The sequence below is a fragment of the Bemisia tabaci genome, chromosome 6 (genome assembly GCF_918797505.1).
Source record: "Bemisia tabaci chromosome 6, PGI_BMITA_v3".
NCBI lineage: Eukaryota > Metazoa > Arthropoda > Insecta > Hemiptera > Aleyrodidae > Bemisia > Bemisia tabaci.
The window spans coordinates 23,041,070-24,121,932 of record NC_092798.1 but is presented as its reverse complement, the minus strand read 5'-3'; the positions used below and the strand labels follow the sequence as shown (position 1 = coordinate 24,121,932).

General features: G+C 38.3%; 29 protein-coding genes, 1 long non-coding RNA gene and 3 other non-coding genes across 45 annotated transcripts; 19 read left to right on the top strand and 14 right to left on the bottom strand.

Annotated features, from left to right (window-relative positions):
• The first annotated feature begins 5,355 nt into the window (after window positions 1-5,355).
• Cngl (Cyclic nucleotide-gated ion channel-like) lies at window positions 5,356-333,075 on the top strand. Its single transcript, XM_072301180.1, has 22 exons — window positions 5,356-5,633; window positions 8,354-8,618; window positions 109,232-109,288; window positions 119,173-119,324; window positions 251,241-251,419; window positions 272,860-272,913; window positions 284,463-284,607; window positions 292,083-292,553; window positions 298,142-298,425; window positions 313,743-313,801; window positions 314,576-314,726; window positions 315,793-315,898; window positions 318,540-318,694; window positions 319,354-319,437; window positions 319,905-320,074; window positions 324,163-324,304; window positions 325,977-327,260; window positions 327,293-328,106; window positions 328,958-329,065; window positions 329,837-329,917; window positions 331,142-331,542; window positions 332,538-333,075. The coding sequence occupies exons 4-22, from the start codon at window positions 119,184-119,186 to the stop codon at window positions 332,956-332,958; spliced, it is 5,250 nt and encodes a 1,749-aa protein (XP_072157281.1). The 5' UTR covers window positions 5,356-5,633; window positions 8,354-8,618; window positions 109,232-109,288; window positions 119,173-119,183; the 3' UTR covers window positions 332,959-333,075.
• Window positions 333,076-361,542: 28,467 nt separating this feature from the next.
• On the top strand, window positions 361,543-450,516 carry Sdb (SAXO downstream of blistered). Of its 2 annotated transcripts, none has more exons than XM_019059570.2 (6): window positions 361,543-361,859; window positions 385,280-389,937; window positions 434,983-435,219; window positions 435,970-436,982; window positions 437,679-437,881; window positions 439,228-450,516. In XM_019059570.2, the coding sequence occupies exons 2-6, from the start codon at window positions 385,328-385,330 to the stop codon at window positions 448,126-448,128; spliced, it is 14,964 nt and encodes a 4,987-aa protein (XP_018915115.2). In that variant the 5' UTR covers window positions 361,543-361,859; window positions 385,280-385,327; the 3' UTR covers window positions 448,129-450,516. The 2 variants fall into 2 exon arrangements, with proteins under 2 accessions (XP_018915115.2, XP_018915114.2); XM_019059569.2 differs by lacking the exon at window positions 361,543-361,859 and adding an exon at window positions 367,230-367,543.
• A 1,738-nt stretch (window positions 450,517-452,254) lies between these two features.
• On the top strand, window positions 452,255-461,793 carry LOC109042686 (leucine carboxyl methyltransferase 1). The gene is made up of 5 exons (XM_019059571.2): window positions 452,255-452,718; window positions 453,472-453,655; window positions 454,309-454,550; window positions 455,012-455,121; window positions 455,928-461,793. Exons 1-5 carry the CDS (start codon window positions 452,515-452,517, stop codon window positions 456,124-456,126), a joined length of 939 nt encoding a protein of 312 aa, XP_018915116.1. The 5' UTR covers window positions 452,255-452,514; the 3' UTR covers window positions 456,127-461,793.
• A 1,697-nt stretch (window positions 461,794-463,490) lies between these two features.
• On the bottom strand, window positions 463,491-470,996 carry LOC109042689 (uncharacterized). The gene is made up of 6 exons (XM_019059573.2): window positions 470,854-470,996; window positions 470,237-470,333; window positions 468,259-468,508; window positions 467,550-467,819; window positions 466,161-466,349; window positions 463,491-463,766 (listed from the first exon to the last, which is right to left on the bottom strand). The coding sequence occupies exons 2-6, from the start codon at window positions 470,320-470,322 to the stop codon at window positions 463,764-463,766; spliced, it is 798 nt and encodes a 265-aa protein (XP_018915118.1). The 5' UTR covers window positions 470,323-470,333; window positions 470,854-470,996; the 3' UTR covers window positions 463,491-463,763.
• A 165-nt stretch (window positions 470,997-471,161) lies between these two features.
• Window positions 471,162-480,259, top strand: LOC109042687 (BRISC and BRCA1-A complex member 2). The gene is made up of 5 exons (XM_019059572.2): window positions 471,162-471,477; window positions 472,619-472,941; window positions 473,873-474,020; window positions 476,672-476,806; window positions 478,452-480,259. The coding sequence occupies exons 1-5, from the start codon at window positions 471,402-471,404 to the stop codon at window positions 478,895-478,897; spliced, it is 1,128 nt and encodes a 375-aa protein (XP_018915117.2). The 5' UTR covers window positions 471,162-471,401; the 3' UTR covers window positions 478,898-480,259.
• Window positions 480,260-480,840: 581 nt separating this feature from the next.
• LKRSDH (lysine ketoglutarate reductase/saccharopine dehydrogenase) lies at window positions 480,841-498,178 on the top strand. The gene is made up of 18 exons (XM_019059574.2): window positions 480,841-481,164; window positions 481,814-481,960; window positions 482,743-482,919; window positions 483,601-483,753; window positions 484,479-484,606; window positions 485,064-485,161; window positions 486,219-486,346; window positions 487,337-487,611; window positions 487,973-488,144; window positions 489,428-489,498; window positions 490,426-490,553; window positions 491,342-491,582; window positions 492,691-492,940; window positions 493,520-493,691; window positions 494,260-494,354; window positions 495,225-495,426; window positions 495,770-495,946; window positions 496,981-498,178. The coding sequence occupies exons 1-18, from the start codon at window positions 481,093-481,095 to the stop codon at window positions 497,094-497,096; spliced, it is 2,802 nt and encodes a 933-aa protein (XP_018915119.2). The 5' UTR covers window positions 480,841-481,092; the 3' UTR covers window positions 497,097-498,178.
• Window positions 498,179-500,001: 1,823 nt separating this feature from the next.
• Window positions 500,002-539,016, top strand: Asph (Aspartyl beta-hydroxylase). Of its 4 annotated transcripts, none has more exons than XM_072301844.1 (18): window positions 500,002-500,390; window positions 514,189-514,383; window positions 515,832-515,930; window positions 520,009-520,178; window positions 520,634-520,691; window positions 521,879-521,956; window positions 523,533-523,667; window positions 524,228-524,307; window positions 524,808-524,907; window positions 525,335-525,525; window positions 526,766-526,855; window positions 531,386-531,620; window positions 531,925-532,030; window positions 533,228-533,459; window positions 533,719-533,846; window positions 534,299-534,432; window positions 535,506-535,728; window positions 536,283-539,016. In XM_072301844.1, exons 1-18 carry the CDS (start codon window positions 500,336-500,338, stop codon window positions 536,431-536,433), a joined length of 2,460 nt encoding a protein of 819 aa, XP_072157945.1. In that variant the 5' UTR covers window positions 500,002-500,335; the 3' UTR covers window positions 536,434-539,016. The 4 variants fall into 4 exon arrangements, with proteins under 4 accessions (XP_072157945.1, XP_072157947.1, XP_072157946.1 ...); XM_072301845.1 differs by lacking the exon at window positions 500,002-500,390 and adding an exon at window positions 510,245-510,401; XM_072301846.1 differs by lacking the exon at window positions 521,879-521,956.
• A 1,270-nt stretch (window positions 539,017-540,286) lies between these two features.
• Scox (Synthesis of cytochrome c oxidase) lies at window positions 540,287-546,348 on the bottom strand. Its single transcript, XM_019057914.2, has 5 exons — window positions 546,134-546,348; window positions 545,130-545,307; window positions 544,187-544,384; window positions 543,456-543,664; window positions 540,287-542,908 (listed from the first exon to the last, which is right to left on the bottom strand). Exons 1-5 carry the CDS (start codon window positions 546,185-546,187, stop codon window positions 542,717-542,719), a joined length of 831 nt encoding a protein of 276 aa, XP_018913459.2. The 5' UTR covers window positions 546,188-546,348; the 3' UTR covers window positions 540,287-542,716.
• Window positions 546,349-547,416: 1,068 nt separating this feature from the next.
• On the bottom strand, window positions 547,417-558,630 carry NELF-B (negative elongation factor B). Its single transcript, XM_019057929.2, has 9 exons — window positions 558,312-558,630; window positions 557,027-557,156; window positions 556,534-556,632; window positions 555,398-555,586; window positions 553,827-554,504; window positions 552,920-553,070; window positions 551,652-551,833; window positions 550,298-550,495; window positions 547,417-549,415 (listed from the first exon to the last, which is right to left on the bottom strand). Exons 2-9 carry the CDS (start codon window positions 557,144-557,146, stop codon window positions 549,269-549,271), a joined length of 1,764 nt encoding a protein of 587 aa, XP_018913474.1. The 5' UTR covers window positions 557,147-557,156; window positions 558,312-558,630; the 3' UTR covers window positions 547,417-549,268.
• A 213-nt stretch (window positions 558,631-558,843) lies between these two features.
• Window positions 558,844-573,144, top strand: LOC109041104 (prostatic acid phosphatase). Its single transcript, XM_019057282.2, has 8 exons — window positions 558,844-559,268; window positions 560,244-560,342; window positions 561,414-561,653; window positions 563,134-563,319; window positions 563,618-563,741; window positions 564,760-564,971; window positions 566,181-566,367; window positions 567,942-573,144. The coding sequence occupies exons 1-8, from the start codon at window positions 559,155-559,157 to the stop codon at window positions 568,046-568,048; spliced, it is 1,269 nt and encodes a 422-aa protein (XP_018912827.2). The 5' UTR covers window positions 558,844-559,154; the 3' UTR covers window positions 568,049-573,144.
• A 381-nt stretch (window positions 573,145-573,525) lies between these two features.
• Window positions 573,526-576,072, bottom strand: LOC109041112 (uncharacterized). Its single transcript, XM_019057294.2, has 3 exons — window positions 575,876-576,072; window positions 574,630-574,833; window positions 573,526-573,775 (listed from the first exon to the last, which is right to left on the bottom strand). Exons 1-3 carry the CDS (start codon window positions 575,918-575,920, stop codon window positions 573,758-573,760), a joined length of 267 nt encoding a protein of 88 aa, XP_018912839.1. The 5' UTR covers window positions 575,921-576,072; the 3' UTR covers window positions 573,526-573,757.
• Window positions 576,073-576,100: 28 nt separating this feature from the next.
• Window positions 576,101-599,644, top strand: Nup205 (nuclear pore complex protein Nup205). The gene is given in 27 exon segments (XM_019057346.2): window positions 576,101-576,254; window positions 576,988-577,133; window positions 578,205-578,373; window positions 578,908-579,126; window positions 579,370-579,550; window positions 580,417-580,553; window positions 581,347-581,523; window positions 582,421-582,524; window positions 582,972-583,094; window positions 583,982-584,158; window positions 584,600-584,781; window positions 586,378-586,753; window positions 586,945-587,154; window positions 587,731-587,913; window positions 588,382-588,629; window positions 589,253-589,436; window positions 590,247-590,409; window positions 591,156-591,401; window positions 591,959-592,278; window positions 592,947-593,279; window positions 593,933-594,134; window positions 594,601-594,881; window positions 595,530-595,683; window positions 595,686-596,560; window positions 597,428-597,653; window positions 597,900-598,030; window positions 598,516-599,644. Coding segments are annotated over 27 exon segments (5,886 nt in total). The 5' UTR covers window positions 576,101-576,247; the 3' UTR covers window positions 598,648-599,644.
• A 548-nt stretch (window positions 599,645-600,192) lies between these two features.
• Window positions 600,193-630,371, bottom strand: Rme-8 (receptor mediated endocytosis 8). 4 transcript variants are annotated; one of them, XM_072301842.1, is made up of 30 exons: window positions 630,189-630,371; window positions 629,735-629,893; window positions 628,235-628,328; window positions 627,090-627,351; window positions 626,613-626,810; window positions 625,482-625,624; window positions 624,536-624,790; window positions 623,886-624,012; window positions 621,936-623,419; window positions 621,088-621,247; window positions 620,637-620,782; window positions 619,361-619,484; window positions 618,584-618,786; window positions 617,519-617,807; window positions 617,064-617,218; window positions 616,138-616,339; window positions 615,184-615,375; window positions 614,623-614,758; window positions 613,401-613,585; window positions 612,650-612,841; window positions 611,835-612,014; window positions 611,195-611,362; window positions 607,929-608,289; window positions 607,376-607,642; window positions 606,559-606,841; window positions 605,872-606,091; window positions 605,381-605,563; window positions 604,582-604,722; window positions 603,675-603,918; window positions 600,193-603,096 (listed from the first exon to the last, which is right to left on the bottom strand). In XM_072301842.1, the coding sequence occupies exons 2-30, from the start codon at window positions 629,736-629,738 to the stop codon at window positions 603,008-603,010; spliced, it is 6,687 nt and encodes a 2,228-aa protein (XP_072157943.1). In that variant the 5' UTR covers window positions 629,739-629,893; window positions 630,189-630,371; the 3' UTR covers window positions 600,193-603,007. The 4 variants fall into 4 exon arrangements, with proteins under 4 accessions (XP_072157943.1, XP_072157944.1, XP_018912878.2 ...); XM_072301843.1 differs by having other exon boundaries at window positions 628,235-628,313; XM_019057333.2 differs by lacking the exon at window positions 629,735-629,893.
• A 1,199-nt stretch (window positions 630,372-631,570) lies between these two features.
• Window positions 631,571-638,648, bottom strand: LOC109043130 (glutathione S-transferase C-terminal domain-containing protein homolog). The gene is made up of 6 exons (XM_019060226.2): window positions 638,509-638,648; window positions 637,045-637,387; window positions 635,346-636,119; window positions 633,908-634,120; window positions 633,579-633,689; window positions 631,571-633,090 (listed from the first exon to the last, which is right to left on the bottom strand). The coding sequence occupies exons 2-6, from the start codon at window positions 637,351-637,353 to the stop codon at window positions 632,815-632,817; spliced, it is 1,683 nt and encodes a 560-aa protein (XP_018915771.2). The 5' UTR covers window positions 637,354-637,387; window positions 638,509-638,648; the 3' UTR covers window positions 631,571-632,814.
• On the bottom strand, window positions 638,509-648,026 carry LOC109043136 (protein JTB-like). Its single transcript, XM_072301537.1, has 4 exons — window positions 647,950-648,026; window positions 640,502-640,656; window positions 639,027-639,123; window positions 638,509-638,671 (listed from the first exon to the last, which is right to left on the bottom strand). The coding sequence occupies exons 1-4, from the start codon at window positions 648,024-648,026 to the stop codon at window positions 638,509-638,511; spliced, it is 492 nt and encodes a 163-aa protein (XP_072157638.1).
• Window positions 648,027-672,747: 24,721 nt separating this feature from the next.
• Window positions 672,748-769,800, top strand: Wnt2 (Wnt oncogene analog 2). The gene is made up of 6 exons (XM_019058231.2): window positions 672,748-673,036; window positions 675,275-676,188; window positions 712,419-712,645; window positions 754,035-754,324; window positions 764,555-764,918; window positions 767,617-769,800. The coding sequence occupies exons 2-6, from the start codon at window positions 676,103-676,105 to the stop codon at window positions 767,766-767,768; spliced, it is 1,119 nt and encodes a 372-aa protein (XP_018913776.2). The 5' UTR covers window positions 672,748-673,036; window positions 675,275-676,102; the 3' UTR covers window positions 767,769-769,800.
• A 2,748-nt stretch (window positions 769,801-772,548) lies between these two features.
• Window positions 772,549-785,235, top strand: LOC109041808 (protein odr-4 homolog). Its single transcript, XM_019058243.2, has 9 exons — window positions 772,549-773,007; window positions 774,000-774,146; window positions 774,874-775,079; window positions 776,265-776,445; window positions 777,009-777,212; window positions 778,196-778,321; window positions 779,779-779,875; window positions 780,620-780,799; window positions 781,412-785,235. Exons 1-9 carry the CDS (start codon window positions 772,909-772,911, stop codon window positions 781,570-781,572), a joined length of 1,401 nt encoding a protein of 466 aa, XP_018913788.2. The 5' UTR covers window positions 772,549-772,908; the 3' UTR covers window positions 781,573-785,235.
• Window positions 785,236-785,897: 662 nt separating this feature from the next.
• On the bottom strand, window positions 785,898-796,562 carry LOC109041817 (uncharacterized). Of its 2 annotated transcripts, XR_011900073.1 has the most exons (6): window positions 795,873-796,562; window positions 794,975-795,136; window positions 794,348-794,555; window positions 792,766-792,961; window positions 791,720-791,998; window positions 785,898-789,432 (listed from the first exon to the last, which is right to left on the bottom strand). XR_011900073.1 is itself a non-coding variant. In XM_019058252.2 (5 exons), exons 1-5 carry the CDS (start codon window positions 796,044-796,046, stop codon window positions 791,821-791,823), a joined length of 918 nt encoding a protein of 305 aa, XP_018913797.2. In that variant the 5' UTR covers window positions 796,047-796,561; the 3' UTR covers window positions 785,898-791,820. The 2 variants fall into 2 exon arrangements, 1 of the variants encoding a protein (XP_018913797.2); XM_019058252.2 differs by having other exon boundaries at window positions 785,898-791,998; window positions 795,873-796,561.
• A 2,146-nt stretch (window positions 796,563-798,708) lies between these two features.
• Window positions 798,709-943,846, bottom strand: Gdap2 (ganglioside induced differentiation associated protein 2). The gene is made up of 12 exons (XM_072301709.1): window positions 943,624-943,846; window positions 942,836-942,998; window positions 941,873-942,009; window positions 941,508-941,640; window positions 940,178-940,287; window positions 938,870-939,121; window positions 899,844-899,991; window positions 804,629-804,782; window positions 803,864-804,003; window positions 802,578-802,632; window positions 801,544-801,687; window positions 798,709-800,810 (listed from the first exon to the last, which is right to left on the bottom strand). The coding sequence occupies exons 2-12, from the start codon at window positions 942,982-942,984 to the stop codon at window positions 800,781-800,783; spliced, it is 1,452 nt and encodes a 483-aa protein (XP_072157810.1). The 5' UTR covers window positions 942,985-942,998; window positions 943,624-943,846; the 3' UTR covers window positions 798,709-800,780.
• LOC109041421 (constitutive coactivator of peroxisome proliferator-activated receptor gamma) lies at window positions 836,612-851,165 on the top strand. Of its 2 annotated transcripts, none has more exons than XM_072301707.1 (10): window positions 836,612-836,830; window positions 837,696-837,803; window positions 840,257-840,629; window positions 841,476-841,751; window positions 842,675-842,939; window positions 845,947-846,267; window positions 846,950-847,119; window positions 847,513-847,728; window positions 849,016-849,111; window positions 850,893-851,165. In XM_072301707.1, the coding sequence occupies exons 2-10, from the start codon at window positions 837,709-837,711 to the stop codon at window positions 850,947-850,949; spliced, it is 1,869 nt and encodes a 622-aa protein (XP_072157808.1). In that variant the 5' UTR covers window positions 836,612-836,830; window positions 837,696-837,708; the 3' UTR covers window positions 850,950-851,165. The 2 variants fall into 2 exon arrangements, with proteins under 2 accessions (XP_072157808.1, XP_018913328.2); XM_019057783.2 differs by having other exon boundaries at window positions 836,613-836,830; window positions 840,254-840,629.
• Window positions 851,606-862,788, top strand: LOC109041438 (constitutive coactivator of peroxisome proliferator-activated receptor gamma). 2 transcript variants are annotated; one of them, XM_019057800.2, is made up of 10 exons: window positions 851,606-851,918; window positions 853,486-853,651; window positions 854,074-854,440; window positions 855,802-856,074; window positions 857,124-857,340; window positions 858,626-858,946; window positions 859,390-859,559; window positions 861,054-861,260; window positions 861,772-861,867; window positions 862,501-862,788. In XM_019057800.2, the coding sequence occupies exons 2-10, from the start codon at window positions 853,557-853,559 to the stop codon at window positions 862,588-862,590; spliced, it is 1,836 nt and encodes a 611-aa protein (XP_018913345.2). In that variant the 5' UTR covers window positions 851,606-851,918; window positions 853,486-853,556; the 3' UTR covers window positions 862,591-862,788. The 2 variants fall into 2 exon arrangements, with proteins under 2 accessions (XP_018913345.2, XP_018913352.2); XM_019057807.2 differs by lacking the exon at window positions 851,606-851,918 and adding an exon at window positions 851,938-852,237.
• On the top strand, window positions 867,561-881,296 carry LOC109041461 (constitutive coactivator of peroxisome proliferator-activated receptor gamma). 2 transcript variants are annotated; one of them, XM_072301708.1, is made up of 11 exons: window positions 867,681-867,747; window positions 867,885-867,942; window positions 871,223-871,372; window positions 872,664-873,030; window positions 873,812-874,066; window positions 874,466-874,673; window positions 875,619-875,942; window positions 876,407-876,576; window positions 877,336-877,542; window positions 878,052-878,147; window positions 879,802-881,296. In XM_072301708.1, exons 3-11 carry the CDS (start codon window positions 871,278-871,280, stop codon window positions 879,856-879,858), a joined length of 1,779 nt encoding a protein of 592 aa, XP_072157809.1. In that variant the 5' UTR covers window positions 867,681-867,747; window positions 867,885-867,942; window positions 871,223-871,277; the 3' UTR covers window positions 879,859-881,296. The 2 variants fall into 2 exon arrangements, with proteins under 2 accessions (XP_018913372.2, XP_072157809.1); XM_019057827.2 differs by having other exon boundaries at window positions 867,561-867,942.
• Window positions 883,487-893,528, top strand: LOC109041452 (constitutive coactivator of peroxisome proliferator-activated receptor gamma). The gene is made up of 10 exons (XM_019057816.2): window positions 883,487-883,775; window positions 885,437-885,562; window positions 886,221-886,593; window positions 887,337-887,603; window positions 888,561-888,777; window positions 889,485-889,817; window positions 890,364-890,533; window positions 891,836-892,043; window positions 892,856-892,951; window positions 893,259-893,528. Exons 2-9 carry the CDS (start codon window positions 885,468-885,470, stop codon window positions 892,876-892,878), a joined length of 1,686 nt encoding a protein of 561 aa, XP_018913361.2. The 5' UTR covers window positions 883,487-883,775; window positions 885,437-885,467; the 3' UTR covers window positions 892,879-892,951; window positions 893,259-893,528.
• Window positions 943,847-945,266: 1,420 nt separating the features above from the next.
• NKAIN (Sodium/potassium-transporting ATPase subunit beta-1-interacting protein) lies at window positions 945,267-969,620 on the bottom strand. The gene is made up of 9 exons (XM_019058125.2): window positions 969,432-969,620; window positions 969,019-969,344; window positions 967,290-967,427; window positions 965,717-965,797; window positions 963,800-964,000; window positions 960,330-960,390; window positions 952,037-952,147; window positions 951,393-951,626; window positions 945,267-950,306 (listed from the first exon to the last, which is right to left on the bottom strand). Exons 2-9 carry the CDS (start codon window positions 969,070-969,072, stop codon window positions 949,960-949,962), a joined length of 1,227 nt encoding a protein of 408 aa, XP_018913670.1. The 5' UTR covers window positions 969,073-969,344; window positions 969,432-969,620; the 3' UTR covers window positions 945,267-949,959.
• Window positions 969,621-969,794: 174 nt separating this feature from the next.
• On the top strand, window positions 969,795-985,339 carry ND-75 (NADH dehydrogenase (ubiquinone) 75 kDa subunit). Its single transcript, XM_019058108.2, has 14 exons — window positions 969,795-969,951; window positions 970,925-971,094; window positions 971,706-971,813; window positions 972,123-972,346; window positions 972,787-972,928; window positions 974,075-974,296; window positions 975,010-975,183; window positions 975,971-976,136; window positions 976,683-976,834; window positions 978,006-978,188; window positions 981,279-981,468; window positions 982,027-982,202; window positions 983,120-983,254; window positions 984,201-985,339. The coding sequence occupies exons 2-14, from the start codon at window positions 970,939-970,941 to the stop codon at window positions 984,363-984,365; spliced, it is 2,193 nt and encodes a 730-aa protein (XP_018913653.2). The 5' UTR covers window positions 969,795-969,951; window positions 970,925-970,938; the 3' UTR covers window positions 984,366-985,339.
• A 3,311-nt stretch (window positions 985,340-988,650) lies between these two features.
• On the top strand, window positions 988,651-991,447 carry LOC140224857 (uncharacterized). Its single transcript, XM_072301710.1, has 2 exons — window positions 988,651-989,571; window positions 991,322-991,447. Exons 1-2 carry the CDS (start codon window positions 988,884-988,886, stop codon window positions 991,333-991,335), a joined length of 702 nt encoding a protein of 233 aa, XP_072157811.1. The 5' UTR covers window positions 988,651-988,883; the 3' UTR covers window positions 991,336-991,447.
• Window positions 991,448-991,497: 50 nt separating this feature from the next.
• LOC109043483 (protein lethal(2)essential for life) lies at window positions 991,498-1,000,820 on the top strand. Its single transcript, XM_019060691.2, has 4 exons — window positions 991,498-991,650; window positions 995,368-995,614; window positions 996,910-997,131; window positions 1,000,424-1,000,820. The coding sequence occupies exons 2-4, from the start codon at window positions 995,384-995,386 to the stop codon at window positions 1,000,559-1,000,561; spliced, it is 591 nt and encodes a 196-aa protein (XP_018916236.1). The 5' UTR covers window positions 991,498-991,650; window positions 995,368-995,383; the 3' UTR covers window positions 1,000,562-1,000,820.
• Window positions 999,509-999,581, bottom strand: TRNAV-UAC (transfer RNA valine (anticodon UAC)). Its single transcript has one exon. It is a non-coding gene; the product is annotated as a tRNA-Val (tRNA).
• Window positions 1,000,821-1,006,683: 5,863 nt separating the features above from the next.
• On the top strand, window positions 1,006,684-1,006,877 carry LOC140224940 (U2 spliceosomal RNA). The gene has a single exon (XR_011900161.1). It is a non-coding gene; the product is annotated as a U2 spliceosomal RNA (small nuclear RNA).
• A 3,161-nt stretch (window positions 1,006,878-1,010,038) lies between these two features.
• LOC140224939 (U2 spliceosomal RNA) lies at window positions 1,010,039-1,010,232 on the bottom strand. Its single transcript, XR_011900160.1, has one exon. It is a non-coding gene; the product is annotated as a U2 spliceosomal RNA (small nuclear RNA).
• Window positions 1,010,233-1,021,833: 11,601 nt separating this feature from the next.
• Window positions 1,021,834-1,040,683, top strand: LOC109041020 (uncharacterized). Of its 2 annotated transcripts, none has more exons than XM_072301668.1 (5): window positions 1,021,834-1,022,038; window positions 1,027,466-1,027,629; window positions 1,034,987-1,035,207; window positions 1,036,036-1,036,216; window positions 1,037,233-1,040,683. In XM_072301668.1, exons 2-5 carry the CDS (start codon window positions 1,027,617-1,027,619, stop codon window positions 1,037,691-1,037,693), a joined length of 876 nt encoding a protein of 291 aa, XP_072157769.1. In that variant the 5' UTR covers window positions 1,021,834-1,022,038; window positions 1,027,466-1,027,616; the 3' UTR covers window positions 1,037,694-1,040,683. The 2 variants fall into 2 exon arrangements, with proteins under 2 accessions (XP_072157769.1, XP_072157768.1); XM_072301667.1 differs by having other exon boundaries at window positions 1,021,843-1,022,038; window positions 1,036,033-1,036,216.
• A 10,799-nt stretch (window positions 1,040,684-1,051,482) lies between these two features.
• On the bottom strand, window positions 1,051,483-1,054,132 carry Prp38 (pre-mRNA processing factor 38). The gene has a single exon (XM_072301716.1). The coding sequence runs from the start codon at window positions 1,053,927-1,053,929 to the stop codon at window positions 1,052,928-1,052,930; it is 1,002 nt and encodes a 333-aa protein (XP_072157817.1). The 5' UTR covers window positions 1,053,930-1,054,132; the 3' UTR covers window positions 1,051,483-1,052,927.
• Window positions 1,054,133-1,057,289: 3,157 nt separating this feature from the next.
• On the bottom strand, window positions 1,057,290-1,067,889 carry LOC140224862 (uncharacterized). The gene is made up of 2 exons (XR_011900077.1): window positions 1,067,559-1,067,889; window positions 1,057,290-1,057,489 (listed from the first exon to the last, which is right to left on the bottom strand). It is a non-coding gene; the product is annotated as an uncharacterized lncRNA (long non-coding RNA).
• Between the last annotated feature and the right edge of the window lie 12,974 nt (window positions 1,067,890-1,080,863).

Here is a 1,080,863-nt window from a genome sequence, read left to right as displayed (position 1 = left end):
GTCCAACGGAGAATAATATATAGTTGAGAGTTTTGGTAAAAATGGGGGAGCGTCAATTCCATGAGACAAAATTCACTAAAACTCTCTACACCTCTTTGATGTAACAGGACTTAATTATCTTTCAAGAAATTCCCACCTTGTTATACCTGAACCGGATAAACCTCTATATTTGCCTCAGCTAAAGGCTCTTAGATTTTTCTTGTGTACGATAAGTACCTTGATTTATTTTGCAAGGAAAGATCTGTACTTTTAAAGGATGCCTGTCATTCTTAATACGTTCAATTTTGTATAATACTGTGCAACATCGCTGTTGTGAAATAGTTGCTTCAGGCGCCGCCGCACGGCGGGCGGGCGGTCAGCGCAAAACGCGCATTGGCGCCTACAAACCTAAGTGGATACTTCAAGCATTGTGCAATGCGTGAAGTATCCACTTAGGTTTGTAGGCGCCAGTGAGCCTCTTGCGCTGGCAGTACGCCGCTCCGCTCTTTTAGGCTTTAATACCTACTTATACTCGCATCGTCAGCGTTTTTTAACTCATGATTTTGAAATGTTTGCACACTCTGCATTGATTATTCTCATATAAATTGATGGGCAAGAATTATGTATCAATTTATCAAAGGATAATAATATTATAATGTGTGTTTTTTAAATATTGGTGGCTCCATTTCAAATTTAATGTTATCCAAAGCACTTTAATTTTTTCTTTAACATTTTGTGCTTTTATTGCGCTGCAGCGAGGTGTACGCGCAACCAAACGCTCAAAATTTGACGTATTTGACTCAAAAAGATCGATGTACAAACAGGTTAAAAGTTAAAACTAAAGATTACGTGCTTCTTGGTTTTTTCCCTTATTTTATTCATTTTTGCAGTTTCTGTTGGCACAACTGCGGCTCGTTGAGATTAATGTCGCTTGAAAAGAGATTTGGAGAGTACATAATCTACTGAACGAGTGCAAACTGAATCAATTTTCAGATTAAGGAAGTTGTGTCTGACCAAGAGTGTCTACCACTTTTTTATCGAGTCTATAGTAGGACGGCATTTTCCTCGACCGGGGGTGGCTACCGCGCTACTGCCACTCTTGATTATATGTACATTACAGTAATTGGACACTCTGGATGCTACTTTCATTTACGTTCTCCTAGGAAATCCATTGTATCTATACATTTTCACCGGAAACCTGCACTTCTTTCCTGTTCCATACCAAATTCAGAAAATCCGCACTGAGGGAGAAAAATCATGCTATGTCAACCGCAGCACAAATTCAAATGCATCGGTCTAGCCGTTCGGCTCATGTAATCACTAATGGTGCATTCTCCGTGCTGTACACGGAGAAAAATACTTCGTGAATGGGACCCGAAATTGGGGTCATATGGATTTGAAGTTTTCGGCCCAGGCATCCGAAAACTTGAAATCCAGTTGCCGAAGTTCGGGCCAGACATCTGAAGCACTTCGGTATGTACCAGGACCTGAACCCTTTGGCATATACCGAAGTACCTCAGGCGTCTAACCCGAACTTCGGCAGGTAGATCTTAAGTTTTCGGATGCTTGATCCGAAAACTTCATAGATCCATATGACTTCAACTTCGGGTCCCACGCACGAAGTTTTTTTCTCCGTATAAGAGCCGCATGCTGCTCGGTTCTTACAACTATGCTTGGTTCATGTAACCGAACTTTTAAACCATAATGAACCGTAAAAAGAATTTGAATACATGAGTTGAAGAGTTGAAAGAGCCCAGTCACACAAACCGATGATAGGGTTACGCGATCCGAATAGTGCGGCTAATGTAGAACACTACACCTGGCATCAGAGACAATATATTTTAGATACCATGTGCTGCTATATTCCTCATAGTTGAAATGTCAATTTTGAAAATCAATACTCAAATCGTCGTTCCTCGGACGTAAGAGCGTACCCCAGAGGCGAATCCAGCAATTTGGCAACAACGGATTCCCTCCATTCAAACCTATGCTAAATAATCGATTCTCTTCGGAGAACCTGGCCCCTCCAAGAATCGATACTTTTCCATAGGTTTAAATTGAGGAAATCCGGTGTTGCCAAATTGCTGGATCCGCCAACGATCCCTATTCCCATATGAGCTCCGGAATGCATGGACTTATACGGAAGATCGGGCTCACGTGAAAATCGAGCTACGCCCTTACGTCAGAGAAGCGACGAGATTAGCCGAATAATGAATAATGACCAAAGAGGAGCAGTCCTAATCTAATTTCCCAAAACTCACCTGAAAAGTGCTAACGTGCTTCGTTAATATTTATAACAAGCAACACCCGCATCGATACCCCCAGGCGGACGTTCCAGCTTAAGCGATTGGAAGGGACTATTCGTCGTTTCCTCAGCGGAGGAACGGAACTACATTTCAATGTTGCCAAATTCCCCTCCAAAAAGTGCTTTTTTGCAAGAAAATCTTGGGAGAATCTTGTTTTAACTGAAATTTCCCTCGATATTTCTTTTGATCTCATGTCAAAATTAGCCAAATTTTGAAAAAATATTGTACAAGGTACAAGTTTTTGAAGCATCTAATCGTTTGATTCAATCTTGCAACCTCGAGTGTGACCTTCGTTCGTTTCTAAAATGATTGCCTCCAGGAACACTGTACCGAGTGTGTATGAGGGACTTGAAGAAAAAGGTTTAGGTGCAGGAAAGGTGAAAGGTTAGGAAAGGTGCAGTTTTTGTAAAAATTAAGCTATTAATGATTTCAAGTAAAACTACTTAGTCTTAATGCATATTTCTGTGAACATAATTTGCTCCCAAATTCCAATGTTTAAGCATCAAAAAGCCAGTTCGAAATTTCTTTCCTCCTCAACGATCCATGTAATTTCGAAACTTCAAACTCGTATTTCTCGAAGGAGCAAAAACTGCACTTATGCGCCTTGTCCTCCAAGCCCTTCATATGACCGATATTTTTTCCCCTCAGTGCGAGTTCTTTCAGTGCACCTGTACTTATCTTTGATGGCAGTAGACGCAGCGGGCCTACCTGTCCTAACGAGGGGTTTACCAGGGCTCCCAAATTTGCAGAGTTGATCCCTGTGAACAAATGGGGACGGAGTCCTCTGCCTCGCCACGATACGAAAATTGAGAAAATATTGTACAGATACGGTTCGAAAATAATTCAATTGTTTGGGTTGCTTATATTTTTAGTGCGAGACTTCTAAAATTATTGTCTCCGGAAACACTACGTACCATGCATATGATTACCGATATTTTTCTCCCCTCTGTGCGAGTTATTTCAGTGCGTCTTTACTTCTTTGATCGCAGTAAACGCAGCGGACATACCTGTCCTAACGGGGGGGGGGGGGGGGTCCAGAGATCCTAAATTTGCAGAATTGATCCCTGTTAATAAATGGGGACAGAGCCCCCCGCCACACCACGACAGGAAACTGCGTGAGACTCAATTGGTGGAAAAACCACCCCGCGGCTCAAAACCTGTTCTAATACGCCTTACCCTCCGAGCCCCTCATATTTTATGACCGATATTTTTCCCCCTCTGTGCGAGTCTTTCAGTGCATCTGTACTTCTAGACGCATTGGCCCTACCTGTCCTGACGAGGGGTTTTCCAGGGATCCCAAATTCGCAGCGTTGATCCCTGTGAATAAATGTGCACGGAGCCTCCCGCCACAGGACGACAGGAAAACGCAGGAGTCTCAGTTTGCAGAAAAACCACCCCGCGTCACAAAACCTGCTCTTATGCTGCCGTGCTAAGGAAGAACGCCGTATGAACATTCATGAGTTGCCAAATTTCCTTCGATAAAATGTTTATTTTTGAGGAAAGTTATGAATATTTGTCCTTGAAATTTTCAGAAACTTTAGGTAAAATTGCGAACAGCATTATCTGAAAAATTGGAAGAAAAATATTCGAAAATTTACGAGGAAATTCGCGTTTTATCAAAGGAAATTTGGCAACACCTAAAGGTTCATACGGCGTTTTTCCTTTAGCACAGCTGTATGCGCCTTGTCCTCCGAGCCTCTCATTTTACAACCGATATTTTTGCCTCCTCTGTGCGAGTTCTTTTAGTGCATATCGACGGTGAAACTACCAAACCACGTATATCGGTTTGCGACGTCGCAGACTTCCTGTCATACTTTATTTTTTAAATGAAAAACTTCTTAACATCCAGTCTTGAAAATTTCTGTGATTTTTCCTCTTTGTGCGGAGAAAATTCCGTGAAAATTTCAAGGAATGATATTGATTTGGTCTACTTCAAAAAAATAAAATGTGAGCGTAGATTTTTAAACACCGCAAACGAGATACGTGGTTTGGTAGTTTCACCGTCGATATACACGTACTCCTTTGATGGCAGTAGACGCTGTGGCCCTACCTGTCCTAACGAGGGGTTTTCCAGGGATCCCGAATTCGCAGCGTTGATCCCTGTGAATAAATGTGCACGGAGCCCCCCGCCAGAGGACGACAGGAAAACGTTAGAGTCTCAGTTGGCGGAAAAACCACTCCGCGTCACAAAACCTGCTCTTATGAGCCTTGTCCTCTGAGCCCCTCATATTTTATGACCGATATTTGGACCGCGTTTAACAGAAAGGAACCAAGCCACATCAGCTTTTGCCAAATTTAAGTGGGCACTTTAATTTTTTACGAGGAAACGTTTGTGCGGATTTTTTTTGAAAATTTTACGGAATTTGCTTCGCACTGTGGAGAAAATCCCCCGACATTTGCATGAAAATCTGCACAACCGTTTTCATGTAAAAAATTAAATTGCCCAGTTAAATTTGGCAATAGCTGATGTGGCTTGGTTCCCTTCTGTTTAACGCGGTCCATTTTTTCCCCCTCTGTGCGAGTTCTTTTAGTGCATCTGTACTCTTTTGATGGCGGTAGACGCAGTGGCCCTACCTGTTCTAACGAGGGGTTTTCCAAGGATCCCAAATTCGTGGAGTTGATCCCTGTGAATAAATGTGCACGGAGCCCCCCGTCACATCAGGACGACAGGAAAATGAGGGAGTCTCAGTTGGCGGAAAACCACCCCGCGTCATAAAAGTAAAACCTGCAGCTTTTATGCTAGGATTCGAACACACTACACATCCATGCTCCAGACTTTCAAATTTTCAGCGCCTCATATTTTATGACCGATATTTTTTACCCCTCTGTGCGAGTCTTTCAGTGCATCTGTAATTCTAGACGCAGTGGCCCTACCTGTCCTAACGAGGGGTTTTCCAAGGATCCCAAATTCGCGGAGTTGATCCCTGTGAATAAATGTGCACGGAGCCCCCCGCCAGAGGACGACAGGAAAACGCGGGAGTCTCAGTTGGCGGAAAAAGCACCCCGCGTCGCGTCGAGTCGCGTTGTCGGCGGGGGAGGGGGTGGCGGATCTTGCCCCCTCGGCGTGTGTCGGGCGTCGCTGCGCTCAGTGTTGCTTGGCGCTAACTGGTCGCGGTGGCTCGCCGATGCCGATCGGTGGCGTTTCCACGCGGCGCACGTGGTGTTCACCGTTCTTCCTTTCTTCTTCGCGGCCGACCGATCCAGGTTCCCCGGGGATTAATTTCGCGCCGAGCTGAGCCGCGTCTCGCCTCGCCGTTCGCGCGCTCATTGACGCGTCGACCCGACAACCCCATATCTGCATGCCGTTCGCTTTTCTCACCACTTGTTTGTCTTCCTTTCATCGCCCCGGTGAGCCGGTCTTCTGTCACCTCATATCGGAGCCTCTGATTTTAAAACCTGCCGAATCCGCCGACTGGACCGCGTTAAGCAGAGGGGAACCAAGCCACACTACTGCCGTGCAACGCAAAAACGTCGTAAACGCCATTTTACATTTTTTTGGAAACATTGTATGAAAGCAGACAAACCTGTGTTCCTTGCAACAATGTTTTTACAGAATTCTTTCGCAAATACTTTCAAAAACTTAACCTGAAAATTTGAGGTCCATATGTGAAACAGTTTTTATTTTATAAAGTGTAGTTCCAGAAAACGCGGGAAAATCTTGATGGATTTACGGCGTTCTTGTTTAGCACGGCAGGAGGGAACTGAGGCACATTCTGCCGTGCAACACAAACGCCGTAAACGTCATTTTACATTTTTTGGAAACAATGTACCATAGCAGAAAAACTTGTGTGCCTAGGGAAAATGTTTTTCCAGAATTCTTTCTCAAATACTTTCAAGAACTTAACCTGAAAATTTGAGGTGCATGTGTAAAACAGTTTTTATTTTATAAAGTGTAGTTCCAAAAAACGAGGGAAAATCTTGATTGATTCACGGCGTCCTTGCTTAGCACGGCAGATTAGCTGTAGCCAAATCTAATTGGGCAGTTTAGTTTTCTACATGAAAACGATTGTGCGGATTTTTGTGCGAATTTCAGTGAAATTTCTGCATAGTACGATGCAAATTCAAAGGACATTTTCAAAGGAATCCACACAAACGTTCTCTTGTTAAAAATTGAATTGCCCAGTTAAATTTGGCGATAGCTAATGGGGCTTGGTTCCTTTCTGCTTAACACGGTCCAATTAAAAAAATATATAGGGGTAAAAACTAGGTTAAATAGTTTATAAATTAAACAAAGATTTTCAAACGGTAAAAAAAGAAAAAAAAAACCCTTTTCTAGTGTATTTCTGTATTTGAGTAGAAGAACTGTAAAGTTACATAATCCAAGTAACAACAGATGGATTCAGTCCCTTCTTCCGAATGGCCCCTCACGTAAGCTTGATGTACTTCCAGTTAAAATCACCATCGATTTTCTCCCTTAGTTCAGTATTTGAATAGCTGCCAGGCTGCCTTAGAGCCAAACTGATCAAAAGTATGGCAATTGCACTTGAAGCCACTGACTGTTTGACCTCATGTTAATTGACCTTTTTTGCCGTGAGATTTTTCGATCGATTTCAAGACGTCAACAATTGACCTGCGGGGTGTAGCTAAAATGAAAGCCTGGGAGGTAAGTGACATTGTTTAGGAAAAATTGCGGGATCGGTGATTCTGAGCAAAATCTATTTTAAAAATACACTCAGCAACAAGATTGACCAGAAAAAATTGAAAGTTCAGCTTTAAAATTTTGATATAAACTTTTCATGAGTCTCTTAAGACTCTAACTCTGAACTCGATTTCTTTCAATCTCAATAAAGTGCTGTTCGCCTTTTTCATCCACCGGAGAAATTCTTGTTTTCTTTCTTTTAATTCTTTTCAGATCATCCTGATAATACTTTTTACTTATCCAAATGATAGGTTTTAAACATATAGGTTTGATAGGTTCTGAATGCAATCGCAAGTTTAAATTTCTTCTTCAACATATAATAAGACACCAAACTCATCAAGACTTTTGTGAATTGACTGGTAAGGGAATCATGCGTTTTACATTGAATCGACATTGTTGAAGGAAATGCATTATGTAGATTTATGTGTGCGATGTCCTGCTCGGCTAAGAATGGATGTTGTTATAGTACATATTCTACAGAATCTCTCGGAGATCATTAATTCAGATTCTAAGTTTCATTCGACTATCTTGTGCTTGAGGCTTGTAAAATTTCTACAGTGAGTTCGAACAAAAAAATACATAACAAATTTCACCAAAATTCTACCCCCAACTTAATTTTCTGAAAACGTAGACTGTGCATCTTTTACAATCAGAGGCTCCGTTATCTACAATACAAGTACTAAAGACATCATGTTTTTGGTCCTCATTTTATCAAAATGGTCAATTAAAGGTTTTGTCCTGCGTCCTGGTAGTAGAATCGATTGAAGTCTTCTTCAGAGAGTAAAAGTATGAAAACGTCAAGCAGGCCTCTGAAATTTACTTCTTTCATCAGCACTTAGACGATGGAACGAAAGAGCTCGTCATAGACATCTTGAAGCTAGAATAGCAAGTATCTCTCTCTGCAACGCAGCTACTGCCATAATTTGAGGGGTGGTATTGCATGGTATTTCTACGAATTATTATGAAGAATGTGACTTTTATCCTCTCATTTTAATGATATTCATTGAAAATTTTATGGCAAGATGTCAAGTGATATGTTCTTGAAAAATTCATATGAGTATAAATGTGCAGAAATTTAGGAATTTCGCAATCTAAATCAGGAGTTTACGGTCAATATGTAAAATATTTTTACCGGGAAGAAAAAGGTAGTTCCTTTCAAAGATTTTCCCTCAGGCCTTTTTAATTATGTTCTTGGATATTCATCTTGCAATTTTTGCAATGGTTTTTGAAAGTTCTAATTTTCCCTCCTCTTTTTCAGACCTTTTAATGAGCACTTCCACATGATATTTTACAGCCTTCCTCATCTTTTCTTGTTTCTTTTTCTGCCCTATTTCACATTTAATTTTTACTCTCATGTCAATAACTCAACACACATCAATGATCACTTTTAATTATTTTTCCATTCATCTTATTTGATTTTTTCCAAAAGCGCGCATTGCATACATTTTGCGAACAATTTGTAAACAAAGATATGTAGTGGATACTACACTGATTGTAAACCAAGGGCAATAAGGGGGAGACAAGTTTCATGACTCAAATTTTTTCCTGAATTTCGAACTTTCAATCAGTGGTTTCCCCCAAACAGTTTTAAGTGTTTCTCTTCTTCTCGTGGCTCGTGTGTTTAATTCTTCATCCTGGATACTGCTAGAATGGTCCCGCCGTAAAACTTACCTATTCGACTGCCATCGACACAGGTAATTTAAGAACCATTTATAAATATGATTAAAATTAAGTATTATAGTGTTAATCATCTGTAAAGCTTCATTCGGTGTTGGATATAGTTTTTAAAAAGCCCGAGAGTAATTTTATTGAATCTTAATTAAATAATTTAAAAGTATAAAACGAAATACCATCGAGAATAAGACACTTGAAATTTTGTTTGAATGAAATTTTGAATGTGTGTCCTCGAGCTCAAAAATAAGCACAACAGAAATGTATCATTAACGTTCCGCTTACAGTTCGTCGTGCATGACTTGAAATCCACGTGTATCGGGTCAATAAAAAATCTCCCTCATTTTCTGAGGGAGATCAGGAAACTTTCAGGACAGAGACTTGCGGGTTTAAACACGCGGGTTTGAACCCTTCGTATGTATCACGTTCGTTCAATAGAGAAACCTGGAGTCAACTCAAATCACAGCACTTCTTGCGTGCGACAAACCTATTGACTTTGCGTGGGAAAAGCTACTCATTCTCTAATGTCTAGTTTTGTTGGTAAATTTATTCTTACCATTAAAAGTGAAACTATTTGTAAAAAAAGTACGAAAAATGCCATGAAATTGAAGTATACCCAATATCGTTAAATGAAACGGGGGTTATCTAAGGTTACATCGCCTCGCCGGTCGGCGCAAAATTTACATGAGCGCCTACATGACTGCAGGAAGACTTCACGCATTACGCCAAACACAGTGCGGTCGCCGGTCGGCGCGGAAAGCATATTAGCGCCTACAAGAGTGCAGGAATACTTCACGCATTGCGCCTTACTCAGTGCGGTCGCTGGTTGTCGCAAAACCCATATTAGCGCCTACAAGAGTGCAGGAATACTTCACGCATTGCGCTGAACACAGTGCGGTTGCCGCGCCAAGTTGCAGGAGCGCGATATAGAGGGGTCAAAATAAGACTCTTCATTAGTTTCAAATAAATTGATTTACTAAAATGTTCGTCTCCATTTCTACAAGAACATCAATCGTCTCCTCTTCCATGCTTGACGTATGAGAAATCAGGTTTTACCCAACCAGATTATTGCTAAACAATTTTCCATGTTTCTACGTTCGCATGCATCGTACAAACTAAAAGGCCTCGGTAATTGAGTTTCGGCATAATATAATTTCAACAGAATGGCAAAACGACAGGATAGTTCCGGGTAAATGGGAAAATTTCGGGAATTTTGACGCATGCATGATTTTGAGCGTTAATTTTCGAAAAAAGATGATGGATACATAATGTAGTCAAAGCCGGCTTAAGGCATCATTAAACGAAAGTGTATATGCAAGCACATGTACCTAAACAAAGAGTGCAATTAATCATTTTTGGGATATCACGGGTGGCTAGCTGTGTTGCCAAGTTCTCGTAATTTAATCAATTGAAATTTATTGGCATACCGCGCCGAGTGACGCGTGGAGCTCTTTCGAGATTGGAACTTTAAGGAAAATTTAATCTTAAAAGTAAAGTTTATGAGGTTGGTGGGGGAGGGCCATGCTTTTGAGAATGAGGAGTCCTAAAGTGAGATATCATTCCCATCTGTCAGATATTCGTCAAAATCGAGTTTTTCACGATTTCATGACTCGACTTGGAAAATTTTTAATGCATTCATTGTACTTTAAGGAAAATTTTCTTTTAAGGAAGATTCTCAAACCCCCGGTAAAAATTGGCAGTAGAATGTGTGTTCCAAAATACTATAGACCTAAAGCCGGCTGTAAGATTTCCAATAGCTTCTGTAGCCGGCTGTACAATTTCTTATAGCCTTTTATAGCCGATGGCGATTTAGCAACAGCCAGACGATGAAGTTTATGCTAAACGTTACTAAATACGGATACTAGGACTTAGTTAGTTTTTGGACTACCGCTCTCTTTTTGTGCCGTAGTATCTTGATTTATTTTGCGAGGAAAGCTCCGTACTTTTTAAACGTACTTTACTTGGCGCCTACAAACCTAGCAGGGATACTTTACGCATTGCGCAATGCGTGAAGTATCCCTGTTAGGTTTGTAGGCGCCAGTGCGTCGCCGCTCCGCTTTATATTAGGCTCTAATATTTAATCTCGCGGAGTCAGCGTTTTTCAACTTATGATTTTGAAATGTTTGCACACTCTGTATGACCATCTCATTTTAATTGATGAAAAAACAATATGTTTTAAAGGAAAATATAATGTGTGTTTTGTAAATATTAAGGTAGTTCCGCATCAAACTTAATGATTTCCAAAGCACACGAATTTCTACACAATTTCTTACAGCCCTTTATAGCCAATGGCGATAAAGTGTAAAGCCCGGCGATAGGAACTATAGCCCGACTGTATACTTTTTTATAGCTTCGCATGGCCCGGCTATATGATTTGCTTCGCTTTCTACAGCCAGCTATATGATTTTCAATAGCCTTCTTTAGTCGGCCATAAGAACTCCTATGGTATTTTGAAACGCAGATCGTATCGCCAATTTTTACCAGGGTCACTCAGAATCAACCATCACACACTGTAAGATTCCTCACATGTCACATGTTTTTTCCATGGAATGAAAGATACAGAAGGCAAGGCAAGTGAATTAAGAGAAAAAACTTTCGAACCCTTTTAATTAATTAACAGAAATGTGGTAGGTAGAAGTATGTGATTCATTTCAAACTTTAGATTGGTACGATTATTCGTAATGACCCTTTCACGACCATAATTGCTTTGCGCATCGTTTTGCAATCTACTTGGCAACAGAGATCTTATACACTCGCCAGAAGACCTCAGCATTTAATTTTGCCCAGTCAGACATCCATTTGTTGATGAATGGGACGCCATAGGATTAGCAAAAGATTATGGGCTTCTCTATCAATTCGAGAGAGCTAAATTAGCTGTGGTGATTTTACCCGTGCGAGCGTTGCTCCAAAATCGATAAGAAATTATTTGAAATTCTCTCTGTTGCTTCCGTCAGTTAGAAGAGAGTTTAGGTATTTCAGCTTTTTTTATTGTTTTTTTATCACAAATATTCTTGCAATTCATGCTAAATTTTACCTATAGAATACATTTTAACTAATTAAATTTATGACCTTCCTCTTTTTATATATTTGAATTTTCTGCACAAACGTGTGCAAAAATTGTTTGAATAAATGATGATGTAAGTAATCTTCAATCTATTTTTAGACATTTCTTTTTTCATTCTTCTGTCCGAACTCGAATTCTATGTGTTGCTTTATAACGTCTCTCCTATATATCAAATTAGGTACTTCAGAATTAAACGGTATACAAAGCCATTTTATTCTACATAAAGGAATCTTATTGAAAGTTTACCTAAACATTATCCCTCTTAAGAACATTGTTGACTTTTATCAAAATTTCTCGTTATACCATAAATTTACGAATCAAAATTAAAGAAATTAATTCAGGATTTCTTATACCACACGTGTGCCTGATGGAAAATTTTTCTACAACTGGATGACTGATTTTAATCATTCTTGCGGTCAAACTACGTCACATTGATTAATTTTCGCTTAGTTTATTTTTTCGAGAGAAAAATAATACAAACTCTAGCTTGAAATGGCTTAAGGATATTTTCGTTTAATCCTAGGTATTACAGAGCGTGTTAATACGGCATTATGTAGCCTACTCTTCGCGATTAAAAAATGAACCATGCAAAGGAACTAGGCAACATGCAATGTACTCAGGCTAACTCTCGTCCAATCCGTCCAGTTCAGTGTCATCAAACTTTACAACCACCTGATTAATATACGTACCACTTGATTTTGCCCTGAACTTTTATTTTCAGCTTTTTCAAACCTATTCGACCAATTATGTTCAACCACTAAATGTCTATTGAACACTTAATTCGGTGAAAGGCACAGGATACCAGCGATTCCGATGCAACCGCACTGGGAAAGCGTGAAAGGGACAGATTAAGGAACTTAAATAAGAATCATGCGAAGGAGTTAGACAACATGCAATGCACTCAGGCTAACTCTGGTCCAATCCGCCCAGTTCAGTGTCATCAAACTTTACAACCACCTGATTAATATACGCACCACTTGATTTTGCCCTGAACTTTTATTTTCAGCTTTTTTAAACCTATTCGACCAATTATGTTCAACCACTAAATGTCTATTGAACACTTAATTCGGTGAAAGGCACAGGATAACAGCGATTCAGATGCAACCGCACTGGGAAAGCGTGAAAGGGACAGATTAAGGAACTTAAATAAGAATCATGCAAAGGAGTTAGGCAACATGCAATGCACTCAGGCTAACTCTGGTCCAATCCGTCCAGTTCAGTGTCATCAAACTTTACAACCAATTGATTAATATACGTACCACTTGATTTTGCCCTGAACTTTTATTTTCAGCTTTTTTAAACCTATCCGACCAATTATGTTCAACCACTAAATGGCTATTGAACACTTCGAATTCGGTGAAAGGCACAGGATAACAGCGATGCGGATGCAACCGCACTGGAAGAGAGTGAAAGGAACAGATTAAGGAACTTAAGCTGCAAAACAAATCGAGAGTTTGTCTGCGGTAGTTTTCACCGAAAAGACGCTGCCGGTGGCGACGCACAGTGGTACGAGTTCATTAGAGAAGTCGGACATGAAAGTTTTGACTAAAACTGCAAATTTAGGTGTTCATATCGTCACATTTTAGGTTTCAAGGGGTGGTCCTGGAAGAAAATTTCACGAGGAAACCAATGGAACCATTTTTAGAACCTCAAAGTTTTGTATGAACGGAGTTATAAGCGTTTAAAGTTTTCAAATTTTGTCCGACCTCTCCTATTGACTCGAACCACTGTGCGACGTCTCAAATTTGGAGTGCGCCCGGCTGAGAAATATTAGCTCAACTTGCGCCAAGGGTTGCCTGCCGATCGCGGGTCTCCTTTTTTAATCACATGGAAACAAATCGGAATTAATTAAACGCTTCTCTCCGGACTCTTTCGGCGGAAACCGAGGTTCCAAATTGGTTCCCACCCCCTCCTCCAAACCCACCCCTACCTCATCTCCCGCCCCCACCCCTCCGCCTTTTCCTTCAACTTCCCAGAGATGTTCTTACCGTTTCGCCGCTAGGGATTAACCCAGGGCTGCCGTGATATCCCTGATACCACCGTCTGGATCCCTCCAACGAGAAACATGCAAATTTGGTGTGAGATTTGACAACCGTGGATCACCTGCTATACGTTGCTTCGTCTGTCCTTCGCTTTTACTGTTTCTCTGACTTAGACACTCCACAGTTGCCGTCGCTCTTTACTTAGTTAAATTTGCGATTTCCACGAAATCCGGGTTTGCCGGAACTTTAAAATCGTCTCTAGTCGTCTGGTAGAAAACGTGACACTTGGCTTAAATGGTTTTGTTCACAACCCGATTGAATCGTAATATTGCAATATTGCAATATTATATCGAATTGCAAGAAAATTTGAAATCAAATTGATGAATGACACATTATTGCATTATCTATATCTATAAATATGTTTAGTTTGCCGTGCTAAAGGAGAGTGCCGTATGAGGCTTCAAATGTTGCCAAATCTCCTTTGATAACTTACGACTTTTTAGATAAAATTTGTATTTTTCCTCCAATGTTTCAAGAATTCAATTCGCGTTCGGATCTATTTCATCTGAAAAATTCGAGGAAAAGTAGTAAAAACTCTCCTGAAAAATAAATATTTTACAGGCGGAAATTTTGCAACCCTCGAGTGTTGACTCTGCATTTTTCATCGGAGCAACAGTAGCAGTGGTCTGCAAAAAAGATCGTAATCCATGTTGGGTGATTTTGAGTCACTGTATTGTATTATCACCTTGCCCATTTAAATATTTCTTTAATGTATTGGGCGAAAATCAGGCTGTAAGTTCTGATGCGTTGAAGTCAGTAAGCTTATGGCCTTTATGTGTATAGAAGGTTTTTATGGTTGTAGTGGCATTATTGACTTAAATTCACGATCATCCTTGCAGACCGTCATTGCTTGTGGCATACTTATGGACAGGTCAATACTTCAAAAACGTACCCTATTATTTTCACCGATTTTCCAACAACTTCACGGTATTTTTAATTCAGCGCAGACATCGTGAATCTAAATTCAGGCCGTGCACAAACACACTAAAATGATTATGATAACACTAAAAAAAAGTAAAAATTAAAAGAGTATTGCATCAATCTTCAAACTCCCACCTTGTGGAGAAACCGCAAAAAATGCAATGGAACAACAATATAATTTCACAGATAGTAATCCATGATAACTGTCAAAAACCAAAAGCAAAAACATCTAGGGGTTTTTTTAACGACTCAAATGTCTGAAATTATTTCTCACAATTGAATCAAACCTAGTGTTGAGTATACGAAAGAAGTAAGTAATGTTCTCCGGACCAGTGATGTGGCGTGAATGATCGATTATCGATATTTTTCCATTTGAGGCTATGGTAAAGAATCGATTATTAAGGTGTTCGTTGCGAACACCCTGTTCATCGATCCTTTTACATAAGGTTAAATGACAGATCATTCGATATATCGCAAAGCGCGCCACGCCACTGCCGGACTTTATTGATCATTCACATGCGCAAACTTTCGGATGCACCTTCATAAAAAAATTGAAATGGCTTTCCAATAGTTTGTGCCTCCGGTTGGTGACAATAAGCATTATGACTCCGCAGGGATTCTACCCCGTAAAAAAACGGGATAGATATTCCTCTTCGTGGAACCGAAGTTATTTTATAGGTACCATAATTTTATAGCCCATTTGTCAGTAAACTAGCAGTGTATGCGATTATGATTTACCTCGTTTTTGCTATCTCTGGGAAGCAAGGGTGTTTGTTTTCACGCCTGTGAATGTGAAGTGCACATTTTTCAATTACTCAAAGAATTCCTTTGAATCAAAGACAAAAGAATTTAAATGAAAAATGCTTCATCCATAAAAATAAATTGCAATCTGCGAGGCTTTTGAAGCAGCGAGGAGAGATTCCATAAAATTTACTCGTTAATCTTGTTCTCATGAGTGCTTGGAGAGTGGAAAGTAACTGCTCTCAATTGGACTACATTTTGCAGTAAGGAACTACTACTTCTATCTGTAAAAGCATCTATCTGCATAGATTACTAACTGGCATTTATGTTGTTCCTAAAATGAGCTAGAAATAGTAGTTCCTAGTTGCAAAATTTTGTCCTACTGGAACGATTCGACCATTAGAGGTCCCCTGTCGTGAGAGGTGGAGTCTCAGGATAGCGTGGGATATTCCCTTCATCACAGCCTCAACCTTGAGAGGTTTTTTTGAGCTTTGGAGTTCATTTAAGAAAACGCCAGTGGCACTATCGTGTTTCTTGTAAAATTTTACGCAAGAAAAATTACTTTATTTGCAAATTACTCACATATCCATGAGCTCCATTTAAGTTGATCAAAAAGTAAGGGCGCCTCTTAATTCCGATAGGCAGCACTCGACAATGGGATCGATGTCCCGTTTTGATCGGCTCATATTGATTACTTGATGGTGGAAATATTCTACAGGGTGATCCAGGGTTAAACGGCCAGACTGCAGGAGCACGTTCTATGGGTCAAAATAAGACTTTTTTGTCGTAAGTTTTTCCAAAAGTGCCCCCAGTCGGAGCTACGCCCATCCCCCCCCCCCCAGAAAAAAAAAAAAATTCGGAAAGTAAATCGTGTTTTCTGAATTTTGACGACTTTTTTTTAAACAAACCGTCTTTTTCCTGTATTTTTATGTTCTGAATTCATACATGATCTAAACAAATCGAAATCCCAATTGTAGGAGGGGGTTTGGGGGTGTTTCGACTCCTACAGTCTGGCCGTTTAACCCTGGATCGCCCTGTATAGCTTGGAAGTTCCGCAGAGTAGAGAGTATGAGAAACTAAGCGACGACGCAGGAGACCACACTTGGCATGCAAATCGGGGGTAATACGGCTAATTGTGGCCTTGGTGTCAGGTGAGCGAGAGACCTTCCGGGTCACCGGATACCCGATTAATAATTGGCCGAAATTGGCGAGTGCAAGTTTACGGACGCGCGACTTCCAACCAGCGGCGTGGCGTGCTTTGCGATGTATCGATTTAACTGCCATCAAACTTTCGGAAAAGGATCGATAAACAAGGTGTTTGCAAGGAACACCTTGATAATCGATTCTTTATCATGGCCTCAAAGTGGGAAAATATCGATAATCGATCACTTAAGCATCGCCACTGGTTTCAACCCCTCCTTTCCGGTATACATCACTCCGTTCCCGGGGGTGAATTGCAGTTTGCAGTCCTCGCGAATCGCCCTGCAACTCTGTTACTCCGCCAAGGCGCTGATTTGAATTATCGGTGCCCGGCAGTGCGCATAGATTTTCCTCCTTCGATGGACCAATGGACCTCGTCATCGTCATCTTCCGGCCAAAGTATGACAAGCGCCGTGCGACGTTTCAAAATTTCCGCCGCCATTTTATTTTTACGGAGAAATTTCTAGTTGAGCCTATTTGAGAATTTCACGGAATTTTATCGGCAGCACAAAGAAAATTCAGTGAAATTTTTGGACAGCTCCGTTGCACAATTTCTCTGTAAAGAATAAAATGGCGGCGGAATTTTTTTCAACATCACATGGTGCTTGTGATACTTTGGCCGGAAGATGACGAATATTACCCCGCTAAACCAACGTGCTCACCAGATCTCCTTCTCTAAGGAATAATTCCGTATGAATATTTGAAGACGCTAAATTTTTGCCGTTTAAATAACTATTTTTGAGAAAGGTTATACAATTGATTTCGTTTAATTTTGGACTCTTGTTTATCGAGACAGCCGCCTCATTGTGACGAATTCGCCCGAGGCTAAATATTTTGCACAGTAGCAATTAAAAAAAAAATAGAGCGGAGCCTTGAGAGCTCACGCCTCGCACCGATAGCGCCTTCAAATTTGGAGACGCAACACGGACATCCATCGAGTACGAATAGTTGTATCTCTGCGCCGTCATCAATGCGCGTTGTAGTGCCTCTATTTTTTTTAAATTGGAGAAAAGTTAAGGTAAAGTTTGCGCTGAATATGGGATGGTGTGTTCGAATAATGGTAAAAAAAAAAAAAAAAAAAAAAAAAAAAAAAAAAAAAAAAAAAAAAAAAAAAAAAAATCAAACCGAATTATGGGTATCTTTACTCAGAATATTTCTTTTATCATATTCGAACGATTGAGAAGTAAACATACTCTTGATCGACGAAAAGCCGAGTTCTTAGTCAAAGAAGCCAAAGTCGTCGTCTCACTAGTCATACATGATAAATTTCTGATGCCTTAAAATCGTCTTTTCAAACGCTGCAGAAGCAAAAAACTAATCCACGAGAAAAAACCTAAGATTTATGCTGCCGTACTAAGGAGAAACGCCGTATGAGCCATCAGACGTTGCCAAATTCTCTTCGACAAATCACAAATTGTCCTAAAAATTTGAGAATATTTCTATTCCCGTTTTCAGAGAATTTTGCTCGTAATTATCTAAAACATCTGAAAATTTCAAGGAAAAACATGCATAATTTTCTTATAAACAAATATTTTCTGAAAGGAAATGTAGCAAAATTTGAATGCTCTTAGCGGGTTTTCTTAGCACGGCAGTATAAAAAGGCGACTGCACTGGGAAAAAAACACACCTTGGATCTAAAGTCCAGACTCTTGAAAACATCGACAAGAAAAAATAGTCTTGATTCAATCGGATTTTTGCTTAAATCAAGAACCAAGCCTCTTAATTTGAGCGGATTTCCTTTCGATTTAAGCTTAAATCTGATTGAATCAAGAGTCCTTTTTCTTGTCAATGTTCCCAAGAGTCTGGACTCTAGATCCAATGTGTTTTTTTTTCCAGTTTAGTGATCTCATAAACCAATAACGTAAAAGTGACAACATCCATCGGCACTCTTGACACGAAATCCAGTCGCCCGACGGATAGGTTCCGTTGAATCCGATCCACTTCACAGTGAAAACATTTTCCCGGAGCGTTTCGGTGGAAACGCGCGCCAGGCCAACGGCGCGACGCCGATGACGTCAAGGATGCTGATGATCCAACGCGGTTTCTGACAGATCCAACCCGTCCGTTCGTCCCCCTGCCGACAGCACTTCGGAAATGCATGACGCGCATAAAAATTACCGTTCCCGAAGTAATATCCCCCGTCCGCGGGTGCGGGGCGCGGGGGTGGGGCGGGGTCGGAAAAAGTTAGATAATAGCGAGGACAATCAATCGAACTTTTCAGGAGCAGAGTCGTTAGGAGCGACCGAGTCGTCACGAGAGCCCGCCCTCTCCGGCTCGAAAACTCGAGCGGCGCGGCGCCGCGGCGCTCGTAAAAGAATACGGCCGAGCGAGTGAAGTGCTTCGGATCGCTAGGATTCGGGGATGAGCTTCGGATTCAGCCCCCCGCTAATTGTTACCGATCGTCCTCCGCGTTTCTGTTGTTAACCTTTCGGCAAACATCGGAATCCTCGCGTTAACAGATCCGACTTATTTGCATTTACACGCCCTAAAATCAACGACCGCTGCTTATCCACTTGATGCGCAACTTTTTGTCGACTATAGCCATTCCTATTTTTAATCTGTTTCTTTCCTTTAGTTCTAGTTGATTCGGACAATTTTGTTCTAGCTAATTCACTTGTTACTCTAGTGCATATTCAACCTGAATGGTACACTGGAAAAAAAAAACTCCGACCGTGGAAGCCGCAATCACGGGCTTTATAGACATACCGTCCGTTCCGGGCTCAAAGGCCAAAAATTCCGGCTGCTGGAGGCGTAGCTTCGATTGCTCCTTGTTCAGAGGCCGAAGAAAAAAAAAGTCGTACAAAAAATATGTTCTAAAAGAAGATCTATCCAAACGGAATTTTGGGCTTTCATGCCCAAAATATTGAAACATTTGACACCACTGTTTTGTCACGTTTGGAGTATGATTTCATTGATATGGTTAAACATATAGGAGAGGTTGAGAGTAAACTGAGTTGGCTTGCTTGCGATGCGACGGTGAAACTTCCAAACCACATCCGAGATCACAGTTCAGATCTCGTATCTTCAGTTGGTGACGTCGCAAACTTCTTGTGCTAGGTACTCTCTTCTTCAATGGAGAACTTATCAACGTCAATTCTTAAAAATTGCCGTGAATTTTCTCCTCTATGTGAAGGGAATTCTGAAAAAACTTCAAGAAATGATATCAATTTGTTCATCTTCAAACATTAAAGTATAAGTGGACACCACAAACGATATAGTTGATTTGGTAGCTCCATTGTCAATGTTTACTCACCAAAAGTTCACGCAGAATACTTTCCAATTCTTGAGAAACTTCAGAATTAATAACTGATCAGGGGCCGTTCATAAAATACGTGACGCTCTGAAAAAGTTGCGTTACAAAGGGATTGCAACGTAACGATGCAAGTAAGCCCTCCAACTTATGAATCTTTCAATTTGCCATACCTTTAATTCTAAGTTAAACTGTTATATTAGTGGCTACTCAGGAATTTGTGTTAACAGTAATACTGTCGTTGGATTTTAGATTTATAAAATAAACTTTAGCATAAATGGTTGATTCGCCGACAGGGTCACTTCATTTACGACGATTTACAGAATCGGACTGTCATTTATATATAGACTCAAGAGCGGATCCAGCAATTTGGCAACAACGGATTCTCTCCATTGAAACTTATGTGAAATAATCGATTCTGGTCGGGGCACCCGGCCCCTCTAAGAATCGATACATTTCCATAGGTTTAAATAGAGAAAAACAGAGTTGCCAATTTGCTGGATCCGCCAATGTATAGACTTGATCCGATTCTGAGCCAGCTGTTGCTTCAACGCTAACGAGAGGTGAGTAGACTAATTCCAAAGGCTTTTTGTTGTTCTTTTTTTGGCTCTTTTTCTTGTGTGTGTCGCACAAGGTGGTTTTAAAAATTCCAAGGAAACACCCAGATCCGTAGAGAAATTTTGCCTAACAATAAAACTGCACAAGAAAAATTTGGAAGAAATGAAAGAGCTGAGTGAAACTAGAAAAATCATTGAATAACGTCCAAGTTTTTTTTCAGAGGATGTTCAATCCTTGAAAGTGAAGAAACTCTTTCCTTTTTCAAAATATATAGATCCATGTTGTTGATAATGCAAAATAAGTACGATGGAAAAAACACAAGTATTTTTACAGGGTGGAAAGGAAGTGCCTCTTCTTTTGAGAAATTCATAATCGAATAAATTGTTTCCTTTTTTTCTTGTTTAATCATGTTAAGAGAAATTATGTACCCACTTCGATAGGACAACTGATTAAGTATTGATATCTTCAGGACCTTAATTCAAAGTTCGACGTATTTCTCTGAGGACGAGCGCTGCGCTCTGTCACGCAACAGTCTTCTTCAGACTTAGATTCGCCGAGGAAAAGTAGCATCGCGTTTCAATTTGTGAGTTCATTCCTTAGAAAAGATATGTTGCTACAGTGAAGCTGTTTTTGGGCATACTTTGCTGAAGAGGAGACAATTTAGACTTTGCCTCACTCGTTACTACCCAAGATTCTTTTTCTATTATACTCCAGCTCTCTGTTGAGTTTTGTCAGGAAGCACGATCCAAAAGATCAAAACTCTTTAAAAGGTCCCTCAAAGCCCTTGAAATAAGAGCCAGAGCAGATGAACTCAAATGTAATGTATAAACACCACTGACACGCACCAAAAAAAAAAAAAAAAAAAAAAAAATCTTCTGGTCTGATATGATGATAAAAAGTATTTGCACGCCCGTGTCTCACCAAAAATAGCGAGATCGCTAAAGTTCGCAAAAGTTTGTCAATTCTTCGTACCTAAAATGTCAAAATCTGAGGAAAATTAAGCAGTCCTTGTATTGAGAAAAATTTTTTGTTCCTTCTAGAAATATCTTAAAATACGGCCTTGAATGACATGACTTTGACCACAAGTACGACGTTAAGATATGAGGCGGGTATCAATAAGCAGCTCACTGCTTAGCTACCCTAAAGTTCCTATCCCCCCCTCCCTTCGCATATTTTGCGCTCCACACAAGAACTGATGAGAAAATCGCCTAAATAAACCCAAACGATTCCTCTCTGACTTCCTTATTTATTTTAACACGAACGCTCAAGTCTATAGTGTACTCAAGAGACCTCGATGAAAATGTAAATAAGAGGATAGAAATCAAGTGATCGCACCAAAGAGAGATCCACTGTTCTTAGTGACGCTATCGTCAATAAGCGCTATTTCCAACAATCAACGACCACAAACGATAGGAAATGAGAGAATAGAGAATGTTCACATCAAAGACAACCGCACCTTTGATTTTTATAATTGTTTGCTCACGGAAATGCATTGCCATTCAGACTGCGAATTCTCTCTCTAGCTATAAACTCCAGCTCTTTTTATTCCAGTTCCTTTTTTAGAGGTGCCTTTTCTCCAAAGTGTTGAACGTATAAAAAGTATGTAAGCAAGGGACTCTGAACACATGCTAATCGTATTCATATTTCTAGTGTAAAATAGTTGGAGACAATTATTGAAAATCAATTAGTTAGTTTGGAACATGTAATTTCTTCTTCAACGCCATTGCTAAACAGTTCTAGCCTCATTACAGACCAAGCCCTCTCCCTCCCATCTATAAGGAAATTTTATAAAATTGTTGAGTTCAATGAGATTACTCCTCTCTCCTTGCGAAATTTTGATCTTGTGTAGGACTGAGAGTGATGGATACAAACAAGTTTGAATCTCATTAATGAAAACTTTAAAATCGATAGTTCGATTAATATTGAAGTCTGTGGTTCGATTTAGGAAAAAATGTTCTTCTTTCTATTATATTCAGGCTTATTAGCCTGCATGGGCTCGCATGAGCAGCACAGATATTCAGACTGTGATGAAGCCTCCCAGTGCTCCCGGCCAATCATGAAGAAGAACCTAAGTAGTTCTGATGATTTTGAAGGACAAAATATAGTGGCAGTCGCTTTGAACTGTTAACTAACAAAGCATTATCATAAAAATTTCTTTCGTTTTGGATCATAGGATGGCTCTTGTAGAAACAGAAATTTACTACAGTAAACTACATATATAATTGTGGACACACGCAAACTCTTCCAGAAAAGTAAAATTTACCAGAAAAACTATTTTTGCGTGAGTCTTTTAATGATATGACAAACTTTGCCTTCATAATATGGTCCTGTACACGTGACATTTCTTAGGTAAGATTCATGTTCTTCAACGGTTAATGGCCCTGATGAAATCGTGTGTTGACATTTTCTCGTCCCTGAGATGCAGGTTGTTGCAAGCTCTAACAATGGATATAAATGCATTGGAGGAAATTTCGATCAGTATTTGTGATGGAACGTTGGACAGGCGAGGTAGGTACAGCGCGGTATAACCTTTGTACATATTTTACATTTCAATTATAAGCACTATAAACACGACCACAACTGTAATATCAATCATGTATTTCAATTATTATTATTTCCAGCGTATTTTACATGAATATATCAATCTTTTATTTAACCGCATTAATAACGGAGATATTAATGATTCATTGTATCAATGTTTCAAATTGTAGAAAAATATAGACTTCCAATGATAATGATTTTATTGCATCGACGTATTTGAATTAAATGTGTCTCTTTAATACGTTTAATTTAAGATTTATGTCATGTTTCTTCACTGGGCAGAAATATTGATATTTTAAATGAATGGTATCACCGCTAAATCAACGAATTCTTTCTTAAAATAATTTTAAGGCTAATTGTAAGTTTAATCTAAATTAATCGAATTGTCGATAAATTGAGTAGTTAGCACTATCATCTTGAAAATTATGCTTTACAGATATGTTTCGAAGAGAAAGAATGTACACTGCTGTCATTTCTTTGTCATATGACTTATCCTTCCAAATTGTTCTTGTGCAGTTTTATTGTTAGGCAAAATGTCTCTACGGATATGGGTGTTTCCTTGGAAATTTTAAAACCACCTAGTGCGACAGACACATACACACATAAAAAGAAGAAGAAGAAGAGGAAAATGACTTATCCTTGTGAATGAAAAGCGTTGTCCACCAAGACTTGAAGTTGAATTCAGAAGTATTTTTTACAAAGCCAAAGGCATTTTAACTCAAGGACAAGTTCCGTAACACCCTAAGTGAATATTTGCTCCTTAAATTTAGACAGTCACCACAATGGGACTCTGAAGACGCGGTGTTCAAATAAAAATTTTTACACGGGCCAAGACGGGAAATCCGAGCTCGGAACTCGGCGGAAAGAGGGAGGTGCCGAAAGAGAAAGCTCACTCGACGAACTTCAAAGAAGTTTCGCTCATTTGATTGCGGTTTCTAAGGTTCAAAGGGCCACGCACGCAAAATTGCGCCTCACTGGGGAGGATTATGCCACCCGAACTACACACACGAGCAGACAAACGGGGTCTCGCTCGATTTCAGCAGAGCCCAGTGTTGCAACACTGTGCATTATATGGTCCTCGTGGGGAGGGAATGAAATATATCCCTTAAAAAGGAAAGCTCGGTAGGAATTAGGCCAAGGCTGGTTAAAAATGACTCAGAAAATCGATAGTAGAGATATATTTTCGAGGCAAAATTTTACCGGTTATCGCCATCCATCTGTCAAAATTAAAAGGCCTTGGATGAAAATAAAGGAGCAATATGAAAGCTGTGTCCTCCGATCTAGGTTCTTCCCTTCGGATTTAAATGTGCACATATGTTATTGATGCGGAGATTCAGCCAGAGTGCGCAGGAGGGGTGGAAGCTTTATCCTTTCCAGCTTTATAATTTATAATTATATTAATATAATTTCCTTTAAATTTAGTTCATTCTGAGAATTTTATTATAGCTTATTTACATTTAACCCTAGCTCATATTCAACACGGTAATTTTTATTCCCACACACGATTTTACGCTTAGTTCCAAATATGTCAGAGGGAGTGGTGGCTTTATTTTTGTCAATTTGAATATTGTCAATAATACTATTTTGTGAGAGAAAAACAAACTACATTATTATCCTTAGATTTTCGTTATTTTATCTTGGTATTTTCCATGAATTCGCTTACGTAAATCGGAGCAATTATATGAATCGGGCGGTGGCGTTGCGTCGTCAAGAGGGCCCTAATCGAATTGGAGAACGTTAACAATCACGGATGTATGATGTATTAACGTCAAAAGGGTGAAATAGGGCAGCACTTGCCTCTTACATTCTCTTCGAAAGCACAAGCTAAGATTTGTTCATTCATTATCCTTACTCTACGGTAGAGTTCCCACGCTGTTTCACTGCAGTTACCGGAGTTAGTTTAAACACTGCCGTAATCAGCTGTTTCCATCGTCCTTTTCGTATTCATTACTCTACGTCACTTAATTTCCTGCCTACTTACGACTTGTCTGAGCCTCAAGTCAGTCAATTTACATGCTAAGTTCTTACGGTTTTATGAAATGTCAGAAGTTTAAGTTCATCAATTTGCAGGCTCATTTCTGATTTTTCTCTTAGGATGCATGAACATTAAGGCGGCAATCTACACAATTACCCGCGTTTTGGATATTATATTCGCGTTTACCAAACCAGAAATGATTCACCATCTCAATATGTACGTATAATTCCTCAAATCGAGTGCGGTGCATTCGAAACAACTAAGATGTTCGGATATTTCTCATTCAATTTACCATGCGTTTAGGCATTCTACATGCACCGAAAAACTTCCTGATAAAATTAGACTGGTTGGTAACTAATTAAGGCTATTCACATGCTGATACTATAATGCCACGGTATATGTTAAAACCTGCTACATCTATTTACAATGATCCATAGGAATGATAATTGGACGTATTTCTATCAAACGGAATTACATATGTGCATTAAGCCATGAGCCCTGAGACCCATAAGAATACATGCATAACAGGGCTCACGTCATAATGCACATAGTTCCGTTTGACAGAATTACGTCCAATTATGGACCTTTTTCAGCATTTTTGTTGCAATTTCATTTTCTGAAGAAAGTCGCCTTTTATTTTCCGCAAACTGCACTCAACATTTTATACAGATGTATGGAATAACCTAAGGGAAATTCAACATTAAACCGTCTGAACTGGCATCAATGGAAGGGAAATGTATGCAGCAGCTGAGTCAGAGGGTGTAATATTTTTCTCAGTCAAATTATGTTGAGCTTCTAATCTTTCTTCATTAAAAGCGTCGAGAATGTTTACATGCGTTTGTTCAAGACAGATCTTTAGTCCGAGATGCCGAATACGGGTTGAAAGGAAGAACCTCGTGTCTTTTCAGCTCGTATTTAATTATTTCTTCGGGTGACTTCTGCAATTTAATGAGGACGTACATAGGTCGGCGAATGCTGATTTCCGGTTTGATGTAACAATGAGAAGCTTGAAAGGATTATCTTGACTTCCGGTCTTTTCCACGGTCCTTTTGACTTTATAAAAAGATAAATAAAAAATAAAAAAAAAAAATGTTTCTACTCTGACCTGTCGTTATAGTCGTTGGAATTTATTTTGACAATCGCATCAGATGTTTTCTATCTTTCAAAGTCGCTTGTCGATATTTTGTTTCAAAGGAGCTGAGTAGCATATGAAAGGAAATCTTTTAGAATAATGAAAACATTATTCGTTGAGATTAAGCAAAAAAGCATGGGTGAAGTTATATACAATGGAAAATAGTTTCTTGGATTTTGAGTCCAGACTCTTAACAAAGACCAGGAAAAATACTCTTGATTCGATCGGATATTTGCTTGATTTGAGAGCAAAGCCTCTCAATTCAACCGGATTTCTTGTTGATTCAAGCAAAAATCTGATTAAATTAAGAGTATTATTTCTCGTCAAATTTTCTACGGGTCTAGACTCTAGATCTAAGAGACTTTCTCCAAATAGAGTGTAAAACTGACGTGTTGATCGCAAAAATTATCCGGCTCAACGGCTCATTTATGAAGAAATATAAGTGAGGCACATCCTTGAAACCGTCGGCTTCATCATGCGACATGCGTTTACAGTTCAATTTTGTGCCAAGCTTGCCGTGTTCCTAAGGGCGGGGCAGAGGGAGATAAATTAAAGTATGAGCTCTCATCTCAAGTATCATTTCCGAAGTTTAGACTGCCTCAGGGACTTCCTCTGCGCACCATTCAGTCCCCCGAACATTACGCTTAGAAAGCGGTTTTAAGGGGTGTTGCTCAATCTTCTCGTAGAAAATCAACATTCGCACTTACTGAAGGGAAAGAGGTGGTGCTAACTACTGAAAAACACAAAGTGTGCTCCTGAGGGTAATAAGTTTACTCTTCTCTTTATCGAGACCGATTAAGTTTCCGTCAAAACAATTCAGCGTGTTTTTTTTCATTGTTTCTTTAGTTTTCTTCTCTTTCATAAGTGTGGCTTTTTCATCGAGTAAAGATGATTTTTTTACTCTATCCCTAACCTTTAGATGCCAAAACCGGGTCACATTGACCCGAGGTTCGCTTGAAACACGTGCTCCGCGAGTTTTATGAGGCCGACACATACAAAATTAAGATAAAGGTCTATAAATACATCCTAAGATAAGTATTACCCGTGAAATTAAAAAAAAAAATTAAGTGTCAACACAACCGAAGAGAGAATAGATGTTTTCGATTCTCGTTTTTCTTTTCTCCCGAATTGAATAAGTATTTCGATATCCAAATAAGATTACAATATTGTAATACAACAAATTATTGTATAATATTGTAATTCAATTAATGATTTGTATAATATTGTAATACAATAAATGATTTGAATCCAAGCGACACACCATCATCAGCATATCACGAAGCATTGCGAGTTCACGCCTCTTGCCAAAGCGCCTTCAATTTTGCAGACGCAACATGGACGTTCCTCAAGTACGAATAGTTGTATCTTTGCGCCGTCGTCGTAAGCACGCGTTCTTTTCCTTGCTCTATTTCTATACATTCTGTATTGTGTTTGTTTCTGTTCGCCTTATTGATAGTGATGCTACAGGGGCCAACATAGGAGGAGATACGAAGGTGTGTCTCTTTTTCAACTTTCGTGTGGACTTTTAAGTTTTTAATTTTTCTGCAAAGAATTTTAATTCTGAATGTTTTGGTCTTACGGTTTTCAAGTTTGAAGTTTTGGAAATCCTGAATTCTGAAGGCTCGATAAGTTAGGAGACCGCACTTTGGACAATATTTTTCTAAGCAATATGGCGTAGTTCTCAATGGGCGTCTTTAAACGTCTTATGTGTGAAAGTTCATGTGAAAAACACCTCGTTTTCTTACCAAGTATTGTCCATTTTAACTTTTACTCTCTGAAAAATTTTACATAATTTCTTAAACTCATTATTTCAAGACAAGCGCTGTGCACGGCCATAAAAAAACCCAGCACGATCCTTAAGGGAACCCCCCCCCCCCCCACCGTCAAATCTGATGAAACGGCGTGTATCTCAAGAAGCGTACATGGAACCCTTTCGGCCCACGAGAGCTTTTGATCAGAGTGATTAGCTGAGCAAAAAATCAAAATTTCATCAGATTCGACCGCGGGGAATTCCCCATGAGAATCGTTCAGGGTTCTTAATATACACTCACGAACACATTTATCGGAAATCTCTACAAAACAAATAATTCTTTTCCGCCAAAAACAGAGTTGGGTGCTTTTTTGCTCGTGGACACTGACATTTCGATCATTAACCAGTAATTCCTATATTTATGTGTGATTTCACTTTCTTGCAAAAATAAGTCTCAAAAAATGTACGTAAATAATAACAACGCTTACTTTTCATTTAATGAAAGCACGTTTGAGGCAAAAATATCGGAACAGTAAATTCAAAAAGTGTTGAACAACACTGAATACCATCCAATAGATGACCTATGAATTCACCAAGTCAGTTCCTCACATGTCATGGATCAAAATAGAGAGATGAGGTATTTAGGAAAAAATGAAGGGACGCAAAGGTATGACTTTTGATCTGCATCTCAATACCTGGAACCCTCAAATACCTTTTATTTCAGTTCATCCTGAACAGGTCATAAACTATAAATTGATGTAAGGGTTGTCCCGGACGTGCAGCGAATCGTTTCAGCTCACGGCTGTCCTCCGCGAGGATTACCAGACCATCGATTTCATCGACTGCGAAGGAATGTTGACGATTTACAATATTTTGACCCATCTCTCAGGCAAAAATCTATTATTTGACGGGCTTCGGCGTATCCACGTTAGGAATATTTATAGGCGCTTTTGGTTTACTTGCATCCGTTTGATATAGCTTTTTCGACTTGGTAGATTTTGAGCAGAAAAATAATCTAATCCATATATACCTACAAGAGGAATATACTGAATTTCATAAATTTTTTAAAATTTCATTATATTTATATAAAACCACGTCTTTCAGTGCTGTCACTTTCGATAAAGTATTTATCATTGTCTAATCAAAGAGTTGAAAATTATTTCACTTGAATAACCCAATCGACCTTATTCCATCCAAATGAACGTTGACTTACAGTTATGAAGTGTTACAAATTACATATGTAGTGTTACAAATCACATATGACGGCCAAAATAATGGTTACCGATGTAAAAAAAGTGTCCATACCTCATCATGCGTATGTATAACCTATAAAATGAATGGCGTAAATGAAAATTAATAAACGGAAATGAATTAACGGGAAAAACTCAATTCACGAACTTAAAAGTTGGGATTAGTTCTGATTTTAGTTTTCGGAGTTTTGATTGATAACTCTGTAAAAAAGGTCCTAATTTTTACCACAAAAAAGAAGAAGAAAAACCTTTAACTCATCAATGTGAGTTATTTTTATGCTGATTTGTTCTAAAATTAATCAGACTAAAATGTATTAATGTTTCTGAAATTGAAAGGTATACGACTTCTCCATCTATATCAATTATTCTGGATATTTGGTTACCTAAAATTACAGATGGTGTAAACAAAAACATTTTTCTGAATGTTTGGTCTTTATTTTCTTTTTTTATCTTAATAATTAAAAATAATTTATTTACATTAATAATTGTTATCATTTTTAAGGAGTAAGGTATAAAACATCACAAATGTGGATCTTTGACACATACACGGTTTGAGACTAGAAAACATGCATCAGCCCCCAAAATGGAGGTGCCTCGATCTGTCAACCACGCCCCTTGACATCTCCGTCGTTTATTTGTCATCCATTTCGCTATGAATGTAACTTACTTCATTTCACCATACTGCGGCATGGAAAGAGGGACGGAGGACGGAGTGCTTTAGATATTCAAACTATTGTCCTCCGCACTCGCCAGTAAATATTGTAAACTGCGGGCGAAGCGGACTATTCTGGGTTACCGCGCGGGTCGAAATGTCGCCCCAGTGCTAAGAGCTCTGCTGAGATTTAGCATCCTTTCAAAAGAAAATCAGCGGATGGTAGAAAAACCTTGCCTCTGAGCTCTTTCAAACTTTAACCGTCGGCTTGGTCCACACTTGTAGACTCTTAAGTGGAATCTTGAACCTCTTCATTCCCTCTTCTCCTTTCTTCTCTTCCACCCCCAATAATTCGCATGAAAAGGAAGGCCTCGATCGAATCGGAGAGACTGCAGAAAATACGGAAGTGAGCAAGTTTGTATTCAGTGTCAAAATCTGGGAGATTCTTCTCCTTGCCCCAGAATTTTTGAACGCTCCATTTGAGTTGAGATTTTGGACATAACTCCTTTTATTGCACACATGCAACACATTTTCTTCTTCTATTGGCTTCCTGATCAAAGACTAAAACAACAAAAGTATTTAACTTGTGTATTATGTTCATTGATGAGGTTAGCAGCAATTTTATTCACAGGTTAACGATGAAAATGACGTTCTTGTCCCTTTTATAAACGGTGGCTTTATAATAATCGTTGCGCAACTTTAATTATTAATCTTTTACAAATTCTCAGTTTAAACCTATAAAATATCACTTTTACTAACTTAAATAGCGCATTTAAGGAGCTTGGAGGACAAGGTGCATAAGTGCAGTTTTCGAAAAAAATTGCGATTTCAATGCTTTCAAATAAAACTAGTATGCATATTTAGTGAAAAATTCGCTCCCAAAATCTATTTTTTTAACCATCATACAGTCAGTTTGAACCTCTTTTCTCCCATAAAGATCCATGTAATTTCGATACTTCAAACACGTTTTTCTCGAAATAGCAAAAACTGCACTATAGTGTACCTTTCCCTCCAAGCCCCTACTTTAACGAATACAAATATTGACTTTGAAGTGTAAGTTAAGAAATTCCTTCCGCCGCGAATTCACACTCAATAAAATCTTCTTCAAAAGAACATTTCAAAAGTAGGAACATTTCAGTCGGTTTTTGGAAGTATGAGAATCCCTTGATTGATGAAGTACAAGCTTGCAAAAGAGTAAAGCAAGTTTAATATTTTGAGGTAAAAGAGCTTGAGTTCCAAAATTTTTTAAGGAATATTTTAAAAATGTTTACAGGCAATATTTTTGAATTATTTTAAAAATATTTTTTTGTGAGCATTTTCAAAATATTCCCTAAAAATGTTTAAAAACATTTTAAAAATATTTTGTACTATCTGGGATTATCAGTGATCCACCACAGACAGCGTAAGAAACAAAAGCGTGGCAGGAGTCTTAATGACAGTCCATTCTTTGTTTCGTCTCTGCGTTCTGCACACTTTGGCAAAAAGCAGTGGCGCGGCGTGAATGATCGATAAGGATATTTTCCCATTTGAAGCTATGGCATAGAATCGATTATTAAGGTGTTCATTGCGAACACCCTGTTTATCGATCTTTTTCTATAGGTACGTTTAAATAACAGATCAATCGATATATTGAAAACACGCCACGCCACTGGCAAAAGGAACTTTAAAAAAAAGAGAAAGTGGAATTTCTGATAACACGAGTTCCCTTTCACGGATCGAAAGAATACTCATCACGAACATATTCCAGACAACGGAGCAAAAAATTAGCTTTTCATGGTTGAGAAGGCATCTTCCATTTGCTTTGCACGCTATTGTTTTCACTTGGGCTCGCCAATTGTGACTTCTGTCGAGAGTGAGTTCGTGTTAAACAAAAACAGGTTTTATATAAAGCATATCATGCGTGGAAAATTGAAGAAAAGGACAGAAATATAACGCCATATTTCTCGCTCTCTGCATATAAATTTTAGGATCACGCCAAAACGGAATGTGTTATCAGCCTGTATGTTTTTCTCTACTTGTTTCATCCAGTTCCGAGCCGTTGTTTATGAACCACTAATAGAGAGAACTGGGAATTTTTGAAAAGGTTGCAAGTGTCTGCTAAGCGATTGATTTGTTCCGAGTTTAAGTGTGTTACAAAAACGTTTTACTTTTGTTGAATTTTTTAGAGTTTAAGTGTGGCGTAATCCCTTTTTATAAATGCAGAATTATTTCGTACTCATCATATAATACGAACTGATGTATTTCTCTAATTTATTAATCAAGTTCGTCATTTCTTAGTAAAAAAGAAAAGAAAAAAAAGAGAAAAATTAAATATGCAAAAAACACGACGACTGTAAAAAATGATGACAAATGAGCTTTACGCTGCTGGAGAAATGATCTCAAATCACGGATACGGCTTGAAGGAATTTGAATTCTGAAGTTTAAATGGTTTGTAATGAGTGGAAGACGAAAGAGATGGTACTTTCATCCCGAAGTTTGAAAACTTTCGCAATCCATCCTAGAATCTAGCACCTTGAAGTGCTCACCGGCAGAAATTAACGGTGGATGTACGTACCATTGATTTTTCCTTGGCTTCCTTCATTACTTATTTGTTCCTCTCCACCCAATTCTCAATGCTAATTCCTTATTCCTGTTCTAAGTTACTTGTAAAATGTACATTCGCTCATTTCCTAACTGTGATTTCACTACCATGTGATGTTATTATCCCCTCATGTATCCTGTCAAAAAAAGGGAGAAAAAATATTAGTATTAAAACAAATTATAAAATTCTATGCATTAAGTATTTGACGAAATTTTGTAGAAGATTTGTTTCAAGAATACGTCAGCATAGACAGGTTTTACAACGAATGTACGATGTATAAACTCCATCATAAAATGATGAGAAAACTGGAAATGCTGGTGCGAAGCTGTAATCATCTTATAAGATATGAACTAGCGTATCGCCTAAAATTAATTATTTTTAAGTCCCTAGAGGAGTCGGAAAAATCTTTGCCCTGATTCAAGAACACATTCCGCTCAATGCATTTTTCAGCGAATGATTTTTTCCAATTCTTATTTCTTGCTATTACACCAACTTGTTTTACTGATTTGTCAAGACCAAGGAAAAATTTAAATAGAATTTTTGTTCAAGGGCACAAAAACATCTGAACGTTTTAAGTTTGCCTCGAACTCCCTCTTCTTGAACGAACGAACCACTAAGAAAATCACCTAAAAAACGCTCCGTAGCAAAAAGGGGAACTCCTCATTTTTTTCTGAAAGGTTCACAAAATTTTTCCTGTTCATAAAGCAGTATATTTTTTTTACAATTTTTGGAACGTCACCACAGACTTAGATTCTAACGACGGAATTCTATTAATTTATCCATAGGTGGCAGCATATACACTGAAATAAAGTTCGGTTGTATGTACCAAAGTTCGGTGCTGCTCCATATCATCCCAACTAATTCGGTTCGTCAAACTGAATTTATAGTTTGTCAAACTGAACCTTTGGTTAAGGTAACCGAACCTGTGCGGTAAAGTGAACTGCCAAACCAAGTTTGGTCAGATATGCCGAACGTTTGGTTATACGTACCGAAAGTTCAAATTGTCGAACCGAATATTTGGCATGATATGGGACACCGAACTTTCGGTTCACTTGACCAAATTTTTTTCTCAGTGATGACTAAATTATTCAGTTGGATCCATTTCAATGGACGCCTCAATTTATCTATACAATATGACAAATTTCTCGGGAGATAAGTCCATTAGTGAGCCGAAATTTCAGTTTGTCAAACCGAGTATTTGGGATGATATGGAACACCGAATGCTCGGTTCATTCGACCGAATTTTTTTCTCAGTGATAACTAAATTATTCAGTTGGATCCATTTCAATGGACGCCTCAATTTATCTATACAAAATGAAAAATTTCCCGGGGGATAGGTCCATTAGTGGGCCCATCCCATGGATCCTTAGTGTCCGAAATCTCAGCCCCGGAGGCTGGGCCGCGGTGAAAGCCTAGCACTCACAATTCAGCGAGGCTTTTGTTGCGGCCGCACAAACAAATAGAGATCTTAAGTAACATTCGAGGTTAACAATAACAAACCCGGGCGGGAATAAAAGGGGAGCCGGACTACAAGGGTGGGTTCTGTGCCCGGGGGGGGGGGGGGGGCGTGAGACCTAATTAAATGCAAAAGAGCGGGGAAATCCGATTCATTCAGACGTCACCGGTTCACGAAGAGAGATGAGGCTCATAAACGGGCCACGAGGGAAGTTGCCGCATTGATGGAAATATTAAAGCCAGTTTTTCGAATCTACGACCCGCGAAATTCAGCTAAAATGCCACTGAAAAAAAAATTATGGGAACATCTATCATGAGTCTACTTGATTTTTCACACAGCAATGCTATTTGGTGAAAATAACTAGAATTATGGTAGTATTCACTAGGACTCTGTTGATACTACAGGGTGGCCCAGACTTACCGTACCAGGCCTTTTTTCCGGTTAATACTAACTAATAGTACTTAATACTACCATGGAGTCTGGTGTTTATTACCATACTCGTATCACTGTGTTAGAGTATTCGAACATTTTTGACATTCAAAACATCAAAACATTCGTTCATCTGTTTGACACCAAAATGTAGTTTTATTTTTTTTATTACATCTGTTCTATATTGCTCTGGATATGGCCCCGAGGCCAAAAAGGCCTTCAGCATGTAAGCATGTTACCATTCTAAGCATGTAAATAACTCACAATAAACGCATAGTACTATGATTCTTTGCCCTGTTATAGTCGTTTCAGAGTATGGTAAAATTTGCCGTATTTTTTTATGGACTTAGGCACCTTGTCGTACAAAAAAACCGGTTTCTATCTGTGCAAGTCGATCCAATTTAGGCCCTAAAAGTAAGAGCAAACGCCGCCAAAAAACTCAGAAAACTTTTCGAGGCCTCGGGTCGTACTCACTGTGGCGCAACACCGCGGGGGAGATAAATGATACGGCATGAAAAGAGGCTCGAGAGTCCGCATTGTCCCTGGGAGTCGCGACGGAAATTGCGAAACGTGCACACGCTGTATCAAATCCCGGAGACAGCGGCGCCATTTGACAACGAAGCCCCGCGCGGGAACAATGTGGCGTGAAAGTTAGAGCTTTTGACGCGAGAAAAAGACGTCTGGGTGAAGGTGAGATGAATCATTAGTCGGGCGTTGGATTCTCGTCGATTGGTGAAACGTGGAGTGGTATTATTCGAACCCCAGTAGTATGCAACGTTGACGGACTTTTCCGCTCAAATTCACCTCACTGAAAACAAATTCTCGGCGTTTTTACCAAGGTCCGTTAGTACCTTTACCATCTTACTGTTTTACCAATTATTGGTAATTTGGTAATCAATTCCCGGTAACTTTGCCATTTTATCTCGGTAATTCTACGACAGTCGATAAAAAATATTGGCGTTTTTACCAAGGTCCAGTTAAATTACCGAGAAAGTTGAAAAATTTTACCGAGATTTCTCGGAAAAATTACCAAGTCCATAAATGATACTTTTACCAAGAAAAAACTGGGATCAAATAGAACCCTGAATCCTTGGGTAATATTACCCTTTTCTTAGTAAATACACCGAGATCTTTTTTTCAGTGCTCTTGAGCTTGACTTGAAACAAAAAACTACTAAAGGAACTAAAAGAAATCCGATATCCCCCATTACTGATTGTTGAATACATTATTTACATTTATTAACTTAATATATTTAAGTGCTGTTTATAAGTGCAGCACTTAAATATTATTAACTATTTTCTTTTCTGATTATTTGTAATGTATATATTATTCTACCTCTTCTTCTCTATTGCTAATGATTGTTAAATATCCTCTAAGGAAAAAACAGTTCATCTTCTTGACATGGTGACACTCCCAAACCATACATCTCGTTTTCGGTGTACAAATATTCGAACCAGTTTTATTTTTTTAGAAGAGCAGAACAAATGGACCGCATGTAGCAGAAAAGAACCAAGCCACATCAGCCATTGCCAAATTTAACTTGGCAATTTAATTTTTCACAAGAGAACGCTCGTGCGTATTCCTTTGAACATTTTGAGGAATTTGCTTCAAACTATGCAGAAAATTCACTGAAATTTGCACACAAATTCACACGACTGTTTTCATGTAAAAAATTAGATTTCCTAATTAAATTTGGCAATAGTTAATGTAGTTTGGTTCATTTCTGCTTACCGCGGTCCAAATCAGCATCATTCTCATGAAGTATTCTCAGAATTTGCTTCGCACAGAGAAGAAAAATCACAAAAGGTTAAGAATGGATGTTGAGCAGTTCTCTATTAAAAAAGAAAGTATGACAGGAAGTCTGCAACGTCACAAACCGAAATGCGTGATTCGGGAGTATCACCATCGACAATGTCGGCTTCGGGACATATGGCTTCCACGCTATGGAAATCACCTATAAAGCCCTCCAATAATCTCTTTTTGCCGGGTATAAAGTTTTATTCGATCAAGGATCCAAAATGTCCTATTGAGAATTATATGGCAGCAACATGCATCACCCTTGTTTTGAACATTTTCAGTTTGATTTTCTTACATGAAGCTCATACCCGTTGATGCGAAATAGAATAATCTTGCATTGCATTATTGGACAACGCTGCTCTAGAAGCTCATCATTCAACAATCATCGTCTTCTCTGCAAACTGAGTGACATCCCGGATTTTTTCTACTTCTTTTTCCGATAACATGTTGTCAATCGAAGCATTGCGCCCTCGGATGATAGTAATTGTAATTGATGATTCTTGATTTATTATTATTAAATTTATGGATATTTTGTCATTTTCCTGTCGAAAGAGTGTAATTTTACTCCAAAATTTTAATATTGACTCAGACATTTTCATGTTTTACTAGAATATGGCTGTGGATAGACTTTCAGTTTATTAGATATGGCTGTAGGATTTCTGCTCAAAAAGCTAACTTTGTGGGTAATCAGAGAAAAAAATCAGTGAATTTCTCACTTACAAATTTCCGACGGTCTCTTTGTAAATACCTCGTTTATGAGCGGACATTTTGCAACGTTGAAAAACAGTCACTTTCTCTTGTTTGAAAAATGACAATTTACATGCTTGACATAAATCTTGTAGCAAGCAATGGATTTTCTATTAAAACTTCAATTTCCTTCAGTCTCAGCAAAAGTTACTCGAGCGAGTGGTGTCCTCTCTACAGAAACTTTTTTCCGCTGTTAAAACTGCAAAAATGCGTATATTTCGGTTGCGGTGTTCCGTAATAACCCTTGTAACATTTGCTTCTTGGGTAATTTACCGTGACGAGCCGGCTTCTTGGGCCAAGAATCCGGAATATTACTTGAACCATTCTTCAGGGTTTCTTCAAGCAGAGCTTCTTCATGCCTTCTTGAGGCGTACTGGAAGCATTCTAGGGTCAACAATAGATTTCAACAATTGAGCGAGGCGGGTACCTGCTCAGAATCAGGTAGAAAATGCTCGTGCCCCTTAAATTGCATCGGGTGAGATTGAAGGAAATTCAACCCTCCTGATTTTAGTCTGTCACGTTTACGTGCAGTCGCTTCCATTATCCTAAAAGAAATGGTGCCCCAACAAAGTATGGTATAGGCTTATTGCGACATGAAGTGACGTTGGGATGGTCTACATGCGCTCTCGTATCCGAAGCAAGACACGCTGAACGAGACTACTGCAAATTAATTGCAACAGCTGAAAGGATGTGAATTGCATGCACTATGATTCAAAAATCATAGTGAGCGCATTGGCAATTTCTGTAAGTTCTTCCCTTGCAATGGAGGGTATTGGTGTTGCAATGCCTGGTTTGAACCACGCATGCCTGGTTTGAATGCAGACGAACCACCCTAAGATCCTAATGTGTACCAATCCGCCCATTATCATTATAACGAGAGGATAATCCTCTCTTTGAACCTCAAATGAAACTAAACCAACACGAAACATCGTACTATGGCAAGGATTCACGCTTTTCCACATTTTAGATGACGTTTCGTAAATTGTGATTTTTTTCCATGTATCAATTACATTTGATGAGTTATGTCAACCGTTATTATTCTATTTTTTAAGAGGAGACCAAACCAATATCATAGTCACAGCATTTTCTTCAAACAGAGAAGAAAAATCACTAAAATTGGATGTATATAATAAAGTATGACAGGAAGTCTGCAATGCTGCAAACCGAGATACGTATTTTTGCAGTTTCACCATCGTTTTATCGTAATAAAATTGAATTTCAATATAGATTTGATTACATCGTTTCAGTCTCTCAGGTTGATACAGCTTTTATTAGAGTTTACCATTCGTTGATAAATATTGATCGATGAGTTGTAATAGCCTGGAGTGCAAATTCAGACTGAGGAAACGGGAATATTATCCGAACGTAACTTAATTATTTGCAGATTAAATGGGTGTAATGACTATTTAGTCGGCGCATTCTTAGTTAAAATCGCCGGAGGGTAGACCGTTTCCAACCGTTGAGGATATTCTCGTCGAAAGGGCGCTTTTGAAGGAGCTTTTGAGGAAAGGAAGAAAATGGGCGATACAGAGGAGTAATCAATTTGACGGAGAGCCACGTTATCTCGGTCAGTTATCGAAGACGGTATTTCATTCGTATACGCGGTGTATTGCCCAAATTTTATCATCCCCCGAAATGAGGCTCCAGCGTTGCAAGGTGAACTTGAGTGATAAAATCCTTGATGGTCATAACCAAACGTGTCTGGGTCGAGAGAAGGGGTGAGACACAGCATTATTGCGAGCACGGACTTGAACCTAACAGTAGTTAAGTTTATCACTTTATTTTCCAAATGACCCTGTGAGTGTATATTTTATGGGGAATCGATAAACCTAGGAGGAGTGTCCCTCGTATCAGACGCTCGGAAGTAGGGAACACAATGTACTCGGATATACAAGGGGACAAAGCTCCCCCTAATAAAGAAGACCATTGTGTGATGCACGCTTCGGATTTAGTGCGTTTTCAAATCAAAGGGAGAATTTCCTCGGTATCTTGTGATGCGTTGGTTTTTGAAGATTGATCTGACTTCATTACTCACCATGTCTACTTCGTACTCTTTTTCCACATCTGAGACTTATATCTGTTTCCAAATTCCTTCCATAAAAAGACTTCAAAAAAGAAATTGACTGGTTCTAAATTTATTCAAAAATAAGAAAATCTGCATTTATTCTTTGGAAAATTCTATGTTGCGAGAAAAAAAGGTTGCGGAAAGTCATAAATTGCAATTAAAAATATCCATCTATCTTTCATTTTTATACAAGCTCAGTTCGGTCATTTTATTGCATTGCTTTTCTTGAAAATTTTGAAGATTGGTCATTTTATACGCGAGAATACAGTTGACAAAACTTCATGATGTGTGAAAAATTCTCATAGAAAAAATGAGATGCTTTTGAAAAAAATTAAATTCAGTCAATGCTGCATTGTGTGGGAGACACTATTTCATGCAAAATGATGAAGGCACTTGTTCTGTGGGAGTAAGTTTGTTCACACTTCTCGGTTGCGGATAAATTATGAAGTCATCCGCATAGTTAAGTTTCTTAATCCATAGTCTCTAATAAAAAACAAGCAGTGAACTCCAACACAATGTGTTGATAAGGCGCGTCATTAACTCGCACATATGTAGTACTGCTGTTATTCGACCGTTGTCTTCAGGTCAAAATTCTTACAAAGAAGCCCCTTGCAAGAGGCAAATTTTTTGTAATTTCTCCCAGTTTTTTCAGCGTTAGGTATATAAATGAATTGTTTGTCAAATTTTGAGGTCAATTATATTTAATTGTAATTTATACTTTCTTTTTTTCCCCTTCATTTTATTTTTCGTATCGAGGAGTCGAGGTTTTGTTGATTTCTTCGGATTTCGATTACTGTAACTTCTCTTCTATTCGGCCGATTTTTATGAATGAGGTCTCTTTTTATTTGTGTTTTAACGGAGAGTAAGGAAAAAATTGCTAAATACATGCGAAACAATTTTTTTTGAAAATTGGATGAATCCTAGCGTGACGGTGAAATGGTTAATGAAGCGTGAGTAATTGGGGTACGGGTATCGGCCGCGTTGGGACCCAAGGCCCATTGTTCTTCGTGACGCCGACGCAGTGATCAGGAGCGTGGGGACGAGAGGGCTTAGTGGACTCCTGTATGAGCCACGTTTAGCAAATGGTCTAATGAGTCTCGAGGCTCATCACAGATTGCACTTACCACTATCCTGGTGGCCCCGGCTATCAGAGCAAGGAGTACCAACTTTTGAAAAGGATAACAGTGTTGTGGAGATATGTCAAAGCAACGTTGTGAACAAAACGGAGTGAGTGAAATTCTCATTCAAGGAGTGCCGAACTGGTCAGCCATCCTCGAATCAGTTCGCTTGCTTCCGCTTATATATGCATATTTTAAATCAGCGCGCCCCATTCTAAGGTTTTTTTAAAAAAAACCAAGAAACGTAGACTCTTGGTATTCATTACACATAAACTAGCGAGCCCCAGAATGAGAAACAAATTTTAATCATTATTATTGACGGATTAGTAAACTTTTTACACGCTTTGGAAAATCTCAGAAGTTCGCGGTAGTCACTTTTCGGTAAGGAACTAGGGGACTCGGTTATTGTATCGAGGGGGGGGGGGGGGGGGGGGGGTCGAAACGATCGCAAAGGCGGTATACTACGTATACGCGCCAAAAGACGAATAATTTCCTATCATTTTGCAATCGACGTATGTAGCGCAAGAAACACCGAACATCAAGACTCAATTCACTGTAGAAGGTCGCGGTCGGACCGATATAAAACGCCTTCAATTGCGTGTGATACGTGCAACACACCAAAGTTGAAATATTTGTATTCTTGGGTTGGAACCTAAATCAAGTAAATTATTCTACCAAATAAGACGTGTTGACCTTATAGCTGCTGCAAATCAAGTTATCTCGCATATTTTATGCCCATTATTGCCCATGACAAAAATTTAAACCTGAATTGATTTAAAAAGAAAGAGGTATCATTAATGTGGCCAACGGAAGAGGCACGACACGCGAAAAACTGTTCCTAGAACTTCCACACTATTTGAACGCGACCTGTTTGAACTCGAATTTTCAGTCCAATGTTCAAAATTCAAAAAATACAAAATGGCGGAAATGGTCCAATATGCTGTCTCAGCTGTTCCATCGGTTTTTGTGAAACATGGTTTCGAGTAGAATTTTTTGACGGGACTCTCGAATTTTTAGTCAAATTTTCAAAATTGAAAATTTCAGATGGCGGACGTGCAACAAAATCAACAAGAATTTATGGAAATACCTTTCATTTCTTTTCAATGATCTATTAATAACACGAAAAATGCTGTACTCTACGTAATTTCTAACTCCCATATTTTACTGTCTTTTATATGAAATCATGAAAAGTAACGCCTGAGGCACTTATGAAAATAGTGCGTGATGAAATTACGTTGCTGGTTACCAGCCGCTCTGAGTAAAACTATCGTTGCGCTAAGAAAGCTATGAATTACATCGAGTCTTACTATCTATATTATACAGCTACAAGCAAAATCTTGGAAGCACTATTTCTGACGAACTGCCGGACCGATAAGGATGATCTTCATATGTATGTCATCTGTAGTAGATATAGATGCGCAAAAAATTATAAAACCCCGAACTTTTTATGTTGTAGAGCTTTTAAAGCTCGTGTCACACAAGTCCAATGTTAATAGCGTGAGAGATATGTCGTTTCCGCTAGAAACGTCCAGGTGTGGGATTCTACCTGAGTGACTCGAATGAACATTAAAACAATGGAAAATCTCGTGAAGGGCTCCTCATTCGAAGAGTTGAGGAACTGTGCATCGCTCAGGGTTCAAGGTTCAAGGTCCAAGGTATAAGGTTTAACTCAATTTTTCCTGCATTCTTCCGGCTTCGATTTGTAGCATTGGTCAATTTACTTGATTGCTGGATTTCTATTAATATTTACGGCAAATAAACAGCAGATACAAAGTGAGAAGGCAGGCACTGCGTCGCGTCGGGACGGACCAAATATTATTAACTCTTAACGGTCGAAATCCGATTTTCTTTTTTTTTAAATTAAGTATTTAAAAATAACATAATAAATGGAAATTTCTCCAGTAAGTGGACTGTAAAAGTATGTACATCCAGCTATTCCTCATCATTTACAAATCTGAGTGTTACGTCAAAAATTTTGAAATCGATGCAGCTCGAACACAAAATGGACTGCATTTTGCAATTTGGAACTATGAATTCTGACCCGGTTTAAAAACAACGTACGTGCCATTAGTTTCCCTATGCACATAAGTGTTTCCTCAGATGAGCCAGAATTTATAGTTCCAAATTGCAAAATGCGGTCCAAATGGTGTATTAAAATGGAAGAACATTTTTGCCTATACATATGCGTATGGCCATGGGGCCCGCGAAGCGGGCCTGAGGGCGCAAGGCGCCCTCCCGGGGGTTGAGCCGCGTAGCGGTCAGGGGGCACGGCCCCCTAGTATGTATTTTAATGTTTTTACTGATCGTCGCGACAAAAAAGTCTCCTGATGGCGTGACAAGGCATCTTCTGGATGCAACGAGTTTTTTCTCCGCTCGACTGGAAACAGCACGGGAAATGCCCGTTTCTCCTATAGTATATCTGATTTTGTTCAGCGTGGAATATATTCAATATGCGTTTTTGCAACGTCTCCTCGCCTTCCACTTTTTGTCGGTATCAATAAAGCAAATAGGTATTCAAAAAACTTCGCACTATAGAGAACAATGCATATTATATCGTTATTGACTCATAGATCAAAGCTTTAAGGAAGTTTATTCCGAAGAAGGGACGACAAATTCCCTCGTATTCCGAATGGGCTATTAGCACTTAAAACTTACCAAAGAGGATTTGAAACTCGAATGAAAACTTAGGGCTTATGAAACTTTCCCAATAAAAGAGAAGAATTACTGATCAATGCAGGGGACGATAGTTTAGAAATGTTCAGAAAAGCTTAACCGTGCCTTTTTATCTTTTCATTCGTTGTAAACACGAGATGAATCTTATCCACCAGGAGGTTGCATAGAATAATGCAGGCCTTAAACTTCCTTGTTTACTTAATCGAGAGACAAAGGCTTCTTCAAGGTAAATTTCAAATCTATACTGGTTTTTTTTCATGTTGAACCCAAAACTGTCTTTCTTTCACCACGCTTATTTTAAGTATAAAGTGTAGGACTTTCCCTACTTATCGAATCCACTTCTGCACGCAGAATTCAAGAATTCTACAATTTTTCAGAATCTTCCGTAGAATATATAATTATATTTCCTTGATACAAACAAGTTGTACGAATATTCATGAAAATAAAAGTCACTTATTTAAGTGCCTAAACGTGATGTAGCATGTCAATATGTGCCTTGAGGTGATATGAGGGTGTGAAATAACTACCATTCAGCTTAGCGGGTAATTCTACTGTTGTTGTCAGTTTTAAGTAATTATTTACGTTAAATGCACAGATCATCACTAATAACACGAATCATGACTTTAAAATTTGACCGAATGCTCTTAAAAATATCAGACAGTGCTTAGAATCGGAAAATGAAAATCGATATTTTTTATATCAAACCGGGTTTCTTCCTGTTCTGAACAACAAGTACATTCAAGTATCCATCTCAAGGCACATTTTGATTCGCTGCGTCGCAAATCGACGGTGAATCTACTAGACCACGTATCGCGTTGGCGATGTTTAGAAATCTCCGCTCCCATTTATTATTTCTAAGGAGAACAAATTAACATCATTCCTTAAGGTCAACACAGAGTTTCCTTCGCTTGGAAAAGAAAAATCACGAAAGTTTAGAGGACTTGATGTTGAGCAGTTTTTCATTTAAAAAATAAAGTATACACTGAAAAAAAATTCTCGGCATTTTACCAAGGTCCATTAGTACTTTACAATCTCACTTTTTGTTTACCAATTATGGTAATTTACCAAGACAGACTGTAAGCTTAATCTTAAGAACGCGGATTTCTATTTGATTTAAGCTTAAATCTGATTGAATCAAGAGTATTTTTTCGTTGTCAATGTTTTACAAGAGTCTCGGACTATTAGAATCCAATGTGTTTTTTTCCAGTGTTTAGAGGACTTGATGTTGAGCAGTTTTTCATTCAAAAAATAAAGTATAACAAAAGTCTGACACGTCATAAATTGATGTAACCGATTTTGGTAGTTTCGGCGTCGAAATACGAAATATTTCAAACGTTATTAATATCATAAAGCACCCTCAAACAATGTAGTCAATTTGATTTCGCACAGCAGACCTTGAATCAAATAATTATTCGGCTGATGAACTGTCCACGTCACGTTTGCTACCCGAGATTCCGGATTATTAGGGGTTATATCGAGTCGACGAGAACAAGAGAGAGCGGAGACTCAATTACACTTGTTGTCCAAGTCTAAATGTTTAGACCAAAACTTTCCGGCTAGTGATTCGCCGACTACCCCATCACCAGGATAATACTACCGTGCTAAGGAAAAACGCCGTTTAACATTCAAGTGTTGCCAAATTTTCTCTTAGAAAATACCTGTTTTAGAGGATAGTAATGAATATTTTTCATTGAAATTTTCAGACTGGTTGGATAAAATTTTGAAAGAAATCCTCCAAAAAATCAGAGGAGAAATATTCACAAATTTTTCTGGAAATTGTCGATTCTCGGAGGAAAGTAGGCAACGCCTGAAGGCTCATACGGCGTTCTTCCATAGCATGGTAGAATATCGCCTCCCCCGTCTTTCTTCCCCCGCTTCTATTTCTCCCTCTCTCTTTCTCTCTCTCCCTCCCTCTCTCGGCGAGGCGCGACGTCCTTCTCCTCTGGATGGACGCCCTCCGAGTGCGGGAACAACTCAATTTTGCAACGGAAAGTTTTCTCTGAATTTGACTCTATGGTCGTTCCCCTCCGGTTTCGCCTTGGGTCGAGACGTCACCCGTCGCCCTCTTGTAACTTATTTAAGTTGTAAAGTGACACCACGCGGGACATCCGAGTCATTACAGTGACACGAGTCTAGGCTTCCGAACTTGGACTTACACGCTTCTTGCCTCTTGGATACGTCAATAAACTGATACTTCAATTTTTCAGTCAATTTATCACGAGTCGAGGAGGGAAGCCGAGGAGATGTGGTGACCTTTGCTCTCATACCAAAGTTGCTCTCTCGGTGCGAAAGAATCAGTGCGAAAATCTCGGTTATTGCGAGGGATGAATGAGGGCGTTTCATTTTTGAAGGATGCTTGTTTTTTTTAAAATCCTTTTCTATTTAAGATTATAAAATTACATATGACACCAATAAAGGCAATAAAGGGACGGTTGAAGGATACGAATAAGTTAAGTATAAAATCAAGGACGATACAAAAATACACAAAAATAGCCCAAATAATTCACCAAACACAAAAACACCTTGTGTTCAAAAACACAAGAAAGTGCGTAACCAAGGCTAAAAACAAGAAAATGATTTTTCTCATCACGATATAGGGATTTTGATGTTTAAAATGTTTTATATATTTTTGTTTCGTCGTCGAAGAGGGGGTTGAAACCACCTTAGAACGTCTCAGACTCTGTGTTTCTCGTTTTTCAGCCTCAGCTAAGAATAAGTTAAGTATAAAATCAAGGACGATACAAAAATACACAAAAATAGCCCAAATAATTCACCAAACACAAAAACACCTTGTGTTCAAAAACACAAGAAAGTGCGTAACCAAGGCTAAAAAACAAGAAAATGATTTTTCTCATCACGATATAGGGATTTTGATGTTTAAAATGTTTTATATATTTTTGTTTCGTCGTCGAAGAGGGGGTTGAAACCACCTTAGAACGTCTCAGACTCTGTGTTTCTCGTTTTTCAGCCTCAGCTACCCGTTTTCTTGTGTGTTTTTTTTTAAAGATTAATACGAACAAATAGGATTATCTAACACAACTGTTTTATACCCCTAAGTGGTATACAAACACAGAAACAGAAACGTAGGTCATTGAAAGAAGGGGGGGATGGGGAAGGAGGAACCACTGGAATTACCAAAAAGTGAACCACTGGTTTAGACTATGTGTCAGGACCATGAGACAAACACTTTTTGCGCACATTCCACCCTCTATCCAAAAAAGTGTTACAGATAATTGCATAGACAGTCTGGCCGGCCACAATGACCCAACTTCTTTCTTGCACCGTGCAATAAAGCAATCATACATATCCAAAATATTTCCCGCAAAGAAATCACAAAAACAACAACATTTACAAACCCAAAAGTGCGCTGCAATTGCAACCATTACAATTAGTAAAGAATAACTGAAGCAGAACGGTAGACGAGGAAATACCGAGAAGAGAGCACTCAGAAAAACGAGCGGCGAACTCATTAGAGTCTTTCCTCATGTGATCTGGGCACCAGCCCGTAAATTGTGAAGTTTTAATGAAGTTACAACTTCACGATTCTAAAACTGCAGTGAGTTTCAGTTATGAGCGTTCCGTCTCTCGGTCGCGAGGCTCCTGTAAACGGAAGCTGACCTTGCAATGGAATCTGGGGAAAAAATGAGCATCGATTGCAGTGGAGTGGCGTGCTTTACGATATATCGATTGATCCGTCATTTAAACCTACGATAAAAAGGGTGTTCGCAACGAACACCTTGATAATCGATTCTTTACCATGTATCCTCAAACGGAAAAATATCGATAATCGATATTTTACATCTCGCCACTGATCGATTGAAATTACCTGGAACTTTCCTCGTTAACTCTAGCTTGGTGAGGTGGGTTTCCGTCAAGAGAGTATACTACAAAGTAAAGCACATTTCAATGTCATTTGCGCGCTCTGTGACAACCTTTTTTTTCAATTTAGGATTTACTGATCGTCTGTACATAGAAATCACAATAACCAACCTATGTGCTGGCTCAAGCATAGACATGTTGTATCGATTGAAATTACCTGGAACTTTCCTCGTTAACTCTAGCTTGGTGAGGTGGGTTTCCGTCAAGAGAGTATACTACAAAGTAAAGCACATTTCAATGTCATTTGCGCGCTCTGTGACAACCTTTTTTTTCAATTTAGGATTTACTGATCGTCTGTACATAGAAATCACAATAACCAACCTATGTGCCGGCTCAAGCATAGACATGTTGTATCGATTGAAATTACCTGGAACTTTCCTCGTTAACTCTAGCTTGGTGAGGTGGGTTTCCGTCAAGAGAGTATACTACAAAGTAAAGCACATTTCAATGCCATTTGCGCGCTCTAAGACAACCTTTTTTTTTTCAACTTAGGATTTACTGATCTTCTGTAAATAGAAATTACAATAACCAACGTATGTGCCGGCTCAAGCATAGACATGTTGTAAGGTAAACCACGATTATGAAATACAAGTTAATAAAAAATGCTCTGAAAAAGACGACGACTGCCTGAAAAAATAAGGCAAGTTTACTGTCGTTCTACGGAAGAACGCCACAAGAAAGAGCCGTCAGGTGTTGTTAAATTTTCCTTGAGAAATGCGAATTTTAAGGAAAATTTGTGAATGTTGTTTCTTCAAAAATAAATATTCTATAACGATTTAGTTGGCAACCTTCGAACGCTTATACGGCGTTTTTCCTTAGCAGCAGCCGGATTGTTGAAACTTTAACTGGCTATGTCGGCACGATAAGACAAGACATAGCCCTATCTGCGCCGTGTAATACATCGATTTTCGATTCTTGTCGTGCCGACATAAATTTCAACAATCAGGCTGCAGGACAGTGTACATTCTATCCTTGTCATTCCAATTTGTCAGTACGATTACGTGGTTTCACCTCTCTGTTCTGATGAAATCTTGCAACGTCGATATGCATAGAAATGCAGTCTAGACGGACATTGATTTTACATAAGACCAAGAAACCAGCGTTGCCCTCATGGAAGACTGAGACTTATGAAAGATACAGATTATTAAAAAAACATTATGACTGGGTACTAAGGGTGTGAGAGACCCAAAGATCTCATACATTCTATTGTAATTGATCGATATTTATATTGGCTAAATCTGGTCTCATCGTTGGCAAACTTTTAACGAGACAGATTTACAGGCGGGAAATACATGTAGAGACACGCGCGCGCTTAAACCCTCAGTCTTACGAGGTTATAATATGAGGAGTAACAGCACCTTCAAAATGTGTAGTATGCAAAAGAGGTGGTACTGAGCACCCCGACATAATATGGAGGCACTAAGTTCGGCTGCTGTGAATATGTGGGGTTTTGCACGTACGATTTACGTTTTTATTATGTGTTCAACGGGTGCATCGAGAGAGAAAACGAATCCAGAATGATAAAAAAATATGCAACAACTTTCAATGCTGCTTTACCACTTCTTACACTCATGCCAAAGATTGTAAAATTTACGTCCTCGGGCAAGTTGACAGGACTGACAGAAAGAAGATTTGAAGCAGCATCGCGAGAGTTGTGACTTATAATGTTACTTATGGGTTGCCACTACTTTTTTTCTGTGGTGGGTTGAGGTTTTTCAAAATAATCTTTTAAAAAAAATTCCACATCAATCTAGAACTGACGTCTTACGTCGACGTTTGCCTTTTTTGGCGTTGACACTATTCTTAACTGAGGAAATTTTGGAGTAGACCAAAACGTGTCGATGAATATCCATTATTCAATTCTTGAAAGTCTGAAGCCCTTCCTGCATCGACAAAAAATATGACCGATTTTTGTTTGAATTGATTACATTTTAACTGTGCGAGAGAGGAAAATAGTGTGTCAGGAAGTAAAAAAAACTTGGCTTAAACAGCAAAATATTGCACCTAGCTGCTTTTCGAATTGCAGCCTAAATTAAAAGTAGATTTGACGCGTTATTTGTTTCTTCGTGTTTTGAAAGTTAATTATAAGTCGGGCAATAATTATAAGGGCAAAGGTACTAGACCTCACATATCATACCTCTCTAATTCATATGCCTGCATACTTGCCATTTTGATGGTAAAACTCCAAAAATACGTATCTCAGTCGTGACGTTTCGAACTCTCCGCTCTCATTCCATTTTATCGAAGAGGAAAACCAACAATATTTATTGAAATTTTTACAGGATTCCCTCACACAAAGACGAAAAATCAGGGATGCTTTCAAAAAATTACATAGACGTTGTTTCATTTCAAAAATTAATGAAGACAGGATCGTAAGCAGTGCAAGTCGAGATCCATTTTTTTGCAATTCCACCATCAATGTTTCAAAACATACACCACACCTTTGAAGTGAAAACACTTCAACTTTAAGTTTCTCTTTAGGTTTAACTATAGGTTTAACTCCAACACTTTAAGTTTTTGAAATTCCACCATCAATGTTTCAAAACATACACCACACCTCAATGTGAAAACACTTCAACTTTAAGTTTCTCTTTAGGTTTAACTTCAACACTTTAAGTTTTTGAATTTTTTGAAAGTCTGTCAATTTTTCAAAACACACACCACACCTTTAAGTGTTTTCACTTTAAGGCACTTTAAGGTGTGGGGTTGGATAGGTTGATTTAAATGGTTGTTGATTTGACAAACCAAAGGTTTGTTGATCTGCAGATTTTTAGACATCAGACGGTGATGAGGGTCGCTTCTCACCTAACACCATGATAGATTATCCAACACCAAGATATTGCTATAGCTTACTAACGACTATCAGAAAGATTTGATATTATCGTCCTCCGTTCTTCTCCACCCTCTCTTTTTCTCCTTTGGGGGGCAGTTCAAATCAAAGAAACGCCATATTTCTCAGAAATTCACTGATTTCAAGGATGTCTCCAAGAATCAGAAACATGTAACAAAACCTGGTTTAATGGCTTGCGTAATAATTCAATTTTTTTATGTTTTACTATTTTTCACAAGCTATGCTAAATCTCGAAAAGCAAGTAAGATAGCTCGTCCCCCGGAAACTTGAAATACTATGGTCAATAAAGGTGCGATACCCAAGATTAACGAAAAAATACCGCACATACATACGTAAAACATGTTATGAGAACAAATTCAAGGATGTATTTGGTTCTAATGATAACATTTTATCTGATACTTGACTAAAATAGTTGAACTATCATTCGTCAATCATTGAACAAAAACCATTTAATGTCAACTCGAATTTTTTAAGTCAAAAAATACGCAAAATTTTATTTCTTGTGGAAAATTATTGCATAATTTATGAATTGCATGTCTTTCCGTAAGATCACAAATTTAGAAACTACTCGAATCTCAAGATTCGTTTGGAGACCCGCACAAGATAATTGATCAAATGAAATTGTTAAACTCAGTTGCACGTAAAAAAACAAAAAAAAAATTATGTTTTTTAAGTGCAAGTGAGTTTTACAATTTCATTTGATACTTGAATCTCATTCAATTCGAGCGTTTTCACACACATTTTTTTACAGATATAAACAAATCAAAGAAAATAAATATTTACAAGATAGGTAATAATCTGTGTATTAAATGTCACTTTTTTCACAAAAGATAGCATGAGTTTCGGACGATTTAATTCCTTGATGATCTGAATGTTCAAGGATTATAATGCGGCTACCACTTTCCTTTGCATTCGCGTCTCTCCGGGAGCCACAAGGCCAGCGCATGTCTCCGGGTATCTTGTGCCTGTCCGATCTATTATGCAGGTCCCAGTGTGATAATTTGGCAACGTGGACCAGGAGACGTCAAATCTGGACTGAATGATGCGATCTTGCACGTACATTAATCAAAACTCTCGTGAACGAATGTCCTGGCTTGCCTCTCCCTTGGCGTCGCGTCATGGCCTAAAGTAGATTAAAAAGGTCACTGCAAAGGCCAGTTTTGTCCTGCTTTGTTGGTGGTTCATCCCTCCCGGTCTCGCAGACAAAGGGTCGATAGGTCAGTTCCCGGTTTTTTGACACTCCTATGATGCCATAAGCTTGCAGCGTTACCGCGTCATAATTATGTGGGAGGAGGGAGGCGTTTGCCCTCATACATTTTTCAAAGGCCGCAGGACCGCATCTCATTCAGACCCGGCGTTCTCTAAGCATGACATCCAGCGCTCCATCTCCGGCCTTACTCGGTCCATGACTAATCTAATATTTTCCGTGAACATTCGTGAAGAAGTATTTGGATTGGTATCATCAAAAACTGGAAAAAAGGCCAACCTATAGATATCTATCAAGTGTGTGAAGAAAGAGAGAAGATTAGTCGGATTTTACATACATAATGTTTTATCCAGTGGCGTGGCGTGAATTTCGACGTATCGATTTTTATGCCATTTAAACCTATGGTAAAGAATCGATTATTAAGGTGTTCGCTGCGAACACACTGTTTATCGATCCTTTTCCATGGGTTTAAATGGCATAACGATCGATGTATCGCAATTCATGCCACGCCGCTGGTTTTATCTTTTTAAACGCTAATAATCCACACAGAATGCACAGACATTTCAAAATCATGAGTTCGAGAAACGATGACTTCGCGAGTTTGAAAATTAGATTTATTAGAGGCGAACACATCAGTGCTGCCAGCACGAAAAGCGCACTAGCGCCTACAAGACTGCATGGATACTTCACGCATTGCGAGTACGCACCGTGATGTACGCGCAATGCGTGAAGTATCCTTCGAGCTGTACGCGCAATGCATGAAGTATCCATGCAGTCTTGTAGGCGTTAGTACGCTTTCCGTGCTGGCAGCACTGTGCTGGAGTCGGCTTTTTCAACTCATGATTTTGAAATTTTCTGTACGCTCCCCATGGATTATTTTTGTTTCAAAAGTTAAAAAAAAGTATGTACTAAAGAAAAACATACTACATGTTTTGAAAATATTAAGGTGGTTTTGTGCCAAATTTAATAAATGTCAAAACACGGAGTATTTTCTTTTATATTTCGTGATTTGTACTGTAAAAAGCCATTTAAAGCACTCGTAAGGATTCATATATAAAGATATTTGTACTGCTAGATTGTACTCGTGGTGAAATCTGTTACATTCCAAATATCTTTTCATAGCTTAAGTAGAGGATGCTTATTTTTAGGCTTCTTGATTCCCACTAAATATTGTAGAAGAAACTGCTGTATAATTTTAGCAACACCTGACGGCTTGGTGGTCAATATATTTTGTATTTTGAGTCTTCGCATAGTTTGAATCATACGGTAGCCTTTTATGACACCACTATTTAAACGCAACTACTGCAAGTATGCATCGAATAAGGCGCCTTCAAGTTTTGAAGGGCTGGATGGTTTTAGGCGAGTAGACTGAACCAATTGCCGCAGTTGACAGAATTGAACTTCACTTGGGTTTTAGAGCAGAAGGTTTAGCTGTATGGTCGAAATTAGTTGTCTAAATACTTCGTCACATACAAAATGTCAGATGGTGCCATTTAACAAACGCCTTAGTTTTCAATTTATTAACCGTAGTATTTTAATTTTATTTTTTAAAGTGCTATCTGTAAATAAAAAAGATAGAGACGATGAGAAAATAATGACGTGTAATAGGTTGATAATTTTCTTTCTTGCGATAAAAGATACCCCAACAATTTAGTAGGGGTATATACAGAAACAAAAGAACAAAACAAAAATAAGATCGATAGAAATCTTTCTAGGTGAAAAGTCAAAACATGCTTTATTTATATTCACTGATCCAAATTTTGGCGATTCCCCTGAGGTATTGATCAGTTTTACTTATCTCAGTAGAGCAGTCACGGAGTTTTTAATAAATATTGTTTAGTGCCCGAATCGTGCGTCCGTAAAGATTCACATTTTACTCTGAAACTCGAAATACGGACACGAATATCTTAGCAGATTAGTATCCGTGCGTCGTGTCATCATGGCAGGGCCTAGTCTTCGTGAGCGTCAGGAAAAAAAATGAAGGCGCGTTGCATACAACTATTCGTGCTCAAGGGATGTCCGTGTTGCGTGCACATAATTGAAGGCGCTTTGGTTTTCTCACTCGCGACGCTTGACTGCAACGATTTGTGCTCAAGGGATTTCTGCGCTGAAAATGTAATTGCGTTGACCATCGAACTCAGAATTCGCTTGGGCCGTGTAGTGTCAGAACACTATATCCAAATAGTTTAACTTGCAAGTGTCATCGCCACAACGTTGAAGGAAGTGAGATTTGCGAATCTGTTATTGATAATGATTTTCAAAATTGATACGTGCAATAATCTTGTGGAATTGTTTTCGGTATGAAATTCTGCGAAAATTGTACACGCAGTCAGATTTGTTAGATTGATACTAAAAAGGTGTAATACTCGATATATTTTAGGATACGCCGCACACTGGACCGAGTCAATGGGAGAAATCGGACAAAATCTGGAAACTTCGAAAATTTAAATTTTTGAAACATAAAACAAATATGTCTAAGAGTTGTTTCATTGGTTTTTTTCAAGATATTTCTCCTCAGAAGTACCCCTTGAGATTGAATTTGTGTTATAATAAACATCAAAATTTGAAATTTTAGTCAAACATTTTATGTCCGACCTCTTCCATTAGCTCGTACCATTGCACGCCAGTCCAATGTCTCAGAGCGACTTCGTTGTGTAGGCTGTCCGTGGGTCCTCTGACCTACTCGTTCTTTAATTTGCTAAAGCGTCTAAGTTAAATAGAAGTGTTTAAAAAAAAAAAGTTGTGAAAATTTCTTAAGTAGATTCTTTTACCTTTTGTTAGAAAGGTATTCTAGAGTTTTTATAAGAATTCCGTGCTTTCATACTTAATTAGGACTGTAGATGAGGAGGGAATTAATGCATGGGTGAATAAAGCTAAAACATTAAAAATACTAAGAGACAGGACGTTTTGAGCTGTTACCAGCTCATTTTCAGCTGCAAAAAACAAAAGCGAAATAAAATAATTATATATATTATAGAATAAATAATTGAGTGGCGACCTGACCCCAGCCGTTATTACGTTACCACTGGCATAATGTTTTTTATGTTTTAGCCTTATTTACCCATGTTTTAGTTCCCTTCTTATTTATTCGTATATTCGAGCTGTGCTTTTGTGCTTTATCGTTGTGACCATATTTCTTGTTTATCAATTAAACCTCTAGTGCATTAGTAAGCCACCAACACCGCGCTTCTCGTCGTCGCTTTTATATTGACAGGGAACGGTGAGAAGGAGTGAGAAAGAGTCGGCGATAATGTAAATACAATATTGACACGATATCTCATGGACCGCGCGGCGTGATCCAATGCAGCGCAGCGGCGGAAATTGTGTCACGAGTTTTATCATCTGGAAACCGCACAACATGACGACGCTCCCGCGATTTCCACTTCAACCTCCGCTGGATAAACATGCGACGTCACGCCGGAAAAGAGGTCTTATCTTCCGGAGCAAAGGTTACGTCACTACGTGTCTGAGTCCGAGTCAATATGATCAAAACGTATTTTTCTTACGTGTGCTGCTTACATTATAATCATCGAGCCGGGACTTGTCCCTTCTCTCAGGCGACCATCAGGGTTCATCAGAAAGTCAATGTTCATAATTTTCTTTTAACTTTTCACCGCGATACCTCACTAAAAATTGGCACTTTTAAATTTCTCAAAGTATACTAAAAGTGAAAAAGGTGAAAAAGTATACCGAAACACGCATATTGTTGAATAAGTTTATTGGCTTGGATGCATTTCGGGCTTAGCCCAACTTCAGAAAGCAGTTGAAACAAAACACAGAAACAAGTTAATTACAGTAATGAATTGTCACAATGCATGATGGAGAGGAATAGCGAGAGGCAAAGCGAACTAAAACACTTGAGAACTGGTCAAAAATGAAAAAATGTTTAAAAACCCAGTGGGAATAGCTGATAGAGTTAGCTGAAAAAATAGTAAACAAAATGAAGTACAGAGTGAGAGGCGCTAATTTGACGTGACAGCACGCGAGAAGCGTTTTTCCAGTTATACTAAAAGTGTATATTAAAGGTATGTATTGTTAAAGGTATATCAAAGTATATCACATTGTTCTAATCGACAGGCATGGAACCCGACCCCCTCCAATTTGGCTAAAAATTGGTTTACGGGGTCCTTACATGTACTTACATGTTTTTAACATGTACTTACGTGTACTTTACATGTCTTCACAACGTCCCGTTGTATGAAACATAATTTATGAAAATTTTAAGCCATAATGTTAGATTGGTCTCCTACTAAAAAATAAAATAGGAGCGAATATTTTGAAACACAAATACCGAGATATACATTTTTACAATTTCACCATTGATTTTCGGTGATGTATCTACAGTAGAAAGTTTAGTGTTGTTGTAGACATTGATGATGGGCATAACGCCTGCAGAGCCTCGTGCGAAATAATATTCGTAAAAGTATAACACCATGGCTATTGCAATTAGAACCTACCTCTCCCAAATATGGCAAAACGGCAATAAATCCGACTCCTGACATGCGTTCATAGTTCTCTTGAGCGTAGTATACAATTAATTGCTCGAAGTTCGGTCACTCCGGCCCCCTGGCGTATGCTTTATTTCTGTTTCAACGATTGAATTTAACTCCAAGCAAACCGCCTATTTCTAACAGTAACACTAGATTTTTTATGCCTTACAATGTATCATTGATTCATTGATGTATGCTCCTGCGGCTTTCAATAAATCGGCATGTTGTTCAAATCTGGATTGTTACGAGGCCACGAGTCTTTTTAACAAATCGGCTGCCAAACCCAGATCCGTTGCTGCAAATAGAGCCTTCACAGAGAACACAACTTATCATTCGTTCAATGCAAAATTCACTTACCCACGCATACGTAACCACATCGACTGAAAGCCCATTGCTGCCAAATTGTGTAAAAAATTATTTAATTTTGTACCCATGAGAATTGCAAGTTTTTTCCCATTCGACAACTCTGTTCCAATGGGCACGGTGAAATGCAAAACTTCCTCTCTACTTCCCTATGTTTTTTTTCTCCATCGACCCTGTGAAACCCTTTGTTTTCGACTATGTGTGTTGTATGCTTACACAAATGCGGCAGCGCGTGAAGCAAAAGCTCCTTATACGGTGCAATTTGAAATCCCGGCTATCTGGCGCGCTCAACCCGGCAGAAATGGGATATTGAACGGTCCACAGGCCCCGACTGTTTTTGTAATTTTGTTCCGATTGTAGATTCAATTTCCGTGAGCGACCCTCCTCCTCCCTCTCCGCATCCTGGTTAAAACCATCACTTTATTTTTCTAAACGAATCACGGAGAGCCGGAAAATTTTTCATGCAATTTGACAAACCGGTCTAATTTGTTGGAGGGAAAGCGAGGGTTCATGGTAATGTGTTCATACGCGCCGTGCCGTTCGTTAAAAACAGAAATGGGAAAACTGACTGCGCAGAGTGTCAAGGAACGATGAAAGATTTACGCCAAAGAATATTCAGTCATTGGCGCTATTTACTCAGATCAAGATATCCATCAGTCTTATTTTTGTTTTGTTTTTTTGTTTCTGTATACTCATACTAAATTTTTTGGGTATTTTTATTGCAAGAAAGAAAATCTGTCTCATTGATTACATCTTGTAAATAAATCATCCAAATTTTATTGAGCCAAAGATATAGTTAGGGCTACTTGCTTTTTGGGATTGTAAAAAAGACTCTCGTTGCTTATTTCATCATTCATTAAAACTCTTTCTGCATAACTGTTTACATGCAGTAGTTTTGGCCTCAAAACTATTATTCTACATACTTATCGGATATTTTAATTATTTCTGTATCATTTTTTTTATTTTACGTTTATTTAGTGAGTTGTCATTGCGAAAAAAACTAAATTATTATTCATGACAACATTCTCTTCTTACTATCGGTGAGTGTCTAAAACTTTTCTCTAGTCTTTTAGAATGAGTTTCAACTATAGGTCTCACAGTTAATAATTGAGTTGATTCTTTTCTCGCGCTTGTTTGTGGCAAACTCACTAACTCAATGCTGCCAAAGTTGGCTGGGTTTCGTATTCTCCCTGAAATAAATCCATTAAAATAATATCTTAGTTAACAGGCGCCCGGTCAAGATATGGTGCCAGTTAGCAGAGAACCATGTTGAATTTCATGAACCGGTACTTTTTTCGCATCACATAATACCCACAATCGTTTTCTGCATTTTCGTGTTAAGGTATGGTCTAGAAGTAACAGTTCCGATGTCCAAATCGGGTACTTTTATTCACTAACCTGTAAAGTGATTATTGAGATTATAGACAAAGTAATAGACTAAGAAGACAAAGGGGATATGGAGCGATCCTATTGGTTGAAACGGGAGGAGAGGGTGTTATAGACAAAGGGGGAATATGATGGACCACTAGCTAAAAGGTCTCACGTAACTTACCATTAGTTAGTGCATTACTTGCCTCCTTTGTCCATTGCAACCATCCGCTTCCATCGATCGCTTCATTTTATTTTCATCTTGTTTGTCTATCGCTTAGTCTGTCAATCAGGCCGCTGGAAAGCTGTACGAAAGCAGCTATGAAATTAAATCTTAGAAGAGATCACGCTAAATAGCATGGGAACTATGTTTAGTCTTTCTCCAGAAAAATAAAACACAATTTAAGAACTTTTCCTTTCCAATTTATTTTTTTATTCCAAGCTATGTATTCATTTTGGGACTCTACGTGTATACAACCCTCAACTGGTAAACCACAAGAAATTGGAAATAAAACGTTACACAGTAAGTAAGAATAAAATTCGGTAACCAAACCCTCTTCACAAGTGAAGATTTGTAAACGTTGCAATTAAGATGCGCATTAGCATTCAGCCATTGGTATTTCGACTGCATTAAGAAAAAAGGAACCAAGTCACATCAGCTGTTGCCAAATTTAATCGGGCAATTTAATTTTTTACACGAACACGGGTGTGCGGATTTTCGGACAAACTTCTGTGAAGTTTCTGCATTGTATGAAGCAAATTCCTTAAAATTTTCAAAGGAGTCCGCATAAACGTTCTCTCGTAACAAATCGAATTGCCCGGTTAAATTTGGCAACAGCTGGTGCGGCTTGGTTCCTTTCTGCTAAAGGGGGTCCATTTTTTCGTCATCAGAATTTGTTGTGCCAACTCAAAGCATGCCTGGTGAGTTGCAAGCTGGAAAAAAGGGCTTGATTTTTAACTGACGTAACCATGGCGTCTCTCCTCTCTCGACGCGATAAGTTGCATATTGAGCTCGCCCACTCGGGAGAGCTCTTTGCGATCGATTTCTTTTAGCATTGGTAGTGTCCGTGGCGACAAATGGATGGTTCTTGTTGCCGTCGGAGGAACGGCCAAAATCCCATTGATTTCAAGGTCTAAAAGTTGAATTTTCGCGGGTTACAGTTTTCCTCCGTCGAACATTTCCGTTCCCTCATTCAACTGAGGATTAATTGTTCCTCGTTTGCTACACTAGAGAGCAGCACTTTCCAGTGGCCGAGCATATCATAGCATGTTTCTATGGTTTTATAGCAAATAACCTAATTGTATGTTATCATCCTCTTGGCCGTCAGTTATGACTTACCGCTAGCGTACTCTGCTGGAGATCTCAGAATGCTGAGTTTCTCCCCACTCGTTCTTTTTAGCCAATGATCGTTCCCGTGAGGCTTTTTATCCAACTTCAACCAAATACTGTGTCTGCAGACTGTTGTTATTTCACTCAATAAAAAAAAAAAAAAAATCTTTTCAATGCAGTTTTTGTGTGCAGTTGTACTTGCAATTGTTATTATTTCTTAAAATAAAAAACATGGTGACCTCGACGTGATTTAATAATTTGTTCAATTAATTTTAAGGTACTAAGACTAAGATTGAGATTTGCGCATAATTAATGGATAATCCTTATTGGTACCATAGAAGGTTTGCTTGAGAGCTCGGTTGAGACTCGCATTGGGATCCTTTCAGAGTTTGTTTAAACCTCATATTAAGAATGCTTTAGGATTCGTTTGAGCCCCTCGCATTAAGAATGCTTGGGAGTTCGTTTGAGCCTCGCATTAAGAATGCTTAAGAGTTCGTTTGAGCCTCGCATTGAGTTTCTTTAGAGTTCGTTTTAACCTTAAAATACAGATGCATGAAGTGCTCTTTTGAGCTCCGTGCTATTTATAGTGCGCGAGGTGCTCCATTGAGCCACCGCATACCTACAAAGGCGAGATGTGCTCCATTGAGCCACTCGCATACAAAGGCTTGAAGTGGTCTTTCGAGCTCCACGCTAAAATTCAAGTGAATTCCTTTTCAACTCTTAGTGTATACCATAAGTATTGTGTAAGAATTATGGTAGAAACGTTCCTCCGAACCGTGCTCAATTATAGTTTCTTTGAACTCTGTGCCGATAAAAATTGAGAATTTCAGACTGCCAGCTTAACAAAGTATAACCTTTATTCAAGTTGGCGACTTGATTTAAAAAAAAAATTAAAATTAAATCATATGGTTTCATTGTAATGTGAAAAATTTGTCATATGAAATTACGTCATAACATTTTGCATCGGCATGTAACCTCTGATAATTGGGTAAAGATTCATTTAATACACATACAATTTCAGAAAAAATCATTAATAGTTGTTAATAGTTTCCCAAAGGCGAGCTCTCCAACACAGTAGTGTTGGAACCAGCAGCTTGTCTTGCAATTACAACTCCTCCGTTTAGAGACAGAGCTCCACTTCTGCCGAGCTAAAAAAAACCGCCGTATGAGCATTCGAGAGTTGCCAAACTTCCTTCTCTAAAATGTCTATTTTTGCGGGAAGTTATTCATATTTTTCCTTCAAATTTCCCTATGTTTTAGATTGAATTGGACGTATTTCTACCAAACAGACCTATGTGGAGGTGAGAAATATGGGGTGTGCTCTTTAGTTCTCTGGCCGTAAGAGTGAATGAGAAAATGAAGCGCCAGTGACGTCAACGGAGATGGAACCGCCGTCGTCCCGCTTCGGCCGCTTCCGCTTCGTCTTTAACTCATGAACCCTGTCCACAACGCTCTCTTGCCATGCCCGCGGTTCGTGAATCCCGCATTCAGTATGGCACATAGGTCTGTTCGATAGAATGTAAAATCCTGCTTTTCCAATTCTTCAAATTGAATCACGCCCACTTTTACATTGCTTCTTATGCAGCTTTCTAGAGCACACCCCATATTTCTCACCTGCACAATGCACATAGGTGTGTTTGGTAGGAATACGTCCAATCGGACGTATTTCTATCAACTATGTTCATCAAGACATGGTCCCTGAGACCCATGAGAATACATGCATAACAGGGCTCACGTCATAATGCACATAGTTCTGTTTGACAGAAATACGTCCAATTGTGAACACAATTGCCTGAAAAATGAAGAATAATATTCAAAAATTTTCCCCTAAATTATTTTTTTTTGAAGGCAATATGACAACGCCTGGAGGCTCATGCGGTGTTCTTCGTTAGGACGGCAGACTTGGCGACCTTGGACTAGAGTCAGTCCACAGGACCGGGAAGCATTTTTAATTAACAAGCGGAAGGGACGGAAGGAGAAAAATTGAGGCCCGGGGACAGCGAGTCCTTGGGGGTTTAAACGGGGTTAAAATATAATTTAATTAGTTGTAAATTGGAGTACTTCAAGAGTTTCTCCTTTCCTCGTTGTCGGGGAATCTCAGGCGTTTCGCTAATGATGAGTCCCAACGGGGATCAAAAAGGTTACGTAACGGTTCCGGTTCCCGTCGGATAAGTATTTTTCAGAGCCACTTTTAAGTGCCGCCGTGTTCTTGAAGCTAGGATCGAAGAATCCTTACAGTAGATTGAATTAAAGAATAGGGATACTCAAAGCATTTTTCTACAGGTATAGGGATCCACTCTGCCGTCTGCCGTGCTAAGGGAAAACGCCGTATGAACCCTCAGGCGTTGCCAAATTTCCTTTGATAAAACACGAGTTTCCTGGCTAACTTGTGAATATTTGGATTGCATTTTGCAAAAAGGAACCACTAGCATTGCAATGCTGCTAAGATTGTGCAACTTCTTTTGTCTTGGAAGAAAACCCCGATTATCCATTAATAGTTACTATTTTACTCGCTAAAAACTGTAAATTTAAGACAAAAATTACCATCTTTTCATAGTTTTTCACGATTTCCGCAATTGCAAAGGATGAAGTTGCACAATCTTAGCATCATTGCAATGCTAGTGGTTCCTTTTTGCAAAACGCAATCCATTTTTCTTTCAATTTTTCGGATAATTTCGTTCCCAATCTCACCTGAAGTTTCTAAAAAGTCCAAGGAAATATCTTCACACGGAGAAAAAAAGTTCGGGGATTTGCGCCGACCGGTTCGGTAGGCCCGACTTCGGCGTGAGGAGCTGAATATTCGGGGGCGTATGCGGGCGTGTTCGGCATAACACACCGTGGTCCCAAATTGGCCTTCGTCTGCTGATCTGAGCATTTTTCGTTCTCCGTCCCGAAGTTTTTCGTTTTGCCGACTGGGTATTCGTATCAAGCTACCGAAGATTTTAGCAGACAGGGAACGACGCTAGCGCTCTCTGTCTCTGAACGCAGGAATTTGATGACTCCGCAAACCAGTGCGCGAAGCGCGACGTGCATCGTTCCGTTCGGAACAAAACTACGTAGTGCGTACGATCCGAAGATTGCGAGATGTGAGTTTACGAATTCCTCTTATCGTACACTTTAAACACACACGAAAGCATATTCTTATCCATTTCTAAATTTTGCAAGTAAAAGCCGTCCGCTTGAACGCCTTGATCCAGCTCGGCTGGACTTCAGAAAGTGCGTATCATTTGTTGTTTTCTCTCAATTGTAGAATTCAAAGTGACAATTGTTTCTCAAGTGACTCATTAATCATACAGTTTACTTCGAATATCGACTTAGAAATCAGCTCATAGCTTCTCTCAGTGCCGGAACTCAATTGTTTTTTCTCTTATCGACCTAACCTACAAAATCGTTTCGCTTATCCGCTTATAATCTAGGAAAGGAACTAAACCATCCAGATCAAATTGTAGAAGACAGGTTTGAAGTTTAATTACTTTACGAGACTTAGGTATGCCAGAGGGAAAGTTCATTGCCCATTTGCACATTTCAAAATGTTTATACTCAACTTTAAATTTCTGACCAGAGACGGTCATCTCTACTCTCATCTCATGTAGGTACCTTACTTTTGTCCAAAAATGACTCGGTTTTCTCTGTATAGCTTAGTCCTAGTCACTCTCAAGTATGTGGAAAAGTTCACAAAGTTGAATTTGTGTTTCCAATTTGCTGAAAGGTTATCATTGACCTTGATTTATTTTATTTTAACTTATTCTTTCGTCTCCTACGAAACATCAAAGCCTGCATCGTTCATTATTATAGTTTCCAGCTCTTTACTGTAATTAAATTGCGAAACTATAATTTGATCATTAGCAGAATATCCTTCGATGTACACTTTCAACCCATAGAACTCGTAGCGCAGACTACGGAGCTACAGTGATTGGCACGGATGAGAAGTCTGTAAGTAAATTTATGCACTAACTTAACATGGCCCCATTATCAGTTACAGTGTTAATATTATGTCTAGATTTCATGGAAATGGTTACAGCTTCATGTTTGTCTCCCTGCATGCTTTGTTTTGGTTTGGCTATTGTTAAGGAGTCAAGAGTAGAGAATTGGAAGTCTGCGGGAGAATTGATCCATTTATTTCCAACATTATCAGTATCTATAGCCAAGTTTTACATTTGTAGAGAATGATGCGGTGTAGGAAAGCTTGAGTCCTCCTTTCCTCTGATTTCTTTCAATTGTAGATATGATTTTAAATTTATTATGTTTGTGTAAGGGAGTGTACATATTTTATTTATTGGTGATAACAAATGGTTCCTTATGCTGGGCACTTTCAATTTAATTATATACTTAGTAGACCTTTCGTACCTAATATTATCTATTTGCTATCTACCTAACTTATGTTCTTGTTTGTACCTTGCTAAGTGCAGTGATTGTTATCATTTAAAAAAATGCCTTGAAATTGAGCAAAAGATATTATCTGGTGTGAACTTTGGGAACTGATAACGGTATAATGTGCGTTTATAATTTGAGTATGTACTCTATCCTCGTTTCTTTCCTTGGTATCTGATCTGAGGTTTTTTTTTTTTAATTTTCATCATTTTTTCATGTTCCATAGAGAGAGTAAAATGAAGTAAAATAATAGAATAAAATAAAATAACGAACAAATCCGTGTAAATTAGATATATCCTGGTTGTCCACAGTTCAATTCGAACATTAATGCAAGTTTTTCGCTGATTCTCCCAAGCGTCCGGCGTAGCTCAGTAGGTAGGGTCTTCGATTAGTGTTAGGTAGGTTCTAGGTTCAATCCCCGATGTAGGCAAAAATTTCTATCCATCAAATCATTGTTCAGGCGATATAATACCCTTCTATTTTTTTTTTTTTTTTTTTTTAAATTTATTTGTGGGGGGTTGGGTAAAAGGCCCCCTCCCCTGGCTAAGAGCAATAAGAGCCCCCCTGAATTTAATCCAACCTTGATAAGATCCACTAGATTTCGATTCGTGCATCCAAGAATTTCGGTTAGGTGTACAGAAGCCTTCGGCACGATGAGCCGAAGTTCGGTTCCCCGGACCGAGAACTTCGTGCTGACAACCGAGAAACTTCGGCTCGTTCTACCGAAGAACTGGAGTTCAGTGAACTGCTATAATTGGTGTTCCATATGGACCAATCATAGCGGCACAGGCAACCGAAGTTCGGTTACTGACGCCGAACTTTTTTTCTCCGTGCATAACGTTCCTCATAAATAAACATTTTATCGGAGGAAATTTGGCAACTCTCGATTGTTCATACGGCGTTCTTCCTTAGCACGGTAGCACTGGCGCGGCGTGAATGATCGATTTTCGATTTTTCCCATTTGAAGGCATGGTACAGAATCTATCATCAAGGTGTTCGTTGCAAACACACGGTTTATCGATCTTTTTCCATAGATTTAAATGGCAGATCAATCGATATATCGCAAAGCACGCCACACCACTGGTGGGGTCAGTCGGGATGCATTTAGTGAAAGGAGTTAAGTTTGCGATGGGAAACTTGAACTTACCTCATTAGTGCTTGGCAGGATTCTCAATAAGAAAAAATGTCAATAAATGTGAACTTATCTCCCATCTCGAATTAAATTCCACCCTTGAGGTATTTGAATCGCTGATCAAACAAACCATTTGATCCTTCCCTATTTTCTTATTTCACCTGCTCATTTGCCCTTGAGCAAACAGGATTTGTCATAATGATTACAAAGCGAGTGTTGATTGCCTGACCAAATTTATTTTAATCGATTAACAACAAAACCATACATTTTAAAATTCTCTGCATCAAAATATTTTCATACAATACAAATCTTATGACTAAAAAATACAGCAACATATCGCATGAAATGCATAACCGGTCGGCCGAATTTGCAGGCCCAGGAATCTTATATATCACGGGAAATACTATGTTCTAGCCTGGAGTTGTTTTACAAGTCACCAATCATATCGTGTGAAACCCATGACCGCAAGTCCGGTTTTGCGGCCCAAGAAATCTCTGAGGTCTCGTAAAATACACCTTTGTACCACGGAGCCATTTTACAGTCACAAATCATGTCGCATGAAGCGCACGACCTGATGGGCAATTTTGCACCCCTGGAAATATAAGTCGCGTAAAATACATCGTTGTAACAAGGAGTTGTTTGAAAGTCACAAATCATGTTGCGATGAAACGCTCGACTGGACGATCGTTTTTGCACCCCTAGGAATCTCTACATTCAGGTGAAACGCAATGTTCTTGCATATAGCCAATTAAAGGTCACGAATCATATTGCGTTAAACGCACAACCGGACGGCCGTTTTTCAAAATCAGGAGACATACAGTGTTCTAAGCATGGAGTCGTTTAAAAGTCACAAATCTATCACGGGAAACGCACGACTGAATGGCCGTTTTTGCATCCCTAAAAATCTGAAAAATTGTGTGAAATACATATCGTTGTAGCATAAAGGCGTTTGACGAATCGTATCGCATGGATCGCACGACAGGATGACCGTATATGCACCTCTAAGAATCTCCGAAATCAGCTGAGGTACATTGATCTAGCATGGAGTCGTTTAAAAGCCACAAATCTATCGCGTGAAACGTACGACCCGATGGCAAAATTTGCACCCTCAGGAATCTCCAAAGTTACGTTGAATACATCGTTGTAGCATGGAGTCGATTAAAAGTCACGAATCATATTACGTGAAACGCACGACTAGACGGCCGTTTTTGCACAAGGAAACACGCTGTCCACATCCAGGCATGGAGTCGTTTAAAGGTCACCAATCAATCCATCGAAATCAACTGTCAGCTGACCCTTATGGTATTGTGAATCAGCACATACGCGGTTTCAAAACAAAGTTATATTATCACTTATACTGCACTGCGCCACGGTATAAGACGCCACGTGCACTAGCAGATTGTGTCCGGTAATTGATTTACTAGGAGTTAGAGGTTTTAGCCGATGTGTGGAGGCACGATTCGTGGCACATCGCCAAGAATCTTGCGAAGACCTGAAACTGGAGTGTGTTATCATTATTTGTGACACATTGCATTGGGGCACGATGGATAGAGATATTGATGCGTCTCATCATGCCTAGTGGTAAAACACAGGGTGCTTCCGTCATATTACCACTCCCACTCTTATCATAACAATTTGTCACATTGGTAAAAAATTAACGGTCTTAAATTGAAAAATAATTTTCAATTTTTTCTTTTATAAAGAATACAGTGTCTCCACGTTGTGTCGGTCTCCGAGGGTCCTGCAGTAGTTGAAGTGCTAGAGGCTCCGGGTTCGATTCCTGGCAGGCAGCTCGAATTTGATTACCTTAAACAACGGTTGCCTGAGGCTGTTTACCGGTGAGGGACTGACCTCCATACTTGTAGAAAATGAATTAGAGTAAACAACTGCCTCCAACCGAGACAGACACAGAGAAATGGACCGCGGTTGGCAGAAAGGAACCAAGCCATCAGCCAAATTTGACTCGAAAATTCAATTTTTGTAAAAGAGAACGTTTGTGCAGATTCCTTCGAAAATTGTAAGAACTTTACCTCGTACTATGCAGACAACTCATTGAAATTTGCGCAAAAATCCGCATAATTATTTTCATGTAGAAAATTAAATTGCCCAATCTTTTAGCTATAACTGATGTGGCCTGGTTCCTTCCTGCATACCGCGGTTCAGATGTAATTATGTCATCGACGAAAACATTTTTTTCTCATATTACGAATCATATTACCCATACGAATTAATTGAGAATAAAGTCTTCCATTCAAAACAAATTTTCTTTCAGTAAAATTATTTTCCTCAAAATAAAAGAGAATTTGTCGATTTTTAATTTAAAATTATGTTTTCCGCCATTTTTCCAGTAGTCACCGAGCTCATATTGGCCCCAATCCGCCTCCATGAACTTCCTCTCCGGGAGTCGGGAGCGCGATGTGTGTGATTTTCAGCTTTGTGAATGGGGGTTCGGCGGAGCAAGAGCCTAGGGAGTGATGAAACGGGTGGAGGGGGGGGGGGGTTTACAAGGTGGAGGCCGAGGTGGTCGAATTTAATATGCACGACCAGTCAATGAGGGCAAGTAGGGGTGCGTCGCGGAGGGGTGAAGGGGTTGGCGCGGAGGCGGGAGACGGGAGACGTAGACGCATCTCCGGCGAGGCACCGTCTAAACTGTCCAAATGAAGTAAACAAGCTATCGATTCGCTTTTATTCCGAGTCTTCCACCCTCCAACTTCCCGAATCACCCGCCCGCTTCATCTCCGAGACATTTTGCACAAACAAAGAAGCTCCCACTATAAAAACGGCCCGTGTACTGCCGTGATAAGGAATAACGCCGTATGAATATTCAAACTTTGCTAAATTTTCTTTGACAAAATATTCATTTTTAAGGGAAGGTACGATTACTTTGTCTTGAAATTTTTAAATGTTTTAGTTTAATTTAGGTTATTTTAGTTTTAATTTTTAAATATTTTCCCAGCGCGATAAAGTAGGCCCGCCGTATTCGTCAAGGCTTTCAATTTTTTCAAAACTTTCACATTAGATTGCGTTCAGTAGATTAAACTTAATTACATTGGATATTGCTTGATTTTCTGCCACGGAGAAAAAAACTTCGCGCGTGCGACCCAAAGTTGAGGTCATATGGATCTCTGAAGTTTTCGGATCACGTATCTAAAAACTTGAGGTCCAGCTGCCGAAGTTCGGGTCAGACATCTGAAGTACTTTGATATATACCGAAGGGTTCGGGTCACACACCTGAAGTACTCCGGTACACACCGAAGTGCCTCGATGTCTGATCCGAACTTCGGCAGCTGGACCTCAAGTTTTTAGATACGTTATCCGAAACCTTCAGAGATCCATATGACCTCAACTTCGGGTCCCATGCACGAAGTTTTTTTCTCCGTGTATTAGTTTATACTTTTTGAATAAAAAATCTATCTCATATTAATTAAACTATAGAGCCACAGGATTCTTGAAAGGAGGTATAATTTCCTCTGAAAAATTTTAGTGCAAATGAACTCAGAGATTTTGAAATTTACGAATAAGAGTCATATATTCAATCCAACAAAACGAAAATAAGATGTAACCCTTTTTCTCTCTCCCCATCATATTTCAACACAAGCAAGAGCCAATATCGATGAAAAAGTTATGGGGCAGTCTCTCTTTAGACGCGGAAGTCTGGTTGGCAAATAATAAAAAATCGCAAGGCTAAAGATCTGAGGGATGTAAAATGCCATCAAAGTTGGTTTAAGTAAATTACCTAAATAGTTGTTCATAATAAATAATGCGCTTATTTTTCTCTATTTGCTTAATAATTACACTACTCAAATGCACCAATGATTTCACATGGAATACGACATGATTGCTTGCAAAGGAAACTTGTTCAAATGCAAAACTCATCATGACTTCAGAAACTCCACGGGGAGCTGAAAGTGCATCCGAACAAAAACGAGCTCTGCTCTCTAATATTGATAAAGCTATGGCCGGTCGTGGTCGATTCATCTTAATCTCCAAACTTTCTCACTTTTAAAGTGATCACTTGGGGTAGCAGTTCCATCACCCCAGAGAAATCGAGTTCAATTGGAATGGATTAATTCCGGATTTGAACGTTTCGCTCAAAACTTTCATAGTAACGGAGAACTCCAATAACCCAGAACAACCTTAATTCTTTAATTCGAGAAAGAAAGCAGTTTATAGGTGCAACGGAAGCAACATTGTTTAAAAAAACACTAATTGGAATGAAAAACTTTTACACGGATACTTAGGAGGTCAACTAAAGGATAAGTCGGGTTGGGGTGCATTTTAAACTCAACAACACTCGTAGTCAACAACGAAAGGTGAATGATCAATTATCGATTTTTCTCCATTTGAAGCTATCATAAAGAGTCGATGATTAAGGTGTTCGTTGGGAACACCCTGTTTATTATTGATCCTTTCCCGTAGATTTAATAGGTAGATCAATCGATGTACCACCACACTGTAACAGAGATGGAAAGTGAAATTTCACAAGGCTCGAATAAATTTCACAAAAGTTGAAATTTATTAATTTTTTTTTTAGAATTATTGATTAAACCTTTGGAGGGCTGAAAGCGTTTCAGATGGTCTTTCTGTTGATGCTGCGGTATTATGCTACTCTACTGAAGGTGCCAGACACAAAGAGGGGGGCAAAAAGGGGAGTTTAGAGAGAAGAACCCCAACCTAACCTCTAAACTAAACGAAAACATTTGCAACGCGCGTATGTTTTAGGCTTGGGGTAAAATCTAGAATCACTGTTTCCAGGCGTTTCTTATCCTCCTGAATGTATCCCCAAAAGTTTCAATAAATTTCATAAAATTTCGTGAAATTTCACACGAATAAATTTTATGAAATTTTCCATCTGTCAAGGAGTCAATGGGAGAGGTCGGACAAAATTTGGAAACTTATAACGCTTGTAACTCAGTTTATACAAGATTGTAAAGTTTTAAAAGTGGTTTCATTGGTTTTCTCGTGAAATTGTTATCAAGAAGCACCCCTTAAAATTGAAAATTTGACGAATTATTATCCAAATCAAAATTCCGCAGTTTTAGTTAAACATTTCATGTTCAACGGCCAACCTCTCTGATTGACTCGATCACTGTGCGCCGCTGCTCGCAGTCAAGTTGCCACTGATCAAGATTTTCAAAAACATTTGATCAATTTCCTGTTCAATACCTCTTATTATAGATTCCCTCAAAGCAGTTCGACGAGAGAATATTCAAATTGCACTTGCACCGCTACGACATGAAACCGGAGAAACCTCATGCATGAATGAAAATCGGCGAAAATTATCCACCCACATATCCAATTACGATGCATGTTTTAATCAAACTTTGCAGGATTCTATCATGCGAAGCCTTGCCCTGGTCTACCTAAACTCAAGTTCAACCCAACACCAGTTCCTTTCCCCCCCTCCTTGGCACGACCCCCGAATTGAACCTACACAGCTATCTTTCATCCATGCAACACGCTATGACGTCAACAGTGATGTAAGATTCTATCATGAATCACCTTCCTTGCAGGAATTTTTTGGGGGGAGGATTGAAATAACTGTGCAATCTGGTAACTTTAAACGTCTAACTCGTTTTGAACCTCGTTCCCATCACGAACTGTCGGCCTCAGACCTGTCGAAAAGGACATCACATGCCCTATCCGTGCTCACATTTACTAGCTATAAACACAAAAGCCGTCGATCATGGTTACATCCGAAGGCCGCCTCTATTGACTGCTTTTTTTAAAGGAATAGACGGCGGAGAAAACGGAGAGAAACTAAAAAAAAAGAAAAAAAAGAGAGGAAAATAAAATGCTCCATTCGAATCAAGTTGGGTTTCGATAAGGCCCGTTTTGGGACCCACCCTGAATTTCTCCAACCCCACGAGTTTTTACTAATGGAAGATCTATATTTTACGGAATTCATCGTTATTAAACTTGGTCATTTTCGGTCACTTTTTGGGTCTGATACTGGCATAACATGGGTTTGAAGGCCGATTTTGCCACTAAATGCAAGCTTTACGGTTGAATACCGAAAAATCCGTATTTATCAGAAAAGCGACCTTCAGACGCATTTTTATTGAGTTAGAATTATAGATTTGTAAAAAGGCAATCATAAAGGCCTTAGAATGCCATTATATATACATCCAGTTAAAGGGTAACCTAAGTTTTTAATCGAAACGCAGATTTTAAAATTGTTCAAAATTGGGTAAAGTTCCGCAACGGTTTCACGACATTCCGTTAACGATTTTTTGTCCGGGCACCTGTTTAGTCCAGTAATTTACGTCCACACGTAAAATAAGAAACAGTGCCTTGGTCCAAAGATTAAATTTCAGTCCGTATGTAAAATTATATTGACAATATCGAATTAGCAAATTGAGAAAAAAAAGGTGTTGTTATGGTAACTCATTTTTTAAATGAAATGTTACTTTCTTTTTTTGGTTGATCTTTCAAATTTTCATTGGTGAATAGTTGGTTTTATTTCTATCTATAAAATTGTCGATTTAAAATATACCGTACATATATATATATGTAAAAAATGACAAAAAAAAAAAAAAAATGACTTTTTTTAAAATGATAATAGTGCTTCATTTTAAAAACATTATATTTTTAAAACGTGGCAAATATTTGTAAAACATCAATCAAGCGATGACATCGATATTAATTTCAATGAGCCGCATTTGTGTTGAAAGGAACTGTACAAAAACGAAAAAGAGAGAGATAAAACCAAGGAGGCCGCAATCTATGGTTTTAACCCACTTTTACATCGATCTTTTACAGTCGAAAACGTCCAATTTTGAGCGTTTGGTCGCGAATACTCCACACTGCAGCACAGTAAAAGCACAAAATATAAAAGAAACATTAAAAAGCTTTGGAAATCATTAAATTAGACACGGAACCACCTTAATATTTTCAAAACACACGTCATGTTTTCCTTTAATACCTTTTTTTTCTTTTTTTCTTTTCATCAATTTAAATGAGACTAATCCGTGCATAGCGTGCAAATATTTCAAAATCATGAGTTGAAAAACGTTGACACCGCGAGTTTAAATATTTGAGCTAACACAGAGCGATATGTGCACTGGCGCCTACAAACCTAACTGGATACCTCACGCGTTGCGCAATGCGTGAAGTATTCCTGTTAGGTTTGTAAGCCCTTACGCGCGTGTCACGTTGGTCGCCCGCCGCGTCGCGAAGTGCTACGGCGTTTCAAGCAACTATTTCGCGACATAGTTGTTGCACAGTATCATAAGTGCTCCAACGTATCAAGAATGACAAGCTTCCTTTAAGGGTATTAGAGGTTTAGGTTTCCCTGCAAAATAAATTAAGATACTACGTTACAAAAAGAGAGTGGTAATTTAAAAAACTCACTTAGTCCTAGCATCCGTTTTTAACAACGTTTAGCTACCATAATTTTTGAACTTCATTAGAGAACAATGTGACTCGATTTAGGTAGAAACATTATTGAGAATGCCGTCAAGAAGATTTTATTTTGAATCAAGAATAAAATAGCTGAATGAAAGCGGGTGTCTGCTTGGTCTAAGTGACTTTTCGTTTTATTTAAGCATCCTTTTTTCTCTAAACAGGCATTATTTTCTTTATTGATTTATAAGGAAATCTTCTCGGCGGTAAATTTGAGCATATTTCTGCTTGAATCAAGTCACTTCTTCCTTTAATTAAGTTCAAAAATCATGCTAAACGTTACTGGATCAGATACTTGGACTTAGCAAGTCTTTCGACTACAGCTCCCTTTTTTTCGCCGTCACTCGATTTATAGTCCAGACGCCTGGTAAGTCTACCTGGAATTTTGGGTACACAGCGATTTTTTTGTCTAACATTATGTTTCTTGGGTCGCTGAATCCGAATCTGAAGTTTCCTACCGCGTATCTGGTGAGCATTTTCCGCCATTTTGAAAAAATGGCCTAAAAAGGCCTTTTTTTTTGCGTTTTTTTTTTAACTATCGGCTACGCATGAGAAAAAATCCCAGATTTAGCTAATGTTTTGAATAGCTGACGAAATTTGGAAGAAAATGGTCTATGAATATGCTAGGTTTGCTCAAAAATTGAGGAACCCCGGATCTCGGAACTTAGCTAACCGCGGCGAGCCGGATCACGCGTTAACGGGTGCGCCGCGAAAACGTGAATGGGCGCGATGTTCACGATGCTGTATCGTCCTCAATTTTTAAGCAAACCTAGCATACGTATACACCATTTTCTTCCAAATTTTGTCAGCTATTCAAAACATTAGCTAAATCCGGGATTTTTTCTCATGCGTAGCCGCTACATAAAAAAAACCGCAAAAAAAGGCCTTTTTAGGCCATTTTTTCAAAATGGTGGAAAATGCTCACGAGATACGCGGTAGGAAACTTCAGATTCAGATTCAGCGACCCAAAAAACATAAAATAAGCCAAAAAAATCGCTGTGTACCCAAAATTCCAGGTAGCCTCATTTTTAGCTACCAGGCGCCTGGACTATTAATTTGCGAGGGAACTTCGTGCTTTTGAAAGATGCCATCAATCATGATACGTTGGAGTACCTTCAATCTTGTATGATACTGTGCAACACCTTCATGGCGAAATAGTAGTTTGAAGCGCCGCGGTACGCCGGCGCCGTCGCGAAGTTATCGTACACAGGAGAAATCTAAGAGCCTTCAGCTGAGGAAAATCAAAAGGTTCATCCGATTCAGGTGTAAGAAGATGGGATTTTCTTGAAAGATAATTAAGTCCTGTTGCACCAAAGAGGTGTAAAGAGTTTTAGTGAATTTTACCTTATGGAATTGACGCTAAAACTCTCAATTATATATTATTGTTTCCGTTTGGTCAACCAAACAACCAAAAAACGAGCAAACCCTCATTCTTCCAAGACATTATACATTTCATCCGAAAACGTCGTGAGCAAATGTTGTTTGTATTTACATGTTAACCAATTAACTTTGGGTCTCAATAATTGGTAAGTGGACCAAAACTCCCCTGCCGAAAAAACGCGTGGACTTAAACTACTGGAAAAAACAAGTGTTCGGACAAAAAATCGTTGACGAAATGTCCTATAACCTCCGCATCAGCGAGGACTCTTCAGACGACACGTTGAGCCTCATAAGACCAATGCAATTCGCGGTAGTCGCTGCGAAAATTTTGGGAAACAATTACATGTTTGGAATCCTCCCCATCGATCCGTCAGAACGCCCCTTAAAGTCCCATTCAAAACCGTGGAAACCGACTATCTTCTGCCTACCCTTGTTCATGGTGACTGGTAGCGTAAAAAACTCACCGTTAGCAGAGCACCTTCACTACACGTACAGCCGAGAAGATTTTTTTTTGTTGTTGTTGTTAAGTTATTTCAGGTCTTTAATCCATTTAAGGATTCTGCAACCTTGAATGAGCATCGGGATAGCATTAGTGCACATCTATGCTCCAGGATTTCAAATGCTCAGAGATTAAGGCCGAGTGGAATCTGTTTCTGCAGATCCACTCGTCAGTTTCATGAAAATTTGTCGCCACCACCGGAATTTGAACTCGGGACCTATTGACCTAGAGTCAAACGTGCTGACCAGTAGGCCGACTTGGCCGTCTAGAGAAGGAAATTTTCAAACAACTATTTGTTCTGATCAACTTTATAATCACATCAAAAGTACAGAACTTTAAATGGACATGGAAAAGTATGATACCTTATACGCGGATTCAGAAGGGAGCGTAGGGGACGTAGCCCCCCCCCCCCCCATTCGTCCGCAAAAAGAATAGGGAGAGAGAAGGAAAAAACAGATGAAAGAAGAAGTAAGGAATCTAATAATGGACCACTAGACAAGGTACGAATTTTAGCATACTGATACATGTGTCTTTACCAAAATTTCGCGTACAACACGATGCGTACAACAAAAATTACCGCAATCAACCCCTTACGAAGATATTTAAAGGTTCTTGATGCGTGAATTCAAACCACCCGCTCATAAAAACTCAATGTTCTACGTGATTTACATCGCGCGCTACACGTTATCATGACAGTCTCTGCGATACATAAATCTGGCAACCTCAATCTTGACGCTTTGGCTCAGCTGTAGCAAATTGCTTATAGTTTGAACAGCACATGGTAAGAAATGAACATTGCTCGACTGAGAGGCTTGCTGAAATCGTTGTAGTGCGAGATTTGACTCACGTAGAGCTTTGAGTTTCTTGTGAGCGGGCAGTTCAAATTCCTCGTAACCAATGTAAAATAAAAACGTTAATATCCTCGTCAGAAGTTGGTTAAAGTAATTTTCGTTGTACGAATCGTGCTCTTCGTGAAATTCTGACTAGGAAACGTGTATCAGAATGCTTAAATTCGTACCTTGTCTAGTGGTCCATTAGCAACTATTCATGATAAAATTGACTGAGCTGTCTATTAGACGCTTTAAAATTTCAAAAAATATTTGGGGGGAAGCTCCCTAGACCCTCCCCCCTCTTCCGAAGTATCAGAATCCGCCAATGACATGCTGTGATAACGCTCACCTCGAAACACGGCGTGCCTAACTATCGCGAAAATATGCAGAATCCCCGTCTTGCTGCGGAGGCAACGAGAGGCAAGAAAGCTGCATTTCAGCGGGAACAGCCGGGGCGAAACGACACGGTACACGGCGAGGATGGATTCGCGAAGGCAGGTGCGGGGGCGGACGAAAGGGCCGCGTGGCGGCGGGGGGGGGGGGGGGGGGACGAACATGTACAATAAGGTGCACCTGCAAAAGCCGCTGCCGCCGCCCTCGGAATCGTCCCGATGCTCCCAACTATTTTTCCTCCTTCGCCTCCCTTTTTCATCCCCGATCTCGGCTTTTTTTTTTATTCTCTATTTTTTCTTTTTTTCTCCCTCTCCCGGCGACAATGACCCGCGACCACGTCACGTCAATCGGAGGCTGAACTTGCCCGAACATTGAACAACCTTTGATCGATGGGCGTCACGTGACCGCCACCGACCGACTCTCCACCGCCTATCACCCCCCCCCCCCCCCCCCGGTCACCGTTCCGTCATCCCCCGGTGCGGTTCATTAGATAACGATGAGATGCCTCCCTATTGTCGCCTCGCGCCTTTGTTGCCGCAATCACTTATTTTTCAGTCCTCTTTTTATTACTTTGAATTTCGGCTTATCTATTAATATTGGGGCTTAAAATGGTTAATATTGATGCTTAAAATGATTAATTTTTTAAAATGGTTAATATTGATGATTAAAATGACCAAGTACAAAATATAATAATTATTTTGACAGAGACATTACATTAGCAACAAATGGACGTACTTCTGCCAAACGGAACGATATGCATTAAGACATGAGCCCTGGGACCCATAAGAATATATGCATAACAGGACTCACGTCATGTCATGATGCACACAGTTCCGTCTGGCAGAAATAAGTCCAAATGGTCACAATTTATAGTTTTACGGGACAAAAAAGCAAATATCCCCCTCCCTGGCTGACAGCAAAGTAGTGAAAATGGACTGATGAGAAGGTAGGGGGAGGGAGGTGAAAAGATCGGATAACGACATTTTTCGGGTCAAATGTCTAGATTTGCCCCTTCTATTCAATTTCACTCAATTTCGTTGATGATGATGGTGATTGCGTGAGAAAATGTTGACAGTGATGATCATAGTGATCCTAAAATTGATAATAATGCCAATGTTATAAAGGAAAGCAAAATAAGCAAAAGTAATGAAAATCGTGTGTTAATATAGGAAGTAGAGCACGAAGTAGCACACATTGTTGGTTAATTTTGTTTGTGTTATATTTTACTGTGTCAAATTGACCAAATCTATGGGTTGAAGTGACTAAATCTTCGTGTTGAAAATCATGGGCGGTTCTAGACCCTCATGTTTGGGGGTGCCCAGAGGTGAAAAATGTCGGAGACCGGTCCCGAAGGGGGAAGGTCGCTCAGGGGAGGCCTAAGTTTCGGCCCTCAAGTTTTATCCCTTTCCTAAAGTCCTTTCTCTTTTTCTCTCCTTTCTTTCTACTTAAATACCTATAAATTCAATGTAGAAAATTTTTAGCAAAATTTCCCATCAAAACTATAATCTTACCATAAAAAACAGTAGAATCTTTGTAAAACACGGCTATCAATATTAATTCTGTTTAAAACATTTTCAATTAATTGCTGGGATTTTTACTCAGTGTGAGCGAATGCAGAATCTTTAAAAGCAGTATAATTTGGTCCTTTTTATATTAAATTCTATACTGGTTAAAAAAGCAATAAATAGAGGTGAAGGAAGAAGAAGGCCTCTTTCACGGTTCACGTCACAGTTAATTTGGTCCTTTTATATTAAATTCTATACTGGTTAAAAAAGCAATAAATAGAGTGAAGGAAGAAGAAGGCCTCTTTCACGGTTCCGGTAACCGCACTTAATTTTTGCTTGGGGTGCCCGGCAACCCTTGGCACCCCGTAGAACGCCTATGATTGAAAATCTGCAATGCCCTGGATCGCATCGGTGAACAACCAATACGACACTCTCTTCATGATCCAATGTCTCAGAGTAGCCTAGGGGTTGGGTTGATTCAACGCAAAATTGTGTTGAGCAACCGAGCCCTTCAAGTTGACCTGACACTATGAAGAGTAACAAAAAGTAACAGAGTGACACCAAACAGGAAAATGTTAATCTGTGAGAATACATGACCCACGCAAGCAGAGAAGATGAAGTATCCTTGATGTAAAGGATGTCTACCACAGCCAAGTCTGTAGCCTCCGAAGTTTCCTTCTCAGTAGAAACGATAGCTTTCTCCACAATCCACAATCCACTATACGTCCGTGCTGCAGGAGAACGCGGTATGAATCTTCAGAAATTGCCAAATTTCGTCTGTTAAATTCCACATTTTCAGAAATACTTGTGAACAGTTTTCTTTTAATTTTTTTAAGAGAATGTATTCTCAGTTTAATCTTAACTGTTCAGAAATATGAAGAAAAAATACTCAAAACTAGTTCGAATATCAAGTTTTTATTGCAGATAAGTTGACGACGCTCATTTGCATACGACATTTTACCATAGCACGGCCGCATAATGGCAATGGAGAATTTGCAAGGGTCTGAAATTTGATGAATTTCCTGTTTAAGTGGAATCCTCTGAGTGAACTGAACACGAAGATACCCTTGATTCATAAATTGAGCAATTATTAGAGGAGATATGACAAAATAACCGATTCTGCTAAAATACATGTGTTTAAATGGGAAATGCCGCCAGATGACGTCACAAGGCGGCACATTTTCTCACTTTTAAATCAATTTTTCTCCAATTTCCCATGTCAGAAAAAAATTATGAAAAATGTTGCGAACTCAGCTCATTAGGCACTTTCAGATGAAGCAATAAAAAAATTGCGTGCAAATTCTCCATTGCAGGGATGGTTGAAGAAGGTCTGATAAAACATTTTGAGGAGCTTACAGATAGAGATACAAATTTATTCGGTCAATAGACCACTAAACAAGGTCTGAAGTAGAAGGAAACGTCCAGTGCCCCCATTTCTCGGAGCTAGTACCGAATTTCGGTAATTTTGAGATTTTCCTGAATTCTTCACGGAACTTTTGAAATTCCTGAAATGTTCTGGATTTTTTGTATTTTTGGGAACTTTCTTGGACCTTTTAAGAATTTTTAAAAATAATCCCGGAACTTTTGACGGTCATGGAATGGGAGGAATCGGAACAAAAAAGTTCCCAATCCTGGAACTTTTGATGGTCGGATGGGGAATCGGAACAAGAAGTCCCAGTCCGGAACTTTTGACGGTCATGGAATGGGAGCACTGGAAAAGTCACATGTTTTCTCTTCAAAATCTTTCATAGAAAACGATTCCCACATCGGGGAGTTTCGAAATCGACTCCTGAGTGATACTTTACCAAGTCTTTTCGACATAGATCAAGTGGAAAATCGATTATACAATGAATGACGTCACTCGTATTTTTGCCATTTAACCAGTGTTAACCGTAACACGTCTATCTCATTCAGGAGTTGATTTTCAGACTTACTGTTGTGTGATTCGTTTTCCCCGTGAAATTTTCAAGAGAAAGCACGAGCGTTTTGCTTTAATTTCTACCTTGGATAGAGACCCATTGCTCGACACGATGCAAACATCCGTGGGTTTAAGTACGCCAGGCATTGTAAGGTTGTTTATTAATATCTATTAATTTCTTTTCCAAGCTATTTTGAGTTTTTCGTTGATTTTTTTTCATTGATTTTAGGAAAGGGATCAATGATACTTTATTCTCGCAAAGTTCCGAAAGCATTAAAAAAACGCTACAGAAGTATGTTACATTTATTAAGTATTAGAATCTACATAAAAAGTTGGTCCAGAAACACTCTTTATGAGTATTATGGATTGATGCAGAGTCTCGCTAAGGAGAGTCAAAGAGAGGGAAGTCGAGAAAATGAGAATAGCTAAAATGGGCTTTTTTGAAAATCGCTAAAATTCTCCCCATCTTTGGGGGTCGACATTTCGCGAACGGGGCGTCGGATGGGAAAACCCTTCAAATTAGTCTCTTAGAATGATGTAAAGACCCCGTATTAGACCCCGTAAAATTAGTATTTTCAGCTAAATCGAAGGGGGTCGGGTACCGCGCCTGGTGGAGTTGACGTGGAATGACCCACATACATCCAAAAATACACCTTGCGGTCAAGCAACTCTAAAGGCAACCCAAACACGCAATTTGGGACCGCTTTCATACTGCTTTCACTGCGTGTTCCAAAATACGAAATTGCCGCATATTCCGCCGCTTTCAGTTTTAAAGATTCAAGCGAAGATAGGATGGAAGCCAAGGGTCTCCCTCGGAATGAAAATGTCATGAAAGCGACGTTAAGAGATGTTTGAAAACTCTTGTGACGTGTGTAGCAATTTCCAGGGAGCGGATAATGACAGATAGTTCTTAGGAGTCACACGTTTCCTCGTGAATAGCACCATGCTAAGACCGCCGCAGTAACATTTCTAGCGGTGTTTCGGAATCGTGCAAAAAACTTCAGGACTTCGCAGCGTTTTTTTGTAGCTGCGTGTCGTTACATTGAACAGTGATTAATGTTAGGACGAAGAGCCAAATCATTTTGAGAGAGGTATTGAGTGTCAGAACATCTCCAATTAAATCGAGATCTTCTTTTTTGAAGTCAGAGGAATCAAATTTACCTGAAACCAAACTTTTGAAAAGTAATGAGACGTTTTGTATCTTCTGACACCTTTCTAAATGTATATGGTTCATAGGGATGAAATGGCTGTAAATCTAAATGTGTGTACAAACTTTCAAATCAAACCATGGCTCTGTTCCTCCTTAAAAAAAGGGAAATAAGAAGGACTGCGGTAACATCAATAATAGTTCAGGGGATTCCAGATATGTATCTGTATATATGATCTGGTTAGATTGACACACGAAATGTCACAATGTGGCAGATACCGAATAGTTTAAAGAATATATTTTTTAGTACCTGCCGTCAACGGTGATGGCACCGTTACTCATTTCAAAATTTAGCATTTTTTTAGCAGACAGTGCGATCCATCTATAAAAGCAGAAAGACGTTTAGGATTTGTTCTAAAACATCTTTAAATACAATGAAATGTTTCAAAGTTGTTTCTTTAAAACGGAGAAAATATTACAATATTTCAAAACGACTTTGAAAAATGTACGAATAAGATGATTTATGTCTGCGTACATGCATATATAAAGTGTTTTGAAGTCATTTCTCCATCATTTTAAAAGTATCAAGAAGTTCTTAAAAAGCAGTACAACTTTAAAGTTCTTTTTGCAAAATTATAAAAGAAATTCTGTAAAGCTTTATGACAATATGTTTGGTACGTATGCAAAATAATCATGAAAAACTTGTCTCAACATTTTCAAATTGTTTTGTTTTTTTCACTGAGAAAATTGATTTTCAAATTATTTACAGATTTTTTTATCTTTAAAACCGAGCATAATAGGTGACATTACTTGCACATTTAAGAAAGGTCCACCGAAACAAAGAGCCAAGATTACCCGAGTTTTTTGTTTCTGAAATCGCTCCAGAAAAATGTTTTAAATTATGTCTTAAATACGAAAATTTAGATTTTGAAAACAAAATTTATTTTTTTGGGATCACAAACAATCCTGATCTTCATCATGCTTCATTTTGTCGCCCTGACCTCACAGTAGTATTTCATAGCTATTTCAAAAAATATGAGGAGTGGAATTGAAAAAAATCTAGGACCAAATTCCTGTGGTTTCGCTTTGGACGGTAGAGTTAATATTCAGGCTATTTATTTGATGGTGATGGATTAAACATTTCTGTGCGATGTGGCATCAAAATCGCAGTTTCAATTGGACGACGATACGGAGGTTAGGCTCAGGGCTCGAGATCCGTCGCCCGTTCGAAATTGAAACCAACCCTTGGAGGAGCGGGCGGGGAAAAAGGTGGTCGGCGCGGGGTGGAGGGGTTGTCAACGCACGACGAATTAAATCAAATCAAAAGCACATGCAGAACAGCTGAGCTCACCGATGTATGCATGGTCTCGTCCCTGGAGCCAGCGATGAGTAACGCGGTCGAGGAAATATGCGCAAAATCATTCGGATTTCGCCCTGGATTCCCGTTTCAAGTGAACCGGTATTGACACGAAAGTTGGCACTCCTGGAGCAGAGATATAACTCACTGTGGTTGCATTGCGACTTGCCCATCGCTGTTGCCGTAAGTTGCGCTGACAAAATATTAGTGCGAATATCAGCGTTTATTCAATTCACGAGTAGAGGAACGGATCGTAGGGCATAGACAAGGTCTGATCGAGAGAAAAACGTCGCATAGTTCCTCCTCAAAGTCTTCGGAAATACAAATTGGATCGCATTTAGCAAGAGGAACCAGCGCGATTATACAATGCTTTCAAAATCGTAAAACTTTTGAAAAATAAGATATTTATGAACAATGTTAAAATTCCCACCATTCACTGGAAAAAAAAAAAAAAAAAAAAAAAAAAAAAAAAACACATTGGATCGATAGTCCAGACTCTTAAAAACATCGACAAGAAAAAAAACTCTTGATTTAATCAGATTTAAGCTTAAATCAAGAACCAAGCCTCTTAATTTGAGCGGATTTCCTTTTGATTTAAGCTTAAATCTGATTGAATCAAGAGTCCTTTTTTTCAATGTTTTCAAGAGTCTGAGCTCTAGATCCAATGTGTTTTTTTTTTTTTCAGTGTTATTTTCCTTTGAAATTAACGATTGTTCGGAGGGAGGCACAAACTTTTTGCCACTCTGGGAGGTTTTTTTTGATAATTTCATGAAGAGGCAACATTTTTACAACTCTGTAATTACGCTGGTTCCTTTTTGCTAAATGCGATCTAATTTATAATATGAAGCTCAGTGTTAGAATTCGAGTTCAAAAATATGATCGTCATATATTAATTTAAAAAGGTTTCAAAGAGGTGAGGAACAAGGAAGCGAGTTGTTGATAATCAATCTTTGACGAACAGCGCACACACACATATTTACATGCGAGAAGCTGATGAGAGCGATTCAAAAGCGCCTTCAAATAGGCGGATAGGCAACACAGGACGATTAAGCACGAATAGTTGCCTATCTTGCGCCTTGGTAGACTGTGCAGCTGTTTTCGTGTGATCGGTGGTATCAATGCCTACGTTTTCATTCTCGACAACACTAGCCCTCTGTTCCAATTCCGTAGTTCAAGAAATTTAAAAAAAGTATTCAAAAAATCTCCGTTCGCGGGAGACAGGCATTTTTTCGTTCTCTTTCCGCACAATAAATTCATTTTGATTCAAGTTGATGCAAATACAGATAATTGCCATACATTCAAATGACATGAAATTCGCGTCGCTTTGTGCTTTAAAGAAAATAAAAATACATTAAAGGGTAATTTTAATGAACCAAACTTTCCGAATCCGGACACTGTTTCCAAATTAAGCTCATCTAAAGAGCAGTGATACACACTGAGAAAGTAAAATTCGGCCATAGGAACTATTAACTTTGATTTCTATTAACCTCCCTGCAAGGATCTCACCTAATGCAAGGGGTGACGAATTCCTTCTCGAATATTTAAAACTTTAAAGATACTCAACTCATCTCTGTGCACTAAGAATGGTGCCTCTATCACTCTCATCATTTAAATGCTTTAGTGAAACAATTATTGAAACAGAGTTGTACGAAGTTCCATTATTTTTTCTGCTTCGGCTCTGAGCTGAGAGTTGTAACTTTCTACCTTGACCGCAAAGGTTGAAATGCAAATGAAACTCTCATCAATGAAGGAAAACTTTTATTCTCTTCTTCGCGAATGATTAATTTCTTCCTCTGTAAAAAAAAAGTTTGGAAGTGGAAAATAAACTCAGCAAATATTAGTGAAGTATTCTCAAACTTTTAAAATCTAAAAGGTCATTATGGTCGAAGATAGTCGTCATAAAGCCCATATCACAAAGCTACCCGATATTTGATTTCATGAAACAAATTGTAGAGTTTTGTAAAGAGGAAAAACTAAGGTTTATAATGGTAAATAGAATTCATGATTAATAAGGTGGAGAAATGGTGCTGGGTCCACACCATTTCGTGGTTTCATGGTTATTTACAATTCATGGCGAATTCATGGTTATTTACAAACCTTTATTTGAACGTATTGCTTAAATAATACTTTGTGTCTGGAGAAAAGCAGCTACTTCAATACAAGAGATGCAGGGTTGGTCCCAAAATTCTGCATTTGATATGCATATTTAGCAGTTATTCTCTTATTGAAGATACAAACCGAGTCTTTGAACAAAAATGATCAAATCACGGCTCCGTCCTGAAAATCTCTTCGTAGAGAAATGCTAAACTACAGATTTAAATAATAAGGCATCAAGGATGGAAGTGGCCACACCGCAACGCTCACCGATTTCACGTTTCCACCTGTATGTGATACTTCTCGTACCTATGTTTTCGAGTGGAAGCGACTCATTTCTAAGAAGTATTCAAGATCACTCCTCGGTCGAGTGATTTCGATCCCTGGAATTTCGATCAAACATAGACAACTCATATTCAAACACATCAGGCAAACGCAGCCGAACATAATAGATACGTCAGCCACTCAGTAGATAAATCATATAAATAAGTCAGTTGCGCTTGGACAAAATAAAAGTTCGGTGATCTTATCTATACATGACGTGCATGTAATGTTGCTTTGTATCTTAATACCTTTGTGAATTTAATTCATGTGGATGGATACCGGGAACAAATTTCATAGCAGTTACAATTCTTTCAAATGTTTGTTTCAAAAAGAGAGAAAAAAGATTTGGTTGTTCAAAACACGATTTTCGTATTTTTTAATAACAGAGCCACATCGTATCAACGTTCCTTCTAGATTTTTTTAAATTTTTTTCCAACAGTGTAAAATTATTTATAAACCGTTCGAAAATATCAACTTGGTTCATTCGCATTTTCTCAGCATAACTGCGGGCTGATTGTTGAAATTGATAGACAAAGTTATAGACAAAAAACACGAAAGGGCATGAAGGGATCCTATCGGTGGAAGCGGGTGGGTACCACGGACAAAGAGGGGAGGTAATAGACCAACTAACAGCATCCCACGAGAGACCCTTAAATTAGTCCCTCGCCTACCCCCTTAGTCTATAAGAACCAACTGTTTCAACCGATAGGATCGCTCCATATTACCTATGACTTCCATGTCTATTCTATGTCTGTCAATTTCAACAATCAGTCCGCAGAGGTACGAAAAACGCGACGACAAAAAGTGCGGCACGCACAAGGCGCGCATAACGACGTAAGAAGCGTTAAAGAAAATTACCGGAGCCGCCAGAGGGGCGCGAAGAAAGGGGAAGGGGGCGACTAGACTGCACGGCCTCGAGGAGTCGCGCCGTGGAAAGGTCGGACGCATCCCGCGAAGCGAGCAGGTACAGGATTAATTAAACGTTATCTGAGCGCGCAGTTCTTTTGACAGAATTATGGAATTTTTCCGCTCCAATGCCAGACTTTAAGACTGCGGCAGAGAGCTTAGCGATTTATCATCTGTTCAGCGTGCGCGAAGGGGGGTGGAGGGAGGGGTCCGGGGGGCGGATGGAGGGGGAGGGGTGGAGTGGTATCTCTTTGTCGCTTGATAATTTTGCGGAACCGCCGCGACAAGACGCGGTTAATCGGGGATCGAGTCGCGAAGTTGGTCAAATGAAAATACTATCACGCAAGGGATTTGTACGCAGTCGTCTAATTTGCTTGTTCCAAATGCGGTGTAATTCAGGAGCTCATTAGAATAGACTAATTGGACTGCATTTTGCAATTTGGAGCTATAAATTCCGTCTCATCTGAAAAAACCGTACGTGCATAGGGAAACTAATGGCACATACGTTGTTTTTAAACCGAGCCGGAATTTATAGTTCCTAATTGCAAAATTTAGTCCAATTAAGTGACTTACTACTTCATTCGATACAATATCGAAGCTGATGGCTCAAACCGAAACAAATGCATAATCTCTTGTACAAACTCCGTGAAAGTTAATTGTGTTAATTCACTACAATTTCATTATTGACAAATCATAAACTGATTAGTGACTCACTAACTGATTGCCATAGACGCACGAGTCGTGTGGCCAGTAAGTTGGATTTTTTTTAGCCAACGTGAGTTATAAATCAGCATTAAGCTAAAGATCTCAATACGGAGATGAAAAAGTTCGTGTGGGCACAATTTTCCCTCAAAGAGATTAACTAGTATTGCACCAGACAGCGTATCTCTTATTGTGCTCATATGAGCTTTTTCCCTCTGCATTGAGATTATCAGCTTTATGCTGATTTATAATGCTCGTTGGCTAAAAAAATTCCAAATAATGGACTCACTAAAAACGAGAAATTTCAATATTGCAAGAAACGTTTGGACACGTTTTCTGATTGCAAGAAACACTTTGACGCATTTACCGATTGCAGGAAATATTTAGACACGCTTTTTACCACCATGCGCGAAAGCGCGAATCAAAGGCATGGTTAAGTGTGTTTGTTCACATTTGGACCATGGCGTAGCCATTAAATCAGTCTATATCGACGAGCAGAACATTCGGTATGCTGCGGTTGTAGAATTGACGTGTTGCTAGGGGGTGGGGGGTGGGAGAGAGAAATTGTAATTAAAAACTGATTTATGCTGAAGGTGGAGAATCCTTTATCGCATTTCCAGACACTGGAAACTTTGCGTAACATTGTCATATTTAATGGATAAGAATATTTTAATGAGAAAAATCTGATCGGTTTCAATACTTCAGCTGCTCATGATTTTTTTGCGCCTTTTTCTAGGATTGCATGCAAGAGTATTAAACACATGTATTTTGAAAAAAATTGCAGTAATTGGACAAATTGAAAAGCAAATAGTTATAAATTAAAAGTGAATATTTTGAAACATTTTCAGTTTTCCGAAGTTTCTCCTTTCATTTGTGAGTTTTTTTATTTAGAAAATACCTGAAACTACGTATACTACACTACATATGACTTAGAAAAATTTAAACCTACTTAAAAAGTTTTACGATGTTTACAACGTTTACTACGATGATATGGGACCCATAACTATACAAATCTACACGTCCTCCTACAAGTTAACACATGTCTAAGTTCCGTCACAGTGCTTCATTATTATAATCACCAGCCACGCTGACTAAAGATAAATCTTCTTCATAAATAATATGATATACTTCTATGCTAGCAAAGGAAAATAAAATGAAGCAAAGTAAATTTTAAAAAACTAAGCTTCAGCCATAACAAAAGGTCTCGCGGTCTCCTGAGGCAAACGAATTCACAATAGCTGCACATGAGGAATTATAACTACCTTTTTATCCTACTAGCAATGAGAATAGAGGAGTTTACTGTAATCTTTAAAACGGGTGGGAATCCGGATGAATCTGCGGTCATTCATAGGAAAAAATATGTCCATTGATGTTACAGAATGTCAGCATGGAGGATTAATGTATTCTGTTATAACCATCCAGCTTCGGGTCAAATCCCAGGAAAAAAAGCTGGGGAGAGAATACACAGTAACAAAGAGACTAAGTTGCAAAACGGAAAACATTTGAATAAATACCCTCCGCACAGTATAGAAGCTCTACGTCCACATATTTGCGTTCTCAATAAAAGTAATATGATTCTGGAAGAAGATTTCTTCAAATATCGATTTTCACACGCCATCAATAGCCTCCATAAAATTTTCGAACGCCACTCTTGAGCAGTATTTTTCTGCCTTGGCGCACTTAAAACGCTCCCTTTTTGAGTGCTAGACGGACCATTTATCATGAGTCTTAAAAGTATAATTATAAATTCAATTAAAACTTCGCGCAGACACAAGCTAATGATCTTTTTTCTGCTTCTACCTACCTACCCAGCTAGGATCTCTATCTTCCTTTTCTTTGCTCTTTCTGTTTTCCCTTGCCTTGCGGCTTTAATTCAACGTTATCAGTCATAAATTATGTTGTGTATTCTCTTACGAGCTGAACCTTCCTTATTTAGAAAGGACACTTTTAGTGGATGTACTTGAAAGTACGCACAAACCGTGCCGTTGCATTCTTTAAGGCAATTTTTACGAGCTGGATAAAAAAGAAAGAAAGAAACAAATCATGAAGTAGTTTATAGTAGCGGCAGTCAAATACATTAGGTATATAACCAAATAAATGAGTAAAAATGTATTATCCTTTTTATGAAAATAATAATTTGTTTCTGTTTGATGACGAGCATATGCCCCCTCCAAAAAAAACAAGCTGGAAAGCTTTAACTCGTTTGTATTAGAGAGGCGCTTCGCCATTTTCTATGTAGGTGCGTTTTTAAGTTCCCCGCAGAAACTGAGCACTGTTGAGATGAAAGAGCTCGCTCAACAAAATATAAGTTATCTATTTCGGAAAAACCACAATACCGCGAAGAAAATAAATTATAGAAAAACGATTATCGTCCTCTGTGCTTGGACATCAGAAGCATTAGATAAATTTATTACGGATTAGTTTGTTCTAAAAATGTTAAGCCCCTCTCCGCTATCTTGTATTTGTTGAGCCGGTGAGACATTTGAACGCATTGCCACTGGTATACTATAAATTTAGGTTAAAATGAGAAAGCACTCCCAATAGACTAAAAGCTTAAAACCCGGGAAATCTGCAGGAATGAAGCATTCAAGACAACTCGTCTTGTTCAACTTTTTCAAAACAAAAAAAAAATTCGGGTAATTAGATTTTATCTTAACAGTGACAAAGTGCCCTGACTGTCACTGAATTTTCAGACAGTTAAGTTACTTTATAAACAGTTACTTTATTGTGACTGCAGCGTTTCATAACTGTGTGTCAGTCGCTTGACAAAAGCTAGGATATCGAGAAATAATTGTTTCACATCAGCTCGTGTCGGAAACTTGAATATGGTTCGAGTCTCATTAACATAGTGTCTAACAAGTCACGCCACATGCTTCGCTCTTGCACATGTTGTCATGAAAATTCAATCCTCGTTGTTGCGTTCTTCTCAGCGTAATTTTTTAATCCCAGATTGTAGAATTTCAGATTAAGATCAATTTCTCCATATATCGGTGGCCAAAGTGTGAAACAACGTATCTCCCTTTGTGGGACTTTAAAATTTCCGCATTTATTTTATTTTCCCGGAGGAAAACAAGTTTTCATAGTTAGATTTTATGCAGAATATTATTCTGCCAGAGGAGAAAAATCAAGGAAGTTTTCGAGGAATTACGTCCTCTATCTTTCAAAAGAAAAAATTAAATATGGGATGAAAGTCTACAATGTCGCAAGCGGAGATACATGGTTTCACACTTTGGACATCGATACATCGCGGCAATGAAATATTTGAAATATGTGAACAAAATAAAAAATAATCTGATCAAAGAGTGCTACTATTTATTGGCGAGTACATTCCGGTTATAACTTGTAATTCATCTCGTGAAACGGTTTGTGAATTTTCAACGTTTGAATTCAGCTCAATAGTTATCGATCGAATTAAAACTAACTTTCTCGTAATTGAATTCCTGCTACATCGATTTTCTGTAATTTTACTGATTGAGAGTTACTTGTCTTAACTAATTTAAAATCTAGGGACGATTTGTACGTAATCTTATCTTGAAGCGATTCTTACAAGTCATTTTATTACGATAAAACCCCAAATCATCAATATGCAGACAAGTTATTCGATTTAGCATTTCAACGTATAAAATGCAACTTCTGTATATAGGAAAGTAGAATTCACTAAAGTTCGGTCCAAGTTCTGCAAAATCCCATTGCATTCAAAATCGTGCAAATCGACACGCTAAAGATTCCGCTCGATAAATCTTGAAATATATAAAGCCCTAATTAGCATCAGAGAGTGGATTTTTTAAACCGTGTAAACGCCGATCTGGAAGATGAAAATCTTGTTAGGCTCGCATCAGATGATAAATTGTATAATCCGGGTGAGAACAATTAAGCACAAAAGCGGGGTGATACGCCGCGGTGGGAAGGGAGGGAAGGGGGAGGAGGAATAGACACGGAGCTAAAGAAGAATGAAAGGGTGTTTAGGTTGAGCAAGAGGGATAAGGTGAAATAATCCAGGCGGGAGATTTAATGGATTAAAGAAAGTTCCGCGACGCTCGGAGATCCCGGCGCGAACGACGATGTCAAGAGTGGGAACGCGATGAAAAAAGAGTGAAAGCTCCAAGTTGGATTTCACACTTTTTTATCGGGATGTAAATGAAGTTTGGCTGAAAAAGAGTTCTGACGGAGCCGAGGCCGCGCGGGGGAGCGGCGAGACCTGGTGATTAGGTTACCGGCGGCGGCGTTGCATTGTTTTTTTTTTTTTTTTTAGCTCGGTTACGTTAAAAATCACTAGTTGACATCCTCTTCACCGTATGGCTATCGTCCATGTCCTCTCGAAATGTCTTTGGCAAAGTTAAATTATTAGAGCATATGACTTTTGACGAAAAAATCTGGCATGATGAATTCCTATCAACTAGTCAAGTATAGATACAATTTTCACGAAGCAGCTCGAGACAATGGTAACATGAAGAATATAAAGGAGAAAACAGGAAACAAGGCTAAAAATACAACACCAAGAACCCGAGACGTTTTCACTCAAGACTGAGTCATTTTTAGTCGGATAATAAATTAAAAATTACAAAATATCGAAGAAAAAAATCTGAGACCTAAATGTTAGTTGCCTGATCTTGGCCACTTACATATAAGTTTCAGGTTTTTTCTTCCATATTTTTAAACTTTTAATCTCCCCGAGTATAATGGCTCCTCGATCAATTTTGAGACAGCATTCCCGTGAAAAGCATTTTTCTTTTGCATTTCCAATGGTGAAAGTATGCTCTTTTCACGGATAATGAAAAATCAACCGTTGTTTTTAATGTCTTTTCGTGTACGACTTTGAACGCAAGAGACACAGAAAATATTTTTGCGTTGATGGAAAATGCCCGAAGAGCCAAATCGCCCTATTTGCTTTTACAAGTTATGGAAGGATTATGTTTTCTTTTTGGACATTTTCAAGTACATCAAATTTAAATTAAAATGAGTCAAATTACAATATTCACAATTTATCTGCGAAAATTGTGTTTTATCAGAGAAAATTTGGCAACGCCTGGATATATTTATAAGGCGTTCTCCTCACCATGGCAAAAACGAGATTAATTGAAATAATTAATTGCGGCTCATGGTTGAAAGTAATACTCACAAATCGAATCATGAGCAAGGAAAATGATTCTAATTGGCGATTGTTTTTTTTAATTTTTTTGGGCTTGTCCTATACTATCTCTTTTTTTTCATTTATAAAAGAATCCTAAGTCATCCATAGATATGAGCCTCCTGCATATAATCGTGTCCCGGTTATTATGATGAGAAAATTCTTCTGAATAATACAAATAAGTCGACAGTCAGCTATCAGGTGGAGGGGCTGCGCAATGATTTATGAGAATACCCGGATGCAACTGCATTAGCTCCATAGATATCCGTATATCCTTATTGCATAAGGCAAAAAATAATGGCGGTTGATCTTCCCTTCCTCTCAAAGCAGTAACGCTCTCCTGCCGTGCAGATCTAATTAGATTCCTATTTACTTTCTAATCTGCGGTCTTTTCTTACTAGAAAAGGGCCTTCGGTCATCACTTTCATTATGAACTGCAGTCCTTTAAAACTGCTAAATCTTATCTCCATGTATATGAAAGTAACTGCATATCGACGGTGAAACTACCAAACCACGTATCTCGTTTGCGGTGTTTAAAAATCTACGCTCACATTTTATTTTTTTGAAGTAGACCAAATCAATATCATTCCTTGAAATTTTCACGGAATTTTCTCCGCACAAAGAGGAAAAATCACAGAAATTTTCAAGACTGGATGTTAAGTAGTTTTTCATTTAAAAAATAAAGTATGACAGGAAGTCTGCGACGTCGCAAACCGAGATACGTGGTTTGGTAGTTTCACCGTCGATATACTTGATTGTGGAGTGATGGGGCAAAACATGCTCGAAGCTAAATCATGGACGCAGTCATGCTATTATCCTCAGGCCCTTGAATTATACAAGTCAATCCTCTCCCTTTGCTGCATATTCACACCTCTAACTACACAATTTTGAGGCAATGATGGTTACAGAAAGTCGGCCTAAAGTTCTTTGCATATAAACCCGGGTAAGTTTTAACAAAAAGCATACATGTGTTTCTTTCTAAGTTTACTTATCAGGAATTTGCCCTTTTGGAGCAGGTTCCGACTCTTTCCCTATGCACTTTTCAACGATGCATTTCTCTTTTTTAGGGTTTGCGCTTTTGGACATGTGTGCTTTCAGGAATAGTCCATTACGAAAGTAATCCAAATTCGTGTTGTGCTATTGTTGTGCACCAACTTATTAGTACTGCACATGCAGCCAATTTGTCGGAGTTTTACTCTTACTTACTGGTGCAGGACCGATTAGTTAGAGCAAAAACCTAATTAGTTGGAGTGTAACACCGAAAAGTTGGTGTGCAAAACCATTTTGGATTAGCCGTATCAAAATTACCCAACCTTTTTTTTAAAATTTACATTAACTTCGCTTTTGGCATGCAGTTGACATGAATATGCGTTATTACGGCATTATTTCATACATTCTTAAAAAAACTGTCAAATAATAATCATTATGGTTTCAGGACATTCCGTCAACGATTTTTTATCCGCACACCTGTTTTGTTCAGTAGTTTACGTCCACGCGTAAAATAAGAGTTGTGTTGAAAGAAACTATACAAAAATGAATGGAAAGGGGAAAAAACCAAAAAGCATGCAATCATTGGTTTTAACTCATATGTACATCGAACTTTTCGAGTCAAACACGTCCAATTTTAAGCATTTCGTTGCGCGTACACACGCTGCAGCACAGTAAAAGCACAAAATATAAAAGAAATAATTAAAGTGCTTTGGGGATCATTAAATTTGACACGGAACCACCTTAATATTCACAAAACACATTTTATATTTTCCATATATAAGTATTTTTTTCCATCAATTTAAATGAGGAAAATCCATGCAGAGTGTGCACAAACAAAATCATGAGCGGAAAAAAGCCGAATCCGCGATTTTAAATATTAGAGCCTAACAGAGCGAAGCGGTGTGCTAGTGCTGCCGCGGCGGCGCGGCGCGGAACGCGCACTAACGCCTACAAACCTAAGTGGATACTTCACGCATTGTGCAATGCTTGGAGTATCCCCTTAGGTTTGTAGGCGCCAATGCGCGTGGGGAGTTGGCCAGCCGCCGCGCCGCAGCGTGCCACGGCGCCTCAAGCAACTATTTCACAACAGAGGTGTTGCACAGTATTAAACGAAATTGAAGGCGCTCCAAAATTTTAAGAATGACAGGCATTTTTTAAGAGTACGGATCTTTCCTCGAAAAATAAATTAAGGTACTACGGCACGAACTCTCTTGCCGAAAAAACGTGTGGACATAAAACACTAGAAGAACCAGGTGTAAGGACAAAAAATCGTTGTCGAAATGTCCTTCAACCATCATTACATTAAGCAAACTCTTCTGTAGACGGCTCGTTAAAATTGATTTTTTTCAATTTAGAGGCCGACGCTTTGGTGCAGAAAGTCGACTAGATAAATATTGCTGCAGCGCATGAACCATTTTGACACGCTGCCTCTAAAACGTTAACAGCCACTCATAAAATAGTCACACGGACGGTATATCCCAATTCAATCGTTCAACTGGAGATATATTGAGATGCACGGAGGCACCCGCCCAAGTCATTTTTACTAGTCTTATGCACTGAAGACTATCGCACGAGATCTTCAGGCTCCTCAAACACTCTTCTTGGATAATGGCTCGATAATGCATTTACTCCATAATGGATCGAGATAATTTGAATTTTGACGATTCCGATCTAATCGATATGGATCTTAATGTTACACGGAGACGATAAAATTATAATTTAGTGGTGTAGAATTCATCAATATGAAATAATTACGATTCTGTTTTACAACGCTGAAATGTGCTCCCGCACTTTCGTCTCGGAAACGAAAAATTGTGGGATTAAAATGAAACTTTGTTCCCTTCATTGGAATAAAATGAGCTGAACTACCATGGCAATTCATTAATGGAGATAAGTACTACATAAATTGTTGATCAGAATCAATTTTTATAGATGCAATACCACTTTATGGAATGTCCTTGATTAATATAGTCCTATCTTTGCAATGCTAATTATCGATCGGTAGGCGCAGAGAGCAACATTCTTTGAATACCTGCCTTGGTTGCTAGTTTTCAATCAACGAACCAGAAATTGGACTTCATTGTGCAATAAAGAACTATTGTTTTCGGCTCATCCATGAAAGATTCTATTTGCATGGGAAAACTAATGGCACAAATCGACGGTGAAACTACCAAACCACGTATCTCGGTTTGCGACGTCGCAGACTTCCTGTCATACTTTATTTTTTAAATGAAAAACTACTCAACGTCCAGTCTTGAAAATTTCTGTGATTTTTCCTCTTCTTGCGGAGAAAATTCTGTGAAAATTTCAAGGAATGATATTGATTTGGTCTACTTCAAAAAAATAAAATGCGAGCGTAGATTTTTAAACACCGCAAACGAGATACGTGGTTTGGTAGTTTCACCGTCGAAATACGTTTTCTTCTAAAAGGAAAGATCCATGGAAAACTAATGGCACAAATACGTTTTCTTCTAAAAGGAGTCATACAATTGCAGTTCCTCTTTTACCAAATGTAGTTCAATTATATTTTTTTTTAAATTTGCCCCCAATTGCTACACCGGGAAAAAAGTGAAGTTGATTTAACATTCTGCACGTAAAAAAAAGTGTGCGGGAACTTATGAAATGCTGAATTACCCGCTAGAGCAGTTACCTCAGCAACGTCAACATGTGAAACTAATTGCTGAGGCGGGTAATTCGACACTTTTTAAGTTCTCGCACGCTTAGTTTAAATTAACTTCACTTTTTTTTCGGTTTAAGGTCCGTTTACTCGTAGCCGGTCGCAAAATTATCTTATCAATACTATACTGCAGCGTTAAGGGAAAACGCCGTATGAACATTCGAGAGTTGCCAAATTTCCTGTCAGAAAACAGCCATTTTTGAAGAAAGTTATGAATATTTTTCCTTGAAATTTTTAGTAACTCTAGGTGAAATTGAGAACATAATTATCGGGAAAATTGGAGGAAAAATCTTTACAAATTTTCCCGAAAATTGGCGGTTTACGGAAGGAAATTTAGCAATGTCTGATGGCTCATACGGCGTTTTTCCTTAGCACGGCAGTATAGGAATCTTATATCTATCTTCAGCAATACCTTCTTCTCGTCATCACAATGTGGAATTCAAAAATAAGCTGCTGAAGTTGGCATCGAAGCAAGTGCAAAAGTAGACCAGGCAGACGCTATCCAAAATTGGGGCATAGAAGCGACGGTTCCGGGATGAATGTCAGATTCACTGCTGACAAATGAGCGCTGCCGTGCAGGTAGCTGTGAGATAGGTCAGTGAAGGTGTTCATCACTTAATCGGCTACCCCGAATAGGGTTGGAGATTAACTGAACCAGGAGCAAGAGCTATGTGGACGCGATAGAAAAAACAGCGGGTCCGAGGATAGATTCGACAAAGTGTCTATTTGAGCTGCGAAATCCCAACGATGCTGCATTGCTGCAGAGCACAATTTCAATATTTCCATGCAACTTTGTTTTTTCCAAGAGAAATTATTTATTCGATAGATAACAAGAGATTTTACAAAGATGAATGATAAGCTAAAGTACTCAGTGTTAATATGTAAAAGTATAGTAAGTAATATATGAAAGTAAAGTCTAGTACTTAGTGTAGTATAATAAATGATTATACATACATAGTTATTCATAAGTACAAATAGTTAATCTCCGATATCTCCAATCACAGATCTACTCCCCTACAATTAACAGAAATACAAACCCTCTTACATGCGATGAACCTAATATTGCCTCCAAAATTCTGAAACTCTTCACCTCTCTTAATTTAAAAATCTAAATTTTCGTTTATACTCCTATTTTCAAAATTACCTGTAAAGACGTTAATAGCCTGAGTCGCTGAATGTCTCAAAATTATAACAAGTTGGTTTTTGCAATCGCTAGCGATAGCAATATTCGTCATGGGAACTTTTGCTTCTGGGATATGAAAATTTTAAGGTACAGTTCGTTTGTAGTATCTTCAGAATTGAAGGGGCTATGTAATTTTGTGTCGACATCTCTTTTTTAACATTTTTAATTTTTTTTCTTTGCATACAAGAAAGCTGTTATTTACCAATTATTTATTTTCGTTGGATTATGTATGGTTTTTGGAAGTTAACGCATTTAACTTTCAGTTTCGTTTTTTCGGCGTAAAGTATGATATTTTTACTCTACGCATATGCCCGAATACGCATCATAACGACGGTGAAACTACCAAACCACGTATCTCGTTTGCGGTGTTTAAAAATCTCCGCTCACATTTTATTTTTTTGAAGTAGACCAAATCAATATCATTCCTTGAAATTTTCACAGAATTTTCTCCGCACGAAGAGGAAAAATCACGGAAATTTTCAAGACTGGACGTTAAGTAGCTTTTCATTTAAAAAATAAAGTATGACAGGAGAGTCTGCGACGTCGCAAACCGAGATACGTGGTTTGGTAGTTTCACCGTCGATAAGTGACCTATGTGCTTCCTAAGTTGCCATTTTTTTCATTCAAATAGATGTAACCGAAATGTTAGATGTGTACTACCTATACTACTTTCATGTCATTGCTTTATTTATTTATTTACTTTTTGCGTAGGTATAAATTGTTATTTTTTGCTGAATTTTGGAGAAAATATTGCTTTAAGAACGTGGAATGTAAATTAATTTTATTGAAAAAAGAAAATACCATCATTAATTTGGGCGAACAGAGAAAATATACATCAATATTTGGGTCAACATCTCCCTGATTATATAAAGGATGAATATATTAGTATTTCTGTATCAAAAAACTTAGCTTTTGTCTTCAGAGATACGATGATTCTAGTCCCAGTCAATTTGTTTTATTGAAAAAACAAAAAAAACAAAAAATAAATAAAAAAAAAAAACAACTGAAATGTTAGACATACTATTTTCATGTCTTTCTATTTGTATCAATAGGTACTTTTTGCTTAACTTACGAACGTTGAATGCAAATTAACTTTATTGAAAAAAGAAAATAACGTCATTAATTTGGGGGAACATGTGGCTGATTATATGAAGAAGGTATATTCCAGTATTTTTGTTTAACATATTAACTCACGAGAAAATGTTCGTACATTTATCATCTACTATTAATTATTTTTTGATGATTAGTCTAAAACATTCAATACAACCATTAAAAAGTAGTTTCCATCGTCGGGTATCGAACTCCCGATCGCCGGGTGCCCGCACCGAATCAAAAATACGAGGCGGTTTAGTCAACTAGGCTATGACGGATCCACGTGAGCGAGAGTAAAAATAGCATACAAAAGACTCAAGCAATGGGCGGGACTTATCACAAGAGACTGCTTTTGGGATGATATGAAGCGCATTGCTGTATTGCTGTAGGAGCCATGGTTCGCACTGTTTTAATGCGTCTCGAGGTCCATCCCAGCACGCATTCCGATCGCGGCAGTTGAGCTAAGGCAATATTTGCGTATCCATGAATTAAATCAATCAATCGAGCTCTGATTTTGACTTCTTTATCCGTAACGAGTCCTCCAGAACAATTTTCCACCTTGTACGATGGTTATTATTTCTTTACTTCTATTTTTCAAATTTGAGGTGGGATAATGGCGGCTTCTCAAGAACACCGAGGTAGGCGATCTTTTGCACCAACGAACAGAAAACTGATGGCGAAAAATAACCAATCAGAACCTCCCAAAAAAAAGAATTTGCCTAAAAACGGAACTTCGTGGTTCTGCGCAGATTTACCAGTCAGACACGACATCTCGAGGTGGAAAAAAACTCGCTGAAAGCGAATTTTAGCAATCAACACAACTTGACGTAGAGACATGATTGGCTAAAAAATACAACGGTTTTTGATACATCGGAAAATCAACCAAAAATCGGAGACTGGGCGAAACGCTCAAGGTCGCAGAGGTATAGGGAATCCCATAGCGAAAGCAACGGAACGATTCTAATATCATGGGGAACTCCGTTCCCATGACAATAACTAACTAACTAATTAAACGAGTATAAGAGCAAAGTGAAGAATTAATGTTTCAAAGCTATTGAGAAGGCACCATTTCTCAATCGAGCAGCATAGTGGGAGATAATGTCTCAACTGCTTTTTAAAAATGTAAAGCTCTTTTCATACCCCCTTTTCCTAGAGATAACTACGTAAAATCACGATTTGACTTTTTCCCCCAAAACTTCAAGTACGCCCTCGTGGGAGGTTAATAACACAACATATTTATCAATAGTAATTTTATAATTTCTCGTCTCAAAGCTGTCATTTGACAGACAGCTCTGAAAGGCTCTAATATTATTAAAATATTTTTTTTATATAGCTTTCATTAAATTCCTGCATTTTTTTATTCATATTTTTAGTTTTGTTTTCGTAATTATAAATCATGGCGGTGATTCGGGGGGGGGGGGGGGGATATACCGAGCTCTGAAGAAAGAGGAGTATTGCGTGAGTTCAGAATAAAAGGGCAAAACTAGATTTTCAATATGAATTTGGATTAAATATATGATCGACTATACACTCGTTTTTGAACAAAAATCCTAAATGTAATGTGAGCATCAATAATATTAGCTTAGTTATTCATTAATTTATTTCTCAATCAAGGAGATCTTCGCACCAAAACGCACTTTTAATCACAGAAAGGGCATCCTTTGTGAGGTTATCCCTAATTTTGCGCGACGGCCGTAAGTCAACCTGAGGTTAAATTGAAGTTTTCTACTTAAATATGTAGATTTGGCATCTTCCTGCTCGGACTGTAGTTTGAAAATGCTCGAATTTTGCTCGTTTAAATTTCACCAGTGGCTGTGTCTCATCTCAGGTCTCTATCCGTCCCGAGAGAAAACCTTTCGGTCAGGAAGTTTACACATCCCTTTTACTTCAGCAACCTCCGACTCCCCCATCCGGCTAGAAATAAATTCATGTGAACGCGGGGTATTCACTAATGACATAAACAAAAATGGAATGAGACTTGTAAAGAGAGGACATCATGCTGCGGTGTTGTACGTTTCACAACATATCTCTCCCTTGCGTAATAGGGCTTGGCACAGCGGTAAGTTAAAGAAGTCATTTTTCTTCGTGAACTCAGGACAATTATTTGACATATAATCGAAAATTCTTATCAACATGTGTAAAAATTGTACAAAAAAACGAAGACTACTTTGAGTGGGGACACAGACGGGCTCACGAGACGGTCTTACCGCTTCATACATTTATGATTCTTATGAACATATGTATCAGTAATTGATCGGAAGAGGACTCTTGAATTTTGAAAAATTTGTCAGCTTTTTATGTGTCTCAACTGAGTTTTTTCCTTCTTTTTTAATATTTTTTGCAGACTACAATGATTACAAAAAATACAAGCTTTAAGTTAAATTTGTCTAAACTTTAGCCTCATCAACACCTCTTACTTCTTCGTAGTCTGCTTCTTTAAAAAAAATATCTAAGTATATCAAAAAAAGAACAAGAAACAGTTGTTTGGGAGGAGGGGGCTGCAGCAAATAATTGTCAAGATTTATAAGTCACCGTTTGGCTAGGATATACTGCTCCCTTAAAATAAGGTATAAAAGTATATACGAATGCCGGGAAGTAATTTTCCAAGTATGTGCGCCTCAGTCGCTGCAGAAGCTCCTTCCGTCTTTATAAAGGGTTGTTTTCAACAAGTTTTTAGGATCAGAGCCTTGAGGGAACGGCATGTCGTAGTTTTTTTCTCGACACAAGTGCTTTGCATCTTTATTGAGCTGCTCTTAACGATGAAAGTCTCAAAAAAACCAGGTCAATGCCGCAAGAGATGTGATGGAACGTTAGAAAATTGTTCGATTCTGTATATACATACAAGCTTAAAAGAACTTAAAAATTCTTGGTCTCCAACTTAAATGATTCGCTGAGTTGCTGCTCGTCGTAATAAATTTACTAACTAGCTAGCTTTTGCGGTGTGAAGATACACACAATTTCGATGTGAACAATACTTTCCTGGCTGTTAGACTGTTTTTTGTAGCCATGGTAACGCGTAACAAGGATTATTTCTTTAATTCCACATCGTCTCCTCTGCATAACGATGCAAGTGTAGGTGTTGGTCATTCTAAACTTAACATGTTTCGGATTGAAATGGAGAGGATACTTTTTTCCTCTTGAATCATATGACCTAAGCGTTTAGTCTTATCCCAGTCTGATGAAAATTGCTTTACACAAAAGTAACCAACGTCAGTTCATTAAGTTTGTAGCAAAAATGTTCAAATTCTTACTGAAGAATATTTTAGACTTTTGTTTCTATAAAATAGCTGATTTTCTCGCGGTAAAATACAAATTTCAATTTGGTATTAAATATGCGACCGTACCGAGTAGTATGTTGGTTACTTTTTCATACTATGCACTATGAAGGACGTAGAAATTGAATCGTTCCACTGATCGAACTGTGAATCATCTGTGAGAATCGAACTGTGAATCACCTGCGTGAATCGAACTATGAATTGGATTGCATTAAGCAAAAAGGAACCAGCACGATCACAGTGTTTTCAAAATCGTACAACCTCTTCTTTACTTTTAAAAATATCTAATATATGTACAGTATTAAAATGCACTCAATTACTTTCCCTTAAAATTAACAATTTTTTTAGTAAGCGAAAACTGTTCGATATTCTGGGAGATTTTTCAGATAATCATGAAGAAGCAACATTTTAACAACACTGCAGTCGCGCTGGTTCCTTTTTGCTAAATGCGATCCAATTATATCCTTGTGAATCGAACTGTGAATCATCTGTGTGAATCAAACTGTGGAATTTCACACAAAATGCATTATAAAAATCTAAAATTCGTGCATATTTTCGGAAGCACAAGCAACGGCAACACTGATGAGCTTCGGAGTTCCACCGCGAGTGGCGAAGTTCACACCTGGGGATTGACACAATTTAGAAAGCTACCAGGACGGAGGACGGCAAACGAAACGGCGCTCGAGAATCAAGTCTTCAAATCTGAGTCTTAATCCACGAGCCGAGAGTGCGGTTAACGAGGGATTGAACATCCTCTCTTCAGTCGTCATTTCCTCTCCCTCGATGTATCATTTCATGACCGCACTTATCCTCAGGATTGGATCCGTGTGTACGTAAAAATCATTGGCGTGGTGTGCTTTGCGATATATCGATTTATCTGTCTTTTAAACCAATGGAAAAGGATTGATAAACAGGGTGTTCGCAACGAACATCTCACTAATCGATTTTTCTAAACATTTTTTAAATACTTTTTTTTATTTTATTTTATTTTATTCTTCAAGTCAGAGAAAAAATGACAACATTTTACAAAATTGCATCCTGACTCCCCCCCCCCCCCCGGTAAGGTCCGTTGGACATTAATCGGTGCGATTCTTTAACAAAGCTTTAAATGAAGAAATATCAAAGGTCGATCATTCACGCCTCGCCACTGGTAAAAATCAGGGATTATTCCATCGGCTCATCATGGATATTGGTCGCCAGAAACTGTTACAACTCCCGAGAATATCGGAGGTGAAACTGCATAAATGCGTCTTTCGGTCGCGGTATTTCGAAATCTCCGCGCCTACTTTATTTTTTAAAAAGAGACCGAGCCAAAAACATGGCTTGAAGTTTTCATAGAATATTGTATTTATAAAAATAAGTAAACTCATTGAAATTTTCAAACAATGACGCTCGAAGTATGATAGGAAGTCTTCAGCGCCGCAATTGAGGTATGCATCTCTGCATCGATTTTGAGAGTTTTTGAAGGTCAGGACTAATCTTTTCGACTTTTTCAACTATTGCAAACACTATGCAAAAACTAATGCAAAAACTAATGCTAATGTAATCATTGAAACACCACTGCAAATAAGGCAAATGAAAGCAACCCAATTCATAAATATTAGAGCATGGGAATGGATGCGCGTTGATGACGGCGCAAAGATACAACTATTCGTGCTTGATGGATGTCCGTGTGGCATCTGTGAAATGGAAGGCGCGATGGCGAGCGGTAAGAACTCGCAATGCTCCTCTTTACGCTCCTAATGAGGTGTCGTTCAGATTCGGGAGAGATGTGCATATACAATGAGGCCCGGATACGTCTCTCCTTTCTTCGGCTGTGTTAACAGTCGGTTTTTTATTTACTTTTTCAATTTGATGTCTAATTCTTTTTTAACGATGTATTTGTTTGAAGAATGAATTTGTTAGGGGATGCTAAGAGCAACGGAAATAGATTTCTGGAGGAGGTCTGCAGGAATTTCTAGGAGAGATCGAGTCCGCAATGAAAAAGTGCGTCAGATCACGGGAGTCGAAAATGACATCATATTCGACGTCATGACCAGACAACTTGTCTGGTATGGTCATGTCAATAGAATGACGGACGAAAGGCTGCCAATGAAGGTGCTTGATTGGGTTCCTCCTGGGAGGAGACAAAGGGGACGCTCAGTGAAAGGGTGGCAACAGGGGGTTTCAGAAGAAATGAGGGTTTGCCAACTCTCTAAAGGGCTTTGGGAGGATAGGGGACTTTGGCGGCTAGGGGTCGCAGAGCGCCAAAGAGCGCTATAAAAGCGGCTTTATACATACATTCATATGTTTGAAGACCAATATCTAAATCTCGTGTATGCGCTGTTCCCATACAAATAGCGATGCATGTGTTTTTAACAAGCGATGGCTCAGTTTGAACCTTGTTGAGCACTTAAGGAGTTAACACTACATAACACGTTTTCCTCTCAGTTTTAAGAGAAAAATAAATAAAAAAGAAAAAGAAAAATAAATTTAAATTTGTAAACCAGATATTCTTGTGCACAATCTACGTTGGTTAAATGGACCAAATTTTGCAATAAGGAACCACACTTTCTGGAAAAACAACATATGCCGTTGGTTTCTCTAGGCAGAAAAAAACTTTTAAGGAAGAGCCAGCGGGAATGTTTCCTTATTGCAAACTGCAATCCAAATTGCAGCCATAAAAATGGTGTTCTTTTTTATATCTAAGTTCGATGTTATCTGTGTTAAAAATACGTGGTAGTAACTTGCTCAGGAGTTAATTTTTGAACTTTTTGTAGTATGGTTCGTTTTCTACGTACGATTAAGAAGAGAAAACGTGTGAATGTGTTTCTATCGCAGACCTGCTTATATCCGGTCGCACATTAAAGTGTTTGGCTGTGCAATGGTTCACAGGGCAGCAAGGGCTAAACCCAAAGAAAATATCTTGATTGATAAATAACAGGAGCTTATCTTTCTACTTTGGAAAAGTCCACAGCGAGGTTGTGGACTTGTGTAGTCTCCGTCTTCGCCAGGGAAGTCGGCATCGTTCACCAAAACTTTCGTAAGATAAGCACCGGCGGCGGACTGATGTATTTGCTTTGGCGGAAGATGTGGGCTCGCAGAGGACAGAGCACAACTTCGTGTGGAAGTTGGGAAGTTTTAATCGGTTCTATTTAAATGGAGAAACATGTTCCGCTTTTTGATGAGTTTTTAATGCGTAGCCGTGTCCCGCCAAAAGCTCACACACTCGAGGGTGTTGAATACCGTCGTGCTGAAGAAAAACGCCGTATGAACATTCGAGAGTCGCCAAATTTCCTCCGATAAAATTTTTACTTTTGAGGAAAGTTACGAATATTTTTCCTTGAAATTTTCTGACCTCTTTAGATCAAATTACTAACAAAATTATCTGAGAAATTAGAGGAAAAATATTCAAGAGTTTTCTTGAAAATTAGTGATTTGCCTAAGAAAATTTGGCAAGTCCTGGAGGCTCTAAACGGCGTTTTTCCTTAGCACGGCAGAATAGCACGGCAGTTCTGGGAATCTTGCATCGCATTAGTATTCTATTCAGCAGGATACGTTGAATTGTTGCGCACCCAGTGGTGATTCTTGAAAGTTGGCAACAACACTTTTCCTCCACTTAAATATATGTAAAACAATCGATTCTTTGTGAGAAAGCTTGCCTCACCTAGGATCGATATTTTTAATGGATTTAAATGAAGGGAAAACATTGTCCCCCGACTTTCGAGAATCGCCACTTTGCGGACCGTTGTACGCGCGAGCGTACGATGTAGCTTTGAGAATTGGGGTTGAATAAATAGTGATCATTTAATAATTTAATTTCTTACGCTTTGCATGAGAGGATTAGAAAGTGTTTGTACCGCCTTGCTACTACGAGAGGAAAATGAATAGCTAGTGACCGGTTTAGTGCGGCTGTGCGTTTTGCCTTTCGGACCTTTGTTAAGGATTTCGCAAATCATTCTTTCTTGAAAGTTTAAAATACCACATTTACGACTAAGTGCAATGGGTGCCTTTAGGTGGACTCAACGTCCTTTTTTCTGTGGATGGTCAAATTTTGCTCAAGATTTTTTATTATATAATGATACAATCTAAAATATCAAATTCCGAAATTTTCCGTTGATTGAGCATTAGGCTATGCTTATTGAACAGTATATCTATTCATATGAAAAACAAGAGCGATTTAAAAAAAATGTATGTTGAAAGAACAAAGAAAACATCCAAATTGCTCAGGTGCCGTAAAATGATGAGATAAAAAAGAATCACAATGAAACATGGCGTGCACTACAGATTCTCGTGCGAGATGCAATTTCGACCGAGCTTTTAATAAATAGATGATTTCCGCCTGGAAAAAATGGAGTACATGCCCAGGAAACGCATTGGGAGAGTTAAGTGACGTAGAGAATATAATTCAGTCCCCCCTCCCCCCCCCCCCCCGTATCGCACGAAGCACGATGAGGAGAGCCGATAAATTATTTTTTTCCGACTCACCGAAAAGATGTGAGTCGAAAAGTTTTACTTGTAAACAAAAAAGTTCAGCCAAAGTTCCGTGACGACTACGGTAACCAGTATAACAAGCAAACTCAGCCAATGAAATCGATTCGATGTTTCAAGATTTCTCGACAGTGTTGCCTAGTTTTCAATATTAGAATTAAAACGAGTAGTGGGATGTGAATGGAGATGTTGCATGTGTGAGGAATTTGCGATTTGACTGTTGATTCTCATATAAAAGTTCGTGAGAAACACGATGATGCCACTGAATTTCTCTGAAATCAACTCCCAAGCTCAAAAAAAAGCTCTCAAGTTGAGGCTAAAATGGAAGAGATATCCCACGCTATCCTGAGAGTCCACTTCTACATCAAGACAAACTCTCCATGCAAAGATAGGGAGTAAATACATTGACAGGGCTGCCACCTTATTTAGGGACTCTTAAACTGAAATCACGGTAACCCTGTCAATGTATTTGCTCCCTATCTTTGCATGGAGAGTTTGTCTTGATGTAGAGGTGGACTCTCAGGATAGCGTGGGATATCCTCTCCTATTTGGCCTCAATTTGAGAGCTTTTTTGAGCTTGGGAGTTGATTTCAGAGAAAACCAGTGACACCATCGTGTTTCTCACGAACTTTAACATAAGATACAATTGTCAAATCACAAATACCTCACACATGCAACATCTCCATTCTCTAACCTATCAATGTGGAGCTAATATACACTGATAAAAATATTTGTGTTCTTGTGTTACTTTTGGTAAATATAAGAAGTGAAACACAAACCATCCTAAATTTTGTGTTGATTTAAGTACAAATTACGGTGAATTCAGCTCAGGAAACAATGGGAAGACTTGAAAACCCCAGGGTCAATCGAAGGATTGGGCTATTTTGTGTTTATTTGTACCTCCCGTATCAACCAAACTTCTGTGTTGAGTTTTCTCTCTGTGTAGAAGTGGTAACATTCAGACTCATTTGAATGGAATAAGCTAAAATTAGCCTCACTTTACTTCATGACGCCTTTTCTCTCATCATTTTTTCAATGGTGGAAATCTTACTAGTATAAGTTGAGTGACCCATTAAATACCAATAGATTTTGGTTTCCTTGGCGAATGGGAACTGCACTCAGACTCGGCTACGCGGATATTTCCCATTTGGGGATTTGCTATTTTGCCAGGGTTATCGATGGCCAAAGTCCGAAATCTCGTATCTCCATTTGCGACGTTGCAGACCTCCTGTCATGCTTTATTTTTTCTTTAGAAAACTATTGGTGGAGTTAATTTCTTGAAAACTTCTTTAATTTTTCTTCTCTATTTGCTGAATGATCTGTATGAATTGCAAGCTATATAGTTGGCTTGCCTATCTTCGAAAAAATAAAATAGGAAGAGAGATTTTAAAACTTTGCAATGGAGATATGTGGTTCCGCACTTTCGTCATCCATATGCTTGGAGCAGCCAGTGCAAAAGTGCACATCATTGATTAATATCCTAAGTGTTAAATGGAGCAGTGGCGTGGCGTGCTTTGCGATATATTGATTGATTTGCCTCTTAAACCTATGGGAAAGGATCGATAGACAGGATGCTCGCAGCGAACAACTTAATAATCGAATCTTTACCATAGCTTCAAATGAGAAATTATCGATTGTCGATTATGCACGGCACGCCACTGAAATGGAGAGGAAGAGTGCTCTTTATGACCATGTCAGCCGTCACAGGCAATTTATTGTGAGATACGTTGACATTGATTCGTTTTTTCGATTAACCGTTTTTCACCCATTTAAGTCCACTACAAATAATCGATTCTGGATGACCCACCCTGCTAAAAATTTTTCATGGAATTCCATGGTATTCCGTGCTGTTTCTCATGGAATCCCATGGTGAAGACACGGAACTCCATGGAGACTCCATGAAGACTCCATGGAGGAGGCACGGAACTCCATGGTGACTCTTTGGGTTTCCGTGGAGACTGCATGGGATTCCATGGTGGCAGCAGGAGATTCCGTGGTGGCTACATGGAATTTCAAGGGAGCGTAACGGAATAGCAGAGAACATGCATTGGAACACCGCGAAACACTAGAGACCACCACAAGAATAAACATGGTAATCTGTAAGCCTTTGATCATTGACAATCAGCAACTATTTGCTGTTTCGTTATGGATCATAGAATTAAGTTGAATTACTCACCGAAGTTCACAAGTGAGGGCCACTAAAATGTTTCATGTCATCAGTTATCACAGAATAAGTCTTCATTAGTGCACTGAAATTTCTACAACCATGGCATTCCCAAGACAATGCCCACTATTTAACGATAATTTAATAATTGTACCAGTAGGTAGCAACTACTTTCTGTACGGAGAATGTTTTCATTTAAAATATGATGAACTCAGAGATTTGCTATGGTTGACAGAGATGTAATAATAATTTGCTGCTTATACTCTGTTTAAGACAACTGAAATAACCGCAATAGTTTGTCAAAAAACAGAAAACACGCAGCTTCTTCGAACCTGTAGGTACAGCTTTAAAGTCTGTCAATTAGAGACCAAACGTCTGTGTTTTGAAAGATTAGTTTAGACACTAACTATTCAATAGGATCGCCTTTACTGAGGCTCAACCGTCATACTTCCAAATCTCCTGTGTGAAACCAACATTGAATTGTAGAAAGAACCGAATAGCGGTAATAGCAAAACCAATGAGAATTGAGTTGTATCTATCAGAATTTTTTCATTCTATTTCTACGCATGGTCAAAATAAAAATTTGAAGATCGATTACCAAGAGTCCATCGCGATACACTGCTGGCTTACTTTCAGGTTAATCAAAATTCACCAACTTCGAGGTAACATTACTTTCGTAACGAAGAAGACTCGAATTCGAGCTGATACTAATTAAATCACATAAAAAAATTAAAATTTGCATTACTGGCAGTGATAACCAACAACTCATCTTGTGTTTACAAAGTGATTAGTTCCGACTCCAAAACAAAACCTGCGTTGCAATCCTGCCGGCCTGCCCTGTTTCATGAGTTTCATGTTGAAATTGTATAAAAATAAAAATAAAAGCAAGAATAGAACGCAAATGTTAAAGCGTGTGAAGTATGAAACATTATCGGCGTTACGCATTTCAGTAATAAATGAGCGAATGAGTTTTTCTAGATCATGCAGATTTAAATAAAAAATCCTCAATTCAATTCGGCAAGTCAGGAGATGTGCCGCCCCGCCCTGCCCTGTCGGTATTTTGAGGTTAGGTTATCAACGAGGCGTGAATCGTCAGGCTCAATGAAGCTCTCGCAAACCATACAGTAATTCTCAGAAATTTATATATTTCTTGACTTCCTGCTTTCGCTACATCACGCCAAATCCGAGTTGAATGCAAGGGCCTTGAACTGAATCTAGGTAAGTCATGAATAACAATGATTAGCAATTCCTATTACTGAATGTAGGGATAGGCACCAATAGTGAACTATCAGCCACTGATCTGTAACCTCTCCATAGAATCATAGCATTACAGTTATTTCTGTATTTTGATAAACTATTCTAACATTCTTTGTTGAATAGTAGATTCGTATGTGCTCATCATTTTCTCTATCTTCTCCTTGGTCACTCCTCCGAGTCTGCACCCCAAACATGAACCGTGATCGATTATTGGTTACAGTCTCCCTTATCGTGTTTTCAGCACACGGTCAACATTCTAACTGCATTCCATTCCTAGCTGCTCATCAGCTCATGTCATTGTCCTCCTCAGGGATAATATCAGATATCTGTCAGATCATATGAGATCGCCATTTCCTATCGTTTGCCGAAACCCATATAGACTGTGAATAAAATTCACAGGTGAGAACTACTTAGGACTGAAAAAGAAACCTTAAATACAGGCCCTTCTAGATTTTTTTGCTGTGTGATGGAAACTAAAGCCCACCTCAGACAGTCTAGCTTTCCTCCACTTATACCGAGTGAAAAGTTGGATCGTTTGATACAGACATGAGAACATAGAGCTCGCTCATCGCATGTTGAAACAAATGTTTCTCTCCGATTAGCTCTGAATTCGCACCACTCAACAGGTAAATTCATGTAGTCAGGTGGCACCACTGGTGAATGGTGACTTAAACAATACTTTTGACGATTGTCTCAACGTATGATGCGTGAGCTCTGACATTTGTTTGAGAAGTTGAACGGAAACCTTGGTGTGACCTGACTTTCAAATTTTTGTTCAACCTCTCAAATGATCGTTGTGTTCTCGTGTTGTATTACACGATCCAACTTTTCATTTGACATGAGTGAAGGAAAAGTGACGTCTGAATTGAGCCTTAGCTATTACTTGGTATTTTTATTCAGAAATGTAAGTAGTGTGAGAGATATATCTGAAGTTACAGATGAGGCCTTAAACTTTTAACTCTAGAGGGCTAAAACATCACATCCTTATCAACGATGTTTCAGTGAATTATCAGATGTCCAATAATTTACTTCCTATTTTTATGGCTACCAATGCAATAATTGCTTTTACACACAATTTTACCAATGCTTTTTCACAAGTATTTTGTCCTATTACTAAAAATTATTTGGCTATCCTCAGAACTTATTTTAACTTCTCAAGAAATGTTGGTTGGCTTCACCTTGAGATTGTTTTAATTTAGTGCTGATCATTGGTTGTACTCATGGTTTTGATGCGCTGTACATTATTCATTTTTCAGAGCTTTCATAAAAACACACCGAGACATTTACCTGCCTTGTTCAGCTGCAGCAATCGCCATTTGTTTCCTATCATCTGGCAGTTCCTTTGATCTTATCGAACAGCCATTCGCAGGGAATTAGTGGCAACCTTTAAACCATCAAGATGCAATTAAGCTTCCCAGACAGAAACCAAAATCTACAGTTCATATTTCACTCTCTTGGCCTCTAATTTGGATAGTGTTGTGATAATTTTTGGTGCTGTTTTCCGTGCTTATTGTGAAATAATTTGAATATGTTTTCACATTGTCAACTGAATGAAATCTTATTTGAAACGTTGAGCGTGCAGTATGTGACGCGAAGGTACAGTGCGGTAGTTTCTCAATTGTTAAAAGAATTATTACATCTCTGTCAAGTATAGTTGGTACTATGTGTCTTCAAGTTGGTGAGTGTATCATTTTCATTTATTTTGATTACAAGGAAAACTTGTAAATCATCTAATTAAATACTAAAAAAACCAGCAACATTGAGTAGAACAGTTCTATGATGACTTAAAGAAACAACACCATGGTAACTTGATGGTGGAAACCTGCATGAGACACAGTGAGTGCTGTGGCAGGTTTCCACGGTGAGAATTTGCCGTGGAGAAATTTTCCATGGAGAAATTTTCCATGGTGACATTTTCCGTGGTGCTTTCCGTGGAGAAATTTTCCATGGAAAAATTTTCCGTGCCCAATTTTACGTGGAGAAATTTTCCATGGAAAACCAGCATGGAATTCCATGAAAAATTTTTAGCAGGGCAGTCCACCGCGATAAATATCGACTGTTTCACATGCGTTTACATAGACGGGTATCGGCACTCTTTCACAATCCGCATTGTCCGCTGACCATTAGACGAGTCGTATCGAGTTAAATGAACGAACTTGTTGGAAGAAGACGGAATGTTTCCAACATTCTCCGACGGAATTTTTTAGATTGAGAGGACCTTTTTTTAAGTTCGTCACCGCGTAATCACTTCCTCTCCTCTTCGAAAAAGCTCTCGAATCAGCAAACACTCAACAGCCCTGTCCGCGCATAAGTGGAACGCGTACAGAGCTATGAAAAGTTACGTCCTGCGAGTTTCGAAGCCTTCCTCGGTCTGTGTTTGATTTCGACTCTTCAAATTATGCGTGCTGTTAACGCCGTTTCAAGTAAATGTAAACTTACATTCAGAAGCCAGCAAAGCGTTCCACGCTTTTAGATAGCGAAATTGCCTTCAACTTTTCATTCCAACTTACGGAAAGTTATCTGCTAACTTTGCAGCATCATTGAATGATCGATTCATTATCTAATGTTTGATATTATCATAGATTTATCATTAATTTTGGATATTTCTCACACGAGGGAAGGGACCTACAAAAACCTTGCGCAATATTTTGAAAATGCACTTGCGTCATGATTGCAGTCATACAGAGTAACTGTTGTTTGTATTTTTTCATTTCTTCATTTTTAAAAAAGATTAAAAATTATATATGTTATGATTATGATGATATAGGATTATATTATAAACCATTGATTTTTATAGCATATAAAACTTTTATGGCGCCGGTCATTTTTAAGAAAAACCCAATTAATTTTAAGAAAAGTTTCATTTAAACGCAGTATTGGTCCGTAAGTAATCAGGCGCATTGTATAAAACCAACATTGTCGTTATACATTTATTTTGTCTCTTAATAGGACATGCTATGATCATCCATGCTTTGACTGATTTTATCAGATGTAACTTTCTGTTTCAGATAAAACAACAAATGAAAAATTTGTGTGCAAGAAATAAACTTCCCTGGGTGTAAAAGGTATGCTACAGTTTCATTGAGTTATTATATCATATCTCCTAATGCACCAAAGAAGTTATATTTCGGCGCGTATACGTAGTATACCGCCTTTGCGATCGTTTCGACCCCCCCCCCCTCGATACAATAACCGAGTCCCCTAGTTCCTTACCGAAAAGTGACTACCGCGAACTTCTGAGATTTTCCAAAGCGTGTAAAAAGTTTACTAATCCGTCAATAATAATGATTAAAATTTGTTTCTCATTCTGGGGCTCGCTAGTTTATGTGTAATGAATACCAAGAGTCTACGTTTCTTGGTTTTTTTTAAAAAAACCTTAGAATGGGGCGCGCTGATTTAAAATATGCATATATAAGCGGAAGCAAGCGAACTGATTCGAGGATGGCTGACCAGTTCGGCACTCCTTGAATGAGAATTTCACTCACTCCGTTTTGTTCACAACGTTGCTTTGACATATCTCCACAACACTGTTATCCTTTTCAAAAGTTGGTACTCCTTGCTCTGATAGCCGGGGCCACCAGGATAGTGGTAAGTGCAATCTGTGATGAGCCTCGAGACTCATTAGACCATTTGCTAAACGTGGCTCATACAGGAGTCCACTAAGCCCTCTCGTCCCCACGCTCCTGATCACTGCGTCGGCGTCACGAAGAACAATGGGCCTTGGGTCCCAACGCGGCCGATACCCGTACCCCAATTACTCACGCTTCATTAACCATTTCACCGTCACGCTAGGATTCATCCAATTTTCAAAAAAAATTGTTTCGCATGTATTTAGCAATTTTTTCCTTACTCTCCGTTAAAACACAAATAAAAAGAGACCTCATTCATAAAAATCGGCCGAATAGAAGAGAAGTTACAGTAATCGAAATCCGAAGAAATCAACAAAACCTCGACTCCTCGATACGAAAAATAAAATGAAGGGGAAAAAAAGAAAGTATAAATTACAATTAAATATAATTGACCTCAAAATTTGACAAACAATTCATTTATATACCTAACGCTGAAAAAACTGGGAGAAATTACAAAAAATTTGCCTCTTGCAAGGGGCTTCTTTGTAAGAATTTTGACCTGAAGACAACGGTCGAATAACAGCAGTACTCCATACAATACACGGTGTGCCTGAACGAGTTAAACATTTTTCATACGTCCAAATCGAAAAATCTTTATATTTTTAACTACAATGTTTCTTGAATCGTTTAAGCAAAAAAAAAAAAAAAAAAAAAATTCCGTCGAGATTCTGGAACGCAAAGGCGCTTTAAAAGTATTCTGGGGCTATAATAGCTAAATCACCGGTAGTAAATTCGTTATATTATTAAAAAGAAATTGACTCCATAGTTTAATTCCTTAGTTTCTTGAATACGATTATTTTAAGCACTTAAACATTTATACCACCAATTTTAGCCATGGGGTGATTTCCTGAGAGCCGATAATATCACGAATTTCTCATAGAACCCCTCAACAGTGGCTTGCTTTTTTGGCAGCCGATTCGGCCATCGAACCGGAGTTTAAATGGAAGCTGATAATAACCCAAAGCTCTGAGAAAAATTTTGAGATGAGTATAAGAACGGTTTGGTGTAAGTAGCGAGGAGAGGCGGGCAAAGCGGCTAAAATCCTATCTAATTTTTACAGTTTTTCTGTTGAATTAATGTTGCCGCGGGCTTCTGACTGTCCACACATAGTTCTGTTCAGCATATCGATACATAAGTATTTACATTTTACATACGTAGAATCTAATTTTCACGTCGGGGAGTTGACATATTTTGATTTTTTCGATTTTATACGGAAAATTGATGGTTTTTCGGGATTGAAATTATTATTGTTTCATGAAAAATAAATGCACCCAAAATGACTATAGCATATTGATTCTTACACATTTGCACTCACAAAATTGGTTGGTAAATTCAACGAGTGGGTGCATCGACCTGGTATATCAAGTTTCTGCAATTTTTTACGGCAAATCAGTAGATTTTCGGGATGTAGATTGCTTACTTTCAATTCATGAATGAATAAAGCAACGACATGGTTGAACTTCTTTGCATGGAAAGACGTTTAAAATAACAAAATCAAGACGTATTTAATGCAATTGCATTTATATCGAGTCAATTTCTTTTCAATAATATAACGGGATTTTTACTACCGGTGATTTGGGTATTTTAGCCCCAAAATACCTTTAAATCGACTTTATCTTCTAGGAGTTCGACAGAATTTTTCCTTTCTTCGCTTAAATTATTCCGTAGCACTTTTCTTCAAGAATCTGATAAGATTTTGCTTGAGGCAGATCAAAAAACTTAAATTCGATCGAATAGCTTTCTACTTTCACAATACACGGTCTCGTCAAGGTGCGTCTTTGACCTCGCAGTGTTGGATCGTGAATTCTCTTTTTATGCTGTTTGCCTATTTTGAAATCTCTGTAAATGAAAACTAAAGGGGTTGATATGTGCGAGTTAATGACGCGCCTTATCAACACATTGTGTTGGAGTTCACTGCTTGTTTTTTTTTGCAAAAACAGAGGTAACACATTCTTTGGCCAAGCAGTAACTTTACGATTTTTCTTTATTGAAGCAGCAATGATTTTTTTATTTCATATTCTGCCGATTTACTTACTTGCCAAATTTTAAGATTTTTTCCCTTCTCTTCTTCTTTTAACTCGAACTTTTAACCTACTCTCTCTTCTTTTTATCTCAATACTTTCCTTAGGATGACTTTTAATATATAATACAATAAAACATGAATTTATTAAGCTCCTTTACCATGATTACCGCTACAAACTGCATGAAATTATACTTCTAAAGCACGGATTTTTTTTTCATCTCCCTTGTGCAGTTCATTACATTTTTATATTTGTAACCTCGATGCTTTATTAAAAGCATTCCGCGCTGTGTACTTAGTTTCAGTGGTGACCAGAAAAACGCTCCAAATGAAAACCGAAAACTCAATCATCCTCCCTTTTGTGGAGTGCAATCTCAATTATCATGTTTCAGAAGTCAGAGATCAAAGCAGCACTTCCGTCGAATGATGATTTTAAGTGCTTTGTTCCTCGTTGTTTCCTGCTCCACTGAATACGCGAGCGGCTCCATTTTTATTATCACGGTTTTCCTCTGCATATTTTAAATCATGATTAATAAGTGCGGGAACGATTTTCCTCTCATATTTCCCGGAGATCTCCCCTCTTGTGGCCATCGATAGGCCCAACCACCTCCTGGGAATATTAGATAGACGTTATAATGCGAAAATATGAAAACAGCGGGCATATCTGGAAATTATTATACGGAAACAGCCGAATCCTCATAGAAAATGATCCGATCCTGCAGTAATGAGAAGGTTATATTAGGGCTTTTATCAAAGAAACATGATTGGACGAATTTCGGTCAAACAGAACTATGTGCATTATGACATGAGCCCTGTCATGCATGTATTCTTATGGGTCTCAGGGCTTAGTCTTGATGCACATAGCTCCGTTCAACAGAAATACGTTCACTTATGATGATAACCTGACCATACGTAAGCGCATTTGTCTGCGATGAATTGATCACTGATGTCTAGGATGGAACACAGTTTAACCTAACTCTGTTCAGAACATAACACCTTTGCCACATCAAACTGGATCGAAAGGAATGACAAATTTGACTAAGTTCCTTACGAAATAAGGTGGCGTAGATTATCAGTAAACATTTTTAAGGGTAGGTCTTAATTTGACTGCGTCAAACAAAAAGGGACCAAACTATATTAGCTACTGTTTTTAATTGGAAATACTACAATGTTTTACTTGAAAACAGCTGTGCGTAATTTTGTGAAAATTCCCGCGCATTTTCTGAATATTACGAAGCAAGTTCCTTAAAATTTAAAAGGTATCCGCACAAACTTTCTCTAGTAAAAATTGAATTGCCCAGTTAAACTTGGCAAAAGCTGTTGTGACTTGGTTCCTTTCTGCTAGACGCAGTCCAATTATTGATCTCACAGAATATATTCCGGGTCTGAGAGTCCAGATTCAAGAACTGTAATACCGGTTACTGGACTTGGAACAAAAGTGACATGCCTTTGCAAGTCTAGAAGTGCGGGTCACTTCGGTATGATCTTAAAGGAAAGCATTGTTGGAAACTGAAATTAATAACTAGTAATTTCTGACATCTATGCAGATCCACATTAACTGCATGGCTTGCATTTCTCGCTTGCACATCCTCTACGCTTCTTTATTGCGTCTGATTTTTTCTCTTTCTACATGCATTTCCTTTCTCTTAATGTAGGATAGTCTGTTGTGAGATCTCAGTCCAGCGTGTCGATGTTTAATGAATAAAATCTGTTTCTCTTTCCTCCAAATTCCGAATGTTTTGTTTTTACAAACAACAATGAAGCATAGTATTGCGATGAATTTTCCCCAGAATTTTAAAGATGACGGAGGCCGGGTCTTTTCAGACTCAGTTCACGGCGAATCTGAAAGCTTGCTACAGTGTAATATTTAATACGGGCAATCTTCGGCGTAACACCTCGACGAGAGCCGTGGCGGTGAAATATGGCAGGATAAGCGCTCGCATCCTCATTTTGCGTGCCGGAGCTCCATCGGTGGCAAGTTTGAAGCTCCGAGGCGTCCGAAAATCCACGCCGAACATCAAGAAACTGCACATCGGATGGGAGAGAACAGCGCCGTCCATTGTCGTCGCAATTCATTACCCGTCTCAAGCTGCAGGGCACGTAGACCCATTAAGATTGATTGCAAAGTTATGATTTTCAGCTATCGATTTACATCGCAATTTTGCCAAACTTCGCGTTACCATCCAGGGTGCGCTGGCGAGATAATCGCGTCAAGTTTGAGAGAGACGTGAAATTTATCGGAGTCCCGGGATCGACGGGAAATAGTCTTTGAATTATTTCTTAATTGGATTAAGGTGATTCGATGGACGCCATATTTTGTCTCAGAACGGCATGCGATATATCGCATCAATTGGTTCCATTTTCTCAGCTTCCCGTCATTTTCCTCCAATTTTGAGATCGAAATACTGTTGTCAGGAGACTAAAGCACTCACTTACCAATTTTAACAAAGAAATTCAACGTAAATAAAGGCGTCGTTTTTTTTAGAGAGAAAATATCTCATTCGATACTGATATCGAAACTGCACTCAAATGCGATATTTTCTCTCTCAAAAAAAAACACTCCTTTATTACGTTGAATTTCTTTGTTAAAATTAGTAAGTGAGTGCTTTAGTCTCCTGACAACAGAATTGCAATCTCAAAATTGGAGAAAAATGACGAGTAGCTGAAGAAAAGGAACCAATTGATCGCATGGCGTTCTGACACAAAATATGGCGTCCATCGAATCACCTCAATCTACCCATAAGAAGTGCTTCGGACTTCAAATGTTTCCTTCAATAGGCATTTGTGAACTATAAGCCTTGAAAAGAGATGAAAGATAAAATTGTTTGCTGTAGACTGTGAATGGACCTCTTGCAAACTTCAGCTGGAGCAATAAGATCTATTTCTTATAGAATATGACTAAAAAATGACAATTAGTGCATCGGAAAAGACTTAAATACACTCCTTGATACTTCAACGCAATTTGAAGCAAGTTTGGATTTCCTCTCTCCTGTTTCACCATATCGAACGAGTGAGAGTGATAGAAGTTTCATGATGTACCAATCGGACGTATTTCTGCCAAACGGAACTATGTGCATTATGACGTGAGCCCTGTTATGCATATACTCTTATGGGTCCCAGAACTCATGTCTTAATACATATGGTTTGGTAGAAATACGTCCAATTGAATCCAGGAAAATTCTCAAAGGCATGATACCAAAATTTGGTGAGTGCAAAGTTCGGATATTATAAGATTTAGAGCGTACGGCCAACTTGGCTTAAGCTTTAGTGTGACGCGAGATGATGGCGACGGAAAAGCCCGCGGTCACTGGCTAGAAAACATTTTTCATGCTCCGGTATAATGCCGGAGTAGTCGAGGGGCATAAATGAAATTCGAGGGGGCATAAATTAAATGAAGAAAAAAGGGAGTGATGTTAGCGCGGAGATGAAACGGAGGATTTCAGGGATGAATCGGATTGTGCTGAATAAATGGGTCAAAGTTAAAGTTGAAACTTGTCGTGTTTTGAGATCAAAGTCATTGAATCAAGAGAAGACGAGGTCACGTGTGGTTGAGGATTAACGACGGGGGAGGCGCGGGAAGAGCGCGCGGGGTTGTCAAATCGAACGAGATTATCTCGTTTTTCTCAGTGTGAGGGATGGATTTTTTTGCACTGCTAGACAGCGGTGGAGATGAACCGTGCATAAGTGCCCTGAAATACGGACGGAGCCTGAATGAGCCGAAGACACAAAAGCTCACCCTGCCGCGAAATATTAGCGCACGGCAAAACGGAGACACTCGGCGCAGTGGATTAATTTGTTCCCTCTTAATTATCACTGTTTATTTTGGACGTGAGGAATAAAACTACATTTCTTCACTTATTATGTTTCTCACGAACTATTTTTTCTTCTTTTTTTTTCCTGTTGATTTATGGCTTCGTGTCTAGCACCCGCAGCCAACTTTAGACAATCCATCCGTAGACATCGTGGGATCTCCATGCTCCAGGCTTTTCCAATTTTCAGGGATTAGGGCCGAGAAGATTCTGTTTCAGCAGATCAACTCGTCAATTCCCTGAAAATTAGACGCCGCCACCGGGATTCGAACCCGGGAACTATTGACCTAAAGTCAGACGCGCTGACCACTAGGCCAACCTGGCCGGCAACTAAATTTCATGGGGCCTAGAAAGGTTTACGTGTGGATCCCTTTAGTTAGACGTCGGAGAGAGCGTACAGCTATTAGGTGGATAAATTGGACCGCGTTAAGCAGAAAGGAACCAAGCCACATCAGCTATTGCCAAATTTAATTGAGCAATTTAATTTTTCACATGAAAACGGTTGCGTAAGTTTTTTTTGCAAATAGTGGATTTTATGCATAGTACAGGGCATGTTCCTTAAAATTTTCAAAAAACAATCTGCACGAAGGTTCTCGTGTAAAAAATTAAAAATACTCAGTTAAATTTGGCAATAGCTGATGTGGCTTGGTTCCTTTCTACTTAATGCGGTCTAATATTGTCGTTTTCCCACATGCACCTACACTATCAAACAAAGAATGCGTTCGTTTAGTCATGCTCGCATTTACCCCATCATCGATTTCCGCCAAGCTCCGCGATACTTCAATAAAACGAAATACTGCCTCCATTTAGGAAAAAATACATTCAAAATGACGTAAAATATTTGTTTTTCACTCATTGATGCGCTTCAAGTTTGCAACTTCCTTTCAGTTGGTCGAGAGAAATCATGACTACCACTCCCTAACTTTAAACTTGGTTATTTGCGATTTCCGCCGGTCTCTATTGTTTCCTCCTCCATCCCATTCAGCAAGGTTGTCAAATCATCGCGATAATGTCTATTTTTCGCACGGAATCGGCCGAAACATACACAAAACTGCAAACGAAAGCAAAATGGGAAATCGATAATAATATCAGATCTTAATTGAATAAGAGTCCCCTTATACTGAGAGTCAAGACAACACCCCCTCATGGAGTCACAAACGAGAATAAAGATTACACAAATTGAACAGTTTTCGTAATCTTTCATCGGCCCATTCTCAAATCCCTTTCTCCGTTTCTTCTCTCATTCCGTTAGTTCCTTGCCGAACCCGTAATTCCCTGGTCCATTCCAGATTATAATCTTTGCAATCGGTGAAAATGTAATCTTTATTCCCGTTTGTGACGTTGTGAAGGCCTAAAATACGGGAACCAATCAGAAATGGATTCACATTGTCTTGACTCTCAGTTAAAGGGACTCTAGATTGAATCAGAAGGATGTAAGATTTTGCACATACATGCACCTTACTCAGGAAGTCCCAGGTAATTTTTCTATCTGACTATCTTTGGCTTGAGATTGGTTCGAAAGGCAAAGAAGAAATTATGCTTGGCCAGTCGAAAAACTGACGGCCGGCGCACAGAGGATAGAATCAATCAAAGAGGTCGGACATTTAAAGTAAAACTGCAAACTTTAATGTTTAACTCGTCGAATGTTAAATTTTAAGGGATGCTCCTAGAAGCAAATTTCACGAAAAAACCTATGGAACCACTTATAAAACATCAAAGTTATGTATGAGCAGAGTAATGAGCTTTTAAAGTTTTCAAATTTTGTCCACGTCCCCCGTTGATTCGATCCATTTTACGGCGTCTCTCGAATTCGATGGATATTGTCACAAATATATGAAGCAAAAAGTGCCAGAGTCTGCTTATCGGCAAAGTCTTAATGCAATTATTCGCGCTTAAGGGATGTCCGTGTTACAGACACACAAAATCGAAGGCGCTTTACCTGTTTCCATCGCAATGTCGGTGGCACAACGGGCTGCAACTACATGTACCCAAGAAATATTCATTTTGTATGATGCAGTAGTGTTGAACATGCAAAACGCATAACCCAGGATTCAGATGCGTTTTACTAATTGCAGCAGAGTTGCCAAATGGTGCGATATACAAAAACCTTACCGACTGAAAATGATCTCCGGATTTTATGTTCGCCTAAACTACGCGGAACGCATTAATCTACTGGTCTGCATTCTACGCCAAGAGAGGAAAATACTATCTAGACGAGCCCATTGACTTCGAATTTTTAAATTATGGCCAAAGATTTTATTTCTATCGAAGGAAACCACTTAGTGGTTGAAAGAGTTCTTTGATGGTATATACGTTTACTCCAACCTCGAACAAAAATATATTTACGGAATTATTTTGACATAAACTTTACATGATCTTATATTTCTATGATATTTTAAAACCTTACGAGAAAATTCTTTCAAAATTATTACGCACTATTATGATTCTCATTTTCAAATTCTAAGATAACTACGTTTATGTTCATTGTGATTAAGATAGAAGGTGAACCAATCAGTTATGTGCTTTTTCTTGGGGGTTTTTTTCGTAGCTCTTGGCACCGCTGTACCGTAGCTTAAGTTATTCAAGCCTCATAAATAACAGACGTGAGAGATTTGTAGGAAATGTGTTGAAACCTTGTAATTTAAGCAATAAACGATGATGTAGAAATATCGTCAAAAGGAAAATCGTTTAATATATGCATCGGACCCTGAGGAAAATTGATCAGACCACAATCATAGGCCGCTCTCAGCATAATTCCTTAGCTTCAATTTCAAAACTTTAGTTTTACAACTTTTACTTTAAGCATGTAGTAAATACTCTAAATCTGAACCGATCACGAAAGTCATTTTAACTACTAGTCAGGTTCCCTAATTGTCTCTCATTTCTTCATTATTTACGAAAAAACGAGGCAACATTCCCTATGACATTTTGTAAATGTATTCTTTATCGTCTAGTGAACATTCACAAACATTTTAGAAGCTCAGAAAAAAAAAAAAAATTAAAAAAAAAAGAAAAAACGGAAATTAGGGTCACGTAAACTTTGGTTCAGGTTGATATTGGTCAAATCCATTCAGTTCACCATACCTTTTACACATATATGGACCGAGTTAAACAGAAAGGAACCAAGCTGCATCGGGATTGGACCGAGAAAAAGAGGTTTAAAGTTTTGCTCCTGCATAAGACTCAATGTAAAAGATGAACTTCAAGTTCAATTTCTGCAAAACTTGTCCTAACAAAAACTTTAAATTTTTGGCGATAGATAGTAGAGAAGTGGCCGAGTTCAAAACCACTAATAACTCAATTTTTTCCAGAATGTGGGTTGGTTCCTTTCTGCTTAACTCAGTCCATATATTCCTTGTTGAGGTTATACGCTTGTTTAAACTTAAACAAGCCAAACGAACGTACTCTGACATTTTGCGAAACCAATGTGCTTCATTAATATTACAAGAGCCGAGCTGAATTTTCATTTTCCTCCCACTGTATGCCCCCAGGTGTGCCAGTCATGAAGCTGAGTGTGTCGGCGTTCCGGGCGCATACAAATGCGACCAAGAAAATTTTAAGCTCGTATCAAACGACTTTGAACTATGGCGCAACCGGAAGTGCTCACTCTGCCACCAAATCACGACCTAGGTCTCCACTTCCGGTAAGTAGATATGATATGGATAAAAAAATGTACGTCAACAATGCTGCCGTGATAGCGAAGAGAGCAGTAAGTGTCATTTTTTCGAAATCAAGTCTCCTTCAAAATTCGTCTAATCCCTTTTAGATGAAATCACTGAAATAGCTAAAACGGCAAAATTCATCTTAATTGTATAAGAACGAGACATACGAGAAAGCCGTAAGTCCGCAAACAATGACGTACTTTCAGGCAAGACAGCAGTAAGTGGTATTATTCCTCCGGAGAGCCAATGAAAACAGAGCTGTCAAGTAAAAGGTCGCCATTCTTTAACCTGAAAATGTTTTTGTTGTGTGTCCAAAACGCAACCAAGAATGCGTGCAGAAGATAGTACCTACGGCTGGCTTGCCTAACAATAGCCCAGTATAAAAATGATAAATACGCTCTTTATGTACCTGAAATAAAATCAGTCGATTTTTAATCGTCCAAACGATTGCTAGGAGTATTTCAGACGATTAGTGACAATTTGACAAAGAACGGAGGTTTCTTTCAATACAATTTTCCGGTCAGAAGCTTCTGAGCCCGTTTTCTCAAAGGTTCATTTTTGCTCTTACCGCTCTTTTCACTATATCACGGCAGAGTATAAGTGAGCATGTATTTATGTAGATGAGTTTTGATCGTCGTGCTAAAACGAACATAAGAGAAGAAACCATGGCATGCACTGACGTCACAGGCCGCATATTTTGAAGGTCCATATTTCCGTTAATATTGGATGTGAAAGCTTGGTGCTTGGACGAATTATATTATTTTTTTTCTGATTCATTAGTTGAAACCAGCAAAATACGATTCTGTGGCCAGTGCAATTAATCCATTGACAATTCCTGGATTTCATGTCATGCTTTGAAATATTTCTGAGCGTCACATCTCATGGGAGTATAAACGCCAGATATTCTTCCACAATATTTGATCGAGAAACATTTTGATTCCACTCCAAAATTACATCCTGAATGAATATGTCAAGTCAAAAAATATGATTATTTGAGTCATGTTTATTTGATCAATAGATTATCACATTATTTCTTTATTTGCTGAAGATCCACTCTAAACGGATCGTATTTCATGAAAGGGAACCAGCTTGATTAAAATATTGTAAAAATTGTGCATCATCTGTGTCCATACAAATTCTTAGAAGAGCAAATAGTTTTATTTTCTACCACAAGGTCATACATTTTGAAGCAAAACGACTGTGTAAATTTCAATACTGCTTATATATTTAATAGTTATCGAAGCAAGAAGAATTCGCACGATATTGAAAACACTTTGATCGAGCTGGTTCCTTTCTGCAACAAAATCAGATCCGATATCTTTATTTTTTCAGCCACCTTGAAAATCTCAGTTCTGATCACGAGAAACTACCGACTGAGGTGATTGGAGGTCTTTATCCGTGTAACCAAGATCGCACCCACGTGGCGACCGAGGGGAACTATAGTGGGAAAATAGGTCAGGAAGCTGACGCTGGCACTCGCAACAGCTAGCGCCATCTCTCGTCAAAATGCGGAAGTCCTGAGAAAAAGATTTCTGCCTGTATTTTCCCATTCTATTTCCGATCAAATGCTCGTTTGGAAAGGATTCTCGTGTATGTTTTCATATCCTGCGATGCCGGTACCAATTTGATTGCTCTTCAAATGCATTTTCCTCATGAGTGTTTACGTGAAAAAAATAGGAAATTTTTCGGTTTTGGCTATCAAATTCATTCAGTCTTATAATATTTTACTGGAAGTGATAAACTGTTTTGACCGAGGCATACACATACCTATTCTAAACATACTTTCATAAAATTTTTCGATAAATAAATGGATGCATTCATCCTACGACATTTTGGCCGCGTCAAAATTACAAATGTTGGAACGGGAAGCTTTCATGAAAAATAAGCAATAGTACTTCATAATTCGTTTTCGTTTGCGTGAGGAAGGAACCTTTGTACCAAAAACCTGAGCATTTAAGTGATCTTTCATATTCGTCTTGACATGGAATAAATGTCAAATCAAACGTGACGTCATGACCATTTGGACCGCGTTTAGCAGAAAAGAATCAGGCCACATCAGCTATTGTCAACTTCAAGCGGGCAATTCAGTTTTTAAAAGAGAAGGTTTGTGCAGATTCCTGTGAAAATTATGAGAAATTCGCTTCGCTTTATGCAGAAAATTCCCTAAAATTTACACAGAAATCCGCACAAGCGTTGTTATGCAAATAAGTATAAATTGCCCAATTAAATTTGGCAATAGCTGATGTGGCATGTGGCATGGTTCCTTCTGCTTAACACGGCCCATTTATTTTAGCAATTAATGAACTGTAATTGGATTGCATTTTGCAATAAGGAACCACTATCTCTGGCTCTTTCATAAAAGCACATATCTGCATAGGGAAACCAATGGCATGTATGTTGTTTCTAAAATGGGTCAAAAATAGTGGTTCCTTATTGCAAAATGTAATCCAATTATGAAAGGCATGAACGTAGTCAACGTGTAAGTTTGACAACTTAAAGGAAACAAATTGTTCTATTACTTAAATGTAACATCTCTGTATTTATTGACAAACAAATAAACTTAAATCAAAATGCTCTCAACGGAACTCCTGCATCAAATCAGTGCTCACATCACTATATTTTTAGCATCGAATCCTAAAATGGCCATACGGTTAGTCCTGGTTAGTTTGGTTTTATCTAAATATAACTGTCTCAAAAAATCGGGATTTTCTGGAAAATTGGTGCATATCGGCAAAAAAAAGATATAGCCGAATTTAGCAGCCAAAAATACAACCGGCTTCATTTACGACATGCCTAGGATTTTCTCCTGCTGTTCCGGCCAACACTTTTGGGCCAAAAACTGTTGAAATACTGTCGCTTTACTCCCCTAAAAAGGAATATTAATATTCCTTTTCCGTCGAAGCAGATGGAGACGGAGAGTCAAAATTAAAAATAAAGACCGATTTCCATCTGAAAAAGTAAACCTAAGGAAGTCATTTTAAGATTTAAAGTTAAGCAGGGTCATGACCAGAGAGCTCTCGTATGCCGTGCAGACCCTAATTAAAGGAACATATGATAAATTCTGTGCTTCAGCCGTTAAAACTCAAGCAATTACACTATTTGAAAATATCTTTAGTTGTACTCGTACGTAGTACGTTATTCACTGCACCAGAGCCGGATTAAGGGGGTGGCCACATGGGCCGCGGCCCATGGCGGCAAAATTAGGGGGCGTCAAATTTTGCAATTTTTTTAAATTAAAAAATCGGATTCAGAAAAAAATTACAATCAAGAAAAGGTGACAAAATATCTCATTTCCTGAGAGTACATTAATTTCTAATTTTGTCGTATTTCGGCGACACAAAAGACTGCGCACCTTTAATTAGTTGGGTTAAGAGAGAAACCAAACACGTAATTTGGCCTGGCGCAGAGAGAAATGATGACGAGGACTTGAGATGAAAAAGAGAAGCCCTCGGCGTAGCGCGGCGGTCGGCACGTAACACATATTAGCGCCTACAAGACTACATGAATACTTCACGCATTGCGCCAAACACAGTGTGGTCAGCGCGGCACGGCGGCGGAAGTTAAAATTCTGAAACCACATTTATGTTTGTTCTTTCTTAATTTTTAGTTCATTTCTTACAAATGAAAGGCCTTGTCCACACAGAGATAGGTTTACGGAACTGAACTTTCGTGCGAAGTTCCGTGAACTTTTGCTAGTAGTGTTGTCAGGGCTCACGCAAAAAATGTGTCCAACACGAGTGAACGCGTCGTATGCACCCTTCTCCCTCCGGCACGTTAATTTGATGGTTTTCATTGATGTTTCAAAATGAATGATAAGCGGGCTGCAAAATACAGGCAGCCCATGGGCGGCAAGTAGGTAAATCCGGCCATGCACTGTATTTATTTAAAATGTATGCTATTTTACCAGAGGGCTCCTGATTACTCCAAGGTTCAACCTGTCCAAGGGCCTCGCATCTCAGATGCAGTAGCGTGGCGTGAATTACGATGTATCGATTATTATGTCATTTAAACCTATAGTAAAAAATCGATTATTAAGGTGTTTGCTGCGAACACCCTGTCTACCGATCCTTTTCCATAGGTTTAAATGGCATAAAAATCAACACATCGCAATTCATGCCACGCCACCGCTCAGGTGTTATACGTTACGCGTCATGTTATTCTTATGATTTTATATTATAGAGTATGATTCTGCCAACCTTCAATGGAAAAAAGAGGAGGAGAAGATCTACAACGAATATGAAAATCACTAACCGCCCGGCCTCGTAATTACCTTAAGTCTAAAAGTAAACATCATTCTATTCAGTGATAGACTATTCATTACCCTCCAACTTAGAATTAAGTTATGATCCACAGAATTCTGCCGCACCAGGGAAAAACCCCCTGTGAGCCTTCCGACGTTGCCATATTCTCTTTGATAATCAACAAGATCACTGGGCAAATTCTTAATATTATTCTTTCGGGTTTTCAGACAATTTTGCTCACAATTTAATCTAAAATATCTGAAAATGTCACGGAAAACGTACATTAATTAACACAAAAATGCGTTTTTTATCCAAGGAAATTTGGCAACTCTCAAATGTTCATACGATGTTTCTCCTTAGACGGCAGAAATATACCATCGCAGCGCGGTGTCATCGTTTCCCAGACGAGCGAGTAATTATAACCCAAAGTTGCAAAATTGACTCAAACAATTCAGTCATTTAACAAAATTATTTTAGTGAAAATTATGAAATTTTTTTCTGAAGGGTTCGTGATAATATCGTGTAATCAGAAGATAAATTGTTGAAAAATCTCAAAAATTTCTTGGTAAATATGAACTTTGTTAGTACACATTTCATAATGTTGAAATGTACATAGGATCTTTCGTCTGAAACACGATCGTATCTGTGATAAGCTTGAACATGAGTACACGGCATCCCTGGTTTGACACGGGTAGGGGGGTTCGTATTCATTTGTCAGATGTCAGTGAGACTTTGCGGCGCGGTGTGGGGCTGTGCGGTCACGTATGAGGTATGACAAATGGTCAGCAGACGGCCCGGAATCTTAGTTGTCAGATTGTGCAAGAAAATATGGACACTTCACATAGGTTTGAATAGGGAAAGTGCCGATTGTTCAGTACCATCTGGCAACTATGACCGGGATCAGGCTCGAGGAAAATGAAGCCGTGTTTGGTCAATTCCGACGTGTAAAGGAAAAAGGTCGTATGAGCATTCGCATGTTACCATATTTTCTCTTGATGAAGTATCTATTTTTAAAAAAGTTTTGAATATTTTACTTAAAATTTCCTGAGATTTTAGATTAAATTTTGAACAAAATCGTATAAAAAATGAGGAAGAAAATTGTCACAAACTTTCTCATAAATTTGTGAATTACCAAAGAAAATGTGGCTACATCTAAAGGATCATACGGCGTTTCTCCTTAGCACGACAGAGTTTAATTGCCACCACACGACGACGCGCGATTTTCGGGATAGGAATTAAGTATGCCTCGATCCGCTAGAAAAGGGGGTCGAAATTGTAATTTCGGCAAAACCGTGAAAAAGCGGTCTAGGTAATTGATAGATGAATAATAATCTGTAAAATTATTTTTCCGGTGACTGGTTTCTATACATTTGTAACTTGGACTTTTCCTTGTAATTTCTGAGCCGTACAGTTTGAAGGTAGACTTCTGCGCATGCAAACGTTTCGCATGACTATGCAGATGTATTAAAAAATATCAGAGCTGTGGCGTTCATGAAATACGCAACGACGACGGTGCTCGGATTTATGACGACCCCTCCCCTCAAAACGCATCACACAGATATGAGCCCCCTTGAAAAATTGCGAACGCTCAGTTTGACTCCAACCCCTCAAATTAAGGTTCTGTGATGACTTTTGGATGAGTTTCAAATGTAGGTCTACAAATACATCGTAAAAAAATGAATCAGGCATAAAATTGAGGAAAATTCGTGTGTCCAGGAATTTTTTTTGACAGCTGGACGTATTTATGCTAAAAGGAACTATGTGCATAGGGTTTGCGTGTAAGATAGTTCCTTTTAGCATAAATACTCCAACCATCCCTAGAACTCCCAAGCCGGATCAATTGATCGACTATCTTTTCTGTATGGGGGAGTTATGATACCGGTACATAAGGGCTTCAGATACAAGTCTACAAATACATCCTGAAAAAAAGAATCATACGTCAAACTGAAAAAAAGTGTCAACACAACCGAAAATATAAGAGACTTAGTTAGACCTGGTTTTTTAACTTTTCTGCCTAATTTGAGCGACTCCTGGCACGGGACACCTCATAGGCATCATAGAGCGGAGCATTGAGAGCTCACGCTTCGCGCCGATAGCGCCTTCAAATTTGGAGACGCAACACGAACATCCATCAAGTACGAATAGTTGTATCTCTGCGCCGTCATCAACTCGCGTTTTCCTGCCTCTTATTTTTGAAATTGGAGAACAGTTAAGGTAAAGTTTCTTTAAAATATGTAATAATATGTCCAATTCAATAACCATTAATGAAAAAGAAGGAAAAAAGTGTATACATATGGATCCTGTAAGCGCCATGAAGTAGGCACGTTGAAGCACTCACCGGAAAAAAGTAGTTAATTTAACATTCTGGATGAAAAAAAAGTGTGTGAGAACTTACAAAATGCTGAATTACCCACCACAGCAGTTAATTTCATATCTTGGCATTGCTCAGGTAACCACTGTAGTGGGTAATTCAGCATTTCATAAGTTGTTGCACTTTCATTAACATCCATAATATTAAATTAACTTCACTCTTCGATGTTGGTATTTTGGTGAGAGTGGAAATGTTTTACTTTTTTATTTTTTCTTGATTACCTGATCCCAAACCGGGTCAAATTGACATTCATTCACCTCTGGAAGAGATATATGGTAGATAAAGATGGGAGAGGGGGGTAAGAAAGAGCCAATGTTATCCAAAAGGTAATAAAAATTTCACAAAAATTATTCTTCGCTTTCAAAAAGGTAGAAATAACATTGATAATACTTTGAAAACGATCTAAATCAATGAGTTTAAGGACGGGTCAATTTGACATTCCTATCACCTCTGGAAGAGATATATGGTAGATAAAGATGGGAGAGGGGGGTAAGAAAGAGCCAATGTTATCCAAAAGGTGAAAATTTCACAAAAATTATTCTTCGCTTTCAAAAAGATAGAAATAACATCGATAATGCTTTGAAAACGATCGAAGTCAATGAATTTTGGGACGGGTCAATTTGGTCCGACTTGGGACGTATAAAAACAATCTGATCTACACAGACTGTGACTATCATCTATCCTATCCGAGAGAAATTTTGTTTTAATGTTATCCGGAGGGGAATATGCGCCCAAAAAAGCTTTGGCGAGCCTTCAGAATCTTTCAGAAGAACTAGCGACAAAAAAATGAGATAGCGAGAGAAGAGAACAGCACCAGGAGGCGGAGTGGAAGACGAAGGAATGATTGATGTGGGTGGAATCGAGATTAAGTCGCGTTATAGATTATGTGGAATTAAATGCCGCATGACACATATCAGCTTACTTTCGTCACTTTGGAGATAAAAGGAACATGGTTGCCAACGAGTTATGCATGAACCGTTCGGGAAGGAAGCAGTAATTATTTGCGTGAGAAAAAGTAGAAAAAGAATTGTTGAAATAGGTAGATAAAAATCAAATTTTGTGAGGATATCATAAGAATAACTAATCTACTAATCTAATCTACTATCTAATAATCTACTTGCTATATTTTCTTTCTAAGAAAACTGTAGCAAAAAAAAAAAAAAAAAAAAAAAAAAAAAAATCCGCAGGGTTTAAATGTGCAAGATCAAAGAAATTACACTGAAAAAAACGTTTCCTAAATTCAAGGCGACGCCGTGTTGACCTAAGAAAATTGTATACTTGAAGAAAGTGGACAAGAAACGAAGTCTTGAATGAAGAAAACGGTATTGCCTTGGTCGAAGAAAACGCGATTTCTTGAACCAAAACTCCTGTTACATTGAAGCACGAAAACGTTTCCTTCAAATTAGGAAACACCGCCGCGCGAAGAGTTTCCTAAAAGTAAGTACGTGTTGTGTTGTTTTCAGGAAACGCTTCCTCGAAAAAAAGGAAACAGTACCAGCAAGCGTTTCCTTAAAATTAGGAAACGGCCGTTCCCGCCGCGTCGCTGCCTTGAAGAATCGGCTCCCCCCCGCCTAGTGTCCATATCCGTCGAAGCGCATACCCCTATTGTTGGTACTGCCGGGGATGAATTCCTTTACGTAGTTGACGCGCTTCGCGCTCCCTCTGGTATCCTGATGAAGAACTCCGTTTCGCCCTGGCTGAGATTTGATCCTGTAACCTTCGACATTGTCCCGGAAAGAGAGAAATTCCGACACCGTAGTCCACTCGGCCATCCTACCCTCGCGAGCGGTGAGGAGTTATTTTGCTATGTTAAACCCATTCGCATCTATCTCTTTGGCTAAACAGATGCCCACCTGCTACCGTTCAATAGAACTTGGGTTTGTCTAGCAAATACTACCTCAATTATCATTTAAATATATTAAATATCCACATATTTCCCTTTTCTCTCTGTTTATCAGCCGGTTCTCAGATATTATTTAAAGACCGTGGGCCATCGCCGCCATGACTTAACCAACGTATTCCTCTTTCTTCTTCATTCGGAGATAGTATGATCATGGAGTAAATTATTTTTTTATTTAAGTCTGGTTAAAGGACAGATTTTCATACGTGCCTCTCAAAGGTAAATTATCACTCATTCGATTATCCAATCTGACACCCATATCATTAAGGTTGATGCGTAATCAAGGAGGCTCATGTGAGAACAGCTTCTCATACTGAAAGTAAATATGATTTAAAATTCTAATAAAGTATAGACAAAATAATCTAAGATTATTTAATGTTGGCTATAAAATTGGCACATAAAAGATAAATGATCTTTATGGAGTTTTCAAAATGTACTCGGAATAGCGGTAAAGATGTGGTGATGATAAAGGCATGTATAGGTAATACTTTAATGAGTACATATCGGGCCGAGTCAAGCTTTCTGGGATTTGAAGACACTTAAAAATGTTCGAAGCTACGACCAGATTCAAAGAGTGTACTTGCAGTAAAATGTTGAAAAGCTTCACATTATTTATTTATACCTACATTAACGGACGCACGCTTTTCTATAGAAAATTTAAAGAAATTTTGGTCGAATTAGAAAATTCACCGAAAAATATTAAAGGAACTTTGGCTCTGATCCGTGCGTTTCTAAAAAGCATTCTGACATTTTGGACTGAAAACAATATTTTTGATAAGGCACAAAAATTGCGTTTTATCAAAACCTCCACCTTTCCGACGCGTAAATCCTTTACGAACAAGAGATTAATTGATTAAATTTAAACATACTGAATTTGTTTGGAGTGGAGTGGATCTTACGAATAACGCCATCCAAGCGGTTCGGTCGGATTTCTGTAAAGGACCGTTCAAATAATATGTAACGCTCTAAGGGAGAGAAAGGGTCAAGGAGAGAGTTACGCCGTTTTGTTTTTACGTGTGAAAGAATAGGGACCTACGTCGCAAAAGTGTGACGAGGGAAGAAGTCAGTAGTGGTCCAAAAATTGGAAATTTAGCGTTACGTTTTTTATGAGCGTGATGTCACTCATGGGCGTAAGGGTGCATCGAAATTTTCACGTAGGTAAGCCGTAGAGAGCATGGTGGTATACGGACGGAAGGGCTCATCATCTCAAAGTGTAGATGCGCCCTTCCGCCAAAGGAGCGACGGTATATTTGGAAGGCCCCTCTTGAGCAACTCGCCGAATACATGGTGGTGTACGGCACGTTGCATCCACCTCCTCAGTAGGCGTTTGGTCATTTTTTTGTTTCCTAATTTTAAGGAAATGGGTTTCTTCGATCAACATCACATATATCCTTAAATTGAGGAAACAGAAAATGCTATGCCCGTTTCCTAATTTTAAGGAAACTGATCTCTTCAAACGACACTCCATGGATTCTTCAATTCAGGAAACGGCTTTGCTTCTCTCCGTTTCCTAATTCTAAGGAAACAGGGTTCTTCGATCAACACCACACGGATCCTTAAATTTAGGAAACAGAAGCGATTCCTTCGTTTCCTAATTTTAAGGAAACAGTTTTCCCGTTTCAAGTATCCGTTAGTCTGTTTCAAGAAAACGTATACGTGGTTCAAGAAAGCATGGTTTTCTTAACTCAACACAATTTTGTTACCTTGGATCGAGATAACTGTTGGCTTGTTCCAAGCTAACACCGTGTTGGAATTAGGAAACTTTTTAAGGATACATGTTTCCTTAAATTTAGGACAAGTTTTTTTTCAGTGTTACGAACAAGAGATAAATTGATTAAATTTAAACGTACTGAATTTGTTTGGAGTAGAGTGGATCTTACGAATAACGCCATCCAAGCGCTTCGGTCGGATTTCTGTAAAGGACCGTTCAAATAATATGCAACGCTCTAACGGAGAGAAATGGTCAAGGAGAGAGTTACGCCGTTTTGTTTTTACGTGTGAAAGAATAGGGACCTACGTTGCAAAAGTGTTACGAGGGAAGAAGTGAGTGGGGTTCCAAAAATTGGAAATTTAGCGTTACGTTTTTTTATGAGCGTGATGTCTCTCATGGGCGTAAGGGTGGGCGTAAGGGTGCATGGTGGTATACGGCCGGAAGGGCTCATCATCTCAAAGTGTAGATGCGCCCTTCCGCCAAAGGAGCGACGGTATATTTGGAAGGCCCCTCTTGAGCAACTCGCCGAATACATGGTGGTGTACGGCACGTTGCATCCACCTCCTCAGTAGGCGTTTGGTAATTTTTTTGTTTCCTAATTTTAAGGAAATGGGTTTCTTCGATCAACATCACATGGATCCTTAAATTGAGGAAACAGGAAATGCTATGCCCGTTTCCTAATTTTAAGGAAACTGATCTCTTCAAACGACACTCCATGGATTCTTCAATTCAGGAAACGGCTTTGCTTCTCTCCGTTTCCTAATTCTAAGGAAACAGGGTTCTTCGATCAACACCACATGGATCCTTAAATTTAGGACACAGAAGCGATTCCCTCGTTTCCTAATTTTAAGGAAACAGTTTTCCCGTTTCAAGTATCCGTTAGTCTGTTTCAAGAAAACGTATACGTGGTTCAAGAAAGCATGGTTTTCTTAACTCAACACAATTTTGTTACCTTGGATCGAGATAACTGTTGGCTTGTTCCAAGCTAACACCGTGTTGAAATTAGGAAACTTTTTAAGGATACATGTTTCCTTAAATTTAGGACAAGATTTTTTTCAGTGTAGTGATCATCTGAAAAAAAGTGCAGATATATTAAGAAGCACATCTAGGATGAAACACTACTCAGTTTCGCACTGATTATGGGGGACATGAATATTAATGTTTTTCTGTCGCAACGTTTTAGATTTTTGATTTTTTTCTCTTAAAATGGAAAATAAAATCACACTGTTTATTACGGGCTGGTTTAGACTGAAGAAGAAGAAAAGGAAGGAAAAGTATGGTTTAAGGCACAGTGATATGAGTATGATAATCACCAACAGACTCCATGTTAGTGAACGCTGTACCTCTAATCTCACTCATCAAAAGTATGTAAATGCTACCAGAACCAGATATGGTTATCTTCATCCTACAGAATCACTGTGTCTAAAATCAATTAGATTCATGATAGTATTATCCGTACGCCTGGTAATATTTACAGTCCGTGCCAACCATGCCGAAAGGCGATAACTGATTCCGAGAAGATTTTAGCGCTGATTTTGAAAATGACCCCTGTTTTCTGTACCAATATGGGTTTTCGCGAAATAATCTGAATTTTCCCTAAAAATTAGGAATGTATTTTCAGAGAATATTTAAATTCCTAAAAATACGTGCCTAATAGAGGAAATCTAAAAAAAATCTAAATCTTTCGGGAATTAGCAACCAAAAATACATATTCATGTAATGCATACCGACTAAAGTGCTTCGTTTGCTCTGAATATTGGCGCTTTTCCGAGAAAATGCCCTCTCTGTCCAGATACAATATGCACCTTACGAAGCTATTGTATCATGTTAGTGTGCTGTATTGAATTCAAAGATAAAAATAGATTGAATTAATGTCGTCTTATATGACATCATATGACAACAAGCAACTTTTTATCATAACTTCAACTATGAGCCTCTCATTACTGTCAAAAAATCTATTTAGAGTGCTTTGAGGCTCTTAAACGTTTTTCTCGCTTATTTCAGAAACACCTACTTTGCCGTGCCCAGGAAGAACGCCGTATGAGCCGTCAGACGTTGCCAAGTTTCCTCCGATAAAACCCGAATTTACTGGGAAAATTGTGATTATTATTTTCCGTTATTTTCAGGCATTTTATTACACACTTTAATCTAAAATATCTGAAAATTTCATGGAAAAATATGCATGAATGTTGTCAAAAATACATGTTTTATCAAGGGAAATTTAGCAAGTCTAGAATGTTCATACACCGTTCTTCCTCAGTGCGGCAGTATTTTCAATGCAATTCTTGGATCTCGCAACAGCTCTATTGAGTGTCCCTTGTATTCCAAAACACAAAACACTTTATGTATGCACGGAGAGTAGAGAAAATAAAAGCAATGGGTGCAAACACACTCATAACGTGAACACACATGATAAAAACGTGCAGATGGATGTGCATAGCTCAATGCGGGAGCCGAGAAGCGCAAGCGGTCCGTGTTAAGTGTTCATATATTGCACGTGCATTCTTGTTGGGCAAGACTCAAAGAGACTCATCGCCTCGCTGCTAAATTTAGCAAAAACTACAAGAAACCGGGTTCTATCACAGAATTTTTTTGTCTTGAAATTTCGCAATACAGATTTGCATTTTTTTTTTAATAAACTATGGAAATTTTTCTGCGAAAAAGACCCTACATTCGTAAAATTATTTTATGCCGAAGTTTGCACACTTATATATTTAAAATGTCACCTTATTTCTTCTGACATTTTATTTTTTAAACAGAAAACTAGGCAACACTTTTTTTGTTGCACGCAAATATTTCGTTAATGTTTTATTCACAATCGGGGTAATCTCACAAAAAGTTTAGAGGCGTCAAGTAGTCATGTTCTCTGTTGAAAAATGAGAAAAGTGCAGTCGCTAACTCCACTTACATCCGTCTAATTTTGTCAAAAAATAAAAACATGTTTGATTTTAATGAAGAGATACTGTTAAAATATACAGGTGCTTTCCGGCAAAATAAAATAAGTTGGATTGTGCTTGCAGCATTACAATGCTGTGTAAGTTCATGTCGGCAAAATACAGCCCACATCAAAAATGGCTTCATTCAGAGACCTCAAAAATATTACAGGCCGGCGCGCGACAGTGCACGCGGCACGATCACTTTAACTCTTGGATGCAACTATTCGTGTTCGACGGATCTCCTGGTTGCATACAGAAAAATTGAAGGCGCCCTGATTCTCTTTCTCCGCGCTCAGCAGCGCGTCTCGCGTTCGGCCACGCGGCGCTGCACTGTACACAGACGTCGTGTCGCAAGTTCTTGGCGAAAAGCTGTTTGGTTGAAACGTTGTTGCCTAATTTTCTTTGATGTTTTATTTTTTGAACAATCAATCAACTCTGAAACTTGAAATTTGATAAGTATACTCTGCATAATGCAGGGTAATTCCACAAAAAGTTTAGAGGCGTCAATTAGTTTCGTTATTTGTTGAAAACGAGACATTAGGGAAAATTAGGTAACATGAAATACAGTCACTGCATTCGATTAAGTCCGTCCAAATGATGTAAGGTTTTAATAAGAGGAAGCACGCACGACCCGTCAAGTCGGGTCGAATATTCAAAATGAAAATTATTATCTGCAAACGCTCTACGTAGTATGACCAGCGAGAAATTTCTTTAATTTTTGAACTCATCCGGGACCTGACATCGCTTTACATATCCCACTATCTTAAGCCACAAACATGGTCGAGTTATAAGCTTTCGATACATTTTCTTCACAGAGTTTTCTTCGGACAGGGAAGAAAAACCACACAATTTTTCAAGAATTGAAGTTGAGTAATTTTCTATTTAGAGAGTAAAGTATGGTAGGAAGTCTGCAGCCTTGCAAACCGAGAAACGTGGTCCGGTAGCTTCACCGTCGACATGTCACTTTCCATTTATGTCTTTTATTATTTTCTCCCTTTTTTTTGCCAGAAAGTAAGTATAGCACTATGCAATGAAACTTCCCGTGAATTTTCTTAAGATGCTGAAGAATATCTTCTCAGAACTTCAAATAAAAATGTTGCTTCGTCCTCTGTCAAAAATTAAAAATGAAAGAAATGAAATTCACATAAAATCTAATGTGTAGCCACGCTGATTCTGGTGGAATACATTTACCAAAATCAACCTGTCTGCATTACTTTACATTGCTAGTATCCTTGTGTGTTTTATTCCTTACAGTAAAAACTGAACAACATAACTCCCTGAAACTTTCTGTAAATTTCCTCGAACTCGGGAAATACTTGCCCGCTCCAAATTCTTCTTCTCTCCTTCCTCTACAAACGACTAGGACATAGCCGTGTTTGTCAGGCCAACCAGTACCGAGCACAATAATTTATATGAATATTAAAAATCTAAAAATCACTAAAAGTAAAGGATTCACACCGTTTCAACCACAAAAAATAAAGAACACGCACCAAATTCAAGGTAGAATAATCTCTTAGGTTGTTTATTTATATCAAGGTTCATGTTTGTATCTTTTATTAAAAAAGTTACCTATTTTCCCTTGATGTCCTGGTTGTGATGTTTTGTTAGCTGTTTGTTTTGTTCAAGTTAGAATGTTTCTGAAGGTTTTTTTTGGTGGTTCTACCGGGAGAAAAAGTGGCTAATCTTATCGAGGATATGACAATTTAAGCGCCTTATTCTTCTGGCTGTGGTAAACCAAAGTCGGGGATTTCGATTTCCATCCGTTTCGCACTACCACCCCAACATGGGGAGGGTTTCGGCCAGATGGTCATCTAGACGGAATGTTTCTGAAGTGTTTGGTCAGAAACAAAAAAGGGTAAATTGGGCAACAATGAATGTAGTTAAGCTGATTCTGGTCAATATGGCATCCACGCGATGTAATTTGATTTGCTCAGCGCGGCGCAGTGCGGCACGCACTCCGCTAGAGCGAGCCACCGCCTCGAAGGCTCGACGCCGCAATCACCCCTCAGTTCGCATCGGGATACCCCTGTATCCACGTTTCGCACCACGCCGCTCCCTCCTGAATCAGCTTCGCGCGCCAAGTTCAAAGGCTAGTGCTCCGAGCTAGTTCCGCTTCACCGAACTCTACCGGAATCTAATTTTTGTGCGAATTTCACTCGGATTTTGTCGCTCGTCCTCATTGGCAAGTACCATCAGGGCCAATCTTGGTTTCGTTCTATTAGGCCATGCATTTCTCCTTCTTTTTGATCATCTTCGTTGCTGATTTTGAGGGTTGACTCATCGAGGTTAGGTCTGGGACTCGATTCCTTTTAGTAGGATTTATATACAGGTAAAATTATAAAAAATTATTCACTCTCACACAGACTTTTTTGACACTTGACTTAGACCATGAAAAAAGTTAAGACACTCGGTTTCCTGGGCAATGCTATGCATTTAACAAACTGATTGACTTCTACTACGATTTTGCCTCTTTTTTTTTAAAAAAAAAACATCAAGCCAGAAAAAGCTTTCGTTTTTACCGTCACCGTTTGTAAAGAATCTTAAATTAAGTTCATTTCATTTTTTTCCCCCTAAAAATTATCTTTTGGGTACCTTCAAAAAAATAGATAGGTAATACACACATCACACTTTCAACGGTTCCTAAAAAATAAAAAAAAATGTAAGATAATATACGGAATGAAAGGTTTTTGTTTAAACATATTTATGAGGATCATCTTCCTGCTGCAAAATAGTGAATGTTTTCAGAAGGCTTAATTTTTTTTAGGTTTTAATCTTTTGGTGAAAATGTTACTTTCTTCCACATAATTCTTAAACTAAAGTTATGGTAAGGATATAGACATAATATGCTTTTGTAATTTCTTTTTTCTCGGTTTGATCGCGTTTTATTTTAATGGATGTTTCTGTCTTGATTCGAGACATAAAGAAAGCAAGAAGATCCAACTTTCATTATATTCTATGATTCATTGAAGTTGCTCAAATTCGGCATGTGGGTAATCTCATAACCATCACTGAATTTTTCGTATTTTAGGAATCTTTACTCCGTTTTCTACATAGTTTGAACATGATTTTTTCCCTGACAAGCCACAGCATCGCCCAATTAAACTCACAAAAGTTATGATAATTAATTTTCCCCCGTTGAAGACATTGTCTTCACCATTTATTTCTTAGTCGACTTTACCAACTAATTTTCATATTATTTTACAAAAATAACATGATAAATGGACTGATTTAGGACCGAGTTAAACTTCAGAATAAAGGCACTCGAAGTCCTGGTAGCCTTTGCCATACTTTTGTACAGTATCTAAAACGGTATAGTAATTCTACCGCTGGTCTCCGATTGCTTTCATCGAAAAGTCTTGGGTCGAAAATATTTACCATACTTTTTCACCGTAAAATCCTTTTTCAACAATGGCATTCTCATCGCCATTTACATGAGCCTCTCCCCATATCTGTTCTTAAAACATTACTTCTCTGGCATAAGGTCGTATCTCTTTCCCCGCAAGCCTCGAAAAGCATAGAACCATACGGGAAACAGGGCTCACGGCGACTGCTTGTAAGGGCAACGATAAGTTGAATAATGAGTGGACACATTTTTAACGAGAAACAGCTTGACCACATCAGACGCTGTCTAATATTTTCTCATGTTTTATTTTAAACAGCAAATTAAGCAATATTATGACTTTAAATTTTGAATTATTTTTTTTGTGTTCACAAAAAGAAAAAGAAATAATGAATATACTACGAGAGAAAATTAAGCAAAGTGACAAGTAGTGAGGCTATGTATGAGTTAAAGCAGTTAAAGTAAGGGCATGAGTACAAACAGGCCGGTTAAATAATAAATTCAAAAAGCTCTTTACCTTCTTTTAAAAAACCGAGGCGTTAAAAGAGCAATCCTTTGGGTCAATTTTTGTTTTAACATTGGTTAGCTCTTTTCACGGATGGAATATCAAAGTGCTGAAAGAGAGACAAAAATAGGCGTGGTATTGGAGACCGAGGGCAAGGCAAACCTTTGGAGCGTAATCAAGTTATCCCCATCTCACTGTAACTAAGAGGTAACACCCTCCTACACCTCTCGCTATTTCATTTGTAGTTCTTGGGGAAAAGTACCAAACTTGCCCCAGATTTTAGTGATGACTTTTTCCTTTCAACGGAGCTTTCATACAAATCTTAGGTCTAGAAAGTCATTATTTAGTCATGTTGGATGTTCTGAGCTCCAGTTAACGACTGAGAAATGTTCAATTCATCATGATGATTGAAAATCTAGTCTTTTTCGTTATACTTTATTCGCGAAGGTTGGTCCAAAGTTTTACGCAACGATTTACAAGTTTTGCAGTGTTTGTTTTTCAGCTAAAGCATACTCTTTTAGTTCTATAACTTTTAATACTTTGTATCATCATCGTTAACAAATAGACGTGCTCCACTTGCGCAACCTATATCCGTTTATTCAAAAACTTGACGACTCACCATGACTTTAGTCCAGATATATTTTAGTATTCGTGCAAGATTTTTTTATTTTTATTTTTTTCGCACTAAAATTTGAAGGCATATTATGATGAGTTGTAGTGTAATCATTCTCATATAAAATAAATGTCAATTTTTGCCTTGATGAATCGTGTAGGTACTTCTCTTTCCATGCTGAGCGTGTCCCTTGTCTTCGTTGCTTCTTTGTTTTTCTTAAAGTCACACGATATACGTTACAAAGCAACGATACGAGCAATATTTAATCTTAACTCGATGATTCTTTAAAAAAAAAGATACGTGGGTGAAAAAATTGTCTTGGATTTATTATTAAACCATCCAGTTTGATCTTCCGGCCCTACTTGGACATATCTAACCAAACTTAGCCTGACAACGGTTCACTGTGATTAGATTCCTCTCGTCATTAATTCATTTGTTTAATCATTTACTTTCATGAAAAATAGCAATTATTCAAAACTGACCATAAGAACATAAAGTAAGCAAAATTCTGACCGATTTGATACCTTCGTAGATCACTGACCTAATTTACTTAATAACAAATCTCCGCTATCGAAGAAAACAAGCCTTTCATGTTTACGTGAGCTTTCTTTCATGGTGTACACACTCATATTTTACGAGGAGAAACTTTTTTTTTTCAGTCACGCAGTAAAAAAAATTGTACCCTCAAAATTAACGGACCGCACATCTGCTCCTTAGAAGCTGAGGCCCGGTGTTGCCAGCTCGAAGCGCAAAGCGCGACAATTTCCCCGAGAAAATAAATCAGAGCGGGGAACTTTGGCATCCGCGCTCAACTCCAACTCGGGTCTTTTCGACGCGAGAGCTCCTCAAACTTTAACACTCAAATCAGCAACTTAGATGATGGGCGAAATTACGCAGATTAATAAAATGATCCCTCCTCTCGGCCGCTTATTAGCTAAGTAGGATCTTTGCGCGCCGCAGCGGTTTCGCGTAATGATGCCGTGGAAAAACTTGCGGCAGATGTCCCTAAAGTTGGTTCCGTTAAATGTGAAGTGAGACGCTAGCCGCTCGTTATGCGGAGTGCATACAGTTGTTTGATGTTCTTTGGTTTCTGGTGCAGACCGCCCGCTACTCTCTTATAACTGAACCGCCGACGCTTTCAAGGTAAGATTTCCTTGCTACTCTACCGCGCCAAGGAAAAACGCCGTATGAACGTTCGTCAGTTGCCAAATTCCCTTCAATTAAAAACGAATTTCCAGAAAAACTTAAGAATAATTTCCGTTCAATTTTTCGGAGAATTTATTCATGATTAGATCCAAAGTATCTGAAAATTTCAAGAGGAAACATTCATAACTCTGCTCACAAATAAACATTTCATTGGAAGAAATTTGGCAACTCTTAAATGTGCATACGGCGTGCTTCCTCAGCATGGCAGTAATGTCCTTCAATCTCTTCGCGGATCCATGAAGAAAAAAGGTCATCGGACTCGATCTTATGTCTTTGCCACTTTTCTCGATAATTTTTAAAATAAAAGTAACGAAATGTAAAGTAGGCCCGAGGTCCTCGGGCTCGAGGTGGCTCATGAAATACGTAACTCTCCATGAAGCAGTGGCGAGACGTGAATGATCGATTATCGATTTGCCCCCATTTGAAGCTATGGTGAAGAATCGATTATTAAGGTGTTCGTCCGTTCGTTGCGAACACCCTGTTTATCGATCCTTTTCCATAGGTTTAAATGACAGATTAATCGATTTATCGCTTAGCACGCCACGCCTCTGCTAGAAAGGGAGTAGTCTGAGCTTGCAATAAGGGTGCATTTGAGAGAAAATTTTAATAAAACCTGTTTAAGTGAAACAGGTTTTATTGGCATTTCACTAATTTAACATTTAAACTAAATTAAATGTAAATTTACATTTTTTACTCAATTAATGTTTAATCAAACTTGTTCGAGAGAAACAGGTCTTGTTAACTTTTTACGAGTCGCGAACTGGGAGGATAGTGCCTAGTGAAGAAGGTCAGCTCAGAATAACTGAAATTAGGGGGAAAAAATGATAAAATCAACTGCATTTTGGAGATGGAAAATAACCACCCGATGAAAGTACGTAAATTTTAAAATAGGAAGAGTGGAACCGTATCCATGTCTTTTCGCCCCTGCAATGCCCCTCATCTCTTAAAACCATTTTTCCTGCAGATTCATCGTCCTTTCAAGATCACGCCGTAAAGTAACTAGCTTTTCTCTGTTCTGAAACAGACTTCAATAAGGTTCCTGCCTGGGTAGTATCAACTAGCTTGAAGTCTTTTGCAGGACATTCTACTTTTACCTTACAGCAATAAAAAGGGCGTGCTTCGCGTCATCGGTAACTCATTTCTTCCCTGAACCAAAGGAGTCGTGGCCGGTGAGCACTTCTATCATGTGATAATTCACTTGTCAAACCCTCTTCACCGTCCATTTGGGCGAGTTGGAAAACAGCTTTCTTACGTCCAATCTACTTTTTTGCTCTGTGCCAACCATCGGTTTTGCTCCTCCATTAATGACCTCTGATTTTCCTCGGTGACGGAACTCCTGCAAAGTTGTCTCACCTCATTTTCCCCTTTCAATTCATGGTTTTTAGTTCAGCATCAACACCTTATCATGGTGGTTTAGTATATCATTCCTTTGATATATCGCCGTTTCCCTCACGAAAGAATGTAACTGCATTTCATGTTGCCAAATTTTTCTTGCAGATTGCAATTTTGAATGTAGAATCTTGGGCATTTCTAAATGAAAGTTTCATCGACAGTTTTTTGACGTGCACTTTTGACCTATTTTAACTTTTAATGCCAAATTTAGGGGATAATTTTTAAATTTATTCTTTTTCCTCGATTTTTCCATTTATTTCTAGGAGAAAGTGGATGAGACTATCGCAGAGTGCTTTAATCCATATCCGTAGAGCAACACTGCCTACCTGCAAACTGATAATTATGTAGAACGAAGAGAAAACGTCGCCATTTTTGTAATTTCAAGGTTAAATTTGCAATGTTTTCATACATTACAGAGCCATAATAGAGTTCCCCTAAAAAATTAAAAAAAAACCAAAATCATCATCATCAGCAGCTTGCTCTGAAAAAAAGTTACGGGCTATAATAGACATACTTTCCGTTCCGGGTTCAGAGGCCGAAAGTGCCGAGTGCTGGAGCCGTATAGCTTCGACTGCTCTGGGTGCTACGCCCGGAACTTTCGGCTTCTGAGCCCGAAACGGGGACGGTCCTGTAAGCACGCTTTCTATGGCCGGAGTTTTTCTTTCTGTGTGTGAATTTTATACCGTAAAATACGGCTAAGTCGCAAACTCATTTTTGCCAAAATCGCACTGAAAAAAAATTATCGGCGTTTTTACCAAGGTCCGTTGGCACCTTTACCATCTCACTTTTTTTTTACCAATTATTGGTAATTTTACCAAGACAGACTGGTAAGCTTACCTAAAAACCGGTATGTTTTCTGTTTTTTTCAGGTAAGAATACCTTTTTTACTGGTAATCAATTCCCGGTAACTTTGCCATTTTATCTCGGTAATTTTACCACAGTCGATAAAAAATATTGGCGTTTTTACCGGGGTCCAGTAAAATTACCGAGAAAGTCAATGATTTTACCGAGATTTCTCGGTAATTACCGATTCCATAAATGGTAATTTTACCAAGAAAAAACTGGGATCAAATAGAACCCTGAATTCTTGGTAATTTTACCTTTTTCTTTGTAAATACACCGAGATTTTATTTTCAGTGCGAGACTTAAGCGGTTTTGTTCCTCAGCCCTCGATATCCTGTCCCTCCGTTGATAGGCTCAACACCGTGATTTTCGAAAGCCGTAAAAAATTCTTGGAAATTTTGAGGGAGACGCCTGGGTTCCGGCGAGGATCTTCCTTATATCCTCCTAAGATTGCTGGAGTCTGTCTTGCCGGAAAGTCGGGAGCGGAGTCGAGGCAATAAATGTTTCCGGGTGCGAAACGCAGCCGAGCGCTTAACTCGGCAAACGTTGCTGGCGACAGTTAAGTGCGCCGTGAATGACGGAACATACACTGCGCGCCGACGGAGAAGCTGTTAAAACGCCAAGTTTCGCCTTTTTAACGCTCTAATCTCGTTTCCTCTCTTTTGAGGTCGCAATGACTCCGAAATCATATTCGCCTCGATAAATCAAAGCCCCTCGTCCTGCTGGCGTCTTTTTACACCGAAACTTTCGGCTTCGGAGTTTTTATTTGTTTACATTCATGTGCTCGGGTGCCAGATCGTGCGTCCAGAGATAATATATTCTGGAGACCTCGCGTTCCCGATCGAAGAAATTTAATTGACTGAGGCAAAAGTTAAGCTCGCAGCGGGCCGATTACTGAAATTTATAGACAAAGCTATAGACAAAGAAGAAAATAAGGAGTACAGACTGATCCTATTGGTTGAAATGGGTGGCTCTTATAGGCTAAGGGGGTAAATGATGGCTAACTATCGGGACTCTCGTGGGTTTGCCGTTAGTTAGTCTATTATCTACATCCTTTGTCCATTGCAACCATCCGCTTCCACCAATAGGATCCCTCCATATCCTTTTTGTCTATTGCTCTGTCTATCAATTTCAATAATCGGCACGCAGGTCAAATCTATTTTTTGCGTACTGATCATTGGATGCAATTTTGCCAAACGGAAATACGTGCATTAGGACGTGAGCCCTGTTATGCATATATTCTTATGAGTCTCAGGGCTCATGTCTTAATACACATACTTCCGTTTGGTAGAAATACGTCTTATTGATGATCAACTTTTTGAATATCAAAGGTTAAGGAACAACAGCACCTGACTGACAATTTTGGCAAAAATGAAGCGACTGCTGTGCCGCATTCTACACTATAAACAACGTAAGCTAATGTGTTTAGTTTTTTTTCCAATTCTGCATGCAGGGAGCGCTGTAACGACGCTGTGATGCATGAAAAAGTTGCAGATCCAACCTCAAAATTCTAAAAATGGCAAAGTTTTCTCTCCGTCCTGCAAAATTGTCGGTTTGCAGATAGTCGGTACTGTGCCTTAACCATCGATGTATAATTTCCCTGTTGACGACGGGTGAATATCGAAGTAATCGATTTTGATAGGTGAGTTTTCGCAAACTAGATAAGGTTATAGGTAGGATTAGCAAATTTCCCTTTTGACGCCTTTAAAACCGTTGTAATACACGTCTAGCTTGATAGATATGACATCCATTCAGGCGTAATTACATTGCTTGTCATCACGACACATGTATCATTGATGAAACCCTCGTAGAGAGAACAAAGTTTGATGACATTTGCTACTAATAGTCGTGGAAATTATCTTCTTCCTGAAGAGATATCTCTCAGGATTGGACGTACAGATTTGCCAAGAAGTTAATTGGTCAACCTGTAAGTCGTCGTCAATTAATTAGATGCAAGTTTCAAAACACTCTAGTCCAAGCGCCAGACAATATTTAGTTACAAACTCGTGACACAAGTTTTGACCACTTGAATCGATAGTTTCACACAAGCACTGACTCGGAAAATTGCGGTCTGCCTTATTGTAACGTGTGCCAACACGTGGCAGACAATAAATTTCCGTGTAAGTGCAACTTTAAGAGGTCAAAACTTGTGTCCTGATTTTGTCACTAAATATCGTCTGTCTCTCGGACTACTATTTATGGCATGCAAGATTGCACAATCAATTCAAGTATTTACTTAAGACTCATTGATGTAGAAACCACAAGAGTTCTCATTTGGCAAAATTAGGTATGTATCCTCTTAAGAATAAAATCGATCAGCCGGGGTGCATTTTTGAGCGAAGCAATACGTGCCAGCCTCGATTGTATTTTTCCCCTCATAGAGAATTACGACGAGCTCAAAAGCCCATCAAAACATTCCTCTCGGTGTTTTATCCTCGAAAAATAATGTAAAATGCCGGAATAATCCCTCGAATCCATCAGTGCACATTATGATTGCCATCTCAGAATTATAATCGAAAAACGAAGGGCTATGCCTAAGTCACCCTAAATCTGGCAGCGGGTGCAAACCGCCAGCGGGTATGAATGAAGAAAATGTTTAACACATCTCCAAATTGTAACGTGGCCCGGCGTAGAACCACACTCCCGCCTTTCCTCATAATAACTCAGCGAAATACCCAGAGTAATTTACATTTGAAATAAACGAGATGGAAAGTTTTGTTTTTGTACCCCATCCCCTTCCCCCGAACCACTCCTTAAACCTAATTTTTTCCGACCAGCGTTTCTGCGTCACCGCTCGAGGAAATTACGCTTTAATTTACTTGCACGAAATTGAGTTCCTTAGGCTGAGGATTCTTCTTTATCTCTGGGCTGAAATTAGCCTTAGTTTCACTGATATTAAAGTGTTGACATTATGAAAGGTATAATTTAATGGAACGGTGCTCAAGTCCTAAAGGCACCCTTTTAATTATTAAAATAACGAAATTAATTCAAAATTTCTACTAAAATAATATTTTGGCTTTCGCGAGAATAGACATGAGACATTTGAAGAACATTGATAAACGGAATTTGAGTCGTGGAAGTGGTTCTACGAGGCTCTTTTGTGATAGCAGAGTCAGCGAACTATAGTTGGAGTGCGATAAGCCATTTATTCAAAAATTGTTTTGTTTTGTTAAGGCCTGAAAATTTACTATGATCAAACCCCATTATAAGACCCAATTGCATTGCAATGAGGAACAAGGGATATTTTGATTACCATCGGAACATAACTTTTCCTCATTTCGATACAGTTTCGTTTTGTTTCTCCAAAAAATTAGGTCGATGAGTATGTGGATTTTTTTTTCATTTCTCGCCCATGTACTGTCATTTTTATTCTAGGCTACAAAAAATCAGAAGCTCTTTTTTCCCTATTTTCAGGTACTCAAATTTAACTTCCAACGTATAATGCATTACGTGTACATCAAATGACTAAAAACCTTACCCCATAGCATTTCCGTCTTCAGGAGATTGCTACATTTGAACTATCTGGCACACCTGTATTTAAACTCCTTGAAAACCTGCCAATACTTGAATCATTGATATAATATTATGAGTAATTGTGATTATTCTCGTTTAAAGTGGCACACCAAAAAGAACTAAAATCTTATACTAAATATGAACCTATATTTTCACCGAGGGGATAAGCCAATTTTCTGATGAGCTATAAACTCCATGAGAATACATAAGAAAATGGACGTGCTCCCGTCATAAAAATAAAGGGGTCATATTATGTGTTCCACAGAGAACCATATGGAACAGGAGTGTGTTATAGAGCGAGGTCAGGCTTTAACAAATAATTACCCCGTGATGGGTATGCGGGATGTGGCCAAGCCGCAAGGACATCAATCATTCGTCCCTCCACCTTTCGACTCAAAAAGTTGACACCGGCCTGCTCGTCAGACCTTTTCCAGTTCAAGCGTGGGTTTTGGCAGTGACAGAGAGGTCAATCTTTATTCATAATTTTTCAATTTAAAAATCTCGAAAATACCAATTCCGAATAGCATCAACGGGCTCCGATTATACTGTTTCTTTGGTGGCAATCTCAAAATATCAAAATACTTAAGGTCCTATCATAGTATAAACACTTTAAATTTGTAAGTTCCTCTTACTTCTCATTTGAAAGCAATTTTAAGGGATTAGACAATTTAGGAATGGTTTCCCCCCGAGACTCATGAGTAAATCGTGAGAATCGGTCTGCCCTTGATTTTGAGTAATAACATGGACTATAAAGAGGAATGAATATTTGAGGAGTCAATAAAATTTTGGCTATAACAAAAGCCGTACACTGCAAATTTTAGGAGTAAAAGTAAAACATACTACGATCCTCTTAATTATAGGTATAAACGATGGTTGCTAAACTCGACGTATAATTCTTCTCCATTTCACTGTTTAGAAACATGATTTGCTAGAACTTGAGTTGTTTTCTTTATATTAGATGGTTTCCATTGTTTTTCTGCGATCTGAAAAGAAGGGTCCAGACTCTTGAAGAATTGACAAAAAAAATGACTCTCGATTCAATCGGATGTTTGCTGGAGTTGAGAGCCAAGCCTCTTAATTTAAGTAGATTTCCATTTGATTCAAGAAAAATTCCGACTAAATCAAGAGTATTTTTTTCAAGTCAAATGTTTTACGGGTCCGGAATCCGCATCCGAGAGACTTTTCTTTCCAGTGTAATACCGACCTCTCTCAGCACGCCTGGTATGGTCATTTGCAAAGGATGCCAGATGATAGGTTTTTTTATTATTATAATAAAGCTGAATTATATATTAATAACATAAATAATTAAATTAGGTGTATTAATTTAATATTTGTTATGTCTAATAAGGTTTTGGATTGGATTCCCCCTGACAGACAACGTAGAGGACGCCTTGCCAAATCGTGGATTGATGGAATAAGGCAGGAATTGAGGGGATGCGATTTGCCGGGGGAGGTCTGGCAGGATCGTTATCAGTGACGGTTGGGGGCCGCAGAGCGCAAAAAGTGATTTAAGAGCGATATTTTAGTTAGATAATTTAATTTCGACCTCGATATTAAATCCTAAAAACATTTTAAAAACTAAATGAACCCCGCACTGAAAAAAAAATCTCGGTGTGTTTACTAAGAAAAGGGTAAAATTACCAAGAATTCAGGGTTCTATTTGATCCCAGTTTTTTCTTGGTAAAATTAACATTTATGGAATTGGTAATTTTACCGAGAAATCTCGGTAAAATTATCGACTTTCTCGATAATTTTACTGGACCCCAGTAAAAACGCTAATATTTTTTATCGGCTGTGGTAGAATTACCGAGATAAAATGGCAAAGTTACCGGGAATTGATTACCAATAAAAGTGGTATTCTTATCTGAAAAAATACCGGTTTTTAGGTAAGCTTACCCGTCTGTCTTGGTAAAATTACCAATAATTGGTAAAAAAAGTGAGATGGCAAAGGTACCGACGGACCTTGGTAAAAACGCCGAGAATTTTTTTTCAGTGGTATTTCAGCTCAAGTCTCCCTCTATCCAATGTTCATCCCGGTCTTATAACCAAGTTAAAGGACCCGAGCTCCACGTGAAGGAAATTAGAGCGCTAGACCACCGTGTGACGGGACTCCTAGCGAGCCCCTCATATCATCGCCTGTCTCATTTCACATTTTTCCGAGGCAGGCTCCCTCTCGGCCCCTTCGTTTCCAATCGATACTTCAAGCTAATCTTCGAACATGGCTAGACCCATCTCAAGTAGTTAATTTCCTACCGCGCCCCTCCGATCTCCGCCTCGCGCGACTCCGTCATTATAGGCTTCGCTTCGGAGCCGGGGCCACGCAGAGGCAGAGGACGACTCGGCTAACATGTTCCGCGGCGCGGCCTTCGTGATATCACGGAATTCGCCGCCGATATCATCCCTTCTTCTCCCCGATAAATAGGCTTTGCCAGATATTAAGAGCCTGATCCTTACCTCTTAGCCACGAGCACTTGGACGGGATGAGTTTCTTAACTTTCCACGCGAGATATCTCGATATAGAAATTGAAGCGCTTGTTGTGGAAAGGGCATTTCAGGGGCTTGGAGGACAAGGCGCATAAGTGCAGTTTTTGCACTTCGCGGAACACGTGTTTAAAGTTCCGAAATTACATGGATCCTTATGCCGGAGAGGAAGTTTGAACTTACTTTTTGATGCTTGATAATTGGAAATTGTGAACGATTTTTTCATAGCATATGAATTGGACCGCGTTAAACAGAAAGGAACCAAGCCACATCAGCTATTGCCAAATTCAACCGAGAAATTTCATTTTTTACACGAAAACGGTCATGCGGAGTTTTGTTCAAATTTCAGTGAATTTTCTGCATAGTATGAGGCGAATTCCTTAAAATTTTCAAAAGAATCCGCAGATGCGTTCTCTCGTTAAAAACTAAATTGCCCAGTCAAATTTGGCAACATCTGATGTGACTTGGTTCCTTTCTGTTAAACGTTGTCAAATTAAGACTAGTTTTACTTGAAATCATTAATAACTCAATTTTGTCAAAAACTCCACTTATGCACCTTGTCCTCCAAGTCCCTCATTCCTAGGTGGGAGTGTCTCAGAATTTCCGCTAATCGTCATTACCTTAACGGAAGAGCGTGTCTATATTTCAATGTTGCCAACTTTCACAAATTCCATTTTCACATGGAGGATCTTGGGCATTTTTGATTGAAAATTTCATTAATTTCTCCTGCATAACCCCAAGTTAGACAAAAATTCCACGAGTACATCCTCATAGAATATTAAATTCTTTGAGTCAATTTTGCGACCTATGGAATGAGTTACGTTCCTTCGTTCAGGAGACAACGTCATTTTGCATCCATCATGATCAAAGTAGTATGATTTTTAGCGGCTCTGGTGCTTGCACTAGAGCTGCTATTCCGGACGGTCCCAGCTGGGGAGTATCAATGCAGCATGTTACATTGTAGAGACCGCGCGTTGGTTGATGGGAATCGGCGCCATTTTCGGCTATGTTCCTTGTCGTGACTTTATTTTATTGCATACTGTTTTATTGTTAGTCAATGCTATGTTGTGTATTGTATTTTTGGAATCATGGTGATACAGTCAACAATTCAAAACTTGTTTGTGCTTTTATCTCGTGATGGAAAAAATGTACTTTACGTTCAAAATTTGAAAATTTGAATTTTAAAGTTTTCGCGGTTAAGGAAGCTTTAACCACTGGGTTGGAGCTTCCTAGTCATATTACTTGATATCAGCTGATAGCAAACAAAGGTTACCAGGGAAACCGTAAACGTCTAACAACTATCGTGGCCATTGGGGCGATTATTGAAATGATATCGACTGTATGTCGCCGCTTACGACAGGACATAGCCCTATCTTAACTGTGTAATATATCGCAATTCGATATTGTTTTGATTTTTAAAAGGAGCAATTCATTCATACAGTTCCGATTAGTTTTTGCGAACGGGCCCTTAACCTACGGCACTCGGCTACAAAAGTTACAAAACATGAATCGACAGTTGTCGGATTGTACATCAATGACAAAATGTGTCTAGGCCCTCATTCTTGACTACAACTACTGCCCCCAGAGCCGCTCTCCGACGCCAATGCGTTGGAGCTTCCTGCTTGTTTGAAACTTCGGCTGAGTATCTTCACAACTTAAGATTACTTTAAACGAAACATTTCAAAAAAATGTATATATAGTTTTAAAATTCTCAAATTTTGCAACTTTTACCTTAAAAATAATACTTTAGACTTATGCTCATGGAATTTGCCGTTTTTCCAGCCAAAAAATCAAAATTTTCTACGAGTTTTGACTTAAGTAGTGTGATATATCGAACACCTCTGTTTGACCGCGCTTAGAGCCTGACAAAAATCACCCTCAAACTTGGAGTACCTCTATAACACCCTTATTAAATATATATTTGCCTTTGTTTCGTTTATTTTAATTATAATATTTAAATTCATCTTTATTCCTAGTAATGGAATTTTATTTTTGCTATGCCTTTAAAAACATCGCGGAGCGTGATTTATTCTCGAATTTAAAAAACGAGATAAGGAAATAAATAATAATTCAATAATTAACACCCCCAGGTTGTTTGTCCGAGGGAAGCGCTAAAATAGCTGTTGCGAACCACCTCCGGGGAGAAATTACATGACAAAATGTGATTAAGCGCTGACTGCAGGGAGGGCCGGAGGCGAAGAGGGTGCGTCGTGAGGAAGAAAACAACCCGTAGCGTTTCTGCGTTGTGTAAGGAACTTTTAAGCCGCGGAAGCGATTTAAAATTCAGTGACGAGTATCATTGCGTGTGCTTAACTGAGTGGGACACTTGAATGTAAACAAGATTTGCATAATTCAGACGCGTGAGACACTCGGAATTATGCAAGATTCGCATAATCATACGCCCGCCCTCGAAACCCTCGAAACCTTCGAGCCCCCGGGATCCTGTCTGATTTGCATAATACGCACGGCAACCCTGCGAATTCCTGCTAATCAAATGTGGAGCGCGGGAGTGAAAGCTACCGGGAGGCCTTCGAATTTGCCGTTTAGGCAGTGCTCCTATTTTATGTCGGTCAAAAGGTCCGGGATTTCGAACTTTTTTGTTTCCATTTCGCCCATTTGGCGGTTAAAAGTTCCGCGATTCATTTAAGATTGTTTCAAAAGTTTCTGAAAATGCGAGAAATACGGAACATTTCGGAAATTTCGAAAGTTCCGGGAAAAATCCAGGAAAACCTCTAAACGGTCCGGAATCCGGAACTAGTTCCGGGAAATAGGAGCCTTGCCTTGGTAGGCGCTGTCTATCACGTCCTCATATTAAATGAGAGCTAGCTTCTCAAGGATAACAGTACGCGTGTCGCAGAAAAATAATCCAATTTCTGTGGCCTGAGTGTTAATGTTTTGTGTTTTTCGACCGAATAAGCAGGAATGGAGTTATGTGATTGGTCAGCTTTATAAGTGGTCCTCTTTATCGAGCATATGTTGGGTGGGTCAAGAGACAAACTATCGGCAACTCAAGAGGTCACTTTGCGGTCCAATAAATTGTGAGATACGAAAAATCAAACAATCGGGATCAAAATCAAAAATCTGAAATTGTTTACCTTTTGTAAATTGCTTTGTAATGTAATGGGAGATAAATGAACCAAAGCAATTTCAGAAACTTGCCACGGAGGCCACCGAAATAAATAGCTGATTTCATTGTAAGACCTCGGATTTTAAACTCTTCAGGGCATTCAAAATTCGTCTAGTTTTAGATTACGAGCAATTTTTCGAGAATAAACAGAGGAATCCACTCTCAGAACCACTATCGTATTTGGCAAATTATAAGATTGTCCAATGATATGTGATAATGATTGAAAACACTACTGAAAAGATTGAGCTGAATCATTAAACTGTGTGTCAAAGTTTTGATGATATCAATTTTTGACTTGGTGAAAAAAATGCAAATGCATCACCAAAATCAACAATAAAGTCGTTTTCTCGTAAGCCTGTTAGCTCAAGGAGGTTATACATATTTTTGTTAAGAAAAAAAAAGGAATGAAATTCTTAGAAATAATGGCACAAAATCGTTCTCTAACGTCTCCCGAACATTCCTAATTCCTTCTTTTGCCGCGCGCCGCTAACGCACAAACCAAAGACCTCTTTTCACGGAGGGTAGCAAAATTAAAAGTTAGATTTACATTAAACATTTTCTGTATTCTTTCTTGCTTTTACTTTTCAAAATTCTTCATGATTTTACCAGTTCTTTTTTTAGTATGAGGCGTGTGAATACAGAGGGCATGAAATACTGAGAACGACGGACTGGTATATGCTTTCTTTCCGTTCGCGGAAACTACGAGCTATCTGCCGCACTTTTCTGGAGGATCAGAGTTTCTACAAGTGTAACCCGAGGGCACAACTGATCACAATAAATTCCAGAGAGTTTCCATGTTTTGAGCTTTGTCCTCAGCCTCTCTCAGGGCAAAGAAAAACTACGAGTACAGCCCTCAGTCAGTTTGTAATGTGACCTCATGACAGTAACAGCAAAATCTACTTGTTGCAACAGGAGCAAAATTAAACTGGCAAGAAAGTAATCTTTCGAGTCCTGTTACTCTCTAGTATTCTTAAAAGCTCGTCTAAATCTGTTTGAACACCAACCCGTACTTTTACAAACAAATCCAAATCCAATAGAATAAAAGAGCACTTTTCCCCTGCTCAGAAGAGTTACACCCCACCAACAATCGTCACAGCACACCACGCTGCTACTACTGCTGGGTCTACAGCGAGGGGCACCAGAACGCCTTCAATCTTTCCGTATGCAACCAGGATATCCGTTGAACACGAATAGTTGCATCAAGGCGCTAACATCAATTTCACAAGACTAGCTTCAATCAACGAATACTCTGCCGTGCTAAGGGAAAACGCCGTATGAGCCTTTAGACGTTGCCAAGTTTCTTCCAATAAAAACCGAATTTACTGAGAAAATTGTAAATATTATTTGCCGAAATTTTCAGACAATTTTTTACGCAAATTAATTTAAAATTCCTGAAAATTTCAAGGTAAAATGTACATGAATGTTGTCAAAAATACATGTTTTATCAAGGGAAATTTGGCAACTCTCGAATGTCCATACGACATTCTTCCTTAGCACGGTAGTATTACGCACGTTGTTCCATTAGGAAGACACCTCCCTCCAATCTTTGAACCTTCCCATTGATCAATAACTGTTGGCAGGCACGTCATACATCATATTAAAATAATTAATGAACATCAAAATAGTAAATATGTTCAACTTCATGCGAATATTAGGTCAAAGTAATACACGGACGATTGCGCAGAGTTCTAATGCTTGGTTTCAGTTGCTGAAAAAGAGGCAACACCTCCTAAATTATCGTCTTAAACTGCGATGTTCGCAACAATATTTCTTCAAGAACAAAGAGCGGAGCACATATTAAAGGCCTCAAGAATGACGTCAAAACCCTTGAAAGGTTTACGGTCACCCGGTGGCGTCATCGTTTTTGTCACCATAAACCAAAAACAGCGGTTCTTTCACCCCTTTAACTCGGCACCCTATCTTTATCTAATTTATGGTGGTGGGTCGGGGGGGGTGGGGCAGGGCAGGGCAGGAAGACGTATCTTTCACGCGTGAGCAATTTTCTTTTGTCCCTGCGTCGGGGCTCGTCGGGGGTGCTGGAGCCGGGGTGGGCACCGGGGGAGGGGGGCGGCGCCCCCCCCCCCTCGTCTCGTTACAAATGTAAACACAGCGCGTGAGATGTTTGAATAGCAGGCGCGAGTGAGCAATAATTACTTTCGCCTCCGCCGCGTTGCCATATCGTGCAAGACTGTAATATGCCGTTTATATAAAAAGGCGGATTGCGAAGGGAAATTTGGCATCCTATGCTGACGGGTACTAAATTGTTTTTAAAGTTGTTAACGTCCCGCTACCGGTTCGAATCACGCATCGCGGACCGATTCCTCGAAATGGCCTGAAACCCTGCTCCATTTGGCGGGGAGGTCTTCTGGGTAATTTCCCGCGAAATAAGGGCATTGATTATGCGGTATTGTTCCGAATTTGGGAAGTTTCCGATTTCCTGTGATCTGAACACAAGTGAGTATGAAGCATGGCCCACCGGTTTATTACTTTGATGGAGTTCATTTATTTTTCACCACACGAAGTGATTGATGGTTGTAGAAGGTAGAATCTGTAGCATGGATGGTGTGGTTTCGTTATGATTGTATTTCCGAATTCGAAATAAATCGATGGGAAAATATTGAGAATAATGAAACGCATTACAAACATTAACCGTGGAGGATAATTATTCGTTGATGCACTTGAATTTAAAGGGATGATTTGTTTTAAATACTGGAGGGTCAGAGATACATGAAAAGCGAGCTAAAAGCCAAATAATTCCTTGTATTTGACTACATGATGTGTAATTGTGTGTTGTTGCGTATTGACATCATGTAGTTGAATACACTAAACTATTTGTCCTTTAGCTAGATTTTTATATCATTCACCATGTTTCTAAGATCTTAACCAGCCAAATTTTGCATTGAAATGTATTTATATTTTAGTTAGAAAGTTATTCATTTGTATTATTAACAGTATTTTACACATATTTTACTATTCATATTTATATTTTTGGATCTTCATCATTCAAATTTCCTAAATCTGTCTTTGAGCCAACTGAGGTTCTTAAGTTCTGATAGAAAAAATCCAACGGAACAAGTGAAGCTACAATCGACGGTCCACTATACATACACAAAGATAGGAGTGAATCGAGTTCTTGCGCCCGACCGAGAAGGAGGTTTCTCACCTCTACCATTCATAAAATGTTCCGGCGCGGAATTTTAACTAGATCTGGGGGCCGGTCTGAATTGGGAAGGAGGCACCATGAAGCGATCGCAATTAGACCCTTCTGCCCGTGAACACAGGAGCCCGAGACATTAGCTTGCATCCGACGTCTCCAGCCAGGAAATACCTTCGCTCGAAACTTTGCACTCCGAAACTGCACTTTCCCGTGGTGCTTCTCTCCTATCCTCCACCGTCTCGCCTCACTCCTACGCTACCGTGCCAAGGATAAATAGCGAATGAACTTTCAGAGGTTGCCAAATTTTTTTTGATAAAACATTGATTTCCTGGTAAACTTATGAATATTTTTCTACCAATTTTTTAGAGAATTTTGTTCGCAATTTGATCTAAGGTTCCTAAAAATTCCAAGGAAAAATATTCATAATTTTCCTCAAAAATACAAATTTCATCGAAGAAAATTTGGCAACTCTCGAATGTTCGTGCAGCCTTCTTCCTTAGCATGGGAGCATGTACGTTGCCCACTTTCGTTTTCTACGAAATCGTTAGACGCGAACGGGATTTTTCCAAGCTTGGCCTCGAGTGAAAAGGCGATTACCCTTATTTTCAATCGAGACCCTCTCTCAAGTAAGATTTGCCTCCGGAAGACGATCCTATTTCAATATCATATCTCATACGAAGTGAAGAATACGTGGAAGCACCGTCACCGCATTTGAGAGGCTTGGAGGACAAGGCGCATGAGTGCAGTTTTTGTATTTCCAGAAATGCGTGTTTGGTTACGAACTTACATTTATCCTCATGGCGCACAGTAGAATGAGTCTTTGGAAAATGTTGAACATTAAATTTTTCATAAAAAGTGTAAAAATTTACGTTTATCTCGTGACAATTTTAATTTTTAGAGGTGATTTTTAGGGACAATTTTACGAGGGATTCACTTAAGCTACTTTTAAAACATCGACTTTTCATATTAATGAAGATATAAGCTTTTTTAAATCACGTCCAACCTCTCCCATTGACTCGATTTCAAGCAGCTTACAATGCCTACAGGTCGGGAGAAAAGCTTAGGGGGGAAAAAGGAAGGGGAGGGGCGAAAAGAAACAAAATATTGCAGTATTTTATGATGCTCCAAACAAAGTATCTTTTCCTTGAAAAAAAAAAAAAAAAAAAAAAAAACCAGTTGCCATTTGATTTGATTTTTTTTGCATGGTGTAAGTCTCTGATACCAGTCTCAATGGGACAAGAAATTTCAACTCAATCATGTACTGATTAAAGAACCTCATTTTTGAAAAAAAATGATAAAAACGGTGTAAAAATCATAAATCTGACAATCGTTAATATCGGCATTCTGAGTGAAGAATACCAATCGAATAAAAATTATTGAGACATCGTCATCTTCCAGGCAAAGTATGACAAGCGCCATGCGACGTTTAAAAATTTCCGCTGCCATTTTATTTCTTTACTGAGAAATTGCTGGTTGAATCTGTTTGGTAATTTCACTAAATTTTATCGGCAGCACAAAGAAAATTCAGTGAAATTTTCGGACAGCTTCGTTGAACAATTTCTCTGTAAAAAAATAAAATGGCGGCGGAAATTTTTAAACGTCGCATGGCGCTTGTGATACTTTGCCTGGAAGGTGACGACATATGTCACATTCATACGGCATAAAGCGCCTTAAGTATTCACCTGTCCAATCAGCAAGACCTTTACTTTGTTCGTTTAATATTGAAAGCTAATTAATTTCCCGGGCAGACTCGGGTTTGCCTGTGACCGCGAGTGGTAAGTAAGCGTTACTCCAATGTAAAATCAACGCGATTGAAATCACTCGCCTATGATTTCCCGGTCAGCATTCATGAATTTTGATGCAACTTTCATAATTAAACGGTCGCCTTTGTCCTCAGGGTGGGCCGCGGTCGAGCCTAATCCTGAAGATGACCGAATTGCATAAAGGAACGTGCCGAATTGTCAACATCACTTCGTGTGAATGCAGTTGTTCTGTAGAGGGTTACTGAGCACAACCGCAAGGGAGGTCGCTGGACTGCGGCTTGTCACATTTCACACATAAAGAGCGATGTGTTACCATGCCATAAACGGTTTGTCTGCGTGAAGAGTTTTGAAAAAGTGCGCATAAAGAGAACCGTTCGATGTAGATAAGTTAGTTCTACTTTGTGAGTTCCAATCATTTATAAAATGACGATAACATCGGGCAAATTATCCTGCATTGGCGTGGCAACCGTGTTAGCCACAATTGTTGGGTCGTGGACTCTATTTGAGTACTTTTCAGGTTGTTTCACAGACTGCTTCGTCGGTCATTAACGGCTGCAGACAATTCGACTGGAAGAGTATACATGGACCACAATTCCAAATCGAATTCCAAAGCAAGTCATAGATTCTGACACGGCTGTATTACAGTGCTCGCAATTAAGAAAAAAAACTTTGTAACAAATGCTGTATACTGAAGGTTTAAAGTTACTTCTCTATAACTTTAATATAACAAAACAATGAGCGAATAAATAATTATTATGAGAGAAGAGGAATTGAACAATTTCAAAAGTCATGCTTTGCTGCAGTCGGCCTTTATTTATTTGCAGAAAATAATTTCGTCACATTTATGAAACCCTTTACGGGAAAAAGAACTTTAGTCCACGGAAGCAATATTATTACAGGATCGATTTTTGTCGAGTTGAATCGAAAAATTTGGTCTTGAGCTTTTGACTGAATACTTTCTTTATTGTTCTAAAGAATATGTTACCAGAGGTTTAGCTCATTTTTCAGCCAATAAAGAGCGTAAATTATCATGAGTACAATTTTGAATCTTAAACATGGCATACCGGATTTTTTAATAATATTTCTCTGGAAACTCGATCTCTAAACTGCAACCCTCAATCTGTCAAAATTCGTACTCATATTGACATTTTAGGTAATTTTTCGTTTGAAATGTTCGTAACATACTCATCTAAGCTATAACAGTAAAACTATAAACACATTTTTACAAAATGGAAGTAATGATATTACGATATTCCTATAGTTGTGCAACTTCTCACATCACAATAATTAATTGAACCCAGGCCAATGAATACATCTTAAATTTACTGGATATAGTTTTGTTAATGGAACAAATGATTGATTATATTTGATATAAACTGTCAAGTTTTTCCGGCAAAATATATCGAGCTACACTATGTTTGCAGAATTGCAATGCTATGCCAGTTCTTTTCTACAAAATACATGAGAATTGACTTACTTCCGAGACTTCGAAAATATTACAAGCCGACGGTGAATGTAGCACGCCTTTAATGTTAATGCATAAAATTAGATGCAACTATTCGTGTCCAAAGGATATCCTGGTTGCATACAGAAAAATTGAAGGCGCCCTGGTTTCTCTCATTGCATGCTCAGCAACGCGTCCAACCTCAAACGTCTGGCCTTGGCTACGCGCGCAGCAAGGCAAGCTGTCGCAAGTTCTTGGTGAGACTTTACATGGCTGAGCGACATGAAAGTTAATTTGATAGAACCCCTAGCTTACTCTACTCAATTCACAAACCAATCTAAAGATAAAAACTAAACTCATAATGAAATAAGGGAAATGGAGAGACCCTTTTTATACTAAGAGTGAAGACAATGCGAATCCAATTCTAATTGGTTTCCGTATTTTAGGCCTTAATTCACACTGTCACAAACGGGAATAAAGATAAAATTTTCACCAATTGAAAATATCATAAACTGGAATGAACCGGGGAATAGGGGGTACGACAAGGAGCAAATGGAATGAGGGAGTGACCGGAAACAGGAATTTGGGATTGAGTTGATCAAAGATTACAAAAAACGTCCGATTTGTGTAATCTTTATTCCCGTTTGTGACATCCGTAAGCCGCGTTGTCTCAACTCTCTCTATAGAGGGGCTCTACGGAAGTGCAGTAGAGTTTTAAAAATATGAATAAGAAACATGACTCAGATCGCTATTCAATGTTGGCAACCACGTCAGGAGGAATTAAGAATCAACAATTCATTGAATTTAAAAATATGATAGGAACTGGAAATGAAATTCCTCTAAATACGTTATGGAGACTCCCAAGAAAAACCGGAATTGGGTGAAATCATTTTAAAGAGGAAAATCTAGTAATAACAGGCTAAGTGGTAAGTCGCCTCGAGTCTGGCTGTATTGCATACAAGAGACGAAGAAACCGTAGAAATGCCGTGCGAGCGTGGTCAATGATTTGCTGGCTTGCAAAAATGCTCAAATCTCTGCGAAAGTTACGAAGCTATGGACTTCCACCGAAGTTAATGTAAAAGCAACATCTAACGACTCACATTCATCACACATAAAGAAAAGATATATCCGTCTTACTTTTTTCTTAGAAACACTTTTCATACTTTTAATTCTTTTTTCGAAGACCCCTACGGCCGATGTTAACACCATCCTTTCTCCTGAGTATCTCAAAGAGGGTGGTAACTAAAATCAAAATCCTTATGGAATACCAAATTAAGTAGTATAATTTCAAAAAGAAATACACCTAGTTTTGGATTTATTATCCTGATTTTTTCCTAGAGCCAGTCACCAAAGGAAAGATGTTCTTATTCTTTTTTAATCCTCCCTTAGGTTCATAACTTTTAAGACAAAAAAAGGAGAGAAAATTGAGGACTTTGTATTTACAATACTGAGCCCAATATGAATTCAAACTAAATAAATGTGTAAAATATTCAATTAGGCTAAAAATTGTGTAAGCTCAATTACGCTAATACCGAAAAAAAGGACCGTGATTCAACATTCTGGATGTACAAAAGTGAGCGACACCTCAAAAAACGCTGCATTAACCGGTGGAGCAGTTACTATAGCAATGCCAAGATGTAAAACTAATTTCTGTGGCGGTTAATTCAGCGTTTTGTGGGTTCTCGCACACTTTTTTACATCCAGAATGTTAAATCAGCAACTTTTTTGTTTCGGTGTATTTTACAGGGAACTTTTCCCGTTATTCTTCTGGTTGATTTTAATCTACATCATAAGACAAATGTCAAGCAACCTGGCATTTCTGTTGATGCGGAAGTCATAGCTTGAATCCCTTGAAATGCAGGAGTCGGCGGTCAGTGGGGTCCGTCGCGGGGGTGAAACCAGATGTCTAAACGATCCAAGCAGTGCATTGCACAGTTGGAACCTCTCCTTCTAAACATGCCACGCCGACGCAGTGTTGCCAATTTGAAAATAAATATCAGACGATTCCAATTCTGAATTCTGTCGTGGATAAGGTGAAAATTTCGGATTTGGAATATGAAGTCCAGGTACGTTGATATACGAAAAGATAGGATTTAAACACTCTCAAATGTACAACAAACAAGGGGGTGGGGGGCATAAACCTACAGTAAGTGAGAGTGAAAGGAAGTGTATATTCAGGGGTCTCAAAATGAGAGTGTTCAGATGCAGTTTTGGCTTTGATAGAACCTAAATGTGATAGTTTTACTTCAATCATTTTTCCAGTTTGACGATAGGTCACTGATGCACACTTATCCTTCAGTCTCGCACTGATACTCGTAATAGTTCTATTTTTTAAAGAAAAAATTTGGAATTTTTTGGCATTGTTTTCCTAGCTAGTGTGAACCCAGCACTATTCTACCTCCTTGATATTTACAGCAGTGTCGGTCTGGCTCGAAAATTCTGGGGGCACTGCTACATTTTTGGGGCCCCTTCTCTAAGACGGGGATCCCCCTAACCATAACCTCAATTGTTTCTTTATAAATGTGGGATGTTTAAGCTTTGGGGTCTCCTGGCCCTATATTTTGTCAAATTTCTGGTGTGTTGGAACACCCTAACACTCCTGGCTAAACCGCTCCTAGTTTACAGCTTGGGCCACAATTTCAGCGTTTCTTCCTTATTTGACGATAGAGTAAGGTAGAGGTGTCGTCAGCTAAGTTGACAGTTGTTTACTTTCGGTTTGCAAGCGCAAACGACGAATTTGGGCCTGTGAACAAAGCAGCGTTCGCTACTATCCACATTGAAAACATCAGTCTCATGATCGTATCGTAAAAAAACTACTTATCAGTTATGATTTGCGACTTTTTTGTGGTTGTGATTTCTGTGTGGCCTAAAATTAAAGTGTTACAAGGTTTGAAAATATTAAAAAACTTATCTAAGCTTGTGTTCTTGCTTCTGAGAGGGCCAGATGTTTTCACGTGGATAGTAGTGACGCGAAAACGCCTGCAAACCGAAAGTAAACAACCGTCAACTTAGCTGACGACACCTCTGGTAGAGTATGAAAGTCCGGTAAGTCAAGCTAGATTAAGTTAGGATTTTAAAGCTCTCAAATGTGATGTGGGGGCGGGCCAAGAAAAAGAGTAAAGAAAAGAAAAGCGTGTAGAGGAAGCAAGAGTGCGAGTCAGTCCATCGAGGGGTCCCAAAGCGAGGGTTAAAAGGGTTGAGAAAGTTTCGATAAGTGTCTGAACTTTGGTCCCGGTCGGCGCCAGACCGCGCTACTGATCGTCGTCGGGAGAGCCAAGTTGCGGCGGGAGATAAGGCGGCTCGTATGTCGAGTCCCGTGTACAGTGTCGCGGGCTGGGGGCGGCTCAAATCCGTGCGCGTGGAAAAATTGTGTCACTAACGACGAAACGGCGAGGCGATCAGACGTCATGCTCAAGCCATTATCAGTTATTGCACGTACCGCGTCGTCGTTTCGTCCCTCGCCTCCGTCGTGGCACCCCCGCACAGTGGATCGAGTCGTTTAGAGAGGTCGCACTGAAGAAAGATTCTCGGCGTTTTTACCAAGGTCCGTTAGTACCTTTACCATCTCACTTTTTTTTTACCAATTATTGGTAATTTTACCAAGACAGACTGGTAAGTTTACCTAAAAACCGGTATTTTTACTGTTTTTCTCAGGTAAGAATACCACTTTTATTGGTAATCAATTCCCGGTAACTTTGCCATTTTATCTCGGTAATTCTACCACAGTCGATAACAAATATTGGCGTTTTTACCGGGGTCCAGTAAAATTACCGAGTAAGTCAATAATTTTACCGAGATTTCTCGGTAAAATTACCAATTCCATGAATGGTAATTTTACCAAGAAAAAACTGGGATCAAATAGAACCCTGAATTCTTGGTAATTTTACCCTTTTCCTAGTAAATAGACCGAGATTTTTTTTTCAGTGCGGACATGAAATTTTTGACTTAAACTGCAAGTTAAAATGTTAATGTCACATTTTAAATTTCAAGGGGTGCCTTTAGAAGAAAATTTGACGAGGAAACCAATAGAACCAATTTTAAAACCTTAAAATTTTGTAAAAACGGAGTTATAAGCTTCTAAAGTTTCCACATTTTCTGCCATGATAGCGAAGAGAGCAGTAAGTGTCAAATTTTCGAAATCAAGTTTCCTTCAAAATTCGTCTAAACTCTTTTAGATAGAATCACTAAAATAGCCAAAACAGCGAAATTAATTTTAATTGCATCAAAACGAGACATGCGAAAAAGCCCTAAGTGCGCAAAAAATGACGCAGGTTTCGGCAAGACAGCAGTAAGTGACAAGATTCATCTAGAGAGCCAATGAAAACGGTGCTTTCGAGCAAAGTGCCGCCCTCCTCTGCGAATTCCTTACCTGTAAATGTGTTAGTTGTGTCCAAAACGCAACCACGAAAGCATGCAGAAGATAGCACTTACGGCTGTCTTGACTAACAATAACCTAGCATGAAAATGAAAAATACCCTGTTTATGTAATAGAAATAAAATCAGTCGATTTACCATCAACCAAACGATTTCTAGGAGTTTTTCGGACGAATAGTGACAATTTGACAAAGAACGGAGGCTTCTTTCAATACACTGGAAAAAAAACCACATTGGATCCAGAGTCCAGACTCTTGAAAACATTGACAAGAAAAAATACTCTTGATTCAATCGGATTTTTGCTTGAATCAAAACGAAATCCGCTGAAATTAAAAGGCTTGGTTCTTGAATGAAGTTAGATTCTGATTGGATCAAGAGTACTTTTTCTTGTCGATGTTTTCAAGAGTCTGGACTCTAGATCCAATGTGTTTTTTTTCCAGTGTACACTTTTACGGTCAGACGTTTCTGAGCCCGTTTTCTCAAAACTTCATTTTTGTACTTACCGCTCTCTTCGCTATCACAGCAGTTGTGTCCGACCTCTCCTATTGGCTCGATCCACTGTGCCCCCTCCACCCTCTATCGTGCGGTGGGGTTCGTCTCTCATCATGAGCTTGGGGCTGGAGAGTTTTTAATCCCTCGTATGCTCGGCCGATAAGTAGCCGAGTAATCTCTAAATGGACGTATTTATGCTAAAAGGAACTATGTGCATAGGGATTGCGCGCGACATAGTTCCTTTTAGCAGAGTAATCTCTAAATCCCTTGTCCCTCGTGCCCACCTCCTCCTCCGGACGAGGGATGTGTACTTTCGCGAAGGTTTAGTTGCACATGTCATCGTGATTACGGGATTTCCTGGTGCGTTCGAAAATAAAAGTCCGAAAGAAAATTACTGGTCACTTAGCGAAGCTTATGTATCGAGTTAATGGAGAATTTGCACGAACGAATTGTATTGATTCATCTGAAAGTGCTGAGTTCGCAGTATTTTTCATTAATTTTGTGGGAAATAGTACGAAAGTAGATTTGAAAGGGAGACATCTGAAAATGCATGTATGACCGGGATAGAGAACAAACGCGTTTTCTTGTGAAAAAATGATTTGCACGAAGAAAAACTGTCATTAGCACGTAACTATATAGATATTAGATAATAAATACAGATATTACGTTTCTGTACGAAAAAAACCCACAATAAACGCATACATTTCTCTCATCTACGGATGTATAGTAAAAATGAGCCTCTTATAAATGAATCACAGATTGCAGAAAGGGCACTATTGCAGAAATGTTAACTGTTCAGAAAATGCAAAAAACTGATTTGAGTAAACTATAAGCTTTTGGAAAAATAATTTTCGAGGTTTTCTTTTGTCCCCCAAGTAGACTGCCAATTTCCATAGAAAAATTTTACATGATACTCTTTCTGGGTTGTAAATAATGACACTTGAAGGAAGAGCATTAGTGCCCTTTCTGTAATACATGGGGGAAGGAGCCATAAAGAGTGATAGAATGAAGCCAGAAAATTATTTTAGCCCTTGTTTTTCATCTTAAATGTATGGTAATGATGCATGTCTATAGCGAAAGTTGGAAATTGTATATCTCCATTGCAATGTTTAAAAATTTCTGCTCTCTTTTTATACTACTTTTTTAAAGTGAACTAATAGAGATTTCCCCATGAAATTTTCAGAAAACAATCTTGATGGTGTGAAGAAAATTTACACAAAATTTCAATAGAGAATACTTAAGAACAAAAAAAAAGAAGACGAAATAAAATTGGTAATGTCGCAATTGATGGTATGCGATTTCGAACTTTCACCACGTGGTTTGCTCACAGCTCTGTAAATTCTAAAAATATTTCTGGCTTATTTCAAGTCAAGAAATTTAAAAAAAAAAAAAAAATGCATCCTTTGAAGTTCATTAGCGTAGTAATCTTATACCTACTTCCTCATCCAACCTGTTAAGGGCTCCTCTCACTTCCTACACTCAAGGTTCAATTCTCACTCCTTTCATTTTCAGCGTGAGTGAGGCGTGTAGCGTGATCACTGTCATTTCGAAACGCAAAACTAACCTCTCAATCGTATCAAAACAAAACAAACGACGAGTTGCCGCTGCCGATGCGCGCGCACCCAGTGGGCATGTACTGCAGAAACGGCACTATATTGCTGCAACAGTGCCCTTTCTGCTCTACGTGAGGAACTTAACCCCTGTCAAAAACACATAAAAAATGCGAATATAGTGCCCTGTCTGCACTACAGGATGTGTCTACATACACTAATGCGAAAACCGCAAAGAACTCAATTTCGAAAAAAATGTCGATTGTGCCCTTTATGTAATAGCTGATTCAAATTTGTATCTCTTTAAAAGAATGTATTTTGGTCATAATAGATACAGATGGTCAGGGCCTGATTTACCTACTTGCCGCCCATGGGCCGCCTGTATTTTGCCGCCCCCTACTCATTCGTATTGAAACATCAATAAAAACCATCAAGTGAATGTGCCGGAGGAGGAGGGGTGCATAAGACGCGTTTACCTACTCGTTTTGAATACATTTTTTGCGAAAGCCCTGTCAACACTACTAGCAAAATTTCATGGAACTTGACGCGAAAGTTAAGTTCCATAAACCTATCTCTGTGTGGACAAGGTCCTCCATTTATAAGAAATGAACCAAAAAATTATAAAAGAACAAACATAAATGTGGTTTAATAATTTTAACTTCCGCCGCTGATCGCACTGTGTTTGGCGCAATGCGTGAAGTTTTTCTGGAGTCTTGTAGGCGCTATGCGTTTCACGCCAACCGCTCTTGACCGCACTGTGTTTGGCGTAATGGGTGAAGTATTCATGCAGCCTCGTAGGCGCTAATATGTGTTACATGCCGACCGCTGCGCCGAGGGCTTGTCCTTTTCATCTCAAGTCCTCGTCATCATTCCTCTCTGTGCTGAGCTCCAGGCCAAATTGCGTGTTTAGTTCCTCTCTTAACTCGACTAATTAAAGATGCTGTCTCTTGTATCACCGAAAAACGTCAAAATTAGAAATTACTATACTCTCAGGAAAGAGAGATTTTATTCCCTTTTCTCATTGAAAATTTTTTTTCTGAATCCGATTTTTTTTGTACCCACATTTAAAGAAAATGCAAAATTTGCCGCCCCTTAAATTTGCCGCCATGGGCCGCGGCCCATGTGGCCACCCTCTTAATCCGGCCCTGCAGATGGTACATATCTCCACGAAGGAAAACCACAATGAAATCATACGTATAGCTCGTCTCTGAGTGTGTCATATAGAAGCCTCCTATTCATTTTTATAGAACTGAATGTGGTCATAATTTGCCGATTCAAGATGTGAAAAAATAGGCTCGTTACTTTTTTACTTCGTAACCTGGCTCCTGCCTTTCGGCTAGCAATTCATTTTTTGAGCGTTCGTCAAAAATCTACACATCATTTTTTCAACTGGAAAAACGCATCTCGCGTGCTGTTATGCTAAAGATGAAAAAGATGAAAAAGTATACCGAAATTCTATTCCCAGCTATTCCGAGCTATTCCCAACTGGTTTTTTAAACATGTTTTTAAACATTTTTTCATTTTTTGACCAGTTTCCAAGTGTTTTAGTTCGCTCTGCCTCCCGCTATTCTTCTCCATCATGCATTGTGACAATTCTTTACTGTAATTAACTTGTTTCTGTGTTTTGTTTTAAGTGCTTGCTGAAGATGGGCTAAGCCCGGAATGCATCCAAACCAGTAAACCTTATTCAACAATATGCGTGTTTTGGTATACTTTTTCATCTTTTCCATCTTTATCATTTTTTTCCAAAAAAAAGTAAAAAAAAAAGGAAAAAAGGTCAAAGCTCCAGCAGCGCCGATAAGTGATCTAGTGCTACGGTGTCATTTTTTTCGAGTGTAAAGGTCACGGCTGCTCTCAGAGTCTCTTTCATCCTGAGATTCCTCCGTTTTTTCTCAGGCGTGAGCTTCGGTCTTATTTCCCGGCGTCTCCACTCCGAGGCCGCCTTCCTTGAGCCATTAATGCCGCACCAAATATAATAAAGCGTCCATCAGACAAAGCCCGTTCCGAAGCTCATCGCCTTCCCGCAGGAATACCGACATTACCCCGGCACTCTTAGCGACCTACAAAAATTATACGAGCCTTTCGCTTATCCTACGCGAAATTCCCTCTCCTCCCCTCCCGATATTTATGGGTCTCCCTTTGATGAAAACTACTCTTTTTTATGAAAGGGACTCGGTCCCCCACGATCGAAACCTATGCATTAATACTAGCGGCTCGATAATTCCCTTCCTGTGGCTTTTTGCCTCCTCCCACTCCTCACCCCCCACCCCTCCTCGCTCGCCCCTTAGTCTCACTGATCGAGAGCTCCGGTTTTTTTACGGTCGGTTTTTATCTTGCGGCTTGCGCGCTAACAACTTCGACTCCCCTCCCTGGGGGGCTCCCAGGCCTTACGCTCTCTTTCTCTCTCTTTTGCCCCCCTCTCCGCTCTTTTACATCTCGATAACAATGAAATATCAAGGACTTAATTGCGCCGAAGTGTATTTTTTATTGGCGCCAATAAAATTGCCATAAATGATTTGTACGGGCCGGGAATTTTTGATGAGCCCTTTTTCTGTATCGCGAGCGTTTTAAATTGCGGGCTACGACGCTGTCACGTTGTAGGCTGATGTGACATTCTCGTAAATGAGCGGATTCTAAGGGTGGTTGAATCGTCAACATCGGTTGGGGGGCTCGGTTGATCCCCCGGCCGTGGTTCTCACCACTTCGCAAAGTGAGCCCTTTATTGCTTCGCCCATTTGCCCGTTTGCCCGTTTCAAACGCCGCGGCCAGATTTTCTTGAGTGACTCAAATAACACTCTTTATCTTTCTTTTATCATGCCTTTCTTTATGGGGAATTTCAACCCTATGTTTGATATGGCCCTTGATCTTGCAATGGTTTACTCTTAACATTTTCAGCTAAATCTTTTCGTCTACGTCTAATTTGTCGCACGAGGAAAAGATTTGGAGCATCGGTCACTATATCCTTGGATACGACCCCCAATTCTCGTAATTTGTAAGGGATGCATAAATGACACCTTTTAAATATTGAAGCAAACCAAAACCAAGTGATAAGGTCAATCACTTCATTTCTACGGTCAACACTTTATACCGGACGAAACCATTTAATTGAACAAAAAATTGAAGTTCAACTTTGGTCGGGATTTGCGGAGCTGAGTGGCTGAAATATTTTTAAATACTGATCACTGAGTTTCCCCATTCACCGTACCTCAACACTAAAAATATGGTATGTTCTTTGTGCACCTGAAGAATTGTCGGACACTCAGTCCCTCTTGAAGATGGAAAGATAAACTTTTCTCTCTTGATACGATAGAAACGAGTAATTAAGAAATGACGACACTGTGATTGTTTCTTCTTCCCAGAGATTACATTAAAATAGTTAAATATATTCAATATTAAGGAATACAGATGACACTAAAGAGATTTAAGTAGTGGAACTAGGAAAAATATTCCTCGGCTTACGACGTTGCCAACTTCCTGCCATATCTTTTTCCCTTTTCTTTAAAAAAAAGAGCAGATACTTTGAAACTTACCAATTTTGAGATGCACTAGTCTCTATTCTCAACGAAGATGATGAGTATTTCAACTGCATTGATCAAACCCCGCGCGGAATTGTGTTTGTAATGCACTGAAAAAAAAAATCTCGGTGTATTTATTAAGAAAATGGTAATAATTACCAAGAATTCAGGGTTCTATTTGATCCCAGTTTTTTCTTGGTAAAATTACCATTTATAGAATTGGTGATTTCACTGAGAAATCCCGGTAAAATTATTGAACTTTCTCGGTAATTTTACTGGACCTTGGTAAAAACGCCAATATTTTTTATCAACTGTGGTAGAATTACCGAGATAAAATGGCAAAGTTACCGGGAATTGATTACCAATAAAAGTGGTATTCTTACCTGAAAAAAACAGTAAAAATACCGGTTTTTAGGTAGGATTACCAGTCTGTCTTGGTAAAGTTACCAATAATTGGTAAAAAAGTGAGATGGTAAAGGTACCAATGGGCCTTGGTAAAAACGCCGAGAATTTTTTTTCAGTGCACTCCCGATCATGGAAGAATAATACCAATAATGATCACATTGTTTAAATAATAATTTAAATTTCAGGAATGCATTGTAACCTTTAGAAGCATCTTTTCATTCTTAGCTTGAAAGGAAACTCGTCGGCTGAAGATGCCACCAAACGAAGGCCGCCAGATAGTTTCGGAGGTGCTTCCGCAAACACGCTTTATAATTCAGTTTTAATTATTTCACCACTTTTACATGTCTCCGAAACACCATGTTTTTCCAGACACCTCGAAAAGGCGCCCGAGAAACACAATTTAGTAAACGTATCTAAAGCGATGAATGGAGACAACGTTTCCATTATGAGCTTGGAGCGGTGCTCTGGCTGCCATATTTCATGGAATCCTCACTCTTCTCAACTCGGAATAAGTCCTGGGGGCGGGAGGCTTGGCAAGAGTCGTGCACTCGTGAACACGAAGTTTATTAAATTGAATCCGAGCTGCACTACGACTTGTTCATTGTTTAGGTGTGGTCGATGTTGTCGCGGTTCTCTATAAAAAAGCCCGTTTTTTATTTGATGCATTTTGATGAATAAAAAATCCTAGAAAAGGTGAAATTCAAGAGTTGCAGTGCATGCCTCGCAGAAACGTGTTCTGATTCCTTGGATTGCATTTTGCAAAAAGGAACCAGGAGCATTGCAGTGTTGCTAAAATTGTGCATCTTTTTTTGTCTTGGAAGAAAAACCTGATTATCCATAAACAGGTTCTATTTTACTCGCTGAAAACTGTAAAATTAAGACAAAAAGTATCATGTAAATTTCTTATTTTTTCATGGTTTCAGTACTTTTATTGCAAAGGATAAAGTTGCACAATCTTAGCACCATTGCAATGCTTCTGGTTCCTTTTTGCAAAATGCAATCCACTTGTGAAGATCAGCGAAAATTATACGATGTATACTCCTCAATCAAGTTTCTCGATGGAATTCTAATCGAATTATGCAGAAACGCTGGTTCCCTAGAGATACTTGGGATAAAATGAATATTTTTTATACCTTTTATTTACTATCGATCCTATAGGGACTTGAATGGAAGAGCCTTCATGAGAATAAATTAGAAAAATGTCGGGACCAAATTTGCACACAACACAAGGCAGGAATCCTCGAATAGGTAACAATTGCTGCACAGAGGTTGATTCCTGGCCTAACTCGGAATCGAAGGCGTGGCAGTAATGCACACAATCTTATTTCCCCATTCCTAGGGATGATTCTGCCTCCCGTGTATTGGATCGGAGAACACGACTAGTTTATACGTTTGGTATAGGCAGGTGCTCCTTTAAAATCTACACCTTTTGAAATCCTCGCTGAATCTTATACCGTTGTAACATTATGTTGAGCGTATCGATGGTTAAAGTAAAAACAATGTTTATCTCCGATTCCGACATTGCAAATCGCTACTCGTGCTTCATTTTCTTAAACGAAAATGGATCAACATTTCTTAATATTACCCGTGAATTTTTTCACAAATTTCAAAATATCCGTACAGAAAATTTAAAAGAGGTATTCTGGTTAGTTTGATCATTAAAACAGCTACTTGTTGAGCAAAACATCAAATAGAATTCGCCTAGTCGTAACTGATAAATGTCAGGGTAAGTACTTGGCTGTAGGCAAGTTTTTGCAAATTTTACTGCAAGCTTGATGAGTAAAAGAAAAATTAATTTCACCTGAGAATGTATTTTCAGCGGCGAACAAGTACCCGGTACCCCGAACATGGGTCATGTTAGGTAAGGTTAGGTTAGGTTGGGTTTGGTTAGGTTAGGTCATGTTAGGTAACGTTAGGTTATGTTAGGTTAGGTAACGTTAGGTTAGGTTAGGTAAAATCATCATTTTATACTTGTCGCACATTTTTTAACGGTATAAATACTATATCAAAATTCAATTTTTTTCCGTGTAATGTCCCTGGATTTAGCCACAAAAACACGATGTTTATAGCCATTGACAGCAAAGGTCTCGTTTATTTTCGCAACGTATCAACGAGTTAGTCTGAAACCTGGACGGAGTGTGGCAACGTCTAGAGGGGTGAGCGTTCGCGATGTGTGTCGCTTGTCGCGCCTGGGATGCCAGCAACCCGCGTTTGTTTATCGCCCGCCAAAAGGAACTCGACTCACGGTGCATCAGCCCCATTGAACAGCTGTCTCTTGGGCGTAGATAATAAACGCAAACTCCAATGACTCTTGTCATTTTCTATGACGCGCCGGAGCTTTCAAAGTCGCTTTCCGTGAATTTTCAATTAATCAAAGCCTACGTGTATTGCTCATTCGTATTCTTCTCTTGTCTCTACTCTTACTCTTTCACTTTTCTGTCTAAACCGAGATGTGTTGAGCGCAACGCCACACAGTGGGTCTAGTCAATAGAAGAGGTCGGAGAAAATTTGGAAACTTTAAACGTTTTTAACTCCGTGTAACCAAAATTTGGGTTCTAAAAGTGGTTCCATTGGTTTTCTTGTGAAATTTACTTCTACAAACAATCATAAAAAATTAAAATATGACGAAATAAACATAGAAATTTGCAGTTTTAGTCAAATTAAAGTTTCATGTCCGACCTCTTTGATTCACTCGATCCACTGTGCGCCAAGGTTAGAAGAACTTTCATCTTCTTTTTTTCATTTTCCCCCATTTTTTAGTGATTTGTTCAAATTTACTGAATGAGTTAATTTTTACGAAATCAACTCTTAACGGAGATATTCAATGCTTCTTGATGCATGAATTCAAACCTCCCGCTCATCAAAACTCAATGCTCTACGTGATTCACATCGCGCGCTAAACGTTATCATGACACTCTCTGCGATATAAAAATCAAGCAACCTCAATATTGACACTTTGGCTGAGCTATAGCTCAGCCAAAGCATTTGCTATAGCAAATGCTTATAGTTTGAACAACACATGGAAGGAAATGAACACTGCTTGATTGAGAAGATAGCTGAAACCGTTGTAGTGCGCGATTTGACTCACGAAGAGCTTTGAATTTCTTGTGAGCTGGTAGTTCAAATTCCTCATAACCAATGTGAAATAAAAATGTTAATGTCTTCGATAGGAGTTGGTTTCAGTAATTTTCGTTGTGTGAATCGTGTTTTACGTGAAATTCTGGTTCAGAAATAAGTATCAGATTGCTTAAATTCGTACCTTGTCTACTGGTCCATTATTTTGTAAAGCACAACAGTTTTTTTTAATATCGTACGATGTAGGAGTCGTCATTTTTGCCGTGTTTTTACGTAATTACGTTCCTTCGTCCGAAAAACACCATTTTTATTTTTTTTTCCAAAAATATAGTCAAGTAATGCATGCACTCAATTCTTTGAGTATCAACTACCAGCAAAACGTCAATTTGTTTTCATGGAGGGAGTTTCATCATTTACGATCAATGTCAGCACAAAGGTATGAGTCTCGGAGATGAAACTCGGACGACCTGAATTTCTTATGAGCAGGAAATTCGGCGAAAGCGGCAACGTGTCAAGGCCACGGCGAAGCGAGTCATCCCCAAATCGAGTTTACGTTAATCAGTTCAATCGGTAAACCTCGCTACCAATTTCCAGCAAGTTTCCGATACACGGAATCTAATCTTGCGAGTGACTTGAGACAGGCATCAAGCGACTGGTGCTTGTCGGGGGAGGAGTCAGGTAGGGCATCCCGATTCCCGGCCTCGGGAGAAGAGGTAAATAATTTAATCGAATCTCACAACTGGCGCGACCGTCCCTATAACCTCGTCCCTTTATTCCCGGCCTTTTTCACTCTTCGGCTGTTTGATTTTTTCCAAAGAGTAATTCTCATTTTCCACTCTGCGCCGTGCTTGGAAGTGAGGTAAGGGTTCTGCAGTTGCTGTAATGCTGTATATGAGGAGAGTAGAGGGAGAAGAGAGGGAGAAGGGAAAAGCTAGTTACTGTAGAGTGCTACTCCAACATGGAGTGCGCTGAAATAATTGTTTTCTTGCAGGGCTTACAATTCGCAGTCTTCACGTTGCACTATGTGTTTGCAATTGACGTTAATTCCATTTTGTAAAATGAACAGACATTTTTTCATACAATTTGATAGATATACATTTGAAATTTGTAAAAAGGCAGAGGTTTTATGAAATAGATCAATGTAGAGGAAGCAGCGTAAAATTTTTCGAAGTAAATCATCCCCGGTTTATGTTCAAAATTTTGGATTAATTACATTGGTTTGGAGATAATGCTTTTATTTTACTGAAGAGAATGGCAAGGTTCACTCACATCAACTATTTTATAACTCAATTCCCCTAAAAATTGTGTGGGTTCTCTTTTGCTGGCTGTGATTCAATTAGCTGATTACTGATTCTTAGTTTAACATAAGTTAGTGCACTGTACGTCTGATAATTTGTCCTCTCCGTATACGACAGGGCGAAGTTCAGCCGTAACCACATCTATACATCGGCTAAAAGTTGATTCTATCCATAAATGAGGTAATGTAGCATCGCGTCCATAATATTGGACTCCATGATCACTTATATACTGTTCGATTGCTCATCACGTCCAAGATCTTGGACTCCGTGCTCACTTTCATGAGAGATAATTTTTTAGAGAAATCGAAGTGAGCATAGCGTCCAAAATTGTGGGATGCAGGTATTCTCTGACAATACACGAGCAAAAGGTCCAAAAATTTGGTAAGACAATTTGATTGAAATGAAGACGAAAAAATGTGTTCTCGAAAAAAATTGTGCATTGCTTAGGTTAGGTTAGGTTAGGTTAGGTTTAGATTAGATCGTCACCTTCCAGGCAAAGTATCACAAGCGCCATGCGACGTTTAAACATTTCCGCCGCCATTTTATTTTTTTACTGAGAAATTGTTGGTTGAATCTGTTCGAAAATTTCACTAAATTTTATCGGCAGCACAAAGAAAATTTGGTGTAATTTTCGGACAGCTTCGTTGAACAATTTCTCTGTAAAAAAATATAATGGCGGCGGAAATTTTTAAACGTCGCATGGCGCTTGTGATACTTTGCCTGGAAGGTGACGAGATAAGCGAAGTATATGATTTTCTATCATGATGAACTTTAAAACTAAGGGAGGTCTTCTTGCTTTTGGACTTTATGCTCAAGTAAAGAAGTGAGAAGTTTAGCGATGAGCATGGAGCCCAAGATCTTGGAAGAGATGAGCAGGCAATTATATCAAGGGTTAACATGGAGTCCAATATCTTGGACGCGATGCTACATAATCTCAAAGTCTTAGGAAATACGAATTTATAGTATAAAGCTTAGTGTTAGAATTCGAGTACAAAAATATGATCGTCACATATTAATTTAAGAAGGTTTCAAAGAGGTGAGGAACAAGGAGGCGAGTTGTTGATTATCAATCTTTGACAAACAGCGCACACACATCTTTGCATGCGAGAAGCTGATGAGAGCGATTCAAAATCGCCTTCAAATAGGCGGATAGGCAAAAATGGACGATTAAGCACGAATAGTTGCTTATACTGCGCCTTGGCAGACGTTGCAGCTGTTTTCGTGTAATCGGTGTTAGCAATGCCTATGGCTTCATTCTTGCCAATACTGGCCCTCTGTTCCAATTCCGTAGTTCTTCCGTAGTATCTTGGGATCCATGCTCACTTTAAGTAGGGATAATTTTTTCGAAAAATCGAAGTGAGCGTAGCGTCCAAAATTGTGGGATGCAGGTATTCTCTGACAACACATGAGCATATGGTCCAAAAATTAATTAAGACAATTTTTGTAAAATAAATACGAAAAAACGTATTTTCGTGAAATATTGTGCATTGGCTAGGTTAGGTTAGGTTAGGTTAGTTCAAGTTAGATTAGATAAGAGAAGTATACGATTTTATATCATGATGAACTTTAAAATTAAGAAAGGTCTACTTGCTATTGGACTCCTTGCTCAAGCAGAGAAGTGAGAGGTTTAGCGATGAGCATGGAGTGCAAGATCTTGGACGAGATGAGCAGGCAAGTATATCAAGGGTGAGCATGGATTCCATGGACGCGATGCTACATAGTCATCAATGAACACGCATATCTTGGATTAGGGATTTGGTGAGAGATAATGTAGGAAAATTGATACATATGGGTGATTTCACGGTAATAGGAATAGTCGTGTCGCCATGGGTTATGAACGACATAGGGCAAAACGATTGAAAACCAAATTAATTAATCAATAGGAATGATGTCCCTGAACCTATCCATGCTAAAAAATATGATGAATTATTATTATATTTAATAATATGAGACTTTAAAGGCCGAAAATGTCCGGTCGGTTACGCGTCGCCAACCCCGATTTTGAAGCAAAAGAGCAATTTGCGGTAACATATCAGTACTGATCATGAACTCTTTGGCAATATTTGCTGAAAAGAAACTCTAGTGTTCAAGAAAATTGCCAGTTTGAACTGAAATGTTTATTATTGAGCGAGAAAAGTCATAAGAAAGAGATGTCGCCACAGTTGGCAACAAATTTTTGCAGTTGTATTAAGTGCAGTGTTTATCTCGCCAGATGGAGTCAGGAGTTTCAAAACTGCCATCAAATTGTTCGCTGAAGTCTTCTTGACAAAACCATTACTGATAAGTCAGTTTTTTTTACAATGAAAACTTAAATTATTATGAAAACCAGTGATTTTTACGTGTGTAGCACTAATTCCTCACTACGCAAAAACCTCAATTTAAGAGTATTAAACTAAAACGAAGTCTCCAAAGTTTAGAAAACTTTTAAGGCAGCATTAATCTCACCTCATAACTCAAGAATTGCCAAGTTTCATCTTTTGTATCATCTTTAAGCTCACATTTTTGAGTGTCGGTTACGCTGTGTCTGTTACGTAACCGACACAATTTGGCAGGGCCGCCATGTTTGCGTGGACCTCCAGCAGTCCCGCGGGAAGCGCTGATACCTGATTCAATGGCTTGTTTATCAATCACTTTAACTTTGCACTGAATCAAAATAGAGCGTGCCAAAGCTGGAAAAAGGAAGTTTAATACCTTTAGAATGAGGTAATGAAATCCTGTTAAAATTGGTGCACTTTTATTTCTCAGGTATTTCACATTTTAACTATTCCTGTTATCGTGAAATCACCCATATATGCACTCCGAGAGATTTACGCAAGGGTTTGCAACACGGCAGACAATTCTCTCCACGGAAAACTTAGACCGGGTCGAAGGGACGAACGAACCGTTACGTAAGATTCCATTTCTAGATGACTTGTTATCCAATGTTGATCAGTGTTGCAGAATTGTTTAGAATTTTCTTGTGTCCGAAATCTATGTTGATGTTTTAGACTTAAAACTAAATCGCCATCTCACTGTAAAGAGGACCTTTTCAGAGTGATCTAGAAGAGGGTTTGCGAAGAGAGGATGCTGGATTTTAAGAAATGTTAAATTCAATCCTCCAGTTTTCTTAAGGGCCAATAAACACCCAAAAGTCGAAAATAACACTAAAAATTGAATAGTCCAATATACTGCCGTGCTTAGGAAGAACGCCGTACGAGCATTCGAGAGTTGCTGATTTTCCTTTGATAAAACATGGTGTTTATCGAAGAAAATTTGGAAATGTCTGATGGTCTAATACAGCGTTCTTCCTTTGCACGGCTGGATTTGGCCCAATAATAGTGGTCCGCTAGGAGAGAGAAGAAACGGAAAAGATTCATGACTCAATGATATCGATTTAATGACAGAGCCATTCTTTCAATGCCACACTTTTTACACATAACTGTCCATTTATTTCGGTGTAACATTCCGGTACATTTAAAATATGAGAAGTGCATACAACTATGACTGGAGTGTTAGGACTTTAAGTGAGTGTGAAATACATTACTTTTGGGAGTTCAATGGACACGTGAGAGGAGTGGAAGTAGCAAGTACAGTAGCATACTTTCATCGAGTTCCAAGTGATTTGAGTTAAACGTTATTTCAACTCACACTGAATAGGACGTATGTAAAATGGTGGAGGTATAGAAATTGAGCCTCCGGATTTTTAACTTTTGCACTTGTGAGAGTACTTTTCATGCCCATTTTCTTGGTTGCTGAGACAGTGGTAGTTGGTTGTTCTCTTTCGTTTTTAACTGTTCGTGAGTTAATTTAAATTGGAGTTGTTGCAAATTATCGGAAAAGCTGGCTGAAAAATTGTCTCTTGTGTTCAAAAAACTTAACCGGTCAATTTTTAAAGGTCTAAAAAATTTGGTAATTGATTTCAAATTTATCCATCTAGAACGATACCTAACTTTTTTTATTGGAAAAGGCCCCGAGTTGACTAATATTACTTAAAAATGTTGATGATTGCATGGATGACATTCCAAATTTAATCTTAATGCAAAACTTTAATGGTTGTTTTTCCAGGTATGTTTGAATTGAACTTCCAGTTTATAACAACAAATATATACTTGATCATATGATCAGACCTGACACAAATAACTTTTCCGGTGTTTAATAATACCGCATTGGATCGCGATATATCAGCTTTTATACGTTAGTTCCCCCATGAGCATCTATTCACTTGGCTGTATCTTCCCCGTTCATAAGACCTATTGTGAGTTGAAAGTTAATTTTAAATTTAACACGCGCTTATGGTAATTTTTAGGAATTGCACTGAGAAAAAATAATGCTATCATTTGTTGATCAAAAAACGTTTATAGAGTCTCTGTGTGCATTTTGTCGAAAGATTTTTTTTAATCAGGTTTATTTTATCAACATGCCTAGGCCGGTGGTCTAATTTAACTCGTACGACATTTTTGTATATTTTTGGCAAGGAGTTCACGGTGTTGTTCAATATTGTTGGGGAGAATAACTCTTCAAAACCGCGTTCGAACTTTCCTTTGTTCCTTCCTTTTCAACTGTCCCTTCAGTACATTTAAATGGTTTAAACATTATAAAATATAGTCTCAGCGTTATATGACGAGCTGCAAATATGCAATGTAGAAATGTGCATTCAGGGAATCTTAAAATCGTTTTTAAAGTACTATGGTGTGCTGCATATTTTTGAGTAGAGATTCTTGCTTACAGGAGTGCAACGTAATAATTCTGGTCCTAGGAACTTAGGGGTAAGGGAAAATCAAACATTTCTCAATCTGAAGAAAGGATGTTTGGCTATTTGCCTAGGCATTCTATAAAATGCCTGGTGATTTGGAATATTTGCCCCTTCGCGCCTTACATTTGTGCCGTGTCACTGCAGTTCGACTGCATGACAACCGTCACTTGCATTTTTAATTGTTTTAGTAAAATATTGCAACGGTTGGGTATCATTCCTTTTTTCCGTTGACATTGTTTTGCAATAATCCAGAGTATGCATATGAGGAAATCGGATTTGCTGGTATGTTGCGATGCTCTGTCGCTCTTCAGGGGCGTGCGTGAAATGTTCGATCATCGATATTTCTCCATTTGAAGGTTTGGGTGATGATATGAATCATTGAGGTGTTTCGTCTACGCAATACTCCCTGCATATCGTTCTTTTTCATAGGTTTTTAAACGGCTGATCATATACGATATATCGCCTAAGCACGCCACGGCACACGCACGCCTTGTCCTCAAGACATAATATCAGGATGTAAATCAATTCGCGAATCACGGAGCCTTATAATGCGAAGGGAAGTTTTGTATGCGCGAACAATGGCAAGCAAACGCAAATTTTATATTTGTTGGAAAGTTTCTAGATACCTGATGGCCTGTCTTCGTTGTACGAAAACTTGTCTTATAACGGTAGTCTTACCAGTTTGAAACTGAAGCAGAGAGTGCTTATTTTACCGCACTAACGCAGTCTGTTTATGGATCTTGCCATGAGAAAAATCCCCCCATTTGAACAAAATTTAGCCTCCATTGTAAATTTCTCATGAGCGATTTCTTCCTTCTGTTCTCTTTTTTACCGTTCTTTCTCTACTTAATCTCGTTTTTCCTGTTCATACGGAGCGTTACTACATTTTAACGTTGCCATAATTCTTTTTTTTTGATTTGTATTTTTATAAATTTTTATATTTATTGAAAGAAAAAATTGCACGCATCTTCCATGTCTTTTTCATCAAAAACTATGCGGAATATTAGACGGAACTTGCGCTTTTTTCTCTCGATTGATAAGTCGTATAGACGTCGTGTAATTAGATTTTAACAATTTCCTAGAATGGTAGTTACGAGCCTCTTTAATGGGATTCTACGAACTAAGTCATCGGCCCCTGGTTTTGTACAAATCTCCCGATATATAAATAATAATTAAAATATTCTTAGAATAGTACTGTGTGTATCATCAATAAAAATATATCAAAAGTGTGTAGCTAACTAATAAAAAACAAGACAGAAAAAATCCTACTGAATTTGTTGGAAAAAGGTTGGCCGAATAACTAAATTGTTGGACACATACCTACTATTTTCATGTATTTGATATTTGCTCAATTGGTTACTTTTTGCTAAATTTGGGGTGTAAAATATTGATTCTTGAACGTTGAATGTAAATTGTTTTTAAATGAATTTCACGTCCTATATTATCTTGATTTTAAGCTGAATATGCGGCAATTCGCACCGCACCGTGTGATGTGGGCGAACTGCCAGTGATTCGATTATCGCGTTGAGTTTATACCTCTTTGGATTTCGAACTGTAACTTCTCTTCCTATTTCGGCCAGTATTTTACAAAATGAGTCTCCTTTTTATTTGTTTCTTTACGGAATGTAAGGAAAACTCGCTAAAATAGACGGAAAACTATTTTTGTGAAAATTTGGTGGATCCTGGCGTTCACGGTGAATGGTTAATCGGGCGTGCGAAGATTATAATTGGTTCGACGAGGCGACACTCTCCTCGCCGTCTTTTATTGCTTTGCTCGAATACCTGATCACCCAATAGCTATATCGGGAGCATAACTGCAGTCGTTTGAGTGGATTTCTGCAGGGGCCCACGGTTAGTACTTGGTATAAGAGTCACGAGGCTCATCACAGATTGCACTTGCAGTGCAACACAAGACGCCTCATTTGGCTAAAAGTTTTGGCGGGAAAGAGGTTTCTAGAGTTGAGTTCCTCCCGAGCGTAAAGAAAGCTTCTATGAGGTTTTTGTCTAAATGAAATAATACGGTTTCTGACAGGTAAGGAAAATGTTCTCAAGGGTTTCCAATTAGCAGTTCATTCGGTTTTTTGGTAAGAGACCATCATGGGCTTGACTGTATAATGGTTCAAAGACAAGGAAAAAAACGGGTCCAGAGGAAAATATTATTTGGACCGGGCCCGTTGAATAGGCATTGGTTGTTTTGGTTGTAGCTGTAATATGTTCATCCGATGTGATTTCAAAAAAAGCGTGCCCTATGGCTAGCAGTTAATAAAAAACAAAAAAAATAAAAATTTGCCGTTAAAATCTAATCAATATCTTCAGATGAAGAAAGCCTAACAGAATCTGATAGTATGGTATAAATACAGTTTTAATTGACTGAACTGTCTTCGTATTTATTAATAAATATGACTGAGTAGGAAAATTTTATTCTCATTCTCACACGCAAAAAGATCGACGATCGTTTAAGGCTGTAAATTTCAGAATAGTGAGGATTTCTAAATTACCTCCCGAGGGTGACCAGCTCATCTGATGAATTGGTTTCGTCAATAGCGCACTTTACGAAGAGCTTTCCATATTTTTACGTTTTATACAAGGATGAGACGTCGTTTTAATGGCTTTATAAAATCACTTTGTACAGCGTTGGTACGTGTGTCACGGGCAGAATTCCTAAAAAAAGGGAAAAAAATGCGTGGTTGACATTTCATCATTGAGGTCTTATACCTCGTTTTATTCTGCGTAATGGTGTAACTTGTTTTTCATTTGAGCCTCAGAGCATGGAATATTGAGGACATTATTGGCTTCTTCTCAAAATTTTTAGTTCTCCCAATAATGTGAGAGGAGCTATGATACAAGGAGGGCCTGGCCATCAGAGAGGGCTTAAAAATCACGCTGCTTAAGCCACTTGTTGGTGTGAAGCGTGTTGTATCACGGCGTTGTAATATTTGTCTGGGGTATAGGCCGACATGCTTTTTAGAATTAAATGTATTGAACATTTTTTACGCATGTCTCTCTGGATGACAGGGGAATATTTATACCTTACTCACACAAGCCTATCATGCTCATGAATGAAAGAAAGCTATCGCTTGTCGTTGGTATCCTCATGTATCTATTAATTTATCTTCTGAGAATGAATTGATCTTAATTACTTATTTCTCATCAATAATTATTATTAATTCAAATAATTTATTTCTGTGGAGCTCCTCTTTTCTAAGGTGATTAATGGAATTTCGTATTTCTTGGAGCACCTTCTAAATATAGGTATCGACCAAAAACCACCGCTCAAATGTATGAGAGATCAAATTATGATGTGTAGCATACGTCATCGCTGTAATTTACTCATTTAAAATACCGATCGATCTACTAATACTTCCTGTACTTTCTACAGGTTTTATTTTTTTAAAATATTTGTGTTGTGGTTTTTGATTTTTATTTGTTGACACGTATGTTCTTGTACGCTTTTTTCATTTACGGAAAAAAAATGTATTCACAATCCCAATTACATTCCGGCTGATTTTTGTCGTTCAGATATAGCAGTAGGTTGCACAACCTGTATGGTGATACAATCCACTCATCTGGTAGACTTAAACCAATAACCTTGGGACTTCGTTAAGCAGAAATGAACCTATAGACACATCTGCTGTTGCCAAATTTTTAATGGGAAATTTATTTTTTTACGTGGTAAATGGTTGTGCGGCATGTTGTGTGCAATAATTTAGTGAATTTTCTGGCGTACCACGAAGCTAATGTCTTAAAATTTTCAAAGGAATCCCGCACAAAACGTTCTCTTGGGTATCTTTAAATTGCTTTAGTCTTTGGCATAAAGCTGAGGTGGCTGGTTCCTTTCTTCTAAAACTCGATTTAGCTCTAATGGTGCAATAATTCTTACATCTGGCGGCCATAACCATGGACAGGAGTGTAGTTGGGACTGTCTTTACTTTTTCTTCACAGTGTTACTATCTGTGCTTTTATGGATCTTCTCTTTTACCGTATATTTATAAACAATGATTTATATCTTTTTTCGATGCCTCCAATTATGATTTATTCTATATGTTTTGGTTTTTGTTGATTAGTAAAATAGCTACCTATAAGTGTGAACTGGGGCAACATAAACAACGTCCTTGATTCTTCGGGGATGTGTTGAGCTATGTTTGAAGCCCGCACCTGCTTGAGGCTCGACCAGTTCAACGTCCCATCGCGATTTACCCCCCCTTCCTATCACCTCCCCACTTTCCAATCACCCCCCTCTCCGATTATTTCGTTGACGATTCAGCAGGTATCCCACCATTCTATAAAATTATACAAATCTCTACTGAGCCCATGCGTGTGAAAGAGGCGGTGGGATGAGAGGGATGGGGTTGGGTTCTCCATTTTCTCTGCACGAAGACTTCGATGCATGCCAGAGTATACTTATTGCTCGTGTAGCCTATTCGGACGTGTTTCTCCAAAACGGTACTGAGTGCATTATGTCATGAGCACTGTTATGCATATTTTTTCTTAGGGTCTCAGGGCTCAAGTCTTAATGCATATTTAGTTCTGTTTGGCAGGAATACAGTCCATTTATCAAGTGGGAGGGATCGGCGATGGCCATTTATTTTCCGATGCGTTTTTCTGTTGCGTCGTTTGAAACAATCGGTACCTCCCATTGTTCTGACCGTGCTAAGATTTAAAGCAGTTTGAGCCTTCAGGCGCTGCCAAAATTTCCTTTAGTATTCACTAATTTTCGGGATATGCCTGACATTATTTTTTCCTCCGATTCTCGAGATAATTTGTTCACATTTCACCTTAAAGTTCCTGATAAATTTCAAGGGAAAAAAACATTTTTTAGCTTCACCGTTAATTTAAACATTTTATCCGACGGAAATTAGGCAACTCTCGAATGCCTTTTCGGGTTTTTCCTGCGGCACGGCAGCATGTCACGTGTGGTATTTTTTTAATGGTTGGTGGTCGTTGCTATGGATTCGAGTTGAATTCACGCGTTTTTTTTTTTTGTTTTCTTTTTGCTTAAGTCTTTTTATGCATGGATAAGTAATCTGATATGCAGTTTTAGAGGGTCTCTGTAACCGGTGTTACCTGACCATGAATACGCTTATATCGCCGTTAACGCCATTTGAAGGTTTTTGGAAAATTGGTATCATTGCTGATATAACTTGGGTGCCTTATTGAGGTCAATTGTTGTACAGAATTATTTTGCAAATACTGTCAAGTAATTATACCTGTATATTTGAGGTGCGTGGTAGGTTAAAAATGGTTTTCTTTTGCTTTTATTAGTGTGTGAAGTTCCAAAAAAACGCGGAAAAATTTTAATGGAATTTACGAAGTTTGTTGTCTTAGCGCGGTGCGGGGTTTATACACACACATTTTGCCGTAGTGAACAAAGGTGATTGTTACTTGAATTTGATTATTATAAATTTTTCTCTACAAACATATATTACCTTTTATATACAATGAATATGAACTAGGAGGTACAGTAGTTTTAACTATCTCGTTTTAAATGTTTTTTCACGTTTAAGTAACTTATCTTTCCAGACGTTTTGAACAGTATTTTTAGTTGTCTTCATTACCGAAATGACACATTAGATGAGATGTTTATCATAAACACGAACAATTTGGTAAGATCGGTATATAGCGGAAACGTAAGTTAAAATGGCTGAGGAGGCTGCACGCCTCCGACTGCTTACGCATCCAACCCTTAGAGTCGCAGCACCCTATATGGCCCGCTTTGCGGGTCCAGTGAGTTATTTTTCATTAAAAATCACCACGCCATCCTTAAAAACAGAGTCAGAAATCAAATTGAAATAAAAAAGAGAAAAGAAAAACAAGTTGAATGTCCGCTCAGCCGAACCGAAGTTACAATAGGACGTTTTAGGCCTCGTTTTATAACTTTTCGGCCGAATTCTGAGCGGTCAGTGACAGCAAAATGCGGAAAATTGTGCGTTCACGCCTCGAGTACTTCAGTGCCTTCTATTTTAACTGTATGCAAACTCGGACAGATTTCCACTTCCAAGGACGAATAGTTGCATCTTTACGCTATCTATGTCAATGACACAATATCATAATGTTTGCTTGTATCACTCTGAACCCTTAATCCAATCACTAAAAGTATGCGTATCTTACTTAGTTTTGAAACCCAAGTTGTGGGATACATTCGAAAAAATCGCCTTTAATCTTGAGACGTCTGCACTTGTGCAATGGTTGGCGTACAAATTAGGTGGTGATAGCTGTAACCTGTATCTGTTTTTACTGGTTGGCGACATGATACATATTTTTAGCCTCTATGGGTCTTCATGGGACCTAATTCACATACTCTGTGCTATAGTATACTCAATCGTAACCTTGTAATCATCAACAAAATTGACGGATTAAGAAAACCTCCAGATTTCCCCCCCGTTCGCTGCAATACACCAACTTTGAAGACTTTCTGGCTAATTTTTGACAAACTCAAAGGATCATGAAGTAAACTCTCAAGGACCTAGAGAATCTCTGGTACGCAAAAGTTATTTACATTCACTCGCCTTTCCTTGTGATTTTACGCGAGGCGAGATGTTTTCTTACAACGAAGTAATTTGGTTATTCTCGCTATCTCCACGACATTGGCTCCACAAGACGTTCAAAATCCACAATAATGAGCACTGATAGGCACGCTGAATTACGTTTACAACTCTGCTTATATTTGCCTGTCTGTAACAGATACGTCTTTTATCACCGTTTTTATGCTCACATCAAATTCCAGGGAATGTGCATGGGATTGTGAGATTTAAGTACGTATTGCAGTTTTGTGATATTTTCTAGGATCAGTACGTGTTGGTTGTTGCATTTTTTGAAAATTTGCAAATGGTTGAAGGTCAAAGTTTTTATCGAGCTTAATTTTTGTTTGTGATTCGACAAGATACCAAATAACTTTTCAACAATATCAGTTTTAAGGCGTGCTTCTTTTGGGCTCCTGAGAGACCTCTGAAAATGTTTACATAGGCTGTCCAAAAAGTACGAGATGGTTCCATAACTCATAATACCATGTTAAGCTAGAGGATTGATCTTGGTCTCATTTGAAAGATTCATAATTTCAATAGCTATCGATTAGTCCAAGATCATAACTTTTTGGGAATAAATTTTTCAAATAGTTTACAAGGTCTGTTTGTAAAAATAAATATATGGACCCCTACACGTTTTTTTTGACTTTTTTATCTTGCCGCGACCTACTCGCTAAATTATTAATGCTCAGTGCACGGTTCTGTTTGCAAAACTTAATCATGGCAATATCCTTAATCACGATTTGGAAACAACTGTCAAGCCGTCGTCGTCCGACATACGGGCATTCAGGGTTCAATAATCTAGGGGGAAAGGAATGATCCGTCGGTAGGCCACCCTCAACAAACCGGGAAATTTTCGGCTGTTGTGGACAAGGTATCAGTGCGTGACGTGGTCACGCTGACAGATTGTGTGTGAATTTGTTTCTGTGTTCGATATTTTTGATTACCCAACTGCTTTATCTCCCCCTTTACTTGATGGTATCATAATCATTTTTTTCGATCACTGAAACTATTATTCATCTAACTTTCTGCTGCGTAGTAACATATCGCAACGCACTGTGAATGTCATACAATCTGCGAAAATTTCCCGGGTTTGTTGTGGGTGGCCTTCCGCGGTTTTCCATTCTTTCCCCGTGGATTTTGAACCCGTATGCCCCGTTAGTAGGACGACGTAGGCTAGGTCTAGTGTTTCCAAATCGATACTTGGTTTTTGCCAGAGTAGTTGCAATAAGTACTCCGTGCAAGGTTTCATTTAATAATTTAGAGAGTGTTCCCGGCAAGATAAATTAGTCATATAAATTAACGGATAGGGGGTCCAGATTTTGTTTTTTCTAACGTGTATTGTTACTTTTGAAATATTTGACCAAAAGTTTTGAATCTTGGTCTTAATCGATATGATTTTGTTGTGTATCTTTCAAATGGAGACCAAGAATCTAGCCTTAGTATCATGGTTTTTGGAGTGTGATGGTACATGTAATCTCGGTACTTTTTGGACAGCCTAGTATTTTACTCTTTTTCAAAATTATTTTAATTTCGTATACATCATAGCCTTATGTTTTGTCTTTACTTTATTTTTTCTTTCCGTAGTTATGTTACAAATGGACGTTATTGCTATTCAACGGTACTTTTATGCATTAAGACATGTGCCCTGATACAATAATATACTTGCTTATGAGAGGCTAACGTCATAATGCACATGTTCCGTTTGACAGAAAGGAGTTCCGCAAATAGAGTTGTACATCCCTCATCGGGTGTTGTTGACGGCGCTAGAGATACAAATATTTTGGGGAGCCGCGATATCGTGAGGTGTGAACTCGCAATGCTCCGCCCTATGTAAAGTCAATACAGGTTTTGTTCTCAACCTTGTGCTTTTATTGTTTAAGATGTATGCATCAATCATCTATTTACGTAATATTTTATTCTTTTAGGGAACTGAATCAAACTGATTTGAGGGGAAAACAAATATAAGTCTGTATTTTGCAGAAAATGATACACTATAGAGATTAATTTTTTATTGACTGCTATTTTTATGTGAAAGGGTTCGCACTAGAAAATATATTAAATCCATATTTAAAATTGCCTTACTTAGATTATATAATTAGTGTTATAAAAAAAAATTTTTCATGAACAACATAGAGTGACTAATAATTTTGATGGATAAATTTAAAGGGATCTGAAGTTATTTTTCATCCTGTGTTTTTTATGTAAATTTCTTCTTTTATTTTTATATTTGTTGTGGTGAAATATTTTCAAATTTTGGTTCGTTTCTTACTATATTATAATGTACAGTTTCTTCGAAAATGTTACGATGACTTAAAACAAAATCGTTGAGAAGTCGTAAGTGTAAAATTCAAATGCCATAACTTGTTGCAATGAATGGTGCTGAGAGTAAAAAGTGAAGACCATTGCAATCATCACACTTGGCAGAAAGGCAGGGTTTCAGGACATTCCGTCCACGATTTTTTGTCCGCGCATCTGTTTTGTCCAGTATACGTCCACGCGGAAAATAATTACCAGTCACTTGGTCCATATTGACAATATAGAAATGAGAAAATTTAGAGAGTTTGAGGTGTTGTTATGGTGACTCACATTTTTTTAGATGAAGTGTCACTTTACTTCTTTTGATTCATTTTTTCTCAAAGTGATATTAGTGAATATTCGTTTTCTTATTTTCTTACATTTCTCGATCTAAAATATACGTTCTTACTTATTCCTTTATATCTTCTTTTTTTAATGAAAATAATACTTCAATTTTAAAATCATTAACATTTTTGAATTGGCCTATAATTTGTAAATCCTGTTCCAAGCAGATTGGCATCGATATTAACTCAATATGCGTAGTTGTGGTGAAAGAAATCATCACATAAAATGAATAAATAGAGGAGATATCATGATGTACAGCATATACTTTAAATTTTAACACAATTTGTACGTTGCATCTTTTTGCGTCAATATACGTCCAATTTGAGCATTTAGTTGCGCCGTACACTACGATGCAGAAAGTTAAAAGCACTAAAATATAAAATAAAAAATTAAAATGCTTTTAATTCATTAAATTTTACACAAGGAACCACCTTAATATTTACATACACTCAATATATTTTCTTTTAATACATATTTTTTCCCACCTATTTATAATAAGAATAAATCCATGCAGAGTGGTCTAACATTTCAAAATCATTTGAGTTGATAAACGATGGGACTCCGCGGTTTAAATGCTGAGCCAAACACAGAGCGGGCAGGCGCTGCGGGGCGTGCTGCCAGCGTGACTGCGCACTGGCGCCTACAAACCTACTCCCCACCCCCCCCCCCCCCCCCCCCCCCCCCCCCCCCCCCCCCCCCCCCCCCCCCCCCACCCCCCCCCCCCCCCCCCCCCCACCCCCCCCCCCCCACCTGGGATTACTTCACGCATTGCGCAATGCAGTGATGAAGTATCCCTGCGTTTGGTTTGTAGGCGCCAGATGAGCGTGTCGCGTGATCGCCTCGTCCCTACGCGCGACGCGGGGGACACGACGCTTCGCTAGCCAATTATGTCGCTACAAAGATGTTGCACAGTTAATACAAATCTGATGGCTCTCACATCGTTCAAGAATGAAAGGTTTCCTTCCAATTGTACGGAGCTTTCATTTGCATAATTATTTCAGATACTTCTGCACAAAATGAGAGCGGTATGTCAAAATCATCACTAGCATACACTAGTCCTAGACATCAGTTTCTGACAAAAACCATAGACCCAGTCTTTGGTCTCGCGTAATGTGTGATGCATACATATTCGTTATTTAAGAATTCATTCTTTGAGTGCCTTCGTAGCTACTCTCTGTTGCTCTGCTGACGCTATAACGCCTACATAATCTGTCCTTTCACAAATTCCGTCAGGGAGTTGGCACTTCCCTCAATCCATTTATAAAAACCCTTTGTACGCGACCATTGCACTACGCAGTCCCTTCCTGCTCCCGCCAGGAGGAATCTCCAATCACAGCATCTGTTTTTGGCAGGCCTCTCTTCCGTCATTACCTCTTATCTACTTCTTAACATCTCTTAGTACGGAGAGTGAAAACTATTAATAATACTCATAGGACTGATTTTGCCAACTCGTCGGGATGTAGGCACGACATAACTTCATTTTGAAGAGGAAACATCAATTGTATAGCTTTTATATATGTAACTATAGAAGTTTCTTTCGCGTGTTTTCCGCCTCACGGAGAACAGCTCCTCTAGGGTTACGCGATTCGGTCGCATGGAGAGCATCGGCAAGACTGTGAAATTTACTTCCCAAATAAGTGCACCCTTTTCAAATTCGGGAAGCTCAGAATCCTCTTTCTGCACGATGCTCGAGTCAAGTGGTTGCCTATCTCCACTCGTAGACAATTCATAAGATTCGCTCGACGCAGCAGACTGGAGCTTCTTCTTTTCCGGATGCGAGATGAAAGCGGACACTGGTAATTTTGCACCAAATAATAATGCATCTTGTCGTTTGATAGACTTGGATTTATAGTTCCTAGGCACAGTAACCTCTCACGTAGCAACATGCGTCGTTGCAATGGTAAATGTTTCACCTGAACTAAACTGCACCGTGCTAGGGTGTGAAACGTTCGATGAACATTCGTGAGTCGCACAAATTTCCTCTCGGAGATATTTATTTTTTATAAAAGTTATGAATACATTTGAAACACACACCTTGAAATTTTCGGACGTTTCAGATCAAATTAAGACCGAATCATTCGTAAAATCGGAGAAGAAACATTCACAGATTTTCCTGGAAATTTGTGATTTGTTGGGGGAAATATGGCAACGTCTGATGGATCATACGGCGTTTTTCCTCAGCACGGCAGTAAAGGAATCAAATTATGGAGTTCTGACATGTCTGGTAGATCGGAGCATGCTGGAGGGTGTTGTGGGTGTAGATGCACCTTATTTGAGGGGTGGAATTAAGTTACGAGGAGGCTCGAAAAACTCTGAAGCTCCCGCGCCCAAAAACTAAATGAAAAATCCGAGGCTCAAGAGTTATCGACGCTCGAAGCGTTATTCAAGCGGAGCCTTCATTTAATCAACCTCAGCGCTCGGAGAACCTCATCAAACAATTATACCGCATCCTTTGCCGCTGATTTCCTCGCCTCAAACGATTCGGCTTCTCTGATGTGTCGCGTTCGGGCGGAGGCGTAGAAAATCGCTATCGGTCGTTCGCCGCTAATGCGCACGTCGATGGTTTTTGCTGAAATGCGTCCTATTAGATGGTTTTCCGATTCTATTCACTTTAATCACGATGGGAATGAGCAAATCGGTTATTGCAGGCGTGGGCGGGGTAAATCTGATCCTGTGTCACGGGTCGCCCTCGGGTTCAATTGTTTGAGAGGAATGCACGAAATGTGCTCAGCTACAGAGGTGATCGATAAACGAGTTGAATTATTTCGGATCATCGGCCCCGTTTTGCGGGAAGATCTTGAAATCTGACGCGTTATAACTCATTAGAAAGTTGGTAAATTGCACTGCAGTCTGCAAGTATGCTGATTTAGTGCTTGCTGGCTAAACAGGGCTCATGCCTTGTCCAAGGAAGAGAAAAAAGACCAAAATACACACTGGAAAAAAAAACAAAAAAAACTCATTGGATCTAGAGTCCAGACTCTTGAAAACATTGACAAGAAAAAGGACTCTTGATTCAATCAGATTGTAAGCTTAAATCAAAGAAAATCCGCTCAAATTTAAAGGCTGGGTTCTCAATTAAAGCTTAATCCGATTGAAATCAAGAGTATTTTTTATTTATTTTTTTTTATTTAGAGTTTTTAAGAGTCTGGACCTCTAGATCCAATGAGTTTTTTTTTTCCGTGTATATTTTGGTCTTTTTTATCTTCCTTGGATATAGGCATGATGAGTACGGTGGGTACGTATCAAAATCGACGATTTTTAGATTGGAAAATGACACTTCGGGAGGTCATACTAGGATGAAAAATTAAAAGTTTTTGCTCCGTAGGAAACCACTTTCAAATCCGTGCAGGATCCAAGATGGCGGACGTTTTAAAGATGGCGGCCATGCGCTTTTTTGATTCGTGCTATATATCACGGTTGATAATTGTCCGATTTTGATTTTCTTTTTTTTAAGTTGAGAGCTTATAAAGGGGCACCTGAAATTCGTAATAAATTTTAACCGTTTCAACTCGTGCCAACAATTTGTCCACAATTTTTGACAATAAATTTCTTTCCTTGATATAAATTCCTAAAATTTCAAAGCAAAATATAACTTTTATCCTTGAGCAGGAAAAATTGATATTTTCTTTCAGTAAAAGAGATGGGTCTTATCATCGCGCTTTATTTGATCCAATACAATTTTGTGACTAGTGTGGTTTTCCAGCGAGAGCACATATCATTGGGTCGCGCGATCGGCCGAGAGAGCGCGATTTCACCCCGCGTTCATGGCCTATGGGACGCGCTTCACACGTGCAATACGTGCTGCCATCTCTTCCAACCATTCGTTCGATTTCAAACCTTTGTCTGTTTTGAAAGCTACTATAAGACCTTTTCTAAATAATGTGCATTTTACATTTTCCATTTAAATAATTTGCATTCTTTATGCAAAATTTACGTGATTTTTTCAATTTAGTTCATCCTTATCAGCCGTTTGATTTTTTGTTTAGGGCGCGCTCAATTAGAGCCCTTTATTTTCTTTTGGTGGATCGGAGGTATTTCCTGGACCTTCAAACGATACCATATTCTTTTTTTTGTGACGAATAGAAAATCGCCGTTGAGGACGATTTTGGTCGCGCGCTCGGGTAAGAGGTTCGGACACTCAGGAGCCGTGACTGCTACCTACACGCGTCCGGCCCGCGTTCATTGCCGCTACCACAACTGGAATTTTCGCTGTTGTTTTTTCGATCATTCTTCGCACAATTTCATGAAATTGTTTATTTTTGGAAATTCTTTCATACCCTATTGAGACGAAATGAATTCATTTAATATATAAAAAATAAAATTCTATGGTTAACACGATAAATATGAAAAAATGTATAACGAATAATTACTTTTCCTTAGTTTTTATGAGATGGAGATCGATGCAAACCGAACTAAACTGATTCATTAAATTTGATTCAAATTACAACTTTAGACGTTATATTTGACCGATATATCTGCATTCTCATGGATCATTTTATGGATTCACGATTTCTATACACTTTTCTCGCTCTAGAGGTGAACTAATACTTATTTATTTTAAATTGTTAGCAAAAAAGAATCTGCCGGGCTTAGAACTCCTTCCCTGCACAACAAGGTGCATGAGTGACGTGGAAAAATCTTTTCCGATGCAACAGCCGCGGCGTTCTCCCCTCTTTTGTCCGAAGCGCTTCCAGATGCCTGTTTTCAAAACCCTGGAAAAATATTGCAATGAATGTCGCACTCTATTTTTGGCCGGTAAATAGAGGTTTCCTTAGCAGTCGCAGTGGGAGGATTTGTGTTGCTGTCTTGTAGTAGAGACGGCGAGGAAAATTTTTCTAGAGTTTAGTAATTGAACACTAAATTGAATAGTATATACATATGAGGCATACCTTGTGGATGCATACATCGTCATTGCATTTTTAAAATGTTTTAGTAAAATCTTGCAACGGCTGGGTCTCATCCTTTTTTCCGTGACATTGTTATGCAAAATCCTGAGTAAGCACGAGGAAATCGGATTTGCTGGTATGATGCGCTGCTCATTCGTCTCCAGTGGCGTGGCGTGAATGATCGATTATCGATATTTCTCCATTTTTAGGTTAGGTGAAGAATCGATTATTAAGGTGTTCGTTGCAAACTTCCTGTGCATCGATCTTTTTCCATAGGTTTAAACGGTAGATCAATCGATACATCGCAAAACACGCCACTCCAGTGTTCGTCCCCTTGTCGCAAGCCATATATCAGGAAGTAAACTCAATTCTCGAAACCGGAGCCTCATAATACGAGGGCAGATTTTTTATGCGCGAAACAATGGCAGGCAACGCAAATAATTGTGGAAAGTTTCTAGAAACCGTGCGCCTGTCTTCGATGACGAAAACTTGACATAAACGGATTTTCCGTTGAACTGAAGCAGAGAGTGCTTATTTTAGCCGCAACCAGTCTGATAAGGATCATGCCCTGAGAAAAATCCCCACTTGAACCAAAATAAGCCTCCATTGAAAATTTCTCATGACAGAATTCTTCTTCTCTTTTCTCTTTTTTAACCTTTCTCTCTCTACTTAAATCTCGTTTTTCCTGGTCGTAGGAGCGTTACTACATTTTAACGTTGCCAAAATTCATTTTATGATTTGTATTTTTTTTAAATTTGAATTATTGAAAGGAAAATTTCACGGATCTTCCATGATTTATCATCAAAATCAGCGAAAACTTAGACGGATATTTCGCTATTTTCCTCGATTGAAAGTAAGAGTCTAGTAAATAGATTTTACAATCCTAGAATGGAGATTGTGCCTTTTACTGGGAATCTACGAACTAAGTCACGGCCTGGTTTGTACAAATCTAAAAAAAAAAATAAAGTAAAAAATAAAAAAAATAAAAATAACAAATCTTGGAAAGTACTGAGTACATCAATAGAAATAAAAAAGTGTGAAGCTAACAAAAACAAAAACAATAGCAATAAACATTCAATTATCTTCAGGTGAAGAAAACCTAACAGAATCTGGTAGTATGGTATGAATACAGTTAAAAATGACAAAAGCCATCGTATAAATTAATAAATGACAGATTAGGGAATTTTAATCTCATTCTTACACGCGAAAAGATCGCACGTTAAGGCTGTAAATTTCAGAATTCTTGAGAAATTCAAATACCTCCCGAGGTGACACTCATCCGATGAATTGGTTTCGTCAATAGACCATCCGAAGGCTTTCCATATTTTTACGTTTTAAACCAGGATGAAGCGTCGTTTATTAATGCATTAAATCACTTTGACAGCGTGGCTACGTGTGTCACGGGCAGAATCCTAAAAAAGGAGAAAAAATGCGTGGTTGACATTCATCATTGAGCGTCATATCCTCGTTATTCTGCGTAAAGGTGTAGCTTGATTTTCATTTGAGCCCTCAGAGCATGGAATAATGCGGACATCAAGGCTCATCTCAAAATTTAGTTCACCCCCCATGTCAGAGGAGCTATGATACAAGAGGCTGCCATCAGAGAGGGCTTAAAATCACGCTGCATACGCCCTTGTTGGTGTGAAGCGTGTTGTATCGGTGTGTAACTTTGTCAGGGAATAGGCCGACATGCTTTTTAGAATTAAATGAATTGAAACATTTTTTTACGCAATGTCTCTCTGGATGACCGGGGAATATTTAACCTTACTCACACAAGCATATCAGCTCATGAATGAAGAAAGCTTGTGTTGGTTTCCTCATGTATCAGTTCATTTGTCTTGGCGAATGAATTGATCTTAATTTACCTACTTTCTCACAAATATTAATTTTTGTTGAGCTCTTTTTTTCTAAGGAATTAAGGACTTCGTATTTTTAGGAGCACCTTTAAATAAATAATGTATCGACCAACCCACCACAAATGTAAGAGGGGTCAAAATATGAAGAGAGCCTACGTCATCGCTTTAAAATTACTCATTTGAAAACCTATAGATCCGCTAATAATACCAGTACTTTCAACAGGTTTAAATTTTTTAAAAGATCAGTACTGTTGATTCCATTTGTTGATAAATATGTACATGTACTTTTTTCATTTACTGAAAAAAAGTATCACGATCCCAACTTTGCTCCCGGCTGATTTTGGCGTCAGATAAAGGAGTAGTTGCAACAACCAGCATGGTTGATACAACCACCTATTTGGTAGACTTAACCATACTTGGACTACGTTAAGCAGAAAAGAACCAAGCTACATCAGATATTGCGAAATTTAACCGGGAAATTTAATTTTTTACGTGAAAATGGTTGTGCGGATTTTTGTGTAAATTTCAGTGAATTTTCTACATAGCACGAAGCAAATGTCTTAAAACTTTCAAAGGAATCCGCACAAACGTTCTCTTGTAAAACAATAATTTGCTTGGTCTTTGGCAATAGCTGATGTGGCCTGGTTCCTTTCTACTAAGCGCGATTTACTTCAAACTAGTGCAAATACTCTCATATCTGGCGCCAAAACCAGACAGGAGTGTAGTTGGGACTGTCTTACTTTTTCTTTCGTGATTACTATCCGTGCATGTACGACTTCTCTATTACCGAAAAGAACGATGATTGTAACTTTTCTCGATGCTACCAATATGAATAATTCGATATGTATTGTTTTTTGGTGATTAGCAACAAAAGCACCTAAACGTGTAAAGCCGGCAACATAAACAACGCCTTGAATCTCGGGGTGTTGAGCTATGAATTGAAGCCGCACCAGCTAGCAGCTCTCCAGTTCCACGTCCCATCGCGCGCACCTCCCCCCCCCCCTTCCAATCACCCTCCCCCCTTCCAATCACCCCCCTCTCCGAATAATACGTTGACGATTCCAGCCGGTATCCCACATACTATAAATTAATCAATCTCACCTGAGCCCCTGCGTGTGAATGAGGGGTGGAGGAGAGGGATGGGGTGGGGTTCTCCCTCTTATCTCTGCACGGAGCTTCGATGCATGCCAGCTAAACTTAATGCTCGAGTAGCCTATTTGGACGCGTTTCTGCCAAACGGAACTGAGTAAATTATGACATGAGCCCTGTTATGCAAGTACTCTTATGGGTCTCAGGGCTCATGGCTTAATGCACATAGTTCTAATTGACAGAAATACGTCCATTTATCAGTGGGAGGGATCGGGATGGCCCATTAATTTCCGATGCGTTTTTCAGTTGCGTCGTTGAAACAATCGAGAACCTCCAATGTCTGCCGTGCTAAGGAATAACGCCGTATGGACCTTCAGGCGCTGCCAAATTTCCTTTGGTAAATCACAAATTTTCGGGAAAGCCTGTAAATATTTTTCCTCCGATTTCTCAGATAATTTTGTTCAAAATCTAACCTAAATTTCCTGAAAATTTCAAGGGAAAACATTTCTAGCTTCCCTAATTATTAAACGTTTTATCGAAGGAAATTTGGCAACTCTCAAATGCTCATTCGGTGTTTTTCCTTGGCACGGCAGATGTCACGTGTGGTCTGTTTTTAAAGGTCGGTGACGTCGCGATGGATTCGCTTTGAATCCCCCGGGTTTTTTTGTTTTTCTTTTTGCATACGACTATTTATATACTGGAAAAGTAACTGATGCAGTTTTAGAGGGTCATTGAACCGGAGTGTACTGCCATGCATCGCAAAAACGCCGTAAACGCCATTTTAGGGTTTTTGGAAACAATGTATCATAGCAGAAAAACTTGTGTGCCTTATTGAGACAATTTTTTTACAGAATTATTTTGCAAATACTGTCAAGAACTTAACCTGAAAATTTGCGGTGCGAGGGTAAAATGGTTTTGATTTTATTAAGCGTGGAGTTCCAAAAAACGTCGAAAAATCTTGATGGATTTACGGCGTTATTGCTTAGCACGGCAGTGTAATACACACACATTTCGCCGTAGTGAACAAAACGGAAGTGATACTTGGATTTATTATTAAATTTTCTCTACAAACATATATTACCTTTTTATACACTGATTATGAAACTACAGGAACAGTGTTTTAAACTCGCTTTTACATTTTTTTTTTTCAAAAGTACCTTACCTAACTTTCCGACGTTTTTGAAGGAATTTTTAGTTGTCTTTATTACTGAAGTTGCACATTTATGAGATTATATCATAAACCACGACAATTTGGAAAGAACGGTATAAGGAAACCGATGTTAAATGGCGAGGAGGCTACACGCCCCAGTGGCGTGGTGTGCTTTGCAATACATCGATTGTTATGCCATTTAAACCTATGGAAAAGGATCGATAAACAGGGTGTTCGCAGCGAACACCTCAATAATCGATTCTTTACCATAGGTTTAAAGGCAGAACTAGAGTCCCTTTATACCCAGAGTTAAGACAACTCGATTATCAGCTAACTGGCAGCCGGCCTTGGCTGGTCATGGAGGCCGAAATGAGTGCACCCAAACGAACGATATTGAGGGATAAGGATCAGGAATCCTGCGATGCCTGTCACACAAAAACAACAACATCAACAAATTGATCAATTAAAAAGAAAATGAGATTGGTTTGTGAATAATTTCTTAATCTATTTTCATTTTGGACCGATGGCAATAACAATTTACTCTTGATAAACCACAATTAGGTAATATTTTCATTATTCTTGTACACATTCAAGGTACCGCCATCTTGGTGCACTCGTTTCGGCCTCCATGAGCGAGAACCAATCAGAATTGGATTTTTTTTGGCCACTTTCAGCCCAACTCTGGCCCAACCAAAAGTGAGTTGTCTTAACTCTGGGTATAAAGGGACTCTAGGCAGAACAATCGATACATCGCAATTCACGCCATGCCCTCTGACCGCTACGCAATCCAACCCTCAGAGGACGCAAGCACCTTATAAGGCCCGCTTTGCGGGTCCCCGTGAGTTAATCTCATTAGATACACTACACACGCATCCTGAAAAAACAGAGTCAGACATCAAATTGAAAAAAAAAAGAAAAACAATTGAATGTCCACTCAGCCGAAGTTACAAAAGGCGTATTTAGGCCTCGTTTTCTAACTTTTCTGCCGAATCTGAGCGATCAGTGACACCAAAAAGCTGAACATTGCGAGTTCACGCCTCGCGTCATCGTGCCTTCAATTTTACAGATGCAACACGGACATCCATCAAGGACGAATAGTTGCATCTTCACGCCCATGTCAAAGACATATCAAATTTGCTTGTATCACTGTGAACTTACCTAAATCCGTAAGTATGCGTACTTACTCAGTTTTGATTCCAAGTTTGTGGAATACATTCGAAAAAATCGCCTTAATCTTGTGGACGTCAGTACTAATGTAATGTTGGCGACAAATTCAGGTGGTGATAGCTGTAGCCTGTTATCTGTTATACAGGTTGGCGACATGTCACCATATTTTTAGCTTCTATGGGTCCTCATGGGACCTAATACACATACTCTGTTCTAAAGTTATACTCAATCGAAACTTGTAATCATCAAAATTGATGGGATTTAAGAAAACCTCCAGATTTTCTCCCGTACGTACAAAACGCCCACATTGAAGACTTTCAGGCTAATTTGACAACCTTTAAGGAACATGAACTAAACGTCTCAAGGACCTAGAGCTCTCTGTTACGCAAGTATTTACCATTCACACGCTTTCCTTGATTATACGCGAGACGAGATGTTTTCTTACACGATGTAATTGGTTATTCATGCTATTCCGAATTGGCCCCACAAGACGTTCAAACCACACACTGAGCCTGAAGGCACGCTGAAATACTTATACAACTCTGCTTATATTTGCCTGTCTGTCACAGCTCGACGCGCTCTATATCCGTTTTTATGCTCACAAATTCCAGATAAGCATGGGATTGTGAGATTTAAGTACAATTGCAATTTGGTGAATTTTCAAAGAACTTACGTAGTTGGTTGATGCATTTATTTGGAAATGCAATGGTTGAAGGTCAAAAGTTTTTATCGAGCTTAAAATTTTGTTTGTTATTCTACAAGATACAGTAACTTTCACAAATATCAGTTTTAAGGCGTGCTTCCTTTAGGGCGCTTGAGAGACCTCTTAAAATATTTTTTACTTCTTTTTCAAAATTATTTTTAATTTAGATACATCATAGCGTATGTATTTTGGCCTAACTTAATATTAACTTTCCTAGAATGTTACAAATGGACGTATTTCTATCAAACGGCACTTTAAGAAAGACATGAGCCCTGAGACGCATAATAATATATGCATAACAGGGCTCACGTCATAATGCACATAGTTCCGTTTGACAGAAATGCGTCCAAATAGAAGACGCCTCATTGGGTGTTGTTGACGGCGCAGAGATACAACTATTTGGGCCTGATGGATGTCCGTTTTGCGTCTGCAAAGTTGAAGGCGCGATAGCGCGAGGTGTGAACTCGCAATACTCCGCTATGCTAGAGTCAATAAGGGTTTGTTCCTCAACCTAGAGCTTTCATTTTTTGAGATGTATGCTATCAACATATTAACTTAATACTTTAAACTATAGGGAACTGAATCGAACCCGATATTGAGAAAACAAATATAAGTCTGTGTTTTGCGGAAAATTTCATGATAGAGTTTAATAACTATTATTGACTGTATTTTTAAGAGAAAGGTTAGCAATTAATTAGGTTACCAGTAGATAGGTAATTAGTAATTATTTAGGTTTAATAGGTTCGCCGTAGAAAATATATTAACTCCATATTTAAATTCCTACTTTGAAAAATAATTCGTATTAAACAAAATTTTTTCAAACAACAATAGAGTGACAATAATTTTGATGAGAAAACTTTAAAGGAACTGAACGTATTTTTCATCCAGTGTTATTTATGTAATATTTTTTTTTTTAAAATTCTATATTTGTTGTGGTGAATATTTTCAAATACGGTTCGTTTCTTACTATATTATAATGTACAGTATCCTCGAAAATTTTATAATGAACTTAAAAAAAATCGTTGATAAGTCGTAAGTAGAAAATTCAAAATGCCATACATGTTGCCATGACTGGTGCTGAGAGTAAAAGTGAAGATCATTGCAATCATCTTACTGGGCAGAAAGGCAGGGTTTCAGGGCATTTCGTCCACGATTTTTTGTCCGCGCATCTGTTTTGTCCAGTAGTTAACGTCCAGGCGGAAAATAATTACCATTCACTTGGTCAAAGCGTCTTATGTTAGTCCGTATGTAAAATTATATTGATAATATAGAAATGAGAAAATTTGGAGAGAATAAGGTGATGTTATGGTGACTCATTTTTTAAATGAATCACTTTCTTCTTTTGTTTCATTTTTTCAAATTTTCATTGGTGAATATTCGGTTTTATTTATATTCTCACAATTCTCGATATAAAATATACCTTCCTACATATACCTTTTTTCTTTCATTTTTTAATGAAAATAATACTTCATTTTAAAAACATTCACATTTTTTAATGTTGGCATATATTTGTAAAACCTTTTCCAAGCGATGGCATCGATATTAATCCCAATAAGACGTAGTTGTGTTGAAAGAAACTATACAAAAATGAATAAAAGAGGAGATAAAATCAAGAAGCACGCAATCTTTAGTTTTATCACATTTGTACGTTGATCTTTTAGCATCAAATACGTCCAATTTTGAGCATCCAGTTGCGCGTACACTGCGCTGCAGCACAGTGAAAGCACAAAATATAAGATACAAAATTAAAAAGCTTTGAAAATCATTAAATTTTACACAGAACCACCTTAATATTTACAAAACACTCATTATATTTTCCTTTAATACATATTTTTTTTCCATCAATTTAAATAAGTATAATCCATGCAGAATGGTCAAACATTTAAAAAACCTGAGTTGAAAAACGCTGACTCGCGAGTTTAAATGTTAGAGCCAAACACAGAGCGGAGCGGCGTGCGGGCGTGCTGGCAGCGTGACATGCGCACTGGCGCCTACAAACCTAACAGGGATACTTCACGCATCGCGCAATGCGTGAAGTATCCCTGTTAGGTTTGTAGGCGCCAATGAGCGTGTCGCGCTGATCGCCCTCGTCCTCTGCGCGCCGCGGCGTGCCACGGCGCTTCGAGCAATTATTTCGCAACAAAGTTGTTGCACAGTATAATACGAAATTGAAGGCACTCTAACGTTCAAGAATGACTGGTATTCTTCAAGTGTACGGAGCTTTCCTCGCAAAATAAATCAAGACACTTCAGCACAAAAAGAGAGCGGTAATCCTCAATCTCACTAGCATCCGTATTTAATAATGTTTAGCATATTTTTATATTTCGATCATTATAGGAAAAAGTGACTCCATTTAGGCAGAAACGTTCTCGAGTACCGCGTCAAGAAGATTTTATTTTGAATTTTGAATCAAGAATAAAACAGCAGAATGAAAGCGGTTTTCTGCTTAATATAAGTTACTTTTCTTTTTATATAAGCACACTGTCTTCTTCAAACAAGCATTATTTTCTTAATTGTTTCATAAGGAAATCTTCTCAGCGGTAAATTTGAGCATAGTTCTGCTTGAATCAAGTCATTTTTACCAAAAATCTCAATTATATATTTTTCTCCGTTTGCCCAAACGAACAAATAAACAAAAAAAAAAAAAAAAACAAGCAAACCCTCATTCTTCCATGTCATTTTATATTTTCATCCAAAAACGCCGTGAGCAACTGTCGTTTGTATTTACATGTGGACTAATTAACTTCGGGTCTCAATTGGTAGGTGGACCAAAACTCCCCTGCCTAAAAACTACGTAGACGTAAACTACTAGAAAAAAAGGTGCGCGGACAAAAAATCGTTGACGAAATGTCCTAAAACCATAGCCAGTCTTTTGACTCGCGTTAAAGTGTGATGCACTTATCGCACATATTTCTATCGAGAATACATACATAAGAGTCGCCTTCATAGCGCTCTCTGGTGCTCTGCGACACCTAAACGCCACAAAACTCGGTCCTATCACAATCCGTGAGGGAGTCGGCACTCCCTCATTTCATTTAAAACCCTTTTCGTAACCATTTTACTACGCGTCCCCTTCGTCTCCTCCCAGGAGGAATCCAATCGAGCATCTTTTTTTGGCAGCCTCTCTTCCGTCATCCTCTTATTAGGATCCTCGTCGGTCTCCTATGGTGTAGTGGTTGTAGCGCTAGCTCTATGATCAAGAGGTCCCGGGTTCAATTCCCGGCTAGGCGACCCGAGTTTGATGGTCTCAAATAATGTTTGCCTGGGACTGGTTGTAGGGACGGAGGGGGGACGGGACTAAAGCGCAAGGATTAGCCCTTGTGGGCTTTTTGAATAGTACAAAAAAAAAAAAAAAAAAAAAAAAAACTTCTCAACTTTCCTTGTACTGAGAATGCAACTATTAAAATACTCAAGGACTGATTTTGCCCGCTTGTCGGGATGTAGGTAGACAAACTTCAATTTAAAGTAGGAAACATCAATTTCATAGCTTTAAAATGAAACTAGAAAGTTTCATTCGCGTGTTTTCCGCCTCACGAGAAAGCTCCTCTAAGGTTTCGGATCCGTCAGCAAGCATTGGCACGATGAGAAATTTCCTTCAAAAAGTGCACCCTATTCAAATTCGGGAAGCCGCGAATCCAATCTTCAGCCCGATGCTCGAGACAATTGGTTGCCTCTCTCCACTCGAAGACAATCATACGATTCGTCGCGCAGCAGACTCGGAGCTTCTATTTTTCCGGATGCGGAAAGCGACACATGTTAATTTTGCCAAATAATACATGCATCTTGTCGTTGATAGACTGATTTATACGTTCCTTGGCACAGTAACCCCTCACAGTAGCAACATCGTCGTGTAATAGTAAAATCTCACCTGAACCAAACGGCCTTCTTAGGGTGAAACGCAGTATGAACATTCGAGAGTCGCCAAATTTCTCTCAGAAAATATTTATTTTTTTAAAAAAAGTTATGAATATATTCCCTTGAATTTTTCGGACGTTTCGGATCAAATTACGAACGAAATCATCTAAACAATCGGAAAAGAAACTTTCACAGATTTTTCTGAAAATTTGTGATTTGTTGGGGGGGGGGGGAATATGGCAACGCCTGATGGCTCATACGGCGTTTTTCCTCAGCACCCGCAGTAAAGGAATAATTTATGGAGATCTGACAGGTCTGGTAGATCGGAGCATGCTGAGAGGGTGTGGGTGAGATGCACCTTATTTGAGGGGTGGAATTAAGTACGAGGAGGCTCGAAAAACTCATGAGCTCCCGCGCCCAAAAACAAATGAAAAATCCGAGGCTCAAGAGTTATCGACGCTAGAGGCGTTATTCAAGCGGAGCCTTCATTTAATCAACCCTCAGCGCTCGGAGAACCTCATCAAACAATTATACCGCATCCTTTGCCGCTGATTTCCTCGCCTCAAACGATTCGGCTTCTCTGAAGTGTCGCGTTGAAGCGGAGGCGTAGAAATCGCATATCGGTCGTTCGTCGCTAATGCGCGTCGATGGTTTTTGCTGAAATGCGTCCAATTAGACTGGTTTTCCGATTCTATTCACTTTAATCACGATGGGAAGAGCAAATCGGTTATTGCGGCGTGGGCGGGGTAAATCTGATCCTGTGTCACCGGGTCGCCCTCGGGTTCAATTGTTTCGAGAGGAATGCACGAAATGTGCTCAGCTACAGAGGTGATCGATAAACGAGTTGAATATTTCTGATCATCGGCCTCATTTTGCGGAAAGATCTTGAAATCTGACGCGTTTTAACTCATTAGGAAGCCAGTAAATTTCACTGCGAGTATGTATTTTGGTCTTTTTTCTCTTCCTTGGGCAAGGCATGAGGGTTTGCTTGTTTTTTTGTTTTATCTGTTTGGTCCAGCGGAGAATACTATATAGTTGAGAGTTTTGATAAAAATGGGGGAGCGTCAATTCCATGAGACAAAATTCACTAAAACTCTCTACACCTCTTTGGTGTAACAGGACTTAATTATCTTTCAAGAAATTCCCACCTTGTTATACCTGAACCAGATAAACCTCTATATTTGCCTCAGCTAAAGGCTCTTAGATTTTTCTTGTGTACAATAAGTATCTTGATTTATTTTGCGAGGAAAGATCTGTACTTTTAAAGGATGCCTGTCATTCTCGATACGTTCAATTTCGTGTAATACTGTGCAACATCGCTGTTGTGAAATAGTTGCTTCAGGCGCCGCCGCATTGGCGCCTACAAACCTAAGTGGATACTTCAAGCATTGTGCAATGCGTGGAGTATCCACTTAGGTTTGTAGGCGCCAGTGATCCTCTCTCGCTGGCAGCAAGCCGCGCCGCTCCGCTCTGTTAGGCTTTAATATTTATACTCGCATAGTCAGAGTTTTTTAACTCATGATTTTGAAATGTTTGCACACTCAGCATTGATTATTCTCATTTAAATTGATGGAGAAAAAATATGTATCAATTTATCAAAAGAGAATAATAATATAACGTGTGTGTTTTTAAATATTGGTGGTTCCGTGTCAACTTTAATGATTTCCAAAGCACTTTAATTTTTTCTTTTACATTTTGTGCTTTTATTGTGCTGCAGCGAGGTGTACGCGCAACCAAACGCTCAAAATTTGACGTATTTGACTCTAAAAGATCGATGTACAAATGGGTTAAAACTAAAGATTGCGTGCTTCTTGGTTTTTTCCCTCTTTTATTCATTTTTGCAGTTCTGTCGGCACAACTGCGGCTCATTGAGATTAATGTCGCTTGGAAAAGGTTTTACAAATATTTGTCACGTTTTAAAAATATAAATATTTTCAAAATGAAGTAATAATTCACTAATAAAATTAAGTCACCAGGCTCTTCAAATTTTCAGGGATATAAGTCCGAGTGTACCTGTTTCAGCAGATTCACTTGTTAGCGTTGCTTGTCAGTACCGTCATACCGTAAAAATACAATTTAAAGGTTAGAGGATGTGTTTCGTAAACAAACAAGTAAGAAGCGCGACTGAGCTCGCAGGTGTAAACAGAAAGGCGTGTAAATCTTATCGATGAACTCTGATGCTACCGTTGAGTGGCCTAAACGCGCTTTACACGCGCTTGCTACTCGCAGGTGTACCTGACCCTTCAAAGTAAGATAAGAAAATGAAATCCACACTCAACTGCATGTTACGTTATTTTGAATTTCCTAATATATCTCTTGTTTTATTGTTTTAACAAAGGGATAAAAATTCATAAAAAAATATATGGCTAGTCCCTATAAATTTTAGCGCTGATTTCGTCCATGGCCTTAAAATATTGACATCTTAAGTTAAAGGAGGATTTTGGGAGTCTTTGATCTTTCACGACGAGCAACTTGGAAAAAAGTCCCCTGAAACCACTTTTAATTTAAAAAACCGATATTTTTGATGCCGTGGGTGAATTTAGCTCTAAAATGAAGATGTTGCATGTGTGAGGGATTTGCGATTTGACCATTGATTCTTATGTAAAAGTTTGCGAGAAACACGATGGTCCCGCTGGTTTTCTCTGAAATCATCTGCCAAGCTCAAAAAAAGCTCTCAAAGTGAGGCCAAAATGGAGGGGATATCCCACCCTACCCTGAGAGTCCACCTCCACACCAAAACAAACTCTCCATGCAGAGATAGGGAGCAACCCTAATCCGTGGGGAGCAAATACATTAGCAGGGTTGCCGTGTTTTCAGCTTTGGAGTCCCCAAATGAAGTGGCAGCCATATGCCAATGTATTTGCTCCCTATCTTTGCATGGAGAGTTTGTTTTGATGTGGAGGTGGACTCTCAGGGTAGAGTGGAATATCCCCTCCATTTTGGCCTCAACTTGAGAGCTTTTTTTGAGCTTGGGAGTTGATTTCAGAGAAAACTAGTGGCACCATCGTGTTTCTCGCGAACTTTTACATAAGAATCAATGGTCACATAGCAAATTCCTCACACTTGCAACATCTTAATTCTAGTAAAACGATGATTTATAACACCCTGTGCCGTTGTCTATTTAGTCGTGCCGAAGAGAAAAAATCAGCTGCATCCAGTTTGGCGGTCTTGCCAATAGCGGCATATACACTTTCGACGCAGACTTGATGACTGCAGTTACAAGCGCTGATCTGCGGCTGACACAACGGCGATAAATCGGCAGCCGGAGATGAATGGCTGGGCAGTCCTTACGCCCGCTGCGTCTTGCCTCCTCAGCAATTGAAATCGGAGCCCATTTTTAAATAATCAAGTCCAGACCTCCTTCCTTATTCAGTCTCCTTAATAATTCCGCCCTTTTCTCAATAAAATTCCCCGCAACTTTAACGAGTCCTCAGACCATTCCTGCAATTTTTCCGGGCGGCATTAACGTCATTCTCGGATCATATTATAGGGATCATAATTTATCGATGGCAAGAGTCGGAAAATGCGTAGCTCTATTGCAACGTTGAAAATATCCGATTAAGGATTAAGTTTATTTTCGTTAAAAAAAAACTGCTACCTCCTTGAAATTTTCTGCGAATATTTTGGAATCTGTAAAAAAATTCACGGAGAATGATACGAAAACATATTATAGAAATTATAATTTATTGATAGCAAGAGTCGGAAAATGCGTTGCTCTATCGCAACGTTGAAAATATCCGATTAAGTTTATTTTTGTTAAAAGAAGACTGCTGCCTCCTTGAAATTTTCTATGAACATATGTATTTTGGAATTGGTAAAAAAATTCACGGAGAATGTTACGAAAAACCTTTGGTTTGATTCGATCATGAAGAATAAAACATGAGCGGCTATTTCCAACGTTCTAATCAAAGACACCTTTTACTTTAAGTTAGTCATTTTGATATTTTCTCTCATATTATAATGTATATATTATTATATTTCTCTCAGTTACACCTGAAAACTTGTGTTCATATTTTGATCGAGCTTCTGCAGATTTTTGGGAGTTGGATGGATGGCACTTATATATCAAAACAGTCCAATAGACTACAATTACGACGGATATTCTTAATTTGGACTACATTTTGCTTTGGAGAACTACCATATTTAGCCCACTTTAGGAACCAAATATCTGCCATTAGATTTCCTTGCGGAAAGTTGTTTATTTGGAAACGCCTGAAATAGTAATACCTTACTTCAAATATGTAGTCCTTTTATGAGTAGCTTTCTTTCAACTAAACAATGGATAAGGTAGAGTGTGTTCATCATGTGAAGCGGTATCAATGAGAAAATTAAAAACTACGTGCAAACACTGAGCTGACCGGGTGTTGCCTTGAGCTTTTTGAACTTTCATGTCACGCATGAGGCCGGACTCCACGTTTTCCACCCAGTGGCGTGGCGTGCTTTGCGATATATCGATCGATCTGCCGTTTGAACCTATGGAAAAGGATCGATAAACAGGTTCAGTTCACGGAGGGAAACGTTCCCCATTTTTTTGTAAAATGGGCCCTTTTTAAATCCATTCAACCCCAAAAACCCTAGTTTTCCATAATCGCAGATCGCCTGAGCGTTGTAAATTGACATTCTCTCAACAAAATGAGGTATATTCAAAAGTGCCCGATGAGAATAGACCACTTTTACCCACGTCTGAATCCGCCCCTCCACACAAGCGCGCACACGTTTCGGATTTTCAAACCCTCCCGCGTTTTGCTTGGAATTGGATCCGTGAAATCCTGGAGAAGCTTTCACACCGGCGCTGAAACTTAATTTCCGGCAGGCCTCGCGGATTAACTAAGGACGATCTTTAGCTAACTAATTACAGCGCGTGTTAGTATCACTTCCTGAAGTTCTGAAGCGTGGCTGTGACGAGTCACGAGTCAGACTGACAATGTTTTTTTCTCGACGAATTTTACTTCGGAACACGTTAGGTGTCTCATTTCCACATCAGAACCGCACCTAAGTTGTCGAGAAATGTCGAGATTTTGAGAAACGCCGGGGTGAATTCCATTACATTTACATTAAAATATGCTACGAAAAAAGAGTATTATGATCATTTATTTTGAGTGTCAGTGCCATTTTTGCGATGACCTACAATCGCAAAATTCATGTCAGATTCTGTTTAGTTAGGCATTGATACTGTTCTAGAACAAGAATTTCAATATATTTTCCTACAGGGTGTAACAAAAGTCCGTCCCACCCCTGCTAACTTTTGAACGAATTGAGCTAGGGTAATGAAACTTTGGGAATGTTCCTATCTCAAAGGGAACCATCTTTTTTTTTTGGGGGGGGGGGGGGGTAAAAATTTTGGTCCCCCCTCGGGAGGGGCGCGGGGGGTCCCCAACTTTTTTTTTCAAATGGCAACCCCTATCTTGTGATACCTCATTCGAAAGAGCATAAAAAACTAAGAATTTTGGCGCAAACCGCAGATCAATACCTTAATTTTTGACGAACGAAATTTAAGGTGATTAAATTTGACCGTTTAAATTTCATTTTTGTTTAACTTTTCCCGAAATTTGGGGACTTTTCAACGTAATGTTGAACTGATTTTGACCTTACTGAGATAATGTGGAGGCAAATCTAGGGGAAATTGGCTTATTTCGCGGGAAAATTGAATGACCTTTGAATTGACACATTTGGGGGTCCGAGCCCCCCCTTAAAATTAAATTGAAGTGATTTCTGCAATTTTCACTTGAAAGCGGACACAATTTGGTAAATTTTCCCGTTTTATTTTTTTCTTTCCGATAATTTGAACCGGAGTTATGATTTTTTGAAAATAGGTCAAATTTGACCTTTACCTATCATAACTCGGTCAAAAATTAAGATATTGATCTGCGGTTTGCGCCAAAATTCTTAGTTTTTTATGCTCTTTCGAATGAAGTATCACAAGATAGGGGTTGCTATTTGAAAAAAAAGTTGGGGGCCCCCCACGCCCAAAAGATTTTGACCCCCCCCCCCCCAAAAAAAAGATGGTTCCCTTTAAGATAGGAACATTCCCAAAGTTTCATTACCCTAGCTCAATTCGTTCAAAAGTTAGCAGGGGTGGGACGGATTTTTGGTACACCCTGTATAACACACGTTGAGAAGAAAAGTTCGGTCATACGTAAAAACGGTCGTAAATCGTAAGTACGGTCTTCTATTCTGCCGTGCTAAGGATCGAAAAAAGCCGTGTGAACCTTCAGGCGTTGCCAAATTTCCTCTGGTAAATCACGAGTTTTCGGGAAAATTTGCAAATATTTTTCTTCCAATTTTTTAGATAATCTTGTTCACAATTTCACCTAAAGTTCCTGAAAATTTTGAGGAATTTCATTCATAACTTTCTTCAAAAATCAACATTTTATCAGATGAAAGTTGGCAGCTCTCGAATGTTTATACGGCGTTTTTCCTTAGCACGTGGCAGTATTTTGGCCGTATGATTCGGCTCATGTAACCGTTCTTCTCGGTTCGTGTGACCGAGCTTTGTGTGCAGCTTGGTTCGATTCGAGAACTCGCCTGCATGACTGGAGGATACGGTTCCTAGAACTGAGATTGCAGTTACGTGATTCGAATAGTGCGGTCGATGTGGAACGTAGTCCATAGGGCCAAGCCGCTTTTCCTCAAAGTGCAGGGGTCCATACACAGGCAGAAATTTCGACACAAAAGATTGTTTAATACATACATATAAGTCGCTTTACAGCACTCCCTCGCGCTCTACGACTCCTAACCTCCACTGCTCTCTTTCAAACCACAAATCTTGGGGGATTGAGCACCTTAAAATTTCCGCTTCAATCCCTTCCCTCCAACCTTTCATTGGGCGCCCTCTGCGTCTTCTCCCAGGAGGAACCCAGTCAAGGACCTTCTTCGGCAACCTGTCTCCTGCCATTCTCTGGACATGACCATACCAAATGAGCTTGAAGATTGTTTAATACGAAAAGATTGTTTAATACGGGAAGTAAAATACAGAGTAATCCTAGCCTTCAGTTGACAATTTCAAGAGAAGATGCCAGCTACTATTCTTGAAGAAATTTAATAAAAAACGAGCGTTGTACACCAACGTTGCAATCGGAGAAATGCATTTTCCCAGTCTCTCCATTGGTTTCTGCGCTACATTAACCGTAAACTGCACCAAAATCAACACAACATTTGTGCTGGTTTGTGTTTTACTTCATATTTTAACCAAAAGTAACACAAGAACACAAATATTTTTATAAGTGTGAAATGTAGTCCATAGGTTCAAATCTCTTTTCCTCAAAGTGCAAGGGATCATAGTTCATCACGGGATAATTGGCACGTAGAACTCTTCTAAAAAACTGTAATTTAAAGGGTGGAAAAGGGTCTTTCAGTTGAGATGAATCATTTTCTCAGTATCCTTCTGGATCATGAATTTGTCATATTATGCCTTGGTTCGTTTAGTGCGTCCTTTCTTCGCCTTTTTCAACTCTCGCTTAGTTGTTCCTCCATTATAAAGTCCTTTAAGGATCAAAGAGCTTAACGCATCAAATTTGCAAGGAAAAAGAGGTACCTAAAAGTGCACGATCTCGGTACAATAGTATACGTCAAAGGCTATCGCTCCGACGCGACAAAAGCTCGATGTAAAGTAAGCGAGCTTTGTTTTTCTCTCTCTTTTTTCGAAGGGAGAGAGGAAAGATCAGGGTTCGTTGCCAGCGACGGGAAAGGGTGTAAAAGGTTGACCGCATCACCTCGCATAATGACGTGTGGAAGCCTTCTTCGCGCTATCGGCAGGAAAATCAATTATATTTTTCTCGCGAGTGACACCGAGTCTCCCGTCTAGAGGGTGAACCCCTCTTAGCTCAGTTGCCACCTATTAGGGAGCACAAGTAATTTTCTCATTCTTAAATAAGTACGGTCTGACTCATGACAAGAATCTTAAAAATGTTTCATCGTGATCTTCTAGGGTGAAAAGGACCTAAGTCAACAGAAACTTAAAAAACCAAGTTTTTGTCACCAGATCCTGGTGAAGCATCTCACAAACTTATTAAGACAAAAAGAGCCCAAAGATATCAAACCGAACCTAAGTTATGCCAGTTTGACACGCTATAGATCAAAGACTGTAGTTTCGAATTAATTTTTTTATCTGCAGGGATCTATGTGTAAAATGGACGTATCTATGGTGAAGGGAACCATAAAAGGTGTAAAAGGAGGACTGTTCTTATTAGTAGGTATGAATGGGAATTTTAAAGCGCCAGTTACGTCAGCGGTGACGACGAGGACGAGGAGATTCAAGGTGACGTCATTTAACTCATGAGCCCTGTCCACAACGTTGTTGTAACATGCCCGCGGCTCATGAGTTAGCATATTTTGGCGCTTAGTTCCTTTTGATTTAATGCCAAATCCCTTTTTTCCACTTTGCCAAGAGAAATCGCGCCCACTTTTACATTGTTTCTTATGCAGCATTTACGACCACTCTCCATGTTCCCCACCCGTCTCTAGTTCCTTTTAGCATCAATACGTCCAAACTGCCGGATTATGACGTACCTTTACGCCCTTCATTGGTGCAAAAATTAACTAAATTACTCGCGAATTATTTCTAAATATATAAAGCCAGTTTTTCGCACTGCATGAGATTTTCAGCTGAATTTGAAGAGAGTTGCTCCTCTGGAACTAGTTTGGTAGTTTAAACGGGCGTTTAATTCACAAGTTATCGGTTCGCATATGGATTGAGGTGTCTGAACTTATTGGCCTAAATGAATGGCACCTTAGATGGCATAAATGCCCTGAAAGTAACTCGACAGCAGCAGGAAGACTTCTCTCAGAATTTCATTTCTGTGAGAGAAACAATTCAAATATCACTTCAGTACACTGTAATCTAGACAAAAAATTTCAATTTCACAAAAATTTAATGAGGCTAGGTAAAATTGTTCATTAGGTTTTGTACATTTTTCACCAAAATATTTTCCAGAGACTTTTAGTACTTTCAATTTGTTTGATAGGTTAGTTGCCTCAGTCTTAGAATCATGTTTGAAACTTACCGTCGTTTAGGGACAAGAGTTAAAGCGATAATTGCCTTAAGATAACACGATGATTGACGTTGCCCACCAGCCATCATGCATCATGATAATATAGACGTATCTATGCCAACAATAACTATGCTACACCCAAACACTATGCACATAGTTCTTTTTAGCATACATACGTTCATGATAGTATGTATCACGCTCTTCGTATTTACTCCCATTTTCAAAATTCTCTGTAAAGACGTTAATAGCCTGTGACGCTGAATGTCTTAAAATATACTAACAAACTAACTAATTAAAGGTGGAGAAATGGTGCTGGGTCCACACCATTTCGCGGGGAAACAAAGCCAAGAAATACCAAAAATTAAAATTAGAGTCAAAAATAAATTTTTAGAACTCTAACTAATTAAAGTTAGATATACCTATCAGAGCACCAACCACGAACCAACGTACCAACCAATGCAAGCAAGTGCAATACTAACTAATGAAGGGGGTGGAACAGAACGCTACGTAATTATCCAAGGGGGTGATGATCTGTATTATGGGTGCGTCACGGTGAAATTAGGAAAAGGGTGCAAACATCCAATCTTTATCATTATACCTTTATGACGACACTTTTTGCGTTTTAACTCGAGTTATCACTATGTGGATTGCATTTTGCAAAAAGGAACCACTAGCATTGCAATGTTGCTAAGATTGTGCAACTCCTTTTATCTTGGAGGAAAAACCCGATTATCCATTAATAGTTTCTATTTTACTCGCTAAAAACTGTAAATTTAAGACAAAAATTACCTTCTAAATTTCATAGTTTTTCACGATTTCCGCAATTTTATTGCAAAAGATGAAGTTGCACAATCTTAGCATCATTGCAATGCTAGTGGTTCCTTTTTGCAAAATGCAATCCATGTGTCGCATAGAATGGATCAATTGCGTTGGTCTCAGAATCGTGTTTTGATGCTTGATTCTTGTAGATCAGCTAAAAATAAGAAGCTCTGTCGAAACAGACTCTGCTCAGGCTCTGTTTTATATGTTCAGTATTTTCAGAAATATCGTGCTTTGAAAAATCCGTTCAATGACGTCATCCACCGCGGTGGTGACACACTTGGTCTCTTCACCTTGCTCTCGTCTGAGTCTCATGTTGAGTATAATCAGTGCAGATGTGTGTCTTACTGATCGATCAAAGCAGCGTTAAAGAGAAAAGGGATGTCGCTACCGCGGTGGGTGACGTCATTAAACAAATTTTTCAAAGCGCGTTATCTCGTTTAATTTTGAAGGTAGAAAGTTGCTGTTTGGACAGATCGTATTATCTTTAGCTGATCAACAAGTCTCAAGCATCAAAACACGGTTCTGTGTCCAGTGCAACTGACCCATTAATGCCAAACAATAACGATGAAGTGACCTAGAGTACCTTCGAAACTATATCTCGAGAGTGTGGCCACTGGAAGATCAACCTCTGATTGGCTCAGCCATAGCCATCTCAGGCTCCCACAAAAATGATGGGCGTTGCATTCAGATGATTCATAATTGCACATGATAATGCGATTTAATTAGCATGTATTATCGTGGAATTCATGCAAATCACAAAGTTGTGGGTACTTCCTCAGTTTTGAAACCAATCTTATGCATCGCATTCGAAAAAATCTAGTTAATTGGACGTTCCGTTTCTATCAAACGGAACTAAGCGCCAATTTGAGTTCCTTTTGAGGAATTCAGAATCCCGGATAGCGCGTTCTGTCAAACGGACCTAAGCGCCATGGAAAAGCATTGCGAGTATAGGACGGAATAAGCCGGACGCCCGATTCCGCCGCCAATCCAAGCCCCCCTCTACCTTCCTCACCCTATGGCGCTTAGGTCCGTTTGATAGAAATACGTCCAATTGAACTTCTCTATAGCCAGGTTAGTATACGTGGAGCAGGTGATAAATACCAAAGGTTGGCAACAACCACTTCTCACCTGCTCCTTGCAACTCCCACCCGAAGTCTCCGCCATTTTTTCTTATCCTAAGTCCTCATAAGACCCAGTAGACATACGCTCCCTATACAGGCCCTCTGGTGTGACCTCTCCAAATGTTACAGATAAGAACTTCCCGATATGCATCGTTTTGCATGATGCAGCACCAGAACCGTCTATCTCTCGCGAAGATAACCAACGTTTCACTTAGCCCGAGTCTCGCTATTCCGAACCTTCCTCACTCCCACGCCCATGATGCGGCAACAGCATGCCACTCTTCAGACAGGGGCAACGATAAGGCAGCCACCGTTGAAAAGCGATGCCATATTTGCGAGGAAGCCGATTTATATTTTACCGTGTGTGCTCCGAGACGCCGACGCCTAAAATCGGCAACTACGCAAAGGCAGACTACCACTTTAACACAGGCTCCCTCTTCAAAGCGCCCATGTTCGTGCTCCACGGATTGTCGGAGAAATTTCCCGTGTACACTCGCCAAAACCAGCGAAGGTCCAAAGAGACAACGTGTCGGTGGCGTGGCGTGAATTGCGATGTATCGATTGTTCTGCCATTTAAACCTTTGGTAAAGAATCGATTATCAAGGCGTTCGCTGCGAACACCCTGTTTATCGATCCTTTTCCATAGGTTTAAATGGTATAACAATCGATCTATCGCAAAGCACGCCACGCCACTGCAACGTGTTGGAGGGAAATAGAGAGCGCCCGGGAATATTTCAGGACGTGTTCGAATTCGAAATGCTCGCAACCATACGGAAATTTGTTTTATCCATGCAGTCGAGGTCTCTTTCCGCATCACACTTATCGACTATGCAAACCGCCAATAGTGCACCGCACCACTCGCTAGAAAAATATTCCAAAAATTGAGAGAGGTGCAAAACGACGGTGAAATTGAAGGAACGGGTATTTCGGTTTGCAACGTTGCAAATTTCCTGTCCTGATTGTTCTTTAATGAATGAAAAAAACTCAACGTCTTTTTTTGAAACTTCCTTGGACTATCTTCTTTGTGCAAAAAATAATCCCACCAAAAAAAAAATGAAGTTGATTTAACATTCTGGATGTAAAAAAATTGTGCGAAAACTCACAACGCTAAATTACCCGCTACGGCAGTTAGATTTACATCTTGACATTGCTGGAGTATCTGCTATAGCAGTTCATTCAGCATTTTGTAAGTTCTCGCACACTGTTTTTACATCCAGAATGTTAATTCAGCTTCACTTTTTTTTTCAGTGCAAGAAAAACTGAGGCAATGGTTTTGGTTTGTTCCTTCTTGATAAAATAAAATTGGAGCGGAGATTTTGAAACACCATCCATGAGACACGCATTCAGAAATATCTTTCACGACGCAACTTTTACGTTCATCCTCATTTTAAAATTTAAAATTCAAAAATATGACAGCTTATACACTTAATCTTAACTCACCCCATACCTCTTCTTTCCGTGAAACCCTCTTAATTCTTTAAAAACTCAACAAACTCATATGCGAGGTTCACAACTAGTTTTCAAACCGGAAGCTCCTTAATCAAGCACATTTACTTGAATTCAAAGCCTCCTCTCATTCTAATACGCGATAATTCGAATTCCTGGTGGACTATATTAAAGTCACTCAATGAGGTTATTCTAGGAAAGCTCTGTGCCCTCAACGATTATGAAATTCCATCAGTTCTGTTGCTATATCGAGATCGATGTATGAGACGGAACCAGTCAGTGCCTCGAAAGAAGTTCCGAGCCTTGAAATAAAATTCGCTTTTAGGGAGTGAACTTTTGACAAGGGATTCACGTATGAAGAGCTCATGACGAACCAGCGCGCGAAAATCTCGCAAAAATTTCCGCGGGCGAAGAAACTAGACTTCAATGTTGTCAATCGATCATTATTTATCGTGTCAGTTCGCGTTGGACGTGTAAAAAGGGCGCGTAGTCATGTTAAAGTTGGCGGCGCTGTTTGATTTACTCTCGGCGAAAAAATGAATGAGGGGTCAATCCTGGGAAGTTCGTGCTCCGAATGAGGAACGGTCCATTGATTTCGGGGTTTATTTAGTGCGAGTAAATGTGACTGAATGGGCGCGAAAGACGGCGGGTAGGAGCTGCGGAGAGAGAGTGGCATTGAAATGGCGTAGAAACAATAATCAACGGCACTTGATGTGATATTGGGTTCGCCCCCCACCCCTCCCCGCACCAGCTTTAAAAGCGCTCCTTCTTCTTCTCTTTCTCTTACATTTCTTCTCATCCAAGTCCGCGCTTTTGTATTCTGGCTCACAACGCAAAAACGCCGCGACTCTATTGGAGAATTTCGTGCCATTTTTTCAAAATAGTAGCAGATTTCGACCAGATAGATGCCTGGATATTTTAAATTCGGATCCAACAACCCAAAAAACAGAATTTCAGCAAAAAATGAAAAAAATAAAATAAAAAAAGAACCGTGTACCCGAAATTCCACTTAACTTAATTTTTAGCTACTGGGCGCCTATAGACAATACTAAAAGATTGGTTCCTCTCTGGAAAACTTGACCCAATGGACTTAGTGGAATTTTACTATGTTATTGTCTTAATTTTCAAATTATTTCAACTAATAAGTATTTATTGTTTGTTTTTACAGGTAAGAATCATGTCGTTTGCCCCAGTTTTGTGGTGAGTGAAATTTTAAGGCTTTCCTGTCGTTATAATTAATAAGTTAATTGATTTGTTAGACGTATCGCTCAGTAAGATTTACTCCGTGTGATTTTATCGCTAACCATATTTAAAGGGTTTGGAAGACAAGGCGTATAAGTGCAGTTTTTGAAAATATCGAGATATTATAATGATTCCAAGTAAAACTACACTTAATGCGCATTTTGTGAAAAATTCGCTTCCAAATTCCAATTTTCCAGCATCAAAATGTTACTTTGTCCTGTAAGTGTGATTTTTTACCTGGGATCGTTAAAAAATGACAATAAATTTGGAAAATACCAATAGATCTCAACGGAAAAATGGGAATTTTACAAGTGAATGCAAGTTTCGAGTCAAAGCCGCAAGGATAATATGGGAGCTGGATCATTCTCGTCGGAGAACGGATTCCCCTCGGTGACTTGGCTCACTCAAGCTCGTGACGCTGACGAGGATGAGGCCCGCGGAAAAAATAGCAATATCCGTGTCACAGCACACAGCACTCTCGCAGCGGGACGTGCTGTGCAGGTTGCGGGCGGCGGGATCCAAGGCGCGGACGTTCGCTACGACTCTCATGGCAGATTGATGTCTCTATGTCAAGGCGCTCCATCATCCTTGCCGGATCGCTCGCCTTCATCGAGAGGTTTTCCAGAAGCGAGAGGAACATCATCGGTACATTTTATCATGTAAACGTCGTTTCCCGCACGCATTTCTTTAAATTAGAAAGTTTAAACAAATATTGACTAAAATTATAAATATATTTATAATGTATTTATTCATTATCACTTTAGTAGGTGCAACCCTCCTATTTATTTGTAAGGACAATATCACAAAAACGACAGTAACTTAACATATTACATTATCACAGGATGTTTCGTCAACGATTCTTCGTCCGCGCACCTGTTTTATCCACTCGTAAAATGAGCTACCGTGACCTTGGTCCAAGAGTTATAATTTAGTCCGTATGTAAAATTATATTGAAATGAGAATGTTGAGAGAGAATGAGGAGTTGTTATGGTAAGTCGTGTTTGAAATGAAGTGTTAGCTCCTTCTTTTGATTGATCTTTTCAAAACCTTCAATCATTTGTGAATAGTTGGTTTTATTTCTATCCTTAAAATTTTCGATATAAAATATACCTTAAATATATACCTTTATTTTCTTCTTTTTTAATTTGTAAAACTTATTCTTAGCGATAGGATCAATATTAATCTCAATGAGCCGTAGTTGTGTTGAAAGAAACTATACAAAAATGTATTACCGAGGAAAAAACCAAGAAACACGCAATGTTTTGTTTTACGCATGTGTACATAGATCTATTCAAGTTAAATACGTCCAATTTTGAGCGTTTGGTTGCACGTATATCACGCTGCAGCACAGTAATAGTACAAAATATAAAAGGAAAAATTAAAGTGCCTTAGCATTCATTGAATTTGACACAAAACTACCTTAATATTTACAAAACACAAATTAATTTTTAATATAGTACAGTTTCTCTTTTTAGTCAGTTTAAATGAGAAAAATCAAGTGTGCAAACATTTCAAAATCATGAGTTAAATTTAAATATAAGCGCGAATTTAAATATAAGAGCCTAACACGGAGCGGAGCGGCGCCGGCGGAATGCGGCTGCCAGCACAAAACGCGCGCTGGCGCCTACAAACCTAACAGGGATACTTCACGAATTGCACAAAACGCGCGCTGGCGCCTGCAAACCTAACAGGGATACTTCACGCATTGCGCAATGCTTGAAGTATCCCTGTTAGGTTTGTAGGCGCTGATGCGCGGTTCGCGCTGGCCGCCTGCCGCCACGCCGCGCCGCCTCAAGCAACTATTTCACAACAGAGGTGTTGCACAGTATCATACGAAATTTAAGGCGCTTCAACATATTAATAAGAATAACAGGCATCTCTTAAAAGTGCGGAGCTTTCCCCGCAAAATAAATCAAGATACTACCGCACAAAAAGAGATCGGTAGTCCAAAAACTCACTAAGTCCCAGCATCTATATTTAATAACGTTCAGCATAATTTTTGAATTTCATTAGAATAATGAGTGACTCGATTTAGGCAGGAACATTCTTAAGTATGCCGTCATGAAGATTTTATTTTGAATGAAGAACAAAATCGCTGAATGAAAGCGGGTTTCTGCTTGATGTTAGTGACTTTTCTTTTTCTAAAAGCATCTTTTCTGCTTCAAACAAGCATTATTTCCTTTATTAATTCAAAAGGAAATCTTCTCGGTGGTAAATCATCATCATTAATATAAACTTCGAAGGATTCTGCCTTTTTCTATTTCACTCGAGGGGAAGTGTCCCCTCCCGGACTCTCTTCCCCACCCGGTGACTGACGCTGCGCTGTGTTAAACGGTTCAGCCTGAACCTTTCCCCTACGTCTGACCGTTCCCCACTCCTCTGTCAATCGAACCATATCACCGCTTTTACGTATTGTCGCTCGCCCGCCCAGGTACCTACCGGCCAGCGGTCATTTGATGATAAATCTCGCTCATGCTCCTACGCAGCCACGCATTGATTACGCCAGGAAATTACTTTTCAAATAATTAGAATTTCTTCGATAATAGTTTTCTTTATTTATTCGACGGTATTTTTTCTCTGTTCTACTGTAATTTCCTTGGTTCTCTACTGTGTTTGACTGTGTTGAAATTTATATTAATACTCACACGGAGAAAAAAAACTTCGTGCATGGGACCCGACGTTGAGATCATATGAATCTCTTAAAACTTGAGGTCCAGCTGCCGAAATTCGGGTCAGAAATCTGAAACACTTCGGTATGCACCGAGTACTTCAGATGTGTGACCTGAAACCTTCGGTATATACCGAACTACTTCAATTGTCTGACCCGAACTTCGGCAGAAGGACTTTAACTTTTAACTTTTCGGATGCGTGATCCGAAAACTTCAGAGATCCATATGATCTCAGCTTCGGGTTCCATGCACAAAATTTTTTTCTCCGTGTTTCCTTTTAGGGGACGCAACTAAAATTTTAGTAATTTTTTTCAGAAAAGTAAAAAAAAAAAAAAAAAAAAAAAAAAGTGGCTAACAGTGGTTCCTCACCTTTTCGTGGTGTTGGCTGTTTTTACTAAGTGGGAACCGTCCATTTTAAGATATAGTCTATTTCTTGCCCTGCCATTATTATTCTACAAGTTAATTGTGGAGTGAGAATTTCATGATGTTTTCTATGAAATCTTCAAAATATAGTGATTAAAAATTTGCAACTACTACAAAATCGGCTCGCGAGGCGAGCCGAATGTCACTCGCGTAGCGAGTGACCGGGGGTCCAGGGGGCGTAGCCCCCGGCTAGGCGTGACGGGCGCGCGAAGCGCGCCCAGAACGGCTAGTATAAGCATATTTCTGTTGGAATCAAGTCACTTTTTCCTCTAATGAAGTTCAAAAATCATGCTAAACATTATTGAACAGGGATACTAGGACTTGGTAAGTTTTCTGAACACCACTCTTTTTTTGTTGTCGTCAGTCGATTTAATTTGCGAGAGAATTTCGTGTTTTTGAAAGATGCCATCAATCGTGATACGTTGGGGTGCCTCCAATCTCGTATGATATCGAGCAACACTTCTGTGGCGAAATAGTAGCTCCAAGCGCCGCGGCACGCCGTCACCGTTGCGGAGTCATCGTACACAGGAACAAAGCCTTTAGCTGAGGCAAATCAATAGATTTATCCAGTTCAGGTATAACAAGATGGGATTTTCATGAAAGATAATTAAGTCCTGTTGCACCAAAGAGATTTTTATTGAATTTTCTTTCGTGGAATTGATGCTCCTCCATTTTTACCAAAAATCTCAATTATATATCTTTCTCTGTTGGACCAAACCCACCAAAAATAAAACAAGAAAACCTTCATTCTTCCAAGACATCGTGTATTTTCATCCGAAAACGTTGTGAGTAATTTTCATATGGATTTACATGTAGGCCAATTAACTTTAGGTCTCAGTTTGTGAAATTTATACGCATGTATGAACGCGTCAACCATAAACTAATCGAAATTTGGATAAGCTAGACTGCATTACTGTAGCACGGCCGGATTGTGGAACTTAAATCAACGTTTTAGGCACTAATTTGCAGAATTGATGTTCGCTATGATGCAGGAACTGGCCAAATACAGGAATAGGGTAGGGTTGCTGAAAGATCAAAGCCTGGTACAAGAGTTGGTCTCAATACCACTTACACGTATGAAGAATTGTTGGAGGATGAGTAAAGCGTCTTGGGTAATATTTTCTGCTCGCACTCATAGTTCGAAGACAAAAGAGGTTGATGACGTGTTTCTTGCCCTCTGAAAAGAGAGATTATCCGACAAAGTACCAAGACGTCGCGTCGCCACAGAGGGGGTACAAGGGGGAGGTGGTCCTTGAGGATGCGGGTGGGGTATGAAAGAAGGGATGGCGAGGGGGTGGGTAGGTATAAGGGTAATAACTCGAGTGAAATGCATCCCCGGTCGCGTTATGCCACACTGCGAAAAGCGATGACTGTTTGCGTTTTCGGTGCAGATAGTTGCCGCTACGCCCAGAAACTCTATTAAATTTCGTATGCAGAGTGAAAACTTGGTAACTTTTATGCACCACGAAGAAGCGTTGATTGTCAAACATTGTTTAAATCGCTGAATTGCTCGTTTTCAACGCGGAGGTGGTGAGCGAAATTAACCTCTGTAGATCGTAATGGTCTATTTGCGGGTCTTGCGGGCAATAAAAACGTACCTTTATTTTCAGATGAATCCTAAACATTATAAATAGACTACATTTTGCAATCCGGAACTAAAATTTTGGTTCAGGTTAGAAACAGCTGAAGTACCATTAGTCGCTCTATGTATATATGTGTTTTTAGGGATGAGTCAGAAATTGTAGTTCCAAATTGCAAAATGAAGTCCAAATCACCCTATTATCATCATCAACAAAAAAGACGTATCTGCATTTTCAGATGAAAATTAATCATCATATATAATCATTTTAACACATGGATACCACGCTGGTTCGAACATGTAGCTGTGTTACCAGTACTTAAATCCACCCTTACTACTGTGAGAAAGAGCCTGAGTGCTACGCAACGGATGTGAAACGTGGGCATCTGATAAAACATTCGATCGTAAACACAAATGCTCCACGAAAGCTTGTGCCTTCAGAGCGTTTAGGGATAGAAATTTTCACCCGAAATTCGGGTGGGCAACCTAGATGCCCAATCACAGAGAGAATTGAGGACCCTCCTGATAGATTAATAGTGATTTTGAATTGATACTCGAAAACTCTTGTACCAAGGCATTTCGTTGAGAACAGGAATCTGTTCTCAACGAAAAATCATTGTTCCCATCATTGTTTGAATAAACAATGATGGAAACAGGTTGCGGACAAATTGTCACAAAGTGGGTGAACCCAAAGAACATACTGTCCTGCTTCAGAAGAACGCGTGGCGTATGAGCATTTTATGCCTAATTGCGTCTGATATTACATTTATCTTTGAGAGAAGTTAAGGATATTTCTTTTTGAAAATTTCAAGTATATCAGAGTCAGTCGTAGAGAATAACTTATCAGGACATTAAAGAAATAGTCCGAAAATTATGTGGAAATGTTTTTTCCGTCAGCAAGAAGTTGGCAACGCTCAAGCGGCGTTTTTCCTTAGTATGACAGAATATGAGGCAGGTAAACGTCGATCGGGGAGTTCATAGTGCCCCATCATATCATAAAAATGCAGCATAGCTTTTGAATTTACACCTTCTTCTTCCAATAACGATAAGAGCATAGCCCTGTTTGTGAACTCCCTTGTACGGAGCACATATAATATAAATCACCAATAGATATAAAAAATTCGTCAAGCCCCCCCCCCCCCCAAAAAAAAAAAATGTTAATAATAAAACATTGAATTATCTTTAGGAGAAGAAGGCAGCTTTGTGCGTAGCTCTTAGGCGGTCATCTAGATGATCTCTCTGTTCAGTCATGCAAGTTTTTGCTTCTCTCTCATCGTCAATGCGGTCAGCGTGCTTCAATCGCTTATATACGCTCGTCAATTTTGCAACGTCTTGCACGCTACAAGCCGGACTCACTAGTCCGTTGATCTTAAAATGTAAAATCCACTGAACCCATGGCAAATAATTAAATCGATGCAATTTATGAAATTTTTTAAACATTTTTTAAGATGAGAGGAAAGAAAATAATTAATTAAGAATTTTAGAGGAAAGTCTCAATCCGGATAATTTATTCATTGACGCAACTGATGTAAGGTCCTTTGATCTCTTTATGTTCTATTACACTTGAAATCAATATTATTCCTTCAAATCTTCATTTTTGTCTTGATAAAGAAAAAATTTCACTTTGCATAGATCTAGTCTGGAGTAATTTACGCCTGCCTGAAAAATGCGCTGCAATTGCTGCGATTAAACTGACGGGTGAGAGTTTCCTTACTAAGCTCAACATTGAAAGAACAGGACTACCTAAAACAGGAACTGGTGCTCTAATTAAATGAGCTACCTTCCTCTGAGAGCGCCTTCTTTTTCTTCGAATTTGGTTCAAAATCATGATTCCATCGTTGCAATATCAGAGATTATCTCTGAGCATAACGTTTATGATATACAAAGGATCTGATCAGAATTCTTTGCTGTTTTCTGCGTCATTCTCCACTTTACAAAGCCATGATCCAATTTGTTTTAAAAAATTATAACATCACATGACTTGTGAGTCTTCAAGGATATCCATCGAGTATTAAATAATTTAGAAGATTCAGTTACTTTATGTTGGTAGTTCACTGTTTCGTATTTTTGAAACATTGAAATTTCAATTTTACGCGCACTGGGGAAAAAACACATTGGATCTAGAGTCCAGACTCTTAAAAACATTGACAAGAGAAAATACGCTTGATGACGGCGCAGAGATACAACTATTCGTACGTGATGGATGTCCGTGTTGCGTCTGCACTATTGAAGGCGCTTTGAAAGCGAGGCGTGAACTCGCTATGTTAGATCGCCCTGTAGATCCAATGAATCATCACTGAGATGCGCGAGAGAAGTTGAGAAACGTGGCCCAAATACGTCTCTCTTACCTTCGGCTGTGTTGATTCTCGATTTTTCCTTTATTTGTTTTTTCTTTTTTTTTTAAATTGAAGTCTGATTTTTTTTTACAATTTATTTGTAAACCTTTGAATTAAGCCTGCACTAGAAATAAAACACATTGGATCTAGAGTCCGGACTCTTAAAAACATCGTCAAGAAAAAATACTCTTGATTCAATCAGATTTAAGCTTAAATCAATAACCAAGCCTCTTAATTTGAGCGGATTTTCCTTTGATTCAAGCTTACGTCTGATTGAATCAAGAGTCCTTTTTCTTATCAATGTTTTCAAGAGTCTGGACTCTAGATCCAATGTGTTTTTTTCCAATGTGTTCAAGTAACTTGGTTTTCAGATTACGTTTTTTTGTCAAGTTAACCTCACTACTAAATCTTCTAACTGTGAACCTTCAGAACCCATCATGTTATGAAAACCAATTTTCAATACCGTGAAGGAGACGTATCCAGCAGTGGCGTGGCGTGCTTTGCGATGTATCGATTGTTATGCTATTTAATCCTATGGAAAAGGATCGATAAACAGGGTGTTCGCAGCGAACACCTTAATAATCGATTATGTATCACAGGTTTAAATGGCAGAAAAATCGATACATCGCAATTCACGCCACGCCACTGGTATCCAGCACTCGGCTGAAACCATCCTCACACACTTCTCAGGGACAAGTATTTAGGGGAGCTTTGTGAATGACAGGGTCCTTTTTTCTACGGCGAAGCCGATTTTATTGCATTTGACAACTCCGAGCCGAAAGGCGCAAAGGCCCGGAAAAATCGTCTCTCCTCTAACATAAGGGCGTAACTGCTTTCTTGTTTGAGACCTATCGTCCATAAGACTCCACGCATTTCGGAGCTCATGTGAGAATCGAGACGTGTCCTTCCGTCGGATGGGCGACGAAATGAGCCAGGATTGAAGGGACGGTGAGAAAAGTCGACGGGGTGTAATGCTTCGGGGACCCAGCAATGATCGACAATTGTGTGGGCTCTGGTCAGCATTGCCAAATGTATTTAAAGCCCCCTTGTTTTTATCATGTAAAATGTGGTACATGGGACACTTTTAAGGGCAACAGGCAAGCCTGGCGTGCAGAGATGTTCTTGTCCTTAAACGAGTTGGGTGGGAATCGACGCCGGTCCTTAACAAGAGTCGCGTTATGTGAATATCAAGCCCAAAGCTGTCAAATCGCGCGGCGTGTCCCGTTTTGAATACACGCGAATCCCCGATTTTTCGAAAAGTAAAAAGTTGGCAACCCATAGATTTCATGGTTCCCGCCTGGGTTCTTTTCGGTGACATTGATGACATTCTTTTTGTGGTGCTCCGAGAGTCAATCGCGATATTCGAGTCGCTTAGTGAATGAAAATGCTAAGTGACGGTCACCAAACTTTAGCGGGATTGAATTTGAAGATTCTTCACTTCCATCCTTTCGACACCCCTGAACCCCCCTCAGCGTTCGACGTAAAGGCCCTTTTCTCGAAAATTCCACCGAGATTATACGGAGGATTCTCTCGCGCGGAGAGGCTAATTCGATCGGGGCTACCCAACATTCAACCTATGCAAAGCATGAACGCTTTACCTGTCGATTTTATCTTCCTTCTTTTTCTGGAGAGCATAAATTTCACTTTGTGTGTCACAAAAATCTTGGTTTATTGGATGTCCTCTACTAATTATGAAAAGACGGCCAGTGCTAAAATTATATTTGCTGGCACATGTGGATTGCATTTTGCAAAAAAGAACCAAAAGCATTGAAATGGTGCTAGGATTGTGCATTTTCTTTTGTCTTGAAATAAAACACCTGATCATCTATAAACATTTTCCATTCTACACGCTAAAATCTGTAAATTTAAGACAAAAATTACCATGTAAATTTCATATTTTCGTGTGATTACAGTAGTTATAGTGCAAAATAGTGAAGTTGTACAATCTTAGCAACATGACACTGCCCTCGGTTCCTTTCTGCAAAATGCAATCCATGTATTCTCTCAGTAATAATATGAAACGTAGACTAGGAATTTCGTTGATGCTTTATTATAATTTTCAGAAGAGCAACCCTTGAAATTTATGATGTCACAAAATAAAAAAGGAAATTTTCAGTTTTAGTCATGAATGTAATGTCTAGCCTTTCCCGACGGCTCGTTCCCGTGCGGCGCTCAGTGGATCGAGTCAAATAGAGAGGTCGGACATGGAATTTTTGACTAACACAGCAAATTTTGATGTTCATTCCGTCACATTTTAAATTTCAAAAGGTGATTCTAGAAGAAAATTTTACGAGGAAACTAATGGAGCCACTTTCAGGACCTCAAAATTTTGTATAAATGGAGTTATAAGCGTTTGAAGTTTACAAATATTGTCCGACCTCTTGTATTGACCTGACCCACTGTGCGGCGGACATTGGATCGAGTCAGTAGGAGACGTCGGACAAAATTCCGAAACTTTAAACGTTCATAACTCTGTTCATACAAAACTTCGAGGTCCTAAAAGAGGCTCCATTGGTTTCCTCGTGTAATTTTCTACCTAAATCACCCCTCGAAATGTAAAATGTGACGAAAAAAACACAAAAATTTGCAGTTTTAGTAAAAAATTTCATGTCCGACCTCTCTGATTGACTCGACCCAGAGTGCGGCGCTTGGATCGGCATGCATTGCGAGAACGTAAACGTAGGTCGTGGGAGCACGACACATGTTACGGCGAGGATCGCTGCAGTCGTTCCACGTCAAGCTTATCATTGTAAACATGACACGAATAATTGGAGATTGATCAGAGCCTATTAATAGAGCTCACATCAAGCCACTCGACCGATTTTGCGCTGCATTCTACGGTCATCTGTGACCCGCCGTCTGATGACTCATGCTTGCAACAACTCGACCATCCAACCTCGTAAAGCTGCCTTGCCGCTTTAAGCACACATTTTGCCCCAGAGATCGGAGGACGCTACGAAAGCTATGTCGCAGGTAAATAGTAAAATCAACAATGGAATAAAAACACAGCGGATCTAGAGTCCAGACTCTTAAAAACATCGACAAGAAAAAGTACTCTCGATTCAATCACAATCTAGCTTAAATCAAGAACCAAGCCTCTTAATTTAAGCGGATTTTGTTTTGATTCAAGCAAAAATCCGATTGAATCAAGAGTATATTTTCTTGTCAATGTTTTCAAGAGTCTGGACTCGAATCCAATGTGGTTTTTTTCCAGTGAAGCATAACATCAAATGCCTAGACAGATAGTCAAATTTTAGCAGTTTACGCCTTTTTTTAAATTTATGGCGAAGAGCTCACGAGTTTTTGATATTTTGGGAAAAACAACTCATCAATTCTACAAGCTTTTTTTGTTCCTTCCTCTGCAAATTCTTCTAATGTGTTGTTAACACAAGATTGTGGCTACTTGTCCTTACTGTACATAATTATAACTTCGGTAGGTCTCCATTTGACGATGAAAATCAAAGTGAGGAGAGATGCAGCATATGGAATTCTAGTGAATCCCAACACTCTCTTTTTTAAAGAAATGCCACTATGTTACACCCATCAACTTGTTCAGTTTTATCGTCGGAATTTTGGATAATACATTCCCAGTGATATATGTGCCAAGGCACGGAAGAACGGACTTAATGGTCTATTCTGGCAACAGCCGTAGCAGAGCATCGATATCAAGTTTTGGATGCAACTATCGCTGCTTGACAGATGTCTGTGTTGCGCGTACAAGGCGCACAGGATTTCCTCATGTTCTTATCAGCGCAGCGACGCATCATATCACAACACACGAGTATTGCTCCATTTGCCAACATACGAACTCTCCTTTACTGTACTGTTCGTAATTATTACTATATCAAAACAAAGGCATATCTCATAGCTTTAAATGTTTAATTTTTTCCCCAAAATGCATTCACGTAAAACTGCCGAGAGCCCTAATAAACAGCTCTTTAAAAATTCTAAAGAATCCTATGGCTACTACTTTTTCTTTTCAGTTTTGCTAATCCTCTAAATGACAGTTGCTTACACATAGATTTGCTAAAATATGATTGATTTGTCATAAAAAGAAGAAAAAGTGCAACTGCCAGTTGTCCTGCAGTACTCCCAGTTAGTTAGTCCGCAAAATTACTCATCACAATTGATAAGTGTAGATCGCTAATGTTAAAGTAAAACTCCTTGCAAAGTCACAAAATCTCCTGGCTTGTGTCTGATGGTTGTCATTTTCGGGACCCGCCGGTCATAAAATCTTCGAGATTTGACCTCGACGGGGTCAAAAAATAACAATTTAAGAAATTTATTAAACACTTATCAACTTCGAAAACTTGAACACTGCTGAGTGCTGTTGTTGTATTCGTCAACACAACAAAGAGCTTTGTTGTGCTAAGCTCTACCCCTAACCCTAACCGTGTCGCCATATTCTTAAAAAGATTCTCATCCGATGTAGTAAAATTGACGCAAGATGCTATTAAAATGTTTTGCGGTTCGGATCAATTTTAACCTTGTAAAAAAAGACACTCGATTTTTCTTTTATTACTTATCGCAAAATCAATTAAATTCCATTGCGGGTTGGACAAAGTTAAATCAACTATGCTATTAGTAGAATTCTCCTCGTGAGAGGCGAAGAAGTAAAAATAATTTGACGAAAACGCGAGAGAGAGTAAGTGTATGCACCGGTGAAAATTTCCGATGAAAACTCGGATGTGGTGCACCATCAGTGCATCAGATACGAATAGGAAACCCAACTCATGTATTCATCTGCAATTGCTAACAGGGCCGCTCTAAACTTGGAAATGTTCGTAAAACTAAGACCTAGGGGGAATCGATCGATAAACTCGGTTCAGACGCGTTCGTTTCCTTATCGTATCATCAAGTTTTGTCAATTTCAGCGATTGAATTCATATTTGCTGAAACTAAGCATATCCATTTTCACATGAGCCCCACAAAGTTAGTATTTGCTTACTTTTAAGGCTCATCCAGGAATTGACATGTTTCCATTCAACAAATATGCGTTGGATTCCACTCTCGGATTACTGACAAATTGACAACGGTGGGCTCCATTTATCCTACTTGAGGCGTCTTGCTTCTTCGTAAATCCCCCCATCCTAGCTCCCCAACCCCCACAATAAACATTTGTGCTGCCGGAAGAATTTTTCCGTCTTTGAAAACTGCCTCCTGGGATTTATTTAATTTCGAGCGTCGCGCTCTTGAGCAAACACGCTCTATAAATATCGACGACTAATACTGTCATGCTAAGGAAGAACGCCGTATGAACATTCGAGAGTTGCCAAATTTCCCTCGATAAAACGTGTATTTTTTGCGCAATTTAAACATATTTTTGCTTGAAAATTTCTGATACTCTAGATTAAATTGCGTACAAAATCGTCTGAAAATTCTGGGGGAAAATATGTAGAATTTTTCCAGTAAATTCGGTTTTTATCGAAGGAAATTTGGCAACCTCTGTAGGCTCTTACGGTGTTATTCCTTAGCACGGCAGAATAGCGTTTCGGGTTTGTTTACGAGAATAAAGAAACGCGCTGTAGACAGTGACAAACAGAGTAAAAGCTTAGGGAGGTGCAAGGACGAAAATATCTTGGTCAACTCTCTCGCATGTTTTTACAAGCTCAAGAGTGTCATTTCAAATTCTGTCTGGGCAAGGGATTAACACGCGACGTGAGCAGTGATTGAATTGTTTTATTCCCTTAAATAAATGATAAGGATCAGTTTTGGTTTTGATAACGCGATCTGTAGTTGAGAACCCCAAAAGTCCACTTCTCACAGCGGCTGTGTTGAATCGTTATCTGGCGGATCTAGCAAACTGGCAACATTGTTTTTCTCCATTTAAACCTATGGAATTGTATCGATTCTTGGAGGGGCCAGATGCTCCGACAGGAATCGATTATTTAACATAGGTTTAAATGGAGGAAATCCGGTATTGCCAAATTGCTAGGTCTGCCTCTGGGCTGGTCGATGACGGTTCAACAATCCAGGCACTAATTTACAGAGGTTTTAGGAACCACCTTAATAACCTTACATGGAGGGATCAAAATCTTCCATCTTGAACTTTAACGTATTTAGATATGACCTCCATTTGATTTTCTATATAATGATCACTTTCTAAATACCTTGAATTTGTCGATCGCTAAGCTCGGAAAATGCATGCTTTCCGATTGCGAAGTTGCAAATTTCGGCTCATGTTTAGTCTCTCCAGTTGAAAACTCGTCACCTTTCGGCCAAAGTATCAAAAGCGCCATGCGACGTCTCAAAATTTCCCCTGTCATTTTATTTCTCTACAAAGAAAGCGTTCAGAGAAATGGATTCAGTGACATTTTTGGACAGCTACGACGCTACGTAGAACAATTTCTCTGTAAGAAAATAAAATGGCGGCGGGAATTTTAAGCGTCGCATGGCGCTGGTGATACTTTGGCCGGAGGGTGACGAACTATTGAACAGTTTTTGCTTGAAATTCGTCATTAATTTTTGTCACTTCTAAAATATAGACATTTTAATATAAATTAAAATTTTTCATATTTCATCCAAGAGTAGAATTTTCTCATTTTGAGTACGGAGAAGAGGAGGTAAATGAGAGTGAATTACTTGATGTAAAAATAGAGAGCTTTTGCAGACACATTCGGGCTGAAGTTTCACACGAGACCAGCATTCTCGGCTGTCTTATCCTGGTGGGCTGCGCGTGGGCGGCGTTTGACCACAGAAAAACACCTCTATCCTTTTTGTTGAAAGAACAATCTTCATCCACACTTTTTTTGTTATTGCGGTAGGTTAGTGTTCCCCTCAGCGAATGGCTTATACAGCACCTCCGGTTTAATATAACTTCACCTTTTTTTTTTTTTTTTTTTTTTTTTTTTTTGAATGATTGATAATGCCGGGAGTACGGTGCTTATTGGATTTTGTAAAAAAAAATTGCCACGGATGCCATTATATGCTATTAAAAACAATTAATCAGCAACCAATAACTCCTGAATATTAAAGGAAAAATGTAATAATGCAGTAGTACGAAGGAATCCCGGTCTCTTGACAGTAGCTAGAGTTGAATTCAAAGAAAAGAAAAATACATGGAAGGCACCACCGCGGGAGGGGGGAGGCTGGGCATTAACCTGCCTCCCTTTTTAATCCTTTTAACCTTGTGTTTCTCTCCCTCCCCCTCACATTTCCTACTTTCTTAGCTTCCACCACGGAAAAATAAATTCTGCAGTAGAATACGTCCAATTAGAACGACTTGCTATTAAAACTTCTCTACAGCATTCCTGTAAAAAGAATGAGTCATCGTTGGAATTCTACACCAATGTAGACTAAAAAATCATTACGGCTTAAAATTGCTGTTGATGCAGTTCCCAAAACCACCTGAAGAGTTGCTGTCAACAGGAAATTTTGGTCAATTTATTCTATTATAATTATAAGACATAGTAAAATGAATAGTTTTAGGTGAAAGAATATAAAATAAATATCTTGAAATTTTTTAACTGAAAATTGAGTTGAAGGTACTTAGTCGAGGGCAAATTTCAAATATTCTTGAAAAAAGGAAAAGCCATGCAAAACAGGCATTTCAGATCATTATGGCCATCGAGCACAGTTTTTTTTTTTTTTTTTTTTTGTAACAGCCGGTCAACAATTTTTAATTAGCAAGCATGATTCTTTCCCCCTCGCGACGCGTGACCTTTTGAACTCGTACAGTAGAAGCCGTGTAATTCCATGGCTGTGCGGCGCGATTAGTCTTTTACCAAGCGATTAAGTCGTTTAATCCCATTGGCGCTCAAAATTAAGCCTCGGCTGGGAATGACAGGATCAACTGGTCAAGAGTTACCGTAGTGCTCGGTGACGAGACAAAATAGTTGCGACGTCCTTTCGTATTGAGACACCGCCATTTTTTTCAGAATGGCGAACGGATTTTAAAGCGATTTGACAACATGCAGCGGCAGTTTTCCACCGAGGCTGGCAGGGGATTGATCTAGGTTCGTGGATAAAAACAAAGAAAAGCGTAAGCTCCTGGCATAAGACTTTCAATTGGAAGTAATTATGCTAAAAGGAACTACATCTCACGCAAACCCTATGCACTTAGTTGCTTTTGGCATAAATACGTCCAATTGATATACACTCTGTATTCTGGTTTGGTAAGGTTTCAATAAGTACTTAAACTAATTCAATGAATCACGCCACGGGTGAAGGTATACTGTGTACATACTTATCAAGTTTTATCAGCCTCTAACACTTTTTTTGGGGGAGGGGTAGACTTTGAGGAAATCAGATTCCGACATTTGTGTTTCTCTTATCATTCAAGATTAGTAGTTCACACTTCAATTGGGCTACATTCTGCAATTTGGACCTATAAATTCTAACCCGGTTTAGAAACAACGTATGTGCCATTAGTTTCCCTATGCACATAAGTGTTTTTACAGAAGATCCAGAATGTATAGCTCCAAATTGCAAAATGCAGTCCAATTGTTCTTATCAAAATCACGCGTGGTAGTTGTATTATTAACTCCTATCTTAAAAAGAAAAAAATGAAATAATAGCAAAATATCCTAGCGGGAAGAAAAACGGTGCAGCTTTTCACCTACAATCAGTGAATATTTAATTGTTGCTCGTTATGAATTAAATTCACAAACCACTGGTAGCGTAGATAGAGCACAGATTTTCTGTGTCAAGATAAACTGCCCGCGCCAATAAACTTTTTTGCGAAAAACAAGGCCCGATTACGTTTCTCCGATCTACGGCTGGATGCTAACGTTCAAACAGCCGAAAACAAACACAATATGAACATAGAGCAAGAGATAGAACGCGCGTTGATGACGGCGCAGAGATACAACTATTCGTACTTGATGAATGTCCGCGTTGCGTCTGCAAAATTGAAGGCGCGATGGCACGAGGCAATACGACATTTCGTCAACGACTTTTTGTCCACAGTAGTTTTTCTTAGTTAGTCTTTCCAGTAGTTTACGTTCACGAGTTTTTTTGGCTGGGGAGTTTTGGTCCACATACCAATTGAAACCCAAAGTTAATTGATCCACCCGAAATACAAACGAAAGTTTATCACAACGTTTGAAAGAATGAGGGTTTGCTTGTTTTCTTTGTTTGTTTGGTCCAACGGAGAAAAATATGTAATTGAGATTTTTGGTAATAATGGAGGAGCGTTAAATCTATTAAGAAATTTTTTTTAAAACTCTCTACACATCTTTGATGCAACGCGACTTAATTATTTTTCAAGAGAATTCCATCATGTTATACCTGAGCCCGATAAATCTTTTGATTTGCCTCACCGAGAAGCTCTTAAATTGTTCCTGTGTACGATAACTCTGCGACGGCGTCGGCGCGGCATGCCGCGGCGCTTCGAGCTACTATTTCCCCATGGAGATGTTGCACAGTATCATACCAGATTGAAGGCACCTCAACGCATCATGAATGATGGCATCAAAAGCACGAAGTTCCTTCGCAAATTAAATCGAGAGACGACGATAAAAAGAGAGCTGGTAGTCGAAGAACTTGCTAAGTCCTAATATCTGGATCCAGTAACGTTTACCATGATTTTTAACTTATTTAGAGGAAAAAGTGACTTGATTCAAGCAGAAATATGCTCAAGTTTACCGCAGAAAAGATTTTCCTTTCAATCAATGTAGAAAATAATGCTTGTTTAAAGAATATAGGATGTTTATAAAAAAAAAGTAATTTACATCAAGCAGAAACCCGCTTTCATTCAGCGATTTCATTATTGATTCAAAATAAAATCTTTTTTACGGCATACTCAATATGCTGGTATTAATATTAGGTTGAAGTGCTATAAAGTCAGTTTAATTATGTGCAACACCTCTTATGTGAAATAGTAGCTTGAGGCGCCTTGGCACGGCGCGGCATGCTGCCAGCTGCAGCGCAGGACGCGCAATGGCGCCTACAAACCTAAGTGGATACTTCACGCATTGCGCCATGCGTGAAGTATCCCCTTAGGTTTGTAGGCGCTAATGTGGACTTGGCGCTGGCAGCACGCCGCTCCGCTCCGCTCTATATTAGGCTCTAATATTTAAACTCGCGGAGTCAGCGTTTTTCAACTCATGATTTTGAAATGTTTGCACACTCTTCATGGATTATTATCATTTATATTGATGAAAAAAAAAGTATGTATTGAAGGAAAATATAATGTGTGTTTTGTGAATATGAAGGTGGTTCCGTATCAAATTGAATGATTTCCAAAGCACTTTAATTTTTTCTTTTATATTTTGTGCTTTTACTGTGCTGCAGCGTGGTGTACGCGCAACCAAACGCTCAAAATTGGAAGTATTTAATTCTAAAATATCGATGTAGGAAAGGGTTAAAACCATAGATTGCGTGCTTCTTGGTTTTTTTCCCTCTTTATTCATGTTTGTATAGTTTCTTTCAATATAACTACGGCTCACTGACATTAATATCGATGCCATCGCTTGGAAAATATTTTACAAATATTTGTCACGCTTTAAAAATGTAAATATTTTTAAAATGAAGTAATGTTTTCATTAAAAAAAGAAAAAAATGTATATATAAGGTATATTTCATATCAAAAATTTTAAGGATAGAGATAAAACCAAATATTCACCAATGACAATTTGAAAAGGCGAATCAAAAGAAGAAAGTAACATTTCATTTTAAAAATGAGGTACCATGACAACACCTCCTTCTCTCTCAATTTTCACCGTTCGATATTGTAAATATAATTTTACATACGGGCTAAAATATGACGCTTGGACCAAGCGACTGTTGCTTATTTTACGCGTGGACGTTAACTACTGGACAAAACAGGTGCGCAGACGAAAAATTGTTAACGGAATGTCCTGAAACCTGGCACGAGGCGTGAACTCTCAGTACTCCGCTCTATACGTTGGGTGTCGTTCAGATTATGTAGAGAAGTTTTTTTTTTTTTTTTTTTTTTTTTTTTTTTTTTTTTTTTTTTTTTTTTTTTGATGTCAGAACTATTTATAAAGTTTGTATACACCGGCCCCCGGGCCCCGCATTAATCCTGCAGAGGAGAAATTAGGGTTGATTTGACCGGGCTTGGGTTTTTAAAGAGTAGTTGTCAAAAAAATTCCCTGACACTCGATTATTTTTTATTTTTATTTTTTTCAATTTGATGCCCGATTCTCTTTTTACGGTGTATTTTTATACTCATATCTGAAGCTCGTATGTGTACCGACCTCATACAACCCGCGAAGCACGTATTTTTAGCAAGCCTCGGGTCGATTTGACTTGGCTTGGGCATCAGTGCGTGGCGTGAATTGCGATATATCGATTTTTATGCCATTTGAACGTATAGAAAAGAATCGATAAACAGGGTGTTCGCAGCGAACGCCTTAATAATCGATTCCTCACCATAGGTTTAAATGGCATAACAATCGATACATCGCAATTCACGCCACGCCACTGTTGGGCATGGGAGGGTAAATATGACTAAATAGTTGATCGGTGGTTGATGTGCTTCCTGTTTTCCCTTACAGATTCCTTCAATAATTAACATTTTCAATCCTGCCATTTTAATACATTATTACGCATTTTACGTGTGAATTTGATTGGATTATTTATTTATTTATTTTTTATTTAATAGGTACCTATACAGAAATAGTTTGCTTTTGAATAACACATTTTAAAATATTATGTTGCCGACTGTATAAGAAAACGTTCTTATTTTGTACTGTTTCTCATGTAACTCCAGTAATTCGAGGAAGTCTTTAAGACTTGAAAACAGGTCTGAGAGGAGTTATGGCCGGAAGTAATCGAGCCAAAAAATATGAGAACCTCAGAAAAACAAACGATGAATTCAAGCGCTTTCGGACAAACATCCACTTAAATGATACATTTATTCAGAAAATGATGCATAGGTACACTACGGTTAGTGGCGAACATTATTCGTGAATTTCATCACTCCCACACACCGAGAGCAATTGAACGTATATTTAAATCAAAAGGAACACAACTGCCATTCTCACATGAGCCCTGCCATTTATGCACACTTGTGGATCTCAGAACTTACGTCAGAATAGATATAGTTCCTTTTGATTGAAATACGTCCAATTTATATGTCTTCCACTCCGTTTGGAGGTGTTGAAAAGGAGGCTGTTACTCAGGGCGTAATAAAGAATATCGACTGTGAAACTACCGCAGACCACGTATCTCGGTTAGCGACGTCGCAGACTTCCTGTCACACTTTATTTGGACCGCGTTTAGCAGAAAAGAACCAAGCCACATCAGCTATTACCAAATTTAACTAAGCAATTTAATTTTTTACAAGACAACGTTTGTGCAAATTCTCTTGAAAACTTTTAGGAATTCGCCTCGTACTATGGAGAAAATTCACTGAAATTTTCACAAAAATCCGAACAACCGTTTTCGTGTAAAAAATTAAATTTCCTAATTAAATTTGACGATGAATGATGTGGCTTGGTTCCTTTCTGCTTAAAGCGATCCATTTTTATGTGCGGAAAACTACTCGACGCCAATTTTTGAAAACCTCCGTAATTTTTCTTCTCTTTGCGAAGAAAACTCTATAAAAACTTCAAGGAATGATATCGATTTTTTCGCCTTCAAAAAAATAAAATGACCGTAAGTGGAGATTTTCAAACACCACAAACGAGATACGCTTAAGATGTAAACTCTATCCGTTGTCCGGGACACTATTTACAGTCGAGAATAGTGATTTTCAGTTTTCGATGCCAAAAGTTCTCTAATACATTCAAGAACATCGATTGAAAATTTCAAGCCATTAGTTGCATTATTAATGATGCTGCTTTTGTGATGCACATTTTGACTTTTGGACATTTTGACCTAGCACCGTGTACCCCTAAATTCACCATATTTGTATCATATTTAAAGTATAAATAAAAATTCTACATCGTTGAAACCTAACTTGATCGTTCATCTTACTCTGTATATATTAACTGAACACTCGCTAATCACACGGTAGGCGCGCTTGCGGCGCTCCGCGCGATCTTTTTGTCGGTGCTTCTGATCGCGGACCATAACTCAAAACTACCGCGTCAATCTGACGTGGTTTATGTTATCAACGGGTAACCGCCGTGGGAACAGGGAAAAAGCTGCTGAGAGGGATTCTACCGTAAGGGACGGTTGCCATTTCGCATTCAAGCTAGAAAAATTTTCCAGTTAATAATTCCCGTGAAAGTTTTCTCATCGAGTCACCCGGAATCCCTTTAAGGTGAACCCAGGATTCGATTAGGGATAATTCAGGATTAGAGATGTGGCAGGATGTCTCTTAGAAATAAGAGACATTTGGTTTGAATCAAGGAAATTCCCTGTTGACTCAATGAGAGTTCTCATCCGGAAATTGCTAATTGGAATTTCTTTTGATCCATGACAGAAAATTTTTGTTCGCGTAGTTGGAAATAATATTTAAATTCACACGGACGTATTTCTGCCAAACGGAACTGTGTGCATTAAGACATGAGTCCTGAGGTCCATAAGAATATATGCATAACAGGGACCGCGTCATAATGCACATAGTTCCGTTTGACAGAAACCCGCCCGTATGATCAACGGGAAAGAGCAAGCTTTTGATTTTGCTTGATCTCAGTTTCTATTGAACGCTTTCAGAGCTCCTTGGTTTTGGTCTGCAAAATAAATGTTCACTCAATTTTTTCCTTTATCTTAGAATGAAACGAGCCATTCATACTGACTTATAAAAGCTATCGTATATTACGTATTAAACATTGAATTAATGAGGATTTTTGGGCGGTGAATTACAAGTGCCAATCCAAATTTTTGGAGGGTAAATAAGCATGTATCTTCAACAGTTAGTGGGTAAGGCATAGGATATCTAATGCCAACTAGTGAATTTTTTAGAGAAATATAGACAAGATTAAAAACACAAGATTGCACCGACATTGATTTCATAGCTGCTGGCCTTTCTGTTTGAATCATTCCACTCTGTTCCGTGCCCAGCCGAAAACGCCTATGATTAAATCCTGGCTCCTGTCTGGTCAAAATTCATTCTGCTTTTTAGTATAAAAAGAAAAAGTAAAAATGGGAGTTACTCGTCGTTCCTTTTTTGTTTTTGTCGTTTCAGCACCAAAGTGAAATGATTAATTATATATAAAAAAAATAGTTGGCCACCTCGTTCCACCCGGGATAGAATAAAAGGAAGATTTCAAAGACTGACTCATTTGTAATATCATGGCATGATAGTTCTCAATCTTTATTTTTGTGCGTTCCTAACTCTGCCAAAGCATCACAAATGCCATACGATGTTTAAAAATTTCCGCCGCCATTTCATTTTTTTACAGAGGAATTTTTTAACGAAGCTAGCCGAAAATTTCACAGAATTTTCTTCGTGCTGCCGATAAAATTCAGTGCAATTTTTAGACGGATTCAACCAACAATTTCTCTGTAAAAAATAAAATGGCGGCGGAAATATTTAAACGTTGCGTGGCACTTGTGATACTTTGGCCGGAATTATTTTTCTTTGCCTGGACGGATTTTTTTCTTTTACGGACGGATTTCCACCGCCAAAATTTTTTGAAAATTTGACCACCATACTTGCACCACGTGGCGGCAATGATCTGAATTTCCTGCTTAGGGCAGATAATTTATGTTCCATAATCACCGGTGCATAGGAGTGCGCTCTCTAGATTCACCTCCACGTCTCTCCTCCCCAAATACACCTCCGCAGTTGCCATGTTCGGCCTTAATCGCTTTTCCTGCACATGTGACAGAAAATTCAGAAAAATTCAGGGTGATGCGGCACCACTGTACGTCCGCTTGACGTGGGAGAGGGGACCTGGCTGAAGTAATTAATTAACATGGTCGGGGGTGGGGTGGAGGGGTCCGGGTCGGAAAAATCTCATCATGCCGTTCCTCTGAAGACACTAATCATTCCTGAGAATCGGTCCTTATTTTTTCGCTTGACAGTCATCAAACTTGCTGCTTTTCCAGCCCCGCTCACATTCAGGGCAATGAAATTTTACCTCTGAGGGTAAAAAGGCGGACTCAGCGACTAGGGTTGACAGTCTCTCACTTACATTGGAAAAATATTGATTCTTGAAGTGTTCAGCAAAAATAAATGTTTCTTAAATCAAGAGCAACATATGCTTTTATCAAGAAGGAAATCGCTTTCATCACTCAGAAACCTGCTTGATTTGGGTGATTTTGTTCTTAAATTTAAGAGGAAATCCTCTTGATGCCAAACTCAAATTATTTTCTCTTTTTTTCACGTAGATTGCTTTTGAAAGAAGAAAAAACCGTACGCGTTCATTTGTACATCGGTTTAATTTTTCAAACACTAGGCATCTCTTCATTACCTTGGCTTTTCCTCCTGCGTTGGATGACATCATCCTCCATGTTTGGGCATGTTTTCGGGCGTTCGAGCATATCGTTTTGTCCGTCTTTTTGAATGTACAGGCTATGAATATCGATGACCAAAGTGAAAAACTACGTATCTTTATTGCCATGTTTCGAAATGTCGACTTCGATTTGATTTTCTCGAAGAGAAACAAGCCAACTTTAAAACTTGAAATCTGCACAGAATATTCTAATAATTGCGCCTATAAATCAAGGAAGTTTTAAAGAACTTACATTGATTAGCTTTAGGAAAGCTAGGGAAGAGATTAGAAAAGTATAAAGTATGGCAGGAAGTCTGAAACGGTGCTACGTGGTTCCGCACTTTGGTCATCGATATTTTTAGCCTCAACATTCCAAAAGAAAGAGAAGCTAGACTACCGTACTGAGGAAAAACTCCGTATGAACCTTCAGGCGTTGCCAAATTCCTTTCATAAAACACGAATTTCCAGGTAAACGTACGAAGATTTTCCTTTCAATTTTTCAAATATTTATTTCGCAATTTTACCTAAATTTCCTGAAAATTTAAAGGAGAAATGTTCATAACCTTCATCAAAAATAAACATTTTATCGAGGGAAATTTGGCAACTGTTGAATGAATATACGATGTTCTTTCTTAGCACGGCAGTAGACGACACTTTCGAAAGCCCGAACACGTGCTGCTTAAACAGCGACGCGGAGGATGATGTCATCCACTGTGCAGTGGCGTGTCGTGAAGAATCGATTATCGATATCTTGCCATTTGAAGCTATGGTAAAGAATCGATTACTAAGGTGTTCGCTGCGAACACCCTGATAATCGATCTTTTTTCATAGGTTTGAGTGGAGTATCAATCGATAGATCGCAAAGCACGCCACGCCACTGCCACTGTGGGAGAAAGTTCAGCAACATGGAAATATAAATGGTAGGTCTAGTCCATCTGGCTTTTTAACGGTCATCTTGGGACTTTATGAGACAGATCATCGCGGTAAAGTTGGACAAATAAATAGTGAGTGGGGTCGGCTTGAGGCGCGTCCAACTCCCACGTATTAGAATAAGGAAAAAGGCAAAGCTGAGGAATTAAAAGAGGAAAATGGGGTGAAAGTATCCGAGTCGGAGTTCTAATGGGGTGAAAAGGACGAGCCGCGTAATTTATCGGGATAATTTCCAAAAACAAAGATTTTCGGAAGCCAACCGCTGAACAAAAGTAATTTTGTAAATAGACCACGTGAATAATGGCATTGACAGGAGCGGGGACGGACCGCGGTTAAAGACAACCGCGAAAAAGAGTCGGAAAAAGCGGACGGGAAGAAAAATGAGGCGGAGGATGGTCGGGCGAACGGAGGGACGGGGTGGGGGGTGTGGAACTTGGAATAGGTTTCAACACAGAAAACTTTCCTCTTTTGATATCTCGTTAAAAGTCAAAAGTCGGGCGTCGGGCGAATCGATGGGGAAAGTTGTGAGCTCGGAAAGACACTCTCACTTCCGGACCAAATGCAGATTTCGGAGCCGCCCGACTCGGATTTTCCGTTCGAGTGTCCATCGAAACTGCCGCCGAACGAGGAATAAGGGATAAGGAGAGTACTGCCATGCTAAGGAAAAACGCCGTATGAACCTTCAGGCGTCGCCAAATTTCCTTTGATAAAATACGAATTTACAGAGAAATTTGTGAGTATTTTTCCTCCGATTTTTCAGGTAATTTCATTCGCAGCCAGATCTAAACCATCTGCAAATTTCAAAAGAAGATATTCATGACTTTCCTCAAAAATGATACTTTTATCGTATAAAATTTGGCAACGCTCGAATGTTTATACGGCGTTCTTCCTTAGCACGACAGAGTAGGAGTTGGGTTTAACGAAGTGCGCGGCTCTTTTTAAAGGCCCTTTGACAAGTTTCGTGGCTCGGGGAACTCTCGGATCTTCGGTGAAATAATTTATTGATGGCACATGATTTATAATCCCTGATCCACCTCTGTTATGCTACCTAATTAGGGCCAAAGCTATGGAAATCAAATCCTTCTCAAGGAAACATAAGCTCTGAAAAATGTCGACTTCACACGCTGAAAATGGGAGCTGAAAAAAGAGATCACCGATGCACCGTTGAGCGGTGCCTTAAAAGTGGGCCACAACTCGTAATTTTCAGCGATTGGTGAGATCGGGACTAACTAGCCAGCATTTCACTTCTGTTCATAAAATGGCGGCCTGAGCTTTAAAGTTACCTGTGATATTGTGAGAATTTGTAACTTTGTACAAATTTGTAAAAATGTTCGTATAAAGTGAACAATAACCGAAAATGGGTTCTTGGGTCAACGTTCAACAAGGACTCCGATGACCCATTTTCAGGACTCCATTTTCAGCGTTGGAAGTCGGCATAAAGAAAATATCAAAGCTGAATGAAGACCAACCACGAACCTGATTCCTGACAAACGTATTCTTATTCCAGCGTAATGTACAGATAACTTCCCACATAAAGTCATCCATCTCGTTTTTCGTGTGGTACCCCTCTTGTTGTCACTGAGCGTTAACGCAAGATAGTTGAACATTATTCATGATTTTTTTAATGATCGATTATCGATATTTCCCCATTTGAAGCTATGGCAAAGAATCGATTATTAAGGTGTCCGCTGCGAACACCCTGATTATTGATCATTTTCCATAGGTTTAAATGATAGATCAATCGATATATCTCAATTCACGCCACGCCGCTGGTTTTATCTTTTTAAACGCCAATAATCCATACAGAATGCTCAGACATTTCAAAATCATGAGTTCGAGAAACGATGACTTCGCGAGTTTGAAAATTAGATTTATTAAAGGCAAACACATCAGTGCTGCCAGCACGAGAAGCGTGCAAGCGCCTACAGGACTGCATGGATACTTCACGCATTGCGCGTACGCACTGTGATGTTCGCGCAATGCGTGAAGTATCCCTTGAGCTGTACGCGCAATGCATATAGTATCCATGCAGTCTTGTAGGCGCTAGTACGCTTTTCGTGCTGGCAGCACTGTGCTGGAGTCGGCGTTTTTCAACTCATGATTTTGAAATTTGTGTACGCTCTCCATTGATTAATTTTGTTTCAAAAGTTAAAAAAAAGTATGTACTATGGAAAAAAATACTACATGTTTTGAAAATATTAAGGTGGTTTTGTGCCAAATTTAATAAGTGCACCTAGTGTACTATGTTCTTGTAAAGGAGACATGCAGTTAAACCACATTCTTTGACTCCTTATACGCCAATCCGTGTTCCTCAATTACAGTTGTATTAAATGGCATGCGTGATGCGTGAATGATACTACAAAATCATATTTTACGAAAAATGCAATATAGTACACGTGTAAATGAATAATTTACTCGCCAAAAAGTAAAGTAGAGTAAAATCAATTTATTTATCATGACAATCTGTTAACAAGCCTACACAGCCCTCATGTGGAAAAAACACCACCGTTTTCAAAATTATTCATTCGATCGGCGGACCTTTAATTACGGATAAAGATCCTTCCCATATATACGTGATTGCACATCAAAAGCAACCAATTGCCTTACTTGCTTTAGAACTCATCGCCGATTTCCGGTTCTGTTTCCGCGACACTTCCTGTTCATTCGACGCGTCCAATATCCGTAGATGGAGACGGAACTACCCAGTGTTGCCACATCAATTTGAGAATAGGTTGGGAAATACTGAGGGGCAAGCTGTAAACTTTGTAGAATATGAAGGCATCACTGTAAGAATGCATCAAGCTGAATAAAGTTGATTTGATTTAACGGTGCAGCTCAGTTTGTTATTTGTTGATAGTTCAAGTTTTTACGTCACAGCTACGGAGAGAAAGCCTGACTTCAACTAGGTATATCATCGGCAGTTAATTTTGCAGACTGTATCAATTTTTCATTTATCGATTTTATATTCATTGATTTGAAAATAAGTGCAATGTATGTATATAGTGATACGTCCGATAGGTTACACATGATTGATTTGTAATATGCCGATTTTCTCAACTCAAGTTGGAGCGACATTTGGGTTAGTGACCTAATTTATTGGAGGACTACCACAATTAATTGGAAATGACCAAGTTGAGACTTAGGCCTTGTCCACCTGGACCCAGTTTGGACGAATTAGCTCCACGAACTTCGAATTTCAAGAAACAAGTTATAGCCGAGCTATAACAAGTTCCTGGAACTAGTTTGCCCGATTTCCGCGGACCAAGCTCGCGTGGACAGGGCACTAACCTCTGCCTCTTTTCTTCGTATAATTTCACACATAATCGATTAGTAATAAGTCGCTTTTCTATTAGTATATTATCGATTTTTCACTTATCAGTTAATCAAGAGCAGCCATGATGTAACGGGCCTTCCAGTCAAAGGATTAAGATGTGTCCCTGCATCGGATAGAAAGAATGTGTCTCATTTTGTGGTTGGTGTGACAACACAGAAATGTGTGGCACCTCCTTGGATCATGTTCGGTTGCCGAAGTAATGAAAGAATTTCTCTCCACTCGAGAGGGATGAAGAGGAGGCAATGATGGGCAAGGAGAATGGCAGGTTATCGAGGGCAGTAGACTGCTTTAATTAAATTCGTGATTTTCGTCCGAACCAATGCGAATTCCAAAGGACGCTGAAACCTTTCATCGGTTCCTTGCACACACAGCTCGGTGGGCTAAAACCAAATTTTTATATTCAATATAAAGGAGCATTCGCAGTAAAGGTATCCCTAAATTGCAAGATCCTATCCAAAAAATAACGCCGTTTTGGCTGTACTGCCGTGCTAAGGAAGAATACCGCATGAATCTTCAGGCATTGCCAAATTTCCTTTGATAAAACGCGAATTTCCTGGTAAACCAGAGAATATTTTTCTTCCAATTTTCTCAGATAATTTTCCTCGCAATTTCACCGATTAGTCCTAAAAATTTCAAGGGAAAATGTTCATAACTTTCCTAAAAAATGAACATTTTATCGATGGAAAGTTGGCAACTCTCGAATTTTCATACGGCGTTCTTTCTTATAGCACGGCGGTGTAAGAGTCCATGAGCTTTGGATTTGATGATGCAAAATTCGTCTTCTTCTTCTTTTATTTTTTATTTTTTTTATCATGCCTCTAAACTTTGAAAAAAAAAATAAAAAATAAAAGCAGAAGAAGACGAAATCAGCCTCCTTAACTTTTTTGTAGGATCAGTTGGAAATTGGAATTCCTAAACCATGTATTCCATTCCTGTACCATTCCTTCACCTCGCATTTGCATTTGAGCACAGGCAGCCGGAGCTAGAAGTGCAATATTTTTAAATCAGGACATTTTAAGTTAGGACATCTGGCAACATTGAAATGGAGCTACGTTCTTTTTGATAAACAAAAAATAAAAAATAAAAGGAGAAGAAGAAGACGAAATCAGCCTCCTTAACTTTTTTGTAGGATCAGTCGGAAATTGGAATTCCCAAACCATGTATCCCATTCCTGTACTATTCCTTCACCTCGCTTTTGCATTTGAGCATAGGAAGCCGGAGCCGGAAGTGTAATATTTTCAAATCAGAATTTCAGGAAGCCGGAGGACGGAGACTCCTGCGGGAAGAGAAATTGCGCCGCTGTTTTTCGCGGGGGGTTTCAGCATTTTGCTGAACATGTGAGCGAGGTCCGTGTTATTCCACTCCGGCTGTGATTTATGACAGGAATTTATTACTCCGAGATATTATTGCTCGAGTTGAGGTGAGGCTGAGGACCCCACGCCGCGCCCCCTAAGCCCCCTATCACGTCGTCATCCGTCTAGACAAAGTTAAGCGTTGCTCCTGTGCATCTTGATGTGGGTTATTTCTCCTCTCCTGTCTTTGCGTCCGCTCCGGGTGCTCTCGCGATGACTGGAGGGCAGAAAAAGTTATGTCTCTTTCCGAATGGAATGCATTTGTATTCGCCACCCCACCCACCTCGTCCAAGCATGCACCCAGATCGATAGTATATCATTGTATAGACCCATATTTCAATTCGAGAAAGTCAAACTTGCTTGGTTCAGCAGTATACATTTATTTCTAAGGATTTGTCCTAAAGTAGGTTTCTCTGCCCGAACACCCGTAAATGAACGTATTTCTGCGAAACAGAACTATGTGCATTAAGACATGAGCCCTGAAATCCATAAGGATACATGCATAACAGGGCTGACGCCATAATGCACATAGGACTGTTTGGCAGAAATACGTCCAAATAATATTACAGATAAACCAAAACGTCAGAAAGTATCTCGTTGCCAATAGGTTTCAAACGTATCACAGATTTCGCGATTCGGTCAAAGGCGCGTAGAAGCATTTGATTTTTCTTGCACTTGTCTTCTTTGATACGTAATCGTTTTTTAAATATGTTGCATCTTCAGGGCGTCGCATCAGAGCGCCTTATCAGTAGAGGGAAAGTTGAAGCCGAGTTGAGAGGTAATTAGCGCAGATAACTCAGCAACTCGAGCACGCTGAAATTTCATGACCCGCACATTTCAGCTTATAATGAGCATGTACTTACATTGTTATTCTGGGTGACTTTTATGTTTTCTTGGTTATTTTAAGTTTTTTGCTGTTAATTCACAGCTACCGGTCATATTTATAACCGTCAAAAATTTCAGACCAAACAGAATTAATTAGTATTTGAAAGTATGTTTGGCTTAGTTCTTATAGTGCCAATTTTTAAAAGAGAAAACTTTCAATGATCCTACCAAACTTTGACATAATGCCTGGCTTAAAATAAAAATTTGCTGGTACAGAAACAAAACATATTTAATATTCTTGAATTTTTCTTCTTTTTTTTAGATTAAAATGAGTATACACGAGTTTTATTATGCAATCACGTTGATTCTCCGCGCTAAAAGTGATCCAAATACTCTAAAGGACACTTTAATCGATCTTCGCGAATGAGAAATGTTCATATTTAGAAAAATTTGATTCGCGATAATGTTACGCATCAGACCCTCGGAGCTCGTTCGAAATCATCTCCTCTCTCCCCAAATGATGATTACGTTACCCTGAATCATCGCAAGAAAAACAACGAGACCACCGGAAAAAATTATTCCTCGGGCAACAAATTGCAAAGCGCAACACTTTGAAGAGCGCGCAAACATTCGCAATAATACTCGAGATGGAATGTAAGTTGCGGAGCGGGGATGGGCGAGAGCAGAACTTGCAGGGGCTTAGAGGCATAAATAAATCCCTCTCCAGTGCACGAAGGAAAAAGCTCCGAGTTCCACTTTGGTAACTTGTTGATTTCGAGTCGTAACCGCGAATGAATAAGAGCATCTTATCACGTAATTGGGATTGGCTCAAGCGAGCCGGGATGTGTCCGCCAATTTCCCGCGGCTGGCGCGCGTCCAAGCCATTTGCCGACACTTGCATACACACCGCGTAAAAAACGGTTTCCGAACCGATGCAGCGCAACATTCATCATTCTCCCTCGACCGGGCTTAGTTTTTCCTCCTATCCCGACCCTCCCCCTCGTACCCCTGCTCCCGCTCCCTTCCCTCCCCTGAACGTCCGATCGATAATGAAATTCCAATTATACGCGCAAACACGTGGATTACCAATTTTTCTATTTCATCTTCTTTTTTTCCATGAAATCAACTCAAAGGTATGGGGTGGGTTCAAATTTTTTTTAAATTTGATATTCCAATTAGTGGATTGGAAAGGAATTAAATGCGGCTGCGCAGTTTTGATTGATAGCGAGGGTTTTTTGTTTGTGAGTTTTAATGAAGCTAGGGAAACAAGTACTGATTGTGAAAAAAAGATAAACTTGAGATAACCAAGCTCAAACCACAGCTCAGAGATTGATATTGGAAGGCACTCATTAGAATCAACCTGACTGCATTTAAAGATGTCTACTTTTTAATGTTACCTATTTTTATTGTTTGTTTAATCGAAAAATATAAAAAACAAGGATTTGAGATTGATTTTAGGAATATTCTGGATTAAAAAGAACATACGGAAAAAAGTATGATGATTACGATCATATTCCTGGCTGCTTTTGGCGCAAGACAAATGAATTTACACCAGCTACAGGTATGATTAAGTTACTCAGAAATATGGTTTAATCTACCGTACTTTTGGTTGGTGCAATCACACTTTTCTGGCTGACGCCATAATCAGCAAGGAATATATTAGAAATCATCATAATTTTTTCACACACACTAACACTATAGGACTCACTAACATTTAGTTCAAAATGTTGCTTATACCCCTCTCATAAAAAAAAACCAAACAAGATGATAAATTCGACAAAATGTAATACGTATATGTAGGCTTGTATTTCTTGATTCCGGTCAGTTGTGCCCTCTTCTATGAAGTGAGATTTTTAAGTGACATTGGAGGTCCCATCGTATACCATCAGAAATGACTCATAGAGCTATACGGAGAGGTGCCGGGTTTGTTTTTTGTTGCTTCTTTTTTTGTTTCACACAGTGCACTGCAATCTTAAAAAGCTTCACTGGCAACACAAACACTGTTCCGCAAGTTCCAGATAAAGTTCTTTGTCAAAAATGCTCGCTTGGGTGGAACTGGTGCACGAAAGCCACTCCAGTGTTTAAAGAATCAATAGGGAAGCAGAGTCAAGAATAAAAAGTTTTATGAAAATTCTTAAACTTCGAGCGCTTCATCACAAAGAAGCTGTGGCTTTGTGGAGATCCCGGTGTTTTTGTTGCGAGTCTTCGGTCGACTAGGCACTAGATATTGCCAAATTACGTTGAAGTAGCCACTGATCAATGCACTCGAAACTTCGCGAGAGGCAACCCTGCTGGATGTTTTACTCCTTCAGACAGTAAGCGACCCGACCCTCGAGGTTGTCAAATCTGAATAACTTAACAACAGATAACGCATTAATCAGCATAAATCGGTTTATTCTCTATTGAGCTTTGTCATTTCAACTACTCGCTCTTTGAAGAAATCCAATGTTGCGCAAGAATGCGAATCTCCCTTTGGGGTAATTTCAATATCTTGAGGGAGTGCAGTCAATAATATTGTCACAAAATCACCTTTTTGGCGCCTATTGTATTGCTGAAAAAATACGTGATGCGTCAGGAAAGCATCTTTTGCGCTCGACGACAAATATTTCCCTGTTGTAATAAAATCATTCGTTTGCGCTCGAATTTTGGAATAAAGTTAAAAAATGAGGCCTGATTACGTCTTTCCTAATTTCGGCTGCGTTACTCACCTGGCCTCTAGAGCACTACTACGAATAACGCAAACAGAGCCAGCACAACCTGGAAATTGAGCAAGGAAAAGGCGCGCGTTGATGACGGCGCAGAGATACAACTATACGTACGTGATGGATGTCCGTGTTGCGTCTGCAAATTTGAAGGCGCTTTGAGCGCGAGGCGTGATCTCGCAATGCTCCGCTCTATAATGCCAATGAAAATCTCTCAGATTCGAGTGAAAGATTAAGTAACGAGGCTTAAATACGTTTCTCCTACCTTCGGTTTTGTTGACACTCGATTTTTCCTTCCCATTTTCCTTCTCCTTTTTTGAAATTGAATTCTGATTTTTTTACGATTTATTTGTAAACCTATAAATAAAGCTTGTAAGTACCAGCCTTATACAACGTGTTTTTATAGGTGAAACACAGTTTTTTTCTCGCAAGGATTGAAACAGGTCAAAATCATTCCTCACTTAAGCCTCATTTGTTCCTGATTTGGACTACATTTTGTAAAAAGTACCATACTATTATTGCACGGCTCGCTTAAAAACATCGTAAATGCCTAATACAAACATGTGATTTTACGGATGAACCAGAGATAATAGTTCTTAACCCCAAAATGGAGGTTATTTAAGAATGAATCTTATCTGCCCTGATCTTTTCCGGAGCGAGGAGCAAATCAGAGGCGAATCAAAGATAATTCAGGATTTGAGTCCCCCACGCCACGCCGCGGCCTTCAATTCGGACGCGAACCTCAAAAACTTGGAATTGAGCGCGTATTTCAATCGGTTTCGCCGGGTATTAGAGAGGGGTTAAGAGGGGGCGCGGGGGGAGGGGGGCAATCGATAGGGTGGCTCCACGACTTCCTCGGCTCAATTGCCGAAGCCGGCGAACAAGGCGAAAAGGAGCAGAGGACGCAACCCGCACAGCATTCACATCCCGCACCCGGATCGGACTCACTTTTTGATGGACGACCCAATCCGAATATGAATGATATCTCTTTTTAGATGCCCTCCGTCTCTTGCTCCTCCCCAGAATGCTTACTCCGTTCATGTTCGTACACCCGCGTTGCCAGACTCACCAATCGTCTCCCGACTTTCATCGGCGGACTCAAGAATGGACCGATTTCATTAGAGTCCATTTAACCTGAGAGTCAAGACAATGTGAATCCATTTCTGATTGGTTCCCGTATTTTAGGCCTTCACAGTGTCACAAACGGGAATAAAGATTACATTTTCACCGATTGCAAAGATTATAATCTGGAATGGACCAGGGAATAACGGGCTCGACAAGGAACAAACGGAATGAGAGAAGGAACGGAGAAAGGAATTTGAGAATGCGCCGATCAAAGATTACAAAAAACGTTCAATTTCTGTAATCTTTATTCCCGTTTGTAACTCCATGAGGGGGTGTTGTCTTGACTCTCAGTATAAAGGGACTCTAGATTTCATCAGAGAGGAACCAAGCCATATTAAGTTGAAACTGAGAAAAAGAGGTTAGATGTTTTATTCCTCCATAAGGTTCACTGTAGGAAATAAACTGTAGCCCCTCTTTTCTTAAAATTATTTTCTTTTCTTCGACTTTCAGATTTTGGCAGGAGAAAATAAACGACAAAAAAAACTCAAAAACGTTCTTAACTCAAATTTTTCGAGAGTGTGGATTGGTTCTTTTCTGAGAAACCCGGTCCAAATAATCGTTGCTCCTACAATGCCTCTTAAGAATTCAGGTCCTACTTACCTTTCTAGTCGTGATTACAATTCTACCTTTGTGGTAAAAACACTTTTGATTCTGATCTGATAGCAATGCTGTATTCTGGGCGGGATTGAAATCATTATTGCCATAAAACTAACGTAACGCCTACCACTGGAAAGGTACAATCACAAGGTAATGATCATAAGTTCCTAGCCGTGGTGACGTCACTATAAATAATATTCACATATAAATTCTTATGGTACAGTACTTTAAATTTTAAATTATAAATGTTAATCTTTGTTCTATGATCCCCGTTTACAAAAGTTTTACATTTGTATATGCATTTAATATAACATCTAATTTTGAAATTAATATAAAATTTATTAAATAAGTTAGCACTTAGGTGACAGAGCAACATTTCTTTTTTCTCCACGTTTATTGATTATAAGAGGACTCTGACTATGCAGTTCTAGGTAAATCAATTATGTAATTAGTGAAATACGTATTTCGGTTTTAAAATCTTTTTCCACTTTTTAAAGGAAGCTCAAACATAGTCATTATGGGTTGTGCGTCATTATCATTGTCCCTATATCAACTATATTCTTTAAGAATTTTACGCGTAATTTTCTACTAGGGGCGTACAGTAGAACGAAGGAAAAAACATATTGCACTCTTTTCATGATTGTGTCATCTTCAACATCTTGCGCATGTATAATGTACATTTTCAATTTTGAACTGTCTTCATAATTTATTTGAGGTACGAAACTTTTGTTTCATAATTTTTAAAAATTTCTCGGTAACACAACCATCTTTGTAAGGATCCTTGACTTCACACTCGATTATTAGACGCTTTGGAGAAATGGTTTTATCATCCAAAAACTCGCAACCCTGCTGTGCATTATCAATTTCGGCGCAATTTTTCAGTTCTACCTGGTATTATTATTGATTCCGGATGTTTCTTGGCCCCATTTTTTACCGCATTCCTAACCCTCAATAGAACATCTTGAGAACTCTCAGTTTTCCCCTTCCATTTTCACAGAGAACGTTGGAAACGAGGAACTAAAGATCCAATGCCCGCAATTCCAAACTATCAAAACCTTTTGATTGAACAATACTGGCTGGAAGAAGAGACCATACTTTCTATATGACCCTCGTGGAAAATAATACGTCCTTTTTTATTTAGGAGCCCAAGTAATAAACATAGTGATTCATTTCATGCCATAGTCAGTTTCAGCCAGTTTTCTCACAATACATTAACAAATAGGAACTTGTGTAAGACGGTTTTAACGTTACATGTGTTACTCTACAAGCTAATCTCGGCAAAATGGACACGTTTTGTCTTTACGAGGTTAAGCACCGTGATTCGAGTACTTAGGTTGCAGCCCTTTTTGACAAGTGATGTTCCTCGAAGGCTGTCAGTTAAAGATCAACTTTGACTGCAATTACAGCTGGGTAACGCTCTTTCACTGCGATTGTGTATAAACACATCCCCGTCCAATAGAAAGGGGAGCAGTGACGAGGCGAAATTGATTGATTATCGATATTTCCCCATTTGAGGCTATGGTGACAGATCGATTATCAAGGTGTTCGTTGCGAACACCCTGTTTATCGATCCTTTTCCATAGGTTTAAATGACAGATAAATCGATAGATCGCAAACCACGCCACGAGGTGCTCTTGAAACGATGCCCAGTGAAGCGTGAATAATAAAGCTCTCATCGAAGACAAGGAAGACGTGTGTGGTGTCGGGAAAGTAGGAGAGCGGGAGGGAGTAGGGAGGGAAAAAGAGCTGCGAAGCTTCGTCGATCACAGAAAAATCAGCTTGAACACGTCCGTCACCCTTGAGACTCTTAACCCTAGATTCTCGACGCTTGCTGGCTTTGATAGCTTGCTAGCTTGCAAATTGTTGGCCGATGTACGAAACCGCGTATCTACACTGCAGTGCCTGAAATTTTCCGAATTTATTTTATTTCTGCGAGGAAAAACGAGTCGACTTTATACCTTGAAATATTTACAGAATATTCTGCTGATAAAGAGGAAAAATCAGGGAGGATTTCAAGAAATCACGGTGACTAGTTTTCCAAAAAAAAAAAGGAATAGATGACAGGAAGTTTGCAACGTTGCAAACGGAGATACGGGGTTTCGCCTTTTGGCCATCAAAATGCGGCACCCGCCAACCTGGTCAATTTTCATACCTACGCTCCAGGATGCATGAAACTTTTATCAACTCTGAAATCTCGATATCCGAGGACACTGATATCGATATTATTTTATTCAACGAGGGGAAGGGGTGTAGTTTTCGGATGCTTGCCTATCAAATTAATGTGCCGCCAGCAAGTTGTAATGCGATGTTTTCCTTGCGAGCATAAACGGCTTCAAATTTTTATTATGCAACACGCACATCCCAAAAGTCCGAATAGTTGCATCAAACATTTCGTCTTGTCGGACGCCCGATAGTACGTCCATTTTACTAAGAGTGTTTGGACTTCTGTTTGCATTTGGGAACTACAATGTGTGGCTCATAAGTAAAACTACATCCTACAGTATAACATCCATCCTTTAAGTTCTGATGATCCAAAGTAATTACCGAAATTTCAAAGCTCTTATAGCAAGTAAATTTAAAAGTTTAAAGTAAATGCGCAATCTCATAAGTAAATAGCCTAGTTGCTAGTCGTGGTAATAAATTAACTACACTTGGAAAAAAAACCGCTTGGATCTAGAGTCCAGACTCTTAAAAACATTGACAAGAAAAAATACTCTTGATTCAATCGAATTTTTGCTTGAATCAAGAACCAAGCCACTTAATTTGAGCGGATTTCCTCTTGATTTAAGCTTAAATCTGATTGAATCAAGAGTCCATTTTCTTGTCAATGTTTTCAAGAGTCTGGACTCTAGATCCAATGTGAATTTTTTCGTGTGCAGTCAATAATATTGTTACAAAATCACATTTTTGCTGCTTATCGTATAGCTGAAAAAATACTTGTTGCGTCAGGAAAGCACCTTTTGCGCTTGACGATAAATATTTCCCTGTTGCGATTAAATCAGTCGTTTGCGCTCGGCTTTAGGAAAAAAGTTAAGAAATGAGGCTCAATTACGGTTCTCGTATCTTCGGCTGTGTTTCTCACGTGGCGCTTAAAGCACTACCACGAATAAGGCAAACAGAACCAGCACAACATGGAGATAGAGCGAGGGAAAGGACGCGCGCTGATGACGGCGCAGAGATACAACTATACGTACGTGATGGATGTCCGTGTTGCGTCTGCAAAATTGAAGGCGCTTTGAGCGCGAGACTTGAACTCGCTATGCTCCGCTCCATAATGCCAATGAAATGTCACTCAGATTCGAATGAAATATTAAGAAACGAGGCTGAAATACGTTTCTCCTACCTTCGGCTTTGTTGACACTCGATTTTTCATTCCCATTTTCCTTCTCCTTTTTTGAAATTGAATTCCGATTTTTTTACGATTTATTTGTAAATCTATGAATAATATTTGTAAGTACCGACCTCATACAACGTTTTATTATAGATTAAACACATTCTTTGTCTCGCTCTGTAACTATTACTGGTGCGAGATTTCTAAAATATATGGATTGCATTTTGCAAAAAGGAACCACTAGCATTGCAATGTTGCTATGATTGTGCAACTTCTTTTGTCTTGGAGGAAAACCCCGATTATCCATTAATAGTTTCTATTTTACTCGCTAAAAACTGTATATTTAAGACAAAAATTACTATCTAAATTTCATAGTTTTTCACGATTTCCGCAATTTTATTGCGAAAGATGAAGTTGCACAATCTTAGCATCATTGCATTGCTTCTGGTTCCTTTTTGCAAAATGCAATCCATATAATCTTCGATTACAAGGATGACTCGAAATCCAGCACCTGGCTGGAGCGTGCGAGCACTGGGATCTCACCGGCCCGGTTGAAAATTTTCCGGGAGGAGAACATCGATTTACCCGGGCGCTAGACGGAACGGAAGGTCCCGGCCGAGTCGAGGTCCGCACGGCACGCTCTGACCGGAAATGACCACATTTTCGAGTGTCTTATTTACTGAATGACCCGTGAATTCCCCTCTCGACTCGCGCTCCCCCGACGCTCATGACTCCTCGGCGTCTCCTTAACGTCACTCCGAGATACCCGTCCTCCGCCGGCTCGCCCCCGGCCCGCGGCTGCCGAGTTCGTAGACCAAACTCAATTTATTCGAGTCGAATCAACGTCTGGGGAGGCTAAGAATTGGACCACATTTTGCAGTGAAGCAACAATTTCTAACTTAATTTAGAAACAACGGATGCATAACTACTTTCCCTAAGTACATAGATGTTTTTATGATAAAATAGACGGGAAAGGCGAAGATGTTTTATGATAAAATAGACGGGAAAAGGCGAGGACGAGGCTGAAAAAACGCCTCAAAGTAAAGTTGTACAAAATATTTTTTCATGTTATACTCGAGGTCCACCTGAATTTTCGAGAAATTGTGATGGAGAAACATGTATTCTGATGTGCTCACTTTCGTGGCCGATCTAATGGTCCATTGCGGGTGAATAGACTGATTAATTTCTTCATATCCCCCAGAGTTGGCAAGAACGGAAGTTCCTGTATCTTTGACCATTTTGACGGCACCGACTGAAGTTTCAACGTCCTGTCAGCAGAACTTTCCTAGGAGAACTTTAACGGAAGTTAAAGGTTCGAGTAAAATATTTCAGAATTCGTCTAGGCGCATATGAACGTCTCTTAGAAGAAGGAGCGTGACCTAATTACAAGATTTCAAGCTGTTGTAGAGCACGCCAAGAGCATATGTGTGAACGACAAATCTGCATACATTTTGATATATTATCTATCCGGGAGGCTATGCCCCCTGGCCGTTAATCGGCCCAACCCTCCGGGCGCTGCGCGCCGCGAAAGGCCGCTTCACGGCCATCGACATCGTCGTGATCGCGCGTTGGCGATTAATGAGCAAATAATTTCAATTGATTTACACAACGATTTTTCAAAGTAAAATTGCCCGCCAAAAATATTCCTAATGACTTTCTCCTTACTCTGAATTTCGAATCCCTTTTTGGAAGTCGATCTTGACAGGGCCACCCGCCACATATAGCTGTCCATAACTAAACAAAGGCCTCTGAAAGTAGAGATCCGCTCTATTTAAACTGTTTCCTTTGAAGTCCCCTTTTTAACTCCTGCGCATCGACCGTCTTACTCCCCTTCCTCAGTCTGTCCATCAAGCGTCTTAAAAATGATTTTATTAGAATAGAGAGGATATTTTTTTTAACCATGGATTTCCTTTTTTTCTGTTTTTACAGCAGATCGATCCTCAAATGATGGTAGACAAGACCGGAGTAGGTCCTGATGGTAGCGGACAAGGAACCGACCCGAAGCAGCAGCCGGAGGAGAAATCGTCTGAACAGTCTGAGGATGAGAAGTCGAAACCAGAACAGAAGCCAGAGGAAACGCAGCCGGCGGAGAAAAGCTCAGGAAGCAGGTTAGAGAAGCTGTCATCCGTTTCCTGTATTCCTCACTGTGTACACAATCATGCAGGAAATCCTTGAAAGATTTGCCCCAACACGTATAAGCCCCTTTTCGCAGCCCTGTGTTCAGTGGCGATTCTTCAAAGTTGACCGACACTTTTTTTTTTCCTAGAATACCGGCCGATTATCGAAATTTATAGACAAAGCTATAGACAAAGAAGACACAAGGAGTATAGAGCGATCTTATTGGTTGAAGTGGGTGGTTCTTATAGACTAAGGGGGTAAGTGATGGACTAACTACCGGGTCTCTCGCGGGTTGCCGTTAGCTAGTCTATACCTACGTCCTGTATCCATTGCAACCACTCGCTTCCACAAATAGGATCCCTTCATATCCTTTTTGTCTTCTCTGTCTATTGCTTTGTCTATCGATTTCGATGATCAGCCAACTGGATAGGGAGAATATTGGCGGCGAAACTAAAAAAAAAATGCGTATCTCACAATTAGTGGCGGTGTTTCGAAATATCCGGTCTTATTTTGTTTTTTTAAAAGGAGATTAAGGCGAGCATCATGACTTGAAATTTTCAAAGAATATTCTTCATAAAGCTAAGAAAAATCACTGATTTTTTCAAAGAATGACGTTCAATGGTTTTTCATGTAGAAAAGAAAGTATGACAGGAAGTCTACAACGCCGCAAACTGAGATACGCATTTCTAGAGTTTCACCATCGATACGGACATGCCGGCAATTTTAAAGTTTAAGTTTGATGAAGTTACATGGAACTCTTAGGTTCCAAAAGGGCTAACATAATATGAACTCATTTTAGCCAGAACTATTTATTATTACGACAATTATGACTGGTCGTTTCATATAATATCATAGCACGCGTTAGACTTTGTTTTTCGCATGAAGTTCCTCGTTTTTGCTGGAGAGGGCTCATTTACGAACATTTCTTGGCCATCTTGGCTTGATTTTTGCATGTCAAGATTGAGAAGGGGAATTGCTCTAGTGTTTTTCCTGTGGGAAGGTTGGCTGCCCTTCTGAGCCTTAGAAGCTCCTTGTCTCAACGTGTATAGGTACTGTCCAGTATCAAAGTACTTCTTCTATCTAAGTATATTCTCTTTAATTCCATCATTAATGATCGAATATTTTACATACATTTTAATGACCGGAGTCAATGTTACCAATTATGAAAAATCGCCACTGCCTGTGTTGAAGATTTTAGTTAATAAGTGAGTATGGACTTTGCCACGTTTTAGAATATCCGATCATATTCACTTTTTCTCAAGAATCAATCAAAATATCTCTTTGAAATGTTCCAAGGATATATTCAACCGAGTGAGGAAAATTAAAGCGAGTTTCAAGAAAACTGTCAAACTCAAGGAAAAACGTTATATTTCTGGAAAAAAATGAAGTGTACGTGGAAACTTGCAATGTCGCAAGCTGAAGTACGCATTTTTCGACTTCGCCACTGGTAAAACTTTCCTTATGCAGGTTTTTCCGTAAGAGCGTTATAATTTTTGGCGCAACATTTCAAAACAGGCAACGGAACGTTTTAAAAAAGTCTTTTCCCGATTCTCAACGGTCCTCATGAGCAATGTAGCTGAGGAGAAACCACTAATTTACAGGCATTGTGCGTGTAGCGGGCAAGGAGTAAACTCTCGGAGCCCCAATACACTCCTCAGCACTTCATAAATCAAATCACACGGCAAGCCGAAAAATTCACCATTTATCAATTTTATTACGGTTATAAGGAGGTTGCTCCAGTTTCAGCCAGAGCCAAGCTACTTATAATTCCAAATTTGTTTCCGCAAACGGTAGGCTGCGGCCGGTCTGAAGTCTCAATACGGCTCGCGAGCTGTATATCAAACTTTCAGATATTCGTGTTCTTTCTAAGAAACCCAATCAATTTCCAATTTTCCGATCCGGAACTTTTGGGGCAGCCTCGCGCCCCACCCTTAACGCGCTCGTGAAATGAGCCCGAGAATTATTCCCAATTTCAGTGCTCAGCCAGAGCTTTTATTTGGGTATAAGATCCAAAGCGCTGAAAGTCGAGTTCTCTTAGAAAACCAAATGTGTGAGGGCAACAGTTGGGCTTGATCGATACTCAAGGGATTTTTACTCATCTATCCAACCTGAAGCGGGAATAGAACCACAAAACCACATATCTCCATTTTGACGTTTCAAAGAGCCATGCACAAAGTGGCCCATTTTTGGGCCCTCGAAATTGGGGTCGAAGTGAGGTTTTTTTTCATCCTTAGGGTGACCCTTTACACATACTAAAATTTCAGATTGAGTATACGCACCGGTTTTCGAGTTATGGGGGGGCAAAGTCCCCGATTTTCACCCATTTTTGCAAGTGTTTTAATGTCGAACTCCGGCTGTTACGAGGTACCAGATCTAGATATTGAAGCGCGGTTTGCGGTGATTTGTTCAGCTATTCCTGTAGTATTTTTCCACATCTTTCACAAAGCCCCAAATGGTTTTTCGGGGGGCAGAGAGGGGGGCTTTATTCATACTATCATGACCGTAAGCGCATCTTACTGACTTTACTTTGTTCTCTTCTCTCCGCACCGCAGTCACGATGGTATTTTCTGTTGGGGATTTTTCTTCTTCTTCTTTTTCTTCACATTTTACCAATTTTCATGTCCTCCCCCTCTTTTCCCCTTTTTACCCCCTCCCCCGCATCCAAACACTTCCTCTCAAGTGCTCTTCCTGTAAGGCAGATATGACGGGGTCATATGTGGGGGATTATTTTTCTTTCTTTACGACTGATAAACTTTGACCCAACTTACTTCTCCCTTAGAGGGCCCTCCTTACCCCTGTATTGCTGCCCCCCCCCCCCCTGTTCGCTCCACTTTACTTGAAGTATTTTGCTCCCTCCGCAGCAGAAATGACGATGTTTCTGGCAAATAATGTTTCACTTATGTTTAGGTAGTGAAATACTGAATACATGGGCCCTGTAAGGGAGAAGTAAGTTGGGTCAAAGTTTATCAGTCGTAAAGAAAGAAAAATAATCCCCCACTTATGACCCCGTCATATCTGCCTTACAGGAAGAAGCACTTGAGAGGAAGTGTTTGGATTGCGGGGGAGGGGTAAAAAGGGGAAAAGAGGGGAGGACATGAAAATTGGTAAAATGTGAAGAAGAAGAAGAAGAAAAATCCCCAACAGAAAATACCATCGTGACTGCGGCGCGGAGAGAAGAGAACAAAGTAAAGTCAGTAAGATGCGCTTACGGTCATGATAGTATGAATAAAGCCCCCCTCTCTGCCCCCCGAAAAACCATTTGGGGCTTTGTGAAAGATGTGGAAAAATACTACAGGAATAGCTGAACAAATCACCGCAAACCGCGCTTCAATATCTAGATCTGGTACCTCGTAACAGCCGGAGTTCGACATTAAAACACTTGCAAAAATGGGTGAAAATCGGGACTTTGCCCCCCCATAACTCGAAAACCGGTGCGTATACTCAATCTGAAATTTTAGTATGTGTAAAGGGTCACCCTAAGGATGAAAAAAAAACCTCACTTCGACCCCAATTTCGAGGGCCCAAAAATGGGCCGTTTTTGGCCCTTTTTGTGCATGGCTCTTTCCACAACTAGTTTATTTTTCAAAAGAAAATTACTGAATATTTTTGTAAATAATTTTCAGAGAATATTCTAGAAGAAATTTAGAGAAATTATTCACAATTTTCCGTAAAAATGATTATCTTTTTTTAAAAAAAGTAAAAAAAAGCGTAATAAAAATTCTGCGTCGTCGCCAACCAATATCCTCGGCTCCTTAATTTCACAATCAACAAACATCAATCAAATGAAGTAAAAAGGTCAATAAATGGGCTAATATTTTACACTAACCAAACTATCTTATTTCTTCAATGGAAATTATTTTTCAGGGATTTAAGTTTCCCCACCTGCGCACCAAATAATTAAGTACGGCAAGCAGAATACAGCCATGTATAATTTTCTAAAAACATTTTTCCAATAAAAAAAAATTGAAAATTCTATCAATTATTTACCATGCATATGAGGCTACAACCTAATTTTAACCACTAAGTGATAAAAATTAGGTTGTAGCCTCGTCCATGTACCATCATACCATGGTTGTACCATCGTCGAACGATATTGTCAATTGCGTCATGAGTGTGAGAAGTTTAGACGGCGTAGTGCTAGTTTTTATTCCTTGACTTATGCCACCAATACAATCGCATAATTCGAAATCTGATCGTAGTTTTTAAGATGTTCTCAGTTATCAATCGCCTTAAAACTGATCGGTTCGAGGCGCATAGTGAGGATGAGAGATATTTTCTGGAAGGGAGGAATATGATCAACCATCCCTCATCCCTTCGAAGGTATGACCATATTGCACACAGCACATGCAGCCACCTATTGTTACAGTTTTTTCCGTGAGGACAGAGAATTCTATGGATGGAATTTCCCTCCCTACAGTCGTGTAGGTCACATTCATGAATTGAAGTTTCGTTAAGATCAATACGTGGAATAATAACTGTGAGAGAAGTTTCGAAGAACGAGTCGAGGCTCAAACAGCACGTGGAACGAGTTACATGCCAACATCCGAGGCATGTGACCTTAGTTTTTAAAATATCTAAATCGGCAGCCTCACGCACAAATATGTGCCTGATAAAAACAAAAATCTACGGGAACGAAACTATACAACTATAGCTGATGTCATACGATCAAATCAAGCCGGCAAATCTTCAAGGTTAGGTTATTTGACGACTTGGATCAATCGCAGCACTTGACTTCGATTTATTGATGGCTCTGTTTCTCCGTTTGATTAACTTATCACCATCCCGCACACACTGTAATTTGTGTACACACCATCGCACCACATAGACAAGTAAGAATTAAATTTCTTTGAGGCACATTTTCTTATCAAAATTTCATGCAAAGCAAGTTGACTTCATCGGAAGCTTCCGAAGTTTACCCTTCAGTTAAAAATTAACGTTCGTCGGTTGCATCGTTGTTGCGTTGCGTGTCTGGTTTAACAAAATTTTACCCCCCCCCCCCCCCCCCCTTCATTTGCAGAACTTATCGAACTATCAAGAAAACTTCAGCAAACCAGAGGATAATATTCCATCATGAAACGTACAGAAGTTAGTTCAGAACTCGATTCGAATCGAGAAGTTCGGTCCAGTTTGAAAGCTCGGTTGTGTGAAGAACGCTGGAGGACAGAAGGCCAAAGTGCAGAATCACGTATCTCCGTTCATTGGCGGATCTAGCAATTTGGCAACACCAGGTTTCCTCCTATTAAACCTATGTTAAATAATCGATTCATGCCGGAGCACCTGGCCCCTCCAAAAATCGATACATTTCCATAGGTTTAAAAGGAGAAAAACAATGTTGCCAAGTTGCTGGATCCACATCTGTCTCCGTTTCTGTCCTTCAACATTTTTGCTCCTGTTTGCTTTTTTCGAGGAGGGACGAGCGAACTATGACTTGGAATTTTAACAGAATATTGCTGATTAGAGAAGAAAAATCAAGAAAGTTCTCAAGAGATTACGTTGACTTTTCCAGAGAAAAAATAATGTATGACAGGGGGTCTGCAACATAACAAACGGAGATGCGTAGTTTCGCACTTTGACTATCATTGTAGTTTTTAAAACCGTTCGAACCGATATAGAACACTTACGGTCCATTTCTTCTCAGTGTATTTCAAAATGTTCGACTTAATCAATTCGAGATACGCATCCGAGTTGGACCAGACCTGGAACCCGGAACAAATTACCTTAACTTCAGATTTCACGAGAGTTTCCTCTCCACCTCTCCATGAAGAGAATAAAGCTCTCGCGGATGTAATAAAACCGATGACTACCATACTGGTAGGGATTGAGTCCCTGGTGTTACCCTCGGAGCTATCTGTACGAAGTTGTGATCGGCAAGAGCCAGTGTTTGTTTACGGATCCCCGCGTCGCGTCGCGTCGTCCGCGCTTCTTTTCTCGTAAAGTTATCGTTCGATCGATAAGTCCCTATCTCAGTAACGCTATTTATCGATCAAAATCATATCGACTGAGATTCAAGAATCGACCCGCCGATGCTGTACAGTCCCGTTCACAAACAAACACATTACGTGCGAGCGTGGTGGTGCCCTGAATCCCTGCCGCAAACGGAGCGCCGCACAATGGATCGGGTCCATCAAAGAAGTAGGACATTACATTTTTGACTATAAAACTGCAAATTTTGATGCTTGATTCGTCATATTGTCATGGGAACGGAGTTCCCCATGATATTACAATCGTTCCGTTGCTATCGCTATGGGATTCCCTATGCCTCTGCGACCTTGAGCGTTTCGCCCAGTCTTCGATTTTTGGTTCATTTTCCGATGTATCAAAAACCGTTGTATTTTTTAGCCAATCATGTCTCTACGTCAAGTTGTGTTGATTTCTAAAATTCGCTTTCAGCGAGTTTTTTTCCACCTTGAGATGTCGTGTCTGACTGGTAAATCTGCGCAGAACCACGAAGTTCCGATTTTGGGCAAATTCTTTTTTTTGGGAGGTTCTGATTGGTTATTTTTCGCCATCAGTTTTCTGTTCGTTGGTGCAAAAGATCGCCTACCTCGTTGCTCTTGAGAAGCCGCCATTATCCCACCTCAAATTTTAAACATAGATATAAAGAAATAATAACCATCGTACAAGGTGGAAAATTGCTCTGGAGGACCCGTTACGGATATATGAGCCAAAATCAGAACTCGATTGATGGATTTAATCCATGAATACAGAAATATTGCCTCAGCTTACTGCCGCGATCGCAAATGCATGCTGAGATGAACCTTGTGACACATGACAGCATAGGTAAACAATGTCTCACAGAGTAATGCGCTTAATCCGTTGTCTCTTATCACGCCAGTGGCCGAACCGTTGAAATCTCAAGGACGTCTTTTGTGAAGCCCCGCTCAGCGTCCGAGATCACTTAACTGTTCTCTTTTCTCCCTATGCATCCGAGCGGTGAGATAGCTCAATTAGCTACAATACCGTTCTGATTCTGGGAGAGAGCCACTTTTTGTGCGAGCGGGGGTTCGAATCTCGTAGGGGACAGCTAATTTTTACTGGTTGTATTGAATGTTTTAGACCAATCATCTAACAATAATTAATACTTGGCAACTTAGGAAGCACATAGGTCCCTTATGATGCGTATTCGGGCATATGTGTAGAGTAAAAATATCATACGTAGGGTGTCCCAAAAGTACCGGGACTGGTTCTGTAACTTCAAAAGTAAGATAGATACAGACATGATTTTGGTCTCATTTTGAAGATCAACTCAATACCTATCGATTAAAACCAAGATCAGCTCAATCGAATAAAAATTGACCGAGTTATGACAATTTGAAATTAGTGAGGAAAGTTTACCCCTACGGTTTTTAGGAAGATTTTTCGCTTACCAGGATTCAAAAAGTTAATATTCGTATCCACTTTCCTCCGAATCTTCCATAACTTCCTTTTGCTTTTCAAAGTACCGTCCATCAAACCGGATGCACTTTTTCATGCGCTCTTGCCACTTATCCAACATTGTTTTCCTGAATTCTTCCTCTGGGATGGAGTTGAAGAAGTTTTGAATTGCATTCTGGATTTCGGTCTTCGATACGAATCTTCGTCCGCGAAGCTCCTTTTTAAGCGTAGGAAACATCCAAAAATCACATGGAGCCAAGTCAGGGCTATAAGGGGGATGAGGGATTGTTTCAACTCCATTTTTACTCATAAATTCACGCGTTAAGCTCGATGTGTGAGGCCGCGCATTGTCTTGATGGAGTATCCACGAAGCTTTCAAGTCCGACCGTTTCCGGGAAATGTGCATTCTCAACTCCTTTAGTACTTTGCAATAATACGCACTGTCAACTGTTGTGTTTGATGGTACAAAATGTTGATAAATGACACCTCGAAAATAAAAAAACACAATAAGCATCACTTTATCGGCCGACTTTTCGATTTACGGCGATGAAGAATCTTCCTTAAAAACCGTAGGCGTAAACTTTCCTCGCTGATTTCAAATGCCATAACTCGGTCAATTTTTATTCGATTGAGCTGATCTTGGTTTTAATCGATAGGTATTGAGTTGATCTTTAAAATGAGATTAAGATCATGTCTGTATCTATCTTATTTTCGAAGTTACAGAACAAGTCCCGGTGCTTTTGGGACACCTTATGTATACTTTATGCCGAAAAAGCGAACCTGAAACTTAAATGCGTTAACTTCCGAAAACCATATATAATCCAACGAAAATAAATAATTGGTACATAACAGCTTTCTTGTATGCAAAGAAAATAATTAAAAATGTTAAAAAAGAGATGTCAACACAAAATTACATAGCCCCTTCAATTCAGAAGATACTACAAACGAACTGTACCTTAACATTTTCATATCCCAGAAGCTAACGTTCCCATGACGAATATTGCTATCGCTAGGGATTGCAAAATCCAACTTGTTTTAAATTTCAAGGGGTGGTTCAAGACGACAATTTTTCGAGGAAATCAATGGAACCACTTTTAGAAAGTCAAAATTTTGAATAAATGGAGTTACAAGCTTTTAAAGTCTTCTAATTTTGTCCGGCCGCTCCTATTGGCTCGATCCACTGTGCGCCATAGCGCTGGCTTCGAATTCCTTCGCTTTAAAACCCCATCAGCTGCGTTTCAGTGACAGGGAACAGGTTGCCGATTAATTTATTCCCTCCGTTCGTGCCATCCTAAATTGATACTCCGTGCCGCCGACATGGCAACCATGGGGAGAAAAATGACTTGTTTCTACACATCCACACATTCACCTCTATTTGCGGGCAAGTTCTCGGGACACGTTGGACGAAAACCGCAATGCGTTGAATCCAGTCGATTGTGAATGAATAATCACTTTATAATGTTACTACGTAAGCCGTTTCCCGTCTCTTTCCATTTTTTAGATTCGTTTGTGCGCAAAAATTTGCTATTCCACGCGGATATACAAGAATGTCAGTGGGTATTAGATTGTCTACTGCTGGTCACAAGATCCCCTAGGGAGCATGTATCACGAGACGGTCTGGTACCCTCTCATTTTTTCTTCCATGGCATATCTATAGCGAAATTTTCATTTTGAGCGTCAATGTCAAACTTCCTCTCTGTTTTCATATCAAAATGAGAAAACAAAGTTATGCATTAATGAGGGTAATAAATGGTAACTAAGCAAATTAATCAACGCTTAGAAATTGATTGGCTTTACTGACAAAAGCTCTTTTCAACAGTTTTTCAATGATATTTCCCTAATTTCTGCTCCTTTTGACAATGGTAAAGGCATGGTTAAGGAACGGTCTGATTGTCAGGTTTACTACTGGTTTGAATTAAATCTCAGAATCGCGAACAGGAAGGACCACCATTGCAGTATTATGTGACTACAGATATAAATTTAAAAAAAAAGATACCCCGACCTTTCAAAAATGTTAGATACAGTATTTTGCAAGTTTTTTTTTATTTTTGCAGCTCCTCCTTTTGTAGATAAATCGTTGATTACATTGCGGGGACTAAAATTATATCAATGTTAAAAATAAGGTGTATCTATTTTAGATTTTGATACGTTACATTATTTTAACAATTTGAACCCAACAAAATGTCTAATGAATTTGAGAAACCCCATTAAATTCAACTTGAGAAATGGAGATTCCGGATCTGTATTGAACAAGTTGTTGCTCTTATCTTTTTATTGCGTGTAATGTCTAGAGTCAATGTCAGAGTATTTCTGGAAAACTCCAGGCCTTTTTTGTCGGACTCATGTTGAGATCCATCAATCGAACTTGGCTCAATAGGCAAGCATGACGAAGGAGCTGCCCGGCTAATGGTAATGACGAGGATGATTTATCGAATTATAAATGAAAAAAGTTTTTACGGACAGGCGGACACTGAGCCGATTACCAACTTGCCAAATTGTTAATCAAAGTTATAGGAAACGAAAGCTCTGCTTCCACTGTTTTTTGCACAGGTATAATTTTGCACTATTCACTAATCAGTCTCCTTCATGCAGCTATAACGCCTTGGGACATGCATTTTTAGAAGCCACCAAAATAAGCAGGAAAACCTCAGTGACAGCGATGAATTTTAATCATAATAAGTGTGGAATAATCATTGTTTAATCATTTTTTTATTTCATCGTTCGAGACAAGAGTCGTTAAAAGTATAAAATTAAGAGATTACTCAATCATTGAGTCTTGAAATAAGGAACAATCAAATATAGAGCCCATTCCTGTTGACCTGAAACTTTAGCGATTGAGAGATGAGGTCAGACTGCAGTTCATACACTTTTTCTATTTGCTCTGGGTTTGTCCGGGTAGTTGAGTAATGAAACTTTATTGCTCCCTTTCTTGAGTCGGACTAGTCGATATAGTCTCACCCTGAAACCTTGTTCATTAATAACAGTATTCCAACGTGATATCACAGTGATATCACTTCTGTGATATCACTTTTTATTCCAACTTGCCGGTGAACGAGACTCAATGACTCTCCAGTCAAGTCACTTCCGGGCAAAACGGTTCGACCTTACAACATCATGCAAGCAGTACCCTGTTGGTATAAATAAGAGATTCTGCTGAAGGGCCTACTTTTCACGCACGATTTGACAGCAGAAAGAGGACAAGTGGTAGCATCATAGCAGAGACAAAAAACTCCGCCGAGGACGGGGAGGTGGTGGATATAGACCATAAATCAATGTCCCTCTCGAGCACCTTAAACCCTCCCTCGGAAAATTATAAGGATCTCGAGAGGCGACCAGACGTCGCAGATCAATAAGTCACCCACTTTTTGCTCAAGAACTGCCCTTAATAGACCTTATAATTGATGCGGTATATTTTGATAAATTAGAGGGAAGGATTCAGAAAAATGTAAGTAGGATCGCACGTATTTCTTTCTCATTGAACGGCCCCGGAACGTCATTTAGTATCCCGTCAGACGCCCTCACAAAGAATCCGGTGCTTTGCCGAAGGAAGGGCGTATCCTAATTTTTACGTGAGCCCCAGAAAGCTCAGAGTTTTACGTGATAGAGCGCATTTCGGAAACCGATTGCGCTTTTATGTCCCAAGAGCGACGAATTGAGCTCTGGTGCTTTTCAGTCGGTCATCAATATTTCTTTAGGTCCTTACTTCCACACTTTGAGCCACCAAACGTCCCGATTTGTTACTTTCTTGTTGAAAATACTTGCAACAGTCTAACTGATCGTAAGTGTTTTTATTTTTTTCAACGTTTTTTCTCCTTTCCACTCTTCGGGGTTTGAATTGCGCTTATGTTCAAGTGATTTTCAGAGGTGCAAAAAGACCTTCAATGATCAGCACGACAGAGTTGCCGGATTTTAATACAGTGCGTTGCATTTTTAGATGTAGACTCACTCACTCTGATCATAAATTTTCAAAATTCATTATGATTATCTCGTCATAATTCATGATGAATTCCATGATGATATTGTAATTTTATCAGGATGCTATTCCCTCTACATGAACTATGCTTGACTTTGCTATTTCTTCTGAAATACTGTTATGAAATATACCTAACCAAATTATTAGCTTGTTACAAAATTAGGTTTACTGTTAAAAAAAAGTAATTGAAATTATTATTTCTTACATTAAGAAAGCAAAGATTATCTACACGACCGCCTAAGAGATGATGGGCACAAAGCTGTTTCTTTTCTCCTGAGGATGATCGACTGATTTCAGGACTTTTTGTCAACGATTTTTTGTCCGCGCACCTTTTTTGTCCAGTAGTTTATGCCCACACGTTAAATAAGCAATAGTGACTTGGTCCAACCGTTATATGCAGCACAATAAAAGAACAAAATGTAAAAGGAAATATTGAAGTGCTTTGGAAATCATCAAATTTGACACGGAACCACCAATACTTAAAAAACACACATTATATTATTATTCTCCTTTGATAAATTGATACATATTTTTCCCCATCAATTTAAATGAGAATAATCAATGCAGTGTGTGCAAACATTTCAAAATCATGAGTTAAAAAACGCTGACTATGCGAGTATCTTAATATCTAATTTGAAAAATAGAATGAAATTGTGAATCAACCACTGTACTAATTGCGAGGGGCGTTGGTTCATTTGAAAGGTGTTGTTCTCAATGCTTCGGGAAAACTATAAATTATTTTCTGGGGTTCGTCCCCGATTTTTAAATCCCTAAAAACTCATAAATTGGATGAGGGGAAGTGGGGGTTTTTTGTTTTTTGTTTTTCGGAAAAGTTTTGTTGCTACGCATCTTACTTTACTGTTTGCTGTCTTTTTATCAGCTGTTTTCATTCAACAATCATCATTAAGTGAGGTTACTTCCAACACTCAACTGCCATCAACTTACATTTTTCTTTTCCCGCGTTTTTTTTTTTTTTTTTTACGGTTTTTCATGATTGGTTCCATCTTTTTCCTATTGCCAATTTTTCCTCATTAAGTCAATAACCTCCAAGTTTTTTTTCTCATTTCCGATCAGAACTTTTCACGCTGTTTCTTTTCAATGTGTATAAATATGTTTATTATTAATTTCCATTTTCATTTCATCCTTTTTCTTCTGATTTATTTTTTTTAATTTAAAAATTGAACTTTTCAGTTATGATTTTGTTAAAATAATAATAATTTTTACTAATTTTAATTTTAAATTTAACAGTTGTTATGAGTGAAATTTTCAATGACCGAGGCGGTCGTCCTCCAAAACGTGGTCGCGTTTTCCAGAATTCTCCGCATGTTCGTTTAGTGAAGCAAGAACTTAACTCTGTTATTAGTATAGAAAATCAAAGTTTCATTTCTTCATTTCGGAAGTATAATATTGATGATCAGAACTTTGATGAAAATTTTGTTACCAAATTTTCAGTCGGTTCAATGAATATAATTTGTCATCATTGTGATGCTCGCCATTTCCAGGGTGAAATGTCCAATGGTCATTTTAATAACTGCTGCCAAAATAGCTTAATTTCTTTACCGAGTATTCGGACAAATACCGATTTGAAATCATTATTTTTATATTCTCCAAATTTCATAAAGCATATCAGAAATTATAATAGTGCTGTTGCTTTTGCCTCTTTCTCTGCAAATCGAATTGATATTCCGGGTGATGGACCTCATTGCTTTAAAGTTCAAGGATCCATATATAGGTAAGTTTATTTAATATTTACCGTTACGTAACGTACTTTTTTCAGTTTCTCAGTCCGTCCCTCCCTCCTTCCCACCCCTTAACGCATCCGGAATGCAGCTGCATTCCGACTCAAATTAAAGACTCAAAGGGCAACGGGGTAAGAAAAAGAAAAATTATTAGGTAGCGCAATTGTGGAATAGGAAACGGGGCGGAGAGTCTAAACACCAAAAAAACACCACTGACAATTAACAAACGACAAAAAAATTGAAAAATTACATTTCAAAAGCAGCAGAGAGAGGATTTTCTATTAAAAGAAAAAATTAAATGAAATTAAATAAGTTTAAACGATTGGATATGAAAGCTTGGAATACTGATAAAAATGTTACATGACAAAAAAAAAAAACATCATTAAATCATATTTTAACATTTTCCAGATTGACATAATCCTGTGGAACGAAGCTACCAATGAAATTGAACACGAAGACTTGGGAAAAACCGTTTTTATCAAACAAGTTAAGCTAGGAACATACATGGGTAATAAACAACTGACTTATATGTGGAATAGTAAGATAACGAAACAAGAAAAAGATAACATACCAGCAAATACGGAAACCAGAAAGCAGACTGAACATGGAAAAAACGAAGAAGAAAAAGCGGAAAAATTAGATGAAGTTAAAACAGGAGCAGAAAAAGAAGAAGAACCAGAAGGAACAGCTACTGAAGAAGAAAAAGAAGAAGCAAAAAAAGAAAAGACAAAAGGAGGAAAGAAGAAGAGCAAAGTTGTAGGAAATATAGGAAGAAAAGCAGGACAGAAATGGCAAAAGAAGAATCAACAATTTAATCGAAAAAAAAGCAAAGTATGTAAAAAATAAAAAAAGATCTTCTTTAAAATTAGTTTGAAAACAAATGTAAAACCTAAAAAATAATTTTGTATGAAGATTAAAACAAAATTTTAGTTTTAAGTTTACTAAATAAAATTACAATTTTTGAAAACATTTGTTATATTTATTCTCTTAAAAAAATAATTAGACCCGATTCAAAGACAAAACAGAAAATTAAATGAATAATAAATAAAAAAAAAAAACATGTGAAAATGAAAAGTGTACAGGAAAAATAAGGGGCTGCGAAGCAGCCCCATAAGCCCCTAGTAAATATTAAAGCCTAACAGAGCGGAGCGGCGTGCTGCCAGCGCGAGAGTCTCACTGGCGCCTGCAAACCTAAGTGGATACTTCACGCATTGCACAGCCTGAAGTATCCACTTAGGTTTGTAGGCGCCAATGCGCGGCGTGCGGCGGCGCCTGAAGCAACTATTTCACAACAGAGGTGTTGCACAGTATTATACGAAATTTAGATGTACGTATTAAGAATGACAGGCATCCTTTAAAAGTACAGATCTTTCGTCGCAAAATAAATCAAGATACTTATCGTACACAGGAAAAATCTAAGAGTCTTTAGCTGAGGCAAATATAGAGGTTTATCTGGTTCAGGTATAACAAGGTGGGAATTTCTTGAAAGATAATTAAGTCCTGTTACACCAAAGAGGTGTAGACAGTTTTAGTGAATTTTGTCTCATGGAATTGACGCTTCCCCATGTTTACCAAAAATCTCAACTACATATACGAGGGGCGTTCAATAAGTAAGTATCCCCCTCTCTAAAATCCATAAGAATGGACCAATTTTAAAAAAACTTGGGCTCAAAATCTTCCTTAGGATATTTTGAGTTCAACAAAACAAACCGCAACAAAATCGGACCATGTGCGGCCGAACGCGAGCCGTTTGAACGCGCCGAGGTGCTCGACGCTCCCGCCGAATCTGCGAGGATTTGAAGTCCGCTACAGGAGAAGAGCTTCTCTGCCAAAGCCTCAGTCGTTCATCACTGACGAAAAATCAAAGAAATTTTTGTAGAATAAGGGGCTTACCTCACTTCTCCACATAACCAGCTCGATCCAAGCAAGTCTGATACTGACTAAGACTAAGAGAACAGCTTTTGGATGCCTCGTGCGTGGAAGTCTTTCAGCTGACCGCGGATGAAAGAGTGGACGGCTTGTTTGACCTCTTCCACTGATTCAAAATTAACTCCTCCGAGTTCAGATTTCAGGAACGATAATAAATGGCAAACCAGACCACCATTTATTCCCGTTCCTGAAATCTGAACTCGGAGGAGTTAATTTTGAATCAGTGGAAGAGGTCAAACAAGCCGTCCACTCTTTCATCCGCGGTCAGCTGAAAGACTTCCACGCACGAGGCATCCAAAAGCTGTTCTCTTAGTCTTAGTCAGTATCAGACTTGCTTGGATCGAGCTGGTTATGTGGAGAAGTGAGGTAAGCCCCTTATTCTACAAAAATTTCTTTGATTTTTCGTCAGTGATGAACGACTGAGGCTTTGGCAGAGAAGCTCTTCTCCTGTAGCGGACTTCAAATCCTCGCAGATTCGGCGGGAGCGTCGAGCACCTCGGCGCGTTCAAACGGCTCGCGTTCGGCCGCACATGGTCCGATTTTGTTGCGGTTTGTTTTGTTGAACTCAAAATATCCTAAGGAAGATTTTGAGCCCAAGTTTTTTTAAAATTGGTCCATTCTTATGGATTTTAGAGAGGGGGGATACTTACTTATTGAACGCCCTCGTAATTCTCCGTTGGAGCAAACAGACAAAAGAAAAAAAACAAGCAAACCCTCATTTTTCCAAGGCATTACACATTTTCATCCAAAAACGTCGTGAGCATTTGTCTTTTGTATTTACATGTGGGCCAATTAACTTTGGGTCTTAACTGGCACGTGGACCAAAACTCCCGTGCCGAATAAACGCGTGGACGTAAATTACTGGAAAAAACAGGTATGCGGACAAAAAATCGTTGACGAAATGTTCTATAACCGATCGACTATTTTATTCTTGGTTTTTTTACTATCTGACAAGACCTTTATATTCACCATTTTTTTTTTCATGATATTTATAATTTAATATGCTCAGTAATAGATGACCTGACAAACAGGGCAATGCAATAATCGCTTGTAAAAGAATGAGAAGAAGATTATTATTATTATTTTTTTCTGAATTCGTACTTTCCCCTTAAATGTTCAAAATAAAATAAAAACATAATCAGAAACACCTTTATTTTTTAGGAGTAAATCGTGTAATAGAGCATTTCATAAAAATATTGAATGTTGCTGTACAATATTGCATGGCTAACAAAACCTATATTCATCTCTATCTTTCTCAGCAAAGAAAGGCGCAACCCAACCCTGGTGTTTCAGTTTTGCTCTGTAGGAAAGATTTTCTCGCCATAAGTCATTTTATCCTGTAATTTCCTCGCCGAACATCATGCGAATAAATTTTGCCGAGAATGATTTTACCTTATTTAATACGCTGCAACGCAATGAGAAATGTACGCCCCTCTGGTTTAAGACAACACTGATCATCCATTCACTCTTTCAAATGAAACAGAGCTGATTGTGAGTAATTAAGCCAATGCATAGTAATATTCTGATAGTAGATCATCCTTTTGTCGAATTACTCTGCCGTTTGTTGTTTTCATATGACATTCCCGCGCAATTTACACGGGAGACGCTTTGAATTCAACAAAAATCACACATGAGCTATTAATTTAGCAACTTAATTGTAGACTCATTTTTCACTGATTGACGTCACACGCCGCTGAATGGTGGCCGTCGCTGAACATGTCTATATAGCCACGGTAGGTGTTCAATTTCCCCCCTCATTCCCTCACTCCATATAAAGCCTTTGTTTGAATGTTGTTCCACGGAGAACTTTCATCAAAGCTTTACGCTGATTAATTTTTATACATGGTACAATTTATTTCATATCTCATAGTTTCAAGTGCAAAGTTTAATGTAAAGGAGGAATAAAGGACGTAATGAGTCTTGTCACAGCCAGGGTTAAAATTACCTCCTTTCTACTGAGTTTTCAAACTTTAAAGTGTAATCTACTTTGCTCGGTTAAAAAAAGCTATCTGAATTGTGGTTCTCTTGAACGTTTGCCTTCCTTGCTTCATAACTGATATTTAGAGCTACAAAGTGGGTAAATAAGAAATCAAAATTCTTTCGAGGAAAATAACAATGTTGCGTTCAATTTTCAGAGGTAAAAGAATATTGAAAGTTCAAAGGCCATCGACAGAGTGTGGAAAGATTCCAAGATCTGCGCGCAAAGTTGATTAAAACGATTTGCGACACCTGCGCGTGAAAGTCCCCACCCTCATTCACGTATGAACGTCATCAGATTGAGCTTTTAAATCTGTATTTTTTACGGAGCGCTGATAGCAAAAATTTGGATTTGCATGGACTTCTTGACATGAGAAACCCTCACCAATCTTTTTCCCTGCTAGTTTAGGAGCTACTAATCAGTGTAATCGAATTCTATCATGCAAAATAAGTATACCTGCTTCTTCGAGAGTCTCCGCTAAAAAAAATATTTTATGCGTTCGATGACTCGTGCAAGATAGCATGTAGACTTTTGCAAGAGAGCATTGAGTTTCGAAGTTTTTTTCCTCTGGTTCAAGGACTGATTTCTCATTTTCTACACATAGTGATTTAGTGAGTCATTTACGATGAAATTTTAAATCGTATTTGCAAAATGTCAACTCATTTTTAAGAAAAATTATTCGTAAATTAGACGATGATGACTCAGTCTTTAATATACAAGAAGGTAGTAAAATTGTCACTCTATTGTAAAGTCGTTACTAATGATACGCTAAAATGAAAGTCTTTACGATAGTGCATTTCAAATGAATTCGTTCGATCTGATTATGTGATATTTTCCAGCCACATCCTATAGTTTCAGCTTATCCGCGATTTTCGAATGCCCGCGATTTCTCAAATTTCCGCGGCAACACCTGCCCTAATCACCGCGGATAATCGAGACTCTACTGTAAAATCGTTAATAATAATCATAATCCTTTATATTTCACTAAAATGAAAGTTTTTACGATGAATTTCAAGTAAATTCCTGCCCTAATCACAATAGATAATCAAGACTCTACCGTAAAATCGTTACTTAAAATAATAATCTTTCATAATAAGCTAAAATAAAGGTTTTTATGATAAATTTTTAGTTATCGTGTGATCTTTTCCGGCTACGTTGTATATTTTCGGCTTATCCGAAATTTTCGAGCATTCGCGAAAGCACCTGCCCTAATCACCGCGGATAATCGAGACTCTACTGTAAAATCGTTACTGATAATAATAGTCCCTCATAATAAGCTAGAATGAAGTTTTTACGATTAATTTCAAAAAAATGTGTTGTCATCGTGTGATCCTTCCAGCCACGTTGTCTTGTTTCGGTTTATCCGCAGTTTTCGAGTATTCGCGGCAGCACCTCCGCGGATAATCGGAACGGTCAATACTAATAATTATAGTCCTTCTTAATCCGCTAAAATGAAAGTTTTTACGATGGATTTCAATTAAATCGGCTTTTAGCATGTACTCTTTTCCAGTCATATTGTATAGTTTATAAAGTTTTGTATAGTAGCTTATCCGCGGTCACACCTGCCCCAATCGAATTGCATAGTCGCGGAAACTTCACCGCAGAAGACCGAAGGACAGCTCCGTGAATATAAATGACATTTCGGTGTAGAAATCCCGAGGCGTCGCGTTGGATCGGTTCGCTTCGGTTCGTGCAGCCTGCGAGCTGCGTCTCAATTAAAGCAAAGCTATTCTGCCGTGCTAAGAAGAAACGCCGCATAAACCCTCGGGCGTTGCCAAATTTCCGTTGACAAATCGCTAATTTATAGGAAAATTTTCGAATATCTTTCTGTCAATTTTTCGGATAATTTTGTTCGTAATTTGATCTGAATCGTCAGAAAATTTCAAGGAAAAATATTCATAACTTTCCTCAAAAATAAACATTTTATCTGGGGAAATTTGGCAACTCGGGGATGTTCATACGGCGTTCTTCCTCAGCACGGCAGTATTCCTCCACGGATAATCACGCAGAACGGGAGTAGTTAAGATACGGTGAGCCTAGACCGGACGGGGCGAAAAGCCCGAAAGGGCGCGAGGGCGAGGGAGGGGCGCGACCGCCGACCGTGACGCTTGTCAGACGAGCGGAGGGAGGGGCGCGGGGCGGGGGGGGGGCGCCACCCCCAGAACAGACGAGAGTGAGAGTCTCTCGAACGGGGACCCCCAAACTTCGGCCTAGTTTCCCTCGACTCCGACTCAGCTAATTGTAAGTTTGATAAATAACCGAAAGAATTTACGCCGCTCTCGCCTCCCCACCCCTTTCGCGCCCCCGCCGCCGCCGCCCGGCCGAGCGAGGGAGGGAGGCTGAGGAAAAACAACGACATTATCACCAGCCAACTGTGTTGATTTACTGTTGCGACGCACCTTCGCCCTCCACCCCCCGCCTCCGTCTCTTCTAACGTTCCGCGGATGTCAGACTGTCTTGGTATATGAAATGGAAACATCAGGGACGCTCGCTAACCTGACTGCATATTGCCATTGAATCGGGACGTGGGAAAACCGCTAATGTCCATTTTTCAAGTCTTAAGTTTTTTTGAGTTCATAATACTTTTAAAGTGTTGATACAACCATTGAAGTGATGAAAGGACTCGTTTTGGGATTGAGGAAACGTGAAGATGAGTTTATCGCCACTTTTGTGGTTGCAACGAACTCCGAAAAGTATTATGAACTCGAATAAACTTAAGACTGGAGAAATGGACATTCGCGGTTTTCGCATGTCCCGATTCAATTCAGAACTTTAATGTCTTGCTTATCCGTAAACACACTTATGTGCATAGGAAAACTAAATAATGGTACACATATTGTCTCTGGGCTGACCCAAAAATGATAGTTTCTAATTACAAAATGTAGTCCAAATATGAATCGGGCAAGGGGCCGTTCATCGAGGTGATTAGTCACGATTTCTGGCGTGGTCAAATCGGCGTGCGATGTATCACATGAAGTATGTTAAAAATATTGGCAGGTTCTGATTTTTTAGCCAAAAAAGGACGGCAGCCCATACATATGGGTCTAAAAATCATTAAACAAAAAAATTTGCAAAATTCAGGGGAATAAAAGCGGAATCCTATCTTGAAAAGAAAAAAAAAACCATGCATTTGATGCAGGAATTGATAACTTCAGGACAACATATCTTGAGAAATCATCATCACCTTAAATACGTGCCGCCCTGGAGGACATTAGGGTGTGAATCTGATTTTCAGGGGAGAAGGGGGAGTACAAGGCTTTGTCATGTAACGCTGAAATCGGCACCGATATTTCGAAAATTATCGACGAAGGGACGACAGGCGGATCTGCTTTTTAGTAGATTCCGCTCTTCATAAGTAGCTCACTTACCGTTTCATTCTCTTGTGATCATATTAAAGTCAACTCCAATTTTAGGAAGTTCAAAGGAGGTAGCGATTTATTTTTCTTTCGTACACGGGTTAAATTAGAAGGGTTTCGGGAGAGGGGGCGGAGCCACAACATTACATTAAGTAATTGTAAAAGGTTTATCAAATAAATTACTCATATATGCCGAAAGCTGCATCGACTAAATTCAGCGTTTTCGACTTGGCAACCGTAAGAAACTCCTTGTTTAATACACTCCCTAAAATCCCTTTCCGAGACTCGCCGAAAGCGGTTAAATCCTTTTAAACGCCTCCAACAACCCGATAAATGAGCCCCACGGTTTTTTTTTTTAAAAATTATTTTTCCCTCTCTTATCTGAGGGAGTAAATGAACAGAGAACAGTGAGGTGGATAAACAGATGATTAACCACTAATTTACACCGTTTAGCGAATCAACAATTTTGTATTTTGGAACTTTCAGGTGTATTATTTGAAAATGCATTTATCATGCTCCTAAATCATAATTTATATTTTATCATCCTTATTTAAAGTGATATGAAATCTGCAACGCTGCAAATTGAAATTCATCTATTTTGTAGCCATACCGGCTTTTATGTTTGAGATCCAAACCTCAACACGTTTGGTTCAGGGCAGATAAGGCAAAAAGCACAAATATGCCATTATTTTATTCCTTTGTACAAGTTTTAATTAAGGAAAAACTCTGATAAAAAAATCAGAAAGTTTGTAGCATCCTGTTTGTTTTAAATGCTAAGAGCAGAGAATGATAAATGCGCATATTCTTAAATTCGTATTCATCCAAGTGCGGGTCAATGCACATTTTATTTCGATTCTTTGTCTGAGCGTCTCATCTTTTTCTTCAAGTTCAGTCGAGTTATTTCCTCTTTTCCTCTTGAGAGGGTGGTGTAATCGGCCTCAAAGCAACAGGAAAACCGAAATTGGATTTCCTCCGTTTCTAATCACGATCTCAAAACAGAGGAGGAAAAACCACACGCAGCTTTACATGCTCTCGCTCCCAAATTGGCATCATGTTTTTTAATGCAAACTTTTTTTCACAGGACCTGCTATTATCTACTCCCCGAGTCCGTCTGTCGCGGATTCCTTGGACAAGGGTAAAAACTTTTTCTCTCCCTCTACAACACGGTTTTTAAACACGCCTGCATCTGGAATCCACTTTGAATTTTCACACAGCTCGTTTCAATTTTTAACGAAACACGGATAGAAAAACTCTTGAACCCATGGGTAGAGAGGTAACACTACCTGACTTTAGATCGAGAGCCACCCGCAACACTCCCTGCATCCCCCCTCACCCCCTTCTGCCCTTCTCGCTCCGTAAAATGCATGACCAACTTACAAAGCCCCCGGGCACCGAATAAAGTAGTACTTTTTTGCCGTCACTCTCTGTTTGTTTAGGCATACCGTCGTAGAGACGGAAAATCCCTGCAACTCCCTTGCGCACTCAATTCCAACCGTTTCACCACACATCTTGAACTTTCTTAGTGAAATTTTCGGCACTTGTTTCATTCTAGGTCCCTCAGTCTCTTGTTTGCAGCCCGTAAAAGATCCGAAGGCACGATTTTTACGATATTCTTTAAGTTGTCTAATTGAGTTTTCAGGTTTTATATCAAATGTGCTTAGTAAATATTTACAAAAACAAATATAATTTAAAGATATGTACACTATTTTTAAAGTAATAGTGCTAAATTTGTGTATTCAAAGATGTGCTTGATAAATATTAAAAAAAAGAATTCATATCAAGACACCGAGAGGAAAATTCTCCTCGTCTCTTCAAAATCCGTTACTTGTTCTTGGTACACTGCGTGTATAAAGAAAAAAGTGATTGATCGTGTGGGAAACAAATAACTCTCGTGGCACTTACAATTGAATTGATTTAATTCACAATTTAATCTTAAAGTGATTTGATGGACGCCATATTTTGTGTCCGAACGGCACGCGATATATCGCATCAATTGGTTCCATTTTTTCAGCTACTCGTCATTTTTCTCCAATTTTGAGATCGCAATTCTGTTGTCAGGAGACTAAAGCACTCACCAATTTTAACAAAGAAATTCAACGTAATGAGGGCGTGGTTTTTTCAGAGAGAAAACATCGCATTCGATACTGATATCGAAACTGCACTCGAATGCGATATTTTCTCTCTAAAAAAACCACGCCTTCATTACGTTGAATTTCTTTATTAACATTGGTGAGTGCTTTAGTCTCCTAACAACCAAATTGCGATCTCAAAATTGGAGAAAAATGACGAGTAGCTGAACAAATGGAACCAATTGATGCGATACATCGCATTTCGTTCTGACACAAAATATGGCGTCCATCGAATCACCTTAAGTATCTGATAATTTCAAAGAAAAATATTCAACTTTCATTGGAAAAAAGGAGAAGAAAATAGAAAGAAAAAAAGTCATGGTGGAAATTCGGCAATATTTGAATGTTCACACACGGTATGTTTTTCCTGAGCACGGCAGAATGGAACGAGTCTCTCTTCGCCAGTCGGGCCTAACCTAAACTCTGTCACACCGAGAAGGACGAGCGTGAGTTAGGAAAGTGAGTTCACTTGTTCAGCGTTCAGCCAAGACACGTAACTTTCAGTTGGAGACAAAGATAAATGAGAACCTCACAACATTGATTCATTAATCACATTTTTATAATTTCATCCCTTTCGGTTCGGGTGCGTTTCCCCACGGTCTCGTCGTATTTGACAGATTGTCTCGCGTCCGAAACGCTGTTTTATTGCTACGCGCGAGTGTAACGAGATCGCATTTCGTGAGCGAGCGGGCTCGGTCATGCTGGCTACACCATTTTAATCGTTTAATTGACATTCACAGTTGAAAAGGTCCCTGCTTCGGTTACTTTGAGTTAAAACGCTTTTGGTTTTATAGAAAAAAAAGGGAAAACGATTTGGTTCATCGACAAAATTGTTTATTGAATTAATCGAATTTTTAGGTTGCCTACTTTAAGACTACTTAGGATAAAGAGGCCGTCCTGCTGACCTAATGTATTCACGTTTTTCCTACTGCCGATTATCGGTTGCGATTTGCGAGTGGCCAGCTACCTGATTGTTAAAATTGTTAGACAAAGCGACAGACAAAGGAGACCTAAAGAATATGGAGCGATCCTATTGATTGAAATGTGTGGGTTTTTTTGGACCAAGGGAGAAAATGTACAATCTGCAAGATCTCTCGTGGGTTGCCGTAGGTTAGTCTAATACCTACCTCCAGTGTCCATTGCAATGGACCACTAGACAAGGTACGAATTTAAGCAATCTGATACATGATTCTTAACCAGAATTTCACGTAAAACACGATTCTTACAACGAAAATTACTGAAACCAACTCCTAACAAAGATATTAACGTTTTTATTTCACATTGGCTACAAGGAATTTGAACTGCCCGCTCACAAGAAACTCAAAGCTCTACGCGAGTCAAATCGCGCACTACAACGGTTTCAGCAAGCCTCTCAATCGAGCAATGTTCATTTTCCACCATGTGTTGTTCAAACTATAAGCTATTTGCTACAGCTGAGCCAAAGCGTCAAGATTGAGGTTGCCAGATTTTTACATCGCAGAGACTGTCATGATAACGTTTAGCGCGCGATGTGAATCACGTAGAGCATTGAGTTTTAATGAGCGGGTGGTTTGAATTCACACATCAAGAATCATCAAATATCTTAGTAAGGAGTTAATTTCGGTAATTTTCGTTGTGCGCATCGTGTTTTACGTGAAATTTTGTATAAGGAGCACAAATCAGAATGCTGAAATTCGTACCTTGTCTAGTGGTCCATTACCCGCTTATACCAATAGAGTCCCTCCATATCCTTTTTGTCTCCTTTGTCTATCGCTTTGTCTACCGATTTCAACGATTAGCTTGCAGCGCATTGAAACACGTTTGGAAGTTTTGGCTTCGATATTTGCCTTTCGGGCCTAGTTTTTACGAGTTTGGAGTTTTTCAACCAAAAGATTCGGTTAATTTAAACAATGCATTGCATGTTGTAATAGTTCCGTTTGTCTTTTTTTCCACTAAAGCTGTGTTTCGAAGGATACGTAAAAAACTTAGTCAAAGACAGAGGAGACGTAATCGGGCTTCGGTTCATAACTTTTTTTGTCGAATCCATGTGACACAACCTTGTTAGCATAGAGCGCAGCATTGCGAGTTCACTCCTCGCGCCAGCGCGCCTTCAATTTTGCTGACGCAACGCGGACATCCATCAAGTACGAATAGTTGTATCTCTGCGCCGTCATCAACACGCGTTTCATCTCTTGCTCAATTTTCATGTTGTGTCGGTGCTGTTTGTCCGCTTTCATCAATGTCAATTGAAATGTCTCTTATTTTTGAAATTTGAGAAAAGTTAAAGTGAAGTTTGTTCAAAATATAGTATTATGTGTCCAAATCACTAATCATTTTGAAACATAAACCAATGCAAACATGTCTCGAGGTCTATCAACGTCCTAAAAGGGGCATGTCTAAACATTTATATTGTACGTCTCACATGTGACGGATCAAGAAGAGGATGAGAAAGCGCCGGTGTGTTACCATGGTGCTGAAAATTTCAAAAAGTATTTCTTACCATTCAAAAACACAAAAATAACATATGATACTTCAAAAACTTCAAAAATTAATGTATTTTAATCCGGATCAACTTGATCAGACTTGGGTCTTTGCGAGTAAAACAACTTTTGGGCATCTAAAGGGTTAAGTTGAGCACTTTTAGAAGTTGCGAGTTTTTACAAATTAGACTGAGATTACCGAACCAGTTTATCAAATCTTCAGTCATCAGCCAACATAACGCGAATCCAAGCGCGTTAACTTCCGGAGCACTGAAGGGAAAATAACGAGGCAGGGTCTCTAAAATATATTGTCGCCGGGATGACCATATTTTCCACCGATAGGGATCCTAACATAGATAGCGTTACGAAATTTTCTTATATATGTGCATTGGGTCTCGTTAAAAAGAACATATCTGTGTAGGGATGAATTTAGATAAAATTTAGCCTACGGAGGCTGAGTTTGGAGAAATTCTACTCGAGGAGCCCAGCACCGCAGTATGTTGAAATTTAAATAGCCTCGACGGATGGTGGTCTTGAGTAAATAGGAAGTTTGTCTTTCCTTTTTTTCCAAAAGTGGCCATGTCGATAAACCGTGTTCAAACGGGAGTTGCAGTACACAAACGGGTTAGGGTCCAATTTACAGGAGCATTAAAAAACCCAAGTAGCGATAGAATATAGTGCAGCCTCCAGTGGATTTTACATGAGTTTCCCGTCTCTGGCTCCGTATTACTCTTCTTGCGATTTCCATTTTGTTTGCAATTTTATCTAAAATATCTGAAAATTTTAAGGGGAAATATCCATATATCTTTCCTGAAAAATAAACATTTTATCGGGGCAAACTAGGCAACATACCATTATTCGCATGGCTCTCTTCCTTAGCATGGCAGTATTCTACTGTGCTAAGAAAGAACGCCACGTATGTACCTTCAAACGTTGCCAAATTTCCTGCAATGGAACATGAACTTTCAGGGAAAGTGAATATTTGTCTTCAAATTTTTCAGATAATTTTATTCGCGATTATAAAAAAAAAATTCTAAATTTTCTGATAACACAAATATCTAGTGGAAATATTTTTACCCTTTAGAAATATACATTTCTCTGGAGGAAGTTTGGCAACTCTCGAATGTTCATACGGCGATTTTCCTTAGCACGGCAGTATTGTATAGGTGTTTTTCCGAGCACTTCAATGTGGGTATGACTGAATTGCTTAGCTCTGGGTAAATTTAAATTCCTACCAGGATATTCGGGATCTGTTCATCCCGAGCGCGATGGAGAGTAGAGACTCTCTCCACAGCCATGAAGCTGAGGAGGAAATCAAATCAGACTAGGATTCCAAGACGCCTAAACTGTTTGGAAGATGCGATAGGAACTAGAGTAGTATTGATTGCGAGGAGAAAAGGACTGGGGCTCGGGCGGCCGGGCGGTTGCAGCCGGAGATAATAGCCAAGATTTGCTGCAGATGATAAATAATTTATCAGAGCAGCAGGCATAAATTGCGCGGCCCGCCCGAGGCCCCGGGAAGGAGTTCCAACATGGCGCCAGGGAAAGAGGCTCCGACTCATTATTCACGTGCGCGCCCGCCGCTTTCGGCTTTTCGGCCCTTGACGAGGTCCACAATGATCCGGCCAAAAGTTGTCAAATCTGAAATCCCCATGTTGCCGCTCTTCCTCTAAATATTTATCAAAGGCCGCCCTTTACGATGAATGGAGATGTTGCATGTGTGAGGAATTTGCGATTTGACTATTGATTCTTTTGTAAAATTTCGCGAAAAACACGATGGTGCCACTGGTTTTCTCTGAAATTAACTCCCAAGCTCGAAAAAGGCTCTCAAGTTGAGGCCAAAATGGAGGGGATACCCTACGCTATCCTCGGAGTCCACCTCTACATCAACACGAACTCTCCATGCAAAGATAGGGAGCAAATACATTAGCAGGGTTGCCGTGTTTTCAGTTTTGGAGTCCTCAAATAAAGTGGTCCTCAAATAAAGAGTTTGTCTTGATGTAGAGGTGGGCTTTCAGGGTAGGGTGGGATATCCCCTCCATTTTGGCCTCAACTTGAGAGCTTTTTTTGAGCTTGGGAGTTGATTTCAGAGAAAACCAGTGGCACCATCGTGTTTCTAACGAACTTTTACATAAGAATCAACAGTCAAATCGCAAATTCCTCACACATGCAACATCTCCATTCAGGAAATGTTCGATATCACTCCCTGATCTCTTGGCCTGTAAATCAAATTGCGCAAAATGGGTTCCGTCGATTTGCGTCGGAGACACAAGACTTGCGTAAGTTAATTGGACCGCGCTAAGCAGAAAGGAAGCAACTCACGTCGGTTTTATCCAAATTTGATTAAGAAATACAATTGGACGCATTTCTGTCAAATGGAACTAAGCGCCATCGGGGTAGGAAGGTAGAGGGGGGCTTGGATTGGCGGCGGAACCGGTCGTCGGGCTCATTCGTTCCTATACTCGCAATGCTTTTCCATGGCGCTTAGTTCCGTTTGACAGAACGCGCTATCCGGGATTCTAAATTCCTCAAAAGGAACTCAAATTGGCGCTTGGTTCCGTTTGGCAGAAATACGCCCAATTTTTTAACGGTTTTGCGGGTTTTTGTGCAAATGTCAGTGAATTTTTAGTATACCAAGCAAATTCTTTAAGATTTTCAAAGGAATCCGCACAAATGTTCTCTTGTAAAAAATTGAATTGCTTATTTAAATTTGACAGTGGCTGAGGTGGTTTGTTTCCTTTCTGCTAAACGCGGTCCAATTTGCGACAAACTTATTCTGTGTCGCACACCCTTCGGTTAAGCGCCAGTTTGCGTCCACGGGGAGAAAAAAATGTAAGGGGCTATGCACTGTTTTGCCTACTACCTTCATTTGTTGGATGATATGGACATTTCCAATAAACTTTAGTAGCTGTGCAACTCAAGTTGGGGTAGTACTGCAACATTTGGGTGAGCAACCTAATTTGAAATTACCAAAATTACCAAAACCAAAATAATTATTTGGAGCACTATCACAATTAATTGGAAATGTCCAAGTTGGGACTGAACCCCTACCTCTTTTTTCCGGTGTCTCAGCCCTGAACGGGCAGGGGCAGCAAGGAGTTAGGAAAAGATGATTGGACTTCATTTTGCAACTAACCACAACTACAAGCTCATCCGTAGAAACACTTAGGCACACTGGGCAACTAATGGTACTTACGTTGTTTTCAAACTTAGCCAGAAACTGTAGCTCCGAACTGCAAATTGTAGTGTAATTGAGGTTACTAGTTCCAAAGTGTACAATGTCCATAAAAGTGGTTTGTCACAAAAATGCAAAAAACTGTTTTGAGTTTGCTGCGACCTACGTTTTAAAGGATACTGCTAATTTAAAAGGACTTTAGCTGTTTTAGCACACAGTTAATTTATTTTCCGATTCATCGGACCAAGAATCCACTCCGAATTCAATTTCCACCAAAATGGACTTTTGAGGACTTATATGTAACAATGGCGGATGTAAAAAATTACCTTTTCGAAACACATTCAAAAAACTGTTTTGGCATCGAGAAAATTTTGAGAAAATACTTGAGATGCGATCTTCGAGATCCGTACATTATGCCAGAGCCAAACATTTTACATTTTTGTGTGAACAAAACAGTTTTTTAAGCGTATTTCGAAAAAGTAATTTCACATCCGCCATTGTTACATTTAAGGCCTCATTTCATGTGCACTTCAGAACTAATAGCCTAAAGGTAGGTCTACCCTGCTTAAGTCTCACAACAACACATTGATATTTAAAAATTGATATTGAAACAAAATCTAGAAATTGTGATTTTCATACCAAACAACACGCTTTCGAATATACATGGTTAAAGATAATGCAGACAATGATCCGCTAAAGAATAGCAATGGTCCACAGTGCGCCATATCCAGTTGGAGGTATCCCCTTCATTTATGGTGAATCGACTGCATTATCAGTCAAATCGCCACGAATCCAGTAAGGACCCGTCTCCTCCATCCCTTATGCTCGCTCGCTCCCCAAAATAAATGTGCTTACTCCCCCGTCCCTGTTCCAACCTCACCTTCCGCGCGGTAACAAATCACTTCCTTGCTTTGAGTCTGTTCTCAGAGTAAAATCGCAACCCTCCCCGGGGAAACAAAGACGATTAATTGTTTGCTGTAATTATTCAAAAGCGCCCGCTTCATTACTATTGAAACATTTGAGTTTTTAATGATACGGCGTGTCATCCCTTTAATCACTTTCCGATCGACTTATCAGCTTAGAGTGATCCTCGTAGGATGTCGAGGACTTGTCGAGATCTAGTTTGAAACTACTTTGCGTCCGGAGAAATTCTTCCGCGCGTTTCTAGAATCTATAATAGATTTTGATCAATAGATGCGGATGATTCAATTACAAAGTGCCTCCTTGTTTCGATGATCATTCCAAATATTTGTAGCCGAACACGTCCCACCAGGGTATCGGTGAATTCGTCGCTTGGCTGACATAAGGCGTAACCACACATTGAGATGAGCCCGGAAAAGCATTGAATTGTATGGAAGACAGGGTTCTATCCAAAGTGTAGTTACGCTTGTAGTATATGTCAGGTAGGTGACGAATCGGCAAGGCATTTGTAAGAATCTCGTGATTTATGTAATACACCGCGAATACTAACTTTCTTATAAACACTTTTTGTCGAACGATAACCAACTAGTCAAATCAATTATAAGTCTCTAGGCAATTACTCATGGGAAGATGGGCAATTTTGGTAGAGAGTTAGTTAGTTAGTTAGTATATTTTAAGACATTCGTCATAGGCTATTAACGTTCTTACACAGAATTTTGAAAATGGGAGTATATATGAAAATTTAGATTTTTAAATTAAGGGAGGTGAAGAGTTTCAAACTTTTGGTAGTAATATAGGGTTCATTGCATGTAAGTGGGTTTGTATATCTGTTGATTGTAGGGGAGTAGATGGGATACATTTGAATTATACGTCGTATATCTCTCTCTCTCCGAGGGTTAAGAAATGTAGTCACATCGCATCAGAAAAAATAAAAATACTTTTCCAGCTTTTATTCCACTTTATCTGAAACGCGGGCATTGAAATTTAACAGAAAATATATATAGATATAAAATATAAACTTTGACCATCAAAGAGGGAAGCCTTAATGTCGAGAATAGAAATTCAGCTAGCGTTAGACACTTTTGCTTTGTTTTGTAAGAGTGCAACAGCTGAGAAGACGAAGATGGTTAAAATTCATGCATGTATTTAGGATTTCTCAAAGAGTGGGATTTTATTCGTTCGCGTTTATGTATTTTAGTCATTTTTTCCTTCCTCTTTTGTTTTGGTGGGGAAAGAGAGGAGCGGAAACCAAGTAGCATGTTATAAAAAAAAGTGTGATGATGAACTTTTGCATGTAATTTTAAAATCTCAATGAACTTAAGTCTGCTATAGTCATATTTAATCAAATCAACTTGATCGCACATTCGTTCAGTCATTATTCTTAACAACACCGACCTTCAATCAGATTGCCGCCATGTGAAAAAACTATCTCAAGCCGTATTTGCCATCATCATGAATAATTCACGTACACTGAAAAAAAAATCTCGGTGTATTTACTAAGACAAGGGTAAAATTTCCAAGAATTCAGGGTTCTATTTGATCCCAGTTTTTTCTTGGTAAACTTACCATTTACGGAATTGGTAATTTTACCGAGAAATCTCGGTAAAATTATTGAACTTTCTCGGTAATGTTACTGGACCTTAGTAAAAACGCCAATATTTTTTATCGACTGTGGTAAAATTACCGAGATAAAATGGCAAAGTTACCGGTAATTGATTACCAATAAAAGTGGTATTCTCACCTGAAAAAACAGTAAAAATACCGGTTTTTAGGTAAGCTTACCAGTCTGTCTCGGTAAAATTACCAATAATTGGTAAAAAAAGTGAGATGGTAAAGGTACCAACGGACCTTGATAAAAACGCCGAGAATTTTTTTTCAGTGTATGAACAAACTTCTGAAACAGCCGAACCTAATAAGAATCTAGCTTTCATGCAGGAAACTCCTAAGAAACATATTTTCCCCGTTTCCCTTCAATATTCTGAAAACATAGATAAACATTTTTTCACAGAAAATCTTGTGTATTTGCACTTACATCGAAACTCTACTGCCAATGGTACATCCTAATCTCTTTAAACAGGGCCTTGATTAATACAAGAAGTGCATTTATTCTCTTCCAAACAGTAGGAATAAAAAGGTACATTTAACCTCATGGCCAAACTAAGAAAAACACGTCTCTCGGATTGCAACGTCATAAACTTCCTATCATACTTCATTTCTCGTATGAGCTATGAAACTCCATTTTTTGACTACTATGATTAATCTACTCTGAGGGAAGCGTTTCCTGCGCACATTTCAAGCGATGAGTTTAATTCATTCTCCTGCGAAAGAAAAACGGAATACGCGGAAGTTTTGGAGCATCGCAACGAGATACGTGTTTTTCTAATACCACCATCGATACGCTGCAATATTTCTTTGAGCCAAACAATCAACACTACGATAAAAACGGAGTCAGCTGAGAGGACAGAGGGATAGAGACGAGTGGGTGGGGTCGAAACGGGGAGAGACTTGAGTAGTGAAGAATTAGCAGTTGAGACTTTAGGGAAACAAAACTACGGGAGAGAAGGGGGCAAGAGCTTCTCCGAACGAGCTTTTCACGGTTGTCGACTGCTCGGAGGGATGATCAACGGCGCTTTAAAGAGCGAATTTGATATTTTAGGTGTAGAATAGACAATCGCGTCGGTTCTTTGTGACGAAGAAAAACGCAGGGCGGGCGGAATTTTTTCGACGACTGAGAGACTTTCCCGTCGCGCCACTCCTCCAGACGCCTCTTCAAAGCTGCCGCCACCAATTTCTTTCTCCTCCAGTGCGTTGTGCTCGAGTTCCGTACTGAAATATTTTCGCGAGCCTCAGGTCGAGTTCTTTGGGACTCGTAAATTTGGGTCGACGACCGCGTTTCGAGGACTTGATCCAGACCTAACCTTTAGTTATCGAATTCTTAGTATTTTTTATTTTTTTTTTCAATTCGTAACCGCCCACGGGTATTCCAAATACGCAACAATACGTTATTTCAAAGAATAAAATATTATTAAAATATTAAAAAGTCACTCAATAGTCAGAGAAAATTTTGTACATATCAAATTCTGACGCGTTTCAACTCACATCCGGGACGCTACTTGAATTCTGCAGGGTCTAGATGGGCTACATTTTGCAATTTGGAACTATAAATTCTAGTCCGGTTTAAAAACAACGTATGTGCCATTAGTTTCCCTATGCACATAAGTGTTTGTCCAGAAGAGCCAGAATTTATAGTTCCAAATTGCAAAATGCAGTCCAAATGTGACTGTGGAGTTTACGCAAAGTAAGTTAACGCACTTTTGGACTGCGACAGAAGATCGTGTGACGTAGCATTGAAAGTAAATAGAAGAATCAAGATGGCGGATCTTCTGTCACAGTCCAAAAGTGCGTAAGCTTATTTGATGTGGACTCTAACTCGGTCCATTTGTGCGGTTAATAAAAAATTACTCAGTCTGGTTTAAAGTAAAGTAGAAGTAACCAAGGAGGGTTTTTAACTAATTTTTATATTTATTACGTTATTTACCAGCCAAAAATGTATCAAGAAATTATTTTGCTTCCGTGGAAGAAGGTCCTTTTCTTCGCGGAAAGTCACACTATTTTTTACTTACTTCGTCTTTTTCGTCACAATATTTCAACATAGGTAAAAACGCACTTTTCAGAAGAATCACTATGGCGGATCTTATTTCACAGTCCGAAAGTGCGTAAACTTATTTGATCAGGACTCTATATCTGTCCATTTCAAGAGTGACGGTAGCCACCCCCGGTCGAGAAAAATGACGTCCTACTAAAAGCCCGATAGCAAAGTGGTGGCCGACACTTTTTATACCGTGAACGGAAAATTAATAAGTCTGGTTTCATGTAAAGTAGAAGTAACCAAGGAGGTCTGTTGAATTTACAGCGTCTTGAACGTGGGGATTAAACGAAGTACTTAAATTTTCAAGACAAACTTTTCAAAGCCCTTAACCTGTCTTCTTTCTTGTTTCAGAACGAAAAGTAATCAAAGATGGATGAAACTGCGGACCACCGTTCAAATATCCTCTGCAGTTGGATCCACAAAGTCAAAGCCACCTTTGAAAAGAGAAGACTCATTTCTAAAGAGATTCTCCACGCGACAAGTACCTCAAACTCAGGTAGAAACAATTCTATAAAGAAACATAATTTTATTGATTAACATTAATTAATCTTAGGCCGTTCTGTCTACCAACAAGCTATTACGCTCAAATTTCACTGAGTATCAGTATTTAAAGAAACTCGCTGTCACATGGTATTCGGTGGTAGACTCAGATCTGCGTGCATAATTTTTTTTTAACGAAAACGTTTCCGCACGATCATTGCAAATATTGATTCGGAAAATAATTGTCTATAACATTTCCGCAAAATTGAACTACATATATTTCAGACGCTGTGCCAATGCTTTTCGGTTATCCCAAAGTTTTAGGTTGTAATTGTCAACTTGAATCCATCTGTAATGATTGCAACGCATGAATATTGCGAGCACTAACAGTTGTGGCCAGGCGCTGCGCTGCGTTGAAGAAAACCAAAGCGCCTGCAATTTTGTGTATATGCAACAAAACGTCTCTCGAGCACGAATAATCGTATCCAGGCGCCTTAATGTTTTGCGATCAAGGTAACAGAATACGTGGCATCGGCGCATTGTGCTCGAGATATGGGAGACGTCGCCATAATTGAAACGTTTGTTTCGAAAAGGTGCTAACTCTGAAAACCAAATTTTTCAAGCGACAGAAAAACTACAGAGGAGACAGAAGAATTAACACAATCAAAAAGTTCTTGGTGTTAAAGGTCTAATATTAAGAGGCATCGATGACAAACAAATTGCAGGACGCTCGCTATATTTTCATTCTAAAAATTGGATTTTAAATTTTTAAAGTTGGCACGTCCTTTAACCTTGAATAAACAAGGTGAATACGTCGGAATTTTGCCTGAAAATCTAGAAAATTGAATGTATGTATATTGGCCGATTGCGAAACCACATATCTCCGCTTGCGGCTTTGCAGACTTACTATCATACTTCATGGTTTCCTTCAAAAATTAGTAAACGTGATTGGTCGAAAACTTCCTTGATTTTTTTGCCACATCTGCAAAATATTCTGTAAAAATTTTAAGCTACAAAATTGACTTGTTCCTCCTCGAAAAAATAAAATAGAAGCGGACATTTTGAAATCCCGCAATAGAGAAGCGTGGTTTTGTTCTTTAGCCATTGATATAAATTATGTTTATTATTTTTTTAAAAGACTTCCGTATGACAAAACCTCAAACAAAACGGCTCGAATACTTAAATAAAACTAGCCAATTTCTTGACAAAAATGTCAACGAAAAATTTTAACTTTTTTTTTTAAAATGCATTGTATTCAAACATTTCGATTCGGCACCGTAGTATTCCAGCTCCTGCTGAGTAAACACGGATTTTATTAAGTTGCTCAAAAATGTTTCTCGGGCCTCTTGGCAACGGCCACGCCGAGGAAATAAAATACACGCAATAAAGATGTAAGTTAACGGAGCGTGAACGTAAAGATATTTTGTGCATACCAAACCGCGGTAGCCCTCGGAACCGTCATAAAAATAAAAACGACCGTGATACTATTTAAATGTAGGAAGTTACTCATGAACTACCTTAGGCTGTTAAAAGCGAAGAACAAAGGTGCATGATCGTGACGGAGATCATCGCAACGTTTAAAGCCTTTAAATGGAGGTTGAGGTCTCTGAGCCGTCACTTTTATACAGGGTGGCCGGTGACCTGGACCTCTTATTCCTTTTCAAGATCTTAGTGTTATATAACCCGATTTTTTTGACCGCGGACTGCTTTACTCAGCACTCCCTCCACTTCCCGCTTGCTGCCGTAGTAGCATGACCCACATGTCTATACGATGGGTCATGTCAAATTGATAATTGGACGGAGTTAAACAGAAAGGAACCAAGCCACATCGGGATCGAACCGAGAAAAAGAGGTTTAAAGTTTGGCTCCTGCATAAGACTCGATGTAAAAGATAAACTTCAAGTTCAATTTCTGCAAAATTTGCTCCAACAAAAACTTTGAATTTTTGGCGATAGATAGTAGAGCAGTGGTTGAGTTCAAAACCACTCATAACTCAATTTTTTTCAAAATGTGGGTTGGTTCCTTTCTGCTTAACTCAGTCCAACTGATGTTGGTTTCTCTATTTCTTATATGCCAATGTGAATACGTAGATTCATTTCGACATCATACAGATGCGGACTCGAAAATTCCGTTCTAATTGTTTCAAATAAATTATACTATGTCATTGGGCCACCAAGCAATGAACGAATTTTAACTTAAGAATACAAGTTTCCAAACGAGACGTGTTGACGTAGAAAGAGTAAAAAACTGCTGTGCCAATTTTCAACTCTATGTTATTGAATGATGTTGGGGTACTCAACATTATTACTCGAAGTTCACGTAAAAAGGTCGAGAGAAAGTACACAGAGGGAAAAATATAATATTCAGTTATTTTATTTGGTAACCAATGTATTATTGTACCAACGGGTATTTTTGGCAGACTGTATCTGTTGCAATTTTTTAAAATTTAATTTTTAAGTCAGCACTCCATTTTTCCCCCGTGGATTTGACTCGTTTCAGCCAGTAGGGCCTCGGAGTTGGTCCAGGAGAGCGGATCTCTTTTATCGGGCCAGGTTGATCGGAGCGTCGGGTAGCTGGGCATGTTCAATAATTAAGCATCGATGGAAAGTCAATTTGCGCGCGCGAACAGCTCTAAGACCCCTTCCACAAAGTCCCGCGCAGCTAGTGCAAACACAATAAAAACACCTCCGGGGTCCCGGCGCCAGCAGAGCATGCATGGTTCTCCGGTGTTGCCGGGTCTGTCAATAATAACATACAACCTCGTAACAAAGCTGTAAAAAAACATTAATACATACCCATGCACCAAAATCAACAGGAGTTATCTGCCAATTTGATCATTCGGCCACGAACATGATTCACCGAAAAAAAATGCATCTGACACACAGCACTGGGTAAAAAAATTATCAGAATCTAATACCTGTAATATGCAGGGTGTCCGAAAAGTCCATACCCCCCCCCCTCCCGTATCTTTTGAACGGTTAGAGATAGGAAAACGAAACTTTGGGAATGTTTCGTTTTTCTATCTCTAACCGTTCAAAAGTTACAAGGGGGTACGGACTTTTGGGACACCCTGTAAGTCTAGTAACCAACATTTTTTGTCTAAAGTGCCGTTTTATTGCAGTAATTAATAATTTCACCTGTGTAAGCAACACAGCCATCAGTTGCGATTTTCGCAAAGTTGGCAGCACTGTTTTTCAGCCAATTGACTCAATCATATGTAATCGATCATTGTTTAGGAAGTTTGCCTCATTTAGAATCAATAAAGATCGATTATTTTACGTGCACTTAAATTGGCGACACTCAGTGTTGCCTTATTTCAAGTATCGATTCTGAGAGCGACCTCAGCGAGCCAATTGGAGAGCTAGACCTAATGTTTGAGTAGTTCTGATTATGATAATTTTATCTAGTGCTGTGCTCGTGCAATGGGTATGCAAATCGCATTGTTTCGAGTCGCTTGAAATTTTATCTGGCTTTACAAACGTTTTCATGGCTTTTTTCAACAACTAGGAGGTCATAAAAGACAGTAAAAGGAATTTGAATCAATCCAATTCCCCTAAATTTCCCTTAGATTATGAGTCATTTTTGGCGAGTTTTAAGGATTTGTTAACATCAAAGTCTCTCATCACCTGAGTCTGAAAATTATGGTTGATTTAATTCCTCCGCACACTGAATAAAAGTGTTTGGCTCGAGCATGATGATTCTTGAATTTTCCGCCAAGAATTTTTCTTATCATGATTTAAGCTGAATTTTTCTTGATACAAGAAAATGAGGCTTGGGTCAAGCAAAAAAGTAGTTTATATCAAGCAGCAGATACGTACTTTTTTACTATGGTTATTAATTTGTTTAATTTCATTCGCTCCAATTAAAATGGAAGTAGGTACACTTTGAATTACCTCAAATACTACAAAGTAGCACTGAACTGAGGATTTCAATGAAAACAATTGGCATTTTTAAATGAATGAATTCAATTTGCATTCATCCTAATATAAACGCGTTCCTTATGCTAGAGCATCTACGTGCAACACGTCTGTTTGGCAACAGCTAGTTAAAATATGTAAACAAAGTTAGCAGCAGCGCCGATTATGAAGATACCCATAGCTTCCAACCCTACTACCCTACAGTTTAAAAATCCCCTCATATGAATCTCGCACAACCGGCGCATAGGCAGCGGCTGCTTGTCAAACAAAAGTTTAAGCAATATACTATCATGTGAAGATGATGGAGTAAGTGTGCAAACACTGAATAATGAAATTAAGGGAATCTCTAGCAGGCGTAAAGCAAACACCGAGATATCGAGCGTGTTTTGCCACAACACTGATCAACTTTAAAATTTTCAGCACTAAATGGATCCATTAAGTCTACAAGCTCATTTTAAAAGGAGCCTGACGCAGAAGTGAACTGTTCGATTCGACTAATTGAATGTAATATTCGTAGAGTTTACAAAATATATTTTTTGGAAAGAAACTGCAGAATGCGCTTTTAGTCGTGATGGATCCGCTTTTTACTAAAACCTCGTGGTGAAGCCACAACATATATTTCTACATGCTCGACACCTTCATGTTTGTTCGTAATTCGTAATTCTCGTAAAACCTTGAAAGATCTTTAGTGAGCTCGAAAAAAAAAGTTGATAGGTTGATTTCAACTTTATCGTTCTAGATTCAGAGACAATTAGTCACACGAGTCGTGAAAACTGACACATGGCGCACTTGATTATTGTTTATAACTTTTTAGTATGAAGCGGAATATCCTCATGATAGGGGGGAATAACTCACTTGAATACAGTAGCGTGGTATAATCCGCAATATATCGATTGATATGCCATATAAACCCATGGAAAAGGATCGATAACAGGGTGTGTGCAACGAACACCTCAATAATCGATTCTTTACAACAGCTTCAAGTAGGGAGATATATACAATCGATCATTCACGCCTCGCCAGTGCTTGAATACCATCGTCTTGCTCGGAGCGATAGTTCTCAGAGCAATGGTCCACTAGACGGATTAGACAGTTCGTCGTCTTCCGGACAAAGGAACGTAACTTCAAAGCCAGGTTGCCAAATTGACTCTAGAAATTCAATTTTTTTTCAAGAATATACTTGTACAATTTTTGCCCAAAATGTTTCTGACTTTTGCATGGGATCAGCAGAAAAACCAGTGAAATTCTCAGTTGAGATTCCCAAAATTCTCCTAGTAAAAATACGATTTGCGAGAGGAAATTTGGCAACATTCGAATGACGTTACGTTCTTTCGTAAAGGGGTTGACGAATTAAGCACCGCAATTCATGTTTTCTCATCAAAATACCATCTAAAACTCGTTGCATACATTGAATATTTCCAAATTCAATGAATAAGTGAAAAATTAGCGTTTCACTTTTTCAGGAGTTCAAAAAACCAAAGTTCACTTATAGTCAAATATTTCACGACATTAAGTGGGGCAATCCGGACAGCCAATCTTTGGGTCGAGTCCAATGAGAATGAAGTTAGACCTCAAAGACTTAACTTCAGAAACGTGTCTCTGAATCTTGAAAGTCTTCCGTTGTTTGCGTGCTTTTCATTAGAGATTCTCTCTTGAGAAGATAAGTTCTATGTAGTCTTCCTCCGCCCCCATCCGGAACGGATTTAATCGTTCAACTTGGCCACGATAAGCGTTGCCTAATTTCTTCTCATATTCTGTCTTTTCAAATAAAAAACGAGACAACGTCCTGACTTTAAATATTGTGAAGTTATTTTGTGTGATCTAGATAAAATTCACGGAAAATTTAAAAAGATCATCTTGTTTAATTTCTTGTTAAACAATTCAAACATGAAAAGAATTTGGGTGACGAGTAGGTAATTGTATAGGCCATGCGATTGACATTCCCCCTCCTCCAAATGCACCAATGGCGTAGCGTGCTTTGCGATATATCGATTGATCTGACATTTAAAACCCATGAGAAAGATTCGATAACCAGGGTGTTTGCAACATACACCTCAATTATCGTTTCTTTACTTCAGCTTCAAATGGAAAAATATCGACAAAAATCGATTATTCTCGCCTCGTCACTGGAATGCAAGATAAAAAAGTATTCCACTTTTTCTTTGTGGTTCTGAGCAGCCACTCATATTGCAGGAGACTCGAAAGAAAAAGATCCAACGGCAGTGAGTAAGAATACGGTGCGATGTTTGTTCTTCTGCCAGTTGGCACCACTGCCATCTCCGATATCCAAACGAGGGTCATAAGTCACGAAAGCGTTTATGCGTGTCATTATTTTTTCACGACGCGAAGGGTGAAGGGTTTGTTTTTAAGAGCCAACGCAAACGACTTGCTGCCCTCCATGTCAACAGGTGTTCGGATGTCAATCGGATATAACCGAGCTTAATTACGAGCTTCCGCTTATTTTGCATACAATTCGCAGTTGACGTTGCCAAAACTCCATTTACGCATTATACAGGGTGATCCGAAAATTTTGCACCACCAGCACCAGTTATCAACCCTGTGACTTTTGAGCAAATTTAGATAGACTCTTGAAAGTTTGTGAGTACTCTTCGGTTGAAGGGCACGACTCTTGAGAATTCCCAAAATTTAGAGGAAACCGCCATGAAAAGGGCAAGCAGCTCAGGAGTTGTAGAGGTGGTACGGAACTTTTGGATCACCTTATATGTTTAGAAAGTAAGGGGTCGCTCAAGTATTACATACGCTACTCGGGAGGGGGTGAGAGGGTCTGAGCTTGGCTTACGGGGTATCGGAAGATATGGATCCTGTCATTTTAAAAAAAACAATAATATTAAATTTCCCCATAAAATAATGCGTCCATCTTTTTTTGAGCTTTCTCTGTTATTTACGGAAACTTTTCGGGGGGACGGGGGGTGTCACGACTGTCACGATAGGCATGCGTAATTCGAAAGAAAGTGAGAGAGGTGTGCGTTTGAGAGGCTTTCAAGATGGTAGCGGGGTCAAAAAGTCAGTTCATGTGACTTGTGTAATACTTGAACAGCCCCTGACTTATTTCGTGACAAATTTAATTGCGCTATTGGCCCAGAGCAAGACTGAGTGATGAAGTGTGGTCAGGAGGACAAGTGATCTACAGGCCAGCGGGCTGATTATTGAAATTGATAGACAAAGCTATAGACCAAGAAGACAAAAGGGATATGGAAGGATCCTATTTGTGTAATCGGGTGATTGCAATGGACAAAGGACGTAGATAATAGACTACCTATCGGCAACCCACGAGGGACCCTTTAGTTAGTCCATCATTTTCTCCCTTAGCCTATAAGAACCACCCATCTCAACCAATAGGATCGCTCCATACTCCTTATGTCTTCTTTGTCTATAGCTTTGTCTATCAATTTCAATGATCAGCCCGCAGGTGCGGTTCACTGTATAGGGCCCGGTTAGCGGTTGGTGGAGGGTCTCTCGTCTTTTTTTCCGCGAGGTAAATAAAATTCGCATTGTGCCATGAATCTTTTTACAATACTCTTATTTCTCCATGTATTTATTTGTGTTGTTCCAGGAAACTGTGGACACAGGCGACGACGGAGAGGGGGGCTCGGGGTCGCAATCGAACCTCGACGACTCGTCGGTGCGGCGGAAGCGGCGGCGACGGCTGCGGCACCCGCGCTCGGTGGTGAACCCGGACGAGAACTTCTACTTCTACTGGCTCCTGGTCATCACGGTCTGCGTGCTCTACAACCTGTGGACGCTCATCGTGCGGCAGAGCTTCCCGGAGCTCCAGATGGGCTACTCCACGCTCTGGTTCTCGGCCGACGCCTTCACCGACGTCGTCTTCCTCTGCGACATCATCGTCCAGTTCCGGACCGGGTATCTGGAGCAGGGGCTCATGGTCTACAACTCCAAGAAGCTCGCCGGGCACTACCTCAAGTCCAACTCCTTCGTCCTCGACGTCCTAGCGCTCCTCCCGTTGGATCTCCTCCAGTTCAACCTCGGCATCCAACCCCTCCTCCGCTTCCCTAGGTTTTTGAAGGTGAGCACTTCATTTCAATACCTTATGTCCCTTTATACCCAGAGTTAAGGCATCTCAATTATCAGCTGGCTAGCAGCCGGCCTATGCTGGCCATGGAGGCACAAAAGAGTGCACTCAAATGAACGATATTGAGGTATAAGGATAAGTAATCCTGCGATGTCTGTCATCCAAAAACAATAACATCAACAAAACTGATCAAAACCTAACCAAAGAAATGGTGCGATGAAAATAACAATTCACTCTTGATAATCCACAATTTAGTTATATTTTCATTACTTTTGTTCACATTCGAGGTACCACCATCTTGGTGCACGCATTTGTGACTCCATGAGCGAGAACCAATCGGAATTGGATTTTTTTTTTCGACCACTTTCAGCCCAACCAGAGCCCAACCAAAAGTGAGATGTCGTAACTCTGGGTATAAAGGGACTCTACCTTAGGGGCCGTTCAACTATTACGTAACATGTATGTATGTTACGTAGGGGGGAAGGAGGTTTCCTGGGTTACGGTGTGTTACAAACGGGAGGGGGTGACGCCCAGCGTTACGTACAAAAACCGAGCCAGGGGAGGGGGGATTTGAAAAAAACGTGTGAAAAATTGAAAATTCCGCCCTTCCCGATTGAATCTTGTTGAATTTTCCGCGAATTTACTTAAATACTCTCAATTGGAGGTATCGAAAATTTCGACACAATATTTTCGTTCGTTCTATTTTCTTTTAATGTAACCAAAAAAAATTAAATATCATCCGACTTTCTGAATTGTTACAATGAGGGTACATATTTTCCCTTTAACTATGGTAAAAACTGGAGAAGAAAGTCAAGAATTATGACACGCAATCCTACAGCATTCTCACAGTCATGTCGCTGATATGCGTTTGACACCAACTGACCGACTGCACTGCATTTGGCGCAATGCGAGAAGTATTCAAGCAGTCTTGTAGGCGCGAATATGGGCTTCAATCCAACCGCACTGTTTGGCGCAATGCGTGAAGTGTTCCTAAAGTCTTGCAGGCGCTAATATACATTTAACGGCGCCCGTACCGTGTTTGGCGCGATTATTCAAACTCGCGTTAGAATAATCGCGGCACCCAATAATAGAGCTTAAAAGGCTGTGGCCCATGCTGTGTTTCGACATCGTACGAACATTCCAACGTTGCCTCGTTTCTCCCGATTAAATATTTTTTCCGGAAACAGTTAGGAAAGTTCTTTATATCCACGACTATTATTCAATCTTTTCCCTCCATTAATCATTGGGAGGTCATCGATGACTTGTCAACAAATTAACCTAAACTATAGCGGTAACATGAAAATGCGTTTATTTTCCGACTGTTTCCTGCTTTTCCAAACTGGTACCTTAGATAAACTTCATTTTAAATTCGCGCATTCATGTAGCAGATGTTAAGGATTCTATTCACGCGTTTCATTTTCGTATCTTTTTACGAGCAATCCTCATATATTTTCTGAGACCTCTCGCGCAATCCTGAATTACCGATTTCTATCTGTGTTAAAATTATTGTGGCCTCAGGTTGAGAGCTTTTTTTGAGCTTGGGAGTTGATTTTAGAAAAAACCAGGAGCACCATCGTGTTCCTCGCGAACTTTTACATAGGAATGAAAAGTTAAATCGCAAATTCCTCACACATGCAACATCTCTATTACTCTCGCGCGATTCTAAAAGAATCAAGATCTGCGAAAACTGCCGGTGGAGACGAGGCCTTGAAGTCACCTGCAAACGAGCGCGACTCCCCCCAACCCCAGCATAATGCTCGCGACGCGAAATCCCCGCGAGGAGAGCCACACGTGATATGAGCACCGCTAATGTCACCGGACTTAATGTTCTTGAGGCGGAAAAAAAATCCAATCCGGGAGAACGGGGGAACCGGTCATTTCGCGGAGAATCGCGTAATTGGAGCCCTCATTTGCATTTAAATAGGAGACGCATGGGTGGCCCATTGAATTAGTCTCCTCCTTTGGTCGGTGGCTCCGGCATCGGTTCCGAGAAAAGATAAGGGAGAAATACGACGACGTTTCCTGGCGTGCTAAGGAAGAACGCCGTATGAGCCTTCAGACGTTGCCAAATTTCCTCTGATAAAACACGATTTTCTCGGTAAAAATATGAATATTTTTCTTCCAATTTTTCAGATAATTTTGTTCGCAATAACACCCAAAGCTCCTGCAAGTTTCAGGCAAGAATATTCATAACTTTCCTCAAAAATAAACATTTTAGTGGAGGAAATTTGGAAACTCTCGATTGTTCATACGGCGTTCTTCCTTAGCACGGCAGTTTTGCACGCTCGCACCCGGGTTCTCTCATTTTTCCCCCGCCAAGCTCGACACTAGTCGCCGGGAGCTTTTTATTTTAAAGTCGCGATGCATTCATGCATTCGAAAGCTCGTCGTCAAATCCCAAAAATCATTAATCGACTATTAGCTTAATGTATGGTTTGTTGAGACCTCTTTGAAACTGGGAACTGTAAAAAAAGCTTTGCCAATCACTCATGAACGCAAATCTTTTAATCTCAATTAGATAAATAAATGACTAGGCCAAAACTAATTGGACATATTCCTGTCAAACGGAACTGTGTTCATCATGACGTGAGCCTTGTCGTGCATCTATTCTTAGGGGTCTCAATACACATAGTTCCGTTTAGAAGAAATGCGTCCAATTAGATCAAGTAATCTGTTACACACAACAAATCGACGACGAAACTCACAAACCACGTATTTCATTTTCGATAATTTCGAATCTCCGCTCCCATTTTACTCATATTAATGAGAACAAATCAACATCATTCCGTGCTTTTGTTTCGGAAAAAATTGCAAGCACGACATAATAATGTAAGTTTCAAATGGACTAAATTTTGCCATTAGAAACTGACATTTCTGGTTCAGATTAGAAGCAACATATACACCTGAGTATTTTTACCGATGAGCCAGACATATTGTAGTCTTTAATTGCAAAATGAAGTCTACGTGGCAGTTTCAGATTTAAAGTGACTGAAAAGGGTCATTTGCTCCATTAATGTTTTCAAAATATGATATAATCGAGTAAGAATTTACTGAATACTTCAAAACATCTGGATAATAGAATCGTTTTGCGGAAAAAAAGAAACCATATTGCATCGTCTCATATTGAGAAAGAACAGAGCAATTAAAATAATGGGCGATATCACGCTTCAGCTCCATTATCTTCTTAGTGAGGCATTTAATGACCGCACGCCTTAATGCTTCCTAGTGCCTCGATTGGATTGTAATATAGCTTATATTAAGCAAATGAAGGAACAATGCTCAGCATTATTACCGCTGGACTTTGTTGCAATATTAATTAGTAAAGATCGACTTAATCCTTTGTGGGATCTCACACAATACATGAACTTAAAAGTGTGGAATCTGGGGTAATCGGCGGCTTTTCAGAACATAGTTACGGGGAGGCACCGTGTAAGGCTGTTCATTAATTACTTCGCAATTGAAGTGTGGAGAGTAATGCGAGGCATTTAATGATTAAAGGCAACTTATTACACCGGGCTCCAAAAATCGGGATGACAACTGAATCACATTTTATGAGAGGATAAAGATAACATTGCAATTTTACATTTTTTTAAAGTGTGCAGCTTCTTTTCTTTTAACTGAAAGGAGATTTTTTCTTAACAAACGAAATTTACAAGTTAATTATCTCATCGGTAATTTTGCGAGACGGTAGAATGCTTTTCCATTTCAACGTTACGTAATTTGTACGCATAAACTAAAGTTTTGTCTCGAAACATTGGACATTTTCAACTAAAAATTTCACCGATTCTTCTTTTGATCGCACACATAAATCTGTAACATTTCGGAGAAAATTGCAGTTATATAAATTCTTGTCAAAAATTGACTTTTCATTCGATTGCGCAACCATGGAATTGAGTTACCTACCCTTGTTTGGGAAACGAAGATTTGATCAGCATGTTTTATCTACAAATTCAAACAATTTTACTTTTCGTGGTTTTCTCACATAACTAAATTGAATGCCAAGTTCAACCCTTCGATGCTCAAGACATTTTTGTACGCTAAGTCTCAAGACGAGTTGAATAAACCCTTATTTAAATACATTGGTTTTTATCGTTTTTGCTCATGGTCTTTTTTTTAGTTGAGAAATACTTTTTTGGAAGTTTCAACAATTAGGTGACATAACGGCGCTTTTTTACCTCCTTTCTCCTTATTTACCATGTGTCATTTCCTCAAAAGACATAGTCAGGTCAATTTGATCCAACTTGGGATTCCTAGGGGTTGTCGACGAAAGAATATCCCTATCACAACACAGCTCTAAACAAAATACCACTGTTTAGATGTGCGTCTTAATAAGACCCCTAAACTTCTTTCTCCAATATGATTATTAATTTAGACAAGTCATAGCGTATTTAAAGCAAACTAAAGTTTAAATTTTCTCAAGTTTCAAAAATAAGAGACACTTTTACGAGCGCTGATGACGGAGAAGAGATAAAACTATTCGCACTTCATGGGTGTCTGTGTTGCATCTGCAAAATTGAAAGCGCGATGACGCGGCGAGAGGCGTGAACTCGCTGTGTTCCGCTTTTTGTCGCCGATCTGATGAAGGGTCGCTCGGTTTCGGGAAAAACGGGACAAAAAGAGGGCCCGAATGCGTCTCTCTTATCTTAGGCGTAGCCTTTGAAATACCACTACATATAAGACAAAAGGAAACAAACGTATAGAAAAAGAGCAATGGAAAAGATGCGCGTTATTGACGGCGCAGAGATACAACTATTCGTGCTTGGTGGATGTCCGTATTGCGTCTGCAAAATTGAAGGCGCGGTGGCGCGAGACGTGAACTCGCATTGCTCCGCTCTATGCTGTCGAATGAGGTGTCGCTCAGATTCGAGAGAGGAGTTAATAAACGAGACTCGAATCCTCTTCTCTTGTCTTCGGCAGTATGTTGACATTCGATTCTTCTCTTTTTTTTCAATTTGACGTCTGATTCTCTTCTCAGGATGTATTTCTAAGCTCGTATATACTGATCCCATTCAAATTGCGGAGCGGATTTTTTCATCAAACCTCGGGTCAATTTGACTCGTTTTGGGCATCTGAGGGTGAAAAGCATTCCAAAGGTTTTAGCTTCAACTCGCAAATGCACAATTCGGTCTGCTAATCGTATATTCGCTCATGTACTTTAACCAAACAAGTGAGCCTAAAAGTCATAGAAAAAAACCATTATTTCACAGTCCCGGCTGTAATTCCTCCTATTCTAACATGATTGTACGTGTTTCACCTGAATGAACCTAACTACATCAGACATTATCTGATTGTTTCTGATGTTTTATTTTTGAAACAGAAGACTATACAACCGAAGGCTCTGAGTAAGTGTTTCATAATCCAGGGTAAATTTACAGAAAACTCAGAGGGGTCAAGAAGTTTTTGGTTTCGTCAAATATATAAAATATGAAACAAATATAGGCAACGTAAGATGCAGCCCGGCTGATATGCGCCTAATGGATCTTGAAATTAAATATTAAGCCGTCTAATTTCAAGGGCTAAACATGTAAATCCTGTATTGTCCCATAGCCGTTGCTATTCACTTTTCTATCCTTTGTGTTTCAGGTGTATCGTGTGTATGACTATTATTACATGGTGGAATCTCGGACAGTGTACCCGAATCTTTGGCGGGTAGTCAATTTAATTCATATTTTATTAGTGTTAGCTCATTGGTTCGGTTGTTTTTATTACTTACTGTCGGAGACGGAGGGGTTCAAGGGGGACTGGGTCTACCCCTACCGGCCCGGCGAGTACGCGACGCTCTCCCGAAAGTACCTAGGATCAGTCTACTGGTCAACGCTTACTCTTACCACCATAGGAGACCTGCCGACGCCCGAAACCAACGCAGAGTAAGTGTATTTGACGATTTATTTTCTTAAGATAACCTGCCTCATCAATTTATTTTTTTTATATATATTATAATTTATCATACACGAGAAAAAGGGACCTTCAACCAGAAAGGAATTTTTTTCGAAGCATAGGGATGGATCGAAAAATTGAGTTTTGGCCGAAACAAAAAATGGGTACTCACGCCTCGTTGTTTCTCCGTTGACAGAACGTGACTTCATTTCTTGTTTACTATGGATACAGTAGCGAGAAATGAATGGTCGATTTTCGATATTTCCTCATTTGAAACTATGGTGAAGAATCTATTATTAAGGTGTTCGTTGCGAACACCGTGTCAATCGACACTTTTTCATGGGCTAAAATGGCAGGTGGATCAATACATCGTAAAGCACATAATACCACTGTATGGATACTATTAATTATGATATATTTTTCAATTTGATAGATAGACCACCAAAATTTTTGTAAGTTAATTTTTATGATTCCCTATTCCGTCGTTTCCGGGACGAAATCACGTAACTCCATTTCATGGTTTCAAAACTAGATCAAACCATTTAATGTCTTATGCGAATATCACAGTTTAATTTTTCATCAAAATTTCACTTATTTTTGTTTGTAGTCTGAGGAAAAATTAGTAAAATTTTCAGTCAGAAACACTCAATGCTTTTCCAGCTAAAATGAAATTTACGAGTGCAACGTTGGAATGTAGGGACGCATTTTTGTGCGGGAAATGACGATGTGACAGAAAAACGCTTTGACTTAACTCCGAAATCACTTCCCGGGTGAATTTTGCAAATCGTTTCTTTCGGAGTAATTTCGCAGTGTTCTAGTCAAATCTCATGACGCAGTTTATGGAGAATGTTCTAAGATCCAGAAGTCATCACCTGATCGATCGCTTATCGAAACGTTCAAAGCTGTAGCGTTACCTCTTACCCATTCTAAATATTCGACGTGCTCTGTTCTGTATGTGATTCAGTTTGAAACTTTGAAGTTCGTAGTCAAGTCCGATCACCTTCGTAGGTTAACTTTGGCGCAAAATAGGCGCTCGTTTGTAAACAATCGGTGCCTCGCAAAACGAATGTTGACTCGGCGAAAAACAACAACAAACTCCTGTTCCCCTCAGCGCTTGGCCATTGTTTTTAGAACACATCATGAATTTGAATCGTTTGGTGGCGGGCTCCGATATTTCAAATTTGATTCATTAACCTTCTGCTCTTTGAAGGTGGGGGGTTCGTGGATTCACGGAAAAACAGAAGCAGATGAGCTTTAACAATAATAGGTAGGTTCACGGTGAAACGTAGGCAGCATTGCCGGTTTTCATTGTTAATTTAAGATTAGTTTGAAACAACAGAGCCAATAATTTCTTTAAATCAGAGCTTACAATATCGTCACCTTCCAGCCAAAGTATTACAAGCGCCATGCAACGTTTACAAATTTCCGCCGCCATTTTATTTTTTTACAGAGGAATTTTTTGATGAATCTGCTTTGAAAATTTCACTGAAATTCATCGGCAGCACAAAGAAAATTCAGTGAAATTTTCGGACAGTTTATCAGCTTAATCCTACAGCTTAATCGTGCCCCTTTAATACGGAAAGGGAAAAGGTATGCAATTTCAAAGCAATTTAATCACCACTTATTTCTCCATTATAACGTTTTATCGTTAAGCTTTCCTTTGCCGTGCAACGCAAAAAATTATAGCAAACAAACTTGTGTACCTTGGGACAACTACCCATGCACCTCAAATTTTCAGGTTAAATTCTTGATATTTTTTGCAAAAGAATTTTGTAATAACATTGTCTCAAGGTACACAAGTTTTTCTGCTATGGCACATTGTTTCCAAAAATTTAAAATGACGTTTACGGCGTTTTTGCGTTGCGCGGCAGAGGGGAACCTGATAATAAAACATTATAATGGAGAAATAAGTGGCGATTAAAATGCTCTGAAATTTTATACCTTTTTCCTTTCCGTATTGAACGCGCGCGTGCGATTAAAATGAACTGGAATCGGTCAGAGCCGTTCAATTCCGGTTGTCACTGTTCGCGAAGTAGATTTTGCACGGATACGCTTCTAAAATAAACGAAAAATTTTATTTTTACGGGTCGACGTGCCAGCAGTGGAGGGGGGAGGGGGGAGTGTAATTTAGGGGTGAAAAGCTTGGGCTGCGGCCCGGAAGCGCAAAACGAGGGACTGAATCAAGGAATAAAGCAGGCAGATTATCGATATCTCCCCATTTGAAGCTATGGTAAAGAATCTATTATTAAGGTGTTTGTTGCGAACACCCTGTTTATCGATCTTTTTCCTCAGGTTCAAATGGCAGATCGATCGATGTATCGAAAAGCACGCTACGCCACTGAAAGCAGGCGTATAATGGAATCAGCCCCGCATTAATTGGTGAATTAAATACCGCCGGCTTTCGCATCACCCTTTTCTCCGTCTAGGGTAGGAATTGTAAAACGTACACTCGGTTCCAATTACGCGCCGTAAAAATTAGAAATTGTAGATCAGGTGTTACGAGGCGGGAAATCGAATTAATGACGATTGTTACAAGTGCTGAATGCAGACAAAAATGGGGGCAAACACCGTACATTTCATCAGACAAACATTTTGTTATGACAAGACAAAATGAAAAGAATTTTATCGTAGCCACCGAAATTATTTGAAATTATTCTATAAAAGCAAGACAAGAAATTAATGATTGCAAGACAAATCTTTGATGAAGAGGGATTAAAAATAATTAATTTCAATCGACAAAACTAAATTTTAACTTGAAAACGAGAATTTAAAATTATACTTTGATCCAAGAGTCTAGTCATTAGATACTATGCTCGAGAAAAGAAAGTGTTTCATTTTACTTTTTAAAGAGCCATGAGCACGTACGTAACAATTAAGGCATCGACATATTAGCTTTTCTCCTCTTTTTTGCAAAATAGTGTCAAATTATTTTTGTCCCTTAAAATCATTGGCTCCAATTCGGACTTGGTCGCTCGATCAAGTACATAAAAATGTATGATTGACTTTAAAAAAAGTTATAGAACGAACGAACTCCTATATGGAGTTTAGGGCTCCTATTTTCCAAGACTTCATCCGTAGTCCATTTAATGTATAAGCTTTACGAATGAACGAACTTTAATGAACTTCACAGAATAATTATGAGTAAAATAAGACTAAGTTCAAAGTTGTTAATGGTACTATTGGTGGGCTCTTAATTGGTTTATCTTCCAAGACAGAGTGACGCTGCTAGTTTTAAATTCCCTTAAATTCGAATTTTATAAGCGAGGACACGATATTTCAGAAGTAGAGCTGGCTTTGAATTAGGTCGTAAGTGATACATCGTCTGTAACGAATCTTCAATAGAGGCATTCATAGATGTTAGAGACTATAGAACACTTACCCTCAGGCTTGAAATGTATTCACGGTGGATTTAGTCGTTCAGCAGCGCAGTCTGGCGTGAGGCACAAGAGGTATTTCCAGCCTGAGGGCCCGTGTGTGAACTGACCTCTTGTCATGAATATTCATGGCTGCAGCGAGGAATAGAGTCTTGCGGATGACTGGGCAAAAGCTCCCCAAGCCGTGCAAGAACTGCTTTGTCGTGTTCACACTATTTGCCAGGTCTGCAGGATTTGACGAACAGCCCCTATGCTCTGTGAGTAAATCAATGTAAAATGTGACGTGTCGGAGAAAAAGGTAGAAAACTGTGCCTTTTGAATCCTTTAGACGATCTGATAAAGAGAAAAACAAATGAGATTTGGCTGAGGCAAGTTGTAATTTATATCGCTTTTCCGTTAAAATCTTAGTTTTTGGCTCGACTGTTTTGTGACTGACTTTAAGTGGGCTGCTCAAAGAATCCTCCGGATCATTCAGGAGGAAAATCTTAGTCTTCACTACAGTGCGGTATTTCAAGATAATAGCAGACTTCTTAGATCAAAAATAAACGTCTTTCAAATTTGCCAGAGCAAAAATCCTCAGTTAAAAACTTTGATCCGTTTGTCAGCTCCCGCTCAATTCGCCTGTAACAAGATGCATATGCAATTTGAGGTACTCAGACGTTAAAATAGTCGTATCGTACTTTTACTATAGTCAAGTGATTGTTTTATAATTTCTCAGATAAATAAATCCTGTGAAACCTCTTATTTAAGTTAGTACCTCCTCCTCTTAATAAAAAGGTGGCTTTTTGCTTATCACTTTCACGCCCATTTTTCTTTAACCCTCGCTCCGAGGTTTCTTCTTTCGCCGGCTGAAATAGCACAGCTGCTAAAATTAAAACAACGCTTGCAATCGAAAGGAAATTGCCTTTAATATATTGATTTTCCTTCGATGTTTCAAAGGTATAAGTACAAATATAAGTGAAACCTTGACATTAGGAGAGCCTTCTGGATAAATTGCCCCCTCCCTTTTTTTGTATGTATATTTCGTGAGTAACAAACATATTTAGAAATTTTTCTATAGGCTTGTAAAGTATGTTGACAAATAGCAATCGGATAAATTTTTCTAGGCAGCTCACGAGTGCATGCCATTTGCTTAAACGTACGGCAATTTGTTTAGGAACGATGCAAAAATTCTAGTTATTTAGGACAAATCTGTCGTTACAGGTGCAGAGGTGAAAAAGGTATCTTTTCAATTCGTTATTTATATGAGACGATGTAAATACCTTACGTTCGTCACTTGCTGATTTTGAAGGGGAAATTTCCTTTTCGGTTTACATCAGCAGATAACGGTTGAAAATACTTGTACTTTTTGGCAAAAGTCTAATTAAGAAATTTTAAGACTAGATTTTAAGGCCTTTAATTACGCGATTTTTCACAGAAAAATTAATTAAAATCTTGTTACTAACGACCACTCCCAAGAAAATCAATCGAATTGTTAAATATCGGAGAGAGGACTATGAACAATGTATTCCTGGTAAAGACTTGCAATATTTTCAGCTTCAAAATTAAATTTTAAGAATCATGGCCTTAACTTCTCACTTATCATAGAGTAGTCTGCAGGTGTGTAGAGTTACGGCAATATCTGAATCCCATTTATGTCACTGCTTACTTAAAATAAATCAATTTTGACATATGCTTATCCTCTTTTTACCGATAAATCTCTGATTTGATAGGACTTTCTCTGTGTGTAAATAGTTATTAGTTTTTTGCATTCTAGTTCAGTGGACGCCTCAGGAAATTGGTTCAGAAATACTTCGTTCAGAAATATACGGCGCAAGTCAAGATTACTTCGGTTTAATACAAACTTTGGGTCAGTATTTTCGTATCTTATGTTCCTCTAAGCAAGCTGCGGACAATTTTCTTGAGTATTGAAAAATGGCGCGACAGGGATTTTTTCAGGTTCTTAAATCTTGAGAATCAGGAAAAAATCAGCGTGGTAACTATGAAATACTCTTTATGATAAAAATTGGATTTCCAAAACAAAAATTATGCATAAAGGTGTATGAATGACAGCAAGAAATTTTATCTGTAATAATCTCTTTATAGCTTTTCCAGTTTTTTTTCTTATTTTTATTTTATTCATCGCACGCCTTTCTCATTTTATCTTTTATTCCTTCGCTTAATCTCCCATTTGCACATTAAAAAACGCTGAGCCTACATGAAAAAACTCTTAAAATTAGTTTTAAATTGTTCATGAACATGTGGAGAGTTATTTTGTGGTCCCCAGGCACTCGATAATTGTGACCACAAAAGTTACAATCTTCAGAAGTGCACTCCAAAATTAATCAGCATCGTCCTTCTTTTATGTTTCCTATTGAAAGATTCTTCGTCGAAAAAGCGGACTTTGGTGACGTGAATGATCACTTCAATCACTCTCATAGTCCTCAGCATTTTTCTAAAACAATGAATATATCATTGGCATCTTAGGATTACCAGATAAACCATTAAAAAGTCGTGTAACAAAAATGTCTTAAAAAATCCCCTTCAAAATATTTCTAACATTATAAATGTTACATTCCAATTTAAACTCTAATATTTGGCTTAGTAAATACTGAGAAGAAGTTTGTTGAGTGATTAAATAAATATATTCTATGCCTAGGTTTCTGCAAAAATCATTAAATACATTAAACAAAAAAGTGCATTCGATTTTGATCAAACACTACTTCAACGTACTCGAAGGAATCAAAACAAATGAATGATAAACGCACACATATTAGAATGTCTGTTACGAACATAATCTCTAATCCAAAACTTTTCTCATCTGCAATACATGAGAAAACCACGCTGAGCGGAAAACTCTAGCGACTGATAATAAGAACGTAAGTAACTATGATATAGGCTCTATGCCCACTTCTCTTTACGCTCGTGAAACTTACAAGTTTTATCTCGGCGATCAGACTCTTGAAAGTTTCTCTGGAAGCGGTGCTGCTACCTGGTGCTAAAATTAACCTGATTCGCTGAGAGACCCCAAGGAGAAAGTCCTTCAATTCCCTGTTGTTCACGATAAATTCGAGGCCACGGTTCAGCAAGTCCACTACACCGACGAACTTAAATAAAACTAAAGTTCGAGCGAATTTTTCTCTGAGGACCGTAAAGTCCGTCCCTTAGTGCCTATCTCCGTCCGATATCCCCACACACCGGAAAAGCAAGAGGTGGGGGCTGATGAGGAGCTAATGTAGTTCTCCGCTTTCCTCCCCCGTGTTATTCTGCTCACGTGCATAGATGCCAACCAGGGAAAGTATGATTCAGATACATCGCGCTAACAATCTAGTCGAATTAAGCAAAAGTTAAATTCTGAGATCCACGCCACTTTCCGTATTGTGCAAAATTTTGTAGCAAAGTTTTGTGTTTTCTTAGCAAAATTTTTCTAAGAACACAATCTGTGCGGCGATAAAGACTGGAAGCAACTCCCAACCAAAATACAAATATTAAAGTGTTCAGGTGTATAAATTCAAATTTTCGGCTCATAGAGAAAATAATATTGTACTTGAGTTGAATCGCACCTTATATGTTACCGTGACATTCTTTGCAGTATGATATTTCAATTTGAATATCGACGCTTCGGCTCAACTGTTGCACGGTACACTTCGGATGACATAGGGTGGGGAATGAATAATTATCATGGAGAAGCCTGCCATGACTGTCTCAGTGCCCAATTTGATTCAAGTAGACTCTTGTTTTTCTTAGGAGCGGGAAATTCACAGTTTTTCATAACTAATACGAAATAAAAACGTTAATATCTTGGTTCAAATTGAATTTCAGTGATTGTTGCGCACATAATGTTGTACGTGGAATTTTGAAGAGGAAACATATAAGGATACTTAAATTCATACATTGTCCCGTGGTCCAATGCGCATTTTTTTACTCTAAACATAGATAATCGGTGCTCCAGTAATTAACGGATGATTGACAATTAATGAAAATGCTAAACGATAATAGGCAAGCAACCACCTTGGCCAGAAAAAATTGACAACAACGTGTCGAATGCTGTTACACAGCTGAAAAGGAGATACGGATTATTCCGGGGTATGACGTTGCTTTCCCTTTGGCGCTTATTAAGTTACTAATTTTTCAGTAACATCAAACTCTAAAGCGTATTTTCTTAAACTGCAAACTTTTTAATTGGGCACGATATCTCGCGTCCTAGACTGCGTTCCATTTTTAATTGTGTATATTTCTAAAGTGATTTAAACTTTCCTGGCACGACATCGCGCACGTGTTCTCCTCATTAGGCGCAATCGAGTAATATGCATCGCAATTTAGAGTTGGAGTTGAATTGGTGTCTTGCCATTTTATAACGTAAAATTTTAATTTATTTAAATCGTTATTACTCGTTTACGCTATCACTTCAAGAATAGTAGACTTTCAGAAAAATGCACACCTTAATAATGCAATTACGCTGCAAAGATGAGAAAAGTCGTTTCAACTGCAGACGGAAAAAATGCGGCTCCTTCGTACTGAAAACTCAATCATGATCATATTTTACATCTGTTTTAAAATAAACTTCAATCTGTTGATCTATTTTTTTAAGCATTAAAACGTAAAATACTTCATTGATTGACGATAATATTCCACCTCACTTATTGAAACGAACAAAAAAAAGGTGGGCAACATTCTTCTTATTATTTTCAAGAAGAAACATCATCACTACATGACGGTGTTTAATTTTCTTTGTAAATCACTTTTTCTTGCCTTATTGACAAATCTTGCGTGATTATTCTCATTACATTGGACTTTCATTTAAAAAAAAAAATCTGCCACATTGATCACAACAAAACGAGGGTTATATCCATTAATTAAAAATACAAATGAAAATGAAATGAAGATGAAACCAGTGGGGTTTTTAAACTTCCAATTTCATTCCAGCTCAACTCAAGAAATCTTTGATCGATCCCCTATAGAAGTAAAGCATCTCGAAATAAGAGTAATAATGGTTTTGATCTGCATATTTATTGAGAGAATTCAACAAACCCTCAGAGTCAGTTATTCTCCTCAACTTAACCTTTAAAAGGAAGTTCTACGGATGTTTCGGTGCTTGAAAGTTAAATACCGGCGCCGAAATGTTTCGTACTCCTTTTGACAGTTCATCTTCACTAAAAGTTTTTCTCCAAATACGAACTTCCGATCCTGCCTCGAGAGAAAGTCGTATGAATATTCGAATGTTGTCAAATCTCGTCATGTAGCATATTTATTTCTGAGGGGAAAAAATGGGCGTTACCCTTGAAAATGTCAGATATATGCTAAATTGAATATTGAATAAGATTCTCTGGAAAATGCATAAGGAAAATCTTGGTAAGTTTCTCAAATAATTTGCATTTTCACAAGAAATTTCACAACGTCCGAATTTTTACGCGTACTACGTGCTACTAGAGTAATTGCTGGCGAGTATTAACACTACTTTAAAGCGCTCCCCCATTCATCACTGACTGTGATGAAGGCAGGCAGAGGGACCCTCCAGGAGGGAGATAAGTAAAAAAAAAAAAAAAAAAAAAACTTGAAATAACGCGAATAACTTTGTGTTCGAATTAACAACTTTCACTGCTTGTTAAATAGTTTTTATTATTATTATTTATTTTTATAATTACACATAAAGAATTCTTAACTCCATTATTAGACCTTACGGGTCTTTACAAATTTTTTCTTAAATTTATTACAATAGAATAGGGGTAAACACCGCTTTATAGATACGGGTAAATATTTTCGATCCAGTGTTAAATGAAATTATTGTTGACCTCCGAACTAAACTTTTGCCTTACTCAATTACATTGCTTAAATTGTTAGTGTGGAGTCTCCAAAAAATAGTATTATTTTCTAGCTTAGAGTAGTTAATTCTGTAGCGTTTAGCTTAAAAAACAACCTCCAGAAAACAAGCCAAATGTAGAGAATGATAAATTGCGAATTTAAGGAAAATGTAAATGAAATTTCTCAGCACAGTGCCTAGCCTCAAAAAATAAGATTCATTACAGACGGTAATGATAACATTAACAAGGTTATAGGACATTTCGTCAACGATTTTTTGTCCGCGCACCTGTTTTTTTCCAGTAATTTACGTCCACGCGTTTTTTTGGCACGATAGTTTTGGTCCACGTGCCAGTTGAGACCCAAAGTTAATTGGCCCACATGTCAATACAAACGACAATTGCTCACGACGTTTTTGGATGAAAATGTATAATGTCTTGGAAGAATGAGGGTTTGCTTGTTTTTTTGTTTTGTCTTGGTCCAACGGAGAATAATATATGTATAGTTGAGAGTTTTGGTAAAAATAGGGGAGCGTCAATTCCATGAGACAAAATTCACTAAAACTCTCTACACCTCTTTGGAGTAACAGGACTTAATTATCTTTCAAGAAATTCCCACCTTGTTATACCTGAACCGATAAACCTCTATATTTGCCTCAGCTAAAGGCTCTCAGACTTTTCTTGTGTACGATGAGCATCTTGATTCATTTTGCGAGGAAAGATCTGTACTTTTAAAGGATGCCTGTCATTCTTAATACTTTCAATTTGTTGTGAAATGGTTGCTTCAGGCGCCGCCGCACGGCGCGGCGGGCGAGCGGCCAGCGCGTAACGCGCATTGGCGCCTACAAACCTAAGTGGATACTTCAAGCATCGTGCAATGCGTGAAGTATCCACTTAGGTTTGTAGGCGCCATTGAGCCTCTCGCGCTAGCAGCACGCCGCTCCGCTCTGTTAGGCTTTAATATTTATACTCGCATAGTCAGCGTTTTTTAACTCATGATTTTGAAATGTTTGCACACTCTGCATTGATTATTCTAATTTAAATTGATGGAGAAAAAATATGTATACAATTTTCAAAGGAGAATAATAATATAATGTGTGTTTTTTAAATATCGGTGGTTCCGTGTCAAATTTGATGATTTCCAAAGCACTGTAATTTTTTCTTTTACATTTTGTGCTTTTATTGTGCTGCAGCGAGGTGTACGCGCAACGAAACGCTCAAAATTTGACGTATTTGACTCTAAAAGATCGATGTTACAAATGGGTTAAAACTAAAGATTGCGTGCTTCTTGGTTTATTTTCCTCTTTTATTCATTTTTGCAGTTTCTGTCGGCACAACTGCGGCTCATTGAGATTAATGTCGCTTGGAAAGGTTTTACAAATATTTGCCACGTTTTAAACATATAAATGTTTTCAAAATGAAGTTATAATTTCGTAAAGAAAAAATTTTAAAAAATAAAAGAAGTACCTATACATATATAAGGTATATTGTACATCGAATATTTTAAGGATAGAAATAAAACCAAATATTCACCAATGATAATTCAAAAAGATGATTCAAAAGGAGAAAGTAATAACATTTCATTTAGAAAAAGAGCAACCATAACAACACCTCTTTCTCTCTCAATTTCTCATTTCCACATTGTCAATATAATTTTACATACTGACTGAAATATAACGCTTGGACCAAGTCACTGTTGCTTACGTGCCACAGTTTTGCGTGTGGGCGTAAACTACTGGACAAAGAAGGTGCGCGAACAAAATGTCCTGAAACCCATTAATAATGCAAATTTTGGATTGAAAGTTTGACCCCCGTTCTTAAAGGAATAGAAAGCGCTTAGTATCGAACGATAAAAATCAATACTTTTGGTCCAAATGAGTTTTTTTTTTTTTTTTTTTTTTTTTTTTTTTTTTTTTTTTGGCGCTGAGTGATTTTTTTTCGCCCTAACGCCCTCTTGCCTGACTCCATCGTGTAACCAATTCGTTTCATTGACATCATGGAAGAAATAAATAGGGAAAATGTAATCAATGTTCTAAATTATTGAATGTTAAAAATTTGTTGGCAAAATATTGCATTGCCGAACCAAAGACATGATCCAATTTTAAAGTTAGGTCCGCATAGCGTTCGTTCTCCAGGCAGTTGGACAGTCACACATTTAATACGGAAAAAAGCGAGTCTTTCGGATTTTCGGCGAAGGTATCAGCACCCTTAAACATGACGCAAAAGGCGTAAAACCTCTTCAAAGGTCATGAATAAAATATCCGTTTGTTGGAACAAAAAATTATTACCTCCAAATTCTATTTCCTTTTTCTCTCAAACCCATTTCCTCATAAAAAAATTCAACGGGCAAGCTCCTTTATCATGCTCACAACATAATTCCAAGTTAGGCTAACGTCAGGCTTAACTTTGAAGTAGAGTTGTATGACGATGTGGTTTCACCACCGGCCTACTAATCTGTGTTTCGCTCGGACATATGACGCTGGGTCCTTTCCCTCTCTTTAATGTTTACACTCGAGCAGTTCCAACATTGTGTATCACGTTTTGGTTAAGGGTGGTCGCAGTCTGCTCTAGCGCCGCAATGCAAGACTAATATTGTGGGCTCTCCCAGGAAACCACGTATTAGATTATAAGACAGAAATAATTTAGATTTCTGTTTGTGAAAGGCGTCCTTGCTTTTGCTAAAGCTCGTCTTTGGACTAAGCAACGTTAGGAACAAAGTATAAGGGGGAGAGATAGAGGGAAGGCAGGGGAGATTCTCTCAATTTGGCAACGTTAAAATTCATCTATCAAAATAAATAAGGCAATTTATATTTATTGATGCAGGCTGCCTTACATAGAATCAATTACACTTTTTAGCATTTATTTTGTTGCCAACAAGTAGAGAGTTGTTCTCATAAAGATAATTTGCACATAACATGACCATGATGTGAAATTTAAAGCCCTTTTCCTCGAAGACAACCACTGCTCAATTTAAGTCAAGTGTCGTGAAATTATACAAGGCCGATTAATTCAGTTCAAAGTTCATATCTGAACTCGCGAATAATAATCGAAGAAAAGTACGCCATACGCTCATCAACCGAAAGGAATGTGCATGATATCCCATCCTCTTTGTGCTGAGTCCTATTTTCCAATAACTTATTTTAATGTTTGAAAATGAGTTTAAAAAATGTTTTTCATTGATAATTTTTTTGTTTTTTGTTGTGGAATAACTATTTTTACAGTTATTTTCTTGCTGTCATTCATTGGCAAGTTTTCTTATATAGATGCCATATGCTCTGTCTTTGAAGATTTTTAAATAAAAACCTGTTACAATTGTCTGACTTTGCAATGCTGTAATATTTCATGAACCTGCAATTGAAGGCTGTCCATTGAACTCTTAAGCAAAAAACCTGCAGAATACTAAGTGTCAACTTGTACATCAAATTCTGCGATGGTATATTGCAAATTTTTAATGAATATATGTTTTTATTTATAGTATATAGCAATGACCGTTGAACATGTAATATTTTGCAGTATCTTAAACTAACTTATTTCTCAAAGTATTTATAAATTGCTTCTACTTAAATTTAAAAGCTTATTACCAGTATAGTAGATTACTAAGTTGTTACTCGCAAAATTTAAAACAAATATGATGAAGTTATGAGTTTTACTCTCCCAGTAAACTTCAGAAAAAAAAACTTTCCTTTTTCCAATAACGCATTTTTACTATACAATTTCACCAACTATGATGAAATTGTATTTTTTTAAAGGATTTTCTCATTATGGCAGGTTTTACCAACTTTGAGAGCCTAGTTAAAGTACAATTTTAGTGGAAAATACAGAGAGAAGATGGTTTGTGATATAAATTAATTCATTGGGAAGGGGCACTTCGAGAGAAAAACTATAAAACACCGTTCGTGTAAGTTTTACCTCGCCGTTACGATCTGTAGGCCCCCGCTTGGTGATTATTTATCAGGAAATCCATTAAGCTTTTACATATTTCTAAATGCCTTCTGCTCAAAAGTAGTCATCTGAGCTTCACTTTTGGCGACGCCATTTGCGAGTGACATGAGTGACATAAGTTTTCAAGTTGTCCCGTATCTTTCTGATTTTGTATTCATTAACCCGGCCATTGAGTTTTCGGACAGCTTTCAATTGTTTGAGCACTTATTTTCCTCGCATAAAACATCTTTCAGCGACGAAAATAAGGCAATGTATTCTTTTCTAACTCCTTTTTCTGACGTGATGCAATCTTTAAGAACGTGAGCTTTACACTTCAGCCGCAATACATATTGAAACAGTCTCAAGAAAGTTGTCCGAAAACTTTTTGTCTGCATGTTGTAATCATAATAACTAATGTGTTAGTTGAGGAAAAAGATTTAGGAGTTAAACTGATTTTTATGTTTTAAGTCTTTTTTTTAATACTGTGGCAACATTCTTAAAGAATATGAAACAAATATCACTGTTCAGTAAGTCAGTGTAGAATTGCAGATCTTTAGATTTTCACCACGGCAGTCGACTAATATTGGTACTCAAAAAGCATCATGTTTTTTTTCTCTTATTCTTACGCCTCAGTGTCACGCTCATGATTTGAATTTAATATTGCTACAAAATAAGATACAACTGCTTTATGAGGATTTAAAAAAGAGAAGAAAAAATAAAAATAAATGGGCTTAATGTCCAAATATCCTCCTTTTTAGTTTTTTCTGGGTCTGAAAATGGCTAATTTGTAAAATTTTATACAACAAAATACTCACATTGTCTTATTTATAGTGCTTTGGTCGAGCATGGACTTTGACCATGTCTACTTATAAAAGTTTTATTTGCTGAAGAGATACAAATTAAAATATACGGATAAAAGAGGCAAAGAAATAAAAAGAAATGTTCCAATATTCTGCTAGTTTCTCTCTTTAATTTTTTAACTACATTAAAGAAGAATTGCGAGTTCTTAGCGTACAGGAAAAAGGGCGAAGGTTAATGCTGAAACTTGAGAAATAGAAATAATTGGTGTGCATCCATTTTTCATTATTCTTTTTTATTTTCTTCATCTGAAAGTAGGATAAATCTTTTAAATGATTTTTTTCGAATCCTGTTAAACCAAATATCAAATTATATGTACCACTTATCGTAAGACAATTCTTTCAAGGAAATCGCAAGCCTAAAAATCAGACCAGAATTTATAACTCCTTGGATCCGTATCTTAAATGCCGATATAAATTTCTATCGGTAATTTTTTTTTTTTTTACTCTTCGATTTTCTGCTACCAGAAAAAAAACACGATATTAATCATATGAATAATCAAAAGACGATTTCCAAAAATTATGCACTGAAAATGGCATTATAAAGGGTACTTTGGTGGTTTCACGCACAAGAACTTAACCACAAAATCTTGTTAAATTCAACGGAGAAAAGTATTTTTGATGATAAATTTGCATGTACGATACCATTAAATGTGACTTTTTTCAGTGAGCATACTCAATAATAACAGTGTCAGTGTTATGTAAAATTTTACAGCTCTTATTCCGTGATAATGGAACAAGGTACAAACCGCAGAAACAATAAAGAGGCAAGACTAAAAAACATGAATCAAAAACCCGGAACGCCTCTATAGGTGAGGCGGCCTCACCTATAGTGACCCACTGACCCAGCCATAATCAATCAGTAAAAATGTAAAAAAAAGAGAAAAAGAAAAATACCGTCGGAAACCTGAAAAACTTCATTGTTGGTGTGGTACTTCGATGCTCAGCGTCTTACCAAAAATGTAGATTTTTCAGGTTTTCAAGTTTTTACTTTTTTCCTTGCTCTTATTTTCACCAAATGAATGACTGGGTCACCGGCCGAAACGTCTCACGCGGTGTATTTGATAAATGTTTTTAGTCTTATTTCTCTTTTGTTTGGCTTGCTTTTACTTATTTTGATGAATAACAGAACTATACCTCCTTCTTTGAAGTTTAATGTATAATTTTCACCCTTTCCAATTCATGGAAATTATTTCATTGGGCTTTTTTCAACAAATATTGCATGACATGAGATACTTCTGGTTGAATCTCAGTCTTTTTGATTTTCAATGTATTCATACTGTAAAATTTGTACTTTTTATACATTTGTGGTATTTTGAAAATGCTTTAGGAAGGTTTAAAGTATTTTAAAATTTTTTTCTTCTTCTGATTATTTCAGGTATATTTTTACAATCGTTAGTTATCTCATTGGCATGTTCATTTTTGCTACGATAGTCGGTACGTACTCAATTACAGTTTCTTATGTTTATCCTTTTAAAAGTAAAAACTAGTGTCAAGTCATATTACAAACGTAAATATTAAAATGTGATTCCGATTTCCCTATAATTAGTGTCTTGAAGAAGGTCTTTGATTGGGCTCCTCCTAGGAGAAGGCCCAATGAGAGGTTGGAGAGATGGGATTGAAGCAGAAATATTATGTTACTCAATCCCCGATAGTTTGTAGTCAGACAGAGGACAGTGGAGGTTAGGTGTCGCAGAGCGCCTGGAAGCTACTTATAAATTGTAAAATAGTTCTTACACATTTGTTAGCTCTTGGGCTACATACTCACCTATCACGTTAATCAAACGCTACTACCTGTATGATACAAATTAATTATCTTATTTGTTTATTCAACAGTCAATTAATTTTGCTTGAAAAAAAATTGTGTTTGTTTTTATATTAATCCTAAACGGAGTGCATAATCAGACACGAGGGCGGTAGTGGGTGAGGGTAATCAGAGAATCCCCACACCTCCTTCCAAAAAGAAGCAGGGTACAAAGAAAGAGACGGGAAAGGTTTCCTCCGCCTCTTTTCACCTTGCCAGCCGCGAGTCTTTTTGCCCCCCCCCCCCCCCCCTCCAAGTAAAAAGAATCCTGAAAACGTGTCAGTATTATGATCACACTCTAGGCTCTTAAAATTCAAATTTTCTGCTTTGTACTACAAATTCTCATCAAACATCAAAAACCTAGACTGTCGAGGAGATAAATTCCCTACTTTGTTCTCGTTTTCCAGGTCAAGTAGGGAATGTGATAACCAATAGGAATGCAAACCGATTAGAGTTTGAAAGACTGCTAGATGGTGCAAAAACGTACATGCGACATCACAAAGTGCCTGGGGGAATGAAACGGAGAGTACTAAGGTGGTACGACTACTCTTGGTCCAGGTAAGATTCATTTTCACACTTTTTTAGAAAAATTACAAAGGCAGGAGGAAATTAAAAATACAAACGTTTGATACTGAAATTGAAACTGCCAATTGTCCGGCCAATAACATTCAGACCAAAAACAGTTAGTTAGTTAGTATAATTTTTACGAAAAAAAGTAAGAAACTCTGGCATTCGTTTTGACTATTTCCTTATCAGTGCATCGTGACAAATAGGTTGCATTCATCACTAATTACAAAAAGAAACAATTAGCAATAAATCAGCTGACAAGGTACGTGTTTCAGTATCCTGATCAGTGGCGTGGCGTGCTTTGCGATACATCGATCTATCGTCCATTTAAACGTATGGAAAAGGGTCGATAGACAGAAAGTTCGCAACAAACACCTTCATAATCGATTATCTACCAAAGCTTCAAATGAGGAAATATCGATAATCGATCATTCACGCCTCACCACTGATCCTGATTCATGTTTTTTTATCAAAATTTTACGTGAAACACGAATCTCGCAATGAAAATTACTGAAATTAACTTCCAACCAAAATATTTCAAGTTTCTTAACGCAAAAAGTCAAAAGCCCTCGTCCATGAAACAACAACAGTCTACGTCAGTTAACTGGCAAACTAAATGTAAACAGCTTCTGTGGTCTTAAAATATGACGACGTCAATATCGGCGCTTTCGCTCAGCTATTGCACGTTGTTTCGTTTGAAAGACACCTCGTTGTTACCATAGAAAGGAGCGTTGCGAGTTCACGCATCGCGCCTTCAATTTTGCGGACGCAACACGGACATCCATCACGTACGAATAGTTGTATCTCTGCGCCGTCATCAGCGCGCATCTTTTCCCTTGCGTTAATTCCATATGCATTGTGTTAATACGGATCAATTTGACCCGACTTGAGACCTCGCGTTCAAAAACAAAGTCTTGAGCATTAAAGTGTTAATACATTACTGAAATAACGATTACTAGGAAATCGTCTTTGTAAAGAATACAAACCGTCAATGTCATATGTCTGTACATCATACGTTTCATCTAATTTCATGGTTGTCAATGTTTTCTCCTTACAGGGGTCGCATCCAAGGAGGAGGAGACATAAACACTGCCTTAGGACTGTTACCTGATAAACTGAAAACAGAGCTAGCTTTACATGTAAATTTAAGTGTTTTAAAGAAGGTAATTACTCCCTATTTTTAGGCCGACATATTTATTTACAGCGTGTACTTATTTATTATTCTCAATTTAATTTCACATATTTACCCTCTGAAATTTTGCTCGTGGAAGGAAAAACTTTGAGATTTAGAATACGTGCTTGACTCAAAAAAGGATATTTTTCAATTTTATTGTTATATTCCGACTGAAAATGGCTCAGTTTTGAGTCCAAACGTCTCGCGTGTTTTATTGTTGTATTTCAGCCTTGTTTCTCGTTTTCCCCTTGTTTTTCTCCTGTTACCATTGTGTCGGGCTGCTTCATAAAAATTTCTATCCATGTTCTAAAATAATAGAAATTTCCCGCGATCTATCAACCTCTCTTTGTAATCGGAGAGGAAAAAGTGAAGAGGCAAGCAAGAAAAATCAAAGGCTCGTCGCTCCGTGGAGGAGACTGGAGGTGGGAAAATAGGGGGGGGGGGGGTGACATAACTTTGAAAGATGACGAAAAATGAGGAGCTTACAAAGAAAATGGGAGCGTTGATTACAACTAAACAGACGGCGAAACAAAGGAATACGTATCAGTGATTTGAAGTGAAAGGCACGCAGCACTGACTTCTTTTTCTCCTTTTTCTCGATTATTTAGCCTGATTGCCTCCTCTATCGGTCCGTGTTTTTGTTTCGACATTGTGTCAATCGAACTTGCGTCTTGCCTCCTCAGACTTCACATTTCCCCCGCGTTTCCGCAGTCCCGGTGCAGCCTGCACTCCAGCAGAGGTAAATTCGCGCTTGCCACATCGTCACTTTCCGGCCAAAGTATCACAAGCGCCAAGCGACGTTCCAAAATTTCCGCCACCATTTTATCTTTTTACAGAGAAATGGTCGGTTGAATCTGTTTGAGAATGTTGTTGAATTTTATCGGCAGCACAAAAAAATTAAGTGAAATTTTCAAACAGACTCAACCAATAATTTCTCTGTAAAAAAATAAAATGGCGGCGGAAATTTTGAAACGTCGCTTGGCGCTCGTGATACTTTGGCCGGAAAGCGAAAACATTGTATTGAACCATTCCAAGTGAAAATGTGCGATGGCAAAATGTTATTTTACTCGATTATTCCTTGCTGGTATGTTAATCGATGCCTGCTGCTTCTTCAACATCCTGGAAGAAATGAATGAAAGGAAAACTGAGCTCTTTTTATAATTTTTCACAGCGGTTACAGTGAGATCTAACATTGACTATAGAGTAACAAACCAAGTAGTTATAGCTTCTGAATGGAATTAATTATTTGAAACAATGCGTCAATATCGGATTTGTTTGATTTTTCATATTTTGCGAGAAATATTCCTCGCCGACAAAGATGGAAATGCAAGAAATGCTCCTGTTTGGAACACTGCGTTGTTCGCGAAAAGGGGGTTCTTTTATCCATTTTCCTTTTGAAAATATTTTACAATATCTCGCCGGAATGAAATTGCTCATTCTTGGAACTGCTTCGGATTTGCTCATTTCTAATGGAAGTTTGGTCATACTGAAGATTGATTCTTTCTATGAGTTCCATATATAATCACTTTAGTCCAATAGGCAGTAAACTGGAATCTTTCGATGAAAAAGTGCTGTTTATGGATTAGATTCAATCTCTCTGGTCTCTTGCACGCAAGAGTTACAGCCAACGAATTACACATTGTAGAGGTTCAGTTACACGATCAAATTGAGCCATCAAACTGAAGCTCTGATTGGTGGAAAAAGATCTGAGGTGAGTATGCGACCAATAAGAGGCCCAATTTGATGGCTCAATTTGATCGTGTAACTGGACCTAGAATATATAATAAAGAAAATCCGCTCTAAAGTCACGTTGGGCATGTCAAAAAAGTCTGAAATCCACTTCTTAGCGCGCAATTAGCGTAATTTGTAACACCTTTTTTTAAATTTACCGCGTATGCGGGCAGTTTTTCTTGGTGGCCGCTGGCCGGCAGTCAGGTTTGCCCGGCGAGAGACCTAACCCAAATAAACAAACTATCTCGGGAACTGTTATAGATTCTCCTTGCGTAAGATTTCAATTCATTCAAAGCTTTTGTTTTTGCGAAATAAAGAAAGAAAAAGGAGACAATCGCTTGAAAATGATTGAAATCGTGTTGAAGAAAAAGTTAGGAAAATCGTTTGTTTATCCGGATTAGTTTTTTTGATTCCTCTGTCTGCGCAAACCTGGTCGGCGGGGACCGAGAAAAACTGCCCGGGACGCGGGAAACTTATAAAAGAGTGTTACAAACTACGCATATTGTGCAGTAAGATATGGATTGCCCACGTGATTTTCATGCAATTTTAACGGTAAAGAGTATATTTATTTGGCCGTATCTCTTGCGTGTAACAGACCCATTCTGCCGTGCTAAGGAAGAACGCCGTATGAACATTCGAGAGTTACCTCATTTCCTTCGATAAAATATTGATTTTTTAGGCAAGTCATGAATATTCTTCCTAGAAATTTTCATGAATTTTAGGTGAAATTGCGAACAAAATCACATGGAAAATTGGAAGAAAAATATTCATAAGTTTACCAGGAAATTTGTGTTTTATCGAAGGATATTTGGCAACGCCTGAAGGTCCATGCGGCGTTTTTCCTTAGCACGGCAGCATTGTGTGCAAAGTTTTTGTTCTAACTTTTTAATTCCTTACAGGTTACAATATTTCAAGAGTGCCAGCCCGAGTTTCTCCATGATTTGGTGCTAAAAATGAAAGCGTATATCTTCACACCTGGTGACCTGATTTGTCGGAAAGGAGAAGTTGCGCGGGAAATGTTTATTATCGCTGACGGAATACTAGAGGTCATAAGGTAAGTTTTTTCATAACATCCAGGTAGTTTCCGTATGCCGCGTTTTATTTTCATTATTTGCTTGGGTCACATGGGTTTGAAATATTGAATGTAAAAACATTTTATACATTGTAGTCATGTTTATCAATAAAATTTAATGAAAAAAAGTGGGTTCGAGGGAAGCTGTATATACTCAAATTTCAATCGCAGTAATATTCAAACAATATCGAAGTTTGTGAAATAACAGGGAAATGCGTTGCATAACCTTGAAACAGTACAACTTTTGATGCATAATGGTTTTAAAATACGAGATACTTGAATTTTTAATACTGAAATGAGGCTTTAAAAAGGTTTTTTCCGTGCAAACTTTAGGAAAAAATCTGATCTAAATAATGTTTTACCACGGCAGGCGGGCGGCCAGCGCGCAACGCGCATTGGCGCCTACAAACCTAAGTAGATACTTCAAGCATTGCGTTTAAGTTCCTCTCTATACGTCCCACTACTTTACAACATGTTTTATGAAGTATTAGAAAGGTTCGACTGCCTGATGGGCGCATGCCAGCTGTTCTATCGCTAGACCATATTATGAATGTCTTTCGAAATAGTTGTTTTTTATCTGTTCTTGTAAATTCTTAGATATATTACAGTTAATTAACTGTAACCTGTTTTTTTTCCTCCAGTGAGAGCGGGCGAGTTTTAACAACAATGAAGGCGGGGGATTTTTTCGGTGAGATCGGAATCTTGAATTTAGATGGTTTGAACAAGTAAGTTTACTGAAATATGTTTCACCTTTTTTATATTTTAAAATATGTGTGCGTTGATAACAATTTCAACATGCTCATCTTACTTTATAAATGCATCCTTAATCCTATGATTGTGGACACCAGATAAATAATCAGGATAGTTAATTTAGAATTGTTATTTTTACACACTTGTTTGATTGAAAAAAGAGAGTTTTGAAATATTGCAAATATTTCGTACTAAAAATTTCAACAAACTTCATCATTTTGAAAATCGGGTGTTGAAGGTATCTGTAAGATAAATAAGAGCTAATAAGACACGATAATTGTGCTTTATGGGAGAGCCAGAGATAGTGATTTCTTACTGCAAGATACATAACATATATATTTCATTTATTCACAACTAACCAAATTAAAACGTTACCTAGTATCGAGCAGTCACCCATTTGAAAAGGGACTTTACTAAACATAATTTTACGAATCATTTTTAGGAGGACGGCAGATGTTCGATCGGTGGGTTACTCGGAGCTGTTCAGTTTATCGCGTGAAGACGTTCTGACGGCGATGAAAGATTATCCGGAGGCTCAAGAGATCCTCCAGTCTTTGGGACGGAAGCGGCTTATGGAGGCCAGAAACATCAACAGAGGCGCAAAAGTAGCCGGTAGATAGATTAATACTCGCAACTTCTTTAAGCCTGGCTGTAGGTGATATGGGGATGTTTACCATGCACTGAAAAAATAAGTATGGTAACATCTACTATAAGTCTACTCGATTTTTGACACAGAGATACCATTCAGTGGAAATAACCAGAATTGTAGCAGTATTCACCAGAACTCTGGTGATCTTACCAGAGTACGGTAAATGCTATCACAGAGTCTGGTATTTTTTACCATACTCGGATCACTATGTCAGAGTATGGTAAAATCTACCATTCTGAAAATAAATAAGCATTAAACTCATTCAATTCCTTGATTAGATTAGAACAGGAATATTAACCTGTCTCTCCTAGTTTATTGAAAATCTACCATATTTTATTTCAGTGTGTAAAAGTTTTCACAACGCAGGTCTGCGTTCCAAAAAAACGCTGGAAATTTGACTGTTTTGTGAGTAATTTCTAGCGCTGAGGTCAAAATTGACCTCTGTGTATTTTCCTCATACCAACTAGTTTGTCAGAAAATCGAAATTCCTCTGAAATTGAATTTTTAATCTCAGTTTAAGTGCAAATTGAATATTCCTCAGATAAGTCGGTTTTATTTTCCCCATTTTTTCTACGAAGAAGTATCGACCAAGAGTCATTGATGAATAAAGAAAAAACTCAGGTCATTTCTGGACTCAACGCTAAAAATTACAGGAGATTCAAACCCAATATCTGTAGATTTTGCTTTCCAGACCTAATATGTAATAGGGGAACTGACTAGGGTGTCTCTATCATTCTGAATTGTGCCCTGTATGTTTCAATCATCCAATGAATGGATAGATGAATGTAACATATGGGTAAAAATTCAGAATCTTGCTGAGAGACATCAAACCCTCTATACCTCTATTACATAAGCTCTGGTAAAAAAGAATATGAGGATATGAGGGTCGAATCACATGCAATTTATATCGTGCAGTCCAAGATCAACCGAAGTTTTTCCTTTACTCAAAATTTTTCGAACTTCGCCAAAATTTCAGCTTTGTGATGCACTGACGATGAACGGGATTTTAGAGGACTTAATTGATGCGCTAAACGTTTTCACCCTTCCGCGTTCATAAAAGGTCGCATTTCAAAATAAATTCAAGTCGAAGTGAACTCCTGCCTGACTAAAATACGCCGTCTCGTAATAAAGCCGTTCTCGAAGTCGACGCTTAAACTACAAAAACCGGGTATCTCGGTTTTCCATGCTGCAGAATTTTTGTCAAAATGCAATATTTTTTAAACAGAAAAACTTCAAACGTCATTTCGCGAGAACTTCTCTAATTTTTCCTCACCATGTGAGAAATATTTTTCCAAAATTCCAAGCAATGGTCTTCATTTGCTCTTCTTCGATAAAACAACGCGGGGGCAGAACTTTTAACACACCTCAGAGGAGTTACGCGCTTTTGCAGTTTCACCGTCGAAACGCCCTTTATCGCAAATAGTGACAACTTAAGCCTCGGCAAGATGTGACGACAGCGGTTGGCCCGACTCAACTTGGACGCGTTCCTGTCAAACGGAACTATGTGCATGATGACGTGAGCCCTGTAATGCATGTATTCGTATGGGTCTCAGGGCTCATGTCTTAATGCACATTGTTCCGTTTAGCAGAAATACGTCCACTTAAGAGTTAATTTTACGCTCGAGAGGTGATCGTCTGGGATCCCTCGAAATTATTCCTCGTAAGCTGAACTTCGCGACAAGCCTACAAAACAACCTCCTCGACGGAGAAATTGTCGCGTCACCTCCTTCGCGGGTTTTTTATCCCTCGTCAACGCCCGCCGCCAAAGGGAGTAGGCGTGCTTTAAAGTGCCTGCTTATAATTAATTCGGCTAAACTGTTCGAAATCCGACCGAGGCAGATTCGCCGATCGAGTAAAGGCGCCCTTTGGTATGATAAATCAAAATGAGAGTGAGGTTATTGAAAGGGTCATTTTTGGAGGGCCTTTAACTTCTTTTTCCATTAATAAGCCTCTCATTTTAGACATTTTAAATGGAGTATAATACTCGCTATGTCACCGAAGATTTTCACTAAAAATGAAGACGATCAAAAAATATTCTCAGAAAATGTTTCCCTCTTGCACGCAGTTTTGAGAAGTAACTGAGCCAGAGGAAAATAATTTAAGGTGATTCGACGGGCGCTATATTTTGTGTCAGAACGACAATCGATAAATCGCATCGATTAGTTCCATTTTCTCAGCTGTTTTCATTTTTGAGTTCTTTAGTCTCCTGAAAACAGAATTGAAACTCAAAATTCGAGTAAAATGACGAGTAGCTGAAAAAATGGAACCAATCGATGCGATAAATCGCACGTCGTTTTGACACAAAATATGAATTCCATTGAATCACCGTAAGTTCGGTTATAGGACATTTCGTCAACGATTTTTTGTCCGCGCACCTGTTTTTTCCAGTAATTTACGTCCACGCGTTTTTTCGGCACTGGAGTTTTGGTCCACGTGCCAGTTGAGACCCAAAGAAAATTGGCCCACATGTAAATACACACGACAATTGCTCACGTCGTTTTTGGATGAAAATTTAAAATGTCTTGGAAGAGTGAGGGTTTGCTTGTTTTTTTGTTTTGTCTGTTTGGTCCAACGGAGAATAATATAAAGTTGAGAGTTTTGGTAAAAATGGGGGAGCGTCAATTCCATGAGACAAAATTTACTAAAACTCTCTACACCTCTTTGGTGTAACAGGACTTATCTTTCAAGATTTTCCCAGCTAAAAGGCTCTTAGATTTTTCCAGTGTACGATAAGTATCTTGATTTATTTTGCGAGGAAAGATCTGTACTTTTAAAGGATGCCTGTCATTCTTAATACGTTCAATTTCGTATAATACTGTGCAACACCTCTTTTGTGAAATAGTTGCTTCAGGCGCCGCCGCACGGCGGCGATCGCGGGCGGCCAGCGCGGAATGCGCATTGGCGCCTACAAACCTAAGTGGATACTTCAAGCATTGTGTAATGCGTGAGTGAGGCGCCAGTGAGCCTCTCGTGCTAGCAGCACGGCGATCCGCTCTGTTAGGCCTTAACATTTATACTCGCATAGTCAGCGTTTTTTAACTCATGAATTTGAAATGTTTGCACACTCAACATTGATTATTCTCATTTAAATTGATGGGATAAAAATATGTATCAATTTATCAAAGGAGAATAATAATATAATGTGTGTTTTTTAAATATTGGTGGTTCCGTGTCAAATTTAATAATTTCCAAAGCACTTTAATTTTGTTATTTACATTTTGTGCTTTTATTGTGCTACAGCAAGGTGTACGCGCAACCAAACGCTCAAAATGAAGTAATAATTTCGTAAAGAAAAAATAAAAAAATAAAAAAAGTAACTATACATATATAAGGTATATTGTACATCGAAAATTTTAAGGATAGAAATAAAACCTAATATTCACCAATGACAATTTAAATATATGATTCAAAAGGAGAAAGTATTAACATTTCATTTGGAAAATGAGCAACCATAACACCACCTCCTTCTCTCTCAATTTCTTATTTCCATATTGTCAATATAATTTTACATACCGACTAAAATATAATCCTTGAACCAAGTCACCGTTGCTTATTTTACGTGTGGGCGTAAACTACTGGACAAAAAAGGTGCGCGGACAAAAAATCTTTGACAAAATGTCCTGAAACCTTAAGTTCTCATAGGGGTCTATTTTATTGCATCACGTCATCTACATTATACAAATATCAGTAGCTTGGCGTGCTTTGTGGTATATCGATTGATCAGCAATTAAAACCAATGAGAAAGGATCGATAAGCAGGTTTTTCGCAACGAACCCCTTAACAGTCGATTCTCTACCATAGTTTCAAATGGGAAAATATCAATAACCGGTTACTTACACCTCGCCACTGACAAATATTATCATGCATTAAGTATACATATACAACAAAATTGACTTTTATGAATGAATGTGATCAAATCGTCAGTTTGATATTAATCCTGAACAATGAGTTCATTACTAGAATTGCTGCATGGGAAGTTTTCCGAGTGTAGTCTCCTCAAGATTCAAAACTAGAACACAGGCTCATCAAAATCTGTTTTGTTTTTTACCAGGAGGTGATAAAAAACGGAAGCAGGCATCGCCACCCTCTCCAGACAGTGGAGATCATAAAACCAGCAAAAAAATTGTAGATAAAATTAGGAGTGATGTGAAAGGCCTCCGGAACGTGTTACGGAAGAGCCGCCGAGGAACAAGGTAACGCACTAGCTTTTATATCTGTATCCCTCACCATGTGTCAAATATTCAAACTTAATTTACCTCTCTACTCTTTTCCAAATCATTTCAATTGAGAATTATTTGCGGGATGATATTACGTAATACTAACATGGTCTTGCGATTTAATTTGGACAATTTTTCTGAGTTCGGCCTCAAAGACGACCGTAAACTTGATCGTTTCACGCATTAGACAAAACTAAGGAAATCAATAAGTGACAAAAACTTTTAAGAAAACGTTGAATAATGAATATTGAATGATTCCCTACCGCAGTAACACTGTTAATAGTAAAACATAGTTTACAAGCATACCAGTAGAAGCAGTGATGAAAATTGTCTATTTAAAATGAAGAACAACGTGATTATTGTCCGTTTAGTTTGCTGCATCTCTACTTGATATTATAAATCGATCTTCATCAGGGCGACAGAACAATTATCCTCAAAATTATAATAGAACTAAAATGAGTTATAAAGATAGGGGAGACGTTTACATTATCAACGAGTTGACTCAATTCACAGTACAAGTGACATTTTCAATATTGGCAAGAAAATCAGTGATTTTTTCGATTAATATGAATAATCAGTGATTTGAAACTAAAATTGTACCAATTTTATTGAAATGGGAGGGACCTAAAATTGTTTTACCCAGCATTTCACGTACTATATACTCTTTCGTAAATGTCTCTATCACTAAACATCTGTAAAAGTTTTTCTTCTTCCGCGTTTTTGAAGCCTCATTATAAACGATGAACGAAGTTCGTAATGAACTGACACGTGTAGCGCACAGACGATTCTGTACGGGCAATCCTCCTTCAATGAACTAGGTAGGCAAAATGAGCTGCTCGGGGGCTTTCTTTGATGATCCCTGTAGCGCGCATTACTGTCCAGCGTGCATTTCAAACAGTTCATCTTCAAAATATTCATCAACACGAGAGGTTTGAGAGGCGACTCAAAGGCTTGAATAGTTGCTTTTGAAGTCAATTTGAAACATTTTACAAGTATGCAAAATTATGATTCGTATACGATTTGAGGAAGATTCAATATTGCGACAAGTACGTGTACTAAAATTTTGATTACTGATCCTTATGCCTCTATGCCATCAAGTTACATGCTGATAATGTTCAAAGACATACTTATTCGATCATTTTTACCACTTAAAACTCTGAGAGAAGAATCGGAAACGTAATTTCGTTAAAAAATAATAAAATAAAATAATAAAACGTAAAAGGAAAGAAATGAAGAAAATGAAGAAAAAACAACATGAACTTTTGTTTTTTTGTTGTGGTGTGGAACGCGAGTCTTTACCTCGAGTCTTTTATCCTTGATCTCACTGGAAGAAAAAAAAAACACATTGGATCTAGAGTCCAGACTCTTGAAAACATTGAAAAGAAAAAATACTCTTGATTCAATCAGATTTTTGCTTAAATCAAAAGGAAATCCGCTCAAATTAAGAGGCTTGGTTCTTGATTTAAGCAAAAATCCGATTGAATCAAGAGTATTTTTTCTTGTCGATGTATTTAAGAGTCTGGACTCTAGATCCAATGTGGTTTTTTTTTTCCAGTGCTCATCACTATCGAGTATCCTGCCTCCAAAGTAATATGAATTTCTTACTTCTTAATCTTCATTACTAGACTTCGTTAATTTCTGTTTCCAGGACGAAGGACGAAAGTTTAGAGCTTCAGCCTCTGACCAATGTATCCGGTGGTCAGTCTGGTGGCCACAGCAACAAAGGCTTACTTTGCCGGATGCCGCGGGTGTGGAGCGATGAAACATCTCAGGAAGAGGATTCTCCGGCACCGAAAGACGAGTCCAAAGGCCAAAGCAAACCACTTCTACAGAGGCTGAAAATCTGCAAAGACAAGCAAGAAAAAGACGACGGCGAGAGAGGAGACGAAGGAAAAAGGGGAGGCGGAGAACCCGAGGGGGACGCCAAAGATAAAGAACCCGAACCAATAGGAGTAGGTCTGCCGCTCCTCCAACGACTCCTCTTGCTCAAACAGAAGGAGGACCGCGAGGCGGCCGAGATCAAAGCGGCCGCTTCGAACACGGCCGAAATCTTGGCTTCGACCGTTCGGACGCAACAGCAGAAGTCGCCGGTCTCCAAGCCGCGCAAGAAGTGGAAGGAGTTGGCGCCGACCCCGTGCCAGGCGGCGATGAACCAGGTGGAGACGACGAAGAACACCATCGCCAACTCCTCGATCACGAAGAAGGAGAACGTGGTGATCAAGAAATCGGCCGACGCCCAGGCGAGCAGCAGCTGCAGTAAACCCGGGGCGTGCGGCTCGAAGGAGAACATCAACGCGGAGTCGACGGGCGGTGGCGGCGGCGGAGCTAAACCCCCCGAGCCGAAGCGAACCAACTCAGGTACCAAGCCTTGGAGCTTGCTCAAGAACGCCACAGTTCTGTCCGCTCCCCCGAGCGGCGCCAAAGAGCCCACTGTGATGCCCGGGACCCAGACACCCGACCCCGCCCCCACCCCCGCCCCCACAACCTCCACCATCCCCAACTCTAGTCTAGCAACAAATTTAGAAAGTAAGCACGTTAGGATTAACTCAATTGCTCAATCGTTCTGCAGCGACACCAAGAAGTCTGCAGAGGCTCAACTTGACAATAAGTTAGATATACCGCTTCGGATCCCGTTCACGCGGAAGCCGGGCGTCCTGCGGGTCCGCCAGGGGATCCGCATGTACAAGTCCATCGAGGACCTCTCGCCGGAGTACTCCGGGCTCCCGTTCGTCAAGAAGCTCAAGATCCTCAACGAGCGGCAGAAGCTGGCCGAGCTCGAGAGGGACGCCTTCCTGCGGAGCACCAGCCTGGACTCGAGCGGGGAGAACGAGAACACCTTCGACACCGCCACCCTCACCCGGAGCCACTCGGAGGCCATCGCCATCGAGCTGGTTCTCCGCAACCAGCAGTCGCGCAGCGCCAAGGCCGCGCGCGGCCGGCCAACCTCCCGAAGACCTTCGACCCGGTGGCCAACACCCCGCTCGTCTCGCCGGAGAGCAACGAGACCCAGGAGCGCAAGCACCTCAAGAGCATCCTCAAGAAGCTCTCCTCGAACAACCTCTTCAAGAAGGACGAGGAGGTGCCGCAGAAGAACCAGTCGGACCCGACCACGGCCGCCCCGGCCGCCAAGATCGACCCGAATATCAAGAGGCTCATGCGCGCGCAGACTTTTGAGGGCTTCGCCGCGCGGCATAGCAAGCTCACCAAAAGCGTGACGTTCAACCGGGATACGCTGCAGTCGCCTCCGGCGACTGCAGCCTCGCCCACGGTCAAAGATCTGGAAGTCCAGTTGTGCCTCCCAGTCAAGTCGACGGTCGAAGAGCTCAAATCGGAACCCCTGGAGACTCCGGTACCCTCTATTGAGGAGCGCCTTCAGACGGGTCAAGTGGACAAGTCGGTTTCACCCTCGCGGAATCCGGACTTGATTCCGGACGTGGATAGGATTCCGACGGTTGCCGAGGCGAGCACCCCGGTGGATGTTATCTCGGCGCAGTTCGCGATGTGCGTGGCGGGGGATGTGGCGGCGGCGCCCTCTGGCGTAGGTCAGCAGAACATCACGTGCTCGACGCAAACGGACGCGGCGACGTTCGACGGGGGCACGGACGGCGGGGGTCAAGCCGAGGTGTTCGCCTTTCCGGAGTCGATGTCCATCACCCAGTTCACGAGTGTTCAAAAGAGTTTCCGTCCGGACTCTCTCCTGTTGCCTTCTCATAGTCTAGAGGAAGAATATTTCAACGATATTCTCAATGGAATCAAGCACGTCATTCAAGGACATTTAGTAAGTAGTCGAGTTTTTTACCCAAATATGGACGTATTTCTATCAAACAGAACTGTGAGCAGATGAGAAATATGGGGTGTGCTTTAGAATTCTGCATAAGAAACAATGTAAAAGAGGGCATGATTCCTTTTGAAGAATTGGAAAAGCGGGATATTACATTCTATCAAACAGAACTATGTGCCAACTGAATGCAGGATTCATGAGCCGCGAGGATGGGACGAGAGCGTTGTGGACAGGGCTCATGAGTTAAAGCGCCCCGACGATGATCTCCGTCTCGCGCGGATGCTCCATCATTGCCGTTGACGTCACTGGCGCTTTATTATTTTCATTCACTCTTACGGCCAGAGAACAAGCGAGCATACCCCATATTTCTCACCTGCTTATAGGTCTGTTTGATAGAAATACGTCCATTTATGATTTCAGCTGAATTCAATGTGGCGAAAAATACAATTCGCAGATAGAAACCAACCCTTTTGACTCAAATCCATAATTACTGAAAATCAAAGATTGCAAGTACGTCTAAGTGTCCCTAAAATAATGGTCAGTTGAGAACGAGCATCCTTGGTATTTCAGAAATTCAAGCAACACGAGACCTTTAGTCCTCCTCCAAAAAAATCCGATCTCAATTTGCTTCAGTTAATAACAATTTGTGAAATTTATTTTGATATTGTTCTTAAAAAAATAATCTGATTCATCCGTTGATCCTTCAAACACTTGATACACGAAGCATTTCCTGTCGCTGTATGTCAGTACTTATTAATGTAACTAAAAATTGAGCGGAAGGAAGGTTACCGATTTTGCATGATCGATGATGTATCTTCTAACTACTAAAATGATAACCTACGTTTCAGGAGGATGTGCAAACGAAGTTCAAATCAAAAATAGTCAATTTAGAACAAGAAGTAAGAACAAGGGATGAAATCATAGCAAGGCTTCAACAAAAAATTCATCGGTTGGAGGTGGGTATCATTATTAAAAGTTTAACTTTGTAACTTTATAAACTTTACTTTGCCAAATATTCTCTCTCTCTCAACTCTGTTTTTGTCCTACATAGGAGGGGAAGGACTTTTCATGTTGTAAAGTTTACAGCCATACAAAGATTTCCGAGAGCACGAAAAATTTCTAAGGAAAAAATACAGAATTTCATTGTTCATACTTTTATTGTAAAAAACTACTAATTAAATTAATTTTACTCAGGGTATTCAATCTTTTTTAACAAATTTTAAACCACATTAAATTTAAAAATATTCAACTTTGAGCTACCTAAAAAGCTAATCTTACACTTCTCCGAAATACGTCCAATTCGTAGTTCTAGCAGAGTCGATGTCACCTCACTCTAGTATGATGATCGTGCTTAACAGTGGCGTGGCGTGTTTTGCGATATATCGATTGTTATGCCATTTAAACCTATGGAAAAGGATCGATACACAGGGTGTTTGCAGCGAATACCTTAATAATCGATTCTTTACCATAGGTTTAAATGGCATAACAATCGATGTATCGCAATTCACCCCAAGCCTCCGGTGCTTAAGCCAGGCGAGAAATTAAAAAGGCCTCAACCTTTACTTTTTCTGCTTCGCGAGTATCTAATTATGCCTACACTAACGAAGGAAGAAACTGTATGGAACATGTATGTAATATTATGCCTGTCGTAATTTTTTCTAAAAGTATTACTCTCTCATATCGGCATGAAATTAAAGCTAATGTTTCCCTCTCTCTGAAAATTTCAGGCAGGAATCAGGCATTCAAGCGAGTCCGACACGGATAGTGATATGGACGATTCGGATGAATACTCGGATCAGCCATTCATGGTAAGTCAAAGAAGATTCTTTATGACACTTTTGAAACCAATTTACGCAATAATAAATGGACAAATTCAACCAAAGTCAGCGTAATAGCATTTCATATTGCCTAATTTCCTCTCGTGATTTTTTTGGTTTTGTTTCCACAGAAAACCAAACGAAATAAAATCCTGAAACTTCTTGTGAGTTTTCCATAGTATAAGAAAAAATTCTCTTAAAATATAAATCTGTCATAGTCTGTGCTGAAAAACGGAACATGAGAGAAGATTCGGCAAAGTCAGATATTGTAAGGCCCATTGTTGTTAAATCCGTGCGGAAATGAATTCATTTTGCCAATATTAGCGAAAAAGAAACTTTTAGGGAAATAAAAACCGTTCGGTTTCTTAAGATACCTCATTAAGAAGGACACATAAGGTCGGAAAGAACTCTTTAGTCTTTGCGTCTTTATTGTTCACCCTGAAGACACAAACTGAACGCTTTGCATCTCGTGCGCCTGTATGAATTTTAGAAAATCCGAAGCGCCTTCAAATGTTTGTGTATGCAACACTTACATCCTTTGAGTACGAATAGTCGCATCCAGGCTTTACGAACGGCGTTCCAGTTGCCGTTCATATGATCAGAGCTGCCGAAAAGGGACTGTTTACGGGTTTCTCATTTTATTCCATTTTTGATGACGGGTAGGAAGAGGCTACTTTTTATCTTCTAGAGAGAAATCTACTATCTTAAAGAAAAATACTTAAAGTGAAAATCTGATAATTTCCCTCGGTGAAGTGAACGATCCTTCGAGGTGATGGCTCACAATCATACCACGACTACTCTTTCATCAGTTAAAATTTTAGTTCTTCAAAATTTATATCGGATAAATTTCTCTTTCATCGGTTGAAATTATATATCTTCAAAATTCTGATACACTGAAAAAAAAGTTCGGTAAATCCGAACTAATTAGGATCATATGGAACCAGGTTTTGTTCGGTACACACAACCGGATTATTCGGTCTGCTCATCCGAATTGTTCGGTTTGGGCGACCGAACCATAATAAATTCTTACAGTTCGGTTCAGTGGACCGAACAGTTTGGCTGAGCAGACCGAATAATTCGATCGTGTGTACCGAACAAAATCGTGGTTCCATATGATCCTAACTAGTTCGGATTTACCGAATTTTTTTTTTCAGTGTAGGTCAGTTGTCTCCTTATTCTATCTACTACTTAAGTTACTTAATTTATGATTTTCAGCGAGGTGATTCGGTGGACACGGTGGTAGGTCCATCGGAGGAGGGGGTCTGGGTGGACGAGAGCGGGCGGTGCGGGAGCAAGACGGGGCTGCGGGGCTACCAGTGCAACCGGCGCTCGTGGGAGGACCACTCGGAGGAGGAGAGCCTGGAGCTGCAGGACCTGCCGCGCTCCATCACGCCGCAGCCCATGTGGACGACCGTGGAGATCGGCTCCGAGTCCTCCGACAGCCCCGGCTCCCTCGACTCGGAGCACTCCGTCTCCGGCTCCACCTCCGAGCAGGACCTCCGCTTCCGCAAGCACGACTGCAACTGGGAGATCCAGATGCTCGCCCGGGAGCTCGACCGACGGAAAACCGACCGCGTCCAGGAGCGCAGGGACCGCGACCGAGATCGCAAGCAGAGGTCAGCCATCTTTTCTACTTTTTTTTCTTGAACGTGGACGTCTATGTCGCATGCAATGGAGCTCTTGCATGTATAAGGAATTTAGGTGATTCCATGTAATCTAGGGACGAGATCCGCCATCACGCTGCGCTGCCTCGCAGTACACGACTTTGAGAAGCAATAATTATCGTAATGTACAAGATAATGCAAGAAACTGATCCATAACGCGTAGCCACATTAATACTGAGTAGAATGACTTCAAATTTCTGTATAATCATTGTAAATGTATTACCTGAAACTACGATGACGGACGTTGCCTATCGACTCAAAGTGTAAGAGAGAGTCATTACACCGCTAAATCTCTTACGCATTGAGTACACATTGAGTACATATTGTGACACACGTCCGTTATCATAGTTTCAGGTATAACTTTAAGATCAATCTTAATTTGAATTAATTCTACTTAGCATTCATGTTGCTATGGATCAGTTTCTTGCATTAACTTGTACGTAACGATAATTATTGCTTTTCAAAGACACAAACCGCATAGCGGTGCTACGTAGTGACGAATCTCGTCCCTAGATCACATAGAATCATTCTTTTATTCCGTAAAATTTCTCAATAAACACGAAGAAGCCACTGGATTTCTCTAAATCAAACTCAAAGACTCAAACAAAGTTTTCTATGTTGAGGCCTTTTCGAGGAGGATATCCCACGCTAACTTGAGAGTCCACCTCTGTATCCAGTCAAAATCTATGAACTCTCCATGCACAGACAGGGAGAAGAAACATTAATAGGGTTGCCGTGGCTCCAACTTTGGAGTCCTTGAACAAAGTGGCAACCCTACTACTCTAAGAAATTCAAAGAAAAATGCTCATCAAATTCCTTGAAAATTCATATTTTATCAAAGGAAATTTTAGGAAATTTTGCTAAGTCTGAAGGCGCATACGACGTTCTTACTTTGCACGGCAGAGAAGGTCTTTGTAACTATATCGTTATTCACCTGAATGTTTCAGGTATCGAAAGCACAAACCGCGGAGCACGGACAGCAACCAGTTATCAGAGCTGCTGAGTCCGGAATCAGGCGGCTCGCAGGAGCTCTTCGTCCTGGACCCCTCGTCGCTGGCCGCCTACAACCTGAACCCGAAGCTGCGGACCCGGACGGAGACTGTCTCCCGCTCCTCCTCGAACCTGACCCTGCCGACCGTGGCGAACCCCATCGCACCTCCCGAGGGACTCTACCAGAAGTCCCTCTCCATCGGGAGCCTCCACTCGTCCATCTCGAGCTCGGTCCGGCGCGGGTTCCACCTCCTCCGCAACAGCTCCACGACGCAACCTCCGGAGGCGGCGCCCTCTGCCGGCCCGCCCTACTCCCCGGACATCGTGCCTACCATATCCCAGGCCTGCCTCCCGCCCCCGCCTCCACCTAATATTTGAGCTTGGGTAACTGCTTACTGAGCTCTTTACGTCTCGCCGTTCCCTCTCGAACCATTTGAGGCGGTGGGTGCAGAGAGGGTATTTCTTGGTTGTGTTGTAGTGTCTCGAAATTTCCTCTGCTATTTTAAATTTTAGAGAGGCAACTATTCTAACTACTCACCCTGAAGGATTGTGGGAGGGATAGGGAACTTTGGCAGCTAAGTGTCGCAGGCGCAAAAGCGGATTTTTATGTGTAAAACCAGTGATCGAAAATCACCTTGAGTTTAGGAGCCAAATGGCGCATCAAGCCGAATTATAGGCGCATGAAGATGTTTAGGGCCAAATAGACTTTTGCCTGTATATTACGGCGCATTTTGTGAAAAGTTAGATGCAAGATGTTTCTTAATAGAACTAGTAAGTAGCTGTAACTTGGGAAGACAGAAGCACAAAGGATAAATCGTGAAGAATAGGAAAAGCTTCATGTAGTGCGAAAATTTGATAATCACTGATATGAAATTCAGATTTTTAGGGCAATTTACGGGCCACATGGCGCAGAGCTTCATTTTTAGGCGCCATGACCGATTTTTTAGAAGCATTTGGCGCGTTGGCGCCTGTGAGTTTTGAACACTGTTTATAACTATTCAGCAAATATTTTTGAAATTTTTCGTTTTCAACATTGTAAAATCATGAGAAAAATTCGGTGACAATTGCAACGAATTCCATTGATCTGCTTTGATTATAATGGATGAAACTTTAGCGGAGACTCTGAGACACCGTAACCAAGAAATGCCCTCTCTGCACTCAGCGTCTCATTTATGTCATGAAAAAAATTCAGGGTCAATACAGATAATTTTATGCTTTCAAGGATTGGTAGGGGCACTACGCAAGATCTCTAGTTTTTTGCACGAGGTGAAAGAAGAATGTTGCACTTACCATTCTCCTGTTGAATTCTTGGTTCAACTCACTTTTTAGTCTTGGTTAAACTCCGTTATTGTTTTGATAAGAATTATTTTGGTCCCAATTTAGCAGTACCTATTCAGAATTGCTACTGGGACCAACATAATTCTTACCGCAAAATTAACATTGTAGCTTTAACTAGAGATCAGGCAAAACCTGAAATTCTCCATGAGCCAATACGAGTAATTACTCTTCTATCCTCGGGCGCGAGTAATACATAATTTCTCGCCATAGGTAGCCTAACAAATATGACAACTATTTATCTTATTTGCAAAATATTTGACAGCAATTCACATATCTCATCTTCTGTGTGGATTCAACCTCTCTGTGAGAATGGCGATACATTGAGATAATAGTTATTGACAAGGGAAAATATTGGCGTGTAGTGCATCCGGGTGTATTTTATTAATGAGATGAGAGACTTCCGTTTCATACTGATATAACAGAACTTGAACCTCAAAGAAAGCAATGAAGTATGGCATGAGGATTAAGAAAATAAGCAGGATTAAATCAATACGATGGTGCATAATTCAGTCTCGTGTCAGTTCAGTATTTCATAATTGAATTACTTAATTCCACTCTAAAAAGTGAAAAGAAATTTTATATACCAAATATAAATATTATAATTTCTGTAAAATTTGCTACACCGATACTGTGCAATGAAACACTGCAGACTGACTGCAAAATGTTTCCTTTTTAAGGTTTATCGGTAAAAAATCATCTAATTATTCAAATGATCTGCAGATTATCTCACTCGAGATACACTCTAAATGAGACGTATGAATAGTTATTGATCATTTCAGATGAATAATCCCAAAATATTACCTGTATATGAGAATGTAAGTACAATGCGTACTTGCATTCACAACAAAAACATTAATTTACGTTTCACAAGAACATAAGTTCAATTTTTTTAGGCGATAAAATATTATGAAATTTTTCAAACTTACACCCTTTTTGCCAAAAGTTCATGTACCGGCGAACCTTCAAAATTATACATATATTAACATTCCTCAAACAAAAAAAAGCTGTATAAGACAGTTGCATCAAAATGTATTTTTCGATGCCCAACAAATTTCTTCGATTAACACCGATTCGTACTTTAATATTTTCTGCGATTTTGCGTTGAAAGTTGGAAAGCCCCCTCCTCCTCCTCCCCCAATTACTGCCCTTAACAGCTTACTGTAATCATTTCGTACACTAATCTAAAAAATCAAGGATTAAAATCAGTAAATTTAATAGATTAGTCTAATGCACTGTGACGGATGAGTAGGTGACCATTACTGATTTGATGCACAAACTATAGAAAGCTTCATTCAATTTCTAACTTTTTTTCTTCTTTTTTATTGTGACAATATTTCTGTTTTTATGATTTTAAATGAAGATTTAAGATAGATCTTTCTTTTGACGTTCCATCACTATACTTTCGTCAATTAAGCGTTTTTAGCAATGTGAGTGATCATTTGGTATATTTAATACGCAAAATTTCGTTTCAAAGATATTTGCTCTGTGCCAAAATGAATGCATGCAGTCACCTGAGGAAATAAAAAGTCCGCAATCTTGAGTAAAACTTATTTGTAAGGATATTGCATGCATTACAAAAATCATGCGTATTATAATGTTATTTCATACACACTTTTACAGCACTTTCTAAATATTAAACAAAATAAATATGAGAAAAAGGAGATGACACCAAGATATTGGTATCAAGTTTTGATTTCCCAACGCTTCCGCGTACATTATCTGAAAATGTTACGTATTCACACAAAATATAAGAGTGGATCTTTAACGGTTCATTTATGATAAATGAATCACATTAGATTCTAGGCAGGTGCGAGAAGTATTTTTTCAACAAATCTGAAGGCGGTAGTTCCTGTGAATTCTTATACACGTGTGAAAGGAATATCCTAATTTTCCATGTTCTCGGAAATTAAAATTTTAGATCGAGGATGTCATCTGAGCCACTCAATAGTTTAATCTAGTGATTTTTTCCACGTCGCCATTAGTATATTGTTGGGTAAAAAAAAACCTATCCGAGTGCATATTTATTACATAGATTACAAGAGTTTAAACCTTAAAAAATGTGATTATTTTATTTTTATATATTTATCATTGTTATCATTTCGGGTACCAATTAAAATGTTCAATAGGATTTGTATATACACTAAAATGTGATATAATATTGTTAATTGAAAGTTGTTTATTTTTCGTGCCCTTCCATTCAATTATTTTAAAAGTATAGTGTGCTTCGAATTCAACACAGTTATGATAGAAAGAGTGGAAATTGTTACCTAATTCTAGAAGTGTGGAGAGGTCATCGCCTACGAATGGTTATGCCTAGTGTTCATCCTTCTTACCAGATTTTGGCTTAGCTGAAATTGCTAATCCAATTTCTATAAGACAGAACATATGACACTAACCTAGATAATGCGTGAACAATTTTTTGCAGTCAGTCTATTGATAATATTTCTATCTCTGTAGATCCAACAAGAATAGTGATATCAAAAGAAATTGAAAAAATCCTTTAAAATATTCAACTCTCAAACGTATTGCCAGCCCAAATCAACCCTCGTGGCCAAGTGTAAGGGTCCATATCAAATTATGCTTCGTTTGTATTGAATAAAGTTTCAATGTGAATCAAAGGAGCTTCTATTGAATGTCTCCTGCAATGGATAAAAGAAAAATTATTATTTTCTTAAACAAGGCATTTTTCTTCACGATTTTTCAAGGAGAAATATCTTCTCAATGAACTTTCAATGGTTCTTTTTTTCTTTTCTTATAACAAGCTCTGCATGGGAAGATTGTATCCATTCTCAACTTATATTATTTGTCCAGTACATTATTTCATCTAAAAAGTAATTCTCCTCGTAAATCGGCAGCAATTTCTTCCGTAAATTTTTCCTTACACTTGGGATAATTGTTTATTCGTTGGAAACTCTCCTTTTTTCTGTGTTTCGGAACCATAAGAGCATTCCTGTATGAGCCATGGTTAGGACATATTTTTCCGTTTGAAGCTATGGTAAAGAATCGATTACTATAACACTCGTTGCAGACGCCCAAGTAATCGATCTTTTTCTATAGGTTTGAATGTCATATCAATCGATACATCGGAAATCACGCCACGGTACTTGCTCTTACGTGTCTCGAGACTCATCCGAGACTGCACTTACGGCTTTCTTCCGTCACGCGGCAGCTTTGAGTTGAATATCATGAAATTTCATTAACCTCGTCCTTATCTAATATTATTTTCTTATAATTTAATTCGGTATTTAGCGAGATGAGATAGTAGGTACGTTTGATCTAAAAATATTTTTACAACACCACTAGTCTGAGTCTGTTGAACGAGAGAATTCCCTCTATACCGAAGGATTTTGTTTGAATTCGTATTCCTCCTTCCCATGATATGGAAGGGATGAGCTGGCTCTTCATTTTTCCTTACCTTGCCCTTAAAATGAAAGCGGGTCAAGGAAAGTCAACAGTTTGTTCATGTCACTGTTTTTGTTGCAACTTAACGTTAAATATGATGTTACAAATATGTTCAATTTATTTAGTGAAGAGTTGACTTTATATGTGTGTATAATATTATGAAAATGCTTCAATAATGTACATTTTTTTCTACAGTTTTTGTAATATTATGATCCCTTTCTTTTCTCTTAATAAATTTACGATAAACTACGTTTTATTCCTTCTCCTCCAGTTTATACTATTACATATAATAATAGTAATGCTCCAAGAGATATTACTGAGTTAAGCATACTGCAAAAAAAGAAGATAGCTAAGGAACAATGAGAACCCTAAATTCTTTGAGGTTGCGCTTCACCTGAGAATAAGTTTTTTGGTTGCAAAACGATGGTGAAACTAGGAAAGCGCGCGTATCCTTCTGATTAATTTCTTCATCTTTAAAATGTAATGTTACAGTATAAATTAATTTGAGACTTATATGCACTATTGTACCAACTTGTGATTAGAGGCTCATATGAAAGGTATAAAAGACGTACATATAGACGTTGCCAGATTTCTTCTAATAAAACCCATGTCTCGGATAATTATGTAAAATATTCGAAATTTCACAAAATTTCGTTCGCAACCTAACCTAATTTATCATAAAATTTCGAAGGAAAATACATTTATAACATTTGTCGAGAGAAATTTGGCAACCTTCAAATGCTCATGCGTCGTTCTTCCTTATCACGGTTCACGATAGACATGATGACGCTATTGAGGATAAGTTAGTCTGTATTTACTATTGGTTAAATGCATGAGGCGTTTTAAAGAAAAGAACAAAGGGGATGAGAGTGGAGAAAGGTAGAGAGAGGGGATGGAGGGTGAAGTTGGATTTGTCTCTATCCTTTGTGAGTTTGCCGTCGCGACTCTAACCAACTCCTAACCAAGCGAGTCCTTTAAAGCTCACATGTTTTCGCTGTGCCAAACCAAAATTTGCTAACATGCTTTTCGCGCCGACCAGCGATCGTACTGGGTAAGGCGCATTGCGTGAAGTATCCCTGCACTATTGTAGGCGCTAATATGCGTTTAGCGCTATGCGTGAAGTTTTCCTGCAGCCTTGTAGGCGCCAATCTGCTGCCGCGCCGACCAACGACCTCATTGTATTTGGCGCAATGCGTGAAGTATTCCTGCAGTCTTGTAGGCGCTGGTCATCTGCGTTTCGCGCCGACCGGCGGCGGCGGCCGCACTGTGGTTGGCAAGATTAGAAACGATGATACAGCATTAGACATGAAAGAAACTGTAAAAACAGACGAGAGATTATACATTTGAAGCATGGCTGGATAAAACTGATAAAACCGTTCATGCCGGCGGCGCAGCGTATTTTGGCCCCCCAGCCCGCCTTTTCTCAAGATGTTGGCCTCTGAAGACAGCCGATTCCGGTAAACTTTTGTTATGTTGTTCTGGTGGTTGATTGCAACATGATACCGCAAAGAAACCTTCTATACGTTGAATTTTCCAGATTGCCCTTCCTTAGAGCTAATTTGACTAAACAACATCTGCGGATTTGGATTAGGGACGGCGAAGAATGCCCGCTTAAAAAGGACTTACTTGCGGTTAAAAGTCGCGACCGCACACTTACAAAGATTAGAGACAAATCCAACTGCATCTTGTATTGGATAGCCGATTCCGGTAAACTTTGGGTATGTTGTTCTGTTGGCCTCTTCCAACATGTTTCCGCAAACAAACCTTTCTACACATTGATTTTCCAGGAAAAATACTAGATTGATTGGACTAAAGATTAACGCGAGGATTTGAGGGAATAAACAATGATCACGCTTAATTTTTCAGTTCGTTTTATATTCATTCAGCCGTCGCTGAAACTTTTAGAAGATGGCGAGAGATAGAGATAAAGGTGTGATTCTCTGTCATTTTTTTCTGTCGATAAGTAAAGAACTTCTGGAGGTGTCTAAGAGAATGTCCTAAGTTCACAGAACCACCCTGCTTCAAAAAAAAAAAAAAAAAAAAAAAACATTTGACTCAGAATGCTTCATGGAATACATGAAAGCCTCAATGACACAAAAGTTAACAATTGTAGAAAAATTCCTAAGTGATGTACAAATTGGCTGCAAATTAGGATAATTAACATCAGGAATTTAGAAGAGACACTATCCTTAAAAAAAATTGGCATTTCAGATAAATATGTTACACTTAAATGGAAAATGGAGCTCTAACTCAAGCTTTTGACGGCGATGAAACTGGAGCGAGCGTAAACACTCACACTACAACAAAACATTTTCTAATGTAGTGCACAATGTTAAAAACTATAGTAAACAAATTTTGAAAAAGAAGTCATACATCAGACCATTACCAATACCGTATTCGACTTTTTAAAAGAAAAATTCGAGGAAAAACCTGTTCACTTTTCGAAATTTCATTTATCTCTTTATTCGCAAATTTTTTTCCATAAAATTCCTAGAATCTGCTTACCCAAGACTTTAATACGATCCCTCCTCCTTTTTTATCATCGTCATGTACAACATCCAAACTCTTTACAATTGACAGTTTTGCATTTCTATCTACTCCTTACGTGAGGTCTACAAGCTACGCCATTGCGGATGTCCACTGGGGGGAAAATGTGAGATGTCAGGCTCGAATAAAAAACTCGAAAGTGCGTCAAAGCAAAGTAAGATCCGTGGATGAGGAAATATGATACGGGAAAATGGTGCACGAGTGGTTCCTAAAACATTACATGAGGAGATTTCATGCGTGTCCAATCGATAGTGAAACTGCAAAATAACGTATCTCGATTTGCGGCGTTGTAGACTTCCTGTCATACTTTGCCCTCGTGGAAAACTATTGAACGTCATTTTCTCAGAAATTTCAGTGATTTTCCTTCTCTTAATGAAGAATATTCTGTTAAAAATTCAAGCTATCATTTTGGTTTGATCTCCTTCTAAAAAATAAAATAGGAGCAAAGATGTAGAAACACCGCAACCGAGATACGCATTTTTTCAGTTTCACGGTCGATGTGAGAAGGGCCAATGGTGTACGAGCCAGTCAGTCATTTGGTTCATAAAAAATGACATGAGGAAATTTTTTATGCGTGTCATTGAAAACTATTTGTGGAAGTGAAAAGGATAGTGTGTGACGCTTTGAATTTTTTTGCGAGAAATTGACGTAGGTACAAAATGCGCACATTTAAGCCTACATGGCGAAAATATGCAAGTAGTCTCGTGATCGAAGTTTCGGAGTGAACGTTGGAGTGAACGAGATGTCGACCTCATCTTTCTATAGCTCGTCCGTTGCGCCTCACCCTAATCCTAATGGGGGATGTTGCTTTTATGAGATAGGTAAGTACGCTCTTAAAATCAAAGTCATTACATTCACTATCCAAAAAGTCGTATTAACGAAGAAGAGCGGTTTAAAACAAAACTGTGATTTTAAGAGAATGGACACAGTAGCATCCAAGTAACAACTTTTATTCAACGAATACTTCGTTCTTCATAAAATCGTCAATAGAGCTTATTTGAAAGTGGTTCGATGCATCGTTCGGTTCAAAACAATAGAACATAATCTCGAACAAAAATTTTAGGTATTTATTTGGAAAAGCTGAAAATGAGAAAATTCCTAACAACTTCATTTTACATTGCCATTTGGTACTCGAAAGAATAAAAATTCGATCACAAAAGACCCGCCATTCCCTCAGATTTCTAAATTGACTTTTGAGGTCATGTTCACATGTTGAACCAATCAATATCGATACAATCTCACCTGTTTTATGTATCAAATACGATCTAAAACGATCCTAAAGTTGTCAGAAATTGTTCGGATGATTATAATTCGACGTCTACTATCTTCGACCGTATGATAAAGGTTTTTTCTATATTTGGCAAGACAGCAGTGCGTGCCGTGCTTACTTGCTTGAGTGGTTATGTTACGGATCAAAGGCTTAAGGACGGAGCGTTGAAAGCTAAAAATGAAGCCTTGCCTCATTGGTTGAAGGTGGTTGGTAATGCTGGCGGGACCACTTAGAAATTTAAAAAAAAGCGGGAAAGATTATGAGGCTTCCGCCTATTTTGGCTCAAAAACCCCGTGACGATTGATATTCGTGTTTCAGAGTGTTTTTTTTTACAATCTTTGACAGTAACTAAAAATAATTTGTACTCTAAAAATATATGTGTAATACCAACACCTTTCATCACTTTCATATGCTCACTTGCACAGTAATCTTCAAATACGAGTACCTCGGCGTATTCCCAAGGCAATTTTAGTCCGTGTGTTATTTGCGACCACCGCAGACAATTTTTGAACTATAACACGTAAATATTTTCACAGTACAGGCATTTTTCTTAGCCACGGTGGATTTTTTTCACTCGAGAATGTAACGATCATTTCTGGAACACTTTGAACGAGTATTTTCACCGCGGTTCGATCTTACCTGTCACTGGTGACTCGAGTTTCGATGCCGCCGTAAATGCAATTTCTGTATAAAAATAAGCTAAAACTATTATTTATGCAATATCGGTTACGATATGTCCAAATGAGGCATTTTAATCGAGGTATGAGAACTAAATAAGCTTATAAATGTATCTCCTGACCATTTCAAATCGAATTTCCGCTTCCCACACATGAATTCCTTAGCTCTTTCATACACTTTAGAGTCCACACTGCGCAAAAACAATTCGACAGTGCAAGTCGGCAATCACATAACTCGGTTTGCAACGTCGAAGACTTCCTGTCATACTTTATTTTTTTAACGGAAAACTACTCAACGGCAATCCTTTAAAACTGCCGTGATTTTTCCTCTCAATGCGAAGAAAATTCTGCAAAAACTTCAAGAAATAATGTCAATTTGTTCTCCTTTAAAAAAAATGACGTAGAGGCGGAGATTTTCAGACACCGCAAACGAGTTATGTGATTGCCGACTTTCACCGTCGAATTGTAAGCTTATTAACTCATTAACCTCAAAGTTCGATAAGCTGATGTCCTTATTGCTGTACATTTTAGAAAATGTAGGCTCCCTGATTTAAAAACTTAGGAAGCGTGTTTGTTTCTTTTTTATGTTAAATGAAATGAAAGTACGAATTTCTGACAAGCACGTTCCATACAATGAGTCAGTTAATTGCACTGGTCACAAAATTGTGTTATGTTGCTTGATTCTTGTAGATTAACTAAAAATCACAAGATGTATCCAGACAGTAACTTTCTATGTTTAATTTTAACAGACATATCGCCTCATGAGAAGTTGGGTTTTTGACGTTATCCACCGCGGTAGTGACACCCTTGGGGTTTCCTCCACCTTGCTTTCATCCGAGGTTCCCGTCGAACACCAGTGCAAATGTGCGTCACTCCAACTGATGAAAGGAAAGTCACTACCGCGGTGGATGACGTCAAAACCCAACTTCTCATGGGGCGATATCTGTGTTAATATGAGTGTGGAAAGTTGCTATTTGGACAGATTTTATTATTTTTAGCCAATCTAGGAAAATCAGGCACTAGAACACGATTCTGTGACCAGCGCAACTGACCCATTCAATAAAAATTGAATCATTGAACCACTCAGCGTTTCCGTTGACAGGACCTAATTTGTTGCGTTCATTTGACTTAAACACCGCATCTTACCTCAGACTTTTCAGTCAAGCTGTAGCGAGAGGCAAATCTCTGTTGAACAGATGGACGTATTTCTGCCAAACGGAACTATGTGCATTAAGACATGCGCCCTGCGACCCATGAGAATATATCGACGGTGTAAGTCGGCAATCACATAACTCGTTTGCGGTGTCTGAAAATCTCAACCTCTATGTTATTTTTTTAAAGGAGAACAAATTGACATCATTCCTTGAAGTCTTTGCAGAATTTTCTTCGCACAGAGAAGAAAAATCACGGCAGTTTTAAATAATTGCCATTGAGTAGTTTTCCGTTTAAAAAATAAAGTATACGCAGGACGTAGGACGTCGCAAACCGAGTTATGCGATTGCCGACTTACACCGTCGATATGCATAACAGGGCTCATGCCATAATGCTCATAGTTCCGTGTGGCAGAAATACGTCCGAATAAGGGCAGCCTTTCCTCTTCATGACCTCTAACTTCCCTTTTTACCACCAGTGCACAAACTGGCGTGGTGCCTCATTTGCGAAGGATCAAATCGTGTGTTCCGCCACAAGTCCGGTGCGCTTGCTACGCCTGCCAAGTGTATCAAAACTACGAAAAACGACGTCAGGCGCAGGCACCAATCAAGGATAAAACCGTCCAGCCAGGAGACATCTTCCACGTCAGAGTCCCTGGTTCCTGTTGCGCGGAGGATGTCATTTTCGGGATGTCAAACCAGCACGTGTTCCAGCTCGACCCGTTAGACCACAACAAGGCCAAATTCAGCGTGAACCACAAGAAGTTATGCTACCCCGAGTGTAAGAGCCGAGCGATTAAACCAAAAGAGGGCGTCGCGCTCGTTTCTGTGGAGAAGGCATTGACCCTCGCATTACGGATGTCAGCTCCTGGACTCTCTTTCCCTTTCGGGTCTCGGAGGTTAGTTTAGGCTGACTGGGAATTGCAGAGACAAGAGACCCTACACTAGTATCTCGGCCATTGTGGAAACTTTTACTTTCGAGACTTCAGCATTCTATTGTTGACTTACCTACACGGTTGATGTTCAACAACGTGTTGGCAGTTTCGTTTTGCAAACAAGCCGCAAATGGCCGACGTTTGGAAAACTTGTTTGGCTCATGACGTCATCCGAAGCTCATCATCGACCATGAAGGTAAGTCAACAGTCGAAACTAGGGTGATGACTGTTGCTCCCTAATAAGTATCCATATGGAATTGTTGAAACTCCGAAAGTAAAAGCTTCCACCTGTCGCTAGGAGGCCAGTGGAGGGTCTCTTGTCTCTGGGAAATTGATACACTGTTGTTGTGTGATATTTGTTATTTACTTACTTTACGACGATCAGCAACCAAGCTATTTACGCCGAGGACCAGGAAACCTTATGTGCTGGTTACGCGCTCAAATTTCCATCAATTTCCGATCAAACGGTGACTGGTGCGCACCATCTACCATCGAATTTCTGCGGCCTGCAAAAATTTGATGGTAGATGATGGAGCTGTGGGGCTCATCCTTCATTTGGTTTCCACACAACCGTGCTTATTTCATGCTTATTTCAATCAACACGCTGTTTTAATTAATTTTACTCCTCAATCTAGATAACCCTCGACCGCCATCTTGGGCATCATTTTGATCGGAATTTGACGGAAATTTGAGCGTGTAACCAGGCCATTGAATCTTTAAATTTAATCGCTTAAAGATTTTTAAAATTTCGTTGACTACTATTGGATCATCTGAGCTTAAAGGATGGATGTTACGAGGAATTTTGAATTTTGATGCGTCTAGCTTACATTTTAGGACAAGAAAGCAAAATATGGTCGATTGTAAGGGGGGAATGTTGACATAGAGAGCAGAATAGAACTGGGGATTTTGAAATTAAACGAGAATGAGAGAAAAAAGTATGGCCGATTCGTAGTCTTGTGAACCTACACGGGATTGCTGGAGTATTTATATACGAATAGTATGTGTGTAAGACCGCTGCTTTTAAATTGGTGCATGAAAATAAAAGTAACCGAGTGGGTACAAGATTCCTGGTTATATATGATCTCCAGGAAATCTAGCAGTGACCGTTGGATTCCTGACGGTGCCCATCGCGAACAGACGCATGATGAACACCGACAGAAGTCTACTACTGCCTCCATTTCCTGGAGATCATATTATGCAACCAGGAATCAGTGGCGCGGCGGATCGAAGGTGGCGGGTGGGAGACATAATCCCCCCCCCCCCATGGCATATGATGTTGAAATACTTTTCCTATTTTTACTTTCATACACGTTTCACTACAACGTTGCCAATAGGCCTGTCGCAAACTTCAGCTAGAGCATAAAGAAGAGTTTTTTTCTTGTAGACAATGGCTCAGAAATTACAATAGGAGAGCCTAAAATGCAAGCCTGACTTCACAATCTGCGTTTTTTTAAGCTTTCCGCTTCAAAAACGATACTACGGCACAGGTGAAAATTTCGTAAGAGGAGTCGTTCCATACAGCTCTTGGGTACGAGAACGCTACACAATATTCAACGTGGTTGACGCCTCCGTGCGCAAATCGTATGGAAGCATCATAGTCTCTGTAAACGCAAGGAAAATGCACATATCGACGGTGCAAGTCGGCAATCACATAACTCGTTTGCGGTGTCTGAAAATCTCCGCGTCGATGTTATTTTTTTAAAGGAGAACTAATTGGCATCATTCCTTGAAGTTTTTGCAGAGTTTTCTTCGCACAATGAAGAAAAATCATAGCAGTTTTATAGAATAGCCGTTGAATAGTTTTCCGTTTAAAAAATAAAGTATGACAGGAAGTCTGCGACGTCGCAAACCGAGTTATGTGATTGCCGACTTGCACCGTCGATATGTATAAACATGCCGGTTGAATAAATCCGTCCCGTCGCGTGTGTTTTGGCAGACTGGCGTCGGCCATGTCGAATATTGTGTTGCATCCTAGTGCGCAAAGGTTGGATGGAACGGCACCTTTTACGAAATGTACGCCTGTTTTTAGCCTGTTTACGCCTGCACGCATATTTTGTACACAGATTGTGAAGTTAGGAAGACATCCCCGATGCGCTACTGGTGATTTTTGAGCCATTTTGTACTAGAGACAACTCTTCCTTTCGCTCTAGCTAAAGTTTGCAACAGGTCCTCAAATCGGTTATGTCTCTCTTCACGATGCCTTGATCCATCCCTCCATTCGGGGTTAACCGCATACTTGCTAGGCAAGTACTCATACTCCAATGCAACCTTCAATTTGCTGCCTAGCTCACCACTCAGTGCTTTGCTGCTTAGCTCCTTGAGTCTTGTATGCTTTATATGTCTATAATGCTGTGCAGGATGAAATACCAAAACGCGGTTCTCCTTTTTGCACAAAGGGCCGTTCATATAATACCTATCTCTAAATGGAGATGTTGCATGTGTGAGGGATTTGCGATTTGACCATTGATTCTTAAGCAAAGTTTGCGAGAAACACGATGGTGCCACTGGTTTTCTCTGAAATCATCTCCCAAGCTCAAAAAAAGCTCTCAAGTTGAGGCCAAAATGGAGGGGATATCCCACCCTACCCTGAGAGTCCACCTCTACATCAAAACAAACTCTCCATGCAAAGAAAGGGAGCAAATACATTAGCAGTGATGCCGTGTTTTCAGTTTTGGAGTCCCCAAATAAAGTGGCAACCCTGCCAATGTATTAGCTCCCTATCTTTGCATGGAGAGTTTGTCTTGATGTAGAGGTGGACTCTCAGGGTAGGGTGGGATATCCCCACCATTTTGGCCTCACTTTGAGAGCTTTTTTTGAGCTTGGGAGGTGATTTCAGAGAAAACCAGTGGCACCATCGTGTTTCTTGCAAATTTTTACTTAAGAATCAATGGTCAAATCGCAAATCCCTCACACATGCAACATCTCCATTTAAGATTTATGGACCTCTTCTCCCCTCTCTTGACGCTTTTGTGACATAAGTCCCTATCCTCTAACACGTAAAAAATGACGTAACGCTCTCTTCGATCCCCTCTCCGTCAGACCGTCACGTTTATGAACGGCTCCTATTCTCTTTTCCACCGCGGAGAGATAAAGCTTCACTGCTTGATGATTCATCTCATTTTATGATATTTTTCCAGGTGCAACTCGCATCACTATATGGACTATCTAAGATATGGAAAAAGGAGTTTGAACATGCTTTTTGTGAGCAGAGATTGCCCAGTGTTTGGAGAGATCGACTATCCCAACGCACCGGATTTTAAACTCAAGGATTATTTGGGAAATGAACATCCCGTAGGGCCCCCTCTTCAACTCTCTCCTGCAGTCACGACCGGTCAAGTGGGGGACGGTATCCGTAAGGCTACAGCAAAGATCATAAAGCACGGGCAAGAATGTCTCCCGTGTTTTGGGGGCAATGGATTTCCACCATCCCCGTGAGACGAAAGTTTTGCCGCAATCACACGCTGAATGTGGGAGCTGAATGTGGCTTGAATGTGGAAGTCATCGGCCCGATGCCTGAATTTTGCGCGTGACGCGCAAAATTCAGCAACGATTCTCGGCGACCATCGGATAATGTCGGAATTGTCGGAACTATTCGAATAGATTTGATACACATTTGGATGAAAATAACTCGAATTAGTGAAATTCAGCTGTTGAGCGCTGACTGTTGACAGCCACATTCAGCTGCCAAATTCAGCGTGGGATTGCGGCATTTGAATCGGTACTCTGACGTCAGAGAGTAGCGTAGAAAAACGCATAGGGTGGTGCGGCGAGCGGGAAAATGTACATTTCTACGTCGCACAGTGGATCGACTCAATACGAGAAGTCGGACAAAATTTGGAAACTTTAAACGCCTATAACTCCGTTTATCCAAACCTCCGAGGTTCTAAGGATGGTTCCATTGGTTTCCTCGTAAAATTTTCTAAAATAAGTGCCCCTTAAAATTTAAAATGTGACGAAATAAACATTAAAAGTTGCAGTTATAGTAAAAAATGTCATGTCCGATCTCTCTCATTGACTCGATCCACTGTGCGTCGCAGCGAGCAGAGTCTGCTTCGCGGCTGTAGCCTCATTCTCATTGGCTAATAAGCCGCAGTGCTTTTCAACGTGAACATTATATGTTAAGGAGGCTGCCTCGCTAACACCTTCTTTATTTTTTCAACGAGAGAGCAGTACAAATAAACTTCGGGGGAAAATAGATATGTGTTTCGCAGCAGGGCAAAATATGCCTCTTGGAGGGGGAGAGAAGGGATGCAATAATTGCACCACAGCGTAGAGGAGTTAAGTCTGCATCATTTGACTCAAAAGTTAAGGTTTTGGCGGCAATAAATTCATAGTTCGAAGATGTAAAATGGTAATCAGAGTAAACCACTGTTGAAAGATAATTTTACTGGCGATTTTGCCAGTCATACGAAGGATCAATTTCTAAAGGTTATTTAATTATTAATGATGCAAATTTTGACTTTGAAACTTTTACCCAATGTTTCGCAGAGTATAACGACGACGGTGTAAGTTGGCAATCATATAACTCGTTTGCGATGTCTGAAAATCTTCGCCTCTATGTTATTCTTTAAAGGAAAACCAATTGACATCATTCCTTGAGGTATTTGCAGAATTTTCTTCGCACAGAGAAGAAGAATCACGGCAGTTTTAAAGAATTTTCGCTGAGTAGTTTTCCATTTAAAAAATAAAGTATGATTGGAGTCTGCGACGCAACGCAATAAAATGTAATCAAGTGTTAGTGCAATGTTGGGTAGTGATATCAGTGTAAAATCAGAATGTTCGATGTGGACTAAATTGCAAGGTCCAACTGACTGAAGACATAAATTCAGTCTGATCAGTATCATATCAGATTACTCACTTTCCTGAGATTAAAGGTGAACTTATACCAAAACAAGTAAACGTTATTATAAGCATACGTTTCCTGAATTTGCTGTTAATCTTTCATTGTGAATATAATGTCTTCACTCTTAAATCAAGAAATTGCTTTTTACGTGTAGCAACTAGCTTTCTATTAAAGACACCTAATCAAGGTGTAAACTTCGACTCAAAAATAAGAATCACACTTCCAATAAAAAAATTTAATGATGCGGAAGCAATGCTTTAGAATAATTTATTTGTAAGGATAAAAACCGAAGATATTTTTTTAGAATTTATCTAAATTCAATTTTTCAGGCTTGCCCGATAAGGATATAACGCTCTCCTAATTGAGGACACCGCACCAAGAACAGCCTATAGGCGTATAGGTCGTTATTACGCCCATCTGCTTTTCGGAGTCTACGTACCCTGGACTATGCTGTGGTAGCGATAGAATATAGATAGGTAACGGCTCGAGGTCGAAAAACCTTTTTTTCCGAGTTAAGTCAGGCCTCTGGATCGATGGGTGCAAGAACGACCTATACACGGGCCTATAAGGTGCTAGTTACCCCTTCCTTTACTCACTATCTATATTCTTTCATTTTGCGTTAATCATAAGTGATTAAAATGATTTATACTTCATATTGCCACCAAAATGACTGTTGGGCGTAATAATGGCCTATAAACCGCTTTTTTAAATTAAATATATGAGAGTATAAACCCAAAATGTATCGCAAAATCTACCCGGCATCCTTCAATAGAAGGGTTAGGTCACCCAAAAACACCAAAACAGGGTACCTGCATAGAAAAGTCCGCGCAGTACATCAAAAACAAAACTTTAAATGCGTTTTTCTCAAAACGCGGTTTCCAGTTATAGGCTGTTCTTGGTGCGGTGTCTTCAATTGAGGGTTCACAAATCGTCATAACTATCACAAATAGTCATACATATCATAAATTGTCAGAATTATCATAAACTATCATTCATAATTTTTTTGGCCTCGATGAGACGTTTTTCTTTTTAAGCATTTTATAGATGGAGTCATTTTTACTCTTGACGTCAAAGAGAATAATTTGCGATAGAAACTTGTGTTAATGGGTTGTCTTTTCCGGGTAGTCTTTACTTCCAATCGATTTCTCATAGTTATTTTTTATAGTCTTAAGTGAACTCACATTTATAGAAGAGACTCAGCTGCTTTCAAAGAAGTGCCTCTAAGGGTACACACAAATAGCGCGGGCGTACAACACAGCACAGACTCGACTCGCCGCGGTGATACGACAAATTGCATACTTACAAATCTGAAGGCGTTTCAAGCCCGGACTCTCTATCCTCATAAATCGTTGTCACTGTCGTTCATTAAATCAACAAAATCTTCGCTTTATAAACTGCGCAAATTTCATACACAATTTCAAGTCTTGTGTGTCTATCAAAATATGTTTGCCACTGAAAATAAATATACTTGTGACATCACTCCTCAAAGCGAAATTTTATTTCATTCAGATTGTAATAGCAGTGATACGAAAACTTCAAATGATGTCACTTAAAACAAACAGACAAAGAAGCGAAGATATTGAAATGAAATTCTCACGATTCTATTAGTCATAATCAAGCATATTAAATAGAATTTAATAAATTTGCTAATTTTTTAAGTGGAAGAATATATACTGACTTTAATCAGATCTATTCACACCTAGCAATCCGAAGTTTTGAAGGCACCAGACTGTAATAACGAGCATCAAGAAAAGCTTGTAGTTTGTAAGGCAGACTGGAGAAATATGAACAAAATAATAATATCTCATTAGATTTTATTATTTTTCAAAACGTGACTCAGATATATGAACATGATCGGGATTGGAATGATGAAATTTTTAAATTTAATTCCAGCGAATTGAATAACTCCAGGGTAAAGTGAAATGAGTTCAATACGCGGCATTCAACAAAAATGTCCAAATATATCGGAACAGAGTCACTTTGTGGCAGGATTTTAAACATAAGCTGTGCATTAGAGCGTCACTTAAAAATAAATTTAAGGTTTAAAAAAAATATAGACAGCATTATTTTTCTCAGTGTAACTGCAAAGTGTACAACTGTCACATCGTTTCTTCATAGATAGATCAATAATTTTGTCCACGGAAAAAAATAGGGTATTCGACACAACCAGCAGCCGGTTAAAAATGCGCCAGCTACCGTGCGGTAGTTATCGTAACTATACCGCACGGTAGCTGGCGCATTTTTAACTAGCCGCTTGTTGTGTCGACTACCCTATTTTTTTCCGTGTCGTTTAATGGGAAAATAACGCAAAATTAAAACTCTCTCAATTCATTCGTGGCTCCTCAAATTTTCAAACAAAGTAATAGAAACGTTGTGAACCAAACTTTACTTGAAGTTCCACATTGAAGAATGGCATTTTTCCAACCCCGTTTCGTTTCAATTATTGCTCATTAAGAATCCTCTTCCTCCTAAACTATCTGCATCGCACGCATACCTCATAACTACCTGTGAATTCTTGCGATTCCTAGACACTCTTGAGGCGTTCAAGGGTAGTTTCCGTTTGCCCTTCAAGAGCAGTTACCGTTTGAATAGAGCTTCAGAGTAGTTTTAGTGTACAAATCGTCTATTTTCCGTAAGTGTTTATTTGAGTTTTAGAGGATTCTCGTTTGAGCGTTTGTACGGGATGGAATTTTTCAGCCAATCGTCATTTTAAATACATTACAAAGCTAATGAAGCCAAATTATCTTAGTCCGAATTGTTCTAAACTGTAGAACTTTCCAATCGAAAATGAACTTAGGAGCTAATTTATCTTGCCTCCGAGCAAAATAAAACAAATCGTGCGTGGTCCTTACAAAATATTCATATTTTTCTAAAGGGCAGGAAATATTTGAGAAAACCTTGAGTTAAAAGTATTGAAACTTACAACTTATGTAAACAGCAATTCTGCACGGTTTCTCAATGGGCTGAGAGGCTTGCTGAAAACACGCACATAGTGATAACAGAATATGAAAAATCCACGAGCAAATAAGACACATGTGAGACACTCGACACTCAGGTCAGTAAATCTCTTTTCCATTTATTATCATTATAAATCTCAGTTTATCCCTTCTATTTGTTCTATGTAAACTAATTGGATCGCATTTAGCAAAAAGGAACCACTCTTCCTGGCCCATTTTAGAAACAACACACATGCCATTGGTTTCTCTTTGCAGATAAGTGCTTTTATGGAAGAGCCAAAAATAGTGGTTTCTTATCGCATAAATGTAATCCAATTACCCTATTAATTAAAATCCCTCTCCCCCCCTCCTTCAAAAATGTCACTAACAATAAAACGATTTTTCTGACATTCCATATGTTGCGTATTATTATGATCAATATACCAGCTGATTCATGCATTTGCAGAATCGAGGTGACCGTCAAACTATCCGAGCGGAATTGCCAATAATATAGTGAGTAAGAAACCGGAAATGTACATCTTAAGAACGATCCATTCACGTTTGTGGTCAAGGAGAGCAGAAAAAATGGATAGGAGCTGACGACCCGTATTTTACGTGTTTTGCACCTCGATGAGTTGACGACTTCAATAAGAATTTCCTCACTGTGAGAGGGCGTCATGGGGATGTCATTCCTGGATCCAATTTTTTTTTCCGAAAAGAGAATGACGGAAAACCTCCTCCTCTCTTCGAAATGCCTCCTCAAGAATAGAAGAAACCCTCGAATGATTTCCTGCAAGCAAAAAAAAAATTAAAAATTGCAATATTTCAAAAATTTCAATATTTCTCAGCCCATTATAGGCCAATCATGGTTTTATATCAATTTATCAAGAACAGCAATGCCATCTTAGAAATTCAAAGACATCAGGTGTTTGTCATAGAAGTGTTCCATTTGGCTAAAATTAAAGTAGATATATATCTTAAATAAACATTTGTTGACTCATAAGTTTTAGGTTAAATAAACGTTCGGTTTGGCCTTAGCCGCCAGGCCTACTCATTCGAGCTGGAGATGGATGCTGGATGTAGATTTAACTGACATCTGACGACATCGCTCTATTTTCGTACTTATCGAGGAAGCTGTGCGACAGAGAGGGGTGAGAGGAGCTGTCCCCACGTAACCAAAATGCCTTTATTTGGAAGCTTGAGCTTTCATTAACATTACGAGTCTCGTGTCTTGCCCGAGCTTGGTGTTGCGCCGATCAGGGAAATAATTCCGATCATTTTTACAATCGTTACTCACCGGTCACTTTCTTCGCTGGTTATAGAAGCTCTATTCTCTCCATTGGTGGTGTTTCTAGTTTTCAAGACGATTGTCCCAGCTTGTATTTTGCAGTGGCGTGTCGTAAATTGCGATGTATCGATTGTGATGCCATTTAAACCTATGGAAAAGGATCGATAGACAGGGTGTTCGCAGCGACCACCTAAATAATCGATTCTTTACCGTAGGTTTAAATGACGTAACAATCGATGTATCGCAATTCACGCCACGCCACTGGTATTTTGTCTCACATCCTTCAAACACACGAATCAGGGGCGATTCTCAAAAGTTAGCAACACTGCTTTTCCTCCGCTTAAATGTATGCAAAATAATCGATTCTCGATGAAGCTTGCTTTACCTAAAATCGATATTTTTAATGAAGGACGGAAAACAGTTTTGCCAACTTTCAAAATCACCACTGACGTCAATATTGGAATCGTTTCGCAGAAAAAATGTGCGCCACAACCAAAATTAGGTGTCTCGAGGGATCGTATGGCACTTGTATGTTAGCAAATCTGAGACCACCAGTGGGGTCGTTCATAAAATACGTAATGATCTAGGGAGAAGGGGGTCAGAGATGCATTACGACAATATGTATTTATCGTTCAAAGATGAAAAATAGGAACCCTCGTCACAATGGTGTTACGAGGAGGAGGGCAGTTGGTCGGAAAACTCAACAGTCACCATTACGTATTTTGTTAACGGCTCTCGATTGTTGGTTGAATTTAAAATTTAAAAAGGCCATTAGGCATTCTTCATAAAAGCATTCTATGCACAGAAATCAAAATGTCAATTTTTTCAATTTATACGACATCAAAACGCCATCGAAAAATAGTTCTAATACCAAACAGAAAAATTGATGTGGTTTTTCCGTATTGAAACTTAATGAGAGGAAATGGATTTATTTTATTTATTTTTTTTTTTTTTGGAGGGGCGACCTCCCCATAAATAGGTGTAAGTTAAATTGAATAGGTAAAAACTACGGGGCTAGCAGTATTTTCTGTAAAAGGAATAAAAACAAGCGTGCCAAGTAGAAAGGGATTTTAGGCACAATATCAATGTTTACCGTGCGTCACAGATGCCTCAAATTAGTCTCAAATATTTGAAACAGTTGCATAGAGTCTGCGTAGCCGTTAGAAGTGATTGTCGCATGCCTATTTATACTTCTCTCGACATTTCTGCCTACCTTTGCCTCCATTTTCAGAATAAAATAGCCTTATATTCGTCACAAAAAAATCGCTTTCCATTATGAATGATTGTTCCGGCCAAAAAAAATTGAACAGAATTTTCCTACAAAACAAATTTCATTCTAGATCGAATGATGAAGTTGTCGGCAGCAAAGTCAATTTAAAAATTGTTGGTGATACTCACCGTGACATTGAAAGAACCATTAATAGTTAAATTTTAGCTCGACCCTTAAACTTCCAGAAATGAACTGATTGGGAATAGATTTCTCATAAGAAGTATAAGAATAGGCAATTGAAAAAGCAATGAAATTTCAGGAATAGAGGAAATGTTTGGATATAGCTATGTGTGCGTACGTGCTAAAACAACGACACAGTCGAGACTTGGCCTAAGTTGTCGCTTGTTGTCGTGTGATGGCATGCCTGGAGCCAGGAGCCTGTTCATGAGTCGCCCGTCGCTAGGGCTGGATTTGGTCATAATCAGCATGATGTCACAGTTGAGTGGGTTTCGGACGAGATGGCATGTATACTCTATCCTGATTCAACTCTGAAGCCGAAGCTATCACCAGAATAGCTCCAACTGATAGTCAAAACTGCCTACCTCTCCACAAATGGCACTTCTTAATTTCAGATTTAGAATGTCTGTGTCTCAAATTTGTTTGGAGGCTTTCCAGTGTTGTCGAGTTTAGACTTTGTTCGGAGGTGGCTACCGCCACCCATGATTTGGTTCTCAGAAATTAACTTGCTCTTACTAAAATTATTATAAGCAACTATTGTCAAAAAATTAGCTGCATCAAAAGATATAAATCCTCTGAAGATTGGCGCTTTCTACGAATAGAGAAAAGCATTAGAGAACACAAACCTCTCAGATTGTCATTTTTTTCATAAGATAAGATGAAATCTATCACAATTCTAAACGGTAAATTTCATCATTCCTCTGACACAAGGGGGCATCTCATTTTCTAAGTAAGTCCTCCGCACCGTAGATGACTTTATGCTTTTCGGGTCTCATATGAAAATTGGGATATGCCCTTACCTCGCACCCACCTCTCTGGCATCAGCCAACCTGCTGAGATACTGACGAATGCAAAAGAATGCCGTCCAAAAATTGGGGATTGCATATGCATCTCTAGGTCATTTTACTAGAGGAGGCCTAGCTTCCCTGCCACCAAGGGGTATCGAATACACCCCCCCCCCCCACCAGTCCAGAGGGAGGTCCGGAGAGACCTCCCTTAGGAAATTGTTGAAATTTTAAATCTATTTGGACGCATTTTGAGGATTCCTCGACAGAAATTTTCCACCAATTTCTGCAGAAAATAACGGGGTTTTTTTTTACTTTCAATAAAGAATACTTTCGAATCATTGCATTTAAAAGATCCGGGAAATTTTTGAAATTTTAAATCTATTTGGACACATTTTGAGGTTTCCGTGACGGAGATTTTTCATCAATTCCTGCCGAATAATTACGCTTTTTTTTTACTCTCAGCCCAAAATACTTCTGAATTGTTGCAATTGTTGCAAACATCTGGGAAATTTTCGAAATTTTGTCTCCATTCGAACGTATTTTGAGGCCTCAATGATGAAAATTTCAGAAAATACCAACTGAATGAACACGGTTTTTTCATTCAAGACTCTACATCAGAAGAGATAATCATCCTCGACGAGGTTTTTGTTGCACCACCCAGAATTTCTGGGGGGGGGGGGCAGATTATACTTTTTTCAATTCTAGAGGGGCCAGACTCCCCCTGGACCCTCCTCCCCTTCATACGCCCATGAGGGGTTGACAGACTATGGCCAATCCTGCACCGAAAATTGAGATTGGTAGAATTTGCCATTCCATCACGCTGTATTTTACACAGCGTGAATTTAAAGTCGAATCTGCCAGAGGAATGGTTACCTATATCAGTATGTAGTAACTTTAACCTTTCCTCTGGCAGCATTGACTCTGATTTGACGCTGTGTGAAATACAACGTGACGGAATGGTAAATTCTACCAATCTTTTTCCTCGGTGTGGTCGCGATTTAGAGGTCTTCGATGGAGTTGTCAATTCATCGATTCCGGATGAACTTGGTCCGGCGACCGTGCATTTTTCTCGTAAACACGTACAACGCTCGGTGAGTGGGAGTGTGGATCCGCGTGAGATCGTCACCTGACGTCACGGAGTCACCAAACAGGGCTGTGTGACGACATGGTTGTGGCTAGCTGCGCTTCTGACTCACGGCACCGCCTGGCTCTCCCGGTGCGCGGTGGGCCCCCGTGACCGCCACGCGTAGGCGGCTCGCAGACAGATTGACGCGGCGCTAGGACTTACATTGTTGTACATTTTCGTTGAAAAAGCATCACCTGGACGCCCGCTCGCGTGGAGAGAGCCGATATTAGGCAACACCGTAATCCGTTTTGACTGAGAGTTCAGATTCGAACGCTACGCCAGTTCAAGTCTGAAAATTTGATCGAGGTCAGTAAATATCAAAATAAAACGATCGATATGGCTCCACGATTCAGTTCGAAGTTGATGCAAAATGAGCGTTGAAAACCAAAGCTGAATGAAAGTTTACACGTAGTACCAATTTCTTCCCTTTATTCCGTCTTTGATAGTTTAATTTAAACTCTGTCAAGTTGTTTCTTTTTTTCTCGCCTTTAATCTTGATTAGATAACGGAGTAACACACAGACAACATGAACTGATATCTAATGAAAAGACAACATGCTTTAAAAAGATTGCAATATTTTATTTCCAATCAAAAAATGATTATACACATTTTTTTCCCCCATTGTTTTTAATACATGTAAAATTCGGCATATCGTTGGTGTAGGTCCAGCGAATTTTGAAAACTATGTTTCTAACATATGTTTTATTTCAGATGAATGCTACGAGAATCAACCTTACTACCGCGTAATTGACTTCATTTTGCCTAACTTTCTTTCATTCTTTGTTATTTCAGCTGAATTATGAGTAGAATATGAATTAATACCTTGGTTCATTCTGTTAATTTCCCCTAGATGTTTGCAAATGCACTATGACAAAATTCTAAAGTAGAGAATCCCTTACAATTTAGGTAAGAAAAGGCACGAGAGAAACGCACCCAGCGTGAAATATACATAGTCCATAATTCTGGTCAATGATACATTTTGAAAAATAGAGGCGTGTCCTTTTTTTTAAATGAAATGCGCTTTTGGACCTTAATAAACTCTAGTATAAAGCCTTCCCGTCTAGTGAGCATGTTTCCTTTTTCTCCGAAAAAGTGCACGAGAGCCTAGCGAGTTACTTACACAGGAGTGTTCACTGAAAAAAAAATATCAGTGTATTTACTAAGAAAAGGGTAAAATTACCAAGAATTCAGAGTTCTATTTGATCCCAGTTTTTTCTCGGTAAAATTACCATTTATAGAATTGGTAATTTTATCGAGAAATCTCGGTAAAATTATCGACTTTCTCGGTAATTTTACTGGACCCCTGTAAAAACGTCAATATTTTTTATCGACTGTGGTAGAATTACCGAGATAAAATGGCAAAGTTACCGGGAATTGATTACCAATAAAAGAGGTATTCTTACCTGAAAAAAACAGTAAAAATACCGGGTTTTAGGTGAGCTCACCAGTCTGTCTTGGTAAAATTACCAATAATTGGTAAAAAAAAGTGAGATGGTAAAGGTACCAACGGACCTTGGTAAAAACGCCGAGAATTTTTTTTCAGTGTTGTCTATGTGCATTTGGGGAGGGAAGCCTTTTAAAGTTGAGTTGAGGTTCATTACAAAGTAAAACGAGTTCATAGCGAACATTACAGGATGGCATAATACATATTAGAGCTTTTTCTAAATATAGTTCTTTTTGAAATAATTGCCAGCCATTTTTGGAATGAATCGGGAGAGGGAGCTCTATTACCTCTAGGCAATTTTCAGAGCTCATGATTGGTTCGAAGCGACGTCATAGCGGAAAAGCGGATCAGGGCATCAAAAACCAGAAAATAAGCTTTACGTCATATTGAAGCGACCCTTCCTTATTCAATGCGGATTTATTTTCCGTGTAAGGATGATATTCAGTAGCAATGTCCATTTTTGCATTGATTCGCTAAACCCCCGCATTCGTTCGCACATGCAAAAAAACTTAGGTCAATTTTTGCGAATCAACAAAGGCAGCAGCATTATTGTCAAGTTTTACCTGCGTTCGTTTTCCCCGCGATAATTTACACTGTAAATCGTGTGCAAGTCTCCTAAAATGGCAAAACAGACCAGGAGCCGTCGTGCATTCTGAGAAATGAGGATTCAAGGCGAGTTCCTTCGTTTAATCTTATCCATTTTTGCTCTGACCGGTGACTGGTGCGTTTCCCTGCGACGTACTTAGTTCCGACTAATTGAAACAATTCGATACATATGCTCGTGGTACGTAAGATAATTGTAATAGACATGATGTCATCACACTGCGAGATACAGAGCTCAGCCCTTGCTTTATTTTCTCCCGCATTCGGACCGTCAAACTGTCGCGTCGTGCTGAAGAAAAGTACATTGTGAAAAAACATATAAATCTGCAGAGACCGTCAGTGGCAAAGACAGAATTTCATGGATTTTCCAGTAAACAGAACAAGACAAGTAGTCTCTGTTACACAAGGTATTATTACGGCGTTCTTTCTAGAAAGCCTCAGAATTGATCAAACACAATTCGTTGGAAAAATAAGCCCCCAATCTGGGCTTATTATCTCCGCGACTTTCAGTTAGTGTGAAAATTTACAATTTAGTAATCTATGGCCTTGGATTCGTATTTTTTTTTGGGCCCTTAGTAACTAGTTGATCGGTGTTTCTTGGTTGATGCAGGAATAATATTCAGAAATCACCGTTTGTTCTTGAAAACCCACTCAAGCCTTGTCTCAGGAAAAGTTGCAACAGTGAATTTGCCTTCAAAAATACGTTAATATTATTCCAATGTTTTTTTAAATAATAAACAAGGGAATAACATATATCTCATTCTAAGTATGAGTCGTGTCGATCTTCTCTCTCGTCTTTTTTCCAGAAACTAATCAGAGTGGGCCCTTTCCTCGTATGCGTCACTCAAAGCTGAGACACATTCGAAGAACCCTTGGAGCGCCTTCGATTCAAGGACCTTGCAACACGCCAGACAGTCGTACTTTTTTCCGATTCCGCCGTGTAATCTCGCGCTCCTCTTCCAAATTGAGAGCTCAATGAAGCACGAGCCGTCCAAATAATCAGATTGTTGCACTTTATTAGATCGAATGGATTCATATGAGGGAAGAACAGAGTTGCCAACTTGTGCACGAGAATCGCCATTGGTAATGATAAATATTAAAATGATCACAATAAATTAGTGGAAACATTACAATTGAGCCTAGGTCCGCCAAAATTTATCCCTTAATCGTCTAGGTAAATGCCCCCCCCCCCCCGACATTCATCGGTTTTCATTGGGAGGATTGTATTTCATTTTTTGCTCAACCAGTCGCTCAACAATAACAACAGCCAAAAATAGCAGTGGCCTCCAAATTTGACGTATGCCTCCTCCTGTTACGCAGATAAGATTCCGCGAGTTTTAATAATCGCGCTAAATACGTTGCGATCAACTACAGACGCGTATTAGCGCCTACAAGACTGTCTGAATACTTCACGCATTGCGCCAAACAGTGTAGTCAGCATGAGCGGCATGTTAGCGGCTGCAAGACGTATGAATATTTCACGCATTGCGAGTAAGCCACGGCGCAATATTCGTAATTTCTTGGCGTTAGACCTACACTGAAAAAAAATTCTCGGCGTTTTTACCAAGGTCCGTTGGTACTTTTACCATCTCACTTTTTTTACCAATTATTGGTAATTTTATCAAGACAGACTGGTAAGCTTACCTATGAACCGGTATTTTTACTGTTTTTTCAGGTAAGAATACGACTTTTATTGGTAATCGATTCCCGGTAACTTTGCTATTTTATCTCGGTAATTCTACCACAGTCGATAAAAAAAATAGGCGTTTTTACCAAGGTCCAGTATAATTACCGAGAAAGTTCAATAATTTTACCGAGATTTCTCGGTAAAATTACCAATTCCATTAATGGTAATGTTACCAAGAAAAAACTGAGATCAAATAGAACCCTGAATTCTTGGTAATTTTCCCCTTTTCTTAGTAAATACTCCGAGATTTTTTTTTTTCAGTGCAGTGCACACCGTGAGCCTGCAATCCCAGGATCGTTGAGATTTTGCACCCCTGATCGGTACCTTAGCCCACAGAAACAGAAAATTGAGTCATCTTGATTGAATTTGCTAGATTGATAGGGCGGAGTATCTAAAACATATTATCTCTGTTCTGACTGGCAACGTCTAAATGCAACTATTCGTGGTCAATGGATGTCTGTTTTGCATTCACGAAAAATTTTAGGCGCACTGGCTTCTTTTGTTGTCCGCTGAAAAATTTGCTGATTAACCAACTGATGCGCACAGTACGTAATAGTTACTAGATTTCCTAGGGATCGTACATAACCAGGAATTTGCTGTCTGAAATTATTTTTTTCTATGAAGAACGACTTTCGAGCAGCTCAAAATACACGATGAGTGGCAACGAGATCCAAAGAAGGGCTGTTAAAATAATAGCTCTCCAAATAAATGTTTTAAATTTTCCTTTTCTTGCAACTTTTTCCCGCATTAATTTTATATTCATACTCTTTTTGCTAAATGCATAGCTACATGGATTAAGTAGAATGATGGTAGTTACTACATTCCTCTTTATACGATCCCCAGAAGTAACCATTACTAGATGTTTTACACTGCTACCTTCACCTGCTGCGGAATAAGCACTGGCCGTAATCTGGTACTGGCAACTATAGATTTCTCGGAGATCATTTAAAATCAGGAATCTAGTAGCCACTACCATTCATTTTTCGGTATCGATAGTTCCACTATGAAACTTTCTTTGGCTAACACGTTCCATCGTGGAATAATATAGTTTTGAACAAGTCGGCTTTAATGTGTATATGTCCACCCATTTTCAGCGACAAGTAGCTATGCATAGCATATTGTCAAGATGTAAATCAAAACAAGCATGGTGATGGTATAACAATTCAAATAGGAGAAGTGATTTGAATAATGTGATTCATGATGAAGTTTGGCCAGAAATTCATGATTGAAACATTCATATTTCTTCAAAGGCGCGAAGCGCATGGGAAGGTCTGGCCGCAGCCCCTAATCAACAAGAAAAGTCGGTAAAATTGCACAATTACAATCTCCACCTCACCGGTGGCAGAAAATGAAACGACGGCCAGAAGATTCATCACGCGCCAAATTATCAGTGCGTGCTCCGATCACTAATGATGATGACGTTCGGCGGGTGGTGGCGTGTTGCGGGGAAGGGGCGGCGCGGAGGGCGGGCGGGCGGTGCGCCAGCTCCGCAAATAGCTTACGTTATTCCACGCCTCTGAAAATGAATTTTAAATTAACGTAGGTTGACCGAAAACAAAATAACGGAATCCGCCGTCAAAGCGCGATCCACCTCGGCGCAGTTGAGGTTGACGATTCGGTGGTCGTTCGGGGGACCAAGTCGCGTTTTAGAAGGTGAATTTTACGACCGGCGTCTCCACATGTGCCCTAAAATTTCAACGCGTGAGTGTTTGTAAAGTGCCAGTGAGAGAAATCCCTCTACAAATTCGAGCAATTCAAGTTCGCAGCCATCTGAATACAGTATTTACCCCCAAGAAAGTATGTTTAACCTCTAATTTGGAATGTCTGTGTGAAACATCCTGATATGCATAAATTACTCATTTGAAATGCATGACAACCCACACTAGAAAAAAAAAAAACACATTGTATCTAGAGCCCAGACTCTTGAAAACATTGACAAGAAAAAATACTCTTGATTCAATCGGATTTTTGCTTGTATCAAAACGAAATCTGCTTAAATTAAGAGGCTTGGTTCTTGACTTAAGCTAGATTCTGATTGAATCAAGAGTACTTTATCTTGTCGATGTTTTTAAGAGTCTGGACTCTAGATCCAATGTGGTTTTTTTTCCAGTACAGTGTAGTACAGTGCACATAAATGGCCAAACTCGCAAAACCACGTATCTTCATTGCAGAGTTTCAAAATTTCTGATATTGTTTTGTTTTTTCGAGGAAAAAGAGGCCAACTTTAACGCTTGAAGTTTATACAGAATATTCCGCTAACAGAGGAAAACCAAATGAAGTTTTCAAGAAATTAAGATTACTAATTTTCCAAAGAAAGAATTAAGTATGACAGGAGGTCTGCAACGTCGCAGACGGAGATACGTTGTTTCGCACTTATGCTACTGAGTTGCTTTCATTCTCGTTAATTCCGTCAGGAATTAAAAGACCCTAATTTTTGGCTGCTTTATTTTACTTGTGCACTTCGTTTTAATAAATTCAAGAAGCTGAGGTGGTCATTCAAATATTCACGCACGACCAGCACAATGCACAATTTATTGTCAAGTGAAAATTTGCATCGTTTCTGACTCTCACTGATTCATTTCTTGACTACTATGTTTTAAAAATACCGAGCGCTTAGTGTTCAATAAAGATCAGACTTTTTATTCCAGAGCTTTGGTTAGTAAAATCGAATGTTTAAAACTATTATTGAAGAGTGATATGTTTGAACCGTGTATTTCAGGTTTATTGTATGATTTACATAGTATATAAAAACAATCCGGAATGTTCAAATTTGCAAACAATTTACTCTCAAGTATTGCAAGTAACTAACAGTGGGACGAAGTGACAAATTTTTAGTTCTTTTTCAGCTGACGTAGCGTTTTTCCACGTTTAATTTGATACCATAACAATTTTTGTGCGATCCCTGGTAAGAATTGGCAGTAGAATGTGTGTTCCAAAATACTATAGACCTAAAGCCGGCTGTAACATTTCCAATAGCGTCTGTAGCCGACTGTACAATTTCTTATTGCCTTTTATAGCCGATGGCGATTAAGCAACAGCCAGACGATAAAGTTTATGCTAAACGTTACTAATTACGGATACTAGGACTTCGTGAGTTTTTGGACTACCGCTCTCTTTTTGTGCCGTAGTATCTTGATTTATTTTGCGAGGAAAGCTCCATACTTTTGAAGGATACTTGTCATTCTTGACATGTTGGAGCGTCTTCAATTTCTTATGATACTGTGCAATACCTCTGGTGTGAAATAGTTGCTTAATACGCCGTGGCACGCTGCGACGAGGCGAGGCGGGCGGGCAGAGAGCGCGAAACGCGCATTAGCGCCTACAAACGTAACAGGGATACTTCCCGCATTGCGCAATGCGTGAAGTATCCCTGTTAGGTTTGCAGGCGCCAGTGATCGCCGCTCCGCTTTGTGTTAGACTCTAATATTTAATCTCGCGGAGTCAGCGTTTTTCAACTTATGATTTTGAAATGTTTGCTCACTCTGTATGGACTATTCTCATTTTAATTGATGAAAAAAAAATATGTTTTAAAGGAGAATATAATGTGTGTTTTGTAAATATTAAGGTAGTTCCGTATCAAACTTAATGATTTCCAAAGCACACGAATTTCTACACAATTTCTTATAGCCTCTTATAGCCAATGGCGATAAAGTGTAAAGCCCGGCGATAGGAACTATAGCCCGACTGTATACTTTTTTATAGCTTCGTATAGCCCGGCCGTATGATTTTCTCCGCTTTCTACAGTCAGCTATATGATTTTCAATAGCCATCTTTAGTCGGCTATAAGAACTCCTATGGTATTTTGAATCGCAACTCCTACCGCCAATTTTTACCAGGGATGACAAATAGATCCTGTGCGCAACGTAGGGTAGGAATAAATTAGCCAACTTATTTATTTTCTTCCTTGAGTGAATTATTATTCACAACATCAGTGGCTCGTAAGAAGTCCTCCGCTCCAGTTAGTGTTGAATTAGTTCGGGCTTTGGGGCAAAATCTAGTTTGCATTCTCCGCGCACAAAACCTCTCTCATAAGCTGAAGATAAACGCATTAACGGAGCATACGCTTGATAAACATGCACACTGCTTTCGTATTAAACGATCCATTTCAATAAGATCGGATCCAAGACATTGACCAAGAAACTGTTAACAGCTTTTAGTCCTCACCTAATGAGAAATCTAAAAACATCTGCACTAGATCATGACCATTCTATGGCAGTGTTGTCAGTTCATGTGATCATGAGTAGGATTGTTACGTTGTAAAAGAGGGGGGGGGGGGGATTTTATAAAAGGGGCAAACAGGCTGGGCTATACGATAGACAAAAAAACCTCTGGGACGGCAGAAGGGGCTACATCTCCCCCTCACGCCTCTCCTTGTGGGCCATGACCCTGTGTTTCCACTGATTATTTTACTATTTTGAATAGAAAACCTAATCCTAGAAAAAATGGTATTTTCCTCGAGATGATTACCCTCAAAGAAAAAATAATCTTATAAAATCAAATAGCTCATTTCCTCCGACTAGAGATAATAAGCTAATTTGAGCTGACAAACTAATAGCAATAACTTATTGAATCTGTAGAGCTATTAATGACTCATAAAAGTTCGTTAGTTTAGCACAGATTTCAATACATTTTAAGTGTATTATTGAAGTAGCTACTTCGAAGCATTCACTACGGATGTAGAGACTAGATAAAATGTTTATCAAAAAAAATTATAGTTCAAAAGTTGTGACATTTCCCGTTACACTTGCTCAAAGTCTTAGACTTTTTCCACTTTTTTCTCAGTTGTTATTTCGTCAAACTTTAGGTTATCAATCCGAATGCCCCTACAGAAATTAGATCTTAGTATCGCATTTTTACGTGTGCTCCTTTCTCTTAAATATTGTCAATGCTTCGGTTGAAATGACGAGGAACTCAAATTATTCAATAAATTTTTAATATTAATAGAATGTATAACCTAAACTAGTCCTGTGAAACTAGTCCTGACTGTCCTATGAAAGGTTGGCGACAAGGGGTGGAGGAGGAGATTAGAAGGTGCCAATTGCCTGATGATCTCTGGGAGGATAGGGGGAAGTCGAACCTTTAAGCAACGGGGAATAACAAAACAGTTATCAACTTCTAATAACCGCATCAGATTGAAAACTGTATATGAGTCAAATTCAAAGCTGCTACAATCTCTATATTCATAGATCCAAAATCACTGATGACCCAAAACTTTACATGTTAAGATAGGATTTTTTATTTCATCCATTAAATATAAAATTCGGATAGAGGGAAAAGCTAGAAAAACTAAAATTACCAGAGGTAAAATTGTTCAAAAGGACTCCATAGTTTGATTATCTAAATCATAACATTTGATTAAAAATTGGCGATTGGGCGTCGTAGAGCGCAAGGCGGCGCTGTGAAAGCGACTTAATGTATGTATAACCTAAACTAAAACTTTCATGTAAGGATACATTTCTAAACCTGCCTATGGTGGTCCACTTCTGTTAAGACTGTTTGGCATACAACAGCGTATCTATCAAGAGCGAAGATAGAGCAGTCACGAGAAGGGATATTGCCCCTCAGAGGGCCCTTTGCCCCCCCCCCCGTAATTTTTTTAGCTGCATTAATGATGTGTACCACGATGACCCGGTCAATTTCCAGAGACTTGACAACCTTCGGGCCGTGCTGCTCGCAGAGCTAATACCCCTGGGCGCCGGGCGCTCCCTATTTATGCAACACGTTTTACATAAAACGTGGAAATTAGTTCCGATTGCTTCTTCAGTTGCTGCGAGAATGACGACTGCTGTGGGTGTGTAAACACGGGGCCTGTTGCCAAGTCACAAGGAGAAAATTTCCGAAAAACTCCTTTCGCAAAATAAGTTAATTTTCTCTTTTTCAAAATTACCAACTATAGTCTAAATGCTGGTCTAACCTTTTCCACCGTGACAATTTTTAAATAATTGTCCCTGACGTCATACATTTTATGACGTCAGGTCATTTGCATTCATCAAAAACTTAACGTACCGTATTTCAGCGATATGTGACTCGGAAAAAGAAGATTATGTTTATGAGTTCATATCCCATTTATGAGGCGCTTCATAAACTCCAGAGTGAAATATACACCGAGTTTCACTGTAAGATTATCAACGGTGCGAAATGATTACTTAAAAGTGTTAAAACGTTTTAAATATTTGATTTTTAAGACTACTAAACGACATAGCTGTACATAAGAAAAACTATGGAAATGCATGAGGAAACTAGGATTGGAAAATAAAATGTTTTCCATTAAATTAGTAGACCGAAGTAATGCGCAAGAGGGCGGCGCTGGTCGGCATCCAAATGAAATGACTTTAAAAAGAAAAAAATTATGTTTACTTTAATTTAATACTTATGAGCTAACATCATAGAGTACATAGAGTCGTAATGTAGATGGGAGAGCTGGCGGCGCTATGTTCTGCTCGACGAGTTCCGAGCCCGGTGTGCGCCGAGTTCGGGTCACTTTTTCGATACATGTTAATTTGATCCAAAATGACGGTGTGGAATACGTGGTGATTCCTATCTTCCTTGTTTACATTGGATGGCCTGGTATTCGTGTATCGCAAGCAATCGATTATGTATCGAAAAAGTGACCCAGCGTCACACAGGAGTCTCGAAATTCGGGACCTGGAAAATGCTCAAAAGAGGCGCCAGTTCACCCACTTACATTACGACTCTATGTACTCTATTGCTAACATGTATATTTTTTATCTATACACCTATGCATAAACATAGATGCTTATATTTAAAAAAAAAAAAATCTTCCAACCGAACGTATTTCCTTCTTTTTTTGCACCTTATTCTGTCCATAAATAAAACCCACCTCAACTGAGCATACCCGAAATCCGAGCGAAAGAGTGGACGGGAGCCAATGACTTCCATCACCGATGCGTAGGGCGCCCGATCGAGGCATCTTCATTCTATCTATCTATGTAGAATATCTCCATGATTGCAGGATCCCCCGCGCCCCCCTGGGGGGCAGGGGGGCGCTCGGTCGCGGGTATTGTTCGCTGCCGGGCGCGTGCGGGCGGCGCGTCGCGGCTGCGGTAGGCGAACCAGTTTTCAAGTACAGAACGTAGGAGGATGGTGAAGCGCGGAGGAGGCGAAGTCCCGGGGGGGGGGGGGGCAGGGGGGCCGGCTGGCTGGTTGTGCAGAAATGCCAGGAGCCCGGCAAACAGTTTCAGTCAGCGCAACCATTCAGACGTGTGTGAAAACCGCGGATTCCGCGGCCGACTCGCCGATGTTAACAAGTTAAACGTGCCTTAATTTATTTTAATTTATTGTGAAAGATTTTATTTATTTATCCCGATTCCGCCGCGGTGTAGTTGTTTTTATATTTTTAACTATACAAATTGAAAGTGATTATCGAAAGTGAAGGATGTACTATTGTTGACAGTGTTTGTTTACGTTACGCACTGTGGTCAACCGGTTGCGAAGTTTGACTTTAGAAAAACGGACTTTTTGTAAGTACATCAGCATTTGACGTTGTTATAATGGGGCCGCATGGGTCATAAAGGACTCAACTTATCACTTTTTCTTCTACTTAATTTTAATGGAATAGAAAAAGATCCCTGAAGGAACAGTGAAACAGCGATTCTTGGCTGAATTACCGGACAACCGTAAAATAACATAAATTCAGGTGTTTCGTATTGTTCCCATCAATCGTGTCATCAAGCATTTCACCGCACCCGGTTCACACCGTCGTCATTTATTGGCTCTAATTTTGAATTGGTTGATCTGATTACGCTCAAATACTCTAGAAATGTTATTTTTGCCCTTACAATGACTTCCTCTTGCTCCAATTGACTCTTAAGCCCTTTTTGCTCTAATATGGACAATCAAAAAACACAAGTTTGTCCATTATGTTTACATTTCCGGTGTCACTGATCGTGAGTCGTACATCTTCCCAGTCTTGCTCCACAATTTCCCAAACATAATCACTTCCCTAAACCCTATTTGAGGGGCTTGGAGGACAAGGCGCATAAGTGCAGTTTTTGAAAAAATTGAGATATTAACAATTTCAAGTTTTACTAGTCGTAATGCATATTCTGTGAAAACTTCGCTCCAAAATTCCAAATTTTAAGCACCAAAAAGTCAGTTTGAACTTTCTCGCCACCATAAGGATCCATGTAATTCTGAAACTTCAAACACGTATTTCTCGAAGGAGCAAAAGCTGTAGTCATGCGCCTTGTCCTTCAAGCCCCTCATTTCATCATGCAATACCCCAGACTCCGTTTATTTAATGAAGTTCGTGGCACATAAAAGCTACTCATCAAAGTGCCTCTTTAGGGTGATGAGAAGCCTCATAAATGTTGTTTACCCAGCTCTAGGCGAGAATTCACTCCCCTTTCGTCCAGACCCCTCTATTATAGTTAATGCCTCTAATTTGAAAAGCGGAGTCACCGACATCGTATCAAATCCTAAGAACTCGAAGAAAGGATTTAATTTCTCATTCGCCATTCTCCGCGAATGTGACACCTGCCTGACAAGGAAAGGTGTGCAAAAAAAAGGTGGCGGTGATTCAAGAGGCCGCGCGCGTCCGTTGAATTTTTTTAGGGTTATCGGTGGTCATATGGCTTCGAGTGGTGTCAAATTTTTCGTTGACATGTTCCGGAGTTCAGCCCTACGGATGGTTTGAAACGTGTTTGCGGGGAGGAGGTCACGTGATGACTTCGCGGAGATGTAACCGTGTGTAGCAAAGGCGAATATTGCAAGGTGGCAACGCCAGCGTTTCTCCATTTGAGTGTATGTAAAACAATCGATTCAAGGTGAGGTAGCTAAAATCGATGTTTATAGGGCATTTAAATGACTGTAAAACACTGTTGCCGGTTTGTATGAAACACGATAACCGCGTTGGAAACTCCGAGGACTTTGAAGTATCGAACATGGGTAAAAAGGATCCTGACATTTCCGCGCAATTTTCTTTTTTTCCATTGCTGCCTATTTTTCTGCATTTTTTCCGATCAGTTCTAAAAAAATCGCGACTTGCATCGGAGACAATTTGGCATTGCGGTAGAAAATGAAACAGACCGAACGGAGAAGTTCAATGGAAAAATTGAAATTTCGTTGCTAATCTTGGTTTCACAAGAAAAATGGAAATAAAATGCACCCAATGATACAAGGCCTACTCTCCTATCATTTCCCGCTAAAACTACAATTTCACACTCTTGAGTGCGTCGTTGCAAATAATGTGCTCTTTTTTTAAAAGAAAAATTTCAAAACATATGCAGAGCTCAGAGAAACAGAAATGTGTAAGGGGATATGAACTTTAGAATAGTGGAGCTAGATTTTAACTGATTAATCGACCTTAGCTGAAACTGCCTGCTCCGTCCACAATTTTTTACTTAAAAAAGGATCAATGTAAATGGGGACACGGCACTGTGAGCCTCTGCTAGCGAGAGTCAGTTCAAGTCAATTTTGGCCCATTGTATACTCTCAAAATTACCAAAAACTGACGTCGTCCATGCGCTGAACCATGTTCCGAAGTTCATTCCCAGACATTTCGTCCGTTCTATGAAGCTTTTGGTTGCAGAGTGACAGTTGAATAAGCTCATTAACGTGCAGCAGAGGAAGAGGAAAGTAGGAAGACGAGGCAGTGCAGCAGTGCAGCGGGTATCCAACCCAAATGAATAATAACTGGAAACAGCTTCATCTAATTTGGCTTTTCAATGAATATCCATTTTTTGATATTGAAAACATTGTCTAAAAGGTTATACTGAATTTGACTAACAAGTAAAAATCAGCTTAAAATTAAGCGTTTCAAATAATACCTGTAAACGGCCCTGATCAAACTTTCCTTCACCCTTCACCGAAGAGGTGCCCCACGAATTCGTATTTGGAAGGCATTGCAATCATTCCCGTTTAGGCAACTGGAATGACTGTTGTGTGACCTTTGCCTAAACGCGAATGATGTTGCACAAATGTTCGTCGAAAGTTTTTTCTGTGACTTCCAAGAATATCCTCTGAAAATTTCGTATAAAAAATCCAGCAATATCCCCTTGAGAAAATAGGACATGGTATTTTGAAACATCGCAATCGAGACGCACGTCTTTGTAGTTCATCCGACATTATGTTTCAACGCTTCGACAGTAAGTCTGCACTGAAAAAAAAAAAACACATTGGATCTAGAGTCCAGACTCTTGAAAACATTGACAAGAAACATGACTCTTGATTCAATCAAATCAATCTTGTTTTAAGCTTAAATCAAAAGGAAATCCGCTCAAATTAAGAGGTTTGATTCTTGATTTAAACTTAAATCTGATTGAATCAAGAGTCCATTTTCTTGTTAATGTTTTCAAGAGTCTGGACTCTAGATCCAATGTGTTTTTTTTTTTTCCAGTGTGGATGTAGCTAAGTCTGACAGTGTGGATGTAGCTAAGTCTGACAGTGAAACTGTGACGTCACTAATAAAAAGAGCCCAACTGGAGCAAAGATACCGAAAGCAATGCCCTGTGCGGCGGACAACGTGAGAACATGAGCGTTTTTCTGCAGCACTATGGAAGAATGTTGTATAAGCCATCTGGCGTTGCCAAATTTCCTTCGACAAATCACGAATTTTCAGGAAAATTTGTGTATACTTTTTCTCCGCTTTTTCAGAGGATTTCGTTCGTAATTTGACCTCAAAAGTTTGTAAATTCTAAAGAAATATATCCATAACTTTCTTCAAAAATAAATATTTTCCGAGAGGAAATTTGGCAACACCCGACTTCTCATCCGGCGTTTTTACTTAGCACGGCGTTTTTCGCCTTTTTAATCGGGGCGTTGCACAACTTGATTGAGCGTGAACTCATATTTTCGACTTTAAGTTGCGTCGGTCGGCGGCGGTCGGCGATACTTGTTCGGGACTTGTGCACAAATAAGGAGAGTGACCAGCCGCAACCTATAAATCGAGTAGGCGGCGGCGCTCGTCGACGTTTCAAATATAGCGCGTCTGAGTGTTGTTATTGAATCGTATTCTTGCATCACTGATGAGTCCTCTGTATTTCCGGTCCGAGGTTCCGCCCTCCCCCCCCCTTCCCGCCCCCGCTCCCTCTCCTACTTAGGCGTAAACTGCTGAAAATGAACGAATCTCAGACATTTGAGTTTGAAGAAAATGTTTTAAAAATGTTGCGATACACATGCGATTTTAGTACACATCATCACCTTCCGGCCAAAGTATCACAAGAGCCATGCGAAGTTTCAAAATTTCCGCAATTTTCCAATTTTTGTTGCAAATTTTAGTGAATTTTTTGCATAGTACTAAGCAAATTCTTTAAAAAATTTTAAAAAAATCCGGACAAACGTTCTCGTGTAAAACATTAAATTGCTCGGTAAAATTTGGCAATCAGCTGCAGCCTGACCACAGACTTTTGACTTCCATCGATATTGATAGAACTCAGTTCCATTCCAATGGGGTATTCCATTGGAATGGAACCGAGCTCTATCAATATCGATGGAAGTCAAAGTCTGTGGTCGGGCTGCTGATGTGCCTTGGTTCCTTTCTGCTAAATGTGATCCATTTATAATCATGTCAAAAACACCAAAAGAATTAATATTTAATTATCCAATCACAACACTGACAATTAATATAACTTTACAAAAGCAGGAAACCAGAAAGAGTACATATTTTATGTGGGGAGATGAATTCTCAGTTTGAGCCTTTGACTTATCAATTTGAATTATTAATTTTTTTAAAAATTAACCAAATTAAAACATATAACAAACTCATACTTGTTATATTAATAGTGTCAATATTAACGTTTTATTGATGAAATTTCATAATATTTTACTTTATATTTAAGATAAAGGAGACAACACTTGATGATAATGTTGGACGTGACGGTCACATTCAGAAAAGTACGCGATTTCTTCAAAATAATGCCGTTCAAAACGTTATGAACCGCTAAGCCTCTACAAAATGAGTCACAAAATCTTAACATATCACTCTTTAAAGAAACATTATTTGCAAAATTATTTATAACTCAACCCCTTCATGAGCTAATGTTTGAGTAACTCAAATAATTCAAGGGCATAACGTTTCTTCATTTGAATCGATGCCTGTTAAAAGGCCGTAACTCCAGAAACTCATGAGCCCTGACTTTTTTTATTGCGAAGGACGCTACGGCTCATGAGTTTGTGGACTTACGCCCTTATAGCAGGCATCGATTCATTTGCAGTAGCAATCAGTAACACGTAGACAAAATCTATGGTAGCTATCAGTTGCTCTGACGATATCACACCGTAAAATTGATCGGTTAAAGACAATTACACACGTGCCGATAAAAAAATAGATGCGAAATTAAATTAGTGATAATAATAGCACGATTCATTCAATTAAACCTTATCATCGCTCATTGCCCTTTGGCGATGCAGCATTCATGTGGAGCTTTTTCTTGACCTTTATGGGAGTTGCATGTGTAAACGTACTATTAGTATTTTCAACACATGAACGGATTCGGTCCAAAATATTGCATTCAATAAAATCGGAAACTTTTACACTCCATACATTCATTTTTTTTCTATTTGCGTTTCCAGCTGAACAGCTTACCTGCAGAGCGCTCAAACTTATGGAATGTACGATAATTTGAATTGAAGTGCACTCTGCACTGTGCATTTTTTTAAGAATGGAAGACTCCTATTGGAGATTCATAATTTTCAATAATTTTTAGGGGATACAGTTTACAACCAATATCGAATGTCTCGAAATCGACTTTCTACGTACACACTATGGACACCGTCCGTGATGAGCTTTTGCGTAATTAAAGAGTGCCTGAAGTCACCAACAAAAATTTCTGAATATCAATGGTAAAATTGCAGAATACAGCGCGTCTCACTTTACGACACTTTCGACTCGGCATAATGTTCCTGATGTTTTAAATGCTCTTATGTTAACTGCTCATATTATACATGCAGGTGAACTTTGACGCTTTGCGACGTGACACCCAAATATTACATGAGCTTATCTAAAACTTCATAATTTATTATAAAAAGAAGAAAAAAAGAGATAAATACAGCTACTTACAATTCTGCTGTGCTAAGGAAAAACGCCTTATGATCATTCGAAAGTTGTCACATTTCCTTCAATATAGTGTTTATTTTTAAGGAAAGTTAGGAATATTTTTCCTTGAAATTTTCAGGAACCTCAGGTGAAATTGCGAACAATATTATCTGAAAAATGGGAAGAAACATATCCGTAAGTTCACCAGGAAATTCGTGTTTTATGAATCAAAATTTGGCAACGCCCGAAGGTTCATACGGCGTTTTTCCTCAGCACGGCAGAATTACAGTCACACATAACGATAAGCAGCGGCTGCCACGAAAAAGACATTTTTCATGTTAAATGTTACGATGGTGCTATGGATGGCTCCAAACCACGACTTCTCACTAATTTTGGCCGCTTAACCGAGACATGAATCATCTCGATCGAAAACAAAAGTCTCGAGGGACGTTGAGGGCGGTAAAAAACGAAAATGATTTCCAATTTGAAGATCTTCAAATAAACAATTAAAGTTGATGAACGAGAGAGCTACACAGGGCAAATTGGCGATTCAAGCGCCACGCCGTAGGACTTGAATATCAATAAGCAATGGAGTGTTGCCAAACGCCGCCAAAATATAAATGTTAAAATGTAGGAAAATATCGATTTTTTGAACTAATTTTGCAACCGTGTGGAGTGGATCCAGCCGACCGGCACGTTGGTCGTGTTGCACTATTCCTACGACCCTTGTTAGCGATCTAGTCGTGCCTGATCGCGCGACTTCATCGGAATAAAGGATCCAATCAGAATCAGCAAAGGATCAGAATTCGGCTTGACTATTAATTAAAGTCTCAATGCTCTCTCGTGCTAATTTTTTTCGATTCGCGGTGCCAAAAACCGAAGGTCGGCAGAAAATGACAAGCGAAAGGTCACCTGCCATTATTTCAACTTGGCAGTGCCCTACTGTAAAAGAATATGGGCGCAGCATCTTAATCGAATTTTTAACATCAATTTCAAACTGAATTAATGGATATTAGGAAATGCATGTGATTTATCAATTAACGGGAAAATTGAAGATATTCGTAGAAAATTAAAGGAAAATTAAAATCAAATATGAAAGCTTTGGAAAAGTAAAGTCTAATTTTTATGTCATTTGTCTTTGAGTCGCTGAAACAAAATTAAATTGAAATGTAAGACTTAATTAAGATTGCAATTCCCTTGTCCCATTCCGTTTCAAATAGAGAGTGCCAAGAAGTATGATTGTGTATATAATCTTGTAAAGTGACTCGCATATCGTTGCATTGGAAGGACAAGAACAACGAAAGTTCCTTCATTTTTCCGATTAGCCTTTCCATTAAGCACTAACAGTTTCATGCAAGAGTAACCATAGGAACGTCATCTCAATTTTATCTCGCACGATATTATCTCAGTCATAGTCAACTTTGAGAGTCAGTTATTGTCGAAAATACTCTTGTTCGGGTGAAAATTATACTTTAAAAAACACTTACAATATCATAACTATCAACAAAACTAATAAAACAATAAAATGATAATAAGTTTCTATGGAGTAAGAGGAAAGCTAAGCACCGAAAAAACAGATGCATAGAATTAGGCAAACTTGCACTCGATGACTACCTATCGGTTCTGAGCACGTAGGTTTTACTATGAAAAATCAAATCGAATAAATATTACACAACTGTGTATTCATATTTTCTCTCCCTGATGTCACGCCGATCGACCGAACTCTTCTCCGAATAGGCTGAAAGACTCCTGATCAGTTTCAAAGACACACCTCTGCAAATGACGAAACAAACTGATGAGATTTTTCGCTAAATTACCAAGCAGTCTGGGAAGTCCTTCATTGGTCCTTCCTTTGGCATAAGTTTTGAATTTTCCTGAGAAGTTAATCATTATACCACACCCGGGTACGACCATTAGAGCTATGTGGCAAGCCTTCAAATCATTAGGGTCCATGCATGAAGATGAATGGCAGCGTTACGAAGTTATTTATGGGCGAATAGCTGGTTTCGTATGAACTCTCCTGACTGTTGGGTGGTGCTGTTCAATGTGTGATGAAAAAATCTCTGACTGTCACAAGTGACAGAAGTTGTAGGCTACTTCCAAATTAAGTCAATTATAAATTTTGCGGATGGAATTGCAATAAGTCTATCAATGATATTGGTTGTAACTTAAAGTGCAAAAATTTTAATTAAAAAAAAAACCCTAGTATTTGAGGAATTTGCGATTTGACTGTTGATTTTGGTGTAAAAGTTCGCGAGAAACACGATGGTGCCACTGGTTTTCTCTGAAATTAACTCCCAAGCTCAAAAAAAGCTCTCAAGTTGAGGCCAAAATGGAGGGGATATCCCACGCTATCCTGAGAGTCCACGTCTACATCAAAACAAACTCTCCATGCAAAGATAGGGAGCAAATACATTGACAGGGCTGCCACTTTATTTAGGGACTCCAAAACTGAAAACACGGCAACCCTGCTAATGTACTTGCTCCCTATCTTTGCATGGAGAGTGTGTTTTGTAGACGTGGACTCTCAGGATAGCGTGGGATATCCCCTCCATTTTGGCCTCAACTTAAGAGCTTTTTTTGAGCTTGGGAGTCAATTTCAGAGAAAACCAGAGGGCACCATCGTGTTTCTCGCGAACTTTTACAGAAGATTCAACAGTCAAATCGCAAATTTCTCACATATGCAACATCTCCATTATATGTAAACCTGACAACAGCAAAGCTGGGCTACTGACTCATGGCGTGAGACTGTTTGGTTTTAGGTATGAGCAAGTCGATACATTTTGTAAATACCCATTAGCAAATTCACGGTAGCCTCACACAATCCTGCCACCTCGCTACCGGACAGAGACGGGGTACAAATTGGTGCCTGATTTAGGAAATGAAAGCTCATTGTTGTATTATTTTCACGTCACATAAGTTCAAGTCGGCAATATCGGAGAGCGTGCATACATTAAATATTTGCGTTAAATATTGTTACTCCGAGTTCGTGTCTGAACGCACGATAGAAAAACCGTCATTCCACTCTTTGCTCGAGCATAGTTTTAGCTTAATTTTCTCAGAATTTTTGGTTAGGATACCCACTGCGAGGCTCATGTTGCCAATAATTTGACATATTATCATCAAAATAAGTCAATTGCCACGTAAAATATACTGATAGAAAGACTTCTGTAGTTAAAGTCAACGGCGAACTGTGACATCGGGGTTTTTCAGGCTGTGCACGATACGATTATTATCCCACTATGCATGCAATATAGCTGGCAATGAGACTCAAGTATTCTATGATGAAATTTTCCTCTTCTTTTATTTTTGACAATCAAACACTTTTTTTGCCGCTATCTTTGCATCAAGTACAATTTTCAAGCTGTTTTTGCAACGAGTCATTTTCTGAATGCCACTTTTCTATTCGCAATGTAGACTTTCTTGTAGTAGTTTTCCATACAAATTTGTATCAGAATTATTTTTGTAATATCAAATCGGGACTTCTATTTTTTTAAACCCGTGATGTCAATATCGCAGCTTACGAAACTCGCCATCTTTTCCAAAACATCCAAGGTTCTTACTAAGAGTGGCGACAATTTAAATACATATAAAGAGATTTTGCATATAGCTTATTAGTCACCATTTTGCTTCTCCCAACACTGGAAAATGAAAGAAAGTTCCTATCCATCGTCTTTAATAAGATCTCTTCAAATTTTGTCCTAACTGATTAAAAAAAAAATATTTAGTGACCTAATTTCCTACCCAATTAATTATGACCTCTTATGTCTTCCCAGAATTCTCATGTTGGGCTTTCCTGGTTTTCATAAATACGATTTGAAGAGAAAGGCTCAAAGGAAGGCTCGAGTTAAAGGGCTACCGAAAAATCACATTACCGTCCTTTATACCGTGTTCTAACATCACAGCCCCCCAACCGAATAAGAGCGATACTTTTTCTCAAAGACTTGTTGGGTCTCGCCACATTGATTGCAGTGGAGCAACACAGTCCAGACGCCTTCATTTTTTTAAATATGCAATACGGACATACACCGAGCTGGTATAGTTGCATCAAGCATTACGTTTCGTCTTGGGTCTTGTCAGTGGCTACAATAATTTTTATTTAAAGGGTAGGGGTACATTTTGTGAAAAATTGTTTCCTCCATCAGTAAAGCAAATAAAGTATGGACACCGGGGTATCAAATTTTTCTATGTTTTAACCGTTTTAGGCCAGGATACGTAGGAGCCAAAAATGACGAGCGGTAAATATTAGGTTGCCCGAGTCGCATATATTGAACTCGGGTGTCAATTTGGAAATTTTGCGTTGAGTTTAACGTTATGATATCGAAAACAATGGAATATATCCAAATTGTATCGCAAGATCTGACTGTAATGGGTTATATCCTTTCAGTTATTCTCAAAATTTACTATAAATTTTCTTCACTTCTTCGAAAAATTCCACTGCAAATTGGAGTTTTCCAAACGTTGCAATCGAGGCACACATCTTTCGACTTCAACCATCAAAACATCTCCCTCGTGAATAATAAATAATAAAAAGAGGGTTAAAATCTCTACGCAGCTCGCTAATCAATTGAGCGTACTTCGACGGACAGAAAACTTGAGTTTTTGTGAGCTGAGCCGAGTTGGCGTTGCTATAAATGAGTGAGTCTTTAATTAGGCGTAAAATTAGCGTCCGAGAGCACTGAGCAGAGATCAGCGAGCTATGATGAAAGGCACCGATGGATGTTGCACTTAAATTACAGGACGAAGGTGCGGGCGATCTCTGCCCGAGGGCGGATGGACTCTGGTGTAGCGTAAACTCACACCTCTCTACCGGGATTGCCGTCCAGGGCAAGGTTGTTCTGAAATTTTTCCTGATCGCCGTATCTCTCTTTTTCCTCGGTAAAAATTGAAAAACAAATTGAAAATAGCAAGTAAAGAATGTGCTTTGAAATCATGTCGTGTTCAACTTTATCCGCAATGATCCAATTGACCTCCTTGTAGCACATTTGTGGTTCAACTTCCTTCAGAATCAGTTTACATTAAATCTCGTGCAGCTCGATCTCAAAAACTGGAAGTTTAAAGCTGAAAAAATTAAAAGGTTTCTCAGTTAGTCGCATGAATTAATTCATCATTTGAATCAATCCTGACTGAAATTGATTTCAAGCCGCAGTAAATTTTTTTAATTTTCCGCGTTGCTGCAGTATTCGACGCATGGATGTGTATACGCACGGTATTCTGGAATGCGCTTCAATTTTCCAAAGAATGCATCGATTTAATTGATGATTTGCACTAAGTATTTCGGCTTTTATGATCAATAATTACCATAAAATTTACTTCTACTCTTCATACAGCCACGCTTTTTGACCTGCAACTTTTATTTGCTCATAAAGTTCATTGCATTTGATAATTTTAGATTTTCCAGCGTAATGATACACTCGCAGGTATCCAAAAACTCTCCACTGCACTATTGCCGCTCTGCCTCAATATCAGATGTCTGTTTTTTCAAAGCAATATTTTCTGACCGCAATCACGCAGTTGATAAAATGAGGAGGACTAAAACATTTTTGCGGTGAAAAACTGACGGCGTTGGATATGAATTAATAGTTTTCTTCCTCGGTTGTTGAAAGTCGTAGGCGTCGTGACAACGTGCAGTGGCGTGGCGTGAATTGCGATATATCGATTGTAATGCCATTTAAACCTATGGAAAAGGATCGATAAACGGGGTGTTCGCAGCGAACTCCTAAATAATCGATTCTTTACCATAAGTTTAAATGGCATAACAATCGATACATCGCAATTCACGCCACGCCACTGACAGCGTGCCTATAATTTCCCTGCTTTGCGAAAATCTGCGGTGTCCTTTTACAGGGCGATACCAATAAAACTAACAGCGGTAGCGGTAATTAAGGACCTCTTTCAGTGCTTCGTGTCCCGAGACATCGCTTCAATTTTCAAATCTGCCCACGATTGCGATCTCTGACTGGCATTTGGACGAGCACGCTAACACCCGAGTAATTCTTTCGCTTTTACCGTGGACAACACTCCGCCGTAACTAAAAGTGTTTTAGTAATCTAAATATTCTAAATTTCATAATGTCGTTCGGCCGAGTTGCGAGTATTTTCGATAAAATGAAGGTGTTTTGAGATGTTAGGTCCTCGTTCAGTATTAATTGGACCGCGTTTAACAGAAAGGAACCAAGCCACATCAGCTATTGCTAATTTTAACTGGGCAATTTAATTTTTTGCGAGAAAACGTTTGTGCGGATCCCTTTGAAAATGTTAAGGAATTTGTTTCGTACTATGGAGAAAATTCACAAAACATTGCCACAAAAATCCGCACAACTGTTTTCATGTAAAAAATTTAATTAGCCGATTAAATTTGGCAATAGCTGATGTGGCTTGGTTCCTTTCTGTTTAACGCGGTCCAATTTCGCCATTAAAGCTCGTCTTTGACATTTTAATTATAAAGCCACCTGAAACTTTTGGGATTTTGTAGAACTAGAGGTTCGTATAATTTTTGGAGTTCCCTTAAATCATTTTAAAGAGGACCTACGTCCTTAGTGCGCTGCCGTCCTTTTTTAATGAACCTTTTTCTCTCATGATCAATCATGGCCCCCATGTGATTACATTCAGAGAGCTGGATAATCAGTAATGATCTTCGGACAGTCTCTAAAAAAATATCTCTTGGGCCTAAAGTCTGTTGTTTTAACCGGATTTGTGCTTGATAGCCAAAAGGAAATCCGCTTAAAAGAGCATTGGCTCTCGATTCAAGCGAGTCCGATTGGATCGAGATTTTTCTACATTTTTTTTAAGAGTCTGGACTCTATATCCAAGAGACTTTTTCCAGTCTGTGAAGGTATACAATTTTAAGGGTATGAGTATGAAAGTCCACTATTTCATGTCCATTGCTATTACAATATTTCCTTTCCCTCGCTCCCACCCCATGAGTGACTTCAGTAGGTTTTAATGGCTTGTAAACGCAGGCAGATAACTCCCTCTACCCCGAAACTTGCGTTTTTCAATACTTTTATGGCCCCATAAAAAAAAAAAAAAAAAAAAAAAAAAAAAAAAAAAACCTAGTCATTATAAGGAAGCACTCCGGGTTGGGAAGTTTACCACCCATGCGCCATTTTTCCACGTTTGGTCACTTACCAGGTAGCCAACGAAGTTACTCTTCCAGGCACCCTTTATGTACGTGAGCAGATTTTGTTTCCAAGTCCATACGGAGGCAAAAATCGTGGAGGGAACCTTAGAGAGTCACGTATTCCGCACCTCATCCGTTACTGTTACAAGTTGAGCAGTAAAATCTGTCTCGGCAATTATTGTTCCACTTGACGTGACGGCGGCGACGACGGTCAGGACGGACGCGCTCGGTATATGGCGTCGAGGTCACCACCGACTTCTTCCGACAATTTGCATGATACTCGCTTCGCACTGGCGACATCCCACACCCGAGACTCTTGAGTCGCTAGGTCTATGGGCTGATGTTCTTTCATTACCACTTAATCGCAACCTTACAAAGTACGCCATGAGGGTACAGCGGTGCCTAGACTATCCTCGGTGTTCGGGATTGGAAACCCTAAGTCAATAATCAAAGGATTTTGGGTCTACGAAGGCATTTTGAAAAATCAATAAGTACCTCTATGGTCCATATTATTCGGAGAGAATTTACCTCCAAGGCGTACATGAATGAATTAAAGAGGTAATGGAACAGGGGTTCAAGTTTAACTTATAAAACAAACGAATGGAAAGAATGAAAGAAAAAAGAGAAAAGAATCTTTATATTTAAATTTATAGGACTAAAATTAAATTGATTAGTATAATAAATGTTGTACTTAACCAAAGCATTAACCAGTCAGCAAAGTATAATTATATAGCCTATAAAATAAAGAAATTTTCAATCCTTTGGAAAGGAAAAATTACACATTTTGGAGAGTTTTTCGCGGGAAAAACTCTTTGATCGGATAAAATGATGATTATTTCACTTTCATTCATTCACTTCATTTGAACTACCGATACTGCGAAGTTTAGAGTACTGCAAACATCGCTATGAGTGTAGACTGAACCTAATATGATGTATTCTACCTGTTGACACTAAAACTAAATGTAAGCACAACTTGAAATTTGGCTCATCTAATTTAGAAATTTTCGGTGAATATAGTAGAATGAACTTAAAGTTTGTATGCTCTGCGTATAGGGAATATGTCAATGAAAGTAATGATCTTGGCTTTGAAGTGGCAATTTTTTATGATCATTATGGTTGATTAAAATTAAAACTTCCGAAAATGAGAATGAAGGTAGCCTCGTATACCGATCTTTTTCATATGTAAACTTTCCTTTGCAGGCGTTCAAGTCTAGTTGATGAAAAGGGTTTTTCCTTGCGCGCTTTAGCTAATGCAGAACATCTAAATGTCCCTCACAATAATTTAGAGTATAATATTTAAACACGTGATTGTGCACTATTCTAAGATTTAAACCTGAAAACCGACCTGCCGGGTCAACTTCAATTTTGAACCTTGGATGCCGATGACAGGAGTAAAAACGATTAAAGGTTAAAATTTTCAAAACAGCAGCCAAAAACATAAGAGAAAAAACGGGAAACAAGGCTAAAAATTACACATAAAAATCCAAGACGTTTCGGAACTTTATGTGTAATTTTTAGCCTTGTGTCCCGTTTTTTCCCTTATGTTTTTGAAAAACGATTAACAGATAGGAAAACTTTATCGATGTAGGCACGTTTCTATTACAAGCTGAAAACTACGTCCCCAAAAATCGTTGAAAACCTTCACTTCAAAATCTGATAACTTTTATATCACCTGCTTGAGCGAATTAAGCGTATTCAATTTTTTCTTTCTCAAACCGACCTTCCAGGTAGATTGGCGTTGCGCATCTTACCATCGTCAAGACCTTTTACCCTTGCTCAATGACTAACATTCAGAACAATGGTAACGTGAAGACGATTGAAAGAAATAAAACAGGTATTAATTTATATTGAGGAACAAAGGGAGGAGAGGCTGGAGGCCCCCTAAAAATTCTGTCTGGCTCGTCACGCAATACGTGTTTTTTTTTTTTTTTTTTTTTTTTTTTTTTTTTTTTTTTTTTTGTGCAGACCAAGTCTTAAAAAGAAAAAGACTGTATAGTCCGAAAATGATCATAGTGCAAGAGAGAACGCTATAGTGTATATTTTCGCGATATGCCGCAGGAAATGATCATTTCTTTTGTTCTTTTAGTAGGTTGAAATGATATGAACTAGTAGGATGAATATTAACTTCATAATTTTAAAGAGGGGTCGATTTATTTTTGTCCATACGCTTACGACCCGCAATTAGTCGTCCTCAGAAAAAGTTATCGATTCATTTTAGAACTTGAGTGGACTTTTTAAATCAGAAAACCATGAATTTTCATAGTAGGTAGCATACATTCATATTATTCCTTTTGTGTGCAATCTTTAAATAACATTTAACATCATAATTCGTGAGAGAAAACAACAAAAAACGTGGCGTTGTCTCAGTAAGTGCTGAACTGAGCAAATACTTCGAACGTAGGGACTCCTCGTTCGCGCTGAAAAAAAAAACTAAAATATATATAAGTTATTCATGTATAAAGAGTGATAGCTGAAACTTTCACATCGGAATATGTGCAATGAGCACCGTCGCCTTTCCTAAATTGTCAAGCAGGGGATGTAGAATTTCAACTTTTTATACGTCTTCTTCTGACGCAATACTGCATGCATGTATGCAGAATTTCCATGGGGATTTAGCATATGAACCTATAGTGTACTAATTTATGAGCAATATTTCGGTTAGCTATTATTTGTGGCACTCATCCATGAAATAAAACAGAAGGAAACCGTATAATATATCGGCGTCTTGATATTCCGATACAAATCTTGATTTTTATGACACTTATACACCGGTCATTTGATTTTTTGAAGAACACACTATTTTATGGAAGCGCCTAGCACATTATTTTATGGAAGTGCCTACCGATTTTATTGATTTCTACCAAGAAGCAACAAGTTAGGATCCTTTTCTTCCAATTCACCCCTGACAAAATAATGGCTTAGTGGAATGCCATCATTCCTCCGTGTAGTTTTCCTTAAGACAACAAAAAGTCATAAACACTGGCAACCTTGCCACCTACTTCAGCAAAGGTAGCAAAAAATCTAACTCAATTTGCCTATATAAGGAAAAACCTACTCAGTGCGACGCTGTAGATTAATTTGCTACATGCGAGTGAAATTATTTTTGTAATCTCTCTCTCGTACATTGAGAGTCAAACAAGACTCCACCTCCACACTTACGCGAATGGAAAAAGTAAATGTATGCTACCATATTTAGATAAAATCGCCCTTTATGCATGCTGTCTTCGGAGAGTAATGCACATTTTTCACTCCATAATGGCAATGTTGTGATGATAGTGCAGTGCACTTGCTCAGCTCAACGATGGGTGCATCATTTCACTAACCGTTGTAATATATTAGAATGGTTCCAGGCCAATTAGTATGTAAATATTCATTCTGTTCCTCCTCTTCCGCGAATCATCTTTCACTCTTGAGTATGCTCATTGGAGGTGGATTGAATATTAGCCCTTCCTCTGATTTCCGCATACCTGGTGCTGTCTTTAATTAGATTTTTAAGGAATAAAGTTTTAGAATGCTTAAATCCAACATCTCAGGAAAGTATCGCTGCGACTACAGAAATACGCAGAAGAATTGCAATATTTCAAAAAGTTGCTCTCATTTTATTAATCTCGGGTAGAGTCTCTAACATGCCCTGGTAAAAATTGGCGATAGGAGCTGCGTTTCAAAATACCGTAGGAGTTCTTATAGCCGACTAAAAAAGGCTATTGGAAATCATATAGCTGGCTGTAAAAAGCGGAGCAAATCATATAGTCGGGCTCTACGAAGCTATAAAAAAGTATACAATCGGGCTATAGTTCCTATCGCCGGGCTTTACACTTTATCACCATTGGCTATAAAAGACTACAAGAAATTTTGTAAAAATTCGTGTGCTTAGGAAATCATTAAGTTTCATACGGAACTACCTTAATATTTACAAAACACACATTATATTTTCCTTTAAAACATTTTTTTTCATCAATTAAAATGAGAATAATCCATACAGAGTGTGCAAACATTTCGGAATCATGAGTTGAAAAATCGCTGACTCCGCGAGATTAAATATTAGAGCCTAACACAAAGCGGAGCGGCGACGCACTGGCGCCTACAAACCTAACAGGGATACTTCTCGCATTGCGCAATGCGCGAAGTATCACTGTTAGGTTTGTAGGCGCTCTCTGCCCGCCCGCCGCGCCGCAGCATGCCACGGCGTATGAAGCAACTATTTCACACCAGGGGTATTGCACAGTATCATAAGAAATTGAAGGCGCTCCAGCATTTTAAGAATGACAGGCATCCTTCAAAAGTACGGAGCTTTCCTCTCAAAATAATATCAAGATACTATGGCACAAAAAGAGAGCGGTAGTCCAAAAACTCACAAAGTCCTAGTATCCATATTTAGTAACGTTTGACATAAACTTTATCGTCTGGCTGTTGCTTAATCGCCATCGGCTATAAAAGGCTATAAGAAATTAATTGAGAAATTAATTGAAGAATTGTGTAGCTGGCTATAGAAGCTATTGGAAATCTTACAGCCGGCCGTAGGTCTATGGTATTTTGGAACACAGATTCTACTGCCAATTTTTACCAGGGTATTCTGAGATAATTTTTAGCTGTGAATGCCGTCTGATATCGTGAGCGCTAGAAGTATGGTCAAACACGACCCACATGGGTGTGGGGCACACGCACATACCGTCCGAGACTGCGGTTTACGCGATATTTTGGTGTTGCCAAATTCACATTTTTTTCAAATGTATGGACTTTTGGTCATTTTTGATCATTTTCGCTATCACCTGTCCCAGATGAATAAGTAAATAGTAGAAAAAATGAGCACTTGTAAATTTTTATGTTGTTGGAGTCAGTGGCTGATTTTGTCGTGGGAACTTCAATTCCCTCGGCATTTGTTTAATTGCTCATAATTATTATCAAAGTTTCCATTTTCCTTAATGACAATTTTTTTAAATACGATTAATGTGAATTGTCCTTTCTTCAATGAATACCATTTTCCGCCGAAAAAATAAAAAATATGCAGAACCTACAAACCTGAGATAATTAACTCAGTCAAATAAGAAAAAAATACTATAAAAGTTATTATTATTTTATTTGTGTTTTCTTTTTGTTTCAGAATCTGAAATATTATACATGAGCAAGCACTGAAAGAAAGAAGAAAAAAATGACAAAAAAGAAGGAATCCGCGAGCACCAGCTCAGAAAAAACGAGTAAATCCTCGAACGAAACGAAATCAACGACCGAATCAAAATCCAGTGAATCTTCATCAAACCGCAAATCATCCCTCACGTCCAGGATTCTGGGCTCTTTCTCTCGAGCATCTTCCACTGCCAGTGTAGCCAGCCAGAAGGACTCCAAAAGTGCCACCGATCGGAAATTATCCTTAGTCAAAATCGAGTCAATTGACGACGACGATGATCTGGCCAACTTGACGGTGCCGAAGACGATCGAGTACACTGTCACCGAGCCCGCCACCCTTGTCGTCGAAAAAAAGGATACCAGCCAGAAAACAAAGTCCAAGAATGCCAAGACGAACAAGTCGGTCATTGAGTCTGTCAAGATGGTCGGCGGGAAGATCATCAAGACGACCAAAGCAATGCAGTTCACTTTCGCGCGGCCTGACGATGATGACAACGACGATGACGACTTCCAAGTAGAAATCACTGAGATCCCATCCGAAGAGCGTCGGGCCTCTGTGGGATCGACGCATTTTTCGGAGCGCAAAATGTCAGCCGATTTTTCCGCAGAATCAAAATCGAAAGTCTTCCAGTCCTCAAAATCCGACTCGCAGTCGAGTTTTTACTCCACTCATGACAGCAGCACCGCGGACGAGCAAAATGTACGGCTGGTCGGTGGGAAGCTGACGAAAACACCGTCAAAAGACTCTCAGTTGCAGTCTAATTCCAAAGTGGAGGGGTCTGACAGTCAGTTGACGAGGACTTCAAGTCACCGCCTAATCGAGAAGCAGTCCAGTCAAAAGTCGATCCACGAGTCGTCGCAGGAATCAGTCAAGGAGTCTAAAGCAACCACCGTCCAGAAGAGTGGCTCTCGCACGTACATAACAACCAAGACGACCATCGGACCGGACGGAAAGGAGCGAACCGAGACTGTTGTCAAGAAAGAGGAGTTGCCACCAGAATCGCAAACAACCTACTCGGAGAAGCAAGAATCTAAAAAAGCCGAAAATTTCTCGACCACTGGTCAATCCAATTTAAAATTGACGACTGGTAGCGCAGATGATAAATCTTACTCGGCACGACTCCGGGCCAGTCTTGAAGATGATACTTCAGGAGCGTCGAAGAACTCTGAACTTTCCTCGGTGAAAATGGTGAAAACTGCTTCAGACTCGAGCTCGAAAACTTTCAAAACGGAGAAAGTTTTCGAGACGAGTGATTCCAGATCCTCTGTTTATTCCGACTCCCAGTCTTTCATCCAAAATGAAAAATCTGGAGTGACAGACAAGCTTAGCTCCTCAACTGACACATCTAACAAGGGAGCGTCTTCTGACACTGCCATAAGAAGCAAAGATGATGTAAATTACTACACTTCCGGAACTTCCTATGTCACCACGACAACCACTGGCGCGAAACAGAGCCAGGATACTTCCGGTGTGAGACTGGTCGGAGGAAAAATAGTAAAGACAACCGAAAGCAAGGATTACTTCAATAAGAAAATTGGCGATGGTCTGGACAAGAAATCCTCACGGTCCGCCGAATCTCAGTCAAATACTCTTTCCAACCAGTCTGATACTATGTCCTCCAGTAAGCTTGTGTCGTCGATCGATAAATCTGCCTCACACACGACTGATTCTCTCTCGAAAGTGACAGACAAAACCGAGAGCATGTCCTCTACCAAGCTTGTCTCGTCCGCAGACAAACAAAGCATCTATTCCACCAAGACAAACGTCTCCACAGATAAATTTGAAAACATTCCATCAAGTCAGCTTGTCTCATCTATTGACAAAACAGCCACTCATACGACTGATTTTCCTGGTAGGTCAACGGTGGACACGATGGATGGAGTATCGTCAAGTAAACTTGTGTCATCCATCGACTCTCAATCTAAAAATATATCGGATAGGTCAGAAAGCTTTTCCACCAGTAAATTTTCCTCCTCCAAGTCAGAAATAAAAACTTCCAAGGTAGATAGTTCCTCCACTGCGTATTCTTCTGATGTTTTCGACTTCTCCGACGAAAATCTAGTGTGTACATGTGATCTCGGCGCTACACATTCCACGAACGATTTCAGCCACAAGGATGAAATTAGTTCAACGAAATTTCTTAAATCTGAAAATTCGAAGACTTCTACAACCCAATTTGTGTCAGGAGTCCCGGTTGGATTTGATCCTGCCCCTCTCGATATTCCAAAATCTCCGAAGCAACCCAAATCCCCGACCACAAAACTTGTTGGCGGAAAACTTGTAAAACTTGGCGAGGACAAGGACTATTTTAACAAAAAGATAAGCGAGGGTGTCGAGAAGAAGGAGCTAAGAACAACAGACTCAAGTTCAAAATTCGACGTAGATGAGACCTCCGTCACTTACGTCACAGATAAATTCTCTTCAAAGCTATCCTCGAGCTCAATTGTTGACAAGCAGTCAAAGACCTTTGACAAAGAAACTAATTCGTTTGGCACACGCCTCGTTGGTGGTAAGCTAGTAAAAGACTCTACTGATGCAACTTACTACAACCAAAAAATGACGGACGGATTCGAAAAGAAAATACAGGATAGCACCAGCACCGACAAATCATACACTAAGGATTCCACCTATACAGTCACTAGTGACTTTATTTCACGTGAATCAGAAAAACAGTTCGACCTTGGGCGTAATGATGTTACTTACACGTCCGAAAAAACAATTCCAAGAAGCAAAATCACCGATGACACTTACTCTGTGATCAAAACGCAAAATGGATCTATTCCAACCACAACGACAGAGAAAACATATATTATCGATGCGTCCACGAACTCTCAAGAAGTCAAAATGGTCGGCGGAAAAATCGTCAAAAACGTTTCTGACAAGAATTATTATAATCAAAAGATAACTGATGGACTGAAAAAGAAGGATAGCGAAAAAACTAAGACTGATAGCACAACCTTTAAAACCCAGAAAGATATATCTAGTCATGACTTTACAAAAACTGATTTCTCTTCTTCCAATACATTTACAACTCAAAAGTTTGAAGTATCCGATATCAGTGATAAGCATGTTAGTGATAAAACGTACGTGAAAACGCTCTCTAGTAAAGAATTTCCGATTTCTGGTTCACCCCAGGGGCCAGCCGAGCCTGGGCTCACAGTTAAAATGGTCGGTGGAAAATTAGTGAAAACCTTCGTGACACCCGAACCTCAGCCGAAGAAAAAGCCAGGCAGAGAACCATCGCCATCCAAGTACTCGACCGACCAAACCTTCGCCGTTGAGTCTGAAACTATTTCATCTTATAAACAGAAAGAGTTGAAAAACGGCGATATCAAGAAGTTCCCGCGCACTGAAACAACGACCATTATCAAGAACATCGGTGATACAACAGATTATAACATCTCTACTGCGGAACTCAGATCCACGACTAAAGAGCAGGTCAGCAATTACACGAGTAAATACATCAGCGAGTACGATCAAGGGAGACCTCGGGACACATCGCCGACGAAAATCAGGAGAGACGACTCACCGTCCAAGTCCAAACCAAGAGATTACTCCCCTCTGAAGTCGCGAGATATTTCGCCAACCAAATCAAAACCAAGAGATACATCCCCCACAAAATTAGGCAAAGACAAGTCCCCGATAAGGTCCGTTTCGCAAATTAAGCCTGACACAACGATCACATCTAAGACCACTGATAAGAGGTCCGACTTTTCATTGGACCGCTCCGATACCACAGTAGTATCTAGCAGCTTTGTCTCGGAGAACCTTTACATCAATGATTACAAGAGCACAGACTCTGTAAATCAGACAAAATTGGTGACGTCTACGCCGATCAAGCCGGGCCGGAAGGAGCCCTCTGACAAATCGCCCAAGGATGAAGGACCGAAAAAGCCTTCTGATAGGTCACCAACAACTACAAAACCGACTGTGAAGTCAACCAAATCCACCACTGAAATAAGCGAAACAGGTCTGACCGTGAAAATGGTCGGTGGAAAACTAGTGAAGACTTTCGTGACTCCCGAGCCAGCTCCGAAGAAGAAGCCAGAGCGAGAGCCCTCTCCGACCAAGTCACCAAAACCGAAGCGTACCGACACGCTCGACAAACCTGAAACCTACTCACCGACCGCTATCCGCAAAGGAAGTTACACGATCACCTCAACCGGGGAGAAGGTGGGTGACCGGCCGGTGGCGCTTGTCCCGAGGGACAACGACGTCGTCGACCGAAGTTACACGTCCGCGACGTCGGACACGTTCCAGGCGTCGACCAACTTCAAGACCGAGTCGCAAACCACGTACGCGACCAGCAAAGTCCTGAAGGAAAGCTTCGTCTACGACTCGCGCGGAAACGTCGTGAAGGTGACGAAGACGGAGTCGGTGCAGGACTTGAAACCAGAGACCGTTTCGCGGACCTCCGTCACGTCGGGCGTGAAGGCGACGCGGCTGGTGGACGAGCGCGTCGTCGACAACCGCGAGACGTCCGTCACGAAAACGGTTCGGGACGACCGGAAAACGGTCGACAAGAAAACGGTTCGTGATGACAAGAAGACGGTGCGAGATGACAAGAAGACGACCAAAGTGACCGAGAAGACAGTCGTCAAGGAGCAGTGCATTTGCGAGATTTGCACATGCGGGTGAGTGATTTTTAATATTGTTTTTTTCGGTTAACACTGTATTAATCATCGATTTTTATAATTAAAATGAAAAGTCTCGCCATACACGCTTGTCGATTGTTTTATATATTATTTTCATCCGAAATGTACACCTACTAGACACAAATATTTAAGACCATCAACAAAAATGTAAGGCAAGACTTTTCATTTTAATTATCTATTGGTAACAAGCGCAAAAAGCGCCACTCAACTCATTATTTTTTGCATAACTTTCATGAGAAACCATATCATCGGATATGAGCCCAAGCCCGTGTGAGGCGAAGGTGGTATTATCAAATGGAGTCAATTCTAGGGCAATTTCCACGGATCGTTCTACTCACGAATAAAGTCGTAAACCACTATAAATGGGAAGGGGGGGGGGGGTATTTTTGAAATGCTCAACACAGAAGCAACTCGTGAATATTCATTGAAGTCAGTCACATATATTTTGAAAATATCAGTAAAACAAACTAAAAATATAGTAAACTAGGGTAAAACGAACTGCTTATAATAAAGTCACGTTTTTTTACGGACCTATACTTTCTAAACACCTATAACAGCTCAAAATTAGATTGTTACCTTTGAGTTTCTTCATTTTTTGTCCGCGCACTTGCATCATGTGAAATTATTCTAGTGAGGTAGTCCGTATTCTCCGAACCTAAAACTCAAAATTAATCCTTACGTGAAATATCTATTTTTAATATTCTCACTCTCGCTTTATTGCTTTTGACCCGAATTTTGAAGGTCATTCATCAAAGTCTCCCATACAATCTGTATTTACGGTTAAACTCGACATTTAAATTTGAAGTGATGAGTGGTCGATTTGGAAAATTTTGACTCAGTTTTTCCTGAAAATTGTATAAATTATTTATGGCCGGCACTCTGAGCATCTAATTTCGAAAAAAGTTCAATTGAGGATATTTACCTTCACTCGTTTTTTGAGGTACAGTAAATGGACGTATTTCTGTCAAACGGAACTATGTTCACTAAGACATGAGCTCTGAGACCCATAAGAATATGCATAGCAGGGCTCACGTCATAATGCACATAGTTCCGTTTGATATAAATACGTCCCAATATCCTGCACCCGAGAATGATAGTACTGATACATTTCTGTCAGCGACATGGTCCTGTATCTCCTTGTCACAAGATTATTGCATTCATTCTTGGTGTTCATGCTCCACATAAAACAAGCGTTGCTGCAATAAAACTTGCCTTCAGAGCACAGAGATCGCTAATCATTTGGGTACTGTAAAGACTACCTCCATCCATCCGATAAGAGTAAATACCTTTTGTTGGGAGCAAGTTCTGGGAGATCGTTAAATCGAACAGCTGTGATTTATTTCGTATACCTACGTATGTATTTTCTTGCCTACGCATTCGGTTTATTCCAATAGTGAACTTTCGATTGAACGTATTTATACTAAAAAGAACTACGTGCATAGGGTTTGCGTGTGAAATAGTTCCTTTCAGCATAAATACGTCCGATTGAAATGCGCCTACTCGATCTTATAACAGCAAAAACTTGATGAAAGCGTGCTTAAAACTGCAAAGGGGAAGGCAACTTTCAAGACGTACATGTTACGCCCCGTTGGCAATTAAAAGTACATCAAAATAAAAGTCAATACAATTAATAATACAGTTTACGTAAATAAGGTTTACAGTTAATTTTGTTACCAATTTATTTTAAGATTTTTTAATTACAAATTTCCGAGTTTTTCTGCAACCCGGTAACCAAGTAAAGAAACCTGATAAACAGAAATTTATTTTATCGAGGGAGAGATGGATGAAACTAACAGAAAAAGGACAACTCACGGCGCACATATTTATCGAAGTTTGTTCAGTTTGTCGTGAAGCTGAAATCCGTTGACCAATCACAGAGCGGCGCTTTTTTTTGTAGTGAAAGGATTGAGATGCCAATAATTTCTCTATACTCTGTAATTTGGGTGCTAAAACTAACAACTCTCGTGCATTTCTGAGGAGGCGAGAAAAGTAAAAATGCCTTCAATTTTGAACATGCAACACGCACATCCACGGAACACGAATAGTTGCATCAAGGCGCCACAGTCAATTAGTCTAGTCTTCGTAAAGCGGAAACGCCTGCAATTTTTGAATATGCAACACGCACTCCAAGATACTGCAAAAATAAGCAAAACTCGTATATTTGTATTAAAAACTTTTGAGAGAAATAAAAAAAATAAGTTATAAAATTTATTACATTACCTGTAAATTGTTTTGGCATTCCTAAGTTTCGTTTAAAATCCCGCGAATAATTCGTCAAAAGTCGGTCAGTGGAGGAAATTTGTCAATTAGCGTATGTATTACATTTAAAATTAACGACTGACGCAATTTCCAGACTTTTGACCGGAGATGAATTCATTTTTTGAAGGGGGGAAGGGTGGTAATGTACAATTGCTGTAAAATAACTTAACGATACCCGGTAAATAATAGCCCGAAAATTAGTCTTATTAATGCAGATCTACGAATAAGAACTGAAGTTTTCGATCAACGTCGGAGATTTTCGCATTTATGGGTAGCTAATTCCCAGATTATATCCACTCCAAAGATTACATAAGGGCCAAAAACCGCGAAACAGCTCCAAAAAGTCGAATCGGTTACCTCGATTATCCATGCAGTGTGGTGCGCTCGTAAAACATCGTGACCTTGGGCGGGTTTATTGCGCATTCACGGTTCAAAAATCTGATAGCACGTCGCGAGACGCGAGAAGAGGGGGTCGAGTTTTTTGGGAACCATCATTAAGAAAAATGGGCGGGCGATAGGTGGGCCCCTCGAAGACCCCGTGTGCCGGTGTCCTTCATGCACCGTGAAAAATCGCGTGCGTCCCGCTGCTCCAGTTGCCAGACTGGATCAGTGACTACCAATCATGATAATTATTTCTACGTGGACACGGACAATGGAAGATTGTTAGAATGGACATTTTTTCTATGTTCGATTTTTACTCTTCTTTTTTTAATATTATCCATCCCTATTATTCTTCTTTCCCCGACTGTAAACCATGAACCTTATGTGACAAGATTTAAAAATATAACTTAAAAAAAACAGAGATATATTTGTGTGAATTTGATTTTATAAGGGTTTTTCATTTATCCCTCAAGCTCTATCTTTGACCAAAATAATTAGTTAGTTAGCTACTTTAATACAATCAGCAACTATGGCTATTAACAGGTCCAGGGTCCATCAGGAGAATACATTGAATTTTGAGATTTAGTTGCTTGAAAATTTTTACTTTTTCGGTGGCGACCCTTAGGTTATCCGACTTTAAAGGGCGGATGTTTGGAGAGAGATAATTTTAAATTCAAAATAATTATATTTACAGCGAAAGAGGGGCTATACTTAAAATACAAAACCTGGTAAGCGCCGTCTGGCATTTCTAAAATTGTGCAACTGTGTTCTTTTCACTTAACTGATATCTTTAGTTGCCAAAAAATGACTATTCTTGACGTGAAATTAAGATCAAAATTCATAGAAAATGTTCCATTGAACTGGGGGGAAAATAGGACTTAGGATATTTTTTCCGTGGGAAGACCATAAGGCGAAGATATTTAGATCAAATTAAAAGAGGAGCATCATGAATATCTTTAGCAACACTCGATAGTACTTATATTTTTAATTTCCTCTTTTTAAATATCCGCTTTGTTGCATTTAATCGACAAATACTCCCAAAATTTGCTTAATATGGGGGGGGGGGGGCACCTCACAAACATTATGACGGGAAAATGCGTTGAGAGAGGGAAAGGAGATTCTTGACTTTCATGCTGAAAAATATTGCGTTTGGACAATAATGACGTCAGAGTTGCCAGTTGTAGTCGATAAACCATTTTTTCAAAATACTGTAGGCATTATTTCATTACACAAACTGGCAAAAGCGAATGCTGGACAGCGGGCGCGGGGTCCAGGGCTGGGTTTTTTATTAGCATTATTCTCATTCCCGTGCTCCTTGCTACTCTGGTCTCGGTGCACCTGCGGTCTGCTCTGTCTACCGGGTCTCCTTTCCCACAATTGCACACAATTACAAATAAGGACTGGTGATTGCTTGATAGACCAACACAGAGGTCTAGTACTTACACGATGTTATCGTTACTGTAGGCATCACTTTACAGCGGTGGACGATTAAGCTTGACTGAGTTGACTACCACAACTTTTATGGCTCCGTGCTCCGTTGACTTAAGTTCATTGTTACAGAAGAGGAAATATAGAGGAGAGAGTCAGAGAGGAGAAGAGAATAAGAGAATGAGGGAACCGAAAATCAAGTGAATCATTCCATGATCGATCAGGGCAGAAAATGAAGGCAGTGGGACCTACCCGGAGAAATATCCATGGCTTTATATACCAATTAGTGGTTCATAAGGAACACTACTAATAATCGTGAATGAACTAATGATTCTCGGTCTGTGAACCATACTTAGGTATCTCGTACCATACTAAGGTACATATTGACGGTGAAAGCACCAGACCAGGTATCTCGGTTTGTGACGCTGTAGACTTCCTGTCATACTCATTATTTTTCAAATGGGAAACTACTCAAAGTTAATTCTTGAAAAAATTTCTTGCTTTTTTTTCTCAGTGCGAAAAAAACTCTGTGAAAATTTCAATAAATTATATCGATTTGTTCTCCTTAAAATAAAAATAAAATAGGAGCGAAGATTCTAAAACTCTGAAGAGGAGATATGTGGTGCTCCATATGAACCACTAATTGGTCTTTACACCGTAGTTTTTTCTCAGTGTACCGCCATTTTTACTCTGATTGATCCTCACTGGCTTTAATAACACTCAATTACTTCCAATTGATTCAACTAATCTTCCAATTGATTCAACTAATCTTCCATTTGGGAACAAAATTTTATTATTTCGAACAATGATACACAAATGTGAAACAATGCGTCACAATGAGGTCACAAATGAGAGATCAGGAAAGCACCGCAGAAGAAAAAACTAGGAAGGGGACTAGCCCAAATTTTGTCCCAATGAAATTCCACGAAATCTCTCCCGTGTCTCTTTTAAGTCTTAAGTCTTTTAAGTTTTGTTAAGACTTCACATTTATCGAAGAATATGAGGATCAGCATATCTGACTCTCAGCAAGGATCCCTAAATATAGTTCCTATACATCAAAAAATTTGGAGCGGGCTTAATTTTAGAGTTCAATCGGTTCAGATCTCATTCTTAACAGCTATCCTTACGTGTGGAAAAGAAATTGCTGGAAAAAAAGCCCCGAGGTTATCGAACCTTGTTGGGTCGATCATTAAGTTTAAATCGTCCGTGGCGCGCGAAAATCATACGAGACAATGTCAGCACTCAGCACTGCGAGCATCGACGTAAGGCATTTCATTCAAAGTCCTAAAAGTGTTACGCAACGTGGAGTTCGAACTCCGAAGCTCAAAGCGAGAGTGACTTTAGTATGCGTGAGCGTTGACTGATCACGGAACACCTGTCAGAAGGTGGCTTATAGAAGCATTTGACCAGTTTGACACAGTACGTGGTCCCCTCCAGGCTGAGCATTAGGTGGATTTCAGCACGCAAAGTTATGGCGGGAAGATAAGATGCGAGTTCCAGTGTTCTATCAGGCTGAAACTTAGCGCTAATGGGGCTTTTGTAAAAATCGAAAACATGTGATACGTTGATACAATACACTACAGCATGTCGAAAAGCTCGAGAAACATGTTATAGCCCCCTCACTGGTTTAATCGTTCAAGAAATCCCTCCTAAAATTCTACAAATACTCCAGAGGCTTTTATAAGTTGATGTAACTTCAGTGAAAATTTAATGAAACCTCTCTTCATGAATTTGATCACTCATTCTACATTCATGCAGATATGATCTAGGGCATTAAAAGAGACACTAGTCGATAGGGCCTCATTAATGGCTTGAAATTTTTTTTTTTCCTAAAGTTATCTAAAGGCAATGCGCTTTTTTGTGTAGTCAGATCTGTTTTTAAACTTGGAGTATATGTATAAGGGGACAATGAGAAGATGAAAGTTACTAAAATGGTTGCTGTTGACCAATTATAGAAACTAAAGCTCAGGGGTGCCTCCGTTTGAAGAAGAAAAATAAAACTGGCCGCGCCCAAAATGAAGCAATTATGCAAGTTTTTAACCGCTATGGATATTTCACCGGTGAATTTTGCGAACAGTCACGATGGGTGCCGATTCCGCAGGAGGGCCCCGTTTAATACCCTCATCAATTTTTAGCTCGTTTAAACTGACATTTTACAGCCGCGTCCGATGTTGTCAAGTCGTAAGATAATTCTTCCATTTTTACTAAAAATTACTTAGTGTTTGTTTTTCAACTTTGTCTCCGAAAACTCCTCATGTTCTCTCGTATTCTAGGAACTCTCATACCTCGCTTGCGGCTAGCTAAGGTTACAAGAATGTCCTAACGTAAAGTTATAAAATTTGCTACAATTTTCAGAATCAGACCAGATTTTAATTTAAGGTTACTGCTGGCAACTTCTCTCCGAAATTAAGAATGAAGTGTCAAGTTATGCCACTCGATCACAGACTCCCACGGAAAGTTGTCACATCTGCCCACCAAAGCGATCCTTCATGTAAAATCTTCTCCTAGAATTTTCTTCTTCTTTGAATAAGTTTAATCTTTTTGACTTTGATTTGATCCTTCCATTCAACTCATTTAGGTAGGTGTGTACGGAATTTGGATTTGCTGGCCGATAGTAATATTGTTTTAAAATGGCATTTTGGTAAGAAACTGAACGTTGAAAACTGTAAAAAAAAATTTGCAAAAATTCCTATTATTTTTAACTTATCGATCATTACTTACGTATTTAAGTACTTATTGGTCACAGTTTCAAGTAAATCTTTCGTGCACTTATTGTTTTTTTTTTTCGTACCCATTGAATATGTACCCACATTTAGGTTACAAAACATTGGTTCTGCTGGTGGAATCCGGAGTTGTGGGATGAATAAACTTTCGAAAGATATAATTAAAAACGTAATATTACACAGGGCAGGATTTACCTACTTGCCGCCCATGGGCCGCCTGTATTTTGCCTCCCCCTTCTCATTCGTTTTGAAACATCAATGAAAACCATCAAGTGAACGTGCCAGCGGGGGAAGGATGCAGAAGACGCGTTTGCTTGTGTTGGACACATTTTTTGGAAAAGCCCTGTCAACACTACTAGCAAAAGTTCACGGAACTTTGCGCGAAAGTTAAGTTCTGTAAACCTATCTCTGTGTGGACAGGGCCTTCCATTTATAAGAAATGAACGAAAAAATTATGAAAGAACAAACATAAATGTAGTTTAATGATTTTAACTTCCGCCGCCACGCCGCGCAGACTGCACTGTGTTTGGCTGTTTGGCGCAATGCGTGAGGTATTCCGACAGTCTTGTAGGCGCTGAGCGTTTCACGCTGACCGCACTGTCTTTGGCGCAATGCGTGAAGTATTCATGCATTCTTGTAGGCGCTATCCGTTTCACGCTGACAGCAGTGACTGCACTGTGTTTGATGCAATGCGTGAAGTATTCGTGCAGTCTTGTAGGCGCTAATATGTGTTACATGCCGACCGCCGCACCGAGATCTTCTCCTTTTCATCTCAAGTCCTCGTCATCATTTCTCTTTAAGTCGCGCCTTTGCAGGCCAAATTGCGTGGTTGGTTTCTCTCTTAACTCGACTAATTAAAGGCGCTGTCTCTTGTATCACTGAAAGACGACAAAATTAGAAATTACTATATTCTCAGGAAATGAGAGATTTTGTTGCCTTTTCTTGTTCGTAATTTTTTTCCTAAATTCGATTTTTTTTTATTACCTACATTTAAAAAAAGTGCAAAATTTGCCGCCCCCTAGATTTACCGCCATAGGTCGCGGCCCATGTGGCCATCCCCTTAATCCGGTCCTGACTTTACATACATTTCGTAGTGAACTTTTCAAAAAAATATCGAGCGTTCTAGGCCGATATCGAAGGAAAATCATCTGAGTCAAGCCTGAGGAAAATTCATTGCGTTTTTATTTATATACATACCTGTTACGTACCGCAGACTCGCGTGCAGCTCATTGGCATTGATGGAAAATCAATCAATCCTCCAGCCCTAGCCCCATCACTATGAAAATATTGCAGAGCTGCCGTAGGCGAGTGATGTATCTCAAACCAAGTTGCCAAGAAGCCTGATTACCTGATAATATTAAAACTTCCCTGCAGTTCTCAAAATTGACTGAAAACATGCCAAGATGTGGAGGACCAATACAGTGTTTTTATGGTGCACCGAGAAAAGAAGTTCGGTTATTTGAATCGTATAGCACGGTGTTCTATTTCGGTCGAGCGATTCGGTTCATGTAACCGAACTCAATGTTCTGGTCCGGTACATCTTAAGTTCTTGCAACCGAGCTCCCTCTACAACTTGGTGCATTCTACCGGACTATTTTTGTAGTCTGATTTGGTTTCAAAGTTCGAATACATGAACCGAAGTATAGTTAAAGGGCTTCGAGGACAAGGCGCATAAGTGCAGTTCTTGAAAAAAAATGAGATATTAATTGTTTCAAGTAGAGCTAGTCTGAATGCATGCGTAGTCTGTGAAAAATTCGCTCCCAAATTCCAGGTTTTAAACATCAAACATTCAGTTTGAACTTCCTCTCTGCCACAAGGATCCACGTAATTTCGAAACGCCAAACACGTATTTCTCGAAATAGCAAAAACTGCACTTGTGCGCCTCGTCCCCAAGCCCCACTTTGTTTTTTTTTATAAATGACTATTCAAACGTACCATTAGTCGCATTTACACCATTTTTTATGATATGGAGTCCTCTTATATTGATTAATAGTCCAGCTACACGGGCGCAGCTGTGATGCCTGTACTGCCGTGCTAAGGAAAAAACGTCGTATGAACATTCGAGAGTTGCCAAAGTTCCTTCCATTAAATGCTCATTTTTGAGGAAATTAACGAATATCATTCCTGGAAATTTTCAGGAACTTAAGTTGAAATTTCGAACGAAATTATCTAAAAAAACTGGAGGGAAAATATTCATCAGTTTAACGAGAAATTCGTGTTTAAAAGATGAAATTTTGCGACGCCTGAAGGCTCTTACGTCGTTCTTTCTTAGCACGGCAGTGTCAGCGGCGGGCGCGATTTCCCGCGACGTGATGACACTGCTTGAGGTCAGCGGCCCACGCAAATCTGCTTTCTGCTCGACCGCGCTGATGGACTGACCTTACGAGTCTGAGTCATATTGAGGTGTGATTTAAAAAGGAACTCAATTCCGGAATCTGATTCAATACGTTTTAAGTCATTCTAAGCGGTAAATCCCTCAATTTGTTCCCATACTTCCTATTTTTAAAAATGAAGTGTGTCAGATATCCTAAATTGCAGGATGTTTAAAACTTATTCGAGCCCTCGGCTAGCCGTTGAGTTTACCCTACCAATTTTATTTTTCGCACGTCCCTTTTCAAATTCCAATACATTTTTTTCCCTGTCTCACGCATTAATTTATCCTATTTTTTCGCCCGCCCAACCCCCTCAGAAGAAAAACTTGATTCGATCCTCAGAATTAAAGTATTTCAGGGATCCTTGAGACATGTGACCCCTATGAAACTTCAAAATAAAATTAAAGGGAATCAGTTTCCCCTCCGGCATAGAATTTCAGATAGAGGGATGATGATATCGCCATTAATCGCTAAAATTCAATATAAACTGAAATTATCATGATAGAAGAAATAAACTTATTTGGGCACGATACATTTTTCCTCAGAGAGATAAGTATATGATGCTTTGGCATTATTTACAACCCGTATCATGAAAATTTTAGTTTTTCACAAAGCTTTAGCGCACTATGGCGAAATCATCACCTTTTTTGGCTCAACATCCTCTGAGTTGAGCCGTAGCTATTTGCAATCGTACACGATAACTCTCTTTTTTATACATTTAACGCTCCCTACGTACAACAACCAGGGATTAAAAATCTAAAGGTTTTAACAGGAGTTTATTCTCGTCTCCATTTCTTCTCCGTCCTCAATAAAAAGCACTCTTTTTATTCCTCCTTGAAAAAATTCTTATTTCGATAGTGAAACTGCCAGAACACGTATCTCATTTCCAGTGATTCAAAATCTCCGCCTCCTTTTTATTCATGAAAAGTGGACGAAACACAAATATTTGACGTTTTCACAGAATATTCCTCAAACAGAGAATAAAAATTAGGGAAGTTGTCAAGAAATGACGATGAGTATTTTCATATTTAAAAAATAAAGTATACCAGGAAGTCTGCAACGTCGGAAACCGAGTTCCTCCAGTTTCACTGTCGATATCAGAATAAATTTAAAGCACTGTAAAAGCAAACGTGATCGTGGTCTGTATCAACTGCAACCAGAGGCGAGGCATGATTGGTCGATTATGGATATTTCCCCATTTGAAGCTGTGGTAAAGAATCGATTATTGAGGTTTCGTTGCGAACACCCTTTTAATCGATCCTTTTCCACAGGTTCGAATGGCAGATCAATCGATTTATCGCAAAGCACGCCATGCCACTGACTGCAACAACATAGCCATACCTGATTGTTGAGTGATTTATTTTCGAGTGATGGCTCAAGATGTTGTGATTAGCTGCCTTCCGAGTTAGCATATTTTTCTCTGTCCATCGAACGTCAACAGCTTGCATGAGCAAGCTCTCACTGTCACAACCCGAGAGCTGCGTCTTGAGGTTCCGTCCGCGGTCTCCATCAACGTCTCCAGATGGCGAGAACGGATTGAGAAACGAAGATTTCCTATTCAGACTTGAAATAATAATCAAAGTACAACTTTCGACTGCCGGCACGCAAAGCCACGAACAATAGGCGGGGGTGTCACTGCGCTGTCGATTCAAACGATAATCTCCTTGTGAGGTCTTGTCCTCAAAAATTGAATGAATCTGATACGCGTGTCACAGGTCAATGTTTGGAACCAAAAGTTATGTGATCCGTCTTAAATTTAAAATTATTAAAATTCCAAAATTGAATGAGTCTGATACTCTGAATTCTGATGCACATGTCGCAGGTCAATTTTTGATCCCGAAAGTTATTAGATCTGTCCTAAAGTTAGATATTTACCTCTAATGTAAGATGTTATGTTGACCATTAAAGGAAATGGTAGGCAACGTCATCTATAAAGTTAATGGGACCATGTAGTTTGTTCTCTAGAATCAGCGGTGTGATTTTTACACGAGTTTCACTATTGACGAGACCAAGATTGAGGAAACCATGGTATTCACTAACGGGGCGGATTACGTGATCTACCATGTGTTCCGAGATAACTGAATAACCATACGCCGAACGGATAATTTTCAAGTGTTTGAAATTTTGTGAATTTTATGTTAGAGAAGAAACTTGTGAGCAAACTCAGCATGAAAATATCCTTGTTTTCTAAAATGAACAATTATTAGAGCAGCTATGAACAAATTACCTAATCTGCAAAAATACATGTGTTTAAATGAGAAATGCCGCCTGATGACGTCACAAGGCGGAAAATTGTCTAACTTTAAAATTTTTTTTCCTACAATTTCCCATATCAGAAAAAGATTATGAAAAGCGCTGTGAACACAGCTCGTTAAAACACTGTCAGATGCAGCGATACAATTTTTAGTACAAAACCTCCATTAAAACATCAGAATTATAGTAATGTGATTATTCATATAAATAAATCTATAAATAATTCACAAATAATTCTCACCTAGTGTTGAATGTCCCTTCAATTAAAAATAATGTACACATTACCTTCCTAGGTATAATTTTAAGAGAGCATAGATTGATTATTCGCAAGATAATTTTGAAATATTAGTGTGTGCATTAATGCACTTTTAATGTTCCAGCACAAAGCTACCAATGCGCACCATGATTCATCACAGGTCCTTGACGTAACTTCCGCACAATTAGACGGACTTTTGTGGTAGATTTGGCAACGGAGCTGCATGCGTCTGGCACCGACTGTCATCAAAAGGTGGCTGGCGCGGCGGTAATATTGTCATTGGGCGGGGAGTGGGTTAGTAGTGAGAATAATCGACATAGATGTCAAACTAACCACGGAATCTGTGTTTGACTCTTGATTTGGGTTTGATTTCCGTGCAGGGACGAGATGGTATTCAGATTAAGAAGGTCCGGTTCCCCCCCCCCCCCCCCCCAAACAAACGTATTCCTCTCTACTTCTATTTTCCTTTTTTAACAAGCAGATTATCACGTTTACAGCATCGCTGATCAATCTCACGAACTTTTGGATGACTAAAAAGTTTGTAGAAGCAGAAACGACGCGGAGCTGGTGCCCAGGTTACGCAAATTTCTATCTTACCTTCAATTTTTGAGTTAGGCCAAAGAACATCCTCGAAGCGTGAATTCAGTAGACTGATTTAAGGGTGTCATTCGATAGATTATCACTATTCTATGGTCCCAATGTATACAGAACCAATTCATATTTTTTTCGCCGGGCTGGTCAAATGCGTCTATGTGTTTCTTGCAATCAGAATTTCTCGAGTTTGACGGGTCATATACTGATAATGTCAATTTGTTGATAAAAATATTGGGAGAAATTCCATGGACTCTTTCTGTACGTTTTAAAGGCTAAATCGATTTTCCGAACCTTTGAACAGCTAAATACTGTCCGTAAAATGCCGTCAGGCTTTTTCCGATTTTCTGATCCACCTATCCCCTCTGAATTTGTCGGACACATGTCAGGCAGCGTTCATCTCACCCCCTTTAGCCGCCCACAGTTTAAGCATTTCAAGTTTTGATATTGCAAACGGCCAAAAAGATTATATGGACGTATTTCTATCAAACGGAACTATGTGCATTAAGGCAGGAGCCCTGAGACTCATGAGTATACATGAATAACAGAGCTCACGTCATAATGCACATAGTTCCGTTTGACAGAAATACGTCCATATATTCGTAACGTTCTTCATAATCTTAGATCATTCCTTCCGAATTCCATTCCCTCTCTCATTTCGTCCGTTTCCTATGACGTTTACCCAGTACCTAAACTCATATACTTCCCCGGTCCCTTTCAGTTTGTTATCTATGCAACCGATGAAAAGGTAATCTGTTGACCGTTCGTGACCCCATAGACGCCTAAAATAGGTCTTACCTCACACTTTATAGTGCCTCTAGAGCATCGTCGCGGATCCGACATTCTGGCATCGCGGCGCCTGATCGTTGGCGGGCCTTGCTCCGGCGACGACGACGGCGCTGGCGCGGTCCTGTACCAATACTGATCGGATTGGCCGCTGGACCAATGGCAGGGCGGCGCGCTCGAGCTAGCCCATATTTGGAGAGAGGACACTCCGCAGCCGCGCGCGGTGCCGCTCCAGTCGCCCGACAAGGATAACGCCGCGACTCCACGCAGACCCGCCACACGCGCGACCCGCTCGTGAGCCGCGGATTTGCCTCATTTGAATATCCGCGGATTCTCTCGTCTGACCAGCGCAGCGTTCATAGAGCCCTGGACCGTTCCGATTGCGTCATAATATTTATCCAAAATCACTATCAACTCCGGGTGCATCCCTTATTGAACGAAGAAAAAATTCCTTTCGGGTCTGTGAGAATATGCGAAGATATGTCAATGAGTAGAGTCGTAATATAAATGGGAGAGCTGGCGCAATGTTCTAGTGGACAAGTTCCGAGCCCGGTGTGCGCCGAGCTCCGGTCACTTTTTCGATAGATTTTCGATCCAAAATGACGATGTACAATACGTGATTCTCTTTGCTTACATCAGATGGCCAGATTCCCATGTATCGTAAGCAATCGATTATGTCTCGAAAAAGTGACTCAGCGTGAGACAGTAGTCTCAGAATTCGGGACCTGGAAAGTACCTAAAAGTGGCGCCAGCTCTCCCATTTACATTACGACTCTATGGCCTCTATGCTACATATGCACAAGTCGCTTCTATACGAGCGCACCCGGGCGCTCTGCGACATCTATTCGCCATTCTAATCTATCAAAACAGGGGTCATCCAGTAAATTACACCTTATAATTTCATTTTTGAATGTCACCTATCTACGATTTTGCTGGACGTCCCCTACATTTCTTTCTAAGAGGAACCCGATTTTGTAAGAATGTCCACTGAGTATTTTTCGAACTATAATGGGTTATTAACGTTGTCATACAATCGCATTCTGATGGTTTTACCCCAAAAATAATAAGATCCGCCAAAACGCCTACTTCATCCGTCCAATAGATCTAAGGAAGATATCGCGCTTCTAAAATCGCAGCGTATGACGTCATCCACCCTGAACGTGCGTGATCGCGCTTCAATGGCTAAGTCGAATAATGCGTACCTTAAGACCCGCGTTTCAGATTTCGGTCGCGAACGGAAATTCTGGCTAATCGGCAACACCCGTTTTTCTCCATTTAAATATAAGTAAAACAATCGATTCCAGGTGAGACAGCCATTCTCACCTAAAATCAATATTCTTGATGGATTTAAATGCAGGCGAAACGGTGTTGCCAATTTGCGAGAATCGCTACCAGGCACAAGGTCGCATAATTCCTGCCGCGCAATGATAAGTTTCGGCATAAACCGATCAAAGATTGGTTTCAATGCAAAACAAATTTTCTGGTAAAAACATCTTTGTTTTTGAATGAACATCGTGCGCTCCTTGCTTGGGAAGAGCGGAAGTGACAAGGCCTTTGCGAGCAACTATTCGTACTCTCAAGACGCTCATATTGCCATCGCGGTTATTGAAGGCGCACTAAACAGAATGAGAAGCACGCAGTAAAAGGCTATTCAACGTATGTCTTTTGGCTTTCTCTGGCTATTCGTGCATCTATTTACTCAACATGATTATTCAGAAGTAATTTAAAAAATTGACTGCAATAATTGTTTGCTGATATAAGTGCGTTATATAGCAGCCCGTGCATATCACAGATAAACCGTATTAGTATTTTAAATCATAAATCTATAACTAAATTATACTCTTCAAAAATATACAAGGTTTAGTCCTCTTGATCTCATTCTAAAACTTTTCAAATTTCCTAATGTATTTTTGTTTTTCTGTTTTAGGTAAGTTGAATTCTCCGTTTTGTCACCTGTGTGATATTGTTACAAAGACTCACCGAAAATTCTGTAAGTGCTTTTAACAAAATTACCACTCTTATTCTTAGATGTAAGTCACGATAGCTAAAAGTTGAACATCAGAATCTTAAGTTTTCAGTGTTATCAATGAATTCAGCATGCTCAAAACTTTAATCCGCCATCAATTAGTCCGCCACAGGATTGAATTTTAAATTTTAAAAAAATGAAGAAAAATGAAGGATTACATCGTTAACAGCTTTTTCATCTTCATTTTCACGTGAAAAGTAAATTTAATTCTATCATTAGGTACATTCTTACGGTTTATAATCTAAGACCATAACGTAATTATTGATAATGAGGACAAAGTTATTTTTCTTCAAAAGGCAAAAAAGCTGAATTTTTCCCTGGTAAAAATTGGCGATAAGAGCTGCGTTTCAAAATACCATAGGAATTCTTATAGCCGGCTAAAGAAGGCTGCAGAAATTCATATAGCAAGCTGTAGAATGCGGAGAAAATCATACGGCCGGGCTATACGGAGCGATAAAAAATTATGCAGCCGGGCTGTAGTTCCTATAGCCGGGCTTTACACTTTATCGCCTGCCTGTTGCTTTTTCGCCATCGATTATAAAAGGCTATAAGAAATTGTGTAGAAATTCGTGTGCTTTGGAAATCATTGAGTTTGATACAAACATTTCAAAATAATGAGTTGAGTAACGCTGACTCCGCCAGATTACATATTAGAGCCTAACACAAAGCGGAGCGGTGACGCACTGGCGCCTACAAACCTACCAGGAATACTTCACGCATTGCGCAACGCGTGAAGTATCCCTGTTAGGTTTGTAGGCGCCAATGCGCGTTTCGCGCTGGCTGCCCGCCTGCCGCACCGCAGCGTGCCACGGCGTCTGAAGCAACTATTTCACACTAGAAGTATTGCACAGTATCATACGAAACTGAAGGCGCTCTAATATATTAGGAATGGCAGGTATCCATCAAAAGTACGGAGCTTTCCTCGCAAAATAAATCCAGATACTACGGCCCAAAAAGAGAGCAGTGGTCCAAAAACTCACTAAGTCCTAGCATCCGTAATTAGTGACGTTCAGCATAATACACTTTATCGCCTGGCTGTTAGTTGCTTAATCGCCATCGTCTGTAAAAGGCTATAGAAATTGTGTAGCCGGCTATAGAAGCTATTGGAAATCTTACAGCCGGCCGTAGGTCTATGGTACTTTGGAACACAGATTCTACTGCCAATTTTTACCAGGGTTGTAATGGATGCTTGGAACCCTTCCCATGATACATTTCTGTGGGTATACCAGATATCAAGGATGTTGTTTATCCCAGCAAAGAACTGGTTAAGATCATCAACCGTTGAACTATTTTAAGTTTATATAATATCATAAATCATCACAAAAAAGTTGAATGTGCCCACGCGTCATCTAAACGACAGTCTGTGTCAATATTTTACTAAAAATCGCAAATCCCACGTCAATTAGTTCCCGATGGTCGGAAAATAAGTTAACGTAAAAACACTGAGTCGTCTGAGCAAAACAAAATTAAAAGAAAATGGTCTGATTTTCCTACATCATGAATAACTCACTTAAGGAATGTCTAATTTTAACTTTCTACCAAAACACGTCATTGTTGTGCTGAGGCGAGATCAGTCACTGAAGAGGGACCTAATTTACGTATTCATTCGAATCGCTGATGAGGTCAACCTCTCTCGAGATGCATTTCCTTTTAGGGAGTTTCAAGCCAAATACAGACGTGGGAGGAAACAAAGTGAGAGTTCATTTTTTTCCGTATGCTTTTCTGAGTCTGGACGATACAAAATTTTATTTTTTTCCTGAGAATGAAATGGCTGTTACAAACAAATACCAGATGTCTCTTTTTCTAAGCTATCGCAATTTTATTTCTATAGAGACAAAATACACTCATTAATTAACACAATAGACTTTTAAATCCCTTCATATCAGATAGTATTTCTCAAATCATTAAAAAGATCATTGATAGAGAGACTTTGATCTTGGAATATTGCCTCTTTAACGCCATGAGCACAGCATTAAGTATCTTCTGTTCAGAAATAAAGGGAGAATTTACACGCAAAAATTTGTTATCGCTTCATCTGAGAGTGTTTAGTGAACTGAATTAACAGTATTTTTCATGATTTTTCTCTGAAATGGGAAATTTAAAAGAAATAGATTTGAAAGTGAGAAAATGTATACCGCCTTGTGATCTCGTCTGGCCGCATATTCCACTTAAACACACGTATTTCAGCAGATTGCGGTTATTTTGTCATATCCTCCAATAATCGTTTCCAAAGGTATCCTGGTGCTGTGTTCTCGTAGTAATTCCGTTTTAAACATGACATTTTCAAAATTTCAGACACTTGCAAATTTGCCAATGGAGCATTTTGTGTCATTTTCATTCATCAAACGTATCAGTCATAAACTTATCAAATCTCCAAAAATCTAAGAACGGAATTGCCACCAAACCCCTCCTGAGTAGAGCCTGCTCCTTTCAAACCCTTTTTCAAAAATATTAAGGGGGTGCGGAACCGGAAATACTACCATAATCTCGCGAAAGGGCACTGTTGTGAGCTTAACACAATCACCTCACTTATAAAGTCAGAATAAATACTCGAATAACTCTATAAATTCTCTCTTTGTCAGGTTCATAGAGGAATGAAGCTGTAAGTATGCATGAATGGTAGAATTCTGCAGTCCCCTACGCTACCGTGCTAAGTTAAACCGTCGTATGAGCATTCGAATGCTGCCAAATTTCCTGTCAGAGCATACTTATTTTTAAAGAAAGGTACGAGTGTTTTTCCTTGCAATTTTCGGACTTTTCAGGTCAAATTACGAGCAAAATCCTCTGAAAAATCAGAAGAGCACTATTCAAAATTTTGTGAAAAAATTCGTAATTTGACAAAGGAAATTTGGCAACGCCTGGTGGGTTGTACGACGTTCTTCCTTGGCACGGCAGCGGCAGTACGATGCTCGAGCTATTTCACTGAGTCGCCGCGAGTCGCGCTGGCGCTGCGAATCTTTAAGTGAATTTTTTAATTAGATCTGCCGCCGAACGCTTTCCTTGCTCCTCTTAACCATTCCCCTGCGTCAGTACAACCATTAACCACCCCCGCCTCCCCCTCCCTGGAATCGGTCCCGTCCTTGACTCCTCTCGACGCTGAAGGTTCAAGTTCACCGTCACGATTGGCCAGACATATCGGCACATGCGAACGCTTAATTTACAGAATGCGCCGACTCTGAATTCATTAGCTAGGATCTTTATCCAGTTATTAATGAGGAAGTAGCGTTGAGGGACGTGGGGTTTTTCGTGCTGACGAAAATAATGATGGAAAAAGTCACAATTGAACGATGGTGAGAACTGCGTGAGCGTAAAATTGGAAGCTGGATATTTGTACCTTACTGTAAAGTGCCAACATGACACCGTTCTTGGCAGTAAGGAAAGACCTTGTGAGAGGTTGAAGGTTGATTTGATTGCATTTTAAACCAGTTCCCATGTAACAGCCGTAATTTATACTATAACGATGACGACGGATGAACGATATTCATCATTACATGCTATTTTTAGCTTTGACCATTTAGGGTTTGATCTTTTGGATGAGTATGTACAAAATTGAACGAAATTCTGACTTAGCTAAAGCCTTAAGCTGTGACCATAAGTTTTTTAACGCACCATCTGAGGCCAAGTCGGAAGTATCCGCGGGATCCTTTCGGCCCTTCGTATAAATGCTAGGTGTAACTTTTGTTTTCGAAAAGTGGAAAATCCTGATTACGATTGCCTTAACGCGATTTCATGAAGAGTAAGGCTAAAATGCTGCAGATTAGAATTCAGAATTTGACTACGATTTGCAATAAGGAACTAAGCACTGTTCCTGGCTCATCCATAAAAGGACCTACGTGCGTAGGGATGCTAATGGCACATACGTCGTTTTTAAAATGAGCCGGAATTAGCAGTTTTTATTGCGAAATGTAGTCCAATTATCACCTAATTTTTTGAAAGACTTAATACTCTATTATAGGTTTAAAAGAATTAGTACATATAAATTCAGCCATTAAATTGTCAATCACCTTTCAACTATATTTTTTTTTTTCATTTATTTCTCACGCAACAAAAGGTCCCCAAAACATCAATAGGTAAAGGTGATCAGTAAGCCTCCGCATAAAATGGAAGACACATAAAGACAATTAGACGTATTTCTGCCAAACGTAAGTGAGTGCATTCAGACATAAGCCCTGAGACCCATAAGAATATACGCATAACAAAGCTCACGTCATAATGCACATACTTCCGTTCGGCAGAAATACATCCAATTGTTTTTCTCTGTTTTTTATTTTTGAAACAAAAATAACCATTTATTACGAAGAACGCATTCCTGACCCTGATTATAACGTACGCTGATATCCTACGCGGAGATTTTGGGCTATAATACACCGGTTGGAAGCCTGGAAGTTCTGTCGGATGGTTGGTTGCACCACCTCCAAGGACATAAGCAGGAGCAGGGCCGCTGCCGCCCGACAAAAGTGAGACTGTGTGTGTAATTATACTCGGCAATGCCCGTGTAATTTATGAGCCGCTGCGCACCTTAACTATCCTCGCACGGTCCCGTTCCCCGTACCCCGGACCCCGTTCCCTGCTCTAGGCACCGCATTGTTTCACACCGGTTCGCACTTCGAGAACTGAGCTTTGCCGGGTCGAATCGTATGGACTGAGCTTTGTAAAAAGGAACCAACTTTTTTGGCTTATGGGCCGGCCCTAGATTACGTAGCGCTCTAGGAGGGGGGGGGGGGAGGTTGCGTCGAGGAGAGCGTTAAGTCATTTTATTTTTACGTGTTAAAGGATGGAGACCTAAGTCACAAAGGGGGGGGGGGGACAAAAATGCAAATGACGAAAAAGTGCAATATGTAATTTAGGGATGACCCCTGCTTAGTTCTGTGACGACAAATGTACCATTGCACCTTCTACGCAAATAGGTGCTTTTATAAAATATCAATGTACTTGGTTCTTAAATCTGAAGCTATTGGAAGAAGTCATCCCACTTTATGCGGTGACTTAGTCAATGGAAAATGTGTAATCTCGGTAGTATGTATAGTTCTCTTGAGTCTCGCCTTCAATTTCGGCGCATAGGCAAGAAACATACCTGGGAGCGCGAATAGTTATCTATCCGGAAACAGCTCCATGAACTTCCAATTGGGCCGATATGCGAATATGTTAACCTATTGGAAGGTATCGTTTAAAGTTCGCCTTCAATTTTCTGCGCAGGCAACAAACATACCAGGAAGCACGAATAGTTATCTATTCGAAGAGCACGCAATTATTTCGCTGCAAGACCTTTGATTAAACCAATCAGAGATGTTGTGAACCCATCAGTGTATATCGTCCAAAAGAGAAATGCCTCGGAATTTTGATAATTTTTACCAGCAAATTTGTCGTCTCTCGGACAAAAGAACGTAACTCCATCCCAAAGTTGCAAAACTGACTGAAATAATCAATTTTTTAAAGAAATATACCTGTAGCAATTTTTTCAAAATTGTTCTGATTTTTGCATGAGATCAAGAGACAAACCAGAGACATATTCAGTGAGAAATGTCAAAGATTCCCTTGTTAATGCAATTTGCGGGTCGAAATTTGGTAGATGACTTTGAAATGTAGTCACATTCTGAAACAACGAATTGAGTATCAAATGCTTACAGAGAATAAATTGTTCCCCTTTTCAAAAAGTCTAATATTTAAAATCATCCTCGGGGATTTATTGGCGCGTATACGTAGTATACCGCCTTTGCGATCGTTTCGAACCCTGCTCGATACAATAACCGAGTCCCTTAGTTCCTTACCGAAAAGTGACTACCGCGAACTTCTGAGATTTTCCAAAGCGTGTAAAAAGTTTATTTATCCATCAATAATTATGATTTAAAGTTGTTTCTCATTCTGGGGCTCATTAGTTTATGTGCAGTGAATACCAAGAGTCTACGTTACTTGGTTTTTTCAAAAAAAGCCTAAGAATGGGGCGCGCTGATTTAAAATATGCATATATAAGCAGAATCAAGCGAATTGATTCGAGGATGGCTGAGCAGGTCGGCACTCTCGAAATGAGAATTTAACTCCTCCGTTTTGTTCAAAACGTTGCTTTGACAGATCTATAACCTCGATTATACTTTTCAAAAGTTGGTACCCGTGCTCTGATAGTGCTGTTCATCTGACAACATTGTCAGTGTCAGCTGATAAAATGTATATTTTCACAGTGCAATCTGTGTAAGTGCAATCTGTGATGAGCCTCGAGACTCATTAGACCATTAGCTAAACGTGGCTCATACAGGAATCCACTTACCCCTCTCTTTCCCACGCTCCTGCTCACTGCGTCGGCGTCTCGACGAACAATAGCTAATGACGGTTGCCAAGCGATGCCGGGATCCTCAGCCCCTCGCCCAATTACTTACGCTTCATTAACCATTTCACCGTCACGCTAGGATTCGTCCAATTTTCAAAAAAAATTGTTTCGCGAGTTTTTAGCAATTTTTTCCTTACTCTCCGTTAAAACACGAATTAAAAGAGGTCTCATTCATAAAAATCGGCCAAATAGAAGAGAAGTTACAGTATTCGAAATCCGAAGAAATCAACAAAACTTCTCCAAACAAAAAATAAAATGAAGGGGAGGGGGGGAATGTATAAATTACAATTTAATATGATTGACCTCAGAATGTGACAAGCAATTCAATTATAAAAAGGAGAAAAAATTGAGTGAAATTACAAAAAATTAGCCTCTTGCAAGGGGCTTCCTTGTATGAGTTTTGACCTGAAGACAAGTAAATCCCGTTATATTATTAAAACGAAATTGACTCCATAGTTTAATGCCTTAGTTTCTTGAATACGATTATTTTAAGCACTCGATTTATATCAGCAATTTTACCCATGAGGTGATTTCCTGAGAGCTGATAATATCACGAATTTCTCATAGAGCCCTTCAAAAATGGCTTGCTTTTTGGGCAGCCGATTCGGCCATCAAACCGAGGTTTAAATGGAAGCTGATAATAACACAAAGCTCTGAGAACAATTTTAAGATGAGAATAGGAACGGTTTGTAAATAACGAGGAGAGGCGGGCATTCTGTTCAGCATATCGATACATAAGTATTTTCACACGTAGAATTCAATTTTCACGTCAGGGAGTCGACATATTTTGATTTTTTCGATTTTATACGGGAAATTTATGGTTTTTCGGGATTGAAATTACTTACAATTGTTTCATGAAAAATGAATGCACCCAAAATGACTATAGCATTTTGACTTTCACATACCTACGTGCACTCACTAAATTGATTGGTAAATTCAAAGAGTGGGTACATCGACCTGGTATATCAAGTTTCTGCGATTTTTTACGGCAAATCGGTAGATTTTCGGGATGTTGGATTGCTTACTTTCAATTCATGAATGAATAAAGCATGGACATGGTTGAGCTTCTTTGCATGAAAAGACGTTTAAAATAACAAAATCAAGACATATTTAATACAATTGCATTTATATCGAGTCAATTTCTTTTCAATAATATAACGGGATTTATAATACCGGTGATTTGGGTATTTTAGCCCCAAAATACCTTTAAATCGACTTTATCTTCTAGGAATTCGACAGAATTTTTCCTTTCTTCGCTTAAATTTTTCCGTACCACTTTTCTTCAAGAATCTGATAAGATTTTGCTTGAGGCGGATCAAAAAACTTAAATTTGTTCGAATAGCTTTCTAGATTCACAATACACGGTCTCGTCAAGGTGCGTCGTTGACCTTGCAGTGTTGGATCGTGAATTCTCTTGTTGTGCTGCTTGCCTTTTTTGAAATCTCTGTAAATGAAAACTAAAGGGGTTGATATGTGCGAGTTAATGACGCGCCTTATCAACACATTGTGTTGGAGTTCACTGCTTGTTTTTTATTTCCCTTGGTGCAAACCAGTTAATTTTTCTCGTCGTTCCTTTCTTCGTGCAGTCTGGCATAAAGCAAGAACGCTTTGCGTGACCATCACATTGGTCAACAGAGTAGTTCCTTAGAGAAAATTGAGTTCGTCCTTAGAGGATGCCGTGACTAACTCGAGACTATCTTCAATTTTGAAATCAGTGAGCCCCGGCCGCTTTGAATGCTAATTTATAGTCGAAGCGAAGTTTATGGCCGAACTTAGGCTCACCTAGGGACGAACCCACCATAAATCTGAGCCTAATTAAATTATGATCCTTGGAACCGAACGCTTGCAATCAATTCACGCGAATTTAGCGCAAGGGACTCACGCCCGCCTTCTCTCTCGCCCAAATCTGGACAAACACGAGGCGTCATTGTGTATCCTGAAATGGGCAACAAAATGGTTTTTACGCATCGGACTCAACCATAAAGCAGAGTTATTTATTCCCCGGGAATCTTCGTTTAGTGGTCAAAAATTCACGAAGCAGAACTTAAAGATCTCCTGTGAGCTTTCGTCTGTGTAATAAAACTCCATTTTTTTTGCGTATGAAGCGCAAAAATTATAATGTAGTTGGCACGACGACTTACACAATAGTAGTCACAGAATTGTCATATAAGTACGGAAAAACTTGGGCTAACAATAACTCATGATAAATGACTACATTTTGTACCCGCGGTCCAATCTTCAGAACGAATTAGTTAATCACTATAACTTTAAATAAGGTCACAATAAAATTAGAAGTGTGATATTCCCCGCTAGAAATACATATTTGATGAACTGTTTGAATGTCCATAAATATTTCCAAATACACCCTCAAAAAACACAGCTGCAAGATGAAAGTAAAAAAATGTACTAATGAGGGCTGAGCAGGCGACTTTAAAAGGCTGCATTTCACAAATAGGCAAAAACCGGCAAAAGATATTTGTCTCTACATCATGACTAGGATTAGTACTAACTAGAAGTGGCCGCTTGAGACCCGGCAAAGTAGATGTTTTTGGCCGTTTTAGTAATTAGATCATTTTTAACACGAAAAATTTGATCTCCTCAGAGTTTTGCACGCCCATGGAAATGATTTTTTGTGTAATTCTTTGGAAAATTGATTGAATAAATTTCCCTCTGAATGAATATCATGGAAAGAAGTAGTTTTTTGAAATTGCCTGAGAGATCGAACGATATCACCCACCCGTAACGTCCCACATGCATCTCATGAGGGCTAAGCGGGCGACCTTTAAAAGGCTGTATTTCACAAATAGGCAAAAAACTGGCAAAAGATATTTATATTCACATCATATATATATATGAGTCGCTTTTATAGCGCTCTTTGGCGCTGTGCGACGCCTAATCGCCACAAAGCTCGGTCTTCCCACAGGTCATCAGGGAGTTGACAATCTCTTATCTCATTTAACACCCCTGTCGCCAACCTCTCACTGGGCGTCCCCTACGTCTCCTCCCAGGAGGAACCCAATCAAGCATCTTTTTTGGCAGCCTCTCTTCCGTCACCCTATTGACATGACCATACCAAACAAGTTGTTTGGTCATGACGTCGAACACGATGTACACGATATATTCACATCATGCCTAGGATTAGTACTAACTAGAAATGGCCGCTTGAGACCCGGCAAAGGTCGGCAAAGTAGTTGTTTTCAGTCATTCATATGGAAAATTACGCGAAATTAACGCAAAATAGCGCTATGTCTAATGGTTTATCTAGAGCAATAGACTTAATCTAAAGTTATGATTTAAACATCGAAAACCTTCAAATTCTTTAAAGAATAGGATTTTACCTTCAAAACCTTGTTTCTTTACTCATTCGAATGAGATGAATGAAAAAATGGATACAGCCGCAGAGAGAACGGCCTGCGCGCTCACCTTTAGGAGCTTATCATTTCCTTATCACTCATCCAATCATCATGATATTTGGCCGAAATACCCTCCAGAATATGCAGTGTCAACCAGTTGTGCTATTTTTCAATTTTTCCAAAAGTCATTTTTTCGAATTAATGCCGCCTAGATCGGGCTCTGGAACCAATGTGCGCCGCGGAAAGACGCGCCGAAGGTTCCGTACCTTAAATCACTTTTAGAAAAATCTGACTGCTAGCCACCAACAAAACTGCCCACACGCTGTAAATTTGAATAAGCGTGTTACAAACTACGCAGACTGTGCGCTAAGAAATAAAATTCAAACTTTCTAGATCCGCCGATTGGATTTTCCAGCGATTTACTCTTAAAAATTGTATTCATTATAAAGTAACTCTTATTTGCAACAGACCCATTCTGCGACCCCCCAAAACTTGCTAAAAATTAAACATGATATTTCTTTCTGATTTTCTTTACAGGTATAGAACGAACAACAATAGGTGAAATACCATATGTCTTCAAATACATGGCAAATGCGTTTCTATAAAAATTGAAGCAATCTCTTATATAATCCTTTATATTATATGATGACAAATTTGCAAAAAATCAATTAATAATAGAATATGAATAACAGAATATCGTAAATATATGTAAAAATAGGATTCAGTTGGGTAAATTCGAAAATACCATCAACATAGACCATCATGAGTCATTACGTATTACAAAAATACAGATCAAATATCAAAAACCATGAACTAGAAGAATTTAAAAATAAATTGAGAGGAATAAGCGAGCATTTAGATACGATCATACTAGATTTGAAGTCTATAAATTATGAGACAGCATATATAAGTGGAGGCTGTGCAGCTTGGCTCATCAGAAGAATTAATGAATTTGATGATATCGATATATATGTATTTTCAAGTACTCTTAATGAGGATAAAAAACAAAAATTGGTTTTTATGGGTTACGAAAAACATGGATCACATTATGGACTAGACCAAAACAACTTTGTTGTTTACAAAAAATTTTTTCTAGGTTTTGAATATAATTTGATCTTTACGCCTTACGACGAGTCACATATGATGAATATGTTTGACCTAGATATTTGTGCTAATTTTATAAATTTGAAATTCCCAACGAATATCATATATTCTAAAAATTGTTTGTGCACGTATGATAACTATACCACTTTAATCGATTTGAATAAATGTTATCCCTTATCACTCAAAGATATTCTAAATATCGTAAGTAGAAAAGTCAAACCAGAAAGAGCAAAAAAATATTTACAAAGAGTAAATTCGTACAATAATGTCGAGCTGACAATTCTTCACTACTTAAATTGCAAATCTTGTGAAAGAAGAATCTTCATATCTAAAAAATATGGCAATATTTGGAAAATTAGAATTAAATGATTTTCAAAATTTTGGAATTTAATTGAGTTAAGGTGATTCGATGGACGCCGGATTTTGTGGCAGAACGGCATGCGATATATCGCATCAATTAATTCCATTTTTTCAGCTAATCATCTCTTTTCTCCAATTTTGAGATCGCAATTCTGTTGTCAGAAGACTAAACACTAACTTACTAATTTTAAAAAAGAAATACAACAAATAAAGACGTGGTTTCTTCAGAGAGAAAACATCGCACTCCATACTGATATCGAAACTGCACTAGAATGCGATATTTTCTCTCTAAAAAAAAATATGCCTTTAAAACGTTGAACTTCTTTGTTAAAATTGGTAAGTGGGTGCTATAGTCTCTTGAAAACAGAATTTCGATCTTAAAATTGGAGGAAAATGACGAGTAGCTGAAAAAATGGAACCAATTGATGCGATATATCGCATGCCGTTCTGACACAAAAACGTCTAACGAATCACCTCCATTAAATAAATTGCCAAAATTTTCAAATATCAAACTATCAACTATCAAATTTCAAACTATCAAATTTCAAACGATCAAAATTTCCAAAAATGACAAAAATGATTATAATATACCGATAATGTAATAAAATATACACGCTGAAATCCTTTAATTTGTATTACCTTTATGTTATGTACCTACATGTTATACTATTTTTGTAATAAATTTTGCCAACATGCTTTTCAATTCATTCTGCAACATTTCATTCCCACGTGGTAATGATTTATAATGGCTATAATCCATTATAATGCATTATAATGTCGTATAATACATCGCAACGATTCATGTCCTACTGATTATTGATTATTGTGAGATGAATTCTGTTTTCTCTGATTGTATGTTTCATACGTGCGAAGCACGTACGGGTCGCTAGTTTTAGATAAAATTGTGAACAAAATTGTCTGAAGAATTGGAGAGTAGGATTTACTCGTAGAATTTTACCAGTAAATTCGTTTTTTATCGAAGGAAATATGACAACGTCTGAAGGCTCATACGGCGTTCTTCCTTAGCACGAAGGTATAATCCGCGTCGTAATACCATGTGAACACGGGAGATAATGACTTCCTTCCGGGAGAGGAAATCACGGATCCCGAAAGTGAAATTTCCGCCAGGGCTTATTTCCAGTGATGTGACAGGGAAAGTTGGCATCTGGTAACTGGGGCTAAAATCACTTTTGTCGGGCAAGACGAGAGGGGAGAGTGTTACAGATGACGTCAAGATTGTCAACAGATTTGACCGTATTTAGCAAGTTGTCTGAGGACTGGATGAGTGACTGCGGTCATCAGCAACGCTGCCACGTCTCGTTAGAAATCGGTACTTCCTGTATTTGCGCTGTAAATGCATCTCGAGAAATTTACATGTTCACCGCAATTAAATCCTAGTTGAGGAAAACACGAATGGTTAGCGAATCATCCGGAATGAATTTTGCTAGAAGGAACCAAGGGTATGCCGATCTCGCTAATATTATGCGACTTGTTTTACCTCGCAAATATACCTAACTGACCATCTAAACAAGTTTTATCTTTACTCCCAATAAACTAGGAATTCAAGACAAAAATTACCTTTGTAAATTTATTTTTGCAAGATTTGAGTAATTTTATTGCATATAGTGTAAGTTACACAATCGTAGAAACATTGGAATGCTCTTGGTTTCTTTCTGCAAAATGCAATCCAATTGGGTAGGTATGTTTTTATGGTTAAAAGCAGATAAAGCTATCCTCCGCAAACAAGTTTTGACGGAATTTTGGCGGGCCTTTCCCATAGAGTACATAGAGTCGTAATGTAAGTGGGAGAGCTGGCGCCACTTTTAAGCATTTTCCATGTCCCGAATTCCGAGACTCCTGTGTGACGCCGGGTCACTTTTTCGATACATAATCGATTGTTTGTGATACACGGGTACCCGGCCATCCGATGACAACAACAACAACAACAAAAAAGGAGATAGGAATTACCACGTATTCCACACCGCCATTTTGGATCGAAAATGTATCGAAAAAGCGACCCGAACTCGGCGCACGCCGGGCTCGGAATTCGTCGAGCAGAACATGGCGCTAGCTCTCCCATTTACATTACGACTCTATGTACCCTATGGCCTTTCCGGACCATCAGTCTGATAGTAGCGATTTTGCCATGGAATTACAATGATTTAAAGTCGTATTATCATTATATGGTTAAACTTGCAACTTAAGGAAGATATATCAGTACGTGCTGTCGCGCCGTGTCGAGGTGGCTGAGAGATGAAATGTTTTGACTTCAAACCGCTCGCATTGCCTCGTTTTTCAACAAATGAGCAAGCATAGTTAGAATCGAGAATACTGAGAATGAAATATCATCAGCGTCGTGATGTCAAGCCCATACTGCCTTTTTAGGACGACGACGGGTCGGAAGTCATAGCGAAGCTGTGATATTTATACCATAGATTTGTAGCTGAACTGAATGGAACAGAAACAAATGCGAACATAATTTTGGTTTTCCACTCGGAAAATATACTTAAGTATGCTAGCATCAGTCTCGACGAAACCACTGATTTAGATTTCCTCATCTCTTTACTGCAATCGCCTGGGTCTCATGTTTCATTAAATGCAATAAAATCATGCGAAGTAATACTCGTATTTCAATCGAGTAAACTATTGTGCATAAAAAAACTAGACTACTGTTGGAACTAGACTACCGTTGGAAAATCATCCAGACTACTGTTGGAAGATTATAAAGTTTAGATATCAGGAATCAAACCATACGGGGAGCATGTCTCGCACCTTCCATATTGCAATTCACGCAAAGAACTTCCCCCTCCCCTCTCCAAAAAAAGAATTCGCTGTTCCAGGATTCCGAGAGACGGAAATATGAAAGAGGAGGAAGGAAAAGAATCAGCTCAATAAATAGAGTCAATCATTGCAAATTTTAAAGATGTAAGCTTTGTATTCACTCATTTCCCTGAACTTCAAACTGAAAGCACAAAAGTTCTGGGAAGTTGCGGACTCGACGCGACACAATGTGTCTCTGAGGGTGCATCGAACCTGAACTTCGGGAGCGCCACCCCCTATCTTTTGTCGCCGACTTCCCAAGCGAGAGGAATCGTTGACCTTCCTGACCTCGTTTCGTCGCGTGGCAATGAGTCCTCTCTCGGAACATGCACCCTGCTATAAAGTATCAGGCTAAGTTAAGTTAGTGCGTAATCCCGGAAACTTTTCACCTGACGGAATTGGAAGAAGGAATGATAGAGACTAATAGCCCAATTGCAAGATTCACTGGATTAAAGGAGGGATTTCTATGTACAGTGCCAAACTTTGGCTGGTCCCATAACTTGGGGGAATCGGACCCAAACTGGATTGCATTTTGCAAAAAGGAACCACTAGCATTGCAATGTTGCTAAGATTGTGCAACTTCTTTTGTCTTGGAGGAGGAAAAACCCGCTTATCCCTTAATAGTTTCTATTTAACTCGCTAAAAAGTGTAAATTTAAGACAAAAATTACCATCTAAATTTCATAGTTTTTCACAATTTCCGCAATTTTATTGCAAAGGATGAAGTTGCACAATCTTAGCATCATTGCAATGCTAGTGGTTCCTTTTTGCAAAATGCTATCCAACTAATTATAGCTACGTCACAATATTTTCTCATTTTGTCATTTCTCGGGACACGTCATATTTTTTTGGAAAATTTTTACACCGTTTATGAGTGATCCTTTGATAATTTTCTCGGAAAAACTAAAATAATTGGCTATTCTTGAGAATATATCTAGTGATTATTGCATGTTCTTTTTAATGAAATAAATATCAGATTATTGGTTTAAAACCAGTTGAAAATAAATGCTGCACAACTTTTTGTTATGAAGGGATGAACATTTCGTTATAATGTCAGAAATGGAGAAAATACCATTTCCAGAACTAACTCTCGTAATAATTGTTGCATGAAATTCGTGCCTGAACCGGTCCCATCATATTACTCAAAAAGTACAAACTCTAAGGCCTAGAATTGATTATTTTACAAAAAATATTCCTACCTATCAGGGTGACGCAGCAAAGGCTTAGACGGAAAAATGTGTACTTCCTTTGGAAATGTGGCAGTCAAGCTTTTTTCGTTTAGCCAGTTCTACACAAAGCACATATCGATTTTGACAAATAGGAATTCACCACTCGGGTTTTTGAGCTTTAGTCGAATTTTAATTCATGAACCCATCGCACATATTCCTCAGGCATGGGACGGCCGCTTCTTTTTCGCGATGTGCAGTTTTTTCAGTCATTTCGTGGCTCAATATTTCTAATAATTTTGTTCTACAAAAATGTCGGTGTCGTCAAGAATTTACTGTAACTAGGTTTTTTTTTTCTATTTTGGGATAATATTGCCGTTGCCATAGTCCACATGTGCCGTTGAAAAGAAGAACTGATCAATTTGTTGTTTTCAATATCGAATATTTAACGGATTCAACATCTTTGTGCGCGTTTCCACCTTATCGAACAAATAAATGCGGGCCCTGAGGAAGTTCATACCTTAACTAATGAACTCAATTAAGATTCAAACTACTCCTTTTCGAAAACATTTTCGTAGGAAGAATGTGTCATTTATCCTCGGGACTCACAGACAGGGACGGCCCCTCGCCAGAGTCTGCGAAGAAATGTAAGCATTGAAAACACTTTTTTGACTGTAATGGCAAAATCAAAATTTTGGACTTCCAGGACTTTATGTCCACCTACCTTTCGTCCATTAAATAAATGCCCCCCCCCCCCGCTATTTATTTCCACTAAACGTTAAGTCCAGTCTTTATTAAGTCCACATGATTTAATGTCCAACTATGAATATGTCAAAAATTGTCCAAATTGTGGACATGTTATGTCCACATTTTTTTCTTCTCATTTAAATGCCAGGAACCACCTCAAAAATAAATGCATACTACTACTACTACCTTCATTCTTAAGAACATTTCATTATTCATGAATCTAGTCATGAAAGAGAACAGACTCTAAGAGCAGATAAAAACATATGTTCATGTGTACACTGTATGGATATGATAAGATGAAAACCAAAGCGGGAGCCTAGGAAACGCTCCAATGTCAAATTAAATATTTTTTAGTAACAGATGCAGTCAAAATTGAAAGTTCTCTTTAGCTAATTATTTCGTGCGCCTTCAATCTTGTAGGATACTGTGCAACGCCTCTGACGCGAAATAGTTGCTTAATGCGTTGCGGCGCGGCAGGCAACCAGCGTGACACGCGCATAGGCGCCTACAAACCTAACGGGATACTTCACGCGTTGCGCAATGCGCGAAGTATCCCGTTAGGTTTATATGCGCCAGTGCGCGTTCTGCGATGCTAACACGCCGCTCCGCTCTGTGTTAGGCTCTAATATTTAAACTCGCGGAGTCAGCGTTTTTCAACTCATGATTTTGAAATGTTTGCACTCTCTGCATTGATTATTCCCTTTTAAACTGATGAAAAAGAAATATGTACTACTGGAAAATATAATGTGTTTTTTGTAAATATAATAGTGGTTCCGTGTCAAATTTAATGATTTCCAAAGCATTCAAATTCATTATTTTATGTTTTGGGCTTTTACTGTGCTGCAGCGTGGTGTAAGCGCAACTGAACGCTCAAAATTGGACGTAATTGACTCAAGGAGGTCGATGTACAAATAAGTTAAAAACAAAAAATTGCGTGCTTCTTAGTTTTTTTCCTCTTTTATTCATTTTTGTGTAGTTTCTTTCATCATAACTACGGCTCATTGAGATCATATCGATGCCATTGCTTGGAAAAGGTTTTACAAATATTTACCACGTTTTAAAAATGTAAATGTTTTTAAAATGAAGTGATCAATTTCATTAAAAAAAAAGAATGTACATTTAAGGCATATTTTATATCGGAAATTTCAAGGATAGAAATGAAACCAAGTATTTACCAAAGACAATTTGAAAAGATGAATCAAAAGAAGAAATTAACATTTCATTTAAAATATGAGTTACGATAACAACACCTCATTCTCTCTTAATTTTCTCATTTCGATATTGTCGATATAACTTTACATACGGACTAAAATATGACGCTTGAATTTGATTTTAGTGGACTTTACATTTGTGGACTTAACTTAGTGGACGTTTAAGTAATGGACTTAACAATAGTGTGGGCTTTAGAACTGTGGACGTAAAAATTGTGGACGAAAAGTCTGTGGACGTAAAAAAGTGGACATAAAGTCCGTGTACCTTTTCTCTACCTAATCGATCCTCATTTGCACGATCTTTGACCGCAGCTGGAACTCGGAACGAATCGCTTAAATAGAAAATGAGCAAATTCGCAATACAAAAGAATCAAACATTTTCGGAAACAAGCTGTTTGCCTGTTACGGAATTTCTTTTTTTTAAAAAAAGAATGTTGCGTTTCAAAATTTTGATGTTATGAACTGTAGGAGCTTTGATTGTTCCGCTCAAACGATGGAAGTTACATCTGCTGTAAAAATTATCATTTTCCTCGAATATTTAATACACAGGTCCTCGTTCCTGAACGCAAAAAGAGCCGAATCAGATCAGGAAAAAGACAAAGTGCACACTTGCTCCCTCTCAAATTCGTTATCGGTAAAATCAAACCGGAAAAAGGAACCAACTTCAGTAATAGACTGGTCTCCTCTTCCGAATGCAAAATAATAGAGCAAAAGCAAGTCAGGAAAATGAACCCAGCACACACTTAGTTCCCACTCAAATCCCTTCTAATGAAATGCATAGAGATGCATATCAAGTTCTTCCAAACAACTGATAAGCAGGTCCCTTGTTTTCGAAAAATCTTGGAGCCTTTTTATTAAAACTATTCCAGAGGATCAAGGAAGAGTCTTAGAAAAACGCTACGACTTAACGATTCGATTAATTTAAGCTCGGTGACTAAATTTCCTTATGGTAAATCCCTGTTTGGTGCATTAAATCAGCTGTGCTGTGTCGCGTTTATGACGAAGCGCAGCAGAGACCCGCTGTCAAGAAGAGTTACGAGGAGCAAAGGCAAAGGTCGGCCGACATGCGACAGGGCGAGGGCGAGGGGTTCCAGAAGCGAGGACACGTCATCGCCGGTCGCGGACTTTGCTTCTTGAAATTCGAGCCGGTCGGAGGCAACTCGCTGGAAAAATAATTCCATAAAAGCTCAAACAGGACTCGGAACGCAAAGAAAATTATGAGCGAGTGCAAATCAGAGCTTGAACCAAGGCTCGTCATCCGCCGACAGAGCTTTAGGCTTCAGTTCCGCTTTCGTCCCAGCTCTTGTTTTACAGCAGTCGTGAGCTATAAAACGGTACAAACTGAATAAAATGCTTAAAAGGAACCTTTAAAAGAGGAAGAAGAAAAATTGAAGAATGGTATGTTGCGGAGGTTCCGAAATTTTCATTTTTCCATTATTTGTGCAAGGTAGGAGTGAGGATTTTACAGAATTTTTTTGAAAATTTAGAGGGACAAGCGTTTTTCTTTTCTTCCTTTGGAATGGTGAAAGGTTCCATAATTTAGAGGAACGAAATGATCACTATTTAAAAAAATCCATTCCTGCAGAGGAATAAATTAGTATTCCACTGATGGATGCGTTTGTGTGTGTCTTGCAGTTTACTAATCGGAAGTCCTGTAAATAGCTTCCAAATTATTGTGATCGAAAGTTTGCTAAGATTTCAACATATAAAGACCCAAAAATTACTTTCTCTCTAAGAAAAAAATTAACTTTGTTCTCCAAAATAGTGAAAATGTGCTATCCTGAATGTTTAGTTTATCTAAACATTTGTGACTTTAAAAAATGTTTACCCGAAATTCAAAATTTGTTACATTCTCTCGCTGCAAACTTTCTAAAGTGGCTCATGGGCCAAATGAATCGTTAAAACTTTTCTCGTGTACATACTACCATGTATGAACGTCATTAAAAGTGGCAGCGGCTGAGGAAATCGATTGTCGTCAAAAGTCAGTGCTAAGCATCTCAATTCGACAATTTTCCGAGCACGGTCGCACTGCAGGCTCACATCGCGGCTCTTTCGACGCGCGCACCACAAGGTCGCATCTATTGTGTCTGCTCAATGCTCATAGAGCAGGAACCAATAGAGAATGGACCATCATCGGTCCTCGGTCTCGATCAACTAACGTTGCCAGTTTTACTTTTTTAAAATAATCCTCAAGCCTTCATTCAACGATGTTTCTATCAGCGAAAACACTGATAATTTCCCGATTACAAGCAGCAATGTAGTGGGTTGTTGCCATTCTGCACTTGAAATTCCATCTTTTTTAGTTTGTTATAATGGGCGATCTGAGACTTTATCGAGACTTGGCAATACTGCATTCAAGGTAATGCCGTGTTAGAGACAATGATTCTATCTATCAAGCGATTGGAACTATTCACACGAACATATAGGTATTTGTGGCAGAAAGTTGCGTCGATTAGTGGCTCAGAAATGACCCCTTTCTTCATGATCGGCGTGAGAGAAATTCTGAATACATATGTTGCTTTATCCGCGTCTCTCTTCAAATCAAAAAGAAAGGGTCAAACCTCAAACGTGTAAATTTTAATGGGAATTAAATGTTAAGTCGGTCGAAAAACTCGACGAATCGTGACCCGACTATGCAAGACGGAAAAATGAAGATTGTATCAGTAAAGGATTTTAAAAGCATGAAACTGGTTTGGAGCGCCTTCATTTTCCTCGATACCCTACGCTTCGCCACGCCAATAGTTTAGCTTCCTATCCGACCCAAGCCGAACTTAAGGACTGATTTCACTACACGCATAGGCCCATGTCAGAAAAATATTTACGCCAAACGAAGAAGAATTAACCCCTCACGCTGTTGTTGACTTATGTTTTTCCCTTCATTCACTCTATGGGATACCTCGTTGCGTCATAATTTAAGGGCTTGGAGAACGCGGCGCATTAATGAATTCTTGCCATTTCAAGAAATACACACGTAAAGTTTAAAAATTACACGGAGCCTTATGGCGGAAAGAAAGCTCAAACTCATTCTTAATGCTTATAAAAATTTGATTTTGTAAATTTTTAAAAGAATATGAATATGAAGACTAGTCTTAGTTATAATCATTAATATCTCAATTTTTTCAAGAACTGCACTTATCCTACATGTTTTCCGAGCCCCTCAATTATATTATTCGCTTTCACGAGATAATATCAAAACAACGTGGCAGCGTTGACGCCCCGCGAACTAAGAGTTGGAGGCAGGCAGCTTTAAATTGAAATAAAACTGGCATGCCACTGGCGATGCGCTTCTGCCTGCACTTATCTGCCCTTAATTTTCTCGCTCGACGCGGAATGGGGTGGCGCACCGCGGCGTAAAACTACATTACCCCGAAACTGCAGGGTAGTGAGCGCATGCAGTAGTTAAAATTGACGAGCCTCCGTCAGCAGATTGAGCTTCGGTATTATCTAATTTCTCAAGAACGTTATGTAAACAAATAATTCTTATCGCTCATTTTTGGAACCGTGTAATGTTAAATAGGGGTCAGGAAGATAAATTAACTCAGAAGTATTGAGTTGCTACTTTAACTGCCTTCAATTTACTATGTGTCAACTTATTTATTATGGTTGTCATTACACTATTACAAACAGACATCCTGGTATTCATCTGACGATTTTCATGTAAATCATGAGGCTCGAGTAAATTTATTGAACGGCCTCACAAAAGGTGGGTTGACGTTTCCGCGCAAAATTTCCGATTTTGACATTTCCACACAAAAACCTAGATTGACATTTTTGCACAAAATCAGCAAGCAAAACTTTTTCTTGGCACCATTTGGCAACACCGCGCAAATAATTGAATTGTGTTCCTCTTAACCATATACAAAAAATTTAATGAATAAGCAGAGGGAAAAATTTTACTAACCTACTGTTCATCGAGGATCGCTACATTTTTTGTAAAAAATAACGACATAAGTTTTTTCATCATTTGATGGCAAGGAAACTCCTGTAACTTCATCTAACTTGTTCGGGAAATATTTTGTCCGGAAACGTCAACTACAATCTTTGTGTGGAAATGTCAAAACCCAGATTTTGTTCGAAAAATGCTTACTTCCCATAAGAATATGATGCTCACCTTGCTTGGATGTGTAACGTTCCTCCCTCACAATGATATCAAATGATATATTCAGAACCATACTTTCCTACAAATGTTTCCCTTAAAAGGAAACCGTACTTGTTCAGTAAAGATTTGAAGCGCATAATCTGAAAAAAATCCGCCTTAAGGTTCATATCGCCGTGTAAGTCAGCATCATACATAACTCGTTGGCGATGTCTGAAAATCTGCGCCTCTATGTTATTTTTTTAAAAGAGAACAAATCGACATCATTCCTTGAAGTTTATGCAGAATTTTCTTGGCATAGAGAAGAAAATCATGAAGTTTTAAAGAATTGCCGTTGAGTAGTTTTCCGTGTAAAAACTAAGTATGACAGGAAGTCTGCGACGTCGCGAACCGAGTTATGTGATTGCCGACTTACACCGTCGATATGCAAGCTGAAACATCCAAAATCAATGGTGTGATGGGTGTGGGTAAGACCACCTTCGACCAAATATACCCAACAGTCAGTTTCATTCATCCATCAAATTAAATAATAAAATCCGACTATTCATCGAATCGACGTAGCAATCGTTGCGGCGTCCAGCGCGCTAATAAACGCGCGCACATGGCGCACGCGCGCTGCCGTCGAGCGAGCGCGAGGCGCGAAGAGCGCCCAGTCGCAAAGCGGTGTTCGGTGCGGAGCGGCGGTCGTCGCGCCGGGGAGGTATACTCGATCTTGGCCGCAACGCACGCGGACAATGCAGGTGGCCCCGCGCGCCCCTGCCCCCGCGCGGTGCAGTTGCAAGTGACCTACATCCGAGCCCATTCATCGCCGCGCGCGCCGTGACGTAGCTCGTAGCCGCGGAGGCGCGCCGAGGTTGACTCATTCATGACGCTCGCGTAGTAAACACGCCCCGCTCACGCACCAGCCGCGTCTCGCAGAGGATGCAGAATAAATGTGAGGTATACCCCGTGATACACGAGACACGACCATAGACAAAAATCAGCTAGGTGGGATGCACATAGGCCTTGTCTCCGCGGGACGTTTTCATGGGATTTGTCCCAAGTTCGAATCGCAGGAATGAAACTTCTGGGATTTTTCCCAGTTACCGTCTCCACGGGACGAGGCTCATACGGTCCTGCGACTATAGTTTGCGCGGGAAGATACATTCAGTTAAAGTCGAGTATTTAACCAGGATTAAAATAATAATTGCACTCAATTGACAATTAGCCACAATATTTTAACCAAACAAACATGAACAATGGAGTAATCAACAAAATATCGCACACTTCTTCTTCCTCTCTCAGTGGGTCCTAGGGATACACGGACCATACTTGGTACTGGGAAAAATATTGATTAACTTAATATTTTTCCCAACTTCGTAAGTGAGATTTTTTCCTGAGACAAATCCCGTGAAACGGCCCGTGGAGACAAGGCCTTAGTGAAAGGGAGCTACTTTTTAGCAGGGACCGAACCTTTTCGTTGAATCGGACAGGAAAGTCCAGCCAAACCATAAGGCCCCTTTAAAATTCTTTCGGGAACCTGCTCGGAGAATAATTTTCTCGGAAGCTGTCGAAATTCAGTTGAATGCCGACAACTCGGTGCACTATGCCAAGCATTCGGTCTTTCTATCGAATCTGGGTAACCAGGATTGGGAATTTTGGCTCCAACTGCCGAGCTTTTCAAAATGCGGATATGGCTGAAAATGTTTTAGCCGTGTGGGGAATTTAGTAGCTATGCTTGCAATAAATCTCATGATGTGGCAAGCGTTCCTTATAATTTTTACTTCAAGTTCTAAGTTGGTTTTGCCAAAGCAGTATTGCAAATTTTATATTTTTAGCACATAAGTCGTTGTCTCCACGAGACGTTTCATGGGATTTGTCTCAGGGAGAAATCTCATTCGCGAAGTTGGGAAAAATATTAAGTTAGTGCCAAGTACTAATGACAGTGCCAAGCAGAGTCCTAGTGGAGTCCTAAGGGCGACTCAGAGGAAAGAAGAGGAAATTTTGTTGTTTTGTTTTACAGAGAAAAAGCCCAAAAGTTTCATTCTTGCGATTCGAACTTTCATGGAACAAATCCCATGAAACGTCCCATGGTCCACGGAGACTAGGCCTACGAGGGCATCTATCAATGCCGTATAGCGTAAACTTTGCAATATTGTAGTGTGAAATCCAGCCTTGAACTGAAAAAAAATTGAAATATTTACCCATTTCAGCACCAAAAACACGTGAAAAAGATACTGAAATATTGTAGTGCACCAACACCTGATGCAAAAAGCGGAAGTGGATCCATAGCTTATGTTTCTAGCGGGTTTTTTCGCCCCTATGCGCGTTTTTAAATTATTAATTGCGAAGTCGTGATGGATTCAACAGCCTCTCATTGATGGAAGTCTCATTGAATATTTTATTCTGAAAAACCGATTTGCACCTGATAAAGAAAAAGCAACATTTTCCGGACCCAGACGTCGCGCCCCTCGCAAACCCTACGACGAAATTGGACTTAAATTCCTGAAAGTTGGCGGAGACGGCAGAAAGGATGATCGCGGGTGATGCGTCAAGTTCGTTGCACGACATGAGGGTGGTGCACGCTCGGAGCCCATGCACAAATATCCGTCGGTAAACTTTCAAGTCTTTGCATTCAACAGACGGTCGAGCGTTCGGGTTGGCGGGTCGTTGCCCTGCCTTTGCGTGTCGGCGTCGAGCTGACTTTAACTTCCCTGCCGCGCCGGAATTGCTCGCGCAAATGCCACCTTAGCCCGCGCCGTGGGAATTGAAGAAGCGCTCGAAATTCCACTCGACCTAACGATGGTTACGACTATGATAAACCTCCTGCCCTGTTACCCTCCCGTGGCTTTGCCTAGAACTCGGCTACGGCTCCAACCCTCCAGGTGAGCTATTACGTGGCCATCGAACAATTTACAGAGTTGATAAACTGCTGTGCTGAGGAAAATGCCGTATGAGCCTTTAGACATTGCCAGATTCCTTTTACTAAAAACCGAAACTACACTGAAAAAAAAAGATTAGTAGAATTTACCATTCCTTCACGCTAGCGTCAATTCAGAGTCAAATCTGCCCGAAGAAAGGTAAACGTTACTATATACTGGTACAGGTAATTCCTCTGGAAAAGTCGACATTGAATTCACGCTGTGTGAAATACAGCGTGAAGGAATGGTAAATTCTACCAATCTTTTTTTCAGTGTACTGGAAAAATTTTGGATATTTTTTTCCAAAATTTTCAGATAATTTTGTTCGTGCCTTGATCTAACGTTCCGAAAATTTCAGGGAAAATATGCATAACTTTCCTCAAAAATACATGTTTTTCATCAGGAGAAATTTGGCAACTCAAACGTACATACGGCGTTTTTCCTTAGCACGGCAGTATAGATGTAGAGGTGTCATTTAAGTTAAATCTTGGGAGGAGAAAAAGTTGTTCGGAGAAGGCAAAATTAGCTTACAGCCCATAACTTCTGACAATGTCCGTAAAATCAGAATTTATTGAAATTGCCTCCATCTAAGGCCAATTTTTAAATGATGGGGCACTCAAAAGGACGGTAGGTACGCAAAAGCGCAGATGTCTATTACCGCAAACTCCAAAAGTGAGAAATGCATAACTCAAAAGTGTATATCGATGGGGAGTCTACCAGCCCACGTATCTAAGTTGGCGATGTTGCAGACTTCCTGTCATACTTAATTTTTTAAATGGAAAACAACTAAACGTCAAATCTTGAGAATTTCCGTGATTTTTCCGCTCTGTTTGAAAAATCAGTGAAAATTTCAAGGAATGATATTGATTTGTTTTGCTTTAAAAAGATAAAATGGAAGCGGAGATTTTTAAACACCGTAAACGATGTACGTGGTCTGGTAATTTTACCGTCGGTTTAGAACGAAAGTTGAGACTCAACCCAGAAGCGCATAATTAGAGGAAAACTAAAGAACAAACACAAACCTGATTTATATCAGTACCTTACCTAGGATTTTATGCGAGGAACTTTTGGCCGGCTTCTTTTAAATGCTTCACTATTGATTCATGTTTTATGAATCCGGTGTTTACTGGTGCTCCAGAGCGATGACTCTAAAACAATGAAGCACCTAAGAAATTTTTTCAGTAAAAGTATGGATCCTACATCGCCGGGTTCTGATACACATTTCTGGCTGGATTTTTTTCAACTCTTCCAAAATAACAAATATGTTAGAATGCACGATCGAAATGGAAAATGTCCCTTAAAAATCAATAATAGTTAATTTCATCGGCACAATAGGCAACGCTCGAAATAAGTGAAAGTGCAAAAGAAACATGCAAAGCGCCCTCCGTTATAGCTTCGCATGCAACTATTCGGGCTCCATGGATGAGCGTGATGCATACGCACAGAAGTTAAGGCGTTTTTATTCTCCAGGCACTCTCCGCGACGCGGCGCGGCGCGGCGGCAGGCAATACTGCGAGGATTCAAAAATACACGACACATTTAATTCTTTGTTTACTACATAGATATATCTTACATGCACACAGACTTCGGATGTAAGTATATTTTGTGCCAAAGTTTTGATATCGCGACGTGTTGAGCATGATTTGTAGAGCTCATTCATGCTTAAAATATGTCTCGGTAGTATAAACAAAGGGCCTTTTTGGAACCTCGCAGCACTGTCCGCCACGCCACGGTTGAAGCGGTGTGTGTCTGAAGGGTCAAAACGCCTTCGCCTCCTTGTGTATGCAACACGGACATCCATGGAGCCCGCACGGTTATGCATTCAGGCATTTTAATGAAAATCGTTTAGTGTTCATCCCATGCGATACTGAGTGTGCTCTGCAGATTCTTTTGCACTTTAGGTAACTTAATTCGAGCGTTACATATTGTGTCGGTTTACTATATACTAATTTTTATCGCGACATTGTCAATTCTCCGAGGATGCTTCGTTCATTTAAATGTATTACAGCGTCGCCCTCCTAATTTGAAGGCTGCGGCCTTCAGGCTATTTTTGTCAGATGGGATCGAAATTTATGATTTTGGATTTGAGATTTGAGATTTAAATTATTTTGCTCAAAAGCGTCAATGCTACTTTTCTTTCCTTTTATCGCATATTATAGCTTTCTCCCTCTTCCCTCATTTAGCACATCTGGCAATAAAAATACGGATTTTTGCTTGATCATCAAAAAAGCGTTGAAGGAAATGCGAAAATGTCGGCTGGTAAATTTATCGACCAGGAAACGTGAACATTCCTAATGCAAATCTGTGTCATACCCCCCACGCAATGAGACCGATTAACGAGAACCTCTATATCGCAAGAGCGCTAGGGGCGATGCCATGAAATTGTTCGATCCTAGTTCATTAAAGACGGGTCAGCGTGCGGACAAAATTATAATAGTGGCCAACACGCTATTCGGGGCTTAGGACTACTATAGAAGCAACTAAAGAGAATCTACATAATTTACCAGGATGCATCGATCTGTCCCGCAGAACCTCCGGATGTAGGTCAGTTGTGTGAATTTGACCCGCTTTTGGCGGATTGTGCCAATTGGCATCAGAGTGGGCTAAAGAGCCCGCCTTTGAGTGCAAAAAGGTATGAACGCTAATAGTTCGAACACAGACATTGAAAGTCTTGGTGAAATTTTACCATGAACCAAGAGAGTATCTAACAGCCCTCAAACGCCCGCGCGCAGATGAATTGACGACTGATACTTTCTTAATATGATATTTCATGACTCCATTCCTCGTTTTTGACTGCAACGATACACAGACATTCATAAATACATGTCTATGATTTAAAAAAATACGAATATCAGAACTACAATGTTGCAGATCTCCTATTGTATATCACTTTTTTCGAAAGACGGTCGGGCACTTCTGAAACTAAAACAGAAAAGCATTGATTTATCTTTGGCATAATAGAAATTGATGGATAGGGAAACTGAAAATCAGAATATTTATCCGAATTGTTTCATCATGCGTTCCTGGTGAGTTCGTCAGGCAAGCAGTCCAGGACGATTTTTCGTCCTGGACGAGCCTCAACAAAAATACGGTGATTAATTTTTGGGTCAACAATTTTTCTCTGAGTATTCCATTCTACTGTAAAAACAGTGTAATAAAAGAAAGACTAAAAAAGCTCTAAATTTTTATCACGACGAGAATTTGTAGTACTTAAGTGCGTAGGCTGAAAGTACAACCGTAATTCCTTCATTAAAGAGAGAGTAGAAGTACTCGTATTATAAAGGTCATTATTCTCGTATCTAAGATAACAGATTTTATGGGGGAGGGGGGAGGATTTATCTAGATCTAAAGATGATTTTGTAATATTTACCAATATTCTCCTTTGAACATTATTCTTACTTGCTTTATTTAAAAATTTGAGGAGAACTCATATGCAGAGCTTTCCTCAAAAATAAGCGCTTCCGATAGGCGTTAAAGTATGGGAACTTTACTCTCAATAGACAGCGGATTCGATACTGGAGCGTCCCTATGATGGACTTTGATCCCCCCCCCCTCCTCCCCCGTACGCGCTTTTAAAGTACACGCAGTGAAGATTCTACATTATAAGTTATACCGTTTCTGTTGCTCAGAGAAAAAAAACCAAACAAGCAAAATGAGGCAGGAAACAGTCATAACAACAATTGCAAAATTACCTACTACCTACGTTTAAGCGCCGCCGGCCATAAAAGCTGCACGCCAATTGGACTTAAGTATGTCTGCTAGACGGAACTATGTGCATTATGCCGTGAGCCCTGTTATGCATAAATTCTTATGGGTCTCAGGGCTCCTGTCTTAATGCAGATAGTTCCGTTTGGCAGAAATACGTCCAGTTCCAAGTTGTGAAGCAGGTCGATAAACAATTACGAATCTTTTCAAATTGTTTCAACCAGTGTAGTTCATTTTTTCAAAGGACGTTGATCTCTTCCCAAGCCGTGACAGATTTATGAGTAGCTAGGCTGGAGAAACATTTCAATCATAAAACTGATTAGAGTTTCAGAAGGAACGGAACTTCTGAAATTTTTATTAATTTATGTAACTTCCTCCTCCTTACTCCATCGAAACATGCACATTGTAAAACACTAAACAAATTACAGCGATGCCAAATATTACATGAATTATTTTCTTAGCTCTGACACAATACGCAAAATCCAACTCTTCTCTTCATAAGTGAATGCAAGAGGGTAAATAAGTCGTAAAAAATAAAAAAAATCCGTGGGTACCGATAATGTAATTGGCAGAATCTGAAGTGTTTCAGTTTATACTCTATAAGATGTGACCATCCACACGAAAGTCTGAATCGTTTAAATACAAAAAGTATTTTTTTTTTTTTTTTTTTACTCAATACAAAATGAAAGTACAACAGCTTGGAACTGCAATGGAAATACTTGCAGGAACTCTCTTGCGTTTTTCGTGCTTCAAGAAAATATTTATCATGATCCTGTTCTTTACATTCGATGCACCCAAAAATAGGGCGCTCAGTTATGTACAGTACATAATTATAAATGATGGGATTATATTAGTCTTTTTAGTCATGTGGTTCGTTAGATTATCCCTGGCAAAAATGACGACTATCCAATGCATTCTGTTTAGAAATCAATGTAACATTGTGCGCAAGATTTGAACAATTTTGAGAAGTTCTCATTTTTAAAGCATGATACTTTACAATTATCAACCCACGCTTATACATACATTTTGGGTTTGCCCATCCACGGTGAAAAAAATTAAGGAACGTAATTTTGACGCAGATTATTCAGCGACCATGTAATTTAGAGCTAACTTTTACCACTTCCAAGTGAACTATAAAAATTTCGAGACGCCTATTTGCACGAAAAAAAAAATGAAATTGCTGATTCAACAATTTTATTGTTAAAAAAAGTGTCCGACATGTTTCAATGTAGATTTTACAATGAGAAAATGCTAATTTAATCCCCCCGTGGTTTAACTAGCTTTTCGCTATTGTAAAATATACATTTGAAACATGTCGGACATATTTCTTAACAATTTAATCGCTAAATCAGCAATCCATTTTTTCTATGTGAATGTATCATGTGTATGTATCATGTGTACGTATCATGTGTATGTATCCTATGAATGTATTTTGAGAAATTATAACATGTCTTACAACAGCCGAAATCCACAAAATTATTTTACTTGCCTATTGCATCGTGCAGATGGAGAAGCTAATGTCGATTTCGTTTGACATTTTTGCAGTGGTGAATGCATAGCTAAAGTGCGCTCCAGCTAGAATTGTATTTGGCAAATGGGTGGTTCTTATACAAGGATTAAAAATAAACAAGTGGTACGGAATAAAACAAAATAATATGAACTGTGCAAAACGATTATCCGGATATCGGAACTTGGCTTTTGAAAACGCCTTCAAATGCGGCGTGATACCTCACGCATTCCGGAGAGTTCAAATAATTGTATCATGCCTTAAGAATGCGACGGAAAATTAAATGGAAATAGCCTCCATGCACGCTGGCCTTGTCGATTTCGTTTGACATTTTTGCAGTGGTGAATGCATAGTAAAGTGCGCTCCAGCTAGAATTTATTTAGCAAATGGGTGGTTTTTATACAAGGATTAAAAATAAACAAGTGGTACGGAATAAAACAAAATAATATGAACTGTGCAAAACGATTATCCGGATATCGGAACTTGGCTATTTTGAAAACGCCTTCAAATACGGCGTGATACCTCACGCATTCCGGAGAGTTCAAATAGTTGTATCATTGCGCCTTAAGAATGTGACGGAAAATTAAAATGGAAATAGCCTCCATGCACGCTGGCCTTAAATAAAGTCCTAAGAAATTTCCTTTCCTTTGCTGTTTCAGACGACATACATGCACTCACGAGCCGGAGAACACAGGCCCGCCTCTGGACTGGAAGCCAGAGCCGGTGCCGAAAACCTCGCTGAAAAACGAGGCCTTCCACCCGTTCAAGCCCAACGAAGTGGAACGGCCGAAAATCCAGCGCCTCAATACAGAGCTGGAGCTGCCTCAAGGGGAAATCGACCAAACTACAAACTACAAGAAGGACTACCCCGAGAAGCATGCAGAACGTCAACCAAGGTAAATTTCCATTAAATTAAAGCATAAACGCCCCCTCCTCTCTCAAGAAAGATGATTATTATTCCTTTCATACCAGACCGTTCGAAATATTGCCGTTGGAATTTCTAAAAATAGCGCCAAGTATATCTCCGGTTACAAAAATTCAAATATTTGAAAGTGCTACCTACATGTAAAGCACGGAAATTATAGTAAAGACATTTCTTTACCTTTCATCGATAATTAACAATAAAACTAGTAATATTTAAGTGTTCATTAGGTAATTGTTTGGTCAAGATAAGGACTATAACGAGAACGAGAGGGCTGCATGTCAGTCTCTCAAGGAACAAGCTTTTCAACGCGGAGGGTCTATTTTGCTCTTCTTTAACGAATGGAGATTAACTTTGCTCGATTCATTTTGGCCATAATTATGGAACCTTTCCCGGAGCTCCGGACCTTGTTTGCCTTCATTTCGACGGATAGGCAAAAGAAACTTCTACTCGTCAAGAAAGTTGCATGTTCAAAGATGAATCTGTATTTGTAACGTTTTAATGGACATGAAGAGAATGGTTGCCCCTGAGCTGGCCGTGATTGCTCACACAGCGAGCTTTTAGTGCCTAAATTCTCACCAAATAGGCACAGCTTTGTGTACTAGAATATTGGTGGTTTGCTTTAGCCCTTTGAACTCTAATGTTACTGGCAGATGTGAAGTTTTGTGGTATTTAGATATACACTTAATTTCGTGAAAATAATGTTTTTTCTTCTTTTTTGCAGATATCATATGGAGGACCATCTCCATTTGGAGGGAGAATACAAAGTCACGCGGAAACAGGAATACACGGCGACAAAGGGTGAGAGAGCACCAGTTCGTAAGCCAGAAGATAATTTACGACCTGAGGGTGAGTTCGAGCGCCCGAAACCTGAGAAATTTGGACCAGCAGAACGACCCAAACCATTTAAGCCTTCAGACAACTTAAAGCCTGAAGGGGAGTTTGAGCGTCCTAAACCTGAAAAAGTAGGACCAGGGGAGAGGGCTCCAATTGTTAAACATCCGGATAACCTCCGGCCAGAAGGAGACTTCCAGCGGCCTGAGAAAGATCAATTTAAACCCGCTGAAAGGCCAAAACAAGTGAGGCCTTCGGACAACTTGAAACCTGAGGGTGACTTCGATCGTCCAGAGAAGGATAAGTTCCGGCCCGCTGAAAGGCCGAAGCAAGTGAAACCATCTGACAACTTGAAACCTGAGGGTGACTTCGATCGTCCAGAAAAGGATAAGTTCCGACCCGCTGAAAGGCCGAAGCAAGTGAAACCATCTGACAACTTAAAACCTGAGGGTGACTTCGATCGTCCAGAGAAGGATAAATTCCGGCCTGCTGAAAGACCGAAGCAAGTAAAGCCAACAGACAACTTGAAGCCTGAGGGTGAATTCGAAAGACCTAAACCTGAGACATTGGGCCCTGCAGAAAGGCCCAAACCAATAAAACCAACTGACAATCTAAAACCCGAGGGAGACTTTGAACGACCTGGAAAAGATCAGTTCAAACCAGCTGAAAGGCCAAAACAAGTCAAACCGACGGATAACTTAAAGCCTGAGGGTGAGTTTGATCGGCCAGTAAAAGAAACTGCGCCCAAAAAAGGAGAGCGGGCTCCAGTCAAACGCCCGGAAGACAACTTGAAACCCGAAGGAGAATTTTATGGAGAAAGAGTTGTAACGAAAGTGGTCAAGGGTGAAAGAGCTGAAATAAAACATCATGAGGATCATCTGAAAACGGAGGGTGAATTTTATGGTAAGTCACATGAAATTTTACTGTCCGTTTAAAACTCAACCGAATCCCCTACAGATAGTTGTGGGTGGGAATTGGCGAGAACAATCAAGTCTTGCACTCAAATCAGGATGTAGCTTTTCATCCTTTTTTTGTGAGGTTTTTTCCGAGAGTTGACGAAAATGGATATGGAGGGCTTGGAAGACAAGGTGCATAAGTACACTTTTTTCTATTTCAAGAAATACGTGTTCAAAGTTTCAAAATTGCATTAAACCATAAGGCGGAAAAAAAATCACACTTACTTTTTAATGTTTAAAAATTGGATTCTAGTAGTAAATGTTTCGCAAAATATACATCAAGACTAGTTTCAGCTGACGTCATTAAAGTCTCATTTTTTTCAAAGACCGCACTAATGCACCATATCCTACAAACCGTTCATATGAGGCTGATGGCAGAAGCTCCATGAGTTAGGCAAAATTTCCGCAAAACCCCGAACTTTTTTTACAATTATCATTTTTTGATCCGCTGGAATAAATTCATTCTTTCCCTCTTTAATGATACTTTTGCACAAGTTTGGGGCCTGAGAATACGAAACAGTCAAATCACTTTAAAAAAAGTACCATACATTGACGAATTGTGCGAGTAAAAGATACTGTGCAAATGAGTTCATTAACTGAAGACGAGGTGTTATACCTATTTAAGAGAAACTTTTGCTTTCAGGTATCACCACGAAGCAAATAGAATTCACGGGTGAGCCCGGGGAGAGACCTAATATGATTCGTAGGAATACTTGGACAAAACTAGAGGGCGACATGGAGATCGAGACGACGAACAAGAGCGAATTCAAGAAATTCGACACAACAAGGACCACCATCATCAGAAGGCACACGGATAATCTCACCGTTGGCGAAGGAACAATACAGGTAGGACAGATAAGCAAAAAACTTTATTTGTATTTTGACCTCTTCATCGCTAAGTTACGGTGCGAAATACCTAGTTTAATATGAAGTCAGGGGAAAGTGTGACTCTATTTCTAATTCTAGTTTGTCACCTATTGATAAGAAGAGACTCCCTGGTAAAAATTGGCAGTAGAATCTGTGTTCAAAATACCATAGTACACGCTGTAAGATTTCCAATAGCTCTATAGCCGGCTACACAATTCTTATAGCTTTATAGCCGATGCGATTAAGCAACAGCCAGACGATTAAGTTAATGCCAAACGTTACTAAATACGGATACTAGGACTTAGTGAGTTTTTGACTACCGCTCTCTTTTTGTGCCCTAGTAACTTGATTTATTTTGCGAGGAAGCTAGCCGTATTTTTGAGGGATGCCTGTCATTCTTAATATGTTGGAGCGCCTTCAATATATTATGATACTGTGCAATACCTCTGGTGTGTAATAGTTGCTTCAGACGCCGTGGCTCGCTGCGCGGGCGGGCAGAGAGCGCGAAACGCGCATTGCGCCTACAAACCTAACAGGAACTTCACGCATTGCGTAATGCGTGAAGTATCCTGTTAGTTTGTAGGCGCCATGCGTCGCCGTTCCGCTTTGTGTTAGGCTCTAATATTTAATCTCGCGGAGTCAGCGTTTTTCGACTCATGATTTTGAAATATTTGCACACTCTGTAGGACTGTTCTCATTTTAATTGATGAAAAAAAAAATATGTTTTAAAGGAAATATAATGTGTGTTTTTTAAATATTAAGGTAGTTCCGTTCAAAATTAATGATTTCCAAAGCACACGAATTTCTACAAAATTTCTTGTAGCCTTTTATAGCCAATGGCGATAAAGTGTAAAGCCCGTGATAGGAACTAAAGCCGACTGTATACTTTTTATAGCTTCGTATAGCCCGACTATATGATTTGCTCCGCTTTCTACAGCCAGCTATATGATTTTCAATAGCCTTTATTAGTCGGCTATAAGAACTCCTATGGTATTTTGAAACGCAGCTCCTATCGCCAATTTTACCAGGGCTATGGGCCTCAAAGTGTGGCCTGCCACAGTGTTATTATAATGTGCAGCGTATCATCATACCGATAAATATTCAGAAAAAATGGAAACTTACAATTAGTATCAAAATATACTAGAGACTCTAAATATTATAGGTCATTAGGACAATGAAAATAAAAACAGCTTTTTGCCTGCAGATAACAACAGATTTTGTAGCAATCGCAATTTGCAGTGCAGTTCACGCATTTTTTCCTTTTAATTCAGTTACTTCCAAAGTATACATAATTGTATTGCTGATAATTCATTCTTTCATTACAGATTACCTCCCAGAACCGCGAGGATTATCCCGAGAGAAGAGTTGTAAAGCCAGAAAAACCTAAAAAACGGCCAGACAATCTCAAGCCAGATGGAGGTGAATTCTACAGTGAAACCAGCTCCATGCAAGCGTTCCAAGGACAGACTGTGACATCAAGGGTAGAAATTACACGACACAAAGATAACCTAACGACTGAGGGTGATATTACGTTTATCACATCTAGTCAAACAGACTACACAGAGAAATTACCAGAAAGAGAGACACCTAAACGTCGCCGCACGTGGACCAAACAAGACGGAGAAAGGTACTTTGAGACGACGAACACTCAAGAATTTAAAACGTACGAGAATATAACTGACGTTAGGCAAACACAAAAACGACACCACGACAACTTAAAACCAGAGGGACCTTTCGAAGGAACTCCTCGTTCTAAGGATGACTTTAAACCCGTTACAGCTGAGAGGCCTGTGCAAAAGAAGCCTCGAGATAACTTAAAACCTGAGGGTGACTTCCAGCGTCCTGAAAAAGAAAAATTCAAGCCTGCAGAGCGGCCAAAACAAGTAAAGCCAACTGACAACCTCAAACCGGAAGGTGAATTCCAAAGACCAAGGAAAGAAGAGTTCAAACCATCGGAACGACCAAAACCTGTGAAACCCAGTGATAATCTGAAGCCTGAGGGTGATTTTGAGCGTCCAGAAAAAGACAAATTCAAGCCAGCTGAGAGACCAAAACAGGTCAAACCTACGGATAATTTGAAACCCGAAGGAGATTTTGAGCGACCTGAAAAAGGACAGTTTAGACCTGCAGAGAGACCAAAGCAAGTCAAGCCCACAGACAATTTGAAACCGGAAGGTGATTTCCAAAGGCCTGAAAAAGATCAGTTCCGACCTGCAGAGAGACCAAAACAAAAGAAGCCCACTGACAATTTGAGACCTGAGGGTGATTTTGAACGTCCGGAAAAAGATAAGTTCAGACCGGCTGAAAGACCGAAGCAGGTAAAACCCACAGACAATCTGAAACCTGAAGGAGACTTCGAGCGACCTGAGAGGGAGCAGTTTAGACCCGCAGAAAGACCGAAACAAGTTAAACCCACTGACAATTTAAAACCTGAGGGTGATTTTGAAAGACCTGAAAAAGATACGTTTAAGCCTGTTGAGAGGCCCTCACCGGTCAAACCTACCGACAACTTGAAACCCGAGGGTGACTTCCAACGCCCTGAAAAAGACCAATTCAGACCCGCAGAAAGACCAAAGCAAGTTAAACCATCTGATAACTTGAAACCTGAAGGTGACTTCGAGAGACCAGAAAAGGACCAATTTAGACCTGCCGAAAGACCGAAGCAAGTCAAACCCTCTGATAATTTGAAACCTGAGGGCGATTTTGAGAGACCGGAAAAAGACCACTTCAGACCTGCCGAAAGGCCTGTTCCAGTAAAACCGTCCGACAATTTGAAGCCGGAAGGTGACTTTGAGAGACCGGAAAAACGACAGTTTAAACCCGCAGAAAGACCAAAACAGGTGAAGCCCACGGATAATTTGAAACCCGAGGGTGACTTTGAACGGCCTGAGAAAGATAAGTTCAAACCTGCCGAAAGACCAACTCCAGTTAAACCAAGTGATAATTTGAGGCCTGAAGGTGACTTCCAGCGTCCCGAAAAAGAGCAGTTCACACCTGCTGAAAGGCCAAAACAGGTAAAACCATCTGACAATTTGAAGCCAGAGGGTGAATTTGAGAGGCCCGAAAAAGATCACTTTAAGCCTGCTGAGAGACCGAAGCAAATAAAACCATCTGATAATTTAAAACCCGAGGGAGATTTCGATAGACCTGAAAGAGAGCAATTCAAACCTGTTGAAAGACCCAAAGCTGTCAAACCATCTGATAATCTAAAGCCTGAGGGTGATTTTGATCGTCCTGTAAAGGGACAATTTACTCCAGCGGAGAGACCAAAACAGGTGAAGCCAAGTGACAATCTGCGCCCTGAAGGGGAATTTGAACGTCCTGAAAGGGACCAGTTCAAACCAGCGGAAAGACCCAAGCAGGTCAAACCCACAGACAATCTAAAACCCGAGGGTGAATTTGATAGGCCAGAAAAAGCACCATTCACTCCAGGCGAACGACCAAAAGCAGTCAAACCTAGTGATAATTTATATCCGGAAGGAGATTTTGAAAGGCCCGAAAAACCGGTTGTTGGCCCCGGTGAAAGGGCTCCGATTGTTCGTCATCCTGATAACCTATTCCCTGAAGGTGATTTTGAGCAAAGACCAAAAGACAAAGTAATTCCAAAAGGTGAACGAGCACCAGTTGTAAAACCAAAAGATAATCTGTACCCAGAGGGTGAGTTTGAAAAACGTCCAACGAACGACTTCCTCCCCAAAAAGGGTGAACGGGCCCCTATTGTTATTCCGCAGGACAACTTGAAACCTGAAGGAGAGTTTGAGGGCAGGCCAAAGCCCAAGGAAGGACCAACGTATGGTGAACGAGCTCCTGTGGTAAAGCCGAAGGATAACCTCTATCCGGAGGGTAAATTTGTCCGACCTGAACCGGAATACGCTCCAACTCATGGAGAGAGAGCACCGACAAAGAAATATCCCGACAATCTGAAACCTGAAGGAGATATTGACTTCCCGATCAGAGAGGCCCCAAAACCGACCAAAGGAGATCGAGCACCAGTGAAGAAGCCTAAGGATAATTTGTATCCAGAAGGTGAATTCCAAAAGCGACCAAAAGAAGAACTCCCTCGAGGTGAACGAGCACCGGTTGTGAAACCAAAAGACAACCTTTGGCCTGAGGGAGAGTTTGAAAAACGACCAACGAATGACTTCCCACCTAAAAAGGGGGAAAGAGCCCCGATTGTCATACCAAAAGACAATTTGAAACCAGAGGGTGAATTTGAAGGTCGACCGAAACCAAAAGACGAACCTATCTACGGAGAAAGAGCACCAGTTGTAAAGCCAAAGGACAACTTATATCCAGAAGGCAAATTCGTTCGACCAGAACCAGAATACGCTCCAACTCATGGAGAACGAGCACCCACGAAAAAATACCCTGATAATTTGAAACCCGAAGGTGATATTGATTTCCCAATACGAGAAGCTCCAAAACCAACGAAAGGCGACCGGGCACCAGTGAAAAAGCCGAAAGATAATTTATATCCAGAAGGAGAGTTTCAGAAGCGACCAAAAGAGGAACTTCCAAGAGGTGAAAGAGCACCAGTGGTCAAACCGAAAGATAATCTTTGGCCAGAGGGCGAATTTGAAAGGCCCCCTCTGCCAGAATACTCATCTGTTAAGAGACCTGAACCATTCAAACCTTCAGATAATCTTAAACCTGAGGGTGAATTTGAAAGACCGCAGCCAAAGAAGGTTGGTCCTGGTGAACGAGCTGACATCATTAAACATCCAGATAACTTAAAACCCGAGGGTGAGTTTATTGGTAGACCAAAACAAGAACCCGTGCCGACATATGGTGAAAGAGCTCCAGTGGTAAAACCTAAAGATAATCTTTACCCTGAGGGTGATTTTGTTCGACCAGAGCCAGAAATTACGCCAACTAAAGGTGACCGAGCCCCTACCAAAAGGCATCCTGATAATCTGAAACCTGAGGGAGAATTTACTGGAAGACCGAAGGACGATTTTAAACCAACCAAAGGAGAGCGGGCGCCCACTAAAAAACCACAAGACAATCTATTCCCAGAGGGTGACTTTGAACGGCCTGAACCAGTGAAATATGGACCCGGAGAGCGGCCAAAACCAGTGAAGCCATCAGATAATCTCAAACCTGAGGGCGATTTTGAGAGACCAGTGAAAGAAGCATTCAAACCAGCAGAGAGGCCAAAGCAAGTAAAGCCTGAAGACAACTTACGTCCAGAAGGTGACTTTGAAAGACCAGTGAAACAACCAGTGGGTCCTGGTGAGCGAGCTCCAATTATCAAGCACCCGGATAACTTGAGACCAGAAGGAGATTTCGAAAGGCCAGAAAAGGATCAATTCAAACCTGCTGAGAGACCTAAACCAGTGAAGCCCACCGATAATCTGAAACCAGAGGGTGAATTTGAGAAACGCACTCCAACTAAAGTAGGGCCCGGTGAACGTGCTCCTATCATCAAGCATGAGGATAATTTACGTCCTGAGGGAGACTTTGAAAGACCTGAGAAAGAAGGATACCGACCGGCTGAAAGGCCAAAACCAATCAAGCCCTCAGATAATCTTAAGCCTGAGGGTGACTTTGATCGTCCAGTTAAAGAAAAAGTTGGACCAGGTGAACGAGCTCCAATTATTAAACATCCTGACAACCTTCGTCCAGAAGGAGACTTTGAGAGACCAGAGAAGGATCAGTTTAAACCGGCTGAACGACCAAAGCAAGTGAAGCCTACTGATAACTTGAAACCAGAGGGCGACTTTGAAAGACCTGAAAGAGAAGGATTCAAACCAGCTGAACGCCCTAAACAAGTTAAACCCTCTGATAACTTGAAACCAGAGGGAGACTTCGAAAGGCCAGAAAAAGAACGGTTCAAGCCTGCAGAGCGACCTACACCTGTAAAACCGTCTGATAACCTAAAACCAGAAGGTGACTTTGAGAGACCCGAAAAAGAAAAGTTCAAACCAGCAGAGCGGCCTAAACAAGTCAAACCATCAGACAATTTAAAACCAGAGGGTGACTTTGAGAGACCTGAAAAGGAAAAGTTCAAACCAGCAGAGCGGCCTAAACAAGTCAAACCATCAGACAATTTAAAACCAGAGGGTGACTTCCAGCGACCACAGAAGGAAGAGTTCAAGCCATCAGAAAGGCCAAAACAGGTGAAACCATCTGACAACCTAAAACCAGAAGGTGACTTTGAGCGACCAGAAAAGCAGGAATACAAACCAGTTGAAAGACCGAAACAAGTGAAACCTGTTGATAACTTAAAAACGGAGGAAGGCATAATAGAAACAGTGCGGAGCAGGGACGATTATCAAGTTGTTAAGGGTGAGCGAGTTGACATCGTAAAACACGAAGACAACTTGAGAGTTGAAGGAACATTTGAAACCCGACGCTCTCGTGATGACTATGCCGCAGTTCGAGGTGAAAGAGTTGAAATTACTCGTCATGAGGACAATTTACATTTAGAAGGAGAATTTGTTGATGTAAGGCGGAGAGATGATTACAATGTCGTACGTGGAGAAAGAACCGAAATTGTGCGACATGAAGATAATTTGATAATCGAAGGAGATTTCACAGATTCCAGGACTAGTGATGACTTTAGACCGAAACCGATTGAAAAAGTCACACCAGTCAAGCATCCGGATAATCTAAAACCAGAGGGAGACTTCGAACGGCCAGAAAAGAAGCAATTCAAACCCGCAGAGAGGCCTAAACAAGTTAAACCTACGGATAATTTACGGCCTGAAGGTAATTTTGAAAGACCGGAAAAGGATCAATTTAAACCTGCCGAAAGACCGAAGCAAGTAAAACCAACGGACAACTTACGTCCTGAGGGAGACTTTGAAAGACCAGAGAAAGGACATTTCACACCTGCAGAGAGACCAAAACAAATTAAACCGCAAGATAATCTAAAACCGGAGGGTGACTTCGATCGACCAGTCAAAGAGAAGGTTGGACCAGGTGACAGAGCCCCTGTTGTTAAACGACCTGACAATTTGAAACCTGAGGGTGAATTTGAGCGTCCAGAAAAAGAGACCTATAAACCCGCAGAGAGGCCGAAACCAGTGAAACCAACGGACAATCTGAAACCTGAAGGAGAGTTTGAAAAACGTACACCAACTAAGGTTGGACCAGGTGAAAGAGCACCTATTGTCAAGCATGCAGATAATTTGAAACCGGAGGGCGAATTTACCAAGAGGCCGAAAGAGGTAGCTCCAGTTAAAGGTGAAAGAGCGCCAGTAGTAAAACCAAAAGATAACCTAAAAACTGAAGGTGAATTCCATGATTATAGGTCAACAGATGAGTACAAGATAGTGAAAGGAGAAAGAGCCGAGCGAGTTGCACATGAGGATAATCTGAGAATTGAAGGAGAATTTACTGAATGGAGATCAAAAGAGGATTATCAGAATGTGGTCGCTGAGCGAAGAAAAGTCATAAAACACGAGGATAACCTAAAAGTAGAGGGAGAATGGGAAATTCATCGATCGAGGGACGACTTTACAGCAACTCGCGGCGAAAGGGTTGAGGTAGTTAAACACGTCGACAACCTTCACGTTGAAGGTGAATTCATCGAGTCCAGGTCCAGAGATGATTATAAATACGTGACTACAGAAAGACCAAAGTGGGTGAAACATCCAGACAACCTGAGACCAGAGGGTGATTTTGAACGCCCAGTCCTCAAGGAAGTTGGTCCCGGTGAGCGTGTTAAACCTATCAAACCAACAGATAATCTCAAACCTGAGGGCGAATTTGACCGTCCTAAACCAACTCAGTACAGCCCTGCTGAAAAACCAAAAATTGTAAAACACCCAGATAATCTTAAACCCGAAGGAGAATTTGAGAGGCCTAAGTCTCAAGGATATACACCAGGAGAAAGAGCTCCAGTCGTCAAACACCCTGATAATTTGAAGCCAGAAGGGTCATTCGACCGTCCAACGAAGGAAAAACTGGGTCCCGGAGAGAGGCCGAAACCTGTAAAACCAACAGACAATCTAAAGCCCGAAGGAGACTTTTTCAGACCAAAAGACTCCCCGATTGGTCCGGGAGAAAGAAGGCAACCAATAAGGCATCCGGACAACCTACGACCAGAGGGTGATTTTGAAAGACCATCCAAATCCCCAGTTGGACCTGGTGACCGAGCTCCGATCATCAAACATCCAGACAACTTAAAACCAGAAGGAGACTTTGAAAGGCCAACTCCGCAGAAATTTGGTCCTGGAGAACGTGCTCCTATTGTCAAACACCCCGACAACTTACGTCCGGAGGGAGACTTTGAGCGTCCAACGCCGCAAAAGGTGGGGCCAGGTGAGAGGCAGAAACCGATTCGTCATCCTGATAATTTGAAATTAGAAGGTGACTTTGAAAAGAGGACGCCTGGAAAAGTTGGACCGGGTGAAAGAGCTCCAATCGTAAAACACAAGGATAACTTAAAACCAGAGGGCGAATTTCAAGGTAAACCAAAATCGAAGGATGATTTTGTGCCAACGAAAGGCGATAGAGAACCAGTGCGGAGACCAAAAGATAATTTGCAAATCGGAGGCGGAGAATTTTACGGAATCTCAACTCAAAAAACACAATACACAGCTGTTGTTGGTGAAAGAGCTGAAACGAAAAAGTATGAAGACTCCCTACAAATTGGCAATGGAAAGATGGAGGTTAAAACTACATCAAAGGAAACTTATCAAGTTCAAAAGACTGAGCAAACTCCATCTCGAGTTGTCAATAAGAGGCGTCATGTTGAGTCACAAATAACATTAGGAGATGACAAATCTACAATGGCTCAATACAACCGCAAAAATTATTCCTCTGAAAGAGATCAAACAATCGCACACAAAGAAACCAATAACACAACACATCAAAGAATCGAACGGAGAAACACATATACAGCGTCGGATAAAGAACAAACTAACCAAACCTCCATCAACAAAGTTCACTCCGATAGTCAGACTAGACTCAATGGATCCGTTCATGAGATTACAAGAACTGCTCAATCGCAGGTGAACGAGAAACATCAAGTACACCACGCAACAAGGTCAGAGGTCTCAAGAAAGGTGGAACAAAGCCGACAACACCACGAAACTCGCTCATCTCATACAGACCTCTCCCAGACACGTCAACACCATGAAACGCGCGCATCGCATACGGATCTGTCTAAATCTCTACAACAAACTAGAGAACATCACGAGACCAAAAATATGCAACAAATCCAAAGTCACCGCGAAGTCCATCCTACGCCCCACACATGCCCGGTACATCGACACCACGAAACACATGCGCAAAGCTCCAGAACGGAAAGTTCTCAGAGTATGACCTCAGAGCATCACGTGAAACAGCAACATACGGGACAACAAATATTGAGAAGTGAGACAACTACTAGACAAATCCAATCACAGCCTCGTAGGTCAGATTCAACATGGAGCGTGCAATCATCTCAATCCAATGGTTTACGATCTTCCCATGGATCGTCATCTAACATTCATTCTAGCTCTCAAATAGCGCAAACTCTAAAGCAAGACAACTCAACTAGTCAAAAAGCTCTTTCATCCGTCAGAACATCCGGACAGACCTACGTAAGTTCTCGAGAGCAAAGAGCTCAATCAATGGAATCGACCGTGCAGTCACAGAAGCAGAGTCAAATGTATTCGAGCACCAGCAAATCGATACTGAATCTTTCTGGAGGATCTGAAACTAGAAACTATGTCAGACCAAGCAATGACGAACATCAACACCATCGGAAAAATGTGATCAGCAACACCTCAGCGGACGTTCAAAATTCTCTACTCACCCGAAGATCCGATGTTAAATCGGCAGAGGCATTGCATACAATATCATCTGCTGCTGTTGAGCAACGCCGAAGTGTCTTGAATTTGGACAACCAGTTTACAGGACAAGTTAAATCAAGTGATAGACAAAGTCTGAGTTCTATGCATAAGCAAGAGAAAGGAGATCTCACGACGAGGAAATCAAGCAATTTAAACATAGGTACGACCGGTCGATTCCAAGGACAAACTGAGTCTAAAGGATACGGAAATTTCACCGCGACCGAACGCGTAACGCGAGTTAAACAGGCCAACACCTCTCATTTCACGATAGGAGAGGAATACTCTCGTCAAGATAGTGGAGTCACCCAGTATAGAAAAGAGTTCCTACCCAAAGTCCAGAAACCGTGCCCAGTACCTTTGATTACTAAGACTGAAACTGAGTACAGACATACGAGAGATACTAAAGCTCACAAGTATTACATGCCAAAACGCAGGGATTAAAAAGTATCGACTTTTCTACCCTTTGGACATGTCTCCTCTAGCATGAAAACGTTTTAGGGAGTTTAAATAAAAAAATAACAATAACTCGATAGCTCCGTTGCCGGGGCCTATAAATTTTAAGACGATTTGCTTGTGCGTTATTCAACCTCCACTATTCTGTATTACTATGATTTTCAAATGTCCGTCTAAAATTATTTTGCAATATGGATCATTATGCCTAGTCTTTGATCCTGCCTTTTGTATGTTAACATGTAATTCACTGTCTTATTTTTATTGAGAAAATATTATTTTTAATGATCATTGTTATTAATTGTATAAGAGTTTTATAAGTAGATTGATCGACTGTGATTATAATTTACATCATGATAGCCTCTCATTTCAGAGGATTCTCGGGCAGAAAATGCTGTCCCAGTAATATTTTTTTCCTGTCACGCTAGTTTGGAGGTGATCATATAAAATGACATGTGATTGCCTCGACCTATCTTCCCCTCTCCGTCTATCTTCAAACTACGACTATCTTATGCACTACATGGTTACGTAGGCATACTTATCAGCCTGCCTCTTTAAGTTCATGTTATATTTTGCCTGTGGATTTTTCCGTCCTTACCTAACTTCAAAAACCGACCCGTTTTCGTCACATGAAGCGTGTTAAGTAAGTAATCTCCAATATGATACCTAGATGAAGTTACCTGTCGGACAGTAAACGTACTTGTAAGCTTAAGTGATGTATGCTATTTTCCACCCTAGACCTTTTCATTTTTTAACTGAATCTATTCTTAATTTCCTCCTGAAATGTAAATATATGGATAATTTAAATATGTAGATCGCGGGGAATCATTACGCAATAATTAGAATTACATTAAACGTGGAAACGACCTCTTCATCTTATTAATCATAGAACGCAATGCCACTCAATGATTCTATAATTTTCGCATTGGCTGTGATTATTAACCATTCACAATGATTAGAAGATGCAGCAAATCCCATTATGCTTAAGCAATAAAAGAGAAAACTACAAAAAAAGAACAAAATAATAAAAATATAGTAAGTCGAATGAATAATAGCATTTCTTTTCTGAAAAAGGTCAAACTGGGTTTTGCCTCCTGCTTCAGAGTTATTTTTTTGTAATACGCTTCCTAAAAATTTATTCAGCTTTTGCCAGAATCTTAAGTAGGTATAAGTAAAATGTGTCTTGTTAATTTATTATATCACCAAGTAAATATTAATTTTTAACAGATAATTGTATTTATGCAAAGGGTAGTGACTTACGTACGGAACTTATTCCATCTGTCCATGCAGAAAAATACCGATTGGCAGACAAATTTCAAATTTATTTGAAGAATTCTCGAGTAAAGAATATATTCTTGACAGATCCTGCCATTATACAATCTTTTGACGAAGGAGATCCAATAGTCGTAAATGATTTCTTGAGTTTGTCATCTTAAAATTTTTATTGAACAGTTATGTTTTTTTTTTGTTATAAAATATAAAAAATGTTAAGTAAGCATTGCTATAATTAGTCAGGTTAAATAGAGCTTAAATATAAAAAACTTGTTGCCATTTTTTTGTTATTAAATACTATTGAGTTCGTGTTCAAATTGAGAATTAGACTCACGCATAAGAAAAGTTATACAGTTTATAATTTTTGTTCATGGATCAAATCACGAAAGTAATACTAATCATGTAAAGACTATTGTTAGTTATTATTAAGGAATTCAGTAATGTAGTATGAATACGTAGTAGATGTAATGGATGTGATCAGGAAACTTAATTCAAACTTGATTATTTTCAATTCTCCGTCTAAGAAGAGCTGGGTCTTTTCCTAGGCAAGGAGGAGTAATTGAGGAGAAGTATTCCAAAGAGAATTAAAACATTTAGTTTTCTTCTAAAATCATATCATTTCTCGTACATATACTTCGAACGTAGAAAAAAGAGGACTCGCTCTCCTGCGCTCTTCCTCATTCATTACACGCACTGAAAATCAATTCATCTGTGCGAGTTGGCAAATTTCAAGATCGTGGAAATTTTCTCTTTCCTATTCTTTCTCTTTTTGGTAGGATAACTTCTCAAACAAAACTTATTTCATTGCTGCTGCTGATACTGCTACCTACCTACCTTACTGCTATTATTCCCACTTACTTACTTTTTGAATTGACAGAAAAAATCGTTAGGGAGTAGTGTTTGATTATCTCCTGGTTGCCTTTGACTATTTTTGTGATAAGCAATTAAACTTGACAAAATATACTTTGAAAAAATGGCCTTAAGGTAGTATTTGGAAACAGATCTTATAGTGTACGTGTATTTGGATCCACGAAAATCTTCCTTTTTCTGGTTGAAAGTTGTATTTTTATAAATTATAATTTTTTAGGAATAAATTTTTTTACGTTATCCTGCCTTCCTTTTTTTCACTTTTTACGTGTTATTTTATATTAAGTTAAAATAAGTGACTTATTAGGTCCAATTATATATCCTATCCTCAATTATCAGCTGTGGCTTTGACCGGAGGCACGATGGAAAATCCAAAATTACTTAAAGCGAGTAGTAAATAATAGAAAAATCCGGCCGAAAAAGCTTACATAAAAGCAATAAATAAAAAAAGACACACAATAAGAAAAAATCATTAAATTTTTTTTAAAAAAAATAAAAATATTAATTGATCGAATAAAATAAATACATTTCAGATTTTACCAAAGCAGTTTTCGCCTTGGATCCATCAAAACCATGAAAAAATAGCACTGAACCTCGATCGTTGATCTCTTGTAAAGCTTTTGGAATACCTAGGCCCATTTTTGCCGTATTTGTTACATGTTTCATAGAAACATGAAACGAGATAGTTAAGTACGTGTTTTTCAAATGGTTTATTTGATAGAATTTATATTTGCAGTACCTAACCACTACATATTCCCGGCTTATTCATTAAAGTATCTGTGAGGGTAAGGAAATCGATGGCCCGTACGTACTTTGTTTCTAAAATGAGCTAGAATTAGTAGTTCCTTACTGCGAAGTATAATGTAACTATTTATGCTTATTTAACGTGTTGTCTATCCGGCTGAATCGAGGGGGAACTTCAAATGGACTGTATTTACGGAAAAGTTCCCTCGCCGGTGTTCTATTAGATTCATCGCCGCACGAAGCGAGCACGAAGCATTATTATTAATATCGTCACCTTCCGGCTAAAGTATCACAAGCGCCATGCGATGTTCAAAAATTTTCGCCGCCATTTTATTTTTTTACAAAAAAATTGTTGATCGAACCTCCTTGAAATTTTTACTAAATTTTATTGGCAGTACAAAGAAAATCCAGTGTTTTCGGACAGCTTTGTTGAACAATTTTTGAAAAAATAAAATGGCGGCGGAAATTGTTTAACGTCACATGGCGCGAGGCGACAAGATTGAAGGAAAAATTCGACCCTAATAGATCGTCTATGGGTCCCATGGAGGCTTCGAGCGAAGAATAGACTCTTTTTCTTTATTGCCAGGATCCTCAACAAAGGCCTCTGATACCCCCATTGATGACGATCAGAGTAACGTCTGAGCGAAACGGAGCTATCTCTTTCTGAAATCCAATTTTTAAACAACTTCATGTAATTTGCTCCGTAATTTTCTTGATACTTGCGTAACACTGTACAAGAAGTTCATATCTGCAAAAAAGTTTAAGGGGAAAAAACTTACCAAATGAGTATCAGAACCAGAGTAAGATAACAATTTAAAGTCCAACGCTTGAAAGGAAGCAAGGAGCAGTGATTATCTTCGTTTTGAGCCAAAAGTAACTTATCGGCCGTATACAGGAATGCGGCGATGACGAAGATACGAACATACTATTATTACGTACAGAAAGAGTTCACATATTTCTCGAATAGATAACTACTGGTGCTCCTTTTGAGATTTGTTGCCTGTACGGCAAATCTGCAGGCAATCCAAAGATGAAATGGGCAACTCTCCGTCGTCTGCGCGCAACCAGAGTAGTCCCCGATAATTTGAAAAGTGGCGCGTTAATTTGTATATTTTGCCGCGCGCGGTACTGGAATTGGCGGGAACCAATAAGCGCGAAGTTCCCAGCTCGGAACCAATGAGAATGGAAGTTTCGTTTTTGTTTTTTATTTGGTCATTTGTTTACATTTTACAACATTTTTTGAGGTTAAGTGTCCAAAATTTATTTAGTCACAGAGTTTTGAGTTACGTTACTGAAAAAAACTCTAACAACCACTGATTGCATATCAACAGCGCATTATTGCTCCTTTAAAATTTCTGTTCTTGTTTTGAAGTGTACGCAGAATGTGAGCTTACAGTGTTCGTTCTTTTTTCCCCTGCTCGAAGACCCCTGTTCGCTAGAGATTCATAGTGCTCTTATCGGGCATTCACTGTCCCTCTATCTATTATTTGCAACATGGAATCTGGGAACAACTTCGGTGTTCAAGCAACCAATGACGATGCGAGTCAGTGTAAATTATCTGCAATTAAATTAGGTTATTGGAAGGACGAGTTCTTGCAAAGCATGATTGACAGCGGTCCTCGAAGAGCCCCAGAGATCAATAGAGGATATTTTGCCAGAGTCAGAGGAGTCGGCCTGTTGATCGAGCAATTTTTTGAGGTGAGTATCTCACAGTCTCTGTTTTAGTCTCTGTTGCATCCTCAGAACAGAGAAACTGGTAGTTACAGTGGCATACCGTCAGCAAAGCATAGAGCTGGGGGATTGTCATCTTATCAAAGTGTGCAGTAATTATAGGTATCATGTTGTTTGACGGGCTCAAGATGAAAAAAGAGACCAGGCAGCAAGAGACAGCATCATTCAGGGGAGGACTGCCGTTGTAATACTAAATGGGGTCCTCTGGAATCAGGACATGTGAAAAGTAACTAAGTGCCAATTTTATGATATGGTGACAAGTATTAAGCTTTATGGTGGTAATAATGTAGCAATTTAGCAAAAATAAAGCATAATGAGAGCAACTGAAATGGATTTTTAGTGGAAACTCACTGGAATCTGGAGAAAGAACTAGGTATGTAACGAAAGAATTTGTGTGACAGTGGAGATTGCAAGTAAGTAGCATACCCACAGCATACATACACCATAGAATGACATCAAGTCCAGTTATGATGTTGTGCAGTTAGCGTGGGATAGGTATGTGCCAAAAAAAGGTCAGATGAGAGGCTCCCTAAAGAAAATTTATATTGAGTAACCCCAGTTTAAAGGCAATGGGAATGTCCCATGGAAGGATGATGGCAGGGCATTGATCAAGAGATTCAAAGATGTCAGTAGCCCAATCAGGCACACAACACTTTTAGACATTTATGGCATTTAGGTGTCTTTCTCTTTTTTTTATTTACTATTACTTTATTCTTTCAGAGAGTCGGTGGAAATGGACAAATCATCAATTTAGGATCTGGTTTCGATACCCTCTTTTGGAAATTAAAAAGCAGTAATGTACCTTTCAAAAAATTTGTGGAACTAGACTTCCCTGCTGTTACAGCAAGAAAAATATGGTCAATTAAGAAGAAACCTCTCTTGGCTAATATGATCCAAGAAGAAGGTGTGTATCCCATGTTTACTTTAATTCAATGTTCTCTTCAACTCTCTTTCGCTCTTCTAATCGAAATACCAAAATTTAACTCATTCACAGCCTTCCCTTACTTTTTTCCTTTAAATTTCAACCTTTATATTTCTCGAAGCATAGGCTCAGCTCTTTACAAGGTCTTTTCTTCATGGTGCATCATCAGTAGGGATGAATGGTTCCTTTTCTTTCATATGCAGCAAATATGCCTTTTGCTTTATTGCACATCTAAAAACAGCTTTCCCTTCATAGTTTACTTGTAAAGAGCAGAGGTTAGGTGAAAACGAGTTTCCTCTTTGAGTATGTAATTACAAAATTGAAATTTATGATTTTCCAAATCCTTAAGAAAAATTATCTTATTCTATTCATTTTATCAAAAAATTAAAAGGATGCCTTTTTGACACTATAAGTCTAATATCACCTCCACTGCTCCATGAAAGCATCTTACCAATCCCATTTGACTGCATGGCTTGTGCATACTATCATAACATCTCCATCTTTCATCAGGTGTCTAAAAATCAAGTCCTTTTCTGTTCCATAAAGGAAAAGAAAAAAAAAAATCTGATTAACCAATCTATTTGTGCTTTTACTCTTTTTCCTTAGAATTTACTTGTGATCTGATTTGATTGTAGGTGAAGAAGTTATCTTCGATAAAACAAACATCCACTCAAAGAGTTACCATTTAATCGGAGTCGACTTGAGAGACGTGAAAGATTTAGATGCCAAACTCAGGAGTATCAATTTAGATTTTTCTGCACCAACTCTTTTCATATCCGAATGTGTTCTTGTCTACATAGAATATCCTTTAGCACAGAACATGTTGTCGTGGATTTCCTCAACGTTTATCTCTGCCCTTTTCATCTGCTATGATCCAGTAAGTACTCTCAATTATTTTGTGCTTTAACATGTTTGATAAATTATTTTTGTCATGCACCTTTAGGTATTTTTTCCCTTGTTTTCTTTATGATTCAATAGGATATTTCTCTTTTTTTCTTCTTTAAGTAGTGCAAGAAGTAACATGCAGAAAAACTCCAAAAGTAAATAACTAATTTTACATGATACTATCAGGTATATAATTCCATTGTGGGAAAGCCCTTTTAAATTCCTATATGTAATACTCTATCCAAAATGTTTGCAAAATCGCCATTGAATTCACTATGTGTTATTTTTACTTATCAAGCTACACTATTTGATGTTTGTATCTCCGAACGACTGTGAATCATGGATTTTCATGAGTCTGGTAACAGGTGAAGAAAACTTAATTGTCTCGTAAAAGCAAAAGAAAGTTGTCAAGTAAGCTTCCTCCAAATAATTAAGTTCATTTAAATTTTTCAGATCAACATGAGTGATAAATTTGGAGAGGTCATGATCAGTAATCTTAGAGCACAAGGATGCCACCTTGCGGGTATTGATGCTTGCACCAGTTTAGAATCCCAGAAACAGAGGTAAGTCCTCGCATGTCCATCTAAATCTATCATTTTTTAATAATTTTTAGTTGAATATAAAAGGATGGAATTCTAGCATTCCAAGGCAAAGTGAGAAAGGTAAGCTTAATCGTGCCTGTGTGAGAGTGTAAATGAGGCCTGCAACTTTGATTTGAAGTGGCTCCCCTCAATTTTGATCCTCCAAGGCCAAATATTCACTTATATTTTAAAAACACATACCATTTATCATATTATTTTTGCTAAGAAGTGGTATCCATTTGTTACAAAGCCCTTTGGGACTCAAATTTAATGCAAAATTGCATAGCTAACAGAACTTTTCCAAAACGAAGGATATCGAATGTTGCCACTACATTTCTGAATATTAGTTGTTTTCATCTAAATTATTTTCTATAGCTGGCAAAATATTCTCTGTTTCAATTTGAGATTGATGGAAAATGTTATGGATTCCCCCTCCTACAAAGTGGATTTGCCTTTGCCACATTTGGAGTTAAGATAGACCTTACCATTCGTAAATCCTGAGAAATAGGGGTTGTCGATGCCTATCAAAATATTCCCCAAGGAAGGTCTCGAGAAGTTGACAGTATTTTTATTTATTCCTTGTGGCAAACTTGGTGATGAAAGTTTTTGTTCCAAAGCTTCGTCTTGAGCCTTTGTCAGGATACAGATGAAGGACTTGCTGTTTGAGTCATCCTGTGCTGATGGACAGCCAAAGAATGAGTATTTCTTCCTCTGAAGAACCAAAGATCCAGAATCATCAATTTTTATTAAGAAATTTTTTTTTTTTTTTTTTCAATCCTTCTTTATAGGTATCTAAGTGCTGGCTGGGACGGTGTGGATGGAGCTGATATGTGCAGTATATATGGAGCCATTCCATATGCGGAGCGATCTGTGATAGAAAAAATAGAATTCCTTGACGAACAAGAATTACTAACACAGCTTTTTCAACATTACTCAATTTGTTGCGCGTGGAAAGGGAAAGAACTGGAGAACATCAGCATCACATAGCAAGTAACTCACTTGCTGAATGAAATATGCTCCGAAGAGTTCCCTAAAATTCTCAAGTTCTAAATTTATTTTCTTTTTCAAAAGTTCTTACTCAGATCGTCCACCTCCTACCTCAACCACAAGTATTCCTCTTCATTCAGAATGACACCCCAGCTGCTTAAAAATTATAGTTTGAAAATGTTTTAAGCAATACACTAAAGCTGAATTGACCTCTAGGAAGCTCCCTGAAGAAAAAGACTTATCTCACTCAACAAATTTCTGTTAAAATCTCAAAGCATTAATGATGGTAAAAAATTGATGGTTAGATGTCAACTGATCTGTCTTTTTGCAGTAACAGCTATTATTTTTCATTAGCTTGATCAACAAAAAAAGAGGTCTTGACCTTATGTCTTTCGTTCTTCTCATTAAGTTGAAATAAAAGATTTAACTTAATTTCAGTTAGTGGTAGGGATTTAAAAAAATCTGTTTGGGAATCGAGTTTTGCTTTGCTGGGATGGTGTGCTATGGTCAACCAAAAATGCCTCTGTAAGTCTCCAATTGAACATTGTTTCAGTTGGACAAATTCATCTGATGTGCCAGGGCTTCTAGGATTAATTTTTTCCTCACAGTAATAAATCCTAGAGGTTGAAGTAGATTGACTGAAGGCATTTTTCTGGAAAAATTGTGACCAATTAAAATTATTTGTATGTGACATCAATATCATCATCATCATCCGTCAATTGATTTATATTTTTATATTGGTGCTTCAAAAAGCCTCAAGTTTTTTAAGCAGAAAGTTGAAATCCGTAAGAACTTGTCATATTGATGACCAAAGTCAGAAACCATGAAACTCCATTGCGATATTTCAAAATTACCGCTCCTATTTCATTTTTTTATGAGAAAAAAGCCATTCTCATGACTTGTAAACACAATATTCTGTCAACACAGTAGCATAATTCAGACAATTTTCAAGAAATTATACTGACTTGTTTTCCAAAGAAAAAATAAATTATGAGGGAGAGTCTGCATCGTCGCAAAAGGAGATATGTGGTTTCTCACTATGGCCATCAGTTGGGCATGGTCAGTAAAATTTTCATTGTATGTCAATAAGTATCAAGCGGCTTCAGTTATTTTCTTTGTTATAAAAAAGAACAGGAATTATGAACTTCTTCAAAATCTGTCACAACAGTTATGCTGGAAGACCCCTTTAATTTCCATTTTTTGAAAGTAGCATCTTGTCCCACATGGTTTTATTCCCATGGATCTTGATTTTTTTAGAGGTTCAGCTGGTGTTTGAGGAATATTGAGGTTGCCATCAGATTTAGAGGTTTTGAATTCCTTAGCAAAATTATCCACTAAGCAAATATTTCTGAAAGTTTTAAAAAATCAATTAATTCCATTATTTTAATGTTTGGCGCTGAGCAGAGGCCAAAATAATGTTAAAATCATGAACTTATGTTGAGGGTTAAAACTCCTCAAATCATTGTCAATCTTACGTGATATTGTTATAACTTATATTTAGTGGAACTTTTTGTGCATATGAAAAATCGTTCAGCAAGTGAGAGCTTGAATTTAATTGAGGGGGTCAATGTGCAAGGGGCTGAATTCTTTTGGCATACCGAAAAGTCAAGTTTTGACTCAAAAAATGTATTCGTAATATTGAACTTCCAATGTTTTTTTGAACTCATCATTGAAGTTCAGTGTGAACATTCATATTATGAACAGTTTCCTTATTTTTGTACCTCCCTACAAGGTGAATGAATCATTATGATCCAAGTTATGTTGACCTTGCTCACTGATCACTTCAAGTTAATTATATGTGAATTCTTCAATGCCTTGATGACATCTGAATTTACACTATTGAATTTCCTGTAAGAGTCATCAACCAGATACCTCTGTATGGTTTTTTCTAAAAACCTTAAGTGTGGAAAGCCAGATACTCCAGGCATTTCTCCATGTTTTCCTATAATCAAGTTTCTTAAACATTTCAAGTTCTCAGGTGAAGCTTAGTTATACCTGCCAAGCCCATCTTATTTTTTTCCTTTTTAGGTCAAATTATATTACATTGCTAAAGGAGGAAGTACAGGTCAGGCTACAGAAATACTTTTTCTGTATGTAAAGTGTGCTCAGAAGAGTAAAACGTAACATTTCATCTTTAGAAGAGAAAAATTGCATTTCTGAGCAAAGATATTGAAGTGAGTTAGCATGACTCACTTATTGAGATGTTTGTATATTGATAATATTTTCATCTAACTCGGAATAACTCTTCCAAAATCAACAAGGTCATTTATATCTCGTAACTTGTCAGCCGATAACATATAATTGTTGCCTTAGCCCATGGGAACTATAACTGGCCCATTGCAATATCGCCAAAAAAACTAAGATACAGGATAAAATTGGTATGTATGTATCAAATTCTGTGTTTGGGTTGACAATGGGTCAGTCGCACCTTTTTTTTTTTAAAGTTCATTTCCTAAAAGCACAGAGTGAACTAAGCTCCAGGATTTTTTTCAGATTTGTTTTAATCCTTAATGGCAAAAAAAACGGGTGCCCTATTGATGTTGGAAGCTTAAGCTTAATGTAAAGTTGGTCGAATGAACGTTGAATGTTGCGCCATGAACCCCCAATCCATCCCTGCTTCTGAGATGTGATCTCTTTGTTCACAATAATTGTTCTGTAGATACTGCTGCGCACCAAAAACAGAATCTTCATTCTCGAGTGCATTCTATACCCAAAAAGTTCATTTCTGCTGTGCGGCCTGCCTCCCACTCCCCCCCTCCCTAAGCCAATGAAATCTTTCCTGAAAAAAATAATCTTCTAATAGGGGTGCTTAGGCCTCAAATTTTTAGAGTCCTCTATAGGGACCCAATGGCATGGAACAATCTCATGAGACGACGACTTCAAACTTTTGGTTTTCTCGAACTTACCATGATCATGTCAAAATTAAGTATCAGAAATTTGCTAACCAGCTTCAGTTGGAAAAAAGGCATTGAGTTTGTTTCAGGTGAAAAATTAATGTCGTAGTTTTCCATCTTTCGTACCTATCCTATCAATAATGCCAAGAGCAGACAAATAAATTTGATCATAGTTTTCTGTGTTTCGTTAAGAAAGGTATTTTCATTTTGTGATAATCTTATTTATTTTGTAAGAAATTTTTTGTTTTCCCTTCAAATGTTGTGCATTGTCTACTCTCTCGCATAGAAACAGATGAAAGCAATCACAGCTCGATCAAACTGTAGTTTGTGAGAAAAAACTGTCATTTTTATTGGATAGAAGAGAAAAACTGCACCACAAAACTATTTTTCCATTTCTTCGAACTGCAGTGTCATTATATTATAAGCTAACAAATATTAATCACTGAAGTATTATAGATGCTCTGTAAAGGACTTCAAAAGAGATATTCATGTATGAAAACAAACTCTTTGTAATTGGTAGTCAAAATATAGCATACTTCATGATAGCTTCTCCTGAATTTAAATAAAAAGATGGCACCGGCCTCAATCGGTAACATTATATCGACGGTGAAACTGCAAAAATGCATATGCAGGTCTGCGACCTTGTTAGCTTCCTGCCATACTTTATTTTTTAAGTAAAATAGAAAGCTTCTTGACACCATATCATGAAAAACTTCCGTGGTTATTTTCTTGGTGTCAAGAATATTTTGTGGAATTTTCAAGCCATAATGTTGGTTTGTTCTCCCTAAGAAAAATAAAATTGGAGTGTGGATTTTGTAACCCAGTAAAAAAAAAATACGCGTTTTTGCAGTTTCACCATTGATATTGTTTCAATCAAACCACCTCTCAACAAGTAAGGCTCCGCTATTAACTGAATTAATTCATTCAACATGGTTTCTGGTGTAAATACAAGTGTTATGTGTCTTGGATTTCTGTTATGTATTACTTTGGCAATAGCTTTCGAATGCTCAAAAAGGGGGAAAAAAACGGAGTGTATTTGTATTTCATTTCAAAAGCCTATGTCAGTTTTTTAACCTAATTTTTTTGAATTCTCTAATATCTTTAACTGTATTCTCCACTTTTGGTTGTTCACCTATTTTCCTATAGCTTAGCGAGATGACCAATCTTCAATCAACAACAACAACTTATTTTCCTCTCCTTTTCCCCATGTTACTCATACTTTTAATATTAGTTCATATCTGATAGATTTCAGTAAGAAGGGAGATCTTTGAAATATTGCTGATAATGCAATCAAATTTAAATTTTTTGTTTTTAGGATCAAACCAAAGACGAACAGCCAAAGACTTTCAAAAAAAAAGTTTATGATTTCATCAAGATCTTGTCCGGAGAAATGTCAAAGAGAAAATGTCTTGTCAAAGAGAATTGAATGCTTCTTAATTTTTTTGTTATCGTATAATCAGTTATAGAAATTGTGTTAGCCAATTGAACATTTTAAATCCTGTTGCATGCTGTCTTAATTTTTGTATTTTTTTTCCTACGAAATTGAAATTAGATATATTTGTGGTGAAACTAGACTAACTTCTACCTTGGTAATGCTAATATCTATAAAATCTAACAGTTATCTAAAATTTGTAGGTGTCTAAAGAAAATCATACTAATAAGTACCACTCGCTGAGAACTGTTGTTGGTTTTCCAGCCTGAAATAAAAATGTATCCGAACTTTGCATTCCTGAAATCCAGGATGTCCGCTCTTATTTTACCACCAATATACAAAGAACTATCCACCCCATCTTTATTAAAGAAAGATAAGCAAACTTTAATGCTTGATATGTATACTGAATATTCTGCTAATAGGGAAGAATAATCAAGAAAGTTTTGAAGAAATTACGTTGACTTGTTTTCCAAAGAAAAAATAAAGTACGAGATACGTGGTTTCACACTTATGCCATCGATATGTAACATCAGTAGGTATGCTTTTAATACATTTCATAATTATGATGTCTAAGTATATGATCCTATTTTGCATGCACCCAGAAACCTCATCGGGAATGAAGCTAGAGCACAACCTTACACATGACCTCCATCTTGAGTTGAAAAGTTAAGCTTAACGTTTCCATGTGCCACAGCCTTTCTAGAGTGGAAAGTAAAATTATACTACAATGTCTCCAAGTGAATGTTCAGCAAAAATGACCTTCGCTGAAAATTAATAAATGAATGAATTGTTGTATTGAAAGGTGCCTAACTCAGAAAAATGAAAAATTCGTATATTGCAGAAAAAGAGGTTTAAGGGTTTTAAGAACGTTTACCCTCCAAAATTTTATTTGTCATTTTACATTACCTAGATAGACAAGAGACTTTTTTTTTTTTTTTTTTTTTTTTTAACTTCAAAGTTTACTGTTGCACTAAGAAGGGACCTGAAATTTTTTATGTTTGGGTACAAGCTCTTTTTGGCAACTAAATAACATGTACCAAAAGCATTTTTTACTCATAGAATTCTCTCGGCTGAATTCAGTTTGTTTCATTTTATGGATTTTATTTTCCTAAGTTGGGTGCATTTCAAAACAAGTGATTCGCATACTATCCATGCATCCATTAAAATAATTTAAATTAGAAACAAGATCCAAATATGTGAAATCAGATTGTAGTGATTATCGCATCACAGTCTACAACTCATCAAGTGGTGCAATAATTTGTTAACGTTTTCTACATTTTTTAAGTGTACAGGTTATCTTTGACACTTTGATTTCTTCATAATAAAGTGGCTTCTAATCAATCAGTGTTCATTCAATTTAAGCAGACCCCTCTTGCCTTTTCACCAATAAAAAGAACTTTCTACAATCATTTTCAACTTGGTCTTTGCCTCAAGTTTGAGTGCTTTACTTAATTTTTCCTTTCATTATCTTATGACCACTGAGATGGTCATTATCATTTTCATAAGATCTCAGGATTCTAGACTAGGACGTCACTACAACAAGTTTACAGTCCCTCCAAACTGTCATGGTAGAAAGAGAACAACTAAGTAGGAAACTGGTGCAGCAAAGTATTGTGGGGGAGAAAGTCTCTTCAATCATAAATATTTTTTCTTCAACAACCCATCAACAGAGCTCATATGAACAATCTGCGATCAAGTCTAGTACGTCACTCGCTAGTTTGATTTCTTCTAGCAGCTGAACAGAGGAGAATCCAAGTTTTCTTTACACTTGTTTTCCTAGTATCATGTCAAATCATGTTTAAACTTGAAAGCGGTATACTTTCAAGTGTTGTATTCACCTCTATTCAAATAGGACCACTGAGCAAGGCGAAAAATCAAGTGCTACAGCATATATTTCCATCAAAATGACCCTGCACACTCCTTGTGGGAATGTGTGCCCTGTTCGATTTTCCATTTTTTAATAGATCTAAACTCATCCATGGATGCTGATCTAAAGTCATCATTGTGCCAACTTCCTATGAGGCACCATTTTAGCACAGTTCGCATTTGAAATTCAGTAATTACTTGAATAAATGAAGGCAGCGAGGCAATTCAGAGTCGAAAAGATCTCTCTATCTTTCAGTACCGGCTGAAACAAGGAAAAAACAGGAAAGCCTCAGTGTATTAAGGTACCCCTACAATGCCGAGCAGTAGTCTTGTCTTAGATTCTGCAAGCCTTTTCATTTTACCGTCCAAATCAGTTCCTTTCTTCTCTTTTCCACTCTCTACCTTACCACTTACCAGCTAGAGCTTTCCCTGTTAAATTGCGGCGCTGCCTTCTTTTAATCAAGTAATTATTGAATTTTTAAAAGCAGACTGTTCCAAAATGGTGTCTTGTAGGAAGTAGGCGCAATGATGACTTTTGATCAGCATCCATAGACAAGTTTAAATCGATCAAAAATTGAAAATCGAACAGAGCATACATTCTCATAAGGAGTGTGCGGGGTCTTTTCACATGGGACACATTGAACATATCCAAAACTTCCAAAATTACCTTTCAAGTAAGAAATAAACGTCCATATTTTAAATATTGTAAGTTCGAAGTTTCTGTTTCTGAAAAAAACCTTTATAATTTAGGCCATATTAGGCATTAAAATCAACCTATGTATTGTGCAAATAACTACAGTTTAGCTTCACACACATTTTCCCACATTCCTGGTAGAAGATATCCTTGATTATCTCCAAAAAAAAATTTGGTACACAGGAAAATTTTTCCATCATAAAATATACCAAAATTACTTTGGTGCCCGATTTTACTCGAGAAGATTCCAGTTTTTCTGTTAGTTAATAAAAACAAAATGTATTATTTTCTAACTTTTATGTTGAATTTGGAAAGTTTCACTGCAACTATAATATTCTTTGTGAAATATTGACAGAGAATCACGAGTGCATTTAAATTTTGCACCATGTCTGGTAGTCTATTGAATTTATTAACTGACTTGACAATTAACATGTTCCCTCTATACCAGAGATTGCAAAAATTATAAAATACACATGTATAAAACACAAAATTACTTTATTAAAAAAAATGTTATGTGCACATGTCTCATGATAAAAAATCAATGTTGCTTCTAGAAAAATCATTTTTTTTTCCAAATATTCACCAGAGGAAAAACATAATTCAAATTCTGCAGTTCTGGTGAGTTTTTTACTCATTAAGATTGTCTTCTTCGTGCAGCCGGAGAATGATATACAAAGAGATCAGATTCGTCTGCAGAAAACTGTATATAAACAAGCTGTTGTCAGACCATAAAAAGTGTGGCTTCGGTGGTTCACTGAAAAAGAACAAGGGAAAAAAATATTTGAATGAGGTGGAATCAATTTCAAAGAGCAAATATTACACACTGACTTCACTTTTCCATGCAACAGGCATGAGGGATGAAAATTCCGTGACTAAGCCGCTTGCTGAGGTCAAAAACAGGGCTACCCAAACCCCTAAGAATTTTAACATTGCCAACGGTAAAAAAGCATGAAAAAGTAAGGGAGAACATTAATTTTCATTCTCCTCAGCAACTTCGCCCGTCACTCACAGCAGGCATCAATTGGCAGAAAAACCCTATTTCCCGGAATCAAAGTCGGCTCATCGCACGTTTTACCGACTTTAACTGCCAGAAATAGGGCTTGCTGCCATCATGAGAGACTACATAAAAAGGTTTGCCAAGTCACAAAGTATTGTCCGACCAATCAGCATTAACAGAACTTAGCATGGCAAATTGTAAAAACAAACAGAGAAATGGAATATATGTCGGAGGCAAATATGGAGTCAAATCAGGCCTGGGCAGATACTTAAGTTTTCAATGTTTACAAGGTTTTTCATGTTTTCACAAATCCCTCCCTAATTTTCAATATTTTGAGACCGAAAATACGTAAAAGTACAAATTGTCATTTTATTTCCCGTTCAGAAATGCTCCTCATAATTCTTCAACTGCCCAAATTGTGAAAACTTTTGATTTTACGAAATTCTGCATGTTCTGAGGGAAATTTGCATTCAAGGACTAGAAAAAACGTATTTATAGTATGTATGTAGTACAGAACAAGTTTTAAAAGGGAATTCAATTCCGCATGATCAGAGACTTATTTTGTCTACAGTCAGCAAAATAATCAGAATTTCAGTCTAGGTAAGAATATTTAACTATTTGCCTAGGCATTTAACAAAATGCCTGATTTGACTATTTGCCTTCGACATATAGAACAATCTTTCCTAGAGAGCCTTTGAGAAAGGTGCCATTAATTTTTATTTTCCTTCTTTTGTTTTTTAGAAACACTTATTCTTCCTATCCATTGTGTGTGAAAAGACATTGATTCAAGGTGTGAGACCTTAAAATTCGCAACAGTGGAAAATAAGGACCACCATAACAGCATAGAACCTCAGAATGTTAAAGAAATTGATAAGTCAAAAGAATCCTGAAGTCTTAGTAAAAGTTGATCTCATTGCCATCCAATTCTTAAAATTTGAGATTGACTTCCTAAAATTTTAAAAAATAATTTTCTCAAAAATTGTTTTGGCAACCAATTAAAAGAACAGACCAAGAGGTTTAAAATAATCTAAAAATTAGGTCTATAGCTGCCACAGATTGCTGAGCTTTGTATCTCTAAAATTTTAACTGTCAACCTAAAAATTGGCTGCCTTTTATTTAAGTCAATTTAGAAAATGAGTCAAAAAGCTTGCAATCACTTTTTTTTTTCTTCAGTAAATTACAAAACCGAACTTCATCAAAATCTGGCTAAGTAAAATGTTAAACGTTTTCCCTTGATTTGACGCAGAATGACTTGAAACACATCTAAGACTCTGCTAAAAGTGTCCATAAGCTTAACTACAGCCATTTAAACAAATTAACTGGAAAAGAAATTCAAGGTTTGACAACGAAAGAACCCTGCACAGAACGGGGAGCTAAGTGGCTCCCAGTTTATTCTGATGTAACTTTAATAGATTGACAAAGAGTTCATCATCGGCACAAAGCCAAAAAATTAGCTCATTCTAACCAGTAACGGCCAAGACATAAACGATTTAACACAGGATATTTTCTGTGCAGTGGAGGTAAATAAGCACTCTGCATCGTATTTCCTTGCCTTTGAAGAACACTTTGGCAGAGTAACACCTTTTCTCCTCCAGGTAACTACGACCTCATACTGTTTCCATTCACTCTATCAGTACTTTCATACGAACACTCAGGCCAGCTCCGGCAGTGCGATATAAAGTCTCTCTATTGCAACTCTCCTCTGAAATGACTAGCGGTTGCTTAAACAGAATCAGCAGATGTGGGAGGAAGGATTTAATATGGCCTTTGTAGCCTACAAGCATTTAACTGCATGTGAGACCTAATCGAGAACGCCGAACAACTAGAGGAGAGAGGACTCGCAATTCTTCCGCCATGCTTTGACATGATATAAAATAGTTCCGGTTCAATCGTGAATATCTCGGCTTCTACTCATTAGAATGAGGGAATTTTTGGCTTTGTGTTACTAATGAACTTTGCGCCAATCTAATGAAGCTTCATCAAAATATACCGGGAGCCCCTAAACACCCTGTTCTGCAAGGGGCTCTTCCTTGATTTTTCTCTGACCTTACCACTGAGTATTATTTGTTTGATTTTTCCTATTTTTACCAACTCTTCAAAAACTGTCATTTTGGTACTAGTTTCCTAAAATAAAATCATGTGGCTGTTTACCTTGCTTCGTCTCTTATTGTTGTCTTTTCCTTTGCCTTTCTTGTTTTTGTTCAGCTTTCCTTGCAAATGGAGCACTTTACTTCCTACTTTTTCCAATTTTACCCTGTTCTTCTTGGATCGTCCTTTTACTTTCAGAGTTGGTCCACTGGTTCCGCCTGCTTCATTGTCGCTCTCTGGTTCAGATTTTACCTAGAGAAGAATTTTCAAACCACAAAACTATTAGAAACCTATTTTAACAATGAGTACAGTGTTCAAGAGATCAGTTCCTCCACATGGAAAATTTTTCAACACACTCTGGAGAATATTATGGTATAAAACAAATGAAACTCCCGTCAATTTGAAAATTCATGGTTCTGCAACTGTTTTACAAGAATGATTGAGAGAGAGAGATTGTGAAATTCAATGTCATTTTTGGTAATGGTCATGCTGTGAAGAATGTGACTTCAAGGTGGAGAGGATGCTGCTTCATGCCAACGCCAGGTGGGTATTTTTGCCGTGATGTAGAAATGAACATTTTTTTGCTCGCTGCCACCTTTTATATTTTCTCCATGATGTATGGCTTTGACAGCTGGATTGTAAGCACATCACATTTGCCCAAGTTGCCAACTTCAAGAAAAATTAGAGAGCCATGATTTCAAAAGTATCCATGTTAAGATATGTGAGGATTAATTACAAAAACAGGCAGGCAAATCAAATAAGATGCAAATCGAACCATTTCTTACTGGAATATGCGATGTATAATAAATACACCTAGAAATAACATTTTCAAAATAATACATTAGTATGCTTTGCTGAGTAGCATTTCTGAGAAAATCTCTTAAAGGTTGCATTGGGGAGATGGTACACTAATTCCAGGATTTCCATAATTTCGTTATTTTCTGATTCTCTGACTTTTGTCTGATTGCAAAATTTCCGAATTTGCCAACTTTTCCTGATCTTTGAACAAGACTTATACCTAGGCTTTCTTCCATCATATTCAGGGTGTCTACGAAAACAGACTGACCAAAACTTAGTACTTTTACAGTGCTTTTTCAGTACATTCTCAAGAAATTCAGTACCCCCTCAATAGAAAAATTCAGTACTTTTTCAGTACCTCCTTTTGACAAAATTCGAAAAATTTCAAAAATTTGAATATCTCCCTCAAATTGAGACATTAATTACCAAAAAATTAAAACAATTTCGGACCTTTTGCAGAACTTCCGCACTTTTTCAGTACTCCCAGACTTTCCGGAAATTCCTGACTTGTAGACACCCCGCACTTAGACTTTCTTCCTTAATATTTTAAAAATAAATGTTGTCCTCTTCAAAAGCGGCAACATGTCCATCACAATTTGACTTAAAAAATAAAATCAAACCACTAAAAAAAACGGTAATGGACTCATTCTTCACCTCAGTCTTTACTTCAGCCATCTCCTCATCATCGTTTCCATCTTCCTCCATTTTTTCAGCCTTCTCTACTTTCACCTTAGCCGGAGCTCCTCCTTCTTGGCCTGCCTTCATTGCCTTCCTTAGCTTCTTCTTCTGCATTTTCTTCAATCGAGCTTCCCTCCTCTTGACAGAGTTTGGCACAGAGCCTTCAGCAGTTTTGAGGATGGCAAAAAGTTCTTCCGCTGTTTTTGAATGTTTTGCTTCAAACCCACCAGACAAGATTATGAGATTCTGTAAATGGAGATAGGATGCAAGATATTAGAAAGGAGTTAGGGACAAATATTTTAATTTTCTTACGTATGTTATATGTTTTGGCTAATTAACAGGCATTTGCAACACTCTACTAAGGTTATGATAAAATATTGACAAAGCCCTTCGAAAAAATTCGGAAATCTGGCACTAGATACACTTTTACGTTCACACAGTGATCCATTGTGTGACACTCTGCATTTTAAAATCTCCCTACCTGAGCCAAATGGAACATTTTCTTCACCCTCTTCTTTAAAAAAACTTGATCTGTAAGTAAGTATGTTCACCACAATAAAGGGAATATTACTTAAATTCTATCTTCTTGAAAACCCGTAAACTCATATCACTTAATGCGAGTCAAGTCCAGGGGACATAAATTTTAGTTGCATTTAAATGACAGTTGGAAACTCTCAACACTCACCACAAAACTTTTCTTTGTTTTTCTGGGCACATAACGAACAAATTGTGGCTCAAGGCACTTCTCCAACATAAGTTTATGTACATCAGATGTATCACTGCGGGCAAGGACATCCTTTAAAATTTCAATCCATCTATCCTGTTTCAATTTATCTGTTGCTAGTCGCTGCTCTAAAATTTTTTTCCGCGCTGCTTCATCATGATTAGTTTTTTTCTTAGGCTCCTTAGTCTTCTTATCAGATTTCTCTTTCTTTCTGTAAAAATCAAATGGTCACGTTATTATCTGAGTTGAAATAGGATAGTACATCTTGGTGATGTAATTCTCCACTGAGTCAATATTGGGGTCGGTGCGAATATCTGCGTTTCTCTCATACCATTCAGCTTTACCAATGCAGCACAGGATTTTCATCTGCATTAGTTCAATTTTATCTAGATTTGACTCGACTGCACAACCCCACAATTGGCAACCGTAACTCCAAACCGGCCTCAACATTGACTTGTAGAGAAGCAACTTTAGTTGTAGGGAAAGTCGAGATTTGCGCCCCAAGAGCCACTGCATATTTGAGAATTTAAGTCGCAGTTGAGCGACCTTTTAATGATGTGAGCGCCCCATCTGAGCCTGGAATCCAGGTGGAGGCCAAGATATTTAGTGATGGTGTCGATAGGGATCTGAATTTCCCCTAAAAGTAAGGGAATGTGGGTAAACCATCTAATTGAGAAAAGAACTTCAACCGATTTACTTAGATGCATTAAGTTTAGTCTTCAATCGATTTAGACATGTTAAGTTTAGTGACAAAAATTTATGATAAACTGCTAAGGGCAAAAAAAGGAAAAGAAAAAACCCCTGCATCATCGAACCCTTCTCAATATTACAAAACTATGGTATTCAACCATGCCAGTCAAGGTAGATTGACGGAACTATCCCCACAACTCGCCCATAATTTGGTCTGAAATTTCTAAATCTTTGAAAGGGAAAAAATTAAAAGTTGAGAAATAAAAAGATGGCTTGCTCTTGAACTCACGATCGGAAAGCAGCGTGACAACACAGGTGACATTGCCCTCCCTGGTGTACCACTGCTAAGTTCAAAGGGCAACTTACATTCAAAGATGGATTTATCAAACGGTCAATTTACTACCTGCTAAGATGATGAAGATCAGTGTTCGAAACTCACCTTGGAGTTTCAGGAGTCATGTGGCGCATCCAGCTCGATTTTTAGGGGCCAAATTGACTTTTTGCCTATGGATCACGGCGCATTTAGTGACAAGTTAGATGCAACATGTTTTAGGTACAGAACTAGTAGCTGTTACTTGGGGGAAATTTCGAATAATCAACAAACAAAAAACTATCATTGTAATTTTTTTTTTTTTAGGGGGGGGGGGAATTTAAAGGGGCCACGATGGCGCAGAGCCTTCATCTTTGGGCGCCATGAACGATTTCTTAGGCGCATTTGGCGCCTGTGAGTTCCAAACACTGAGGTAGAATAGATTTCAAAGCTGGCATGAAGGAGCTGGGAATTTGAAAACTAAACCACAAAAGGGCTTTTTTTTTATCGCAGATCAGGGTGGATCGCACAGGATCGGAATCCTGAGCGATCCAAAGTGTTCCAAGTGATAAAAAAATCCAAACTTGGAATTTGGTTTGATTTGTTATTGTTTTGATTTGTTGGGGACGGCAACTTCCTCGCATTACATTAGGATCACAGTGGATCGCGAGCTCGCCCCACCTCGAAAGAGCGAGCCAGCGTTCCACCCTGATCCACCTGGAACGCTTGGATCATGGCTGAGGAACGGAATAAAAAAATACGGATGTTCATCGCGATAGACCGTGTTCCACTGCGTTCCGCATAAAAAAAAAGCCATAAAGGTGACTGGGGAGATAAATAGAACATCAATACTGAGAAATTGGAAAAGGAAGAAACTTATTAAGAGCGGCATTGAGCCACATTAAATGAAAATTCCTGAATAGGGGAGTTGCAACTCACATTTTTTTCGATTTCTTTGAAAGATTCTTGACACCGATAGCGCTTTTGCCAATTTTTACTTCTGTGTTGTTGACTGAGACAATCATTTTGTTTGGTCCTAGGACAAAAAAGGAAATAACACAATGAAGTTTGCTATTATACATAAAAATTGATTCAGATTGGCTGCCAGAAATTCAGCTCTTAAGAGGGCCATACTAATCAAAATTGAAAGATTGTGATCAGACAAATTTATTGAATACACAAGATAAACAGCAGATCTGGGTTCGAAAAAGGCCTGCGGGCTTCCTTCCCTCTCTAATAAAACTTGTTGAGCTACGACATTCCCCAGTCGGAGGCTTGTACTTAGACCCTCTTAAATGTTGAGTGATTAACTTACAATTAATTACGTTGCGTTTGCAAGAATTCATTTAAAATCCCTTCCTGTTGATCATTAATGACTAACTTCAGTGCAAACATGTGATGCTCATGTTCTTCGGCACATCCGTTTTCAACAATCTCATAAAATATGAGCTTGGATGAAAGAATCATTCTTACGAAATTAAAGTTGGATTGAGGGTTGATAACGAAGATAAGTAACACAAAAATTACAGATAAATAATGTAAAAAAAAATACTCACTTGGTGAAATGGATTAACAGAGCCACGTGCAAGGCAGTAAAAAGAAAATTAGAAGAAAGACCTAACCTAAAACAACAAATACCTCACGTTTTTCAAAATGACGTCATGAAGGATGTCAAGATTCGAGATCGAGAGGCTGGCACTTGAATAATTTATAAGCTCATAATCAGTGATAATTCTCTGCTCACATACCCAATAAACTTTGAAAGCTTTTGAAATATTCTCAATATTCTCCTTATTTAATTTGAGTTAACTGATTAAAATGTGAGAGACAAAAAAAACCGGCCCTTAACATGACGTCATCCTTCTTCCCTCCTCTCTTGCCCCCTCCCGATTATTTCGGCATGCATGTTGTTTTGTTTTGCCTCCTTGGTTCAAAAATTGGAAAATGTTAAAAAGTTCAACAAAAATCATCAGAAAAGCAAGTATACCGCTCTTTATGCATATATCTCAGAGAATTCTGTAACTTTTCGTTTGCTTTTGTAGTTAATTCTATTCTCTATACGTTGCCTTGATCAGTTACATGAAATTTTCATGTTATCGCCGCTATGGATGAACACGATCTTGAATCCATCTGCCCCAAACTCCGCAACTTTGTTCAAGAGGTAGCGAACTTTAGACCTGGTAAGCGCCTATATTCTTACATCAAAATTTGTTTTTGTTATCAATAAACACCAGCATTGATTGGCTCTCGAATCATTTAACATCGTATGTGTTATCAAGATAACATTCTGAGAGATGTCGTCGTACATCTTACACTTTCTAACCCATCACACTTGCATACACAACATGTAAGGATTTGGCTCTCAAGCATTACTCTCCTAAAATCTACCGCCTATATTTCCAAGATGTATACTTTTAATACGTCCGAAAGAATTCCATCAATAATTGAGGCGGAACGTGCGAAAACTGCCAATTTCCATTTTTCCCTTCTTCAGTTTTTTTTTAGTTGGTAATACTTTTAACGAGTTGGTACAACCTTAATAGTGATGAAAGGACTCTTTTTTGAATTAAGGTAACCCAAAGACGAGTAGTAACGCCACTTTCGTGGTTGCATCCAACTCCGCAAAGTATTATCAACTCAGAAAAACTGAAGACTGGAAAAATGGACATACCTAAGCAGTTTTCGCACATCCCAATTCAATTATGAATTTAACTAGCCACTATCTGAGGTGTCCCAAAAAGAGGATTTACTTAGATACCTACAAAATCATTGTGCATCAGCAGTGAAGTATTATAAATTTGATTATTATACGTACTTAAGATTGCCAATAGAGCTACTTCGACCTAGTCCAGGCGATGGAACATCTGTGAACTTCCTGTTACGAATCAAACGACTGATAGACCTGGGCATCTTGTTCACTTTTGCATTCAATTATTTAAAGGAATTGGAACCCTAAAGCCTTGTAGCAAGCATTCTTTTTTCAACAGTATATCACTGAATTCTGAAGTTGAAATTCTCTAGAATAAGGATAAAAGGGAAGCTGCCAAGATCTCCAATAATCAATGTTGTGTAATGACACTACTCCTGCTGCTAGTACCTACTTTTGACTTTATTTTCAAATACTTCTACTCTATATTAGATAACATATTCCCATGACACATGTCTACTTTCTACTTCCAGGTAATATTATTTTTTAAGTAGTCGTAATATACTTAACTGGCAAAAAACGCTAATCTGGGTCAGATTTTATGTACCTACATCAAAGAATTTCTTGATTTACCTTAATCTAGTGTATTTGTAAACTGCAATTTTTTGTTTTAGGAGTCAGTCTGGAGCCAGTCAAAGTCAGAAACCTACAATCTGGACGAAATTCAGCTACTATGAGTATTAAACCATGTAAAAATGACAGATTTTCTATAGTGATTCCTTATTGCAACAAACATCTGGTTTGGGATGTAATATTCTTATGTGACCGTCCAGAGTTACCTCCAGATTTTTACTTCAAGGATGGCAATTTCTTAGACAATGCTGATTGTGACTTGATCGAAAAGAAATTTCCAAGTTTGGCACAGTGGGATCACACGGATCCAAAAGCTTTATCTAACGTCATCAAGGAGTTTCTATGTCATTTTAAATTTTGTCAGGTAAATATTTTCCGGTTTATATGTAAGTTTTAATTTATCTTAAACACTTTTCATTTATTATTTTTTTTTTTTTTTTGAGGGAAAGGGGAAGGGAAAATGTATCTCTGTGAACTGTTGGTGCAAACGTTCAGCAACTTCCATTTTTGCAAGCCTGCGTAGCTCTCTAAAGTCTGCGCCAAATAAATATACTTAATTTTAGAGTGCAACAGAAAATCTGCTGTATTTGCTTCTGTACTGAAAGTAAATGCAGTAATAAATTACAAATCATATAGTGGGTAGGTAGTTAAATACGTGGTAAGTAAACTTATGTAGTGTGCACTCCAGATGAGAATGAAGAATATTTTCTACTTTTGCTTCACTTTTTCATTCTACATTCTTTTGCCTAGACTTTCATCCCGTGGTTGCTGCCTGCGCTTTACTCTGCTCTTCCAAATTTTCCATAAAAACAGTTCCAAGTTCTGTTAAAAAAATTGACTCATTCAGATTTTAAGAAGTAATTCACAAGTGACTTTATAGTTAGTTATTATCCTAATATTATTGATACAGCTTAGAGACGTATTATGCCACACTGCCAACCTTCATCTCTTACATGTTGTAGAATGTAACCATGTTTTTAAAGGCTAGGGGTATCGCAATGAAAATTTAGAAATATGAAAGCAAACCCAGCCAACACAAGTGTGTTCGTACTTCCCACTTGGTTTTTTTTTTTCTTTTCTTCTTCTTTTTGAAGTACCTAGGAAAAAACAACAGTTGATGTGTTTGAAGTGCTAAAGATCTACTCAGCATCATGTGATATGTAAATTTTGACGGTTTATCTTCCCTCAACATCTTGCATTTAAGAAAAGCCCTAATCACCCTTCACAGGATGAAGTTAGTTAAAGAAACTCATTTCTATACTTCTGAGCTGAATTTCTATCTCTTTTGGTTCTAGTTTCATTCAATTCCGGAGAATCATCGAGCTTCTTCCGAATTAGAAATGCTTCTCTCTAATGTGGACGATTTGGAGGATGTAGAAATTCTAAACGAAGTTGACTCAATCAAAGCATTGGTGGGTTTTAAATACAATGGAGGACTTCAGGGTACTTATCATAATTTTTTCATCTAATATATTTGTTAATTTAAGAATTTATCATGAACTTGAAGACTTATGCAGTAATTCTCTGTTTTAATCAAAAATTAAGTAAGTAGACCATAAAAAAAATATCTCTAATTGACTCTCGATTAAATATGAGGAACTTTTGAAAGGCATTAGTATTTTTCCAGGATCTCGAAGGACTGACCCACCCTTTGGGATCACATGTTGATTCCTCTTTATTTCTCCAGCTGCAATATCAGTCAAGCAATTGTTGAAAAAACCAGGGGCAATAGGGAAGGTCACTAAGTAGTTGAGAAAAATTCTTGTAATGAAATTCGACTCCTCTTTACTGCTCTTTAGTGGCCAAACCGCTTTACCCAAGCATTCTATCTACTCATCTCACACTTTCTTTTATGAAGCTGGACATCCTCGGTCACAACCGACTCAGTGTGGCCTGGCAATTTGAAGTATCAAGCGTGGGGAAATGTAAAATAAACTACTTCTTCAGCCTGGTCAATATTCAAGGCCTATCAAGGATCAATGGTCCTGATTTTTCTTATAGTAAAAGTATCTGGAAAAGTTGACAAGCCTATACGTGCAATATGCAAGGCATATGAGCGTGACATTTCTCACACTAAGTGTATCTACAACAACACAACAATAGCTGTGACAAACCTATAGAAAAGTGCCAACTTGACCTATAACTTAGCCATGACTGAACTATGAAACTTCCAAGGTTGACCTATGGTTGAATTGCATTCATACATCTAAAATACACAACAATCCTGAATTCCTCATATTTACTTTGTCATCACGTAGGCCTGTGCAAATCTCTTCCCACTCTCTTAAGCTCTTGTAACAGTTCCATTTAACTAAATTTGATAATGGGCCTGTTGCAAACTTTTGCTAGTGTAAAAATAAGAGTTGTTACTCACAGAAAGTGTCTCAAAAATCATGATAAGCGCTTCGGCAAAGTCTGAAATGCACTATTTACTTCACAATTTGCATAAGAAATTTGCGTTTTTTCGAGCTTCCCGCTTCAACAATGATACCATAGCACGAGTGAACATTGCAGTAGAGGAGTCATTCCATCCAACCCCTACTCACAAGGATACCACGCAATATTCAACATTGCCAACGCCAATCCGCAAAAACATTTGTGACGGGAGGATGATTCTAACCACCTGATAACAATTGGCGTGTTTACATTCACATTTTTCTCGCGTTGATAGATATCCGCCTTGACTGACCTTATGCTCTCCTCAACTTGCGCACGGTAGCGTTGGCCATGTTGAGCAGGGATTGAATGGAATGACTCCTCTAACGAAATGTTTACCTGTGCTGTAGTATCCTCTTTGAAGTAGGAAGCTTAAAAAAACGCAAATTTCTTACGCGGATTGTGAAGTCAGGAGTGCATTTCAGTTTGCCAATGCACTCATCATGATTTTCGAGACATTATCTATAAGGAGCAACACTTATTTTAGCTCTTGCAAAAGTTTGCAAGAGGCCCATTACCTCAACTTTAAAAAAATAACACATAGAAAACTCTGTTGAGGTTTATTCAGAACTAGCAAAATGCCCGTGACTGGAGTCACGGGTCTAGAGGCCGCTAAAATATCTATAACCCCGAAAAAATGGTGGTAGGGCAGCAAGACATGCCATAAAAAAAATGATAAAATCTATAGAAAAATGAGTTGAGGGGAGAGGGTGATGGAGCTAGAAAAATGAGCTGGAGGGGAGGGGAAGGTAGAATAAATGCTGGCAAAAAAATCAGAACTAACCTAGCAATGATTTATTTAAAAAAAGAAAAAAATAAATTGAAATGAAACATCAGCTGATAGCAAACAAAGGTTACCAAGGAAACCAAGGAATGGAACTTTCATAAAAACGGATTAGTGGAAAACAGCGTAAGTAGGGCCTTAACGTTAATTACCGTTTATAAGTAAATGGTAAGTGCGATTTAACCAAAAATCTATACAGTTCTTTATAAGACCAAAATGGACAAAATTACAAACTTTGAACAGGCTAACGGAAATCTAACGATAGTTATCGTGAACGAAAGAATTGACGACATAGGTCGGGTAACTATTATAGGTGGGATGCCTTAATGAAGCTATCAAAACGACAGCTTTCAGTCTCAACTGTTTGAATTTATATTTCTTGAATGCAGAATTTCTGAGATCTGTTTGTTCTCCATCCAGTCAATCTTCTGTTTAGTAAATGTCAGTAAATTTCATTAGAGCTGCAGACTGATTATTTTTGTTGGTGATCAGTAGATCATTACAAGGAAATTAAGAAACACCACAGTTGAAGAGGTGAGCACCATGGAGGGTCCATTAATTAAATGCTCACAATTTGCTTTAAGGAAACTGCAAACACGCTTCCACCAGAAAGCTTTTAAAAATTATAGTTTTCCAGTAGTTTTTTGGCGTTTACTATTTTGGCCAATATGGTTAAATGTCATTCTTAGGCAAGTCCACTCTTCCACGATTAGCATTGCCTCTTTCTTAAGTAATGATCCACTCATCAGAGACTGCTTCTTAAATATTAGACTTGTGAGATAAGATTTTAAGACATTTTTTTTATCAATGATTATATAAGAGCTGTAGAGCAAAGCTCCGATTAATTTAATTTTATTTATCTTATTTTTTTCAGCTGATTGCAAACTTGTGTGGGCATTAAGTTTTGATGGTCGCTCAGATAGGGTCAGGTCCAGTCTTAAAGCTTATGGCAGAAGCAAACTCTGGGATGCCAGTGATAACTTCGAAGGAACTTTTTACAACAACAAAAGTGAGTAATAGTTATTTTATTAGTCCACTCTCAATAAAAACACTAAATGTCAGGCTAGATGGGCAGATAGGATTAAACAATGAAGATTACTAGAGGCGCTGTAGCAATTTTAAAAAACAGGTATAGCGTTGTCCTTTCTAGTCCTAACCAGCAGTTGTGACATTGCAGGCAGATTTTCTTCTGGTCGTATTTTAGTCAGTTTTGCTGTAGATCCAGCAGTTTTTGCAGTAAGCCTTCCAAAATGTATTTTTTAAACAGAAGTGTGGGACAAAATAAACACTTTTATCCCAAGAAGGGGGTTCAATAGGGTAGGCGAAAAAATAGCTTTTTTAGAAATCAAAACGCAACAGTGTGGAAAAGTTGTGTATATCCTTTGAAGCTCACCAAAAAGTTTTTTTAAAAAAAAAAAAAAAATTGTGGGCTCTAGGCTACCATTCTTTCTACCATTTTCAAAGAGCACCATCGAATTAGCAGAAAAGGCATTAATTAGTAAGGTTATGTTTCACAAAACCTAAGCATGTAACCTCAAAAAAACACTTTTTAAGAAAAAACCTAATGGTGGACTTTGAAGGGATGCCAATACGCAATTGTTCCGCACTCCTATTACGTTTTGATTCTCAAAAAAAAAGCTGTTTTTGGCTAATCCAAGACAGATCTACACAGGTCAGTCATTCCCGGAGATGAATTTTGAGACTCCACTGCGCAGTGACATGGATCTGGCTATTTTTGTGGCGGAAAATTAAAATGCACATTATTTCTTATGGGAGCAGCCAATGTGACATCACACTTGCTGCGGCCAAGTGAAGATCTGAGAGGGGAGTGGATTTCAAAAAATGGGCAATGACTGACCTGTGTGGATTGATCTTGAGCTCACTTTAGGGTTGAACTCTAATAAGCTCATTATAAATTTACTCTCAAATTGTAGAAACATGGCTGGTGATCCTCTAAAAAGTACCGGAATACGTAAATACGAATACGGAATACCGTACTAAAAAGTTCAGGTCCGCATCCTGTAAAGTAAAAATGTTGGAATGTTATTTCGATTGATGTCAATGACCTTTTTTTAAAGTTTTGTACTCATTGAGGAAGATCCTGAGTGGTAGTGTAAATTTTTAAGTTCACTCACACGGGAAGATCATATCCTAGATTTTGATCCGAGTGCGGCCAGAAGTTTCTCATACAAAATTATGTAAACAGGTAGAATTCACACCATCTAGTATGGGGGATGACTCTAATTATTGGAAGGCATTTCCAGACAATATTTTTTCTCAGATTTGGGGGCCTCTTCGAAAAATATTGAAAATTATCCTTCCAACAACTGTTCTTGAACCTCTTCATGCTACAAAGTGCAAATTAAAATCGGAGGCACTCATTTCTGAGCTCCCTCAAGGTGCTTTCACATGTCTTACCAAATTGTTCATCAGGAGGCTCAACGAGCCTCCACCGGAAGCGCTCCCCATCATCACCGTAGAGCACGTTTGGTAGCAGGCTTGTTGAAAGGCCTATCAAGCTGCATCGCAGGCGACCTGACGAGCAGCTTGGCAAGACTTGTGAACCTGCCCTCAGGAGACTACTCAGTGACCTGTGAATGACATTAAATGCAGGAGCAAGTAGAAAAAAAAGTAATGGAGTTTTCTCTTTTCAGCTCTTGTCTTCGATATCTTCCTTGAAGTGAAAAATAAAATAAATCAGATTTTTGAGACAAAGCTAAGACTGATCGCAAGGCGGAAACAAATCGTTCTTCAGTATTTTGTGACCTTTAAATCATCCATCGTAGAATTTGACTCCATCGAGTACACCTTTGTTGTATTACATCTATCTCGAGATAACTTTAGTTTTTTTCTAAAAATCGATTTAAAGAACCTCCCTGAAAGAGACCCGCAGTACCGACTTATCAGCCACTACTGTTTTAAAGATATGAACTCTTTGGACTGCGTGGAATATTCCATTACAAATGTAAAGTATCATCATCAAATGCCTCCTCACATGGTTGTCGAGGCTTTCTACACCCGTTTTTTTGAAGTTTTTCATAATTTTAGAAGAAATAGCTTACATCTGCTTGAAAAGAACTTGGATTCTCTCAGAGCGTGAATTCAATTGTGATAAATGCACCAACTTACCCATCCTCATTTCGTAATACTAAGCAGTAAGAATCATGCCTTTTTATCTGTAAAAATTTGTCGATCTATTTCATTATTTCTTCTCCAAATTCCAAGTCAATTGTGACACCCTCATCTCCTGGATCTGTTCATCACTTAATCGTTCATGAAGCTCAGAGTAATTGAGGACTGTGCCAAAAGAAGGGCGTATGTAATAGGTACAACACTTTAAAAAAACACATTTTAAAGTTTAAAATGGTAGCCCTAAGAACTGCGTGGAACATTTGGTTTAACCAAAAAATCCTTAAGTTTTAAAATCCACAAATAGGTTGAAAAAAATGAAGGAAAAAATTCGAAAAGGGTGTATTTTGATATATGCCCCTCTGCTGGCATGGTTTTCAATTGTCTTTATTCATAATAGCACATTTTTTAACATAGAAATTTGAATGCACAAGTTTTGGCAACTTAAAAGAAAAAAATATTGTCAAATATTTTATATTATGAACTAGTTATGCAATTTCTTTAAAAATACCCATGTCCGAAACACCACAGTTAAATTCTTAACTATGAAGTATTTCGAATGTTTAATAATGAGTTTGTCCGTTTTCTGGTGATAGGACCTAGCATAATTCCTCAATCAACTATTTTTATCTCATGAACCTCAAAATCCAAAATTCCTTTGTGAACATTCTATTCAGAGAGAAGTTATATTTGCATAGCCTAATTATCTCTAACAAAATTTGCTCAGAACATTACTTTTTATTCAACATAAAGTCCTAAATACTTGTTCTCTTTTTAGTGTATGCTTTTTTAGTTTGATTTTTCAGAAGAAAATTGCCTGTTCTTAAATCTAAATTTATTATTGATGCATTCCGTGACTTATACTACTATGAGATGTTGTTAAAGATTTAATTGACTGTAAATTACAATCAACTTTTACCTCTAAATGAAACTCTATAGAAATCTTGGAGCTTCTTGAGACGTTTTAAGAGTAATCTAGTGATCAAAAATTTCTCAAGAATTTTTTCTTATTTTATTTCATTTGGTCTTTAATTTTTTTTTTTTTAGTGTATTTTGCACAAGTTATATTCATCCATATTATACTAATTCAGTAAATAATATTAAAACAGTGCTTGTGAACCCGTCAGTCAGTTCAGTATACCGAGTCTATTAATCCCCATCTAGCTGTAAAATAATGTTAATTTTTTTTTTTTACTTCAGTGTTCAAAACTTTGTTTTTGTTAAATTATTTTTTGAATTACCATTTCTTGTTCACCCTTCTTGAACAGTGTTTATTCTTATATTTTATAATTTTTGAGGAATAAATATTCTATTTTCCTATGAGCTTACATAATTTTATTATTATCCAGGTAAAATATTTGAAACACCCTATCACAACATTTTAAATGATTTGAAACTTTTATCTCAAGACTGTATTTGTAATCACCCTTTTAAACTCTTTTTAAACAACGGGGATTCAATGCGAAGCAACCTTCAACTATCATACATTACAAAATCTACTTTAAAAAAGGGGGTCCAGGACAATTTTATGCGAAGAAAAAAGAAAAAAAGAAGCCTTTTGGCAAATTTTGTGCTTTCACTAGCACTTCAGAAATGAAGAACTTTTTATCTCAAATGGAAGGAGAGTAGAGAAAGGATCCTCTTTTTTGTTACTTTTTAATTGTGTAATTTAATTGAAGATTTTTTTTTCCCCCCATTTTATTTCATTGTGAATAGTTTTTCAATCCACTTTCCTTTTTCTCATCTCTTGCTGATAAAAATGTGACAACCAGTCAATGAATTCTAATTATCAATAGCAATGAAAGGCCCATTAACTGACTTTATCAACTTATTTATCAAATTATTTCTTATCTAAGTTTTCTGCTTCGATGCAAATATTTAGACTATTTTACCTTCTCTCTATCATTAAGGTCTTGTTTGAAACCTGTTTATGCATCAAATATTTTATCAGTCAGCGTCATTTTAACATAGCTCTTTAACACAATCAGTGTGAACCTTATAGGCGCTCACCACGTGTTTATTCAGTTTCACTTGCCTAGAATGAAACTCGTGCGTCTCAGTTTTTTTTTTTTTTTGAGTTGACTTGTACCCATCAGTGAAGTTTTGAGTGATCCATTTTTCAGCCTATGAAGCGTCGGAAAAAGGGTTTTTCAATTTTGAATTATAATGGGGTCTTTGATAAGGTTGAATAATTACATTGTGAAACGATTTCGACACACAAGTGCAAATCCAAAATATGTGAGTATTCTTTTATCTTTATTTTTTCTCAGTTTTGTTCACTTTTTTTTTTTTTTTTTAAAAAAAATTGCAGTTTTTGAAAAAAACTCCCGGAGACTAATTTGTGTTTAATAATTGTTTCCTTTTGCACAGGGTGTCCCAAAAAGTGAGTTAAACTTTCTTCCTACTTATTTTAGGTCAAATGAAGTCGAGAACTGCAGGGACAGAAAGGGAATCACCCTGAGGAATCAGAATTACATCATTTCGAAGCCTTCTCTGGTACCCCTAAGGTGCTAAAAGAGAGGTCTTGACTTTGAAAAGCAGGGTTTCTGTCACAATTTTAAAATTATTTAATCAAAAGCAGAAAGTACAGAGAATTTTAACCTATGTCGACTTCTAAAAGTCAAAAATTGGCTCATTCCAGTCCAAAATATTGACCCCTAAAGTCAGGAAACAGAGCCCCCTCATTTAACTGCTAGGTAATTGAATTAACTCAAAGGCCTGGAAATTTGGTTTTTTCTTAGGTAATTAACCGCGAGGAATCCGATTGTCCCGAAACCGCAGGAGCCTTGCTGACAGAGTAGAAGAGGGGTACAAGGTGAAACTTTGTCTACTTGTCTACAAGGTGCTTTTCAATCTGCTCCACTCATGATTATCTCAATTTTTTCAGGCTGGAAAAGTTATAGCTATTCGCCGAGAAGACCAGTCAGTATGGGAACGTCGAGCCCCCCTTGCCCCCAACAACGTCAGTCGCTTGACTCGTTTAGGAATCAAAGTCATCGTACAACCATCAAACAGAAGGGCATATCCTATGCAGGTAGGGTTCCAAATATGTATCGTTTTCCTTTGTCTACTTACCTACTCTAACAGCAAAAAAATTTCATGGTAAACAGTGTATTTTGAGTATGCACCAAATAGCTGAATCAGCATTTTTTCACTACCAATGCAAATTATTCATAGTTGTGTGCACATCTGTGAATAATATAAATATTTTAAAATCATCACCATTTGTCACTGTATATTTTTGCGTCTCCTGAGCTACAACATCATTGCATTTTTGGAGTTTTGAGAAATTTCAAATAACAAAAGCATTGTAAGATAAGTAGTTGCACTGAATTTTCCATCATGCCAACCTTAGGCTTCATAATTTACAGAGAAGGGGAGAACAGTATCTAATTACAAATTTTGCTCCAATATGTAAGAACAAATGTAGTGGAAACACAATTTGGGCGAGGCTGCACACTACCCTCAATGCCTCCTATGTCTATGGTATGATGATACAAGACAGATAATACGATATGGCAAAGGAAAAAAAAACGTCTCACTATCAGTATTAGAGACTTTTTATTTTTTCATTTTGTGGACTTGCAAAAATTAGCAATTAAACTGCAGGCAATGCAGCTATGGTGAAGTTTTTGCGACCTGTAGAGAATGTTATTCTTATCATTTGCTGTAGCTTCAAGAATTTTTCAAACTGATGGTAAAACTAAAAAGAAAAAAGAAAAGAAAAACCAGGAATCTTTTGCAAGATCTTAAGATTAACTTCATTTCTATTTTTCATTCCCTCTAATCTTGAGCTTTGACTTGGTTGCCATTTAGGCTTATGCAAATGCAGGAGCAATCATTCAGGAGGATATATCAGAAGCAAGTGTCATCTTTGGTGTGAAGCAAGTTCCTGTCGACTTGCTATTACCTGACAAAACTTACTGCATGTTCTCACATACGATCAAAGCTCAACAGGACAACATGCCTCTTCTTGATGCAGCTCTGATGAAGGTCAGTTACTTACTTCAGTTTTTTACGTATTGCATCAGAAAAACATACCCTTTGATGAGCAAATTTTTAGGGACAAAAAACCTTAGAATCAACGCAAATAGAATAATTTAGAGATTAAAGTAGAAATAAAATAGAATTAATCTGAATTTAGTGTCAGTCCTACGATTATCACAAATATTTTACTTTATGTACCAATAATTTTTACTTTTTTGATGAAGTTAGGCAGGAGTTTTTAAATTACATATCTTTGTCCTTAACATTTTTTTTTATCTAATGAAAGGGTACAAAGGTCTTGAAGAAAAGGGTAAGAAAGGTCTTACTCCATCGTTAGACCAAAAAAGCAGCATGCTAATGGAACACTACCTAGCAGAAATTTTTCTCATCGACTGTTTTTTGTTGTGTTGAAAAACACATTTATTAGTGACCAAAAAAGATGAAGTATTCAAGGCTATTCATAATGTAAAAGAGGCTGAGAACTTATTTATATGTTGTGTCTGACGTTTTAAATGAGGTCATCAAAAGTTGTAAATTGATCTCGCAAATAATCAGTGTGTACCTTTATCCTTACTTTAGGCATCTAGTTTTTTCTTCCCTCTTTTCACATTTTGTGAATTCCGCATCTTCTAATTCAATGAATATTAGTAATTTAAAAGTAAATTTTTCCGTTTGTATCTTCAACAGAACATAAGACTCATTGATTATGAGAAACTTGTCGATGACTCAGGACAGAGAGTCGTTGCTTTTGGCAAATATGCTGGTGTTGCTGGTATGGTGAACATTCTACATGGTTTAGGATTACGACTCTTGGCACTTGGTCATCACACTCCATTCATGGTATTTTTTTTTATCTATTTTCTAAGGAGATATTTGTGGGAAAAACTTGATTTTAAGTCACCATAGTCTAATGAAAAAATTATCAATTAAAATCACCAAAAACCAACGATGTTATTTATTTCTGATGCACAGAAGTATTTTGGTCAAGCTAAGTACCAATTTGAAATAGCGCACTTGCTGCCGTCAGTCTTTTGTGTTTTAAAAAACACACATCAAATAAAATTATGAATCCTAATTTTCAAATTTTGAACACATGTAACTTTACTTAATAACTTTCCAAGAATTAATATGAAACAAAAAATAAAAGAACAGACAATCCCAGATTTTTTTTTGGAGGATGAGAGGAGACTTAGCCCCAAACACAATTTTTTTTTTTTTTTAACTTTATTGATACGATTATTACAAATCATGAGAAAATGCATTAATTAATCTTCCGGAGGGAGTGATTTTTAGTAGGATTTAATTAAACTCAAATACATCTTCAACACATTACTCAATATATTATTGCTTAAAAAGTTTCAACTTAATATCTCTTCAGCTTTGTAGGAAGCTTGTCTGGCTCCTGGGTGCCCAAAGTGGTTTTGAGATTTTTGTTGCCTAATATTCAAATTAGCAAAAATGAGACCATTAATTGCCCAAGCTCATTGTAGACTAAACCTCTACAAAAAGAGAGGTTAAATTGAGCTATTTTTTTTCTACAGAATTTAATGTTATATTCTCTTTAGCACATAGGGCCTCCTCACAATTACCGGAATTCAATGATGGCACGGCAAGCCATTAGGGATGCTGGATATGAAATTGCCTTGGGAATGATGCCAAAATCAATTGGACCTCTAACTTTTGTTTTTACAGGGTAAATATAATTAAAATTTCTTGATTTAATCAAAAATATGTTTTGAAAGTAGGAAAACTTTAACAGAAGACAGAACACCACATAATTGACCAGTATGGAAAGGATTGAAAAACTGATGGTAATCAGGTGTATTATCCCACCATGGCCATCTTCTTGGTACCAACAAGACAAAATTAGGAAGACAGAGGAGTCCAAAAGAGTAATGTTTGGAATCTAGATCCTACTAGCACAAAAATGTTGCATACAATAAGGCTCTAGGTACATGAACAGACATTGGAGAGATTATGGTGATGAAGATGAGAATGATTCATTCAAATCTCTGTATTCTGTTTATTAAAACATACCTAAAATAAAATAAAACTAATTATGATAACTTAAAAATGCAATTTAATCCTTATTGATGATTGGTATTTGTTGATATGTATTGTTTTCCACTCATTTTGTTTTGGATTTACAGATCTGGAAACGTCTCTCAAGGAGCACAAGAGGTCTTTCAAGACTTACCATATGAATACGTACCTCCAGACATGCTTCAAAAAGTTGCGGAGCATGGAGGTATAATTTATATTTTATTCATTTTTTTTATACATAAATTCTATGTAAGTGCCGTAGGTAACTTTCTTTATTTCCTTGTGAATTCAATTTTTTATACTACATCTTACAGGGTGGACATTTCTTGAAAAGTCAGAGAAAACCTGGAAAAGTCAGGAAATCTCACCCAACCCTTGAAAGATGAGTGAGAAGTCAATTAATTTCGCTGCTAAGGCTTAAAATCCTTTCTGCGGGCCAAAACATTTAATCATTATCAACTTCAAGAAATTTAAAAAAAAAAATGGAAACGGAAAAAATTTTTCAGAGGAACCATGCCTGAAAACATTGTAAAGACATGGAGAAGTCAAGGAACTTAGTATTCAAGAATACTCGTCACCCTGTTTTAAAAATTTGCAGAAAATAATGAGATGAGTTAACTGAAAAAATTAATTTGTTTGTATACGTTTATCATAATAAAATTTAACAAGCAATCTAAAACAGTCCTACGCTTCTTGTTGTTAAAACTTATTATTTGCAAGAACATAATCAAAATTTCTCTACCTTCAAAATACATTCAAGTAAATACGCCGCTCAAGTATTATGTATTCACATCCAAGTTTCTCATAGATAAAAAAATGTAAGCAAATGCACACATTCTGTAAGTATGCGGTTTGTTTACTTCTTTCGCATTTTAATTATTTTTATTTTCTCATTTTTACTTCTACCATTTCTTCAAGTGGGGTCATTTGAGTCATTGTATGTTGAGACAAAAGTCAAGTATTGATTCTGTCACTACTCATCAGTATTGTCCTCTGACTGCATGTTGAGTTTGACCTGTTGAGTGGTGCTGAATTAGAGATTGACGTGTCTCAACATATTACTCAGCTCTCTGTTTATTTTACTCATTTAAACAGTACAAGTTCATCATCAAATTTCAAAAAATCATATCAATTTACTCTCTTGGAAAAAATGATCTTTGAAACATGTGTCAATGTTTTTTTTTTAGTGTCACTTAGGCAAAATTTCAGATCCCACAACTTTTATTAATTATGCTTGTTTTTCTATTGATTTAATTCCTCAGTTAATACAAAAATATATGGCTGTGAAGTTCGACGAAGACATTATTTGGAAAGGAAAGATGGAGGTGGCTTTGACCGAGAGGAGTATGAAGGAAATCCATCTCTCTACACGTCAACTTTCAGCAAGAAGGTAGATATTTTCTGAAAAGCTCAATCAAACCCTAATTTATCCCTCACCATTTAACCATTGTGGTTAATGAAGAATTTTCCCAAATTTTTTAATGAATCGTCAATGTAAAAAATTATTAAATCGTGACAGAACACAAGTAGCATGAAATAATTATGAAAGAAGTATTTTCAGCCTCGATCAGTTCAGAAGAAATATTTTCATCTTACGTTTTTCCTGTTAAGGCGGATGTGATTTGTATGTTTATCAATGTCCAAGTGTCCACTTAAGGTATAGTTCATCATTCAATTCGGTTGAAGGGAATTGAGTTTGTAGAAAGTGCAGGGTGTTTACAGGTCGAGGAAACCGGTAAAACCAGAAATTTCATCCGGTCAGGGAGATCGGTGAAAAGTTATGGAACTTCATAAAGAAGACTGGAAATTAGAAAAATCTTGAAATTTGCAATCTGAACAAACGTCCTTGGAATTAAACTGAAGCCCAGTCTTGTCTGAGGCTCACATTTAGAATAGTGAGGAGAGAAATTATTTCCATTAAGGAATTTTAATTTTAGTTAATTAAATGATTCACAACTGAAGAAGAAAGGCTTACATGTCTCTATTATTTGCAGTGAAATTAACGCCAAAAATTGTTCATTTTCAGTTCTTCGCATACAAATTGTCCGCGTAAGAAACCAGGGAATTTTGATCATTTTGGTCAGGGAAAACCTGGAGAAGTCAAGAAATTGTTTTCCTTCAAGTCTGCAGACACCCTAAAGCGTCCTTAATGAACATAGAAGAGAGCACGTTTTCTGCTGGTTTCTTTGACTTTAGTGGCAGCTTTGAAAATCTTAAGCGTAAACTATTACTTATGTTGTCACTTGAAAAAATTCCTTCGGAAAGTTACATTTGGTGTCTGGTTACCATGGGATTACCCTTACCTCTTATCTCTTTTATATAGATTATTATTTTTTGTCTGTAAACCATTTTAAGCTTTGTTCTTTTTCTTCTTCCATAGATTGCCCCCTTTGCGTCTGTCATAATAAATGGGATTTACTGGGCAGTTGACAGCCCCAAGTTACTGACCTTACCGGATGCCAAAGTTCTTCTGAGGCAAATGAATTTACCTTGGTTACCGTCTTCAGTTGGAGCTCCTGCTCTACCTCATAGGCTACTGGGAATTTGTGATATTTCTGCAGATCCGGGTGGCTCAATCGAGTTCATGAATGAATGCACAACCATTGATAATCCATTTTGTCTGTATGATGCCGATCAAAACAAAGACACCAAAAGGTATTTACAAAATATTACAATATTAAAAAAAAAAAAAAAAAAAAAAAAAAAATTAATAGAAATAGGTTGCCACGTGAAAGAAAATGAAAGATGTACTGAAAACTGTGCCAGAACATGTTTATATTTATTCAATAAAAACTTAGAGGACCAAATTTTATCATCGCTACATCACCATTAGGATCACAAAGTCAAAATCTCTCTGCCATTCAAGAATAAATACTCTGAACAGTTTTTAATCGCCTTTTTTTTCTCTTCTTTTTTTACTTGCATTGTATCAAACCAGGAGATTATTTCTTCGTACTTCAACATAGTGATCTCTTTGATAGTCATGGTTACTAAATGTTTTATTTTAAAAATTTAGTTTCCGGGGACCAGGTGTTCTAGTCTGCTCTATCGATAATATGCCAACACAACTACCAATGGAAGCGACTGATTTCTTTGGAAGCCTGGTTCTACCATATGCATTAGACATCATTCAGTCTGATGCCACAAAACCTTTGGAGGAACATTCATTTATACCATCAGTTCATGCTGTAAGCTTATTTATATTCTTAACTATTTTCCTTTTAATTTCCTCTATAATCTTTCTTTTATCATTGTGGTCACATGATCCAGATGATAGACAATCATTTAAACTGCCTTGTCAAAATAATGTCTGTGTCATGTTGCTAAATTTATGGTTCATAATTAAACTTGACCCATCACTACCTTTTCACAAGCTACTCTCCAAGTGTTTGTCCACATGAAGTTGTCATCATGATAGTTAAAGGCTCAAATGTTAATGTTATTGAGGGGCTAATGAACAATATCTCTTAATAGATAGGATATGTGGATGAGGCCCCTATATTTGTCTTGAGTAGCTGTGTTATCTCTCGTCTGATTACAACAACTTGTTTACATTTTGGCACTTGTGGCCAAGTAGTCCTCAAGAAATTCAAGTTTTAATCGAAAGTGCTCAGTTTGATTTGCACTCATCCTAATGAGGGAAGTATATTTTTCTTCGACCAGTTATTGGAGGCATTTTTCTCAAGACAACGAAAATTATCCATTGTGAGATCTGCCTTCTGGGTGAAACCAACCATACTGAACAGTTAATGAGTCTAGAGACCAAGGTTGCAACCAGATATTCTTTATTTTCTTTTCAAAAATGGATTTGCTCTTACATGTTTTACCAATCACAAATTCACGTGAATCTTGACTGATGGGGACTGATCGTGGTACACAGAATGAATCTGGACGCTGAAAGAGGCTCCAAGCAATTATTTTAATTATCGTAAATGTTTTTACTTTTTATTCTAAGTTATCAAATTTCGACGTCATAGTCGATTTTTTTCTTTTCCAAGTTTAAGTTTCATCAAACCACAGAGTTTTAAACAAAGAGAAACTGCAGCCTAACCAAAAGGTAGAAACCCAAAATCTAGTAAGCACCAGTAGCTGTCGCTAAGATTGTGCATGTGCATGTTGTGAGATTGTGAATGTGAGTTGTGTATCCAACGGCCTGACCCAGAAAGTCACATCTCCGATGCATCACTCAAAGGCTTTTGCTTCATGCATTTTTATACATTGTCCAAATTTTGCTCTTATTTTCATGATATGAATCATATTCTCTTGCCACTGAATTTTTGTTATATGAGAGACACCGTTACTAATTCTTAGCAACATTTGATGGTGCTTATTAGATTTTGAATGTCCTCTTTTCAATTGCATCATTCCTGACTATAAAAAATTGTCACTTCAATTATTTTTTTCTTCGATTGCATCTGAAATGGATATTATCTCAGCTCATTCAGTGGAAAAATTGCACTTTCTTTTCCAGGCAATCATTACTAGCAATGGAAAATTAACGCCTAATTTTGAGTACATTCAAGATCTCCGCAATATGAATTCGTAAGTATTTGTTTTGTCTCTACCTTCAGGAGCGATATCTTAAAAGCTGATGAAAATCAAATAGGAATAAATGTGTATGCAACCTCTTCACCAAAATAACCTTACTGAATGCTACACTAAATTAATGTTGAAAAAAAATAAAATTTCAAATGAAGTGATGCAGTGCCATGTATTTGAGCTCATCAATTGAGGTATTTTGGTAATTTTTTTAGTACCCTGTTTTGAGCTTGGCTAAATCAGATATTTTTCCCGAAGTAAAGTTATGCAGATGAAAATATAGCTATTTCTTGTAAAAGTTGAATCTTGATAAAAAATTTGATTATTTTGAACTTGATCACAAAGATGATATTGATGACTGAAGTAAAAGATTGCAACGTTTCAAAATCTCTGACCATGTCTTCTTTTTTGAATAGAAAACTCCTTGAAATTTTCATAGAATATTTTTGGATAAGTAAAGAAAATTCACAGGTAATTTTAAAGAAAATTTCTTATTAATTATGAAAGGAATCAGTTGTGAGTAGAGATTTTCAACTCTGCAATCAAAGGTAGGCCATTGTGGACTTCAGTTATCTTAATGTGAAAACTGTGATGGTACATTAATGTCTCATAAAGTATGACCACTTTGACATCCCATCCCATGTAAATTTTTATCTTACAAAAATGAAAGATTTTTTCTGTCGTGTCCCATTTTGAGTTCGTTTTATCTTCCTTTGTAATCCTCACTTTTGGTTTTTGTGAAAAGTAATTACAGGAGGCTCTTGCACACTGTGCCAAGCCTTTCAATTTTGAATAAATATCTTCATATCCATAAAAAATTGAAACTTATATCCATTCACCTAAGTATCAAAAGTCTAAAATCTTCCCAACCAATGTGTTTTTGTATTATCTCTTGCTGCTATGCTAATGACGCGTGCATTCTGTTTTAAGGGCCAATCGCCATAAGGAAAGTGGCTCTTCAGGGACAGAAAAACGCTGCTTGGTATTAGGTGCTGGTCTTGTCAGCGAACCTTTGATAGAGTTTTTACACCGTGATCCATCCCTCTCAATAACTTTAGGTAACTTACACATTAATCTTCCTTACATTTCATTAATTTGTATTAATCATACCAGAAAAATTCAAAATTATCAATTCCAAATCTATGAGCAGCCTCAGGAAATTCCAGTTTGCCATTTGCATCTCAGCATGTTTTTGAGGTACTTTATTTCTTTAAGTACCCTTGAAATTATTCAGTGGGATCAAATGAAACTGAAGCTGAAACGTTAGCATTCCATAAAGAAGTCAATTACATTCCTCAGCAAAGAGTCCACCTGATGTTGTCCATTCACCCTCAGGTATTATCAAAATGAAAGGATAAGAAGGTAGACTCTCATGACTTTTGGCAAGAGGGGAATAGATTATTAAGAATTTTGCCATCGCCCATTACCTCAGAAAATTTTCAAACTATGCCATCGCCTTAAGAGGCTTATACTTGGTCTAGTATGTAGACAAAGTTGTAGTATGTAGTATGTTGCTTATGTTAGCAGTAGGAGCCCTAAAGATGAAATAGAGTTCCATTAAGTTAAGAAGCTGGCATTGAAATCAATATCAGCGAATAGTATTAGAAACCATTGAAATTGTAGATCTTAGGTTAAAATTAAAGCCAAATTCATACTTTTCAACCTTTCATTCAACTCTTCCTCAGCTTTTGTTGAATGAAAAGTTAAATCGTGTGATACTGACTTGAAAACACAACACTTTGATGGGAAGTTGAACAATTTCCAATCAGCAGTGTCATATGGTGGCCAATGTGATGAATTTTTACTCCAATTGATGCTAACATTGATTTTATCTTAATTGTATCAGGTTCCTTACTCAAAGAGGATGCTGATTCTTTGGCGAATAAATACGACCGAGTTGAACCTGTTGCAATCAGTGTCACGGATCAGATGCAGCACCTTGCCAATCTTATAGATTCTGCCGATATAGTTGTCAGTCTCCTCCCATATTCTCTTCATCATGTTGTTGCCGAATGTTGTATCAATTCCAAAGTTAATATGGTCACAGCATCGTACTGCAATCCAGACATGCAGGCCTTACACAATAGGTAAGCACAGAGAGTTATTTGAACAACTTCCAGTCTTTGAGTTCTCGGTCTCGCAATAATAGCGAAATGACAACTCATTTTTTGCTTTTTTCTGGTTGAAAATGAGACTGTAATTATATCGAAACGTCTTTGTTTTTTTATTTTTTTATCATTTGTAGTTTTCACAGCCTTTCCCCAGATTATGTTGTTATTTTATTGTGTGATTTGGCTGATTAGGTCGTTCTGCATTCTATCAGTCTTGAGTGTAACATCATGAATTCTTGTTCTGTAAAAATCATAGGCACAATCAAGGAATTTTAAGTGTTGCAAGAAAGCGAAGAAGAACAGAAAATATTCCCTCTCCTCAACCATTCATCTTCTTTTCTTGCTTCAAGCCAAATTTTTTTGAAATATTCTGCAGGTCCTAAACGTTCCATTAGATCAGATACCTATCCATAAGGCTTTTAAAAAAATGGATCACTTATTATAATATATATCCTCATCAAAATTTCATATCGATAACAATTTTCAAAATAAAAATTATTGAAAGTAACTCTTAACCAAGATATTGACATCTTTTCTTGCGTAAACTTAAACCTCTCCCTCATAAAAAAACGTAATCTATTTGAGCTAAATTGCACACCAAATGTGACCAGAACAGTCTCTGCAGTATGAAAATACGGTAACCTCAATAACGGCACTTCCGTTTAGCTGTTGCTTTATGTTCACACTTGAAATAACACAGAACAGGAGATAACACTGCCCTCAGAAACCTACCAGAACCGTTGTAGTGTGCAGTATGAGTCAATCTCATCTTTCACTCATGTTTTCACTAAAGACAATCTGTAGAGCTGATTGTTCCTCTACATTGTAGCCTTTAAAAAATAATTTTCAAATTGAAACGAATATCAGGCACTTTTGCATGCCTTGAAAGTTATGATTGTCAATTTTTAGTCCTTGAAAGAGTTCTAAAATGCCAAAATGCTCTGATCATCAACAACCTAGGTTCAATTCTTCTCTAAAAGTTCTCTGAGGCAAGAAAGTCCAAATTGAAAATAAAGTAGCTGTAAACCGTTTTCAATCAAAGTGATTTCGTTAAAGTGGCATCTTCTTGATTTGACTTTTTCAGAGCTGTCGAGGCAGGAGTGACAATCGTCAATGAAGTCGGTCTTGATCCTGGCTTGGACCATTTGCTTGCCATGGAATGTATTGACTCCATTCATGAGTTTGGTGGCAAAGTGGACTCCTTTATTTCCTATTGTGGTGGGTTACCAGCGCCTGAATGTTCAGACAATGCTCTCCGTTACAAATTTTCATGGTCACCTCATGGTGTTCTTCTCAATACTCTTGCCAATGCAAAATACTTATCAGACTCAAAGGTAACAATCAATAATTTTTAACTTCCTTAATAGTGTACTAGTGATCATGGTACAGTGGTCTTGAGAAAAGCTGTTAAAGAGAGAAGGTGATCTTGATCCACTGGGATGATGTCTGCAAGGTGTGTCCCTTGTGATTGAGGGGAGTGTGTACACTGCTTTTACTCGTGCGAGCCTTGAGCTTACCAGTAACAATGGGCCCCATGCCTTAAATATCATAGTTATTTGATTTTTAAAATAGTTTGAATGCAGTTAAGCGTAGCGAATGATTGTTAATAAACATCATGGCTCTGTACAGTTTCACGATAATAATAAAAAAAAGGAATAGGCCATTGTAATGCTTGATAACATTTGTTCAAATTTCTTTCGCAAAACTAGTCATTATTTTAACTGAAAAAGAATAAATTCAATGCTACTCCTTTTCTTTCTATTACATGTTTTTTCTCTCAATTTTTCAACATTACATTGTGATTTTTAGAGATTGGCATCCTAGAATTTCTCTTGCTTTTGGAAATTATATTTGAAAAAATTAGTTGATAACAAAATAATGTAAAGTTAAGTCTCCTCACCTTTACTTTTCAGGTCGTAGAAATTCCTGCAGGCGGTGAGCTCATGAAAACTGCTGAAGATATGACATTCTTGCCTGGTTTTTCACTCGAGGGATTTCCCAACAGGGACAGTGTCAAGTATGCTCAACTGTATGGGATTGCAGCTGAATGTCATACAATCCTACGAGGAACTCTGCGATATCGAGGTGAGTATTTATAATCTAATCTTTGCTTTTTCTTCAGGTGACTGGAAAAAAAAATGTAACTCTCCCTCTCCCTCCATACTGCTGTTTTCCTGTCACTCCTCTTTTATATGCCATTAGGTACCTGGTATTAAAGGAGCCTGTGCTGAAAATGAGTATGTCATTTTTTTCTCCATCATAATTTTACCCCTCAAGAGTACTCATAGAGAGATCAGTCCGTTATACTACAACCGCAGGTGTTTCTATTTTGATGATTTCAACTTTTACTCTTTCATTGATTAAGTAATCGATGTCCTTCCATTAATTGTAGTCTATAGTTTTTGTTAACCAAAGATATCTTACGCATTTTTCAGCTCCTAATTTGCTCTCCGCCCATGTTTTTCCGATATCTTTCTCTGCATTATTTCCTTTTCTAGAAATTTCCTATGATGCGAGGTTGGCCTCACTATCTTTTCTAGCAAATGTGGGCACAAATTATGGTAGAGACAATGATATTATAGTTACTGCACAATTTTCAAAAAATCCTTAGTTACTCTTAATTTTAAATGAGTGATTTATTTGTCTTTCTCAGGATTTAGTCATATGATTCAAGGTTTGCAACTACTAGGACTTATAGATCCAAACCCACATCCTGCATTGCACCCAAATGGACCTGACATCACTTGGGTAAGATATCGAGAGAAAGTTCCTAGGATTATCTCCGTATATTCAGTAACAATGAAAATGCCGTAATAGCTGCACGTTTGATAAGAATAAAAAAAATACTAAAAAATGGGAAATGAAGGCTAAAAAAATTTAGAAGCTTAAAAAGCCGGGATGCTTCCGGGTCCTAACAATCCCATCGCATTCAACAACAAGAACAAGGCTGAATAGTGAATTATTCAGCATTTTTACACAGGTTCTTTAATAGGGACATGACACTGCTGCTGTGTCCGATATGCAGAACCTTTTGTTCTGTTGCAGTTTATCTTATCCTCTTGGCTGAAGTACGGATAGGAAAAAAGACTCCTCCTTGGCATTTCAAATAGATATTGTGTGTTAAAATTATGAAAAACTCGCTTATCAGCTTTGTTTCTCTGAAGACTGGCTTGTAATAAGTTCGATTCTAAAATCTTGTAGTGCTTAAAAGGTTTTGAAGAACATCATATCAAATAATAACGAAATCAAATAGATTGGAATTCCTTGTTGTTCAGCTGAGGATCCTTTACCATCATATGCACAATTGCACAATGCACTTATGCAAATCCATACCTAGTCTAATGTTAAACACTAACTTCATGTTCAGTCATGCCCTTTACTCAACAGTTGGATTTGAAAAAGTACAATTCTTAAATGCTTTATACGAGATGAAGCAAAAAGACAAGAATTCTTCAAAAGAAAAGAAGAATAAAGAAATGGGGAAGTAGTACAGGGTTTAAAGTTTTCCAAAATGTATAATGATTTGATGTATTCAGTGTACATTTTTGAAACTCTTGAGGATTTCTGAATCCCCTCTAATGACTGCAAATTCTTAACATCTTCTATTCCCTGTTTCAGAGACAACTTGTTTGCACCTTACTGAATCTCTCAACATCAGATATCTTCTATGAAAATTTGAAATCTAAAATCGGTGATAAGATAGGCCAGGATAGGCTAGTAGGAGTCGAAGAACTAGGATTCCTAATGGATGATCCTGTTCAAAAACTAACCACCCCTCTTGACACACTATCTCATTTTCTCAGCAAAAAATTAGCACTGGGTATGTTTTTACTTTTTCATGTTATCTTTGCGAGAAAGAAATTTTTCCTAAAAATTCATACAGTTTATATTGAGGCACACAACTTTTTGCCATCAACTTACATTTTTCTTTTCATGAATAGTATATTAAAGTTCCTTTCAGATTATTTTCAAGATTGTAATTGTATGTCCCTTTTACCTGGAGCCCTCAATTCTACAAACGAATGTCATGTTCAGAGTGAAGATAATCAATCAAAATAGTTTTAAAGCTCCACTCAATTGAATAGTGTCATTCAAAAATCGCTATTGTCCATTCTTCCAGCTTTCAGTCCTGTCCTAATTAAACGTTTCTGGTCTCATTCCAGGTCCCAACGATCGAGACTTGGTAATTTTAAGACACAACATTGGTGTAAAATGGCCCGCTGGTCATCGCGAGATGAGGGAAATAACACTAGTGGTTTATGGAGAGTCAAATAAACGTACAGCCATGGCAAGGACAGTCAGTCTGCCTGCCGCCATCACTGCACAGATGGTTTTATCTGGTAAGTAAAATTACAGTGCTCTTTTACAGTTTTTTTTAACTGTTTTCCTAGCGTAGAAACATTTCCTGAATATCACCAATGATACATTGGTACTGCCTTGCTGAGGAAAAAGGCTGCATAAACCTCCAAATGTTGCCGAATTTTCCTCGATAAAATACAGATTTTCAAGGAAACTTGTGAATCTTTTCCTCCATTTTTCAGAGTATTTTATTCTCAATTTAATCTATAGCACTTGTTTGAAACTTTTAGTGAAAAATATTAATAACGTTTCTTGAAAACATATTTGGGAGGGGATGAGGAATATGGCAATGTTCAAATGCTGATGTGAGTTATACATCATTTTTCCTTTACATGGTAATATGGATTGCATTTTGCAAAAAGGAACCACTAGCATTGCAATGATGCTAAGATTGTGCAACTTCATCTCTTGCACCAAAATTGCGGAAATCGTGAAAAACTATGAAATTTAGATGGTAATTTTTGTCTTAAATTTACAGTTTTTAGCGAGTAAAATAGAAACTATTAATGGATAATCGGGATTTTCCTCCAAGATAAAAGAACTTGCACAATCTTAGCAACATTGCAATGCTAGTGGTTCCTTTTTGCAAAATGCAATCCATATGGTCCTCTCTTAAATTTATAGGTTAAATTTTGAGGTTTTTCCAAGTCAAAAAGAATTCCTAATTTTTCCATGATAGATAATAATTTTAATTTACACAGCTAGTTTTCAAATCAAATATTTTCATATTTTAAGAAGTAAAAAACATGGATTGTGAGCGTATTGAGATACTATACCATATCACCATACTAACTGGGAAGAATCAAGAAAATTTTTTCTTCTTAAGAAAGTTTGTAATTAAATTTTACAGTTTTTCTGTATGAACTTAATGACATGCTTAAATTCAGTCGTTTCATTTCCACATCCAGTTAATATTTATTTTTTCATTTTAGTCCAATATAAATTTATGTCAAAATCAGCCTCAATACGTTCCCTTTAACATTTGGTACTTAAATCCTTTCCTTTGTGTGTTCAGGAGAAATTCAAGCTGCTGGTATGGTCTTGCCATTATCACCTGACATTTACCGTCCTTTACTATCACGGTTACGCAAAGAAGGTATTGTGGCAACTGAAAACATTCGGAACTTGTGAAATCAATGCAAAAAGTATGATTCTTTATTTCTTTTTACCACCGAATAACTGAATTCAATCAGCAAACTCAAGCTGAGAGGATAATTTAATGATAATGCAAAGTGCACGCTTTTTGCCAAAATGCTGTCTCTGCATTCACAGCATGTAACACCAAATCAACTTGACATTTTATTGGAGGAATGACAAAAATGTCTGGAAAGGTACATCATAAACAGTTTATATTTTCTTACAAAAACTTAAATCAACCCTTCTAGCTACAACTGTTGAAATTTTTTTGAAAAAACAACTCATAAAAAGTTGTTAAAATTTATGTTTTAGTAAATTATTTTTGAATATTTTTGAAAGAGGCGAAATTTAAGTCAGGAAAGGTATTAAAAAAACGATGTAAAGATTTACTGTGTAGTTTCTAACAGTTAAAATGTTTGAAACATGTTTTAAAAGTCTTAAAGAAGTCGTAATTTTTTTATAAGATTTTTTTACTTAAATTTCACCCAATGTTTATTTTACCTAACAAAATAACCCAGAAGGATTCCATAAAAAATAATTTTTTATAGTTCTTTAAGAGTTTTTTAAAAATGCTATTCAAAAGTTATTGGCGTTATTGCTTCTAGGGGAAAATCAAAGGAACTAGAATTTTTGAACAACCTAAGTAGATAAAATTCTTTCCCTCCTATACCTTTTTTATGATTGAGCTGGCTCTTTTGAATGCTCAGAGCATACTGAATTTGATGATCCTTGCTGTTGCCCGTGAGAAGAGCCCGCATTAGAAATTTGCCGAAACAGTGGCATGTACAAACTTTTTTCTCAAATATTCCCCAATGACAAACATTGATTTTCTTTCATTCACACGCTTCCCTCAATGTTTAATTGTGAAATGGAAATCCCTATCACACTGTGAAAATTGTAGAAAGATCCTTTGAACATGAGAATGAATATCACTTTTATCTGTTTTTTTGTCGACCTTTGGCTGTGCTGAAATCTGTTGATTGCACTTAACAAAACTGCATCTAAAAATCAGTATTCACGAGTCTTATTTTTTGTAAAGTTATTTTGTAACAGTGAATAAATTCTTGTTTTAAGTATCTGTATGTATTTCATTAACCCATGCTCTCGATTTTTTTATTATTTCTATTTAATAGTTTAATTTAAGCTCTTATTTTATTAATTTACAGCATGAGGCGTTTTATTTTTTTCATATGTTTTATTGAGCTTGGAAAAAATGTGCATATTGTTCAAGAGATAAAATCAGACAAACCCGAAAAAATGCCTTGTGAAAATGTTATGAGACGTACTTCAAAGTCTGGAATAAATATTTTTTCTTAACCATAAAGAGTTAAAATTGAGGAAAACTATCTGAAAGTTCAAAGACTAAATACCTACTTAGAATGTTTGTCTTTTATAAAGTCATCTATAGATACATATTGTAAAAAATAAAATAAAATAAAAACATAGTGAATTAACATATTAAATAAACTTACAGAATAAAAGGAACTGAAAAGAACTTTAAATTAAAAATAATTGAGATGAATTTTATCATGAGCAGCAGAGCTTACTTCAAAAATATGGTGAACTGATACTTTTTTTGATTTTGGATACAGACAGATACTCTGCTGCCCTTCCTCGCTTGTGTGCTTCCATTAAAGATTTGTAGTGCCAAGCATAGATTTGACTATAATGAAAGAATAATTTTATTCAAGCAATATAAAGTACCTTCCCTTCAGTATAGTCATTTTTTGACCTCCTCATTTGTATTTTACCGTGCTAGTTTTTTTGGATAAGTACTTGAAATTCCCCTTAACCATGTTGAATACAAACAACTTAGAAGGCTGTCTTGCTCAGAGCACTTGAAAATAATCTCACATGGCGTTTATGTATCATGTTTTGCATCTGAGGAGAGTTGGAGATCTAGGGTTTTTTTTTACATAATTGCTTGTCCATTTTGGGGAAACCAAAATTTGTGGAGCAAATTTAGTACATAATGAATGAAAAAAGAGGAGAATAAAGGAGGCACGTGCTGCTTGCCATTGGAGAGTTCAGGTTTGTGTCAAAGATGTATTGAAAGGTGAGGTGATATGGGTCCAGGAAACCTTAAATGAATTTATTATGAGATATTAATGTATTTACTTGCTGATCAATGGCAAAATTCTCGAACCCTGCATCTCGGTTTGCTGTGTTGTAGGCATCATGCCTTTTTTTTAGGTAAGTGAAAAGCTACCTATTCTATGCTTTGTTCCACCGAAAGTTTCGTAATTTTCTCTCTGTAAGTGAGGAATATTGTCTGAAACTTTCTAAAAATAATGCTGATTTATTCCCTGTATCGAAAAATTGAAATAAGATAGGAGATTTTAAAACACTGAAACAAAAAAAAAAGTGGTTTGGTTCTGCAATATCACTGTTGTGGTTGTGATGTCAATTAAAAATCAATCTCAGAAGTTTTATAATTTAGATGTCAGTTACATAAATATCACTCATCCAAACGTTAAATTTACTGTAAGGTCAATACGTTCTAATTCTTTATAATTAAAATCGATTTAAGTTCCTCCTGAAATTCCTTTACAATGTGATTCAGGCCAAATATCCTAGGTAAGTAGGTACTGAAGCAAGCTCAAATTAAAAGTTTCAATCAAATTCGATTTCTCTAAATTTACAATAAAGGTGTTTTATTAACTTAGTCTTTAGCATACAGCTTACGGGCCCCACACAAAAAAGCCTTCAGTATTTTTTAACAAAACAGAAAAAAAGTCCGTCCGGTAAACTTCATCTTGTGCGCACTTTTGAAGCTCGGTCGATCCGTTCAAATTATGCCGCCATTTGAATGTACCGTCACCGCAGCCAATCAGATCCCAGTTTTTTGTAAACATTACTCGAGATATCGTTGGAGGTTAGCTTTCGAGCTTTAGTGCAGCTTTGAGTGAGAAGCCCTCAGATTTCAGTGCTTCGTGCTTTCAGTTTCAGCTCGTTACAGCGTGCCGTCAGTTGAAGCTGAAGCCGCAACGCTGTTACAGCCGAAGTGCATGCCGTATGCATGTATCCGTGAGCGAGGTCGCGTCCAGCTCCGCGATGTAAAACGAAATTCGACCCGTGCGCTTCATCCAAATTTTTTTCTCTTTCACTCGCTTAATTATGCAAATTATCTGGTTGCATTCCATCCATCGTTTTTCTTCTAGCCAAGAGCCCTTTGCCTGTATTACTTAAAATACGCAGTGTCATCCTGTAAAACACGTTAGTGTCAGTGCACCATGTCCGGCGATGCCCATGTGCGGAAAAGAGGCGCTGATAAACGTCGCAAGAAAGGTCAGTTTTTCGCATCTATCAATCAATTTTAATCATTAGTTCGAAAGTAAAGCAAGTCAATTGTTAGTCTACGCTCCGGCCTTTTAGTATCATCAAATTCCACACTGCCTTTTTGTGCAACTTCTGCTCCTAAGTCACAGTGCACCCAGCTTATCACGGACTATCAAGGATTAGACTGCGAAAACACATATACCAATCACGGTGTCTCTAAATCCTTGTGCCCATTTTATTTTTAAGGGAGGCCTAACTAACTTCATAGCTGGAAGTATTCACAGATAATGCTTTACACAGAGTACTTAAAAAAAATCACCCAAATTTTCAAGATCTGACGCTGAATAGTTTTCGACTTGGAAAATGAAGTGTGACAGGAAGTTTCTACCGCTGCAAACTGTGATACTTAATTGTCTCTGCCGTTTCACTGTCAATGTGCTTCACTCTTTTTTTATTCATTTTATCTATACCGACAAGTAAATGAGCTGCATTGGTGATGGTGCATGACAGAAAATTACAGGTAGAAATAAAGACCGGAAATTTTTGGTGTGAACAAGAACATTTTTACCAAAGAGCGATCAGCAATAATCAAGTTTTTACACTCATAGTAATTCATGCCACTAGGGACCCTTCTAAATTAACAAGCTCTAGAGAAGGGAAGGAGAAGAGTGTTATATCTCTTTTAGTAGGGTAAGCGTCAGAAAAAATTGGACTGACTCATTGACAGCAATTTGTCACATCTGCCCCAAAGAATACAGGGATATTGTCAGCACAGCCTATGGTAGATAGAAAAAAAGTAGGAAATTATTTGATTTATTTTTCTTATTTGTTACTTAAGCCAGGAGATCCTTGAAAATGGAAAAGTCAATTTTTGTGGGGCTTATGACTAATTTATTTGAGTATTGCAACACTGCCTTCCCACCCTCCAGTGAGATTTTAAACTGATGCCAACAGGTTCAAAATCAAGGCTCGTCATCATAAGCATGTCTAATTTAAGTAACCCCATTTCTGTTCAATTGCAAGACAAAACATTTGCAGTTTGAAGAATGGTAGCGCATGAAAATATTAAATGAGTACCTCTTCCTCTTATTCATTACTGCAGACAAAAAAAATCACACTGCAAAAGAAAAAAGACAATCGGAGTTTGATTAGAATTAACAGGAATATATATGTATACAAGGGTGAGCCACATTGGCTATGGGACATAACAGAAAATTACAGGAAAGACCAGAGGTTTAGAAAAAGTGCCTTCATTTGAATATGGAGGATTAGGCATTGGCAGAAGTACCTAGTAATTTTTTTTTTGTTTGGGGGGGGGGGGGGGCAAAACGTACCTCCTCAAGGAGGTCTGGGATGCAGGAAGGCATCTCATGAAAGGGGAGTCTCGGGGCATCCCCCCCCCCCCATCTCTGAGGGGGTTCAGGGAGTCTCCTCAAGAAAAAGTCTGCAAATTGAGACATCTCAAAAGCAGTTCCACCAATGTATTCAGAGAGGACGACAGAAATTGCATCCAGTCATTTTCATGTTAAAACCCTTACTTTTTCTGAAAGAGGCCGGGTAGAATTCGGGTTGGGAGGGGGGGGGGGGGGGGTGAAAAGTGGGTTTTAGACAAGAAAAAAGGTGGTAGACTTTGCAATGAGTGGCATTACACCTGTTTTTAAATTTAAAAATCTACCTGTGTAGAACTGCTGAAACACATTATTAAAGCTTCATTTATATCTTCATTGTATCCGGAAGGTTTTCTTCAAACTTCTAAAAGGTCGAGGGATCTCTCCAACTAATAATTGATGAATGTCAGACTCTCCATCCATTTTTTGTTGTTTTTCTCTTTTTTTCCTCTCTTTTCTTCTTTTCTATAGAAAATTCTAGTTATTTTTCCCCTCCCATACCTATTATGTCTTTTCTTGTGAAAAAAGCGTTGAGGACCAATTTTTTTTAGTTTTAGGTCCAAGCTCCTATGGGCAATATCTGGAATTATTCATTGCGTGAGGAAGCGTAGGTCCTCAACAGCGTGACGTAATTTATTAGACCATGTGTCCAATGCGGTGTCCGAAAATGATTCTTTTAGTGAGACACAAATAAACGGTTTGACGTATTTTTATTATTTTTTTTCTACTCAGCGGATCAGAATTGAAATCGGGGAAGTTAGGGAGACCATCCTTTGATACAGATTCCGACCAATGGCAATGTATCGAAATCGGAAAGCGACGTATTCCTCAGAACTTTCACTTGGTTGTAGCTTTAATTAAAGAAATTGCAATTTTGTTTCAAGATAACACACGCGTAAACTCATCGGTGGGGACGAAGGGATGGAGAGAGGGAGATCATTGCCCATTGGCCCAGTGAGTTGTTGGTTAAAAATAGAGGCTGGCTGCGACTTTAGACAGCGGTGTTGTCGCTCAATTCGAAGTTTTTAGCGTCTGCAGCGAAGTTGGACCTGGGACACTGATTTTAAAGGCACAGCGCGAAACATGCCATAACTTTAATTTTGACACACTGCCGCCGCCGCGGAGATAGTCGTATAGTTTTTAAGTATGTGGGTCTCTTTTAGTCTTTTCAAATCTGTATATTTCTTGCCGTGGTCACATCAATTACTTTCAAATACATTCGAATCCCCAAATGCAGAAAGAAGAGAATGAAAGAAAACTGTTAAATGTTAATGTAATCGATTAAAAATATATTTTAATTTTGAAAAACACCGTGAAAAATCTCGTGGATTATGAGATAGGTATCAAATTTTCTCGGAAAAATTCCCAATGGCTATTACAGATGCGAGTGATTACCGTATGTACGTGAATGCTCGTGTGTTTCCCGGGAAAGCTTAGCCGAGCATTCGTGAAAACTCTCTCTGGAGCAGGAATTTTTGGAGAACTCTTCTGTGAATGGGGATTCTAGAGTACTTTCCTGGGAACGAAACTTTCCGAGAACTTTCCTGGGAACAAGACAATTTCCATCTACAATTAGATTCCCCATCGTGTAAACGTGAGCATCGGTCAGTGCGCTGCCATGCCAAAGGAGTGACGCTGTATGAGCTTTCAAACGCTGCCAAATTTCCTTTGATGTATCACAAATTTTTGGGAAGATTTGTATAATATATTTGTCCCCTAATTTTTCTGAATATTTTGTCCGTAATTTGATCTAAAGTACCTGTAAATTATCGGGAAAATGCACACCACTTTCTTCAAAAATAAATATTCTCTGAAAAGAAAATTGGCAACATTTGAATGCAGATACGGCGTTTTTCCTTTACTTGGTAGTGGGGCTCTTGAACCGCACAGATTGAGTCGTTCAGCCATAACTTATTTATCGTGGAGGCGCACGTTATTACAAAAGACAATTCGAGAAAAAGGCACCCAGCGAGCCGATTAATGAAATTGATAGACAAAGCTATAGGCAAAGAAGACAGAGGGAAAATGGAACGATCCTGTTGGTGAAAACGGGTGGTTGCAACGGACTGAGTAAGTAAAAGGCTAACGAGCGGCAACCGTCAAGTGACCCTACAGTTTGTCTATCATTTTTCCCCTCAGACCACAAAAAACACACGTTTCAACTAATAGGATCGGCCATACTCCCTATGTCTCCTTTGTCTACAGCTTTGTCTATCTTTTTCAATAATCAGCGTGCTGAGTGCCAGAAATTCCCCGTCGACGCAACCGCAGGAGTGGTCGCGTGCAAAACTGAAAATTTGGCCGCGGAGTAGGTTTAAGAAGTGAAGCTCGTCAGCATAAAAATCGCGTGTTTCTTTGCAAAATTGCGGCAAATTTTTAACAAGAAGCATGAAAGAGGGGTCATCACTCAGAAAATGTTCGAAAAAAGAGTGTTTAAAATACGAAGACTTGTTTGAAAAATGGGCAAATTAAGAATGTTTTTGCAACACTGCGGCACTTATGTGTCAAAATTCACGCTATGATTCTGCAGCTTTCGACGGATTAGAAACATTCATGAATAGGTACACGCTTGCCCTCTAAAATTTTCAATTCATGAGGCCGTTTTCCTGAATATTCTGTGTGAGGTCAAGTGAATTCTAACTGGAGTAAAAGAACGGCAAAGTCGCACAATCTTGGCAACACCAGATGAGGCAAAATTGACTTAGTAGGGGGGGGGGGGGCATAATGGAGGTCACGCAAATTGCTATTTCGCCTTCGATTTTTGAGGTAGGTTACATTCCTTCCTCCTGTGGCAGTATTTATTTATTTGATGATTTGTGTCATGTGTCGTCTTAAAATCTTGTCACGCAGTAATTTATGTTTAACTCCACCTCGCGATTTTGAAGGTGTTTAAGTGTCTTCAATCTTCAGTAAATAGAGTAATATGAGATTAATGATAACTCATATATACCAATTCCTTCGGGGAAGTTTTCGCATTCCTACCGTGAGAATAATTAATGTAAAACCAGCCTACAACTAAGTATATCACTTTGCCTAGTTTTATTTTATCTCTAACGTTCGATTTTTTAATAGAAAAACCTAAGCATAATTTCTTGAAATTTTCTGTGAATTTCTCCAATAAAGGCGCCTTCGAATTCTATACTATGCAACACGGACATCAATGGAGTACGAATAGTTGCATCCGGGTATTTCAGTCCCTTAACATAGCACGCATTTCTATGAGTGCGACGGAAGTCAAAACGCCTTCATTTACCTGAGTATGCAACACGGACATCCTCAGAGCACGAATAGTTGCATTCAGGGGCTATTATCAAGAATGTACGCACAATATTGAAGGTCGGAATGTTCCTTAATTTTTGGTTTAAACAATAGAGCATGGGCGGAAATTAGAGAATTAGACAACATCTGATGGAGTTAAGCTAACGCCGCTATTACGTCCATTTTAGGTCAAAATTCAGGCCCTGTGTTTCGTCTCAAGTTCGGCCTAGTATCATTATTCAGGACTAGAGTTATGTGTCCATGGTATTGTGAAAAAGAACCAACTCAAGATTAGACGGTATTCACAAAAATCAGCCTTACTTCATTTCAATCTCTCAGTTCAAAAACGACCCAATTCGGGTTTTTTACGATGCTCACTTTTTTGCGTAGTAACACGCCTTCTCTCGCTGTTACGCAGTTTTTATCGTCTCCTGAAAAATTTCGTTTTTCCGAGGTGGATCCGCTCTCAAACTGAGAGATTTATTTCAATTTGCCTATTGTTCTCTCGTGTTTTATTTGTATTTAAGACAATTTTTTAAAAAAAAAATAATAATAATATAACGCCGTTATACTTATCGTAAACTGATTCAAGCCTATAAATGAGAGTGTACTCCCGACATTTATACGTCAAAATATTGCTTAGTTTTCCTTTAAGGAGATGAAACTTGAGAAGAAATTAGGCAGTGCCCGATTTGATTTTTTAAGCTGCGCACCTGACACTCGAAAATATTTCAAGCAGTCCGTTCGACGGCACACAGTGGATCGAGTCAATCAGAGAGGTCGGACAATATTTAGAAAGTTTAAACGCCCTTAACTCCGTTTATACAAAACTTTGAGGTTCTAAAAGTAGTTTCATTGGTTTCCTCGTGAAATTTTCTTGTAGTAATATCCTTTTAAATTCAAAATATGACGAATGAAACATCAAAATTTGCAGGTTTAGTCGAAACTTTCGTGTCCGACCTATCTGATTGACTCGATCCTCTGTGCGGCAGTGCCGGACAAAGTCGGTTTTACTACATCGCACAAAGCTCCATCAACTCTTTCCGTGCTTTTTGCCTCAGACTCGTTTGTTGCTTGCAATTGCAGTGGTTAAATTTGTGCATCCTCAGCCAATGCACGCTTCGGGGGAGGAGGGGGGGGGGGGGGGGGGGGCTCCGCCGTTGCGTTGGAGCGGTCAGTGGCGTTGTCTAATGCCAAAACTCATGCTTCCAACCTTAACATTTCCGGGATAATCTCCTCTCTCGCCACACCTCCCATTCTGCGTGCCGTGCTAAGGAAAAACGTCGTATGAGCCTTCAGGCGTTGCCAAATTTCCTTTGCTAAAACACAAATTTCCTTGTCAACGTATGAATATTTCTCTCCCAATCTTTCAGAGAATTTTGTTTGCAATATCACCTAAAGCTTCTGAAAATTTCAAGGAAAATATCCATAACCTTACTCAAAAATAAACATTTTATCGAAGAAAATTTGGCAACTCTCGGATGTTCATGCGGCGTTTTTCCTTAGCACGGCAGTATTCTCCATGGTGTAAACTGCCTTGCTAAGAAAGAACGCCGTATGAACATTCGAGAGTTGCCAAATTCCCCCGAATATAACGTGTATTTTTGAGGAAAGTGGTGCACATTCTTCCTTGAATTCTTAGGATGTATTAGGTTAAATTGCATATAAAATTGTCTAAGAAATTTGAAAAAAAAATATTCACAATTTTCTCAGTAAATTCGGTTTTTATTGAAGGAAATTTGGCAACGCGTAACGGCTCATACGGCGTTCTTCCTTAGCACGACAGTAAAGTGCACAGTCCGTAAAGTCGAGAAGCAACACGCGGTCTGTCTGTTTCGTTTCGTTGTCGTCAACCGATGTATTCCAAGACTATTATCCAGTGCCGTGTATGCTGCCGTCCTAAGGAAGAACGTCGTATGAACATTCGAGAGTTGTCAAATTTCCTTCAGTAAAAAGTTTATTTTTGAGGAAAGTTATGAATATTTTTCCTTGAAATTTTCAGGGGATTTAGGTGAAAATGCGAACAAAATTACCTGAAAAATTGGAAGAAAAATATTCTTAAGTTTACCAGGAAATTCGTGTTTAATGAACGGAAATTTGGCAATGCTTAAAGGTTCATACGAGGTTTTTCCTCAGCACGGCAGTATGTAGGTGCAATATTGACGGCGAAGTTGCAAAAACGCGTATCTCGGTTCGCGACGCTCACTGGCTTCCTGTCATGCCTATATTTCATTGAAAATGAGAATTTACATCATTTGAGTATAGGAAAATCCATAACTTCATCACGTAATATACGAAACGTCGGTCATATTTCCATAATCTGAATTGAACGAACTCATCTAGGATCTATTCTTTGTCGATAGCCGTATAACTAATGGAAATTGGCCCAGTGGAACGGTAAAACGAATCGTGACAAAAAGAAAATTTAGGGGCTCAGAGAGCTTATAGTCAAACCAGAGCCTCATAGAGCTTAAGCTGTGTGGCCTTTTAGCTTTGACGGGAAACGTGAAAATTAACCACAAAAGGAAAAATAACGAAAAAGGAGAGAGGGGGAGAGAAAGAAAGAGAAGGAAGTAATAGAGAAAATTCCCTGTACATCATAATTTGTGGAAAGTCCATTTGGCTCCTATCCCAGAAAATTTGCGTGGAGGAGAGGCACTGTTCGTGATAAAATTCAAGAAGTTAATATAATTACTTAACCGAACTAAATGCCCACGTTCGAAAAGCCTCAAATTGAAAGAGAGCAGGTCTTATCAAACATTTGCCGTAAGTTGAGTTGAGCTTAACCAGGTAGGTAATTGAACCAACTGCGGAGCAGTGCGTTGAGTGTCATCTGAAACTGAAGGCGCATAAAGCCAAAATCGTGTTCCTCTTATTAGGATCCACCGATTGAAGTACCTATCTTATTTTGAAGGGACATTTTTCCTTTTAATTTAAAACTTAAGTCGACAAGTCATGACAGAGATTTTAACGATCAGACATCCATTCCTTGCCCCAGAACGAAGTAAGTATCAATCGGACTAAATTTTGCGAAGAGTAACCACTATTTTTTGCTCATTAAAAAAAGTATTATCTGTATGAAGGAACTAATGGCAATATATGTTGTTCCTGGATGAGGCAAAATTGGTAGTTCCTCATTGCCAAATAAATTCAAATTCAGTCCTAACGTTGACGCTCAACGAACGCGTAGATTGCCCTCAGTTGAAATTTCGCTAAGCTTGTCTTGATTGATTTACATTATATCCAGTTCCTGGCCTTCGGGTGATATTCTGTTAAATATCATTCCACCCTGTAAATAAACATAATAAAATAATTGATTTTCGTTTAAAAAAAAAAAAAAAAAAAAAAAAAAAAAAAAAAAAAAAATTATATCCAGTTCCAGTTAGTGAATCGTGGTGCATAGCAATTGCTAAGGAAACACTTTGTTATGTACGTAACGCCAAATTAAGGTTCCAGTCCAGTGAAAGGTTTCATCAGGCGCACGACTGCGACCCACAGCGCCTTCACTTTCCAGTGACACGCCACGCTTTGCCACGGAGTTGGTTTAGTTGCCTAGCCGGCCCGAACCTAACTTGAGTCCCGTCAAAAATATTCCGTTCCTCATTTCAGTTGGAGCTTTTACGCATTGCGTAATTTTCATCAGCCGCGCGGGGCGTTTGCAAATATTTGCACACAGGATTCAAAAGTGTTTGATATAAAAAGTTTTTTTCGAGTTAAACACGGATGAAGGCGCAGAGAAGATAAAATGTGCCTTTGCGTTTGTGGGACGCAATTTGATGTTTTGATTAAAAGCTTTGTGCAGTGCAGATGGAATCAAGAGGAGCCAGATTGTGACCAGATGTGACTTGAAATTTTGACTCGGTCTTTTTGGTAGTATTCGAAAGTTAAGAAAAATCCTTCTTATTTCGATTTTGAAATCATCCAGCACGAAAAAACCAGGGCCGGATTTAAGGGGTGGCCACTTGGGCCGCGGCCAATGGCGGCAAAAGGGGGCGGCAAATGTTGTAATTTTCTCAAATGTAGGTATCAAGAAGAAAACCTGATTCACAAAAAAAATTGCAAACGAGAAAAGGCGAAAAACTCCTTCATTTCCTGAGAGTTGAAGTATAGTAATTTCTAATTTGATCGTCTTTCGGTGATACAAGAGACAGCGCCTTTGATTAGTCTAGTTGAGAGAGAAACCAAAAATGCAATTTGGCCTGGAGCGGCGCGGCGCAGCGAGCAATGATGACAAGGACGTGAAAAGAAAATGTGAAATCCTCGTCGCGCCGGTCAGCATGAAATACATATTAGCGCCTACAAGACTCCATGAATACTTCACGCATTGCGTCAAACGTAGCGCGGTCAGCAGCAGTTGACGTGAAACTCTCAGTGCCTACTAGACTACATGAATACTTCACGCATTGCGTCAAAAACAGTGCGGTCAGCAGCGGTCGCGTCGGCATGAAACGCATAGCGCCTACAAGACTGTAAGGATACTTAACGCATTGCGCCGAACACAGTGCGGTTGGCGTGGTGGCGGAAATTAAATTCATTAAACCACATTCATATTTATTCTTTCCTTATTTTTTAGTTCTTTTCTTATAAATGAAAGACCTCGTTCACACAGGGATAGGTTTACGGAACTAAATTTTCGCGCAAAGTTCCGTAAAATTTTGCCAGTGTTGACAGGGCTTTCACGAAAAATGTGCCCAACACGAGTAAACGCGTCTTATGCACCCCTCCTCCTCCGGCACGTTCACTTGATGGTTTGTATCGATGTTTCAAAACGAATGAGATGGGGCGGCAAAATACAGGCGGCCCATGGGCGGCAAGTAGGTAAATCCGGCCGTGGGAAGAACGTGACTTTATTTCTATGTTATAATAATACTGGCAATTCCTACTTTTACTTGAAGACTGTTGGGAATTTTTCATTCAAAATTTTAATTCAAAATTACTTTTTTCCCTCCGATTTAAGGTACATTTTGTTTTACTCCGTTACAACTGATGGCAGTCTCTGGCCTTGAGAACTCGGTTTGAAACAGAGCTTTGCTTTGAAATTGTACCCGAATTCTTTTATTCTCTGGCTCGCGACCTTTTACAAGTGTTCCGAAGACTCAGAACGAGTTCATTTTATTCATACGCCTCTCGGTTCCTTGCACACGATAAAAAGGACGCCTCATTGTCAGTCGTGTAAGGCAGAATTCCACGATGTTTTTACGTCTTTGTTCACCTTTGTTACCCTTGCATAGCGAATCTTTCTCGTATAACATTTTCCTACCCAGTCTACTAACCACGTGAATGCGGGAATCAGTACTTGAGTATACAAGTTTAAGTATCTAGTCTACAGCCTACACTAGCGAATCAGGACACAGGATGACGACCATTATTTTGTGTAATTAACCTTCTCTTTCGTGTGCCCTGTTTTCTGATTTAAGTTCGTATAACGGAATAGGTTGGTCTGTGTCTTAAACTGTACGGGTACGATGACTGATGGTTTAAAGAACCGTGACGTTACTAAAATTCTGGCGATATTTAATTTTTTACAGACTGGCCGTCGCATTTTTTTATGGCCATTTTAGTGAAAATAATTGTTGACGCATGAAAAAAGAGCTTTTTTATTTTGATTATTAAAAAAGTATACCAGGAGGGAAAGGCTCTGTACCTTTTTACCTTTAGGTATTGAAGGGAATATGTCGATGGCTGAAGTCGAAGAATCAGTATCTTCGATTGCGACAATCACCGCTTTGTTTTAAATTTTTAAGGAAAACTACATAATCACCACTCTTTCTTGAATTTTCATGGAATATTCTTCTTTCATTCTGACGTATTCAAAGAAATATTAAGGAGACATTTTGAACATTAGTCTTTCAAAAAAATAGTACACAATCGGAAATTTTGAAACGTTGCTGTGGACAGTAGCCATCGAATGCTATGAATCAGAATTCTGACAAGTTACCATTAGCTATTTTATTTATCGACGGTGAAACTATAAAAATGCGCAACTTGGTTTACGACGCTGCAGACATCCTGTCATAATTTATCTCGTAAAGGAAAAATACTCAACTTCATTTCAAATGGGGTGAGAACTTCCCTGATGTGTAAAATATTCTGTGAAAATCGCAAGCAACAGTGTTGGTTCGTCCTCCTTTGATAAAAAAAATTGGCCGCGTTTAACAGAAAGGAACCAAGCCACATCAGCTGTTGCCAAATTTAACCAGGAAATTTAATTTTTTGCGAGAGAACGTCTGTGCAGATTTCTTTGAAATTTTTGAGGAATTTGCTTCGTACTATGGAGAAAATTCACTGAAATTTGCACGAAAATCCGCGCAACTGTTTTCATGCAAGGAATTAAACTGCCCATAATTAGCGGATGTGGCTTGATTCCCTTCTGCTTAACGCGATCCAAATAGGAGTGGCGATTTTGAAACACCACCTAAGAGGTTCCAGTTTCACCATAGATATTGTCCCATTTGTCCATCATATGAAAGCACGAAATGTATGATCGTAAGTGCCCATGCTTTCACCGCTCTTTACCCGATGCTTGACGTCAACTTTGGGTCATCGGCAAAGGCGGATTCAGAAATTTGCCAACACCGGATTCCCCCCCCCCCCCAATTTAAACCTATGTTAAATTATATCGATTTTCGTCGGAGCACCTGGCCCATTTCAGAGTCGATACATTTCCATAGGTTTAAATGGAGAAAAACAATGTTGCCAATTTGTTGGATCTGCTAATGATCATCGGGAACAACCCGAATCAATCGATGAGGTCGTGTAATCCAGTTTTCACTGTGTAAGGTACTTTGCATTACTGACCATCGTTAAGAATATCCTAAATGCATCAAGCATGCGGAATGCACTCAGGAATCCCGCCGAGACATTTGGCATGCAGTTGCAGACACAGGTGAATGGCAAGACCCGTGCATTCTCGGAGAGGAGGCATCGATAAGGACCAATACGTCACTAATCTTTTCATCTTATTCCGAGCCGAATAAATATTCTGGTTTAAATATTTTCGTACACCATGCTCTCGGCATTAAGGCCAGTGTCACTGGGCTAAGATTAAAAATAACCTGAGCGCGCTTGGAAATTGTGGGAAATATCTCTGGGAGCTTGAACCTCTCCAAGTAGTAAATTGGGAGGGGGGAGGGGGGTTGTCAGCCGCGTGGACCGCGTCAAGTTGTCACGCGCCATGCTTCGCACCCAGGAGCAACTGGTAAACAAGAGAAGATGTTTGGTCGTACAAATATGATTTATTTTGTTACAAGCGTAGATTCTATACTCTCTTGAAAAATGATTCAGTCGGTTCCTGTTTGTAAGCATTTTAGAATGAAGATGTTGCATGTGTGAGGAATTTGCGATTTGACTGTTGATTCTTACGTAAAAGTTCGCGAGAAACACGATGGTGCCACTGGTTTTGTCTGAAATCAACTCTCAAGCTCAAAAAAAGCTCTCAAGTTGAGGCCAAAATGGAGGGGGATATTCCACCCTACCCTGAGAATCCACCTCTACATCAAGACAAACTGTCCATGCAAAGATAGTAATGCATTGACAGGGCTGCAACTTCATTTGGGACTCTAAAACTGAAAACACGCGGCATCATTGCTAATGTATTTGCTCCCTATTTTTGCATGGAGAGTTTGTCTTGATGTAGACGTGGACTCTCAGGGTAGGGTGGGATATCCTCTCCATTTTGGCCTCAACTTGAGAGCTTTTTTTGAGCTTGGAAGTTGATTTCAGAGAAAACCAGTGGCACCATCGTGTTTCTCACGAACTTTTACATAAGAATCAACAGTCAAATCGCAAATTCCTCACACATGCAACATCTCCATTGTATGCTCATGAAGAGACGCATATCGGCGGCAAAACTACCGAACCACGTATCTCGATGGCGGCGTTTGAAAATCTCCGCCCCCATTTCACTTTTTGAAGGAGAAAAAATCTATTTAACTTCTTGAAATTTTTACAGAGTTTTTCTCTGCGTATAGAGGGAAAAACACGGAAGTTTTGAAGAATTGTCGTTGAGTGGTTTTCCATTAAAAAAATAAAGTCTGACAGGAAGTCTACACTGTTGCAATCCGAGATACGTGGTTTGGTAGTTTCACCGTCGATGGTATTCTAATTTCACCATAGATTTGCTCCCGCTGTTCGTCAAGTTTAATAATATTTTTTCTTTTAAAATTCAAAGTCATTGCGCGTTATTTAGTCAGTATATAATATTGATGCTATGCCTTATTTTCTACTGGATGTCCATTTTTAACTTCTTTTTTTTTTTTGTATGATTTATAGTAGAGGGTTATGACAAGCGATCACACCTATATTCTGAAAAAGGAATTATTATCAGTTTCTTTTCGATTCAAATTAATTTTTTTTCTCCCCACGGAATCAAGAATTTTGGAAAGTTATCGTCTTATTAACTTTCTTCGAAACATTTCTCAATGTTCTTCATTTATAATTAAAAGAAATTGCACTGAAAACCTCATGTGTCGGGCCGTTTTGGCGCCAAATCTACCGCGCATACTCAGCGCGAGTTGAGCGGGAACTACCAATCGAAGCGCCTTCAATTTTTTAGCGGCAACACGGACATCCATCGCGTACGAATAGTTGTATCTCTGCGCCGTCATCAAAAACCGAAGATAGGAAACAACAAAGGTAGCCATTATAATTTCACTCAGTAAACGAACTGAAGAAAATTTTAAGCCACTTACGAAAAAATGGGTAAAAAGCGTTATAAAACCACTTCATTTATATTTGTATTCATTTATTCATCTTTTAAACCCCTTGGTTAAGAACCAAATGTGGGGCCGTGGATTCCGACTGAGTCCAACTGACCGGGTTTTTTATATTGTCCACAAATTGGCGCTAAATTGCTATATCTTGTAGAGTTCTAAATAAGTACTAACATTTTTAATGCAGCAAGGCTTCTTTGTTTTTCATTCCAGGCCTGCGCATCGCTACCAAACGGTCAAATTTTGGCATTTTTGGGTATTGTTTTGCGCTTAATGATGCAGGATTAACTCTCCTGACCTAAGGAATATTTATCTTATTTTTCTCCTGCATCCTAAGGCACATTTTTCCATGCTGCCATTCATTTATCAAAAACTTGAGTGAAAGCAGAATAAACTTAATTATTTATAATTAATAAATTACTTGTAATAATTTCAAACTTTTTTTTCCAGTTGATGACTCAACAGAGGACACAGTGCCCCTTTTAATACCTGCTCCCAGCCCTACAAATGAAGAAAACATACATGTCCACAAAGATGCACATCTTGGAGGGAACTTTTGCTCAAAAATTGTTTTCTTTGGCTTGTTTGGCACCCTCGCTATCCTTGTTGGACTCCTCATCATAGAATTTCATGGATCTGGAGATGGTAAGTAAGAGCTATCATAACACACGTATTTGAATTTTGTGCAGTAATATGAGTTGCAGCCAGAAGTTAGGTAAAAGTTTAGATCATTGATAGCAAACCACCATCACGAGAATCTTCATTTTGGCTTTTATCGCACTGGAAAAAAACACATTCAAACCAGCGAACGTAACCACTTGTTTGGATTAAAAGTTTCAATGGAAATCAAACTGGAGGTTCAAAAAGTCAATTCTGTTAAAAATGCAGCGAAGCTTACCAGCTATTGTTGCTCACAAAAATTGCACTCTAAGACTTTAAATTCAGTATTTACAGAGTAGTTACTCAATTTTTTGCACACTTCCGAAGGATTTTTTCTGCACTTCTCGGACTCAAAAATCCTCTCTCCTCTGAAAACTTTAAAATTCCCTGGATTTTTCTTTGATTTTGTTTCATCAATCATTAATGGCTTGTATTGCCATCATTAGAGCATTAAGATGACAGTTTTTCAGCAAAACTGGAGGAATTCAAAATTTCATATCAAATTTTGTATTTCAACTATCAGCTAAATCATTGCGTCGAGGCAATGCTGAGTATACCTTATCCTCTCCCCCTTCTACTTTAGTAAAACGCCATAGATAAAGAGAAGGAATGATAAGATCAGAAGAAATAAGCAGAAATTATAGGAAGAAGGAAGAGAAAAGAAGAAATTAGAAGAAGAAGGGGGAGGGAGAAATCCACAAAACAGTGAAGATGACTCTTACAATAAGCACTTGCTGAAAAGAAAACCAGTGAATAATAGTAATACTCAATGATAATTTCCACAATATTTTGACCAAGTAAGGAGTTTTCAGTTCATAATTTGTCTCACCCAGTTCTAACAGAGGGTAGTTGGAATGAAAATTCTGGAATAAAATACTGCTATTACTTGATGGGATCTAATTGATCTTCTTAGTCAATACATGATTATTAATTTTTGAAAGGATACCAATGTAGCATTCTAATTAAATACTTGGTATTGATTTCAAAAATTACTTGCTTTGACAATTCAATGATGTCTACCTACATACCAATTCTAGTATTCTGAACCAACACCTATTCTCTTCTGAGAAGGATGAAACTTAAACTGCCTTTCTTTCTTTAAAGTCATGGAATCAACTCATACGTCATCAATGATTTTCAGGCATGATAGACCTTTTTTTCCAAACATACTTAACACTTTGATCAATGCCCAGTTGTATTACATGTCTGATATGGAACAAGTAAGTAATCATTTTTGAAGATTTTTGGAATGTGGCTAAGTTATTCACACTGAAAAAAAAAAGGAATGGTTTCTCCTGACTTTGCCTCATATACCTGCTCTAAAGATCTCTTAGTGTCTAGGTGCTGATTTAATAGATCAGCACTGTATATTTTAAGTGATTAGAAATAAGTTAACATTGAAATAATGCCTATGTGTATTTTGTTATTTTTAGTCGAGTCTGCTGCTGATTCACCATGGTCTGTTATGTTGGAAGGCTGGGTTGATGAGGCGCATGACAATCATGAGCATGAGGAAGAACACAGTGTTTCAGGTAGGTAGTTCTAATTCTTGGTATTTGAAAATGAATGATCTGAATAGTACCAAAAAACTCAGAAAATGTATGAAAGTGTCAGGAGTGAGACTTAAGAGATGTTATACCCATCATTTTTATGAGTTGCAAAACAAAACTAAAAATGTACCGACCTACATATTCATCTACGTACCTATCTACTTGCCAATCTATACAACTAGCTACCTATTCTGCCTGAGCGTTTCACACAGAACAATAAATATTAAAATATGATGAAAAAAAAATTTCAATATTTTGTTACTATTTTTATGAGCCAAAAATAAAATCGTGTGTGCAGGAGCCCAAACATACTTATTTCACCATATATCTTATATGCCATTGAAGACTGACATTTTTTGCTTTCGGTAAGAATTTTTCAAAGAGGGACTCGTCATATTCTTTTTTAAAGATTCTATCTCTGTCTCACACCCTATTACCCACTGGTGCGTAGTTTTACTCTCTCTTTTTTTTTCTTTTCTATAGAACATAACAGCAAAGTTTTTGAAAACGTTTTATATGATTTTGTCAAAAAGTCATAATTTTCTCTTAAGTAAAAAATTAATGAAAACTGCTGTTTTATTGCTTTTGTGATTTAGCCTTGATGGAGCTCTCTGTGCCTTCACACTCTGTGATCGCATAGTTGGAAATATTATCTACCTTTCGTGCATTGTTCTTTGTAATGTTACCTGTAGATGAAACTCAATCTTAGAATGTACCTATCTATCTTATTACTCAGTAAATTTTGTTTAAAGGGGTCCATCTGGATAACTCCTCGGTCTTACAGAAACCATAAGACCCAGTTAATTTTACCTATGTATTTCTAATGCTGCTTTCATATGTCAATGCCTTTTTCTGAGTAAGAAAATGCAACCACATAAATTCAATAGCATCTCCTTTGATTTAGCTTTCTTTCCTTTTATCGTGATTCTGGTAATAATGTCTAATTAGGAGAAAAAAAACTCGAAGAAGGCTACTCCAAATTCTTTTAAAACTTTCAGGTATAAGCATGCCCATCTAAGTTTTTTCCGAAATCATCAGTTTATTGTATACATGCTGTGTCACAAGAGGAAAAAGGTAGAGGATCCTTAAACAAGGTCGTGTCTTGAAGATTTCTTAAAGCACAGCCAGATCTTATCGCTACTATTATTTTAATTCAGCTGTACAAAATCGGCAGTTCAGCAACAAACTTTTAAATAAAATTATGGCGCATGTGTACCAAACTCATAATGCGTAGTGAAATGCTCATTTCTTGCGGTCGGTGTGCACAATTATTTTTATTCCACGTAACCTGGCTTTGTGCCCAGTTTTGGGATGAATTGATAAATTCTAATTGTTTCACTTGTTACGAGGGGAAATAACTTCATCCTCCTGCAGTCTGTAAGCACAGGAAATTTCCAATTGTTTTTCTTTCCCTGTGAAAATTATGCTCTTTTTCTTTCTTTTTTTTCATTTTTTTTTTTTTTTTTTTTGGAGCCCAATATTTCCGAGATATTTCAACTCAAATCCGTCCAATAAATACATTAATTTAGGTATCAATAAATTAAAGAATTCCAGAGAAATAAGTAATTAGTGTTACTTCAAAGAAATAATTGATCGTCATACCCTTATCTTAAATTTGCTGTCTCATTAAGTGCTCCAAAAAATTTTGTACAGTTCTCATAAAAATGTTCCTTGAATGCAGATCACTCAGAAGAGGAGGAAAGTGAACATGATGTAGGATTCGATTTGTTTGGTATATCTGAGTCAGAGCATGATGATGATGATGAGAAGAAGAACATGCAGAAGACGAAGAAGAAGCAGGAGATAGCCACGAAACTGATCAAGACGATGAAAATGAGGCTGAATCCGAAAACCAGCCTGAAAGTGATGCCAAATCAGGAGATTTTGGTTTCTATAAAAGTATCTACCAAAGCATTTATAAGACTCAAGGAGATGATGATGCTGGAGTAGAAGAAAATGAACCTGAAGAAGATCGTGATGCACCTGGAAATGATGATGACGAAAACGATGATGATGAAGATGGAGGTGATGATAATGATGATGATGATGATGATGATAACAATGACAATGATGATAACAATGACGATGATGACAAAAATGATGATGAGCAGGAAGATAATGAAGTGGATGAAAACGATCTATTTGGTGAGAAAGACGAGGATGAATACTACAGGAGCAATGAAGCCGAGAAACAAGATGAGGCTAGTGCGGAAGAAGAAGATGATGTAAATGATGCAAAGGAAGAGGAAGAAGAGGAGGAAGAGGAAGAGGATAAATTCCACAAAAATAAACCACAGCGACACATTGATGAAGCTGATGAAAAGGAAGATGACAGTGATGATAACGAAATTATCAGACAGATTCTGGCCAGATCGCAGGAGAGGAAAACAAGATTTGAACCACGTAAGGTCATGTTCAGAGTGTTTCGTATTTGTGGTTTTTTGAGATTTTGTTTTTGCAAAGTGAAATTCTCAGCAGAAGAGTTTACCACCTTCGAAGGTGGCAGCATGCTCTTCACTTTTAACAACATATAAATTGGTTCTCCTAACCTCCCTGGCAGATGGATGAAATAATTTTGGAATGTATAAAAATAACAATATTTGGATTTGAGTGCTTTCCCTCTAAGAATAAGAATAAGTTTAGTAGCAACAGAAAAACAGTAGAGCAGACATTGAACGTTTTTAACAATAAACTTACTTTATTCTGAAGGACTATCAGTCAAACTTTAAAATTTTAACTTTCTTATGATAAAATAATGTTTTACCTGTGTAGTCCGAGCTCGTGATTATCTGAATAAAAATCTGCTCTTCATTTAGGTATTAACAAGTTTTTTGAGTGAATAAAATATTTTTTCTATCAAAAAAAGTACAAACAATGCAAACAATTACAGTGATTTTTACCATCCATGCCCTCCAATCTATTGTTTTCAACATTGCCTATTCATTGCGCTTAAACTACTCTTGGATGGTCTGCCTATTGTATACCTTGGTTTTTTTTTCAGTTTTTTAGTTTTCAGTTTAAATTTGATTTTCTTTGAGGTCTTTTTTGTATAATTTGGTCTATATTTTCCACCCAGAACAAAAATTGAGTGATATTTTTCTGGAAAATTTAACGTCAAAAGAAGAGGTTGCCCGTAGGTATTGTTGTTCCCCCTTTCTTTTTTCTTTTTTTCCCTTTTTTTGCTCGATTTTGGTTGGTTGATTTTAATTTTTCCTCAGATTTACATCTCCCTTTGACTTTCTTTTTTGCATCCAAAATGACTCCTCTTTCCCACCTCCTTCCTGCAGCTGATAACTACATTTTTTTCTCTCTTTTTTTGCTTTCTAAAAAGCATTACTTTTAAATCGTTCTATCATCGACATTATTTTCCAATGCCCAAATTTCATTTAATTATTTGCTCAACATTTTTCTGCGCAAATATTTATCAAAAATGTAAAGTGAAAGTTTTAATGAGTTTAAGAAGAAGCAGCTTTTAGGAAGAGGTTCAAAATTTTATGAGAAATCACAGGCTGTCACATTTAAATTATAAGTACATAAATACAAAAATCCCCAAACTTGTGATTGATAGCCTTGTTCTATTTTAACCACCTAATTTTTCAAAACTACATTTGTAAATTTTGCTGCGCCTCAATTACTCCTATTTTTTCAGTTTGCAAAAAAAAAGTGTCTTTTAATTCAAAAGTGAGGATTCCTATTTCGCTTTTCATTGTTACCATAAAAGCCAAAGAGGTCACTTTCCTCCCCTACACCTCCAAAACTTTGGGAACTTGGGAGGGAAACATCCGCGAAAGGCCCCAAACTTTTTTATATCTAATGGTAGATATACCCAAACCGTTTTTGTCAAAATTCTCTTTTCATATTATTGCTTCATCAACTTAAATGTCAATATTTTACTTAATAAAGCAAGTGGAAGTTGTTATGAAAGTTTTAACTCTTTTAAATTTTAAGTTATTCACAGTCAAGCTTTGTGACAGCAACGAAAGGCTGACTTTAAGTTCTCAGGGTGTGTTTTTCTGTGGATTGTCTCAAAGAAGTAACACTTGCATTTTTCTATTTCTAGAAAAAGACAAACCGTACGAAACAGAAGCAGAAGAGCATATCAGAAATGTGATGAGCGGACTGCGCAAGAAGAAATTGGAAGAAGAGAGCATAGAAGCTTTTGATGAGGAGCCCACGAGAGAAGTGCAAGGAGATCAGGAAGAAAATGAAGAAACGGAAGAAAATGGAAAGGTGATGCAAGTGTTTCCTATTGGAGTTCAAGACTTTGATCCTGCTGACTAGACATTCTGTGAATAGAGTATTAATTTGAGAGTTTGGTCATCCTGCTTCATAAGTGATAGAACCCCAACTGTCTGTGCTGATTGGGGTTAAATGTACGTAGGACTCATATTTGAAAGTATGTCCAACTCATAACTTTTCATTCCTTACATCAAAGATGTAAAAATTCAAAGTACAAAATAGATCAGGAACTGATTGTACAATTTAACAATGTGGGATTTACTTTTTTTAAACCAGTCTCTATTTCGTCTTTTCTTGACTCTATTGAAAGAGAGCCCTGTAGACTCCACTAATTAGAGAGAGTCCTGTAAGTTGAATTAAAGTCCAAATTAAGTACAATCTGTAAAAGCTCTCGTATCACAATTAAATTATTAGCTTTCTTTTGACATTTGTTTCACATTTTGCAGGAAGAAGAAAGTGCCCAAGAAGTGATAGATGATGACGATAATGAAGAAACAGTTGGAGGTAATACATTTAACTTTTTGAGTATACGTCACAAAATATGATTATGCTATGCACATGGTGTAAATGCATAGTTAAGGAGGGAAAACCAACTCATTTATGATCGCTAGTTCAAAAGTTTTTGAGACGTACATCAAAATGATGGAATTCTCAGGAACTAAATACCATTAACTGTGATGCACCCAAGAGAGAGGGAACCTAAGGCAAAGAAAACAAAAATCAAGATAATTGTGTTTCATGACAAAGGGATTTGCAGCAATTACACTGAAAAATTCCCCAAGTTGACTCTTCTAGATAATTTCATAGTTTGAGAACTAAAAAAACTTGATTTCGAGGAAAAATGCAGTCAAAGTTTTGAAACCCTTTTACCCAAAGAATCTGAGTCAAGATGGATTCTTCGCACTGTTGTTGATCTTGACCCACCTTCACCGATAACGCTGTTAACATTGTTAAAAATGCACATTATGACTTAAAATTTGTGAGAGAATGTGCTCTTGAGATATGCAGAAATTGTGTAGCATTAAAAACTGGAAATCAATAATTTTAACCTAAATTTCGTTTTGTTGGAAAAAAGTAAAATTTGGCAACTTCCATTAAGTCTTCTTTCCTTCAGGTGCATCATATTATGTAGCAGATTTTTTGTAGCATTAAAATATCAAAGCCCTCAATCAAAGTCAATAAAATGACAGATCTGGTAACTCACTCAATGAGACAGAGAAACCCTTTGAACAGAATTATCAGGAACTTGTTTGAAAACTATGGACTCATGAGAAAGTACAAGTTCTCTTGTTTCTTCCTCTGAAAGGATAGAAAATTCAAGCCCCTGCTTTTAAAAGTAGCTACCCCAGTAGCTCCTTTGTCCCAAAATCTTGTTTTCATTCATCGGTTATTGTCTTCTTCTTTTTCTCTGTGTGTGTCCAATTTATTCAATTTTTGTATTTGATTAAAGGGGTGCAAAAGGCAGGAAGGATGTGCCACAAGAGCCTCCTGTAGCCACTTAAAAAACGCATCTCTCGAAATGTTTATCGTTTTATGTGCCCAATAAACCAATGGTTATATCTATCTGTATCATTTTGTATTCAATTTTTCAGCAGGTAGTCTATGTAAAAGTCAATTGTAGTAACTCCTAATCTATAGTCGGAAAAATTGCATCCAAGTTGAGAATGTAATGAATTTTTTATCTTTTCCAGTGATAGTAAAATTTGGGGTTGGTGTCGCTTTAATCGTAGTGGCGCACGTTGTTCTCATTAGAAAATGGAATAGTTGGGGTCAGTACCTACAGTCTCCGTGATTTTCCCCACTTTCAGTTTTGTGTGTGGTTTATAATATCTTTTATGATCAGTTTCCCCGCCTTCTCCTCTTCAAATTTTTCCCCTTCTCTTCAAGCTGTGAATAGACTAGGAATGAGACACATGAATCATTTATTAAATTACTTCCATTTTCACTGAGGTCAAGGCTCATTTTTGAAATTTGAAAAAGATTTTAAAAATAATGTAATTTATTAAATTTTTCCCAAAGCAATTTTGACTACTTGTGTTTAAAAATGATTTTGACTGTCGAAATTTCGTAGAAATTTGATGTATTTGAATGAAGAAAAGCTGCATTCATAGATCTGCATTATTGAAAAATGCATCATGAATGACACTTGTCTGTTAAAACTTTAAAAGTAAGCCATATAATAGGCCAAAAAAAATTTCCTCCCGTCAGTATTTTTTACCCAAGCTTTAATTTTTTGTGTTTGAACACGTTTTTTGCTACTGCTATGATGAATACAAATGTTTAAATGATTACTTTACGATAAATAAGGATGCAGACAACTCCAAGTTAAAGAATATAAATTGAGTATAAAATCTGCATTGAATTTTACTTGTGGTAGCAGCATGATGCATTTTTGAGGCATTTGAGCTTAACTCATGGCAACTAACCCTTCTTTTTGCATTTCCCTTTTTCGAATACTGATTTTGAATACCAACACCTCTTTTTATGGTATATTTTAATTTATTTTATTTTCCTGAGAGCCAAAGATTTTTTTAACTTTCGCATTTATCATATTATACTTTTTTTTAATACATTTTTATTTGAAAATCGGACAGTGTACAACACCTTTAAATCAGATTATATGTACAGTTGCCCACTGTTTTTACAAATTTTTTCTTTCCCTCTTTTTTTCTTTTTGTAGGATTTCCAAAATAAATATTTAATTTTGAAAATTTCAATCCAAGCTACACAATTATGAATACACTGGCCATGCCCAGCATCCGTAAGATCCTTTAAAAGTATATTGCATTGAAGAACCCTCTCTGCTTCCAGCTTACTAAATTTTGCAAAATTTTAATCAACTGAATTTTATTAACTTTTTTTACCGATATGTTTGTTTTACATTTGACTACAAGAACCTTTTCTGTATTAATCAAGTTCTGGGATGAAACTTTGCTTGAAAATTCTTCAAATTACTGAAAGAAACATGCATTTTGCACTCTTACTACTAGACCTAGAAAGAAAACCTAAAGAGACACTCTGATTTATTGCCATAATTACTGCTTGCATACTACTTGCAGCAAAAATTCAAGTTTATAGTTTTTCAGTGGTAACCCAGTAAAGAGCGGCCTAATGAGTACGGTTTTGCGAGTTCGCGAAGAGAGACAATGTCAGATTTATGTGTTTGAAAATCAGTCTTAATTTTAACGCTTAAACTTCAAATTAGCCAATATCAGGTATAGCTCATGATTTTCATCATTGTTTCCTAAATTATGTTGAGTTTTATAATTTTAAAATTTCAATCAGCTGGAAATAGAAACTTTCTTGAAATGGTATGTATGTAATACTTTTTTTTCTAATTTTCAGACCCCAGCGCAAAAGTTGAAGATAAAGGTGAAGCAGTGGATAAAAGTAACGTAAATGATACAAGTGACACAGTAGAGATTATTGACCGCAGAGAGTCACTAGTTGACTTAGACACAGAGTTACCAACCCCATCTGGTGAGTAGTATGTACCTTTTTTATCTCTACTTCCAACAAAAATTCAAAATGGGAGAGGGGCAAAAAAGCAAATTTTTCGTTGTTTGTTGTCTCTGAGGTGAAGCTAAATGAACCCAATATTTTTCCTAAGGGCCCAAGTGCTAAAATTCAAGTCTCGAGAAAAACAGGAAAGTATGTGTCATTCAACGTGTGTTAAATCTTTTGAGCCCAATTTGAACAGGCATTCTTCAGACTCAAACATTTTTTGGGCTCAAAAGATTCAGCGCACACTGAATGGCACAGTAAACATAACACTTAAAAGGCATTGAATGAAAATAAGAACCAATTATTGATCAATGACACCCTTCCATCAATAGAACAATGTCTTACCTTTATCAATTTTCAGTCAGTTTTCTCCTCTTATTTATTTAATTTGTTCTCCTCATTTTAAGTTGATTAAGAATCAGGTTTCTCATCTTTCAAGTACCTCATCTTTTTACTAAGAGCCATTTTTAAGATAATTATAGCACTGATATGTTGCTACTTATTTTATATTTTCTGTCTATTAATTGTGTTTGTAGGTTCTGAAGATGAAGCTATGGAAGATAGAACTCCAGAAGAAAGTGAGGATGAACAGGTGTCTGAAAATTACGCAGCAAAAGTAAGAATACGACAATTACTTATTTTCTTTTTCTTCATGTGGTAAAATTCATCATGAAATCTATTATCAGCCTGCAAAACATCATCGTTGGAAAATCTGTCTTAAAATTTTATTCAGAGGACAGAAATTCAACTAATACTTGAGTCTTGCTCTCACAATCCGTTCAATTTTATTACCCATTATATGTACCACAGAATTTCTCCAGCAACTGCCGCCTCATTATTCCCATCATTAGTTTCCAGATTATATTAGGAAACTCTTCAATGTGGCCAGAATAAGTTGTTGTTAAAAAATGTGCAAGTATTTAAAAATTCTTAAAAATCTCTGTTCTGCTATCTCACCTGAATTATTTGAATATGCTATAACTAGCTTACTAAACCTCTTGACGCATCTCATTCCATAATTTACAAAAACTACGATTTTAACACGGATGTCACCTATTTGTGTATAATTATTGTACACACCAATCACTTCATTTGAACAATTTGCCCATTTTTTAGACTGCGTACGAAGCATCAGCAACTCCAGCAGACAGTGAAGCAGAGTCTAATGCAGAACTGACAGATGATGAAGTTGACGACACTCCTGATAGATGGAAAAGTAAGTAATTAAAATATCATTAAATGTTAGTTTGGAATTTTTGATGGACTTTATAATGTTTTCATCCCTTATTATTCTATGCAAGTCTAAATTGTGTATGTTTATTAGCCTTAACTTTAAAGCCTTGAGATTCAATCAATATCAATGAATGATATTTACTCCTTGATTTTTCTCAGAATAAGCTGCGATTTTTATTTTTAAGGAGGTACATGATTGACAAACAATGAACCACTAGACTAGGTAAAAATTTAAGCATTCTGATTTAAATCCATTTTTCCAAATTTTACTCGAAACACGATTTGGGCAACAAAAATTACTGAAATTAACTTCCAACTAAGATAATAACGTTTTTATTCAGCATTGGTTACAAAACATCTGAACTTTCTGCTCACATGAAAAAACTGAGTCAACTTGTATCATTTTTTAGATGAAGAAGCTGATGCCCAGACTGGAACTGAAGAAGAAGAGGAAGAAGAGGAGGAAGAAGACGAAGAAGAAGAAGAGACAGAGGAAGAAGAGAGCCCACCTCCATCCCCACCAAAGCCAAAAATCCAGCCCGAGCAAAATCCACGCCGAAGGGGAGGTCCTCGATCAGCTGACGACATTGATTTTGAGCAGGTATGATCCAATCATTTCATCCATTTGTCAAATAAAGCAGAACAGAAAACTATTTATCATATACTTATTTGTGCAAAGTTACAAGATTCCCTTTTTTTCTCTTTTAATAAAAAGAGGGAAAAAAGGTTCTATGGCGTGTACATAAATATCCTGAAAAAGTCCAAGTTCTATATTGGTGGCCAAAGTCGGAAATAATGTATCTCCATTGAAATGTCTAAAATTACATATATTTTTTTTTTAAAGAAAAACTGGCTATAATATCTCCTTGAGATTCTTTGTAATTATTTTTAAATGAAAGAAAAAAATTCATAGAATATTTCAAGATAAACAATTGATTAGTGTCCCCTAAAAAAATAAAACATGCATAGAGACTTGCAACTCGGAGGTGGACATTTGTTTATTTAGTCATCAATATGTCGCATCTTGACTCACAAAATTTGATAGAAGTAGATCAAATTGTGAAGTATGTAGTTGCCTACTCACTCAATACCATAGAGTACATAGAGTCGTAATGTAAGTGGGAGAGCTGGCGCCACTTTTAAGCATTTTCCATGTCCCGAATTCCGAGACTCCTGTGTGACGCCGGGTCACTTTTTCGATACATAATCGATTGTTTGCGATACACGGGTACCCGGCCATCCGATGACAACAACAACAAAAGGAGATAGGAATCACCACGTATTCCACACCGCCATTTTGGATTGAAAATGTATCGAAAAAGTGACCCGAACTCGGCGCACACCGGGCTCGGAATTCGTCGAGCAGAACATGGCGCCAGCTCTCCCACTTACATTACGACTCTATGTACTCTATGCTCAATACGCACTCTACTAAGACCTATAATCTAACCATCTTTTTATTTTCTTCTGCCTTTAATCCTCCTTTGATGATAAGTGGAATTTACCTGCTTCCTGATGCCATTGATTGCCAGAGAATGTACTTTATTACAAAGAGTGGCCACCACGGGTGCCGAAAATGTTTAAGCTAACCCAAGACCAAGCAAAGCTTGCGCGTAGCCCTAAGGAATCTGTTAGAACCAGAAATTTTTCAATGAAAACTTGTTTCCTTTGCTTTAGAAAGAAATCAGGTTAATACCCAAAAAAACTTGCTGATTTTCAAAATGGTTTTGGCTCAATGCATACTTTCAACATTTCTATGGAGTGAAGAAATTTTCCTAGAATGAAGGAATTTTAAGGCTGACGAAATTAAACATACCTAATTTATTTTGTTGTAATTATAGGAATATTATGAATATACAGACATCACAAATGACTATGACTGGGCTATTCGAAATGAATTGGATTTTGCAGAGGATGAATTCTTGAATGGGGTGAGTTCTTGATTTGATTATTTCATCATTTTTGTACCTTATACGTACAGAAGTATATAAAAAATAAATTATTCCAGACTGGAAGAAAAGTATTCTTTTATAATCACAGGCCATAAAGGATAAATAAGAAATCTAAAATCATGATGATACAACCATTTAGAATTGAATACATTTTGTGTCATCGTGGAGGTAAATTTGATTTTGTAACGTTAACTTTTAATTTTTTTTTAGGTATATAATTTTTATTTAAACACATGATTACTATCTAGTACCATTTTTCAGTTTTTGATTCACATTTTCAGATGACGTAATACTTGTATAATGGACTATTAGACATAATACCAATTTAAGCATTTTGATTGATGTTTCTTCTTCAAAATGTCATGTAGAACACCACTTGTGCAGGGAAAATAATTGAAATTAACTCCTAACCAAGATATAGATGTTTTATCTTGCTTTGGTTACGAAAAATTTGAATTTCTTGCTTAAAAGAAAAATCAGGGGCTACATGGATCACATTGCACACTACAACAGTTTTGATAGACTTTTCAGTGAAGCAATGCTGGTTCCCTATCTTGTTTTGTTGGAAGTCTAAAAAACTTCCAGCAGATGAGCTGAAGCCTCGAGATTCAGGCTGTCATATTTTCATTCTCTGGAGAGTTCAGTAATGTTCAGTGTGCAATTTAACTAAAGTAGAGAATGGTTTTTTTATGAGTGGGAAGTTTGAACTTCTGCATCAAAATTTATATTTTTGTTAGGCGTTATTTTCAGTAAATATTGTTGTTCAAATCATATCCTACCCGAAATTTTGATGAAGAAACTTGTTTCTAATTTCTTAAATTTGCACCTGATGTAGTGAGCTATTGAATAGAAATTTTGATGAAAGACCTTTCCACTATGTCTCTCAAATCTCTGTTTTATCCTTAAAAGGGAAAAAAAAATTCTAAAATCACAATACTAACGGTAAAATTTTCTTCCTTGGAAAATTAAAAAAAGAAAAGAAAAAAAGGAAAATAAAAAGTAGAACCAGGAAAAACGTGAAAATAACCCTCCACAAATCAAATCTGCTACTAGTGCTACTTTTGTCTGCTCACCTTGCTTACTTCTGAGTCAGTAATTTGTCTCTGTCAATATTTCAGGAGCTGGGAAATTAGGCGTAAACTTTCATTGTATACCTCCATCGAAAGATAATCAGTCCTTCCCTCCTCTCCTATATCTTATCCTCATTTCTGTGCAATAATCCATTTTTGTTTCCACCGAGCTTTCTTGTTTCGAGTGCTTCTAAATTTAACCGAATTGATAGATTTTTTTTTTTCTTCCTCTTTTTTCAATGTTTGCCTGTGATGGAACTGAAACTCAGTATTTGTTTAAACATTCACCCATGTTGATAACTATCCCTGAGAAGTTTTTAAAGTTTGTCTGTGTGCTCGTTACTTTTACTCTTGAGGAAAAACTTTATTTCCCAGGAAATACTGAAAAAAGTAATCTTTATCTCTCTCAACAACTTAAAAAAATCCAAATGGTCAGGATCTAAATTTTGTATTCTAAATATATCCTCCTCACAAGTTATTTTTTTTTTTTAGAACATATTTCTATTTGATCATAAAGATTAATGGAATATCATGTGATAAACTCTCCTCTCTTATAAATAGTTCGAGTAAAAAAGATACGTTTAGTTTATGGTTCTCAAAAACTTTCTGTGAGTGCAATTGTAAAATATTTTTATTAATATTTTTACTTAGGTCCCTTAAGATTATCGGGAAGAATCAAGAAGCCCATTTGCATCAATGTATTGCATACAGTGCGATTTAACCTGTCCCCTCCACATTGCTTTGAAACAGATATTTTAAACTTTTTTATGTATTCAGTAGTAACAGCACACATTCTAATTGTAATTTAAAACTTGTTTGGTTTCTCTTAATTTCAATCTTTTATATACATGATTCTAAGTATTTTCTTACTGTTTGCTATCACTTTCCCGCCTTCTTTCGAGTTCCACCTGATTTTTTTAGTGTATTTTTCAAAGGAAATACACTATATTATTGGTATTATTTGTTGCCAGAGCATAACAGCAGGGACAAACAAATTATCAAACTATTGAAACTGTTAAATACACTTCTAATGGGCTTAACATTTTTGCCATCAATAAATTTGGTTCCTTTACGTAAAATTTAATGATGGAAATACAAGTAATCATCGTGTAATATCAATCAATTTAAAGTTCTTATGATCTCTCTTTGATGAATGAATATTCTCTCTCTATTTTCTATTTCTCTCTCTCCTCCTTTCCTCTCTATCTATCTATTGTTGTAAATGTAACATTTGAAATTTATTAGAGTAAAACATTGACCTCTAATTTTACATTTAAAACTGAGTTATTCATTATTATATTGATAAACTCAAATCATAAAAAAATTAGTAGTAGATTGGAATAATATCGGTGAAAATCAAGGCATGTATTTTTCAGTGGTCAAGTGCTTATAATTTTAATTTATCACTATCCACAATGAAGTCTAAAGAATCTAAACTTCTGAAAAAATCCACATGGGTAGGCAATGCGCATTTATTTACTTTGTATTGCCAAGAAATAAATAAAACATAAATATAAATTTTTCCCGCCATTTTCTCTTTCTATTGCTGCTTTGCGGTGTTTATCATCTAGCGCAGAAAGACGAAATGAGTCAGTTAAGGTGAAATTTTTCTTCACCATGTATTTAAATTGCCTTCTCTTAAAACTTATTGACAATAATTTTTTTTTTTTTTTATCTATATCCTCCAAGAAAAATCTAAATGTATTTTAAATGGAGAAGAAAGCCTTCGATTGGAGCTCTCTTCTTGAATCACTGAAACTGTGCTAGAGATTTCTCTCCTAGGCCGTAAAATTTACTCAATATCCTAGAAATAAATTCAGTTATCTATGGAGATATTTTGGTCAGTGAAGACATTTCCATCTTACTCATAAGTTTAGGTCTCTTTTTTTTTCTCTGTTTATCTAGTCAGTTGTTAAAAATTTAGTGATCCTAGTCCTTAATTATTTGTTATCTAGTCTTTAAAATAATGAAATATAACTAGATAAGTAAAAATAATGCTGGTTTTTCTTCCTCAACTTCTCGCAGACTAAAGTTTCTTTTTTGTGAGCAGTCACCGCATTTCATCGAAAATAAGTGTTTAAGATATTTTATTTTAGTTTTTCTCCTCTTTTTCAATTTTAAGTATATTTTAGTGAGTTGCTTGGTTTAGCCTGTGTGTATTGGTTTGGTTAGGTCTCTCTCTCTTTTCGCCCAGCCCTGTAAGTTTTTTTTCTCCACAGCCCCTGCAATGATTATAGAGAAAATTCTTAATTTACTGGCACCTTGTATGCATATAAGTCCTCAACTTATTAACCCTCCTCTTCTAGGGTTACTCGCAAATAGGGTTTTTCTTCTCATGGCTTGACTTGAATTGAGTGGAATTTTCTATGTTTTTTGTGATAGGAGTTAACATGAATTATCAATGTAATTGTGGTTTATTTTTTTTTACACCAATCTAACTATACCCTGACAAAACTTTCACCTCGACTTAAAATTATCCAGCCATAATCATTTTACCATAACCTCTCTCATTTAATTTTCCTTGTTCTTGTGTGAAAGTTGCTAGAAACCACCTCAAAGTTTGGGTTCACAGTTTTCTTTTTTGTTTTTTTGTCTTCTCAGAACAATTTCCTAAGAAAGTTACACTTCCAAGAGTCGGAAATATAGACAGTGACCGTAAAATGTATGATGAACACATTGGGTGATCTTTTTCTTCAGTTCTATCATTGACCATGCACCCACAAACTCCAACCAAATCAACTGCAATCGTTCAACTGGATCCAGTTTTGTTCCATCTTTTAGGAACATTCTGAAATCAAGGGAAGATTGTATGTTTGATAGACTAATATGATAGAGCTGTTTGATTATCATCTCTCAGGTTCAGAACATTTTTTACCTGCATTGTTCTTGATTGCTCTTGACTTTCTTCGAAGAATATACGATGCCTTGGAAGATAATTTGCATTACTTGGACGAAAAATCGGAATATTGCTGAAAAATAATTTTCTATGGGAACAAATCTTAACCTTTGTTACGATCAGGTACTGAAAATCCTAGCTTGTTTTCAACTCACATATATGTTTATTTTACTCAAGAAGAAACAAGGAGTAATGGAAAAAAATTGTCTATCATTCTTGCTTGATCGTTATTTATTTCCTTTGTTATCTCACGAAAAGAAAAATATAATAATTGATCAAAGAATGAAAAGTTTCAAGTTTGAAAAAATCCTTCAATCGATTATGGTTGAGAAAGACCTTTTGTATTCCTCCCTGGTTTACTGTGCTCATTTGATTTAAACAAGAAAACAGAACATTTCTGCAAAGTTTGCAAAGCTTGTTAGTAACTCATGCTGCTTCTTATGAGTCCATTATCCAATTAATTTCAGTGTTTTTATTGGTTTTACTAAATAACTGTGTTTTTTTTCTCTCCCTCTAACTTCTAACCCTCTCCTCCTATGCCAGTCCATAGAAAGAGCTAAATCCCTGTTTTCCAATCTGTTGGTGGAGCATCCAAAATCAGTCCGTGCTTATTATGGCTTTGCCAGGTGTATTGATCAAATTGCCGAGAATTTGAAAAGCAATACGCATCTACTTGAAGCCATCAACTTGTATGCCCGGACTCTTGAACTACCTGATATCTCTGATGCTCTATACCTCAGAGTTGCCAACAGAACCATTGAACGCATGCGTTTTAAAGGTATCTATCTTATTTTACTTTACTTGCATTTATTATGGCTGTACCATGATTCATTTTCTATTGATCGTTTCACCTTAATTTTTAAAAAAAAAGTTTTAATCAGTATTTAATCAAATATGTAAAGAACCTGGATGAATCACGTTCAATGTTGCCTGTGCATAGGTGTTACGTATATTATTAATAGTCTGTGCATGTTGACTTCTTGCCATCATGGTCCCAGCATTTTAAATATTCCTCTAACCATAGACTTTTCTCCCTGTAGCGAGACTGATTTGTTTATTAATCAATTTTTTTTAAATCGTAGGTCTCTATCAAAAGTTGATTCCAATTCACCGCAGTCTCATCCAGCGGTTTCATAATGATCCAATTCATCGCAATAACCTAGCTGTCACCTTCCTGCTTATGAACAGGTAAGCAGTACATTTTAAAGTTATTCTGATTATTTGATGTTTGATGTCATCCAACAAATTCTATTTTTCGGAGGCCTCCTCCTATCACCTCTTGTTACCAATTTATTCTCTAGTCAAAGAACACATAAGCAAATGCTTTTAACTCAAAGTATTGGCATTTCTCACTTGCTTTTCTTCTTCTTTAATCTTGATGTATAATAAAAAATAGTCATCGGTTTTTGAATTTTCTGCCCATTTCCGTAATTTTCCACCCCTTGAAAATCAGCTGCCAAGGGCCTGCAGCCCCCCTCGCCCCCCGAATTCGACCCTAGTCTACCCTGCTGAAAGTCAGAGAGCACAGCAGAAAACTACAAAGACCAGTTCAAAGCTGTAGCTCAACTTTTTGTTTTGCCATCTAAACAGTGTTCCATGAAGTAGTTGATTTCCCAAAAATTAGGTTTCAGGACTGTTCGTTCTTTTCTCATGTATGGATAGAGATGGTTCCCTGTATTTCAGTGAAAAGTTCCGAACATTTTTAGAGGTCAATTTCTATTTTTTTTAAAGTTATGCGAGTATGTTTCAAACCATACAGTCACAAAAAAGAATCACGGAATCAGGGCCCTCAAATCTAAACTCCTGTTTTTTAAAATATCTATGTGATTAAACCGGTTATTCATCACCTATTTTTTCTATTTTAGCTTCAGTGTAAGGAGATTTAGCCACCAGAAACACTTTTGTTTGACATTTCCAAGGTGTACGTGATATCTTTGATATTTTTAAGATAATCCCCATCCCCCCCCCTATCAATAAGGGATTATTCATATTTGTGAATTAAAACCGATTTATGAATATTTTTTGTTTCATTTGTTGTACGTATACACCTTGGAAGCACAACCTCAGCCGCACATCTCTCTGTAGACATATCACAGTTATAAAACCTTAAAAATGCGTTTTGAAAAATAATTTCCAGCCTTAAAATATATTTCCAAAATTTTTTCAGCCAAGCTATTTATAAAAACTGAATGAAACTGTTTCTTTTCTCAATTTTTTATTTAAACAAAATATATTCTCAAAAACCTTTACCTCCAAGGCTAATATCAGGTTCTCTACTTGTATATCTCCTTTGGAGTTGTTATTATACTGTTGACTAATTGTTGCTTTGTATACAAATGAAGTTGTGAAGAAGAATGAAGCTCGTGATGAATCTGCTTGTGGTAGGCTGAACGACGCTAAAACTGTGCTGGAAAATGTTCTCAATCGCTGGCCCTCAGATGGTATGGCAGCTGCTCACTACGGATTCATCTTAAAGATGGAGGACAATTTGGAAGCTGGAGTGAAGTACCTTAAGAATGGCATTGAATCGAATCACTCAGGAGCACAAGATAGCAGGTTCTACTTCCACCTGGGTGACGCTCTTTATCGTCTGGGACGCAATGATGAAGCTCTGAAGGTAAAATACTCTTTTTCTGACCTTAAAGCACTTAGTTTATGCACCTAGTATGCTTAGTTTTAGCACTTAGTATTCGATCTCAAAACGTTTTAAACTTTGATTTTATACAGCACAAGTTCGAAGAGCAGAAATTGCCTCTTATTTTGATTTTTCTTTTCTGTTTCCGCTTTTCCTTCCTCTTTGTGTTTACAATTAAGAATCAAAAAATAAGATTAAGCCCAAATAATGTCCTGTAAAAATAATTTCACTCATCTTTCAGGTTTATGAAATTGGCGTGAAAAGGGGAATGTTTCGTTCCCTGTACCAGAGGTCTCTGTACAATATTGACCGACTCGTGTCTCGTCCATGGTGGACTTTGGAGCAAACAACTTATGCTTCATTTTTCAGGTTTGTCATGATTACATTTCATTATCATTAGAGCCATTTTTCAGCATTTTCCTCTCTCCTTGTTTAACCTGACTTTTCTTTTCTCTTTATTTAAAAATTAAAGCTGTTCCTTTATTTTGCAGATATTGTGTGAAACAGAAAAGCATTCAGAAAATTTAATTTGACCAGAGAAATCGATTTTTTTTCGTTTTAATGTAAAAAAATCAAGACGAATTGAATGTCTATGATTTCATTATTTGTAGTGAATAAGAGGTAGTAGGTAGAAACGATTGTTGGAAACAAATTGAGTGATTATTGCATTCAATATTTCGCGATGGTATCTGTGTATTCATTCATTCCTTTTTTTCAAGAGGTTGAAATTTGATTTTCATCTCTTTTTATTTTACTCTTCCATTTCTTAATTAATTCTGTTCAATTTCTCAAAAATAGTCCTTTCAATTTGTATGTTTCAGGAAACTGGAGGAAAATTGGCAAATCATTCGTAATGAAGCTCAAGCTTTATTGACTAAAAATGGTGAATTTGTAGATGAAGCAGAGAAGTTACGAAGTGTAGGTGATTGGAAACAGTTTGAGCTGTTTGCTCGAGGTAATTTTTATTTTTGGTAATTTTTCTTGAATTTGTGTCTGCCCACAAAAAGTTGATCAAGTAATGGTAAATAGCAAGTTATTGTGAATAACAATATCCTGTAACTTAGTTCTGTTTTAAAAATATCCTACGGCGCAATCAGAGACAATCCAACGGTATGAAATCAAGGGTCTTGCGTAGTGTGTGCAATTGCAAGTATCACCTAAGAGTGAGAGATTGAAGCAACGTAGTACAACTCGCTGGAATTGGCTGTGCACCAAAATGCAGCATTCACTGCGCGTAGTGTCTACAATTGTCAGCGCGACTTTCCACTGGCTTATCAGACAGATGAGCTTTAAAATAGGAGAAAATGGCATATGTGGGTTAGTCAAAGAAATAGATAAGGAGCATAGTCTTACGATGAATTACCTACAACAATTAAATAACTCTCCCATAGGAGCGAGACGCCGACTTAGAGAGAATGTAAAATGGGCCTAACACTGCTAGGTCCTCCTACCCGTACTGTTTTTGAAGAAATTGAAGGGTATTGCAGATGGAGGAATCAGTAACATTTTTGACAAAATTTAAGTACCAATTATAGCAAATGAAACTTGTCTTAAGTAGAGTATACTTGGAAAAAACTAATTATGAAAGCTCATTTTGTATTTCAATATTCAAGTTTAAAATTTATTTGTGTCGTAAGCTCTCATCTATTTTAATTTATTGTTAGGTAAAGCATATTCTTCTCAAAAGCACGAAAACGTCCCGTAACTCTTTCATCCATGAAATCTGTTAATTGCACTTAACTATATTGTAAGCAATAAACGAAGAAATCTTCAAAAGAATGGTTGAAATACCGTCAATCTACTATCTAATTGAATATTTGCTCAACCCAACCAGAAGGAAAGTGCTTTGAAACAGTGATTTGGAAGGGGAATGGATTGAGTGAATCATTGATCTTGGATTGGAAATTATATCCAAATGTCTATCAAGAATTTTAAATATCGTTAATCCTAATGGTTAAGAAATTACCATTCTCATGATGAATTTTATTTTTTCAACTATCTTGACTTAAACTTTTTTCTCTTCTCTAGGAAGGAAAATCCATGACAACTGCCGCAAAGCACCTGTTACATGTGGAATTGTGAGTTCATTTGAAGCGGCAAGTACCTGTTCACGTGGTCAAGTAAAGTTCAGTATAATGTCTCCAGGGACTCACGTTAGAGCTCATTGTGGCCCAACTAACTGCCGATTGCGAGCTCATTTAGGTCTTATTGTCCCGGCTGACACATTTCTGAGAGTTGCAGAAGAAATAAGGTTCGCATCCAAATTTTAATCTGTTTATTTAATTTACCTTTTATTGGGACTACATCTACTCCTATAACCGCAAAAAAAAGCAACATGCAAAAGATTTATTAAATTTATGAATCAGACTTAAAGTTGGCTAAATGGAGGACTCAATAAGTTGGTGCACTTAACAACCTTCATATTTGCGTCTATGCACTTGCGCTGTTAACACGCATATCTCATCTGAATGAATCAACTTAAATCAGGATATATCTACTTTTTTTTTTTTTTTTTTTTTTTGTGAAAAGCTGTGTCACACAGTAGCAGTCATTTTTAGTTTAAAGTGCAAATATCAAAATAAGGTAACTTGTATGTAATAAGTTCAGTAATTTCAGCAAAAAAACATTTCGTAGCAGAAAGCTTAAAAATGTTTGTACTTATGATGCCAACTCTGAAACAAGGTGTGCATTTTGAACTTGGTTGTTTAGAAACTTTGAGTCTTTCTCTCTAGCTCTACTAATAGTTTCGACAGCCTCACTAAATTTTGCTCCTCGGCTGATTCCTCTTGTGTTTGATTCTGTCAGGAGCTGGAAAGAAGGCAAAGTTCTCGTATTTGATGACAGCTTTGAGCATGAAGTATGGCATAATGGAACATCAGCAAGACTTGTACTCATTGTCGACACGTGGCACCCAGATCTGACACAAACAGAAAGAAGGACTCTTGCTCCGATTTAATATACTTTCTAAGTATAAGTTTACTAGTTGTTCTATGCTTTAAAGTAACGCAAGACCTACTGCTGGCTTACAGTCATTACTTCGCTCCACACCAAGCAGGATGCAGATTCTGAGGAATGCTTCCTCACATGGGGCATTTATACATATATTACTGTAAACCAAAGATGATTTTTTTAGAAGTAATGGCTCTATGACAGTAACTTAGGTTCATGTAAGTAAACTATACGTTGACTGTTCCTAGGCTCCAGTTTGATTAGAACGTCTAACTGTGATAAATGAGGGAAAAAATCACAGAAACTTAAGGAGGTAATAATGGACGTATTTGTCACATATATGACGAAATTTACACTTGGAAGTATTTTTCTTTAAGGATCATCCTTCTTTACCATGGTAAAAAAACTATTTTCAATCGAATGTGTCAAAAAATCGAGGGTAAATAAAAAGAATACAAACTACATACTGCAACTCCATATACAATCACAAACTGCAGTCTTGTAATTATTGTATCAACCTTCAATTCAGTAAGTGACTTACTTTTCAGCTGTGATCTTTTATCTAAGACGAAAACTTTTATTTTCATAATGTGATATCAATTCTTCTTTAAGTTATTTTTTATCTATTTCGTATTTTTGCCACTAATTGACAACAGTGCCTTATGTATTGTGATAAGTCAATACTTGTATAAACAAAAGAGAGAAATTTTTTTGCTTTCCATGCAGCTGCTGAACTTTTGCAATGAGTCTATTGCTTGCAAGAGACACAGCCGAGTAAATCAACGTTCCAAAGAAAAAATCGCACCAGAACCACGAAACCTCATCCAAAAATTCTGAGATCCACTCTCTAACGCACAATCTGCGTGATTTGTAACCATTTTTTTAAAGTTCTTGTGTCCTTAGGTATTTTTTTTTTGTCGCCGGCAATCAGGTGTGTCCAGAAAAAGACAAAGAAAAACCTAATCAATAATCAATCTTGCACACTTTTTCTCGCTCATGATTTCAATCGTTTTCAACCACATGTTTCCTCCTTGTTTCTTGGTTTTGCATGAAAGGAAGCTTTAAATCATTGGAAATCATATTCAGGGAAAATGTGTAACAGTTCATGAGGTTGTTTGGCTCTTCAGGTTAGGTTTCTTTCAGCGCAAAACTGATTGCCAGCCACTATGAATAACTGCCCGCGGCAATTTGAGAAGTACTCAACATACTGCCCTGATTGCGCACTAAGGAAAGGATTCCAGAATTTTTTTATGTGCTCATCCTGATTTTCCTGAGATTTTATTCTTTTGGCTGTATCTCTCGTGAGCAACAGACCCATCGGCCACTAGACAAGGTACAGATTAAAACTTAAAGTTGTATGCTACCTCTTCAAAATTGACTGTAGAAAGCAATTCATACAACAGGCAGCTCAGATATTAATTCTGAAGATATTTATATAACCACTTTACACTAATAAAATGGAACAAACATCATGCAAGTGATGTCATTTGTATTTTTGCCACTTAATTTAACTAATAATAATTATAAATACTTATTTCCTCTTTAAGAATTCATTTCCTAACTTCAGGTAGTAAGATTTACTTTCAATGTAAAATTTTGATGAGAGAACAATTAATAAACTGCTTTAGTTTGTACTGTGTTCAGTAAAACAAGCATAGGGAATTGAATCGGTCAGTCACAAAAGGGCTCAAGCGCCAAAAATGATAATTCGAGAAAAATTGTGATAATCGTTTTAATTGACCCCATATAAATCTCAGAGCTCTAAAATATTAAAGCGATCAATGAATTAATCACATTATTAATTAATCTACAATTTAAAACGAGTTAGTTCATACAGTCTCTATTTTTGTTCTCGTATTTTTATATCTGGCGCTTGAGCCCCTCTGAAACTGATCACTTCAATTGTTTGCCACGAAGAGCAAGTTAGTAACTTAGGTCAGATGAAAAAATGAATAGGTAACTGAGTGCCTTAATAATTGAATGAGCATTCAAATTATGTATTTGTAATATTCATGTCTGTAAGACAGATAATTAAAGTAATGTCACAGCAGGAATTTTTAAACTCTCAAAAAGATTAGAAAATATTGGACTCTCTTGTGTCATGTGTAATGAGCTCAGAGCTGCAAACAACAGGGTGAAACTGATAGAATTGAAGAGATTTAATGCATAATTAGTCCATCACTCTTATACATAGAAAATTTTGCTTAATCAAGCTTGAGGGAATTAACAAACAATACTATATTCTCTGTTAGGGAGGCTCTGATTTGAACAGGGTCTATTGGTAGCATTTTATCGAGTCCAAATCAGTCTCTTCTTGCAAGGGGATGTAGGATCTGTTCTTTTTTGTATGTCTGTTAAAAATGAGTGTTCTAGCTCCTTAGAGTAATTTTAAGCTTAAATTAAATTTGGCTCACTTGAAATTTTTATATTTGTTTCCTATTGATTTTGGCCTTTAGTTATAATCGGTTAGATATTTTTTCTTTCAATAATTTCATGAAAGTGTTCCTGACACTTCTGTTACTTTTAAAATTACTTTTTACCCATAGGTACCTCTTTATTGTTACGTTAAATAAAATTGTTGCTATTTTGACCTCTTTTCTTTAATTTGTCCTGGAATTTGATCAGTAAGCACTTTTTTTTTCTTTAAACTCAATAATCAAAGAGAAAAATTTAGAGAAGGGTTTTTCGGGAAGGAAAGAGGAGTATGCAAATAACTACTTATCAGTTATCAGGATGTTTTTGGAAGAACACTGTGCCTCAGGTACCTATTTTATTGGTTGTGGTTGACTGAATAATCAAGTATGAACATAACTCTCAAATTAATAGATTTAAGGCGCATTCACATGGCTTGTCAGGCAGCCTGACAGGCCACTTTGTGGACCCTCTGCCTGGACTTCTGCCAAACGTGCTCCACAGTCATGCACCAAGAGAATATAAATATTTATTCCTAATAATGATACTCTTATTCATTTTTATTACATAATTATTCTCTTGGTCCATGCTATGCTACAGAGACGAAGGGGGGGAGTTTCGGTGGAGGGCTTGTCGAGTGCAGCCTGACAGGCCATGTGAATGCACCTGTCCCAAATTATTTTAGTTATGGTCGACCACAAGTTATAACACTTAACCTCTGAATTCGACTAACAGTCAAGAAAATTTTGTTTTAAACTCAAGTTATGCGCAATTTGAGCTTGTTTTACTACAGGCTCGAGCCATCCTTATTTCCTCAACAGTTCTAACCATTAATAAGTGATCATATATGATGGAATAGTTATTCCTGCCTCAACTTGCAACCACGTGCAAACAAATCTAATAATCGAACAGTCAGCAAAATGACAAAAAACTTGCAATTTAACACAGAATTTTATATTCTTACATTTCAGCAAGTATAACGCATGTGACTTTTTGATAGAATGGGCCCCTAGACAGCTAGACAAGGTCTGAACTGGAAGAAAACGTCACATGTTTTCTGTTCAAAATCTTACATAGAAAACGATTCACACAATAGAAAGTACGGAAATCAACTCATGAATGAAATATAAACAAGTATTCTGAACGCTGGTCAAATGTAACTTAAATTATACAGATGACGTCATTTGTATTTATGCCATTCAACTAATAGTAATTGAAGGTACTTTTAACTTGTCCAGGAGTTGATATTCAGACTTCCTGTTGTAAGATTCGTTTTCCTTGTATTTTGAAGAGGTCACAGTAAGGGTTGCACTTTACTTCATACCTTGTCTAGAGACGCATTGGTTGCTCATAGAACAACGTAACACAAGTTTCTGGGTCGAGAAAATGGCTTGAAAATACTTGGAACTTTACAAGGAAAGTCATAAATACCATAAAAAAGAACCAACTTTTTTATAAGAAACTTACATTTAATGACTCAGGAGCTTGGATACAATACAAATCTTTTAATCTGTTGAAAATGTATAATGAGAGAAAAACCTGAAGCTTTTTGTGACAAAGAGAGAGAAAGAAGGTAACAATAAAACTTTTAACTGTGAATTTTATAGCAATACAAATTTCATTCAGTCCTCTTTGCATGCTGGAATTAAGAAAATTCAAAAGGCGTGTTCTCATTGAAAGAGCAGCAGTAAGAGATAATAATTTTTCCTCCTCTTTTTTATTAACCTTTCTAAGTATATTTTCATAACTGCCATAAAAGTAAATAATAGATGTAAACATTTATAGTTTTAAATTACTCAACAGAGGAAAAGTTTTCTCTTCTTAAATTTTTCAGTATTTTGAGGAAGGATTGAATATTTTTAACCCTGATAATTTGAAGAAGAATGACGAAAATTGGAAAAAAAAAAAAAATTCTAACATGCCCTGGCGAACATGACATACAATTCCTTTTGATTGCATCTTGCGAGTGATTCTTCTCTCAAAAGTGATGAAACATAAATCCACGCACACACTGTTCAACATCAGTATTATGAAAGGAATTGAGACAAATTAATAATCCTTTCAGAAGCATGCAGATACCATATTTTCTGACTGAATAGCAAGGTACACTATTAAAAATTAGCAAATAAGAGTGAGAAATCCATGAAATCGGCTGAATTATCGATCAACCAGCTTTCTATATGTATGGTATCTTACCTGAAAAGTTGAAACAATGTAGATACTTCCCTTGACATAGATTAGATAATTTTAGCCAGGGATTAAACTGAAATTCACCCTGAAACAAAATCAGTAGAATTTTCTTTCCTCTTCTACAAGTTAGTACATAAAAAATTAAGTGCTGCCGAATTGTGAGTCCGAATTGTGAGTGATACTTCTGGAAAAATCAAGACACATATTCTCATCCGCAACATTTTAATGTGAAAGAAAAAAAAATAGTGGCAATAGCTCATACCAGGAAAAGATGTAAAGCTAACGGCAACAAAGGAAAAAGTGCCTGAAGATGTGGTAAAATTAAAGATGTATGATAAAAACTTTGCTAATTGTGTGTTTCAAAGTGTATTTTAGACATTTCTGAAGTGCTCAAGGTGATTTTCATGCAGTTTTACTGACAAAAAGTTTTCTCAGTTGCCATCAGCTCTTGTGAGCAACAGACCTACTTCGTAACTTATGATTTTAAGCTCGTCTGTAATCCAAGAAAACTGTTCTTAAAATTAGGTGTACCCATTAGCTAACGTTTTCTTAAACGTTAGCAAAAATCAATTCCAAGTTAACTGCCTTGAGAGCTGATAAACAACAGAAACTTGCTTGGAATATTTTCAAAGTTAGTTTTTTTACTTCATGTATAATTAAAACACATAAATTGTGCGAGTGGGTACATTTTTCAAACTAGCTAAAATACTTGAATGAATGCTTCACATCCTTTCAAGAATTCTACATAATTCAGCATTCGCCTAAGGGCTATATCTGAGTCAAGAATCTGGCACCATCTTCTTCCGCAAGACAACAGCAATTTTTCTGATGAAGTCACCTTCAGACACTCTAGCCTGGAACATACTTTTACTAGAATGTTGCAGAAGTTACCAGTTCCTGGCAAGGACTCCAGGCAATGATAGTAGCCCGCTCTAGCTGCTGTGCTACCCACCTGAAGGTTATACAGCCAGCGCATGGTCATATTCATTATGATTCTAGGACCTTTAAATTTCTCTTGTTGTTCTCATGATAGTGTGCCTTATAAAATATGATGACTAAACTTGGACTTCATGGGACAACGATAGCTTTTTACCAACATGCGCTGGAATTCAGTTCAAAACTGAAATTTTCATTGCAGAGGGAAAAAGAGTTCATGCAAGCAAAATTTCCTTTGTGGAGATATGCTGTTTGGTGCAACACTGTTACGGCCAATTAGGAAGGCGGGTTTGTGCGCACAGACTGGCTTGACTTGACATTTGCACTGTTTGGATAATTCGCTTACTAGATAGCAGTAGAATTGCTCATCGCCACAGCCGCATGCCCAAACCTCGAACTGACTTTCACGACCTCTCTGAGCTTTGTAAGCAGAAAATCAGGAGGCTACACTGATGTGTCTAATTAGACCCAAAACGAGTCTGCAGTTGCCTTCCTGATGGGTCGTAACTAGTGCTGCATCTAACAGCATACAAGGCTATTTAATAGCCACAGGGAATTTTACTTGCTTAAGGTTTTTCTCTATAAGGACAATTTCAGTTTTAAACTGAATTCTAGCACTTGTTAGCTAAAAAACTAACTGTGCCTAAATGACTCGTGCAGAAAAAGTTCTTCAAGGGTATTATTGGTCTAACAAAAATACATGCACATCTTCAGTCATTAAGATATTTTGAGGACTAGCTTTTGAGGTGCGATTAGCTCGATTTCAGAAGAGGTGATGTCTTCTCAACTATTTGATCGAATAAGGACTTCTCATTCGCAATTTTCCACTTTGTCATATGAAACTGTATACTGTCCGCTGTCTCATGGGAATTCCTTGCTTGGCCATAGTAGTCAACAAACTCTCCATTTGGATCAATTAAGTACATGATGATTGTGTGATCCACCTGCAAAAAATCATCCATACGTACAGAATTTCAGGCTAATAATGTAATATTATACAGATTCTTGAGACAACCAGGCTAATATATTTTAATGCACAAACTGTATAACCAGATTTGTATTAAAAATTGAGGGGATTACCTCAGATCAATTTTACAACAAGGCAAGAGAAATCGTTTTATCTTTGAAATGTACATGGCTTAATCAAAGTGACAATTTCAGACAAATCTGTCAAAAAACGTTTTCCTTTGAAAAAAATATCAAATAGAAGAGATAATTTAGAAACAAGGCAAAAGATACCCGCTTTTCTAGTTTTTCCACCAAAATTCAACTAGATAACCTATTCTTGGATGGTGCACCACCTTGGAAAATTCAGAGTTTTAATTACCCCTTATTTTCTTTCTTTTTCTTACAATTTTTGTCATTTCACCAATTTTTATTAGAGCAAGGTATTACAGCCGTCGAAGGATTTTTAGTGTTTCAATTTTAAAAGTTGCTTTGAAGCTGACGCATAAATTAAAACTAAAATAAAAACAAAGAAATATAACTTACGATGTAGTCACTATCTTGGTCTTTCGGACCTGCACTAAAATAGACTCGATATGCTTTGCAAGCTTTGGCAATTTGTTCTGTTGATCCAGTCAAACCAATGAATTTTGGAGAAAACTCAAGAAGATATTTCCCAACAGCTTCAGGAGTGTCTCGTGATGGATCGACAGTGATGAAAATTGGTTGTAGATTGGGTGTGTCTTTTCTGGCATCTAAGAGCCGATAAAACAGAGAATAAAAGATCATGCTGAACAAGGTGATTAAAATAAGAGGCTAGTTGTAAGTAAAGGCTATCATAAGTGTTGTTGTGACTGATTATGGGAGAGAATGGACTGCGAAAAATGCATATTTCAAATAGTTCTGCCAGTGACCTGAAAATTTCTCCACAGAAACAACTTGTTGAGTATTCTCACATCATTAGTAGAGTATTCCCCTAAAATAATTTATTTGACCTAACCTGATGTTGATAAGGGCTAATGTTGATACGGCTCATTCAAGATCATAGTCAATTTTTATGATGAATTTTTGTCATTACGAAAGCTAGAGACCAAAATAAGACCCAATTTAAAACTAACAAACTAATATTGTTGACAAATCTTGTTAGAGATGGTAAATCGTCATGGGAAAATTGTATTTTTCAAAAAGGATACATTCATGTGTGGTTTTTCCTTGTTCTCAATAGAGGTACAAATAATTGGTTGCATAGACTTTCTCTTAATTTTAGTAGCCCTCACCAATGATGTTGACGACTTCTGTCATTTTCTCTAATTCCTCTGGACAGATATCCGGACAATGTGTAAAACCAAAGTACAGGAGCACCCACTGGCCGATGAAATCTTCACTTTTCCTGACCTGCTTGTTTTGATCGATCAGCTCAAATGATCCTCCGATTGCAGCTTTGCCCAAAGACCGTTTCCGTTCTCTTTCAGCAGCTGCAGATGATAAGTTACCAATTAAAAAAATTAAATATGTGGCTTAAAAAAATTAAAACAGTTCAGGGAAATTTAAAAAGAAGCATCTTAAGCAATTAGAGTGTAGAGCCTGGAGAAATTATTTTTATACAAATAATAATGCTGTTCTGCTTGGTGTCTCCGTCCTGTCCTCAGATCTTCTTGTTATCAGGCAGTGCTGTCGCAGCATAAACAGTGCGTTTAGAGCTATTGCTGCTTTGTGATTAAGGGTTAAAAAAAACCACGAGGTGGATCAAATTTTCTGGATGCCTTAATAGCTCCCTCGACTCCCTCTTCACCCCCCAATTTTTAGATGCGTTTGGCGCACGGTGCATAGCAGCTAGGACTTTGTTCAAGTCATCAAAGACTCTTCCTGATGAGAAGATTGGCTCCCAGATTGGAATACTGTCAGAAACATCTCATATTAAAATTTCTTGATAATCTTTTGAAATTTGAAAAAAGCGTACTAGATATCTGCACAAAGGGAAACTTGTTTTCGGTTTTTGATATTTTTAAGTGGACGATGTTCTGAATATATTCATGTATCATGACTGCAATCCTATCTGCATAGAGAGGGGATAACAAATCATTCGATTGTTGGTCAAATAATTCAGGAAGCATATCTAATACTTTGATAGATGTACACAGATGACCCTGCTGTGAACGATGCTAGCAATAATGACTACGATATGAAAAGGATACATAATTAATTCGAGCAATTACTCACCCATATCCTTTTCCCTCTTGATGTATTGCATTAGAAGTGTTAATGATCCTCCTACACCGACGACAAGGGCTAAAGACTTCCACGAAACTATGCTTGGGGGTTTTTTGTCAGATTTCCGCTTTGGTATTTGCATATCTGCAAAATTTCTCGACAATACTGTAGATATTTCTTTCAAATGCTGAAACAAAATCAATAAAAAAATTAAAAAGTTTATAAAATACTGCAGTAATTGATCTACTTCTCAAAGAGAAGTGAAAAAGAATTTCTGATGTTACAGTAAAAATTATGTGAGATACACTCCGGCTCATTTCAAGCAAAAGGTTTCTTACCGCCCCATGAGTCCATTTGAAATTTGGAGCAAAACAGTAAAGGCTATCTTTGAAAAATGCATGTGTTTGAGCTGAGACTATGAGGTATTGGGTAAAGATTGCCTTGCAGCAGCAGCAACTAATTGATAGTTGGTAAATTGCGCAGACCTTCACTGGCACTTATCCCTGGGTTTTTCTAGCACCCATATCTAAAATCACTGGTTGAACCCCTCTACATCAAGACACATCTGAACCTATTTGATGAGGCAAAAATAGTCCGTCTTCAGGATTGGTGACTATCTCTTTTGACAAAAAATTAGCTAGAAGACAGAAGTGATCGCTGAGCCTTCGTCAAAGATTAGCGTTCATGCGAAGGAGGTTACATATTTTTACAGAGAGACATATATTCCACAATCTAGATTCTTGTACTTTTACTTTCAACGCTAAAATGAACACAACATGTCTTACCTTCTGTTGCTCCCTAAAAGTATGTAAACTGATTGGCTGTTAACACGAGGTACTTACTTACGGAGAGAGGAAAACATTTCCCTCTTTACACAATACTTATAGAAAGGTTTGTTCGTGTATTCTGATCAACCAAATTTATAATTTACTCTATGAAATAGCTACTATCAAAATAAAGGTGGCAAAAATCATTTTAAATCAAACATAGCAATAATGTTCAGGAGTGCTTACTCGTTGATGGTTCCGACGAAGACAAACGGTTCTACACAAGAGACTGGACATCATTTCACAGTGTATCTTCGGAAAATAAATATATGACCTAAAAGTTAAAACCTTGTGGAAATCACTGATGAATCTATGAAATTAACTTTCTTGACGGCAGTCTTATCAATAGCCTCCTCTTTAGAAACAGAACCACAGATTAAACACATTGAAATTTTAAGGTTAGGTGATAGTGATGTATGCAGAGTAATCTTTGAATGGGAACCAGGAACGCGCAGAACGGAAAAAGCAATCCTTCAAATAGCAGAGTATGCAATTTGTGGTTCTTCACAGCATAGAATCAAAAAATGTGTTTCTCCATTAAGTATTAAGTACATTTGACAACGGTTGAATAAATTCTTCTCCAATGGATTTTTTTCTTTTAATTTCTTAATTACACGAAAACTTATCACAACACTTATCACCTTGAATTCTTTGAATAATAGTATTTTTGAATGAACATGGAAAATTCATAGAAAATTTTAAGAAAATCTGTTGTTGTTTTTTTTCCACAAAAATAAGTTCCCACATCAAAAGTGGAGCTATGTTTCAAGGAGGTAAAAAATGGTAGAAAATCAAAGTTTTCAGCGAGTAAAGTGAAAAAATCCAATTCAAGTACGAAATATGTATTCCTACAGTTTTTCATACTGAAAGCTCCTTAATACTCACAAGAATATTGGACAAAAATATTCCTCGTCATCATTTTAATATGAAGCAAGAAAATAGGTACCTACTTTCGGTAACTCAGATTGCGATGTTGCAAATCGCCATTCTCGCATTATTTCTTCTACCTAAGATGAATAGGTATGCTCAGAGTGAAGCTCTGAAAGTTCGATTTTAAGGATTCTTGGATGCAATTTCCCTTGCCTGCATGATGCAGAATAAACCTTAACGCTGTGGTTGCAATTTAATTTTTCCCCCATATCTTGAGTCCCATTTTGCCAAGCACCAATGCAAAATCTGGTAAATTTGATGTTTCTCTACTCAATCCCAAAAAGAAAATAGATGTGAACATATTTTCAAATAAAGAAACTTATATTTTGCACAAAAATTTAACTGTAGGTAGGTATGATTGCTGAATAATATTAGGAAGTAATTTACCTAAACTGCTTTATCAAGGCAATATTGATAAAGCAGACTCAGAGTGTTAATAGCAAAATATTCAGGAATCATATCTGAACAACAAAACTGATGAACATTGAACCTCATTTGAATAGGAGTCAGAATTGAGAAAATAATCAAGAAGAGCGATCTGATTGGTGATTGCACTTTTATTTACACAAAATAATACAGTAGGTAATAAAATACTTTACAAATGAAACTTTGATTGAACCTATCTAATTTTACATTACTCCACAGGTAGGTAAATTAAGTATATTTAACAACTAATGAACGTCAGAGAAAGAGAGAAAAGCAATTTGCAACAAAAAAAAAAATTATATTTTGTAGGTTGAGACTTGATTGACATCATGAAAAGAATATCATCTAGACGAGATCTATTCTTCATTGAATAAAAAAGTTTACACAATTTGCAGTCAATTCTAGTCCTGCAAGTTATACAAATTCTGCTAAAAGTACATTGATATTTTCATACTCAAACAGAATACCAATGCAAAGACAATACCATTTTTGCTCAAGGTGTTCCAGCCTTTTTTTTTTTGTTGGTTTACTCTAAACCTATTTTATTCAAATTGACAATCAGCTTTGGCATTATTTTAAAAGTAATAAAAATTTGAGTATCTGAATCAGAAATTTTCTTCATTTAAGAAAGTCAAAAAGGTTTTTAAGATCAAAAAGTTAAGGGGAAAAAAAAGGTTTTGAAAACATTAACATCAACCATTTTGAAACCTCTTTTAACTATAAAGGAGCAAATTCGTAAAAAAAAATGCCAAAAAAATTAGATGTTTAAAGGTACAAAATTGGTAAGAAGAAAATCTTAACACTATGTAGTTGTTCTTACACTACAAAAAAAGTTGACTTAAGATGCTGCTCCTGTAACGAAAATGATGCCTATCATGTGCTAACTAAAATCATAAAGTTCTATTCCTCTCAAACAAAATTAAACTGACTAGGAGAAAAAATTGGGGACCGTTACTGTGTAGCACATTGGCAACAGAGATCCTTTCTTGCCAAAATGACAATGGAACAGAGTATTGAATAGATGCAGGTGTCAGAACCTGCAGTATCTCTGAACTACATTCTTCTCCCTAATGGAATGCAATAAAAATCATGTAACTGTTCTTGAATTCTATCTAGAAAAAAGGTTTTCGAGATGTTTTTGAAGGGGGTAATGACCAGTGGATCGATGGATTTATCATTGAATTGTTTGATATTCACCTTGCGTGAAACAGTACCTGACAGCATGACAAATCATGTTTATTGTCCTAATTTACACAAATTATTTTTTCTTGTGACCCAATTAATAACAATGAAAATGAAAATATTGAAACATTTTTTTTATTAATACGATGAAAAATGGAAGCTGAGGCTCTTACTACCATCTTACATTCAATCTAACAACTGGATGTAAATATTTCTTGATAGCTACAATACATTAAACAGCCAAATTGGCTACCTCTTAGACTATGTGTCTCGTAAACTTAGTATTCTCCACAGTCTAGATAAGGACTTGCTTGCTTGGTGCGAAGTTTATCACCAAACATGTACTTCAAAAATCTTTGGTCGATTGACTTAAAATCCTTCTTATAAGCACGGTAATTACTTGTCACTGGATTTTTTAGGTTCATTTTTAAGACCAACGACTGTGAGGTCCAAAAATTAAGCCCGGATTTTGGCCGAGATCCGAGCGTGGCACCAAGATCTGTGGCTCATTGCACCATAGCCGTCATGAGCTGGTATTTTCATGTTCTCAGTACCTGCTTACTTAGACTCCTCGCCAAATCACAATAAGCACTTCAGCAATGTAAAAATCTGTTCAATATCTCCTAGAGAAGATCCATGACTTTCAATCATTTAAGCACTGGCAGATGAATTTTTACATTACCAAGAAATTCTACCTTTAAAAAACAATTTTGTTTAAGAAAATAACTTGCATGACTATTCTATGTTCAACAAAAGTTAAGGAGCAGAAACTAAGCTAAAGGACTATAAAGGCTTTGGAGTTGGCACACTCATTAAAGGGGATTCAAGATAGTCTAAATTTCGTGGAGTCGCCTCTTGAGATGTAGGTTCCTGATTCCCATTGATTTTCTCGACTAACATTTCATATAAACTGTCTACAGATTCGTTTTGCTGAAACAAAAATTACACACTTGACATTATTGCTGTTTCATCATAAACAGTGAATGGGTGGGGCGGGGGAATTATGAGAAAATGATTATGAGAATTTCTTCCTTTTTAACTTCTAACACCGTTTTCTCAGTACACTCTCTACTTTGAAAGTTTTCTGTTACGCTCATAATTCATTGGAGCCTCCTAATTTTGATTATGATTTTTTTCTTATTTTTCGTCTATCATTGGTGATAAGGGCAATGACTTCTCTGCCCAACCTTAAAAATTTTCAGAGGTGGCATAATCATGAACTAATTGTTTTCCAAAGACAGGAGCTGGTTGCTTAGAATTGAGCTGTACATATTAGTTATTTTTCATTTCATTCTATGACTTCTTTAGTTTTACATGAAGGCTTCCTATTTAGGACATATCTCTGAGCAACACTGAATTATTCTAACGACAAAGACTATGATTGATGTGCCGCTCATGAGCATAACTCTTTCATCTCTTATAAAATCTTACAAAAGTGAATCAAACCCACCCTCTTCTGTAAAACTGAGAATGATAGATTTTAAAACCGTTACTTGATGTTCGAGAACTAAATAAAAGTCTGTGCAACATTTTTCTACTGTTTTAAAATTAGATTCAAGCTCTTCTATTCTTAATACACTTTCTTCATTCTTGCCTCATTTATCCAGACTGTTGCCTTACAATTCGTGATACCTTTCTCAGTTTTTTCGCGTAGTTTTTCTTTAAAGTTTACCACTTTACAGATTTAGATTCATAAAAGAAAAGTCAACTTGTTTAAATTATCAAATCCTTTAACATTTTACCACCTTGTAGATTTAGATTCATAAAGGAAAAATTGACACGTTTAAGTTATAAAATCAGTAAGAATTTTACCTGAGAATTGGGCTCTAAAATTTTCATAAGGGTGCTAAGTCGATTAGGTGGCAGTTTGGAATAGATGTACCAGAGGAGTTTTAACATATGTCGAAGTACATTGTCCCGCCCAAGTCCAGTGAAAAAGAACTCATCAAAAATCACAGTACAAAAGTCTTCATGCGCAAACTCGTCTGCTTGTTGGATAAGGAGTGAAACCTAATGAGAAAAAAAATACACATCAAAATGAGGCTCTTAAAATACACATTACTTTCCACTTTCTACATAGAAAAGGAAACAAAGAACATCAGTATCAACTCTAATATTGATCAGGCCATAAACTTTAATTTTAATGTCTTCATTGTCCATATGAATGCATACTGCACCTGCATAACATTGGTGCTGAAGATATGACAGAAGTTTCACCACTTGAAGCAAATATTTCTCCTGAGTCTTAATAGGAGCCAAGAAATATCTCAAGACTTCGCCTTTGAAATCTAAACAAAAGGCTTTTTAAAGTACTATCAATTTGAAACACATAAAAAATCCTGAACCAATTTAATATACTTTGGCTTCCAAAAGAAATTAATAAAATCGCAATATTGTTTACTAAAAAAGTATTTTGGCAAGCGCTCACTTCTCTAAATATAATTTTAATTCTTTGTTAGTTCACTTAAAAACATATTGGACAACTAGGGCTGTCCCAAAAATTTTGCATCGTCTACCGCATGGGCTAACAATAAAAGTTAGCAAGTTACGGTTTGCATGGTGCCTTCAATCAATTGCTCATCTACAAAATGAGCCTTATGGAGCGCATTTCCTCAAAAATTGACTGAAATACAGTATTTTTTCGGAAACACATTGTGCCGACTTTTGCCAGATCTAGTTTAGGTTGGTCTGAGGACTATTCTTAAGAGAAAGTGTTAAGATAAAAAAAAAATATTCAAGTGAAAAGTAAATTGGCATGTAGAATATTCTTCAAAAATATACACATAAAAAAAAACCTAAAATTGTCAGATGAGGAGCAATCAAGCATATAAATTTCCTTAAATACTTATTTCATTTATTTCTTTTGATACTTGCATCTAACGTTTATTTAATTTACGTTTTTCTTTTACTTGTGAGGAATAAGTCCTAAGATCTGATAGGGATCCATGCAACAAGTCTCCAAAAAAACACTGAGTCAATCAAATGAGTTCAACAAGGACTCACTTTGTAGATAAAGAGTTGATCCAAAGAACCTTACAAAGCGTAATTTGCTAGCTTTATCAATCCGTTTAAACAGTATACCAATGCAAAACTTTTGAGACAGCCTTTGTGCAAGTAATGAATTCACTTAGAAGAAAAGACATGAAAGAACATGAAATAAACTTACTAGAAAATGTAGGAATGGGTCTTCAAATGCACGATCATTCTCACAGTGCGCTAGGATACCTAATACACGCAAGAGGCCTACTTTGTCCTTCAGTTTTGCTACATGGAGTGTGTAATACATAGCTATGATACTGGCTACACTATTTTCTTGAACAAAATTCAAACACGCATCCGGAGGAGGTCCTAAAACACAGACATTTATTTTAATTCCAAGAACTACCGATATATGGAGACTGAGAGCAAGATGAGAGATGGACTGTTCAGTTTTTGCCCTCAAGTGAAATTAGATGTACAGGAAGAAATGGTGCCTCCGTAAAACATCCATGGATCAGAAATGTCACTTCACTTTCATGAAATGTGGTTCCATAGAGTTACCAACACTTTACAAAAATATGAGCAAGCCACCAATAGTTCTTTATGTTCTTCTAAAGACAATTTTTATTTGAGTCTTGAATTTACAGTTTACATTTTCCTCAAAAAAGTGATCGGAAATAGTTAAAAGTATGTTTCAATAAAGGATTTGAAAAATGCAATGACCTGCTGAATTTTTTGATAAAATAAGCTCAACGAGAGCTTGTTTCAAAAGTAATGGATTATTTCTTACAACAGTACACATTGTGGTTTGCTACGTTTGTTTCAGAGTTTTCATAATTTCTTCATATCACCATTTCCTGACTTTTTTGGTTTCTCCTGACTCCAAAATTTCCAAATTCCATGACTTTCCTTGACCGTTGGACAAAACTCTCATTTAGATTTTTTCTTTTCACTGCCCTGACTTTTGCTGAACTTCGGACAAAATTTCCATTCCTAAGCATTAAAATATGTGGAAAAGTGCTCAGAGGTTGTTTGGTCTCTCATGAATGGCACTGGTTAAAGTTACTGAACTACTCGCAAAATTCCCTGACTACATGGGTTCCCTGATTTTTACAGGTCACCATAGAAATTTTCCTCCAGGTTTTCTAGACCGCCAGGAACCCTTTGAATGCAAGGCATACATGCAGGGTAAAATATGTTACACAAAGAAAGAAGTGTTCTTTAGCATCATAATCAATTGTAAAATTTTGGAACGACCCATGTATTTGAAAAAAAATTGAAGTTTTAAGCGTTCAATATCCTGCTCACGGTAGAAAAATAGAAATTACAGCATGAATTTTGAGAATAAGATGAAGGAAAAAAGAGTGCTTTTCCATCCGGAGGTGGACCCAATCTAGGATTGTTGAATCTAAACTTGCTTGTTTCAAACACAGCAGAGGTTGACGTTACACATACCTGAGTGTTCAATAATAGTGATGGCTGCATCTCGCTCATCTGGTGGTAATTTACTATTGAGACCACGAACTTGATCATCAACTATGAGACTCATCAAGGCAGGTAAAAATTTTGTAACGACTTGATTGTCTAATTTTGGCTCTTTGAATTCCTAAAAAAACATAATAAAAGCTAATATAGGAGCATCAGAAGGAGGAATTATAATAGTTAAGGTACCATAAACAAAATTGATTTGACATGTTCACTGCCAAACCAATCCAGAAAACCATTTTTTGTTGGTTAACCAGGGCTATCGGTTATAGTGATCAGGAACAATCAACATGTATCAGAGGCATCAAAGATATTGAGAAAACTAAGATGGTCTACAATTGACTTCCAAACCCAACAGCACTCAAACTTAAACCATAAATTCCCATCACTTGACCTTATTTTGACCATTTTTTGTAAGATTCTACTTTGGGAGTTCTATTTTTAGGAAGTACTGCATGGATGACGGTCAAAGTACATTGAATAGTAGGATATCAACAGTGTAAGTCCGCAATCACACAACTCAGTTTGCGACATTGCAGACTTCCTGTCATACTTCATTTTTTAAACAGAACACTACTCAACGGCAATTCTTTAAAACTGCCGTGATTTTTCTTCTCTGTGTGAAGAAAATTCTGCAAAAACTTCAAGGAATGATGTCAATTTGTTATCCTTTAAAAAAAATAGCATAGAGGCGGAGATTTTCAGACACCGCAAACAAGATATGTGATTGCGGACTTGCGTCGTTGATATAGAAAATTACAATACACTTCTTGTGATTGATTTAAAATTTACTAGAAAGTGGGGCCGGTTGCAAAAGTAAAAGCCTTATAAGTATATTTTTTCAAGAAATAAAATGCGATGGATTTCAAAGATTTACCTGAGAATCAATCATGACCCAAGCACTGAGACCTAAGGCAAGCATTCGAAGCAGAAGAATCAACACAGTGTTATCTCTAGGAAGACTTTCGTTATTGATAAGGTGATGTAGAATTTTAATGACAGATGTTGCAAGGAAATTAATTGCATATGGATCACACAGAGTCATGGATAAATCACCAAGCACTTGCTCCTGTCCACGCTTGACACTGTCCAAAAACCCTTGAAGTTCTCTGGATCTCTTTACGTCTACATTCTTCTCTCTGATGCAAGCGTCAAGACACCAGGTGAATTTGTGACAAGGGTCTACTGAGATTATGTCTTGAACTTCAAGATCATGAAGAGCCATGAGTAACTCAGCACGCAAAGTGCAGTAGTGCACATTCCGTGTGCGGAGAAATAGTGTACGCAGAAACTGTAACACCATGTCATACAGTTTAACACTACTGCCAATCATATGAGCCAATTTTTGAACTACTTCACCCTGCCGTCGCACTTTTGGTGAAGGCGTAAAAAACAGATTAGTCAAGTTTGTATGATCAAACAGAATAGTTTCCTTCTCCCGGATGTAGCGAGTAAGAAGAGGTGAAACTTCATCACCAAATAAGGATTGGTTGTCTTTCCAAATTTGCCGTTTGACTTCTGTATCAGTGTCATTGTATAAATCTCTGTCTCGTACCTGAAACCAAAGCAAAAGAAATTTTGAGACCATGAAGAATGTGAACTTTAGTAAAATTTTAAGCAATAAAACTGAGTCATAATCTCTTATTCTGAATTTCTGAAATAGTTAAATAATTTAGAGATGAAGAGGGAGGCAGAAAATGGCAGCAGTACAAATAACTTAAGTGTGAAATGAGTCAGATGGTGGGTCACTTGCGCTAGTCACAGAATCGTTTTTCGATGGTTTAAGCTTATATATTGACAACAAAAATAATGTGTTCAAACGCCAAGTTTCTACGTCTAATATTAATAAAAATATCACTCATCAAAAAGTACAGCGTACAACATTAGTCAGGATTACACATATTTGCACCGATCGCATGACAAGAAACACGGATAAAACCAAGATGGATGAAATCATGGTGTGGACTTCCGCAGTGGATGATGTCCGATGCCGTGCTTTTTGATGAGTGAATTCTCTGTTAATATTAGCCATAGAAAACTGGCGGTTGGGCAGATCTTATTTATTTTTGTTGATCCATATGCTTAAACCATCAGAATACAATTCTGCAGCTGACGCAACTGATTCAGCTGAATTTTTGCAAAAAAAAGAAAGAAAAAAGTTACATAATTGCAGAGTTGAAAAAATAACCTATTTACATCAGTGGTGATTTCACTCTTTGAAAATTACATATGGCTTCAGGTCCTTAGTTTGAAATTATTTTCTTTTCAAAAATGATAAAGTCTTGAAGAATTAAAAGGACAGTGCTCCGTTTTAATATTCCCTTTGCTCAAATTGGTACAAAATCTTGAAAAACGGAAACTGCTCTTTGCAATATATCCAACCTAGGCGGATAATCTTGGAACCTAACTTGACATAAGAATAGGCTTAGAGTAAAAAAACAAACTAACCAATACTCGTAGATATTTGTCATCAATGTGATTGGTATTTCTAAGAATTGCCATGACAACAGGGCGCAAGGCTTTTACTTTAACCAGTGGAAAACTTTTGATGAGAAGTTCTTTCAGTTTCTTGTCCCTTTCACGGCCTTCAGTTTGACCCACTTCATTAATGTGACTAACTAATTTATCTCTTAATTCCTGCAACAAATTCAATGAAGATATAATTTTCAAAGGGAAACATAAATTTTGAAAAATGATCATTGATCAAACATCCTGATAATTGGCATGGATAGACAAAAACATCAGTTGAAAACAAAAGCCATTGGCATACTTAAAAAGACTTTGAGATATTAAACAAAAAACAACATAAAGCAATTCATTATTTGTGATTACCCACAGGAAAAGGAATATTAGTACCCAAAAACTCAAACATGATTGAACAAACTGAGATATTGATACTGAAGTAAAGAGGAGTGTTCTACTTACATTTTGGCAAAAAAAATGTTCGAAAAAAATCAAGTTGAACTGTTTTGTAGAGAATAGTATAAAAATACCCAGTTTCAAGAAAAAGCTATTGAACATTTCAATCTGTCAAACTCAGAGCACAACATTTTCAATAACTTTACACCCTCTTTATTGGCACACACATTAACTAAGCCACCTGTAGTTTATTCTAAGGACATTAAAATATTTTCCATCATTGTATCATAATCATATTTTACAGCCCATAATTCTAAAAAAAAAAGTAGTTCCTTTTTTTTGTCTGTGGACTTAGGTCTCTTACCCTGTGGATGGTCACTACTTATTTCGTAAAATATTGAAAATATTTGAAAGCAGGGAGTATAATTTTGACTGGGCCTCCTAGTCCTCTGTCTTCCTAGTCCCTAAGGAGGGGGAAAAAAGCAAAGCCATGGCAAAGAAAAACTTTTTAAAAATATGTAGACTGTACCAGCAATGGGGCTGTTACACAATTTTTTTTTATTAATTTTTGGAAAATACCCTTATTATGATAATACAATTTTAGGAGCTCAACTACAACCTGAATAGCTACATATAAGTCCTCTTATCTTCTTATGAATTTATCTAGCATAAAAATGAGGAAAGGGAGCATTTTGGGCTGAGTTGGAAAAATTTTATAAAATTACCTCCAGAACAGATGTATGAAAATCTAATCTCCGAACACCATGTAAGTCTAATAAGGGTAACATCTGTCGCAGAGAGGGCAGCAGAATACCATTTTCAAGCTGAAAACAAACATGGCAAGAATAAAAATTTCTGAAATGCTGGAATTCTAGAAAAGAGTAGACAATGGTACATGCAACTAAAAAGTACAATTTTTGAAACAGTCAGTAAATACAAATAGGAAATAAAATCTATTCTCGGTCATTCGTGTTATATTCACAAGTAGAGTTGCTAGTTTAAGAGTGAGATTTAGGCAAAAGTCTAAAGTAGGTTCCTTCAGCAAAAATTCGAACATGTTCATGGCAATTTGTGCAGCCAGAAACAGTTATTGAACACAGCAATTCGGATACATCATCCATCACAGTGTCATTGTTATTGTACCAGACTTCTTAAGAGTTTCTTTATATTTATTTTCTCAATTTTACACTGAATGCTTGATTTAAAAGAAATTAATACCTGAAATTCTTCGATAGCTTTGAGCGGATCTGTACAACTCGTAAGAGCCTCCCGCAAGTATGCTTGCCCGGGCACACCGATCTCCTCCAGACCAGTGCCCACCATTTTGTTGGCACTCATGTTCTTCTAACTGTGGAAATAGAATAAAGAGAAAAAACGAGGGTTAATCACTTCTGTTTTATCAAAACACTTGCAGGCTTCATTTTTTAATTTGCAAGTCTCTCATTCTCTGCTCACTTCACATTGTAAAACTTAGCTGATCGGGTCCACCTTAAAACCTCTTTTGGTCATTTCTATTGATATTGATTCGGGCTCTTCGTCGGGTGGTATAATTGACTAGCTGCTGGCCAGCAAGGAGGTGCCCTTTGCTAGTCGATAATTCAACCTGACTAAGGGCCCTCCGGATCCAATCATCTCATGGATGAAGCCATTTAATTACATGGCTCCATTTTGTCTCGTCTACCAGACAAACACATTACTTCAATAATTTCAACAATCCACTCGCTGAATACAAGAACCTTTGATATCCTGCTAAAAATTGGTTGAATCATTTGGACGTATTTCTATCAAACGGAACTAAGCGCCATAGGGGGAGGAAGGTAGAGGGGGGCTTGGATTGGCGGCAGAACCGAGCGTTGGACTCATTTCGTCCTATACTTGCAATGCTTTTCCATGGCACTTAGCTCCATTTGACAGAACGCGCTAACCGGCATTCTAAGTTCCTCAAAAGGAACTCAAATTGGCGCTTAGTTCCATTTGACAAGAATACGTCCATTTAGCTATTGGTCACTCTATTGATTCACTGCTATGTGACAAGGATTGTTGATTGATAAGTGTCCTTGTAACCTTCTGAGAAAAATGTAATACATGGTATGCTTGAATGATAAATTTTCTTCTTGAAGTTATGCTTAGCCTATTAGCAAACTTTTTTGAAACATTTGAGCGGATTGGGTGTGTTGGAGAACTACGCTGTTCCGGATTCTTTGGGAACATAACAACCCGATTCCAAACAGTCTGCACTGTTGTACTCCGTTTGAATTACCTGATGATGTTCATATCTACCTAGAAATGCCCAACACCTTTACCCGGTTTGCTCAACAATCTCCAGAAATTGATAGGTACTTGAATTACATTGAGTAAACTGAAGGGCAAATCATTATTATGTAAGTTTGCCTCAACAAAACAGCTATTGAACTTCTTACGTCTAACGTTAGCATATTGCACAAAATCAAGGTTCCATGATTTAATGAAATTGTAAGTTCAGAAAATTATAATATAGACAAACCTAGAGACTAAGGGGAAGACTGAAAGCGGTGAGAAAAATTCGATGATTGATCTCTGTAGGTCCAAGATCTTCATCTTGACAAAGAGCGAAGCGACAAAGCTGCTACCGCAGAGAAAAATCTCACCCCATTCAACAGAAAAAGAAACAGCACAATCGTTAAGCTAATATTAGATGAAGTTCTACACTTCCTTGAGCTACTTTGGCTACAGTTGATTTTTTTTAAAAAATTTCCTCTCTCCTTGATGATAAAAATTAATAAAAAAGCGAACTTGAGTGAACTTGGAGCGAACGAATATTTGAAACTTTTAGGTTATAAAGCTTGTTTTGTAAACAAAGCAGAATTATGACGTCGATGCACGTGTGACGTCATTGTAAACTTCGTTTTTTTTTAATAATAATGTAATTGAAGGTTGCCCATTTAGATAAAATTTGCATATATTATGAGGCTTTATACACAACATAAATACTCTTTTTTACTGATTGTGCAACAATGTTACGTGATTTGTGGCTGTGGTCGTGGTAAGGTAAACCCGTGTGGCCGTGTCTGTGGGAATGCTGAAGCTCGAGATAGATAACAGATAACTCTTATCGCTGCCTTTTTTCAGCACTCTTAAAGTAATTTTCAACCTATACATGTTATCCAATTTGCATTATCATTAACTCTTTTTTCGGCAAAATTCCATCCGTCTAAATTAATTGATTTTCTACGTCTCCCCGGGATCTCGTCCATTGAAACTAGATACTTAGATAGCTTTCTGTTTTCTACCATGTGTTCGTAGTCAATTGTTTATCAGTCATTTCCACACACGAAAGAACTTTTCCAAATTTTTGTATGCTTCCATAATGTTCTCACACAATCAAATTTTTTACGTCGTTGTAACGCTCACTTCATTAATCCAGCCTTACTCCTGTAAATCAACCAGAGACGATCCTAATGAAGTTGTCTTCGTCAATGTTGTAAGTACTTCATACTTGCTTATGTTTTCCAGGTTTTTACAAACTGATTGGGTGTAAAATGTATGTGAACTGTTTTTCGTGCAATTGCTTACTTACATGCGTAAATCATTCGCTGTGGTAAATTCTCATAAATGGAATTCATCATTTTTTCGGTGGACATGGTAAGATGCCTTTGGCCATCGCAGTCACTGATCCTCTTGTGCAAGTCATCGTGCAGGCATTTGCCACTGTCTCCTTTTTAACGTATGGTCGTGCCATTTTGGCAAAAAGTGAGGATACGTAACTAGTGTACCACCTTTGAGAAAATACCCACTCTTTTATTAAGAATCTTTCTTTAATTAGGAAATATTTTTTTTCAAGGCAATATTTTATGGCCTCGCTGATTATTTATTTTAGGGAGGAAAGAAATTATAAATTGATGCCACCATCTTCACATTGCTAGACTGTACAGATAGGAGACAGTGACTCTCTTGAATTGGGTTTCGTACACGAATTGAACATTGCGTACTCCGCAATAGGTCTGTTGCGTACCTCAGCGATTTGCCTATCGCTATCATCCTCTAACCTATCAAAGTGTTGTTTGACTCAAATCAGCTCAGCCCAAACCAGTCATTAGGAAGAAAAAAGTAAATAAATTGCAGATTTCACTTGGCTTTAATCCCTGAATTTTGGAAGCCTTGAGCACGCATTTGTAGTAATAGCAATTTAACTGGGCTCTACCCGGGCTGCAAAGAGCCCCAAAAAAAATGTGTCCCCTTGGAACCTCAGGCAGGGCCAAGGGGCAGTGTTCATTATATTTTTTGTGCAGGAATGGCAGTGCAGGCTGTTGATGTCGTACTTAGTCAAGCAGTTAAGACATAAACTTGTTAACGTAATTTCAGAAACTTTATTCCGTTCTTTTGCATTTTTTTTTGTTTCATCCCAAGTCAAATGAAACTAGGACTTCAAGAAAATCTTATTTTGATTTTTCCACAGATTTTCCGGCACGGAGATCGATCGCCGATTGAAACATACAAAAATGATCCCTACAGCAATGCCTCATACTGGCCCATGGGATGGGGTCAGTTAACGAATGTAAGTTGCCTTTTTGACCCATGCATTAAACCCTTTTGAGAGGAAATCTTTGGATAAAATAAAGAGGTAGGAGTAAAATCAGGACAATCGTCATTTCTAAAAAAAACTCAAGCCAAGCAGGAGCTCTGGGCGCTGAAAGTAAGATATAGGATGTTTCCCTGTTCGGTGACAAGTCCTAAAGTGATAGAGCCGTAAAAATGTGTATTATTATGCAGCTTTTCCTTGAAACTTGGAAATAGTGCCTTGCATGTCACACCCACCTCTTCAAATTTACGTGTAGGTACTTACCTTCCTTTTTTTAGTCATTGATCTAAATTGTTTTTTCATTTGAAAATATGGTATCTTTCAAATACTTTCATCGCATGACACTGAGCTTTAGCCTCTCCCCTCTGTCCTATAACATTGTAATGTAGGAGATGCCCTTTCCCCTGTAAGTGCGTCATGCAATGCTATAATGTTCTCTTATCTCGTTTTCTTAAGATAATAAAAAAAAATGAATCCTTAACCTATTTGTAAAAAGCCCAATATTGTGATTTCATGGGAATGGGAACCCTGTGTTATCATCTTTCATACCATATCAAATTATTTTGAGATATTTTCCCTATTATATTGCTATCTCAACTCTTCATTGGTCAATCTTCTTTTTAAAGGAAGAATAATATTTCAGTTTTGTTTGAGGAAATGTTTAAATATTTCCTTAAATTTAATTTATTTTTTTATTTCATTTTCGTAAAAAAAAATGAAGAAAATAACCAAGTCATTATTTTATTTAGGTTTTTTTTGTTTTTTTTCTCTTGTTTTTTTGAAAAAAAAAAAAAACCCCAAAAACAGTTTCACCCTTATATAAATTTTAATTTCTCTTCCCCCTTCAAGCTTAATAATCATTTTTCGCTCCAAAATTTAGTATGTTGACATCGTCAAAGAACTGAAGCAATTCATTTAAAGTAGAACAATTGAATTTAATGCAAGACCTTTATTATAATTTTTTTTAGTAATTAACATTTTCCAGGTATAATAATTTTTGTGTTGCCCTCCTCTTTTGTCTATGATTGTCCTATATTTTTTTTGCAGAAAGGTAAAATGCAGCACTATGAGTTTGGTCGCTGGATGCGGGATCGATACAGCAAACTCCTCCCTGAGCAGTACCATCGATCTGACATCTATGTGCAAAGCACTGATGTTGATAGAACATTGATGAGTGTGGAAAGTCATCTTGCAGGGCTCTACCCACCTGTCACTTCACAAATTTGGAACCAAAATCTTTCCTGGCAGCCAATCCCAATTCACACTGTACCGGAGTCAATGGATTATGTAAGTATTAATAGCTTAAGAGCTCTTCCATACACTTTTCACTTCGCCAACTTTTCTTTATTAGATTCTAGTTTTGACAAAACATCCTTTATTACTTCTTTCTCTATTATCCACATTCGTCAACTACATTCTGAGTTGAGGATAGATGCAAGCAACAGCTTCAACTGTAGTTGATCAATGGTTGACAGTTAGTAAGTACATATGTATGTAGAGTATCAGCTTACAGCCACATCTGTACAAGATGGTAGAGGTGTTTTGAAATGCTCCTCATATTTGTTTTTTGTCTCCTCGCAGTCTAGTATCGTATCATTCTTATCAGAGAATAAAAATGTATTTTTGGAAACTTGAAAGATCAAGGTTACCTGAAACCAGAGAGAGAAAAAATCAGTCTACTTTGTCGATAAATTTCCTGCAATTATTCTTATCAGACCAGCATTTTTTTTATCGTCATTTCCATGAAATCACTCCATTTAACTGCGCTGGTTTTGAACTATTAGACTCTCATTAATCCATATCATTTTTTCTCTGTTTTACTTGTACCTTTTTGTATCAATTTATATTGTATTTGTATAGTTTTAATATCATGTTGAGTTGCCTAAAAAAGGGAGAGACTTTCACAAAAGCCCTTCCATAAGAATCTCAAGATTAATTTTTTCTAATAAAAAAGTGACAAGCTGGCACCTTAGGTCACAACAACGGTTCGTTTTTTGAAAAACTTTCACTTAATATTTTCTCTAAGTCTCAAGGCTACAAAATTCTCTTAAAAAAGTAAAGTCAGTAAGTCAGGCTCTCTGTAAAGGTTGTCCAGACCAACGTAAAAGACCTGGAACCTTGACTGTAGAAAATAAAAAAAGGAAGGAATCTTATATAATACAGTTAGTGAAATAAGTAAGCAATAGTTAGATTTAACTTTGAGGAACATATGTTCAAGTGAAAAGTTTGGAACTGATCATTAGCAGGGGTATACTTAGAAGGTCTCATCCCAAGCTTTCACCCAAATTCAATCAACCTTCCCCTCATCTTTTTAGCAAATTTTATGATCCCTTTCCCCTATAGACTTAAAAAAAAAAACCTTTTACCCAAAAAATTGGACTCTCTCATTGCTGAAACGCTGTATTTTGCCCCAGGTTCCACTGTTTTGTCCCATTTTCAAAGAAGTTCCCCCATTTATTTTCCTGTTCTTGCAGAAGATCCCCCTCTGCATGGCTGAGAAGTCTCTGCAACCCTGATAGCAAGAAACTGAAGCCAATAAATCTGAGGATTTACATCGCTCTGGTCTTAAAAAATGAGTCCAGGTGAAAATCAAATGGTTATCTGTCGATTGGCTTACTTAAAAAATGAGTCCAGGTGAAAAACAAATGGTTATCTGTCGATTGGCTTACTTTACAATTGATACACATAAACCGGCCAAACAATTGAGTTGTCTCAACTTTATTTCCTCCCTCATAAATCAGACCTTTTCTTTCTCCATGTTTCGCAGATTTTAAGTCAGAAAAAACCTTGTGAACGCTATGATTATGAATTGAAAAAGGCAAAATCATCATCCATAATGAAAGCTGTAAACGAAAAGTATAAGCAGCTGTATCAGTATGTTACCCTTCACTCGGGGAAAAAAATTGATGGAGTCCTCGGAATATTAGACGTTTATGATGTTCTTTTTATTGAGGTATGTGCTCTTTTTTTTGTGAAATTAATCAGTGTTACAAGGATATTTTTTTCACTTTAATATTTTAAGTCTGTAAGATATGTACTTATCAAATCCTCTGGAAAGAAAAAAAAAAAAAATTTCATTACACAAGTTTTGACGGTGGAATAAAGTTCTAACCAATGTTTTTTAATGGATAAATCATGTTTAACACTTCTCTATAAACTTACATGAGCTCCTCTCAGATGAAATTAAAATCTTTTGTCATCTATTTCAGTCATAAGTGTGTCTATTTTTGCCTTTCATTTTCTCTTGGCAGAGTCTCTATGGTTTTGGGCTTCCTGACTGGACAGCAGCCGTTTTTCCAGAACCCATGAAAACTGTCAGTTCCATTGCATTCATGTTACCAAGTCTATCTCAGGAAATGAGACGCCTGAAAGCAGGTATAAAATCCTCCCTAATTTTGTTTGTAGCTCCATGTATGTTAAACAATTATTTTTCAATTTTTTAGCAACTTTTTTCAACCAAAGAATGCAGTCTTGCAAATTTTTGATCAGGCTTCATACAATGTGAATGGTAACTTATTAGAACTCTCCCATATATTTTTTAGAGCTGAGCTCCAATAAAATGTCCAAAACATTCCAACACATCGGAACTTTCCAGAAAATTAGAGTTTTCCCCCAAAAAGAGTCTCCCTTGGAAAAATTGGAGTTTCCAAAAAAACTAGTGCATGACGTGAAAAACCTAGTTAAGTATTCAAATCTGCAGCAAAAAGTACAAAAATAAAGCTCCATAGAATGCCCAAGAATGCAGATTGCTCCTACTAATAGCAGAGTGTTTTTTTGGTTGAAGGATCCATTTTCAAGTAAGCCCCCGTTTTGCATCATGTGGGTAAAACGTATCTGATAATTTGATGCATGAAAAGAAAGGAGAATAAATTGTAACAGGTGTTTGAGCTTTAAGCTGCCTGGTTTCAAAAACGACTTGACATTTTTTAAGTTCACACTACTCTTTTTGCAAAATCAGATTTATCCAAAAATCGTTTAGTTGAAAAAAAATCATTTTGGGATTTAGCAGCTAAAAGTACATGAAGCAAGCTGCACTTAACATCTATCAACGTTTTTTTTACCTTCCTTTTATATGTAAAATCGCCAGATAAGATTTTTGTCAAATGGGCGAATTTATTTCAAAATGGGTCATTTCATCAAAAGAAACTTGTTATCTTAATTCAATTCTTCTTCAGAACCATAAATCATTGATTTCTTTAAATTTTTGTCCAAGAAACATACCTTAAAAGTGTTCTATGTACTTATCTAATATTTTCTTTGAAAAGCAGACACAATTTCTAATCACAAATTAAGTCATTTCAACTTTAAAAGACAAGCACTGTAATTATGGGTTATCTTCCCCACACATTCACGGTTTTTCCAACCCTTAAGCTTATGAATTTTTTTTTTCCAGGGCCTCTAATTGGTCAAATCACAAAACACCTTGAAAAGAAAAGCAGAGGGAAACTGACGCCTGATCGAAAGCTTTGGATCTACTCAGCCCATGACACTACCGTAGCTGCTGTTTTAATGGCTCTTAATCTCTACAATTCAGCACCTCCTCCTTACACAGCTGCCATCATTTTTGAATTGAGAAAGAACTCAGCTAATGAACATTTTGTTTCTGTAAGTTAGCATCATCTCATCATACTTCAGACTTGAAGCTTCTCTTACGTCTCTCTGTACATTTTCAACTTTTTTTGGAACTATGTTCACATGTGATTTTTCCTTAATCAGTGTTCTGTAGGTGAAGCAAACCACCTAAACGAGAGTTTAGTTCTTAAAACTATAAAGTTACCGGAAGAAACTGTCATTATTGTGAAACTATTATTATTAATGCCAAGTTTCAACTTTAAAGTCTCTGTTATGTAGTAAACATCAAGAAGAGTAACTGTCATCACCTCGCGTAATCGATATATTTTAAATTCTACCTATTGGTTCACTATAATTTTTAGAGATCGTCTCCTCATCAAAACTGTCTGCTCATGCAACCCAAGTCATTAAAATGTGTAGTTCTCAAAATCATAATGGTCACTTGATTACTGCCCAGATTGATTTAACATTGACTTTGAGACCAAATGACTGCAAAATGAGTGTCAGTTCAACAACTGATTTCTTTGTATCAACAGAGTACACAATCACTTTTTAATTCAGAAAATCATTAGTTTCACAAAGTGAGGAGGAAATATTTGTACAGAGGTTTGTGCTAACTATGCAAGCAATGTAAACGAGTAAGGCAAAAGTTAATATCTGGGATTATGTAGCTCTATTTTTTGTGGAATAATGATTGTTAAGACGCTCATGTAGTGGTATCTTGACTTAATAATGGCTAATTATTAGCTTTGTGAAGTAATTTGGAAAACAAATTGTTTAAACCAGATTTTGATCTTTAAACAGATTGCTAATACATTGCCAATGAATCTCAGGCGAAAAAGTTTTGATCACCATAAGCTCTACACCATGGGCCATGAGAAGCCTGTAGCATGGGTTTTGACAACGTTTTTTTCTGCTTAAAATATTTGTTAAAGAGTCAGTGCATCATTTTCTCTGATTTTTCTGTTAGCATGCTCTGATGAAAATTCTAAGACCAGAAGCCATCTCATGGATATCGTTGCCCAGGAAAAATAAATGTTTAAATACAGTTGGCAAAACTGTTAAATATTTTTACACTTTTCTTTCTCTTTTTAACTGTAAGTTCTGCTTTTTGCTTTAAACCTAGGCCCATTGTTTAACTTGTTTAACTGACCCTGTGCATTTAATTAATATCTGAAATAACAAACGCTGTTACGACCAAAAGATTGTATTTGCCTCTCACACAAGTTTTTTTTATTGCAGCTGTACTATCGAAACACAACTGATCAGCCACCATATGAGTTAGTACTTCCAGGATGCCTATTCTACTGTCCTCTCGATCAGTTCATCTTGCTTACAAAACCTGTGGTTCCTGATGATTGGCAGAGCGAGTGTGAAAGCTCCTACAACATATCTAGTCTCGTCATGCACAACATTTACGTAGTTGCCAGTAAGTTGAAATTATTACACCTATCAGTCTCTTTATCAATATTAAAAACTCAGCAACTCTTCAGTTAAGGCAGTCACCTTAATTTTGGGCAGTGGAACGTAAGGTATCAAACTTGGAACTTTTAAAAGCCTTTCAACTCACTTGCATTTTTAAAACTTTGATAGGAGATTGGATGCTTCTTGTACAGCGGGGCGATTATTGAAATTTCTTGTTTGTCGGGACGACATAGATGACATAGGTTAAAAGGCGGAGCGTGATTGGTCGGCTATGTCTTATCGCTGCTTTGTCGTGCCTTTGTCAGGTGGAATGATCGACAAGCTAACAGCACCACTTAAGTTTCCGACAGTATGTCGATCATTCCACCTGACAAAGGCACGATAAAGCAGCGATAAGACATAGCCGACCAATCACGCTCCGCCTTTTAACCTATGTCATCTATGTCGTCCCGACAAACAAGAAATTTCAATAATCGCCCCGCAGGTCTACTCCAGATCTTCAGCCAAAACTCTGCAAAACGCATCTAATTTTTTATCAAAGTTTTTAATTTGCAAGTGAGTTTCAAAGTTTTTTTTAAAAAGTTTCCAAGTAATAACCTTTTACCTTCTATGGTCTCTTAAACTCCCAAAACTGTACTATATCAAAAGTCATTCTTGAACAATTTTCAATAATATTAAACTTATTTCGACTGTGAAATTGCAGGAACCTTTATCTCAGTTCATGACGTTGCAGACCTTCTGTCTTATTTCATTTTCTAAATTGAAAAATACTAAACGCTGTTTCTTGAAAACTTTTCCAATTTCTCTTTTCTGTGTAAAAAATATTCTGTGAAAAATTTTAGCAGTAGCGCTATCTTGTTCTCTCTGGACAAAATGAATCAGGAGCGGATATTTCAAAACTCTGCAAACAACATAAACATTTCTACAGTTGCACCCTTGTTCCATATCATTCGATTGGTTTTAAATTTTACTGATTCATATTCTGAAGAAAAGAATAATTGGGCTATTTACTCATACCCAAAATTCTCAATTTTCACAGCCCTGTTGCAGACACATTTAATAATGTTAGTTTGTTGGAGTTTTTAGCCAACGTGCGTTGAAAATTCAGCATGAAGCTGAAAATCTCAATACAAAGAGAAAAAGCTTGTATGAGCACAGTTTTCCCTCAAAGAGATATGCTATTTGGTGCAACACTAGTTACGTCCATTCAGGAAGGCAACTGCAAACTCTTTTCGGCCTTGTTGAGCCAATCCTCAAAGCAGTGCAGCCTCCTGAATTTTCTGCTACCAAGCTCGAGAGGTCGTGAAAACCAGCCCGAGTCTTGGGCAAGCGGACGCTGGCGGCAAGTAGATTTGTGCCATCTAGTGAGCGATTATCCAAACAGCTCTGCATAAATCTTGGCAAGGCAGTTTTACACAACAAAAAACTCCAATAAACTGTCTTATGACCCATGCATCCACTGCAATCAGTTTGTGTAAATTTTATTGTGTCATCTGAGGTGGTTATTTAATTTTTCTTCACCTTTCTGTTTTCATTGTATTGGCTGTTCTTTAAATGTTTCATCCCTTATTTTTCCAGCTTTGGTATTCCTGATGTCTCTGGCCACAATAATTACATTATTTCAGTGGAGGAAAAATTACATGGTTCATCGCACTTACAGGAAACTCAGCCTGGGAATCCTATAAAGATTAGTGAAGACCTCCTTGTCTGTAAGTAAGCCTTCATAACTCAATGGCATCAAAGATAACATCTCTTGTCCACTGGAGGATTTTTTAACTGAAGCCAAAAAAAGAAAAGGAAGGCAATAAGTTCATTATCGTTGAGTCTTTCTTCTCCAATCAGGTCTCCAACACCCCCATAATACAGGTAATGTGTGTATCTCGTGACTCCTTACCACAAAAAGTTTTCAGACTGCTGCTGGGACGTAAGTTTGTAAACGTTGCAAATGGTATAAAACTATTAGGTCAGTAAGATGTGCCTAATTTTTACACTAACTAGGCAGAAGTTTCAAGATCTCAAGAATGCATTTTATTTTGAAGCAGGGATGTATCTGGTGATTTCTTTTGGCTTTGGAAGTTCCTATGCCACTTACTCAAAATTTAATTATGGAACTTATTTGTTGTTATTTATTGATATGAACTTTTTGTTGTATTTCTGTTCTCTTGAACTGAAAAGAAAGCATTATGGACCAAGTGAGAAGTCTTTGGCCGTGAAAGCAAATAAGATAGTCTCATTAGCTTTGTTAAGAAGTCATAACTTTCTATTCCAAAGGTAATCATCTTTCCTTCTCTTGAGAATTAAAGAGATTTTTGTGATTATTAACAATTATTTAAGTGTTTGGATATTAGTGTTATTTCATACGCCTTTGTTCAGTTAGAAAAAGACATTTTATGTTTTCTAATTTTTTAAGAGTTATCCTCCTCCAAAGTTTCTGATTTCTCTATTTTTGTTGTACAGTAATTCCTTGCCAAAATTTTAATTTTTCAATCTCTCCCAAACTACAAATATTCATCAGGATGAGCAGTGCATTTTTCGAGAATTTTGTTTGCATTCTCAGTTTTTTCCATGAGTTTTTAACTGTTCTCAGCACCTTGGTGAGGTTGTATGACAATCCATAAATTTTGTACTAAAAGTCGGCCTACTTTATCTCAAATATACCGGTATTTTGTAGTTTTGGATACGCGGTTCACCAGTTCTCAAATTTCAGCCAAAAACCTCGCTTGATGTACTGTACTGCTGGAATAGAAATTATTGTGAGATGTATTTCCTGTAATTATTCAGATCTGCTCTGTTAGTCACAAGATATTTTATCGAAGTGCGTCTCCTAGTTGTCTCAGTCAAAAGTGTCAAAATGTATCTTGCATTTATAGATTTTAAAAGTTTGTCTCTCATTCGCAGTCCGTGATAATTTGTATTGTATAGTGAGTATTCGGTTTTTGAGCATTGCTGCGAATATATTGAGTGCCTCCAAGCAAAACAAAACTATAATGGCTCCCAATAGAAAAAGGGAATTTTTTTATTTTTTCTGTTATCACGAATTCATTATTGAGGTTGAAGAAGTCTCTTTGAAATGGGAAAGGAAGGAATTTATCAGTCACATCGGAGAGTGATTTTGCCAATCCTTTTAAATTATAATATGGAAACTTCGGAGTAACTATTAATTAGGTTTTAAATGTTGTCTGTAACTTGAAAAGACCAAAAAAAAAGGCAAATCAGTTGAATGCTTGGAAATATAACTTGCATTCAGGTTGGATTATTTAAGTCTATCGAATTTTATTCAGCTTCTTCGTCAAACGATTTTCCTTGTCACAGTTCTTCTAAACTAAGGTGAAAGTAAAAATAAGAGAACAAAGTGATAGAAAATTGAAAAGACAAAAAAAAAAAAATACTTTACAGTCTGGTCCTACAACTTACCAACCTTTTGATCAATTATACTTGAGAAATCTGAATTTTTAGGGGCATTTATGTGAAATTGAATGATTCCTCAGAAACAATTGCATTTATGGACTTTTCGCAGTCCTCAGTGGTTTTCCCCCTCCCTTTCTCTCTCTTTGTCTTTATCTGTTAGTTAAGTTTATCAATGATGAATTATGTTCACATAAAATTTGAACTCAATTGTTCTAGTATCTCATTAAGTAGATCAGATATTTAATTATTGTTACGTACTTACGTTTTTCTCAAAGACTATGTCCTTTGTGTTCTCTTGAAATGATCTCTTGAAGACCAAATAAAGTGATGTAAGGCACTTCATATGAAATTGAAGTAGCATATTCTTTCAGTTAGTCCTAAGAGATAATTCTCAAGGAGCGAAAAATGATATAATTATTAAATAGAGTTTATATCAAATAAGTTTTCAAATTGCAATGGAGAATCTGATGTCATCATTTTCGCTTTGAAACTAACTGCAAAAACTGAACCTTTGGCAGTACTCTATAAGTTAGCAAATTTATTTGGTTTCACCTATAATCATCAAATAACGGAGCTCTCTTCTAATTTTCTAAATACCTTGAGCTCTCTGAAAACAAAGTCAGGTGTGCTGTCAAGGCAACCATCTGACCTTGCTCCTTGATTGTGAAGAATATATTGATCAAGAATTTCACCAATTTTTTCATCAAAGGCTTTTATTTTTATTCATGAATGCATCAAGTGATTTAACCTGATTCTCCGGTTTGTAGCAGTTTAAGGAAAGTGTGATACGAACTTAATGAGATCAAATTTTTGCGCAAAGAGAGCACCTTGTTTGTTTAACATATCAATAAATTAGTTTAATGTTAAGGTGTAGGTATTAAGGTTTTATAATTAAATTCCATGTCAAAAGTTTCAGTAGTATACTAGTCGCAGATGCCACTGTTGGAGAAAACCAGTAAATGTCACAAATTTTAAAAAATCAAGGAATCTTCAATGAATTGTGCATGCTTTTCTACTAATTAAAAGCCAGGATTTTGTCATGTGACAAACAATCCATCGAAAAGCAAGTCTATAAAAAGGCACTTCATTGTCTTCACTTTTCCCCTTTTTTTTTACCACATCAGATCCCGTTGTCTATCTATTCAAAGTTGAAATGTGTAGTTAGGACATCATGGGTATTTGTTTTGAGTCCTTTAACTCCGGGTTTCTTTTTTTAAAGATTTTAATTAATAAATTAGCTTCATTTTTTGTTCTTCTCGAAAATTAATGCAACTATAGATGATTGAAGTTACCTGCCAATCATATTTACAAGATAATTTTTACGGATACTTTATACTTTTCCCCTTTCTGTAAACTTTCCCAAAGACTGTTAAGTGCTGCTGTAACTATTTCTTTCCCTTTTTGTTTAAAGTAGATCCAATTGCATTGCTCTTATCCAAATTGCAATTGCCAGACTGATTAGATCTCATTAGGAGGCAAATTTTGTCCCGTTAAGTTTTATGTGAATACTCTCCCAACTTTTTAATTCCTTTTCAATACAAGATAAACTGAAAATCAACCAAACCATGTACCTTTTAATTGCAGCACAAATAATTTTCCTCCCAGTTTCATACTTCTTTTACATAAACTTACTTATACACATATTACTGAGCAAGCGTAAGATTCCTACTGAGCAGTTTCCACCGTGTTATAAAACTGCAACCTTTAAGTCTATTGTATGCTTTGCGAGCATGTTCAAAAAATGAAAGTTGATGGACGTAATAGGCAGCTTGTTTTAAAATTTAATTTTGACTTTATCGTTCTACATTAGATTTACAGTGTTAGTTAAATATTTTTATAGTCATAAACTTGTTAATTTGTAACTGAACTGATTATTTTTCATTTGTTTCTTTTGCACTTGCGTCTTTAAGCATGTTAATTTCATTGTTTTATTTTTCTGAAGGCAAAATGTAGCCTTTAGAGATATTTTTATGTCACTTAATGAGCAGGAGGCTCACAAGTATATGAGAAAGGCTTCACAATATCTAACATTTTTTTTTCATCATCAAAAAACTTTCATTTATGCCTGTCACCTCTTAAAAACTTTATGGGTTGATTCTAATTCAACTCAATCGAAAACTCTTTTTAAGTTCTAGAGGAACTTTTTGATTCCTATTTATGCAACTGTCACATCTGTTAGCAATGTGACATGATTGTAAAATTTGTACTGTAAAATTAATTTCCTGAAAAACGTCTCCGACACATTTCATACCATCAGTGAAAGTTTATGATGATCTTCTTCATTTTATTTTAGGTAGGAATAAGCACTAGATTATAGTCATAAACACTTAAATTGTTCAAACATGTAATTATAATGAGTTATCATTTTCAAATGATCTGTTAAGTTTATGCATTGAAGAAGACAAGAAGAAGTTGAACCATTCAAATGTAAATGTATGTACCATAAAATGTAAAGAGAGAATATTACTAATTTACCCTGATTATTCGACTTGTACATAAGAATGAATGAATGAATAATTTTAAATTATCGTTTTTTGAAAAGGACTAAAGAGTCTCTACACGAAGAAGAAAGTAGGTATTTGTCGAATTGATTTGTTTCCCCTTTGAAAGTTATCGAGTATCAATTCTCCGCTTACCTTCAATACAGTCGACATCTGTTTGCTTGAATTCTTGGTACCACAGACTTTTTTGCCATGGCTGGCAGCTCTCCAACAAAATGTCAAAGAACCTAAGATAGTTCAAACTGCTGTTCAGGAGACTCTTATTTCTCAGAATTATTTTTCCTTGGCATTGAAGAATTTTGTCCGGAGATTTGATAATTTTTTTAAGCAACAAAGAAATAATTATCTCTCATCTTATTGTATGATGTTGATAAGATAACACTGCTATCTTATCAGAGGGAGAAGAAGGTAAGAATATTTTCCTCTGTAACGAAAGCAAACTCAAACGTTGCCACGTGCATACAGAAACACAGAAATAAATGAATACATAAAAATGCATCTTGAAACATGATCCTATCCACCAGGAACATATTCTGTATCCCTAGACATGTAGGCAAAATGTGTCGGTGTATTCCGTTTTTTAGTGAACTGAAGTTGATCGTAATTCAAGAATTCATTCTCATCAATTATTGTTCATTTTAAGTGATACTCCTCTGAGGAAAATAGAAAATTTATGAATATGTAAACCTGCATGGAGATTATCCCTGTAATGACCTGAACGTAGTTTTTAAGTGCTTGTTTGTTTTCTTGTTTTTTTCCCTTTTCGTACACGTCTCCTCCTAATTTTGAGTCAGCTGTAACCTGATGAATGAAATTTTTTTGCATAACTTTTTTTTAATCAAAACAAATATAATATTTATTTTATCTTAAAATTTGTTTGTTATTTATATCCTGTAAGCACATTACAATGAAGTTGATTGGGTTGTCAAAGGAGAGAAATTTGTTTCTACCAGTACTTTCTGGAATAGGCAAGATTCCGATGAAACATTCACTATAACATTTTCCCATAAAAAAAGTATAGTTTACCTGTAAATCCTAACATCTTAGTCTACTGAAATACCTGTGGCAACCCAGATTTAATTGAAAAATTAGGACTGGCTCATTAAGTAATTAGAAGCAAATTGAGATTTAGTTAATCATATATTCATTGACTTGAATAAATTTAATTGGATTGAATTCATTGCACTCAATAGATCAGGGTGCTCCAACTCAAACAATTCATGCGCACAAGTGAAAAAATAGAACCAGAAGAATAACAGAAAAACATTTATTTAATTTAGCTTACTGGAACAAAATTAAGGTACTTGAACCAAGGGAGAGTGCATTCATGAATTGAGGTTTGAGCGGTGGAAAAGAAATACGTAAAAGTGAGGCTGAGAAACCCCTTAACAATTGGAAAAATCTAACTGAAATGGCAATCAAGTTGAGTGTAATAAATAATACTTGTACATTAAGAACTTTTTTCTCTAATAATGATATTTTCAACTAAACAGCACCACCACTCTGGAACAGAAAACAAAGGCAGGAATAAGGAGGGCGTCATTTCAGGCAAGGCAACAAATGGAATAAGAGTTGCTTGTATAACAACAAACTGGGACAAAGAAATTGAATCCAAGATAGTAATAATAATTATAGAATGGTCTTCAGAAAATCTGAGGAATTCCTCATTTCAAGGGATACCTTGCGATGCTACTCAGATTGTGTGTCTTTGTACATATTCCAATACTTCCCTACTTTTTGCCATATCTTATTCTTTTTGCTTGTTTTTCAATGGACTCATTTCAATTCTCATATTTTTGGTCTACAACAAACACAGATTAGTCCAAAACTTTTGCGTAGAACAAGAGCGCAAGATGAAATCGTAAGCTCTCAAAAACTTATCTTTTGCAATACTTACCATTGCATTATTTCCTTTATTTTTTACGTGTATCTAATACTTCTTGAGTTGAAAGGAGAGGCTGCCGGTAGAGACAGACCCCTCAAACTGATGAGCCAATTCCTGTGCTATTAAAGCTTCAAAGAGGAGCTGAAAGTATGGCTTAAAAACTATTTCACTTAAAGCCTGTGTTCCATGATCAAATGATCTCATCAAATGTAAGATGGCAGAGATGCATACTGGTTTTTGCGCAAGTCCGCTATTAAAAGTCGGCGGGCCGTCAAATGTTGATGAACCCGCCATTTTGCATTTGATGAGTTCATTTGATTGTGGGACACAGACTTAGAGCTTGCAATTATCCTCAGTGCTTGTAGAGAGAAAAAAATCCAGAATTTACTTTTTAGGTAACTTTTGTACTCTCTTCTACTTATCTTTACTAAAAAAAATTAAATAAATTGGCTGTACTACCAAGGCAACTTACATTGATTGCTTCAATTTCTTTATCATCTATCGGTGCTCTCCAGAACCTTGCTGGAAGTTGATGATCTTCTACTACTGGTAGTTTGACAGTCCCTGTTTTCTTTCCGGTGCCTGAACCACTATGACTATTGTCTGCAGATGCTATTTGTCTCTTATCTGGCTCACCCTTACGGAACCGGATGAGTGGAACATGAGGTTTCACAGTCTAGATAAATGAAATCAGAGGTAAAATTGATCATGAAAAGACGTAGATATTTATCTGGGTATCACTGTCTGTGAATATCAACTTTAATACGCACTGCATTAATAATAACGCAAAGTAAGAAAGGGAAGATCCATTGCGATTACTAGCTATCCTGAACATTTTGGCGGTGTAAGACAACTATCACATAAATCGGTTTGCAACGTCGTAGACTTCCTGTCATACTTTATTTTTTAAAACAGAAAACTACTGAATGGCAATTCTTTAAAACTGCCATGATTTTTCTTCTCTGTGCAAAGAAAATTCAGCAAAAACTTCCAGGAATGATGTCAATTTGTTCTCCTTCAAAAAAATAACGTAGAGGCAGAGATTTTCAGACACCGCAAAAGAGATATGTGATTGCGGACTTACGCCATCGATTTGGCATAAATTCATTGCATGCAAGGGGGATGACAAAGAAAATCAAGAGATTATCATAGAGGTGTTGTCAGCCGAGTTGGCACTTGTTTACATTCTGCTCACACACGATTGCAATGCAATCAATCAATTGCAATCAATGATTAACCGCAGCATGATTGTGAGCTTAGTCAATCCTTGATGTCTATTGGACGCCTGGATTACGGTTGCTAGCAAACGGAATGTAAATGAGTGCCAACTTAGCTGACAACACCTCTACCTTCAATAAAGGTCATCTATCAGGGTTTCATGCTCGACAACTCAGAAAGTCAATTAGTATTCTGTTCATGAAGCAGAAATTTTCTGGCTGATCGAGAAAGTTACCAAATACATGAAGGATGAGGGCGCTAAGAACCAGTCCTTCTGGAACTAGATGCGCAAATTATCGTATTACCAAATTTGAGTGACCTTCAGTTGAGGGTCTTATAGGATTTTAAAGTTTCAAAGAAAACCAAAATAATGAGATGAGTAAGATTGAAATGATGTACAGAGAAAAGGTTGTTGTTGATCGCAATGGGCAGTCAGGTTTAAAAGAAAAATCATTCAGGTTTCTAATGTTTTCTTAGGATATTGAAGAAATGAAAATTACCTGTATTGACCTAAATATGAATGGATTCGATAAAATTTTAGACATCTTTGATAATTGTTCTAACTTAATAAAAATTTCTAGATCACCATGAGGTAAAAAAAAACAACTATTAACACCTTATCAGCGTCTTATCACTACTTTTTAGAAAAATTTCGCAAAAAGTAAACAAATACAATCAGTTGAGAGTGGCGAACTCTATTGGCAAAAGAAACAACTATTGTTCAAAGATGCTGATGCCGTTTACCGTTTCAACCATGGCGCGAATTTAGCAATCATCGTCTGTCAGTATTTAATTTTCTAATTTCCCAGAATTATTTGTGAATTTCACGGTTGTAAAAATTCCGCAGTGAATATTTTTCATTTTGCATCATAATGCGAGGTAAGGACATTTTCTTTACTCTGTACCGCCCGCTATCACATCACCGGCATGACGATTTTGTTAGGTTATGTCTAAACCTCTTTTTCGCTCTTTTCATTAATTTTTCAAATACTCACTAGGTATTCTGACTTAAATGGAATTCATGATGAAATTACTTTAAATTATCTCCAAATTCAATGACTCGTAAGTCGCACAGCTTTCAAGGTGTGGCCAGAATGCATGCAATGGTCTTAAGCGCAAGCAAGCGCAGCACCGTTTTCATCTAACATGGTTTTTACTGCCAAACTTTTAAGGAGAACAAGCTCCTACTACTGTTCAAGTGGTCTCTGAATTCTCTGAAAAGTTCTGTTAATCTGGACAAGTTCCCTTGGATAATGTAATGAATTGATCAGAAATTTGTTCAAGCCTCCTTTGATCCAAATGCTATGTGACCGTTAAAGCTGTCATGGGAAATTAGATTTTTCTTGAGTTTGAATGAGTAGTGCAGTTGAATGCCCAACATAATCATTTGTTCAATACCTCTTCGATTTGCTCACTAAATATACCTTGACAAGAGTTTGACTTGAAAAGATCAAAATATGTATTGATTTCCTCAAAGTGTCTTTTCATTCCTTTATGGCAGGCACCATTTATTTTATTGTGTCTCAATATCATGCAATGTACATATCTTGATTAAGTTAACTTTCTATCACTTGTTAAAAATTTCTTAAATTTTCAACACTTTATTTTGCAGATTCGGAAGATCTTTGGACTCCTTTCAAAGACTTGCAAAGTCTAGTGGAGGGAGCGATACTGAAGTCTGGCAGCCACTTGTTTGAATTACTGCGGGAGTCACTGAACAAAAACAAACAAAATTTGTTGAATCCTCTGAAAAATCCTGTAAGTTTTAACTTGTGAGTCAATTGCACTGATGCTGAATATTTTATCATTTGACGATTTACGGTTGACATCTGCACTAGGTAGAGGCGTCATCAAATTACCTAGTTGGCATTTGTTTACACTCCGCTTGAAGCAACCATAATGCAATCGTCCAAAAGCGATCGAGGATTGACTATGCTTGCGATCGGACCGCGTTCAATCCTTGATTGCTATTGGACAATTGCATCTCAGTTGCTTGCAAACGAAGTGTAAAAAAATGCCATCGTATCTGACGACACCTCTAGCAAACACATGGTATGACCAAATCAGCATCAAGTCATATTTACAATTGGATGTATTTGTGCCAATGGAACTGTGTGCATTATGACGTGAGCTCTATTACGCATATATTCTTATGAGTCTCCGGGTCATGTCTTAATGCACATACTTAGTTCTGTTTGGCAGAACTACGTCCAATTTGTAAACATCATTGTTAAGGAGTTTGGAAGGAGACCTCTTTTCAACTGGTTGAGCTGTAGCATTCAGATTGCAGATTTTGACACTTCAGGACTTTGGGCCTCATCTCCAGTCATTCCAGGGACAAGAAAATTTTTGAATCATGTGATTCGCGTCCCTTTATGCTCTATTGAAAAATACTCAGAGCCCTGGCCTAATTTTTCAAGGCTTCAACCCTAGCGAGGCGAAAACCTAAAATTGTGACCCAAATGCTGCAATATGCCCAAAGAGGGTCAGTGAATAAACAAATAAGTTATCAGGTGATACTCTAGAACATTTGAATGCAATTAAGCTCCTCTGGCACTCAATTTTTCTATCAATAACTGAGTCGGGACAAAATCTCATAACTAATATATTTTTGTATATATATTTAATGATAATTTAAACAGATAGAAAAGTCTGATGAATGGAAGTACTGATGTATTTCACTTTCATGCCTATGCAAAGTCAGCTGAGCATAAGTGTTTGCTACTTCAGCAAAAAATTATGCCTAGTTACTTAAGTAATTTAATATCTTTATACAATAGAATATTTGCTCTCAACATGAAAACTAAACTGTTTTTTTTTGTCCTCCAGCCAAAAAATGCCAAGAATCGAGAAGAGTTATTGAAAAGTGTCACAGAAGGAATTACTTTACCTGGCATCGGTCATGAGATTTTGCCACAGGAACTCGTCGATGAGGCAATCATCATCTCTGATATGTATAACCTCAACGAATATTATGCTTTGGATTTGCTTTGCACTGGTAAGAAACTTAAGATCTTAAGGGCCTAGCACATGTAATTTTTAAGAAAACATTTTTATAGTCACTTTAATCTTTTCAATGTCTTACAGACGCTACTAGTGCCGTGTCTCAGGAGGCAGCACGTATTGGATCATTCTCATTGGTAGCATTAAAAGAGGTTCTGTCATTGTCCTCATCTTCGGTTAGAGCCAATTTGATACATCTAAGTAATGGAAAATTCCCATGATGACATCACTACAAGGAGGGTCTATCCACTGGCAAAATTTGTGAAAATAGTCAACTTACAAGAGCATATCTGTATAACTACTTTTTCCCTCTGTAAACTTCACCATGAAGAAAGTCCTTTTTGCCTTTTTAACATCTGGTCGATTTCATTGTCTGATTATTTTTAAATATTTTTATTCAAGCAAAGAACAAGCCAACAAAAAAGGAAACTCCATCTTTTTGTGAATAAAAAATTACTTTATTTCATTCTCGCTGTTGTTCATGTAGAAGTAGAATTAGAGACAAATCTATCAACCTTTCTTTTTTCAGCCTCACGCCAAATGCCCAATCATCCAGGTCTAACGAGAGGCTTAGTTGCTGTTCTCCTGTATTATGATGGCCGAAAAGCACTAGTAAACGCTTTGCAAGCCCTGATCCAGGCTCGGGCTGGCTTGCTTTGGGCAACTGACAGTTTGCCACAAGTCACCGAATTTATAACAGCATTCACCGATTCCTTAGTTGCAGATGGTCTTTTAGAAAACATCATTGGTAAGTCAAAGTTCTCTCGATTTTTTTCGCAATTTTATCTGATTTGTTTCTCCTGGTGGAGAATATTCTTTGAATCTTTTCCAATAACTTTAAGCATAAATTGCTGCATCATATAAACACTGCCCAATGGAAATTGTTACCGAATGTCGTAAGGTATCAGTCATACACCAAATTTAACTCCTGAGATTGTTTTTTGTTTGATCCAATTGTTTTGATCTCAATCCCTTTTATTTTTTTCATCAGGAATACTGGACACTCTGGATTTGGCCAGAGAAATATCTCTGCTGCAGTCAAATCGAGCACTAGATGGGCCTAAACACTGTCATCAAGTTACTGAAATTTTCACTGGAATTAAATGTTCTCTCGCTAACATAATTTACCTTCACTCTGCACAGTCTGGCCTCTCAAAGCAAACAACCATGATGTAAGCGAAAATCTTCGATACTAAGCTTAATATAATTTTTTAAAAAATTTAGCCTCCCAACACTAATTGAACACTGCTGCACTAGAAATATTTTATCCAAGTATAGCTGTGAATCATTTCTGATTCATCTCGAGTAATACAGAATTTATTTCTGCTAGTTCTTTTAGCAAATTGAAAAATCTCAATATCATTGCAGCTTTTATAAAAATGTGTTAGAAAAACAGTAGCCAGTCTATCCTAAAGCAAAGATGATGTGGCTCTAAAAGGGATTATCCATATAAGTACGTATAAGTACAAGTTGTGACTCATAACTACATTGTCTTCTTCATAACTTTTGGCAATAAAACTGAAGGAAATATGTACAAGTTTTAAGCTCTTTTGATTATGACTACATACAATTTTGATTCATCCATCAATTGTTCAGGAGCACTAAAAATTGTTATACTTTTTGTAATTTGGTCTCAGATTAAACATTTTGATGAGGTGCAATTTTCAAATAGAGGAACTTTCAGTCGCTTAAGTTTGAGCTTTGAAAATAATTTGTCTGAGTCGAAAAAATTGGACTGTCCAGGGAAAAAATTGATCTGGGTTTTTTCCATGTATCAAGGTTTTATTATAGATTCGGAGTTTTTATCTTCTGAAGAATTGTAATTTTTCAATATTATTGGTTCGAGTTAAAGGTTCGACAAAAATCATTTTTTTTTTCTGTAGTGTGCGCAACTAAAGTTGGTCACATTAGTCAGGTTTGGAAGCTGCACCTCAGCTCATGGAAAGTTTTTCAAATTTAATTTTATTCACAAATTCCAATTTCATTCAAGTGCCAAAGTTACCTTATCTTTTAACGGCTAATTTTTATCTTTTTTCAGTTTGATGGCCCACTTGCAGAATAATAGAATACAACCGGACGCAGATGGTGCTATTGATGATGTTTCATTAACGTTGACCATTGCATTGTTATACGCTCTTGACTTGAGCCTTTTTCAACGGAAAGATAATTCAGAAGGTCTGTTTTTTTTCTACTTCAGATAGCAATTCATGAGGTTTTTCTGGTGAAAATCCTGTGTCCAAGTGAGGTTGCAAATTTTCTCACATTTTACTCTTTTGAAACAGAATTAGCTGGTTTTACCTAGTGGAATTGACTAACTTAAAAAAAAAAAAAAAAAAAAAAAAAAAATTAATTTGTTTCATGAGACAAAAGGGTGGGCGAGAATTTTTTTACAATTTTTTTGACGTAAGGAAAATCTTGAAAAAGTGCCGTAATTGATCAGAATTTCAGTGGTTATATTTGACGGAAAATTTGCATCACCAATCGCAAACAGGACAGTGCTGTCATAGTGCTTGATGAATATAAGATTGTTACATTGGTTTAGTATAGGAAACTTTTTTCCATCTCTAATTACACTGAACTAATTTAGAGGCTGATTTAGCTCACGTAGACTTTGGATTATTATTGGTGAGCAGGAAGTTTGAATTGTTAAACCAAAAACGCTAAATTTTCATGTGCAAGTTGAATTTTGAGAAATTTTATAGTTCCACCGGTTTTGACTTGAAATTTTAATGAAGTAGCAAAGGTTGTGGTGCGCAATTTAGGATATTGTCTAGTGGTCCATCATTAGTTGTGTTATGATTGATAATTTCTAGCAAAAGTATATAGTGAAAGTTACAATACCCATCTCTCATTTTGTAATCATGGCTCAGTAATGAAGTGCTCAAAATGAAAATTAAAGGATTCTTTATCTAACATGAAAGCTCATCACAATTAAGTTTTACCCAATTATTTTAATCATCTGTTTCAGAACTAGTAAACATACTACCTTTATTGAGCGAAGAGGACTTCTTGCCTGCTGTCATCCGCGAGTTGACTCGTGTTGGACAAACTTGGAACTCTCCAGAGATTTTAGCGCTCGCCCGACTTGCCCTAGGCATCTCGCTCAACATTTTAAGATCAGTTCCGCAATCTGCTCTACCATCTTGTAAGTAGTAATTTTACTAATATTCCAGAAGAAAGTATTTCAAAGAAGAAGTTACCTGAAGATTTTAGCCATATTAAACATGAAGGGGAAAATGCAGTAACTTTGCAAACAAAAACAAACAACTTGTCACACATCATCTAGCCGACATCCTCAATTCTTTGCTTTCTAATTTAAGTTTCACAAGCAGAAATATTTTAGTTGTTTCTTTTTATCTGAGGAGCTGTGTCACATGATGACAGCTAAGTCAAGGGAAAAAAGTTGTGAAATTTCAGTACTCATCTAGATCAGACTCATTGGTACCAGTTAGCGCTGGAGTGAGTTTCAGACCTTCCGAACATTGCCTGAAGTCCATCATTTTTTTAAGTTGTTTAGTCTTTAGTCTTGGGTTCTTGTGGTCGAACTGGCGTGGATACATCGCATCAATGAAGTAATTGATCTCAGCAGATTTTAACATCTTGACAAAATAAGGGGGCGATAGCCGTTATGAATGAGCCCTTGCAAAATTCAGAGAAATATAAGCAGGATTCTTCTCGGACGTTGCATTTGATACAGTAATTGACCTCTGTATTGAATGCAATATTTTTTCCCGCAAGAAGCTCCATGTTAATCTTCCTTCCATTATCTGAATGTTTCAATTTTTTAGATGAGAATGATTCTTTAGGCCCATGTCTAGGAAGTAAAAATCTACCAAGATTTTTCACTTAATCAGAGCAATATATGGCATGCCAGTTCAACAACACCAAGAGCCTAGGACGAATCGCCTCGAGCTATTTTTCTCAAGGAACTACTCAATGAATTGATATCATTGTAGAAAATGTGTGTGCATTTTATCTCATATATCTCATAATCGATTCATTCAATATTCCCTTCTCAAAGCTTTTCATCTACTTGTTTCAGCTATTTGCGATGAAGATGACACGCTAATCTCCCTGGCTCTTGATGGCAAAGTCTTAGATTTTCTATACAACACTCTTCTATTGAACAAGAATATTTTCAAAGAAGTAAGTTTCCTGTTTGTCTCAATGGACTTCTATTTTTTTACTGTTAAGTCTCAATACAAGAAAGATCTTCGGACCAATGACTGTGCTCAACTTTCGTCATCTGAGCCTTGAGACCCTTTGAAAATTTGTTGCCTTTTTTTCTTCTCATCTATTTTTAAGGCAAAATGCATCCCATTACTCACAATAATTAATACTATTACCATTGGAGGAAAAATCCAACTACAATCATAACATCATAAGTTCGGCTAATGTGCACTATGACAGAAGTCTGATATCAATGAAGGTAAAGTTAGAATGATTTGCATTCAGCCTTATTGTTATCATGAGAGTTTGGATTTTCCTTGTTCCCAACTATATAATCAACGGTACTACTAGCAGGTATAAAATTTATCTTTTATTTTATTTACAAGTAAAAAGTGTTTCACGAATTGATTTTGAACTTTTCAGGAGTTTTACATAAGAAGAATACATCAGCTAATTACGGATTTGATAGCTCTATTTCCCCTGCGAATCCAAGAACTTAGGAATAGAGCAGAAGAAGTAGCTAGGACTAAACAAGCTCATATCCAGGTAGGGTTAAAATTGAACTTCCAAGCAACTGCTTCCTTTTAAATACCGTTTATTTTTATTCAATATTCTGAAGTTTTTCTGTCCACATGACAATTCATAAAGCCATTTCCAATGAGGAAATGAATAATATTAATGGGAAGCTTTCTCAAATAGATTGCAGTTCGATGCACATGCTGTTCAGGCAGAGGTTGTGATTTTGCCATTGTCTTTTAAAATTCAATGTAAAACTGAAAATCTCACGATCCTCTGAACACAATTCCCCCTCTTAGAGATATGCTGTTTGGTGTAACACTAATTATGACCAGTCTGAGAGGCAACTGTAGACAAGTTTCGAGTGACATTGTATCCAACATTAGTGCATCTAGACCTGTGATGGGCAGCTGTATGTTTATTGCTCAGTTTGGATTTCATAACTGTTTTAACATTGGGTTTTAACATTGTCATAACATTGGGAGTGATGTTAAATTGACAGATCAGGCTACCCTGTGTGCTGATGATATGAAACTCAAAATGTTCCCAAATTTACCTTTCCATATGATCATAACCAGCACTGAACAGTGCTCATCTCTGTATAGTAAAATTGCTCTAAAATTGGCTTTTTCTGTCTATTGTGAGATTTTCAGTTGTATATTTAATTATTGCATGCAAAGGAAAAATTGATGACTCCATCTCATCGATCAGTTCCTCGACAATCGTGATGATCCCATCCGCTGCCTGAAAAGTTCATCAAATTCCAGGATGATCATTAATAGTATCTAAAATGGTGCATTCCTACAAAGCCGTGTCACTATTAAATCTTTTCCTCTTGTATTTCTCATTCTTATCACTCATGGGCACATTTTTTAAAGTTTAATTCATATCCATCATGTTTATTGTAATCTTATTAGGAAGGGCTTGAGCCTCCCAGCAATTTGCCACACCACTTTGAACATTTGATGTTGGTTATTCATCGTCTTTACTCCTCTGACCCCCTTGACTTGCAACTCATGCTGGATTACTGGTATCCGCTGGAAGAAAGTTACTCAAAGGGTCACACGTATTCCTTCAAATCACCTCCAAGACAAGTAAGTACTAGTTTATATCATTATTTTTTTTTTACCTGTAGGCTATCCTATAACTTATCCCTTTGTTTAATTGCCTTGTGACATCAAAGTTTCTTGATTGATCGTTTTTGCTTCTAATAGTATTGAATTTGATATTGATGCTTTATCAGTCATCATTCTAACTTCAATGTGGGTGTGTTATATGGCTGAAAAATACAGTCACTGAAAATAGATCTAACATAAAGTAATAAGATAAGACAATAACATAACAAATAAGATATAGATTTGTATTAGATAATAAAGTATAGATTTAAGGTTGAGATTCTTAAGCCTTCTTGCCTTCGATTTACAATTTTTCTTGAAATTATGATAAAAAATGGATAAGTTTTTTTTTTCCTAATGGAGTTGGGTCTGTCAACGATGTCCGTAGAAGTTCTGAATGTTTTTTATTATTTGTTCCAGGTGTCCTTATTTAAATTTGTCCGCTCTGCTGGTGATCATCTTCCACCGATGTTATTTGTTCCTTATATTCAGATGTTAACATCTTTAGCATCTTGCGAACAAGCTGCGCGCCATATATTCAACCACATGAAACAAAATAATGAAATGCTCTCTTGGGATCACTTTTTTGAGTCATTTAATAGGTATGTTGTCTCAGTTATGCTATTATGTAGTATATTTGACAGTCAGAGGTGTGCTGTTTTATCATTAAGTCTGTGAATGTTTAGTTCAGGACCAGGCAATGATCTGGGAATTTTTAATAAATTATCAAGGCTACCAAGATTATTCATTGATAATTTTGAGTGATTTTATCATTTCTGAAATATTGTTTTAGTGTATTCTGATGAATATTGCCTATAGCCTGTGGCAAGCTAGGTCCATTCGGTTGGTCAAAGCTACCCAAGTAAACTGAAAAAGGGTACTAAGTCCTTGTAATCAACATGTATATTTAGAGTTTTTATAGTAAGTGCAAAGTAAAAAAGAAACTGCTGTTGGCTTTATAACTATTTTTTCCTGTGCGTTTCATTGAAAAATATGAACTTCATTTTAGGGCTGTGCGAGTACTCGAATTTCGAGTCGAGTCGAGCCGAGTATCGAGTACTCGACTCGGCTCGAAAGTTAGGTTAGGTTCGAGCGAGTACTCGAACTCGGCTCGAGTGTCAACAACACGAGTTTTTTCGAGTTTATTTCGAGTTTTTTTGAGCCGGAAACGCCGAAAGAGTCCAACTTCCAAATATTTCAATCATACTTCAACTAACGTTAGTTTTGCCATCATTTTACGATTGAATAACATCAGGGTCTCGTCGGCAAATTTCTACCATCCGCAGCGCCAACACGCTACCGCCCGGCGATTTCCTGCCGCCCGTGGTTTGTAAATACACGGAGTCATATGAGCGCATTTATGCGCGCGACCAATTTCAACCTGCGGCGGCGACCGCCGCTTGGAAGACTGAAAGTGAGCACGTGTTTTGGACCTTTTGCGCTCCAGATAAACGGTGTCGCGGCGGCAGAAAAAAGGTGCTGCGGCTACAAAAATATGGATCGCGCGATTCCAAAAAACGTCGCGGCGACAACTGCCGCCGGCGACACGGCGACACGAATTGCGTGCATAAATGGGCTCTAAAGCCTTCACTTGTGCCGCCCGAAGTTCCTTTGATGTACGCCGCAGATTAAATCACGTTTTAAAACTCGAAATTACTCGAACTCGACTCGAGCTCAACTCGGCTTGAGGGTCATTTTCAAAGCTCGAAAAAGCTCGAACTCGGCTCGACTTAGTGAAAAAATACTCGAACTCGGCTCGAATCCAAAAATCCAGGCTCGCACAGCCCTACTTCATTTACTTACCATATTTTTATTTCAAATGCTAAATTAAAACCCAAAATACTTAAAACGGCAAAATCCAAAAATTTAAAATTTTTGGTGGGAAAATGAGTTTGATTTAGTATTTAGCTCTGCAAAAAGTAAGTAATTTTTTTTTTTTTTTTTTTTTTTTTTTTTTTTAATATAATGTTAGATCTTTAAATATTTCTGGGTCATAATTAATTGATTGCACTCTATTACCACCGAAAAATATATAATAATTATAACCTGTAATATGTTGTCAGAAGCTTCCATTTTTATCAGTAGACCTTCAAGATTTACTATAGTGACCTGCCATGCATTTTACTCATATTTCTTCTCATCCTGTGTTGTTATAGATAATGGATTAATATTTCCTTCCTCTTTCTAAATTTTTACAGGTATTATTTCAATTTGCGTCAAGAACTGCCCTTGACAACAGATACTGTTTATCGCACCCGATCTCATCCTAAGGGTATAACACCTCTTGAGATCCAAGGACTACATGCTGTTTTAGGTCTCATCAAAACAGTTGCAACTCATGATGATGTGTCTCGTGTATCTTTTTGCGAAATCCCATCCTGGAATGTGATAAATGTTTTCATTGGATTGATCGGTTGTTCAGTTCAAATTTCCTTGAAAGCGGAGCTCCTCCGAACTCTAGCAGCTTTTGCAAAATCCTCAACCAATGCCATCACAATCTGGCACAGCCTGGAAGCATCTCAAATCCTGACAACCGTACCAACAACTTCTAATTATTCACCAAGAGGCCTACAGGTAAATAGAGATAAAATATGCTATCTGCACTTTGGAATATGTGGCAATTATTTTGATGTTTCAGTTTAGAGACTATACTAGTATACTATAGAAAGTAGTATACTTTTTAGTACTATATACTCACAGAAAAATTGGAATGTTATCCATAAAAATAATGTTTTTCCACTAAAAAGTGAATTCATTTGTTTTAGACCGAACTGGAAGAATTAGAAGCTAGAAATGAAGAATTTCCTCTCACAAGGGCAATGCTGGAGTTATTGGACAAATTAACAGACATTCCAGTTCCAAAAATGCTTGGAGCAGGGCTGAGGAATCCAGGATTTGATCCATATTTGAACTTCATAATGAATTTTGTATTTTTAAGATTCAACATCAGGCAGTACAAAAATCCTGCTGAGAAGGTATGTTTTCCTGATTTTTAAAATCCTCTACTTTTTTTTTCTTCTTTTCTTTTGATGTTGCATCTTTAATCCACAGCAACTGACAGAGCATTTTCATTACCAAATTGTGCTGTCAATTGTGGCCACACTCCTTAATAACTACGAATAATCAAAATCAAAATAAATTCAATATTACAATTTTTATAAACCTTAGAAACATTTCCTAAAATATAATGTTGGAAATTTCGTGATTCACACTAATTTGTCAAGGAAAATGATCATTTTGCTACTAAATGAGAATTAACAAGACGTAATCGGCTGGGCTTTTTCGGCCTTCGAAGTATCGCTTTTTGAAAAATAATATCAATTTTTTAGAATCATTTTGCATAGACAGATTCAAGAACAACATTCCTTTTGATTTATAACCTTGCTTTGCAATTGATGAATCTTCTGTCACTCATAACCCCAGGTGACACAACTATTCATGTCATCATGATATTAACCACAAACACTTGAAATTTGCCCTGTAGGTTATTATTTCAGTTTAAAGAGAAAGTTCATGTTGTCTGAATTTTTTTTTTTTTTTTTTTTTTACAGTGGGAAGTAAGTTGTAGCTGTATGAAGCTTATCTACAAACTTCTTGAGCAGTATGATCCTCAAGTTCAAGATTTCAGTGAAAGTAGAGTCGAAATTCACGGTGGAGGTTCTACTTGTGTCAACAGACCAGCCGGATATCATATAATGCTCAACATGTCAATGCAGTCAGAACTTCTAAAAATGGTGATTCAATTAAACCTCATTTTATTCTCTTTTTCTGATACTTGTAAGTAGAACACTTTTACAAGGAGGAAGAAAAAATAAAAAGATCTTAATCCCAGCCTAACATTAATTTTTCGAAGTTTTCACTTAAATAAAAGAAACTAATCTTTTCTTAAGGCTTAAAAAAAATGAACATTTTTTTTTTTTTTAAATTTACTTTTTATCTGGTTTAGCTTACTTTTTAAATCTATAAACGTATCACTCATTAGATTTGGCATCGTATACAGACTTCCTCAAGTAAAGTAGGAACAGAAAGTAATTTGGTGTGTTAAACACACAAAGTTAAAAAGTGAAACAAACAAGTGAAAAAATACTCAAATTGAGAGAACCAGACTTGCACAGGTCTATTTCATTGTAGGCATCTAGTTGAATGTTGAAACATGTGAAGGTATAACTAACGCCCAATGATTTTTTTCCCTCCAAATTTAGGTTCTCTTCCTTGTTGATGAAGGGTGCAACCTCCTTGATACATTCTCAATGTTTTCGGGCAAGAGCGACCTTGAACAATCAATGCTGTACTGTCTCAAGCTTCTGGAAAAAGTCTTGGCACTCACTCCAAAATTCTTGTTACTGAATAACTCAAACAGTTCCCCAGTGCTTCTCACCCCTATTTACAAGCTGCTCATGGGTATCAACCCTCGTTCAGGAAAACCCGATCATCTGGTCAATATAACCAAGTAAGTAACTCAGTCGGAACATTTTTCAAATATTTTTTTCCCCCAGGAAGAACTTACTCCATATATTTTATTCAGCCTCAGGTAATTTGCTAAGGTTAAAAGCTGTGAAAAATATAATAAAATAAACTGAAAACTAGTATTTTTTTTTTGCAAGTGAAATTCAGAAGTACATGAAGTTATTGACTGCCAACCTTGCAGACTTAATTGTGGTCACGCTTGAAGGGGGGAGACTGTCAAGTTGGTTTTTTTTAGAATCGTAAGACCCATGCATACAAACATGAAAATTATGCTGTATTTGCAAAGTTTCAAATGATTTTGAGCAAGAAAGTAACCAACACAAGTCATGAGATTAATGTGAATTTTGAAAAATTTGAAATTTTTTTCCAAGGTATATGAACTCTCTGTACCTCCTAAAATCCCTTGTAATGAGGCATGTGCTTAAAAAATATCAATTTATATTTTTTTACATTCTTGATTTTTAATATTTGATTGCTCTGATCTTGGCATTGAACCGTTTGTGTAAACAATTTCGGGAATGTTTCTTTAAAATAAACATACCAAGAATTGAAATATTGTTGAGGTTCAATATTTATGTGAGCCATTTTGGTATTGACTGTTCACAGGTATGTCACCTACAACTCATGGTTACCGGAGCATTCCTTAGCCGCTGTACAGATTCTGTTGGCTATGATGTCCCACTCATTTGCGCAATCGCATCTTGTAACTTTTTTCACTGCAACCCCTTCTTTGAGAGTTTCAATTCGACATGGCTTCGTCGAGTGTATGGACAGTGATGACTTAGATGTGGTAAATTACTATTCTACAATTTCTTTTTTTTTTCCCTCTTTCTTTTCATCTTCTTTCTTTGTCATTTTATGAACAATTCAATTCTGTAGTTGCTCGGCATTTATATAGTATTCTCATCTTAATTTCCTCAGATTTTTGAAAAATAAATCCCTCTTTTTTCAATTATTTGATAAAATCTGTAACTTTCAAAATAACAGCAATTTTTATAAGCTCAAAAGTGATCATGAATCAGCCGTACTTACTTATAAAAGACTATAAACTCCCGAAACAAATGACAATGTTCTGTCCCCTTTTGGGCTGAAGGGCCCAATACATCCTTCTTGTGGCACTAGTTGGACCTATGAGGCCAGCTTCAGCAATCCTAGGTCAACTAATGATTAACTTTCAACAGCTATGGGAAAACTTTCGGATGGAAAAGTATATTGCCTTTATAAAGATTTTTACACTGTCCACCATACTTTGCCTTTTTCTTCCATGTTTTTCTGGCATTGATGGAACGAACACGTAAAAGAACACAGTGACATGAAAGGTGTCTATCAGTCAGCCTGCCCTTCCCCCTCCAGTAGATTTTCCATTCTGAAAAATTTCAATAACTGACAATTGAACCTTGCCTCTCAGTTGTAAATAATGAATTCACAAGACGTATGTTATGTCAAAGTATTATTGATGATTTCTGAACAATTTTTACCATGCCTGTTTCAATGATGCCATTCACAACTGACTGTAGTATTTGAGTAGATTTTACTTTAGAATGAACAAAATTATTTAGGTGTGATGTCTTCATTAACAGAGGTGAAATCTCATTTTTAGGAGAACGTGGATGAGCAAGGAATGGGGGTAGTTTCAAAAACAAAAGAAGTTATTCTGAAACTCCTAATCAAATGTTTGAATCATCAAGCTCCAAACCTGACCCATTACCTCCTAGGATTTGATCTGAGCAAAGATATCAAAAGAACCGTCTTTCAACAACCAGGTAATACATTTTTTTATTTAAAGGAAAAAGCCAGTGAGAAGAAATGAAAGTCGTGAGCTTATTTTTATTTAAGACTTTGAAAGAATATGACGAAAGTATCTCCGTAAATTTTTAGTGGATATTTTGGAATGAGTGGAAAGAATTCTTACAGAATTGAAAGAGGAACGGCTTGTTCTTTTATTGAAAAAAAAAAAATTAAAGCATGAACTGAGGTTTGCAATGTTGCAAGCGGAGTTAGGTATTTTCTAACTTCAGCCATGAAATTGCAATCACCATGTAACCACTTGCCCAACTCAGCCTTATTGACGCCAAATTTGAATTTTATGTACAGAATGGTTGCAGTCAGAGAAAATCTGGCAATCTGGGAAAAGGAAGGGAAGAACCTAGGGTTAGAAAAGTGGGTTAAAGAAAACAAAATGACTAATAGTCTGGAGAAAATCATATGCATTAAAGTGGAAAATTTTTATATGTTGTGTGATGATGTAAACAGCTTCACGTTTGTCTCAATTTGGTTGAATCTTAAATGCTTAAAATTATTATTCATCATTCTGTATTGTATCAAAAGTTATGAGATTTTTTCGAAAACTGTCTCGGAATACCTTGAAAATTTAGGGACCTTCAATTTTTAAATTCGATGACCACCTGGTATGATAATTTTTTAAAAGTAAATTTGAAAATACTGACTTCTTTTTGCTACAAATTTCAGTCAAAGTGAACTAATTGTGGAATACTATTTTTCTTGCAAGGTTACTTGGGGCATCCAAGGACATGTCTCCATTCACTTCTCTCTCTTCTTAACAACTCTCTTCTTGAGCGAAAACAACTTTTTTGGCCTCCTATTCATCCGAGATTGGTTGAAAAAGGATATCATGTTTTGTACACCCTCTGCGCTAATGCCAAAACAACAGAGCCAGTCTTCCGATTTTTACGCTCTTCAAACGATTTTATCGACAAACATTTATCAAGCTTACCATTCCCATGTCAAAACTCTCGTAAGTACTGCACCAAAATCCGATTTCTCTCTAAGTTATTGTTAGTAAGTAGAATCAAATTTGATTTATATGCTTGTTTCTAGTAAGACCTAGCTCTTTGTTTTCATCCTAATTAAAAATATAACTTTTGCCCTGCACCATTTCTAAGCAAGTTGTGAATTTTGGTAAATTTTTCGCTTGTCTTGAATGAAAGACTCATTAACGTGATGAGATCTAAAAAACGATACCTAGTTTATTAATTTCTCTCTTTTTTTCTCCTCTTTTCTTCTCTTTTTGGACATCATCATCTAAAATTCAGTTTATTTATCTAGTTAGTTCATTTATGTATACAATGGAATGTATCATTGCATGAAACTTTTTTTCATGAAAATAGCTTAAATTCTTATCATTTGTAAAATAAGTTTGAAGAACTAACTCTGTCAATTCTCCTAGAAATGTTTTTAGGGTAAATTAGAAAAGCTCCATCTTACTGGTTTAAAATCAGATGTGAGCTTTTTACCAATTGATTTATATTTTTTCCTCGCAAAAATTTGATGAATGATTTTTTTGTTTTAAAGCCACTATCTTGAATCAGATGAGCTGGTTGCTCAAAACGGTTGCCATAGAAATCAAAGTGCTCACAAATAATGATCAGTTGTCTCAAGTGACACATCTGCTCAACCTGCTTACAAGAAATGAAGATCATGTGGAGCCATCTCAAGAATTGACGCTTGACTCGGTAGAGGTATTCAGTCTAAGTCATGACCCTGGCCTACGACGGAAGAAAGAAGCTGAAAAGAAGTGCCTACTGCGGAGGTTGCTCAACCTTTTGAAATTCAGCCATGATTCAGTTCAGCAACCAAACTGGAACTACTTTGAACCATCTATGCTTGAGAAGGTTAGCTTATTTTAATGGAATTTTTTATACTGTGCGGGGCCGACCATAAAATATGTCATGCTCTAGGAAGGAAGAAAGAGGAGTCAAGGAGATTGTTGTGCCCATTTTGTTTTTACAAGTTACAGTTTAAGGATCTCCGTCACAAAGGAGCCCTGAAATCCAAAGTTTACTGTTACGTTTATTATGAAAGGTTCCTAACATTCTTGATTGAATAATACATATCTAAAAAATGGTAACTGAAGCTTTCAAGTGCCCACTGATTTTTAGGTTAGACGAACCAAAAAAGGAGAGCTATTAAACGTTGAATTTTTTATCCTATATAAAATGTTGAATAGCTTTAAAGGCACTCATTCTTTCTATCAACAGAGCTTGAATTTTGCACAACAAGTGTCTCATGAAAAGTACTTAGTACTTCATGTCTTAAGTGCTTGAAAAATCAGACAACTTCTCGTTCGAAGAGCTTGAACAGTCAAGAAATTCTAAAATTCAAGGAAAGTTGTCACCGTTTAATGCAAGGAATTAAATGCAAGCTTCAAAAATAATTTTTTACATCAAAGTACAGATTGAAGGCAACAGGGTTGGTGGGTTGCCTTTTGATGTCTAAAATCAGTGAAATTTTATTTACAATCTTTTGGCTTCAACCTAAATCTCTGTTGCTTCACCCGCAGGTCATCAATCAGTGTCAGGTGCCAGTGAGTAACAACAAAGTGAAACTCATCAATGTGAAGCAACTGCACCAAGTCCTCATTGATGAGTTGTCAACCGTTCAAAACGGCTCTACTGTTGGCCAAAGACAGCTCATACTCCAGGAGATCGAGGATGTTCTCGTTTACGCATTGAAGTTAAACGAGAGCAGGTGTTTGGCTGCGTCAACTGTTCAGTACTTTGATGCATGGCGTCAAGTAACTGGTATCATTTTTGCAGTTGCACCGCTCTCGCTCTTCAGTTTCAATGACAGGTTCCAGTTACTGTTGGAGATAATGAATGACATGTTAAACCAGGTCTGTAGCTTCCTGAACTGCTTACCTTCTATAAAGGGAAAAGGGAATTCATAACTCTACTGTAGTTGTGTCTTGCTTGGGTTGTTGTAAATATTCAAGAGTTCCTCTGTAGCAAAGAAACCTTGATTGAATGTTTCAATGATACCTCTGTATGATTGTAGTGGTGATAGTAATGTGATATAGATAGTGTGGAATGAAGAGAGGGAGGTATTAGATAAAGAAGGATGTAATGGGATAATTCAACCAGCAACCAAAAGAGGACCAGTATAAACAACGAAATTCCATGTAAGTGTCATTCTACAAATTGCATGTGGTAATTAGTGGCAATCTTGCAAGGTGGCAACACCGAGTTCGATCCATGCAAACATCTGTAACATGATTGATATTTATCAAGGCAGAATACCGCATTTACAATCAATTGTTTTTAATAGAACTAACTTGTCAACACACATGAATCAAGCCTATCATGAAAAAATATAAGTATCAGCTTGAAGATGGAGAGGTTTGAATTATGAATTTCTTATTTCCTAAGATCAGAAGAAATGAACCTCAAAGTTAAAATGAGAAATCAAGGTAGTCCAGAGAGTGTGTCCGTTGGTAAATGCTTAAGATAAGTGTGAAAAAATTTAATAGTTTTTAATTTTGAATTTCAGAGGAAAGTAGGGAACGTGTCTTTGGAAATGGATAATCTGGCTAGTGGAGTTGTTCTGCTGCTACTTGTTGATGCAAGACGCAATTATATACAAATTACCAAGTCAGCAATAAATGAAGCTAAAAAAGTATCATTTTTCAAGTCGTATACGTCAATTTTTCACTCTGTTATTGATTCCATAATATCCTGGATTATAACCTCAGGTAAGAATCTAGAGTATTTATTCGTTAATCACAATTCAGTACATTAAGTGCACCACTGGTGCAGGCTGGAATGCTAACGGCGTGTTGCTGAGCGTCTACACACTCATAGTGACAATCCCATATTACCCTAAGAAAACGTCTGTTAGAACGCTGAAAAATTCACTTTTCAATCCTGTTTTTCTGGATAATGGCACTTGGAAAGTTCGATTCTAAAAGCTCTTCGTTTTATGGAGGTTGTTTAAATCATCCTATTGAATAATGACAAAATTTAGACTGCATTGAATAGCTTTAGATTGCCGTGCAGGGTATTTCTGAGAAAATAGGCAAGCTAGCGTCAAATTTAAGTCATTTCATAAAATATTATGAAATAATTTCTGTATTTTAATCAGTTATTAAAAGAAAACAATTTAGAGTCTGTGACATGATTTTTTTATTAGTTTTTTACCGTACTATATTCTTATTTCAGGAGCAAAAGCACAAATGATCCGTTGTAATCTATATGGATCTTTGCTCAACTTTCTTCATTTCTGTGAAGAAGAAACCAAACAAATCAGTGCCAGAAAAACCGCTGAAGACGTTGAAGTGAATGAAGTAGATGAATTTTTCATGAATAGAATAAGGAAGCTTGGAAGCAGTATCAGTGAAACCTCTCGCTCGCCTGGAACAGATGTCATTTTAAATTTGTGCAAAGAGCCATTATTTCATGTCTTGTGCCAGGATAGCACAAGCGGACATGACATCTGCAGAGTAAGTCTAGATTTTATTTTATCTTCTATCACCATTCACCTGCGCCCCTTGAGCCTTAGCCTAAGCCTTAGCCCCTTAGCCAAAGCCTTATACTACATATATTCAGCAACCAAGTAACATTCAAAACTATAATTTAAGGATGAGCTCTCTTGTCTGCAGTAACTCAGTGTATTTTACTTTTAACTCCTTCTTTTAACTTGTATTCTGATTGTAAGTGAAGGTGTGATCAATTTTCCCTCTGTTTCACCCCAATATTTTTCTTTTTGAGTTAACTTCAATTGTATTTAGCCTCTTCATTTTCATATCATTCTAAAATTTAATCGTAGTTTCCAAGTTTTCATCAGGCAAATTATCTGTGGAACTTGGTTGCTAGATTGATGTTGGCACTATATTAGTTAAAGTTCGAATTACGCAATTAAGTTGACTCTGTCAAGTCTAATTATTAACACTAATTTGTATTTGATAATCCAGTGCGACAACAGTTCCTCTTTTTGTCGTAACCTTCTTCTTAGTCAAATGTTTTTCCTGTCAGCTAACTCAGATTGCAACCATCTTTATTTTTTTATTTATTTATTTATAAGTTTATTTCACTATTCTTTTCTTCAACTGTTTAAAAAATGTTTACCAATATTCTGTTTTATCTTCCAGATGCTGGCGCTCTCATGTCTAGACCTCCTAGTCCACACCAATCCTCAATGGGTTTCAATTCTGTCATCAAGAGGTTTTATCAAATACCTCGTGGAATGTCTACTGGAATCGGATGAAGAGCTACAAGGCCTACTTTCTCCATCAATAAAAACTCTTCGCCCCTGTATGTCTATGAAGCGAAGATGGCCCTTCTGTGTCGCATAGCCACAACACCGTTCGGAGCAGAGCTCATTCTCGAACAAAAAGCACTCGGAGCTCTCAGTGCGTTAGAAGTGTTCAATGCTCACCCAGACATTCTGTCCTATACATCTGCATCCATGGACATAGATTTTCTTCCCAGCATCGCCATCCGATATCTTCAACTGTTAACACCTGCACTAGCCTTGTGCCGAGTCGTTTTGATCACGCTTGGGAAGCACAATGAATCTGCTGTTCTTCAAGTTTTTAGTTTTATTTTAAGCCATAGTGATGCAATCGCTCAAATCCTTAGATCAGGAAATCCCTTCTTACGGTTACCATTCTTGAAAGAGCTTGCACAAATCACAGCTCTTATAGCTTTCACAACAAACCAAACAGTGAATGATGACTTGGAATATGATGTTAGTCAAGAGAACCTCTCTCATTTGCATAGGATAAAGAAGTTGATGTTTAGTTTAGTGCCACGTTTTGTAATCTCAGATTCATTAATTCGTAACATCAACACAACCAGGACAGATGTTAAAAAAGGGAAAAGCGAAGTCGTGTGTAATGTTTTAGAGGTAGCAGGAAATTTGTTGATGTACGTTAGGAATTTGACCACTTTGAGTAGTGCGGATAGGCGATTGACTACGCCTGTTTTAGTGCCTGTTTTTAACGATACCCTCAGGTCAGCGGAAGATATGGACGTCGTAACCAAAGATCTGAGCCTAGGAGTCATTGTAACACAGCTTGTCCAATGTGTTGCACATTATCATCGAGAAAGGGCGAACGTCAACCTCCTTAGCAGCACACTGTCCTCAGTTCCATCCCTCACTTCCACAGCTCTACAAGATGTAAGTTCCCTTTCTTTGTTTTCCTCTTTCGCCTGAAACTCTTTTCCTGAAATTGACGCCTGAATTTGAAAACATCTCAAAAATTGAAATCATTTTTTTCTTTTTCAAGACAGAGGTCTAATTTTCAACTGCAACTTTAATGCAACATCGGAAGTCTCAAAATAATTCCTCTAAATTTATCTGACTTATAAATGGGATTGATGTCAAGAAAACTCTTTGCCCCCATGAAAAGTGGCAGAGAGTGATTTTTTATCCTTTTTCTCTGTTGAACTCATCGAAAGCTCTGAAACGTTAAACAAAATAGAAGTCCGAAAAAAGTCTTAAAGTATCTAATTTTGTTGAGAGCAAGGATTTTGAAGCCTTGGCAAGACCTTATTTTGGTTTTAAAGCTGTCTTAAACGACAATGAAGACGGGTAAAACAATTGTTACGTACCGAGAAGGCATTAAAATATTAGATTACACTTAAAGCAGATAGTGTCATGGTAGCAAAGCGGTACTTACGCCATATTTTGACTGACAGACTCAGAGCTCTCTGTGCGCTAGGCGTCAGATCTGTTTCTGATACAATAGAAACGGTAAATAGTTATCAATAATCAAAAAATGTGCTGGGCGCTGCACAGAAGTCTTTGGTTCTCCCGAATTCTCGTGGTCTAAAATTGACTTTAGCTCTGCCACTTCTATTACCAATCCTTGCTCGTTATTTGTAAAATATTACAAGAAAGTCAAAAACCCCTCTGAGAAATTGAACTCAAAAACTCAAGAATTGCCAGAATTAGTCTTGTACTATCATAATTTTTTGATGACTATTTTGCTTTCAACTATACATTTTCTAGTTCAGAATTTAATGACATTTTTTATTGTTCCAGTATCTTCCGGAAGGCTCGAAGAATGTTCAAAGTCTAGAAGAATTACAATATCTAGCATCAACAGAAGTTTCGGAACGATTGGCTGACAAGAAGTTGGAACTAAGTCGCTGCTTGTTTATTATTGAACACTGCTTCTACTTGATCTGGTCTCATTTAGATTATTACATGCTGAGAGCCATCCCATCTACCTCCTATGGCATCTCTTTGAAACCATCTCCTCTTCCGAGTAAGAAATTAATACATCACATAGAACTTATTAGTCATTACAGTAAAACCTTGATATAATAACCTTTAATCCAATAGCATTTTTGACATGAAGACAATTTTCGCGTCCAACACTATTTTATCCATCATCTTTTTTTGTCATCAGTTGAGTTTTGTCTATTAAATGGAAACAATGTTTCTTGCTTAGCTTGTCCTCAATTGAGTAAATTTTTGAACCGACTCTAATACATTTTTTTCTTTTTTACAGATTCTAAAACTCCAAAACAAATGAGCGATATCACATGGAATGTTTCAATCAATGAAATTAGGCAGCTGAAGGAAGGTTTGACCTCCATATTTAATGAAACCTTCTGTAAAAGTTTGGTTGAACTTTCAGAGGTAAGGATTCCGATTGAAGATTTCATTAATATAAGGCTTTGTTTTCCCCTTAACTGGAGTAAAAACTCATGATATAGAATAATGTCTTGTGATCTGGTGCTATATTAAATATTTAAGTAAGTACATGACTCAGAACTTCAGTAGGGAATGTGTTGCTACCTCAATTTTATAAGTCATGAAAATAATTTCTCCTCTATCAACCGCACCCAAGAGAATACTAAACTCGATGTTTCTTTTTTAGTCATTGAAGCATACAGTCGTAACTTGTTGTAACGTTCCTCAAAGTAACATCGGGCCCCCTCATTTTCTCTAGTACCTGCTGCCCATTTCTCGTTAAAGTGTTGTTCGAAATAACGTCCGTCTCTCTTTTTTCCCTCCAAAAACGTTACAGCAAGATAAGACAGTATAAAAATGATCCATTTATTCTAAAACCATAGTAATTCGCTAGAGCTTCATGTTTCTAATTTCTCCTATTTTGTTTACAGGAAGAAACTTCTACAAATAAAGGTTTCATTGAGGCTTTGCTGAGGAGGTTGAAAAAACTTCTTCAGTTTGTTCCCGAAAAACCTGGATCTTTCATTACAAACGGCACTGCTGACAAATCATTAACTCATTAACCAATTGTTAAAAATGGTGATCAAGCACCGAAAGTGAAAATTAAGTGAGATTAGTCAAATTATTTTCTTACGGTTTTGTATCTAATTATCAGAAAAGGAGCTGTCTAGGAACAAATTTATTATTAACATTTTAAAGCTTCAAAGAACATGTAAAGAATTTTTACTCTCCTTCAAATAGCTCATTAAAATTTTTTTGTGTCTATCAGAAAAAATAAAATTTCAAATTGAAGCCCTTGCAAAATGAATGGTTATCTGTACATTCCGTGTAATAGTTTTTTCATGAAATATTTTTGTACCTTTCTAAGCCATACTTTCTGTAATAGTTTTCTGATTTACGATTACACTGAAATTGATTTTCTTTGTATGTAGAAAATCGTGATTGCTTTGAAATGTGATCATAAAAGATACCCACGTCACAAATTCAAACATCTTAAGAAGAAATCTCCTGGTGAAACAATATTTCTCATTCAAGCATTTTGAAAATAGTAAGGAAATGCTTCGAAGGTTTTGATCCCAGAGAAACAACCTAACTGGGGAATGATAAGAATTGGCTGCATAAAATGTGTACAATTCATCTGCTAAAAGTATTCTACAAGAGAGAATATTAGAATTCATCCAACAATACCGCATTGACTTATTTTCCTCCAATTACCATAGTAGGATTGTCTACCATGGCTTTGGCTTTTAGCTGCACAACATTGGATTTTTTTAAAAATTTTATAAAATAACATCCTGATTTTCAAAATGTGTAACTGACTGAATTAGTAGGATTTGAATAAAGAGTCATTCTCTTTTTTTAAAGCTGAAAAACTTCTGAAGTCAACTACATATTATTAATTAATGGTAATATGCAACAGTTACACTAGTTTTTAATTGTATCAAAATGGTTTAAAACAAGTATGTTTTTGGCCAAAATAGAATTGTAATTTTCTGTATAAATTTCTGCCTGATCACATATTGTCTGATTTTTTACATTAAAGTCAATGTGAAAGGAAAAGAGACTTCATCATTTTCACTACAGTTTTCATGCCTAGATATCTTATTAAGTGAATGCCACCGACTCATCCCAAGAGCAAACGTTTTTTTTATTAGCTGTCTTTGCTGACTTTAAGATTACATCACCTGATTTTCAAGCAGCTTCAGCCAGTAAGATTTGATCCTTGTTAACTCAAGCCGTATTTACCCAATAATGTTATTGAAACTAAGAAAAATATTCAGCGATCCACTGAATTAGAGAGGCCGCTGAATCGCCAGATTGCCGAAATTGGCATATCAATCACTTATTCACTTTGGTCTTGCGGCAGCATGAATAACTTCTGGTTTCTGACCAAGCTCACTAGTGATAGTTTGAAGAGATTGCAAAATCAGTTTATGGGTATGATCAACTTGTTCAGCCACTCAAATACCCTTTTTCTACTTCAGTATATCACAGAGAGGTAAACATACTTTATGGCACTAACATCTGTGACCCGATCCTTAGGATCTTAATTATTCTTAGTCATTGACCATAACAAAGCTGTGAGGAAGCAGAGAACACATTGTAAGTTTTGGTACCGAATATGTTTGCGCCTTTAATATGATACAAAGGGATGGTATCCATAACATAACATTAAATTCTTTGATACAAATTAACAGATTAAATATAAAAGATTAATGCAAAAGCCTTACAGCTATTTAGAACATGGCTCAAAAAATATGTTTTTATCACATTATTTCACACTTAAAATCATTAACATTATTATCAATATTAACTTGGGTTGTGTGCTTGTATTCTTTTTCACATAGCACAAAACTTATGATTACTTAAAATGATAATAGTGACTGTCTGAACAATAATTTTTTTTTATCAATGAAGCTGATAGTTTGATAAAATACAAAATTAAGTAAGATTATTGAAAATTGAAGAAGAAAAAAGTAAAAGAGAAGACAGCATTGATTACCAAAAAGTGACATCACTGGAAATTAGAATGGGTTTTTGGAGAAATGCACTTCTGGGTATACTTAAGACAAACTTTTTGTGTTAGGACCTCCTCTATCTAATACATTTGGTAAATTTCTGGCTAATGAGACTGATTTTCTAGGCACTACTCTTTCATAAATTGTGAAGATTATTTTCAAATTACTATACAGTGATACCTCAATTATCCGGCCTTCATTTATCTGTTGCTCAAGTTATCGGGTGTGGTAATGTGGCACCGCTGAAACGCCAATATTTGTATCTCGAAGAGATATTTGGCAACTACGAGGCTAGCAAGTCGATGATGACAGATGATAACTTCAGTTGTCATGCCCAACATATCCAGAGTGTATTTTGTGTGTTCATAAGCATAATTGATTATCTGGTGTGGGCTTTACCACAATTCATTGGATGATCGAGGTATATCTGTAACTAAAAAATTAGCTGAAAATTTCAGCACACTTTATGAAAGGAGAAAGCTGTGTTTTATAAAATAATTCATGCTGATTTCAAAGGTATATTAATAATGCCATGAAACGAAATAATTTGTTTCTTAACATTAAATGACACTGCTTTATAAGAGTGTTGATTTAAGGAACAATAATGCTGGATGTTATGAATATTTTTAAATAAATCCTGTGAACCCTATAGACGCTATTAGTGGCGACGTCATCATAGGGGTTCTCCATTATATCGAATTGGATCCAAACAATAACATTGGCATAACCTCTTTCAATGCTACCAGTGCGAAAAAATCGATATATATCGCTTTTCTGTGACGTTGCACTAATAGCGTCTATAGGACTCAGTGCTTGCCCTGCCAAAACGAGACAGAAAAAAAATGTCAAATTGTTTCTAATTTATGTTAGTCTTTAATTCAAGATAAAATAAGCATCAGAGCCTCAATCTAAATATATACGTAAGTTGAAAAATTGAGTTTTCTTCGAGAATTTCGTATGATTCCAGCACAAAATTACAAAATTCTTTGGTAAAAAATGTCTCAACTTTTAAAAACGAAGTCTTCAAGCCTGTGTGTATTCATGCTATATGTGAGTTCATTTTATAACGACCCCCTTGTTCCATATTCAGTAAGCAGTAGTAATCCTCTATTTTCAATTAAGCTTGAGGAGGGGGGTCCTGACACTACAAACATTTTTGAATAACTCTTCTGAGGAAGCTTAATAGCATCCCGGTGTAGATCATAATAAGTCATATACGTTTACATTTTGTAGTCTTAAGAGTTTGATTCTCCAGCACTTGCATTGATGTTAGTTATCTTAGAATACAACAGTTAACGATACTGAAGAGACGGCTTCTTCAATTCAAAAGTTAAATTCTAGATGATAATGAATTTTCCCTGTAATTTCAGATTTAAACAGACGAGAGATGGATCTAAACCATTTCCATCAATTTCTGACACCTAGAGAAAAACGCCTCAACTAATGAAAACTAAAATTTTGCTTTTAGCTTGTGCAAATTTAATTATAAAAGTAAAAAAAAATGAGACTCTACACCAGATAGGAAAATGATCTTATCACAGGGCTTGTTATCACATCAAGTTTTTTTTCTTTCTTTTTTTGGAAGGGGGGAATAAGGCGGGTATCATTGACTGCTTTTGAATTGAGGGCAAGCATGAAAGAGAAATCATCCGTTAAGAGATGAAGGAGATAAGGGAAAATAAAAACCATCAAAACTAACAATCTGACTTGAGGGCTTGGGAGAACAAAATACTCGGAGTCTACTTTTCATCAATGATTAGGTTAAAGTTGAACGTTTCTCTGAAATTTGATTAGAGAGTGGAGAGGAGGGATTGCGTGTGGGAAAAAATATTGAATTTTTAGGAACAAAACTCTAATTATGTCCAAAAAAAATCATAAAAAATTGTTTGACGTATTCCACCATATTTTGTGTGCGATGAAATTCATTTTATAAGTCTGAAAAAAAATGTTCAAAAATACATGGCACAGGGTATTTTTCATTTGAAAAAATGTAGCCCCAAGGAACAGAACATCAAAAACCATTGATAAGGAAACACTTTTCTTGAAGGTGCAGATATACACCCATTTGAAGAGGGAAATAAAATATTTGATAAACTTTGGAGCTAACATGATTTTTAATCTACCAAAAACTTGAAGTTTGATACGGTTGTGCAAGCAGAATTTTATTCCATTGCACTGTGTAGAAAAAAACTTAATTCTAAAGAGTTGTCCCTTTTAAATGGCATTTAGCGAAAGACAAAGGGAAGTTAGAAATCTTAAACATTAAATAATCAACGGGCACGGTAATATTGTTCAAATATTATACAGTTTCAGCAACATACAAACTTAGAGTAAAGCTATGATACAAAAAGAATACAAACATAGTTACACTTTGGTTATAAAAATAAAGAATTAGTTCATAACTTCACCTGTCTTCACGGTCAAGAGGAGGAGGCATGGTGGGTAATTGCTGAGAGTCACCCTGAGTAAGATAACCAGCTGTGGTTGGAACACCTGTGTGAATGTAAAGACAAGACAAGCATTGAAAAAACAATGGGACTGAGTAGAACAAGTTTCATAATAACGTTACACTCATTTGTTTGACTTTTATTCAATTATTAACAGCGTAAAAAGTTGTTTTACTTCAGTCATAATCATAAAACATACATATGTAATTTTTCAAAAGTTTTAATACCTGTTCACAAGAAAGTAAATGTACATTTTCATGAGGGTGATAATACTCTGAAGTATCTTTTTTGCGACTTTATAAAATTAGAATCTTTAAAAACCTTGAATAACAAATTAACAACTAAATTGTAAAACCCAACATTCCACAGCAAGTTTTGACATTCCAGACAGTTACAAGGTGCATTGATAGGGAGAAAAAAAGACAAAAAAGAAAAAAATCAAAATTTTGGCTAAACTTCGATACCTCAGAATGCCTTGAAATTCTTAATTACAACGGAGATCTGGAAAAATAATGTCTTTTCTTTAAAATTCAACTACTCAGTAGGAATTTTGCAAGGCCTTTTCACTACGACGGCTAAGTCTGCCAAGACTATCGGGTGAAGAAATTTGAAAACGTTACTTACCACTTGTTAGATAGTTGTTGGAAGGTGCGTTTGTGATGAAAAGGTCGTGGTTCTGATCCCTATAGGAGGCCCAGACTGGGGATCGATCAAGTAATGAAATGACCGTATTTCCATGCGCTAAACTCAGCATCATTGTTTTTAAGGCTTTGACTATGAGGGCTTTGGTTTGCGCAGCGTTGTCGCAGCCATCTAAGCGCCCTCCAAGCAGTTCAAGGAGAAATGGGATCAACTGGACATCCAAGGCCTGGGAAAACAAGAAAGTTCTTCTTATTATTTCACAATATATGATAGAGGGAATGAGGAAGATTCAAATTGGTCTGTCATGCTTTAGACTTCAGTAGATATGAGGAGAAAAGAAAAAACTAAAATTTTTTGAGCAATAACGATCAACAGTTCTGAACTTTGGGGAGGAGTAAAAGCCTTACAGAGCAAAGTTTAATCGATTGATGAAAAAATGGGACACATACTTTGTGATTTCGGCAAGCTCGATTGGAATGGATAGATACTGATTTTTCTTTTTCACATAGAGATGTCTATGTAAAGAATGAGCGTATGAAGTAAAAGTTCAGCTAACATTAACGACCACTTTATGGTGGGCGAAACTGAGATATCAATCACATACAGATATAAGAGCCTTGTTCAGAGAGATCTCTGGCCCTCTGCGCGATTCTTTTTCCTAATGAAATGAGGAGAGAACATGTTGTGTAGTGTTTTAATTCATACCTTGTATAGTGGCCCATTTCAAAACAAAAAAAATTATTAAAAAAATCTGAAATAAAGTCAAAATTATTCAAACACAAAATAATGTTTGATCGGTCAAAATGAATGATGAGGTTTGAGTTTCGGTAATTATAGCTTTCATTCATTCAATCATTCAAGATTCATATCAATTGGGGTAGTTCAGTACCTGTTTAACAAGGGTATCCTTTTTAGCGGAGAATATTCGACTTAGCGTCTCGCAGGAGATATTGATAAGTTCGCTGTAAGAGGACATTGCTTTTTTCATGGGTCCAAGACAGTCTGTTTGTGATAAGGTCCAGACGCAAACCTGAAATGAATTATTCACAAAATCTCAATATACAGACAAATAAAGAGGACTTAAAATTCTAACGACAGAAAACCATCCTTTATTTGGGCAACAATATGTAGCAATCAGCTAGTTACGAGAAACTAAGATTGATCGCTAGAGGCTTGCGAATAATTTGGAATAAATTATCTGTAGTAATTTTGAATATTGTAACAATTAAATCCATTGTCATGTAACTTTAGTTGCTGAAGGATAACTTGGTAGTGGTAGATAATAACTTTTTCAATGACTCACCAATAATTTAGTCTGAATTTTCGTTAAGCTTTACTAAATAGAGATTCTGAGATTTGCTTCCATCAATAGATACTTAAACTCATCGGAGTTTCTTTTTGTAACTTTCATTATGATTTTTGGTACTTTTAGCTTTGAATTTTCTTAAAAATGGTCTAGACTGCGCATTATTCAACCATCTTGCTACTCACCGTATTCAGGTCATATTTTTAGGATTTTTTGTTTTGTTTCGTTTTTCACTTCAATAGATTTATGGTGTGACCTACTTTTCTAGAAATTTTATTCTCCTTGAGAGCAGTGAAAGGAGTAAGAATTCACTCACAAAAGCAGTGAAATCAAAATGTTTCAAGAAAACGAAACACGAAGTTCAAAAAATAAAAGAACTAACCTCGCTTAAAGCAAGTTGGTGCAGAATCCTGATGACAGACTTTGGAACTGAGACGGACTTTGTTGAATTCAAATGAAGACATATTCTTGGGATATGTCCCAGCGCTGGTACCTGGTCTGCCAAGTTAGGTTGAGCTTGCAGCAAATTTACCACAGCGGTTGTCATCACATTTAACATTTCAAACTGTAATTTTAGAGCAAATGAAATAAGGTTCGAATTTTGCTTATATCAATAACTTACTCTTTCAAACAAGTTAAATTTAAGATAGGAAAGTCAACTCATATAGTCTTATGATGTACACTTTTTTCCTTGCATAACTTATCCAAATCATTTTATGCATATGAATCATGCATGAAATGATTTGGATAAGTTATGCAAGGAAAAAAAGTGTACATCATAAGAATGAAAATAATTAGAGTAGACATGAATAAGAAAAAGGTTTAACTTTTTTTGGTAAAAGACTAAAATTGTAATAATCCAAAATAACTTACGTTGACTTCATCTTTTGTCATCAGGGATAGGCAGTTGTCCAATAATTCTGTCAGAAACTCTTTAGGTTTGCGCAGATTCCAACCGGGGTTGGCATTGAATAACCTCAGGTAGACACCACCAACTACGATTTCATTAGAATTGACAGCGTCTTTTAGTAGAGGGCCTGGATCAGGAATCTTGTGCGCTCCCATTGGATTCATTCTTTGCTTGGTGTAATGCCTGAAATTTTCAAATTTTATTTTCAGTGCCCTCCATTTTGAAGAGTACGTACATCATCTCTTTCATTCTTATTCATATTTTGGGAGCAGTTAAAGTTGGAAATACATAAATGGTATTTGTATTTGATTGACCGAAGCTGAGCTCAATCAAGGAGAGAAGTATAAATGAGTTTTTTATCCACGGATAAATATACATTGGTATTCACTGATGAAGTAATCTTAAACATTATCTGTTGGATCAAGCAGGAAATTTGAATTTGCTTTGATTTGTTGTGCAATTTTGAAGTTTTTTCCTGTTCATGTCACTAGGTTTGCTGATACAATTAATTTTGTTGACTCGGAGGAACTGAGAATATTAGAATGCAATCGTTTAAACTCAGTTTTGCGACACATTACGCGTGGATTACATATAAGCATTGTTGTATTATTAGATAAACACAGAGTTCTATTAAAAGAATGAACACTTACTGTTTTGCCAACTGACTGACAGTGCCAAACACGTGTTTCCGTGAATTTGCATCCCACACAAGTTCAGGATTTTCCTGATTACTTTCCAGCAACTGAATACAAGAGGGAGGGGCATCACGCATTGCATCACAAATAGCAGCTGGTAAAAATTGACCTAGAGTCAGCCTGATTCTTGGGCCAGATAATTTATCGCTGCATAGTCTTCCAAATAGCTCCGCAACTTTAATTCGGATGTTCACATCATTTGAATTGCACAATATATTCAGCAAATAAAGGTAGCCCCCTAAAAAAGAATACATATTCGATTAGACACAGAAGTAAATCAGCGGTGGGATTATTGAGTTGTTATTGAAGTACCAGGGAATAGCATTGCTAAAATAGAGATTTATCGATAGTGATTCAAAAAGTGACTTAAAAGTGAGTAATTCAGTAATTAAACATAAACGGTAGTTTTTGCGCACAATGAGATGGTTAGGTATCAATCTAGCTTCATTTTTGTGGCATTTCTCATCTATAAATTTTTTTTCTGTCCTCGCATCAGCTATTGTGGTACCACTGTACAATTTTCCTTGATCAAAGTTTCTAAGAAAATTTGTTTAGTCCAATCACTTGCAGTTAATCAAACATCGCTCCTCTCCTTCTAAACCCAACAATGATCGGCAATTGCTACAAACATTAAATAAGGGTAGAGATTGTCAAATAAATGGAAATGTACATTTATACTGTACTCCACATACAAGCAAATTTTGTTGTTGAATTTTCCCGTTAAAAGTTAATTTTTTTTGTTATAGTTATAAAAAAAAGACAATACCCTTACCTTTTGAAAGGAAAGTTTTTACAATATTTGAGTTTGTTGCCAGTGCATACATTATTTCTACTGAGGTTGAGTATTGGTCAGGTAAAGAGTAAAGAGCAAGCAGGAGATAGACGAGGATATCACTGCCGGAAATATCATTCACACATTCATGATTGCGCGTTAAGGTGCTGATCACAGTAAGTGCGCTATCTTGTAGCAGACGATAGTTATCCATGTAAAGCAGAGAGAACAATAGATCAAAGTGTCCAATGCATTGAATTTCAAGACCTGTTGAAAGAGAAAAGACGTCAGTTGAACTATTAGAAATAAAATGAAAACCTACTCCTTCCTTTCAAGCTGGTGTTGAAGTATCCGAAGCTCATTCACTTACTACAAAATTAACCAAGTTTTAAATGACCAAGATAACTGATAAGTTTCTAAAATATTGGAGGAAATAACCGGGTATAATTCACTACATTTTAAATTAAGATTTAGAAAGAAGAAAAGGCCTTCTTGACTCTAATCTAACCAAATGAATGAAGAGATACAAATTATGGACAAGAAAAGAACATACCAGGATTGTTTAGTATAATGTTGTTGAGTGCATGGAGAGCCATGCAGACGTTTGTCAGCTGTTGGGTATCCGCTGGCTGATGGCTTTTAGGAATGTTTGCTTTGATATAAGTCAGTAAGTCAAGGATGAACTTCTTTGGATCCTGAATAACGAAAGTTGGACGGTTGTTGTAAACTCGGATGAAAATATTGCCAATGATGAGCTCATTGGCATGACTAGAATACCCAAGTTCAACTTTCTGTAGCGTTTCTTCTCCTCGGATGCTCATCCTCTGTTCCAGGAAGTCGTTCAGCTCTGCCCGAGTTGTGTTGTTCCAGACTAGGTAAGGAGTTTCGCTGTTGCTTGTCAGAAGTTTCAAGAGCTGGAACAAATAACACCCGATTTTATTACTCATATATCAAAAAGCTATTTGTATCTGAGATTGAAAATGAAAATTTCATGATCTTTTTTTAATTAGTTATTTACAGAGATCTATGACACAAAAGATTTGCAGAATTAGGTATGATTAAAAACAAGTTTGAAACATCATTTGATAATAATTACACAAGTTTCATGCCTTTGGTGCACATAAAACAATCCTCAATGGAAAAATAAAAATATTTCATCATCCTAATCAGGAAAATGCAAATTTTTTGCACCAAGCCTGCTAAGATCCGAAGAAAAATGTTTCAAATTTCATCATACGAAAAAAAACTAGAAGATATTAAAGCCTTACTACTTTGTTCAAAATTTCAATTGAAACATATGAAAATAGTATGGAAAACAAGCAGTGAACTCCAACACAATGTGTTGATAAGGCGCGTCATTAACTCGCACATATCAACCCCTTTAGTTTTCATTTACAGAGATTTCAAAATAGGCAAACAGCATAAAAAGAGAATTCACGATCCAACACTGCGAGGTCAAAGACGCACCTTGACGAGACCGTGTATTGTGAAAGTAGAAAGCTATTCGATCGAATTTAAGTTTTTTGATCTGCCTCAAGCAAAATCTTATCAGATTCTTGAAGAAAAGTGCTACGGAATAATTTAAGCGAAGAAAGGAAAAATTCTGTCGAACTCCTAGAAGATAAAGTCGATTTAAAGGTATTTTGGGGCTAAAATACCCAAATCACCGGTAGTAAAAATCCCGTTATATTATTGAAAAGAAATTGACTCGATATAAATGCAATTGCATTAAATACGTCTTGATTTTGTTATTTTAAACGTCTTTCCATGCAAAGAAGTTCAACCATGTCGTTGCTTTATTCATTCATGAATTGAAAGTAAGCAATCTACATCCCGAAAATCTACTGATTTGCCGTAAAAAATTGCAGAAACTTGATATACCAGGTCGATGCACCCACTCGTTGAATTTACCAACCAATTTCGTGAGTGCAAATGTGTAAGAATCAATATGCTATAGTCATTTTGGGTGCATTTATTTTTCATGAAACAATAATAATTTCAATCCCGAAAAACCATCAATTTTCCGTATAAAATCGAAAAAATCAAAATATGTCAACTCCCCGACGTGAAAATTAGATTCTACGTATGTAAATGTAAATACTTATGTATCGATATGCTGAACAGAAACTATGTGTGGACAGTCAGAAGCCCGCGGCAACATTAATTCAACAGAAAAACTGTAAAAATTAGATAGGATTTTAGCCGCTTTGCCCGCCTCTCCTCGTTACTTACAACAAACCGTTCTTATACTCATCTCAAAATTTTTCTCAGAGCTTTGGGTTATTATCAGCTTCCATTTAAACTCCGGTTCGATGGCCGAATCGGCTGCCAAAAAAGCAAGCCACTGTTGAAGGGTTCTATGAGAAATTCGTGATATTATCGGCTCTCAGGAAATCACCCCATGGCTAAAATTGGTGGTATAAATGTTTAAGTGCTTAAAATAATCGTATTCAAGAAACTAAGGAATTAAACTATGGAGTCAATTTCTTTTTAATAATATAACGGAATTTACTACCGGTGATTTAGCTATTATAGCCCCAGAATACTTTTAAAGCGCCTTTGCGTTCCAGAATCTCGACGGAATTTTTTTTTTTTTTTTTTTTGGCTTAAACGATTCAAGAGACATTGTAGTTAAAAATATAAAGATTTTTCGATTTGGACGTATAAAAATGTTTAACTCGTTCAGGCACACCGTGTATTGTATGGAGTACTGCTGTTATTCGACCGTTGTCTTCAGGTCAAAATTCTTACAAAGAAGCCCCTTGCAAGAGGCGAATTTTTTGTAATTTCTCCCAGTTTTTTCAGCGTTAGGTATATAAATGAATTGCTTGTCAAATTCTGAGGTCAATTATATTTAATTGTAATTTATACTTTCTTTTTTTCCCCTTCATTTTATTTTTCGTATCGAGAAGTCGAGGTTTTGTTGATTTCTTCGGATTTCGATTACTGTAACTTCTCTTCTATTCGGCCGATTTTTATGAATGAGGTCTCTTTTTATTTGTGTTTTAACGGAGAGTAAGGAAAAAATTGCTAAATACACGCGAAACAATTTTTTTTGAAAATTGGATGAATCCTAGCGTGACGGTGAAATGGTTAATGAAGCGTGAGTAATTGGGGTACGGGTATCGGCCGCGTTGGGACCCAAGGCGGCCAAGGCCATTGTTCTTCGTGACGCCGACGCAGTGATCAGGAGCGTGGGGACGAGAGGGCTGAGTGGACTCCTGTATGAGCCACGTTTAGCAAATGGTCTAATGAGTCTCGAGGCTCATCACAGATTGCACTTACCACTATCCTGCTGGCCCCGGCTATCAGAGCAAGGAGTACCAACTTTTGAAAAGGATAACAGTGGTGTGGAGATATGTCAAAGCAACGTTTTGAACAAAACGGAGTGAGTGAAATTCTCATTCAAGGAGTGCCGAACTGGTCAGCCATCCTCGAATCAGTTCGCTTGCTTCCGCTTATATATGCATATTTTAAATCAGCGCGCCCTACTCTTAGGCTTTTTTTAAAAAAACCAAGTAACGTAGACTCTTGGTATTCACTGCACATAAACTAGCGAGCCCCAGAATGAGAAACAACTTTAAATCATAATTATTGACGGATAAATAAACTTTTTACACGCTTTGGAAAATCTCAGAAGTTCGCGGTAGTCACTTTTCGGTAAGGAACTAAGGGACTCGGTTATTGTATCGAGCAGGGTTCGAAACGATCGCAAAGGCGGTATACTACGTATACGCGCCAAAAGAATATTTGTATACTATAATGGTCTCTTTTAAAACAGCTGGACTTGAAAAAAAAGGTAAAAGGAAAGTCTCTCACCTCTTCTGGTTCATCGTCCCGGAATTTTTGAGCAAGGAAAGGAGTTAGCAAGCATGAAAGAACTCCCTGGACCTGTGGATTTTCTGGAGATGCTAACTGACCAGACAAATAACCTCCCAACCTTGCAAGAGCTTTGACAGATGTTTTTGCCAGTTTGTTCCAAACTTCCTAAAATACAAGAAAAAATATGGATTTCAGATCTTGATACTTCGAAATATAGAGGATATACAAATTATCTTAGAGGTGTCCTCAGTCAAAACTGTAAATTCAGTCTTCCTGAATTTTTTTGAGAAGTATTACAGCTTTAAAAGACGTTTTCGCCGGTTGGATCCAGACTTTTTAAAATACAGGAAAGAACATGCTATCCAGATCTTGATAGTTTGAATTTTAGAGGATAAAAATTATTTTAAAAGTATTTTTGGTGAGAAATGCAGTTTCATTCTTTCTCGATTTTTATTTCAAAAATACAACAAGGAATGAATAATAATTTTTTGGTCAGAAATGCAGTTTCAATCTTTCTCGATTTTTATTTCACAAATACGACAAAGAATGAATAATAATTAATTTAAAATTATATCTTCAATCAACTGTTATGTGGTGCTGAAAAAAATAATTAGAAGTACAAATATTAAAAGCATACTTGATTATTGGCTTCTTCCGATCTTTCTACTCCGCATTCTTCAAGAGTGAAATCATAATTGAACAAAAAGCTGATCAGATGCCATAGAATCTTCGTCTTCAGAAGCTGAGATTGGAGCCTAGCATCTCCTGCGAAAGACCCAATGCAGTCAACCACTTCGCTGCATAGTTTTGGCAAATTCTGAAAATAAAGAAATGATTCAAATGATTCAAAATAAAAATAAATCTGAGAGAGTCTGCCTATAATTTCTGACAGCAGTTTTGGAGTTGAAACTGTTCAGAACTGAATAAACATGGAGGAGGAGACATGTCGCATCATTTTTGATCGAGCTCCAGCTTACATAAGTCTGGGCATGAACAGATGCATAAAGGAAAATGAGTCAAAATTTTCGGTTACATTGTATTCACGATTTGCTAAGATTCTTCATTCTTGACTTAAAACATCGCAAAACTTTGCTCATGATGAAGTTTGACCCCCCAGCTGCGTCTCCGCAAAATTTTCAGGGAGCTAAAACTTTGAGAAAAGATGGGATGTGATCTGATGATTGAGTGTGTCAAGTCTCAAAGGCGTTCACTACGAGCAAGATTGGACACATTTCGAAGGTACCCCCTTTAAATTCAACCTGAAATTAGAGACAAAATAGAAAGGTAAAGACAAAAAAAAACAATTCTACTTCTTTGAAGGAAGACCAATTTCTCATTTCTATATTTGAAGAAAGTGGGGCAGAATCCTTAGTATGTTTTAAACTTGGTTTCTAATGAAAGTAGGATCCTCTAACAGGCATGTTATTCATGTAAAAAATAAAATCCAGTTACCTTGAAAGTTAGCACTCTCACTAGGTCGGAGATGAGCTGTGGCATTTTTATGAATGATTCTCGGCATGCGGTAAACTGAGCTGCAACGCTGAAACAGCGTGTGCAATGCAAACAAACATTGACGGCCATGTCGTTTGGTTTTGAAGATTGACTTAAGACTGATGCACAGCGTGAGAATGCATCCAATAAGTCCTGGAAAAATAAATGTTAAACATTAGATTTTAGAATGTTTAGAGGTAACAATTTTTATATGGTGTGACTAGAGGTATTTTACTGGTTTCCGGTAAGCTATTGAATGATTCTATTAGAAAGCAATAGCGACAAGAAGGCCCTTACAGATAGAAAAATCAGAGTTTTTGGAGCCAGCAAAAATGAGCTATGCATATTAGTGTTATGGTCCAAGCAACGCAATGGACAGCCAAATAAACGCAGAGCTTGCGCAAATCTGAAACAGTCAACGCCAGCCGTTTCTAACAAGAACAGCTTTAGAGAAGTGTATTTATATTTTGGAACAAGGTGTACCAATTGCTTGCCGACAAAGATTTGTTTGAATTTTCCTAGATGTCCCATGTTAAAGCAAATAATCAAAGAGATGTCAGACTTTTGCAGGCTCAATTTGCAAAAAGGGTAATTATAGTAATTTCCATTGATGGGTGGTGGGAAGAGCAAATCGCACATCAAAATCAACTGGAAGCCTTTTATGCACTTTATTTAAAAATGGAATAAAAACTTTTTAAAACCAGAGACTCACATTGAATCCATGTTCCCTGTTGAGTTCTTCTGCGTTGAGAGCTGAGCAATTTACAGTATGGTAGGCAAGTTCACTGGCAGCAGTGAGTATCATTGTGGATTTCGAGAATAACTGAACATCAGCCGTTTCTAATCGAATTGTTTTGATCAGTTGTTTATAACCAGCATATTTGTATGGTTGTAGCTCTGCAAAATCAGAAGAGACCAGTGATGTACAAAATATCTTGAAGAGTGATCTCCAACTTTGTTTCCTCATTGTTGACCCTATAAATACTGTTGGGTTTCTAATTTTGTTGCTTTGAAGACTTTTCTTGAAGGACCCCGCATACTCCTCATGGAGATGTGTACCACAATCGATTTTTAATTTTTTTATTGTTTTAAATTCGTCTAAGGGTGCTGATTTAAAGTCATATCTGCGCAAACTTTCTAAGAGGCACTGTTTTTGCACAATCTGCAAAGAGAGGTCCCTCATTTCAGCACATAGAGTAAGGTTTGGATCGGTCCGGTAAGTGTCAATCACTTAAACAGGAAAACCGATCAGCGTCCGAGCGACAGTCTTATCTCAGATTCCGCACACCTTTTCTTTTCACCGTCCAAATCGGTTTCTTTCTCTCTCTCCCACTTGATTGTCCTTACCAGACAGACATGTACTGCCTTTTGATTTTAGCCGGCCTGTCCTGGAAATTACCGAAACTCCAATAGCGTACTGTGCAAAAACGGTGGCTCGAAGAAAGTTGGCGCAAAGGTCACTTTTGATCAGCATCCATAGACGAATTTAAAACAATAAGAAAATTGAAAATCGATTGTAGTACACATCCTAATGAAGAGTGTGCAGGGTCCTTTGCTACTTACTGTTCTCATATTTTTCAAAACCAGAACAACTAAAAATCGTATTTTTTTCTGAGAATAGAATGCATTTTTACATCGAGGTAGATGAGATTGTTTACATAAAAGGGTTTTGTCTAAAAAGAAACTGCACCACAGTTTCTTTTGTGAGGAAAACGCAGCAAATTACCGATTGAATATTGTTGATCACTGATGGAACATAAAATAAATTCCGATCTGCAAAAAGAAGTAAAAAGTGAAGAGAAGGTAAATAAAATGCATTCTTTTGATATTTTGACAAACTATAAGAATACTCAAATTGTTTTGATGTAAAGAGAAAAGATAATAAAAAGTGAGCATTATATTGAAGATGCAATAACTTAATCTGATGTTTTTACCTGAGGAATATCGGCCAAATAAAATGCTTTGAGTCTGGAGAATAAGGACAATATTATTAGGGTTAGGACCATTGTCTAACCATGAGTTACGACTACAGAGAAAATCATAAGCTTTGTTAGCCAGAACAAACTTTTCCTGTAGGGAAACAAAGAAGAAAATTAGTCGAGAAAAGAAACAAATAAAGCATTGATGTAGAGAGGAATTACTAAATGGAGTAATCAAGAGAACAAACGATATTTACGGTGTACGTAGCTCTCTCATCAAAGTTTTAATGCACAGATAAGCATAAAAAGTAGAGTCACAATGATAAAATACCACATCTTGAACAAGTGGTCACAACGCTGGTCCAAAATCTGACCACCGCCGCCTCTCGCGGCTTTCTGACCAGCCCCGTCTCTCTCCGATTCTTGCATGGCCTTGCGGCAGAAAACTCAGCTGCCGCTACATGACTGAGGACTGGCGTTACAAAATAAATGAGAGCTCTGTGTACAATGAGAGAATCAAGTTTGTGGAAGCTGGGGAGAATTGAAACATTTTAAAGAACTGAGAGAGAAAATTACCCTTCCGCCAGGATTTTTGTCAGGATGATAAAGCTGGGCCAGTTTGTAATAGGCTTTCCGAATGGTTGGTTCTGGATGATGCTCTCCTCTCTTCAATCCAAGTGCTTCATACGCATCATCTACAGACATTTCGGGTGGTTTCTTTTCTACCTCTGCTTTCCATGCTTCCAACACGTCTTTGAGCAGTTGCACCTAAAGGATAAAAGAGACGATATGATGAGAGATTGAGTACTAATGAGCTAAAATATGTCACAATATGAAATAACAGCAAAAATATCATTATGTTTGAAATATTCTTTGAATGGGACAAGGGTTATTTTTCGCCAATTTTTTTTTTTTTTTTTTGGATGAGGGGAAAAATTCGCTACAGAGCCCCCATCATGAGGGTCGCCAAAACGCCCCCATCTGAAAGGGGCCCACCAAATACCGGGACGGCAACGGCCATCAGCTGGTGAAGAGCGCAAGCGACGCCGAAGCGATCCCTAACCGACCCGACCGCTGTGAGATGGAAAAACCCGGTTATGTGGGGGTAGAGCACGCCACCGTGTTCTGTACCCACTAAACGACCCCTCCAGGCCACAGACACAGAAAAAGATTTTGAAAAAAGGTACAAAAAATTTGGATTGAAGTTTACATGAAGTAACAAATACATTACTCTTATCTTCATTTCTTATTACTGGTTTTAAATTTCTGCTGTATGAGCCGAGTTTCAAGATAAGTGAACTTCAGCTACTTTACATATAAGAACTATGATGGTAAGCATTTTGATGCGGACAGAGATCTTGTATCAAGAACTTCTTGTACAAATAAGAGATTTAAATGGAATTGGTCAAACTATGCTGATCTTACAGAAGTTGAACTTCCAAAAGTTGCGATAGGATCTTAGTTTGACTCACACAAACAATGAAATTATTTAAACAAAATATGAGCAAAAAGCTAAGAGACTGCACTTACAGGATGCTTGATGGGCCAATCAGGAAAGCGAAGCGAGTCACATAAATGACGCAGGTAGAATATGTTGCAGAACAGCTCATTATCCAACTGAGGATACCTCACTGCAGGAATGCCACAATAGTGATACATAGCTCGATTGTTTCCTTTCAAGCGTGGACTAAAGTCAGCAATATGAAGAGCAATTTTCTCTATTAATAACCGTCTGGAATGGAAAAAATAATCAAATCATTGACAGGGGAAGGCTCAACCGAAAGTAATTGAGCTGACTGAAAGGATGGCAAGAGGCAACAAATCTTTAGTATTAAACATGTTTGAAAGCTCTCTATAAGTTATTTGCTAATGTCTAAAAACAAATATCTTAATTTTGACATTACATTTCACATCATACTTCATTTTTTAAACAGCAAACTAATCAACGTAATTTCTTGAAAACTTTCAGGATTATTACTCTCAAGGATTCATTCTATAAAACATTTTGGCTATTAAAATGGTTCATTTTTATTTTTAAGAAATAAAATTAAATTGGAAATTTTGAAATGTGTTTTCAGGGTTTAGCTTTGTAAAATACACAAGTGTTTTGGTTAAACACGTATACTTAAATTAACACATTTTTGAGGTAGGGGGAGATGCTTGTTGAACAGGATCAAGTAGTGTAAGGAAAAGAATGGATCACAAAACTTAAAGAATACCCACTATTGGAAGAGAAAACAAAAATCTCATGAGATTTCAGTGACTAATTTTTGACTTGGAATAACATTATGAAATTTTTGTCACATCAACCTCTCTTCCTCTTGATCTTGCACTCGCTGTTCAGAGATGTACGATTTAAAATCATAGAAACACTGGTATAAATTGATCTTTAAATCATATGCCAATTTCTTTACACTGGGTAAGAGAAACTCACTACAGAGAAAATAATTGTTTACCTCATTTCTGCATTCCAAATGGCCTCAGGTGTGTCGAATTCTCCTAAAAATATTTGAGCAAACTTTGCAGCACCATGATTCTCAAGGTAGTAAACCATTGCTTCTGGTAGAAGAGGCCCAAGGACACTCCTTTGCATCAGCTCCGAAGATGGCGCCTATTGAGGGGTAGCAGAAAATTAAAATCAACGCAAAATTTGCAACTGATAAAGTTTCGATAAAACCATAGATTGCTTTTAAAAATTTTGGAAGAAATACTTACTGACGCAAAGAATCTCAACAAACACTGGGATAAATCTTTTGGCTTCCTTCTGCTGTCAATAGTGCTTGATATCATCAGAATTCTCCCTACAAATATTTTCTGACGATTAACTAAAAGGTACTTCAAACAGTGAGATGATTTCAAATACAATGGGTGGATTTGGAAGAGTAAAATTAAATTAGCATCATAAAATTACCTCATCTAAGGCTCTGAAGGCTTGCTTTGTATGGGTCAACTGTAGGAACTTGGCGATGGGCAAGACATTTGATCCAGTGTACATGAGAATGAAGAAAAAGACACCGGTCAAATACAATTTGGATGTATGGGAATTATCAACTGCGACCTCACACAGCAATGAAGCGACTTTTTCAACCAGAACGGGATCGAATGTCAGCAGGAGTTGTACGATGTGCGGTAAACACTGAGGTGCAGATAAAAGTCGCTTGACACGGGGAATCGGCCATATTACTGCTCCATCTTCATTTCTGAAAAATAAAAAGTAATAAATTGTAACCGAGTGTGTGATGAAAATCAGAGAGGGGCATTGCTTTTGAAAGGGTCTTGTTGAAGAAGAACAGTACAGTGAGCTTCATCATGTGATTTGTTAATCAGACTGAATTTTTTGAACAATGATGAAACATTCTTCTATTTTCTTACAATACGGAATTTGAAAATTTTATGAAGATCACACCAGAAATTGCGATGATATGAAAGAATGAGGGTAGTTAGAAAAGCTGTGAAGTAAAAGAAAAAAACAGGATATTTTCAGAAACACATATAAAATAAAAACGTTTGAATTATAAAGCATGACTTATCGACAGGGAAACTACCAGACAGTATATCTCATTGGCGATGTTTAAAAATCTTTGCTCTTATATATTTTTTTGAAAGAGAGCAAATCAATATATTTCTTGAAGTTTTACAGCTTTTTCTTCTTGCAAAGAAGAAAAATCACGGGAGGTTTCAAGAATTAAAGTTGAGTAGTTTTCCATTCAAAAAATAATGTCTGAAAAAGAGTCTGCATCGTCGCAAGTCGTAATATTAGGTCTGGTGGTTTCACCATACTTTGAAACCATTGCAACTCAGGGTAAAATTGAGGCCCACTTCATAATTTTTTTAAAAAAATGTAATGAGGCAACAGATTTCAAGCACGAGGAATTCGTGTGCAATTACTTGAAACATTTCAAGATCAGAGAATTTTTAAATGATCAACTCATTTAATTTTTGGGTGAGATCAGCAGAAGACAACATGGATTATTACCTGCCAGGGAAATATTGCACAATTTTGATAAGGATGGACAAAACCAATGAGGCAAGTTCACTTTCATTCATGACAGACTGGCCTTTGGCAAGAAGACACCACTTCAACTGTGGGATATGATGTATAGATGCCCAACCGTCCATACCTTGTGCCCAAAATTTCGTTTTTGGATTGATGGTTCCATTTACCCACAATTCTTGCAGCTGAGAATAAAAACCACAGTTATCAAGCAATCACAAACAAAAGAATCATATAAAATAGATTCGACTCAAAGACAACTTCGGGTTTTTAAAAACTGATGCCTGTAAGATCAGGTCAAGTTTCAAGACTTTTTTATTTTTTATTCCAGATACTAAATATGTTGGCCTGATGAGACACCTTTAAATCAAACAGTGACACCACTTAGCTACTTAAAAACGTAATTTCATGGAAAGCGTGGCGTAGCTATCTAAGACTCAATTGCTTTCTCAATTTTTGGGAAACAGAGACATCTAAGATCAATTATGCTGATTTAAATTACAAAAAAAGCACAATGCCTGTTTGTCAAGCGTTTGTCATTGCGCAATCATCCTGTGCAAAATCGATGGAAATCAATTCAAGAAATCAAACATGACAAGGCTGATGAATTGAATTATTTTTTACTTACTACCATTTTTTCCTTGTTATGCATCACTAACCATTGTAAAACTTTTGAATGATACCATGAAGATAATTATTGTTTTATTTTTATCAATATATGCTAAATAAAATAAAATAAAGTAGAATTATTGCACACACCTCTTGAAAAGTGATGGGGCCTTTGCTTTCTTTCAATGTTCCATAGTGCCACTCTTTTTCATTATCTTTGTTTAACATATCCTGACCAGCTTCAATTACATTTGTTTGGGTAGGCATTACCGCTCTAAAAGGGGGAGAAAAATTTCATTACTATTAGCAAAGAAAATATGGATGAGAGTTAAAATAAAAAAGTGTACAATAAAAGCATGTAAAAATTCTGAGATATTTTAGAGAGACGGCCGCAGCAAAATTCTTATTTTCGACTGACGGATAGCCAGGATATAGCCAGATAGAATACTTTACTTGTGCAGGCAATGCAAATATAAGAGACTCATACAAGAAAAATAGAATATTTTCTGTCTTTCTTAACCCTAGTCTGCCAAACAAGTTTTTTCCACTAGTTTGCCAATACCGGGTCAGTTTAGACCCGTATTTAAAATACACAGGATCTTCTTATTAGGTTTTTTTAATGCATGCACATATTTTAAATGATGTTTTACATCCGGGAAACATAAAATTACACTTATAGGCCTAATATTTTATTTTTCTTCCAAAGTTTAGATTAGCCAGCATTCAACATATTCATGAAAAACGCAAATGGCCACTGTCGCGTCTGTCGTCTGGCCGTATAGCACCTGACCATTTGAGCCATCGTATCAACCCCTGTTTTAGTTTTGTTGTAGTATAGGATGATCTCTGGCTTTGATTTTCCCTCAGGGATGATAGCAGCATCATCATGGGTCGTTGAAATAAAAAAAAAAAAAAAACCGTCATTTCCGCAGGAAATGAGAGATGGGTCAAAACTGACCCAGTATTGTAGTTCTCGCAGAATCATGAAAAAAAAGCTCTGGCTACTTAAAATTTTTTTTTCAGTGGTTTTTCTTTCAAATTCATGTAATTCAATGTTTTTGTAGAGCTATTTGTGAAGGTAAAGTTTCTAGGGGCAGTGGGTGAAAAATGGGCGTTCTTTCACAAAGCGCCAGGTCAAAAATGACCCATGTTTGGCAGGCTAGGGTTAATTTTAGCCACAAACTAATTCAATGCTTGGATAAAAAAAAATAGTTTATTTTCTGGTAGTCAACTGAAAAAAAAAACTTAGATATACCAGAAAAGCTTTCTATTTGTAGTTGCTTTATGTTTGTGTTCTATACCTCCTTGGTATATACCCAAAATTTTAACCAAATTAAACTTACAAATTGCAGGTAGACTAACTTTTACAATATTTAATTTCTTTTGTGATGATTAACTAAAATAAAAGTCATAAAAACAGGCTTACCTGGATGTGTGGAGATGCGCCAAAGTTAATAAGTCAACTAGGATTTTTACACCATTAGCATCTAAAATTGATTTTATATTGTCTCGATTCAAGATAAGTTTATCAATGAAAAACAACAGCCGGTCTCGCTCTGTCCTATCAAAAGTCTGTAAGAAATAAAAGGATCATTCAGTCAATATATTATTTTTACTGATCAATAAATTCATTGGTCAACTCGGCACCTTGACACTGCTACATAAGGACGACATTAGATGCTACAACATGTTGCCCTCCAAAAATACTACAAGTATGAAGTGAGTAATTAAAAAAATTCCTGAAATTATCAACACATTCATATCTATTATGTTATAATCCTTGAAAAACTTGTGGTCCTAATTATTCAGTCAAAAAGTATTTATTATGATAAAGGCTATTATTACTTAGCTAAAATTGAAATCAATGAATTACTTACTTTATCTAGCATGTTGATAATATGACTAGTGTCGCTGAAAAATCCAATTTGTTCATAGAAACGACCGTAAACGATGGCCATGGCTTGCAAACACATGCTCCTCATTTCAGTTTTGCTATTTAACAGGAACTTGTGGTACAGATTGTTGAAGAATGCTTGACTGCAATAAAGAAAAGAACATACTTAAAACTCACATACAAAATCCTACAAAAGGTATCCTTAAACAAATCTTTAGTGATTAGCTCTTCTTACACTCCTATCTACTAGGACTTATAAACTAGGACAACTCCACTGTTATCAAAATCGGCCGGTCTTCTTGGATTGGACTTTGAGACCTTGTTTCTGAGTTGCACAGCTAGTGCATACAAACATGGATACATCAGTTTTGCTGGCACCAGAAACTCTAAAGCATTGGTAATGTTGGCATATTATTATTTCTTTAAATCATTCGTGTCCTGGAAACAATAAAATTTGAGGTAACACTCTTCATCTTACACTTTTAGTTCTGACAAGAATTCTATAGAAAATCAATGGCCATAGTCCAAAACCACGTACTTCCATTTGCACTGTTGAAGACTTCCGGTCATACTTTATTTCCTCTTTGAAGCATTAGTCAACATCATTTCTTAAAAATTTCCTAAATTTTTCTCCTCTATTAGCATAATATTCTGTAAATTGAAGGTATTGAAAGCTTATTTCTCTTTGGCAAAATAAAATAGGAGCGGAAGCTTTGAAACAATCAAATGAAGATACATGATTTTGTACTTTAGCCAATGATATACAAAATTAAGAGGGAGAAGGTTGAAGAAAATATGATTACTTAGAGACAAAAAATCAATTGTACTTACGACTGTTTAAACAGCGTTTCAGGAGCATCATTCTTTTCTAATAAGATGCGTAGGTAATATCCATCAATGCATACTTCACCTTGTAAACATCTATAGGGAACTTCAAATTCATGATGATTCCAGGCCATTAAGGTGTGCCTTGCTATTTCACAGTCAGATTTGAATAATCGAATTTCATTCTCCAAACTTTCTTTCAATTCCTCTCTTGTCTTGTGATTCCATATTAAGTTTGGTAAGGAATGGTCTTGAGCAAACTTGTAGTAGAATAGATTCCAATTGGCAACACTTTTGACCCGCTCCCTCCTCTTTCGCAGAGCGATTGGTTTGTCCTTGAGCTTGTCTTCTTTCCTTTCGAAACCTCTTGATACGCCCCAATGTAATAAGGCAAGCTCAATTTGTTTTTCTACGAGACGAACACGCTTTTCGATTGCGATTATGTGAGGGTTGCGACGATTTTGCGCGGCATGATCTTGGGCCAGTTTTAAATTATCTCGTACGAATAGAGCATCTTCATTCCCACCGATTGGCACACTTTCATCAGATTCTAAATAGCCGAGTAGCCCTGAGGGCATAATTCTTCTAAGTAACTCCATTGCTTTCGGGTTGTCGGTGACCCACAGGCCAACAAGGTGCCTCGAAAGTTGTCGGTGAGCTAATAATCGACTGTCGGAGTCACTGGAATACAAAGCAGTCAGTAAGTGACAAGGGAGAGCTCCCTCCGATAATGCCAGCTCTTGCATTCGAGTCGCAACACTCGCCTCTCCCTCCTCTATTAATGCTCTCATGACAAGTCCTGCTCCTTTGATGACAGTTAGAGACGGATGCTGGAAGTGCTTGAAAAGTGACCGTCCCCTTTCAGCTACCATTTCTAATAAAGCGTCAAAATGCTTGCCTTCTGTAGTTTCGCTGTATGGTATGCAAAGAGCAAAAGTTAGAAAGTCCAACATGACGGAAACTACTAGCGCACCAGTGCCACAGTTAACATGGTGCATCCACATATCCAGCAACTGCTCCAAAAACTTTTGCGTTGATAACAAAGATGATTTATTCAATTGTTCTTGGCGGAGATCACAATCATCATGCATTGGGTGCATGAGGGCACAGATCATGTCTACAGCAGCATGGGTAATGGCTTCATTTTCTCGTTTCAAGGCACGAACCACTTTCACTCCAATGCCTTCTCGAAATCCATTCAAAGTTGTAAAAGCAGAAAATCCAATTTTAGATGCCACGAGTCGCCTAAGTGCTTGAAACTGAGCCTCCAGTTCACTATTTGAAATCTCAGTTTGATCTCCTTCTTTTATTAGAACTGACTGGAGAGCTAATATGATTAACTTGTCTTTATTTTCTGTAAATAAGCCATCCTGAGTGACTGAGTACAAGAGGCCACTGTACGGAATGTTACAATTAAACCTCTCAATTATTTCATTGAAAGACTTTTTAGAAGGTGGCTGATGCAAAAATTTTAATTGACTTGTTTCCACCTGCAAAAGAAAGAAGAATTTCAAAATAGACTGAAAATTGTATAATAAATGTAGAGCCGTAAAGAAAGGGAACGTTTCTTGAAATGTAATTTTGTGCCCATTCAAGGAGGAAATATATGATTCTTCACACTTCTGCATCAGTAGAGTATAATTATTTTTTTGAATGATATCCTTCATGGCCTTCTAAAAAATTCAACTATTACAAACTTTCAAAACAGTCTTTGTTGTTGCACTGGCACCTAGCTAAGAGAATAAATGAGGAAACTCACAAAAAAAAAAAAATATTGTGAACTAGTTTGCCATTAGAAAAAATGTAAAATAAAATAAGCTATTTAAAATACAGACATCACTGCGTTAAAGCACTTGATATCCTTGAGAGCACTTTATATCCGCAATACCAGTCAAACCTCAGAATCAAAACTCCTAGAATTAGAGTCGGAAAAGCCACATTGAGACAATCAATTACCTCTTCATCGACAGGGTAAGAGAAAGGGCTCAGTCTTTTTCCTCTATCAGTAAAATTCATTTTGATATGAACATCTCGATTACCAGATGCTCTGACACTATCCATCAGTGAAGCTAATAGCGAATCTCTGTAACATAACATAATATTGTATGAAAGCAAAGATAACACGATTTCAAATGTAAAAAAAAATCTTTACAGGAAAAAATACAGAGACAATTTCAACATTGCGTTTTCAAAACTTGTGTAAAATTTTGTCTGTGTCATCACTGAGGAAAAAATCTTTCCAATGTTAACTACAGAAAAATAATGAAAAAAGAAGCTCTTCGTGCTCTTTTTGCAGCCACCATTTGGACATTTCTTTTAAAAATGTATTTATGTGGTTTTTGTTTTTCATCACACTAGTATTACACGACTATGGCAAGCTTACTAAGAGAAATCTGGTGAAAACCCACATATGAGTATTGTTCTGACAGGAACCAAAGTTTATAAGGTGTGGAATAATGTCTTAGTTGATTATGGATTTCAATCTCAGTCATCTTACATATTTTATTAGAATGAAGGAGTAAAAAAGAATATTAATTTTCATTGATGGAACGTTTCATTACAGAAATCACCGGGGAAAATTAATGAGTCAGTTACTCAGAACTTACCGATTTGGAGCATTATAACTCCTTTTACTCCCATTGATGTATTCAATTGTAAATAGCTGCGGATTTGAAGGATCCCTAATAAGAGCAAAAATATCCGATAAAGGCCTTAGTGTAACTATACTATAAGTTTGAACATCACGCTCTAGTATGCAAGTTTCACTGAGACAAAGCAGACGGCGCTGTGATTCTGAATGTCTGTTGTTTTGTACTTTCGAGACAGTGAATTCCGCCATAGATGTTATGTGCTCATCGCCACTGGAAATGTTAGAAAGAATAATCAATTAAAATTCAATGTTTTTCTCTGCATACAATAAGACCTCAATTATTGGATGACGATTTAACAGATTCTGTGATTTTATTGTGAATTCCTTATTGATGAAATCCAAGAGATGCGAGGTGCAAAGTAAGATGAAATGAGGGGCTTGGAAGTCAAGGCACATAAGTGCAGTTTTTGAAAAAACTGATGTACCTAATAGTTATTTCAATTAAAACTCGTCTTAAAATATATTCTATGAAAAATTCACAACTAAAATCCAATTTTTAAGCACTAAACTGTAAGTTTGCACTCTCTTTCAGCCATAAGGTTACATGTAATTTTGAAACTTTAGACACATGTTTCTTGAAATAGAAAAAACTGCAATTTTGTGCCATATTCTCCAAGCCCCTCAAATGAAGATATTGTAGCCTAAGAAGCAAAACCTTCGAGAGAAATTTCTCACAAAGACAAGATTGTGACAATGACGCACTTAGTGATGGAAAATAGACAAGTCAGTCAGCTTTTCAAAGGATGATATCATTTTCTTTTTTTCCTCCTTCCTCTTCCCTCTTCCTACTTCCATGTCGAGAGAAACTTACAGTTATGTCATTAAATCATTTCCAGGCACAAATAGACGAGTCAAAAAAAGGAAAAAATCCTCTACCAACTGAAAAAATTGATTCAACTTACCTGAACTGTCCAAATCTTTGGGCTACTACTTCCTGGTCTAGAATGGAATTGGCAGAAAAGTCAATGCGATCATTAAGGTAATAGAGGGCAGCCTCTTGCATTTTTTTCTTGATGTCTTCTTTTTTGTGACAGGAGAAAAAGTGCTGTAACAGGTCAAAGAAACGTCTTTCTTTTAGTACACTCTTTTTTTAGAACAATGAGACGAAGAAAAGCAGTCTTGAGTACAATAGATTAGTTTGAGGTGTTCGACAGCGGACAATCTAAGCAGCGTGATTTGAAAAAAAAATATAACTATTCCAGGAGAGGAAGGCGCTGGTTCGCAAAATCCGATTGATGACTTTTCACATTTTAAGAACCTTCCTGCATATCTCCCTGCTGAGTGAAAGACATTTAAAACTTAAGGAAAGATGATGGAAATGTAAAAGGACCTTGGAAATTGCACTATTTTTATCATTCTTCCACAGCTTTTGCTTTTTTTCGTGTCTTTTCTACTTTGTACTGCTTTCCACTTGAAAGCCTTTTCAAATTATGGGACCTTATCCCTCCTTTTCCATACTTGCCTATCCATATTTTTGGGACCTTTTCAGCCTCTTTCGTTTGTTTTTCCATATTTTCAAAACCTTTTCATATTTTTGGAACCTGTCCATCCCCTCTCCTTTCCCTACTTTCGCCTTCCTACATTTCATGAATAGAACTGAATGTTTTTCAATTGATTTGATCTACCTTATAATCCATCAGTTTGTTAGTTTAACAATTTTTGAATGATTCTCTGTAAGCGCTGTAAATAAATTCACACCATGTAATTAATTGGATAAAATTAATCCATAGAGTACGTACCGCAAAAACGTCTTTTAAAAACACATAATTCGATCAATTAATGAAAGTTTGCAGCGCGCTATAATTGGTGGGAAATTATTGGACAAGCCAAGAAAAGGATCATCAATTTTGAAATCGGTTGGGAATTTTGTGGAGTGCCGACAGGTAAAATGTGGAGGACCAACAGGCAGATGAATATAAATGTGGAAGCCTGGAAGCTTCTAAATTTCCCTATGACATTAGTCACTTGATTGAAAAAACCAACGAGGGCACGGTTATAACAGAACTAAGTGAAAGAAGCATGAATAAACTCACCATTCGTCCATATTTACACACGACAACAAATCCAGTAGGAACGTCGGAGACATCTCGGATGCATTCAATATCATAGAAACAGTATGAGGCTAGTAACTGGTTGGTTGCAGTATCCAGCTGATCCAATGAGTACGGCGTAACTTCTAACACAATGGGTAATTTTGTTCCCGACCAATGATGCTTAAATGCTTCATATTTCTAGAAAAATAAATTCAAACAGAAACTTTAACAGTCATCTTACTAAACTATTTAATATTATCATTTAAAGAAACCTGGCATGGCCTTCACTGGATTTGAGTCCCCCCAACCCCTGGACAGCTAAAGATACACTTTACATATGGACACATGGTCACCAATAGGCATTGTGCGCTTTTTGCCACAGTTTTAAGTGATAGAACAATTGAGAGGAAGAAGAGATCGTAATTCTGTACTACAAATTCAACAAAAAATGAAAAATAAGAATGAAATGAGACTTACAAGAATTTCTTGAGGTTTTTCATCAAACAAATGGCGATACTTCAAAGCATCAGAGAGTAACTGGGACCTGTATTCAGTGGAGAATCTCATCGAATCTTTCTTCCCATCTTTTTCTTTTTTCATGTGAATAGCAAATTCATGGCCTTGAGGTAGGGCCTTAATACTGATGATATCAGAATAAGGCCAGCGATTCGTCACCTCCAAACTATTTGGGTTGTATGTTGTGATCCCTTGCGTTCCAACTGAGAAAATACGTTTATATCTAAAACAAAAATGGGTAATATATTATGACAAAGGATGATCTCCAGAATCTTTGACGCTAATAGATTGATACCACAAAATGCACGATGAGAAAGCTTCTCGCGATTTTGTTTTCCATCATATTGGTTGAATTAAACCAAGTTGGCGGAGGTTGTGGTTCTTCATAAATTTAAATTGGACCAACAGTCAAATGTTAAACATTACATTATGGTTTTCTTTTCAACAATTTTCTTAGGTATCATTGGTATCAAGCATGAGCTGAAAATCAAGGAATGCCATTTTCCTTCTGAATGAGTAGGTTTTCTGATTTTTCAGATACAAGCAAGTTACCCCCTCCCCCCTTTCCAACACAGTCAAAACAAACGGAATGTTTTTCGGACCTCTGCGCGCAAATCACTCAATGTTGGCAGTGATAACTCAGTACTGTGGTGCATGAAAGATGCAATTTGTAAAAATAGTGAATCACCATTTTACTTGGTTAATATTTACAATTTTCAATAATGTCTTTTAAAACACGGGGACAAGTTGAGAAACCTACTCTTGACAGTACATCTAGTGTCTGAACTTGTCTTCAAGCGATGAATTTTAAGAATAGTAATATCACTTATTCTTTTGAGCTTGAAAATGTTAATGTTTACACTTGCACTCTACATGGACACTATTTTTTCACTTGACTATTTTCTTGTAAACATAAAATTAAGAGACGGTACAATTTCATTAAACAAATCAGTCAATTTTCAGTTAGGTACCAAACTGCATCAAAAGTTTGCCTCAACGGTTTTGAACAGCGGGAACATCCCTCCTGCAAAATTGAGAGGATGATACTGATGAAATCTTTCACCATAATCATTAAAATAAGTTGAGTAACTATAGAGAACACTTACTTTCCCTTCCATGAGTGTTTGACAACAAAGTAGCAAACAAGATCATTATTCTCTGGAAGTGGCAATATCATGTTCCCACCTGAAACAAGAACAACTAAATTGGAGTTAAAAACTAAGATACACAAACTGGCAACATTGCTACTTATTTAATTTTACTCTTATTTTATTTAATTTGGCTTGTTTAATTTTGCGAAAGACAGTTAAATGCTTTCACCATCCTCTTTGCTCTGGGATCTCTATTTTTCTGGGTGTTTCTGTTCATTTTAATTATTGAGGTACCTCAATCAAGTGGAAATCCAAGTCACGATTGATCTCTTTTTTACAGCACTCTCTTTGGCAGATTTCCTTAAATTCTCTTCCCATGATCAAAAATGATATTCCATCAGTGCCAGACGACTCTTCGAGATAATAATGACAGAATGAGGATCGAAACTTTTATTGAGTTTAAACAACTGGATTAACTACATAGATAGAAACATAGGGAATTGGTTAGTTGCGATGGTCACAGAATCGTTTCTTGGTGCTTGATTCTTGTAGATTAGCTAAAGAAAAAACGACCTGGCTAAATTGCAAGTTTCTGCGTTCAATATTAGTTGAGATGTCACCCCTTGAAAAGTTGAGTTTTTGACGTCATCCACCGCGGTAATGACACCCTTGGTTTCTTCCACCTTGCCTTCATCAGATGGTGTGACGCACATTTGCATTGGTTGTTCAAAGTGAAACTCGGATGAAAGCAAGGTGGAAGAAACCATAGGTGTTACTACCATGGTCGATGATGTCAAAAATTCGACTTTCCAAGGGGCGATATCTTGGTTAATATTGAACGTAGAAAGTTGCTGTTTGGACAGATCTTGTAAATTTTGGCTGATCCACAAAAATGAAGCATCAAAGCACGATTCTGTGACCAATGCAACTGACCCATTGCTATTAATCATTTCATGAGAATGATTTAGTCGCTTAGCAGAGCCCTGATGTCAATGGGTAGTTACACAGTACTGGTAGTTAAAGAATGACACACAGGCGTTGAAAAGCTAGTTCACAAATGTTGGAGACTACCTTGTTGGTTCTCCTAGCTCAAGTTATTTTGGAAAAAAAACAGGCTTCTTCAGATGTGCTCAAAAGAAATCATAACTACTTAGATCTGTCTATGCAAGTCTGATCAATTAGCGCTGAACCGCTGAGTCAAAAGTGCTAGCGGATTTTCTCCCAAGTATATCACGCGCAGGTGTGTGAAAAACAACTTAGCCGCTCATTCAAGGGAACACTCCTTGGCAACACTTCCTCCACGCGCTTAATTGAAATTGTAATAGATGTTTGAGTCCAGGAGAAAAAAGATTCAAGAAGACGGTAGCTTACGAACAGGTACATAAAATTAACTTTTAGTAACACAAGCTGCAGCAGAGCAGATTACTATGATGTGAATGGTTCGTTCTCAAAACAATAAATTTGATCAATACCCTTCATAAAGACTGCCACCAAAGAATAAGTAAAATAGTTTACCCATTACACTCGGCGTAAATGTGAAACAGGACTCATTGGACGCATTCTCGGAAGAATCAACACAACCTTACACGATTTGTCGAGCTTGGTGAGGTGAATACATTTCAGTTTGAGGAGTACGAGTGATCATATGGAAACAAGGATACATACTATGCTGGACTAGTGTAAAGAACAAACATTATTGTGTACAAAGTAAACTGATCTTGAGAAACAGCTGATTTATATTTGGTTTCTAGAAATCAAAGAAAGTTTTCCTAATGGAAACAAGTAGCTGATTAATTTGTTTGTTTTAAGGTAATTATCAACCTCAAATGTAAGGTGTAGAGCCAAAGGGAGTGAGATTTTTGAAAATAAGACAGCGTAAGGAGCAGATAAGAGAATTTATCTCAACAAATGCACAGCCCTTATCATAACCAGCTTGATCAACAAGTACTTATTGAACAATTTGACTCACCATTGATTCAACGAAAGATGAATGTACGCAACTGATAAGGAGCTGATATTATCGAACATTAAATTTTATAGCAATGTGCATAATAAAAAAAGTATGATGTGATAGATTGTGCTAACTTATCACTGCGATCTCAAAATTAACCTAGCTCATTGTTAGGGGCAGATCGCGACAACAACAAACCCCCAGCTCAGCGATTCGAGTCAGCAGATGATCAGCATTCAGCAATAAATGTTGCCAATTCTACCATTTTCACAGTGATGATAGCGCAAATTTTGATTAAAAAATTTTCATTTATCATGGAAAATATAAATGCAACAAAAAACTGGGCTTCGCTGAATTGCTTGCTTCATTTTCAGAATAATTCTTTTATTTTCAAAAATTCACATTTTCCGCTTGGCAACGATGTAATTCAATTCCGCCGAAATCATTCAAATTTTGGCGGGAACATTACTCTGTAATGTAGGACGGAGGGCGGTGCTGGTTTAGTCTAGGTACCTTACTTAGTTATATTTAAAAATATTCCATTGTCTGAAAAAAGAGAGTATTTGACTAAAATTCGGTCTTCTGAAGTTCTTCTCAGCACAAGTAGTAGTACACAAGTTGTTGTAGTTGTCGTACAATACGAAGTTGTACGTAGGTACTGTATATTTGGTGATCTCCACCAAAAAAGTTATTGAAGGGTGTAATATTTCACTAGCGTTATCAACTTGAATAAATTCTAACTAAATTACAGAAAAACCCTCGACTTGCACCCGACTTTGTGCAAATTTTCTGATAAAAAATTACTCAGAGAAAGATCAAGCATTGTAATAATTGAATTAAGTACTGTCTCCTGGATAACTTTATGGCTTACAATCAGTACAACAATATGAATAAGGTAAAGTCTCAGAATGATATTGAAACACAATGTGGTCATTGCAGACGAGCAGCAGCTATCTACATACTTAATGAGAAAAAGAAAAACCTCTGAGAGAAATTTGAACTCGTCATTGACGGTAAAATATTTTTCAATATGTTTAAAAGCGTTGGATGGGAAAGCTTTGAATAAATAAGGTGAGCTTATTTCAGAGTTTGAGTGTCAACATTTACATCAGTTTTTTAAAGAGGATGGACATTAAACAAGACTGACAATGTACGGAGCCTATATCAGACAAAAGTGCGCTCATTGTATGACATAAAGATTATTAGGTAAATTCATTTCATTGATATGGTGCATAATAATGTTGCTCAATTGCGCCTTCTCATTGATCTCCCAAAGGTATCTGATAGTTGCTGCCAAAAAGCAAAAAATACATACAGCCTAATTATAGCACCTCGTCGCTAATCATCCAGAGAGAAACAGAGGAAAGGGCCTAAGTTCACTAATGAAATAAGACCAGTAGTTAATAACTTCAAACAATGTTTTATTGCTGTTAATACAGGAGGTATGATACATCAAAGTACATATTTTTGGACTGGCCAATGGAGATTAGTTCTTGGAATAATCAGACATTGACTTCTTTTCAGTATTAATTTCTTGAAATAATTAGCAACTCCTCTGTAAACAGACATTTTTGAAAAGAGAAGACATTCTGAGGCAAGAAATACCTAAAGAGAAAAAATTAAAAGTGTGGCCCGATTAAGGTGAAGGGCAGGATCGTAGAATAGTGCTGTGTTAACTTCATTTTGAGAGGCAATCAAAAGTAGAGGTGCCAAAAATTAGAATTGGAGTTGCAAAAAAATAAAAATAAAAGGAAATTACTAAATGGTCATATTCATTACAGGAAAAGTTTTGCCTTTCCTGGGACAATAGGAATGGGTTGTCTGTATTAAGTGGTGCCAAGGCAGATTTATTTTTAATGAAAAATACAAATTGAAGTTACAAGGAAATAATGGTATTTACTTATTTTACAGAAAGGAAAATAAAACGACTTAGAAAAATAGTTATCACACGATGCTTCATTAAAGGTAGGCTTATAAGCTGCTTCCGTCTCCATGGCGGATTCCATAGCCAATAGATCAATTCATTATTTCTAGATGTTAAGAAATTTTGTGAGAATCTTTGACAGAATACAGTACTGCAATGCAGAGTGTAGTGCACTCTTGAGCAAAATTTGATTGAGGAATACTATGAAGTAAATTCAAAGAGCATCCTGAGTAAAAATCGTAAATCGAAAGACAAAGAAAAGTTACAATATTCATTTGGAACGAATTTTTGTAGTTATATCTACGTGATTCCTGATCAAATTTTGTACATACATGCCTCACACAATACACCCTGATATACCTTCCAAAAATTTCTGAAAGAAATATCTTAGAATCCAGAGATTATCATCTAATTGGTGGATCATCATATTTTTATTGAATGTACCGTAGATCCATCTCGAAGAACTTCTCTCCTTTTTTTTAAAAAAATCACAGAGAAGTAAAACGGTGATCTGCAAGATTCTTTTTTAATTAATCATTTGCTGTTTCCTTGCAGGTAGATTTTCTTACGCTATGAAAAAGTATCTTATCAACTCAGAAAACCAAGAAACAGCAAGAGTGGAGATGTAAAATGTGTGCCAAGGACTCGCTGAAACTGGAAAATTGAGATTACACTCATACCCTGATTAAGAATAAAATGGATAAGTACAGGGACAGGTACTTAAATTGTTGGGATGGGAATTCCAACAAGCAGATTATTTTTTGGGGTGCACGATTTAGGAACCAACTTTGAGATGAAAACCTTGTAATGATTTTCTTTTGCATACAATAATCTATCAGAGTCCAGAGATGCCATGCATTTTTCACCTTGACTTGATTTACTGTACTCAATACCGTGAACTTGATCGGCACAGTGGCTCAAAATCAAATAATCACGAGGCGAGAGCTTGGACTTTGCAATTAGTTGACTCCGAGGGTACTCCAACACATGGTTGTCCTACAAACAGAAAAGGAACAAGGCTTTAAAAATTATATAGCACATGATGAGTATGATCATGCATGGAAAAGAAAATATTTGTCAGAAAAGCTAATTGTAACGCATAATCACAAAATGCAGTGAATGAGGAAAATGAGTGAGAAGTCAGTACCAGTAGAGGATTTTAAGATATTTTCATTTGAAAAATCTTTTGAGCCATGAGCAACTTTACAAGGTTAAAATTAGATGACCAATTCCAATTTAGTACACTATATATTAAAATTTTGGTGTGGGAATTCAAACTTTGCTGAGCGGTTTTATGTAGTTTAGTAGGTACTTATGATTATTAGCAGGTTCTTGCAATTTTTCTCTCTCAAAACTTTACCAAATCATATTTGGCAAAGTATGTGAAATTTCTAAAATTTTGTACTTGAGAAATTTTTGAACTTTTTTTTTTTTTTAGAATCTGAGGGTTTGCTGATGAAGTATGAAAGTTTCGAACAACTTACTTTCAAGGATCCGTAACAGCAAGGACAAACAACAAAAGCTGCTTTACTGTCCACACAACTCTTCATTACAAGGTCTGTAGCCACTCCACATGCATGCAGTGATGTTCCGATCTGTAAAAAAAATTCCCATTTAAACATTTTTTCATTTCTAACACTTTGATTGCATTGAAATCCTGGCATTTATGGGCGAATAGCAGCCCCTTTGCCATGCTCAATAACATGGAATTTTAGATTACAATACATTAAAATACCGATTTATTTTAGCCCTTGCAAGAAAAACAGCTAAACTTTGGTTTCAAACATTTAATTTTGGTGAGAGAGCTGCTTACCTGAAATTTTCCTATGAAATAATCTAAATTTGACTGAATGATGACAGTATTCTGAAGGCCAAGCTTAGCAATACGTTCTTTTGCAGAGGAAAGAGATTTTTCTTTGTTGTCCAAGAGAATTATCGAGCATTTGGGAAGCAAATAGGCGATTGCAATTCCAAGATGGCCTCCTCCAGAGCAAAAATCAACAATTTTATCTCCATCTCTGGCAATCTGCAAAATAAAGAAGATAAAGCAGAGTAGCATTAATGATAAAGAGAAGGAAGATAAGAGGAAAGTCATCATGGTATAAAATAAAGAGAGAAAATAACCATTAATGGACAAGGAATTTAACATCCAACAAACCAAAAAAAAAATGTCTCTGTTTCTTGCTCTTTTTTCTGGTATCCTAGTGCGTATTGATTAAGCTAACACTTCCCCCAGCAAATTTCTAAAACTTTAATTTGGTTTGAAATAATAAGCATTTGAACGTCAGGAAAAAGTGCCTTTTCTGTGACATGCAATGTTCTGAGGGGGAAAGCCCATATGAAATGATGAATTTAAGCTATGAGACTAGTTTAGCCTGCTACTTTAAATGATAAGAAATGCCATCAATGCATCTGTGTTTCAAATTTATCTTTGTAAAACTCGTAAGAATATTTTTGGATTACCATTGGTAGGAAGTTGAAAAAATAAAAACCCACCCGCAGTAAAGCGCAATATGCTGTTGACATTCGATTCGTATCAAGGCCAGATTCCACAAAAGTTAGGCCAAACCCTCTCCCTCCTCATCCAGACTGTCAGGAGAGGCTCTCCTCCTTTTTCGTCCTCATTTTTTAATCTTCCGTCCTTTTATCTGGTCTCTGTGTCAATTATGCCCTATCTGAAGTATGGAATTCAGATGTGATTTTATGGTAAGGATCGATAAGAAGAGAGATTCAGCAAAAAGAGGACTTCATTTTCCTGAAGCCTGATCGTTGAAACTTTGTGTTTGTTGGGTAGACATAGATGACAAGGCGGAGCAAGATTTGTCGGCTATGTCTTATCGCTACTTTGTCATGCCTAAGTTGGGTGGAACTCACGACAGGCTAAAGGCACCTCTTAAGTTTCAGACAGTATGTCATCCATCCCACCTGACAAAGATACGATAAAGCAGCAATAAGACATAGCCAAACAATCACCCTCTGCCTTTTGACCTATGTCATCTGTGTCTACCCGACAAACACAAAATGTCAACAATCAGGCTGCAGGTCTCTAGTTGTGTCAATTGTGCCCTATCTAAAATATGAGATTCAGATGTGATTCTATAGTGAAGGTCGATAATGAGAGAGATTCAGCAAAAAGAAGACTTTATTTTCCTGATGGGAAGTTTGAATCATTCTCACAAAACAGAATATTTCTACCTTTTCAAAGAAATTTTTTAGTGAATAAGGGATTGAAATTCTTTTTCTTCACCCACCTTGATTACAGCTTTCATCAAATTTTCTAATTGTTGCTGCTTTCTTAGCAACCGTTTTTGTGGTAAATGACCGCCCTCAGGTTGCGCATGAAATGGTATTGAGTCCCAGTCCACAGGCACCTCGTGTCCATACGGCAGCTCATCCACACCAATTCCGAAATCAATTTCATTAATCATGTTGATTAGACTGTCAACTTCATTTTGGTCTGTAAAGACTTTACTTTTTGGTTTATATCGTTTTGGTTCTTTCCGGTACAAATTAGAATTGGAGACTTCAGGAACTCGATACTCAATTTTAGAGTTGGAACTAAAAGTTTTTGGATAACTTTTGAACACATCAAAGCACTTTTTAACTTTACTTTCAGACATCATCAGCGAGTACCATTTTGAAACATGGGGGATATGTTCTAAAACAGATTTCTCGGTTGCTTGTAGAAAAACGTGGATGTAAAACAGGATCACTAAATCGGCCAATGTCATGCTAAAACCTTCCGCATACAAGGGCTTAAGAATTTTGTCGTCACAATTTTCCTTTAATTGATCAAACTTTTGGACATTGTGCGTTCGCAGGGGCTGCTCCAAGTGTTTTTCAAACCGTACTATGTGAACTGGGATTGTGACAACATCTGAGTTGGATTTGATCACTTCTTCAACAGCCTGCGGCAAGTCTACTTCGCCAAGTCTTGTCCACAATGATACTTCTGCACATGCTGCCATAGTTGCTTCACGAAACCCTAGAAGCCATTTGTTGCTTTCACCACTAGCTTTCACAATCTAGAACAATTTAAATAATGACATAAGAGCAACTTTTGACTCATTTCATTTTTACGTTTACAGACACAGAATAAGAAGCTAGTGGAACAGCGAAAATAATAATTGTAAAATCAGCCGAAGAATGAATCAAGTAGATGTCTACTACATGTTGATGACAAAGATCAAAGCCAGCAGATTAACTTGCATTATCTAATTGCGGATTGATCGTCTTATTTTATTTTATTGAAGGATAGCTGATCATCGTTAACAGCGGCGAAGCAAGAAAAATTGACTATCAATAATTTCCTATTTGAAGCTATGTTACAGAATCAATGATTGAATTGTTTGTTACAAACACCCTCATGATTAATCCTTTGCTATAGGTTTAAATGGCAGATCAATCAATTCATTGCAGAGGACAACACACCACTTATCGGTACAGCATCAAACTTCACGTTTTTTTCTGTTTCTTAAATATTGCTCCTTTCAAATATTCTTCGTTAATTTTCCCTTTCAAAAACACCAAACAATTGTTTTGAAAAAATTAAATAGGAACAGAAATTCTAAAATAATAAGCGATTAATTGAGACTTGTATTTCCGCAGTTTTATCGCCAAATAGATAATTGACTAAATGTGAAAGGACTGCTTGAATAGTTCATCATGAAAGAAAGCATCATAATTCTTTTCAAATGTTTGGGTACTTTAAGTTAATTTTTTTCCATTGATTTGGTGCTGTCAAATGTATTCTCATTAGAAATGAAACATTCTAGTTCACCTGGGTTGACCACTGTCAAATTTATTCAAAGATGTTTGCAGTTTTAACTTTTAATTTGCCTTTGTGCAGGTACACAATGATAAGGTTTCATGATTTCTATTATTATGTAAATCCTGATCATTTGATTTCCCCAAAAAGCAGAGAAGAATCATCTATCGTAAAGTACCAACCTGTCTCAAAACAGCACATAAACCAGCAACGCAGTAATGTTCTTGCACAAGTAGGAAGGCTGGTAGCCGGCAGTTGCCCACAATTTGATTCAATTCACCTTTTGTCAATAATTTAAACTGACAATCACTTAAAGTCATATGATAGCTAGTCATCCCAGGGGACTTATCCACTTGCAAGAAGAAAACGTTATTGGTGATTTTGAGATAGTTGAGAAGGTAAAGGCTAACAGAGGTCTCCACCGGGCATTTAACATAATTAGCATGGAGCTCATAGACTTCCAAGTATAATTCCCCATCCATGGCTACCATTGCTTCTTTCTTCCTTCTTCTTCCATGCAGTTTTCTGTAAAGAGACAAGAGGGCAAAAGTTTTTATTTCCTAGTTCATTTAAAAGGACCAAGAACATGCATCCTCAAACAAATTTTTGATTAGATAAGAGGAATGAGGGGAAAGTTGGACTTCATACAAAAATAAGCGGCAACTCAAAACGTCCATCTAAGATCTTCTAGATGTTGTGACTTATCATTACTGAGAGACGCAAGAGCAGAGGTAAAACAGTTAAAGGACCCCGCACACTCCTTATGGGGATGTGTACCATGATTGATTTCACATTTTTTTTTATTGCATTAAACTCATCTGAGGATGCTGATCAAAAGTCATCATTGCACCAACTTTCTACAAGCTTCTGTTATTGCACAATGCGTTGTGGAAGTTTCATTAATTCCTTAAATAAAAGGAGGCAGGCGGCGATTAAGAATCGAAGAGATCCCTCATTTCAGCATTAGAGCATGGTCGGCTGTGTGTGAATAAGGAAATCAGGAAAACCAGAGCAGCAGTCTTATCTCAGATTCCGCACGCCTTTTCGCTTGACCATCCAAATCAGTTGCTCGCTCTCTCTCTCTCTCCCACTCTCCCCTTTGCCTCTCACAAGCTGAGTTTTTCTTTGTTTTAACTGAAAGAAAGAGGGGTCTTATTGCTCTTTATTGTCATCCTGCCTCCTTTTATTCAAGGAATTATTGAACCTTTCACCAAGAATTGTGCGAAAATGGTAGCTTGTAGGAAGTTGGCACAATGATGTCTTAAGATCAGCATCCATAGACGAGTTTGATGTAATAAATAAAAAAAAAAAGGGAAATCAATCATGATACACAATCCTACAAGGAGTGAGCGGGGTCCTTTTGACGTTTTGGAGAGCAGAAAGTAACTGAGAAGTAAAACAACTGACTCTGGAAATATAAGGGATTTTAAGATGATGCAGTTTGATAAAAAAAAATTGACATCAAAATTGAAGATGACGAAAGGACAGAACATTTTCGGAGGCTAATTCAAGGTTACAATTCATGGATGCTGCTTCTGTTTTAATTTTCTTTTATTTTGTTTTACCATGCACAAAAAAAATAAATAAATTAGTGTTTAATGATTACAGAAAAAACCAAAGTCAATGAGTAGTCAAAAAAGTATTACCTAAACGCTATTTGCTAACTGTCTCTGGACTTTCCTCATCAGACGATGGTCCAAAATACGCTGTCTCAAAATTACTACGCAAGTTGAGAGTAAGCTTGAAGTGCCCATTAAGAATTCGAAGACCCAAAAACGTTTTTCTTCCAGCCAGGCTACTTTTGTACAGCTGAAATGATATTTAAAAAGAAATTATTGTAAGTTATAATTTAAAGAATATAATAGTAAATGCACTCTCATTTTGCTTAAAGAGTGCTGAACAGATTTAAGATTAAATTTATAAGGGAGATAAAAACATGATTATGTTTATAATTTATAGAGAAGATTAAAAGCCAGTATGTTTAAATGTTTTGACTCTTACCATAGTTCATTTAGTTTCAGAACTGGAAAATTTCGTCAAAAACATAAAAGGTCATTATCGTACAACAAGAGCAGGATAAACACAAATATAACATTAGCAAAGAGATGATCTTCTGCTGAATTCATAGAAAATTTCAATGTACACAACTGAGTGCAGAAATTACCTTTGGTAGATTACATGATTTGACTTCAGACACTTGATTCCTTCTTTATAATGAGTTTTGGCACAAATTTGAACACTCTTGCTTTTAATTTCAAAATCTGAAAAGAAAAGATTTGTAGTATGAGCTCAGACCTAATCATGATCTAACTAAACGGTCTTGGCGACTCGAAAGCCAGACATTCACTTAATAATGATGACATAATACTGATGACAAATTCAAAGCATTCTGCGAGTGGAATTAATTTCAATTACAATGGGTCTGTCGCAAACTTTTGCTAGAGCAAAAATAAGAGTTGTTACTCATAGAAAGTGTCTCAAAAATTGAGATGAGCGCATCGGCAAAGTCTAAAATGCACTTCTTGCTTCACAATTTGCGTTTTTTTGAGCTTCCTGCTTCAAAAACAATACCCCGGCACAGGTGAACATTTCGTTAGAGGAGTCATTCCATCCAACCCCTGCTCACAAGGACACTACGCAATATTCAACATAGCCAACGCCAATCCGCCAGACACATGTGACGGGACGATGATTCTTACCACCTGATAACAATCGGCGTGTTTACATTCAAATTTTTCTCACGTAGATAGATATCCGCCATGTTGAGCAGGGATTGAATGGAACGACTCCCCTGACGAAATTTTCACCTATGCTGTAGTATCCTTTTTGAAGCGGGAAGCTTAAAAAATCGCAAATTTCTTACGCAGATTGTGAAGTTAGGAGTCCATTTCAGAGTTTGCCGATGCGCTCATCATGATTTTTGAGACATCATCTAGAAGAAACAACTCTTAATTTTGTTCTAACAAAAGTTTGCAACAGGCTCATTGGACGTCCAGGGCGTGCTGAAATGATTTTCCAGCAAATTTGAAATTGTGAAAAGATAATTTCCAACAATGATGGCCATTAACATATTAACATTTACAACCATGAACGTTTTAATTTCTTTGAATGCCAAATTTAAAATTCTGGTTTTTGCAGACATTTATGAAGACTTTCAGAGCTCTAAATGCTTAAAGACTTGTTCCTCTGTAGAGATCCAAATATTTCAATTTTCAGTTTATCACAGAGGATGGCGGCACAGACGGACATCAACAAGTTGACAACAGGGAGCGGAGGAGAAGACCAAAGGTTGTCATTTGCCTGGTGATCTGTGGGAGGATGGGTTCCATTCACATTGATGATTTGAAATCACCGAGCGTTCTACAGTATACGACACAACAAGTGGTGGCTTATGAGCGGAGTTAGGTGAGCGCCTTGATTTATTGATCTAAGGGTTGAAACGCAGGTGTATTGGCACATTCAAAGAACCCGAGATCCCTAAAGTCATATGCACTTATGTGACAATAACTTTGACTTCAATCAAACAATTGGTAAGCACCTTCAAATAAAATACTTAATGATAAGAAACAGTAGAAGTAAAATGTTGCAAGTATGAGAGAGAGAGGTAATGATGAAAAAATTCATTAAAATGAAATATACCTGTGCATGGATGGCAAGGTTGAACAACAGTGTATTGCTCGTTTTGTGGACAAGCTTCAGCTGGATTAGAGATGTTCCTTTCAAGCAGCTCTAGGCCAGGTCGATTGTTTGCTGATGCCCAATTGCTTTCGATTATTAAAACCAGAAGTGTAATCCTTGAAATAGAGGAAAAAAATAAATACAGTAAGTTCTGTGAATGCAGATCAGTTCTCCCCCCCCCCCTCCATTTGCTTACTATTGTATACTACTATTGGATACAATTATCTTTTCTGAGGCTATAAAAAAAAAAAATTATTTGGCTATCAATGCAATTTGCAAACAGGGTGGTTCAAAGCAGCAAGGCAAACGAGATGAATTTATCTATCTTTCGGAAATAATACACCTCAGCTTGAGAAAATTTAAGTGGACTTTAGGGTCTCATGATGATAATGACGGTGAGACTGCAAAGATGAATTTCTCGGTTTCCTTCATATCTACGCTCCTATCATACTTTTCTTTTAAATGGAAAAAGACTTGATGTCATTTCTTGAGAGATCCTCTGATTTATCTCCTCTGTGTGAGGAATATTCCATGACCAGTTCAAGCAAGAGTTCGGGTTTGTTCTCCTTTGATAAAATAAAATGGAAGCACAGATTTTGGAACATCTTGAACGCGATATGCATTCCAGCAGTTTCACCATCGGTGTGTGAAGAAATGGTTCCTTGACATACATATTTGATAGAGACCATGCCAAACAAGATTACAAACTTTGAGATTGCAACAGAGGATCTGCCATTTTGATTCTTCCGCTTGCTTTACCAAAATGTGGAAGAGACGTCAGACAATCCTCCGATGCAGTTTAGAAGTGTGTAAACTTATTAGGCGTGAACTGTGAGTGACAATGATGAGGTGATTTACCAATAAAGAGCAAAAGCTAATAGCATCATGGCAGGAAAGTAGCAATTTCGTGACGAAGAAGAAGAACAGGGACCTGGAGCTCTTGAGCTGGAGCTGGCGGGTATTGTTTACATTCAGAAATGAAAATGGCGGCAATAGCCAACTGTAACACTCTAACTGTAGCTGATCACATGTGATTTTATCAGTCATCTGGCCAGCATGAGCACGACGAGGCTGTGGAAATCGTTTTTGTTACATTAATTTTGATACTCAAACTCTTTTACTCTGTGGCAGTGACTTTTACACTTACATAACATTAGACTCTTCTTTGGCACCACTGATTACATTTGGCAACCCTGCAATTAGCTGGGCCCTACTATTACATTTGACAACCTTGCAAAGAGCTGGCGGGTTCAGAAAAGTATAGGGCAACGGGACCTAACCAAACCTGGACACAACAGGCGAGAGTCACAACGGCCGCTTACGCGAGTGACTCTTCTATAGGCGTTAGCTTTATTATTCTATGGCAAATGGTGAAAATTAGAGGAGACCAAAACTTACCCTCCGAGGAAGATGATACTCAGCAACATACACTTAGGTGAACATGATTCAATGATGATTCAATCATTATTTCGATTTTTTCATCCTTTATTCGAACCAAAAAGCAAAACAAAACATATTGAATTCGAACTGTAAACAAGTTTCTAACCTCACTGTGGTTTGCATTTCATCATGATTTCCGGTTCAGTCCGTTCCACTCCCTTCATTCTGATACACGGAATCGAATGGGGAATGCTGCCACAGGCGGCAGGAGGATGCAACATGCAACTATTCGTGGTCTGTAGATGTGCGTGTTGCATACCCAAAAATATGAAGGCATTTTGGTTTACGTTGCGCTCTTAGTAAAGGACTCCAAGTGACCATCGCAGAAAAGTTAGTAAATTTTAAAGTTATCACTCTGTTAACCCTTAGATGCCTAAGACCTTTTATACGCTACAGCCCGAGTCGAGTTAAATCGACCCGAATATTTGAAAGCATTTCCTTTGTTAGTTTTGGAAAGCATTTTATCAATATTATTATGTTTCAGGGGGTAAGAAATGCTTTTTTTCAAATGTTCACCTTACATAGGTGACATACTGTCGTTTTCTCACTCCCCTCTCCTTCCGCCAGATGTAACTCCCTAGAAAAAACAGAGTTTCGGTCAATTTGACCCAGTTTGAAATTTCCTAGAGTAGTCGTCAAAGAAAAACTTTATGACATGACACAACACTCGCCAAAATAAGCTTTTAAATTACAAAAAGAGGCGATTTTTTAAGGCATTTTCATAATTAAATAGAAAAGATGCACACTTGAAAAAAAAAGTCTCTTGTACGTATAGAGTCCAGACTCTTGAAATATTTGACGATGTAAAAAACACTATTGGTTCAATCGGACTTTAGCTTGAATCAAAAGGAAATCCGCTTATATTAAAAGGCTTGGCTCTCGATTCAAGCAAAACTCCGATTGAATCAAGTGAATTTTTTCTTCTTAATTTTTTTTGAGAGTCTAGGCTCTAGCCCCAAGAAACTTTTTTCCGAGTGCAGTCCAAAAATGTGGAAAAGAAAGTTGTCCATGTAGGTAATTCGCGAATGGATCTAAAATTCTTGTTTAATCTTCGCTAAATTCTATAGCGGAAAAACAAGGGACAGTATTGACATTCCAGGTTTTCTTGCTTTGTTTTGAACAGTCAAACTATCATGAAAATTGCTGAGCATGGCTTTATGAAATTTTATTTCAAAATATGTAACCTAAAATAATTGCAATTCTGCTTTTCGATATTTCTTTTAAAAACCGAATCGAAAAAAATAATTTGCATATTTTTTTTTATTTATTCTTCTTCAAGAATTTTAGAATTTAGTTTTCAGTACTTCTTTTCGCCAAATAGGTACTCAAATTCACGTCGCGCAATTACCATTCTGACTGAGATACTGAGAACCAAGACTCTTATAACAAATATTAACCTATAACGAAGAGAACGCTTGTTCAGCCTTCAATTCCTGTAGATGCAACATCTTATTCCTTCGTATAGCTATGCTGTTTTCAACCTCTTTTTCTGTGTGTCTCTCTCTCTATACAGGGTGTCCTAGGATTAAATACGAATATTGAAGAAGTCGATTCCTCGGGTCAAAAAAAAGACGTTTTTGTGGTATAAATTTTTTCCCCAAAAACGCTTTCCCTGGGCGCCACGACTCCCCAAAATTGGAGGGAAAAAATCGTCTTTTTAACACTGCGGCAATGTTTATCAACCAATATTAATGAAGATTGGTAAGTAGGAATAATTTTTAGCGTTCTTTTCATTTTTGACCTCCAAAAAAGGTAAAACTCATTTTGAGGGGGGTTTAGGGGAGGTACCGAACCTAAAAGTGGCCGAAATTAATGTTTCTAACGATAAAAATCGATTTTTGACGGCACTACAAGATTCAGCGTTGAAAAATATTGAGATAATGTCCCCTGCGTTTTTTCGCTATAACTCATCGTTTTCGAGATAATAGGGACTAGTAGGGAGCTGATAATAGGGGGATAATGGGGCCCCTACGGAAAGCGTTTTTCGAAAAAAAATTGTACTACAAAAAAGTCTTCTTTTGACTCAAAGAATCGACTCCTTCAATATTCGTACTTAATCCTGGGACACCCTGTAAATCCTCGTATCATCAAGATTTTGAATGCCTCGTTTCGCTATTTTTCCGAAGAGAGTTATTATCTACAATTTCATGTCTTGTAAACTACGATTGATCTCATGCTGCCATAACTTTTTTGGTGGTGAAACTCATTTTGATGGTTCAGCTTAAAATTTTAGGATACTAAAATAATGTACATACTGTGAAATAGTGAAATAAAATAAACTAAAATAGTAGATTTTTATTCTGACATTTTGGTGAAGTAGTTTTTGTTTTGATAAATGCATTGAATCATTAAATTTTAAAAAATTATCCTATGAAATTTAAAACTTACTTATTTTCAACAATTTTCACTCAAAAATAGGTAATAGAAATTTCCTGCATTATTAACATTTTTGTCGAATGTTTGTCCTAAAATTTTGTGCTGATATTCATGATTTCATAGATATTTTTAAATTATTTGCTACGAGTATTGGTATGATTAAAAACGTATACCATAATTTAAAAAGTCAGAAACGAAAAGTTAGATTCCATGATTTACTAATAGTTAAAAAGAACCCAAGTAGAATTGTCATCTACTTTCTAGGTGGCGCTCATCAAGAAAATGTCTACTTTCTAGATAAAACAATTTTCTTGAAAGAAAATAGGTATAAAGTAGATCTAGAAAATAGACTCAAGAAAATAGAAAGAAAATACATTTTTTCCTTGCATTTTCTTAAAAGAAAACATTAAGAAATTGGCTAGAAAATAACTCTACTTTCAATAAATTTTCTATCTTTTTTCCAAATGGAAAGTTGACAAAAAGTAGACCTATGAAATAGATCTATTTTCTTTGGTCAGACTTTTGACTCGCAATGTTTTTTCTTTCTATTTTCTGGATACCTCTCATTTTCTTTGTTTTTTCTGGAAATTTTCTCAATATTTGTTTTCTAGAAAAAAATTCTATTTTGCTACTTGGGAAGAGCCTAAGGCTGAAAGTAACAACGCTCTCATTCCCGCTAAGTCCCGGCTGAAATTGACTTTTCCGGCGAACTTTAACGGAGAAGCGCACTCAATTGCAAGTGAGAAACAAAAGTTTTTTCATTTACACACATTCTTTTACAATATCTCTCATCGCCGTATCGGGATGCTACATTCTCATTCCTAGTTTTTAATTCCCGGAAAATTTGGATCCTTAGGCGAGTCTGGATACATAGGCGAAGGAAATGTTTATCAACACCACAGGAGAACAAATAGGAAAATAATCTGCGTGGAAGATCAAACCGTGCTAAATTGATCGTAAAAGAGAGAGATTTCTGATCGAGAGGTAAACACGTTCCAAGCATTGATGAGGTATCACAGTGGGTAATTATGACTGACGAGTATCTGTCGATCGCGAATATATTCTACAGACCCACTGGTGCGATTTTTTAAGCCCGCGGGGCTGATACCCTCTGACATGACGCCAGTTTGCACACAAATATATGAATGAGACGTTTATGGAAATAAACTGTTTACTAGGGATAACCCTTTAAGAACGACGAAAACAGCAGCAGCCCTGCAAAAGTAGTCCCCCAAAAAACGCTGTGCCATTCTAAACGGTAAGTATAAGGAAGACTCGCATTTCATCAAATTAGCGCTCCTTACAACCATGGCTTGAAGTACGAATGTGCAAAATAGTTTTCAATTGCAGTTCACAAAATTATAATAAAAAATTTGAACGAGCAACCTCTGAAAAAACCCTACCCCTTACACGCAAGATAAGAGTGAGAAATGAAAATGTTTTAAAGGACGCTTCAAAGAGTGATTTTTTTTTACTAATACGAGATTACTTATTATTTTTTTCTTGAATAACGTTGATATTATGTATACAAATTGGAATAGAGCGGATCCACCCGAAAAGGGATCAAGTCGAAACTGTTTGCGATTTGAATCCATATGGATTGGAGCCATACCCAAGTGGTCGTGGCTCCATGCTTTTAGAAACTATCTTCCATCTAATACTTTTTATACTACGCATAGATTTATACACTTAATTTCTTACTTAAACAGAGATTACAATTACCTACTCTTAAACTGTAATTTAATTACACGCAAATTAGATAAGAAACAAATGTAGGACAGGTAAAAAATAAAGAAATTGATGAATTTCCGCAATCTTTTCATTTCACATTATATAGTTTTGAATATGTCGCAGGCAATTATCAATAGTCGGCAATTTGCAAGCCAGTGGTGAATGAACATAGAACAGCATAATCTTCAAAAATAAAAGAACAAGATTGGAGTGCTGATTATGTTGCCTGTAATGTGAATAGACACTTTTCCCTCCGTAAGAACACGGTAAAAATAGGCACACTCAGAGGAACGTGTAGTGAACTCCGTGACATTAGTTGGGTTTTGATCGGGCACGCAACTAAACAAACTTCATGACAATGCGTGGAGTATCACAAAAAATGAAGGCGCTCCAAGCCGAGATCGTGCTTATGAAGGCCAAAACCCTTAAAAATTCCATCATGCCGATGCGCGTTATAGCGAGTTATCGAAACAGCATGTGAACCGCTTGCAAATTGCCTGTGACAAATATAATGCCGGAATCACACGCTGAATTTAGCAGCTGAATGAGGAAGTCAACAGTCATCGCCCAACGGCTGAAATTTCGCAAATTCGGGTTATTTTCATCCAGATGTGTGTCAAATCTATTCGGATAGCTCAGACAAATTCAACATTAGTCCGATGGTTGCTGAGAATCGTTGCTGAATTTTGCGCGTCACGCTCAAAATTCAGGCATCGGGCCAATGACTTCCACATTCAAGCCACATTCAGCTCCCACATTCAGCGTGTGATTGCGGCATCTCTGACAGAAAAAATTCAGTTCACCTTCCGTTTATTGATTTTCAAATTGAATTAGAGATTTGCAAATTATACGTCATTCAAAAACTTTCGAAAGTTTCGATACCGCAAGTTCTCGCCAATTTTTCCTGTTATTCCGATACAGAGGCGTAATTCTTGTTGCAAAATGTACTATGCACTTGCATTCCTCACTGAATTCCATGAGTTTCTTTCCATTTGTTAAACTTTCCACTCTCGTGGCATGGCGTGGGCTGAAAAAGAAATGAAGGCACCTTAACCATCGCTGAAAAGTGCGATCGGGCAACTTTCTTATCTCACTCGCCGCGTGGCGGAGTTTTAATCTAAGGGTATTAATATGTTGTTTGACATAAATGCGCCTAATTGTGTAATTATTCATTCTATCCTAATTGCCCTGCCAAGCCTCACATCATCAGTATAAACGACGCGCTATAAATATCTTCAAGCGGGATGGTGCGCTGGGCGTTGCGCGCATGCGCAACCACTTTGCAAAGCGCATCCTGGTCATAAGCCCTATCCATAGCTCAAATTTTTAAAACGGGATCAAATCGGAGACTGAGATATCAGAGCTCTTGAACTTAAAAATTGAGGAAATAGTCAGTGTATGGTCCTTGCGGTAGGATTTGAAGGAGTGAGAGTTGCACATTTAACCCCAGATGCCTCAATCTAATTACCAGTCTTTTTTTCTAACGTTGCGTTAAAGTCTCCAAGTATACGGACATTGTTAGGGCGTAAAAGTCGGCCTATTTCATGTGGACTTAATAACATTGCAATGATTAAAAGTTTCATTTGACAATTTGCACATTTGCTCAAGAATGGTTAAAAAAATTTTTTTAAATTTTTTTGTTGATTTTCTTTGTGCGATTCAAGAATATGAATTGGAAAATTTTTCTGAGCACAGCATCATTTAATGCCCCGCTTATACTGTTAGGACTCCATTAAATGAAATCCAAAGTTCATATTTAACTACAGTGGATATCGGATATAACGACCTTGAAGGGACCAGCCATGTTCGGTCGTTATAGCCGATAGTCGTTATAACCGATAGTGGAATTTTTACGCACGTACCCTATGTTAAAGAGCTGAGAACAAGGCTGTGCTGTAGGTGGGATTCCAGGGCCCGGTGAATTTTGCTGCTGATTCATTATCTCTTCAGTAACACCTTTGTTTATTAGCTTTATCTAATTTTATTTGAATTGAATATTTATTTAATTCATTTATTTTTTTATTCTAGGACTAATTTTAATTAAAACACTTTGTTTGAATTTGTAAAAACAAGGTATTTTATAATATTGAGAATACATGCACTACACACTACATTATGTTTGCAATACATATGCGCAATACCGAAGAAGTATAAAACTTCTAATTTGAATAATAGTCCGTGATTTCTTTTTGCTTCACAATCGTGTTCGCGTACCCTTTTTGTAACGCTCTATGGGCCGAGCGTAAAGTGTGATAAAGTGGAATCGTTCCATTCTGAGTTCAAAATTAGGAATTTTTGAACAGTTGTGATGGCTTCTAGGGCGTCTGGAAACGAGATCCTCTCCTCTTCGGCCTCTGTTGCTGTCGCTCAGGTCGTTATAACCGATCACCACATCTGTTGGGACGCGAAAACTCCGTCGCTATGACCGATATGTCGTTATATGCGATGTCGTTATAACCGATACATAAATACATTGAATGAATGGGATTTCAGCCGGGACCGACCAGTTTACGTCGTTATGCCCGATATGTCGTTATAACCGATGTCGTTATATCCGATATCCACTATACAGAACATTATCATTTGACCCCAGAAGCCTCAATCTAATTACCAGTCTTTTTTTCTAACGTTGCGTTAAAGTCTCCAAATATATGGCCCTGTTATGGAGTAAAAGTCGGCTTATTTCACTGCGCCTTATTTTTAATACTGTTCCTTGACGTTTTATACATAAAATGTATTATATTTACAGCCGCTTTTAAAGCATCTCTTTCGAAGTCACAAATACATAATGTTTAATATTTTTGGGGGAAGATTCGTGTAGGTGCTCTCAAAAACTTGAAATATCAACTTAAAGGAGGACTTCAGGTTAGTTAGGGGGACTCAACCCGAAAAAAGGGGCCCCTGAAAATGTACCAGCACTCCAAGAATTTTCGACCCAGCGGGCCGATTATTGACATATTTATAGACAAAGCTATAGACAAAGAAGACATGAGGAGTATAAAGCGATCCTATTGATTGAAATGGATGGTTCTTATAGATAAAGGGGGTAAATGATGGACTAAATATCTAGTCTCTCGTGTGTTACCGTCAGTTAGTCTATTACCTACGTCCTTAGTCCATTGGAACCATCCACTTCTACCAATAGGATCCTTCCATATCCTTTGTGTCTTCTTTGTCTATCAATTTCAACAATCAGCCCGCAGATCGACATCGTGAATATCGGGTTAAGATTTACCCAGTACCTATCGACATAATCAAGATACTCTATGATTATACGATTCAAAAATATTCACGGAATGACTGTTAACAAAGGGGCCAGACATAGAGAGACACAAATCAGTGGGTGATATTTCTAATAACCATTCAACGCTAGCCAGTCATGGGCATCTAGTGTCGGACAGGAGGAATAGGTAGGCAGTAAAATATAGAGCACCTCTCAATAAAAACGTGGGCTATCGATCGGGCGCATAAATACGGGACACAGATGATAAATAAATGAAAAACAGTTTTATAATGTGTTCATTAGCGCAGAAGGGTATTTGCAGGCGCGCCAAATCGGGTAAGGGGCCCCCGAAATCTGCCGCGCTAAGAAAGAACGCCGTATGCACCTTCAGGCGTTGCCAAATTTCCTCGGATAGAATGTTTAATTTTGAGGAAAATTTTGAATATTTTTCCTTGAAATTTTCACAAGTTTTAGATCAAATTACAAACAAAATTATCTGAAAAATTGGTAGACAAATATTCAATAATTTTGTCGAAAATTAGTGATTGGCTGGGAGAAATTTGGCAACGCCTGAGGGTACATACGACGTTTTCCCTCAGCGCGGCAGCGATGGAGGCGCGAGCCGGGTCGCCCCGCTCGAGCTGGCAGCGCATGCGCGGGAACGTCCCGTAAATAATTATTTACATCCCCGTGCAAATATTTATTACGTATTACCGCGCCGTCTTACGCCGGTCTATTTTCATAATGATACCACGTATAACGTTAATTTATTCAAAACTACTTGCAGTTTAACAGAAATTCTTTCAACACATATTAGCAACGAAATGTTGGAGATGCGTGCCCCTCCGACCCCCCGCCCCCTCTTCCGGCCCGTCTCACCTCGGGTTCGCTCCGAACATTACAGTCTGTCTCACCAGCCCTCAATCCATGTATCCCTCCCTCCGCCTCCCTTCGCTCCTCCTTCGCAGACACCCATCGTTGCCAATGGAACGCTAGACAGCCTTAGAATAAAATTAAAGGCACCGCGTGCGTGTTTCCTCGTTGGAATTGTACACTAGATACAGTCATCATATGAGAAATTAGAAAATCAATTTACAGATGGGAAAAAATTGGTCAAATTTGATTATTCTATAGTAAAAAAGCCCCGCACCATATTAGCATTTAAAAATAATTATACACTGAAAAAAATTTCTCGGCGTTTTTACCACGGTCCGTTGGTACCTATACCATCTCACTTTTTTTTTTACCAATTATTGGTAATTCTACCAAGACAGACTGATAAGCTTACCTAACAACCGGTATTTTTACTGTTTTTTTAGGTAAGAATACCACTTTTATTGGTAATCAATTCCCGTTAACTTTGCCATTTTATCTCGGTAATTCTACCACAGTCGATAAAAAATATTGGCGTTTTTACCAAGGTCCAGTAAAATTACCGAGAAAGTTCAATAATTTTACCGAGATTTCTCGGTAAAATTACCAATTCCATAAATGGTAATTTTACCAAGAAAAAGCTGGGATCAAATAGAACCCTGAATTCTTGGTAATTTTACCCTTTTCTTAGTAAATACACCGAAATTTTTTTTCAGTGTAAGAATTGCGCTCTACGATGCTTACGATTTACGACGGCGTTTCGATGCCGTCTTGGATTTTGCGGGGTGCTAAGCTGGGCTCACTGACGATTGTGATCTACAGATAAGGTCTGAAAATACCCAAAACGTTATAGATCTCGCGGCGTGTACTCGGCTTAATATTCCAATGCGTCTGCCTCCCCCAAAAATGAGGATATGAGATACTTTTTATGCAGCCTTCCCCCGGATCAGGTTGTTTCAATCGCGTATTTTTGGGCTAGTTGAGTTATGTATCATTACTATTGAAACCGTCCTCTCGGAACCAAAACTATAGGTCAAACAATTTTTTGACTCGAGTTTCTCAGAAAGTTAAACGTCAAAATTTGTCATAAAAAATCATCACATATGAGTAAATATTGAACATTTTTGATAGTTTCATCGTGCTCTAAGTCAAATCCGAAGGAGGAAGCGTTTTTGGAATCTTGAAACTCAATGGTGCAGTCACGCAGTCACCTATTCCGCCATGCTACGGAAAAACGCCGTAAAAACACCGGAGAGTTGCCAAATTTCCTCCAATAAAATGTTAATCTTTAAGGAGAGTCATAAGTGTTTTCTCTTGAAATTTTCAGACAATTTAGATCCGATCGCAAATAAAATTCTCCAAAAAAAAACGGAGGAAAAATACTCACAGGTCTCCCTGAGGGTGTATTTAAACAGATGAAATTTGGCAACGTCTGGAAGCTCATACGGCGTTTTTCCTTAGCACGGCAGCACTCATTCCAGGATTCTTCCCTGTAAGAAAGGATTCGAATTTGGGGAATTTTGTCAACGCTGGAGACGGTTCGCCTTCCGCTGACCAGATTTTGCCCGGAGTGTCAGTGCGATTGGTCGGGAGACGGACATCGGGTTGGGCGCCCCGCTGAGCGCGGTTGAAAATAATGACTAATTTAGAGTTGTTTCCTCGCAAACCGGGGTTGAAAACCTCCGCCACAATAGATATCTCAATAAAAGCGAGTGATACAGCCCCGGAGTTCGAGGATGCCCACGGACTCCACCCGTGCGATATTGTGGTAGAGAGTTTCACCGAGCTTTTGGCATTCAATTTCATTCAAATCGCGCAAGAAAGGTGTAGATTCTGGAAAAGATAAACTCGTTCGCGGTGTCGGTGGGTCTAGTGGCGAGGCGTGAATGATCGATTATCGATATTTCCCCATTTGAAGCTATGGTAAAGAGTCGGTTATTAAGGTATTCGCTGAGAACACCCTGTTTATAGATCCTATCCCATGGGTTTAAATGGCGGATCGATCGATATATCGCAAAGTGCGCAACGCTACTGGGTGGGTATCGTTAATCTCTCAGGGTCTCTGGACTCCGCAAACTACATGGCTAAGATAGAACTAAAAAGTAAGAGGGAAAATAAATTAAAAAATAAAAATAAAATTACCTCAATTGGGTCGAGATGAACAAAGACGCTTCAAGACACATTTTGCATGAAAAATGAGTTATAAGAGCAGTTTTGAATTCAACCAGTCGTAAAATTCATCCCGTCGAAAATTCAAGATCGAGACAATATATTTCTAACATGCAAATAGTCAGTCATCAATCTTTGTCCTCAATATTGAGTCAAATGGGGAAATAAAACTTTCAAACACGGAGATCAATATTAAAAGCCGGTGTGAATTTTGCCAACATGTTCCAAGCAACCTTTATTCCGAGCCTCTGACATTGCCTAGAAATATTATCGAATGCAACTTTATCAGACTGAGTACTGAACATTGTCAGAAGGTTGTAACAAACCCGCGAGTAAACATGACCAAAATGTGGCGAGCAACTGTTGCCACCCTCAAGTCGCTCACTTTGCCTATTCAGATATTGAAGGCGAACTGGTCGGGACAAGTGAGACTCAATGTGAGTAAAGTGGTGGACCGCTACGGTTATGAATGAATCGAGTGAATTTGGTCGAAATGATGCGAGCAACTATTACTGCTCCGAAGCCGCTCACATTGCCTATCTAGATATTGAAGGCGAACTGATCGGAACGAGTGAGAAATAATGTAAGTGGAGTACCTATTGCACCGCTACAGCTATGAATAAACCGAGTGAAGTTGCCGAAATATTGCGAGCAACTATTACTGCCCCAAACCGCGATACTTTTGTAGGATTGCTCATCATTCCAATCTATGAATTCTTTTAGGCAGTTGAATGATTGAACAAGAAGATGCGGGTTCCTTTGAAACATATTTTTTCCACTAAATGCTTTTCGGGTGGCAATCCTCAGTAGCAGTGACAGCACAATTAAGCAAATAAGCGAACTTACTACGAGTGTACAAGAAGCAAACAGGCAACATGCTAATTCCTAAGTTAGTGCAGGGCTTTTGAACTAGATTGTCTACCCGTACCCAGTAAGACAAATCAACCGATATTTGGTGTTAGTATGGGAGGTAAAACACAAAGTAACCTAAACGTGCGATTAATATGTTTTTAATTTGTGTGTTTTATTTTAATATTTTTAATTGGGTCACAATAACCATATCTTTGGGTTTCATTGCCAAAATTTTTAAATTCAAAATGTGCAACCTTTTTAAAAATTGGGGTATAGCCGCCAGGATCGAATTTAGATCGCATTGCTATAAAAAAAAAGTAACTTGAAGAAGGTAATCTAAAGTCACCACAGGCACTGGAATTATTAACTATGTATGTCATAATTAATGACGTGAACTTTTTGAGATCAACTATGGAATCTGGGCATTTTATTATTTGGACATATTAGGCTAAAAGGAGCCAAAGACGAGTGTGCTCATTAGTTGACGGCCGTGGGAATTAATGGGAATTATAAAGCGCCGAAGACGTCAGCGGCGACGACGGGGACGAGGAGATTCAAGTTGACGTCATTTAACTCATGAGCCCTGTCCACAACGCTGTTGTAACATGCCCACGGCTCATGAGTTTTCATATTTTGGCGCTTAGTTCCTTTTTACTTGCTGTCAAATCCCACTTTTTCATTTTGCCAAAAGGTATCACACACACTTCTACATCGTTTCTTACGCAGCTTCCTAAAGCACAACCCGCCTTTCTCACCCGTCTCCAGATCCTATTAGCACAAATACGTCCATTTACTGATCAATCGATACCCTCAGGCTGATTGTTGAAATTGATAGACAAAGCAATAGACGAAGATGACATAAAAAGTATGTCGCGATCCTATTGGTTGAAATGAGTGGTTCTTATAAACTAAGGGAGAAAATGATGGATAACTAAAAGGTCTCCCGTGGGTTGCCGTTAGTTAGTCTCTTACCTACATCCTTTGTTCATTGCATTCACCCGCTTACATCAATATGATCCCGCCATGGCCTTTTATCTGCTTTGTCTATCGCTTTGTCTACCGATTTCGACAATCAGCCAAATGAAAAACTTTAACTCCAAAAACCTGGGCTAAAAACACATTTTTATATGCAAAATGATATTCACAGTGTCAATCTGCGGGCTGATCATGGAAATTGATAGACAAAGCAATAGACGAAGAAGACATAGGGAGTATGGAGCGATTCTATTGGTTGAAATGTGTGACTCCTATAGACTAAGGGAGAAAATGATGGACTAACTATAGGGTCTCTGGTGGGTTTCCGTTAGTTAGTCTGTTAACTACCTCCTTTGTTCATTGCATTCACCCGCTTACATCAATAGGATCCTCCCATAGCCTTTTAAAATCTTCTTTGTCTATCCCTTTGTCTACCGATTTCAACAATCAGCCCAACGGAAAACTTCAACTTCCAAAAACTTGGGCTGGAAAACACATTTTTATGCAAAATAATGCCGCACGTCGCGTCGGTCCTTCCGATGCGCGTCGCTGGCTTTTTAAGGAAGTCGGAGCGAAAGCTCACTCGGTCGCGGACAATTCACGGGGCACTAATAGATGCTGCATATATTTTAATAAACCCAAGCTCGAGCATTATTTTACTCGCGTCACCTGATAGCTCAATAGGCCTGGCGAGTTATGGCGAAAGATTAATGCCGAGATAAATTCAATCAGGTCGCTCTCGGCGTTGTCGCGCGATGCGACCGAGCTCGAGCCACCCCTAGGGAAATTCCCGATTTCCCCGGAAAATTGGAGCGTGTACGCTGTGAGGGTATCGAGTCCCAACGTCCTTGTCAACAAACTGTATACGGGATACGGGGAGTCCAGTGTCTAGTTCTCCTACAAAATGTCATTGTTCCCTTCTCCGGGGCCTAGTTATAATGCGATTAGAATTAATTCATATCACGAGCCTAGCTGCCAAGTAACCGGTGCCCTGGGGGCTGGGGATCGGGAAATAATGAAAGCTCACAATTGTCTCGGGCGATGAGAACACTCGTGTCGTCTAAGCGGGTGAGTGTTGAAATTGATAGACAAAGCTATAGACAAAGAAGACGTAGGGAGTATGGAGCGATCCTATTGGTTGAAATGGGTGGTTCCTATGGACTAAGGGAGAAAATGATAGACTAATTATCGCGGGTCTCCCGTAGGTTGTAGTTAGTTAATCTGTTACCTACCGCTTTTGTCCATTGCAATCACCAGGGCCGGATTAAGGGGTGGCCACATGGGCCGCGGCCCATGGCGGCAAATCTAAGGGGCGGCAAAATTTTGCAATTTTTTTAAGTGTAGGTATTTAAAAAAAAATCGGATTTAGACAAACAAAATTACAAACGAGAAAAGGTTACAAAATCTCTCATTTACTACGAGTATAGTAATTTCTAATTTTGTCGTCGTTTAGTGATACAAGAGACAGTACCCTCAATTAGTCGAGTTAAGAGAGAAACCAAACACGCAATTTGGCCTGGAACGGCGCGACTTAGAGAGAAATGACAACGAGGACTTGAGATGAAAAGGAGAAGCCCTCGGCGCGGCGATCGGCATGTAACGCACACTAGCGCCTACAAGACTGCACGCATACTTCTCGCATTGCATCAAACACAGTGCGGTCATTGCGATCAGCGTGAAACGGATAGCGCCTACAAGAATGCATGAATACTTCACGCATTGCGCCAAACACAGTGCGGTCAGCGTGGAACGCATAGCGCATACAAGACTGTCTGAATACTTCATGCTTTGCGCCAAACATGGATGGACTTGTCAACACAGAGATAGGTTTACGAAACTTAACTTTCGCGCAAAGTTCCGTGAACTTTTGCTAGTAGTGTTGACAGGGCTTTCCCAAAAAATGTGTTCAACACGAGTAAATGCGTCTTATGCACCCCTCCCTCGCTGGCACGTTCACTTGATGGTTTTTATCGAGTTTCAAAACGAATGAGAAGGGGGCGGCAAAATACAGGCGGCCCATGGGCAGCAAGTAGGTGAATCCGGCCCTGGCAATCACCCTTCTCCTCCAATAGGATCCCTACATATCCCTGTTGTCCTCTTTGTCTATCACTTTAGTAGATGCTGATTATTTTGTGTGAGCGGAAATAAACGTTTTCCCCTCTAATAGAGTGATGGACATTTGCTTGTGCGTATGGTTAAATAAGTCCTTATTTTGGTTTGGGTCGGGTGGGCAACTAAACTAACTGCGTGGCGAAGCGTGGAGTATCAAAGGAAATGAAGGCGCTCCGCACCGGTTTCGTGCTTTCATTGCTTCGGCATGAATTATTGCCACGATTTATTCGGGCACTCGTAAGGCGCGTACAAACTGACAGCGATTTTTAATCCTCTGCGACATGTACATTCTTTTGGACATATATAACTGTCGCTGCACATACGATATTTGTACGTATGGATACTATAAAGAACTATTTTTTGCAATAAATGCATTGAGCTAAAAGTAACTGTGTAGCAGGCAAATCGTAGCACAGAGTTCCTTTTGATTGATTCATTCTTACATAGTTCCGTACAACATCAGCACATTCGTTCTGTAGTGTACGTGATAAAGTGGAGGTTTATAGTTGCTGGTGACAAGTGCTTCAGCTCAAGAGCTCTGCCCAGCACCAATTTTTAGCTACTTCTGATTTTTACATCAGAAATACTCCTGAATTAAGAATATGTCCAATTGTCCAAGGAACTTGACAATTTACTCCCACTCGAAACGTCCCAAAGAGCACGGACATTCAGGTGAGGGTCAACATTTTCCACACCTTCAAGTATTGAATGGGTTACGTAGTATAATTTTGTTAGTTTTACTGCCTCTAACACATGCATGCAATTAATTGTCATTTTAATGTTTCATTGCCTTTACAGGCGCCTCCAGATTCCATTTACTTCAGTAGAGCAAATCAGCAAATTGAAGATAAAAAAAAAATCAAGTAAATTAATCAAATGACCATTCCAGTCTCACCGGTGTAATACTGGATCTTTAGGTAAAAACTACCTAGTGATAGATTCCCTGTATCAGTAAGTGATCCTATAAAATGATGCATGTGTGACCTGATAATTTTGAGCTTTCGTTTCCTGATGATTTGCTGAAGATCATTTTCTGTGGCAGCCAAAAAATATGCACAACAGGGATGTAGAGACACCATCAAATTCCTAAACTATAACGTTCATCTCCACGACTCAAGAATTTTCAGCACCAATTCCCATGATGGCTAAAGATGACACTTTTTAGCCATCCTTTTAGTACATTTTTCAAAGCTTAATTTCCACCTGGCGCGAACATTCTCGAAACTTTAGTCTTAGGATCTTCTGGGAAGATATCTGAGAAAGAGGAGGAGGATTTGCGAATGGCGAAAGGCGCCACCAGTGTAGGTTTGACCAGGAACATTGTTTAACGATCACGAGAATAATGCCTATAACTCAAACCGTTGTCAGTTAAATAAGGCCTGAGTGAGAATCTGTTAAAATGTAATCGTTCAGCGTGTTAGCGGCAACTCAGCTCTCTGTTTGACTCACCAGCAGTGGTGTGGCGTGAATTGCGATATATCGATTGTTATGCCATATAAACCTATGGTAAAGAATCGATTATTAAGGTGTTCGCTGCGAACACCCTGTTTATCGATCCTTTTCCATAGATTTATATGGCATAACAATCGATATATCGCAATTCACGCCACACCACTGCTCACCAGCATCGGCAAATGCAATGCCAGGATCCACTGGACAACGGACGGACTTACGTGGACAATCTTTTTCCGCCGTTGCCCCATATGTGCGATTTTGAGCATTTTCTCCGCCTAAAGAGCAAAATGTGTAAATTTGTACAATTCTGGAAATTCCAGTGGCATTTTCTGACTAAAATATTGGATGGTTCTGAATCCGTCGGTTCACAAATGAAGAAACGTAAACTTCATTCCAAGTTTGTTAAATTATAACAAAATTATTGGAAGTTCGGCCACTCATAATGAAGAAACAAATACTGATCAGCCGATTTTCTCTTCAATAATATGTGAACTCAAGCCATGCTTAAAAAACAATGTGTGCATGAGGATGTTTATATCACATGATGGGTGCTTGTATACCATGTTAAGGTAATGTTTTAAATATAAACATACTCTTGCACACTGGTTTTTTTAAGCATGGCCTGAGTTCGCATACTATCCAAGAGAAAATCGGCTAAAAGCTCAGTATTTGTTTATTTCTTTAAAATAAAACTACCGACAAAAATTCAATTTTTTCCAAGAGTATATTTGCGCAATTCATGTTCAAAATTTTGTTACAATCAGGGGGAAAATTATTGAAATTTTAAGTCAGAAATGCTCGATAGTTCCTACGAAAAGGTATAATTTACTTTGTTCCGCCTGGAAAGCGACAAATTAGCTTGAGACTAAAAGGGGTCAATGTGCCATTATGCATACTATTCCTTGCCACTTCGCCCTCAATTTTTGAGGTAGACCAAAACACATCCTCCGTTGTGCTATAATAGTTATCTATTCGAAGATTCGTTGTCTAATTTGCTTGTTAAGCGTGCCAGTAGGGCTCGCTTTTTGAAATCACTTGGATGTACTATAGTACAGCACACCGATAAACCAATGCTATTCAACGGGCCGTCCAAATATTTTTTCCTCGGACCCGTTTTTTTGTCTTTGAACCGTTATACTGCCAAGCCCTGATGGTCTTTTACCAAAAAACTGAATGAACTGCTGATTGGAAACCCTTGAGAACATTTTCCGGTCAAAACCGTATTATTTCATTTGACAGATCCTTCAAAAACCCTTTTTTACGCTAGAGCGATTTGAATCTAGAATATTTTTTCCCGCCGCACTTTAATGGGTGCTTCGTACCCATTGACTATACAACATGAGCCCTATGCATTACTCCATGATAGAATGCCATATCAAAACAGCTGATATTATTAGCTCTTGGTTCAGCGATTCATTCAAGCTCATGTCTCCGAAATTTCAGTTGTTCGGCACGCTTTTCCAACATATTCATGTTGGATGTTTCTCCTTGTCTCTTATTGTGAATATAGTGGCAAACTCCGACCAGCTGATGATCTATTCCAGGCCAATTTGATGCCAGCTCTATCGAACCCTAAGTGATTCATTCATATAGCGATTAATATTATAAAATAACAACAAACAATAGAAAAATTCTTTCTCAAATTTTTTTGAGGAAACAATGCTTCCTTTGCGAACATGCAAAAAACAACATTTAGAATTCGAGAATAAAATATATATCAGACGCTAGCATAGCAGGGTGTAAACGCGCAAAGCGAATGTATTACTTTCTCTTTGCCTTCGGTTTTCGGGGTCGGCCAGAATACACCCTCCATTCTGGAATAGTTATCTTCTTGAAGATTTGTAATCTGCGTTCCTCACTGTGCGGTGAATTATAACAAACTTTGACTAGCTGACCTAATTCATGGAACCTTTCTTTCCAAATTATGAAGTCAGATAATTGAATAAGTAAAATGAAGTAATTTATTTTTCAAAAAAGAGCACGAGGATAACATTTTACTCCGAACTATTTTGAAATGCACATGTCCAGGAGAATTGGTTGAAATGTGCATTAAAAGCCGACCTTTTTACAACAAAATTTTGGCCATTTTGCTAATCAATTTTCATGCCTTTTAGAAGAGTCGTTGTGTTCCCGTTTCAAGTAAATTTCGCTACTTCCAATTACAGTGCCTGCCCTTGAACCTAAAAATTTTACCAAATGACCTCTGTTTCGATAGACAAGGATGGCGATCAAAGCTCCTGAGCGTGCTGTAAAAGCAACTTGCATAAAAATACCTAAAAATTGGCTGAGATAACGGCCCTGTAAATTTCCCCTCCCGTCGAGGAACAGTGTCTTCCACTGAGATTTTCCCAATCCTGTCCCCGACATCACGTGCTCATGAAAGGACGTACAGACACAGAGTAGCATGCCGCTCATGATCTCTTCATCGGTGAGTTGCGGTCGCCGCTGGCGTCAGCCAATCACGGGTGGCCTCCCGGAGAGCTTTGATCGATCCGTCCAATCGGGCGCCCGGTTAATCGCTCCATCAATGGCTACCATCTGGAACAATGCAGTCTCGACACGAACCCACTCCGCATTATGGCAACGTGGCTTTCGACCCAGATTTGAATATACTGCGACTGCGGGAGGGAGGCGGAGGGGGCAGGGGGTATCGGAAGAGGGGAAGATAGAGTGGGAGAAGAGGCGAGCAGAATCTCATGATGAGATCGATTACTTTTAAGTTATATATCATGTTTAACAACACAACTTCTGATAACAGATAGTTCTCTTTGGAATACTTACGCCTACCAATCTGCCGGGACCTGGCCCCGGCCGGCCAGCGCGAGTCCTGGGATCGGGCGTCCCGATGCGTTGCGACGTTGCCATCGGTCGATGCATTACATGAATTTATCGTGAGAATTCATGGAAATTAGATCCCCTTTGCACTGAGAGTAAAGACAATGCGAATCCACTTCTGATTGGTTCCCGTGTTTTAGGCCTTCACAGTGTCACAAACGGGAATAAAGATTACATTTTCACCACATTGGAAAAAAAAAAACACATTGGATCTAGAGTCCAGACTCTTAAAAACATCGACAAGAAAAAATACTCTTGATTTAATCAGATTTAAGCTTAAATAAAAAACCAAGCCTCTTAATTTGAGCGGGTTTCCTTTTGATTTAAGCCTAAATCTGATTGAATCAAGAGTCCAGTTTCTTGTCAGATCTAGAGTCCAAACTCTTGAAAACATTGACAAAAAACTGGACTCTTGATTCAATCAGATTTAAGCTAGAATCAAAAGGAAATCCGCGCAAATTAAGAGGTTTGGTTCTTGATTTAAGCCTAAATCTGATTGAATCAAGAGTATTTTTTCTTGTCGATGTTTTTAAGAGTCTGGGCTCTAGATCCAATGTGTTTTTTTTCCAGTGCCATTGCAAAGATTATAAACTGGAATGGACCGGGGAATTGAGGGCACGGTAAGGAACAAATGGAGTGAGAGAGGGACAAAGATAGGAATTCGGGAATGGGTTGATCAAAGATCACAAAAAAACGTCCAATTTGTGTAATCTTTATTCCCGTTTGTGATATGCATAAACCGCGTTGTCTCAACTCTCTCAATAAAGGGATTCGAATGGAAATTGGCGGTTCACTTCGGAGTATGATACTGCCGTGCTATAAGTACAAATGCCGTATGAGCCATCAGGCGTTGCCACATTCCCTTCAACAAATCACGAATATCCAGGAATATTTGTAAAAATTTCCCTTCCGACTTTTCACAGGATTTCGTTCGAAATTTGATCTAAATGTTTGACAATTTCAAGGAGAAATATTCAGAACTTTCTTCAAAAATAAATATTTTCAAAGACATTTGGCAACTTTCGAATAATGCTTTTAAGGCGTTTTTACTTAGCATGGCAAGATAGTACTGTGAGGTTAAAGACCATAAAAATGGATTTTGCGAATGACGAATTTGGAGAATATTGAGGGTATGTTTGCTGCAACTGCGCGAACAACTGTCCAACTGTACCTGGTAAGCGCCATCTAGGTTTTGCTAGAATTAAGCAACTGCCTTTTTGTAGAATCCTTTCCACATGTATTTAATGCCTGAGAATAAAAGTTCTTTTAATAATATATTAACTTAAAACTAGGGGTTTATATCTTCTGATCGCATGGCGGCACCTTCGTTTTGAGCTTCAAAATTTGTGCGTTACTCTCAGAAAAATGTCCCTATAAAACTTCGTGGAACGAGGAGGGCTTTTAGATGGTTTTACAGTAAAGAACAAAGTACAAAACCCCGGCAATATTTGATGGACCTTACCGGGTTTTGAATTTCCACTTTTCAACTAGGAATTGAAGGATGGAAATATAAGACCTGATATAAGCGGATAAGATGCTGTGATTATTCAACTCGTACTCATATTTAACGGGTATTCGCAGTTACAGAATAAACACACATTTTTCCTTTGAAATAACATTCAAAGGAAAGAAAATGTCCAATAAAAAGTCTTTGAAACTAGGGCGCACTTAACTTTGTTTAACAAAACGAACAATTCACACAATCTTAACGCCACATATTATGGCACTTATTATCATATTTGAATTTTGCACCCTTCTATTCTTCACTCTTGATTCCTCCAATACTTGATACCCTCTCATTGCAAATAAATTTTGCGAGACTAGTCTTGCCATGCCTGCACAAACTGTGGGATCCGAATGGTTGTTTTTCTTAGCAGTGCGTTTAAGTCTCTCGATCTCTCTGTCCAGTGACGGGGTGTGAATGGTTGATTATCGATATTTCCCCATTTGAGGCTATCGTAAAGAATCGATTATTATATGGTGTTCGGTAGGACACCCTGTGTATCGATCCTTTTGCATAGGTTTAAATGGCAGATCAATCGATATATCGCAAAGCACACCACGCCACTGGTATGATCATTGCACCGTCGACCGTGTAAACAATTCATATCGTCAAGATGAGCTCGTATTTTTATAGTCATTTTTATTTCATCCCTGCACAATATACGGCATCCACAGCTTGGTGATGCTGTAGGGATACAGTGGGAATTTAAATGTCAATTTTCAGTCAGTGAAGATACATTCTTCAGGGTAATTTGCGAATGTTTCCTCCATTTTTGGATAATTTCAATCACAATTTAGTTTAAGTTACCTAAAAATTTCAAGAAAAAATGATCATAACTTTTCTCAAAAAGAAATATTTAATTTGAGAGAAATTTTGCAACGCCCGAATGTTCATACGACGTTTTTCCTCAACAAGGCAGAATTACGATTGCCTTTTCTCTGTCATCGACTCGGCTCAATTTAACCTTGTTTCTCATGATAAGGCGGAGCCTTCTTGGGAGGAGCGCATTGAATAGAATCAGTAGCCAGAAGAGTTAGGAGCGGCCAACCGATCAAACCATGTTCACTTTTCAACTGATGGATAATTAATCAAAATTCGCGCTTTGAGCGTTTCAATTTTACACTCGCGCATACGTTGTAGACTGCAAGTGACGTTGCTGTATTGTAGGCTTCCGAGAACTGCACAGTGCACTTTCCAATGTTTGCTGATGCTCGAACCGTCAACTGCACTGATTAGAGACGGAGACAGAAGTGGGAGGGGCCTACGCGATCGAGAGGGGGTCCAAAGCTCTGACTCCTTTTTAGCACACAGCTCTCAGTGGTGAAGCTTTTTCACAATTATGCCGGTTCGCATTAATGCAGATTAGAAGGATGGATGTAGTTATTCATTGCGCATTGAGACGGGTAGATTGGCAAGAAAACCAAATATATATGATTGTTCATTATTGGGACCTCGCAGTCCGCGGAAAAAATTTTTTTTAGAAGGACGGTTTTCTTAAAGATGGGTGAAAAATTAGAATTCAAGATTTTAAAGGGAAACAATCTGCAATTCCAAAGAATGAATTGCGAAAGATTTTGTAAATAAATTGTGTCTAAGGTGTACGTAAATTCGAAATGTCAGACCTTCATACGTTATAGTTAATTTGGATTTTCTGAGGGTTTTTTTTTTTTTTTCTGACCAGAATATGTATTATATATAATTTGCCCCCGAGCTATGACACCAATATTTCGATTTCAGCTTTTCAGTGTCAGAGGATATTTTGTTCCATAGACAATTACAGATCATACTAATAATACAAAATTGTAAGAGTAACGCTTAACGCATAACGTCTGAGGCGCGAAGCATTTCGGATAGTTGAACTATGAAGCGGTGAGGAGGACCCCGTAGTGACTGGTAGACGTATTGGTCGAGAGACTTGAACGCTGAGTAAGGAAAGTGGAGATAACACGATTTCATGATAAGATATTCCTGCCATTGCTATTTAATCCAATGCATGAGGTAAAATACTTACTCACATGTCGAGAGACTTAAACGCTAGGTAAGAAAAGTAAAAGCTCTTCAAGTATATTGATAATTGTTTTATTTGGAACGATTAAGCAGAAATGTGCAGCTCAGATTAGATGAATCTCAGCAACTATACTCTGTAAATACGAATTTATAGAAAATCGAAGGAATAACTGAGGAAGATCTTATCTGTAAATTCCTTTTAAAAAAAAAAAACTCGGTTAAATAAAAGATGCCGACAGATTTTCATCGAAATAACTTTTTGAGTTAAGTTGAAAAGTTAACTGACTTGAAAAGTTAACTGCAAGTTTACCGATTCACCATGGCATGGAAAGAGGCCTTTCTGGGACCATCTTTTGCAGTGGAAATTAACCATCTAAAATGTTCACCAAAAATATAGGCATTAAATCATCTCAAAATATTCTTGCACCGCACCAACATCTAGCCATTCTTTTGAATAATAATTGGACTATTTCTGCCCAACAGAACTATGTGCATTAAGACATGAGCCCTGAGACCCATAAGAATATATGCATAACAGGACCCACGCACTGGAAAAAAAACCACATTGGATCTAGAGTCCACACTCTTGAAAACATTGACAAGAAAAAGGAATCTTGATTCAATCAGATTTAAGCTTACATCAAAAGGAAATCCGCTCAAATTAAGAGACTTGGTTCTTGATTTAAGCTTAAATCTGATTGAATCAAGAGAATTTTTTCTTGCCGATGTTTTTAAGAGCCTGGACTCTAGATCCAATGTGTTTTTTTTTCCAGTGCGTCATAATGCACATAGTTCCGTTTGGCAGAAATACGTTCAATTCAAAAGATCGAAGGATATTAAAAACGATTTTTCAAACTTCAGGATAGGGTAAAGGTTCTCGCTGATTGCCACGAAATTCATCTAAATCGATATCCAAAAAGCGAGTAACCAAAGATGGTATTCGTAATCTAATACATCAATGTATACGCTACCTCATATCAATTACGCATCTGAAATTGATTCGTGCATCAAATTTAACGTCGCCTCACGGAGAGAGTTCAATTACGATGCTTCTGAAAAAGCGAATCGCTCGGTGTCTGTGAATTATGACGTGAGCAATTAAATAATTTCCAGGAACAAGTAACCGAGAGGGACTTATGGGCGCCGGAGTGGCCTGGCTTGTCGCAAAATCGGCCAACGCCATCGGTGGCCAATCGCGATCAAACGGCGATAGGTCCCTTTTTCCTTCACTCGGCCAGCGATGCAATCCGACGCAACGCCAGGAAATCTTGATCGCGCCAGATTTTCCGAGCCTCAGCAGGATTTATGAGCGCAGCGCTTCGCTACAGATTAATTGATAACAAATACCTCCCTCTCCATTGCAATGGTGCCTCCCTCCTTGAGCGCCACGGTGAGCTCCAATACTGCCATATTTCGGATTTTTACTCAAATTTTTTCTGAATTGTCTATTGGCCCCATCGACATCAAAGCTGTGAATAAGCTGATTCTAGGATTCGCCAATGGTGAGTTCCGTGCCCCCAAAAGGAGAAAAATTAGGCTAGGACGCGAGGATAGCATATGCGGATCCAGACACTTTGAATGAGGAAGGGGGGCATGAAGGGGGTCCGCGGGTCACCACTCTCCCCCAGAACATTTTTGAATTTTTGAAGCATCTAAAATGCTGATGATATCAGAAGAAAATTTAGTGAAATTTTCGGATAGAAATTCTCAAAATTCTTCTGGCAAAAATGAAATTTGCGTAAAAAAATCGGGCAACATTGAAATTTAGTTACGTTCTTTCGTAAGAGAAACGAAGATATGACTGAACTTATTTCCTTAGTGTGCTCCCGCGCGAGATTGGTCTGCAATACAGTGGCGTGGCGTGCTTTGCGAGATATCGATTTATCTGTCATTGAAACCCATGGAAAAGGATCGATTAACAGGGTGTTCGCGACAAACACTTAATAATCGATTCTTCACCAAAGTTTCAAATGGGGAAATATCGATATTCGATCATTCACGCCTCGCCACTGCGTGCAAAAGCTTCACAAGAAACCGAATACTTTTTGAATGTGATCCCTCGAAGAATCAAAAGGTTGAGTTGGTGCGAGCGCGACATAATCATTCCTCTATCCCCTGCCAAAATAAGGGGCCCGCGTTTCATCAACTTGGCCGAAAACAAGTCCCGGTGAGTTATACGTCTCGAAATTTGTATTTGGAGCACGTATGAAAATGTGAGACATTAAATTTATTCGCGCATGAACAAGAGCATCGCCGTCTCAAAGCGAACGTCTGCCCATTGTTATGTGACGGGGCCCGGGGTCCCCCCTAACGTCGCGTCGCACAGTGGATCGAGTCAATGATGAGAGGTCGGACAAAATTTGGAAACTTTAAAAGCTTATAACTCCGTTTAAACGAAACTTTGAGGTTCTAAAAGTGGTTTTATTGGTTTCCTCGTGAAATTTTCTTTCAGGAACACCCCTTAAACTTTAAAATGTGACGAAATAAACATCTAAATTCGCAGTTTTTGTAAAAAAAATTCGTGTCAGACCTCTCTAGTTGACTCTACCCACTGTGCGTCGGCTGTTTCCACACTCGAGACATCCCATTGTCTCAGCGTCCAGCGACGTTGCAAGTTCCTGAACTCTCTTGAATATCTCTAGTTCTATAAACGAGGAAAAACTTGGAGACAGCAATAATTGCACTTATGAATCTTTTCAGTCGTGGATTTTTGGGTGAGAAGAGCGACAAGAGGGTGCATGAATCAAATCTCAACATCTGATCCCGTCTTGTAGATGGTTTTGGTTTCCAATCTCGAAAATAAAATTTAAAAAACTCGAGTAATTACATGTTCCCGGCGACACCATCCTGTGGATAGTTCGATTAGACTCCTTAATTAAGCGTACCTCTTAGATGATTCTCAATGCAATTCACAAGTCATAAATTTAAATAATTTCTTTCTAAACTTTCACTGAATCTCCGGACGACTTTTGATTATTTAAGAAAGAAAAAGAATATAAAATTCGCGAAATTTGAGCAAGAATAAATGGAAGGGAAGCTAAAATTCCTTGCACAATATGTGATGAGGAGATAAGAGGAAGATTCAGGCTCTATTTGAAATGACTCAGTGACATTGCACAACTTGAGAGGCGTTGTTTTGAGTGATAGAATTTCAAAGGAAATGGTTGAGTCTTGAGTAAGATCGGCATAATGACATTTTCGAAGTCTTTATTGCCGGTTTGAACTTAGGTAACGTGATTTGAGTATGTGTGGTGAGCTGAACTCGAATTCATTGGATGAGGCACTTCGATTTGTAAACTTTTGGTTTGCCAAGATTTTGTTAGTTTTTCAATTTTGTCTTTTTTGTTTCATACATAAGGAGTATAATATTCACACTTGGCTGAAAAAAGGGGCGTTGCTGCTATTTGAGATGAGCCCGCGAAAGCGTTATTAAGAGTGTCAGGGTTCATCGGGAAGTGTAGTTACGCCCTTATGTCAAGTTCTCGTTGCCACAGTTCACCGGATCTACTCGCTGGGTGTCTTGATGGACCTATGATAATAGATTCCGTTGGTTACTGTCAAGTGAGCACTTTTAGCGACTTTAAATTTTTGTCGAGGAAAAGCTGTTACACACATCCGTTTGACCAGTGGAGCATGTTTTTGAATAAACAAAGAGAATTCAGGATAAAATAACCAAGAAAACTGCGGCGTCATTGTTCCCACCTGAAAAAAAAGAGCTTAGCTAAAACTAAGCAATAAAAAAGAGAAATTACTCTCTCAATCGCTCTAGGCATCTTAATTTCATTACAAAGAGGTCATAACACCCATACATAAATTTGTGTTAGAATTTTCTATGTGTATACATGATGATTAAAAATAATATCGGTTACCTAGTCGTCATTCACTAAGCGACCAATTCATTTTGTTAATAATCTATTCATTTTTGGGCTCAGAAACGATGGCAATAACTGCAAAAAGTCAGTTCTCTTGTCGTTATAGTGCACTTTCTATTGTTTTAAGAGGCGCAAGTATGTATTACTTCAATATAGGCTAAAACTAGATTCGATATAGGAAAAGATCGTTTGGGACCGCTCTTCCTCCGCTGAACGGCAAATGATACTAATACTGCCCTCAATTTTATCAAATCGCAATGGGTAGTAGATCATTGAAATTCATTGAACATATATTTGGCATCGACAATATTTGGCTGCACAGATTTACATACGCACTCATGCGTCACGTCCTAACATGTTTGGCTGTGGGCTTTGCTGGGATGTAAGCCAGTAAACCATCAGAAAAAAAGTTATGTTACATTCTAATATTCACTTTAAAAATAAGGATTTTTTGTATGATTTGGCAAGCTTCAATCGAGATCCTACATACTACGCATTCTTTATAGTTTCGGCAACCGATTCGACTTTAATTTGCATTATAATGAATCGAATTAAAAATATTTTCATACGCGAAATTTGATATCATCTCCGACGAGCGAGATGGGTTTTCTTTCAATTATTTTTATCATGCATGTCACATGTTTCTATTGAGTGAGTTTATTAGATGAACATGCAGAGCCCTTCTCCCCCCAGACCCTTGGTTGAGAAATCAAAGCAGCCGATTACTTCCTTTCCCTTTCACCTCTACATCCGCTTCTCAGCATAAAGCTCCCATACATCATCGACCATTTACAGAATGAAAGGGTCTCTGCATTTATCTTTTTTTATTTGTTAGGTATGTTGTTATTATTACAAAATTTCATAATATGTGTATTTGCCACCGCTTTTGTGTGTGTGCTGGACACTAAAGGTTCCACGGAGCTTAATGTGGTTGTGCGGTACACGAATTTAAATGAGGATAATTCTAATACTTTAACAATCTGAAAGCAATATCGCGAAAAAATCGTGTCATAACATTAAGTATGCGCACTTCTCTTTGGAGACTTAAACGCAAGGATAGAAAAGTTACCAACTTTCTTTTTTCGTTGAAGGCCTTGTATTGCTAAGAACTTGACGATGACCCTACATTTTGAGGAATCTTATAACGTGTTTACGAATTTTTTTGTGCTATTTGCAACTATGTGCATTAAGACATGAGCCCTAAGACCCTTAATAATATATACAGAACAGGGCTCACGTCATAATGCACATGGTTCCGTTTCAGAAGCACGTCCATTTCTGCACTTCCATCATCGATCTGTTCATTCAAATGACAGAACGAACTGACACCAAAAACTGAAAAATTGTTGATATGGATCTAAATCCTTTTCAGCTACACTGAAAATAAAATATCGGTGTATTTACTAAGAAAAAGGTAAAATTACCAAGAATTCAGGGTTCTATTTGATCCCAGTTTTTTCTTGGTAAAATTACCATTTATGGAATTGGTAATTTTACCGAGAAATCTCGGTAAAGTTATTGACTTTCTCGGTAATTTTACTGGACCCCAGGAAAAACGCCAATATTTTTTATCGGTTGTGGTAGAATTACCGAGATAAAATGGCGAAGTTACCGGGAATTGATTACCAATAAAAGTAGTATTCTAACCTGAAAAAAACAGTAAAAATACCGGTTTGTAGGTAAGCTTACCAGTCTGTCTTGGTAAAATTGCCAATAATTGGTAAAAAAAGTGAGATGGTAAAGGTACCAACGGACCTTGGTAAAAACACCGAGAATTTTTTTTCAGTGCGTCAAAATGTACATGGTTCCGCTTCAGAAATACATCCATTTCTGCACTTCCATCATCGATCTGTTCATTTAAACGACAGAACAAACTGACACCGAAAACTGAAAAATTGTTGATATGGATCCAAATCCTTTTCAGTTATGATGATGTCAGAATGAGTTGAAATAATTGTGAGGAGCGGGACTTGCAATTTGCTTCTATTCGCGTAAGAGTGGAAAATGTTGATTTTTGATTGTGGGAGTAAAACTAGAATCGGGACACGGAGCTAGTTAAGAGGCCTGGAAATACGATGCTGAGATCGGAGGAGGGCGTAAGGCGCAGGGGTCACGGGTCTCAGTGTCGAGGGGCCACTCGACTTTATTAGCGGCGGCCACTCCAAGCCGCAGCCGCAACCGCGGAGCAGCACCTCCCGAAAACTCGAGCGCGGGCCGCCCGCCGGGATCAAAACACCTCGCGAACACAAATCTCGAGATTAAGACGTTCGGAAACGCATTTCGTGGCGAGAGCCGGCCAAACACCGGCGGCAACAAAGGGGCCGAGGGCTCATAATCCGAGATTAGGCGTTTGCACCTCAATGGGAGACGCTCTCCAATACGGATTCTGTTTTAAGCGTACACACATGCGCATGCGATGGAGAAATAGGGTCGCCGAGCTATTTATTGTACGTGTTTCGAGTATTATAAAAGGCACGGGTCCGTGGCCCGTTGCCGTTGCCGTTGGAGGTTCCTCCGCGGTCCGCACTGCTTCGCAGCCGGGCCCGGCTCCGAGGAGGCTGCGCTGGGCTTTTGGCGGCCCGCTCCGCCGCGGCTCCGAGGCTCACCACAAGTCCTCCGTCCTGCGGTAGGAAGAAGATCTCCCGCGCCCCGCCTCCCGTCCCCCGCCCTCTCCTCCGCGCAATGAGCTCTTTCCCTCGTCCAGCTGGACCCTCAAACCCAGCTTCTCGAAACGTTCTTTCAGTCGTCAAACGTCGCAGGAAGACACCTCGTCCAGAGGCGTCTAAGGGGGTTTAGGGTATTTTTAGGGGTATCTAGGGGTAAGCCATCGCGATGTTAAACGGGGTTCTCTGGGATCAGAGAATCTCGAAGGAAAATAAACGGAGAATTTACAGCGTCATCGTGAAGAGACATTACGTACGGTAGTGAGGTCTGGCAATTGAGGATAAGATCTGAGGATATTTTACGGGCAACTGAAATGAACTTTTGGCGAAGGTCTGCAGGGATCTCGCGGAGAGAGCGCGTTCGTAATGAACGAGTGCGTGAGATAATGGGAGTTGAGAAAGATATTGTGCACGATATCAAAACCAGGCACCAGACGGTGTAATCTGCCCGATGATTTGTGGGAGGATCGATTCCGATGGCGATTTGGAGTCGCAGAGCGCTCTAGTGCGCTGAGTTAGCGGCTTGATATGTATGTATCTAGGGGTATCTAGGGATTTCAAGGGGGGGGGGTCTAGGGAGGTTTAGGGGGATCTAAGGGGGTCTAGGGAGCTGTAAGGGGTCTCACTGAGAAAAAAACTATGGTTTATAAACCTATTAGAGGTAAATATGGAACACCTATAATAGTCGTAAATAAACTAATGATTCTCGGTCTGTGAACCATACTAAGGTCTCTGTACCTAATTAAGGTACAGAGACCATAACTAAGGTATATGTGCTATTATTATATGTAGAGGTACTACTATTAGTGGTGTTCCATATTTACCACTAATAGGTTTATAAGCCATAGTTTTTTCTCAGTGTGGGGAGGTCTAGGGGGTCTAGGGAGGTCCAGCGAGTCTAGGGAGGTCTAGCGGGTCTAGGAAGGTCTAGGGTATAGGGAGGTCTAGGGTGTCTAGGAAAGTCTAGGGAGATCTAGGGGGGTTTAAAGTTCGCGCTCGAGTTTTCGGGAGGTGCTGCTCCGCGGTTGCGGCTGCGGCTTGGAGTGGCCACCGCTAATAAAGTCGAGTGGCCCCTCGACACTGAGACCTGTGACCCCTGCGCCTTACGCCCTTCTCCGATCTCAGCATCGTATTTCCAGGCCTCTCAACTAGCTCTGTGTCCCGATTCTAGTTTTACTCCCACAATCAAAAATCAACATTTTCCACTCTTACGCGAATAGAAGCAAATTGCAAGTCCCGCTCCTCACAATTATTTCAACTCATTCTGACATCATCATAGCTGAAAAGGATTTAGATCCATATCAACAATTTTTCAGTTTTTGGTGTCAGTTTGTTCTGTCGTTTGAATGAACAGATCGATGATGGAAGTGCAGAAATGGACGTATTTCTGAAACGGAAACATGTGCATTTTGACGTGAGCCCTGTTATGTATATATTATTATGGGTCTCAGGGCTCATGTCTTAATGCACATAGTTGCAAATAGCACAAGAAAATTCGTAAACACGTTATGAGATTCCTTAAAATGTAGGGTCATCATCGAGTTCTTAACAATACAAGGCATTCAACGAAAAAAGAAAGTTAGTAACTTTTCTATCCTTGCGTTTAAGTCTCCAAAGAGAAGTGCGCACACTTAATGTTATGACACGATTTTTTCGCGATATTGCTTTCAGATTGTTAAAATGTTAAAGTTATCCTCATTTAAAGTCGTATGCCGCACAACCACATTAAGCACCGTGGAACCTTTAGTGTCCAGCACACACACAAAAGCAGTGGCAAATACACATATTATGAAATTTTTATAATCGTAACAACAAACCTAGCGTGACTTTAAAGCGAACGGTGCGACTGTTACTGAACTGAAACGCACGGGGGACAAAAAACTAGGGTAAGGAAATTTGGATGGAAGCAGAGGGGCTGAACGCTGTCCAATTTTATTAAAATAATGCGACAAATTGAACCCTTCCTTGAAGGGTTCAAGAAAAAACTTGATTGTACGACTAAACTGGGTTGGACTGGAGTTGCGTTCTGGTGGGCTCCGCGATTGGGTCCACTGTGCGTAAGGACAGGGGTCGGGGGCCGGGGTGCCCACCGCACTACCACAGGTAAGCAGTTACCTTTTAATGATTCAGTCATCTTCGGACGTTGTGTCGGCTCTTTTCTTTTAGCTTACGTCTGTCCGTCTCTTTTAGCGTGTGTTTTCGTTTTTACGAGTCTTTGACGCGCCGCTCCCGTCTCAACCCTTTTCGCGTAATAAACACCGGAACGTATCGCGTTTTTTGCAGTTTTTGACGTGAGATCGGGCTCCGCTCATCTCGTCGCCGTAACCCGCGTTGTCTTGCGGGAAATGACCCGCGGCCGAAGTGTCAAAATGATCGTCCGCCACTGAAACGGGACTTGTTTACCTCCTGGTTAGTGTACCAACTGTACATGCTGTCGAACCATTGTCTATTTATTATAAATAAAAACATAATTAAATAAAACATAGTTTATTAAAATACTCGTGAAACTACTAGATAAATAATGTTGTAAGATCGTCGAAATGCAATAATCATTTATTTTTGTTGCGATACTGAGAAACTTTGTTTTCCATTTAAACATTTCCTCTTAATGACAAAATATAGTGCTACTCAATCAGATTCACGCGAATCAATGAAACTAGTCTGTATAATTTAAAATATTGAACTGATACTCTAGGTATTCAATGCTTATCAGGACTTTCAACGCATTAGAACATAGCTTTACAGGATAAAATTCTAGAAATTTATAAATTCTAACCCAAAGTTTGCTTTTCGGCAATCCTCATTTATATCATTCTAACTTTCCTCAAAATAAAGTTTGAGAAGCAATGACACGGTGCTTGACTAAGTTTTTCCTTCTGATAATGCATCCCCATTTCAACGAAAGAAGGATTTTTGTCCTTGAGAAAAATATAATTCTGTAAATTTTTACCTCCATAATGTTTTAAAATTTTCTTTCATCAATATCAATCCGGATAATTCCATTAGGAGTACCTATCTCCAAAATTAAAATAATCTAATCATGCGCCCTACTACTTCTCAGTAATGTTCAATTGTGCTTAAATTACCCGCCGGAATTTTTTTTTTCAAATTCATTTTAAATGGAAATCATGTAATGAGCGCAATTTGTGCAATATTACTCCCTAACGCATTGTATTCTCTCGTTATGATGTATTAGATCTTTTTTATCTTTCAAAGACATCTTAAAGGTTTCCATAGAGTAAATTCGGAAATATTTCCATGAATTTTCCAGTTTTCATTTTCTTTTTCTTCCTCTTCTTCACTTCTTCGTACCCAAGCAATTCAGACCCCTTCGAAACTGAGACCGAAACCCCATGATAATGTTAAAAAGGTGTCATAAGTTTGATACTTAAACCCAAGATTTAAAGTAAAACTAAAAACATCCTTTCTAAGATTCAAATATTTGAAAGACTTAAATGTGTTACTATCTTTTTCAACCCAATCAAAATGGACATTGCAATTTTAATTATGAGTAAATTGTGGTAACGGTGTACGGTGTATTTCTAATTAAAATATACACTTTTAGCGAGGGATACATAATCAATAGTTTTAGGAACAAATAAATTTTCGTTACGTTGATAAGCGTCAATTATTTCGCTTCTCCAATTAAAAAAATATGTGAGGCATCACTGCCATGAAAGCTATAAATCTGTACAAAAAAACTTAATTCGTGATATTGGTAAGAATCCCCACTAAATAAAACTATCGGAAGATTCCGCCAGGATGGTAAAAAAAAGTATAAAAATATAAGATGGAAAAATCCTCGTCTTCCTTTCTCCAAAAAAATAAACAATAATAATTATGAGGTCCTTCATCAATATTTTCTGAGTCTTTTGCAAGGCATCAAAAATCCATTTTAAAAGAACCATTAAAAGTGGAATGCTAATATTTAATGTGATGTCAGTTTTTATAGGTAATATTCGTTGGCGAAAAATTATGTTATAAATCTGCGTAATTGTCTAGTTCTGACGATAAAATAAAATCCGCCAAGATTTCCTAAAACCTCGCAGTAGTTATCCAAAATAATGAATCTCGATATTTTTTTAATGACTCAAGTAAATAGAATTCTCAAACTCTGGTTTATGCCAATTTTTATGTAGTTAAACGATTTCATGAATCATCTTGTGGCTAAATTGATTGGTAGGCCAGTCATGAAATCATAAAATTCGCGTAGAAATATCATTACACGAATCATAATGCATCACAAAACCATTTTTCAGCTGCAACAGACGAGATTTTAAGAAATTTTCCGAACCTCATTCACCCGAAAATTTGCTTGAAATCACATCCAACAGGGATCTAATGAATATATCACAGGCGTATCCCGTTTTCCGCTCTGATCGCAATCTGCCATAGTGAATCTCGCTATGCTCAAATGAAACTACGCAGTTTCGAAATGTGTCGTAAAAGTAGATCCTAATTAGAGAAGGAAGTAGAAAAGAAAATAGTTAGATAAAAAAAAAAATAATCATTTTAGGCAGATTGCGATCAACCCAAAAACATGTAAAAGGACACTCCAGGCGATTTCAAATTGAGGAGCTTTTGAGGAGCGTCTCGAAATGCCAGCCTCGTGATATCCTAAGACGTCCATTTATTTGCTATTTTCAGGATATTTTCGTCGGTTTTTGGATTGTGTGAATGACAAGATTAAAACTAGAACATGCCTTCACTGCCTACTTCCTTGGTAAATTCAGTGCGATAGTGCGAAAATTCAAGAATGCGGATGAGACATTTCTCTCAAACTCTGAGAAAATTACAACTTCAAGGGATCATAAACTCAGAAAGCGAATTTAGCTAATTGAAACCATAACTAGTTCCTGAATTTGATAAGTGTAAAGAAATACTCAAAAGCGATAAAACTTTTTAGTCATTTCAAAAATTTTGCGAAAGTTGCCACAAAACTCTCGGATTTTCCGTCGGACATTTTTCTGGACAAAAGTCTGAACTTGAAGCTTCATCCTCGGAAGTTAGATCAACAGCCGCCAGACAGCGCACGTAACAGCAAAAGCACGAGATCTCGCCCCGACTCGTCATGAACGGAGTGGAGTGTCGGAGCCGGAAGTGAGGTGTGCGCCACTTCCGCCTCAGCAAGTGCGCGTTTCCGCGATCCGGACCCAAAACCATGCGCGAACACCGCGGAGTGTCTCCGATCCCCATAAATTACGCCATTGTCATAACACCATGCGCCTTGTCATAACACCGCGCGGACTCGGGGCGGACCACCGGCTCTTTTCACCAAGTGTCGATGCCCAAGATTCATGGCTGTGCTAAGTGTTCGACCGAATCGCTGATCGTGAATCCAAGATACGGATTGGGATCTTAGATCTGATCACGGACCGCATCCATCATGCCGGCTTCGGTCCCGCGTTAGGGGCATTTGCGTTTCCTTCCAATTTCTCTTGTCGCCTCCTCCACATCATGTGAGTTCGTGACATTATGCTTTCAGCTAGTTCAGCTTTCATACGGATTACTTTGCTCTGTTCTATCGCAACCAATTTTCTTCGGCTCTCCTCTTGTTTGAGGTAAGTTTCATTTCCTTTTTCCTCTTTAGGGGCCGTCCTTAAATTACGTAACGCTCTAGGGGGAGGGGGTCGAGGAGAGCGTTACGCCATTTTGTTTTTATGTGTCAAAGGATGGGGACCTACGTCACCAAAGCGTAACAAGGGGTGGCGGTCAAAAATGCCGGAAAATTGCGTTAGGTAATTTAGGATCTGCCCCTTAGATATTATATGATCAGAGACAAATTATTTTTGAGACCTCGCAATGGGCTAACCATTATAAAGCTCGACAAGGCAAATGCTACTTTTAAGGGTACCATTATCCTTTGCGGGAATAGTTACATTTCTAAGCTGCGCTGAGAAAAAAAGTTGGTTTATATTGAACGTTTAAGTTTTTCAGCGCAGGTATCTAAAGTGTCCAGTCTCAAAAACCGAACTTTGGCTCAACTAACCGAAATTAGGTATTCCTCACACCAAACTCCGCAATTAACTGCACCGTAATAAGGTTTCAGCGTTTAATGTAACCGATTCTTTCTCAGTGTATGCCTCATGGTGGCTAATGAATTTAACGTTGAGCTACAGATTTTCTAAAAATCTTCTGAGACTGAGTGCAGTGGCCGCTTTCCTTGAGGGAAGTTTTATTTTAAATAATAAGATTTGTACCGAAAATGCAAAAGAAGTTTCTTAAACCGGCAAATTCGGGGCACAGGATCAAAGTCCTTTCAAGGTGGTCCGTCCTAAACTCCCGCTGTGGTCGAACTGGGGTACGATATATCACATCGATAAGGCTGAACACTCCGCAAAGTTTGATTCTCAGGCTGAAGAAATGACGAAAACTCCTTGCGTGAATCTGAGGAAATATTTTATATTTAAATAAGTACGGGATTTGGCTGCATGAAAAAAGTATCTAATTCGATACAACAATCAATTCCCGCAATGCGATACTTGTTTCGTAGGTAAAGCATGTTTTCACATATTTGAATTTGCAATTTCTTTTGTCATTAAGTAGTGTCAAAATCTTTCTACGTCAAAACAAGTTAAAAAAATCGCATCTAGATATATTTTTCCTCTGATTGAGAAATGAACCGCTTTAATCGAAAACACACCAAGCCGCATTAAGTCTAAAGCAAGGAAAAGAGTTTTGACAAGTTATTTCACCATATGACTCAATGTTGAGAACAAAATTCCTCGGTCATTTTAACGTCCAAAATGTTTTTACTTCAATTTGCACGTTCTAAATATTTTTACTTGACTTAAAATTTTTGACAAGGTAAAATTTACGACTAGTTGAATTCGAAACTTCCTTTGATAACTTTTTGCTAGAATGAGACTTGGTATCTTTATAATATATCGAACTCGGTCTAAATTGTGTATAATCGTGTTTGCCATCTCTAAATCAGGAAGAAATTTTTTAGGCTTTGAAATTTTCTGACACCGGAGAAACGGATTTTCGATTGCGAGCTCACAAGGATTGCACTTTGGTGCGTGGATTTCGGGTCAAGAGGGCTGAAAGAATCGACACAGCCTCGGTTCGCTCGGCATCCTCAACTTTCCGATTAAAATCTTTGAGGTTTACTCTCAGCAACTGCCGCTGTGTACCTACGTGATCTGCATCTTCATTGAGGAGGAGAATCCGACGGTTGGTACAAGACAAAAACAGCAGCAGCAGTACAATCTTTAGCGCGCGGGCGTATGAATCAAGGTAGATTTAACCACGCTAAATCGGGCTGCCACGTTGGAATGAAAATTCTGATTTTCGTTCCGCACGGCGGCCCGATTATTGAAATTGATAGACAAAGCTAAGCAATTGTAGACAAAGGAGACATAGGGAGTATGGAGCGATCCTATTGGTTGAAATGGCGATGGTTCCTATAGGGTAAGGGGGTAAATGATGGACTACCTAAAGGGTCTCTCGTGGGTTGCCGTTAGTTAGTCCTTTCCTCCTTTGTCCATTGCAACCACTCACTTCCTCCAATAGGGTTCCTTCAAATTCCTCTTTTCCTCTTTGTCTATAACTTTGTCTATCAATTTCAATAATCGGCCCGCAGGAGAAGAGAGTTCAAATTCTAAAACTTCTAAGAAAAAGCCCTATCGATTGGCGAGGGGCTGTTTATTATAAAACATGTAACGCTCTTCGCGTTACGGCTGCGTTACTGGGAAGGGAGGTTGTCCATGGCTATGTAAAGCTTGATGCTGTATGTTTTCCTATTTGCAGAGGGGCTCTTTTTATCTTTTGCTTTTCTTCTTTATTTCATTTTAGTGTTTTTGATTCTTCCTTTTTTTTATGAAAAAAGAAGAAAAAATGAGACAATATTTAGTAGTCTTCTCCTATAACTTGAGAGACTTTAACGAAAGGATAGAAAAGTTAGATCTAGATCTTTGCGATTCATTTTTTTGGGGAAAAGTTTCATGAAAATCCTTTACGTTTTTTAATTTTATGATTACAAATGTTCGAACCACTTATGTTGCCTTTGGTTTTCTCTTTCGTTTTTTTCCCTTAAATTCATTCACAAATAAACAATAGGATGTTAAAAACTGAAGTTCATTAGTGATTTTTACTAGGTGAGGAAGGGTGAACGGGAGTGTAACGTACATTTTTAGGATTTCCTCCGTTACTGGTTATTAAATACTACATAATCAAATGTGTATCATTCGTGATTGAAAAAGTATAGTAGGTATTAGTCTAAGGCGACATTTTCACATAAAAAAGAACGAAAAGGGTTTCCTAATTGGACGTATTTCTGCCACACGGAACTATGTGGATTATGATGTAAGCCCTGTTCTTCATGTATTCGTATGGGCGTCAGGGCTCATGTCCTAACGCACATGGTTCCGTTAGGCAGAAATATGTCAATATCATATATTCTAACAGTTTTCCTCAGACTTTTCCTCTTTGAAATTTCCAATTTCTTAAACTCATTTTAGTAGTCGTTGCTACCATCAGGTCTCGTTCGGTATAGTAAATTTATCAGAAGTTTTCTTATTTTTGACTCAGAATTTTGTTGGTGTTCGAAAAGCTATAGATATACCTCTCCTCCTAATAATTGGACCAACGATTTTCGCTGCGATGTGGCATCCGGACGTATCCGAAAGAAAAAAATCGCTTTACTTCACGAGTATGATGTTTTTTACAATCAGTCTGAAGTGTAGCAGTGTAGGGCCTTGTTGCTGGAAGGACTTTGCTTTGGAGGTATATTTACGTGCATGATACTTTCAGTTCACATGGCTGCTCAGTTATTGCAAAAATCACTTTCCACCCAACCCCAATCGCTACTGATTTATTGCGCCGAAGACTGCTTACAGCTCCAATTAAAATTCGTGTCCAATTAATTCGCGCAATTTTTCTTTTATTTATTTTATTTTCGCCCGATTCAAGAAATCATGCATAATTACAGACATGCGTTCCTTCACGACCGCACATTTGCATAAATTCGACATTTTAACGGCCGCGCGGAGCGAGAGGACATACTGCAGCTAAGAGGAGGGATATACGGTCGGGCTCTTTTTAATTATCATACAGAAGATTGGGAGCTGAAGCAGAAGTTATGATGCTATTGTCTTCACCACGCGCAAATTTTGTGTGGTCGGGCTTAAAATTGGGCTCACGATTCAAAAATGAGTTTATTGCCGTCGGTATGGTAATTATTGATGCCTATTTACCGACGTATAGATCAGCCACTGTCATCGGTACTAATTCGTGGTTGCAAACAACCTGCTGCAGGTCGATAAGACGTGTTGGAGGTCTTATTTTTTAGTGGTGGTCTTTTATTTCATCAAAAATTCTGAGTATTTACTCGTGAAAATATCGGCGTGCTTCCGGTGCGGGAGAATACTATGAGTCATGGCCAGTAAAAGGATAAAGAAAAATATTTCTCGTATGAATATTTTGATTTCATACGTGAAATGTACAGGTACGCATCTCTGGCTCTGTTTCAAACATCCATATTTTAATTAAATCCAACTTGACAGGAAGAAACAAAGTGTGTTTTCACGTTTCTAAGACTGTGCAACTTTCACCTTGCTTTAAATTAGAAACTAAATAAATAGAATACTTAGTAAGAGGAAACCCTGAAAAAAACTTCTGGAAAAGTATTTTGGTAATAAATATTATTCCTTCTGGAAACATGAGACTTCGGTTAAAATTTGAAGCTATACCTAATTCTTAAGCAGAAGAAATGTCAGCATTGACAAAATTGCAATTTACTCGATTACTTTTTCAGTTAATTATCCTCACGTTTAAGAATTTCTCTTCATTTTTCTGCAATTGTGCGCAAACATAACTCAAACGTCTTGTTCAAATATATTAGAGGATACGAAAGAAAAATCAAAAAACAGTTTGTGAGAGCGAAAATTCCGTGGGTTACCATTTTAAAGATGAAGTATAATAGGGAAACTTGCAACAAAGCAAATTGAAAAGTATGCATTTCATCCACTATTTGGGAACCTGACTGACTATGAGACTTTACCCCAAAGCCTTCCATTAATTCAACTTCACGGCGAATAAAATCCACCCGTCATTTGCATGTTACAATTTGTCCCTCTTTGTAGTTCAGAAATTTTGACAAAGAATCCATATTTTTATTGCTTTGTACATCAATCTTGCAGTAAAATTCTATCTTGGTATTTTATCCCCTAAGTCGGGTCATTTGATTAAATTAAACACTCAATTATACGATGGCTAGCCTCGGATCTTCAATATCAGCACCTTTCTCGTCCGTTTGGCGGTAGGCTGCCTTAATAAAAAATCGCACAGTGGATCGCAACGCGTTGAACTCAAACGAGAAGGAGATTGCGTATTCTATTATTACTCAGAGCTAAATATGGGGCACTGTATAGTATTGAAACGTGGCTATTAGATAAAAGAAATAGTAACTTCGAATTATTGATTTAAACACATGAATGAAATTATAGGGAAGACAATAGAGAAGACTTACATGAAAAAAAAAAAAAAAAATGGGCTCTTATGTTCTTTTTCCTCGAAAACTGTACTTCTTCTATTGTAATTATAGGCTCAGTTCGTTACAAAACATGCCATATCTATCGAATAACAATCCGAAAATGTCTGCAGATGACAGGAGATTTTTTCCGATCACGTTTCAGGCATTTTAGTTCAACCCGAACCATTACCATGGCCCATTCTCAAGGAGACCAAGAGATCCAAGCCCCATCCTATTGATCTAGAGTCTAATGTGCTGAATACTATACAGGGTTATCCAGAGTTAAACGTCCAGACTGCAGGAGCCGAAACACCCCCAAATCTCTTCTTTAAACTTGAGATATCGATATTGTTTTAGCTGATTTATGAATTCAGGGCTTAAAAGCACAGGATAGTGCACATTTTCATGAGATTTGGTTTGAAAACCGTCGCCAAAATTCAGGAAAAACTATTCACTTTCCGAAATTTTGGGGTGGCCGTATAGTTTTGAGTGGTGGCACTTCTGGGAAAAAAAACTTTATACAACAAAAAAGTCTTATTTTGGCCCATAAAACACGCTCCTGCAGTCTGGCCGTTTAACCGCGTGGATCACCCTGTAGAGCAACTTAACTTGCAAAAGCATCCGTCCCAACTCAGTGCAACTAGATTCCCAAAAATTTTAAGAATGTCCTGCGTTTCAGCCGGTACCTTTTTCAATTCTTCTTGGTCTTGAGAAAAGAAAATCATATGCCTGATACCGTAGCAACCAAAAATAAGTGAATTTTGCCCTCCTGTGCGACCCAGTTACTGTCACGCCCGAGACATTGTCACAGCCAAACATCCGAGCAAAAAAATGAGCGATTCGAGACCAATAAAAATTTGACAGTTGATCGTCATTTAGTAATTTATCGAGGATTAGCACGGCGTCAAATTGAATCTTTTATTGCGGGTCTGGCCGTTCTAGAGATTTACGCACATTATTTATAATTGGTCGTGGCGATAAATTTTTGCTCCCAAGCATGAGTGGGTAAACAGATATCAATGGCGATTCGTCGTGTAACTATTGCCTCGTTGTCAGATTGGACCAAAATACACGTTTCAGCTAAAACCGTCCTCCTTTTTTTAAAAAAAAAAAAAAATAATAATAATACGTAGCCGACTGCAGAGATCAAACTTTGTTAACAACGGTTGATTTTTTTTTGCAAGTGGTCTTTAAATGCGGTATAGTTTTTTGCAAAGCAGTTGATTCCCCTTTTTCTTCCTATCTTTTTCGTTTTCCTCTTTTTCCCCCTCCCTCTTCCTTGTGGTCACTTATTATTTTTCAATACAAATTTTTTCTCAACTAATCGTTCTTAAAGTCAAAGTCAATTTACTCGCCATAAATAGTTCATCCATTGAATTGATCATACAACATTAAAATAGGTGCACCATGCGCCATTATAACTTTTCTTATATTCCGGATCTCTTGTCGAAAGAACAAACTCAGAAAAAACGAAAGGAGAGAATTTGATTATAATGCTGATAAAGGAAATACAATGATAGGACATTTTTTTTAAATTTGACGCGAATAAAGCGCGGGTACAAGTATAGTTCTGATGAGCATTTCAACTACCGTTTAATATTTTTCTACTTGTTGAGAAAATGAAATACCAACTAAAGCGTTTCTTTGAAACCACTGCTTGACACGTGCCAAAAATAGTTCGTTTAATCAACGTGGTTCACTAAACAAAACAATTCCTGTTCAAAAACTGATTCATTTTTCATACTGGTGAATTGAAACCTTCGATGACCATGAATTAACTATAATAAAAATAATGGTAGTGATATTTTTTTGCCAAAAACATCAGTGGACCATGCTGAAGCGTATCAACCGTCAATGACAAATGACCACCAGGACTAACTAACTTCGCTCTCCAAGTTTTAAAATTGGATGCAACTAGATTAATTCGTTCTATTTGAAATCAGAAATTACGCAACGTCAAAATTCAGTTACGTGCTTTCACACCTGAATACCGTAGCCAGATCTTAAGACTATTAAGTCAGGAGAAACGCAGTGTACACACTCTACGTCCAAACTTTAAACACTCAATTTTATCGTTATAAAATTCATCTTGACCATAAAAACGCCAATAAACCCTTTGCTCTACCTATCAATGGAAGCTCCTTTGTCCCATAGGCTTTCAGCCGTACCGTAATTCAATAAATGTTCCCATAGTCAAGTGCGTTTATTGCAGAAATTATGAGCTTCGAGATAGCGATTTTATTACGGTCACCCTAACGTTCCTTAATCCGTTATTTCCGTTTTTTGCGGTTTCTCTCCTTTCCTCTTCTAAATTATTGTCTGATCTAAGATAGTTTTTCAGCTATATTTCTATGAAAATATTTTGCCTCGAGAGAGAGGATTCTTCTGGTATCATTTCCTTGCTTGATAAGAGCGTTATAGCTGCAGTAAACTAACTTTGGTATGGCCGTGTAAATAATACACTTGAATCCAGATTTTCTCCCTATGACCTAGATTTTTCAGATTGACCCACTTTTCATACATTCAGCCATCATTTGTGTGATTGTGATTTAAAATTAGAAACAATTGGACTCAATTTTGCAGTTCGGAACTACTACTGTAGGTTCATTCATATTCGCACCTATATGGACAGGTAATCTTCTAACACACATGTTGTTTCTAAAATAAGCTTGAGATAGTGCGTCCTTCACGGTGCGGCAGAACGAGTTTGAATTTTTTGACGAGTCACAAGCAAAAACGTTTCAGATTCTTTAAGTAGAGTGTCTATCGGGTCATTTAAGCTAAATAGAAAAAAAATTGTCGAGCTTCATGATTCACAAATTTTATGTACATTAATATTTCTTGAGAAAATATTCGACAATTATTAGTAAGAAAGAAGAAAGAGATAGAAGAATATACATAGTAATTTTTGGTAAGAGAGAGGAAGAGATAGAAGGATATAATTAATAATATTTAAGTGCTGTACTAATAAAACATGAGCATGTGCATATGTGTATTGTGTATGATCTCGCATGAAATGGACATGCAGTTGGGGCCACAAGTATGTTAGGGTTGAATCCTGCCGGGTGTTCAAGTTAAAGGTCGAAGATATTGATCAGTGACCAGAGTAACTAAATGATCCCTTAAATTGTCTGAATCCATTTGTCCTAACCATGTAATTTATACGTGTTTTCCCTCCTCTTACTTTAGGGCACTTATGAGTGCCTTACCAGAGACATCGATGTAAGAAGTCCTGACACGGTGCTCTTTCTGGGTTTCTTAGTCACTCATGTCGTTTTCTGTAGGCTCAAAACGCCCACGAGGGCAGCTTTTAACATTCGTCTGTATTAATTAAACGTTATACGTCAGAGGGAGCTTCCAGCGGTACTGCCGGGTTGTGCGCGTTATATTCCTTTCTATGAAGGACCTGCCTCATAAGTTGAAAACTCTCATATAGAAAATTAAAGACGTGGATAAATTTTACATATTCTCATCACAAAACGCGGGTGGATGAGGAATTAACGCTTGGAAAGCCTCACAGATTTTAAAAAAATGCTTGTTTTTCCTTTCTTTTTTTCGGAAAAATGCGTTGGGGAAAAAAAAAAAAATACTTTACATCTCTGAGATGTGATGAAACACTCCAATTTCGATTTCACGGATGAAAACCAAACGTGAAAGTTTGCGAGTTTGTCATTTTCAAAAAATAAATTCATTTTGGAATGTACATGCTTCAAAGAGCAGATTTTTTTTTGTTGGACATTCCACATGATGTATTCAATTTATGGAACAAACAAAGTTATTATTCGATAATCATAAAATTGACCTGTTTTACTGAAGCTGAAAAGTTCATTTTAAACAAATTCCAAAATTTTAAGATCAATAGTTTATAACCAATTGTACCGGATCCCAAAACCCTTTTCTATTTTAAACGGATTCTATGTAAAATAGTAAGTCCTAGATTTCATATTTTAAATTTTACGTGAATAATTTAAAGGTACTAAATTCAAAATTTTCATCTTCAATTTCCTCACTCTGAGCTTTTCCCTACTTTGCGAGAAAATCCGCTTCATTGAAAGTAACATAAAGTTTATGAGCAAGGGTTATAATGGTTTCTTGCTTCTTCTTTAAATCGTTCCATTCGGCAACAGGGTCGACGTCCGTCAATAATCGTCGGAACCCTTTAAAACCAAACCGATAATTAACAAAACGTTTCAGCTGCACCTTACGCTGCTGTAAAAGTGTGGACGAATCGATCAATTTCCTATGGTCCAATGTAATGCTCCGTTTTCTTTACGGAAGATTTGGCAAGGGACTCGCCTCCAAAACTCTCACGTGGAACTACATCACTTTGTTCACCTCGGTTATTTTGGTCGATCAATCATTTTTGCCGGTGTACAAATTATCTCTCAGCTCGGTCAACCGCAACTTGTGTCCACTGCAATGAAAGTTTAAGTCTCGGTACTGAAAAAAGAGGAGAAAATGGGACAATATTTAGTAGTCTTTTCCTATAACACCTGAGAGACTTTAACGAAAGGGCAGAAAAGTAGCTAGATCTTTGCGATTCATTTTTCTGGGAAAAGTTTCATAAAAATCCTCTACATTGCTTACCCGACTACAAGATTCAACCATCGCAATATTTGAACAACGTTGAGAGACTTTAACGAGAGGGTAGAAAAGTTTACGGCTAGATCTTTTTAATTCATTTTTTCGTGGAAAAGTTTCATGCGAATCCTTCACGTTTCTTACCCGATCACAAGATTCTATATGTATGTACCATCACAATTTAATATGTAAAATGTTTATGTCTCTTTACTTTGGGAAAATCGCGCGTGCATTATCTTTTCCTTTGAGGGGCAAAATCGAGGAGAGAGCAGAAGAGTACTTAATGACCGGTAGAGGGAGATGAAAATACACTTCTAAAGCAGCTGAATAATGCAACTTTCTCTATTCTCCGCTAAAAATAGGGAATTTACACATTTTAATTTATTTTAAAAATAAAAAAAAAAACACATTTCAGATAAAATCATGAGTTAATTAAAATTGACGAATTATTATTATCTTTAAGACACGGCGACGTTCCTGCAATGATCACATGTGTACTTATATTGCCGCCCCGGCTTGTGAGTTGAAATGTATAATTTTTAGTGTAAAAATTAGACATTTCGAATGCTAGCTTATTTCGGCATGCTGCTACTGCTGTGCTTCTTTAGTAAAATACTTAGCGCTATTTATTTATCACAAGAACAAGTGTAGGCTTTTTTAAGTCTTTATTTTGGTGGGTAATCACAAAATATAGCAATACTAGAAAATACTAAAATAGGTTACTGTATTAAAGATAGTCGTTTGAAGATGAATGAGTCCAATTGGCCTCAGTCAAATTTGCGAAATATTATTTTAATTGTTCATTAGTAATTCCATCAATGGACACATAAACCCTTATGAAACATTTATATTTGCAGGAAAGGATTTTTGACATACTTTGGAAAATGATACTGACATTGAAAGGTTATTCTGAATAATTCAATGACTATTCAAATACTCTTCCTTTTTAAAAACTTCTACTCATACACGATTGCTTACGAAATTCAAAGTGGAGTGAAGGAGACGAGCGAGCCAAAATGGAAGGAGGCAAAAAGTGTAGAAATATTTGTTTGTGCTGCAGGGTATTTATCGATGAAAAGGCTGGTCCAAAAATACAAAAGAAGATGAAATACTCAGGAAATCATATTGTATGAGTTCATATTGCTGCGGTAGGAGGTTAGGATATAATCTTAATTACCGATGTTATGACAGACATTTTTGAACTCGTCAAACACAAATTATAGACTCCACGCATCAGGAAATGACACCAATCTAATATTATGTGCGTTTTGAAAGCCTAGTTATTATCGTTATTATCTAATCTGGCATTACATTGTGCTTTGATGATCTTAACTACTCTATCAGAGGTAGGAGAAGGCTGAATGGGGTTACTTATTACATTTTTTGTTTTTTCTCGGAAAATTGAGGAGTATACCTATTTTTTAATGTTCTTTTTAATACTGTTAAACGTTGTTTAATATTGTTGTACGTATTTACGGTGTGCATGGGCAGGCACTGATTGTGAGTCCTTAGGTCCTCCCTTGCAATTATGTGGCGAGCCATATTAAGGCATAGCGCATTTGCACGAAAATTTGTATTTTTCTTTCTGTGCTTTTGCAAACGGCAAAAATGGTGAAAAGGATATTTTTCCATGGATTCAGATGATTTCTCGCTAAAAGTACAGAATGATCCTGAAAGTATAAACCAATAATTGGGTGGGCTCAGATCTTCGACTGAAAGCAAGCAGAATACTTGTGTGTTTATATTACGTACCTACCTTTCGCGATGGATGAACTATGTTCTCTCCTCACATGGAAACTTTCGATGAAAGTCATTTTTCCTTCTTTCCTGAAAGACATAGAGGGGTGGACAGTGTTCCCAATATGTTCACTCAACAAAGGATCGTCGTAACATGCATGCATGTTCTGCCTCATTAAAACTGTCAAAATTACTTTTCTTCTGTCCACACGGAAGATATTATATTTAGACAATCCACAATAAGGTCCTCGTTAGTGATATGAAAAGTAAGTGTACAGGATAATGTAGCGGAAAAGACTTTCAACCTGCGTTATAAAAGAGTTCTCCATCTTTTTGGTACCTTTACCTTTGGCTCCATTGGCGAGGTGCGTGAATGATCGATTATCGATATTTCGCCATTTGAAGCTGTGGTAAAGAATCAAATTTTTGCCGTTTTACAAATTATCTCTGAGCTCGGTCGACCGCAACTTGTGTCCACTTAGTAGTCCTTTTCTATCCTGAGAGACTTTAACGAAAGGGTAGACAAGTTAGAGCTAGATCTCTTCGATTCATTTTCGGGATATCAAGGTGTTTGTTGCAAACACCTTGTAAATCGATCATTTTTTTTTTCGGTCTAAGTGACAGATGGATCGATCCTTTGCAAACCACGCCACTGGACGGGCGCAACCTTTCATAACCTTTTTTCCTTGAACAGTATCTCTGAAAATGCCTTAGCCGCCGAGGTGAAGGAAAATATCGTATGAAACTTTGAATGTTGCCTTTTTTCTTCATGTGGAATATTTAATTTTGAGAATAAGTTTAAATATACTCACTCTAAGTACGGGAACAAATATTGAAAAAATTCTCGGAGAATTCGAAGAAAATAATTCGCAAGTTTTCCGAAAAACTCGAAGTTATGAAAGGAAATTTGTTGATGTTCGATTCCCCTCACGGCATTCGCCCTTATCAGTGTGAAATATTCGTTTAAGCTTTCAAACTGGAGGCCTCAAAAAGCTCATCAGTGACCATAGCTCGAACCGCTGGCATGAGAGGGCTAAGAAATGAATCGATAGGCCCCTTTGAAGCATCCAGTTTGACCGTAGAGGAGCAGAAGTACACGAGAATTCGACTACTTCTCTTAGTTTCCTCTGATCTGACGGAGACCTCACGTAATTCATTCATCTTCACCATTTTCGGAACCGATAGAGTACGTCATAACATAGGATTGCGCTTTTGGAGATCCTGAGCTCATTCATTTCAAAATGGATTATACCAGGATGCGAGAGGATGCATCCGAACTGCTTGCACCCGTGAACTGCGGAGAGACCTCACCCAGGCTTCAAGTCGTAAATTCGAGCTTATTTTATCAATGATTAAACGTCTCGGGCTATTTGAACCATATGAATGTTCGTTACTCAACCAAGTCCCTGGTCGTTTCACCTGTTTTTCAGTGGCATGGCGTGAATGATTGATTATCGATATTTCTCCATTTGAAACTGTAGTAAAGAATCGATTAATAAGGTGTTCGTTGCGAACACCTTGATAATCGATCCTTTTTCATAGATTTAAATGGCAGATCAATCGATATATCGCAAAGCACACCACGCCACTGCTGTTTTTATTTTAAGGTCAACGGTGATGATCCCATTATTTATGGTCTCGCGTTTATGATCTCTTCTTTTTTCCTCTTGTCATATTCGTCTGGTTTAGGCAACAACGTTTCCTCGAAAGAGGAAAACGATTACCTTCTTTCTAACAATAATAAGTTTTATTTAAGATAATCAAAATTGATGTTTTACTCATGCAGATAAGCCCAAAATTTTACTATTGTACCCATGTTGAAGTTCTTTTGTTATTACGCGTACATGTTGTAAAATTCTAGAGACATTTGGTCTCAGGTTCTTCATAAAAAGAGAAGAGTATCGGATATTGTTGAGTCTATCAATGCTGTCTAGGTAATTATCATGGCTGATTGTTTGCTGCCATTTCATATCTTTGACTCGACATAATGATTTCATGTCTTATTTTTAAGTTTACACTATACATTGTAGAAAGAGTCCAGTCCGTCAGTCAAAATAAGATTTATTTATGGTAAACATTTCACTTCTAAAATCGTGACCAATACGTTAGAGCCGCAGTGTTCGGGAATAGTTTGAAGAACTCCATTCATTTCTTTTTTTTTCAAAAAAAGAAAAAATGCATATTTTGGTATAGAGTTTTTTAGGTGGAGATATCGGAAATTTTAACTCCTAAAATTAATTCGTTCGAAATAAATGCCTCCAAGGCCCCTCTCCCTTCCCCCACTCAATTTCTTTAAAAATAATTCGAATGAGGGTCTTGACATCAGACACGAGTCCCCATTTTCATGTAATGTGATCTATTGAAAGACAAAAGTTTTCTAAACCTTGAAGGTCGTAGCTCTGAAAGAAAGCGTTGATGTCGTAAAAAATATTTTACGGCCCAGCAAAGTTTTATTATATTAAAATAATTGAATCTTGATTTTTTTTAAATGAATGTTAACTCATCCTGTATTTTTCATGGTGAAAAAATATCTCGCAATAAGTAATTTGTTCACGTAACAGTATCATGCATTTACAGTTAACTGTCTTTGAATCTCGAAAATTAAAGTTAATAACAGATCAAATGCCGAGTTTTGGTTGAGATAAACGTTCCTCAACAACTTCAGAAAGATGTCGTAATCTATTGCATTAATGTGCATTCCGATATTTTTCTTTACGGTTGGTCTCATGAATCATCGATGAGTGGCTCTTGCTTCAATGTTGCTTTTATAGTTGCTTCATGTCTGACATTGATGATACGACGGTTGGATAAAGTCAAAGTAAGCACTGACGCGGTTGCTGACATCACCTACGGTGTTTTAAATGATTTTATCCTCGTCAGTATTGAACGTTAAAAGATAATTGAGGGGCTTCGAGGATAAGGCGCATAAATGCAGTTTTTGCTATTTCGAGAAATACGTGTTTGAAGTTTCGAAATTGCATGGATCCTTATGGCGGAAAGAAAGTCCAAACTGACTTTTTGATGCTTAAAAATTGAAATTCGGGAGCGAATTTTTCACAGAATATGCGATTAGGCTAGTTTTTCCTGGATTCATCAATACCTCAATTTTTTCAAAAACTGCACTTATGCGCCTTGTCCTTTAAGCCTCAGAATTAATGGATGGGAATTATAAATTTTGCCATTCAGGCATGCAACACGAAAGACTAATTTATATTTGAGAGGTAGAGGAATTGTATCGTAGCCAGTCCTCAAAGAGTAAAAAAAGAGAGAAGTAACACACAATAATATTTTACAAATTCGACAACTTCGCATTGTACTTATACCCTTACGGCTCTTTGTGCATTGTTAATTCACGGCATAACTGTTAGATAGTAGAAAGCATTTAACTTCAACTTAAAGAGCAAATAATAAGTGGGGAGACAAGCGCTGTTGTTCCCGCATACGTTCGATCCAGAGCAATGAGGCAATTTGAATTCGGGTTGTCACTAAGGAATGGAGCGTATAAGTCGGTGATGAGAATTGAAGGGGTGCGACGAGATAAGTAAAACGTTCTAAAAGGTGAGTTATGTAGTTGGAGGTGTTTCAAAAACTGTGGCTCGTCCTTACACTATCAGTCAAAACATAGGTGTGAATGGACGAGCCGAAACCCGAATCCAAGGCCTGAACTTTCTAACGCGGCCAGGTTTTTGATGATACTTCCCGAGCAGTATCTGATTCCAGGTTGGTTTTCCAAAAGAAATCAACTTAATTAAACTTAATTTAAACTTAATTTAACTTAAATTAAACTTAATAAACTTAATTTATGGTGTTATAATTTAGGATTTGACTCACTCCTTAACTAGACAAGCAAATTCTTAGCTTGCAAAAAATAACGTAAGTTTTCGGTTCATGAGCGCGTTTTAAAAGAACGAGCCTCAAGTGTAAATTCAACCCACGCACAACGACTTGTGCCTTCGCTGAGCTGGATCCCGCAATCTCAGTTTTCTGTTTAGTTTACTAATATTTTGGTTCCTTCAGAAGACATGTCAAACAGCATGCAAATTCTACTTTTTTCATAGTTCATTCCATCGAAATTGGACGTATTTATGCTAAAAGGAACTATGTTACATGCAATCGTTATGCACATAGTTCCTTTGAGCAAATATGTTCAATTCAAATGTAAATCCTCACTTATTTTCAAATAAATAAAATACACAGCTTTTGCCGCAGTACCTCAAGACCACGATTGATCACGATTCTACAGAGCCGAGCTAATAGTTACATTTGATATAGATAAACCTTCCCTAATTCTGAGGATGGGCGGACACCAGGCACTCACTAGCTCCCCATTTAATCGCACAGTCATAAAAACTCAGTTGATAACTGGATGAAAAGCTATCTCAGACAATGAGTTGCACCTTAGAATCAGATAGCTTCAGACTCGAATTCTGCATTTTGGAACTTTCGCACTTTTCGAATTTGTTACCTGAAAATGCAGGAATATTTGAACGTTCTCTCTTCAACCGCACCTTTTTTTCTCTTTGTCTTCGCTAGCTTCCTTCATCGGCTTGAGTTTGCCTAGGAGGTAGATTAACTTTGTCTATCAGGGTTGTAGGAGCTTCATTGATCAACATTGGTTTTTCTTCAAATTTCCATTTTTCATGAGTTTATTTTGTTTTGAAAAAGAGGTGTAAATTTTTGATATTCTTATTATATAGGGCAACCCCTAGAAAGGGTATTTTAATATAGCAAAAGCACTGTTCTCCCTCCCAATAAAACAAAAAAAGAATTCAAAAAGAAATAAAACCAACTGAACCAGAAATATATAAAAACCACAATTTCCTATAAGGAATATCAATAGATGACCCGAAATTATGTCCATTATTTCTCTGTTTCTCTTTTATTATTTCTCCGTCCATGACCATCGCCAAAATTCAGAACAATTATGATTTTTCTAGAAAAAAAGACTGCAGCTAGGACTGGGCGCATGTTTAGAAAAAACCCTTTTCAGAGGAAATAATTATAATTTTGACTAATTGATCAACGTTTCTGTAATCTGATAATTTAAAAACCCCGAGACATCCTACATACTAAATTTTAACCTCCTATTCGACCCCACAATACGCTCTTGCACCGAATCCTTGCTCGAAGTCAAAAAAGGATCTTCCCCAAAAACATTTGTTAATGGGTGCCGGAAACAGAGAAGGTTTAGGTTTACTACGCGTCGCGCTCCCGTGCACCCAAATCCCGAAAATCCAATAACTTAATTCCTGCCTGGCCAGGGGCAGTGAAGACCGAAGCGAGACCATCTCTATCTGAGCCGGGGTCAAGGGCAATTATAATGGATTATCACCGCTGAGCATACTCCTCAATGACCCCCCCTCCCCCATGGCCCGTGGATTTGGATCTGGGCCGATCGCGCCCCCTTCCCCCTCTACAATTTGGGAGTAAACAAAGCTAGCGTGATTTATAAGTGGCCACGCCGTGGTAGTTGGCGGAGTTGTCAAATATATTGCGGATATCTTCAAATTCACACGGTTTTGTTGATTTTTCACGTATGTTTCCCGGCAATGGTTAGCGTCTCAATTAACGGGTTCCCGGGACCATTGTGGGTCCTTTTGAAATCGGTTAATTCGGTTTTCAGCACTGGCCGGATGGGGGTCTGAGGGGCGTTTTTGGAGGGTGGCAAACTGACCTGTTATTATATTGGCAATGTTCGATTGTTGCAGAAAATTTAGACCCGCTGACCAATTGTGTCAGCTGGAGGCATTAGGGTAGGTCAGGGATGTCTCTGCATATTCTGATAAAACGCGGTGTAAACCGATAACCCAGCCACGAAAGCAATATTTCGTTCGTGAGGTCATAACCTTTGTTCCCTTCACAGATGGTATTTTGAGAACTCTGCGATTAAATCAAACTCCACTTGTCTCATTGACAATATCATAAAGAATTTTCCATGGAAAACCATTCTATGGTTTTGGGAAAGACCATACTCGCGTATTTATAACGCATGAGGATGTTGAAAGTTTGATTACTTTTTTTTTATTTCTTTACTTATTTAATTATTCCTATCATTTGAAACTTACAGACGGATTTTTCAGTTTTCTACGGAGGGATTAGGGAAGAGCGCAGATGAATTTCGCATTGTATTTTGAGGCACGCTATGACCATTATCTGGGTGCGTAACTCGACAAATCTAAAAAATTCGTACGGGCATAGTGAAGATTTCATTGACAAAGAAACTCGAAAGCGCGAACTTAGGTGTAGAGCGCCTTCAAATTCTATGATACTCTCCGCGTTGCCTGGCAATCAGTTTAGTTGCTTAACCAAACTAAACCCAACTAAGGTCACTGATTTCACTACAGGGACTCACGAGTATGCTGGCTAGTGTTATGCGTTCATGGGACAAAAGAACATCTACTCGAATGGAGATGTTGCATGTGTGAGAAATTTGCGATTTGACAATTGATTCTTATGTAAACGTTCGAGAGAAACACGATGGTGCCACTGGTTTTCTCTGAAATCAACTCTCAAGCTCAAAAACGCTCTCATTTGAGGCCAAAATGGAGGAGATATCCCACGCTATCCTGCGAGTCCACCTCCACATCAAGACAAACTCTCCATGCAAAGATAGGGAGCAAATACATTATAGCAGGGTTGCCGTGTTTTCAGTTTTAGAGTCCCCAGACAAAGTGGCAGCCCTGTCAATGTATTTGCTCCCTATCTTTGCAAGGAGAGTATGTTTTCATGTAGAGGTGGACTATCAAGATAGCGTGGGATATCCCAGCCATTACCCCCTCAACTTTGAGAGCTTTTTTTGAGCTTGGGAGTTGATTTCAGGGAAAATCAGCGGCACCATCGTGTTTCTCGCAAACTTTTACATAAGAATCAACAGTCAAATCGCAAATTCCTCACACATGCAACATCTCCATTACAGATCACACTAATAATAAAAAATTGTAAGAGTAACGCGTAACGCATAACGCCTGAGGCGCGAGGCATTTCGCGGGGTTAAACTGTGAAGGGGTGAGGAGGACCACGTAGTGATTGGTAGACGTATTGGTCGAGAGACTTGAACGCTGAGTAAGGAAAGTGAAGATAACAAGATTTCATGATAAGATATCCCTGCCATTGCTATTCTATCCAATGCATGAGGTAAAATACCTACTCACACGTCGAGAGACTGAAACGCTAGGTAAGGAAAGTAAAAGCCCTTCAAGTATACTTATAATTGTTTTATTTGGAACGATTAAGCAGAAATGAGCAGCTCAGATTAGGTGCATCTCATCAACAACATCTCCACTCCGAGCATAATATTTAGTACTTTCCACTTTTTTCTTCACTTCTAAATTTCTACATTTTTTTATCCAATACAAATAGATCGTCATTTGGCGGCCATCGCTAATTGCTTGTGACATCTACACCAATGTAATTTGTTAAACAAAATTATTTCGCAGAGCAGTCTCAAAATTTCAGTACCTAAGCAAGTTAAGTAGAGTAGCTATTCCAACCCAAACTAGTATGTAACTTCGTTCTCAAGTATATGTCGCAGGCAAATAGTAAAATCAGGCATTTTGTCAAATGCCTAGGCAAATAGTCAAATATCCTAGCTAAGATTGAAATTCTGATTATTTTCCTATTTTTAGACAAAATAATTAATTAGCCCCGTGAGAAAAAATTATTAGTAAAAATTCGCATCACAAAATAGTATTTTAAACGATTTTTAGCTCCTGAGCAGACACCTATCTTGAAATTTTCAGCATGTTAGAGAATACAGCATTTTTAGAATTTCAACCTTTAAAAATATCAAAAGCAATTCAAGAGGAGGAGACAAAAAGAGTTTGTAGGTTTGATGAGATATTTTTCCACAAGTATTGAAAACTAGTGAGCTCTCCGCCATAAATTCACAAAATTTTGCAGACAATCAAAATTTATCTTTCTGCCTAGGCATTTGACAAAATGCCTGATTTCACTATTTGCCTGCGACATATACATGGGCTCGATAACGCACACGTGCGCAGGAACCGACGGGGCACATGCTAATGCGATCATACATCAGCGACGATATTAAGCAGATAAATATCGCCTTGTTTGCCGTTGTGTCCGCGCTTTCTTGTTCCAGCGGTTGTCAAACACCGACACAACTATCTCAGCACGCTTGGAGTGGAGGTACAAGGGACGAAGCTCATGCTTTTTCGTGCATACCGTGTGGGTGTGGGTGGAGGCATTTTTGGAGTCACTTACCCACTCACGGCTTCCGTCCAATTACCTGGGCCGCTGACAAAGAATTTCAACACGAGTTCTACCGTGCTAAGGAAGAACGCCGTATGAACATTCGAGAGTTGCCAAATTTCTTTCGATAAAATGTTCATTTTTAAGGAAAGTTATGAATATTGTTCCGATACATTTTCAAGAACTTCAGGTAAGATTTCAAACAAAATTATGTGGAAAAATCGGAGGAAAAATAAGTAACAAATTTCCCGAAAATTCGTAGTTTATCAAAGGAAATTTGGCAACGCTTAATGGTTTATACGGCGTTTTTCCTTAGCAAGGCAGAGTTCCTCTCGTGTTATAATTCACGTGTGTACTCTTCTTGGTGGACGTGATGGAGGTGGGTGGACCCGAGGACGGACTTGAATTTTTAAGCAAATTTACGGATCCCAATTCCTTGGTGGAGACTGCAGTAAGATATGGATTCATTATTTTACATCTCTTTAAAGTACTTAGTTGCAAATTTTCGATGTTTTTCACTGAAAAAAAAAAAGAACTTCAGCCGTGAAAGCCGTACTTACGGGCTATACTGCCGTGCTAAGGAAGAATGCCGTATGAACATTCGAGAGTTGCCAAATTTCCAGCCCGAAAATATTTATTTTTGAAGAAAGTTATGAGTATTTTCCATTGAAATTTTCAGGAACTTTAGGTGAAATTGCGAGAAAAATTACCTGAAAAATTGGAGGACAAATATTCACAATTTTCCCTGCAAATTCGATTTTTATCGAAGGTAATTTGGCAATTTCTGAAGGTTCATACGGCGTTTTTCCCTACCACGGCAGCATATAGACATACCGTTCGCTTTCCGGGCTCAGAGGCCGGAAGTTCTGGGGCGTAGCACCCGGAGCGATCGAAGCTACGCCTCTATAGTGCCCGGATACGAGCTTTCGGCTCCTGAGCCCGGAACGGACGGTACGTCTATAGAGCCCGTAAATTTTTTTCAGTGTTGTTAGGTAAAATGTTGCAGAGATGGGAATGGAAGAACGGATCGAATGGACGGATTTCTGTCAAACGGAACTATGTGCATTATGACGCGAGCCCTGTTATGCATGTATTCTTATGGTCTCAGGGATCATGTCTTAATGCACATAGTTCCGTTTGACAAAAATACATCCAAATAGGGTTCACGTTTAAATACCGTATCGAATCGACGTTTAAAACTGTAGGAAGGGGCTCTTTTGTTTTATCTCTCGATGAATGCAATGCTCTGAATAAATGGATAAAGGGACGAGGATGTTATTTTAAAGAAGAAATCAAATCATCATAAAGAGAGGCTTGGGTGCTTTGTACAATCGCTTAATGATCTACAGAGTTAATAAAATTTACTCTCCTAGACTAATTAGTGATTAGTTACCGGTTTTTATTACTCATCACAAGTACTGAGAGGAGTCTTTGCACCTGCTTCCTCGGTTTTACCTGGATTAGACATTTTATGAGCTAATTCGGACTAGAGCTTCCAGATCCGAGAGGATGCGTAAACTTAATTTTACCATCTCACCGTGAAACTTGTTAGTTTTGAATCTTGAATGCTGAATTGGAGCGAGTTTCCTTTCCTCGTCGATTTGCAAAGGACTGTTGCAAATAAAATCAAAATCGCTGGCGTAGGAAAATTTATGTTGTATAGGAGATTTGATCTCTCCTCATGTGAGAAAAATAAACCATTTTTTAACAATCAGCCAACAAAAAGTTTAGCTAAAATACACAATAGCCGAAAGTTGGAGAGAAACTGTTAATTTTTGCTCATTGAAACTTTTGAAGGATAGGAAAAATCTTCATAGCGTTTGATATTTTTGGCAATGAACTCAATAGAACCAAGTTAAATAGATCCAATTTTGGCCTGGACGAACACTTTTGTTTCCGAAGACCATACAAAATCCTTAAATTTAGGCTCTGTATAATGACTATCTCATATATACTGAGAGTTCTGACCGTCCCGCGCGCATTCATAAATGATAATACAAAAGACTGGAGGTTGAATGCATTAACAAAGAGACTTTAACGCAAGAGTAGAAAATGTGTGATGAGCATTTAAAGTGGTCCATCTTTAGGACCGGCAAAAGCTCTGGCAAAACCCCTCGGGAGGTTTCCTCTTATTCCCAGCTTTTCGTCTTTAAACTTTGAGTTCCTGCCAAAGGGTCAATTTTTAGAACTTTTGAGTGTCCTTTACTGATAATTATGTAAAATTAAGCCCCCAAAGATTTAGTATAATTATTTCATGCCCCGCTCCTCCTTAATACAGATTCCTCTGACTGAGGGGCTTGGAGGACAAGGCGTATAAATGCAGATTTTGCTCTTTCTAGAAATACATGTTTAAAGTTTCGAAATTACATGGATCCTCACGGGGGAAGATAGTTCAGACTGACTTTTTGATGCTTAAAAATTCGAATTTGGGAGCAAATTTTTCACAGATAAAGCATTAAGACCAGTTTAACTTGAAATCATTGATATCTCCAATTTTTCAAAAACTGCTCTTAAGCGATTTTCCTCCAAGCCCCTTAACTCAGACACAAGTATGCCAACTTCTCTGCAAATTATGATCTGAGACTTGGAGAGAAGACCTACAAAATTAGATATTGCGAGAAGAGGGTATAAAGCAGTGCAAACCATTTACTTCGGTCAAGCAAAAAAAAAATTCAACAGTATATCAAGGAAACAATGGGTTAATGTAACCGGCCATTCTGCGTGCCGATGACGGAGTCGAGAGATGGCAGGGCGGAGGGAGCCTATAAGGCAAGATTTATGGCTTTTCAATTGGACATGATGGTCCTCACCATCCATCAATCTTGGCGGGGCTCGTCGGCACTGCCCATCGATGAAAGCTATCGATTATCACAAAGGACTTGTATTCAAATCTGATCACGAGTCAGTGTCCACTGGATCCGCCGATGCCGAGCTGTAAAAAATTAGAACATTTTCTGTGCCAAAATCTCGGGCCTTTTAGGTTCAAGGGCCTTGACTTGGCATCATCGCCGCACATCGTCATTGTTCTTAGTTTCGCCTTCTTTTGCGTTTTCGGAGGCGTGTTTTGAGGGTTTGCGAGCACGAGGAATTTGCTTTCATTCGTGATTTTAAACGCTATAGAATTAAACGAGGCGAGGCAAAAAATGACAGTTCATCAACGCAAGAAAGGGTTGGGTGAACAGGGATACGATCCCACCGTATCTTTCAGGACGTTATCACGTTTCTAGGTTGAGAACTTTGGGCACTTGTGCTTACATAACGCAATTTCATCATCGTCCCTACTTTATGAACCAATTAGCACCAAAATAATGTCTTACAGAAAGGGACTACATTTTTAAAAGAATTAATCACCAAAACACGAAAATCAATAATACTAATTAACTGGCTCATTAATGACGTGAGGAAATTTGCTCTAATTTAAGGGATAATATCGTCCGGCTATCGTGGTTACCTCTTCTTTCTCTATATGAAGCGCCTCTGTCGGCTGATACGAGCCAACAGGAAAAGTTTTCCGGAAAAAGAAGAAAGAAAATGTGACTGTTCGATTTTGAACAGCGACAAGAGACCCTCCACTCGTACATCGGCTATGGTGGAAGCTTTTACTTTCGGGACTTCAAAATTAAACTGTTGACTTACCTAGATGGTTAACAGCGTCTTGGCAGTTTCTTCTGCAAACAAGCCTAAGTTTGGGAAACTTTTTGGCTCATAACGTCACCCGAAGCTCTTCATCCACCATGTAGGTAGGTCAACAGGCAAAAAAAGAGTGATAACTGTTGCTTCCTTATAATGGAGATGTTGCATGTGTGAGGAATTTGCGATTTGAGTGTTGCTTCTTAAGTAAAAGTTCGCGAGAAACACGATGGTGCCACTGGTTTCCTCTGAAATCAACTCCCAAGCTCAAAAAAAGCTCTCGAGTTGAGGCCAAAATGGAGGGGATATCCCACCCTACCCTGGGAGTCCCCCCGTACAATAACATGTACAATAACTGTACATCAAGACAAACTCTCCTTGCAAAGATAGGGAGCGAATACATTAGCAGGGTTGCCGTGTTTTCAGTTTTTGAGTCCGCAAATAAAGTGGTAGCCCTGTCATGTATTTGCTTCCTATCTTTGCATGGAGAGTTTGTTTTAATGTAGAAGTGGACTCTCAGGATAGCGTGGGATACCTCCTCCATTTTGGCCTGAACTTGAGAGCGTTTTTTGAGCTTGGGAGTTGATTTCAGAGAAAACCAGTGGCACCATCGTGTTTCTCGCGCGCGAACTTTTCCATAAGAATCAACAGTCAAATCGCAAATCCCTCACACGTGCAACATCTCCATTATTTCAACTCATTCTGATATCATCATAGCTGAAACGGATTTGGTGTCAGTTTGTTCTGTCGTTTGAATGAACAGATCGATGATGGAAGTGCAGAAATGGACGTATTCCTGAAACGGAACAATGTGCATTTTGACGTGAGCCCTGTTATGTATATATTATTATGGGTCTCAGGGCTCATGTCTTAATGCACATAGTCGCAAATAGCACAAGAAAATTCGTAAACACGTTATAAGATTCCTTAAAATGTAGGTTCATCATCAAGTTCTTAACAATACAAGGGCATTCAACGAAAAAAGAAAGTTGGTAACTTTTCTATCCTTGCGTTTAAGTCTCCGAAGAGAAGTGCGCGCACTTAATGTTATGACACGATTTTGTTTCGTGTCTCTCACGCGCGAACTTTTCCATAAGAATCAACAGTCAAATCGCGAATTCCTCACACATGCAACATCTCCATTATCTTTATGGAATTGTTTTATCCCCATAGTAAAAGATTTCCACCTGTCGCCAAGAGGCCAGTGGAGCGTCTCTTATCACTGATTTTAAAGGTCAAGTTTTAAGATGAACTGTTCCATTCGTCCGCAGTGCGCACGTTGCGCGGGATCGAACTGAAAAATGAGCTCGCCCGGATGACGAAATGCCTCGTGATTGGAGCGGTGCGTGAAGGCAACTCAATTTTTCTCCGGATGGATATGCTGGCTGGCATGAATGAATGTTCAATCGGCGATGGGCAGAATGGGAATATTCCCAGGCGGGCGGCGCGACGCGATGCGCGATGCGGCGCACAGTAGGTAGCGTCAACGCGAGAGGTCGGACATGAAATCTTTGACTACAACTGCAAATTTTGATGTTTATTTTATTTCGTCACATTTTAAATTTCTAGGGGTGCGACTGGTAGAAAATTTCACGAGGAAACCAATGAAACCACTTTTAGAACCTAAAAGTTTTGTTTAAACGGAGTCATGAGCGTTCAAAGTTTCCAAGTTTTGTCCGAGTTCTCCTATTGACTCGGTTCACTGTGCGGCGGGTAGCGAGTGGGCTGCGGCTAACTCCGCCTCCTGATTTTCGCATTCGCTATCGCTAGACGATCGCCGCGCCGATCGCCGATCAGTGCGGCTCGGCCGGGGCGGCTGCATCGCCCGGGCTCGGCGCAGCGCCCCGACGACCCTGTGACTAATTTCTCCGCGCCGGAGCCCCGTAACGGCACAGACGCAGACCCATACGGCCTTTTCCTCGTCCGACTCATGCCCCTTCTAGGAGTCGCACAGTGGAGCCCACGGCCAACAACATGTACACGGAGAAAAAAACTTCGTGGGTGGGACCCGAAGTTTAGGTCATATGGATCTCTGAAGTTTTTGGATTGAGCATCTGAATACTTTAGATCTAGCTGTCGAGGTTCGGATCACACATCTGAAACTTCAGTTCTTACATCTGAAGTACTTCGGTTTTCACATCCGAAAAACTTCGGTTCTCACATCTGAAGTACTTCAGATGTAAAAACTGAAGTTTCAGATGTGTGATCCGAACCTCGACAGCTAGATCTAAAGTGTTCAGATGCTCAATCTGAAAACTTCAGAGATCCATTTGACCTAAACTTCGAGTTCCACGCACGAGGTTTTTTTCTCCGTGTAGTATGAGTCCACTCGAGACATACACTGCGAACTAAAAGTTACGGGCTATAGAGACGTACCGTGTCGTACCGTACGTTCCGGGCTGAGAGGCCGAAAGTTCCGGGTGCCGGAGCTGTAGCTTCGATTGTTCCGGGTGCTAAGCCCAGAACTTCCGGCCTCTGACCCCGGAACGCGGATGGTAATGTCTGTATAGCCTGTAAGTACGGCTTTCACGGCCGGAGTTTTTTTTCAGTGTAGGCGGATCCGAACACTTTTAATGAAGGGGGGCAAAAGGGGGTCCGGGAAGCTTCCGCTAGAATTTCGAAACTTAACATGCATTTTGAGTTGAATTCGACATGGATAATTACCAACTATTGGCGTCCTTCTTTATTTGCCCCCTTTCCCCCTTATTTTTGCAGTCGAACGGAGGGGGGGTCGGGGCTTACACGCCCTACGCTCCCCACCCCTTGGATCCGCCTATGACGCCAAATAAATTTACCCACTTTCGAAGCGCGACAGAAGATCATCTGTCTTCAGTTTAGCATTGACAGAGATCGATATAATCTGCCAGATTGCGTGAAAACTATAAAAGCCGCTAGGAAAAAAAATCATTTCATATCTGCGAAATTATCTTAGGATTAAAATACAATTATTCACTTGCAAACTGTATAATTAGAATAAGATCAAGAAAAATTAAAAGAGGAAAGTTCAGTAAAAGAAATACTGAAATAATCAGGAGCTCAACGAATGAGACTGCCTCTACTTCGCAGAATCCGCTGAGTCACAAGTGCAATAAGCTAACTAACTGAGAGCGCTGTCTACTATTGTTAGATAAAATCCATACCAATCACAACGAACTTGGGAGTGAATTCACCGATTCGCTGTTCGGTAATTTTTGTAATTTGGAACTATAAATTCTGGTCCGGTTTAAAAATAACGTTTGTGCTATCAGTTTCCCTATGCACATAAGTGTTTTTTTCAGATGAGCCAGAATTTATAGTTCCAAATTGCAAAATGCAGTCCATTTGATGAGAACCGTTGCGCAAGTCGATGCTAGGAGTTCACTTCTAACTTCAAGCAACTATTTAAACTCCTCTGCTATCAAATTGCATACCCACTGAAATGAAGGAATTCTAGGTGGATTGATGACCAAGCTGTCTAACTCAAGGTGCAGCATTGCAAATGGTTGCAGCAAGTTTGCTTTTGACGGGAGCGACTATTTGAACTGCCCGGATATCAGATTGCGTACCCGAATAAATGAAGGAATTTTACTCGAACGAGCTTGATTCGGGGCTAGTTAATCAGTGGACAATCGATGAATAGATTTTCTCATTCAAGAAAGCTTACAATCAGCAAGAATTGTCCTTTTGCCAATGAAAATCGACGGTGTAAGTCCGCAAGTTCTTTATGGAAGATTTGACAAGGGACTCGCCTCCAAAACTCTCACATGGATTTTCATCACTTTGTTCAGCTTGGTTATTTTAGTTGATCGATCACTTTCGTCGGTGTACAAATTATCTTTGAGCTCGGCCAACCGCAACTTGCGTCCATCGCAGTACAATTAATTCTAAGTCTCAGTATTAAAAAAGTAGAGAAAATGAGACAAAATTTAGCAGTCTTTTCCTATAACACTCGAGAGACTTTAACGAAGGGATAGAAAAGTTAGAGCTAGATTTTCTGGAGCTAGATTTAGCAGATCTTCCGAATCTCTATGACTCAACCATTGAATCACGTATGGTGTTCACAAATGATCAATCATTCATTCATCCGAAAAATATCAATTATGCCTCAAAACTTCCTTATGCCCTCTGCTTAGCATTCTTTGATAGCATTTGAGCATTATCCTGTTCATTTGTGCAATGTTCCACTGTGTGAACTTGGCATGAAAGAGACATAAACGACCCTCTTCTCCCACTATCACGGGACGGATCCTGAACTCATCGTACGACAAATAATTGATAATCTAAGGACTTCGATAACCTCCGCACAACAGAGGGTGGGAAAATGAAGTCACAGAGATATCGCTTCGAGCCGATCCGATCCAAAGATGCCAATTCTGAATTCTACCCAGCTTCAATCCGCACGAGTAAAAAACAAAAGAGTTTCAAAACGCGGGACGTGGCAACAGCTGAAACGTCATAATAGTACAAGCTTGGTGCGAAATGGGCATGAAGAATGGCGGTACGTTAAAATAATGATTAACATAGGCCCTCCACCATAACCTATCGCTATCCGGCCCGCGGAGGACCAAATGGACGTATTTCTGTCAAACGGAGCTATGTGCATTATGGCGTGAGCCCTGTTATGCGTATATTCTTATGGGTCTCAGAGCTTATGTCTCAATGCACATATCTCCGTTTGACAGAAATACGTCCAAATGTGCGCTGCAAGTGCGAATAATTTGCATGCCGCGCGCCTGCCTCCCTCCCCCGCCTCTCCCTCCTCTTTCTCTCAGCAACTCTCTCGATATTGAACTTAATACGCGATTCTACTTTATTGTTTCAGAGCTGTTGCACACTGCATAATGCATTCCAGGGCCTGCCCATCTTTTACGAATGAAGTGTTCATAAATGTCTTTCATAAATTACAACTTAGCTCTCTGTTCCTCCATTACATTTTGTTTGTACTAGTCTCGGCCCAGAAAACGGCTCCGTCCTCCCGGTTCGGATTCGTTTCCGATCCTCCTTAAAGTAGTTTTCTCTCTAATCCTGAAACAATTCGTATCGCTGCTCGGTCCTGGAAACTTTAATGGCGGGGTAAAATGGAGCAAGCACTGTTTTAAGGACGTGTTATACTGCCGTCAGAAGCAAAAACGCTCTGTATCCATTCTAGATTTTTTTCAATTTTTTCTGACGAATTGTCTTAAGTATGGAAAAAAATTCACCAATCTCTCATCCTTCATAATTATTGAATATTTGTGGCGGACCATTAGGAATTTATGGACGTCCGTGGAAAGTTCTAGGTTTCGGAACTTTTTTGTTCCAATTTCTCCCACTCTATGACCGTCAAAAGTTCCGGGATTTCTTTTAGATTTTTTCAAAAGTTCCGAAAGAGTCCCGGAAAATCCAAAAGATCCGGAACATTTCGGGAATTCCAAAAGTTCCGGGAAAAATTCAGGAAAATCTCATAAGGTCCGAAATTCGCAACTAGTTCTGGGAAATGGGGGCACTGGCTAGGCCCCTTTTGGACCCCCCCCCTCGTTCGTACCCCCATTCGTACACAAGAAAAGCAGACGCAGATTTCTATTGAAATGGCAACGGTGTGGAATAATATCGATGCTCAGCATGTCGGAAATCGATTCTCTGCGGCCTAATGCGAATTCAAAACGAGACGCGTAATCGATTCCGGGATGCGCAGAACGAATGACTCCGGGTCCGCGTAAGCTGCGACACAGAGCGCTTTTTATGAGTCCACCGAGAGCGGCGCTCACAAACTCCGCCGCGTTTTATGGGCCCGCGCGGGTGGCATCGGGGCCATAGTCGAGCCGCGGCCGAGGACACAGCCCAGGACCTTCTCGAGCTTCTGGCAGCTGTTGGGATTTCATTGGTTAGTTCATTTTCAGGTGTTTACTCGAATAGTCCAGACGCGATATATATTTTAAGGACCCTGCACTGCTGTATTATACTGCCGTGCGAGGGAATACGCCGTATGAACCCTCAGGCGTTGCCAAATTTCCAAACACGAATTTCTGAAAACATATAATTATTTGGACTACATTTTGCAATAAGGAACCACTATCTCAGGCTCTCCCATAAAAGCACATATCTCCATAGGGAGACCAGTGGCATATATGAGGACTTATCTGTAACAATAGCGGATGTGAAAAATTACCTCTTCAAAACACGCTTAAAAAACTGTTTTGTTCACACAAAAATTTAATATGTTTGGCTTTGGCATAATGTACAGATCTTGAAGATCACATCTCAAGTATTTTCTCAAAATTTTCTCGATGCCAAAACAGTTTTTTGAGTGTGTTTCGCAAAGGTAATTTTTCACACCCGCTATTGTTACAGATAAGTCCTCATATGTTGTTTCTAAAATGGGGCAGAAATAGTGGTTCCTTATTGCAAAATGTAATCCATTTATCTTCCAATTTTTCAGGTATTAATGTTGTTTGCGATTTCACCTAAAGTTCCTGAAAATTTTAAGGAAAAATATTCATATTTTTCTTCAAAAATAAACATTTTATTGAGGAAAATTTGGCAACTCTCGAATGTTCATGCGGCGTTCTTCCTCAGCACGGCAGTATGTTTCGGAAGTCCTGTTGGAGTACCTTTATTTGAGAGTATGGACAACTCGAAAATTTAGAGGTTAGGTTTGATCAGGTCATGTAGCTATTGGCGCCCAAAAGGGCAGCCTACCTATGAACTCAAACTATCCAGTGGTACTAATTTTCATAATTCTTACTGCCAGGGCCGGATTAAGGGGGAGGCCACATGGGCCGCGGCCCATGGCGGCAAATTTTTCAATTTTTCTTAATGTAGATTTTAAAAAAATTCGGATTTAGAAAAAAAAATTACAATTGAGAAAAGGCGACGAAATCTCTAATTTTCTGAGAGTATAGTAATTTCTACTTTTGTCGTCTTTCAGTGATACAAGAGACAGCACCTTTAATTAGTCGAGGTAAGAGAGGAACCAAACACGCAATTTGGCCTGGAAAGGCGCGACTTACCTAGAGAGAAATGATGACGAGGACTTGATATGAAAAGGAGAAGCCCTCGGCGCGGCAATCGGCATGTAACACATATTAGCGCCTTCAAGACTGCACGAATACTTCACGCATTGCATCAAACACACTGCAGTCATTGTGGACAGCGTGAAACGGATAGCGCCTATAAGAATGCAAGAATACCTCACGCATTGCGGCAAACACAGTGCGATCAGCGTGAGACGCATAGCGCCTACAAGACTGCGTGAATACTTCACGCATTGCGTCAAACACAGTGCGGTCTGCGAGACGTGGCGGCGGAAGTTAAAATCATTAATTCACATTTATGTTTGTTCTTTCATAATTTTTTTGTTCATTTCTTATGAATGGAAGGCCTTGTCCACGCAGAGATAGGTTTACGAAACTTAACTTTCGCACAAAGTTCCGTGAACTTTTGCTAGTAGTGTTGATAGGGCTTTTCCAAAAAATGAAATCAACACCAGTAAACGCGTCTTATGCACCCCTCCCCCGCTGGCACGTTCATTTGATGGTTTTCATTGATGTTTCAAAACGAATGAGAAGGGGGCGGCAAAATACTAGCGGCCCATGGGCGGCAAGTAGGTAAATCCGGCCCTGCTTACTACCCGTCGTTTCATAGATTATGAAAGCAATTATGTAAAACTTTGATTTCGCGTAGATGTTCTCAGTTTCAGTCTTAATCCTTAAAGACGCTTGTTTACGATGCGCTGTCGGCCATATTGATTAATCTTTCAAATGCATAGGTCGGCAGCGGCAATTTTCTAGTGATTTTCTCTTTACACGTCGTCGCCCTTTTGGGCTCTATGAGCTACATAAATCGAGTTGTCTATACTCTCCCTTTAAAGGTACTGTAGACCGAACTATTCTCCCGTGTAGGGAAATATTTGCGGTTATAAAATAACGCCATAAAAGGTAATTTTACAATCAAAGGTACGGAGGAGACGGAGGATCCTTTCACGGCGGGTCCGGTGACGAAATCAGCGCGATAACTCTTTTGAGAGGCGCTGAGTTGGGACCGATGTCTAATTAGATGTTGCCACGAAAATTGAAGCGCTCACGACCGGGCGGACGGTCGCCCCCCGGGGAGAGACGGGTTCTCATCAGCGGGGCACCTCGCGGGGGGGTATCTTTCACTCTTTCGGAAGCTAGACTGTTTACAGCTCACCTTCCTTCTGCTATTGTTGGGTGCTGGACTCGCGCGAGAAAACACCCGCGTTCCGTCTTCTCGTTCCTTATCGCCTTCATCACTCGCCTCGGTTTCGTCTTCATCGATGGCCTCATTTGCGAATTTTCTCTGCACTCGCCGCGCAGTTGGCCAACACCGAAAAAAAGTGAAGTTGATATGAATCGGTGAGAACAAAAATACACCAAATCTGTAACTCGAAAATGCTTAATTTTCATTGAAAACAGTCAATTTTCACTTAAGTCATTGAAGTTAGCGCATCTGTTCCAGCTGGACCTTTAAAGAATCCTTTAATACCTACTTGTCCTTCGCAACAAAAAATATTCTTCTTAGACTAACTGGATTGCATTTTGCAAAAAGGAACCACTAGCATTGCATTTATGCTAAGATTGTGCAACTTCATCTTTTGCAATAAAATTGTGGAAATCGTGAAAAACTATGAAATTTAGATGGTAATAACTGTCTTAAATTTACAGTTTTTAGCGAGTAAAATAGAAACTATATGTATCAATGGATATTCGGGGTTTTCCTCCAAGACAATAAAGAAGTTGCACAATCTTGGTAACATTGCAATGCTAGTGGTTCCTTTTTGCAAAATGCAATCCAACTTGTACACCCACTGTGCAGTTTTGTGTGTGTTTTGATTATTTTCATTTTTTCTAGTTGGTGTGTTTTCGTTCTCACCGATTCATATTACATTCTGGGTGTAAGCAAAGTATGCGAGAACTTATAAAATGCTGAATTAGGTACTCGCTACAGCAGTTACTTTAGCAATGCCAATATGTAAAGCTAACTGCTGTGGCGGGTAATTCAGCATTTTATAAGTTCCCTCACAATTTTTTTTTACTTCCAGAATACAAAATCAACTTCACTTTTTTTTCGGTGCAATGAACGCTCAGCAGCAGTCAGACGTAACCTAATTTTTCTCATATTTTTTTATTTAACAGAATGGGCCAGTAAACATAGGTGGATCTAGACACTTCTAACCGGGGGGCGTGCCATTTGGTACTCGAGAGAATGAAAATTTGGCCACATAAGACCCATTCCAATATAATCTCACCTGTGTGATCTGTCGAATACGGTCTATGAAAACTATCAAGTGCCGGTGGGGGAGGGGTGTATGAGACGCATTTACTCGTGTTGGGCACATTTTTTGTGAAAGCACTGTCAACACTAACAAAATTTCAGTTCCGCAAACCCATTCCTGTTTGGACAAGGCCTTCCATTTATAAAAAAAGAACGAAAAAATTATGACAGAACAAACATAAATTTGGTTAAATAATTTTAACTTCCGCCGCTGCGCCGACCGCACTGTGTTGGTGCAATGCATGAAGTATGCATGCAGTCTTGTAGGCGCTTTGCGTTTCAAGCCGATGGCTGCTGACCACAGTGTGTTGGACGCAATGCGTGAAGTATTCATGCAGTCTTGTAGGCGCTATGCGTTTCATGCCGACCACCGCCGCACCGCTCCATTCCAGGTCAAATTGCGTGTTTGGTTTCTCTCTTAACTCGACTAATTAAAGGTGTTGTCTCTTGTATCACCGAAAGATGACACAATAAGAAATTACTATACTTCCACTCTCAGGTTATGAGAGATTTTGTCGCCTTTTCTCGTTTGTAATTTATTTTCTGAATCCGATTTTTTGCTCTCATTTTTTGATACCTACATTCAAAAAGATTGCAAAATTCGCCGCCCTTTACATTTTGCCGCCATGGGCCGCGGCCCATGTGGCCACCCCCTTAATCCGGCCCTGACTAGTTGCATTCAAAACTGCCCCCAACTCTTTATTTTCCAAAATGCGACTGGTGCATTTCTGCAGTGGCGAGGCGTGAATGATCGATTATCGATATGCCCCCATTTGATGCTTTGGTAAAGACTCGATTATTAAGGTGTTCGCTGCAAATACCCTATTTGCCGATCCTTTTCCATTGGCTCAAATGGTAGATCAATCGATACATTGCAAAGCACGCCACGCCACTGTTGTGCATTTCTGTTAAGCCCTGAGTCCACTCGTCAAAATGCGGCGTCAAAATGAAAGCTCAAAGTGAATCGATAAATACAATCTGTTCGCGAAAGTTGATCAAAAAAGAGTCACGCCGCTCTATTTTGAGTTGCAACACTCATCAATCGCACCAAGTCCTGACTTTGAGCCACTTATCGTTGAAATCGATTCACTTTGAGCTTCCATTTTGACGCAATTTTGACGAGTGGAGGCAGCGCTTTAAACTGGGTCCATTTTTTAATTGCCAAAATATAGTTTCCGGTCTCAATGAAATAGCTCAAAGGACAACAAGGGGTACCATTTTTAAAATAGTTGGCACTCGTTGTAAACGACCCTCTGCACGGCATGGTATCGTTAAACGTTTGCATAGTTCTCTCCATCACCTTTTTATAACGATTATGTCGATGCGGCAGGCGAGGCGCCTACGAAGCCCGGAGTCCACGCCTAGAATATCGATTGGACTGAGTCGTAAAAATCGAGTACCACTAATTGCGTTGCCATGTCCGGCGGCACCAATTAACCAACATTCACGGTGCTGTGAAATTTCGATGAGCACTCCTGAATGAAAGATGAGAAAGAGCAAGAATCATGCAAAAAAAAACACAAGCATTTTACCTGAGAAGTTTTGATGCTCGTACTGCCGTGCTAAGGAAGAAGGCCTTATGAGCCTTCAGACGTTGCCAAGTTGCCTTCGATAAAAACCGACTTTATTGGGAGAATTATGTGAATATTTTTTTTAAAAATTTTTAGACAGTATTCCACGTAATTTTATCTAAAATTTCTGAAAATTTCAAGGAAAAATATGCATGAATGTCGTCGTAAATACATGTTTTACCTAAGAAAATTTGGGAACTCTCGAATGTTCACACGGCGTTCTTCCTTAGCACGGCAGCATACAAAATGGTTTGATCATTTACTTTTCACGTGCTTCGAGTATTTTTTTATTCCTCTTTGATTGCGAGATTTTATGATTAGAAAAGAAAAGAAATCTAATATCCACTCCTTATGTCACTCTACTGATGGCTTAACAGGGGGCATCATTCACACTCTCTACTCGTATTTTTAGAAGTTTCTGGCTGTTGGAAGATTAAATATTAATTACCTTCCTCCAGTAATTTAGTACCTTTCTTTTACATCATTTTAATTAGACAGTTTATCGATTGTGAATAATTAGTTTGAACCCTGAAAGTAAATGGCGTACTTACACAAACCACATTCTTAGTCTCAAATAATCCCGAAAAATATTTTATGATAAATAATGCATTTATTTCATCAAATGTTTTCGTCTACAAAGAGGTCTACCCAGAGATATATGCCAGGAGATATACCCTACTAAATAAACAAACGATCTCGCAAATCGTTATCAATCTTTCTTGCATAAGAGTTCAATCGTCTTAAAGTGTTTGTTTTCCCCTTAATAATCAAATAATCAAACTTCGTTTTTAACTTTTTGTCCAGGCATTTGATTAAGTGCCTAGATATTTGATAAAAAGTTTAGGCATTTGATAAAGAACCGTATGGCCTGGAGATAAAAAGGAGAATCTCGTTAAAATTCGAGAAAATTGTAAAATTGGCAATGAAATTTACTGTTGACCAAGTATCAAACAGAAAAATTTAATAAAACATATAGTAATATGGACAAAGCATGTTTGCACAATGAACGATACCACTGTTCGACCACGCGGGAGGCCATTTTGCCTACGTCAAAAAGCGAAGGCGAATCGCGCTTCAGTAAGCGCTGCACATGTGTATGCATATTAAATGTGCCCATAGCTAAACGCTCATTCAACGCACCTTTGCACGATGAGCGATACCAGCTCAGCGTTCAACCACGAGGGAGACGTTTTGCCTGCTTTGAAAAATGAAGGCGAAACGCGTTGCGATCGTTCCTCAGCGCTTGTGTTTAAGCATTGAAAAAAAGAGGTGCTTAGCTTAAGTCTGATAATTCTTGAATTTGCCGTCAAGAGTTTTTTATCTTCATCCAGGCTGGATTCTTCGAGAAACGAGAGGAAAAATGTTTGGGCTAAGAGAAACAGTAGCGTAAATTAATTTAAGCTACTTTTTCTCTTAACCTAAGCGTTTTTCTTATTTTTCTAGAAAAATCCAGCTTGAATCATGATAAGAAAAACACTATGAGTATTCATGTATGTTGCTGGTGATTTGATGGACGCTATATTCTGTGTCAGAACGACTTGCGATAAGTCACATTGATCCGTTCCATTTTCTAAGCTACTCGTCATTTTTCTCGAATTTGGAGATCGCAATTCTGTTGTCAGAAGACTAAAGAATTAACTTAACATTTTTGATAACAAGAATTTCAGAGGAATAAAGGCGCAGTTTTTGTAGGAGGAAAATATAGCATTCGATACTAATATCGAAACCGCACTCGAATGCGATATTTTTCATCTAAAACAAACTACGTATTTATTACGTTGAATTTGTTTGACAAAATTTGTAAGTGAGTTCTTTAATATCCTGACAACAGAATTGGGTTCTCAAAATCCGATTAGAAATGACGAGTGGCTAAGAAAATGGAACCAATCGATGCGATATATCGCATGTCGCTCTGATGACACAAAATATAGCTTTCATCGAATCACCTTAAGCAGCAACCGTCGCACAGTGGATCGAGTCAATGAGAGAGGTCGATCAAAATTTGGAAACTTTTAAAGCTTATAACCCCGTTCATACAAAAGTTTGAGGTCTTAAAAGTGGTTCTGTGGTGTCCTCGTAAAATTGTCTACCTAAAGCACTCACTGTAATGTAAAATGTGACGAAACAAACACCAAAATTTGCAGTTTTAGTAAAAAATTTCATGTCCGACCTCTCTGATTGACTCGATCCACTGTGCGTCGGAAGGCTCATACGGCGTTCTTCCTCAGCACGGCAGTATTGTTCTCCATGTCTTTTTCTCACTGTGCACTTGTCAGTTCTTTCCATTGATTGGACGTGCGTTTGTATTGATATTGTATGTTGGTTGTGTGTTGAGGCTATCCTCGGGCGGCTCGGCGCTTGGTGCTGGGGCGATCTGCAGCAGAGTGCCAGGACTCACGGATCGGCAGCGAGAAATGTGTCGGGATGCGCCGGACGCCATGGTGGCCGTCGGCGATGGGATCCGACTCGGCACCCAGGAGTGCCAGTACCAGTTCAGGGGTCATCGATGGAATTGCACAGCTATCGGCGGCCAGAGCGCTTTCGGCCACGTCGTCGTCGTCGGTAAGCCACTCTACACCCACTCTTTACCGCATGCCCGGCCACACGACGCTACCGCAGCGAAATTGACACCTCAGTTATCTCTCTCCGGATCTCCGGAGGAATAGGTGTCCAAATGCCAAGTTTCTGTCTTGTGCACCGTTGAGTGCCCACGGGTCGTAATAAACATGAGTGTATTGTCTAGTCGGTAGCCACGGACACAAATAGAGATCCTTAGTTTGCATCCCAGCAGTTGTCATAACATTTGATCTTAAAGGGCCTTGCAAGCCCAGATACACCTGCCAGTTACAAGTTACAGTTACAACTTTTTGAAAGTGAAACACCAATAGGCGAGGAGGATTTCCATAGCTCGACGACGTTCAGTCGAAATTCTGGTTTCCTATCGGTGTTTCACTTTCAACAAGCCCTTGTAACTTGCAGGTGCATCTGAAACACCAATAAGCGAGGAGGATTTCGATAGCTCGACGATGATTAATCGAAAATCTGGTTTCCTATTGGTCTCTCACTTTCAAGAAGCGCTTGTAACTCGCAGGTGTATCTGCCGCTTTAGGGATTCAAAATTTCCTGAAGGTCCAGTTACACGATCAAATTGAGCCATCAAATTGGGCCTCTCATTGGTCGCATCCTCACCTCAGGTCTTTTTCCACCAATCAGAGCTTCAGTTTGATGGCTCAATTTGATCATGTAACTGAACCTTGATGGTCAACAATAGTCAGAGAGGAGAGACCCTCCATCGGTATCTTGGCAATGGTGGAGACTTTTACTTTCGGGACCCCAACATTCAATCAACTGTTAACTTACCTTCCAGTCGTAATAGTGCATTTGAGTAAATTTCTCGTTGCGATATGGAAATTAAACTACATTTGATGTCATTTTGTATTTAAATTTACTTACAGCCTCCGCCAATTTTGGGTCCTAGAGGGCTCCATTCAGCCTAAGATAAATGAGACAATCAGAGGTGGACACCGAACTGGCCAAACTCTCCCTATTAAGGTGCTCTACACGGAGAAAAAAACCTCGTGCGTGCGGCACCCGAAGTTTAGGTCATATGGATCTCTGAAGTGTTCGAATTGAGCATCTGAACAATTTAGGTCTAGCTGTCGAGATTCTGATCACACATCTGAAACTTCAGTTCTTACATCTGAAGTACTTCAGATGTGAGAACCGAAGTACTTCATTTGTAAGAACTGAAGTTTCAGATGTGTGATCCAAACCTCAGCAGCTGGACCTAAAGTGTTTAGATGCTCAATCCGAAAACTTCAGAGATCCATATGACCTAAACTTCGGGTCCCACGCACGAAGTTTTTTTCTCCGTGTAATTTAAACCTGTGAAAAAGGATCGATAAACAGGGTGTTCTCAACGAACACCTTAATAAATCGGTTCTTCACCATAGCTTCAAATGGGGATACGTCGATAGTCGATCATTCGCGCCTCACCACTGATTGTGAGTCAAAAATAACCGAAGAAGCAATCATCGACGGAGCCGACGAGCGCGGCTGCGGCGAATGGGACTCGGGTAGCCGCGGCCGGAATGACACGGCGGGTAGGCAGGAGCACGTGAACTGACAAAGTGTCAAGAGATAGAAGTCGATCGGGCTCGCGCATCGCGGATCGGGCCCAGTGAAAATGAATCGATTACCCCGATAAATCCGCTCTCAAATCTGGCCCGACCCACGCCCGACGTTCCGGCTCCGGCTCCAGACGAGCCGTGCACGCGCGCAAGTCGCCCCGCATACAAATGCCTCCCATGCCCGCTCGCCCGTCAGGTGATTCACAAACCTGTACTCCTGTCCTAAGGAAAAACGCCGTATGGGTATCCCAATGTTGCCTGATTTCTCCCAGTAAAACACTTACCCTGTTAAAAATGTAGCATGGGTTCCCATGAAAATTTCATGGGGATTCATGGGAATTACATCATGGGGACCTATCACGGAGAAAAAAGTTCGTGCGTGGGACCCGAAGTTGAGGTCATATGGATCTCTGAAGTTTTCGGATCATGTATCTAAAAACTTCAGGTCGAGCTGCCGAAGTTTGGGTCAGACATTACTTCGATATATACCATAGGGCTCGGGTCACATATCTGAAGTACTCCGGTACATATACCAAAGTGCCTAGATGTCTGACCCGAACTTCGGCAGCTCGACCTCAAGTTTTCGGATGCGTGATCAGAAAACTTCAGAGATCCATATGACCTTAAGTTCAGGTCCCATGCACAAAGTTTTTTTCTCCGTGTGGGAACTTACGGGAGCTTATGGGTATCAGCGGCCCGATTACTGAAACTAGGTCGATACGAAACGACAATACATAGCCCTATCTTAGCCATGCAATGTATCGCAATGCGATGTCTTATCGGGCTGCTTTAAGCTTTCAATAATCGGCCCGCAGTGGGGAAGACTGGGATGCCCATGGGAAAGACAAGGGTGACCGTGGGAAAGACTAAGGTGCCCATGCATGGGGAAGACTAGGGTGCCCATGGAGAAGACTAGCATGGGAAGACAGGGTGTTCATGGGGAAGACCGAGTGCCCGTGGGTACCCCAGGTTTTTTCGTGGGCCAAATTACCATGTGCCCCTGTGGGACATTTTTAACAGGGATCGCTTTTAGGGAATAAGGGTACGGATATTCAGGGGTGCAAAAATTTCTCGACCACGTGACCAGATGGGTCATAATCGGCAGCAAAAATGGGAAAGCCCCGATAGCGGTGTGTTGAAATGGGGATACTGGCAAAATCGCGTTTTCATTGCAAAACTGCGTTAGAAATTATGTGTTTTGCGTCAGTTTTGGATCAGTTTCATACCTCGCAGAATGGTGTTTCAACGATTTAATCTTAACTTCAATCTGTCAAAAACGGGTTTTTTTACACCCAAGGCTAACTATGCTGATAAGCAATGACAATGTTATAATACCTACGTGGAAAGTTTCGAAAGCGCGAGTTCCAAAATGAGTGATGGCGGTAAATCAGGAATTATCCATTTTTTTTATCATATTTAATATTTTTCTTTCAAACAAAGTAAGTGCAAATATTTCCATAAATTAAATTTTTAAAAATAATTTGATGGGGGGGGGGGTGAAGAAAAGTTTAACCCAATCTCCTTTTCAATCTTAAGCGCTTCCTTTATCAGCTTACCCTAAAAAGACAATGTGAGAAGAAAATGCGCTTTTGCTGTGTGAGCGGTGTCTAGCCTAACCCACAGCTTTCTGCCAATCTGCGCTGTAATAATCCTGCTTTTAACTCCACTTCAATGGACTTAAATCGACTTCAGCTATCGTTAGATGATTTATCGCTTGTATTTCGTTTTCATCTTCGTGTTCGGAGCCGGTGAAATGGGCGCCTACGCCTTTTCGGATTCCCCTGCGTTGTCAGTCCGTTGGAGGGTTCCCCTCTTTATATTGTTTTAACATGGAACCGTCGTCACCAATCGCCCGTGGCCGGCAAGTAAGCCCCTCTCTTGAGGTGCCGTGTTCCATGTTATCACGATCTAGTGGCAGGTTATACATATTTATTTGTCGTAACTGGGTGTTTTTCGATGTGCTCATTTACACCAGATTTCCTGTTCCCTTCGCTGCACTCAAAAGATCCCGATAGATTAACATGGGGAAGAGCTATCTATAAATTAGAGACGCTTTTCTCCGGCTTTTGATCACTTTAGAAGACTGCTGCCGTGTGGCTTGAGATATTTCCTAATTCAGTAAACCTTTGGGGTGCGTTAACAAGATAATTTGTTTGGAAACCAATTGAGTGATTTGTTGTGTGCAGCGCCAAAAGTTATTACTCATCGATATTGTACTTCTGCACGGAGAGGACCTGTCTTCCCCCACAATTTCCTTAGCTTTGCCCATGTATTAGATATTATATAATTTGAAGTCTTCGTTATAACTTCTGGATGTGGATCATTTAATCTTGATCGATAGCTAATTGACTGACCTTGCTGCACACCACTGCTTACTCGCTGATAATAATTTGGAGACTTTAACGCGATATAGAAAAGTAGTAAAAATATTGATGAGTGCGGAAATAGATGAAGGATCGATACGATATGGACGTATTTATGCTAAAAGGAACTATGTGCATTGGGTTTGCGGGCAACATAGATCCTTTTAGCATAAATACGTCCATTTATTAACTCACTGAGCACTTACCATCACTATTAAAAAAGAAACTTCAACGCGCGACGAGAAAAATAATTACACTTTCACGACGAACTGTATAGATTGTCATAAATTCTTCCACATTTTCTCTTAAATTTGGATGACATAAAATGGACTGCATTTTGCGATAAGGAACTACAATTTCTGGCTCAGAGATAAAAACACATATCTGCATGGGGAAATTAATGGCACATATGTTGTTTTTCAAATGAGGCAGACATTGTAGTTCCTATAATTGCAAAATGTGGTCCAAATGTAAGTTTGCTCTTTAAAGCAACTTACTCATGACCTATGTTTGAATGATGCCTACGATTTTTCATGACCTGCAATGGACCTATGTTTTCCCATTCGCTCGTTAAAATGAGGAATTGCGTTTGAGATCAGTCACAAATCTCATGGGCAATTTTATAGGTTTTAAAGAATCTTAATATTTAAATTGAAAAATAGAATGAAATTGTGAATTAACCACTGTACTAATTGCGAGGGGCGTTGGTTCATTTGAAAGGTGTTGTTCTCAATGCTTCGGGAAAACTATAAATTATTTTCTGGGGTTCGTCCCCGATTTTTAAATCCCTAAAAACTCATAAATTGGATGAGGGGAAGTGGGGGTTTTTTGTTTTTTGTTTTTCGGAAAAGTTTTGTTGCTACGCATCTTACTTTACTATTTGTTGTCTTTTTATCAGCTGTTTTCATTCAACAATCATCATTAAATGAGGTTACCTCCAACACTCAACTGCCGTCAACTTACATTTTTCTTTTCCCGCGTTTTTTTTTTTACGCTTTTTCATGATTGGCTCCATCTTTTTCCTATTTCCAATTTTTCCTCATTAAGTCAATAACCTCCAAGTTTTCATTCTCATTTCCGATCAGAACGTTTCACGCTGTTAGTTATTCCTTTGCAATGTGCATTAATATGTATATTGTTTTACGCTATTCGTTATTTTCTTTTCAATGTGTAATTTTTTTAATTTAGTAATTGAACTTTTCAGTTATGATTTTGTTAAAAGAATAATAATTTTTAAACGTATAATTTTAATTTTAAATTTAACAGTTGTTATGAGTGAAATTTTCAATGACCGAGGCGGTCGTCCTCCAAAACGTGGTCGCGTTTTCCAGAATTCTTCGCATCTTCGTTTAGTGAAGCAAGAACTTAACTCTATCATTAGTATAGAAAATCAAAGTTTCATTTCTTCATTTCGGAAGTATAAAATTGATGATCAGAACTTTGATGAAAATTTTGTTACCCAATTTTCAGTCGGATCAATGAATATAATTTGTCATCATTGTGATGCTCGCCATTTTCAGGGTGAAATGTCAAATGGTCATTTTAATAACTGCTGCCAAAATGGCTTAATTTCTTTACCGAGTATTCGGACAAATACCGATTTGAAATCATTATTTTTATATTCTCCGAATTTCATAAAGCATATCAGAAATTATAATAGTGCTGTTGCTTTTGCCTCTTTCTCTGCAAATCGAATTGATATTCCGGGTGATGGACCTTATTGCTTTAAAGTTCAAGGATCCATATATAGGTAAGTTTATTTAATATTTACCGTTACGTAACGTACTTTTTTCAGTTTCTCAGTCCGTCCCTCCCTCCTTCCCACCCCTTAACGCATCCGGAATGCAGCTGCATTCCGGATACTGCATTTAAATCTTTCCTCCTCTGTTAGTTACTATTTGGACTTTGTCTATTCCGTTTTGTTTTTAAACATTTTAAAAATAAACAGTTCAGAGAAAATAATAAGACTTAAAATTCTGTTTAATAGTGTTGTTATTATTTTATTACTCATCTCTAAATTTTATTTTTTAATTTTAGATACATTTCTGACCTTTTGCCCCCCAATGAAGAATCTCCAGTTTACGGACAGCTGTATATAGTTGACACGTCTACATCTTTGAATGTTCGTACTGCACGCGACGAAAATAATGAATTAAAAGAAGAAATTCTTCTTTCGTTGGGTAATATTCTGTCTCATAATCCTTATTCAAACGTTTACAAAAAAGCATCGACAATGATCGACAATACTCAAAGTTGTCAAGATTTTAGCATACGATTCATTGATAACATTGCCATGGATAAAAGAACATCAAGTACTCCTTCTGCGGACGAAATTGCCGGTATTTTTGATTCATCCGAAGGAGAGCCTCCAGGGTACCGTCACGTAGTGGTCAACTTCAAGCACGGTGGTCCTAAACTTTTATCAGTCCTCAGTCCACACTGTGATCCGATGATATATCCCCTTCTATTTCCGTATGGAGAATCGGGATGGGATCCATCTTTGATTCATAATGGTCCTCGGAAGCAAAAGGAACGCAATAAACTTACAATGCGTCAATTTGCCTGCCATAGGCTTGCTGTCAGAGAAGATTTTTCTCATGTACACCAAGCAAAGAAACTCTTTCAGCAATATTTAGTTGATACTTATGTTAGAATTGAAAGTGACCGCCTGGACTACGTCCGTCAAAATCAATCAAAATTGCGTGTAGAACACTATAAAGGTTTACAGGATTTTGTCGTCAATAAATCACGTCTTTCTAATTCTACTACAGGAAAAGTTGTAATCTTACCGTCTACATTTCAAGGGAGCCCACGCAACCTTGCTCAACGCTATCAGGATGCGATGGCAATGGTTCGAAAAGAAGGAAAACCAGATATATTTTTGACATTTACATGTAATCCCAACTGGCCGGAAATCAAAAACGAACTTAAAAACGGTGAAAAACCATGTGATCGTCCCGATATCGTTTCACGTGTTTTTCGATGCAAATTGGATGAATTAAAAAATGATATTCTTAAGAAACACGTACTCGGCGTAGTCACCGCTCACGTCTACGTCATTGAGTTCCAAAAAAGAGGCCTTCCGCACTGTCACCTTCTTTTAATTTTAGACAAAAATCATAAATTTAGGGATTCTGCAAGTATTGATAGTTGTGTTAGTGCAGAGTTGCCAGATCATGAAAAATCACCCATTTTATACAACAGAGTTTTATCTCATATGGTTCACGGACCATGTTGCGAACGAAATCCTTCATCACCTTGCATGAAACTCGGAAAATGCTCAAAAAATTATCCGAAATCTTTCTCAGAGACAACCATACAAAATCAAAATGGTTATCCTGTATATCGTAGACGAAATAATGGAGTAACAGCGTGTAAAAGTGCATACCAAGTCGACAACAGAGACATAGTGCCTTTTAATGGTTATTTACTCTTAAAATACGATGCACATATAAATGTCGAAATTTGTTCGAGTATTAGATCAGTAAAATATCTTTTCAAATACATTTATAAGGGTTATGATGCAAAATTAAATGAAAATAAATAAAAAAAAAGACATGTGAAAGTGAAAAGTGTAGAGGAAAAATAAGGGGCTGCAAAGCAGCCCCATAAGCCCCTAGTATTTATTAAAAGTACTCGGCATGATCCCCGATAAAGCCATCAGCTGTACTGTGACTAAGTTAATTTTACTGAGATTTACAACTCAATGAGACTGTTTTCCTCGCACCTCCTCGTTGTGCTGGGGGAAAATACTCGATGCGTCAAAAAATTAAGTTGTTACGGCCGGTAAAAATGTTTCCAGTTTTGGCTGAATAGCTTGATATCGCTTTTCTATTTCTTTGTCGCGCGGCATAATATTTTCTGAAATGCATTTTCCGGTGACGAAACCAGACGAATGGTTAACATTCGCTGTCAACTACAAAGAGCACTACTGACTAGATAGACCTTTCTTAGATGATACACGGTCAAATTAATGTGGATATATTACATATCAATCTTTACCATCTGTATGTCGAAGGAATTTTTTCATTCTTAAAAGTTTCGCGCAAAGTTTCTATATTGTTTTCTATTTTTCACTGGCATCCCCAAATAACTGTAAGGTCCTAAACTTGTGGACTGTCCATGCCTCCCAGTGATTAAAGATAGACTTTCAGAGAAATTCAAATTTTTAAGGGGTTTTTCGTCCGAAAAGTCACAGTTTCACTTATGGTACAGATTTATATACCGTTTATTTAAATGCCGATGATTCCCGCGAAACCCTAACTGAAGATGGCGATGGATCGTGCAAAAGTCGTATAATATGAGTTCCACGTGTACGTCCATCGATCATAAATCATAATCACTTCATATCCACATTTAGTCAGCCTGCATTACACGCTAGCAGTCAGAATAAACCATGCCTTTGCCGGATCACCTTAAAATTATCCTACATAAAAATTAATCAGTGCCAAGTAGTTATCAAACCCCTCCTCCAATGTATGGGAGTACCGCGTAAGTGCATTTTGAGATAAGCCGTAGCGTTCATTTAGATCTATGCTTTTCGGAGCTCACGTGAAGGTGGCGTTACGCCCTTACATCAGAGGAGCGAAGCAATGTGCCAATTGGACGCATTTCCGTCAAACGGAACTATGTGCATTATGACGTGAGCCCTGTTACGCATATATTCTTATGGGTCTAAGGGCTCACGTCTTGATGCACATAGTTCCGTTTGACAGAAATACGTCCAATTGTAGTTCTCACAGTCCGCGCGAACCCCCACTCCTGATACTTAATAAGGAGAAGTATCATTCAGTCATTTCAAAATCTTTTGCCGCGAGCACAGCACTCGTTTATTTGAAAAGTATTTTGTCCTGCTAGGGAAGAACGCTTTACGAATATTCAAATGTTGCCTCCTTTCATTCGCTGAAAGAAATCGTCTCCGGAGAGAATAAGGCATGCATATTCTTCCTTGACGTTTTCAGGAATTTTAGATAAAATTGTGGATGAAAATCCCCGAGGATTCTAAGTAAAAAATCCTTAAATGTTCCAAAAAATTATCTTTAAACGGAGATGTTGCATGTGTGAGGAATTTGCAATTTGACTGTTGATTCTTATGTAAAAGTTCGCGAGAAGCATGCACGATGGTGACACTGGTTTTCTCTGAAATCAACTCCCATGCTCAAAAAAAGCTCTCAAGTTGAGGCCAAAACGGAGGGGATATCCCACGCTACCCTGAGAGTCCACCTCTAAATCAAGACAAACTCTCCATACAAAGATAGGGAGCAAATACATTGACAGGGCTGCCACTTTATTTGGGGACTCCAAAACTGAAAACACGGCATCACTGCTAATGTATTTGCTCCCTATCTTTGCATGGAGAGTTTGTCTTGATGTAGAGGTGGACTCTCAGGATAGCGTGGGATATCCCCTTCATTTTGACCTCAACTTGAGAGCGGTTTTTGAGCTTGGGAGTTGATGTCAGAGAAAACCAGTGGTACCACCGTGTTTCTCGCGAACTTTTACATAAGAATCAACAGTCAAATCGCAAATTCTTCACACATGCAACATCTCCATTGACGGATATTGCAACATTGGAAGGGACACAGGACGTTTTCCGTTAGTACCGGAGTACATATTTGGATGAAGCACCTGTGGAAAGTGAGGGAAAAATCCTTCTCGCTAAACCTCACGATGCGAGCTTGACGTTCATGGCGAAATATGATAGGTGGTTTCTGACCGGCTCGGTAAATTTTAAACATTACGTTCCTCCCTCGACCCGATCCGCGGGCGAAATGGAAGACTGATTGCAATCGATGATTCATAACCGATAATCGATGTTTCAACAGTCCGCTAATCAAGACATTTGAATTTATGGATCTATAAACTGTGCGTTACGTTCGTAAATCTACGGCCTTCGACGCGGCGGCGGCGCTCCGATCGGGAGGGAGGGGTGGGGGTCGGTGGGCGGGAATGTGCGATACTGTGATTCGATGCAATGCAAGGAGATCCCGTCCCTTCGGTTTTTGTCATTAATTGCATAACAACGGAATTATCTTTTCAAAAAAGGGGCAGTGCGCCCGGAGCAACGTTTTGTAGCTCGTGGGAAGGAGCTCTATTATAATCTGACCTGCCATGCTAAGGAAAAACATCGTATGAACATTCGAGGGTTGCCGAATTTCCTCCGATGAAATGTGTATTTTTAAGGAGATTTATAAATATTTTTCCTGGAAATCCCCAGGAGCTTTAGGTGAGATTGCGAACAAAATGATCTGAAAAACTGGAGGAAAAATAATCATAGGTTTTCTCGAAAATGTGTATTTAATCAAAGGAAATTTGGCAACGCCTGCGGGTTCATACGGCGTTTTTCCTTGAGAGACCCAACCAGTCTATAAATGATGAGCCGGCTGATGAGTGATGAGAGCAGACCATTTATCAGCAATGTTACGGGGCTTGCGAATAAGGAAATGGCGGGATCTGAAGTAAGAACATCAATAGCGTCCAGATTATCGAGTTGCAGGTCTGGCGAGCTCTGGAAAGAATATATTCTTACAAAAAAGTCCGGTGAAGGAGGCCGTACTCGCGAACTATACAGGGTTATCCAGGGTTAAGCGACCAGACTGCAGGAGCCGAAACACCCCCATACCCCCTTTTTAAATTGAGATTTTGATATTTTTTTTTGATCACTTAGTCATACAATTACGGGGGAGTATAAATGCTCATGAGATTTGGTTCACAACCGTTGTCAAAATTCAGGGAAAACGATTTACTTTCCGAAATTGAGGGGGGGGGGAGTGAGTCGGAGCTATGCTCCGACTGAGGGCACTTTTGGAAAAAAACTTCACACAACAAGAAAGTCTTATTTTGCCCCAAAGAACACGCTCCTGCAGTCTGGCCGTTTAACCCTGGATCACACTGTATAGACAAAAACTGTTCGCGTTCCGGGCCCAGCCAGAGACTTAAAGTTCCGGGTGCAGCACCCGAAGCAGTCAAAGCCATAGCTACAGCACTCGGAACTTTTTGTCTCTGAGCCCGGAATGGACGGTACGTCTGAATAGCTCGTAACTATCCTTCGCCGCATGTATAGAATCAGTGGCGTGGCGTGCTTTGCGATATATCGATTGTTATGCCATTTAAACCTATGGTAAAGAATCGATTATTAAGGTGTTCGCTGCGAACACCCTGTTTATCGATCCTTTTCCATCGGTTTAAATGGCATAACAATCGATATATCGCAAAGCACGCCACGTCACTGTATAGAATGTCAATGATTTTTGGGACAAGTCTGGCGGGTCCTCGAGTCCTTTCTGGAAAGGACCTTACCTCCATTTTCCCGGAGAAGCTACGTCGATTTTGTGACCAAAGAGCAATTTTTGGAGAGGGCACCGCCCCCCTCCTTAGGAGTTTACTTTCGAGCGTTTTATGGGCCATTTTAAACTCTTGGGGGTCAATAAAGGTTTAGAATTGTTAGGTTAGGTTATGCTCTTTAATTTAAATTCAATGAATCCGTGATTCGGAAGAGAGCCCCAACTTTTCTCAATTTGAGCTCCCCCCCCCTTTACCTCCCAAAGGGGGCTTCGAGACCATGCACTTCGGCTTCCTTGGGAAAAATTATCTAAGACACCATCTTTTCTGTAGAATCTACGCCAATTTTGCATTCAAAGAGAAATTTTTGGAGGGAGCACCGACTCTCTCTTTGGAAGGTCATTTTTGGGCCTAGGGCGGTGGGCCGATTTTGGATTTTTAAGCGCTTCAATGTTAACTTTTCCATAATTTTCAACTCAAATTCTATTGAATCGCGATTCGGTTGGGAATATACCTTCTTCTTGGATTTTGACCCCCCCCCTCCCTCCCTTTTCTTCCAAGGGGAATGGCGATATTTCGGAACCTGGAAACCCGGATTCCTTGGGATCAATTTCCCAATTAACCCCGCTGTCCTTGATCTCGTGCAACGTGAAATAAACGAGAAAAACGCATGGCACGGGCAGTCTGAAACATCATGTATACATTTAAATCCATGCGGAAATTTTTAAAAAAAAATAATATTTGAATAAGAAATTCCAGTTTTCTTACGTTGACAAAAAATAGATAAAAATTAGTCACAATTTCTTATCATTCAAGCTAACGGAGACACTTAAAAAGTAGGATGTTACACCTGAGCTCTGAAGCCGACAAACGCACCCACGCAAGGGAGGGTAAAGCCGCACTGCCGGGCTTTAGGAAGAGCGCCGTATGAACATTCCAGAGTTGCCAAATTTCCTTCGATAAATGTTCATTTTTGAGGAAATTTATGATTATTTTTTCTTGAAATTTTCAGAGGTTTTAGATCAAATTACAAACAAAATTATCTAAGAAATTGGTAGACAAATATTCACAAACAATTCTGAAAATTAGTGATTTGCCAGGAGAAATATGGCAACGCCTGAAGGTTCATACGGCGTTTTTCCTTGGCAGGGCAGTATAGCCGTAGGTTTTCCTGGTTCCGTGGCAAGTTGCGTGCTTGCTTGAAGTTAGTATGTGAGTGAAAGACCCTCGCTACCTCCTCGCACATTGAGGAAGGACATTAGCATGCAATCTACGTCACAGGTTCGGCGTACAAAAGAACGAACATTCAGGAGATGTCGGTCATAACTTTTCTCACGAAAACTGCAATTTTTGATGTCTATTTCGTTACATTTTAAATTTTACGGGGTATCGCTGGAGGGAAATTTATCGAGATAACCAACGAAACCACTTTCAAACTTCAACGTTTTGTATTAACGACGATATATACTGAAAAAAAAAAATCTTTGTGTATTTACTAAGAAAAGGGTAAAATTACCAAGAATTCAGGGTTCTATTTGATCCCAGTTTTTTCTTGGTAAAATTATCATTTATGGAATTGGTAATTTTACCAAGAAATCTCGGTAAAATTATTGAACTTTCTCGGTAATTTTACTGGACCTTGGTAAAAACGCCAATATTTTTTATCGACTGTGGTAGAATTACCGAGATAAAATGGCAAAGTTACCGGGAATTGATTACCAATAAAAGTGGTATTCTTACCTGACAGTAAAAAACGGTTTAGGTAGATTAAGATTAAAAAGACGTAATTATTCTAACAGAAAATGATCCAATAAAGCTTAACACAACGCTACATCAGTAGCCTTGGTAAAATTACCAATAATTGGTAAAAAAAGTGAGATGGTAAAGGTACCAACGGACCTTGGTAAAAACACCGAGAATTTTTTTTCAGTGTAACCTTCCAAAGTTTCCACATCACGTGCGAACTTTTCCATCGGTTCGCTCCACTGTGCGGCGCTGGAGCGACCCGGTCACGGACCGGCGGCTATGCTCTCGACGGATGGCTTTTGGTTCAATAAACATTTCAATAATATTATTGACTCGTTCCGACGCGGGACGGGAACGCGGACCGGAGCCGACAAGGACCGCGAAGAGCGGAACAGCACCTCCTCGAGCTCTCCTGACTTACAACAATGCGAAAATTATTTACAACGAAAACTGAAACAAGTCCCATATTTTCAGACGCTTCAGTTAATTACGTCACTCAGGCAGCGAGCCCGAGCGCAGATAAATCGTGGAAATTCATCCCGAAGCCAGATCGCCGCACTCGAGGTCAAAAGCACTGAAAAAAAATTCTCGGCGCGTTTGTTAACCCAAGGTCCGTTAGGTACCTTTACCATCTCACTATTTTTTACCAATAATTGGTAATTTTATCAAGACAGACTGGTAAGCTTACCTGAAAACCGGTATTTTTACCTGTTTTTTCAGGTAAGAATACCACTTTATATTGGTAATCGATTCCCGGTAACTTTGCCATTTTATCTCGGTAATTCTACCATAGTCGATAAAAAATATTGGCGTTTTAACGAAGGTCCAGTAAAATTACCGAGAAAGTGCAATAAGTTTACCGAGATTCTCGAAATTACCAAGTCCATAAAGTGATAATTTTACCAAGAAAAAACTGTGATCAAATAGAACCCTGAATTCTTGGTAATTTTACCCTTTTCTTAGTAAATACACCGAGATTTGTTTTTCAGTGAAGAGTCCCACTCTTGATGTAGAGAAATCTTTCGGAGGGAAAGATTCCGTTGTTGGTCCGCAAACACTTCGCAAACTAATGAACACACCAAGAAAGAACCTTTAGTTATAAGGACCGAACTTTGGCTCATACGAGACACTAAAGTTTCCTGCCATAAGAAACTATCTTCGGCTCAGGTAACCAAAGACAGAAACGAAAAGACAGTGGTCCGCAGATTTAATTGTTGGGTGAAATGGACATTCCTAATTAATTGGGGGTGGACGTCAGTCTCTTTGGATTAAGCATAATACTGATAAGTTGCGATAAAGCCCCAATAAGGTAGGAATGGGCGACATCGTTCAATAAATTGTAGTTGGGCCTCAAAAAGTAGAGCCCACTACAACTACATATATTCACAGAATTTCCTTGAAATCTTCAATAGAAAATAGGAGTCTCAATATAGCTGCATGCATATCTGACAAAATCGTTCATTATACAGGAGGGTGTATAGGAGTCTAAGTTCGGTTTTGATGACATTCGGTTAACTGGCCCGTAAACTTCTGTGTTTCATAAAAGCCGACGTTTTTCCACCATGTCGGATTTTCTCCTTAACTCAAATCAATTAACGTTAGATCATTTGCAAAAACCTTTCAAACAAATCACGATTGGCTCTATTTTGTCCCCAAAAACCGAAAATTGAACCAAAGAACTGTTTTTTTTTTTTTTTTTTTTTTTTTTTTTTTTTTTTTTTTTTTTAAATGTGACTTTTTAATAGGAATGTCCAGGACCGAAAATGAGTTTTGTCGCAAGCATCGTTCAGATTAACATAATATGTGTATGTATACTTTCATTACATGTACGAGTTTTTACACTAAGGTCTTATCAATCATCATTGATGAACTTTACGCTATCCGTTTCGTGGACAAGATGAAGGTGAAAGAAACCACCATTGCACAAACACATTGTGTGATGTCATCCGCCGCGGCGTGGCTGCCATCGGACGATATTTCCAGTCGTAATTGTTAGTTACCAATTAAAAAGATTCAATCATCAAAACAAAATTTTATGGCTGTAATGTGCAAAACTGACCCATTTAAAAAAAAAAAAATCTTCATTTTGCACTAAGTAGCATTAATCAAAATATTATTAAGTTCTGCCTTTTGATACTATTCATTCCCTTGAGAATTAATTTCGCTGAATGTCCACCAAACACACCTTACACCACCACTGTGCGTGGAAACTGGACTTGGAGTCCAGCTGCGTACCCACGTTCACAATATGAACTCGTCACCCACTCGGCCCGAAATTAAAATGGAACATTTTTAACGCCTAATTGGACTTAATTTACTGGCTCAAGGGGCTTTAACTTATTTGCAATCAGGTTAATTGATTTGGCGATAAACGCGTATGAAATATTATCCGTGGCAGGGCATATCTTACTGCCTCAGTGCTCTAGCTTGCAATCCAGCTTATTTGCATAGAGCTCACCCTTCACTGTTCCACACTCCTACCTGAATTTTCTCTTCTTTTTCAACGCATTTTCAGCAGTACTGACCTCTGACAACAATTCTTATTCGGCAAAATAATTCCCTGAACATTTCGGAAACAACACATTTTTACGAATTCAGAGGATGAAGTATACAGTTATGTTTCTTTCTTAGTAAAATATTACAAGCAGGGGGTTTTCTTGTATTTTTTATCCTTTTTTCTGCTCTTTTCATTGCAATAAGTGGCTAAAGCAACGAGATTCTATTTCTTGAAAATTTACCCGTTTGGAGGTGTGGGGGTAAGTCCATTAGAATTATAACCTAGGCCTCCGATGTTGGTAGAAGACCTACGATTGCATGATATGATTGATAGAATTTGCAAAACATCGTAATTTTACAATTGGACTTCTAAACAGAAAAAAAGAATCAATATTTCTCTTTAGCTCATTGAAACCTCTCGTAGTGATACGGCCTTTTAAGCCACCGAAAAACATTGTTACACTTAAGTAATAATTCTAATTTCCATAATAATCTTGTTTTCTTGAATATTTTGCTACGAAAATTCGTTTGAAATGGAAACAAGAGAGGATTCAAAAGAAAAATGTATAACCCTTTTACATTAGTATCAATTCTTAGTTAGTTTGTCGATGTATAATGGCGAGCCCTTTTCACAAAGTCAATATGTGGTAAGGAAAGAGATAGAGACATTTCAAGAAAACCTCATAGTCACGTGATGCAGTCAACATCTTTAAAACCCGACGAATCGATTTGGAATGATCAGTGAATCCGCTCGCAAAAGCATTTGTTTGATGCGTCCGCCACCGCAAACGGACGTACTCCAGCCAAACGGAACTGTGTGCATTATGTCGTGAGCCCCGTTATGCATATACTCTTATGGGTCCCAGGGTCCACGTCTTATTGCACTTAGTTCCGTTTGGCAGATATACGCCCAAATGGCTGCAACTGGTCCCGCTTTTGAAAACGCGGTCTCGATGGAGCTCGACGCAGATCCATCGATCAATCGATTAGGTTTCGATAGGTTTCTCACTTTTTAAAGCACGTATCGAAACATTTCGATTCGATCAATTGGATGTCTTGATCACTCCGTGGTGCATGCTCGGATTCGGACTCGTATAATAAGAGGAGGCGTGGTCACACTTCCCAAATTGAAAGGATGAACCTCGAAGCATGGGTGGCCGCGCCGGGCCGGTCGGGCTCGATCTACCAAATATTATTTATGTAAAATTGCCTCGGCTTTTAATTAGCTCACGGACTTCATTCTCTGTCTCCCCTTGGCTCGTCTATCCCTCGCGCGCTTTGTCCCGGGCAGAGTGTATAACTTGGTGCAGGATGTAACTCGCTCCTTGGAAATTGCTAGCAGGGCCTCGGTTATTAATTGCGAGATCTCCTGTACAAGAGTATTCAGATTTAGAATCTGAATGGGAAATAAAAAAAGGTAAAGCATATTCGCAATTAGCAAGGTAAATGAAATTATGAATAACAAGATGGTAGAGCAGTGCTGGGTCCACACTACTCCACGGGGAGATCGAAGTCGGAAAAAACCGATAATTAGGAATTAGAGTTACACATTTAACTCCCTTGAGTTTTAGTGCAAGACTAACGCCCTCGTCTTCACGGGACGTTTCACGGGATTTTCCCCAAGTTCGAATCGCAGGAATGAAACTTCTGGGCTTTTCCCCTGTTAAACAACACAACAAAATGTCTTCTTTTTTAAGTCGTTTTGGGGACTTCACAATGATTCTTAGTTTGCACTGTGATTAGTATTGACTGACTCAATATTTTTCCCAACTTCTCAAGAAAGTGAGATTTTTCCCTGGGACAAATCTCATGAAACGTCCGGTGGAGACAAAGGCTACGGCAGCTAAGAAATTGTATTTTTGAAGGTGCAAACCTCGCGGAGGAATCGCGGTTTGAAAGGGTGATTTCCCCCGTTCAGTAATGAGTGCGAGTGGGATAGAATATTTTTTGAGCAGATTCGTGTCTCTTCTAAATGGCAACCGTCCGTGGAAGATTCATATTGGTCAGCTAATGTTGTATTCGGGCCAATATTTCCGCGCATTCTTCGGCATATGCCAATCGAACGTGGGTTTCAATCCAAAACAAGTTCCATGGCTACAACATCTTCGATTGGAACTAATCAACGTGTGTTCCTTGCCTTGACAGAGCTGAAGTGACAAAGTTACTGCACGCAACTATTCGTGTTCAAAAGCCGCTCATGTTGCCGTCACGGTTATTGAAGGCGAACTCGACCGTTTGAAAGACACGCAGTGCGGCAGTGAGGAGAGAAATCAACGTGTATACTTGTATTGGATGTTAAATTTAGATAAGTTGCAAAGAGTGGCTACAATTTTAATTGAATTTAGTAAAGAGATCCTATTTTATAGTATTGAATGGGATGAGCTCAAGAATGCATAAGGTGAAAATTAGATGATTACCTGTGCACTGGAAAAAAAAACACATTGGATCTAGAGTCCGGACTCTTAAAAACATCGACAGGAAAAAATACTCTTGATTCAATCAGAATCTAGCTTAAATCAAGAACCAAGCCTCTTAATTTGAGCGGATTTCCTTTTGATTTAAGCTCAAATCTGATTGAATCAAGAGTCTTTTTTCTTGTCGATGTTTTCAAGAGTCTGGACTGTAGATCCAATGTGTTTTTTTTTCCAGTGTATAATACCCAGATGAAAAAATCTTTATTTTTCTACTTTAAGTTTACGTATGAAAATTTAAATTTTTATTCGAAATATTTATTCTTAGAATACCCTATAAAAGCAACTCGGAGTAGAGTGAATAGTCATCAAAACAAAACTAGATTAGAAAGAAGGGCTTACGGAATCTGAATACGCTTTCTCCGCCCGTTTCTGCGCGTCTCTAATTCTCTCTTATTCAACGGTATTTTTACAGCCTCCTCTCGTGTAGCAGGCCCTAATAGAGCGGGTGGCGGTCTTGGATATAGGTTGAGATATTTATTAACACTTGCCGCCCGCCATGAAACGCTCGAATCAGTCTAGATCGAAAGAGCAACATTGTAAACTCTCTCACCAACGTTGTCGCGCATAGAAATAAATGTATCGTTTTGAATTATGGCAACTGATGAATTATTTTCAATCACTCCAAGCGGAAGAAACTTTCACCGGAGTCGATTTCGTGCTTATAGCCGATGATTGAAAATATTCTGGCAACGGTAATTCAATCTATACTTTATAAAAAAAATTAATGAGTAACGCATAACGCCTGAGGCGCGAAGTGCTTCGAGGGGCTGAGCCGCGAAGCGGTTAGGGGGCGTAGCCCACAAGTCTAAAAATAAACTTGTTGGTTTCCGTTTTTATCAGTTTCTTTTTTAGTCTCCAGTTTTTTCATTGATATCGTATACCTTTGGGAATGATTTGAAAAGTTTCTTGGAAACGATCAATAGTCTTGTGGTCTTAAGGAGGTTCAATATATTGTAGAAAAACTATCTTTGCGAGCGTCAAATTTTACACCGTTCTCTCTAAACGTGAGAGGGCAAATTCGATAGCTTGAAAAAACGTCCGCAAACGCAAGTGTTTTAGAATATGAAGACAGTATTATTTAAAGAAAATTGATGACGCACGAACCACACGAAAAATCGCCAAAACGTAGGAATCACTTCGGAGACATCAACGCTGCGCTAGAAAAGTAGGCGTACCGACAAACTCGAGTTGCTTGACGCATGGAGATATTATTCTTTAACAATTTGATCATGCTCAACCACGTGCCACGTGAGAGATTGCCGAGACGACTAGGTGCAGAAATCACATCAGAGACTTTAACGCTGCGCCAGAAAAGTAGGCGTACTGTCAAACGCGAATTGCTTGACGTTCGGATCCCTCATTACTTGAAAATTTGCTCATGCTGAACCACACGAGAGATTTTCAGATCTTTAGAGTGAGCTGTGGTATTTAGTAACTCAATGGCTTCTTTCGTCAGGGAGTTTTTCATATAATTTTTAGTGCGCGCACACAATGATGGCACTTAAAAAATTTTGAGAAACATTTGCAAAGAAAATTCATGAATAATCCGAGTTGTGATTTAATATTGCTACTTGATTTCAGACAGTTTTAAGGATTGCAAAATTACTCGCACAACTTGGCAACTAGGCTTCGAAGAGGGTCCTCGCGAGATCCTTTTTACTCTCCACCTTTCACCTTTCTTTTTTTTTTTGAAAGAGCCTCTGAATCAGTCACGGCTAATTTAGAGGCTAATCGAGCAGTAATCGTAGTCAACGATCAAAAGGGGACCGTTACTGGATTGAGAATGAAGACATCATTGTGCGTTTTGGTTGGCTACTTTGTAGCGTATTTTATTGCATGTCTCGTGTCATTCTCTGTCACCAAGGTGTTAGCATGAAATTAATGACATTTTCGACCGAAAAACGGATATACGCTTTCTTTGCTGCTAACATTGTGCACATTGTTAACTTTTCATTTATTGGGCACGCAGCTAATAACGGCACGAAGGGCCAGCTTTTTCCAGAATATTTTGATCAAATATTATTCGAGTGAAGCTTTTGAGCCGGAAGAGTTCTCCCTACAGCAAGCTTTGAAAATTGAAGTCGAAAGTGAAACACAAACTTAGCAATCAATAGCTCAAATTACTCTCGTGACTGATATGAGGAAATAAATATCTGGAATAAATCTTACGCATTATACCTATTTTAAAGATATTAAAAAGTATTTGAAAGTTTTATTTGTTTTTTTGATGCTTCTATCCCAATGTTTTTTGTGTCATGTTATATTTTAAATCTATTATAATTAAAAAGTAATGCCTACTGTAATACTAAACGCAGCTGCTCATTACTGTGACTGCAGGTGTGCTTTAGTCGTAAAGGGATTATTTACCTCTGAAATAGAGGGTATAATGGAATGAAGATTCGCCATCCCTTATTTTATCAAGGATTTTTTAAGATGTTAAAATGAGAGAAAAAACAAGTAAAATTAGGAAAAGGTGGTGGTATGCCTTCTGGACCATCCCCCTCCCCCATGTTGCTGAATTCAATACCTCACCACCCGCAAACTTGCACCAAAGATCCAACTATTTTCGTTGCTTAGTTTTAAGATAAACCCTCTCCCGTCTCGTTCTCAAGTGAAGAGGATTAGCACGTAGACAGTTTGATGCGGTTTTAATTACCTGTACAGCAATAAAACTGTGCTGTTTACAAGTGCATAAATTGTGCCCGTCAGCAAAAACCATCAACGACTCTTTCGCAGCCATTTGCTTATCTCGAATTTCTTCGTAGAATCGCTCGCGATCGGACGTCCTTAAAAGCAGGTAGATGACAAGATACCATCGACCAAACGAGACTCAAAGGAGCAGCCTAAACACTGCAGGACCAAGGCGGGAAAAAAATTTGGTAGCTTACATCCATTCTTCGTCTCAGAGCTATTATTTAAGTTTTATTACCAGCCTCTGGATTGAAAAGAGACCGCAATATCAGCGCGTTTCACCGTTTCAAAGCCGCAAGCTAATCATTGCGGGGCTGGATGGTTACATGTGGCTTTTCCTCTGTAAAAACATGTGGCATGTCACTAAGAAAACTAGCTCGTTTAATGACCATTCGACCGTTCCAAATTGCAAACTTAAAAATTGTGAAGCAACGTTAGATGGAAAACAATTGGGAGGCTTCGAGGCCATAGCGCATGGGTGCAGTTTTTGCTATTTCGAGAAATACGCGTTTTTTCACAATGCCACGGAGCCTTGTAGCAGAAAAGGAGTTTAAACTTACTCTTCGATGCTTCAAAGTTGGATTTTCGTCGCGAGTTTTTCACAGAATATACTTTCACACTAGTTTTAGTTGAGTTTATGATTATCTCAATTTGCTCAAAAACTGCAGTTGAGCACCTTATCCTCCAAGCCCCTCCATTGAGATCGATCAAAAGCTCTTTTATGTATAGTTGCACGTAGCTCACCCTTTGTTTTCTCAACGAGTTTTACAGGAAGAATAAATCCTTTAAGCGTTTCAGCTCGCCTTATATTTGCTCAAAAAGCTTCAGAAATCTATATTCAAATAAAAGGGAGAGTAACCTACCTATACTCATTTAATCTCACTGAAACTCTGAAACTCCTAAAACAACCAATAAATACTTAAAGACTTAGCAAAATACAAGGAAAGTCAGTCCTGGCTATAGCAGAATTGCCCACTCAAATGCACGTGATTTCTATTATTCGGACACGACGCTAGTGGATGGTCCTTCCTAGGCCGTGCGAGTGTACCCACGTTTGACATGAGTCACCCCACTAACGAAAGCTTAAGAATCTTCTGCACGTTGCACGTACAAACTGTCGCCCTGACGTAGGACGTAGGGACGTATCTCAAGTGCCACATGGGACATGTTTCACATATTTGTATAAATCAATGCTCTTTGGGGCCAATGTGGACATCGAGATACGTCCTTACGCCATACGTCATAAGTCAGAAGGGCGATGAAACTGAGGCTCATCGGTGCAATGAAGTTGACTGTTGCCTGTTAAAGATTGTTGGCCCGACGAGTTTTGAAGGTAACCAATGTAGTTGGAATACATCGTAAATCAGACTTTTGGATTTTCAAAGAATTTTGCGCAAACCAACCTTTAAGAGCCCCCGTTTTTACATGGAGGGGCAGCGGCTGAAAGTTCTCAGCCTTCTCATTTTAAAGACCTCTTTTCCTCAAAAATATACAAAAGATTACTATTTTATGGTTTTGTGCGCTTAAATGGCTGCGATTTCACGATAACACGTGACTTTAACCGCAGTTTTGCAGGTAAAGAAACTGCGATTTTGCCGTCTTTCCCGTTTGAACATATCGTTTTCGAGGCTTTTCCATTTTCACACGCAACCGATCGCGAACCGCCCAACCGTGGATCGAGTCGATCAGAGAGGTCGGACATGAAATTTTCGACCAAAACTGAAAATTTTGTTGTTCATTTCGTCCTGTTTTAAGATTCAAGGGGTGCGTTCGGAAGAAAATTTCACGAGGAAACCAATGGAACCACTTTCAGAACCTCAAAATTTTGTATTAATTGAGTTATGAACGTTTAAAGTTTCCAAATTTCGTCCGACCTTTCCTATTGATTCGAACCACTGTGCGCCCGGTCGGGTGGTCAAGAAATTGTTGCACCCCTGAAAGGCACTTTGATAGGTTGGATTTGAGTCCCTTTATACTGAGAGTCAAGACAATGTGAATCCATTTCTGATTGGTTCCCGTATTTTAGGCCCTCACAGTGTCACAAACGGGAATAAAGATTACATTTTCACCGATTGCAAAGATTATAATCTGGAATGGACCAGGGAATTACAGGTTCGGCAAGGAACAAACGGAATTAGAGAAGGAACGGAGAAAGAAATTTGAGAATGGGCCGATCAAAGATTACGAAAAACGTTCAATTTGTGTAATCTTTATTCCCGTTTGTGACTCCATGAGGGGGTGTTATCTTGACTCTCAGTATAAAAGGACTCTGGGTTGGATGAATGAGGAGTGGTTCCCTTATTGAGACACTCGAATTTTCTCGCTGGTTCTGACCTCCGGGCACGAAGTTTGGCAACGCGCTAACGGGAGGCACGATTTAACAGTCGCGCGCAAAACGATCTTGTATTACATCTGTTTTACAAGATACTATAATGGCATTAGGCAGCGGTGAGATTACCGAGTTGGCACAGAATGGGCACGCGGACCCGCGACACAGGACCCAAGCGGTTGACTCCTATGGCTCCTATCCTATCGGTGTGATTTGTTGAAACACATTTGTCATCCCGCTTGTAAACACACGATTCTCTCCACCAGAGAATAAATTACCGACCGTCTTTCCGTTGCGCTCCGATCGCGCTTCGCTCTTCCTGTCCTGTCACATGCCTCTTGTGGTTCCGCACACCGGAATTGCTTGTTGAGCAGATAACCCAGTTCCACGAGTTATATCCCACGTCACACACCGACTTATTCCGCCGACAGATGATCTAGTTTTAAAAATCTACCCTCCTCTAGACCCCTTTTGTGCTGAGCGTAAAGACAATACGAATCCATTTCTGATTGTACGGAGAAAAAAAACTTCGTGCATGGGACCCGAAGTTCAGGTCATATGGATCTCTAAAGTTTTTGGATTGAGCATCGGAACACTTTAGATCCAGCTGCTGAGGTTTGGATCACACATCTGAAACTTCAGTTCTTACAAATGAAGTACTTCGGTTTTCACATCCGAAAAACTTCGGTTCTCACATCTGACGTATTTCAGATGTAAGCACTGAAGTTTCAGATGTGTGATTCGAACCTCGACAGCAAGACCTAAAGTGCTCAGATGCTTAATCCGAAAACTTCAGAGATCCATATGACCTAGACTTCGGGTCCCACGCAAGAGGTTTTTTTCTCCGTGTGGTTCCCGTATTTTAGGCCTCCACAGTGTCACAAACGGGAACGAAGATTACACTAGGTGACTCCGCCCCCTGGCCGCGAAGCAGCTTTTGAGGGCGCGCAGCTCCTGGGAGGTTGAGCCGCGTGGCGGCCAGCAAAATGGTCGAAATCGTCCGGACGAAACAAATTGAAATTCCCTTAAGTAAATTAAGAATTAAAAAAAAGTCACCTCATCAACTAACAGCAAATCAAAAGCGTACTTTGAACTCTCCTTCCTGACTCCAGCCCATCGAGGAAAGTTGTGTCGCATACGACGGCGGCCATTTTAAGTTTTGCGGAGGGAGTAAAAGTTTTCTTTTTCTCAAAAGCTCATGAACAAAAGCCCAGAAGACCAAAGAAAGAGGCTCGACACTGGACACTTAAGAAAAAGTCGACTACTTTTCAGCCCCGGCGTTAAAGTCACCGAATCATTGATATAAGTTCTCGGACCCCTTAAATTTTCATTTTTAGTAACGGGTCGTTCTACCGTACTATGGAGCCGATTTCCGTTACTTTTGCGGTTATCGACAAGTGATAGACCTTAAGGCGAGTCCGCCTTAAACAGATTTTAAAAATATAGCCCAGGTTTTTTTTATTTTAAGTGATAAATTTGTGCATTCCCCCATTAGACTAGTGGACTTGTTCATTTTTTGTCTTGGTTCGTTTCAGAGATCTACAAGGCCGATTTTCATGATCTTAGAATCAATATTTTAGCCATCCATTAGAGAATCCCACCGGATGAGCCCGTTCTATTTAGATTCTCTTTCACGTGACGCAAAGATTGAGAAAATTGAGCTGTTCCCTCACTTGTTCAACACGGGAGCCCTCGTGCATCATGAACAGTGGCGTGGCGTGCTTTGCGATAAATCGATCGATCTATCATTTAAAACTATGGAAACGGATCGACAAAGAGGGTGTTCGCAACAAGCACCTTCATAATCGATTCTTTGTTATAGCTTCAAATTAGGAAATATCGAAAATCGACGATTCACTCCTCGCCACTGATCATGAACAACTGAAAATGGAGATGTTGCATGTGTGAGGAGTTTGCGATTTGACTGTCGATTCTTACGTAAAAGTTCACAAGAAAAACGATGGTGCCACTGGTTTTCTCTGAAATCAACTCCCAAGCTCAAAAAAAGCTCTCAAGTTGAGGCCAAAATGGAGGGGATATCCCACGCTATCCTGAGAGTCCACGTCTACATCAAGACAAACTCTCCATGCAAAGATAGGGAGCAAATACATTGACAGGGCTGCCACTTTATTTAGGGACTCTAAAACTGAAAACACGGCAACCCTGCTAATGTATTTGCTCTCTATCTTTGCATGGAGAGTTTGTCTTGATGTAGACGTGGACTCTCAGGGTAGGGTGGGATATCCCCTCCATTTTGGCCTCAACTTGAGAGCTTTTTTTGAGCTTGAGAGTTGATTTCAGAGAAAACCAGTGGCACCATCGTGTTTCTCGCGAACTTTTCCATAAGAATCAACAGTCAAATTGCAAATTCCTCACATATGCAACATCTGCATTCAGGACTCGACGGATTTTTCGATCATGTATGTGCAAAAATCATTTCCTTCGAGCATGATCGCTTTCTGCCTGACTCAACTCGAGTAAGATTTTCATAGCGGAGGTCCGGCCAGGCGCAGAACCAAGTCACACGAGTCTGAAACGCGCTCGGATAGGCTTCCAGCGTCGGGTAACCAATAAATAATGACGTCCAAGAACCGGGGAAGGCTACAATTATTTACTTTATTGTTTCGACAAATGATTTGGATCGGGGGTTGAGGTGGATGCAGACTTTTGCGCTCGCGACCTATCGCATCTCGAGAGTCGAAAATCGATGTTTCCTCCCGCGATTGATAGGAGAGTATCGAAGCGAGAGCATCGACTCCTCAATCTTCAGAAGCTCGGAGGTGCCCGCAGGCGCGCGACGATCGATTGAGCGCCAGGCAAAGGGCGATGTTGCCAATTTATTCAATATTTATCTGAATTTCAATTTAAGCAAAATAAACTGAAGATATATCTTAAACTTAATTAAACGCAAAAAAGTTATAAAAGAGATGATTGATCGAATTTCAACTTATCTGAGGGATAGTAAAACTGGACCGCATTTAACAGAGAGGAACCAACCCACATAAAGTAGAAACTAAGAAAAAGAAGTTAGAAATGTTATTTCTTCATAAGGCTCAGCATAGAAAATAAACCTTAAACCCTCATAACACGGACAAATTTTTGTTTCTCGACTTTGAGTTTTTGGCAGGAGAATAAATACGACTAGTAGAACTCAAAAACATTCTTAACTCAATTTTTCAAAAATGTGGTTTAGCTCCTTTCTGATGAACTTGGTCTAACTATGACACAATTTTTGCTCAGCTTCCATTATTGTATTTAACTAATATCTGAGAGGTAATATTTGGCGGTAGCTGTGTGTTTGGTTTTATTGTGGTTGTTAAATATAATCGTACAAAATATTTTCGGATGGGTATAGGGTGTAAACTTCAGCTGGTGTGAGGATAACAATTGCTTTACGTGAAAAAAAACTTAAAACACGTGATTGAAACATCAAGGGGTCGGAAATTTGGAGGTTGAATGGGACGGAAAATAAATAAATAAAACTAGCCGTGAACATTCACGGTGAGGTCATGCTATCTCAGAGACAGAAGACCCTCCACTATTATCTTGGTAAAGGTGGAAGCTTTTACTTTCGGGACCTCAGCATTCTTCTGTTGACTTACCTACATGGTTGATATTTAAAAACGTGTTGGCAGTTTCGTTTTGCAAACAAGCCGAAGTTTGGGAAACTTTTGGATCATGACGTCACCCGAAGCTCTTCATCCACCACGTAGGTATAGGTTCACAGCTGAAATAAGAGTGATGACTGTTGCTCCCTTATAATTGTCCATATAAGGAATTGTTAAGTCCCCGAAAGTAAAAGCTCCTACAACAGCTTGTCGCTAAGAAGCCAGCGGAAGATCTCTTGTCTCTGTGCCATCCACAATACAGTTTCACACGCGCTCATAGTCCCAGTACAGAGTCTAAGTTGCAACCCTCAGTAAACCGCTACACTGAGAAAAAATTCACGGGGTTTTTACCAAGGTCCGTTGGTACCTTTACCATCTCACTTTTTTACCAATTATTGGTAATTTTTACCAAGACAGACTGGTAAGCCTATCCAAAAACCGTTATTTTTATTGTCTTTTCAGGTAAGAATACCACTTTTATTGGTAATCAAACCCGGTAACTTTGCCATTTTATCTCGGTAATTCTACCACAGTCGATAAAAAATATTGGCGTTTTTACCAAGGTCCAGTAAAATTACCGAGAAAGTTCAATAATTTTATCAAGATTTCTCGGTAAAATGACCAATTCCATAAATGGTAATTTTACCAAGAAAAAACTGGGATGAAATAGAACCCTGAATTCTTGGTAATTTTACCCTTTTTTTTAGTAAATACACCGAAATTTTTTTTTTCAGTGTTGGCAACCTTGTGGGTAACGATCATTGAGCAGGCAGCAAGTGTTTAATTATTCTCGTTTAGTTCAGCTCAGACAGACGAGAGAGAGGAGACAGCCCGGTCAGAATGATGGAGGTGTTAAGGGTTGCCACACTTTAAAGCTTAAGTAGCTTTATTCTCTGATTAAGCCAACAGGGGTGATATGATTTTCTACCTTCAAAAATCATCATCGTATAATTTTTGACTCCATAATGTTACATCGTTGTTTTTCTAAAATTCCCTCATCTTTGAATGCCTGGCGTAATTTAAGTTTATATAGATATTATATATATATATGAATAAAGTTTGAAACATATTGGCATAGTTACACTGAGAAAAACAAATTGGTTGCAGGGACTAAATTCCAGTTGATATTGAACACCAAACTTTTTCGGCTCTGATTACGGAAATTTTCCGGGAGAGCCAAATTTCAATAATCTGAACCAAAATTCGGTCTCTGTGACCGAAAACTTTGATTAGCTAAACTGGAGCATGTCGGTGTTTAATACGAACCGAATGGCTTTTCTCTGTGTTCTTTAACAACTTTTCAAGTCATATGGGTAGGTAGATCATGGGAGTTTTGCTTCTCAACAACAAGCGCGGCACATGCTTCGCTCAAAACGAAACATTATGCTGTATTATAATGTTCCAATTACATATTGCGTTGCACCTGTGAATTTTCAGTACCTTAAGTATACAACGCGTTTAAACGAAGAGAATGAGTATTTATCTCTGAGAGACAAGTGTACTAAAATTATTTCAAGTTGTTCGGAAGTTTTAGAAAAAATAATGAAAGGAAAAGATCCTGTCCAGCCTCCAGCTTGACTGATCTTTTTAATTAATTTCGACTAAATTAAACCGTGATTTGAATTTTTACAGACAGTTCTTACCAAGCACAATAGAGGGGCTTGAAGGACAAGACGCATAAGTACAGTTTTTGCTATTTCGAGAAATACATGTTTGAAGTTTTGAAATTACATGGATCCTTTTGGCGGAAAGAAAGTTCAAACTGACTTTTTGATGCTTAAAAATTGGAATTTGGCAGCGAATTTTCCACAGCTCGTGCATGAAGACTAGTTTTACTTGACATCATTCGTACCTCAATTTTTCAAAATCTGCGCTTATGCGCCTTGTCTTTCAAGCCCCAAAATGATATCTCAACCACGTCGCTTGTTTGCAGATGTCTCCTTCATCGTCGATTGATGATTTATGATTGAATTTGACAACACTGCAAAAAGGTACGGGATCATGAGTGCTCCAATCAAATTTTATGCAATACAGAACATATCAATAAGCTCAGAAAAAGGAGGAGAAACGGAGTTAAAACTATGAGCATACTATAAAAAGAGAGTTATTATTTTAAATATAGTATTGACGTCGATTTCAACAACCTGTCATTGGTCTAACAAAAGCATTATTTATGGGCTTCTTGCGAGCTAATACCACCGACCTGTCTTTATCAGGTCCTGTTGCTACAGTTTACAATCAATGAGTTTCTGTTCGTGATTATTCACTACATCTGCACAAAACTTCAGTGATGGGAACAACACGTCTTACTTAATGAGTAATGGGCGCTAGAGTTGTAATAATTTCACGAGAGTTTTAAAAGCGGTCAATTCACTAAGCTTTTCGTTTACTTTTTTTCGTTTTTGTGACCGTATGCGGAGGGAGGTACTTCAATTCATGTAGGGAATTTTTTTCGGCAGAGCATTTTTTCTCAAGTTAGGTTTAAAAATTTCTCAGAATTGAAAACACTCCTTAATATCTCACCAGTGCCAAATTATTTGTGGCGCACTTCCTCAAATGAACCGTATTCAGCAGAAAGGAACCAAGCAGCATCAGCTTTAGCAAAAGTAAATCGGCCAATACTTTTTTACATGAAATGGGTTGTACGGATTTTCTTGCAGTTTTCGGTGAATTTTCTGCATAGTACGAAGCAAATTTCTCTAAATTTTCGAAGGAATCCGTGCCAACATTCTCTCGTAAAAGATTGAATTCTCAGTTTAAATCGACAATAGCTAACGTGGCTTGGTTCCTTCCTGTTAAGCGCAGTTCAAATGAGGGTGCCTATAACTCAATTGAACTGAGTTTAACAGAACGCATCAAGTCGCATAAAAAAAAAACCGAGGAAAATAAGTTTAAAGGTTTATTCCTCCATCAGACTCAATGTTGAACTCAAAGTTTTTTCCTATTAGGAACTCCTGTCTCGAGTTCATTTTAAAAACAATATTTTCCAATATTCTTTCAAATGTGTTGTATCTTGGTGGGCCCTGTCTCGTCTTCAAAGAAATGACGGGAGAGATGCGGGATGCGGGTGACGAACTGTTGTCGCCAGTCAAAAACGCCTTCAGTTTCGCGCGATACGTCACCGCTCACACCACAGTTAAAATATTTGTATCATATCGACGGTGTAAGTCGGCAATCACATAAATTGGTTTGCGACGTGGCAGACTTCCTATCATACTTTATTTTTTAAGCGGGAAACTGATTAACGGCAATTCTTTAAAACTGCTGTGATTTTTCTTCTCTGTGCGAAGAAACTTCTGTAAAAATTTCAAGGAATGATGTCAATTTGTTCTCCTTTAAAAAAATAACATAAGAGGCGGAGATTTTCAGACACCGCAAACAAGATATGTGATTGGGGACTTACACCGTCGATATATCGCTTTGCAGAATCCTCCTTTTGCAGAACATTCATGAAGTATTTTGTCGCGCACTGCGTCGAAAAAAGTTTCATGAAAACTGCTTGTGTCATTAGTTCTCACATAGAGATAAGCACTAAATAAGCCACAACTCGTAGTTCTTTATAGCAAAATATAGTCGAAATGAAAGTAGATTATACTTGTATTTTTTCCATTCAACCAATGTTAATTGTAAACACGTCAATTTTGTTTTGGAATTGATTTCTAGATTTTCTGTTTCGTGATTCGTTTTTCTCCTTGAATTTTAAGAGAAATAAATTGTGTGATGATTCAGTTCATACTTTGCATAGAAGTCTATTGTGAAAATTTTGGTAGTAAGATACCTACTTTTCCCATTTTTCAGGAAAATGTACGCAACAATATTTTCCAGTTTTGACTTTGAGAGCATTAGGCAGCATTTTACAGTAAGGCAGCAGTAAGGAGTCACTATTTCTGACCCATCCACAAAAGCACCTATCTGCAACGGAAGCTAATGACACTATGAGTTGTTTCTAAAATGAGCCAGGAAGAGTGGTTTCTTATACTGCATAAAACAGTCCATTTCTCCTCCTCCTGGCGCAGAAGCTATACTCACGCCTAAACATTGCAGCCCGCTCTCTTTATCTTTCACGCCCCTTTCATCCTCCACGTTCTCTCTCCTTCATCTTGCATCTCTTTCTCTCCTTACTTCCTTCTCACTGTCCCGGCAGCTAATTAAAATGTATCTTTAATTGCTGTCATAACAACAACAATTAACAACCCGACGGCCTGCAACCCGCAAAGCACCCAGCCCTCCCTCCCCGAGCATGCTCGCATTTTTTCCCGCGGAAATGCCAGGCGGGCTTTATGCCGCGTTCTAATCTTCGCAACACAGTGGTGTGCGTTGCTGATTTATCGGGTTTAATCAAGATCTGATTTAAAAGTCTTTCCTTTGTATGAGACGATGAGCCGCAGAATCAATTCACCCTTCGCTGATCTGTAATAGTGACTAGAAGAAGTCAGTTTACCGTATGCCATTGTAGAATCGTGTTTTAATGCTTGAATCCTGAGGATCAGCATAAAATTATCTTGGATCCGTCAAACTGACAGGTTGTCACGCCAGAAACTGACGAAATTTCGTTGATTGCTGTATTGCGCTGTGCGATTATCATACGCAAAACTTCTAGCACAAAATGTAATGTAAAAATAAGTACAGAACTTCTACGGACTTAGTGTCCGATAGGGAAACAAAAACTATGAGTATGTTTTTAATATAAAAATAGGAGGAGCCATGAATCGTCACCTTTCGGCCAACGTTTCACAAGCGTCATGCGACGTTTATTTCCACCGCCATTTTATTTTTTTACAGAGAAATTGTTCAACGAAGCTGTCCGAAAATTCCTCTGAATAATTTTTTTTTTGCTGCCACTAAAATTCAGTGAAATTTTCAAACAGAATCAACCGACAAATTCTCTGTTATCGACAGTTATTCCAGTTATCGACAAATTCTCTGTGAAAGAAATTAATGTTGGCGGAAATTTTGAAATTTGTCATGGCGTTCGTGATACTTTGGCAGATAGGTGCGAAATCTACATACGACGGTCAATTCGGCTAGCGAGTTTTCTGGTGCCAATACCTCCAAAATTTGGGCTGTAAAACTTTAGTGAATGATCAGACAGACCTCATTCGTTTATGAGGATTCGAATGTATTAGTGTGATGGAGTGTGATTCAAAGTCATACGTAGAACCGACAAATCGTCTCAAAAATTTGTTCAGTATACATTTTCAACTGTTCCACCGAGCGTTGCGCGCAACCACTTGAATAAAGACCTCACTGGTCAAAGAATTCTTGAGGCGCTTGTTTGCTCCCGGAGGTCTAGGAAAAACTCGAAGAATTTTTCCATTTTTAGAACATTTCTTCGTAATGTCTTGTCGTCGAGAGCATGAATAGTGGTGGAAGAATATTATTTTATCACTTTAGAAACGTAGCATTACCAAATTCTTTTAACCCACACTCCAATAAAATAGAATAATAATTATTTATAATTCTACTCCGGGTACAGTTCTCTAATTTAGGCTAAGCTGATGAAGTCATTGGAGTTCTTCATTTGGACCAAGTTCAATACTGTCGTGCTAAGGAAGAACGCCGTATGAACGTTATTTCGTCACGTTTTAGACTGTAGGTAAGGGGTGCTTCTAGAATAGATTTTTACGAGAAAACCAATGGAATTACTTTATGACCTCAAAAGTTTGCATAAACAGAGTTATAAGCGTTTAAAGTCTCCAAATCATGTCCGATCTCTCTAATTGACTCAATCCATTGTGTGGCGATGAGTTCTAGTCTTAAAATGACGAACAACTCCTTGGTGATTCGTTTAATTACTTTGACAGTCAAGCGATGCGTGCTGGATGCGGAATTTTTGTGGCTTTGGCTTTGAGGTTAGTGTCGTTTTTTCCTAACCGTCGTTTTGTCGGACCGTAATAAGTTCTGATCAGTCGATAAACTATAGTAAGGCTTCGAAACGGTGCGATGCGCGGTTGACCGCTACGCGGATAAAATAGCGGTGCTTGCGTTGCGCATCTTACAGCCGCGTATCCACTAATCACACAATAACGTCAACTAGACCCAGAAAACAAGAAAACCAGAAATTCCATTCCGTGTCGGCCTGCCTCGAAAATTCTTGGGATGCTAATATAAAATTGCTGATTTAAATATTTTGTAGTTAAGAAAAGTGACTGCAATGTTTCTATGTAGATTTTACAGTAACACAATGCTAATTTAGGCACCCTCGTGGTTAAATGAGCTTTCCACTGTTGTGAAATGTACATTTGAAACATTGCAGTCAATTTTCAATTGGATTGTTAAATCAGCGATCAATTTTTTTTCCGTGAGCCCTTTCCTCTCCGATGGGGCCTCCTCTAACTGGACGTATTTCCGCCAAACGGAACTATGTGCATTATGACATGAGCCCTGTTATGCATTTATTCTTATGGGTCTCAGGGCTCATGTCTTAATGCACATAGTTCCGTTTGCCAGAAATACGTCCGACTATAACCTGAAGTCCTCCTTAATGTGGGTTTTTCAAGTTTTGGGGGCCCCTAAAAGAAACCTGCCGAGGTCCTCTGAGCCACCCGCCAGAATTTCTAGGGTACTGAAGCACCCTAGCACCCCTGGCCAAGCCGCCCCTGATTCCATTCAAAACGAATTCTTTCGAGGGAAATATTCAAGAGAAGTTCCTTTCGATTCAAATAGGATTTTTTTTTTATTTAATTATTGAATTGAGCTGCAGAAATCAATTGCGTAGAATCAGTAAGTAGCACATTCTAAAATGTACTCAACTCACATGTGGACGTATTTATGCTAACATGGATTGTGTGCATAGAGTTTGAGTACATGCAACATAGTTCCTCTGTGCATAAACAGTGAAATACGTCCATTTGATATTAGATCTAGGTCATGTTTCAACTCCAGATCTAACTCCTACTTACGTATATGGTCGACACCCTAGTCTAGACAAATATAGGCCCATAACTAATTATTGAACTGTTCATGGTCAAAGATATTTTAATCTCCATCAAGTATAGCGTTTACAGTTTTTGATTAATTTTTGTCGATATCACGTTTTTGTTCTTTCTCAAAACGATGGAGGCCATTAAATGCTTAACTGCGGTTACATCACCTCTGTTTTCTATCCTCAATTCCAAGAAACACGCGCATAATCGAAGTCTCCTAGTGCTTCGAATTCCGATTTGCCTTCAATAGATAAAGAACTATGGAAGGCAGTTGACACATCTTGTACGACGTAAGCTCACCGCAAGATCAGGAGCGAGGCGTGAATGATCGATTATCGATTTTTCCCCATTTGAAACTGTGGTGAAGAATCGATTACCAAGATGTTGCCTGCGAACACCCGGTTTATCGATCTTTCTCCAAAGATTTAAATGGCAGAGAAATCGATATATCGCGAAGTACGTCACGCCACTGCGCAAGATAGCACGGAATCCGCAGAGCTTCATCGTGAAAGTGGCAAGTCTAGTTGCAAAAATACACATCGACGGTGAAACTACCAAACCACGTATCTCGGTTTGCGACGTCGCAGACTCCCTGTCATACTTTATTTTTTAAATGAAAAACTACTTAACATCCAGTCTTGAAAATTTCTGTGATTTTTCCTCTTTGTGCGGAGAAAATTCCGTGAAAATTTCAAGGAATGATATTGATTTGGTCTACTTCAAAAAAATAAAATGTGAGCGTAGATTTTTAAACACCGCAAACGAGATACGTGGTTTGGTAGTTTCACCGTCGACATACTCAGGCTTCGTTGAGTGCACAGCCCGGCTGCCGCATTTTTAGCTCCGCACAATGGACATGGAGGATACATTATTTTGTAGATCGGAATTTCTTATAAAAAACGAAACAAAAGCCAAAACCGTGGCATTACCTGTATGTTTCCAACCAATTCTTAATACATAAACTTTCATCCGATAAAAATAAAATTTTAATTATCTTATCGGGTTAAGGCTGAAAAATTATTTTAATTTTCCCACCCAAAGGTTAAGGTTTATTCTGGAAATGTCTAAACAGTGATATCAACTGTGCGCAGGCCATCAGCAATTTGACCCTATGGAACAAGAATGGAGTACCAACAGGCGGTGTACAGTGTAATTAGTTTCCGATTAAAATCGGAGGTCTTCAGTTAATTGAGAAAATTTTCAACATTAAAGTTTCAAGAGATGTACACCGCACCGTTACACGTTACCAAGCGAAAAAATAACATTCTCACACTTAACAAGGAAATCCAACCTCCATGCTTCTGACTCTCAAGGGCAATGTTGTATCACATTAAAACTTGTACTTTTGTTCATACAGTGCTTTTTTGATGGAATCTCTCGGGAAGCGACGTAAAATTTTCAAAGAAATTGTATTCAAAAACACTTAAAAATCGTAATATGCATCCATAAATGAAATTTAAGTAAACATTTTTCACAACGAATACGAGTATACGTGAAGAATCCTGTTCAGACTCCACATTTTTTTACCTCTTCATTCACAATTTTTTCACGTACTTGCAATTCTGGAACATGGATTATTTACGACTCTTTTTTGAACGAGTTTTTATACATGATACTGCAAAAATTGGAGGCATCCCCAGTTCTGTATTCACTTATGAGTAATTTTAAGAGCTGTGAGACTTTGAAACTTGCTTTTCTTTCCAACCAACAAGACAGTAATTTTTAAAGAGACTTTGTGTGATGGCAACAGATAAAGTCATGTTCTGATAATTTTTGACCGTTTGACTGAAAATTATGCGAAAGCTTTACATTCTCATCTTAAACGATTAGAAGCTCCACGCATTAAACAAATGCTCAGCGGCAAAAGAAATAAAGTTTGCTTGAGTGTAATACGACCACAATTCTACTTTGAATCTTCCTCTTTCATTATTTTAAGCTGCAGCTTAAAATGATGGTACGCATGTGTATCTGACGAGGAAGCTTTAATTTTTTTTAAGTTGTTGGAACAGTAATTTCCAACTTTTATACCTTAAATATGTTATTTTTAACTCTATCTTCACCCATCAAATAGTTAAGACACGCAGAAATCATACGAGTTATTTCCACAATTGAGGGGCTTGGAGGACAAGGCGCATAAGTGCTGTTTTTATGAAAATTGAGATATTAATGATTTCAATAAAACTTGTCTTAGTGCATATTCTATTCGCTCTCAAATTCCGATTTTTAAGCAATAAAAGTCAGTTTGAACTTTCTTAAGGATCCATGTAATTTCGAAACTTCTAACACATGTTTCTCGAAATAGCAAAAATTGCACTTATGCGCCTTGTTTTTCAAGTCCCCCAATTGTATTTTTGGGGGAAGGGGTGGTAATCTAATGATAATTTTTCAAATATATTCAATAAACTATTACCATTCACTTTCGAAAGGGAGTTTCAATTTGTGATACGTTTACCTCCTCCATTAAATCTGGGCGCCAAGATAACATGACGTATTCTCGTACTTTTCCATTCCGATGATGTAAGTTTCGCAAGTTGCGCGCGCAGGAACGACACATCCCAGTCATAAATCCCAGATTATATTTCACGAAGCGAGAAGATAAGAATACTAATGTAGTTGACGATAATACGAAACAGGAGAGGAAGAATAATCTCGCCGCTGATTGGCCGATCGCTGCCCACGCGACCTCTAGCGTTGTCGCGGGGCGATAAAATGACAAAATACGCCTCTTTTCTATTATTTATTCAGCGGAATCTGGTCCAAGTAGTTGGCAGTTGGTTAATTAAGTCCCCTCGCAGAAGCAAAAACAAGTGATAAAATAATAAAATTAGCGGAAATTCGAGGGATTTCCATGCAGAGGGCTGGAACAGGAGGAGTCTTACAAGTAAGGTGGTAACTTAAGCGCAGTGTTGTCAATCGGAACTGAATCGGATTACCTGGTTTTTTTAGAATCAAAAAGGGTGGATGCAAATACGCCGATCTCGGATTGCCAATTTCTCCACGGAACGTTTTCGTGTGATTTTTCCACGATTATGGGAATCGTGGAAATTAAACTTCGGGGATTGCTCGCAATTACCATCGCCACACAGTGGACTGAGCTAATGGAAAAGGTCGGACAAAATTTGGAAACTTTAAACGCTTATAACTCTATTTATACAAAACTTTGAGGTTCTAAAAGTGGCTCCATTCGTTTCACCGTCAAGTTTTCTTCTTAAAGCACCCCTTAAAATTTAAAATGTGACGAAATGAACCACAAAATGTGCAATTTTTGTCAAAAATTTCACGTCCGACCTCTCTAGGTAATTGTCTCGATCCATTGTGCGCCACGGAACGGGGCTCTCACATTCCTGCAGCCGCAAGTTTGCGCGAGAGGATGAATTAGTAAAAATTAAGTATTGAACCGGGATTAAATACATTATTTAAATTAAACAAACATGTACAACTGAGTGAACAACGGAATGTCACAAAATTTGCTTTCACTTCCTCCTCTTTCGTTGTCAGTTGATGTTGGATTCCTACAAGGACCCTACTTGATACTGTGATTCCTATTGAGTTAATCAATATTTCGTCACCTTCCGGCCAAAGTATCACAAGCGCCATACGATGTTTACAAATTTCAGCCGCCATTGTATTTTTTTACCGAGAAATTTTTCAACGAAGCTGTCTCAAAATTTCATTGAATTTTCTTTGTGCTGCCGATAGAATTCAGTGAAATTTTCTAACAGATTCAGCCAACAATTTCTCTGGAGAAAATGAAATGGCGGCGGAAATTTTGAAACGTCACATGGCGCTTGCGATACTTTGGCTGGAAGGTGACGCATTGTTCCGACCTTTGAAGTGAGACTTTTCCCACCGACAAATCTTATAAAGATGTCTCGTAGAGACAAGGCTGTAGAGTCCAATGCATTTGCTAAATAGTTGCATCTTTTCTTCGGGTCTAATTTTTCTAACAATAACTATTTTATTAATATTTCATTACTATTAATTTAGAGATGAAACAAAATTTAACATTTTAAGACGAATCCTATATATTTTTTTTTTTTTTTTTCTAGCCGGACGGATTCCGTATAGAGGAAAAGATAGAGAGATTCCGGATAGAGAGCGCTGAAAATTCCCCGTAAATTAATGTTCAATTTCATTTTTCAAAATCGAGGAGATGGTTCATTACGACTTTATACGCCTCGAGTGTCGCATCGCAGTATGTTCGAAAATATGCAGAACCGGGATAACCTTTAGGATTTTTTCCGTAGCGTGCGCGACAACAACGCGATGGCATGATGCCTGGTGTGCTAATTCGCCATCAGTAATAAGTATTCCAGTTTATGGGGTGGCTGATGTGTAGGCCGGCTGCTGCGCCGCGGTCTTCTCGTGATTCGCACCATACCGATAATGGAAGGATCGATTCTCGCACAATTAGTGCGCCTGTCACTCATTTTTCCCCACTGAGGTTGCTCTCATTCTCCAACGCGGATAAACAAGTTCTTATTAAAGTGAATGGTCTAATGGGGGGAGTAGGGGGGGGGGGGTTTATCGCTTCTAGCCTCTTCACTACTTAGGTCTAACACAAATGAACCTCCATCAAATTGCGTACTACGATTGTTAATATGCTCATACTGTTACTTCCATTATGTACGCTCGGGTGAAACGTGCTCAAAATAAAACTCTCAGTTCCTCTTCGATTTTTAATTCGGGGTTACATTTAGGAAGATTTAATTCGGCAGTGGCCGGCCAGGTTGGCCTAGTGGTCAGCGTGTCTGACTTTAGGTCAATAATAGGTCTCGAGTTCGAATCCCGGTGGTGGCGTCTAATTTTCACGGAATTGACGAGTAGATCTGCTGAAACAGATTCTTCTCGACCCTAATCCCTGAAAATTTGACAAGCCTGGAGCATGGAGATCCCACGATGTCTACGGACACTAAACATTGTCTAAAGTTGGCTGAGGGTGCTAGAGACGAAGTCATTAAATCAGCAGGAAAAAAAAAATTGGCAGTGTGGCACCGGCTAACACACTCGCGAGGGCATGTCTTGCGGAGTCAGTGGTCTCAGTTGGGTTTGGTTCGGATAGGCAACTAAACTAACTTCATGACAAGGCGGGAAGTATCAGCGTATTCGAAGGCGCTCTCTGCCGATGTCATTCTTTTGAAGTTTTTTAAGAATGAGAGACCTTCTTTGTGTCCACGCGAATTTTCACGACTGAACATTTTTTTTTGTTTTTTGTTGGGGTACTACCACAATTCTGCCGTGCTAAGCAAGAACGCCGTAAATCCATCAAGATTTTCCTGCCTTTTTTGGAACTTAACACTTAATAAAATAAAAACTGTTGTACCCATGCACCTCAAATTTTCAAGTTATTTTTTTGGTGGTATTTGCAAAAGAATTCTGTAAAAACATTGTCCCAAGGTACATAAGTTTTTCTGGTATGATACATCGTTTCAAAAGAATTTAAAATGACGTTTACGGCGATTTTGCGTTGCACAGCAGAATTGGAAAGGGTACTACCACAATTAATGGGGGCACTACCGCGATAAATTGAGGCACTACCACAATTAATTGGGGCACTACCACAATAAATTGGAGAAGTCCATATCATCCAACAGTTAGGACCCGACCCCTAGCTCTTTTTTTTTCTTTGCGCACGACCGTGAATATCACGTGTTTTTTTTTTAAAGTGTTGATGGAAATTACCATTTTTTATTACATCAAATGCGAAATAAAATTTTGTTGATGAATCTGTCAACTGCGTTGAGCTGAAAGCATCTTTTAAGTTGAGTTAGGTGCGCCACTCCACTCAGGAGCGCGGCATGGGGACTGTCGATGCAAGTGCCTCTTCTGATTTAATGATTCACACGCACCGCAAACTAAGCGCGTCGAATTGCTCCGACCCCTCTTTCACAAAGCTCCATTCCTCCGTTGTTCCGTCTGGAGTCGTCTCCGGTTTTTATGACACCTGATGTCATAGACCGCTGACGCTCCGGCGCAGGCGCAGGGCCGTACCCTCCATTTAGCAAAGAGAAAGGATGGGCACCCGGCACCGGCCACGAATCAGGGGACTCGTCCGTTCTTTGTCAAGGAATGCATTCATTTATGTACAAATGATCTGAGGAAAATTAATTTTGTCACACGATATTGACTTCATACGGTGAGTTAGAGTTGAACTGCCAGGGTCTAGTTTCGTAAGAATTTAAACGTTGGGATCTATTTGAAACGTATCTGCCTTGATTTTGCAAAATTCATTCCTCTGGGTTTTTGAATTCGGTTTGTCCGGACCCTTGTTTAGATCAATTTAAAAACCGTGTTGAAAAGTACCAGACTAGAGTCAAACATTGAAAATATGATTAGTATATATTAAAAACTCACCAGTTAGAGGGAAATTTCTATAAAATCCGACGCGTTTCGACAACTTCGGTCATCTTCTGGGACGCAACTCACGTCCTTACTTAGATCTTGCTCAGATTTCATCATATAACTATTCTCTCTCATAAAGAATCATTTTGAATTGAAAATCCGTGTGAGGGCATTGAGTCATCAAATCTTCTTTTTTACTTTTTTACGTCAGAGTTTCGTCATACGCCAATGAGAGAGGTCGGACAAAATTTGGAAACTTTAAAAGCTTATAACTCTGTTCAAGCAAAACTTTGAAATTGTAAATGTGGTTACATTGAATTCCTCGTGAAATCTCCTCTTAGAAGCATCCCTTATAATTTAAAATGTGACGATTTAATCATCAAAATTTGCAGTTTCAGTCAAAAATTTCATGTCCGACCTCTCTGATTGACTCGTACCACGCCTCGCGCCATCGCGCCTTCAATTTTACAGATGCAACATGGACATCCATCGCGCACGAATAGTTGTATTTCTGCGCCGTCATGAACCCTCATCCTTTCTCATGCTCCATTCCCTGTGTTGGATTACTTTTCGGTGGAGTAAGTCGGCAATCGCATAACTCGGTTTGTGACGTCGCACAGTGGATCGAATCAATAGGAGAGGTCGAACAAAATTTGGAAACTTTAAAAGCTTATAACTCCGTTTTTTTCAAAACTTCAAGGTTCTAAAAGTGGTTTCATTGCTTTTCCCGTAAAATTACCTCTCAGAGGCATCCCTTATAATTTAAAATGTGTCGCGATTTAACCATCAAAATTTGCAGTTTCAGTCAAAAATTTCATGCCCGACCTCTCTGATCGACTCGAACCGCTGTGCGGCTCTCTTGGCTAGGAGGGCAGTAAAGTCAGAGACAAACCCTCCACTTGTATTTCGGCTCTTGTGGAAGCTTTTGCTTTCGGGACATCAACATAAAACTGTTGACTTACTTACATGGTTGATGTTTAACAACGTGTTGGCAGTTTTGTTTCGCAAACAAGTCAAAACATGCCGTAGTTTGGCGAACTTGTTTGGCTCATGACGTCACCCGAGGCTCATCATCCACCATATTTGTAGGTCAACAGCCGAAAAAAGAGTGATGACTGTCGATCTCTTATAATTGGACCGAGTTAAACAGAAAGGAACCAAGCCACATCAGCTATTGCCAAATTTAATTGGGCAATTTAATTATTTACATGAAAACGGTAGTGTGGATTTTCGTGCAAATTTCAGTGAATTTTCTCCATAGTACAAAGCAAATTCCCTATCATTTTCACAGAAATCCGCACAAACGTTCTTTCATAAAAAATTGAATTGCCCAGTTAATTTTGGCAACAGCTGATGTGGCTTGGTTCCTTTCTGTTAAACTCGGTCCAATTGTCCATAAGAAAGTGTTGAATCCCAGAAAGTGAAAGTTTCTACCTGTCGCGAAGAGGCCAGTGGAGGGTCTCTTGTCTCTGAGTAAAGTCTACTCTGCCTGCGTGGATTTGAGACTTGTTTCATTGTGTGCTTGTGTACTCTTGGCTGAAGGGGTTGTGTTTTGTGTTGTGCAGGTAGCCGGGAAGCAGCGTTCACGTACGCGATCTCGTCGGCGGGGGTGGCGTACGCGGTGACGGCGGCCTGCAGCCGGGGGAACATCTCGACGTGCGGCTGCGACCCGCGGCACAAGGAGCGCAAGGAGCTGGCCCTTCAGGGCCCCGGCCCGAGCGGCTGGAAATGGGGCGGCTGCAGCGTGGACATGGGCTTTGGCATGCGCTTCGCCCGCAAGTTCCTCGACGCTCGCGAGATCGAGCGCGATGCCCGCAGCCTCATGAATCTCCACAACAACAAGGCCGGCAGAAAGGTACGTACATTTCCGCCTTCCACGCTCTAGTTTCCGCACATCTTCACCAGCTCCAAAGAATCATAGCTTGGGACGGAGGAAATATTTAAGGTCTAAGGTCATGCACGGAGAAAAAAACCTCGTGCGTGGGACCCGAAGTTTAGGTCATAAGGATCCCTGAAGTTTTCAGATTGAGCATCTGAACACTTAATGTCTAGCTGTCGAGGTTCGGATCACACATCTGAAACTTCAGTTCTTACATCTGAAGTACTTCGGTTCTCACATCTGAAGTGCTTCAGATGTAGGAACTGAAGTTTCAGATGTCTGACCTGAACTTACCTGAACCGCGTCTTACAATACCTCCATTTGGTGAGAACGAAGTTCCACCTACAAGAGTGCAATGCCTATAGTTTGACCTACGTTCATTATGGTTCTTTCGGGAGCGACTAGTTTGAATTTACCGTTTATAATCGATACTACGAACTTTTATATCTCACTTATAGGTAAATTTTGAAAGAATTCTATACGTTCTCCGTGCTTCACGTAAAACTTTGGTGAAAAAGCATGCGTTATGGAGCGTAATTTCTTCCCCTGTTTGTTTTTCCCTTGTTTTCCCTTGTCTATCATAGTTTTTGTTTCTATAAATTCTATATTGAACATACACCGATAAATATGAAAATACCGCACTTCTTTTGAATGAAAAAAGCTCACTTAAGTGTAGGTTCAACAACAAAATATTCAACACTAACTTGTTACATCACAATCTGAGCTCGTTCACTACTCGGGCGGAACCATACTGCCTAGTTCTCTTTCCTATCCTTGCGTTTAAGTCTCCGAGAATTCTTCAGCAATCGCGCTCCGCTACGAAGAGAAACGATTGATGTTAAAATCTATCAAGTCCATTTTGAGAATGACTTACTTATGGTTCATCAGATAGGGCGGAAAATTCTGTCAAGGCTGGTGAGAATTGTTCTATTCATGATGCCACATCCAATCCAAGGTCTTCTCAAACTTCCTTTGGTTACAAAGTGACGCTTTCCAATAAATTGATGAAAGCTGTCTAAAGAATGATTGTGAGAATACAGCTCTTAGTTTCATGATCATCTAGATTAATCGGACTACATTCTACAGAATTTAGGAACTACTAATTTTGACCTATAAAATTACCAATCTACATGAGAAAACTAATGACATATTTTGTTCCTGAAATGAGACAGAAACAAGAGTTTTCTATTGCAAAATGTTGTGCAATTTTGCGTCAACTACCGAAGCTGGCAATGGAATTTTTGCATGAAACAGGAATTTTCGATTTGAGTACTGATTCCTCTGTACATTTTCACGAGAAACCGACGGTGCCACTGGTTTTCCCTGAAACACGCTCCAAAACTCAAAAAAAGCTTTCAAAGTTAAGACCGCAATGGAGGGAATATCCCACGCTATCCTGAGAGTCCACTTCTATATCAAGTTAAACTCTCCATGCAAAGATAGGGAGCAAATAAATTAACAGGGTTGCCAGTTTGTTCGGATTCTTCAAAACTGAAAACACGGCAACCCAACCAATTTTTTTGCTCCTATCTTTGCACGTGACTAGGTATGGACGTATTAAGCTAAAATGAACTAGAGACGGGTGAGAAAGATGGGGTCTGCTCGTGGAAGCTGCATAAGGAACAATGTAAAAGTGGGCGTGATTCCTTCTGGAGGAATAGAAAAGTGAGATTTTACATTAAATCAAAAGGAATTAAGCGCCAAAATATCCTAAATCATGAGCCGTGGGTAGGTGACAAGAGCGTCGCGGACAGGGCTCATGAGTTAAAAAGCGTTCACGTCCCCGCCATCACCATTGACGTCACTGGTACTTTATAATACACATTCATTCTTACGGCCCTCAAGTAACTAGCGCATTCCTTCTATCCACCCGTCTCTGGTCCTTTTTAGCATGTTTCCATATAGAAGTGGACTCTCAGGATAGAGTGGGATATCCTCAAGTGCTCCCATTCAATTACCGTAAAAAGATCGAGGATTCGGAACTTGTTGGTCCCATTTTCTCCCTCTCCGTAACCGTCAAAAGTTCTGGGCTTCCTTTTCGATTTTTTCAAAAGTTCCGAGTAAGTTCCTGAAAATGCAAAAGATCCGGAACATTTCAGGAATTTGAAAAACTCTGGGAACACTTTAAGAAAATCTAAAAAGTACTAAAATCTACAATTTGGGTCTAGGTCTGGTAAATGGGAGCAATGATCCCCTCTATTACGGCCTCAAATGGGAGGTATTTTTTTAGCTTTGGAGCTCGTTTTAGAGAAAACCAGTGGCACCGTCTTGTCTCTCGTGGAATTTTACGTAAGAAAAAGTCCTCACATTGCAAATCCGCGACACATGCAAGAGCTCCATTTCCTTGCCCACCGGGACAACGCCGCTCATCCATTGTCATTGTCGTCCAAAGGCAAGAGCAGGAGCAGTCCAAGGGGGTGGCGGGCGATGGCGGGAGGCGGCCGGGGCGGCGGCGGAATCTGATAAGCGGCTGATAGGTGTCACTAGTGCGCTGTGCGCCAACTGCAATCTGCTATCAGATATCCGAGTGATTTCAGTATTTCAATCCGGCTTTTTCATTTTTCCCCTCGGCTCGGTCCCCGGCCGCGGCGCGCGTACGCGTATATTGTCATCGCCATTTGTTTTAATTCAATTAAAAAGGATTTATTGGTTAGCCCTGGCGGGCAAACTTCCTTTCAGCCGTGGCGGCGTTGCCGAACCTCCGGTGAAATCGGCGGATTTCCGTAGATTCGTGTGGGGGCTTCGCGACGATCGGGCAAATTTCGCACTGCACTTTTAATGCGCGTTCCTCCGTCGGTTCCTTCGATTTGCATTCCTCGAACCAGCTGCTCTGACTCTCTCTTAGGGCTGTCCTCCAAAGGTTTCTTCTCACAGTGGATGGAGCCAAAAGAAATTTTCAAGAGTTCCACTCCTCGGAGAAATTTTGACAAAATAGGCCCTTTGCAGATTTAATAATATTTATGACGCGCTTATTCAATTCGCAGTGGCAGTGGAGAGGCGTAAATTATCGATATTTCCTCAGTTGATGCTGTGGTGAAAAATCGATTATTAAAGGTGTTCGTTGCGAACACCCTGTCTATTATACCCTTTCACATAGGCTCGAATGGCAGATCAATCGGTATGTCCCAAAGCACGCCACGCCACCACTTAAAATGCATCGGTATTGTTTTTCGAGTTTTGAAGATATGAAGAATAAGAAAAAAATGTCTCCTACAAGGGCCGTCCACAAAGGGCGTCAGGTGTTTTGTCCGGTTTTTTTTTCAACCTCCCCTTACTGTTCCCCCTAAAAAGATGATTTTTAGGGACCTTGGATTGAATTCTTGGCAAGAGTTAGGCACCTCTGACACTTTTCCCCCGTACATGCCTGACGTTCTTTATCGATTATTGATGGTCAAAACAGAATACACACAGAATACACAGAATGGGCCTGTTGCATGCAAGAGATACAGCCGCGCGAATAGACTTTATAGCGGTTAAATGACACGAAAATTACGATGGTCACATTAAAAAAGTCTGAAATACACTCCTTACTGCGCAATTTGCGTTGTTAGGAACGCGCTTTTTTCAAATTTTCCGCGTCTGGGGGCAGTTTTCTAATCACCGGAAACGAGCAAACGGCGGGCTCGGTGATTTCCGGAAGATGCCGAGTCGTTGTTGTTGTTGTTTTTTCCTTGCGTTTGTTCATAAACCCAACGTGATCTCTTATAGTGGTCCATATACGCTTTATGCGGTCACCAAATCGATCAACTTTTAAATATCCAACGCAATCCTTCTACATTTCATTTCACGATATCACGAGCTCCGATTTTTAGGTTATGTTGTCAGTTTTAGTTGACCGGAAATAGCCGCGAGTTGCCGTTAATTGTTTCCGTAAGAAAACTGCCCCCCGACGCGGGAAATTTGAAAAAGCGCGCTCCTAACAACGCAAATTGCGCAGTAAGGAGTGTATTTCAGACTTTCTTAATGTGACCATCGTAATTTTCATGTCATTTAACCTCTAAAAAGTCTATTCGCACGGCTGTATCTCTGGCATGCAACAGGCCCATTTACAGAATACAAACACTTCGGCAGACGATCTCATCGTATTTGAACCAGGATGGTGAAATGCGTCCAATTGTAAGGGTCTTTCCACATCGAAATTCCTCATAATTAATGAGTAATTGATTGATTTATGATTTACTGATGACAAAATCTTAATAAAGCAACAGTTCAATTTTGTTTCGTGACAGATCAGCAAAACAAGACAGGAAATGTGTCATTCAATAATTATTCTAGTTTCAGTAAGCTCCTCTAAATTTCTTCCAAATTTTTTTTGTGCAGTTTGGTTGTTAGGCAAAATATTTCTACGGGTCTTGGTGTTTTCTTTGGAATTTTAGAGCCACCTAGTGCGCCACAACCCCCCCCCCCCCCAAAAAAAAAAACAGTTTGATCTGTAGACAAAATTTGAACTAGAAATTAAGTTCTATTGTTCTGATAAAAACCATTAAAAATAGCGTATGCACTAAATCAGCATATTATTTACGTATTGAAATGCGGTTCAACTTCACACAGAGTTTGCGCTTTTGTGCGTAGAGTAGCCTGCCTATGAGTTCTTCACTCCCCCAGTCACCTGGTTCGAGCGCAATCCTCTATAAATTCTTTCCCTCCTCGTTGCCATGTGGATTACATTTTGCAATAAGGAACCACTACCTCTGGCTCCTCCATAAAAGAACCTATCTGCATTGGGAACCCAGTGGCACATATGTTGTTTCTAAAATGAGCCAGGAATAGTGGTCCCTTATTGCAAAATGTGATCCATGTATCATCGAGGGCGATTATAACACTTATTCAAACTTTTGACTTTGTGTCCTTCAGAGGCTGATAGATCGTTAATATACATACTATCAGTAAATTGAATGAAATCTATGAAAGAACGGAAATTTTCATCAAATATTTTATGAGGCTGTGAAATTTATGAAGAATAAGGAACATCCATATTGTAGCGGCTGGATGTGCACCCCGCACTCAAAAGCACTTTACAGTGCAATAAATCTTTGTTTTTCGTATTTAATTTCCAATTTTCATTTTTTTTCTCACGATTAAAACATGAGGAACAAATATGATTAATGATTACATTTTTCAACCTTGTAAACGACGTTTCCATTAGAAAGACATTCTGATCTTCAAGCTTTGAATGAGTATATGAAAAAAAAAAGTATTCTACACTGGAAAAAAATTTATGATTTAATGCGCAGTGATATTACTGTGGTAATCAGCAACAAATTCTATGGCAGCAAATACTGTATCCCTCACCATACTCGCGAAAAGTATGATAAATGCTCCCAGATGACTCGTTAACCTTACGCTACCAAAAATCAAGTATAGACTCGTGACAGAATTTACCATACCTCTGGTGAAATTTGCTATACTTTTTTACGAGATAAAATAAATTAAGTAGATACAAACAAATAATGTAAATGGTAGGAAGAATGAATCATACAAATAGAAGAATAACCACAAAAAAAAAAAAATAAAGTGGCGGGCGAAAATAATTTACAATAAAAAAGAAAAGAAATTTATAAATAGAGTTTCTAGAGGAAAAATATTCTCAGAATCTCTGAGTAAGTGAGCTAAAGTAAAAATACAAGAAGGCAAATAACCCGGCTCAACCCCTAAGGAAAATAATAAAAGGGTCAAAGACTTAACGCAATCTTCACCTACCCGATGACCACACACACTCCCGAGTCCGTGTAATAGAATCAGTGACCTTAATTGGGTTTGGGTTCGAATAGGCAACTAAACTAACTGCATGACAAAGCGGAGGGTATCGCCGACTTTGAAGGCGCTCGTTGACTGTCTCGCAAACAGGAATTGCAAAATGTACATGGTACTATATTGAACTTTCCGTGCGACTGTTTACGTGTTCAACTCACTCAGTATACTTCGTCCTAGAAACAACTAATGATATAATCGCGCGGGAAATTTTTCGTACACAGAGGCAAGAGGAAACTTTAAATAAATATTTCACGAATTCAGACTCGGTATAAGATTGAAATTTTTTAGGATTCCAGGCGAAGACAAGCTATTTTTTTCCTTTGTGTCGCCTTAATTATCACGTATCAGAACTGAAAAATCCAAGAAACTCTTGGCAACCCTGTTTTTTTATTCAAAAGCTTACTTGACTAACTTTCGCAAGCTCATGGTTGATGTCTAGCACTGAAGATGCCTAAGATCTGAAAAGATGCTGGATTCTCACGCACGATGCCAGATCTCACAATAAAATGAAAATAAAAATCTACATATTACTCGCAATTATTTCCGTTTTCTATACGTCTAGCAACCTTTCTGCTCGAGTGCAAAGGGCGCGTTTCGGCCTGCATCTACTGTCGCCGATTAATCTTCCTGTTTGAGAGAAAGAATCACAGGAGTCACCACGCAGTGAGACCAAAGGATAGGGAAAAGTTCTACGAGGACAAAGCGAGTGATGTAATTCGGTCTTACGTTTTGCAAATTGGACGTGTTTATGCTAAAAGGAACTATGTTACACGCAAACCTTATGCACATAGTTCCTTTTAGCATAAATACGTCCAATTCTCCATCAGACCTCAAAACTGAGCTGAATTTATCATCCGGGACAATCTCGACTTGACGCTTCAAAGTCTCATATACGGATAACATTTTGATTTTTTTACGGAGGGTCAGGACACAAAGTATGATAGTGAGTGCTTTACTTTGCACAAAGCGTTTGCCTCCCTCAAAAAAAGTTCCCACCAATTTCCTCCTGGCGTTAAGTGATTCTCCTAAATGTTCTCCTTCTCCTAAATTCTCCTAAATTAGCTGCTCACAGAATCGTGTTTTGATGCTTGATTCTTGTAGATTATCGAAAAATAACAGGATCGGTCCAAACGGCAAATTTCTGCGTTCAATATTCACCGAGATATCGCGCTTGGAAAAAGTTGATTGGAAAAGTTGGAAAAGTATGATGTCATCCACCGCTGTAGTGACACCCTTGTTTCTTCTGCCTTGCTTGCATTCAAGTTTCACGTTGAGTAACCAGTGCAAAATGAGTGTCTCACTGATTAAGGAAAGTAAGGTGGAACAAACCAAGGGTGTCACTCCCGCGGTGGATGACGTCATAACATGGTTCGGGAGTTTCGCCGTCGATATCTACGTTTGAAGTAAATAAGCACGAGCATTTCCGGACTTCGTCTGCTTGAGCAGAAAAAAAAATGTTATTGATCATCAGGTTCCAACTTCTCGCACATTAACATTCTCTGTTATCAGTAAACTTATGGTAGAATAATTTTTTACCGAAAAAATAATAGTAACGTTCAGGCCTCCTTGGCGTTTTTATCGCGTTATTTTCCGAGTTTTCATCTGACAAAATCAATTTTGTATACGCGTAAGAGCATTTAACAAATACACGTTCTGCCGTGCTCAGGAAGAGCGCCGTATGGACATTCGAGAGTTTCCGAATTTCCTCCAATAAAATGTTTATTTTTGAGAAAAGTTATGAGTGTTTCCTTGAAATTTTCAGGTGAAATTGCGAACAAAATTACCTGAAAAATTGGAAGAAAAATATTCATAAGTTTGCCAGGAAATTCGTTTCTTATAGATGGAATTTTGGCAACGCCTGAAGGCTCATACGACGTTTCACCATAGTATTCTGCCGTGCTAAAGAAGAACGTTTATGTGCCTGTAGATGTTGCCAAATCTCCTTAGATAAAAACCGAATTTACTGGGAAAATTGTGAATATTGTTTTTCAAATTTTTCAGACAATTTTGTACACAGGTTAATCTAAAATATCTGAAAATCCCAAAGAGATATATGCATGAATGTCGTCAAAAATACATGTTTTACTGAGGGAAATTTGGCAACGCCTGAAGGTTCATACGGCGTTTTCCCATAGCACGGGATCGTTGGTGTTTGAGCTTTAATACCCCTGTGAATGGGAAGCCAGAGGCTTTGTTCCTTGGGCCGCTCGAGCGACAACAGTGGTTGCTTGTGGACACCGGACAGAGGACAGTGGTCAGAGGACAGTCGGTTCTGTCGCGAACAATGTTCATTATGTTCCATTATGTTGTCTCCGTTGTTTTTTATCCGTCCCATTACTCCCCGGACCCAATACGCGGCCCCGTCAAAGTGGACGTTTCCACCCCCTCCCCCCTCCCTATTGACTCGTCCGCAATGCGAATCCGACGTTTTCCATTTCAGAAAAGTTTCTCGCTTTTGCTCCGGCAAGTCGCGGCTCCGGTAACTGACTGGACGCTTAAATTACCTCCATCTTGCGCCTTTATTCTTGGAATGGGCCACCAGACATTAGCTAAATTTGAAGTTATTTCAACTTCCTCACCACCTGAAAATCGTGCATATTAAACTATCTGAGCACTGATATATTACACAAACTGATTGCGGTAGACGCACGGATCGTAAGACAGTAAGTTGGAATTTTTTAGCCAACGTGCGTTAAAAATCAGAATGAACTCGAATCTCTCAATGCTCATATAAGCACAATTTCCCCTCAAAGAGATACGCTGTACCTTCACCAGTGTTGCTCCAAACACATACAGCGTATCTCTTTGAGGGAAAATTGTGCTCATATGAGCTTTTCCCCTCAGTATTGAGATTTTTAGCTTTATGCTGATTTTTAACGAACGTTGGCTAAACAATTCACACTCACTGAAATTTTCTTAAATAGCTTTCCCCAGCTTTACATTAACTCACTTATACATGTTTGGAAAAGCAACAAATAAGAAAATATAAATTAAGGTATGAAGTAATAAATTACATTAACTCGGTTAGGGTTGGCTCGAATATTTCAAATTTCTTGCCGGCAAGAGAGACTGAAGCCTATGTGCGCTGAATTGAACACTGAGATTATCACTTTAAATGCTTAGCAAATAATACTTCAGGCTTTAAATAGGAATACTACGTCGTTTTTCTCACGAAAGAACATAACCTCATTTCAATGTTGCCAAATTTCCACTCATAAATTGCATTTTTACCCTGAGAATCATGATAATCTACATCATCAAAAGCATATTAACCCATGGCAGCGAGGTATGACAGTTGAAGAAACGATCCCAGGACATTCTTAAGGCAACTAAAATGCACTACCGGTCCAATCAGCCGGAGTGTTGAGAAAGGATCACGTTCAGAATGAGAGGATACGTGAAATTATGGGCGTCGAAAACAACATGGTGCATGACATTTTCACAAAACAGCTTGTCTGGTATGGTTGTGGGCAACAGATGCCAGATGATAGGTTGCCTAAGAATGTTCTGGATTGGGTCCTCCCTGGCAGAAAACGTAGAGGACTTGCAAAATCGTGGATTGAGGGAATAAGGCAGGAAATGAGGAGATGCGATCTGCCGGAGGAGCTCTAGCAGGATCGCTATCAGTGGCGGTTTGGTGTCGCAGAGCGCTCAGAAGCGCTATAAGAGCGACTTAATAGTAGTAGTAGTCGTAGTATCTTGAATAATTTGAACTGATTTAATCGATTTTTCTTCTAATCTCATGTGAAAATCAGAAAAATTATGGACGAAAATTGCATCATTACATTCTTGTAAAAAATTGAATTGTTTGAGTCAATTTCGTAACCTATGGAGTTGTGTTCATTCTCACAAGAAACGACGACTTGTGATATTCACTGGAAAAAAAAACACATTGGATCCAGAGACCAGATTCTTAAAAACATCGACAAGAAAAAATACTCTTGATTCAATCAGATTTAAGCTTAAATCAAGAACCAAGCCTCTTAATTTGAGGGGATTTCCTTTTGATGTAAGCTTAAATCTGATTGAATCAAGAGTCCTTTTTCTTGTCAATGTTTCCAAGAGTCTGGACTCTAGATCCAATGTGTTTTCTTTTACCAGTGCTTTTTTTTGTCTTTGGTGGATACGGCATCCTGCGGGCCGATTATTGAAACTGATAGACAAAGCAATAGACAAAGACGACAAAAGGGATTTGGAGGGATCCTATTGGTGGAAGCGGGTGGTTGCAATGGACAAAGGAGGTAGGTAATAGACTAACTAACAGCAACCCACGAGAGACCCGACAGTTAGTCTATCATTTTCCCCCTTAGTCTATGAGAACCAACTATGTCAACCAGTAGGATCGCTCCATACTCCCTATGTCATCTTTGTCTATAGCTTTGTCTATCAGTTTCAATAATCGCCCCGCTGCGATGAATAGCACTGATGCATGCGAACTTTTGTCCGTTTCAGGCGGTGAAGATGAGTCTGCAGACGGAGTGCAAGTGTCACGGGGTCTCTGGGAGCTGCACGATGAAAACCTGCTGGAAAACCCTTCCGCCGTTCCGGCTGATCGGGGACCATCTGATGCACCGCTACTGGCGCGCGCGGGGGGTCTCGGCGGTGCCGGTGCCCTCGGCGTCGAAGACGTCCACGCGGGAGGTGCGGCCCCTCCAGCTGACCCTCCGCAGGGCCCGCTCCGTCCAGAAAACCCCGAAACGCTCCGAGCTAGTCTTCCTCCAGTCCTCGCCCAACTACTGCGAGCGCAACCTCAGCATGGGCTCGCTCGGCACCGTCGGCCGATTCTGCAATCGCACCTCCATGGGGGATGCTAGTAGTAAGTATGCTTTCAACAACTCAACCAATAAAGGACCAATAGACAAGGAGCCGTCCCTAAATTACGTTTTTTTACGTAAATTTTTTCGTAATTTTTGACCCCCTCCCCCTTGTAACGCTTTTATGTGACGTATAGGTCCCTATTCTCTAACAAGTAAGAAAAAAGGGCGTAACGCTCTCCCAGAGCCCTCTCCCTCTAGAACGTTACGTAATTTAGGCACGGCCTCCGAGGTGCGACTAGTGAACTCTACTTTTCTAGCCTTGCGTTAAAGTCTTTTTACAAAATACCAAAGGACCACTTGACAAGGTGGGACCAGTGAACTCTACTTTTGTAACCTTGCGTTAAAGTCTTCTTACAAAATACCAAAGGACCACTTGACAAGGTGGGACCAGTGAACTCTACTTTTGTAACCTTGCGTTAAAGTCTTTTTACAAAATACCATTTTTCCATTTTACAAAGTTCCATAATTTAAACTACTTGTCATTTTTTTCGAATTTTGAGATCGTTGAGATCATTGTAATGAGATTGAAGGATTCATGTACCAAATTTTACAAAGAAATTCAACTTAATGTGGGCACGGTTTTAAAAGAGAGAAAACATCGCATTCGAGTGCAGTTTCGATATCAGAATTGAACACTATATTTTTTCTCTTAAAAAAACCCTGCCTTTATTACGTAGAATTTCTTTGTTTTTGGTAGATGAATTCTTTAGTCCCTCGAAAACAGAAGTGCAATCTCAAAATTCGAAAAAATTACAAGTAGCTGAAATTAGGGAACGAATCGATGCGATATCGCACGTCGCTCTGACACAAAAAATGGCGTCCGTCGAATCACCTTAAGAATTGCTCAGCAAGGTATTCGCTGAATGAAGGGTCATGGTTCGGGCACCCGATAAGAGGAATACACGGAAAACTGTTTATGTTTTTTGATTCTCCGCATTTGTGCAAGCATGAGTACGCATAGTTTTAAACCACCTGGCGCACAATGAATGTGCATTGTCGACTTGACACCGGTTGAATGCAGCGACAGTGTGCGGTGAGAATGTGGATCGCGAGACTGGAGTTCGAATTCTGTTTCAATTAACCATTGCCATCTCGGGTCTCGGGGCGATCAAAGCTTCGTTATCTCCACCACAACCTGACAATGAGAGCTCGATTGGAGGACGCAGAGTCCAACCATCCCAAAGAAGCGCAAGGTTGTCGACTTTGGATATAAATGGGAATAAATGGGACGTTAAGAAATATAAGAATCAAACCTACGACCCAACACTTACTACATCTTGCTAAAATGAATATTATAAGAATGCGTATAAGCCGCACTGAAAAAAAAATCTCGGTGTATTTACCAAGAAAAGGGTAAAATTACTAAGAATTCAGGGTTCTATTTGATCCCAGTTTTTTCTTGGTAAAATTACCATTTGTGGAATTGGTAATTTTACCAAGAAATCTCGGTAAAATTATTGACTTTCTCGGTAATTTTACTGGACCCCGGTAAAAACGCCAATAGTTTTTATCGACTGTGGTAGAATTACCGATATAAAATGGCAAAGTTACCGGGAATTGACTACCAATAAAAGTGGTATTCTTACCTGAGAGAAACAGTAAAAATACCGGTTTTTAGGTAAGCTTATCAGTCTGTCTTGGTAAAATTACCAATAATTGGTAAAAAAAGTGAGATGGTAAAGGTACCAACGGACCTTGGTAAAAACGCCGAGAATTTTTTTTCAGTGCGCTTGTGTACAAGCGTCTATACAAGGTATGCACCGGAGTACTTCAGATGTGTGACCCGAACCCTTCGGTATATATCGAAGTAATTCAAATGTCTGACCCGAACTTCGGCAGCTGGACCTCAAGTTTTTAGACACGTGATCCGAAAACTTCAGAGATCCATATGGCCTCAACTTCGGGTCCCACGAACGAAGTTTTTTTCTCCGTGTACCAGAGTTAAAGTAAGAGCTATGATTGTCTTTTCTTGATGCTGAGTCAAACCCTTGAATCACTTGCTGAATGTGGCTTGAATGTAATTCAGCAACAAGGCTCAGTGACATCGGATAATATCGGATTTTTCTAAACTATTCGAATGGATTTGATACAAATCTGGATGAAAATAACTTGAATTTGCGAAATTCAACCGTTCAGCAATGACTGTTAACTCTCATATTCAGCTGCCAAGTTCAGCGTGTGATTCCGGCATTAGAAAAGTATAAAACTTTTAAACTCTCTTCCTTGGTTTCGACTTGGTTAAGGTAGAGTCCCTTTATACTGAGAGTCAAGACAACACCCCCTCATGAAGTCACAAACGGGAATAAAGATTACAGAAACTGAACGTTTTTCGTAATCTTTGATCGGCCCATTCTCAAATTCCTTTCTCCGTTCCTTCTCTCATTCCGTTTGTTCCTTGCCGATAACCCGTAATTCCCTGGTCCATTCTAGAGTGTAATCTTTGCAATCGGTGAAAATGTAATCGTTTTATTCCCGTTTGTGACTCTGTGAAGGCCTAAAATACGGGAACCAATCAGAAATCTTTATTCCCGTTTGTGACACTGTGAAGGCCTAAAATACGGGAACCAATCAGAAATGGATTCACATTGTCTTGACTCTCAGTATAAAGGGACTCTAGGTTTAGGTTGTTCCTTTCTCTGCGAAGTGGGTGTTATTCAATTATTCGATGGATTTCATGAAGAATACAACCTGTTTCAGAATCCGACGGGTGCGATCTGCTCTGCTGCGGCCGAGGTTACAACACACATCAAATCACCAGATCCTGGCAGTGCAGCTGTAAATTCCATTGGTGTTGCCAAGTCTTCTGCGAAATCTGCACCGAGAAGATCGAGCTGTACACCTGCAAGTGACATCACGGGAACTCCCATCTTATCCCTGCTCGCAAGTCCTCAAAAGCTGGTTTTCAAACGACCGTAAAAGCCTTTTCCTCTTCATGGACAACGAGGAGAATCCGCAGGACTCGGAGTGTTACTGAAACATAACCTACATTCTGTCGTGTGCTGCAGTATTGCCCGTAATAGCATGTTGTCATTGTTGTCATTACGAGGGGCTGTATTATGGAGGCTGCACTAAAAGAACATTCTCTAGCAATGTATCTTGGGCCGTATTCATATATAGTCGTTCCTCAAAAAGTCCAAAGTCCCTGAGGAAGCCTTATGCGATTTAAAATGTCACTAAGGGAGGTTCCAGAAACCTTTGAGTAGTGTCATAAAAAGAACAGTGGTTATGAATCTCGAATTTCAAGTGCACGGCTTTCGGAAAAAGTTACAATGACTTGCCATTACAAAAAATATGGTTCTCGAGAGAAATTATCTGTATTTGATTTTAATTTATTTTATTTTATTTAAGGTAGATAGAGAAGGTAGAAGGTACCTTATCTTGAAGGTTTTAAAACCCGCGATATTTTTGATTGGAAATTAAAGGGCCTTCTTACACCTCCAATAGTCACCATGCAAACCATCATGGGGACGGGGCCTCCTGATGGAAAAGAAGTAAACGAGCGAATATGAACACGGCCTTTTAGCACTGTTACAGTTTTAAGTATAAGGTGCGAAGCACCCATCTTTTAAAGAGAGGTCATCGTCTAAAGAAATTTTAGACACGTTGCTTTGCGTCAATCTTTCAGCTGTACCTAAGTAGCACAGATTGCAATTTATTGCGATATTTCCATGGTGTTATTGCTACTGACAATGAGCCCGAGTGTTGTATTTGTTGCCTATTCACTGATTGAAGGGGCTCGGGCTCTCCTCATCATACCTCTCTCGCTTACGAGCAAAAAAATAAAGCCAACAGGTAAAGTAATAATTAGTGTTTGTACAATTTTTAACCATTTTTGAGGAAACTTTTTAATGCTAACATCTGAGCAATAAATAAATAAGTAAGTAAGTAAGTAAAAAACTGTGCCAAAAACTTTTGTAAATAATCGCAAACTCTGTAAATACACATTTATCGATAATGTACCTTTAACAAAAAAAAATTCTCTTACAGTTTCGATAGTAACTTATCCGAAAAATAATAATATTCAGTTGAGTCATTGTTATAATTGTTAAGTAACTTCATTATGGTAGTCATTCTCGTCTATGGGTTTTTTAGCTTGCACTTTGTAAATAAATGAAACTTTCAATTTTTTTTGAAGTATTATCTTCAAACCGAACTCAAACAATCATTTATAATATTCAGCCTCGTTTAATGGAATAGAAACAAGTCAAATCTCTTGTTTTCTAGTCATAAAGCGCGGGCGTACTCATGATTCGAAGACGAAGAGGTAGAAAATAATGAAAATAATAAAGACGAAAGAAGATGGGGAAAAAACAGAAATAAATTAAGGCATAAACTGAAGTAATGATTCCACGATGAATGACGAACATTGACAGATCCAGTGAATTGACAAAATTATCTTTTCTCCGTTTAAACCTATGGAAAAGTATCGATTCTTGGAGGGGCCAGCTGCTCCGAAAAGAATCGATTACTTAGCATAGGTTTAAATGGAGGGAATTCGGTGTTGCCAAATTGCTGGATCCGGCTCTGATGACGGATGAACCTTCGCTTCATTCTTAAATGTCTATCATTTTGAGCCCTCGAGGAGTAATGAGATTTAAATACATTGATTCTGCTTCATCACTGAGTACTTTTTATTTTTCTGGCAGTGGAGGTGTATTACTTCTTCTTTTGAGAGAGTTTTTCCAAAATTGTATTAAAACTGTGCTTGAAAGTCCATGGATTTCATAGAATTAAAATGAATTTTTTATGGAGCCTATCGAGTCCGCAGAAGACTCGTCAAGTACAAAATCACTTCGGTTTTTTGAGCTAATGTAGCAATGTATGCGATTTCAGCTACTAACCATTATCTGTAAACTACTTTGTAGAAATAAAATAATTTTGTGTAAGTATTCGTATTTATATTTGTCAATTATACACCCAACGATTTTCCCACTCAAAGATATTTTTTATCACATATTAATACTGAAATTTTAAAATTTTACACGCGACATATCAACGGTGCAAGTCGGCAACCACATAACTCGGTTTGCGACGTCGCAGACTTCCTATCATACTTTATTTTTTAAACGGAAAACTACTCAACGACAATTCTTTAAAACTGCCGTGATTTTTCTTCTCTGTGCGAAGAAAACTCTGCAAAATCTTCAAGGCATGATGTCAATTATTGTTCTCCTTTAAAGAAATAACGTAGAGACGAAGTTTTTCAGACACCGCAAACGAGATATGTGATTGCGGACTTACGCCTTACATGGAGGTTGATCTACGATCAGTGATGGATATACGTTTCTCCTATTTGCGACCGTGTTGCTCACGAAGCCCTTGAAGTTGAAACATTATTTACAAACAAGACAAACGGACTCCAACACTACATGGAAATAGAACACGGGAAAGGACGCGGGTTAATTACGGCGCAGAAATACAACTATTCATACGTGATGGATGTCCATGTTGCGTCTGCAAAATTGAAGGCGCGATAGCGCCAGGCGTTACCTCTCGACGCTACGCTCTAATATTGTCAAAGCTGTCGCTAGACTCGGGAGCAACGTTAAAAAACGAGGCCCGAATACGTCTCTCCTATCATAGGTTGTGTTGAGTATAGTACCTATATACGGGAGAGTATTGCCATCTCTGTGCCACTCTCTGATTGGTTCATCAGTTTTAGATTATCATGGAGCTCCAAAGTTGGCCCAATGTGGCCCAATGTAAACATACACGACCTAGAGGAACACGTATTATCGGCTGAGAAATGAATGATAATCACACTCAAAGGTTAATTTTCGGCAAAAATATCCATCAAAGTTCGATCTGAATTTAATCCAGAACTTGATCATAAAAAAATGTTTATCACGTCCAAAATCATGTCTAAAACTTTTTAGAACTTGTCACCATCTTGTTTGTTTACATCGGGCCAAACTATAAGCGGAGAGGCTGGGGTTTGTTTACATTGGGTCACCTTCGGAGCTCCATAATAGCCGACAAATCAGAAAGCGGCACACTTTTTCTGCAGTAAAAGGATTGGTATGGCAATACTCTCCCGTATACAGTAGAGTCCCTTTATACTGAGAGTCAAGACAATTTGAATCCATTTCTGATTGGTTCCCGTATTTTAGGCCTCCACGGTGTCACAAACGGGAGTAAAGATTACACTTTCACCAATTGCAAAGATTATAATCTGGAATGGACCAGGGAATTACGGGTTCGGCAAGGAACAAACGGAATGAGAGGAGGAACGGAGAAAGGCATTTGAGAATGGGCCGATCAAAGATTACGAAAAACGTTCAATTTCTGTAATCTTTATTCCCGTTTGTGACATCCATGAGCCGAATTGTCTTGACTCTCAGTATAAAGGGACTCTAGTATACAGGTACTCTATTGTTGAGTTTTACTCGCTTTTTTCTCCTTTTTTCCAATTTGATGTCTGATTCTTTTTTACGATGTGTTCGTAACCTTAATCAGTAAATCTACAGCTCGAATGCGCTGGTCCCACACAACTCACGAGCCATGTGTTTTTATTAAGCCTCGGATCAACTTGACCCGGCTTAGCATCGAAAAATAAAGATGTAACCGAGGTACGAATTAAAAGTTGTATCCTGACGGCGTTATTGCAAACTTCCTATCATACTCTGTTTTCTACGTGGAAAACTAATAAATGTCATTTTTTTAAAAATTTCACAGATTTTTCTTCTTTACATTAGAAAAGTCTGTGAAAATTTCAAGCCATGATGTTAGTTTGGTCTCCTTTTGAAAAAAAAAAAAAAAAGTATGAGTGGAGATTTCGAAAAACCGCAACCGAGACACGCATCTCTGCAGTTTCAATATCAATACGGTAGAAAAGGATGTGAACTAAATATTTTAAAAATGTTGAAAACCCTCAACACACTGAAAAAATAATATGCTGTTTTAGCACCCAATATGTCAAAAATGTGTCTGGTGATCCCAAGACACTGCCGTTACTGCTCTCGCAGTTAATTTTACATCCTGTGAATGCAAGTTCAACTGCGTGGGAAATCAAGGCTGCATCTCAGGATCACCACACCACTCACCAAACGCATATTTGACATCCTAGGTGGTAAAACAGCATACCATTTTTTCAGTGCATCTCTCACAAATATCCGTAGACTGCATGCAATTTTGGTCCCGGATGTCCGTAGAATTTATGAATATGTAGACTTCACGCTGGATATCCGTGACCTTTAAAATGCTCTTCGCGTAAAATGAGTGAGAAAAACCAGCAAATGAAGAGACAGAAGAAAAAGAAACACCAAGAGCTGCAGGAGAAGAAACAGCAGCAGAAGAAACAGCAGACAAAGAATACATTATGTAGAAAAAGTAGAAGGAAAAAGCAGAGGAGGAGGAGGAGGAAGAGGGGAACAGTAGCATCAAAAAAAGCTACAAAAAAGGATCGAAGAAAAAACAGGATCAAAAACGACGTCTTTGCGTCTTACGCCTTATATTCAAGACGCAACCGTGTGTCACCGCCCGCAAAATTAAATTTAGCGGTAATAATTTAGCGGGAAATGATCGCTTCGCTAATTGGCTAACGCACAAAAAAATTCGATTCGATGATTGGCTAATGCAACAGAGACTCGATCAGCTGATGACGTTGTGTCGTGTTGACAAAATCCAACCTAACCTCAATTCCGTTCTACCTCTCTCCTCTCTCCATCGCAATAACACTTGTTCGTTAATCAAAGCAATTTTTCAATTTAATAAATTCTATCGCCCATAAAAAATTGAGTTTATCGGATAAACCCTCACTCGTGGCCTCTCGGTGATGTTCTTTCTGTCCTCACAAGTTTCAGTGGTATCAACGTGCGAACGCGTATGCATGTAGCTCGGTGTTATGCAAATAGCGAGAGCAAATCAAACTAAGTATTACTAAAATATTATGTGCTACACTTGATATGAAACTATATTTTATAGCATAAAAATTCATACCAGTCCAGTTACAAGGCGTTCTCTCATAGTCTTAGCAATACGTCAGTTCAAATGGGGAAAGCTGTTCTCGCAGAGGAAGTTCTGTTGAACTATTTGACAGCTTTAGCAAAAGGCTCCGTCGGCTTCATTCCTGGTCTGATAGTTGGACAGGTAAGTGAAATCTCTAGAAATACTGTTGATCATTGTATATTTTTAGCATTGATATTATTTGGGAACATTTTTATGAATATGATGGTATCAAAAGCTCGACTTATGATTTTTTTTGTTCGCAAGTCAACATCTGTTCGTATTGCCAGTGATTGATTTCAAAATTACACTTTTGTCAGGAACTGAACAGCTTTTTCACTATTAAGTACTCAATGCTGGCCCCTTGAAGCATGATCTAACAGTCTGCCTTTTTTGAGAACTGCTTGACTTAATTGAATGGAAGGTTTGACCATGTGACAGTCACTCAATTATCCAACCGATAATTGAATAAGTAACTTTAAAGACAAACATAATTTTTCATTGATGCCATTTGGCTGGAAGTAAGAAACAAAATCTTTGAGAAATCATCAGATGTCAATGACAATAACTGCAACTTAGAAGAGCATATGCGTTAATGTCTCTGAAACAATCCTTTTTTCATGACCAGCCTGATCTTCTTTTCCTCTGTTTGTTCCTAAAATGCTTTTATAAACTATAATTTTAAGACTACAGAAGTTGAAAGTTAGCAACAGAATGCATCATATGATTACTACACGTAGGGGAAGATCTCAGGATGACAGCACCTATTGATTTTTTCACTTACCTACTCTATTATCAAATATTTTCTAGTTTTGTCTTGAAACCAGAAAGAAAATATGGCCTCTCAACATCAATTTTTTTCAACTTTTCATCTGACAACATTGAATGGAAGGATAGACTTCATGAAATCCAACGCAAAATCCAACCCATATACTGGCACTATAGCTCCTAAAAATTCAGTATTTAACACCTCTCATAGATCACTGAGCATTTACTTGACAATTAAGGGCAAGTATAATTTTTTGGGTTCTATTCAAAAGGTAAACTCATAAATATTTTGTTAAGTTTGTGATCATTCATTTTGTGTCATTGTCTACTCTGAAATGTATTTAACCCTAAACGCTATATTTTTCCAGACAATAAATGAAAATGACTATGTATTGCATCTTATACGGACGCCTCTTCATGAGACTCAAACTAAAGATTCAGCACCAGTGAAAGTAGGATCTCTATCTAAAATGAGTGATTTGCAAGAATCATGGGTTGCTGAGCATGCAAAATGTGTAAGTTACATATTACTTATTTTATTCCTGTCTTCGTATTCTTGCTACTACTCAAAGGTATAATTAAAAATTTAAATTTTTGTGTGTCTTGGATGCTGAGTTTTGTACTTCCCATGATATCCTAAATTTATCCAAGTTAATCCAAGTATGTTATTTTGTCACTCTCTGCAAAAACTTCCAATTGGTCACTACTCAGACCTTCTCATGTAAAAAGCCTCCTGTTATTTCTGCCCTTAACAAAAGTTTTTTGATGTGGCTTCCTCACGATGTCATTACAAGCAACATATCGATGACTAAATTTTGTATCTCAGATTGCCACATTGTAAGTGTCTGTTGCTCATGTATTATTTTTGGTGAAGGAAAAAATATAACTCACAGTTTCTATTATGACCAGGGATTATTAGTTATTGGGTAGAATAGTACAGTATAGCCTATGAGTGTACACCCTCTATACTTAAAAAAATAAAATATTATTTGAATTTGTAAAACTTCCAAGAGTTTTTGTCTAGGCACACATTGCTATTCCATCATGTCCCCTTCTTGCCTGTCTCTTGAGATTAACATCATTGTGAACATCATTTGCACTTAAAGAGGGATATCCAGCTTTTGAGCAGATATCCTGTATTAATGATCAAATTTTTAGACCATTGATTCTTGCATCATCTGTTTGTTCACCCTTTCATCTCACTGATTCTTTTAACCAAATCCTTATTCTTATTTTTTTCAGGTTACACGCATGCTCCCTGGCGGAATATCAGTCTTGGGAATTTTTGTCATCGGACCAGACGATATCCTTATTGACACCGCAGGACAGAATAAATTTCGATCTACAGTCGTGCAGATTCATAAAAAGTTAACAGCAGATAAATTCTTGTTTGGCAATGGAACCAGCTCGGAAAAAATAGTTCTTCAGTTTGCTAGGAATTCTCTCAGGTATTTTTATTTTTCTAATGTCTTTATCTGATATGCACTAAAAGGTGCAAGGAGGTCAAACTCTTATCTTTCTAGATTTTGCCATGATAGTTGTTTAACTTTTAAAATGTACATAACTGAAGACCTAACATCTTGATTTCTGGCAGAAACCTTTGCCCATTCATTATACCTCTATTCTTGACCGCTCATACATGAACGGTCATAGGCATTTCGATTTGGCTACTGCACTGGTTTAGTGTTCTGAAGGTCTTAGGTTTGATTCCCACCTTTACTAATCTGACGGACTTGAATTTCTACCAGAATTTTAATTTTTTTATATCTCTTTCTCCTCTTTCCATGAAAATTGCAAATTCATTGAACAAGCACCTCCTTTACTAAGGGAATGAAATAAAAACATGTAATATTTGTATAAAAACTCAAGCGCGTAAGATTGGTAGATGTAAGAATCAAACCCTTGACTTTCAAAACATTAATCCAGTTTGGTAGCTGCTAGACTAGTTCATGCATTAGTAGCTGAGTATCAAGGCATAATTAGTGAGCAGTGCATCACATAGTGGCCTCTCTATCTGATGTACGGAATTTTTAAAGGACTGATGGGGGCCTCTCAGAGGTCCATAGTTAAAAATGCTGAATCATGTCAATAACAGGTGTCCGTCTTACATAAGCTTCCGTTCAAGACTGAAATCATTGATTTTGGAGGCAGACCCATAATACTGTCCCCTTATAAATGACTGCAGTTTAACTCTGAACTATTACAAGGGTGCATAATGTACTTTTAAGATAAAATCCGGAAGAAAATAGAAATTTACAAGGAGTATATCTTCAGAAGAAACTAAAAAGTACCAGTGACTTCACAGTTGTAAGAAAAGATGGGAGTATCTCTGTTAATTATACAATTTATCCCACAATTTTTAAAAATATTATTTTGAAATGTAAACCTTTAAGAAAAATTGTTCTTTTAATCCAAGAAAAGATGCCAGTGTTAATTTATAAGGGAGATGTCCTGCATTTCATGTAGGCAAGGATCAGATAAATGTTACACAACAGGATTATTCCTAAATTAAAACTCTCCTCCACATCTATTTGAACCCAAACCTACTGATTTCATGAAAAGATTTTAATTAATTTTAAAATAATTTTATGCATGATATGTATTTATCCCAATTTATTTCCTTGTGTCCATAGGTATTCCTGCAAAAGTTTTAATGTGGAAAATGCCAGCTCAAATCTGAAACCAGTAGAATGGAGATTCACTTCACAACCAACCCGGTGGCACCAACTCAAGTGCCATTTTAATCTAGATAGCGTCGGTTCAATTCAGTTCAGTCCTGATAATTTGAAACAATCCCTTCAAAGCCAATTCGATGTGAGTAACTTTTAACTCTAGTTTTTTTGTTGAGTAGTCAAGTCTTCTCTCACACCGCTCACTGGAACACAATCTTGAAATCTATTTATCGAAACCTACAGATGTTCCAGGAAGATATATGTCAAATGAAAAGATACAAGAAGTTGATGATATGCAGTAAAAAATATATCTTCTAGACATGAAAATGGGACTGGCCACTCTTGCTGATAAGTGCAAATGTCACTTTTGTCAAGTTTTACTTGAATGTAAAAGCATCATCCTAAACAAACTTTTTTCTCTGTAAGGAAAACATATACTTATGATAGGTTTAATCCTTTAATTTTTCAGAGAAACTTTGTAACAGTCACCACTAAAACGTTACAGAGCGGGCTTTTAGTGGTTTTTCTGACCTCTCAGTCACCATCTTCAAGATCATTTAGTTCACCCAATTTATTTTATGTCACTGACATTTATCTTAATTGAAATATTCAGCACTAGCATTTCACAAATATCATACGTGTAAATGTCAGATGAAAAATTTTTTGTTTTCCAAGTAATTCTAAACATCTTTTTCATTCCTACAGAAAGTTGTGCAAGCAGTTGCAGACAATCTAGAAATATCAATTTTTACCATCAACAGTCATATGAGAGCTGAGTCGACACCTTTAAGCAATCTAGAAGGAAATGACAGCGATGTCTTCTCAACCAAATTAGCAGATAGTAAAACTGGCTCCGGCAAAAGGAAAATTGCAAACATTCTCTCCACTCACATCGTAGATTTTTACCAGGTAAAGTCATATTTCTTGCTTTTGGGCCCAGAAAATCAATGGTGTCTTGAAATGTATTTTTAATTAAAAACAATCTGCATGAGGGGAAAGAGAGCAGAAAAATGCAAAGACTCGAAGCTGCTTTCTTCAATATTATGAGAGGATGAACAACTGATTGCACTGCAAGATATTTTAGTTTATCCTTCAATTTCTTTGAGGTATGTACCTAATTTCAAACAATAAAAACACACTAAAATACAAAAAACAAATGGGTATACAAGGCTAGAGGAGACATGAAACAGCCAGGACGTTTCGGGCCAGTTACATGCCCATTCTCAACTGGAACAGAAGCTTAAAAATGTAAAAATTAAAACGAGAAAATGAGCATGCAACTGACCAAGGTAGGAATCAGTGTAAACTGAAAAACAGAGCAAAGATGGATAGAGGGGCACTATCATCTCCTTGATAATAGGCCAATCTCTGAACCCACCAAGGAGAATTTATAGAGGCTCTTCTCTACCACAGAAAAACTGATGATAGGATGCGCTCAATCCATCTATGTCAGCTCTGAAGTTGCATAGTTCACCTCTATTCTTGACGATGTTTATCTAGGTAGCGCTGGCAGTTGCACACACTACGAGTGATTATTGATTTTTCACAACCCAGTCGAACAGTGCAGACGAATTACTTACTGGGTGACTATGTCCCTCCCGCACCCTGTTACCTCGTAGGGTCAGGGTATTAGAGTGGCATAGTCATCCACGGTCACGATGACGGACATTTGAGTGTCCTCAAATATTTGTCATCTGCAGGGATTGAACCCGGGACCTCAGTGTTGGCAGCGAACTGCCTTGACCACTATACCGCTGAAGCTGACTTTCAATGTACCATCTTAAAGCACTTAGCCAAGAAATTTGGATCTATGAAACTATAATTGTACATTCCTGGCTCAGTTTTCAGAAAAGTGTCAAATTCATAATATTTTGCGTTTAATTATGTTTTAGGATTGCAATAAAGTTTGTAATATAAGGCCATACAGCAGATGTAAAAGTCTAGAATTGAAGTGCTCCGGAGTTTTAGAAAGTCATATTTATGTCCACGAAAAAGGGACAGTGGGTGATGGAATTAAGGTAAGTGTTCATCTCACTAAAATAAGTTTGAGCCTTTTAATTTTTTTTTTTTGTTTAGCACTATTAAATCTATCTCCTTTTCTAGACCTTTTCCTTTCAAAACATAGGTGACAGCAGCAGGTTACAGAGCTAACAGAATTCCTTATTTACAGACAGCAACAGGTGCTGGTGTCTGACTCGTGGAGATCAATCAAAAATATTATTCTATAGTATAAAATCATAAAGGTGCCATGTCACCCTGAGGGTGTAACGCTAATCATGTCACAAACCAACCGGTTCGTGATGGATCTTGGTATCGCACCGACTGAAGTGCGAAACCACGTATCTCCATTGCGGTGTTTCAAAATTTCCTTTCTTGATTCATCTCTTCCATGAGAAACAATCCAAATTTACGACTTTAAATTTTGAACCTAATCTTCTGCTATCAAATACGAAAAATCATGGAGAATTTAAGTTCTATGTTGACCAGCTTTTCGAAAGAAAAATAAAATTTCTAAGGAAGTCTGCAACGTCGCAAATGGAGAAACGTCGTCTCTCATTTTGCCCCAAAATATGTACATATAAAATTGAAAGCATTATGACTGGCCTCTCTCAACCTATTTTCGTCTGTAACGATAAACAATGGGACGCGTTCGCTACGGCGCCGTGATACAACTATACAACCTCGACGGATGTCCGTATTGCGTTCCAGAAATAGAAGGCGTTTTGACTCCCTGCTCATACTACCTGTAGTTGATTCGATCGACAAACGCGTTGGTCGGCGGTGACGGGGACTTGATGCAAGTATATAAGCTTGTTGGATGTCCGTATCGCACCGACTGAAGTGCAAAACCGCGTATCTCCATTGCGGTGTTTCAAAATTTCCGTTCTTAATTCATCTCTTCCATGAGACACAATCCAAATTTACGACATTAAATTTTGAACCAAATCTCCTGCTATCGAATACGAAAAATCATGGAGAATGACTTACTCCCCGCTCCCCTCCCACCACGCACTCTCACATGCTTCCCGCTGTCTGCAAACCGGGTTATCCTTAACTCTTAATGATCTTTTAACAATCCCATGATAACTGCACATTAGAGGCGCGAAGCGCCTCTGGGGATCGGGACTTCGGACCGGCCAGGGGGCGCAGTTCCCTAGTTAAATTTAAACTTGTAAGTTACAAATTATGACCTCCTAACGGATCGGGTCACAAGAACATTTTTTTCGTGCTCTAGTCTAGCTCCAGTTACATCTTTCTTGCGTTCAATGTACCAATTTGTGATAATTGCAATATTTGACCTAATTGATCCGTCCTGATTTGAGCTGAAACAATAAAATATAACCTCATGTCCAAATTAGAACGAAGAAATATGAGCAGAATCGCCTAATTCAAAAAGAAATTCATATCTGGAATAAAATTTTCAAAACGGAATATTGTGTGCTTATTAATGCTAATGTTTTTTTTTTGCTGCTAGATTTTGAAAGAAGATATATTACGGTCCCTTTTTTCAAGATTGGAGATGCACTATGAAACACTCATTGAAGAAGAAGCAGCAGCCACTCCGACTGATGGTGAGTGTCCTCATGAAGTGATATGGTGAATCACATCAAAAGTGTGCTGTACATATTCATCTATTTTATAATTTACTCATTTAAAACATGTCTCTTATCAGAAAACAATACAGTGCTTTCTTGCATTCAGTGTAGGCATAAGCCTTGGTAATGTATACCTAAGACTCAAGCCATAAAGCTTAAAAAAATAGTGCTTACCATCATTTGACACCTTAGTCTTAGCTTCAGAATACATTAAAATATGATTATTAAGTTTGAATTTTTTGAGTTTTCAATTATGATTTTTCAAAAGTCATTATCCGAAGTTTTGCCAAAGTAAACTCATCCAATTCCTCTGTCTACTAAATGCAACTCAACAGTCCCATCGATCCCTTAAGATTTTTGAGTGTTTGATAGAAAAGTTGGGCATTCCTATTTTAATTGTAATTCAAACGGAGTTCAACAACGCCAACTGTATGGCATGGGGTAACTCCACCTCCAAAAGGTCCCAAACAGACTACTTTGACAACGCATCCTGTATGGCTGTAATTTCATCATGCAATGTAAAAATTTGTCTTTAATATTTCTCTTGAACATCGGTAATTAGTGTCACATTTTTGACCCTGACAAATTACTGATAGACATTTGAAAAAACATTACCCGACCCATCCTATCTAAATCCTGGGTTAACTCATCGCTCATTCTCAATTATCCATTAACCATTATTTGCTTCTAATCATTCTATTAATTTTTTTCTATCTCTAGGAACTGTTCTCCATGAGCCCCCAAGACGAGTCATGATTTCTCTTGCCAACTCAGACATTAATTTCTATGACTACCTTTTTCCGGGAGAGGGAGTCTCAGAAATACATCAATCACTTCAAGAATTTCTTGACCTGAAAGTTGATGCCACGCTCATAAACAAGAATTTTGAAGGCAAAGCAGGTATGTGTAACAGTGTAAAAGTCGTAGGCAAAAAGTATTTCTTTTCAGTGAATATTTTTGCATGTTGTAAGTTTATGAATGAGAAGGAGGATTTTATCAGCACCCTGACCGAATGGATGTAAAAAGACCAGCAAAAATTTGCATGACCGGCCAGCTCCCAGGGGAAAGATTACCTAAACAATAGCTCCAGAGGTGGGCACATAGTTGGCTTCCTTCTCCTAAGAATTATTGAATGTTTTATTGCTGTTTTTATTTTAACAAATCTTTCATACCCAGTAGTGATTTATATGTACTCGGTCCTTGAGAGCTGAACAAACAGGGTCGAGCCGGACTCGTCAGTAGGAAAAGAGCTAAATTCATAAGAAATGTACTCAATTTTTTTTTTTTGCATGTCCATACTGAAATATGCATTTTTAGTAAGTGCATTCAGTTGGCTGTTTCTCCTGTTTGCATGAGACTCATTGCGATTCAAATTTGGGTAGTCAAAAGTGAAATCTGAAATATAGACATTATTGCTTTTGAAGGAATGCCCTTATTCTCCTCGTCCCATAAGCCTCGTTTGAAATGATATTTAGTTCCTAAAAATAAATGGTTATTCTCTCTTTTTTTCAGGCAATTCTTTGGACAGTGATGAAAGACTCGCAGAGTTCGCATTACAAGGTGCAAAAACTGTACAGGGTTTCAGTTTTCCAACTTTACGAATTGCAAGCTTAATCGTTGCTCTCGCCATTTTACTAATTTCAATCATTGTGCAGTTATATTCCAGGCAGTGACCACTGTAGTATGTGAAGAAGTTGACCTCTAATAAGAATTTTACGTGGAAAAAACATTTTTGTTTCTCATAAGATGTTGAGGTGCTTTCTTGATCAAAATAGCATGCTCAATATAAGTATTTACCAATTTTGAAACAAGATCTTTGGGGAAGTAGATTTTTTCCCTTACTTCGCAATTCTTGCAAAAGATAAGTATGGATTGGTTTAGTGGCTATATTATTCATGCAATATTCAATGAATCAATTATCAATAATTGCGTTAAATTGCATAATTAATTTTTGTGATGGTTCAAACCTAAACAGACAAACGTAAACTCTTGTCTTGATCATGGACCAAGAGAATAAATATCTATCCTTTTGGTCCATGTCCAGACTCTGTGTGACTTAATTGTATTATTGCATCACTATTTTGTCATCAACCAGTCATCACTCAATTAACAATTCATTAAATGCAAGAAATTTTGATTGTAGTTAACATCGGGATGTATTTTACTACCAAGGCAGAAGCACGGCAAATTTATGTGTCTGCCTACATATAAACCATTGAAACTGTATCCATAAAACTATGACATAGCCACTAAATCAGTCTATTGAAAATTGCTTTTTGAGTAGGGCCAGATTTAAGGAGTCATTTGTAAAGGCTGGCTCCTGATATCAGCAGAATGTTAAGGAAGGGGGGGGGGGGGGTTAGAATAGTTGCTATGGATTCGTTACAAACTTCAGTCAAAGCAAAAGCAAGAGTTGCCTTTCAAGCAAAATGGCTCTAAAATCACAACAAGTGCATTGACAAAGCCTGAAATTTATTCCATACTTCACAATTTGCCTAAGAAATTTGCGCATTTGTAAGGTTCTAGCTTTAAAAGATATTCAACTGTAATTTTGATGTAATTTGACGTAGACGAGTCTACCCAGCTCCATGGTTCCACACAAAAACTTACATTGGCCACCATCAAATAATGCAGAAACTTAAACGTACAACCATAAAAGAACCTCCTCTTATAAAATGAAACTTGGAAATCAGAAATGGCGATTAGGTGTCGCAAAGCGCCAAAGAGCGCTATAACAGCGACTCGTATGTATGTATGAAATCAGAAATGAAAGGATGTAAGATACAAAAATGTCCATTATGTTGTCTGTTTTTAATGGAGAAACTGCATCACTATATAACAGCCATTTTAAGTTTTGCGAGGAATTGTAAGTCTCATTTGTATCAAATTACGTCTATGCTTAAATACTTGAGCACACTTTTAAAAGGGGGAACTAAAAAACGAGCAAATATCTCACTCAGATTGTAAGGTAAGGAGTCTCTTTTAGACTCTATGTCAATGCACCCATCAAGTTTCTAAGTAATTTTTCCTGCAGAAAAATCTGTTGATTTTGCTTTAGCTGAACTTGCAAAGGACCCTTTCCCGGTGACAAAGTAGGCGGAAGGCAACTTGCGCTACTCTCTAGTAGTGATGAAAGAATAAATGGCACTGTAAGCAATCAGTCATACATACAAAGTGAAAAGCTAACTAAAAATGAATTGCTGCTGATTTGGGGTTGACTGATTATTTTTTCGACCATAGATGTTAGTTTTTTCCCTGGGTGCAAAAATAGCTCATCTGTCCCCCTATCTTTGAAAACTACATCAGTAGCTCAGAGGAAAAAGGTCATAACTAATAAACTTTTTCCATCTTAAAATATCATGAGAAAAATTCTTGGTGGCTCAATTGCTTCTGATGTTATTTTTAAGTTTTGGAGTTTTTCGTCTCGCATCAGATATTGCCACGAAATTTTTCACACATCTCAAGCATATTAATAATTCAAATAACTTTATTTTTCCAAGAATGTCAGTTCTGCCCTTTCCGCCTCAAGTTATTGCTTTGTGGACATAGATCTTAAAACTTTTTTATGAATGGGAAAAGTTTCAAACATAGCTCATTAGGTTGTATTAGGTTGTACGAGAGCCATATTACTACTTTTTTGTTTCATTCATGAAACCAAAATTATTGAGTTAATCTCTACATTCTTTTCGTTTTACTCAATAGCAGTGTAGAACAGGGGAAGAAATCGTATTTAATCAAGAGTAAGATTTACATTATTGCTTCTGAATAGTTTCTCGTAATAATCAATATTTTGCATTCAAATTCTTTAGCAAAATCTAACTTTCTAAGTTTTCTGCCTATTTTAACCCTAAGGTCTGAGATGGGTTTCTAAACTAGAAATAAGGTTTCAGAAGTGAGCATGCTGCATTAATTGTCAACAATTTTATGTACAATCTTGCATTTTTCCATCAAGTCCAGGAGCACTATCAGCGGTTGATAATTTCTCTACTAATAGGAAATCAATGCAATGCAAAATAGGCAGAAATTGGTGGTTTTGAAGATGAGTTGATGTTTCTGCCCAGTTTTTCATCTATCCAGGGCAAACTTTGTAAAACTCACATCATTTAACTTGACAGTGGTTTACTTTCTGTTTGCACGCGACTGCGCTGCTGTTGTCTAATTGGGATTGAGGATTGACTGAGTATGACGACACCGTACTGCTGTAGTGCACAGATATCGAAAACCAATATCCTTCTCTGAGAGGGTATCGCTAAAACTGTCTTCTGCGCATGAAAGTTGAAAGTAGAAACTAATACAAACCTATCCGCCGCAAGTTCAAATCCCGATCTAGAACTCAGGTTTAATCATGTCATCAGGATTTATTGCTCATAGATTTATTGAAGTTTTATTTCAATCTTTTAAGAGTAGAAAGAAACTAAGTTGCCATGTGTACTGTTTTTAGAGCTCCTATCAGACTTTTTAGTTTTTTTGTTTTGTTAATTTTTTTTAAATTAAGTGAACCTACTCTAAGTATTATGTCATTTTAAATGTCACTGAAGCTTGATCTTTGCTTCAAATTTAAACAGGCTTTTTTTCGTCGTCAAAAATTTTATGGAAACACACATTCCATGAGTTACTGAAATACTACCCAAAGCCAAATATGGGCACGGTATTATCAGATGAACAAAACTCAGTATTCTAACATTACATGGAAGTAAACATTCCATGAGTTTGTAAAAATACCACTCAAAGCCAAATGAATCTCTCAGTTCGGAAACGACCCATCTCGGAAAAATTTAATTTTTCAGGAGACGATAAAAACTGTGTTACGATCAGAAAAGGAGTGTTTTTTCGCCAAAAAAAAATGAACATCATCAATAACCTGAGGTAGGTTGTTTTTGAGTTAGAAGATTCATACATGAGCGCGGGATCATCAGATATACTAAACGCAATATTACATTTTATCAATCCTTCTCTTAGAGAGAGTAGCAGCAATTCCAGCTTGTTATTGTTTTTAAGTTCAAAAACAGCTCTAAAAAGGATTTGACTCGTCTTATTTTTATGAAATTTTCTTTGTGACATTGCTAAACAACTTTTGTTACATGAGCATGTTAAAATTTTGGCTGACAATTCTATTTCTGTCATGAAATTGTATAAGTAAACATTGAGCAACAAAGCTGATACTGCAAGTATCGATAGGTCTCTACCTCCTGCCTGCCCAAAATTTAAACAAAGATGAGATTAGTATTTAAGAGAAATAATATTTTTGCTTACATATTGTTATATTTTATGTTCAAATAATGATTTTGTATTTTAATTCATTAAAATTTCAAAAAAAAAAATTTGATTTCTCGATACTTTCGTTTGATTATTCTAAGTAAAGTGGCTAAGTGAATCATACCTATGAGGGTTCCATTGATGAGAAAAACAAAGTCTACATGGATCAAATCGCATCGCTACAGCGATTTTGCCAAGCAATTTGATTGAGAGTTTTTTTTTCCGCCCTGTGGATTTCAAAGTGTAAAAAAAGTGTAACAGCTGAGCCAAAGGGTCAAGATTGAGGTTGCCATATTTTCATACAGAGACTGTTACGTCAACGTTGTGTGCGATTTAACCCAAGTGGACTACGGTTGTTCTATGAACAAGAAGTTTGAAGTTATACATTGAAATAAGTTGTTATCTTGGTTAAGAGTTACACTCAATAATTTTTGTTCCACAATCTTATTCTGAATAAAATCATACAAGCACAACTTAAGCAAAACTCTTTCAACTCAAATATTTTTTACCAGCACATTGTTTTCCCACAACCTAAACAAGCACCTTGTAGGCCGATTATTGAAAGTTTAAAGCAGCACAATGATACATCGAAATGTGATACATCACATGGTTAAAATAAGGCTGTGTAGTCCTGGTGTGCCAACATGGTTTCAATAAACGCTGGAGAGAATAAAGATTTCTTTTAATGGAGGAAAATATTGACAGGAAGATAAAATAGTGCAAAGAAGATAGAAGAATCAAATAGATAAAAAATCATCGTTTATTATTTAAATACAACAACAGACAAATGAAACCGTTTCGAGACATTGCATATCGACGGTGAAACTACCAAACCTTGTATCTCGGTTTGCGACGTCGCAGACTTCCTGTCATACTTTATTTTTTAAATGAAAAACTACTTTACATCCAGTCTTGAAAATTTCTGTGATTTTTCCTCTTTGTGCAGAGAAAATTCCGTGAAAATTTCAAGGAATGATATTGATTCGGTCTACTTCAAAAAAATAAAATGTGAGCGTAGATTTTTAAACACCGCAAACGAGATACGTGGTTTGGTAGTTTCACCGTCGATATCCTTCTTACAATTTACAGTATGTACTCAAATTTTCCTGTCCAAAGAAAAACATTACGCGATACTTTAGCAAGAGGAGACTCACAGATGAACGTATTTATGCTAAAAGGGACTACATGCATAGAATTTGCGTGTAACATGGTTCCTTTTAGCACAAATACGTCCAGATAGTAATTAGATAGTGTCTTAAGTAATGCTTACTGAAGAGGAACGATGAATTCGCTCTAGAACCAAAATTTAACTTCCATCTTTGTTTTAAAATATCATGACTCAAAACTACATAGCAGGCTTACTGGAACTATTAGCCAGACTAAAAAATATAAGATTAATCATAGGTAAAGATTCCTTGACGAACAAACCTGAACTATTTTGGAGTCTGAAAATTTTTATTATCAGATACTCAAAATTTAAGAACTTATTCAAATGTTTGCATTCAACATGGTGGTTTAATTATCCTTTGTGTAAAGATTTTGAGGCTTTGTTGGTAAAATGGATATCATTTTAAAGAGTAAATTTTTATTCTCTTTTAAATTTGTTTTTGATTTACCTTTTCGCTTTTTTCATGAGCTTCTAAATAATTCAATATCTTAGACTTTCAACAGTGACATTTTTAAAATGTTTGTTTTGAATGAATTACAGTTTGATATCAAGTTCATTCAATATAAAAAAAGATAAATCCTTAAATATTTCGAAAAAGTAATAGGTGCTGTGGGCAATGATATTTAATAAAATGGGAACACAGTGATTATAATATTAATTAAAAAGAATCCCTATTTCAAAAAGTCCTACCAATAGGGTAAAGAACTTTCGAAATTTACTGAATGACATCAACTAGTTTCAAGTCAAGGAAAGTGTCTATCACATAAAAAGAGAAGAGATGAAAAAAAGTGGGATTGAGATTCAAGGCTGGAGTCTCGACAAGTGAACAGTTGTACTATTCACACTCAAATTCCTTTGATGCAGACGGAGATCAGCAGATGCTGCTCCGCACAAAATTGGCGGCTCACCAATGCAATTCTCAGCCTAACTATTTCACATAGGAACATTAATACTGACTTTTGAGACAAAGGAGATTATCAAGACATACGCAGTAAATGTATGTGCTGTTTGATGAAATTTTTCATGACTTAAGAGAAACATGAGTAAGATATTCTAATGTGAAAACATAACAGGGAGTGTGCGAAGAAAGTTGTGCGTTGGTATGGAAATACTGTTACATACATTGATTACCATAGGAGCAATCGTATATCACTTTATAATAATTTAAGATCCTAACTTATGAGGACTAAAAGCCCTCCTGGGGCTACCTCTACTTCAATTATTTTCTAAAACTCATCAATTTGTAGAAATCGCACTACAATTTTCAAAATTGAAATTTTTCTTGATAGTTTATTCTTAGCTCTATTTTTATCACTGACTATTCAGGAGCGTAACTAATATACACTCTACAAGTGGATAAAAGAATTGATTTGCTGATATCTACTTTAAGATAAATTTAAAAAATATTTTGACGGCGTTCGGTATACTCAATGATGCGAATTGGACAAAAACTACATAGCGAAAAAGCTAAAAAAATAAAAATATTTCCATTGCAACAGTTTACAATATAATAAAGATGAATGTGCTAAGAATAGGATACATAATTTCTTTTTAAATCTAACTGTGCTTCCAGTTATGAAAAAAACGGGCAGATGAATGTTTCGTGGCATGGAACCTGCAGGTGTGCACAAAATTCTCTATAGTCCGCAGTTAAACATAACACAATTGTTGGGCACTGAGGTAATTTTAAAAAGAAAAATTACCTTTCTTGACCTCTCTTTTTCCAGAACTTACAAAAAAGAGCAACCTGACAACCAATTGACCGAGTCAAAATCATTCTATAATTTTTCACAACCATTCCCATATCACTTGTTTCATGGTCCTCCTTAGATCGATCTTCATAATATAGACAACACTCTAAGGGTAGGGGGGTTGAGGAAAGCATTACGCTATTTTGTTTGTACATGCTAACAGACAGGGACCTTCGTCACAATAGCTTTATGAGAGGAGGTTCAAAAAACCCGAAATTTAGCGGTACATATCTTATTAACAGCTCATAATTAAGGAGGACCAAAAATAGCCATTGTTTCTCATGAAAACTTTGTTGTGAAAGTTACTTGCTTATTGAATGCTTCCTTAAAAATTAAACAATAAAAATCTGGCATCTCAAAATTCGTAACAATAAAATAAATTCATGCTATAATTGAATTAATATGCTCTAAAATGAAAAAATAACCAAGAACATCTTAACTCAGCAGTGAGGATTGATTTGGAAGATCTAGTTTTTAAAAATAAACTTTTACTACTGTTTTGGAGGTAAGAGAAGAATTGAGAGCTGCTAATTGCTAAAATCATGAAAAGCCTTGGAGAGAAATAAAAATTCAACAAAAGGAAGACACACTTGAAAATTGGTACAGTTTCATTTAACATCGAAAGTTTATAGCGCAGCACTTGCGGTTTAGTACATCATAAACCATCACTCGCCTGCACAATGCATTATGCTTACAAACTTAGTAAATTTTAGTTTCTTTGGTAAGCACCGAGCCAAAAGGGTAAGGTTAAAGGTTTAACCGTTAAACAGCTGTACCAGTGATCTTTCACTTCAAAGATACTTTTTATCAATCAGAAAAAGTAAAATCTTAAATAAAGATGGGTAATTAAATCTATAGTTTCAATTTGACTAGAATGGTACTTATACATTCCCTTAATAACATTTTTTATATTAAAAAGAAAAATAATTATATAAAAAAAATAATACATGTATAATAATGGAGGAAAATTGTCCAGAGGTAAGATATTTTTTCGAGTCTGGATTTTTTTCCCCTACTTCTACATACAAGGTAGTAACTAGATTATTTAAGTAAATCGGCAACATTTTCTGAGGTCAACAACTTCAGGAACTGCCATTACATTTTTTTGATGATCAAAGGAGAGGAGGTAAGAAGAGTAAAGCTCGTAGGAATCTCCTACTAAGTTTCTGTGATGAAGAAAAAGAGATCCAAGAGGCACAAAGAATAAGCAATGACTTGTTCTCTTCAGTTTGAGAAATAATACTTGTTTGATCACTAATTAAAATCTGCACGAAGAAACAGATCACATGACTAGCTCAAATATCACAGCAAACACTTCACCGCATCATGTTATGAATAGACTTCAATGCATTCAAAAACTTCAACATAAAGAATTCAAAACATAAATCAATAAAAAAACCAAAGCATAAGATTATCCTTCTAGAGATGCAATTAGCCGTTATTTTTTCTACGAGGAGAAAATTAAAACCCCTCTTAGTTCAGTGGTTTCATCATATATATAAGTAGGTGGCTATATATTAAAGTGTCAGAGAGTGCAGATTCTATAAATCTACCTCAAGTCTCATGAAATTTTGGAGAGACTTCCGCAAAGTTACCCATCTTGTTATCATGTTTGTCAGTGCATGTGCGTTGGCAGGATTGGGTAGAACAGTGAGGCTGGAGATGAAAGCGCATTATAGGAGGTAGCCTGCCTGCAGACTTTTCTCACACACTCTCTGACAAAAGTTGTTCTATATGCAACATCATTTAGGCTTAAGTAATTGATTAAATTAATTTCCACTGACTGTCAGAAGAGTCACAACAATAGATACCTTCCTCCATCTTTTGCTACATCACATTTCTTAAAATGCACTGAATAGGGACACAGCTCATTTTAAAAAACGTAAAAGCAAGCAGTTGAAAGTCTTTAAGTCTTCATGAGACCATATTTATAATGCCAAAAAAAACTGATGATGACAAGGAATGGGAGAATTAAAGCATACATTAGTAGCATAGTACATGGTACAAATATTATAAACATTGATACAAATGACTCATTAAGGAACATCATTCCTACTTCCGGATATCTTTGTCACAAAACATCAAAACTTTATGACAGAAAAACGAAAAACAAAAAAATATCTGAGACGGAGTAGCTATCTTCAATGAACGCAATCCATATTGCACCAAAGAACTTTTCAAACAAAGTTTTTAAAGAGTTGAGTGGGAAATGCGAGACCAAAAACGAAAACAAGAAAGCTTTAACAGAAGGGAGTATGCACAGACTTTAAACAAAAATTATCACAACCTCCGTGCATTTGGTGATTCACATACATCTTGATTTTTACGGAGCAAAAATACTGAAAATCTGACAGATTGAACACTCTTCCCAGGCAATTACCGTGAAACATAAAAAATATTGCTTGTCTCATCAGTAGAGGGAAACGACTCAAGATCGTGCGTAGTATTTTTCAGATTTATTCCACTCCAAACAGATGGGTTTTTGAGATGCAGACTCAACAAATGTAAGGCCTTAGTATACAAAACAAGGCAGCAGCTTTCAACGCTTTGATGCAAAATGATGAAAAACAAGGGATTGAGAACAGTTTTAAGGTGGAGACATTTTTTAGTTTTCCCCTAAATTTAAACGCATTTAAAACAAATCTAAATAGGATTTGATAACTAAGAGGGACAGACCTTTGGACATAAGCCTACTGGTTGGTAAGGACTTGGCAAGAAGTATAGAAATTAACAAAAATGGATTTTTCTTGATCTGTAACGATAAGTATTCTTTAAATGCTAATTGATACTGTTGTGACGAAAACCAATGTTACACAATTTTTTGGTCACTTAAGTCTTACGAAAAAACCAACACAGCTGAAAATGCCTTTATCTTTTCGAGAAAGGGATACGGAAAAAAACTAAATCACTCTTCTGAACTGCTGTGGTAAGGAAGAATGCTATGTGAATCTTTAGACAATGTCCAATTTCTATTGATTGAGTGCAAGTTTTCATTTTTGACTTGAATTGACAATGTTCAATCAGCGTTACTTCTTCATCATTCAGAATTTACAATAAGATAGTTTTGATACTTTATTTGTACAGATCATAAAGGGCATCATGAGTTCAGTCTGCATCTTATCTGTTCAGATTCCAAATTCATACTGAAGACTTTAAATATTGGCAACATGTACTATTTCTGTTGCTTGCTGCTAAGCAGAAGCTAGGACTCAGATGAGTTGGAAGTTGTATATTTTTGCACCTCAGGTGCTATCAACAGGTTTACACTTTCGCGGAGAGCAGCTATGTTGCCCTCAGTAAGTTCACCATTGCTACTAGAGGGCAGGCATAACTGTCTACATATAGTTAATAACTCCCACCTTATCTGAAGTCAGTTCTACTGCTGAATACTTAGTCCTATTTTAAAAATATAGCACCACAACGTATAATTTCTGATATCATTCATATATTATGAGTGAAATTTTCGAGCACTACTATTAGAGAACACCACACCTTAATATTAGGTCTAAGCTTTACTCATTCTTAAGGCATCTTGAGCAGGGAATATAGAATTCCATTGATCTGCAAACACACCTTGAAAAGAGTCAATCAACAGCGAAGCAAATTTTCAAAGTTTCGGAAGTGTAAAAAATAAAAAAGTCTTACGATTTAAGGAAGAAAATGCTTCAAACATTAGTAGAAACTGAAGTGGACTTGTAAGTTGACAAAGCAATCAATGCACTCTCCGGTTCGGAGTCCTTCTGATGCTAGGAGCTTAAATACGGTGCTTCATTCGGAGAGTCAGTGTCAACATCCAGCCAGTTGTACAGGGGGAACTCGCAACATAGGATAAACTTTAAAAATGGAGGCACCTCTTCATAGACACCTGGTGGTATTGGTATCAGTGGAGAAGTTGATTGTTTATACTGGTGATACTTAGTGTTCCTGTGGGAAAAAAAGGGATGAACATTTAAATTATGTGCGTTTTAAACAGTGCTAAACAGTTCTAAACAGTAAGTATTTATCCTTTCATGATTCTGAACATGGCTGAAATATTTTCAGCCAACCTCAAATTCAAATTTGCCTTTAAGAGCATCTCACTCTACTTGATGTATGTACTTAGAGCTTTACAACACACAATTTACACTCCATGACCATAAAAAGGATTGTAGTTTGGCTCCAAAGAATTTCCTTTCAGAGGTATCAAGAGGATCCCGTTGATGAACACATTTAACAGCACTGCCCCTATTACTACCGCTTAAAGACCAAATCCAAGTGAAAAACGGGTATGTTGCACCTATTTTTTTTAGAATTCATTTTCTAGTAGTGGGCATCATTCTGAGCTGAAGGGTGGATTAGGATGGATTAGTACAAGGATGAATCAACGAAAGATTTTCAAGATAACACTATGAAATACTCAGTTTTATAGAAACATCAAAGAGGTCAGATTGATGAAGTTTTTAAAGCCTTGACCTAAGTCGTCATAGTGGCCGTAAAAATTCTATTATTATTTTTTAATGCTAATAAAACTCAACATTTCCATAAAAATAGATGCTTCAACTGGCAGTGAAGTGAATTTATTAAAAGCATTTAAGAGAAGCATTCCAAAAAATTCCCATCATTCTCATGAAAAATGCCTTTCCTAGACGGACTAAAATATTACCAACAAGAGAAACACTTGAAAAAGAGTGTAATAGGTAAATTATGCTCACCCTTTGTATTTATAATCGGATGTTCGTTCTAGCATTGGTATACCAGATAAAAACATTATGATAAATGTTGTGAATAATGGACTCAAAACAGCAATGAATTCCACGCCTCTGACAACATTCAAAGATATGACAAAGATACCCCACCACAATAGAATTTCACCGAAATAGTTAGGATGTCGGGACATACTCCACAAACCTAGAAACAAAAATGACTGCATGAGAGACATCATGGGTGCAGAGACTGCTTCACCGCACAAAAAGCTTGTTGAGGTGCAGCCGTTCAAAGAAATGTGAAAGCTGCCAAAAATGTGAAGATAGTAGGTTTTATAATCTTTAATTATTTAAAACAATAGTGACTCACATAAAAGGTACTGCTTTGTATGCGGAAAACTAATTAAGGAGTTGTTTTATGTAAGGAAGGGAGTACTTGAAAAGTTCTTTAAGCAAGGTGACGTGCGGGAATTTTCTTAAGACATGTGATGGCTGTCTTGAAAAATGTGACCACAAAGATCATTCTGCATTAGCTGAAGACGTGAACTTCAACTATCCGAATTACAAACTTATTTCTTGCAAACTTAAATATAAATTGGAAGAGATGTATTGAGTGAAAGCTCACTATCAAAATTTTTCTTACATGCCATGTATCGACGGAGTAAGTCGGCAATCACATAACTTGGTTTGCAACATTGCAGACTTCCTGTCATTCTTTATTTTTTAAACGGAAAACTACTCAACGGCAATTCTTTAAAACTGCCGTGATTTTTCTTCTCTATGTGAAGAAAATTCTGCATGAACTTCAAGGAATGATGTAAACTTGTTCTCCTTAAAAAAATTACATAGAGGAGGAAATTTTCAGACACCCCAAACGAAATATGTGATTGCGGACTTACGCTGTCGATATGCGTTTGTAAGTAAACATAGTTATTTTCTTGAAGTTCATAGCATCAACTGCACACATATATGCACAAGAAGTTTATCCCCAATAGAAATTGAATTCGTTCAAAACAATTGTCCAATTCTTAACAATCGATGCAAACAATTTTTTCCTCCTGTGTGTATAATTTAAACACACTAAAAAACTTTATATTTCATTCACCTACCGTACCTTGTCACGAAAACAACAGCTGAAAGCTGTTTTCGATTGAGCCATATCAACCGTAGTTTCCATTATGCAGAGGCACCATAATTGAATAAGCTGACTAACCAGGATTTGGTCAGAATTTTACAAGCAACCTAGTAAGGTGATAGTATGGTACACACTTGTTATTTGACAATTTCTTTCTCAAAGTTAATGAAGTGAAATTTAAAGTATTCTACCGACAGAGAGCAGAGAAAAAAGGGCAAAACTAATACCCAAAAAAATAAAAATATTTCTTCCATGAACATTTAAAATTCAAATGTATAAAATGGAAAACTTTCCTAAAGTTAGAAAAATTTGGGGCAAAAAGTGCCCATTACTTTCTTTAAAAGCTGTCCTGGACAATGTAAATATTTTCATCATTTTTTTTTTTTTTTTTTTTTTTTTTTTTTTTTTTTTTTTTTTTTTTTTTTAAAAAATTTAAGGTTAACAATTTTAACTTACCATCATCACACCACTTCCCTTTGTTGGCAATTTCTTGTCGAAATGCAAACTTTTGTAAGTCAGCATAAGTTTCAATTATTAATCCGACAAAAAATAGTCCAGTTCCAACAGAGTCAAAAGTTGACATTGTTTTCGGCGTACGAGGAAAAGCATTATGCGGAGCATTGATGATGATTACCGGTAAACTACCGACAAAAACCCACACAGCCTGTAATTGAAAACCTTTGGAATTAGTTCAACAAAAATGAAGAACCAAGTAGCTAAATTTCTCCCATAGATCAGAAAACTATTGAAGAAAATTCTGTTACATCCTGTACAAAATTAAATGACTAAATTATAGAAGTTCAGCAGGTATTATAACTTTAACAATGCATGAAGCAGATCTCTTTGTGAAACTAAAAAGATACTTAAAGTAGGTACCTTCTTCCAATGAGAATAATAAAGATAAGGTAGACCAAACAATATTTTGGTGACAAAAAAGGAGCGACAGCCTGCTCAAAGTTTTTAAGATATTTTATTGAAATGAGACTTTTCCTGCTTCACAATCATCTTAAGTAATTTTATTTTAAAAGATTTGAAAATCAACAGATCTACAAAAATAGAGGAAAAGAATTACTGATAACATACCTGGAAAGTCCAGAAAACAGCGAACCTAATGATATTACTGCGTCTATCCTCAAACCTTGCATCTCGACCAATGACAACGATTCTATAAAACAAATACAGAGATAGACGAGCTCCCCAGATGCAAACAAACAAAGTCACCATTGATTGTCGGCTGTCATATGTCTGCAAAAATGGAAAAATACATGGTTGGTAGAGAAGACTTTGACTTCTTAGATCGTCACAGAAAATAAAAGGTGCGAAAAGGTGGTCCGTAGCCAAAAAAAGGTTGGGAGCCACTGATGTAGTGGCTTGGCAAATAAGTGTTTTATAAGTAATCGACCCCAAGGAATGCAAATCCAGCAGTCCTACGAAGCCCCCCCCCCCCCTATGTCTATATTGATATGGTAAAAGGGAGGTCCTAATTTTATGAGTTTGATGAGTTTAGGAGTTGAATGGTACTCGCTTTAAAGGGTGTAGTAACCATTAAATTCAAATTCCTAGGGCGACTCAATTACTTATGGTAACAGTAGTTTTTCCCAGGCCTTCATGTCAATTTAGCAGCCTCAAAAAATGTCAAGGGGGGCTTGGTCGCCCAACTACAGTAGTTAAATTACTGGACAACGATGAGCCACTTTGAACACAGCTGCACTGCACCTTTAAATGGCCACGGCTAGGCGCCAAAAAGGTACAAGGTGAATCATCCACTGATGGCCAATTCAGTGGCATAGTCTAATACTGATTTTGAATGTTAAGGCAGCACTCTTGAAGACTATAGGTCTCAATAACTTAAATGCCCATCGCTACTACAATCTACAGTTACACAGGTTGTGATCTGAGAAAATCCAAACAAAAACAAGACAATAAGTGGCCAAAAGCAATAATCAAACCAACTAAGAAGATAGAGTGACATATTACTCACCTGGCCCAAATAGTAAGTTGACAGAGCTACGATAATGAAGTTAACACCTCCGGCGATGTCAGTGATTTTGTCAAACTGGAAGGCTGCTGCGATTGTAAAGAAAAAAATCTGCATGACAATAATGATAATGCCACTGACGGCAAAGTGCCACTTATCGAGGATTTCGATGGTCATTGTTGCAGGAATTAGTTTTAAAATGAGAAATAAGAGGAATACTTATAGAATGCAAACAGAAGGAGGAATCTTGAGTGTAATGTCAACTTCGCCTGCATTTTTACAAAGCACTATGAGACTGATGGAATCTTATGGAAATCGAACTTGAACGAATTTGGAAAGTGACCAAATAATTAACTTCACCAGGTTATTTGTTCAAAGAAAACAGCTCATAATCACGGATATGTACTTGAATTGTTGAAAAAAGTAAGAGACATAACCTATGAAAATGAATCAGGTTGCAGAGTCAGATACTTTTCAGGGTAGACGCTTCTCATAAAAAGACACCTGAGATTAAAAAAAAACACATTGTTTACGAACGAGATAATCACTAGGTATTAGTTGCAGAGCACTATGATGTCAGAAGCAAAACAGCGAACCACTATTGTATTGATTAAACTTGTTATCTCCGTTGCAGTTTACGAGCACAGCAGCACAGCTGATAACGCAATACGGATACTACTACCAGTGCCAAGTGACTGATAAGCGGACAAGTCGGGCATTAGTTCAAGGTCACTTCATTAAACGCCACTGATATGACGACATGAAAAGGTTGGTACGAGGATCGTTTGGCGTTGGGCAACAAAACAAAACTTGAGAACAAAACTTAACAAAAACAAAGTGATTTTGAATTTTTTGTTTTAAAGCACATTTTGCCTACCACCATTGGTCGTTTGTTTTGATCACTTAGACTGTTTTGTTTGGAGGCGCGTTGTATACGTACAATCATGTACGGCCTCAACTGCGAGGGTAAAGGGTGTTAGAACACTTGACTACGTACGCTCGTATGTAAATTATGTAGATAAATTTATTATACTTACCTGCGGGAAAAAATACTTAAACTTGCATCTAAAATTACAACTTCGTATCACACCTGAATCTATACCCTGTCAACACTACTAGCAAAAGTTCACGGAACTTCGCGCGAAAGTTCAGTTCCGTAAACCTATCTCTATGGGGACAAGGCTTTTCATTTGTAAGAAATGAACTAAAAAATTCAGAAAGAACAAACATAAATGTGGTTTAATAATTTTAACTTCCGCCGCCGTACCGCGCTGACCACACTGTGTTTGGCGCAATGCGTGAAGTATTCATGTAGTCTTGTAGGCACTATGCGTTTCACGCCGCGCCGACCGCTGTTGACCGTACTGTGTTTGACGCAATGCGTGAAGTATTCATGCAGTCTCGTAGGCGCTAATATGTGTTACATGCCGACCGCCGCGTCGAGGGCTTCTCATTTTCATCTGAAGTCCTCGTCATCATTTCTCTTTGCGCCGCTCCAGGCCAAATTACGCGTTTGGTTTCTCTCTTAACTCAACTAATTAAAGGTGCGCAGTCTTTTGTATCACCGAAATACGACAAAATTAGAAATTAATGAACTCTCAGGAAATGAGAGATTTTGTCACCTTTTCTTTTTTGTAATTTTTTTCTGAATCCGATTTCTTTGTACCTGCATTTAAAAAAATTGCAAAAGCCGCCTCCTAATTTTGCCGCCGTGGGACGCGGCCCATATGGCCACACTCTTAATCCGGCCCTGCCTATCTACTCTCTTCTTTCTTCACTTCCTTCATTATAATTTATTTTTAACATGCCTATAGAGTCAAAAAACAGCTCTAGCAGCCCTTAAAGCTTTCTTCATTTTATGGATTGATAAGCATGTTCTAAGATGCTTGGGAGGAGGGTGTTTACGAGTCATAGAGAGACCGTAAAAAGGAGGAAAGGCTGTTTTTTTTGTTTTTTTTTTAGAAATTCAAGGATTTTCTCTGATGCCGCTGGAAGCCTTGGTAAGCATATATGTACGTAGAAAACTGGGCCTTACTTTTGGGACACTATTTTTAGATTGAGAGTAATGAAACTCTCTTGCTGAGGGGTAAAATCAGATTCCCAAAGGACCTAAGAAAATCTCATTAAATTGAGGAACTTTGGATGTTTTTACAGTGGTTCTTTGAGCAGTTTCTCGCTCATTTTCTTCTCTAAGCTGCTTTTCTTGATAAAGGGAGCTGGGAAAACGTGTACCTCAAATTTTACATCAGAGCTTCCTCTAATTTTTTTTTTTTTTTTTTTTTTGACACAGAATGAGCCAACCTTGTTGCTTTGAATTTTTACGGAGAATTTAATGCGGATGGTTATTGCCAAAAAATGCATACCTCCATTTGCTAAGTTGCAATTCGTGTTTCATTTTTTAAAATAAAACCAACCAAAAGTTTGATTTTAAATCTTTGGTGAATAAGTTTTACTTGTTCAATAATATTCATGGAGAATTTAATGAACACATTTTGGTTTTCTTTCCCCCCAAAACCACCAAACATGGGAGGTTTTTAAAACTTTCAATGGAGATATAATAATTTTTTTTTTAAAAAAATTCACCATCAAAAAGCAGAAAATCAAGCTTGTTAAATTGCCATAATTACAGTTTCTGGTACTTTCAAAGATGATCCTTGTAGTAAGTTTTGCTGAGCTAGAATTAGAGGAGCTAAAACTTGATTTTTAAAACTGATACAGTTTAAGAAACTTTAATCACAATGGTTTCGTAGAATTTAGCCTCAGTAGATATGAACAGTGCACAACCATGTGCATGGATGACAGTAAGGTTTAGTGGAGAGTCAATAAAATTCAAAGACGATTATCATTCCATATTATTTACTCATAATTCATAATGATTCAATACTTAACAGCAACAATTTTAAAAATAACAATGCAATTGTATAACAATTTTATAATTCTCTTCTTTAATACCTTCTTTGCGCTTGCTTAGTTACTAATTAAATATACATGATTTATAATTAAGAACTAAAATTATACTGACGATAGTAGCAGTAATATTAACATTAAAAATTTGAGGGCAGCAAAAAACAGGGGCAAGGGAGCGATACAAAAGAATCAAATTAGTTATAAAAATCGACATGGTTCCCAAAATTTTACAGGAATTCCAATAAGTTTAGATAATCTCAGAGGAAAAACCAAAAATTCATTGGGGAAATCAGGCAATCGAGAGAGAACATTTAAAAAAACTATTCATTTTGAGACAAATAAGCATGAAAATTTGAACAACCGGTGAGAATGATATCAGTGCACTTGTGTTTCTTTGAATGGAAGAGAAAATGCATTATGCTTGCTTCAATTTAAAAGATCAGTTACAAGTTACAGAATACGGAAGAAAAACATCAATGCGTTGACAAATTGAACATTTAAGGAATTTTTCCTATGATACACTAACTTTACAACTGCCTATTTAGGTGGTGAATTGTTTAATGAATGTGCTTCCTTCGACACTCCACTTACATTTTCTCTCACCATCCTCAAACACTTACAAAATGAGTTTACATTCTGCGAGGATGTGTTCATTTCTGAGGTATTTAAAAAAGAGGGGAGCAGGATTCACATTTAGTACAAAATGTCAGGAGACATTTTACCATTTTTCCCTGGAACTTCTTTACTACTACGTGAAAAGTAGAATGTTTCAGATGAGAGAGAGTATTAACAGGAAAACTCATGAAGAGATGTTTGAACCAAACTCTATTTTAATTTTCGGTGATGTTTGGTGATATCCCTATTATTAAACTTGTAATTTTTTTTACGGACCGTTTAAGTTAGATCCAATGTTATACAAAAATGTTTCTGTAAAGAGGCTTAAAAATCATGCTCCTGTCGAGACGAATGACTCCACATTGAAAACTTGTGCCTAAGTCGAACTTTAGGTTTGAGCTTCAAATGCTTAAATGCAGAAACGAGCAGCTGGGAGGCTACCACCAAGTGAGTGATCCTATTAGAAATTGTTGGGCTGCATCAGCAATATCCTTTGTGGCGGAAATTTTATTAGGACTATGAGTACCACCACATGGTTTCAACGTTAACATGTTTGATTAAACTGACTCAATCTTCAGTTCCACGTTTAAGTGAACAGGGTTATTTTTTCTTGTATTACAGTATCCGAGAGGTCTAGATAAAAATGATGTGCTTCCGAATTTGAAAGTTACAGGTAATTTTTCAGGAAAACCAAATTTTGAGTGGGACTTCAAGTTGGCATAGGCAAAAGGAGAGAATGAAGTTGTCACTCTATTGCTAATCTCCCATTACATGATGCCATCAGATTGGCTTTTACCCTGCTACTTCTACCTTAATTTGCAGGTCTAGTTTGGAACACAGCCTCATACAAATCATCATTCTCATCAGTATCAAAACCGCGAACAGGAGAAATCATCAAAATTCTTGAACAAAAAAGTCAAATCAGGTGATTTTTCCTCGCAGAATAATATTGCTTACTGTAATAATTTACACGATAAAAATAGCTCTTACTCCTTTTTTGGCAACCTTAATAGTACTGGCATGGCTGTACTATTATGTGTTCATATGAATGGGATACATGCATGAAATTATGATGAAACTTACAATAGTTAAAATAAATAACAGCCTATTGATAACAGTGCAGCACTGTGCCTAAAACAGCAGGACTTGCAACACTAGAAAGCTCGGCAATCTTGTATAATATAGATGAGCGCATTCGAGTAAATACTTTTAAAATACAGCAGTCATGACTCTCTTGCCAGAACCTTCCCTTCAGTAAGCCAGTCCAAAAGACTGCATTAAAATACTTGCACGGTTAGCAAAAAAATTTATCAAAACAGTCGTCATTCAGCTGTATCCAATGAGTGGAAAAAGCCGAGTCTCGGTCAGTGAAGGCTCTGGAGAACTGCGTTACTGGTTGGCATATCTGATACCATTGATCTGAAACAAAAAGGAAATATAAGTTAAGGAAGCGCATGGCACCAAACAAAAGATACAATTCTCTTTGAGAGCCTCACATGATCATGCACGCAAGTTAGACTCTTTCCTAAACATTCTTTATGGAAAACTCAGTTATGAGGGAATATTTTCATGTTTTGGAAACCGAAACACATTCCAAACATGGGCAGACTTCCTCGACTGAATTTCTGCCATTCCAGAGTCAAAAGAGAAAAGTGGCTGTTACATAAAAAGAACACCCTTTAAAATAACTCTGAAAATTTTTGAGCAGTAAGAAGCCTTTGTCGTGCTTCAAACTGGTGCTTTTTTGTTATTCTTCTACCAAATTAACGAGGACAGCAGGTGCTGAAAACTGTTCTTAATTTTGGGACAGCGTTGGACATTGCCAATTGACTGCTCCTCAGCATCATATTAATTATCTAAAATATGAGTCATAACAATGTAATTTGATGAAGATATGGCTCTTGTGAAATTTTCATTTATTTTTTGAGATCTCAATTTTTCTTTATTTTTCATTCTCCCTAGTAGAAAAAGTATAATATTTTAAGCTTTACTTATATCTAATCATAATCATTTAGTCAAGTGATTCGTCACCAATCTTATCCTACCAGTTTGCATGACTAAGAATCACTAGCATCACCTTCATTCGTATGATCTCTGCTAATATATTTTTGCTCATTTATAGGAGTCATTAAGTAGCAAAACTGTGGCTTACCGTCATATCATACTCTGTAATGAAGGCAGGAATCTCAAGTTGGTTAGGACTAATCACACTGTACAAATATTCTACACCGGGTAAGTTGACAACTTTCTGCTTGATTGCAGGTGCCATAAAAGTTGTGAACCACCATGTCATCATCTGCAAAAAAAATCAATATATTAATGATGCTACAGAAGAATTCTGCTGATGTGAAGACTTACAGGATTTATTTGAAGGGTTACTAATCTTACCGAAAGGACTGCGCTACAGAAAAGTTTACACTGATCTCTTTCACAATTCTCAACCAATTTTGGGAGAACAATCCTCTGACTAGCAGGTTTTCCAGATCAAATTGAAATTTTTCGGTGACTTTGTTTGTGAGAAAACTGTAATATTTTACTTTTAATTAGGTACAGCATGCACCTTTTCAAAACAAAGTTTGGAGGCCATGTCTTGAGCAGTATCAGATACGTCTCAACTGTTTCCAGGTTCTGAATTCCTTACTTGGCAACAAAAATTTCAAAAGTACAAAAAGTGAAAGATCAGTTTTTTTTTTCCGATTCTGAGTCAATAAAAAAATTCCCTGACTTGGTCAGGTTCTCAGGTCATTTTTTTCTCCCGAACCATTCTCGGTTTATCAGAACTGCTAGGGACCCTGTCTTTTTAATTGGTACATTCTTGCAACAAAAACGTGGAGTTAAGCATTTGATATTAGTTCCAATTTTTTAAGTAGCTAAAATAATTTGACTGAACTTTGCAGAATCTGGACCATGACAAGAAACGACTGATGAATGATTCATGATGATTTTGAATGACGAGGAATTTTAGATCTGATAAAATTGATGAATTTGCAATTTAAAATTAAAAAAGAGCGTTTTAATCAGAATTTTTTAGGATGAAAAAAAAACCCAACTTTTTTCTGTAGAGGTAATCTTTCCTTTTTCAATAAAATTAAAAAAACACAGAGGAAAATGAATAGCAAAAAGAGATATTAATTTTTTCCTGTTTTTCTTCCCTTTTAAAATAATGCAAGTTTACAAGAAACTTACTTTTGTCCAAAATGTGGGATGAACGATGTAAAATGACTTCAGGTTCTTCTTATATCTGAAATAGAAAAAAAGTTTTAGGGCAAAAATATACAGGTGTAAAAGCATGGCACTGTCAAAGCCATATACAGTGACACAGAAATGGCTAAAATAATAGTGCATTTCAGATGAGATTGAATCACGTCATCAAAAAAGTGTTATGCATTTTCAAATGAAGACCCAATATAAAAGTATAAGATTGGATGGAAAAAGTAAATAATTCTGTCCAAAGATTAAACTTGACTTCAAACTCTTATCAATACAGATATATTTTTGGCATGCTTCATGAATGTATAAGTCGCTTTATGGCGCGCTAGGGCCTTCTGCGACGCCTACCCGCCACAGAATCTGTCATGGTAGAGATGCTTGGTCTGAGAGATGGAGAGATGCTTTATTCCATACTAATTACCAAGACACATTTCAAATACTTTTAGATTCTCACAACAATGGATACTTTATATTTTCAAATTATTCTGATAATTACATTGATTGTGAGTGGATTGCTTTTAATTCATCTAACTTCACTCAATAACTTTTATGAGACCTTCAAAATTTTATCCCTATATTATAGATAGGGTTGTCATATGAAAGCATTAGGTGATGGGCATATTCAATAGCGTATTCATTGGGTGCATAGGTAGATACTTTGGTAGCATTCAATTGGTGAGGAAAAAAATAAAGGAAATGGTGAGTTTTTTTGAACTTGAAGTTGTTATCAGAAATGGAGGCTCATTAGTCAAGGACAAACTTGGAACATCATTTGAAAAATGCTCCTAACAAGTTTTAATATATTATTTTTTCATACTTAATTCCACTTGTACTTTCACTGAAATTTAGATTAACTTAGCTGCATCTTCAACAACTGGCCCGGTATGAAAATTTTGGTGAGATTCGTGATATCACAACTACCAAATATCCCTTAAAATAACTGACACTCGTGCTAGAACTATGGCTGCTAACTTTGACCTCCTGTCACTTGCTCACTACTCTGGGTACACCACAGTATGTGATTGCCTTTTAACTTGGAAAGGAACTATTATTTCCATGCCTCAGGCCCCATAAATTCTTTATAACCAGTCTTGATGACCATATTTCTCTTGTTCCAAATTTCCAATAACGTGACGAGAGTATTATCTCATTCTATAAGTTTGACATTGATTTTTCAAATCCTTGTTTTAATTAGCAAATTTCTTCTTCAAATAGGGTAAAAATCTGGAGAAAAAAGCAAAAAAGGTTACGTGGTTGCTTACTTGTAGGGTAAAACATTATAGACTTCCTTGAGCCAATAAAATGTGGGATAGTTTGCACTGGAAGTCATGGTGTGAAAATAAGCGATGACATAATCTCCTTTGACCAAAGGATCCAACAAATAAATTAAGTACAAAAGCGCCTGTAAAAAGAGAGGGAAAAATTATTAAAATAATGTAAAATTAGGTGGATATAATGTAAGTTAAGGAGTCTAATTGTAATATCAACGTATTTTAAATCGTGTAAGTAATTGCTAAGCAAAAAAACCAAGGTGTAATTTCTGAACAGAAAAAGTTCTAAAATTAGAAATAGGTAAGGCTCTTTTAAAAAGGTCTTCAGCGAGTTCCAGTCCCTTAATTCGGATTTGTGGAGTTTTCGAGGTTTGAGTACCCCTCCTGTAGAAGTGAAGGCCCAACAATATTTCATTACTTTCTTAATTACAACAGTATTTGGGCGACATCAGGGGCACGGGCGGTCTGGCCAGGGGTGCTAGGGTGTTTCAGCACCCCAGAAATTCTGACGGGTGGCTCAGGGGGCCACAGCAGGACTCCTAAAGGCTCCCAAAACTTGAAAACCCCACTAATAAGGAGTCCTCCATTAAGGAGGACTTTTGGTTAGTTGGGGAAGGGGGGGGGGGCTCTCGAAGGGCCCGAAAACGTATTAGCACCCCAAGACATTTGGAGCCAGACCTACAACACTGGTCAACACAGTTCGTTCTTCTTTTTTTTTTTTTTTTTAAATTTAAATGCGTGAAAAATATTTCATACCTTTTCGAGGTTGATTTCTTTGAAGCGAAACCATTTTCCAACGAAAACAATGACTGGACGGCCTAAACGATCGCTGCCGCATCTGTAAAGGCAGCCGATACCCGATACTTCTGACAGGTCCTCGGTTTTGGCTCGGCGAAGTAATCGCTCGTACCTGAAACAAACGAAGAACATACTTAGGTATTATTTCGTTTTGGCACACAAGGACAGCAATGTCACAAATGTTAGCACATCTACTGAGGAGCTGCCGTGGATCAAATATTGAATGGGATTGATGGAAATGATCTCCAACAGCATGTCATGCCGTTGAGTTGCGTTGCATATCGAAGTGCGAAACCAAGTATCTCCGTTCGCAACGTTGAAGCCAGCCTGTCATACTTGATGTTTTCTTTGGAAAACTAGTCAACTCGATTTCTTAAAAACTTCCTTGATTTTTCAACGCTATTAGCAGAATATTTTGTAGAGATTTCAAGCAATATAATAGACTTGTTTCTCTCCGAAAAAATAAAATAGGAGCAGAGATTTTTAGACACTGCAATGAAGATATACGTGGTTTCGCACTTTATAGCCATCGATATCCAGAGGGAAGTTGAAGACGCCTCGCGTTGAATTTGCGAATATGATTTACAACTAGCGAAAACACACCCTAAAATGAGTAGGTAATCATTTCGAACACTGCAGACGGGTCAAACATCCCTTTCCGAAAAAATCGATGGAATCCATCATGATTAACAGTAATTCTGAGCGTAAAAGGGGCCATTTACAAGTCAACCTCATTTTTTCGGAGAATGGGGTTGTAATAAAGAGGGTAGTGTAGATTATACTCCCTCGCCCTAGATGTCGTTTTATTGGGAGTCACCACTTTTTGAGCTTACCGATACGGCTTGAACCACACCCTTTACCTATTGTTCATTGTTCGAGCGCTGTGTCTTGTGGGAGAGGACTTAGAGCGTCAATACTCACTAATGAATGAGAGTGGAAAGAGTTAACAGCGCAAAAGGCCAATCTTTTTCTCTTGATGCAAAGTGACTGTTTGGGGACGACGGCATTTTGCACATGACGCAAATTAACCGAGTTGATCAAACAGGAATTGACCTTTGTCGAAGGGAACGTAAGAAAAAAAGTTATGAAGTTTCTTTTTTTCCGGAAAATTTAAAACATTTTCTTTCATTTAAAAAAGAAGAAAAAAAAATTGGCAGGAATAAATAAAAGGACTAGTGGAGCTCAATACTATTATGAGCTCAATTTTTAAGGAAAAGTAGATTGATTCATTTCTATAAGATTAGGTCCGAATATAAAAGCAGTCTGAGGCCGAAATACATTAATGTGTGTATCTATCTTCTTTTAAGAATTTCAAAGAAAAGTCAGTCAAGCTCCTAAATTGCTGAGGCTGTCAGTTTGAAGAAGTCAGTATAAAGAATCAAGAATCAAAGAAAAGGGGTGGAGGAGGAGATCAGAAGGTGCCAATTGCCTGATGATCTCTGGGAGGATAGGGGGCAATGGCGATTGGGCGTCGCAGAGCGCGAGGCTGCGCTATAAAAGCGGCTTTATGTACGTATAAAGAATCAAATAATCTACTCCTATGTTGAAAAAAGTGCGGTTTTTTTTCTTTCTTCTTCAAGAGAGAGCCTTACTTCCCTTTTGATCTTTCCAAATTTTTTTCAAGGTTACCCTTATCATCGGCACTGATGCAACCAACAAAGGATCTTCATTTGTTCACAAAAGCAGAGGTATTCCAGTTCCATTACACTCTAACTTCATGCTATGTGAGAGTAACTACTGCGAAGACTTGCAAAACGAGCGACGGCTCTTACGTTTGGAATCCTTCTTTGACGTCTTCAAAGCAACGAATACAGAAAACTTTAAACAGATTGAGTTGGATACGTCAAAGTCATATAAAGTCAATATACAATTACTAAAAAACGAAATTACAATATCGAAAAAAAACCAGGTCACTGTGTAATCAATAAAACGTTTGGAGACCCGCACAAGACAAACGATCAGTAACTTTTTTTCTTAAAAAACTCACTTGCGCTTAAAATATTATTTGCGAACGCGTTTCGCAAATTAATATTTTACGTGCGAGTAAGTTTTTTTTAAAATTTTTTACTAATTACTGTGTAATGTTTAGTAACAGGAGTAAAACAGAAAAAAATCGCCCGACCAACTTCAGTAAATACCACGGTTTCACGGCCGCAAAGGATCCCGCGGCGCGGCGTTGATGATACAACTATTCGCGCTCTCCGGATGTCCATGTTGCATAGGTTCACAAATGAAGGCGTTTTGGTTTGGTTTGACCTGAGATCGATGCACGCGGCGTAATGGGCTGATTCAGGTCGCTGTCAAAATGATGCTCTGTTTGCAAATGTCTCGTAAGTAGGGAGAGGGGTGTCATGGGACTACCTCCGCCATTAACAACAAGGTTTTTTACTTTTAGATGACCGCGTTTTTCTTTGATGAGCATTCACTTGAAACTGTACAGCGTGTATGTATAAGGACCACGACCCTCATGAATTTACTGAAAGGTTGACAGCACGATGTCACTAACTTCAGGGGCCTTGTCTGCCGTGCTTAGAACGTCGTATGTACATTCTAGAGTTGCCAAAGTTCCCCGGATAAAACTTGTATTCCTGAGGAAAGTCATGCACACTATTTCCCTTGAATTTTCTGATATAATGAATGAATTCGGGAACCAAATTTTCTGAACAAATTAACCCTGATACAAAAGGTAAAAGATTTTCATCCTTACTTATAATAAATTTATATAATTTTTCTAGCCTGTATTTAATTATATTTTTTAAAAAGTTAATTTTAAAAATTTTTAACTTTTGGTTGATTGATAAATAGCATTACATAAATTGATTATATTAAGGACAAAGATAATTAGTTTAATCATTTTATCAGTGTAATTGACGTACTTTTGTTTAGTTATTTGTCTTTTCTTCTTCAAGGATTAGATTTTTATGGTCTAACTTTAATCTGACAAATTAATATTATGGCGGTACTTTAACTAAATCTTTAAGTTATGAACTTACTAAAATTAGTTAATTGATTTAACTTCAAAGGTTACTGTTTAAAACTCAAGTTAACAACTTTTATCTAATATTACTTTCCAGGTGCATGATGACTGAGGTTTTAAATGGTCTCATTTCCTGTTTTTGGAGACAAGTCCCCGATGAAAACAAGATGTTTCCTCTCACTTTCTTCAAGATCTTTTCGCAAAACCAGAGTACTCTCCGGAGCTTAAAGCACATTTGTTGATTTTCTAAACCTTTCGAGTGGCTCTGAATCGGTGAATCGACGCAGATAAACCATCATAACAAACAAAACATTTTCGAAACAAAAAGAGGCAAATCCTGAGATTTTAAGACCTATCTCCGGGTGGATTCTCTGATTTTCTCAAAGATTTTCCGTTCCCTATAGATCCATTATTGAAATTGATAGACAAAGCAACAAACAAAGAAGACAAAAAGGATTTGGAGGGATCCTCTTGGTGCAAGCGAGTGGTTGCAATGGTCAAAGGAGGTAGGTAATAGACTAACCAACGGCAACCGACAAGAGACCCTTCAGTATTAGTCCATCACTTTTCCCCTTAGTCTATAAGAACCACCCGTTTCAACCAATGGAATTACTCCATACTCCCTGTCTTCTTTGTCAGAGTGTCAAGTATTTTTTTAATTTTGAAAAGTCCTGATACTTTCCTGATTTTTCCTGATATTCTATACAAAATTCTTGATTTTTTCATTTTGAAAATTCCTGATATTTTCCTGATTTTTCTCGACTCCTGGCACGGTAGGCAAAAAGCAGTAAGACTTTCTCCGCTGAGGAGATTCGTGTAAGAAAAATTCCTGATAAAACGTCCGATTTTTCCGATTTTTTCCTGATCGGTCAAAATTCCTGATATTTTCCGGTTTTTCCTGTTGCTAGACACCCTGTTTGTCTATCGCTTTGTCTATAAATTTCGATAATCAGCCCGCTGACACGATGATGCCCGAGAACGATGAGCTGGGGCTCGCACAGGTTCGGAGCTGGAGGTTGCGAAACGGCCATGATTATGCATTTCCCTAGGTGCGAGTGTGGATCCTATTTGGAATTTTGCAGCGGCGACGGCGAGACATTGTCTACGACTGTTCTGGAGCCGAGAGCCACGGCGGCCGCCCCCTCCGCCACGGCCTTTTTCAGCCTCGGCGCCTCTTCGCGGAGCTTTGAGAGCACCTTATTTGGCGACCCCTCGGGCCCCCCGGCCCCGGCAAAGCTCCAGCGAATGGACGCAGCGCGCCAAAGCGTCCCATTGTCGGTTCCTTCGCGCGGTCTGCCATCGCGCAAAATTGCCCACGCCTCGACATGCAGATTCGTGAAATGGACGTATTTCTGCCAAACGGAACTATGTGCATTATGACGTGAGCCCTGTTATGCATATATTCTCATGGGTCTCAGGTCTCATGTCCTAATGCACATAGTTCCGCCCACGCCTCGACATGCAGATTCGTGAAATGGACGTATTTCTGTCAAACGGAACTATGTGCATTTTGACGTGAGCCCTGTTTTGCATATATTCTTATGGGTCTCAGGTCTTACGTCCTAATGCATATAGTTCCGTTTGGCAGAAATACGTCCGAATGGTGTCAACGAGGAGTTTCGATTTCATGATGTTTCGTTGGAAAGTTTCGGCCATGAAACTAGGCTCATCGGCGCACAGTGGTTCGGGTCAATGTGAGGGGTCGGACATGAAATTTTTAACTAAAACTATGCAAATTTTGATGTTTAATTCGTCAAATTCCAAATTTTAAGGGGTGTTCCTGAGAGGAAATTTTACGAGAAAACCAAGGAAACCACTTTGATGACCTCAGAGTTGTGTATAAAAGGAGTTATAAGCTTTTAAAGTTTCCAAATTTTGTCCGACCTCACTCACTGACTCGATTCACTGTGCGGCAGGAGTGCATAAAGTGCTCCCTCACGTGAGGAATCGAAATTTTCACGTTTATTTCACGGAAAATTTGCACGAAAGAATAGAAATATTGCATCTGAAAGTGCGTTTGCAGTATTTTTCATGATTTTTTCCTGGTATGGGAAATTGTAGAAACATTGATTTTAAAGTGAAAAAATCTGCCACATTGTGACGTCATCAGGCGGCATTTCCTATTTACACACATGCATTATAGCAGATTCGGTCATTTAGTCATATTTCCTGAAACAATTGTTCATTTTAGAAACCAAGGAATTTTTCATGCTTAGTTTGCTTAGTAGTTTCCTTTAACACATGAAATTCACAAAATTTCAGACACCTGCAAATTGTCCATAGATTCAATTTTTAAGAGGCTTCCGCGCATAATTTTTATCCTCCTCTTCTTTCTTCTTTTCCTTTCTTTTCTTCCTGTTCTTCTTCTTCTTCTTCTTCTTGTGCTTCTTTCTTTTATTTTTTCTTTCTCTCGTTTTTCCTCTCCGTTTTTTTCTCTGATGTCTTTCTGCTCCCTTTGTATCCCCTTCATCTTCTAGCCCTTTTCCTTCTCCTTTTCATCTTCTCGTCCTTCATTATCTTTTTCTTCTTTCTCTCGTCCATCTTCCCCTCTTCTACTTCTCCTTTTCTCCTGCTTCCCTTTCTTTCCTCCTTTTCCTGTATGATTCCGAAACGATGCGAAATAGGAAGACGATGGGAATGGTCAAGCGACCAAAGATGAATTGAGTAAGGGTGAATGAGATTAAAACTTGAACTTCGGATATTGTTCGCAGGTTTTCTTCAACGCAGAAGAAGGAGACAAGCCCGAGACGAAATCCTCAGCAATGTCATGACCTCGTAGAAGCTCGCTAACGGCGTTGGCTGGAAAACAAGCAATTCAGTCGGGGCTCTGCGAACGGAAGCAATACAATATGATAGCCGTGACAGGGTGCGTGCGAAACGCGGGGAAAATATTGATTCTGAATCAATACAGCGAAGGGGTCGGGCGTCATTTCTTCACGCGAACCGATTATTCGAATATTTTTAGCTCTCCGTGAACCACGGATAGTTCATCGTAGCTTGTCCACTTACTGGTATTCACTAGAAAAGGGAACGGCCCCGCGGAGGAAGGGGCGGGGGGGGGAGAGTGCAAAACGGAGGGAGGGGCGGATGTCGTTCGATGAACGAGGGGGGCTCGAGACGGGAGCGTCCATTATTTTTGGCCTCTCGAAAAGCATTTACTCAATTAGGAAGTTTGTACAGTTAGAGTGAGTGTTTGCGCTTTATTAGTCGATGCATAGGAGCTCAAGATTCACTGCTGGTAAATGGAGATCGTGCCACCGCTGTCAAGTGTCAAAATTCACGCCGAGAAAAATCGGTTCCAGTGGTCGAGGTGTCTGCAGTGAAAAGGTAGAGAAATCCGACTTAAAATGTTGGTTCTCTCCGCTCTGTAGATGGTTTTTTTTCCCCAGACCCAGACATTTACGCAAGTATTGCACCACCGAGGGTGACTTCATCAGCTTCAAAGGGTGATTCGGGGGGAGGGGACTTCCCCCGCTCCATGGAGGGGTTCGAAGGTGCCTTCTGAGAAAATTTTGAAAAAGTGAGACGTCTCAGGCGCAATTTCAAGCTGTTTTTACCATAGACGGATCCTAAGGGGGCGTAAGGGGAGCATATGCCCCCCCTCCATTTGCCCGAAAAAAGGAGGAAGAAAAGAGAGGAAAGAAAGAGGGAAGGGGCAGAGGAAAGAAGGAAAGACGCTTGCATTCGGTAATTATTCATGACGAAATTGACTCAAAATGCATATTAGATGCTTCAAAAATTCTCGATGGGCCCAGGCCCCCCTTGCGGCCCTCCCTTCGAGGTTTCTGGATCCGCCAAAGGTTTTTACAGAGACAGAATATGAAAGTACAATTCCAAAGATGAAAGGTATGCCACGCACTAATGTAGCAAAATCCCTCACTTCTTCTGAAGGATGCAAAAAGATTTTTGGGGGGCCAGGCCCCCTTCCTGGTTTCACCCATGTGCTGAAAGCTGCTTGAGCGCCTAAAAAGCATGAGATTCACGCGACTGAAGAGGAGGCTACGCACAGTGGATCGAGACATTGAGAGAAGTCGGACATGAAATTTTGGACTGAAACCGCAAATTTTGACGTTTATTTCGTCACATTTTAAATTTCAAGGGGTGCTCAGCGAAGAAAATTTTACAAGGAGCCCAAGAAACCACTTTTAAAACCTCAAAATTTTGTGTAAACGGAGTTATGAGCTTTTGAAGTCTCCAAATTTTGTCCGACCTCTCCTATCGACTCAGTCCACTGTGCGACGATGGATCAGCTGTGAGCGGATTAGCGAGCAATTAGTCGGATGCTCGGATAAAAAGTGAAGCATAAACAAAAGCGAACGGTTTTGTGAGTCAAGGTGCATGACTGATGCAGCGGAGCTGCGCCGAGCCACGCGGTGCGATGCGGTGCGCTCGAGTATCCAGATATCCTTCGACGCTCGACTTGCATCACGGAGACGCATGCTTCGATTCGGTCCATCGCGAGGCCGCCTGCCGCGCAATATCTCTTTCCTGACCCGCTCCTGATCACCGATCACCGATGAGATCCTATCAGCTGATTCCGATCAGTAGATCCTTCTTCGTATCGGTATCCGTAAGGAATCCAGGACAATGGCCACGGATGAAGCGCCAGGCAGGCTGCCGTACCAAGGGAGGACGCCGTATGTGCCATCAGACGTTGCAAAATTTCCTTCGACGAATCTCGAATTTGCAGGAAAATTAGTGAGTATTTTTCTTCAGATTTTTCAGAGGATATCATTCGTAATTTGATCTAAAACGTCTGGAAATTTCAAGGAAAAATATCCATGACTTTCTTCAAAAAGTAATATTTTCTGGATGGAAACTTGACAACGTTCGAATGCTCATACGGCGTTTTTCCTTAGCACGGCAGTAAGAGACAGGCATCATCGGGTCGACGGGCTAAATTGCGTCTCCCAGGTGCTCCGTCCCTTCTTCGGCAAACCTCTAAATGGACGTATTTACGCTAAAAGGAAGAAGAGACGGGTGGGAAAGGAGTGAGCTCGTTAGTTGAGGGCCGTAAGAATGAATGGGAAATATAAAGTTCCAGTGACGTCAGCGTCGACGACTTAGAATGATCAAAATGCGTAACGCTTAGGAGGGTAATAAGGAGTCTGACAGTGAGCTTACGTTACGCGTTCGTTAAACTAGGGATGGAGGACGAGCGAGTCTAGAGCTGCGTCGCACGTCACTAAAATCGGCTCGTTTTAAGATGAAAGGTAGATGCTGTGAACGTGGCAACTTATCCATCCAAAAGTTATCATAAATCGCTGATTTAGGGGGAGGGCAGTGGCGTGGCGTGCTTTGCGATATATCGATTTCTATGCCATTTAAACCTATGGAAAAGGATCGATAAATAGGGTGTTCGCAGCGAACACCTTAATAATCGATTCTTTACCATAGGTTTAAATGGCATAACAATCGATACATCGCAAAGCACGCCACGCCACTGGGGGAGGGTGAAAAGAGCGTTAAGTAATATTTTAGAGAGGGGGTTGCAAACTGTTACGGATGCATTACGAGGTGAGGGGAGAATGAAAGTAAGAGAATCCGTGCATAAGCGTTACGTATTTTACAGATGACCCCTAAAGTTTCTTGGCTAGACGAGGAATTTTTGGAAAACGGGAGTATCCGTGGTGGATCTAATGAAAGGTCAAGAGGACATGCAGGTGGGGCTCCAGTAAGGTCAGAGGAAGAGGGGCTTCTTGGGAAAATATATTGTAAGAATGAATTCTAAAAATAGAGATAATGAGCGGGTTCAACTCTTGAACTAAATAACCAATTAAAAGGTAAAAATTGGCGGATTTCACCCTTTGATCTGAAACTTTTTCGAAACCGATCGCTCTAAATATGAGATCTACTGTCGCGGTACGATTTTGCGACCTTCTATTGGGGAAGCTGATGAATTATTCAGTTAGTTATTATTGTTTAGAGCCATTTACCTACTGATGAGTAGTACTTCTCTAAATAACTATGTCTAACTTCTCTAATAACTATATTTTTTCTACATCGAGAATATTTTCTAAGAATATTTCATATGGAAATACTTTGCGGTTGGCTCACGATAAAAAATGAAAATAAAAACAAACTGGGGACAACGCAATTTAGAAACGGCGCATTCACCTGATTTCGCCGAAAAATGTTGATGATCTCAACTAAAATATCGACTAATTACAAACCAATTTGTTTGGTAAACATGGGCGTGTTTTCACTAATTGAAACTCATATCTTGACTATTTTGCACTTATTTTTATCTAAAAAACGGCGCTCTTTACTTTACCGGATTAATGAGAACGCGCTTATCAGTGCAGAAAAAATAACATCGAAGTGCTGAAAGCGTATTTACATAGACGAAAAAGTTCAATGCCTGAAGCAACTTTCTCAAACGAAATTAAGATGAAAATCACCCCAAGTTGACATTCTTGAACAAATCGAATCCTTTCCCGATTTTTGCACGCATTTATCGCAAGTATTTTTGCGATTCCAGGTTGCGGTAGTTGACCTTGTTCCATAACGAAAATTTCCACTGTCGAAGATGAAACTGCGCGTCATTATTTAATAATAATTCGTCGCAGTGGTTTCGGGCCACAATAATGAGTCAAAGTGTTTACAACTCCGTTATGATTGCGTCTCAGTTTAAAATGAAAAACTGCAAGTATAAGCTTCGCATGTGTTCTCGTTGATTATTTGGTGGTGAAACACTACTGATTTATTCCGAATAAAACACACATACATGGAACTGTTTCCCCAGAATATTTCTCATAGGTATACAGAGAACTTTTTCTTATAATTTGTCAGTTTGTATTGAAGAATTTTATGGGCTGCCGAGTATACGGGATTCAACAGTCTACTCTCTGCACGATGTAGAATCCGCAGTTTTTAAGTTACACTAGATCTTTACGACAAACTTCAATTTCATTTTTAACACGTGCAGAAACCTCGTTAAATTAGGGTGTTTTATTACTATAATTTTTTATTTTCCTGATATTTTCCTGCTTTTTCTTGATGTTTTAGACGAGATTTCCCGATTTTTCGAGGGAATAATTTGAGATTCGTTTGATTTAAAAAAATCAACATGTAAAACAAAATGGATCAAATTTTTGAAAATCCTTGAATCACTCAGAATTTTCCGATCCATGACCAAGTTTTCTGAAATTTTCCTCGTTTTTCCTGATAATCTCGAATTTCCTAATATTTTTCGGGTTTTACTGACGGTATAGACACCATGTAATACTACACATATAATTAAAATATATTAACTTGTTTTCATTAAATACAAAGAGGAATACTCTAAAAAACGCGTTAAGTAACGAGGCAACAATTAGAAAACAAAATAGTGAATAATTTATAGTGGCAATAAGTGGTAATACATAAAGTAAGTTAAAAAAATAAATAAATTTACGACTGAGAGAAAGCGCCGCGACCTGGTTAGTTTGTTGTTTATGCAATACCTGTTGACAATATGGCTTGTTATATGAGCAATAGAGACATCAAAAATGACGAGCATCCAAGGAATACTGATCGTGTGGACCAGTGGACTAAGAGCCTTCGACGGTAAAAATAGGGTTCGTAATTATACAGTGGCAAGCGTGGGCTAGCCTGCCAGTGGCTTCGCACTTACCATAAGACATTCGGCCTCTGCTAAAAGCAGGGTATTAAGTCATTATTGAACCAGCTTTGGGAAGAATATATGCTGAACTGGCAAATTAAGTTAGTACGTTGCGCAGTTTCAGCTGTCAATCACCTTGACCGTGGTAATAAAATAAATTCATTCAGAGATTTTATGATTAAGGGCCGACGATTCATGAAATGCATTGACGCTAATGGCTGATAATATTAAGATTTTCAAGATGATCTCGATAATTTATTTAGCTCCTCCTGCTCTTGAGGGAAGGGCAAGGGGACGTCTCACTATTTTTAAAATATCCATGTTACCGGGGCTAGGAATGAGTACACCTACATCATGCTCAAAAAACTCATTTTTTTAAAAATATTTCCACTTTATCAATAAAGGAAATTTTCATTTTCTGATCACTAGAATCTCTATGTTTCTCTTCATTTCCGCTGGTGACTCATAGTTTATGATATTCTCGAACCTCAAAACTTGATGAATAGAAAAGGATACATAAATAAAAATTAATGAACAGCGATTAGAATCGATGCGTAATTATAGTGTTCACGCAGGCGAGATTGTTTTTTATGGGATCTGCGAAAGGACGATTCTCTGTTGCCAAGCGAGATAAAAAACGAAATAAAAAGCTAGTGTATTCCATTTCCGATTCATTCTCGTTTACTATCATGAAAGAAAGGCAAGGAGGAAGGGAAAACGGAGAAAGGGTGACCACTAAAGCTACCTGCACCGTCCTGTGATGAATCTTAAAACACATGAAAAGTTCGTGAACAGCTTTGCGACATCACTATGACGCATTTTTTGTTTTATGTAAGTATGAACCACTGGTTGTACATTGGTCGTTCTTTTGTTATCTGGTGCAGCGTACGAGAGAAAAAACACGTATTATGGTTCCACACTTTTTTAAAATTTTCACTTTAGCTTTTCTTCCGTTTGATCAAAAAAGAAACTTAAACTTTCCACCCTTAATCTGTTTTTTGGAAATCGTGGATACATGGCATTCAACATGAAATTACAAGACGCCATTTACCAGATGACCTTTGGATCAATAGATGAGAGTGGCAATTAGGCGTTGCAGAGCGCCCGGACGCGCTAAAAAAGCGACTTACGTGTAAGTAAGTATCTGTTTTTTTGACAAAAACTTTCGAATTTTCGCACTCTCTTTTTTCTAATCAAAGATTATCTTATATTCTTCAATGTAATTTTCAGAATGGACACTGCAGTTAGAAAGAAAATCACGCGAGACACTAACTATTAAAAATTTCTGTTTCCCAGCATCAGTACAAAATAGGGCGAAAAATTTGCAACGTTGCAATACTGGGATACGAGGACTTCGTCACGCAAGCAAATTAGACGTTCAACACATTTCGAAATGGAGCAAAATGAGGGATGAACAAGTGAGAAAATAGACGTGTTTGTGCTAAAAGGAACTATGTCCATAGGGTTTGCGTGTAACATAGTTTTTTAGCATAAATACGTTCAAATGGAAAGAGCTGCGAGTATGAAATACACACGAACACGTAAAATGCCGCATTGGACAAATGAGGATTGAACGAATGCCTATGTAAACCATGTAAGTGCTCGCATGCATTATGCATGAGACTCAACAAAATGTGAATTACTATACCTCGTTTACAATCAACAGGTAGTAATACGTTTCGAATGGCGAACGTACACGTCTTCTTCTTGTGCACATTGAGACTGGGTCCCAATCTACGGCGATTCCCACTCGACTATTAGACTGTTGCCGTTTTGACAGCGCTATCCTACTAACTCAAGTAGCATTTTTCAACGGACAAATCGCGATATTCTGAGATTAATGTGCAATTTTTTTACGATTTTTTGGCGATAAAATCGCTAGGATCATCAGCATCTGCGCGATTATCTTCGATCTCAATTTTATTTCCATAAAATCGTGTTCGAAAAAAATCGAAATTGCATCTAAATCCATCACGATTTTTTGTTCAGTAATACTGCGATCAGGGTGTCTACTAGAACAGACTGGCCAAAAATCAGTACTTCTTCAGTACATTCCCAAGAAATTCAATACCTCCTGAACAGAAAAATTCAGTATTTTTTCAATAAAATCATTCAGACGAAATTCGAAAAATGTCAAAAATTTGAATTTCTCTCTCAATTAATTGCGACAAAAATTACGAAAAAATGAAAAAAATTCCGGACCTTCTTTCGGAATTTCCCCACTTTTTCAGTAATTCCGGACCGCCTTTAAAAAATCATTACTATTTCCCGAAATTCCGGACTTGTAAACTCGCTGGCGCTGAATCGCGGCGCCGTCGAAAAAATCGCAATTTCATTGCATTTATGTGATGAAATCGCAATTTATCGCAATTTTTTGTCCGATAATATAGCAACAAATCAACGTCCATAAAATCGCGATACAATATCCGGTCAAATCGCAACTTATCGCGATCACTGCTACTTGAGAATGCGTTGTTCCTCTTCTTCCTATCAGTAGATTAATGTTAATATGATATATACAGGGGCTTCATTCAGCGGGGACAGGGTCGATTCAGAAGAAGGGTCCGCCAAGTTTCACGCCCCGAGGAAATTTTAAATCATCCGAGTAACTTCCTTCAGCAGAAAAATATTCAGTAGATGGAGGGTTCTGCATGGACAATACATAAATTTAAAACTAATAAGGGTAATTGACCGATGAGTTCCACTCTCTAATCGATTTTGAGTTGCGGGGAGCTCGGATAGCCTAGATGGGCAGGTCTCGTGGGAGTCCTGCCTACATGCTATCATTGGGATTATTAAGTCGGGGAGGATACTCTTAGTGACCATATTATTTCAATCGACTTGCCACATGTTCAAATAACTCGGATTTAGGGTGTTTACAGTCTCCGATTCAACCAATGGAGAATTTGCACGCAGACGTGTTACTGCTTCATCTGAACGTGCCTAAAGAGCTAATTTTGCAGTATTTTTTCCATTTTTTTTCGGCAATAGGAAATAGTATTAAAATATATTTAAAGGTGAGAAAATGCACCGCCTAGTGACGTCATCCGGCGGCATTTCCCATTTAAACACATGTATTTTAGATGATTAGGTTATTTTGACATATCTCTGCCAATAATTGTTCAATTTATGAACCAAGGGTATCCTCGTGTTCAGCTCACTTGGTAGCGTCCATAATCCGAATCGCGGATAACCGAGGCGCGGATAATCGAGACTCTACTGTAAACTTTTTGTTATACGGGAAAACAGGACATAACTGCGAAATTCGGATGAAGATTCTACCTCTGAGTCACTCGCAACAATTTTATCTCACTCTCGAAGCTCAATTTAGCGGAGATTTCCCTCTTCCTCCTTCCTGAGTTCAAGTAACCTTGCGTGGGATGATTTTTTTTCTCATGAACAAAGGGAGAGAAAACGCACGGCGCACGATGAAAAGAGCATACGTTCAACTCCTTGCGAAATCTGGAGCGGTAGTACCGTTTGCATAACCGGATCAGTATTCTTATTGTCGAAGCTTTCCACAAGGCAGTGGTTTTTTTTTTTGCTCGTTTTCGCTGCTGCCTCGCGCACAATGAGAAACCTTGAACTTCGTGAGTCCAACTTGTTTGAATGTCGCGATTAGTGTCTTTATCGATATGAGATAGTTTCTGCAGTGCGTGTGTATTTCCTAAAAATAGTCGTGATAATTTTCTGACAGATTTATTTCCTTCTTCAAGACGGAGAGTCAAAAGAATGATTTTCTCCCAAGTTTTACGGAGGAATTATAGGAAAGCAAGGCAGAAATTGTCCGTATGATAATTTATTACACGAAAAAATGGGAATGGGGAGGGTGGGTTTGAATCTCGATACTTGAATAAAAAGACGAGTTAACCCATTGGATACAGACGGAAGTCGACGAATACTCTACCAAAATATGGACATTTTGCGATAAGGAACCACTATTTCTGGCTCATTTCAGAAACAACACATATGCCATCGGTTTTCCAATGCAGAGAGGTACTTTTCTGGAAGAGCCAAAAATAGTGGCACCTTATTAGTGGGACCGTGTTTAGCAGAAAAGAACCAAGCCACATCAGCTATTGCCGAGTTTAACAAAACGATTTAATTTTTTTCAAGAGGACGTTTTTGTGCATATTTTATAAATTTCAGGAGATTTGCTTCGTACTATACAAAAAATTCACTGAAATTAGCAAAAAAAAATCCACACACCCGTTTACACATATAGAATTGAACTGCCCAATTAAAATTGGCAATAGCTGCGGGCCGATTATTGAAATTGATAGACAAAGCCATAGACAAAGAAGACTCAAAGGTTATGGAGGGATCCTATTGGTGAAATCGGGTGGTTGCAATGGACAAAGGAGGTATAGGTAATAGACTAACTGACGGCAACCCACGATTTAGCCTATAGTTAGTCCGTCATTTTCTCCCTTATCTATAGGAACCACCCATTTCAACCAAGAGGATCGCTCCAAACTCCCCGTGTCTTTTTTGTCCATCGCTTTCTCTATCAATTTCAATAATCAACCCGCTGATGTGGCTTGGTTCCTTTCTGCTTAAATGTAATCCATGTGGACTCATAACGCGGTTCGTCATTTTTTCCTCTCCTCGAGATCGAGATGGACCGGAAATAAACGGCGGTGACCCGGGAGACCCTTTCAAGAGCGTGACTCCTCGAGGCTCTGTCCGGCACTCCAATTGAGTGGCGATGAGTGAATTAATGGCTTAGGCCACGGGGCTTATGATGTGAGTCAACAAGGCTCGAGAGGAGAGGCATCTAGAGAATGAAGTAGTTAGTAGGTAATGGAGACGTACTCCCGAGTCCGAGTCGCAACCCTGAACCACATTTAAGTCCAACGCTTCAATACGTGAAATGGAAGCAACGACAAATCGCCGAGGAGTAATGAATAACTGATTTAACACTCCAGTCGTAAAGGAAAACGCCGTATGAGCTTCCAAACGTTGCCAAATTTCCCTCGATAAAATATTTATTTCAGAGAAAAGTTATGAATATTTTCTCTTGAAATCTTTGGGCACCCTAGGAGAAGGATGTGAATAAAACCCTCGGAAAATTTCACAGAGAAAAATTTGTAAGTTTTCCGGGAAATTCGCATTTTATTTGAAGAGATTTGGCAACGTTAGGGTGTTCGTACGGCGTTTTTCTTTCGCACGGCAGTTCGAGACACGGACGAGGCATTTCGCGATTCGCACTTGTCGGTGCCTCGTTGCTCTATGAGTGATGCGACTCCAGTTCATCGGTTCAGACCCAAATTAGGAACAAGGGTGCTCGGTGATCCCTTATTTGATCCGGCAAACTTAATAATTGCTACCAGTGGCGTGGCGTGCTTTGCGATCTATCGATATTTCCCCATTTGAAGCTGTGGTAAATAATCGATTATCAAGGTGTTCGCTGCGAACACCCTGTTTATCGATACTTTTCCATAGGTTTAAATGGCCGATCAATCGATATATCGCAAAGCACGCCACGCCACGCCACTGATTGCTACCGGACATAGAGGTCTAGAGACCTCGCATCGTTGAGGCCTTCCATTCTACAAAAGGGTCTTTCGGCGATCGGGAAGATCGATATCGATCTCTGCCTGATGATGATTGATCAGCGACGAGTTGAGCAGTCTACAGTAGCGACAGAGGCGGATCCAGCAATTTGGCAACATAGGATTTCCTCCGTTTAAACCTATGCTAGATAATCGATTCTTGTCGAAGCACCTGACCCCTCCAAGAATCGATACATTTTCATAGATTGAATGGAGGAAATACAATGTTGCCAATTTTCTGGATCCGCCAATGAGTAGCGATTGTGTTAGCTGAGAGACATGTAATCATGGTTGGACGAAGATAAGGGCATAAAAGAATAAATAAAGAGTGGCTACTCAAAACCTGGTTAGTGCCATCAGGTTTTACTTGGAGATTGTGCAAGTTGTTTCTCACTATATTTCTCATTATAAAGGAACTTGAACTCTATCGCTCAATGGACTTCTTCTTGGGTCATGTTCTCTAAATTTTAGCCTTCTTTTCAATACAATAATTTTTAATCTTAAGTAACTAGATTCCTGTTAAATGAGAAAAACATTTTCACAATCTCAGCATGCAGACTTCCTGCCACTACCCCTCATTCGCTAGAGAAAATTAACTCTAGCAACTTCCAATGCCGAACTGAGCGTAAAGCAGCGCCGAGCGCTATGAGGGCATACAAAAAAGTCGTAGCGCCTTCAATTTTTAGCATATGCAACGCGGACATCCATTAAGCACGAATAGTTGTATCTAGGCGTTAGTCTCAAAACCACTTTGGAAGTGTCAACTCAGAAACTAGCTAAAGGCACCTTCACTGAATTTCTGTTCATCGTAAATGAGGGGAAACATCCTCTCCTAAGTTTTTGGTCCAGGCAGTTTGTTCCGAAAGAATTTGAGGATAAGATCCGGTTTCAAGAGAGCACTTTTTGGAAAAAATGCGGCAAATATGAAATTATGATCTCGTTGCGGGTGACGCAAAATTTGGTTATAAATTCATTAATTTGCCTTGCTCTCCTATACTCATTTGCAGCTCTTACTATTGAAAAGCAATCCGTCTATTTTCTTTATGTAGCTTGCCCACATATCTATCGATTTGTGTCTTCGTTCCCTTTTTTATATTCATTCTAAGTGACTATTACAGCTAGAATATCCCTTGACACCTACATGATTACGCTACTGATTTCCTGAGTGTCGTCATCGTCTATCTAGGACGACAAAAAATAGATAAATAAATACAACATTTTGAAGAGTAAAGCTTTCCCGGTTCCTTGCTTTTTTAACCGTAACCAACGGTCCTGTTTTTTCTGCGTCTCTGGCGAGAGTGACTAGATCACTATCCACACGAAAATATTGCATCCTCAAAAATAGGAATCTTTTGCTTTGCCCGTTTAAATTGCTTGGATAATTAGACAGCTCCTAGCTTATCGCCAAAATATTATATCTCTGGTTGTTAATGGTCATTGCCCGGTCAGGTGTAAAGAAGTTAATGAGTTTGTTTATACATTTCAAGATGTTTTGACGAGTACTTGAATGAGCGCCGGTTGAAGGTGATTTGGAGCTGGATCATGATTCATTATTTTAGCGGTAATGCGTTATCATTTCCCGCCCTGACTAATTGCAGTTTCCCGCTCTTTCGATACCGGCAAATCAGCGGTGACGTCATTCAAAAATTACAGCTGGTGGTAGACGATAGGAGTTCATGCTTGTGTCCATGCTTTGTGATTAAAACAGATATTATGGATCGAGGAAAAAAAACCATTGCGGATGTATCTTCGTATGCTTTAAGATATTTCGTCCAGTAAGAGTGGTGTCACGCGGAAAAGGCTTATTTGACAATTTTAAGCATCTGATTGAAAATACATGCAACGCCAAATACGCGGTAGTAAATTTTAAGTAGTGCGTCTAGAAGTTATTTTTTTATACATTCACAATAAATCATCCTGTTTCCTGGGCGTAAAATTGTGATTCCTTCGAGAGGAAAGAAGGGGAGATTGATCATTTGAAAAGGCATTTTCTGTGCGTTCAAACATTAATTGACATTCTTCTTCAAAACTTCTTGAGCTCGATTTCCTAAAGTTATGAGATTTTTGAAAAGTAAATTAAGTACTGCGTTTTTCATGTAACAAAAAAGAATTTACTGTGCGGAAATTTTTGATGCTAGCTTGTATCCATTCCCACTAAGTTGCGGGTTTTTTTGACGTTTCGATTTTCTTAATTAAAATTGGCTTTTAATTTTTTTAATATTTTACAGTTCACGTCCTTGGGTGAAAGATAATTAGCTTGAATGGCGACTTAGTTAACCGATACTAATAATACTAGCGATGACATATACAATAGTTACAGGTATTTTCTCCGCTTCATTCTTTATTCGGGTTCTGTATTTTCATTTCCGGTTTATTCTACAGGTCCTGACTGATTGTGAGAGGTAAGTACGACGTTCAGAACGACAAGCGCGCCGTGGATGAATAATTTTACGACGAGTAAGATCACGGTATCAATGCAAGTAATTATGATACCATAAAATAAAAGAGGAGAAAAAACAAACATACTTTTCATCGATTTGACTAGACGAGGGAGGTTCAGCAGATCGGGTTTTCCGGGGGTGATAAACTGCATTTAGAGCAACCGTCCACGGCTTACTACTCATGATGAACACTGACCAACACCACCACAGAAAAACGGAAAATTAGGAGGGGACAGTCCCTGCAAAGGCTCACTTAGGCGGGCGATAACACGCAGAGAGATAGTGTAGAACAACAAACATTAACATAAGAACTTTGGGGAAAATTGTCAACGCACATTTTCTGGGCAAAACAACATAAAACTTCCGAAAAAAATAAATAAATTGAAAGTAATTCTGTCGGAAAAAACGAACACTGATAGAAGGAAGTCGAGTTTATTTTTTCGCGTCGAGCGCGGAGGCGATCGGAAACAAGACGTCTTTGACGTGAGCGTAAGAACGAGACGTCTTTGACGTGAGCGTACGGACGAGACGAACGATCGGAACGGACTGGCGCGAACCGCGGAGTCGCGGCCGCGGTTTCGCGGTTCGTTGTTTACGCGAATCGGAGTCGCACGGGGCGCACAGTGGATCGAGTCAATCAGAGAGGTGGAAAAGTTTAACCAAAACTACGAATTTTTATGTTCAATGGACCCCTAGACAAGGTACGAATTTCAGCATTCTGATACATGTACCGTAGCCAAAATTTCACGTAGAATACGATGCGCACAACAAAAATTACCGAAATCAACTCCTTCCGAAGATATTATATGATTCTTGATGCGTGAATTCAAACCACCCGCTCACGAAAACTCATTGACTCACATCGTGCGCTAAACGTTATCATGACAGTCTCTGCGCTATAAAAATCTGGCAACCTCAATCTTGATGCTTTGGCTCAGCTGTAACAAATTACTTATAGTTTGAACAACACATGGTGTGAAATGAACATTACTCGATTGATAAGCTTGTTGAAACCGTTGTAGTGCGCGATTTGACTCACGTAGAGCTTCGAGTTTCTCGTCAGCTTTCTCGTAAGAGTTCAAATTTCTCGTGACCAATGTGAAATAAAAACGTTAATATTTTCGTTAGGAGTTTTTTTTCATTAGTTTTCGTTGCGCGAATCGTGCTCTACGTGAAATTCTGGTTAAGGAACATGTATCAGAATACTTAAATTCGTACCTTGTCTAGTGGTCCATTCGTCATATTTTAAATTTTGAGGGGTGATTCTGAAAGAAAATTTTGCGAGAAAGACATTAAGGGTGTCTACCAGTTATATAAAACCAAAATTGGGGACTTTTGGGAACTTATGGGGGGTTTTTTATCAAGAAATTCGGGGACTTTTCTCCCCGAAATAGTAAGAGGAAGAGAACTAGTTAGAGCGTTAAGAGGCGTATTTTATACGACTAATTTTACAAGTCAAGTTGAACCGATGAAAACATACGAAAAACCAAGCAACACTTCAGTTTTATTAATTCCTGGTTATATCGCGCCGCCGCGGCTGGCGGGAGAATTTGAAAATGCCGGTGTTTAGGATGATTTTTGTCATTTTTTGGGGACCTGAACAAGAAAATTGGGGACTTTCGGGGATATCGGTGACATTTCCAAAATCGGGGATAATCGGGGACATTGGGGACTTTTGGGGACCGGTAGACACCCTGCATGAAACCAATTTTGAAACCTCAACATTTTGTATAAACGGAGTTATAAGCTCTCAAAGTTCAAATTTTGTCCGATCTCTCCTGTCAACTCGATCCACTGTGCGGAGCGTCGCGTCGTCGGGAGTTCGGGACACGAGACACGGCATGAGCGACGCAACAGGTGTTGCTCGCCCCCCCCTCCCGCCCCCGGCCCCTGGCCGGCGCAGTCGTCCGCCCGACAAAGGACCACTTCAGCGGTGACGTCAAATGCCGCTATCGAAACAATATTTACGTCTCGTGTTCGACTTGCTCTCGCGACGAGTCGCAAAAGCTACGAAATCGCACCCGATAATAAGAGGATTTTATAAAAAGCTCCACTTCGCGTCGCTGCGGCGGAAGAGGGGGTGCGCGCCCTTGTCGAAATAAACGCGGTTAGGACGTTGACATTCGTGTGCAAGGTTGCTAGGTTATGCGATAAAATGTGTGCGCAGTTTATATGGATTTAAATTGGGGAAAGTGCCGGTTTTCAGCACTATTCGGCAACTATGCTCGTACGGCGTCTTCATTTTGATCGGTGGTTAATTGATCTTAAACTGGAAAAAAGTGACTCGAATTTGGAGGGTTGAGGGAGGGGTGGCGATAAGAGCTGTTTTTGGATCCCCGATGAGGGCCGTTTTTGGATCTCCCGAATTCTGACCATTCCTGTATAAAACACGAGTTTAACGTATGTATGCAATTTACAAACATAGCCATAATTTGGGAAATAAGACTTTTGTAACGTATACTAAAAGGTCGCAAAAACATAGGACTGAAAGCGCATTCTAGCCAAAAGTTGCGTGTTTTTCAACATACCAAGACTCATCATTGCCAACATTTCCCAAATTATAAGGTTATTTTTGAAAACTATAAAGGTTCAACTCTTGCTCAGCAATAGTACTGTTAAATTCAGTTAGAAAACAAAGAGGCTAAAATTTAGAGGGCGCAAGACGTCATGGAGAGAGACACAAACGCACACTTGGAAAATGTTGAAAATATTCTTGCGACTGCAACAAAGACAAAGCATTGAAATTGGAGCTCGAACACTGCGCATGCGAGTAGGAGGATGTCACCCGATATGCGACTTGGTCCAAGTCTATTGACGAAATAAGTTGGAAAATGAGACTGCGAGGTTATTCCGCGGTTCGCAGCGTACGCAAAACGCACGGCTGGATACTTGTTCTCATGCCACGCCATAAAAAAAAAAAAAAAAAAAAAAAAAAAAAAAAAAAAAAAAAAAAAAAAAAAAAAAAAAAACAGTCACAGCTGCCATGTCAAATCATAGAAATACCAATCTCAAGTTCAAGAATCAAAGAAAGTTTCGATTGGACACGAATATTCTAGGACAACATCATGCAGAAGCGAATTTTTGAAGGGAGGATGAATATTGAATGGTTCGTTCTCATCTGCGGCAATTGAAAACAGGACTACTAAGGAGTTGGTTCCCAAGCTTTTTGTGGTGTGAATCGTTTTCTAAGTAAGCTCTTGAAGAGAAACATGCGAAGATTTCCTAGTTGAGGCCTGGCAGGAGTGGAGCATCGCGCGTTCACGCCGCGCGCCATAGCGCCTTCAATTTTGCACACGCAACACGGACATCCATCAAGCACGAATAGTTGTATCTCTACGCCGTCATCATTGCGCGTCGTTTCCCTTGCTCTATTTACATGTTTTGTTGATTCCGTTTGTCTTATTTGTAGTGTTATCAAATCGATTAGTCCGAACTGCCTCTTTCTCATCTTTGGGTTTATTATTTGCGATTCTTTTATTCCTTTCTCTCGCTCTTTGATTTTTTCCTCTCGAAGAAGAAAATATATGATTGGGTCGTGCTGATTTGATCTGACGAAAAATTATTCCTCCTCGAAAAGTAGTTTCTTACGCCTTCTTTTGATACAAAGGAGGGTCCCAGGGGTAGATGTAAAGACAGAAAAATTCTCATGCACATTAAGTCAGTCAGTCCTATTATAGGAATGACTTCGTAATCAGAGTTGACTGACGCTGATGATAATCAAATGAAGATCCATTTCCCCACAAGAAAGATTAATAAAGAAGCCGCCGTTTATTGACACTCATTATAAGAGCAAAATCGCACTTCAGATAGAGGAAATACAAGTCAATCATGTTTCGAGTGATTTGAAATCCTCACACGGTTTGAAAAAAAGGATTCAAAATTATTATCAGGATTCCGTCGTTAGCTCGTCGTTAAAGTTAGAATTATTACATTAAATCCAAAATGTAATATTTTAATCGAGAAAAAGAAAAGAGGAGACCAAAGAAACTATCAAAAATGAAAGTTAGTCCTGACTTTTGGGACTACCTTCTATGTCTTATTGCTGGCTGTTGATAAACATTAAGTGATTAGTTTTAAGCTGTCATCCCAAAACTGAGATGCCATTTGCAAATGCCACGCCATAAAAAAACAGTCACAGCTGCCATGTCAAATCATAGAAATACTAAAGTTTCGATTGGACAACTCGAATATTCTAGGAGAACATCACGCAGAAGCGAATTTTTGAAGGGAGGATGAATATCGAATGGTTCGTTTTCATCTGCGGCAATTGAAAACAGGGCCACTAAGGAGTTGGATCCCAAGCTTTTTGTGGTGTGAATCGTTTTCTACGTAAGGTCTCGAAGAGAAACAATGCGAAGATTTCCTAGTTGAGACCTGGCGCTGGCAGCATAGAGCGGAGCATCGCGAGTTCACGCCGCGCGCCATAGCGCCTTCAATTTTGCAGATGCAACACGGACATCCATCAAGCACGAATAGTTGTATCTCTGCGCCGTCGTCAACGCGCGTCGTTTCCCTTGCTCTATTTACATGTTGCGTTGATTCCGTTAGCCTTATTTGTAGTGTTATCAAATCGATGAGTCCGAACTGCCTTTTCCTCATCTTTGGGTTTATTATTTGCGATTCTTTTATTCTTTTCTCTCGCTCTTTGATTTTTTCCTCTCGAAGTAGAGAAGATATGATTGGGTCGTGCTGATTTAATCTGACGAAAAATTATTCCTCCTCGAAAAGCAGTTTCTTACGCCTTCTTTTGATACAAAGGAGGGTCTTAGAGGTAGATGTAGAGATAGAAAAATTCTCATGCACATTAAGTCAGTCAGTCCTATTATAGGAATGACTTCGTAATCAGAATTGACTGACGCTGATGATAATCAAATGAAGATCCATTTCCCCACAAGAAAGAGTAGTAAAGCTGCCGCCGTTTATTGACACTCATTATAAGAGCAAAATCGCACTTCAGATAGAGGAAATACAAGTCAATCATGTTTCGAGTGATTTGAAATCCTCACACAGTTTGAAAAAAATGATTATATCAGAATTCCGTAGTTAGCTCGTCGTTAAAGTTAGAATTATTACATTAAATCCAAAATGTAATATTTTAATGGAGAAAAAGAAAAGAGGAGACTAAAGAAACTATCAAAAATGAAAGTTAGTCCTGACTTTTGGGACTACCATCTATGTCTTATTGCTAGCTGTTGATAAACATTAAGTGATTAGTTTTAAGCTGTCATCCCAAAACTGAGATGCCATTTGCAAAGGCGAGGAATTCAACCACCCTACACTCGGGGGTAAAGAGGCGGAAGTGTGGGTGAAACAACGAGTAAAAAAGATAAAAAAATTAGTGTAATGTCAGTATAACATCAGAATCTAAGTCTGCGTGCTTAGACTAATGTCGGTGTAACCGGTATGAAGTAGGGGTGCTGCGTAGATATAAAACTGACGCTAGATTTGCTTCAAAAATCAGAGTCATGGTGATCAGTCTGAGGTCAGACTGACTCACTTATATTAAGGCTCACTCAAGAGAAAAGAAGGAGCAAGAATTTTTTTAGGGAACAGACAACCCCTTGCCGACAAAAATATGTGTTTCTGAGAAAATATATAACCTTACTGCAATCGGAAGCTGACTGTGACTTTTTCTACATACGTCGCATCTCGGTATAACGTTTCTCGAAACAACATTTTCCTGGAAACAACGTTCATTGTCTCAAGTCCCTGCCGGCAATTTCTCGTTAAAGTGTTACTCGAAAAAACGTCTTCCGGAAACAACGTTCTACTTTTAATTGGACGTACTTTCTATCAAACGGAACTATGTGCATTAAGATAAGAGCCCTGAGACCCATAAGAATCTATGCGTAACAGGGCTCACGTCACAATGCACGTAGTTCCGTTTGGCAGAATACATCCAATTCACCTTCGAAAACGTTACAACGAGATACGACTGTATACTAACGCAAGTTGCATTGTTTATGTTTTTATCAGGCGGGCAAAATGAACAATGAATTAGTACGTAAGAAAATAGCATGATGCATAATATGATAAAGGTGACTCCAAGGGAATATACAGAAAAATATTTTGCGACGACGATGAAGATGACGGGCGCACCGTCACCTACCGATTCAGCATTGCGATCCAATTTGGACTTATAGCACGGTTAGCAAAAGATAGTTTATGCTACGGATGCAACAAACAAGGTTACTAGGACGTTTCATAGGCTCGTGTGCTTATAGTTGAACTTCAAGGATTGGTGTCTAAAAAGGGGTTTGAATGTTGATTGAAATTTTCTACGTCTAACACTAACGGAAAAATTACCGCGCACTATCGAATCGCCTTTAGGAAAGAGGAGATAGAAAATGAAAAAAAAAATAATAATAAAAAAAAGAAAAAAGAGAAAAAAGTGGCTGTCATCAATTAACTCTTTCATGTGTCCGAGGTATTGAGCAGTTAAAATCTTGAGACGATGTATTCTTAAAAATCAAAATTGAATGACGTCATTCTAAAACTACTTAATCTAAATCCAAATGTTGGAAAATGATGAAAAACTTCTTTTCAACCATTGTCTTCGGATGAATTCTGCGGAATTCAGATTTGACTTTTTAAGAATTCTCTCTGAAAAATGTTGGAATTCATTGATTCACTCTCACATGCGTAAGTTTTTTATGACTGCTGTATACAAGAAGAAAATGAACAGAAAAATAATCACGAACGTCAAAAATGGATGACGTTTATTTTTCATTAACCGATTCAACTATCATTGTTGTTTGATCGAGGAAATTCGACCATTGCACTCTTTCAAAGTTCCAAGTGTCCTACAAAACACAAATCCTAAATTTTTAATGAGAAATTAATTCTAAAAATAATTAACATAAATTTTTTTCCGGGACGATAAACAGTAATGTGTTAAAAAAAAAGGATTGATGGCAAAAAGTGGCCATATCGGTGCGCTCTACCCTATTCTGTGTTGAGTTATATGTTTATCGGCGACGCAACACAAGCTTTGAAAATACCAGTATCGACTCCGAAAATTTCTGAGAGTCAATTCGGATCCCAATGCTAAGATCTAAGTCTATCGATTGACTTTAATGGTAAGAAAACGATGGGGGAAAAAGGTTGACGAGGATAGTTAAAGAGAAACCTTCACACAACGCAGAAACGGTGGGTTCTTATAGTCCTGGCCGGTTTTGAGTTCCGGGAGAAGCTGTCAAGTGTCAGGACGCCTAGCTTTGATTTTTCACCGCATGGATGTATGATAAATCTGGTTCGTCGATGACATTGACTGTATTAGGCGAGAATCAACGTGAAGCACATGAGTACTGAGACGACGAACGAACTTGGGCAAAATATGAGGAATGAGACTGCCTTGAACTGCATTCAAGTCTCTAGACCGATAGCGTTTCCGTGGGTATTTACTTATCGAGGGGTCAACTTGTACTGGTAAAAAATAGAGCTTTCCGAAGAGTTTTTCAAAATCATTTTAGAATTAGTTGAAATTTTAAGGTACTTGAAATGTCGTAAATCCTTCGTTAATTCATCATTACGTGCAAACAAACTTCGCACAAACGAAGCAGGGCGGATTGGCAGGCGGGAATACCGGGAAAAATCCCGGTGGGCCGGTTGGTATTTTGGGCCGCTTTAAAATAAACTTATATTACTACTACTTTCTTTCTTTCTTTCTTAAAACTTAACCTTCCCCCTCAACCCTTTTGTATTTTCACTGACGTAACCTTGATTTCCATGTGAACACACAGAGGTGTAAATGGCCGTAGATGCTAAAGCACCGCTTTAAAATAAACTTATCTTACTACTACTACTACTACTAATTTCTTTCATTTTTTCTTTTTTTATCTCCATAGTCTAAAAGTATGTGGAGAAATGGGATAAAATCTTAGTGAACTGTCACTTTCTCATAAAATAGGGTGAGGCTCCACGGGCCTCCATTGTTCCACGGGGCTGCTTTATGCTCCACGGTCGCAGCCAACTTTGCAAATATTTTGTGACTCTAATTGCGTATGTTCGCGCTTAAAAATGGCTTCTTGAGGTGCTAATTTTTCCAAATTTTCCGGGGGAGGGCCCCCGGACCCCCCTTTCTCTGTGGAGTGTCCCCCCGACCCCCATTTGGTTTGTGGGCCGGTTTGGCTGTACATTTCCCGGTGACTTTTTTCGTCCCAGTCCGCCCCTGCAACGAAGGATCCATTATACTGCCGTCTTAAGTTTAAACGCCGGATATCCATTCGACTTTTTTTCAACTTTTTTCCTTACGAAATGCTGTTTTACGAAAAACCTAACAAATATTCATCTTCATTTTTCCGACACAACACCGGCACACATTAGGAACTTGAAATGAAAAAATGAAGCCACAGGGTGATAGATAGGTCATTGCAGATGGTACATTCCAACGTCAAAACTCGAGGATTTTTTTATCCGTATTGCATTGCTGCGGTGGAAATGTTCATGCCTCTTTCCCTCATATTCAAGTAGCTCAAGTGGCTGCCAGACCATTGATCGAAAATGCACTTGGTGCATGGCTCGTGCAACTGGTACAGCTAACTGAATCATCTAATTGCATCTTGAATCTGTTCAGTCCAACCCGCCGCGCTGCACGGAGCGAAGCGTGTCACTTCATTAGTTGTGATTGGCCACGCTACGTTCGTCCATCATTCATTTGAGCTGCAATGCCGATTGAAAGGTGAAGTGAGCTACCATTGCGCAGGTATATATTCTCGAATAAAAAACTGCCCTAAAAGGGCTATGAAGAGGGCCCTAAGAGGGCTATGGATAGGTGGTAGGATCTCTCCAGAGGGCTGTCCATTATACTGCCGTGCTAAGGGAAAAGGCCTTATAAACCTTCAGGCGTTGCCAAATTTCCTTTCATAAAACATAAATTTCCTGGTGAACATACGAACACTGTCTTTCCAATTTTTCAGATAATTTTGTTCGCAATTCCACCTAAATTTCCTGGAAAATTTCAAGGAAAAACATTCATGACCTCCCTCAAAAATGAACATTTTATCGAGGAAAATTTGGCAACCCTCGAATGTTCATACGGCGTTTTTCCTTAGCACAGCAGTGTAAACGTCAGATTCGTAGCAGAAAAGGGGAAAATAATAGAACCGCGTTTAGCAGAAAGGTACCAAGCCACAACAGCTATCGCCAAATTCAACCGAGCGGGTTCATTTTTTACGAGAGAGCGTTTGAGCGGATTCGTTTGAAAATTTTAAGGAATTTCCTTCTAATATGCAGGAAATTCATTGAAATTTGCAACAAAATCCGCACAAATGTTTTCATGTGAAAAATTAAATTGCCCAATTAAATTTGGCAATAGCTGATGTGGCTTGGTTCCTTTGTGTTTCACACGGTTCCAACGCGGAAAGCTCCTGAGGTCCTTTCTGTGGAAGTGTATGATAACTGGACGTATTTATGCTAAAAGGAACTATGTGCATAGGGTTTGTGTAAGACATAGTTCCTTTTGGCATACATCCGTTCAACTGATTGATGGGCCCTGAGCCAAACGTTCAGCAATCAACCACGAATCAAACTTACGAAAAAATGTCTACCATCCGAGAGTTAAAGCGACTTCATACAGCATGCCGACAATACCGATATGACACCCCAAAAATACCCTTACGAGGTTGACAACACAAGACTGGACAGACATTTTACGTCGTCTCTACATACTGCGTCGTCCGCGAGTTTCAGGAGTCAACGAGGTCGGAAGTTTGACAATACATTGTAAACAAGGGTGTCAGCATCTCCTAAACGCTAATCAAGCATTATCTTGTTTATTCCTCTCTTCCTTGCGCCTTCACAATGACGTATAATTTCACCGTCCATCCACTCTGCGCCATTTATTGGACGTATTTATGCTAAAAGGTACTATGTGACACGCAAACCCTATGCACATAGTTCCTTTTAGCATAAATACGTTCTTATTCTATAATGCCCTTTAATTTTTTTCTTCCTCGGGTCAAAGGTGCTCAGGCACGATTCCTTTCCGAACAATAATTTGAGATACATTGGACGTATTTATGCTCAAAGGAACTATGCCTCGCGCAAACCCTGGCACATAGTTCCTTTTAGCGTAAATAAATCCTATGGCTGTTTGTTTTGGTCAAGGAAATCGGGGAATTTTTCCACTGGCACTCAGAATTGGCACTCGGGAGTGTATTGAACCAATGAATTTCTGGAGTGTTGTCAGAATTCTGGAGAGAGGTTCCAATTCAGAGTGCAGATTTATCATGAATTCCCTGGTCTCGCCTAGATAATTTAACAACAAACAAAACCGGTTGAAATGGTCAGAAGTTTTTATTATTTTAAAGGGTGCCCACCGAAATTAGGAATTAAAGTTGCCTTGAAAATCTTTGAAAAGAACCCTTAACTTTCGAGACACTGGTATAAAAAATACCAATTTTGCCAATAAAGCTATGAAAAACACGCCACGGTAAAATTTGCGCTGTTTCCGCGAGAGCACATTCTTTCCTGACTTTTTTCGGTTTTGCCTGATCCATTCAATTTTCCAGGTTTTCCCTTACTGAGGCCACTCAGATTCCAGAGGGTATGCGATATTTCACGAGAAATCGTTCAAATACTGTTTCAAGATACGCAGAAATATGCAAACGCTATGCGCTGATCCTTGTATCTTGTTCACGTGCGAGGCTCCTTCAATAATTTGGGTATGCAACTTATACTTCAGCAGAGCACGAATAGTTGCTCGAGCTAGGATTGCAGAGTTACACATGCTTCAGTAGGTCTGGGGAGTGGGGACTTGACTTCGACAAAATCCTCTAAAATGCGTGGTTCCCGAGTTACGGAGAGTTCAATTTTTTAAAAAAAATACCGCGAGTGTTCGGTTATGACGTCACAGTGGCTATGCGACGTACGGTAAAACGGTATTTTTTTTTAGCGGTCAATAACTCCATCCGGATAGGTTTTACAAAAAAAAAAACACGAAAGAACCTTTTTTGAGCTCTTAATGAGTGCTTTACGAAACCACAATTGTTTTTCGATTCCGACAATTAGGATAGCCACTGTGACGTCATAACCGAACACGTGTGGTATTTTTTTTTCAAAATTGGACTCCCCGTAACTCGAGAACCACGTATCTTGGAGGATTTTGGTACAGGACTTTTCTGTTTGTTTTGAGTCTAGAACAACCCCTGAAAGTCTGTCGCCACTTAGTTGTTACACCCTGTATACTAGGAATAGACCTTCTAAAATAACATATTTTATGTTTTCCGTGTGCTTTTTTTAGAGTTTACACTAAATAAATTTAGGCATATTTAGAAAGCGATTGAAGAGCGATCAGTATTGTCATTGGTTTAGCATAGAAAGTAAGTACAAGAATCAAAACGTCGGCTTTTCTGTCTCTTGCTACACTTGCGTTCAATGAATCTGCGGGCCGATTGCCGATTGGTAATAGTTTAAATTAGCTCGACAAGACATCGAAATGCGATACATTGTATGGTTAAGATAGGACTATGTCTTGTCTCATCGTGCCTACATAGTTTCAATAATTTTAGACCCAAGTCTTAGGGTGTATCTACAGCTTATAGTCCAGCGTATCGCCTCGCCACTACTTCATTAAACATGTTGTCCATTTTAGTCAGAATGAATATTGACGGTGAAACTACCAAACCACGTATCTCGTTTGCGGTGTTTAAAAATCTACGCTCACATTTTATTTTTTTGAAGTAGACCAAATCAATATCATTCCTTGAAATTTTCACAGAATTTTCTCCGCACGAGGAGGAAAAATCGCAGAAATTTTCAAGACTGGACGTTAAGTAGTTTTTCATTTAAAAAATACAGTATGACAGGAAGTCTGCGACGTCGCAAACTGAGATACGTGGTTTGGTAGTTTTACCGTCGATATTTTTTTTAATTTATTTTAAGATTTCAGAAGACGATTTGCGACATTAAAATTCCTTAGTGATGGATCGAGAGACTAGGATTTCGATTTTCCGAAAATGATTCACCTGATGGTTAAAATCTAAAATATATCTATCGTACCTAGAATGCATTGCTTGATGCTAAAAATACACCTTAAGCATAGAGTAATAACTACCAAAAGGGCTATATATCTTTGTTCTGATTCTTTGAGTGTCTACGTTCCTCGCTGGCCTACCCTTGTCCGCTTGCACCCTGGGGCCCTGGCTCTACCATGGCTCAGATCTCACACGGAAATGTTTAGAAATTCGCTTAAAAGAAGTTACCATACGCAGTGGTGTCAGTGTCCATGTTTGCAGACAAGCAACTTGTCAAGTTTGAAATTGGAAGGGTGACTTTTTTTTAAATGGGCAGTTAGCGTGAATCCGCCAAAGCGTTACCTGGTTTCCTTCTGTGATATTCTCCTCCACCCCCTTTTTTTCTTAACTCCCCATTTTTCTTTTCTCCCCAACTTTTCATCCCCCCCCATATTACATCTCCCCCCGTCTTTTTGTAAAAAAGAGTTTCGTTTGATTTTTAAAAAACAATGATATATTCAACACGTGTTAATTAAGCCAATTTCTACAGTGAAAAAGGATGGACAAATCTACTGATCATTTCTCTATGGCGTTGACGTTTCTCTGTGGAGATCGACCTCAGGCTCGCAGAGTCCTGGGAGAGGAATTTCTTTCTTATCTAAATACATTTGGCAGGTATCCGAAAACGTTTTTTTCCCTACCCCTTACCTTCTCTTAAAAATTTACTTCTGAATACTCATCCTGTAAAACTTTTTGAATTTATGCGCTCCGCTAATCTCAAAATTTAACCTTTCCCCTCAACCCTTTTGTATTTTTACTGATATTTCCATGTAAATTTATTACTGTTACTGCCTTCTTTAGAGGTGTAAATGGCCTTAGATGCTAAAGCACCGCTTTAAAATAAAATTATTTTACTACTACTACTCATGCTCTTATTGTTGGTCATCATCTTTACGCATGGTCGCCAAAATTAATATATTCTTAATTATAACATTCAACATGTTTCACGTGAGAACGGTAGTATTATTATTCTCAGAAAATTCCAGGGGGATTTACTTCACATCATAGAGGAAATAACTTGAACTTTTGACAAAACTTTAAACTCCCGTTTTTCCGTAAACAAATAAACCATCCGATGTTTGGCAATGGCTGATGTGATTCGGTTCCTCTTTGCTTAATGCGGTTCGGCGTCATGTGAGCACGTCATTAGATACTGTGCTTAATGAGAGAACTGAGCAAGAGCTTGTTCCATCGAAAAAAAACGCAATATTCAACATTCCTAAGTTCCAACTCAACTCGTCTTACTTTTTCTCATCAGCCAATCAAAATGAACGCAGCTGACAGCACTGCGCATGCGCAAGACCGCGCGCTGATTCTCGAGTATTTCACAGCATTGGGGTACCATTTTTTTCCCCCTCAGAGTGCGATATTGAAGTGCCTCACTTCCACTCCTTTTTGCAATCTTTCATCCTACATTGGACCGTTGAGTTGCGTGTATGTCATACGGATTCTGATAACGCTTATCTCCCTCTTTATACAAAGTATTAATAACGATCCTTCAATACGAGTGTGTTTCCAGGGTACTTAGCTTGATGTTTCAATTCTTCGTCTCCATCAATTACACCTAGCAGTAAGTGGTCATTATCAATTTTTGGCACTACTTAGAATTAAGTTATTTTGGGACCAATAAGTTGTTTACATTTGTAAAATTTAATGCACTGAGAGAAAAAGTCCTAAAAAAATTCCATTATATTCGTGTAAAAAAGGGTATCATGAATAAATTGAGTGATACTGTTAAAATTTTGAAAAGAACTCTGGCCGTGATGAAAAATACTCACAATAAGGCCTTCGGACTTGAACAAACTTTAAACTCATATACATTTAGGAGAGGAATGAGCTACTGTATTCGATTCCTTTACAAAGTGAACTCCGAGACGAGTTTCACTCAAAACTACAACTTTATAACTGTTTTGCAAATCGTAACTTAACTCCATTATTTATGATACCCTTCAGTGTAAATGAAAAGTTTGACGAGTAAGTGATATAATTTCGGACACAGTCATGCAAAAAAGCTTTCATTTCACCTGACTCTGTTTCGCACTGTCATGTATGAATCAGGGCAATAAAATTGGCACTACAATTACTTGATATGATACTGAAGACACCATGTCAATTAATATCGAATAGCAAATATTATACTTCAGTTATTGATGACAGATGTTGCTTAGATAGTAAGCTTATGAATTTGGAACTGATCAAAAAATGTCTTACGATATCCTTTACCTTTCTGATAAGGTGTCAATTATCAGATCATCATAATATCAAACCTTGTACTCACTTAGGAGGGTATACTATAATTTTATTTTTCAAGAATAATTTCGAGCAATCAATATTTTTTTACGGATTACCCGATTAAGTCGTTACAGAAATTTAGGTAAAACGGTAGATTAAATAAGTGCAACCCTAACCATCATTTCAATGGTTATATTTTCTAGGAAAAATCTGGAAATGGGCGTTAGAGGCTTAGAGACGTTTGTGGAAAAAACCTTTCCATCTGAAGCCTGCCACGAAGTTAATATACGGCAACTTGTAGAAGATTTCCGGTAAGATTTATTTCGTAAATAAGGGTGGATTTAGGACAGAAAGTATTATTCATATGCTCCCGAGAATCGATCACAATTTAAGGTGATTCGATGGACGCTATATTTTGTGTCAGAACGACGTGCAATAAATCGCATCGATTAGTTCCAGTTTCTCAAAATTTTGAGATCACAATTCTGTTGTCAGGAGACTAAAGAATTCACTTTCCAATTTTGACAAACAAACTTGACTTAATAAAGGCGTGGTTTTGTTAGAGGAAAAATATCGCATTCGATACTGATATCGAAACTGCACTCGAATGCTATATTTTCTCTCTAAAAAAACCACGCCTATATTACGTTGAATTTGTTTGTCAAAATTGGTAAGCGAATTCTTTAGTCTCCTGACAATAGAATTGCGATCTCAAAATTCGAGGAAAGCGACGAGTATAGCTGAAAAAATTGAACCAATCGATGCTATTCATCGCATGTCGTTTCGACACAAAATATGGCGTCCATAGAATCACCTTAAGATCTATTTTTCGATTTTCCTAACTTCTGTCAATTTTGGAAAATGTTTACGAGATGTAAGAGGAAAAAAACGCTCTCAATGGCTCAGGCAGACGAGTTCTTAACTTCCTCAATGAGAATCCAGTCATGAAATTTCACATTGGGACCATTCTCTTGAGACGCGGAATACTTTTTAATTTAAAACTAATAAAATGCAATTAAATAAAATAAAATTATCTTTAGATTTCTTGCATTTAATATGATCTTAGTGACTTACGAGTAAATGATTTGGGTCGAAGATGCATAGCGCACCGTTCATGCGTACTAATTAGAGATAAAGAATGATAAAGATCTTATTAGACATATTTTACCTAAACTAGGCTGAAAAAGGTTTGAATTATTAGACTATTTTTTTTGAGTGCAGTACGTTGACTTGAACAAGTTTTAATAAAATTATTGCATGAGCAGAGTAAAAGAAATAAATAGGGGTGGACTGGCTCCACATACATGGGCCTCTCCAAAAGTGGACTTGAGCGTCCTCTGGAAGGGAGTCTGGGGATCCGCCATGGACAATCTTGAAAATACGCCAAAATTCCTTAAAATTCTCCTAAATTCGTAGTTGAGGCAATTTTTTATGATTTCTTCAAAAGTGACTGGAGGAAAAAACTAACGACCCGAGATATGGTAGTAGTAAATCAATGAAAATAAGAGTCATTCCCGTTTTTTTTTCAAAATTTTCAAAGTTGGGCAGTATCTAGAATTTACGGAGCAGCTGAATTTTTTTTCTTATTTATTTATTTTTGAAACGGATTTGGTGTTTAGTTGTAACAATTTATGCTTTCAATTCGTGAAAATGGTGAAATAAAATTCGGACAAATTATTGCTTTCTCTTACTTCACAACTTCACTCCGCGGAATTTGTACGTTGGATTACAAACAAGGAACCAAACAAAATTGCAACAGTAGAACTGACTGCGGCGCGCGTGATAGTGAAGGGAAGAGGGGGAAGGCGCCTGTCTGGAGACGGACTAGCGAAGAAAGCTGTGACATGCATGCAAAATGACACTGGCCGATAATAATCATCAAAGGAATTCGTGGTTTAATTTTTCTTGCCGAGGAAAAAAGCTCGAACCGCCGAATCCAGGCATAGGTACGGCGCCTGTACGAAATTTTCAGAATGGGCCCACCGAGAGGTCAAGTCAATCAATAGTGCCTAAAGAATCTCTAAAAGTTGGAAATTGGTCACACTTGCTACCATGGACGTATTTCTATCAAACGGAACTAAGCGCCATAGGGTGAGGAAGGTAGAGGGGGGCTTGGATTGGCGGCGGAAACGGGCGTCCAGGACGCCCGGCGTCCTGCTCGTTCCTTCCTATACTCGCAATGCTTTTCAATGGCGCTTAGTTCCGTTTAACAGAACGTGCTATCCGGCATTCTAAATTCCTCAAAAGGAACTCAAATTGGCGCTTAGTTCCGTTTGACCGAAATACGTCCACTTGTTCCTAAAAATTAAAATGGGCTGAAAGATACTCCATTAGGTTTCGTAAAAAGGGCTGAAAGGAGCCCCTTATCTACGTCAAAACATGCCATGGGTAAGTTCGTAGCAAGTCCAGGGTGCGAGCCTTCCCTCGCGCCCTGCATGCCGATAATCGAAATTGATAGACAAAGCTGTAGACAAAGAAGACATAGGACATTTGGAGCGATCCTACTGGCTGAAACGGACGGTTGCAATGGACAAAAGAGGTGAGTGATAGACTGACTACCGGCAACCGACAAGATACCCTAAAGTTAGTCCATCATTTCCCCCTTAGTCTATCGGAATTACCTATTTCAACCAATAGGATCGCTCCATACTCCCTAGGTCTTTTTTGTCTATAGCTTTGTCTATCAATTTCAACAGTCAGCCCGCAGAACCAGTCTGCTCCTGGAAATAAGCAAATTCACAGCGCTTTTTTTCTGTTTTAGAAGGAAAAGGAATGATGATATTAAACCAATCATAGCTTTCCATTGGAGCAACATTTCAAGAGACGTGCTAAAGGACATTGACTGGGTTTGCGGTGGACAAAGTGAAGAAGCTTTGACTAGAATTGAAAATTTCATTAGAGCTTTCACGAGGGTGGGCGTACACCCGGTATTTTTCTTCCGAGGGTACTCCAATGTGGATGCTGACTATTTTAACCGTGATCGTTGGATTCAGAGGGGTCTCCGGAGACTAGAAAACGTGAACTCGTTTTTCGACGCTTTGAGATATGGTGATCCAATTCCAGAAGGAAACCCCAGCTCAGATGTCCCATACCTACAAAACCTTTCCTATTACTTTCCAGCAAAGTTTAATTGTGAGGTAAGTGGGAAAAATCTTAAAACAGGAATATGATTACTTTTTCCTACTCATTAGAATCCTTCCATTAAAAATTGATTCAGTGGTGAGAAAATGATTTATTGTGATCCATGTGGCGATAGTTATAGGTGAAAAAGTCACACTTAATTGTCAGTTCCGAAAGTTCAACTAGATAATTGCAAAAACTGTTATGCTTTGCTTGAATTTTCCCCAGTTTCGAAATTCCGGTTAAAATTTTTCATGCTCTGATATCCAACCGTTTTACAGGTTTACAAGGCTACAAGAGAGTGCAATGCAGAAATTGTGTTGTACGCTCGCAGAAATGAGAACTGCATTGCCATTTTCGGACAAGACTCCGATTTTCTGATATCCAACCGTTTTACAGGTTTACAAGGCTACAAGAGAGTGCAATGCAGAAATTGTGTTGTACGCTCGTAGAAATGAGAACTGCATTGCCATTTTCGGACAAGACTCCGATTTTCTGATATCCAAACCGTTTTACAGGTTTTACAAGGACTGCGAGCGAGTCATATCAAAATGGCTGATCCTCAAAAAAACTGCATAGAATTTGCGGGGTCTTATTTTGAATATCCAAAGTTGTAGAAGGTTTACAAGGCTACAAGAGAGTGCACATGCAGAACATTGTGTTGTACGCTCGTAGAAATGAGAACTGCATTGCCATTTTCGGACAAGACTACCGATTTTCTGAATATCCTAACCGTTTTGACAGGTTTACAAGGCTACAAGAGTAGTGCAATGCAGAAATTGTGTTGTACGCTCGTAGAAATGAGAACTGCATTGCCATTTTCGGACAAGACTCCGATTTTCTGATAACCAACCGTTTTACAGGTTTACAAGGCTACAAGAGAGTGCAATGCAGAAATGGTGTTGTACGTTCGCAGAAATGAAAACTGCATTGCCATTTTCGGACAAGACTCCGATTTTCTGATTCATGGCGCTGCCCCATACTACCTTTCGTCGAAACATTTTGATATTGATACAATGAAGACTCGTAACTACAGTAAAGCCGGTCTGGCGAATCTGCTTGAGCTACCGGAATGGCAGTTACCTCTCTTTGGAACCCTTGCAGGGCGCGATAACTTCACGAGTTTTGAAGAGTTGCTGGTAATGTAGACCCTAAATAATAGTAGTGAGCCCTAAATAATATTAAATGATTGTAGTTCATGGGCCATTATGTGACGCAGAAATGCTGAATATACTCAGAAGTCTCCAATAAAGACTAAAATGGGTGCCTATTTCATGCAAAAAGGTGCAAAAGGTATAAGGCGCTGCTGTCCATAAATGAGGTAACACTCTAGAGGGGGGGGGGGGGGGTGTTGTCTTCATAATTTTGTGACTGAGTGCGTCAAAGAATGGGGAGTATTGATCTCAGCGTTTCATCACTGTGTGCATGCCCCAGTGGTAATGACCTTTAAAAACATTTATAAAAAACTGTTAGAATGTTCGTATTAGAAAACTTTTTTCACAAAAACTTTCTTTATATCTTTGAGGGAAAATTGTGCTCACATGAGCTTTTTCCCTCTGTATTGAGATTAAGAGCTTTATGCTGAATTTTTAATGCACGTTGGCTAAAAAACTCCAACATATTGTAAAACCTTTTTTGGCTATTTTTTAAAGTTAAATTTACGAGAAGTAAAATTTAAGTAAAATTTAAGGGGAGATTGGTTCAAGAAAACTCTTAAAATATCACTGTAGTTTTTTAGCATTTTTTCCAAACAATTTTAGTGTTGAAAAACTCCAGTTGATATTTTAAGAATTTCTTTTTAACACTTTTTTACTTAAATTTTGTCGCTCGTAAATTTTACTTAAAAAAGTAGCCAAAAAGGGTTTTCTAATATGAACAATTAAGCAGTTTTTTAAAGAGTTGTCCTTTTGAAATTTAAGAGTTTTTTAAAAGCTTATTTAACAGTAGTTGCTACTAGGGTGCTAAATTTTAACTTTTAAAGTTTTATGTTTTCAAAAAATTGTATTTTATGTTTGTTTCTTACAGTCAACAGTGCAATGATACTTGGACCTATTGTTTTCAGCCTTTTTTCAAGGAATTAACTGGAGGGCCAACCCCTGTTGACAGACGATTCAGAGCCCTGGCCAGGTATATCAGGAACAGATTGAGATTGCCTGGGAATGTGGAGGAGCAATTCCAAGAGGAAACTATGAGGAGAATTTTACCGAGGGTGGCTAGGGATACATTAAACGATGCTGAAGCTGAAACGCTTTTCCTCATCAGTATTCAAAACTATAGACCTAAAGAAGATCTCGCTCCAGTGAAGTCGTCTTTTTCTTCAGAAAGAGGTACTTGGATGGAATTATGCGCACGAAATAAGCAAATGCCTCCTTTGCACTTGCATGTAGAGTACCTTAATACGGTGAGTATGGTCAATGGGCCCCATGGAGAGGCTTAGGACCCAAAAATGGCGGTGCTTTGTTTTGATTTTTGAGGATGGGAGGGGGGTCATTGCCAACTTTAGACGGTTATCAAAAACCGCACTTGCTGCCAACTTTTCTTGAAAATTGCACACGATTAGCCGTAAAAATATGTAAATAAGTCGCTATAGTGCATTTGGGAAAATTTCTCGTTACGATAAGCAAAGAAAACTACATTTTGAGGGTCATTTTGCATTACATTGACTTATGGCGTCCGCCATTTTTGGGTCCTAGAACGCTCCATTCAGCCTAAAATGGCTGAGCCAATCTGAGATGGAAACCGAAGTGGCCATACTCTCCCAATTAAGGTACTCTGCTTGCATGTCATGAGAAACCAATAAAAAAAGAGATCATAATGCTTCGTTTGAAATTTGAAAACATCTCTTGCAATGCACACACACGCCAACACACGTGAACTAATTATTTTTATTAAACCCTGACTGGGTCTCATTAAATTCGCTTTATCAGTTCAGTGGAGACGAGGGATAATGGAAGGGTAAAGTGAAAACTTGCGGGAGACAAATTTTCCATCGTCTCATATTTGGATTACATTTTGCAATAAGGAACCACTATTACTGGCTCATTTTAGAAACAACATATGAGCCCTTGATTTCACTATGAAGATACGTGCTTTTATGGAAGAGCCAGAGACAGTGGTTCCTTATTGCAAAATGTAATGCATTTATGAAGCACGGCGGGCTAGACTGCGAGGACCCGAGATGACAAAGCACCTACAATTCCTCGTTTATACTACTAAGACATCTCTTATGAATAACTAGTTGCAAATGGGCTTATGAGCATAGGCGGTTCTAGACCTTCATGCTTGGGGGTGCCCAGAGGTGGAAAATGTCAGAGACCGGCCCCGAAGGGGACGGTCGCTTAGGGGAGGCCTAAGTTTCGGCCCTCAAGTTTTATCCCTTTCCTACCTTCCTTTCTCTTTTTCTCTCCTTCCTTTCTACTTAAATACGTATAAATTCAATGTAGAAAATTTTTAGCAAAACTTTCCATCAAACCTACAATCTTACCATAAAAAACAGTAGAATCTTTGTAATACACGGCTATCAATATTAATTCTGTTTAAAACATTTTCAATTAATTGCTGGGATTTTTTCTCAAGCGAATACAGAATCTTTAAAATCAGTAATTTCCAAAGACATAAAGACGGAGTGCTCGTATCTAAAAGCACGGGGAAAAAGTGAAGCCTGGTTTGGCGCTGGGTGCTTGTGTGAATGTGTAAATGAGCGCGGGAATCCATGGCGGCAAACGGAAATTTGATTTAAACTTGTCCTCTTGATTTTTCCACATTTCTTCTTCGAAACGTATTTTAAATGCCTAAAACGAATATATTAAGAGAGTTGGGACTGCGTCCTATTATAACACACCTACTTTTGCTCGGTAACAGGCAGTAATATCAGATAAAGTTAGTTTTTCTTCTGCTCATGGTGGTTCTGCCGGTTCAAACAAGCCGTTACAGTTCTAGATGACTGTTACTCCCAAATGAAATTAATCGGTCGACGACGGACCAAAGCTAACCTAAAGTTATAAAAATATGAGTGTGTAAGTGACTTTGGGCAAAAATCAACCTAAAATACTTTGTTTCCGCAATTTTATTTAGTTCCCGCCCCACATTTGAATTTCAAACTTGTCCCGATTTCGCCGCCAATCCTCTAGCCAATAGTAGAGGTGATTGAAAAGAAGCTTCATTTTTTGCTTTTAGCGCTCCGTCTTCATGTCTTTGGTAATTTCACGGTTCCGATAACCGTACTTAATTTTTGCTTGGGGGTGCCCGGCACCCACTGGCACCCCAGAACCGCCTATGCTTATGAGGCGAGTGTCTTTTGTGATTCAGTTCCAATATTGCGATGAGCTGACAATGATTTGTAGAGCAACTATTCATGCCTGAGAGATTCGTAGCGTTAACGAAGAAATGAAGGAGCTTCGTTCTTTAAGATACCGCAGTAATATACTATGCTCAGGAAGAACGCCGCCGTGTGAACATTTAAGCGTTACCAAATTTCCTCAGATAAAATATGCATTTTGCAGGCAAGTTATGTATACTTTTCCTGGAAATTTGAATTTAAGATTAATTTCCGAACAATATTGTCAGAAAAATTGGAAGAAAAATAGATGGAACTTTTCCCAGTGCATTTGTATTTCATCGAAGGAAATTTGGCAACGTCTGAAGGTTCATACGGCGTTTTTCCTTAGCACGGCAGCACTGCCCACCGACGCTGTTTCGCCGCTACGGCACGGGTGAATCGGTGACATCCTGGAGATTCAAAACGCCTTCACTTTCGTGCGTAGGCAACACAAGCAACCATGGTGCCCGAATAGTTGCATTCACGCGTTTGGGTTGAGGCGTAAGGCGTTCGGGTTAAGGCAATAAGTATCAGGCGTTAAGGTTGTAATTTTTTGAGTATTTTTCACATGTGATACTAACGGAGGGTGCTTTACTTGTTTCTCTCAAACCTTAACTTAATTCCAGCGTTGCAAAATTTCCGAGAGGATCATTGGTTGTTCACGTGTATTGTAGCGTTGCTGGTCCTCGAAATCGTAAAAAATGTGGGTATCTGAGCATAATTTTTAGAGTTTCTTTCGACCTATACTTTAACGAGCCGTCATTTGTTCGGATCCCCCCCCCCCCTTCAAGAAAAATACTTATGATGTTTAAGGGGAAAATTTTCAAAGAACGAACCTGATAAATCGCAGGGAATTTTGCAAAACAAAAAAAAAAAAAAAAAAAAAAAAAAAAAAAAAAAAAACCATGACCGTTCACTTTCCATAATCAAAATCTGTAGCATCACAAGCCTAGATACACGTAAACGATCTGTTGGCTATATTCTGTGCTTTCAATATATTTTACACATTGTTTCAGTGAAAGGCAATCTTTCTCACTGGGATGAGATAATGGTTAGGGCAGAGGAACTGCACAGATCGAATAAAATTCCGGCTTTAGTGAGGAAAATCCTACAAAATCAGCCTTTTGAATACCTGCCGGCACTGGAGGATCTTCGGAAAAATTCTACCACTAATTTACCTGCATCAGCTCTCATGACAAGACCCCTGAGAGAACAACTTTATAAGATACTTCTTGCTGAAAAACCAGAGCCGCATCCACTTTTAGTGACTGAATATAGCATGGAAGGGTATGATACAGCAAATGAGCCAGTTAAAATCAGTATTGATGCGTTTCAAGGTAATTATTTAAGGACCCTCTGACTTAAGCTTCTTTATTTTGACTTTTACGACATTATTTTTTTAAAAAAGACCGAGTTCTTGAATTAATTCACTTTAATGCCAATTTGGCTGGCTTTCATAGAAAATTGTAAAGTGATTGAAAAAATAATCAAGCTACAAGCCAAAAATATTTTTTTGGCTTAGTAATTTTTCACTTTACAATGTTCTTGGATTAATGTACTTTTTTTACTCACCAACTGCAGTACGAAATCATAGTATAACTTTATCATGAGCTTACCTGTAACAGAGGGGAAAAAACATGATTCATTAGTAAGGCCTAATGATTTGTCGAAAAACTATAAAACATCTTGAATTAATCGCGGATTTTTAGGCCTATGACGAGTTATAAGTATCGATTAGGTATCTTAAGGTCTTTCTGCTGATACTGTTTTGGTACGGTGAATTTAGCGCAGAAAACAATAGAGATACTGGAAAAATGCATTCCTCCGATTGCAGCGTTGGTATTCACCACTCGTTTTTTATTAAATTTTTCATGAAAATTAGCCGGAATTTTCTCTTGAAATTGTCAACGGAAGGCTAGGGTTATTTTGTGTTTTACTTCCCATATTAACCAAACTTTTGTATTGACAATTCCCTCTGTGTAGTGGTAATTCCTTTTTAATGATATTTTTCCATTTTAGAGGAACACCCAGGATTGATGAAACTATGGAGTGACAACCGTTCTGATGAGCTACAACGAAAAAGATGGACATTATTTGTTGCAGCTGTCTCACCTCGATTAGACCGAGATAAATTGGAAAACCTACCCACAAATCTGATTCTGCCAACTATGACACTGGTTTATCTGCGGGTTAGTCATCTGTTTTATCGTGTTCTTAATTCGTATTTATCAGCTTCTATTGGTCATTTTGTTTGTTTTAGTGATTGTTTGAACGTATTTTTGCCAAACGGAACCGTGTGCATTAAGACATGAGCTATAAGACCCATAAGAATATAAGCAGAACAGGGCTCACGTCATAATGAACATAGTTCCATTTGGCAGAAATACGTTCCTTTATTTTAGTGATTATTTATCCTGATATTGGTGTTATACGCATTTGATTTCTTACAATCTACGTACAATTACAGTCACTTCTTCCTTTTCCCTAGAATTTTCTTTTGGAAACTGGGAAGCACCGATGGATCGATTTCCATTGCTTTTTGGTTTCCCAATTTCTGATATACACTTGTTTTCCCCCACCAGGATTATGACGCAAGTAATGACCAGGGGACTTCACCCGCAGACAGGGAGATCTGTGCAATTATCGCCATGGTGGTTCTTTTGAAGAAGAGCCTGAATGAATCGAGACCAAGTCACATTTCTCCCAGGGCAGTGCATATTGCATCAATTTTTAATAGAACCCTTTACACTATCATGGACTTACTCGCTGTTTGCGGTTATCCGCTATCTTTTCCAGAGGTGAGGTGCTAATTGCTCATTAAATAATTTTGACTTTGCGAATAGTTCATTCATATCCTCACGAATACTTGGGGGAGATGTTACGGCCTAAGTAAAAAATTGCAGAATTCGGAGCGACAGAGAGTACGTGAGGAAATAAGGAATACCAAAAGCTGATGGGCATGTTTAAACAAAAAAGAGGGAGTTAATCTGCCAAATTGTACTTTTAGTTTTAAATAAAGAATGAAAAAAAAATTACAAAAAACAAATACACCGAAAAGAATGATTAATTAGCCTACAACATTCATTTATTTGCCTTGATTGTGGTTCCGAAACTTAACTTCATTCAACAGCTAGAATAATGGAATTTATACCCCTTTTCAAGATTTTTAGAGTATTTTGAAAGTTAGAGTTGTTATTGCTAGAGTTTGATTGATTTGGTTTGACAAAATTTAAAAGTTTTAACTTTGAAATTTAAACTTTTCATTGAATTATGTACATTAATTATTTCGGGAAGTCGTTTATCAGATTATACATAGTCTTCTGCACGAACTAATTAGCAGCAATAATATGGCATAGAGGTGTTAGTTGCAGAAAAGATAAATAAAAGGAGGGCGAAAACTATTTAAGCAAGTGAATTCAGCAAGCATAAATGACATGGAAAATATCTACGTAAGAAAATTTCAGCTGAAATGCATTCATAAAATGCTTTTTGTTGTAGTGAACTATTTAAAACACAGACGATACATTTAATACTATGCAAATAAAAGTCTAATGAATTCAGTTTCGTCAAGATTTACGGCAGTAGCCTGTCAAAAAAAAAAAAAAAAAAAAAAAAAAAAAAAAAAAAAAAAAAAAATTGGAGCACTTTAAAAACAGATAGAACGATTATTATTTAAACGCCGATTTTAACCCTTTTCCCTTCTTTCTTTCTAGCGACGGTAGCTCCCAGAGGAAAACAAATGGTTACGAATCGATGGCTTAAGTGCGAGACCACGTATCTCCATTTGAGACGTTGTAGACTTCCGGTCATACTTCATTTTTCCCTTGGAAAACTATTCAACGTTTCTTGAAAACTTCCTTGATTTTTCCTCTCTGTTGGTTAGAATATTTTGTATAAATTTCAAGCTATTAGATTGACTTAATCGTACTTATTCGAAAAATTACATTACAGAAGCGGAGATTTTGAAACTCCGCAATGGAGATACGTGGTGTCGCACTTTAGCCATCGATATGCTTGAAAATTTACCTATCGCACCTATGCTTATTTTTCCATTTTTAAAAAACACTTATTTCATATGCTTGCAGACTTTTAGCTATCCGTATTTTGATGGGAAATTATTCCAGAGGAAGTACCAAGAGGCAATGACTGGAACAAAGGATCGAGACCTATGCCAAAATGAGGTGAGTACAGAAGATTGTGATAAAACCTGATAAATAAACCTCAAACACGATTTTTTTTACGACGAATTATTTACGGTTTTTTAGTGACAAGAGAAAGGAAATAGTGCAGTTGCCAGTGTTTTGGCAGCAAGCTCCCTTCAGAGGTTCAGTGCATTCAGCTAACTTTCTAATCCAGACGTTGGCATGGCGTAGGATTGAGAAAAAAAGATACTGCACATGTATGAATCTATGTATAGTAGCATATAGGAAGTCCCAAAGTAAGCTTGACTGTTACTTTTGCACACGTAAGAGTGCATGTTTTGCTTTAATTACCTACTCACTTTTGATGAACTGATATTTGACGAGTTAACACACATTCTTCAAAAAATTCCTACGAATTGAAACATGCCGTATGGCGTATGAATTAATACAATTTGAAGAGGAAATACTCTGAGCTGACATCGATAGTACGGCCTGCATGAGTTTCGTCCCTTCGCTCGCTGTTTTTAAATGACGGACCCTGGCATAGAAAGACATGACTTGACCTGGAGGACTTAGGGATCTTTTCGAAAGTTTACATGCAGAGTTCTATGATGGTTCGGAATCCAGAAAATTTAATTACGAACACCATATCCAGCCTAGTGAGAAAACCTCTTATGTCTCTTACTCTTACAGGATTCTTGAGTTCGTATCTTGCTGTTGCAACCAGGCCCGCCACAAGGGGGGGGGGGGGGGATACTGGGTCCTTGATACCGGTGCCCGGGCCCTAGAGGGGCCCGTGATGCAGGTGACAAACCACTACGAATTCATGTGTAACCCTTGTCTCGTAAGGAAAAGTGAAAATATTACCCTAAAAATTCCACAAAAGGTGAATAAAGTTTCAAAAACACGCTAGGGTACTATAAAATTTTTCTTACTTTTTTAGCGATTTCTATCTATTTTCAAGATTTTGAGTATATGTAGAATGATATTTTTAGTAACTGCGTTTCATTTTCTTCCGTTGTCAGATGCTAAGAGGCACCTGTCTGGTCATCCTCGACTTCAATGGCTCGACTCCCTTGCCATAGACCTACGAAAGAGGAGTCGAGGGGGGCCCGGTTCCCCGTAGAATTGAAAAGTATCTTCTGTCCCCCTCAAAAAAAATGTATAGATGTTTTGAATGCAACAATTCGAAAGTATTTGGTGCTGAAAGTAAAAAAAAGCGTAATTATTCTGCAGAAATTGATGGAAAATCTCCATCATAAGTAAGAGCTTCAAAATGCGTCCAAATAGATTTAAAATTTCAAAAATTTCCCGGGGGAGGCCCCCCGGACCCCCCTCTGTACTAGGGGCCCGGGCCAGAAAACTGGTACCAGGGCCCGAGATGGGATGTGGCGGGCCTGGTTGCAACAAGGCCTACCTCCTCTGATTTTGCATGCATTCTAGCATAAGAAAAGTAACAACACACATTTCTTTCCTCAAAATACCCAATAAATCTTTTGATTAAAAGCGTCCATTTCATGATAAACTTTGTTTCTGAATACTCGGGAAACAACCGAATGATTTAACTCGCACAGCGTGTCAAAAACATGAATAAATAAGTAAATATAAATATTAATTAATTAAATAAATAAATAAATAGATAAAAGAATAAACAAAGAGTAAACGCACTCTCAATGAATCGAAGTACGGGCAACTGAAGTGCTGTGAAATTACCTCTATGTCACATAATGAAGTTCCTACTCAGTTGGTAATCTACGCAGTACAAGTTTCATTGTGATTTAAACACTAAAATTCCTCTCGCGTTTTTTTCTTTTTTTCAGAATGATGTCATTGAAAAATTTGAAGCTGTGAGAGCCATTGTCTTTGAAGACGTGTAAGGCCCGACGACCCTTAATGTATATTTCCTGGGCCAAATATATTGAAAAATAATTCCCTTTTATGACCAATACTTTTTGTATTTAGAGTTTGAAATCTAATATTTGCACATTTTTGTATTATCAAGTATATTTTTGGATGTACATAAGATGAAATGTATACACAGCTTACCAACAAATTTTTTATTACCTTGCGAAATAAATCTTGCTGTGAATTTAGTATGTAGTTATCTTTTTTATCCTTTATTTACTTTGAGCAGTATACACTGTCATTCTTGCGGTCACCAAGAATTACGAATAATCCCATTCAATTAATAGTTCTTTCAAATAATGATATTCTGGATTTGCCAAAACAAGAATAATAAAATGAGAAGTTATTAATAATTTAACACATGCAGTAACAAATTCTACAACTCATACAGCCAACAATAGGAAATTTCCAGCGATGACGAAGAGGTGAGGTTTTAATACGGGCGAGCGGAGAAGCCTTTCCCGCCTTGTTACAAGTACGATGGGCGGGAGCGGTGGGGTAGTGTAGCGGTCCGTCAATTCAAAATACCCGCGCAAAATTTGAGCGCGCATTCTGACACCGCCATCATTGTTGTTTACCTCACGTGACTTTCCTCTTATCATTATCAAACACGATAAGTAAGTAATGGTGCTTAGATAGCAGAAAGCAGACAATAAAATTGCATCTCTCGGCTTTCGTTCTCGGTCTCGGAAATCGGAATCTCAACTGTAGCAGAAACAAAGTACTGGCGCACGCGAATAAACTTCTCACGTTACAACAAAGTAAGCGGCGGATAACGCAATTCATACGATAAGTGCAGGCAGGTACCTACTTAGTGTGGTTTAGTTCGAGCAGCATTGACTGAGATCCTGGCATACAGGAATTAACTGTTCGAGACACTTCAAAACTTTAGTGCGGTGTTTGAGGGAACAGATATGCGTTAATAAGAAATGAGAGATTAAGTAAGTATATCCATTTTCTTGAATTTACCATTACTTAGTGCGGCTGTCAAGCAATCATAGCTGGTCTCAATGTTTCTTTTGATGCAAAACAAAATTGTATTAAGTACAAGTAGTTCATCTTCCCCCTAAAATTGTAGGACGTGCTTATGTACTGGTATTATTGCACTACGCAAAATTTCTGTTCAAAACACATGTAACCTAAAATTTCCCCAACCAATTTCTTAACAACAATTGATATCATCAGTGGATAAAGTAAACTGAAGGTGACTGACTACAGGTGATTTGATCCAGGCGAGGTCAAAGTGGCATGTCATATATTGTAAGTATCAGTGAAATTGATAAAACTAGCCAGATTTTAAATTGATTGTCATTAAAACAGCAATATATCTGGTACATATGTGCTGAGATCAATGTTTTTGAGGCCAAATCCTGTGTTTATTTCTCCTAACTTCGCAGTTTTTTATTGCAAAAGACTCATTAGACTAATGTACAGGGGCTATTCTCAATATTTTGACTAAAGCCTTAAAATTTGCCAAATTGTTTCATTTTAAAGATGTCCATACTTTGCACGCCAGTTTGCACACACCCAGAACATTTTACTTGTCACCCCTGATATTTTTGTTCTTAGCATCTACTCAAATCCAACAGGGGATGTTGGAGTTTTCTTAGCCAACAGGCATACAATTCAGCTTAAAGCTGATATCTCATTACAGAGGGAAAAAGCTCACACAGAAGCACAATTTTCCCTCAAAGAGATACGCTGTTGAGAGCAACAGTAGTTAGGTACGTCCATTCAGGAAGGCAACTGCACACGCGTTTCGGCCTTGCCGTTTGTGCAAATCCAAAACGTAGTGCGTCATTCAACCGCAACTTACTTAAATATTTTCACTTTGTAGATGTGTACATTTTGACTAAGTAAATTGCTCCTGCAGGATGAGCCCATATTAGGTCCTGACAGAAATTTCCCATTTACCCATGCACTCATTGTAAATAATAATGCTATTCCTTCTAGAAGAAGCATGACAGTTTGTTATTTTGCAACTTAAAAGGTTGACTTCGTAGGTACATAATCAGAAAAAAATTGCTCTAGAAGGACTATCAAGAGCAAAGATTTTTTTTCGAGTGAAAATTTAAGACAGTTTTCTCCAAAACACTTTCGCCTCATAGTCCCCTCTCATAAGTCTTCCCTCGACCCCACAGTTAGAAAGAACAAATATGTTCTCAAACTTTGGAGCACTACAGCTCTGCAGGGAAAATGCATGTTACACTCAAATGAACCACAACTGAAAACCCAAATAAGCCAAGTACGCGTAGCTATGGTGTCGGTACCTCGACCGGGCTGTGCTGTGTTGCCAAGGGTTGGAGGATTGGTTACTTGCATGGATGTGGCTACCGCCACTCATGATAAGTCTCATTTTTACCCAAGGCATCAAATTCTGTAGTCTTTCTTTTGCATCCTAAATTACACAGAATATCAGAGGTTCTAAGAGCAACCATTGGCGCATGGTGGAAGTTTATCACCGTATTAGCTTTTTAAAGCGAACTAAACTCTATTGAATGCTTTCAGAAATCAACGGGCATTCAAAGAAGACCTTTGACACTCTACTAATGTCAATCAAAGAACAGAACTGAAGTAAAATGGGTGTAAGAGGTTTGCAGACTTTTATTGAGGATTACAGCCCTCCTGAATGTTTTGCTCTTGTGAGCATCAAACAATTGGTCGAGGAATTTCGGTAAATAAAACTATATGTTTGCTTGTTTTTCAATGTTTCTGTATTCACTTTTATAATGCACCGTCAAAGTCTTTTAATCTTAGCTCCATTGATTATTTTTACAAAAAATGCCCTCCTAGGTAAGCAGATGCAACCCTCCCTTTAGTTTAGAAAAAACTCGAAAGAACTCTCTGAAATTATTTTCAGGGCAAAATTAACATTTTTTAAACTTAATTGATAATCATAAAAATTCTGCACAATCAGATAGAGGAGGCGCAAATAATATTTTTGTTTTTTCTTTTTCAAAGTAATTTCCTAATGACAACTCCCACCTTCAAAAAATTCATCATTCACTACCTCCTTGTATTGTGGGAAAAAGAAGAAGTGGGAATTCTGTAGAAATTTTTCATTTTCATCTTTAAATGGAATTCCATTTGTTTCAGTGCGGAGACAGGTGAACTCAACCCAAAAATTGTATTCGATGGATCATCAACAATGCGGTTTATATATGGAGATCTTGATTGGGTTTCTGGTGGCCAGATTAAGCAGTTCTTAAAAAAAATTGAAGATTTTGTAAAAGCCTTCACAAAGCTGGGTGTTCGCCCTGTGTTTTTTTTCGGAGGGTATGGCGCTGATTTCTCCTCTAGGGAAGGATGGTTTATGCGGTGCCGTGATAAACTTAACAAAGTTAATACAGTGTTTGATAAGTTAGCAAATGACACTTTGACTAGTGAATTGGAACCATTTTTATTTGTCATGCCGACCAACATTGGTTTTTCACATTATTTTCGACAAATTGAAGGCTGTGAGGTGAGTACAAGTGATTTTCTGCATAATTTTCTCGACAGTGCAACTGTTCCTGGAGCGAGGTCAGGATACCAAATGTTTCAACTGTAGGTGAAATTTTCAAAGTTGGAAGCTACAATAGTAAACATGAGACAGAAAACTGTTTGATGCAATTTGAGGCTTATGAACTTGGAGGTTTCACTTATCGTTAAAATATTTCTGTTCACCACCTCGTTCCTACAACAGTTGTTTAAACGAGGCCAGGCCTTGGGCCAATATTAAAACTATAAGTCTCTTGTCATGCGCGGAGATTTTCTGCCCTTAGTTGTAACATTAATCACCAAGCAACGTTTGAGGTTGAAGACCTTACTTTAAACTGGAAGACTTGGATACATCTTAATCCTTCAAATTTGATGTGCGTTTATCAGGGAGATTTTTTAGACTTCTCCATAAATGTACAGCATGTACAAAAAATAGCTAAGATAAGTCCAACATGACCTCGAAAGGTCAAGATTCAGCAGTCAACCTAGGACAATGTCAATGATGGGGAGAAATGAGCATTGATTTACCCATTAAACAAAGACATCCACTTTGATTTTCACACTGAACTGAAATTACAACTTGAATCAAATTCTGAGAAGATATTGCTGAGAGACTTTGAAATTATGAATCTCAATTTATGGTGCATTCAAGAAAGTATTAAAAAACTGTTGGTAATAGAAGATAAATTAAAAAATTCTGCACTTATTTTGAGTCCATCCATCTCAATTCCTTTCCATTACAAAATTGTAAAAACTTACTGCCTTTTGAAATTTTAAGTTCTGAAGAGTGCTGTTTTCTCATGAGGACTTTACTTAATTGAAAAATTTGAGAAGATAGAAAAATGAAACGAACTTTAGTGTTAGGATTAGCCCCTTTTTACCATTGAGCGTAAATTATTTACTTAGCATTATGATTTTTTGACTTGATGCAAGTATAAAGTAACCGCCTTTTTTCATTTTTCATCACCTGCCTACCCCCCCCCCCCCCCCCCACTTTAAGAAAGCATCTTCTGTAACTTGAAACTAGATTCTTTTTAGGTCTGATGTTGAGTTAAGCCCTTTGCCTGTTTACATCTATTTTCCAAGAAATATGATCCAAAACTTGTTCACTCGCCAAAAGATTTTTTGTGTTTACTTCAGATTATGTGCCGCACGCCTTAAATCCTACTGTAGATGCAAAACATCACACTCGGGCATTTTATCAGCAAGATTCTTGGTATGTCATGTGAGAAAGCCAATAATTTGGTGAAATTCAAGGGTATCATAGTTTCTTGTGATTAGAAAATTTCTCTATTTCGATTTTACCTGATGACCTATTCTAAATTGTTTAAAATTTGATTGTAGGTTCACAAAGGTCTTACAGACTGTGATTCTGAAATAGCCCATTATGCGAGAGAAAACAACTGTCTGGCAGTATTTGGACAGGATTCAGAATTCATAATCTATAAGAGTGTAAAATACTACTTGTCAGCGAAACATTTCAACATGGCCAGGATGGAAACTCGGATTTACAACAGAGAGCACTTTGCTGATTTTCTAGGCATCCACTCATCTCAACTTCCGCTTTTTGCCACCTTAGCAGGAAATAATACAGTCAATTATTTCAAGGATTTAAGGGTAATCTCAACTAAAATTTAATCATTTCATTATGAAAAATATTTTTGCCACCATTACACTTGAAATCGCTCAGGATTGAGCTTTATTTCTTAAGTTTATACATTCGTACGGTCAATATTTTATAGTTTAAGTGCAAATCTCTTTTAGTTTTGCACAAATGTCATGTTAATATCAACTCTCGGAAGTGTATCAGAAACAAGATGAACAATTCAGGGTCCTAAGAGGACAAAAATATTTGAAATTCATCTTTAAGAAATAAATGAAGAAAGATGAAATGGAATGAAGGAATGATCATGGATATTCGTGTTTATTTCAAAATGTCTGGCTTTATGAGACCTTTAAATCTGTGTGTGCACATCAACAAAATACTGAATTAAAGCTTCTGACGTTAATTTTCCTTTAAAACCACTGTCTTTTTCACCCTTCAAGATCTTTCACTTTAATGGAATGAAGAGTCATTTAGCCACTGGATCAGACAAATCTGGAATGGGCCTGTTGCAAACTTTTTCTTGAGCAAAAATAAGAGTTGTTCCTTATAGATAATGTCTCAAAAATCACGGTGAGCGCATCGGCAAACTCTGAAATGCACTCCTAACTTCACAATCTGCGCAAGACATTAGCGTTATTTTAAGCTTCTGAGCACTGAGAGTTTAAACCTTCCTCCTTAACGTTTTCTGGGTATCAAATTTTCAAAATAAAAAGGAGTTTTTAAGAAAATCAGAGTACAAAATTGGAGCAAAGTATCTGATAGAATAAGCTTTGACCTGATTTGCGCGTTATCCTTTAAAATAGGTAGGCACAGTTGGTCTTAAGCAAACTCTTTTTCTTGTTTCCATGGTCGGTGGATAAAAAGTCACCCTTTGTGGTGACAACGGTTGATAACATACTTTTTGTAGCTGACACTTTATTTCAGAAGAATTTTGAAAAATTGTCATTGTTTCTGACTGGCAATAATGTTCTAGCTTTCAGGCATGCCTTTAATTTTGAGAAAACAAGCTCACAAAACGTGACTTCATTAAAAACTACTTTTTTTCTGTTTCTGTCATTAGCGTTTTCATCGGTCACTGTGTAATATTAGAGGAGGAAAAGTGCGCTTTGAAGTTTTGTTTCCTGCTCTATCGGAATATATTAAAAAACTGCCTCGTGGTAGAGCTCTCTTCGACGTTCTACCAGACATTGCTCAAGAAGTCCTCCAGGATTCTGAGAAATCTTCACTCCTTGCAATGAGTATACGGAATTACATAGCTACACCAGAAACTTTTTTACGTGAGTCATAGTATGAATCGAACACATAATTTGGAGGAAACTAATTTTGAATAGTTTTTCATCCCAATTTTCTACACGGAAAAAAAAAGAATTGCTGATTCAGCAATTCAATTGCTAAAAACAGTGAGTGCAATGTTTCAACGCAAATTTTACAACAAATAAATGCTACTTTAACCACATTGTAAACTAATTTAACCAAGGGGGTGGTTAAAGTAGCATTTTTCTGTTGTAAAATCTGCATTGATACATTGCACTCACTGTTTTTAGCAATTGAATTGCTGAATCAGCAATTCTTTTTATTTCCGTGTATGTTCATCCAAAGAGAATTATTTTGAATTATCACAAAGGAGAAATAAATACTTAGTGAAGCCCTGAGCCTGGTCCTGCTATGACTTGGACATGCACTGAATGTATGAAATAAAAGACACTAACTTTCGAACATGCATCATCTCTTGAAGTAAGACATGGGAAAAAAAGTGTAAAGAAAATTGAAATTGCTTACTTGACCGATTCTCTTTTGAGGGGAAATAAACATAGGTATGTGCATATTCTTACCTGCAACAAAAGGAAGAAAAGAAATAATTATCAATGAGTAACAGATATTTTTTTATAAAGTAAGACAGAAAATTCCAAAATTCGTGGTCCTCTAGATAATCCTTGTTATCTTATGTTACTTTGTTTCTTAATACCCTTGTAAATGTAATTCATGCAGGCAGATGCAGAGGCATAAAGTTCTTGTACTGTAGTATAAATATTTTTTTTAAAAAAAAAAAATTAGAAAAAAACTTTAACATTCTTATCGTGGTTGATGATTGGGTACATGGTTTTAGAATAAGTCTGAGGATTATCTACTCGCAGGAATTTTAAAAAGATATGAATGAATGTGAACTTTTTTTTCTTTCTCCTTAGTTTTGAACTTTTTAGAGGGTTTCAAAAAGTTGGCTCTTGGAATTTTGGACAAGCTAAAACCGCAGAACTTAAAGACTCAAGGGACTAAAGTTATGAGATTATTATCTATTTATCTAAAAACATTTCTCAAAATTTGCATTTATCTCATCAAATATGCATTTTCAAAAATTGGTTGAGGCTTACTTAAAGTATTTTTGGCTGGCTAAAAAGGTCAAGAACATGGAAGGATAATGATTTCCGATTGAATGTCTTTATTTTCAAGCATATACCATTTAAGAGGAGGAACATTCGTTGTGTGCAAGATGTTGGGCACAGCTGGGTGACTAAAGGGAGAGACAAACAATTCAAGATTTCCTGTTTCTTTATTTTCTTGCAGCTGCACGTATTTCTGAGCATCCAGAATGGAACGCAATATTGGAGGTTGCAGAAAAGTTACATAGAGCAGATATAAATTCAGCAATCATATTAAAAATCATGCTTGGGGATGGTTTTGGATCCTCTGCCGGGTTTGAAGACTTTCGGAAAAATGATCTTCCTCCAGCAATGAGTATGCTACGCACCATGAGAAAAAGATTCTATGGCATTATTTTGATGGAAAAACCAGCTGACGTAGAACCCGAGATAGTGGAGGAGTGGAGTGTGGAGGGAAACTCCAATATAAAAAAACCTTTTACAGTTTGGCCAATTTTACCCACAGGTAAGTTATGCTGTGATTTATTTCCTGTAGCATCTAACAAAAAAAGCCCTAAATTCTGGCGCTTCTAGCAACCAGCAATACGTTGCTCAGAAAGATTAGACGGGAGTAATTCGCAGTTGTTAAGAGTTATCTAGAGGAATTTTTTAGAGAATTTTGATTATTTGTATGAGGAGATATGTAGAAGAGGAACACAAATATAAGGAGAAGGAGGCTGAATTAGTAAGCAGGTAATTTACCTGCACAAAGCTGTAAAAATAAAAGGCCTCCTACAATAATTTTTTTATGTCAAGATCATTCACTCATACTCATATGTAAAATTGATCTATTTTCACAGAATATTGAATTTTTTCCCATGTTATAGGCTTGGTTCAGAAAATGAATGCACACTCATAACATTCTTTGTATTTGTGACAAACGCACCACTAATTCTTTTTCCATTCTAGATCGTCATCCAGGATTATTGGCACTTTGGGGTGATGACCGATCGCAGGAAATGGAAATGATTAGATGGCGATTATTTGTGCATGCCGTGTCTCCTCGGCTTAATCCTGAAGAAGTAATGAACCTACCTGAGCATTTGGTTATTCCAGTTGCTGCCCTTTTTTACATAGAGGTGAGCCAACTTTGTAGTAAACAATGGTTCAGTTTTTAAAAAAAACCCAAAATTTTTCCAAGATTCTTTTTTTTTTATCAAATTTTAACTAATAACTTGCCATCACTGAAAATTGAAACCCACAAATTCCAAAGATATTTTCTTTTAGATGATGTTTTTTTTTTTTTTTTTTTTTTTTTTTTTTTTTTTTTTGTTTATTTGTCATTCAACAACGTTACAATAGAATTAAAAGATTTACATCAAAAGAGATAAAAAATAAAAACAGGTAAGAAAGGGGGGTACGAAAGATTGAATTAAATCATTAAATCATTGTTGAGTGACTGCTGGAAACACCATCAGGCATAGCATCAGCATCAAGGGTCTTTTTTCTACTTTCTATCACGATCTTCACATAATTACACGTGGCCGTCCAATTGTCTTTTGAGCTTAAGATATTTTCCAGGAAGTTTGAGGTCAGAAAAAGGTCGCCAATCTGGTGTTCCAGACGCGATCGCTCTGGCGTGTAGTAGGAGCAGGCGAAAAGTGCATGTTCGGGAGTGTCCGTGGCCGATGGGCAATGAGGACAGGCATCAGTTTTTGAAATATTCATGCGGTGTAAATAGAAGTTGAAACAGCCATGCCCTGTTAGTAATTGTGTTAGATGATGTCAAATCCTAACATGGAAGTTCATGAACAGAATCATTGAAACCAGAGACCAAAACCGATAGAATGAGTGAACAGTAGCAAACACAAACTGCTTGATAATAATGTACAATGTTGCCCTTAACATGCGGAGTCAGCTTGAATGATGTCTTTTCTTGGTTGTATACTGGAATGTCCTCTCGAGATTGTGCTGCTGCCCCCAGAACAAGGGAATGAAGTCTATGGTGGTGATAATTTCAGCGGAACAATTTTTGCCAATTAGGGTTGAAAAATAAAATTTTGATTTGTTGATGAAAAACTCTCCAGTGTCCTAAAGAATTATTAATAAGCCGTTTACTTTATTTTTGTGCCAATGGAGCAAGTAAAGTGGCATAAAAGAAAGGCTTGTAAAATTGTAGTTACGAAGAATTGTAAAACTACATTTTTTAAAATGATGTTTTTAAACCGTGAACTTCAAACCGACATGACTTTAGTTTGGTTTGACTTTTCCAAATCGACGGTGTAAGTCGGCAATCACATAACTCAGTTTGCAACGTTGCAGACTTCCTGTCATACTTTATTTTTTAAAAAGAAAACTCCTCAGTGGCAGTTCTTCAAAACTGCCGTGATTTTTCTTCTCTGCTTGAAGGAAATTCTGCATAAACTACAAGGAATGTTGTCAATTTGTTCATTCTTAAAAAAATAACATAGAGGCGGAGATTTTCAGACACCTTAAACGAGATATGTGATCGCGGATTTGTGCTGTCGAAATGTGTTTTGTCCTCAAATACAAGATAAATTTTGCTTCTATTTGATTTAGTTCTCTGTATTCAAAATAATGGTGTCTTTATTCATATGTTCCACTAATCAAAGGAGCAAGATTTTTTGAAGCCATGGGAAATAGAGGCTTTGCTGGCGGTGGCTGTTACGTTGCCTTCAGAGTCACTTGATCGCCTAGCTGACCTGTCTTCAGATCCAGTAAATTTACGAGCCATTCGTGTTGCTACCATTTACACACGCACGCTTTGTGCCGTTATTCGGTTAATCACTCTTTGCGGTTATCCTTTACCTGCTTCCAAGGTACGTAAAACTAGATCGCAAAAATCAGTACTCTTTCAGCATTTTTTCAGTATATACTTCCCAAAAAAATTAAATTAGGAAAATTCAGCACTATTTCAAAACGTTAAAAAATTCGCCTGTGTATGGCGGCAAAAATGACGTAGCTGAGAAATTCAAAGTTCATCGGTGTCCTGAAGATCAACTAGCTAAACAGTCGCGCTTTAGAAGGCAAATACTGCTCTGAGAATCAATGCGCGAAGGATTGCATACTGTTTCCAGACTATATTGAAAAACAAGTATGAAATGAAGCAAAAAATTCGGGACGTTTTGCAAAATTCCAGTACTTTTTCAGTACCTCTGGACTGCCCTCTCGGAAGCAATACAATATCTGGACTTCCCCGATTAGTAGGTGGATGCATTGACTTGAGAAAGAATTCTTCGACCTTCCGTTCCATGAATGATTGAAAATTTTGTCATTTAATCTGGAGCTACACAAATACATAATTAATTTTATTTGTTTATGTATTTGCAGGCTTTTGCTCATGCTTATTTTGACGGAAAACTTTTTCAACACATATACCAAAATGCCACGTATGGAGTGTCCCAAGAAGTTCTTCTCGAAGATCAGGTAAAATTGAGTCAATTTAACTTGAAAGAGTCATTTTTCTTTATAATGAGGTACTTGATTGTATTTATAGATATACCTTTACTTTAGAACTCTTACATTGTATGTTGAGATGAAAGTCAGAGCTTGTCGACTCTCATCAGCAGTGTCATTAGGGCTAATCACACATTCACATGTCTCTTGACAGATTACAAGCTAAGTCTAGATATACACTAAATTTTTTCCTCATATTCACCTATTTTTGTGTCGTTCAACCATCCCTTTTCCATGTGGGTATCTGAGTTGAGAGAGGAAAAACGAACAAAAAATTGTTGGCCGATTACAGCCTCAATGATCTATAATCATTATTATCACCCCCAATTTGTATTTTTCGTGTAAAGAATATTTATTCCCAAACCCAGGTTTCTAAATCATACCCCAACCAAGGTTTCTAATCATAGAATTGGGCAATCGATTGGCCAATCAAACAATTTAAAGTTCATACAACAAGGCTTCGGAACTTAAGACTTTCCAGTAAAAAACTTACTTTACCAAATTAAAATAACATTTGAATTGATGTTGGTGTTGATTATTTCTGTCAGCTTGGTGATCAGTTTGTTGTTGGCAAAATAATGTTTTAATCTTTCTTCATTACAGGCCTGTCATGTACAACAATTCAGAGAAGCAAAGCAACTATTATTCAAGAACTCCACCAGCAGAAAATCATTCAGAGAAGCTCATGAATGATTATTTGCTTCCTAATCTCATCTTGGCTTGTTCAGTATTTTAAGAAGAGATGATCATTGATTGCAACTTTTTTTTTCACTTGCTTTAAACCTACTATTTATCTCCTTTGCAATGACCATTGCAAGTATACCATTGCAATCTATATTTTGTTAATGTTTTGGAATAGAAATATTAATTTTGTTACATTAATTTTGAGAATTAGTGCCCATTGGTGTTTGTTACCTGGCAAGAAATGGGCAAATTTGTCCAAAGTTACTGTGTGCTATGGCAGATTAAATGAAAAAGTCAAATCAAACGGCGAATGGAATTTATGAATTATTTATCTCTTCTTGACCTAGGTACTAATTTCATCACAACTTGCTCAGTATTTTAAGACGTGATTGTTCACTTTAACAATTCTTTTTAAAACTTTTTGCTTACTCCTTACTTCTTTTGAAACTACATATTGTTTTGTAGATTTTCCTTATGTTTTGAAGCTGAGAATTTTTCTTTTTCAAATAAAATATTTATGAAACAGTTACAAATTTGATTGTTATTCAATCTGAAATGGACAAACTTCTTCACAGACAGACACCTCTAGAGTCAATTAAATGAAATGGTTGCATTGTGAATCTTAAATTATAATGCCTAGGGGTTATTTTTCCTCTTCACAGAATAGATCAAACTACAGAGTTCAAACATTGGCTCCACATGGTTACTCCCTTTATATTCAAAAGAGTTTGCTTACCTACTTACATTAATTAGAAAACTCTTAAGTTTTTGGTTTTGGAACATTTGCCTTTCATTTTCTTTTTTGCTAGCACCTCATTATGTCAAGTTCAATTACCTTTTTATTTCTTTATTTTTCTTTGGTGGGAGAAAGTGTTTATAAGACCATCTTTCGTCGTTCAAAGAATCAAATCCAACTTTGCACATTCAACTACGGCAAGCTAGGTACATTGACAAGATCTTTTCAGAATTCTTAACAGTACTCATACTACCATGCTATATCGCCGTTTGAACATTCGAGAGTTGCCAAGTTTCCTTCAATAAAATGTTTCTTTGGGAGAAAAGTTATGCATATTTTCCTTCAAATTTTCAGATAATTAAGATTAAAGAGCAAACAATATTGACTGCAAAACTGAGAGACACATTTTAACAGCTTTCCCAGCAAATTCGCATTTTATCAGGAGAAATTTGGCAGCGCCTGAAGGTTCATACGGCGTTTTTTCTCAGCACGGCAGAATAGGGAAGAGCACCATGTGAGTCTCCAGATGTTGCCAGATGTCCTTCGACGAAAAACAAAGCTTCTGGGCTACTTGTAAACATACTTTTCTTCAATCATCTCAATGGATTTTCTGCAAGATTTGACTTTGAGTATCCGATTCCAAAGAAAAATATTGATAACTTATCTCAAAAATAAGTACCTACATCTTTGAGGGAAATTTGGCAACATTCGGATGTTCATGCGGCGTCAGTCTTTAGCCTCTCGGTAACCGCTAGCTCACGCGATGAGCGCAGATCCTCCGTATTCCTGCACTGACTTAATGAAAACAACAACAGCAACATTGTAAGCAGAATTCATTATCTATTTGTAGATTGATTGAAACCAAATGACCTCCAGGGGTAATGGTTCAACCTATTTTGGATACTCGTCATCTCTCGTCAACATAAATCAAAGATGCGCGATACGGCTTGGACAATAATTGCTCTACCATCATCAGCTTCCATGAGAATTCCGTAAAATCTTAATTTCATTAATTAGGGCTTTGTCAAAAGATTCACGGGCTCTGTAGATTAATTCATGGCTTTGCAGATAGATTTATAAGGCCTTATTGGCGATCAAGTCACGATTTTGTCGATCTATTCACGGTTGTCGATCAAATCGCGTCGATAGGTTCAAATTTTTGTTTTCAATCGATTCAACGATGGTTTATTTTTTTTTTTTTTCAAATTAATTGTCAATCGGATGACGTTTTTATTTTTCGATCAATTCATGTCGATCGAATCCATACCCTTCGTGTCGTTATGGTAAGTGATGTAGGTATGCGTGTAGAATTTACGAAAAGATAAATTATTATTTTACAAAATGACTTCCAACGCAGGTTCAGAAAATATTTCCCTGTTCCTTATTCGCGAGAGTAAAATAATGAAAAAAAAACACATTATTTTCATTGTGAGTTCACTAATTGACCTTGAGTACATACGATTCAACGGTAAAACTATGTGGTCTCGGCTGCGCTTTTTCAAAATTTTGGCCCCCTCCTTATTTGCAAGAAAAAAGGGGGGGGGGGATACTGGACATATTTGCACGAAATTTCCTTGAAAGGGCCAATCATAATTGTAAAACATAATGACCAGTTATCCTTTAAAAAATTGTAGCATTTGCAAAACCATTCTGTAAAAAAGAAAAAGTTGTCCCGTTTTTCAGCAATAAATATTATCACAGTATTACCAAATCAGCGGTAGGGAGCTCGTTGGGCAATAAGACACGGATGCATCCGTCAAAAAATGGAAATAGAGCAAAGGTATGGAGGCGCGTTGATGACGGCGCAGAGATACAACTATTCGTACTTGATGGATGTCCGTGCTGCATCTGAAAAATTGAAGGCGCGATGACGCGAGACGAGGAATCGAAATACTCTGCTTGCAATGCTCCGCCGTCGCGCCTTCAATTTTTCAGATGCAGCACGGACATTCATCAAGTACGAATAGTTGTATCTCTGCGCCGTCATCGACGCGCCTCCTTTCCTCCACTCCGTTTCCGTGTAATGACGACTCCGCTTGTATTATTTGTAGTTGTAAAGAGGTACATGAGCGACACATTCGAGGATAGGAGCGACAAAATCGGGCCCCGTTTTTAATTTTCTTTCGGGTTAATTTGACCCGGCTTGGGCATCTGGAGGTTGAAGGAAAACTAGTTAACAGTTCGCCTTGTTCTCTGTGAATTTTTTTACTCAGCCTGCAAAAAGTCACACAAAATGGACCACTAGACAAAGTACGAATTTTAGCATTCTGATTTATGTTTCTAGACCAAAATTTCACGTAGAACACGATGCGCACAGCAAAAACTACCAAAATCAACTCCTTACGAAGATACACAATGATTCTTGATGCGTGAATTCAAACCATCCGCTCATGAAAACTCAATGCTCTACGTGATTCACATCGTGCGCTAAACGTTATCACGACAGTCTTTGCGATATAAAAATCTGGCAACGTCGATCTGGAAGCTTTGGCTCAGCTGTAGCAAATTGCTTATAGTTTGAACAACACATGGTGAGAAATGAACATTGCTCGATTGAGAAGCTAGCTAAAACCGTTGTGGTGCGCCATTTGACTTACGTAAAGCTTTGAGTTTCTTGTGAGTGGGCGGTTCAAATTCCTTGCAACCAGTGTGAAATAAAAACGTTAATATCTTCGTTCGGAGTTGGTTTCAGTAATTTTCGTTGCGCGAATCGTGTTTTAGGTGAAATTTTGGTTAAGGAACATATATCAGATTGCTTAAATTCGTACCTTGTCTAGTGGTCCATTGCAAGGAAACAGTTTAATCAGTTTCCCTCGATAGAAACACTGCCTCAGTAAAGAGATATGTCTTTGGTAAAGAGGAACAAGCCTCCAGACGTTGCAATATTTCCTTCAATAAAAAACAAATTTACAAGGAGAATTATGAAAATTTTTCTTTGAATTTTGTTGACAAGATTGTTCGCACTTTAATTTACAATAGCTGCAAATTTCAAAGCAATAATTCCCAAAAAATACATGTTTCGTCCGGGAAAATTTGGCAACTCCTGAATATCCATACGGCGTTCTTCATAAGCACGGCAGAACGAAACACAATCGGAGATTTTTAAACGTTGGAATTGAGGTACGCATGCTTCGCATTTAGCTATCGATCGACACATAACTTTGATGATGATGACCATTGAGTGCCGAAGATTCTACCGGTGGGAGAAGAGGGTTTGGTGAAGGTGAGTTTAGAGGTGGATTTAGTGAGGAGAGATAAGTGTGGCGAATTCCGTGCTGCTCTACCGTACTAAAAGTCTAAGAGCAGTAATTCCGTTTGCTGCCGAAAGTTCTTCGCTTGCAAACTATAATTCCGCTCGTTTAAAGAATAAGACACACTTTACACAAATGCCAAAATTGAAACGTTTACATCGATGAATGACGGGGGCGAAAATTTGAAATAGGCCCCATACTTGTTCCTGGTCTTTTATTAACATAAAATTGTGTTCTACTCCTATTTTTTTAGCCTCAAGATAGAATTTTGATACTCATTAAGTCCGTCACAAATTCGATAAAATTGGGACCGTGTACGTTTTAAGATCCCAGAAACCATCCACACATGAGATAACGCAACTTCCGGGGAAAATGATGAACTTCATTTTTCAACTTCATCTACTCAGAAAATAATGCCCCCTGTTAGAAATTTTCGCCCACACAGATAAAGTTGCGACCTCCGCATGCAATAAGAATCCACATGTTGAGACCACAGCATTCATTTGCGTTTTACTGCAGATGGAAATCCTATATGCACTCTTATTATTGCTGACTGACTCAGCAAAGTGCTGATTTGTGAACTGCGTGCCTTTTTTCAGGATCGAAGTCAACGTTTTGTCCACGGTGCTGCCGGCGCACAGTGGATTGAGTCAATCAGAGAGTTCGGTCATGAAATTTTTAACTAAAATTGAAAATGCTGATGTTCAACTCGTCGCATTTTGAATTTAAAGGGGTGCACCTGGGAGAACATTTCACGAGGAAACCGGTGGCGCCACTTTTAGAACATATAAGTTTTGTATAAACGGAGTTATGAGCTTTTAAAGTTTCCATATTATGTCCGACCTCTCCTATTGGCTCGATCCACTGTGCGGCGCGGCGCCGGCCGCGTCGCGTCGTCACTGAAGGTGACTCACTTTCGGGGATCCAGGACTCTCGGGGAGGGAGAATTCCTTCGGTTTTCGGTAGGCGATCAGGCCTATCGATTGAAGAGTTGCAGACGTCGCCAACGCAAACCTTTAGAAAGGGGATAGCGTAAGGCGTCAATGGTGTTATCACATCACCGTGAGACTGTGACCTTCGACCCCCTCCATCTGGACGACAAGTGGCTGGTATAAGCTATGTGTGCCTTACGGTTGAAAAATTTGATCAGTGAATCGGACCTCTTCTCGCTGTATGGTATGAGCTGTGTGCTTTAAGTCACAGTTAAAACTTGATCAGTGAATCGGACCTCTTCCCGCTGTATGGTATAAGCTGTGTGCCTTGAGTCAAAGTTGAAAAACTTGATCAAAGAATCGGACCTCTTCTCGGTGTATGGTAACGCTTGTGCGCATAGTGTTTGTTGTGCTCCAGAATCCAGTTCATCTGCCTCACCCGGTAAGTTCTTATCCTTAGCCGGCCGGACATTACTGATTCGAAGTTGGGTATTTTTCGGTAGTAGAATATTATTTGAGTTTTGACGAATGTAAGACAGTAAATTCTAGATACGTTAAGTACGGATTAAAGGATACTCATATTTATACAACGACTCCGTCTCCCTAATGACACTAAATACATTGACCCGCATGCATGTCTGTCACATTGGAAAGAAATCTTCTTGGTGACATGAAATTAAATATTCGCGAAAAAGAGAAAATCGTATGAGAGCGGCAAAAAATTCCACGATAATTAGGAAAATTGTGATTGCGCGAAAAATTTGCCTGCCTTACTGTCAGATAAAATTGGGGCTACAATTCACAATTAGGAACTACAATTTCTGAATCATCCTTAAAAACTTATATGTCTTTCAGGAAACTGATAGTACGTACAATAAAAAGCAATTTAAAAAGCGGGTAACAAGGGTAAAATTTCACGAAAAAAACCAAAACGTTTCGGATGAAAACTCAGCCTTCCTCAGTTGGCAAAAATAGTAAAAAGAAAAATGGTAAAAATCTTAAATAGTACCTGGCTGTACCTTTTCAAAGCGAGAATGTTGTTTGAAAGGTACAGCCAGGTACTAGTTTAGATGTTTACCATTTTTCTTTATACTATTTTTGCCAACTAAGGAAGGCTGAGTTTTCAGCCGAAACGTTTTGGTTTTATTCGTGAAATTTTAGCCTTGTTACCCGCTTTTCAAATTGTTTTTCTTTGTATATCTTCTCACGGACTGCGGAGCGTTAACCATATCTCCTGATGGTACATACGTTGTTTTAACTGAGTCAGAAATTTTAGTTCCTTGTTGCAAAATGTAGTCCAATTAGACTTCAGCTCGCTAAGTTTTACAATTCAGCTCGTACCTAGTGATCAATGTTTAAACAATTTGGCGGCTCCTTCGGAGCATGCAGCAGCGCTCGGCTGAAATTGCGTTTTTCAAATGAAAATTTACAACTAACTAAAATAATATTACCATAAAATTGAAACATTCTGTTAATATTTGACTGATTCGCCAATTATCTTCAATTGAACAGTAGTAATATGATGATGCAATTACTATCCTCTCGGCGATCAATATTATGTATACTTGAGTGGCTAAACATTTAAAGGTGTCATATCTTTTTGGGTTGTCCTCGCACACAAAACACACACATTCTCAAAAACGTACTATCCACAGTTTGTTCATCGCGACACAGAAGAAACTGCATGGCTTCCTTTGATAATAGACTGTACTTTTGTACCCCCAGCTCTCGACAACAGTCCAAATAAGTGCGGATGAGCATTTACACTAAAATACATACTAGATTTTGAAGTTAGGAACCATTAGTTCTGACTCATTTTGGAAACAACGTAATCTCCATTGATTTCCTTATGCGGATACGTGATTTAATGGATGTGCTGGTTCCTTATTGCAAAATTTAGTCCGATTTGCTGTCGAGACGCGAAATGTAACTATCCTTATACGTCATTGTCACCTAAGATCCATAGAATAATAAATAGGGCCATAGAATAATAAATAGCTAGTTATTATTCTATGGCAGGGCACAACGGTAACCGGCAGTATGTAGCATGTTACGTTCAATGAGGTTTGCGAGTCAATTTGGTAGGGCAGTAAGGATCTGAGCATTGATTTTAGTCAGGGGCGGACTGGTCCAGAAGGGCGATAGCCTCCTCATAAGATTATCTTAAGTTTGACGATATTGAAGGACCTCTTTTGGTCTTTTTTATGAAATTCCACGAGGATAATGGGGTGTTCTGCCATGCGATGGAAAAACGCCGTATGAACATTCGAGAGTTGCCAAATTTCTTCGGATGAAATTTTTCCTCTGGAGGAAACTCACGCATATTTTTCTTTGAAATTTTCAGATAATTTAGATTAAAAGGCGTACAATTTTGTCTAAAAAATTGGAGGAAAAATATTCACAATTTTCCTGGTAAATCCGTAATTTCAAAAAGGAAATTCGGCAACGCTTAAAGGCGCATACGGCGTTTTTCCTTCGCACGGCAGTATTTAGGAACCCATTTTCATTTTATGGAGCAATTTTTGAAGTTTGACCAAGTTTCAAAATTTAAGAAACTCTGCAGGAGCCTTTGATAGACTTGATCTATTGCTCAACCTATTCTGATCATTTCTGAAAGGCCCCGTTGCTAAACGTAGGGAGGTGTTGACAGGGCCGGATTTACCAATAGGCTTCATAGGCTGTAGCCTAGGGCGCAACATTCTGAGGGGCGCAAAATATTTGAAAATTTAATTGTTTTTTTTTTTTTTTTTTAAATTTAACGAGTCTTTCGTTACTTTTTATTTTCCAAAACCAACTTGCAAACGTAAACGTACCTCAAAACTGATTAAAATAGTGTTTTTTAAATGTGAATTTGAACATTTTCCTGACACCTAACATACTCCTTCTGATCTGGAGGGGAGGAGCGTCTGCCCCCCCCCCCCCCACGAGAGCGCCTTCTTTTAAGGGCGCCACCCTAAGTGTAGCCTAGGGTGCTAAAAATGTAAATCCGGCCCTGGGTGTTGACTGTTGATTCGACTCATCGAGCCTCTTGTCGCCGCAAGAAAAGCTAAATCACGAACTTCAGTGATAACTTTTATCAGCCAGTATCAGCTCGCATGAGTCACAGTTTTCTTCGATGGTTTGCCTCCAAAAGTCCAAACAGACAACATCCTTCTCTCGTCACTGTCCCCCCGGCTGTCGTACTATTGTAATTTCATCAGTCACTTTTTTGATAATCCAATATACGAATTCAAAACGAGGTTGTGAGTTATGAGAAAAAAATTACTTTCGGAATTTCGCTCCACTATTTTTCCAAATTGAAAACTTGAATTGTTCCGGATAAACACCACATCCGTTCAAAGAAAAATTATCTTAATATTATTAATAAAATTAAATATTAGAAAAAGTTAGGTATATATATAAAGAATTGGACCACGTTTAACAGAAAGGAACCAAGCCACATCAGCTATTGCCAAATTTAACTGGGCAAGTCAATTTTTTACGAGAGAACGTTCGTGAGGATTCCTTTGAAAATTTTAAGGAATTTGCTTCGTATTATGGAGAAAATTCGCTGAAATTTGCACGAAAATCCGCCAAACCGTTTTCATGTAAAAAATTAATTCGCCCAATTAAATTTGGCAATAGCTGATGTGGCTTGGTTCCTTTCTGTTTAACGCGGTCCAATTAGGTAGGTACTTTTCAGTTTTCCTAGGAGCAGTGCTGATATGTCTTTATGTTTACAGATTGAGTGAAAGCTTTTAAATTCCTGACGAAAGTCTTGGTCTACACTGAAGGACGATGGGTATAAGAGGACTTCAAAGTTTTATTGAGCGAAATTGTCCGCCAAACTGCGTCCAACGCGTAGACATCGCAGAGCTAGCAGAGGACTTCAGGTTAGTTTGACTTAATTTTGATTGTGGCAACTTGTTTTACGTTTTCACACTCTTTTTACGTTGAAGGGACTATGGGAAAATAACTTTGGTTGATTTTCAGGTTTTTAATTGGACCGCGTTAAACAGAAAGGAACCAAGCCACATCAGCTATTGCCAAATTTAATCGGGCAATTTATTTTTTTACATGAAAACGGTTGTGCGGATTTTTGTGCAAATTTCTATGAATTTTCTCCATAATACAAAGCGAATTCCTTAACATTTTCAAAGGAATCCGCACAAACGTTCTCTCGTAAAAAATCAAATTCCCCTGTTAAATTTGGCAATAGCTGATGTGGCTTGGTTCCTTTCTGTTTAACGCGGTCCAATTCTTCTACAATATTTATTCTCCTAGTAAAATTAATTTATGAACTTTTGAGAGTAAAAAGAAGCAAATCGACGGTGAAAATGACAGACCACGTATGTTCGCGGTGTTTAAAAAACTCCGCTCCCATTTTATTTTTTTAAAAAAGAACGATTATCAGTATCATTTCTTGAGATTTTCACAGAGTTTTTGAAGTTTTCAAGAATTGACTTCAAGTATATTTTCATTTAAAAAATAAAGTAGGACGGGAATTCTACATCGTTGCAAATTGAGATGCGTGATCTGGTAATTTTACCGACGGATGGCATTTTACCGTTCGGCAGTCAGCCTTCTTACAGGTATATATCTTTGATATTCTTGTTGCCCATTACCGTCGAATAATTTTCCGATCGCCTCCCGGACTCATACGGTCGCGTCAGGCACATCAGTCGCGGGGAGGCGTTCATGAAATAACGAAAAAATAAACGCGACCTATACTTAGCGTGCAAGAGCGCGATGCAACTATTCGACCACCCGAGCGTGGCACAGTATCATTTGAAATTGAAGGCGAACTTAACGCACCAACTCAGAAAATGAATGAGATTGTGTAATTTTAAAGCATAGATACTGTGCGTACTGCAGTGCCGCATTTGACTCATCAAATGCAACCTACATCTGAACAACATAGTGCAATAAGGAAATACCTCTTCTAGCTCATGCCAGAACAGCATTAGAGCAATTACTTTCGTTGGGCACACAAGTGCTTTTATGGGTGGACCAAAAATAGAAGTTCCTTATCGCAAAACGAAGCACAAGTAGACAGATCTACATATGCACTGATATCTTAATTGCAACATGAGTGATTATAATATCTTCTAAATGAGTTAATCTTATGTTTGCCCTTCTCGAGATAAACTATTGATAATTGTATCTTTTTCTTCCCTTTTGCAGGGAGTCGCATCAGGAACAGCCAACAATAGTATTTGATGGAGCATCTATACTGCGATTTATATACAATGGGCTAGATTGGGTATCGGGTGGCCAATTTACTGAGTTTTTTGAGGAACTTGAGAAATTTGTGAGCAAGTTCAAGGCAATTGGAATAAAACCAGTTGTTTTCTTTGGAGGAACGAAGCATAACGATGATACCTATGAGGAGTGGAGGGAGAAGAGTTTCAAAAAATTAGAAAAGGTTCATGAATTGTTTGGCGATCTAGAACGGCGTTCAGCTGATGCCGTGAATGCAAACAGTCAACTTTTCCGATTCCCTGTGAACCTTGGAGTGTCACTCTATTTAAAGGAAAAACTTAATACTGAGGTTTGTATTAAAATAATTTGTACCCTCAATTGGACTGCATTTTACAATTTGGACCTATAAATTGCGGCCCGGTTTAAAAACAACGTATGTGCCATTAGTTTCCCTATGCACATGAGTGTTTTTTCAGATGAGCCAGAATTTATAGGTCCAAATTGCAAAATGCAGTCCAATTTTACTTGTGTTACTCAAGTTCTGAGAGTTGTTCATTCTACCATCAAGAATCATTCAGAGATTGATGTCGAATAAAAGGAAAAAAGAAATCCTTTCGATTCAACTTACAGAGTTTTTTACAGAATTTATAAAATCGGAAAAGAACTTCAAATTTGAAATTATTTTGATAACTTTCTTATGTAACATGAGGACATTCAATGGGCACGAGAGGTACTCATCATATTTTTTCTGAAAATTGGTCAGGGAAAAACTTATTAGTTGTTGGTGCTTAAACGACCCTGTCTGTTTAATAGCCCATTTTTAAACTTTTAAGGTGCTCCTACTGATGTGAAAGTAATATCATGTCAAAAATACCTCTGGAAAGTTAAAAATTACTTATTTTATCAAAGTGATTGACATTCATTGTTCAGTTGCAATATTTTCAAATTAACTAAGAGAGGATATGTGAGAACCAAATGAAACTTTAAGTATGGATTGCAGAGAAAGTCTTGACTCTTGCATATTTATTGACGAAATGAAAGGTATTTCCGGAGAGACCTGGAAATGTTGTTTTTCTGTTGATTTTTCTTCCGGTAAGTAAGGAGATTTTATACGATGACTTTGATTTCAGATTAAGATTGTGGCGAAACATGAGTCTGAAATTGCTGAATATGCAAAATCGAAAAATTGCATGGCCATTTTTGGTCAAGACACAGACTTTCTAATATACGAGGGAGCTCCATATTACCTATCGGCACAGCATTTTGATCTTGAAACAATGACAACGCGCCACTATGATCAGAAAAACTTGGCGAAACATTTGGGAATCAGGATAAGCCAGTTGCCACTTCTAGCTGCTTTGGCCGGAAATAATGAAGAGCTGAAGGTGAGTACATGGTATTGCATAATGTTAAAGACGGAAATAAATGAATTTTAAACATCCTAGGATGAAACTTCAATTACTTATGAATTCTCTCAAATATATTGATACTCTCACATTAAATGATCATAGCAAGACAGTAGCTAGAAAGTTGGCGAAGTTAATAAAAATTATTTTCTTTAAATTTGACTATATTCAGCCTACGATCTGATGAAGCAGCTAGTCAATGAGGTAATTATACTTTTACAAATAATTTGTGTTAACACATTTGTCTACTGTTTTTTTTATTCTTTTTATAAAAAATAAATGTTAATATACATATGAAATGGTGACAATAAAAGCCACTATATTTTCATTAGTGTCTTTGAGCTATAATTAACTTTCTTTCCATTCATTTGAAAACAGAGATTTCACACATCCTTGTGCAGAGGATATGCGCGGTTCGACCGGCTATTTCCCGCGTTGGGAAAATACATCTCAACTTTGCCTGCTGACCAATCTTTAATTGGAGCTCTACCTCGAATTGCAAACCGCGTATTCGGTGACGAAAGTCAATCGGAAATACTCTTGCGAAGCATTTGTGCTTATTTACCAAAACCTGAGGAAGATCTTGGTAAGAGCTTTCTCAAATTTATTTACTATGAGTGTTTTAGATTCATATAATTTTGTTATTATTTTTATGTGATCATTGACATTGTAGGTAATCAATACTCGCTCCCTCAAAATTTGGGTTTTGGCAACTAGGGCAAAGATACTACTTCTCCACGAATATAATCCCCTATAAAGTCAGAGACATCGAGTCTAAAAGTAAGGCCTTCTTGTTTGTCAGAAACTCCTCCTTTCTCACCTCTAAGTAAGCAATTTTTAAAAATTCACTGTACAGAAAGAAGTGAATGATTCATGTAGGTTGAAAATTACAGAATTCTAGGATGTTCAATAGTTTACGATTAACTACTAGACAAGGTCATGATTATTAATCCTCAGAAAAATTTCACCTGGAAGACATCGAAAATGTTCAGAACTTCTACAATCAACTCCCAAAGAAAAATTTAACATTTGTAGTTCACATTAGAATTAGTCGATACGATGGCCTTCACGAAAAAACCCAAAATTATTGTAGGTTTTCAAATGAGGCATTGACAAAAATTTTGCATTCCACTAATAATCAGTTAGCACTGATTATTTTACAGAATATGAGCAAAATGTGTTTGTTTAACAAAATTGTTCTCTCTCTCTTATGATCAGAACTCATAAACTCATCAAGAAAAATGCAGACACGGAAAACAAAAATTTTAATAAGTAGACATTGATTCAGTTCAATGCTCTTTCTGACTGGAGTGGACTTTTGTTTTCCGAAGAGCAAGAAGTATGGATTGGCGTATCCAAGAAACTCGACTTATTTTCTTTCTCAATAATTGACTTGGAACATTCCTAATGAGCCCATCGTAATCTAAATGAAATTTCTATGAGAAAATTTCTGTAGTGGTGCTTAATTTCATACTTCGTCTACTGAACCCGTAAGATAATGATTCTGTGCGACGTATATTTTTTCTTTCAGATGATGAAATCGATTATCCTCACTGGAGAAATATCCTCAAAAAGGCTGAAGAGCTTCATAAGGAAGGAGAAAACAGCGCTGTCATTCTCAATGTAATGACGGGTAGGCCTTACAGGTGTTCAGTGGTAACTGAAGATCTTAGAAGGCAAGATCTGCCGCCATCAGCTGCCTGCTTGAGGTCGTTAAGGCAAAGGATGTATGGAATTTTATTGATGGAAAAACCAGCGGATTTGAAACCTCGATTTGTAGAGGAATGGAGTCCAGAGAAGGGTGATATATCCCGAGTTGCACATTCACATTTAGTGAGACCAACACCACCTACAGGTATCTAAAACTTTGTGAAATATACTTTCAGTGGTTCAATTTAATGTTGCATCCTGCACAAAAATTTTCATTAACACTCAATGATCTGGGTTTAAATTTGCTGAGTGTATAGTCATCATGTTTTCCAAAAATTGTGCTGAAGCATCCTCATCAAATCAATATATAATATCAATGATAGAACTACAAATTGGACTACATTTCGCAATAAGGAAATACTATTTCTGGTTGATTTCAGAAACAACGTATGTGCCGAATTTCCCCTATGCAGATAGGTGCTTTTATGGACGAGTCAGAAATAGTAGTTCTTAATTTCAAAATGTAGTCCAACATCGAGTCATAGGTGGAGTTCCAATTTTCTTTATAAAAGTATATTCATCTATGTAAAGAGGGCTTGAGAATAATAAAAATGTAGGTAGGTTGTGTGGAAAATTTTCTTTCAAAAATGTATTCTTTTTCGATTTTAGATCACCACCCAGGATTGTTAGCGCTTTGGGGCGACGACCGTACTGAAAAAATGCAAACAATTAGATGGAGATTGTTCGCAGGTGCCATATCTCCAAAACTCGATCCTGAAATCCTTTCCGATCTACCGGAGAACTTAGTTTTACCCTATGCTGCCCTCTTCTACCTATATGTAAGAAATGTGCTCATTTAGACAGATGAAATGTTTTAAGAACGATTAACTAGGGACAATGAGATTTGTGAAGTATCCTGTGACATGAAGTAGCTTAATAGGAAAACCTGTAAAACTCACTGCTTATACCAGAAAGAAAGTAAGACTGATTATAAGTTAGACTGCTAAAGAGAAAGGAAGAAAAAATTGTCTCTTTTTCCACTTAGCCCACTTATTCATGTACGTAAGCAAGGAAAGGGACGTAATAATTAAGGTGTTAGCAGTGAAAATGACATGCAAAATAAGAGTAGAAAAGAAGACTTTAGAATTCAACACGATCATTGAAAGATGTTAGCTGGATTTTCAATATTCGGTTAAAGGAGATTTGAACCCAAACCTGATGCTGCACGAGATATCAGGTCTCTTGGAAGAAAAATCTGCTAGAAAGTCCTACTCCAACTCATCTTACAAAAAAAAAAAAAAAAAAAAAAAAAAAATCCCTGCAATCCGAAAATGCAGTAGGTACAAAAATCTTCCGCTTTTAATAATCAGATAGTAGTTCGTATTACGTTGAAATGTCATGCATAAATGCAGCCAACAAAAGCCAACCGAAACTACTATTAGTTTTCAAAACCCAACAAAATCATAAAAAAAAAAAAAAAAAAAAAAAAAAAAAAAAAAAATGTCCATGACAAGAACAGCAATCGTAAGTATAAGGTTTTCAATAAATTTCAGCATTTTGTTCCTCAATTTCACTCTAAATAAATTGTTCTTTTCCAGGAGGAGAAAGTGCTCTATAAGTGGGAAATAGAGACTCTGCTTTTAATATCATTAATTTTACCCTCAATGTCGTTGCAATCATTGAGGGATTTACCATCTGGGCCTATCAATGGGAGGGGTGTACAAGTGGCAACGATTTACATGAGATCGTTGCAAACAACAGTTCGGCTCATGAGTGCCTGTGGATTTCCTCTCTCAAGAAAGGAGGTAGGTAACTAACTAGTTCAGAACTGTAACCAAACGGACTTCGTGAGGGAAAGTGTCTAGAATTTGGTGTTTAACTTCAACTCTGATTACAACAAAAACTATTTTCTTTGACATTCTGTTTACTTTTAATCCATTTTATTTTTACAAACTAAAACCTATTATTGCACTTTTTTTATCTCCTCAAACTTTACCACCAATAATTAGTTTCTGTGAAGGATACATTTTAATTCATAAAAAGATCAATTCAACGTTCAAAATAACACAGAGCACGAGCAGAGGGAAAAAGGCTCAAATTTAAGCGGGAAAAATAAAAATAAAAAAAAAAAAAAAAAAAAAAAAAAAAAAAAAAAAAAAAAAATTCACCTACACTCATTCGAAACAACTTGATACCACAAATCACGCCAAATAAATGCAATATAAAATGATAATGCCTTCCAACCTGCATCGTCCAAACTACGCTTTAATTTTCATCTCAGTATAATATATCCTTTTGTGCTTTCCTCTTACAGGTTTATCAACATGCTTACTTTGATGGGAAACTCTTTCAAGTAAAATACCATCAAATCCAGAGTGATCCATCTGTTGCTTCTCTGTGCGAAAATAAGGTGAAATTTACGATCATACAGTTCCTTTTTCAACAGAGATCATCCTCTGATTAACTAACGCTTTTTTCTGCAGATTAGACTTCAACAGCTGATCTACATATGGCTAAATTTTAAAAGGACAGGGCTCAATAGCATTTTTAAGCATAAATCTGGGTATATCGGTATAACATGACAAGTTCGGTGAAAATAAAGTTGTTTGGACCCTCAAAGGAATAAATAAACAACGGGCAAAGAGAGAAGGAGAATACACAGCCCTGAAGATTGAAGTCTCAAGTTGAATTAATACATTGGATATGCTCTCTTTGCCAGTTTTAATTTGCTAGGATACTGGTCATAAAAATGTTCTTTGATCAGGTTTCCCCTTTACTTTATCTATCATTTGATAGCAGCGATGAAAGTTCCCATATATGAGTACTAATGAGCAAAGAAAATGAGAGTGATCTGTTTTTTTAAAAAAAAAAAAAAAAAAAAAAAAAAAAAAAAAAAAAAAAAATCCATCCTTAGTGTAATTTTGGGCTGTTTTAAAAATTAGGGCTGATTTTCTTAGTGTAAGTTAAGGTTGAAATGTTGTGATGAATCGTTAATCATTCAATTCTCATCTAATTTCCAGCATTGATTTCAAAAATTATGATGAAAAAAACTATGTCATTGAGTTTTCGTGAATTAGTTGGAAAACATCTTTTTTCTTTTTCATACTTAATCATTCATTTTAAATTATAATTTTAGCGTATGAATTACATAACGGAGAAGAAAAAGCTATTTGAATTGTTTTTAATCAGATTAATTGGCAAAATCATTTGATAAAACCCAAATTTCAATGCTTTTTAAAAAAAAACCTTGTCAATCAACTATTTTTGCTTTCCAAATATAGTCCAGGCGCCTGGTAGCTAAAAATGAGGCTACCTGGAATTTCGGGTACACAGCGATTTTTTTGGCTTACATTATGTTTTTGGGTCGCTGAATCCGAATCTGAAGTTTCCTACCGCGTATCTGGTGAGCATTTTCCGCCATTTTGAAAAAAATGGCCTAAAAAGGCCTTTTTTGCTGTTTTTTTTTATATAGCGGCTACGCATGAGAAAAAATCCCGGATTTAGTTAATGTTTTGAATAGCTGACATAATTTGGAAGAAAATGCTATATACATATGCTAGGTTTGCTTAAAAATTGAGGAAGATACAGCATCGTGAACATCGCGCCCATTCACGTTTTCGCGGCGCACCCGTCAACGCGCGATCTGGCTCGCCGCGGTCAGCCAAGTTCCGAAGCGTTCCGGAGTTCCGAGATCCGAGGTTCCTCAATTGTTGAGCAAACCTAGCATATACATATACCATTTTCCTCCAAATTATGTCAGCTATTCAAAACATTAACTAAATCCGGGATTTTTTCTCATGCGTAGCCGCTATATCAAAAAAAACGCAAAAAAGGCCTTTTTAGGCCATTTTTTCAAAATGGCCAGATACCAGATACGCGATACGGCTCACCAGATACGCGGTAGGAAACTTCAGATTCGGATTCAGCTACCCAAAAAACCTGATGTAAGCCAAAAAAATCGCTGTGTACCAAAAAATTCCAGGTAGACTTACCAGGCGCCTGGACTAATAACTCCATCTGACCTCATTGATTTTCCATTTTAATTTTTTCTCTCTCTTTTTCAGACTTTACTTTCTGACGCCTATAGAGCACTTCGAAGCAATTTCTTCAAAGAAACCTAGAGAACTTGCTTGGGCACTTATCAGTTAAGAGGAGGTATGGTATATTCCATTTACCGATTGTTATTATCCAGGTTCCATTGATTCTCTCATTTTATCCTCATTTTCTTTAATTTCCACATGCTGTAATTCTAGATACCTTCGTAACAGTTCAACATACTTTCCAGAAATAGCTCTAGTTGTTCAGATCCTATACATTTGTGAAGACAGATTGTGTTCCTTTATTTTTTTTTGGTCTTCAAGAAAATGTTTCTTTAATCCAGTTCTTAAAGAAACTTTATGAAATTTTGAATCCATAGACACAATATATGAAAAAGAAAATTGAACGGAATTTTCAAATGATACACTTTACAAAACAATGATAGTCGAGAGCCTTGACTATGCGTTTTTGAATAAAATAAGCTATTAATCAGCAGAAGATGCACATTCTAATAACTTCCTGTTATTTATGAGGAGAAAAGACGTCTTTTTCTTTCTTGTTTCTTCTTACATTAGTGATTCGTAAGTGTTGTATTTCTTTAGTAACTTTATATGTTTGTCCGAGGATAATCCTTTTAGTAAAAGTCATTTTAGCCCTAAAACTATTGAATTTTAAATGTTTGTAAATTGTTCAACTTTCCTCAAACTGAGTACTTTCAATTCGTAACATATAGTATTTACAGTATTATTTCGCCAATTCTCTTCGCTTACCAGTAGCCTTGTTTTAGGTTACTGTCCTATAAACACATGTAACATCTGTGAAAGATTGCCTTCTTAATATTTTGTCATCTCCTAGGCATAATTTCTTATTTCATTTAAATTCACTTCTTATCCCATAAGGTTCATGCTGTGATTATGTTTTTTTTTTAATTCAACTAACTGAATGATTTTTTATGATTTTTTACTTCAAATATAAGATGATTGCTATTTTCGTATTTTGCAGTTGTTTTTTTTTTATGCTTCCCTAAGTATAAGTACAAAAAAATGTAATCCACAAACTTGGATGTAAGATGTTTTTTTGAGATTAATATTTGAGATTAAAAGAAGCTAGGTAGTCCTTGCAGATGGAGAGGGAATTATACAGTTTCAAATATGCCATACTTGCTGCTACACAAAGAATTATCTGAATACATAAAATACTTAAGCTTTTGTCCATTTTAGGAAATTTTGCTTTATCAATTACCAAATTCATTGGATAAGTCGCAATTAATATCATTTTCAATCCGGATTTCCCAAACTTGAATGGTTGACGGGGGATGGGGAACGGAACGGTGCAAAAATTTCCATCATGCAAAAGACAAAAAGGGGGGGGGGGAGGGGACAAATGGTGCAAAAATAAAATGAATTGAAGTTATTTAAAATCAATTAAACCTTCACCTAAAAAAGGTGAGCATTTTAAAAAATGGAAGAACATGCTATATACTTACGCAAACACTAAGCTGGTCTGAAGAGAAAAAAGCTTCTTACCTGGAACATACAAGAATGGAAAAGTTCAATTAACCACCGAGGACAATATTTACTTTACATGAAGACTGACTTTACGAAAATGTTGTGTAACGTGTCAGGCTCATGGGCCCAAGTTGATTTTTTGGCACCTTATTGGAGCTCATGAGGCTCATACAAGACACCTGTTAAAAAACTAACGACAAAGACAGGGAAAACTTTGAAGTAAAAATGTTTTGAATCTACTCCTAAAAATGGCTATTCCTTGAAGTTTACCTTTTCTTCTATATGTTTTTTTCTGGTACGGCAGGAGCAAATATTAATAAAGGTTGAAACGTAATGCATAGAAGACTTTTAGTATGAATTCCTGGATTAATTTAATTGAATTTTAATTTAATTGATTTATTGGAGATAAACAAGGTGGAGTGTAATGTAATGCTGCATTCGTGCAGTTTCCTTTTTCCCATGGCACTTAATAAAACAAAAAATACTTAGTTGCACGAAAATTTTTCCGGAAAATGTATACTTCATAAAAAAAACCCAAAATATCACACTTTTCACACATTCATTGAGTTATTTTTTTTTTTCATGGAAAAAAGTTTTGCTACTTTGGAAACATTGAAATGAACTTGGTTTCTCTCTGATAAGCTCCATCAATTTTAATGCGAAGAGATAAGACATCTCCTTGATAGATTTATGGAAATCAGGACGGATAGGATATCATGAGGACCACTTTTAACAAATTTAAAAAAAATTGTCCACCATATACAACTAAATTGATGGCTATTTTAATCAATATACGTCTCTACCATCCTGATACCCCATAAAGGAAAAAAATAAGAAGCATTTGAGTATAAACAGCTAGCCGTGACATGATCAAAGAAAATTGAAATGACATTGGAGAATAATAATTAGTGGAAAAAGCATTCAAATGATATGTGGGCTGCCAAACGAGTCCAAATCATCCATTTGGACTCAGAATACTGAATTCGTCCTGTTCATACGCAAATAAAATCTTGGCGGTGTGTTGCTGCAGATCAATGATCGACCATTGAAGGAGGGGGGACTGGCTCCGCATCATAACTCGGAGATTTTTCTTAAAATACGCTTTTTGAGCAGAGATAAATAGTCCTAACACACGCTCACCATACCAAGCGTTGATGTTAACGCAACGCATCGCCTTCATGCAACTATTCTTGATCAGTTGTAATCCGTCTTGTATGCGTAAAAAATGAAGGCGCACAGCCTTCATCGCGCTCAGTGACGCGACGAGTGCCTGAGTCACTGTATCAGGTCAGACGCCGTGATAGATTGGGATACTGAAATTAATCAGGTATTTGACTTGGAAAATTAACACTGTCGAATAACGCATTACGCATAACGCTAGAGGCGTGAGGCACTTCGAGGAGTTGGATTAGGAAACGGTCAGGAAGCGTTGCCCCCTAGTTCAGCTTGAAATATGTTTCCCATTTTCCATCCGCAAAATTGCATCCATGACTGCGATTCACCTTGCAGCTAGGAAGGACGCGCTTAAAGTGGTTTCCCGCGCCTGAAACCAACTCGATTTAGGCTTTTCCTGTAGACATAAGTTCACCAAGACAGACGGGATTTCCCCTCATCGTTCCGTGCCTCGGCGATTCCACTCGAAAGTTTGTACTTAGAAAAGTGTGCCCTTGGGACCAATTTTCTTATAGGCTATAACATTTTTGGGAACAAAATCGAGATAGCCTTCAAGATCATCGATTGCGGTATAAGTCCGAATTCAATTAATTGATTTGATTTAATTAAATAAAAAATTTTCATTGTTTAAATGTTTCATTGTAAAATTGTTTAAAATGTAAAAAAACCTGGGTCATAGTTTCAAAATCTGAATAGAGCGAGCTCATGCAACTAGAGACAATTGCCTGTCGATAGCCGCAAAAATCAAGAAAATCGGCCCGGTAAAACGCTGGAACTAAGCGGTACCAGATATGCAAATTTAGGAGGTCTTGGAGCTTATATATATGATGATCAATTCTTATCGGAGCACCTGGCCCCTTCAAGAATCGATACATTTTCATAGGTTTAAATGGAGAAAAAACAGTGTTGCCAATTTGCTGGATCCGTCTATTGGTCACAAGTGATCACTTGAAGTCTGTACCGATGCAATGAGAAAGCACACTCACAATGGTCGTAATTGAGTTAAAGAACCAAGTTTATGGGCAGCATAAGCACATGAGCGTTTGAAGTTCTATCGGCGAGGATTTATTCGCGCATTTTGAATAGCCTGCTCAAACGGCAGAGGGCGCGCTCGCTAACATGTTGAGTAAAGTAGCGCCGCAACTTCGTCGATAAAGAAGATAAACATGTTCTTCCGGCCACGAGCGAATTCTCTCCATATAGATTATAAAGGTGTGTCGTTCAGGTCGAAAATAGTGCGAAAAGTGGAGTGTTCTTTTGAGTTGAAAACCCTCAGTGCGGGACCGCAGAAATGTTCATCTTCGTCAGGCTCAAATAAGGTGAGTAAAATAAGTTGTGTTTCGGTATTGCATTTGCCCATTGTCGAAAAATAAATTTTACGGGCATGAACTGCAGATTATGATTATTCAAAAAAAAAAGGTTAGCTTTGGAAAATAACTTAAAAATAACATGAAAAAATCTGCAAACCACTTGTCTAATATCTTTTTCTTTCCTTCGTGGAATCTCATGAAATTTTCGACCCTCTTACTATTAGGCGGATTGCATTTAACAAAAAGGAACCAAGAGCATTCCGATGGCACTAGGATTGTTCAACTTCTTTTCACTTAGCAATAAGGAAGCACTATTTCTGGCTCATTTTAGGAAAAAAAATATAAGTTCCATTGGTTTCCCCATGCAGAGAGGTGCTTTTATGGAAGAGCCAGATATAGAGGCTCCTTATTGCAAAACTAGCGAAATGCCCGTGACTGGAGTCACGGGTCTAGAGGCCGCTAAAATATCTATAACCCCGAAAAAATGGTGGTAGGGGAGCAAGACATGCCATAAAAAAACGATAAAATTGATGGAAAAATGAGTTGAGGGGAGAAGGTGATGGAGCTAGAAAAATGAGCGGGGGGGGGGGGAGGTAGAACAAATGCCGCAAAAAAATTAGAACTAACCTAGCAATGATTAAAAAAAAAAAAGAAAAAAAAAAGAAACTGAAATAAAATATCAGCTGATAGCAAACAAAGGTTACCAAGGAAACCAAGGAATGGAACTTTCATAAAAACAGATTAGTGGAAAACAGCGTAAGTAGGGCACTTACGTTAATTACCGTTTATAGGTAAACGATAAGTGCGATTTAACCAAAAATCTATACAGTTCTTTATAAGACCAAAATGGACAAAATTACAAAATTTGAATAGGCTAATGTAAAGCTAACGATAGTTATCGTGAACGAAAGAATTGACGACATAGGTCGGGTAACTATTATAGGTGGGGTGGGATGGGATGGGATGGGATAGGTCGGGTAACTATTATAGGTGGGATGTAATCCGATAATATAAACTGATCATATGAACAAGTTTTATCTTTGTTCCCAATGAAATATAAATTCAAAATGAAAATTACCCTCGTAAATTTAGAAGAATGTATTAGCACAATGTTAGGAACATTGAAATAGACCACATTTCATGCAATAGGGAACCACTATTTCTGGCCAGATCTGTTCCTTATTGCAAAATGTAATCTAAATGCTCTTGGTTCTTTTTTGAAAAATGGAATCCAGGCGCGCTTGAGAGTTAAGGTACATTTCAATCTTAAAATATTCGCGGTTTTCTTTCATTCACTTCTTTTAAATCTTCTTTTTCAAACCACGTTTTGATGTCCGATCGATTATTCCCTTTCCTCCACTAGGTCTGACGTAGGTATTCCCAAAACTGCCTTGTTTATTCCTCTCTCTCTCTCATTGCCTGGTGTAATTCTCATGGCATTTTGCCCACCTGCCCAGTGCCCACTGTATTCACACATTCAAAATGTTTCTGCCTTCTACCGAATACTCAATACTAAGTAAGAGAAGTAATATTTAAACAAATTTAGAGGAAGGATCTGAGAGATTTATACAGTCTCTGCCTCAGTTATTCGCAGTAATTTTGGCTTGAAACGTTTCTTAAACTTTGAGATCATTGAACTTTTTTTTGTGTGTTTTTATTATGCTTATAAGGATCCAACTTACGACGCCTAAGATAAAAATAATGGGAGTCAGAGGACTTCAAACCTACTTGGAAAAATACTGTCCTCCTGGATGTTTTCAAAAGGTTAACATTGAGGATCTCCTTGAGCAACACAGGTAAGGAGAAATTGATCTTACGATTGCACGAGAGAAAAACTATCTTGGTAAAAGACATTAAAAAGCTTTGTTGGGCAGGAATTAAGTATAATTTGACTTCCGGAACGAATGGCAACGCGCCACGGTGTATACTTAAAGCTTACCCTACGAGAGTAAAAATGAGTGATAAAATAAATAAATTAATTAATCAAGTAATTAATTCATTCATTGATGAATTACTTCATTAATAAATTTTGAACAAAAACGTTCCGTTAAAAGTGAAAAAAGCCCAAGGCACAAGACAATATATTAGTTAAATCACTTCCAGTGAAATTCTTTGCAGGTATCCCGTTTATTCTTCCTGCAGTGTTTCTTTCTTGAGCTTTTTTGATAGTTTTCAATCATATATGTGCAAAAAATCGATCAAAATACTGACATATATGAAATTTGAGACAAAGTTGTATTAATTTATTGTGATTTCCGATTGAAAAATGGTCTACAATGACTGAATTTGGCTAAAAATGGTTCATCAACGCTTTTCTGACGAACTTCATCATTCAGCATCTCTCTGTGTGCTTGTCAACGTTATATACTCAACATTTAAAATTTACTGAAAATTAGACCCTTTCCTCTATATCCTTTTATTTTTTTGAGATTTCTGTTTTTTTCTTTTCTTTAGACAGGAGACTGGTGAGGAACACCCGGTTATCATTTTTGATGGATCGTCTTTTGTGCCGTTTTTTTATCGTGATCTTGACTGGGTAGCAGGAGGCCAGTTTAAGGAATTTTTAGAAAAACTTGGAAAAATTGTAGATGCATTTCGGGAGCTTGGAGTGCGTCAAGTGTATTTTTTTGAAGGAGCAAAGCCGGAAAGAGACAAAATTCCTGAATGGCGCTGGAAAAATACGGAGCAAATAGAAGCGATTAATCAAGTGTTCGATGCTTTAAAAAAAGGGACTCAAGTCGTTGATCTGAAGCCTGTCTATTATACACCAACTTTCCCTTCAAATTTAGGATTTTCACATTATTTAAAGGATTTATTTGGCGTTGAAGTACGTAAGCAGCTTTATTTTTGGCTAGAATAAGTACCTACTTGTCTGAAATTAGAGTTCAACGATCCGCGCTTATGCAAGGAAATGATAATTTAACGATCGTGATAACATTTTATGACAAAGACATGAAAACGTTATCAAAATAGGAATTTTTTCGGTAAAAGGGCGTATGAGGCTTGCAATGCTGCTAAGCTTGTGCAAGTTTTTATAGCAATTGCGACAAATAAAATTCATTCATAGTCGACTTGCTTCCTCACGATAGCGAGGAAAAACTCAAAGCAGATTCAGCGAAAAATTCATAGCAAAACTGTCAGATAAGTTACTTAAAACTAAAGAGTTACGTTGCGCAATCTTCGCATCATTGGAAGCCTCATACGCTCTTTTATCGAAAAATGCCTTGACAAATATTGACAGGCCTACACGGAAAAGAGATACCGTTGCAGTGTTCCTTTTTCTGATGTGAAACTGAAAGTAAATCTAACCGAAGCAACCACTTATATTTTTCCAGGTGCTTTTCTTTCCGGTGAATAGAGATTCATCAGAGCAATGAAGCACGTGTACATACTTTATCTGATCAATAACATCTGAAAAAAAACATACTTTATACTTTTTATTTTTTTGAAAGCACAAAAGCGATTCCACATGTTGCCAATATCTGTCTCAGCCTCGGTCTATTTATTTTATTGAGAGTCAGGGAATGGCGAATTATGAAACACTGTTGCCTTCTTTCCTTTCTCCTCCAGGTTCTCATATCTAGCAGAAGAGAAGTTGAGGTGGTGGATTTTGCCAAGAAGAATAACTGCTTTGCAATGTTCTGTCAAGACACCGATTTTATCATTTATGGCGGAGCAAAATATACGCTATCGGCAATGCATTTCCAGCTTGAGACAATGAGCACGTACAATTATGACAGAAACTTGTTAGCCAGTCATTTGGGAATACAAGTGACTCAACTTCCAATATTAGCAACTTTGAGTGGGAATGGTTACGCAGAATATGAGGATTTGAGGGTAAGTGAGATAAAATCGTCTCCATGCCTATTTTAATTCCCTAATTCCATTCGTGTAAGTTGCGAAGGGTGTGGGAGAGGAAGCTAACCAAGCCAGGTAAAAGGCTTGAAATTAATGACTATCTGGTTTAGAATTACTTAATGATGGACGCACTGTATGTTCTCTTCATTTTGCTTATGGGATTATTTTTTCATACTTGCTGACGAGGGACACGACGTCAGCTTGTTTTGGATTTTTTCCACGACTGATCAATGGCGGCAGGTTCCTATTAAAAATTAAAGAGAACTACTTTATTAGTAGATGGTTATAATTAAATAAATATAAAATTTAAAAAATCTCAATGGACCACTAGACAAGGTACGAATTTAAGCGATATGATACATGTTTCTTAACCAGGATTTCACGTAGAAAACGATTCACACAACGAAAATTACTGAAACCAATTCCTAACGAAGATATTAACGTTTTTATTTCACATTGGTTACGAGAAATTTGAACTGCCCGCTCACAAGAAACTCAAAGCTCTACGTGAGTCAAATCGCGCACTACAACGGTTTCAGCAAGCTTCTCAATCGAGCAATGTTCATTTCCCACCATGTGTTGTTCAAACTATTAGCAATTTGCTATAACTGAGCCAAAACGTCAAGATTGAGGTTGCCAGATTTTTATATCGCAGAGACTGGCATGATACCGTTTAGCGCGCGATGTGAATCACGTAGAGCATTGAGTTTTCATGAGCGGGTGGTTTGAATTCACGCATCAAGAATAATTAAATATCTTCGTAAGGAGTTAATTTCGGTAATTTTCGTTGTGCGCATCGTGTTTTACGTAAAATTTTGGTTAAGAAACATGTATCAGAATGCTGAAATTCCTACCTTATCTAGTGGTCCATTGTTAAGCCTCCTCTATAATGAACGAGATACTCATTATTGTTTCAATTTCAATTGCCAAAAACAGATATTCCACCAGGCGCTCTGCAAGGACAGCTATCGACCAAGTTATAAAGTGTTGTTCCCAGCTTTGGGTAGGTACATCCAAAGGTTACCAAAAGGGCAAGCACTCTTCGAGGCACTCCCGCGAATAGCCAAGGAGGTTTTGCACGCCACGGAAAAAGCCCGCATTCTCAAAAATAGTATCTGTAGTTACTCATTTGAGTCTGAAGTGGGTTTACATGGTAAGCGATTATTCCTGACCATCCAATTTAAAGTCAAGTACTGTTCATTTTTTAGTTGATAGTTATAAAAAAATAATTTAAAAGGACCTCAACGGAAAAAGTTAAATTGAAATAAAAACAAACAAAAAGGAGGAGAGAAAGCCTAGAAGTTACAGGAAAACGAAAAACGAGATTTTTTTTTCTTGCATGATAAAAAAATGGCAAGAAGTACTGCCATAAAACTGGATGAAAGCGCTTTGAAGTTTTGACCTCCGAAAGCTGTAAAATGGAATAAAGAAAAAACTTATTATGAGAAATGTCCATTTTTTTAAAAACAAAACTTCAAAAGTAAAATCAATTTTTCCACTACAAATATCACTCACACAGCATGTTTCTAACAATTAAAGAGTGTTGGTTGATTTTTTTTCAACAGAATCTCTCTGCAAAGAATCCCTCTGTTTTCGCTCAAATCTAATAGAAACAATTTTGTTCAAGTGCGTTGAGTGAAGCGTCAAAAAGCATTAAATCAAATCTTGATAACAGGTGAACAGATTGAAATGTTGTCGTAAAGGAACAAAACTGAAGTGAAAAGACTCTGATAAGATGAATGAGAAAACGGCAGCAGTCTAAAAATCAAGTCACGTTATCTGATTTCGTCGAGAACATTCTTTCCGACAATGACACGCATTACATGTTGTTAGAAAAAAATATTTTCGTTTTTCTTTCAGCTCCTACCGCAGCCAATTACCCTCAATGGGAGGAAATTTGCAAAAAAGCTGAGGAGCTCCACATTGAAAACCTCAATACAGCGGTCATTCTAAATATTTTGAGAGGGACGCCTTATCGGTGCACCGTTACTCTGGAGGATCTCCGTGATACCTCTTTGCCCCCCAGTGGTAAATTGTTCCGGCCGATGAGACAGATGCTTTTTGGAATACTTCTCGCAGAGAGACCACCAGAACTTGGATCTCAACTATTTCAAGAATGGAGCACAGAAAAACCCGATTGTTCGGGAGAGTTCAAGGGAGAGTTGTACTTGGTAAAACCACAGCTGCCGGCAGGTAATTCATGATAATGTGAATATAGATACAAATAAGCGGAGAAATAAGTTGTAATAATTTTTTGCGAGGCTAATTTCGATATTGAGAAAAAAAAGAAACTTAATTTGTAAAATGGACATCATTGACAATTACTGCATCAAAAAAAGACACTGAAAAATCAGGTATGACATGCACTCCTGACACGCACAAACATTGTACCTCGCACCATTATCCGAAGTTACTACGTTTTTACATTAAAAACTATGGAAAACGTTCAATGCATCATTTCATCTTTCTGATAGGTATACGCACGCAGTCACATTTTTTTGTATCTTTGCCTTAGTTTTTTGTAGTGATTAAAGGAAGCACTGTAGAGTAACGGGTTTTTAGAAGTACAATAACCGCTTGATGTAAAGACGCTTACTAGGGGTATTATATAGGATGAGCAGTATTTTAAGCCTTACTTTACTGCTAACTTTCTGCCTCCTTGCCTTTACGACACATTCGTAGCAAAAAGAATAAATTTAATCAAATTTAGCGCGATTTCTTGTCTCAAAACTTATCTAGCTCACCATCCGGGACTTCTGGCACTGTGGGGAGAGGACAGGTCGGAGGAGATGCAAAAAATCAGGTGGAAATTATTCACTCAGGCTGTTTCTCCAAACTTAAACTACCATGAGCTGAAAAGCCTCCCGGAATATTTGGTACTTTCAACGCCTGTTTTAGTTTACTTGAAGGTAAGAAAATTGTACTTGAATATTGTATTTAGGCACTGTAATTCAAAGATAAGATACAATTTTGTTTTCCTGCGATGATGAGCAATTTTCCTACAATTTAAGATACACTCTTGATCGATAAGTAAATTATTAGTTATTGATAAGCTTCAATTTATATTTTCACGATGTTCATTCATATGAGGCGGACTCTTTAGAAGTCTCCTTTTACAGCCTTGCTGCATTGAAAGATGGGGATGGAATTTGGAGGGTTTTATTACTATGGTAATTATTAAGTTAATATTAGTATTATTGAACCCTATTGGAGTGAGCGCAGGTTTGTAAAATAGAAGAAAGAAACTGAAATTAAATTGAATTTCTTCATAACTTATGAGCTTTTCAAAGTTAGAGAGAAAAAAAAAGTAAACATAAGAATTAATACAAATTCTGAGGGGCCTTTCTAAAAAATCGATCGATACAGCATACATACGTAATAAATTAAATTGATGGTATTGAACCAAATCAGCTTGGTTACATCGCACGTTGTCTAATTTCTTCGTGGGTTTTACAATTTTGCATGATCATTTCAATAGATTTCGCTTCAACTATTCTGCTTTGAAATTTTATGAATACTTCATACTCTAAAGAATGAACACAGAACGTTTCAAAGCAATATTTTGCTTGTTTCTGGTGAAAGAAAAATAAAGAAAAAAGGAAATTAGGCAGATTTGGAATAATCGTATGTTGAATCCGTCAAAAAATCGTCCCTACCCACCAAGCATTATGAAAAATAAATTACGGAGGAATATATCACAGATAATGCTACTCTCATACAAGCTACACAATTCCTGAAATTTGAATTATCTTTGCGCTTGCCACCGAAAAATGACACAGAGTGGCCGATTGTTCTGTCGTGCTAAGGAAGAATGCCGTATGAGCCTTCAGATGTTGCCACATTTCCTTCAATGAAGGTCAAATTCACCGGGAAAACTGTGAATATTGTTACACAAATTTTTCAAAAAAAAATTTCTGCTATTTCATCTAAAATATTTGAAAATTTCAAGGAAAACTATGCAAAACTTTCTTCACAAATACATGTATTATTTGAGGAAACTTGGCAACCCTCGAATGTTCATACGGCGTTTTTCCTAAGCACGGCAGTGTTAGACAAAGTATCAGGAATTGCTATTCCTGGCTCATCCACAAAAGCACCCACCTATCCCTAAAAAAACTGATAGCACATGTGTTGCTTCTGCTATGAGCTGGAAATATTAATTCTCAATTCAAAAATGTAAAGTCCAAATGAGTGTTTCGTTTCTTATCCAGGAACACACGGAGATGGAAGAATGGGAAATAAATGCCTTGATTGCAACAGTGGTCACACTGCCCCATGAGCCTCTCAACTATCTAGCAGAATTACCATCAGACCCCATTGATGTTCGGGCGGTGATTATTGCCTCCATATTTAAGCGCGGCTTGCAAACTGTTTTCAGACTTTTGAATGCATGCGGTTTCCCATTATCCGCGATCAAAGGTAAAAGATCTTATCAGCAGACTATCTAAAATCGACTTCAGACGTTTTGTTCAAAAAACCATTCTTTACTTATTTCATTTATCGACGGCGTAAGTCCGCAATCACATATCTCGTTTGCAGTGCCTCTATGTTATTTTTTTAAGGGAGAACAAATTGACATCATTCCTTAAAGTTTATGCAGGATTGTATTCGCACAGAGAAGAAAAATCACGTCAGTTTTAAAGAATTGCCGTTGAGTAGTTTTCTGTTTAAAAAATAAAGTATGACAGGAAGTCTGCGACGTCGGTAACCGAGTTATGTGAATGCCGACTGACACCGTCGTTTATTTTGGTCGCGTTCAAACAAGTCCCTTTCTTGTACAAAAACCACGAAAATTGAGAAAACAAGTAATACAAGTAGGAAAGTGATTAAAAAACCACATGATTTTATTAAATAACTTTTAAAGGGCTGCAGGGTGGGGTAGGGTAGGAGAGGGGTTTTAGAAGTGGTTCCTAAAAAAATACCTTCCGTAATGGATTGACTTGAAATTAAGTCATTTTGTCATCAAATCGTTTGATTTGTGGGTTTTTATGACTTAATATGGTTGCTTAAGGGAGAGAGGAGTCGAACTGTTTGCAAGACCCTTGCAGTAATTGCAGTATTTGAACACGATGTGAATAAAAAATCCATCGGTATATATTTTTACATCGATGAAAGAAGAGAGAAGAGTACTCGCGCATTCAGTAAACAGTAATCAGTGAAGTATAATTTTAAAGAAAAAAAGAAGAAAAAATCCGAGGCGCAATTCTTTAAGCACCATCTTAATTTTACAGGTATTTCAACACCCTTACTTTGACGGGAAACTTTTTCAAGAAAGGTACCGGAAAGCGAAAGATGGAGCGAAATTCTTTGATCTCTGTGGCGGTCGGGTATGTTGGAGTTTGATAATCTTATTCTTATATTATGGTTTCGATGAATTTTCAATCGGAATGACCCTGTGCACCCCACTTCTTAAAAATAACGTACGGGTTTTAAAATAATACCTATACATATATAGGAATGAGAGATATCTCGAATTCCTGTTAATGTGCATGTTTATATTTCTTCGTACGTCCATGCAAAAATATGGCATATCTCCGCTAATTTAAATCCCTCTAAAATACCACAACGTAACCTAATATTTGAAAATCAGAGATTCAATATAGCAAATGAATAAATTGGTTTGGTTTTTGACAGGTATCGGGATTGGAAAAATTCCATAATGTCAGAGTCATCGTTTTCAAGGATTCACCACATTGAAGGCAAAAGATGAAATTTCTAGACCTGCGGATCTTCGCTCTTGGATGTACATCGTATCTATCTTGCTTTTTTGTTGGTTGCAACAATTAAAAACACATCATACGATGATTTACTCAACTGTTTACTTATTTTACTCAAGTGAACACTATTTGGAAAGATTTGTTTATTTTTGTACTGAGTATAAAGTAAGTTTTGAGTTTTAGCATATTTTAATTCTACTAATTATTCAGTATTCACTCGCCGGCAGTTTTGGAAAAGATGCTTGCAAAATGTAAATACCGTGTTCATTTTTGACACAAGCTTCATCTGCTACCTGACAAAACTTCCGAAAAAGGAGGCAGAGAACTGAGAGTCCAACGCACTTACTTCTCCACGCAGCTGACGCTGTAAGTATACACGTAGTAAGAATTTTACGGCTCTGATCAGGTTTTTTGGCGCAGATTGAATTCAAAAAATTTCTCATAAACGCTCCCGAAAATCACTTCCAAATGATCTACGCGGAGCAAATACGCATCGATAGCTAAGAAATGCATGCATGTGCACTATGCAGTTCCGACAGCTGCTGAAAACTCCCGGCGCCGAACCAGAACTACGAATGATACAAGCTTGAAATGCATGGGTGTATGTGATTCTGTATCAGACGTAATTGAAGGCACTCAAGTGGGACACAAAATCGACGATCGACGTCTCAAACACGAACATTGTACATACCACGAGTGGTTACACCTCTTCCACTACGCAAAGAGAGGTAAAAAAGCAGTAATATGTACGTAAAACCGCTCGAAAAAAGTCCAGAATGGCGTTGCTACTTCTGAGAGACTTCGCCGTTCTTTTACTTCACTTAAATTCACTTAACTTTGCACAGATAATTCAGAAAACTTATCCCATAAAACTTTTAAAATCTAGGGGGAAACATGTAAAGGTAAATATATTCGATTGAAAAAGAAACATACCGAAATTTGTAAAATATTAGTAACGTCAAACACGTATTGATGGTGAAACTACGAAACCATAGATCTCGATTGCAGTGTTCAAAAAATTCCGCTCTTATTTTATTTTCTCAAGAGAATACTGCTCAAATTTTTTAGAAAAATTTTGGATGGATATGATTAGAAGAACGAAGAAAAGTCTAACGAAATTTTTAGCAAAATTTTATCAGGTCTGCTCTAAAAAGGTAAAATAAGAAGGATTTGCAACGTCGCGAACGATGATAAGTTGTACTTTCGCCGTCTATTATGCCCTTTAACCCGAATGGTCCTCACCTATCTTCCAGGAGCCGTTCATTAATACTGCATGACGTATTTGTGTTAATTTCTTGCCGGCTACTTCCCCCTCACTCGTAACGTAAATCCGAACCCCTGCTTTCTCCCCTGGCTATAATGTTACGCTGAGTTCGACCTTTCCTAAATTATTATTCTCGTCAGAATTTCGACTTGCTTAGCCCCACACAATCTTCCTCTTTTTTTTTGGAATTGATGTAATTTGTCTCTACGTCATTGGACCGAGTTCATCAGAAAGGAACCAGCCTACATTAAGTTGAAACTGAGAAAAAGAGGTTAGAAGTTTTATTCCTGCATAAAGCTCAATGTAGAAAATGAACTTTAGCACCTATTTATACACTCATTTCTGTTTTTCGACTTTCAGGGTTTGGCAGGAGAAAATATACGACTAGTGGAACCCAAAAACATTCTTCACTCAACTTTTTCGAAAATGTGGGTCGGTTCCTTCCTGATAAACTAGGTCCAATTAGTTCCTTACCTTTCAGCGTTCTACCTTCCTCCTAAAACTTTAGGCGCCACCTTGGGCGGAAAGCCCAAATTTTAGGAGCCATCTCCATTTTTTAATAGGAGTCAAATTGAATTTTTGCACACGCATCATGCGCTACCGCTGCCTCACGATTGCAAGTTTGAAAAAATCGACGGAGTGTGTCATCAATTTTTTTAGGCGTACGTATATTTGGCGCACGACAACGCCTGGAAACGCTAAAATACTTTTACCCTCGCGACGCAGTCATAAAACGTATCTCCACATACATTTTCTTCTCTCCACTTGAAAATCGTAACCCACAATATGAACTACCTTTTTTAGGGAGATTTTGCTCTATGGATCTAGCTTTGTCTCAGGTTTTCCAGCTAATTAATCATCAGTCTAGATGACGGGCGTTGCGATTTTAGGAGTAAGAACTGAACTCACAGTTACATCACAATCAGTTACAGCTCAATTTTAAACATTCGACGCTGAAACTTTGACAGGACGCTTCGTTTGAAATGAAATTCTGAGAGGAATTCGCCTGGACGGAAGCCCTGGACGCAAGGGATCGAACTCACTTTCAATTACTAACTTTGAAAGCACTTTAGATGGATAAATGTTGCACTGAGTCTTCGCAAATGAAGTTCCCTTCGAAACTCAGCCATCTCTTGAAGACGACACCCATACTCCGAAACCACGTCTTCATTCTTTTTGAGTTTGAAATCTGAGAGTGATAAAACCCAACTCTTGCAATTAAATACTCGACTTTTAACACCAATTATTACACCATGGATGCCACTGTCGCATGTAAGGACCAATTCTTCGAAGATCTGAATGATGAAATACTGAACGTTGGTGCTGGCAGGGAAGCCATTCTTATGGGTGATTTGAACAGCAGAACGGGACGACGAGTAAACTGTAAAGTTGTTGGACCGTTTGGGGAGGATGCTGTTAATGATAACGGTGATCGGCTCATCTCAATTTGTTCTCAAACTGAGATGAAAATTTTGAATGGCTTTTTTCAACACAAAGACATCCATAAGTATACCTGGGTCCAGCCAACGCGAGGATTGAAATCCATCATCGATTATGTAATTGTAAAGCACACTACTAAGTTGAAATTGCAGCAAGTTAGAGTGTGCAGGACTCTCTTGCGGCAGTGATCATCATTTCCTCCGAGCAGATATAGCGTTTCCCGTTAAAGGGATTAAAGATAAAGAGCCAATGCCTGAGCAACAGCAGAGTCAGGGAACGCAAAATCATGAAGTATGGTATAACATCGAAAGTTTGGAGCACCCTAGTGTCAAGGATCTGTATCGGAAACGCTTAGATGAGAAGCTGGGGGATGGACTCTCGGGTACCACGGAAGAGCAATATCAGTTCATCAAAGATTGTATCCACTCTGCAGCGAAAGAAGCCCTAGGTGTTCACAAAACCAGTAATAAATACCAGCATCCTTACTGGTGGGATGAAGAAATTGAAGACGAGATAAATCTTAAGAGGCAAAAACACCTTATATTTCTGTCGTCTAAAAAGACTGAAGATAAAGTTGCTTACAGGAAAGCTCAGTCTAAAGTTAGGAGCCTCATAACACGGAAGAAGAATGAAGCTTGGGAAAGCAACTGTTCTAGAATTAACACCTACCTAGGGGGGAGAAAAAGTGCTGAGAGCTGGAAGTTAATTAAAGGTTTACGTAGAGACATGAAGCGCGACATCGTTTCTCCGATATCACTTAAAAAACTGGAGGATCATTTTAAAGATCTTTTGACGGAAAGGCGCCCAGAGTTTCGAGACAACAGCACGGACAACGGAAGAATGAACAACTTGGAGATCCACACTTGTGACATAATTAAAGCGGTTAAAGAGCTAATTAATGACAAAGCACCGGGTCCTGGTGGGATTCCTGTCGAGTTGGTCAAGTACGGGACTGCCAAGCTCTTTGAGTGCCTCAGAAAACTGATGCAACAATGCATCAGGGGTGACGAGGTACCAAGGGAGTGGAAGGAGTCTTGGATCAAGGCCATCTACAAAAAGAAGGGAAGGAAGGACGACTGTAACAACTACCAGGGGCTCTCAGTGACCGGGACAATAAGCAAAGTGTACGGGAAGATACTGAAAGCGAAGATCGAGGACGAATGGCAGGATCACGAAGCAGAGGAGCAGGCTGGTTTTAGAGCTGGCAGGTCTACGATAGATCACCTCTTTGTTATTGTCCAGGTCATTGAGAAGAAAATGGCCGTAGCTCAGGAACTGCATTTAATTTTTGTGGATCTCCAGAAGGCGTATGACAGCGTCAAAAAAAATGAAAGTCTGAAATGTTCCGCTCCCCAGGCGGCAATCGATGACGTTTGGTAAAAAAACATGTTTGCCAAAATTTGGGCCAATTTCAACCATTTTAAATGGTGCCAAAGGTCAATTTTGTGATGAAATTATGATATTTTGGTTTAGACCTCGATTTCGTACAAAAAACTCGATTTTACGCTGAAATCGTGCGTTTACGAGAAAAATGTCAAAGAACTCGACTTGTAGAGGATAAAATTTTACACTAGGAGGACGTCTTTGTAACCGATAAAAATCAAATTGAACTAGAAAAACTCAACTCGGTATTTATTTTTTTGGTCCTCAGAATTTCCGAGGTCTTACTAAGTAGAGGTTTAAAAGACTCATTTTTCACGAAAATAAGTCGAAAGAGGGTATAAATGAACTGTAGGCAAGTGTTGAGGATGCAAATGTCATCAGAACTTCCTCAGTTTCAAAAAAAGTTCCAACTATTTTGCACAATCCTCCAAAAAGTGTACGGCTCGAGAAGCAGGATCGTGCTATAATAGTAGGGGGGAAGTGCGGTTTGACCGGGAAAAATTGCGTAACAAACTTTCCCTATGTAATCGTCATCAGTAGGTCCCCCTGAACAACTTCCTAAAAGTTAAAAATGGCCCGACCCCGGAATATCCCTCAAAAAAGTTAAAATTGAAAATGGCGGCCGTAATAAGAGGGTCCGGGAAATCGGTATTTTAAAATGCTCATTCTGTCTCATCGTGTGAGGTAGCATTTCCCATGTAATTTTGGTCGTAGATTTCATAAATGAATTCCGCAAGGCCCCTTCTGAGATTACGTTTCTCTCGGTAGTCGTATGTTTCCTTTAATTTCCTTTATTAAATACATTTATAACATCAAATTTAAGTTTCTTGGCCATAAATACATGAAAATAAAGACACTTCACTTTCCTTGTGCCTGCGGTGAATATTTAAAAATATGCAACCTCCTGCCTTTCACATTTGGCCGCCATATTTGATTTGGAGCGCCCCCTTTGGCCGGAGGGCCTTGCGGAATTCATTTATGAAATCTACGACCAAAATTACATGGGAAATGCTACCTCACACGATGAGACAGAATGAGCATTTTAAAATACCGATTTCCCGGACCCTCTTATTACGGCCGCCATTTTCAATTTTAACTTTTTTGAGGGATATTCCGGGGTCGGGCCATTTTTAACTTTTAGGAAGTTGTTCAGGGGGACCTACTGATGACGATTACATAGGGAAAGTTTGTTACGCAATTTTTCCCGGTCAAACCGCACTTCCCCCCTACTATTATAGCACGATCCTGCTTCTCGAGCCGTACACTTTTTGGAGGATTGTGCAAAATAGTTGGAACTTTTTTTGAAACTGAGGAAGTTCTGATGACATTTGCATCCTCAACACTTGCCTACAGTTCATTTATACCCTCTTTCGACTTATTTTCGTGAAAAATGAGTCTTTTAAACCTCTACTTAGTAAGACCTCGGAAATTCTGAGGACCAAAAAAATAAATACCGAGTTGAGTTTTTCTAGTTCAATTTGATTTTTATCGGTTACAAAGACGTCCTCCTAGTGTAAAATTTTATCCTCTACAAGTCGAGTTCTTTGACATTTTTCTCGTAAACGCACGATTTCAGCGTAAAATCGAGTTTTTTGTACGAAATCGAGGTCTAAACCAAAATATCATAATTTCATCACAAAATTGACCTTTGGCACCATTTAAAATGGTTGAAATTGGCCCAAATTTTGGCAAACATGTTTTTTTACCAAACGTCATCGATTGCCGCCTGGGGAGCGGAACATTTCAGACTTTCATTTTTTTTGACGCACCCTATGAGTTTTAGCTTGCCCGAGGTTTTGCTGGGAAATTTCCCAAGTTTGACCCTCCCCCCCCCCAGTTCCACCTACACCTTGGCCTAGGACGCAAAAGTATGTAGGAAACAATATGTGATATGGTACATTTTTCATAGACTCTGGAAGTCATTATAAACGCTCGGAAATAGTGAAAAATAACATTTGAAATTTCGGAAAACCAGTTGCCATTAATGGACCTCCGAGTTCCTTGGAAAACGGTTAGGTATTGAGCATGACAACCTCAGGCTCTAAAAATTCTATGAAATTTAATGAGACTTTATCGACTCAAAAAACTGCATGACATTTCATTTTGCATCTTCGTCCTTAAGCATTCTTATAATTCATATTTATATCTATAATCTATATTGCATCTTTATATATAAAGTCTCGGGTATGAACAACAAACAAAAAACAAAACAAAAATGCAGGTAGCAAGAAGAATGGACATAAAAAAACAATTCTATAGGGAAAAAATTGTGCTCGAACGAGCTTTTTCCACTCTGTGAGGAAATTTCCAGTTTCATACTGGAATTTAAAGCACGTTTGCGAAATCAAGAACTCCCGTCAAAAATGACATAGTTTCGAGATAAAACTCAACGACAGAAAAGAAGGGAAAGCTTACCTTTCTTTGTTGTGAATATCACGTACTAGGCACTGGTCTATCGTGGGAAGGGGCGGCCGCTCTCCGAGCAGCCTTTGTTGATCCAGGTCCCCCTGCATTTGGGTGAATGTCCCCCCGTCTGTTAAGTCCACCACTGTCGTCTCTTCACCTGAAACAAAACAAAAAACAACAACATTATAGTGTTGTTACAGCGATTCACTAGAACTTTGCGAGAAATACAATCATTTCATCTAACATGCATCCACCGTTTTGATCTACACTGAAAAAAAAATCTCGGTGTATTTACTAAAAAGGGTAAAATTACCAAGAATCCAGGGTTCTATTTGATCCCAGTTTTTTCTTGTCAAAATTACCATTCATGGAATTGGTAATTTTACCGAGGAATCTCGGTAAAATTATTGAACTTTCTCGGTAATTTTACTGGACCTTGGTAAAAACGCCAATATTTTTTATCGACTGTGGTAGAATTACCGAGATAAAATTGCAAAGTTACCGGGAATTGATTACCAATAAAAGTGGTATTTTTACCTGAAAAAAAAAACCAGTAAAAATACCGGTTTTTAGGTAAGCTTACCAGTCTGTCTTAGTAAAATTACCAATAATTGGTAAAAAAGTGAGATGGTAAAGGTACCAACGGACCTTGGTAAAAACGCCGAGAATTTTTTTTTAGTGTAGTATTGTTACAGCGATTCACTAGAACTTTGCGAGAAATACAATTATTTCATCTAACATGCATCCACCGTTTTGATCCACCAACCAACATGCCAGCTTGAAAGAGACGATGATGAGTAAGACGAAGAATATCGATGTCCAAAGTACGAAACCACGTATCTCTGTTTGCGACGTTGCAGACTTTCGGTCATGCTTTAATTTACCTTTGGAAAACCAGCCAACATAATTTTTTGAAAACTTCCAATATTTTTCTTCTCCCTCAGCAGAATGATCCGTGCAAATTTGAAGCAATAAAAGCTTACTTATCCCTGAAAAAATCAATTAGGACCGGAAATATTGAAACTTCGAAATGGAGATACGTGGTTGCGCCTTTTGGCTATCGATATGGACGAATAAAAATGACCCAATTTATAGACTTTATCGAGGAAGAAGATAGACGTCATTTAGTAAAATATATGAAAAGGAAACAAACAAAAAACTTCACTTTTATTTACGCTGCAGTCTTGATACTGCACTTTACCGGGCTAATAATACAGCTGACTCACATGCAATTTATTAATGAACCGGGTGCTTCATACATGTATCCATGTTTTAAAATAAACACAATTTTGAGCGGAATTTTACAATAAATATAAAATTACAAGAGCCTTCAATCTATCTGAAAATGAATTTGTCTCGTTTCAGAGAGTACGCGAGGATAATGCGGCTAAAAAGTTTTGACCTTTCAATTTATTATGCTTTATCGTGCGGATTTGATTTTTAAGCTGTTCAATTTTGAGCTTAAATAAAATAATGGGTGAAAATGCTCCTTTGGATGTTTATTTTACGTTTTTTGACAATATATCATCTTGTTGACCATCATATATACACCTCCTTTACAGTTCATTTATTTTTGGACGTTCAGTTCTCCTAAACCGAATCTTATTATGATCCCTGCGATTTTTTATGTTTTATTTCAAATCTTTTGTCTTGTTTTCACAATGAAAATGCTGACAAAGAGAAAACTTACGGTTTATTTTTGTTTTACTTTTATTTCATTGATCTTTTTATTATTAGTTCCCTTAATAACTTTGTATTACTAACATTTTTTCACAGAGCTGTCTTGAAAAAAAAGCACGTAGGAGCATGCGAACTTAGTTAGACAGACAAGAATATCAAACAGTGTTATGCACGTTTTAAAAAGATAAAAACCAAAAGTATCTGTGATCAATATTGCTTGAAAAATCAAGAATTCTGATGATTTTCACACCCTCTCCTCCTTCCGAATAACCCTTACTGATCTCACCAACTCTTCATCATTTGATGAGAGCCTCATGGGAAAATAGACCGTGTATTCACCAAAAATGCAACACTACATGCAAGTCTCGCCGCTCGATGCGGTAGTGATAAAAACCATCTGAGTTTATTTAAACGCAAAAGTTTTCACGATTCACGCTCATGTCAATCTGACGGGTTCCATACCACGCAACAAGAAGTTTGAACCGGTGCCAAGAAGGAAGCGGAATGATCCGCTGAAGATAATGTATGCTGGAACGCATGACAACGCCGAAGAAACCAGATACGGAATTGAAATTGTTTTATAGAAAAGCTATATTCTTAGAGGTGCACTTTACTTCGCATTGAAAAATAACGCTTTTTCCAATCCATGAAAATGAGAATAGTCTTAAAATTCCCTGAAACAGCATATTTGACCCTACGCGGGGAAAAGAGGTCCAACAAAATTTAGTCACGATGGCGTCAATAAGGCTTAGCGAAAAATTTCAGGGAAATTTTAAGCACAAGAACACCCAAAGATACCAAATAAAACAAACAGTCATTGCAGTTGAAAGTTTTAGCATTTTTAAAAAAACGTTGTTTTGAGATAATAGAAAACACCATCAACGTTTTGATGAACAAGGGTGTAGGGGTGCCGGTGCTACTTAATAGAATATTCGTATGATAAAGCAAAATTTACAAAGAGTAACGAAAAAGCCGAACCTGTGGGACCTGTGGGAAGACCGAGCTTTGTGGCGATTAGGCGTCGTAAAGCGCCAAAGAGCGCTATAAAAGCGACTTATATGTATGTAACGAAAAAGCGAAAACATATATTTCATCTAACAAAGGAGGCTCAACTTTATAAAACTCAAATAACTGTTTAGTGTTTGAATCCTTCAAACTAGTTTCGAGAGCCATCTTCACTCATCTTTCGTAACGTTTTGACTGACTAAACTGGTTTGAAGAACTTGAGTGGTAAGCGAAAATTTGAGTTTTTTAAGGTTGATCTGCTTTGTTAGTTATTTACATATAATATTTCATTCTCATGTTCCAAAAGTTTTAATCCGTTGGATTTTAATGCAGCTTTACGCACTCAATTGGCACAAACATGGAAAGGAGCTCTTGCATATATTCTCTACGATACTGAGGAGACATTTCAGTTGAAAATCCAAATTATAATTTTTCAACTCAATTTGAGGCGTGAGGCTCCTCTAAAATATATAGCTCTAAGCAGTGGGGTAGCTGATATTCATGTACATGATGGAGAAAAGTCCGTGCCATTAAAAAGGAGCACAGAAAGAGAGAGGTGCCTTCTGCGATTATTCCCACCCGGCGAACGCAAATTGGCATTAGTACCAGCGGCTGAATACAACTATTCGTACTCTATGGATGTTTGTATTGCATACACTTAAAATTGAAGGCGCTATAGCTTTCCCTTATAACTAGAACAATACACAAACGCGCGACTTGCCGTTCGTGGTTTCGGACAATACAAGACTTTCGTACATCTAGCAAAGAACGGCTTAAGGTGACCGATACACTTTTCTTCGCTGCTACAAGCCTGATGGAAAAAATCGTAAAATATGAACCAACTCAAGATAAACATTAAACTAATTTTCGACAAAAAGAAGCGCCAAATTCAACCTCTCTTGTTCGACATACAAATTAGATTTATTCTAAAGGTCCCGCACTTCACAACATATTCTATGCTAATATGCATCGCGACTTTAATAGTCTGATTACACGATCAAAATGGGGAGTTCAGATTGGAACTTGTGCCAAAATGAGCTACATTGCGGCCTCCTAAAAAAGAGACATCTATTGGCGATGGATGATGAATGATGATCAAAATTTTACGGCGGGTAGATTCGTGAGCCATCGATCAAAAATTGCACATGAATTGCCCTTTTCAGAGTTGATACTCGGATTGGTTAAGGTCTTGCGTAGGTTGGCACAAGCTCCAATTTAACTCCTTTTTCATTAGGTAATCATTGATCAAAAATCAAGCCTTCGCGTTTGAAGCTATATATGAGAGACATGAATACTGGAGTAGTTTCTCTGACAGTATCTTAGCCGTACCGATACAAAGAAAAAAATAAATTATAAAAAAATGACTTTTTTTCAATCTTCAAGTTTTTGGTACTATAACATCCAGTTATTCCTATATTCCTGTTGTATACAATTTCTAGATCGTTGGAATAAAGTCAGACAAAAAAGAATCTGACCAAAATTTAAAAAAAAAAAGAAGAAGAAAAAAAAAAAAACTTTAGAGGAAAACAGCGTAAGGAGGGCACTAACGTTAATGACCGTTTAAAAGAAAATGGTAAGTGCGATTGAACCCAAATTCGAACTTGATCTTTATTTGGACGAAAGGGACAATATTGCAATATCTGAATGAGTTAACGCGATTCTGACGAAAATCGTGCATGAAAGGAATTTATAGATAGAGGCCGTGTAACTATTGTGGGTGAGATGGGATGGGATAGGATTAGGTAGGACTATTATAGGTAGGATTGTAGGTTGCATACTTAGCTTTTGCTTGATCAGAGGGTATACTTAAGGAGGCCGAAAGAGAGAGGGGGGCATCTCCTTGGCAAGGGGCTCATTTCAAATTGATCAAATACTACAGATCATGCAATGTTGCTTTTCAAATTGAAAATTACAACACTAAAGTTATACGACATTATGGTTGTTTTGCAGTTTCAATTAAGCGCGCATGAAAACGGAAATAGCACCTAATCGTTAAAGTCGTAAAACTATCAAGTCTCTAATGAGCAGTGGTCCGTCATAGTTTGAAAGCACATTTTCGTTGGCTATGGAATCAGGTCACAGGATGATATTGATGCAACTGCAGTTATTCACTGAAGATGCATAAAGTTGATTCGGATCATCAAAAAATAACCTCCGCTTGAAAGATATCTAATTATTACACATTGTTACATCACTTAATGGGGGTTCTAATGAAAACGTTACATCGTTTTTAAGTGTTTCATTTAAGAAAACAGAGTAAATAATGGTCGGCAAAATTAACTGAATGGTTCTTCTTGGTCTCTTTTAAACACTTCAGAATCAGATCTAACATTCGTAACTCAATGCTATGCGAAAGACCAGGCGAATGACCTGCGTACATGAAATTCCCACTTTCAGGGGCTCTGAAATGTTGTATTTTTGTAACTAAGATCTTTAGCCACAGCACACAGACAGGACTGTTCAACGTAACATTTATTATAAGATTGACGCAACGCGTCACGAAAATATTGTTTTAGGGATCAAAATATTTATTTACAGCTTTTGCATGATTTGAATCTGCTTAGAGTTTGGATTTATCAGTGTTGAAATAGGCACTCGCACTTATACTACCGTGCTATGGAAGAACGCCGTATGAGCCTTCAGACGTTGCCAAGTTTCCTTCGATAAAAACCGAATTTACTAGGAAAATTGTGAATATTTTCCCCGAAGATTTTCAGACAATTTTGTACAATTTAATCTAAAATACCTGAAAATTTTAAAGAAAAACGCGCGTGAATGTCGTCAAAAATACATCTTTTATTACGGGAAATTTGGCAACTCTCGAGTGTTCATACGGCGTTCTTCCTTAGCACGGCAGTATATGTCGCTGGTACAGACTTAAGCAAAACGTCTGCAATTACGGGAGGGGAGAAAACCTGATTTGCAAGAACTTGTATACATGATGCGATGCAAACACATTTCCCGTCGTCTGCCAACAAGAGCAATGACCGAGAAGCGTCGAAAATATCTCTCTTTTGGAATTTACAGAGAGAGAACTTCCAAAACAAAAGGGTCGATTAAAAACAACGAAAACGCCTCACGATTGTTCGAAAAATAATCGGTTTAGTTTCTACGTTCATCGATATTATATGAGCATATAGCCTGCTTGGCTAGTTTGAATTTTATCGCTAAAGAGAGGTATCGATAAAGGCCAATTTTGACCCCGCTTCAAAACACCATCTAATCCCCCATTATAAGTACCCTAGAGTAAATACATTCAGGTGCAAGATATTTGTGTGACCGAGTTATTCCTACGGTCACGATATACGAGTCAATGTTTGGACTGAAAAATGACTCTGATGATTTTAACTACGACATTATAGGATGAACCAAACGTATTGAATAACACGAGATGCAACTTTCAATTTTATTATTTAGGGAAAAAAAATGGATTTCTCCAAAGGTACATTCGACCTACACATATGATCAATAAAGGACGAAAAACTCGACAAAACGATTGACCGATGCTTTGACAAAATAAACTGGCGACGACGGGACGAAATCTTGACAAAACTGCAACATCAGTCTACATGTGCAGCACGTAATCGTCACCAATGAGACAGATTTATAAACATTTTCCCCCAAATAATGAAACAATGTAGAAACATTAAAAAGAAGTATGATCACATAAGTCTCATAACACTCACCAAACATTTTCTTCCAAATTTTTTTCATAACGTCGCTAAAAACGCGACATCCATTAGTTGCCACCAGCGCACAATCTTTTCACTCCAGAGCGCGACTAAATTATTCTTCCATTCGAATTTCTAACGATTTTAAACGGTATATGTTTTGAATTGATGGTATTTTTTTCAGGTTCTTATTTTCATTGAAGTAACTTCAAATTTCCACAGAAAATGACATTTACAGATGAATACCACGTGAGTGCGGTTGCCTGTGATGGGGCACTATGTAGTAAGGTCCGAACTAAAGCACTTCCTTACAAATATTTTCCTTCAAAAATTTACGTAGAAAATGAATTACGTCGATAAATGGAAAGTTCAGAAATCTAACACGAAAAGAGAACAAACGTATTGATAATTTAAATTAATCAACTTAAATGAATAGAAACGATGCTATTTGCATAATTTGTATTCCATCTTATCAACAGTAAGAAGTGTAAATATGAACATAAGAATGCTCAAGAGTTTTCTGAACTTCCTGTTATGTAAAACTGCATACTATGTAAAAGCTTGGAGAAAAAACATTAAAATGTAGTTCTTTAATTCGTACCTTGTCTAGTAGTCTATGAGTTCTTCATTTTTCAAATTCTTTATGCACGTGACTGAATATTGTTTGAAAATATTACACTAAAGATGAGAGTCAAAGGGGAAATAATTATTGAATGGATGTAAGGCAACTCCTTTCAACGACGATTGACTGTTCGACCTAGGCTAATACACGGCAAGGATTGTTTACGTTTTTTACGAGGAACAACTAAAAAACCAGGACTGGAAGCACACAAGGGCGGACGACGCACGTCAGCGTGCGACTAAGCAAGCAAGATACGATGAGCACAACCCACGGCTTAGATAAGCTCTTATCAAGAGTCAAAAATGAGGGGATTTACACACTCATTTCGAAAGAGTGTTGTGACTTGTAAGAGAGTATAAAAAGACAGGTATTTCGATGCATAGCCAGCAATGACACTTTTAAAGAAGGGAAAAACGTTCCTCAATTACTCAATACAGCACGCATTAAAATTCAAAATTACCGCCCTCCAAACACCCATATTCTAGGCTCTGATGATCCAAAAGTAACTACCGAAATATTAAAGCTATTTAAACAAGTAAAGTACAAAATGTAAGGTAATTTCCTGGTCTCCGACGTAAATAACCTAGTTGCTGATCGTCGTAATTAATTAACTAACTAACTAACTAACTATAAGAACCGCCCACTGCAACCAATAGAATCTCTCGATTTTCCCCTTGGTCTCCTTTGTCCATCAATTTAAATAATCAGCCCGCTACATTATCCACAACTGACAATGACTAATCGGACCGTGTTAAGCAGAAAGGAACCAAGCCACATTAGTATTGCCAAATTTAAGTGGGCAATTCAATTTTTGACATAAAAACGGTTAAGCGAATTTGTGTGCTAATTTCAGTGAATTTTCTCCATAGTACGAAGCAAAGTCCTCAACATTTTCAAAGGAACCCGCACAAATGTCCTATTGTAAAAAATCAAATTGCCCACTTAAATTTGACAATAGCTGATGTAGCTTGGTTTCTTCCTTCTATACGCGGTCCAATTGCCCAGCATCTTCCAAGTCCGAACCATCAAACTGACCTCACCACAGGACTACTTTTCGCGTAATTAAACCTATGGCTCGGATAACAGTTTTAATGATGTGCGTCAACCCTATTCTCTGGATATCATTCCATTATCGCTCAAGGCGGAATATAACACAGAAATCATCGATAAAAGAGAGGTGCAGGTGCCTCCAGCCAGAGCCGAAGCGCATTCAATTTATTGTTTTCGGTGCGATTACGTGTATAACGTAATGATCTCCATCGCGAGCGAGGAGCAATGATTCAGCGACGCACAGTAGAACGAGCAATGAGGTCGGACATGGAAGTTTCGGCTAAATCTTCAAATTTTCATGTTCATTGCGTCACAAATTCAATTTCGAGAGGGGTTTCTGAAAAGGAATTTCACAAAAAACCCAATAAAACCACTCTTGAACGTTTGTGTTTCATGGTTTCGAAAATATAAGCTTTCAAAGAAGGAGAGTGGAGATGAAGGATGTGGTCGGAGCACGTTGACCGAAGGGATGAGGAGAGACTAGCGAAAATTTGTATGACCGGACAACCCTCTAAGAGATAAGCACAAAGCTGGCTCTCTTCTCCCTGAGGATGATCGAAGATTTTACGCTGTTTTTATTGATTTGACGAGTCCTTTGTTTTTTACCGATTTTCAGATATTTAGATTATTATAATACTTATATAGTTTATTGGGCTCGATACTGGATGGCCTGACACACAGGGCTATGCCCTAGTCGTTTTTGGAAGAAGAAGAAGAAGAAGAAGAAGAAGAAGAAGAAGAAGAAGAAGAAGAAGAAGAAGAAGAAGAAGGAAGAAGAAGAAGAAGAAGAAGAAGAAGGAGAAGAAGAAGAGAGAAGAAGAGAAGAAGAAGAAGAGAGGAAGAAGACAGAAGAAGAAGAGACGAAGACAGAAGAAGAAGAAGACGAAGAAGAAGAAGACGAAGAAGAAGAAGAAGAAGAAGAAGAAGAAGAAGACGAAGACGAGACGAAGAAGACGAAGAAGAAGAAGGAGGAGGAAGAAGAAGAAGAAGAGAAGAGAGAAGAAGAGAGAAGAAGAAGAAGAAGAAGAAGAGAAGAAGGAGAAGAAGAGGAAGAAGAGGAAGAAGAGGAAGAAGAGGAAGAAAGAAGAAGAAGAAGAAGAAGAAGAAGAAGAGGAAGAAGAAGAAGAGGAAGAAGAAGAGGAAGAAGAAGAAGAGGAAGAAGAAGAAGAGGAAGAAGAGGAAGAAGAGAGAAGAAGAAGAAGAGAAGCAGCTTTAAAGTTTCCAGATCATGTCCGACTTCACCTAGTGACTCGATCCACCGTGCGACGGAGATGCGGAGGCACCACCATCGGTAGCAATCATGGATCCAGGGTATCGAATGGCGCACTCACTCCAATTAGGACGGCCCCATTGCCCATTGCCCATTGCCCATTGTCAATCTCAAGGTCTGGCCGACCCGCATGACCGCGGGCACGCGACGAGCGACGACCGACGCGACGCGTCCGTTTTTTGTGCGCCTCGACGCAGGACCTCCGATTCGGAGTCGGGAGGGCAAAAAATCCACCGGCACCGACGCGACGAATACGCTTTTCGGAGCGTGGCGTGGTTCGCCATCGAGTTCGTCCGCCAACACCCCAATTCGCGAGACGAGCGTTAAGGCCATGGAAATCGACTGAGGACGGCTAGGACTTGTGCAAGGGACGTCGCGCAGTGGATAGAGTCGATGGGATAGGTCGGACAAATTTTGAAACTTTAAACGCTTACAGCTCCGATTATAAAAACTTTGAGGTTCTAAAACTGGTTCCATTGGTTTTCTCGTGAAATTTTCTTTCAGGGGCATTCCTTTAAATTTAAAATGTGGCGAAATAAAAATCAAAATTTGTAGTTTTTGTCAACAATATCATATCCGACCTCCCTGATTGACTCGATCCACTGTGCGTCGTCACCGTCATTTGACCCTTGGTACTCGGCTGTTTTGGACCTGCGGGCTGATTATTGAAATTAATAGACTAACCCTATTAAAAAATGGTCTCATGACGGCCCAAAAGCTTCCAATGTGTATCCAAGGGGATTTCATGGGGATCCATGGGGATTTCCTGGGGACCGGACATATTGGAACACTTGGAGTGGGGCGGTACATATGTGGATCCTTATGGGGTGAATGAAGAGACCAACAAGAACCCATGGGCCATTCAGAGTGACCTAAGGGAACCCTCGGGGTTCCCAGCGGGAACTTGCTCCTTGATTGAATATCGACGGTGAAACTACCAAACCACGTATCTCGGTTTGCGACGTCGCAGACTTCCTGTCATACTTTATTTTTTAAATGAAAAACTACTTAACGTCCAGTCTTGAAAATTTCTGTGATTTTTCTTTTTCGTGCGGAGAAAATTCTGTGAAAATTTCAAGGAATGATATTGATTTGGTCTACTTCAAAAAAATAAAATGCGAGCGTAGATTTTCAAACACCGCAAACTAGATACGTGGTTTGGTAGTTTCACCGTCGATATGTATTCCCATGAGAACCTGGGCCAATTCCCTATTCACCATCGATATGTTTCAGGTCCAATCAACATGGTGTTTCATGTTGTGAGTTTATACCTCTCGTACATTTAAAAAATGATAAATAATGTAAAAGAGACAGGAGGGAGAGAGAGCAAGGCAAAGGGAGGGGAGAAGAGAAGGAAGAATATAAAGTTCCGAGTATAAAATAAGACATTTGTTTTCGAGGATTATCGCGGATTCCAATGGAAACTTAAAGTTCGTTGAAGTTTGACGGTTTAACTTACCGGCACGGATAAATGAAAATGCAATTTAAATTCTCGAAAAGTTGTACTTTTTTCCGTGGCAGGAAATTAAAAAGGTGAAATTAGATTTTAAAATTGAGCTAGACTACAAAAATTACTGAGTCTTAATTTTTCAAAATACACACTTAGAAAAACAAAACAAAAATCAACTTACTAAAACTGGAGAACTCATCATACATGTCGACTACGACGGAGGTATGACTGAAAGGGGGTAAATTTGACAAAAGAGAGAGATATTAAAAAGACGGGGTAAAGAAAGCGAGTTGACACCCACCCCAGTGATACACGGTGACCGATCTGTTCTTCATAGACGGGTTATGCTCAACGCCCAACCGGTAAAGAGGCGTGAATTCTACGGGGCGAAATACTTTAACTCAAATGAGTAAGCACCGAAACTTGGCCCATCGAATTCCTCATGAACTCAGCACTGGATTTCGTAAAAATAGACAGAATAATACTCAACGGCAACTCTCACAATCAGTTTGGGAAATTGAAATTTGAAAACGACCGTGAATTGATTTCAGATAACCGCCATGAATCGCGAAACACGAAGATAAAAAAATGACAGAAATCCTTCCGGCACGACAGGGGTTGAGAACACTAACTGAGAGGAAAATGACACAAAATATTAGGCTAGTATGGGAAGTGAAACACAAAGTAACCCCAGCTTTTGCTTGATCCTGAGTTTCCTAGTTTTTCCATTGCTTTCTGTGCTAAATGAGCCACTAACCGGGCCTTAAAACACCACGTTTTATGTTTCCTCTTTTAATTTTGCGTAAAAGGCGATACGCGACGGGAACTTTGAAAATCAACTTCTTGGCCGATATCAACATGTAACTACACTTAACATTTACCAGGTGGAACACAAACTAAATATGTCATTTTCATTCTTAACATTTAACGAATGTTAATTTTGAGCACTAATATTCTCTCAAGTATGGATTTGAACTTTCTATGTGTGAGTTATTTTTGGACCGCATAAACCTAATCAAGCCACATCAAATATTGCCTTTAATTGGGCAATTTTTAACATAAACACGGTTGTGCAGACTTTTGGGCAAACTTCAGTGAATTTTCTGCATAGTACGAAGTATATTCCTTAAAATTGTCAAAATAATCCGCACAGACGTTCTCCTGTAAAAAATTGAGTTATCTGGTTAAATTATTGGCAATAACTGTTGTGGCTTGGTTCCTTTCTGCTAAACTTGGTCCATCTTACGTATAAAATTTTAAGAGGAGACATAAAACAGAGGTTCTTAGTTCGTACCGCATTCAACACAAACTGAGTCGAAATAAACACAAAAATTCGGTTTAAATTGTGTTTCACTCCCTAAATTAACCAAAACTAACACAAGAACACAAAAATTCTTTTGAGTGTATGATTTGGTCGGGCGTTTGGGCGGAACTCGCGAGGTGCAAAGTGGCGACACTCGGCGTAAACTGGAGCTTCGGCGAGGGGATGAGGTGTCGGACACGGGGTTGAAACGAAGGCAGACGGAGTCGTTGCATCTTTTGCGGGCTGCATAACTGCACTTGCCCGGATTCCCAAATCCCCACGTCATCGTAATCGTGATCGTCACATGTCTGACACCAGCAGAGTCTGCGACATTGTCAGCTGAGACGATGAGGTTATGACCTGATTGCCACCAACGGCACCCCCGTTGCCAAACCATGACGACACGTCATCGGGTTGATTGCGAGTTACGACAACTGGACGTCAATAAGCAGTACAGATGTATCAAAAGTGGAAGTTTTGAAAAGCTATACCTATGAGCGCTACGGTAGGAGTTGTATCATACGTTAAATAGGGGCGGCACGCGTAAGAGATGATTTTTTCCTTATCAATAAATTGAAGGCGATGAACGTTCAGTGCTGTAAAACAAGCTTCTGGGTGATCGAAAGGCGGCGATTCGCCTTCAGCAGGTCGGATATGCAAAAATAGATCCTAACGCGTCGATGTAATCGCCTCTTGGCAGATTTGGCTGCAAGTTTTGAAATCTCGTAAATCTTTGAGACCGAATTCAAAATTGACCCCCCCCCCCTTCCATTAGCTCACCGTTACCAGGATATGAACAACGAAAAACTAAAAGAGAGCCAAAATGCCTCCACTTCATTGAAGTTTCATGAGGAAATTTTCACTAAATTTTGGTATCAAGAATTGCAATTCTCAGGTCTTTGAGTCCCTGATAATTAAAGGAGATAGTTGCCTAATCTTGGCAACACCTGATGGCGCTTGGTTGAGTTAGGTAAGAGGGAAATTTTTTTTCGGATATTCTGCGCGAGATAATCTATTTCTAGGCTGGAAAATTTCAAACTAGGGATCTGTTTTTTCTCCTCTCTCCTCCTCCTCTCTTTCCCTCCTTCTTTGATCCTCTTCACTTTTACACCAATAAGAACTTATCTAATTTCAAATATTTTGCTTCGAAACAACAACAAAAATCAAGTTTTTACGAAGACACTGTTGCCGGACCGACTGTGATTAAAAGGTCCAGTTACACGATCAAATTGAGCCATCAAATTGAGCGTCTCGTTGGTCGCATCCTCACCTCAGGTCTTTTTCCACCAATCAGAGTTATTCAGTTTGATGGCTCAATTTGATCGTGTAACTGAACCTTTAGGGTGTGCGGGTACGGCTGCCTTATCCGCACGATCAAAATAAAACCTTCGAAGTAACAGATGCATCTGATTGTTGACTCTTGATTTGGTAAGTCAAAGGTCTCTCAGGAGCCCTGGCTCGCCTTAGGCTATCTCTAATACCAGAATTGGGTCTTCACTTCAAACTTGAGTGATCTTTATAGTCAAAACCGATTCAGGTGTGAGTCGATCGTAAATCCGTTCCTTTCGTGAGTCCAATAAAACTAAATTCAGTTTTTAGTTTTCTACGTGCCTCGTTGAACATATATAGCATTGCTACTGAATTGGCCCTCATTTAGGACTGGTCTGTTTTTGTTGACCCTGGCTCGAATTAACAACTGCTCTAACCACAAGTTTTTTTGGTAGCTTGATGGCAAAGTAATGTCGACGATTCTTCGCATACTCCATTCCGATTTATAGATTGTAAACTAAATACGCATATGTATTTGCGCACAAGTGATTCGAGTTTTAGCATTGTTCTTAAGTCGGTAAAAAATTCTCAACAAACAGCCGGTTGGATTATACCTCTTTTAATGACTATGGAAGATTTTCCATAAACCTTACTCTGTAATATAAAATCATGAGTAACACAAAACATCTGAGGCGCGAAGCGCTTCGGCGAGTTTGACTGCAAAGTGGTCGGGAGGCGTACCCCCTGATAATAAATAAATAAAAAAAAGCGTGACCTTGCGTGGAATTATATGAATACTGTGGGGCTACCCCCCTGACCGCTACGCGGCTCAACCCCCCGAGGGCGCTCGTTAATCTAATTAGAGTGGGCTCAGCTAGGGACTGTTTTCTATGGATATCCAGAAGCGATTTTCCAGACTGTGAAAGGAGGTGAGATATACGCGATTAATAATATGTCCTCAAAATAATGAATTGAAGAAATCAATGATAATGATACTTCACAAAGAGGAAGAAAACATTTTCATAGAGAGTGATTCACGAGGAAAAATATGCTCATGATTATCCAGGAAGTCAAAAAGTAATGATACTTTCCACAAAAAGGAAGAAAACATTTTCATGGAGAGTGATTCACGAGGAAAAATATGCTCATGATCATCCAGGAAGTCAAAAATAATGATACTTTCCACAAAAAGGAAGAAAACATTTTCATGGAGAGTGATTCACGAGGAAAAATATGCTCATGATCATCCAGGAAGTCAATAATAATGATACTTCATCATGAGAAAGAAAACAAGTCTCATCATTTTATTGGAGAAGATTCGCTCGAACAGTTACCCTACGATTTTCGCTATGAACGTGGAACACGACCCTATACAATGTAAATTATTGAAAGTAACTACTAACTAAGATACTACGTTTTCCGATGCAGTTCAAAATCCCTGCTTACGGGAAAAACTCAAGTACCGAACATTAAGCAAACGGATCAGCTCTTGCACGTTGTTTAAACTTTGGCACTTTGAACTACACGAGACGGGAAACTGGGAAACGCGACGACTGAGACGCACACCGCGCACAGTGACATACGCGCAATGCTTGAAGTATCCATGCAGTCTTGCAGGCACTGACAGCGCGCGCCGCGCACTGTGGAGTACGCGCAATGCGTGAAGTATTCGTGCAGTCTTGCAGGCGCTAACGGCGCAGTGTTTAGTGCGATCATTCAAACTCTAGCAGCGTTTTTCAACTTGTGATTTTAAAGTTTGTGGCACAGGTACACTCTGAATGGATCATTTGTCATTGATTTTGATAAAAAATTAAGAAACTACACAAAATCCAACTAATTTTCTTCTCTTTATTTGCAACTGATAATCGTCGGCCAGAAGCGGAAGAACCAGGAGGGGAAATGAAGGGGGGGGGGTTGACAGATTGAGTAGGCGCAAAATGAGCGGGGGGGGGGGGGGTTATGAAACTCTCATCATTTTCTATAGAGAGCCTCACTCCCGTGATAAATGAAAACAAACACGAGAAAATGAGTAAACCTTTGTTTACTCATTTTCTGGTATCAACTCTATTTTCAACCAAAACAGTGAAACAGTAAAAATAAAAGTAAAACGAAAACAAAATTCCTAAATCCTCTGTTGTTGAAAAAAAATGAGAGGACCAAGACCCAAGTTGAGCACACTGATCCGATCAAAAAGCAAAGAAACAAACAAAACCTAACATAACATAATCTGACTTAAAAAGCGATATTCCAGCCCTTTTGGACGGTTTTCGATTCCGTATGTATAACTGGTTAGTTGAGGGGTTGGAGGACAAGGCGCATAAGTACAGTTTTTGCAATTTCGAGAAAAATGTGTTTGAAGTTTTGAGATAACATGGATCCTCATGGCAGGAAGAAAGTTCAAACTGACTTTTCGATGCTTAAAAATTGGAATTTGGGAGCGAATCTTTCACAGAAAATGCACTAAGATTAGTTTTACTTGAAATCATTAATATCTCAATTTTTCCAAAAACTGCACTTATGCGCCTTGTCCTCCAAGCCCCTCAGTTGATCCCCATAAGACCAATGCAATGCTAAACACGATCAACATACCAGGAATTGACGCATGCTTCGAGACGGACTTGAAGAACATTTCCACGCTCCTGGTGCTTTTTCTTCGTGGGCCGTACATTTTTTGCAAGCGATTTGACAACGAAGGGGCGGTAATGGGTGAATGTGAGTAGTGAGTGACCTTGGCAACCACAGCGGATTCCAATATTTCGCAAAATTTTAATCTTTCATCAGTGAGCGTCAGTTGTAGTGGCACAGCGCGGCGCACAAGGGATCGGGTCAATGTGAGAGGTTGGACAAAATTTGGTATCTTTGAAAGCTCATAACTCCGTTTATACAAAACATTGAGTTTCTGGAAGTGGTTCAATGGAGATGTTGCATGTGTGAGGAATTTGCGATTTGACTGTTGATTCTTATATAAAAGTTCGTGAGAAACACGATGAGGCCACTGGTTTTCTCGGAAATCAACTCCCAAGCTCAAAAAAAGCTCTCAAGTTGAGGCCAAAATGGAGGGGATATCCCACCCTACCCTAAGAGTCCACGTCTACATCAAGAGAAACTCTCCATGCAAAGATAGGGAGCAAATATATTGATAGGACTGCCACTTTATTTGGGGACTCTAAAATTGAAAACACGACATCACTGCTAATGTATTTGCTCCCCATCTTTGCATGGAGAGTTTGTTTTGATGTAGAGGTGGACTCTCAAGGTAGGGTGGGACATCTCCTCCATTTTGGCCTCACTTTGAGAGCTTTTTTTAAGCTTAGGAGTTGATTTTAGAGAAAACCAGTGGCACCATCGTGTTTCTCGCAAGCTTTTACATAAGAACCAACAGTCAAATCGCAAATCCCTCACACATGCAACATCTCCATTGGCCTCCTCGTGAAATTTTCTTCCCGGGACACCCCTTAAAATTTAAAATGTGACGGAATTATCATCAAAATTTGCCGTTTTAGGTAACAAGTTCACGTTTGACCTCTCTGATTGACTCGATCCACTGTGCGGCGGTCGCAGCGAGGAGCGAGGAGCCTCGAGCAAAAAGTGATAGTCCTCCTCAATTCGTCGTTCCCCTGGCGTAAGGGCGTATCTTGATTTTCACATGAGCTCTAGAAAGCATGGATTTATATGTGAATCAGGGCTCACGTGGAAAACAAGATACGCCCTTACGTCAGAGAAGCGACAAATTGTCTGACTTTTACCTGATTACTGATGGAGGCACATACAGACATACACCTCGCCGAGATCTTGCATGCAAAGCGCAGCTGTAATCGAATTGTTGATATTAGAAAGCGCGAGTTCTCGCACTTTTGCAACAGAGTCAAAAACACTCATTTTTTACAGTTTCTCGGCTCAGGAAGCCTCGCCGAGCGTCGGGACCTTGCGCAATCGAGCCTACGCCTCGGACTTTCCGACAAATTTTACTCTAATCTCGAAAAAACTGTTTAATTTTTCCCGCTAAATGGTGTAAACCCAGCACTATTCACATTTTACGTCTTAAAGAGAAGTATGCACTTCATTTTTGGACGTCTCCTATACCAGACCGAATAGCAAATCCAATGTGAATCGCCCATTCGCGATGCTCATCGTAACTTCGAATTCCACTCCGTCGACAAATCAGAACAACATATATCTTCACTTGAATCAATGTTGAAGCGCAAAAGAGTGTTTACAAATAATGAAAAAGCGAGAAGATTTGTTGATGCCTCGTGCGCATCCAAACAATAGGGTTTAATTGCACGGAGCTAATGTTTATGATCTCCGAGTCAAAGTTCGTCGTCTCCCTCACGAAAGAACGTAACTCCATTTCAATGTTGCCAAATTTCCTCTCGTAAATTGCATATTAGCCAGGAAAATCTCGGGTATTTCTGACTGAAAATTTTACTGATTTTTTCCTAGATTTCATGCAAAAATCAGACAATTTTGGATAAAAATTGCACAGGTAAATTTTTGTAAAATTAATTAATTATTGGGGTCACTTTGGCAACCTTGGAGTGAAGTTATGTTCCTTCGTCAGGGAGACGACGAGTTGTTTAACCGCAACAAAACCGCTGCGCTGTTTCTTTGATCAGCAGACCGTGGAAGAAAAGAACATGCACTGTTGATGAAGAACCGATATTTTGTCATGTTTCCAAGCAATACAGCTGATTATGACGATTTCCAGCAATTGAATGGGTTGTTGTTTTTTGGTACATTCTTATCAGTAAAAACACTGCCAGTTTTTTGGTAAATTCTTCAGAGAATGCGTCAAAACTTTTTTCCATGACCAGCGGGCTGATTGTTAAAATTGATAGAGAAAAGCTATAGACAAAGAAGACACAAGGAGTGTGGAGCGATCTTGTTGGTTGAAATGGGTGGTTCTTATTGACTAAAGGAGAAAATGATGGACTAACATAAAGGGTCTCTAGTGGGTTGCCGTTAGTTAGTCCAGCACCTACCTCTTTTGTCCAGCGCAACCATCCGCTTCAACCGCAATAGGATCCCTCCATATCCTTTTTGTCATCTTTGTCTATATAGCTTTGTCTGACAATGTCAGATGTGCATGTCTGAGGAATTTGCGATTCCGCGTTTACTCGAAGGCGAGCACTATGAGTGGTTTTGACTCGATAAGCAGGTCCAAGCGCAAAAAGCAAACAAGTGAGGAAAAAACTTGGAGGGGATCCACGCATCGAAGTCTCTAGATCATATGGAACTCTCTAGCAAGATTAGGATGAGCATATGACACTTGAGGTCTAGCTGTCGAGTTCGGAGACTCTAAACTGAAAACACGGCATCACTGCAATGTATTTGCTCCCTATCTTGCATGGAGAGTTCTTCTGATGTAGAGGTGACTCTCAGATAGCGTGGATATCCCTCCATTTGGCCTCAACTTGAGAGCTTTTTGAGCTTGGAGTTGATTCAGAGAAACCAGCGGCACATCGTGTTCTCGCGAACTTTACACAGAGTCAACAGTCAATCGCAAATCCTCACACATGCAACATTTCCATTCAACAACTTCGGGTCTCGCACGCACGAGGCTTTTATGTCTGACGCGTAGGTCAAGGTATGGGTTGAGTGTAAAAACAGTTACATAGAGAAAACGTTCTGGAGATCCTGCATGGCTGAGATCACGTTGGAGGGACGCCTACACAAGAACAAAAGGAGGCATGGCCTGGGCGCGATGAGGATCAGAACGAGAGAAGAGGACCAGATGCGGAGATGGAGAGGACTCCCGAGTCCGGATTCGCTGTCGCTGATCGTGTGTAACGGGCACCACCGGAAAGGCAAAAAAATGTGGGTCAACCCGTTGCCAACTTGCGATAGCAGCGACAAGTTGCTTTGGATTCGGATCCTCGGGACTCGGGAGAGCTTGGCTGTGAGAATTATTTGCGAACATCGCGCCTAGAGTGAAACTTATCCAAAAGCATTCAACTTGACACTGTCTATTAGAATTTCGTTTTGGATATTTCTGACATTTTCCAGACTTTTCCTGATATTTTAAATGAAATTTCTTGATTTTTCGTTCGGATAAAGTGACATACGTTTGATTGAACAAATCTAAATATTAAATAAATGTAATCAAATGTTTGAAAATTTTTAGAAGCACTCAGAATTTCCTGATCCATGACCTAATTTCCTGACATTTTCCTGCTATTCCTGATAACATCGAATTTCCTGATATTTTCCGGGTATTCCAGTTGTTGCTGACGGTAGACACAGTATTTTAGTAGTTTGAGGTGCTGGATCATTACTTTCAAAAAATTACGTCGAAAAGTTACAATATACAAGGATAAAACGTCCGGTTACCGAACGCTCAAAGCACCTATTTACTTCTAAGAGCGCGCTCAAGAGACAGCCACACAAGAGTGCAGTCTTCAATCTTTCCTTTGGGGCTATCGTACCCATGAACACGTACATTTTTACAGAGAAAGAGGGATTGTTGCTCTTACAATCCTCATTACAGATTCCGGGCCGCGCTTACTTTCTAAGGCGTAGTTACAATGTTATCATACGAGAGTAACTTTGTAACTATATACGATTAAAAAAATAATGGCCTGGAATACAATATCAACGATTTTCTAATCTTCGAGAATACATTATACGATTTCCAAACTGCGACAGAGAACGTTTTGCGGTTTTGAAGTTTGCATCTGAACTAGAATGACCCCAGTGTAAACAAAGATGAACCGAGACGGATTTCAAGGAGACAGACTTCCGCGTCTTGTGAAATGTAAACAAAAAATTCCTCATCTTAGACCTATTACTAGAATAATACTCGGTGAGAACTCCGGCACCGAGTTATAACAGTGTATTTTAAAAATATATTTTAATGTAATGTTTTTAGGAATGTATTTTAATTGTGTGATTTTAAATTTAAAAGTCAAAAAAATTTACGTCATGGTCAAAGTTGTTAAACAGTTCGCTCACATCGATTCTCAAAGTGTAATTTGGGATTTGGGACACAAGATCTACTTTTATTGGATGATATTGTGTAGACACAACAAAACGAAAACCTCTGCGTGGCATTGGATGAAAAACCAATCGGAACGCTTCTGGATCGCAACTTAGCTGGACAAAATATAATTAAATCGAATTTGGTGTGATGCAAATGTTCATCGTATGAATTATGTTAATAGGGAGTCCAATGAGAAGGAGAAAAAGTTTAATTTGTGTTATACTGGTAGGTGATCAATCTCTTTCCAAACGACACTCTGTACTAAATCTTAATTTGCAGATTCATCATCCGCTTATTGAAGAAAAAGTAGGTCATTACACGTTAAATACGCTTTACAGTCTGAGTACAGAGAAAAAAAGTAGACAAAAAACTGAAGCAATATGCCGTAAAACCTTAATTTACACCTTGTGCGCGACCCAATTCATCAAAGTTTTTTTTCGCTGATCATTCTGAATGTCGTTTGAGATTCGAGTACAGGATATTTTTTTCGACTTCCCACTACCCGTGAGATAGCTACTGCACGAGTCAGGTATAGAGTTGAACCCTCAACACTATTCTCAAAAACATGGATTGTGAAATCTTCTATGTTGCTATGTACTCTATGGAACTGATTGATTGTGGGTGAAAGATTGAGACAAAAGATAGTAGCCTTTCTCTGAAATAATTCCCCCATCGTTAGTTTCGATTTTTTCTTGGAATAGAATCAATTGAATCTCTCAGTTTGAAAACGATCAATCTTAAAAAAATGAAATACCTATTTCAGGAGACGATAAAAACTGCGTAACAGTCAGAAAAGGAGAGTTTCTACGCAAAAAAATGAACATCGAAACAACCCGGATTGGGTAAATAATTTCAAACGACCAACCATTTTTGGTTTGAAAGAGAGCAGTGGAGGTTAGGAGTCGTAGAGCGCGAGGGAGTGCTGTAAAGCGACTTATATGTACGTATGTATGGGTAAATTTCAAACTGAGAGGTTCAATTAGGAATTATGTGATGTAAGTCAAAAAGTCACACGATTTCTCATCAAAACGTTGCGTACTTTAACAAAGGTGCAAATCGAAAATCCAAAAACCGTCAAAACAAAGAGTGATGTAAAGTCACGATTTTTTCCATCAAATCATTACAATAAGGGAACATCCAAACCTTAGCGAGATTAGATATTTTCTCTAAGGGTGTCGCCACTTAGAATTCAATAAGCTAACTTTTGTATGATCAACATTCCCTCTCCAGCTTTTGGATGAGTTTTTGTCATCACCGTTTAGTCTCAAACATTTCTATGAGTAAATTATTCATAAGAATGGGAGTATTTTTCTTTCACTGCGATGAAAAGTGATCATGGCCGGATTTACCTACTTGCCGCCCATGGGCCGCCTGTATTTTGCCGCCCTCTTCTCATTCATTTTGAAACATCAATAAAAACCATCAAGTGAACGTGCCAGAGGGAGAAGGGTGCATAAGACGCATTCACTCGTGTTGGACACATTTTTTGCGTTTAAGCTCTGTCAACAATACTAGCAAAAGTTCACGGAACTTCGCGCGAAAGTTCAGTTTCGTAAATCCATCTCTGTGTGGACGAGGCCTTTCATTTGTAAGAAATGAACTAAAAAATTAAGAAAGAACAAACATAGATGTGGTTTAATAATTTTAACTTCCGCCGCCGTGCCGCGGTGACCACACTGTGTTTGGCGCAATGCGTGAAGTATTCATGTAGTCTTGTAGGCACTGTGCGTTTCACGCCGCGCCGACCGACCGCTGCTGACCGTACTGTGTTTGACGCAATGCGTGAAGTATTCATGCAGTCTCGTAGGCGATAATACGTGTTACATGCCGACCGCCGCGCCGAGGGCTTCTTCTTTTCATCTCAAGTCCTCGTCATCATTTCTCTCTGCGCCGCGCCGCTCCAGGCCAAATTACGTGTTTGGTTTCTCTCTTCACTCAACTAATTAAAGGTGCGCAGTCTTTTGTATCACCGAAATACGACACAATTAAAAATTAATGAACTCTCAGGAAATGAGAGATTTTGTCACGTTTTCTTGTTTGTAATTTTATTCTGAATCCGATTTTTTGTACCTGCACTTAAAAAATTGCAAAATTTGCCGCCCCCTAAATTTGCCGCCATGGGCCGCGGCCCATGTAGCCACCCCCTTAATCCAGCCCTGAAAGTGATGCTTTTTCATTTGAAAGAAGGGTGAGAGGGAAAGAGGAGACCTTACATGGGGGAGGCATTTTTCCGATTTTTCCACCCCTTCCTCCCCCATGGCAGGTCCCTCCTCCCTCCAGCCCCCGTTTTGAGAGTTTGTAAGGAAATCCTAGACCTCTGTTCTCCTTTAAGTATCTGACGTCACTTTAAGAACGATCCTAAAACGTCTCAAGTATATAGTGAGTATTAAGTACTTTCATAAAATTTGCGCGCTAGCAAACCACTCCGCATGAGATGATGCGAGTGAGAATCATTACGATGCGTATTTGGCAGGTAATTTTGATAGAATAAAACAAGGCAAGGTCGTGAGGACGTCGCGCGTTGACTCATGAAAGAGTTATTCATGAAATGACGGAACCATTCACGGCGCGCCGCTGCCGGTACCGCCTCCGCTACTCGCCGTGCGCGCGAAAACGAGTCGTTGAAAACTGAAAAATTTCGTCTCGTTCTTCGTTCATTGCCTCGATGGACCAGATGAGAGGAGGTTGATTGACTTTTCCCTCGAGTTAACGACCTCCGAAAAGGTCAACTTGATCATCGTTCGGGAGATTCACAGCTTCTCACTTACTAATTTCAAGCTTTTCATGACTTATAAACATTTTAAAATGTTCTCCAATACTCTGAACTGAGTTTTCATCCTGCCAGACTAGACGTTTGAAAAGTTCCTTTAAGGTCAAATTCATTGGCTTAAGGACTGTTCAGAGATTTTCAAACGTTTTAATTCTTAGCAAGAAACCCTGAGATTTCGGAGTATGAACTCTAATTCAGAACATACAAAACGAAAATGTTCTACCTCTTTTTCCTTCCTCTTTAATTTATGAATAAATATCAATTTAAGACACAGGTAAACACTGAAATTTGAGGTTGCAGTAAACCTCTCATGATCACTTAAATTAAACGCCTGTCCCTGGTGTGACAACCGTTGATAGAAGCGCCTAGATGCAACTATTCGTGTTTAATGGATGTCTTTGTTGCATATACGAAAATATGAAGGCGCTTAGGTTTTCCAGAGTACGGGCGGACCCTTCTACTGAGCTGAGGCGCGCCTTGACAAGCTAGTCAGTAGCCGGCTAACTAGCAAAAATTTCAATACACAAAAGGATGTAATAACACGGAATTGAATCAAGGATAAAAAAAAAAAAAAAAAAAAACGAAGAAAGCTGTAACTCCCAAATTTTCGAAATCGAGTTTCCCTCAAAATTCGTCTAGTCTGGTTTAGATGAAATCACTGATGATGCTAAAACAGCAAAATTCGTCCTCTTTGTATAAAAACGAGATATATGAGAAACCCGTAAGTAGAAATCAGTAAAAATCGTAACTTGAAATAAAATCAGTCAATTTTGATCATCAAAACGATTTCTAGGAGTCTTCCGGACGATTAGTGGCAATTTGACAAAGAACGGAGGTTCTTCCAATAAAATTTTCCGGTCAGAAGCTTCTGAGCCTGTTTTCTCGAAAACTTCATTTTTGCACTTACTGCTCTCTTCGCTATCACGGTAGTTTTTCCCTCGTGATATTTTTAGATCATTGGTGGCAACACTGGACCACACTGGAGGAGAAGGAAGCGCAACCGCTCGTGGCTGACAATACACAAATCATGGAGCGAATCGGCCGGACAATAACAAGTTTTGCTGGCGAGCTTTTGACTTTTATGACTTATCCTATCGGCTCCTCTAGCGGATGCCAGTTGTCAGACTGAGCATTGAAAAACACATTTTAAATGTGGAGTCGAGGAGGTCGATGGAAGCCGTGTTTTCGATCCCGACAACATAGCCACGATTTTCGAGCGTCATTAGCCTGACATTGACTTCGACTTCGCCACGCTTGACCAGCCGTTGAACCAGTATGACACCACGCCGGCCGCATCGTGCGTTTCGCGTGCCGTTCCGTGACGTTCGCGTATTCACCGAGAACGAACATTCACGGAATTGTCACGCAATGTCCGACTATTCACAAGATATTATCTCAGCTAAAGCACAGCTTTTGATAGCAAATAAAGAAATAAAGAAAGAGGGGCCCTCCGCTCTTCCAACCCAGCGAAACGCAACTTGACAATGATACTAACCCCTGAATACAACTATTCGTACTTGATGGATGTCAGTATTGCATACACGAAAAATTGTAGGCGCTATGGCTTTCCCTCACAGCAGTACGCGTATGACTTGCTGGCAAAATGAGACTACCCTCTTTCCGCAAATCAAGCAGTACCTCTCGATTTTAGTGACTTCCCTGACTTTTTCCCTAACTTTTCAATATGAGGCCATTGTTACCCGATGGTAACAGAAGGCGCGTTTAGTGCATCTACGGTCAGTATACGGTACACACGAAGATTTTCATCCCTTCATCGATGAACGTTCAAATGAAATGTTGTAAGTTAAATACAACTAGATTATGACGTTATCAGTTCCGCAATGACAAAGTATTGAAGTGTCCTAATTTTATTTAATCGGCAGTATTGAGATGCGAACAACGTGAGCTTTTCGAGTGAAAAGATATATGGGTAACAAAGTGAAATAATAACAATAGAAATTTTTGCACATTTTCATTTGGTGAAATGCACCGAAGTAGAACAGGCATTTAACATTTGAAAGATTTTTAAATCACGGTCCATCCACTCTGCGCCATTAAGCTACAATTAGGGGGCTCCGCCCTTTGGCCCAAGCCCAACCCCGGGACGCTTTGCGCCCCCCAAGGCCGCTTCACATGCAAGCGGAATCTTCGAAATCGCCTTTGGCGGTTAATAAGCAATTAATTTTTATTGAATAACAAAACGTTGTTTCGAAGAAAAAGTTACCGCCAAACAATTTTCTTAATGACTTTCTCCTTACTTAGAATTTTGATTCCCTTTTCGGGAGTCGACCCTGACAGGGCCACATATAGATGTCCATGACTAAACAGATGCCTCTGAAAGTAAAGACCCATTCTAGTAAAACTCTGACCTTTTAACTCCCTTTCCTCCCTCCTGCCCATCGACCGCCTTACTCCCCTTCCTCGCCCCGTCCATCGAGAGTCTTAAAAATGATTTTATTAGAACCCTGGTAAAAATTGGCGATACGAGCTATACGTTTCAAAATACCATAGGAGTTCTTATAGCCGACTAAAGAAGGCTATTGAAAATCATATAGCTGGCTGTAGAAAGCGGAGCAAATCATATACAGCCGGGCTATACGAAGCTATAAAAAAGTATACAGTCGGGCTATAGTTCCTATCGCCGGGATTTACACTTTATCGCCATTGGCTATAAAAGGCTATAAGAAATTGTGTAGAAATTCGTGTGCTTTGGAAATCATTAAGTTTGATACGGAACTACCTTAATATTTACAAAACACAAATTATATTTTCCTTTAAAACATATTGTTTTTTCATCAATTAAAATGAAATGGTCCATACAGAGTGTGCAAACATTTCAAAATCATGAGTTGAAAAACGCTGACTCCGCGAGATTAAATATTAGAGCCTAACACAAAGCGGAGCGGCGACGCATTGGCGCCTACAAACCTAACAGGGATACTTCACGCATTGCGCAATGCGTGAAGTATCCCTGTTAGGTTTGTAGGCGCCAATGCGCGTTTCGCGCTCTCTGCCCGCCCGCCGCGCCGCAGCGTGCCACGGCGTCTGAAGCAACTATTTCACACCAGAGGTATTGCACAGTATCATAAGAAATTGAAGGCGCTCCAACATATTAAGAATGACAGGCATCCTTCAAAAGTACGGAGCTTTCCTCGCAAAATAAATCAAGATACTACGGCACAAAAAGAGAGCGGTAGTCCAAAAACTAACTAAGTCCTAGTATCCGTATTTAGTAACGTTTAGCATAAACTTTATCGTTTGGCTGTTGCTTAATCGCCATCGGCTATAAAATGCTATAAGAAATTGTACAGCCGGCTACAGAAGCTATTGGAAATCTTACAGCCGGCTTTAGGTCTATAGTATTTTGGAACACACATTCTACTGCCAATTTTTACCAGGGAATAGAGAGAATGATCGTTGATAGGAGATGTTTCGCAGAAACTTGTGTCATCGGAGGATACTGTCCGTGATAGAGTGGTCGCGTGCGAGTTATTGTTCCGATTGAACTAATAAAAACAGGCTGACGAGTCGATATCTCATCCGCGACGGGCTCTGGGCATGGTCATCAGCCGCGCGAAAAGTTCACCAGAAGCTTCGATCGCCGATCGATGCTCTCAAAGTAGGTGAAAGTCGCCGCAGTGAAATACCCGTGTCAACGATCTACGCAATTAGAATATGAGAATAAATTACGCAAGAAATCAGGTCTCCTACTTGGCGAAGGGTCGAGTAGCTCTCGTGAGCTACAAGATTGATTAGAAGCTAAGTTGTGTATCTGCCTATCTTTCTTTATTTTCAATTCGCGCGACGAGCCAGATTTGCTTAATCTTCAGAGCACTGAGAGTTACTTTATTCAGTAAACTGGTGAAGTGCGAAAAAAATAGACGGATTGAGCGTTATGATAGACAGCTTTGTTTTTTGTGTATCCCTTATTCGTTGACTCCATCATCTATCGTATCGCGGTTTGTTTCGCAGTAAATATGTTTTTTCGTGCTAGTTTCTCTTCGGTCGTATGAAAATCCTTTTCAAGAGCTATTATTAAACCATTCATCATTTTTATTTTTGTATAATATGTATAAAGTGTTGCATGTAATTGCTTTTAGTTTCATCCTCTTCGATACTTTCAAGTTATCACTTCTGGAAGTTGCCGGCCCCAAAGATGCCTCATACGTTCGCCAACAGAGAGTCGATGCTAAAATTTTCAAAATTCGTGTTGCTGACATAATTAACACAGATCTACTTAGAGTATATAACACCAAGCAAACCGGTAGGGTCATCTTTCGCCATTAATCCTCAGTTCCTCAACACAATCTGGTGTAATGTCCTGCCAAAAAGTTAGTTAATTTTGTAACTCATTGTCAGTTCAGCGGTACGGTCAAAGTGCTGAAGATCCACCTACGCCACCCAGTTCTCCTGCCTCTTTAGAGAACTGGATTAAACATTTTTTCACCCCGTACCTCTCGGTATCCCTCACTTCGGAATCCACAGACCGTCGATTGAGAAACACAAAAGAGTATAACCTCGACTTGTGAATCACTCTCCTTCAACACTGAGTCACGCTCATCACTATTATTGCAGCGACATTTTAAAATTGCCACAGCAATATTCTCGTTCCGACCTCTCTAATCTGGAGAAGGCCAGGGTCCGATCTTGCGGACGGATCTAAACACCTCCGCAACAATGTTCAACATCATAAAAACACTGTTTTCTTACACTGCCTTTTTTTTGTCTTCAATGCGTTGAGGTCAATTAATTTCAGATTGTGCGAGGAACTGACGTCTGCTCGGTACGCTGCCGTGCTAGGGAAAAACGCCGTAAGAACCTTCAGGCGTTGCCAAATTTCCTTCGATAAAACACGAATTTCCTAGTAAACTTGTGAATATTTTCTCTCCAGTTTTTCAGATAATTTTGTTCGCGATTTCACCTGAAGCTCCCGAAAACTTCAAGGAAAAATACTCAGAATGTTCGGCAGGAATAAACGTTTTATCGAAGGAAATTTGGCAACTCTTGAATGTTCATACGGCGTTCTTCCTTAGCACGGCAGTACGGTTGCCAGGCAGCGCTGACGTATCAATTAACTCCCCGGCGAAACAATGAGGTGATTTTCACGTCTGAGTGACGTCACTTGGAGGAGTGCGCACTGGATTCGCTTGGACCACCGCACAGAGGGACAACTTGGACAACCGAATCTTCAGGCGTCGCGTCGCGTCGGTACGCAATGGTGCGTTACGTCGCGTCGCGTTGTTTTGAAGGTTGCGTTTACGTTCACGCGAGCTACGACTTCGCGTGTCCGGGGCGATTGCATCAACTCGATACATGCCGTATTCTGACATCGCCGTGTCCGGATTTCCTCTGTCCTCTCCTGAAGAAATACAACATTCGATGACCTCCGCTATAGCAAGTTCCAATGAGATAATAGTTGATGGTGACGAAGGATTTTTGGGGAGAGGTACTGAGAATGCAAGGATATTAGCTCCTGACGATTAAGTCAACAAACAGGACTTTCCGACTTTTCAAAAAAGTTCTGTGAACTGCTAAATGGTGAACAGAACCCTCGTGCTGCACTCTCCTGCAATACTGCAAAGTTTAAATGTTTCCTGAATTTTTTTTCTGATTATTTTCGAAATTTCCCTGATTTTTAGGCTCAAGCTGGTACTTCGCTTCATACACTAAGAGGGATGATGGTAGGGGGTAGGCGCTTAACTGTGGCTCTAGTTGTGCCAACCCAGCGTCGCAGGGTGTTTACTAAAACAGGCTGGCCAAAAATTAGTACTTCTACAGTGCTTTTTCAGTACATGTCCAAGAAATTCAGTACCTACTCAACAGAAATATTCAGTACTTTTTAATTCAAAAATTTGAATTTCTCGCTTAAATTACGATGAATTTGACAAACATTTCGGACCTTCTTGCTGAATTTTCGCACTTTTTCCGTGCTTCCGGACCGCCCTTAAAAATCAAAGCTATTTCCGGACTTGTAGACACCCTGACTGGACTTAGGGTCTACACTGCTAGAAATCTGGCGCTGGCTACTAGCTTTCTTTGAGATTGTATAAGGTCAGATAGTCTAGTGCCTAACACCCAAAACGTCTTGTCTTTTCATGCGTGGGTCTCCTTGTTTTTGCCAGTCACAAACACTTTCGCGAGAATGTCTAAACATTAGTTTCCAAACTGGTTCCGAGTCCACCTGGTACCGACAGCATGACGAGGATGGAAAACAAGCGACAAGCTGGCTGTTCGAATCGATCACTTTCGACAAAATCGTGCTCCACACAGCATCCATCGTGTGTTCGACCTTGCGGCGGTGTTTTTCATCGGGGGCCCGTTGTGCGGGGTAATGCAACTCCATTAAGAGCGTTAATCTGCCGAGAGGCTGTGGGATGCGATGGTCTCCGTTCCCGCAGATCACTGATCGCTGCCCAGTTTCCATCACATTAACGATCTGTTTACAACGCAACGTTTGCCGGTCGCTCGTTTTGCCACCCACTCGAACACGCTAGAGAGTGTTTCGCCTTCACCGGAGGATATTACGCAATTCGGGAGAACTTCAGCCGTTATTGGCATCGCCGCCTTAGATTGACGTCATCGGTGACGCGGGATTTCATCTTCGGGATTGCCCGCTGCACTCGTGAAAAATTCGCGAAAGAAAGTATGTATGTATAAAGCCGCTTTTATAGCGCTCTTTGGCGCTCTGCGACCCCTAGCCGCCAAAGTCCCCTATCCTCCCAAAGCCCTTCAGGGAGTTGGCAAACCCTCATTTCTTCTAAAACCCCCTGACGCTACCCTTTCACTGGGCGAAAGAAAGTACCTGCGTTTCCAGGTTTTTATTTCCACGAGCAAGTTGTATTATTGCTTGAAAACTGTTGGAAAGGAGGGGTATCGATGAGAGCCGTTTTTGGGCCCACCCTATATTTTCTCAACTATACGATTTGTTTGCTCATGGAAGGTCTATAATTTACGGAATAAATCATGAATTGGTCATTTTCGGTCTCTTTTTAGGTCTAATACTGGCCTAAACCTGGGTCGAGAGGCTGATGTAGGCAAAAAATGCGGCCTTTGTAGATTTGCGATCGAATTCTGAAAAATGGAGATTTTTTGCCAAAATTGGCCTACAGACCCATGATAGGGTGGTAGTAGATCCAAGAAGAGGGCAAAATGATCAAATCATAATGAATTCTATAAATTATGGTCGTTCCATGAACAAAATAACGTAAAGTTGAGGAAATTCAACTTGAGTGGGCCCAAAACAGCCCCTATCAATACCCCTTCTTTCACTGATTTTACTTTGAAACAACAAAATTTTGTGCAGCAATACTGCAGTCAAAGCCTTGTTGAAAACTGATCTGCTCGAGTCGACGGAGAATTTGCACGAAAAAAAATTATTGCTTCATCTGGAAGTGCTGAAAGAGCTGCGTTCGCAGTACTTTTTATACTTTTTTTTTGGTGTGGGAAATTGTAGAAAAATCTATTTCAAAGAGAGAATATGTACCGCCGTGGGATGTCATCAGGCGGCATTTTCCATTGAAACACACGAATTTCAACGAATTAAGTCAGTTTGTTGGACCTCCTCCAATGAGTGTTCAATATAGAAACCAAGAATTTTTCTGTGCTGAGTTCTCTCAGGACTTTCCAGTTCCACTTAAACATGAAAGTCGTCAAATTTTGGACACCTGCAAATTATCAATTTTGCGACCACCAAATGGAGTCGCGTACGTTCTTTTGTCCAGGAAACTATGCATTATTAGTCACTTCACTTTTTGCCACATATTTTAGTCCGTTTTGATGATTCGAATGTTCCTTCAAAATCGAGGAAACGAGTGCGAAGCTTTTAACTTTAACATGAGAACGCGCGCAAGGAAAGGGACCTCAGTCTGAATTCGTGGGAGGCAATTTTTTAGTTAGGTAAGAGTGATTATTCGTATGTTGGCTCTCTCTGATGTCTTGACTACTGAAATGGAAGCAGCTTAGTTCATTTTTTGGCCAACGGCGAGCAACGATAAGTTGCATTAAGTTCCGGAACTTTCATGCCCTGAGCAATGAATTTCAAATGGCTTTTTTCTCTAAATTACATTTTACGAAATGCGGACTTTAAACCGCCATATTCCAGTATGGATTGACATTTTTTAGCTTTATTTCTTAAAAAGTTCGCAGAGCTCTCTTCGGACTTCGGAGCCTTGGTATCAATACTCAAGTTTTAGTTTTGGTGGACTACATTTCCTTTCGCCTCGACGGTCACACACAATGTAACTAACCATTTATGTGTTATAATCATGTAAAATACATCGTATTACTCGAAAAATCGAAATTTATTGATCCGATGCTAAATACTTGACTGTTGCTCTAACTCGCGACGCCCGGTGACTTTTCCATTCTTTCACGGGAAAGTTACTGTTTTTAAGCTCTTGATAGACCTATTAAGTCTTCCGATTATTGATCGAGATCCAAGATGTGACTTGTTTCCGAGCTAGAGATAGAGAACCAAAGGCATTTTTTACACGGGTCAATGGGTCATTTTTATTGTCAACTATTTAATTTTTTCTGTGCCGGAAAAAGTTGATTTTGCATCGCGAGAGGAGAGACAAACTTGCATCTATGTGATATCATGCACTTTCTGGTCAACACTATGCAGAATGCTTGCAGCGTTCATTAGACAAATTAGGTACTTTCTTCACATACTTTCTTTCAGAGACATACGGAACGATAACATCCCGAAACGTCACATCAGAAACAGTGCGTACTATCCCAAAGTGCGCGGCACGCCGTGAATAAGAACACGTGGAGCGCAACATCACAATACTAATCCGAACAATGACCCACGCCTTCGTTTACACAGCCAAAAACCGCCGAACAACCGGAGACGCGCTCAAACAAAACGAGCAAACACAGATAAAAATAACAATGACGAATACGAATTGATTTTAAACCAGAGTAGGGATAAAGTGTAACGATAAAATACTCATTTTTTTACTCACTATCAGACATGTGAATTACGTGCTGGAGGTAGTGTTACAAACTCGTGACTATCAGACAGTGGGAAATTCAACACTGAAGCAAAGCCACTTAACCACCAAAAAAGCTAAATAATAAGCGGAGCTAAATAACGACAAAATATTGACTTACACGCACTAGAAAACACAAAAAGGAACTCCGTTAGCTTGTATGAGCCAAACGTGATCAGAAAAACCACCGTGAAAAAATTTAAGGTACGCGAAAACACCGCCTTGAACCAACTTGAAGTTTGGAAGACTTCCACCATCAAGTTAACCCGGAACTCGGTGTTAATTGAACAAAATTTGGTGCAATTTAAAGCGTGAAAATTTAAACGACACTGATACCGGCGAGCCGATTCGAGTAATTTTTTCGACAAAAACTATTCGATCGCGGGAAACGGTGTGTAGAACGAAACCACGGTCGCACTCCACGTGCTCAGAGCCGGACTCCGGAATCAACTGACTACTCGAGTACTCACAACGCAGTCGGATGCCGCTTGGTTTTACCACGAGGACTCCAAAGCTGCCAATTTTTCGATCAAACTCGTCACTAAAATTTCACGCGTTCAAATCCCCGACGCGGTATTGTAATTGCGGGGACCAAACGAAAATTTTTTATCGGTGGGAAAAGTGAGGGGTCGGGCGATTGGTCGACGGAGATGCGAATATTTGGGGGGAGCGTCGGTAAAATTGGCGACGCTGACAAGTTGACTCGCGAATGGTTGCCAGTGGTCGTGAGTGAGGGCCCCGCGGCCCGCGGTGGGCGCCACGTCCTGGAACGTGGGCGGGGGGAGAGGGGGGATGACGCGCCGGGCCGCGCGTCGCGACGCTGCTCTATCATCGACTGTGTCAATGAATGCTAATCAACTCCTCACTTCAGGTGCAACAACATCCAATATTTTCTTTTTGATAATCAACTCCTTCGGGCAACGTTGCCGCGGTAAAGATACCTACTGGCCGTGGGAGGTGTGAAGCGGTACATTCCACATTCATGTGCCCCGGCAGGTAAGTTTCTAATGAGGGAGCGCCCGCCCAACGCCGACAGGGAGATCGTTTTGGGCGTCCCTTGCTCTCCGGCAAGAGAGAAAGAAAGTAGCAGTGATGCAAATTTATTTTAAAGCTGTGCTTTGGCATCTATGGCCAATAACATTTCGTGCTAGTTTACAAAAAAAGAGGTTTGTTACGGAAAAGGAAAAAAAATTGGAGAATAGTAGTAAAGTAACAAAGACGTAAAATTAAGAGGATTGGAAGAAAAATAGAAAAGGAAGCAAGAAAGAAAGGAAGGAAGTAAGAGAGACGAAAAGTATGGTGTTTGGAATTCTAGAATTTTCCCAAAATTTCTCGGATTCTCTCTTGTTTTTAATTTAAGTGCAAAATCCTTATGGAAACCATCTCAATCTCGCGAATTCTCAAAAGAAAATTTCGGAACTGAAAGCACACTTTTTATTAAACTTGTTTTTTCACCTTTGGTAATTCCTGTTAGTGTTCTAATCTGCATGGGCGTTGGAATAGTGCTGCTTCCTCAAAGTTTGAGATTGAATTATTATTGATTGCGAGTCATTCATGAATACTTTAAACAGACGTAGAGGGCTAATATTAACATCGTCCGATGAGAGAATGAAGTAATTTACTCCGAGGCAAGATTCCTGAATAGCACAAGATACAAGTCCTCTGCTAGATAACTTTTACTAGACGGAAGATGCTTCCTGTCCTCTAATCTGCATTAAGTCCTACCTCAAAAATTACGGTGAGAGAGTAATAAGCGTCAGAAAAACAACACATACCCTGGTAAAAATTGGCAGTAGAATCTGTGTTCCAAAATACCATAGACCTACAGCCGGCTGTAAGATTTCCAATAGCTTCTATAGCCGGCTACACAATTTCTTATAGCCTTTTATAGCCGATGGCGATTAAGCGACAGCCAGGCGATAAAGTGTATGCTAAACGTTACTAATTACGGATGCTAGGACTTAGTGAGTTTTTGGACTACTGCTCTCTTTTTGGGCCGTAGTATCTTGATTTATTTTGCGAGGAAAGCTCCGTACTTTTGATGGATGCCTGCCATTCCTAATATATTAGAGCGCCTTCAGTTTCGTATGATACTGTGCAATACCTCTGGTGTGAAATAGTTGCTTCAAGCGCCGTGGCACGCTGCGGCGCGGCAGGCGGGCAGCTAGCGCGGAACGCGCTTTGGCGCCTACAAACCTAACAGGGATACTTCACGCGTTGCGCAATGCGTGAAGTATCCCTGTTAGGTTTGTAGGCGCCAGTGCGTCGCCGCTCCGCTTTGTGTTGGGCTCTAATATTTAATCTGGCGGAGTCAGCGTTATTCAATTCATGATTTTGAAATGTTTGCACATCCTGTATGGATTGTTCTCATTTTAATTGATGAAAAAAATATGTATTAAAGGAAAATATAATGTGTGTTTTGTAAATATTAAGGTGGTTCCGTATCAAACTTAATGATTTCCAAAGCACACGAATTTCTACACAATTTCTTATAGCCTTTTATAATCGATGGCGAAAAAGCAACAGCCAGGCGATAAGGTGTAAAGCCAGGCGATAGGAACTATAGCCCGGCTGCATAATTTTTTATCGCTTCGTATAGCCCGGCCGTATGATTTTCTCCGCATTCTACAGCCAGCTATATGATTTTCTGTAGCCTTCTTTAGCCGGCTATAAGAATTCCTATGGTATTTTGAAACGCAGCTCTCATAGTCAATTTTTACCAGGGTAATTCTGTGGCGCCGAGTCAACATGGACCGTCAAATATTTGAGGAAAATTGTCTAGGACTGGAAAGAGAGGATGTGAATGGAAATTTAGACCCATTCCTCGATTTTGCCTGGTTTTTCCTAAAAAAATGTGTTGCCTTGTGAATATTCTACCAATTCTGAGTAATTCCTCCGTTTTTTAGGTCCTACACATCACCAGCAGAAGATTCTGAGACGGCAAAGAATCCAAAAAATTAAACGTTGCCCTGGCTCTAAAATCACGGAGCTCAATGGGCCTGTTGCAAACTTTTGCTAGAGCAAAACTAAGAGTTGTTTCCTGCAGATAATGCCCCAAAAATCACGATGAGCGCATCGGCAAAGTCTGAAATGCACTCATAACTTCACAATCTGCGTAAGATATTTGCGGTTTTTTGAGCTTCCCGCTTCGGAAACGATACTACGGTACAGGTGAACATTTTGTTAGAGGAGTCGTTCCATTGGCGACAATACTCATCATGACCGACGCCAGTCCGCCAAAACACGTGTGATGGGACGAGATAACACCTGAACAGGATTAAACCATAACAATCGGCGTGTTTACGTTCATATTTTCCTCGCCCGCCTTAATTGACCTTGAACTCTCCTCGAATTACGCGAGGAACTGCGCAAGCGTCGGCCATGATGATTATTGCCGACGATGGAGCGACTCCTCTAACAAATAGTTCACCTGTGCAGTAGTATCGTTTTTGAAGCGGGAAGCTCAAAATAACGCAAATTTCTTACGCAGATTGTGAATTTATGAGTGCATTTCAGACTTTGCCGATGCGCTCATCGTGATTTTTGAGGCATTATCTATAGGAAACAACTCTTCATTCTGCTCTAGCAAAAGTTTGCAACAGGCCCATTGCAACGTTTCAATTACTGAGATATTTGGTCCTAGAGTCCGGTCTCCGTAATGTATTCCTCTTCGGTGATCGGGACGATTGTCACGTCGCGTTACATAGGTGGAGGAAAAAGTAAGAGGTGCTGTAAGGAATGAGATGTGTCCTGACGTCCGGCCTGGAGATCGCGGTTTCTTTGGATGGTTCAGCGCCAAGAACGGATCCCTCTGCTCGGAGGTATCTGTTTCCTATGTTGCCAAGGGCCACGCTAAGATGACGCTTTCCAATAGAATAACAAGATAATATTGTTTCCCTGATCTGTTTCCATTACCCTTTTTTTTCCTTTTTTGAATTAAATTCAGCCATTAATCGACACGAATTGACTGGCTGTGCGAAAAATATCGCGCGCAAGTAAGTATCCGATATTCACAAAGATTCACAGTCAGTTCTAATGCTCCTCGAGCGATTTTCTCGAGTCTCTAACGGTCAAATTGCATATCCTGCGAAATTGAAGGAATTAAGAGCGACGCCAGTTACGCAGTCCACGTTACTAACTGTTGCAATGAATAGTAGTTCCTTCCTTCCATCGGGTATGAAATTTGAGCACCGGGGAGTTAAAGTAGTTGCTCGGTATAAAAGCGTATTCAGAGCAACGGCGCAAAGACCCCTAAAAATTATGGCCTTCGTTAGACGAAGTCGAGGTTCGCTTTGACCACTGAGTTCTAATACTTCGACATTGGTCTCTAATTATTGTAAATTTGAATGATGGACGATCTAAATAGATTTTTTTTCGAACGGAGACAGACATAGAGAGAAATTCGCTCGTTCCTTTACGAAGTGGTTTCTAAAAATCCCTTGGACGTTTTTACGCTAATTCCGTCTTACTTGTATTTATGTAAAATGTAGGGTAAAATAATGCAACGCTGTGATACTTTTATTGTGTTCCCGACTATGACACGATGACCTCCGTTTGCGCGTGTAGGTTCGTTCTCAAAAGTGTGACTCCGCTTCTAAACCCGTTTCTTACGCATTCTAATGATTGTCTACTTATGCGCCCATGCGATGAACATTAATTTTATTGCAATGATCTCTACTTGGCGGCTTTGAAGTTTACCAACATTCCGAACCGGCATTGTCAAATCTTCCGAGAAAAATTTGAATCTTTTTCTGTTGTTAGGTACTGGATGGTTTCTTTCTGCAAGTCCGATTAACTTGATAAACATCGACATTTCCGGTCGATCAATTCTGATTATTTACGACATTAATTTCTAACGGAACGTTATGAATGGTTCCTGCGCGTTCTGTAGGTAAATGGAATGTTTTTGGGCAGTTCCATAAACCTATCTCTGTGTGGACAAGGCCCTCCATTTATAAGAAATGAACGGAAAAATTATGAAAGAACAAACATAAATGTGGTTTAATAATTTTAACTTCCGCCGCCGCGCCGCGCTGACCGCACTGTGTTTTGCGCAATGCGTGAAGTATTTCTACAGTCTTGTGGGCGCTATGCGTTTCACGTCGACCGCTGCTGAAGCTGACCGCACTGTTTTTGACGCAATGCGTGAAGTATTCCTACAGTCTTGTAGGCGCTATGCGTTTCACGTCAACCGCTGCTGAAGCTGACCGCACTGTTTTTGACGCAATGCGTGAAGTATTCCTACAGTCTTGAAGGCGCTTTGCGTTTCACGTCGAGCGGTGTTGAACGCACAGTGTTTGGCGCAATGCGAAATTACTGTACTCTCAGGAAATGAGAGATTTTGTCACCTTTTCTCGTTTGTATTTTTTTCTGAATCTGATTTGCTTTATACCTTCACTTAAAAAAATCGCAAAATTTACCGCCATGGGCCGCGACCCATGTGGCCACCGGGCCACCCCCTTAATCCGGCCCTGTTTGCGAGGGGGAATTTAGCAACCTTGAAATATAGTTACGGCTTCTTGTGAGAGAAACGACGAAATGCGGAACTTCCTGGAGAACGAATTGTAACTTTTAAAAGGAGAAAAGTTTCTGATTGGTTAAGGCGTTTGGACATTGTTTTCCAGTTTCACGATGACTCGCATGTAATAGCGCTGTTTCCCGCATTTCCGCAGTTTTGCAAGTAGTTGCAGATGGTCGCGGATTTCCACAATCAACGACAGATATCTGTTGTCTTACGGAAATTATTGATGGGCATTAATGGGTAGAGGAAAGCCCGGTATGCAGTAGAACGGGAGTACGTTCGGCTTTTTCGAGGGTATAATAGGCGAATTTCCGCGATCAAAAATGATAGACAAACAACCGGTGTTGATCCAAAACGAAAGTTCCCCCGAAGGAAATCCCGATCTATTAGCTAATGCGACCTGCTGCAATTCTGAAGGGACACTCAGTAATATGTGTACTGCATCAAAAAGCCCATTTTATTAAAACATTGGTTAGGTGAACATTGAACCGAACTTAGCATTTTTTTATTTCGATTTCGGTAGGATCTGCGTTTCAACAGATTGAAAATTAACAAAATCAATGAATTGGCGCCCAGTATTTTGCCTAAACTTCAAGGCACCCATGCCTGACAAAAATTTTGACAAAGGAAGCACCAGTTTCCTGATACTTTCTTGAAACAACATACTTTGTTTTCAGCATCCTAAATTTGAATTCGAAAGTAACTTAGAAGAATTGATTCATACAGATTCCCTCAAGAAGTTAAAGGCAAATAAAAATTCAAGATAGTACTAAAAACTATTACAAATGCAAAATTCAAACGACGTAAGACCATTCTGTAATACACCAGTGTGCTGCAAAATACACATCTCGTTTATTAACAGTTTTACGGCTCATTTCACGAATCCTGACCCTATAAAATCGAGATTAAAATCCGTAAATGGCAACGCATCAGATGCAGCCGCAATGACCTAATCGCATGCTTCACACTTTCCACTGTGCAGCAAAGAGAGGCCCTCAACCTGTCTACTGTAGGTAGAAGTAGAATTACAATTCATCCCTCCTTGAAGATCCGTAATACCCAGACTGAAATTTTTGAGTCGTTGAAGAATTCCTATTTTGGCGTAAAAATTTAGTTTCAATGCAAAATTATTACAACAACGCATTGAAATTCCCTCCAGTTATTATGATTTGAAGCTGACTTACAGTCTTCATACGGTATGCGCGAATACTGGGTACTTTACCTCGTTTCGATGGGCAAAGCTGACTCTACTCTTTCAGCGTTGTGTATTTGAATGGGAGACTTCACAAATGTTTTTTTTTAAATCCATGATTGAAACGCAACGAGTCATTGCACTCTCAATTGCTTTCGTGAAATTACCTACATGCATTTACTTGGAACAGATGAGTGAAATATGTACAGAAGAAAATTGAGCATGCTGAAGGATGGAATATTGTTGATGTGGAAACTTACTGAGTTGGTGATGAGGATTGTCTATGATGCGAATTTGCCGATCAGGATGAATGGGCTCGCCAGCTGGTCCTCCGATAGCGTCTGGAGTCAACTGTAGCCGGGCTAAGATTTCTTCCTCTACTGACCGAGGAAAGTAGATTGGGAGCAAGACTTCGTAAATATTAGTATCAACAGATTCAGTGACTATTACTACTGTTTTAAGGACTATTCGTCCACATTCTTCTTGTCTCTCAAGAAAGCGTCTGATGGTTCCTGAAAAAAGAAATTATATCTGTTAATCGTTTTTAAGGATTGTTATTCCCTTTTCACTTAATAAACTGTTGATAAAAGTCCTCCTTGAAACTCAATGTATTCATTCATACATTCATACATTCTGTAAGAGTAACTTGAGGGCACTGGTAGAACTAGGTTTGAGAGAGGTACTTCTTGGTTGTGATGTTTCAGAATCTTGATTGCGATTTAAGTCTTAAAGAAAAATCTGATGAGTAATTTTTCTGATATTTTTGTACAATCATGAAGAATATTTAGTTAAAATTTCAATGAAGTGTTTGCATTTATTTCCCTTGTAATGAGTGAAATATTAGCAAAGACTCTGCGACATTGTACCCAGCGCCTCAGTTACAGTATGGTATATTTCAACTATCAAACTTTTATATCACACATTCTTGTTCTCTCATATAGAAATTGAGCCGTTTTTCATAGATTCATCTAAGATATTCTTTTGATAGAGATCGGAAAATAGATATAAGAAGGCACAGTTTCTTCCAAAAATAGGGAGAAGTCCTTGGAAAAGAGAGGAAACATTCACGCAAAAATGGAGATTCTTTATTTAAAGAGTGTCCCTTTCTCTTCCCCTCTCCATATTTTTCCAAACGATATGCTGTATACAAGCAATTCAATTTTTTCTTTTTTAAACTTAAATGCCAAATATCTTCATACCAAATCTATATAATTATTCAAGGTCATTAAAAAGATCTATTCTATCCACCATGAGAGATTTAGAAAAGCGAAAAACTGCTAATTTACTACACAATGCAGAGGTACACTGAAAAAATACAAATAAATAGAAAAAACCTCCTTACGATATACGTTGTTTCATTACAGAAATAGATGAAAGATCAAAAGTTATGCACATATCCTCAGAAATAGAAATCACTAAAAATTACATGCTGACTTCAACTTTTTCAAGCAGTTTCATTTTCTCTCCATGCAGTTACAAAAGCTACAGGTCTTATAAATGCTGTAATACGAATGTGAAGTTTTTTTTTTTAAATTTAGCAGAAATGAATCAAAAGTTTTTAGACTTACGTAAAGCTATGTGGGCTCCTTCGTCAGGAGGAAAATTTAAACGAACAGAATTTATGGGACTAATAGCGATTGAAGAGAAATTCATATCATATGCTTTCTGTAAAACATTTCTGAAAACAAAAATAGAAAATAAAATGGACTCTCAGGATTAGGGTCATTCAGAGACATGCTTGAACTGAAATATTAAAGGTGCGAAAATCATTCAGGGCATGATTATTTGTACTTTCACAGTCTAACACTTTGGCTGCACTGTAATTTTTGCATGGTGTGGCTGATGAGAATGATTATTTCTTAGCGCATACACAGTTTTTTGGATTCTAATGTAGCCCATAAGGGCTGCAAGAGGACAGGAGACTATGGCAGTTTGGTGACGCAGGGCGCCAGTGAGCGTTGTGAAAGCAGCTTAAATGTATGTAGAGAGCGACACATATTTACAGTTCCCAATTTGTATTTCATGGCAGTGCATATTGTCGGACAGCATTGCAACTTTCAGTGATGGAGAATAATCAAGTTAGAGTGTACTGTCCCAGCTGGACTCATACAGCTGCTGATTGCAGCCAAAAATCAACGAATACTTCTTGCTTATCCATGCTTCTCGCTCATGTTGACGCATCCATCTGTGAGGAAATTCTTGATATTCATTGCCTCACGGTTATGGGACCATGGGAGAGTACAACACAAGTGTTTTTAGAGTATAGAATCAGAGCAGCTAGAGAGGCAATTGTAATTTTCTGACATGAGATTGCATACTATCACTTCTCTCAAAGAGGCTTGATTTCGCATGGAGCGGAGAACAGAATCAACCATGGTAAAGGGGTAGAGCGGACACAAATATATGAGTCAGGTTGGTGTAGCTCATAGTTTGAAATTACTTGCCTCAGTGACGATCTCTTACCGGCTTGTGAGGGCTGATATTTACATAGATGGCTTCAGTGAAAAGTTCCGAGTACGTGTCAGTTGTGCTCAGGACGATGGAGAGCACACCCTTTTTATTATTAGTTACTACTTTTAGAACTAATTTTTTAATTATTTTTTTACCACTACTTAGCCCGCATGAGGCAGCATGCTTAAAATCTTAAAGTACAATGCCGGGCCATATGGGGCAACCTCTCAGCCAAAGTGTTAAGGAAGAAGAAAATTTCTCGTAGTCTTGGTTCTCTGATGAATACATTACTTTCTCTGTTAACTCACTGAAATATGGAAATTTCTGTAGAATATTAAGTCACAAGGACATAACACAGTGCAAAATGCTAAATCCTCTAAACTCTTCATACTGCTAGTTCATTCGAGCAAATTCCTTCCACAGTAAAGGAAGCACTAATGCACTCACCTATAACACAAATGTAGAGTGCTTTGAGCGGCTGATTGATAACGAATATTATAAGTAGGACCAACAGTATGAATTATGGCTCTTGCGGGAAGATTATGGCCTGATGTTAGAATCACCTCCCCAGGATGGCACACTGAAAGAAAAAAAGTAAAAAGAATCAATGAATTTTAAGAAGTTTTAATTGAATCAACAGCAGAACTTTGTGAAGCGGTAAATTTGAAATTTTATATTTATCGTAGAGTAGTCACGTGAATAAAAAAATCAACTAACATTAAGAAAAATTGAAAGAAAATGTTAAGTACAACACTTAACATAGAAAATGTTTGGGATTGAAATAAAAAATGAATATTGTCTGTTTAACATACCAGCATTATTTAATTCTTCACGTAATCCAAAACCTGCTTTACCAAGAAGTCTGTTGCTCATTGACGACCACACCGTCATTGATTCACATGCTGAATGCACAATTGCATCCACTTGAAGTGTTGTTATATCACCTTCCCTGTTAGGAGGAACAAAAAGTAGTCCTATATTAGACATTTATTTCCCCTTCTTCATTATATGTAATTGGTCTCTACCGAATTCTGACTTAAATTTGACAAAAGAAAGGTGCTTTTTAAAAGGTTGGTGAGTAAAAGCAAGGATGCCTTGCTTACCCAGCAACGGACCACTACACAAGGTACTAATTAAATCATTCTGATACATGTTTCCTCTTCAGAATTTCATGTAGAACTTGATTCAGGAAACAAAAATTGCTTAAATTACCTCCAGAGTAAGATTGTAACATTTCTAGTTCATACCTTTTGGTGCCTTTTGAACCCCCCTCCCCCTGGACGGCAGGGGAGGAAGGAGGGCTCCTATCGAAATTGCCTTCATTTAAGATGCATTTTGAGGCCACCACACTACAGAGTTTGTGGATTTCCTGCATCATATAGCCAGATTTTAGCCTGGGTTCTTCTATGCGACTTTAAAATTAATTGAAAGAAATTTTTTTATTCATAGGTACCTACTTAGATAGGCAAACCTTTTAAAGTTCTCACCATAATGAGAAAAAAAATACATTGAAGATTAACTTATTTTGAAGTAGGAACCCTGGGTCACCCCCTCCCCCCTAAATCTGAAACTAGCAAGCTTAGGCTAGATGATCCACACTTTCCTTTGCTTTAAATACTTCTGATAATTAAGAAAATTGGATTTTCAGGAATTAATTTCATCACATGAAATTTAAAGACCGAACTAGATACCAGAGCCTTAATTCAAATATTTTACAAAAAGGTCGGTGTGATTTCCATTATCAGAATTTTTTACTAGATAAAATAAGAACATACCAAAAAATTATTCTATCATTAATGTCTGGATTGTGAGGAAACGGACTAGTATCTAAGGGTTTAGCAGAGTAGGCAGTATGTTGTTGGGATGGAACTGTGCTGCTCCAGGGCTTCAGGCTTGTCAGTGAAATTATGCCTTCCATTACCATTTTCAAGAACAGAACTGAAACAAACCACAACATTAATTTAAGTTAGGAAGGAACAAGCGCTCATCTTCAATGAGACTTCCACAGACCAATTAGGTAAGCCCCTCTTTACTCCTTTCTTCTACAAAGTATTCCCTTATTCTGTAGAAACAACTGACAGTGATTGTTAGTTTGCACAAAGTATGATTATGTAAGATTACTTCTACGATGCCTGCAGATTATCTTGTGAGGTATAAAAAAGAATGTTTGTACAGATAACTTATTGCCAATACGGGTGCAGATAACACCCTGATGTCAGACATTCAGGGTTGAGACATTATTTTGTCCTTTCTGCCCAAAAACAATTCATAGGAAATTGGAGAGAGAAATAGCAAAAGGCAGAGGGTGTAGAGGAATTATAACAAATAATGTTATGATTAAGGTCAGATCATTCACACCCCCACAAAAGAATTACTGTAGAAATATATTGCATATCACCTGGATTTAGAATTGATAGTGTTACTCTGTGCTACTAAGGTATTAGAGAGACAATTTTTAAGGGCTATCAAAACTAGATCACACGAGTAATTTAGGAAAATTGAGAAAAAACAATCGTTACAACCTAAATATTTGAAGTGTTGATTTGCACAGCCCCAAACTTACCTTGGGTTTGACTGGTGTTGACACAGCTTACAACTAAAAGCTCTCGTAATACCGAGAGAGCTTATCTTTGCAAATAAGCCAGAGGAGAATAACACTCAAATTTTATGTTTTACATCTGAAAACCACCAGAGATTTTTAAAAAGACAAAAAACTTAAAACACACTGTTTACAAAATTTATGAGCCAGTCGATATTATCAGCTTATCAGCTGAGCGAGTGCGCTAGTAGTTCATTCCCATTCCATTTCAAAGAGGATGAGGAAAGGTAACAGGGAACCAGCAAAATGAAACCCCAACGGAAAGGGGAATAGGGGATAATGAACCGGAAATTTTGCTACCCCCTCAATGGCTCAAAACAGCGGGAAATTCAATTTTACGATGCTCGAGAGTAAGTATTCATTATCATAACCTGTTTTTTTTTTTTTCGTAGGTCGTTTGTGTGATTAGAAATGAATGGACTAAATTAGCACTAGTGAACTAATTACTGCCTCACTTTACAAACAACCTACGTGCCAATATAGTTTCCGTATGCAGATAGGTGCATCTGTGGATGAGTAAGAGATGGTATAGTTTTCCTTGTTGCATAATGTAATCCGAGGTACCCTGTGATCAAAGGTGAATGAATGTGGAGACTTTCATGATAAGGAACTTACTTTTGAAAAATAAAAATCTTACCTCTCATTGTGTTGAAGGAGGAAAATGCCAAGTCTTCATACATTGAACCTACAAAACTTGTAGTATTTAAGCTAATGTACTTAGTAAAAGTCAATGAAGTCTCCTTGGTACTTTACACATCAACAGCTAAATTAAATAAAAAAATCCGCAACTTTATTGCCACAATTTAAAATCTCTGATCATGTTCTATTTGGACAGAGTTCATCAGAAAGGAACCAACCCACATTGAGTTGAAACTGAGTAAAAGAGGTTTGAAGTTTTATTCTTCCATAAAGCTCAATGTAGAAAATAAACTTCAATCCCTCTTTTCCCTCACCAATTTCTGTTTTTTCGACTTTCAGTTTTTGGCAGGATGAAATATATGGATAGTGGAACTCGAAAACATTCTTAACTCAATTTTTTCGAAAATGTGGGTTGGTTCCATTCTGATAAACTCGGTTCATTTCATGAAAGAAAAATTAAAATTCATATAAAAATATTATTGAAAGCTTTCATCAAATGTCATTGACAACTTTGTTGCTACTCACACTTACAAAAAAGATTATTGCTCTTCATGTATGTGTGGTAGCGAAAGTTAATCAAGAAGCATGTTGCAGTGTGGATAACATATCAGCAAGGATGCCAAAATTTCTTAGTCCTCCCATTGTTTGAATGAATCTCTTCATTTTAAAAACTGTTTTTTCCTTAAAACATATTTAAGTCACCTATGACCTTTTTTCACTCTTTCCCTGCAAACTGCGGCAATTTTGAAAAAAAAAAAACATGACATTTTCCTGTTGTTGGTAGCCGGTTTTCCCCTTTTCAGGATCCCTTGGTAGCACCCCATTTTCAAAACCCATTTTCGTGATCTTCCCATTTTAGCAAGCTAGCAGATGCAATCTGCTGATCAAGAAGTTTCCGCACTCCTATGAGACAAATTTTTTATTAATTCTTTTTTGGGTAGAAAAAGTTCGAAAAAGATTAAAAAGACTTATTTGATTCGGACAATACAATTTATTCAGTACAGTGTATCTGCATCATATAAAAGTACAAAGATATTTAATTTAGACAAAGTGAAAATTAATAGCTTTGATAAGGTAAGTTTCAGCATTAATAAAGTGCCTGTAAAGGTAAGTCAAAAGTGGGGAAATATACCTTTTTCTTAAGGCAACTTTAGTTCCTCCTAATGAAATTATCTAAGTTTCACAAGAGTAGGTATTGTGTAAGTAGATTTTAAGTAATGAATTTGCCAGAATCAGTTGAGGCATCTAAAAACATAGACTACAAATAAATGAGTGATAATAATAATACATAATTGCGTTACAAGGTGATTTTGATGGTAGTGATGCATGCTTACTTGGCAGTTTTAAAAAAGTATATATACCTGATGTAAACACCTCTTACTTTGTTTTAGTAAAATGCAGTTTAAGATGGCAGTAAAAAAAGAACAGAATTCAATAAAGTACCAAAAAATGTAAGTGTCTACATATTTTTGGAAATATTGTGCAAGAAACCAAGCCTTAAAAGGATTGTAGTGACCAAGAATTATATTTTCCTACAGAGAAAATCTGAGTCGAAAAATATTTTAAAGATTGACTTGAAAATGAGATAAAAACATAATTTACAAAATTTACGTACAAAAAAATGTACAAAAATGTACAAATTTACAAGAGAAAAAGTGGCAAAGAGATACAGATTACAGCACTTTCCAACATTTCAGATTATTTGACAAGGTATAAAAAACGATACCTTTTTCATGCGGATTGACAAATTATGTTTGCAAGTTCAAAAAAGGTCATGTGAAACATAACACAAAAGAAAACGTAGCACACATGAGAAATCTGATGCAAAAAGCCCCAAAATAGAAGCTAATTCTCATTCATTTGAACAGTTTTTGCATTAATTCTGAAGTGAGGATAAGAATACTTTCACTCAGTTCCTGACAACCTGAAATCGGAGAGGACACAAAAGAAAGTGCATCAAAATACTTGACCAGGCAATAATACTACTCCTGGATGCATGATTAAGTACAAAGTTATCAATAACGAGTATTATTATAATACAAAATAGGGCCAAGATGGCTATTGGAAAAGATGCGCTGATTTTGCAGGGCCAAGAAGATCTAGGTTTCTGACGTATTAAGGATGGAAAAATGTACAGAGCTAAAACGTGATCAGTAGAGATGCTAGAGGAAAAAATGCCATATCATAAGAGAGTTTTTTAACATCTGAGCTTGAAATTTGGCAGTTCAAATGGACCACTAGACAAGATACGAATTTAAGCATGCTGATTAATGATCCCTCTTAAATTCACAAGATTTACACAAGGAAAATTAAAGAAATTAACTTCCAACCAAAATATGAATGTTCTTACGAAGCACTGGTTATGACAAAGTCTAAATTCCCGCTCACATGAAAAACAATAGTCTACTTGAATAAAATTGCGCTATAGAACGGATTTGGCAGGCTTCTCAACAAGCATGATTCCTTCCCCACCCTGTCTTCTTTGAAATGTAATCAACGTGTAACAGCTGCACCGAAGCACAGAAAGTGAGATTGGGCATACATTGATATCACAGAGATTGTTTCAGTGACGTTCAGTGTGCGATTTAAGTCAAGTAGATTATAGGCTTTTTATGAGCCGGAAGTTTGAATTTATGCATCGAAAAACGTGAATATATTTTATTACAAGTTACTTGCAGTAATGTTTGTCATACAAATCACGTTCCAAGTGAAATTTTCACTGGATGACATATTATAGTGCACCTTGTTTAGTGGTCCATTGCATTTTGATCAACATTTTTCAAAATTGCTTACATATTTGTGAATATAATATATATTTCTAATCTAAACACTAGAGAATAATTTGAGTGTATAACACTTCTCAGAGAACAGTAGAAGTTTTCTTAGTGCATTGAATACTGGAGTTTGCTTATTACAAAATAAATCACCGTCATTACAAATTCACCCCTGTTTTGTCCTGTTTTTGGAAGTATTCAATTTTTATTTAAGGGGGGTATGAAAAAGATAAACAAGTTTTTTCTTAAAACAGTGCTTGGGGACAAAGTTTTAGCCCTGTACTATGTCTACATCCTACTTCATTTAGTTTACAACCCAGGGAAGGGATAACATTTTCAGCGTATGATTGATAAAACCTTACACACTTTAAAACTATAACTAAAAAAAATTAACAGGATTGTTTGATATTTTTACTAATGAAGGAACATTCGGGAATCACATGAAACATAAAGAGGGAAATAGATAAATAACATATGTGTGCTGAAGAAACTCAAACACATCTAGAATTAGCTAGCAATTCGAATACAAAAAAATTAAATATGTTTGTATAAAAGTATTTCAAAAGAGTTAGTGCAAGATATAAAAATTTTCAGGATGATATTGCAGAAAAGTAAAAAAATCTGATGATGACATTCCTGAAATGAACAATACTGTGGTTGAACATGTTCGATGAGAGTTACACCATCAAAGTAGTGACAATTTTCAACAACTTTACACCTTATTTTTTCATGAAACTTCTAATTAGAGCATCTGCGGTCACATCTTAAAAGTAATAAATACTATGAGTCATTGCAAGTGCAAAAACTAACTTGGATGCATTTTAAAGAAAAATATGAGGGTGCATATTGGAGAAATCATCAAGGATTTCCCCGTACATCACCGATAGTTAACAAAAATTCAACAATGGGAAGGACAATAGCAACCATTAAAGACAATATTGCAGTGATAAGAGAGAATGTTGGATGATTTATTGGACATCTTCTCTGGTTTAATAATTTACTCAGTTAGTATAAATAGTACAGTCGAACCTCGGTTATCTGGTGCTCAGTTATCCATGGCTTGGTTATCTGGTGCTTAGTTATTCAGCGGAGATTCAACAGTCATTTCAAAGATTTTTTTTTTATCCTAAGATAAGTTTTTACTGGTTTTTTTTCAATGTTCTTAGTGCACACTATAGATTTTCAACTGTCAAGCAGTTCCAGCATCCAGTGCAGGTTTCCACCACAAATTGCCGCAAAAATGAGGTTTGGCTGTACTATTAACATTGAATTCATTAATTATTGAAAATCCTAAAAGAAAATACACAAGCGTGTGGAAAACAGTAAACTGCATTAAAATAAATGATTGCACAGATGTTCATAGATTGCCAAAAAAATTGCACAGCCAAAGCATTTCAGAACTCTGGCAAGAAAAATTTTCACAGAATTATATATGTACATACAAACATACAATAATTACAAAATAATAACCCAAGAATAAAAAGTCGCAGACGTTACTTGTTTGTCCACAGAGAAGTAGAGACTTATAAATTTTTCTACAAGATCACTTGTGGGTCTTTTTGAAATGAATACTTAAAAAGTAACACTAAAATTTGATTCTCAGAATAAAACTGAATAGTACGTAGTAAAAAGAATGTTCTTGTAATACATTCATAACATTTTCATGAAAGAGAAAATTAGTTAAAGAACAAGTAGACTGAATTAATATGCATGGGAGCAATAAAATAGAAAACACAAAGATGATTTTGTAAAAATCAAAGCATCCCAATAAAAACATTCAATTAAGTCTTAGATTCACGCCTTTCATGCGAAACTGTTTGTCTCATATATGTAATTGTTGTTCAATAAAAATTTTCCTGTAAAATTTTTTGCACCTTCTCTGTTTGTCTTCTGAATGAAAAAAAAATTAAGTTGGCAAAATGAAACGTCTCCGAAAAGCCGCAAGGCTCTTCTCCACGCACAAACAGGGGCTCTCAAACCGACACCAATTATTTAATTTCTCGGGCAATTATGCACAAAATTCCTTGGAAATTTCAAGGTCTGATCTATGATGCATCCCAAACAGATTGGTTATCTTCAAAGATCGTCAACAGTCAACAATTACAGCCTCCAGTTTGTACACGGAGAAGAGACATTATTATAACACTCAAAGACATCAGATAAAATTGATTATTCTGGGACAAAACAGAAGGAAAGGAAAAAACAAGAAACCATTTTGAAGACAGGAGTCAAAAAATTGTAGAATATTGTGGATAGAATTTAAAAGGAGACTTAACTAAGAGAAGCACAGATTAGAAACTCACAAAACCAGTTTCTCATTAATAACCAGACATTAAGTACCTCTTAACAATCCACTGAATTGAGGGGAAGGGGCAAAATTAAATGAATGAATAACATGAAAGAACAAAAATACGACAATGCAGAGTCAATAATTCAACTACAAAAATTCACAACCTGGCATCTAAGCTTTTGGAATGGTAGAAGTCATAGAAGAGAGATTTAGAACCCTTTCAAAGAAGAATGTTTTTAAGGATTTCAAAAATGGATGCAACATGATCATGATTTCGTTGCATCAAATTAATTTTTTGAGCAGCAGTACAAAAATTCAGTGCATCATGGTGAAATCAAAGCATACTGATTTCTAAAACTAAATACATAAATGAAAGATGGCACTTTTACTATTTCCTGAATTTCCTGCAGGGATGACGTGATCAAAATTTAAAAAAACCCTGATGCCAATTTTAAGATTTAAATTAATGACAGCTGGTAACACTATCTGTCATACTTCTTAGAAAGGGCTGCAAAGGGCAGTGAATTTAATTATCATGTTTACACAAAAAAGATCACAAGAAATTAAACTTATGGGCACGAAGCTTCTCTATGATTGCTATATGACAGTCTCTGAATCAACAGCACCGTGTAAGTGATATGCTGGAGGACCTCCTTGCATACCTTGCATATAGGACCTTCGATATGAGTTTGCGACTGGGACTTGGCCAGTTGCTTGACCAGAATAGGAGAACGGACGTGTGCCATGATAGTTGGAATAACTTGAGCGGGCCGATGGAGGCCTTTCTACAGGATAAATTGGGTTAGTGTGACCTCTGGAGGCAACATCTAACCTCTCTGATGACAGCAGCAGCTCTGACTGAGATGATGTGTAACGAGGATCGAAACCTGGATTGTTCATCAACTGTCTTCCAGATTCATTAGAAGTTGAGGAATCATTCAAAACTGAAAATAGGTAAAGAAAAATTATTAGCATTGGAATGATGATAAAATTTAACATTGCATAGATCAGAGCAATTGAGAGATCTAACAGAGAATATCAGCTATGGTCATTTTTCTGATCAATTATTTTTCTATGGATAAAATTTTGACCAGCAAAAAAATGATCGGAAATCAAAAATGAATGTTCAATATACAAAACTATCGAGGTAAAGAAGGCAATCTCTGCATTCTTATGCAGAGATCTGAATCCTTATCATTGCTGGAACTTGGCAGTGTAAGTGACATCACTAATGTGCGTTGGAAAAACAGTGTTCTACTCGGAGGCTTAAAAGGCAGTTTCATTCTTCCAAAAAATAATACTGATCAAACTTTTTGTTTTATAAAATTCAGATATTAACTGAAAGCTGATTAAGAGTAGTATAAAAATCAAAGGGCAAATTTTTAAAATGGCTAGTAGGAAATACATGATGGCTTATTAACAATGGATGGTGTTAGATAAAATGTCTTCTGGAACTTTTATCAGAATCAATAATACTAATTTGTCAGATCTGATCCTTTAGAAAGGATAGAACAATGTATCTTATAAAATAAAGAAAAAATTGGATTGAATGAATTTGACAGGAAAAGATAAAATTTTGATCATTTTCAAAATGATTGGAAAACATTATTTTCAGAAAAATCATGACAAGTGCATCTTTGAAGTTTTGGTAACTAATTTTCCTCCGTTTCATTAAATGCATTGCACCTGTAAAAAATGTTACGTAGGATGGGGGAAAAAAACAACAGCATTTTGTTCAGAGTAACTGGAAACATCCTGGAGCAAACGCCTACAATGCTTCACCAAACATCTTAAGAGTGAAATCTATCCTCTCTCATTTAAAACTATTCAGATGGTAAAAAAGGAATCAATTTCCAACTCCGATAACTCCCTGTGCCTAGAATCTCTGGTCTCTCAACATCGTTTTCCCTTCTCTCAGTCTTGGAAATATCAATCCTGCAATTTTCCCTTTTCAGAACAAAAGAGAACATCATCCGAGTTCTTTTGACACATTACCTTAAAAATTAAGGGCAATTAGAAGAGATGCTCACCATGATTCAACTGTTGGTGATGGTCTATCAGTCGCGTGACTGGATTTTGATGGTGAGGGCGATGTCGGCGAGAGGACCTAGTTCTATCATGTTGCCTACGCAGATGGGGAGGTCGTGGCAACGTACCCGAGTGGTATGGCATTGAGCCTCGGGAATGCACACTCCTCCTTTTCACTCTACGGGGAGTCATGGGCCTGCTACCATGATTATCCGCTCTATTATCACCTTCTCCATCTGTAAAATAAAGTAGTTTTAGAAATATCAACTGACACTCATAGAAAAAATTAAAAACTTCCGGAGTCTTTTCCTTTTTTCTTGTGCCCAAACTGTAATTGCATCTTGGGAAAGATAAAATAGAGTTTTGACTGTGGCAATTATTTGAATGCAACTTTTCAGACACTGTGATTGAAATCTTCTGGAAATTTTCTTTACTTGTTTAAAAATATTTATTAGTTTTCCTCGGAGAAAATAAAATATTTACAGAGATATTGAAACAATGTAATTGAGATTTACACTTTCTGCATTTAGCCATTAATACGTGACTCCTTTAAAATATAATTATAATTGAGAATAAGGAGTTATCATACAAGGAATTAAACCCAATGTTCAAACGTGCGACAGCAGATCTTACTAGACAAGCTTACCTTCTGTGGGACTATCTCCACTGTATTCATCTGTGGTATCTTGACGTCTACTATATTCAATTGAATAGAGGGGAGGTGGCCCATTTGCTTTCTTGTTCTTACTAATGTGTGCTGGAAGAAAATAACAGGAAAAGAAACGTAAATAAAAATCACTTATAAAATCTTGATTGACAAAAAAAAATACCTTCCAAAACACATCCTGCAACAATTATGCTCACTATTTCTACAAATCCTCCTGCTCATAAAATTGGAGACACGACTCAGAGGATTTTCATACCTTCTTAAGTTTTGAGATTCACCAATGAATCAGCTGTAAAAAAGTAAGGATACGAGAGCATTTATGCCAGTTTTAAGTTGTCACTGCTACATTTTACTCACAAACATTTCATTTTAACAAGAGAACAAGTCTTTCTGTATAAATAAGGCATAATCATTTTTATTTACGCCAGAGACAGCCAATAATTAAGGCACCTGGAAGCCTATTAAGCAACCTTGATCAATAAATTGTCACCTACCAGCCAAAGTACCGCAAGCGCCAATTGAACGCAAATCTCTGTGAGACAAATTGAAAAAGGATTAAGTTACGATGGCTATTACAAACACAACAGAGACTTGAAATTTTGAATACATGTTCGAAATCACTCTTATCATCTAGTTCAGTTAAAATTAGAGGAGAGAGGTCAAGTTAAGTCTCCATTTCGGCACCTGTGATACTCTGTTTTAAGACCTCATGAGTCATGACACTTGTGATAAACTTTTTACAATTGATGTTTTTCAAAAAGTTAAAAATTATAATTTTTGATGACTGAATTGACATTTTTAAACTAGAAAAGTTCTAAACCCCGAAGTCACTCTATAATCCAATTTTTCAACAATGGCGCTTGTGATACTTGTGCAGAAAGATGACAGAATGTGACTGGATCTGTGAGAAGGGAGCGTATCTTCCGGGACAAAAGTTTCTTTGACTTTTTGCAAACACTTGAACCATGTTTTTCTAAAACCTAAAAATTATGGTCTTGGAATTTTAAGACTAATATTTCCTTAAAAGCTAGAGAATTTAGGATCAGGATTGCGCCAAGATTTTCTACTTCTACACATTTCGACGGTGAAAGTCGGCAATCACATAACTCGTTTGCGGTGTCTGAAAATCTCCGCCTCTACGTCATTTTTTTAAAGGAGAACAAATTGATATTATTTCTTGAAGTTTTTGCAGAATTTTCTTTGCATTGAGAAGAAAAATTATGACAGTTTTAAAGAATTGCCGTTGAGTATTTTTCCATTTAAAAAATAAAGTATGACAGGAAGTCTGCGACGTCGCAAACCGAGTTATGTGATTGCCGACTTTCACCGTCGATTTGCAAAAATTTCAGGAAAATAAGGTCCCTTATCTCAGATTCAATGACAAATATTACTGTATTTTCTAATGACAGTTTTAATTTTACCATTCATGTCATTCTAAAAACTGGATCATAATGAAGTTTAAGAATCATCATGCAGGTAAGACTTACAAGGGGAGCTTCCCAAGTGTAACCGGAATTTCGAGTTGAAATTTCGCATGAAGATACTAGAGATGATTTTAGGGATGCCGTATTTTTTCGTTTTTTCGAATGGGGTCGGGAAAGTCCTCAAAAAAAGGGCTAAAGATGCGGAAAAAACGCGTGTGCTAGCGGCACAAGGTAAACGTAGGTGATAGAGGCTCTGCATCCTTATCAGTACCGCATGGCCAAACGGTAGCGCGCTCGCCTCGCAGGCGGGAGGTCCTTGGATCGGATCCTGATTACAGTTGGTAATTTTATTTTACTTTATGCTTGCTCATTTTTCACTTACTTTATTTTGCACCATTCGCTCCGCAAACCGACTTACGAGGTAGAACACGTAGTGACTGAAGATTTTTTACATATGCTGATAAAAACTCGAAGTTTCTCTTGGATTGAAACGTTATATATAATTGAATAGGTAAACAAAACACCCTATAACTCACCAAATTTCGTTGCCTAGCTGAATTTCCGGAGTATCAGTCGAATCTGTAACTGTATGTGAATGATACTCCGGAAATTCAGTTTGGCAACGAAATTTGTTGAGTTATAGAGTGTTTTGTTTATTCAATTATATATAACGTTTCAATCCAAGAGAAACTTCGAGTTTTTATCAGCATATGTAAAAAATCTTCAGTCACTACGTGTTCTACCTCGTAAGTCGGTTTGCGGAGCGAATGGTGCAAAATAAAGTAAGTGAAAAATGAGCAAGCATAAAGTAAAATAAAATTACCAACTGTAATCAGGATCCGATCCCAGGACCTCCCGCCTGCGAGGCGAGCGCGCTACTGTTTGGCCATGTGATACTGATAAGGATGCAGAGCCTCTATCACCTACGTTTACCTTGTGCCGCTAGCGCACGCGTTTTTTCCGCATCTTTAGCCCTTTTTTTGAGGACTTTCCCGACCCCATTCGAAAAAACGAAAAAATACGGCATCCCTGAAATCATCTCTAGTATCTTCATGCGAAATTTCAACTCGAAATTCCAGTTACACTTGGGAAGCTCCCCTTGTTAGTATCAGTTGAGGTTGGTATCAAGTACAGGTTTCAGTGGTGGATTGCGATAGATTTTTGGCCAACTTGCAACTCATGAATAATAAATGGATTTGATGCAATGCATTTTTTTTAAGACTTGACAGCAATCATTTTGGACTGAGTCAAACCTGTTGGCGTCCTTTTTGGCATTTTCGTAACTTTGCTACTTCTTTAAAGTTATTTTTGGGCAAGGAAAAATTTTCTTTCAATAAAATGAACGCTCCCCAATGGCTGTTCCATTCGAAAGTTTGTTCAACAAATTGTACGACTGTTCATCAGAACTTCGAAAATAGCAGCCACTAATATTTGTAAATCAATGGTGCTACTAGTAATGGTGAAATACTCATTAAATACTTTTTTTTAAATTGCAGATTAAATTATCTATTTGTTTATTTTATTTTCACGTGAGACTTTCACTGCATTTAAACTTAAACTAAATACGTGAGTCACAGTATTTTTTTCCTTTATGGATGCCAACTTGTGGCTAACTGTGGAGAGGAAAAGTTTCTTCTGTCATTTGCAAGTTCCTTTGTGTCAAAAATTCTGCGTAACTGGGGCCTCAAGAGAGGCTTGAAAAATATCGAGATAGAAGTTCTTCACAAGAATTTGAGTACATAAGAGAAGTTAGCTTAGGGAATCATGAGGGATAAAAGACTGTCATAGTGTTGTGCCTAATTCTATGCTTATCATATTTGTCACTCTGGTCATTTTCCTTGTAATTCCCGATTTAAACCAGATTTAAAAATTTTCTTTGTCCTCGATCTATTCTAATTTGATACTGTTTCTTTTTAAAAACTACTATCTGACCCGAACCTTAGCCAACCTTTGAACCTTGAAACACAATCAGTTTTACTAGTCAAGGGAAAAAAGGCATTAAGAGAGAAGAAAAAAAGAAATCATGCATGAAGCGATAGCCCAAAAAGAAACTAGCAAATTTATTGATAATTAAGAGACACTTGAAAAGTTACATGCAATAATCTTCAAAGGGCAAAAAGGCAGCAAGAATGCAAGAAAAACACTAGAAGAAAAGAACAAATTGTAAGTAGGGGAGGTCTTAAAGAAAATCAATTTTTGATAACCATAATATTTCAACTTTAAGTATGTTACAATAAGTATGCAAAGGAAAATGATAAATTCTTCAGGTAAAGGAGGAAGAGAATTTCAGCAGTGTTTAAAAAACAAAACGATCCAAACTTGTCTTAAACAGCTTCCTCATTTGTGAAAGGCCACAAAGTTAATTGAATTTCAAGTGCTTTACAGAAATAAAGCTTATGAGACTACATATAATGCAAGATATACTAGATTAGATTTTACCTATGGAAAATCATATAGAATAAATAACATTTAATTTTCACGGCTCTTAATTAGACCAGCCTGAGACTGGCTCATCAGCCAGTCGAGTATTTTTTGCATCCAAAAACTAGCAACTTTAAATCTTTTGAAGAAGGCACAAGATCATGTTATTCAGTTTCAAGCTTTTCATTGTCTCAGTCAAATTATTTGCTATAAATCATAGATTATCCTCTTGCTTTCCCGGTTGTTTCATACAGTTGTGGTTACCCACTTTTATTTTCATTGACAGTGGGCTCCACAACAAATCGTCACATAATTGAGTGAGCACTTAATTAAACGATGTCTAGAATTGGCCTTTTGCCTTCTAACGGCCAGAGATATAAATAAAACTGTCATTTTTGCAATTGAAAATTTGAGTTGGGCCGAAATGGATTTATTGCGTCACTGAATACGGATATCAATTTTGTGTATTCAGCCAGATAATTTGCTATAAATCATAGATTATCCTCTTGCTTTCCCGGTTGTTTCATACAGTTGTGGTTACCAACTTTTATTTTCATTGACAGTGGGCTCCACAACAAATCGCCACATAATTGAGTGAGCACTTAATTAAACGATGTCTAGAATTGGCCTTTTGCCTTCTAACGGCCAGAGATATAAATAAAACTGTCATTTTTGCAATTGAAAATTTGAGTTGGGCCGAAATGGATTTATTGCGTCACTGAATACGGATATCAATTTTGTGTATTCAGCCAGATAATCCGGCAATCCGAATAATAGCCGGATACCCAGCCCAACTCTCTGGAAAATTGACTGTAAGAAAACGAACCTTAGAAATGACAAATGCATGATTTGGGAAAACTCATTAAAACCTTTGATTTTGCTTTGCTCCAGTTTCTATTATTTTTTTACTTTTTTAAAATTTTGGAGTGGCTGAATGGCTTGGTTCAAAATTAACATTTCTTTAATAGTTGCTCCTCTCATGTGAGGGTCTACCTCTATCTTCACGTAAGCCCTGGAAAACATGGAATTATGTGGGCGATGCAGCTCGACTCAAAAAGCAGTTACGCCCTCCCAGCAGAGACAAAATCAAGGCATTGAACCATCTGATTATTAATTATAGCTTTCCTTACTTGGAAAAAATAAAAAATAAATGTTTGAAAAGACAAAAATTAATTAATCTTCTCTGATCAGTTTTGATCTACTAACTCTTGAAACTGATAAACAAAGAGAAGGCCTGAACATTTTAAAAATCTATGAAAAACCCATAGAAAGCTTAAAAAAATGAAAGAAAAGAAAAAAAGTCATTATTAGTAATTTAAACATGCAAAGTTAATCTGTTTTTTTCCTTCCATCATAGAGAAAATTGTATCTTCTTGACCGATGATTTAAAAAACAAAAAAATATTTTTTTGGTTTACTTAATCCATTGAAAAAACAATTTTAAAACTTAAATTGGACTTTTGAAAGAGAGCACTTGAAGAGATCATTTCAAAGATTTGAGCAAACTAAGCATAATTAAAGTAGTCCATGACAATTTATGACGCTGTTATTTTATGTTTTCTGATGAAATGCATAATTAAAGATAAAAATAAAAAAAAGATGAAAAGAACGATCATGGTTGTTCTTAGAAAAAAAGGAAAAGACAACAACAAAAAACTCCTGAGACTGCATCAGTATTGAGCAAAATAATGGTAAGGTAAAAAGAAATATGAATAAAAAACATAGTAGCATGAGTCTCTAGGATAAATATCTTTTTCTACTACTTAATTTTAAAGTTCTTCTCACTAAAATAAGTTCTTGCTGAGCAAAAGTAACAAAATGACTTGCAAAGGTAATGCATTAATCATGAGCAAAATGAGAAGAAAAAAGAAAGTATAAAATACTTCAAGAGACTGGAAAGTCTGATTATACAGCAAAATAAACGACTCGTCTTTATGAAAAATCTTTTCTGTGCTTTGAAACCCTGACGATTTCTTTTTCTGTACAATCAGGTTGATTTGTTTCCATCTAAAAGAAAGGAAACTCAAGGAACGTGTGGAAACACAAGAGCATTCTTCACACCACAATACAATTGTTAAACGCTAGAGCTAGAAATCATCGCAAGCTTTGGTTGAAATAAGATCACGAGAACTGAGCGACACATTGCTGTTCAACTTGTGCTCAGATACATACATTGGATGAAGCTCCACATGTTCTGGGCCTTTTCCATCGAACCCACCCATAAATTCAACTGAAAAGTTTCAAAATTTTGTTAAAATATTAGCATGAAACATGGGTCTGAAAGTTTGAGTAGATTTCAGTAAATTATAATGACGCCTTGTGTAGAAATTAATACATCCATTTAAACTCAAAAATAGAACAGTTCTTTTGGAGTCATTCAGCACAGAAATATAAAAAAATTGCAGGTACATTAAAAAAAAAAAAAAAATCGTAGACTTCTGTTACGCACAAAAAATCTCCTAATTAAGTTTACTGCGCAGATGATACAGATAAATGATGCATAATGATGATTAACTGGAAGGACAAAACAAAATATCATGCTGACAGAAAACAGTTAAAGGCATGGACCTACATGCACATTTACATTAAAAAAGAAAGAAGAAGAAAGTTACAAGTGATCTATAGTGGTCACATAGATACGCAGTTACATGACACAGCGAAAATTTCACTTAGAATCACCGACTTACCAAACCATGTGAGAATTAAATCCAGCAGTATAATCAACTGTGAGTGCAAAAGTGTGAGAAAAACAGAAAGAATGAGACAAAGAGGTGACAGGAAAAGAAGCAAAGTGAAAAAGATGACTATATTCGAATCATTGACATTGAATACTACACACGATGTGGTTGCAAAAATGCTGTCGAGGACAAAGAGGATGTTGAGCTTGAGAGAAAGATATTTTTTTATCGTCATGAATATGATGAGGTTTATCTGTTATTTTATGCAGGTTTGGTGGTCAGAATGGGAATGCTATTTTGATAATCATCATTCCTAACACGGCACAAAATGAGAATAAGGAACACAGCATGAATAAACAACAGCTAGACATGATCAATTGTAATAGGAAAACAACAGACTATGAACGAAGCTAATGCGTTTTCAAACATGATCAAAAGCAGACTATCCGCTTGTGTACATTGATTGTTTGGTGAGATGCGGTGGTTACACATTTTTGTGAGTTCAGAGTAGAGGACTCTGTGCGAGTAAACAATTGTCACATGATTTTGAAAAAATGTTTTGAACGTTTAGGACTACTGATGAACCTAAGCATGAAGATGTACACAATTCAAGCGTGTCATGATGCATTATTTGTCTGTGTTTCATAGTGAAAATTTGCAAATTTCAGAATCTAATTTCTATTAATTAATGATATTATTTTCTGAAAACTTGTACTAAAATGAGAGAATCATAATGTGACATCATTGTGACAAAATGAGAATGAGATTCAGCGCAGTCAGTATTGAAATACCAGTGAACGCAACAGTCCTTCATTTCAATCGATTTTAATAGCAATTTCTTCTTTTTCAGTTTTTCTAACTTGAGTTCTAAAATTTTTGTTAGAGGTTGTGTTCTATTGTTTTGAACCAATTGATACATTGAACCTGTATCAAATACAGTCCATCCTTCACTTTACCTTTGCGTCAAACACATTTTAAACACCAAGAGGGACAGAATTTCTTTCTTCAACAGACAAATAGATAATCCGTTTAATGTTCAACAATTAATGTTAATAGGTGACAAAAGTTGTTGTGTGCAAAGGAATAATAAATTTGGATTGGGAGGGTGGAATGTGGGGATGTAAGAGGAATGAGTATAACAACGCAGAATTGAGCTAAGATTTTAAAGGTATTGGAAATTATAAATCAACTGCAAAATTTGACAAAAAATTTAATCAGGATGTCGTGCTGACCTTTTTGCGAAAACTCAGCGCGTTCCTGACTATTGTGGAGGCCTCTTCAAAAATTGTAGAGACCTAGAACTATTTGCACCCCTGCCACACCTTTTCATTTGATGTTTGTATGATTTCTATTACTTTCTATGGACCTTTCAAAATCCTGCATTTTAGGGTTATTTGTACTTTTCCCATACAGTAGACCCCGGGGTATAAAATTTTCCATCTAAATCCAAAGACAATTTTTTTGAGACCTCAACTTTTCATTTCAAACCTAAAGAAAAAAAGCTCATAATTACACCATTTTGAAGCGGTGTGAGAAATTTTTGAAGATTCCCAGAACTAGAAGCCCCAGCATTCTCTCAGCCTGAAATTCTTACCTTAACTCAGATAATATACCTGGTAGTAAGAATATAAGTGCGCCAATACCATTGTTAAGTATTTAAGTAATTAGATTGCATGAAATATTGAAGCTGCTTTTGTATTTTAAGGTGGTAATTTTATATTTGATGAAAAAGAGGAATTATGGGACTTACAGCTGTCATCGTCATCCAGCATAACCCGCAACAGCGAAACGCTTATTAAAATGCCGATCATCTGCAAGAAAATGATATAGATGTTAAAGCTAGTTAAAACATCAGAGAGGGATACGATGAAAGAAATTACTACTTTAAGTCAGGAAATCATTTTTTGAACAATTTAAAGATTGCCAAAGACAGATTAAAAAAATACTTCTTGTTTTCATCAAAAAACTTACTACATCCTACAGAGAATGTGTTTGATTTGAACTTCAAGGAGTTATGAACATAAATTTTAAGAGATAGAGGGCTATGCATTTTAACCCGAGTAAAAGAGTGCTTATCTTATAACAATACTGATACTTAGAAATGAGTTCATAGGATAGGTGACACATAATTTCAGTTTTTTCAACTCCCCTTCCGCCCCCTGGCCGCTCCGCGGCCCAACCCCCTCGTATATTCTGTCAATTCGTTATGAAAATATCACTTAATTTTTTTTAATTTACATTATTCTCGTAAATTGTATTAATATTAATACTGCTGAAGTTCTGTTAAGTGCTTATTCATTCAAAAGATCATCTTCAATTTAGCTAAAAACTTACTTCAATTAAGGTTGGAGTTTTAAAAAAAGGTGAATAATCAGTTTGAAACGGTTTATATGGGATAAAATAAAATGGATGGAAAGCAAATAGGATAGAATATAATATAATATAAACGAAATATAATAGGTTTGTCATTAATAAAACGGGATGTATTTATATTAACCTTGATAAAAGGCCACAGGTCGGTTTGATATTTAAATTAAAGAGTGGCGGTGATGCGTAACAATTTTTGGATTTGCTGCTGCAATTCCCGAGTAGTAGTGATCGCCATAAATTGCGATTTAATCGGAGAATATATCGCGATTTTATCGACGTCGCGATTTATTGCAATATTATCGGATAAAAAAATCGCGATTTTATCGACGGCGAATCATCGCAATATTATCGGGAGAAAAATCGAATCGGGAATTTTTTTTAATTTTGTTTTTTGAAGGTTAAAACTGAAAAACCAAGTGGTGAAAAATACTCAGCTGTTTTTCATCACATGATAATGAAGTAATGCAACTGATAATGAAAAATAAGTCGCAAAGATAGGAGAAAAGAATTGTAATGAAATACATACAATTATTAATGATCAAAAATTAAATTCATATAATTTCGAACAGTAGAGAAATAGGAAGATTCGTAATTTTTTGTATAAATGGGGAAATTTGGGGGAATTTGGAATCGATAAATGCGGTTATCGAAACGTGCGATTATCGATACATGCGATTTGTTGTGTTTGATTGTGTTTCATGGTGTGTTTGATGTGTTTGATTGTGTTTCATGATGTGTTTGTTGTGTTTGATGTGTTTGATTGTGTTTCATGATGTGTTTGTTGTGTTTGATGTGTTTGATTGTGTTTCATGATGTATTTGTTGTGTTTAATGTGTTTGATTGTGTTTCATGATGTGTTTGTTGTGTTTGATGTGTTTTAGGTGTATCATGATGTGTATATTGCGTTTTACGTGTTTCATGATGTGTTTGATGTGTTTGCTATGTTTCATGATGCATTTGATGTGTTTTATCCCGGTTCCTTAACATAGTTACATCCACTATTATAAATGACTATACTGTATAGGTAAAATTACTGCATATTATCCCGGTCACTCTGAAGAAATCCGGTTTTATCCCAGTCATTACTGCTTTAGAAAAAAACGATGTATCGAAGATCGATACACAAAGATCGATATCCTTCCTGTTTTCCCGGTTTCTTAATATAGGTACATCCCGTTTTATCCATGACTATCCTGTATAGGTAAAATTCCTCCACTTTATCCCGGTCACTATGAAGAAATCCCGTTTATACCAGTCATTACTGCTTTAGAAAAAACGATGTATCGAAGATCGATACACAAAGATCGATATCCTTCCTGTTATACCGGTTTATTAATATAGGTACATCCCGTTCATCCATGACTATCCTGTATAGGTAAAATTCCTCCCTTTTATCCCGGTTATTATGAAGAAATCCCGTTTTATCCCAGTCAATACTGCTTTAGAAACAAACGATGTATCGAAGATCGATACACAAAGATCGATATCCTTCCTGTTATCCCGGTTTATTAATATAGGTACATCCCGTTCATCCATGACTATCCTGTATAGGTAAAATTCCTCCCTTTTATCCCGGTTATTATGAAGAAATCCCGTTTTATCCCAGTCAATACTGCTTTAGAACAAACGATGTATCGAAGATCGATACACAAAGATCGATATCCTTCCTGTTATCCCGGTTTATTAATATAGGTACATCCCGTTCATCCATGACTATCCTGTATAGGTAAAATTCCTCCCTTTTATCCCGGTTATTATGAAGAAATCCCGTTTTATCCCAGTCAATACTGCTTTAGAACAAACGATGTATCGAAGATCGATACACAAAGATCGATATCCTTCCTGTTATCCCGGTTTATTAATATAGGTACATCCCGTTCATCCATGACTATCCTGTATAGGTAAAATTCCTCCCTTTTATCACGGTTATTATGAAGAAATCCCGTTTTATCCCAGTCAATACAGCTTTAGAACAAACGATGTATCGAAGATCGATACACAAAGATCGATATCCTTCCTGTTATCCCGGTTTATTAATATAGGTACATCCCGTTCATCCATGACTATCCTGTATAGGTAAAATTCCTCCCTTTTATCCCGGTTATTATGAAGAAATCCCGTTTTATCCCAGTCAATACAGCTTTAGAACAAACGATGTATCGAATATCGATACACAAAGATCGATATCCTTCCTGTTATCCCGGTTTATTAATATAGGTACATCCCGTTTTTCTAGGACTATCCTGTATAGGTAATAATCCTCCCTTTTATCCTGGTTATTAGAAGAAATACATCCCATTTTTATACCTGTCTACCTATCAATAATTCCTTTACGGAAGAATACATTTAAATTTCCCGGGGATTTTCAATGACGTTTTCTGATTGGTTAATGAAAGACCAATGAGAATGCGAAATGACACGGACGTACACACAAAAAAGGCCTTATTTTTTTTTACTATAGTGTACAGCTGAGGGTTCCGATCCTTCAACATGTAAAAACAAATGGCGCAACGCTTTCCTGGGCCCCCTTTCTTTTAAAGCGTAACATATTTTATGAACAGCCCCTAATTTATTCTATGCTTTTGTTCCCAATTTCTTCAGTTAGCACAATTTTTCACTTCATCGGAGAAACCATACACATGATAAAGTGCATTTCAAACAGAGATATCAAAATATACAACTGAGTCAAGTTAAGCTCAACTTAAGGCATGAATACTTTACTTTTCTTCTGCCAGAACTTGATTGAATCGTAGCTCTGTTCAGAGGTAGGTATTCGCGTGTTGATACCTTGTGACAATTTTAAGATGAATTATTGGGCAGAAAACCAAAAATGAGCAAACTTTAACTTACCGCCAGAAAATTTTGAATTGATGCTTGGAGAGCTTCAACATATTGGTAATCTAGTACGCAACCAACGACTGAGTCTGGTCTTATAGGAATGAGAGGGTCATCAACGGTTGTCAGATTAGCATGAAATAGAGGTTTGCATCCTGGTCCATTGGATTCCCACCAGCTGACGCTACCAGTTCCCAAATTGAGGATATTCTGGTTCTAAAAACGAAAAAATACTTGTTGTTAGTTAAAATTCTAATAGAACATTAAGAGGATAAAAAATTGTTTAAAATGTTTTAAGCCAGTATATTTATTAGGGTAAGAAAAATTTGGGTTTATACCCAGTCTCAGTAAATTAAAAAACAAACCTACACCGTTACAAACTGCTGTTAACAACAATGATAATGTTGATTTTCTCTTGGTATGGGCAAGTACTAAATATACGTGGGCCTTTTATCATTGTTAGAGTTATTTCATTACAGTAAGAGGAAGGCTTCAAACGTTAGGTATAGACATTTTTTTCCCTAGCAAAGTGGTGAAATTCTCCTGATAGATACCAATTTTCTTTGGCAAAAAACAGATGGAAAGAAAAAATGCCTCTGAGTAAGACATTAGGAATTGAATTTATACAGCAAAGAAAAAAAAACGAATAAAATAATATGAAAAATAAATCCTATGACACGCAAATTGAGTCATGCATCATGCCTCACTGACTTATAAATCTCAGAATTATCATGGATGATTAACTTCCGTTAAGTACTAAATTTTTTTGCAAAAATTATAAATGAAAATACTCTAAAATACAGTCCACAAAAATCAATCAAAACAAACTACCTACTTCGATTGTACATGGGTACAATTATGCAGAGATACCTAGGTAATTTGAAAAAAAATATTACTAAAAACATACAAAGTAAAATTTACATGCATCTTCATAGAAAAAAAAAAAAAATCGTCAGCTGATTACAGCAGTAAATTATACGGTAATGAATGAAAAATCATTAACTCTGCATATCCTACTGCTCTATTCATAAGTTAAAAGGAAAAATAATAAAAAATACACACACAAAGTGAACTAAAGCAGGCTGCCTTAAACCTTAACATAAGTTTTGATAAAGGAGAGTTCACAAATATATTAACTAAAATTTTATCAGCTCTTAAAAACTCTCATCAAGAGGGAATCGGAACAGAGACTGATGCTGCCTCTTGATTCCTGGTAAAAGGGGTCTTCCTGAAACCTACTAAGGGCTAGGGTACTAAGAGAAGTGAGTAAAGAAGAGTAAGAGGGATGAGCGATATGTACCACACTGTAAATAAGTTTTGCAAACTTATTGACCTCAAGCAATGATAACTTGAAAAAGCCTTACTTGTAACATTATTGAAATTAATGATGAGTCGTTCCCAAACAAATCATTTGCCAGCATTAATCGGAGTAGCATTTCTCAAAAGAAACACTTGTGTTACCTACTGGCGTAGCTAGCCATTTCTAAGTATTTTGACATCAAGAGACATTGGACCACTGGAGAGTACATGATGAAGGTAAAAAATGTACTCATTGCTAGCAAATTTTTCTGACCGAACAGAATATTCTCGGTCATTATTTTTGTTGCTGGATGGAAACAGTTTTATGCGCCAAATATGTCCATTCAAGTTTATCCGCAATAACTTCCTTGAAGGCAGCAAATACAAAAGAAGCAATAAAGGTATGATCTTGCTCGGGTTTACGCAATGGCTTTCGCTAAAATGTTGTTCCTCACTCGCACATTAACTGCATGATCTTTGAGTCCATGAGTGCACAATGTTATTTTGTATTGTTCCTTAAAAAATACATATGTGATGACAAAGTAAGAGCATTTCTTCTCTCACAAGAATATATTGACTGGAAGAGACAGTGGCATTAAAGGGAATGACAAAAAGATAAGGGTGACTACTTACTCTATTTAAGCCACCAATATTCAAATAGAAACACACAACAAATATGTTCCAGCTAAACCAGAATACACTCCAAATAGTATACTGGAAGAAAAGGATAAAAGGTTAATACACACAAAATTTAGAGAAAAATTATTTAAGTTGGTTATTAATAAAAAAAAATGCCATATTTACTCCACGTTCTTTTTTTCTCACATATTAAATGCTGGTAAATTTCACACGCCAATTATGTAGGAAAATTAACCGTGGACCAGACTAAGAGAAAAATATTTTCTGATCACGAAAAAACAAGATCTAAAAGCAGAATTAAAAGAAATTTTTGACCGGTGGTTAAAAGAACAATTCCAATTTGATTAAAATAATTAAAGCCATGATGCAGACCGTCAAAACAGGTCAGAAAGGGCACAGTAGATGAATTTTTGGAGAAGTACCCTGTCGAGAATCAAGTCAGTAGGATCATGTTTAGAAGAAAAAAAGAGAGGAAACTAGATTACGGTAAACTATTTTGCACAAAACTAAGTATCGCAATCAGCAACTAAAACTTCTTTACCTTTCCTGATTAAGATTGACTAAAACTTACTTGAAAATTGCAAATAAGAGAGCATACTTATGATTCTACATCAAGCTTAACAAGAAGCTTGAATACTTAGGACGATTTTCTGATGCTAGGAAAAGTCTTATAAAATGATGAAAAGGAAGAACCTACTATAAAGGACAGAGTCAAGATATGGCTGATATAGGTGACTGATATGCGCACACATTGAGAGATAGGTAATCAAAGAATTTAACCAATAGGTGCTGAACTAATGGAGCTCAAAAGATTTGTAACACTCATTATATAATATGACTAACAAACTCAAAGGGAAAGAAATCACATACAAGGGGTCAATGATGGAAGATATGATGGAAAATTTACCAAGGGGTATTTTATGCATTGAAATTTTCAAACTTGTTGTCTACTACTTATTTTTCTCACAAAATTAGCAGTTAGAAGCTTCAGGTTACACATTTCAATACTAAAATGTAAGAGTCGGAGAGACTCAATGAAAACATTTGCCGATGAAAAAAATAAAATTTTAAATATTGTTTTTGAAAGGAGGATGCAACCTCCCTTAAAATTTTCATAAATATGAATAGTTACAGTGTATGAGTCAATAGGGTATTTTAAAGTTGAATACTTAGATAATGATTTTTTTAACCAACTTGACAATTTTTGCTCCTCTGAAAGATTGACTTCTGTACACTGAATAGGGTCCACACCAGTTAAGTTTACTCATTTTACTCAGAGTGCAATGGAAGACCAGCTTTCCTCACATTAGTATTTAAGATAAATACAAGGATCAAGATGGTTGATCTTCTGCCATCCGCTTAAAGTGGTGAGTTCATTTGGCGTAAACTCAAAAGTCCCTAATCTTAAGACCAGTCACAATAAAATGTAAGTAAAATATGATGTGAAACGTTTACTTAATGGTTGTGCACTTGCAGGGATTGTTTTTGAAATTTCGTTAGAGGTGATTAATAGTAAGGTAGAGAAGAAGTTATAAAATGAAGATTTAAAAATCTAAAGTTTCCTTACCGAAGCAAGATACTTCACTCGGAACTGGCAAGCACCAAAAAATCCAAAAATTATGAACAAGATTTGGAAAAAATTAGCTAAAACAGGACCCCACATAAAACCAAGAAAGTCAAAAACTTGACGAACAGCCACGGTTATCTGTAAATCAAAATAAAACAAAATGAAGTAGTAGCAGTATAAATTCGATCATGAAAATACTAGTGATGAGCATTTGACACTACCTCAAGGGAATGAGTTCTAAACATGAAAGTAAAAGGGGTGAAGAAACTTATAGGTACTGATCTTTTCATAAGAAATCAACAGTTCAGCAGAAAAATAAGAAAATTGTTGTGGTTTTTTTTTTTAGATCTCAATATTTTGATCGCTAAAAGCTTCTTGGCATTATTTAGGTACTTTTACAAACTGTAATGACTTTCTTGAAAAAATGTCAAGAGTCATTCATCTCTGGAATGGAACATTTGGGCAATTAATAATGAAAAAAAAGGCCACAGATTCAAAGACTTTTTGCAGCGGATTTTTTTGAGTAGAACCCATATCATCAATCAAAGAAAATTTTTCATGGATAACTTTTTTCATGTTTTAAGAAATCCCCTATTCTTTGTAGGTAGGCAGGAATATTTTTTTTTTCTGTGGATTCTTTCTCCACTGGCTGATGGAAACATTTGAATTTTCATAAATAGTTGGATGAAATTATCCTCTGGAATTAGTGAAAAGATGAATGAGAAGAAAGGTTGCCAATTCCTAGATTTTTTAACACAGCTTTATATAAAACTCTCATTTCCAGTCTCAGAAAATGTTTTTGAAAAAGTCCTTAGAAAGTAATTTAGCACTTCTCAAAAATGGTCTGATGACTCTTCCCTCTACTGAACTTAAATCATGATAATCAAGATACTTGGGAAAGAATCAATGTTTCTCATTCTGAACCAGCCAGAGATGAAACCCCGCTATCATTTTCTCCCCTGCCGTGCTGACTATTATGGAGCAACTAAGAGAAGAGTCAGCCCGCGTAAGTTAAGCTGGACAGAAACATGCATTATCGTAAGTTCTATAGACTTTAAATCCAAGTCCTCATGTTTCCATTTCAGCCGTTACTGTAATCCTCAAGATGCAAGCATTTCTTACGATATCTGGACTTTCTTAAAATGCTGTTCTCTAGCTAGTTCCATACAGGTAGTTTAACTGCACGGAGGGTTGAATTCTTCAGTTAATTACTATATGAAATATAAAATGAAATGTTGACACTGGCTCTGGCAACAAACTGTGATCTACAATGAATTAAAAGAAGATTTTCATACTGAACATGCACTTGGTGTACTTCAATGATAATACATCACGGCGATGTAAGTCAGCCAATCACATACTCTGGTTTGTGCGTGGTAGACTTCCTGTCATACTTTATTTTCCAAACGGAAAATTACTCAACAGCAATTCTTTAAATCTGTTGCGATTTACCTTCTCTGCACATAATAAAATTTTGCATTAACTTCAAGGAATTCATATCAACTTGTTCTCCTTTGAAAAAATGACATAGAGGTGGAGATTTACAGACACCGTAAACGAGATATGTGATTGCGGACTTACGCTGTCAGTTAGCTATCGTGCATGAGTCCTATTATATCCTGGTTGATATGAGTTTCTTACTCGCGATAAATGAATGGCAGTATGATAATAGAGTGATGCATGTGGTAATGTGCAAAAGTTTTGGATTAATTGAGAGCATTCAACTTACCATTTGTAGTACACATACTGAGAGGAAGAAATGCCGCTTGGTGTAGGAGCCCATGACCTATCTAACCACTTCAGTGATGCTTTACCACTTCCGCACCGTACAGTAGAGACCATTTAAACAGGTGGTGAGGAAGAATTTGGAGTTCTGGTTCTGCGGTGAAACAAAGCGTTTGACCGTTGCGGGTGTCCCGAATGATAACACACTTTCTCCCATCATGTCAATGGCGTTCCATAAAAGAATTCAATACAAATGAGCAGGTAAAAACTTTAAACTGATTCAGTCATTATATTGGAAACAAATCACTTCTCGCATACGGACCTAGAATTCTAAAATAGAAACAAGCAGTGAGTTGAACTTGAGGAGGATTCATTGTCACACAAAAATAGAACAAATCTCTTGGGTCAGGAAGTTACCTAAGTATCGAAACCACTGAATATTTCATCCGGAAAAGCTTCAACAACCGTGAAACACAGAAAACAGAGTTCAAAGATCTGAGAATAATGATTATTAGGAGGAATAATTAATGCATAAAATTTAAAAGAATGGAATGCACCAACAAATCCGAACTTGTTTGGACTTGTTTACTTCTTCACATGATGTTGTTGTTGTTGATTTAGTGCAAAAACATCAATAAGTACAGAGAGTTGCCTAGCGGGCGATTGCGGGCGTTTCGATTTAAATTCGTATTTTCATGATATGCCTTTACCGTCGAAGTTAAGGAAATGGCAAATTGCGAAATTGATTTTCTTCAGAATTCCGTTATCAATTTTATGCATGTCTTTAGATAAATTTGCGACAAGTTGAAAAAAATTGACGTGTGCAGTTAGTGCTGTCTAGCGTGATTTGTATGAACTAAAAGCGTTATCACTTTCCCTGCCTCTGCTGATTTGGCAACGAAGCCAATATTTGTCTTTTGGTGTCCTTACTAATAACGTAAGTTTTTATCAATATTTATAAGTTATTTTTACCTTACAGCCCATATTTTTAACGAAAATCGAGACAACTTCATTAAAGTTCTCTGCTGTACTTTAAATCTCCATCTGGATGCTCTTTTTCTAAAAACCTGAACAGAGTTTCTCAGAAGATAACCTCTTTTCTCGCTGACATTTCATGCAGCATTAAAAAGACAGAATTTTTTTATTTTCTATTAAATCAAAGGACTCACTCAGTTTGTAACTCTCTGCTTTAAGAAGTAGCTGTCTGATCCTTTCCCATGTAGCCTCTTTGAAAACTCCTCGTGAGGATGTGCCGATTCAATTGCACATAGACTGCAACCCAAGCCACCACTGAAAATGAAGTCTTATTTTGGAAGTAAAACCTTAAACTTAGATCAGTAGAAAGTATGTTAGTTTGCCTTTTATCCATCATCTCAGAAATATACATTCTGCTGGAAAGTAGCCTTATCTAAACATTCCCAGTGACAGGTTCCGTCTAATATGCCCTGTTACCTACCAACGTGTATCTCTCAGATGATATATGTATGAAACTTACTTTTATGTAGAGTTCAACTCTTGGAGACTTTTGGATTATTAAGTGTATAGCTCAAACCAAAGTGTACAGAAAGGTCTAACTTGCCGAATAGCAGCACGCATGTAGGCAATTCTGTGTTTCTTGCAACTCTGTGCTGCGTTGCTTTCTATCTTGGTCAGTGTCTCCGTAAGAGAGAAGGGTAACGTTAGCTCAATTAGACTAACATTTATCATGATCCAGCACACTTCTCAGAGAAGAGTACTGACGCCAAGAGAAACGTTCACCCAGAGCCTTGTTAGACGCAGTTGTTTATTTTTAACTGTTGCACTCCATCATCGGCTCAGGGAAATTTTCTCAAGTACAGCTATTGGCATAGGTCATATAATTGCTTCGTTTTTTTTATTTTATTTTATGACTTTATGTTATTTTTGTGCAGGCTATATTTTCGAAATGTTGAGGCTTCCGTTCTCAAGGGGCTTGCCCTGTGTGCGGGTTGTATGGTCAGCAGCTGTGAGGGGAACTGCTAGCAATCCTGCTCCGGAGAAGATTGAGGTCTTCGTTGATGATAAAAGTGTGCTTGTTGACCCAGGAACTACAGTTCTTCAGGTAATTTTTTCTGTATCATCTGACAACATTGAGGAATGTATTTTCTACCGTACAAGAGAATGAATCGCAATTTTGCTATTTCAATATTAGTTACTTGCACATTATTTGTATACAGGAGAAGCAACACTTGCAATTTCTGGCTATTTTTCCTTACTGTTAAGGGAAAAGGCTCTGAAATTTTCAGACAAATTTGTGCGACAGTTCTCTAAGGAAGAAATGAAATGTCCTCCAAATTACTTTATCAGTGCAAACAAGATATGTTCCTTTATGTAGAATATGACAAATTATTTTGATGATGAAGATACCTGTTAATTACACAAAATGATTTTGAATGGAAGCCAGTTTGTAAATTCTTATAAATTCCTGTGATTATTTTTTAAATTTTCTAGGATATTTTGTGAAAATTTCATATAGAAATTTTGAAAACTATCGTGAGTAAGTAAGTAAAACGCTGAGGAGAAAACATTTGAATCACTGCAAGCAAGGTATTAGCCTTCATATTTTCACCCTGAATATATTTTACTGTTATTTCAACTTCACAGATGCTCTCTTTTTCCAATTCATATCTTTATTATGTATTGATAATTTTACAATATTTTCTCCAATTTCAGGCAGCTGCAATGGTAGGTGTTGAAATCCCTAGATTCTGCTACCATGAACGTCTTTCTGTTGCGGGAAACTGCAGGATGTGCTTAGTTGAAGTGGAAAAGTCACCTAAGGTGAGTAACTACTTTTATGTTTTACAAACGAATTTTTTTTTCATCAATTTAATTCATTTGTTTTCACTCAGAAAGTATAAAGAAATAAAAGACCTTACCTTTTGGATGACCCTCGTACTTATGCAAATTTGTATTTTATATGGCTTTGTTTAGTTTTACCCTTATTTAACTACCTATTTTATTTTGCTTTTTTTTAAAAGAAAAAAAATCAGTGATTTTTTAAAAGAAATCTTAATCTTCCCAAAAACCAAAAAAATTAGTGAATATTTAGAGTGTTTCAAATAATTTTGCATTGGTTCTATTTTGCAGCCTGTTGCTGCGTGTGCTATGCCAGTAATGAAAGGATGGCGCATCAAGACAAATTCTGAAATGACACGAAGAGCAAGAGAAGGCGTCATGGAATTCCTGTTGGTGAACCATCCACTTGATTGTCCAATCTGTGATCAAGGTGGAGAATGTGATTTACAAGACCAGAGTATGGCCTTCGGCAGTGATCGCTCTCGTTTCACTGATATTCATCATTCAGGAAAGAGGTAATGGGGAAAAGTTAAAATTTTTCACATGAAAAGAAGGTAATTGTCGTAAAATCCACAAGAGTGTGTGTTAGCTTGAAAAATTTGTATTTGAGAAGAAGATAGCCAAAATTTTGTGGCCAAGGTTTAAGAAAAGATTTCTTCGCATACCATTTTTATATGATTTCAGCCATTTCTGTTGGGTACCTTTAAATACATTATACAGATATTAAATGCTCACTTTTTCTACTTGTTTTTTTCATCTGAAACAAGGATTCAACGGTATATTGTTTATTTGGCTATTGCAACAATTAATAGTAAATTGCTCTCTTTGTCTGTTATCATGGCACAGGATGCTGGGAATAGTATCTGACATCGGTGGGTGTTTAATGAATCAATATTAAAGTATTTAACAGCAATGGTTAATGCCTAGAACTAATAGAAGAATATGAATTTTTCAGAGCTGTAGAAGACAAAGATATTGGACCTTTGGTGAAGACAATCATGACTCGCTGCATTCACTGCACCAGATGTATTCGTTTTGCATCTGAAGTCGCAGGGGTGGATGACCTAGGCACAACTGGTCGTGGTTCCGATATGCAAGTGAGTATAACGATCTCATCCTCAATTCTACCCTCTGCATTATTTAGTCTTCGTCTTGAGCTTGATTTTTTGGCCCTAAAAGTCAATTTTTCAAGGGCATTTGTTTTTAATTTTTTTTTTTTTTTTAAAGTCAATCTTATTTTTATATTAAAAAAAGGAAAAAATTGGCAGCTTTTGATTTCATCCAGATCTTTTCATCTGTAATGGGAGCACCTGCATGCCACAAGTACTTGAGTACTTTTTCCTGCCTAAAATTGTGTGCCAAACACGTTAGTGCCAATGGTTTTCACTGAAACGAACTCCCAAGCTCAAAGAAGCTCTGGAAGTTGAGACTGCAATGGAGGGGATTGCCTTTGTTATGATGAGAGGCCACCTTTATATCTAGTCAAAGTCTCAATGTGCAGAAAAGGCACAAATGCATCAGTAGGGTTGTTATGCCTGCAGCCGTAGAGTTCTTGCACAAAGCTACAACCCTGTCAATGAATTTGGTTCCTATCTGCACTTGGAGAGTTTGACTGGTTGTAGATGTGAACTATTTCAACCAATCTCAATCTTCAGAGCTTTTTCTGAGCTTCAGAACTAATTTCAAAGGAAACCGGAGGTATTATAATATGATTAAAATATGTACGTTGTTTTGCTTGAATTTTGCCCCTGGAAAGTGACTCAGTCTCCAAAAAATGTCTGGAATAATTTATGCAGACTTTTTGAAAGCCAAAGTAAGGAATCTGCCCAACATGAATGCTGATATTTTAACAGAATTTTCAACATAATTTCGAGTTATCACAACGATACATTTGACCTCACATCAAACATGATGTCACCATTCAAATTGTAGCAGTTTGGTGGTTAGCGGGGAGATACCACCGTCAACGTCTCCTCCTGTGATCTATTTGTTCTTCTGTATAAGCAGTTCTGTTCTAACATTTTTTGGATGCCCCTGCTAAATCAAATGTTATCTCCTTGCGGAACCAATTTTTTTTTTTTTTAAGTTCTAACCCTCTAATTGTTTTCTTTGCATAGAAAAATCAAGGGAACAACCACTGACAGGCGAAACTCTTCTGGGTTCAATCCACGTTTTGCATCTTAATTCATGAAGTTAAAATTGTTGTTAGCAACATTCAAAAAAATTATCTGATTTATTCACAGGTTGGAACTTACATTGAGAAAATGTTCCTGTCAGAACTCAGCGGTAACATAATTGATTTGTGTCCTGTGGGTGCTTTGACTTCAAAGCCCTATTCATTCACTGCTCGGCCATGGGAAACACGCAAAACTGAAAGTATTGATGTGTTGGATGCTGTTGGAAGTAACATTATTGTTTCTACACGGACTGGAGAAGTCTTGAGAATTCTTCCTCGTCTCAATGAGGTAATTCTTTGTTCATTAATTTTTGCTTTGCATGATGACTTGTTTAAATTAACTCATCTTTTACCCAAGCTTTAAACTTTAATTCAAATTTTGTCTATGTTTTTTAAACTGAAATAGCATTGCGTTTCTTTTCTTTTCTTCCCAATGTCCCAGAAATTGTAAGCTATAAAGACTCCTTATTCCAATTTACGTTCAACACATTTTCTGCCACATTGTTTTGGTGCGTTCTCCCTACTATGAAGTACATGCTTTTAAATTTTAAATACTGCTAGTAAAAAAAAATAAGAAATGGAGATTGAGCTTCCTAGTGGATCGAACTTTAGGAAAACGGCACACTTGCACTGCATAGCTTTGTCGATAGAAAGAAATTGGTCGTGTGAACGTTGTTCATTTCACTTACCACCGAACCTGAAAAGCTGGTCAAATTAGCTGGTTTACAGTGAACGTGTTGAAAAGAATTCTAATACTACTGTTAGATTTTTTTTCAATCAGTGCCTATGCACTTGTCTTAATTGCAATGTTTCATTTAGCCATCTGATTACGGTGCACTCTTCTCTCCGAAGATATCTTTTTATCAAGATTATTTCAAATAATCCAAAGGGTTCAATCCATGTTCAGGTTTCTCCACTTACTCCCTATCTTTTCTGAAATCTATATGTAACTTTTGCTGCAAACTCTCTTAATTTTGTACTGAGCAATAAAATATTTTCCAGGACATCAATGAAGAATGGCTAGCTGATAAGGCGCGATTTGCCTATGATGGACTGAAACGTCAAAGACTGATGACACCCATGATGCGTAACAAAGATGGTGAACTCGTTGTTGTAGATTGGGAGGATGCTTTGATTGCCACAGCCTCAGCGCTCAGTCATGCTCAACCAGATGAGGTACATTCTGATGAATAGTTTTAAATAATTATTTAATTTTTAAGCGTAGATTTTTTGCAAACTTCTGATCAATTGGAGCTGCATAAAAATGCAACAATGCAATTGAAGCACTTATTTAAAAAAAATGCAGTCAGATTTTTTCTCAAAATTGAGTTTTTGACAGAAAGTGGTACTAATATTTACATGAAAGAGTAGAGCATTCTTGAAGAGGTTTCATCCTTTTCTTTCCAAACTGTCAAGATTACCATCTATCGCAAGAATAAAAAAATGAAATCAACTGATTGGATTGGAAATTTTATGAACTAGGTAGCATCTACAACAGCTAAGAAACAAAATATTTCAGCCAGTCATGATCTCTTTTTCACTTTAATGAATTGAACTTATCCCATGAGAGTGGCTTTTTTTTAAACACGCCGCCCACTGAAGAAAATTTGAGTGTAATCAAGAATTTCAGTCTACAGCACGTAAAGTGGTGGCTGAGGGGCTGAGTTAGGTGAGCTGTCCAATCTTACATCTAAGGGTTAATGTGCCTCAGCAACCCCGGGCTCTTTGAATGTGCCAATATATCTGCGTTTCAACCCTCAAACAATAGGTTGAGCCGCTCACGTGACTCCACCCCTCAGTTGCCTCATTATAGATTCATTGCAGATATCAATTCTCAAACCTTTTGAATATCCCAAGTCAGTCTTTTATTTTACACATTTTCACTCTTTAATGCATTATTCCCTCCAAGGAAGAGGATTTTAACGGGTACGCTAACTAATTTCTCATTTTGTATGTTTGACAGATTGCTGGTATTGCTGGTGGCTTGGTTGATGCAGAGGCTTTGGTAGCCTTGAAAGATTTGTTGAATCGACTAGGCTCTGAAAATTTAGTCACTGAAACTATTTTCCCAATGGAGGGATCTGGGACCGATTTCAGAACTAATTATTTGGCCAATTCAACCATTGCAGGTAAGAATTGCATTAAAAAATAGTATAATTTTTTTATTTTTGATGGGTCTGTTGAACACATACATACTTCTCGCCAATTGCGTAGGCCTCATATCGGTACCCCAGAGCCAAACGGTACCTAACTCCATTTTAGTCTGTTTGAGATATTAGGGGAAAACCGTGTGTCAATCCCATTGATTCCAATGTAAATAACAATTTTTAAAACTCTGTAGCTGATAACCTGCATTAAAAAGGGCTACCAAATATTACAAACACACGGAACGCAGAGATCAGAATCATTAAAATCAGCTCTCCTTATGGTAGAATTCGCAAAGTCAGCAGAGTCCCTGCCAACTAAGTTTACGCACCTTTAGACTGCGATAAAAGATCCACCATCTTGATTTGTGCATTCACTTTCCATGCAAAAATGACATCAGACGATGTTCCATTACAGTCTTCAAAGTAGGTAAAAAACTTATTCGCTGTAGACTCCATCACATTTTTTCCCCCTCCCACCCCTTTCAAATACTGTTTTTTTTAAAAAAATTAATCCTATTTCTTTTCCAGGCATTGAAGAAGCTGATTTGGTGTTATTGGTTGGAACAAATCCTCGCTTCGAAGCGCCCTTGTACAATTCGAGGATTCGCAAGTCATACCTTCATAATGAACAGAACGTAGCTCTCCTAGGACCAAAAATTAATTTAACTTATGATTATGAGGTATCTGCAATTTTGTCATTTTTGGATGAAAATCCTTCTTTAATTCTTCCATTAAAAAGAACAAAGCAGCGAAACGGATCAGTCAAGCAGACACAAGTTGGTTGGTCGTATGATCAGCCCAAGGTCATCATTTTTCTCACTGTAGAATGAAAATCTTGCGTATTGTATAATTTCCCTCATGGAGTTTACTGAAGTTGCACCAAACAGCTTAACTCCATAATTGAAATCATATTCTATGCGAGATTTTCCCTCTACATAGGGAAAAGTAACGTCACCTTAAGCGTTCGTACACTCAACCAACTTAAGTCCAGTTTTTTCATTGCAATTCTTGAGATTGAATTCTGAATGCTCCCATGTTATTATCTGCATTCAAGCAAACCTCTCGCCTGGTAAATGCCTTTTCAGAGCAAAGAATAGTTAGACTTTCTATTTTGCCTGAGTCCTGTTGTATACAGATTGTTTCCTCATAAAAACTCTAAAAGTGCTAAATTGCCTCAGTCAATACTGAAATTCCTTGAAAACTTCATTCCTGGTGGACATTGTAATGCCCTTAAAATGCTCAAGTCCACAAGATGAATTACCATACATATTTTTCCTAAACATACGTTCTTTTAAAGCTAAAAACACAAAATATCTGTGGAACCCTCTCAATTCAAATCGCTACCAATCGAGAAATCTTAACAAGTAGTATATGTATGGGTTCATTCGAGAGGTTAATATCTTCAGTTTCAAGTTCCCAAGTAACGCAATCTTCTTTAACCTGTTCAGGAATAACGTAAATTTCCTTGAGCTTTATCAGAAAGTATCACTCTCGGTAGAAAATCTGTCACAATATCAGACTTTTTATCAATCTTGTATAACGATGTAATGACATTTTCAATCTTACCCTAATGTTTGGTTACTTTCCAGAGCGGCTGTTACTAATGTAGGGCAGCTCATATTTAATTAGTAGAATTAATGATCTCTATCTCTAACCGTGGACTCATTTTTTAGTAAAAAGCTGATGAAACCTCGGCAAAATTCAACTATACTTACACTCACATTGCTTCATTTGCTTTGTTCAGGTTGGCGCCAAATGACCACCCCCTGTTTTCTTACATTTTTCTCCTATTCTAATAGTTTCCTCCTAAATTCCTATAACTCAAATTCTTGTTTCCCAAATGTTTTACAGCACCTAGGTGATAGTGCTAGTGATCTGAAAAAACTGGTTGACGGGTCGCATCCATTCAGTGCTAAATTGAAAGCAGCAAAGCGACCACTCATTGTTCTAGGCTCACAGCAACTAGCTCGATCAGATGGAGCTGCCATTCTATCTCATGTCCAGCAATTAGCGAAGAAACTCTCTTCCAGTGCGGTATGTTTAAACATTACCGATACTTCAATATCCTTTCTTCTTTCAATAGAAGACTGGTGATGAATGGATCAGTTGCACCTGTCACAGAATCATTTGTTGATGATTTCAGATCGGTAAAAAATAATACTATCTGTCCAAATGCCTCGTTTCTACATCCTCTATTAACAGAGATATTGTCCTTTAAAATACACAATGTATGAGGTCAGCTACTACGGTGGTTGGCAGCACGGCTTTTTCCACCTTGGGTTTATCAATGTTTTAAATTGAGCAACCAGTGCAAATGTATGCATCACTAATTTTGGTGAATCAGAGTTGAAAGAAACCATGATATGCACCCGTTCGGCGTTTGACTTTGTGCATTCAATTTTTTGAAGGGCGATATCTCCATAAATATTAGACATAGAAATTTGACATTAAGACTCACCTTATCATTCTTTGCCAATTTATTCCTGAGTTTTAACCATCTAAACGCAATTCTATGGCTACATAGTGCAACTGATCCATGAATACTTCTGTTTTCACAATTTTTCAACTTTCCTTCCGTTTTGTGAAGAATGTTTGTATGTTGTTGGAACTGGAATGGAGGTGAGGTAATATACAATTCTGAGGCAACAAATGTAAACATTTAAAGATTATAACTTAAAATCTTCAGAGAGGCTCCACCTATGCGACTCATAGAAAGCTCCAATTACCTCCAAAGAAAGTATTGAATATGTTTCCGTATCTTCTTCGAGCTGTGTACCATTGTCTGTTTTGACTGCACCAGCTAAATAGATCAGTGATTTTGCCTAGCTAGTGAGATCTTACTCCAGAGGTCTCTTTCAAAATTTTAAATTCATCAATTTCTGCTCGGTTTGATCACTGAATTCTAAAAAAATGCAGGGAACAATCCTTCAAATTCATGAGATACTCCAAAGAAAATACTTAGTAGTAAAGAGATGGGCCGTCAGTTTGTGAGATCTGAAATTACTCTTGGTGGTAAAAGTATGGATGTGAGCCTCATCTGCTGAACTTAATCCTTTATATCGTTAGAATGGAAAGAATTATGTCCAAAACTGACATTATTCTTGCAGTTTTTTGTATTTTTTGTATTTTACGGACATCGCAAAATGGATGCTTGGACTCATTTATTACTAACCGGCAAATAACCAGAGCTCTAACTCTGTAAAATTGGAAAGAATACAAGATGAATTAACACATTGTGTCTGGTGTACATACCTTTATTTCCGCGCAATGTATTTATTTAATCAACTTTACTTTTTAAATGCACCCTATTAACACATATTATGAAACAACCGACCAAAATTAGAACTATTCAGCTTCTTCCATTGCACCGCACACCATCAAATGTCCGAGAGTTTCTGACAGCGTCTTAACAGCATTGCCTGTGTCTTTATCTGGAATTTTGTCGTGGAACAGATTAAGTAAGTAGCATGCAGCACTAGCGAGTCCGTAATAATTTTCGTTCATGGTACAAACCCCGCCGATGAAAATAATAAGACACCCTGCTTGAATTTTAATCACGTCAGAGTTTTCATTATTCGTGAAGTAGAAGTAAAAAAAAACTAATGGAAGGGCTAGATTTCCCATTGCTAACGTTTCATCAAAATCATAACGGATCATTAACTCAGATGCCAGAAAGGGTAGGATGACGGATGGGCTGCTTTTATCCATGAAGTGTTGGAGTTTCTGTATGTTTGGATCGCTCATGAATTCGCAGAGAATAGTTAGCGCAGCTGTAAGGGTGGAGTACACCCAACCAACAAGGAATAATGGTGTGCCATCGTCCTTATCCAGTTGTGATTTCAGGCAGTACAAAGAAGTGCCAGCCAACATCATATTTACCACTGAAGTTTTGGTATTCATTGTTGCAATTTTGTTATTACTATTAGACTCATTCGACTCATGATTTGCCATGATTAAAATTTATTATTTTTTTAAATTTATGAAGACACAAGATACCATCTAGGCTAATTCACTAATGTAAAACAGCTGATGAGAAAAGTACATGGCAAGTTGATTGTCAATGTTGCCAAATTTATCATTCCATACTTGCAAATCTTGACTGGATAACAGCTGTTTTTTTTTTGTCCAATAGTATAGATGCACATTATGAGCTGTATCATGTAACCATTTTTGAAGGTTGAATTGTAAGGCCCATTTCTGTGTATCTGGCGAGATTCTGATTAATAATTGATGAATTTGGAAAATCAGACCGAAATTATGAAAAAAAAAATGTCCTTTTATTATGACCAACAAGCGTCTGCTGGTGGTGGAGATACGTCTGAGAGAAAAATCATCCCTTCCACTGAATTTTTGCTGGGACTTAAAAATTGTGGTTATTGTAATCAATATGTTATTACAAGCAGTTATATTCTCCGTGTAATATTCTAAAGTCAAGCTTTTTAAGTTGAAATTAGAACTTAAGAAGCTTATATCTGACGGTATGTTAACAAATGAGTGAGACTTTTTTTTCTGGCTTATCGCATGCATAGACATCAGAAAATTTCGCTGCGAAATTTTTAAAATGTGCTTAGAAATCTGAAAACCAGACAAAAGGACCAATCTTAACCCCCTGATAACGAAAATTTAAAGCGAAATAGCGCGAAATCGGCCATTTTCCGGATTTATCGCGTAATCGTGCGGAATCCGCGAAATCATCCGTACATTTTCGTGAAATTTATGTATGTATGCGTGTAAGACGAAATCTGCCGCACTTTTTTTCAAAATAAGAAATTACGGAGTTGTTTCTGAGCATTAGTCGTCATTGGCTACTAGCTATCAACGTTCGCCAATGGCATCAAAATACTGATAAAAGAAATGGTGGCAACCAGGACATAAACATAACTTCAAATAATTTTAACATGTGATCGTGTGAAAGCTTTATTTTATGTTGCCAAACGCAAAAAGCGCTACAAAAATAACTGCGAAATCAGCAAAAATAACAGCGAAATTCAGGAAAAATAACCGCAAAATGGCGGAAAAATAAAAGTAAAATATTCCTATGTCTACTCATGCATTATTTTTCATTTGTTTCTCTTCTATTTTTCTTGCATTTACCATTTGAAAGTGAAAAATTTATGTTTACAGGAACCTGACTGGAAAATTTTGAACGTGCTTCATTCAAATGCATCCCAAGTTGCAGCATTAGATTTAGGTTACAAAGCAGGAACTGCTGAAATCAGGCAAAAACCACTCAAAGTTGTGTATCTCCTAGGAGCTGATGAAGGCACCATATCGCCAAACGATCTTGCCTCCGGCGGTGTTGTAATTTATCAAGGTATTTTATCCATATTAAATAGATCTATACATGCCAAAAGGCACTAAGTTGCACGCAGACTCTATGCTCATGGTTCCATGAAATTTTCAGACATCACAGATTATATCGTGAAAAAATTTTAAAAAGAAGTTTAATTAAATCAAATAATTCAAAAATGAAACATTTATCTGATGAATATAAGAAAAGAAATATTTACCAGTTTCCTTAAAAAGTTGTTTTTCATTGAAGCAAATTTGGTAACGTCTGGAGGTTTACATGGTGATCTCTCTTAGCATGGCAAATCTTATGTAGTTTCTTCACTTAGCTCCACATCTGAGTTTCAATATTTTTAATAAATAATATTTTGAAGACATCATTGATTTTTTCTTCTTTTTCTTCTTTTTTTTTCCATCTACTCTGAGAAAAAATTAGGAAATAAACTTTTGCAATCAAAAAAAGATGGACACCAATATAATAGGTCAATCTGATTGAGAGAGTAAGTTGAGCATTGCTACATTTATGTTCTCTTATTAAATAGCTAACATTACCACTTACTGTGTTTCATTACTATTACTCCAGGACATCATGGTGATGTTGGAGCTAGTATGGCTGATATTGTCCTGCCTGGCGCAGCTTACACCGAAAAACAAGGAACATACGTCAACACTGAAGGGCGGGCACAACAAACTCTAGTCGCCGTTACTCCTCCAGGTCTTGCCCGAGAGGACTGGAAAATCATCAGAGCTCTGTCAGAGGTTTGTACTCAGTTTTTTATTTGTTCTATATTAATGAAGAAAGTTCGCAGAGTAATTATGGCCTTAAAATTCCTTAAATTTGAGGATTCATATGTAATTGGAGGTCAAGCACGTATGTTTCTAATGAATATTTGTATTCAAAATGAGGAGTCAGAATCTGAATGTTCAATAATAATTTAGTGAACGGTGATTGGCAATCAAGTCTGAGGCATTCAAATATCTGTCACCAGAACATCGTAGCTACCTATCTATTCCAATAACTTATCATGTGACGCAATTTCAGAATCACCAAACTCATCATCAACGAAGATGGCAAAAATGCCATGTTTTAAAATCTGTAGATCAAGGTCAGTATCTTTTAGAAAAATTTTGATATTGGATGATTCAAGTCGAGAATTTTCAAAATCGTTTTATCCCTAATACAGAGAATCTGATAATTTTAGGTTTGTCAGGTAGCATAAAAGTAAGAGGCACTTTGTGATATGAGACAGTGAGAGAGAAACGCCAGTTTGTGAGAAACTGGACTTCAGGCTATTTAAAAATATGAAGGGCTCTTTAGGTAGCATTGAAGACTCATTAATTTTTCTAAAGTATACTAAAATTAGAATGCAAAAAAGTTGCTGAATCAATTGAATTATATTTTTAATTTTAATTGTGCTGTAAAATCATTGCCTCAATCCTATAAATCAGCAAAATTTATCAGGGAGTACTTTATGTAATTTATGAGGAATTAAAAAACACATCTTTTACCCAGCAACCAAAAAAATTGGTTAAACATTCAAGTTTAATTGATGACTGTAGCCTCATTTCAATTTATTTTTGCATGAATCAATGTCATTCATTAATTTTACTAAGCTCTCAAAAATGTAATTTGATGATTTATTATAAATATGGTTATTTTTTTATCAATACTTTAGTTGGCTGGTTACAAACTTCCGTATGATACTCTCTTTGAAATTCGGGATCGTCTTGATGATATTGCCCCTCATCTGACAAGACATGGTGAAGTTGAAGAAGCTAGTTTTCTGGATCAGTCAGTTGAACTTTCAAAGGTATGATTTTATTCCATCCAATACAAATGTACAAATCAACTTATTTCCAGGATCACACCTCTATTGGCAGATGGAATCCACAAGGTATATAACTATATGACTGTAAATGACAACAATGTCCGAAAGAAGAGAATGAAAGCTGGGGGATGAAAACTCTTTACACAGGAGGAAAACTTTTTTTTTGTTGTTTTCAAAATATTGACCCCACAGACTCAGACAAAAACTTAGAATCTAGAAGTTACTGGCAGTAAAAAATAACATAGCATTATATTTTCTGTCAGGTTAAAACTTGAGAAAACATATGAAAGTGAAATCATCGATTTTTACCTCAAGAGCCTCTCCTTTACAGTGAAGTTGGATATATTTGTCAAGTAAAAAGTTGGCACCAACTTACCAAGACAATAAGCAAAGCTATTTTGAAATTCGGTTCCAGATTTTAAACTTTTACGGCAGTGTTCCTTTCTACCAAGGGAGGACATTTTACCAAATTGTTTCCTGCTTTCCCAAGAAAACACAAAATTATTGCCTATAGCCAATGTTGTACTCTCCTATTAGCAGTGATTGCTGTGATGTTCGTTCTTGTTAGTATCTTTAACTCGCACAGGCCCCTCTTGCCTAGCATTGCACCAAAAACATGCTGCAGAACAGACTTGAAGTAAATATTATCGATTTGGCCCTTGTGAACACTTGAAACTTGTTACTATGCCTGGCTTGGTAGGGAATTTTCTACAGATTTTGTCTTTTTTCAAATCAATTTATCCAAATGTACAAAAATAAGGTGTACAAAATGGAATGAGTAAATTTTCCATAATTAAAGAAAAACCAATTAAATTGCTTAGTAAAGCAAAATGTATGCTCTATAAGAGCTGTTGAAATGATAATTTTATGACTTGTGTTTTGTCATACGTATTAAAAAAAATGAATTTATTGTTTTATTTTCTTCCAGAACATCGCAAGTTCATTTGACTCCTCACCAATTGACGTGAAGCAGAAACATTTAGAAGATTTCTTCATGACAGACGCCATCAGTAGAGCATCACCAACTATGGCCAAATGTGTCCAAGCTGTGTTGAAGCAGAAGCAATCTAAATATTATGAAGGAGAAGTTTAAAGGAGACAAAAAGCAATTAGCTCGTGATAATTAGCCTATCAGGCAAGTTTTAGCATCTCCTTAAATGAATCATGCACTGAAAAATCATTCTGATAAAAAATTACTCAATGTTATAAGAGCCTAGAACTATATTTATTTATCTTAGTCTTATTCCATCTCATAACCTGCAGTGGAGACCGTTTGACACTTGTCTCTATGCTGAATTTTAAGTTTGAATCATCGAAGTAGCAAATGGAAGGTCGTAATTTTAGTGATATTTGAAGTTATGTGTCTCCATGTCCTCCTAAAAAAATGCTGAAGTGAGGCTCAATTTTTTAATGTTTTGCATAATTCACATATTTTCTCATGGTTTTCTGATTCTCATTATAGTTGCGAACAAAATTCGGAATGTCTCTTTCAAATCTAGAAAAAGTCCAATAAAGCAGGAAAAAAAGAAACTGCTTTTGATAAGATCGTTTTAATTTTTAAAGTAAGACAAAAAACCAATGTCAAAAAAATTTTTGCAAATAACCACATCCAAGATTTTATGCCCATGATCTGTAAAAAATTTTTAATGCAAGTCATATAACTGTTAGTAGCTAGTGGTCCTCTCTTGACCCTGAACATTCATTCTTGGTATGTTTTATCAACCTACAACAAAGGATATTTTATACAACTGTGTAATTCTCTGAAAAGTTGACCTGTCTATTTCAAAGAATGCAGTTTTTCTTAGCTTACATATAGGAATTTTTCCTCATATAAATTAAGTCACAGCTAGTTTATTGATTCGCCATCACTACCGTCTATTCTCCAGCAAAGCTGCTGTCGGACTCCATCATTAATCAAGTCTGCTCTGAAGTATAGAGCTGTTTATCATTTTGTAATCACCAGAAGTAGATAAAACTTCTGTGCATTGTTCCTTTCTTGCAAGGCTTCTTGTTTGTAAATTGAATTGTTATTGTAAATATTTGAATACATTGTTTACGTAATCTTAACCAGCTGAGTCTCTTATTTTCTCAACATCCCCCCCCTCCATTTTGCCCCTTGCTAATGGGCGTTTTTTTCTCTTAGCCATAGACATTACGTTTAAACACTTTAAAGTGTCCTAAAAGATTAATCATGCGGAGTGAAAAATGTAAAAAAATCCTCAGACCTATGCATGGAGGATCCCTCCTCTCTCTCGAAGATTTATTCAATAGAGTAAACTTCAGAAAGAGCCAAACCGAGAAACCGAGTGTCACGGACATTACAAGTTCTGAAACTGCAATTTGAGAAACTATTTTAAAATTGAATTTTCTCATCTAACAGAAATCCCAATGAAACTCCAGGTGCATTTGTGGGTTTAATATAATGTGAAGTTGGTACAATTGATGTCCAGTAAAACGTTTTCATGACAATTTTAAAAGTTATTTCTGCTTTTTGTCATTACTTCATCCGTTACAAGCAAAAACATTATTTTCACTGAAGTATTTGATTGTTTTCAATCGAAAATAATAATATATAATTTAATTATATTTACATCCTTTGGAGGTAACGGTTGCAACCATACGTCATGCCTAAGAAAGTCATAGCACCTGCAATTTTTTGAATGCAACATGGATATCCTGAGAACACGAATAATTGCATCCAGACGTATAGCCATTGAAAAAGCCATAGCGCCTTCAGTTGAATCTTGTCGTGCGAAAACCGCTAATGTCCATTTTTTCAATCTTTGAGTTGATAATACTTTTTAAAATTACATGCATCTATGAAAGAGGTGTTACTTAATACTCGATTTGGGGGTTATCTTAACTCCAAAACGGGTATTTACATCACTTTCATGATCGTATCAACTCATGAAAAGTACAGGTATTATCAGCATAAAAAAACTGAAAGCTGAAAAAATGGAAATTAGCGGTTTTAGCACAACATTACGCAGAGGCAGTGGCTCCTTGAACAGCCCGGAAAATCACCAACAGACCAGCCCATCGGGGTGCCGCAGTAGAAACCCCCCTCCCCCCTTATTTTTCGATACTAGCCACGGGCGTACCTGAATCTTTTAGCAAAAATTGCCGAAGTCAGGTAAGATTACCAGCGTTCTTTTTTTGTGAATATGATACCAAGAATATATCTCCCTGGAAATTTTGCCACATTTGCGATAAGAAAACATGTCCCACTTTCCCTCCTTGGGAGTTAGCTAAGTTCGACGTTCTCAGAAACGATAGAACGTAAGCATTTCAACTTGAAACATTTGCCCTGGTAAATTATATTTACACCGAAAAACATACAGGATTGCAAAATCTCTAAATCCTGTGATCCTAGAATTGCAAGTTCGCGGTGTGCACTGTTCAGAAATGGTTTACACTTAGGTTCGACACCAAAAGATTACGACTTTTCAACGACTTGAGCGCGCCCCGTGGTATGCACGCAATGCTCGAAGTATCCTGCAGACTTGTAAGGCGCTACCATGTTCCGTACGCGCACTGCATGGAGTATCCTGCGGCCTTGTAAGGCGCTGTGCGTTACGCACCGTGCGCGCTGGCCGCACCGCGTTTGACGCGATTTATTCAAACTTGCCGCATCAGCGGTTTTCGACTCATGATTTTGAAGTTTTTGTACAGTTCGTTGAAATAATTGTCTTCTCAAATGACAAAACATATTACATATAACCCAACTAATTTTCTTCTCTTCATTTATATATTTTTATAAATAATATTAAGTAGAAGCATGCAAGTGAAACGACTTTTACCTACGTGTAGGCTCCTTCATTGCTCAGCAATTTAATGGCGTGATCATTCGGACTACAGTTTTGCTATTCGGAACTACAATTTTTGGCTCATCTATAAAAACACTTGTGAGCGTAAGGAAACTAACGGTACATACGTTGTTTATAAACGAAGCCAAAAATTGTGGTTCCTAATGGCAAAATGAAATTTTTTTTGATGAATGAACCCTTTTGAAGGGTTGGCAACTGCGCACTGGATCTGTGAGGACGTAGTTCCGTTTCGCTCCCGCTTTTGTCGCCTTCTATCGAAGTTACGAACCTAGTTTTTGAATGTGGAGTAGCTGTGGACAAGTATAAGTGACTTTTGCAGTGATCGAGTAGAGTTGGCGTAAGTTTTCTTCCCATTTTGGGGAGAAAAGCGACTTTTTAGTGACTGTTGGAGTGATTGCGTAATGTTCGACGCTCGGCTAGTGTGGTGTTGTTGGTGATAGTGTGCGTATGAATGCTGCCAGATTTACACATGAATCTAAGACTTTTTTGAAATCCGCGCATGCGCATTTACGTCTAAAGTAGACAACACTGGATCAATTTGACCAATAGCCCACTCCCTCTTTCAACGCTTAGACATTGAATTCAGTGATAAAAACGGGGACATCTGCCGCTTTTATTAAATGAAAAAGTGCATACTGCACAGGCAATATCATTGTGAGATCTGCAAGTGCCCATTTCATGGTGTGACGGACTGCTCATCTAAGGAATGCTCGGAAAGGAAGCATGATCTGATAAGTAAAGCAATTAATTATAACTGTGCTATGGAAGGCAATTCAGGAACTCCAAACATGCACAGCGATGATACTGGAGTCACGCGATAAATTGCAACAAAATCGCGATATTATCGAACGCGATTTTATAGAGATAAAATTGCAATAAATTGCAATTTTTCATTAACGCATGAATGACGCATATGAAAGATGTTTCTATTCCGCCGCCGCCGTTTTTACCGAGATCCGTTGGTAACTTAACCATCTCATTTTTTTTTATCAATTATTAGTATAATGTTACAAAGACAGACTGGTAAGCTTACCTGAAAACCGGTATTTTTACTGATTTTTTCAGGTAAGAATACCACTTTTATTGGTAATCAATCCCCGGTAACTTTACCATTTTATCTCGGTAATTCTACCACAGTCGATAAAAACTATTGGCGTTTTTCCCAAGGTCCATCGGTAACTTTGCCATCTCACTATTATTGGTAATTTTACAGAGACAGAATGATGAGATTACCAATAGAACCTTATTTTACCAACCGTATTTCAAGGTATGAAATAAAATACAGAGGAGGGAAAATTAAAAAAAAAAAAAATCCAATGTAAATGGTGGAGAGCTGGTGCCATGTTCTGCTCGACGAATTCCGAGCCCGGTGTGCGCCGAGTTCGGGTCGCTTTTCCGATACATTTTCGATCCAAAATGGCAGTGTGGAATACGTGGTAATTCCTATCTCCTCTGTTGTTGTTGTTGTGTTGTTGTCATCGGATGGCCGGGTACCCGTGTATCGCAAACAATCGATTATGTATCGAAAAAGTGACCCGGCGTACACGTGCCCCCCCTCTTAAGTCCTCAACCTCTGAGGAAAGACCTAAGAATCAAGAAGAAGAAAAATGGAAAATCCAGGAAGAAAAACTTCAAGCTGAATTGACAGAATTAAAGGAGGCAGTGGAATTCATCAGAGATATGGTCTGCAAAATTGATTTGGACCAAGGAGAAAAGGGAGATCTAAAATTGGAAAGAAAATCTTCGCGAAAAGCACAGAGACAAGGAACAATCTGCTGAAAACGATGAACTACGAAAAAGAACAAATAAAAATTACCGAAACAAAGCTTGAAAACGTCATCAATAGAACACAAAAGGAAGACAACGGAAAGCAGGCAGATAAATATCCACTCGGAGACGAAGAAACAAACATGGAAATTGAAATCTACAACGAACTCAAAAGGAAAAGAATGGAAGATTTGGACACGTCTCTCGAAACGATCGAGATAAGAGATGATAGTGATGATACGTTTGTTGAACCCAAGAAACCTCTACAAAGAAAACAAAAGAAAAAGATGAAAGCTTCTACTCCAAGAAATTCACAGTCGGACTCAGAAACACCCGGAAACTCAAGAAGTAACTCCCCAGTCAAAACACGTAACGGGCGGAAAAAATCAATTGGCAACAAAGGAAACCCTATAGAAGAAAATCAGAAACCGAAAAATGGAAACACCCAGACCCCTAAACCGACAACCGAACCAGAAACTAATAATTCAGATATGATCATAGAAAAAATAGAAAAAGAAAATATACTCCTAAGAAAATCACTAGGAGAATTTGAAAAAACTATAAAAAATGTTCAAAACGAATTTGGAAACATCAAACAAATACTGGAAACAAACATGACTGAGATCAAAAACATCAACAATACGAACAACAAAGAAGTCAAAAATCTAATGGAAGAACTAAAAAAGAACCCTTTTGAAGCGGAGGGTATGGATTCTATTGACATGAATCGATCGATAAGGATCATAGAGAAAAAAAAAGGAGGTGTTGGCATCTTGAGCATTGTGTACTCCGTGACGTAGGTCGGTACAACCTGGTCAGCAAAATCCGGAATTCGAAATATGATAAACAGACCATAACGTCCGATTTTTTTGCTTAAATTAACTGATGATATAATTTCAAACACTTCATGTAGTATGCATTTTGTCCTTAAACAACACCATTTCCAAGAAAATCGATGATTAATAGTCGCCGTGCCGACCTACGTCAGCAAAACAATTCCAAGATGCCCGAAATGCAAACACCTCCTTTTTTTCTCTTTGGATAAGGATAAAGCGAAAAGCATTACTGTAGTGGCTACAATACTAAAACTGTGTCATTTTTATTAATTCCAACCAATGCGCGAGACTTTCACAATACCTATAGTCGTCACCTCTGAAATTACCACCCTTAAATGTATAGCTCATGAAAACAGCTCAGTAAATTCAATTAAGTTTTCACGCGGGAAATACTAACATCCATGACGAAAAGACCGCGGAAAGTTCTAGACTAAAATCAAAGAGGGTTCCCATGTTTGGAAAGAAGAATATTCAACCCAATCATAACAAACCGCCAAAACACTGTTGCCAACCATGGATGAAAAACCCTACAGATAACATGAATACCTCTGAATGTGGTATGCTCGCCTATGCTAATGCGCTCGCCTCAAATCATTTTTTTTTGTTTTTCATGTTTTTCTTTTCTCAGCAATGTTGGCCAGGCTCGAAAATTCGTGGGATGCTGACACGTTTTTGGTGTCTCTCTCTAGGAGGGCCCCAAAGTCCTAAGTCTAGCCCAAAGTCCCTCTTTATATGGATTTTCCAGGTTTTTAGGAGCTCCCACAGGACTCACAGGAGTCGCACCGGGGTCCCCTCAGCCACCCGTCAGCATTTCTGGTGTGATCAAGTATCCTAGCACCCGTAGCCAGACTGCCTCTGTTCCGCAGTTCTAAGAGAGGGGAAGGAGTCAAGTACAGTCAAAAGAGACTCCTTACTTTCCCCGCATATCTGAGCCATAATCGGAGGTCGGTGAAATAAATATACAGGGTGATCCAGGGTTAAACGGCCAGAATGCGCAGGAGCCGAAACACCCCCAAACCCCCTCTCGATCCCCTCTGAATCTCGATTTAAATCGAGATTCAGATTATTTTTTTTTAGATCATTTATGCGAATTAAGTGCATAAAAGTACAGGAGAGTGCACATTTTCGTGAGATTCAGTTCACAAACGTTGTCAAAATTCAGGAGAGACGATTTACTTTCCGATTTTTTTGGGGGCGGGGGGGGGGGGGCATAGCTCCGACTGGAGGCGCACTTTTGGAAAAAACTTTATTCAACAAAAAAATCCTTATTTTGACCCTTAGAACACGCTCCTGCAGTCTGGCCGTTTAAACCTGGATCATACTGTATTTCAAGCAAATTTTAAAATGAAAACGGTTAAGGAGTTTAAAGCACTACACAAGAGTGCGTAAAATTTAAAATTTTAAAAAAAATTATAATTTTAAAACTTTTAAAAAACAATTTGTGAAAACACTCACTTGCATAAAATGTTTTGACAGAGCGGACGCGTTTCGGAGGCAAAAACATTTGTCAAAACATTTTATGCAAGTGAGTGTTTTCACAAATTGTTTTTTAAAAGTTTTAAAATTGTAAATTTTTTAAAAATTTTTAAAATTTAAAATTTTAAAATGTTTATTCACAGAATTAGTGTGTTAATTTGGCAACATGACGGATGGAAGGCGGAGGCGGGCTGTTTGAATAATGCTCTGAAAATAACCGCGCCGTCACACGCGAGCGCCGGGCCGGGCGCGGGTGCAGCCCATGGCTGTATTGAGAATATATAGCGATAATTCTAGTAGATCCACCAGGTATAGTGGGCGTAGAGTTTGAACGGTTAGATTCTATAAATATACTTACTCTTGTTTTCCCCGGAACTATTTTATCCTCGCGACTTTCGGTGGTGTTCCCAGTTCATTGATACTTGATCTTGAGAGTGCAGCATAGGTGTGCTTCGTCTTCCTTCCCTCACAGGTGAGCATCAGTATCCATCGCTTCCTATTTTTCTATTACCCTCAGAACAAATTTTTGTTTTTCTAAAAAAGTATAAAAAAAACATATCTGTTATCTAAATGGTAGTTTTATATGAAAAACGTGTAACGCTAATATGAAAAAAATATCAAAGTTCAAACTTGACCATGAAATATGAAAAATGATAAAAGCTAGAAAAGGTAATTTTTTTTATAGACAAGTTTTTTATTTTTTTATTTAACGCATGCATACGAAAGTGTTAAAAGTTAACATTTTTATGTAACTATTATATAAAAAAAAGGTCATCATTTTCGTGAGCTTTTCACGAATTGGAAGATTTTTTAGTATGTTTGCGAAAAGCTCACGAAAATTATGACTTTTTTATATAATGGTTACATAAAAATGTTCACTTTTAACACTTTCGTATACATTCGTTATGTAAAAAAAATTAACTTTCGTACATAATCTTTATCTTTTCCTTCTATGGTTCTGCTGCTAGGGTAGGAACAAATTTTCCCTATTTTCCTGTTACTCTCCTTCTTGAATTGTACTGAGGGTAGGTTTTTTTAATGTACATAAAATGAGAAATTTTATTATGAAGGATCTTTCCCCTGTTTTTGCCGATGTCCTAAAGAATTCTGGGTGGAATTTCTTGTACCTACACACACCTGAAATTTGGAACTAGGATTTGGATTGCTACATTTTAAAATTAGTTTTCGTTGACTAAAGTGGCATTTGCATACATGGTCCTTTGCCTCATGCTCTGCCTTATTATCTATAGGAATTGTAAAATTTTCATTTAGCTCTGCTAGAAAATGTATCAATTTAGGAGAGTTGAATGAGTTGTAGACATGAAAAGTAATGAGTTTTTTCCAATGCAAAATTCAGATTTGACTTTGAGATGATATTTTTTGAATTGAATGATTTTGTGCCGGAAGACTGTTCATTATGGAATGTTTGTATACACACGCTGCCAGTTGCCGGTAAATAAATTCCTAGAAGATCAATCCAATTTTTTTTCTTCGCGAGCAAAAAAGTGAATTTTATTCAGTCATTATTATTAAATAAAATAATCTCTTATAATTTACTTACTATATCTTAAACTACCTACCCTGACAGCAGAAATTCCGGATTAGTATTGATGAATAGGACATTATTATTCACAATACACGCAGACAAGTTATGGGTATAAAACCTCTATTAATTAACTACAATTTTCTACCATCCATGAAATATAGACCTGCCATAAATATCAATCTCTTTCCTCCATTGATGAGAAATAACATCACCAATTTTCCAATGATAAATAACTATTTATTCGAAACTTTTCTACTTTTGAAAACTCTGCTTACTAGATTGACGATTTCAAATCACCTAAAATTGTATTATAACTATCAGGCGCCCTAATTAATGGTTTTTTTTTTTTTTTTTTTTTTTTTTTTTTTTCAAAAGTCAACGTATGGTAAAGTAAACTCCCACTTTAAATTGTGACCAAAAATTTTAAAATAAGAATTTTATTAATCGTTCGAAAAATTAAATCTTCCTGCATGTTCAGATAATAGGTTAAGATTACCCACCCTCTTTTCTACAATATTACTTTTCATGATCGGAAAGAACACCAAAAAAGCACGCAGAAAACTCACTGAATTCAATAAACATGTAATGATTATATACATTTTCAAAATGCCTCGGGTTTATTTTCCGTCAACTTGTCTAGATCACGGCAATAAGTTCCAAAAAACACACTAAGGTTGGACCGTTTTGATATGTCCGTTCATATATTTAGTTTTTTTCATAATCGCAGACTTTTAAAAGTATACTCTTAAACCATCAAGTAACCATATGAATAATTGGAAAAGCAAAGCAAAGTTCGGAATTAAGTTACCAAGTCAATTTTCCAACAGAAAAAAAAATTGATATATTGGTACAGATTTGAATTGGCACAGTGCCCATACACGCTGAACCAGTTATTTACTAACATGAAATTTCATGTGATGCTTAGATAGATTCGTCAGCTCCTCTAATGTAAGGGTGTAACTTAATTATCTCGTGAGCCCTTAAGAGCGTGGAATATGATGGACAGTGGGGATCGTTTCAATTTAGAGTTACGCCCTTATGGAGCCTTAAGGAGCGACAAATCGACGAACGGCAAAACTCCCAAACCATTTAACCTATTTGCTACTTTTGAAAATCTCCAATTTTGCATTCTTTTTTAAAAGAGAACAAATCAATGTTATTCTTTGAAGTTATCTCAGAATTTACTTTGCATAGAGAAGAAAAATCAAGAGACTTCTTAAGAATTGACGTTCAATAGCTCTACATTTAAATAATAAAGTATGGCAGGAAGTCATCAACGTACGACACCAAGGTACATGGTTTGGGAGTTTCACCGTCGAAATGTTCGTTATGACAATACCAGGGTGGCAAAATTTCATGAAAAATAAAATCTTGAAATTTCACTTGAAATGTTTCATGAAATATCAGAAATTTATGAAAGATATTGAAAAACACCGGTTCCTTTTCATGTTCGCAGAATGTATAAAAATTGTGACTTTCTTCTATTTTTATGTGTTTGAGTGCAGGTCCCTGGTAAAAATTGGCAGTAGAATCTGTGTTCCAAAATACCATAGACCTACAGCCGACTGTAAGATTTCCAATAGCTTCTATAGCCGGCAACACAATTTCTTATAGCCTTTATAGCCGATGGCGATTAAGCAACAGCCTGACGATAAAGTGTATGCTATCCGTTACTAATTACGGATGCTAGGACTTAGTGAGTTTTTGGACTACCGCTCTCTTTTTGGGCCGTAGTATCTTGATTTATTTTGCGAGGGAAGCTCCGTACTTTTGAAGGATGACTGCCATTCCTAATATGTTGGAGCGCCTTCAATTTCGTACGATACTGTGCAATACCTCTGATGTGAAATAGTTGCTTCAAACGCCGTGGTACGCTGCGGCGCAGCGCGGCGGGCGGGCAGCCAGCGCGAAACGCGCATTGGCGCCTACAAACCTAACAGGGATACTTCACGCATTGCGCAGTGCGTGAAGTATCCCTGTTAGGTTTGTAGGCGCCAGTGCGCCGCCGCTCCGCTTTGTGTTAGGCTCTAATATTTAATCTCGTGGAGTCAGCGTTGTTCAACTCATGACTTTGAAATGTTTGCACACTCTGTATGGATTATTCTCATTTTAATTGATGAAAACAAATATGTAGTAAAGGAAAATATAATGTGCGTTTTGTAAATATTATGGTGATTCCGTACAAACTTGCGGATTTACAAAGCACACGAATTTCTACACAATTTCTTATGGCCTTTTATAGCCGATGGCGAAAAAGCAACAGCCAGGCGATAAAGTGTAAAGCCCGGCGACAGGAACTATAGCCCGGCTGTTTAATTTTTTATCGCTTCGTGTAGCCCGGCCGTATGATTTTTTCCACTTTCTACAGCCAGCTATATGATTTTCTATCGCCTTCTTCAGTCGGCTATAAGAACTCCTATGGTATTTTGAAACGCGCAGCTCCTATCGCCATTTTTACCAGGGGTTGCATACTCTAGCCCCTGAAAAAATGAAATATTTCACAGCGTCGTGAAATTTCACGAAATATTTCACTGAAATTTCCAATCTTTCATTTCTTTAATAAGTTTCATGCCAACCTGGACAATACCTACAGCAAAGTTTACGAAAATTATCTTCACGCATAATACGGTCATTTGCTTACAGAGTAAATTTTCAAAATATGTCTCTCGCTCCATACGTATTCCGTGACTGGTGGGACGACCTGGAATTCGGAAGACCATCAAGGCTCATCGACCAACATTTCGGCTTAGGTTTGAGGAAGGATGACTTATTCGCCGACTGGCCGAGTTTGGTGAGGCCCTCCGGTGCCGGTTACTTGCGCCCCTTCAGAAATCTACTTAGGCAGACCAGCGGATCCTCAAACATAACCGCCGACGACAAAAGTGTACAGGTATGATTTCCAAATAACCATCTCCATTTCCTTCTCCATCTTTTTTTTCTCCTTCTTCTTCTTCTTCTTCTTCTTCTTCTTCTTCTTCTTCTCCTCCCTTGGTATTCCATTTTTTCGGTCCTGAAGTTCTTATTGCTAATTAAGAGGAAACAGAATTGGGCTTACACTTTTGATGCACGAATCACTATTTCTGTTCTATTTTAGAAACAATACATTATGTGACATTAGTTTTCCAATGCAGATAGGAGCTTTTATAGATAAGCCGGGAATATTGATCACTCGTCGCAAAATGTGGCTTAATTGGCCCAGCAAAACGGCGCATAGAGGTTACGCGTGCTGCTATTTTGCCTTCAATTTTTTAAGTAGGCAAGAAAGCTTTCTCTGTGCTGCAATAGTTGCTTGTTCGAAGGATTTTTGTCTCGTGCTTTCGACAAATCCTGACCGCAGTAAGTGAATTATGCTAAACTTCGCCCCTAACAATTTTAAGGCTAGGTCTGCTCTTTATTTCAATTTCTACGAATAATGATATAGATGTATAGTAAAAAGAAAAATTCATTTTTGATATTTGGAAAAATCAAATCTTTGGGCCTGACGACCTTAAACCTTATGACCAAAGTGTGAAACCGCGTAACTCCTTTTGCGACGTTGCAGACCTCCTGTCATACTTTGTTCTTTTTGAAAAGACTAGTCAACGTGATTTCTTGAAAACATCCATTATATTTCTCTGTTCGCAGAATATTCTGCAAAATTACAAGCCACGAAGGCGGCTTGTTTCTCTTCAAAAAAATAAAATAGGAGCGGAAATTTTGAATCATCGCAATGGAGATACGTGGCTCTGCACTTTGGCTATCGATCTGGATCTAGTCAATTAGTTATCATTTTGTCATGATGAGACCAAACCTCTTCCGCACAGGGACGTCATGGGAGGGGGAATTGGGCACCTTTTTTGGCTGAAATGACGCTCTTATTAATACACTTCGACCGTAATGTTGCGGTCGATTTGGACAGCGTTTAGCAGAAAGGAGCCAAGCCAAATCAGCTATTGCCGAATTTAACCGGACAAACCCAATATTTTACAAGAGAACTTAGGTACGGATTCTTGTGAAAATTTTAAGGAATTTGCTGCGTACCATGCGAAAAATTCACTGAAATTTGCACAAAAATCTCCTTAACTGTTTTTATGTAAAAAAAAAAAAAATTGAATTGCCCAACTGAATTTGACAATAGCTGATGTGGCTTGGCTCCCCTCTATGCTTGACGCGGTCGATTTGATAGAATTTAATGAATTTTTGCAGGTGATCTTAGATGTGCAGCAATTCGCTCCCAACGAAATAGTGGTGAAAACCTCGAACGGCGCGATCGTAGTGGAAGGGAAGCACGAAGAAAAGCAGGACGAGCACGGGTTCGTGTCGCGGCAGTTCACGAGACGCTACGTCCTCCCCAAGGACGTCGAGATCGAGAACATCACGTCCAGCCTCTCGTCCGACGGAGTCCTCACCATCTCCGTCCCAAAAAAGGTAAACGCCTCGCCCACCCACGCTTAACCCTGCGCCTCGCACTTCCTCGACATGCTGGTTACATCATAACGAGCAATAAAAAACATCCTAATCTCGTCCGAAAATCTACAGCGCACGCGTAGAAAATCGTATTCTTGGCCCGGTCCTGGAACCCCTGTCAAAATCATAGAGTACATAGAGTCGTAATGCAAGTGGGAGAGCTGACGCCACTTTTAAGCATTTTCCAGGTTCCGAATTCCGAGATTCCTGTGCGGCGCTGTTCTCTGTGACAATTTTTATATTACAAAATCCTGACGACAAAAAGTGACCCCCCCCCCCCCTCCCCCGCCGCAAAGTGCAAAGGTTTTCTTTGCTCATTGGCAGAGGAGACAACTTTTGCCTTCATTTTATGAGGTATGCAACGTGAGCTGGCCTGTATGTTGAAACTTGAAACTAAGGGTATCCAGGCTTCAACGACGCGTGCGGCCATTCAAATGTTATTCATAACCGCTATAATCCGCTTCGCACATAACACTAAACTCAATATATTTAATTAATTGAAGACACTCCCTCACATTTTTATTTATTTTCATTATTTTAGATAAGCAACCGTTGAGCTTTCCGCGAATTAGAATCTGTATGTTTCACTATTATGTTACATTTCTCTTGTGCGATTAACTATTCTACCAAGTGGCTAATGTAATAAATAACACACTCCTAATACATCCTCGCGACTTAATGATATTTTTGCAGGTAGTTGAGGTAGCTCTCGGAAAGTTATGTTTCAAAGTTTTTAGAGAACGCCGAAACGCAGTCAGATTTATTTCTGGGCACGTAGCAAAATCTTTATTTTTAGCATTGAAACATAGAAAGCGCCGTTAAAACCATGCATTAAATTATCTAATTTGTTCACTTGGCGGCGCAATTAGACACCGTGCAATTTTCAGATGTTTCCTAGGCCTCTTGTTGGAAAGCATACATTGTAGAGCTCAGAATAAAATTAGATACAAGCCACATGAATTTTCATCTCTAAGAGAAATGATCGCCGCCATGCAGTGGATCGAATCAATTAGAGAGGTCGGACATGAAATTTTTTACTCGAACTGCAAATTTTGACGTTTATTTCGTCACATTTTAGACTTTAAGGAGTGCTACTTAGGACAAATTTTACGAGAAAACCATTGGAACCACTTTTAGAACCTCAAAGTTTTGTATAAACAGAGTTGTAAGCGTTTAGAGTTCCAAATTTTGTCCAACCTCTCCTATTGACTCGATCCGTTGTGCGCCATACCTACATCAAGAATTGCCTAGACAAAATGTCATATTTTGACGGTGGCACTAGGACAAATTTTAAAGATCCTCTAGGAATTTTTTTTGCCCAAAAGTACATAATATTTAGACTCCTATGGGTGCTCCTTCAACCTCTCGCGTGTTTCCTCTTCCTTCAAAATATTTAATGTTTTTGCTCATCATTAAATAATATGTCTCAAAAATACGAATATATTAACATGAGTCTAGCATTGCTTGAACACGAAGGTTATATTGATGTCGGTGCATCGACTCCCGATTTTATCGATCTTGTTTTTTCCGCATAGCGACATGATGTAGTCTCAAAATAGACTGTGTCTTAATCATTGCTATCCATCATTATTTCTGTCACTTTCATAGTTATAACGTCAGAGAACCGTTTATAAGTGAGAAAAATTTCTCCCGATTTTCGAGGAAGTTGAAACACGTCGCCGAGAAAAACACTTCATTCAAGCTTGCACCACTTCGTTTTGGCACCGGGACAAAATTTCTTTTATATATACTTCAATCGCTGACGAATGACAGTGCGCCTAAAAATAACCTGTGGAATATAACCACAATATATATATGCATGTTTGTCTTCCTTCAAATTTTGTCCGTTTTCTTTTCCTGCTTTACTTCCGCGCAGCAATGGGCGAGACCATCAATTTGACAAATATGTCTTCTAAAAAAAATTCAATAAAATAAAAAAAAAACCTCATTTCATGATGGAGTATTATATATACAGAAAGTATGAAAGTTCGAAGATTCAAAAATTGAGAAGGTGAAATTTAGAGGGGCTTAATTGCATACATTTCAACACCTCTTACCATCGATTGATTGATTAATTAGTTAATTAGTTAATGAATTTAAATACAAACTATGTACACCAGAAGGAGGGGGGGGGGAGGTCATTAAGGATGTTGGTATCTGATATATATACAGTTTGTTGGTAGGGGCAAATAAATTACGCAGCATATTTTTACCTTTTCAAAATTTCTTTCAAAAGCCAGGACTAAAAAATCATGTCGATCAACGTTCCAATATCCTTCGTCAAGATCGAGCTTCCGACTTTTATTGCAGACATAGATAAGTAGATATAAAAAAATTATGATTCCGGCCAGGATCGAACTGGCGACCTTCTGCGTGTAAAGCAGATGTGATAACCACTACACCACGGAACCCCTGTTAATGTAGATGAAAATTTAATTTTTGATGTGGAAGTTTAACATGTATTTATTACTTTGAAGCTTATATATACAAATCTACCTGGAGTTGTCAGTCTCATTTTCCTCTAAAATGCAATATAAATACGTTTCATACAGGGTGTCCATTAAGTCTACCACCCCCTTACCTTTAGAATCGTCGAAGATAGGAAACTGCGGGAATGCTTCCATATTACAGGGAATACTCTGGAGGGAGGGGGGGGGGGGGTCGATATTTTTTAGCTCCATCTTGGGAGGGGGGAGGGCGAATTTTCTTTTTAGATGGCAACCCTTGATTGGAATATTAGATACCATTGGAAAGATTGTAAGAAGAAAACTTTATGACATAGATTATTGTGCATCTCCACTTGAAATCAGCATTCGGAAATATAGTTTTGTAAATTTCGACTTCATTCGGCCACCATTTTGAATTGGTGATTGAAAATGACCGCAAGTTTTTCCACAATAAATAAAAATCACGGGGATATTAGCAGCAATGTTGCAGTAACACAGTGAACTTACTGATTTGAATGATTACATACAACCAAAGGGAAAAGCCATGATTAATTCCATTAATTCTATTAATTTCCAAGAGTAGTATTTTATTTTAAATTATTTACTTTTTGAAGTTATTAACTTTTTTAATCTTGTTTATATTGTTTGATTCATTGGTTTTAGTTTTATTCTTCATTCCGTGTCTTGTTTTTTCGAGGATTTTTCTTGTATTTATTATTAATTCTTACCTTTATAGATTCATATTAAGATTTTTATTAGATTTTAATATTCAGATTTTCAAATTTTATGTTTGTTTTTTGTTACAGAATCCAGCTATCCCTGGAGGTGAGAAAGTGGTTCCTATCATACAAACTCATGCTCCCGCTCTGAAACCAGCGCCACAACCATCGTCTTCCCCGGCAAGTTCACCAAATGTGACAGAAATTAAGGTTCAGCACCAGTAAACGTCTCTTTCAAAACCGTCATAAGGAGCCGAATAATGTAACGTCACCCAATGCATGCAACGTATCCATAGCTGTGCGCATGTAAAACTGCTCGATACAAAAACTATTTCAACTTTTTCTCGAATCCGTGGCGGTTAAATTTTTCTTTTTGATAATATATTTATTTTTTTAATTCATTGTAAATATATATACAACGTTCAAGTTTTTTTGAGTTTTTGATTAATGATTTAAATAAAATTGTTGCAATACTTTTTTAAAACGCGGTGTTTATTCATTAGTGCACCTTTGATTACTTTCTCTCTCTCTCTCTCTCCCCCTCTCCCCCTCACCAAATGTACTTGCTGCACTACGACTGCTAAAACCGCAGCCATGCTTCGTATTCTAGAGAACTTCAGCTCTTTGTCATGGAGAAATTGACTGCCTCTAGTGAATAAATCTACAACGAGCAATTCCAAGCCACTTTTGTGGATTCAATGAAAAATTAACTCCACTCCCAACATATTGCGAAGCTAAATGTCACTATTGCGAGAGCAATATTTACTTAGCTCTACGTAGCGCCTTCAATCGAAGGTGATACTCCGCGATACACCCATGCTGGAATAGTTGCGCCACATTAAACATCATTGAAACAAAGAATGTCGACTCATCTAGACTCATCACTTTACTTCTTGAAGTAATTCCAGTTTTTGGCGTACAACAAAATATTTGAGCATGTTAGGATTAAAATATCTCGTGCAATGTCAGAATTTAGTGTTTCACGGGTAACCGGTTACAAGATTAATTTTTTTGTTTTTCAAGTCCTAAAACCTCATAATTTTTTTTGGTCTGTATTTTATTTTCAAAGTGTTTCTCTCAACATATTTCATCAAGGATGTTCATATCGTCACCCTCTGGCCAAAGTATCATAAGCGCTATGCGACGTTTAAAAATTTCCGCCGCCATTTTACTTTTTCACGTAGAAATTGTTCAAAGAAGCTGTCCAAAAATTTCACTGGATTTTCTTCGTGCCGATAAAATTCAGTGAAGTTTTCAAACAGATTCAACAAACAATTTCTCTGTAAACAAACATTTCTCTGGCGATGGGAATTTTTAAACGTCGCATGGCGCTTGTGATACCCTGGCTGGAATGTGACGATAACATGGACCTCTTACCTCTTTTTCCGCTTTATGAAAAGTGCGACCATAAAAAAAATAATAATCTCAATTTTTTGTGTTTCTTACCGATGAAGTTTTTCACTCCATCCGATGGAGGAGCTTGAGGAAGCATAAATGAAATCGGATTATCCGACGAAAGAGCAGGAAAAGAGCAAGGTTCGGGAGGAATAGGGATGAAGGTGGAGTTGAAAGGCTGATGGTATTGGGGGGGGGGGGTGTCATGGATAATCCGTAAGACGTACGGCAAAAGGTGCTGAAACGTGCTTGATAAGTGATAGCGCCTGAAATTCCATCAAAAGTTTAATTGGCTCAGCATTTCTCTTTCTGCTCGGGAAGCGAGGAACGCTGCGAGTGGCTCGTTGTTGAGCTGAACAGCTTAAGCCTCCCCCCCCCCCCCCCCCGGCCTCTCTGCCTATAGCCTCGAGTTTCAGCTATGGTAGCTTTAAGTTGACGATTGTTGCCAGTTTACTGAAATATGAATTAGCTTGTACTCTAGTTAATTGTTAAAAATGCCTTGCATTCCTAGATTTGAGCTTGAAGCATTTCTTACAATAATTTACTTAGTTTATGAATATTTTCTTATACTTCTAAAGCGGAGAGGATGAATCGAACACCATCACTATTTTTAATATTTTAGAATTAATTTTTAAGCATCCTTGGTAAATTGCTTCTTTTCCCAAGAGGAATTTTTCGATGTTAGGACATTCTATGATAGGATGATGGGAATCACTAATTTTTAATTTTTTAGAATGAATTTTTAATCATCCTTGGTGAATGGCTAATTTTCCCGAGAGGAATTTTTCGAAAATACGAAATTCTCGTAAGATTGGCTAAAAGCGATAAAAGCTCAAAAAATAATTGCTCTCTCACAATATCATATCTCCGCCAATTTCCACACTTTCGTGTTGCAATAAATTGCGATGTCACGGGAAAATTATTGCGTATTGTTAGCGCTGAGTGTTGTGTATGCTGCCTATCTGCTAATTGAAGGAGTTCAATAGTTCATCTGATTGAAATTTATTGCAAATATGAGTGAATGAGAGTCTGAAATTCAGACACTCAATTTCAATGTGAATGTCTGGTAGTCTCGCTGCCATGACCAGGCACACTAATTTACATTAATGCAACATTAATTTACATTAATGCAACATTAATTTACATTAATGCAACATTAATTTACATTAATGCAACATTAATTTACATTAATGCAACATTAATTTACATTAATGCAACATTGATTTTTAGCTTTTGTTTTTTTATATTTTTAATTTTTTCTTTTTCGTCGGTTAATAATGACCGGGAGACCGGTCGAAACGTCCCGTGTTCTGCAAATTATTGTGTTTTAAGCCTCGTCCTCGCCTTTTTCTGTCCTATTTTATGTCTAGAATTCTGGATCCGCCTATGCCTGTGGATCAATTTTGGTCACAATCCCTAGAATCGATTAAGATTCGAGGAAATTATCACTGGCGAAGTTTCCTGCGTGAATCCCTGCGGACCTGAGCAAAGCGGGCGAGAAGTATCTCCTCCGCTCGAAATCCACTTACAAAAAGGCAACAAAGCCTCGGCGTTTAATCTCGCGAACGCAGCTAGCAACGCTTGATCCTCGTCGCTCGCAAGTCAAGTGCGCCTCTTTCCGTTCCCGTTCCCCGTTTAGCGGAGTGTTAAGCGTTCCAAATCCTTCGGGAACGGAAACGCAATCGCGGAAGCGTGGTCATGAAAAGGACGCTGATGAGACGGGCGAGATGGAGGAGGAGAAGGAGGAGGAGGAGGAGGAGGAGGAGGAGGAGGAGGTGGTGGAGGAGGAGTCCTCGGGGGCGGAGGCAAGCATCACAGCTTTCCCAGTCAGAAAAGCTCCCAACCCCTCGCGATGCTCTTTTCATCCGCCCTCACTCCGTGAAGTCGTCGCAGCGTCCATGCGATTACAGAGATACATTCTTCATCATGGCGACCAGAGCCGTTTCGTTCACTTCCTGGAACTGATTTGCAAGGGCACCTGTTAAAGTTCGCCTTAAATTCAACGTTCCGGAGATTCGTTGAGAGGGAGGGATCAATAGCCAATGGAGATGTTGCATGTGTGAGGAATTTGCGATTTGACTAATGATTTTTATGTAAAAGTTCGCGAGAAACACGATGGTGCCACTGGTTTTCTCTGAAATCTACTCCCAAGCTCAAAAAAAGCTCTCAAGTTGAGGCCAAAATGGAGGGGATATCCCAACCTACTCTGAGAGTCCGCGTTTACAAGACAAACTCTCCATGCAAAGATAGCGAGCAAATACATTAGCAGGGTTGCCGTGTTTTCAGTTTTGGAGTCTCCAAATAAAGTGGCAGCCCTGTCAATGTATTTGCTACCTATCTTTGGTTGGAGAGTTTGTCTTGATGTAGACGTGGACTCTCACTACTCTCAGGGTAGAGTGGGATATCCCCTCCGTTTTGGCCTCAACTTGAGAGCTTTTTTTGAGCTAGGAAGTAGATTTCTGGGGGAGCTTAGGGATAGGGAGCTTTTTTTGAGCTAGTTTTTCTAGGCGCGATACCTCGGTTAATGTTCAACATAGAAAGTTGCTGCTTGAACGGATCTTATTATTTTTAAATGACCTGCAAGAATAAATCATCAAAACATGCTTCTGTGACCAGCGCAACTGACCTCGATTGCTCTGAACTTTCGATAGGCAATATGTTTTAAAAAAACGTCGTTTATTGGTTCAATCAAAGCTTATTACATCTTTCCCAGTGGCGGTGTAGCTAGGAATTCTTTAAGGGGGAGGGAGATCCATTCAAAAACATGACGGTAAATTTACATTATTTTGTGTACGTCCCTGATAATATTTTATGTCTACCCTCCCAACGTAAAAAAAGAAGGTACAATTAACAAAGCTCAGGGAGGGAAGGGGGTCGTCCAAACACCCCCCCCCCCCTCTTTTCTACGCCACTGATCTATCTAGTAAAAATCTAGCTCCGTTTAACCTAGCATATGGACGGGACTGTGCGCATGTATGGCTTACTCTTGGGCATCTGAAAGAAATTTGTGCATTAGTTCAATGACAAAAAATTCCACAAGGGGCAATGGGGACGATGGCCGGGCAGTTTTTTTATCATAACTCAAAATGAGGAAAATGCCGTTACAACCGATTTTCTGTATACTGCTGCTGATTCGACGTTAAGAAATTTACGGAAACTGAGTAATTCAACATTTGAATATGAATCGATACATACTTTCCATTAACCATTCTCTAGATCGGCTAGGGAGTTAGGAATAGGATAAGTAGCCGTGCGCGCCATCTAGTGCTGAAATTCTATACTACTCGCAGTCCTCGCAGATGACTCTCCCGTCCCCTCAACATTCCTCCGAAACAAATGCCGCGCCGGCTCCGTCGCCACTCGGTCTGGCGCGATGGGCTCTTTTGATTGTGCCGCGCCGCACCTAGACTCCCAAGCGCCAGGCGCTAACATTCCATCGTTTCCTTCTCGCATGATCAGACCACCCACGGTGAATTCGCGGAACCATTACCTTATGTTTAAACGATTCCTTCTGTGCGAATATGAATATTGATACATCATTCCTAAGCAATTTTTCACGAGGAATCCGAATCTGAGATCAGATTTTGGATTAAACAATATTTTTTGCAGAACCAATGATCCTGGAGATTGGGAGGCCGTTCAAGACATAGGTCCCTGACCTTCAACACGAAGAAACAAAATAACGCAACTCTCCTCACACCCCTCCCCTCCTTTCGAAGTGTAATGTATTTTATTATTTTACGAGGAGGGTACGTGAATACGGACGTGATACATGGCTCTAAACATTTCGCCACTTGGTATTTCTTCCCCTCCTTAGTATATAAGTCCGTTGCTTCCTTTTTTTCATGTCCACGTTCCTCTGCAGAACGCATACATATTCCCAGCTATTTTTGGGCTCCTCCAAAGTTTTCAGGGGAAAATTGGAGGATCGTGGAGGAGGGGCCTTCTTTCGATACTCAGAGGGAGCGTCAGGAGTTTACTAACGGAAAGGGGATGGGACCCGGGAAACGGTAAGAATGCCTGAATGTAATAATTAAATTCAAAGAAAAAAAAAAGAGGAGGATGAGAAAAAGGAGAAGGCGAAAATTAAAAAAATATTTATCAGAAAAGGCAAGAAAAAAATTAATATACTATGTTAAAAAATTGAAAAAGTCTCTTTTGCAAGTTAAAGCAGACGCAGTTTCGGTCGCTTTTGAATAAATATGTGGTCTCATGCCACTCAGGCCCGGTTCAGTCCCCTCTCGTCATGGACTTATCCCCTAGTTAAAATATGACGAGCATTCCGGGTAAGTACCTGTTAAATTTTAACTGAAGATTCATACTCCTATAGTTCTATCGGTTTAGGTCTAATATTTCACATTATTCCAATCGTTATTGTTGCAAGTTATGTGGCCAGTTTCATCAACGTTCGGGGAAAACTTGATTTTTTAAGCATAATTCCAACCAAATAGCGAGAAAAAAAATCAAGTTGCTCCAGGTCAACAAGAAACAAGGATTGAATTTAAACTTGAGTGCAACCTTAACCATCATGACTTTCAGAGGTCGAGAGTTTTTGGCGTCCAAAAAATATAGTTTCTCGATAAAATTAAGTATTACGTAGGCGACGACGCATTGAGCGTGTGTGGTTCACCGCGCGCGGCGCGGCGCGGCTCATTCGCAGTTACCTGCTCTACACCTGCGCACCCCTGGTTCGGTACTCATCCGCTAGATCGCGCAGTGTCGCTTTTAACGGTATTGCTCGAAGTCTTTCGGCAATTCGAACTAATGTTGCTGATAAAATTTTTTAAAGTAGAATTTTGTGGTAGAGGACAGTTTTTTACTCCTAAATGACAAGACTGTTTTTTTTTCAATTTTTGGACTCAAACAGTGGTCGCAAGCTCACAAATGCGAAAATCGCGAAAATCCTAAACGTGTGCCCTGGAACTACTCCAGCCGAACGCCTCTCTTTAGTTATCGCTTCTCGGCCTTAATGGCTAAGATCAAAGTGTAGTATCTGTTCTTATCAGCTTAATATCTGATACGACTCGCACTGCGAGTCCAGTATATTAAACTTATTTTTGGAAACAGGCGAGATGTTAGGAGCTTGCTCCACTCTTGCCACGGATCGGCCCGGTATTGCAGTACCGCCGGGATCGGTCCAATAATCTTCACATGCCTCCTTTTATATTCTCAAATCGGAATGTTCGCTGTTCCTGAATCCGGTGATTTCTTCGATTGCCTCTAATTCCTAAATCCAGATCCACGGGAAAGGATTTCTGGCGTTGCGAGCAAGGTCTCAAGCTAGCTCAGCTCGAGTGGTGAGTGTTCGTTCAGTTAGGATGGTTCGCCTAATAAGTGCACATTTATAATCACGTAAGTACTGCCAAAGAGCTGAGCTGAATGATCAATTATGCGAATAATTCATTCTGGATTCCTTTCCAAGCTGTTCGTGTTCGATGCGCGAGAACTCACAGCGCTTTCCACTGCGATATACCTGCACCTCTGAGCATGGGCAAATATTTATCGCTAGTTTTTTATTTAAAAAAAAAAAGAAAAAACTTCTATGATAAATTCTCACAGTAAAAGTTTTTACTAAAGTCTCGAAAACAAGTATCCGACAAATATACATGAACCTATAGGTATATCTATATCTACCGGCCCTGTAGGGTGCCTCATCTTGGACGTAAAAAAGAAAAATGTCCGAAATCCAACAGAGATACTTGCCAAAAAGTTGTCTCATGGTTAGAAAAAAATCACAAAAAAATTTCAGGGTCGTAGCTAAAGGTTAAGTGGTCCCGTAAGGCACTTAAGTGGTTTTACCGATTTCTCATCTTGGCGATTTTAGCAATTTCGCAGATTTTTTTTGGTGGAAAATGCAGTCGAGCTAGATAGTCGCAAATGCGGATAATGACACTTCTGATGCTATATTTTAAGAGAAAAAGAACAGTTTGGACCCACAATTAAGGATCAGAAATCCCTCGTTCTTAGCTCTCAAAATGCAAAAATCGGCGATTTCAGCATTTTGTAGTCAAACCACTACTCGACCGTCGCTCGACTTAAACGTCGCGGCAGTTGACGCGCTGTTTCATAATGATCCCGTCGGCGGAGCAAAAAGTCCTTCAAGTATGTTCATTGGGGGTGTAAGAGGGTCACTTGGAACGAAAATTGGCCAAAATCAAACTTTGCGCTCGTTGTTTAAAAGTTTCTTTTTTTTTCTTCTTAGAATTTTCCTGTTTTTCATCATTATATTTAAAATGGTTTAAACAGGGCGACTCATCTTACACCAGAATTGAACTCCCTTGGCAAAAAAACGTACATAGGTGGTCAAATACGAGGGCTTTCTGTAGGGCGCGCGAGCCCTACAGGGAGTTGAGCCGCGTAGCGGCCAGGGGACAGAGCCCTCATGTAGATAAATACATCTACATAATCACTAGTAATGTGGTCATAACGCATGAAAATTCAAGGTTTGCTGAATGAGCTTGGTGAGGAGCAGCCTCCGAATACTGAAATAGGTACTCGGTTTTTTTTGTGTTTTCTGGCGATTGAATATGGCAACATCGGCTTTTTTGGGAGGATTTGAATCCAGAAACTTATTTAAAAGGTAGGATTTGACCACCTACGTACGTTTTTTTGCCAAGTATGTTCATTGGGGGTGTAAGAGGGTCACTTGGAACGATAATTGGCCAAAGCCAATTTTCGTTGATATCAAACTTTGCGCTCATTGTTTAAAAGTTTCTTTCTTTTTTTTTCTTAGAATTTTCCTGTTTTTCATCAGTAGATTTAAAATGGTTTATACAGGGCGTCTCATATTACACCACCAGACTTGAACTCCCTTGGCAAAAAAACGTACGTAGGTGGTCAAATCCTACCATTTAAATAAGTTTCTGGATTCAAATCCTCCCAAAAAAGCCGATGTTGCCATATTCAATCGTCAGAAAACACAAAAAAAAACCGAGTACCTATTTCAGTATTCGGAGGCTGCTCCTCACCAAGCTCATTCAGCAAACCTTGAATTTTCATGCGTTATGACCACATTACTAGTGATTATGTAGATGTATTTATCTACATGAGGGCTCTGTCCCCTGGCCGCTACGCGGCTCAACTCCCTGTAGGGCTCGCGCGCCCTACAGAAAGCCCTCGTATTTGACCACCTATGTACGTTTTTTTTCCAAGGGAGTTCAATTCTGGTGTAAGATGAGTCGCCCTGTTTAAACCATTTTAAATATAATGATGAAAAACAGGAAAATTCTAAGAAGAAAAAAAAAGAAACATTTAAACAACGAGCGCAAAGTTTGATTTTGGCCAATTTTCGTTCCAAGTGACCCTCTTACACCCCCAATGAACATACTTGAAGGACTTTTTGCTCCGCCGACGGGATCATTACGAAACAGCGCGTCAACTGCCGCGACGTTTAAGTCGAGCGACGACGGTCGAGTAGTGGTTTGACTACAAAATGCTGAAATCGCCGATTTTTGCATTTTGAGAGCTAAGAACGAGGGATTTCTGATCCTTAATTGTGGGTCCAAACTGTTCTTTTTCTCTTAAAATATAGCATCAGAAGTGTCATTATCCGCATTTGCGACTTTCTAGCTCGACTGCATTTTCCACCAAAAAAAATCTGCGAAATTGCTAAAATCGCCAAGATGAGAAATCGGTAAAACCACTTAAGTGCCTTACGGGACCACTTAACCTTTAGCTACGACCCTGAAATTTTTTTGTGATTTTTTTCTAACCATGAGACAACTTTTTGGCAAGTATCTCTGTTGGATTTCGGACATTTTTCTTTTTTACGTCCAAGATGAGGCACCCTACAGGGCCGGTAGATATAGATATACCTATAGGTTCATGTTTATTTGTCGGATACTTGTTTTCGAGACTTTAGTAAAAACTTTTACTGTGAGAATTTATCATAGAAGTTTTTTTTTTTTTTTTTTTTTTTTTTTTTTTTTTTTTTTAAATAAAAAACTAGCGATAAATATTTGCCCATGCTCAGAGGTGCAGGTATATCGCAGTGGAAAGCGCTGTGAGTTCTCGCGCATCGAACACGAACAGCTCGGAAAGGAATCCAGAATGAATTATTCGCATAATTGATCATTCAGCTCAGCTCTTTGGCAGTACTTACGTGATTATAAATGTGCACTTATTAGGCGAACCATCCTAACTGAACGAACACTCACCACTCGAGCTGAGCTAGCTTGAGACCTTGCTCGCAACGCCAGAAATCCTTTCCCGCGGATCTGGATTTATGAATTAGAGGCAATCGAAGAAATCACCGGATTCAGGAACAGCGAACATTCCGATTTGAGAATTTAAAAGGAGGCATGTGAAGATTATTGGACCGATCCCGGCGGTACTGCAATACCGGGCCGATCCGTGGCAAGAGTGGAGCAAGCTCCTAACATCTCGCCTGTTTCCAAAAATAAGTTTAATATACTGGACTCGCAGTGCGAGTCGTATCAGATATTAAGCTGATAAGAACAGATACTACACTTTGATCTTAGCCATTAAGGCCGAGAAGCGATAACTGAAGAGAGGCGTTCGGCTGGAGTAGTTCCAGGGCACACGTTTAGGATTTTCGCGATTTTCGCATTTGTGAGCTTGCGACCACTGTTTGAGTCCAAAAATTGAAAAAAAACAGTCTTGTCATTTAGGAGTAAAAAACTGTCCTCTACCACAAAATTCTACTTTAAAAAATTTTATCAGCAACATTGGTTCGAATTGCCGAAAGACTTTGAGCAATACCGTTAAAAGCGACACTGCGCGATCTAGCGGATGAGTACCGAACCAGGGGTGCGCAGGTGTAGAGCAGGTAACTGCGAATGAGCCGCGCCGCGCCGCGCGCGGTGAACCACACGCGCTCAATGCGTCGTCGCCTACGTAATACTTAATTTTATCGAGAAACTATATTTTTTGGACGCCAAAAACTCTCGACCTCTGAAAGTCATGATGGTTAAGGTTGCACTCAAGTTTAAATTCAATCCTTGTTTCTTGTTGACCTGGAGCAACTTGATTTTTTTTCTCGCTATTTGGTTGGAATTATGCTTAAAAAATCAAGTTTTCCCCGAACGTTGATGAAACTGGCCACATAACTTGCAACAATAACGATTGGAATAATGTGAAATATTAGACCTAAACCGATAGAACTATAGGAGTATGAATCTTCAGTTAAAATTTAACAGGTACTTACCCGGAATGCTCGTCATATTTTAACTAGGGGATAAGTCCATGACAAGAGGGGACTGAACCGGGCCTGAGTGGCATGAGACCACATATTTATTCAAAAGCGACCGAAACTGCGTCTGCTTTAACTTGCAAAAGAGACTTTTTCAATTTTTTAACAAGTATATTAATTTTTTTCTTGCCTTTTCTGATAAATATTTTTTTAATCCCCGCCTTCTTAATTTTTTAAAAAAAATGTATTAGTACTTGAGGCATTCTTACCGTTTTCCGGATCCCATCCCCTTTCTCCACAAAAGGCATCCGTTCATAAACACCCGACGCCCCCCTTGAGTATAAAATAATTGCCCCTCCTCCACGATCCTCCGATTTTCCCCTAAAAACTTTGGAGGAGCCAAAAAAGCGGAAAATATGTACGCGTTCTGCAGGGGAACGTGAACATGAAAATGAAAAAAAGGAAGCAATTGCAGACTTACATACTGAGGAGAGAAGTAATCTCAGGTGGCAAAATGTCTCAGCGCTACAAAAGTTTATTTATTTTACTTTTTCTTCATTTATGTTTTCACGTGTATATTCACGTAACCTCATTGTAAGGCTTTTAAAGAGAATCCCAGCTTCCGGCATCCTAGGAGCCGTTATAAAATACGTAACGTTGAAGGGGAAGGGGAGGTTGAAGAGAGCGTTACGTCGTTTTGTTTCCCCGTCTTAGAGGATCGGACCTACGTCGAAAAACGTTACAAGGAGGGAGAGGAGTCAAAAAATCCTGTATTTAGCGTTGCGTATTTGTGATTGGCCCTGCAAACGTCTCTTGTATTACTTAAACGGCCTCCCACGTCCCAGGACCATGGTTCTGCAAAGATTATCGTTTAATCCAAAATCTGACCTCAGATTCGGGTTCCTCGTGAAAAATTACTGAGAGAAGATGTATCAATACTCATAATCGCATAGAAGGAAGTGTTTAAACGTTAAGTAGTAGTTCCGCGAGTTCACTGTGGGGTGGTCCGGCCATGCGAGAAAGGAACGAAGGAATGTTAGCGCCTGGCGCTCGGGAGTCTAGGTTTTGGCGCTGCGCGGCACAGTCAAAGGTGGGCATCCGAACGCTTCGCGCCAGACAGATTGGCGCCGCCGCCAGCAGCCGGTACTGTTCCGATGGAGTGGTGAGGGGAGGGGAGAGTCTGAGGACAGCGAGTAGTCTCGAATTTCAGCACTAGATGGCGTGCACAGCCTAATGAACCTATCCCTAGCTCATTTGAAAATGGTCAATGGAAAGTATGTACCTCGTCCTAGGGTTGAATTATTCAGCTTTTGCAAATTTCTAAGCATCGAATTAGCAATATACATGAATGTGGCCATAACGATATGATTTCGTTTTGAAATATGATCAAAAAATCGCCTAGCCGGCGGCCCCATTGCGCCTTGTGGAATTTTTTGTCACTGAACTTACGCGACTTTCGTCGGGTGAAAGTTGCCCTTGTCTGAACTCATAGACTTCCACCTGCCCCGCCCCTTCCAAAAAAGAATGTTGATAACAATGTGCATTTTCAACTTTTATCTGGATACTTTAATTTTAATGGTATTTCTTACCCCCGACCCAACACCTGTCGTAAGAAAAATCCTTGAAAATAACATAGAAACAATCTTCCATGGAGGAATTGTTTAAATGCCGTGTGGGAAGCTTGTGAGTTCTCTTCATCGTGCGCATTAATTTAGCTATATAATTCTTCACAGGCGTGTTATTATTTCGTTATTCATCATCTAACCATCAGACATTTAATTAACTTCATTTGTTATCTGTAAGTCTACGACTCTACGAGTCGTTCATATAAAGTTCGCCTTAAATTTTGCGCATATGCAACACACCCACCAAAGAGCGCGAATAGTTATCGATTAGCGCAAGTAATCCAAAGTAATCTCGCTCAATAAGCGTTGATTGAACCAGTGATGTTATTAACATATTCGTAGGTGTCGTCCATCTAAAGTTAGCCGTCAATTTTCAGCATAGGCAACATACCCAATTATGATATTAGAAAAACATGAATTGAAAGCCTCCTTGGACAAGTTGTAGAACACAAGATTAACCGTCTTAAAAAATAATTAAAGGAATAACACGGAAGGGCTCTTGCTCTCTAGCTTGAATAGAACTCAAGGTACGATCGCCACAAGTTTGAAAACAAAACCCGAATCCAATCTGATGCCTCTTTTTGGATGGCCCTCCTTGTCAGAACTCAGAAATCAGAACTCCAGAAACTTTTTAGGTGTCTACTGAATGATATAAAAAATATTGATAATTACCAAGGTAGATTTACACAGGTATGGAAAAGTTGAAAATTTCCCATGAGCCTCAGTACGTGTCACATGACTTCGTGACGTAGGTTAAGGGGCCCGTTTTTTAATTAAATTACAATCAAATTAACATTCAAACGTTTGTGCGTTTAAACGCTAAAATTAATATCGCATAACCAAAATTGTGCAAAAAATCCCACAAAATTTTGACAAACGATAAACCGAACATAATAAATCAAAATAATCAAAACATCCAAAATGGCTGACGTTAAGGGGCCGCTGGAGAGCCAATCAGAGGCCAGTTGTTTAGTTCTGTCCATACCTGTGTAAATCTACCTTGGATAATTACTTGATTTCCTTCATTGGTGACTTTCTTACGAAATCAGATTAAAGACCGAAATTTGAAGAGGGGAGAATAATACTGATTCATCGAAGGAAATAAAGGAGAAGTCGCAAATAAACCGCAAGGCTCCTTCCAACTTACTTAAATATCGATGTTGAAACTCCCAAACCACGTATCTCGGTTTGCCACGTCGTAGATTTCCGTCTTACGTTAATTTTTAAATCGAGAATAACTCAACGTGAATTCTTAAAAACCTCCATAATTTTCCCTCTCTGTGTAAAGTAAATTCTATACAAACTTCAAGGAATGATGTTGATTTATTCTCTTTAAAAAAAAAAATTAAAGGAGCGGATGTTTTTAAACACCGCAAACGAGATACGTCGTTTTTGGAGTTTCATCGTCGATGTGTGACTCAGCCACTTAAATGTTTTTGATCTTCCTGTGGATCCGTCAGTTTGCTCAGTGCAATTATCGCTCACTTTGGAAATTTTGAAATTACTAAACGTGATTTTCATGAACTTTCAACGCGGAAAAGAAAACAAGTACAGCTCGTGATGCTTTATTTCTCATTTCGTCCGGTCTCCGGCGGTCTATTGTATCTTCCATTCTTGTTCAATCTAGTGTGAGTGATTCCGAGACCTGTCCTCGAGCGAGGCTTACGAGGGCAGGAAGTCATTGTAATTTATGACGTAACAATTGAGCCGGAAAATTAGGGATGCGGTTTCGGTCGCAGTTTCGCTTTTCGGGACTCCGCGGGAGGGGGAGGCAGCGTAGAAGGGGTTGCGCGTGTTAATAGGGATACAAAGGCGGGCCACGGAGCGGCGGGCAGGGTGGCATCACGTCACGGTACGTTTACTTCTGTCAACAGTGTCAACATGAGCACAACCCGAAAGCTTCTGTCCCTCGGGACGAGGCGACCGCGACTAGGATCGGGGCTAGACACTTTGTCACATTGGAGTGCTGGGGTTCGACTTTTGGATCTTTGGATTTAAGACTTAAGAGGCTCATCGTCTCGTTTAATTTTTGCAACCAAAGATGGAACTTTTTGTCCAGTGCGTGCAATGTTAAAATTATTATTTTCTGCTCCCATATTTATTAAAGATAAAATTGAGTCAACTTTGACTATCATAATGAGTCAAATTTGACTATATTGCGATTAATTTGACTCTAAATGAGGGGCATGGAGGACACGGCGCATAAGTGCAGTTTTCTAAAAAATTGAGATATTAATGATTTCAAGTATAACTGGTCTTAATGCACAATCTGTGAAAAATTTGCTCCCAAATTCTCATTCTAAAGCATCAAAAAGTCAGTTTGGACTTTCTTTCCGCTATATGGATCCATGTTAATTCGAAACTCTGGATGCGTATTTCTTGAGATAGTAAATACTGCACTAATGCGCCTTAATTATCCTCTAAGCCCCTCAAATGACTATCATTGACTCAAAAATGACTTTGAAAGTACCTCAATTGTCTCTAAGTTAGATGCTCATGTGACACGATAATTGACTCGACTTTGATTCAACACGAGAATAGAATGAGGTAGCCCGATTAGAGACGGTAAGTCCGTGTAAGTGCATTCGCCTTCAACTGACAAGGTAGATAAAACGAACACTCGAGCACGGATGGCGGTATCAACGACTATACCATCAGAGATGAGGATGCATTTCTACTTTATATAAAGCATGGTAGTTGATACCAGTATTCGTACACGAAGAAGCCAGTTTTTTCCGATATTGGTATATGTAGGCAAATTGTTTCTGATCAAGGAATCTATAAAATTAGTAAGTCATCAATTTACGCTAATGGGTTAATTTTTTATCCATGGCACTTAATTTATAAAAAATTCTCTCAAATGTTCCCCGTATCAGCAGGTAATTAAGTTAATTTAGTTTTGCGCGAGTCTCTCAATACATGTTTTAATACGATCACACATTTCCCGACAACGTATCATCATCTGTCATTTTTATTGGAAAATAACTGTGGTATAATTCCATTAAAAACTTAAATTTGAGATTATTTTTCATAGTCTTCATCGTTCAGTAAGAAAACAAGTTATCTTTACAGTTTAAGAGCTGAAAATAGTCCGGGACCCGGGACCCTATAAATGGACCAGAAACGCTGTGACTGCGATGACCGACTCAAACAGAGATTGAATGCGCAGCTCAGCCGTCAGATAAAGAGTTTGAAATCGAGCTGCAACGTGGACTCTGAAACAGGGAGGCAGTTGACCGATTTTAATTGAAAATGTCTCCAAACAAAAACGAACGGTGAATTTTAGAATAGAAAATGTGAAAGGGCACAAAAGTATTGAGTAGGTATGGGCTACGGGTGACGCCCGTGGGTATATGGTGAGTGATCGGGAATTGAAATCGGTTTGAAAATACGTGAAAAAGGACGTGGAAGGTGGAATGGGTCAGCGGTTGCCACATTGCTATCGGACAAATGTAAATCCAAAATATTATTTTATGCTGATAAAGGCCAATACACTGCATGGAATTTCATGTCATTTTAGAGCCTACTTCTGGTCATAGTTTACCGCAATTGAACGCCTCCGTACGAGCTTTCGAAACTGGTTTCATGATTTGAAAACAGTTTCATATTAAGAAAACGCAAATGTAATTCTCTGCATGATCCTCCTATCGTGATAAGTTTTTATAATGTATTTTTACTTGTTCATCATCAATAAAAATCTAATCGTATTTACCAATTTTTTCCTCTTTTTCTTTTCGGCTTAATTTTAAAGCAGATAGTTAACAGTAGTAGTCACGCAGGTCTAGATCTTGTGCTCCTTGTTACGCAGATTCACGCAGGCCCCGTTTTCGTTGTAACGCAGGTTTAGCGGGCTGATCGTAGAAACGATAGATAAAGCTATAGACAAAGAAGACGAAAATTATGTGAAGGAATCCCATGGGTGGAGGCGGGTGGTTGCCATGGGCAAGGAGGAAGGTAATAGACTAACTAATGACCACCCACGAGACACTCTTTAGTTAGTCCATAATTTTCTCCCTTTTATATGAAAAACCCATTCCAACCAATAGGATCGCTCCACACTCCTTATGTCTTCTTTGTCCATTGCTTTGTCTATCAATTTCAACAGTCAGACCGCTGGCCCCGTTTTCTTTGTAGCGCAGGTTCAGACCCCCTTTCCTATAGCATAAAATATTTTATGAACATCCCTTCATGGCTCTATTTTTAGGTGGACGTGGCAACATCCGCGGTGGCGCAGGGCGATGAGGCGGTGTTCGGATAGAGAGCTGACGCGAGGCAGATAATTCATAAAATGTGAAAATATCCACTGCTCCGGCGCCGATGATTCTGCTAATAAAATTGAAAAGCTCCATTGATTTCGTAATTAAAAAGCGCTGCGCCGCGAGAGCCCGAGCCGTTCACCGTAAGCCCTTGAGACCGCCTATCAGAGCGCCCGCTCCCCGGGTTCCGCCCCACGGATCACACCACCCCCAACCCCATCCTCCCCCCACCCCCGCTTCCACACCCTCGTGCTCTCATCGCATCCTTCTCGTTTTCACACCAGCTCCTGCAACGTAGATCCGCGGCATGACTATCCCGGTTTTTTACCCTTCAACACGTGGAAGAAAAGCGGAGCTGTGACTATTTGGCCGTTAAGATCAAGCGCTTTTGCAGCAAATCAAATTAAATAATTAAAAAGCAATGAATATGAATACGTGCGTTTTTTGTGAGTACAGCAAGGTGGTGTGCACACTTATAGGGTGCGTTTTTTGGAGAGTCGAAGGATTTTTACGCGGGAAAAATGTGCTGCGTATGCGCTCTCGAGGCTTTTGGTACGATATAGCCTTTCCTACTTTCTTTTTTTGATAAAAGTAAGGAAAACCAAAGTTGGCTCAATGCTTTGAAGTTGAGTTGATAAAGACTAGAAGTCTCTGATTTATTGTAACGTTTCTAAGTTTCTCCTGGCGATTTATTTTTTTTACTATCGAAACCGTGTCACACTAAAATTAAACATTTCAGGGCATTTTGGCGAGATCGTAAAGAATATTCACGCGTAATTTTGAGAGAAAATTTGCACCCGTGGTTGAGTAATTAATGCATTTCAAATGAAGTTTAGAAATGTTGCAATGCAAATAAGCTCATCTGCCCCTTGTCCCTTCAATCGTGGAATATTGTAACAACTATTTGAAGGTAGGTATAAAAAACGCACTGCACCATCTTTCAAAAAAATGAAATCCCTTTCCATTTAAAAAAAAAAAAAATTAGTATACGAATTTTTAACCTAGCATCTTTTTCTGCTGATGGAGGGTGGAATGTCTTAGTATCTTCACAATTATATAAAGAAGCCTCGCATAATACCCATCTTGTACGTAAGAGCACTGTGCTTGAAACGCGCTTCACGTATTCTCTTACAAGATTAATTTGCGTTTATTTTGAGATCAATTTTACCCACATGAAAAACCACACAACTCATTGCACAAGGAATTTTAAAACTTTTAAGCTCCTCTCGGAGTTCTTCTTTGTTACCAATATCTCTTCTTCAGTGTTTTCAAATTCTAAATTGTTCCATCCAGTCGAGCTAGATTTCCCGCCTCTCTTTTTCCGGGCGTCAAAATTGATTTGAAGAACCTGTCCGGGCATCAATAATTCAAGAGCATGACATAATTTGTACCAAGATTTCAAGGGATGATACGCAGTATAATGAGGTGTCGTGGCTCATTTCGGGAGAGGGTGAGAATTACATCGTGTAGACACAAGCAGGCGCGTGTCCAGAACGACACGTAAATTAGCACAAATTGGAGGTTTATCTGATGATACAGCCATACAGTTTCGATCCTAGGTCACCTCGAGTTGTAAAAAATACATGAACCCGTAATCGCATCGAAGAAACACGGTCGCTTTCAAATGAGCCCTGAAACACGTGAAGGTGCAGGCGTTTCGGGTCTCACCTAAGAATGTACATGTTGCTTTTCACGAATGCAAGAACAAATGACGCGTAATCAAATGGAAGGTGTCCGGGAAAAGGGTGAAGCGTCGCGTTTGGAGCGAGGGTTGATGATCACCCCAAACTGGATCCTCCCCTTTGGCTTGTTGATATTCATTTAACCTCTAGAACGGCTTGTTGGCACTCGGAATCAGGGCGATACGAACAGGTGTCTCGTCCCCGGTGAGAATGCGCGGTAATTTTCACCGCGTTCTCCATGCAGATGAAACGGTAACTATGAAGGGATGAGGGGGACCTCATGCTACTTCTTGTTTAATGCTTGACAGTTGCACATTCAGGGCTTAATTAGAGCCCGGCATGTTTTGATCTCGATATCGTCACCTTCCAGGCAAAGTATCACAAGCGCCATGCGACGTTTAAAAATTTCCGCCGCCATTTCATTTCTTTACTGAGAAATTGCTGGTTGAATCTGTTTGGAAATTTCACTAAATTTTATCGGCAGCACAAAGAAAATTCAGTGAAATTTTCGGCCTGCTTCGTTGTACAATTCCTCTGTAAAAAAATAAAATGGCGGCGGAAATTTTTAAACGTCGCATGGCGCTTGTGATACTTTGCCTGGAAGGTGACGATATATCCTTGTTCTCGAAGGAATGTAAAGGTATGAAAGTCAAGAGAGTTACATCCAGCGTACTTCATTTCCTGAACTGTTCCTTACGTCAGCGGAAATGGACGCACATATTTTCAAAGGGGTTTTTTTTTTTGTAAAAACAGAAAAAATATGAAAAAATATGGGAGACTTAGATGAAAACTTTCGCACCAGTATTGATTTTAACGCGGTCTCTTATCGGCAAGGTCAAGATTGTAGATTTTGGCAAGTTTCAAAGTTATGCTTAAATCAAAGGCCAGATCCATGTTTGACAAAGGGTGGGAAGACGACAAAACAGTATGTACGCTGGATTTTTTCCCCCACTGGCACTAGAGTATTTTTTTTTTCATATGTTTTTCTCTTCAAAATTTATTATATTTTCATTACTATTCGTTGTCCTTCTTTTTCATTTTTTTCACTCTTATATTCTTCTCCCAAAATTTCTCTTCAACCAAATTTTATTTTCGTAAATATACCCATATTGCTTGATTTATTGCTTAAAATATTAAATTTTCCAATAAGATTTAAATTTTAGTCGTTAGCCTTGCCAATTTACAGAGGTTATTTTAGCGTAAGCTAACAATCCACCTTACGGCCATACAAATTTTTGGCCTTGTGAGAGCTCCTGTTGAATTAGAATTGAGGACGAGCCATTAAAGCGTTGAAGTTACCTCTTTGCCCATGTGTGTGATACAATTTTATTAAGCCTGAAATTTCACGATGATATCACAATTCGACCACGTGGGAGCCCGTGTTGCCTACATCGAAAATTGTAGGCGAACTGTCAATCGTTAATGACGTAAATGCGTTAAAATCACCTTTTCACTTTCGATGAAAGGATATTTTTGAGTGTATCTCGAATACACTTCTACGACGATACTTCTATTTGAACACGTAGGTGCTTGTGTTGCCCACACTTAAAGTTAAAGGCGAACTAAGGAGGTAAAGTCACCCCTTTTCGCCCGGTAGAAAGCTATATTTTGTGTGTACTCCAAGTAAGCGTGCCATTCCATGATGATACCACTATTTGACCACGAGAGAGCTCGTGTTGCCTACGCTGAAAATTGCAGGCGAACTGCTAATGCGTAAGAATCACCTCTCCACGTTCGATGAAAGAATATGTTTCGTATGTTCCGAATAAGCATGACATTCATGATGATATACCACTATTCGACCACGTGGGCGTCCATGTTGCCATGTTGTCCATGTCCATGTACATTTACGGATAACCATTTATTGTCCTCAATATTCAATACTCCTGCTTCAATATTCAAGTTCCCAATAATCATATTTGAATTTAATTTATTAGCCTTGCCAATTTATGGAGGCCATGTAAACGTAAGCTTCTTTCGAGTAGTTTTTTTATGAAAAAGGGGGACTTTCATATTGAATGAGGTATATATTTTCATCATTGAAAATCTGCATCGAACATTTATGAAAGCGACCCAAAAATCTTCCCCTGTCATAAGTCCTTTTTCATTTTATAAATTAATATTATTTTCCGATACAGTGGAATGAAAAAGTACAGATCTCAGTCGACTTTTTGCCTAAATGGGAATAAATCACGTTTTGTGTTCTAGTGAACACACCATACAAGTACTTTAAATTAAGGCGCCAAAAACTGACAGAAGGGTGCGCTTACGAAAAGGAACTGTCTTTCCGCCGTTCCGTAAAATAATTGCCCTAAATCTCTGTTGGGGAGTTTGCCCCCTCGGCTTCCTCTTTTTCAGATGAGTCGGGTGACTGAGGTTCCAAAGCACTTCACTAAGAATCAATGCCCCATGAAAACTTCAATTTTATGAAGAGGGCTTTAAATTCTTATCAAAACGAGGACCGCCTCACCTATATCATCCAATGAGCTACCAATCACGTCTTTTATTTTACGCTCTGGAGATTCCGAAATCCTTCGATCGGAATTTCAACCCATCACACTTTTCAGCCTCCCTACTTTTAAAAAGTTAGCTACACCCGACACTGACCTTAACCGTTCAACTCCTCCTACCCCCCCCCCCCTCTTTGAGTATGCTCATTCTTTTTCCTTTGACAAGGGCAAATTTCCTCGGCTGGATTTCGTTAATTAAACCTTCTTTCAAGGCCACTTCAGTCCGGGGAGGAGGGTGAGTCTTATCATCGCCAGCCATAATCAATTACCACGGCTAAGCCGCAGCGACACAATTCCAACGGGAGGGAATGACTGAGAAGTGGCTGAAGGGGGCGGAGGAAAAAAAAGTCAAGGAGCAAGGCTGCCGTGCGCTATAAGGCAAAACGCCGTATGAGCCTTCAGGCGTTGCCAAACACCCTTTGATAAAACTCAAATGTCCTGGTAAACTTTTGAGTATTTATCGTTCAATTTTTCAGATAATTCTATTCGCAATTTCACTTAAAGCTCCTGAAAATTTCAAGGAAAAATATTCATATCTACCCTCAAAAATAAACATTTTATCGAGGGAAATTTGGCAACTCTTGAATGTTCGTACGGCGTTCTTCCTTAGCGCGGCGGAAGGAAGGAGGCACGGTTGGTGATGGTCGGAGCGGATCGAGAGAGGAAAATCCAGCGGGAGGAAAAGAGACACTGGAAATCGAGAGGGAAGACTCTCCGACAAAAGGGCGTAACCACACTTAACGATGAGCTCTGTTATCCGTATGATTCGATGCTATTCCGGGCTCATCTCGACGTGTAGATACGCCCTTTTGGAACCGCGGATGACGAATTAAATAAAAGGGGAAAGCGCGAAGTGGGGAGCTGGAAGAAGATCCGGGAAGCGGGTGCAAGGCGATTAGTTTGCGAGGTAATTAACGTTCGCGGAACGCGCAAGGGCCGCGGCGGATGGGGTGGATGGGGCGGGCTTACGCTTCCTATTGGCGGTTCGGCTCTTGGATCCGCGTTCAGCTATGGCGGCAAAAAGCGACTCCCTAACAGTACCACGGCGGTCGCAGCCAGCTTCGCTCCTCTCACCCTCTCCAAGTAAGTCAGTTTTAATCAAACATGTTGCAGTTAGCAGTTAGGAAAAACGAAAATAATAACAAGGTAGTTATAGCAAAATAACTGCACTGGAAAAAAAGCACATTGGATCTAGAGTCCAGACTCTTAAAAACATCGACAAGAAAAAATACTCTTGATTCAATCAGATTTAAGCTTAAATCAAGAACCAAGTCTCTTAATTTGAGCGGATTTCCTTTTGATTTAAGCTTAAATCTGATTGAATCAAGAGTCCTTTTCCTTGTCAATGTTTTCAAGAGTCTGGACTCTAGATACAATGTGTTTTTTTCCAGTGTGCGCATTTTATAAAATTAAATTACATTTTTATTACCTGAAGCCTTTCGGTCGGTAGATCATCATCAGAGGTATAATTATTAGTAAATACAGAGGTTTACATGGTTGATTGACAGCAAAATAAACGAAGAAAAAATTAATACATAGTTGGCACATACAATTTGCGGCATGGTTCTATGACTAGGGCTTAATATCTTAGCCGATTGAAAGGCTTCGTATAGTAAAAACGCAATTTCATTTGATAAAATGCGCATGTTATTTGGCTGTAGCTACGTTGTTAATATTCTCAAGTCAATTTTCCTTGTTTCTACAGATTGTAGATGGTTTTATATGATTCAGGATCTCCATAGGTACTTGCATTCCGAAGTAGCAGTGATGGCGATAAGTTGCGACAATATCGGAGAATGTATGGCGATTTTATCGATGGAGATTTGTTGAAATTTTATCGGAGAAAAAATTGCGATAAAATGTCGATTTTATCGAGCGCGATTTTATAGAGATAAATTGCGACCAGATTGAGGATAATTGCTCAAATATCGATGATCCTAGCGATTTTATCGCCAAACAACCCCCCCCCCCAAAAAAAAAAAATAGCAACTCAATTTTAAAATATCGCGATTTTTCCGTTAAAAAATACTACTTGTTAAGTGCAAAAAAGGCATTTCTCGGTTGCGGTGTTTCAAAATTTCCACAGCAAATTTGTATTTTAGAGGTAGATTGTTGGGCAAATTTTCTGTTATTTTTCATTTAGAGCATGTAAAACCATAAAGAAAATTCAATACAAGATTTAACGAATTACATGTACCTACACTTGGTTTGATCGTAATGGATGAAACTTAGCGGAGATTGTGAGACACCGGAATCGAGGAGTGCCTTTTTTGCGCCCAGTGCTTTAATTTTGGGCAGCGTCAAGCGAAAGGAAGCCTCATGACGTTTTTAATCAGTTTGTCTTACCCGGAGGTTCGGTTTTTGAAAATGCTCAGCCTAAAATTCTCACCGGGAAAACTGAATTTACAAATGAATGAAATACGGCTGTGGGAGGATAAGGAGCAATGACGATCGGGTGTCGCAATGTCGCATAGCGCAAAGCTGCACTGCAAACGCAGCTGATATGCATGTAGAAAAAATGAAAATTTTACAATTGTTTCAAAAGTAGGGTCTCCTCATCCTCAACTGCCTCTCGTGGAGGGTGAATGCACGTGCGAGGGTTAATCTTCTTTTCCGTTGGTGTCTTTACTTGTTATACATTTTGGTTTGCGTATAAATAAGATTCGAGATTATAGACGAAGCTATATCATTGCTTTTGATGTACATATTATTAATTCGACCAATTATTATACAAGAGGCCCAGGCCATCCGTTATCCGTCACCGTCACAGTCGTGTCATGCATATACGTTACATTCAGGCAATATTTAAACAATTTGCAATCAATCACTTTCCCATTACCTAACTTAGAAATATTTGAAAGTATTAGAATAAAGAATGGACCACTAGACAAGGTACGAATTTAAGCGATTTGATACATGTTTCTTAACCAGAATTTCACGTGGAAAACGATTCACACAACGAAAATTACGGAAACCAACTCCTAACGAAGATATTAACGTTTTTATTTCACATTGGTTACGAGAAATTTGAACTGCCCACACACAAGAAACTCAAAACTCTACGTGAGTCAAATCGCCCACTACAACGGTTTCAGCAAGCTTCTCAATCGAGCAATGTTCATTTCCCATCATGTGTTGTTCAAACTATTAGCAATTTGCTATAACTGAGCCAAAGCGTCAAGATTAAGGTTGCCAGATTTTTATATCGCAGAGACTGTCATGATAACGTTTAGCGCGCGATGTGAATCACGTAGAGCATTGTGTTTTCATGAGCGGGTGGTTTGAATTCACGCATTAAGAATCATTAAATATCTTCGTAAGGAGTTAATTTCGGTAATTTTCGTTGAGTGTATCGTGTTTTACGTAAAATTTTGGTTAAGAAACATGTATCAGAATGCTGAAATTCGTACCTTATCTAGTGGTCCATTGACGACATAAATAGGTTTTCACTCAAAGAATAACATTTTTTCAGTGTTATCATTTAGAGATTATTGAGAATTAAAATATAAAATTGAAAAAGGTCAAGTGCTCGCAAAAAAGGTAACGAGGTGCCTCATATGTACACTATTTGCAAGTCGGTTATCAAAAAGCTGTAATTGAAACTTTTCCTCATTGTCTTTGGAAGCAAATTCTTTTGTTTCAAATATGCCTCACCGAGCTAATGCATTCAATCATGCTCACCAAAAAGGTAGAAATTGTTCGGATAGATGACTATCATTGCGCGTAGGATTTTCGTATACTCAGGTAAATGTAGGTATAGGCGCAGCATAAAAACGATTTCATGCGAATTGTCGGTTATGCACCTCGTGGATAATTTTCTTTCGGCAAGTGGTCCCCTCTGCAACCTCTTATTCATATCAAGCTGTACATGAGAATTGAGAAGCGTGAGAATACATTCAAGTGTATACATAGATGTATGCTAACTACTTAAGCTGGACTTTACCATCACTAAACCAACATCCTTTCAATTTTGTTTTTTGGAATTTGACGATTTTTACAATTTATCTCAAGGTCCAAATGACATTCCATTCAGACGAGATATTTCGGAACTAAAAATCTTGGCCTCCGGTTGAATTAAAACAACGTTTACCCTCAGTACCTTACCAATTCCAACCATAAGCTCAGCCATATTAGGAGATACTATAATTGGGACTCTCGGCACAGCAACGGGAAATTTGACGGAGAACTCTCTTTGATTGAAACATTATGAGTAGTTTATATTACTTTTTCCAAGTTTTTTATCGTCAGCAATTTTTCTAGTTTATTTCTTCTCTGTTAAACACTAATGCTGGAGGTCGGTAACCAGTCTTTGTAATAAAAAAAATTTGAGAGCAATTAAAACAGACAATGAACATTATCGTTTTGACTTTCGATTTTCGATATTTACTTAGGATTTAGAAGTTATTTCAAAACATTTTCGGGTCAAATTTTGTGTAAAAATATACCTAGCGGACCACGGCGTAATGTCACTCTAGGAAATTTTAAAGGAATATACTAAAGTCCAGAAATCATAAATTAATTGCTTGGTCGATTATCAAATCGTTCTATTGGGTAAGTGCTGAAGAACCACATACAGCTTAAAAGCTCACACCGTGATGCTACAACAATCTAGTCGAGAGTAAGAGAGGGAGGGGGTTTGTACAGTGCGTACGCACGTTTAAGCTCAAATCTGAGAGGTTGCGATCACACGATTATGGTTAAATAACCCGATAATTTGATCACTCCCCGACAAACAACAACAATGCCGATGACGGACGTGGCTCGGGTATCCCTGACAAGAACAATCAGGGGCTGTCAAAAGTCAGGGTAAGGCACGCGCGCTGAGATCCCTCGGAGGGGTGACGAGCCCTTCGTCGCGGAGGGCCGAAGTGTCGCGTAATTGACGATCGCTTAGCGAGCAGATTAGGTCGATTTAGTTTTCATTAGTGTTCACCGACAGATAACAAGTTGTAATCCTTCTTCTCCTGCCGAATCCGGTCTCGCAACCAGCCGTACACCCGCCCGCGTGTCCGGCCTAGCGCCGAGCCGTTGAGTTTCGTGGGAGAATCGCCTACCCCTGAGAGCTGAGCTTTGAATGCATGTCGATGGCTAAAGTATGTGCGACACCAAGTATCTCTATTGCGATGTTTCAAAATCTCCGTTCCTACTTCAGTTTTTCGAAGAGAAACAAGCTAGCTTTAAAGCTTGAGCAGAGCATTTTAAAAGAGAGGAAAAATTAAGAACATTTTCAAGAAATTTCTTGGTTTGTTTTCCGAAGTAAAAATGAAGTATGACGGGAAGTCTGCATCATCGCAAACGGAGATTTGTGTTCTCAAACTTTGGCCATCGATATTTTGTCTGGTCTGGCGCCAATCCGCTAAGTTTAGAGTAAGTGGGAAAATCGCCTACCCCTTTTAGCTGAGCTTTGGGTGCAAATCGATGGCTGCAGTACGACACTACGTGTGTTTCAAAATCTCTACTCCTAGTTTATTTTTTCGAAGAGGAACAGGTCAGGTTTATCGTTTAAAGCTTGAAATTTATACAGAATATTCTACTGATGGAGAAGATAAATAGAGGAAGTTTTCAAGAAATTACATCGACTAGTTTGCCAAAAAAAAAAAAAAAAATAAATAAATAAATAAATAAATAAAAAAAAAAAATAAAAAAAAATATTACTGCGGAAGTCTACAACGTTCAAATAGAGACACGTGGGTTCGTGCTTTAACTGTCGATATCCGATGAGCGGTGGCATCTGGGCGCCATGTCTAAGGCCCATCGTAAAAGTAAATCGATAGCCTAAGTGTGAGCGTATCTCTATCGCAGAGTTTTAAAATCTCAAGTGCACATGGTTCTAATAAATTGCATCTTGAAATTAATTGAGGGTTGTGTGTGTTGTATACTCACTGGTTGAAGGAGCCACACTGGACTTTATTGCAATTAAAGTCAAATAAGTTGCACTTTCTTTCCTTTGCATTGAACATACTAATAGAACATTGAACATTGAACACTACCATTGAACATACTATCTTTCTTACTCATGGTATTAATTTGATTCATACCAGAATGGACAAAAGGAATTAACGCTCAAAACGTCATAACTTTTTCATTTATTGAGTTAAAATGTTCCAGTTTAGGCCGACTGAAGGCGCGAAGCGCATTCTGGAGGTAGGACCGCTTCGGAGGTGTATGCTCCTTGGTAATTTCATATTCAGTATTAATTGAAAGACTCCTCACACATCAAACGCAAGTTAAACAGTACCAAAAAAAATGCGAGTCGCAGAATCGCCTGAAATACTTTGTTGCGCCTTCATTTTCATTTGATACTGTGCAACTCCTCTAGGTCGAAATAGTTGCTCGAAGCGCCTTGCACAAACCAACGCGCATCGTATCGCAATATTGCACTAACAATAACCTTAGGACAGCGCGCCCAAAATCTTTTTTGTTTTGAAAGCTCAGGATTTGATAATATAGTAAGATGAAAACTAATGCTCAATATTATTGAATTTAACAATGTTTATATACATTTTCCAGGTGTTTACAACTTTCGGCTCCCTTGTTGCAGATTCATAGTTTATCCATTTTGGCTGAAAGTTGAAAAAAGGAACTCGAATCTAGTCGAAGGCAGTCTCTTAAACGAATACAATCCACATCTAGTTTCTTCTGGAAAACAAGGAAAACTGACATGCCACATACAGGTAAGATCTTCTTAATAATATTATCGTCACTGAGGAACTTTTCGGAGACTTCATGTGCTCTTTTGCCAAAAATAATATTCTTGGACTCTCAGCACTTCACTGTGTATACGTGTACAATTTTTCGGATGGATTCGTCAATTTTCGAGCCAGAAGACCATTTTATTTGTATTCAATGACAGAATCACCAGAATTATTCATGGGTCAAAAGGGTCATTTGGCATTTTTTACCTGAACCACCTCCATAGCGGGCTGCCACTCGAAAATAATAAAATTTGGATAGTGATTTCGGTTTTTATGCCTAAAAAAATATGTAATAACTCCTTAACTGTGCACCTTACCACAAGAACCCACAAAGATCTGTGACCATTTTCGGGAGGGCGCATAATAACCTAGGATTTCCGAAAATTCCGCCCACTACCACTGCCAATGACAAAAGAAATAGTCAAAAGTCATTCCAAGATGTACACATTTTAATCAAAAGGACTGCATTCGAATACAAGTCACTCTCAGTAGCGGTCAGAAAACAAATGGTAAAAGTTCCCACTTACGTTTTTCTTGAAGGGCGTTTTATCGTTACTTGCCTTTTTCCTAGATATTTCCTTAATCGAGCAGATATTTTCAGTCTCGTCATAATCAATCAAACGCACAGTGCTTTAGCTACGAGGTCACAGTGCGTCAATACTAAGAGGGAATCTTCAATAACTTTGTTGACAAAAAGCTGTGTATGAACCACGCTTTTATCTAGAGAAGTTTCAATTTTAAGGACTTCCATTACATTGCTTTTTGGTGAAAAAAACTTGAAACAAGTATCTAATATTTTGCACCGCGATAATAATTTAATCATTCGTTGTGTGACTCAAAAAATCCGATTGGGTTTTAAAGGATTGCATATCAGGCTATGGATTACATCCATTTAAAGTGCATTGGTAGTTTTACATCGGACCAACCTCGAGGGAAAAGTATTATACATTAAATTTAGTAGCCTAGTTTCATATGAACTCTTCATCGATGATATCGATAACTATTTTTGAGCAGAGTAGATGAGCAGAGAAACGCGGCTTCTGCAAAAACAATTCAGCACCATTTTTTAAGGTCAAGCCTCGCGTCAAGGGAGATTTTGAATACCTCAAAAATACTTGTGAAAAGGAATTGATACCACCACACATGACAATAAAAAACTAGGGGGCTACGCCCCCTGGCCGCTACGCGGCCCAGCCCCCTGAAGGCGCTCCGCGCCATCAATGGGCCGCTTCGCGGCCCTATTTTTACCCTCCTATCAGCGTAAGTTTTATTTTTACCCTAAAAAATTACGATATAAGGTATACTTTAATTTTAAACTTTACTTAAAATTACTTTAAAATTAAAAGGACGCGTTTTGGAATGACTGCTTGATGAAATATTGCAGTAAAACAATGAACAATGATAGTCAGGTAATGATTAAAATATTATAAATTGGGGATCGAACCCACATCGAATACAATATGCACACATTCGACGACTTAGACCGCTCGGCCACCGCTCGACGGGAGCTACTCGGCGCGAATCTAGTGTAGATAAGTGTAGAGCTGATACTAGAGTACCTGTATAGGGAGAGTAGCGACAGATCGGTTCATGGAGGGCTTAGGGCCCAAAAGTGCAGCCACCCTTCTGAGCAACTTCTAACACACAAAATTTCACTGCCAGCCTACGGATTTCAATTCTAACCAAGATGGCTAAGAATGTACATAAATGAGCGTTCTTTCGCAAAAATAAGTAAATTTATGCAAAAAGTAAACCAAATACATGCTTTCTAAACGACGGTTCGTAACAATTGTATTTGTAAATCGCTCTGGACATTGGAAATTCATAGGTTGGCTGCTCTTTTGGGCCCTAACTTTATTCGCGGAGGCATCGGTGAAGGCCTGATGGACTTTCGGAGTTTCAGATCTGTCGCTACTCTCCCTATACAGGTACTCTAGCTGATACGCGGGCTACACAGCTACTGCGCAACCTCCTCGACCACTGCGCATCCTCCCGCGCATAGCGGTAGCAGTACCGGAGCATTCTGTAAACTCAGTCACTTTTATAACGTGATTTTAAAAAAACCTGGGTCCTTTTTCCAAAATCTGATTAAAGCGGGCTCATCTAGGGCCAATTACCTGTCGATTTACGCAAAAATCATGGAAATCGGCCCGGTAGAACGCTCAAACGAACTATGACAAAAAGTATAAATTTACATTGTTTAAATGGGAGAATTCGCAACTTTACCACGTAATATAAAAAAACCTGGGCCATATTTCGAAAATCTGAAAAGAGTTGGCTTATCTAGAGACAATTGTCCGTCGATAGCCGCAAAAATCATGAAAATCGGCCCGGTAGAACGCTGGAACTAAGCGTTACCAGTTTCGCAAAATTAGGAGGTCTCGGAGCTTATAGTATAGATAGATAATTGATTAAAAAGAACTCATTAGAACAATAAATGACGACGGTGAAATTTTACCGGGATACGAGTATGTTATTTGCCGATTGTGGTCACCGCTTATTCTTGCTGTTCATTGTGTGCAGTCAGCTAATCAAACTCGCATTAAATAAAGCAGCTCCTAAAAAGAGAAGAAAAAAATACTTGCATCGATGCGACCGCTAACTAACTCATGCACCTGCTTGATGTCCCACACTGGGTGCCCTATAAGTTGTATATCCTGCAGCAGACGAGCTTCAAACAAACCTTTCCGATTCAAAGCAGCACACTGACGCGTAAAAGATGTTTTTAAAAAATCTCCCACGAAAATAAAGTACTACATAGATGCTTTTTAAAATGGAGAAATACCTAAAGCATTTTAAAAACAGCTTCTAAATGTTTCAAAAGATAAGATATGGCTACATACAGGCGTGTTTCATATGTTTTATAAAGTAATGTTTAAATCATTTTAAAAACATTCCTAAGAAAAAGTGTGAAAATATGTTTGAATATATATGATAATACATAGTTATTAAATATTATTTTACCCTTTAAAGCGGTTTGAAAACTGGATTTTTCAAAAAAATTATAAAATGTCTCTCTTTCTTACTTTTGAAATTAAATAATTTAAACATCTTTGTTGCAGTTTATAAAGGGTTTACCAGAGCTAAAAATGCCCGAGTTGTTTCTATAGAATTATTCAATAACATTTTTTAATTCTTACGTAAGAAGATTTTTAAAGATTAAAATTCAACTTCTTTAAAACAAAACTCTTTCTCGGTGTGCTCATAGGAACATTCCGGTGGTCAAGACACGCGCGTCTGTTCGGAAAAGGGGCTCATTTTTAGTGGGTCAAGAATTCATAAGGCAAAAATTTAAAAACACTTATACTCACGCTTTCATGCTCATAAACTTTGTGCAGAATCACCTCGAATATAACAAGAACGGACCTCATGTTATTGCTGATTTAAATTATCTTTCAAAAACGATCACATTTTAGCAGATCTGTTTGTGTTTGAAATTTTGCTCATCACTCGTTAAAGTCTCCTAGTTGAACTGTAGACACGGTGCGAAAAAATACTAAAAATAATAGTAAATAAACTGCCGTCAATACCCACAGTGTCTAAATATTATACTTGAATGACTCGTATCTTTATGTTGGGAAACACTTTAAATCAAAGCTTCGAGGATTACGTGTATCTTTATACGAATATACGTATTATAAATAACTTTCATTATAAAAAAACGGTTTTCACGTGAGTTCCACCATAGAGATCGCAAAGTCGCAGATCACAGAAATGAACTCTCAACTCTCCTCCTTTTATGCTTTGAAGTTACATGAAAAAAATTTAAAAAAGGTCTCTGTGCGCAGAAAAAGCTTAGTCGTGTCGCTTCATAGCCTATGAGGCGACTGATTGGACGTCCTGTGAGTCATAGGACGTCCAATCAGTGTTTTCCTGGTCAGATTTCTTTTTGAGACAGCTGAAAATCCTGTTGTCCCAATTGCACTCTTATGGCGCGGTAGCCAAAATCCCATCGGGACAACCAGTGGCGATTCCGGCGAGTTTACAACACTGTTAAGTGTTGATACTCTATTTAAACCCATTGAATATATATCGATGTTAGGTATGACCGGCTGCTAGAATCGATTGTTTAACATACATTTAAATTGAATAAAAAAACAGTGTTGCCAACTTGCAAGATAGCCAATGGGGGCAAAGATGATTCCCATTATCTTAATAAGAACTATGATGAAAAAAATAATATTAGCAGGATATGTTGTAGAGACGCCAGAAAATCTTGCTGTGTCAAGAAAATATCAGTTGCCCACAAGCACGCTTTCGTAGACTGTTCTTTCGTATCCGCGCAAAACGTTCAATTACATGGTAGGAATAATTAGTCTTTCATTCTTGATAATTATTTTTTCACAAACTTAGAGATTTTTATTTACTTATTTCTATCAAAGTGCACAAAAGGACTGAAAACAGGTGCGCTGTCTCGTTCTCGTCCACTTCGAAATAAGTCATTCGAGGGAAAAAACTGACGTTTTGCGGGAACCAACACGCGCGCGTCGAACTGGTTTCACAAAAACTTGAACGGCCGGCAACGGTCAAATGGACGTATCTCTGCCGAACGAAGCTATGTGCATTAAGAATGAGCCCTGAGACCCGTAAGAATATATGCATAACAGGGCTCACGTCATAATGCACGTAGTTCCGTTTGGCAGAAATACGGTCAAATATACCGAAACTGCGATGAAGTGCATTAATATTACCATGCTAAGGAAGAAAGCTGTATTAACGTTCGCATGTTGCCAAATTTTTCCCTGAAAAATATTTAAGTTCGAAAAAATTTGCTAAAAGCCACGCCATAAATAGGATTACGAATTTCTAGACTGCGACAGAAAATCGTCTGACGCCACTTTAACATGCGTAAAGTAAATGGAAGACTCAAGATTGCGGATCTATGTCTCAGTCTAGAGGTGCGTAAACTTATTTAGCGTGGACTATAGTACTTTCCTTGAATATTTTCTTTACACAAAAAAAAATTGTAAATAAAATTCAAATTAAAAATTGAAAACATTTTCGGAAAAATGGCTGCCAAGGCTTGAAGTGCTGCTTGGATTGTGCAGGTTCCGGCGCAATTTTCAAAAACTTATTTGACAGCCAAATTTTTCTATAGAAAAACGAAGAAAAATTCAAATTTTATTTTGGGAAAATACATGCCTAAGCTTTTGGATAGGTATGTAGTTTGTAAAAAAAAAAAAAAAAAAAAAAAAAAAAAAAAAAAAAAACTTAGTAGGTAGAAAAATCTTAGCAGAATTGCAAGCCTTCCGGGCACTTCAACCAAAGACGTTCTTAATAAAGAGAAAAATTCTCAAATTATCAATAAAATTGTATTTTACAGATTAAATTTGGCAACATTTGAATGTTGATACTGCGTTTTTCCTTAGGACGGCATAGAGCAAGGGCTAAGGCCGGAAAGCAACCAGAGCGATTGACCAGTGACCATTGTCGCATCCACACGCCACGGAGGCAACGTTGCCGGCCCGAACGCGAAAAATCCACCAGGACGCAATATTTTCGGTCGGGTTTTAGTCAATCTGGCAACTAAGCCGGTGAAAAAAAGCGCAGCGTGCCTTTAATTGCGAGTATCTCGAGCGAATCACTAGTGGTAAGTGACACGAGTCAAGATGGCGATAAGTGCAAGCGGAACATCTGTGCCCTTTAATTTATGCCTGTCGCGGAGGAATTACCAGCGCCGCGAAATCCGACAAAAAAATAAGGGGTAAATTGATACGAGGACAAGTTTTTGGCGTCCCGGATGGGTTTCGTGACACCGGCGGCGACCGGCGTGCAGTCGTGTGCATTTCCAGCTGCTCGTCGATCGAATTCTCTGTGACGAAGACGGCATTCCGATGCTGGCCATCTAATTGATCGACCGGACAAGTGTCTTCAACGGATGCCCGGATATGAATTAGACTGCATTTTGCGATTAGGAATTACTATTTTTGACTCACTTTAGAAATAACATATGAGTCAATTGTTTCTCCATACGGATAAGTGTCTCTATGGATGAGCCAGTAATGGCCCGCGATGAGCAGAAAGGAACCAAGCCACATCAGCTATTGCGAAATTTAGCTGTCAATTTAATTTTGTATAAGAGAACGTTCATGTAGATTTGTTTGAAAATTTTAAGGACTTTGCTCCGCCATATGCAAAAAATTCATGGAGATTTGCATAAAAATTGGCACAACCGTTTTCATGTTAAAAATTAAATTACCCTTTTAAATTTGGCAATATAGCTGATGTGGCTTGGTTCCTTTCTGTTTAACGCAGTCCAAATAATAGTTTCTAGTGACAAAGAGTAGTCCAAAGTCTATTTAGTGAAGCGGTGTCATCAAGCCCTTGCGAAGTCAAAAAATGAGTTACTGCCCCGTGCTATTGTAGCTTTGCCCTCCCACATTTTTAGGCGCATCTGCTAGGGCGTGTCTTGCGTCGATGCTGGGAAATCGCTGTTTCTCCTCAAAATTGGACGAAGGGAAAAAATTCTGGAATTTAAGTGGAAAATTGGTCTAAAAAGTTCGAAATTGTTGGTAAAAATCGGTGACAGTTGCGTATGGGACAAGAGGGAGTGGTCGCCCTTGCACTTGCATGTTTCTATTCAGAATTATGTGTATAAAAATATGTAAATAAAGAGAAGAAAATTAGTTGGATTTAATTTAATATTGTACCATTTGAAATGACAATGATTCCAACAAACTGCAAACTGCACAAAAACTTCAAAATCATAATTTGAAAACCGCTGACGCTGCAAGTTCAAATAATCGGGTTGAACACAGGCAGTGACGCGCACCGCAGGCCTAGGTAGCGCCTTACAAGACCGCATGATACTTCATGCATTGTGCGTACAGTACGAAGCGCGCAAGGCATAGTAGCGCCTTACAAGTCTGCAGGATACTACATGCATTGCGCGTAAACCACGGTGCGCGCAAGTCGTTGGAAAGTCGTAATCTCCTGGTATCGAACCTACCTACCCCGGTGTGCACCATTTGCAAACAGTGCACACCGCGAGATTGCAATCCTAGATCACTAGATTGTAGAGATTTTGCAATCCTGTAAGTTTTCCGGTGAAAATATAATTTACCGAGGCAAATTTTCCAAATTGGAATTCTTTCGATTTTTGGATTTTCTTGAAGAAGCCATGGTCATAATTTTTCACGAATTTTGAATGATTTTCCTCTGCTCTTCCTCTGAGAATTTCGCTCTAAACTTGCAAGCAATATTGTTTTGAAAAAATAAAATTTAAGTGGAAATTTAAACATGGCAATCAAGACCCGTGGTTCGGTTATTTCACCATTTATATATTTTGAGGCTTTTTTTTTGGTAAATTTTGTTAACGTTTTTTAATTTTGTGCAGGTCAAGCAGGCGTGAATCAACTAGGCGGAGTGTTCGTAAATGGGCGTCCCTTGCCGGACTGTGTTCGCCGTCGGATCGTTGAGCTTGCACTGATGGGGGTCCGTCCCTGCGATATTTCTCGCCAACTCCTCGTTTCTCATGGCTGCGTCTCGAAAATCCTCACACGCTTTTACGAAACTGGCTCTATTCGGCCTGGATCCATCGGTGGCAGTAAGACCAAGGTACTTCAACTTTTTCTCCCCCTCAGATTTCAGTCAAATATCTGTTGAACCTTAAGGCAAACCCCTTTCTCGATCTCAAAAAAGCGGACCAAAATAAAATCATGTGATACCGGTTTAGGACGGATGCCTTCATTTTCCCTTCATGCTTCGCGCTTTTTGTCACGCAGTATTTATTTAGCTGCCTACCCAACCTGCGGCAATCGCTGATTGCCTGCGGCGCATACATGTAGTACTTCGAATGTCTCAGCAGAATATTGAGCTGGCACCATGTGATTTTGTTAATTCGGACCTCTTCAATGCGAAATAATAGTCGATCCCCTAGAAAAACTCTAACGTTCGAAGAATTGTCTCCCGTATAGGTATTAAATGTTAGAAGTGGTCTGTGCGCAAGAGGCTGCTCACAATTCAAAGTTTCGTGAAAAACTCTCTATGTAATTGAAATTATTGACGCTGTCTGAACTGTCTGACCCCCAATAATTTAAAATGAAACCGCTGAGTCATCCTACAATTCGAAAAAGTTGTTTAGACCGTTTAGACCCGGAGTATGCATAGGTAATGGACCGTTGGGCACGTTCAGAATCTAAGTATCAAGACTATCTTTCTTTATCGTCTCCGAGCAGATTCTTCATACTTCGATCTCATCTTACTTCAAAACCTTGATGATTGGGAAAACATCCCTTGTCTCTTTGAATTCCAAATTATTGAGAGTACACTATGCTTTAAGACAGTTTGTGGGTACTTACCTGATATGATAACTGTATCATAACCGCCTTCATGGAATATCCTCAAGTATTGGAAAATCGTATATCTTTCTGTGATTTTCAGCAGGTGACAACTCAAACAGTGGTGCGAAAAATAGTAAGGTGCAAGCAGGACAACCCGAGCTTGTTCGCCTGGGAAATTCGGGATCGGCTGCTGACTCAAAGGGTTTGCGATCCCTGCGGAGTACCCAGTGTCAGTTCGGTCAATCGCATTCTCCGCACGACCAACACATGCTCACCGCTTATAGGTAAGATATCATAGAAATGTTCTTAGAGAAATGCAAGGAAACATTTTGCTTGGCTCTTGCTTTAAAAATTGGACCACGTTGAGTAGAAAGGAATTAAGTCACATCAGTTATTGCCAAATTTAAAATTGGGTAATTCAATTTTTTACACGAAAATGATTGCGCGAATTTTAGTGCAAATTGAAGTGAATGTTATGCATGGTACGAAGCAAATTCCTTAAAATTTTCAAAGGTACCGCACAGACGTTCTTTTGTAAAAAGTTGAATTGCCCAATTAAATTTGACAATTGCTGATGTGACTTGGTTTCTTTCTGCTTAACGCGGTAATAAAACAGCGCTCGAAACTTTTAAACGTGTATAATGGAGGTATGCATTTCCGACTTTAACCACCGTCAAAGAGATTAGCTCTGCGTTGTTTGTCACAACTGAAGCATAGATAAAATAAAAAGAACATTAAAAAGCAGTAAGTTTCTTTGGAACTCGGGAGCTCTCTAAGTTCCAGGGAAATTTTGAAAATTTGAGTCAACTCAGGGGCAATTTTGAGCTGTTTGAGCAGAAAATTGATTCAATAATTAATTGCTCAAAAATGAAAGATATGTCACGCACCTACTCAGCAAAATCCCGTACATTCCACGGGAAAGGCCCAATCAATTTCTGGGGAGGGAGAGGGCTGCCGCACTGTGGCTCAGATCAATCAGAGTAATCGGTCATGACATTTTTGGCTAAAACTGCAAATTTTGATGTTCATTTTGTCATATTTTACATTTCAAGGGGTGCTTTTAAAAGAAAATTTCTCGAGGAAACCAATGGAGCTACTTTTAAAACCTCAATGTTTTGTATATTAACGGAGTTATAAGTTTTTAAAGTTTCCAAATTTTGTCCGACCTCTCCCATTAACTCGATCCACTGTGTGCCGTTGCCGGTCTCCCCCATCTAGTTCCGCCCATAAAAAGCGAATCAAATCTTGAAAAATATGAGAAAAACATTAGACTATTCAATTCAACCTTTTCATTTTTCAGTTGATGCCCCAAACCACGACGACGAATCCATCTACAAACAACGTCTCAACGGATGCAATCGGAAGCAACTGAGTCTGTTGCAACAACATCAAAGCACAAAATCCTACGACGATCCGACCGTCAAAGATTCGCTGGCGGCCAATTTCGACCTGAAGTTCAACTGGCGCTCCAAGTCTGTAGAAGGAGGTGGTGTCTGCTCACGGGAGATGGACGTCAAACCCAAAAGGCACTCGTTCACGATCGAGGAACTTCTGAAAAACGACGGAACCGAATCGGAAAGGTTGAGCGCGGATGGAGACAGGGACAGGGATGTGGCGAGACCCCGTAGTCTCTCGTACCCTGCGGCGTCGGCCGCTATCCAATCCTTCCTTCTTTCTTGTCCACCGTGCGGTCTGCTCCTGGACAAGCAGTGCACATGTCTCCTCACCAGCGGCCCCGAGGAAGGAGCTGAAAAGACGTAAATTCTTCACGAAGTAACTGAAATTGTACCTCTAGTCATCAAGTAGTTAAGTTTTTTCCCCCCCTCTTGTCTAGCGTAGGGCGAGGTCTATCTCCTTTAAGGGGGTCGGTCCAGGATTCCGGGTCATTGGCGTGTGACCTATCGGATCAAGTAAGTCACAAATTTTGGCAGTTTTTTTTATTTTGGATTAAAACTAGGACGACAGCCTCTACGCATGCGGATTCAATAATGGAGATGTTGCATATGTGAGGAATTTGCGATTTGACTGTTGAGTCATAAGTAAAAGTTGGCGAGAAACACGATGGTGCTACTGGCTTTTTTTGAAATCAACTCCAAAGCTCAAAAAAAGCCCTCAAGTTGAGGCCAAAATGGAGGGGATATCCCACGCTACCCTGAGAGTCCACCTCTTCATCAAGACAAACTCTCCATGCAAAAATAGGGAACAAATACATTAACAGGGTTGCCGTGTTTTCAGTTTTGAAGTCCCCAAATAAAGTAGCAGCCCTGACAATGTATTTGCTCCCTATCTTTGCATGGAGAGTTTGTTTTGATGTAGAGGTGAACTCTCGGGGTAGGGTGGGATATCCCCTCCATTTTGGCCTCAACTTGAGAGCTTTTTTTGAGCTTGGGAGTTGATTTCAGAGAAAACCAGTGGCACCATCGTGTTTCTCACGAACTTTTACGTAAGAATCAACAGTCAAATCGTAAATTCCTCACACATGCAACATGTCCATTTAAGTTGTTTGATAAACAGCTTAGGCACCATGTAAGCTTTCACCTGGTGCAACTTTGTAAACCTATGGCAAGGCTGCCATTTGACATCAGCCAATTTCAGCCATTTTACATCGGAATTAATGTGTTATACCTATGTAGCAAAAGTTTGAAACACCCTCATTTTTTTACTTTTACTTTATGTTATCCTCCTCTATTCTATTGTATTTTCATATATTTGTCTTTCTGTAAAACTTGAACTTTGATTGGTTCTGAAGTATTGCAGAAATTGAACTTTTGCTCTCAAGCTCCTTACTTCACACATGTTCAGACATTCTGCGTTTTTGAATTTACAAGATATAACCCTATATGTCAGATACGATGATGTTACTTTTGCTTGACCCCTTCCCTCCTTTTCACCCACTTGTCACTCACCTCCAGACTCTCCACCCCCCCCCCCCATTCATGTGACGTAATTTGAGGACGGCCCTTTAACTGATAATGTCTCCATGTATTGTGTCAAGCAACTTGCGTTTGTCTGTACCTCAAGTAGCATTTTTCAACGGAAAAATCGGGATTTGTTGCGATTTTGTCGGCGATAAAATCGCTAAGATCATCAACATCTGAGCGATTATCCTTGATCTTGTTGCAACAAAAACGCGATTTTATCGCCCGGCAATTTATCGCGATATTGTCGCAACAAAAATCGGTATATATGGCGATTTAATCTCGATTTTATCGACGAAAATTGATCCCAATTTTATTGAACAAAAAATTGCGATGCATAGCGATTTACTTGCCATAAATCGCAATTTTTTATTCGATAATATTGCGATAAATTGCCACCGATATAATCGCGATGATCAACCGATAAAATCGCTATTTATCGCGATCACTGCTACTTGGGACGTAGTGTACGCCTACTTTTCCGGCGCAGCGTTAAAGTCTTTGATGTGATTCCTGAATTTTGCCGTCTTGGCGATCCCTTGTGTGGTTATTCACCATGGTTAAATTTTTTTTTAAATAAAAACGTCTCCATGCGTCAAGCAACTCCTGCTTGTCGGTACGCCTACTTTTATGGAGCAGCGTTCAAGTCTTGGCAGTGATTTCTGCGTTTTGATCCAATTTTTTTTTTAAAAAAAAAAATATAGAGAGGGAGAAAAGAAAGAAAAAACTCAGGTTGAAACTAAAGCTGGGAGTATACTGAATTAAACGGTGCAATTACTTTTTTTATAGCAATATTGATTCGCGAGAAAATTAACAGGATACCTCACTTGACGACCCTCGTACATTTTCAAGAAATGACGCGTGCTTTAGATATTGAAATCGATACCCATTGGCGGATCCAGCAAATTGGCAATATTGTATTTTCTCTATTTAAACCTATGGATATGTGTCGATTCGAGGAGGAGCCAGGTGCTCCGAATCGATTATTTAGCATGGGTTTAAATGAAGGAAATCTGGTGTTGCCAAATTGCTGGAACCGCCTCTGTCGATACCTTACGAGGTTGTTAAACACCTCACCATGTAATTTTCCATCTATTAAGCCGCAGAACAACTTTGTACTTGGCAAAGTTGCTGCAAAAATGGGGTTTACGATTCTCACGAAAAAATGACGAAATTAGAGGGGACCAAAATGAAACTACTCGATTCGGAACCTCAGAAAATTAAAAACTTTTCATGCGATTTGGAAGAATATTCATAATTTTTACCCTTAAAAAATAACCCTTCTAGCTCCGAACGATTCAGAGAATTTTTTATTTTGGCCCGCCTTATTGTATAATGAGCAGGAGGTGTATTTGTAAGAAAAAATTGTACATTTTAAATTAGTTACCATTTATTTTAGATGTAGATGTAAGTTCTTTATTTGTTCATGTTCTTTTCATTCCTTTCAATACAAATAAATAATCTGTAGAAATCAATTCTTACATTGAATATAGTGAAGATTTATTTAAATGTACATTAGAAATATGAAATTGATAAAAAATAAATCCAATATTTGACGATGTGTGCACCTCTAACGAAGATGTTCCGTTATTTAAATTCCATTACCTACTGTCGCCATTTTGGGCTTCCAATGATATACATGTAACGATAGCTGAAGTCGAAGAATTAAAACCTCTAGATTGCAGCTTTTCGAAAACTCCGATTTTTTTATTCTTCTTCTTTTTTTTGGAAAAAACTGCTGCGTGCCAATTTTCGGACAGGGTAGTAGATAAGTTTCTTAATTTATTTATCAACTGAAGATACTGTTTAGATGTGCATGCATTATTTCTGGCTCTTCTTTTTCCCTTCAGTGTAACGTTTAAAGAAAAATTTAGCAAATATACGTCCTGATAATTTTTTAATGCTATTCTGTTATTCAATAACAATCGACGTTGAAACTCCCAAACCACGGATTTCGTTATTGGTGTTCAAAAATTTCAGCTCCACTTTTATTTCTGCAAAGGTGAATTAATCGATAAACCTTCCAGATACATGTAATAATGGTTGCCCGTTGCCCCGCTGGTTTTATTTGAAGTTTAGCTCGAGGATGCCCATTAATTTATTAATTTATGTGTTCCAAACTCAGAGGAGGACCACTTGTTAGACTTTTTTGCGACATCACCAACCAAAGTATGTCTAATCTTGATCTGAAAATGTTTCAAAAAATGTTCCGACCTTCAGAGTTCTATCCATGAGGAATGAACAGAATCCACGCCAAATGCGCACTAACAGACTGCGAAAGAAAATCTGTCATCATTTTTCCCTTTACTTTTTACATATAAGTGATGGCAGATGATCTGTTATCATAGTCTGGAAGGACATTAACTTATTTGTCGTGGATTCAAACGGCGTGATAATGTGACGGTCTCTTCCTCTGGTCGTATTACAGGCATCTTGAATTTTGTTAGTGCCGTAGGTCGGGACGGTTTTTATTGTTTGTTGTTTTTTATCACTGATTTTCGTAAAAATGGTGTCGTTTATGGGGGAAAAAAGTCATTGTGTATAAAGTATTTGCAATTATATTTTGAGTTGATCCAAGCAGAAATATCAAACGCCATGGTCCGTTTTTCATGCTTCGAGCTTCGGATTTCGCTGGAATATCGACGTCATATTGTACCTATACTTACCTCACGTGGTATAATAACAATCCTCAAGGTCCGACCACCTCCTTTTTTGAACACGAAAAAAAAAACACATTGGATCGAGAGTCCAGACTCTTGAAAACATTGACAAGAAAAAGGACTCTTGAAGTGCAGTTCTTGAGAAAATTGAGATATTAATGTTTTCAAGAAAAACTAGTCTCAATGCGTGATCAGTGAAAAATTCGCTGCCTAAGTCCAATTCTTAGGCATTTAAGGCTTTCTTTCCGCCATATGGATCCATGTAATTTCGAAACTTGATACACACATTTTTCGAAATAGCAAAAACTGCACTCATGCACCTTGTCCTCCAAGCCCCTCAAACTTTCTTCCCGCCGTAAGGATCCATGTCATTTCGAAACTGCAAACGAGCATTCCTCGAAATAGCAAAAACTGCATTTATGCGGCTCATACTTCAGGCCCTTCAGTCGTACCTTCACTTTAAATCCTTTTTTCGTTATCACCGCCGGAGAAAAAGGACATTGGCCCTCAAAAGCGGCAAAATTGTTTTCAAGGTTACTTACTACTCTATCATCGAGAAAGTGTTCTACGAAGCACGAACATCTTAGGACCGAATGTCTACGAACATTCCACATCAAAACGACAAAAATTACACTTTCAATACCAATACGACAATAAGCTACTTAAAATATACTCGAATCAGCTACATATTCAGGTTTAGGAACCTACCTCACTCATCTTTCAAGAATCAAAGTATTCGAAGTTCGAACAATGGAACTTCACGACCTCCTTCCCAAGTAGCAGTGATCGTGATAAATAGCGATTTTATCGGTTGGTTATCGCGATTATATCGATGGCAATATATTGAGATATCATCGCATTAAAAATTGCTGTACATGAATACATGGCGATTAAATCGCTGCACATCGCAATTTTCGTCGATAAAATCGTGATGAATTTTCGTCGATAAAATCGATATTAAATCGCCATTTATCGCAATTTTTATTTCGAAAATATTGCGATTTGGAACTATAAATTTCAGCCCGGTTTAAAAACAACGAAAGTGCCATTAGTCTCCCTATGCACGTAAGCGTTTTTCTAGAAGAGACAGAATTTACAGTTCCAAATTGCAAAATGCAGTCAACTTTTCGGGCGATAAAAGTGCGATTTTATCGCGATAAGATCAAGGATGTTCATATGTTGATGATCCTGGCAATTTAATCACCGATGAAATCGCAATATATAGCGATTCTTCCTTTGAGAAATGTTACTTGGGTTAGGCAAAAACACATGTTACAACGTAAATCGTTTTCAACCTTCCAACTAATTCACGTTACACCCGAGAGAGTTTGCCGTTGAAATATGATTTTGCGACTCCAATTGACAATAATTGCTCGACTGAAATTTTGGCTTCAGTCCAGCGGGAAAAGATAGGACACTTTGCAATCAAACCCGGCATTTGGTTCTACAACAGATTTTCCTTTCCTGACTAAGTACCTGCACATTTCTTATCAAATCCTCATCGGAACCCTTCCTGCACAGTATCGCCCTGCTTAAGAAGAATCCCGTATGAGCCTTCAAACGTTTCCAAATTTCCTTCGATATAATATGAATTCTGAGGGACACTTGTGAATTTTTCCCTTAGAAATTCTCAAGGAATATTATTGGCGATTAGATTTAGAGTATAGAAGCATTTCAAGAGAGCATACTCATGATTCTTCTGAAGAATAAAATAGTCCAGGAAACGTAACCGCAACACTCGAATAATCCTACGGCGATTTTCCTTAGCAGGGCAGAGTGTGCACAGTCTTCTAGAAGTCATATGATCTGTTTTCAATAACTTAATAATGGGGTCATTGACCTACAGCTTCTCTCTCGTTGCCGGTCACATACCTTAAACTTTCACACAACTATACGAGGAATCGATGATTGTAACTTCATAGCTTGAAAAATGGGCTGCATTTTGCAATTTGGAACTAAAAATTCTAGCCCGGTTTAAAAACAACGTATGTGCCATTAGTTTCCCTATGCACATAAGTGTTTTCTCAGATGAGCCAGAATTTATAGCTCCGAATTGCAAAATGCAGTTTGTTTTTGTTAAAGAGTAACTCTACGAAAGCATTAAGATAAGCATGAATGCTGCTGAAAAATTGTGGTATGTGGACGGAGTAACGGGTTTGTCCGAGAAAACATCCTTATGAGAAACTGGGATTATTTTCAGACGTGCCTTACACAAATTCCGGTATATTTTTGACAGCGGAACCCAAAAAGGACCTTCGTTTTAATGCATCATCTGCGAATTTTTTGAAAAATTAATTTCTTCCTGGGAAAGCTAAGTTTTAAACGGAAATGCCGATTTTTTTCTGGTTATAGGTAACCTTATTTACCAGCATGACCGCTCACACCTCTCTCGAATCACTTTACAACTTTCTAGCAACTTAGAAATAAGAATTATTTGTTGAAAAGTGCTATTATGAAATGGGAAATGTATGAAGAAAGTGAGCAAAAATGCAAAGGTTTAAAGCCAAAGCCCCCCCCCCCCCCCCCCGGGAAAATTGAGTCCAAATCACAAGCGTAAAAAACGATTAAGAACTTTTAACATGAACGGAGGAAAGTAACAATAAAAAATTATAGGGCCCACTAGAGACTCAGGTGAATCCGACGTAGTGTGAAGAACTTTTAGAAATTTATTTATTTATTTTTAATTACCTATTGAAAAACCATTAATAATTGGACGGAGTTAAACAGAAAGGAACCAAGCCACATCGGGATCGAACCGAGAAAAAGAGGTTTAAAGTTTGGCTCCTGCATAAGACTCAATGTAAAACATAAACTTCAAGTTCAATTTCTGCAAAATTTGCTCCAACAAAAACTTTAAATTTTTGGCGATAGATAGTAGAGCAGTGGCTGAGTTCAAAACCACTCATAACTCATTTTTTTCCAAAATGTGGGTTGGTTCCTTTCTGCTTAACTCAGTCCAATTAAAAAGAGACTCAATTAAGTAGAAGCATGGAAGGAAGAAGAACCAAACGATAAAATGATCAAACGTATTCAGCAGAACCACATCAGAGATGGCCTACTTTTTATTTAAGTGGTAATTTTTCAGCCAAAACCAAGTAGGTAATATCCTGACTTAAAACGTCGTATGTATGTATTCTAGTTTTAGTTCCAAGAGAAAACTTGCAGCAACCTGAAGTGGGCTCAGGATAATTCTGTTTAAATCCGTTCAAATGTGAGGGAGTAACATTTTAGTGAGAGCGAAAGAAAGTTTAAAAAAACGGAGTAGCGCATGTTAAGGTAACGGAGGGTGCCTTGCTGCCTTGCCGTGCCGCGAGAAGCGCGAAGCGCTGAAATAAGTAGGCAGCTTATCCGCAAGCCTAGGACGCACAATGTGTAAGCGGATGTATCGCAACGAACTCGGAAGGTGGTGAATCTGTGGAAAGTGAGAGTGACGAAATGAAACCAGGAAGAGGGTGAACCATCGAGGTGACCGCGGAGGAGAAGGGTTCTACAGGTGAGAGGACAGCGGGAGGGAGGAGGAAAGTTCTAAGAAGTGGACGCCGAGGAAGGGTTGAAAACACAGCCCCGTGCAATTAGCCGACCGGCAGCCGGGCCCGGGGAGCTGGCGTCCGAAGCGTCTGCTAATTGAGGCCGCTAATTTTGATGCTGGACTCAGCATCAAAACTGATGCAGCATCAGAAAAGGAGCCGGGAGTCGGCTTCACCAGGTGAAGCCGCCTCAACGGCATATGCGCTCCCCCGGCGCACTGATCGAGGCGGCATGAAAGTCCGCGCCGGGCCTCCGCCTCGCGCGCCGATGCGGCTCCGTTTATGATGCTCCCTAAAACCTCAGCTATAAATCCCTGCTCTTGATTCAATCAGATTTCAGCTTAGATCAAAAGGAAATCCGCTCAAATTAAGAGGCTTGGTTCTTGATTTAAGCTTAAATCTGATTGAATCAAGAGTATTTTTTCTTGTCGATGTTTTTAAGAGTCTGGACTCTAGATCCAATGTGTTTTTTTTCAGTGCGGTCCATCCGATGCAATACACGCTATTCTTACCCGTCACGTGCGAATACAAGCGAGTGAAGTGTCGGGGAAAAGCTGCCGTACCTGGTTGGACGGCGGTTGGCATGTACCACATATTAGCAGCTGCAAGACTGCATGAATACTTCAAGCATTGCGTCAAATACAGTGCGGTCAGCAGCGGTCAGCGTGAAACGCATGGCGCCTACTAGACCTCATAAATACTTCACGCATTGCGTCAAACACAGTATGCATTCAGCGGCGGTCGGCGTGAAATGCATAGCGCCTACAAGACTGGAGGAATACTTCACGCATTGCGCCAAACACAGTGCGGTCAGCGTGAAGCTGGCGCGGCGGCGGAAGTTAAAATTATTAAACCACATTAATGTTTGTTCTTGCATAATTTTTACGCTCATTTCTTATAAATGGAAGGCCTTGTTCACACAGCGATAGGTTTACGGAACTTAACTTTCGCGCAAAGCTCCGTGAACTTTTGCTAAAAGTGTTGTCGGGGCTTTCGCATAAAATGTGTGCAACACGAGTAAACGCGTCTAACGCACCCCTCCCCTCCCCCTCCATGTTCACTTGATGGTTCTTATCAAGACCAATCCACACAGGTCAGTCATTGCGCAGCTTTTCTGAAATCCACTCCCCCGCCCGGCCCTAACTCGCAGCACTCAGTGCTACGTCACAATGGGTGCTCCCATAAGAAATACATTGCAGGCACTCAATACTACGTCACTCCGCAGTAAAGCTCTAAAACTCGTCCACGGGAATGACTGACCTGTGTGGATTGGTCTTGGTTCTTATTGATGTTTCAAGACGAATGAGAAGGGGGCGGCAAAATACAGGCGGCGCATGGGCGGCAAGTAGGTGAATCCGGCCCTGTCGCGGATACCTCGTGCATAGATACGCGGTTCTGACTTGAGTCCCTTTATACCGAGAGTCAAGACAATTCGGCTCATGGATGTCACAAACGGGAATAAAGATTACAGAAATTGAACGTTTTTCGTAATCTTTGATCGGCCCATTCTCAAATGCCTTTCTCCGTTCCTCCTCTCATTCCGTTTGTTCCTTGCCAAACCCGTAATTCCCTGGTCCATTCCAGATTATGATCTTTGCAATTGGTGAAAATGTAATCTTTATTCCCGTTTGTGACACTGTGGAGGCCTAAAATACGGGAACCAATCAGAAATGGATTCAAATTGTCTTGACTCTCAGTATAAAGGGACTCTAGTTCTGACTAGAATACGGCCGGTCGCTCGGGTGGCACGTCCCGGGAGGATCAAACGCATTTGACGAATGTGCTTGCATTGTGCAGCACTTAACTCCACGGCCGAAATGGTGGTTCGTCCACGTCTCACGGTTGAAAATATTTAGAGACCCAGGAATTTTCAGCCGGGGTGTTTGCCTCGGCAAGAATTTTCCTTCCCTCTTTTTCCGGCTCATTTTTGTTTCTTCCAGTGCTCCCATTTCTGGAACTAGTTCCGAACTCCGGAACTTTTGAGATTCCCGAGACGTTTCGAATCCTCTGCATTTTCCGGAACTTTTGAAAAATCGTAAGGGAATCACGGAACTATTGACGGTCATGAAGCGGGAGAAATTAGAACGAAAGAGTTCCGAATCCCGGAACTTTTGACGGGCATGGAATGAGAGCACTGGTTTCCTCGGGGTCTCTTTCACCCTTGAAGCTAAATTTTATGATTTTTTTTCTTTCCTTTTTTCGGATGACAATTTTATCGCCTTCCTCAGAGGAACATGAGAAGGAACATTGCCTTAGTAGCATAGAGTACATAGAGTCGTAATGTAAATGGGAGAGCTGGCGCCATGTCCTGCTCGACGCGTTCCGAGCCCGGTGTGCGCCGAGTTCGGGTCACTTTTTCGATACATGTTCGATCCAATATGGCGGTATGGAATACGTGGTGATTCCTATCTTCTTTGTTTACATCAGATGGCCGGGTACCCGTGTATCGCAAACAATCGATTATGTATCGAAAAAGTGACCCGGCGTCACACAGGAGTCTCGGAATTCGGGACCTGGAAAATGCTTAAAAGTGGCGCCAGCTCACCCACTTACATTACGACTCTAGGTACTCTATGCTTAGTAGCGACGACTGTTAAGAAAAACTATTGAAGAGTTTGTGAAGGAAGCGTATCGATTAGGGCCGTTTTCAGGCTCACCTTAGCTGATTTTCGCAATCGAGGAATTGACCGCGGCACACTCGCGAGCAACGCCTTGCGCAGAGACGCAAATTTGTCGTAAGAGAGCGGCTGCATGACAAAGTGATAACTCAGCTGACGACTCCTCTTGCTATCATTTTCTACAATGGATATCCTACGGATATCCAAAGGATATTCGAAACATAGGCTTAGTAGCCATTTAGATATCCTACGGATATCCAAAAATCACGGATATTGTGCGGATATCCACAGCGTATTGTGTGCTATCTGGGTAAGTTGTTTATCCGAGGAAATGCTATATCGGAAGTACCAATCATTATTAAAGGAACAAGCATGTTGCCAAAATCACCGATAAACAGAGGTATATTTATAAAAAAAATTAAATAAATGCATGAGAAGTTACTACAACGTTATTTAAATGTTTGTGCAGGGCCGGATTTAGGGGGTGGCAAATTTTGCAATTTTGTTAATGTAGCTATACCTAAAGAAAATTCGGATTCAGAAAAAAAATAACAAACCAGAAAAGGTAACAAAATCGCTCATTTCCTGAGAGTGTATCTCTAATTTTATCGTCTCTCTGTGATACAATAGACAGCACTTTTAATTAGTCGAGTTAAGACAAAGAGAGAAACCAAACACGGAATTTGGCCTGGAACGACGCGGCGCAGAGAGCAACGATGACGAGAACTTGAGATGAAAAGGAGAAACCCGCAGCGCGGCGGTCGGCATGTAACACATATTAGCGCCTACAAGACTGCATGAATACTGCACGCATTGCGTCAAAGACAGTGCGGTCGCTGCGGTTAGCAGCGGGCGGCGGCGCGGCGCGGCATGAGTCGACGCATACCGCCTTCAAGACTGCATGAATACTTCACGCATTGCGCCAAACACAGTCGTGTGGTCAGCGCGGCAGCGGAACTTACAATTATTAAACCACATGCATGGATGAATATATACTACGTATTCATCCATGCCACATGTTTGTTCTTTCATAATTTTTTCGTTCATTACATATATATGGAAGGCCTTGTCCACACAGAGAAAGGTTTACGGAACTTAAATTTCGCGCCAAGTTCCGTGAACTTTTGCTAGTAGTGTTGACAGGGCTTACGCAAAGAATGTGTCCAACTCGAGTAAACGCAGGTATGCATAACGAGTATGCACCCCTCCCCCTCCCGCTCGTTCACTAAAATTTTCCTTGAAAAAATGTCTTGAATTTTTCATAGACTTTTCTTCGCACACAGAATCAAAACCACAGAGGTCTGAAACAACTGACGCCGAACAGTTATTTTCATTGAAAAAATAAAGTACCTATCTATGACAAGGAAGTCATACAAGATCGCAAACCGAGTTACGTATTTTGGGGATTTCACCGTCGAAATTAAGGGAAAGGCGCTGTTTTAGCAAATACATCACCAAAAATAATAAACCGCCTGTATACAAAGAAAACAAATTACCTATACTGAACAGGATCGCATTTAGCAAAAAGGATCCAGCGCGATTGCAGTGTTTTCAAAACTGTGCCACTTCTTTTCTTTTAAAAATACTCAATATATGTACGGTATTAAAATTTACACAATTACTTTTCTTTAAAGTTATAAGAATTTTTTGGTAGGAAGCAAAAACGATTTGCTATTCTGGGAGATTTTTTTAGATAATTATGAAGAGGCAACATTTTTACGACACTGTAATCGCGCTGGTTCCTTTTTGCTAAATGCGATGGTTATCTTTACTCCTTTTTTTACTGTTTCAGAACAAGTGCCTACGATTACCTACGAGATACGTGTTTTTGGAGTTAACTCTAAAATCTCTGCATACCTCAAGTTCTTTGCGTTAAGGTGACGTTCAAATTTTTTCGACCAAAATATTTTGATGGCGGATGAGAGACAGCTCTTACTCCCTATTTCTGCAGCTAGCGCAAAACCGACAAAAATTGAGGTGCGTGGTTTGTGAGTTCCACCGTCGCGTCGGTATCCACATTGCAACGTTTAAAAAAAATAGTAGGGCATGTTTTTTTCCTTTGAAAGAAAGCAACTTAAATATCTACTTTAAATTGTAAAATTTTAAAGGAGGAAATTAAGTAAGGTAAGTAACAGGATATTTCAAGAAAATTTTTAGTTATAAACCCCCCCCCCCCCCCGCAAAAAAATATATGAATAAATTGAGGAGTAAAATACGTATACAACATCGCATTTAGAGAGCATATCTTTCCATACATGAAGGATTGTGGATGAATGTTCACGGAATAGGAACCTTGACTTGGCTTAACGCTTTGCGCGCTGATAAAACGCCTTCAAATATGAAGGGTATGCAACTAGTTCTCCTGATGAATAGCTTTGTCTGTTACCAGGCGTTTTGTGAGGCTGTAAAATACGTAGATGGCCGAAGTGAATGCCAGTTTGATACGACGTGTAAATTAGGTAAATGTGTTTTTGACATGTGGAACTATTCTTGCTCCTTGATTAAAATCGACATTTACGGACTGAATGATGTAAAAAGATTGCTGTGCTATGGTTGAAAAAAATCGCAATTTTATAGCATTAAATAAGTCGTAAATTTATTTACATTTTTTCATTGCAGTGTGCCACATAGGTACCTAATAATAAGAATATAAAGAAATGAGGATTTGAAATGAAATGTGCAATACCTGGCACTGGAATTTTAGAACAGATTGTAACGAACGAGCTCAATGGTTGAAGGTGGATTTTCAAATGAAATGTTGAGGCTTGCAAAATAATTAACTGAGAATAGAGTAATTTATGGCTGTACTATATATTGTTTGAACAATATTTGTAACTTTTTTTAAGCCATCGAAAATTTTTTGGGCCACACCAACCTCTCCTCAACCCGGTTTCTACAACGTAAAGCACAGCATTACCAAACACTTTTCGATGGCTGGAAAAAGTGACAAATATTGGTAAAAAATATTGAACTTTTCCTAATCCTTCTCCTAAGTAATCCTTGCCCCTTGTAAAAATCAGCTGTCCGCCTTAGAAGGAATGGAATCGCCACAACTATCATTTAGCTATAATTGCAATCAATCCTACTGAAAATGATGAGTATAAATAGGCAAAGAATTTTACTGATAGGTATATAAATGCAGCAAATTTTTATCATACTTCTGTTTCTCCTGAGGTCTTAGAAATGTTGTTCATCAAATATTCAGACTCTGATTTGAGAAGACAATACCTAAGACACTTCAAATGCGTATCCATGGCCAAAAAGCATGACCACTTACCTCCATTGCAATATTTCAAAATTTCCGCTATTTTATTAATTTGGCATACCTCAAAATTTAGGTATACAGAGTTATCTGCTAATTATGGGGAAAAATCAAGAAAGTTTTCAAGAAATAACGTTGATCAATTGTCCGAAGCAAAATTAAGTTTGGCAGGTCAGCAACATCGCAGACAGAGGTACATGGTTGCGCACTTTGGCCATCGATTTGGGTGATTTCAATAGTTACTCGTTAATAATTTGAAATTTTAATGGCACACGAGGCCTAAGGCAGAAGGGATCGCTTAAAGAGAGAGATTAATAAAACCAGTGGTTCAAAGTTTGAAGTTTTAAACAAAGCAAAAAAAAAATTAAGAAAATACAGATTGCGGACACTTCAAGATTAATGTTAAATTATTTAATTAAAGTTAAAATTTAACGAGCTTCAGCCTGTTTTCATTTACAATTTTTTTTAAAAAAAAAAAAACAGAAAAACTTATTACGAGTTATTCAAAATTTATGGCAGGAATTACTGTTATGATTGCATGAGGAACATCATTAAGAAAAATGTCTTTAGTAAGCATGATTTGTTTATTGACAACAAAAAATGCTTCATTTGCAGTATGTACAAATTTTACATTATTGGAAACACAATGACAAAAACCATGTACAAAAAATAAAAAGGATAAAAACTAATATACACATTCTTACAATTGTCAAGTCCAGTTAGAGGCACTGAGCTACATCTCTTTGGATGCTTCCGTGGCCTTGATTTACATGATATTTTCTAGTAATCTACTTTAAGAATGCCAAAATTTATAAACAGGATAGTCAAACAAACCAATTGTTTTTAATGGCAATACTCTGCCAAGCTATAACTGTGAAGTCTTTCAGATTCATAATATGTAGGTATGCGAAAATAATATGAGACAGTCCATGAGTCAACACTCCATTCACTCTTGATTCTGTTTCGGAGCGTGAAATTATTATTGAAAATCTCGCAAAATTTACAAAGATATTCTCTCTCTCAGTTTTTTTACTCCTCCTCGACGTAACTTCCAATGTAAATTAAAATAAGAGAGATCAAATATTGCCAAGCAAGCATCTTTTTATCCCATTTGATTGCTTTTGCTATATGAAAGATGGCTGCAAGCCTTTCATTACGACATTGTAATCCATGATTATCAAATATTTGAGGAAAGAAACCAAAACTGACAAATCATCCAGTAAAATCTATGATTGTAGGTACATTATATAATCGAATTGAAATTGCCATGGCCTTCCTAGTGGTCATATAGGAAGTTACCTTTTTTTCAAAATTATTTAGGAAAATCATAGCTTGAAGGCAATGTTTCATTAAATAATCAAAACATACAAGAAAATCCTGTGAATAAATATGCTTGACAGTGGCAACTGATATCTACGGGCTTGACAAAATAAGACAAACTTCTTACATCATAGGTAAGAATGGACTACCTCAACAAACCGAGGAACTATTGACTTGTAAGATTACTGATACTCTATGAACAATGTGAGCAAATATTATTGTAAGACACTGAGTTTCTTGCCCTCTTTTTGAAATGGCAAAAGGGTCAATTTGATTACCAATCAGACTTTATGGCAGTTGTCGAATACATTATGCATAATAAGAACAACATAACTTGAATAAAACTAATGGTAAATTACTTCTTTTGACTGACAAGAAACTGCAATTGAAATTTGAATAAGTCGTACTTAAGTAGGAAGTTGTCTCCTAAATCGCGGGTGAGACGCTCGATTTACATTTTGAAATGCTACCTAGTATCATACCATATTTGAAAATTGCCTTGTTTTGTTTTGCCCAATATGATGTACGATATCAGTAATAAGTTTGTGACAAAAAAACTGCCTAGCAGATTTGGCATCAAGTAAAAAACAGGAACTGGTAAATTTGTACAGTAGAGTGGTCAAACTTTATACAACTTCCCAAACACATTCATGATTCAAAACTTCAAGGAAACAGGTAAGACTAGGAAAGTCAATAATCACGATCTCTGTATCTATCAGATCTGTATCTTCGATCTCTGTCACGGTTTTCTCTGTCCCTGTCTCTACCGCTATCTCTACCACCATCTCTACCAGTATCCCTGCCTCTGTCTCTTTCTCGCACTCTCCCCATGTCTCTGTCACGACTTCTTTCTCTGACACGCTCCCTCTCACGACTTCTACTTCTATCTCTATGCTTCGTTTTTTCTTTTGGTCGCTTGTCTCGCTTATGTTTTCTGTCATAGTCACGATCATAATCTCTCTCGTGATCCCTATCATAATCTCTACTTTTCTCTGGAGTTCTCTCTCTTCGAGAACGATGGGGTCGTTCCTTGGCAACGGCTTCCAAGTCATATTTTGATTCATCATACTGCTTAACTTCCGCTTCTTCTTCCTCTTCATCGTCTTCCGAACTCTCTACAATGTCTTCGAAATCATCATCCAGTGCTGAGATCTTAGGATCAAGTTCGTTACTTTCTTCTAAAATGTGCCTTTTTTGTATTCTTGGAAGAATCACATCACACACTCTATCTTCCCGTAAAAGCTCATCTATAAATTCATCCATGTGTACCAGTTCAAAAACACCTTGGCGATTCTGGCGTCTGAGTTTCCTACTGTCATTGTACAACGGCTCCAGATACTTATAACAGTCTAGTGAAGTACCAACTAACCGCATATAAAATGCTCCAAGTGCACGCACGTACTTGAACTCTTCATTCTTGATAAACTCCACAATAATGTCCTTCTCCGGTTGAATTTGAAGCATTTTCAAGATCAGACACAGGAACGGAGTGGGCTTGATGTTACCACCGAAAACACCTCCTATAAAACGTAATTCCATGGCTTTGTCGACCATTAGTTCTGCTGTTAGGGCGAAACATTCTTCTTTCCAAAACTTACTGTCGTAAATACGAGAACGAATAATTTTTTCCACTAGATATTGAGGATTAGTTCCTTTAACCGACTTGGCATCCTTCACAGTTCTGTTCGCCATTTCTTCAGTATTCACAACACATACACCGCACAGATGAAAAGTTCTTGAGGACTATAACACGATGTGAAACCGATTATAATCAAAGATCGAAATACTATGTAAAATTAGAGAAAATTTTAATTATTCCCGAATCATAACAGCCGAACGGCACTTTTCGTTTATCTAACCTCTTTCGTAAACAACGCGGTTCGGTGGATTGATAAATGGTGGATGTTCGGACGGCTCCGCCGGAAACCGGAAACGCACCACAGTTCCCGCCAAATCATGTTACTACTAAGCGCGGCAAATTTGAAATGTCGGACGTCGCTCATGTCGCGCGTCGCTGATGGTCGGACCGTAATGTAACTCACAAAACGATATCAATCACTTTTTAACGATTACTGTTACAGCTTATTTTGTGTGTGACACGGAGGTCACAGTTTTTTTGTATTTTTCTACGAAGAGGAAAACTAAATCTAACTTAGTTTTAGTTATCACCATAATAACTCTTTCTGTGATTAAAAATTATACAATTATTTGAAATTATTCCTCTAGGCGCAAAAAAATATTGTTGAAATCGAAAAGACTAATGTTTTGATGCGATACTCCACATCCATGTGAGTTTACACTGTCTCTGACCGTTTTAAAGTTTAACCGTCAAAAAGATAAAACGCCTGCAAAAACGACAAATACAACATACCCTTCTAGAATTAGTGGTTTGAGTTTCCATCTGTAATTCGTTGATCCTTTTATCAAGATATTTTTTACTATTCGACCAGTTGTCAATCCCTTATCACAAGTATACGTTACCTGGTTCTTTATCTCACAATCAGTCGCTCATGGCGTAAATGGTAAATAATACGTAAACGGTAAAAATAAAAATAAAAAAGTTATGTTCTTCTAAAATGGTTTCTCGATTTTCCAAAATTCCGATTTTGTTTTCTTTATCTTTCAGCCTCGTCTGCGTTGAGGAGTAATGAATTGGCATTAGAATTTTGAAATACTTAAATATGAAAAAAAAAAAAGAGAGAGGGGACTCATTTATACAATTAAGTGTATCGATAATGAAACCTCCAATTAAACCAAGTATCTTGGTTTTCGACGTTGCAGTCTTCCTGTCATTCTTGGCATAGGAATACTGGATTCTCGCTTCTGGACTTTTTCCCCGTTGAAGAAAAAGACAAAATTTCTTCTTGCGTCGCTCCTAGGACTCCACTAGGACTCCATTTTACACTTGAGACTGGGATCAGTGTTGATTGGCTCAATATTATTCCGAACTTCGCAAGTTAGATACTTCCTTCGGACTGCTGGGAGTTCGACCACAAACTCAGTGAGGAGCAAATTATGCTGCGGCTGAGGTTTTCGCACGATAACAAAGCTATCTGCCTGCAAGTTAAATATGATCGGGGGGGGGGGGGGGGTATAAGTTCTGTTAGCTCTGACTTAACACCGTGAAGAATAAGAGGTGATCTTAAGAGGCAAAAACACCTTATATTTCTGTCGTCTAAAAAGACTGAAGATAAAGTTGCTTACAGGAAAGCTCAGTCTAAAGTTAGGAGCCTCATAACACGGAAGAAGAATGAAGCTTGGGAAAGCAACTGTTCTAGAATTAACACCTACCTAGGGGGGAGAAAAAGTGCTGAGAGCTGGAAGTTAATTAAAGGTTTACGTAGAGACATGAAGCGCGACATCGTTTCTCCGATATCACTTAAAAAACTGGAGGATCATTTTAAAGATCTTTTGACGGAAAGGCGCCCAGAGTTTCGAGACAACAGCACGGACAACGGAAGAATGAACAACTTGGAGATCCACACTTGTGACATAATTAAAGCGGTTAAAGAGCTAATTAATGACAAAGCACCGGGTCCTGGTGGGATTCCTGTCGAGTTGGTCAAGTACGGGACTGCCAAGCTCTTTGAGTGCCTCAGAAAACTGATGCAACAATGCATCAGGGGTGACGAGGTACCAAGGGAGTGGAAGGAGTCTTGGATCAAGGCCATCTACAAAAAGAAGGGAAGGAAGGACGACTGTAACAACTACCGGGGGCTCTCAGTGACCGGGACAATAAGCAAAGTGTACGGGAAGATACTGAAAGCGAAGATCGAGGACGAATGGCAGTATCACGAAGCAGAGGAGCAGGCTGGTTTTAGAGCTGGCAGGTCTACGATAGATCACCTCTTTGTTATTGTCCAGGTCATTGAGAAGAAAATGGCCGTAGCTCAGGAACTGCATTTAATTTTTGTGGATCTCCAGAAGGCGTATGACAGCGTGCCGTTGGTGAAACTTTGGGAGGCCTTGGAAAAATCGAATTTTAACGGGGGGTTGATTGATGCTGTCAAGCGATTTTATAAAGGGAGTTTTACCAAAATTAAGTATCATGGGGGGTTGTCAGCGGGATTTTATGTGACTAAGGGTTTAAAACAGGGATGTTGTTTGTCGCCAACATTATTTAAAATTTATCTCGAGTGCGTGCTAAAAGAATGGAAAAAGAAATGCTCTGGTATGGGTGTCCCCTTGGGTGATCTCGAAACTCTGTTTACTCTGTGCTTTGCTGATGACCAGGTGGTGGTTGCTCAAGATCAAGATGACGCGGAATACATGATGCGCAAGCTAGTAGAAGAGTATCGGAAGTGGGGTCTGGAAGTCAGCATATCCAAATCTGAGAAGATGACTTTTGGCGGTGATCAGCAAAGCATTGAGTTGGAGGATGGGCAGCAGATCAAAGGCTGCGAGCACTTTAAGTACTTGGGAGTGCGGTTGACCCAGGATGGAAGGACGGATCAAGCTATCAGGGAAAGGAACACCTTAGCAAGGAAGGCTATAGCGATGTTAAATGGAATCCTCTGGGATCAGCGGATTTCTAAAGATAACAAGAGGAGGATATACAACGCTGTAGTCAAAAGTATATTAACATACGGATGTGAAGTTTGGCAGCTGAAGAAACGGACACAGGATATGCTAAGAGCAACGGAGATGGATTTCTGGAGAAGGTCAGCTGGAATTTCTAGGAGAGATCGGGTCCGTAATGATAGAGTGCGTCAGATAATGGAAGTCGAAAATGACATCGTGTTCGACGTCATGACCAAACAACTTGTTTGGTATGGTCATGTCAATAGGATGACGGAAGAGAGGCTGCCAAAAAAGATGCTTGATTGGGTTCCTCCTGGGAGGAGACGTAGGGGACGCCCAGTGAGAGGTTGGCGACAGGGGGTGTTAAATGAGATAAGAGATTGTCAACTCCCTGATGACCTGTGGGAAGACCGAGCTTTGTGGCGATTAGGCGTCGCACAGCGCCAAAGAGCGCTATAAAAGCGACTCATGTATATATATACATTCAGTGGTGGTGGTGGATAGGAATTACGTAAAAAATTAACAACTGAGGATTTCTAGAGGCCCTATATTGAAAATCAAATATATAGACTCACAGTGATTATTTAACGAGAGAAAAAATTCACCAAATCTACAAAACAAAAATCAAATACATTTTTTTTTTTTTTTTTTGGTTGAACTATTTATTGCAAATTCAGCACTGGGTCAATCGATCTTCAACGCATTCCCTGGAGAGCGTGTCTGTCACTCGTCTGTAAAATAAAAAACGAATGAATCATGAATCCAGAATTGAAAAATGCGTCAATCAAAAGAGGTCACCCCAGATTTTCTCTCACTGACTTCGATATAATTCAACAGAAACAAACAGAGACAAAATTCGTGTATAAATATATCCGCACCGAGTTGCGGAAAGCATGCACTGGTGAGAGACAGTGACGGTTGGACGATGTGCAGAATATGAGCTACGCGCCTCGACCTACTTATTTTTACTATCACAATTTTACCATTCAGTCGGGTCTTGTCGGGAGCGAGGCCCGAGGCGGAAGCATGCGATGCGAGCAAAACACGAAGTCAAACGCGAGTTGAGACTCCCGAAATTATTATGCTCCATGCCCTGACCTCTCTTGCTCCCTCTTCGCGACTGTCGCACAGTGGGTAGCGTCAATGGGAGAGGTCGGGCATGTTTTAAAAACTTTAAAAGCGTACATCTTCATTAATATGAAATGGATTGCATTTTGCAAAAAGGAACCACTGGCATTGCAATGTTGCTAAGATTGTGCAACTTCCTTTGTCTTGGAGGAAAAACCCGATTATCCATTAATAGTTTCTACTTTACTCGCTAAAAACTGTAAATTTAAGACAAAAATTACCATCTAAATTTCATAGTTTTTCACGATTTCCGCAATTCTATTGCAAAAGATGAAGTTGCTCAATCTTAGCATCATTGCAATGCTAGTGGTTCCTTTTTGCAAAATGCAATCCAAATGCAAATCGATGGTGTGAGTCGGCATTCAAATAACGTTGCGACGTCGCAGACTTCCTGTCATACTTTATTTTTTAAACGGAAAACTACTCAACGGAAACTCTTTAAAACTGCAAAAACTTCAAGGGATGATGTCAATTTGTTCTCCTTTAAAAAAATAACATAGAGGCGGAAATTTTCAGACACCGCAAACGAGATATGTGATCGCGGACTTACGCCGTCGATATCTTCATTAATATGAAATGCAAATGTTCTGAAGGTATAGTTCAGGGCCGGATTTAGGGGGTGCCACATGGGCCGCATGGCCATGGCGGCAAATTTTACAATTTTTTTAAATGTAGGTATTAAAAATAATCGGATTCAGTAATACAATTACAAACAAGAAAAGGCGACAAAATGTCTCATTTCGTGAGGGTACAGTCATTTCTAATTTTGTCGTCTTTCGGTGATACAAGAGACAGCACCTTTAATTAGTCGAGTTCAGAGAGAAATCAAACACGCAATTTGGCCTGGAACGGCGTGGCGCAGAGAGCAAGGATGACGAGGACTTAATATGAAAAGGAGAAGCCCTCGGCGGCGCGGCGGTAGGCATGTCCACTTATTAGCGCCTACAAGACTGCATGAATACTTCACGCATTGCGTCAAACAGTGCGTTCAGCGGCGGTCGGCGTGAAACGCATAGCGCCTACAAGACTGTAGGAATACTTCACGCATTGCGCCAAACACAGTGCGATCAACGCGGCGTGGTGGCGGAAGTTGAAATTATTAAACCACATTTATGTTTGTTCTTGCATAATTTTTACGTTCATTTCTTATAAATGGAAGGCCTTGTCCACACAGAGATAGGTTTACGAAACTTAACTTTCGCGCCAAGTTCCGTGAACTTTTGCTAGTAGTGTTGACAGGGCTTTCGCAAAAAATGTGTTCAACACTAGTAAACGCGTCATATGCACCCCTCCCTCACCGGCACGTTCACTTGATGATTTTTATTTACTGATGTTTCAAACCGAATGAGGAGGGGGCGGCAAGGAAGTAAATCCGGCCCTGGTATAGTCTATGGTTTTCTCGTAGAATTTTCGATAAAAAGCACCCCTTAGAATTAAAATTGTGACGAAATAAACGTACAAATTTACAATGTTTGTCAAAAATTTCATGTCCGACTTCTCCCAAGGACTCGTGCCACTGTGTGTTGTTTGAGCGACCGCTCCTCTCCTCTCTCATAACATCCGAGCGAGTTGGCTGCGTGATCTCTCCAGCTCAGTTAATTTTCCGGGAGTCTTTTCTCACTCTACCGTGCGTGCGAAAAAACGACATGAGATAGTTTGCTTGTTGTCGAATACTTCCCAGTATTTAAAGTATTTATTTTTGGGGGTATTTTGTCGTTTTTCCCTCCCCTCCTCCCCCGAAGGAACGTAACTTCATTTCAATGTTCTCAAATTTTCTCGGGCAAATTGATTTTTTACTGGGAGAATCTTGGGAATTTCTCACTGAATATTACTTTGATTTTTCTTATGATCTGCGGCAAAAATCAGAGACATATTTGACTGAAATGACGGAGGTACATTTTAGTAAAGAACTGAATAGTCTGAGTCAATTTTGCAACCTTGGAATGGATTTACGTTCCTTTGTCCGGGAAACGAGGGTTTATGCGATATTTTCCTTGAAAAATGTCAAGATACTTCAAATCATATCGCGAAATAAATTCTCTAAAAATTAGAAGAACAAAAACATTCACAAGTCTCCCAGGAAATTTGGGGGTTATCAAATTAAATTCAGTAACATCTGAAAATACCTATGACAATTTTTTCTTAGGACGATAGTACGGTCGTCATATACCATCATCGCGGCAAAAGTGAAGTATTGGAATGTGGCGGGCAAGCAAACAAATAACCAATGCTCCCCTCACCTTCCCGTCTGCATTCTAGCAAGGCTTGGACGGCGAAAATAGAGAAAAAATCCATTCTTGAAAGGAAGCTGTCAGATGGAAAACAGATTATTGCACCATAAATCGAAGAAAACACTGCCAAAGCTTACAAACCAGTTCCATGTTGGTTTGAAAAATGACGCAAATCGCGACCGAAAGCAAATAAAGTTCCGTAGGAGTACATTAAGTATTATGCAGTGTTATCATCCGTTAGATCATTCAATTCTCTGTTCCGACGCTTCTTCTAGACTTTTACAGAGGGTGGGACAAAGCCAGGATTATTGACGTCGTTCATCACTCAACATTATTCAATGACATTGCATTTGAAAAATATAAAGCACGTGAAGTTATGTGAGTGTGCTAAAAATTGCCTGAATGAATTCTTGAGATCCGTCAGTGGTGTAACTAAGGGGCAAGTATACATTTTACATCTTACTCTAGCTGTAATAAAAACTCAGTAGAGTAACACGTACCGTAACGCATAACGCCTGAGGCGCGAAGCGTTTCGGAGGGTTGGACCGCGAGGCGGTGCCCCCTAGTTTTTAAAAGTTGTATAGCAATTCTTTTTAAGTGGGGTCTCTTGCAACCTTCCCCATGTTTTGCAAAACTTTTTTGAGCGGTCAGCGACCCTTGCCATCCAAATATTACTGCAATCCATTATTTTTTTTATGTATGATAATACATTGAGGTAAAATGTGTCTAAAACTATTTTTTTATACTTCTCCAACCAATTGAGAGAACCCTCAAGAACAAGTTGCCCTCTAGACTCCCTCCACTCAAGATCCACAGATGAAAAATTTGAGCCTTGTTGTCGACACTGCATTCTGGACCACTGAAATTGAGAGGCTTGGAGGACAAGGCGCATAATTGCAGTTTTTTCTATTTCGAGAAGTTTTGAAGTTGAAAGTGTGAAGTTAGAAGTTTCGAAATAACATGGATCCTTATGGCGGAAGAAAGTTCAAATTGAATTTTTAATTCTTAAAAATTGGAATTTGAGATGGATTTCTCACAGAATATGCATTAATTTTACTTGCAATCAGTAATATCTCAATTCTCAACTTTCTCAAAAACTACACTTATGCGCCTTCTCCTCGAAGCCCCTCAATTCAGGTAGGGATTTCTTTTTCAAACTCACGTCACATAGAGGTTCAGTTACTGTTTTCTTTCTTCTTCTTTTTCTTCTCTCAAACTTACGTCAAATAAACGTCCTATTACTGTTGTTTTCCCCCCAAGCGTGATACTTTGGCGGATGGAGCAGCAGATTCACAAAGACTTTTATCATATCCGCGCGATCGCAGAATTTTTTCCTGGGCGGAGCAGGAAAATCTAACGGGTTTATGAGGCCGCTCGTTGCGGGTAGGTGAATTTCGAACAAATAATAAAATCGTGGGTTGTCGAGCAGTTGTTTCGCCTTTCTTGCTATATCAACCCGTCCGGGTCAAAATAGTCAGGAAACAGCGATGGCGCCCAGGTAGCAGCGCACAATGGGTCGAGTCAAGAGAAGAAGTCAGACATCAATTTTTTTTACTAAAACTGCGAATTTTTAAGTTTATTTGATCAAATTTTAAATTATGAAGGGTGTTTCTAGTAGAAATTTTATAATAAAACCAATGAAACCACTTTTAAAACATCAACATTTTTATACTAATGAGAATTTACGTTCAGAGTGTCTGGCAGCTATGAAAAACCAAAATTGGGGACATTCGGGGACCTTTAGTGGTGTTTTTTCAAGAGAATCGGTGACTTTTTTCCCGAAATAGTACGAGAAAGGGAGCTAGGTAAAGCGTTAAAAGACTATTTTATAAGTTTAATTTTACAAGTCATGTTGAACCGATGAAAACATACGAAGAACCAAGCAACACTTTCAGTTTTTTCATTCCTGGTTATACCGCGCCGCGCGAATATTTGAAAATGCCGGTGTTTAGTACGATTTTTGTCATTTTTTGGGGACCTGATCAAGAAAATTGGGGACTTTCGGGGATATTGGGGACACCCTTCCGAAATTGGGGATAATCGGGGACATTGGGGACTTTTGGGGACCGGTAGACACACTGACGCTTCTCAAATTTTTGAAGCATGTCCGACCTCTTCCAGTAGCTCGACCCACTGTGCGGCGTGGCGAGCCGGCCCCTTTTCCGGAAACCGAATTGAGAGAACGAGTCCCGTTTTGGGCATAAAATTTGAATGATCTTCGGTTCCTTCGTTCCGCGACTCCGCTTTTCGCGATGCTCGTATTTTTGGCAGCGACCGGGAAAATATTTGTGTGCATGACTCGGATTATGAATTGACGACCCTCGTGGCTACATAACGAAGCATGTGTAGCGCAACGTTTCGTGGAGGTTAATTTCACTTGCGCTCCCTAATCTTATAAACGGGTCATGAGCGAAAGTCGGCATGAACTTTGATTTATGGATATAGTTTCGTCTGGACGCCGTCTCACAATTTCGTCGCGTAGCTGGCTCCCATTCCGGACTCTGTCAGTCTTGTAGACTTATTCCTTCTTATTTTTTAATGTCAGAAGTGTCTCACGAATAAATAAGATTAAAGGTTATTTCCTGACCCAAATCACATATTGTCCTTCTCCCAATTCCTGATGATTCGATTTTCCGTGAAGCTATACGGGAAAATTTTCTGAGTGCTCGGAAAAAGTTAAACTACAGGTCCCGAAGTTTGTTGGCAGATTTTCGATTGGCCGCAAATTGAGCAGAGAAGGATCCTGCAATTCGGCAACACCAGGTTTCCTCCATTTAAACCTATGTGCTAAATAATCGGTTCTTGTCGGAGAACCTGACCCCTCGAAGAATCGATACATTTCCATAGGTTTATATGGAGGAAATCTGGTGTTGCCATATTGCTGGATCCGCCAATGAAATTGAGACAAGGGTATTGACTTTGCTATTCCACCGCTGATTAAAGCTTCGCATCGTTGAGGAACGAAGGATGACTTGACCCTGCTGTGAAAAAGCTCAACTTCCGTATAGCTTGAGTTTAAAATATAATTTTCCGACTTAAGTCGAATATAGAAGATAGGCTTTCCAACTCGCGGTGAACCGTAGCCGACAAAATTTAGGCTCAGAAATATTTTTCAGCTTTTTGAACGAGATGGATGGGTAAAATCAGGGGGTTGAAAATAGGGAGGGGGACATACTTAGCCCCACATCCGCTGCAAAATGTGAGGGATTGAGCTAAATAAGTGCGTGGTGTCTTTTGTAGACCATTGAAATCGTGTGTGAATCAAATTTTCAACAAGAGCAACATAAAATTTATGTGGAGACGACTCGATGTTTCAAAATTTTCCGTCCGTATGTTGAGACCACTTTTGAAGCTGATGTATTCTCTCACACTCCACTCGGTGGGATGTCTCTCTGCGCCCCTCCTGGATTCCCCCTTGCTAAGGTGCCCGCCCCCCACAAAAATTTTCTCGTTCCGCTCATTTCATTTCCGTTGGATATTGAAAACTTAATACAACCAAAAAACAAGAATGCTGGTGCTGTTACAGGTGCAACGAAACTGTGAGCGAGATGAAAAGTGCAGGTGAGAGCAGACTGCAATGGCTGTTGGAAGGGGGTCTCCCGGTCAAGAGCGCACGATGGCAGTGGCAGTGGTCTCGGTTCGGCATCGGGATTGGTGGCCGTGTGGGGCGTCGCGACGTCCGACCCCACATACTCGCTCTTGCCAGATTTACTTCTCCATGAACCAATACTCACGAGTCCTCGGAAGGGTCAATTTTTTGGCTGTTCCCTCCGGAACATTCAAGTCAAGAAATGAATCTAGTAAACCCAAAAGTGCTTTTTCTTACCGACGTCATGTTTTTATACTCACTTTTCAAGTTTTGACAACAAAAGGAATTTGAAATTTTTCTTTAACCTTGTTGAATATTGGGCTGGTGGGGAAAAAAATACAGGGACTTGATACTAAGGGTATGTTTCAAGCTAATTAAGGCGGAGGTGAGGGGTAACTTTTTTTTTTTTTTTTTTTTTTTTTTTGAGGAAGGAGCTACCTTGAAAAATTTCATTTTTTTCTGTTTGAAATAAATTCTGCTAGAGGTGACTCGATTTTCGCGAAAAAAACTGTATTAGACGCTTTCGAATTAACGCATTTAATTACCGTGTGGTCTCTTAGTTTAGTCACTGCTATATCAATGATACAACTATATATAAAAAAAGAGAAAAAAAAGAAAAAAGTTTCTCGGTTCAAGACGTCAAGACGTTGTGGAGATCCTTTCAAGTTTTATTTGGATGCAGATAAACCTAAATTTCCCATGACTCTCCTGTATAGACTGAGACTTGGTTATCTTTCATTAAAAAATTGGGTAAAAATTTCACTTGATTGATTTTTCTGACATTTTTTTCTAAAAAAGAAAAAAAAACATTTGTTTGGTTTAATGGTTGTAATTAATTTAATTACCTTAGAAAAGGCAGTTTGATTGATAGCAATCTAGATAGTTTTTATCAAGTTTGACAATCTCTACAGAAACTAAGCATCAATAAGGAGTACATACATCGTCCCAAAATCACCATGACTGCTATCATCAGATAATGCACGCAGTGCAATTACGGAGACAGTGCAGTTTTGACAATTAAAAGTTGCCTCATGTGGCAGAGGTGTGACACAGAGGTTACTTTTTTATGACCTTTCTATTTCCATATATAAATAAAACCTTGTTGTGCACAGCGAGGGAATCGAAAACTCCTTTTTCATTGGATTCCGCTCGACCGCAGGTGAGTCTGGCGGAGCGGTGGAGGAACACATGCCCTTTTCTGATTGAGACAATACTGACCAAGTGACGGTGGCCCACCGCATTCATATCACTCCGCGCCGCGATACGGATAAGCTCAATGTTTACTGCACTGCTTTATCACCTTGCCATCGAGCTTGCGCCATTGATCAAAAGCATTAAAGACATCGCTGACTTTAATGCATTTCAACGTGACGTTGTCTCCGACTCCATGGTATAAATCCCCCATACCACGCACAGCTGGGATCCAGACAGCCGTCTTTATTAAAGACGGCTTTAACCACTCATAAGACGCATTGACAGAAAACTGGAAACCACCCCTACCTATATCTGCAAACAGATTTTAAATGAGGCGAGCAAGATACAAAAAAAGCAAAAAGTCACTTTTTCTAAGTCTCAGAAAACCTCAAAAAAGGTCACTTTTTCGGCATGATGACTCTATTTGAGCTAGAACACTTGAATCACAGCTTATGCCTATCAGGGTTATTAAAAATGTCTAAGGTAAAAAAGACATTACTTACGCTGTCAATTTTATGGGAGAAAATGATGAATTTGTGATTTTTTTATTGTAAAACTTTGATGGCGCACTAATACTGTGACTCATGTCATTCTCTTTTTTTCTTTGTGTTATTGAAGAATGTGACACATGAAACAAATGAGCGACGTGAAATGTTATTAAGCTAATTCCGGTTTAATGTGTCAGTTTCATGCGAGCATCAAAGCCGCTTTGGAGACTTTTTAGAACTATTAGACCACAGCTTCAATGAAAATCGCCTTCATTCAGGCAGGTATGCAATGCTATTCTCGGAGGTTAAAATAGTGGTATCATCAGTCGCAGAGCTCACATAGCTCGCATAGCTCGCGGAGTAAGGGATTGTCGTTTTGATTTGTGACGAATTTTCCGTTAGTTAGCTTGTAAATGCGAATTAAAATGTAATGCGACTTAAAGGCATTGAACCACTGCCGTTAAATGACAGATCTTAAAATTCCAAACGATGAGTGACACGCGAAGAGATTGGACGAAACATGACACAATTGCACACACATGCGCCAGACACTCTAAATCCCTGAGTTCTTAATTTATTACGAAGCTTTGATGTTGTGATTTTTTGACGGATACATTTGCTTACTTTTCCTCTGCAAGTCTCATAATTCATTCGATGTATACTCTTGGCCCCCTTGTTAATCAATCCACAAAGCATGTCTGATGAGCTTCTAAAAAGTATTGCCAAAGCAACAGTTGCAACTATTATGTTAAAAAAATTAAAGAATCTGCTGGGATCGCATTTCTCTTTAAGAATTAAACCATGATCGATATTATTGAAAATTAGAGACGTTTGTTCTCACCCTTTGAATATAATTTTGGAATTTTGTTCTGATACAAATTTGATTTTTGACTGTATTACATAATTTCTTTTTATTTTAGTCGCCGTTGATAAGTATACTTTGCCTTACGATCTGTTACCTCTACAGCTATTTTATTTCGATAGTAAATTGACTAACTAAATAAGTTACTCGTTTTTCTCGTCATGCTCGTATGAAATAGTCGATTGAAGTCCTTGAGACTACTTCAATGAATGGTTGAAAATGTTTGAGGTAATGACGCACGAATGAATGGGTACTCAAAATTTCACAAGCATAAAATACACCTTTTACCAAATAACGTATTTTCTTTCCAATTCCCCCTACTTCGAGGAAAACTCTGAATCAATATCACCTAATGTTGACCACCTAATAAGACCATGTCTGAAGAGTAACTTGCTGGGACTAGATCTATTTGCATGGAAATATGAACTTCATGTCCGCAATAATGAGTTTTTCAGGTGCGGGTGCATACTGGCGCGTGGCAAGAAGCGTCTGATCCAAATTACTTTCCATGTAAGTTACGTGCAAGATAGCTTCATGTCATTTATGGATAGCATTGTCTCGACGCCAAGAGGAATTGACTTCGCGTGCCTATACCGTGGGGCACACACATACACAAAACATACACAAAAAATAAGTCTTTCATTTTTCTTTTCAAAAAAATAACCACGGGTCTCGTTGGAAATAAAAGAACTGCGTGAGGGGTCAGTTGATTGTATCAATTTGATACTATCAAATGATAGTGATTTTTTGGTGGCAAAATCTTCACACCGCCCCCCCTCCCCCTGACCGGTCACCAAGTTCGTGCATTCAACGTTAATGCAAATAAAGCATGAGCTTATTTGAAAATTATATGCTAGATAACTTCACTCACGCAATTAATGCATACGACTTTCTTCTAACATAGCTTGATTAATCATCATGTGCCCAATGAATGCATTCGTTGCTTCGGATGCATAATCGATGGTACAATAATAGAATAAACTATTAAATGAAGCACACCAACGCGGTGGGTGATGACATTTGCCGTCATGGGCGGAACTATGTAGAAACTTTTTGTGGGGTAGCAGCAGGGCACCTCGGTGGGGGGGGGGGGGGGCTTCAAAAGACATTCCAACGAGGGGATCTGTAGGACCCCCCACCTCGACTGCAAAAGAGAGCTCTAGGGATATTTCCAGCCTAAGAAGGAAGTCTAGAGGACTCCCAAAAATTTGTTAAAAATTGAATAGTATCAGGTGCAATTGAGCTGATCTCGCCGAAAAACTGATCCATTTACGATTTTCAAATACGGAGCATATGTCACGTGCTCACCTGGCAAAGTCCCTCTCATTTTTCGGGAGGGGCTAAATAGATGTTTCAATAAATAGATAGGACAAAGTAGAGTTCCACCCCTTATTAGCCGTGTATTTCAAAGGGCAAATCAAGTAGTGCTGGACTGCAAATTGTCGTCCTGAAAAATGCCGGGTTAGGAACGGTAGTAAAATCAAACTGATCAAGTCATTAAAATGTATAAAATGCACGATGAAAACTTGGAGTTTGGACCGTTCTCAGTATTTCCTTTTACACACGTGCAAGACTTAATAGCATCGATACGCGATTATACGACACCCTTGACCGACCATTTCAGAAACTGCGAAAGTTTACAACTGATGAACTGATCGGAAGCTCGTTGCAAGCAACGTGGACAAAGTCAAGCAGTAAAACCACTTACATGCACTTGAGTGTATAGCCTGTACTGCCGTGCTAAGGAATATGAACATTCGAATGTTGCCAAATATATTCTGATAAAACATTTATTCTGGAAGTAAGTTATGCATATTTTTCCTCAAATTTTTCACGTATTATAGATCAAATTGAGAAAAAAATTGTGTGAAAAATTGGAAGAAAAATACTGACAAATTTCCCGATAAATTCGTATTTTATGAAAGGAAATTTGGCAACACCTGAAGGTTCATACGGCGTATTCCCTAAGCACGGCAGCGTAGTCTGACGTTAATGCAGTGTGTGTCGCTACCTCACTGTGCTGCCGTGCTAAGGAAGAACGCCGTATGAACCTTCAGGTGTTGCCAAATTTCCTTTCATGGAACACGATTTTCCTGCCAACCTTATGTATATTTTTCTTTTAATTTTTCAGCTAGTTTTGTTCGTAATTTGATCTAGAATGTCTGAAAATTTCAAGGGAAAATAGTCGTAAAAAATCCTTGAAAATCAAAATTTTATTGAGGGAAATTTGGCAACTCTCGAATGCCCATACGGCGTTCTTCTTGAGCACGGCAGTACGGACGGACGTCACGATGCTTATGGGACGAGCGCGGAATCTCCGTCTGCCAATGAGCGATGCCAAATTAATTGTTCAGCGTAACGGAATAATTACCCGGTTCGATTCCGTGGCCCAAGTATCGGATGACACTCGCGCGGCTGGCGCTTGGGCCGAGAAACGAGTTGTTGGTTATGTTGGCTTTCGAGCGCGTCCACTGATATCCTTATATAGGACTTGGAGAGCTCCTTGACAAGGTCGCCTCAACTTTGCCAGATGGCTAAGCTTTGGCGCTACCGCGGATTCTGAGTCTTGCTTTCGAGTCGTGTCACTGGGTTTTTGTCATCTGGAGGGTCCCAAAGCCTCGTGAAAATTGACGCGTGACGCAGAGTAGGTCCATAGAAAGAAACATCTTTTGACGTGCATAAGGGGACACTGAAAAAAAAAATATTGAAGATTTGGACCAAGCTCTGACACAGTGATCCGAGTATGGTGAAAAAACATCAGACTCCATGAATTTCCCATCGCATCATCGCATTTTCCATATTATGGTAAGTATAGCCAGAGTTCTGGTGAATGCTACTGTAATTCTGGTTATTTTTACAAAATAGTATCACTGTGTAAAAAATCAAGTAGATTCAATGTGGATGTTACCATACCTTTTTTCAGTGGACCATAGATATAGTCGTCCATGCAAATTTTGAATAAATTGAACAGATAGATTCTGAAATAGGGCTGTACACAGAAAAAGGGTACCACCTGACGGACGGATGGATATACATTTTTTCAAGTATGGTTATTTTGACTCCAGGCACCTTAAAACGCCTAGAAATTAGGAAATTTCAACTTTTGTTTTTCTTGGCCGATGACAATGCTTCCTCTACCTGCGAGGTGAGCGAGAAAGTAAAAAGTACCACAAACCAAACTTTGCTCCTTCCTGATTTTGGCGCCAGATATGAAAGTAGTTGTACAAGTAAGCTGAAGGTGTTGTTGGATCAACTATACCTCTAGCTGGTGTCCTCATAATCAGCATAAGTGTGGTTGGATTAACTACCCTGGTAAAAATTGGCGATAGGAGCTGCGTTTCAAAATACCATAGGAGTTCTTATAGCCAACTGAAGAAGGCGATAGAAAATCATATAGCTGGCTGTAGAAAGTGGAAAAAAATCATACGACCGGGCTACACGAAGCGATAAAAAATTATACAGCCGGGCTATAGTTCCTATCGCCGGGCTTTACACTTTATCGCCTGGCTGTTGCTTTTTCGCCATCGGCTATAAAAGGCTATAAGAAATTGTGTAGAAATTCGTGTGCTTTGTAAATCCTTAAGTTTGTACGGAATCACTTTAATATTTACAAAACGCACATATATTTTCCTTTACTACATATTTTTTTTCATCAACTAAAATGAGAATAATCCACACAGAGTGTGCAAACATTTCAAAGTCATGAGTTTAAAAACGCTGACCTCCACGAGATTAAATATTAGAGCCTAACACAAGGTGGAGCGGCGGCGCACTGGCGCCTAAAAACCTGACAGGGATGCTTCACGCATTACACAATGCGTAAGTATCCCTGTTAGGTTTGTAGGCGCCAATGCGCGTCTCGCGCTGGCTGCCCACCCGCCGCGCCGCCGCGTACCACGGCGCTTGAAGCAACTATTTCACACCAGAGGTATTGCACAGTATCATACGAAATTGAAGGCGCTCCAACATATTAGGAATGGCAAGCATCCTTCAAAAGTATGGAGCTTTACTTGCAAAATAAAACAAGATACTACGGCCCAAAAAGAGAGCGGTAGTCCCAAAAACTCACTAAATCCTAGCATCCGTAATTACTAACGTTTAGCATACACTATATCGTCAGGATGTTGCTTAATCGCCATCGGCTATAAAAGGCTGAAAGAAATTGTGTTGCCGGCTATAGGAGCTATTGAAATCTTACAGCCGGCTGTAGGTCTATGGTATTTTGGAACACAGATTCTACTGCCAATTTTTACCAGGGTATACTGCTGGCTGGTGCCTTTACACTTTACGCTTGTGACATTTTAAGGAATTCGTGCTATGCATGAAATTTGCAAAAAAAAAAAAAAAAAAAAAAAAAAAAAAAAAAAAAAAAAAGTCCGCACAACCATTTCCATGTATAAAATTAAATTTCCCGATGAAATTTGATAATAGCTGATGTGGTTGGTTCCTTTCTGCATATGCGGTCCAATTGCGTTTCGATGGCTTCAGCTTAAAGATTGGCAAAAAATAATGAGATCTGCTCAAACGCGAAGTCCCTACGTCAAAAATTATCGAGGATATCGCACATCCAAAAACACGTCACTCCGAGGCATTGCATACCATATTTCCTCCACCTTGGTTTCATCTGTGTTTTACGTTGAGCAAACCATTGCAAATGCGTGTATAACGCTCTCTTCGAGCTTCCCCCTCCTCCCCTAGAGCGTTACGTAATTTAAGGACGGCCCCTAATTGGCTGCGACGTATACATAAAAATCGGATCAAATGAAAGTCATCATCCTCTACATCGATGTTTGCTTAGTCCTGCGGCGAGATTTGAACGCGTACTACTTAAGCGAACCGCGAGTATTGCGCAGTAAATATTTAGGGGCTCGAAAACATCAACACAGGAATTTAATCTCTGTTGTTTTGATTGGAAAAATTGAACGCATCGAAGGTCCATGACGTAGCCACTAAATCAGTCCACTTAGATGGAATTTGCATTTTAAAAGGAGCAGAGGAGGGTGTTTACCTTGCAAAAGTCGCGGCAAAAGATAATAAAGTTGAATGAGAGGTGGGTACAGTTTAAAGTCAACAACGAGGGTCCTCGCTAGTTCGGTACACTACTGCCGCCACGCCGCACATTGGTTCCCGAAGCCCACTCTATCTGAATTAACGTCACCAGCATGCAATGTATGTTTACTCCGCGGCGGCGTTTTAATCGAATTTCCCTTAAAAATGGGCGTTTCGGGCGTCAGTTGCAGCTGATTTACCAACTTGCCGCCATGGCCGCCTGTATTTTGCCGCCCCCTTATCATTCGTTTTGAACATCAATAAAAACCATTAAGTGAACGTGCCGAGGGAGAGGGTGCATTAGACGCGTTCATCCTTGTTGGACACATTATTTGCGAAAACCCTGTCAACACTACTAGCAAAAGTTCACAGAACTTTGCGCAAAAGTTAAGTTCCGTAAACTATATCTCGTGTGGACGAGGCCTCCATTTAAAGAAATGAACGAAAAAATTATGAAAGAACAAACATAAATGTGATTTAATAATTTTAACTTCCGCCGCCGCGCCGCGCTGACCGCAATGGGTTTGGCGCAATTCGTAAAGTATTCCTTCAGTCTTGTAGGCGCTTTGCGTTTCACGCCGACCGCTGCTGACCGCACTGTGTTTGACGCAATGCGTGAAGTATTCATGCAGTCTTGTAGGCGCTATGCATTTCACGCTGACCGTACTGTGTTTGACGCAATGCGTGAAGTATTCATGGAGTCTTGTAGGCGCTAATAATGTGGACATACCTACCGCCGCGCCGAGGGCTTCTCCTTTTCATCTCAAGTCCTCGTCATCCTTGCTCTCTGCGCCACGCCGTTCCAGGCTAAATTACGTGTTTGATTTCTCTCTCAACTCGACTAATTAAAGATGCTGTCTCTTGTATCACCGAAAGAGGAAAAAATTAGAAATATATGCTCTATACTCTCAGGAAATGAGAGATTTTGTCACCCTTTCTCGCTTGTAATTTTTTTCTGAATCCGTTTTTTTTATACCTATATTTAAAAAAAAATTGCAAAAATTTGCCGCCCCCTAATTTTGCCGCCATAAGCCGCGGCCCTTGTGGCCATCCCCTAGATCTAGCCCTATCAGGTTGGGTTTAACCCCTCTCTCTTGTCGCCCAGTGGAACGAGCTAATAGAAGAGGTCGGACATGGAATTTTTATGTTTATTTCATCACAAATTCAATTTTCAAGGGTGTTTCTGAAAGGAAATTTAATGAAAAACCCAATGAGCCTTTCTTCACATTTTCGAAAATATAACCTTTCAAAGTTCCCAGATTTTGTCCGTCTTCTCCTATTGCCTCGCTCCAGTGCGCGTCGTCAGCGGGCTGATGATGAATTGGTAGATACACAGGCGATAGACAAAGAGCGCAAAGGGAATGCACGATCCTTTGGTTGAGACGGACGATTTTATAGACTCATGTTATAGGGAAAAAATGATGGAATAACTACAAGGTCTCTCATGGTTGCCGTTAGTACAGTCAATTACTTACTCCATGTCCATGGAACCATCCGTTTCCACCAATAGCACGCTCCCATTTTCTCTCTTGTCTTCTTTGACTATACAACGTTTGTCCTCAAATGCAATAATCAGCCCGAGGTATACTTGGGGCACCTTTGACTCACTCTTCCCTTCAAGGCCCTGACGTGAAGAGGTACCATATTGCACAAAATAGCAAAAAAAAAGGTTTCCTGAAATCCCTTTTTTGAATTACTGCTAGCCAACTGATTGAAATTGACACAAGCGATAGACAAATTAGACATAGGGAATATGGAGGGATCCTATTGGTTGAAATGGGTGGTTCCTACATACTAAGGAAGACAATGATGAACCAACTATCGGGTCTCCCTTGGGTTTTCGTCAGTTAGTCTATTGTCTACCTCCTATGTCCATTTCAACCACCCGATTCCACCAATAGGATCCGTCCTTATCCCTGTTGTCTTCTTTGTCTATCGCCTTGTCCACCAATGTCAACAATCAGCCCGCAGATTTGAGGCTGGAACCAATGTGCGCCGATCGCGTCGCGCCATGCGCCATCATGCCATGCCGGCCGCGCGGATCAAGACTTTTAGTCCTCTCTCGGCGCGACACGCTCGCGGTATCACGAAAGCTCGTCACGGTTGTCAAATCGAATAAAATAGTAACATTGCAAGAGTCCACTTTCATAGAATACAACGATTTTGTCGTAAATTGGACAGCTGTGTGGTCACCACAAATTGAGAGTGACTGATACGAGCCTCGATTCCGCATCGCTCGGGGTAAAATGCCACAGCAACGGATGACACTGATAATGAACAGTGAGCTTACTCGTCATAATCAAAAGAACTGAATGGTTACCTGTTTAACTTCTTTACTTGCTCAATTTTGAACAATTTTAATTAAATTAGGGGAACAACTGGGCTATACTTAAAAGAGACTAAGACCAATTTTTACCAATTTCGGAGAAATTAAACTTCCTATGTGAAGAAAACGGTTTAAGTGATAATTTTAGAAATAGGTAATATATTTCAAAGCCTAGTACTATTTATGTATTCGTTTTTACACACACTGGAAAAAAACACATTGGATCTAGAGTCCAGACTCTTGAAAACATTGATAAGAAAAAATACTCTTGATTCAATCAGATTTAAGCTTAAATCAAAAGGAGACCCGCTCAAATTAAGAGGCTTGGTTCTTGATTTAAGCAAAAATCCTATTGAATCAAGAGTATTTTTTCTTGTCAATGTTTTCAAGAGTCTGGACTCTAGATCTAATATGTTTTTTTTCCAGTGCATTGAAATTCTATAAAATTTGACCTCCGGTAAAAAAGCACACATGTACCCTGCCGGTCTGTCAAAATACCTAGAATTAAAGTGTGATGAAAGGTGAGGAAAGGAGCCTTAATCTGATTTTTTATCCGTCACCTAAATGTAAGAGCCCCTGAAAGGTGAGGAAAATACACCCAATCTGATTTTATATCCATCACCTAAATGTAAGAGCTCCTGCAAATAACTTGGAGCTAATCTCTAGGAGAGCTTTTCGCACGGGATTTCGGGGCCATTCGCCCTCTTCCAAAAACTGGAACAATAGAGCTTATGAAAAAAAATTATAAAATTTTGAAAACAGGATGATGCGCACATTCCACTAGTTTTCAATAAAACGAACTCCCAAGCACAAAATAGATGCTTATGTTGAGGCCGTAATGGAAGGGATCCTCTGGCAATCGTGACATCTGCGACTGCGAGTGATACCACTATTCGGCCACATGGGAGCACGGGTTGCCTACACTGAAAACTGAAGGCAAACTGACAGTGAAGTAAAGTCATCGCTCCACACGCCGTGCTCGATAAATTATTCCTGCTTTCTGCCTCACACAAGAGGGCCTGAACAAAGAGCCACCTCACTAAAAGCACATGAACTTTCATTCTCAACATGTATTTTCTTGCACTAAATTTGTTCATTTTTATGTGACATCGTCAGTTTTTTTGAGTTAAAGAAACGTTATTTTGCTAACGTTAAGTTTAAGTTTAAAAAGCGATAGGAAAACAACGTTCGTATAACTATGTAAAAAAAAGACAAAAACAAAAACATTTGTTGACAAGATTTGTTGACAAGAAAGTTGCTTTAAGTGAAAATAATATCTCAATAGTTTTTTTCGGTGTTTAAGTGTTCAGTGTGCACAAACGTTTTTGTGCCCTGGAGCGAGAAAAACTGTTGCTTTTGGGCAACAGATAACACAAAAAGGAGAAATTTTAATAAAATAAAAAAATCAATTGCTTACTTTGTGTATGATCAGAGGCGGACTGACTCCTCGAAGCGGTCCGGAAAATCGCCAACAGACCAGCCCATCGCGATGCCGCTGTAGACTCCTCCCCCTCTCCCATAATTATTCGATTTATCCATAGGCGTACCTAGGTCATTTTGCAAAAATTGCCGAAGTAAGGTCAGATTGCCAGAGTTCATTTTTGTGTGAATGTGATAGCAAAAATATCTCCCTCGAAATTTTGCCACATTTGTGGTAAAAGAGTGTGTCCATTTCCTCTCGGAAGTTAGGTAAGTTCGTCATTTTCCGGACGATAGAGCGTAGCAGCATTCCAAATTGAAAATACGATTTTTTAACGACTTGAGCGCGTACCGTGCGGTATACGCGCAATGCAAGAAGTATCATGCAGGCGCACCGTGCTGTACGCGCAATGCATGAAGTATCCTGCGGTCTTGTAAGGCGCCAGTATGCGTTCCGTGCCGTGCGCTCTAGCCTCGCACCGACCGCACTGCGTTTGTGTTGTGCGTGTGTTGTGCGTTTGTGACGCAATTGTTCGAACTTGCGGCAACAGCGTTTTCAGTTTATGATTTTGAAGTTTTGTAATTGGAATTATTGTCATTTCAAATGATAAAATATTAAATAACCCAACTAATTTCCTTTTTTTCATGTAAATATTTTTATAATTAATTTTAAATAGAGGCATGCAAGTGAAACGACTTGTACGTGTATTCTCCCTCCTTGCTCAGCGATGTAATAGCGTGATCATTTGGACTAAATTTTGCTGTTCGGAACTAAATTTTCTGGCTCATCTGTAAAAGTACTTGTGTGCACAAGGAAACTGTTGTTCCTGATCTAAACCAGAAATTTTGGTCCTAACTGCAAAATGAAGTTCATTTCACCAATGAACCCTTTCGAAGCGTAGGGTATCGATTTGACGAAGCGGAGGGTATGGATTCGATCGATATAAATCGAGCAACATGAATCGATCGACATGAATCGATCGACATGAATCGATCGACAAGAATCAATCGACATGAATCAATCGACATGAATCGAACGACATGGATGGTTCGACATGAATCGATCGAAAAATTATTAAAAAATGGTGTCGATTCGATCGAAAACTAAAAAGGTGAACCTAGAGTACCTATATTGAGTGAGTATGGCCACTGAGCCCCATGGAGAGGCTTAGGACCCAAAAAATGGCGGTGCTTTGTTTTGGTTTTTGTGGATGGGAGGGGGGTCATTGCCAACTTTTGACGGTTATCACCAACCGCACTTGCTGCCAACCTCACTACATCTACGATAATTTTTCTCAAAAATTGCATACGATTAGCCTTAAAAATATGTAAAGATGTCGCAATAGTGCATTTGGGTAAATTTCTCGTTACGATAAGCAAAGAAAACTACATTTTGAGTCATTTTGCATTACATTAATTTATGGCGTCCGCCATTTTTGGGTCCTAAGGGCTCCATTCAGCCTAAGATGGCTGAGCCAATCAGAGGTGGTAACCCCAGTGGCCATACTCTCTCAATATAGGTACTCTAGGTGAACCGATCGACGTGATCCGATCGAAAAACCCGTGAGTCGATCGTATCGACACCGGTCTTTTAAGACGGGGGGAATAATGATTGTTTGCGCTAGTTCTAGGCAGAAGTGTGGCTGCACCAGCCAGAAGAATGGGCCTGTTGCAAACTTCAGCTACAACAATTAAAGACTTATTCCTTACAGAAAACGGCCCAAAAATCTCTTGGTTCATGGTTAACAACGAGTTGGCAGTTTCGTTTTGCAAACAAACTGAAGTTTGGGTTTGACTCATGACGTCACCCGAAGCTCAACATCCACCAAATAGGTAAGTCAACAGCTGAAAAAAGAGTGATGACTATTGCTCCCTTATAATTATTGTCCGTAAGAAAGTGTTGAATCCCCGAGAGTAAAAGCTTCCCCCTGTGGCCAAGAGGCCAGTGGAGGGTCCCTTTTTTCTGCAGGTTTCACTCATCCAGTAGATCAGATTTAGCAGGGAAGAGATTGAACTTTCTAGTAGATTCTGGACGAGATCGGCAACACGGGAGCGACCGTCATCGTGAGTCGCGCTGCCAGCGCTAGCTGGTAACGTAACGCCTTCGGCCCCTTTTGTCCACCTCTGCTTTTTTCGAACTCATTTTCAGTCGGGTAAAAACCTCGCGTGGGCTCCCCGATACAAAACGATGGCACGAAGCGAAGCGTGGCTCAATTTTTTTCTCGCGCGGCCCCTCGCTCGTCGTCGTCGCCGTCGTCGTTCCCTCGGTCTTCACTCTCGTGCTATGGAAAAACGACGTATGAGTCTTCAAGCGTTGCCGAATTTCATTGGATAAAACATGAATTTTCGAGAAAACTCAGGAATATTCTACCGTGCTGAGGAAAAACGCCGTATGAACCTGCAGCGAATTTCCTTTGATAAAACGCGAATTTCCTGGTTTTATGAATATTTCCTTCCCAATTTTTCAGATAAGTTAGTTCGCAATTTTACCAAAAGATTCTGAAAATATAAAGGAAAACTCTTCAATTTCCTAAAAATTAACATTTTATCGAAGGAAATTTGGCAACTCTCGAATGTTCATACGGCGTTCTTCCTTAGCACGGCAGTATTCGTTCCCCAATTTTTCAGATAATTTTTTTCTTTTTTTTTTCTCAATGGATCGTATTTGATAGTGGTTTAATGTATCGTTTGGTTCAAAACAATATAACGTAGCCTCAAACCAAAATTTTAGGATATAAGTCAGAAAAGCTGAAAATGAGGAATTTCGTAGCAATTTCACTACTCTTGGCCAATTTGTACTCATACGAATCAAAAACCAATTACAAAAAAAATCCGCTCCGTCAGATTACTCGATTGACTTTTGAGGCTCTTTTGAACCAACCGATATCGATACAATTTCACCCGTTTGATGTATCAAATACGATCTATATCACCTAAAGTTCCGGAAAATTTTACGGAGAGATATTCGTAAATTTTCGTAAAAATAAACATTTGTAATAGGGAGACTATGGCAACTCTCGAATGTTCATAGGGCGTTCTTCCTTAGGACGGCAGTTCACTCTTTCCTCGCCGGAGTCGCCGGATCGCCGGGCGTTCTCTTTCTTTTTCCCTAACCACACGATGACAAATAATGCCGATGACCATATGAGTCACCCAAGATTGTAATCAATTAATGCGTTACGTTTTCGGAGACTTCGCGGTGCTGCCGGGTCGAGGCGGAGACACGTCGCGGTAACGCCACGCGCCGGCGCGGGCGGGGGAGAAAGTTCATGCGGTTATTCGGCATGACTAAGAGGTCTTACGCTGACCTTCAGGTTGTTCTAGTTTCCCATCGCAATGCAGGTTTTTGCTGCGTAATCTGAGACTAGGTATTTGAGGGCCCACCGAGTGCAGTATCAGTGGGGCTCGAAAATTCTTGGGGTGCTGATTTTGTTTCGGGGTCCCTCCTCTTGGGTGAGGGCCCCTTTAATACGTTACCTAAAGTCTTCCCTTATGTAGATTTTTCAAGTTTGGGGGCCTATAGGAATCCTGACGGGGCCTTTTGAGCCACTTGTCAGAATTTCTCGGGTGCTGAAGCATCCTAGCACCTCTGAGACAGCTCCTGACCAGACGCCCGGCGCCATGCAGAAGATCTTAAAGTGTATAGAAATGAAGGCACTTAATTGTCCAATAAGATCACTTCATCTGCGGTAATCTTTTTAAGATCACTTTTAATCGGTGTGATCTCTCTTATATGTGTACCTAATTGACAGCTCTTAATTCCTTGCATTACAAAAGCAGCCTCTCAATTTACGTCATTATGTGTAGTTACAAATGTAAAGTCTAGTTCTACATTCGATTATTAAATTGTAACTTTATTTATATTATACTAAAATAAATTAAATAACCTGTCCAATAACGAATTGGAGGGTTCTCAGGAACTCATAGGCTCCTATTTCAGTCCTCTCATTGGACTGAGTCGAAACGGAACACACCATAAGTCGCATCTTGGAGAAAAATGGGTTGTAGTTTTAAACTCAGAGAGTCGTACAATTTCTCCTGTCAAAAACTCAAGGCCAAGAGGAAACACTTGAACGTGAAAATAGTCGATAAACTCTGCCCCTAATGATGGGACTTATGGAGAAATAAAACTTCAATCCTTTTTCTCGGTTCAATCCTGATAAATTTCTGTTTTACGGAGCAAAACTTGCGAGTCGCCGCCAAAATAAATTCGATTTCAGCGTCTAAAAATGAAACTTGATAAGTGGATTAAAGCAGAAAGTATGAAACATGCTGCGATGCGCAAGGAAAGTTAACGAAAAAACAATGGTGTATGTAAAAAGTTGAAGTCTGCTTTTAAATATGGAACTCCCCGCATGCCAAAGATAATGAAGCAGCAGTAACTGAAGTTTTTTTTTGCGAGGCTCCTGGTTTTTTCCTGTAACAATTATTTACGAAGGTTTCTTCTTGTGCATACACGGCAGTCTCTACTGGCGGTCATAAGTGTAACTCCTCTTTCATATGAATAAAGTTTTAAATATCGATACATAAGAAAAGCAAAGGTCTGTAATGGGAACATTTTGAAAAGCCACTTCTAGAGAGATCCAGTATCCGCGCACCACACACATAATCTCCTTCATTTCGGGAGGTAGGCGAAAGGGGCTCCTACGAGTCGATATAATTGTATCACGAAGGGTCATTTGCCCGCGTAAAAATTATCTCCTTCACATCATTCCAGTTAAATCGTTGGGAAAAAATGAAGAATGTTAAGTTGGCACTCACTATGGTTAACGCAAAGTGCCATTTGCATTTATACTGGACGCTTAAATTAGAAATTCGGAAAAATGGGAACGATAGGGAAACGGAGACTTCAATCCGCAGCGCGAAGATTATATTACGCCCGATTTCTTTATTGCCCAATAATCTTGGATGGTTATTATGATCCTTTGTATTTCGAGTCTCGTTAAAACAGACAGAGACACAAGGATCTATCGCTGATTATGCCTCCAATTTTGTTTTCGATGCAGCAGTTCATAAGAGAATTCGCACGCAATTTATTTATTGCTTCGTCTGAAAAAGCTTAAAGAGGTCGTTTCACAGTATTTTTTATAATTGTTTTCTGATAAGAGGAATAGTATAAAAACATATATTTAAAAGTGATAAAATGCACCACCTAGTGACGTCATCTGGCGGCATTTTCCCTTTAAACACACGTATTTTAGCAGAGTAGATCATTTTGTCATATCTCATCCAATAATCGTTCAATTCATGAACCAAGGGTATCCACGTGTTCAGTTCACTCAGTAGTTTCCACTTAAATACGAAATTCATCAAATTTCAGACACTTGCAACTTCTCTATTAAGTCTAGTACGCTAACAACGCACGAATCAACCTGCCTCTCGGGGTATGCTGCGGGGCAGGATTTACCTACTTGCCTCCCATGGACCGCCTGTATTTTGCCACCCCCATCTCATTCGTTTTGAAACATCAATAAAAACTGTTCCAAAGTTCCGTAAACCTAACTCTGTGTAGACAAGGCCTTCCATTCATAAGAAATGAACCAAAAAATTATGAAAGTACAAACTTAAATGTAGTTTAATGATTTTAAATTCCGCCGCCGCGCCGCGCAGACTACACAGAGTTTGGCGCAATGCGTGAAGTATTCCGGCAGTCTTGTAGGCGCTAAGCGTTTTACGCTGACCGCACTGTCTTTGGCGCAATGCGTGAAGTATTCATGCATTCTTGTAGGCGCTATCCATTTCACGCTGACTGCAGTGACCGCACTGAGTTTGATACAATGCGTGAAGTATTCGTGCAGTCTTGTAGGCGCTAATATGTT

Excerpts from the sequence above, each read along its gene's own strand:
- LOC109042689 (XM_019059573.2), bottom strand. The coding sequence starts at position 470,322 with ATGATTGTCTCAGTCAACAACACAGAAGTAAAAATTGGCAAAAGCGCT. Across the intron at positions 468,509-470,236 it reads TCAAAGAAATCGAAAAAAAT|AAAGAAAGAGAAATCTGATA; the intron begins GTGAGTTGCAAC and ends TGATTTTTACAG. Across the intron at positions 467,820-468,258 it reads AAACAAAGAAAAGTTTTGTG|AATCTCATAATCTTGTCTGG; the intron begins GTGAGTGTTGAG and ends CTCCATTTACAG.
- LOC109043136 (XM_072301537.1), bottom strand. The coding sequence starts at position 648,026 with ATGAATCAGCAGCAAAATTCACCGGGCCCTGGAATCCCACCTACAGCA. Across the intron at positions 640,657-647,949 it reads TCTCAGCTCTTTAACATAGG|GATTACACTTCTGGTTTTAA; the intron begins GTACGTGCGTAA and ends CTCTATTTCAAG. Across the intron at positions 638,672-639,026 it reads AATCATGTAATCTACCAAAG|CTGTACAAAAGTAGCCTGGC; the intron begins GTAATTTCTGCA and ends ATATCATTTCAG.
- ND-75 (XM_019058108.2), top strand. The coding sequence starts at position 970,939 with ATGTTGAGGCTTCCGTTCTCAAGGGGCTTGCCCTGTGTGCGGGTTGTA. Across the intron at positions 976,835-978,005 it reads ATTTAACTTATGATTATGAG|CACCTAGGTGATAGTGCTAG; the intron begins GTATCTGCAATT and ends AATGTTTTACAG. Across the intron at positions 982,203-983,119 it reads TCATCAGAGCTCTGTCAGAG|TTGGCTGGTTACAAACTTCC; the intron begins GTTTGTACTCAG and ends TCAATACTTTAG.
- LOC109041461 (XM_019057827.2), top strand. The coding sequence starts at position 871,278 with ATGGGTATAAGAGGACTTCAAAGTTTTATTGAGCGAAATTGTCCGCCA. Across the intron at positions 873,031-873,811 it reads AGGAAAAACTTAATACTGAG|ATTAAGATTGTGGCGAAACA; the intron begins GTTTGTATTAAA and ends CTTTGATTTCAG. Across the intron at positions 874,674-875,618 it reads AAAACCTGAGGAAGATCTTG|ATGATGAAATCGATTATCCT; the intron begins GTAAGAGCTTTC and ends TTTTTCTTTCAG.
- LOC109043130 (XM_019060226.2), bottom strand. The coding sequence starts at position 637,353 with ATGGTAGCCATGGATGGGGAATTATACTTGGAAGTCTATGAGCTCCAT. Across the intron at positions 636,120-637,044 it reads TATGTGCTGTTTTGAGACAG|ATTGTGAAAGCTAGTGGTGA; the intron begins GTTGGTACTTTA and ends AAATTGTTCTAG. Across the intron at positions 633,690-633,907 it reads ATTTCATAGGAAAATTTCAG|ATCGGAACATCACTGCATGC; the intron begins GTAAGCAGCTCT and ends TTTTTTTTACAG.
- LKRSDH (XM_019059574.2), top strand. The coding sequence starts at position 481,093 with ATGGGGTCTTTGATAAGGTTGAATAATTACATTGTGAAACGATTTCGA. Across the intron at positions 486,347-487,336 it reads CGTCAACTTTCAGCAAGAAG|ATTGCCCCCTTTGCGTCTGT; the intron begins GTAGATATTTTC and ends CTTCTTCCATAG. Across the intron at positions 487,612-487,972 it reads CAAAACAAAGACACCAAAAG|TTTCCGGGGACCAGGTGTTC; the intron begins GTATTTACAAAA and ends TTAAAAATTTAG.
- Prp38 (XM_072301716.1), bottom strand. The coding sequence starts at position 1,053,929 with ATGGCGAACAGAACTGTGAAGGATGCCAAGTCGGTTAAAGGAACTAAT.
- LOC109042687 (XM_019059572.2), top strand. The coding sequence starts at position 471,402 with ATGGATGAACACGATCTTGAATCCATCTGCCCCAAACTCCGCAACTTT. Across the intron at positions 472,942-473,872 it reads GTCATTTTAAATTTTGTCAG|TTTCATTCAATTCCGGAGAA; the intron begins GTAAATATTTTC and ends TTTTGGTTCTAG. Across the intron at positions 476,807-478,451 it reads AACTTTTTACAACAACAAAA|CTCTTGTCTTCGATATCTTC; the intron begins GTGAGTAATAGT and ends TTCTCTTTTCAG.
- LOC109041421 (XM_019057783.2), top strand. The coding sequence starts at position 837,709 with ATGGGCGTTAGAGGCTTAGAGACGTTTGTGGAAAAAACCTTTCCATCT. Across the intron at positions 842,940-845,946 it reads GTCTTTTTCTTCAGAAAGAG|TGAAAGGCAATCTTTCTCAC; the intron begins GTACTTGGATGG and ends ACATTGTTTCAG. Across the intron at positions 847,729-849,015 it reads ATCCGCTATCTTTTCCAGAG|ACTTTTAGCTATCCGTATTT; the intron begins GTGAGGTGCTAA and ends ATATGCTTGCAG.
- Wnt2 (XM_019058231.2), top strand. The coding sequence starts at position 676,103 with ATGCTTTCAGCTAGTTCAGCTTTCATACGGATTACTTTGCTCTGTTCT. Across the intron at positions 676,189-712,418 it reads CGGCTCTCCTCTTGTTTGAG|GCTATCCTCGGGCGGCTCGG; the intron begins GTAAGTTTCATT and ends TTGTGTGTTGAG. Across the intron at positions 754,325-764,554 it reads ACAACAAGGCCGGCAGAAAG|GCGGTGAAGATGAGTCTGCA; the intron begins GTACGTACATTT and ends TGTCCGTTTCAG.
- LOC109041438 (XM_019057800.2), top strand. The coding sequence starts at position 853,557 with ATGGGTGTAAGAGGTTTGCAGACTTTTATTGAGGATTACAGCCCTCCT. Across the intron at positions 861,261-861,771 it reads ATCCTTTACCTGCTTCCAAG|GCTTTTGCTCATGCTTATTT; the intron begins GTACGTAAAACT and ends ATGTATTTGCAG. Across the intron at positions 861,868-862,500 it reads AAGTTCTTCTCGAAGATCAG|GCCTGTCATGTACAACAATT; the intron begins GTAAAATTGAGT and ends TCTTCATTACAG.
- LOC109041817 (XM_019058252.2), bottom strand. The coding sequence starts at position 796,046 with ATGACCATCGAAATCCTCGATAAGTGGCACTTTGCCGTCAGTGGCATT. Across the intron at positions 792,962-794,347 it reads AGGGAAGTGGTGTGATGATG|GTTTGTGGAGTATGTCCCGA; the intron begins GTAAGTTAAAAT and ends TTTTGTTTCTAG. Across the intron at positions 791,999-792,765 it reads TCCGATTATAAATACAAAGG|GAACACTAAGTATCACCAGT; the intron begins GTGAGCATAATT and ends TTTTTCCCACAG.
- Sdb (XM_019059570.2), top strand. The coding sequence starts at position 385,328 with ATGACAAAAAAGAAGGAATCCGCGAGCACCAGCTCAGAAAAAACGAGT. Across the intron at positions 389,938-434,982 it reads TGCGAGATTTGCACATGCGG|ACGACATACATGCACTCACG; the intron begins GTGAGTGATTTT and ends TTGCTGTTTCAG. Across the intron at positions 437,882-439,227 it reads TTGGCGAAGGAACAATACAG|ATTACCTCCCAGAACCGCGA; the intron begins GTAGGACAGATA and ends CTTTCATTACAG.
- NELF-B (XM_019057929.2), bottom strand. The coding sequence starts at position 557,146 with ATGAGTGCCAACAAAATGGTGGGCACTGGTCTGGAGGAGATCGGTGTG. Across the intron at positions 553,071-553,826 it reads GGGTCATGATTGATTCTCAG|GAATTCAAAGAGCCAAAATT; the intron begins GTAAATCTTTGA and ends ATGTTTTTTTAG. Across the intron at positions 550,496-551,651 it reads ACCCATTCCTACATTTTCTA|GTTTCACTCCTTATCCAACA; the intron begins GTAAGTTTATTT and ends TTTTCTCATTAG.
- Cngl (XM_072301180.1), top strand. The coding sequence starts at position 119,184 with ATGAAGCTGAGTGTGTCGGCGTTCCGGGCGCATACAAATGCGACCAAG. Across the intron at positions 314,727-315,792 it reads TACGACTACTCTTGGTCCAG|GGGTCGCATCCAAGGAGGAG; the intron begins GTAAGATTCATT and ends TTCTCCTTACAG. Across the intron at positions 329,066-329,836 it reads AAAAAATTCATCGGTTGGAG|GCAGGAATCAGGCATTCAAG; the intron begins GTGGGTATCATT and ends TGAAAATTTCAG.
- LOC109041104 (XM_019057282.2), top strand. The coding sequence starts at position 559,155 with ATGTTCTCACACAATCAAATTTTTTACGTCGTTGTAACGCTCACTTCA. Across the intron at positions 563,742-564,759 it reads AATGAGACGCCTGAAAGCAG|GGCCTCTAATTGGTCAAATC; the intron begins GTATAAAATCCT and ends TTTTTTTTCCAG. Across the intron at positions 566,368-567,941 it reads CAACATTTACGTAGTTGCCA|CTTTGGTATTCCTGATGTCT; the intron begins GTAAGTTGAAAT and ends TTATTTTTCCAG.
- LOC109041020 (XM_072301667.1), top strand. Across the intron at positions 1,035,208-1,036,032 it reads TCGGTGGCAGTAAGACCAAG|CAGGTGACAACTCAAACAGT; the intron begins GTACTTCAACTT and ends TGTGATTTTCAG. Across the intron at positions 1,036,217-1,037,232 it reads CACATGCTCACCGCTTATAG|TTGATGCCCCAAACCACGAC; the intron begins GTAAGATATCAT and ends TTCATTTTTCAG.
- Rme-8 (XM_072301842.1), bottom strand. Across the intron at positions 621,248-621,935 it reads GAAACGCTGTTTAAACAGTC|TCAAGCATTCTTCAACAATC; the intron begins GTAAGTACAATT and ends TCTTTATTGCAG. Across the intron at positions 606,092-606,558 it reads GTCAGTCAGTTGGCAAAACA|GCATTACACCAAGCAAAGAA; the intron begins GTAAGTGTTCAT and ends TGAAAATTTCAG.
- Gdap2 (XM_072301709.1), bottom strand. The coding sequence starts at position 942,984 with ATGGTAATGGAAGGCATAATTTCACTGACAAGCCTGAAGCCCTGGAGC. Across the intron at positions 804,004-804,628 it reads AAGAAATCAACCTCGAAAAG|GCGCTTTTGTACTTAATTTA; the intron begins GTATGAAATATT and ends CTCTTTTTACAG. Across the intron at positions 800,811-801,543 it reads TTACAGAGTATGATATGACG|ATCAATGGTATCAGATATGC; the intron begins GTAAGCCACAGT and ends TTTTTGTTTCAG.
- LOC109043483 (XM_019060691.2), top strand. The coding sequence starts at position 995,384 with ATGTCTCTCGCTCCATACGTATTCCGTGACTGGTGGGACGACCTGGAA. Across the intron at positions 995,615-996,909 it reads CCGACGACAAAAGTGTACAG|GTGATCTTAGATGTGCAGCA; the intron begins GTATGATTTCCA and ends GAATTTTTGCAG. Across the intron at positions 997,132-1,000,423 it reads CCATCTCCGTCCCAAAAAAG|AATCCAGCTATCCCTGGAGG; the intron begins GTAAACGCCTCG and ends TTTTTGTTACAG.
- LOC109042686 (XM_019059571.2), top strand. The coding sequence starts at position 452,515 with ATGGAATCTGGGAACAACTTCGGTGTTCAAGCAACCAATGACGATGCG. Across the intron at positions 453,656-454,308 it reads TAATATGATCCAAGAAGAAG|GTGAAGAAGTTATCTTCGAT; the intron begins GTGTGTATCCCA and ends ATTTGATTGTAG. Across the intron at positions 455,122-455,927 it reads TTAGAATCCCAGAAACAGAG|GTATCTAAGTGCTGGCTGGG; the intron begins GTAAGTCCTCGC and ends CCTTCTTTATAG.
- LOC109041808 (XM_019058243.2), top strand. The coding sequence starts at position 772,909 with ATGGGGAAAGCTGTTCTCGCAGAGGAAGTTCTGTTGAACTATTTGACA. Across the intron at positions 777,213-778,195 it reads ACATCGTAGATTTTTACCAG|GATTGCAATAAAGTTTGTAA; the intron begins GTAAAGTCATAT and ends ATTATGTTTTAG. Across the intron at positions 778,322-779,778 it reads CAGTGGGTGATGGAATTAAG|ATTTTGAAAGAAGATATATT; the intron begins GTAAGTGTTCAT and ends TTTTGCTGCTAG.
- NKAIN (XM_019058125.2), bottom strand. The coding sequence starts at position 969,072 with ATGGGCTCCTACACCAAGCGGCATTTCTTCCTCTCAGTATGTGTACTA. Across the intron at positions 965,798-967,289 it reads GAGTGAAGTATCTTGCTTCG|TATACTATTTGGAGTGTATT; the intron begins GTAAGGAAACTT and ends CTTTTCTTCCAG. Across the intron at positions 964,001-965,716 it reads ATATTGGTGGCTTAAATAGA|AACCAGAATATCCTCAATTT; the intron begins GTAAGTAGTCAC and ends TTTCGTTTTTAG.
- LOC109041112 (XM_019057294.2), bottom strand. The coding sequence starts at position 575,920 with ATGTCTAAAATTTTATCGAATCCATTCATATTTAGGTCAATACAG. Across the intron at positions 574,834-575,875 it reads TCATATTTAGGTCAATACAG|ACTGTGAAACCTCATGTTCC; the intron begins GTAATTTTCATT and ends TCATTTATCTAG.
- LOC140224857 (XM_072301710.1), top strand. The coding sequence starts at position 988,884 with ATGAACTACGAAAAAGAACAAATAAAAATTACCGAAACAAAGCTTGAA.
- Asph (XM_072301844.1), top strand. The coding sequence starts at position 500,336 with ATGTCCGGCGATGCCCATGTGCGGAAAAGAGGCGCTGATAAACGTCGC. Across the intron at positions 523,668-524,227 it reads AGAGTTACCAACCCCATCTG|GTTCTGAAGATGAAGCTATG; the intron begins GTGAGTAGTATG and ends TTGTGTTTGTAG. Across the intron at positions 531,621-531,924 it reads TGAACGCATGCGTTTTAAAG|GTCTCTATCAAAAGTTGATT; the intron begins GTATCTATCTTA and ends TTTAAATCGTAG.
- LOC109041452 (XM_019057816.2), top strand. The coding sequence starts at position 885,468 with ATGGGAGTCAGAGGACTTCAAACCTACTTGGAAAAATACTGTCCTCCT. Across the intron at positions 888,778-889,484 it reads GTCTGAAGTGGGTTTACATG|CTCCTACCGCAGCCAATTAC; the intron begins GTAAGCGATTAT and ends TTTTTCTTTCAG. Across the intron at positions 890,534-891,835 it reads CTGTTTTAGTTTACTTGAAG|GAACACACGGAGATGGAAGA; the intron begins GTAAGAAAATTG and ends TTTCTTATCCAG.
- Scox (XM_019057914.2), bottom strand. The coding sequence starts at position 546,187 with ATGATGTCCAGTCTCTTGTGTAGAACCGTTTGTCTTCGTCGGAACCAT. Across the intron at positions 544,385-545,129 it reads CAAGAGGGAAAAGGATATGG|CTGCTGAAAGAGAACGGAAA; the intron begins GTGAGTAATTGC and ends TATCATCTGCAG. Across the intron at positions 542,909-543,455 it reads ACCAAGATAGTGACTACATC|GTGGATCACACAATCATCAT; the intron begins GTAAGTTATATT and ends GATTTTTTGCAG.